The sequence below is a fragment of the Erpetoichthys calabaricus genome, chromosome 4 (assembly GCF_900747795.2).
Source record: "Erpetoichthys calabaricus chromosome 4, fErpCal1.3, whole genome shotgun sequence".
Lineage (NCBI taxonomy): Eukaryota > Metazoa > Chordata > Cladistia > Polypteriformes > Polypteridae > Erpetoichthys > Erpetoichthys calabaricus.
The window spans coordinates 135542763-136579568 of NC_041397.2; the positions used below are offsets into that span (position 1 = coordinate 135542763).

The following is a 1036806-nucleotide window of genomic DNA, read 5'->3' on the forward strand; positions in this document are numbered from 1 at the left end:
TTATTACAACTATTTTTATGGTCCCTACAGTTTCCCCATATGACACGAGTCTATAGAAATCTCGTTACTATACATTCAGCAGATACTTTCATTACAACTAAGTGCCCAAAAGAACTTGAAATGCTTGAATGAATCATCCACAGAGTAGTTAGTTCTGTGGTCACAGCTCAGTTGTGCACAGTGATCCCCAAACAGAAACATTGTAAAATAAATAAATAAATAAATTCTCTCTTCGAACTTTCCTCATACTGTTTTTTTTTTGCTGTTTTTGTTTTCAGTGGTTTTCAGCAATACCTTTTTTGAAGAATTTCCATTGGATTTTAACTCATTGTCACCCTCCTATAGAAACGACAGACACAAAAAAAACGATAACTGTTCATATTAGGAAAAAAAAACTTTACATTTATTGGAGCTCTCGATTGTGGCAAAAAGAAAAAAAGACGTTGCCAGTGAATTCGGAATTTCGCCATCGACACTGTCAACTTTCTTAAAATAATGAGCAAAAAACGAAGAAAAATCTTGGGTTGCAAATGTATGTGAACTGCTGCATTTGAAGACATCAAAAAAGCCGTTTTTATGTGGTTCAGTGATGCTCATTCAAGAAACATTCCTATTAATATGGCACTCATTCAAGAAAATGTGAGGTTTCGAAATTCTCTTCAGACATTCCCCAAATGGACAACACACTGAAGAGCATTCCGAAGTGCGATCACCGTGTCTGTGGAGGACTGTTTATCTGTTGCCGGAGCAACAGCAGGCTCACAACTCTGCTGTGGTTCTTCACCGAAGCAAACAGAAAAAATCTCAATGGGTGATGCAAGGAACATTGTAAATGCAGGGAACAGGATTACTTGGCCACTAACCTGGCCACAACCCTGCCTGACTGCAGTGTCTGTGTATAGGAGAATAGCAGATCACACTACAATAAATAATCCTGCTGTTCCTGTTTCAAGCTGAATAAAGCTGGTTTTGCTAAAGTACTGAGACTCGGCCTCGAGTTCTGGGGTGTAAGACAGGGACTTACAGCGCAACCACGATCTTTTAGGATTCGCTTCTGTGGCGCCTCACTGCACTGCTGTAAGCCTGCTGTTGCCCTGCCCCGGCAACAGACAAACAATCTTACACAGACGCGGCAATTGCGCTTCGGGACGCACTTCAGTGTGATGTTCCTGGTGGGTGGGATCCCAAAAGAATTCAGAAACCTCACAATATGAAGAAGGTTGATTCAGCTTCTGATTGATAACTGTGCTGCTCACAACATGCTTCCGCATTTAAATAATATTCGTGTTGAATTCCTCCCACCCAATTGCACAGCAGTGCTTCAGCAATTGGATTTGGGCATCATTCGCACCCTGAAAGTGTATTACTGCAAGGAAATGCTGAGAAAAATTCCCATCAGCATAACTTGTAGACAGGAGAAGATTAAAATTAACATGAAAGAAGCTATTGAAATGATTGCAAACGTCTGGATGCACATTAAAGAAAGCACTATAGCAACAATACAGAATCTCATTACAACAAAATTTTCATTACAATGAAATATTTTTTAGGTCCCTGGCTGTTCGTTGTAACGGAACTTTACCTGTATTTGTGCTGCCCACAACCACTTTTTTCTGGGTTCTCAATGTACCACCATTGCCAGTATTTCAAGAACAGCAGCACTAAAGAAGTAGCCATCTCTAAAGTGTCGATCAGTATGTTTTAATTCCCTTGTTATTCACAGATTATAAAGATATATTTACTGAGGGAAATGCTCAGCTGATTACATCATTCTTTCTCCTGGTTGTAACAATCTCAGTATTTTAGAAATCGCTACATAGCCAAGCCGAAAACAGTGTGCTCTGTGCAATCATTTAGTTTTCATCTAGTTATTTGCCATAGATATGTTGAAACGGAGTGGTCTGATGATGCAGTGGCCACTGTTCATGTAGTGAAATCATCACTGGCTCCGGTTGGGTGTCTAAAACAAGAATAGGTGTCATTTACTTCACAGCACATGAAGGACTAAAAATATTTATAAAACACAAGATTGTCATGAAAGGCTTTATGCTTGTTTTCAGATTCACGGTGGCCAATGATAATTAAACTTTTTTTTTGTGCAGTTTAATAACAGTGTTATGCCAAAGGAGAACTTCAGAAAATTATTTACACATGTACACAGAGATTTTTATGAAACCAGGTTTTACCCTTTATTGGATTACTAAAATTTCCATAGGTTTTGCGTGTGCATGTAAACACATTCCGTGGTTAATGGAATGTTGGGAGGGAGGAAGAAAGGGAAACAATTTGCTACAAAAGTTACATTGTGTTAAGACGCTCACTGTGTTTGATGCAGGGACTTCACAGTAGCAAATACACTGATAAACTAAAATATACCTTTGCTCCTCCATTTGCTGCCAAAACAGCTCTAACCCACTAAAGATCTGGAGAATTTGAATACCAGAGTAACACCCTGACCTGTTCATCATGTTCCTTAAGTCATTCCCAAATAATCTGTAAAGTAGGCAGAGAACATTACCCTGCTGAAAGATGCAACATCCATCAGGGAATACCAATGCCGTGAAAGGATGTACCTGGCCTGCAAAGATATTTACGTAGGTGGAATACACCAAATTAACAACCACATGAATACTCAGCCTCAGTGTTTCTCAGCAGAACATTGCCCAACAGCATTATACTACATCTTCTGGATTATCTACTTCCCACAGTGCATTCTGGTGCCATCTCTTCTCCAGCTAAATTACACACATACCTGGTCATCCACATAATGCAACAGAAAACAGGACACATCAGACCAGGCAAAATTCTTCCATTGATCAAGGTCCAGTTCCTACATTTGCATGCCCATTGTAGGCACTTTTAACAGTGGGGGATTGGGGGGGGGGGCTATCATGAGCATTTTGACTGGCCTGAGGTTACACAGACCCATATACAGCAGGGTTTAATGCACTGTGACACCTTAATCCTATAACCATCATTAAAATTATCTGCAACCTGTGCAAAGGTAGCCCTTCAATTGGTTCTTACTGATGGGATTGGTTTTAGTGGCCCCTCACATCAATGAGTCTTGGCCACCGGACACCCAATCTGTGGTTCATGTTTTTTTGCTTCTCAGACCACTGTCATTAAGTGGCTACCATGGCTGACTATGAGCACCCCATAAGCTTGGTCTTTTCAAAAATGCTCTGACCCAGTCATCTGGCCAAAAGGATTTAGCCTTTATCAAGGACACTTGGGTCTTTACACCTGCCCATACACATGCCAATAAAGAATTATAACCCAAAAAAAAATGCATTGGTTTCTTTGAATACTACTAGATACTAGGCATGCTGGTCAGAGTTTGAGACATTTTTTTCTCCCCCTCGTTGGCAATCAAAAATGTTCCTGAAACCAATGACAAACCATGATTGTGTATTAGCTCAAAACAATCATATCAAGCAAAAACTGATGCTGCCAGTTATCAAATATGGTACAGGGGCTGATCTTACGAAGTCTCTGTTCTTTGACAGGATGGACCTTCAAGAACATGGAAAATAACATTTTCTTGCATGATTTTCTTTTAACAAAAACACAAATTTAATCCAACATAAAACAAATCCATGTTGGTTCAACTATTCCACAGACACTGTAATCAGAAGTGAAGATGTACAGTATATGGTAATATAGTTCTTTAAGCAATGCACAAAACAAACACAGGTGCAACTAGATATCTAGGCAGCAATGCCCAACTGCCTTTTCATTGCATAACACTACAAGAGATTGTTTAAGAGAACATTTACATTTGAGATCTAAAAGATTACTTAAAAAAAAAAAAAAATGACACCCTGGGGAACCAAAGACAGAAAAAAGGGTAATTGAAAACTTGCTTTGCATCTTCTAGAATGCAATAACCCATGTATTTCCTTTAGCAACACAAGGTCAGAGTAATATTTTTTCTATTTTTAATGCTTCTCATGTACTTTGTTTCCCGTCATTAATAATTACATTCATGTCTAACATATGTTTTATTACAAGTCATTGTTGTAAAAAGGAAGTTTGATAAAGTTTTATTTATGCCTTGTCATTCAGGATGAAGATTTACACAACTATGTTATAGAAGTATGAAGTAAGGCATATTTTCAGTTTTAAAATAGTCAGTCATTTGAAAGCTACAAGAGTACATTTTAGTTTAAAATTAACATTTTAGGTACAATTACATATATAGCACAAACTGTATGCTGAATACTTTAACCAAAGAAAACTATAATGCTAACAACCAAAAAAAGCCTACAAATATGAAGCTAAGCTTGTTTAATCATTATTTGCAGAAACTAAAGCATCCCAAAACTTAATAAAAGATCATCTGTGGGCTAGTTTATTATGTTAAGTTTTTCAATGGAGCTAACCACAAAAGGTTAAAGAAAATAAACACATACATATTGTACATACCAAGATGTCCTGTGAACTGAAAGTCATGATGATAACACTTTTCATGGTTTATTTCAAAGAACACATGCATACATCTGCAATGTATAAACAGTACATGCGTTTACAGTGAAGTCTCTGAACCGGTCTGGAATTTTAAACTGCTTTGTCATTCAGAGTGATATACTGTACATCTACTATAGAAAGACTGATTTTGAAAAGCTAAATTTTAAAAGACAAGCAATTATTTTTTAAATTAGACATTGATTCAGAAGAATATCAAGTAACACTAGAACAATGCATCATTTAAAGAAGCATCACCATTTAGCACTGTATAGTTCAAAATTCATTTTTTCTCTCTACAAAGTGAGATTGTGGTAGTACATTTTACATATAAGAAAGAAAATAAATGCTCAGCCAATTACATATTTTACTGTCATTTCATTTTGAACCTGCTTTACTACAGTGTTGTAGCAAACAGAGTGTGCTGGCAGGATCATATTCAAGGTAGGAATGATTTGTTGATGGCACGCCAGTTACAAAGAATAACCTAAATTTAAAAAGAGAATAAACTATTCCAGCATTTAGGAGATAAAAAAAAAAATTCCAAGGACATTTTGACTAGTCAAAAATCAGTATTACTGTGATTCCTTTGAATTGAGGACATAAAATGTACTGATAAAATGCAATTTTACATTTACTATTACAATTCAATATTATACAATTGAAAAAATAAGTGAATATTATATTCTAATTTGAAAAAAGATAGTTTAGATATTTAAAATGTAATATTTATTCAAGAATATGTAAATTACATCTTGTCATGAGAATACATGTGTTAAAAATGTTTATCCATCATCCTTGGTCCTCTGAATGTCAAAGGATAATAGTGAAAGCAGTCTAACTCCTTTGACTGGAGACCCCTGGATCCTTCCTCATCAGTACAAATGTATTCTGCCATCCATTTTTTCCTTATGCTCCAATATTTTAGATGAGCAATTAGTTGCATTTTTAAACTATTCAAACTTTTTAATTTTTGGTTAGGTCATAACATGGCCCTTTTAATAAAACTTAAATGTCTGTAACAGCCAGGTTAGTGACAATACTACTACTGCTAACAACAACTCCTCATCACCTCCTTTGAATATTGTAAAGGCCAACTCTGACAGAGACAGGCATAGGACTCAAGTTTTATTTTCTTTTTCCCCTGTAGGAAACGCCTTCCCCGTTCCCCACAAGTGTAACACAGAGTCTCAAGCACAACATAATACTTTTCTTCCTCCTTATCTCTTCTCCTCCACAGTAAGCTTCGTGTCTCCCTCCTCCCGACTCTGGCTCTGGGTGAAGTGGCTGCTGGCTCCTTTTATGGCACTCCCAGAAGTGCTCCAGGTGCTTGATGACTTATTTCCGGCAGCATTTCCGGGTGTGGCAGAAGAGCTGCTCTGTAGGGCTCAACAGCAGCTACAGCACCCCCTGGCGGTGCCCACAGATCCCAACAGGGCTGCACCAAACTCCAATTTCCATGAAGCCCTGTGTGAGTCCTAGGCACCATTGCAACCCGGGGGGGCTGCCGTCCAAGGTTATTATAGTTAATGAAAACTAAAATCAAAACTGAAACTATTATTAAAAAAACATTTTCGTAAACTGAAATAAAATAACAAACCTGAATTGAAAAACTAAAACTAAACAAAACTATTAAAGTAGCTGGAAAGACTAACTGAAATAAAATAATTTACTAAACATAATTTTAGTTTTTGTTTTTGAATTAATTTTCTTGCCGTTAGTTTTTAATCCTTATAACTTTTAACTCTAAAACTGAAAGCCATCCACCACGAGCCACCCTCACATATTCATCCAGTGAACGGAGGCTGGTGATGGAGGTCGGGCATTCACACAGCATTTGCGGTGACAGAGCAAGCTGAATACACGTGTAAAGCGTGTGGAATAGAAAGTGATTTACATGTCGCCTTTCTTTGCATTTGTTGTATATCGAGATGCAATTCAAACGCCTGAAATCGGAATGTGCTGCTTAACAAAAACTTTACCATATGGACAGAAAAATCACAAGTGAGTAACGTTTCAGTTTATTTCTCAGGTGCCTGCTTTTTGTTGACAGTAATTCTCCTGCCACTTCACACTCTAAGTATACAAAGTATATTAATCATGAAAAAAATTCGACCTTGACATTTTGATGAATCTTGGCGTTTTAGAACTCCCCGAGTCCCAAAATACAGTTTTTTGGAATTGTGTGTGTGTGTGTATATATATATATATATATAAACATGAGATCTCAAAAACAGAACTAGATAGATGGATGAAATTTGGCATGTGGTTGTTAGACCAGAATTGTGGATCTGTAACAACTTTTCGGCTGAATCCATTAACCGGAAGTGGTACTTTACCTGAACACATATTTGATTTTTTTTTTTTTTATTCATACAGCTGCAGAGTCCAATTTATTCATCTTTACTTTTATAATAATTGTTCAATATATTATTAATTTGATTTGATTTGTTGTTGGTGGTTCTTTATTGTACATAATATAATCATTATCTTGCAGTATACTCCTCAAATATCCATCCCCATATCTGAGTACACGAGAAAATCTACGGGAGACCACTCCCAATTTTTGAAAATAAAACGGCACTGATCGAGAGACTGACAATGTCATCATACAAGATCAGCATATTGTTGCTGGCCAATCACTTTTGCTTTAAAAACATTGTTTAACAATGAAGCAATGCAAACCTTGTAAAATCCCTGAGTTGGCAATGTCTCTACTGAACTACAGGTACGTGGAGGAGGCGAGTCTGCCAAGTGGTGAAAAGCTAAACATACAAATTTGTTTTTGTATTTATTCTATATTTATTAATTTATCTTTTTTAGTTCATATTCACAGCTCAAAATACAATACCTGATATTGTGACAATAATCCAGTAGCAGAATTATGCTTTAAAATATCTGTTTTTTCAATGTTTCTCCCTCTCTCTCTCAAAACAGATAGTTGAAATATCATTCTTTTTGTTCTTAACATCAGCCATATCATATATTGCATACCAGGGAGTTTTCCTGCCTTGCATCCAAACCTGCTGGGTTAGGCTCCAGGTTCCTGTGATCCTGCTCTGGAAAAACAGGTTTAGATAATGTATATATTGTTCTTAATCTCAGATGCTGTCTCTGGCATTTTGTGCCTGCCCATACTCCTATTACCTGCTCTTGCTCTGCTCATTATGGGTTTACTGTTCTTATGGTGGGCTTTTCAAGTCTCACTGCCCCTAACCTTCACACTACATGCTTGTTTTTCTTTGTTTCCCTTAATACAGCTAGGTGGGATCTGCACACTCATTCAAGCCTAAGAGTCCTGTTCTTCTTTAACCCACGTGATTTTGAAGGTCACACCTGTCCGAACACAGTAGAAACTCTTTTCTTATTTTTTGATATCTTTCCAGGCCTGCGGGTGCAAAAGTCTGTCTATAAATTGTTTGTGCCTGAGATGGAATAATAGATCAATATCAATAGAAAATAAAGCACAATGTTTGAGATTTTTGAATGAAATATTAAAGTGATCTCGTCCGTTTATAGGAGATGGACGTCTGAAGCAGAGCTCCGCTAGAAGCGGCTTTATTTTCCCACGTATTTCATATTATTTAGAGGTATCCTGTATTTAACCCGACCAAGGAACGTCTACTACAATATACAAGCATGAGTAACAAGAAGAAAAGTCAGAAAGAACCGGAAAAGAAACTTAAAGCTGCATCAAAGTCTGGACAGACATCCGGCCCGAGTGCTAGGTATGGCCTCTCGGAGACTGACCAGGAACAGGCAGATGAATGAGCAGATTTCCTGGGACCCTGCTCCACTGTATCGTCACCAGTCGAGAGTGAAAATGGGAGCAAAGGTGCAAGTGATACAGGTCGCAATGGATCGCCGATTTCTGAGGATCATTCGAGACTAGAAAAGGCCCTGCAGGATGTGCTCTCATCTACTCATTGCGAGCCCGCAGCACCTGCTGTAACAGGAGCTGCACTTCCACTCACAGAGCACGAAATCCGAAACGAACTGTCCGAACTGAAAGAGATGATCGCTACACTTGCTGTCGCCATGGCTACGGCCATAAATGAGCTTAAGAAAGATAACAAGAATGATCTTAAGAAGGCGAACATTGAGCTTAAGAACGAGCTTAAGAAGGATAACAAAGATAAGGAAACGCGTCTATTTAAACGTTTTGACGTGAACTTTAAAGGCATGTTGGAGAAATTAGAGGAACACATCGAAGAAACTAGGTCCAAACTGAAAATACTTGCCGACCAGATCAATGATGTTACAGATCAGCTGGATGACGTTAAGCAGGCATTCACGGCTCGAGTTGAAACAGCGGAACAATTGGTGCCTAACGCCGATGAAAAAGTCACAGCTGCGAATTCCGAATGTAAAAAACTTGGAGACAGACTTGCGGCCCTGGAAGATGGGTGCAGAAGAAACAATATAAGAATTGAGGGTATACCTGAGAAACGAGAAAGCTCAAGCCCTATGAAATTTGTAGGATTTTTTTTTCTTTTTTTTTTTTACTACCTTAAAGTAGACTGTTTAACATCATACCCTTGGTTTATTGCTATTTCTACTATTTCTACTATTACATTATACTATTACAGTAGGAATTACCATGTTTATCCTAGACTACTTTTTAAAATCATTCCCAGGGCTGATTCTTCTTTTTTTTAAATCTTAAAATCTTAATATCTTAAAAGTGCTGAAGATTATTTTAAGCTTAAAGACTGTTAATGATTATATTTTTGGCAGATAGTATTAAGAATTCAGCTGTAATAGATATCTCTGTGTTTTAATTCTCTAACGCCGCTGCGGGGTGGGGTTTGTTTTGTTTTGGACATGCTCCGTCTCTTCGTATATCAGAGGACCGGGACATCGCAAAGTGGGATCAAGCCTCATGTGGGGAGGCAAAATGGGGGGGGTGGGGGGATAAAGGGGGGAGAGAAGGAGAGCAGGCTACATCTAATCTATTCTTATAAGCCCTATAACTATAAATATCAATGCAACAATAGGCTAAAATGCAATAACACATGGGGAATTTTGAAACTAAGATTAAAACTGCCTCATTACCAGTTAAGACTATAAAATGACATTAAAAACTCAGAATCAATGTCTCCATGATGGGACAGTTAACTTTGTAAGCTGGAATGTTAAAGGCCTGAATCACGAATAAAAGAGAAAGAAAGTATGCTCTCACCTAACAGGCTTAAATGCTAAAATAGTATTTTTACAGGAGACCCACTTACTAAGCAAGGAACAGTTCAGACTACAAAAAGACTGGACTGGCCAAATGTTCCATTCTAGCTTTATAAAGAAAACTAGAGGGGTGGGAATTCTCATACACAGAACAGTTCCATTTGTAGCATCAGATGTAGTATCGGACCCTGAAGGGAGATATGTGATGGTCATGGGCAACTTATATAACAGTAAAATGATTTTGATAAATGTTTATGCACCCAATGTTGATGATAAGGAATTCATGCAAAATCTAATTGCATCCATTCCCAATGTGAACACTCATAAAATTATAATGGCAGGGGACTTTAATTGTGTTCTAAATCCACTCTTAGATAGTACCAGTCAGCAACTGATACTGTTGCGCCACGGCGGCAATCATAGTAAATAGGTGTCAATGTCCCACACTAAGGCAGCTTTTTTTGGCGGCTTTTTTTTTTTTTTTTTTGTACCTTTTGTGAAAGTGTTTCTTTGATATTTGGACTTCAGGCTTCATACATTATATAGTTTATGCCTACATTTTGTCATTTACTACTAAAATATGAAAAACGTTTCTGTTTTAAAAATGTGTTTACACAGATTGCTGTAGAAATGGAACACACGTGAACTGTGTGTGTTCCAAATAGCGAGCTATTATTTCCACACTAAAACTCTAGCAGTTCAGTCACTCCCAGACAATCAAACAAGGCATGAGCTGGGAAAACTTAGTGAACGCTCTGCGACGGTGGGGGATGGAATAGCCAGCTGCTTGCTGGCTCATCTTAATCGGCACATTTAGAAGACAAAAGAGAGCTGCGAATGGTTTTAAGGTGGGCCGGATCTACGAGTTTTTTCGTAGACGCTGGTAATTCTAGTGTTAAGCCCCTCACACTCACCTCGCAGATGGCGCCTTAACCCTCTTCTATTGGGAGACGAGAACTGCACAGAATTTATATCCAAACAAATCAGCTTCTTCCTAGAGACAAACACGACCACAGAGGTTTCTGCAGGAACACTCTGGGAAACTCTAAAGGCCTTCTTAAGAGGACAGATTATTTCATATCTTTCCCACAGAAATAAATTAGAAACCAAGAAAGTCTCAGAGGTAAGAAGCGAAATTACTAGAATAGATGAAGAACAAGTGAAGTTCTCCACAGGAAAAGGCAGGCCCTGCATACAGAACTTAACATCTTAACAACTAAAGATACTGAACAACTTATTTATAAGTCTAGACATCATTACTATGAACACGGAGAAAAAGCTAATAAGCTTTTAGCTCAACAAATTCACAAACAAGAAGTTCGCAATGCAATACCAGTAATCACCAACATGAATGGAGAAGAAATTATTGACCATAAAAATATAATGCACGCATTTAGAGATTATTATAAATCCTTAAAGAAGACAACACACAATCTAATGTATTTCTGGATACATTACAGACACCACAAATAGATGCTTTAAGTGCTGAGGAACTGGATAAACCTCTAACGCTAACAGAATTACTAGATGCTATAAAGTCACTACAAAGTGGGAAATCAGCAGGCCCTGATGGTTACCCCGTAGAATTTTATAAGAAATTCTCCACTCAGCTAGCTTCCCTCTTATTGGCAACATTTACAGAAGCTAGAGACAACCAAATACTACCTCAAACATTTCAACAAGCATTAATCACTGTCTTTCCTAAACAAAATAAGGACTTGTTACAATGTGCATCATACAGACCAATTTCACTCCTGAATAATGATGTTAAGATACTCTCAAAAATTCTAGCTAGAAGGATGGAGAAAGTGCTGCCCTCGGTAATATCACAGGATTAAACTGGATTTATTAAAGGCCGACACCTATCTTCCAATCTCCGACACTTGTTTAATGTTATATATTCACCAGCAAAATCAAACACCCCAGAGATATTACTATCATTAGACGCAGAAAAAGCATTTGATATGATTGAATGGAACTACCTCTTCACTGCATTGGAGAAATTTGGGTTTGGCCCGAATATTTGTGCATGGATCAAACTACTGTATACCAATCCAGAACCTTCAGTTTGTATTAATAACATTTGCTCAGACTACTTTAAGCTAGAACGTGGTACCAGACAAGGATGTCCCTTGTCGCCACTGTTTGCAATCGCTATTGAACCACTGGCGGTTCACTGCCGAAATTCTTATCAGATAAAGTGGATTGTCAGAGAAGGACTGGAACAGAAAATTTCTCTATATGCAGTAAGGTTGGGCGGTATCCAAATTTTGATACCGTCAAACCTCCTCCCTATTTTACCTCGGCATACGGTATTACCGTGAATAATAAAAAAAAAAGTGACGTAAAGCTCAGACAGCGTCACCAAACTGTTGGCTTGTGCCTAAACCGTTCAGAAACTGATACTGAAACAATAACAAAATAACATGCAGAACAATATTAACAACTTTTATTAGCAACAAATAGCAATTTATAAAAAAGTGCAAGTACAACAGTCAAACAGAATTAAATTAACATAAACATCCAGAACAGTTTTCACGCGGAGACGCGCACACAAATCAATTAAATTAAATCACACCGCCTGAACAACTTTTAATAACAAAGAAGAGCAGCTTATAAAAAAGTGCAAATAGACCCACAACAGTCAACCAGAGTTGAATTAACATAAACATCATCCATATTATAAAAAGTACTGCAAAGCAATAGTCCTAAACAAAAACTTCTTTCCAGTCTTCTTTCCAATATTGTTTTTAACGTAAACCAAATAAAAATACTTGAATCAATTAAATAAATAAAAATAAACACAGTGCGAATAGGAACGAATGGCAAGTGGCATCAATCTAGCCAAGATTTTTCGCTAGAAAAACAAGCATGTTTACTTTGTCCGGCTTTAACAGGGCACGTTGTGGACCGACAACTTTACCTGAGGTGCTGAAAACCCGCTCCGATGGTATGCTTGTGGCACAGATGCACAGGTACTTTCGTGCCACTCGTGACATCTGGGGAAAACGCCCGGCAGCATTTTTCCACCAGAGAAGTGGGTCCTCGTCTCCTTGAGTAACTGGCTCCAAACAGTAGGCTGTTATTTCAGCTGCGACTCGGTCCTCTACGGTGCCGATGCCGACGGGACCTGCCATTGCATCAGATTTTTTTTGCAGCATACTTCCCAGAGTCATCTTTTTTCGTGAGGGTGCAGGTTGCGCCTCTCCCTCTTCCACTCTGATGGCCACTGGACCTGCTGCCTCTAAGCTCACGATCTCAGCCTGTAATTCAGCCTTGGTCTCAGCCAATGCGTTGTCATCCATCTCATATCCTCCACGGTAACGAGGGTCGAGGAAAGTGCATTTTCGCAATATTTTGCGCACTGAATTGGATTCATACTTGGCCTCCAGCTTTGTTAGAATTCCAGTTTTGATTGACTTTGTTAGCTGGAGGTCATTTTCTGACGCAGCCAACACATTGTCCCTGCAGAGCTGTAGTATGGGGAGGATACAGGAACTGGTCACATAATTTTCTCCTGACAAAATATCAGTGAAGTCACCGACTGGTTTCAGTGCTTCGTGAACAGCTTTCAAGACGTCCATGTCCTGCCAGGTCAGGGACAGGCTGCTCCTTCTGTCATCAGACAGGACGTGTCTGATCGCTTGGGCCTGCTCGAGGATGCGCTCCACCATTGCCAGTTTGGAGCCCAAGCGAGTTGCGCAGTCCTGCCGACGGATGGATGGATGAATTAATGAATGATGAATAAACGATTAAATGAATGAATAGGCCTAAATAAACAAATGAATGAATAAATAGGCCTAAATAAACGAATGAATGCATAAATAAATGTCCATTAATGTACATTATTCCATTTGGTCAAATTTGCATGCACATTTATTTTAGGCTAAATAAGTCCCTTATGCGCATCAAGCCTGCATTTATTTGATAAAAAATACAGGAAAAAAATTACAATTTAAAAAATGGTTTTCTATTTTAATATAGCCTGCTTTTCAATATAATTTATTTATGTGATGCAAAGCATATATATGCCCCTTTTTTTATATTTGAGGCCCTGCCCATGAGGAACTCTCTGCACATTTTATGCTTACCGTTATGAGACTATGTTTTGGGAGTCCCAAGTCCACTTGCTTCTTGTGGAGTTCATGCTTACGTTGCCAGCTGTGTGAAAAGGCCCCGACTATTTTACGGTATAGTCCAAGGGCGCACTCGGTTTTTTGCCTCTGGTCATGCAATCCATTTGTGACAGCCAAGTTTAGATTGTGACCGAAGCAGTATAGCCACGGCCAATGCAGAGACCTGATTGCGGCATGAATGTTGGCAGCGTTGTCTGTGGTTATGGCTGAAAGTTTTTTCTCGTCAAGTTGCCATTCCTGAAGTGCAGCTCTGAGCGCAGCAGCAAGATTGTCCGCTGTATGACTCTCGGGAAAATACGTAGTTTGGAGGCATTTGGATTCAAGTTTCCAGTCAGGTGTAATAGTATGGACAGTCAGAGACATATATGGTGTCATGTTAACTGATGACCACATGTCAGTTGTTACGGAATAACTGTCTGCCGCTGACAGCAGCACTTGAACATTGTCTCTAACTTTACTATATAAATGTGGGACGGCTGTTTGTGAGAAATATTTCCGTCCAGGCAGCTCGTACTGGGCATCTAGGACCTTTACCATGTCTGTAAAGGACTTTTTTTCCCACTGTGTGGAAAGAGACCATTTCCTTCGCCAAGTATTTTGTCACTGCATCAGTACAGGTTTTCCAACGGACACTGTCCCTTTTGTACTTTGTTGCTTTCCCGAAGGCCCCCATTATCGTCGGCTGCGTACTGGCGGTGGACCTAGATGTTGTTGGTCCTGCATCGGGAGGTAGTTTCGTATATGCGACCTTAGGTTCGAGGTATTTCCATCTCTCACGGTCACCTTTTTGTTGCACAATTTGCAAATTGCCTCGTCCGTATTTACCGCCTCTCCCTTCTCATTCGGTCGAAACCCGAAATAATGCCAAACTGCAGAAGTTGTGTTCTTTTTCAAGACCAGGTTCCCCACCTCTCTCTTTCTCCTCCACGCTGTCACGTGATGACAACCACGCATACGCATTTTTAGGCATTAAATAAATTATATTTAATATTTAATCCTTGTCTCCCATATAAGTGCATTGTTTTTATGACTGTGTAACGGTATTGAAACTGATACTGTTGCTATTTTTAGATCCCGCGGGATACCATATTACCGCCCAAGCCTAATATGCACATGATATGGTCTTATATATATCAGACCCAGAAAACACTGTCCCTGCTGTTTTAACAGCACTAACAGAATTTCAAAAGATATCTGGTCTTAGAATTAATCTGAATAAAAGTATACTCTTTCCAGTGAATTCACAAGCATATAATATTAGATTAGACACCCTACCTTTTACCATAGCAGATCAGTTTAAATACCATGGGGTAAATATCACAAGTAAACATAAAGCTCTTTATCAACAAAATTTTGCCGTCTGTATGGAAAAAATTAAGCAAGACTTGCATAGATGATCAACCCTTCATCTCACTCTAGCCGGAAGAATTAACATTGTTAAGATGAATATCCTTCCTAAACCTCTCTTTTTATTTCAAAACATTCCAATATATATCAATAAATCGTTTTTTAAACAGTTAGATTCAACAATAACCTCATTCATTTGGAACTCAAAACACCCACGTATCCCAAAAGCGACCCTACTAAGACCTAAGGCAGAAGGTGGTATGGCTTTACCTAGTTTTCAGTTTTATTACTGGGCAGCAAACATACAAGCCATAAAAACCTGGACACAAATAAATGAACATACACAGGCTTGGTCCGCAATAGAAGTAAAATCTTGTAGTACTTCTTTATACTCCCTGCTCTGCTCTCCAATAAATGCAAGTTATCGCAAATATACTAATAACCCAATTGTGCTTTACTCACTCAGAATATGGAACCAAATTAGAAAGCATTTTAAGATGGAAAATCTTTTATCAGTGGCACCTCTGCAAGAGAACCACCTTTTTCAACCTTCGCAAGTATATCCAGTTTCTAATACCTGGAAAAGTTTTGGGATTAAAATGCTCAGAGATCTTTATATAGACAACATATTTACATCTTTTGAACAATTACGTTCAAAATTCAACCTCCCAGCTACACATTTCTTTCACTATCTTCAAATTAGAAATTTTGTTAAACAGAAATTATCCAATTTCCCCCACCTCGCACCCTCCACAATGCTGGCAAAAATAATGCTCAATTTCGAGGAATTAAACACCATTTCCGCATTATATAAAATCTTATTAGAATCCCTACCTTTCAAAGATCCAAGAGAACATTGGGAAGAAGATCTCTTAATATATCAGAAAAGGAGTGGAAGGTAGCAAAGCAGACAATTCACTCGAGTTCCATATGCGCAAAGCATAGAATTATTCAACTAAAAATTATATATCGAGCTCATCTGTCTCGCTTAAAACTGTCCAAAATGTTTCCAGGGCAAGATCCAACCTGTGAACGCTGCAACCAAGCTCCTGCCTCACATGTTCTGGGCCTGCACCCAACTAACATCATTTTGGACCAAAATTTTTAAGTGCCTTTCAGACAGCCTAGGTATCACAATCCCTCCTAACCCATTAACAGCTATGTTTGGTGTTCTTCCAGACGGACTTGAAGTGGAGAAGGACAAGCAAACTGTGATTGCATTCACTACACTTTTGGCATGCAGACTTATTCTGTTAAACTGGAAGAATCCTAATTCTCCTCTGATAAGTCAATGGAAAACCGATGTTTTATATTATTTGAAATTGGAAAAAATCAAATTCTCAGTTAGAGGATCTGTACAAAATTTTTTCAAAACCTGGCAGGATTTAATCAATATTATTTTAGAGTAAGAGAAATAACTATTACCACATTTAATTCCCTTCTCCATCTCTTATTTACATATATATTTATTTCTCCCTTTCTTTTGTTTATTGTTGCCTTATTAAGAAGCCCTAAGCAATTCTCCTTCGGCTAAGCTCTCCTTCTCAGGGGTGGGGTTTGATTTGTCTTCAATTTTGTTGGGTTATAAATTGATCTATTTGTATGGAATGATTACAATAAAAATTAATAAAAATTAAAAAAAAAAAACAAAAAGAAATATTAAAGGCATTCATTATAAGCACATTGTCGTTGGAGTGGGATATGTTGTGTGCTGTAGACATTTAGAGTAAAAAGCTCTCAAACCTTAAAAATTCACCTAAAGTTCATTACAAATTGGCCCATTCTGGGCAATAAAAGGAAAAGAAAAAAGTGCCAACAGTCAGCGCAGATTTGTTCAGCACAAATGACACAAATAAAATTGTGTAAAATTGTACACAGTACCTGGTTTTGATTATGCTTGTTTTTATAAGACAAAAACAAAACCAAATAGTAAAGTGTGTTGTGTAGTGTAGCAAGCTTCCACTAACATTAAATTCATATTATATCCAAACCCGTTAATTATACAGTTCTGTCTCATTGTGACACAAAAACTAAATTCCATAGTAGCTCTTTAACCATACTATAATTACTAAAACTGAAACAAATATATATAAAAATAAAATAGAAATGTCTTTGCAAAATAAAAACTAAACTAAAACTAATTATACATGATGAAGGAAAACGAAAACTAAACTGAATTTACAAGTAAGGTCAGAAAAAATATAGAAATAAAAACTAATATAAAAAGGCAAAACTATAATAACCTTGCTTCAATCTAGCACTTCGGGGGAGGCAACGCTCTGGATAGGCTGGCTCCCCTGGTCCTCCCAGCATGGAGGCGTCCCGACTGGGCAAGGGCCTCAGCCGTCTACCACAATATGTATTGCCATTTAAAATATTAGCCAATGTTTAGCATACTAGTTTATTCAGTTGTCCGGCATTGGTTTTTGTTGCTACAACTAAATATTTGTCTTTATTTCTGAAATGGAACTGGCAATATAGGCAAATATTTACAGAAAAAAATCTGTAATCAGTATCAGTCTTAGACACGAGCATCAGTACCATCCCATAATGCTTGCATATAACAGTCGAGATTTCATTTTGTTTTGTGTGCATTCTTTATAGTTAAACAGAAAATTTTCAATTGGCCTTAGGATATAATTTATTGTTTCCAATTTTAATAAACTAAGTTTAATCATGAAAAAACCAAGACAGAGCTGGTTAAATTAAAATAAAGATCTTACATCATTATCACTGCAAGGATTTGTTCTTCATTTGGAATTACAACACTATAGGAATTAAGCCTCTAGAGATTTAACACAATGAATTAAGTTTAAGCAACATTTCATTCAGACCTCAGAATTCAGAAAAAATGGGCTGTGTTAGGGAAAGGATGATGTACAGTAGTTACTACATGATATAAGTCACAATATTTAGTCTGTGATCTACTTAATGTCATTTTAAATCAAACCAGGAGTCAGGGCTAAAAATATCACTATTGCCAATTAAGAAAATTAGGAATCGGCTTAAAAAAAAAAACAATTTATTATGCACCTTCAAAAGAGGAACCAATTTCAGCAGAATTCTACCCATGACAATTTGTGCAACATATGAAACAGGAAAATCTGTTGATGCATTTAATTATTTCTCTTGCTTGTGGAAATGAGGCAAGAATTACTGAGAAAGCGCAATGGAATGTTGTTTGCCCTTTAGGTAAGCTTTCACCTAGCAGATGCGAAATACTACCAACTGAGGTGGAATTGTATATGCTGGTTCATGGTAAGCCATGTTAGCCACATACATTTTTTCAAAGAGGCAGGAGATATTTCCCATGTAACTACAACCGAAGGAATATCTGGTAGGGCTGTGGTGGCTTTTTTTTTTTTTTTTTTTACAATTAATTGTATATTTTTCATGATTACAATGATAACTGCTGCAATATATTAAATGCGAAAAGTGCCAATTACTTCATTCCATTTAGCACTCCTGCTCTGTCAGATAGATCTAGATATATACTGTTCTACACAGCAAATAAGTGTTGTATTCAAACACAAACACGTTCATGGAGCACAAGTAATTTGTGAACTAGAGGCACCAACATAATGTGAATAATTACAGGTAATAGTGAAGAACTCATTTTTATGAACAGATCCCTAACAACCAACTTTAAAATGTGTTAAATTCTTTCCTTTTCTGTAGCAGCCACCTGAAAAATTGAAAAGTATAAAGAAATGTTGAATGTGCTGTAGATCACCTGATACTTTAAGATGTTTTAGTTCCAAAATGAAGAGAATACAACATAACATGGATTTTTTCCCCCAATAGCAATGACATTGATCCAAAAAATACACGAATACTGTTGGGAGAATTGCACTCATTTATATAACCATCTGCAATTAAATGACATTGTCCAAAAGACAACATGAAAGCTAAGCAAGTAGGACCAAGTCCTAGTAACAGTAGTTCCATGACACAAATATCCGTTAATTACTTGCTTACGCTGATTGTATTATTTATAGTCAGAAAAGGGGGGGATAGAAAGATAAGATCATGGCTACAATACATAAGTAAAAATATATTTTCTGACTGGCTGAGGATCTTGGTACCCAAGGAGAACTTATGACCACAACTTTTGCTACTATAGTATATTTGCTACTACAATTCCTCCATAGTAAGGAAAACTGGCTGAGGGCAAGAATCTCTTACAGGCACCTACCTAGATACAGCCCACCTAGACCCGAAAATCATATGAATATCGCTCACTCTTGAAACAGAAATGCTGAGGATTCACAAGAAAATGTCGACAAAGATCCACAGAATTTGCAATCTGATGAACAGCTGGTACTCATGACAAGAGTTTTCAAAGCACTTGATATGCTGAAAGCTTGAGCATGTCTTTGTATTACGTTCACATACACTACGCTTTCTAGAGATTGTAATGGATGGACCAGCATCCCAGCCAGGATGGACCTCATTCCCTTACCTAGCTGGGAGGCCACTATAACAAATGGTCAGGAAGGGAGGCATGACATTCCCAATCCACCAGGAGGTGGGCATGGAAGGACAGAGAGATTGAAATCCCAGCAACAATAACCCCGTATGAGAGCTGAAGACATGCAGGACAGTGGGAGCCTCCCACACACAGCTTATCACAAGCCCAACCCTGCCCCAAACGACTGGGTAGCAGCATCACTTGTGGCAAGTGCCTTTACAGATGCCGGCAGTGCAGCACTGGAATTAGGGCCCCCATTGGGTTCCGCGGGGGCTGCCAGTGGAGTTTGTTTGAGTTGACTGCCTTGTTCCTATTCCACCTGGCCTGGAAATGCTTCCTGGAGACAATGGTTTGAACTCCGAAAGTTCTCTCCGGTCACATTTAAAAAACAGCCTTCCACTTTGCCTAGGAGTCAAAGTCAGGAGGTGGTGGACAATGCTTGCTTGGAGGTATGGGGTTGAGCACAAAGAAGCCTATCAAATGTACATTTGGGAAAACAAACTTATTTTATTTGAACCCAGGACTGACTGTGTGTGTAGTTCTGGCTGATATTTGGGGCTCAATGATAACCCCGTGACCACAAGATAAAATGGTAACCGCTGAGGCTTTTAAAGTTTGTTTTTTTGAATACAATTTTTTAAACGTTTTAAGGCACAAACTCTGAAGTACATGATGACAATGTTTGTTAAGTACATGGGAAAAGTAGTTGCAGTTATCAATAGTCCGTGAGGCAATCTACAATAAACTGCTTGTGTTTTTAATCCTTTGTTACTTAACATGGACACTGAGCACATTAAATGATTTAGACCACTTCTGAAGTTATACATTAGCACATATACTGTAAATAAAAGGGAGATGAGAGAAATTCCAGTCCAATAAAAATAGCATTATAAGCCAACAGTAACGTGATACTGCACAGTAAAAAGGTTTTCTTGTCTACTTTAACCCAAACTCATTAAAATACATTAGAGCAATATTTTCTAGGAAATCTGAAGAAACTCCTGTTATACCCTTTTCTGGATCTGTTAAGCCAAGTTTACAACTGGCACATCCAGCAAATAAATCTCCTCACATCAACATCTGGCTTTGTTCATATTACACATCCTTAACCAAACAGGCTTACAAATTAATCACACTTGCATCTTCAAAAGCACTACTTACATTTTCAGAAACCACAGACCTGTTAGAAAGGGAGGCCCCTCTGACCACAACTTACATCAAGTCTAAATTAAAACCAAGGCAGCGAAGTTAAGAGAAAGATAATAAACCAAGAAAAAAACAATTTCACTTCAAACTTAAAATACTTCTAATTTAAAAGTCACAAGGCAGTCCAACAGATTTTGGATGCTTATTTTCTTTCCTGTCTGCTTTTTTTAAACCCAATACTATTTGGATCATAAGAAGAAGAAGAAAAAAAAAAACACTTTGTTTTTTTACTTGAGGAATAATTGGAAAAATGTACTGGATAAATGGAAAATATGTTTACATACAGTTCATACAAGTTAATAAAACAAATCTCCCCAATGACCTAAAACTATGGTATGTACTGTATAATATTAAAATATGGATAAGGTCATTTTAATAAAGAAATTGATTCTGGCCACATTTCAACACTCCTTGGCCTTACTTGATTTCTAAGATCAGGTCAGAAGCCCCTGGTATTTGTAGGGTTGAATGGCATTTACCATTTTCAGTGAATATATATCCCAACTCTGACCAGGCTATAACTCACAGCTCTGATTAATACCATAGTACAGCACCCGGCACACATGCAAGTTCACATCACTCTATGGTGGCTTCCAAGTTCCCATTCTTTCGTAGGATCTCAGGGACACTGAACTGGGACAAAGGGAGCAATACCAGAAAGAGAAACAGCAAGTGTAGAATCCAAAAAGTGCATTTATTGTGCAAAGGTAAATACAATAAAAAGGTGCACTTCAATAATTTTAGGTGAGAAAAAAGCACAAGAAAATTCAACAAAAATAAATATCGCCTACACTCAAATTACTTCTGGCTTGCACAAGGTAAACAGGATTACCAGTTCAGCATCAAGAGGTCACCATTTAACAGCTCTAACCTCTTCCACACTTAAAGACAACTACAACACTTATTTATATAGCACGTTTTCATACAAGTGATGTAGCTCAAAGTGCTTTACAAAATGAAGAAAGAAAAGTTTATAAAAAAAATAAATATAAAAATAAGATTAGGCAAGTAACAAAGAATAAAGGTCTGATGGCCAGGAGGACAGAAAAACAAAAACTCCACAGGGCTGGAGCCATGCTAAAATAATGGATTTTTAGCAGTTATTTAAAGTGCTCCACTGTATTAGCCAGGTGAATTCTTATTGGCAAGCTATTCCAGATTTTAGGTGCATAACAACAGAAGGCCGCCTCACCACTTCTTTTAAGTTTAGCTCTTGGAATTATAAGCAGACACTCATTTGAAGATCTAAGGTTACGATTTGGAGTGTAAGGTGAAAAGCATTCCAAAATACAGGATGGAGCAAATTATTTATGGCTTTGTAAACCAAAGGCAGTATCAAAAAAAAAGTCAGTTCTAAATGGCATGAGTAACCAATGTAGTGAAATCAAAACGGGAGAGATTGTGCTCAGATTTTCTTTTCCTAGTTAAGATTCTGGCAGCTGCATTCTGCACTAGTTGCAACCGATTGATGTCTTTTTTGGGTAGTCCTGAGAGAAGTGTATTATAGTAATCTAGTCAACTAAAAAACTAATTTTTTCAGCATCTTGCAAAGCTATTTCTGGTAATCCGATTAATATGTGATTTAAAATTCAAGACAATAATTACCCCTAAATTATTTACCTCTCTCTTGACTTTTAAGCCTAATGGATCAAGTTTATTTGTAATACCCCACTATATCCATTTTGCCAATCATTAAGATTTCTATTTTCTCCTTATTTAGTTTGAGAAAATTACTATTTCATCCATTCAGAAACACAAATAAGACATTGGGTCAGTGAGACAATAGAGCCGGGTCATCAGGTGCTATTGTTAAATACAGTTGTGCGTCATCTGCATAGCTGTGGTAGCTCAAATTATGCCTTGAGATAATCTGACCTAATGGAAGCATATAGATTGAAAAGAGCAGTGGACCCAGGATTGATCCTATTGGAACACCATATAGAATATCATGCATCTTTGAAGTATAATTACCACAACTAACAAAGAATTTTCTACCTGTTAAGTAAGACTCAAACCAATGTAAGACATTGCCAGAGAGGCCCACCCACTGTCTAAGGTGATTTATAAGAATATTGTGGTCAATGGTATCAAATACTGCTCTCAGATGTAAGAGGATGAGAACAGATAAACAGCCTCTATCTATTTAGCTGTGTAACAACTGCCTTTTCTAGGATTTTACTTAAGAAAGGCAGGTTAGAAATAGGTCTAAAATTGTCAAAAACAGAGTTGTCGAGATTATTTTTCTTGAGCAGGGGTTTCACAACAGCAGTCTTAAGACAGTCTGGGAAGACCCCCCGTATAGAATGATGAATTTACTATGTCAATCACACTATCAATTAGCATACTTCAAAGATACTACTTTGGAAAACCTTGTTGGTATTGGGTCAAGGACGCAGGTGGAGGTTCTCAGTTGAGAAACTATTCTACCTAGATTGACCCAAACTATCCTGGTGAAAGAATTTAATTAGCTTAAAATGGAATACCAGGATTTAATAGGATACCTATACAGGCTTCTCCTCCAAACCCACAACTGAATTAATCTCATCTCATCATAGTCTCAAATTTCTCCACATACTGAAATTATCAGTTTTCTAGCCTAAGACTAAATTCATCTAACCCAGGGGTGTCCAACTCCAGTCCTAGGGCCTCAGTGACTTCAGGTTTTCATCTAACCCTTTTCCTAATCAGCGAGGAGTTTTTACTCCTAATTAACTCCTTTTCCGTTCATTTTCATAACCCTGTTTTTAAGGATTCAGTCCTCTGAATTGATTTGTTTCTTCATTAAAGGGCAGCCAAACAGAAATGAGATGTGAAACGAGCCAAAACATGATCAGCTAAATTGGGACATCAAACTCCAGCCAATTTCACTCCAATTAGTTTCTTAATGAGAAGGCAATTCTTGCTGTTAATTAAAGCCATTATTGAATATCATGACTTGTTGCTGCTCTCATTCTGCCACAGCAGACTTAATTTTCTGTTTTTTCTAAGACCACCATCAAGATGTTTTGGTGACCTGAGCAGACCAACATGACCGAGACCTTCACCTTTTATATTTTCAGGTTAGCGGTCATGTGGTGGCTTTTTTTGAGTCTCATTATTGTTTGACTGCTCATTAAGGAAAAAAAATGACTAAGGGGTCGGAGTCACGTTAATTAAAACTAAGGCAAAACATGTTAATCAGCAGCAAAACCACTCATTAACTAGAACCAGAGTTGAACAACCCTGATCTAACCAGAGTCTAACACCTCTCACTCAGGTCACATGCCAAACGTGGATTCTATCAATGCAACCTGTGTCATGTACACAAACTCCCTACAGTCCTCAAAATGTACTGCCCACAATACTCACATGATGATGCCTGTTCCTGTCATAATTGTTCTAACAAATAAATATAATCCAATGATCATTTTTAGGATTTTATGCAAATCCAGTCAGGAATTCTATTCGTGAAGAACAAAACAAAATCAGAAGGCCAAGAAAATTCTGAAAAGTCGGGAAAACAAAAAAAGCCCAGATTGCCACTTATTTCATGCAAAGTAGGTATGCATGGTATGCTGGTACTGAAAAAAGCATCCGGGAAAACAGAATTTTAAAATGGTACAACTGCAGCATTTTGTTAATTTTGGTACCAGAAGGCAAACGGTAGTTTTCATGCACCTCTTGCTGAGTTATAATGAATGCAACTCTCCCCCCACCCACCTTGTTACTGGCTTGCAGAGCACAGTGGTTGCAGGGAGGCGCACATGTGTGCGGGATTGGGGAACAGCATCTGTGAGACCAAGGTAGTTCTGTTATTTGTATCAGTTTGGTAGCTGTACTAAGGTCCAAAAGCAGATAATAACAAAGTCCAAAATTTCAGTAATAATCCAATACTAACATAAGCAATAAAAATTATGAACTTCCCTGTGGAAAAAATATCAGAATACAACAACATATTTGAGTAATCAGCAGAAGGAACAAAGTGGGAATATTTACACTCAAAATCAGTGGCCATTTTCTGCATTAAGGGACTGCTGTGTAAAGTAAGTCATAAGCTTCCCTCAGTAACTTATAACTCATTAAAATGCTTATAACAACCCTCAGGTTTATATTCTTAAGATTTATTTCTATTTTTTTTTCTAATAAAATTTACTCAGTGTAATTACTTATTGAGAAAAATATTGCTTCTTGTAGTGTGTGTGCCTTCACCGGTGGAGTGCTAGAGAAGCCAGTTCCAGCTAAAATGTTAACCAACTGGCCATCGTAGTGTTCTCTCATACCCTTGGGATGTACAACGTATGTGCTTATATGCAACTTGAAATTTACAATTTAGCGATGGAGTCTAAAGGTCAACCCCAGACAATCTAAACATTGCTTCAAAATTATCCCACTTGAGATCATGCAGCACAAAACCAACAAACAAAGATTTTAAAGAGTACTAACATTTGCTCCCTAAATAGCAGCCATGGTACTGCATTTTGATTTCCACAACCACTGAGAAGGACCGTGCTAAATTTGACAAAGTCACCAAGAAAGGCTGTGTGTGTATGCTTTCTTATTTGTGGAAAACAAGTAAACAGTAAAATATCAGACATACACTGTGCAGTTCAAGTTTTGCTAGTACAAGCATTCTGCACATTCGTTCCATGTTATTAAGGCATGTTCCTTTTCACTTCAAAGCTGTTCAATCTAAATTTGTGGTGTTGCCATTTCAATTCAAGCAGTTCATAGCCAATGGATTTTATATGGCTGTATTATGTCTGACGATGACAATGTTAAATGGGTATTCACGATGATCTCTGATGCCAGTCGAGACAAACCAGGCCTCAGCATCCCATTGTTCAAATGACACTTGTGATGTGAATGGTGTGGTGAACTTAAATGTTTCACTAGTCATTAGTAAAAGGACATAAATATCAACTTAAGTTGATCATATAAGTTATAGAACATCCACTCTAAGGATGCACTGATCAGGGTTTTTTTTTTTTTTTTTTTTTTTTATAGCTGATACAAGTCATCAATTTCATGTTACTGAACTGGCAGATTCAGATTTATTTTCTTCCTTCTTTCTCCCTTTAAAAAACTTTTTACACAAAGTTCTTGCATAGACCAGACACACAGAAGCCATATGTTCTATTTAAACTCTTAGCTTTGGTAGTTTCATAATTAAATTTTAGACATCAGGCGTTAGGTGTTCATTTTTTATAACAAAATGAAATTCTGTAGGGTTTATTGTTCAGTAACCATAAAAAATACTAGCAAATAAAACTCCCTTAAAATACATACTTTAATTAAATATGTAAAGAAAATATTTACCCATAATACAAATAGCATAAAATAAAAATAACATTCTGATTATTCATGACTAGCAAAATACCCGCGCTTGTGCAGCGGCGAAGTAACTGCCTTAAAATTTTTATTAAGAAAAGTAAACCTTTTTAAACTGAGGGAAAATATACCAATAATTATTTGTTAAGGATCCTCTTTGTATACCACGTTGTCAGTTCGGCCCTCGGGTTGTAATATGACCAAGCTGGTGCGCTGAGCTTACTCTTGAGCATGCAACGTATAGTTGGCCATGTGAAAAGCAATCTTGCCTCAAATCTATGCCAACCTTTTGTAGGGTCTGTCCCTGAGACTTATTGTCATTGCTAAAGCAGAGCCCTTACTGGAATTGGAGGCGTTTTGAATTGAAATGGGTTTCATTCGATAACTTCACATCCAGCTTTTGAGAGTTTAAACATTCATAAACATCAAAGTGTCCACTACTCAAATCGTCACCTGTGAATCTAACATGTTTAAGAGGCATTGGTGGTTGTCCAAAGGTGTAAAATATTTGGTAATTTCGGTACACTTGAAAGCGACAACCGAACAATTCAGCAGCAGTCATCAACTCACATGCAGAACCATAGGTGAAGGGCTTAAGCATTTCACTCTTATAGTGCTCCTGTGTAGTATAATTATCTACCGTACCGTCATCAGTCCACATCTTGAACCTGTCCCAGTCATTCAATACATAAGACACAATGTTCCTCACGGATATCAAGAGTGAGCCTGATATGGCCGTGCAACCCTGCCCAGGATTGGTTCCTGCCTTGTGCCCTGTGTTGGCTGGGATTGGCTCCAGCAGACCCCCGTGACCCTGTATTCAGATTCAGCAGGTTGGAAAATGGATGGATGGATGGATGGATGGATGGATGGATGGATGGATGGCCGTGCAATATTCAACACAGAGGATGGAAAAGGCAGTCGCCATCTCCGGGCATGTAAACCACTCAGTAAGTGACAGTTCTTTGATCGATGGTGATCACCTTGATAGACATGTTAATGGGGGTACAGTTGGAAAGATAAAGGAAATGGGTACCTGAACAATGTAAACTAAGTCTAAAATACCGTAACTATAATCGTAATAAACGAACAATAAAACAGCAGAGGCGGCATGGATTAACACTAGAATTACCAGAGTCTACGAAAAAACTCGTAGATCCGGCCCACCATAAATCGCTTCTTAAATCCGTTCACACCTCTCCGCCAGCGTCTTTTGTCCTCTAAATGTGCTGATAAAAGACAAGCTGCCAGCAGCCAGCTATTCTATCCCCCCTGACTTAGAACGTGAAAGCACTTTTCCCAGCTCATGCCTTGATTGATTGTCTGGGAGTGAACTGGAGTTTTAGACTTGAAATAATACATCGTTATTTGGAACACACGCATTCCATGTGTGTACCGTTTCTACAGTAATCTGTGTAAACACATTGTTAAAACAGAAACTTTTTCATATTTTAGTAATAAATGTTACAAAATGTAGGCATAAACTATAGAATGCGTAAAGCCCGAGTTCCTAAGATCAAATAAACACTTTCACAAAAGCTACACGCACCACACAACAGTTTTCGGTGGCGCAGCGCGCTACTAGATTTGCCTCTCGGTGCGAGTAGCTTTTCTCTGCCTCACAAACATGAATTCAATTCCCCCGCTGGGGGATAAAGTGTTACTTGTTTTTTTCTTTTTTAACCTCAAACGGACATAAAATTTATAAATTGGTATGTACTGTCAGTTAAGTGAGATTGTTATATTTTCATGTGGGATGCTCCTTTTAAAATATTTTTTTAACAATTGAGACTGCAATTAACATGAACAACCGTCCTTATAACTTATTTTTCAAGATCCATAACACACAGACAGACAGAGCACTGCGTAATACAGAGACAGACAGGCAGAGATATACAAATAAAACAGGAAGGCACATGTACTGAAAGAAAAAAAAATCAACATGTGCGTTGTTTCCTGCAGCACTGAATAAGCTCACCCGCTCTAACATCACCCCTCCCCCGATCTGACTCTCTAAGTAACAGCGCAAGTACAGGACCACAATCAAGTGCATGTGTGTACTGTATAATATTAACAAAAAAGAGCAGCTTACTACTGAAAACGGCAAATATAGGAGTAAGTGGGGGAGTCGAACCAGGACTCTTGATTACACTTGGTTTGCGTCGTGTACTTGTGCTGTATGGATTGATTCTGAATGCGACTGAAAAGTGAATTAAAAAAAAAAAAAAGCTACCTTTACCAGTATCATAAGTTACAACCGGCTGTTACAGACTGAAATCAAATTTTATGTTGTTATTCTAAAATTGTAAGAATAAGAGCAGTTCACTTACTCGAAGTGGAGCCGTGCGGGATCGAACTCGCCACCTCTGATTCCCAGTCAGGAGCTGATACCATTACGCCACCGCGGCGGTTGTAGTAAGATTATCAATGTGGCAATGCTAACGCGGCTTTTTTTTTTTTTGTGCAGTTATATTTTTGAATAAAAGCGCACGTGTTCTCTTATTTGTACCTTTTGTGAAAGTGTTTCTTTGATATATGGTCTTCAGGCTTCATACGTTATATAGTTTTATGCTACATTTTTTTCATTTACTATTAGAATATGAAAAACGTTTCTGTTTTAAAAATGTGTTTGCACAGACTACTATAGAAAACGGAACACACATGAAATGCGTGTATTCCAAATAACGCTATATTATTTTCCACTCTAAAACTCCACTTCAATCCCAGATACTGTAATCAAATCAAGGCAAGGCATGAGCTAGGAGAAGTTCGTTCTAAGTCGGTGGGGGGGGATGGAATAGCTGGCTGCTAGTAGCTTGTGTTTATTAGCACATTTAGATGACAAAAGACTCTGGCGGAGAGGTGTAAACGATTTACAGACTGCGATTTAAGGTGGGACGGATTTACGAGTTTTTTCGTAGGCTCTGGTAATTCTAGTGTTAAATAAAAAGGCTGCAGTTATCAGCAGGGAGACGTGAATACCGTGGCGAAGCAAGGAAGGGGAATGAAGAGACCGGAGCGACGGACGGCCTATATAGGCAGGCAGCCAACTACGTGGGGAGGTGTGGGGGGATGGGGGGACCCAACACCGTCTCACACGGCGGACTGAACTGCAGTGCTATGGACGTATGCATGTACGTACTGTAAGTAGATTCAGTTAGTGTTGGGAACCCCGCGTACCAAATTTCTTGAAGATGGGCCCATAAGTAACAAAGACCGTTGGAAAGTTTCAATATGGCGACTGACAGTGGCGTCATACCACCGAAATAAGTACGTACATCGGTTTCAGTTAGCACAGGGAAGCCGCCTACCAAATATCGTGAAGATGGGGCCATAAATAAGAAAGATTAACATGGCGGACGTTGTCGACCGGTTACACGTAGGAATTTCGAAATGAAACCTGCTTAACTTTTGTAAGTAAGCTGTAAGGAATGATCCTGCCAAATTTCAGCCTTTCTACCTACACGGGAAGTTGGAGAATTAGTGATGAGTAAGTCAGTGAGGGCTTTGCCTTTTATTAGTACATACTAGCAAAATACCCGTGCTTCGCAGCGGAGATGTAGGGTGTGTTAAAGAGGTTATGAAAAAGAAAAGGAAACATTTTAAAAATAACGTAACATGATTGTCAATGTAATTGTGTTGTCATTGTTATGAGTGTTGCTGTCTTTTTATATATATAATATATACACACACACAGACACATATATATACATAAATATTTACATATACATATATACACATCTACGTATATATACACATATCTACACATATATATATAATATATATACATATATATTATATATATACATATATATATATAATATATATACATAATATATATATATATATTAATATATATATATATATAATAATATATATATATTATACACTAGCAAAACACCCGTGCTTCGCAGCGGTCAGTCAGTCAGTGAGTCAGTGAGGGCTTTGCCTTTTATTAATTAGTATATACTAATTAATAAAAGGCAAAGCCCTCACTGACTCACTCATCACTAGTTCTCGAACTTCCCGTGTAGGTGGAAGGCTGAAATTTGGCAGGGCTCATTCCTTACAGCTTACTTACAAAAGTTAGGCAGGTTTCATTCGAAAATTCTACGTGTAATGGTCCATAACTGGAACCTGTTTTTTGTCCATATACACTAATGGAGAGGCGAGAGTCACGTATCGCGTCATCACACCTCCTACGTAATCACTTGAACTAAAAACAAGGAAGAGATTTACAGCACGAGTCAAACGCGGGAACGAAGGTAAATGATGTTAATTTTTTGAGTGTCTTTTAAATACTGTGTAAGCATACATATTAACACATGTGCAATTAAAAGTGTGCATTTACGGGGTGATTTCTCAGCTTAAAAGCTCGCCTTTTATTAAAAAGGTAAATGCTAACTAGTTTTCATTCTGAAGGGCACAAACCACGTTGGATTTTTGTAATGATAGTTGATTAGTAAGGTCTATTTAGGGATACTTACAAATGATTAGTAATGCCTGTGAATGCCGATGCAAGTAGGAGGAATGGGCGCGAACTAAACAACGATAGTAACTTGTACAGTAAATGTCTCTAAAGTCCTGTCTATTAAAAAGTTTATTTATATCTTTCAATCCTGTGTATTGATTAAACTACGAACCTAACAAGATCACTACATGGTGTCAGAAGTGGCGGATTGGAAGAGGAATCTGAAGAGGAGGTTCAGCTTTTTGAACGAGTCGCGTGTCTGTGATTAACCCGAAACACGTGTATCAAGAAAGCGCTAAGGACGTTCTAGGCAAAGAGAAAAAAAATATGTTAGGATTAACAGCCCCCACCAAATCTCCAGTTAAAGGGAAATGTAGCTGAAAATTGGAAAAGATTTAAACAGAGATTCGAGTTGTATCTTGCTGCGATTGAAGCAGATAGGAAAAGTGAAAAAATGAAAGCGTCTATGCTTCTACATGTAATTGGCGAAGAGGAGCTAGAGGTGTATAAACAATTTCAGTTTGAAGAAGATGGAGACAATATGAAATTGAACAAAATAGTTGAAAAATTCAAAACGTATTGCAACCCAAAGCGCAATGGTGACGTTTGAGCGGCACAAGTTTTTTACATGTTTCCAGAAAAGTGGAGAAACATAAGACCAGTATGTGACGGAATTGCGTAATAGGAGCTGTTCTAAGAAGAAACCGTCAAGACTATCAAAGGACCAATAAACCTCTAATCAGAACACTAACACCAGCGAAACAAATATTAACGAGAAAACAAGTATAAATCAGGAAAGAACATCTCAACTGCAAACACAATTAACCAGAATATCAAAATGTCAAGTAAAACCACCAGAACGACTCATTGAGACATGTTGAGTATTAAAGGAACATTTTCAATTAAGAAAAATGCTGAATTCCTTTAACAGTTGTGCTTTTTACACATAGTTTGAATGCTGGATGTATGCCTGAAATGTTCTGGATAGTTCAGTTGTTTGAAGTGATAAAGAATTAAGCGTGTGCATTTATGGAGTGATTTCTCAGGCTTAAAAGCTCGGCCTTTTATTAAAAAAGGCTAAATGCATACTGTTTTCATTCTGAAGGGCACAAACCACGTTAGATATTTCAGCCGTTAAACGCGCAAAAATGATCGGTACGCCAGATAAATAAGCGCAAACATATATCAGTTGTATTGTATGCTTACAATACATATTGAAATGTGTTAATCGTTAACTAATAGTATGGGATGGTGTTTTTCGACTCGCGGCCTTGAATTTAAACGATTGCATGTCTTGGTGGGTTTGCATAGCTTATTGTCACATCTTTACACCTCTTTTTAAGACTTATTGACTGAAACGGGCTTCTCATGAAAAAACTTAGGGCTTTGCTACAAGATACACCCTCCACAAGTTAAGGAAGTTAAAAATAAAAGGTATTATTTTCTGTTTTATTTAAACCTTTTAAGTTCGTATGCATAGCCCCATTTGGCTGTTTTAGGTTTTTTTTTTTCTCTCAGTAATATTTAATCTCCTTAAAGAAAAACAACATATGCATTTTACTTTTTTTGTATCTCTTTAGTAATATTTTAGTGTAAAAGGATAACGAGTATTTAAACCTTTTATGTTACTTTATAAAGTTATTTTTACACAATGTTGAAAAATTAATAAGAAAGCTACATATTTTGGAAGCTGATGCTTTAATTTTCGATGAAATGAAAAAAGCTCTCCAAGAGAAAACCTCAATGAAAAGAGAATTCTAAAAAGGAGAAACCCTCATTTATAAAGGTTTGCTGCAGATGACTTAACAGAAAATAATGAATAGTTCCTATGTGTATAATACATATTTATCTATTTGACTTATGCCTTTATTCCAGCAACTTGCAACATCTAAGGTACAATTTGTTACATTACTTTGTTTCTTGCAGCACAGCAGGTGAAGTGACTTCCTCAGGGTCACACAGTGGTGTCAGTACCAGGATTTGAACTGACAAGCTCCGGGTTTGCTGAATATTAACTGAAGAATGAAAAAAAACGAAAACGGGCCAAATGGGGCTATGCATACAAATGTCCATCCATCCATTATCCAACCCGCACACACCAGGGACAATTTAGAATCGCCAATGCACCTAACCTGCATGTCTTTGGACTGTGGGAGGAAACCGGAGTACCGCGAGGAAACCCAGACAGACACGGTAGTGAGAACATTCAAACTCCACGCAGGGAGCGAACCCGGTCTCGCTAACTGGCACCTTTCACTGCACCACCATACTGCCCGCATACAACTTAAAAGGTTTAAATAAAACAGAAATATATACAGTAATCCCTCCTCCATCGCGGGGGTTGCGTTCCAGAGCCACCCGCGAAATATAGAAAATCCGCGAAGTAGAAACCATATGTTTATATGGTTATTTTTATATTGTCATGCTTGGGGTCACAGATTTGCGCAGAAACACAGGAGGTTGTAGAGAGACAGGAACGTTATTCAAACACTGCAAACAAACATTTGTCTCTTTTTTCAAAAGTTTAAACTGTGCTCCATGACAAGACAGAGATGACAGTTCAGTCTCACAATTAAAAGAATGCAAACATATCTTCCTCTTCAAAGGAGCAAACAAATCAATAGTGGCTGTTTGGCTTTTAAGTATGCGAAGCACCACGGCACAAAGCTGTTGAAGGCGGCAGCTCACACCCCCTCCGTCAGGAGCAGAGAGAGAGAGAGAGATAAAAAAATCAATACGTGCCCTTCGTGCTTTTAAGTATGCGAAGCACCGTTCAGCATGTCATTTCAGGAAGCAGCTGCAGCTGCACAAAAGATAGCAACGTGAAGATAATCTTTCAGCATTTTTAGACGAGCATCCGTATCATCTAGGTGTGCGAACAGCCCCCCTGCTCACACCCCCCTACGTCACGCCAAGAGAGAGAGAGAGAGAAAGTAAGTTGGGTAGCTTCTCAGCCATCTGCCAATAGCGTCCCTTGTATGAAATCAACTGGGCAAACCAACTGAGGAAGCATGTACCAGAAATTAAAAGACCCATTGTCCGCAGAAACCCGCGAAGCAGCGAAAAATCCGCGATATATATTTAAATATGCTTACATATAAAATCCGCGATGGAGTGAAGCCGCGAAAGGCGAAGCACGATATAGCGTGGGATTACTGTACCTTTATTTTTACTTCCTTAACTTGTGGAGGGTGTATCCTGTAGCAAAGCCCTAAGTTTATTCATGAAAACCCCTTTCAGTCAATAAGCCTTAAAAACAGGTGTAAAGCTAAACTTGCAGCACCGCTATTCAATTACACTTGCCTAACGCCTCTCCTAAGGGGACATACTGTGGGATCTGGGCATCCGTCAAAGCACCAATCACAGGCCCGATTAGAAAGCGGGAAGCTGTGATTTGTCGTCTCCCTCCCATGTAACAATCACAGCCCGTGTTACAACGCACTATGTATGTATGTATATGTGTGTGTTTATGTATGTGTGTATATGTATGTGTATATATATATGTTGATATGTATATATATATATATATGTATATATATGTGGATGTGTATATATATGTATATGTAGATATGTGTATATGTAGATCTGTATATATATATGTATATATATGTTTACATAACCTCTTTAACAACACTACTTCTCCGCTGCGAAGCGCGGGTATTTTGCTAGTTGTTATTATTTATTAGTTTAAATATTATGCAGTTTAATGATGGTGAAGTTGTTTAAAAAGTCACGCAAGCGTGTCAAACTCCAGTCCTGGAGGGCCGCAGTGGCTGCAGGTTTTCATTCTCACCCCTAATCAGTGACCAGTTTTCACTGCTAATTAACTTCTTTTCCCTTCATTTTACTAGCCCTGTGTCTAAGGATTCAGTCCGCTGAATTGATGCCTTACTTCCTTCCTTCCTCCATCCATCCATTTTCCAACCCACTGAATCCGAACACAGGGTCCTTCCTTCATTAAATGGCAGCCAACAGAAATAAGACGTGAAACGAGCCGACAGATGAGCAGCTAAACTGGGGCGTCAAACTCCAACCAGTCCCTTAATGAGAAGCTGATTCCTGCTGTTAATTAAACCGGTTATTTAATTCCATGGCTTGTTGCTGCTCTCATACTGCCACAGCAGACAGTTCCCAAACTGTTGATTTTTCTATTTTTTTCTAAGAACACCGTCAAGATGTTTTGGTGACCTGAGCAGATCAGCCTTACTGAGACTTTCACCTTTCTTTATTTTCAGATATTGTGTGAATGACACAGGTGAGCTGGTCATGTGGCGACTCATTTTGTGTCTCATTTTTGTTTGGCTGCTAATTAAGGAAAAAGAGACAACTAAGGGGTCTGAGTCATGTTAATTAAGGCAAAAGAAGTGAATTAACAGCACAAATTGGTCACGAATGAAGAAGATGGTTAGAATGAAAACCTGCAGCCACTGCGGCCCTCCAGGACCGGAGTTCGACACCCGTGCTTTAACGTGTCAGTGGACAGAGATTGTTAACATTAACAGAAAGTGTAGTTGATTTACAAAAAATGTTTACTATTTATTCCTTTTCTAAGAAATGTTCAGTGCAATACAACTTTTGACAAGGACTTCGAGAGAGAGAGAGAGAGAGAGAGAGAGAGAGAGAGAGACTTTATTAATCCCAGGGGAAAATTCACATACTCCAGCAGCAAAAAATGTTAAAGAGTAATAAAAAATGCAGATAGAAAACAGACAAAAACTTGAATAATGTTCCACAACGTTTACCCCCCTTCTGGTGGAATTGAAGAGTCGCATAGTTTGGGGAGGAATGATCTTCTCAGTCTGTCAGTGGAGCAGGACAGTGACAGCAGTCTATCGCTGAAACTGCTCTTCTGTCTGGAGATGACACTGTTTAATGGATGTAGTGGATTCTCCATAATTGATAGGAGCCTGCTGAGTGCCCGTTGCTCTGCTACGGATGTCAAAACCGTCCAGCTCTATGCCAACAATAGAGCCCTGCCTTCCTCACCAGTTTGTCCAGGCGTGAGGCATCCTTCTTCTTAATGCTGCCTCCCCAGCACACCACTGCGTAGAAGAGGGTGCTCGCCACAACTGTCTGATAGAACATCTGCAGCATCTTACTGCAGATGTTGAAGGATGCCAGTCTTCTAAGTAAGTACAGGCGGCTCTGTCCTTTCTTGCACAGAGAATCGGTATTGGCAGTCCAGTCCAATTTATCGTCCAGCTGCACTCCCAGGTATTATAGGTCTGCACCCTCTGCACACAGTCACCTCTGATGATCACTGGGTCCATGAGGGGCCTGGGTCTCCTAAAATCCACCACCAGTTCCTTGGTTTTGCTGGTGTTCAGTTGTAGGTGGTTTAAGTCGCACCATTTAACAAAGTCCTTGATGAGGTTTCTATACTCCTCCTCCTGCCCACTCCTGATGCAGCCCACGATAGCAGTGTCGTCAGCAAACTTTTGCACGTGGCAGGACTCCGAGTTATATTGGAAGTCCGGTGTATATAGGCTGAACAGGACCGGAGAAAGTACAGTCCCCTGCGGCGCTCCTGTGTTGCTGACCACAATGTCAGATCTGCAATTCCCGAGACGCACATACTGAGGTCTGTTTGTAAGATAGTCCACGATTCATGCCACCAGGTATGAATCTACTCCCATCTCTGTCAGCTTGTCCCTAAGGAGCAGAGGTTGGATGGTGTTGAAGGCGCTAGAGAAGTCTAGAAACATAATTCTTACAGCGCCACTGCCTCTGTCCAAGTGGGAGAGGGATCGATGTAGCATATAGATGATGGCATCTTCCGCTCCCACCTTCTCCTGGTATGCGAACTGCAGAGGGTCAAGGGCGTGTTGGACCTGTGGCCTCAGGTGGTGAAGCAGCAGCCGCTCCATGGTCTTCATCACGTGTGATGTTAGAGCGACAGGCCGGAAGTCATTCAGCTCACCAGGACGTGATACCTTTGGGACTGGGGTGATGCAAGATGTTTTCCCAAGCCTCGGGACTTTGCCCTGTTCCAGGCTCAGGTTGATGATGCGCTGTCGAGGACCCCCCAGCTCTGATGCACAGACCTTCAGCAGTCGTGGCGATACTCCATCTGGACCTGCTGCTTTGCTGGCACGAAGTTTCCTCAGCTCTCTGCTCACTTGCGCTGCTGTAATTGTGGGTGGGGATGTCTCTCCTATGTTGGTATCAGCAGAAGGATGTGTAGAGAGTGCAGTACTCCGAGGTGAGAGTGGGTTAGGGTGGTCAAACCTGGGGCGGAGTGGTGGCTCTGAGGCTAAGGATCTGTGCTGGTATCCCGAAGGTTGCCAGTTCGAATCCCCGTCAGTGCCAAAAGAGATCCTACTATGCTGGGCCCTTAAGCAAGGCCCTTAACCTGTAATTGCTCCAGGGGGCGCTGTACAATGGCTGACCCTGCGCTCTGACCCCAAGGGGTATGCGAAAAAAAAACTAACAAACACTGTTGTAAGTCGCTCTGGATAAGAGCGTCTGCTAAATGATGTAAATGTAAATGTAAAGAAGATGTTCATTTGGTTTGCTCTCTTCACGTCTCTCTCGATGGTGGTACCCCACTTCGAGCTGCAGCCAGTGATGATCTTCATCCCATCCCACACTTCCTTCATGCTGCTGTTCTGCAACTTCTGCTCCAGCTTTCTCCTGTACTGCTCCTTCGCCGCCCTGAGCTGGACTCGGAGTTCCTTCTGCACGCGCTTGAGCTCATGCTGATCACCGTCTTTAAAGGCCCTTTTCTTCTGGTTCAAAAGGCCCTTGATGTCACTTGTAATCCATGGCTTGTTGTTAGCATAGCAGCGTACAGTTCTTACTGGAACTACAGTGTCCATACAGAAGTTGATGTAGTCAGTAGTACAGTCAACAACCTCCTCAATGTTCTCACTATGTCATCCCTGCAGGATATCCCAGTCTGTAGTTCCAAAACATTGTCTCAGAGCATTCTCAGCCTCCGGGGTCCACTTCCTGAATGATCGTGTGGTTACTGGTAGGACTCTCACTTTTGGTTTGTAGTGAGGCTGAAGCAGAACCAGGTTATGATCTCCTTTCCCAAGCGCAGGCAGCGGGGTGGCACTGTATGCGTCTTTAACGTTTGCATACAGTAAATCAATAGTCTTATTTCCCCGGGTGTTGCAGTCCACATACTGGGAGAATGCAGGTAATGTTTTGTCCAGCGTCACATGGTTAAAGTCTCCAGCGATTAGCACAAGTGCCTCGGGGTGCTGCGTTTGTAACTTAGCAACAGCAGAATGGATGATGTCACTCGCTATCTCCACGTCCGCCCAAGGAGGAATATACACGATGACAACAATGACGTGTCCAAACTCTCTGGGCAAGTAATAGGAACGCAGACTTACGGCCAACAGTTCGATGTCCCTGCAGCAAGTGGAGATTTTGACTTTAACATGTCCAGAGTTACACCACCTTGTATTAACATAGAGAGCGAGTCCTCCTCCTTTGTGCTTCCCACAGGTACTTGCGTCTCTGTCCGCTCTAACTGTGCTAAACCCGGGTAGCTCCACATTAGCATCTGGGATGGTGTTAGTTAGCCACGTTTCACAGAAACACAACAAACTGCATTCTCTGTAGGTTCTGACATTTTTCACCAGCGCAGCCAGTTCGTCGATCTTATTTGAGATTGAGTTCACATTCCCCAGAATAACAGAAGGCACCGAAGGCTTAAAACACCACTTTCTCGCAAGCCGCTTCATTTTCAGCTTATGCCTCTTTGGATGGTTGAAAATATGTTGTCAAAATTATAGTTTAAGTTGTTTGCAAAATTTGTTCACTAAAAAGGTTCTATATTTTGACTGCATCTGTCATGCAACGTGATTCCTTCTCTTCATTAGTGCCACCCCCTTGAAAATTATCACTTTATGGGGCCATGCACACCTGTATTAATACTTGTGTGCACATTAAAACGTTTTTTTTGTACAGTAATCCCTCGCTATATCGCGCTTCGACTTTCGCGGCTTCACTCTATCGCGGATTTTATATGCAAGCATATTTAAATATATATCGCGGATTTTTTGTTGGTTCGCAGATTTCTGCGGACATGGGTCTTTTAATTTCTGGTACATGCTTCCTCAGTTGGTTTGCCCAGTTGATTTCATACAAGGGACGCTATTGGCAGATGGCTGAGAAGTTACCCAATCAGAGCATGTATTATGTATTAAATAAAACTCCTCAAATATATTGTGAGCACAGGGGCTGTTCGCACCCCTAGAAGATACGGCCACTCCTCAAAAAACACTGAAAGATTACCTTCACATTGCTCTCTTCCTTGCTGGGCTTAAATGTGGCTGTTTTGTCAAGCGATATGCTTCCTGCATGGTGCTTCGCATACTTAAAAGCTCGAACGGCACGTATTAATTTTTAATTGTTTGTTTTTCTCTGTCTTCTCTCTCACTCTCTCTGACATTATGTGCTCCTGACGGAGGGGGTGTGAGTAGGGGGGGCTGTTCGCACCACTAGACGATACGGACGCTCCTCTAAAAAAATGCTGAAAGGCTACCTTTACATTGCTCCCTTCCTTGCAGCTGCGTTGTCCGCCGGTGCTTCGCATACTTAAAAGCCAAACAGCCCTATTGATTTCTGATTGTTTGCTTTTTTTCTCTCTCTCTCTCTGACATTATCTCCTCCTGACACACACTCCTTTGAAGAGGAAGATATGTTTGTATTCCTTTAATTGTGAGACGGAACTGTCATCTCTGTCTTGTTATGGAGCACAGTTTAAACTTTTGAAAAAGAGACAAATGTTTGTTTGCAGTGTTTGAATAACGTTCCTGTCTCTCTACAACCTCCTGTGTTTCTTTGCAAATCTGTGACCCAAGCATGACAATATAAAAATAACCATATAAACATATGGTTTCTACTTCGCGGATTTTCACCTTTCGCGGGGGGGTCTGGAACGCAACCCCCGCGATAGAGGAGGGATTACTGTACAATGTACAGTGCTCTTGACAGTGGAATAGGTTATTCTTAACCACATTTTCCACTGCAATTACTGGTTAACATCCACTCATGCATGGGGAAAAAAATACCGTCGAATACCGTGAAACCGGGATAATTTAGAAAAATACCGTGATATAGAATTTTGGTCATACCGCCCACCCCTAATACAATATAAAAAGTACCTTGTTTGTTCTTGCAGCTTACAATAAGCCTAAAAGGTACAAGGATCCACAGATGAATGAAAAACCTTAAAAACTTACCAAAATGTCTACTCTGAAACAGCAAGCATTTTGATTTAAGAAAAAATGTCTTGTACAATTATAAGGTATAATTTTGATAACAAAAATATTATTTCTAGTTTCCTTTCATCAGTGTTTACTGGAACTATTTTTAATGAGTGAAACATACACTGCTTGCTCTCTTTTCTGTTGAAAGCTGCCATGGAGGGTGCAGTTATGACAATCCTAGCAAGCCCCCAGCATCCAGCTATACTCTGTTTTTAATCCTTTTTTTGTTCCTGTAGTTGTTTCTTCATTTACAATCAGGTCCATAAAAATTTTAACAGTAACTCAATTTCATAATTTTGGCTCTGTATGCCACCACAATGGATTTGAAATAAAGCAATCATTATGTGATTGAATTGTAGACATTCTGCTTTAATTTAAAGGTTTTATCAAAAATATTGTATGAGCAGTTTAGGAGACAGCCATTTTTCTGCATACACCTCTGACGACAGCTAAAAAGTATATGGACTTAACTGACTGTTCCATAGCCAGGTGGGAGCAGTTCCCTCATTATTTTGTTAACTATTAAGCAGGGTAAAGGTGTAAAATTGACTTCAAGTATGGGATTTGCATTTGGAAGGTGTCACTGTGAACTCTCAATATGAGGTCCAATGAGCTGTCAATGCAAGTAACAACAGTCTATCATTTGGCTGAGAAAACCCTTCAGAGTGATGGCAGAAACACCAGGAGTGATCAAATCAACCATTTGGTACATTCTTAAGAAGAAGAAACACACTAGTGAATTCAGCAACACCATAAGGTCTGGAAAACAACAGAAGACAACTGTGCTGGATGATTGCAGAATTATGTCTTTGGTGAAAAAGAACCTCTTCACAACATTTAGCCAAGCCAAACACACTCTCCGGGAGGTAAACCTATCATTGCCCAAGACTACAATCAAAAGATGACTTCTGAAAAGTAAAGACGGGGTTTACTAAAAGGTGCAAACCAGTGGTAAACCAAGTACAGTGGAACCTCGGTTCATGAACGTCTCGGTACACGTACAAATCTGTTTACGACCAAAAAGTTCGCCAAACTTTTGCCTCGGTTCACGACCACACACTCGGTATACGAACAAGCCAGTTTCCCTTTCAGTTTGTGCTCGCCAATGATTTCCTCACATGTTGCATTGTTCTCGGTCAGACGTGCGTGTATGCACATGCGTGTGTGCTTTGTGCTCTATTACATTTCCCCTTCCGGTTTGGACGCACCAATTACTGTATTTAAGCACGTGTTCAGCCTCTCCCTGTTCATTGTTCTCACTCAGACATGCGTGCTTTACCTGTGAACTCTGTGCTCTACAGTATTTCGTGTGCTTTTGCAGTTAACCATGGCTTCTAAATAAGTGAAGAGTGGTGAGAAGAAAGTTTTGCAGAAAATTGAAATTGAAGTAAAGAAAGAAATTATTGAAAAGTATGAGCGTGGCGTTCGTGTTACTGATCTTGCCGCCGAGTACAAGAAGTCAAAATCTACGATTTCGGCTATTCTAAAGCAGAAAGAATCTATTAAAGTACTTGATGTTGCAAAAGGAGTTACAGCGTTAACCAGGCAGAGGCCTCAAGTGATGGAAGAGGTGGAAAAACTGTTGCTAGTGTGGCTGAATGAGAAGCAACTTGCAGGGGACAGCGTAAGCGAGGCAATGTTATGTGAGAAAGCCAGGAAGATTCATGGTGATTTGCTGCAAAACTATCCTTCTACGAGTGGCGAAAGTGAGGAATTTAAAGCCAGTAGAGGATGGTTTGAAAAGTTTTGCAAGAGAAGTGGCATTCATAGTGTGGTAAGGCATGGAGAGGCTGCTAGTTCCGACGCTGAAGCTGCGAAAGAATTCGTGAAAAATTCCACAAAATTAGTGGAGGACGAAGGCTACATCCCGCAACAAGTCTTCAACTGCGACGAGACCGGATTGTTCTCCACCCAGTTACTCCTCACTTCATGCCAGAACTCGACTAATGCAAGGTTAGTTTTCTTGGTGGTTTATGGTTAGTTTTTGTATTACAGATTTTTCAAATGTTCATTTTTCAGTTCGTAGCGTGAATTGTTGCAATGTTACTTTTCTTGGCTGTTTATTAAATTTCTGATTTTTCAAATGTTCATTTTTTTCCCTGTGCTTAAAACTCATTAAAAAAAAGTTTACACAGCAATCAGGTTGTAAGGCTATTAGCGTGAACTCCTGCAATGTTACTTTCTTGGTTGTTTATGCTTGGCTTATAAATAAAATTTGGATTTGTTCAAATGTTCCTTTTTTTCCCCCTGTGCTTAAAACTCATGTAAAAAGAGTGTTTACAGCAATCGGGTCATAAGGCTACAGTATAGCGTGAACTCTTGCAATGTTAGTTTTCTCTGTTGTTCAAGGTTTTCTCAGTGTTATTCAATGTTTTTATATTTAGTTTACTATTAAGCTGTGCATTCTATGGTTTAATTAACTATATTTGTGCTTAAAAAATATATATATATATATATATTTACATACAGTTTGTATGGTCTGGAACGGATTAATTGTATTTACATACAATCCTATGGGGGGGAAATTGCTTCGGTTCACGACCAGAGTTTTGGAACGAATTATGGTCGTGAACCAAGGTTCCACTGTATAGGAAGAACAGATTAGTCTTTGCCAAAAAACATTTTTTAAAACCTGTCCAGTTTGGGAACAGTTTTCTTTGGTCAAAGGAAACAAAGATTAGTATACAGCAGACCCCCGTGAAATCACAGCTCAGATAACATTTTTTAGGAAATTACACTGTTACTGTACCTATTAAAAAAAAAAAAGGAAGATTTTTAAGTGAAAAAAAAAAATGCGGATAATTTTCAAATGAGAAACATTCAACTCAAAAGGGATGGAAAGAATTTTCAAAATCTATTGCATATAGTCAAATGACATAATTTCTCCGAGTTTTTCTTAGAACCTAACTAATAATCGTTAGCAGAAACTGCAAATATCCTCCGTAATTTTTTTATGGCCCTACTTATACCAAAGAAAACAGCACATACCAAAGAAAACGTGCTTCCATGAATTACAGTACATATAGGGGTATTTTACATTCTAGTACTGCAGGAGACATAGCAGTATAGTAATATACAGTATACTGGTTTACCTTTACATTCTTTTTTTAGGGTAATGTATTAAGCCGAGTTTGAAATTAAATTAAAGTGTTTTGGGGGCACATTTAGGGTTTAAAACTATAAAAATAGGCATTTTTTGACCACATCCAAAATTCGCGGTTTTTCACAAATCGCGGGTGCTCTACGAACGTAACTCCCGTGAATTTTGGGGGTCGTCTATATACCAGAATGTTGGAATGAAGAAGAAACAGCTCATGATCCAATAAATACCACATTAATTCTGAAACATGGTAGAGGCAGTTTTATGTCATGACTAGCAAAATACCCGCGCTTCGCAGCGGAGAAGTAGTATGTTAAAGAGGTTATGAAAAAGTAAAGGAAACATTTTAAAAATAACGTAACATGATTGTCAATGTAATTGTGTTGTAATTGTTATGAGTGTTGCTGTCATATATATATATACACACATATACATATATACATATATATATATATATATATACACACTATATATATATATATATATACACACACACATTTCATATATATATATATATATATATATATATATATATATATATATATATACATACACACACATATACACATATATTTCATATATATATATACATATACACATATATTTTACATATATATACATATACACATATTTTACATATATATATATATATATATATATACACATATACACATATATTTCATATATATATATACATATACACATATATTTTACATATATATACATATACACATATTTTACATATATATATATATATATATATATACACATATACACATATATTATATATATATATATATATATATATATATATATATATATATATATATATATATATATATATATATACACACATACATACATATACACACATACATGCACTTACAATAACATAGAAATCAATATAAACAACATTAACATCATTATCATATGAGAATATGAAGTAATATATAAGAAGCACATTTCATATAAATATAAATTATTAAACAGTAAAATCTTCTTCTATAATTTGCTACCGTGGCTATTCGTTTGTCTGTCCAGGATTTTAAATCACCTGTAGCTCGCAAAACGTTTCACCTATTGACTTGAAATCTGGTACACATATAGTACGTCACGTCTACTATCCGCTTTATGGGTGATGGTTGTATTACTCTTTTTATCTTTATTTTATTTTATTGTAGAATCAACTCCTATCTGCGCACACCAGGGTGGCCGTGGGCGGATGCGTATGGTGTATTCACTCCATGTTATCGTGCATTGCGCTGTCACTGGTATTTTGATAAAAGAATTTGAACAACATATAAGAAGCGTATAAATTATTAAACAGTAAAACATTAACATTTAAGAAGTAAAGTTACATTGAGTACTACTGCAGTGCCTTCAGGTATACCTCATTTTTTGTTTGCCCATTACATGCTTAACTCTTTTAGGGCTAATTTTTTTTTTGTTTCTTTTCTCCCAGGGCTGAATATTTTTCCAAAAACTAACATTTTTTAAAAAAGAACACAAAGCAATTGTTTAACATATCAAATCAACAAAAAATATTTACTTTTGACAAATGTTACTGTCTTGCATGTTGTATGAGCCTGAATTCTCTATGTGTTGTTTTGATGCCTATTTTTCAATTGTCTGTTGCTGCATTTTCTAACATATATTGTTAGTGTGTACTGTAGAGAGACAAGTCACCCATTTGCCATCGTGCCATGCCACTGCCACCAAGTTTTCTGCCTGCATGAAAACCGTATTGTCACCTCTTTTCATCTTCTGAAACTTTATGAACTTTATGTATGGCATTATAGCCTGGCTCACCCCATGGGATTTGCTTCTGTTTATTACAGAAGTGAATAAAACTTTGCAGCAGCACGTACCTAAGCCACCAGGGGACAAAACACGTTTGGACCAATGCTCCCTGAAGTTATCTCACCAGTTCTGTCCCATCTCTATTTATAATGCCACAGCGCGCTTCATCTCGTCTTTCGTTGTGGGTTTCCACTTTGAATAACGAGAATGCGATGCAAACGCAGCCCGCGATTCAAAAAAAATCTCTGCCTACCTGTTTGTCTCGTCTGACAGTAGCTGAAAAGCAGCATCAGGAGAGAGCAACCTGAAGTACAGCAGCTGGTGATCTGTCGTGTCCAAAAGCAAGCCATGCCGTCTTGTAAACTCCGGTAGCCATATCGGCTCTCAACGGATCAATGTATGTGTATTTATCCCATGCGAACCTTGCCGTAGATGCATCGGCTGCGCGAAGGCACTCAACTGGCAGCAGATCCGCTCGCGCGGCATCGGCTGATGTCTGATCAGTTGATGCCTGCTTCTAACTCTCTTGCTCGATCTTCTGATCACTGCCAATAAAGTCCGATTCTGAAAAATCAAGAGTCCGACTCCGCGGTAATGCGCAAAACAACGTCTGCCAAGTGTTTTCTTTTCTGCACTTGCTTCGCTGCCTTTTCACATGTCGGTGCCATCTTGCCATTGTTTACATTTCGCAACTCACGCACACGCAATGTTTATTTGCCGAGTCAACGAGTCTAGCATTCCTCCAAGCACAGAGGGAATGCCTGTGACGTGACAGTGAGATTTGTCGCCATTAACAGCTGATTGTCGCCCTTTATCCCTGGATGTCGACTTTTGTCGACATTCGCCTTCAACCCCTCCTGTCGACAAAAGTCGACATCCGCCCTAAAAGAGCTACATGTATACATTTTTTGATGTACCTACCCGAGAACTCGCGACATATAACCGACCGTGGGAGAAGCATGGATTTTAAACACGCGTTGAGTTCATCTGCTGGTCTACCTCGTGGAATAACTGGTAATGCTTGACTAAAATCTACAGCGAGTAAAACGACATTACCTCCTTTTTTTTTTTTTTTTTTTTTTTTTACGATCTCCGAGATCTTGCTTTCTTCGGTTGAAGGCTTCATAAGCTCTTTTATGTTCCATGGTGTACTTATCCCAAACCATCATCTTTGAATGTTGCAAGACTTTTGCCTTGTATGTAGATCGGGGTAATTACATTCATTGCATTCCTAGTCTGAATCACAACCTGATTGTATGGGTGGTTACCTGGCAGGTAACGCTTATGCTTGGTCATCAAGTCGTCTAACATCCGCCACGTGCCCTCTTTTAATTGCGAGAAGCAGATATATATAGCCAAATTCTCGCGCTTCGTTGTGGCTAAGTACTGCTTTTAATTTTTTATTAAGAAGAAAACCTTTTTAAACGGATCAAAAATATACCAATAACAATTTGTTAAGGATCTGTTTTTTTGTGAACCTCCCTTTTCACAGCTGTCGCGCTACGGCGTGTGTTTCGTTTATTTGACAGTATGTAGATCGTGGTAATTACATTCATGGCATTCATTTTCTGAATCACAATCTGATTGTATGAGTGGTTACCTGCCAGGTTACGCTTGTGGTTGGTCAGGAAGTCGCCTTACGTCCGCCACGTGCCCTCTCTCTGTTCCCAGAAGCAGATCATAGAATGGTTTTAATAGTTTACTTTCAAATAATGCAAAGAGTACGCGACACGTGTTTCTCCCTAATTCTGGGCTCATCAAGCGTACACACTCACTGCATTCCCTCTCGGGAATCGAATCTCTATCGTCAGCGCCAGAGTTGAAGCCCCTAACATTGCGGTCAGCAAGTCGGCTAACATCCGCCATGTGCCGTCTTTCAGTTGCGAGAAGCAGATCATAGAATGGTTGAAATTTTTTACTTTCAAATTATGCAAAGAGTACGCGACACGTGTTTCGCCCTAATTCTGTGCTCTTCATGCGTACACACTCATTGCATCCCCTCTCGGGAATCGAATCTCGGACGTCAGCACCAGAGGTGAAGCCCCTAACGTTGCGCTACGGCGTGTGGTTCGTTTATACCTCGTGTCTTCTCATTAAACTTTTATCTCGCGAAAGTTATTGCAATCCGCAGCGGGAGCGTTTCTATAAACTTAATTAAAACTTACGTTTTACACCGTGCTTTGTTTCCCTTATGAAGATGCTTGCATGCTTCACTCGCTCGCTTCTTATTGTTTCGCTCCCTTCTCAATTGTTTAATGAATTTTTTGTTCTTCACTGTTTGCGGCTCTTCCTTCATTTCTCCCTACTGCGTTCACAGTATTTTCACGTGATTACGTGTGAGGCGTGATGACGTCACACTCAACTCCGCCTCCCACGGCCATCGAGCTGCCGTCCATTACAGTATATTGTCAAAAAACAGGTTCCAGTTATGACCATTACGCGTTGAATTTCGAAATGAAACCAGCCTAACTTTTGTAAGTAAGCTGTAAGGAATCAGCCTGCCAAATTTCAGCCTTCCACCTACACGGGAAGTTGGAGAATTAGTGATGAGTCAGTCAGTGAGTGAGTCAGTCAGTCAGTGAGTGAGGGCTTTGCCTTTTATTATTATAGATCATGCATGGAAGTCAGTCACTGGTATTTATTGACAACATGACTACCGACAAAAGTTGTAGAATGAACTCTGAAATGTACAGGGCTATATTATCTGCTCAGATTCTGCCAATTGATGCAAAATGATAGGACAACACTTCACAGTACTGATGGACAATAAGCCAAAACATACTGTGAAAGCAAACCAAGTGCTTTTCAATGCAAAAATAGTGGAACATTCTTCAATGGCTAAGTCAATCAACTGACCTCAAACCTATCGGACAGGCTTTTCATTTGCTGTAGACAAAACTGATGGCATACAGTTGTGGCCAAAAGTTTTGAGAATGACACAAATAATGGTTTTCACAAAGTTTGCTGCTTCAGTGTTTTTAGATCTTTTTGTCAGATGTTTCTATGGTGTACTGAAGTATAATTACAAGAATGTCATATGTTTCAAAGGCATTTATTGACAATTACATTAAGTTTATGCAAACAGTCAATATTTGCAGTGTTGGCCCTTCTTTTTCAAGGTCTTTGCAAATTGCCCTAGCATGCTGTACATCAACTTCTGGGCCAAATCCAGACTGAATGGTAGCCCATCCTTGCATAATCAATGCTTGGAGTTTGTCAGAATTTGTGGTTTTTGTTTGTCCACCCGCCTCTTGAGGACTGACCACAAGTTCTCAATGAGTTTAAGGTTTGGGTTGAGTTTTGAGTTTCCAGTCAATGGATCAAAAATTCCAATGTTTTGTTCCCCAAGCCACTTCGTTATCACTTTTGCCTTATAGCACGGTGCTCCATCATGCCGGAAAGGGAATTGTTCGTCACCAAACTGTTCTTGGATGGTTGGGAGAAGTTGCTCTCAGAGGATGTTTTAGTACCATTCTTTATTCATGGCTGTGTTCTTAGACAAAATTGTGAGTGAGCCCAGTTCCCTGGCTGAGAAGTAACCACACACATGAATGGTCTCAGGCTGCTTTACTGTTGGCATGATATAGGACTGATGGTAGCACTCGCCTTTTCTTCTCCAGACAACCTTTTTTCCGGATGCCCCAAACAATCGGAAAGGGGATTTATCAGAGAAAATGACTTTACCCTAGTCCTCAGCAGACCAAACCCTGTACCTTTTGCAGAACATCAGTTTGTCCCTGATGTTTTTCTTGGAGAGAAGTGGTTTTTTTCCTACCCTTCTTGACACCAGGTCATCCTCCAAAAGTCTTTGCGTCACTGTGCATGCAGATTCACTCACACCTGCCTGCTGTCATTCCTAAGCAAGCTCTGCACTGGTGATGGCCCAATCCCACAGCTGAATCAACTTTAGGGGACGTCCTGGCCCTTGCTGGACTTTCTTGGGTGCCCCGAGGCCTTCTTCACAACAAGCAATGGAAATGAGTTTTTTGGGAGTAAGTTAATTTTCATGGCAAATAGGGACTTTGCAATTAATTGCAATTGATCTGATTACTCTTCATAACATTCTGGAGTATATGTAAATTGCCATCATAAAATCTGAGGCAGAAAACTTTGTAAAAATTAATATCTGTGTCACTCTCAAAACTTTTGGCCAGGACTGTAAAGTCCAACAAACATGCAGCAACTGAAAAGAGAAGCAGGAAAGGCCAGGCAAAGTATCACTAGGGTGGACACCTAGTACTTCGGGATGGCCAAGGGTTCCAAACTTCAGGCAGTCATTGATTGTAAAGGATTTTCAACCAAATATCAAAAATGATCATTATATTTATGATTAATTTGTCCAAATACTTTTCAGCCCCTGAAAATATGGGGTCCATGTATAAAAATGTCTGTCTTTTCTAAATAGCTCACACAATATTTTTGTTAAATGTCTTTAATTAAAGCTGAAAGTCTATACAATACTTCAATCACATCTTGATTGCTTTGCTTCAAATCCATTGTGGTGGTGTACAGAGCCAAAATTATAAAAATTGTGTCACTTTCCAAATATTTACGGACCCGACTGTAAATCCATGCTCAAATCATGATTATTTTTTCCATAAACAGTGCTTACTGTTCACCCACTCCAATCTGTACTGTTATTGTACATAGTATACACATGAAGATGGCACACATGGCAGCACAGTGAAAAGAGTACATAAGAATTTCACTGTACAAGTAATTAATCTGAAGTTAACTACATTGTATTTTTCATAAAAGCCTTAGAGATTGTTCTTTTAATAAATCAGGCCACCTGCATATCACATTATACAAGGCACTTTCAGCATATGTACAATTAAAAAAAATAAAGAAAGAAAGAAAAAAACCTCAGAAAATGAAAAAAGGCAGAGTATGTGACTGAAGTGCCACAAACAAATTATCAACTTTTTTTTTAAAGGAACAATGTGCCACTCTTGCTGAAAATATGGTAATAAAAGAACTTAGGACAGCTCTGTCTTTTTCTACCAGGAAAAAATGGCAAGAGCAGCAGAGGGAGGGAATAGAGGAATGGACAGAGAAAACAAAATTATAGAGCACTTCAGATACGTCTCCCAGCTGTTAGAGTCGATCAGCCCTGATGCTACAACTCTGATGGGTGTGGACTCTAACCTTGAGTCAGCTCATAGAGCTGGTGGAAAAGGGTGGCATGCATGAGCGGGAAAAAGGCGAAAGCAGCTAGAAGCAAGTGACATCACCAAACATCTGGGCATCAACATTTAACAGTATCAGTAATACCACTTGGTGTTAATTTTCTGAGGATAAAAGGTAAGGCGCTAAAAGGTAACCGTGGAGGAAGACAAGAAGTGGAGTAAAGTCCTCAGCCAGTCTCCTTTAAAAATGGGTGAATGTCACAACAATATTTTGCTTTTTTCCCCCTTCTTAGAACAACATGGATATGCCGTTTTCCAATATGTATGCAACCTAAAGACATGGATCAATACTTGATAACATTTTTGGCTTGAAAAAATTGACGTTTTTTTAAACATTTTAAGTCATTTCTTAATACTGGGTCTGGGAATTCCCCTACCTCCATTATAAAAAGCAAGAGAGGGCTAGTTATTTCTCAAAATTCATAAATATGCTTCACTTTAGAACAATTCATGTGGCAAATTAATATATAACAACTGTGAAGGAACAACTTCAACTTCAATAAATGAAAGCTGCTTTCAGAACACTATTCTGTAACTTGAAATAAAAATGGCATATACACATTAAAGTAAATTATAACAGTGTAAACTTTGACGATGTAACCTAAAATAAACCTGCTTTTTAAAGAAAGAAAAAAAAAAGGAAACAAAATTAAGAGATGTTTGTCAGACCATGATAACAAGTGAATAAGTTGTTTCCTTTGAGTAAAAGTAATTTGTAACTTTTTTTGTTGGTAGACTTATTCAAAACCACTAAATACTGAAGAAGTACTAATTTTAGACTTTGAAGCTAATCGAAAGTCAAGCGTTTTACCTTGAAAGAATCGACTTTAAATCACCTTCATAAACATTCACAAATATCGCTTTTAACACGGAGTTATGCTGCAATCTCTTTCACAACACCACCACCACCAAGGCCTGTATATAGCAAGATCAACAGTAAGCAACTAATAATATTAGACCCTGGTTTATAATAATAATTAAAAAAAACAAAACAAACTTGTACACTGAAAAGTACTTGATTGGTTACATGGTACTTTTGATACATCCGACTATCCAATGGCACTATAACTGAGCCAGGTAACATAGCTAGAACAAATATATTTGCTAAATACCTTTGAAAAGTAAAACAATCTTGAACTAAAGGTTTCTACATATACACATTAGGGCTGCACGATAACAGAAAAAATGATTATCACGATTATTTTGCTCAAAATTTTTATCACGATTAATAATGACGATTATTCCTTTGGTAAATGAAGTCTGTGACCAAAGCAGTGTAGCCTCGGCCAGTTATTCACAGATGCTGCCCTAATCATATTAGCTGCGTTGTCCGTTGTGATGCACACAAGTCTTTCTTCCACCAAGCCCCAAGCGGACATCACTTCTTTGAGGCCCACTGCAATAAACTCCGCTGTATGGTCTTGTGGGAAAAAACGAAGTTTGCAAAAACTTGCTTTTCATCTCAAACTCGCTGTCAATAAAATGAACTGTCAAGCTCAAATACGGTTCCGCAGTTCTGCTTGACCATAAGTCGGTCGTGGCAGCAAAATATTCAAGGCTGAGCCTGAGAATTTCTCTTTCTATTTCTTTTCGGCATTTCGCATACAGCGAGGGCAGCGCAACATTGGAAAAATGGTTGCGTGAGGGAATGCTATATCTTTTATCAAGTGTTGCGATCATTTTGTTAAACCCCTCACTGCTCACGGTGGTTATTGGACACATACCCTTGGCTATATGGTACGTGATCGCCTCTGTTATTTCCCGGTGTCTTTGCGAGCTAGGCACAGGGCCGCTGCTGGCCAAATGGGTGCCCTAAGCAGAAATTTACTTTTGTGCCCCCTCCCCCACATATTACGGAAGTAAAAATAAAATAATAAAAAAACACCTACTATAGGGGCCAAAATAGAACTTTATTCAAATAAAAGTAAATACATAAATAAATTGTATCATTTATAAATTACAATTGTAGCTCTACAGCAAAAAATACAAACTAAAATTACACTTTAAATAAAACATTTATAATAAATAAAATAAACAATAATAAACTGAAATAAAATCAACACTGTCATCTGCTGGAGCTTTCCAAAGTTCAAAATTTACAAAGGCACACTTCTGCTTTTTCTTGAGGCAAAGTCGTAAATGAGCTCTTCATATGATAAAGCCTTTGCTACTTCAGAGTTGATGCTGACAATTGCCAGACCACTCATGCGCTCTTTTGCCATAGATGAGCGCAAGTACGTTTTGATGAGCTTCATTTTAGAAAAACTTCGCTCAGCAGAGGCAAGTTACAGGGAGTGTCACTGCTATGCGCAGAGCAATCCAGAGATTTGGGTACAGAGGTGAGGGCGCGCGCGTCATCACGTGTGCTTAGCCTACTCTGCGTTCACCGTAAAATGCAATATATACGTTTATATTTTTGTTTATTTGTATATGTATATTATTAATATTAATTTATTATTATAATATATAAAAACGATTTTTTTGAGCAGCTGGGATGGTGCCCCCCTGGGAGTTGGTGCCCTACGCAGACTGCGTACTCTGCGTATAGGGAGCGGCGGTACTGGCTAGGCAGATATGGTATTGCGTTGAACAATGTCCCTGATATTGTTGTCTGTGTTGTGGATGGCTGGTAGTTTTTTGTTGTTGCTGTTTGTGCCTTCAGTCGTTGAAATTCTTGATAGTGTACTTTGTGGTGGCTTTTAAGGTGGTTGATGAGGTTTGTTGTGTTACCTTGGGACATTTGGACGGAACAGGAGCAAAGTTTGCACAAGACTCGTACCTGATCAACATCACATTCCTCGAAATCGAAATAGTTCCAGACAACTGAGTATGACCCCTTTTTAGAAACTAACGATCGCACTTCTGCACGTTGCTCCGCCATCATATGTTTATTCTGACTGACTGTTATTGCTGCTATTGACTTCTACTGCTTCAGAAAGCACTTGCAATCTAGACGCAGTAACGTCATAGTGACGCAGTCCAATCCGTAAACTCAGCCCATAAAAAACAGTTTGGTCTTTATACTGTAAAATCGCAACGATATTTATTAACTGATCGTGGGTCATAAATATCGTTATCATGAGAAAAAAAAGATTAATCGTGCAGCCCTAATACACATTAAACTTAGAAGCAATAAAATGGCATATCCAATCATAAATGAAGAATTCACCATTCAAAATATAAACAGCATGCACTACAATGACCAGAATTTACAACACTGCAAAAGCAAATAAATAAAAACCAAGTAACATGTAAAATATACAGTTAGGTCCATAAATATTTGGACAGAGACAACTTGTTTCTAATTTTGGTTCTGTACATTACCACAATGAATTTTAAATGAAACAACTCAGATGCAGTTGAAGTGCAGACTTTCAGCTTTAATTCAGTGGGGTGAACAAAACGATTGCATAAAAATGTGAGGCAACTAAAGCATTTTTTAACACAATCCCTTCATTTGAGGGGCTCAAAAGTAATTGGACAAATTAAATAACTGGAAATAAAATGTTCATTTCTAATACTTGGTTGAAAACCCTTTGCTGGCAATGACAGCCTGAAGTCTTGAACTCATGGACATAACCAGATGCTGGGTTTCCTCCTTTTTAATGCTCTGCCAGGCCTTTACTGCAGCGGCTTTCAGTTGCTGTTTGTTTGTGGGCCTTTCTGTCTGAAGTTCAGTCTTCAACAAGTGAAATTCATGCTCAATTGGGTTAAGATCAGGTGACTGACTTGGCCATTCAAGAATTTTCCACTTCTTTGCTTTAATAAACTCCTGGATTGCTTTGGCTGTATGTTTTGGGTCATTGTCCATTTGTATCATGAAACGCCGCACAATCAATTTGACTGCATTTAGCTGGATTTGAGCAGACAGTATGTCTCTGAACACCTCATCACACTGCGTCCACCATGTTTTACAGATGAGGTGGTATGCTTTAGATAATGAGCTGTTCCACGCCTTCTCCATACTTTTTTCTTGCCATCATTCTTGTAAAGGTTGATCTTGGTTTCATCTGTCCAAAGAATGTTTTTCCAGAACTGTGCTGGCTTTTTTAGATGTTCTTTAGCAAAGTCCAATCTAGCCTTTCTATTCTTCAGGCTTATGAGTGGCTTGCACCTTGCAGTGCACCCTCTGTATTTACTTTCATGCAGTCTTCTCTTTATGGTAGACTTGGATATCGATACGCCTACCCCTTGGAGAGTGTTGTTCACTTGGTTGGCTGTTGTGAAGGGGTTTCTCTTCACCATGGAAATGATTCTGCAATCATCCACCACTGTTGTCTTCCGTGGACGTCCAGGTCTTTTTGCATTGCTGAGTTCACCAGTGCTTGCTTTCTTTCTCAGGATGTGCCAAACTGTAGATTTTGCCACTCGTAATATTGGAGCAATTTCTCAGATGGGTTTTTCTGTTTTCGCAGCTTAAGGATGGCTTCTTTCACCTGCATGGAGAGCTCCTTTGACAGCATGTTGTCTGTTCACAGCAAAATCTTCCACATGCAAGCACCACACCTCAAATCAACTCCAGGCCTTTCATCTGCTTAATTGATGACATAACGACGGACTTGCCCACACCTGCCCATGAAATAGCCTTTGAGTCAATTGTCCAATTACTTTTGAGTCCCTGAAATGAAGGGATTGTGTTAAAATATGCTTTAGTTGCCTCACATTTTTATGCAATCGTTTTGTTCACCCCACTGAATTAAAGCTGAAAGTCTGCACTTCAACTGCATCTGAGTTGTTTCATTTAAAATTCATTGTGGTCATGTACAGAACCAAAATTAGAAAAAAGTTGTCTCTGTCCAAATATTTATGGATCTAACTATTTCATATGATTTGCCAAATGTTTAGTTAATTTCACACAATTACAAAATTTTACATACTATTACAAAAACAGTGTTACAAGTCTCCAAAAATGAAGCACCAATAGAAATCATTACATAGATGGAAAAGGCAAGAGTTACAACCATTGCTCAAGTGCAAGATGGTCCTACAGGGGCTTCAGAAAATGAGTGCTTAAATCAGTTTAAAACTTTAGATACTTTCACAGGACTTAACGTTTTTATTTTAGTAATGTTTAAACAATGAAACATGAAATGTGTCACCTTCAAAACAGACAAAAAATGTTGACAACTGAATAAGAGTTATTTAAGAATTCAGAAATATTTATATAATTTGAAAAGGATACTTTGTAAACCACTTCTAGATGGTTTAGTGGTAGGTTTTTACCTAGACAATTACATAACACATATGAAACGCCAAAGCCACATTCCTATTATTTCTGGAATTTTTGGAGAAGTCTGAGCATTCCTACCTACTGACATTTCAAGATACTGTGTATTCCATACAGCATGAAAGCCCCCTTCTGCCCAGGTTGAAAGAGAGTCAACCAGCATTGATATACAAAAAAAAAAAAACAACACTGCAGGCACCTGCAGAGATCAGGGTGGAAACAAAGCATTCAGAGCAAAAATCCAACTTTATTCTGGAGTCTAATTGTATATTAATATACTGTACTTCTGGAACCAAATCAACTAACCATTACTGAGACAGAAGATCACTTTTAGATGTATTGACAACAACCAGTAAATGTTTATTTTCAGGTCCCATGCAGAATGTTTAAGAGGTTGCTCTGTAAATATTTCCAGTGTCTTACATAATGCTGCCCATGAAATATATTTTGCTTTATATAACTATTAAATAACTACCATATATGTGCAAACACCAGTATCTGAGGCTAGGGATCTGCACTGGCAATCGGAAGGCTGCCGGTTCGAATCTCGTAAATGCCAATAGGGACTCTGCTCTGTCGGGCCCTTGAGCAAGGCCCTTAACCTGCAATTGCTGAGTGCTTTGAGCAGTGAGAAAAGCGCTATATTTATTTATCCAATTCTGGCACACAATTTACAGGGCACATACTGTAGTTGTCATTCTCCAGTACTTTCTGCATCAGGAATGTGTAGATTTTTGTAGTTGTGAGATCCATATTTACCTACCCCCCCCCCCCCCAAAATTTGAACAGTCTTTAAGCACTATTGTTTCTGAACCAGGTGGGGGTTTTTTTCCCCCTTTTCCATTTGCTGAATAATTTCCCTCCATTAAATTCCGCTAAAGACATTAAACCCTGACAGAAAATAAGATCTTTCCAATACTGTACATCTACACATTTAAAGTCCGAGTGTTTAATATGGTGAAAGACTCCTGTCCTGTTACAACCAAATTTTTCCAAAGACTTGGTATTTTAACTTTATTATGCCCAGTCCCATCCAGGATGTTACATTAGGTAGACAGTGTGGTGTAAAGGCTCAAGTCACCTTTAAACCCCAAGTTTGCCAGTTTAACTCCCGACTGTGTGAAATGTTAAATGAATCTATCAGCAGCTACAATCACAGCAACTATAGCTGAACCTGGGTCAATAGGAAAGCTTTTAAAGGGGCCAAGATGATGCCACAGTCACCAATTAGTGGCCCATGTCATCACACAAACTATTGCCTTCATAGATATGATTGCTTTTCTGACTGGATTTTACATACAACAAAACTAAAGGATCACAGGAAATGCAAACACCAGCAATTTGAGCCAACAAGAGTATACAATGTGACCAATACATTGCATTGATAACAAGGAAGTACTTGATATACTGTAGGGATTTCAAACAAAATAGGAAAAAAATACTGGGGGCTGTGACAAGAACAAACTAATTATTTTACTTCCTTCATAATAAATAGCATCACATTAATTTCCTTCATGTCTTCCACATGTGTAAGTTCATTCATATCTACCCTTTGGCAGTGGGACATAGTGGTTAAGGCTTTGGACTTTAAACCTTGAGGATGTGCATTCAAATACCACTACTGGCACAGACTGACCAAGAGCAAGGCACTTCACCCGCCCGCAACCCCAAAAAAACAAAATCATTGTAGCCGATTTTATCACAAAAGTTGCAGGTCACCTTCGATGAAGGCATCAGCTAAATAAGTAATAATAAAAGTAACTTACATTTGATACAGTTAATTATGACTAACTGTTCCTTTAGGATTCTGGTGTGAAAGAAAAATGAATCAAATCTTTAGTCTAGTTATTATATTTGTTTTCAACAAGGGGGGCACTCTGCCAAAATTTACTTTAAAAACAAACTGATCGACTTTGTCATTGTCCAAGCCATGAATATCTGTCGTCACAAAGGTCAGCAAATCCTAACAAACCACTTGAACAAAACAATGGGAAATGCTTAGGAGTCGTTGTTAGACCAGTACTTCCTGATAATCACCCAAGTTTTATCACCGCACCATTTGAAAAACCACCCAAAACAGTCTCAAAATTAGATTCACACCCGTAAAGACTGCAAAAAATGAAAAAAAAACGCCACATGCGCAAAACTTGGAGAATTTCCCACTTCTGTTGCATTACAAAAATACAGTTACTTAAGTTTTCGTACTGCCAATCGTTAATTCAATTAACGTTACCTTCTCATCTAAGTGGGACCAACAATACCGGTAATGCATTTCAGGCTAGCGGAGGGCCGGACCCTAGCCCAGCACTGCAGCACCTCACTCAAGGCAGGAGCCAACTTTTACAGTCCATCACCGGATCCAATTTCACCACAATGCCAGATCAATTTGTCATCGCAAATAAAAAGTAGCTGCGCACCATCCGACGTTTCATAATTTCGCACTTTTGGCAAAGGACCTGCCCAAGTACAAATACGCGCCGCCGGATAACAAGAGGCAAATTCAAACGTTCGCTCCAGTCTAAGCATCACTTGCCCCGAATATTAAAGCCACAATTCTGTACCATGGGAGCCACGCGCTAACAACGGCGATAAACAAGAGAATCTCTGTAGGATGCCCGGTTGCGTTACTGTATTTGTGTTTTTCGTTTATTTAGGCCACGCTTGGAGCGTGTAAAACGTGATGGAGGGTGCAACCCCACCTCTTGGAATCGGAGCGTATGTAAAGGGACACTATAAGTAAACTCTGCTGGAAAAGGTTGAAGGTGGATCGATTGCGAGGTAATCGACAGTCCCTCAACCTAAGCACGTGAGTGAGTATTAGTAAAGCAACTCGACTACATCTCAATACTTCAGAGGCGGGAGGGGGCGTGTCGCACTCGACAATCCGTGTCTAAACACACGCACGCCTCCGAGAAATAAAAAAAATGATCCCGTTCTGTGTACATTGGTCTTATCATTGATGCAGCACACGCTCAATTAACGGAAAAGAAATACGTATCGTAATGGAATTTCTGTGTTGACGCACTCGCAAGGAAAAAAATAGGTCCGACGAAGCCTGGCAGCCTTAAGTTAACCAAACAAATGCGAGCAGTTTTGTTTATTCCTTCAGGGGTCCCGGTGTGCAATGTAAGCTGCAGCTCCAGTCAACAGTATCGGGTGCGATTTCACCGCCGGCTCCCGCCCTGCTCTATCATTACAGCAATAAAGTCTGTAGCCTATGGTTCACCCCACTCTCTTGCATAGAGTGTTTTTATTTGTTTGTTTGGTCTTTTTCTCCTTCCTTGTATGTTTAGTTATAGAAAATAAACTGTTGCAGCAGGGTGCGGTGCTGTCCGATCCTGTCGTAAGTAAACGTAGAATAAAACGCTCCAGTTGAGAGTTCATCTCCCCATCGTCGCTCTGCAACTGCCCAGGCGCAGCGCATTTCTCCGCTCTCGTTAATATTTCTCATTCCCTTTTATTCTCATCGCCTTAAGGCTGTGTGGCAGCTTTCAGGTAAGCAATCAGGTAACTTCGAAAAACTATAAATATTCGCTTAAAAAGCAAGAGGAACGATACCAGTGTAAACTTACCTTGGTTTCGCTAGCTCACTCGAGTACTGATGCAGCAGCAGGCCGCCATGTTCCACTGTGCTGTGCGCATGTCCATGAGCCAAGCCTCTCCTTTCAGCGAGTCCCACACGTTTTGCTGTTGTCACTCCGCCCTCCGCCGTTACTCCAGCTGAAGCGTTTGGATGTGCGAATGGTTTCGTCTCATGTACTGAACCAGAATGCGCCTTTAAACCTTTAAAGTCAAACTTCGTGTTATTTGAAATTAGCGTGTTTGTTTGACGGGTGGCATATTCGGGCATGCAGCAGTTTTCACGGAGAGCAGTTCTTTGCTGAAATCTATCATTCTGTACCTACAATTAGATATATAGAAACTATTAATCTCGAAGCAAATTGCAAGGTTACAGCAGCGTTCAGAAAACGCACAAATACACATATGCAGATTAACTTAAATTACCCTGATTTGGGGTGTTATATGAAATGAAATGATTTACTTCATGAGGTAGAAGTGCATAATAATTAAAAATAGCTGCATCAAATATTTGTGTGTAAAATGTGTGCTTCAGTTTAGTTGTTTAAAATGTAAATATTCTCGATCGTAATATAAATTTTTCACCCTCTGATAAAGGTCCAATGTGGACTAGATCCCTAGCAAAGGATCAAAAATCAAAAAGAACGTTGTAAGCACCGACCTTGAAACAGTCTAAAATGAAACCCCTATATACAGGGCCATCTTACAAGCATCATAGATCCCCAGGCAAAGTAGTGTGGTGGAGACCCTGTTTTGACAGCAAAGGGCATCAGAAACATCATGGACCCCTATGCTACTGGGGCCCCCAACCAGTGCCCATATGTTAAGATGGCCTTGTGACCCCCCCAACATGCTTATGTTTGAAGTTTGTTATTTTTAAACTTTTCGTAGTCTGACTAGGCTAGATCTACCTTTAAAGAATCAAACATTAAAGATATCTTAATTGTGATCAGCCACCTTAAAATAGCATCAAATGACACTTCACATGTCTATACTACCAAACCCTATTTTTTTGAAGTCTTATGAAAACAAGTAACTTTGAGTCTACCTGTACCATTGGGGGGGTGAACCCCTGGGGTCGATTGATGTAGCATGCACAATTTTAAGCCCTTGTGATCATTTTTGCTGAAGAACTTTTTACCATAAGGGTGTATTTTCCAACACAAAATATGGTATAAAAATAACCTAACAAATTAGGCTTTTTTGTTTCTACATTGCCAAAAATAGTTGTGAACCCCAAAAAGCATGATGTCTTGCATGACTAGACATCAAATTGAGTCAGAGAGTGTATCATAAGTGGGAGTTTTCTCGTACCCGTGAATCAGGAGGTGCTGGACAAAAAAAACTGCAGTGAATTCAAAATGTTCATAAGTAATTAACATAAGATTTACTTAAGTAAATTAACAAAGTGTATGTATTTACTAAGTGTAAAGTGATTAGAATTACACATACTTATAAATTACAAATGTACAGTACAGGATGTCAGTCATTGGCACAGTTCTTTACACAGCATCATTGTTAAGAAAGCAAGCAGTGTGGCATAGTGAGTAAGACTTTGGACTTCAAACTCCAATGTTGTGGGTTTAAATCCTGCTGCTGACACTGTGTGACTATGAGAAAGTCACTTTACCTTTCTGTGTGATTATTGGAAAAACAAAAGAAAACAAATCTTGTAAGTCACCTTGGATAAAGGCATCAGCCAAATAATAAGTTATAAAAAACAATTTTTTCAGTGTATACATGTGTAACGATCGAGCCAGAAATGAAATTAAGTTCATGTTTACAGTCATCTGTGCACAGTAAAATTACATTTTTACTTGCATGTCTCCTCCGAATGGTGACAGTGATCAAACCCAGGCACCTAGAGCTGTGGGGCAGTGCTACCAATTGTGCAACCCTTGATTAAATTTAACTTATTGTGCACTTAACTTAAAGTACGAGTACTTAAACATAACATACATAAACTTATATAAACATAGGTTTATGCGCTACCATTTAGTACTTGAAAGCTATTTATGTATTTTACTTATTTAAGTAAAAATGGGAGTTAGTAGGTTGTGTAATATTAATTAGAACTCTTTAAAATTCAGTCATTTTTCCAGATCAATAGACATGGGTCAAGTCCTTTTTTATTTAGAAGCCAAATTTTGGTATTATTAAAATAATTAAAAACTTTGCTTTAATATATTTACAGCAGTTTCCTCCCACAGTCCAAAGACAATGCAGGTTAGGTAACTTGGCATTGTTAAACAGGCCCTAGTGCCAGTTCGTGCCTTGCCCCCCAGTACTTACTGGAAAAGGCTCCAGTTTTCGCATGACCCTGCTCAAGATTAATGAGTTTGCCTCATCCAAGGTTGGTTCCTGCCTTGCAACCAATATTCCTAGTATAGACTCTGTTCCCCTTGGATCCCTGAACTTGATTAAGTGGGTCTGAGAATGCTGTTATTATCCAATGCATTTTACAGAAAATGAATATGTATTTGATACATGAGAGTTTTTTGCGTACATGCAAGGATAACAATGATTAGAGAAAGAATTTTAAGGCAAATCATCCTAGACCTACTGTACATAATAAAGCAGCACTGTAACAGTGGATGGCTGATTAGGTCAGGGTAAGGTAAGCAGAAGTATAGAAAGTTTAAGTATCATGACTGTTGAGGTGCTTTGCAAAGAGTTGTATCTTTATGAGGTGCTTGACTCTCCACAGAATCAATGCAGTTTGTAAGGTGAAAGGAAAGTTCTATGGCATGGGAGAAAGAACTAATAGCATGTATTTTTAGATGAAGACTGCTGGTATCGTTCCCAGTGGATCTGTGAAGAGACTTGATGTCTGAGGTAGTGAGGAGTATAATCATGCAGGGTCCTGTAGGCTACAAAGGATTTTTGGTATGGAGCCTAAATTCACCCATCCAGTCTTCTTTGTACTGTTTTTGTAAACATCTTCTCAAGCTCAGGGTCATGGGAAGCCAGTGCCTATTCTGGCACAAACTGGTGCAAGATGGAAACTGACCATGGACAGTGAACCATACCATTGCTGGAGGCAGTCATCAGTTCAATTTATTCTTATGAAATGCACTTCCCCTGAAAGCCCTGCATGCTATACTGAAATTAGTAATACAATATCTCTCTATTATAATAAACAAATCCTGGAACGAGACAAGACTTTTTCGCCTGGGACAAGACGTGACTTTTTCAGAGAGATACTTTCACGTTTCGTGAGATGAGACTTTGTGCCAAGGGAATAATCACATCTGGGGCAGGAAATAAAAGACAAAGATTAGATGACAAAGTAGAATGTCGTAAAGAATTAAAAAATGTTGGCGTGATACACGTGCAGAGCTGATTAGATATAGTGAAAGTACTAAAATTCAAAAGTCTCAAAAAAATGATAGTAAAGATTGCATTAGTGCAAACAAATGGAAATTATTACTTGGTGAAATAACGGAACAGCGAAAAGTGATCGAATGTATTGTTTGGATTTAAACGTTAAGTCAGAGACTTCTAGATAATCTAATTCATGTTGCCATCAGGGAAAAGTAGTATTTCTTCCCAATGAAGAGGCGTATCTGCGAGAATGAAAAGATTTGTTGTTTGGTGAAAGTGAAATCCACATACGCAAGTGGCAAGCGCAGGCTGGGGGGGTGGCAAGCAAAGCGAGCAGGAGCCCCCTAGTATTTAGTAAATAACACACCATGACATGCAGAAAAGTGAACAGAAAAATGGACAAATAAATCTCTTTTGTATAGCATTCTCCCATATAGAATACACTCCTAATGTGCTTTAATGGTACATTACAACAGTTTTACTCATTCCAGTCTGTGAAAGTCATATACATAGTTGGCTAGAGTATACTTGTATGTATGAAGACAGATTAAATACTCCCCATTGTTTATTACAGCTCTTGCCAAGCACTACCTCATGAAGATTCACAAGATATTCAGACCAAGATTACTGAGAACACTAATCATGGAATGGACGTAAGGGAATTCCAAAGGCAAATTACCAAAGAATGCCAAAATTTAACGTAAAGAAATGCCTAAAATGCTGAACATTATCCTCCAGAAATGATTAACCATCTTAGAACAGAAGCAGTCATGGAGGCCATCAAGAGGTCTATGTCAACCTTAAAGGAATTACTTGAAATTACAACTATAGTTTTCTAGAAGGCATGAGGGAGAATGTTTTATTGTTTGTAATAACCAAAAATGAACTTTATGATGTCACAGCTCAGTGAATAATTCCATCTACCATGAAGCATAATGGTAATGATAGCATCATTGCATATTTAGCTTTTCTTTGTTAAGACTTGTGTATTCAGAAGGTAAAATTGATGCAGAAAAAAGTAGAGAAAATTTAGAAGGGGAAACAAATTGCACTTTATAAGAAACTTGAGTCTTATACAGTAGGAAATGTAATATTTAAAAAAAATTTATTATTGTTATTAGATTCATCTTGCCCCAATGCAGTATGCCAGAGCATTCAGCCAAAGCCACAATGAAGCATCGTAAATACGAATAATGTTCTGAAATCCTGAAGCCAATAACTCAGTTGAATAAAGAATACAATGTCTGATTGCAATTTTTCTTACCAATAGCCTGCCATCCCATTTGTGGGAATTTAAGCAATTTGTAAAAAAGAATGGACAAAAACTGTAGTAGATAGTTTTATCTTTAAAAAGGCATGGCTGCAAATTGTACCAATAGTGTCTCTATAATAAATATGATATATTAATGGAATTTATTACTTTCGATTTTTTCTCTATAATGGAAGGTAGTGTGGTGGCACAGTAGTTCTTGTACTAGAACACAGCTCCATTAACTTGGCTTCATACAGTTCCCCGTTTACATTCCATTTGTACATTTTTCTGGTGTCTTTCTGCTTTTTTTCTGGTTACTCCAAATTCCTCACATCCTGAAGATGTTTAGGTTGGTTTGGTTTGCAAATCTAAAACTGACCTTATGTAGGTGTGTGTTTTGCAATGGACACTCCTTTTATGGATGGTATGTGCCTCATCTACAATGACTCAGGCTTGTGTAACACTCCAATAGCACATTCTGTATAATATTTTACTTAATATATGTACAATATCTCAAATGACAGTTCAAATGCCCTCAAATAGGCTCTTTTGAGCTTATGAAAAGAGTGTTCTAGTACATATTAGAATTCTAGTTATTAAAATTTGTCTGTTTCAGTTTTATCTTATGCACTCCTATTTGGCATTTTCACAATATTGGATATTTGTACTGCTTTGACATGCCTTTTAGTGAGTATTGTTTGTCCAAGATGTGCTATTTTAGGACTTCTAGTTTGCCTTCATTGGCAGTCAGAATTGACAGGCTGATAAATTGATATGCATGCACCTCACACTAGAGTTCATTTAAGAAAAGTACTTTGTTAATTAAACCTAATCAAACGGAAGCTTATGGATGTGGAATCAATGCCTGTACTGTGGTCAATCTCATTAAGTCTTATCGACTGAGCTTCCTTCAGGCAAAGCTAGTTTGAAACCATGGTGGGACATACTGTAGCTAATGACAAGATGTCCATCACCAGACTATGAATTTGACTCAGAATAGAAAGCTAAATGAGTCTAAAAATATTGTGATGTATTTATTCAACCAACATGCACATAAGGGAATATTTCATTCTAGGAGCAGACATTCCTGAAGTGCCTAGGCATAGGTCTTTTGCCACATGTATCCTGTAAGGAGGCCATACACTTTTCCTCCTTAAAGCTGTACAAAATAGAAATGGAAATAATACTCTTGTTCTTGAATTTTTTCAGATTCCACATATGAAGGTGAAGGGTGTTAATTTAAATTAAGCAGAACCTATGCAAAACACTTTGTATCTGATTACCTGGGCACTGGGGAATATTTACAGCTTTTTATGATAAAAGTTCACATCATTTACATTAATTAGACAGTGTACATATCTTTACCCATGGCTAGCACAACAACATTCTGTGCTTTCTTAACATGTTAGAGAACAGTCACCTTTATGTCAGCAAAGCATTTGTGACTTTATGGTAGTTTTGCAGTGTTCAAGACGCTAGTTAAAAAATAATTTTTTGAACAATTTTCTATAAGTAATGGGTAAACAGAATTAAACATGTATATGCACCCAGTCAATCTTTAGTCACTCTTTAAGTCTTCTTTCATTTTTTAGTCTGTCTTCAAATGAACAGGTTAGGTTGCAGTTCCTCCAGTTGAACCTTGACTCCACCACACTTCTTAGCTGTAGCCTTAATGGCTCCTGGCAGTAAGCCCACATTTATTTCCCATTCAAGGTTTAACAACCCACTTGTGCAGTCAAGAGATTCTTTTCAAGGGCTTTGGGCATGTTAGCATAGAGCTTTCTGACAGCCTCAATTTCACCAAACTCTGGAGCCTCAATCAGCATTTAAAGGGTCAAGCGCTCCCAAATGGTTCTAAGCTAAGCTCTACCACCATAAAAAAGCAAAGTTCCAGTGTTTGCCTTCTGTGGCTCAAGGCAGAATATTTCAGCCTTCCCGTACTGGTAAAAGGGTTACTGCCCTCTGGCAGTCCTAGTGTACACACACTGCCATTTGGAGGGCCTTGCTTTTCATTAATGCGTGCAACTCTTACCTAACATACAGTATAAACAAGAGTGAAAAATGGGAACTAAAGAGACAGGACACATGCCAAGTGGCTGGAAAATCCACAGTGTATATAAAAAGTCTGCCAATGGATGAAAACAATTTGCCAAAATCACAGATTTTTTGTAATAAAAAATTAAACCAAGATAAATCCTGTCAGATTTTTCCACCTTTATTGCAGTACTAGGGTGTTGTACCATGTTAGCCATTATGGATGCAGTGAGAAGTCAAGCAAAATGCCTGAAGAAGGGGACTAAGCTGCCTTGAAAGCTTGCATATGTTAATCTTTTTAATTAGCTAATAAAATGTGTCATTTTGCTTGATTTCTCATTGCCTCTTTATTGCAAAATTGCAATCTATGCAGAGAAGGCGAAAACAAATCAGAAACTGTTTAGTGAAAAGAGGAAGAAAAATATCATACAAACACCTCGTTGCATTAGTGTGCACACCCTTTAATAAACAAGGATGAATCAACCAATCACAATAAGTCTCATCTCAAATAATAGTAAATATACTGTACACCTGCCATCAATTAAAGGAGCTCTGATTGATCTCAGATAAAGTATTGCTGTTCCTGTAGGATTATTCTGATATCCTGTTGGTTGCAACATACTCCAAAAGCCATGGTCCACAAAGAGCTTTTAAAACATGAATGGGATTTGATCATTGAAAGGTATCAGTCAGGACAGGGGTACAAAAAAGTATCCAAAGCATTAAACATCCCATGGAGCACAATGAAGACAGTCATTAACAAGTGGAGAAAATATAGTTCAACAATGACTCAAGATCCCAAGATCAGGATGTCCCTCCAAGATTAATAAGAAGTCAAAGAGAAAACTGGTCATGGAGTCCAGCAAGAAACCTACAACAACACTGAAGGAGCTGATAGATTTCCTGGAAAGTACTGGTTGTTCCCTACATGTGACAACAATGAGTCATATTCTTCATATCTCTGGGTTGTGGGGTATTGTAGCAAGATGAAAGCTTTTTTTCACAAAGAAAAACATACCCAGTCTCCCATAATCATGTAAAAAATGTATTATGGTCTGATGAGACCAAGGTTGAACTATTTGGGAATAATTCCAAAAAAGTATGTTTGGCACAAAAATAAACAGCACATCATCAAAACAATACCATACCCAGAGTGAAGCATGCTGGAGGCAGCAGCATGATTTGGGTCTGCTTTTCTTCACAAGGAAATGGGGCTTTAGTCAAGGTGAATGGAATTATGAATAGCTCCAAGTATCAGTCTATGTTGGGACAAAACTTTCAAGCATCTGCTTGGAAGCTGACAATGAAGAGGATATTCGCCTTTCAGCATGACAATGACCCAAAGCATACTGTACATCAAAATCAACAAAGCAATGGCTTCACCAAAGAAGGATCAATGCTCTGGAATAACCTGGCCAAAGCCCAGACCTTAATCCAATTGAAAATCTCTGAGACGACATGAAGAGAGCTGGACACAGAAGATGCCCTAATAATTTGACAGATCTGGAAGATTTTTGCAAGGAGGAGTGGGCAAAAATCAATAAGTCCAGATGTGCCAAACTGATAGAGTCTTGCCCAAAAAGACTGAGTGCTGTAATAAAATCAAAAGATCCTTCAACTTAGTATTAGTTTAGGGAGTGTGTGCACTAATGCAACCAGGGTTTTGTAGGATTTTTCTCTTCCTTTTTTTCACTAAGCAGTTTCTGATTTGTTTATTCCTTCTTTGTATAGATTGCAATTTTGGAATTAGTTTCATTTTTTTTTTACACAAAATCTGTGATTTTGGCAAGGGTGTGTAGACTTTTTTATACCCACTCTAGATTTCCCAGCCCCTTTATTTTTCACTTTTATATCCCTTTACTAGATAAGTAACTTCTCTTGTTATATACAATAAAAATTTTTAAGGAACTGTCAACACTTTTTGGCATTCAGAGTGGCAAACTCTTTTATCAATAAGCTAAGCCATATTTTGAAGAATACACAATTCAGAATCCGCTACTCTCTGATTCCACCTGTTAAGAAAGAATTTGTCTGTCTTATAATAATGAAATGCATGTTGATAATATATTAATGTCTGTGCACTTCTGAGTCAGCTGTATCTCTTCTCCTCATCAGCATGCCTTCTGATTCTCATTTTTATTAATTTTTTTACTCTGTGAATTCTGATTGCACAGTACACTGCACTAAGTGTTTCTAAATGAACCCTGATGCCATTTAAACCCATTCAATATCATTTGTCTTAGTGTGTATTGTCAACACTTAGAATCTGAACATGAAGGAGCAGACTTGCAATTAATTTATTTCTCCATGCTTGCAACCTTATCTTTCTTAATTTTAACAATATAACTTCAATTCAATTTAAGTCATATTAATCAAACAGAATGCATATTTTACCATCTTGTTTTGCAAAGCACTTAGAATCAGCTATTTCTCATCATTCAATATTTTGAAATTGATTGTTTTCTGTGTTTGTGAAAAGGGAACCACTAGATCATAGCCGCAGAAGAGTTCAGAGTTTTCGGTTTTCTCAGACCACACTTCTAAATGAGACTGTGAATCTAATCAAATATTGATGCTTATGAAGTTAAGTCATTTTCCATATTGATTTCCATATTGATTTCAGGATATCATCATACTCTTTTGACATACTAATTTTGCCTAATACTAATAATGTCGGGCTGCACAGTGGCGCAGTGGTAGCGCTGCTGCCTCACAGTTAGGAGACCTGGGTTCACTTCCCGGGTCCTCCCTGCGTGGAGTTTGCATGTTCTCCCCGTATCTACGTGGGTTTCCTCCCACAGACATGCAAGTAGGTGCATTGGCGATCCTAAATTGTTCCTAGTTTGTGCTTGGTGTGTGTGTGCCCTGTGGTAGGCTGGTGCCCTGCCGGGGTTTGTTCCTGCCTTGCGCCCTGTGCTGAATGGGATTGGCTCCAGCAGACCCCAGTGACCCTGTGTTAGGATATAGTGGGTTGCAAAAATGACTGACTGACAGATCACTACGCTGGCTTCTTATTAAATTATTAAATTCAATGTCTTGATGTTTGCCTACGGAGTAGTCAGTGGACATTCATTCATTCATTCTATATGTATGATGATGGAGACACTTCTGATGTCCTATGGTCCTTCTTGATCACTCAGATCTGCTCATGAATTGTGTCTGGTGATGCCACCTCTATGTGGTATCTAATCTCAGGTCAGACTCTTTTCATGTGTAGCGTCTGGCTGGAGGAAACAAGCTGCCCACCTCCATTCAAAACTCTGACTACCTCAATGTGTTTAAGAAGCATTTAAACACTCTCTTGTTTGGTGAATTTCTATCTAATTAGCTGTTAGGGCTTTGCACTTGTGAAAATCAAATTTGTACACTTGTCCTGTAACGCTTGTTCCCAAACAGTCTCCTAGAATGATGTTACTCGATTATGTTGATCTCTTTTGTATGTTGCTTTGGATAAACGTGTCTGTTAAGCTAATAAATGAAAATTTAATTGTAGAATAAGCAACAAGACCCATTAATGTACCCATTGTTATATCATTTATTAAATACGCTGAACACCTGTTAAAGCAGATGGAAAAATGTGATGTTGATAAAAATCCTAAAAGCCAAAAAAACTCAATGTAATATACATAACCACAAAGTACATTCTTATAAAAATTTACCAATCTTAGTTTTGTAATTTCAACATTGATCCCCAAAGCATAGAACCTGGGCAATAACAGCTTGCTCAGTTAGACTAGGAGTCTTTTGAAAAACAGAAAATGGTGAGAACAAAAGCCTGCAGCCATATGGAGTCCCTAGGACTGAGTTTGAGAACCACTGCATTACAGTAAATGTAGTTGCTAGAAAAAGCCAGTTTTAGTTTGGGTTCTGCAAAAATGCATTTATTACTTATTTAATATTATACAACAAGACCTTAACAAAAGCTTCTTTGGGTGTTCATAATACTTCAGAGCATCAGTAGAGTGTTTATTCATCTCTGCATTGTGACCTATAAACAAAACTTCACTTTGGAGTGATCTGAGGTGGCTTGACTGAGACACATTTCTCTTGATATTACATAATAGTATAAAAAATTGTGACTCCTTCATATTAACAAGTAATTTTACCATCATGTCAATATGTAACACTGCGCAGAGATGAATAACCTATCTACGCATAGAAGCCTTTGTTAAGGTGTTGTTACATAACAGTAAATGAGTAACAGAGGCAACTTTGCAGTACCTAAACTAAGTGTTGCCAAAGCTTTTTTCATTTATATTTTCTTTAAAATATTAATTAAAAATTATATACACAGTAATATGTGTTTATTTGATGAAATTAAACTTAGCTAATTTGGATCCATCAGGAGAATTCGGGAGGCAATTATCTGCAGTGGTTTATTTTGAATGGCTGTTTCTCCTTACCACTACAAGGAACTGAAAGAGGTTCAGCAGATATCATGGGTAAGGTCATTTTTCCCATCACAAAGGGTGTAATGACTCAAGTATGTTTTCATTCTAACTTAAGAGTGGTAAATGCAAGACCACAAATTTTAAACACAGAACATCACACTGTGACTGAGTCATTTATTTATTTGGTCTGCTTCAAGAGGGAGGCCTGTGCCTTGAAATTTAGGTGAGTGATTGAGTTATCCTTGGACTGATATTGTTCACAGTCAAGTGGTAATTTAATCTGACCCTTTAAGAACAAACCTAGAACTCATCCTTATTTCATATTAATGACTAAAGACATATAATGAGTTGCTAATGGAGCAAAAATCATTCTAGCAATTTCTTTATTTACTTTACTAATCCTGAATTCATGGGTTTCTCATCTATAGAAATGTATTTTTCACATTGATAAAATTGTAGCTTTAAACATTTTGATAGTTGTATGTCAAATGTGTAATTACAGTTCTATTCAACACAACACAGTACACAATGCACCACAATAATGCTCACAGTCCTTTCCTTTTCTTTCCTTTCATTTCTTTTCTTCTGCCGCCTCCACTCCTCTTTCACAAGCTCTGTCTTTTTCCTCCCGACTCTGGCTCCTCAAATGGAGTGAAGCAGCCCCTTTTATGTTGCATCGGGATGTACTCCAGGTGCGCCCCGATGAACACCCTGCTGCAGTTCCTGGTGTGGTGTACGTTCTGCATAGGCGCCCGGAACCACTCCAGGTGCATTTGGTTCCTCTTCCGGCAGCACTTCCTGGTGTGGCAGAAGTGCTGCCATCCAGAGCTCTGGGATTGTCCAGGTGCCCCCTGACAGTGGCCATGGACCCCAACAGGGTTGAGCTTCCAAGCTCCCATCCTTCCCTTCTCCAGGCGTCCCGGTAGGGCAAGGTCCCCGATCGTCTTCCACAGTATGTATATGCATATATGTCTATCTATCTATCTATCTATCTATCTATCTATCTATCTATCTATCTATCTATCTATCTATCTATCTATCTATCTATCTATCTATCTATCTATCTAAGTGACTCTACTTCATTGTGCCCCTGAGCAAGGCCCTTAACCTGTAATTGCTTCATCCTGGGTGTGATGTTAATCTGCATCCAGTCCTGCATGTAGACCCTCCAACCTGAAAGGGAAAAACCTGGGGGTTGGTGGCAGAATTGTCACTCCAGCCACCATAAAAAACCTCACACTGTTCCATTCCATCTGAACTAGTGTGGTGCTGAGGTGTCACCCATTGCTTGGCTGCATTCAGGTCCTAATCTGGGATCCTAAATTGATTTGTCATGTGGTGGGTGCGGTAATGTGCTGTATCAGCGCATGCTCCTAATCTAATCTATCTATCTATCTATCTATCTATCTATCTATCTATCTATCTATCTATCTATCTATCTATCTATCTATCTATCTATCTATCTATCTATCCAGCATGCACACCAGAGGAAAATCTCCCAGAGTCTCAAGTAAGTAGTGCCACACCTGGATGAGAGGGGGCAGTGTCACTGACAGTCTCCTGAGTACACTGAGGCAAAGGAAGCCCTGTTCCTTCCAACCCACATAATATCATTCACTAAGCCGCCACCAGAGCAAGCAAGACACCCATGGAAGCACACAGGACGGAGCCACGCCCACCAACTCTAAGACCATTGGATATGACGACAACTTGCAGAGCCACGCCCACCAACTCGGACGCAGCAACTCACAGAGCAGGGCATCATTCGCGTTCGTCTCTGCTACACTCCACATGCACCTCTGAAGAAGTATGTTTTTCGCGGATGTGAATCGCTGTATGCAGCGTGTAAAACAGTTTGTTTGTTGCAGATGTGAATCGTTGTATGCGGCGTGTAGAACAGTTTGCGAGGGGTATCCCATGGTCTTACAGTTGGTGGGCGGGTCTCTGTTAGTTGCTCTTGCGAGCGGGCAAGGCAGTGTGTATGCTTCGAGAGCGAGGGTGGACGCGACAGCACCATCTAAGAGGAATCATATCTGTTGCAGATGTGTTCCGCCCTCCACGCGTGCCCGCTGTCCAGCCCTGTCCCTTGCTCTGGGAGGTGGGGGCATGGCGGCAGTCCTCCAGTTTTCAGTCACGGACAATTGTATGTTGCTCTCTCCAGAGTTCCCTTACAGTCGTATCCTCAAACCCACCCCATAAGAAGAAGCATGTTTGTCGCCGATGTGAATCACTGTATGCGGCGTGTAGAACAGTTTGCGAGGGGTATCCCATGGTCTTACAGTTGGTGGGCGGGTCTCTGTTAGTTGCTCTTGCGAGCGGGCACATGACCAGGCGGTGAGTATGCTTCGAGAGCGAGGGTGGACGCGACAGCACCATCTAAGAAGAAGCATATTTGTCGCGGGTGTAAATCACTGTATGCAATGTGTAACACGCTGTATTGTATGTTGCCCTCTCCAGAGTTACATCTTTTCATTCACCTACAGTCATATCCTCAAAACCAACCCCATTTGGACAACTGTGTCTTTCAGGGAGTCTTTCAGGGACATTGAACCTTGATCTTGGTCTTAATCAAGATCTTGTGATATGATACATGCTACCGTAGAAAAAAAGAAGGAAGTGTGGTTACCCCAGCAAAGTAATTAGGCCACAGGTTCTTCTCACGGCAAATGACAGTGTAGCACACACCATGCCTGACAGGAACAGAACAGCCATGTGAGCACACACCTTGGCTGCCAGAAAAAGAACAGTGGTAACATCCTCTAAGAGAACAATGGAATACATAATGCAGGTGTGATAGCTGCCTGCACAAGCTGATGTCTGCTCGGGTCTTTATAGCAGACTTGTTGTTTACATCAGAATTAAAAGCCATGATCGGTTCGCAAAACAAATCATCCACATTGTCATGAGAAACAACATGATCCATGACCTAAGCTCTGCATCAAGTGAAAGACAGGAGCCATTTCACTGACAATGAACAAGAAACAATGAGATGACAGGACACTGCTACACACATACCAAAGTGAGAGGTCAGCCTGGATATAAAGCAATTGAGCAGCTCGCTAACACTGTGGCCCATCATCTTGCCGTACTGAGTGTATGGCATGAATTTAAAGGGTAACTTTCAGGAGAACTCTGTGATAGAAAGCAAGAAAAAAATGCATGAACCACCTGTCTTTGAGGTCTGAGTGTTTCCTAAAATATATATAGTTTATTAAGTAGCATATGCAAGTAAGAATTTCACTGCAGCCTGTAATGTAACAATAATGACCCTATATATATGTGTGTATGATTGTTTTACTACAGGTGGCACGATGGTGCAGTGGGTAGAACTGCTGCCTCGCAGTGAGGAGACCTGGGTTTGCTTCCTGGGGTCCTCCCTGTGTGGAGTTTGCATGTTCTCCCCCGTGTCTGTGTGGGATTCCTCCTACAGTCCAAAGACATGAGGTTAGGTGTATTGGCAATCCAAAATTGTCCCTTGTGTGTGCTTGGTATGTGGGGGTGTTTGTGCATGTGCCCTGCGATGGGCTGCCACCCTGCCCGGGGTTTGTTTCCTGTCTTGCACCCTGTGTTGGCTGGGATTGGCTCCAGCAGACCCCCGTGACCATGTAGTTAGGATATAGCGGGTCGGATAATGGATGGATGGATGGTTTACTACAAATATATTTTGATGTGGCTTAAGCATTAGAAACTAATATAAATAGGCATTAATTAATAAAGGTAGGCACCTTGCACCAGGACATGAGAGGTTTTTGGAATGGACAGCATGGTGAGTGGCCAGATGTTTGCTCTAATCACAATAAAGAGAGGAGTAAGCAAATGTTAGCTAGAGCAACATGCAACTACTTGTAAAAGGTGTCTTTATTTCATTGGTGGATATGGGAACAAAGCCTGCTCTGAGAACATAGGCATGCAGATTCATCCATATATAGACTTTGAAACTCATCCATGGACAACAGATAATCATCCCACTGCTGTAACTGTGCTATACCCGTGCCTCTGGCTTTCTCTGAAGCTAGAACATGAATGAATTCAGGACCATCACTATCAATATCTTATTTTCTTGCTAGCTTCTCTTCAGTTGTTGTTTTTTGAAAATAAAAGCCAACGTTAAAAACTTAGTTAATTATATCTGTCTATCTGTGCCTTATGTTATCTCTCTGATGTGGATATGGGGGTGGGGAGTTGAGGAATTTATTGCGTTCAGCAGGCCTGCAATTTAAAAAGAACAGATGTCCCAGGAATTATGTGCCCCATGCTGGATACAAAGGCTAACAAGGAAAACTGCCCAAATGTCAGACTAACACACGACAACGTCCCTCTCCAGTACTGCTTCTTTACCTACATGACTGATATCACTGTGATTCTCCTTGGAGACAAATGTAGATAAATGACTTTAACTGGTGAAGAACTATCAAGGTTGTTGTAGAGTGAATTCATTAACACAGGGCAATTCGCTAGAGGATGTGAAAGCAAAGTTTTATCTTCTAGTGAAAAGAAATGACCAAATAAAAACACACTTATTGCAGATGGTCTAACCCACTGTGTATGGTCCACTTTATAACAGATTGACTTATTCTTGAAATAAATGTGTAAATACAAAAGTATAAGATAATAAATGGGTTTGGGAGATTTAGCAAACAACCAGTAACAATGTGTTCAAATGTGTCCGGATAACAGCACTAATAAGCTCAAAAATATTACAATTTGTGCTGTACAGTATACATTTTTTCTCTGTTTACAGAACACATTGCAAGAATACATTTTGCTTGTTCCTTAAAAAACAATTTGCTCTTAATTATTGTTCTTGTTTGGGCAGCAAAGAAATTGTATTTGTGGTCAAAATGTAAAAAGAAGTATACTGGTTTTGTGGAAAATAGAGATTTGTTTGTGGTTGTTTTCATTTGATTTAAAACAAAGCTACCTGTGGTGTTGAATTTAAAAAAGACACAAGACATGTTGCTCCTCCCTATTGCAAGTCTTTACTTTCCTTTTCTTACAATACACATCCCAGAACTGTCTTCCAACCACCAATCCCATCTGCGCATTTTAATGACCCTCCCAACATCCCACTAGCCTTTTCTTTTGTGCTGTTATCTCACATTAGGACTGCACCGATGGACTGAGAGTGGGAGATCCATAAAAAGAGTCTAAAGCTATTGTAACTATTGTAGTCTTGGTCTGTTTACCATCTAAGAAGTTTAGGACCGGCGTATACTATGTGATTTTCTCATGTGTGACAACATTGAGGTTATAGTCCCCTCTTACATTTGACAACACTTAGCTGATTGAAGTCAGGCATGCACTATGCAATATTACATTCTCAAAAAACGTTGGAGTTTTTTAAAAAACAACTTCACATGAGATTGTAGATGAGACCATATGATGATGAGACAATTTAACACTGTAAAGAAATTGTGATATTTCATTGCATTCCTATTTTTACAGTAGGCTAACAATAGCTTATCTCCATCATTATTTGTTTAATTAGCCTGTATTTTAAGACCAGCAGATTGCATTACTTAATCAAATCTGTAAAACAAACATGTATTGCTGCTAGGAACGTTTAGATGTTTAACAATTATTATCCTCATTATTTCTTAAGTCCCAGTCAAGGCATTTCTTAGAAGCAATATCATACAATGGCTGATTCTCGGCGGCACGGTGGCGCAGTGGTAGCGCTGCTGCCTCGCAGTTAGGAGACCCGGGTTCGCTTCCCGGGTCCTCCCTGCGTGGAGTTTGCATGTTCTCCCCGTATCTGCGTGGGTTTCCACCGGGCGCTCCGGTTTCCTCCCACAGTCCAAAGACATGCAGGTTAGGTGGATTGGTGATTCTAAATTGGCCCTAGTGTGTGCTTGGTGTGTGGGTGTGTTTGTGTGTGTCCTGCGGTGGGTTGGCACCCTGCCCAGGATTGGTTCCCTGCCCTGTGTTGGCTGGGATTGGCTCCAGCAGACCCCCATGACCCTGTGTTCAGATTCAGTGGGTTGGAAAATGGATGGATGGATGGATGGATGATTCTCTTGTCAGGTTCCATTTAAAACAAAAGCCATTTTGCAATACAAATTTGATAAGACATTTAAAGCTACACAACACAGCAGAAAACAATGACTTTCAACCACTTTCATTACATACGATCTAGGGTGTCATTAGGATTTGAAGATATTAAGGTCTTAGCCCCCTTCAGTTATTTTGAAAGAGTTTGATTTTCCCCCTAAGGGTTATGCTGTGTCATACATGTATCCAAGAACACGGAGGGGGGGAATCACAAAAATCCAGGTTCAGCAGCTTAAACCCCTGAAGCCCCCCTCACAATGCCACTGCATAAAGTAAAAACAACATTCTTTGGATTTGTGTTTGTTCCTTTTTGATTCTTTCTTCGAATAATTGCAATGTTAAAAAAATCCAATAAACAATAATATATTTTAGTAGTAATAATTTTATTTAAATATGAAACACAAGGATCAATATTTTAGAAATAAAATAAAGGAATAGAACATTTTATGAAAAGGACATAAAACAGGTGAGCAGGCAGAGATGGCATGCACAAGCGTCTGCTATTATATTTATTTTACGTAAATTGTGCTACCAGGAAATTTCTTAAGTCAATTTGCCTTGGTTATAGTGCTGTTATTCAGATGCATCAGAAGTACTATGTAACTACTTTTCTTATACAATATTTTTTTTTTTTACCAGGGATTAATATTATTAGTACACTGGAGCTCCTTAAAATGTTACATTTATTCGTGCTGCAGATCAATTCTTGCTTTTCCTAGTGACTGACCCTGGGTTTTATTGATGGTTTTTGGAAAAATACAATTTTACAGTAAACTGTTTTCTTTTAAAATCTAATAGGTAATTAAGAAAATTCAGAACTGGGGGTATACATATAATTTCACTTGTCTGTATCACATCCTGTACAAAAAGGTAGCTTCAATCAGACTTGAATGTAATGCTTTGATCTGTAATCGTGTACCATTACAAAGTTTTGGAGGATTTAAACCAAAAGCAATAGAATCTGAATCATGGTTTACTTTAACTTATTACATACAACACTGTCGATTGGTCGAGGCCCGGGTTAACAATGGCCACCACCAGTACTCTTAGCCAACAGGGTTCCATTGGAAATTGGGCTACTGTTGGCCAAAGAAGGAGAAGAAGAGGGGGGGAGATGTGTCCAGAGGCAGGAGGAGAGGAGGAAGGTAAAGAGAGTCGAGCTGAGGGTAGGGACTTTGAATGTTGGCTTTATGACTGTTAAGGGAAGAGATTTAGCTGATTTAGCTGATGTGACAGAGAGAAGGAAGGTTGATATATTATGTGTGCAAGAGACTAAATGGAAGGGGAGTAAGGCCAGGTGGATTGAAGGTGGATTCAAATTGTTCTATCTTGGTGTGGATGGGAGGAGAAATGGAGTAGGGGTTATTCTGAAGGAACAGTATGTCAAGAGTGTTTTGGAGGTGAAAAGAGCGTCAGAAAGAGTGATGATTATGAAACTGGAAATTGAAGGTGTGATAATGAATGTTGTTAGTGCATATGCCTTGCAAGTTGGATATGCAATGAATGAAAAAGAAGATTTCTGGAATGAGATGGATGAAGTGATAGGCAGTGTACCCATGGGACAGAGAGTGGTGATTGGAGCAGATTTCAATGGACATGTTGGTGAAGGGAACAGAGGAGACGAGGAGGTGATGGGTAGGTTGGTGTCAAAGATGTCAAATGAAAAAGGTCAGAGGATAGTGGATTTTGTGAAAAGGATGGACATGGCTGGTGTGAATACATATTTTAAGAAGAGGGAGGAACATAGGGTGACGTACTAAGAGTGGAGGAAGATGCACACAGGTAGATAATATCCTATGCAGTAGGGTCAATCTGAAGGAGATTGAAGACTGCAAAGTGGTGGCAGGGGAAACTGCAGTTAGACAGCATGGGATGGTAGTCTGTAGGATGACGTTGGAAATCAAGAAGAGGAGGAGAGTGATGGCAGAGCCAAGGATCAAATGGTGGAAGTTGAAAAAGGAAGACTGCAAGGTTGAGTCCAGGGAGGAGGTAGGACAGGCACTGGGTGCAGTGAAGAGTTGCAGACAGCTGAGCAATTACAGCAGTATTAGTAAGGGTGACAGCAAGAAGGGTGCTTGGTGTAACATCTGGACAGAGGAAGAAGGAAATGGAAACCTGGTGGTGGAATGGGAAAGTCAGTGGGAAAGAAGTGGGATAGTAAGGTGAAGAGAGAGGTGGCGAGGGCCTAAAAATAGGGTTATGATGAGTTGTATGAGAAGTTGGACACTAAGGAGGGAGAAGTGAGCTGGTACACTGTAGCGCCCTTTTATTACTTCATTCCTGCTTTGATAACCAGAACATAGTGGTACAACGCAGTCTGACATCCATGGGGACACCCCAGTTCTCTGTAAAACTGTATTTCATCACCAAGGCCCTATCATCTCCCACCCCATTGTTCGAAGTATACTGTATATACTACATATAAGCGCAATCAACTATCCATGGTCGAATTTGTATATATTTTATTGCAAGGCGTAACAAGAAGTCTGACAGAATAATGAATACTGGTTGTACCTAATAAGGCAACTTGCTAAGCATGTCTTCTTTGAGATTTACAGAACTTTCAACCTTCCCCTTTGCTTCTTGTCATGGCCTTCACTTGCATTAAACGGCAAGCCCACTTCTTTCAAGTCAAGTCAAAATTTATTTACAAAGCACATTTCAAAAGAACAGACTAAACTGAAACAAAGTGCTGCATTTCTCTGTATGATTCCTTCCCTTCTATCTTGTTTCTTAAGGTATAGAGAAAAGACGAGATGTTCTTTAATAGGTAAAGTAATGGACAGTGGCAGTCAGACTTGAGTGCAGTTGGTCCATAGGCCCAGTGGCAAATACACTGCATTTGTGGGCTATGTCTCCTTCCAGGCCAGGTGAGAGTAAAAATAGGAGAACAAGAATTTGTGCGGAGGACCTATGTGTGGGTATGCGTAACAAAGAATTTGGGCATGGCAATAAAAGTATTTATGTTTTAGGACAGGGTCACTCCAAAACCTTTCCTTGACAAAACAATACTTATCTAGGCCATGGTGACATCATGGTCGCCGCTTGCTTTCACACCATGTTATCAAGTAGTTTGACAAGAATATGCTTGAACCCCAGTATATCATTTTATATATTTAAAAAATTATTTGTGACTTGGAAACTTTGATCCACAACAAAATACTTGTAATAGGTGAAAATCAATGAATTTATCCAAAAATGGCCATCCTGCTCATCATAAAACACTGCTAACAAAAATTAAAAACTCAAACAATAATACACAAAGTACAAAATGAGAACAGTAGCAACTTCCATTATATTATAATGATTTTGCTCAAAATGAGCAAGTGACTAAGGTAGTTTTTAAAGAAAAATAACCAAGAGATGAAAACACCAGATCTGGACAGGAAAACTTTTAGCCAGAGTTTTTTCCCCAGACTTATGTGAATGTTCCTTTTTTGCATCTTCTTTGTTCATTTTTTATTTATGTTTTATGAGTCTGTCTATTTTTGTGATTATTCTGTTTACTTATTATTTATTATCTATGTATAATGTGCTCCTTATATTTTGTGGGGTGAATCCCAGGAGGCAGGGCCGCCTTTATGTCATTGCTAAGGGACGATCTTCAGCTTATAAATTGAGGCTGGGAAGCGAGTATACTGGCATTTCATCTTTTGTTTGTTATTGGAGTGTGCAAGTATTGCATATGTCATGAGATTTTGTCATGGATATTTTGAAATTGCTTGCTATTGTGCAGCATAGGTCACCATAGACTTATGTCAGAAAGTGTATTATATCTTGTGTGACAAAGATAGAGGCTGTAGCAGCCACTCGACCCGACACAGACAGACACAGGAAGCACACTGATAAAACACAAATGTTTTATTTCTTTTTCTTCACCTGTGGCCAATGTCTTCCCCATTTTCCACAGACACAACACAGTCCCAAAGCACCAACACCACAATACATTTCATCTTTTTCTCTTTTCACCTCCACTCCTCCTTGGCAAGCTTCGTCCACCTTCCACTTGACTCTGGCTCACCGAGTAGTCTCTGCTGGACCCTTATATAAATCACTCATTGCCCCACTTCTGGCTGCACTTCTGGGTGTGGCAGAAGAACCACCCACATGGGCTCAGTAACAGCTGCAGCGCCCCCTGGCGGCGCCTCCAGATCCCAACAGGGTTGTATTCAACTCCATCTCCCATGAAGACATGCATTCTGGAAGAGGTAATGCTCTGTCCATTCTTGTTCCCCTGGACCATACAAGGAAGAGGCATCCCGGCCAGGCAATGGCCCCGGTCGTCCGCCATGATTTGTTTCCATGCTACTTTTCTGCAAGGTTCTTGTTTTGTTTTGCAAAGTCTTGTAATCTATTTTGGATCCTCAAATGCCACCATTTTGATTCCTGTTGTTAGGTTCACTTCCTGGTTCTCTTGGGGTGTCGCCTCTGAGGTTGTGACCATGACTATCAACACAATGGGATAAAAGGACAGCTTTGAGCTCATTTCCTTATCCAATCTGTGGATGCCAAAATCATTTAATAAAAAAAGAATAATCAACTTTGTTAACTGTTGTCTTGAGTATTACTTTCAGTTTTGACCCCTTTTTGTTCCTTTGACATTGATTCCTGGTTTGTATTGTTTTGTTTTGTTTTGTTTTCTTACACTCATCTTTTCTAATACTCTTTGGTCATTGAACTGACAGAACATATCCATTCTGCATGAAAACATGAGATGAAAAATATTTGTTGGCTATCTCTACAAACTACAGTACATGGGGTAAGTAATATATATAAAAACGTTTTGGGTGGAGTGTTACTTTAATTAATTAATTAATAAATTAAAGTTACTTTATTTAACTATTAAAACTTTATTTTAGTGGATTTTTTTGTGTTTTGGGAAGGGTTTTCTTAATTTTGGCCTGTCAATACGGGAGAGACTTTCTCACTAGCCTGAAGAAGGCAGCTACTGAGCAAAGCCCGGCATTGCTATCATAGCACATGCTTCACACAGCTGGCCTTTTGTGGGTCTTTTTGGTGGCCTTTCACCCTTTTTACTCTTTTGTGTACACTTATTCTGAACAGGCTTTTATGGAGCATTTGCAGTCTTGCCCTTGTGACAAGCGTTTCCTAGAGCTTGAGTTTGTTCAGACTTTAGTGTGTTTTCTGTGTTTTAACTTTGTTTTTCTGGATTTTGAGTTTTGCTTTGGTGCTTGGCAAATGTGTTGATCCCTATTTTTCATATTTTTCCATGTCTTTTGAGTAACACTTTTGGATTTGCCCTTTTCTGAGTAGAACTCTTTTTCAACATATTGTTTTTTGTGTAGGACCTATGATTTGTATTTTGTACTGTATCTTTTTTGGATTATGGACTTGTTTAAATACATCACTATTTTGGCATATCTGCTTCCTCACATTCTCGCTTCAGTTTGCATTATTTTCTAGGTATGAGAGGTTAGCTGTATTCAAAGAGAAGTGCCACCAGACAGCCTGGCGCTAAAGCCTCCTTCCATCTCAAAAACAATGTAGCATTGCTCAACAATCAATACAAAATGAAAATAAAATATATAAAGCACACAGCAAAATGTGACCTGTCCTTTCTGTTCAGTGCAATCAGTGTACAAGCAACATCTCCTTTAAGGTTTTTGCCTGCAATAGAAAAGCATAAAAAAATTTAAACTAGGCTATTTCAGCACACTCTGCTTTCTTGATTATATAAGTACTATATCACTTACTCGTTCTGCTAAAATCCCAGAAAACTAAATACCTGTATTATTTATGGTCATGAGTTTTACATATAAACTCATGAGAGGATGATTTCAAATATGTACACATAAACTCCTTCATGAAAGCTATGTGACATTTAGTAAACCACATGCATCACATTTTTATTGTACTTGTATTAGTATAATAAACTCTAATAATATATAAAAAAATATAAATAATTTGTTATTAAAGTACAGTCATTACAATGACTGCATATTCTTCTTCCTTTTCATTTTCTCCCACTTGTGTGTGGGGTCGATATGTTTGATCAGCCTTCTCCATACAGCTTGGTCCTGCACCTACTCCCCAGCCAAGCACTTTTCCTTCAGATCTTCTTTTACTTTATCCATCCACTTCCACTTTGACCTCCCTCGCTTTCTTGTCCCCTGTACTTCCATTCCTATCACTCTTTTGCCTATGTATCCCTTGTCTTTGCTCATCACATGTCCATACCATTTCAACTTAGTTTTGTCTATTTTTTTAGATATCTCTCCCACTTTTGATGCACCACTGACTGCCTCATTTTTTTATTCTGCCCTTTTTTATAACTCCACACATTCATCTCAACATTCTTTTTTTCTGGCACATCTAACTTCTGGGGGCGGCACGGTGGCGCAGTGGGTAGCGCTGCTGCCTCGCAGTTGGGAGATCTGGGGACCTGGGTTCGATTCCCGGGTCCTCCCTGCGTGGAGTTTGCATGTTCTCCCCGTGTCTGCGTGGGTTTCCTCCGGGTGCTCCGGTTTCCTCCCACAGTCCAAAGACATGCAGGTTAGGTGGATTGGCGATTCTAAATTGGCCCTAGTGTGTGCTTGGTGTGTGGGTGTGTTTGTGTGTGTCCTGCGGTGGGTTGGCACCCTGCCCGGGATTGGTTCCTGCCTTGTGCCCTGTGTTGGCTGGGATTGGCTCCAGCGGACCCCCGTGACCCTGTGTTTGGATTCAGCGGGTTGGAAAATGGATGGATGGATCTAACTTCTGCTCCTGCACTCCCTTTACTGCCCATGTCTCAGCTCCAAACATCATTGCATAACTTCACCTTAATTCTTGGATCACACAATACTCTTTATACCTTCTTCTAATTGTTCCATCCACACTGCACCCTGCAGGTTATCTTTGCATCTAATTCTCCTTATTGAGCTACCATTAATACTAGATATTTTAATCTTATCCTCTCTTTTCAAATCTCTTGTTGAAGGCTAACTTATGAATCCTGATCATCATAAATCCTCAAATATTCTGTATTTTCCCTATTTACCTAAAATTCTCTATCTTCCAAATTCCTCTCCACTTCCTCTTTTGTGGTGCTATACAACACAATGTTATTGGGACAAATTGCATCAATGTCATTCGATATCGACAGTTGAAGCTCCTGAACACTGACTTAACATCCATTCGCATCAGGCCACAAAGGAGAAGATTTGTGAGAATTGTAGTATCAGGTCCATTTCCAATACTCTGTAGATCAGATAGAGCCTACAGTCGACTCTTGGCCCTAAACACTTGGATGAGTACCTTTTGGACAACTGGGATCTTTTCTGGGAGAGACTGTGTTTCTACAGACAAGATGTTCTACATCCAAACATATTCAGTGCCCGGGTACTCTCTGGCAATATCTCGAAGATAATCTGTCTTTCTTGACTATGTAATTTCAATCCTAATCCATATTACTAAACGAGAATGGTAAACCGGATATGGACGCAGGGACCTGCCCGTGGACGCAAAAGACATAGTGCGCAAGTGCCACACAAAGCCCCCCACCCCCCCGAGTGAAACGGGAGAGACTACGCACGTGCGCAGGCGCCACACAAAGCCCCCCCCCCCACCAGAGCAAAACGGGAGAGACTACGAACCGTCAGAGTAGGAAACAAAGTAAAACGTCATAAAGAGGTTAAAGTACAGGGACAAACACATGGAGAGCAGGTTACAGAACAAAGCCCCCCTCCCCAGAGTAAAACGAGAGAGACTACGAACCGTCTGACATGCCGCAAGCAGGATAAAGCGAGGTCAGAAATAAAACACAGAGTAGGAAACAAAGTAAAACTTTATAAAGGGATTAAAGAACGGGGAAGAACACATGGAGAGCGGGTTACAGATGATGAAAACTGGAATGCAACAGCTTCAAAAAAACCTAGGCACGAAACACATGAACACCGAGATACAGAATATAAAGGCAGAAACAACGACAGTTAAACGTCCACACCACACACCATGGTAAAAACCGACATGATACGGAGGGCGCAGGCATCGCCGCCATATTGTGAGTGGCACTAATGCGTGGTGAAGGCGCAGGAGGAGACATAGTAAAACAAGAGGAGTCAACGCCCCGCCCCAGAGTGAAACCGGATACACTACGGAGTCCACAAAGGTTCATACATCACACCCGAGATGGTACGGACACGCGTCTGAAACCGCGGAAGCAAAACTGTCTCGGCTCCAAAACCAAACAGCTCAACAACTAACACAGCTTCGACACCGAGCCCGCGTGGACAGATCTAATGAACGTGGACGCCTACAACGCGCGTCTCAAACTGCGTAGGCAAAGCAGGCACGGATTCAACACGACACAGCTCGAGTAACCGAGATACAAACACGCGCCTGCCTAGATATAATTAATGAACGCAGGCGCCTACAACGTGCGTCTGAAATGCCGCAGACCAGGCAGGCACTGCTCCAAAAAGAAAGAGCTCGACTAAACGAGATACGAAGTGAAACGGGAAACACTACAGAGTCCGCAGTGCTCCACGATGCACCACATGATAGTTTGGAAAGAGCTTCGTAGTAACAGTGGGGAGACCCAGAGTGACACGGGCGAACGCTCCGTATTAAACATACGTCATCCTCACACGTCCAAAATATACAGCATAGGTGAATCACATTACAGTGATGCATTATTAACAGTACGATAAACATCACAGTATCGCAAACAAATGAAAATTATTACTCGAAAAAGGGAAAATATATTCACCACACACCAGGTGTCATTGAAACAAAAGCAGAATAAAGCGAGATCAGAAATGAAAGACAGAATAGAAAGCAAACTAAAACGTCATAAACAGGTTAAACGAGGGGGCCAAACACATGGACAGCAGGTTACAGATAATCCATCCATCCATCCATTTTCTAACCCGCTGAATCCGAACACAGGGTCACGGGGGTCTGCTGGAGCCAATCCCAGCCAACACAGGGCACAAGGCAGGAAACAATCCTGGGCAGGGCGCCAACCCACCGCAGGACACACACAACACCAAGCACACACTAGGGCCAATTTAGAATCGCCAGTCCACCTAACCTGCATGTCTTTGGACTGTGGGAGGAAACCGGAGCGCCCGGAGGAAACCCATGCCGACACGGGGAGAACATGCAAACTCCACGCAGGGAGGACCCGGGAAGCGAACCCAGGTCCCCAGATCACCCAACTGCGAGGCAGCAGCGCTACCCACTGTGCCACCGTGCCGCCCCGGTTACAGATAATGAAGACCGGAATTCAAAAGCTTCAAAAACAAAAGCTCGACTGACCAAGATACAAACTGAAACGGGAAACACTACGGGGTCCGCAGTAGTCCAGAATGCACCGCATAATAGTACGGAAGGAGCTCCGTTTTAACAGTGAGGGGCCCCAGAGTGACACGGGCGAACGCTCCGTATTAAACATGCGTCATCCTCACACGTGGCTGCCCAGCGGGCACGGGTTCAAAACACCGGGGGTAGGCGAGCGAAGCAAGCAGGGGGCGGAGCCCCCTTGTGTTTACTATAACGCTACTGTATGTTAGGATGTGATAATTCTGTAGTGAGTTCACATTAAATGTCTAACTAAAAAACTCAAACAAAGCAGTATAAGTGCAAATAACTTAATTACCATTTCACCTATAGTTGTGCACTCTATTAGAACTATTATAATAGATTTAAGATTAAATAAAAAATCTGCATAAAGCTGCAATAATACGAATAAGTGACTTACCATTTCAAGCTGACTTAAAACTCACAGTCAGCTCTGCTCTTCAGACACCTTAAATATGGCTCTGCTAAATATTAGAGCATTAACCAGAAAGACTTTTTACATTAACAATCTTATCAGTGATGGGAAAATAGACCTTCTTACATTGAGTAAAATATGGCTCAGCTTTGATGGTGTGGTAGTTTTAATTGAAGCAGAACCTCTGAATGACAGTTTTGTTCATTCAGTTCGCCAAGGCAAAAAAGGTGGCACTTTAGCAAATATTTACTCAAGCTGATTAAACTGTAAAAATCCCAGTTTTGGGACTTTGGTGTCTTTCAAGTATGTTGCCATGGTTATTCAAGGAGTGTTGCAGTCTCTCGTATTGAATGTTTATATATTTCCAAAATATAATGTGAATTCTCAGATTTAGTATCATAATAACCCAGCCACAGGGGATGCACAAACCGATGTGTTTCTTTGTGCCGGTCCCAAGCCCGGATAAATGGGGAGGGTTACGGCAGGAAGGGCATCCGGTGTAAAATTTTGCCAAATCAATATGCGGACAACAATACAAATTTCCATACTGTATCGGTCTAGCCCCAGGTTAACAACGACTGCCACCAGTACTGTTAGTCAACAGAGTGCTGGTGGAAATTGGGCTATTGTTGGCCAAAGAAAAAGAAGGAGAAGAAGAGGGGGAAGACATGTCCGGAGGCAGGAGGAGAGGAGGAAGGTAAAGAAAGTGGAACTGAGGGTAGGAACTTTGAATGTTGGCAGTATGACTGGTAAGGGGAGAGAGTTAGCAGATATGATGGAGAGAAGGAAGGTTGATATATTGTACGTGCAAGAGACTAAATGGAAGGGGAGTAAGGCCAGGTGGATCGGAGGTGGATTCAAATTGTTCTATTATGGTGTGGATGGGAGGAGAAATGGGGTAGGAGATATTCTGAAGGAACAGAATGTCAAGAGTGTTTTGGAGGTGAAAAGAGTGTCAGGCAGAGTAATGATTATGAAGCTGGAAATTGGAGGTGTTATGATGAATGTTGCTAGTGCATATCCACCGCAAGTTGGGTGTGCAATGGGTGAGAAAGAAGATTTTTGGAGTTGGATGAAATGATGAACAGTGTACCTAAGGAACAGAAAGTGGTGATTGGAGCGGATTTCAATGGACATGTTGGTGAAGGGAACAGAGGAGACGAGGAGGTGATGGTTAGGTATGGTGTTAAGAAGAGGAATGAAGAAGGTCAGAGGATAGTGGATTTTGCCAAAAGGATGGACAAGGCTGTGGCTGTGAGCTGCCAGGCAAGAGAAAAAGAGGAAGGCCTAAGAGAAGGTTTATGGATGTGCTGATAGAGGACATGCAGGTGATGGGTGTAACAGAACAAGATGCAGAGGACAGAAAGATATGGAAGAAGATGATCTGCTGTGGCAACCGCTAACGGGAGCAGCTGAAAGAAGAAGAAGGTATCAATTATAATAACTATGACAGGTTCTTAATTGTAGGCAATTTCAATTTGCATGTGGATAACCAAATATGACCCGAAAGCAAGGGAATTTATTAACTTACTGTTTACTCTTTTAATCACAGTCAGCACTTCCGCCAGCCTACACATAAGGGAGGACACACGCTGGATTTGGTGATTTCAAGAGGTTTAAAAGTTCATGTGAGGCAGGTCATTGATATCGGTATATCTGACCATTTTCCCATATTATTTGATATTGAAATACTGATAACTACAACTAATGAGAAGCATACTGTTAAAAAGCATTATTTTGATACATCTGCAGCTTCAATGTTTGCAGATATTCTAAACAATCAGCCCAATTGTAGTGCTTACCTTAATAATGCTTATAGTGTAACCATAAGGTGGAATATTTTAATCCTAAAGTGAGAGCTGCTGCTGACATAGTGGCCCCTGAATGCGATGCAAAGATCTTGAGAAATCCTCCAACACTATTATACCTTGGAAGACCCAAAGAGTGTTTGATTTAAAGAGAACGTCCCAGAGGGCTGCGCATAAATGGAGAAAAATTAAACAGATATTCCATTATGAAATACTGAAGACAAAAATAGATATAACAACGTAATCCACCTTAAGAGGCAGTCCTATTTCTCTAAAATTATAAATGATAATGCTGGTAATCCAAGAGATTTATTCTCAACTATTGATTATCTTCTAAACCCAGCTCACTCAAAGGAACTGATACACATTGAAGAATAAAAACAAAGAATTCAAAACTTTAAGGCTTGATTGGGATTGGCAAAAAATAGGCCATAACAGGTTGTTTAAGTGACCAGCTAAGTGTCATAAAATAAGGTAGATGATGAATTGGTGTCCTTGCAGTTTTAAATGCTCTGTTTTAGTCACTAGAGCACACTTCCTACAGTTCCCAAGCATTAACGTTTTTCTTTGTGCTTCAAGTTTGTTTTTGCTCATCTCTTTTTACTTCTTGTATGGTCCAATCTATGTTTGTTGTAACTGTTTTTACCATTTATTATTATTATTATTATTATTACAAAGATGTAAAGATGTAGAGAAAAATGTAGAGGTAAGCTTATTTAATAGTTTAGGACTGAGAACTGAGAAGTGCTGCTCAGTTTCAGCTCAACTAGTGAGCAGGCAAGGCCTAAGCAGAACAAAAACTTTTTGCAGCGTCATACAGAGAGATCAAAGACTGGAGGTATTGAAGTACTGAGGAGCAGACCACAAGACAAGAGTTTTGAATTAGATCTTAGCTGCAAGTGGAAGTCAGTGGGTAAAATGAGGAAGAGAGCTCACCTCTCTTCCTCATTTTACCAACTCATCATTACACTATTCAAGTACAGTGACAAAATGTGAACTCACTCAGACAATGACTAATCATGGGATTCCAACCCAAAATCCTGAAACTGTGGGACAATAGTGCTAGCCACTTTGCCACTGTCAAATGTGCAATAGAAGGTTATTTATTTATTTATTTATTTTAATTCTGCCTTTAGGTTAAAATATATTGTGATCTTGTGCTTGTGTGCTTCCTGGTACTCTTTAGTTAAAATCCTCTTGGAAGAATTCTGTGTAGATCAGATTGTCTTTAGTATTTGATAGCTAATCTATTCAATATGACACCACACAGCAGTCCGCCTAAGTACTACTCCTGACCAGATTTTGCCTATGGTCACCTATCAAGTGTAATTAGGCTTTACAGTATACTACTCAGGGGAATAGAAGAAAGGAAAATAGTCATAGCCAACCAACTAAATGAGTAGCTGGCAAATCTTTTAAACAGAAGAACAGTGTGATCACAAACAATTCAAAGGAATGATAAACTAGAGAGTGGAAACAATTGTGCTCTACCTAGGAATGGTGATAATTAAGTTAACGTTAGTACGTCCGTACATTGTTAGTTGTCATTTCTGGGTTTTGCTCTGGTAATTTACTCCCACATCACAAATAAGTGTAAGTTAGATTGCCTAGAGACACCGAGTTGGCTTGATGTCAGTGAGAGTGGAGTTGTGCATCCCCATTGATGGACTGGCATTTTCACCAGGGTTAGTGCAATCCATATTTGTGCCAGATAAATGTTGCCTTTTCTCAAGCGTACAAATTCCAAGTAAAAAGGCCATTCAAGACAGGATTCACCTTTTTATCATGTCTTAGAGTTCAGCCTGAAATATACAGCATGAGAACACTCAACCTTTCATGAGCCATTAGTTAAACACATACATTTAAAGTTCCATAAACACACCAAGCACACAACCAAGAAAACATGCATAGTAAACAATTGATTGCGGCAAAGAATATTTCTTGTGCAATTGATTCCCAAGGTGAAGGAGAATGTCTAATTAACTTAAGACATTAAAACATGCAGGAGGTCAAGCTGGCACAACAGCTAAATTAATAGTGTGATAGTTGGATAATTAAAAAAATGACTGGACCTGCAGTTACATTAATTTGCCCAAGAGTGACTTGTGTTTCACACAACTTCAACATTCCTGCCACGTGGAATAATTATGAATTAAGTGGCTTTTTAGTGTTTTAGCAAATAAGAAAGTTCAAAATGAGAGGGAATTGTTGCACAGGTAATGAAGCACTGTAACAGTAGTCAGCATGAAGCATCTAATGAGCTGATTAGCCAAACAGAAAATGAAATTATTAATGCAAGAGTGTCAAAAAAAAACATGGACAGAGATGAGGAAAGACCTGCAGAACATCATGAAGCTCATTAAGTATACGGAGTGGTTATCTAGAGTATTTTAGATTGTTTTAGGTTTAATTGTAACATATCCTTAATCTAAAAATGCATTGACATTTTCAGCACCTTTACTGAACTCTACAATTGTGCAGACAGATTTCTACTTAAGGAATAAGCTAGGAATTTTTAAGTCAAAGTAATCTCTTCACAATAATGGCATGTATTAATTTACCACAGAAAACTGTGTTCTAAAGTGAAGAATTTTGCATACATTTAAAAACCCCATAGCCTGTTATTGCATTTTAAAATGGTAGTGAAGGGGTTGGGGCACAAACATGAAAACAAAAACCTTAAAACTTACCAAATATATCAACTTTGAAGCAGCAATGGTTTCAGTTTAAGAAAACATGCCTTCCGAGTTTCTGGGGTGTGCTTGTGACAACAAAAGAAAACTGGAAATAATACATTTTATTGCAGATTCTTGGTACTATTTTCTTGAGTTAAGTATATGATTCTTGGAGTAGAGTTTAGACAAATTCAGAGATGCGACCCCAATTTGCAAAATTTCTGTAGATTCAGACTACATATTAGCCTACGTTTGCATTTGCAGTTCTGCTTATTCCATGGCTTGTAATGAATTACGTTCTTCACAAAAGTGTGCTGAGTGTCTGATATAATGTGTGGTGGACGGCCAGGACCCTTCCCCAGCTGGCATGCTTCTGTAGTGGAGCGAAGGGAAAGAGTTTCCCACAGCAAAATAAAAGTCTTGTGTGTTGCAGACTTAAGCCTGTGTCTGTCTGTGTCAGCTTTGGGGAGCTTGTGTGCCCCTTGCAAGCTACAAGTCGCAGAGCTGTCAATATGCCCTGCTGATTTGAGGACAATTCAAAACAAGCATAAAATCATATTATTTTCTTATACCATGTGTACCGTAAATCATATTTTTTATAGGCTGGCACACATATCGAATTACATAGAGATATTTTAGATTAGATTATTTATTTATAAAAGCACATTTAAAACAACAGAGGTTGCACCAAAGTGCTGTACAAAAAATAAAACACAATACAAAAAATCACATGCAAAAGCAGATTAATAAAACAACCAATTTTTAACATTCACCGCAATCCCATCATACACAATGAAAGACAGAAGAAAACAAGTAGGTCTTATGCTGACTTTTAAAAACCTTGATCGAAGATGAAGACCTGATGTGCAGAGGCAAGTCGTTCCAAAGCCTAGGAGCAACAACTGAAAAAGCTCTGTCTCCCCTAGACTTCAGCCGAGATCTTGGCACTACAAGGAGCAGTCGTCCAGATGACCTCAGTGCTCTTGGTGGGACATAGGGGTGAAGGAGGTCACAGATATATTTTAGAGCAAAACCATGCAAGACTTTAAAAACAAACAACAAGGTAGCCAGTGGAGAGAGGCTAAAATGGGGGAGATGTGATCCCTTTTTCTCGACCTAATCAAAAATCTAGATTTTGGCAGACCCACATATAAGGAATTATAATAATCTAGTCGAGATATAATAAAGGCATGAATGACTGTTTCCAAGTCCTTCTGTGATAGAAAGAATTTTAGTTTAGAAATTGGCCTCAGTTGGTAAAAACTGGACTTTACTACTGTGGAGATTTGTTTTCAAAACTTAGTGATGACTCAAAGATGATACCTAGGATATGGTGATTTAATGATAGATGCACACTAATATCATCTGATGAATAATTCTAAATGGTGGCTACTTATCCTTTACTTCCTTCTGTTTCTTTATTTAACATCACCTCCAAAGTAAGATTCAGTGGCAGTGGCAGCATGGTGCATGTTAGCGAAGTGTGCACATAAGAGTCTCATTGTACTTTGCACATATAAGAATATATCTGAATGGATCTGATTAAACTGCATTGCATTTTTTATAAAAAAATCTTTTTTATAAAATTCATGTTCATACTAAGTGCACAGGGCTAATCAACACTCAGCATTATACCCATTCTGTGGCAAGTGTTGTGTGTACGCACAATAGAAAAAAAAAGGACAAAATCAAAGTACAGATAAGTTAAAAAATCTAAACTATAATGAAACAAATCAAAGTGCCTTGCTGAGGATATGCTAATAAAAGAACTTAGGACAGCATTTTTGAGTGAGGAAACGAAATTAATAAATTTCACTGTTTCTTCCTGGTAAACACTTACTCAAGCCAATGGTAAGGTGGTGCTTAGCAAAATTTTAAATAAACTTTTAATTATTTTTATCACATGAAATGCAAGTGATCGTGTGACATTTTCTCACCAATTATTGACCCGTTGTCTACAGAACAGGGACCTCAAGAACAGGGACCTCAATTTACATCTCAGCATAAATATTTAATAACATTAGTAACAGGCCTTTGAGACGACTTCTTGAAGTGAAACTATGCCCCTGTACACGAGGAGGTAGACAAACAGCAAGGTGAAGTGCACAGGCGGTCTTCTTTTAAAATGACTAAATCTCAAAAAACATTTTACTTTTTGCATTTTCCTTCCTAAAATGACATGGATAAACTGATCGGCAATATATGTGTGAATCTTAACACACAGATTAATACTTGATAACACTTGTGGTGGTACCCAGCCAGGACACCCAGGAGGACCGGAGGAGGGCTTACACCTCATCCAGACCACGAGGGGGCGACCGCCCTGGTTGTTTTGGGTACCACGGGTAGAGAGCTTGTAGGGGCCCGTGGTCACCGCCAGGGGGCGCCCCGATGCCTACGGAGCCCTGGACCTCAGCACTTCCGCCACACCCGGAAGTGCTGGGGAGAAGAGGATCAGGAACACCCGCAGTTTTTTTGGGTACGCAGCCGGCACTTCCGCCACACTGGGGAGTGCCGGTGGAAGATTGTTGGGAGGCACCTGGAGCACATCCGGGTGGCTATAAAAGGGGCCGCCTCCCTCCGTTTGAGGACTGGAGTCGGGAGAGAAGGAAGGACAAGGTCTTGGAGGAGGCAAGGAGGAGGCCTGAAGGAGAGAAAGGCATTGGTTTGAGGGTCTGGACTGAGGGTGCTGCGGCACTGGGGTTTGTGCGTGTTTCAAGACTTGTAAATAGTGTAAATAAACGTGTGTGGTGACTTTAAATCATGTTTACCTGTCTGTGTCCGGGCTGCTTCCCACACACTCTTGATTTGGATATATTCAGTATGTTGTATAGCTTTTATTTTTACATTTGGAACCCTCTCCTTGGACTTCAATTTTAAAATATAAGAACAGGCTAGGTATTTTTTAAATGTATGTAAAATGTTTCACTTCATAACACACTTTCATGTGGCAAACTGAGGAGAAACAACTTTGACTTAAAACACACCAAGTGTTTCCTTAAGGACAAATATTTTGACATGATTATTAAATTAAGGACTGGATAGGTTATAGTTAAGCACAAAAAATCTGAAACACTTGAAGCAGTCACCTCTGAATGAAAACAAACTACATCTAATGAGTTTCCTGAAGTTGTGCAGGTTTTTCTTTGACTTGAAAAATTGATGATGATAAATGTGTTCCTTAAAACTTAACTTATAAGTCTGAAACAATCTTAGAATATTTATTACAATCAATATTGTAATATCACAAACTTCCAGTTTGCTTTTAAGAAGTGCTGCTTTATTTCAGTCCTCTGGGGACAAATAAAGTTCTATCTATCTATCTATCTATCTATCTATCTATCTATCTATCTATCTATCTATCTATCTATCTATCTATCTATCTATCTATCTATCTATCTATCTATCTATCTATCTATCTATTGAATTAATTGATTAATTTTATCAGGGATCATGGTAATTAGTATTTCTTTCTCAAAGTTCCAAAGTTAACATAATATTTTTAAAGCTGCTTAGACGAATTCCAGGTCATGAAAGGGCCAAACCATATCCAAGCAGCACTGGGTGCAAGGCAGGAAAAAAGCCGGAACAGAGCACCAGTCCATCACATGGGCAACACACATATACTAATGCAGTTCTACAATAGTGTCTTTGTTTTATTACGTTTCTTTTCTTGTAAATTTTTTTATTTGATCCTACACCCTTGTTTATTCTCTTTTTACACGTTTTCTGTTTTTTGTAACTCTAACCTATCCCCCCCCTCCCCCCACTAATTTAACAGGGCCTTCATATGTGAACTGAAGAGTCCTATCTAAACAGCTGTTGACCTCAGTAACTTTCAGAGACATTAGCAGCAGTCTCCTTGTCTTTGTTGTACAGTTCGTTTTGTGATTCACATTTTTTCTAAGTATGTTGGTCCTGTGACCATTTTGCCTTGTTGTTTTGGTTTTTATTTCATTCTGGGTTTTACAATAATCATTTTTGCCTTTTTTCTATTCCGTTTTTTCATTCTTAGTCATTGGTTATTTTTAATTCTCTTGGACTTTTGAGTCTTTAAAGATTTAGTCTTTTCTTGAAGTGTGTAAGTCTTATACACAGAAAAAAGGGTCTGATTGTTGCAATTGCTGGCTCCGTAAAAGTTAAAAGCAGGCCTTAACCCTTTGAACCCAACAGGCCAGTTTTTGGGCTATATATGGGAAAGGTATATATGTGAAAAGCTGGTATAACGGTTCATCTATCTACAGTGATATCCTCGCTGCTCTGAATAAAGGCCTACGCACAGCTGTTATGCTACACTACTGCCACACTACATTGTGCTTTAAATCTTGCAGTCCACTGCCATTGAAGGATGTTCTCAAAAGTCTGCTACATCTATCTGTCGTCATAACCAGGATGACCAGCATACTGGCTTTTACTATATTACCAGACTATGCAAATAATATACTCCTGTCTAGCTATGCTGTTACACTATTTACATTAGTTGTGCTGCTCTTTTTGTTTCTGCCGCATGTCAGTTTTGTTTTTGCTTGTAGATTTCCAGAAGGGAAGACAAAGGATTTCAGTTATATTTTATCATTATTTTGTTTATATCATCATGCCAAAATGATAGAATACAGTGATCCCTCGCTATATCGTGCTTCGCCTTTCGCGGCTTCACTCTATCGCGGATTTTATATGTAAGCATATTTAAATATATATCGCAGATTTTTTGCTGGTTCACGGATTTCTGCGGACAATGGGTCTTTTAATTTCTGGTACATGCTTCCTCAGTTGGTTTGCCCAGTTGATTTCATACAAGGGACGCTATTGGCAGATGGCTGAGAAGCTACCCAGCTTACTTTTCTCTCTCTCTTGCGCTGACTTTTTCTGATCCTGACATAGGGGGATTGAGCAGGGGGGCTGTTCGCACACCTAGACAATACGGACGCTCGTCTAAAAATGCTGAACGATTATCTTCACGTTGGCTACCTTCTGTGCAGCTGCTTCGTGAAGTGACATGCTGCACGGTGCTTCGCATACTTAAAAGCACGAAGGGCACGTATTGATTTTTTTTATCTCTCTCTCTCTCTCTCTCTGCTCCTGACGGAGGGGGTGTGAGCTGCCGCCTTCAACAGCTTTGTGCCGCGGTGCTTCGCATAATTAAAAGCCAAACAGACCTATTGATTTGTTTGCTCCTTTGAAGAGGAAGATATGTTTGCATTCTTTTAATTGTGAGACTGAACTGTCATCTCTGTCTTGTCATGGAGCACAGTTTAAACTTTTGAAAAAGAGACAAATGTTTGTTTGCAGTGTTTGAATAACATTCCTGTCTCTCTACAACCTCCTGTGTTTCTGCGCAAATCTGTGACCCAAGCATGACAATATAAAAATAACCATATAAACATATGGTTTCTACTTCGCGGATTTTCTTATTTCGCGGGTGGCTCTGGAACGTAACCCCCGCGATGGAGGAGGGATTACTGTATGTAAAATAAGGCCAAAAAAGCAGTTGGTGGTGAAAAATCGAAACAAAAAAAATGGTGTAAAAGACAAGAGAGGTCACTGACCCCCAAAACCCCAGACACACTAAACAATCCCAAGTGCAAACCAAAGGTTATAATTGTACAAAATACCTTTGTGGAGGATTGCCGGCTTTCCAGTCCGGCCCTCACCCTCAGGCCGCTAGGAGGAGCCCTCCGGACAGCATATTCGTGCCCCGAGTTCCAGCAGGGCCTCATGGACTTTGTAGTGTTGTGACACAGCCCTGCTGGATACCTTGGGGGCCGCCAGGAGTCGCTGTAGGGGGGCTAGTGGGCTCTTGCATGCCCTATAACCCGGGAGTGCGTGTCAGTCACGTGACTGGAGGAAGCGACGTGCTCCCGGGATGAAGAAGTGGACTGTTTGCCCTGACCCGGAAGGAAATGGACTTGTGGGTTGTGCTTGGAACCACTTCCGGGTCAGGTGCTATAAAAGGACTAAGGAAAGCCCAGAACACGGAGTTGAGCTGGGAAGTAGGGTGGCGACGTGTCTGGGCGAGGAGGATTGTTTATTGTAGAGAATAGTTTATTGAGTATATGAGTGTGGTGTGTGGAGTGCTTTGTGCACTGTACAATAGAAAAATAAATAGTTATTGTACTTTCACCTGGTCTCAAGAGTGGTACCTGAGGGTTCGAGAGGTGGACAAACGCTACATCTGCTACACCTTCTTAATGAATAATAAATTCTTCCAAAAAAAACTCCTCCTTTTCCTCTTCCGGGTAAGCTTTGTCTTCTCCCGCCTATCTCTGACTCACTGGAGGAGGACGTACAGCTCGCTTTTATGTCAGACCCTGGAGTACTTCTGGGACAGGGGTATAGTACTTCCGGGTCAGATGGAAGCATCCCGAAACAGGGAGTTCTTCTCCCTACAGTGCACTCTGGAGGCAACCAAGGACCCTGACAGGGTTGCCCTACAATTCCCATAAATCCCGGAGGGTGTCCTTACTAGGTCCACACCAGTGGAGCATTGCCATCTATCGTACTGAAGGAGGAACTGCTCTTGATATCCCAGCTTCCCCCCTACTGTCCACAAAACTATCCTGGTTTATGCCTCCTTCCATATAGTCCTTCCATTATGGCATCCTGGCTGAGAAAGTGTCCAGTGCAGCACTTACAATTTTTAATCTTGTAATATCATGGAAAAATTACACATCAAAGATTCAAACTGAATAGGACTCAGTGTTGATCAACTCTGGACAACGCCAAACTATGTGAAAAATGTCCATGGAAAAAAGAAAATGCTCACGTAACTCATGTCACATAATCTACATATCCGTTATCCATTTTTACGCTCAGAATGTGCACAATACATATATTTTTTTGTTAAAATACTATTAATACAGTACTTACTTCTGGAAAACTCCATGCAAACGATACACAGGAAGGATGCATTCACACAATGCAGTGTATTTAAGTTGAAATCCTAAGTGAAACCTCTATTGGAGAGGTCTACTCAAAAAAAAAATAGCAATCCCCATATAAAAAAAAGGGAATAGCTATGGAGGAAGAAGAAGTGTTCCCCTGAGGTATCTATGGAAGTGTATGTGTCCATTCTGTTTTTATCCACCTAAAGGAATTTGAATCTGCCATTTACTTTTCACTTGAAAATGTTCTGAAGGTGATGAATAATTTTAGCATTATGTCATATTTCTTTTATTATGGGTTGGCACCATTTTAGAGCAATCATGTTTGCAGCTGCTATGGCAATTTTATCCAGAACAGTTGAATGGTGCGTGGCATGTAATGTCAACCAGAGTGACCATATAAAGGTTACTGCCTGCATCCAAGATTAAGGATAACTCTTTGAGCTGGAGTGTAAATTTTAAGTGGGAAAATTCTGGTTTAAGAATTTAGCTTTTCAGTGTTTATTACTTTGATTTTTGTTCAAAGAGTTGCGCTTGATGACAGATCAGTTTGATCTCTAATAGATTAACTTGGCAGGATTTTGACTCTGTCTTATCTCCTGATCATCTTTTATTAAAAAGAGCTTACTGTCTCACTCTGTGTTAGTAACACTGTGAGGTAAGATTTATGGAATTGAACCTTTTCAGTTTAAGCAAACAAAGATTAAGAGGAGACAAAATTGAAGTCTTTTTAAATATTCTAAAGGAATTAGTACAGTGGTTTCAGGTAATTCTTTTAAAGTGAAATTTTCTAGAAGAGCACAGGGACACAGTTGCAAACATGAAATATGATATCACATAGTGTGACAGTTAGTGGTAATATGAGGAACTTTTGGAACTCAATTTAGTGTTTTATTTACTGTTATTTTCAAAACCATTCATTTTAAAAATACTGTAGGGCCAGTATAGAGTTAGCAGTCAACATAACCTGTTTGTTCCTGGAACGTGAGAAGAAAACTGGAGTACCCAGGGAATATCTCAAGAAGACACAATGAGAAAGTCAAAGTTCACACAGACAATGATAGGACTGGCATTTCAACAGTGGTTTATGGAGCTTAAGGTAACAGAATTAGCAGCTATAGCAACATGCTGCTCAGATTCAATAGCCACCATAAAAAGCATGGGGTGTCCTCTAGTTTATATATTAGAATTTTACTGCCTTTAATATACATAAATACATATTTTATATATATATATATATATATACATATATATATATATATATATATATATATATATATATATATATATATATATATATATATATATATATATATATATATATATATATATATAATTATACACTCTTTGCCTTCTCTCAGAGTGAGTTCTTCAGCTCTACAAATGAATGGGCAAGATCAAATGTGAAGAGGACCCTAAGTGGAACACAGTAAAAGCCTTAGTTTGAGAAACAGAAGTAACTGGCTTGTTATCTGTTAATGTGGATGATTACACAAGCTTCTGAATAATCTGTTAACAAAAAATGCATGTGCAAAGCATCCAGAATCCACAAGGGGGCATCATTGAGCCAGCTAAGCCTCTAGTTCCTTATTTCCTGAGGATTTGCAAACTGCACTGATATGTACTCAGCACATTTTCTTCTTTGTATCTGGTGGCAGCAAACATGTCACCATTTTGACCTATGTGGGATGAGAAAGTAAAAAATATTTATAAAAAATAGACAAGGCATTTATGGCATTTAGGGCTCCCAGTCCAAATATTGATTTTTTCAGAGATGTATACACTGATAGAACTTTGAAGCAGAATAACAGCAGGAACAATGAGAAGAACATCTAATTAAATAACCCATTAACCACTAAATAAGAAATTGGTGGTAGTGTAAGCCTTTAGACATTGTGCCCCTTAGTCTTCAAGTGCAACTTCCATCTTTAGATGTGTTCAGTAGATTGCTAGGTTCACATAGTATGTCAAAAACGTATTTTAGTGCATTTTTGATGTATTTGTGTTTAACAATATATTTTGAAAATTATATTCTAAATTGATATAGATCTATGTGTCATTACATACATTCATAATGAAACAGCAGAGCATGAAAGGAATGGAATTCTTCTTCTTTTGGCTGCTCCCATTAGGGGTTGCCACAGCGGATCATCTTCTTCCATATCTTCCTGTCCTCTGCATCTTGTTCTGTTATACCCATCACCTGCATGTCCTCTTTCACCACATCCATAAACATTTTCTTAGTCCTTCCTCTTTTCTTCTTGCCTGGAATGGAATTACTGTTCAGAAATCCATCCATCCATATTCTGAACATGCGTTATCAAGTGTTTCCCAGCCTTGGTCCTGGTGTACCCTTGCCTTCTGGTCTTCATACACACCAACTCTATTTTATTTAATAGTACAGTAAACACAAATCAACTTACCTTTGCACCCATTTCCTGAAACCATATGGAAAAAGCCCTGAGAAAAATGAATTGAACATATTGTTATTACTGCTTTCTTATTTAATATGCTCATACATAAATTCTCCATTTGAATGATTAGGATCACTCACCCATTGAAAGCTCCGGGATCATACAGCATAGAACTACACTGATTAAGGAGCATTATTATGATAATCCATTCTACGCTACTGGCATACTTTTAACCATTTTACAATAGCATTTCTGACTGACTTCTTGATACTGCCTGGAATGGATTGGCAACCCATCCAGGAGTAGCTGCTGCCTCACAGCCAATGCTGCCAAGATATGCACTAGTCCATTGCATAAAGTCCCAAAAATTATTCAGAATGCCTACTGGGGCATCACCATCACACCCTGGCTAATCACACAAATAGAGAAACAAAGAATCTTCATAAAATAATAAAAGTTCTGTAGAACAAAATAAACTCTGAGGAGCACAAAAGCACAGAAGGCAATGTCTTCAAAAGGCAAACCCAAAAAAGTCCTAATCCAAATTCAAAATGTGAAGTCAAAAAATACAGAATATCAAAAGAGCACAGAATACACACTGAAGAGAACTCACCACACCACAAACGCATTCACAATGAAGCATAAGGGACTATGGGTTTTCCCTGCCTTTAGGATTCAGGGCAGTCCCTCGACAGTGATGGAAAGTGGCCCCACCTGTTGGTGGATCACCCACAAAGCACTCAAAACATAAAGGAAGATAAATAGATACTAAATGACAAACAATGCTAACATAAAGGAATCAAAAGTGAACATAACAGATGTTAAAATAGTATTTGAACCCCAGTCAACAGAGGAACCCTGGCGGAAATATAGCACATTCTCCCATGACCCTGTATTGGACTAAGCGCTTTTGAAAAAGCTATCCTGCGGTGGGTTGGCACCCTGCCCAGGATTGGTTCCTGCCTTGTGCCCTGTGTTGGCTGGGATTGGCTCCAGCAGACCCCCGTGACCCTGTTTTCGGATTCAGCGGGTTGGAAAATGGATGGATGGATGGAGAAAGCTATGTAATGTTGTTTGTTGTTATACTCTCTCCATTTTTGGCTGCTCTCAACTGGCACTTAAGTGGAATTTGGCTGTGCTTGTTTGACACTTAGTATGCACCTATTGGGATCTGGCTTACTGGCTTACTTTGTGGCTTTGCCGCTCGCATATGGGGAAGCAGATGTACAATTTAAACAGATTGTTATTTTCATGGGAATTGTTATATATGCATAATAGACCTAACTATTTTACATTACAGCTAGTAATTAACCATAGTAAAAATAGTAAAATGTAATAAATTGAAAGAAAATTACATTTCATGTTGCGTTAGAGGTATTTGTTGCGTTATATGTTTTCGTTCTGTTTGGCTTTGAAATAACAAGGAAATACTTTTTAAACTTACGCTTTTACTGTAAAACTTCATTAAAAAGAAGTGTGAATAAGTGTTCCAAGTCAATGAGATGATTTCCATATGATCATATTAAATGTAGAAACAACAAAAAAGATATTTATATTGAAATTAGGAATTAATTTACAAACAGGAACTCGATCCCTGATTCATAAATTAGTTGGAATGACAACCAGAAGGCAAAGCAGTATGACCTGGCTGTTATAATACAAGTCATTTATGTGTATTGTATTTCATTTTGTTTGTTTATGTGCCATGAATGACAGGTCACATGACCCAAATTCATTGCTTTGATGATGTTACTGGATGGCCTGGTATAATATGTTTGTGGTGCAAGTAGAAAATATCCTTCAGTTGGATACCGACTATACTTCCTTAGAAGGCTGGCGTCCTTCAACATCTGCAATAAGATGCTGCAGATGTTCTACTAGATGGTTGTGGCGAGCGCCCTCTTCTACGCGGTGGTGTGCTGGGGAGGCAGCATAAAGAAGAGAGAAGCCTCACGCCTGGACAAACTGGTGAGGAAGGCAGGCTCTATTGTAGGCACGGAGCTGGACAGTTTGACATCTATGGCAGAGCGACGGGCACTGAGCAGGCTCCTGTCAATCATGGAGAATCCACTGCATCCACTAAACAGTATCATCTCCAGACAGAGGAGCTGCTTCAGGTACAGACTGCTGTCACTGTCCTGCTCCACTGACAGACTGAGGCGATCGTACCTCCCCCAGACTATGCGATTCTTCAATTTCACCTGGCGGGGTAAACGTTAACATTATACAAAGATATTGTCTGTCTGTATACCTGCATTGTTATCACTCTTTAATTTAATATTGTCTTTGTCAGTATGCTGCTGCTGCTGGAGTATGTGAATTTCCCCTTGGGATTAATAAAGTATCTATCTATCTATCTATCTATCTATCTATCTATCTATCTATCTATCTATCTATCTATCTATCTATCTATCTATCTATCTATCTATCTATCTATCTATCTATCTATCTATCTATCTATCTATCTATCTAAAGAAACACTTTTACTAACATTGCTCTTAGCAATGTTCTGGTTCACTGTTCCATCATGTGCTTAGATTTTGACAACCCACAGCCCTGTCCTCACCTTCAGCAGTCATATCAGCTCTTCTTACTCTTTCTTCAAACTTACTGCAGTGTGAGGAGCGGTTGAAAAAGAAGGTTCTATGCTGGACTAAAGAGGCAGAGAGCGAGAGAGAGAGACAAAAAGTACAGATTCTGTCATCTGGGACATGCTTATAGATTGTTCATCACATCTGAATGATTACGTGATGGAAATGGAGATTGAATACAGCAGCACTCTTGTTGATGTAAAATGTGACAAGGTGTACAAATGCTTACAGATTACAAACTAAAGTCTAAATCACATCAGTATTTTCTCTTCAGAATGAACATATTATGAAATAAAGAAACATCACTTCCATGCAAATCCTGTATGCCTCTAGTACCGCATAAACCATCCTGGTCTTTTTGTTTGGATGTTACAGAGTGAATTTTTAAACTAAAGCTCACAAGACATCCAGTCCAGATGGAGCTTCACTATGAGTTTTAAAAACCTGTAATGACTAGTTAGCTGGCATTTTCAGTGGCATCTTTATTATCTCACTGAGACAGTTTGTGGTACTCGCTTCTTCCAAAAACACAATCACTACATCTGTGATTAAGAAAACTAAGGTGAACAGTCACAGTTGCTACAGAATTGTGGTACTCACTGCCACTGTGGTGTAATGTTTTGAGAGGCTAATTCTGGGACATGATTAATGGTTGCATATCATTATCATTATAGAAGTTAAGCAGAGAATGACATACTGTAATAAAAAATGCTCTTCTATAAAACTGAGCATTTAACACTGGCGTACCATCAAAGGCTGCTCACCAAGCACCTAATTTTGGACTTCCTAGTTAGCAGAGCCCAGGATGTACAAATTGGCAGCTTCACTGCCTCCATGTTGATACTAAACACAAGCATCTTACAGAGCTGTGTGTTGGCCCCAGCTATACACCTTGTTCACCTTTGTCCATGGGTTCAAACACAGCACTGCTTCTATCATTAAATCTACTGATGACACCATTCATTATATTCCTGATTGTTAACAATGATGAGACAACTTACAGAGAAGAGCATCGTTTTAATAGCTAGTGGTGGAAAGACATTATTCTCTACTGCAATGTCACTAAAACCAAGGAATTGCTCATGGACTTTACGAAGCAGGAGGAATATCTCACTACCATCTACATTGCTTGCCTTTAAAATTGCAAAACTGGGTAAAAAACATATCATATTTGTCTGAAGGTTGGAGCATGGATAGATCATAGTAATAGCAAATGTGCTTTTATTTAAACCTGTGTATAAGCTTCATGAGGTATCTGTGTTAATACAAGAAGCACACATCTGCTCCTGACCAAAAAACATTGATAATGTTCTCAGAAAAGGAAAAATCTACAATGTGAGCAACATTTGTTTTGAAAGAATGAAAGCACTCATAAGCCATTTAATTAAATACCACATTTAATTATCTGTTTCCTAATTACAAAGCTGGTGAGAACAAATACCTGCAGAGACTGCGGCCCTCCAGGACCACAACTGAGGACCCCTGCCCTAGCCTGAAAGTTGGGGTTTGTCACACGTCAACTTGGTTCAGATACCAAAGCCTCTCATCTACAGGCGTCTTTGACTGCAATGATGCCAAGAATGCCACTAATGGTTTGCTCATATTATGAGAAACAAAAAGAAGGAACGCTTCCCTGGACATGTAGATAGGCTGCTGACCAGAGCAGGAGTAGATTAGGTTGTCATTGACCATTTCAGCAACAGATGACATAGGTAAAGATAACTAGTGTTGCGCATTAGAGTTTATAGATGAGACAGAAGGACAATGAGCCCCAAAAAGATGAGATTTGCTTAATCAAAATTTACTCAAGTAAATCACTTAAAGACCAGCCAAAATGGGAAAAAAATAACAATAAAGAAATTGCCAATGAATACAGAGGTCAAATTAACAAAATATGATTAGATGGAGTGGACTAAAAATTATGAATGCCAAAATGCAAAATAAGACAAAAATGTTTAAAGGGCAAGTAATACAAAAAGCAACATTTCAAGACCTAACAAAATAAATAATCCAAAATTATGCAAAGATAGAAATGGAGAAAACAACACAAATGACATAGCTCTATGTCCTAACGGTTAGCCTGGAGCCTGTTCAACCTTTAAAAAAGGCCTGTTTGTTCTGTGCAGCTGCAGCACCAGGTGGCTCTGTCCCCTGTGTACTCATCATATAAAGGAGGGGGGAATAACAAAATAAAGAGACATTTACATTAATAAAATAATAAAATAACAAAATAAACAAAAAACTAAATTATTCCTTACTTGGCCAGGAGGCCATCATACTAAATGGCCAAGAAGAAAGGCAGACTGTTCCCTGCCTTTACCAGGAGGTTGGCAGGAGGTGCCAGCCTCTGAGTAAATATGCTGGTGTTACTGCAGGGATGCCCCGAAGGTCCTTACCTGGTTGGAAGGCCAGTATAACAAAGAGACTAAAGGGAGGCAGCCTGCTCAGGCTATTTACTCCCACGACTTGCTAGATGGCAGCAGCCCTGGGACACAGTACCCATACGGATAACTGCAGGGTATGCTGGGAAGTGCAGTCCTATGGGGCAGGCCTGTTGGGTTACCTGGGTACAACCAGAAGGTGCTGCAGGGATCTGTGGTCACTACTTTGGGGAGTTTCTGCATGACCAGGAAGTGCTTCCTAGGGGTAATGCCCTTGCACCAGAAATACTCCCAGGTCTTCCATAAAAGGAGCTGCACTGCCTCACCTAACTGAGTTTTAGTCAGGTGGAAGTGGATAAAGCTTGTCAGAAAGAAGTGGAGGAAGAAGAGAACAGAAGAATATTGTGGTTGAAGAAACCATGTTAAGAAGCCTTTTTGAAGATATTGCCGAAATAAATCATTTATTCGCACCCATGACTTGTGTTTGTAGAGTTGTGTCTGGGGTTTGGAGTGCTGTAATGTCCATACAGGTCACACACTGAATAAGTAGGCATCAAAATAACAAAGTAAAAATCAGTCTCTTAATACAATACTATAATACAATAATACAGTAAGAAAGCACAAGCATGAAAAGATAAATTAATAGTTATGTAAGAGGGGATTTAAATATGTGTCTGCTTCAAGCAGGATACATATGAGGAGCATATTAGTGCAGATACTTCGGTTCAAAAGATACCTGCAAAAATTGAGGTATGACACTGAGGTGGTGTTATAGATTCAAAACATTTGTTGAAGTGTTTTTATACAACCTAATAATGTGATCAAAAATGTAATAGTAATGTATGATTTTAATTACCCAAATATTAACTGGGAAATTTTAATTATTAGGGGACCACACGGACAGAAATTCAACTATAAAATCAGTAATAACTCAGTATGTCAGAACAACATCAAGAGTGAATGGCTGTCCAGAAATAAATTTTGTTATACTCAACACAGAATAAGGAGATTACTTGACCTTTAGGATGTGATGATGATAATATATTTATTTTTTGAAAGGCAAACTTTGGACAAGTAAGACCAAGTAAACAAACTGAGATGATCATATGTACCTTCAGTGGTGGCTCTCAGGCTAGGGATCTGCACTGGCAATCAGAAGGTTGCCGGTTTGAATCCCATAAATGTCAATAGGGACTCTGCGCTGTTGGGCCCTTGAGCAAGGCCCTTAACCTGCAATTGCTGAGCGCTTTGAGTAGTGAGAAAAGTGCTATATAAATGCAAAGAATTACTATTATTATTAAATGCGTTGACAGTGCTCTGCCAATAGTTTCAGAAGAAGTTTCAATATGGTGTCCATTAGGGCTAAGCATTTGGATCTTTAATGTTTATATGAAGAATTATCATTACAAAACATAATATTCTCCTGTATTTGTCTGCAGATGACACTCAGCTATACCTTTCTTTCAGAACAAACAAATGTTTATTCAACAGTGTCCTTATTCAGTTGTGTAAATACAGAAAAAACAGACATGTTATTAATTTGGGGAATGATGTAGACTTTTTAACTCAGTTAGTCTAAATGCTAGTTTTACTAAAATAGCACACACCCAAGGCGTTATCTTTGATACGAGCGTTGTCTTTTAAAATGGACATTATAAAACTAAGACCTGTTTTTTTCCAGCATATCAATACTAGTGAATTTAGATGTATTTTAAATATGCTGCATACTAACAAATTTCAAGCAGGATGGATAGTGCCATGCAAACCACTCTATATGCAGCTTTTAGTTAATTCATAATGTTGCTTCAAGAAAAATTATAAAAAATAAAAAGTAAGAACACATGACTCCAGTTCTCATGTCTTTACACTGTTTCCAGTAAAGCTTTGGGCTGATTTCAAAATCCTTTATCTGACATATCATGCTGTAAAGGGCTAAAGTCCTACTTACCCATTTAAATGTATTATTACATACAACTTGAGCACACAATAACATTTGAAGATAATAGGCTACTTAAGATATCAAGGAGTAATAAAATAACAGTAGGAGGTTGAGCTTTTAGCTACAGGGCCCCAAAGCTGTGGAGTGATATGTCTTCTTGTATAAAATATGCATCTTTTAAAGCCAGGCATGAAAACTCACAACTAGCATTTTCTTATTAGAGCTGCTAATGAGCTGTTAGTTTTACATATTGGTTTGTTAATCATTTGTTCATTAATACAATGATCGTATCAACATATTTAGGAAGTACAGTATTACTAACCGTCATCTGTTTGGCACTTGGTGCCACTGCTGTATCTAGAAGTTGTTTGCCCATTGGAAAGATGCCAATGACATCGGGGCCATTAAAATCTAAGAATGAATCTAAGGATGAAAGGATTTTGTCCTCCTATTAGACTGCATAGCACAAACGTATACTACAGAATGTCGAGGAAGGATTAGCTGGCCAGTTGGCTGCACAATCAAGACCATGACTGATTTTGTTTGTTATAACTGACCGTGAATCCCCGAGAGGTTTTCTTTCACCAGAGATGCTGCCTGCTGGAGTTTCTGTTTTCCTTTCCTCTGTTGTCACCTGGCCACAGACCAATGATAATATTAATGGACAGATATTGTTAACATCCTTTCATGTCAATCAGTTTAAAATTGCTTTCTTTTACTGTGTGTTTTAACAAATTTGTATCATTATGTAATTAATAATTTGTAAAGTCTGTAATTGTATTTATCTGTAATCTTGATACAGTGCTCTGGACCTGCACCCAGTGAACAGCATTATTTAAAAATGAACTGTATTGAAATGAATCTTCTAGTTGTGGAGATGGTCTAGGATCAGTGGAGTAGATTTATCAGAGTTTGAGGGGTCATGAAATGAAAGGAGTATTCTATGGTTCTGATTTGATAAATAATTAGCTCCCATGTATTAAAATATACAAATAGCAAATTTCTAGCAATTGCAATTTATAGTATATATTTTTTGTTTCAGAACAAAGTCAACATGGATACCAAACTGCATATTATTGAATTCTTCATGCTAGAGAATAACAGACATAGAAGGTGTATTCTTGTGTAGTCATCGTGTATACCGACCAGGCATCTTTGTATAGAATGTCACAATCAACAGATGGGTTACAGAATTCTGATATGATAAGATGTCACTGAACGGTGACTCAAGGCCTGACTAATTTTCAGTATCAACAACAGAAGAAAATGTTGCCACACTGGAGTGATGGAGAATGGAAGATGAAATTACAGATACTATAGTGATTAATTATTTGACCGTGTGGAACATTTTTCATGATCAATTAAAAATGAGCGTGATCTGTGAAAACTGAGTGTATAAAATCTTAACTAATGTAATGAAGTAGCAGTTGCGGCCAGATTAGTAAAATCTGTAAACGTACAAAAGAAAAAGTATTATTTATTGGAGTCAAAAATCACAAAATTCTATAAATATATAAAAGAAGAATTAATTATTATTTAACGGAGTAAACATCATGACATGAGAATAAAATATTTACTCTCTTACCTATTGGAGTATTTCTGTTAAACTGAGGTCCACTATGCTCGATGAGTATTTATAAGAGACTAAATAAACGATCCATTCATTTTAACAAAAACCACAACTTTCTTGGTATTTTAGTTTATAATTTAAAAACGGAATAAGAATCTGAAAATCTAACAACATCACATTAAAGTTCGATAAATTCTGAAAAGAATGATACCAAACATGTATGTGTAAGTTTTAAAACAAGCCAGATTTAAGTGTGACAAAAAACATGACATAAAAATGTCATATTAAATCATTGCACAAAATTGTTGCACTTTTAGGCATTGGATTTTTTTTTATATATACAGAGTAGATAAGGACTAAGAGAAGTTTAATGAGCAGTTCATGCCTAGGGATGCATCATTATTCTTGTCACAGTGGTCTAAGTCAGTATGCAGTAAAGAGCGCTGTACATACTGTAAGTAAATTGGAAAATCAATCATTTTGATTAAAGTCCAAACAACTGAAGCAGTGGAAGCACAGTGATTCTCCAAAACTAAATAAATTTGGTTTCCATACTAGTCCTGGAAAGTTAACATGCACAATTCGAATGATGTTGATAGTGTGGTCCATATTGTGTCCCAAAATACCAACAAAACCACTCAGTATTATGCCGATTTGTTTTACCATTTGCAGCAGGAAGAGTGGTGAGAAAAGCTATTGAAATATCCCTTCTGCTTCAGGACAATGTCTTGCTCATACTGTGCAGGTTGAAAACACTACACTGCAAAACCATGAATTTGAAGAGATACTTTACACACCCTCTTAGCCAGACCTAACCTGTTTAACTACCACCTCTTAGCTAATGTGGGAGGTTGTGGGCCAATGATGAAGGTGTTAAGTCAGCTAGAGAAGTGTGCATACACAAGGAAGACAAAACATTTTATGTGACATAAAGACAAGCGTATTTGAATTCAGGGGAGTTATGTTGAAACCTAAACTCATTTTCTTAATAGGTCAAGGTTAAAAACTTTCTGATCGCTCCCTGTGTTATTTGACAACAGAGAATGCAATAGAAATGCATCCACCTTAATAAAAGGATAAGTGTTTGCGTGTCTGTCTGTGTGACCATCCAGTTGCTATGTCTTGGTCATTCTAATAGATGGCACAAACATTAGCACTGCTTTTATGAACCCTATACCAAATGGCATATAAGAGAGACATATGCATTTCATGGAGCTCTGCAAACGTGAACGCTTCGGTTTATGTTAATTACTTAGATATCAACCCACCTTAGACAGGAAGCACAGCTAGTTTCATATGAAGTATTCTTTTTTTTTTCTCTCAGCGTCTACTTGACTGCTGAATGCAGAAGTGTTAAGTAAAAAAAAAAATTGCTTTATGTTACTAACTTGTTCATACTAAAGACAGTCACATGACAGTAAAATAATTTAGAGTATGTGAAAGTGTAATATTATGCAATAGTGGCATCAGGGTGCATTTTGGATGAACATGCAAGTCAGAATTTCACTAAGGTGGTAGTACTATTACTATATATCCAAGCAGGCACAGTACACATCCTGAAATTTATGGGGGCATGCCATTACCTGAGATGCTTGTGTGAATCATCTCTTGAGCAGAAAGCATCACTCAATGCTTAAGCATACCCAGCAACAGGTTTACAACATGTTAGTGAACTTTGTATACCACCTGATGTATTTAGTGCTGAATTAAGGCACTGTTTTATACCAGGCGCTTATTTAAGACTTCACTTTATAGTAAAAAAACACTCTAGTACATAATAAGCACTTTTCTTTTTAGGCAGGATTCCTACCTTAAGCATCTTAATTACCGTATATACTTGCGTATAAGTCAGGTCTTGAAACCCGAAAAATCAATCATAAAATTAGACCCCGACTTAAACATCTGTTCAAAAATATGACACTTAATTTTTATTTTTTTTTTTTTACATTTTCTTGCCTTTTCCAATCTCGCACCAGTTTCTCAGACACATCGAGTTTTGTTGCAGCAGAGCAGTTATCAATTTCTTTCACCACCTCAATGATTTTTAATTTAAAACCAGCTTCTTATTTTCTTCTGATCAAACACTCCATCGTATATAAAGGATGCTCTTATGATAAAGGTGTATGAGGGTGTGAGATACAAAAAACACAAATCAGTGTAAACGTCACTTCGGAATAGTTCAGGTATTACCGTGTGGTCGCATAGGCACAATACATAGAAAAAAAGGCAGTGTGTTCCATGGTTACTCTCTCAGGTGGGCGTTAGCATATTGTAATCTCTCGGACCAAGGGCATGAGTTTTCTGCATTCAACTTATACGACCGACATTATAAAATACCGGAAATTATATGGTAAAATCAAGCCCATATATACAGTAATAACCATCGAGTAGGGCTCAAGGACTGCACCTCAAATTGAAGTTCATGAAGTTTTTGTAGGGAGATAAAGTCTTGCCTGATGATGAGGCAGTGTGGATGAAGTGTAGTAAAAGTAAGGAAGAGTTTGGATGGTGAGTTGGACTGTTTTGATACTTGTGAGCAAATACAGGGTACCTTTTGTTTATTTATTCAATAATGAGCCCCTACAATCACTGTGATGCTGCAGGTGCCCATAGCCTGGCATATTCCTATTCCCAGTACCATTGTCATGAAGCTCAGATGGACAAGTGCAATGAGGACATAAAAACAAGCAAGCACAGTGCAAAGTACATTGTGCAGTTTATTCAAACCAATCACACGAATCCATGTCCAAAGAATACGTAATGTGCAAATACTTCAGTAAATAATCTAATAAATAAGCCAATAAACCAGTGCTTTTGTGGGAGATAAACTCGGTTCCTAAATAATTCCAAAAGAACATGAAAACAGGACTAAAATTACAATTAAATTCAGATTGCTTTTCTCTCTATTCTCAAGCAAGCCACAATGCTTCTCTCTCTTGTCTCCCTCCACTCACCCACTGGATCTTCACAGCCTGGCTGAGACACTGGCAAGTGCAATCAACCATCATATGGCTTTTGTCAACTTCAGCTGGTCACCACTGGGAAAGCCAAAGCCCATGTCCATCATTTCACGACCAACCTAGGCATCAGCAGGACAATCTGCAAAAGCCATAGGTCACTTCTTCTCCTTCGGTGCTCAACAGGAGGAACTCGTGGAGACGCCATTCCTCTTGCTCACTGTGGGGCCCCACCAAATTGTTCTTGCCACTTGTCCACTGCACTGGTTCACACTCCTGGCCCAACTCTTTGTTTCCACTCAGCTGTCAAATGTTTTCTCTTTCTGTTCAAGAGCTTTTCTCTTCATTTCTTACCTTTCTCTCACTTCTCGCACTCTTTAAATACTCTGTGGGTTGAGGTGCTTTGCTTAATGACCCGCGGAGTGTCAATGAGGAAACCGGCTAGGCTAAATTGTGTTTACACGTGAACATACAATCAGCTAGTTTCCCCACTACACACCCCACGGCTGCATGGCTTTCTAGCAAAACATACCCACAACTACCAAGTCTGAACCAGTGTATTTATTTTAAAAATCTCGCACCACCACAGCCCCCTCTCCATCTTGCTTTACCGCAATCACCCCTCCCTTGACTATAAATTGTTATTATTAATAATATGTTGGCTTTTGTGTGTGGGTTAGGTTGGCAATATAAAAGTGTCCAAACCACAGAAAATGTACTTTTGAGTATTCTGCTCTTTGGGCTCAGCTACTGTATGTTTCAGTAACATGCACACTCAAAATAAAACAAGGCCACAATGCATAAATAAAACACACAAGCTAAGTAATTGGGCCAATCAAGAATTTGTAGTAGACTTTATCTAACAAACCTCCATCAAATATTTAATGGCCCTGCTCTTTCTTTCTGGGGGTTGGTGGCAGAATTGGCACTCCAATCACCATAAAAAACCTCACACTGTTCCACTCCATCTGGACTAGTGTGGTGCTGAGGTATCACCTGTTGCATGGCTGCACTTGGGTCCTAACGTGGGATCCTGAGTTGGTTTGTCATGTGGTGGGTGCGGCAATGCACTGTACCAGTGCGTGCTCCTAACCTCCTCCTCCTCCTCCTCATTCTCTCTACTATAAATTCTATTTCAGCAGTTTGACAAGGGATAAAATCATGCTATTCCAAATTCATTTGTACCTTGTACTACTGATAAAAGGTAAAAACTATAAAACAGTTTACTCTTTTAAATGATTTTTCTTTCTATTGCTTCATTTGTTTTCTTTCTTTTTTCTGATGTTTTTCATTTGCCTCATAACAAAGTTGACTAACTTAATTTCCCATTTAGAAGTGAAGTTCACCTTGACCTTGATATCTTGTTTATTTCTGTCTAATGTCATGTCCTGGTGCTTTCTTATCATTTTAATTTTGTTTCGTCCTTAGTGCACCTGACTCCTCATTGTTCTTGTCAAGTTCTTGCATTTACTCTGATGAACTGGCCTTCACCCCTGCCAACCACATCTTTGTTTGTCCCTGAGCTGCACCCTTTCTTGTATTTGAGTGCAAAATAAAAACACAGCTAAATGTTTCCATATATTCCATTTTAGGTCCAGGCACCAGAGCAGTAGCTAAAAGTCTACCTTGCAATGTTCAGCTTTTGATAAAGATCCCCAAAAAGTGGCACAAGGTAGAATTAGATCTTTTGAATCCTGTCAGAACAAATGAATTATTAACATGAATATGAGGAAAGAAGAAGGCTCAATGCCACAGTTTCAGGTAACAGTTTGTGATTGACCTGACTGTAAAAGAAGCACAATGATTTGGCTGAGACTTCAGAATGGATGTGTGGAATGTTTTAAGAAAATCCTTTAAAACAATTCAAGTACACATTTTTCAGAATATTGCTCATTTTTAACAACATTTTCAAAAGTTTTACCAAGGTTTAGAATGCATACACTTGTGCAGCAATGGTGCTTTAAAAGCCATTGGGCAAGATTTGATTTTGGCTGCAGTGCTTTGTTTAGATTTTTGTGCTCTTCCTTTGCGGATTTCCTGACGACATCCAAAATATTTTGTAAGGTTGATTGGTGATTCTAAAAATTTCCAGTGAGATTTTGTATATTGCCGGTGATGCTCTGACATCTTATTCTGAGGTTTTCTTAGCTTGTGTTCAGTGATGCCCAGACTGAGTTTAAATTCCAGTGAACTTGAATTATTAAAGCGGGTAAGAAAATAGATTAAAAGAAAGAACAAAAACATTATCGGTGGTATAAAACACAAACAGTATTTTAACAGCCCAGTAGTGTAAAAGTTCTTGCATGTTTATGGAAGTAAAAATGTAACCATACACTTCAAAAACAGTATTTTTCTAGATACACAAGATTATTAACATTAGCTTCTTGCACCATACTAAACTGATCTTATAATAATCAATAACTAATGTGTTGCTATGATTTATACTTTAAATTGTTTTATGCTAAGCTAAAGGATACTCTTTATGAACTTTTTTATTTTAGATATTCTGCCTCATTTATTTAACCACTCAAAACTGGCCTTTAAACCTTTTGCTATGACCTAATCTGAGGTCTGTCCTCACAGGCAGAGTTCATTTCTTTTGTTCTTCTGTTGTAAAAATAGAAAAAACTTCCAATGGTTTTCACAATTTGCACATTTACAGTGTCAGGAAGGAGTGGTCCTTGAGTAGTGTCATGGTTTCAACACTGTCAGTTGCTCTGCTTGGATGTATCCAGGTCCTCACACTCCTGGTGCCTACCTGTATGTAGAAAAAAATGGACAAAAGCAGAGGCATCTGGAGTCTTCAATCTCCTTCAAAGTGTTCAGCTCGAGGAGACAAACCAAACTGTCACAATACATAGACACTATTTTTTTTTCTATAAAAATACTAAAGACGTTCAAAAACTTTCCGCATTTTCGTTGGAAACGGTGAAGGTGAGAGGAGTAGTAATTGGGCATTACAAAATTGGTATAACACTGGGAAAATTGCATCACAAAGGAAGGTGACTATGTATAAAAGTGATGCAATTTGCTTTGAAATTCTTAATAAATACAGTTACAAAATGCTGAAACTTTTTGAACATCCCTCGTATATATATGATGTATATATTCAATGAACACATATTTATAATTAGTGAACACTTCTTTAAAGTTATAAAAATACACATTTTACTAAAACTTAGATAGTATGCGTGCACAGTCAGGCTGCCCCAGCAATGGCTTGTGGACCTACAAGTCTTTCAAGGTATCTTCAAAAAATTACAAATTTAGATTTTTTAATGTTTCATATTCAGAGTTTTTAACAATGTGTATATAAGCCATTTTCTCTGCAATAATATTATAGAGTATTAGGAGTTAACATTTGTGGTCTTCTTCCCTCAATATTTCTAAAGCAATGTGTCTGCCACAGATCATAAATTCAGAAAATCGAGCATGATAGAAAGAGCCAAAGGAACATTGAAAAGCACTGGTTTAAAGACAATTGTGAGAGTAAGTATTTTTTACAGAAGTGGAAGGAAAATAATGTCTATATTTACAAAGAAAATGAAATGGGCTTCATGTAGTGAAAGATTCAGAAGAACTAAATATGCTAACAGTATTTCAGAGTTATTAAACTAAAATTAAATAAAATTAATCCATATTTCCCTATATAATCCTCTTATCCCTAAAAAACCTTATTCTGTGCAATACTTTAATTACAAATAATTTATTTGTTAAGTAATAAATGTAGAAATTTCACTGTGCTATATTTAACTGCCAATTATATCTATTGAAAACTGTGACACTCAGGCTGGGAACAGGGTAGTTTTAATGGCAATGCATGTGCTGGATAGATGCTGTATGAAACATCAGTTTGCATAGAAAATAAAGACTCAGTGCACAGAAGGACCTGCCCAGCACCTATAGCCAAGAAAGAATATTTTTAAGTTCAGATCTGCAAATTATTACACATCTGGCTTAGATGCTGTCAGTAACTGATTCTGATGTTTGTGGTTGCTGATTTGCATCCTATGAGGTGGTCTGTTTTATGTTTCAGCAATTTTTTTCTTAGCCTTTATTTATTTTCCCCTTTTCACAAATTTTGTTTTATGTATTTTTTTATAAAAAAAACAAATTTTACATATTGTGTATTATTGCATCATGTAAGCTATATTCCTTCTGTTTTGTAATGTTGTGATGCAGGGAGTTCCTCTTCTTCAAATTCACAAACCTTGGCTGGGGAGAAAGCCAGGATCCTCACTGGTGCACCCAGCAGAAGTACACTTGACTCAGCAAAGCCCTAAATCTCACCTGTGTGCTTCAAGGGGAGCAATCTTTAGCTTGACTCCCCATCATAATAGACAAAATAAAACTGACTTAAAGTACATGCTTACACAAATAATATAAACAAATAATAATATTAACATAAATTATAGTAGTAAATACATTTAGCACAAATGAACAAAAAAGACGGGGATGAACCATGGCGTAAACATTACATTGGACTTGTTTGCCTTAGGTTGCCTTTTTAGACATGCCCTTTTTGTCTATTTTTGCTCTTTTTTCATTTCACTGCCACTATTTTCTTTTATTTATGTATTTTATAATTTAAAGAATATTTTTTCTTTTTAATTCTTAATGCCACAAAGTTTATGGTCACCCTTTCCCTTGAAGGGCTTTTTTGAGTATTTAAAGTATCTTTGAACTTTTAAAGCCAATGCCCTATTTTGAGCTTCTGTAGGACTGAAAGCCTGCCTCTTGAGTTTGGGATCTGGCTGTCTTGGGTGAGGTCTATTTTGGGGAAGACTATTGAGGTCCTGGGGTATCATTTATAACACTGTGTGTACTGGAAAAGGAAAATATGTGCATGCCAAAAAAGAGGAAAATGTGTACAGCAAAAAACAAAAAAATCAGATTTATAAAACCTGCTTATGAACATTTCTACACACAGCTTAGCCTTTATAAATTACAATCATCTTGTAAATGTGCATTTATGAACATGCCATGATGCTAATCAGCCTCATACATATGCAGTAACAATGCTGCAGATGTCTGGCAGAACAGGCTTCCATCCTGGGACTCCACCACCTTGCCGTGTTCCACAACTGTGTGCACAGATCATTCGCAGCATTTTAGTGCCTCTCCTCAAATATTATCATATTTATGATTAGCAACCTCAAAATAGCATAAAATAACCCTCCATTTTCCTATATTACCCCCATTTTTTGAAGATTTGAATTTTGTAAAATGTAGTAACTTTGACCCCTCAAATCCCATTGGGGGTGAACCACGGGGGTCAGTTGACGTAGCATGCGCAATTTTAAGTCTTTCTAAAATATGGTCCAAAATTGGCCTAAAACTGAATTTTTTTGGGACTAGAGGGACAAAAATAGGAAAGAACCCGAAAAAACCTAACATCAAGAATAACTAGAGAACAAGACATGTCAATTGGCATATTACAGTATATATGTTTTATTTTATTTTTTTGCGGTGTTGAGTCAGGAGCACTGGACCAGAAAACCTGAAGTGATTTCAAAGCATTCACAAGTAATTCTTATGAACACAATAGCCAGTGTTGTACACATGATCACTGTGAGTGTCTATGGGGACTAATTTAAAGATTGACACTGGGGAGGATGTAATACTGTGTAAAAGAGGTTATTTTCATTCCTAGGACAGAGGAAATACCAACAGAGGAACTATGACATCACATCTAACCATCCCAAGCTATTTCCCCTCATGACTGGAGGAAATGAGAAGATACAATGACAAGAAGTCGTAGTCCTCAGCACAGCAGTGGCCATAAGAAACACAACTCATAAGGAACAATGTTCCTTCAGATCATTTTTATCTTCCTCACAATCCTGCAATTAAACAGGGCTTATGCTGTTGGGACCCAGCTCTTCTTACAAGCTGTTGTTCTGGTTTTTACAACAGATAGAAGCAAAACTGGCCCTTGGCCAACCATACAAACTACACTAGGTCAGAAACATTTGCCAGCCATCTCATTCTGTGGATTAATAGTGAAATTTAAAATGCAGCAGCAGATGTAGAATAGAGGAGTTGGGTACATGGATGGCTATACTTTCGGTGCTGCCACGAGTGGCCTCCAGTAGCAGTTCTGTGTTTGTTTGTCTTTGTTGTTGTTCACTGTTGTTAACTTCATTTTTTATGGATAACTTGGTTAACTAAAAATGTGAGGAAGGGCTCACACTCACTTGCATGAGACAGCAGCTGCTGGACTGGTGTCCTTTGTCTGCTAGAGCCTTGGATCTAATCGCTGGGCTATTATACACATGCTGTGGAAAGAGAGGAGGAGCCTCACTCTGCAACAAGATAAGGTACAGATAAAGTACAGACCTTACCTAACTTTTATTATCATTGGGAATGTAAGGTCACTAACAAATACAATAGGTGAACTCTCAACGCTAATAAGGAGCCAATGGGAATACAAACTCAGCAGTCTCATGTTCTTCACTGAGACGTTGCTTAGAGATTTTGTGGTTTCATTGGATGAATTTAAAATCATGTGGGTAGACAGTAGTCAGAGCCAAAGTGGCAAGCAGAAAGGAGGCAGATTTGCTGTTTCTGTGAAAGAAAAAAATGGTGCAACCCTAGACACATTTGAATTAAAACACAGGTATGCAACCCGAATACTAAGTTGCTCATGGTTTGTATGCCAAGAGAGTTTTCACATGCTGTTGTGCTGGCACTTTACATCCTTCCCTCAGCAGACATAGCAATCACAACAGATAAAGTATGTTCTGCAATAAGCAAACTCACTACTGACTATTCCAGTGTTTCATCACAATTTCTGGGGATTTTAACAGATATACCTCTGTTGCTTTTCCACCTTTAGGTTGATCAGTCCATAATTTGGTAAAACTCAAACCTGCATATAAACCCATTGTCCAGAAGGTGGCAAGCACCACCAGGACTGTGCAGGAATGGACAAAGGATGCTGAGGAGGCTCTGAAGGATGCCTTTGAGAACACTGACTGGGATATGTTTTGTGAGTCACACAGCCAGGACATTGATGGAATGAGCCATTGTTTCAATGACTACATCAAGCTTTATGTGGATAAAGCCAGTGTGCTGCTTTCCCAACAACAAGCCATGGATCACAACAGGCGTGAAAGCACTACTGAACATGAAGAAGAGAGCCTTCTGGTCTGAAGATAAGACTGAAATCAAAAGGGTACAGTCAGAACTGAAGAAGCAGCTCCATGAGGGGAAAGCCCACTACAGAGACAAACCTGAGCACCAGTTACAACAAAACAACATGAAGGAAGTGTGAAATGGCATGAGAACTATCAATGACTACAAGCAGGCTGGAAAACATGAAGAGGAAGGGAACAAGAAAAAAGCTAATGAACTGAACGAGTCTGACTCATTCTTGTCAGTACAATCCTCCCTCAACACTGCTAGCCTCTCTGTGTGCAAAGTGAGGAGGTTCCAGAATCCCAAATGCCATCTGCATCCTGCACAACCTTCCCCTACAATGATATCACACCTATGGTCTCCAGCCCCCTCCACTCCCTGGACTGTGTGTGTCTGCTGATGAAGTGAGGAACTCAGCACAAATAAGGCTTCAGGGCTGGCTGGAATCAGCCCCAGGGTGACGAAAACATGTGTCAGCCAGCCCTGCAGGGTCCTTCAGCACCTATTCTCCCTTTCGCTGAATTTGCACAAGGTTACCCAGATGTGGAAAACATTCTGTGTGGTACCAGTACCAATAAAAGGGCATTCCAGTAATCTCAAGGACTTGAGACCAGTTGCTCTTACTTCAAACATCATAAAGACAATTGAGAGGCTGGTCCTAAAACAGCAATGAACACAGGTGTGGAGGATGCTTTCATCTATATTCTCCACAAAGCCTACTCCCACTTGGATAAATCTAGTACCAAATTCTGAATAATGTTCTTTGATTTTTCCACTGTTTTTAATACCATTTTGTTTTATTGACTGGGGAAAAAGCTCAAGGCTTTGAATCTTGATCCTCACACAATCTCCTGGATCATGAACTACTGTACAAGATCAACAGAGAGCATTTTGTGGGGCTGAGGGACTGTGTCAGAAATGGTGGTATGTGAAACTGAAGCACCTCAGGGAACTGTCCTGTCTCCCTTTCGGTTCACCCTCTACACAACAGACTTAGAGCACAATTCCAGCATTTTACATTTACACAAAATTTCAGATGACTCATTCATCATAAGCTGCATTAATAATGGAGACAAGTCAGAGTGCATGAAGGTTATGGAGGACTTCACCTTGTGGTGCAGGGACAATAACCTGCAGATCAACATCAGCAAGACAAAAGAGCTGTTGATGGACATCCAGCATGCCAAGAAGCCTCTGAGAGAATCATTCATGTTGAAGTGGTGCAGAGCTACAAGTACCTGGGGGTTCACATATACAACAAACTGGACTGGTCTGACAATACAGTGGCGCTGTACAACACAGGCCAGAGAAACTCAGGTCTTCTAAAGTGCACAACAAGCTGTTGGAAATGTTCTACCAGTCCATAGTAGCCAGTGTGGTGTTATATGCTGTGGTCTTCAGGGAAGCAACTTGAGCTCAAAACAAGGACAATGCCTGAACAAAGTTATCAGGAAAGCTTGCTCCATCACAAAGTGAATTCTAGAAACACTGAAAGCTGTAATGGAAAAGATGATGATGCCATAACTGGATGCCATCATGAAAAATCCCCTCCATTCACTCCAGGAGGCTCTCTCATGGAACACTTCACCCAATGTACTTCTTAAGTTTATTTTTATTTATTATATTATTTCTGTGAAATCCAGAATTTGCCTAGTGCCTACTGCTGTCTTAAAGAAAATTAGAGACTTGGTGTGATGTCCTTTAAACTATCTAAAACCATTTGTTCTGGAGAACTTAAACCAACATTAAATGAAAAGCTAAGTGAAACTTCTTCCTCTAGTTCTTGGTTGCTCTTTAGCTGCCTATTGGAGGGTAAGGGATAAGAAACTCCAACTAAACTTACAGGAAATCAACATAAGAAAACATGTCTATAAGATATACAGAAGTAAACTCAGAAACACAAAGAATCATTAATTTCTATATGCTGCTTTATCCAAAGATGTGTTATGATTTTAACATTTATTAAAATGTGTAGTTTTAGCTTTTTATAACATTATGAATATAATCTACATCTTTATTATTAATGCTTATCATATTCCTCCAATGACATTTTGAAACTATTTGCATGGTTACTGCCATGTTGTTTTTAGCAATGGCTGTGGCTGACAGAACCATGACTATATGTTGCACTGAGTGTGACTTCATGACAGCAATAGTATTCAAATGTAGGTGAACTTTGCTTCATATCTAAGCTTTAGGTGAAACAAGCCCATTTTGGAGTATCATACAATTATAGCAGTCAGAGAAAAGAAACATTAGTTAGCTAAGACCTGTTTCTGCTGTCATATGGCAAGCAATATTTGCCTCTTGTTTTTGGTTTTGTTTCTTTGGCGTTGCTCCTGGCTCTGAGACTCACATGTTTTTTAACTCTCTATTTGTTTTGCTCCTATAACGCTTCACATTCTGGTCAATGCTGATTTTTCTTCCAATTTTGGACTCACTTTTCTCACCTCAGGGCATTTATAAGATCTTACTTTAAAAGCTAGACTTTCAAATCACTGTTCAACAATGGACAGTTTAGGTGATTAACCGACAATGGTGGGTTCTTATCAAAACTTGTTCTTGAGGGTTACTAAGATTTTGTCTAGCTCAAATACTACAGGCAACCGCATTGTCTTTGTATTCTGATGTAAGTGTAGCTGGCTAGCTCAGATTATCACTAAAAATTCAGCATGCCACTGAGTGTGCAACATTTTTTTCGTTTTTCTTTAAACCTACTTTATTAGTCACTACCTCCTTGCCCTCCTATTCCTTTCTCTGTCATATATAAGAGTTGCTCCAAATAATAGGTGTCAGAGCCAAGAGCATCTTTTGTCTAAGTCTAAATTATAATGCTTAAGCATAACCTCCTCTTGATGGCTGGGGAGCCATTTATAAAATACTGTACATGTGATGTAGATTTAAGGTGGATTTTCAGTCAGGAATAACATGGAATGATGGATATTACAAATTCACATTCTCTTTGGCATTTTAAACACTTTATACATTTTAATTTTTCATGCTCCCTGCAAATCCAAGTTAGTAAACCATCACTTCTTGGTAGTTATTGTTTTGCTGTGCTCAAAGAAAAATAAGTTAAAATGTATTTTCATGTGTTATAATAACATCTAGCACATGTAAAGTAACCACTGACCTAGTTAATATAATTGATATTTATATTAGTAAATTAATTACATTTGTCATTTTCAATGTATTGTTGTTGTTATATAAATATGCTTACAGTATTTGTGTTAATTTAGATACAATCCATGTATATTATACTGCCTGAATCATTTAAGACAGGGAAGTATTGCACTCTGCTGCACAAGTCCTGAAATTACTATTGAATGAGTAGGACATGTCCCTGAGGAACATACTGCTATCCATCAAAAACAACATACACTGCCATGTCAGTGCAGGTAGAAGACACAATCTATAAACTGGGTGAACATTTTGTAACGGGCACAATGACAACACGATGGCCCAATCCTAAAAAATAGCAATGTACACTACTGGTCAAAAGTTTTAGAACACCATAGTTATTCTAGTTTTTATGGAAATGCATGCAGTTTAATGTCTTAATGTTTCATGAAATAAAGGCATATAATATATAAACAATGGCAAATAAAAAATAAGTCAAGGAATCATTAAGTGTACAAATTTTTGGTTCATCAAAGTAGCCAATTGTTGCTGATATAACAGCCAAATTATGGTAACCGTTTTTTATTTAGAATGCCAGACACTCTGTGTAAGTCACCAACTCAGCCTTCAGCAAAAGATCCTCAGACCATCACACTTCCTCTTCCATGTTTGACAGCTGGTATCACACACTGAGGAACCATCCTTTCAGCAACTCAACAGCATACAAATACCTTATGTGATGAACTGAAGATCTCAAATTTTGATTCAGCAGTCCATAAGACCTTCTTTCAGTCTGCAGTAGTCCACAGCTGGTATTTCAAGGCCCTATTTTGTCCTTTAAGGAGTGGGTTTCTTATTGACACTCACCCTGTCAGACTTCTAGCACAGTCTCCTCTTCACAGTAGAAACTGAGACTTGCTTTTTTCAACCAGTGTTACGCTGGGCTTGAAGCTGTTGTGATGTGAGGCATATATCACACAAGCTGGTGACCCTCAGAAACTTGTCTTCTGATTGGGTTCTGACTCTAGGCCTGCCAGATCTCTTCCTATTAGAGTTTCTTCCAATTTCCAATTGCCTTTGGATTGTGTAGGACACCATACTCACTGAAACTTTGAATTTTTTTTGTGCAGTTTCTCTAAACGAAAGGCCTACACTTCTAAGGGTAACAATGCTGTCTTGTTTCATTTGTTAGTTGCCATTTACTTACCATTATCATTGGAATTTACACCTTTCTAGGGTGAAGAGTTTATAGTAACATTGTCTGTTCCAACTCTGCTTTAAGACAGATAGAGGGTTTTAAGTAATCAACAGAAGTTGGGACACCTGTGCAAATTATTTGCTTCAACTTGCAAGGCTTCATTTACTTTAACTGCTACAGCTATAGGTTGTAACCTATTAGTTCTTCCCATTTGTAATATTCTCAAATTTCCTTTTTTCAGTTTTTGCTAACCTAGGCTTTAAATTTAAACCTTTGGTAGTTTACTGCCTTTCCACCTTTTAGGTCATTCATTGCATTTCAACTGATTAAATTTGAAAAAAAACAAACTGGAAAAACTGAGGTGTTCTAAAACTTTTAACTAGTAGTGTAAGCCTTAAAGGTTGCAAGTCTTAACTATGTAGACTATGCATGCGGTTTGCACAAAAAGGAGGTATGGCTGGTACATTGTAGAGCAACTGTGTCCCAAAGGGCGGGTTGCTTGTGGTGAGAACTTAATGAACAGCTTTATCTTAGCCCTAATGTAATCTAATTTCCAAACAATTCAAATTAACACTTTATTCTTCAAGATAATGTAGAAATTTGTATTTAATTTGAGGACTGGGCCTGCATATAACTTAAACCACAGAAGATCAGAGTGGTTCTGCCTTGTTCACTACCACATTGACCCTTCATTTATTTCCTTAAGCAACACTTTACAGTGTAGTGTAATTGGTAGGTACAGCCTGTCTCTACAGGACAATCAGCAAGGCTTGAATTGAACTGCAAATCTTTGTGATATACAGTAGGATGAAATGGGATGTCTAGAGTAAACCCACACAAACATCTGAGTTAATCACTATCTTTCCTTGTCAGATGTCTACGTTTTTGTCACAATTCCACCACTGCAGTTCTCTCTTCTTTATTCTCCAATCAGAATCCTGATGTTTATAAAAATCAACTGTTTGAATACTCATTTAATTAGTTACACATCTTCCAAAATGAAAACCCAATGTCTCTAGTCCTTATCCTGTATCAACCCAGAAGACAACAAAAGATCTTCTGTCATCAATCTTTTTAATGATCCCAAATATTTAACACATAACTCTTATTGAGTGCTCTTTTAGTTGTATAGCAACTGCACTATGCTTCCCTGCCTAGTTCTGTTTGTGTGGCTCAATAAGATTGTAAATCAAGGTTGAAAAATCACTTAAAGGTGTTCTTCATGTAATCATATTACAGAACAGGGTTTACTCATCTTTACTGCATCAAACATACAGCATAGCTTGTTTCATATAACTTTTTTTAAACCATGCATTATTTCATTTGAAGTCAACTTTTTCACATCATAGTGTCTACCAGAATGCTATGGGAATAGCATAAAGAAGATCTACTTTTGTATATTTCTTACAAATCGTAACCTTAGATCTTCAATTGGAGATCTGCTTATAATTCCAAAAGCTAAACTTAAAAGAAGTGGTGAGGCAGCATTCTGCCATAATGCACCTAAAATCTGGAATAGCTTACTGATAGAAATTCGCCAGACTAATATGGTGGAGCACTTATAAAAAAAAAAAAAACATTACTTTAACATGGCTTTCTCACAGCTTCATTTTAGTGTAACTCTGATATTCTGTATATGCATTAAATTATCTTTTTTTTTCATGTCTCCAAAATCCATACTAACCCCTACTTTCTCTGCTGTTCACCTTCCTGTTTTCTGTGGTGGTCGATCTGTGCCACCACCACCTGATCAAAGCACGTGCAGTCCCTAAATTGATGGATTGAAGGCCAGATATCCACATGACCATCATTGTCTAATTCTTCCATGTGAAGATTGAAAACCATGAGAACTGATTAGATCATTTATGTTAGGTAGAATGCCTAGTGGGGGCTGGGTGGTCTCATGGCCTTGGAACCCCTGCAGATTTTTTTTTTCTCCAGCCATCTGGTGTTTTTTTTTGTTTTTTTTCTGTCCTCCCTGGCCATAGGACCCTTCTTTATTCTTTGTTAATTAGCATTGCCAAATTTTTATGTATTTTTTTCTTTCTTCATCTTGTAAAGCAGTGGTCCCCAACCTTTTTGACACCAAGGACCGCTTTACTAGAAGCAAATTTTTTCAGGGACCGGTGGGGGGTGGAATGGGATTTGGGGCAGGTTCGTAGGGCAGTTTTATACACAATTTACATTACATTTCTATTATTATTAAGTTATAATATTGTAATAGAAATTATACAACTTACCATAATGCAGAATCAGTGGGAGCCCTGAGCTTGTTTTCCTGCAACCAGACGATCCCATCTGGGGACGATGGAAGACAGTGACACGCAAAGTGTGTTGCTTATGTTCAGTCTACTCCATAATCTCGTTTTGGTTGCTGTCACTGCACAAAACACTGCCTCACAAAGATAGGATGCTGGAAATGGAAGCAGACTTTTCAGTGCTTTTGTGGCAACCTCAGGATATTCCGCCTTGACTTTAATGAAAAGAGTATGGAGATTTGAAGTTGTCTCAAACATACTTTTAAGGTCACAATCATTTGCAACCTCAAGCAGTTGATCTTCTTCAAGCACAGACAAAGTTGGTTCATCTGGCTTATTCACAAATGGGTCACGAAGCCATTCCTTCCCATTTCGGGGGTCTTTTGTGGTTGGGAATAATGCTCAAACTCTATTGAAAGCTGAGACAGGTGATCATACACCAACTGGGAGAAAGAAGGCCCTGGCTTGGTATCTTTAACAACCTCTGCTAACGTTTGAAACATATCAAAAATCCCAATGTTCACTCGTCAGCCCCATAAATCAAGTTTGGCTTTGAATGCAGCCACTCTATCTGCCAACTTGAACAATGGGTATCTTCTGTTTGGATGGAAAATTGGCAAAATGAATATTTCAACTAACCAAATGACCTTAATTGAATGGTATCCTTTCATTTATATTGTTATGCTCTAGTACACCTTCAAGTCCAATTCATCTGTTTTCATATACAATAAGAATAACCATTATAAAAAAAAAAAAACCCTTAATATTCACCAACCCATGGCTGTGGGGTGCTGGAGCCTATCCAACAAAGTCAGTGCTAGGCAGAAAGCAAAGGTACCAGCCCATCATCACAGGGCCTGGTCACGAACACCTCCATTCTCTATTAACTTGACCTCCATTAGTCCGAGGATGGGAAGGAAAACCCACAAAGGTACTGGATGAACATATCAGTTTCACAGAGACAACAACCAGGCACAGGATAGTAGACAAGTGGGCACCAATGGTATAGCCATTAAGATAAGCTGGCAAACTTATCTGAATTCCAAAACGTGCATTCACCATTCAATGCACATATTAAAAAAGTTAAAAATGTATGGATGTTTTCAGGTGTAATCATTCATATAGCACCTTTAGAGGGTTTCAGGTAAAGGGTACACTGAGAAAATACTAACAGTTTCTGGTTGGATTTTTAAAAAGCCTTGGCAACAGATATATAAAACAAATAATTGAATGTATATAGCATCTTTCTCGGTAGAACATTGAACAGATCTTTTAATTCATAAAGACCCATGCGTATGGAAAGAGTAATATGACAATAATAATAATTCATTACATTTATATAGCGCTTTACTCAAAGCGCTATCCACACAACAATGACAAGGCTCATTAAATATTCCTCAAAAAAATCGTATATAAGGCCATACAACATCTGTTCCTGCACTATACTGGTAACGGCGTAGACGAAAATAAAAGATTCAATTATTTATATGGTCCTCAATAGTCCTTGGGAATTCCCTACGTCTGGTTAAACTAGACTCACCTCCTATCTAGACTGTCAAAAATGTTACGTCTTATCTCCAATCATTTTCTAACTTGTTTTTCTAGTTTAGGGTTACGGGGTAAAGCTACCACCCACCGGACAAGACTGGGACCAACATCCAGCGGAGAATACCCTCACGCACCGGCACATACACTTTCATAGCGAGTCGCCAATTTCCCTAACACGAATGTTTTGTGCTGTTGGAGAAAAACAGGAGTAAACAGATGTATCCTCACACAAAACGTGCAGTAATTAATGCAGCACGTCACAACATGCATAAATGCTTGGTCTCGACGGGTACAGTAAAGAAGGTAGAATAGGTCAGTTGCGCCTTTTCTTTTTTTTGATCTGAAGAATGCTGTGCACTGAACAGCACTTGCTCTTATACAAAAATGAAATGAAAAATGTACTGAATAAACGTTGAACGTAACTTGTTATTGCTCCGCCAAACAAGCCAAGCCGCCCCCACTAGTTTAGCCCCGGCTTGCGCCCGCGCACACCCCTCGGCTCTCGCTCCTCCGCTCCTACCGCAACCTACCAGCGCGAGAGAAAAGTGGGTGGAGAAAAGTGGGCGAGGCAACACGTTGGGAACTGTCAAACTGAAGAGTTTCTCCACCTCTCATTGGAACAAATTTGAAAGGGGCGTGAATCAAAGAAGTACAGCTTTGGCCTCCTATTGGCTGAGTCCTCTAGCATTCACTTGGTGCTTGATGCAGGTTGCTAAGCTGAGTAGGTTGTAGCAGTGAAGGGGTTTGGTTACTGTTGCTGCTGCAGCAATGAGAACATCAGCGAGAGAGGAGGCGAGGGGAATAATCCTGCAACGCTCAGAGCGCTGAGGTGAGTACTGTATCGGGGGTTGGCATCTGTTGCCAGCGCACAGTCTTGGCCTCTTAAGTAATACAATTTGTTCAGCTATGCATCAAGCAAATGTAGTGCTTAGTTTTTCCACTAAAATAAGACATTATTGCAATATCCATATTGGTTGCTTGTTTTACAGATTCTGCGTGACTAATATATTATTTGCGTTGTATTTGAGAGTTGCAATGTAACTAAAGCAATTTGCTTCTGTCATTAATGGAATATTTTAACTAAGGACACTATTTTGTTTATTAGCAATCAGAGTAACGAATATTGATCATTGATCATTCCAACCACTCCTGTTGCCTGGTGCCCGAGTCTCTTATGTAGCATCAGCCTGTCTGCATTTTCAAATCAATGTGTCTCGCGTCATGCAATTACATACATAATAATGAATGAATAATACTGATAAAGTCAAAATTGATCTTAAAAATGACAAGTAGTCCATGCAGCAATCATCGGAGCACCGACTGCTTTGCGCGTTTTCGTTTAGCAATTGTTTGCATTTTTTGCGTAACGTGCAAGGCGCTATATAACCACAGTTCCCCATCTACCCCCTTGCCATCCCACGTATTTGAGGAAAATGAGAGAGGGAGAGAGAGAGAAAGAGTGAGAGCAAACGACAGGAATCGGATGCTTACAAGGCTGTGTCGATGCTGCATTTTTGCGTCACACATAAGGCAGATAGAATGATTACTGCCTGGGTGGTGTTATTTTGTTGATTTAGTTTTATAAGATGTTCAGAAAGGTGAACATTGTCAAGAATAATGAACATGCCATCATATGCAGCGTGGAATTGCAAGGTTGTAAATGAGTAACTCTTTAAAAGGGACAACTGCTGCCCTAGGCACTTTTCCTCCTTCTACCATTTTATGCATTCCTAAGTACATGTAAAGTAAATGTTAATTATTTTAAAGGCTCAAATTTGTTTCCTGAAGTAAAACTCCAACACTAATTGCCAACAATGCCCAGTGTGAGGCAGTTTGGTTCTTTAAAAATTTTAGCTTACTTAGAACTATTAGTAAGTTAAAAGTTTTGACAGCAGTGCCGAAGTCACATAAAAAAAATCATAAAACACATTTACATTATTTAGAGATTGCTGAAATGATTTTTAGACTTTTTAAAGATTTTCCTTTAACTGTAATAATAATATACTGTGTAATATTTTAATTGTATATATTGTTTGTCTAAAAATGACTATAGCACAGAAACCTTTAAAAATATTAAAACTGAATATAAATATTATAAGCTCAGCGTTCTTTTTTCTGGCTTGTACCACTTAACCGGTGAAACTGAACTCAGTTCTATCAGCTTTTTTTATTTTTTGCATGCATAGCTTTTAGCCTGGGGCCCTTAGAAACTGTAACAGAGGGCCACAGGGAACCAGCAATGCCCATTTTGCACCAGACAGTTTTTGGCTATTGCTTCTGTTTTCTTGTCACCATTCACAGTTGCCTGAAAAAGCAGTTAAAGGGAAAGTTTTTTTTCAATGAAATTAAAAGAAGTCAGTGCATTTAAATCCAGGAATAATTTATATTTTGGGATAGCTAATAAATGCTGTAATGGCTATTTGTGATCTGCAACATGCAATTTGGAAGAAATCATATAATATGGAGAAATGATGTTAGTGTAACACTGTCAGGCTCCGTAATTAAAAAATTTTTTTTTATTTTTGACTCAAAATATATTGTCATTTGTCAGTGAGTAAGTTTGAAACTACTGTTTACATAGCTATAATTTGACTTGAAAATCTGGCATACAAAATCTAGGGGTAATTTGTGAGTACGTAGACTTCTAAAATAAAGAAAACAGAGAATACTTCAATATTTGCAGTTTTTCATTACATAGTAATATGTATCAGATACTTTATTATTACAGTAGAATTAAAATACATAATACAATTTTATGTATCATATATATTAATAATAGTATTACAACCATGTATGCAACCTTGACCAGTAACTAAAACTTACCATCTAGATTTGATCCCCATTACTGATTTACTGTTTGATCCTGAGCAAGTAATCGTACCCTGTAGAGCTCAACTATTAAAAATATGCCAATAATTCAATTATACTGCTCCAGTTTAGGGACCTGTTAGAGGTGTCAGTGAAAGGTGCTATATTAAATAAAGAATCATTGATTGAATGGTCTCTCCTGGCTGTGTGTTTCAGTAGCTTAGGCAGTATACAATAAACCTCAAGGCTACCAGTTCAATTCCTATCAATGAGCCACTTAACCTGTACACTAGTGCGATATGCACTAACCATTTCTACTTTGCTTTTAATAAAAGAGTCAGCTAACAATTGATATGTATAAAGCAGCTAATTTTTTTCTTCCAGTCTATATTTCGGTTTGCTGTTAATTATCGAATTTTGAAAAAGGAACAGATGAAAATGTATTGCTATTTGTACCAGGATAACACATGATGAAGGTCATACACTTTTATGAAAAATACCAAAAATATTTTAATGAATGATTAGGCATTTCCAGGACCACTAGCCTTAAAAAGATGAACCCAGACCATAAGTCAAAAGCCACTATTGGAATTAGTGGACCCCATTTTAGATAGATAGATAGATAGATAGATAGATAGATAGATAGATAGATAGATAGATAGATAGATAGATTTAGCCTTTCATACTCACAATATGTTTTTGGTGACAATAGTAAATGACTGTTGACTACTGTTTTTTAAAGTAGTTTATGTTTTTTTTAGCCTATACAATCCTGTAAAATCGATTAGCATGTAAAGATTGTTGTTAAATTGTAAAAGCTTAATACTTTGCACTTGCTGTCAATCTATAACAGCACTTCGGTTTTTTAAACATGAATTTTTCTACTAGAATTTTAAGCTTGATTGAGTTGTAACTTCTGTTATATTACCTAAAAACCATGCATCATCACAACGAGCTGTCAAATTGCATTTATACAGTAGTTCCCGTTTAAAGAAGACTTCATCAGATAGTGTTCAGAAAGGTGGCGCCAAAGTTCACGTGTATTAATAACGTAACAAAAACCATTAATGGGTCTCCTGCACTCATGCTTTGATTTTGCGAGTCTCTCATTAAATTGGTTGTGCAAAAATAGCAAAGGAATGTGTGTCTTTATGTTCTCAGTTTTCCCAAAAATTTAGAAGAGTGTCAATCATGGAGAGTAATTGCCTTAAGTTTATGTTTTCTGTGTGAATTTAAAATAAATAATAATAATGTTTTGAAAGTTTGTGATTAGGCCCAGTGATAGACTGACAACCTGTCTAGGGTTGATTCGTACTTGTCATCTTGTGTCATCTTCCATAATCCAGAACTGGATTAAATGAGTTTGACAGTTGAAAGATGGGCAAAAGTTTTTTTTTTATTTTGCTGTAGAAGTATGTAACAGGAATGAGATGGTTGATTCCTAAAAGGCCACAGTGACTGATAACTTTTAATTACTAGCTATGCCTTTTGCCTTTCTGATAAATGAGCACCTTGACCTCTTGCCTTTCCACTTCCAAAGGTTATTTATTTATTTATTTATGCTAGATTGCAATGTGTGCTTTTTCTTTTTATAGGCATATTAATTCTTGTTGTTTGTAACATTTATTGTCCCAGGTAGTTCTTAATTTCTGCCACATTTCTCTGTCTAAAAATAAATTTTGTTGTTGCAGAGACACAGGTGTGAATGACAATGTGCTGTACTTAGGATCAGTAGTCACAGTAGTTGTGCATCATTTAAATCTAACCACTTAATGCTCTTCTAAATGGTTCCAAGCATGAACCAGCTGTAAACGGAAGAGCGTGAGTGGGGGCATGAACTCAAAATGCTAAACAAAAAGGCAAATCTGCACATATTTCTTAGAGAGGCAAATGTATTAATTCAAAGCATTTCTGAATGTGAATTACCGTAAAAAAAAACAAGAAATTAGTTCAGCTCCAGTGAAGTGGCAGACACACTAGAAAAGATTAACAAAATCACCTTATACAGGTTCATCAACCTGAAGTGACATAAAATTTTACATAAATTTGAAAGGTTTGAGATGTAGATGTAGTATTTGATTGAAGTCCTAAATCTAAATTGCTGAGATTTAGAAAAGTATGTTAGTGTATTTTCTATAAGGAGTTTTCATATTCTGTCCAAGCCTGTGTTTTTCTCCTGGTTCTTAAGTTTTTCCCCACACCCCAAAGGGTAGCTGTTAATTCTAAATTGGCCCGGTGCGAGTAAGAGTGTATGCATGAGTTGGCCCTATAATGGACTGCACTCCCATCCAGAGTTGTGTGCTTAGTGTTGCAGGGACAGGCATCTTCTCCCCATGACCTTGATTTTAATAAATTGATCAGAAATTGGGTAAATGGTTGTCAAAGCTAACTTTACAAGACCAGTTTAGAAAATAATTTGATTCAAAAAACTTTTTTTCTGATATATTTAAGCATTTAGAACACTTATTAATCTGGTCCAATATGTTCAGTGTTTTGCCTAAAAGAGTTAACAGAATGACGTGCTTTTATGTGGGTTGCTTATCTGTTCTGTTTTTTATGTGTTTTTTTGATTCTGTCAAACTATTTGCTTGCGTTAATGGTGGGCTGCTGAAGCATTTGCGTGGTTTAACATTCATCCAGCTCCTGCTGTAAGATATTTCTGGCAACAGGCTGTAGATTGAAGAAGAGATAACATCTCTGGCTGCAGAGATATATGAATTAATCACCAAATGTGATTCATAGTCCTGTGTGGAAGCAGAAAATACAGTGTAAGAATGCATCTTGTACATATCTTAGTATTAATTAACCGCATTATTTTTTGTATTCCGTATGTGAAAAATGAAATACAGTTCCATCTGTGATCAGTTTTTGTCTGTTTGGGTGTAGTGTATTATATGGGTTCTGCTACTCGATTGTATCTATTTGTTATATAACACAATGTATTGATATTTTGTCTTGCTTTATCCGTTAGAATCCAGGTATTAAACGTGTGTACAAACATTAAATGTTAACAAATACACTAAATGTTAATACATATTATTATATGCATAAACATTTTATTGACTATACAGTTAATAATAAAAAGTTACCATTAAACATAAAAGTCTGGAAAACATGTTATTGTTATTTTTCATTGTTTTATATAATGCTAAAAAGAATGGTCATATGTTTAATAACATGGAGACCATAAAGGAGCTTTTTATAAGGATTACCTAAACTTAAGTAATACCGTATATTTTTGGTATGTAGATCTTTATGTTACTGTTCATTTGAAGGAGCTAACTTATTATACCATACCATTTTCTAAGACTGCTTAATCCTGAGCAGAGTCACAGGGGGTTGGAGCCTGCCCTGCAAGCATAGGGCCATAAGCAGGAACAATCCCGTAAACAGGGTGCCAGTCCATTGCAGGGTGAACACACTCACATACACACCACACACACACACACACACACACACACACACACACACACACGGGACAATTTAGCCTTGCCCATCCACCCTGCCTGCATGTCGTTAGACTGAGAAGACATGGGGAGAATATGCAGACTCCATGAAGAGGACCCAGGATGTGAATTACTGTGAGGTGGCTGCACTACAACTGTGCCGCTGTGCCACACCCCCCCATTTCAGGGAGCTTTGCAATGTAATGTATAGCTGTGTCCAAAATATTGCATTACATTAGTCCAAAAAGCAAGAGTGCTGTACAATCATGGGGGTAAGTTCGGTAATTTTAGGGAGAGACTTAATGAAAATTTTTATTGGGTGAAATTGTGTTGCCTGTCATTGGAACCTTGTGATCTGCCGTTTAGGAAACCCAGTATACCATTACAAATGGAGTTGCATAAACCTAGACTTTTTAAGTTTCGGGACCAGTTTAGAGTAGACAAATATGGTGAAGGCAGACATACTGTATGGTCAGTAAGTAGCATCCTTGCATAGGGGTAATATCAATGGCATCAGCCATTTCACACACACATAGGAATGGTTCTAAAAAACCCATCAATAACTTTTCCAAGCATTCTACATGCTGAGAGTACTAGAATGCCTGGGGGTTACAGTTATTAGTGAGTGCTATTTTTGTTTACTTAGACAAAGTCTCTGTAGAGGTTAAATTAATTTATTGTGAATACAGCTGATTACATTAATCCATATTCATACTTTATGGAAATATGAGTTAGCTGTATAATTCACTGGTATGTTTAAAATCTAATCATATTTGTTACTGCTACATTGTTTATAGAATGGAATGTGTAAATTATCTTACCTCTGTTTGGCTTGTTCAGCCTGTCCCATGTGGCTCCCTTACTTTTTATATGCTGATATATTTTTAGAAACAATGATTTATTTAATTTTCTAAGTTAGTTTTTTTATATAAATTAGCATTATCTGAGCTGGAGTAAATGGTGCCTTTGTTAAAAAAAAAAAAAAAAAACTGCCATCACCTAAATAACATAACTGTTAGGGGTTTGCTCGGGCTTGGACCCTGGCGTTGATGATGTTTTATATTTTTTTGATAATTTACTGATAATTTGTTAATTATTGTTTTTAGAGTCATTCTTAATTGTCTTCTATCATTTTTCTTCTATTTCACAATTGTTCTACTTGTTTTTGTTAACTTCTTTGTTATTTTTTGTGTTCCATTTTTGCCCCAATTAATTTTGTACTTCCCAGTTACACTGGTGGACTGTCATTGGGGCAGTGTGTGTTTTCTTCTCTCTGTCCTTTTCCTTCTTTCCTAATGATTGCCCCTCTCTTGGGTTTTGGACTTAACTCTCAGTAGGAAAGTTATTTTGAAGGTAGAGTTCTTCTTTTGGAGGTTTCCTCCTTTTTTAATAAACTAGCTTTTGTTTTTTTTTTGGTTTATTTTCCTCATGTGAAAGATTTGAGACCTATTTTAAATTTATTGAAGAGCCCCAGTGTATATATATAGTTTGAAAGTTATTTTTGGCCTTTCCACCCTTTGCTGATTTACTTACCTTGAATGATTGGAATTGGTTTCTACTTTGGTTTCTAAGGTATTGCTTGTTTATTTTCATGTTCATTTTTGCATTCTGTTTTATTTAGTAATGTGTTATTTTAAGTTAGTTTTTCGTATTAGGTGTTTTTCTGATTGTTTTCTTTTTATAGTTACTTTATTGTTTACTAGCTGTGTTACCCTGCTTTGCCCAGGACATTTTGCAAAACAATGGGCATCAGTTATAGTGCTGTTGGTTAATCTGATGTATCAGACGTGCTATGTAACAAACTAAGTGCTCCTCTATATACAATATATATGCATTTTATTTTAACAAAGGTTAATATTATTGGCAGGTAGTGTGGTATAGTGATTAAGAATTTGTACCTAGGACTCTGTGTGACCATGATCAAGTCACTTCACCTGCCTGTGCTCCAATTAGAAAACCAAAACATGTAGCTTATTCTGTGTCCAATGTTGTATGTCACCTTGGATAAAGGTGACTGTCAAATAATAAGTAATAATATTATTAGGTCACTGGAGCTGCTTACTCTTTAACATGATATACACAATTTCTCATGAGCAAATCATTTCTGCAATAGATCAATTCCTGTTTTTCCTAGTGAATTGGCTTTTGTTCATGGTCATTGCAGGAAATCAGCAATGATCCTTGCAATGCCAGGCATGCAGTCTGAAATTTTCTACTCACACTGCACAACAGAGTCGTCAGTTGTAGAGCTAAGACTGTACCAGCATGTTAGGTCTGATTGACATGTCACAACGTGGGTGCTCAGACAAAATACATGGACATGGCTCCAATGGACAAATTTACCAGTTGACAGTTACTTTATTCTTTATTTGGTATTTTTTTTATTATTAATTTTTTTTTAGTTTTTAACTAATGATCTAATATTCACTTGTTTTGGGACATTCCCAGTATTTTCCTTTATACTGCCAGCTGATTCAATAATATTGTTTAGCCTGCTTTAAACTTTAAAAACAATAAAATCCTATTGCCATAAACAACATGACATAACATAATAAATACTGTCAGACCTGTTCAGGATTGTGAGGACTGGAGTGTATACCCTGGTCAGGGCACCAGTCCATTGTAGATTGCCTTTTCAATAACCCTTTATGTCCATCAAAAATAATGTGGCTCTGCAAAAATAAAGTTGATCTCCTAAAAATTGAAGTAATAGTTTAGTAGTTAAATTTTTATTAGAAAAATAGACAGTGAAATTACATACATATCTGATGGAGCATAAATCAGAAATTATAAAAAGAGCCCTACCTCATATGACATCCATTCCACCACCCCACACAGTCCTCTGAATAGTTAGGATATAGCGGGTTCGATAATGGATAGATGGAGGGGAAAAAATTCACTGATTGAGAGCCATCCAGTCCCTTCTCAGCTGAGCTTTCTATTGACTAGTAGCACTGGATAAACTGGACACCCAGAATGCTGAGAGATCCAAAATAACCTAATTATAAAATGGGGATTTTTGGAAGTTAGGAAGAAATGAATTGAGTGACTTTCATGAAGAGGTATAGTCTGGTTTGCTGTTATACAGCTTGTTAAGAAAAGTTTATGTTGTATAGATTGAAGAGATAGCAAAGATTTAACACAAGGAAGTTTTGAGGTACCACAGGAATTTTGGAAGCAAGAAACTCAGAAAAGAGTGAGAGACCAAAGACCAAAAAGAAGCAACAGGAGGACAATTCCAGAATTTGTAGATAAAGGTGCCAGGAATGTTAAGAGTGCATAGGAGTAGGAAAAGTTCTGTAAGAATGATTTTGTGAGTTAAGATATAAAATTCTGCAAGTTTAACCTGAACGTGTTGATAGTCAGGATTTTTGGAGACCATACAGATATTTTTTAGCATATTTTTTCATGATAACAGAAGAGCAGATGGAAGATTGATGGGCCTTCTACTGCCCTGTCTTTACTTGCTCCTAGTTAGAATAGCATCAATTGTGGAGACTGTTTTTGGCAGGAGTTAAGAAGCAAACCATATGATACAATTGGAGAAGAGGAAGAGAATTATTATATGCCGCAACCCCCAATTCTAAAGTACTCATTGCAAAAAATGAGAGTTCAGGAATGTGAGACTAAGCAGGAAGAAAGCTGCCTCTCAATATCTTTTAGGGTGTAAAAAATCAGAGGGCCATTACAGATGGGGTGTATTTTTAAGGGAAGAAAAAGAAATAGTAGATAGTGAGATGGTGAACATTATCGGAAAAATGAAGCATTGTGAAAGAGAGCTGGACAGCAGACCAGACTGTAAGGTATTTTTTGCCCTGTTTGGATGGTTGTGGAGAATATTCCCTAGATGGCTTCACATAATAATAGAAGACTACCAAGGGGCAAGAGATGGTGGCTGTGGTACAAGCTCTTTCCCATAAACCCACTCCTTTTATAATAATGAGCCTGTTGTGTTGACAGAGGCATCTGAGGCTGCCAGGGGAGGCTTCTGGTGTATGGACAGTCCAATAAGTACATCTTGGCAGGGCAGATGTGATAGTGAAAGGGAGGATAAGAAAGAGCTCATTTGGTTATATGAAAGAGGAGCAGGAGGAATAGGAGGAGGAAACACTGGAGTATTGGAGTAAGGCTAGAGGGAGGAAGGAATTGAACATATGTGTACAGTAAGGTACTAAAGGAGTACAGTCTTCATTTTCATTGTCTTTATTCCTCTTTTTTTACTCTGTTCTGTTATTCCCTTCCTGGATGCCCTATACAGTATCTGCTTTGAATAAAACTGACTGCTGTTGCATTTTGTTGAATTCTGGATGAGTCTTTGAGTGTAAATCTGGGCATTGGGCTATCTCAAAACCACCCCCACCAAAGTAGTAAAATAGTATTTTATATATTCAGTCAGTAAGGACTGATATTCAGCGACAAAGTAAAGTAGAAAAAATAGAAAAGTATTCAATTTAAATAATTGATTAAAAAGGGCTAAAAGCTCCATTTGTTTCTAGTAATGGCTAATCAGAGCACTAGAGCTTTTTTGCAAAAGCATGGTGTGGAATCACGTTTTCCTTTCAAACTTTGACAAATGTCTACCCGCTTTTCTTTTAGAAGCAAAGGGTTGAAATACAACTAGGAAAAGGATTCCCAATCCTCATTGCTTCAGATTGTTTGTTGCCTAAAATAACAGTCCTGAGTGAGCGCATTCTGCCTACTGTAGTCCTGCTGTGTGAGATTGCAATTGAATACAGTAGATTTGTTTTCTATAAAACTGCATTATGATTCCAAGTAAAGGAGTGGGATGAAGATGACTATTACACTGAGAACATTCTCTTTTATTATATTTTTTATCTTGAAATGAAATAGGTGATAAATCACTAGTGGTAGGACTGATCTAAAAGAGAGAACTGCAATATCAAACAATAAGAAGCTGATGTTGTATGAGGGATTTTGGAAATTTTGTAGCGTTAGTACAGTGTTTTGACATGTTTTTATTTTTGTTAATATAAAAATCTAAAAATGTGAAAATGTGATAGTCACCAGGCAATGATGTATGATACCAGAATTCGCTAAGGTCCTCATCAGTGAATAGTACATGTTTTAGTAAAATTGTGGTCTTCAGTAAAGTAGACTTTTTGAGGAAAAACTGCAAGATTGATAGAAAATCTTTGTAGTGTGTTGATCCTCCCAGATCATAAAAATATGGTTAATGTTGAAAGAAAATGGTCACAGATTGCAGTATAAAACACATTTCTGTAGATGCTTAGAAATTGTCTTGGAAGGCAACTTTGTAATCACAAAATTTACCGTACTTGGGGCATGTGCAGGCAGAGCACGAGTGTGCATTTGATGTCCTCAGGTTAGCTGAGATTGATTGAAGATTAAGTTGCATCTGCAGCCTCTCTGATGTGTTATCATTTATTCCAGATCCAAACATAATTTAAAAGCAACTGTTGTCTTATTGTTAATATGTATTTCCTGTCTTTGTCCTCTGCCGAGAGTTAAGTTGTGACACTGAAGATGAATAGACACACTTTTTATTTTTAAAGTCATTTAATGATATATTACATATATTTCATTAATGCTTTCAGAAATAGGAATATCTCTTTTTTGTTTTAATTTCGTGCCAGATTTAAGAGTTTTATAATTTGTTAAATTTGTTTGGCTGCACTAAAAAACATTTTTTGAACATTTTTATATTATTTAAAAATACCCATTTTTATATTGAGTTAAGCAATTAAAAGCTGTCATTTTGATTGAACGCTTTTATTTATATTGTTTTAAATATGCAGTAGATTTTGATATATAGTGGATTTAGTTTTAAAATTAGTTTGGAAGAACAACATATGCACAATATATAAAAACATTGTCTACAATAAAACAGTGATTATATCAACCAGCTTTGTTGTATTCATGTACAGTTCATTCACTTGTAATGGAAGTGTGTTTTTTTGTATTTTTTAACAAAGATACAGTATATTTCTTCAAATTAAAAAGACAACCTTTATTCATAATTTTGAATTGTTACCATTTTAATTAAATTAGAGTGTTATTGTTTAAAGATTGTATTATTTTTGTTATTGTTTTATGAATTTAAATGTTTATAACACCTGATAACTTAGTGCAACAATTTTTTTTCTTTTGTGTTACTGCTGTTCATTTTAGTTTACATTACATTTCAGCATTTTCCATGTTTAGTTGTTTATTTTGTGTCATAATTAGCCTGACTCAATAGAAGCCAGAACTACAATGCTAATGATTATAGGCTGAATATGTGATTATTGCGAATTCTTTAAGTTCTATAAAGGGTTGTTTAATTATAAAGTCTCAAACTGCAGCTCTTCATAAAAGCTGTATGTTTTTCTTTCTTCATAAAGGGAGGTTACAGTATCCATCCATCCATTTTCCAACCCGCTGAATCCAAACACAGGGTCACAGGGGTCTGCTGGAGCCAATCCCAGCCAACACAGGGCACAAGGCAGGAACCAATCCTGGGCAGGGTGCTGGATATTTTTATGTATTTTTTTTTAGTACTATGGAGTTTCACTATACTTTAGCATAACAGTAGTTCATAATGTTGGCCCAGACAATGAACATTATTCTAGTTATCTTATTATTTGTCACCACAGTGAGGATGCAGAATGTTAACATCAAAGATGAGCTCCTTTCATCAGGTAGCATAACTTACTCACTTTTCTGTGTGTTCTGCTTCATTGTTTCTCAGGCTGCTCATCTTCATTCTCTCAGGCTACTCATCCTCATTCTGTCTTTTCTAGAGACATTGACATAGATCTTACTCTATATCTTAGTGCTGTATTCTCTCGTTTGACAAGTGGAAGGCTTTTTTACTTTTCTTCTTGAAGACACATCTCAGTCAGGTGTAATCATAAGAGACATGATGCTAAAATGTAGTATTGTTTTCTAATGGTTGTAGATATCTGGAATCGCCAAATACTGATGTCAGTGCAAAGCACTTAGATATCCCTACTGTGAATCTCTATGCTTAGGGCTTTCTCACATTTGCTTAATAGAATCTCACTGCACTTAATGTGTCTACAGCATTTTAGTGAACATAGTGTTTGGAGTTCATATTGCTTTTTCAGATTTGTGATATCCTTATACACAATTCCATTTGCCATCTTTTGGCCAATTCTTGAACCTATCCATGTATAAATATAAAGTAGGCCTATTACCTTTATCCCAAAACACTCAGTACATCAGAAAGTGGATGTGCACAATGTCTCTGCCTATGTTTAATATGATTTATACATAGATTGATAGATTTTATGTAGTGTTTTGTTGTAAGTACATTTCTGTAAATGCATGATTTAAAACTACTGAAGAATAAAAGAAAAACCTGTGAATATGACAAATGTAGGGAAAACTGCATTGAAATTCACACTAAGTAATCTGCTTTCAATAGGATTTCAGCCAGAATTATGATTAGGCTACAGTATATCAACATTACTATGTTTTCATTTAAAAAATGGTATTTCTAAAAATAAGTGATCTCCATCCACGCTAGTATTTTCTCATCATTTATCAAAATATCTCCATCCACACTAAAAAACATTAAAAAATCGCATATGATATAGATGTTTGCCTACAATGTGCTTTTGCGCATAGGTGGAAACATCCTTGAAGGGATCGTAATGGCACCAGCCAGGGGATTTATCATAAAACTCTAGTGAATGGTAAATTATTTGTCCTTTGTGCATGTGCATAGCATTCAGAGTGCAAAAAACAAAAGTGCCATAAAAACAATTCTTCTATGTTTGCTATGAGGAAATATGATTTTCCTCTGTGAAGGGTGACCAGTCAGGGAATGAAACATTGTAATGAGCAGGTCACAATCAGGGAAGGGCTACAGAATAAGCAAGAGCAAATCAGATTGTTTAATTAGAGTCTGTGTTTTTCGAAGTGTGCATTTTTGCCCATCGACATTGAAATTTCGAGCTAGCATTTTCAGAAGTGCAAGGATCTGCAGAGTGTTTTTAAAACTCTCGATTTTTGGGGGTTAAAAACACTAGGTGTAATGTTGATGAAGTTGAAAGTGGAAAAATTTAATTTGATTAATTGTATTGATTATAAGACAAGTTTTACTTTGAGGTTTGAAAATCTAGCTGCCTTTTTGTACTGTAAAAACACCTATTTTATGACATTTTCATTTAAATCAACAGTTGTAGGCAGTATTTAAGCTGCTGTTGAACATAAGATCACTTTGCATCCAGAAGAAGTATCATTCAGAAATGAAGAAAAATAGACAAAGTTTGGTTTGAGAGAATTTTGAGCTAAAGAGTGGTAAAGTTCAATACTATGAAATATTTAAGCAGCACATCTACAATGCATTACCACATACAAAACAAACATTGATGTCAGATTTCTGAAATCTATTGGCTAAACAATTGGAAAAAAACTGCTGGTCTGAGGAAATAACACAGAGGGTACAATGATTAAACTACAGTTGTTACATATTAACATAGATGACAGCAAATGCTTTCAGCAATTATACTCTGATCAGTTATGTTGAGCCAGGGTACCACATTCTACCTAAAGACACTGTCAAAAACATTTTACCGGAAAGACCTATCTAGCCACATGTCTAAACTCATACATGACATTTAGATTACTCTAACAGTTGAAAGCTACATCAAAATAATGTGTCCCTACACAGATGTGGACTGATAAATGAAAATAGCAGTACTACAGACATAATATTTCCCAAGCAAAAATGCAGCTGACAATATTCTTAAAAAGCTAACTCCTGTACAGAAATTACACGCAAAGTGTTTGCACTGTGTTCATGATAACTAATGAAACATAGTGGCAGTTTCTCTTCTCCTCTGAATTGATCTTCCGTAACATATGTCATTCATAAACTGCAAGTTGCAATCAGAGATGGATTTAACTTTGGCGAGAGACTGTCTGGGAATATCTGTAACATCAGTGTTGTCAAAGCAGATGTTCTTTAACAGACTCTTCACAGACCTGACTCCTGAGCACGCCAATATGCTCTAATTCCTAAGCTCATTAAATGTTTTTAGTAACTAAAAAAACAGTTTGGAAGATATTTTCACTTAAAATGTTAGAAAAATGTTTACTGTGGAATGCAAAACACTTGTCAAATATACATAAATGAAGAAAATTTAAGACACAGTAACTATTCCTATATATGGTAATTTTTCAAAATCAGCTATAGAGTAGCGTTTTTAACCTTTACTGTCTCACAACACAGTTTTACTTTGTCATGTTTATTGATGATCCATAAACCGAGTGGTGAAAGAGTGTAAATGTAAGACTAGGGGTTTTGGGAGTCTCCTTGGAGAAATGCATGCGAATAAAAGAGCACGGGGTTTGAGCAATGGGTGCCCATTGGTGAGATGAGCCTGAATGTAAGAGTGGGGGATGCGGTGGTTCCCCTTGATGAAATGAGCATGCAAATGTAAAGATTAATGTAAGAACCACCAATGGTAGCCCTCAAACCAAAAGTGGATCATGAACCAGTGGTTGAGAAACACTGCTATAGATCAACATAATGCCCCAAAGAAACTTAAGATCTCATCCAAAGGTCCCTAGACTTTACTTGGTACTGCTGACATTTTCAGGCGTCAACAGTAGAACACAAGTAGAATGGAAATAACATTCTTTGGTTTAACCACAAACAAATCTATTTGCTCTCAAAAAAACAACAATACTACTTGTGCTAATTTTTTGTTGAAATCCTATAGATTTCTGTAAGATTTTTTTAATTTAACTAGACATCTTCCTTACGTGCTGCTTTTGACACTTACAACCGCATCACCCAGCTAAGGAAAATGTAGTATAATGCTGGACTAAGAACATCATTACGAGTGTTGCTTCTAATGCCACATACAGTACAGTCAGTTATCTTGGAGAGTAAGTCAAGGTCTTTGCAAACTCTCTACTCTCAAATGTCTGCTCTTGTTCAAAGTCTTTTAAATAGCTGGACTCTTTTACTGGGCTTTTTAATTTGCCATCATGATCTCATGTCCTTCTCATATGCTGAGTATGCCAAGATTTATGTCAAAATCACTACCATATGCACATCTGCCAAAGAAACGATAACTGCCTGCTTCACTGATTTTCTGTGCCTGAATATCAGTCAACTTCCTCCATCTCAGTACTACCTAAATTAAACTACTTCACATGTAATCACCTGACTAACTCATAAAGTGTTATTCTTTTTTGCTAAGTGTTCTTAAAAATCATTATTCTTTGTGATCATCAGCCATTGACTCATATTTATAATAGCATGACCTTTGAATTGCACATCTCAAATGTATTCAAAACTAAATTTTATTATGTATAAAACATCACCACAGTCTGACCCTAACTCATTAGTGTTGATTCTGAAGAAATCGGCCAAGCTTCTGTCATTGCGGCAGGACTGCAGCAGAACTCTTTTAAAGGTCTTCTGGAAGAGAATGTCAGCAAGCTGTAAGAGATTCTGAACATTATTGCTGGATTCTATACTCAAACAATCTCTGCTCTCCGTATGCATAACCTTTATGTCTGTTAAGCCATCTATCTATCTATCCATCTATCTATCTATCTATCTATCTATCTATCTATCTATCTATCTATCTATCTATCTATCTATCTATCTGTCTGTCTGTCTGTCTGTCTGTCTGTCTGTCTGTCTGTCTGTCTGTCTGCCTGCCTGCCTGCCTGCCTGCCTGCCTGCCTGCCTGCCTGCTAATATAAAACTGCTTGCTGAACGATATACTTAAAGTGGCAGAAGAATGGCTGTATAATTACTGTACTTTTTGTAAAGTCACCAATGGAAAAACATCACTGAAATTGAAATAAGCAAGAAGAGCTCATTTTGAGACTTACAGTAGTATTTTTGGTGAAGATTTTGTTAGATGTGCAGCATTGTTTGGAAGCCATAGCTTCTGTATTGATCTCGACAAAATAGCTACTAAGTTATTAGTAATTAGTGATGTGATTTCCAAGTGTGCATCTGCCTGCTCATGGATGTGATTGTACCACAGTAGGCTTTGAAATAAATATTCTAACACAAATTTCAATGTTTCAAAATGTAAACTAAACATGAAATAATTTAAATAATTGATTAGTGTCAACTCCAGTTAATGTTTGGTGTCATTCTTAGGATTCAATTAGGGGGGCAAACTCCACAGAAAAGAGTTGAGTTAATAGGAAAATCAAAAATGACAAAAACTTAAGTCTATTGTAAAAATATGTTTTTTTTGAGTTTCTTTTGAAAGTAAATCTCACAGTACTGCTGTTTTTAAAATGCAGAATAACAGATGAAAGACCAGCTACTTAAACAACAAAATCAATTAGATTCACTGACTGGGAGACTAGTAAAACAAAAACTTCCAACCAGAGGGGTCTCCCAGGACTGGGATTTATATATATATATATATATTTTGTGGACTGTACAGGGTGCTTCAGCTCCCCAAACCAAACACAGACAGGCTCAGATACCTGTATTAAATGAATAGAGAGATTCATGGGAAATACTTCCTTTGTAAGTGTTTCCCACCACATCCACAAGTACAAACAATGTAGCAGAAGCACAGTACAAAAAGCACACAACACATTTTTGCCTTCTTCTTCTTCTTCTTCTTCTTCTACTCCTTTCTCTCTTCAGCATGTCTCTGCCTCCCCCCTCCTCCTGGCAAGCTTTTTCCTCCTTCCTCCCGACTCTTGGCTCCCGAATGAAGGCAGCAGGCGTCTTTTATGTTGCACCTGAGAGTACTTCCAGTGGGACGTTAGCATAGTCCAGAAGTACTTTCCGGGTGAGTTGGAAGCTCCATGAAGTAGGGCTATGCAGTCCCCACAGAACCCCCTGGCGGTACCCATGGAACCCAACAGGGCTGAGTCTTCAAACTCCAACTCCCAGCGTGCTCACTGATGTGCACGGGGAGTGAATGCTAGCCTGTGTGGTCCAATCCCACAGAAGAGCTACTGTAGCACAAATTGCTGAAAAGTGTAACGCTGGCCATGAAAGACAGGTGTCAGAACACACAGTGCATCACAGCTTGGTGTAATTGGGCTGCATAGCCACATGCCAGTCAGAAAACCCTTGCTGACCCTTGTCTAATGAAGCAATGGTAGAAGGTGGCCTAGCGGGCCACGGCCGTCTGACAGCCGAGCCACGAGAGAACTGCTGGCAATGGAGACTCACTCAGTGAAAGGCTACAGCAAAATGGCTGCCCCCTTCACTGAGGACACTTTTTAGAACGCTAGGCAGGCAGGGCTTTCCAGCGGCGCAGAGAGAGGAGAGAGACTGAGGTGAGAGAGTATTACAATGAAGTATTTTTATGGTCCCGACAGTTTCCCCATATGACACGAGTCTATAGAAATCTCGTTACTACGAAGTACATTCAGCAGATACTTTTATTACAAGGAAATGACCTTGAAATGCTTAAATGAATCATCCACAGAGCAGTTAGTTCTGTGGTCGCAGCTCAGTTTTGCATATTTACACAACGATTCCCAAACAGAAACATTGTAAAAAATTTTTCGTTCTTTGACCTTTCCTCGTACTGGTTTTTTGCTGTTTTTGTTTTCTGTGGTTTTCAGTGATACCTTTTGCTTATTGCTCATCAACATTTGAAAAACATCAACTGGAATTTAACTCATTGTCACTCTCCTATAGAAATGGCAGAGACGAAAAAAACGATAACAGTGTTAATGTTTGTGATGGGCAATCTGTTGGAATGACAAATACAATGCCTATGTCTTTGTTATATGCAAAAAAAGAAGAAAAATCTCGGGTTGCAAACGTATGCGAACTGCTGCATTTGAAGACAGTTTTTATGTGGTTCAGTGATGTTCGTTCAAGAAACATTTCTATTAATGTGGCACTCCAAAAAGAGTTCAGAAACCTCACAATATGAACTGGCATTCAGGCACTTGGGCACCCCACCTTTACCCACTCTGCAGACTCAGTATCCAACCAGGCTGGAGAGGAGTGCTGGAGGAGCAATGGAAGGAAAATCTGAGGCAGCAGTGGAGCAGCATCACGTGGGGCAGAGGCTGAAGATACTCATTGTTCAAATTGGCAGATGAAGTGGCTGCATTCAAAGCCAAACTTGATTTATGGGGCTGATGAGAGAACATTGGGATTTTTGATATGTTTCAAACGTTGGCAGAGGTTGTTAAAGATACCAAGCCAGGGCCTTCTTTCTCCCAGCTGGTGTATGATCACCTGTATCAGCTTTCAATAGAGTTTGAGCATTATTCCCAACCACAAAAGACCCCCAAATGGGAAGGAATGGATCTGTGACCCATTTGTGAATAAGCGAGGTGAATCAACTTTGTCTGTGCTTGAAGAAGATCAACTGCTTGAGGTTGCAAATGATTGTGGTCTTAAAAGTACAGTGGTGTGAAAAACTATTTGCCCCCTTCCTGATTTCTTATTCTTTTGCATGTTTGTCACACAAAATGTTTCTGATCATCAAACACATTTAACCATTAGTCAAATATAACACAAGTAAACACAAAATGCAGTTTGTAAATGGTGGTTTTTATTATTTAGGGAGAAAAAAAAATCCAAACCTACATGGCCCTGTGTGAAAAAGTAATTGCACCCTGAACCTAACTGGTTGGGCCACCCTTAGCAGCAATAACTGCAATCAAGCGTTTGCAATAACTTGCAATGAGTCTTTTACAGCGCTCTGGAGGAATTTTGGCCCACTCATCTTTGCAAAATTGTTGTAATTCAGCTTTATTTGAGGGTTTTTTAGCATGAACCGCCTTTTTAAGGTCATGCCATAGCATCTCAATTGGATTCAGGTCAGGACTTTGACTAGGCCACTCCAAAGTCTTCATTTTGTTTTTCTTCAGCCATTCAGAGGTGGATTTGCTGGTGTGTTTTGGGTCATTGTCCTGTTGCAGCACCCAAGATCGCTTCAGCTTGAGTTGACGAACAGATGGCCGGACATTCTCCTTCAGGATTTTTTGGTAGACAGTAGAATTCATGGTTCCATCTACCACAGCAAGCCTTCCAGGTCCTGAAGCAGCAAAACAACCCCAGACCATCACACTACCACCACCATATTTTACTGTTGGTATGATGTTCTTTTTCTGAAATGCTGTGTTCCTTTTACGGCAGATGTAACGGGACATTTGCCTTCCAAAAAGTTCAACTTTTGTCTCATCAGTCCACAAGGTATTTTCCCAAAAGTCTTGGCAATCATTGAGATGTTTCTTAGCAAAATTGAGACGAGCCCAAATGTTCTTTTTGCTTAACAGTGGTTTGCGTCTTGGAAATCTGCCATGCAGGCCGTTTTTGCCCAGTCTCTTTCTTATGGTGGAGTCGTGAACACTGACCTTAATTGTGGCAAGTGAGGCCTGCAGTTCTTTAGACGTTGTCCTGGGTTCTTTTGTGACCTCTCGGATGAGTCGTCTCTGCGCTCTTGGGGTAATTTTGGTCGGCCGGCCACTCCTGGGAAGGTTCACCACTGTTCCATGTTTTTGCCATTTGTGGATAATGGCTCTCACTGTGGTTCGCTGGAGTCCCAAAGCTTTAGAAATGGCTTTATAACCTTTACCAGACTGATAGATCTCAATTACTTCTGTTCTCATTTGTTCCTGAATTTCTTTGGATCTTGGCATGATGTCTAGCTTTTGAGGTGCTTTTGGTCTACTTCTGTGTGTCAGGCAGCTCCTATTTAAGTGATTTCTTGATTGAAACAGGTGTGGCAGTAATCAGGCCTGGGGGTGGCTACGGAAATTGAACTCAGGTGTGATACACCACAGTTAGGTTATTTTTTAACAAGGGGGCAATTACTTTTTCACACAGGGCCATGTAGGTTTGGATTTTTTTTCTCCCTAAATAATAAAAACCATCATTTGAAAACTGCATTTTGTGTTTACTTGTGTTATATTTGACTAATGGTTAAATGTGTTTGATGATCAGAAACATTTTGTGTGACAAACATGCAAAAGAATAAGAAATCAGGAAGGGGGCAAATAGTTTTTCACACCACTGAATGTTTGAGACAACTTCAAATCTCCATATGTTTTGGATTAAAGTCAAGGTGGAATATCCTGAGGTTGCCACAAAAGCACTGAAAAGTCCACTTCCATTTCCAACATCCTATCTTTGTGAGGCAGGGGAAACAGGGTGCACCTGAGCTCAATTTTGAGCTTCATGGCAAAGGCTGTGAATACTTATGTACATGTGCTTTCTCAATTTTTTTATTTTTAAAAAATTTGCAAAAATCTCAAGTAAACTTTTTTCACGTTGTCATTATGGGGAGTTGTGTGTAGAATTCTGAGGAAAAAAATGAATTTAATCCATTTTGGAATAAGGCTGTAACATAACAAAATGTGGAAAAAGTGATGCGCTGTGAATACTTTCCGGATGCACTATAGATGATCTGCCGCTAACGTCTTGGTGCCAGTTACCACAGGACACATTCAGAGATCTTATGGCGTCTATGACATGCCAGAAGTATTTTGATGGCATAAGGGGGGCCTACACAATATTAGCCAGGTGGTTTTAGTGCTGTTGCTGATTGGTGTATGTATCCATAATGAATGAGTATATACTGTATGAATATAAAATAGCTTTTCTTGCCAGATTCTTAAATACATTTCTCTCCATTATTAGGTAGTCTGCAAAACTCTAATTTACAAAGTTTACATCATTTAAATCCTGTAGACATTTGGGATTTTCTAGTGCTGGCTTCTTACTGTGCCAAAATGCTGTTATGCATCTCTTAGGAAATGGTCTTCCAAGTTTGTTATTCCTGTTTTTAATAACTCTCTTTCTAGGGCTTTTCTGGATATTTACATCTGAATAGAAAACCCATTTGCTCTTTTTGACTGTTTTATTAATGTGCCTTTATTTACAAACTTTCAACAATCTCTGAGTTCAGCTGACAATTCAATATTGTAAATGAATCTGAATTCTCTACAAAATTCTGTTTTGCAATTATATAATTTAACTGCATTTTGTTTGTAAAGCTACTTTGATGTGTTAAAAATCTGCTGTGTATACTCCCAAGTTGCCCCCTAGTATCTGACACTGCTGCATTTTTTGTTTTCACTTATATTTGCTATTTTATTTCTATTGTATGGATTGTGTACTTCCCTATACATTACATTTTTGCATTGTGGTTTTTAACTGCTTATTATGTTTTTATATTGTACTTTTGAATGCTATTAATACCTTTAAGTTAATGATATATTGATTACTGATGCTTCCCTTGAAACATCTAAAACCTTGCTTACAGCTGTGGCAAGTTTACAAATCTTCTCATTATGCTTCTACACAGTCAGGCTCTTCTCTTTCTCATATCGCTGACTAAATGGTCTCCTACCAGACAGTTCAGTAATGCACATCCTTTCAGAATCATTCTTATATTTTCCTCTTTATTTGCCTCAAACAACATGGTAATTGATCTTTATCCTTGCACTATTGTATTAGATTGGAAGTGTTATTAACTTTATTCATTTTTTGTTTCACATGGTGTTACACAAATCAAATTCTACTACATCACAAAACATGAGAAACCTATCATCTTCAACATTTCTTCTTCCAAGTCTGAAGTCCCTTATAGCCATTAGCACTGACTTCCACATGTGTATTTAGGGCTCATTGTAAGGCACCCCTGATGTCACCAGCAAAAGTATGTCCCCAACCCCATAGTCAGTGTTTCTTACAGCAGTGGACATAAGCAACAACTATGCTCATCATCAAAAATAAAACTGTCTTTCTCATTTCCTTTACCTCAGCTGCTTTGTCCCTTCATTTTGTGAATTTACGCATACCACCTCTCCACTGCTATCAGTGCTATCCAAATAGAAAGCACTACTTAAACTTTCTGCCATATCCTGTGTTCTGAACTCCCATCTTTGTTTGTTGTAAGCACATAGGAATGTCCTCAAAGTACTTTGCTGTATATACATGCTGTTGGAAATTTTAGCGTTGCTATTTGTACATCACACCATCCATTTCAATTCTGTTCATATGAATTTAATATCAAGAGTCTTGAGAGAAATGCCAGATTATGGATGATTAGCTGCATAAACTGTACAAAAGCAACTAAAAAGCAGCTTTATTTTTATTTGTTTGAAAATAAAGAGTAAACGCATTACATTAAGCAGGAACTCTTTGCATCAGATGCAATGAGAACATCAAATGCCATTTGTAGTTATACATGCTGTTGGAAATGGATCTGATTATGTTTTCATTTACATAATGGAATGAGATGAGTAGTCAGTTTAACTTTACAGCTCTGTGAATTTGTGTAAAAAAATATAACTCCAAATTGCCTAACTGTTAGCTACAACCCTACTCTTACCTCAGGTATGGGAAACTCTTTTGAGATGAGAAATATCACATATGCAGTCATGGCTGTCAGTCAATCCAACAATGACACCATCCATCCATTTGTCCATCTCCGTCACTCCCCCTCCTGTGTTTACACTGGTGGAAGAGCAGGCCAGTTCAGGAAAGGCACAACCAAGGGCATGATGGACAAGGGCATGATGCCCCCCAAGTGCAGTGGGTTGGTTTCAATGGTGATGTCTTGCCATTCTCCTCTCCTCCTGTTGATTTGTCCGCTGTTGTTGAAAGTGATTGATTATTACATTTATTGTCCATCTCCAAAGTGTTGTGGTCCTCAGCAAGTGTCTTAAGCTGCATATGTGGAATTGAGCAGGCCTTGAGAGAACACTTCAAGTAGTCCTTCTAGTGTTTTTTTGGTCCACCTTGAGGTCGGGATCCTTCAGCGAGTTCACTATAGAGGACCATCCGGGGAAGACAAGACTCATCCATGCGGATAATGTGCCTGGTCCTGCAGAGGATGTGGTTGAGCAGCATGGCTTCAATACTAGTTGATGACCAGCATTCCAGAATTTTAGTGTGTGAAACCCTGTCCTACCAAGTGATGCCCAGAACCTTCTGGAGGCAGCGGATGTGGAACAGTTCTAGTATGGTGATTTGCTTGATATACATACTGCATGATTGGTGCTATGAAGAGATTTTGGTTACAGAAGGCGGCCAAATGCAGAGGACGCTAGCTGGAGATGGCTCGCAATTTCCTCAGTCACAGAAGCATCACTAGATATTATGCCTCCAAAGTAAGGGAAGGATTGTGTGTTTTCCAGTGTTTTGTTGCCGACCTTGATGTCTGCTGGAGGATCTGTATGCTGGAAGGGAGTCTTTAGGCTTTTTGACTGCCTCCTAAACGCACGTGTGTGACAATCAATACTTAGTTGAGCCTCCTTTTGCAAATATAACAGCCTCTGGACGCCTCCTATAACCTTTGATGAGTGTCTGGATTCTGGATGGAGGTATTTTTGACCATTCTTCCATACAAAATCTCTCCAGTTCAGTTAAATTTGATGGCTGCTGAGCATGGACAGCCTGCTTCAAATCATCCTATAGATTTTCAATGATATTCAAGTCAGGGGACTGTGACGGCCATTCCAGAACATTGTACTTCTCCCTCTGCATGAATACCTTTGTAGATTTTGAACTGTGTTTTGGGTCATTGTCTTATTGGAATATTCAAAACAGCCACATGGGATGCACAAACCAGTGTGTTTCTTTGTGCCGGTCCCAAGCCCGGATAAATGGGGAGGGTTATGTCAGGAAGGGCATCCGGTGTAAAATTTTGCCAAATTAATATGCGGACAACAATACAAATTTCCATACCGGATCGGTCGAGCCCCGGGTTAACAACGACCATCACCAGTACTGTTAGCCAACAGGGTGCTGGCGAAAATTGGGCTACTGTTGGCTGAAAAAGAAGAAGGAGAAGAAGAGGGGGGAGACGTGTCCGGAGGCAGGAGGAGAGGAGGAAGGTAAAGAGAGTGGAACTGAAGGTAGGAACTTTGAATGTTGGCAGTATGACTGGTAAGGGGCGAGAGTTAGCCGATATGATGGAGAGAAGGAAGGTTGATATATTGTGCGTGCAAGAAACTAAATGGAAGGGGAGTAAGGCCAGGTGGATCGGAGGTGGATTCAAATTGTTCTATCATGGTGTGGATAGGAGGAGAAATGGAGTAGGGGTTATTCTGAAGGAACAGTATGTCAAAAGTGTTTTGGAGGTGAAAAGAGTGTCAGACAGAGTAATGATTATGAATCTGGAAATTGGAGGTGTGATGATGAATTTTGTTAGTGCATATGCCCGCAAGTTGGGTGTGCAATGGATGAGAAAGAAGATTTTTGGAGTGAGTTGGATGAAGTGATGAACAGTGTACCCAAAGGACAGAAAGTGGTGATTGGAGTGGATTTCAATGGACATGTTGGTGAAGGGAACAGAGGAGACGAGGAGGTGATGGGTAGGTATGGTGTCAAGGAGAGGAATGAAAAAGGTCAGAGGATAGTGGATTTTGCCAAAAGGATGGACATGGCTGTGGTGAATACGTATTTTAAGAAGAGGGCGGAACATAGGGTGACGTACAAGAGTGGAGGAAGATGCACACAGGTAGATTACATCCTATGCAGAAGAGTCAATCTGAAGGAGATTGAAGAGTGCAAAGTAGTGGCAGGGGAAAGTGTAGTTAAGCAGCATAGGATGGTGGTCTGTAGGATGACGTTGTTGATCAAGAAGAGGAAGAGAGTAAGGGCAGAGCCAAGGGTCAAATGGTGGAAGTTGAAAAAGGAAGACTGCAAAGTTGAGTTTAGGGAGAAGGTGAGACAGGCACTGGGTGGTAGTGAAGAAGTACCAGACAGTTGGGAAACTACAGCAGATGTAGTAAGGATGACAGCAAGAATGGTGCTTGGCTTGACATCTGGACAGAGGAAGGAGGAAAAGGAAACCTGGTGGTGGAATGGGGAAGTACAGGAGAGTATACAGAGGAAGAGGATGGCAAAGAAGAAGTGGGATAGTCAGAGAGATGCAGAAAGTAGACAAGACTACAAGGAGATAAGGCGCAAGGTGAAGAGAGACATGGCGAAGGCTACAGAAAAAGCATATGATGAGTTGTATGAGAGGTTGGACACTAAAGAGGGAGAAAAGGACCTGTACCGATTGGCTGGACAGAGGGACCGAGCTGGGAAAGATGTGCAGCAGGTTAAGGTAATAAAGGATAAAGATGGAAACGTACTCACAAGCGAGCAGTGTGTGTTGTGCTGAGGGAAAGAGTACTTTGAGAGGCTTATGAAAGAAGAGAACGAGAGAGAGAAGAGGTTGGATGATGTGAAGATAGTGAATCAGGAACTGCAACGGATTAGCAAGGAGGAAGTAAGGACAGCTATGAAGAGGATGAAGAATGGAAAAGCTGTTGGTCCAGATGACATACCTGTGGAAGCATGGAGGTGTTTAGGAGAGATGGAAGTGGAGTTTTTAACCAGATTGTTTAATAGAATCTTGGAAAGTGAGAGGATGCCTGGGGAGTGGAGAAGAAGTGTACTGGTGCTGATATTTAACAATAAGGGGGATCTGCAGGACTGTAGTAATTACAGGGGGTTAAAATTGATGAGCCACAGCATGAAGTTATGGGAAAGAAGCTAGGTTAAGAAGTGAGGTGATGAATAGTGAGCAGCAGTATGGTTTCATGCCAAGAAAGAGCACCACAGATGTGATGTTTGCTCTGAGGGTATTGATGGAGAAGTATAGAGAAGGCCAGAAGGAGTTGCATTGTGTCTTTGTGGACCTGGAGAAAGCATATGACAGGGTGTCTCGAGAGGAGTTGTGGTATTGTATGAGGAAGTCGGGAGTGGCAGAGAAGTATGTAAGAGTTGTACATGATATGTACGAGGGAAGTGTGACTGTGGTGAAGTCTGCAGTAGGGCTGATGGATACATTCAAGGTGGAGATGGGATTACATTGGGAGAAGGATGCTAAGGATAAAGCTGTCAGGCAGGAGAAAAAAAAGGAAGGCCTAAGAGAAGGTTTATGGATGTGGTGAGAGAGGACATGCAGGTGATGGGTGTAACAGAACAAGATGCAGAGGACAGAAAGATATGGAAGAAGATGGTCCGCTGTGGCAGCCCCTAACGGGAGCAGCTGAAAGAAGAAGAAGTCGTCTTCTTGGAATATCGAACCCCTGTGTAACTTCAACTTTGTAACTGATGCTTGAACATTAACCTGAAGTATTTGTTGATATTGGGTTGAATTCATCCGACCCTCGACTTTAACAAGGGTCCCAGTCCCTGAACTAGCCACACAGCCCCACAGCATGATGGAACCTCCACCAAATTTGACAGTAGGTAGGAGATGTTTTTCTTGGAATGCGGTATTCTTCTTCTGCCATGCAAAGCGCTTTTTGTTATGACCAAATAACTCAATTTTTGTCTCATTTTGTTCCGAAATGAATCTGGCTTGTCTAAATGAGAATTTTCATACAACAAGCGGCTGTTTGTGGCGTGAGTGATGAAAGGACTTCTTTCTCATCACCCTGCCATACAGATGTTCTTTGTGCAAATTGTGCTGAATTATAGAACGATGTACAGATACACCATCTGCAGCAAGATGTTCTTGCAGGTCTTTGAAGGTGATCTGTGGGTTGTCTGTAACCATTCTCACAATCCTGCGCATATGCTGCTTCTGTATTTTTCTTGGCCTGCCAGACCTGGGTTTGACAGTAACTGTGCCTGTGGCCTTCCATTTCCTGATTACATTCCTTATAGTTGAAACTGACAGTTTAAACCTCTGATATAGCTTTTTGTAGCCTTCCCCTAAACCATGATACTGAACAATCTTTGTTTTCAGATCTTTTAAGAGTTGCTTTGAGGATCCCATGCTGTCACTCTTCAGAGGAGAGTCAAAGGGAAGCACAACTTGCAATTGACCACCTTAAATACCTTTTCTCATGATTGTACACACCTGTCTATGAAGTTCAAGGTTTAACGAGCTAATCCAACCAATTTGGTGTTGTAAGTAATCAGTAGTGAGCAGTTACATGCATTCAAATCTGCAAAATTACAAGGGTGCCCACATTTTTGCACAGCCAGTTTTTCACATTTGATTTAATTTCATACAACTAAATACTGCTTCACTAAAAATCTTTGTTTGGAAAACACCCCAGTACTCAGATGTTCTAGGAAATTAAAGACATACCACTGTTATCTTTTTTGTTGAAAGTAGAGTAAATTATTATGCAGGCTGAGAGGGGTTTCCCAAACTTTTTCATATCACTGTAGTGTCTGCATTAATTAATAGGCTTTTACTGCTATAATCTACATTTTTATGTGCATGTAGAAATGCAATATAAAGTCTTTTTGATTAAAAATGTTAGTGTAGCAAAAACAGAGGCTACATTTTTATAAAACCATTTGAACCATAAATTATAGTGATCCCCAGATTATTGATTACATTTGCAAATGCATTGCAGAATTTGGTGGTTTTACTTCTTCTAATGAGGCATGTTAAATAATTGTTACTGATGGCACACATTGTAACCTGTCTAACCTTGCAAAGAAATCTTTTCCATATTCATGTGAATACATGTTTTTTTTTTTCCTAAAGAAGATTTATTGCTTTAAGCGCAGCATGCTTATTTTCTACTTTGAAGTGCACATTATGGGATTTTATAGTAATTACCTCTGTATCTCTGAAGAATGTCCCATCCCCTCTATCTTCTACAATTTTTCACAGGCACTTTACCTTTGTATCTATGAGATAAAGTGCAGTTCAATACAAACTTTAGAGCTCATATCTTGTTGTGTTCAACTCTTTTCATTTTTTGCATAGTGCACATATAATAATACTGAACCATTTTTTTTATTTATGCAAACTTTAGTCTCTTTGGTTATATTTGGTCCTGCCTAATTATCAGAATTTTAAGCACCTGTTCCACCAGGCAGATTTTAATAAGTCTAAAAGTGAATACATTTGCAAGTTTAAATCCATCATCTATGAAATGTCCTGCAACACGTGAGTAGTAAAATAAAGAAGAAATGTACTTTTTGATCAAATATGCTATGCTGAGAAACATCCCATCAGCAATTATTAATCTGGGTAAATTTGAATTGAAAGGCTGAAAATATTCGCAAAATTTGTAATTACTATACATGATAGTTTCTGAATTATTATTCTCACAGACAATGTTTTATAAAGCATTTTAGCATAATTATAATTCAGAGTTTCTGTCATCAATATACATTCAAGGAAATATTCTTGTACAACCTGATTCTTTTAAGAATTGAGTACAAAGTGAATCTTTAATGGCTGCCGTAGAACTAGGGCATACAACAGGTGATACATAGACCATCTGCTATTTAATCTCTTTAATGTTAATAAGAGGATGTTCCCCTCCTTTAACCGTCACCTTATCGTGGTGGAGGGGTTTGCGTGTCCCAATGATCCTAGGAGCTCTGTTGTCCGGGGCTTTATGCCCCTGGTAGGGCCACCCAAGGCAAACTGGTCCTAGGTGAGGGATGAGACAAAGAGCGGTTAAACAAACCTCCTATGAAGAAAAACCATTTTGGACGGCGTTTTCCCTTGCCCGGACGCGGGTCACCGGGGCCCCACTCTGGAGCCAGGCCTGGAGGTGGGGCTCGATGGCGAGCGCCTGGTGGCCGGGCCTGCACCCATGGGGCTCGGCCGGGCACAGCCCGAAGAGGCAACGTGGGTCCCCCTTCCCATGGGCTCACCACCTATGGGAGGGGCCAAGGAGGTCGGGTGCAGTGTGAGTTGGGTGGTGGCCGAAGGCGGGGACCTTGGCGGTCCGATCCTCGGCTACAGAAACTGGCTCTTGGGACGTGGAATGTCACCTCTCTGAAGGGGAAGGAGCCTGAGCTAGTGCGCGAAGTTGAGAGGTCCCGGCTAGATATAGTCGGGCTCACCTCGACGCACAGCTTGGACTCTGGAACCAATCTCCTTGAGAGGGGCTGGACTCTCTACCACTCTGGAGTTGCCCCCGGTGAGAGGCGCCGAGCAGGTGTGGGTATACTTATTGCCCCCCAACTTGGAGCCTGTACATTGGGGTTTACCCCGGTGGACGAGAGGGTAGCCTCCCTTCACCTTCGGGTGGGGGGACGGGTCCTAACTGTTGTTTGTGCGTATGCACCGAACAGCAGTTCGGAGTACCCACCCTTTTTGGAGTCCCTGGAGGGGGTGCTAGAGGGCATACCTTCTGGGGACTCCCTCGTTCTGCTGGGAGACTTCAATGCTCACGTGGGCAATGACAGTGAGACCTGGAAGGGCGTGATTGGGAGGAATGGCCCCCCTGATCTGAACCCGAGCGGTGTTTTGTTATTGGACTTCTGTGCTCGTCACGGATTGTCCATAACGAACACCATGTTCAAGCATAGGGGTGTTCATATGTGCACTTGGCACCAGGACACCCTAGGCCTCAGTTCGATGATCGACTTTGTGGTCGTGTCGTTGGACTTGCGGCCACATGTCTTGGACACTCGGGTGAAGAGAGGGGCGGAGCTGTCAACTGATCACCACCTGGTGGTGAGTTGGCTTCGATGGTGGGGGAGGATGCCGGTCAGGCGTGGTAGGCCCAAACGTGTTGTGAGGGTCTGCTGGGAACGTCTGGCAGAGCCCCCTGTCAGAAGTAGCTTCAACTCCCACCTCCGGCAGAACTTCGACCACATCCCGAGGGAGGTGGGGGACATTGAGTCCGAATGGGCCATGTTCCGTGCCTCTATTGTTGAGGCAGCTGACCGGAGCTGTGGCCGTAAGGTGGTCGGTGCCTGTCGTGGCGGCAATCCCCGAACCCGCTGGTGGACACTGGCGGTGAAGGATGCCGTCAAGCTGAAGAAGGAGTCCTACGGGACCCTTTTGTCCTGTGGGACCCCGGAGGCAGCTGATAGGTACCGACAGGCCAAGCGGAATGCGGCTTTGGTGGTTGCTGAGGCAAAAACTCGGGCGTGGGAGGAGTTTGGGGAGGCCATGGAGAATGACTTTCGGACGGCTTCGAGGAGATTCTGGTCCACCATCCGGCGTCTCAGGAAGGGGAAGCAGTGCAGTGTCAACACTGTATATGGTGGGGATGGTGCGCTGCTGATCTCGACTCGGGACGTTGTGGGTCGGTGGGGGGAATACTTCGAAGACCTCCTCAATCCCATTAACATGCCTTCCAATGAGGAAGCAGAGCCTGGGGACTCAGAGGTGGGCTCCCCCATCTCTGGGACTGAGGTCACCGAGGTGGTCAAAAAACTCCTTGGTGGCAGGGCCCCGGGGGTGGATGAGATACGCCCGGAGTTCCTCAAGGCTCTGGATGTTGTAGGACTGTCTTGGCTGACACGCCTCTGCAACATCGCATAGACATCAGGGACAGTGCCTCTGGATTGGCAGACCGGGGTGGTGGTCCCCCTCTTTAAGAAGGGGGATCGGAGGGTGTGTTCCAACCACAGAGGGATCACACTCCTCAGCCTCCCTGGAAAAGTCTATTCAGGGGTCCTGGAGAGGAGGGTCCGTCGGATAGTCGAGCCTCGGATTCAGGAGGAACAGTGTGGTTTTCGTCCTGGTCGCGGAACAGTGGACCAGCTCTATACCCTTAGCAGGGTCCTGGAGGGTGCATGGGAGTTTGCCCAACCAGTCTACATGTGTTTTGTGGACTTAGAAAAGGCATTCGACCGTGTCCCTCGGGGAATCCTGTGGGGGGTACTCCGAGAGTATGGGGTACCGGCCCCCCTGATAAGGGCTGTTCAGTCCCTGTACGATCAGTGCCAGAGCTTGGTCCGCATTGCCGGCAGTAAGTCGAACCCGTTTCCAGTGAGAGTTGGACTCCGCCAGGGCTGCCCTTTGTCACCGATTCTGTTCATAACTTTTATGGACAGAATTTCTAGGCGCAGCCAGGGTGTTGAGGGGGTCCGGTTTGGTGGGCTCAGGATTGGGTCACTGTTTTTTGCAGATGATGTTGTCCTGTTTGCTTCATCAGGCCGTGATCTTCAGCTCTCTCTGGATCGGTTCGCAGCCGAGTGTGAAGCGGCTGGGATGAGAATCAGCACCTCCAAATCCGAGACCATGGTCCTCAACCGGAAAAGGGTGGAGTGCCCTCTCAGGGTTGGTAGCGAGATCCTGCCCCAAGTGGAGGAGTTCAAGTATCTCGGGGTCTTGTTCACGAGTGAGGGAAGAATGGAGCGTGAGATCGACAGGCGGATCGGTGCGGCATCCGCAGTAATGCGGGCGCTGCATCGGTCTGTCGTGGTGAAAAAGGAGCTGAGCCGCAAGGCGAAGCTCTCAATTTACCAGTCGATCTATGTTCCTACCCTCACCTATGGTCATGAACTATGGGTAGTGACCGAAAGAACGAGATCGCGAATACAAGCGGCTGAAATGAGTTTCCTCCGCAGGGTGTCTGGGCTTTCCCTTAAAGATAGGGTGAGAAGCTCAGTCATCCGGGAGGGGCTCAGAGTAGAGCCGCTGCTCCTCCGCATCGAGAGGAGTCAGATGAGGTGGCTCGGGCATCTGATCAGGATGCCTCCTGGACGCCTCCCTGGTGAGGTGTTCCAGGCACGTCCAACCGGGAGGAGGCCCCGGGGAAGACCCAGGACATGCTGGAGGGACTATGTCTCTCGAGTGGCCTGGGAACGCCTTGGGATTCTCCCGGAAGAGCTAGAAGAAGTGGCCGGGGAGAGGGAAGTCTGGGCATCTCTGCTCAAGCTGCTGCCCCCGCGACCCGACCTCGGATAAGCGGGAGACAATGGATGGATGGATGGATGGATGGATGGAAGAGGATGTTGCCAGTGGATAGCCAATATCTACTAGAGTATAGATACACCCACGCTTGTAATAATTTCACAGAGGAGCAGTCCAATAATTTTATTGAATATTTCACCTCTAAAGTGGACATCATCCGGCCCTCATTGTCTGCCTCCATCCCTCCATCGCTGGACGTTTCTACATCAAAGCCAATGGGCTGCTTTTCCTATTTCCTCTGTACCACAGTTAAAGAAGTTGAGGGCATCATACAGAGGATGAGGCCTTCAACGTATTCATTGGACCCTTTTCTACTCCTCTGGTAAAAGCTAATGTATCAGATATAAGCCCTGTTATTGCTGATATCATTAATCACTCTCTCCAGAGCGGCTTAGTCCCACTGGCCTTGAAAACCGCAAAAATTGGACTTCTTTTTAAAAAATCCTCTTTGGATCCTGAAGTGATAGCAAACTATCGTATGATCTCCAACCTTACATTTTTGTCTAAAGTTTTGGAAAAGGTTGTTTTAGTTCAGCTTCAGGATCACCTCAAAAAATTCAATCTGTTTGAAAAATTTCAATCTGGTTTTCGAACTTCTCACAGTACAGAGACAGCCCTGGTCAGAGTCACCAATGATCTCCTGATGGCTGGTGACCAGGGCTCTCCATCACTCCTTATCCTCCTGGACCTCACAGCTGCATTTGATACGGTAGATCATAATATTCTCCTTCATCATCTTCACTATATAATTGGGCTTTCTGGCATTGCTTTGGAGTGGTTCGAGTCCTATCTTACAGATAGGGCTGAATGTGTGGCCTTGGGGGATGCTAAATCTCATACTCACACTGTCACCTGTGGGGTCCCCCAAGGATCAGTCCTTGGGCCGACCTTCTTTAATATTTATATGCTACCCCTGGGTCACATCATCCGCAAGCATGGAGTTTCATTCCAATGCTATGCCGAGTATACGCAGCTCTATGTGAGACTGGATTCGATTTCTCTTACACCTCCATCAACTCTTTCCTCTTGCTTGGATGAGATTGAGGCCTGGATGTCCAAGAACTTCCTCAAGCTGAACAGCACCAAAACTGAAGCTCTTTTCACCCCCCCCATCAACTTCGTTCCTCTGTAAATTGTATTTCCTTTTCTGACTGTACCATTGCCCTCTCCCCTTCTGATTCCCATCTGTCATTTGATACACATGTCCATCACCTTTGCAAAATTGCATTTCTTCATCTCTGAAACATATCCAAACTACGTCCCTACCTCTCCCTCTGTGATGCAGAAAAGCTGGTTCATGCCTTTGTGTCATCCAGGCTGGACTATTGTAATGCACTCCTCATCGGGATACCCAACAAGAGCCTTCAAAAGCTACAACAAATTCAAAATAGTGCTGCAAGAATCCTGATGAGGGTGCGGAAATATGAACACATTTCACCAATCCTTCGGTCACTTCATTGGCTCCCTATCCATATACGTATTGAATACAAACTCTATTTGATTACTTACCAGCGTATCCATGGAAATGCTCCTCAATATCTCAAGGAACTCCTTATACTACAATCAACTGCAAGAAATCTCCATTTTGCAAATACCTACCGCCTTTGCCCCCCTGTGACCAAACTTCATACAATGGGTGACCGAGCCTTTGTAGCCACTGCCCCATGGCTCTGGAATGCCCTACCAGAGAGCCTAAGAACACAGCAGATTGTGGGCTGTTTTAAAAAACAGCTAAAGACTTTTCTATTTAGGAAACCTTATTAACAAGAATGCTATAATTATTGTTGTTTTATCTCTGTTTTTATCTTGCTTTAAACTTTTTATGTAGCACTTTGAGATTTACTGCTAATGTAAAGTGCCCTATAAATAAAATCCATTATTATTATTATTATTAGATAGATAGATAGATAGATACTTTATTAATCCCAAGGAGAAATTCACATTATCATATTATAATTATAGAGTGCTGTTATGTGTCTGCGAGTGTAGTCATTTAGTTGGGCATTGCTAAAATAATTTGATTTGCCTGATCAAGAATTGTAAACCAAGCATACTGTTTTTTTTTGTGTCCTGTTCACACTCAAACTTGTGTAACAGTCATGCAATACATTTGCATCAACAATTGAATCAAAATGTATTACTGCCTTTAATCTGAATGCATTGAAATTTCTACATAAACATTATGCTCAGGCCATTTCAGGAAAGTAGAATATAACCCTAAATCAATGTCTCTCAAACAATGGGTTTCTGGATGCCCTAGATCAGTGGTCCCCAACCTTTTTTACACTAAGGACCGCTTTTATAGAAGCAAATTCTTCCAGGGACTGGTGTGGGGGATTCGGGGTGGGTTTGTAGGGCAGTTTTATACACAATATACATTACATTTCTATTATTATTAAATTATAATATCGTAATAGAAATTATACAACTTACCATAATGCAGAATCAGTGGGAGCCCTGAGCTTGTTTTCCTGCAACCAGACAATCCTATCTGGGGACGATGGAAGACAGTGAAACGCCAAGTGTGTTGGTTATGTTCAGTCTACTCTGTAATCTCGTTTTGGTTGCTGTCACTGCAGAAAACGCTGCCTCACAAAGTTAGGATGTTGGAAATGGAAGTGGACTTTTCAGTGCTTTTGTGGCAACCTCAGGATTTTCTGCCTTGACTTTAATCCAAAACGTATGGAGATTTGAAGTTGTCTCAAACATACTTTTAAGCCACCATCATTTACAACCTCAAGCAGTTGATCCTCTTCAAGCACGGACAAAGTTGATTTACCTGGCTTATTCACAAATGAGTCACGGATCCATTCCTTCCCATTTGGGGGTCTTTTGTGGTTGGGAATAATGCTCAAACTTTATTGAAAGCTGAGATAGCTGATCATACACCAGCTGGGAGAAAGAAGGCCCTGGCTTGGTATCTTTAATAACCTCTGCTAACGTTTGAAACATACCAAAAATCCCAATGTTCTCTTGTTGGCCCCATAAATCAAGTTTGGCTTTGAATGCAGCCACTTTGTCTGCCAACTTGAACAACGGGTATCTGCTGCCTCTGCCCCACGTGCTGCTGCTCCACCGCTGCCTCAGATTTTCCTCCTCAGGCTCCTTCAGCACTCCTCCAGCCTGGTTGGATACTGAGTCTGCAGAGTGGGTAAAGGTGGGGTGCCCAATAGTGCCTGTATGCCTGTAGTGCAAATACAGGTAAAATTCCATTACAACGAACTGCCAGGGACCTAAAAAATATTTTGTTGTAATGAAAATTTCGTTGTAATGACATTCTGTATTTGTTGCTATAGTGCTTTCTTTAACTTGCTTGCAGGCGTTTGAAATCATTTCAATAGCTTCTTTTGCATTAATTTTAATCTTCTCCTGTCTGTCTGCTGACGAGAATTTTTCTCAGCATTTCCTTGCGATAATACACTTTCAGGGTGTGAATGATGCCCAAACCCAATGGCTGAAGCACTGCTGTGCAACTGAGTGGGAGGAATTCAACACAAATATTATTTAAATATGGAAGCATGTTGTGGGCAGCACAGTTATCAATCAGAAGCCGAATCATCCTTTTCTTCTTCTTCATATTGTGAGGTTTCTGAACTCTTTTGGGATCACCCCCACCGAAACGGGAACATCACGCTGAAGTGCATCCCGAGGCGTGATTGCCGCATCCGTGTAAGATTGTTTTTCTGTTGCCGGGGCAGGGCAACAGCAGGCTCACAGCGCTGCAGTGAAGCTCCACAGAAGCAAATCCTAAAAGATTGTGGTCGCGCTATAAGTTCCTGTCTTACCCCAAAACACGAGGCTGAGTCTCAGTACTTGAAACAGGAACAGCACGGTTATTTACTGTAGCGTGATCTGCCACTCTCCTATAAACAGACACAGCAGTCAGACAGGGTTGTGTCCAGGTTAGTGGCCAAGTAATACTCTTCCCTGCATTTACAATGTTCCTTGCATCACCCATTGAGCTCTTTTCTGTTTGCTTCTGTGAAGAGACACAGCAGAGTTGTAAGCCTACAGTTGCCCCAGCAATGGATAAACAGTCTTCCACAGACGCGGTGATCGCACTTCGGGACGCTCTTCGGCTTGTTGTCCAGTTGGGGGAGGTCCAAAGAGAGTTTATAAACCTCACATTTTCTTGAATGAGTGCCGCATTAATAGGATGTTTCTTCAATGAGCATCCCTGAACCACATAAAAACTGCTTTTTCTGCATCTTCAAATGCAGCAGTTCGCCTACATTTGCAACCCGAGATTTTTCTTGTTTGTTTGCTCGGTCTTTCAAGAAAGTTGACAGTGTCAATGGCGAAATTCCGAATTCACTGGCAACATCTATTTTCTTTTTGCCGCAATCGAGAGCTGCAAAAATGTTTTTTTTTCTAATATAAACTGTTATTGTTTTTCGTGTCTTCCGTTTCTATAGGAGGGTGACATGAGTTAAATTCCAATGGATGTTTTTCAAATGTTGACGTGCAATAAGCAAAAGGTATCAATGAAAACCACAGAAAACAAAAACAGCAAAAAAACAGTATGAGGAAAGTTCAAAGAAAGAATTTTTTTTACAATATTTCTGTTTGGGGATCGTTGTGCAAATGTGCACAACTGAGCTGCAACGACAGAACTAACTGCTCTGTGGATGATTCATTCAAGCATTTCAAGGTCACTTCGTTGTAATGAAAGTATTTGCTGAATGTACTTCGAGATTTCTATAGACTCGTGTCATATGTGGAAACTGTCGGGACCATAAAAATACTTCGTTGTAATGAAAATTTCGTTGTAAAGATATTCATTGTAATGTAATTTTACCTGTAGTATGTGCTCGTATCTCTCCTCAGCTCACTCTCTCTTCTTTCTCTCCGCTGCTGCAAAGCCTCGCCCACCTAGTGTTCTGAAAAGTGTCCTCAGTGAAGGGGGCAGCTATTTTGCTGTAGCCCTTCACTGAGTGAGTCTCAGTAGTTCTCTCGCGGCCCGGCTGTTGAGGACCCACCCCATATCATTCATCATCTTGAGTTTGAAAAACAAATTAAATCAGTCATCACTTTAATGTTTTAGGGAGCTACTGAGGGCAGTTTTTCAGTTCTGCATCCAGTCAATGGAACGTTTTGCTCCTGCATAATGAGTAATGGAAATGACTGATGTAAGTTTTGTCAAATGTCCCACAGCATTACCTACTCTGAACTCTTCCACTTCTGTATCAATCTCACAAGATTAATTCCAAAAACCTGAACCAAACAGCAACATTAAAAGAACACACAACTCAAATTTTCTCAGGTATACAGTTAGGTCCATAAGTACTTGAAAAGTGACACAATTTTCATAATATTGCCTCTATCCACCACCACAATGGATTTGAAATGAGGATATAATTACATGATTGAAGTGTAGGCTTTCAGCATTAATTCAAAATGTTTAACAGAAATTTTGTATGAGCCATGTAGGAATGACAACCATTTTTATAGAATGTCCCCCCATTTTCAGGGGCTAAAAATATTTGCACAATTGACTGGCAAGCTTTCCAAAGCCAGGTGTGAGCACATTAAATATTGAGCAGGTAGAAGGTCTGGAGTTGATTCCAAGTATGTGAGTGTGTGTGTGAATTTGCATTTGGGAGCTGTCACTGTGAACTCTCGATATGAGGTTCAAAGAGTTGTCCATGCAAGTAAAAACAATCCATCATTAGGCTGAGAAAACAAAACAAACCCATCAGAGAGATAGCAGAAACACCAGGGGCCTCATGTATAACGCCTGCGTAGAACTCACACTATAACATGGCGTAAGCACAAAAGCGGGAATGTGCGTACACACAGAAAAATCCAGATGCAGGAATCTGTACGTACGCAAACTTTCACGTTCTTCCGCTACATAAATCCCGATCAGCGTGAAAAGTAATGCACGTGCACGCACCTTCTGTCCCACCCCAACTCCTCCCAGAATTACGCCTCTTTGAATATGCAAATAAATATAAATATCCCTTAAGCTCAGCCTTTTGTGAAAAGACAATGGGAAAAGCACGGGGAAAATATAAGAATTTCAGCGAAAGTGGAGGCAAAGGAAAAACGTACTATTTGTTGATTTAAACAATGATATAAACAACAAAATGAAGTTGATCAAGTGACAAAGTGTCGGAGAAACTCGAAAGCTCAAGTTCACAAAGTCGCACAGTGCCCGAAATAAAAAAAGAAATCATATATCAAAGTCGCCGTGAAAAGGCGAGTCGTAGCCCACCGTCTGACTGTCATATGAAAGCTTATTATAGTACAGACAGAAAAAAATAGGCACACAGTGGGAAAAAAGCACGAAATGTCAACTTTAATCTTGAAATTTCCACTTTAATCATGTAGTTTATTTTGCCATTAAAGTAGAACATTGTAAAGTTCATCTTAAAATCATTTAATTTACTAGTTTCTCAAATCCCATTGTAACTAATAAATAAAGTAGCACGTTAAATGCTTTGTTCTGTATTTGATCTTCTTTGTGCTCTGTGTGTGAATCACTACCTGCTTCTTAAACAGGCTTTCTCTTTCTCCGACAGGACACATAATCCATTGCATTCGTGATATTACAGCTCTCTGAATAATTAAAATACTGAGATGTATACGTGATATCTTTTTCATGATGATAGGAATGAAAGTATGTTATTAAACATGGGAACACGATGGCGCAGTGCTTGTTCATGTCTCATGCAAGAGGCTTGCTACGCCATGCGCGACCTTCAATGAAATAATTTATTACAGAAGTACTGTCTCTTTCAAACGTACTAACCTCCAATCCCTGTCCTTACTTTTCTTTCTCCAAATACCCAATCGCCACACAATCAACTCTGTAATAGACGTGAAGCCATCTGTAAGCTTAGAACGCCGATTCTTCAAAACTTTTAAGGAACATTGAAATATCTTCGTAGTATGTGTTTAATTATTCTATCCATCTATCCTTCCAGTGTCAAGTCAGCACCAGCAAGAATACAACGCAATGCAGGAACAATCCATGAACTAGCTAGTGCTGTGGCACCGTGTCCTCACGTTTAATTATTAACAATGCAGATTATTTAAATGAAGTTAAAGTTTTATCTGTATAATGTAATCAACATATTTTGCTGCATTTCATCTTAAAAATGGTATCATCATCATGTGTAAATACGCGCTTTATAAAGTGGCTCAGGTTGTGCAATATTATAACTGTAGTGCAAGTTTACAGTGAGGTAATTGTACTTATAAGTACAAACAGTTCTACAAGGAGCGCTTGATAGACTGATTGAGTGCGTTTATAGTTCTTGGGATGAAACTTTTTCTGAACTGCGAAACTTTGAAGCGTTTTGCCATGGCTGAGGCAGCGTCTGCTTCATGCTGTATACCGATAATTCTCTTTCCAATCAGCTGCTGCTGTGATTCCCCACTCAGTTACAGTGATATAAATACTCCGAGTGGTGCAGTGAGAGTAGTATGGAAAAAGGTGATCTGCTGTGGCAACCCTTAACGGGAGCAGCTGAAAGAAGAAGAAGATGTAGTGAGAGTAACAATGCTAAAGCAGTTATGGTATTTGCAATACTATGGCTATTCCCTGGACCATTATATTGCTGCAGGTTAATTACAATCAAATGCATTACACTAATAAACAATATGCAGTTAGTTTTAGTGTATTTATAAAGCCGCGTCAGGAATGTGGATCTAAGAAAGAAAGGGTAACCACACCGGAACAATTGCACTGCTTTGACGTTGGGTGCTGCCAGTCTGCAAAACCGAGGGAGAAATTGCGTACGCCAGGGTATGAGGTACTGTGGAAATGTGCGTGGCTTTACGCCAAGTTTAGGTTTTATACATCGCGATTTGAGCGTGGAAACGTTCGTACGCAACTTTTCTGTGCATACGCACCGTTTATACATGAGGCCCCAGGAGTGGTCATATCAACCATCTGGTACAGTTTTAAAGAGATGGAACACACTGGTGAGCTCAGCAACGCCAGAAGGCCTGAACAACCATGGGAAGCAACTGTGCTGGATGATCACAGAACTAGCAGCAACTGATGACAGCTGCAGTAAAGGCCTAGCAAAGCATCACTAGAGTAGAAACTCAGCACTTGGAGAAGGCCATGGATTCCGGACTTCAGGCCATCATTGACTATAAAGAATTTTCAGCCAAGTATTGAAAAAGATCATTATATGAAAACTAGACAAAGAGCCCGTTTCGACAACGTAAGATGAAACGGGCACGAGTTTGTGTCAGCAGTGTATGAAGAACAAATGATAAGTAACGAAGAAGTTGTTTTGTAATGATTGTAGTCCGCTTTACTCATTACTGTACAGGCTTGTACTGTTAGTTGATGAATTTTCCAGGCCTATAGTATAATATTGAATGATGAATGTTCCAGTACAATATGGAATAGTAATAAGTATAAGCACCACAAACCTGATATAGGTGTATTGAATGAATGCGTAATTGAATCAGAATGCGTAATTAGGCCTTGAGCTGTAGTCGAAATTGCCTTTCAGGCCTGTAGAGCTTTAATCGTAGTCGCCTTTCTCTTTGAATTTCTGCAGCCGTAAATCCGCCGCCTGCCGCGATGTTGGGGTTAGATGTCGGTCTCGTAAGTTTTTTCGGGCAGCTGCGCAGAAGGCGACTGCGCATTCGGCTTCGGACGGATGTGAGTGAGTGAGTGAGTGAGGAGGCAGGCGAATTATGTATTACGATGTGGGGACCATGTATAAAATGTCTGTTTTTTCTAAATGGCTCATGCAAGGTTTTTGATAAACGCCTTAAATTAAAACTGTAAGTTTACCCTTCAATAACATCTTGATTGCTTTGTTTCAGATCCATTGTGGTGATGCACAGAGCCACTATTTTGAAAATTGCATCACTGTCCAAATACTTATAGACCTAACTGTAGATTTACTATTACCATGAAGTGTGACAAACAATGGTTATTATGTGTTATCTGTAGTGTGTTACTACCAAACAAAAGCATAAAATCTTCCAGACTATAAAGACATTTGGAAGGAAAGCATGGGACTTATAGAGATAAATTGCTTGAGTTTTTAAAATGAAAAGATGAAAATCTTGAGGCTTCACTTTTAAAAAAACTGTCTATCGTGTTTGTACATGAAGCCAGCACGCACTCTGGGCATCTTCTTCTTACATCAAATTGCCAAACCGAAAATAGCTCATATTTGAGTTACTATTAAACACCCCTGTCTCAAGTTGTTTTTGAATAAGTATCCTGTGTATTTCTGTTTATTGTGTATGCAGTATTTAAACTTTGAATGTGTTATTTACTGTTATTTGCTAATGTGTATATTTGGGGAAAATGTTGCCTAGTTGACATTAAAAATACTGCTAATAAACGGTTATCACTGAACAGAAAACAGATACAAGTGGGTTCCAAGGCCAAAAAGGTTGAAAACCAATGCAAATGATAGTCCGTGAGCCTTTCAAAACTCCTTATCTTCTACTTTCAGTTTGCCATTTAGGTGGAAAAGTGAAAGTTGTCTGTTTTAAGAGGCAGTAAATGGAATGAAATGTATGTCCTCTGAAAATCGAAGTTCTGGTGCCAGTTGCTATCAAATTATTCTTCAAGATAAACACAGTTTCATCAACCTCCCTCATCCAGGTAAATGAGTCACTGAATTAGGAATTAAAGCTGCAACTGTGCAGAGATTTCTCTGATTATGTAGGGTTTGTACTAAAAAAGTTTAAATGTACAGTCAGATATTGTAATCTGATATATCCATCCACATGCAGCATAATAATGAAGGTGATGACATAAAGTGAATATTAAAAAAGGTGGTCATGTTAGAGGCTACAGTTGTTGTATCTCCAATGGATGTTAAACATTTTTGAAGAAGTGTAGTGTGAACAGAGTATTAGAGGGGGCTGACACTTTTCTGCAGCTTACAGTTGATTAATTTTCTTGAACTATTACTGCAGTTGACTTTTCAAATGCAAAGCAAGTCTACATTTCAATAAAGATTAACTGAAAACTTGCGTTCACTTCAGCGATTAGAAATGTTTTTGTTAATTTTTTGATTAGTTATTTGTGGTTGTCAATACCTATTTGATAGTTGGGATAAATGCCTAGCATTGTTTTCATTTTGATATTTTACAATAAAAGAATTTAATTCACAGCTCATAGTCCCTGAGACGCCAGTGTTGTTCAGAGACAGGAAGCATTATTATCATGTAAACTTGTACTGTATTGTAGAGGTTATCACCTGTATGTAATTAATATCCCTCCACTTCAATTTTCTGCTATAACAGATTAGCTGCAAACAAATGGGATTCCGCAGACAAACGAGAAATCTTCAAGAGTGCTGCTAAGTAATTATACGTTATGTGCCGGATGTAAGGCATAAAATGGCCTCTATAATATAGAGCTGAAATACAAAACTGTCTCCAGTTACAGACTTAACCACAAATAACATTAAAATAATCCATGTGTATTAAAATAATAGCATGTATGACCCTTGTAAATGGAACATTGTTTCTAAGAGCAGGATTAATGACTTTTTTTTAATGAGAAGTACTATTGTGTCTCATTTTTTACCTTTTTATTTTACTTATTATTATTCATTCAGGGAGGTATGTTGACTCAGTAGTTAGTACTGCTGCTTCAATGCCACAATGTCCAGGATTTAAATCCTGTTCACAATCATTGTATTTGTGGATCCTTTGCCTGTGTGGGTTTTACTGATTTACCGCCTAAATATTTGAAGGTAAATGTATTCATTGGGGGCGGCACAGTGGTACAGTGGGTAGCGCTGCTGCTTCGCAGTTAGGAGACCTGGGTTCACTTCCCGGGTCCTCCCTGCATGGAGTTTGCATTGTCTCCCCGTGTCTGTGTGGGTTTCCTCTGGGTACTCCGGCTTCTTCCCACAGTCCAAAGACATGCAGGTTAGGTGCATTGGCGATTCTAAATTATCCCTAATGTGTGTTTGGTGTGTGTGTGTGTGTGCCCTGTGGTGGGCTGGCACCCTGCCCGGGGTTTGTTTCCTGCCTTGCGCCCTGTGTTGGCTGGGATTGGCTCCAGCAGAACTCCGTGACCTTGTAATTAGGATATAGCGGGTTGGATAATGGATGGATGGATGTATTCATTAGTGACTTTGCATTAATCCTGGTGACTGCATTCATATTAATGTAATGGATATAAATAGACATTGTCCAGAGCTGTTTTCTGCATTGTGCCTAGTGCTACTGAGTTAGGTTCCAGTCCCTCCTACTGGGATTAAGTAAATTTATGCCCCTTTATCTAATTTACTTCTGCTAATTAATAAATATTTACTTGTTCTTCTCCACATAGGCATGCTCCATAATAATTATTGAATTACATATATAAAACTGTTACAGTACAGAACAAAGCTTTTGATCAGTCAATTAATTGTTTTTATAACATGTTCTCTCTGACTTTTATGATGTCCACTTAATGTCCACTATAATGTCCACTCCAAGTTTTAGTACTTCCTGCTAAACTTAATGAGATTGCACTGTCCCTCCTGCACTGTACAGTATGTTAGCTTTGTCTGCTACCCTCAGAGGCTGTACCTGTAATATCTCAATTTATCCTGTTCTGTTACTTTGGAGTTTGGACCTAGCTTTGCAGTTATATACTACAGCTGAACTTTATTTGTATAGTTTCTTATGGTATTTGCTGTTTAAATTTGTAAAGGATAATTCCAAAGTCCTTGTGATATCTGTTGTTGCTGCATTTTCTTACATTTTGTATATTTGATACTGTAAGGTTATCTTGTTTACTCAGTAATACACCTTGAAGGTATTGTATACTGTGGATGGTACTATATAATATAAAGAATGTATGATTGAAGGTTCCCTACTCTTTTTTCATTTTAAAGAGTACATTACTTGTTCATTCTAAAAGTTAATAAATTACCAGAGAACTTTGGTTAATTCAGAAACCCTAATGAACATACAATCAAAAGTATTAGCAGCAAAACTGTATGTCTTATTTTTTATGATGAAAAAAAATTAGAAAATATGATTTCATACATCATTCTGTGCCCTTTTTGGTCCTGAGTTTAATATAAGCTTCTTTAAAATTAACTGTAATGATTTTTTTTTTGTCTGAGACTAATTAGAAGATTATGAAAAAAGTATACAAAAATAGAACATCTTCAATAGCTTTGAGGGTTTTTTAAGGAAAAGATGCATATGGCATCTTAATATCCCATACATTTATTTTCTGTTGGTGAAGCTTGGGCACCCACCTGCAAAGAACGGTGAACTATGAACTACTCAAAACACAAGAATCCTACAATCTAAAAGCCTTGTCTGCCATTACTGGCCTAACCAAACAGTACAGTCAATGTTATCTGTACTGGGGGTGGCTGCACATTTGTTCCTACATACCATATGATAAGAATATTTCTCTTGCCACTAAAGTTATTTAGAGATCAAGGCACCTGATTGAAATATTCAGATAACCCAGTAAATCAAACTGAAGTCTTTCCTGTTTGGTCCAATGGAACTGAGGAACTGTAACCTAAAACATTTAATTTAATGTTAAAAGTATACTCCTCCTAAAAATTAACTATACAGTGATCCCTCGCTATATCGTGCTTCGCCTTTCGCGGCTTCACTCTATCGCGGATTTTATATGTAAGCATATTTAAATATATATCGCTGGATTTTTTGCTGGTTCGCGGATTTCTGCGGACAATGGGTCTTTTAATTTCTGGTACATGCTTCCTCAGTTGGTTTGCCCAGTTGATTTCATACAAGGGACACTATTGGCAGATGGCTGAGAAGCTAGATTGCTTACTTTTCTCTGTCTCTCTTGCGCTGACTTTCTCTGATCCTGACGTATGGGGATCGAGCAGTGGGGCTGTTCGCACACCTAGACGATACGGACGCTCGTCTAAAAATGCTGAAAGATTATCTTCACGTTGCTATCTTTTGTGCAGCTGCTTCGTGAAGCGACATGCTGCACGGTGCTTCGCATACTTAAAAGCTCGAAGGGCACGTATTGATTTTTGACTGAAAAACAAACTCTGTCTCTCTCTATCTCTCTCTCTCTCTCTCTCTCTCTCTCTCCCCCTGCTCCTGACGGAGGGGGTGTGAGCTGCCGCCTTCAACTGCTTTGTGCCGCGGTGCTTCGCATACTTAAAAGCCAAACAGCCCTATTGATTTGTTTGCTAGAGATTGTTTTCTGTATCTACTAGGGGGCTCCGCCCCCTGCTCGCTTCGCTCGCCAACCCCTGGTGTTGGGAATGACAAAGAGCGTGATGTATGAATGAGATATAGAATAGTGTGACGGTGTAGATGATGCAAATAGAAAGCAAACAATAAAGTGTGTGACACAGTGTAAAGGTTTATTTGAAAATTTCTTTGTACACGCCGTTTAAGTGTAAAAGGTAATTCCAGCTCAGAACTTGTAAGGTCATTTAAGATGGTTATTGTTGTGATCAGAGTCAAGTTTGTCAGAGCTTAGAAAGAGTTGTGTCTCTCCAGGAAGTAATGGAATGACTTGGGTATTAATGTTTTCCACATTAATATTTTTTGGACATAATATAGTGCGTTGTGTTAAAAGGGGCATTTGGTCTAATGAGATTGCTGTTCCAAATCTGTCTGTAACTAAGTCGTCGCAGATAAAGGCTTGAGGAATTGTAATAATATGTGGGTGAAGTCCATCTGTATTGGTGAGTGTACCATCTCTCAGTTGTAATAAGCAATTGTTATGATCTGGTTCTGGACATCGTATCTTTTTTACTAACTGTATCTTTTGAAAGCAATGCCAATTGTCTGCGTATTTTAAGGTGCACTGAACAATAGCTGAGTGCATGGCATCTGGAAGAATAGCTAATCACTGTCTAAAATCTCCTCCTCATAAAAGTACCTTTCCTTCAAATCGAATATTATTATTATTAAACGTTTGTAGAAGTTTATGAATGGTGTTGAGTAAGTGACTTCATGCCATTGAACATTCATCAATAAACAACATTTTTTCAAGACGGATGTCACGTGCAGTGCCACCGTTAATGTTCATAGTGGATACCGATTTGTAGGATCTAATGTAGTTGATAAAGATTTCACTTTCAGGTACATCGTCAGTTATAAGCCTCTGTAGATATTCAGTATATGAATGTAAAGAAGGCAGTCTAATTTGACCCTTTTGACAACAACGTGTAAATGTATAACTTGTATTTCCAGTTGTTTCTTCAGGGAAGTGAACTGAATGACAATGATTGCAAATGACATTCATTAATCCGAATGAATTTTACTGGTGTATGTTTTTCTTGTGCCGTTTGAGAGGCGCGTTGTTGCATGTGTAGTATTTGGGACGTGTTGTTTTGGAGCTGTAATCGATTTGCCTGTGCTGTGTGAGAAGCCCGTTGTAGCCTTCGCTGCCGTTGACATGTTTTGCTTGTGGTGTTTGAGTGCCGCGTTGTTGCATGTCCATTATTTGTGACGCGCTATTTTTGATTTTTAATTGATTCGCCTCCGCTTTGCGCAAAGTCCGTTTCACTCTATGTCGTGCATTGTTTGTATCGTGCCTTGTCCGTTTTTGTATTGAGACGGGAGGTGTTTCGTTTTGAATCCGTGCCTGTTGCGATGCAGCACTTTGATTGATAGTTTGCGTCATGTGGATCTAGGATGTAGATTTGTGCATATTTGCGTTGTTGATTTGTTTCAGGGTGCACTGTTCCAATGCGATGAAGTAGTATGGGCCATTGCCTTTTGGTGGCCTGATATTTACTCCGGTATATGCCAAAGCAAATGAACCATTGTAGGATCTAATGCAGTTCATAAAGTTTTTACTTTTAGGTACATCGTTAGTTAGAAGCTTTAGTTGAGCTTTGCGTTTTTGGAGTCGAGACATTTTTTCTTTTAGAAATATGGATAAGTAATAAGGAGAATTGCACTCACTGTTAATATGGAGCCTTTTCTGCGGTTGAACGGTTAATAGTGCCTCATTGTAATGAGATCCACCCATGCTGCATAGCCGTCTATTTTGTTGTTTCTTTCGTTTTCGTGTGTTTGTTCCTGTTATCCTTTCCTTTTCGTTTTGTACCCGTGACCGTGTATTCATGACTTGTTTCTTTCTCAGCATGCGAAATATGGATAAGTAATAAGAAGGATCGCAGTCACTGTTAATGTTTCTTTTTCTGCAGTTGAACGGTTAATAGTGCTTTATTGTAAGGAGATCCACCAATGCTGACACCTATGCTGTCTAGTGTGAAGGTGTTGATGTTCACTTTAGAATATGTGGCTTTGGGTGTCACTTCTTATGGATGTGTGTTCGGGTGTTGTTGAGGATTGTTGTCGCGCGAGCGTCTTCTTTCTTTTTGTGTTCCTGTGTCTTGTTGAATCCCCCTCTTTGTGTGTGTCCCGTCCCTTGCTTGTAGGGTCTGTGGGGTGGTTTTGTGTTCTTTTTTTTGTGTTCCATGGGCTTGTTGAATCCCCCTCTTGGTGTGTGTCCCGTCCGGTGCCTGTGGGGGGGGGTGCCTTGCTGTTGTGCGCGAGCCTCTTTTTTTTTTTTTGGGTCTAGTTTCGTGTGCAATGTGTTTCGTGCTTTGCTTGCGTTTGAATACTTTTTTATGTGCCGTTTCCTTTTTTCGGTGCTCTTTGCGCCTCATTTCTCAATTTTTCCTGTGCTCACTCCTTTTTTCTGTGGTCTTGTCTGCCTCTCTCGCCCTCTTCTATCCGCCTTTCTCGGCTCCTCAGCCGACCCTCGCGGACTCTTTTTGCGCCTGCAGGCGCAGTACGTCTTTTTGCCTTTCTCGGCTCCTCAGCCGACCCTCGCGGACTCTTTTTGCGCCTGCGCAGTACGTCTTTTTGCAGCTACGGCCCATTGCCGGATGTGCCTGCGTCCATCATCCGGTTTAGCATTCTCGGTTAGTAATATGGATGTGACATTCTGTGCTCCTGACACGCACTCCTTTGAAGAGGAAGATATGTTTGCATTCTTATAATTGTGAGACAGAACTGTCATCTCTGTCTTGTCATGGAGCACAGTTTAAACTTTTGAAAAAGAAACAAATGTTTGTTTGCAGTGTTTGAATAACGTTCCTGTCTCTCTACAACCTCCTGTGCTTCTGCGCAAATCTGTGACCCAAGCATGACAATATAAAAATAACCATATAAACATATGGTTTCTACTTCGCGGATTTTCTTATTTCGCGGGTGGCTCTGGAACGCAACCCCCGCGATGGAGGAGGGATTACTGTATATATAATTCATTAAGCCGCCGACAAGTAGCCACCCATAGAAAGCACGCCGGAAGGGGCGTGGATTCACTAAACCGCCAACAAGTAAGACGCCAATGGCGCACGCAGGAAGGAGCCATGCCCACCAACTCTAAGACCATTGGATACGACGACAACTCGCAGAGCCACGCCCACCAACTCGGACGCGACGACTCGGAAAAAACGGCGTCATTTTTGTTCGTCTGTGCTACAGTACACATGCACCTGTGAGCCACGTTGACTTTTCGGTTACGACGCACGACCGCGTGCACCATAGCAAACTGTTTTACATGCTACATACAGCAATTCGCATCCGCGACAAACATGCGTCTTCTTAGATGGTCCTGCAGGAACACGGAAAACGTTTCCCCGCCCACCAACACTCCTTATTCCCCGACCGGCGTCCACCGCATCCGCGACAAACATGTGTCTTCTTAGATGGTCCTGCAGGAACACGGAAGACGTTTCCCCGCCCACCAACATTCCTTTTTCCCCAGCCCACGTCTAACCTCGCTGTCTAGGCATTCACACTGCCTGCTCATGTGCCCGGACGCAAAAACTCACCGACCACCCAGTTAGTCCCTTTCGTCTGTGCTAGGAGTCCACATGCACCTCTGAGCCATGTTGACTTTTCATTGTTCTTTTCGGTTACGACACCCGACCGCGTCCACCATCGAAAACCATGGGAAAGGAACAACGAAGCCCCTCCCAGAAACTCTACCCCTCCTCACAGAGTTTCCCAAACTCGGTCCTGGTGAAACCCTGGGTTTTGTTCCAACCAGATTCCTAATCGTTAATGCCGGTGAAACTCATCCGGGATAAGTCGGTTTTTCAAACGCAGCCGTGTAGCAATTATTCAAGCAGGATGTAATAATCCGAGATGAATGCACGCCCCCGCGCTGAGTGAAAAGCCAGTGTGTATTGAGTCTAGAAAACATGATCAGCAAGTCTTTGATAGGCTGCAACAAAATGATGAAAGAACGGGTGCATTTTTTTCACACAAGCTGGGTGTGTGGGTGTTAGTTAGTTAATTAGTTACTCAAAGGATTTCAAGATTTAATATGCACAAGCGGTAACACTGCAAAAGCAGCCCAAACCAGAAAAGACGGCTGGCAAAAAGTGGCCGACAAATTAAACACGTGCGCATTGTACTTACTGAAAGCAGCGTTACGGATTTTGCAAATGTTCATTTTTTTCCCTCTGTTTAAAAAACATTAAAAAAGCGGCGTGATTATGCGGCGTATAGTACGCCGCGGGTTGGTATGCAGCGTGTAAAACAGTTTGTTTGTCGCGGATAATTTGCCTTTTACTTTAACACGAAGACAATTTCCTGTTAGATTTGCCTTTGCGATGACAATTAATATGGCACCGGGCCAAACTTTCAAAAAGATATGCATCTATCTGCCAAAACCAGTGTTCAGTCACTGACAGTTGTATGTTGCTCTCTCCAGAGTTCCATCTTTTCATTCACTTACTGGTATGCCTGCAGGAACACGTGCAGCGAGCGAGCGAGCGAGCGACATACACACACACATATTCAGGCGCGCGCGCGAGAGAGAGAGCGCTGGACACATAAGAATAATAATACTTCATTACATTGATATACCGGTGTTTTCAGTATTCAAATCGCTATCCACACAGGGAGGAACCGGGAAGCGAACCCAAAATCTTGCACAGTCTCCTTACTGCAAAGCAGCAACACTACCACTGCACTACAAGGCAGTTAAAGAATGCACTGGGCTCGACTTTGTTTTCACTTCTATTTGGCAACTGTGTTGTTCAGGAAGTGTTCACCCATCAATACATAATTATGCGGTGTATGCTACACCGTGGGTTGGCTAGGGGGTCATACGCTCGCACTGATTACGTTCCTGCCCTTTTTACACCCCCCCCCCCCCCCCCCCCCTCGCTACTACCGTGGTCGGGTGACTTAGTGGATTATATATAGAAAAGCAGCCAAAACCGCAAAGAACAATGAAAAGTCTACGTGACTCACAGGTGCATGTGGACTGTGCAAAGAGGAAAACGACTCAGGTGGCGAGTTGGGGGTGGGCACATGAGCAGGCAGTGCATACTGAACGAGAAATCAGCAGACTAGCATGATGGAGAGGGCGTAATGGGCATCCTTCCCCTCTCCTCCCGTTCCGCCCTCCGCGCCCGAGCACCGTCTGCCCCGATCCCTCGCTCTGGGAGGAGAAGGCGCGACGGCAGTCTGCCAGTTTTCAGTCACGGATAATTGTATGTTGGTTCGTTCCGTGCATTATTACAATGTTACTTTTCTTGGTGATTTATTACATTACCGATTTTTCAAATGTTAATTTTCTCCCGGTGCTTAAAAATCATTAAAAAAGCGGCCTGATTATGCGGCGTATGGTACGCCGCGGGTTTGCTAGTATATTATATTTTAATATGTTACTTACTGTGGCAAAATGCTGGTTCAGTGGTATTTCTGCTGCCTCTCAGTAAGGGGACCAGGGCTAGCGTTCCAGGTCCTCCCTGCGTAGAGTTTGCATGTGCTCCCCATGTTTGTGTGGGTTTCCTTCAGGTTCTCCAGTTTCCTCCCACCATCCAAACAAATTAGCTTAGGTGAACTGGCGATGCTGAATCGACCATTATGTGTGTTTGGTGTGTGGGTATGTATGTGTTTGTGTGTGTGTGTGGTGTCCAGGGTTTATTTTTACCTTGCACCCTATTGTAGCTGGGATAGCCTCCAGCACTCCCCACAACCCTGGTCTGGAATAGGTGGGTTAAAAAATGATATGACATGTTACCTGCTCCATATAGTTTGTAATGATGACAGAGAAATATATTTAATCAAATTTTATTGTAGAGAACGAACATAACAATGTTTCTGATAGAATGCAATCCAATAGTGACCAAAGCAAGACAACAGCAACCCATACCAAAAATGTTCATAAAACATGTCACGTTACTCATGTAGGGCAAAATGCATTTATCTATCTGTAAAAAGCACTTTGAGTAGCTAGAAGAATGCTATATAGATGTAACTAATTATCCATCCATCCATCCATTATCCACCGCTTATCCGAGGTCGGGTCGCGGGGGCAGCAGCCTAAGCAGGGAAGCCCAGACCTCCCTCTCCCCGGCGACCTCCTCCAGCTCCTCTGGGAGGACCCCAAGGCGTTCCCAGGCCAGCCGGGAGATATAATCCCTCCAGCGTGTCCTGGGTCTACAAGATGCCCAAACCACCTCAACTGACTCCTCTTAATGCGGAGGAGCAGCGACTCTACTCCGGGTCTCTCCCGGATAAATGAACTCCTCATCCTATCTCTAAGGGAAAGTCCAGCCACCCTGCGGAGAAAACTCATTTTGGCCGCTTGTATCCGCAATCTTGTTTTTTCGGTCACTACCCAAAGCTCGTGGCCATAGGTGAGGGTAGGAACGTAGATCGACTGGTAAATTGACAGCCTCACCTTTTGGCTCAGCTCTCTCTTCACCACGACGGACCGTTGCAGAGCCCGCATTACTGTGGATGCCGCACTGATCCGTCTGTCGACCTCCCGCTCCGTTCTTCCCTCACTCGTGAACAAGACCCCGAGATACTTGAACTCCTCCACTTGAGGCAGTAATGTGTTCCCAATCCGGAGGGAGCATTCCACCCTTTTTCGGCTAAGAACCATGGCCTCGGATTTAGAGGTGCTGACTCTAATCCCCGCCGCTTCACACTTGGCTGCGAACCGCTCCAGTGATAGCTGGAGGTCACTGTCCAATGAAGCCAACAGAACCACGTCATCCGCAAATAGTAGAGACGCAAGTCTGAGGTCACCAAACCATACCCCCTCCGCTCCTTGGCTCCGCCTAGAAATTCTGTCCATAAAACTTCTGAACAGAATCAGTGACAAAGGACAGTCCTGGCGGAGTCCAACCTCTACAGGAAACGAGTCTGACTTATTACCGGCAATGCAGACCAAGCTCCTGCTCCTCCTGTACAGGGACTGAATGGCTCGTAACAACAAGCCTTGTACCCCATACTCTCGGAGCACACCCCAGACGATGCTTCGAGGGACACGGTCGAATGCCTTCTCCAAATCCACAAAACACATGTGGACTGGTTGGGCAAACTCCCATGCCCCCTCCAGGATCCTGGCCAGGATCGAATTTAGATCAGGGAGGCTGTTCCTCCCAATCACACCTCTCCAGGTTTCACTGTCATTGCCAACGTAAGCGTTAAAGTCTCCCAACAGGACGATAGAGTCCCCAGGAGCTGTACCTCGCAGTTCTTCTTCCAGGGTATCCAAGAAGGCCGGGTACTCCGAACTGTTGTTTGGTGCATAAGCGCAAACAACAGTCAGAGTGCTTCCCCCAATTCGAAGGCACCGGGAAGCAACCCTCTCGTACAACGGGGAGAACCCCAACGTACAGGCCTCGAGCCGGGGGGCCATAAGCAAGCCCACCCCTGCCCATCGCCTTTCACCCACAGCAACTCCAGAGTGGAACAAAGTCCATCCTATCTCAAGAGCAATGGTTCCCGAGCCCAGACCGTGCGTAGAGGTGAGCCTGACTACATCTAGCCGGTACCTCTCAACCTCACGCACCAGTTTGGGCTCCTTCCCTGCCAGAGAGGTAACATTCCATGTCCCAAGAGCCAGTTTCGGCAACTGAGGGTCGGAATGCCAGAGTTCCTGCCTTCAGCCACCACCCATATCACATTGCACCCGACCCCTATGGCCTCTCTTTTAGGTGGTGGGCCCACAAGAGAGCAGAACCACGTTGCTTCTTCGGGCTGAGCCCGGCTGGGCCCCGTGGTCGAAGGTCCAGCCATCAGGCGCTCGCCAGCGAGCCCCTTTCCCGGGCCTGGCTCCAGGGTAGGGCCCTGTGTACCGTTTTCCGGGTAAGGGAAACGCTGATCCTTGGTTTAAAGCCATATGGGGTCTCAGGATCGAGTTAGTCTGGATCTTCAACTCAGACCTGTTTGCCTTGGGAAGCCCTACCAGGAGCATGTAACTAATTATTATTATTATTATTATTAAAACATGGTTAAGTAATAACTCTGGAAAATTAAAGTAGTTCACAAACAGGAAGCCCCTTCGAAATAGATTGTATTTTTGAATTGAAGACCCACCCATTCCTTCCCCTCATTCCTTAGTCAAGAGTCCAGTCTGCAGTTCATAAGCGTAATCTTATGTGAAGGGTCTTCCTGTTTGTAGGCTACTTTCATTTTTCCATTTGCATTTTTCTAAAATATTTAACAATACTATAAAATATTTAACAATTCAATTATGGCACACAAGTAATGTAAAATTTTTTTCTTGACTTTTGTGATATTGTTTATTTACTGTTATCTGTCGTTAGTCACCATTGGAACTGGTTTTATCAAAAATTTTTATATCCATTCTCCAGGAAAACATGAGATAAAAAATTTTCCTTGGCTATGACTACAAACAACATAATGGGGTAAAAATAACATTAAAAAAATGTTTTTGGGGGGAGTATTCCTGTATCAAGGATTGTGATCAGCTAAAGTAATATTAGCAAACAAAGAGGAAGATGTAATAATTACTATTTTTATTATAAAGGTGTTTGCCCTCTTTCTTCTTCCTGCTATTCTTGCCAAATTTTTGACAGTCAATGTTACAGCTTTGATGGGCTGCCTGGCAAGTGTTTGTCAGGGTCTAGTGCATCACAAAGATGGCACAGTACTGGGATATTATCGATACATTATTGTTCAATTACCTTTAGAGTTTAAACTGAATAATCTTATCAGTTTCACTGTGTAAAAATTGGAAATTTGTGGAAATTTTGAGATTTTATTGTTAGACAACATTGAATCATAGTGCATTTGTCTTTTTTGACACTGGTCCAATAAACTAGGTTCATGGAAAAGGCTTCAGGCAGCTTATCACTTGCCTTGAGACAGGGTTCAATACTATTTCTAGAAGCACCGTTACTTTCCTTATAGAAAACATTTTACAGAAAAGCAAAAACAGTTGAAAACTTAGATAACCTTGGGCAATAGGCTAATTTTTACAACTGACTTTTTGACTGCACTGACATTTCTCTTTATCACAGTATTATGGCACTAAATAGAAGACAGATGATAGATAAAATAGAAAATACTGTATACACAATTTTACATTCAGTCAAGACATTTTCTGAGAAATGCAAGCACATCAAATGCACCCAATTCTAAACAGAAACATATAAAATGCTCTTCACTATTGTACAGGGATGGTTTATGAAATGTTTTCATCCAAAATTAAAATAAGCTTGCGTGTATAATACACAAATAGTACCTTTCCTGGAATGTTTAATCTTGCATTATTTTTTTGTTATTAAACTTCATTCATTTTTAATGATTAACAGTTATTAATTGAGGAAAGTAATTTTTTTGATAATTTTGAAATACTAGGAAAGGTTAATGTTCCAGGCCCAGTAGTGTGCGAGTACCAGAAGGTTGCCACACCACACACGCTTGACGGCAGAGGATGCCAGATCTGTCATTCTTCATCTTCCTATCATGTAATCGGCTTCTGCAATTTGTACATGTCACTGCCATGTCACTTTCTTGACCAGTTTCCCTATGCTATTTACCGTAGGAAAGAAGCAAACCCGAATAACTTAGCAGAGGTTTTCACCAGCCACAGTTTTTGCTTTACCAGCATGCATCACATCATATGCTTTCAATTAAAACCAAGAGCAAGTTTCAAGGCCCAGTGGTTTGTGAGTAGTGGCATTACAGACAGACAAAACCCTTAGCATTTTAAATATCTATCTATCAGTACTGTTTGTCAGTCACTTGTTAACGCCAGTGGGTTGCAGGTGTGCTGCTTTTTGGTGCCTGAGTGGGTTGCGATGGATCACGTGTAGGTAGTGAGGGGATGCCGCTGAATGTCCAAATCTGTGTAGGAGGAGGACAGGCATCCCCGGCTGGGAAAGGGGATAATTTTGTACCTGGATGGGAAGCCAGAGAGGAATGACAGTCAGAATGTCTGGCGGAACAAGATATAACTTTGTGACCTGCCGGTAAGCAATAATGAAAGGACCAATGATAGCTGCAAGTTGGGAACAGTTCAGTCCCCTATATGCCAGGTGGCAGTGGTTCTTACATGGGAACCCAATCAGGACAAGCGCAGGGATGCTAGGGATATGGAGTCTGGAAGTGCAGCCTTGTCGGGGTCTCTATGTTCCAATAGAGGGCACTGTCGGGGGAAGACTACCCTACATTCATTATGTTCTGGAAATGCTTCCCAGAAGATATTGCATAGCCCCAGATGCATTCCCGGGGCCGACATGAAAGGAAGCCCACTGAAGAAGATGTATTGTTTATTATATCATTTTAGCTGATCTTTGGAGATGTGATTGTTGAGAAGTGTGATTGTTTAAATAAATATTCTTGATTTTAACTCAAAATTGTTATGGGAATTATTGTGTCTGTGGTTTGGGGCTCAGGGTGCCCCCTACAGGTTACACCAACTGTTACAATTGCTCTTTTTACACCAAGGGGAACCAGACAATGTTACGATCATGCTTGTTTCTCTGAGGGGGATTGCTCTTCTGATCGCACCAAGGGGGACAAACCCTTGTGAGTCGTTAGTGAACATGATAAGTTAAAACTGGGTTCTGATTACCATAAAGGTTGAGAAACACTGCACTAATGAACCACCACCACATTATACAACATGGTGCTGTTGACTCCCTGTAGCACCTGTGTATCCATACTGTGTGTTTCTCTTGCCACTGTGAAGTATAATACTGTTCCTAATAGATTCTAATACTTGTCAGTGCACTGTAGTTGCCTGTGTCTGCATTTGAAACACTGACAGATTGCATATCATTCCCAGACCATTTTAATGTCAATCTTTTTGTTAATCAGATTACAGTCTTGTTTCTATTTTGATGACTTCTGTTTTGAAAAAGAAGGTATGACATTTGTACATGGTAAATGTAGTTTTTTTTTGCCGCATATGTTTAATTTTAATGGAAATAAATTTTAGGCTTGATAAATATTAAATAATGAAACAGTAAAGCCATTGTAACCCATTAGAAGAGTACTCAATTTCGCCATTTCATTGTATTTCTCATAATAGCATGAAATGAAAAATTTGTGAAGGCAGACACCATCTAAAATGTTCTAATGACATGCATTAGTTATCATACGCTGCAGATCCACTAAGAATCCAATTATATTTTCATGGAAATAGTATTTAACATGTGCAAGACTTGCTGTCAGACAGAGTTTGTGCATAGATTCTATGTCATCCTGAGCTTCTGGCAAGTATGTAAATGTAAATTTTCAGTTCTAGATTGCCTCACTGCCTTCAACTTAATGCACTTAAAGTCATTTTCAAGTTTTACAATTGTTGACCTTGGCATTTGACTTGAAATGGATCGAAACCCTTGAGTGCTATTTTCTCTGTAAATTGTATAGACTGAAATTAGAGTTTTTCCTTTACCATTTGACCTTAAGTTATTATAGCTTCAATTGTCTTTATATTTTTACATTATCTTTGTGTATTTTGTGCCTTCTTCACTTGTTTTTGTGGTTATTTTCCAGGTGATTCTGTTTTTACCTCCTACATTCCAAAGACAAATTAGTTATTTCTATTAACAAATCTAAATTGGCCTTGTATAAACCAGTGTGGATGTGTGAGGCAGTGTGCCCTGTGATGGACAAGCACAGATTGTGCACTTAATAAACTTTGAATCAGTTACTCTTCTTGGCTTACAGGCTGCTGTGAGACAAACATTTGATACAGCTTTGTTCCTTCCTGCGTTTAAAATGTACTTTGGCTGACACGCCATGGTCCTGCAGACTTGCACTTCTGCTTGTACCAGGCATACTAACATGGACAAAAGATTCTGCTCCATGTCAAATAAAAAATACACGTGTCCCTTTACACTTTGTTCAGCAGAGCCTATGGTAAAGAACATAAAAATAAAAATGTAAGTAGACCCTAATAAGCAGTTTTGATAGGACACATGGCTGAAGAAATTGATGGCTGTAATGGTCACTGGAAAAAAAGATAGTTACAGCCAGGAGACAGAGAAGATATATTTGAAGGCAGTAGTGATGCACTAAACAAATCAATCCCAAAATCAGGCAAGAAGAATTAGGAATGAAGTGATCATAAGAACAGTGGTTTAAATACTGCACCATGAAGAAAAGCTTTCTGTTGCACATTTCCTATTTTTGATTCTGGCAAACACAGGGTGCACTCCTTGCACTTGTTAATATTTGCTTTGAGGGTATGGGCTGGATGGACTTGTCTTGCCTAGTGTGAAATGATATATTCCTGTGTTTAAAACATCCATTAATATGCAGAAACAGTGTTTGATCATGCCTGCTGTAAGACTTCTGTGTTACACTCTTTGTGATTTTATTATGTTTTCAGTGTCATCCTGGAGGTTTTTTATCTATCTATCTATCTATCTATCTATCTATCTATCTATCTATCTATCTATCTATCTATCTATCTATCTATCTATCTATCTATCTATCTATCTATCTATCTATCTATCTACATTATGAAACAGATCACTATTATTTTAGTTTATAAGGTTACGCTATTGCTATCTTCAGGTGCAGTCCACAGTAAATATACATTGAGTAGTTTTAAGTTATATCTAATATAATAAAATAATATACTTACTGCTGTGGGTGAGTCTGTCTGTCTGTCTGTCTGTCGAATAATTCACTATAAAGAACAGGTTTGTTTTATATAGTGATTAAATGGCAAAGAGGATGGTGACAAAATTGGATGCCATCATAAAGAATTACCTACATCCCCACATGGAGGCGCACTTTCTCCAAGGTGTGCTAGGAATTGCCTCTGAGGATCTTGTTCTGAAATCATCAAACTTAATGCTGACATACAATTTTAAAGGTTTCACTTACCATTTCCTGTGCTGTCTTTTTTTTATTTTTTTGCACCTTCGCAACAGCATCAGAATGTAACTGAACCACTTGTTAATCGCTGGGGCTTCCTCCTGCACTGACAGCAGCGGCAGGCAGCGATTGCCACACAGAACACATTAAATTTATGATATTCTAGCTCTCTGCAACCATTTAGAATAATTACACATATGGGGGAGACATGGTGGTGGAGCAGTAGCACTTCTGCCTCGCAGTAGTGAGTCATGTCCCTGGTGTTCAATGCCTGGAGTTTGCATGTTTTCCTGGTGGGTTTCCACAGTGTGCTCTGGTTTCCTCCCAAGGACATACAGGTTTGGGGATTTGGGGAAATGATTGTTCGTGTGTGCTTGTATTCACTTTTCAGTGAACCGATGCTCCGTCCAGGGCTCGATTCTGCTTTGTGTCCGATACTTGGTGGAATGGGTGCATTCCAGGATTGATGGATGTAATCATTAAACATCCATCCTTTTCAGAGATATTGTCGCAAGGTGTCCTGTGAATTTAATGGATGTTTCCAGCAATTCACAATACAGAAAATCTGAACATTGTTTTTTCATCGTGATGATATCTCTGTCACCTGGTGGAATTCTCCAGATTTACATAAAGTATGCGCACAAGTATAAATAGCACACTGCTTGTGTAGGAGTAGTGTGTGTAGGTGCATGTGACGCAACACGTGAAGTATAAACCCGGCCTTATGAGCCAGGCCACAGCATTCTGGACTAATTGAAGACAAACAAGGGATGACTGATTCACGCCAGTGTTTAATAGTTGTAATAGTCAAGATGAATAAAAGAGAAGGGCATAAATTTGTTTTACAAAATCAGCTTCAGATAGAAAAGATATCCTGAGCTGATAGAATCAGGCTTTAGCAACAGAGTTAATTTGTTTGTTGAATTTGGGGGCATGATCAAAAATCACACCAAGATTTTTTGTGAAAGGTGTAACAGATTGAGGCTTTGTCCACCTCTTGAACCCTCAGGTACCACTCTAAACACCAGGTAAAAGTATAACAACTATTTATTTTGTTGTCACGTGCACAAAGCACTCTCCACACCACACTACTCATATACACAATTCTCTCTCAATAAACCAATCCTCCTCGCCCAGACACTTCGCCCTCCTACCTCCCAGCTCAGCTCAGTGTCTGGGCTTTCCCACAGTCCTTTTATATCCCCTGACCCGGAAGTGGTTCCTGGCCAAACCCACAAGTCCTTATTCCCTCCGTGTCAGGGTAAACAGTCCTTTCTTCAGCCCGGGAGCACATCGTTCCTTCCTGTCACGTGATGATGATGCACTCCCGGGTTATAGGGCACATAAGAGCCCACTAGCCCCCCTACAGCGACTCCGGTGGTCCCCAAGGTATCCAGCAGGGCTGTGTATATAAACTACAAAGTCCATGAGGCCCTGCTGGAACTCGGGGCACGATCATGCTGTCCGGAGTGCTCCTCCTGGCGGCCTGGGGGTGGCGACCGGAGTCCGTAGCCGGCCGTCCATCACAAAGGTTTAGAGTAGTTTGTCAGAGGACAAAGGTTATGTGAAGAAGCACAGATAAGGTCAGAGAGTACAAAGCACATGATCTGTTTTTTTTGGTCATTCACACTAAGAATATTTAGTGACCTCCATGTTTTAACATATTCAGACATTCTAGTGAGGTTTTAAGATGATTGGGTTTCCTTTGTTTCAGTGTATGATCTGTGTATCATATGCATAGCAATTAAAGGAAGTGTTATTTATATTTTCAAATGGATCCTAAGGGCAGCGCATTCTATGAAAAAAGGAAGAGACCCACGGATAGATTCTGGGGGGACCCCACAGGAGAGAGGAGCTGTGGAGGATGAGCTGTACAGTTCTATTGCCACTCAAATGCAACTGTTGTGTTGTACTAATTTATATATTTGATTTTGTCATAATTTTAATTGATTTACATTGCTCTGCATGGAGTGGATACTGAAACGGACAGACTGGCATCCCAACTGGATTGGACTGCAATAGCTTTCCTGGCTGGGAGGCAATGATGGAGGGATCACTTGAATGGAGATGCAGTCGGGGTGAGGGAATAATGGATGGATTGGAGGAGTCTAAATATTGGGGACAAATCATCCCTCAACATGAGAGGTGTCCCAGTTTTGACACCTGCAGGTTTACCTGGGAGTTGTAGTTCAGAAGGATGACCCTGTTGTGGTCCCTAGTTGCTGCAAGGGATGCTGCCAGGAGAGGACTGTTTTGCCAAGCTTCTGTGTGACGCAGAAGTATTTCCACAGTGTAATGCCATGACACTGGAAGTACTACTGAGTCCAACATAAAAGGAGGCATCTCACCTCTCTCGGAGAGTCAGAGTCATGAGGAGGTTGGATGACACTCGCTAGAGAGAGGGGAAAAGGAAAGATAGAAGGAATTGCATTAATTGTATGGTTTGCTGAAGAAACAAACCTGTGAAGGTACTTTTGTGAAAACAAAATCACTTATTTTGAATCTGAGAGTGTCTGGGAATTGTTGTGCTATTTGTGTTTGGGGTGCTGTTACACTCTCTACAGGTCACATGGATGGTTGAACCATTATGACAATGCCACATTAATCATTGTGCTTGCCAATTTCTTGACTGGGGGAAAAATGACTTTATTTGGAGGAAATCTACTCAGTTTTTCTTTTATAAGAAAACATGTTGTATCTTTTTCATCTTTAATAAGATCTTGTAACCAAAAGCATTTCAGTAAAATACATTTAATAACGAAGTTTTAAAGGCTTGATTGTGTAAGTGTTTACATTCTTTAAATTGGAGGCTCAGACTGTGTTCATTTTTAACCAATCACATTCCAGATCACATTGCAAAGACAATTTGCTTTTATCTGACATCAATTGTAGTGATTCTGATTAGCTCTCAATTAAATCACCTATTGCTGTAGGACTTCCCTGTAGGTTCCCTGCTTTCATTTAAAAGTCAAGGGTTAGATTCCAGCTCTAATGTTGATATGTAGTAGCATTTGCCAGGAAACAGTCTTTCCTGGCAAAGATGTACCAGTTTTCTTTTTATTAGTTCCTTACCAAGTGATCCCTATTCCTGTGATACTAGAAAAAGTAGACCAGTATGTGGATACTTCTTTGATGTTGCACCACTTGGTAAACAACTGTCAGTGTTTGTTAAGATTCCATATGACATACATTAGGAATCTGCAGGAAACTGACTCATTTTATAAGCTTTTTTGAAAGGTGACTTGGAAACCATACAGTTTAAGAGGCATAGTATCCTGGATTGCTCCATTGAGATGACAATTTAGAGTCAGCATATTTTGACCATTTGTTCTAGTTTTTATTTTTAGCTCAAAAAACTCTTTAAAGTATGCCTTAGAAAGGTTGAATACCATTCATATATACATAATCTTAAATGATTTTCATTTCTGTCATGGATTCATTTTCCTATTTCTGCAGCCAGGAAGGCTGCCTTATGATTGTTATAATCAAGAGCCATTGTTGTTATGCTTTCCTCAAAGATACCGACATAGAGCACTTTCCACTTTTTCAGATCAGAAGAAGAAAATGATTGTTTGGATTGTATCCATACCATGTCTGCCAGTGGGTAAAAGGTGTGTCCCAACTTGAGTGCAGGGCAGTGTCGATAATTAGAACTCAAAATTGATGCCAAAAAAAAACTTGAATTCTAAGAGCATATTGAACAAGATAAGAAAATCAGAAGATGAGCTAATTAATATTTTATCTTGTACCTTATGAACTGAATTGTTTTTATAAACAAAAATATATTTCCACAGTTAAAATATTTTTTTTTCAAATAATAATAAATGTTTGTCCATTTTAAATGTAATTTAGTTGACTTTCAATTGGATGATTCTGCTTGAATAGCTTCTGGTTCTCCATGATCATCAAGTTATTTTGAATATGATTTCACTGAAATATGATCACAGGTAATGAACAGATTTTTATTTAAAAGAATCAAAACGGTGGCGCAATGGTAGCGCTGCTGCCTCGCAGTAAGGAGACCTGGGTTCGCTTCGAGTTTGCATGTTCTCCCCGTGTTTGCGTGGGTTTCCTCCCACAGTCCAAAGACATGCAGGTTAGGTGCATTGGCGATCCTAAATTGTCCCTAGTGTGTGCTTGGTGTGTGGATGTGTGTGTCCTGCGGTGGGCTGGCACTCTGCCCGGGGTTTGTTCCTGCCTTGCACCCTGTTTTGGCTGGGATTGCCTCCAGCAGACTCCCGTGACCCTGTGTTAGGATATAGTGGGTTGGATAATGACCGACTGACATGACTGAGAATCAAAACAGTTAAGCAAAGTAGCTCACAAACAGGCATGACAAGGGACTTACAGCGTAAATGACATGATTCATAAATGTATGTAAAATTAATATATATAGATATGTGTATAAATTTGAAGAAAACTACAATTTTAAAATGTTTTTACATGTGTATATATATATATATATATATATATACTGTATATATATATATATATATATATATATATATATATATATATATATATATATATATATATATAAATATTGTTTGTGAGCTACAGTAGCAGTCTGGCAGTGTGCTTATGATCAGGAATCTGTGATATCTCACAGACTGATATCTCTCACAGATGCATGATGTTTGCAGCTCACGGCTGTCTATTCCGCAGTAGGTTGGACATTTCTCATATTCCTCAGCATGACGTGCAGGTCTAGGGCAAGATGTTTGGCAGTGGTACCACAGACCAAATTATTGGCAGAGAACATATTGCTTTTGCTGTCGGGGTTTGGGGTGGGGGATGGAATTTATCATTCCAGAAGTGTATGTAGAAACTGGGGTGCTACAGTACCTCCCAGGTTGACATTGCCCTTGAAAGTGTATTGCTTTAAGGTCATGTGCTGTCCTGTCCTGTCACTTGGAAATGCCTTTTGACATTAACCAGCAACCTTCAGGTTATATAAAAAAATTGATTGTTGTGCTGAGCAGTATCAGAATTTTCTCATCCCTTGCAGACAGTTAATCTTTTCCAGTGTTCCTCAGGACATTTTATTCCATGTTAACAGTTGAATATCATGAAATCAATCTTTGATAGCTACCGTTTGCTCCTTAACTGTTCTCTTTCACAACACCTCTAAAAGAATTGTCATGTTTCATTTTTGTTTTGTGTTCTTGATACTCAAATAACGAAAGCTCCTGATTTGCCTGCTGTTTAGTGAGTTAGTCCAATTTGATAGATTATTTTTTGATCTGACTCAAAAGACCCAAATGAGTTATAAAGATGTCCTGGGAACTACTGACAGTTTACTTCTGGAGGAGTTTCTCATGCATCTAGGATAAAGATCAGGATGTAGAATTTTTATGTGCCCCCTATATAACGTCTTGCTAGTGGCAAAACCACAATGATCTGTGACCAAAAAGTGCTTGTCATGACAACAACCTTAGAACCCACTGATGAAAACATTTGTTGTCCACAGGTTTGATTTGGAAGCCAAGAAGATACATCTGTCTTAATGTACAAATCAAGTATCTATGTGTAAGAGGAGTTTTGTGAGGGTAAAAATAATAATTTTCAAGTGGCCTCAAATAGATAATAACAGCCTGTTCAATTAATCATAAAGAGTAGATACTATGTCACCCAGGTTCTTCATGATTAGGTTGGAGTAAATGTTGACCATTACTGTGAATTCCTTTGACAGTTTGAAGGATCAGTTTCAGGAAATGATGAGCTTTTTTGATGCAGCCTTCTTTGAAAGAGATATTATTTGAAGCATCTGGTAAGATAGTGTCTATTTTTATGACTGTCCCTTTCTAAAAATGAGGACCACCCCAATCCTCCATTCTCTTTCTTGCAACATGTGTGTGAGCCAGAACACCCCCACAATATTCAAATTGTGAATTGTTTTGTGTCTGCCCATATCTCCAGACAGCATAGTCTTAAGTTTCATTAATGTCCCCCAAGCCACCCGACCAGTACAACGATACTACTGTAGGAAGTGGGTAGTAATAAAGTGGTAGTTAAATCCTTGGACAAAGCATATTTTGTATGTGATAATTTATTCCTACATTCTCACCCGTTTTCACAAGGTTTGGTTAGTGACTACGATGAGGTTGGAAATGCTAATGCTATGTTCATGTGCTAGTAGAGCTTTCAGAGTTCCCACTTGTGATGTTTCACCTTTCCACTTCAGTGCCTTTATATGAGTTTCTGTTTTTTGGCAAAAAATGCAAGATCACTTAATTTTTTAATTGATCTACAAAAAAGCAGTTAAAGTTACTTTTTTTGTGAAAGTAAAGAGAAAAGTAAACAATAATGTTGTATTGTGTCACTCCAAATGTAATTTGATCACAAAAATTCCATTTCTGGCTGCCCAGGTTATACTTTTTATTTTACATTATTGACTGAGGTGAAAGGTCAGTGTTACATCACATCTTAGAAAATTCATGTTGGATTGTCTTCTCTAAATTTTCTGACTCAAATACATAGGGTGTTCATCTGACTGGGAAACTTGTATTTCCTATCTGAACAATACCTTTGAACATGGCACAATGGTTAACATGAGATTACAGTACAGGTTAACAGAGTGAGAACCTTCACAATCTAGGTGAACTTTGGAATAAAGGTGCCGTTTCTTAGGATTGCAAAGAACCAGATGAAGTTATTTTGGTGTTCAGTGAAGATGTGCCCATGTACGTCCCACAGAAAGTATACTGGATACAGATCATTGTGACGAGCACCAGGCCAGACCAAGAACATATCTATCAGTTAGCCTGGGAACAGGTAAGATGTTCCTAAGAGGTTGTGGTGATTTTTAGTCATTCTATTAAAACTGGTATGTGACCACAGCAAAGAAATGATTTCAGAGCTGCCAGTGCACAAATGTTAATGGGGTGGATTAACTAAGCTCATGCCACTTTTGTCTGGACCCTTCCTATTTGCATTACTTAGCAAAGCAGCTGGCTTATCAGTACATAAAATACCCATTATAAATTAACAATCTTGTAGAGATTCATACAGCAGCAATATTCATCTTGAAGTGGAAGAGCAATGGGGCCCACATGAAAAGAAGAAGAGTTGGTTTTGGAGCTGCATTCTTTGTCCACCTAGAATTCATAAACCCTTTGACTTGCATTTTGTTTCTTAGAGACTTTTGAGCCCCACACTTCAACAATATTGACAACATTACACCAGAAATAATTCAGAAAAAATCATGCAAAAAATGTAGCTGAGGAGCAGGCTCTGAGTGTGTAAGTTGCAAATAAACTTTCAAGTCCCAAATACTGTTGCAACATCCCCTCAAGAGGAAGGATCACAGTCAACCTACAGCTTGTATAAGCTCCATGGAGCACAAAAGACCCAGAAGAATTTGCCTTAAAAATAGCCAAACAAGTGCCAATGCACAAATACAGAGAGTGGTAAAAACAGAGCGAACAGGGCAAAATCCAGTACATCAACAGGAAAGCAAAGCAATCATCAAAGAGAACTCACCAAAGAGACTTGTTTTTGTCATAATAAAAGCATTACTCAGCCTTGTATATATATTTGATTAAATGTAGAAGTATCAGTGTTAGAAACTATATGGTTTAAATTATTTCCTTCATTCTCTGTAATGTTTTCTTGGCTAATAAAGAAGCAAATGATTTAGCTGTCTATTTTAAATGTGAACAGTAGGGATAAAGACAACTAATGAATATTCCTAAAATAAAATGAAGTAATGGATAGGAAAATGCAAACTGGTGATAACTACTTCTTTGTATTTGGCTTGAATATACTGTACACATACAGCAAAGAGTAACTTCTTTCAGTGTTATGCATATTATTGATTTATTTATTATTTCTTTCTACCACATACCAGAGATTGTTACATGTGGCATTATAGGAGGAGGCCTTCTTGGCAGTCCTCCATAACCAGAATAAATGCCAGGAAAGGGGGGAGGGAAAATAATATAGTATGTTTTCTGAGAAATGAATACATAAAGAATAGGGCAGTAGAAATTAACAGAAGACGGCAGCAAAATCTTTGAAGGAGCTGTCTGCGTATGTGAGCTTTGACACCTGCCTATCAGATGGGGTGGTTCAGGCACTTGCCCGCATCCAATGTACCACCAGGGAACAACCCCCTTCTCACCTCACAACACACTTTTTTTACTCACTTTTATTTGAATGCAAAACATTACAACAGATCTCAACTTACTCTCTTTGTCTTTACTCTTGTGCTTTCACCAACTCTTTAATTTCCTCCTAGCTTTAAATTAGGTGGGATCTCCTGTTTGAAATAGCATTAAACCCTGTTTGGAGTCACTTTGTCCAAATATTGGGCTGATTACCGATGTTGGTAAGGCTTTCCTTTTGCATTATGTTCACCAAGTAGCAAGCTCTTCTTAAGTCACCTTTCTTTTGCTCTTATTGTCTTGGGTCTCCAAGGCAGTATTGCCCCTTTCATTAAACGAATATCACATACATCACGTAGAAAGTGTAGTGACCTCCATGGGTTATGTTAAAGAGTGCTGGCCTTTTGTCAGTCCTTCCTAACCTTTCTACTGTCTTTTTCACCTTAACTGTGGTGTATTTTCCCTGGTAGTCTCTTTCCAGGCAGATGCCCCTTCTTATTGGGTTGCAAAAATAATTCAAAGATAGAAAACTGTAATAGAGCTGGTCCACTGTTCCGCGACCAGGACGAAAACCACACTGTTCCTCCTGAATCCGAAAAGGGTGGAGTGCCCTCTCAGGGTTGGTAGCGAGATCCTGCCCCAAGTGGAGGAGTTCAAGTATCTCGGGGTCTTGTTCACGAGTGAGGGAAGAGTGGAGCGTAAGATCGACAGGTGGATCGGTGCGGCATCCGCAGTAATGCGGGCGCTGCATCGGTCTGTCGTGGTGAAAAAGGAGCTGAGCCGCAAGGTGAAGCTCTCAATTTACCAGTCGATCTATATTCCTACCCTCACCTATGGTCATGAGCTATAGGTAGTGACCGAAAGAACGAGATCGCGAATACAAGCGGCTGAAATGAGTTTCCTCCGCATTGTGTCTGGGCTTTCCCTTAAAGATAGGGTGAGAAGCTTAGTCATCCGGGAGGGGCTCAGAGTAGAGCCGCTGCTCCTCCGCATCGAGAGGAGTCAGATGAGGTGGCTTGGGCATCTGATCAGGATACCTCCTGGACGCCTCCCTGGTGAGGTGTTCCGGGCACGTCTAACCGGGAGGAGGCCCCGGGGAAGACCCAGGACACGTTGGAGGGACTATGTCTCTCGACTGGCCTGGGAACGCCTTGGGATTCTCCCGGAAGAGCTAGAAGAAGTGGCAGGGGAGAGGGAAGTCTGGGCATCTCTGCTCAAGCTGCTGCCCCCGCGACCCGACCTCGGATAAGCGGGAGACAATGGATGGATGGATGGATGGATGGAGAAAACTGTAATTGATGATATAAATGGCTTTGGTCTTTACCAATTTTAATTGTATTAATTCCCAGTGTAGACAGTGCATGTAATCAGCTAAATTAGACCTAAGATGTCAATTGTTGTAGTACTGTTGTGGCTTTTTAAATTATCATTCTTTTGCATGTCATTTATTTGCAGTGATTTTGTAGTCAACTTGTATTGCTTAGCATAGAATAAGATGTTTGAAAAGAGTTCTTTTAGCAAAAAAATCTCTGCAATCCAGTGGGAAATAAGTAGGAGAACATCCTCTGTTTTCCACATGCCATCAAAATAATTGTTTGAAATTTTGGCTGAGTTTCAGTTATACAGTAGCTTTTAACTTATAGTCGCTTTGTTTGTTTTGTATTGTACCAAGTTGTTTATTAACAATTTAGAACTTGTGCGGCCTTTTGCATAACGCTGTTTTCTTTTATCAGCTCACAACAGTGAGCTTCAGACATTATAATGTTACTCTTACCAGTATCTCCTTGGTAAAACTGCACTTACATTCAGTTTAATGTGGATTGTAATTACTTGATTTGGAGATCATTTAAAGTCAAACCAGCAGGCACAAGTTGGGAAAAGAATATGGATCATTTTAATACTGTAACTAACCTGAAACAGCTTCAATTAACTTTAACATTAAGTCATATTTATTGTGTGTTAAACTGAAATACCATAATACATTTAACTTTAGATTACTGGACAGCTTTCTGGGAACACATATTTCTAAAACATTTATTATAAATATTAATGTATAAGAAAAAGGTTCAAAATATCTATATATATAATTCACTAAGCCGACAGAACAGGCAAGACCATCATGGGATACGCACGATATAGCCACGCCCGCCAACTCACAGAGACCCGCCCACCAACGCTAAGACGATGGGATATGCCGACAACTCACAGAGCCACGCCCGCCGACAACACAGAGCCACGCCCGCCAACTCTAAGACCATGGGACGAGAACACCTGCCCGCCCGCCTGACTGTTACCAGCATGCAAAACCATCGCAGCTTTTAACTCACAAACTGCAACAACTCACCAAAGAAGGGCACCTTGTCTCTTGAGGCATTCAAACTGCTGGAAGACAACCATGGGATACGCAAAAAATAGCCATGTCAGTCAACTCACAAAGCCCAGCCCACCAACTCACGCCCACCAACTCAAGCACGCGTCCACCCATGCTCTCAGGGCATTCACAGTGCCTGCTAATGTGCCCGGATGCAACAACTCACCACACACAAATTTTGCTTAATCTGACTCAACACAGGAAACCTCACCCGGCCCGGACACGGAGAGGATTGACAGATTGATAGCTCTTTCTTGATTCTGTGCGTGGTGTTGCATGGCCGTACTTAGTTGGTGGAGCGATTAGTCTGGTTAATTCCGAAAATGAATGAAACTCCCTACTGCTGAATAGTTACGCGATCGCCAAGGGGTCGGCGTCCAACTTCTTAGAGGGACAAGTGGCTGTCAGCCACGTGACATTGAGCATTAACAGGTCTGTGATGCCCTTGGATGTCCGGTACTGCATGCGCGCTACACTGAATGGATCAACGTGTGTCTACCCGTTGCCGACAGGCGTGGGTAAGCTGTTGAACCCCATTCGTGATGGGGACTGGGGCTTGCAATTGTTCCTCACGAATGAGGAATACCCAGTAAGTGTGGGTCATACGCGGGTCCCTGCCCTTTGTACACAACCCCCCCCTAAACCGCTACTGCCATGGTCGGGTGACTTGGTGGATGATATATAGAAGCAGCCGGAACCACAAAGAGCAATGAAAAGACAACGTGGCTCAGAGGTGCACAGACGAAAGCGACTCAGGTGAGGAGTTGGGGGCAGGCACATGAGCAGGAAGTGCGTACTGAACGATGATTGTATGTTGGTTTGTAGCGTGCATTGTTGCAATATTACTTTTCTTGGTGGTTTATTAAATTACGGATCTTGCAAATGTTAATTTTTTTCCCTGTGCTTAAAAATCATTAACAAAGCGGCGTGATTATGCGGCATATGCTACGCCGCGGTTGGCTAGTATCAAAATAATTTTTATTAATATAAGACACCAGAATGGTGAACGTTTCAGAATATTAATACAAAATCAATAAAAAAAATGAACCTCCTCAACCTTTCTACCTCTCTGTCTAACATGTAGATCTGTCTATTTGGCAGTTTGGGTTTATTTTCTCTTTGCATCACTTAAAGGGACTTTCTTCTGTCACTGCACCCCTTGCTAGCAGAGAAGCTCTCTTGTTTTTATGCTTGCGCAAGCAGCCAAAGCAATTTTTAAAAGCAGGACTGAAAGACCATGGCCTAATGTAATATGGTACGTGGGTGCATAATGATATAAAAAATAACTTAATTGTTGCAAGAGTTATTTACTTATATATTTTCATTTTTGAAGACATTGACTAGGCTTCATTTAAAAATTCTTTTAAAAAGACACTAAGAGCCCTATGGTTGTATCAGTGCTACACCCATGGGTCCTTAAAGTGTGCTGTTGTGTATTCAACTTCTGTTTTGATATTATATGCTTTAAAACAAATCACAGCAGCATTCTCCTGGTAGCCAGCCAACATGACCCTTTCATCAACTTAATAGTGGAATAAGCTGAACTGGTAAAAATATATTCCTCTACTTTTTAAATGGCAAATTTTAACATGTTCTAGAACAGTATAGAAGAGTAATTTCAATATCCAAAAAACATTTTATGTTTTATTCAACAGGTTTCACATCCTTTGCCCAAAGAAATCTTCACTACAGTAATCCCTCGCTGTATCGCGCTTCGACTTTCGCGGCTTCACTCTATCGCGGATTTTATATGTAAGCATATCTAAATATATAACGCGGATTTTTCGCTGCTTCGCGGGTTTCTGTGGACAATGGGTCTTTTTACTTCTGGTACATGCTTCCTCAGTTGGTTTGCCCAGTTGATTTCATACAAGGGATGCTATTGGGGGATGGCTGAGAAGCTACCCAATCAGAGCATGCAGTTAAGTTCCTGTGTGCTGATTGGCTCAGCGACGGAGCGCCGAATTCTATTCTGCTGCGTTAACCAGGAAGTCTCGTCTTGCTCATTCAGCATCAACATGTTTCGCTGTGTAAAGAGTTAACTTTTGTGCTCTTTTTTGTTTATCTTTCTGCATAGTCGAGCCCTTTGTTATGGCTCCAAAACGATCTGCTCCTGCTACTGCTTCAGGGGCCGTGCCCAAGCGCAAACGGAAGATGCTAACGATTGCCGAAAAGGTAAAAGTTTTGGATATGTTGAAGGCAGGGAACAGCTACACCGCTGCAGGACACCATTACAGCATTAGTGAGTCCACGATTCTTTTTATTTAAAAAGGAGGAAAAGCATATAAGATCTATGGCCACAGTGGCCTTTAATCAGGACGCAAAACGAATTGTAAGCGGATGCAATAAGGCGGTAGTCCGGATGGAATCTGCTTTAGGGATTTGGATTGAAGACTGCCAGAAGAATAACAACGGCGGTGCTACACAATCGCCTGAAGAGGCTCCTTTAGAAGGGCTGTAACGCTCTCCTTAGGTGTGCAGTAAAATTAAACTCATCATTATCGGACAAGTCGTCGTGTCATTGTTGGTGAGTAACCATAATTAATTTTCTACGTACAGTACTTATTACATGTACATAGTTTAGTGTCACTATACACACATTTTACTGTATACAATTTTTCTTGCATTGTACGTATTTATTGCTGGTGGCCTGTCTGTCGTAATGACTGTAACATATGTGATATCGGAGACGCTCGATATCTTTAAAATAATATTTAGGTTTTACTGTATATAAACAGTGTGTTTACATACGTACATAATTTCAACGAATCTTACCTAATATCTAAGAGAATACAAAGAGTTTATGCTGTATAATTGTGCGGGAAATGTTTATAAGGGCTTAAAATATATAAAAATAACTACATGATCATATGGTTTTTACTTCACGGATTTTCACCTTTCGCTGGGGGTTCTGGAACGCAACCCCCGCGATCGAGGAGGGATTACTGTATAGCACATTGTTCAACAATGGAGAAATTTTGCAGCAGAGCATCCACGTTCAGGTCACCTTCGCTTCAACTAGACTAACAGCAGAGTGCTACCCATATGCCATTGTGAATGTATTGTATTGTGTCAGCTTCTATCCATTGTGGTTACCGTGTGCCCTTGAATATTTAGAAATGATAACCAGATGTCTAGTTGTAGTAAACAACAAAAAGAATGAATGAAAAATGTAGAGTAAAAAGTGTACTTTTGTATAGTACTGCAGTAGTGACTGTAACTGTTTCAGGCAATAATGTTTTTTTTTTATTTTCTGGTATTACAAATCATCAGGTAACCTTATTTATGAAGATTTTGGAAAAGTGTATCATAGTGGTAGCTACTTTCAGCTTGGGATTATGCAAACATGTTTTGGGAGTGATAAATTAAAAAATATGTAACTAGTGGCCAGGGGTCATGAATGATAATGCATTATCATGCACAATGTCTGGGCTTTTTATAAATGTTCTTCTGCACTTCCTATGGGCCGTTATTACCTTTCAGCTATAAAGTATATGACATACCCTATGTATAATTCTAATCTCTGGCTCTTCATTTGCTAAAATAACAGCCCCATATCAAAGCCAAAAGGCCTTATGAGTTACACATCAGCAGTTGCTTCTAGAACAGGAATTGACAAGAGTATCCAAGACTCCAAATTTATAATGAAAGGAATGCCTTTGTATAAATATGATTTACAGTACATACTACTGTTTGGCAGTCATTGTTTGTAACGTATCATACTGTTGCATGTTGTTGAGTACTTAAAATGATCAGTTTTCCATTTATTAACTCAAAACAGTCTTTACAGTAGGTTTTAGTTAAATTTTCAATATACACATTATGACATGTTTGAACATTGCAGCATGTATTTGGAAGAGATGTTCTGTAGTTTAAAGATAAGTTAACAAGTAATATACTTACTTACATATTGTTCATTCATATAAATACATGCAGTACAGTTCATGATTGGGGTGTAGCCAAGTCCTGCAGCACCTGACACAGAGTGTGGCACGACTCTGGACAGAGCACCATTACAATATAGAGTCTGCTTTTGTACAGATCCACAATTCACAGGGCTCATTTTGCCATTACCCATTAACCTATCATGCATATCTAAATTGACTTCTTGCAACTGTGTAATAGTGAGGAAAGTTTGTGTTAAAATGAAGAAGATATGGATGAATATCAACATTTCGCGCGGTGCACTTCTGTCATATCACCTATGTCCATATATTCGATCTCTTTTCGCTTTTACCTTTCCATCAATATCGTAATGAATTTTGATTCTGTGTTTGGAATTACATCTTGACTACGCAACGTATAACTGCCCGTGAGTGAATATTGTTTCTTTCTCTCTACAAGAAATGTGTCTGACATAACCACGCAGGACTTTTCCAAATCTCTTTGCATAAGCTCTTGTCTCGCTTGGCTTCTGGCCCCGGGCATGGTTACATCATTTGGCACGAAGACTCTTATCGTGGGACATGAAAGTGTCTCTGAGACAGTAACGTCTTGTCTCCTTCCAAGATTTTTCTTTTAGAATAGAGAGAAATGTGTTAATTCTTTTGTGCTCATAAGAATTAGTTATGGACACTTTGAAATCAATTCTGACTCATCTTAATGTTAATTTATGCAAGATGGGGTTCTTCCCTGTTTTTGTCACTTCATTTTAGGTCCTTTTGTGAATCATATGTTGTGCTAGAAATTTTACCCTTAAGATAAAGAGTAAATCAGTAGGTGTCTATACCAAAAATGATCAGATGGACTTGAAATTGTACACGCCACATCAACTGACCCCAGGGGTTCACTCCTTAATGGAATATGAAGTTACTCCTTTTCACAAACTTAAAAAAATGGGTATTGGTAGTATAGGCATTTCTGTTTTCATTTTATGTTATTTCGAGGTTAATTATCATCAATATAATATTTTTTATATTTCATTTTTACCGGTGGTACTAACCTTCCAAGAGCCACTCCTAGAAGGCTAAAAATGACAAACTTCTAACATAAGCAACATTTCAAGGTCAATGATAACAATTATGTTATTTTTGATATTTGCTCCTTTACTAAGTATCTTACCCTCTATGGATCTGTATCAAGGGTGAAAAAAGTCTAATTTCTATTACAATTGAGAGTATTTAGATTTTAAACAATTAAATTGAAGCACACATTTTAATATTTCAAATTTTTATGCAACTATATTATTATACTTCTACCTAATTAAGTAAAATTTTACATTTCTTATGAAAATCCTGAATCTGGATGACCTACACTATTTCAGAAGTTTTTGATTTTGCATCTAAAATTATTATTTTTTATTTGTTTTGTATAATTTTTGATATAATACATTATGTTCATTGAAGTTATATTATATACCCAATAAAAAAATTTGACACTCTTATTACAATATGGTGCCTTCATAGAAAGACAAAGGACAAGTTAAAGTAAGGATTCTGGGCACATTTATTGTTTTCGCACATCTGTATACAGTTCTTAACATGTGAATGTAATCCATGAATTTTCAGTATATAAATAGAACTTAAGTGTTTTCAAGAAGTTAAAAAAGTATTAATGTTAATTTCACAGTCTTCACAGTTTTGGGGGTTTCTCATAATTTTAACATTTTTATTTATTCTGTGAAATAAACATTTCCAAATGAAACAAGTAGTCTTGTGTCAGCGCCGGTCCTTTTTCAAGCACCTGCTCATAGAAAAATTAAACTTTGGAAAATGACAAACAATCCAGTGTTGCAGTTGGTATGTAGCTGTTGTGTAGTTGAATGCTGTGCTTATGTTGTGTAACCAGCCTGGGATGCTCTTGTGCAATTCCTGTAACCAAAACAATGTCACAAGAGACCAATCAATGAACCTAACATGGGAATTATACAAAATAACAACCTACACACCAGAGACCAATATAGCTTCTTGTCTTTAGACAGTGGATGGAACCCATGTAGACATAAGGAGAACATGCAAACACCACGCATGGATCACCCAGGATGTGAACCCCAGTGTCCTGGTTGTGAGACATCAGCATTATCACTGTATATTCATGACCTTTTAGACCATCATCAAGTGTGTTCTGTTGTACGATAAGCTGATAAATTGACAAAGGGTTAAAGCTGGTATGTTTGCCACCTCACTGTAGCTTACATTTCTCCCTCTGTTTCTGTAGAATTCCAATGTAATATCATCCCACAAGATCAGCATCTCTAAATTTCACTGGTGTAAGTGTGTTTGAATGTGTTTTAGTATGTCATGTGATAAATGCCATTTTCGGCCTGGATAGGCTCTGGCTTACTAGGTTAAAATAATGGAGAGATAGAGGAAAGGATTTGGTTTAAGCAGACCTACTTTTTCAGTGTTCAGATACAAGCGTTGGTTTGGAGGACTGTGTGGCTGCAGTTTCCAATGGAGAAGCTGCTTTCTGTCTAGTGTTCAAAGACATAGGGTCAGGCTAATTGTAAGACCCTTGAAAATAGTAATTTTGATGAGAAAAAAAAACATTCAGCCCAACATACCCTTTTAATCACTATTCATGTCACCTTTGTAGAATGTCATTAACTCAACATTTCAGGGTTCCCAAAGTTCTCCTATCTTCTACTTTTAAACTAGTAACTCTGCATTCTAGCTGAAGAAGTAATTTTTAGTAACAGTAGGCAGCCACTGTATTCATTCACTTCATAATCTTAAATACTTCAATTATGTCACCTCTTAATCTCATTTTGTTTCAAATGAAAAGGCTCAGCTCTTACAGTCTTTCCTTGTAGATCGTACCCCATAGTCCTGGAATTAGCCTAATCACTTTTCTTTGTACTGTCTTTAGTGTAGATATATTTTTATAATTTCCATCCATCCATCCATTTTCCAACCCGCTGAATCCGAACACAGGGTCACGGGGGTCTGCTGGAGCCAATCCCAGCCAACACAGGGCACAAGGCAGGAACCAATCCTGGGCAGGGTGCCAACCCACCGCAGGACACACACAAACACACCCACACACCAAGCACACACTAGGGCCAATTTAGAATCGCCAATCCACCTAACCTGCATGTCTTTGGACTGTGGGAGGAAACCGGAGCGCCCAGAGGAAACCCACGCAGACACGGGGAGAACATGCAAACTCCACGCAGGGAGGCCCCGGGAAGCGAACCCAGGTCCCCAGATCTCCCAACTGCGAGGCAGCAGCGCTACCCACTGCGCCACCGTGCCGCCCTATTTTTATAATTTGGATATCAAAATTACACAAAATATTCTCAATTCACTAGTGATGTATGTCTTAAGAATGCACCAATCCGCTGTGTGCTTTACACATGCTTTGAAACTCATTATATAGTTCCATTCTTAATAGCATCTTCATGTGCTGTCTTACTGTGGACAATGGCAGTAATCTCTGAGTCTTTCTCATAAGCTGTACTTTCAATGGTCAAACCTCCTGTTGTGTAGATGTACGTAACACTGTTACTTCATACGTGTAAAACTTTATTTGTATTGGACTTCATTTTCCCTAGTTTGATGTATTTTCAGTTCTCTCTGTTATGATTTAACCAACTTAATGTATGCTGCCCCCCCACAACTTTTTGACAGCTGAAGACATAACTAGCTGATAGTAATTATACAATGTGATGACATCTGCTAGCTTGTAATCAGTAGTAATCCCCCCACTTATCTCTTTTCCATCTCTGTTCTTGAAAACCCTTCATAAGATGAATCTTCATAATGCAAACAAATAATATTAATTTAAATGTAAAACAATTTTAAGTATCCTCTAGCCTCAAAACTGAGTCCCATGTCTACTCACATAACACCAAGATACATGAAATTATAATTATTAATAAAATTAGAGATCAACACAAATCTTTATAAGACATTTTTCTTTTATTAAATACTGTTTAATAAGGATGCTTACCTGCTCTTTATCATTTAAAGCTTTACACTCAAAGAATTGGCCTTCTAATCTTTCTTGAGCTTTTCCAACTCTTACACATTCTTTTTTGGGACCACAATGCATAAGATCATATGAGAAAATACCTGAGCAATGCACGACTGAGCCATAACACGTTAATTCACTATCAGCTTTGAGAATAACTATCATCAATACCCAGGCACACTCCAGTCTATAGGGTGCAGCAAGGTGTTCAGAGATGATCAGGTGTTAGCATTAGAGGTGTGTGTTTGAAAATGGTCCCATATGTATAGCCATGGAATTTCCCCATCTTTGTTCTTTGTAAGATTAGAAATGTAATGAAAGTCTTTCATGCTGTACCCACATTTTAGTAAAGCAGTTGTTTATAATTCAGGAGAATTTTGTTGGTAGCGGAGATGCACTGCAAGGGTTTTATTCCATCTTGGGGTGGGAGTGGACCACTGCTCAAACTGAATATCAATTAGTCATTTCAGACTTTTCCTGGACTGCTGCACTGTTGGGATGCCAGAGAGGTATCTGGTAGTTACAAGAGGCCACATTACAGTCAGAGGGTTAAAGGAGTTACAGGCTGCCAAAAAAGGCATAGTAGGTCAACAGCTACTGTTCTTGACCTCTGAAGTGCAGCAGAAGACCATAACTATGATCTGACCACATGTTGGGGCATTTGGCTTTTTAAGGACTCAACTATATGCCTTCTCAGGGTTCTGGATGACACAAAACCAGCAATTTTATTTTATTTTTAAATTCTAGGAGTACTTTTCTCTCTGTGATTTCTTTGTGTTTCCTTAATATCCCCTACTGTAATGATTTCTCATTGTATTAATTGTATTTTACTCATACTATTACAATAGAATTCACATCCTGATTGACTGTTGTTTTATTGCTTAAACTAAAAAAATACTCATAGTGTTGACTTCTGTGTTTCTAAAATGTCCCCTCTATCTGACATTTGGTAATTTTGTTAGCCTTTTTAACTCTGTTTCCATTTGCTCCATAGTTTCTACAGTCAGTGCTGGAGTCATTTGTTTTGAAAGCATCATATAGTTGCGTTTTCCTTAGCATTTGCAGATTACATTCTATCTATCTATCTATCTATCTATCTATCTATCTATCTATCTATCTATCTATCTATCTATCTATCTATCTATCTATCTATCTATCTATCTATCTATCTATCTATCTATCTATCTATCTATCTATCTATCTATCTATCTATCTATCTATCTATCTATCTATCTAATATGTCTGTCTGTCAGTATATCTACTGTATTTCTCTGATTTAGTAATTGTGTTCCATTGCATTTTGCTTTTGTCTTTAAGTTTGAGTCTGATCCTTTCTTTGGACCGATTGGTGTTAGTTAAACTTAAGGCCATGTCATATTAGAAAACTTTTCACCAATTTTAAGCTGTACCTTTCATTTAGATAATCTTAGCAAGTCAAAGGCAGCTGGCGGCATGCTCTTGCGAAGGTCAGTCACATAGTCTGACATACCCAGCGATTCATTTCAACCTGTCTGCAACTTGCCATGACAAAGTCAAAGAGGTTGACTGCTCATAAATTTTAGAAGTGAACTTTGCACAAAAGCTGACAACTAATGAATGCTCATCCAGACATTTAACACATATTATGCAGCAACTATATAAGAGAAGCTCATTTATCTAATGTTTCATGTATCATGTATCCATTTTGCGTAGTTTTATATGTAATGAAAGAAGCAAAAATGTGCCGAAATTGAGGCTGAACTCACCTATATCTGTTAAGCGTTCATGCAGCACAGGGTCAGTCAGACAGCACATTATTAGCTGTCAGAAAAAGGGGTGAGCATGACTGTGTTGGAAGGTAGGCAGGTTGTCACTAAATTTGACATACCCAGTGATTTTCAATTATTTACATTGACATGGTCTGGTGACAAGATCAGTATCTTTCATTTACTTTACTTTTATGCATAGTTCTGTAGTCTCCATGTTGGCATGGCATACTATATTCAAAAGAAAAGGAAAACCCCTTCAACAGATCTTTCATATGAAGCATAGTAAGTTGAATATTCTAAAATGTTATAAATAAATGTGTGTAATATTTAAAAAAGTGGACTTTTTGTATGTTTGGTTCAGATTCACCTTTTTATAACTTCACCTTCCAAAACCAAGACTAAACAATGTAGAGCATAATGAAAAGATGGTATTTGGCGTGAACCCTGTTTTTTCATCATTTTAAATGTTTTATTATAAATCTATATTTTCTTTACTATTGCTCACTAATAGTTTTATCATTTCTATACCTTCAGGAATATCACCTTTTAGAAAGGAGGTCTTGTAATGGTTTGTCAAAGTATTACAGCCACTCTCTCCCTCCCGCTTTTCTTAGTAGAAGATTTAGAAACCCTGCCATCTGCTGGGTCATCTTCCTGGCTGATGTTGGAAATTGGATTGTGCAAGATGGTTGACTTCTTTAATAATACTGTTTACCTTTCTAAGACACTATGTGTTTTAGATGCCCTGAACAAAAGTTAGCTAAGAACCAGTAATATTTTAAGCTGACTCTACCATTATTTTTTGTACCTTGTGACTCTAACCTGAGCAGACACTTGTAGGTTGCTAAGTGTAGATGGATGTTTGAAGAAGTTTATAGGTTTATAGAGTCCTTATTGTCACATGTAGAGAGTACAGTGAAATTATTACTTGAATGTGCTAATCATCATAATACATTTTGTGCTAATCATCATAATACATTTCGGCCATCTTGGGTGCCGTTATTAGGAAGTATAAAGTAATTACCTTAAAATGTAATATCTTATTATTTGAAATTACATCCTAACCCCAAAGCTCCAGTATTTTTTACCTGAAAAAACAAATTTACATTTAATGTATATGTGTAGGTTGAACACAAAATTCAATATCTGCGAAAACTGAATTTTGCTCATTTATGCCACTGACAAATAGAGGTGTTTATGAGCCTTCTTCACAACAGTAGGGATGTTTTATGCCCATACACGATTGTCAGTGGTAGTGACTGCAAGAAATTTGAAACTGCTGATGTTGACACTTTTCATGGAATCCCCAACCATTTACAAAGCAGTATGATCACTCTACTGCTTCCTGAAATTAATGACCAGCTTGTTGATTTTACTGAGATTAAGGGTGATTTTTTTTTCTGGCACCACTGTCAGAAGAAAAATATCTGCTGTGTAAGCCATCTTATCTTTGTTGGTGATCAGGCCTACAATAGTGATGTCATCAAATTTATGATGGAGTTTGAGCTGTGTTTGGCCACACATTGAGTTACAAACAACGAGTACAAAAGGGGGCTCAGCACACCACTGAGTGAAGTGCCAGTGTTGACAGTCATCATCGAGGACATGATGCAGCCAATCCCACCATAGTGGAAGGTCTACCACTGAAGAAGCCCAAAATCCATTTGCAGAGAGTGGGCTCTATGTCCCAAGAGCCTTGATGGTACAAAAGTCAGAACATGCTTGTAAATTACCCTTTTTATTTTCAACATGGGTCATAAGTTGTGTGTATTCACCCTGTAAACAAGTTAACATGTGTCAAGAATGCTTTTATGTAAGGGCCCAAGCTCCATCCATTGCCCCCTTCTTTGACATGCTTTCTTCTTATCCATTTGGCTGCTTTGCCTGACAATCATGTTGCAATGTTCTGATTGATGTGGCAGAAAAACAGCACTTCAACACTGACTTGTATCACTGAACTAAGATGTTCCTCTTCTGACCTACATTCTCTGGTATACTCTTGTGTTTTGCTTTGTTTAATTTAGAGTTTTGTACCTTTGTTTAGTCTTTTTGCATACATCTCCCTGTTCTTTGCTTGCCCTCCCATGTTCTGACATTTTGTTAGCTATTGGTTTACTCTTTCCATTGTGGATTTTAGTAAAACTATGTTTAATGTGTGTATTTTTTACCTGCTACTATCATAGTTTCTTCTTTTGCTTGTCCTGATTGTAAACACCACCTTGACACTTGTTTCCCACAAAGCATTATTTTGCATCATTCTGATCTTTACTCTCAAGGTGCATTATGAAAAATAATGTTAGGTGGTGTGGTCAGACAGTGCGAGTTGACAGAATATGTTCATTTTTTGTTAGTGCTTATAGCCCAAAAGAGTACACCTCAGTAGCAATTGGATAATTTTATGCAGAAGGTATAACATTTCAGGTAAGTTAAATATTAATATACAGAACTAGGCAGGCAGTATGGCCTAAGGGTTAAAACTGTGGATTATACATTATTGGAGTTTGACTTACTTTTTGATTTGGAAGGAATCACTTCACCTGTCAGTCTTCAGTTCTAGAACTGAGGAAACAACCCTGCTTTGGCATTGTAATTTATAAGTAACATTATTTAAAAATAGATAAGTAACATAACAATGTGGAAGTTGATTTTTTTTCAAGCCCACTTAATTTCATTCAAGGTCATGGTGAGCATATACCACAAGCACAGTGCACAAATCAGGAAACAACCCTGGCCTGCTTACACAAATAGCACCAATTTAGAATTAACCTAACCTGCATTTTTTTTTCTTAAATTTTGTTATTTTTGTTAATTATCATCATTGATTTCTTCCATTGTTTCCAACTTGGCAATTTTTTGAATTTGACATGTTTTATAAAAAAATGTTTTAATGAAATGTTTAGCTTTTCATTATTCTAATAAAGGCTTTATCACAAAAAAGTCATGCATGCTTTTAGGGCTAAAGGATAAAAACGAGAGTACCCAAAGGGAGAATTTCCAGGCAGGAGTAGGGCACAGTGTTCAAACCCAGGATATGAAATCCATAAGGCAGCAGCGCTAACTGCCATGCGACCATGGTGACCATGGAATAAATAATCAATTGCAAATTTAATATTAAAATGTTGCTCTACTCTTAAGAACACTCAGTGCATGATTTGATTCATCTAGCAAAGCAAGTTCTTTTCTAATATGATTTCTGATGAGAGGTGCTATTGTGTATAAAATAAAGATAGACTGATTGATGCCTTGTACCATAGGGTAGCCTGGCATGTTCTTTTACATCTTGCATTTTGCACGACACAGGGAACATCACGTGTATTAACACTGGAGTGAGTTGGAATTGTTTAAATTGCTTTTTCTTAGACCTGCATGGTAATTGAAGTGCTGTGTGCAATCCCAGTGCAGCGAGCAGCACAGCAGGATACAAAACTGCGCCCACGTTTAGTTCAATTTTGCAAGGAGGCTTGTATGTCACAGTTTTAGAAACTAGTTGTTTTCTACAATATTCTTGAAAAGTACTTGGGGTGAACAACACTGTGTTTGTGAAAAACTGACCCAAGAAAGAAGAAACTTTTTGCTTGTGTTTTAGGCTCTCAGTTGCATTTGAGCTGCATTATCTTAGTGTCCAGCAATAAGTCTCTGGACGTCTCAATGATTGTTTTAATCACTGTGATTTCTAATGTTAAAAAATATTCAGCTTTATTTCCATGCCAAATTAATTGAAAATTAAAGAGAGTTACCATAAACCAGCCTGTCCACCTGAATAAGTGGTCATATATTTTATCATCATGAAAATATGTACTCCTTTAAAAGCCTACAAACAGTACTCTTTACAGTCTATTGAAAGACTGAAAGAAGGATGTAATGGCTGTTACATACTTATTTAACTAAACCATTATAATTAATAATGTAAATTAAATTTTTCAGTAAGAGCAGATGAAAATTGAAAAATGGTATCTTAATAATGTTCATATTTTTTTTTTCTTTAAGTAAAGTGCCTCCACACTTACGGACGCTTTGTCCATCCATCCATTATCAAATCTGTTTAATTCAGTTTAAAAACACTCTTATCAGAGCCTGTTCTGGTAGCATGAGGCATGTGACAAGACCATAGCCTATTTGGGTTATCACTGAATAATTTTTTACATATAACATTTTAATCTATATTTCCATTTTCCTTTTACAATTAGGTGATGGTGGTTATAAAATAGATTAACAAGACCATTTATTTCAAACCATCATGCATGAGGGTTGATTTTGCTTCCTGAATTGACAATATTAATGAGCTACATTTTTATTTTTGTTTACTGCTGTGATGGAATCCCAATAGACCCAACTGGATGGTGAAGATGTCCAGGGGATGCCTAGTAAAGTGCTCTGTTCAGGATGAGTTCAGCTGTTGCCTCTAGAAGTGCTTGTCACACATTTTGTGAAGGTCAGTGAACTGCAGCTGACATAGATCCTGTTGAAAAATAATATGGACATTTAAGTAAGCTGTGTGACCCTAGGACCTATTTGGTGGATGCAAAATTGAAACTGAACTCACATTAAGGAAAAAGGCCTTTCTGTTCAATGTTAGTAGGACCAATTCCTAATTTAAATTAGGGATTCTACCTTTCTGTGTAGGGCAGCAGCTGTGACATTTTCAGAAGTAAAGATTCATGTATTTAAGGAGATTAATGAGGCTGTAGAGAATAGCCTCAAGGAGATTCTGGCAGACGTTTTGATGATTTGATGATAGATAGAGCATCATCTATTTCACAGCAAAGGTGAGGAAACATTGAACTTAGCTTGCGATACCATTGAAAGGTGGATGGTACACTTTGAGGAATTCCTGAACTCTGTGGATATGCATACCTTGGAGGTAACAGTGGTAGAAACATAAAGTGTGATTTGTGTTGAGAAGCACAGCTGTGATGGCAGAAGAAGATAAGTTCCAGTTTGAATTACTGAAAACATTGGACATTGCAGTGGTGTTTTAGTTAATATGTATCTTAAACATTACATGGAAGAAAGAGACTGTCAATTGAGATTGGCTTATGGATCTCAATTTTTTAAAAATGATACATGAAGCCGTCAAGTCTCATTTTAAAGCATAAACATTTAAGTCAAAACTGAACATTTATATTCTGTTAGAACTGCTATTATGGTGGTTTCATATTACTCTGTAATATTTTTAATTAATTGTAGTAATTATTTATGATTTGCTATTTCAGTTTGTTTTCTTTTCTCAATGTCCTTTATAGAACTTGACCTACCTTTCAAATGTTTTCTGAGTGTTTTTCAGAATACGTTTGACCTAAGACAGTTGCAATTTAGATTTAAAATAACCATTCTGTATACATGTATAGAAAGGGCATGTCTATACATTCAACCCCGAAAACTGTTTTCACTTTTTATTTTCTCAGATGTTAAACTCACAATATATTGAAGTCAGAGTTTTTCTAAGCTGATCTAGAAAACAGTCTATATCATGTTAAATCAAAAGGAACAAATTAAAAGTAAAAAACAAAATGTTGAGGTTTAATAAGGTAATTCATACCTTTTGTATATCCAAGGCTAACTTTGCTCAGGTCAGTATAATACCTTACCAATTCACCCAATTTGTTTATGGTCCCCAGCTGTGTAGGAAATGCATAGATCAAATGTTTTCAGTTAAGTTATTAGGGTAAATGACCCATTCCTCATTGAGGTCCAATATTATGTTAGAGATTTTACAAAAAAAAAAAAAAAAGACAAAAGAGATTTAACACACGGTAGGGATCTAATTAAAGTGAAGCAAGAACTAGTCAAGGGGAAAAGACCAACTGAATGACATTGATCATACTGTACCTTGGAGCTCAGTGCAGTCCACCATACTGAAGTGCAAATATGAAACTACAGGCACATGCCTAGGATAGGCAGCTTCTCTAAACCTAAATAAGAATGGTAAATTGCAAATACAGAAAATTCAGAATACAATACAAAATGATATACAAACAAAGGATAACATAATGCAAAATTCTTAGACCCATTTAATCAGATTCTGAGTTGTGAAAGTCAAGATTTATCCTGGAAACATTGTGCACAAGGCAGGAAAATGTCCTGGACAGGGTGCTAGTCCATTGAAAGAACCAACTCACAGAAGACGGTAAAGGTTGTAATGTGTGCTTCTGGGGGGTTGTTTTTTATATGAATATATATTGTGACCGCCAGTGTGCGCACCAGCTCCCTGAAACAGACAGACGCTAGGCACAAGTCCAGCACAACACACATTTTATTTACACTGGGGAGACACTTTTCCTTTGTTCCCCCACCAATGCACAGTACAATAAAGCACTCTGTTTTCTCCTTTCTCTTTATCTCAGTCCTTCTGTCTTCACCCCTCTTTCAGTAAGCTTCGTCCTTCTTCCTCCTGAGTCTGGCTCCTCAAGTGAAGTAAAGCGGCTCCTTTTATGCTGTACCTGTGAACAGTTCAGCTGGCTCATCAGCATTATCTGGAAGTACTCCCAGGTGGGGTGGAAACCCAAAGTAGGGCTTTGCAGCTCCACCTGGTGGCACCCATGAAACCCAACAGGGCTGTGCCAAACTGCAACTCCCATGGAGCCTTGAGGGAATCTGAAGTGCCACTGAAACCCTGGGGGGCTGTCATCTAGCGCTCCGGGGGAGGGAGTGTCCTGTGCACATCTGCCCCCCGGTCCTTTCAGTATATCGGCCACAGATAAGAAGATAATGAATGAATTGGGCACACATGGATGCCAAAGGCAGTTCATTCCCCTACACGATAAGTGGTATTTTCCCTCCAGGCTGGTCCTAATTAGGACTCCCAGGATTGCATGGGAGTTATAGTGTAGAAGAGTAGCCCTGGTAAGGTCCTTGGGTGCTACAAGACGGCACTGCCAGGGGAAGACTGTTCTTGTTTCCATATGACCCAGAAGTGCTCTGGATGACCACTACTGAGACAATGGAAGCATTCCTGGGTAATGTTTTCAAAAAGCCCGACGCATCTCCTCAGGGATGTCATAGTCCCGAGATAGTGGGTGATACTCAGAGAAGGGAAGGGGAAAAGAAATTGCTTGGTTGTTATATTTGTGTGTTCATTTTGGCTGGCGTTCTGTTGGAAATGTGTTGCTGACAAATAAAGTCCTTTATTTGAACCTGGAGTTGTATAGGGTAACGTTGTGTCTGAGGCTTGTGGGATCAGTGGAGTCCCTTTTGGTAATTATGTTATCTTTTTTAACCTCAGTTTCCATATGCTCCATAGGTTCTATAGTCAGTGTTGAGTCTTTTGTTTTGAAAGCATCATATATTTGCTTTTTCCTTTGCATTTACAGGTTACTATATATCAACTGTCTGTCTGTCTGTCTGTCTGTCTGTCTGTCTGTCTGTCTGTCTGTCTGTCTGTCTGTCTGTCTGTCTGTCTGTCTGTCTGTCTGTCTGTCTGTCTGTCTGTCTACATTATGAAACAGATCACTATTATTTTAGTTTATAAGGTTATGCTATTGCTATCTTCAGGTGCAGTCCACAGTACATATACATTGAGTAGTTTTAAGTTATATCTAATATAATAAAATAATATACTTACTGCTGTGGGTGAGGCGCGCTTAACCGTAATGATTCTGATCATGTTCCTTGAATTTTGAAATTGTTCTTTATCCATTTCTTGATGATTGTGATGGCTTTTGTGTTGGCTTATGGGATGTTTAAGCAAACTGACCATAAAGTATACAATAGTAACTTCTGCTTGACATAATAAATGAACCAGCTCTCCATTATCTTGTGGCTTAAGGTTAAATCTTTGTCAAAGATAATGTCTATATTTTAGGTGGATTCAACTAAGCTAAAAATTTAACCCAAAGCATATTCAGTATTGGCTACTATTTAAAAATTTACCATCTACAAAAAAAATTCTGGTATCTACTCTAGGTGCAAATTGGTGAATTGCATATACGAAGTTCAGTTTTTGATTTCTTAAGACCCCATCTGATTCTAGCCCACTCACTAAGTGGTCGATTCGGTACTTCAGTATTTGGGCACTTGCTGATTAAAGGGGTTGCTGGGAGGTTTGTGGCTGAATCAGAATTGACCTAATGAGGTGTACTCATTTGTTGTGTCAGATGGACCTCTAGAGCTGAGCTCCATTAGCAGCAGTGTTATTTAACCCCCATTTTACTACCATTCTGCGGTATCCTGTATTTACATTATACACGAGTATAAATACGCATGAACAGCACCAGCCTCAAGTTCATGGTACGGCCTGCCGGGGACTGACCTGGAACAAATGGGCAAAGGAACAGATTTTCCAGGACCTGATGCTGCAGCATTGGCTCCAACCTAAAGTGGAAGTGGAAGTGAAACTGCGAGCAAGGCAGGTAAGGAGAATTCTTTGATTCCAGGAGGATTATTTAAACAGAGTATGGCCCGTTTATCTCCACTGTCAACTGCAGCTAATACACCCCATGAGTCCACAGCATCAGCCCCAACCTGATTCACAACTCCACCTACGGAACATAGAGAAGACCAACATGCGGGCTGAAGGTAATGACTGCTGCACTTGCATAAGTGATATAAAGAAGGATATAATCCATATTACTAACCGAGAATGGTAAACCGGATGGCATTGACGCAGGTACACGGCGATGGGACCATGAGACATACTACGCAGGTGCATACAGCGGACGTCTCATAAACCGCAAGCGAAGTCATATCCACCGCGCACGAAGGAGTCACAGCCCAAAAATGAAAGAGCTCAACTGATGTGAATGAGAAATGAATCAATAACGCGCCCATAGCTAATGACTACCGACACAGCCACACAAAAAAGAGGATTCTGCGCTGCAGCCCAGATTCAAACGGAAGAGGCTATGGAGGCCCCACAGGTCCACAAAGATGGTACGGAGTGAATGCGCAGGCATCACTGCCATATTGTGAGTGGCACTACTGCAGAGTGAAGTTAGGAATAATGTGCTGCTTGGGATTGTACAAACCACTGAACGCTTTACACCAAATTCAAACACAATACAGCTCAACGATACAAACACGAGCCCACCTGGATAAGATCAATGAACGCAGGCACCTACAACACGCATCTGAAACTGCGGAAGCACAGCAGGCACGGGTTCAAAACGAACGAGCTCGACTGACGGATATACAAACACGAGCCCGCCTGGATAAAATCAATCAACGCAGGCGCCTACAACGCGCATCTGAAATGCCGCGGGCAAAGAGGGCACGGCTCCAAAACGAATGAGCTCGACTAATGTATTTCAGGATACCCAACGCCGGGGGTAGGCGAGCGAAGCGAGCAGGGGGCAGAGCCCCCTTGTGGATATAAAGAAAGAAATAAAGGACCTAAACAAGAAAAATGAGAAACAGCATCAGGATATAAAAGACCTGGAGAAACGTTTAAATACTAAGTTTGCTACAGCCTTTACAGAAATTGTAGAAAAAATAGATGAAAAAATACAGGAAAATGTGAGTAAGTTAGAGAGTAAAATTAGAGTACTTGATGCTCAGCTTGAAGATGTCAAGCAAGCGTTTATGACTCATATTGAAGTAGTTGAACAATAAAAAAGCAATGACTGCAACATCAGAATGCAAAGTGCTCGCTGACAAACTGGCTACACTGGAAGATAGATATAGAAGGAACAACATCAGAATTGAAGGTCTCCCAGAAAAACTTGAAAGTCCAAACCTAGTGAAATTCACAACTGAACTGTTCTCTAACATAACTGAAGAGGACTTCAAATTGGACATTGAGATCTCAGTAGCCTACTGTATACGTGGATTGAATGCTTCAAAACCAAGATCCCTAAATGTCTGTTTTCGACAAACTACAGGCTAAAGAAAATTTCATGTCTCTTCTCAGACTGAAAGAGAAGATTATATTTGAAAATAACTGCATTTGTATTTTCCCAGATTTCTCCCCTACAACACCTGCTAAACGAGCCGCATTCTCAGCATTAAACAGCGCCTACGCAGAGCTGAAATAAGTTACAGAGTCGTGTACCCTTCCAAATTGAAAGTGGTTATTGAAGGTCAGTTTTACATTTTTTGCTCTCCAAATGAAGCAGAAAAAGAGCTAAGAAGACTGATCCAGACATCTTTTTGAAACACGATCATAAGTCATACTATGTTCTGGCAAGGCAAAGAAGATTCTGATTGCAACGTGGATCATTTGTAATGCAACATTTGCCATAACTATACATTCTATTTCCTTTTCGGCCTCTTTTCTTCTTTTTTTTGTTAAACTTCAGTTATTATATTATATTGAAATTTGTTCCATTGAATATATACAAATTTTGGCAACCACAAAGTAACTAGCTAATAAAGTGTTTTTTTTTTGTTCACTTCATATCCTTGGTATATTGTATTAGGAATGTACTATCAGACGTTATCTCAGTCTCTGAGGGAATTGTTTAAAATAATTTCCTAGGATTATTGTATTCTGACAGTTTAAGATCATATCCTAGGTTTATTATATTTGGACTGTACTTTCAAAAGTACAGTTTTAACCTTTTCTACACCACTGCTGAGGAGTTGGTTTTGTTCTAGACGTGCTGTGTCTCTTGGCTTGTCAGAGGACTGGGACTTCATGAAGTGTGGTTTTCCCCACTCCCCACTCGGGGAGGCAATATGGCAGGGTTGGGGAAGTTAGAGAAAGGACATCATTGCTATTTCTGATTTATCCTTTCTACCCCAAAAACTGTAAGTGACAACATAACAATAGGCTTCATGGCCATAACACCTGGCAATAATATGAACTATAGGTCAAAGCTATTATATGTAACTATGTACTACCTTAAAGTAAGACTACAAAATGTCAACAAAAGTTCAGAAGCAATGTTTTTGTGACTCACTTAATACCGTGTTTCCCCGAAAATAAGACCAACTCTGAAAATTTTCAGGCTGCTCTGTAATATAAGCCGTACCCCAAAAATAAGCCCTAGTCAAGATCGTCAGCTGAAAAGTAAGGCGCCTAAGGCCAGGTTTATACTTCATGCGATGTGACGTGTGTGCCTGAAACATCCATTAAATTCCAAGGACACCTTGCCACAATATCTCTGAAAAGGATATTTAATGATTACATCCATCAATTCGGGGTTGTGCCCATTCCAGCAGCATCGGCGCAACACAGAAACAAAATCTCTGGATGGGGCATCAGCTCATCGCAAGGTGAACACAAGCACACTCATACACTGGCGTCATTGTAGCTTCACCATATCCCCAAACCTTCATCTTTTTGGATGGAAAACTGAGCACACTGTGAAAACCCACCAGGAAAACATGCAAACTCCAGGCTGGGATCACAAGGGACATTACTCCCTGCGAGACAGCAGCGCTACCGCTCTGCCACCATGCCACCCCATATATTTAACTATTAGCAGTATTCATTATTTAAACAAAGTTAACGATTTATCTGTAAAATGTAACATACATATTTTAATGCATTTCATCATGAAAGTGATATCAAGTATAAATGTAAGAATACTAAATGTGCAGAGAGCTGGAATATTATAAATTTAATGTGTTCTGTGTGTTGATGCTGCTTGCTGCTGCTGTCAGGTCAGGAGGAAGCCCCAGAAGCGCGTAGCAATTTAACAACTGGGTCAGTTTTAAGATGATGTTTATGATGGTCTGCTTTAATGATAAAGTAAACTACGAGGTTAAAGCCGAAATTTCCACTTTAATGACAAAATAGACATTTTTATTATGTCCTTATTTTTTTTTCTCTGTGGCTCAAATACGCCGCTGTACATTCTGATGGTATTGTAAAGGTGCAAAAAAAAAAAAAGACGGCACAGAAGGTGGTATGTGAGACTTTTAAAATGTATTGTGTCTTTACTTTGGGGAATATGTGACGCTTGAATATCAAAGCACCACGAATGCATTTGTATGTCGGCATTTTGCTTCACCACATCGAACCATTCATCAAACATCAAAGTGCTCACCTCGACCCTGGAGGATCCTAAAAGCGGCTGGAGTAGCAAGAAATTCAGGCTGAAATTCAAGGTTTGAATGTGGAGAGTTATGTGGGTATTCCACAAGATGACATGACTTTACTTGGATAAATGTATATTGTTGTACATGAATAAATATAAGATATCCCCCGAAAATAAGCCCTGGTGCAGTGGTTCTCAATCTGTGGGGCAGGCCCCCCTAGGGGGGCGCGAAGATGTGAAAAAAAGAAAACAAGAATCAAAAATATGAAAAATACATCTATTAAAACCAAAACAAATTAACTTAAACTACATTCTGATACTAGAAAAATAAATATAGAGTTAGATAAATGTCGATAAAAGTCAAGTAGGTATAATAAAATATGCATCTATGATATATCATTAATTAAAAATGATGGGCTCATTTCAAAAAAATGGTAGGGGGGGCGCAATTAAAACTGTTATGAAAACTCGGGGGCGGCACGGTGGCGCAGTGGGTAGCGCTGCTGCCTCGCAGTTGGGAGACCTGGGGACCCGGGTTCGCTTCCCGGGCCCTCCCTGCGTGGAGTTTGCATGTTCTCCCCGTGTCTGCGTGGGTTTCCTCTGGGCGCTCCGGTTTCCTCCCACAGTCCAAAGACATGCTGGTTAGGTGGATTGGTGATTCTAAATTGGCCCTAGTGTGTGCTTGGTGTGTGGGTGTGTTTGTGTGTGTCCTGCGGTGGGTTGGCACCCTGCCCGGGATTGGTTCCTGCCTTGTGCCCTGTGTTGGCTGGGATTGGCTCCAGCAGACCCCCGTGACCCTGTGTTCGGATTCAGCGGGTTGGAAAACGGATGGATGGATGGACCCTGTCTTATTTTCGGGGAAACACGGTAGGCAAGGACCAGTTCAGTTGTAAAGGGAGTGGATTGACCAAATTTTTCTCTACAGCTATACGGAGAAGCTAAGGTTGTGTGAATCTTAATACACAGAACTATTCCATTTGTAGCGTCAGACGTAAGCAATATGTCATGTTGAAGGGTAATTCATACTAAAGTGATTCTGCTAAATATATATGCAACTAATTTGGATGATATAAATTTTATTCAAAATGTATTCAGATCTATTACTAATGTGAACACTCATAAAATATGCTCTAGCTTCATATGCACAAAGCATTCAATCATTCAACTTCAAATCCTCTATCAAGCTCATTTTTCTCATTTAAAATTATCCAAAATGTTTCCAATTCAAGATTCAACCTGTGAATGTTGCAGTCTAGCTCCAGTCTCACTAAACCATATGTTTTGGGTAATCACCAAATTAAAATTATTTTGGACAAAAATCTTTGAATGCCTATCACACAGTTTTGGTGTCAGAATCACTCCTAACTCAATAACATTTGTGTTTGGTGTACTTTTTAGATAAGGACAAACAAATTGTAATTGCCTTTACCTCACTACTAGCACGTAAACTTATCTTGTTCAACTGGAAGAATCCCACTCCACCACTTTTAAGTCAGTGGGTAACTGATGTCCTATGCATATTTTAAATTGGAAAAAAATCAAATTCTCATTTAGTGGTCTGTTCAAAACTTTTTTTAAAATATGGCAAGATCTAATTAATTACATTTTAGGATAAGTTTTGTAGGAAGAGAATGGGCATCCCAGATGAGACAGAGGAAAATTCTTTAACCAGACGGGAGGCCAGAGCTACGACTAAAGAAAATTGGCCAGCAGATCAGAAAAATAACTTTGTGTTTGACTGTTAGGAAATAATGAATGGACCAGCAGAAGTTGAGATTTGGGAGATGTTCCATCCTCCATACACCAGGTTGCAGTGGTCCTCATATGGCAACCCAGTTGGGACACCCGCAGGGGTGCTTGGGAATTTTAGTCCAGAAGTGCAGCCCTTTCGGGGTCCCTGGAGAGGACCTTCTTACTTTCTTTATGGACTGGAAGTGCTTCCCGGAACATATGGAATGGCACTGGAAGCATTCCCAAGTCCGAAGTAAAAGGAGCCTTCTTCCTCAGTTCTAGTGAGTTAGAATCGGGAGGCAGTGGGCGAAACTCAATGGAGGTGTAGAAGGAGAGAAAATTGTTAGTTTATTGGTCATTTATTATATAACTGTGGCTTACATTGGGAGAAGATTATAGAAAATACCTGGGCGAAGAATAAAAATCCTTTATTTTATTCTGTTAACGTTTGGGGTATTGCTGGGTCTGTAGTTTGGGGCACTCTGGCATCCTTTGTGGTTACATCTTCTATATCGGTGAAAAGGATGCTCTTCCTTCCTTGCTGCTTTTAAAGATTTGCACTGTTGAATTGAATTTTGGGTGGGTGTTGAATTTTGGTTTGTTAAGTTTGACTTGACTGCATGGATTGTTATTTGCTTTTAATTAAAATCAATAAAAAAAAGAATTGACCTAATGATGTAAAAAGGCTATGCACTAAAATAATCAGTTCACATTTACAAAACATTGTTCTTATTTCTTTGAAGGTAATTTTCATCACACATGATACAGATAGTGTAAAATGTAGGATATAGTGCATAAAAAATAACTTTTTAGTTAGCAGCTAAAATGAGCTTAACAAAGTAATTGTGAATTTTAAATAAGTGGGTTTAGTAGTGGATACTGCATTTGAATGGTCAGGAAAACTGACTAGTGTTCTACTTTTTTAATACTGAAACAGTATTGTACTAAGTAAATATCAAATACTTAATTAAGTTTAGATTGTGAACAATACGATTGAGATATGATTTTTTAAGGCAGCAAAGGAGTAAAGTTTTAAAAGTTCATATATTTCTGTCAGCTTCTGTAAAATATAAAGCTTTTGAAAAAGTATTTAACAAAACAGAGTTAATAGAATAATTTACCTCTATTGAATTCTTGAATTTAACAGTACAGTGTTTCTAATTTGTACTGTTGGTAAGTTTAAGTGGTAGTTTCACAAAGGTATTGTTTTAGTATGTCCCAAACAATGCTATATTGTTCTTTTCATAGTAAGTCTGTAAAGTGTTTTGCAGCACAGACATAACTTATAGATATCTGATAATATGTATATTTCAAAATATCTTAAATACATTTTTAGCTATCTTAGTCTTAAACTGGCATCCTTGTCACTTTGAGATGTAGGAAATTGTTTTTCAGATATCTCAGATGTACAGTATTTTGTGATATCTTGAAATAATTTCCATTGCATTTTTTCATAACTCAAATATATTTTAGATATCTTAAACAGCAATTATATGCATTTTGAAATGTATAAAGTCCAAATCCAGAGATCTCAAAATACCTAACTGTAAAATGTTTTCAATATAAATTTCCTATTTTTGTCTAGCTTGAAAAGCATTTCAGTTATATTGTGTATTACACAGGTGTTATGCATACATTTGGAAATGCATTTCAAAAATCCCAAAATGCATATGAAATATCTCAAATTGATCTGGATGTGATTTCCTGATATTTCAAAAAATGTAATTTGTAGATTAAAATTCCTTTAAAGATATACATCTCAGTTCCTGCTCATTATGTAATATTTTAAATGCATTTCAGTATGTTTTAAAATAGACAGGAAGTCCAATTAAAGGGATAGGAAAGTTTACAGTAAGTGATTTCAAGATATGTCTAAATAAATGACAGATTTTTTAGGCACAATATGTATTTGAAATGCACACAGTGTTATTTTGAGATAATTGAAAATATATATGTATATGAATTGAATTTCAGATATCTGTAAAGCAGAACTTCAATTTAAGATATCTGAAATTTATTTTGAGATGTTTCTAAATGTGAATTTTGCTTTCCATATGGGAATAACCTGGCAACAGATTAGATCTTCTCATTATTAGTAGATTTTACAAAAGGGTACATAGAAATAGATTCACTGTATAATTATATAAAATTATGATTGACAATACAGTCAGGATCAGTTTGTTTGTTTAAAAGATCTCAACTTTGATATAAATAGATACAGTAATAGAAGATCTAAGATGCTTCAAATAAAAGAATGCCTTTTAAGCATAATATCAGCATTTTCTCAATGGTACCCTACAGTCAGACCTGGGGAGAGAAATGAACAGTGTGTGGATAATAAACCTTTATGGGCATTAACTTTGCATAAAGCATCTTTGTGATAGCTTTGGAAACTTCTTCATATGTCACAATCAGTGGTGACTGGGTTGTTGTAATTTTGTATTTTTACGTTTCATTTATAATATAGTAGCACACAATTTTTAAAGATTGTTTATGGTGGGACGACGGTGCACTAGGTTTTGCTACTGACTCCTAGATCTGTCATCCTGGACTCATCCTGGACCTGTTCTGTGCCTAGACATCAAGCATGGATTTTGCATATTCTTTACAATTACATATACATTTTCCCAAGCATTCTGGTTTTCATCCCACATCCTGAAAGACATGAAGGTTAGGTTAATTGGCTATACCAAACTGGCCTGTGCATGCATGGATATTGCTGTATGCATGTGTGGGCTCTATAAATATCTGGTACATGGCTCAGGGCTATTTCCAACCTTGTGTCTACTGCTACTGGAATATACTTCAACTATCTGCAACTCTGAATTGGATTAAGTGCGTTTGATAGTGAATGTTGAGTTGCTAATCGTGTGCTAATTTGAATTTTAATAGCGTTGTTCTTTGGCAATGCAGTTTTCATGTATTGCTGTATGGTTTTTACAGACATATATATTTACATTTATATTTTTGTGTCCAAACATTGTTGTTTGGTAAAATATAAAATACAATACAGTGTAATTAAATTTCAGTTTTTCTTTATTTTTGTACATTGCTCTTCACTAGTTACAGGTTCAGACTGCTTGCATAAATGTACAGATTTATTGCATTTATGATGATTTGTTAATCTTTACTACATTAACATACGTGAGCACTCAAAACGTTTTTAAACACATGGTAGAACAACGCAATTTCAGTTTAATTAACATAAGAAATTCATGATGACATAAAGTCCTTTCTGAGTAAAACATGGGGTGAAGGACACCATGCAAAGATCGGCATCCCGGATGGAGCTGTGTGGAGTTCCTTACCTGGCCAGGATGGCAATGGCATGGCATGGCATGGGGGTAGTCAGCTTGCTCAGAATATTATCTCCCCCGAGCCACTAGATAGCTGCATGCTGGGTTATGGTGCCACCATAGATTCCCACAAAGCACACTGGGAATTGGAGTTTGTTGCTTTAGCCCTGTTGGGTTCTGTGGGTGCTCCCTAGTGCAGAAGGGACTAGTGCGCCCTACTTCATCGGGCTCCAGCCTTACCTGGAAGTGCTCCTGGGCCACAGCTTTGGGACACTGGAAGTACTCATGGGTTTAATATAAAGGAGCAGCACCACTTCAATCTGGTAGCCAGAGTTGGGAGGAGTAGGGCAAAGCATGCAAGAGGAGTGGAGGAGAGAGAAAGAGAGAATTGCAGAAAAGAGCAAAGTTGTGGTTGTGGGGTGTGAAACTATTACCTTTAAGAGTTTCCCACAATAAGAACTCTTTCCTTTCACTGGAACTTGTGTCTGAGCCTATTGTGTTGAGAGTTTGGGCAGCTGCAGAGGAACACACAAACTCCTGTAAGCAGCAGTTTTAGAGAAATAAAACCTATGTGGAAATGTCTTCAGTCAGAAAAAACAGACCCAGTCGCAGTCAAAGTCATATAGAGTCATAGTTTTGATTATCTTAGCTAACTGGCAACACTACCCTTCTTAGGCATTCTATGTTACCCTAAGTATAAACTGAATAAGGATAACATTTCTTTATTCCAAGCCTGGGAATGTGTTAGGTGCTGCACCCCATGGGCAGGATTGGTACCTTATGAATGCAGTAGTGGAGTGCCACCAAGTGCCACAGTAGTATACTAAGAAGAGAAACAGAAAAAAATGGTAGCCACTAAAAATCCATAATGGTTTCCAATGTCTTTTTTTTCCAAAGTTTTTTGCAAATGGTTAATAGAAAGAGTCTAATCAGGGGATGCTAGACTATATGACTGATTATTTAGCCAGGATTTAAATTTTGAGACCTTACATAAGCAGTCATATCACTTCACAGGTTTGGGCTAAAGGCATGATCTCTCACAGTGGTTTTATTTAGTCTGGGAAAGTTTAGGACACCAGTGCCTTGAGATTGTGATGTATTTTACAGTATATTTGCACTTAGAGGGGCCAAAGCCGTTTAAAAATGTTAGTATCTGAAGAAGGACTTTGGAGTGAACCATACACATACCTGGTTGTTTTTCCCATTCATGTTCTTCCAGGTGTTACCATCAGTCTCTACATGAGTGATGAAATCTGCCATTTGGAGTACAGAATTTGTAGCTAAGTCATGTTTTAACACAACCCATAATGTACAATTGTCAAACATTAGTTAGGCATGCATAGAAACAAAGTCAAAGACCTAATAATGGGCCTAAACTCCAGTTTCATTGTACACATCTGTGAGCTTGCAAGTATGAGCCACCTTTTTAAGAACTTTCCCATGTGGAAGCTTAAGTGTCAGAGAGAGATCACCATGATGAAAAGGTCTATTTCCAGGGCCAATGCTATTTGCTGAGATTAGCTTATTTTTAAAATCTTCACACACTTTGGTTATTTCCCATCAATAAGCTCACTTTCCAAAGTCTAGTCCATCTAATTTATAGGCTCCAGCTTCCCCTGTGAACCTGCTCAGGATAAATGGGAATGGAAAATGGATGGATGGATCTTTTGTTCATAAAAATAATTTTAGATTCAGGGTCTCTTTTACTAAAATTAGATATACAAAGTTTGATTGTTACTCAAGTGATGGTCTTTCCACTCCAAAAAGATATTTAATTGTTTATCATTAGTAGTAGTACAAATGCTTAACATTATATTAGCTGACAACATTACCATATTTAAAATGAGAATGTTAAAGGTCCCATAACACATCCTTGTGGAATATCATATTTCATTCAGTGAGGTATGAATCTCTCTGAGCAATTTACACATGTTAAAATCTGTTTTTAAAGTTCAGTCTTACCCATTAATCAAGCGTTTTTAGTTGAAGCAGGAGCCTATAAGCAAGGGAATGAAATGCTGCACTCAACTCGAATAGAGCAGGGATAGAAACTTTTCCAGTCAAAAGATTAAAAAACAAAGGAAACTGTCTCAGTTCTATTGTCTTGGCAGAATCAAAATTGATATTTTTCATAAATATTGTTAGCCATATTCATGCCTTATAATTAGGCAAACAGGATTTTTAACTGGAAGAGTAGACTTTTAAGTCATCAATTATAATATGTTTTCTAGTCTGCAGAATCAGTTGTTTTCTTGCAGTCTTTTGCATAAAAGAGGATCTATCTTTTTATCACCAAAACTGCAATATGGTCATATATATTATTTTTATTTATATATTACAGTTTGCTCCCTGGCAGCCATGATATTGTATAGTAAATAAGGCTTTCAAAAAAATAACTGTACTGTAGTTATGTTATACAATGTATGTGTGCAGTGGTATCCTCCCCCCCCCCAAAAAAAAAAACGGCGTAATGACATGAAGAATAAAAGAATACAAGTGTGAAACTTATCTTCGGCAAAAAATGATCTACCCTTCTCAAATAAATTCAGTTCTCCGCCTTCTAAATAAGATTTCACTGATTCTGCCAGATTATATCACTACAGAAGAGGTAAGGTAAGTTTTTGGTGATGGCTTAACAAAATATTTTTTGTGGCCAGTTGACCATGTGATTAGTCAAGCCTAAATCACATCTCAGATTAATTGCTTAAGATGAGGTTTCTGCTGATCCAGTGTTTTTCTTCTTTTGCTGGCTATTGTAGGACTGGTGCCAGTGTGGAATGCTGTAAACCAACATTCCACTTGAAAGACTGAGGGCTTTGCTAGTTTGTTGACGGTTGTAGAAATATTTGTCTGTGGTTTGTATGAATGTGTTGCTTTAGTTTTAAAGCTGTCGTTCGACCAGCTCCAGTGGAAACTTCATATCATTTAGCCTTCCGTCACTCCAACTCTGTGCTTATATATTGTAGTGTAACATATCAGCATGATACGCTCTGCACAGAGACACATTGATGAATAAAACCCATTTAACTATGTTGGAATGGGAAGAGGATCACTGGAAGGGGAGAAGCATTGCTTATATCTGTATCAACAGTGCATTTCTAGACCTTTTCATTTGTTTTAGATTGCTTGAGTGAGTGTGTCATTGTCCAGGTATTGTAAGGCTGTCATAATATCTTATCTTGTATACAGGTGTTGCCCTATTCCTCTCCACCTGTCTGTAGCTTACCTTCAGGCTGTGACTTGTAGTAGGTGTGAAATACAAATCACTGTGCGTCACTTGATGCACAAAACATTGTTTTTAACATACCAATGCAAATTTTTATAGACCATTGTAAAATGTGCACTGAAACACTATTGTTGCATTTGGACCAACCATATGATATCAACAACAGTGACTGGAGAAATAAAAAAGTCAGTTGGATGCTCCATAATATGAGCATCAAGGCCACTCCCATTAGTGAACACTATAGTCTATTGCTGTCTGGTACAACGCAAATAGCACAACAACAAAATAGATTTATAGGGTTAATATTCCCACATGTACAGAGTACAGTGAAGTTCTTAATTGTGTGTGCTAATCAACATACAGAAAGCTGCCACTCTGTAGCACCACAATTAGTGAATACTACTATCTCACCCCAAACATTTTGTCTTCCTTACCACAAAATGTTTGTCCTCCTTATATGAAATGACTTCCTTACCTCAAAGTGGAACTGTAAACTGCAAATTTCACATTTGACCCTGAAGTATGACAAAAAGCAATCCATCAATAACAGGTTATTACAGATAATTGACACATTTTGTAACAAATCCGATGAAATTCTGCCATGAACCCCCCTTCATTTCTAAAAAAATAAGGGAAATAGCCTAAAGCCTTTGTTTTTCTTCTGAAGGAGGGCCCTGGTTTTAGTTGGGCCATAAGCTACAGTTTTGAATAACCTATGTGGTAAACACCGTCTGCGTGGCCAGTGGGAGTACAAATGCAGCTAAATATGTCTTATTTCTTTTATAAAGAGTTGTTTGTATTCACTTACCTCTTTGAAAACCCACTTGGTTACAATAGCAATTCTGTGGAGAAAAATCTGCCACAAAATGATCAGAAGTATAAAATGAAAATCCCCAAATCCATACTTATTACAGATTTGTGATTCTTTTTGGAAAATATAATTTTGTAATCATGTGACAATCATGAGCACATAATTATAAGTATGAAGTGGCATATTTCCCAGCTTTGCATCAAAAAGCACTGTTGTCTTCTGTATGTGCTTTTTGATTTAGTTAGTAAATGTAATTAACACAGACATTACACTTTTAAAATGAAAAGACCATTTGTGGAGGTGGCGTCTATCCAACAAAAATATTTATTTACATTAAAAATACAGAGGAAGGAGCAGGCCTCCACAAGACTGCAGGTCAGCTAACAGTACTGAAGGATGCACTTTTATACTTTACTAATAGCGTATGGCTTTCAGGCTATATGGTATGTTTTGACCACTCATTTTATGACAACTGTGGAAATAAAAATGCAGGTGCTATTGCGTAATCTTTGTGTACCAAAGTACATCATTCCAATATAGTCCTTAATGAGGCTAATGATAAAATTAAACCCCCATGTGTCTGCATGCATGAGTGAGCATGTTGAAGAGCATTGTCCTAGTTCTATCAAACTTAAATAGACTGCGGTCAGAATCTGTGAACTAAATTTCAGCAAGGGGAATGTCAGTGAAAAGTGGAGACCATAAGAATAAGGGCACAAGAGAAATAGCAATTTTTCAAAGTCAGTGAAAGGGTATGTTGCAAAAATATTCTTCAACTGCTGCTTTCTTTCCTCATCTGCAGCTAAAATTCCAAATGTAACTGTTGTCAAAAATATATAGTGTTAATAGTGTGTTACATGTATTTATCAGCAGTGGAGCATGATGTTATTTTCATTGAACTAAGGAAGTCACAGGTACCAAGTAAAATTGTTTTTATGTTTCTCTAATTGGAGTGTTGCAGGGTCAAGCAGTGAATCAGAGCTAGAGATTGAACCGACAACCCTAGGGATTAAGACTGTCAAACTTGACGGACTGAATAATCTCCTCTTATTTGTGATTTTAGATTCTTAGCTCACTGAAACTAATAATTGACTTTCAGATATTTCAATAAAAAATATGGTATTTGAATATACAGTATTTGTATATGAGTTAAAAGTTCTTGGACCTACATTTGTATTTCTGTTTGAAGTTGTCGTCTGCAATGAGATTGTTAGTGTATCATTTTAACAGTAAATTATTTATTAGGCTTTCATGCAGACCAAATACTTTTTTAGTTCTCAATACTGATAAAAGTTCCAGTTTAATTAACCCTCTGCAAAAAAGTAATTTTTTCCTCAATGTTCTTAAATACCTTCCTTTCATTTGCAGGCAGTGCTTCACTGCAGATGAGGCCTGCTTTTATCTTTTCTATGGAGTTGACAACAGCATCAATGGAGTAGCCCATTACATTTTGCAAGTTTTTTCTTGAAAGACGGCTTTCTTTTTTCTTTTGACAGATTCACGCAGCTTTCTTTGAAACTGTGGCATATAAAGTAGTATTAGAACAGGTGCAGACAACATATACAGAAGAAATAAAACTAAAAACTATCCAAAAAAATTGTAAGGAAAAAGAATTGAATTTGTGAATTGTAATAAGAAATTGCAAAGATGTTTTGCAATTGATTGATTACTTTGAAAAATTGTATTGTTGTAGCTTAGCATTTACTTTAATTGATTATAAAGTTTTAAATTTTTATCTCTGATTTTTTTAGACACAAAATACTTTGAAAATGTCGGATGAATAGGGACAATCATTACAGTTAGTACTTACAGTCACAGTAGCTAGTTACAATGCCAGTAATTATGTGTAGTGGTTGAAATACACGGATTTGGGAGGTTGCCGCACCCACCACGCGATGAACCACCCAGATTGGGACCCAAGTGCACCCATGCAATGGGTGACACCTCAGCATGGATCAGTGCACAACATTAAAACCACTGACAGATAAAGTGAATAACATTGATTGTCTTGTTACAATGGCACCAGCTAAGGAATGGGATATATTAGGCAGCAAGTGAACAGTCAATCTATGAAGGTGATGTGTTGATGTGTTGGAAGCAGGAAAAATGGGCAGGTGTAGAGGTCTTTGGCCTTTACAAGACAAATTGTGATGGCTAGACAACTGGAATGTTCCTGGTATGAAGTGGTTAGCACCAACCCAAACTGGTCCAAACTTGCTTAAAAACCTAGCTATAAAAGAAAGGTGGTAGAACGCACAGTGCATCACAGCTTGCTGCGTTTGGACCTTTGTAGCCACGGAAGATTCCGACTGCCAGTTCTGACCCCTGTCCACCACTGAAAGCACCTACAATGGGCATGTGAGCATTGGAAATGGACCATGGACCAGGGGAAGCAGGCAGCCCTGTCTGATAAACCACATATTTTTTTAGATTTTGTGAATGGCCAAGTGTATGTTTGTTGTTTACTTGGGGTAGAGATGGCAGCAGAATGCACTATGGGAAGAAGGCTAAGCGGCAAAGGGAGTGTGATATTTTGGGACAAGGTCTACTGGGAAACCTTGTGTTCTGGCTTTCATGTAGATGTTACTTTGGCATGTTCCACTTTCCATAAAGGTTGTTGCAGACCTTGTATACCCCTTCATGGCAATGCTACCCCTTGATGGCAGTAGCCTCTTTCAGCAGGGTAATGCACCTAACCACATTGCAAAAATTGTTCTGAAACTGTTTGGGGAACATGACAAAGAGTTCAAGGTGCAGACTTGACCTACATATTTACCACATCTCAACCTAATCAACCATTTGTAGAATGTGTCTGGAAAAAAAGTCTGATCCATGGATCCTCCACCTTGCAACTAACAGAACTTAAATAATGCTGCTAACATCTTGGTGCCAGACAAGGACACCTTCAGAGGTCTTGTGGAGTCAATACCTCGATGGGTCAGAACTGTTTTGGTGGCACAATAGATTGCTGCAAACATATTGTTCATGTTTGCTATGCTATTGCCTGTCATGTGACATGGGTAGTGGATTATGTCAGTGCTCATTTATTTAAGATGGTAGAGCTCTCTTCACCAACAAATTCTTTTTCACTGGTTATTTGAAAATTTTTAAGGGTGTCATATCTTTTTTGTATTTTTGTATTTGTTTTGACTTTGATTCTGATGTATATATATACTGTTCATTGTCTTCCCTGGTCCCTGTGCAAAATATTTTTCTTTGCCTTTTTCTTCTGTTGCATAACATAGCTATTACCTGATACTCAAATGAAATGTGGTTAGACCACAGAAATAGACAAAAATAATAATACTGCAGCAAAATAATGGGGTGGTGATGATAGAGCGATTATAAATATTATTTATTGTTTATTATTTATAATATTTATAGGAGACAGGAGATGCTTTCTGTGGAGGTTTGTCCAAACCTCTGTGGAGGTTTGTCAGCGCTCAATTATCATACTTTCTTTCCTCCCTTGACTTTCTGTCTTGCTCTGTGTCTCTGATTTACACATTTGCATCTTCTAGGGAGCTTTTTTATCTGTCTCCTGCCTAAAGGCATCACTTTAAGCCATATTCTGGCCTCCATTTCAGGGCAAGCCTGGGTCAATGCATGCATACAGAGTTGTGGTTCCACTAGGCCACAATGTGCTCAGGTATTCCCTAGAATGATTGGAATGAAATATTATATTAACTGGCTATTGACTGAAAGGCCAAGAGACTCTTGAGTGCTTCTTCTGCTGCCTTCTTCTGTCTGAATAATTAAATGATCTAAGCTACGCTTACGTGTATTCCTGTAGGAGGCTGATGCCTGATGCCTTTCTACTGCTCTGTGGCCATTTTACCTTATTCTTTTCAAAAATATAACGTTCTTATTATGTTGTATTAACAAGTACCGGTACAAATTAATAAGAGCTAAAAGAGAAATAAAAGTCAAACCAAAATAATATAAAAAAGAAGTATGAAGATAGTTCATAACTCTAAATTATTTTGAGCCTTTTATTCTTAAAGGTTCTTGCATTTTGTGAATGAAAGTTTTATTGCTGAAGATAGACTGGATGCTTAATTAGGTGAAATAACTGTTTACAATTGAATGATATTTGGGGTAGTTTTAAGGCACATTTCATAGGAGCCTACTAATAATCCCCAGTTTTATGAAAATAATTGGAATCATTTAGAATTCTTGATAATTCCTTCAGTTAGGACAAACCTGTGCTATCAACACAAAGCTGCTAGACCTGATGGTGTTAACCCTTTGGTAATAAAGGATTGCACAGGGCAGCTACTTGTTTGTGTCGTTTCGCATCATATCTTCAGACTTAGACTGATTCTGCAAAGGGTTCCAACTGTGTCTGGCTTAAGGACTGTGCATCCTGTATGCTCATGAGTAGCACTGTTGTTTCGCAGGAAAATGTACTGGCTCCCTTTCTCTTTACCCTCTGCACATCTGACTTTATTTACAATACTCGGTCATATCATCTGCACAAATTTCCCAGTAACATGGCCATATTTGGCTGCATCAGCGGTGGGGAGGAAAATAGGTACAGGACAATAACAGTCTATGTTGAATGGTGGAAATGAAACCACCTGCACCTCAACATTAGTAAGACAAAAGAGATAATAGTTGACTTCAGGAGGGCCAAGCCCACTGCACTTCTGGTTCTTATCCATGGTGAGGATTTGGAGGTGGTGAGGACATACATATAGCTAGGGGTGCCTCTGAATGTCAGGCTTGAGTGAAGTACCAGCACAGAGGCTATATACAAAAAAGGACAGAGTCACCTGTACTTACTGAGGAGGTTAAGGTTGTTTGGTGTATGCAGACTACTCTTGCATGTTTGTCTACCAGTCTGTAGTGGCAAGTGTAATTTTCTATGTGGTAGTATGCTGGGAAAATAGCATTATTGCAGGTGATTTCACCACACTAAATAAAGTGATTAAAAAGGCTAGTTCAATCTTGGGAGTCAGGCTGGACTCACTGGAGGAAGTGATAGAAAAGAGGTAATTTAGGGAGCTGCTTGCTATCCTGGACAGTGACTCTCATCTACTGTATGAGGTCTTGACCAAACAAAGTAACACATTTTAGTAACAGACAACTGTGTTGTTGCAAAGAGCATGATTTAAGGTTGTTTCTACCCTCAGCCATCAAGCTCCATAAAGAGTTGCTCTTTGGCCGAGGAGCTATGGTTCCCTTTGCACTGAATGGTACTGAGCTGATCTACAGATGACTTAACAGATAATTTTGCCATGTGCAATAAACTGTGCCAATGACCAACATCCAGTATGTAAAATTGTAACCTATGTATGTGTGTTTAATTCTAATCACTTTGCACTTAGTACATTCCTACACTTTGCTAATTTACTTATACATAGTTCTTGTTATATGTGTCTATGTACCTTATCAGCACACGTATATGTATATTTGTGAATTTTTTTGTTTGCCCCTGTAACCATTCAATTTCCTATCTATTCTCAGGAAAACTAAACTTGTGCAGACTAATTGTTGCATGTTTCCTACACAGTAGGTCCAAACCACTCCATTATAACTGCAGGAGCAAGAAAGAGTATACACATGTGTCATATCCTTTATCTCAAAAATAAACAACTAATTGTCCTCATTTATTCAGTTTTTTGTATCTAACATGTAGGGCAAGAGTGATTAGGCACACAAAATACAGAGAGAAGGCTCAGGGACAGACATTAGAACAGGTGGGCATATATCTCACCCAGCTAGTGTTTGAACATGGCCAGCTATATGTGGCTCTATCAAGAGTCAAAGAGAAGAGAAGATGTTAAGGTGATGATAGCTGTTGAGGAAAGTAATAGTGAGTGAAGAAACATAATGTATAGAGAGGTTGTATAGAGTCAGAAGTAGAACAGGAGCTAGGTGGGTAGTGTAGGGGATATAGTAGCAGTAGATTTTGGTCTCATTTATGTTAAGTTATAAGCTGGTATAGAAGTAGTCATACATAGTGTATTTAATAATATTGTTTGCTAAAGAAAATAAGTAAAAACTGTTTTTATTTAAATTGAACTTTTTAAAAATTTGATATTAACTGAATTCAGTTTTTACTAAGTATCCATGTTAATCATTTAAAAGCTTAATTATATTTATAACTACCAATTATAATTCATATAAAATATTACAAATGTATTTTATAACCTGCTTTACATGTTGCAATTTGATTCTGCAGTATATTGCAATTTATTAATATGATTTATTTGACTGAACTTGAAATCATATCTCTAGTGTCAAAAAAGTTTTCTATTACACCTAATATGATAAACCCTTAACCTTAAAGATAAGTTTGGTAGTTTTCAAGTCAAAGTTACTTCTAGACAAATATGGCATATATACATTTACCATGTGAAATTGTTTTCTATAAATTCTAAAAAATATCTTGCCCACACTGGTGCTGTACAATGGAGACTAATAGGACATGGTGCACCACTGGAAAATAAAAACTAAAACCTTACTGAATAAGTCCAAGACAATTGTTGAGTATTTATCCACATATTGCAATTAGACACACATTGTTAAATGGTTTTATACGTATCATTTTTGAAAATTATTATTTCCAGATCTCTTTTGTGCTCACATCCATGAATTGGAAGGCATATATATATATATATATATATATATATATATATATATATTGTCACACACGTGTGTTTAGGAGACAGCTAAAGGGCTTAAATGCAGGTAGTTCCATGCCAGACCAGGGGGTGGCGGAGTGCACTGATTTTCCCTCTCGATCTTTTACAGACCATTCTAGGGAAATCCCACCCGGCTCTGGGGCAGCCACTGACGTCACTTCTGGTTCCGGTCTGGATGACATCACTCCCGCTACTGGCCTTTAAAGCTGCCATCTTGCTACCTGGAGATCAGTTCTGTTTTGGACTCGGTTGAATGAGCATGTCTCTGTTTTTTGATAACTTTTGCAGCCATAATCGATTAAATGGGTGGCTGCCCCAAACCTTCTCGATGTCTTTTGGTCGTTTTTCTGACAATATTATATATATATATATATATATATATATATATATATATATATATATATATATATATATTGTGAACGGCGCTATATAGCGCCCGACCCGGCACAGACTCAGACAGAGGCACGTACTTCAATAAACACTCTCTTCTTTCTCTTCAGCCGTGGAGCACGCCTTCCCTGTGTCCCACAGGCCCAACACAGTCCCACAAGCACTTCAGTAGCACACAAACCACACTTCTTCTCTTCCTTTCTTTACCACCACTCCTCCTCAGGCTTAGTCCTCCTCCTCGCGACTCTGGCTCTCTCGAGTGATGGTGGCTGGCCCTTTTTATACCCCACCCAGAAGCGTTCCAGGTGCTTGGCCACCTGGTCCTAATTGCCCTTCCGGGTGGGGCTGAAGATATGACCAGCCAGGCTGCTGACTCCATGCAGCTCTCCCTGGCGGCCATCCGAGCCCCCAACCAGGCTGTGGAGGACTCCATCTCCCATGGAACCATGCGCCGGGTTGGGGAATCATTGGCTGCCAGGGAGGCTGCCACCACGCATCCCGGGGGAGGTATTGAGGTGACCATGGCTGCTCCCCCGGAACAGATGCAGCAGGGGCGTCCCTGTCGGGCATGGGACCCGGCTGTCCTTTACAATATATATATATATATATATATATATATATATATATATATATATATATATATATATATGGAACGCCTTGGGATTCTCCCGGAAGAGCTAGAAGAAGTGGCCGGGGAGAGGGAAGTCTGGGCATCTCTGCTCAAGCTGCTGCCCCCGCGACCCGACCTCGGATAAGCGGGAGACAATGGATGGATGGATGGATGGATATATATATATATATATATATATATTGTCTTATATCAAAACTTTTGCTGCTTCATCGGTAAATTTTAAAGGTTTTCTATTTTGCTCCATGACCCATTTTCCTCTATTGTAACGTGCCAGTGTTGGTAAGATATATTTTTTAATTTACAGAAAACGCTTAACTTTGGAACACAGTTTCACAAGGCAAATGTTAATTTACCATGTTTGTGAAGAAATAAATCTGAATTGAATAATACCAAACTTATCCTTTAATGCTCATAGTTAAGTTTCTTTTTCATTTGTGGAAATTGATTTCAGGTATCTTGGCAGTCTGCCCAGCAAAACTGGAATAAATTGTAGTACAAAACATACATCTTTGTACAATATATTGTCTAACCTGCCTTTTCTGAGATTTCTAGTGAGAATAAAACATTTTAAATTTAAAATAAATCAATGCAAGGTATATGAATATGTGTTTAAAATTCTGAGAGTCCATCAATGCTCAAAATATTGTGTTGTTTTTGCAGTTGTTTAAATTTAGTATGCAAGCAAAACCATTTTTAAAAAATTTGCTGAAATTCCATGCTAATTAATTCTGCAGAGCAGAGGCCTTTTTTGAGGCTTTTGCCTTTTCTTTTAAAATTTTTAACCTTTTTTCTTTTTTTCGCTGAGCTTCAATACAGTGTTGGTCAGAGGCACACGTTGGCTAACCATGATCAGGCGAGCAAAGTCTCAGCAAGACACGTGTGAACACTGCAGTGGAATTTGACAAGTGTTTTCATTTGACATTTATTCTACAGCATTGCTAACTTTATCAGTACACCATCTGTGAGAGTACAGAAACCATGTACTGCTTATGTGTCACCATAGATGGAGCAAAAATATCTAGTTACTTTGGTTCTGATGGCAGTAATTGTGTATTGATGACATATTGTGATGAAATACATTGCAATACTACATCTATCAATATTCCCCCCCCCCCCCCACCAATGTTCTAGCCTATAACTGATGAATTTCACTAAGAATTTAATAAGCACTATATATATAATTAAATTAGTGAAGAGCCACAAACAGACATTGTTGAATGAAATACCCTGCTTTTATACTAATTTTATTTTATTTTTTTTTATATATAAATTGCTATTCAGTCTGAAAAAAACAGGTCACTGCAACAAATGTGTTTTGAAAGGAGGTAGTGATTTTTGTTTTATTAATTTTAATTAAATGCAAATGACAATCAAGTCTAACTTAACAAACCAAAATTCAACCCCCACCCAAAAGAAAGAGAGGAGTGCCAGCCAACAAAGCAACTCTTTGAAGCAGCAAGGAAGGAAGAGTGTTCTTTTCCCCGAGATTTAAGATTATTCTAAAGTGTTATTGATTAGAGTCTGCCATATTTAAAAAAAGTTTTGAACAGAATGTGATTTTTTCCAATTTCAGATAGTATAGGACATCAGTTACCCACTGACTTTCTCCAGTTGAGCAAGATAATGTATGGTAGTTTTAACAGTTTGCCAGTCTCAGCATTGGTAATGCCGTGCAAAAGAGAAATGAATTAGAGAAAAGCTGGGGGAAGCAATGTGAGAGCAGGAAAAGGTTATGGTAACGAAACAGGCAGTGGAAGTGTATTGCTGGCTTTGAGTGATAATGTATTCAAAGGCAGGTGTAACTACAGCTCCAAAACTGAGGAGGAGACATTTTAAGTGAAGAGAGCCCAAGTAACATTAGACTTCTTGCATGCAGCTCTATATCTCACAGTTACTGAACAGAAGCTTTTAAGCATGGTTTTCCAATCTCATCAAATGCACCTTGAAATCACTGTGTAATCCCAAATCAAAACTGACAAATACCTTTACTTCCTTTTCTAGCCCAAGTGAGACACAGAAAACCAGTGAGCTGAATATCTAAATATTTTTTGTGTCTCTAAGGGAAATGTTAAAATGACAATGCTTTAATCTAAATGTACCCATTTTCTAGTAGTTGCTTCAGGCAAACGTACAGTATAAGCATTGCATAATAGGATGTTAAAACTGGCCTAGTTTGCACTTAGACTGACATGAAAAAGCACCTCAGACGTACTTTCTTCAGTAGTTTTGTGATCAAATCCTTGCAGATTTGGACTTTTAAAATAACCAGCCCAAAAATGAAAGCTAGTTTTCCGTAAAGGTTCGTAAATTTTAATAGTTTTTATGGGCTTTCTGTTTTGCAGTGTAATCTATTTCATATCAATTCCTGATGTATTCCCCCAACTCTTTTTTCATTTGAGGTCATTTGAAAAATTCCTTGAATGCTAAGGGACACACTTTGAAAAATGTTCTTTGTTACCTCTTAACAGTAAGTCTGTTTTGATAGAAAGAATTTGAAGTATAGAAAGGTAATTGTTTTACTGATTTGCTTTTTATCTGAAACCTTCAGAGGTGTTGTAGCTACCAAAGGGCATTACTGCTTACTGTTGCCTATCAATGCTGATCATTACCCTAAGTGTTTATAAAGAAATTAAATTTGAGTGAGCTCTAAGATGAAGGTACTGCATGTATTAGTCATATTCAAAAATAGACAGAACATGTGTGTTTCTCTGGGCCTATGGTGCAGCTAAGAAAATCTTTATTCATTTTATCAGATTTGATGACAGTGTTGCTGTTTTATGAAGTATAAAGTAGTTTGGATAGTGTAAGTTAACAGCTGGAATGTTGTGATTTGCACTGTTATATACTGTAGTGAAAGTTTCAAGGTCTAGGGCAGCATGAGGTAAAATACCTAATTGGTTTGATTATTCTATGTTTCTACTAGTACACAGTTTGTTTTTTACATGTTTACCACATGTATATGTACAGATTTCCTCTTTAAAACTAACATTTGGACAACTCTCTTTCACTATTATCTTGAGTGAAAATCCAGCCAAAGTGTATTTTTTAATACATAATGTTTATTGTTCTTCAGAGTCTTGAACTAATTAGTAGATTGAAGTTTTTTTATTAAATGATTTAACTCTGATACTAGCTTATCAGTTTCCTCTTTCCACCTACATGTAAAAAAAGTAAAAGAATGTTCCCATTCTCTTACTGCACAACTTGTTACCTAATGATACAATTGAATCGCCTGGAGAACAGAGTAATCATAACTTAGAACTGTCATTTTTAAATTTCCCAGAAAAACATCTATCTAGATAATGACCAAATGGCAATTGGCTTTTAGCCTTTGATTAGTCTTAAGTATAAAAGGAAGTGTGTGGGCAGCAGCTCTTTTACTTGAGGCATGTTCCTGAGCAGCTCATTGTGTGCTTTTAAAATATCACTTTTTTAGACTGTTTCTTTGATTCTGTTCTTAAAAATTGGAAAAGCCCTTAAAATAGGCTTACCTGGTAGTCTACCAGTATTTGCTTATCATTCAAATTAAATATTTAGATAGATAGATCGATCGATCGATCTATCTATCTATCTATCTATCTATCTATCTATCTATCTATCTATCTATCTATCTATCTATCTATCTATCTATCTATCTATCTATCTATCTAAATATTTAATTCCTGAATTTCAAGGCATTCATCAAATTTAATCCAAGATCTCTCATTAAACATTGTACACGGACAGATAGTATTATAAGTATTACATGGGGTAAATTTTGTCCTGTTTTCCTCCCGTATATAAATTATCTAACTATTCACAATATTTTCTGTGTTTTACAAATAATTTTGTATAGGAAGAGTAGGAAAACATAAAGTAATTTAAAAAATTAAACAACAGTTTAAAAAATAAATCTTCAATATACAGTATATCAGAACTTTACTGCACTCTGTATACATGACAGTTCTATTACAATATTCCCTTGCACTTAATAAACACTATCTAGTGAAGATTTTTTATTTTATGTAGATGACCACTTACAAAGGAGATTGGTCTTGTCTGCCTAACCATTAGTTGTAGAATTTTAACTATCATTTCTAAACTGAGTATCAGGCTGCCATGCTATCAACTTGCATCTTATTAGGAGTTTATTTCTGCCTTGTATTGGTTCCTGTCATGATAAATACTGGCTAAATAAAGTAAAGTTCTATATTTTGACACCATCTTGTCTATCATTGCATTGGTGAGTTGTAAAGTATTGCATGTTGGTTAGACATAAAAGTAAGAATTTCATTGTACTTTGTGCATGATACAGTACTACTTCTACTAGAAAAGAAACACAGGGATTTTATAATCTCATTATAATGGTCAATCTGAGCTCTAGTGAATCAGAATCTGTTGCATTCTTGCCTGCTGCACCCGGCTGTCTATGGACCTGACTGATCTTTTACCTTGTGGGTGGTGAGCCTACATCTCAGCCCGGACAGGTTACATGGTGTGATATATGGCCAGCAGTTTATCCCGGCCAATACCCCCAAGCCGCCAGATGGAGCCATCTTTGCAACGTGGAGGGGCCCCAAATTCCAGCAGGGCATCATGGAACTTGGAATCTTTCATCTCAGCCCTGCTGGATACCGTGGGGGCCACCAGGGGATGCTGCAGGGAGGCTCAAGGACTTGCGTTTTCACTATAACCCGGAAGTACGTCCTAGTCACAGGGACAGAGGAGATGACGTACTTCCGGGCTGAAGAAAAGGAGTTTTTATCTGACCTAGAAGTGTTATAAAGTCACATGGACTGAGAGACAGAAACACTTCCGGGTCAAGGTCTTTAAAAGGACTACGGGAAATCCCAGCAGTGAGCCGAGTTGGGAGGAAGGGTGACTGAGCTGCTGGGAGTGGAGGATTGTTGTATTGATTTATTGATTGTGGATTGTTTATTGGAGTATTGTGGAGTGGAGGGTGCTTTGTGCACTTTATTATTATAATAAATTCATTCTTGGACTTTTATCTGGTATCAGTACGCACCCTATCTGTCACAGTGGATTAAACTGCCACCAGGGGCTCACCAATAAACACAACTTCCAGATCTGCCTCCAGTCATGGGCCTTGGTGTCCTTTCTCCATCTTTCTTCAGTGGCTTTTCATGATTTGGTCAAGGTTATCATTAGGGTCATTAATTAATTTTTCTTTTTCTGGATCCTCTCTGTAGAACAATTTGCTGTGGTTACCCCTATCAGGAGCACATTACTTCAGGCAGCATAGTTTTAAACTTGTGAGACACACACACATTCCCACACCATGGCAAGGTCACAACCCTAGGAGGACCCTTTGCAACTACTCACTACTTGCCTGAAATAATAGATAATTTCTGTATTCAATTTCTACAAAATATAATATGAATTATTACATTTATTGCAATGTTTTTGTATTAGTTTAACTATTTTCTAGTTTTAAATTCATTAGATATTAAATTTCTTGATTTAATTATTTTTATTTAAATTTTGTAACTTTAGTACGTCACACTTAGGTTGCAAAGTCATGGAAATTATTGTGACTTAATCATAACATTGGGACGAGCTCCTATTTATCGGATGGAGGAATTGGTAAAGATAATTTTAGATTTACCATATTTCATGCTTAAATGTTTCTAACCTTGCTCATCATTTATTCATATTGCTATTTAAATTATTTTTTGTTAAACAAAATTAAAAAATTACAACTATTACAGTGCGGTGGTACATATGGATTTGCAGTTTTCTCAGAGACTTGTTTATCTCTAAAGTCGTATCTGTTATCATTATGAAAGGAAATTACCAATAGTGTATTCTTTTCCGAGGAGTTGGAAAAAACCAAGAACTCTTACCAGGATGAAACATAAAGCTTTTTTATTAATGCCAGTAAAGTTCAAAGTTAAGATTCAGTTTGCAAATGATCCCATTTGTAATCCTATATAATATTGCATACTCTCAGCAGATGTCAAACAGACCAAGATGCTTAAAGCTTTTTGGTTTCCTTAATATTTGGGATCTGTATTAGCAATTCCCTTGACTGAGTTAAGAGGATTTCTTTCCAAGTAGTTTCTCTGATGTTATTGCCGAGTCAGTCATGATTGTTAGTAAACTACCTTTTACAGCGAATATGCCATATTTTGTGCTTTTAATAAAATCTAATTTATGTTATTTCTAGTTTGCTTTTATAATCAATTATTGTTTCATGGTATTTTTTTTTTTGTTTAACAGCATGCCTCAACATGGACTCTGTTATCATGTGTGACAGATACAGTAAAGGCTAGGGCTGAATATACTGGATACTGAGTAAGTAGTACTCTACCCTTATGTACTGCAGTTGTCTGCTGAAGTCAGACAGAGTGTCTGTTAGTAAGGTTTATTATTAGATGTATTATATAAGCCAGATTTTAGAACATATACAGTATGTCTTGCTTTATTACCACCTGTTTCTACTCCTTTTGTATTCTGTAATAGAAACAACATAATATGAAATCTTTAGATTGTTCACAGGTTTTGAATCATGAGAGATAAATGCTCACAATAAAATCATGTCCACAATCACCTGGCTTGGATGTTGTCTGACATTTTAGCACAAACTTCAGCCTGTGTGTAGGTGTTTTTGACTTTAACAGCACTAATCTGTTCATGGATAGGCTTTTCTATTATGGATGAACTCTAAACTTTTGTAGTGGAAAATCAATGTGAGACAATATTGCTCAAAGTAACTCAGATTTTTTTTCAGATGTTAAAATTTCTAGGTGCTCACTGTGGTAAATGCCCTTATCTGACAACATCAAATATGCTAAAATTAAAATAATATTACTCAAGTTATATAGCTTAATGTTCTTTAATGGGAAATATTTTTGATATATTATTGTATGACAATTATTATAGCTTCAAGGCAAGAGCAGGTATTAGATCACTGAAAATAAAAAAAAATCACATGGTTTTATAATCTGTATCAGTGGTTATCAAACTCAGTCAGGTGATTTGTTTTACAGACACTTGAGCAAATGACACTAATTGCTGAAAGGCTGCAACCACTTCTTTGTCAGAGCCACTAATGTGCTCTTTGGTAAATAATGGAGTAAATAACCAGAACACCTGGAAAAGCACAAATAAAAAAAAAAGCATGATGAAAATATTAAAAACCATACTGAACAAAACAAACAGTAAATCATCGTTAAGTAACACACATAAGTGATTGGTACACTAATAAAAATTTACTAAACTTGGTTTTTCAGTTAGTACATTGACCCTAAAACACTGACTCTAGGGAGTAATAAATTACTCAGTTAGGCTTGGAGTCCAATTCTGAACACAACGGTGGCTGGAACAAAAATGAGCAGCCATATGAAGTCATTGTAAGTTGGAGAACCACTGCTCTACATGTTAAAGCAGAAAAGGATAAAATCCATCATGCGACTGAGTTCTCAATAAGCAACAACAAAACTAATAGTTTGAAAGAATTGTGCACAATTTTTGACAAGAAATTATGAAACTTTTTGTCTGTAGTGTCTTCCATCGTTTAGTCTTCTGCTATATTTTGCTTGCTTTCTTCATTCTGCTATTTCATATTTTACATTTTGAGAAATATTCAATAGTTGACTGAAGATGTGTCCTCCTTTTTTGTGAGCTATTTCAAAACAACCACCCTCTCTTGCAAAGCATGAGCAGACCACAATACATTGATCTGTTCTGTGTTTAGCTCGTGCTGGTACAGAGATACTGACCTCACCATAAAGCTCTTTTGTTCATTACAAAAGACTGCTGGTGCATAAATGCTATTGGTAGAGAGGCAAAATGAGCTAAAAATAAAACAGGACTCACTGTGCCATAACCTGTTACAATTTTTGTGAGTGAAAAAGGTAAATGGACCAGAAAGATGAAATGTAGTCAATATAAACAAGCAAGGGTCGAATCCAGAAAGTCAAAACATACTACCATCAAGGCCAATTAAAAATCCTAAATTAAAGTCAAAGGTCAAGGATAAAGTTCTTGTACCAGGATGTTTTTATCCATATATCCATAACTTCAAAAACCAGGAAGTGAATTATGCCAACCAATAAACGGGTGAACCAGTGAGTCACAAGTTTCGGCCTTCAAAAATCACACCTCTTTAACAATGAGTCGTTGCATCTTGGCAATAAATCCATAAATTGGCAGTATCTATAAAAAAAAACAAAACAGTGTCAGAAAAAACATACAAATAAGTAAACTGCTTTAAATACATTTTGAATCAAAAACATATCCTGAGATTTAGAATCTGGGTATTTCAAAACCCAGGATGGTGACAAAACATACCAGAAACGTATAGACAAGTTCACATTATGGCAGTAATAACGTGCATCCATCTAACAGTGGAGAGTCATAATCATGTGCATTCATTCAGCCGAGCTGCACTCTTACTTCATGTGGAGACGCCACCAGAACTGTTCATGGTTTGAATGCTATCATTTGGTGCAAACTTTCCAGTCCTGAGATGACATTGAATTGGTTGTATGCAAATCGCTAATCCATACAAATGTAATGATTTAATGATTCCAGCCTCTTTAGATGACAAACATCACCCAATTTATACAGAAGAAATTGGTCTACATTTAGGGAAGTGCAGGTGGGGGCCACAAAAGTGAATTGAAGGCTTTATTTAATATTGTCCTCAAAGTCTTTGAGGTCCACTATCCCACTATTTCTTTTCAGAAATTACAAATAATGTAGTAGAAGAAACAGAAGTGACTAAATGTTCTAACCTCAGTGTGAGCCAGAGCATATTTTGTTTTCAGTTTTTATTCTTTTTGTATTGACTAAAGTACACTTTACGAAGGAAAAATAATAATAAAATTAATGGTACTATTTTGTGTGTGGTGTAAAGCTGAAATTTGCATTGAGCCACAACAAAACTCTGTGTTTAGTAGTTAAATGAATTGATGAATGGATTGGACATTAATTCCCCTATAATGCTGTTTTGTCTAGAGTGTATCAGATTAAGTTCAAAACCTTCCAACTGATTAACAACAACAACATTTATTTATATAGCACATTTTCATACAAATAATGCAGCTCAAAGTGCTTTACATGATGAAGAAAGAGAAAAAAGACACAACAAATAAGAATTAAAATAAGGGAACACTAATTAACATAGAATAAAAGTAAGGTCCAGTGGCCAGGGAGGACAGAAAAAAAAAAAAAAAAAAAACTCTGCAGGGGTTTCAGGCCACGAGACCACCCAGCCCCCTCTAGGCATTCTACCTAACATAAATGACCTCAATCAATCCTCATTGTATTCAGAGTTCTTATGGAAGAATTTGATGATGATGGCCATGTGGACTTCTGGCCTTTAATCAATCAATTTAAGGACACCACGGTGCTTTGATTAGGTGGTGGTGGCGCAGATTGCCACCACAGAAAACCGGAAAAAGAACAGAAGAGAAAGTAGGGGTTAGTACGGATTTTGGAGCCACCATGAATAATAATGATAATTAATTGAATATACAGAGTATCAGGATTAAACTAAGATGAAGTTATGAGAAAGTCATGTTAAAGTAATGTGTTTTCAGCAGTTTTTTTAAAGTGCTCCACTATATTAGCCTAGCGAATTCCTATTGGCAAGCTATTCCAGATTTTAGGTGCATAACAGCAGAAGGCCGCCTCACCACTTCTTTTAAGTTTAGCTCTTGGAATTCTAAGTAGACACTCATTTGAGGATCTAAGGTTATGATTTGGAGTGTAAAGTGTAAGACATTCCGGTATATACAGTAAGATGGAGCGAGATTATTTAAGGCTTTGTAAACTATAAGCAGGATTTTAAAGTCAATTCTGAATGACACAAGTAACCAATCTAGTGACATCAAAACTGGAGAGATGTGCTCGGATTTTCTTTTCCTAGTTAAGATTCTAGCAGCCACATTCTGCACTAGTTGCAATCGATCAATGTCTTTTTTGGGTAGTCCTGAGAGGAGAGCGTTACAGTAATCTAGTCGACTGAAAACAAAAGCGTGGATTAATGTCTCAGCATCTTGCAATGTTATAAAGGGTCTAACTTTTGCTATATTTCTTAAGTGGAAAAATGCTGTCCTAGTAATCTGATTAATATGTGATTTAAAATTCAGGTCAGAGTCAATAGTTACCCCTAAATTCTTTACCTCCGTCTTGACTTTTAATCCTAATGCATCTAGTTTATTTCTAATAACCTCATTATATCCATTATTGCCAATCACTAAAATTTCTGTTTTCTCTTTATTTATTAGCTTTATTAACAAAGCTAATAATGCACCAATCATTGTTACTTTGTCATTTGTACCTGTCAGATAGCAGAAATCCACTGACAAGCTGTTACATAATTCCAAAGAGTGTGTTTACCATTTTTGGTGAGCAGCCTTTCAGCTTTGTGGTTCCTACTCTTGGGAACTCTCCTCCTACAGTATATCTGTTTGTGAAGTGCCATCAATGGATTATTTCATATTTTTCTTAAAGACTCACATTTTCTCACTTTCACTTCAGTCATCTTGACTGTAATTGTATTCTTGTTTCATTTGTCTGTAATAACATACTGATTCTGATTCTATCATTCTGTCCTATTGGGGTTTTCATTTACTCCATCCCACTATTACGTTGTTCTTACTTACTGTATGTACACATTTGCCTGTAATTGAAACATGTAAATGAAATCTATTGTACCTATATTTACTGTTAATTTTGAAATGTATCCTTTTTCTTAAGAACAAAAATTTAATCAATGGTGCTTTATAAAACAAAAATTGATTAATTGTTTGGTAAAGGTTTGCTTTGATACTTATTGAAAGGTATGCAAATGTAAATAGTTCCTACTCATCAGCCACCTTCTTTTTAGAACCAGAAATTGGCCCTTTGTGCAGTTATTTTTAAAACTTGGTACCATGCAACTGCAGAAAACAAAACAAATTTTTCTCACTTTTTCTAATGGAAAGCTGAAAATGGTATCATTGTTCATCCATGATTGATGTTGAATTAAGTATGTTTAGGAGTCATAAATAAATAAGTTGAGTTTTGTTTAGGTCATTGTAAGCTGGTGACAAAATTTTATTTTTTTAATTAATTTTTTCAGATTTCTTTTAATTAGTAAACACATGCATTTATTAGAAATGCTATTTGAAAGTGTGAGCTCCGAGGGAATGAGGTGTGGGTGAGGATGCCATCTGCACAGCACTGCATGCTGAAAACATTGAAAAGGAGTATGTACTGATCAAAATATTTGTCATAGAAAAGCCTTTAAATGTTTTTTAATTGTATATCTTGCACTGAATTACACATTTATTATATAGTGTAACCACTAGGGGGAGCCACTGAGCCCCAAACCACAGACACACTATTACCAAACACAGTCCCAAATTCAAATAGAAGATTTTATTTGTCATCAACACATTTCCTAATGAACACAGCCCAAATACACAAGTACAAAACACGGAAACCAAGGCAGTCTTCCCTCGACAGCACCCTCTTCCGGCACCCAATTACGCCAACAGGGCTGCTCTTCTAAACTCCAATTCCCATGCAACCCTATGAGAGTCCTAACAGAGACCAGTCTGGAGGGACACTACTATCCTATTGTGTGGGGGAATCTGACATTTACAGTTGTGCTTGAAAGTTTGTGAACCCTAGAATAGAATAAAATTTTCAATATTTCTGCATAAATACAGTATGACCTAAAACATCATCAGATTTTCACTCAAGTCCTAAAAGTAGATAAAGAGAAACCAGTTACACAAATGAGACAAAAATATTATACTTGGTCATTTATTTATTAATGAAAAGGATTGAATATTACATATTTATGAGTGGCAAAAGTATGTGAACCTTTGCTTTCAGTATCTGGTGTGACTCCCCTTTGTAGCAATAACTGCAACTAAACGTTTCCGGTAACTGTTGGTCAGTCCTGCACACCGGCTTGGAGGAATTTTAGCCCATTCCTCTGTACAGAACAGCTTTAACTCTGGGATGTTGGTGGGTTTCCTCACATTAACTGCTCGCTTCAGGTCCTTCCACAACATTTTGATTGGATTAAGGTCAGGACTTTGACTTGGCCATTCCAAAACTTTAACTTTATTCTTCTTTAACCATTCTTTGGTAGATCGACTTGTGTGCTTAGGGTCGTTGTCTTGCTGCATGACCCACCTTCTCTTGAGATTCAGTTCATGGACAGATGTCCTGACATTTTCCTTTAGAATTCTCTGATATAATTCAGAATTCATTGTTCCATCAATGAAGGCAAGCCGTCCTGGCCCAGATGCAGTAAAACAGGCCCAAACCATGATACTACCACCACCATGTTTCACAGATGGGATAAGGTTCTTATGCTGGAATGCAGTGTTTTCCTTTCTTGAAACATAACGTTTTTCATTTAAACCAAAAAGTTCTATTTTGGTCTCATCCGTCCACAAAACATTCTTCCAATAGCCTTCTGGTTTGTCCACGTGATCTTTAGAAGACGAGCAGCAATGTTTTTTTTGGAGAGCAGTGGCTTTCTCCTTGCAACCCTGCCACGCACACCATTGTTGTTCAGTGTTCTCCTGATGGTGGACTCAAGAACATGAACATTAGCCAATGTGAGAGAGGCCTTCAGTTGCTTAGAAGTTACCCAGGGGTCCTTTGTGACCTCGCCGATTATTACACGCTTTGCTGTTGGAGTGATCTTTGTTGGTCGACCACTTCTGGGGAGGGTAACAATGTTCTTGAATTTCCTCCATTTGTACACAATCTGCCTGACTGTGGATTGGTGGAGTCCAAACTCTTTAGAGATGGTTTTGTACCTTTTCCAGCCTGATGAGCATCAACAACTCTTTTTCTGAGGTCCTCAGAAAACTCCTTTGTTCGTGCCATGATACACTTCCACAAACATGTGTTGTGAAGAGCAGACTTTGATAGATCCCTGTTCTTTAAATAACACAGGGTGCCCACTCACACCTGATTTTCGTCCCATTGATTGAAAACACCCGACTCTAATTTCACCTTCAAACTAACTGCTAATCCTAGAGGTTCACATACTTTTGCCACTCACAAATATGTAATATTCGATCATTTTTCTCAATAAATAAATTACCAAGTATAATATTTTTGTCTCATTTGTTTAACTCGTTTCTCTTTATCTACTTTTAGGACTTGAGTGAAAATCTGATGATGTTTTAGGTCATATTTATGCAGAAATATAGAAAATTCTAAAGGGTTCACAAACTTTCAAGCACAACTGTACAGTCAGGACCATAAGTATTTAGACAGTGATACAATTTTCATAATTTTGGCTCTGTATGCCACCACAATGGATTTGAAATAAAGCAATCATTATGTGATTGAAGTGTAGACTTTCATCTTTAATTTAAGGGGTTTACCAAAAATATCACATGAGCTGTTTAGGAAACACAGCCATTTTTCTGCATAGCTGCCCCTACCCATTTCCAGGGGGTCAGCAGTATTTAGACATTTGACTGACAAGCTGTTCCATAGCCAAGTTGGAGCAGTTCCCTCCATTATTTCATTAACTATTAAGATGATAAAAGGTCTGGAATTGACTCCCAAATGTAGAATTTACTGTATGTGAAGTACATTATTGGATATCTGAAATTCCATTACTGATATCTTAAAATAGCTTTTTGCTACACTGGAGATTTCTTGAAATGTATTTCAGGATATCTTAAATTTTATTTCTGAAGTATTGTTTGACATAGCTGTAAAAAGACATAAGGTTATTTCAACATATCTGAAAAACATTTTTCAGACAGTTAAAGTACAGCCAAGATATCACAAAATAACTTCCTGTGCATTATGAGATATTTTAAAATAGTCAGGAAGTCCTATTGAAAGAATAACAAAATTTACAAAAGTCAATTTTCAGTTTTAATGAATTTCAGATATCTTAAAATGCATACAAGGCAAATTTCAAATATCTTGAAATGCACAGAAAGCCATTTTGAGGTATCTGAAAAACATATTTGAGATTTATAAATCTAAAAATCTATTTTAGATATCTAATAAGTAAAGGTATTTATTTTGAGTTATCATGTGCTGTACGAAATCAGTTCAGTGATTTTTTAAAATGCCCAAATTTCACTTTGAAATATATTAAATATTAATTTGCTTTCCATAATACTGGCTATAATTCATATAAATATCCAGATGTAATTATATGAGGCTGCGTTTAAGGTTGTTTAGAGTGTGGGATCCAGTAAATCAACCTTTCTTACCTGCAATTTTCAAAAGATATTTTCAAAGCTGCTTAGTCACAATTGTTGCTTGCAATTTGTTAACTAGACAAACAAACCATAAAAAGACAACTGTTTATAGTATTATTTTTTAACTTAAGAAATAATAATACTTACAGAGGCAACTCTTATAATTGCAGTACAGTATGTAACCTATTTAGATATTTTGTATAGCAGAATTAATTTAGCATTACCAAAAGTAATGGACTATGTATTTGACCAAATCAAGTGCTATTCAGTGTTTTCTTTTTTCTTTCATTTTACCTCAAGAAATATTTTAGCTTTTAGCCTTCACATTTTTATAATATTATTCATCTAACTATATGTGGTGCCTTATTGTGATTGCAAAATATGCCTAAATGTAACCATGTATATAGATTACTAGTCAACTCTGCATGTTTTGTCTGTATGCAATGTATTATATTTAGGAAAGTCAATTAAAAAGGGAGAGTAGATGTATTTCACCATAACAGCTCAAAAATGCTGGTAATGCATATATATTTACAAAAACAAAATTGAAAAATGTATAACAATTGTATAATAGATAACTTAATAACAACTGTATTGACAAGTTCCTTTAGTGGAAAGTCCAAAGTGTAGGCAAATATTTCCAGAAACTGAAGAAGAGTCAAGGAAAAGAAAGAAAAAATGAGAAAGCAAATGGTTTCTAAAGAGTATGATTCTAATAAACATACAGGTTCTACACAATTCTTTTTCTAAATTTTGTGTTTATTAGTAAAGATTAAACATTGTCAATAGAATATCATAGTTGTTGTATTGTGTTGATTGATCATCAAGGGACAGTTGTTGGTATTCCATTGTAGATTTAGAGGTGTGTTTAAGATCAGGACCCATCCTCTTTTTAACTTCAACTTTCTTACAGATGGTGTGACGTTTGCTTCCAGAATTTGCTGGGATTTATTTGAATCCACTCTTCCCTCTACCAATGATATGTTCCCTCTGCCACTGGCTGAAACACAAGCCCAAAGCATGATCGACCAGCCAGTAGATAGATAGATAGATAGATAGATAGATAGATAGATAGATAGATAGATAGATAGATAGATAGATAGATAGATAGATAGATAGATAGATAGATAGATAGATAGATAGATAGATAGATAGATAGATAGATTTAATCCCAATGGGAAATTCAGTATACTTGATAGTTGGAGAGGTGTTCTTTTCCTGGAATTCGGCACCCTTTTTCCTCTGAACATACCTTTGCACATTGTGGCCAAAAAGTTCTCTTTTGACTTCATCGGTCCCTGGGACTTATTTCCAAAATGCATCAAGCTTTTTTAGATGTTTACTTTCAGGCACTAAATTTTGTGGCTAGGACATGGGAAAGCTTTTCTTCTGCTGATTTTAACATGAATGTACTGTATATTTGTTCAGTTGTCGCTGCACAGTAAAACAGTGCATCACCATTACAGAGTCTTCTAGACCTTCCTGAAGGTCTTTTACATTCAAGTGATGGCTTTTATTTGCCTTTATAGCATTCCATTGAGCAATTCTTTCAGAAAGTTTTCTTGGTCTTTCAAATCTCAACTTGACCTCTATTGTTCCTGTTAACTACCATTTTTTAATAACATTACGAACTGACAAAACAGATACCTGAAAACGCTTTTCCATCTTTCTTTAGCATTTTCCTGCTTTGTGAGCATCAATTATTTTTTAGAGTGCTAGGCAGCTGCTTAGTGGAAAGTTTGAGGAGTCACAGAATTTTTATAGCTTTGCAATTTGCATTACCTAAAGATGACTGTGAATAAGCCATAGCCCTAATGAGTTATTTAAGGTCTGAGACCTTGGTGAAAGTTAACTGAGACCTCAAAAATCTTGGGATGCCCAAACATTTACATGGTGTTCCTTTTCTTTTTCTACTGTAATTGCACACAAAAAAACAATACACTAATCTTGCATAAAATGCTGAAAAGAAAGGTGTCATATTTAACTTTATGCCTTTTGATGATCAGTTCATCTTCTGCTCACTTAACTATTCACAGTAACAGGCATTTTAAGCAAGGGTGTCCAAACTTTTGCATGTCACTGTTTATTCCTGGAGGCTTCACAGGCTTAAATACCTCAAGTTTTACACTTAATGTTTTGATATTTGTAGGCACAGATAAGAGGACATTTTGGGCTAAACTCCCTTTTACCCTACTCAGGGAAATATTACAGATAATCTAATGAGTCCTCTGCTCAAGAAGTCTAGCAACACATTTTTATAAAGCAGAAACCCAATGCTACCCTTGAGTGATATCTAAAAGGAAATTTAACATGTTTGTATGGCCAGTTAAAGTCAATTTGAATCTAGAAATGTATGATGGTCATTATTGATACACAGACAACTTTAAAGGCTCATCAGTATTTCACAGAGAATAGTTTGTCTTTGCCATTTGTGCAGACATTTATCTCCTCACTTGTTAAACTAAGTTCTAAAGTTTGAATCAAAAGTAGTTATTTGCTAAATGTTCAAACATTATTGCCAGTAAAATTAAATTTATTTTACCTGACCGGGGAAGCACAGATGCTGGGACCCAAGTTTTATTTCATTAACCATACAGGATGTTTATATAATTTTCCAGCGTCCATGTCTTACTCCCATAATTGCAAAGCTACTGTAGGTAAGATTAGTGAATTATGAGCTATAACTTGGAGCAGAGTGACTGTGAGTGATTGAGAGTGCGTGTATGTAAGTAATGCCTTGCAATAAATTGACATCTCATCTAGATATAATTCTTGCCTCATACCTAGTATGATGAGAAGAAAATTTTGGCCCGTAATGCAGAAAAGCATGTTCACACTGTGTCTGAATGGGTGCATAGGAGAGGCTAAATGTCTTTGAAAGTCACCTTATAATTTTGGATTAAGTCCAGGCAACCAGCCAACAAAACAAAGAACACTGGTGTTAGTCTTTTGATACCTTGCCACAAAATAGTTGGTTTTCTTGTGTTTTCCTCTATGCACTTTTGTGGTCTCATTTCATTAGCTGTGAATGAAAAAAAGTGGGTGATCCTGAATGGCATGAATGATACATACTGTCTTTATTTTTGTTATTCTTAAGGCTTTAGCTGTTTTTTGTGTTACATGCTAGGAAATGATGTTGGTTACTTTAATATTTATTTGCTTAGCAGACATTTTTAGCCAAAGTGACTTACAAAAAAGAGGTCAATATAATTGAGTAAACCTCATTCTGGAGACAGTTTAGGAACAAGTGTTAAAGCACAAGGTTACAAAATTAATTAATACAAAATATAAGCTAGTTACAATTCCTTAGTTACAAGAACCAATCAAAACCATTATCTATTAGACAGACATTCACAGAACAACAGATATTGAAATGCTTCGTAAACGCTTCTTGATTCATTTGATTTTCTTCGTTAATTAAAAATGAATATGTAATAGTTTGGTTTGATAATGCATTCATTTCAAAAGGCAAGTAAAAGACCTTTTAAAAACATTTTAAATATTACTTAGAGCAGTATCAGTAAAAACTGGAAAGCTTTAATGGAATACTCTTTTAGGGGAAAATCAATTTTATTTATTTTCCTTAAGAGGTTTGGCAGTTAAAGAGAGAGCATGCTTGGCTTATATATCAATAACATTGTCAGATACAATTTGGGGTTATAATACACTCACACAGGGCCAATTTAAAATCTTTGGAACCTGCACATATTATTTTTAATGTCATTAAATGCACATCTGGACAGGTCTAACCATCTTACTGCCACCTACAAGCCTGTTACTGACAACAGAATCTCTCCAGTGTCTAAGCCAGTTGTTATGTGTCTTATTTAGAGGAATGTTGTTTGTTATAATATGTACAGTGCATCCGGAAAGTTTTCACAGCGCATCACTTTTTCCACATTTTGTTGTGTTACAGCCTTATTCCAAAATGGATTAAATTAATTTTTTTCCTCAGAATTCTACACACAACACCCCATAATGACAATGTGAAAAAAAGTTACTTGAGATTTTTGCAAAATTATTAAAAATAAAAAAACTGAGAAATCACATATACATAAGTATTCACAACCTTTGCTCAATACTTTGTCGATGCACCTTTGGCAGCAATTACAGCCTCAAGTCTTTTTGAATATGATGCCACAAGCTTGGCACACCTATCCTTGGCCAGTTTCGCCCATTCCTCTTTGCAGCACCTCTCAAGCTCCATCAGGTTGGACGGGAAGCGTCGGTGCAGAGCCATTTTAAGATCTCTCCAGAGATGTTCAATCGGATTCAAGTCTGGGCTCTGGCTGGGCCACTCAAGGACATTCACAGAGTTGTCCTGAAGTCACTCCTTTGATATCTTGGCTGTGTGCTTAGGGTCATTGTCCTGCTGAAAGATGAACCGTCGCCCCAGTCTGAGGTCAAGAGCGCTCTGGAGCAGGTTTTCATCCAGGATGTCTCTGTACATTGCTGCAGTCATCTTTCCCTTTATCCTGACTAGTCTCCCAGTTCCTGCCGCTGAAAAACATCCCCACAGCATGTTGCTGCCACCACCATGCTTCACTGTAGGGATGGTGCCAGGTTTCCTCCAAACGTGACGCCTGGCATTCACACCAAAGAGTTCAATCTTTGTCTCATCAGACCAGAGAATTTTCTTTCTCATGGTCTGAGAGTCCTTCAGGTGCCTTTTGGCAAACTCCAGGCGTGCTGCTATGTGCCTTTTACTAAGGAGTGGTTTCCGTCTGGCCACTCTACCATACAGGCCTGATTGGTGGATTGCTGCAGAGATGGTTGTCCTTCTGGAAGGTTCTCCTCTCTCCACAGAGGACCTCTGGAGCTCTGACAGAGTGACCATTGGGTTCTTGGTCACCTTCCTGACAAAGGCCCTTCTCCCCCGATCGCTCAACTTAGATGGCCGGCCAGCTCTAGGAAGAGTCCTGGTGGTTTTGAACTTCTTCCACTTACGGATGATGGAGGCCACTCTGCTCATTGGGACCTTCAAATCAGCAGAAATTTTTCTGTAACCTTCCCCAGATTTGTGCCTCGAGACAATCCTGTCTCGGAGGTCTACATACAATTCCTTTGACTTCATGCTTGGTTTGTGCTCTGACATGAACTGTCAACTGTGGGACCTTATATAGACAGGTTTGTGCCTTTCCAAATCATGTCCAATCAACTGAATTTACCACAGGTGGACTCCAATGAAGCTGCAGAAACATCTCAAGGATGATCAGGGGAAACAGGATGCACCTGAGCTCAATTTTGAGCTTCATGGCAAAGGCTGTGAATATTTATGTACATGTGCTTTCTCAATTTTTTTATTTTTTAATAAATTTGCAAAAATCTCAAGTAAACTTTTTTCATGTTGTCATTATGGAGTGTTGTGTGCAGAATTCTGAGGAAAAAAATTAATTTAATCCATTTTTGGAATAAGGCTGTAACATAAAAAAATGTGGAAAAGTGATGCGCTGTGAATACTTTCCGGATGCACTGTATATATATATATATATATAGGGGACTGTGGACGAAAGTCGAGAACAACAACAGGAGACAAAAACACCAATTTAAAATAAAAAGCGATTTCTTTATTTTTGGTGAGAACAGGCAGGCTGCCTGCCTGCCAGCTCAAGTTGCTACTGACTGGTCAGATCAGAGAACCTGCCCACAGCAGGAAGTTTATCTCTTTTTATAACCAGTCTTTATTCTTAAACAAAAAGAGGAAATATGGTAGTTCATTTCGAGGTCACATACAGTTTGCAAGTAGCTTGACACATTAAATCAATACTGGAGATGTACACGGTAGTCTTTAGATAAGAGGACTGTCTGCATATCCAAATTCCAGGTTCCCTATTCAACTTAGGCTATGCAAGTCAGCTATGACTAGTTTTACAGCAACAGAACTTTGCAAAACATGTACTTCCCTATTCTCCTGCACCATCCTATCTATCTATCTATCTATCTATCTATCTATCTATCTATCTATCTATCTATCTATCTATCTATCTATCTATCTATCTATCTATCTATCTATCTATCTATCTATCTATCTATAGGTAATGTCTGATGTAAAAACAGAAAAACCCACACAGACAAGGGAAAACGTGCATTACTTGATATGGACAGTAACCACGAGCTGCTGCAGCAAGAATAATTCCAAAGAGGCTAAAATATGCACAGGACTTAGCAAAATAATAATATACATTTCAGGGAAAACTATAAGTATAAACAACACACCAATTAAATGCTGTGCGCAATGCCACCGTGGGCTTACGTAGTAAAATATTATATGCAGTTATAAAGTATTTCCTTGACTTGTTTTTGGTCAATGCCGTTTTAATGGTTTAAGATTATTAAACAATACACGAAAAGTCTCTGTATAAGCTGAGAATTCAGGAGATGGCATAAGCTTCCACAGTTTTCCTTTTTTCACAAAGCCCTTTGAAAAACAGTCAGGACAGTTCAGTCTTTGATTGTTTACCAGTCATAAGACACATTATTCTTTGTTTAATGTATGAGCTGCATGTTTTCTATTTCCAACTCAATTAAGGACAGAAGAGTATTGTCATTTTTTCGTTTCTGTATATTTTTCTGAAGACAACAAAAAGTATTTTTTAAGAATCACTAATTTGTTCATGTATTCTTTATAATAATTTAATTACAGCCTCACTTTTGCCCAAATACTTTGCCTTCCAATGTGCTGGGGCTGGGTTGGGACAACAACAAGCGTCCTTTGTTTTTTTTTAGTATAGAATGAGCAATTTTATTTGGAGTGTGGCCACCAGGGGGCACTCCAGCTCTCAAAACACCTGACACAAGCACTCTGACACAAGTCACAGCAAACAAGATGGGTTTTTTGTGTTTTTTCATTGGAAACTCTTTCTCAATTGTTTCCTACAGCACCAACACAAGTGCAGCAATAAGCAGCACACAACAGCAGTTTCTTTTCTTCTTCTTCTTCTCTCTCTGTGTCTCTCTGCTTCATCCACTCCTCCCATCAAGCTTTGTCTCCTTCTTCCCGACTCTGACTCCTGTGGCAGTGGTAGGCAGCTCCTTTTATGTGAAACTTGGGAGTACTTCCGGTGTCCGATTATCATGGACAGACAAGGTACGGCTCGTTAGTCCCCACAGCACCCCCTTGCAGCACCCATGGAACTCAACAGGGCTGCCTAAAGAGCTCCATTTCTCATGAGAGATGTTAGGACTTCTTTTTATTTGGGAACATTAAGAAATCGATGAAGTTATTAAGTTGTTATTGCAGATACATTTGGAAATGTCTAGGAGTTTAGCTAATTATTCTCTTTGGTGCACTTTAAATATAGGCTGCTATGTTCATAAAATTATGAGTTACAAGTTTTTGCATTACATTGCATAATTTTACAATTAAATGAATATTTTGTGCAGATGTGGAAATAATAATGTATAATTATTTATTTTATAAGTCTTTTTGTGTGTAAGTGTAATTTTAGAGAGTTGATTTCCTCACTGTCGTGCATTCTGTGTCCTGAAAGGTTCTGTACAAGCACAGTTTGATGACAGAAGGTTTTCAGGTAGACATGCCAGTTTGACAGTACCCTTGCAGCTTTGTCACTATAGAAGCCTGATAAAGGTTTGTTGAGCATGATCTGCTGTGAGTTATCCCCCACTAGTTTAACAACACAGTGTTTTCTGCTTGAGCTATTGCACTCATGGCAGTTTTTGATTCCCTGCTCTGTTTATCATTAAGTGGTAAAGAGAAAGAGTTATAAGCCCTAACTGCTAGGATCCATATCCATCCTAAATATAGGAAATCACAATGACTCTGCTACAAACGGAGAGAGAAACATGCTTCAAGCTTAATGTAGCCACAATTCTGTTTACATGTCTGAGTTACACTTCACATAAGGAGATCGGTAGACAGCAGAGGAGTAATGACCTAACTATTACAGAAAGTACAGATTTGTGCACATTTTTATTGTCTCTGCAGTCACTTGAGCCATTGTGTCTTTCTTACATTTCTGTACTTTAACAGGGTTCGCATATACCGGATCATAAGTGGTCTGTACTTGAAAACTTGCACCCCTTCATTGTTGCTGTTTTTTGTTCTTGTCTTCATCATTCTTTTTGAGAAATGGCCTTTAGAAGTTGATAACATTAACTTATGAGTCATAGTGAATGGCACAATTGGAGTGATTGCAGTCACTGCACTAGTTAAATAAGTCACCTGTCATACTGTTGACATAGACTTGAATATTTGTCATAGTCTGGCATAATTGACACTTTTTTTCTTTACTGGAAAATGTTACAGCTTGTATTTTTTTGTGTTCTTTATGTTCATTGCGCTCAGTTTTTAGCTTCAGAGATGATGTTTAAGCCCAGCTGGGTTTTGCTTTTGTGTGTGTGTGTTGTCCTCTTTTGTTCATATCCTAAGGCTCTTACTTTGAAACTTTTTCTTACCTGTAAAACCTGCTGCATTGCTTTCTTGTGAAGGGTAAGGCAGGATGACTATTGATTCATGTTTTTCCTAATTTTGCTGTATGTGTATTTTCTCAGTTTTTCACTTTAAAACATAGCACCCAACACTCAAGTTTGAATCAAATTAGCATTTGTTATAATTGATTGCTATCAAGTAAAATAATAGTGCAGTTGTTTAATAGCACCCAGTGGAAGGAAAGAATCTTAAGTATGAAAACTTTTTTAAACCATATTCATGCAGCATTTTGTCAGGTTGTTAACAGCACTGTTGAATGCTTCTTACTGATATTTCATATTAACAATCATCATGCATCTGTCAATCTCTTTTTGGTGCCAGCTACTGTAATGGGGATGTTGCTGTTTTTCTAAACCTTATTAGAACATCTGAAAGAGAACAAACTGTTCTTCCCAAAACAGTTAGCCAGTCCTATACACTTTATTTCTCCATCAACATCAAGTCGAGTTGTTATGGTCCTTAAAATCTTACTGTTTACCACAGTACTTGGTAACTTATTCCATGTGTCTATGGTTCTCTGTGTGAAGAAAAACTTTCTAATGTTGTGCAAAATTTACCCTTAACAAGTTTCCAATTGTGTTACAGTGTTTTTGTTGAACTCATTTAAAAGTAAGAGTCGCAATCTACTGTATTAATTCTCTTCATAATTTTAAACACTTCAATCAAGTCACCTCTTAATCTCCTTTTGCTTAAACAAAAAAAGCCCAGCTATTTTAATCTTTCCTCATAACACATCCCCTGTAGTCCCAGAATCAGCCTAGTCACTCTTCTCTGGACTTTTTCTGGTGCCACTATGTCTTTTTTAAAGCCTAGAGACCAAAACTGTACACAGCACTCCAGATGAGGTCTCATCAGTGTGTTATAAAGAATGAGCATAACCTCCTTTGACTTATACTCAACACATTGTTCTATATAGCCTAACATTCTCTTATCTTCCTTAATGGCTTCTAAACACTGTCCGGCAGTTGACAGTTTCAAGTCCACTATGACTCCTAAAACCTTCTCATAAGGTGTACTTTCGATAATCAGACCTCTCATTGTGTATTGAAACCCAACATTTTTACTTTCTATGAGTAACATCTTACATTTACTTAAATTAAATTTCATTTGCCACAAATCTACCCAAGCCTGAATGCTCTCCAAGTCCCTCTGTATTGATAGAGTGTATTTTAGATTATCTGCCAGTCCTCCTAGCTTGGCATTATATGCAGACTTAACCAGCTTGTTATTTGTATTCCAATCCAAATCATCTATACAGTATTTATTAAAAATAGGAGCAGCCCTAGCACTGACCCCTGTGGGACACCACTCTTAAATTTATTCAATTATGATTTGGTTCCTTGCACCATCATCCTCTGCTTCCTATGTTTTAGGCAATTCTGCACCCATCTACACACTACACCCTGAACTCCCACCTCATCAAATGCTTTCTGAACGTAAAGATAAAAAATATATGCACTTTAATCATATTCTTTTGTTGCTTCCTCATAGAATTTCCGGATGTTAGTAAAACACAACCTCCCTTATGTGATCCGTAAAACTCCCATTCTTACCATGTGTTTCTCATCCTTAATAATTCCTTCCATTAACTTGTCTGTGATACATGGTGACTTATAGTTACTTGGATCTGTCTGATCACCCTCTTTATATAATAGAATAGTATTTGCCATTTTCCAGTCCTTCAGAATTTCCTCAGTGCACAGTGACTTCCTAAAAATATGTCTCCAGGGTTTACAGTATATATTGTAAAATAAGCACAGAGACAAAGAAAAAGGTTTGGGGATCCACCCCATATACTTGAAAATGTTTGGCGCGAATGATAGGTCTTTACAGACATGAGCTCCAAACGGTACTGAAGTTGATTACAAATTGGCTGCTAGATATATGTGACAGACAGTACATGATGTCAGAGATGGGTGTCATCTTGGAAGCAGAGGTGATGTCATGAGGAGGTGGGATCTGGTGCCACAGAAGAGGAAGTGGTAGGTGGAGTCTTCTTTGGTCTGCAGGGGTAAAAGAGGAAGAGTTAGCGGGCAATTCCAACCCCTGGTCCAGAATGGAAATACAAGAATTCGAGCCCATAAGCTGTCTCATATGTGTATGTGCATGACAATATGTACACACTAACTTCCTTAGATCAAATATTTTCTGGTTCTAGTGGTTTGCTTGATTTCAGCTTATTTAATCTCAGCAGTACTTCTGTCTCTACAATTTCCAAATCACTCAGTACCTCCTTAGTAGTCCCCTTTACCCCTGGGAGGTTATCGACTTTTTCTCATGTGAAGAGATCAGAAAAATACAAGTTTACAGCATCTGCTATTTCACTGTCTATTTTAATTTCTCTTTACTATTCCTGGTACCCTTCACTTTCTCCTTAACTGTTCTTTTACTACTAAAATGCTAAAAGAATCTCTTTGGGTCATCTTTCTCGTTATCTGCTATATTCCTCTCTAACTGCCTTTTAGCTTCCCTAATATCCTTCTTATTGGTTGCCATTTATGTTCATTCTCATTCTTTCAATCACATTTGAATTTCCAGTATTAAATGCCTTACAGGGCTGTTTTTTTTCCTTTGCAGCTTCTTTTTCATCTCTTTTTTTATTTCCTACTAATTCCAATTTTTGGATTGTACCTGCTCTGCATTATGTGTAAAACATTTTTAAATGTGTTCCATAGCTCCTTGACTGTATCTATTCCTAAAAGCCTATCCCAGTTTCCCTTTTAGACTTTGCTGCATTTGTTCAAAATTTGCCCTACAAAAGTTAAGCTTGACAGATTCCGTCTTTGCATATGTGCCCTGCCAAAGCACTAAGAATTGTATTATATTATCATCACTTAATCCCAGTAGTTGAATCACTTCTATACCATCAGTTTTGTCCTGGTTATTAAAAAATTCTAAATCTAGACAGGCTTCCCCCCGTGTTGGTGCTTTAACATACTGTGTTAAAAAACAATCATGGACCGCATCTATAACCTCCAGCTGTTGTACTCCACTGTTTTCAGTTAGCCCAGTTCATTTTCCTGTAATAAAGTCCTCTATGACTATAATATCTCCCTGTAAACTTGCCTCTTTAATATCATTAAAAAGATGCACATTGAAGTTACTGTCTGCTTTGGGGGGGTCTATAGCACACTCCCAAAATAAGGCTTATTTCCGTAATGCTTTCCCGATGAATTTGGATGTGCTCACTAAGATGTGGTTCATCATCCAACTGAAGAGGACCTGCATTTAAGTTGTGTTTGACATAAACAGCAATCACCTACCCTGTTCTGTTTTGTCCACCCTTCCTAAAAAATGTGCACCCTATTTGTGATATTTTGGACTCTTCTGTATCATTCTCTGATAGAATATCACAAATTTGTATGTTTCTTCAGTGAAATAATAACATGTTGGCTATAATGCAGGGTTTACTACAGGTACAAACAAGTTAAACTACTTCCTTTCTGGGCCTACCTGTTTGGGTCTGAAACTCTTTCTACCAGAATACAAAGAATGCTGACTTGCCAACAGAAGACTGTCACTTTTGTTAGTTCCCAGATGCCCTGCCCTCAGCACTAAAAACATTGATTCTGTTCCTTACATGACAGTCTCATACCACCTATTGAAATGGAGGACTTCTTTTATTCTGCTGTCCACCCGCCTTTCCCACTTCCTCAGTTCTGTGCCCTTGAAGTAATTCCATGGCACTTTTTTTCCAAAAGTATGTTATATTGCCCTCTGGCAAATTCATTCTTCCTACATTTGTATGAAAATCCTGAAAGTTCATTTCATGAGTGCCTCTGTAGGTTATAGCCCTACTAGGCACTGTCCCTCTGTGACCCAATGAGCTGGATCTTTGACGCAGCAAAACTAAGCACTGTGCTACTTGTTCCACCGTACTGCCCTTCATATAGAAGCACCTATATTTAGATTAGATTAAATTAATATTAGATAAACATTATTAACAAAGCACTATCATTTGCAGAATTATTAACCAGATTTTTAATGGCTGTAGATTAGAATAAAATGCCTCTGTTTATCCCAAAATTAAATTTTATTACATTTGTCACTGCATTATTTACCAATAAGTACTGCCACTCACAGAATTTATCAAATTTGGGTAAGACTGAACAAAACTACCATTTTGATCAGCTTCTTTCTATGGCTAATAATATGGAGTAGTGGAGTAGTTGAGGAGGCATGTAAGAGCAATGTTTAATGCAAAATTTAAAAATCCATTTATATGTATTGAAACTTTTAAGATCTATTGCTCCAAAAATCAAATATCCATCGAACCAGTAGTCCTTTCATCAAAAAATATTCAATCACTGAGCAATTAAAATCTGATGGATTTCATAAATCAAACTGAAATTTATAAGAGCAGTCGCTGACAGTCTGGGATTTAAGACCTGTCTCCAGGAGCTGTGAAGCAGCAGCACTAACCACCGAACCACAGTGCTACACTTAATGCCCAAGCATTCCACTCATTTTGGGTTAGGTTCTACAGTTAACATGAGGTATTTGTTCATTCAAGTTGTTGCAAGTCTTCTCAAAAAACATTCTACAACATGCAGCAGTATATTAATTTCAAGCTTGTACTGATTTATCTACAAGAATCTCTACATTTTTCAGGACAAAGGCAATTATTTCTGTTACTTAATTATCACAGCACTTACTGAAATTTAATTCCAAAATCAAGCTTTGCAAAATGCTTTGAAACGTAGCACGACAGAAAGAACTAAGGGATTTAGAATATTTTGGATAAAACACAAAATAACAATTAGCTCAGCGAGTGGTGTCAAAAATCTCATTTTTTCCTACTATATAAAACATCTAGCCATATTGGATACAATGGTGGTTTCTCAGACTAGCAGAATCATAAATTTAATACTTAATTGGTTTTGCTTCATGTTCCACCTTGATGACTTTTAGAGCATATTATTACAGAGCATATTAATAACAATACAAATATAGTAGCTGTGTAAGTATGTTTGTATATATACATTGCATAGGAGTTTGTTTTTCATTGCAACTCTTTTATGTTGTATTTGCAAATGTCAGCAGTGTGCTGAGCTTGAATTTAATTGAAAATTTCCAGGCTCTTTAGAGTTTCATATTTTCTTATATTTGGATTATCTTGTAATATCCTTTATATTTTATCCATCCATCCATCCATTTTCCAAATTGCTGAATCTGAACACAGGCTCACAGGGGTCTGCTGGAGCCAATCCCAGCCAACACAGGGCGCAAGGCAGGAACAAGTCCCGGGCAGGGCGCCAGCCCACCGCAGGGCACAAACACACATACCAAGCACACACTAGGGACAATTTAGGATCGCCAATGCACCTGTATTATCGTAGTATTTCCCTCTACTTACCCTTTACCTGTTTTCTCAAGGGTAAATGTTCTCGTCAGGTTCGTTATCGGGTTGGTCTACTGTTGCACTTTAAAATGAACACACACACACATAAACACACACACACAGACCCTAACCACAACAGTGCCCTATGAATGACACACACACGCTGATTAACCCTTTGCACTTTATACCACACATCAGCCTGTCACTCAGCACTTCAAGAGACTTACTTATTATCGGCACGGACAACATATGATGTTTTAAATAGACCTCAGACCTAAATGTTACTTTTGGTCTCCAAGAAAATATTAAAACATACAAAGACTCAGTATCCTTGACTATAAGCCATTTATCAGCCAAGAATACCTTCTTCTCATACTGTCCCTTCTTTTGAGTGGCGCTCCTCACTCTCAGCCTTATAAACCTCGCAGCACAGAAATAATGGCAAAAATCTGGCTACCCCAGGTGCTCAAAGAAATCTAACTTATTAATTCAATCACTCTAGACATTAAAACAAAGCATAGAAAGTTAAAAGCAGCATGGTATTTATTACAAGAATAATAATAATACCACTGGAACAAAGAATAGAAAATAAATACTGATAGGAAAGTCTGAATATATATAGTCTTTAGGAAAAGCTTACGAAAAAGTTGAAATGACAAGGATGAATGTCCCAGGGAGGCGTTTGATTTAGCAATGGATGTTCATGATGCCTTTCTGACGACCAATGCCGTCTTGGTCTGTTCCTCTTCTTCTCATCCTTCTCTTTGCTTCTTCTCCTTCCTCCTCCTGTTCTCCTTCTCCTGCTCCTCCCTATGCTCCTCTTCCAGACCAAGGCATATTTATTATGAAATATCATGCCTTGGTTACACAACACATGAACCTGATTGGCTGGCTGTCAATGTGATTGATGAATTTTGCTCAAACTCTTTCCCAGATAATAAAGTTCTTTGATATTGCCTGTTTCCCTTTCCCAGGCCATAAATCCCAGATGTCCATCCATAAAATAATCAATAGCCTGGGGTGTCAGCAGAGCATCCTTTCCCGGGTTGTAAAATAATTGAGCCCCAGAATGTCTTCCTTTCAATGTAGGAAACAGCTGTTTGAAAGTGAGGTGTGACAAAACCTGCTTTGATCTGTCTTAGTTCATCTGTTGTCTTGTCTCGAACAAAATATAATGGAAACCAAAATGTACAGATTTTATACACCATAACAGCACCTAACCTGCATGTCTTTGGACTGTGGGAGGAAACCAGAGCACCCGGAGGAAACCCACGCAGACATGGGGAGAACATGCAAACTCCACGCTGGGAGCACCCGGGAAGCGAACCCGGGTCTCCTTACTGCGAGGCAGCAGTGCTACCACTGTGCCACTGTGCCGCCCTCTTTACATTTTATTTTGCTTTGTGTTGTGCTTTGTAAATCATCTTAGGATAATGATTACTGTGAATGGTAACATAACATAATATAACAATCACAGACCTGCATAGTCTATTTCAGGATTGCGAGGAGGAGAAACCTATCCCAAAAGCTTCAGTTACAAGGTAGTAAACAGCTCTGGATAGGACACCAGCCCATCTCAGTTTTGTAAATGGTAGTAAGCAGAAAAAAAAAGATTTTATGCTGTATCTGTGTACACTAGGGTTCATTAGCTCTATGAATGAACCAAGTGTGATGCTGCAAAATGAATTGTAGAAAGGTTATTCTGCTTACAGTGCTGCTTCAGGGCTGCATTAGTTACCAGACTAATGAAAACAACAACATAAACCAATGACAAAACAAATAATACTTATGAAATTAATTAAAGATCATTTCTGTGTCCTTTACACAATAGGCACTGCCAGGAGACCATCATTGGATAATGGGAAGGTGAATTTTTTTGTAATACTCTGTGTCTGTTAGCTGAGACACTCATGGTATGCTGGCTGTTGTCTTGTCCAGGTGTCATCAGAATGCAAGGTTATGGAGGGTCTCAATTTAAAAGGTCCGAGGTTGTGCAGCTTAGTGATTATGCTGCTGCTGTAGCATGTTCAGGTTTCAGTGGTTATGGAGTTCATAAATGCCAGGGTGTGGTAACACTTTTTTTAAATTTAAGATAATAGTTTTTGAAGCAATAAATTAAACAGTGTCTAACTAGGAGCTTTAACACTCTGGTCCCTCATGCCTGCCGAATCATTTCATGTCCAGCGTTCCTCCCGAGGCTGAGGTTCAAATATCTCAAATTTGTCTGCTTTGTTCATGTTTTATGTTACCAGTGTGGATTATTTAGTTCTGATATGTCAATGTGTATTCTGCTATGTTTCTTATGTTTTGCGGGTGGTTCCTCAAGAGGCAGGGTCACCTGGCCATCACTGCAGGGGAATGCCCTCAGTTCTATAAAGTCTGAAGAAAACCCACAGTCGCTTGCAATTCATTTAATGTGCTTGTGGTGTGGTAATAAACTCTGTTGAGTTTATTCTGTGCTTCTTGTGATTTCTGGATATTTTGAACCCTTGCTTTGTTTTTTAACTTCACTTTCTGAATTGTGTATTTGGACATTGTTTGCCTCTGGTATGCTAATTTTGAGGGCATTGCCTTCTGTGCCTTTATGTTCCTCTGAGCTTATTTTTGTTAAACAGAGCTTTTTATGTATAAAGATTCTTTGTTTCTTTTTTTGTAAATAGCTGGGTTTTGATGGTATTTCCCTACTAGTGGGCATTTTTGAGATTTTTCAGATTTTCAATCTTAGCAACTCTTTAGCTCATAACACATGGCGCATGGCACTCAAAGAAGTTTCCATCCCCCGTCCTTGTTTTGTATGTTAAAATAAATATAAAAATGCATGCAAAAATGTGTTTGTAGCTTTGTAGCCTTGTAGCACAGAAGGCATCCTGGATTTGATTTATAGGCTGTGAACTCCTTGATGTAACGTTTTCATGTTTTCCTGGTATTTAAGTAGAATTTCCTTAGGGTTCTATGGATTTCCTCCCCAATCACCAAAGACTTGTGCTGTAAGTTAGTTGTGACTCTAAATTGGCCACGGAGTTAGTCTGAGTGTGGATGTGTGTGAGTTGGGCCTGTGATAGACTGATGCCCATTTAGGGTTGTTTTCTGCCTTGTGCCTTGTGCTGTCAGCATAGTTTCTATCCTCTAGATCCCTGTGTTAGACTGAATTGGTTTTAGGATTACATGAGGCTATTTATTACTTATTCAATATCCATTTTATCTGTTTATGCTGTAATATTTAATTTTTCTCAGACATATACTGTACTGCAAATATTAAACAATTCAATGCAAATTGAGTGAACTGCAAAATAGTTTGTATGGGTTTGTAAAATCTTTCTACACCCGTATGGTTTACATTTCTATCTTTTTCATAGCATACTTGCAAGTAGCTATGCCATTCTTGGTTGGTATTATTGATAGATAACAGATGTGAAGCCTTCTTGTGTGTTTTCCACTTGGTTAAATGAGTGAGCCTCTTCAAGGAGATGAATTGTCTTCTTATTTTGGCAGTCCATTGTGGCTTGGCTTGTTCTTTGAGTAATGCATTTGCAGAAAGATAAGCTTTTGTCCTAGTTTTAGATCTTTCCCAAGCTGTAGTTTATTGCCCTTGATGATTTTAAAATCCAGCTAGATTTTCAGCCTTTTATGATGGGTATTATAATGCTACCACTGTTATGCTTGCCAGTAAAAATGATTTTATCAAGGTGATAAATTATACTGGGTATAAACCAAGTATGTAACATATTTATACCAGAATTTTTTTTATTCCATTGGACTATAAAATTATTGGCACATATTTGCAATATCATAAACTAATTTTACTAGTACCTTGTGGAATTTCCATTTGGGATTTAAAGTTTCTTTCCTCTTTGCCATATAGTACATACATATTTTGAGTAATTTCCAGAATAATGCCTTGTAATAGTAAAGAGTCGAACATATGTTTTTTTATATAATTAAGTGAAGATCGTGGACAGCCAGCACAGTGGCATTTCCTCAAGATGGCTTGCTTAGTTTGATTGGTGTCTTTTAATCTGCACTGTAGAAGGGAGTCTAAGAGTGTGAGTGTGTATGCCTTGTGAATGAATGGTGCTCTATCAAAGGATGGTTCCTGCTTTGCAACCCGTGCTTATGGGGTAGACAACATAAACTGTAAATTAGAATAAGGAAGTTTCCAAATGGTTGTATTCATTAAATTGATGAATGAGTAAACCTTGTAATAACCTTAACATTCTAAAGCTTTAACTTGGAGGTGATTTTAATGGAGGTGACAATACAAAATGATTAAGATGACCACTCTTACTTTTAAATCTGCACAAAGCTGTATCCACATATTTAAAGGATACCAACTAACCACATATCCATATAGTAGGAAATGTTTTTGTTTTGAGCTAATGAATAATTCAATCCATTCATTTTTGTTCTTCTTTTTCGGCATAGTGTTCAGCATCTTTGGGCACACAGCAGATAGTAATTCTGAACTTGGCACACTTAAGTAATTCTGAACTTGGCACACTTATTCATCCACACTGGGGCACTTCACAGTATCCAGTAATCCTAAATTTCCATCTGTGGGTTGTTGGAAGAAATTCCGTGCTGAAATAAGGAGAATTTATTTTACAAACTACTGTACACACAGTTGTTGGGTGGCTGGGATTCGACCCAGTGAGGTGGAAGTGCTAACCACTTCACCACCATGTCTTTCTTTCAGTGAATTCAAAATTTCAATTAAAAGGAATATTTTTCATTGATGTAATAGATTTTACACAAAAAAGTGTCAATTCTTTCTGTCCCCGAACATTTGAATATGTCTAAATCAGAAAGTGACTATTTTTTCCTTTATAATATATTTGACAAGTGATTAATGTACCTTTTACTAGGCTCTTTGTCTTCTGTTTTCAGACATTTTGCTAAATACATAAGAAATGAAGCAAACAGATAAAGAAAACACACATGCTACAAAAGTAAGTAGCACCACATCCATTATTAGTGTGATTGATACTTTGTGGAATGACGCAAAAGGCCATATGTTCAAGGCTGTGGCCTGATTCCATATGCTGGAAATACAGGGTTTACTTTAAGCAATTCTTGTTGTTTTCCCTGCTTTCAGTCAAGAGAAAGACAGATTACTTTCATAATGCTTACCGTTCAAACAGACAAATACCATGCAGACATTCCAGACATGTTATTTACTTTATATGGCTCATTTCATAACAGAATCCTAACACTAATAACACTCACTCATCCAATATTGTTTAACCAGTCCAAGTTTCTGTACCTACTTTATTCCTAGTTAGTGCCCTTGGCACCATAATCATCATGTAACTGAAATTTAATCTTAACTGTTGCTTCACATGTATTTTTATTCCATTTCTTTGGAATCTGCTGTTTAGCTTGATATACAAAGGTGGATTTAAATTTGAGTTTATTATCAAATTTGTTATCCCTTTCTACCAATTTGGACACTGAACTGTCAACTATGTGCTTTATTATAATGTGGACGCTGAGTAACTGGAGGAATCCAAACGAATAGTTGAGGTGCCTACTTTGCCACCTCGTTTAATGTAGTCAGTCCAAATAAAGAAAAAGTACAAGCTTCCGATGGTACAGTTCAAAAACTGCCAGGAGCAATTTGTCCTATGCTCTCCAAGCTGAGGTAGCTCTGAAACGCGAATCTGGTTTGTGAGCTTCATCCTACAGTAGGTTTGGGTCAAAAACTGACACCCTCCTTCTGGAGATGGCCTGTTTTATATGGCTGTAACCAGAAGGGGCAGGTTTTCTTTTGGCATTGAGGACGGGGTTAGCTGCCCTCATTGGGCAGCTTCTCAGAGCTGTGGAGAGAAGAAACAATACTGTTAATGACAGTGTCCCCTCTTGTCCTGGGGTGGTCCCAGCTGCTTGTGTTAAGCCCGTAAGGTGATACTCAAACACTCATGTGTGACAATAAGTACACATATAATGGAGAATTATGAGCCTGTAGTAAAAAATAAGGAAGCAGTTATTTTGATACCTTTACGTTGATATTCCATACACTATATGCTAATATCTATTCATAATGCATATACAGTAAAGATACAGCTGGAAGAAGTTGAATACCTTATATTGTGCAGTTCCTAATACTTTATCTTGAAGATTCTCAAATTTTTGAGTGTGGTATGCTGCCATGTATAGTATTATTTGTTTTGAATGTGGCAACATTTACTTGACCTTACATCTCATTTTGACAGTTGTATTATTTTATTCTGTAATCTCAAAAATTTAAAAAAAATAGGGGGCTTCACCCCCTGCTCGCTTCGCTCGCCAACCCTCCTGCCTGTGCTACGCGCCAACAACTTCACGACTTTACCGCTCACAGTTGTGGATTTCAATAACACTAAATAACAAAACTTTTAATTCTCATGAGTAGGCCTCTTCATTGGGAAAACACTACTTTTCCTTGATGGCAACACGAATTAGATGATCACCAAGTCTCTGACTTAAAGTTTAAAACCAAACAATATCTACATACTTCTGTCATATCACCTATGTCCATATATTCGAACTCTTTTCGCTTTTACCTTTTCGTCAATATCGCATTGAATTTTGAATCCGTGTTTGGAGTTGCATCGTGACAACACAACATATAACTGCCCGTGAGTGAATATCGTTTCTTTCTCTCTAAACGAACTGTGTCTGACAGTAGCATTCACACAAATGAGAAATGATTAAACTGTGTGTGTGGTTGTAAATGTTTTAGATGTAGACAGGACTTTTCCAAATCTCTTTGCATAAAGTCTTGTCTCGCAGGGCTTGAAATTTTCTCTCGTGGGATTTCACTTTCACGAAAACAACAAATCTTTAATTCTTACAGATACAACTCTTCATTGGGAAGAAACACTACTTTTCCCAGATGGCAACAATTAGACGATCTACAAGTCTCTGACTTAAAGTTTAAATTCGAACAATATAATAAATCTCTTTTCGCTGTTCTGTTATTTCACTGAGTAATAATTTCCATTTTATTTGCGCTACTATCATTGTTTTGAGACTTTCAAATTTTCGTACTTCCATTATCTCTAACCTGCTCTGCATGTGTATCGCGCCAAAGTTTTTGAATTCTTTACAACGTTCTACTTTGTCATCTACTCTTTGTCTTTTATTTCCGGCCCCGGGTGTGGTTAAATCTCTTGGGACAATGTCTTGTCTCGTGGGATGTGAAAGTGTCTCTCTGAGAAAATCACGTCTCGTCTCTCTTCCCAGATTTTTTTATTATAATAGAGAGATGAATATAGTCATTATCATCATCGTCATCATCATCGCTATTATGACTAGTTTAACTGTCATTTTCAGAGTTTACGCAGGTTTAGTCTATTCTCCATGATCTTGGTCATTCTTTGTTATGTGACCCATTGTTTTGATAGAATCCTACACCACCTCCAGACATGTCTTCTTCAGCTTCTACCTTGGCCTCTTCCCCTCCATTTCCATTCTGTACTTGGATATCATTGCTGACAGAAAGAGAGTATTTTACTTCAGATGTTGTCTTCATCTTGCTTTTAATATCATGTTTATTTTCTTAATGAAACAGAAATGTTAATGGACTTCCTTAAAGATCAGAAAATAGCATAGTTTTCCTAATGTGCACTTATAGTCTCTAATGAGCCATGTTATTTTGGAGTAGTTTGTCTGCATGTTGCCAGAAGATAAGACAGCCTACCTATTGTGAGTTACTAAACCGTCAATGAATACATGCATTTTATGTTGCTATTATTGTATTTCAAGTTTCAAAATGATTATCTAAGGTGTCTTAAAGCTGTAACAATAACAGCCGGGAAAAGTAGGACAGCCATAAACAATTAAATTCTCAAAGGAAAGGAAGAAACTGTAAAGTAATCATTAGACAGACAGTTATTGATGTTCAAATTTTATGTGTAAAAGTCTGCACTGGGTCAAACATGTTAATAAATGAAAGCCACTACACAAAGCTCATCCTGTTCCCATTTAGCACATATGTAACTAATAATAGGCATTCAGAGAAACTCATCCCCCATATACCACATACAATCAGAAAAACATGTAAATGGCAAAATAAATGGGTGACATAATATTTTTTTTCTTTTTAGCATAAATCTGGAGTGAAAGATTTAGTCCAGAAAGAGAATTTACTTATTGTATAGATATAATTACAAGCAGCACTTTTTAAAATAATTATTTCCTTTTTATTTGGACACATTATAATATAATAAATCACTTTTCTAATAAATTAGATAAGGTACAGCTCTAGGTTTTGTGTTTAAATGGGCAAAATCAGTCATTAAGTCTTCATGAAATTCCAGTTTCTTTGAACTCATTGTAATATGGAAAAGTTCCTTAGTAAATTTATACTTTTTGAAGTTACATAGGAAAAACCCTAACAAAAAGCTCAGTATTAGGGTTTCATGTCTGTTTTAGTTTTGACAAATAAAAATGTGAGTCAGACAGTGGGATATAAGCATTAGACAAAACACACTGTTGCTCCATTTGTTCAAGATTAGGGTTAATTTTTTTCAACATTTTGCATCTCACAGATGTCTCTCTCTCTCTCTCTGTCTTTCTTTCTCGACACTGATTGCCAAAAATATACCCAGATTAGACCATACTCGTGAGAAAAATCTTTAATGCCTGCTTCTCTTGGTCATATTTTATACTACATATTTTCATACACTTTACTGGACTGCTGCTTTTGCTTACTTTTTGAATACCATACAAGATTTACATCTCCCTTGCTTTTATTAATTTTTTATAATAATAATGGATGGAACACCATTGCTCTAGAAACACTATACACTGTAATTATATTACATTCAGAATGCAATGTATTTTAATACTTAAATCAAATTAGAAATTATTCAGTTTGTGGTGGTCCTTTATCAATTGTATTTGCTTTTTGGAAGGGAAGAGATCATGAATAGGCTTTCTTATAAATGTAACATAAATCCCTGAAATAGCATAAGCAAGTAAAATATTCAGGTGAGACAGGACCCAAACCAAACAAAAAATAATGGGTGGATGTGAAATGTAGACATCAGGAAACAAAAGAGACAAGTTAAAAGATTTCAGTTATGTTTATTTGTGTGTTTAACCAAAAATACAGGCCAAGTGCTAACTGAAAAGATCAGGAGATAATAATGCGAACCAGAAGCAGAGTCAGGAGCAGGCAAAAGGTCATCACAGAGAAATCAAAATATATTGAGCAAACAAGACACTGGGGCAAACCAAAAACTCAACAATATATCACAAAACTGGAAAGAACCTAGCACTACGCCTAATTGAAAAGGGAAAGCGACTGTCGCTAGAGATTTAAGTTTTATACAACTAAATGAATACTTTCTATTTATGCTGCAGCCATATTTATACCGAAGCATCCTGTGATGTCTTTGCTGCAACGAATAATAAACACACAAATTATCAGCAAAACAAAATAAGATATACAAGAATAGAGTGTATTAAAAACAAAGCACTATAATTCTAAAAACATGAGACTACCCTTGTACACAAGAAACACTATTCCTGCCTTGAAGTGTAGCAGTGTCGGGATTCTGCTGTGGAAATATTTATTTCAACATCAGACTGGGAAAATTGTTAAGAAAATTGCTTGACAATATGGTAGCACCAGAACAGTGTTTCAGTGTTTCTATCCACTAATAACTGGAATTTCAGAGATGATTTTATCTTTCAGCAAGTCAGTGACCCCATGTATCAAAATACAACATTGAAGTTTAAGGTTAAAATTCTGACCTTAGCACCATCAAGAACATGTGGCACAATTTGAAAATAGAGGCTCCACACTAACACAGACAAATTTGAAACCACATATTGTTATTCATTTTGACCTTCTAACCACACTGAAACAGTGTTTTCAACTATTCAAAATACAGTATATTGTTTTAAAAATGTTGTCTGAAGTGTGTAAATTTAAAAAATGTTCGGTCTTGCATAGCAGTGTGGATGGGAAAAACAGTGGGTTTCAAAAACGATGGCTTGCAGTTGTCATGTAATCAAGCACTGACTTCAGTTTTTTTCTGATGATTCTTTGTGATCTCGTGTTTAGTGTGGTGATAGTCATTATCTTTTGCTATAGTAATTTTGGAAGGACTCCTAGTCTGTATTTTCCAAGGCTTTGACAACTTTATACTTGCTTGAAAACTTTAAAGGTTCTTCCAGTATTTTTATTTACTTCAGTTTTGCTTTGTAAATAAACTGCTGTGGTGGATTGCCGGCTTATTTCTCCGGCCCTCACCCCCAGGCCGCCAGGAGGAGCTCTCCCAGCAGCATGGACATGCCCCGAGTTCCAGCAGGACCTCATGGACTATGTAGTTTTTATACACAGCCCTGCTGGATACCTTGGGGGCCACAAGGCGTTGCTGTAGGGGGGCTCGTAGGCTCGCATGTGCCCTATAACCTGGGAGTACGTCATGGTCACGTGACAGGAAGAAACGACGTGCTCCCGGGTTGAAGAAAAGGACTGTTTACCCTGACCCGGAAGGGAAAAGGAACTGTGGACTGTTGAACGGGAACACCTCCGGGTCAGGGTGTATAAAAGGACTCTGGGAAGCCCAGTACACTGAGCTGAGCTGGGAGGTAGGGTGGCAAAGTGTCTGGGCGAGGAGGATTGGTGATTGTAGAGAGAATTGTGATTTATGAATAGTGTGGTAGGGAGAGTGCTTGGTGCACTGTATAACAGTAGAAAAATAAAATATTGTTGAACTTTTACCTCGTGTTCAGAGTGGTACCTGAGGGTTCAAGAGGTGGACAAAGCCACTATCTGTCACAGTTGGCGTAGTCGGCAGGATTCTCTGGCCGTCGGGTTTGGCAGAGGACCTGGATTTAAATAAATTTTACTGTGGACAGAACCCTAAGAAGGTCCCTCTTGAAACCGCGGAGGTGAATATCCCACCCGCGACCAAGAGCGCTACAGCTGCGAGCCGTTATTTAAAGCAGACTATGGGAAAAAAATCTGGAAAAAAGAAGGTACACACCGACTGGATGAAGACCGCGACCGACGACGAGCTGACCTGGGCTTACCTGACTGGGTGTGAGGTGGACCGGGAGCCGATAAAGGCTGAACAAGCCCGAAGGGCACAACAGCAAGAACGCTGTCAGCAATCGGCCGTGCCGAAAGCCCTAATTGAACTAGGGACACCGCGGACAAATCGGGAGGTATGTGCCGGGGCAACGCCTGAAGGGCAGGGGATGTATCATTCCTATTTTGCAGAGGCCTGCCTCCGGAAAGTAACCAGTGAATCGGATGCCTGCCTCGTACCGTGGCAAGATGGCCGCGATACCCAGGAGGCAAGTCGGGCTGGAAGTAAGCTGGAAGCGGTCAACCCATTCGTGGGATGTGTCCACATGACCTCGCGCGACGGCGACCAGGAAGACGGTCAGTTTGGAGCCGTCGGTGAGGTCAATAATTCCCCAACGCGTCTGCGCTCCCTGAAGGGGAAGGGGGCGGCGAGCGAAGCAGCGCCAACTCTAAATAAAGGTAAAGAGGGCCGGGATGTGACTGAAGGATCTGCCGTTAAAGCAAAAAAGGCAGACCTCAGTCGGCTTGTTGCAGCCACCAGTCCCTCAGAAGACTCCAAGTCCCAGAAGCCTTCGCTAAGCCCAGCAGAGCATGTGCCAGGAGCGGACGTGCTCATTGGTTCCCGGTCGGCAGGTGATCATAACAAGGAAGTAGCCTTGCCTATGGCCGAGATAAATAACTTTATAAACTTGTGGGAGCTCGAGAAATGTCTCGCGCCCCTTTACACTTTCTTCCAGGGTCTGGAGGAACTAAAAGCACGAGTGGAGGAGCTGGGAGCTGCAGCCGAAGCACCGTTGAAGGGACTACAAGAGTACCTACGGCGATTAGGCCGTGAAGCCCCGGCCTCGATTGATTCGGCGGTGCAGGAGAGTGAAATCTGTGCCGTATATAATAAGGGGACGCAGTGTGAACCGGCACCGCGTTTAATAAGTAGCGGCTGCCAAAGCACTGTGACTCCGACAATCGAGCGTGGTGTGATGGCGGAGTGGTCGGGTAACGGTCCGATAGAACCGGGACGGCGATATCAGACGCCGCTCCGGGATGACGCGAACCTTAAGGCCCCGACCCGCGTGATGAAGGAGTTGTCGCTTGTTTCTGGAGGGGCTGAGGAAGTGCCAATCAAACCGGGGCAGCTAAAAAGTGCGGTTACCCGGAGCGATATGGTGCTAATGACGCCGCCTCCTAAATTACATAGGACAAAGGGTGTGCAAACAGCAAAGAGGCTCTCTCTTCTTCACAGAGAGCCTCACGCTGTGCACAAGCCCCAGAGAAAGCAGGAGATCCCCGAAATAAAAAGAGGCTCTCCTGACAAGGTAAAGAAAAGGGCGGAGAGCAGTAAAGCGGCCGTTAACCCTTCCTTGGCAGAGGAGAAGGTGGAGCTGACCGAATTCCCGAGATGTTTCAGGTCTCGGGAAGAGAGGCCACCAGGAGGACGTCGGCGGTGCTACAACTGTTGGCAACCGGGCCACGTGTGGCGAAGTTGTCCCCGGAGGACAGGGGAGCGGTGGGAAAGAAGATACACCATTCCCCCAAGGTTCGCCGGGGGATCTAGACAATGTAGCCAAGGTCCGGATGATGCGTTCTCCTGGAGGCGGACGTCCCTCGCGGGGCTGGTCGCTTCGCCCCAGTTGGCTTCGCTAAGGGGGGGGGCAATTGTGGTGGATTGCCAGCTTATTTCTCCGGCCCTCACCCCCAGGCCGCCAGGAGGAGCTCTCCCAGCAGCATGGACATGCCCCGAGTTCCAGCAGGGCCTCATGGACTATGTAGTTTTTATACACAGCCCTGCTGGATACCTTGGGGGCCACCAGGCGTCGCTGTAGGGGGGCTCGTAGGCTCGCATGTGCCCTATAACCCGGGAGTACATTATGGTCACGTGACAGGAAGAAACGACGTGCTCCCGGGTTGAAGAAAAGGACTGTTTACCCTGACCCAGAAGGGAAAAGGAACTGTGGACTGTTGAATGGGAACACCTCCGGGTCAGGGTGTATAAAAGGACTCTGGGAAGCCCAGTACACTGAGCTGAGCTGGGAGGTAGGGTGGCAAAGTGTCTGGGCGAGGAGGATTGGTGATTGTAGAGAGAATTGTGATTTATGAATAGTGTGGTAGGGAGAGTGCTTGGTGCACTGTATAACAGTAGAAAAATAAAATATTGTTGAACTTTTACCTCGTGTTCAGAGTGGTACCTGAGGGTTCAAGAGGTGGACAAAGCCACTATCTGTCACACTGCATACTTGGTTAATAAACCTTACGTGCCCAATAGGCAAGATTATACATTTTTGACATTTCAGTGGAAATAACAAACTTTTATCAAACAATCTGAAAATGCTAGTCTGAACAGAAACCTTTAAAGTGAAAACTACAATATTAGATTTTTCCATTTTAGTATAGACCCAGGTTTTCTAGAAACTTGACTAAACTGGAGAAAAGTTGTCAAGACTAAGGTGGCTGGAACAAATACTAACGGGTGAAGCTTGAATATTTTAAGATATTTGTTGTCCAATAGCACATTTTGTAATTAAACATTTTCTCCTTGAGCCCGTGAATTAGAAAATGAAGCCATTCAGGCATATTTGGGGAGTTAGTTAATTTTTTTGAAAGTAGGAGCTTTTAGTATAATACATACAGCACACCTTTTAAAATAGCATTTTGAAATATCATGTACTGTAGTTAAAAATGAAGCTCAATAGGCTTGGGTGGCTGAAATAGTTTTCTTAGACAGCAGATTCCAGTTCAAGTGACATATACAGTAAATTTCATCAATTGATGTACTAGAATTAGTTTTTAGTGGTGGAGGGTCTATAATGTAGGTAACTGTAGTTAATAATTCTTAAACCTACATTTTTTGAAAGAAGAATAGTACTTTATGGAACATTAAAAACAACTGTATGTTGGAGAGTACTTGCATGTGTGTGCAGCTTCTTCCCAGCCTCAAGCACAACTCTGCTGGCATTTCAATAACTTGTACTGAGGATTTTTTTTAATGTTAATCATGTCTGTCAGACATTTGAAAATGGCAATATGGAAGTTGTAATAACCTCCCATGAGGTAAATTTGAAAGAATTAATTGATCAGTGGTTGAGGTAACACAAAATATTTTTGTGCTTTAAGACAAATAATTTTGAAAATTTGGCAATGCTTTTAAAAGGAAGGTTTTGGAAGGTTCAAGAATGTGTACCATGCACTCTATTCAAGAAACTGCAACAAAAACTGAATTTGTCTTGACGAATAAGTGTTCCAAATGTCAAGTGGAATCAGTCCACTGGAAGCAGAGTTGTTTGATGCTGACAAATTAATAGAGGAACACATGGACAGACACACATATATATACATGCCAATGATAATAGGTGCTTTTGCATTTTATGCAAATGTTCAAAAAACATTGTTGTCCAGACCATAAAACTGTTAGCAACTATGATATGTGATTTGAATGTGACAGTCAGTATGCTTGTGTTATTTTCTGTTGGTTTTGGTAACTGATGGGAAACAAGTGGTAATTCTCAAAGATAATTTTGTTAACACAACTCTGTGGGTATCCTATGGGGCTGCAGGTTTTCACTACTTTTTATAAGAAAAAAAGGAAATCTGAAGTGTATCATCATAGACTATGAATTTTTGTTTAGAAATATAGTAAAAAAATAGTTTTAAACAGGTGATTTTACACTACTCAGAACATGAGCTGGTGGAGCTTACATTGGCATCTCAGTAATTATTCTGGAGTAAAAAGTTTCAGGTTATGTGTTGCTGTAAGAATAAGGGAGGTACAGTATGTGTCCTGTTTAGAGAAGAAGCACATTCCTCCAGGATGCCAGATGACAGCTGAGACAAGTTTGGTTGACTTACTGTTGAATAAAGTAGTACCTCAAGCGGGCGGTAGTGGGACCTCAGGAGTTAATTATTTCTAGGTCAAAAAAGAAGGCTAAGAGCAATGGGAAGCTACAGACCTACTGACAAAAGTTCCTCAGTCTAGCAGGAGGCAACCTGAGGGTTCTTTATGTAATTTATGATTCATTACTGCTTTTCTAGGAGGATAGATATCTTGCATTTAGTCTAGCCCTTTAAATAAGTGCTAAGGTTCAAGACTGCAGAGACACCTTGCACCACTAGTAGGAGGTCTTGCTGGACTGTGTGAGGAGCTTCAAAAAACAGTCTTAACCCAAGAAATCGTGGGAAAAAATTGCCTCAGAAGAAGTATCTGGCTGAAACCGAAAGTGCCATTTGGATGTAACTCTAGTGAGCCTGGAGTTGGGAGTGGAGTGAGAAAGATGGACTTGATTGATGCGTGCAAGAAAGTTCAAGAATAGTGAGAGGGTTGAAGATATGAGTGGAAAAAGACCTTAGAAGAAGTTCTGTTAAAGTAGGCAATGCAACAATTAGGAACACCTCTGTATAGGCAGGCCCAAGGCGCCTAGAGGGCTTTTTTGTGCCTGTTGTGTCTTATACTTTTGGCTCTTATAGTCTGTACCTTTCTGATTATTAATTTATTTTGTTTTCTAATTTTTTTAATCTTCTTTGGCTTTATTTCTATCCAGGGAGTTCTAAATAAAATTATATTGACTTTTCATGTAACAAAAGAACTAGTGGTGAACTTTTAAAAAGGTTTTAAGAACACTAACTTTTTACATCAGCAAAATTCTCTAGGGTCTGTTCTGTCTGGGGCAATAAAAAAAGTTAAGAGTACCACATAAATCAACGATCCTTCTCTACAGATCAGCTTTTGAAAACGTTTTGACCTTCTTCCCACTGTGTCATATTCTAGTATCTCTGCTGAGGATAAAAATGACCTAGAGTGGAGTGCACTGCTTCTAAAATCAAGTTCAACTTCAAAATCATTGGAATTTGTACAGTGATATTCTTACTTGCTTTTGGGATGCCGTTTCTCCCACTGTATTCATTCTACTCTTAAGAGATTGACAAATAAGACCCCAAACAATATTATCTGACCTGCTCCACCGTATCCATCCTTTGTTTACTGTCCTTCTTTATGGTAGTTTGTGTGTCTATTAGGTTTGATAAGTATACCAGTAACGGCACACTGCGCAATACACTTGACTTGAGCATTCATAGTTTTCAGACTCTTTCTCTGCACATTTAGCATTCATTTGCTCAGAGGTTGATGCGCTTACTGCTTCCTGAGCAGCTGTTCTTTTCTCCACCCTAGCAGCCCGCTTCTTATCTTCTTTCGTAGGCATCTTCTCACGTTAAAACTGATTAAGTCAGTGTTTGTGTTGCAATTACTAAGTACATTTTCCTTAATTTTTCACTTAAGCTGGCACTTACTGTAAGTCTTCAATCTGCCTCAAGAATGATTTAAGATATGAAGAGGTAGGGGAAGTGACAGCGAAGGTGGTAGGGAATGAGAACGGTGCCCGTATGCATGCGCCGAGGGTTGATTCTACAATAAAATAAAATAAAAATAAAAAGAGGAATAACATTGGAGGTCAATCATCACCCCGAAAGCAGATAGTGGACTTCACGTAGTATATGTGTACCAAATTTCAGGTCAAAAGTTCAAACGGTTTGCGAGCTACAGGTGATTTAAAATTCTGGACAAACAAACGGACAGACACGGTAACGTATTATATAAGAAGATTAACGTATCATCATAAATTGACAGATTACTTTGATAACTGTGTCTTTAATTATTTTGTTAAACTGAATAATGTGGGCTGTTGGGGAAACATTATTATTCTTATACTTACGTTTATATATGTGTTGACAGTTTATTTATATAAGCTTCAGCCAGTCAAGCTCCATGCAATTAATCATGTCATGGCAATAGTAAAAGTACATCTGTAATTAATTTGAGTTATATGATATTAATCTAGTTTTGGTAAAAGAAGATAACCAGTTGGGATGTACTGTAAATTAGTGACAATTATTTCTGCTTATAAATTGTGAATAACTCAAATCTGGAATGATCAAAGGTCTGTGTCAGATATTCCTTAATCTTTTTATTGTATGAGGTAAAGTTTTGCAAATGGTATCCATTCTTAAACATTTGGTTCTGAGACTTTGATTCTAGTGTTCTTGCTTCTCATCCATCCATCCATTTTCCAACCCGCTGAATCCAAACACAGGGTCACGGGGGTCTGCTGGAGCCAATCCCAGCCAACACAGGGCACAAGGCAGGAACCAATCCCGGGCAGGGTGCCAACCCACCGCAGTGTTTCTCAAACAGTGTTTGCAATTAATTAACCTGATTATTTAATCTTCTTTAATATGTTTGCTGTCACTCTTATGAACACTTAATGAATCCTATTACTGTACATTTTTGTACTGCATCTTTTGTAATAGTGTACCAACCTGAGCCTAGTGAGTGTGGTGTATTGTGCTGTTACTCTTATGTGATGGTCTAATAATTGTGTACCCTTACTAATATATTTGTGAAAACTATCGAGTACATATAATTCTTGTGTTTTTGTCTGTTTTAGGTAGAATCATTTAAGATCTAGTCACTAAGAACAGTTAAGTATGAAGACACTCCAAGCAGTCAAAGTGATTTTTTCAAAGGCAACTGGGCCCTGGTTACTACGTTCCTAACACCCAACACTGAGCTGTGCTTGTGGACGTTATTGTAGCTGGAATTTGTATTCATGAAGATTCCTGACATTGGTAATGTGATGAATAAATTTGAGGTCCTTGGGATTGTAGGTGAAGGTAAGTGCATGCTTTTTATGCTGTAATTGATTGAATTGACAGGCCCAGAGTTTTACAATCTTAATGCCCTGGAGACCAAACTATCAATACTGGTCAAGGTGCTTCAGGATATCTTGTTAATTAGTTTTATGACTTTCTCTGAGCTCTGGGAGCAGCTGGTACAGCAAAATAAATTGGACTTGCCCTCCCTGCATTTTCAGAATTTACTCATACTCTTCCATTTTAGAATAATAATAAAAAAATCTAATAATAGAATACTAGGTCACATTCCTCTCAGTCTCAGGTGTCCTGTCCCAGTTCTAAATGACTGGTAAATTGTGGAGCTTTGGCACACTGCTAAGTTAATTCTTTCTTTCTTTCTTTCTTTCTTTCTTTCTTTCTTTCTTTCTTTCTTTCTTTCTTTCTTTCTTTCTTTCTTTCTTTCTTTCTTTCTTTCTTTCTTTCCTTGAACTAAAATTTTACAAGATATATTAAGAGAATGAACTAACTTGTTATATAGCAGTTTTTAGGCTAAAGTATTTCATGTTTCTGTATTTTTGTAAGTAAAATGAGTCACTAAATATTTTCCGCATATTAAAATGACCGCTCATTTTTGTGTGGATCATTACATAATGGATATTTTATTTACTGCATTTGGACTCAAAAAAGATGATTAGGGGCTTTGTACATGACAAATAACAATTTGTCTAAAAGGTTTTGGCAGTGGTTTCCTAGAGTTAAAATGTTCCTGGCTTTGAATTAGAGTCAACATTTTATTTTATTTTTTTTTTTATTTCTTAATGAATATTTTTTCCTTCATTATTTATGTCCAAATATATCCAGAAAATGTAGACTATGAAGCATATTGTCTCACCACATTGTAATAAAAATGTACCTATTTGGTCTCAAGTCCCTCCTTTCCATTTTTAAACATTTGAAATCTTTATGTATTGACCATGAATTAACTAATAGTCACTCAGCAAGGTTTTTTTTTAAAATATTGGACTGTAAAACCACAAAAATGTTTTTCATACTGTAATATCTGGTAACATATTTAATTTTACCAGTTTTCTTTGGAAACATAGAATTTCCAGATTATGGGCTACATAGCTATGTCTCTTCATCAACACATTTTTGCCATTTGGTGCTGATTCCTGATTTCCTGCTGCTAACAAATTATTCACACAGAGTTTTTAGTGTCTTCAGCCTGTTCATGCATGTTGCTTCAATGCTCCAGGGCTGTTATACTTGCTATTCCAATCCGTCTTTGACCTTAATTAAAAAAAAAAAAAAAACAGCAAGAGGGGGAGAGACAGAGAGAGATGTTCAGTGTTCATCTTGGTTTTAGCAGCTTATAGCTTTTGCTACTACTTTAAATTAGTATGAGTACATAGGAAGAGAATGCAAGTGCAGTGCCTGTGCAAGCCTGGTATTAAATGGGTAAATTAGTCTTGTCAGCATAATGCAAGCTAAATCTTTAGAACCGAATATGTTTTCAGGACACCAAGATTCAGTCTGAAAATAAAAAAAAAAATGTAAAAAGTGTCAGAAAAGAACAACTGATATTTATGTGGTATAAGTATCAGCCTTATAATATCCTCAACACTGAGATTAACAGAGAAGAATCCCTAAAGTACACTAAGAATAAATGAGTGGATGTACATTCTTTCACTCTTTGAAATTGGGAAACACCATTTAGCAAAGTACAAAAATTCAATGTTCAGTGTACTATATGCTTGGAGTGAGTTCCAATTATTGGTCAGTCTTCAGACAGTGTCAGTTTCCCATGCTTGATATATCAAATACACGACAGCTAGTAGTTGTCATTTCATTTCATGTGTGCTCAGGCAGCTCACCTTCACACCCAACTGGCCACACTCATACAGTATTTGGGAAAAAGTGACATTTGATTTATTGCTTTTGGGCACAGTAAACAAATTTCTTACTATAAACTAGTGTCAGACTCATCATGGACAATGTCAGTGGATTCATTACTTAAAACTAATGTCAAATTCTTCTGTACTGCATAGCTTATATAGGTAGCTCTAAATAATAGACATTTACTGTTTTTTGTCTGAAGATAAATGCTGCCTGCTAGACTACAGAGCTGAGAAAGTCTTATATTAGAGATGGATGTAATAAATGCAGCTACTCTATAGGTTATATTATAAGACATGTTTTCTATAGCTGTGGTGGGCTGGCACCCTGCACAGGGTTTGTTTCCTGCCTTGCGCCCTGTGTTGGCTGGGATTGGCTCCAGCAGTAGTTAGGATAGAGCAGGTTGGATAATGGATGGATGGATGGATGGATGTTTTCTATAGTTTTACAAAATTGTTTGACATTACTATTTTCACCTTTGAATTCCTGACTGATTATTATTTACTTCATTTTTGGATTATAGGAGATTGTGGTTTTTTCTCCAAAGTGTTTTGGGCTTTAACAGTCACTTTACTACAAAGATTTTAGAAATTATTTCATTAGCTCTCTTTTTGGGAACTCCATCTCTCTATTTAGTATTCCTGCCATGAAATGTATAAGGTTATTATATCTAATAGTAGTCCTGCATTAGGTAAACTCTGAAACTGAACACAGTGAGTATCTTTCTGGGTTGGTCTCACTGTATAAATTCTTATGACAGCTAAGATCTTCAGATAAAGTTATTTTAGCCAGGGATGCTCCTGTCAGGTTTTTTAAGGCCGATACTGATCACCGAGTTCATGTTACTTGATTGGCCAATTCTGTTTTTTTTCTTTATTCCTTTAAAAAACTTTTATACACTAATCTGCTACATAGCCAGACACATAGAAGTCTTATGTCCAATATTACAGTGTATTTTTTATAATTAAACTATAGACTACAGGTGTTAACTGTTCATTTTTTATTAACAAAATGAAATTCTGTAGACTTATTGTTCAGTGACCATAAAATACAAAAATAAATAAAATTTCCTTAAATACTTACTTTCACTAATAAAATATGTAGAAAGATATATATCAGGGGTCGCCAACTCCGGTCTTGGAGGACCACCGAGACTTCAGGTTTTCATTACAACTCTTTTTTTAATGAGTGCCCAGCTTGTGCTGCTAATTAACTTCTTGTGATTTCATTTTAATTGAATTGCTTTTTTAAGATTTGTTCCCCTGAATTTCTTCATCGTTCCTCTGAATTGCTTCATTTCTTTCCTTACTTGGCACCCAAACAGAAATGAAATGTGAAGTGAGGGAGCCAACAGAAGACCAACTAAGTCAGGGCCTCAAACTCCAACCAATTTCACTCCAAGCAGTTGTTTAATGAGGTGCCAATTCTTGTTGTTAATTAAACCCGTTCTTTAATTGCATGGCTTGTTGCTGCTCTCATGGTGCATTAGTAGACATTTCTGAAATTGTTGATTTTCTCTTTCTAAGAGGACTGTTAAAATGTTTTTGGGGAACTGAGCAGATCAACATTCCTGAGATCCATCATCTTTCTTTATTTTCAGATACTGTATGATGGACACCAGTTGTTTTGGCTTATTTTGTATCTCATTATTGTTTGGTTGCTAATTAAGGAAAAAGAAACAATTTAGGGGTCTGAGTCTTTAAGAACAAGTCAATTAAAATGAGTTCCAAAGAAGTTAATTAGCAGCAAAAATAGGTCACTCATTAAGAAAAGGGTTAGAATGAAAACCTGCAGCCATGGTGGTCCCCTGATATATATAGCATAAAAGAAAATAATATTTTATAAATTACAAGCTGTCATATTGTTTATTTTTTTGTAATATACCTATACAAGTCATATTTAATAAAAGTAGTTTTCACAATTTTGCCAACAACAACAACAACAACAAAAAAAAAAGTCTGATCACCAACAATGATTAGATGGCTTACAGGGAAGAGATTTGCCTTCTGCCACATTTTTATCAGGACAGTACCTTAACCCTTATTATCAACAAAACCAAAGAGATGGTCAAAGGCTTAAGGAAGCAGAAAACAGGCCACACTCCCATCTGAATCAGGTGGAGATGGTGGAGAGGACAGTAACTTTAAAATTTCTTCGAGTGACTTAATTACCAATGACCTGAAGTAAGCACAACACATCTTAACTGTTGTCTAGAAGGTAAAATGTAAAATGTTTTTACTTTCTTAGAGGTTTATGTAGTACTAGGGTGTTATACCATGTTAGCCATTATGAATGTAGTGAGAATTTAAGCAAAATTACACCTTTTATTGGCTAAAAGGTGTCATTTTGCTTGACTTCTCACTATATTCAGAGATTTATGGAAAGACTGTCTGTGTTCATCTTTGTTCACCAGCTTCTACAGGTTCACAGTGCACTTTCAGAGCTTTGTAAGCAATATCACTCACAACATTTTGAGGTCTATTTGTTGGTCTACATTTATGTCATAATTATTTTTTTGAAATCCTTAGAAAGTCATATAAAATAACTCAAAAGAAGGTAGTTTTGTGCCCTGCATAAATAATCTATAAAATTAGAGAAATGTGAATTGCATAAGGCTTTAATTTTCCTTGAAGTTATAAAATTTCACAATCAAGTACAGTATTAATATTGACAAAGCAAAGGTAACTTCAGTTTTGGATTTTAATTTTCCAAAAAGTCTTAAACAGTGTAAGGGATTGCTGGGACACCCAGAAAATGGACGGACCTGAGGAGAGAGTTTGCATAGGGCATTATCTGCCCTGGAGCATTAGATGGCAACCCCCCTGGGTTGCGGCATCGCCACTGTTTCCCACAGAGTATCATGGTAATTGGAGTTCTTTGACTCAGCCCTGTTTGGTGTTGTGGGTGTTGCCAGGCGGTGCTGCGGGGACTGGGGAGCCCTACTTTGTGGGGCACCATCCTTGCCCGGAAGTGCACCCCGGCCAAGCCGTCAGGACACCAGAACTACTTCCGGACATTGCTTAAAAGGAGCTGCCTGCCACTGCTTAAGGAGGCAGAGTTGAGAGGAAGATGGACAAAACTTGATGGGGGAGGAGTGGAAGTGGAACGACAGAGGCAAAGAGAAGATAAGAAGACAAAGTGCTGAGAGCTTTATTTTTATTATTGTGATTATGAACTGTGCAGTGCAGGTAGGAAATGATTGGGAAGAGTTTCCCACTGCCAAATAAAATCCAGTGTTGTGCTGGAATTTGTCTGCGTCTTTTTGTGTCAGGTTTGGGGAGCTGGTTTTACTAACTGTTACTTCACTTCATCAAAAATTTCAGTTAAAATTTCAGTTCCTAAGAAATCTACTACAAATATTTGCTGGACTCCCAAAGCTAAGCAAGCTTTTGTATCATTTAAAAGAACTTTTTACTCAGGTTTCCATTCTTAGACACCCCTATGGTAATCCAAAAACATTTTCAGGTGAGTGCAATAATATGGAATGGTTCAGTTACATTTTGGTCCCTTTTAGTTTGGAATTTGGTTCTTTGCTTTCGTTTCTGTTTGATCACTTAAAATGGTCTTTGTCCAAAAATTAATACGTGTTTAACACTAAAATCCCTGAAGCCTCGAAAAAACTCGTAATCCCAGCCCACCTTAAATCCCTTCACACCTCTCCATCAGCGTGGATTCTAGTGTTAATGCCAAGGATGCATTGCAAGTTAAGTACAGTATAGTAGAACCTCAACACATTTCTTCTGGACAATTTTAGGCATTCAGCATGAGTACTGGCATTAAAGTGGCAACATTGCTTGGAACCCGTTTTCCCCTATGTATTACATATTTTCTTTTTAATTATTCCCTAAAATAATTTAGCACTAAAAAATAGGTACTGTTGAAAAATTCTAAAACTGGTATTTTTCCTGTGTATCATACCTGCCTTCTAATCCATCTATCCTTAAACAGTATTAGTGAATATCAAGCTGCAATGAAGTTTATATTAAACACAGATTTTATAGATTAAAATCATTTCATAATGTTACTTTTTATAAAGTACAGATGTACTTATTTATTTTGCACACATATTTATTTGCTTTGGTAATCTGAACATATTTTTTCATTGCTGATCTTGAGAAAGGTGTTATTGTTTTTGATTTACTTTGTTAACATTATTGAAATTGCTAAGCCAAGTATTTTGTCAGATCTGTGCTTTTCATGTTGTGGTTAAAGTTAATTATAGATTTCAGAAACCAATAAATCCTGATTTATAATTTTAAAAATTAGGCACATTCTTTGTGTTGATTATGCATGACTGTCAGAGGTGTGTCAGACATTACCTCAAGTGCTGAGATGTTAGGTTAACTTGGTGTGCTACAGGGGCAAAGCACACAGCTCCATTTGTAGAAATTGCAACATTTCTGAGAAGCCCCTGATGTGGAAAATTGTCTTAAATTAGCAGTTTTGAAATAACAGAAAAAAATTATAAAGTACCAGGCAAATTGATCTGGGGGGAGGTCTTGCAATTTAATAAAACACAAGTAATTGATTATATGTACAGTACAACTAACCAAGAAACTCTGAAGGAATCTTTAAGAAGGCAGATTATCCATATTACTAAACGAGAATGGTAAACCAGATGGACGCAGGGACATCCGGACATGGGCCGTGGACGCAAAAGACGTACTGCGCAGGCGCCCCTACAAAACCCCCCTTCCAAGCAATGGAAACCGGATGGAAAGCAATGTAAAATAAGAAATGAGGCGCCGCGCCCATAGCACACAGAAAAAAGGAGTCAGACGCCGGCGCCGCACACAGCGCAGCACGAAGCCCATGGCACACGAAACGGAACACACACAAAGAAGAGGATTGAGACCCACGACACACAAAGCCCCCCTCCAGTAACTGAAATGAGAAATGAGGCGACGCACCCCTAGAACACCAAAAAGAAAGGAGTCAGACGCAAGCGCCACATAGCACACGAAACGCTACGCACACAAAAAAGAGGATTCAGACCCACGACACACAAACACCCCCTCCACTAACAGATAAAAAAAGTGAGGCAACGCGCCCCTAGCACACAAAAAAAAAGAAGTCAGACGCGAGCGCCACACAAACCCATTGGACACGAAATGGGACAGACTACGGACATAGCACACGAAACATACACAAAAAGGAGGATTCAGACCCACGACCACACTAACATAAATAAGAAATGAGACACAAAGCCCCATTACTGAACAAACCGTCCGTATTAAACATACATCATCTAAACACGTTCAAATTATGCAGCATAGGTCGATCTCATTATACTGATGCACTATTAACCGTTCAACCACAGAAAAGGCTCCATATTAACAGTGAGTGCGATCCTCCTTATTACTTATCCATATTTCTAATGCTGAAGAACAAACAAGTCATGAATTCACGATCACGGGTACAAAACGATACGGCTCGAGTGATGGGACCAAACACACGAACCCGCATAAAAAAAAACAATACACGTCGGCGCCTACAACGCGCTTCTGAAACCCCGGAAGAAAAAATGTCTCGGCTCCAAAAACGCAAAGCTCAACTAACACAGTTACAGAAACGAGCGCAGATGGACAGACACAATGAACGTAGACGCATGCAGCGTGCGTCTCAAAGTGCTACATCGAAACAGGCAAGGGTTCAAAACGAAACACCTCGAGTCTCACAGATACAAAAACGGCAGCGAAGGTACAAAATAAATAACGCAGACGTCTACAACGCGCATCTGAAATGCCGGAAAACAAGCAGGCAAGGCTCCAAAAAGAGAAAGCTCGACTAACCGACATACAAAAACGGACAAGACTCAATACAAACAATGAACGCCGTAAACTGCAACGGGCTTCTCACACAGCACAGGCAAATCGATTACAGCTCCAGAATAGCACGTCCCAAATCCTGCACATACAACGACGCGCCTCTCAAACGGCACAGACAAAAGATACACGTCAAGGACATCAACAACAGACACCTGCTAAACGATTGCGCCAGTTAGCTGACAACGCGTTCAATAATAAGTCCACTATTCATAAAAATTCATTGGGATTAATGAATGTCATTTGCAATCATTGTCATTCACTTAACTTCCCTGAAGAAACAACTGGCAATACAAGTAATGAATTTACACGTTGTTGTCATAAGGGTCAAATTAGACTGCCTCCTTTACATTCATATCCTGCATATCTACAGAAGCTTCTAACTAACGAAGTACCTGAAAGTAAAAACTTTATGAACTGCATTACATCCTACAATAGTTCATTGCTTTTGCATCTAATGGCATCCCAGTCACTTACTCAACACCATTGATAAACTTCTACAAACACTGATGAATAATAATATTCCCTTTGGAGGAAAGGTACTTTTATTAGGAGGAGATTTTAGACAGTGCTTAGCTATTGTTCCACATGCCATGCGCTCAGCTATTGTTCAGGTCCACCTTTAAATACGCAGGACAATTGGCATTGCTTCAAAAGATACAGTTGGTACAAAACATGCGCTCTCCAGATCCTGAATATAACAATTGGTTATTACAACTGGGAGATGGTACACTCACCAATACAGATGAACTTCACCCAGATATTATTACAATTCCTCAACCCTTTATCTGCGACGACTTAGTTACAGAGATATTTGGAACAGCAATCTCATTACACCAAATACCCCTTTTAACACAACGAACTATATTATGTCCAAAAAATATTAATGTTGATCACATTAATAACAGGTCATTCATTACTTCCTGGAGAGGCACAGCTCTTTCTAAGCTCTGACAAACTTGACTCTGATGACGACAATGACCATCTTAATTTCCCCTTAGAATATTTGAACACTATTAACCCAGCCGGATTACCACAACACAATCTTAGCCTTAAAAACGGAACAATAATCATGCTATTAAGAAACCTTAACACTACATAGGGTTTATGCAATGGTACACGTTTAGTCGTCAACACCATGACACACAATGTTATTCAAGCAAAACGTCTTACAGGATCACATGCTAACAATACTGTTCTAATTCCTACAATTGACCTTACAAGTTCTGACCTGGAATTACCTTTTACACTTAAACGGCGACAGTTCCCCATTAAACCTGCCTTTGCCATGACCATCAACAAATCACAAGGACAAACCATGGACAAGGTTGGCATCTACCTCTCTGAGCCCGTTTTTGGACATGGACAACTTTATTTGCTTCCTATATGCGTCATCTACACCTTCACACTATGCTACTCATTCATACATCACGCTCTATGTAATTTCCCAAAAACCAGGGGTTGGCGAGCGAAGCGAGCAGGGGGCGGAGCCCCCTAGTTTTATATCTATCCCACAAAAATAAATAGGAAACCAAGAAGGCATCAGAGTTAATCAGTGTAATCAAATTACAAGAATAGATCCAGAACACACCAGGTTTCCAAATGAAGCATTTTATAGGAAAAGACAGGTTTTGCATTCAGAACTCAACCTCTTGACAACAAAAGAAACAGAACAACTCATTTTTAAATCACAACATCAGTACTATGAACATGGAGAGAAAAATAATTAGATCTTAGCACAACAGATCCACAAGCAGGAAGTTCGCAGTGCAGTATCATTAATTACCAACACAGACAGAGACAAAGTCATTGACCATAAAATTAAAATTCATACATTTAGAGACTACTATAAGTGCTCATATTCTACTCAGTTTAAAGAAGACAATACACAATCTTATGCATTTTTGGATGTATTACAGATACCGCAGCTACCCGAGCAGAGGAATCAGATAAACCTCTGACACTCTCAGAATTACTAGATGCTATGAACTCACTTCAGAGTGAGAAAGGAGTAGGCCCTGATGGCTACCCTGCTGAATTTTATAAAAATATTTTGAATTAAGGTAGCCCCCCCCCCCTTTTATTAGCAACATTTACAGAAGCCAGAGATGATAAAATTGTATCTCAAACTCTTCGACAAGCATTAATTACCATCTTTTCTAAGAAAAATAAGGACTTACTACAATGTGCATCGTACAGACCAATCACACTTCTGAATAATGATGTTAAGATACTTTCCAAAGTTCTAGCTAGAAGGACTGAGACAGAGCTTCCTTCGGTAATATCACAAGACCAAACTAGATTTATTAAAGGCAGACACTTAGCTTCCAGTCTTTGATGTCTATTTAATATAATATATTCACCCACAAAGTCTAACACACCGGAGATATTATTATTGTTGGATGCAGAAAAAGGATTTGATATGGTTGAATGGGACTACCTTTTCACTACATTCTACAAATTTGGGCTTGGACCGAACATGTGTGAATGTATCGAATTACTGTATACCAGTCCAGAAGCTTCAGCATGTATTAACATTGTTGCAGGCTACTTCAAACTAGAACATGGCACTAGACAAGAATGCCTCCTGTCACCACTGCTATTTGCAGTCATTATTGATGCTTCTGAGATAAAGGGGGATTATCAGAAAAGGACTTGAGCAGAAAATATCACTATATGCAAATGATGTGGTACTATATATAGATCCATAAAATACTGTGTCTGCAGTCCTAACAGCATTAGCAGAATTTCTAAAGATTTCTTGACTCAAAATTAAATTGAATAAAAGTGTGCTTTTTCCAGTGAACTCTCAAGTACACAATATTAGGTTGGACACCTTCCCTTTTATCATTGCAGATTAGTTTAAATACCTAGAGGTAAATATCACAAGTAAACATAAAGCTGTTTATCAACAAAAGTTTGCTATCTGCATGGAATAACTTAAGCAAGACTTGCATAGATGATCTACCCTCCATCTCACTTTAACTGGAAGAATTAACATTGTCAAGATGAATATCCTTCCTAAGCTTCTTTTGCTATTTCAAAGCATCCCCATATACATTAACAAATCATTTTAACAGTTTAGGATCAATCATGATTTTATTTATTCGGAATTCAAAACATCCACGCATCCAAAGGGCGACCCTACAAAGACCTAAGGCAGAAGGTGGCATGGCTCTACCTAACTTTCAGTTTTATTACTGGGTGGCAAATATACAAGCTATAAAAACCTGGACATTGACATAAACAGATGAACATGCATAGTCTTGTTCTGCAATAGAAATAAAATCCTGCAATACTTCTTTATATTCCTTGCTTTGTGCCCCAGTAAATGCAAGTTATCATCAATATACTAACAACCCGATTGTGCTTAATTCACTCATAATATAGAACCAATGTAGAAAGTACTTCAAGATAGAGAAGCTTTTATCTGTGGCACCGCTGCAAGATAACCACCTTTTTCTACCCTTTCAAACGTACACAATTTTTAATGTTTGGAGATTTGTACATAGACAACATCTTTGCATCCTACTAACATTACACTCCAAATTTAACTTTCTATCAACACAATTTTTCCACTATTTCCAAATTAGAAACTTTGCTAAACAAAATCTGCCCAATTTTACTCACTTCCCATGTACTTCTATTCTGGAAGAAATATTGATACGTCTTGAAGACAGCATTTCTATAATATATAAAATCATTTTAAAGTCCCTTCTTTTCAAAGATTCCGAGAGTACAGTGGGAAAGGGACCTCTTACTCAACATTTCAGAAAAGTAGTGGAAGGTAGCCGTGCACAGAATTCACTGTAGCTCCATATGCGAAAGCATACAATTATTCAACTTAAAATCTTTTATGAAGCACATCTGTCTCATTTAAAATTGTCCAAAATGTTTCTATGGCAAGATCCAACCTGTGAACATTGCAATCAAGCTCCAGCCTCATTAGGCCGTATATTTTGGGCATGCACCAAATTAACATAGTTCTGGACCAAAATCTTTAAATGCCTTTCAGACAGCCTTGGTGTCACAATCTCTCCTAATCTACTAATAGCTGTGTTTGGTGTAGTACCAGATGGGCTTAAAGTGGAGAAGGACAAACAAACTGTAATTGCCTTTACTTCACTATTAGCATGTAGACTTATCTTGCTCAACTGGAAGAATCCTAGTCCACCTAATAAATGTTATATACCCCTTGAAAAAAATCTGATTCTCACTAAAAACCTGACAGGATCTAATCATTAACATTTTAGAATATTTATGTATATTGGGGAAAAGAATTCTCTCTTCCTTTTTTTTCTACTCATAAAAGTTTTACTCTGGCTGTTGGCCTTGTTCTCTTTCTAATGGGTAGGGGATCCATCGAATTTAGTTTTTATCAAGTTTGACTTGCTTGTATGGAATGTTACTTGCTTTCAATAAATTCAATAAAATGGAAAAAAGTAAGATGTTTCCTTTCTTCATTATAATGTACTTCAACTACTTTCACAATTAAAATGAGACTAGCAAAATACCCGCGATTCGCAGCGGTGAAGTACTGTTTTAAAATTTTTATTAAGAAGAAAAGTAGACCTTTTTAAACTGAGGGAAAATATACCAATAATTATTTGTTAAGGATCTCTTTGTATACCATGTTGTCAGTTCGGCCCTCCAGTTGTAATATGTCCAAGCTGTGCGCTGAGCTTACTCTTGAGTATGCAACATATAGTTGGCCATGTGAAAAGCAGTCTTGCCACAAATCAATGCCAACCTTTTGTAGGGTCTGTCCCTGAGACTTATTAATTGTCATTGCGAAGCAGAGCCTTACTGGAAATTGGAGGCGTTTGAATTTAAATGGGTTTCATTGATAACTTCGCATCCAGCTTTTGAGAGTTTAAACATTCATAAACATCAAAGTGTCCATTACTCAAATCGTCACCTGTGAATCTAAGATGTTTAAGAGGCATTGGCGGTTGTCCAAAGGTGTAAAATATTTGGCCATTTCGGTACACTTCAAAGCGACAACCGAACAATTCAGGGGCATCCATCAACTCACATGCAGAACCATAGGTGAAGGGCTTAAGCATTTCACTCTTATAGTGCTCCTGTGTAGTATAATTATCTCCTGTACTGTCATCAGTCCACATCTTGAACCTGTCCCAGTCATTCAATACATAAGACACAATGTTCCTCACGGATATCAAGAGTGAGCCTGATATGGCCGTGCAATATGTAACACAGAGAATGGAAAAGGCAGTCGCCATCTCCGGGCATGGAAACCACTCGGTAAGTGACAGTTCTTTGATCGATGGTGATCACCTCAATAGACATGTTAATGGGGGTACGGTTGGAAAGATAAAGGAAATGGGTACCTGAACAATGTAAACTAAGTCTAAAATGCCTACACAATAATTATAATCGTAATAAACGAACAATAAAACAGCGGAGAAGCCTTGGATTAAATAAAAAGGCTGCAGTTATCAGCAGGGAGACGTGAATACCGTGGCGAAGCAAGGAAGGGAATGAAGAGACCGGAGCGACGGACGGCATTATCTAGGCAGGCAGCCAACTACGTGGGAGGCATGGGGATGGGGGACCCAACGCTGCCTCACACGGCGACCGAGCTGCAGGCTATGGATGTATATATGTACGTAAGTAGGATTCAGTTAGCTTTGGGAACCCGCGTACCAAATTTCTTGAAGATGGGCCCATAAGTAACAAAGACCGTTGGAAAGTTCAATATGGCGGCCGACAGTGGCGTCATACCACCGAAATAAGTACATACATTGGTTTCGGTTAGCGCAGGGAAGCCGCCTACCAAATTTTGTGAAGATGGGGCCATAAATAAAAAAGTTTAACATGGCGGACGTTGTCGACTGTTATGACCATTACGCGTAGAATTTCCTGCTTAACTTTTGTAAGTAAGCTGTAAGGAATGAGCCTGCCAAATTTCAGCCTTCTACCTACACGGGAAGTTGGAAAATTAGTGATCAGTGAGGGCTTTGCCTTTTATTAGTATAGATTCTGAGTTCAAATATCATTACAGCACCTAAAAAAACTGATGTAATTTTGGGAAATTCTGGTGTTTATTTAAGTGGAGGTTATTGTTTGCTGTAATATATTATTTATATTTATTAATTATTGAACTTCATTAAAAAGTCAAATTATCCTCTTGGGACAAATAAAGTGCTATCTATCTATCTATCTATCTATCTATCTATCTATCTATCTATCTATCTATCTATCTATCTATCTATCTATCTATCTATCTATATATCTATCTATCTATCTATCTATCTAATGATAACTTTTTTATCAGTGTGTATCACAGCAACCTCTCTCCATGGTGTACATGAGAGTGTGCTTCTTGGGTAATGTTTTCTCTAGGGTTTTGGGATGTACACATTCCACAAGCAGACTTCTATTTATCCATTACATCCCTTTTTCTTCTTACTTGTATTAATGTGCAGTTTAGTCTTGCTTTAAAAATTTTTGAATTACATCGACATTCATTTTACTCTTTAACTTTTTTTACTTAACCTTGAATGACATAAATGCTGGTGTACTGTAGATTTTGTGTCATGCCTTTAATTGCTACTCCACACTTTACTCTGTAAATCTCTTCTAATCACTAATGTGTGGCAGGAGGTCTTTCCAGAAAGTAGTCAAATGTTGGCTGGAAAATGATATTTCACAATGTCTTCTATAATTGTGATTATCTCTATTCGTACTATTGCCAAAGACTTTAATTATCTTTGCTCGATTTGCAGAATATGTACACAGAGATTGACCCCCTCTGTTATATCTCTCTGCATATAGTTCTTGACACCTTTCTACTTTTGCTCTGTCTCTGTCTTTCAGTGTTTTCCTTTTGACGAAGTTTAAACTTTTTCCTCTCTCAACTCTTTTCGTTTTTTGTTCCTTACTGCCATATATTCATTTAGCCAAATCGAAAGCCTTTTTGTTGTAAGAATCAGTGGTCTTATTCCTTTATCCTCTTGCATTAATCATCTTGTCAGATTATTGTTAAACATCAGCCCTGAATCCCCTGTGCAAGAATATCACTTTGGCCATGTGTATAAGCAAGTTAATTTTTTCTGTCACTACTAGGGGGCTCCGCCCCCTGCTCGCTTCGCTCGCCAACCCCTGGTCTTGGGTAACCCGAAATAGATTTGAAAGAGATTATTGTCTGTCTTGGTAATTGTTACATATGTATCATGTTCACCGTCACGACATCTGTAGGTCTATGTAATATATGTAAATGACAATAGCAGTTTGTTATGTTATGTAAGTATAGAATGTCTTTGAGTGTGCGCAGATCTATGTATGAGATATATTGGAGTGTAAAGGTGTAGATGACGTACAAAGGATATCTTCATACACCACATTTGTAGTAAAGATGGCGTGTTGTCCTTGAATGAGTTTTCCTTGGTATGGAGTTATTATAATGTTGACGTTAACGTCACATGCATGCCGAACTCTTGAGAAGGCTACATAAAGTTGTCCATGTCTAAATACAGGCTCAGAGAGGTAAAGGCCGACTCTGTCCATGGTCTGTCCTTGGGATTTGTTGATTAGGTATACGTTGTTTACTGTTAGTAATATGGATAATTGCACTTACTGTTAAAATTACCTATTTCCGTTAGTTGAACTCTTTCGTTTCTGAGCCGTGGCTCCTTCGCTTGCGGTGCATAGGCGCATGTGCCTTCCGTACTATCTCGTGTTTGACTATGCTGTGTTTTGTGGACGTTTGGGGACTCCGTACTTTCTCTGGTTTGACTGTGGGGCGGGACGCGAAAGCCTCTTCTGTTTGTGTTCTCTGTGAGTACTTATAGTGTTGTATTACTGTAATGTGATTTACATATGCTGTGGAGTCCGGATCTTCGGGGCTTCTGTACTATCTCGGGTTTTTGCTTGCGGTGCTTTAGAAGCATGTTGTAGGTGCCTGCACCTACCGCACTATGTCGTGTTTGACTATGCTGTGTAGTGTGGACGTGTAGGGTTTTGTACTCTCTTGAGAAGGCTACATAAAGTTGGTTAGGACTGTGTTATGGTAATCCGTCCGGGTTACTCCATTAGTTTTACGTTGTTTACTGTTAGTAATATGGATAATTGCACGTACTGTTAAAATTACTTATTTCCGTTAGTTGAGCTCTTTCGTTTCTGAGCCATGGCTCCTTCGCTTGCGGTGTATAGGCGCATGCGCCCTCCGTACTATCTCGGGTTTGACTATGCTGTGTTTTGTGGACGTTTGGGGACTCCGTACTTTCTCTGGTTTGACTGTGGGGCGGGACGCCGAAGCCTCTTCTGTTTGTGTTTTCTGTGAGTACTTATAATATTGTCTTACTGTAATGTGATTCACATATGCCGTGGAGTCCGGATCTTTGGGGCTTCTGTACTATCTCGGGTTTTTGCTTGCGGTGCTTTCGAAGCGCGTTGTAGGCGCCTGCACCTTCCGTACTATGTCGGGTTTGACTATGCTGTGTAGTGTGGACGTGTGTCAGTCGAGCTCTTTCTTTTTGGAGCCGTGCCTGCTTTGGCGCCCTCCGTACTATCTCGGGTTTGACTATGCTGTGTTTTGTGGACGTTTGGGGACTCCGTACTTTCTCTGGTTTGACTGTGGGGCGGGACGCCGAAGCCTCTTCTGTTTGTGTTTTCTGTGAGTACTTATAATATTGTCTTACTGTAATGTGATTCACATATGCTGGGGAGTCCGGATCTTTGGGGCTTCTGTACTATCTCGGGTTTTTGCTTGCGGTGCTTTCGAAGCGCGTTGTAGGCGTCTGCACCTTCCGTACTATGTTGGGTTTGACTATGCTGTGTAGTGTGGACGTGTGTCAGTCGAGCACTTTCTTTTTGGAGCCATGCCTGCTTTGCTTGCGGCATTTCAGACGCGCGTTGTAGGCGCCTGTGTTCATTGATTCTATCCAGGCGGGCTCGTGGTTTACCATTCTCGGTTAGCCTGTGTTTTCTGTGGTTGTACTGTCAATATTGTATTACTGTAATGTGCTTAATATTGTATTACTGTAATGTGATTCACATATGTTGTGGAGTCCGGATCTGTGTGGTTTCTGTACTATCTCGTGTTTATGCTTGCGGTGTGTTAGAAGTGCATGGACCATGCTGTGTAGTGTGGACGTTTAGTTCAGAAGCGCGTTGTAGGCGCCTGCGCCTTTCGTACTTTCCCGCGCCTTCCGAACAATCTTTGTGGACCTGTGGGGCCTCCGTAGCCTCTTCCATTTGACTCTGGGGTGCAGCGCAGAATCCTCTTTTTTGTGTGGCTGTGTCGTTAGTTGTTAGCTATGGGCGCGTTGTTGCTTCATTTCTTATTTACGTTAGTTGAGCTCTTTCGTTTTTGAGCCGTGACTCCTTCGTTCGCGGTGGATCAGACTTTGCTTGCGGTTTATGAGACGTGCGCTGTAGGCGCCTGCGCACTATGTCTCCTGCGTCCATCGCCGTGTACCTGGGTCCGTGCCTTCCGGTTTACCATTCTCGGTTAGTAATATGGATATTGAGATTGTGACCATAGGTGTGGATAGCTAAAAACCCTGATTAAGGATTTGCTTTACTGACTGCTAAAGTTTATTATTGTTGACTCCTGAGGTTCATAGTCTTGTTTTCTTCTCTTTAAAACATAATTCTTTTTTATTTAATTTGAAAACATGGCTTTCTATACAGTAATTCTTTATTCTTGTAGGTTAAAGTTGGTTGTGATTTTTATTGCAGATGTCTAATGCATAGTCTGCAGTCATCTGTACTGTATTAATTGGATTAAGTGGATTTAAGAATGTTATGTTGTGTTAAATGCTTATACTTGTGGAGCTGGCTCAGGTACAGCTTGAAAAGGTGATCAGGAAGAATTTCCTGCTTCAGTAGACTTGGATCAAAAATTATCTGCTGTAATTTGAGGATCCAAACAATAGAGATAAATATTCTTGTTGGGGAGTAAAGTCAATCCTGCTCTTATAGTATATCAGTTATGGTTTTGCTTCCATTGGAATTAAGGTCTGTTTTCATTGTTTGTGAAATACTCGGTTAAGGTAAGAGTATGTGGGTGCTAACATTCATGGTTCTGTCATTGGAAGTTTATATTTTTTTAATTATTTTTTATAACTAACTTTTTTTTTGTCCAGGTACACTATAGTTATATGCACAATGAAGAGAGCAACCTATAACAGGAATCTAATAGCTGTTATTTAATAGCTTCCTGCTTCTTTTAAAATTCAGTTAGATTAGATGAAGATACTCACTTTGTAGTTTGTAAAAACATTATTGATATTAAATCTTTAAAGGTTAAGCAAATTATCCGAAAATAATAGTTGACATCTTTATTTGCAAATAACAAAACAGGGTAGATCAGCAAGAGATGTTATTCAGGTAGGATAATTATATTTTACTGTTTATAATTAGTATTAATATATGATATGCCAATGAGGGGAGCATGCTGAGTGGCACTAAACCTGCTTACAAAAATGATAACACGTAAGGCTAAACATCTAGATTTTATAATGAAATACTTATGAAATAGAACATACTTATTATGTCCACATTTGTTTTCATTAGTCAGAGGTTTTTTAAAGGAATTTCATGTAATATGTGAATACAAGCAAAAATGAAAATGTTAAAAGTGCAATTGTCTAACGCTATGTCAAGAAAATATGTAGAAATGACTTCTATTATAGAATTCATTCTTTCTGATGCTGGGTAGAGACCTAGACTGAAGATGATAGCATAGTGCACAAGAATAATTTGAACATTTAGAACAATTAGGGAAAGGTAATTTGAATAGTAACTTATTTTATCCTTAAATAATTGCTCTTTAGGATATTATCCAGACCATAGCTCTGTAATTTTAAATTATAAAACATACATAATTATTTAGTTCTGCAGCAACATTTATCCATAATCTCTTTGCAGGGCACTCTAAACATGGGTTGTTCCTACTAATTCAAAATCCACTGAAAATATGTAGATCATACTTAGATTTAATTATCATTCATACATTACAAAGCCTCAAAATTTACTGGTAGTCTGAGAATCACCAAATCTAACCTTTGAGATTAATACTTGTAAGTAAAAGTATCTGATTTAAAAAAAAAATGAAGTTCAAGTTAAAAGAGAGCTGCTAAAGTCTAATGTATCCATACTCTTTTAAATGGCAATGCTGAGCGTAAATTGAGAACAAAGAAAAAAATTTCAGTTTTGCCAGTCTGTATGGAATAAACCAGTGGTTCATTAGTTCAGTTCTAGTTCAGCCCACTATGGTTGCAGGTTTTTGTCCCAGGCTAGTCCTGATTTTCACTGGATTCCTGTCTTGATTAAGCTAATGGTTATTTCAAAGTTTCTTTATTTTGGTGCCATTCCAGAAATAATAAAATTATATTTGCTAAATTTTTGTTGAAATGCATTAAAAATATATATGTTATACATAAAGATTGGCTTAGGTTTTAAGATTTTCATAATCATTATTTTCATTCCACTTTTCCAGGTGTTCTGGGTATTTAAGGCATTATTTACTAATGACATTACTACAGTTCCTGCTCCTGATAAACAGGCTAGTAGGCTAGCTGTAGCCTTTCAATGTTCAGTGGCATTTGCTTTCACATCAATCTGATCTGTTAGTCATCTATTCATTAATTGTTTTAATTACAATATATAAAATAGTATACTCTACAGAAAAGGCAAATTAATAGAATAGTCAAAAAAGAGAGACAGGCATCTAAAATGTGAACATTCCTAAATGTCTTATAAATGTAAATATCACATTAAGCTTTCCAGAGAATGAGGCCACCACTTAAATGATGAGATCAGTTCAGGAGAAAATGACTGAATGCTTGATTATAAAACTAGCTAGAGCCAAATTCTGTGGCAACAGTGGAACCTCAGGAATATACTTGAGAACCATTGGAATACATTTTTTGATGGCACAACAAAGTTCTTTCTAACATCTATTCTGATTACTACTATAACTGATGAAAACATTTAACATTATTTAACCTGACTAATAAGAAATGAAAACATTCTGACACAAATCAATCTATCTATTATAAAAAGAAATCCTGTCCTGGAAAGCAGAAAGCAAGTCTACGATACGTGATCTTCTCGTAAGACATTTTAAAGACCCGCGAGACCAAAGACATGCCCTACTTACAATCCATCAAATAGGACAATAGGCAGCAAAACATTCAGTCTTGTGAAGGATTTGAGCACACACAGATCCAGGGATCTCAGCGCATATAAAGCGTATAAGGTACATTATAAATTAAATGTCGACATCTAAGCGAAGAAGAGAGCAGCGCGGAGAAAAGAGACTCAAATGCGTTGGACAGAAAAAAGAGCAAAAAAGAATAATCGAGGTGCAAATTCAGAAAATAAGGAAAGTAATTATGAGCCTGGAACAAGTGGAATTGAAAAAAAAGCACGTCCAATCCGGCTCAGAATTAAAAGACAATGAGTAAAATAAAGTAGAACTTCATAAAGACGTTTACAAATGTTGGCACTAAACACATGCAGAGCAGGTTAGAGATTATGAAACCAGGGAAATTAGAAAGGCTCAAAAACAAAAAGAAACAAAAAACGGCGCTATACACATGTGGAGAAAGTTAAAGGATATGAAAGTAGGAAAATTAGAAAATATAAAAAAAGAAAGTAAAGATCGCAGTAGCGCAAAGAAACAAACTGCCTCATTTAACTATGCACCAGTCTAACTTTGGTTTTGCACAATAATTACTACACTATTACACCTTAACACTTAATTCTACTTTATTCACATAATTGTACTTATTTATTATGTTCTACTATACTGTTACCTTTCAATCTATGACTTTTTGTTAATCTAACTGATATTCTTCTAACTTTGCACAGTTTTTGATAAGCGGATCAGGATGCATTTCACTGCGCGTTGTCCTGTATAACTATGCATGTGACAAATAAAGAATCTTGAGAATTTCAAAAACAGAGTTTACCGCACATGCATTTATTGGTTACTTTGTTCATGTATATATATTTATCTGCCTGCTTATTTAAAAATCTAAATTTACCCCCAGGAGTCCAAAACTTTCTGTCTAGCCCTTGTACAAAAACCTAGACAAAAGCTGGGGTATCACCTTGGTAACCCCATGTACTTTTGGAACTGTGAGAGGAAAATAGCACGACTTTACAGACAGGAGTCCAATGCAGAACTCTACTTACTTTTTTACTTTGTAAAAAAAAAATGATTAACTGCTGATGATGTAGATCGTTTTGTCTGTGCTGAAATTCCAAACAGAGAAACCTATCCTGACCTCATTAGAAAGATTCAGCATATTGGGACTCGCAAGATTACAAATATTGTTTTCACAGAAGTTCTGAAATAAAAGTGAAACTAATGAAATAGCAACAATTCAAAGAAAAAAAAATCTTAAAAGTGTGTATCCGGAAAACCAAACACGGGGGTTGGCAAGCGAAACGAGCAGGGGGCGAAGCCCTCTAGTCTAATATTAATTTCAGTGAGTGTTTGGACTTCTTAAATGTGAAATAAAATGGGTGGTTTATTACACATAGCTTTACATTCTAGTCATTCTGTCTTTATAATCATTTTCCCAGATCTGACAGATTACTAAAACTCTTAATGGCAGATTGCCTTCTGAGATTTTTCTTTGAAGGAAGGCAGAATTCTCCAGGTAACTAATCAGGGTACTAATGAGTGGTGAAATGTTGGTTAGTACATTTCACTGTACTCTGTATATGTGACAGTAATGACTCTATAAATCTGTAATAGGTTGTGATCTGCTAAAATTGGAAGTACACTTCATATGAATAAATAGAAACTAACCATTCATTTTTGTAGCATGGGTGTTACCATAAAATCTATTCCTTATAGAATGTTCTAGTGTGTGGTGGTGATCAACTGGCAAAAATATCTTGTCTTGTGGCCAAAATCAAGATAAATCAAAACATGTTTAAAAGCAGTAAAAATATGCTGTAATTTACTGTGGCTCTTCTGAAAATTAAAAGCTCAAGCTGCCTTTAAAAATTGCAGATATTCTTTGGGATCATTGAAATAGGGTAGCCTTTAAACAATACCGTTGAATTGCTTTTTGTAATTGTGTACCGTCAACTTTATAACTAGATATGAACTGAATCCTCTAACCTCAAATAATAGTTATAATCAGTACTAAAGGAACAAACTCTTACTTATTTGACATATGCCTACAACACCACTGGTATAAAAGAGAGGAAGATCTTAAAAAACACATGACAGCAAAAGAATACAAAAGCAAAAATATTCCCTGTCCTTAAACCCCAGCCGGCCCTGGACTAGGCATTATATAGGACAATCTAATATCAGGTAGAATGCAGATGTTTTACATTTTAAATAAATAGCCTGAGTAATTAATACAGTGCTGTTTTTTATTGGCAACATGTGATTATAAGAACTGGGCTATCAAAGAAAAAACTGTAGGCTGAAATCCTGATGAAATGTGCTGCAAATAAGACTACACGAGAGATTAGCTGTACACTGGAATCATTTATAAGCAAGAAAAAGCAGTAATGTAACAGTTACAATAAATGAAAGTAATGCTAGTTTTGATACTAATGCTAAGAAAAGTCAAAAGTTAAAGGAAAACAGGTACAAATCAAGACAATGATGCATGGATATTATCATGGAATTATGGAAGATGCTAAAATGCAACACTTAAGCATTGATAGACAACATTGTTAACCAAGCAGCCTACTCAATTAGAACTGAAATTGACTAAACACATTAAGCAACAACAATTCAAAGGTGATGTGATGGAAGGATAGGTGGGCTATGGCATGCCAGGTAGGAAAGATTATTATGAGATGAGAATACAGCCCTGAAAAAGACATCAAAAGAGAATGTGTGTGTGTGTGTGTGTGAGAGAGAGAGAGATATAGATAGAGGAGATCATGTTTTAGCCTTGTTGATGCACATCTTTATGTTACTGTGAAAGGAATGGCTCTCCTGGAGGTCAGTGTTAGGTGTCTACCAGTTCATGTTTTTTCTGTTTATGCTTCGTTTTTATGTTTTTTCTGTTTAATTAAAAGTGTTTTTATTATGCCTATGATGGTTATTACTTTATGTTCAGAGTATTTAACTTTTGTGTAATTATGTTTCGCTGTGGAAGCATATGTTTTGTTATGTTCCTTGTATTTTGTAGGTGGTCCCCCAAGAGCCTGGGCCACCAATACTTCTTCATCTAGGAACTGCCTGCAGTCCTATAAAGGAAGTACAGACAGGCAGTTCATTAGGATATATTGTTAAATTTAGGTTATGGTGAGAACTGTCTGGGTTTGTGTAATTGTTTATTTTGAATTTCTGGATTTTGACCTTGTCTTTTCTGTTTTTGGCTACTCTTCTTGGATTATGTATTAGGACATTGTTTGCTTCTGGATTGCCTATTTTTATTTAAGTCAAATTGTGTTTTTGGTGCTTTTTTGTGATCTTATATTTTAAGAATATTTTTGATAAATAAATAATTTTATTTAAAAGGATTCAATGTTAGTGGGTGGCACGGTGGTGTAGTGGTAGCGCTGCTGCCTCGCAGTAAGGAGACCTGGGTTCACTTCCCGGGTCCTCCCTGTGTGGAGTTTGCATGTTCTCCCTGTCTCTGCGTGGGTTTCCTCCGGGTGCTCCCGTTTCCTCCCACAGTCCAAAGACATGCAGGTTAGGTGCATTGGTGATCCTAGATTTTCTCTGGTAAGTGTGGGTATGTGTGTGTTTGTGTGCCCTGTGGTGGGCTGGCACCCTACCCAGGATTTCTTCTTGCCTTGCGCCCTGTGTTGGCTGGGTTTGACTCCAGCAGACCCCCGTGACTCTGTCAGGGGTGTGGAAATCAAATTTTTTTCTAGTTGTCCACGGACAAGTAAACTTAGAAAATCCACTTGTCCGCCAGTTAAATTTACTTGCCCATAAACAAATAACAAAAGTGAAAAATAGTTTATTTTTTCTGATCTCTTTTATTGATACCAAAACTGCCTTCCATTTTAAAACTGAAAAAAAGTTCTTTCAGGGAGTAGTATTTTGCCACCTTGCTCTAGAACAGGGGTAGGCAACGTCGGTCCTGGAGTGCCACAGTATGTGCAGGTTTTTGTTCCAACCCAGTTCCTTAACGAGAACTCAATTATTGCTGATGAAGCACATATTGCTTAAGTGACATTTTAATGCTTCATTTTAGTGGTCTCGCTTGTTAAGGTTCTCCAACCTTAATTGCTTATTTCAATCTTAAACTGCTGCATTCAGTGTTTTAATTGCTCCTTATTAGCAATAAGATGTAAAAGACAAAGCAGCCAGCAGTTCTCCAGCTAGCTTTTTTCCAATTACATCTGTGTGTGTTCATCATGCACGGTTTGATTTAATAAAACACTTAATAGAAAAATGTGACAGACTGAAAATGATCTGTTTTAGACTTCAAATCATTTGGATGATATCCTTGGAAAGGAAAAAAATCTACGATATAAAAGCCTTACATTGCACAGACTAACAAGCCATAAAATTAAATAAGGTCTGAGATTGGCAATGATTGGTTTCTAATTAAGCAATTGGGTTGGAATGAAAACCTGTAGCCACTGCGGCTCACCAGGACCGACATTGCCTACCCCTGTTTTACATCTTATTGCTAATAAGGAGCAATTAAAACACTGAATGCAGCAGTTTAAGATTGAAATAAGCAATTAAGGTTGGAGAACCTTAACAAGCGAGACCACTAAAATGAAGCATTAAAATGTCACTTAAGCAATATGTGCTTCATCAGCAATAATTGAGTTCTCGTTAAGGAACTGGGTTGGAACAAAAACCTGCACATACTGTGGCACTCCAGGACCGACGTTGCCTACCCCTGCTCTAGAACATTATATCAAAGATTCCCTTATCATTTTAACTCACTAATAAACAATGCCTTCATTATAGCTACACTAGTTCTGCTTCACATACTACAGTTACAGTGAAGATTTTTATAGATATTTCATAACCTTTGGAAACCGTTAGAATGTTTTCTTCTTTATTTTTAATAAACTGACAGCGCAAAACCAACTTGTTTTATATGAAATATTCGCTAATCAAAAACGATCTATTGACAGCTCATCAAAATTGATGTCACGCAATAAATTTCTTAACTCCTCAATATCTCACAACCTACACGAAATCGCAAATTTCATGAAAGATTAACTGCCAAAACAAGCTTAGTTATGTGGTGAAAACATTTGTATTGTAAGTAAAATGACTGCATTTTTATGTAGAAACAATGAATTTTATCAGTCTTCTCCTATAGGCCTAATACGCTACCGTGGCTGTTTGTTTGTCTGTCCAGGATTTTAAATCACCTGTAGCTCGCAAACCATTTCACCTTTTGACTTGAAATTTGGTACACATATATACTACGTGATGTCTACTATCCGCTTTCAGGGTGATGATTTGTATTACTCTTTATTTTTATATTATTGTTGAATCAACTCTCTGCACCGCGCAGCAGGGCGGTGCATGCGTATGGGAGCCGTTCTCATTCCCCACCACCTTCGCTAATCATTCTTGAGGCAGATTGAAGACTTAAGTGCCAGCTTAAGTGAAAAATTAAAGAAAACGTACTAAGTAATTGCAGCACAAAAACGAAATCAGTTTTAACGCGAAAAGATGCCAATGAAAGAAGAGAAGCAGCGGACCGCTAGGGTGGAGTAAAGAAGAGCTGCTCAGGAAGCAGCAAGCACATCAACCTCTGAGCAAATGAATGCTAAACGTACAGAGAAAGAGGATGAAAACTAGGAATGCTCAAGTCAAGTGTATTCACTGCATGTTATCGTGCAGTGTGCCGTTACTGGTAATATATAAAAGTTATTGATTTAAAATGAAAAATCATCAGGTTACATCGTAATATCGGCATGAAAAAAATGACCGCATCTCCAAGCGTGTAAATATTAGGGTAAAATACTTATGTAAGACCATAAGAGTGCTTCCCCTTTGAAAAATCAGCCATCATTTTGTAAACAATATTGAAGACCAATTTGAGACATGAAGAACATGCCTAAGTAGACTGTTTCCGCACAAAGTACGTACCCAAATGTTTAAAATGTGAAAGTAGTGGTAAAATGTGCCCTGCACAGCACATATAATATTTTTTTCTCCAGAAAATTGCACTTGTCCGCGGACAACTGAAACCAGAAAAACACGCTTGTCTAATGCTCAATTTACCTGTGTCGGACGAGTTGGGCGTTGGATTTCCGGACCCCTGCCTGTGTTAGGATATAGCTGGTTGGATGATGGATGGATGGATTCAATGTTAACCTTTTAATAACATGCCAAAGGTTCACGGTCACCCTTCCACTTGTAGGACTTTTGTGATATATTTTGAAATTGGTATAGCTGTTTTACTAGCTTCTCATTTTGGGCCTAAACTAGCTGAAGGCAGCAGGTAGCCATGGAGCCTGACTGAAGTTAATGTTGCCTCTGCTGGGCAGACCTGGTAGGTTTCTGGTCTGCATCCGAGATTCTTTTTAGAGGCTTCATCATTTTTTGCTCTAGAGGAAACTATGTTCATGACTGTCAGTATGCCACATTTATGCTTGGATTGTCCTGGACATACTGTAATTACTCAGTGGACATGACAGTAAAATAAATGACATGGGACAGGTTGAACCTAGACCAACAGGTGATAACTATGAATTTCCAACTGGCCATATTATGAGCAGCCAGCCTGTGGGTAAAAAAGAACCTGAATAAATTGTTAGCTCGGGCTATTGAATGCAGAAGTTCTTATAGTTCACAGTGGAACACAGTGAAGAAGGCCCTGGAAATTCAGAACTAATTTTGGGGATTGCCCAATTAAATACTTCCCCTCTCAGCTGGGTTTTAAAAACCACTTGCTGTGAGAGGATGAAAAGCCAGGATTATGATAGTGGATGAGAGAGAGATAGGTAAAGAAAGAGGCAGGAATGCTTATTGTAGTACTGGGGAGACAAGCCAGTGGCAGATTACTCAGCAGTACATATAAGCCCAGTAAGGTAGAGGTGTTCTTGTTTTCTTACTGTACTTAACCCCTTCCTTTCCTCACTCAGTGTGTGATTTATATTTAATAAACTCTACAACGTTTATAAAGTATAGTCTCTTTGACATTACCATGGGTAGGATTGTTATAATATAGATGTCTTATATAGAGGGAGATGTTTGAGCCTCAGTCATAAACCCCATCTTAAATAATAAAATCTTTTTTATAGGCTTGTCACTATAGTCTTAGTATAGGTTGGGAGTATGTGCTGATTACAGCACGTTGCCACACCCACCATGCTTGTAGAATCCTACAAATATTTATATTAGCCACACAGGATTTACTGATATTTCTTGGATTAGGTTTTTGGAAAACCCAGTAACTTTCATTATCAATATCAGTCACACATCCCAGAGGGTGTGCTAAGGTTTTATCACCCTTAACGTATCTTTTGTTATCAAAATAAAAATACTGTGGACAGCAGCAGTGTACCAAATGGTGAATTTGTTCTTTGAATTGTGTTTGTTGTGATATTACCGGCCGATGATACTCAAAAATGGTGGTAAGCTCTGTTTCTCAATAATTTAGCCACATAAGCATAGGTGTCAGTAGCAATAGTAAGCCTGATCCCCATTCTTAAGGAAGCAGGCTTTTTGGCCTGCACAGGCTTGCATTTCTTAATAAAGGGAAAGGAAAAACCCTGGCCTAAGTAACAAAAACTATTTTCTGAAATATGTAAAGACATATTATCAAAAAGGTTAAAAAACGAAATAAGTCCAGAAAAGGATCACAGAAAAATGTCAAAACCAAGAGCTACTGAAACCAAGTTCATGATTCAGTAATCCAAAAGCAGAGAGAAAAGCAAAAGTTCAAAAAGCTGGGAAGTAAAAATACAAAACACTTACAAAATCTAGAATCCAAAGGTGCGCTGAAACACACAGGCCAGAGAAAGATAGCTAGCATCACAACACACTAAGATGAGGAGTCAAAGGTTGTATGAAGGGTGAGAGCGGTCCCCACAGCTTTAGTGTTAGGAGGCTTGTCTTCCTTATGTTATGTATACTAAGAACAAGGAACCATATGTAGCAATAACACAGTAATTAAAAATCCACAACATATTGAAAATAAAAAATGATGGAAATTAACAAAATATTTACATTGGAAAATAACTAAAGACAAAAAACAGCAAAAGAAACAAAGCTAACAAAAAGAAGAAGAGGCCAGGGATGAAACCCTGGTTGACCCATATTGCTGTAGGTAGGCCCATAACAGACCATCTCTTTGAACCTGAAATGTTTCCATCTCATCTTAAATATAGCTCCCTTATTTAAAATTCTGCCCAGTTTATAGGCACTTAAAAAGCTAGCAATGCAATAGAAATAAACAGGATTTATAAATCAAACAATGCCATAGATAGTTATGTGAATTTCCTCAAGTCTTTTGTGTTTATTTGCATCAGTGTTAGTACATTTTGCTTGTGGCCATGTGACAATGCGGGTTCTACTCTATGCTCCAGTCTTCTGGGAGCCCTTGAATCCAACACCGTCGGTAATGTTACCGATGAGCTCAGCAGTGAGGCACAACAAATGGAGCAAGGGGATGGTATAAAAAGGTGTCAAGTGCTTTTATTGTAAAACCAACAAAACATTCAAAAACAAAGCAAGTATTCAAATAAATAGTGCAGTGTATCACAAAAGTCATTAAATAAATAATCCAATAAAACAGACGTGAAATGGAGGTTAAAAATACCATAGAAAAAAAAATCCTTTAAAACGAGATTAAAGCAATGCTGGAAGCAGTCCCTTTAAAATCCAAAGCCTTGTGTCTTCTTTTATCTGCTGGCTCCCCTGCTTCTCCCATATGGGCTTCTCAACAGGGGAGTCGCCCTTCCTACAGCTGATCTTAATACTATCTGGTTGCCTTCCGTTCCCTCGCTCCGTACAGCTTCCTTACTGGACTGAGACTTGGGTTCCTCAACGGCAAGGTAGATCACACTGAGGCTAACCTTCCCAAGACTCTACGACTCCCATTGCCTTCCGCGGGGAGTCATCCATACTACCGGTCACTCCAGCTACTAGCAATCGTTCATCTAGAGTGACCACTTCCAACTGCCCCTCCTCTAGTGTTGGCCATATACTGCTTGTGAGGGGCTCTTCAATCCAGCTGCCTGCGAGCGCTCACTCGCTCGCTCTCTCTCTCGCTCCGGCTTTCTCCTCCAGCTTCCTGCCTTCTTCCTCCGCAACCTCCATCTTTCTTTTCTTTTACTTACATTTTTTTTCCCTCTAGCTGCCTTGTGCTTCTATTTATGAAGAGGACGTGGCAGCTGTGGCAATTAGCAGCCCCCAGGAACAGTTACGGATGCGGACGGTTTCTCACCTGTGCACTTAGGTGAGAAACGCCCACATCACAAATTCACTTGGAACCGCTTCAGCCACACAACCACCACGCGCCCCTTGCTAAGCTGCAAGCACGGCGATTATTTATTTAAAACCGGCCCTATTGACAGGAGCTATGGACCCGCTACACCACAGGCCAATCTAATATTTTGTGTGTTTGAGTTAACAATTTTATTGTTTTAGATTTTGGCCCTCTCTCTGTAACTACACTGGACTAATTAAGGATAAATGTTACTCTTCTGCAATCATCATTGCCTGTTTATTATACTATATAGTATTCATCACTATTGGCGGATCAAATGTGTACTTCAGTTTGTAAATGCAGAAAAGTCATTTAGTGTAAATGAGTGGGTTACTTGTTTAATGTAATCAGATAAACTAAAATGACCCAAAGAGACCTATGTTTTAAAATAATGAGTATGTTAGTCACAGAAAAATAAATACAATGGAGAGTTAAAGAAAGGGCTAAACACAGAGTACAAAAAAATAAACAAATGGAAAACAAAACTTCAGTCTCTCTTGGACTTATCCAACATTTTTGGAAATCCTGTCTGTCTAACAGTGTGGCTCATCCACTTTCCCACTCATCACACACGTACCAGTACAGCTTTCTTTCTTTCTTTCTTTCTTTCTTTCTTTCTTTCTTTCTTTCTTTCTTTCTTTCTTTCTTTCTTTCTTTCTTTCTTTCTTTCTTTCTTTCTTTCTTTCTTTCTTTGACATCTGTATCTTCTTTCCATCAATCGAGAGTTTGGTTCAAATCACCTCCTGTAGCTACAAGCAAAAGGATAGTGATTCTGACGTGGCTTTATATCCAAGCCTGGGGCTACTGCGTACATCATCCTCACATTTTCTTCTGATGGCCCCAGTTCCTGACGCCCTTAAACCTAAACAGTAAAATCTCAAAAGAGCAGCTCCCAGCTTTCTTAAAGGGATGGCATTATTACTTGAATCTTGTAGCCAAGAGGTTTTTCCATCCCAACAATTCTAGCTTGTAGCTCTCGCTCTCATTCTTGCGGGCATACTTCTTCATACTAAAGTTTGAAGGTATTTAGCACCCCTACAGTGCATACTGCCCTTTGCTATTTGCCATTTTTAGATTCTTTCCTATGACCATTGTGCTTTTTTCCTCCCATACAGTTCTGTACAGAGCTGTCTTGTCTTTTTCTGGCACCTCTTTTCTCTTGTCTTTTTCGTGCAAGCTTATGCACCCAATTCCATCCATCCATCCATCCATTTTCCAACCCGCTGAATCCGAACACAGGGTCACGGGGGTCTGCTGGAGCCAATCCCAGCCAACACAGGGCACAAGGCAGGAAACAATCCTGGGCAGGGTGCCAACCCACCGCAGGACACACACAAACACACCCACACACCAAGCACACACTAGGGCCAATTTAGAATCGCCAATCCACCTAACCTGCATGTCTTTGGACTGTGGGAGGAAACCGGAGCGCCCGGAGGAAACCCACGCAGACACGGGGATAACATGCAAACTCCACACAGGGAGGACCCGGGAATCGAACCCAGGTCCCCAGATGTCCCAACTGCGAGGCAGCAGCGCTACCCACTGCGCCACCGTGCCGCCCTGCACCCAATTCCATTACATAAAATTGGACTGAGCCCCAAATTATTCATTTTTTTCTATATTTATTCTAAGTCAAACTTCATACAATTAACAGGTTTTTATTCTAGGTGGCTATACTAGAGAGTCTTTATAAGATTTTAAGATGTAACATACATGTAAATCTGGGCAAAAGCATACTTTTTCTAGTGAAAACATCTTCTTGATTATCTAAATTAGATGCTACTGTTTGCCATTTTTGAAAAATGTATGTAGGTATTAAAATTACTTCAACTTTTGAAGATGTATTTAAACTTCATCATGTGCAGTATTGAGCACAAAAAACAAGTTCTGTCTTTAGTCAGAAGAATATATATATTTTTTTTTTCTGAAGCTTTTGTAGCTTGTTCAATATATTCCCAGTTACCTGACTAAATTCTTATTAAAAGCATAAATGGGGTAATTATTCTCATTTATTTGAAATATTAGATAGCCACTTTATAAATGTTTCAGAAGCAGATATTTGCAGGGGATATTGGTGTCCAGATTTCATTTTTTTCCCTAGCTAATACTAAATCTCTTTAATTTTTGGATAATTATCTATACCAATCCATCTACATCAGCCCAACTTGTCATTCTCAATTGTGTGAACATCTCAACATAAATTAGAGCACATTCAGAACTCTCTGAAAATTTCAAATCCATATACTGCATCAAAAATTTAATATATGTGAAATTTTAATTCCAGTTCTTGCTTGTCAGTTGTGCAATATGAGACGATGCATTTTTTCCTTCTTTGAAATAATTCATGTACAGTGCTCAGAGTATTCATGGCATTACAACTTTTCAAAAATTTTGCATTGACAATGTCTCTACATTATTTTGATTGCTCTCATAAAAATGTAACATCCAGCAATACCTTTTTATTCCACAGTAACTCGATCTGCCTCTCCCCATTTGTTGGTCAACAGTCTTATCTTCAGTTCAAAAGAGCACCACCATATGACTTGCATTTCCCATTTATGATGTGAGCTGTTTTTTCTGGCAGAATATTTTTAACAATATTTTAGTAAAAATCCACGTGTTTTGCATGTTTTGAGCATATGAGTGGATAACTGTCACTTGGATTATGGAACATGAGTAACGCGAGTTTTTTCTATCATTTCTATTGATGTTTTTGCACATTGTTTGCCATTGTACAGCATTGGTCACTATTGGCTTATATCATAATGATTTTATCTTCATTCTGCATGAAAACTTGAGATAAAAAATTTCCTAAGCCATGACTAAAATTTACATACGGTAACAAACATAAGAAGACATTTTTGGGTGGAGTATTCTGATTAAATTATTAGATAATAGTGAGAAAATCATTTTACTTAGAATTCAGTGTTCTTCAATTTATCCTAAACATGAGCTAAAATAATTCAAAACTGCATATTGCTTTCATCTTTCAAAGCTAACACTTTACAAAATATTAGAAAAAATATTTAACCTAATGGACTGGAAACAGACATCACAGTCCCTCATGCATATGGGTCGTGGCTTGGTCTCTGGTAGCCTATTGGGAAAATATTTTTACTTTTTTCTCAAATGCTGTAAATGCCTCAGCTGTTATAGTTGTTGTGTATTATTATTTTTTATATGAGCTGTCATAATTGTTTTAGCAGTTTTGAATCATGGAGAATTAAAATATACTTTGTTTCTTTTTTAATCTTGTTTATTTTGATTATTATTATTATTTTAGAATTTTTTGTGATGCAAATTTGTTTTTTAGCCTGTGTAGCGATTTTACTTTAGTTGCTGCCATGATATAACGGTTGTTCCGGATGTTGTACAGCATAACACAGTTGGATTGCAGAATGCATGTACTTCAATGTCTGTGGATAATTTCTAAAACTTTTGTGCAAGTGCTCTTGGTAAAGACCAGTTGGATCTGACTTTTCACTAGGGAATTGTAATTTATGATTGAGGTTTTAGTTTTGGCTTTGGCACACATAATTCAGTTATTTTGGTTTTGGTCATCATTTTATTTTGTGGTTAGGTTTCATCTCCTGATCTGTGCTTTCCAGCAATATATCCCAAATTGTGGCAGAACATCAACAGATCCACATCCACTTATAGCTCTCACTGTAGTCACGCCAGACGGAACTGAGTTATGCAGCCTTTTGTAACCCTGATTACTAAGTGGCACTTTTTCTGAACTATTGATAAATTCATCTTTTTTCTCATCTGGGTAATTGCTAGATTTAGAATTCCTTGAAATTAAGCCTAAAGTATGTTGATCTATTTGGTAATTTAGAAGCAAATGCCTGGGATATCTTGTATGCATTAATGGGGTTATTATGAGATACAGAAGGCTAATACATGCAACAACATTTTTGCCTCATTTAAAAAGCATTGGTGAGATCTGTGTTGTCAATCGTGATCTTTAATTTTACTTTTACTATTTGTAGTAATTCAATTAATTTTTAAACTTGCATAAGAAATAATCAAAATGACTTACAAGAAGTAAACCATCCTATACAATATTCAGTTAGTAACCATATTTTTATTTTTTATTTTCATATAGTTTAGGAAACGCCTAATTTTAGGCAGAGTACAGCTTAACTGTTCCAGAATTGAATATAAACTAGTGGCTCTACTGACACTTTGAAAGATGCAAAGCGCATTATACATAGTAACACCTAATCAAAAGTATAAACTGATTTTTTTGTATGCTGTAAAAAGTGAATTCAAACAAACCTTGGTACCTATTTAACAAGAATAATGTTTGTTGACAGTTAAGAAGAGGACAGGATCCATTTTTTAGTATTAGCATATTTTTATTCTCTCTTGCAAAATGTGTTTGATTTGTATTAGACAGCTATTTTTTTCTTTTTCAGCAAATTCTTTGTCTGTTAATTATATACCGGCAATACATTTGGAGCCACGTCATTGCTGAAATCAAAATGCTTTCCTGCTTCCTTTAAACTGCCTGCCTGTGTTCCTGCATTTACTCGCCTACGTGTTCATAAAGCACAATATTCAAAGAAAACTATTAAGAAAAATGAAAAGCTTAAATTTTGTACACGTTTCAAGTTAGAAAGCAATTCATTTAAAAGCCTGGAAAATTGTATTTAATAATTGTATTTTTGCTACTGGGAAAAATGTAAGCTCATAATTATAACACTGCAACTGTTGCATTCTTCTTGAAAAAATGTAAAAAATTGTCAAAATTTACTAACAATTATTTGGGAGCTGTGTTAATGATGTTACTCTCTGATATATGTCTCTATTGAGAGTATTAAAGTAATTTTATGATGTCTTTGTCTTTCTCGACATCCTTATGAAAATCTTTTTATTTAATTTACTCTATATGCCTTTTCCAATTCTAGCAAGCACTTGCTAAACTGGTTTTAATTTGTTCACTTATTCACCATCACAGCTAAAACGTAATGTTTCAAATAACAACTCTCTTTGCATGTCTCTTCAGGACTCTTCATGAAGCAAACAAATCTCACACTTCACCTCTTTCTCTCCATCTCCAAAGCAGATTAATTTATTATCTGTTACCCTCTCCTGAGAGTTTTTAGTTTTTGCTCTTCTTACTTTTCCTCCTTCATGTGCCCTTAACTTTAGTGAATTTAACTGAGATAAATATTAGTTCATTTACTGATACACAATTTACCTTCCTCTCCACAATTTGTGACCATTGTACTATAGCTGTTACAGAAAATGCATGCTCTCATGTAAAATATTGGTTCTTGTGCTGATACATAAGTAGCAACAAATGCTGAAAAAAATAGTATAACAAATTTAGAAGCAAGTGCATGAGATGAAACAGTCCGAGTGACGTCAGCATGCAGTCCAAATCTCTTTCAATTTTATGTTGAGTTGTGTGCATGTAGTGCATCACCTTGAATCCAGATGTCAGCCAAATATATAATAATGATAATAAACAATGGTCCAAAAGAATTACTTATAAGGTTTATAGGGTCATTATTGTCAAAAGTACAGAGTATAGTAAAATTCTTACTTTCATTTGCTTTTGCCAGTCTCAGGTTCCCTGATTATTAAGTATAACTATGTTACCCAGAAACGTCTACTTTCCTTACTTAAAATTTATTAGAACACATTTATTATTATAATGCTTTATGTGAAGCACCTTGAAAATGTGGACACTTTTGTGACTGAAGACAGAGAAGAAAATTAAAATTAGTCAAAACCTTTTTATTGATACATACCAGACAAGGGTAAAATGACAGAGAAACACAGTCCTAGGACACCGCGCTTCATCTGCCTCGAGCGCAGATGTCCTTGCTCTTTTATACCTTTCTAATCTCCTGATCGTTGACCACGTAAGAAATAAAAATAGCGTCCTGACTCATTGTATTTTTCCAATTTTGTAAAGTCATTACCCTAAAGGTATATTTTCTTGTCACACACATCATCAAAAGAAAACTTCCAGAAAGTATACATGCTTTTTGTCACGTACGCAAAATACAAACAAGTTTCATCATTCTGTCCTATTTTCTGTACACACATACATTTTGTTCAATTACATCATTTTATGTTTTTACACTCCTCCCTTTTTGAACAAAATGATGTGGGCAATATAATTCTATAACCCATTGCCAGTTGTCGCAGTTACTTCCCCTCATACACACGTATTTGTCAGACCCGGTCCACTGGGCTTGTCGACCAGTCCCACAGTTGATAATAGAGCAGAAATCAAACTGCACTGATGTGGTAATTCCTAACGGGAAAGTCAAGGTGACCAGGGCAGTAGACAAGGGAAAAGAAAAGCATAGTAGCACAGCAATCAAGGGTGCCATCTCTTGCAATGTGAGGCGTGAATCCAGGCAGGCAGTCCTTCAACTTTCACGGCGTGTGGTGTGGACAGAAGAATTTGGAATGGTCCTCTTCACCTAGGCTGATGCCAGTGTTTCCTCCGAGTATCTCGAACCAGGATCCAGGTGCCCAAGGGAATTGGTAAATCCTTGGAAAGGGGGCTGGTCCTCCAGGCTTGATTAACCTGCTGGTGGATTTCTTTCAACGAGGTTCGTAAACCTGCAAGACTAGAGAGAAGATCATTGTCCACAGTATGCAAATTCACATTTCCTACAACCATGCCAACGGGCATGGGACGTCCGGTCAGAATCTCAAACGGCGATAGTCCCAGTTGTCGGTGTGTCCATCCCCTTAGTCCCATTAAAGCTAAGGGTAGTGCATCCGGCCATGATAAATTAGTTTGTTCACAAATTTTTGCGAGTTTAGCTTTTAAAGTGCCATTGCATCGTTCTACGATGCCTCTGCTTTGGGGATGGTATTTACAATAGCCAGGTGGTTAATTCATTTATAATGGAGTTCACAAAATGAGTGCCATTATCTGTAACTTTTGAGGGATACCCCATCTTGGAATAATCTCTTTAATTAGTGCTTTAGCTACTGTTTTGGCATCGTTGTGTTTTGAAAGGAAAGCCTCTACCCATCGGGAGAACACATCGACAATCACAAGACAATATCGGTACCCTTTAGACGGGGTTAGTTCAATGAAATCCATTTGGAGGTGTTCAAACGGACCCATTGGATTAGGGGTAACGGCGGGACTTACCTGGGTACCTTTTCCCACATTAAACTTTTGACATATTGCACAGCATCTGCAAAATTGCTCTGCATATGTAGAGAAACCTACAGCTTCCCAATGTTTTTCAACATCTCGAACCATGGCATCTCTTCCTGCGTGATCGAGGCCATGGGCGATTTTTGCCATTCCTGGGAAAGAGGCTTTTGGGAGAAAAGGTTTGTTAGTGTGTTTATGAGTCCAGACTCCATCAGAGAGGGACCCTTCTTTGGACCATTTTCTCCTTTCGATATCCGTGGCTGCACTCTGTAAAGAAATAATTTGATTATCAGGGTCCTGGTCATTTCTCTGTTGGTGTGTTATTATATGCAGCCTCTTTAGCAAAGTGGTCAGCTAATTCATTTTCTTTGCTAACAGGATCCTGTTTTCCTGTGTGAGCTTGACATTTAACAATCGCTAGCTTCGATGGTTTGGTTATGGCTTCTAAAAGGGATTCGATCAATTTCTGATGTTGGATGGGTTTGCCAGTACTGGTCTTAAATCCCCTTAGTTTCCATAATGCTCCATGATCATGGCAGACTCCAAAAGCATACCTGGAATCTGTATAAATTGTTACGATCTTCCCTTCGGACAGCTGACATGCTCGAGTGAGTGCTACGAGTTCAGCTGCTTGTGCACTTAAGCTTGATGAAATTCGATTTGCTTCCAGCAGGCGGTCCCCTTGGACCACTGCGTAACTAGTTGAGATGTGAAGTTTTGGCTTGTACTAGGATAGAATGTACAGCGTGAGGCACTTTAACTGTTAGGGGGCTCATGAGAACTACATCCGTGCTTGCTAATACAGCTTCTGTTGTTGCAGCCACAGCACGAAGACACGGAGGAAGTGCTGCGGCCACTGGATCCAGTTTTTTTTAGAAAAATAAGCCACCGGTCTTTGTTTATCTCCGTGTTGTTGCGTCAGTTTGCGTCAGTACTGCATTCATAAATCCCTGCTTTTCGTCCACGAACAAAGTGAATGGACGAGAATGATCAGGCAAACCTAGCGCGGGCGCAGATAGAAGAGCAGTTTTGAGGTTACAGAGAGCCTTCTCAGCCTGTTCATTCCATAGGACCTGGCCAGAAAGGAGGATGCCAGGAGTATTAGCCAATTGTTGCAACGGCTGTGCTCTTTCAGTAAAATTTAGAACCCACTGTCTGCAGTAGCCCAGAATACCTAAAACAGACATAACTTGTTGTTTTGTGACCGGTCTAGGAAGATTTTGGATGGCTGTAATGCGATCGCTAGAGAGAGCTCTTGTTCCATACGTAATGTCATGACCTAGATATTTTACAGTTGTTTTGATTAGCTGCAGCTTAACCTTAGAAACTTTATGGCCATTTTCCCCCAGAAACAGCAACAATTTCTGAGTATCTATTGTACAATTTTCTTCCGTAGCGCTACATATCATTTCCATCTACATACTGTATCAATGTCCTATTTCCGGCCAAAAGCCTTCTAAATTTTGGGCAAGAGCTTAACCATAAACACAAGGGGCTTCAGTGTATCCCTGAGGCATGACGGTCCATGTCCAACGGCGGTACCGCGTTTGACGAGATCGGGATGTACGGCGGAGATGCCAGCCTCTGCTTCGGGAGACAGAGGATATTGGGCACGGTGCGGGCGGAAGGAGGATTTCGGGTGGATCACCAGAGGCTCACAATGGGCTATCCTTCCATAATCATTCTTTCCCTGGGACCATAGTGAATCAGGGAGCATAGAGAGCCAAGAAGGGAAAGTGGTTTGTATGTTCTGTGAGCATGTAAGATGAACAGAAGCAGCTGCCTTTGTGGGTTTCGGGGCAAATACTAGAAGTAAGGAAAGATTCTAGCCAGGGGGTGTCTACTTCTATAGGGAAGTATTGGGCAGTACAGTGTAAAATGTCAGGGGCCTGTAAATTTGGAAAAAGACAAGGGGAAAAAAAATGTAGGGCTTTGAGGAGAATGGTGTGTGGGGAAATATCTAAAGTCCAAGCTGCAAAAGAGGGTTTGGGGTAAGGGGTAATTTGACACAACAACTTGGGGGTTGAACAGAAAAGAAAACGATGCAGTAAGGTATGTCCGCCAGGACGTGACTGGACTTGAAGAGGTTTTGATACTTGAAGAAGGTGAGGTTGTCCAGAAGCAGTAAGCACAGTAACAGTTTCGTTCGAGGCAGGGACCTTTGCCAGCGAGAGGGTAGATCGAGTGGCACCAGTGTCGATTAAGAAAACAGTCTCAGTGCCATCAACAAACAATGTCAGTAAAGGATCAGTCTCTGAATTATGGGTGAGCAAAGGTAGTTGAAAAAAAAAATGGCTGGAGGTCCCAGCGTTTTCCTATGGCCAGTATGGTTGGTCAGGGGTGTCAGAAAAAACAGGTGGAATAAGAGGAGGTGGGGGCTGTTGCTGTCTGTGAGGGCACTCCCGACGAAAATGTCCAGTTTCACCACAGGCGTAGCAAGAGAAGGAATTAGCATTGGAATTTAAGGGAGAGGGAATAAAAGGATTCTTAGTGTGGTCAACAGGAGGAGCTCTAAAACCACCTCGTCCTCGTCCTCGTCCTCTTCCTCTAAAGCCATATCCTCGACCTTGGTCAGGAGCATTCCTGGTATAATAGTTCATCTGTGCTGTCAATAATTTGGCATGAGAGTCCGATTCCTTCTGCTTAGTTTGTTTTTCGGCATGTTCAGCATGTCGTTTGACTTCATCAAACGTGGCACTTTCCCACTCAATACAGGAAGTGCGGACCTTGTTTTGTATATCAAGGCGCAAACCGGAAACAAAAGGTGGAACTGCAGCTCGGGTGCGGTCATCAGCATTTCCCAAGCCCGAGTGATTAGCCATAAGGTCTTGAATCCTATGTGCCCATTCATCAACCGTTTCGTCTCTCTTTTGTTTTGCAGCAGAAATAAGGGACCAGTCCGTTCCTTTTTTATATTTTTCTGCAATATTTTGTCTCAACGCCTCCCATTGTGGGTTAAATTCGCCTTCTCCACCTATCCCCTGTCCTCGAGTTAAAGCTGGGTTCCATACCCATGGAACGTCATTGCGGACACCCCTGCTAACAGTGGCCCATGTGGTCCCAAGCTTTCGACGAAGTACCTGGGTCCATTCAGCAGCATTAGGCTTATACATGCTATCTAACTGATCAAGTTGTTCAACAAATTTTAGTCCTCCTACTTCCTTTGGATCTGGAAGTGCATTCACGACATCTTTTAGTTCTTGGATGTCCCAATTCCGATTTATCATAACTGTTGTGGGATTTTGGGGTCCGGCTGGATGGGCAGGGTTATAATGGGGATTGGGAACTTCTATTAAAGGGCAAGTAAGTAAAGGTGAAGGATCAGAAGAGAAAAAAGTTGGAGCTGGTTTGTGAGTGGAGGTTTGACTTAGTGATCTGTGCCTGGGGAATCATCAGGGGAAACTTCTGCTAGTTGTAGTGCAGGGGGGGCAGTCGGAATGGGGATAGAGGAGGGGATAATGGAGGTGCCTGAGGTTGGTACTGAGGAGGGGAAAAAATAATAGGATAAAGGGGGTCTTTATTTGGATTATTCTTCCTTTTCCTCCCATCTGCCTGTGGTTCAGTGCCTATCTGAACTTTCTGTAATGTAATTAGTAATTCCTCTTTCTCCTTTTTAGCCTTTCCCTCATTTGCCCACAACAATTCATTCTGTTTCTGTACTGCTTCTAAATTTCTGTCTTTTATTACTAATTCCCATCTATCGAACATATCCATTCGATACGGTCCACTATTATAACAACCCTGCTTATTCCTACACAGGATCTTCCTAGTTTCCTGTATTTCACTTACATCTCCTGTCCCCTCTATCGGCCAACGCCCACCACTCTGTCTATTCCATTTCTTATATGCCTTCTTGAAATCTAAACCTGTCTTTTTTTCTATTAATTTTCTAGGAGACCCATTTTTACGGGGCGTCTGTTGATCCTCCGAAAATAATTCTTCCAGCATTAATGATTTTGATCCCCCTGTGCGGCGATTAACAGGCTTACTGTTATAAGTTCCCCTTGCTCTCCCGGGTTCTGTATTTAATTTTCCAACTATTTTTCCATAGCGCTACATATCTTCCATAGCGCTACATATACTGATTCGCCTAATCCCTTGTCCGTATGAATCAGCGAGGTATTAAGTGTGCCACTCACTATTCCCTTACTGTTCCCTTCTTTTTCCCAAGGGGAGACACCTAACTATCGGTCCTTTCCCAGTTCCCAGGAGAACACGGTATTGTTGCTTATTCCGTATGTAGATTTATTTATTTTTCCATAGCGCTACATATCTTCCATAGCGCTACATATCATTCCGTTCCTAACAGCAATCCTGCAATCTGTGCTCTTTTCGGTTTATATTTCCATACCACCCCGTTACTCGTCCCGTTAGCCTGTCCGCTCACATCCCCGGATTCCAGCTCAGGTGACTTCGTGTCCGATTCGGTTCAGCAGAATACTACATCAATACGTCCAGCCGAGTCTAGGATATGGGTGAGGCCAGTATCCTTTCATCAGACCTTTCGTATGCGTCAAACTGCTTGGGTCAAGTCTCCATCACCTTAAGCAACCCGTTGAGATATGAGTATGACTAGACGGTCAACAGGAAACTCGCCCTCCCGTTATTTAGAAAATAAAAAATGTTCGGAAATCCCCCGGTGCTTACCCCAGCCTGGAAGTGTGCAAGCTCTGTCTGGAAATCCGTTCAGTCACTGTGGATGTAGCAAAGAGGAGACCAGGGACTCCTCACGCAAGAACTGTTTCAGGACAGGGCAGTCCTAACTTTTGCCGGAGCTGCATGCTCTGCTGCCAGAGCGCTCAAGTTGACGGCAGTCTGCTGGTAAGACGGATCACTGAAATGGTCTCGCTGGAGGAGTCGACCGGCCGTCTCCTGCCCCACGTCCGGGCGCCAAAAACTGTGGACACTTTTGTGACTGAAGACAGAGAAGAAAATTAAAATTAGTCAAAACCTTTTTATTGATACATACCAGACAAGGGTAAAATGACAGAGAAACACAGTCCTAGGACACCGCGCTTCATCTGCCTCGAGCGCAGATGTCCTTGCTCTTTTATACCTTTCTAATCTCCTGATCATTGACCACGTAAGAAATAAAAATAGCGTCCTGACTCATTGTATTTTTCCAATTTTGTAAAGTCATTACCCTAAAGGTATATTTTCTTGTCACACACATCATCAAAAGAAAACTTCCAGAAAGTATACATGCTTTTTGTCACGTACGCAAAATACAAACAAGTTTCATCATTCTGTCCTATTTTCTGTACACACATACATTTTGTTCAATTACATCATTTTATGTTTTTACAAAAACTACACTACTAATCCTGTTTTCATTCAGATATGTAGCTCAACATGCTTTCCAAATGGTAAAGTAGAAATAGAAAAGTGGTAATTACAAAAATACAAACTACAGTGGTAAATACAAAAATAAGAGTGTGTGGACTGCAGAGGGTGTTCACCTCCCCAAACCTGACACAGACGTATGCATACACAAGTTGTCTAGCACAACACCAGCTTTATTCAGTGGGAAATGCTTCCCAAATCATTTCCCACCTGCACAGCATAGTATAAAGCACAATAATAACAATAAAGCACTTTCCTTTCTTCTTCTCTGTCTTTCTGCCTGTACTCCCCCTCTAGCAAGCTTCGTCCCTCTTCCTCCCAACTCTGGCTCCTAGAGCAGTGGCAGCAGGCTTCTTTTACCCTGCACCCGGAAATACTTCTGCTGGCCCGTAAGCATGGCCCAGATGCACTTCCAGGTGAAGTGGAAGCTCAAAAATGTAGGGCTCTGCAGTTCCTGCAGCACATCTTGGCGACCTCCACGGAACCCAAGCACCCAAGCATGAAGCACTGGCTCTGCTGAATTACAACTCCCATGAAGCACCGCTGCAACTCAGGTGGGCAGCAATTTAGCACTCCGGGGGAAATAATGCTCTTTGCAAGTCCTCTCCCCAGCCCTTCCACTATGGAGGCATCCCGGCTGGGAAAAGACCCGGTAGTCCGCTACAAGTAAAAATAGAAGAATCCTGAATGGGTTCAAAATAAAAGAAACGTTCTTCAGTACAAATATGCAGCATTGACCCTCTTCAAAAAGAACTAAAATTGAGTCTGTACATCATATTAATCACTTTTGAGATTTGTTATGTTTGTCACGTTACAACACATCATAAATTGGCCTTCTGTCTATTTTTCTTTTATAAATCCTGATTTTTGCTTGGAAAGTTATGTACACTGTCACACATGTGCGCATGGGGAGGCAGCTAAAGGACTTGAGTAACGGCAATTCCGAATCAGACCAGGATGTGGCAGAGTGCACTGACTCTTTTTCTCCCTTTCCTGCAGACCATTCACGGGAGATTCCACCTGGCTATCTTGACATCACTTCCGGGTCCGAGCCTATGGAAGAAGAACTTGCCAGTTCCGGCCCCTGTGATGTCACATCTGGGCTCGAGCCTATTGTTGAAGACCCTTATGAGCCCGACCCCTTTTATCCTCACTTCCTGTCTTCCCCTTTAAAAGCCTCCACCTTTTCCCTATTCCCTCGGTTCTGTTTTGGACTTGGTTTTGTGCACATCAGTGCTGTTATACATTTTGCAACTTTGCAGCCAGGATATCAATATACGGGTGGCTGCCCCAATCATTTTTATGACTCCTATGTCTGGTTTTTGCGACAACACAAATTGGGCTTCATTTTGTTCATACTCAGGTTTTGTAAATCTGACCCCTGGAGCCTATATTAATTGCATAATATGCAAGGCAAGAAACAACACTAGACTGGATGCCAGTCCATCCTTCAAAACAGGCAAAAATAGAATTTCCAGTTAACATGCACATCTTTAGAATATTGGGATAGCATTGCCATACTTAGAGAAAACCCATTTCATTCAAAGTCATGTCTTTTGGTTCCACGAAGCAGCACTCTTAAAAGCTGTGCCTCTACATCACTGGGCATATAAGCAGTGTTGAATAAAACCAAAATATGTTCTCCTCAAACTGAAAAATCCCCTTGTAAAACCACATTTTGTTTATTGCTTACTGTTCTTCTTATTTACTCTTTGAAAACACATGGCAACACTACAAAATTTGCAAAGATTTACAACCAACAGTTTTTTTTTAATTTAAAGGGTTATGACAGACAAAGGGAATTAAGCCTCTTCAGCTATAAATGCTGAAGACTACATGGGAGTTAATCCAGATCTTCAAAATTCCAAAAACCATCAACGAGGAATTTAAATACACAGAAAGACTGATAGGGAAACTCACAAATTGCTTGAAATGTAGGGAGAATATAGTGTGCAGCTTCTTCAAAACTTTCATGGAAATCTAAAACACATTAGTTTGTCAAGTATTCGTCACAAACTCGCTAGTAGCATTTAGGAACTAGTCCTTATAAAGTGTTTTCTTCCATAATGAAATTGTGCTAGATGATAGTGCCATTCATCTTATTAGTATTATTATTTCCTTGTGTTACTTTCATTGCATAATTATGCGTACATAACAGTACATGGTGAAAGTGAAACATATTGCAGAATATTTTGCACACTTATTAACAAATCAAATGCTGCCTGCATTGTCAGGTATTTAACATTAACAGATTGCTTTTTGCACCAACTTTCATAATTTAAAGTAATCTTCTTGTGCAGGTAACAGGAGTTGTTGTAGTAGTTCAGAATAGCTGCCAAGCAAACCAACTGTGCCACACTCGTAATGGAAGTAATTTTCCAAAATGAACATTTCAGACTTTAATTTGAGTACTAGCAGTATGCATTTAGATAATTCAATGATGATTTACAGCAGTGTAGCAAAATTTAGATTGATTTAAAAAAATAAATGACATAACTAAATTAAGATTTTAATATTAGTGTTTGCATTTTAAAATTTTGAAGAATAACTTGAAAATACTTATGTATTGAAATATTTTTATTATTATTAGTACTGCAGGTTGGAGTGCAAATAATTTATTTTGACCTGTGTTTCTGTGCACCATACACACAATAGTCAAAATAATAATCTTCATCTTCTTTCAGCTGCTACTGTTAGGGGTTGCCACAACGGATCATCTTTTTCCATATCATTCTGTCCTCTGCATCTTGTTCTGTTACACCCATCACCTGCATGTCCTCAACACCACATCCATAAACCTTCTCTTAGGCCTTCCTCTTTTCCTCTTGCCTGGTAGCTCTATCCTTAACATCCTTCTCCCAACATACCCAGCATCTCTCCTCTGCACATGTCCAAACTAACACAATCTCGCTTCTCTGACTTTGTCTCCCAACAATCCAACTTGAGCTGACCATCTAATATACTAATTTCTAATCCTATCCATCCTCATCACACCCAATGCAAATCTTAGCATCTTTAACTCTGCCACCTCCAGCTCTGTCTCCTGTTTTTTGGTCAGTGTCCCCATCTCCAACTTATATAACATAGCTGGTCTTACTACCGTCCTGTAGACCTTCCCTTTCACTCTTGCTGATGAAAACAAGATAACATACAATAAAATATAAATTCACCCTGCCTGCACTCTCTTTTTTACCTCTCTTCCACAATCCCCATTACTCTATACTGTTGATCCCAAGTATTTAAACTCTTCCACCTTCGCCAACTCTACTCCCTGCATCCTCACCATTCCACTGACCTCCCTCTCATTCACACACATGTATTCTGTCTTGTTCCTACTGACCTTCATTCCTCTCTTCTATAGAGCATATCTCCACCTCTCTAGGGTCTCCTCAACCTGCTCCCTACTATCGCAACAGATCACATAATAGAAGAAAAAACTTTCTACTAATTTAAAATTTTTAAAAAAGTGTTTATATTTTAAAATGTTCTTCCTATCCCTGAACAATGTTGTCATTCTCAACTTGTTTATGGCAAAAGGCAGTGCTGTGAAGTCAAGTTGGGGAGCATGCACTGGTACAGTGCGTTGCCGCACCCACTACACGACAAAACAACTCGGGATCCCGGTTGGCAACCCCCCAGGCAGACACGCAGTCCAGTCCCTCCCTCCGGAAATGACCCTCTATCTACCGCAGCCAGGTGTTACGTGGGCAACCTCTTGGCCTGGTCCAGCCACTCGGGTCCCCAACAATGAGGATCTTATGAGCCGTATCACCCTCGGGGAAACGCGCCACATGGCCATAGTGCCATAACTGTCGCTCCCTCATAATGCAGGTAATGTGCCTCATTCGGAACTCCATCAGCAACCACATTCAACACAAAGTCAAATCAACGGTACCCAAGGATTTTTCGGAGAGACACAGTACCAAAGGAGTCCAGTCTTTGTCTCAGGTCACTGGATAGTGTCCATGTCTCACAACCATATAGCAAGACAGGAAGCACCAGGACTCTAAAGACTTGGACCTTCATCCTTTTGCATAGATATCGGGAGCGCCACACACCCCTTTCCAGTGACCTCATGACCACCCCATGCTCTCCCAATCCATCTATGTCACTGCCAAGGTTAGTAAACCTCTCAACAAGGTCAACACTCTCTCCGCAAACAGACACACTGCTGATGGCTGTGCCCAAGAGGTCATTAAAGGCCTGGATCTTGGTTTTTATCCAGGACACTCGCAAGCCCAGACACTCAGACTCCTCACTCAGTCTCTTGAGTGCCCCAATCAGAGCTTCCATTGACTCTGAGAAGATCACAGAATCGTCAGCAAAGTCAAGATCCATGAACCTTTCTTCACCAACAGATGCCCCACAGCTGGTGGACCAAACGACCTTGCCCAACACCCAGTCCATACAAGCATTGAACAGAGTAGGAGCAAGAACACACCCCTGACGAACCCCAGAATCAACTGTGAAAAACGCAGAGGTCCTCCCTCCACTCTGCACAGCACTCACAGTACCAGTGTACAGACCGGCCATGATATCCAGCAACCTCAAGAGGATCCCACGAACCCTCAGGATGTCCCACAGGGCAGTTCGATCAACTGAGTCGAACACTTTGCTTCATGTTTTTGCTCCATGAGAACCCTCAGTGCTAGGATGCGGTCAAAAGTAGACTTCTTAGGCATAAAACCAGACTGTTCCGGTCTATGGTAGGTGAGCAAGTGATCACGGATCCTATTGTGGACGACCCAAACAAGGACCTTACCTGGCACCGAGAGCAGTGTTATCCCCCTGTAGTTGGTACAATCAAGGCTATCACCCTTCCCTTTCCAGATAGGGATGACAATTCCTGTTTTCCAGTCAGTTGGGATGATGCCAGTCTCCCAAATGGAAGCAAAGATTGCTTGAAATGCCAGGAGGACAGCCTTACCACCAGCCTGGAGAAGGTCACCCTGGATACCACAGATCCCTGTAGCCTTTGCCCCCCTCAGCTGGTTCACCACCTGTGCAAATTCAGTGTGATTGGGTGGTTCACAGCTAATTGGAGTATAAGCCCCAAGAACCGTGGACCCAGAGATATCCAACATTCTACCCGGAGAATCAGTTTTGAACAACTGCTAAGAGTAGCCAGCCCAGCGGGTCACAACTGCAGTGTCATCCGTAAGGACTGTTCCATCAGCTGCCCTGACTGCGACTCTCTGAGGAACAGATTCAAATGTGCGTAATGCTTTGATTCCTCTGTAAGCAGGACGTGGGTCGCTAGACCACAGATGGTGTGTCACTTCCTCTAACAAACACCTTTTTATCTGCCCTCAGAGCCCTCGCAGCCGTTCTTCTCAGTTCCCAGTACAGACCAGAGTTGCCATTGAGCCGTACGCTGCGACTCCTCTCAATGATATCCAGGGTGCCCTGCGAGATGAAACACCTCCATCTGGGAACACCGGTAACACCAACACAACTCTCAGCAACCTTCAGGGTCATATCACAGAAGGTCTCCCACATCACATTAGGATCGGCAGTCGTACCCAGATCTGAAAGTTCCTCGCACAAACTGCATGCAAACTCATTATCCTAAGCTGGATCCTAAAAGTAGCAACAACAAGTGTGTGGTCAGAATTCACAAACTGGGCACTTCTGTAGACCCTGCAGTTTTGCAAGAGCCTCCAGCGTCTGCCCACGAGGATGTGATCGATTTCCTTCACCACACCACCAGTATTGGAGTACCAAGTCCATCGATGTGGTTCAGGGCGCTGGAACCAAGATCCAGCGATTCGCAGTCCCTGGCCTTTTGCAGAGTCAAGGAACATGGAGCCACTTTCACCATGGTCACCAGACCCATGGGGACCAAGACAATCCTCATAGCCAGCCCTGTCAGTGCCAGTGGTTGCATTGAAGTCATCCATGACCAGAGGAGCACCCATCAACCACCGAGGGAAGCTGCGAATAAAATGTCTCCCTCGCTGAGACATCACTCACCATGATTGGAGCATACACTGAGACAACAGATAAGGCACCCAGGGAGTGCCGTAATCTGAGTCCCATAATACGCTACAGCAACAGCTACTCCCCAAGTATGACAGCCATCATAGCGACCAGACCACAGAGATCTGGCTAGTGCCCAGTCTGCATAACTCAGAGAGTGCCGCCACTGAAATTTGGAGTTTACGCAGCTCCTCTGACAACAGAGGAAGATGATCATCTTGCTGGAGAGACAAGACATTCCATGCACCCACCCGTACGGGCCACCTCAAATTGGGACCCGAGTGCTGCCGTGCAGTGGGCGACGCCTCAGCACCACACTAGTTCTTATCCCCAACCGACCTGACCCTATTGGCTCTCCAACGATTTCGACTTTTTCCGGGGGCTCCCGAGGGCTTTCCCCCATCCCCTTCATGATACGAGCAGAGCTACTCAAGCGGAGAGCAAAAAGGAGTCCTTTCTGTAGTCTTGGAGCTTTGTGAAGTTTTTTTTTTTTTTACGGTGGCTGGAATGCCAACCCTGCCACCAACCCCCATGATTTCCCTGCAAGTTGGAGGCCCACTTGCAGGGCCGGGTGCAGTTTAACGTCATACCCAGGACAAACAGTGCTTACAATAATACAAAAATGTGAAGTGTACTATACTTCATAAATCAGTATGAATCATGACATTCTATTTTGCAATTTCTGAAAAAAAGAATAATCATCGTGTCTGTTGTGTTTGTGTCAAGCAGCTGTTTCTCTAGGGTGTGTTGCTTACTGAAAAAATGTAAAACTGGCTACATATGACTCATTCTTGGGCTCATTCAGACAAATGACAAGAGCTGAGAACATGAGTAGGAGACATAATTTTTATCTGAAGTGGTAGGCAAAAGAGCAGGTATGCAGTCCAGGCAAATAGAATAAAAAATAGAAGACATACAAAATGCTGAAAAAAAACAGAAGCACACAGGACAGCCACAAGGGTAAATCACCTAATGATACACCACTTAATAACTGAGACCTGCTTAAATATCTACACTCATTCCAATAACATTATCACCCGATGATAAATCAAAGAGGATTGAAAGTTTCAACAAGTCTTACTCTGTGAGCCCTCCATAGCCTCAACTTCTCTTTTTCACCTGACACTATATATTTTTATTAAAGACTGTAGTATCTCCCTTTCTCTGTATTGCTTTAGTTCCCCTTCTCATTTTACTTCCAAGAGAAAATTCTTTGTCACACTGATGTATCTTAAAACTGACAAATGACTCTTCAATTGCTTAGCCTACCACTGCATGCTGCTAACAAGTGCCACTAAAATAATGCTGTTAAGTTAATGTTGCCTTAGAGTTACAATAAATGCTCTGCTTTAACTGACCAAATGAGCTCAGTATAAATCCATCATTATTTTTCTGCTGTCATTACAATGGTTCATATGAGATTTTACATGTAAGGAAGACAGATGTTTCAAGGTAAGACAGCTATATCTCCAATCATGGCGATGTTGATTTGCACATGCAAATAAGATTAACTGGATGTGTACATGTGACAGTAATGGCCCTTTAAGTCAATAAACCTTTACCTGCTCTTTCTCAGCAATGAATATCTCTCTATCTTAGACATTTCATGGAGGAATTCGCCCTGTCTTTCCTTATTTTGGAGGTTCTTTTGCCTCTTCCAACTACTGGCCAGCCAGATACTGCTGGTATCTTCACCTCAGAGATGACAGGAGATTTGCTTTTGTTTTCTCCACAAAGACACAACAGCATTAGACAAGTGTAGAGAAGAGAAACTTGACTGATTCCAGAACTACAATGTATGAGCTGTGACAGAAATTGAGGAGTTGAACTTTTTCAGATAAACCAAGTGGACATCAAGTTATAACATTAAAGGCATTAAAAAAAACTAAGGTAGTTAGTAAGGCTGTAAACTGTTAATGTAATTTATAATAACAAAAAGCACTTTATTTAAGAAAAACATTTTCAATTTTCAAGCAGATGTTGGTGTGAATTCATTCATTTATTCATTGACTGAACCTGTTGTGTCCATTACTGAGCCCAACCAAGGAACAATGGCCTTATCAAAAACACACCCAGAATGAGATAATTAAAATTAAAAAACATATGTGCAAAGCCATTCTGTCATTAGGAGGAAACCAGGGAACACAAGGAGAATGTGATGGAGGTTCAACCACAGATAAAACCAGAATATACTGTGAAAACAGAGAGTACTTAAAAGTCTGCTATACATGACAAATTTAGTAATCACATAGCACAGTGAAGTTTTTCTTGGTGTTAATACTTTTTTGCCAGCTCACAGTTTTCCAATTACTGTAAGTTAAATTCTTTAATAAACATCTTCGTAAAAAAAGTTCATTGGAAACAATGTGCATTCTTAGATGTGTGTTTCCTATAATATTTGTTCATACTGTATGTTTGTCACAGAGTTTGCCTTTTGCTGCTGTCAGGTTATGATGCTTTGTATTCATTGTTGCATGGCAACACTCAAAGACAAAGAAACTATTCATCATTCCAGAATTATAGATGATAATTATAAGCTGTCTTATCACAAGTATACATTTGCAAATGAACCTGTGCACTTGGCCATCTTTATGCCTTTCATATATTACATAGTGTCAGATTTGTGCCATATTGTCTTGTCTAGGATAAAATCCTGTTGTACACACATTTGCCCACAAAGCTGTCTGACATGCAGTATGGCAGACAAATTAAAGTTCTGATTTTAGATTTGGGTCTTGCATTAAAGCATAACAAAGATAAGTAATTTTTATTCTTTTTTTGAAAAAATTAAATAAAACAAGAATATACAGTACATTGTTAATAAGTGCACCAGTAATTGCCATATTTAAACTATTTTTACAGAAGCTGTTTATTCTTTTTGAGATTTGAATTGGTCTTTCTCAGGTAGCAGTTGCTTTTTTAATTTATTTCTGCTTTTGTGTAAATTAACACAATTATTTTAGTTGTTTTTTATGAAGAACTTCTTACACAATCACTAAAATACCCTAGTGCATTCTCTGTCCAATGAAAACAACTAAAACTCTGTTTGATAACGTCTCACCTTTTGGGGTACAGCTCAAGCTACAAAATTCACTGCTAGAAAACTTGCTGCTGTGTGTTTTTTGACTTCTTTTGATTTGTATGTGTTTTTTTTTCCTACAAATAGATAAGTCAGTTAATGTAAGCCTTAGTGTGTCTTAAAACAATTTTATTGATTCAGCTTGTTCAGGATCTATCATCTACCACCATATACTTTTTATTAAGACCATGTTTCAGTGTTTCTGTTAAAATATAATTTGTATTTTAGGTCAGAATGTAAAAGTAAAAAGCTATTTATGTGATGTCTAAATGCTATTCAGATTACTGTGTTTAGTATCTGGCCTGTGGCAACCAATTATTTTATGCCATTTCTAGCAGTCAGTCACAACTAAACCTTAAACCTGACTCTGGTGGAGTTGGTTTATAGTAATTATTCTCATGCTTGCCATAAAGATAAGCAATCTAGTAGATCTACTAACCATTTAATATTAGCCTCTGTCCCTTCTAGGGTTTAGTGGGTTCTGATGTTCTCACTTTAATCTGTTGTAGATTCTGTGGCACTGATGCACAGAATTTGGAAGCTTTCAGGATAGTAGATTCTGCTTATAAGCAGATGTGTTATTCTTTGAAGTGCTTTCATGTGAGTGTTCAACTGAATTTTCCATGGCACATGATTAATATGTATCAACCTCATCATAACAATGAAAACTCCTAAGATCAATTGTTAATTCACTACTGTTTCCTAAAGCAAAGTGGCACATAAAATCTTTTGTAATCTGTGTGTTCACTGACTCACTTATTAATACTAATTTCTTCTTAAACTGCCTACCACTTGCACCAACCTAAGTGATAGGCAGAAGTCATCAGACAGAGCACAATGAATTTCTCTGCAAATTTAGAATACTATTATTTATATTTGAATGAATGATATCATTTTCATTCACTGCTTCATCCACTCATCTTTTCTACATCTGTAGCTGTGAGGATAATATCACTATGGAGAAGATAAACATTTTTGCAAAAAAACGAAACCATGGATGAATAAAGAGATGAAGCATCTATCTATTATAAAAAGAAATCCTGTCCTGGAAAGCAAAAAGCAAGTCTATGATACGTGATCTTCTTGTAAGACATTTTAAAGACCTGCGACTCCAAAGACATACCTTACTTACAATCTATCAAGTAGGACAATAGGCAGCAAAACATTCAGTCTTGTGAAGGATTTGAGCACACACAGATCCAGGGCTCTCAGCGCATATAAAGCATATAAGGTACATTATAAATTAAATGTCGACATCTAAGCGAAGAAGAAAGCAGCATGGAGAAAGAGACTCAAATGCGTTGGACATAAAAAAGAGCAAAAAAGAATAATCGAGGTGCAGATTCAGAAAATAAGGAAAGTAATTATCAGCCCGGAACAAGTGGAATTGAAAAAAAAAGCACGTCCAATCTGGCTCTTAATTAAAAGACAGTGAATAAAAGAAAGTAGAACTTCATAAAGACATTTACAAACGTTGACGCTAAACACATGCAGAGCAGGTTAGAGACTATGAAACCAGTGAGATTAGAAAGGTTCAAAAAAAAAAAAAATAAAACGGCACTATACACATGTGGAGAAAGTTAAAGGAAAATGAAAGTAGGAAAATTAGAAAATATAAAAAAAGAAAGTAAAGATCGCAGTAGCGCAAACAAACAAACTGTCTCATTTAACTATGCACCAGTCTAACTTTGGTTTTGCACAATAATTACTACACTATTGCACCTTAACACTTAATTCTACTTTATTCACATAATTGTATTTATTTATTATGTTCTACTATACTGTTACCTTTCAATCTGTGACTTTTTGTTAATCTAACTGATATTCTTCTAACTTTGCACAGTTTTTGATAAGCAGATCAGGATGCATTTCACTGTGTGTTGTCCTGTATAACTAAAGAAAAGAATCTTGAGAATTTCAAAAACGGAGTTTACCGCACATGCATTTATTGGTTACTTTGTTCATGTATATATATATTTATCTGTCTGCTTATTTAAAAAGCTACATTTACCCCAGGAGTCAAAAACGTTCTGTCTAGCCCTTGTACAAAAACCTAGACAAAAGCTGGGGTATCACCTTGGTAACCCCATGTACTTTTGGAACTGTGAGAGGAAAATAGCACGACTTTACAGACAGGAGTCCAATGCAGAACTCTACTTACTTTTTTACTTTGTAAAAAAAATGATTAACTGCTGATGATATTGATCATTTTGTCTGTGCTGAAATTTCAAACAGAGAAACCTATCCTGACCTCATTAAAAAGATTCAGCATATTGGGACCTGCAAGATTACAAATATTGTTTTTACAGAAGTTCTGAAAGTGAAACTAAAAGTGAAACTAATGAAATAGCAACAATTCAAAGAAAAAAAAATCTTAAAAGTGTGTATCCAGAAAACCAAACACGGGGGTTGGCGAGTGAAGCGAGCAGGGGGCGAAACCCCCTAGTCTTTTAAAAGCATGTAACCAGGCATTTAGATTTGGGGATCCTATAGCCTACAGTATTGTCAGGTCAGACTTAAAAAAAGATATAAAAGGCCAAAGACATCTACAGGAAATATGTGGAAGATCATTTTACAGCATGGATACCAGGGACATGTTGAAAAGCATTACAGCAATTACTGACCACAAAGGCAGCCCCATCTCTTTCCATAGTGATGTTACATTGGCCAATGATCTCAACACATTTTTGCCCACTTTAAATCTAGCAACCCTACTCCACATGGAAAGATTATAGCCACAGAGGATGCTAAGTCACCCACCTTCAGGCTGAAAATGTATGATATTCGGTGCACGCAACAGAGGGTGAATCCATGTAAAGCTGCTGGACTGAATGGAGTTTCAGGATGTGTGCTTAGAAACTGTGCTGAGCAGCTTGCTGAGATATTTACAGATATCTTTAATATCTCCTTGACATTGGAAATGGACACTGCATGCCTTAAGTCAGCCATTATTGTGCCAGTGCTGAAGAAAACCAACAACAGTAATATGGATAAATATCATCTGATTGCTCTGACACTGATAATAATGAATTGCTTTGAAAGACTGGGTCTCTCTTACATTAAAGCCAATATCCCCATCTCCCTGGACTCATATCAGTTTGCTTACAGAGCTAATAGATCTACAGAGGATGCCATCTCTCTAGCTTTGCATACAGCCGTGACTCATCTAGAGGGACATGGCACACTCATTAGGATGCTATTTGTAGACCATAGCTCTGTTTTCAATACTTATCCATAAACCCAGCTCATCCATAAACTGCGCCAATTAGGCCTCAGTATACCACTGTACAATTGGATCCTCAGCTTCCTGTCGGAGCACCATCACATGGCATGGCTGGGCCCCATTTCTCCTCCACCATAACCCTGAACATGGGCACACCGCAAGGCTGTGTACTGAGCACCATACTCTACTCCTTCTTCACTCACGATTGTGTAGCTGCATATACCACCCATACTATCATAAAATTTGCAGATGACCCAACTGTGATTAGGCTAATTTCCAATAGTGATGAATCAGCCTTCAGAGTGGAGGTGAAAAATCTTGTGACATGGTGCTGAGTGAACTACCTGTCCCTCAACATAGGGAAGACCACGAAGCTCATCATCGATTTCAGAAGATCATATGATGGGGAATATGCTCCAATTTTCATCAGTGAGGACAGGCTGGAATGTGTATCACCAGGGACCTTTAATGGACAGCTAACACCACGGAATTGCTGAAGGAGGCACAGCAACAGCTGTTTTTCTTAAGAATGTTGAAAAAAGCTGGCCTTTCTTGACTGCTGTGCAACAGAGAGTATTTCAACCCATTGTATTTGTGTGTAGTATCTCAGCTGCATAGATGCTGATTGGAAAGATCTATAGCGAGTTGTGTTGAGAGCACAGAGGATTGTAGCGGTGCAACTTCCAGCTCTGGACAACATCTATAGCACACGCTGCCTCAGGAAAGCCACCAGCATCTGCATGGTTACCCCACTCCCATGCCATAGTCCAATTGAACTTCTCCCATTCGGCAAACACTACAGAGTCTTTTATGCACGGACCTCGAGGCTCAGAGACAGTTTCATCCCAAGAGCTATAAACATACTCAATTAGTGCATTAAGTGCTACTGGAATAGCACTCTGCACTATATGTACAGTATATATACCTTGTACGTATGTTTTCATATTGTATATTTTATTTTGTTATTGCACTATTTTTGTCATCTTATGGGAAGATTTTGTGGTTTGTGGAGGAGTTGCACATTGAATATCATTGTACAGTGTACAATGACAATAAAGGAGTTCAATTCAATTTTTACCAGTTGACAATTGTAACTTAACCCCAGATGATTTCTGATGAACAATACGACACAACACATTACTAAACCTGTAAAATAGTGAAATGTAATATAGGCATATGGAAAATGTATTTCTACTGTCTTTATAGTCACTGGCTGGCATCAGACTGTCACCTGAATGGCGATACACTCTGAAAGTTGTATCTGCTGTGATGCAAAATGTTGCTCTTAGGGTAGGTGCACTCCTGCCCAATGAAAACAAGTGTGCTACCAATGTGGAAAAAATATAACGGGCCAAAAACAGAAAGGAAAGGTCAGGAGAAGTCTGGAAAGCAAGGTCATAACCAAAAGTTCTTAGAAAATGAATGTATCCCAAACTAAATCAAACTCTTGGTCAAAACAAATTTGGAAAATTTTCTGTTAACGTGAAAATCAAAAAGGAGAGTAAGGTAGCATACCCTGAATTGTTTGTTTTATCCACAACTTTGGATGCCAGCTGCAACACGTCACTGTCTTAAATATTGGTACACCATTGATATCACATACTGCTTCTAACAAATTGAAGGCTAGCAACTGGAGTGTTGTTTGCAAAACAATGTTGTCTGCTAAGAAAACAGAATATTTTAAATAGTGGTTGTGAAAAAATTAATAAGTATAAATAAAAAAAATTGACAGGTCGCTGTTTTTGCCACCTCTACTTATTGGCATTTTGCTCTTTGTGCAAATGATAACATTGTTGTTTCATTTTGTCCTTTTTTATTTATGTAAAGACTTTGTTGCAGCAGATACATTTTCAGTTTTTCTTACCATAGTGAATTACTTGAAATCTTTATGACAAAGTATTTTTTCTTTTTGCTTCCCCATTTAATTATTAGGTTTTGTGATCATCTTTTGTGTTCCTTCAACGTATTAACTGTTTTTTTATTCCTTCTGTGTATCTCCTGTTTCAGTGGTGAGTTGTACTATGAATTTTAGCATTGGATCTCTGTAGCCTTATAGGGCTTAAGAGATGAAGAAAAGCCTTTCAGGTTAAAATCAGGTTGGTAGTTGTTCCTGTGTTAGATTTAGCCCTAGGTCATACCAGTGGATCTCACCATCGCTAACAATTTATGGTCACTGGCACAACCTTTTATGATCAGTGCACTGTATACGCGACAGTGGATAAATGTCAAGACACTGCAATTGGCCCTTGAAAAAAATTTGTGAGTAGGGGATGCTATTTATTCTCAAATAAGTTTAAATACAGTAGATCTGTACAAGTGTTACTGATTATAACCTTCCGGATGTCTTGGGAGTGACAATGCGTAGTCTGCTTGCATTTGTATCCTTCTTTTGGAGATATAAGTTACCTTTATACAGGTATTAATGATCTACTCTACACACCAGTTTTTAAATTCTCTTTATGATGATCAATGTACAGACATTCTTGTTGATAATGAGTCAACCTGGAAATGTCTAAAAGTATTCACAATTGATAAATCATTTTTTGTATCATTACAAAAATAATAATGCAACATATCTTAAATAATGATGCAACATATCTTATAGATGAAAATGTTGTCATAATCTGTTTTTAGATTAGGTTTTGAAATACCCACAGTATACTAAACATTTTGTCTATGAAATCGAAGGAAAGGTTACTCAGACTAAAATATAATTTTTTTTGATTTTCTAAAGTAACTGTCAGAACTTTCTGCCATTAAACACTATTTTAGAATGCTTTTGGCAATTCTTTCTCACTTCTTTATGTGAAATTTACTTTTATTTTACTTTCTCACATTCTTTTTGTCATCTCTTTAATGACATTCAGTACAAGCATTTCTCTGGTCTCTATGGCCGCTCTCCTGTTGTAGTGCTGCCTTTGCTCAGTTGATTACTTGCTCGATTTTTCCTTATTTAGAATTAGGGTGGCACAGTGTTTTCTTATCCAGTCTTAAAATAACAAAATAAACACTCCTGCAAAAAGATTGTTTTAAGAAGTTCATTTTTCCAAATTAAACTCTTATTTTTCACCATTAGGAAATTTCACCCAGTCAATTTACCCCTGATTTCTGTTCATGATTAGTGTACCTTAAACACGGCTTCTTAGAAAAAAAACCCATGTTATTTGAATGGAGAGAAGTACTTATTGGTTAGTGAAACATTGTAGGGCCTGTCATGTGAATAACACTTGTTTTTTTGGTGTACCCCATTTATATTGTCATCACTGTCATTCATATACTGAGAAATTGTTGCAAAGTAACTTTTTTGCACATTATTTAGTTCATTTAAAATTTATGAACCCTTGCCTTTTCTTCATGCTTGTGCATTTTATTTAAGTCTAATAGGTTTAATCAATACGATTGCTAAAATATTGCAACTGTCAGTAGATTGATATGTAAGAAAACTGGGGATTTTTGCATCATAGATATGTATGGTGGGACCAAAGTAGATCCACAACAAGACAAAGCATTTTTGAGACTGAGCTTCCCAAAACTCAGTCTGCATATTCTTTCAAAGTTATGCTTCATATCTTTTAAAGAGCTAGATGGCTGTCATCGGTGTATTATAGCTCTTGGTCAAATACATATCATACTGTTTGAGTGAATAAGGCAGTAAGAGTCAAGTTCAAAATTCATAGCCCCCTGTGACCTATAAACATTTCATGGTGTCCTTGAGTTAAAGGAACTCTTCACTGTTAAAATTCAGTAATATGCCAGTACCAGCAGAGTATTAAAATGCTTGGAGATTTTAGAGAGACGAGTGCTGACAGGATTAAATAAGCTAAAAGGAAATAAATTACTTACACCAGAAAATATTTACCCTGCAGAGTTTAAAGAGCTTGTATTTATAAACCCCAAACCAGTTTAATTCCCCCAGAAGTCAGTACCTTCCAAGTAAACACATAAACACTGCTAGCTAATGTTTCATGTCAGTTATAAAAAGACCTTCAAATGTAACATATACATCATTGGGAAATGAAAGAAAGCACAGAGAAAACTCCACAGACATTCTGCTTTCTATTCATGTTTTTTGGAATGGGTTCAAGAAACTGAAGGATTCAGCTATCTAGTACAGGTATATTGGAGGATAGTCAACATGGGTGTAGTTAATAAGACAATTTATTTTTCTAAAGCAGACACTTTCAAGTCATCAAAGTCTCTACAGAAGATTAATTTCAATTAAAGACCAGGGGGCTTTGACCCCTGCTTGCTTTGCTCGCCAACTCTTGGCCCCGCTACTACGAGCTAGCCTCTTTGCATGTATGGGGATGCGGATGTACAATTTAAATAGATTGTTATTTTCAAGGGAATTGTGACATATGCATAATAGAACTATTTTACATTACAGAGAGTAATTAACCATATTAAAAAATAGTAAAACATAATAAGCTGAAAGTAAATTATGTTTCGTGTTGTGTTAGAGTAATTCATTGCCTAATACGATTTCGTTCTGTCTGGCTTTGAAATTAACACGCAAATACTTTTTAAACTTACACTTTTACTGTAAAACTTCAGTTAAAAAATTTTTTTAATTAAAGTTTCGTGAATATCACATTGAATTTTGATTCTGTGTTTGGACTTTCATCGTGACAACGCAAAGTATAACTGCCCGTGAGTGAATTTTGTTTCTTTCTCTCTAATAAATTAAACAACTTTTTCGAATATTTGTCTCAGAGATTTGCTAATTGTCTTTGCAAAAGCTGTTCTAACGGGAAACTGTTAACATTTTAATACGAATGGCATATCAAGATCTCCTTTGTTGTCTAATGTTATCTGCGGAAGATTACTACTACTACATTACCTTTCTTTGATACATCCTTCTTTCTACAGTAATTTGTGTGGTGGAAGACCGGACTGTGTTAACGGTTGTAGATATTCTTCAGGATATTGTAAGTTGATGTTTTCATCTTCCGCACAATCACCACCAACTGCTTCAGCATAGTCTATTGAAACGCATTTAACTAATTTGTCATGTAACCGATCGACAATTTTGGCGTTAATTCATTTGGTAGGATTGCCCGTATACTCATTTTTTCTGTTGATGAAATTCTTCAATAAGATTTGGATATAATACGTCTTCTGTAATTGGGAACTTAAAGTGAGGAAAATGTAAAAATTTATAAGAGCTGAGAGAGCAGGAACTGTGTCTATCAAAAACGCACAAATGAGAGGTGAGAGGACCATGTGCGTGTTTGAATATGGTTGAGAGGAGGGTGTGACTTGAAAAAATCTCATGGCCAAAGTCTCGTCTCGCGGGACTTGAAACGTCTCTTGAAAAAAGTCTTGTCTCGTCACAGGATTTCTCTCTATTATAAAAAAAATCTTGGAGATGAGATGTGATTGTCTCAGAGACACTTTCACGTCCCGCGAGACGAGTGTTTGTGCCAAGCGATGTAACCACGCCTGGGGCCGAAAGCCCTGTGAGACAAGAGATTATGCAAAGAGATTTGGAAAAGTCCTGCATGGTTATGTCAGACATATTTCTTGTAGAGAGAAAGAAACAATATTCACTCACGGGCAGTTATACGTTGCATTGTCACGATGTCATTCCAAACATAGAATCAAAATTCAATGCGATATTGACGAAAAGGTAAAAGTGAAAAGAGATCGAATATATGGACATAGGTGATATGACAGAAGTGCATCACGCGAAATGCAGATCACGGGGCATGGCAGCAGTAGCAATCCAGCAGCTGATTGAGCAAATAGGAGGTAAAAAAAATGTTATGTGTTTCCCATTGTATCGCCGTTTAAGAGGGGGTGTCGAAGGTGGGGGGGGTGGAGGGGGCAATTTCTGTAGCAGATACAATACATGCATTTGTTCACATGGATAATAAAATATTAAATGTAATTACATAATGGGAATGCTGTGTTAGAAAGTACACCTTATGAAAAGACTCGGGAGTCTCAGATAAGTCATTGCTTATCACAAACAGGCATTTAAAATGATAGTGGGACTTCGGGTTATTTAGTGTGATTGAAATTCTGTGTCTAGATTTTTAATGCCCTTTAATAGGTCTTTTAAAAGTTGAGTCGTAGTAGTTGGCTCATTTAGTCAATATGCTATGCACAGTAATGCATTTGGATCATGTGTCTGTTTTCCTGACTGGTACTTTTGGATTGTCTTTTGGTTATTTCAGTGACCCTATACATTAAATTCATGTTTATGCATATCTATTACATTGAAAATTAAATATGATTATTACTTTCTCTACTACAAATAATTAAAATAATAAGTGATACCTGGTGATCGAGGGAGACTGGTGGTTAAATCATAAGATTTTTCGAATACAGAATGCAAAAAATAGAATTAGGACCACTTAATCCAAAAACATGTCCACCAATCATTTAAAGATTTGCATGTTTTATACTCTATTTATACACAAGCACAAAAATAAAGATTTTTTGTTTTCTTTTTCAGGAGCCTATGGTGTGGTATTAAAGTGTCGGCATAAGGTAAGAATTGTGTCTTCTGCCATTTATTTTCTGTTAGGATATTGTGCTGTATTTGAAATGAGTATTATAAATCAAATGTTTGGATATAAAAGCCATTATCATAGTATTTTAGTTGCCCTAAGGATGCCTGACAGAAAAAAATGACTCTGGGATTTAAGAAAAAAGTCAAGGATCAGAAGGGGTTTTTGGTAAAGGGTTTATTACTGTAATGAAAGGCAGAATGCCATGGTACATATCATAGGTATCTTAAGGCCTCACTGTTTTAGTATTTTGTTGGACTGGCCTTAAACTTCTGTGGAAGTCTTTTGCTTGTCCACCTTCATGGGTGGGCAGTATGGCTTTTTATTGAGGCTTTGGACCTCAAATCCTGCAAACTGAAAGTGCGTGGTCATTATCAAGTCACTTCACCTGCCTAGGCTTCAATTGCAAAAACAAAATAAATGTAACCAACTGTATCTCAAAGGTTGTAAATTACTTTGGGTACTGCAGTCAGCCAAATAATTCAATGTAATGCACTATTTGACCTTTTTTTGGGCATGGATGGTGGTGTTTTTTGAGAGAGAATAGTGCAATTGTTGATAAGCTGTTCATGCCAATGGATATTACTTTTTTCTAACATAAAACCTATAATGAAGTTTCAATGAAAATAATGATAAACATCCCATGTGATCTACATGGTGTAGATGCTTTCTTTTAAGTAGAGCCACACAATTCCACTTGATTCCTATTTGCCTCTTTTCCTTACAGAGAGTATGGAGATCTTGATGTGTCCTTAACATTCTCACTGTTATTGAAATCTATGTCTGAGGGAAACAGCTTGTACAGCATTATACAGTGGATCATTTAAAGAAAATAAGTTGATGTATTCCGTTAGGTAACAGAATTTGTTACGCTGAAGAAACTTTTGACTAAAGCTTAAGTCAAAATATGTGACTGTCTCAGTTGCTTGATTTGCTTCTGCTATGTGTCTGTGAGGCTTTCTTTTTTTGAGGACAGCACTGCACAAAAGCAACCACAGTCTTGAATTTTGTCTTGTTCAGTGGATGAATTAATGAATTCTGGCAGTTCATGGTGCTTTAGATTATTCCGCTAGTTATTTTTGTATGTGTATTTATTTTTTCTGACATTTAAAGAATATTAATATTTTTATTTTTCGATTGTGTTAGACTCATAATATATTACAGACATTCAGTGGACTGTATTCTACTACCTTTCTTAAGGTTGGTCAGATCGATAAAGAGAGGTTATTTTGTGCAGTAAAAGTGAGCCAGCTTAAGGTTTAAGTTATATAACATTTGATCAGCTGCCTCTTGTTTTTAGCTACATTACACCTTTTTAAATAACTTTACTGTTAAGGAGTTGATGTTAATTTTAATGGGTGTGAATAGATGGCCTACAACAGTGTTAACCTCTTTGTGAAACATACAGAAGTTTTCATGTTGTGAAGCTCTAAAATTAGCAAGTTGCTAATAAAGTGTTATATTCTAATATAGAAACACTCAGCATCAAACATTTTATTCGGATATTTGTATCACTTTTAATGGACATATCTTGCTAATGAACAAGCTATGGGCAAAAGACATGATGACAGTTGTTTTTATTTCCTATTGGAGAGTAATGTTTCCTTGCTTCCCTTGCATTTATTACAGAATGCTAGAATTATTTTTTGTCAACATTTTTTAATTAATTACATTTATATAGCACATTTTCTTGCTACTCAAAGTTCTTTACATAGACAGAGGAGAACCACTTCATCCACCAATGTGTATCACCCATCTGGGTGATGCAATGGCAGCCATTATCGCGCCAGTATAGGGTGAGTTAAAATTATGTTAACACTAATGGATTAGTTTTATCTCGACCACACCTTTCCAGGTCAATGGATAGGTCATGCTGGACCATTGTCATGGCCTCCACACTCCTCTGATTTGGGACCCTGTGATTTCTGGTTATGGGGTATGGTGAAGGAGCATGTGTATAGCAGTGATATCAATGACCTGCAGGACTGAATACAGACTGTGATATCATCTGTTCCCCGCAAAATATGTGTCCGGGCTTTAAATGGTACTGTTGCTTGTTGGTTTTTGTGTGTTGAACATGATGGTGAACAGGTTGAGACATTCCTGTATATCATAAAAGTATGTTTTATAAATAAATTGTTTCCGTCATTCAAATGTTAACATAATTTTGACTCACCCTGTACACTCACCACACATTAGCTATTAGATGGTGAAGTAGTGAGAGAGGTAGACAATTAGACACAGGGGATGATTAGGGGGCACAATGGATGAGGCCATGATTGGCAATTTAGCAAGGACATTTGAATAAACCCTACACTTTTCAAAAGATGCCCAGGGATCTTTAATGACCACAGAGAGTCAGGACCTCGGTTTTATGTCTCATGCAAAGGATGGCCCCATTTTTACAACACAGTGTTCCCATCCCTGCATTGGGATTGACACAAAGACCACAGGGTAAGAGCCCCTTGCCTGCCTCACCAACACCTCTTCCATCAGCAATTCTAGCTTTTCCTAGGTGGTCACCCAACCAAGTACTGGCTGGGCCTGAACATGCTTAGCTTCAGGTTGATGGCCTGTTCTGAAACACAGGTGGTATAGCTGCTGACCAAAGACAATTTTAAAGGCAAACAGAACTAGTAGATGATCTGGAAGGAAATTAGTAACTAGCCATACATTTGTTATCTTTGGAAAGACTTATTTTCTTTAATTTTCTTTAATAAAGCATCTGTTTTCTTACACATGTTCACCCACATTTTAGTCACAGACACCCAGAAGCTATACTGGCTGCTCTGGAGAGAATACCAACACATAACTCATGAAAGGACAGCCACTAGCACACCCATACCCGAGAAATTAGCAACATAAGTTGATGGTACAAAATGTGTTGGGCAAGAGATAAAAAAACTTGAACCTCTTGAGCAAACTGATACAGAGATGGAGAGAATATTAAAACACTACTCAGAGGGCACATAAACACAGTCACGGTGACAATGCTACCCACCCACACAATCTCAGTCTTTAAGTTGACATATATAATTTAATTGTCATGCTGATAGCTGATTATGTTGCATTTGATGCTGCAAAAACAGGCTTCAGTAAGTACTCTGCGAGCCTGAATTGGATTAAGTGGGTTTGAGATGTTATGCTATCCGAGTTTTTATATAAAAAAAATAGACTAAGATACACTGCAATCTTTTCTGCGTCCCACTAAGCCCTGTTCACTATTGTTTTATTTATCCAGAGAAAGTTTTAAAAATATATTAAATATCAGGTCTTGGTGAGTTGGTGTTTCCTCTTTTCAAAAGACTGCAGTTTGTAATCTTATGAAAGTGGTACATGTTTGTCTTTTGAAACTAAGGAGTGATCCTAGGATACACTGCTGGGTAAAAATGTTTGGTTATAGCATATTTGGCATTATCTATATTTATAAGCAAAGCTGGCAGAAGAATATTGAAAGAAAGCCCTGTCTTCAAAACCTGTAATCTGGAAAGTGAATTCGTACTTCTGTATTTGGAGTAGAGATTCACAAGCATTCTATTAAAGCTTTGTTCTAGAGTGTTTGACTCCTCCTCTTCCTCCCCCCTACTGTCTTCATTCCTCAGGCAGCATTTTTTGGTAGGTGTTGAGGCCTTCAGAGAAGAGATATTTTGTTAAGCTTCTGGTAACTGGAAATAATATCAGATACATTATTATATTTTAAATTTAAATTAAGATTATTTCTAACCTGTGAATTTCTGATGTAGCATTTCAGCTACAATACGTGTTGCTATTATCAACGTGAGTACAATGCTGATTATTAGAAAATACTAAACATGTAGTAAAAATATATTTATTTCTTTTATTGTAAAATTCTTTCCTTATTTCTTTTATTGTAAAATTCTTTCCAAGTAGTACTATAGTACTTCTTCCAAAAATGTCTGTCTGGATAAATCTTATGTCAGTAAGAGAGTGTTGCAGTATTCCACCATGTCATATCCTGATGAACATTTTTTTAAAGATTTTAGTCCTGTTCTGTTTGTTGTTACTTAACCGCTTTTATGTAATATCATATTTGTATTTGTTGACTTTGTCCTCAAAACTCAGTTTCCATTAATGCCATTTGATGCAATACAAACCTGCAATACAATATACTATATTTATGGTTAAGGGCTTGTTTGGATTTAGGATAAAACTTGTTTTCCTCATTATATCTAGCAGCTTTGCCACTGTACCCTTTTTCACTGGCCATTAAATCAGCACACAATCAAGCATATGTAATGGCTATTAAACCTCATTAAGAATTTCTTCAGTGTGAATGTAGCTGCAAGACTGAGAGATAAAATGTACTACAAGGAAACATGTTGTACTTTCTCAGTCTCATAAACTGTTGTCTGTTGGTCAGGTAGCCCACGATCCAGTAGATTGTGGGGGCATCAAGATTCTAAGCCTTGATCTTTTTTACCCAGTCAGTGAGAACGAGTGGTGTTAAAGACACTGGAAAAGTCAAAGAACATGATCCTGAATTTGGTGCCAGCTTTGTCCAAGTGGGAGTAGGCTCTGTAGAGCATGTAGATAAGAGCATCTTCTACATCTGTATTTTTCTGACAGGCAAACTGCAGAGGATCGAGGTGTTCTGAAATCAGGGGCCATAGGTGTTTTAGGACCAGCCTCTCAAAGGTCTTCATGATGTATGAAGTAATAGCAACTAGTCTGAACTCCTTGGGATCACTGGAATGACCTTTCATTGGCACTGGGACTGCACATGATGTTTCCCACAGCTGGGAAACCTTCAGTAAATTCTGGGAAAGGGACAACAGGTATTGTAGAACCCTGCAGAGCTGGATAGCACATGTTTTCAGCACCCTGGGGCTGATTCTATCTGGCCCTGAAGCTTCATCATTAGAGACACAACGTCTGGAGAGTGGAGAGGACCTGGACACAACAGGTGATGTCATTGTGGGGGAAAGGTCATGCAGAGTTCAGGTAACAGTTCGGATTCTAGAACTTTCTTAGCTCACAGGCTATCAGTGTTTGGGAGAACTGTACTGACAGGAATGAGTCAAATCTGTTGAGGAACTGGTTGAGTTCATTAGCTCTGCTATTGTCTCTTTCCTGTCCATGTATAACAGCCTGCTTGTAGCCAGTGATAGTCCTCAGTCACATTCTACACTTCCTGCTTGATTTTTCTGACGGCTCTCTTGTTCCTATTTAATAGGACTTTCAAGTCTTTTGTAATCCATAGTTTGTTTTTGGGAAAAAATCTAGGTTTAATGGAAAGATATTAATATTTTTATACTAAAGATGTTATCTCTTGAATATGTTTGTATTCACACAGAGTGGTGCATATTTGACCTGCCATTACTAATCTGACGAGTACTTACTGGGACAGTCTTCTTTTGTACTGTATTTCCTGGAGAGAAAGGGGAAGAGCTAGGCAGTAGTAATAATAATAATAATAATTCATTACATTTATATAGCGCTTTTCTCAGTACTCAAAGCGCTAGTAATTAGGTGATTCGCAAATGATTTTCTCTTTTTAAGCAACTGTTGTCAGAGAATCATATGAACCAATTCATGAGCATGAATTAATTGATTCAGTGGAGCTCAATGGGAGTGCCAAAGTGCTTGTGTGTCGTTCCTGTTGATGTCAGCAGCATCTTTCTTTTCGCTGATACTGTAGATGTTTAAAGTGCATGTGAAGGAATTACCTGAATCATGAGTTTTGACTCATTTGATTCGTGAACGAGTTACTACTTGAGAATCAGTCTAAAGATTCTTGTTAATTGGATTCGTGAACAAATCATTACCTGAGAACCAGTCTGATGACTTTCGTCCATCTGATTCGTGAACGAATCATTATGAGTTGCACATTCTCATTCACTTGTGATTCTTTTGATATTTTTATTTTATTAATTTTCATTGTAATCATTCCATACAAACAGATCAATTTATAACCCAACAAATTTGAAGACTAATCAAACCCCACCCCTCAGAAGGAGAGCTTAGCTAAAGGAAAATTGCTTTAGGCTTTTTAATAAGGCAACATTAAACAAAAGAAAGGGAGAAATGAATATCTATGTAAATAAGAGATAGAGAAGGGAGTTAAATGCAATAATAGTTATTTCTCTTATTCTAAAATAATATTGATTAAATCCTGCCATGTTTTGAAAAAATGTGTACAGATCCTCTAACTGAAAATTTGATTTTTTCCAATTTCAAATAATATAAAACATCGGTTTCCCACTGACTTATAAGAGGAGAATTAGGATTCTTCCAATTTAACAAAATAAGTCTGCGTGCCAAAAGTGTAGTGAATGCAATCACAGTTTGCTTGTCCTTCTCTACTTCAAGTCCATCTGGAAGAACACCGAACACAGCTGTTAATGGGTTAGGAGGGATTGTGATACCAAGGCTGTCTGAGAGGCACTTAAAAATTTTTGTCCAAAATGATGTTAGTTGGGTGCAGGCCCAAAACATGTGATCCAGTGAGGCAGGGGCTTGGTTGCAGCGTTCGCAGGTTGGATCCTGCCCTGGAAACATTTTGGACAGTTTTAAGCGAGACAGATGGGCTCGATATATAATTTTTAGTTGAATAATTCTATGCTTTGCGCATATAGAACTCGAGTGAATTCTCTGCTTTGCTACCTTCCACTCCTTTTCTGATATATTGATTAAGAGATCTTCTTCCCAATGTCCTCTTGGATCTTTGAAAGGTAGGGACTCTAATAAGATTTTATATATTGCGGAAATAGTGTTTGTTTCCTCGAAATTGAGCAGTATTTTTTCCAGCATTGTGGAGGTTGCAAGGTGGGGGAAATCGGGCAATTTCTGTTTAACAAAATTTCTAATTTGAAGATAGTAAAAGATATGTGTAGCTGGGAGGTTGAATTTTGAACGTAATTGTTCAAAAGATGTAAATATGTTGTCTATATAAAGATCTCTGAGCATTTTAATCCCAAAACTTTTCCAGGTATTAAAAACTGGATATACTTGTGAAGGTTGAAAGAGGTGGTTCTCTTGCAGAGGTGCCACTGATAAAAGGTTTTCCATCTTAAAATGCTTCCTAATTTGGTTCCATATTCTGAGTGAGTAAAGCACAATTGGGTTATTAGTATATTTGCGATAACTTTCATTTATTGGAGAGCAGAGCAGGGAATATAAAGAAGTACTACAGGATTTTACTTCTATTGCGGACCAAGCCTGTGTATGTTCATTTATTTGTGTCCAGGTTTTTATGGCTTGTATGTTTGCTGCCCAGTAATAAAACTGAAAATTAGGTAAAGCAATGCCACCTTCTGCCTGAGGTCTTTGTAGGGTCGCTCTTCGGATACGTGGGTGTTTTGAGTTCCAAATGAATGAGGTTATTATTGAATCTAACTGTTTAAAAAATGATTTATTGATATATATTGAAATGTTTTGAAATAAAAAGAGAAGTTTAGGAAGGATATTCATCTTAACAATGTTAATTCTTCCGGCTAGAGTGAGATGAAGGGTTGACCATCTATGCAAGTCTTGCTTAATTTTTTCCATACAGACGGCAAAATTTTGTTGATAAAGAGCTTTATGTTTACTTGTGATATTTACCCATAGGTATTTAAACTGATCTGCTATGGTAAAAGGTAGGATGTCTAATCTAATATTATATGCTTGTGAATTCACTGGAAAGAGTATACTTTTATTCAGATTAATTCTAAAACCAGATATCTTTTGAAATTCTGTTAGTGCTGTTAAAACAGCGGGGACAGTGTTTTCTGAGTCTGATATATATAAGACCATATCATCTGCATATAGAGAAATTTTCTGTTCCAGTCCTTCTCTGACAATCCCCTTTATCTGATAAGAATTTCGGCAGTGAACCGCCAGTGGTTCAATAGCGATTGCAAACAACAGTGGCGACAAGGGACATCCTTGTCTGGTACCACGTTCTAGTTTAAAGTAGTCTGAGCAAATGTTATTAATACAAACTGAAGCTTCTGGATTGGTATACAGTAGTTTGATCCAAGCACAAATATTCGGGCCAAACCCAAATTTCTCCAATGTAGTGAAAAGGTAATTCCATTCAATCATGTCAAATGCCTTTTCTGTGTCTAATGATAGTAATATCTCTGGGGTGTTTGATTTTGCTGGTGAATATATAACATTAAACAAGCGTCGGAGATTTGAAGATAGGTGTCGGCCTTTAATAAATCCAGTTTGATCTTGTGATATTACCGAGGGCAGCACTTTCTCCATCCTTCTAGCTAGGATTTTTGAGAGTATCTTAACATCATTATTCAGGAGTGAAATTGGTCTATATGATGCACATTGTAACAAGTCCTTATTTTGTTTAGGAAAGACGGTGATTAATGCTTGTCGAAATGTTTGAGGTAGAATTTGGTTGTCTCTAGCTTCTGTAAATGTTGCCAATAAGAGTGGAGCTAGCTGAGTGGAGAATTTCTTATAAAATTCTACGGGGTAACCATCAGGGCCTGATGATTTCCCGCTTTGTAGTGACTTTATAGCGTCTAGTAATTCTGTTAGCGTTAGAGGTTTATCCAGTTCCTCAGCACTTAAAGCATCTATTTGTGGTATTTGTGAATTATCCAGAAATGCATTAGATTGTGTGTTGTCTTCTTTGGACTCAGTGGAATATAAAGATTTATAGTAATCTCTAAATGTGTGCATTATTTTATTATGGTCGATGATTTCTTCTCCATTCTTGTTGGTGATTACTGGTATTGCATTGTGAACTTCTTGTTTATGAATTTGTTGAGCTAAAAGCTTATTAGCTTTTTCTCCGTGTTCATAGTAATGCTGTCTAGACTTATAAATAAGTTGTTCAGTTTCTTTAGTTGTTAAGATGTTAAGTTCTGTATGTAGGGCCTGCCTTTTCCTGTGGAGAACTTCATTTGGACGCCTGGCTTGTTCTTCATCTATTCTAGTAATTTCATTTCTTAGCTCTGACACTTTCTTGGTTTCTAATTTATTTCTATGGGAGAGATATGAAATAATCTGTCCTCTTAAGAAGGCCTTTAGAATTTCCCAGAGTGTTCCTGCAGAGACCTCTGTGGACGTGTTTGTCTCTAGGAAGAAGCTGATTTGTTTAGATATAAATTCTGTGCAGTTCTCGTCTGCCAATAAAAGAGGGTTAAGACGCCATCTGCGAGGTGAGTATGAGGGGCTTATTGATTTTAGCTCCAAGACTAGAGGGGCATGGTCAGAGATAACAATTGTGTCATATTTGCATGATTTAATTGTAGGCAGGAAATTATTATCTATAAAAAAATAATCAATTCTTGAGTAGCTATAATGCACAGGTGAGTAGAACGAATATGTTCTTGAGTTTGGGTTAAGAAACCTCCAGGGGTCTGATAAGTTGTGATCATTCAAAAACTGTGTAATTATCTTTGCAGTATTAGATGTCGTCCCCCCTGTCACAGGAGTCCTATCTAAGAGTGGATTTAAAACACAATTAAAGTCCCCAGCCATTATAATTTTATGAGTGTTCACATTGGGAATGGATGCAAATAGATTTTGCATGAATTCCTTATCATCAACATTGGGTGCATAAACATTTATTAAAATCATTTTACTGTTATATAAGTTGCCCATGACCATCACATATCTCCCTTCAGGGTCCGACACTACATCTGATGCTACAAATGGAACTGTTCTATGTATGAGAATTCCCACCCCTCTAGTTTTCTTTATAAAGCTAGAATGGAACATTTGGCCAGTCCAGTCTTTTTGTAATCTGAACTGATCCTTGGTTAGTAAGTGGGTCTCCTGTAGAAATACTATTTTAGCGTTTAAGCCTGTTAGGTGAGAACATACTTTCTTTCTCTTTAATTCGTGATTCAGGCCTTTAACATTCCAGCTCACAAAGTTAACTGTCCCATCATGGAGACATTGATTCTGAGTTTTTAATGTCATTTATAGTTTTAATTGGTAATATGGCAGTTTTAATCTTAGTTTCAAGATTCCCCATGAGTTATTGCATTTTAGCCTATTGTTGCATTGATATTTATAATTATAAGAATTACAAGAATAGATTAAATATAACCTGCTCTCCTTCTCTCCCCCCCTTTATCCCCCCCCCCCCCCATTTTGCCTCCCCACATGAGGCTAGATCCCACTTCGCGATGTTCCAGTCCTCTGACATACGAAGAGACAGAGCACGTCCAAAACAAAACAAACCCCACCCTGCAGCGGCGTTACAGAATTAAAACAGAGATATCTTTTGCAGTTAAATTCTTAATACTATCTGCCGAAGATGTTCTCATTAACAATATTTAAGCTTGAAATAATCTTCAGCGCTTTTAAGTTAAGATATTAAGATTAAAAAAAAAAAAAAAAAAAAAAAAGGAAAACATTTTAAAAACTAGTCTAGGATAAACCTGGTAATTCCTACTGTAATAGTATAATGGTAATAGTATAGATAGTAGAAAAAGCAATAAACCAAGGGTATGAAGTTAAACAGTCTACTTTAAGGTATAGTAAAAAAAAAAAAACGAATCCTACTTTAATTACTTCCACATTTTCACACTCACGTCTATAACTCTATAACTCTGATTAAAACATAAACATATAAAGTCCAGATAAAGAAAGAAAAAAAAAAAAGGGATGTATAATTATAATACCAGTCACTTTAAACATGGATCCAGAGAGCAGATCATAGGTCCTTCCCGTGCCTTGATAGAATACGGCTCCTTATTAACTTTCAAAAAAGTGTCGGAAACAGCTTCTTTAGTTCTTTTTCAGCTTCTTCTTTGCTTAAGAAAATATAATGTTGATCTTGAACTTCCACTTTAAGTTTGGCGGGATACAAGAGGCTGTATTTGATATCGGCTTTCCATAGCAACTTTTTAATGTCGATGTAGGATCTGCGTTTTGCAGCTGTTGATGGTGAGAAGTCGGGAAAAATACGAATAAGATTATTTTCGAATATAATCTCTTGCTTGCGTCTGAGAAGTGCCATCACATCAAGCTTACATCGTAGTCGCTCGAAGCGGACAATAAAAGACCTAGGTTTAAAGGCGCTTGGTATCTTTGTGCGATAAGCCGTGGCTATCTCAATGTCGAGTTTAAAGTCATCTCCAATTATTTTAGACAGTAATTCTACTGCAAATTTCACTGGGCTTGAGCTTTCTCGTTTCTCAGGTATACTCTCAATTCTTATATTATTCCTTCTGCACCCATCCTCCAGGGCTGCAAGTCTGTCTCCAAGTTTTTTGCATTCCGAGTTCGCAGCTGTGGCCAGTTGTTCCGCTGTTTCCACTCGAGCCGTGAGTCCCTGCTTAACGTCTTCCAGCTGATCTGAAACGTCATTAATATGGTCATCAAGCCTTTTCAGTTTGGAATTAGTTTCTTCAATGTGTTCCACTAATTTCTCCAACATGCCTTTAAAGTTCACGTCAAAGCGTTTAAATAGACACGTTTCCTTATCTTTGTTATCCTTCTTGAGCTCAATGGCCACCTTCTTAAGATCATTCATGTTATCTTTCTTAAGCTCATTCATGGCCGTAACCATGGCAGTGGCCAGTGTAGCGATCATCTCTTTCAGTTCAGTTTTCAGTTCGGACAGTTCGCTTCGGCTTTCGTGCTCCGCGAGTGGAAATGCAGCTCCTGTTACAGCAGGTGCTGCGGGCTCGCGATGAGTAGATGAGAGCACGTCCTGCAGAGCCCTTTCTAGTCTCGAATGATCCTCAGAAATCGGCGATCCATCGCGACCTGTATCACTTGCACCTTCGCTCCCATTTTCACTCTCGACTGGAGACGATACAATGGATCGGGGTCCCAGGAATTCTGCGCATTCGTCTACCTGTTCCAGGTCAGTCTCCGTGAGGCCATACCTTGCACTTGTACTCAGGCCGGAAGTCTGTCCAGACTTTGATACAACTTTAAGTTTCTTTTCCGGTTCTTTCTGACTTTTCTTCTTGTTACTCATGCTTGTATATTGTATTGGAAGTGCCTTGGTCGGGTTAAATACAGGATACCTCTAAATAATATGAAATACGTGGGAAAATAAAGCCGCTGCTAGCGGAGCTCTGCTTCAGACGTCCATCTCCTATAAACGGACGAAACCAAAAAAAAAGATTCACTTGTGATTCTGTAATAAAAAAGGTTACTTTAATTATGCATCTTAATATTATTGTTAACAAATTCATATGAGTTATATTGTTAATTGATAATTATACATAAATGAATATATATCTCTCTATTATAAAAAGAAATCCTGTCCTGGAAAGCAAAAAGCAAGTCTACGATACGTGATCTTCTCAGAAGACATTTAAAAGACCCATAAGACGAAAGAGACCTGCTACGGTGCGTCTCACGGGAACATAGAACGAGAGTCTTGCAAGACACGCCCTACTTACAAGCAATATCAAAAAAAACAAATCAGTAGTGTAAAGGCAGTCATGCAGCACACACAGCTCCAGGGCTCTCAGTGCATATAAAGTGTATAAGGTCAATACGGTAGAAATGAATAGGGTAGAAATGAAATGAATAGGGTAGAAATGAAACGTCGATGACTAAACGAAGAAGAAAGAAAAGCGTGAAGAAAAGAGACCCAAGACCGTCTCGCGATGACGTAGAACATGAGATTCTTGCAAGACACGCCCTACTTACAATCTATGAAATAGGACAATAGGCAGCAAAACATTCAGTCTTGTGAAGGATTTGAGCATACACAGATCCAGGGCTCTCAGCGCATATAAAGCGTATAAGGACAGTACGTTATAAATGAAATGTCGACATCTAAGCGAAGAACAAAGCAGCGTGGAGAAAAGAGACTCAAATGCGTTGGAGAGAAAAAAGAGCAAAAAAGAATAATCGTGGTGCAAATTCAGAAAATAAGGAAAGTAATTATCAGCCCGGAACAAGTGGAATTGAAAAAAAGCACGTCCAATCCGGCTCAGAATTAAAAGACAATGAGTAAAAGACAAAGTAGAACTTCATAAAGACGTTTACAAACGTTTGCGCTAAACACATGCAGAGCAGGTTAGAGACTATGAAACCAGTGAAATTAGAAAGGCTCAAAAAAAACGTTGGCGCTATACATGTGGAGAAAGTTAAAGGATATGAAAGTAGGAAAATTAGAAAATATAAAAAAAGAAAGTAAAGATCGCAGTAGCGCAAACAAACAAACTGCCTCATTTAACTATACACCAGTCTAACTTTGGTTTTGCACAATAATTACTACACTATTGCACCTTAACACTTAATTCTACTTTATTCACATAATTTTACTTATTTATTATTTTGTACTATACTGTTATCTTTCAATCTATGATTTTTTGTTAAACTGATATTCTTCTAGCTTTGCACAGTTTTTGATGAGCGGATCAGGATGCATTTCACAGTAAAAAAAAATTATTAATTGCTGATGATGTAGATCATTTTGTCTGTGCTGAGATTCCAAACAGAGAAACCTATTCTGACATTAAAAAGGTTCAGCATATTGGGACTCGCAAGATTACAAATATTGCTTTTACAGAAGTTCTGAAATAAAAGTGAAACTAATGAAACAGAAACAATTCCAAGAAAAAAGAAATCTTAAAAGTGAGTATCCAGAAAACCAAACACGGGGGTTAGCGAGTGAAGCGAGCAGGGGGTGAAACCCCCTATTATTTATATATAATTAATAATACATAAATAATTATATATCATTAATTAGATATATGAGTTAATAAACAATTATATTACTTATATACACACAATCATATTGTACGAATTATTAAATTATATGGTTACACTAGTTTAGGGTCTACGTAACAATTACAAAGCATCAGTAGAGTGTTTATTTATCTCCGCAATGTGACCTACTAACAAAACTTCACTTTGGAGTGGTCTGAAGTGGCTTAACTGAGTGACATTTCTTTTGATATTGCATATTGAGTGTAAGACCTGTGAATACTTCATATTAACAAGTCATTTTACCATCAGGTCTATTTGCAATACTGGACTAAAGTGAATTGTTTATATATTGTTGTTTTATAAGTGTTATGAAAGACGAAAAGAAGCCTCTGTTAAAGTCTTTTTATATAAGAGTAAATTACTAATAGATGCATTTTTACAGTGCCTAAAGGATTACCAGTCATACATTTGTAATGCAATCAGAGGGGACCCTTTCCCCCCATCAAATAAACACCAGACTTTAAACAAATCAATTCAATCAAAAGAATCGATTCACTTGTTTGAAAGAGTCAAATCAGAAGTGTAAATTGAAATGCCTGTCACTTTTAGGCAGTTATTTAAATGAATATCTTAGAGTATCAGACAGGACTTCCTCCTTTCTGACAATGGAGAATTGAAATAGTGCAACCTATCTCCTGTGCCCCTAGTGTTTGGGAATCAACCTTATCTCAAAACTTTTTTCTTCTTTAATTTATATACCTATCTTAGTTCTGTCTTCTTTCAGTTATCGTTTTTTTTAATAGAAGGTAGAAAAGTGACATGGAAGAGAATCAAGTGTATTTATTTTTCTTTTAGTGTTTCTTTGAGCAAATCTCTTGGCAGAACAATGTTATCTTATGTTAGTCTCAATTACTTTGATAACTTACATGCAATACACGCAATACAAGTATAGCTGTATAAAACTAATTTACAGTGATTGCAACTGTTCACTTGATATGAAGGTGGAAGTCTAACTGGGACTAGAGATGTAAATCTGGTATGCCTTCCTAATTAAGCCTTCAAAATGAATTACAGCATGTGAGTAATTTAAAGAAGAGAATGGAGAAGTGATAATCTTCATGAAACAAAAGTGAGCAACTGCTTCGTAGTCTGTAAGCCTAAGGTGCTTCTTAAACAAAGCCCTCCCTGTTATCGTACTATTACTGTGTAGGTGCCGTAGGGCATAGTTTCAGAAGCTGTATTGTCCCTTCCTATTGGATTTCTGCTCACCTTTAAATTCTGCATGCCTTAGGAACAACACTCTCAAACAAAGCATGAAATATTTTAATACCTATTGTCTGGATGACATTAAACAGCGATGGAGCAAAGAAAATGAGCAGGTATCCGGTGGCAAATGCTCTTTGGTGTTTCAGGGCTTTTTATGGTTTTGGTTGAATGCCTGTGCATTACCAAAGTTAAGCACAAGTGAGAATTCTGATGCGGATATAATATATACAAAAAGCAGCCCAGATAAAAACTCCCGAAACACATCTGCTTTGAAGAGGGTTTGATGTTTTGCATGCCTTCTGTTGCACATTTTCTGGAATACCTGAAAAAAATGTAACTTGATGCAACCTTTCTTACTTAAAATGTTCAATTTGAACCAAAACTGCTGTGACCTCTTAAACTGAAAGACTGCCCTTGCCTGACCCCAAAGAGATTTAAGGATATTTGTATTTGAGCAGAAGGGTGATAATATACAGCTTTATAACAGTATTATCAAAGTTATTTTGGACTGGGATATTATTGTAATCAGTGAGTTTAATTGCCCAAATATTACCTACTAAAGCTAAAGAAATATTGAAGTAAAGGAGCATAAGTTTACAGATGTGCATCCATTCTTTTTCAAAACCAGTGTGTTCAGGGCAGGGTTATGGTGAAGCTTGATTCCATCCCAGCAAGCATGAAGTAGAAGGCAGGAATAACCCCTAGACTGTATGCCAAGTGATTAATTTTCTCTTTGGTTTCTATGTCAAAGCACCAAGAAGATGAAGCTATTGAATTGTTAGAATCTAGTGAATGGGTAGTAAGTCACACAGTTTTTGGAAGACAAATGTGATAAAGAATAGGATTAACATCTAGGTGTCGAGAAACAGGAGTGTACAATAGGAAATTTTATAGGCTTCTGTAGTGGATGAGTAAGAAGGACATTATATAAGAATACTCTTACGACAAAAGAGTAGCCATAATGTTTATGAATACATGAAAACAACAATTAAAGGGAAATAAAAAATGCAGAAAGGCGCTCGGTGAAGAAATGTCTTTGAAAATGCATAAGACTGCTTTAAAAGGTTCTTGCAGTATTTTTGTAGTTATTAGAACAATCAACCAGGTGTGTATTAACAAATATTGAGGGGAAACATGTACAGAACAGAAAACAACAAATACTACAAACTTTTTTACTTGCTAAACGGCTTGATATAATTGCCAAATTAAGGTTTAATGTAAATGAAGAAAAGACGTTCCTTATACAAATTAAACAATAATATATTTGATTACAAGGAATCGGCAGATCATAGGGAACTGTCTAGAAAGAGACAGAATTGTACATAAATGGTTTAAAATGCTAGTAGAATTTCTGAATGTCAAAACATCCTCTGTAACCCAAATACAAATCAAAGAGATGATGCTAAAATTATACTGTATAATGCACTAAAAAGTTCTGATCTGGAAAATGTGATGTAGTTTTGGTTTTCCTAATACAAGAAGAACATCAGAGCACTCAACACAGTGCATAGAAGAGCTGCTACACTCATTACTGTACTACTGGGAATGAGCTGTAAGGAACAAGTGAATGAGGAGAATATTTAAGCTTAGTCAGAGATCACAAAATAACAAGTTGAAGATTATAAAGGAAGCTGTTATGGCAGATGCCAGCTGTTATCTAAAGTTTTCAACAAGAACACTAGGCTAAGGTAAAATCTGGTTATCAGTAAATTTTTACACACGCATGATGAAATACTTTTCCATGCAGGTATTTGTAGAATAAGGTTATCAAGCAATATTGTTGATAGTACTTGTGAGACCTTCTAATTTCAAATTGATAATATTTTGCACACAATAAGTGAATAAAGGTGGACAAGCTAAGCTAGTGCTTCTTAATTACTGCCGTTGGTGGGTCACGAGTTGCTGTTGTTTATAGTGGTAGTGGTCATGAGTGGGTCCCCAGATTTGACAATTGGGACCTAACCTAATCCCTGTCCCCTTTAGCGGGTTGCAAAGAGACTTAAGTGGGTTACAACACCAAAAAGGTTGAGAAATACTGAGCTAAGCTTGCTAAATAATTTGTCAGACAAATGTTTTGTTGTATTCATTTAGGCAGAATAATCGGGCCGAAGTGAAATCACATTTTGACATTATCTTTGCACTTGAGACTTCTGAATAGTTAATATTTAGGTTGTATTTCAAGATTCTGCTGAAAAACTCAACTATCTAAAAGGGAGATTTTTTATATTATTCTTTTAGTTCTGAACTAATCTCAATCACTTGCTTGCAGTGAAAAAAATGCACAGAACCAAGCAGGAAGAATGTGCTACCACATATCTGGACACAAGTAAATGATTTACATTAAAAGTCCAACTTACGTTCAGACAATTTTCAAAACATTTTTTCTGTAGCTGCATTGTGGACAATTTTCAATAAATGTTTTTCTGCAAACACTTTAGCTTGTATTCATATTACTACCATTTTTGGAAAATGTTCCCATCACATGGGTGTTGTCTAAAAATTTATTTATTTTTTCTTCATAAGGAGAATTTTGGGAGGTATGAGGGAATTATTCAGCAGATTTTTGTACACTGTCATATTTTGGAGTAATATTACCAGGGATTATGCTGTCTCCTAAGCAGAAGTGCTCGATTTAGATACCAAGCTTTTATACATTAATGTATAAACATATATAGTATAACATAGTACTATTTGGATCATTTGGTCAAAATTCAAATTTCAGACCCAGCCACTACATACACTATATTAGCATACGCTGTATTTCATATCATCAACTACTGTTCATATCCCCTTCAATCCTGATTTTTTAAAACCTTTTAGGGTGAGGGACCATCACCGTAGCTCAGATAGCTCATTGCTCATTTTGTGTTGTTGCATTCTGGTGATATTCAGAGCGAGGCCCTGAATTTTGTGTACAGAGTAAAGAATTCCCTATTAGCCAAAAAAAATTACCTATAATCTGACGTTTTAATAAAGTTCTGTCTGTGTATTGGCCGAGCAGAATGTAAAGTTATATACAGCAGCTTCTGACTGCTGACATTAAAAATGAGAAAACTGACTAATAGGTATGAGATTATCTTATTGGGACTGGCATTGCTCAAAAATTCTTGTATAAAATGCCACCATTTCAGGCTATTTAACTGCTTGACTGGACTTGAATTAACTCTCATTTTGCTTTAAAAATGAATGAAAAAATCATTGCTTAGCTATGGCCTCCAAACTATACGCCTCACCTCAGGCTAAGAACAGGACATTTAAATAATTTTACATTTACAGTGGAAGAATATTCTATATTTTAGTCTGCATTATTTTAAATGCTAAATGTGGATGAGCATGAGAAATGATATTCCCTTATAAAATGACTGGCATTAGGGTTAAATTTATCACAGACAGCTTCATTAACAAATGCGTAATGAGTCTTTTTGTATATATTTAGAGTGCTCTGAAAAGTGGGTACATTAAATGTGTTCCTAAATATATTTTCATGTATGGTATACTGTAAGTGCTCGAGAGGAAGGATAGGCATCATGGCTGGGATGGAGGATGATTTCATGAGACACCTGCGGGGTGGAATGGGAATTGGAGTCCAGAAATACAACCCTGTCAGTGTCTCAGTTGGGCTGAAGAAACACTGCCACCTACCAAGTGGGGGAATGAACTGCTCCAGGCACTTATGTTCATCCAGTCTAATTATCATCCTTCACTATTTGCCGGGATGAAGAATGTAAGCTATTCCTACAAGGCTGAGTTTCAATTCCCGCCGTCCTTCCAATATGGCCTCCTGTCCAGGCAAGAAAGCATCCTCTACCCCGGCTGGGATGCCTGTCCTTCCTCTTGGCACATACATTGGGTATTTATTCTTCATTTCAAGAATATTGATAGATAAAGGTAATCTAATACAATAAGTAACAATGAGAAATACCCTTTGCAATTGTTTATTCAGCAAAAAATGAGTTATTGTTTTCTGTGGGAAATAATAAATACACTCCAGGGTTAAATAGTTGGTGCTGCCCCCTTTGGCAGACTTAAGTTCTTGTAGGCATTTATTCTTGTTGGCTTTTCCTAGCTTCTCCTTGCAGAACTCTTTCAAATGTGTTATGTATGAAGTCTTTTTTGTATGTAGTGTCTGCTTCAAATCCTCCTACTTCTCGCCCAGCATTTCTATGGGATGTACATCTGGAATTGTCTAGGATTATTCTCTCCATTTTCTCCATTATATTTTTTGAATTGTTGATTTGTGGAATTGCTTAAATGTTTTGGATCATTGTTTTTTTGCCAGGTTCATAAACAGATCAGCTTCAGCTTTTTGACAGATGGCCTCATATTCTCCTTAGATACTCAGTAGTTTAATGTGAAATTAATGGTTGACTCTGTGATGGCAAGTTGTCCAAATCCTGAGGGAATAGAGCATCCCAACCTCATAATGGTTCCTCCACCATTCTTTAGAACTTGTATGAGGTTCTTTTGGTCAATCACAGTTTTTGGTTTTTGATAAACATCACCCCTGCCATTATGGCCAGATATCTCTCTGTTTATCTCATCTTTCCAGAAGACATTGTTCTAATAGTGCCTTTCTTCTACTAAGGGTTTGTTGTTGGTCAGACTTCATGTATCTACAGTATATTCCTATTGTCACATGTAGGGCAATTTTATGCAGTTTCTTTTTGGTGGTTCTTTATGTTGATTTAGATAACAACAGCAACATTTATTTATATAGCACATTTTCATACAAAAAATGTAGCTCAAAGTGCTTTACATAATGAAGAAAATAAAAATAAAAGACAAAGTTAGAAATTAAAATAAGACAACATTAATTAACATAGAATAAGAGTAAGGTCCGATGGCCAGGGAGGACAGAAAAAACAAACAAAAAAAAACTTCAGACGGCTGGAGAAAAAAATAAAATCTGCAGGGGTTCCAGGCCACGAGACCGCCCAGTCCACTCTGGGCATTCTACCTAACATAAATGAAATAGTCCTCTTTGTATTTAGGGTTCTAACGGAAGGACTTGATGATGATGGTCATGCAGACTTCTGGCTTTTAATCCATCAATGTTGGAACATCATGGTGTTTTGAGTAGATGGTGGTGGCGCAAGCCGCCACCACAAAGAAACCGGAAAAAGAAACAGAAGAGAGAGTAGGGGTTAGCACGGATTTTAGAGCCACGATGAATAGTTATTATAATGAATTGAAAATACAGAGTATCAGGATTAAATTAAAGTGAAGTTATGAGAAAGCCATATTAAAATAATGTGTTTTCAGCAGTTTTTTTAAAGTGCTCCACTGTATTAGCCTGACAAATTCCTATTGGCAGGCTATTCCAGATCTTAGGTGCATAACAGCAGAAGGCCGCCTCACCACTTCTTTTAAGTTTTGCTCTTGGAATTCTAAGGAGACACTCATTTGAGGATCTAAGGTTATGATTTGGAACATAAGATGTCAGACATTCCAATATATAAGATGGAGCGAGATTATTTAAGGCCTGAAGAAGGGGCCTGAGTTGCCTCGAAAGCTTGCATATTGTAATCTTTTTAGTTAGCTAATAAAAGGTGTCATTTTGCTTGGCATTTCTCTAAACCATAAGCAGAATTTTAAAGTCAATGCTGAATGACACAGGTAACCAGTGTAGTGACATCAAAACTGGAGAAATGTGCTCAGATTAATTTCCTAATTAGGATTCTAGCAGCTGCATTCTACACTAGTTGCAAATGATTTATGTCTTTTTTGGGTAGTCCTGAGAAGAGTGCGTTACAGTAATCTAGTCGACTGAAAACAAATGCGTGAACTAATTTCTCAGCATCTTTCAATGATATAAGAAGTCTAACTTTTGCTATGTTTCTTAAGTGAAAAAAAGCTGTCCTAGTGGTCTGATGAATATGCGATTTAAAATTCAGATTACAGTCAACAGTTACCCCTAAGCGTTTTACCTCCGTCTTGACTTTTAATCCAAATGCATCCAGTTTATTTCATTGTATCCATTATTGCCAATCACTAAAATTTCAGTTTTCTCTTTATTTAGCTTTAGAAAATTACTATTCATCCATTCAGAAATACAAGTAAGACATTGTGTTAGTGAATCAAGAGAATCGGGGTCATCAGGTGCTATTGATAAATACAGCTGTGTGTCATCAGCATAGCTGTTGTAGCTCACGTTGTGCCCTGAGATAATCTGATCTAACGGAAGCACGTAGCTTGAGAAGCGCAGCGGACCCAGGATAGAGCCTTGTGGAACACCATATAGGATATCATGTGTCTTTGAGTTGTAATTACTACAACTAAAAAAGTGAATTTTCTCCCTGCCAGGTAGGATTCAAACCAATTTAAGACACTGCCAGAGAGGCCCACCCATTGACTAAGGCGATTTCTAAGAATATTATGATCAATGGTGTCAAATGCGGCACTCAGATCTAGGAGGATGACAACAGATAAATGGCCTCTGTCTCTATTTACCCGCAAGTCATTTACTATTTTAACGAGTGCAGTTTTTCATGTGATTTGTTCTAAAACCTGACTGAAATTTATCAAGAATAGCATCTTTATTGAGGTGGCCATTTAACTGCATAATGACTACCTTCTCTAGAATTTTACTTAAGAAAGGCAGGTTAGAGATGGGTCTAAAATTTTCAAGAGCAGAGGGGTCAAGATTATTTTTCTTAAGTAGGGGTTTAACTTCAGTAGTCTTAAGACAGTCTGGGAAGATCCCCATATCTAATGACGAATTTACTATGTCAAGAATATTATCAATTAGCACGCCCGATACTTGTTTGAAAAAATTTGTTGGTATTGGGTCAAGGACGCAGTTGGAGGGTTTCATTTGAGAAATTATTTTATGTAAATCAGGTAAATCTATCCTGGTGAAAGAATTTAATTTGTTTGTAACGGAGTACTGGGGCTTAGGAGGATCCTCAGTGTTGGGGAGATATACTATGTTATTTCTAATATCATTAATTTTTTGATTGAAAAATACAGCAATAAACTCACAGGTTTTACTGGAAGTACTTAGGAGGCATTCCTTTGAGTTACCTGGGTTTAGCAGACGATCAATCGTCGAGAATAAAACTCTGGGATTACTAGCACTGTTATTTATAATCTTAGAGAAATAGCAGCGCCTCTCAAGACAAACTGTGTTATTGTATTCTGTTATTTTAACCTTTAATATTTCATAGTGGATAGTGTGACAGATTGAGGTCTCCGTGACCCCTTGAACCCTCAGACTAGACGTCAGACACCAGGTAAAAGTCTAAATATAATATTTATTAATATAAATAAGTGCACAAAGCACCCTCCTCTCCACAATACTCAATAATAAACAAACAATCAATAATCAATCCTCCACACTCCCAGACACTTTGCCACCCTTCCTCCCAGCTCAGCTCAAATGTCTGGGCTTACCCAGAGTCCTTTTATAGCCCCTGACCCGGAAGTGGCTCCTGGCCAAACCCCCAAGTCCTTATCCCTTCCGGGTCAGGGTAAACAGTCCTTTTCATCCCGGGAGCACGCCGCTTCCTCCAGTCACGTGACTGTGACGCACTCACGGGTTATAGGGCATGCAAGAGCCCACTAGCCCCCCTACAGCGACTCCTGGCGGCCCCCAAGGTATCCAGCAGGGCTGTGTCACAACACTACAAAATCCATGAGGCCCTGCTGGAACTCGGGGCACAAATATGCTGTCCGGAGGGCTCCTCCTAGCGGCCTGGGGGTGGCGACCGGAGTCCATAGCCGGTCGTCCATCACAATAGTTAGTTTAGTTTTCCTCCATTTATGCTCAGCTCTACTGCATGTTCTCTTTAAATCAGACACTCTTTGGGTCTTCCATGGTATAACAATGCTAGAGGATTTTTTAACTGTCTTTTCAGGTGCAACTATGTCAAGAGCAGCTCTCACTTTAGTATTAAATCTTTCCACCTTACTATTTACATTATCCTCGCTATTATAGTTGGCACTATAAACAGACTGATTGCATAGAATATTTGTAAGTTTTAAAGCTGCTGATGAGTCAAAGAAGCGTTTTTTAACAATATGCTTCTCATGAATGTTTTCTATCAATATTTCTATATTAAATAGTAGAAGAAAATGGTCTGATAGACCAATATCAATGACATGCTTTACATCAACTTTTAGTCCTTTGGTAATTACTAAGTCTAACGTATGACCTGCTTTATGTGTAGGCTGATTAACGAGCTGTCTCAAATCAAAAGAGTCCAGGAGGTTCATGAATTCTTTTATTTTTTGGTCACACTGATTATCTATATGAAAGTTAAAGTCGCCGACTATTAAGAGTGTGTCATAGTTCGTAATTAAAATTGACATTAAGTCAGAGAATTCCTCAAAGAAAGACGCGTTAAATTTAGGAGGTCTATACACAGATAATACTAGAACGTGAGAATCTCCATGAATAACAATGGCGAGATACTCAAAGGACTTGAATTTACCAAAACTGACATCTTTACACTTTAACCGGCTTAAGTAAATGTTTGCTAGGCCACCGCCTGTTTTTCCTTGGCGATCCGCACGAGTAAAACTGTAATCCGGAGGCGCAGATTCAATTAAAACAGCCGCGCCATCTGAGCTAAGCCACATTTCACTTAGTGCAATAAAATCAATTTTTCTATCACTAATAAGATCGTTGATAAAAACGTCTTGTTAGTTAAAGCTCTAACATTTAATAGTGCCATATTTAATGTTTCGGAGGGGCAGAGCTGAATACTATGTGTGTTATTGATATTTGGAACAGAAACTAAGGTATTTTTGTTAGCGCCGCTCTGTATGTATTTTTTATTTAATCTATAGTCTGTTTTTATAGTTTTAATACATTGTTCATCTAAAGTAGTAATTGTAATTAAATTATTGGTGTTTATGCCGTATTGCCTAGATTTTCTACATTCATTGAGATTGGTTATTAGAGTATTAATGTTGTGCACTTTTACGGAAGACTTTGTTAAGCAATTATCATGTCCTAGCACAGCAATAGCATTACGGAAGGGGTTAAGAGTAGAAATAGATAGTCAAGATAGATGAATTACCTTAGCAATGTTTTCGGAGAGGACCCGGGCTCCGAATGTATTTGGATGCAGGCCATCCTGCTTGAAGAAACATGGCCTTTCCCAAAAGAGATAGTGAAAATGAGTGCAAAAAGTGGCATTTCAGTCTTATTTTTCAATTAGATACCTATCAGCTAAATTGATGATCAAAAATTGTTTTGTCAAAAATGTTAAAAGGGAAATACTTTTTCATGAATTGTACTTACTTTGTCTTACCACTGTACTTGACATATCTGACTTCTTCTGAATGAATTTTATAAGACAAATATTTTGCATGAGGGTTTTTAAGCTAAATTCTTTACGAGTAGATAAGAAAAAGTTATTGACTAGGGCACCTTGACATAAGTGAAGAATCAAGAGCCGCAGTTTTCCCATTCTATAGGCCATTATTGAACTGGGAATCATGGCTATGCTATATATCACCATATTTGCTTAACACATTGTTGATTGTCTTGTTTGTAGCACTTTTGTGTCCTGGGAATATTTTTACTTTTATATTCGATCGGTGTTCGCCAACACACTGTTTCATTTCCTTTACATTTATCAACAAGAAATCACACTTTAAATTACTGAGCTATAGCAATTCAAGTCTGTTGACAATGTTGCATGGTCTAAAACTTTAAATCTTTCTGTACATGGTTGGGATTGCTCCATGGGATTTTGGTGAGAGGCACCTTGCTGATTAAACAATACTAGTGGCGGTGAATCAACAAGCAAAGTGGTGGATTACAAAGGCAATAAATACAAATTAAACAGTACCTAATAGCATGGCCATTAGCTCTTCTATCAGGATGCCAGGCAAAACAAATATCGAAAAATTGAAATCCTTAGAGACAAAGTGTCCTCATTAATAAAAGGACAAGTGTCTGTGTTTGTGTCAGTTTATCTGTGTGTCTATCCACTTGCTATGTTTTCTGGTGCCCACAAGATGGCAGGAATGTTTGATGAAAAAAGGCAAGTGATTTGCATAAGATAGTAAACTATGTGACATACCTCCATGCGTCTGGCATCCGCAACAAGTTGGAATATTTGATTAAGAAAAGCAACAACACACACAATGAAAGAGAGCTGTTAGTGCTTGCATAACCAATGAACAGAAGTTCATAAATCCATGACATGATTGAAACAGACAGACTTACCATTGTACCAAAAAGCCAATTTCGCTATGCTTGTTATTAATAAATCGCCATACTTTTTACGTTCATTGCTAATTTTCTTATCAAGGCACTATTTCCTCTATCATTTAAATAGATATAGATAGGTATTTTGTGAATTGTGTGTAACATAAATTTGTTGTTTTATCGTTCCTTATCTTCTTAACAAGCTGAAAGAAGCAAACTATGCACTGTGTTTGATTCTTTGATATTCAGCAGATTCTAAGTGTTTTCCACAGCTCATTAAGATGTCAGCTTCCATTGGTTTACTCGTAACACAGAACTAACAATCAAATATTTAAGTAAAGGCCCTTTGATACTGATTCTTATCAGATTCTTCTAAGTTGGTACACTGAGTGCATTGTATTTTTTTATTTAATACAACTTTGAGCTAAATAAGCCATATTTATATAATCTGTCATAAACCATTGCCCATTCTGTCAGCTAACCATTTACGTCTGAGAACTATACAATCTGGCTGCCCTCATGTAAAATCATTTTTAAACAAGACATTCATGTACTAGTTCACCCAAATGCCAATTTTATTGTCTACAAACGTGGTATCACCTTCAGGTTGTGCATCATGACAAAAAACAGTAAAGTATTGAATGAGGCACGTCCATTTGAATAGTAGTGCTCTGAATTTCACCTCATCAAATTTAGAAATTTTATTTTCAAATCCATTTAGTATACAGTTTTTCAGTTTCCCTTGATGTCCAATTCTATTGGCCATTAACACTAGAATTACCAAAGCCTATGAAAAACTCGTAAATCTGGCTTCACACCTCTCCATCTTTTGTCCTATAAATGTGCCAGTAAAGACAAGCAGAAACACTGTGGCACGGATGCAACATTATTCATATTATTCATATTCATTCGCATAACATCTTGTGGTAGTAATCAGTGACCGCGTGTTTTTTTTTTCCACGATCTTGCCAGTCTCTGTGTTGCTGTATGGTGTTGTTTCTTTTCTACTCCAGGACATGCAGGGGAAAGAATAGTACAGAGAGGTCAGTTTAGCGCTATATGCAATCATCAAATTCAAATGTTAACAGTTCACACACATCAAGGACCATCCTTCCTATATTTCCTGCATATGAATATGTTATGTCCAGAGCAGGGTAAAATAATCAGCCAGTCAGGGATAACTCAAAAACGTTAACTTCTTTATTTTACGACAGGCACAAACGATCACCAATCAAGAAGTCTTTCTTTTATTCCTAGACTCCTTTGCTATCCCTTCAACAGGTAACACATTTTATAAGAACTCCTCCTAGCGTTCTGGCAGAAACTACAACTGAACACAGCAGAATAATATGAATAATGTTGCATCCGTGCCACATTTTCCGAAATATACTATACAGGTCATAAAATGAATAATTGCAAATATCATATATACCTATGTCTCTGTTTTTTTTTTTTGTTTTTTTTTGACATCATAAACCATAAGGTGCATACTAATTCAGCGTGAACAGGAACACTCAATAAAACTGAACTTAAAAAAAATCAAGTGACAGTGAGATACGAAGAAGGCAGATTCACCAGCATTTGTGTGTCACCTTTTATCCATCCAGATCAGAGAATGTCCAGTTCCATTATCTGAAAACACAACTCACATCTACAGTTATTCCCAGTTTCAAATAAAAACTAACAGCGTCAAATTCCTAGGGCAGTTGTATATATCGTGATCGTGACTGAGAGAATAAAAGTGAAAAAAAAATGCTAACTTTTACAATTGCTATAAATGTACACCAGTTGTTATAGACACAACCCAAATGTATGTGTTTACACAGATTATTGTAGAAACAGAACACTCATGAAATGCATGTGTTCCAAATAAGGATCTATTATTTCCACTCTAAAACTCCAGCACTTCACTCCCAGATAATCAAGGCATGGGCTGGGAGAACTTTGTGCACATTCTGCAGCGGTGGGGGAATGGAAATGCAGGCTGCTTGCTGCTTGTCTTTATTGGCACATTTACAGGACAAAAGACGCTGACGGAGAGGTGCGAAGGGATTTAAGGTGGGCCAGATTTATGAGTTTTTTTCGTAGACTTTCGTAATTCTAGTGTTAAGCTTGACCTTTTGAAATAAAATGTCAGTGCAGCTATTACATGTCTGAGGTCCGTAGTTCATGGTATTCTTCTCTCTGACTCCAGGCATGTGAATCAAGAACTGGAATGCACCAGAAATTGATGCATTCCAACCTTATAATAGTTTCTCCTTAAAATTTTTAACAGGCATAACATGGGCACTGTACCGAGAAGACCAGTATTAACCAGTGAAATAAATAGAAAAAATGGTAAAAATACGTTCTCCACAGTTTCACTTTTAATAGTGCACTTACACCTTGTTAAAGGGGCTTAGTTGGATGTGCATCTGCAGCAATTTTCCTACTTCATAATAGGAGTCGGGCTGTGGGATGAGAATGAGAATGAGAAAACTAGTGGTGCTTTCAGTTTCAGTGACAATGGGCCACTATTGATATGGGGTTTGTGAGGCACTAGTGTATGTCTAGGGCAGTGAGATTTGATGGATGACATGCCTGAGTTTCCAGTAGGGAGACTTTTCTTCTAAAATGTGTTTCCTGTCCTCCACAGTGTAATGCACAAGTGTGTAGTGGGGTTGACTGGTTGTATATTTTACTACATGGAGATCCATGTATACAGGGAAACTTGGGCCTGGGGAAGTTCTGTCAAGATAACCACAGGAGTTCCCTTTGTCTTTTTTGACTCTGGAAGGACCCCTGAAAGTAGTCATAAGCTGGGATATAAAAGACCCTTCTAATCACATGCCAGTGGAGTTAGCTAGAGAGTGGAAAAGCCTTCAGCTTGTCTGACTTGTTTCACACAATCTCTATATTGTAATAAGCTAGTTCAGCCAAGCCTATGAGGTGTTTTACTGCTGCACCTGCAGGGATGTGCCTGCCATGCACAATCACGTTCTCTTTTTCTGACTAGATTGTGCTACAGCCTGTTATTATGGTCATGTAATTGCTGTTCTGTGCCTGTTTCAGTACGTTTCTCTTTATTTCAGTCCGTAATGCATCCAATTAACTCGTGTCAGTGTGTCATGGTCATGTGTCTTTGATACATTCAGGCCATTCCTTTTCAGTAGTACAATTTGAGAACTATATTTAGTAAATGGTAATTCTTCAAGAGCAATAATAGCAACCGGTGTGAACTTCATTTTCAGCTCTTTTTCTGTCTTCTTGTCTGGCATGAAACAGAGATTGAGCTAACAGCATGTGCCGAGGTACTCTTTTAGCAGTCACATAGTAGCTATCTTTATATAGCGTGAAACACTAATAAATTCAGTTCTTTTCACGATAATTCCACCCACTTTAGGAGAAAAGTTGCAAGGCATTGTTTGCTTCTTTATGCCTTACATAACTCTCTCCAGCTTCTCTGGCAATAATGCTTTAAACATTTGACCAGTATGTCATGGTGGTTTATGTTTCTCTTCAGCCTTTAATTCACTATTTATGTCATTTGTTGAGTTTGTCATTGATGCTGTCAGAACAGTACTTTTAAAAGGAGCCACCCAGGGTTTTTCTTTTTCTTTCATGATCAATTATTTATTTACGAAAATGTAACAAACAAAACAAACTGAACCATCATGAGAACAAAGCAATACGTGTGTAACATTCCCCTGCCCTCAAAACATCCATCAAACACCCACCTCCACCCCATCCAAGTCCACTGAATCCCTGACTTGGATTAAATGGGTTTAGGATTGCCAGTAATTGGAAAGGAGAAGGAGAGAAATTGTGGAACTTAGAAACATTAATTTTACTAATGAACAAGCATAATATGAAGGAGTAAAAGCTCTGACCTCGTTAAATATGCAAGGATAATTATGGGAGACTATCTTGCAGGTTGATCATGTGATGTCTAATCCAGGATATCTAGCATAATGGGGATGCCAGAAGGGGCATTACTTATATAAAGGAGTATATAATGTGCATAGAGAGAATTACAGCTGCATTTGGAGGTCAACAGCTGTGAGCTGTGAATCATTGTAGCCAGTGGTTCAAGGGACAGATTGAAAAGGTGGGGGAGTCAGCACTGTCTAGCATCTTCTCTCATATTAGTCTATTGATAGTAGAGCTGTGTCTCCAGTTCAGTTTGTAGGGATCTTTCCTCTCTGGCTGAGGAAAATGATGACAATGCATTATTATTCTCTTTCAAGTGACTACTGCTCAGGACATAGATATCATTCTTCGTTTTCTGGTGTTTGCTTTGTGAGAACATGTTAAATTGCAAAGCTGAATCTCGTTTTAGAAAGCAAATCTTAATACTGACTTAAATGATTGAAAGCATTGTATTTGTTTCTAGAAAGTCAAAAACATCATCTCTGCATTATTAATTCATTCTGTTTTTGAGATTATTTTCTTATAAATGGAAGTTCTAAAGACACAAAGACTTGCCACATTACTGAATATTTGTTCATGGCTAATGCAGTCTTTGATGGTTGTTTAAAATTTAAGACTTGGGAGAAACACAGAAGAGGCGGCTAAATCTGTGTCTGCTGTTAAGGATGCATAAAGCTCTCAAGCGCACATCCTGGAAAACAATGACTCATTACGTTGGTGGGTAGTCAAGGGAAGTGAGATGTTAACACTTGCTTACACTGAAGTGCTCCAAATTGAGTAACCATTTTGTGGTCGTGAATAAATAGCAATGCGTTTCATTCTGAGTATAATGCAGGACTTCACAAAAGGAAATCCAATGGTTGAGGGATGCACCTTTATGCCCCAGCAGTTAACACTCTCCTTTTTCTCCTTGTCATCTTTTTAATTACATGTAATTAAAACCACAGACTCAACCATTAATGTAAATAAATAATATTAATTTGCCTCTGATTATTTCTAGAAGAAATGACTTTTTAACCAAATATTCAGATGAATATTGCAGCTGCTTTCGTGACAGGGTTTGTTCTCTTATAATTTAACATGCGGGTTACTAAGCAACAGGCAGCTCAGATCATCAGACCTATCTTGAGCACCGGGAAAGCTGCAAAGTCTTTATTCATGATTTTTAAAAACACCATTTAAGGAGATAACCCTCTGATGATCTAAATGTGAACACCTAGTATGTTCCCTGGCTGCAGACAACATCTTTTGCAGTTTCAAGAGGATGCATTTTTAAGTAGAAACACCATCAACAGGAAATTTCAAGGGTGGGACTGGATTTCATAAAAGTAGTGTTTGATGTAAAGAAATAATCTTTGATGGTTTTGGCTACCATCAGAAACCTGAGGTGACAGGTTAAGGAAGTCACTGATACCCAGGATGCACTTCATAAATGTTGGTAATGCTCAGTTGGCAACATTATTTAAAAAACTGAATTAATGAGCTGGCTAGACAATATGAAATTGTGAAAAACTCTGTTGGTTAATTTTTTTTGGACAAAAACAATCTATATTAGCATTAGATAAAAATCAAAGGTGAACTGAATCACAGCTCTGAGCTATTGTCTAAATGCCATTGTGATAAGGAACATGCTCAAGGAAGAGCAGACTGGCTGGTTTCTTATCTGAATTTTACATATTTATTGACTAAATCTGATTTTTTAATATTTTTATTTTTTCTTATAAAGGTAGCCTTTTCCAAGTTTGACCCTTGATCACTGCACAGTATTGAATTTATGAATCACTTGTTCTATAACTTTAGCTGATTGAAGACAATTGGTAATTTTATTAACAATTCTGTGTTCATTTATTATTCTTACAATTTCTTGTTCATTCACATGTTATGAAGTGAAACTTTAGATACTACTACTATTACTTTCACAGGAAAAGCTGAAGTACAAGGGATGCCCAAAAGCTTTCAAAGCTGGGTATATTTGTATAATGGGTTAAGGCAAAGAAACTGATATTTATTTATTTAAATGATGACCTTTTGATCAGTTCTCGCTGAAGTTCTAGTGTCCCACCCATCATCCACACTACCTCTTTTATAACTATCAATTTCTTTGTTCTCACAAGTCGAGAATTTGTTTGTTTTGTATATGATTGGAATCAATAGTTGCTCTAACTTCTTAACAGGTTTGAACAACGAACAATACTTTTTTGTACTGTTTATCCTGTGTTAGTGTGGTTCTTATGAATATAGATTTAATCCACATTAATAAACTGGATGGCTTGTTAAGTAATTGAATCCATGGACTGCTTAAGTATCTAAAGTAGAAGGTGCTGTGGGCGACTGGAGTTTACAGTGTTTAGGAGTTTTAAATGCTTATGGGTACATTTCTCCTTAAGGGTTTGACAAAACTGTACATGCTTTTTGGGCAAGTTTTTTTTTTTCAACATGGCTAAACACAACCTACGATGAGACATTAAGACATACTCATTGACAAATGCTGTAATCCAGTTAGAAAATGAATGTTTATATCCAAATCAGTTGAGAAGAAAATGCTGTACTTGTGGTCTTAGGTCAGATCCTACTTTAGCTGGTTCAAAATTTTGTTTGTGATGATATTGGTATGTTTCCATCAGCCCCATCTTCTCCTGCTGCATGATAGGAATAGTAGCCTGGTTTTTGGTTGTACCCACTTTACAACCCCTCTCTCCAATATGTCATATAGCCTATATTTTAAAGTTGGAACAATGGCAATGCACATGCAGAAATTCGTGAAAATTGATTCAGCAGATTTAAGTGATTGGTGAACAAACAAACAGACAGAAATATAAATAGCTTACAATTTCATTTATAGAGATTTATTATCAAGCTGTTTGAGAATATGCATAGGATAATGTGATGATGTGTTTACCCACTGGACTGGAACCCATAAACTGACTGGTGAGCTGCTACATTTAGTTTTATTTGGTGTGGGGGTATAGGCCAACATGAAAATACAATTTGCAACAGTAAGCCATTTTCCTAATGTATCTGGGGCAATTGACTGTAATCACATTGCAGTAAGGGCACCTAACAAGAATAGTGTTGCTTGTGTTAACCATAAACAGTTTCATTTGATTAATGCACAAATCATCTATGATGCCAAGATGAGACTGACAATTGTCATGGCTCAGTGATCTGTGTCAACCCATAATTAATTTATTTTGAGGCAAGTAGCACTGCCATGTTTGGTTTATGCCATTTTTTTCTGCTTATTTAGGGTAATATTTTTTTACTGACTGTATGTAGTGTATATTAGTTGAGGGAACGAGGGAGGGTATTTCTTGTAGTCTATGTGAATAGTTGGTTGTTTTTCTTATTTTTTAATTCACTTTATAATTTGGGGTGCTGTTATCTTGTATCTGTTATCTTTATTTATATATTCATTTTTCTTTACAATATGAATATATTTTGTGTTTTCTGTCTTTTCACTGTTGATTGTGGAAGTAAGATTGGGAAGCTTGTGAACTGAGTACAGAATTGACTTGGCCTAGTCTGAGTTTTTCCCAGGAGTGTAGCACCCAGCTGAGGGATTTGAGCCAGTTGCTACAATGTAACATTTGAATTACATTAAAATATAGTCTATAAAATTAGCTACAGTGAGACAGCTTCATACCTGGGAAGTACACAGAGTTTTACGGTTACCACTTATATTCACTGTCCTGTTTCACTCTTAAATTGTTCTGAGTGAACAAAACCAAATTTATGAGTTAGCACTATCCTTGCATTACAGATACAGCATTACATTTAATGATTTTGTTGTTCAGGATAATGCTGTACAGGAATTGTACTAAAGTGTTTTTCTTTGAATTTGAAAGGACAGTGCTATCTGTATGCAATTGAAGCTGCCATATATGAGCATTTTACCGTCTCTTGTCTTTCACCCATTTTCTGAGTATTTGGGTTTCCTGGATTATGTAGCATCAATTGGTGGTCTTGTATGAATTTCATTTGATCGTCTCAGTCTTGTTTGTGTGAGGCTGTAAAATTCTGGATTATGCTTTTGCAACATATTCTTGTTTTATCATTACAATGCACTGATCAACGAATTAGATTTGCCTACCTCTGCTGCTTTTCATGTTACATCTGCTATTATATTTTATTCTGTTGCTGAATTGTTACATTTGTTATCGCACATGTACTTTTCCTCAAGTTCTGCGCATTTATTTAGCTTAAAGAACAGTTTGCCATTCTAAATATGTGCCATGGAGTAATTTTTAAGTAGCATTGTTCAACCTTACAAACACCCAGATTAGGACCAATGTCTGGTCTGGGATTTAATACCAGCTAATTATTTCTATAAGGGCCACATTGACTTTAGATTAGGCTGCTTTAAAAAAAACACAGTATTACACTCACTCTACTCTGGAATAATTCTGTAGCTATTGAATTATGACATTAATTGACATTATGTGCTTCATTCTCAGATGACAACATCCCTAAAAATGTGTTCAACCTAATTAAGATGCTGGTATTACATTCTGTAAAATCATACTTAACCTAATTTATTGCCCACTTTCAGAAATGAAGGACCCTTCTGTGATCCAGTTAATATCTTAATACATAATTCGCCTGCCTCCTCACTCACGCCCGTCCGAAGCCGAATGCGCAGTCGCCTTCTGCGCAGCTGCCCGAAAAACTTTACGAGACCAACATCCAATCCCAACATTGCGGCAGGTGGCGGATTTACGGCCGCAAACATTCAAAGAGAAAGGCGACTTTGATTAAAGCTCTAGAGGCCTGAAAGGTGATTTCGACTACAGCTCGAGGCCTAATTACGCATTCTGATTCAATTACGCATTCATTCAATACACCTATATCAGGTTTGTGGTGCTTATACTTATTACTATTCCATATTGTACTGGAACATTCAATCATTCAATATTATACTATAGGCCTGGAAAATTAATCAACTAACAGTACAAGCCTGTACAGTAATGAGTAAAGCGGACTACAATCATTACAAAACAACTTCTTCGTTACTTATCATTTGTTCTTCATACACTGCTGACACAAACTCATGCCCATTTCATCTTACGTTGTCGAAACGAGCTGTTTGTCTAGTTTTTACATAATTTAATGTTAAAACCTGTGATTCCTTAAATATTGTTTTTTTTTCACATTTCTTGACTTCCAAAGTTCTGCTCCATGGTTCTCTGTGAGCAGCCAGAGCTTCAAACTAATCATATCTGTGTAGACTTTTAACACTAAACTTCATTTGAATGAAGGTTAATTTTCCCATTCAAAGTTCTTTTTTGTTCAAAAATATACTTTGAGTAGTGTAATGACTGCCTATGCCCAGATATATGCAGGTGGATGAGCTTATGTAAAAATTCAACTCTCCCCCGGGGCCAAATAAATTTCTATTTAGCTATCTATCTGGCTATCTAGGCAATGTCTTTTATCAAGTCGTGTCAAGTCAAATGGCTTTATTGTCACACCATCCATTCATAGTATTGAAACATACCATGGCACGAAATAACATTCTCCAGGACCGTGGTGCAGTATATACATAAACATAGGACAAGTGCTAGACTAATAACTAATATTAAGAACTAACAATCAAAAACAACAATAGCAACAAGTATAACAAATGTAACTGCATATAAATTAACTACCAGGAGCATATCTGAAGGCAGGGGGACAGTACAGAGTAAAGGAGTCTGGACAGCAAAGGGGTAGAAGTTGTTGCTGTTGCAGGACTAGTTTGGATGCTACAGTACCTTCTGCCAGATGGAAGTGGGACAAAGAGACTGTGGGAGAGGTGGGAGTAGTCCTTCACAATGCTGTGGGCTTTGCAGATGCAACACCTTTATTATCTATTTCCCATGACAATGACACTTTGGTGAGCACACAGACACTTGTAAAAATATTATTTCTATAAATGCCATTCATGTTATGAATGTGATTCATGATTTTTCATTTTTCATCCTTTCTACAGTACATTGGTTGAAACTGACCTTGCTAGGAGTTGCATTACTTTATTGTTCCATGTATGGCCTTATTGTCATAAACATCTGTTTAAGTGTTGCTGGCAGAGTAACCTGGTGATGTCTGGGTGAAAAATCGAGTTGTAACAACAACAACATTTATTTATATAACAAAAATTCATACAAAAAATGTTGCTCAAAGTGCTTTACATGAAGTTAAACAAAGAGTCACAATTACAAAGAAAGCAGATAATTAAATTAGTACATAAATACATACAAACAAAGTAAAAATAGAAGTGTCCCTAATAAAATTAAGCTTAACTTAAATTACTATTACATACAGCAGTGTTCTCCTCAGAAATTTTTTTCAGCCGGGTGGCATGAAAAGTAGCCAGGTGGGGCGGGACAGGGAAATTTGGTGGTGGGGAAAATTAAATGTGCACTATTTTTATTAGTTAATTATTATTAATTATTTTCCGATGCTCAATATGACTTCCTTTTTTAAGGTTTGACACTTGTGCCAGATTGTTTTTATTAAATTTAAGAAGTATCCAATTCAGGATCCTGCAACCCTAACAAAAATTTTAAATAACAATTGTTATGACATAAACCAAGAGCCACAAGTATTATCGCTTTAAAAATATATTTTTTAAAATTGAAGGGCTACCATTTTTGGAGCAATGATCGAAAAGAATGTGGTATAGCGGGTCCGTGGCTTCAAATTTAAAAAGGGGCCAGTTTTAAATCCATAGAGCCGTGTTGCTCTCCGTGGGCACGATTGCATGACCACAGGGAGTTATTGAGGTAGTAGGTGTGAGTCGCACCTGCATGTGTGGGTGCGATCGTTCTCAATTGCTTCATTGGCTACCTGCTGCGGGTGATTAAGGTGTTGTGCCCACGGAGACTTGAGTATATATATACAGTGGGTACGGAAAGTATTCAGACCACCTTCAATTTTTCACTCTTTGTCATATTGCAGCCATTTGCTAAAATCATTTAAATTAATTTTTTCCCTCATTAATGTACACACAGCACCCCATATTGACAGACAAAAAAAAGAATTTTTGAAATTGTTGCAGATTTATTAAAAAAGAAAAACTGAAATATCACATGGTCCTAAGTATTCAGACCCCTTGCTCAGTATTTAGTAGAAGCACCCTTTTGAGCTAATACAGCCATGAGTCTTCTTGGGAAAGATGCAACAAGTTTTTCACACCTGGATTTGGGGATCCTCTGCCATTCCTCCTTGCAGATCCTGTCCAGTTCTGTCAGGTTGGATGGTAAATGTTGGTGGACAGCCATTTTTAGGTCTCTCCAGAGATGCTCAATTAGGTTTAAGTCAGGGCTCTGGCTGGGCCATTCAAGAACAGTCACAGAGTTGTTGTGAAGCCACTCCTTTGTTATTTTAGCTGTGTGCTTAGGGTCATTGTCTTGTTGGAAGGTAAACCTTCGGCCCAGTCTGAGGTCCTTAGCACTCTGGAGAAGGTTTTTGTCCAGGATATCCCTGTACTTGGCCGCATTCATCTTTCCCTTGATTGCAACCAGTCGTCCTGTCCCTGCAGCTGAAAAACACCCCCACAGCATGATGCTGCCACCGCCATGCTTCACTGTGGGGACTGTATTGGACAAGTGATGAGCAGTGCCTGGTTGTCTCCACACATACCTCAGTGCAAGACACATGACAGCCCGCATGGAGTTTGCTAAAAGACACCTGAAGGACTCTGAGATGGTGAGAAATAAGATTCTCTGGTCTGATGAGACCAAGATAGAACTTTTTGGCCTTAATTCTAAGCGGTATGTGTATTGCCACATGAAGAGTTGACACTGCACCGTCATTAGTTTGCGGCGTCTCTTTTCTGAAAAAACTGAGCAGCATTGTTTTCTGAACACTTTTTTTACTCATGTTGGTAAAACATTTGGAAAAAATTAAAAGTACCTATGAATAAGACTTTTGAGTGGGAAAGTGGGAGCCTGTTGGATAGTCAGTGCTCACTTACACTACGGCAGGGCAAGATATGAACATAAAAAGGAATGGCAAATAGGTAACTTTAACAAAACCCTCAGCAATTCAGTGACAAAACTTTTGCTCAAGACACAGTGTGTGCTTCAAGGGTTTCTGCACACTTTATGCAATATGGACGCAGATCCAAATACAGTAGAACCTCGGTTCATGAACGTCTCTGAACACGTACAAATCGGGTTACAACCAAAAAGTTCACCAAACTTTTGCATCTGTTCACGACCACATACTCGGTATACGAACAAGCCTGTTTCCCTTTTGGTTTGTGCGTGCCGATGATTTCCACACGTGTTCAGTCTCTCCCTGTGCATTCCCTGTGCAGCGAGTGAGAGAGCGTGCGAGAGAGAGAGACAGACAGAAAGAGAAACACACACGCGTGCACGAGAGAGACACACGCATGTGAGAGACACGTGCACGCATGCGCGAGACACACACACGCGCGAGACACACACACGCGTGCGGACACACGTGAGAGAGAGACACACACACACACGCGCGCGCGAGAGGGAGGACTGGCCGCATAAGGCCGAGAAGGCAGTTAAAGAATGCACCGAGCTTGTTTTTAAAGAGACTGATTCAAGCATTGTTTTAACCTCGTTGTATTTAATGATGACTTTTTTCTATTGGATTCAGGGGTGCGGAAATCCAACACCCGACTTGTCCGACACGGGTAAATTGACAGTCGGACAAGCGTGTTTTTCTGTTTCAGTTGTCCACAGACAAGGGCAATTTTCTGGAGAAAGATATTATATGTGCTGTGCAGGGCACATTTTACCACTACTTTCACATTTTAAACATTTGGGTATGTACTTTGTGCGGAAACAGTCTACTTAGGCATGTTCTTCATGTCTCAAATTGGTCTTCAATATTGTTTACAAAATGACGGCTGATTTTTCAAAGGGGAAGCACTCTTATGGTCTTACATAAGTATTTTACCCTAATTCTTACACGCTTGGAGATGCGGTCATTTTTTTCATGCCGACATTACGATGTAATCTGATGATTTTTCATTATAATCAATAACTTTTATATATTACCAGTAACAGCGTACTGCACGATAACATGCAGTGAATAAATACACTTGACTTGAGCATTCCTAGTTTTCATCCTCTTTCTCTGTACGTTTAGCATTCATTTGCTCACAGGTTGATGCGCTTGCTGCTTCCTGAGCAGCTCTTCTTTTCTCCACCGTAGCGGCCCGCTGCTTCTCTTCTTTCGTTGGCATCTTTTCGCGTTAAAACTGATTAAGTTAGTTTTTGTGTTGCAATTACTTAATACGTTTTCTTTAATTTTTCACTTAAACTGACACTTAAGTCTTCAATCTGCCTCAAGAATGATTAGCGAAGGTGGTGGGGAATGAGAACGGCTCCCATACGCATGCGCCGCCCTGCTGTGCACTGCCGAGAGTTGATTCAACAATAAAATAAAATAAAAATAAAGAGTAATACAAATCATCACCCCAAAAGCGGATAGTAGACGTCACGTAGTATACTGTATGTGTACCAAATTTCAGGTCAAAAGGTGAAATGGTTTGCAAGCTACAGGTGATTTAAAATCCTGGACAGACAAATGAACAGCCACGGTAGCATATTATAGAAGAAGACTGATAAAATTAATTGTTTCTACATAAAAATGCAGTAATTTTGCTTACAATACAATTGTTTTCACCACATAACAAAGCTTGTTAGGCAGTTAATCTTTCCTGAAATTTGCGATTTCGTGTAGGTTATGATATATTGAGGAGTTAAGAAATTTATTGAATGACAACATCAATTTTGATGAGCTGTCAATAGATCGTTTTTGATTAGCGAATATTTCATATAAAACAAGTTGGTTTCGCGCTGTCAGTTTACTAAAAATAAAGAAGAAAACATTCTAATGGTTTCCAAAGGTTATGAAATATCTATAAAAATCTTCACTGTAACTGTAGTATGTGAAACAACTAGTGTAGCTATAATGAAGGCATTGTTTATTAGTGAGTTAAAAGGATAAGGGAATCTTTTATAAAATGTTCTAGAGCAAGGTGGCAAAATACTACTCCCTGAAAGAACTTTTTTCAGTTTTAAAATGGAAGGCAGTTTTGGTATCAATGAAAGAGATCAGAAAAAATAAACTATTTTTCACTTTTGTTATTTGTTTATGGACAAGTGAATTTAAGTGGCGAACAAGTGGTTTTTCTAAGTTTACTTGTCCGTGGACAAGTAGAAAAAAATTTGATTTCCACACCCCTGGGATTTTAACCTCCAGTTCACTTCTGTTTACAGCGATCGGTTCGTAGCGTGCGTTGTTGCAATGTTACTTTTCTTGGTTGTTTATTAAATTACAGATTTTTCAAATGTTCATTTTTTTTCCCTGTGCTTAAAACTCATTAAAAAAAGTGTTTTAAGTGAGCAGTCCGTAGCGCTATAGTGCGAACTCTCGCAATGTTAGTTTTCTCTGTTGTTCAAGGTTTTCTCAGTGTTATTCAATGTTTTTACATTTAGTTTACTATTACGCTGTGCATTCTATGGTATACTTAACTATATTTGTGACTAAAAATCTTTAAAAAATATATATTTACATACAGTTCGTATGGTCTGGAATGGATTAATTGTATTTACATACAATCCTATGGGGGAAATTACTTCGGGTCACGACCAAATCGGGTTACGACCAGAGATTTGGAACGAATTACGGTCGTGACCCGAGGTTCCACTGTATGAGCAAATATAAGAACGGCAGATGGGGTCACTTTAACAAAACCCTCAGTAGATAGATAGATAGATAGATAGATAGATAGATAGATAGATAGATAGATAGATAGATAGATAGATAGATAGATAGATAGATAGATAGATAGATAGATGCTTGTGAGAATGTGGATGCATGCCAGTGCAGACAGTCGAACTTGGGGGGAAGGGACTTGACCTCTGTAGATAAGAAGGGAATGAGGAGTGTGCCGTGGGAGAGAGGCAAAAAACCCTAGAATGGCGTAATAGGGTCATTTTGGGTAATCAGTGTGTTTATGTTGATTTTGTACAGATTTTTCCTCAATACCCTTTTTTATGAGCAGTTTCCTGAATAAAAGAAAGGAGTCTTTGTTGTAAATATTTTTTCTACTGGGAAGTTGATTGTTTATATTATTGATTGTTTCATTGTAATAAAGAACTCACTGTTTTGTACTTTACATTTTTTTGCCTGTTTCTCAGTCTGTAAGTAAACTACCTCTGTTACAAACTAGAAGATACCCAGGAGTAGTGCTGGGTGGTATATCGGTTCATACCAAAAAATGTTTTTTATTTTTTTTATGATAAGGATCCATATTACTAACCGAGAATGCTAAACCGGATGATGGACGCAGGCACATCCGGCCATGGGCCGTAGCTGCAAAAAGACGTACTGCGCAGGCGCAAAAAGAGTCCGCGAGAGTCGGCTGAGGAGCCGAGAAAAGCGGACAAAAGAGGGCGAGAAGAGGCGGAGAAAGTCGGAGAAAAGAGGGCGACAAAGGCGGATGAGGGGCCGCGAGTGGCGGACAAGACCACAGAAAAAAGGAGTGAGCACATACAAAAAGGAGAAATGAGGCGCAAAGTCAAACGAAGGAAAAGCACGAAACACATTGCACACGAAAGTAGACCCGAAAAAAAAAAAAAAGAGGCTCGCGCACAACAGCAAGGCACCAGCCCCCCCCCCCACTAAAGGCACCGGACGGGACAAACACCAAGAGGGGGATTCAACAAGCCCATGGAACACAAAAAAAAGAACACAAAACCACCCCACAAACCCTACAAGCGAGGGACGGGACACACACAAAGAGGGGGATTCAACAAGACACAGGAACACAAAAAGAAAGAAGACGCTCGCGCAACAACAATCCTCAACAATCCCCCCCCCCACATCCATAAGAAGTGACACCCAAAGCCACATATTCTAAAGTGAACGTCAGCACCTTCACACTAGACAGCATAGGTGTCAGCATTGGTGGATCTCCTTACAATAAAGCACTATTAACCGTTCAACTGCAGAAAAGGAAACATATTAACAGTGACTGCGATCCTTCTTATTGCTTATCCATATTTCGCATGCTGAGAAAGAAACAAGTCATGAATACACGGTCACGGGTACAAAACGAAAAGGAAAGGATAACAGGAACAAACACACGAACACGAAAGAAACAACAAAATAGACGGCTATGCAGCATAGGTGGATCTCATTACAATAAGGCACTATTAACCGTTCAACCGCAGAAAAGTCTCCATATTAACAGTGTGTGCAATACTCCTTATTACTTATCCATATTTATAAAAGAAAAAATGTCTCGACTCCAAAAACGCAAAGCTCAACTAAAGCTTCTAACTAACGATGTACCTAAAAGTAAAAACTTTATGAACTGCGTTAGATCCTACAATAGTTCATTTGCTTTTAGTAAATATCAGGCCACCAAAAGGCAATGGCCCATACTGCTTTCGCATATGTGCACAAATACTGCATCGCATTGTAACAGTGCACCCTGAAACAAATCAACAACGCAAATATGCACAAATCTACATCCTGGAGCCACATGACGCAAACTATCAATCAAAGTGCTGCATCGCAACAGGCACGGATTCAAAACGAAACACCTCCCGTCTCAGACATACGTTAATGGCAGCGAAGGCTACAACGGGCTTCTCACACAGCACAGGCAAATCGATTACAGCTCCAAAACAACACGTCCCAAATACTACATATGCAACAACGCGCCTCTCAAACGGCACAAGCAAAACATACACCGGGAAAATTCATTCGGATTAATGAATGTCATTTGCAATCATTGTCATTCAGTTCACTTCCCTGAAGAAACAACTGGCAATACAAGTAATACATTTAGACGTTGTTGTCAAAAGGGTCAAATTAGACTGCCTTCTTTACATTCATATACTGAATATCTACAGAAGATTCTAACTGACGATGTACCTGAAAGTGAGATCTTTATCAACTGCATTAGATCCTACAAATCGGTATCCACTATGAACATTAACGGTGGCACTGCACGTGACATCCGTCTTCAAAAAATGTTGTTTATTGATGAATGTACAATGGCATGAAGTCACTTACTCAACACCATTCATAAACTTCTACAAACGTTTATGAATAATAATATTCGATTTGGAGGAAAGGTACTTTTATTAGGAGGAGATTTTAAACAGTGATTAGCTATTCTTCCAGATGCCATGCACTCGGCTATTGTTCAGTGCACCTTAAAATACGCAGACAATTGGCATTGCTTTCAAAAGATACAGTTAGTAAAAAAGATACGATGTCCAGAACCAGATCATAACAATTGCTTATTACAACTGAGAGATGGTACACTCACCAATACAGATGGACTTCAGCCACATATTATTACAATTCCTCAAGCCTTTATCTGCGACGACTTAGTTACACAGAGATTTGGAACAGCAATCTCATTAGACCAAATGCCCCTTTTAACACAACGCACTATATTATGTCCAAAAAATATTAATGTGGAAAACATAAATACCCAAGTCATTCCATTACTTCCTGGAGAGACACAACTCTTTCTAAGCTCTAACAAAGTTGACTCTGATCACGATAATGACCATCTTCATTGACCTTTCAAGTTCTGACCTGGAATTACCTTTTACACTTAAACGGCGTGTACAAAGAAATTTTCCAATAAACCTTTACACTGTGCCACACACTTTATTGTTTGCTTTCTATTTGCATCATCTACACCGTCACACTATTCTATATCTCATTCATACATCACGCTCTTTGTCATTCCCAACACCGGGGGTTGGCGAGCGAAGCGAGCAGGGGGCGGAGCCCCCTAGTTTTTCTTATACCGCAACACCGGTTTAAATTGCCTAAACGACATTCGGAACGTGGCTCAGCGGGAAACTGTTCAAGTGGGGACCTTTTTCATAGATAGATAGATAGATAGATAGATAGATAGATAGATAGATAGATAGATAGATAGATAGATAGATAGATAGATAGATAGATAGATAGATAGATAGATAGATAGATAGATAGATAGATAGATAGATAGATAGATACTTTATTAATCCCAATGGGAAATTCATGAGCAAATATAAAAACGGCAGAGGGAGTCACTTTAACAGGAACCACAGTGAATGCTACAAGGATTTTTGCACACAGAACACACCTAATGCTTAAACAACCGTATATATATATATATATTGGTTTGCTGTGTACTGAACAAGAAGAGAGCAGCTGTACGCTTAGCAGCACTACACAGACTGCACTGACGCTGAGAACAGAGACGTCACTTCCTGACGCCCTTTTTCTGATATCTGACAGGCTGGTTCCACTAGACTTTTTTATTTTATCAGTCCTCCTCTCCCCCGCCCACCTCCATATCCTCTTTGCTTGTGAACTGCCGCTCCGCTCCCGCTATTAGCATGTAGGGCCCCCTCTCGCCCACCCACCTCTCCATACTCCTTGCTATTGTGTTAAGCTGCTCTGCCTGTGCTATTACCATGTACAGCCCCCTCTTGAAAGCCCACCTCCCCATACTCCTTGCTTGTGAACTCCACTCCGCCTCGTCCCCGCAATTAGCTTGTTCAGCATCGAGTGATCTGTTACATCCCACCCCGCGCCTCTCCCCTCGCCATATGCGATCCTGCTTCTAAAATATTTGCCCGCTCGTCCCTTGCCATCTCTGCAGATTATTAAATCTGCCTGTGCCTGTAGATCTGTGGCTGTCATCTCGCAATGTCATGCAATGTTATGCTAAAAGACGCTAGGGAGAACACTGTACAGTATTCTTAGTTTTTATGCCTGTAATAATTATAATGTTTAATGTCAGAGTCTGATGCTATGGTCAGATGGCCATGGAGGGAAAGAAACCAAAAACACAAGATTAAGATTTGCAAAAAAACACTTCAAACTTAATACTTATAATAATATTAAAGTTAATATGACTGTACTGTACTTTAAATAGCAATACAAACAGGTATTTACATAATGTTGACCTTATACATCCTATAGTTTTTGATACAGTGCTTCATGGAGTTAGAAAAAGCATAGTAATACTGTATGTTCATTCATATTTGTGGAACTGCTGTACATCAAGACCTACATAACTCCAGACCCAACTATATTACCTACATTGTTATAATTGGAAGGCTTCTTTGTATACAATATTTTGTATTTTCCTTCTGGTGCACTACAATCACAACCTGTGTGGTGTTGCTTCTCTGTCACACTGTAGTTTTTCATGTCACCTGCTATATATGTATAGAACCTGTAGCGGTATTTTCTTTGCCCAAGTATTATTTCCAAACTTCAGTATAAATATAAAGAGGGAAAAACTGACTGCTTTCAGATTGAATGCAGTTAGTGGTCCTAATTTATTATTACATTCAAGTTAGTTGTGGAGGTACTACCCCTTACTCCAGCCCAGGGCAAGGTCGAAAGTTATATGCTAAAACCTGGCTTATGCAGCTTCAGATACAACAGAACACAGTTATGGTAGTTTGGCCATGCTGTGATTGTGATTGTGGTGTAATGGTGATAGAATATGATTGCGACCCCAAATTGCAATAAATAAATCTGAAGACAATATGAACCCACCCAAGGCCACCTGGCACCATGATACAAATAGTAAAGAACATGCTTGATTAAAAAAATTGGTGTAATGGATGTGACTCAAACCTGTATTTCCCGGTTGAAAGACAAGTGGGTAACTCCTCACACCACCATCACAACCTGCAATGCACTCTTTCTTTGACAATAAGTTACATTGTAGTATTTCTTGCCACACATTCTGTCCCCAAGTTGCCACCCTCCATAGGAGCAAAGCCAAAACATATACATCAGAAGCCAGACTTATGGTGAGAGGTACCTGTGTGCCAACTTTCAAGTCTGTAGCTTAAAAATTAAATTTGTGCATAAAGAAAAAAGCAAACAAACAAACAAAGATTGTGCTTTATAGCTATAGAGTAAAAAAATTCCTCAGTGGTGTGGACTTGTATATTTTCTCAGCTCAGCATACTGTGCACTAAGCACCAAATACTTCCTTCATGATCCCGTCATACTTTTTCTCTCTAAGACTCTAACCTGTCTTCCTTCAACCAGTATAGAGCTTGTCTACTACTCACCTCCTGACTTTATACTTGCTGGCCTGTGGCTATGAGGCTACTGTTAAATCCTATTTTGAGATCACCTCTGATGAAGTCCCAGAATTGCTCCTTGTGTCAGAGTTGTCCTCAGAACTCAACCTAATGGTCTGTAGTGTCCTTCGTGTGTCACTGATCCTGTTATTGGGGTTAAAGGACCATGGTCTCCAAGGCACCTCTTCAGCTGTCTGCTGTATATCAGGAAAAGTAAAACCCCAGTGGGATTTCTTCTTGAATATTATACCCCCTAGTCACCAGAAGATTTTGCCACCTGTTGTGCCCCCACCTCCTTAATAAAGACAAAGGCAAAACTGGCAACTGCCTTGGTCACCTGCTACTCACCATCATGTATGATTTAATTCTTGCTTGTTACCCTTCCAGTTTACTCAGCTTAACCAAAGGACAAACTACCCACTGATGGTCCCCAAGTTCTTACAATGGTATGACATCCTGAATTGTCATTACCAGTGTGCACTTCTCTCTACCTATTAGGACTATGTAAGGATCTGCCCTTGTCCTGTACTGCTTTATCACGCCTACAGCCGCTGTCATGCCTAAGTCCACCTTGGCAGTATGTATGTATAAATTTATTTCTGTTTGTAATTGTGTTTTTTGTGTTTTCCTATAAATTTTCTTTTGTTTCAAGTATACTGCATCTGTCAATGTGTGTATTACTTGGGCCTTCTTAAGGGAAGTGCATTATAAAGGAATTCAAGTGGAAAGTGACCAATGAATAGGCTAATGGATTGTTAAATAGATAGTACTTTATTTGTCCCAAGGTATAAATTTGACTTTTTACAGAAGCACAGGAAATACAAAAAATATTCTATCAACCAACAGCAACAACCCTCCTGAAACACATGGAAGAATTACAAAAATAAAGAAAACTTCTGACTTGGCCAAGGATAAAAGAGCCATCACAGTGAGGAATTACAAAGGTGTATTGTCATTGGTTTGAAGGAGCCCCAGAAGAGTTTTTTGACACACATAATAATTAGTTGGCTAAAAGTACTCAATGCTAGTGTGTCATCATAATGCCCATCAGTTTTGTCTTCATTTTCTCCTCCACTACAGCATCCAGCGGGTTACGGATATTTCCCACTACAGATATGTCCCATAAATAAGCATGCCTTCTAAATCAGGCTTTTGATTCGGTGGGCCTCTCTTGAAATGAGGCTACTAACTTAGAACACTACTAGGTAGAAAACTGCACTGGCCACGACTGAGTTGTAAAAGGATGTAAATGATACCACTACAGACATTAAAGGAACACAGTCTCCTAAGAAAAAAAAAAAAAAAAAAACTAGTCCAGCCTGTCACTGATGTGGACCCCCAAGCATTTGTAGCAGTGCACCTCCTCCCTATCCACTCCCTAAATAGTGATCAGGTGTAGAAGCCCTTTTGATGAAGTGAATGGCAATAACCAGTTCCTTGGTTTTGCCAATGTTAAGTTGCAAACAATTCATTTTGCACCAGGAAACAAAGTTCTTCACCTGAGTACTGTACTCTGTGTCACCCCCCATCAATATACCATATCAGTGCAGAGTCATCTGATCTGTTGTTATATTTTTAAACTGACCTCTTTGTACGGTAAGACTCGCGGAGGGGGACTGTGTATTTATGTGAACAGAGAGTGGTGTACGAACGCAGCCTCAGTTGACCAAAACTGCTCCCCGCTGATAGAGGTTTTATCAGTAAGGTGTCGGCCTTTCTACCTGCCGAGGGAATACAGTTGCGTGCTGGTGGTTGCCGTCTACCTCCCGCCTAGCGCAAAAGCCATCCAGGCGCTAGCGGAACTCTACGAGATCATCAGCAAACTGCAAACAACGCACCCTGAGGCATTTTTCATTATTGCTGGAGACTTCAATCATGCCAACTTGAAGTAATTTCTCCCAAAATTCTTCCAGAATGTGAACTTTGCCACTAGAGGGGTAAGCTGTCTGGACAATGTTTACACAAGCGTTCCTGACGCCTACAAGGCCCTACCCCACCCCCACCTCGGCTGTTCAGATCATATCAGCATTTTTATGGTCCCTGCATACAAGACCCTGCTGAAGCGCACTAAACCAGCCCACAAGAGCATCAGAGTGTGGCAGGATGGTGCTGTTTCAGCTCTCCAAGACTGCTTCGAATTGACAGACTGGGACATTTTCAGAGAGGCTGCTATGGATGGTGACTCAATCAGTCTGGAGGAGTACACAGACTCTGTGATTGACTACATCTCCAAATGTATAGAGGATGTTACTGTTACCAAGGATGTTACCACAAGAGCCAACCAAAAGCCCTGGATGACAAGAGAAGTGCACAAGCTGCTCAAGATCAGAATTGCAGCCTTCAGATCTGGAGACAAGACCGTCCTCAGGATGACCAGAGCCAACCTGTCTCGCGCTACAAGGAGAGCTAAATGGGCATACGCGCAGAGAATTAACAAACACTTCAGCAGCACCAGAGACACACGTCGATTGTGGCAGGGCGTTCAGACAATTACAAACTACAAGCCCAACCCACACAGCAGCGATGGTGATGCCTCCCTTCCGGATGAGCTGAACAACATCTTTGCAAGGTTTGAGGAGCAGAACAAAGAGCCTACGAGAACAGCAACACCTCCCTCCACTGACCAGGTACTCTGTCTCTCCATAACTAACGTGAAGAGGACTCTAACCAGAGTCAATCCACTCAAGGCTGCAGGACCTGTCAACATACCTGATCGTGTGCTCAAAGAATGTGCCAGTCAACTGGCTGGTGTCCTCACAGACATCTTCAATACATCTCTGAGCCAGTCGTCAGTCCCAGCATGCTTCAAGTTGACCACCATCATACCAGTGCCGAAGAAGTCATCAGTGACATGCCTGAATGACTACCAGCCAGTTGCACTCATGCCAATCATAATGAAGTGCTTCGATAGGTTAGTCATGTCACACATAAAGACTAATCTCCCTGCCTCCCTTGACCCTCTTCAGTTTGCATACTGCTCAAACAGGTCAACTGAGGATGCCATATGCTCTGCCCTTCACCTCTCCCTCACACATCTGGATAAAAAAGACACATATGTCAGGATGCTATTCATAGACTTTAGCTCTGCCTTCAACACAATCATCCCTCAAAAGCTGGTTGTAAAACTGAGCAGGTTGGGCCTGAACATCACCCTGTGCAATTGGATCCTGGACTTCTTGACAGAGAGGCCCCAGTCAGTTCGGATTGGGCTGCAACACTTCCAGCATCATGACACTGAGCACTGGAGCACCGCAGGGCTGCGTGCTTAGTCCACTGCTGTTCACCCTGCTGACTCACGACTGCACAGCCACGCACAACACCAACCACATCATCATTTTTGCCTCTATAAAAATCTTCCAAGCTCCAGTATAGTGCAGGTGTCAAAATACCTAATTTTTTTTTATACCTTAAAGTGAGAATGTAGCTGTGAGAATTGAGCCTTTGATAGACAAGAACTAACATTTATGCATTTGTAGTAATATATTCCCAAGTGTATTAGGACAGATTGAAATGAAAATTGATATAACCTTAGGAAGCTGCTAATCTTTCTAAAGCATTTAATCTCAGAGTTTTCATGTAAGCTTAAGATAGTGACATCTACCTTCCTGCTAAATTGTCTTCATGTTCATGTTTCATTGATGTAAAGCAACATTAGCCTGTCAGTTACGAAAAGCCTGCTAGGACTAATCTTTAACAGAGAATACAAAAAAATAATGTGACTATTCTCTGTATAGCTTATAAAAACAACCATAATTAATTATAATTATCTTTTAGTTATTGTAATTAAAAACACATAATGTAAAATATGTTTTTGGGTTAGCACAATAAGTGTATGGATGGATGAACAAAATAGGTTTATAGGTTTAAAGGTCATTGTCACATACACAGAGCACATTGACATTTTTACTTGCACACTTTAATCAATGTCTACCACTTAGTCATTCTCTTGAACCATAATTAGTGAATATATACAGTAATTACACCTGAAAACGTCTCTCTTCCTTACTTGATATAAAACTGTGCCCTCCTGGCTGGGATTCACATTACTTTTTTATGTCATCCTTGTTAATTTTTTATTCTTTTGTTTGTGTTAGCATTGATTTTGTTTATGATCTGCATTATTCTTTACTTTTTATACATTTGCATTCATCCCTTTGTTATGTGCCTTGTGTTTTGTGTGTGGTTCCCCAAGAGGCGGGCCACCTGTTCCATCAATGCAAAGGCCAGCCCTCAGACCTACAAAGATGGAGGCAACAGGCCCTTGCAGTTCATTCGAATGTGCTTGGGAGTTGGTGAGTGTTGTGATTATTTCTATACTTTGTTCTGTGATTTATTGGATTATTTAAACTTTTTTGCTCTGTTTTTGACCACTCTTTGGATTTTGTATTGGGATATTGTATGCCTCTAATTGCCTTTGATGGTTATTCGTCTTTGCCTTTTTTGTGATCCATGGAGCTTCATGTCATTACAGAGCATTTCCATAAAGAATAAATCTTTTATTGTATAAAAATCTTGCGTTTGCTTTTGTAACTAGTCGGGTTTTGACAGATTCTGCCTCTAGTCGGCATTTTTGGAATTATTTCGGACTTTGTACATGGGAACTTTCAAGTTCAACAACAACAAAAGTAGCTTAATATGCTATCTGTATAAAAATATTTTTTCATTGATCTTATTTGTACACACTTATGAGAGTTTATTTTACCTTACATTTTAGTACGTTTGTCAGTCGTGAGTGAGTACTTTTTTCTATTCATGCCACAGTCTTGAATTTGTATAATCTGTAAGAAGAATGTTTTAATGTTAATATTAGCAATTGCTGATATTTGTATTTTTACCTGATTATTGCCTTCAAAGGTGCAGTATATACAATATGTATATTGTAAAGCAGGTTGCTAATGTTATCCACTCCAGGAGGATGTTGCAGGACAGGCAAAAGTCTAAAAGGAGACCACTCCCGCACTGGCAGTAAGGAAAGATCTATGCATGTTGACTTAAAAATACAAAGGTTACTTGACAAAGGTAAGCTCAGTTACAGCAACAGGAAGGGACACCAGTTCAGAAAGGGAGCAACTGTGGCCAAGGAGGGCCATCAAGAGATTGCAAAACCACCTGGCTAATTGGAGGTTGTTTGTGACCCCTAGCTGGGACACTGTAGACCAGATTGTTAATTTAGAGAAGTTAGGGAGACATTCTAGGAGGCCAGCGGGAGCATAATATTTTCCCATCTAGATACAAATGGGAAAACAAAAAACTCATTGATTAGGAGAATGCAAACCATGTTGTACCTTGTAAGAAATGAGTCACCTGAGGATTTTTAGCCTAGTTATAGAGCATCCCCTGACCATGGATGTACTGTAGTTCCTTGAGTTTACAGGAAGTGACTCCATGAGGAGAAATGAAACAAAGGCTCAGTAAACTGGAGGAGCAGGTGCCTCAGTAATGACAGAGTCCAGTGAGTAGGGAGGTTATGGGGCAGAGTTGATGAGGTTGGCTTCTGCCTCATGGCTGAATCAGGGCCTACCTCTGTTTCATATGATACCCTCACAGTTGCGGTAGGAGTCAGAAGCCTACATGCTCACATTTGGGGGGATGAAGTTCCTTTTAGCACAGTTTGAGAAGCTTCTGCTTACTTATTTGGAGAACCCATGTAAGGACATGAAAAACACAAAGGGTTGGACCCCAGAGCGATTTCTCTCCTGAGACAGAGAGAGAAAAGGAGGCGAGGAAGGGATTGGTTTGGTGGGATTTTAATCTGGTCAGCTGGGCAAAGGTCTCTAAAGAATAGATGAAAAGTGAACATACATTGGGCAAGAGGGCTGTTGCTTTATCTGTTAATTTTGCCTGTTTACTCCCTACTGTGTAACCCACACATGTGTGGTTTATTTTTAATAAAAGGGCCATTTTGATATACTTTTGGTCTCCTTGGCATTACTGAGTGTAACACTTGGAAGTGTTGAGAGTTACTACAAGTGGGCCCTATCCTGTTATAATATTTATATCAATATTTATAACGCACATAGGCAGAGTGAATCAACAGTTAATTTAATTAAAAATTAATTTCAGTGTGACATTCTAGGCATTCCACAGTAGCTAACATTCATTTGAAAACCGTATTTCCTTTACCTTGCGTACAATTCTGCTTTTGGATTTTGAGTGACTACTCCAGTTTCTTTTTATTTCATGAGATTTGTACATGTTAATCTAATTGCTAGTTTTTAATTGTATTAGATATATGAGACGATAAAAGCAATAAAATCATTTGACACCTAGACTGTTTTTTTGTTTTTTTCCAGCAGAAAGAAAACCCAACCTGTGTGACATCTTGTAGTTAGATGGTCGTGGGGTAAAATTGTAATGTCTGCAGTGAATTTTTTTAGCAATTTTAATAGCCTGTTAAGGCTGCAGAAAGCATATTGCAATACCAATAGGGTTCTGTTTATTAATATATATATATATATATATAAATAACATTGCACCCTTAAAAATATTGAGCAGTTCCATTAGGGGGAGTTTGATGCTAGGGATCAGCGATACTGCTAGCCTGCTATGCTGAAGTTAATTTCTATTTTCTTATGTAACTAGGACAGAAGGCGGTCAAATCACAAGCAAACAGCAAGACTTTGTAACTGACTTCTAGAGACTTAAGTGCTATTGCGTGGATCGACATTTTCTTTTTACTCAGACCTACACAAGCTTTTTGAAGTCTTTTCTTATTAAAACCCCACACTAAATGCCAATACATCAATATATACATATTTAGTATGATTGTTTCTGTTAATATTGTTCTGTTCATTTATCATTTAGACAAAATGTTTAATGTATTATTGTTTTTGTTATGTTTGAAAATATTTATGCACTGTGTCATGCATACGCCTTCCTGGCAGAGGAAAGAAATACCACTCCAGGACGAGTGGGGTGCTTTCTCTAACAGTACGTTTTCCTCCACCAGCAGCCCTGAGAAGACACACAATGAGGGCACCCAAGCCTAGCTGTGATGCTGTGAGTTGGGATGCCATAAAATTGGAAGGTTTGGAAAGTTGGCAATTGTTTCACGACCAAAAGTAGAGTCTGAAGGAGCGCCATGTGACTATCAGAGTGAAATGTATCAGAAAATGTTGTGAAAGCTGATTTTAGGTCAGCAGTCTTTTTAAGTGCGTCACAGTGCAGTCCTTTTGCTTTTGTTTTACATGCGCAGAAAGTGATGTTACTGGGTTAGTACACCAACAGTTTCTGCTGTCTTGCTCTTGTCTGTCCACTTCTCACATCCGTTTCTTTAATTGTCTAAGTACCTTGTGTTTTGTGGGTGGTTCCCCAAGAGGTGGGGCCATCTTTCATCTTTGTTGAGGATAAGGCTGAATGGGTTTGCAGCTCCTAGCCATTCATTGAATATGCATTGGAAGTGTTTTGTTAGCAGTGCTGTGTTATTTTTCTTTGCTGGTTATTTTGATCTTTTTGCTTAATTTACTATGTTCGATTATGATTTGGAAATCATTTGCTGGTACTATTACTGGAATACTATCCAAGCAGTACTTCAGAGGGTGTAGTAAGTCACTCTGTTCCAACACAGACAGAGGGTTTTTAAGTAATTCAACAGATGCTGGGACACCTGAGCAAAATGTCTGCTTCAACTTGCAAGGCTTAATTTACTTTAATTTCTGCAGATCATCTGTAGGGTGTAACCTATTAGTTGTTCCCCAAAGAAGGCCCATGTCTAATATTATGAAATTTCCTTTTTTTCAGTTTTTGCTAACATTAACTTTACATTTAAACCGCTGGCAGTTTACTACTTACAGTGTATCTGGAAAGTATTCACAGCGTATCACTTTTTCCACATTTTGTTATGTTACAACCTTATTCCAAAATGGATTAAATTCATTTTTTTCCTCAGAATTCTACACACAACACCCCATAATGACAACGTGAAAAAAGTTTACTTGAGATTTTTGCAAATGTATTAAAAATAAATTCACAGCCTTTGCTCAATACTTTGTCAATGCACCTTTGGGAGCAATTACAGCCTCAAGTCTTTTTGAATATGATGCCACAAGCTTGGCACACCTATCCTTGGCCAGTTTCGCCCATTCCTCTTTGCAGCCCCTCTCAAGCACCATCAGGTTGGATGGAAAGTGTTGGTGCACAGCCATTTTAAGATCTCTCCAGAGATGTTCAATCGGATTCAAGTCTGGGCTCTGGCTGGGCCACTCAAGGACATTCACAGAGTTGTCCTGAAGTCACTCCTTTGATATCTTGGCTGTGTGCCTAGGGTCATTGTCCTGCTGAAAGATGAACCGTCACCCCAGTCTGAGGTCAAGAGTGCTCTGGAGCAGGTTTTCATCCAGGATGTCTCTGTACATTGCTGCAGTCATCTTTCCCTTTATCCTGACTAGTCTCCCAGTTCCTGCCGCTGAAAAACATCCCCACAGTATGATGCTGCCACCACCATGCTTCACTGTAGAGATGGTGCCAGGTTTCCCCCAAATGTGACGCATGGCATTCACACCAAAGAGTTCAATGTTTGTCTCATCAGACCAGAGAATTTTCTTTCTCATGGTCTGAGAGTCCTTCAGGTGCCTTTTGGCAAACTCCAGGCGCGCTGCCATGTGCCTTTTTCTAAGGAGTGGCTTCCGTCTGGCCACTCTAACATACAGGCCTGATTGGTGGATTGCTGAAGAGATGGTTGTCCTTCTGGAAGGTTCTCCTCTCTCCACAGAGGACCTCTGGAGCTCTGACAGAGTGACCATCGGGTTCTTGGTCACCTCCCTGACTAAGGCCCTTCTCCCCCAATCGCTCAGTTTAGATGGCTGGCCAGCTCTAGGAAGAGTCCTGGTGGTTTCGAACTTCTTCCACTTATGGATGATAGAGGCCACTGTGCTCATTGGGACCTTCAAAGCAGCAGAAAATTTTCTGTAACCTTACCCAGATTTGTGCCTCGAGACAATCCTGTCTCGGAGGTCTACAGACAATTCCTTTGACTTCATGCTTGGTTTGTGCTCTGACATGAACTGTCAACTGTGGGACCTTATATAGACAGGTGTGTGCCATTCCAAATCATGTCCAATCAACTGAATTTACCACGGGTGGACTCCAATTAAGCTGCAGAAACATCTCAAGGATGATCAGGGGACACAGGATGCACCTGAGCTCAATTTTGAGCTTCATGGCAAAGGCTGTGAATACTTATGTACATGTGCTTTCTCAATTTTTTTATTTTTAATAAATTTGCAAAAACCTCAAGTAAACTTTTTTCACGTTGTCATTATGGGGTGTTGTGTGTAGAATTCTGAGGAAAAAAATGAATTTAATCCATTTTGGAATAAGGCTGTAACATAACAAAATGTGGAAAAAGTGATGCGCTGTGAATACTTTCCGGATGCACTGTACCTTTCCACCATCTTAGGTCATTCATTGAATTTCAACTGTATACATTGAAAAGTCAAGCAAAATGACACCTTTTATTGGCTAACTAAAAAGATTACAATATGCAAGCTTTCGAGGCAAATCAGGCCCCTTCTTCAGGCAAGATGTAATTATCCCTCAAAAGCTTGCATATTGTAATGTTTTTAGTTAGCCAATAAAGGGTGTCATTTTGCTTGACTTTTCACTACAATCATAATGGCTAATACGGTACAACACCCTAGTACTACAAACTGATTACATTTAAAGAAAAAGTGTAAAAACTGATGTGTTTTGACAGGGTGTGTGTGTGTGTGTTTATACTGTATATATATATACATACACATACACACAGTTTACTTGACTGCAAGGGGAAATTAAAACTTTACACAAGCTCAACAAATAATTTTTATGTATATTTTTATTCACACAGAGAATTTTGCATTTACTTCTCCATCATTTGACCCTTTGCTACTTAGAAAATATCTAAAAGCAGCAATATCTTCTTTTCTAGTTATCATTATATAAAACTAGGGGGCTTCGCTCGCCAACCCCTGTGTTTGGTTTTCCGGATACACACTTTTAAGATTTTTTTTTCTTTGAATTGTCGCTATTTCATTAGTTTCACTTTTATTTCAGAACTTCTGTAAAAACAATATTTGTAATCTTGCGAGTCCCAATATGCTGAGTCTTTTTAATGAGGTCAGGACAGGTTTCTCTGTTTGGAATTTCAGCACAGACAAAACGATCTACATCATCAGCAGTTAATCATTTTTTTTACAAAGTAAAAAAGTAAGTAGAGTTCTGCATTGGACTCCTGTCTGTAAAGTCGTGCTATTTTCCTCTCACAGTTCCAAAAGTACATGGGGTTACCAAGGTGATACCCCAGCTTTTGTCTAAGTTTTTGTACAAGGGCTAGACAGAATGTTTTTGACTCCTGGGGTAAATTTAGCTTTTTAAATAAGCAGACAGATAAATATATAAACATTAACAAAGTAACCAATAAATGCATGTGCGGTAAACTCCGTTTTTGAAATTCTCAAGATTCTTTATTTGTCACATGCATAGTTATACAGGACAACACGCAGTGAAATGCATCCTGATCCGCTTATCAAAAACTGTGCAAAGTTAGAAGAATATCAGTTAGATTAACAAAAATTCATAGATTGAAAGATAACAGTATAGTAGAACATAATAAATAAGCATAATTATGTGAATAAAGTAGAATTAAGTGTTAAGGTGCAATAGTGTAGTAATTATTGTGCAAAACCAAAGTTAGACTGGTGCATAGTTAAATGAGGCAGTTTGTTTGTTTGCGCTACTGCGATCTTTACTTTCTTTTTTTATATTTTCTAATTTTCCTACTTTCATATCTTTTAACTTTCTCCACATGTGTATAGCGCCGTTTTTTTTTGAGCCTTTCTAATTTCACTGGTTTCATAGTCTCTAACCTGCTCTGCTTGTGTTTAGTGTCAACGTTTGTAAACGTCTTTATGAAGTTCTACTTTGTCATTTTACTCATTGTCTTTTAATTTTGAGCCGTACAGTACAATACATAGAACAGAATAAATGCTCAATACAATATAAAAATAAAAATTCTAGATGTACGGAGTAGAATTTCACATTAGATGATATCACATAATATGATTTGGATTTGTTTTGAGTCCTGGAGACCTCATTCATCAAGCTGCCTCCCCCATTTTGCCATTCCATATCTGAAATAGCGCTAATCCGATGAAAGGACCCCTCATTCCCATGTCCCCATTCATCAGGGATGACTTTACCTTAGGCAGGCAATCTACAATTTAAAGAGATTGTTATTTTCTTGTGAATTGTTACATATGCATTATTTTCACTTTTACTTTAAAAACTTTTGTAAAAACAATACTTGTCCTTTATTTTCGGCAACGTGCGTGGTTCCATCTCTTTCTTCCCAGACGTATAATACTGCTCGTGTTGTGAAGGGTGTTGCGGCTGAACGTACACCAAGGATATGCCTTTGGATCATTTGCTGTCTTTTTACTGCTTGCTAGCTGCCTCTTCTGCCTGTCGCATGTCGTTGTTTTAAGAGCTCCGAGCACACGATGCTTGCCTGCCAAAAGCAATCCAACAACTGCTAGCTTAGAGGTCTGTTGACTTGTTTTAAATGATGGCTCACTGCCTGGTCTCGCGTGAGGTTGTTAAAGCAATACCTGTCTTTTATTTCTGGCCCCGGGCGTGTTTGAATTCTTTCTTGCAGGATGTATAACGCTGCTCGTGTTCGGAACCTGGGGGGGGGGGCATTGGGGGGTTATAGCTGCTGTTGCACTGCCCTTCGATCTCTTTAAAGCCTGTACAGCCGCTGTCCTTTTTGCTACGGCCCTGGGACAATCTCTTGGCACCAAGTCTCATGTTTACAGTCTCCGCGAGACGCACCGTGGCAAGTCTCCTTGGTCTCGCGGGTCTTTAAAATGTCTTTCGAGATTATCATGTATCGTAGCCTTGCATTTGCTTTCCAGTCCAGGATTTCCTTTTATATATAGAGAGATATATACACAAAGTCTAATTTCTAAAGCCTTTGTATGTTGTTAAAATACATTAATATAATATTTCTTTTCACAAATAGCAATGTTAGCATTGATGAAAATAATAACAGATTCTCCACATACAGTAACTGTGACTGAGTTAAGTGGGTCAGAAATGATTACATGGCTTACTATTGTATACAGTATTACCATTAATTATTATACTTTGTTATAAAAATACATCATGCATAAGACACATAACTTTTTTCTATCATTTTTATTAACAAAGTTCACCTAACAACACCATAACAAACTGAGAGCTAGTGTATTGGAAGATGCTTAAAGCAATATTTGAATTCTCGATATTTAAGCAGGGAGTGCACTGAGAATGCACAGGACAAGGATTAAAGTTGCCAATGTGCATCTGTCTGTGCTATATATATTATATTATATTATTACTTAGAATTCACTGCCTTTCCAAGCTGTGTGATTTATGTATGACATTACCTCTCTTACTTCTTTGTCAATTTACCTTTTGATTTATGGATGATCTTAAAGAGAAAAATGACAAATTAAACAACCCCTGCACATTGTTATGCTTCAGTTTGCTTTTTTTTATCATTATTTTACTTGAAGTTTCTCCTTGGTGTTTGTCCATGAATAATTAAAAAACTGTTTTTCTACTCATGCCTAAAAAACACCCAGATGGTAAAATAAGCAGTTTCTCATTCTCTCTTAAAATTGTGGCTGGTTCGAAGTACAGAGGGATATGACTAGCAGTGGATATTTTTCACATTTATGTAACTTGCCATTCTGTTCTGTGAATAAATATGCACACTTGAGAAATGACATACTAGGACAATAAATATAGCTGGAAAATGCAGTATATGTTAAATGATACTGAAGGCACTATTTTCACTTTTATACAAGCAAATGTAACTTTCATTTCATCCATCCATGTTTAGTGCTTTCCTCCTGGTCAGTGTTGTGAGCAGCCAGATGGACAAGCTCTGGACGGGATGTCAGTCTTTCACAGAGTAATCTCACTCACACTGGGCAAAGCTTTTGTGATTCTTATAATAATAGAAGCAGTTTTCTACTTTTGTCTAAAAATGATCAAATGTTTTGTAGATTTAGTGAACCTTTTTCCCAGTATACCATCTTTAGTATAGCTTTTTCAGTTTAGTGATTCTTTTTTTTTTGTTAACCTTGCTATTTTACATTTCTGCTGCTGTATTAAGTCAATTTTAAATGGGAAGAGAGCACAGTAATTGTGATTATGAGTCTTCAAAATCTAAAATGATTTTGGATTAAACGAATTACACACTATTTTCATGGTGTTCTTTCTGGCAGCTATGATACTGTCCTTCAGGTTGACTTATACAATGTGCTTAGGCTTTCAGTTGCATTTAAAATCGGATTACTTTCGAACACCTTACAAATGAGACTGATTAGTATTTGCAGCTATTTTTCTACCTTATAGTTATACATTTATATTGGCTAAGCACAATTTTTGATGCATAATTGAAATCTGAGTCAGTGAATAATCAGTCTGTGTCATTTGTTGTTATTCAAGGCATTAACTTCTGTTCAACATGAATGAGTACAACAGCCCTATTCACCATTATATGTCAATGTCAAGGAAATTAAGAATAGCTAAAATCTTTCAGATCATAACACACAACTTTATTAAAAAAAGGTTTTAGTTCCCCTACCTGTATTTAAAGAAAGAAAAAAAAACAGTGTAAGGTTCAGTCTTTACTCGCTGACAGTAGTAGCCGTTTCAAAAAGATGATATTCAATGTTAATCTAATGTGCGTAATCCAGTTAACGGTTACTGAGGCCACAGTGTATACTGTACCTGCTTGCTTCATTGGGAACTGTGGAGAAACCAACTGTGAACAAACACATTCACACACACACACACACACACATGCACGCACACACATTTACTCACACTAATTCATAATCAGACTGGTATAAGTAAATCTAAATGGCACATATTTGGGACATATAAGGAAAACCTATTCAGACTCCAGGAAGATGTATACACAGACAGTGCCTCAGGTGCTGTGAGTTAACATCATTAAAACCACACCACCGTGTCTCCTCCGTTTAATGCTACATGAAATGTATATCATCACTTGTCTGTACGTAACTTTACAACTTTAGACTTCTACATAAAACAATTACTGCAGTGACCCAGCTGAGGTATGTGAACCTTCTGAGTGTTTTATTTTATGCCCTAACAACTAGACAATGCTACTTGAAAATGATATCCTTTCGTCAATTGGCTGCCTATCACCTTAAATGACTCAATTGGTGATTATTAAATTAACCAAACTTAAAAAAAACTATTTTTTTGCATAATCTGCTTTTCAAAGATTTACGATAATTAAATTTTGGGGCTCATATATAAGAAGTATTATGGTAACTTAGGAATTGCATGTGTCATTTTGCTGCCAAACTACTACAATCAGACTTCAGAACATAGTTGATAGATGGGGCTATGTCACATACAATTGAGCTGTTTTCAAGTCCATTGTTCATCAAAAAATTATTTGGGTGTGGGTCTGCCTTTTGGCATATTTTACTTGAATTGTGTGTGATTTTCTAAAGGATAAAAATGTCTGTTTGCATTTCCATACCCTTTTAAGCTATGAAATTGGCTGCTTTTCTTTCCATCTTAATGACAGTGAAATGTTTAGATATGTAGTGTTAAAAGTCTCATTTTCACAGTTTGTTACAGTTCATTCAACCATGACCTGTCAGCCACAGCAGGTTCTTTTGGTTGCTCCCGTTAGGGGTCAGCACAGCAGATCATCTTCTTCCATATCTTCCTGTCCTCTGCATCTTGCTCTGTTACACCCATCACCTGCATGTCCTCTCTCACTACATCCATAAACCTTCTCTTAGGCCTTCCTCATTTCCTCTTTCCTGGTAGCTCTATCCATAGCATTCTTCTCCCAATATACCCAGCATCTCTGCTCTGCACATGTCCAGACCAACACAATCTCATCTCTTTGACTTTGTCTCCAAATCGTCCAACCTATCCATCCATGTCACACCCAATGCAAATCTTAGCATCTTTAACTCTGTCACCTCCATCTCTGTCTCCTGTTTTTTGGTCAGTGACACTGTCTCCAACCCACATAACATAGCTTGTCGCACTACCATCCTGTAGACCTTCCCTTTCACTCTTGCTGATATCTGTCTGACACAAATTACTCCTGACACTCTTCTCCACCCACTCCACCCTGCCTGCACTCTCTTTTTCACCTCTCTTCCACAATCCCTGTTACTCTGTACTGTTGATCCCAAGTATTTAAACTATAAAAACTTAATTCCTCTCCTCTCTAGAGCATATCTCCACCTCTCCAGGGTCTCCTCAACCTGCTCCCTGCTCTCACTATAGATCACAATGTCACCAGCAAACATCATTGTCCACGGGGGCTCCTGTCTAATCTTTTCTGTCAACCTGTCCATAACCATTGCAAATAAGAAAGGGCTCAGAGTCGATCCCTGATGTAATCCCACCTCCACGTTGAATGCATCCGTCACTCCTACCTCAGACGTCACCACTGTCACACTTCCCTCGTACATATCCTGTACAACTCTTACATACTTTTCTGCCACCCCCCACTTCCTCATACAGTTCCACAACTCCTTTCGAGGCACCTTGTCATGTGCTTTCTCCAAGTCCACAAAGACACAATGCAACTCCTTCTGGCTTACTCTATATTTCTCCATCAAAACCCTCAGAGTTCACATTGCATCTGTGGTGGTCTTTCATGGCATGAAACCATACTGCTGCTCACTAATCATCACCTCCCATAATCTCATGCTATAGCTCATCAGTTTTATTCCCCTGTAGTTACTACAGCTCTGCACATCCCCCATATTCTTAAACTTAGGTACCAGTACACTTCTCCATCTCCTCCACTATCCTCTCACTTTCCAAGATTCCATTATAAAATCTGGTTAAAAACTCCACTGCCATCTCTCCTAAACACCTCCATGCTTCCACAGGTATGTCATCTGGACCATTCTTCATCCTCTTCATAGCACTTCCTGATTCACTATCGCCACATCATTCAACCTTCTCTCTCTCTCTCATTCTCTTCATTCATCAGCCTCTCATAGTACCCTTTCCATCTGCTAAACACACCCTCCTCGCTTGCGAGTATGTTTCCATCTTTATTCTTTATCACCCTAACCTGTTGCACATCTTTCCCAGCTCTGTCCTTTTGTCTAGCCAATCAGTATAGGTCCTTTTCTCACTTCTTCTTCACCAACTACTTCCTCTGCATACTCTTCTGTACTTCCCCATTCCACCACCAGGTTTTCTTTTCCTCCTTCTTCTGTTCATATGTCACACCAAGTACCCTTCTTGCTGTCACATTTAATACTTCTGCTGTAGTTGCCCAGCTGTATGGTAACTCTTCATTGCCACCCATTGCCTGTTATACCTCCTCCCTGAACTCAACCTTGGAGTCTCTGCCCTCACTCTCCTTTTCTTCTTGATCTCCAGTATCATCCTACAGACCACCATCCTATGCTGCCTAACTGCACTTTCCCCTGCCACCACTTTGCAGTCTTCAGTCTCCTTCAGATTGACTCTTCTGCATAGTATATAATGTACCTGTGTGCATCATCCTCCACTCTTGTATGTCACCCCATGTTCCTTCTTTTTAAAATACATATTCACCACAGCCATGCCCATCCTTTTCGCAAAATCTACTATCATCTGACCTTCTTCATTCCTCTCTTTGACACCATACCTACCCATCACCTCCTCATCTCCTCTTTTCCCTTCACCCTCATGTTTATTGAAATATGCTCCAATCACCACTTTCTGTCCCTTGGGTACACTGTCCATCACTTAATCCAACTCATTCCAGAAATCTTCTTTCTCATCCATCGCACACCCAACTTGTGGGGCATATGCACTAATAACATTCATCATCACATCTTCAATTTCCAGCTGCATAATCATCACTCAGTCTGAAACTCTGTTCACTTCCAAAACACTCCTGACATACTGTTCCTTCAGAATAACTCCTACCCAATTTCTCCGATCCACCTTGCTTTACTCCCCTTCCATTTAGTCTCTTGCACTCACAATATATTAACCTTCCTTCTCTCCATCATATCAGCTAACTCTCTCCCGTTACCAGTCATACTGCCAACATTCAAAGTTCCCACCCTCAGTTCCACTCTCTTTACCTTCCTCCTCTGCTCCTGCCTCCGGACATGTCTCCCCCTCTTCTTCTCCTTCTTTGGCCAACAGTAACCCAATTCCCACTGGCACCCTGTTGACTGTTCCAGGTGGAAATCTGTATTGTTGTCCACATATTGATCTGGCAAAATTTTACACCGGATGCCCTTCCTGACATAACCCTCCCCATTATCCAGGAATGGGGCCAGCATAGAGGAACACACTGGTTTGTGCTTCCCCTGTATCAGTCACAGCTATTTCTACCAGATTATTGATAAAATTGTTCAATGTAATGTGAATCGACCAATTACAGATGGTTAAACACTCTTGTTTAAAAAAAGTAAAAGCACAAATGGGTATTGAAAACAGGAATGCAAAGGTGGGATGTCAGCAGTGCAGAAAGTATTTTTATGGTAGCTCAACTACTGTCAAAGCATATTTTGTTAACATGTAGAAAAACATACAACATTTTTAAAAATGGAAAAACAGTGTGTTAAATGTATGGAATGTTACCCCTGCTGCTTCTGTTGCTTGAGAAAAATATGAAGGTTAAAACATATTTGGCATAGCTGGTAAGTAATTCTTTCTTATTTGACTACAACATTTATAATAAACCATTAAGCTGTGTAACAATGATGAGGCAAAGACATCATAAAGGTTTGGGCAGCCACCCGTAAATTGTTCCACGGCTGCAAAATAGGTTTAAATATGAACAGAGGTGTTCACTGATCTGAGTCCAAAACAGAACTGATTGCATGGAGGCAAGATGGCGACTTTAAAGGACAGTAAAGGAAGTAATGTCATCACTGGGGCTGGAACCGGAAGTGATGTCATCAGGACCAGAAGTAATGACATCATTGGTCCAACCCCATCTAAATCCTCCACTACCCCCAACCAAGGACTGGAAGTGATGTCATTAGAAATAGAAGTGATGTCACCTTGGGGACGAAAAAATGGAATTGATATCTTCAGAGGCTCCAGAACCTGGCGGGATTTCCCGAGAATGGTCTACAAGGAACTGAGAGAGACAGTCAGCGCACCCCGCTGCCCCCTGGTCTGTCATGGAATTACTATTACTCAGGCCCTTTAGCTGCCTCCTAGTCACACGTGTGTGACAATTGTTAGCAACATTTATGCATTTGGTAGCATATTTTTAAAAGGATGGGTCCTGTGTGAAGAAAATGTGTTACGTTTCACCATGATGTTATTGCTTGGTTTTAGCAGTGTCATGTCTTTCTGATAAGAAACAAAAATGTTTAAAGATTATATTCATGCTAAACAAGTAAGAAGGCAAGAGACACAATGTCTCACTGACACTCCTGATTAAGGTGATACTGCCATATCATTGTGTCTCTTACCTTATTTCTTGTTCTTCATGGAAATAACCTTTTAACTTTTTTCCTTTAAAGGTGCATTTAGTCATAGCCTTTCACTCTCTGTAATGTTTCACCTGAATATAACACACATAGATAAATGAGCTCCAGTCATATCTTTTTCTACCGTTAATTAGTATTTAAAGAAATTCATTTAAAGGTTTTGTTGTGTGACTTGTACCCTTGGACATTAACCATTTTGGAAAAAATATAACAATTTGGCCCTGCCCACTCATGCAAATTAAGGACCAGTTGGACAATCAGTGGAGTGATGTTCCCGGATATTTTTAGCTTGGAGGTTGGAAGGTGTATTTAGGTGGCAATTTGCTTGCATTAAATGGCTACTCAATATTGGGCGGAATTTTGACTGTGATAGGGCAGTAAAGTGCCTGTCAAATCTGGCAATCCTGCTTTAGATGAGTGTGAAGGCAAGAATCTTGGCTTTTACATTAAATAAATTGGACCAATAAACTGAGAAAATGGAATCTGAGGAGTCAATATATCCTTATGAAATGAAGAGTGTAAGAAAACTGGGGCAAGTCTTTGACAGAAATGTAAAGAGAATGAGTTCAGATGTTTTAATTTTGTTTTGTAATTAAAAAGGACAGTCCTTGTCTGAATGTGGATAGTAATCAAACTTTTATTTAGTACAGCAGTTCACATTTATAATTAGAAGAAGAACAGATAAAGAAGAATTTGCCCTCACTGCTTAATAGTCAGTAGGCTTTTTAGCTTAACAGCCAAATGTGTTGATTTTACATGTAAGCTTGTTAAGCTTGTTAGCCTTGTATCTTCATGTTAAACATAAACATTTTATTAGAATTGTGGCTTGTAATTTTGACAAAATATTCTACTTTCTTTTATAGCATGTGTATTATCTACTATATAATAAAACACTAACATCTGTGTCCAGCCCCTCTAAGCAATCTGATTGGTCAGTTTGGCTTTGGTGAGAGGAAGTGCAAGTGAGAAAAGCATGAGGAGGAGGAGTAAAGATGTAGTATGCATGCTGAGAAATGCCTTCAAAGACAGGAAGTATAAAACCAGACAGGACGCGAGAAAGGCGCCTCGAAAATAATGACATAGTCAGATAAGCAGGCTTTAAGGGAGTGGGCTCGAGAAAGGAGCATCAGTGAAGAGAGGTTCAGACACACAGAGGAGAGGCGCTGAAGGTACACATAGGGCAAGAAATAACACATATTTTTGAATTATTCTATTTTACCTAAAGGATAAATATTTCAGTATCCATCCATCTATCCATCCTTTTTCCAACCCACTGAAGCCGAGTATATGTTTCATTATTGAGTTTGAGAAAAGTATGTTTTACGGGGATTGCATTTGTTTTAGTATTTTTATGGTCACTGAACAATAAGCATACAGAATTTCACAGGTAACAGGTGACACATGTAGTCTACAGTTTAATTATTAAAATACCACTTTAATAAAGACCATAACACTTCTCCATTTCTGGTTAAGCAGGAGCTTAATGTAGACAAAATTAAAAGGATAAAGAAAACAAATTTGAATTGTTATCAGAATTGGCCAGTACTAGTCATATGAAATCTGTAATCAGTATCAGCCCTAAAAAACAGATTGGAGCAACCCTAATATGTAGTGTAGTGTGTATTTTTTTCCAATGAAAGCTAGGCAGTTTGGGGTTTAACTGAAATGGCTGCCTATACAGTATTTTGCTACATTTATTGAAGTGTCTGCATTTCCCATTTCTTCCTGTATCAGTGCAATATCTTACATTAAACATGCAAAAGTTGAACCGATTGAGTATTATATATTTTACTATTATGCCTTCTTATTCTTCTAATTAAAGTACCTTTTGGCTTCTGATTTGGGAGAGATTATGCCCAGTGGGCACATGGAATATCTTTTAGAATCATTTGTCATCTATTTTTCAGAAATCCTCTTCTCATTACTAAATATGTCCTTGTCAGTGCAGCGGACTATATAGATGGTTAAATAGATTAAAGAAGAGTCACTCAAATATCCCAGGGCATTCTTTTTCACATTTCATTCTCCTTTTGCTTCATCATTTTCCACAGCTGTGCCAGAATTTCGGCCACGTGGTGGCCAATATAACTACCAGCGCACATGAATTGGCATTTTTGTTAGCAGTAGTGTAATTCCACAAGGGCAGTTCAGCTACTGGAATTGATTGCTTGAAAGGTCATCTCAAATTGTGCAGCCTGTTACAACACAGAGGGATTGCAGGCGTTTTGGCTTTGCCTCAGTATGTCACACGGGCACTGAACCTCATCATGCTGAGCATTAATGATCTGAAATCAAAGCTTCTAGGCTATGCACTTTTCTTCGCTATAATGCTAAAGCCTTGCTGCAGTATAGATTTATAGGGAAATTGATTTTTTTTACACATACCATTGTTGTTTGATGTGTTCATGTGTTACAACCTACCTTGTGCTTCATTTTTATGTGTTTATGAACAGAGCATATTTTAGATATCTTTTTGAAGTCTTTCTCTGCATGTTTAGTTATGCAGTGTTTCAGTTTCATCAGTTTCAGTAGAATGGTAATATGTATGAAAAAAAAATCAATCTTTACATTGAATGCTTTTGGAAAAATACTTGTGTGGTGTTCTACTCTTTTGTTTTACAATTTATTTTCTATTTATTTCCATTAGCAGCACATCATAACATTTGACATAATTTAGCGATCCTCAAACTGCTAAATTTAATTCAGGATCATGTAGACTAGAGTCTCTACTGGTAGAAATAGGTGTAAGGAGGGAATTAAACATGGAGGAACACCAGTCCACTGCTGTTCCCACTCATTCCCACAATCCAACTAACAATAAGCCTATTTTGAAGTGCCATTTAACCTGACATACTTCAGGATGAGAAGACCTGATTAACTGGAGATAAAAAACACAGGCACAGGGAGAATGTCCAGACTCTTCATGGACAACAACTGAGCATGGGCATCAAACTCAGCACGGTGGATCTGTGGTAGTGCCTACCTTCCTGCCCCAGAACTAAATACTGCATGTAGTGTGTCACTTTACAATATGTAAAAATGTACCTTTTGTCTGACGTCTTGCTTTTCTTAACAGTTTTTTCTTTCTTTTTTGCCTTTCTGGTAAAAAAATGTAATAATTTCAATTTCTACAGTGTTTTTATTAAAAAAAAAAAAAACAAAACTTGAAAAGTTTTAATATTATAGTTTGGTTAATTAAGTGCGCTGGTTCTTTTTCGTTATAGACAGTAAATTAGCATATTGCATACAGTAAATTAATTAAAACTATTCAACAATTGTATATTTCAGAGCATTGTATAAAAATGCACAAAATGTATGGAGATTTTCTCAGTTTACTCTGATTCATGCATCATCTTCCTCTTGGCAGTCTTAAGGGACTTGGTTAGTGACAGCAGACAGTTCTGGAGGCATGTCACGGTGTTGCACATGATAGCATTTGGTAATAACCTGGCTACAGGTTTTGATGAGTTTATTGTTGAGCTGTCCTTCTAGCTTTCCCAGACATGATGATAAAGATCCTGTCTTTGTTGTTCAGTAAAAAGTATTGGAGGGGTCACAAAGGCAGGAAATGAACCGGATCGAAAATGAATAGATGGCCAGTACTGTTAACCATTCAGGATATGTGCTGCTGAAGTGCTGTATTAAATTTTGATATAACCTTACCTTGAAAATTCTCTGCCCTTTATTTCACCTTTGTGCTTTGTTGCAGATCACACCATTAGGCCCACTCTCTGTTGAAGGTTAATGAAGCTGTGAAGTGTTACTGAGAAGATATTCTGGCTATAATTCTGTCTCTATTTTATTCATTGGAAGTAATTTTAAAATTTGCTACACTCATTTTAGATAATTGAAAAGCATTTTGAAATTCGTCCTTGTGATATTTTGCTAAGATTTTGGAGTAGGACAACCTGTTCAAAGATGTCTCGTTCATTTCTATAGACTTTAGTTGATGAAAGTCTGAACTTTCCTTTCTCCTAGTATGTCATCTGCATCAAAGCCTTATGTTTTATATTAAAGTGTTACCTTTGGTATTTTTATAATTAAACCATAGATCACAGGTGTTAACTGTTTTATAGTAATGAAATGAAATTCTGTAGAGTTATTGTTCAGTGACCATAAAAATACTGAAATACATAATTTCCTTAAAATACATACTTTAATAAAACATGTACAAAAATATGTACCTATAATACATATGGCATAAAGGAAAAAAATGCTTTTTACAATTAAAAGTTGTCATATTGTTTATTTTTTTCTGCAATTAGTCTAAAACAAGGCTTAATTAAAAAAGCACTTTTCACAATTTCTCTAACAAAATAATATATTTATTTCTGATCTGATCACAATCTGATATTTGGGTGATTACTTACCAGGTAACTCTTGTGGTTGGTGGGCCAGCCTGCAGACATCTGCCACGCTATCTCAGTTAAAGAAGCAGGTCATAGACAGGTTATATAGTCCTAAATGTATTTAGTAATAAATGTATATTTTAACAGCACAAAAAGCTGGTATGCAATTAATGATTAAAAATGATTAAAACCTTTAAGTATATGTATATTGTCATTTAAGCAGTGTTTAATTGCCATTATTAGTAAATTGATTCTGTGAGAATATACTTTATCTACTACCTGCCAAATAATACGAAGAGTATACGACACGTGTTTCACCTTAATTGGAGCTCATCAGTTGTATGCACTTTTGCTTCCCCTTAAGAGGATTAGGTTCAAAGCCTCATTTTACGCAACAGTGGCTGATTCGCTTACTTGACGCCGTGTAGATTGGAGTATTGCATGAATAGGTCGGATCACAATCTGATATAATAAAACAAAGAGTATAGTAGGTACCATATAACATGCCTATGATCTACCTCTCGCAGCTGAGAGGGCTTGGCGGATGTCTGCCAACTAGCCGACCAACCACAAGTGTTATGTTGTAGGTAACCACCCAAATATCACATTTTTAGATATTGTTTTTTACTGTTAAAAGTTAGACATTTCTAATTCTTGAGGATTAATGATAAAATATGGATTACCATTTTAATTAGTTTTTGTTTTTTACCAAACGTATACTGTACGACACAGAGAAGTAAATAATAAACACAGTATAAATCTTTAAAAAGTTTTTTATCAAGAAGACACAAGACTAACATGCTTAACAGGTTTATAAATAAAAAATACATTTTGCTGTTAAGCTAACATACCTATTGTTTATCCATCCATCTATCCATTATCCAACCCGCTATATCCTAACACCGGGTCACAGGGGTCTGCTGGAGCCAATCCCAGCCAACACAGGGCGCAAGGCAGGAACAAACCCTGGGCAGGGCGCCAGCTCACCACAAACCTATTGTTTACTAAACAGCAACTTCAAATTCTTCTTTGTCTTTTCTTTTTTTCCAGCTAAAAATGTAAGCTGCTGCACTTAAAGCAATCTAGTTGTTCAAACTGAAATGGTGTCCGTTTTAATTTAATGGACAAAATAAAAAGGTCTGAATTAATTAAAGTAGCTTTTCTTGCTGTTTGTCTAATTGCACAGGACGAGTTCTCCAATTCTGTTTTCTCAGTTTATTTCTCCACTTTCTTTAACATGAAGGCTAAGCTCTCAGCAAAATAAAAAAAAAAATAGAAAACCACTCTGGCTCAACTGCTGTATTACCTTGCGTAAGGTAAAATTACCGTAATGCTTAAAAAAGCAGGGGTTGAAAAGATTGATGGTGTGATCAAGGAGTCTTTTTTAGTAGTGATAATCGTCAGATCTAGAATGGTGGCTGATTGATTGGTGTATCCCTAAAAGAAGGGAAAAGTAAAATTAAAATGTAATGTGTTATCAGGCCATGTTCTCTTACTCTATGGTACACAAAATAAGACACAATACATTTCATTTCATATATTTACCAGCTTTTTTATCATCTTGTGTCCTTGGATATCAATTTAGCTGAAAACTTCTCTTAACTGTGGACTTACCAGCAGATTGGAGAAGCAGCATCATCATGCTTTTATGGCGGTGTTGGATTTACACTACCAGGCTTGCCTTGAATTCTGGCTTTATATTATTAGAATATTCATGCAGATGTCTAATGAGCTGTCCTGCTTCGGTCAATTGCTTTTTTCTTGTATGCTGTAGAGTATCACGGATCTGGCCCCAAAAGCTGTTATGTTGTGTTTTTCTTCTCTTTTGCTACAAAACATTTTTCATAACCTGTTTCTTCTTATAAGCAACTTTAGTGTTGAGTTTAATGTCTGTGTAGATTAATGCTAAGTAAACACATACATTGTATTCTTCACTTCCAGTCTGAAGCAATGGTTTGTATGTCACCATAAAAAGGAATAGAATTTGGGAAACATTTACCAGGGTTGATGAATATTTAAGTTTATTGCTTATACGCAAAAGACTTGGATTCACAAATATACATAAACTGTCCTCAGCATACTCTTAAGAAGTAGTTGCAAAATGCTTAGGCCTTTTTTGGTGGGTGATAGCAGTGCTATTACATTTTTAACAAATGACTTCCTGATGAAAAACGTGTGAAATGATATTTTTAGGGATTTGGTTGACATTGTGACCTTATTCTTAAAAAGACAAGTAAATAATGAGATAAAATTATTTCCTGTATGCCACAGCATGATTAAAGGCATGTCAGATATAATAAATTTTCATTGATGTTACTTGGATATTTATTTTTAAGGATTTGTTATAAGTATTCACTTTTTTCCTGAAAATGTTCTGATTTCAAGAGTAAAGCAAGGGTGCTCAAGCTCAATCCTGGATGGCCACAACAGTTGCAGATTTTTGTTCCAGCCTAATTGCTTAGTTAAAAGCCAATCCTTGCTGATAACAGAACTTACTTAATTTTATATCCTTTAAGCGCTTTCATTCTTTTACACAAGGTGATTCTGATTTTGCTACTGTAGTTTTTTCCTTGCCCAGCATATCATCCAAATGCTTTACAGTTTAGAGCAGATTAGTAATTCTCAGTCCTTTGTATTTTTCTCATCAATTCCTTGCATATATATGTTATTAGAACAGATACATCATGGTTGACTGTTGCTTCCTTTTTATTTCCTTTTCATTTGTAACAGATATCTGGTTAAGAAAACAAAAACCTTTTAAAAGTAGAAATTTGTCGCTACTTATGATTGAAAGGACAGATTCACAGTTGAGAATCTTTACACGCAAGTTAATTAAAATGGAGCACACAAATGCTACATGAGAAATGACTGAATAATTTGATTCTGATTCCAGGAATGAACTTGAGCATCCCTGGAGTAAAGCAAGGAAAAGTAAAGCAGGAGCCTTAAGAAAAGTCTCATCAATGATTGTCTTACCCAAAAATAAATAGGATAATAAAATAATTAAATAATTTCCCATACATTTTGAGAACTGGCAGAGATAAAATGTTGATAGGGTAAATGATTAAAGGAGGTCCATTAACTGGTTACAAGAAAGAGAGTTTCTTTTCTACATAATTAGTTTTGTGTACACACTGCTAACTTTAGCATAGTACTGGATAAAGTAGGTTATGAAATACTGAAGTCTTAATTAAAATGTTTAAACTATATTAGAACCTTTAAGTGTGGTTTTCTTGCACATACCCAGGGTATTGAGTCAGAAGCCTTCTTTTTCATAAAAAGTATTGTACTGTTTCAACTCTGATTATGTGGTGTGGTTCTAGCTTACATCTGAGAATGAACACTTTCCCAGTATGGCTCTTGATTAACTGTATAAATGTTTTAACATAAAGTCCAGATGTCAATGAGCTTGGCAGATGTGGGGACATTCCTCTCCATTTTGGGGACAAAATATATGCCAGCTTTAAATTATTTAAAAATAAGCCTCATGGTCTTTCCTGTTTGAAATAAACCTCACTGTTATTCCTGTGTAAACATTTTTTGCATTGAAGCATAGTGGAATTAACTGCCTTGCATTGCTTTTCCTCACAGTTTCATATGTGTAAGAAAGTATAACAATTTGGATATTTACACTTGTTTAGTTGACATTGTCTTAGTCTTTAATTTGTACAGTTTTGATTAAAATGTTTGAACCTTACAGTGTGTTTATGGGCAGCATGCATTTCTTTAAAAACAATAGCTTTATTTATAGTCTTATAGTTATAAGAGACAGTTTGGTCTTATAAGAACACAGCCAGTTTAAATATGCAATGGATAAGTAGTCAAGAAATAAACACAGCTATCAATTAGTTTTATAATCACTCACTTAAAATATAGTGGCACAAAATTCAAGGCACTTATGATTTCACAATTGAGTGGCTTAGATATTACGTTACAATTGACTTATACACTCACTGGCTGCTTTATTAGGTACACCTTGCTAGTACCAGGTTAGACCCCCTTTTGCCTTCAAAACTGCTGTAATTCTTCATGGCATAGATTCTACGAAACGCTGGAAACATTCTTCAAGGATTTTGGTCCATATTGACATACTAGCATCCCTCAGTTGCTGCAGATTTGTCAGCTGCACATCCATGATGCGACTCTCCCATTCTGCCACATCCCAAAGGTGTTCTGTTACATTGAGATCTTATGACTGTGGAGGCCATTTGAGTATATTGAACTCACTGTCATGTTCAAGAAATCAGTTGAGATGATTTGAGTTTTGTAACATAGTGTATTATCCTGCTGAAAGTAGCCATCAGAAAATGGGTACACTGCAGTCATAAATGGATGGACATGGTCAGCAGTAATATTCAGGTAGGCTGTGGCATTTAAATGATGATAAATTGGTACTAAGGGGCCCAAAGTGTGCCAAGAAGATATCCCCAACATCATTACACCACCAGCCTGAACCATTGATACAAGCCAGATTGGATCCATGTTTTCATATTGTTGAGATTAAATTCTGACCCTACTATCCAAATGTTGCTGCACCTCAGTTGCCTGTTCTTAGCTGACATGAGTGACATCCAGTGTGGTCTCCCACTGCTGCAGCCCATCTGCTTCAAGGTTCAATGTGTTGTTCGTTCAGAGATGGACTTCTGCATATCTCAGTTGTAACAAGTGGTTATTTGAGTTATTGTTGCCTTTCTGTCAGCTTGAACCAGTCTGGCCACTCTCCTCTGACCTCTGGCATTAACAAAATTATTTTCACCAAGACAACTGCCACTCACTGGATATTTTCCCTTTTTGGGACCATTCTCTGTAAACCCTAGAGATGGTTAGTCGTGAAAATCCCAGTAGATCAGCAGTTTCTGAAATATTCAGATCAGCCAGTCTGGCACCAATAGCCATGCCACATTCAATGTTGCTTAAATGACCTTTTTTTCACCATTCTGATGCTCGGTTTGAACTTCAGAAGGTCATCTTGACAATATCTACATGCCTAAATGCATTGAGTTGCTGCCGTGTGATTGACTGATTAGATATTTGAGTTAACATACAGTTGAATAAGAGTACCTAATAAAATGGCCGGTGAATGTATATTTTCAGATTTTACACAGAGAGTGTAAATGTTTATTGGTTACCCTGTTTAATTGTATTAATGAAAGTGGCTTGTTATAAGCAAGAAGGATCAAAATATTATTGTGTAGTCAATAATGTCAATCCCAATAATCTTTTGTCAGACCCAACCTGGTTTCCGTTACCTGTGTTATCTTTATGAGGGTTGGGATCCAGGCTATATTGTAGAAGGACATTAATTACCTTAAACAAAATAATCACACTTTTGCCTTGATTGCACAATTTTACCTGTCAGGTAGATACATACTGCTTGCTAAACAAATCAAGACTGGTAGATTATAAACTCAAAACTGTTATTTTAGCACCCACAATTGCTATCTTGTTGTTCTGTAAATCCTCTTTGTACATTTTTAACATCATATTAAAATAAAGAAAAGAATATCTGTGAAATTTCATTATCATTTGTTTTCCAAACTGCCCCTTTCTGTTTGTATAAGAGCAGTTAATGTTGCAGTACCTGAAGCAATGTGCTGTAGCAGTGTGTTATGTATTTCTTGGTATCTTTAATAAGTAATTGTTAAAACTAAAACACAGTTTTCTGAGCAAGTATCTGATCCTTTTAGTTGTGAGAATAACTACCTTACCAACTTGTTCATTCATATTAATCAACATTGTTTTTTAGTTCGGTATTTAAACATGGCAGCTTGTTAATCTTTGAACTGAGAGATACACAAGAGCAGCCCTGTGTTTGTCAGGTTTGATTACTGTAATTATATGCTTACTTATATCCTACAATGTCAAGACAGCTACATGGGTAAGGTTCAGATATACTTTGTAATTTGCCACATTAATTTTTTGCAGCTCAAGAAAAAATTCTACTCTTTTAATTGTGTCTAATCAGCTGAAGAAAGCTTGTGTTACTGTAAGTAATGATCCTTGATAATTAGCTCTTGAAAAACCCACTAAGGACAACATTATAATTCAATATTTGTTGTTGAAATGCCAACAGTGGCATACTTAAGATACTGTAGTTTTTTAATTAATGTTCAATCAAGTATGGTATAGTTTTAATTATTAATTTTGAATAGCAAAACAATTACTAAAAGTAAATAAACATTTGATTAAATCAATCCCATTCATCCTTCCATTTTTTTCTTTTTACTGGTCATGGTTACAGGAATTTGATTATATAGAGAATTTGTGTCACTTACTGAAAAAAGTGCCACAGTTCATACCTCATTGCTGTTAGTTGTCATTTTGTAATGAATTTGATTTTACTAGGAGTCATTCGTTATCGGAAAACAGATCCAGCTTCTTCTTTCCTAAGTTTCATCTATGTAACGGCATAATACTTTGCCACACTGGTGGAAGTTAGTCAAATATGGTGAGGCGTTCACACATCACTCCTATAACAATATTCATAAGCATTAGAAAGTAAAGTTGACACCGCAATAAACATTTGCACAACTGGGTCACCAGAATTATAAGAAAGCCCCATACAATCAATGTGAAATAAATCTGTTGTGCTGTATTTGCGGGACAGATTGCAGAAGCACAAAGTATAATATTGTTCAGAGTTTCAATAAAGTGTTACATATATTGTGGATGCTTCCTGGTGCATTATATAAGGTTTCTATAAAAACCTGAGTAACTGTTTTTCTATTTGACATCTGAGCAAGTCTGCAGTGAAAAATCAGTTTTTATAAGCAAATTTGATGGTGGCCACAAAATTTAGGAGTAACTTCAGCCACTGAAAAGAAAATGACAACAGGGAGATGATAAAGAGTTGGTGACCAGCCGGGATCCCATTTAATGCACAAGTTTGACTAGAAAAAGTGATGTTGAGGTGTTAGTCAGTGCCTCTCTCTCAGGCTAAATTTTCAATTGGCTCTCGGCTGCAGAGTTCCGTTCTCTTATGTATTTAGTCCAGAAAAAAAGCAGACTTCCAGTGCAGCAGCGCTGTTCTTTAAATAGCGGCCGTAAGCAGTTGTTACAGGGTTTGTCCTGTGGTTTGCAGGCAAGAGAAGGGAGGCTTTTAGCGACTGTGCTTCCCCAGGATCTTGTGTTGTTGTGCTTAATTTAATAACGCCAATTGGATGCTCCTGAAACACATGGATGCAATAGCATATGTTAAATAAATGCAAAGCACAGAATTTTAAACAAACATTTTTCATGTTTTGTATACACAACAAAAAAAGACAATTTCCAAAATAATAGCTTGTTAATGCTGGATTTACTTTTAATGTAAACAAATAATCATTAGTGAAAAACTAAAATAAATCTCAAAACTACGACTTTTACAGTCATTTTCCAAAGGATAAGACTGACTCAGTTTAGTTTTGTGATAATTGTTATGATTCTCTGAGTCATTTTGTATTAATTTAAAAATTTGGACTACCACATTTGAATAGTACAGGTGCTAACAGAAATTGCACCATGAAGACTTAGGAGCAATTCATAAAAATGTAACTGAAAAGCAGTGGTCAAGACATGCAAAAATTTGTAAAGTAAAGGAATCCCAGAATTTATGAATAAAAAAAGGTAATTGTTTAGAGTAGTGACAACTGAAGAAAAAGATATGAGTCAAGGAGATCATTAAAAACCCTCTGTAAAGAGAAACTAATGGGAGACACTACATATGCAATAATAATTATTTTCGGTGTTTAACAAATCTGGACATCTTTGAATGCTATTCTTGAAAAACAAAAAAATTCCCTAAAGATCTGGTTGACCCAGCCCACCAAGCCATGGCATTTATCAGTGTTATATTGGCATCAGAGGTGGCTTGTGTATGTACACCAACACCCAACGACAACTGGATATTGTGTCTCACTGGTCGATTAATGGCTTCCAACACAGCAGACAATACAAGTAAAGCTTGGCTGAGACATTCCTGATAAGCCTGTTCCCTAATAAATAACAACAGGTAGACTTTATAAACTGAAGAAGCACCAAAAAAGTTCTTCAGTGCAACAACAAAGCATTGTTCCTTTTCAAGGGAACTAAAATAGGGTCTGTACATCATAATTATCTCTTCTGAGAGGTAATGTTTGTCACATAAGTGCTTTTCATAATAGCTCTTTCATAAGAATCATTATTTGTGTTGTCATTTAGCTGATTTGGCTGCATTTCTGTACTTTAATAGCAGTGTTGTCATTTCACAGTTTCTCAGAAATGTTGAGTACACATGGGCCAGAGCTGCTTTGTTCTCTCTTCAAGTTTCCTTTTATAAATCCCAGTGTTTGGGGGGTTTTGGTCTCGTCTATTACGGGATCACTGTTAGCAGCAGCTTTATTTTTTCTCTTATTTTTTATTATCCTGAGATATCCTGTATTTACCCAACCCGAGGAGTTTGTACTACAGTATATAAACATGAACAACAAGAAAGAGGGTCAGAAAGAAACGGAAAAGAAACCTAAAGCTTCATCCAAGTCTAGACAGCATTAAGTCCAAGTGCAAGGTATGGCCTTTCAGAGACTGACCTGGAACAGACAGGCGAAAGCACACACTCCCCACGACTCTGCTTCGCTGCATCGTCTCCTGTTGAGAGTGAAAATGGGAGCGAATGTGCAAGTGATGCAGGTCATGATAGCTCGCCAATTCCAGAAGATCACTTGAAACTGGAAATGGCCTTGCAGTCCATGCTTTCATCTACTCCTCGCGAGCCAGAAGCATCGGCTGTAACGGGGGTTGCCACTTCATCCGCAGAGCATGAAAGCCGAAACGATCTGTCCGAACTGAAGGTAATGATCGCAAGCTCAAGAAAGACATTCAGAAAAATATAAAGAAAGAAAGCAAGAAGCTGCGACAGGATAATAAAGACTTGGAAAAATGTATATATAATCGCTTTGATGCAGCCTTTAAAGGTATGCTGGGAAAAACACATTTAGAAAAATGCGTCCAAACTGAGAGCACTTGCCGATCAGCTGGAATATGTTAAGCAGACATTCATGACTTGAATTTTAACAGCTGAACATTTGGCATCTACCGCTGATGGAAAAACTACAGCTGTGAATTCTGAATGCAAAAAACTCGAAGACAGACTTGCTGCTGTGGAAGATGGATGCAGAAGGAATAATATTAGAACCGAAGGTCTAGCTGAGAATAGTGAAAGTCCAAACCCAGTGAAATACATAGCTGAACTATTCTCAAAAATAATTGGAGAGGACTTTAAATCAGATACTGAGATAGCAGCAGCTTATCGGATACGTGGATCAAATACCTCTAAACCTAGGACTCTAATTGTTCGCTTCGAGAGATTACAATTTAAAATTAATGTAATGAAACTTCTCAGACAGAAACAAGAGATTATATTTGAAAATAACCACATTCGTATTTTCCCTGATTTCTCACCATAAACAGCTGCTACACTTGCTGCTTTTTACTACATTAAACAGCGGTTACGGAAAGCCGGTATCAGATACAGCCTCTTGTATCCTGCCAAGCTGAAAGTGGATATTCAAGACAAATATTACATCTTCACCACCATGGAGGAAAAGGAGTTAAGAAAGCTGATCCCTACACTTTTTTTAAATACGATCGTGAGTCGCATCCTGTCATGGAATGGCAAGAAGATATTACCTGCTTATCCAAAGCCACTTTTTAAAACCATTCCCTGGGTTTACTATCTTAATATTTCAAGACTATTGAAGATTATATTTTATGCTTATAGTATTTAGACTTTATCGGCAATAGATGTCTCTATTTTTTAATCCTCAAATGCTGCTGCTGTAAGGCTTGTTTTGTTTTGGAAGTGTTCTGTCTCTAGGTATGTCAGAGGACTGAGACTTTGTGAAGTGGGGTCCAGCCTCACGTTGGAGGCAAAATGGGGGGCTATATCTAATCTACCCTTTAAATCCTTATAATTATAATTACCAATGTAACAATAGGCTGCATAGCAATAACTTGTGGGAAAATTGGAAATTAAGGTTAAAGCTATCTCACTTCCAGTTAAGACTACAAAATTACATCAGAAATTCAGAATCAATGTCTCCATGATGGGACAGTTAACTTTGTGAGCTGGAATGTTAAAGGCTTGAATCACGAATTAAAGAGAAAGAAAGTACTCTCTCACCTAACAGGTTTAAACGCTAAAATAGTATTTTTACAGGAGACCCACTTACTAAGCAAGGATCAGTTCCGACTGCAAAAAGACTGGACTGGCCAAATGTTCCATTCCAGCCTTACAAAGAAAACTAGAGGTGTGGGAATTTTCATACATAGAACAGTCTCATTTGTAGCATCAGATGTAGTATCTGATCCTGAAGGGAGATATGTGATTGTCATGGGCAATTTATTTAACTGTAAAATGATTTTGATAAATGTTTATGCACCCAATGTCGATGATAGGGAATTCATGCAAAATGTATTTGCATCCATTCCCAATGTGAACACTCATAAAATTATAATGGCTGGGGACTTTCATTGTGTTTTAAATCCACTCTTAGATAGGTCTCCTGTCACAGGGGTGATGACATCTAACACTGCAAAGACAATTACACAGTTTTTAACTGACCACAACTTATCAGACCCATGGAGGTTTCTAAACCCAAACTCAGGAACATATTCCTTCTACTCACCAGTGCATCATTGCTACTCAAGAATTGATTATTTCTTTATAGATAATAATTTCTTGCCTATGATTAAATCTTGCAAGTACAACGCTATTGTTATTCCCGACCATGCCCCTCTGATCTTGGAGCTAAAATTATTATGCCCCACATACTCATCTCGCAGATGGCGTCTTAACCCACTTCTATTAGCAGACGAGAACTGTACAGAATTTATATCAAAACAAATCAGTTTCTTTCTAGAGACAAAATATATCCTCAGAGGTCTCTGCAGGAATACTCTGGGAAACTCTAAAGGCCTTCTTAAGAAGACAGATTATCTCATATCTTCCATCCATCAATTATCCAACCCGCTATATCCTAACTACAGGTTCACAGGGGTCTGCTGAAGCCAATCCCAGCCAACACAGGGCGCAAGGCAGAAAACAAACCCTGGGCAGGGTGCCAGCCCACCGCAGGGCGCACACAATCACACACACACCAAGCACACTCTAGGGACAATTTAGAATTGCCAGTGCACCTAACCTGCATGTCTTTGGACTGTGGGAGGAAACAGGAGCACCCGGAGGAAACCCATGCAGACACGGGGAGAACATGCAAACTCCACGCAGGGAGGACCCGGGAACCGAACCCGGGTCTCCTAACTGCAAGACAGCAGTGCTGCTACTGTGCCACCGTGCCGCCCTTATTTGATATCTTTCCCACATAAATAAATTGGAAACCAAGAAAGTATCAGAGATAACCAGCGAAATTACTAGAATAGATCAAGAACATGCCAGGTGTCCAAGTGAGGCTCTTCATAGGAAAAGGCAGGCTCTACATTTAGAGCTCAACCTCTTAACAACCAAAGAAACTTAACAACTCATTTTTAAATCAAGACATCATTACTATGAACACGGAGAGAAAGCTAATAAGCTCTTAGCTCAACAAAGCCACAAGCAAGAAGTTCGCAGTGCAATCCCAGCAATCACCAACACGAACAAAGATAAAATCATTGACCATAAAAATATAATGCACACATTTAGAGACTACTATAAATCCTTATATTCTACTGAGTTTAAAGATGACAACACACAATCCAATGCATTTCTGGATGCATTACAGATACCACAAATATATACTCTTAGTGCAGAGGAAATGGATAAACCTTTCAGAATTACTAGATGCTATAAAGTCACTTCAGAGTGGGAAAGCAGCAGGCCCTGATGGCTACCCTGTCGAATTTTATAAGAAATTCTCCACTCAGCTAGCTCCCCTCTTATTAGCAACATTTACAGAAGCTAGAGACAATCAAATTCTACCTCAAACTTTTCGCCAAGCATTAATCACCGTCTTATTACAATGTGCATCATACAGACCAATTTTACTTCTGAATAATGATGTTAAGATACTCTCCAAAGTCCTAGCTAGAAGGATGGAGAAAGTGCTGCCTTCGGTAATATCACAAGATCAAACTGGATTTATTAAAGGCTGACACTTAGCTTCCAATCTTCGACGCCTGTTTAAAGTAATCTATTCACCTGCAAAGTCAAAAACCCCAGAGATATTATTATCGTTGGATGCAGAAAAAGCATTTGATATGATTGAATGGAACTACCTTTTCACTACATTAGAGAAATTAGGGTTTGGCCCGAACATTTGTGCATGGATCAAACTACCGTATACCAATCCAGAAGCTTCAGTTTATATTAACAACATTAATTCAGACTACTTTAAACTAGAATGTGGTACCAGACAAGGATGCCTCCTGTCACAACTACTTTTTGCAATCACCATTGAACCACTGGCAGTTCACTGTCAAAATGCTTATCAGATAAAGGGGATTATCAGAGAAGGACTTGAACAGAAAATTTTTCTATATGCAGATGATATGGTACTGTATATATCAGACCCACAAAATACTGTGCCTGCAGTCCTAACAGCACTCACAGAATTTAAAAAGATATCTGGTCTCAGAATTAATTTGAATAAAAGTGTGCTCTTTCCAGTGAATTCTCAAGCATACAATATTAGATTGGACACCTTCCCTTTTATCATTGCAGATCAGTTTAAATACCTTGGGGTAAATATCAAAAGTAAATATAAAACTCTTTATCAACAAAATTTTGCTGTCTGTATGGAAAAAATTAAGCAAGACTTGCATAGATGGTCAACCCTTCATCTCACTTTTCTGGAAGAATCAACATTGTTAAGATGAATATCTTTCCTATGTCCCTCTTTTTATTTCAAAACATTCCAAAATACATCAATAAATTAGATTCAACCATATCCTCATTTATTTGGAACTTAAAACATCCACGTATCTAAAGAGCGACCCTATAAAGACCTAAGGCAGAAGGTGGCATGGCTCTACCTAACTCTCAGCTTTATTACTGGGCAGCAAACATACAAGCTATAAAAACCTGGACATGGACACAAATAGATGAACATACACAGGCTTGGTCCGCAGTAGAAATAAAATCCTGCAGTACTTCTTTATATTCCCTTCTTTGTGCCCATATAAATGCAAGTTATCGCCAATATACTAACAACCCAATTGTGCTTCACTCACACAGAATATGGAACCAATGTAGGAAGCATTTTAAGATAGAGAAACTTTTATCTGTGGCACCTCTGCATGAGAACCACCTTTTTCAACCCCCGCAAACATATGCAGTTTTTAATATCTGGAAAACATTCGGGATTAAATTACTTAGAGATCTTTATATAGACAACATCTTTGCATCCTATGAACAAATACATTCCAAATTTAACTTTCCAGCCATACATTTCTTTCACTATATTCAAAATAGAAACTTTGTTAAACAGAACCTGCCCGATTTTCCTCATCTCCCACCATCCTCTACGCTGGAAAAAATATTGCTCAGTTTCGAGGACTCAGACAGCATTTCTGCAATATATCAAACCATTTTACAGTCCCTCCCTTTCAAAGTTCCAAGAGGACAGTGGGAAAAGGATCTCTCATTCAACATAACAGAAATGGAGTAGAAGGTATTAATGCAGAGAATTCACTCGAACTCCATATGTGCAAAGCATACAATTATTCAACTCAAAATTATATATCGAGCACATCTGTCTCGCTTAAAACTGTCCAAAATGTTTCCGGGGCAAGATCCAACCTGCAAACGCTGCAGTCAACTTCCAGCCTCCCTAGGTCACATGTTTTGAGCCTGCACCAAATTAACATCATTCTGGACAAAAATTTTTAAGTGCCTTTCAGACTGCCTTGGTGTCACAATCCCTCCTAACCCATTAACAGCTGTGTTTGGTGTACTTCCAGATGGGCTTAAAGTGGAGAAGGACAAACAAACTGTGACTGTCTTTGCTACACTATTGGTACGCAGACTTATCTTGCTAAATTGGAAGAATCCTAACTCTCCTCTTTTAAGTCAGTGGGTAACTGATATTTTGTATTATTTGAAATTGGAAAAAATAAAATTCTCACTTAGAGGATCTGTGCAGAATTTTTTCAAAACCTGACAGGATCTAATCAATAATATTTTAGAATAAGCTCTTAAAGCACTGAGGAAACAGATTCTCTTCCCATGTCTTTTTCTTCTGCATTTATCTTTATCCGCTTATTAAACTCATCAGTTTATTTATTTTTACTAGCTTTAAGTTTTGCTCTGTTGGCCTTGCTCTCTTTCTCAGGGGTGGGGGTTGATTTGTTTTCAATCCTATTTTTTGTAAAAATGTATCTATTTGTATGGAATGATTACAATAAAATCAATAAACTTAAAAAAAAAATCCCAGTGTTTGCATGGGAAGTTGTGTATGCACATTTCAATCCTATTTTTGTGTGTATGCAAGCTTTATACATGAGGCTCTAGGTCTGCAACTCAAAATTAATGGCTCTTCTTCTTTTTTTTCTTTTGTTTTAGCAACATTTGACCTTATGAGAGTGAAGTCTCAGTAGGGAGTTTATCAGTGCTCAATAACATGAAGAGACTCTTTTTGGTTCCTTAATTGAGATATGAATTTCAAGAGTTTTGTTTCGCCTTTTTTGTTTCTAACCAAAATCTTTCTTCAAATCACAATCTTGCTTCTTATCAGTTGCTCTTTGTAACAACTTAATATTAGTCTCTGACCCACACCCATAAAATAATCACAGTGGCCAATCTTCACACTCTTTCCAGCAATCACCCTTTCATATTAGTGGGGCATTAAGCCAAAAGTATACCTAACAAAAGCCACTAGTGGAAATGGCTGTCGGGGAGGATTCAATGTTGTAGATCTCACAGCTCTCTGAAAACACAGGTTTGGAACCCATTGACATTAACATAATTAATTCAGAGAATTCTCAAAGAAGCAATAACATTATTGTTAAAAACTTGGCTAACCCTCACAATGTTTTCATTACTGACTCGATGCTGTGCTTTACAGGTCTTTTTTGACCTGTTTGTGACACCCTTTTTAGGTGCCTGATTTTTCAATACAGACCTATTTTATATTGACTGACCATCTTAATTAGGTTTTAGAATAGATGCCATTTATGTGGTTTTTAATGGGTCAGTACCAAACAAAACACCTTAAACCTTCTTCTTCTTTCGGCTGCTCCCGTTAGGGGTTTCTACAGCGGATCATCTTGCTCCATATCTTTCTGTCCTCTGCATCTTGTTCTGTTAACACCCATCACCTGCATGTCCTCTCTCACCACATCCATACACCTTTGCTTAGGCCTTCCTCTTTTCCTCTTCCCTGGCAGCTCTATCCTTAGCATTCTTCTCCCAATATACTCAGCATCCCTCCTCTGCACATGTCCAAACCAACGCAATCTCGCCTCTCTGACTTTGTCTCCCAACTGTCCAACTTGAGCTGACCCTCTAATGTACTCATTTCTAATCCTATCCATCCTCGTCACACCCAATGCAAATCTTAGCATCTTTAACTCTGCCACCTCCAGCTCTGTCTCCGGCTTTCTGGTCAGTGCCACTGTCTCCAACCCATATAACATAGCTGGTCTCACTACCATCCTGTAGACCTTCCCTTTTACTCTTGCTGATATCTGTCTGTCACAAATTACTCCTGACTCTCTTCTCCACCCACTCTACCCTGCCTACACTCTCTTTTTCACCTCTCTTCCACAATCCCCATTACTCTGTGCTGTTGATCCCAAGTATTTAAAGTCATCCACCTTTGCCAACTCTACTCCTTGCATCCTCACCATTCCATTGACCTCCCTCTCATTTACACACATGTATTCTGTCTTATTCCTACAGACCTTCAAAACACCTTAAATAATGAAGAAAATTCATTAAAGTATATGGTAGGTTGAAATTTTGAACTGTGTTCAAAATTTGTAGCAACTATAGAAAAATGTGACATTTGGGAACTTGTTTGCTTTTTGTAAAGTTTATTTGCAATTTACTAAAACCTTTTACATTTCTGAGCTGTGAAGATTATATTTAGAATGTTTTATGAGTTGTGAATAAGCTGCCTTAAATGCTGTGGAAAATACATTAAAGTCAATAGTGTGTTAAAATTAACACAAAAGACTAATAGTTTTTTAGAAACTACAAATTTTGGGATGTTGATATGTTTGTTTGGGTGGCACGGTGGCGCAGTGGGTAGCGCTGCTGCCTCGCAGTTGGGAGATCTGGGGACCTGGGTTCGCTTCCCGGGTCCTCCCTGCGTGGAGTTTGCATGTTCTCCCCGTGTCTGCGTGGGTTTCCTCCGGGCGCTCCGGTTTCCTCCCACATTCCAAAGACATGCAGGTTAGGTGGATTGGCGATTCTAAATTGGCCCTAGTGTGTGCTTGGTGTGTGGGTGTGTTTGTGTGTGTCCTGCTGTGACTTGGCACCCTGCCTGGGATTGGTCCCTGCCTTGTGCCCTGTGTTGGCTGGGATTGGCTCCAGCAGACCCCCGTGACCCTGTGTTCGGATTCAGCGGGTTGGAAAATGGATGGATGGATGGATATGTTTGTTTTTACTGTTCATTAATTGGGGGGATTTCGGAAAAGTTGTAAAGTTTCTTCATGAACTGGTGATATTAATGGTGATTTTACTGATTTCAAACACAAAACAGAGACAAATTTGATGTCGATACATTGACCGTAGTGGGTTCAGCAGGAGTCAATATTGAGGTCCAAAAGCAAGGTTGAAAGCACAGTTAATTGAACAATCACACATAACCAGAGAAACAATGTTTTAATTCATTATAAAGGCACTAGGAGAGTACGTAGGTGATGATGCTAAACCAAGTCTTACTGGGCATTGTGAGTGATCGAGGGTGTAACAAGGCAGTTTTGGCCTGTGTGACAGCCTGTCTCCTGGGGTCTCCTCCATGCTCTTGAGACTGTGTTGTGAGACACAGCAAACTTTCTTGCGACTGCATGTATGCATATACCATACTGGAGGAGCTGGACAACCTATGCAACCTGAATCGACAACAGGTACTGCCTCATGCTGCCAGTGATGACAAGGACACTAGAAAAACTCAAAGTTAGAGAAGAATCAGTCAGGGAGGATAGGTAGAGAGCAGTTGTCTATGGCCACTACCTGCAAAACCATTCAGTTTATGGGGATTGTCTTCTTGTTGCCTCTCCAGTGCAGCTGTGGTCACTTTAATTTGCACCAAAGCAGGTGAAGTTGATTCACAATCTCTTATGCTTCCTAACTGGACAGATTGATATCCCTGAAGCTTAATTGACTTGGTGTTAGACTGTGATGATTAAGGGTTCCCTTTATTTTTTTGAGCAGTGTATATTCGCTGTAAACATCTAAAAGGATTTGTTCTGGAAGTCTTTTAATTCTTCATATCTTGGCAAACAAATTCAGCTAATTGCTTCAGTTATGAAAACTGTTGTAGGGTTAAGGGGCAAACTGTTAAATGTTGAATGAAAGCAAGAGAGAGCCTGTCATTTCACCAAAAGAAGCAGATTGTGTAATACTCTACTGATTGCTTTAAGACTTATTCCTTGTGAAAGTCAAATGCAAAGCAATTTCTGAAAGGTACAGCTAATGGTGTTATGAAAAAGCTGAGGGAAGAAATGTGTCTTGATTTTGACACTAAAAGTGAGATGGATTTTGACAAAGATTCAGTACATATTCACAGACTTGAGCTATTCAGTTCTTTATGCATTTGAATGAATGGCTACATGTTATACAGTAATAATACTACCTTTCTGTTCTTCTGGGGAAAAAAATAAGCCCTGCACCTGAAAGAAATGTGCAACAGGGCTGATTTGGTAAGGGGCTAAGGGTAAGTGCCTATGTTCTAAAATATGTAAATTACAAGTTTCTGTCCCTTGTGGTTTGTAGTCTTTTTTTGTTTGATTCTGGAATTTTATATTTTGCATGTGTTTCTCTTTTTTAAATGTGGGATTATTTATTTATTTACTTGTTTTGGAATCCATTTTGCATATTGCAATTGCTGCTATTTTCATTGTTTTTTGCCATGGTGATAGCCATATTGTCATACACACTGAGCATTTCTAATCCGAAATGCTCCAAAGTACAAAATTAAAATCTCTGTTTTTCAATTATGATGATAGTGTAAAAGGTACATGTACAATTTAAAAAACTGGCAGATATGATTATGAAAATATGAATTGAAAAATTGTGAGTGACAAAGTTATAGAAACAAACATAGTGAGAGCATTTCCACCCACCTTCCAGTGCAGCCTGGACACATCATCAGTGATGTTACCTGGGGTCATTGGGTGTTTTGGGTCTTTCGAACAACATACACCTTCGTCCAGGTGACCCAACCAGAGTTGATCAAACTCTAGTTTGTGTCCTGGTAGCCTGCGTACTCCATGGATCCCTCCTCTTAATCCAAAGCCATTGTGAAGTGTTCTGTGCAGCTTCCATGATGTTCTTGATGGCCTTCCTGTTGTGCAGTCCTGTATTCCCAAAGAACTTGAGGGCCTGGTATAGAGACTAGCCTGCAAAACCTGTAGCATTCCCACCAGCTTACTTGAGCACTTGTCTTCTATTTCTGCTCGCACCTCTTCCTGGATCAGTTGATGTCTCCCCTTGCCTAGTGTTTTATCATACGGTGGTTTTAGGATACTGCCGAGCTCAGCTCGTCCAGACACCAGTACTCACATCAGAGATCATAGCCGTGCTTCTGCCTGGATGATGGCCTGGTGGGCCTGCCATTTTCGATGCTGCTGCAGAGACTTTGTTGTCAGTAGAGTCTCTGTACAGCAACAACTCTTTTGCATGGATTATCCTGAACTCCTCTGACAGGCTGCTAAAAGGGAGCTAAAGAATGTTATGCCCGTACAAGGCTATGCAGCTAAGGCTCTGTGCCAGGCCCCACCACCATCTGGTGGATACCTTCTAATGAGAAATGGTACTGATCTGTGACGTTACCCTTCCACAGGACCAAAGACCTTGACTTAGCTGGCTTAAAACTCATTCTTGCCCAGGTGATGAGTCATTCAAGGCCTTGAAGAATCAATCTGCATCAAGGAACCGATGTACTGTAGTTCTTACAGTCAGTTCATCCATAAAGGCTGTTATGGGTAGCTGTCTGACTCCTGACTTGGTCAGCAAGTCTCTGGACTTAGGAAACATGTTCATTGATAGTGAAAACAGGGACAATGAAATTGTACAACCAGTGCTAATCCCTTTTTCCTGCTGGTTCCGGGCTGATGTAGTGCCAGCTATAACTCTCAGGCTAAAGCAACTGTAATAGTCCCAAATGAGGTATCTGATGTTAACTGGGGCATGATATACTGTATGGTTAGTGCTATCTCCTCAAGCTTGTGTGGAATTGACTGATATGCATTTATGAGGTCCAGCCGCAAAACAGCCAGGTCTCCTCTGCCATCCCTTGCTTTTCAAATCAGTTGAGTGACCACTCCCCTGTGTTCTAAACACCCTGGCACCTTAGGGACACCACCCTTCTGGACTGATGTATGTGTAAAACAATTTGTCAGGAGGAACTCTCACACTTGCTTTCTACACTGAAGAGTGTGATCATCACGAACTGCTCCATTTCCATAAAATTCTCCTCATTCAGTACCCAGACACACTCAGCAAACCTCCACTGCTAGGCTACATCCCCCACATAATCAATGATAATAAGACACTGTTTGCCGCTGAAAATATTTTCTTTATTGTGTAAATGCTTATGTGATAAACGTGAGGTGAAACATTATAAACACATAAATTATCCAAATTAAATCAAATAAAAAATAAAAGTACTTGGTATGTTATAAAAATATAAATAATTACAGCTACACATTTTTCTTGATTACAAAAAGTGAAAAGGATTCCTTTTTAAAAATATTTTGCTAATTATAATGAATGCAGAATTGTTAAGTGCTGCTGAAAACTGGAACTTCATTTTTTCGCACTTTGTGTTCTAAAAATGAAACTTTTCAAACATTTTTTATCATTTAAAATTCACAAGTACTTACAATACTTAGAACAATAGAACAATACTTGTTCTTCACAAGTTCTTTGTTAGAAAGCCATCCAATTAACAGTTTCTGGCTTCAGTGCTGTCCTGTGGTATGTGACCACATTTCTCCCAGTGGTGAATGAATGTCATTTCAGAGGGTGAAACTATGACAAGAAATATCACAGGTTCAAAATAATGAATTTATTACAACATGCAGCACTGACTCGTGTTATTCATATATTTTATTCTACTTAAGGCTGGATTATTAACAGAATAACTCATTTTATTTTTAAATGATAAATATAGAACATAAGCAGAAACCACAGTCTAATGTATTAATCATAAAGCAATTCAAACCATGTCCTATTTGGATGTTCGACTAGCACACACAAATTATGTAGGCATTCATTCAATGTCTGTCTTGAGAAATATTGGGTTATGTGTGTTTTGTCCATTTAAATTTACCAATAGCAATGTGTCTCCATTTAAAACAGTCCAGTTTGTGCATTTGATCAGCTCCAATGCTTAGATCATATTCACTGTCATGTATGACGCAATTCTTTGAAGTTCCAAGATGAGAAAACTTGCAGTTATTTCCCTAGTGTGATCATCTGTAAGAATTCTGAAGGCGTATTTGGTCATTAGGGATAAGAATACAGTACTTATGTCATACATAACCCTGTCGTGACATTCTGTATTGTGTTCTGGTGGACACATTTGACTGAAATATTTATAGCCCACTATCTCATATCTTGGGTTCATGGTTCAAATCAACTTTCTGAAACCTTCTTTATGTACATTCTGAATAGGTTCTATGCCTTTTGCCTGGCTATTGCACATTATATCCCTTCAATGTTTGATCTTTTTGTTGTACGGTTTACTAGATGAAAATTATGCATTAATTGACAACTGGCTCTTTCTCTATCTTTTCCAAACCTCAAGTCCACAATCTTGGTGTTACCTTTGATAGTAACCTCTCTTTTGAGAAACAAGTAAATTCTGTAGTCAAGAGTTGCTTTTTCCAACTTCGTCTATTAGGTAAGATAAAGCCTTTTTTATCTTCTAAGGATCTTGAGATAGCTACTCATGCATTTATTTTTTCTCGCCTCGATTACTGTAACTCACTGTATTCTGGGATTAACAAATCCCTGATACATAGGTTACAGTTTGTCCAAAATGCTGCCACTCGCTTTCTGGTTGGGGCAAGAAAGTATGACTCTGTTTCTCCTATTTTAGATTCTTTACACTGGCTGCCTGTCAGTTTTCGAATTGATTTTAAAATCTTGCTGCTAGTTTTAAAATCTTTACATAGGTTTGCTTCTGCCTATTTATCTGAACTGTGTGTTTTACATCAGCCATCTAGAGTACTTAGACCTTCTGGTCAGCTGTCTCTGGTTGTCCTTCATACCAAGTGTAAAACTAAGGGGGACAGGGCTTTTGCAGCTGCTGTGCCTCGCCTGTGGAACTCTTTACCTCATCACATAAAGGAGTCGTCTACAATTGAACTGTTTAAAACTAGATTTAAGACTCATTTCTATTCACTTGCATTCCGTGACTTTCTGTAATACTGATGGTTTTGTCTTTGTGATTATATAACATTACTTCTATTTTTTATGTATATAACATTACTTCTATTTATTATGTTTTTTGTTTTATGTTCATATATTTTATTTCTATTTCTATTTTATGTTAATAGTTTTGTTTTTCTTTTATTCTATTATTGTAAAGCACTTTGGCCACAGCATTACTATGTTGTTTTAAATGTGCTATATAAATAAATTGACATTGACATTGACATTAACTGTTCATAGGTTGCGCTCTTCAATGTTTTAAGCTGAGCATTGCTGCTGCAATGAATTTGATGTGAATTGTGAATTTCCCCATGGGATTAATAAAGTATCTATCTATCTATCTATCTATCTATCTATCTATCTATCTATCTATCTATCTATCTATCTATCTATCTATCTATCTATCTATGACTGTCATGTATTTAGTAGCTTTTTTATATTTGCGCACAAGTAGGTTTTGGATGTTTAAAATGTTAGTGGTGGCTCCACCTTTAGTCACCACTGCACGACAACATAATTTGCAATGTACAGTATTATTTCATGGAAACCTAGCCAAATCCAAATAACTTGTTATGAAGATACAGTAATATAACCAAACAGGTACAAGACCTCTTTTAAAACATATACAGTTCCTAACAGCATAGTCACATAGATTCACATCTAAGAGCACATGCCTTCTAGTGGTCAGGAGGTTTTGCTGCCTTTTGCCTTTATCATTTGGTTCAGCCTTCACTGTAAGAGGGTGGTTTTTCTGCCCTTCTGGGGCATCTAGCACAAATAAAGTGTGCCCTGCACATTAGCAGCCACTTTGTTCCAACACTGGCAATGTTCCAGCTAGCTAACCCTTCACTCCTATTATCGATGATCCCTGAAAGCTTCCTACAAAGTATGCTGTTCATGTTGTTATGCATATGTGTGTGCATATCAACACATGGTATTAAATTAGCAATTTCTTATAAAAGCACAAATACAGAAAACATTTCTTTTCTGAATTTTGTTTTAGGTATGGACAGCAACCTTATTATGCCAGCAAACAATAAAATGTTAGAAATACAGTGGAACCTCGGTTCACGAACGTCTCTGAACACGTACAAATCGGGTTACGACCAAAAAAGTTTGCCAAACTTTTGCATCTGTTCATGACCACACACTCGGTATACAAACAAGCCAGTTTCCCTTTCGGTTTGTGCGCGCCAATGATTTCTGCATGTGTTCAGTCTCTCCCTGTGCAGTGAGCAAGAGAGTGAGAGAGAGAGAGCGCGAGAGAGCGAACGAGTGAGAGAGACAGCTCATGAGAGAGAGAGAGAGAGAGAGAGAGACAGACAGACACGAGAGATAGAGAGACACATGTGTCCGCGAGTGAGACACACACACACACACACACACGCACACTTGCGCGCGAGAGAGAAGGCAGTTAAAAAATGCACCGGCTTGTTTTTAAAGAGACTGATTCAAGCATTGTTTTAACCTCGTTGTATTTAATGAAGACTTTTTTCTATTGGATTTTAACCTCCACTTCACTTCTGTTTACAGCGATCGGTTCGTAGCATGCATTGTTGCAATGTTACTTTTCTTGGTTGTTTATTAAATTACGGATTTTTCAAATGTTCATTTTTTTCCCTGTGCTTAAAACTCATTAAAAAAAAGTGTTTTAGCGAGCGGTTCGTAGCGCTATAGCGCGAACTCTTGCAATGTTAGTTTTCTCTGTTATTCAATGTTTCTACATTTAGTTTACTATTACGCTGTGCATTCTATAGTGTAATTAACTATATTTCTGCATAAAAATCTTTAAAAAAAAATATATTTACATACAGTTCGTACGGTCTGGAAAGAATTAATTGTATTTACATACAGTCCTATGGGGTAAATTACTTCGGGTCACGAACAAATTACAGTCGTGACCCGAGGTTCCACTGTACATCTTATTTCTTAATGTTGGAACCAGGGCAGGATTTGTATAGTTAGCCTCGTGGTTTTGATGTTTGGGTTTTCTGTGCATTCTTTTGGAAAACAGCATCCATCCATCCATCCTCTTCCGCTCACTACCCATAGCTCATGACCATAGGTGAGGGTAGGAACATAGATCGACTGGTAAATTGAGAGCTTTGCCTTACGGCTCAGCTCCTTTTTCACCACAACAGACCAATGCAGAGCCCACATCACTGCGGACGCCGCACCAATCCGGAAAATAGCACCTTCTCTGAATTAGAGCTATAGGGTGACTTGTTTAATATCAGTCTCTGCCACTACAAAGCAGTATAAGAGCTAACTACTTCTTTTAAGTTAGATGAAAGGCATAACAGTGCCATTAAAAAATTCAGACTGTAAAGCTTCTAATAGTAAATAGTGGGATAAAGGATTTGTAGGAAAAGAGAAATTTTAAGTCCATCCATCCATCCATCCATCCATTGTCTCCTGCTTATCCGAGGTCGGGTCGCGGGGGCAGCAGCTTGAGCAGAGATGCCCAGACTTCCCTCTCCCCGGCCACTTCTTCTAGCTCTTCCGGGAGAATCCCAAGGCGTTCCCAGGCCAGTCGAGAGACATAGTCCCTCCAACATGTCCTGGGTCTTCCCCGGGGCCTCCTCCCGGTTAGATGTGCCCGGAACACCTCACCAGGGAGGCGTCCAGGAGGCATCCTGATCAGATGCCCGAGCCACCTCATCTGACTCCTCTCGATGCGGAGGAGCAGCGGCTCTACTCTGAGCCCCTCCCGGATGACTGAGCTTCTCACCCTATCTTTAAGGGAAAGCCCAGACACCCTGCGGAGGAAACTCATTTCAGCCGCTTGTATTCGCGATCTCGTTCTTTCGGTCACTACCCATAGTTCATGACCATAGGTGAGGGTAGGAACATAGATCGACTTGTAAATTGAGAGCTTCGCCTTGCGGCTCAGCTCCTTTTTCACCACGACAGACCGATGCAGAGCCCGCATTACTGCGGATGCCGCACCGATCCGCCTGTCGATCTCACGCTCCATTCTTCCCTCACTCGTGAACAAGACCCCGAGATACTTGAACTCCTCCACTTGGGGCAGGATTTCGCTACCAACCCTGAGAGGGTTGTTTAATTATCAGTCTTGCCTTTGACATTGCTGGTAGTTAATTAAATAATTTGGTAATCTCCTACTTTATTTTCCTTACCTTTCTCTGTTTAGGAAGTGATTTGTGGCCATTATACTTGTATCAAGGTAATTGAAGCACACTCATTTTTAAGAAACAGAATAATACAATTTATTGATAAACACAAGGATTTTAGAAATATGATAACTGCATATGCAGTATATTAATCTATAAGACAGAGTGTCACACAAATAAGACAGACACACATGTAACACAGAAGAGGTTGGCTGTTTACTTGCTATTTAGAGTTCAAGTTCAATTAATTAATTTTGGCACGGATAAACACTTTTACAACATCAAGACTTTAAGGATGTTGTGTGGAGTTGTTGCTGTTGTTGCTTAGGGTTCAAATGGTGAATTCATCTTGCTTTGAGTGCACGCTTTCTCTTTGCAACATGGTCCTTTGTTCGTTTTGTTCTGTGGTTTCCTCATTTAGTCCCTTTGCTTCACAGACTGGGCTCAAGTGACTGGCAAAGAACTTGGACTAGCAGAGTGGACCTCAGCGTTCAGGTCCACAAGGAGAAGAGATTGTCATCTTTCAGCTCCTCAGAGAGCTGCTCGTCTTTTATATTTCAGAGAGGGTCTGCAGCTTTTCCCTCCAAGAGAGATGAGGGCAGCTCATTTTTGAAAGAAGGTGTAACCTTTTGTAATTGAATTAAAGTCACTTCCAGTTTCAAAAACAGCATCTGTTCATGGGTGCATTATTTTGCCCATCACATTTGTCATTTGTTGAATTATAACTCATTGTTCAGATTTGCATGCCCTTTTGGCACCTTCTGGTCAGAAAGGGGTCTCTGCAAAGACGTTTGTTCAACTCTGACTGACACCTTTGTTATCAGATGTAGAACAGGCTATTATCGGTACAAACTGCATTTCTGCACTTGTTATATTTGCTGTCTTAACAGGCCTTGTGTTCCAGTAAAGGTCTTTCAGAGCAGGCAATTCCTATTTTGTTCTACAGTTCCAAGAATCATGATCTTGTAGAATATAACTAACTAGTCATTAAGCCCGTTACAATAACGGGCGCTAGAACAGTAGTGCATAAACATTAGTAGGAATAGTCTATATTAAATGGCAAGGGACCTTGACCTCATTCTGTTTGTTGGTTGTATTTTTCTTTGTTTTTCTGCCTTTCTTTTGTTGATGTTTACTTGCTTAGCTGACCGTTCTTCGTTGGCTGCCGCCGTGTATTGTGTGTCTTTAATCTTCTGTGACAGTAATACTGTCTTGTACGTCCGTAATATACCTTTAACTTTCTCTGGCGGTAATACAGGCATGCGCGTCGATAATATGCCTTTAATTTTCTCTGGCAGTAATACTGGCTTGTATGTGGCTGTAATATGCGTCACTGTATTGTGTACCTTTAATTTCCTCTCGCCGTAATACTGGTTTGTATTTCCATAAAATGCCTGTAATTTTCTCTGACAGTAATATCGCGCATCGCACCGTGCCGTGCGCATGCGCACTTCACCAGAAGACACACACACACACGGACACCTGGACGCACACAGGGATTTTATTAAAGAGGATATGCTCTTATGATTGTAATCTATTTGGAAAGAATTAAGATTCTAAGTTGAGCTCGACATCTAACGTGAAGCATTTTAGCCACTGGAATTTAGCAGACTTCCATTTAATGGTGTCATCGAGGAAGGACAACTGCCTAAGTTAGTAATCTTTATTTGGAGCAAGCTACCATCCACAAATGAATGAATGAAGGTGATGCTCACAAAACATGTATTTTCTCACATATATGTCAATATCAAAACACCAAACACAACCAGCTGCATGTGTGCACAGAGGTAGCAGCACCTCCAGAAATATGTTCTGTCTAGTTTTTAGCGATTTTGAGGAACAAGTTAAGTACAATAGTATCTGAGGTAGCAGAGTTAGAGTTCATTTTCGAATGTAAACAAATTTATGGTAGTAATAAATTAATTTTGTGTTAATAATTGGTGTAAATTGCCATGCTAAGAGGATGTTATATCACCAAGGATTAAAATAGCACCTACTGTGTATACATTATTGATTATAATGTATTTTCACAGAGCCTCCCACAGTTTGTGGTCAATTGTAGCCTTAATGGGCACATATGTAACTGCAGGATCCTTGTGTCTGGGTTAATGTTTCTAGTGCCAGAAGGCATATCATCTTACTCTCTCTTTATTATTATTATGTTATTTTTATCAACAGTGAGCACTGTTTGCATTGGATAGCAGGGGTGCTTTGTTTTGAGTATACATACCTCCCAGAGCTTGTTAGGTTTTCTCCTGTCACTTCAGTTTTTTTATAATACTCAAAATACACGCCCCTGAGCTCTATATTCAGGGGGAGCAGCCCTGGACGGTGCAATACCTCCTCTTGGACGCCCCCCTGGTTTGGAGCGGTGCCTCGGTTTCCCGCAGGGCTCCATGGGAATTGGAGTTGGGTGCAGCCCTGTTGGGTCCCATAGGCACCGCCAGGGGGTGCTGCATCTGGGACTCCTGAGCCCATATGGGCAGCGCATTCGCCACACCTGGAAGTGCAGCCAGAACTCGTCAATCAAGAACCTGGAGCACTTCCGGGTGAACTATAAAAGGGCCCAGCAACCACCACTCAAGGGTCAGAGTCGGGAGGAGGAGGAGGACGAAGCTTGGAGGAGGAGTGGTGGAAGAAGAAGAAAGTGTGTGGTGTGTTTTGGTGGTGTTTTATTTGTACGGGGGACTGTGTTGTGCCTATGGAGATTACAGGAAAGGTGAAGAAAAATAAAAGTTTATTTATTTTAATGTGCCTCTGGTGTGAGTCTGTGTCGGGTCAGGAGCCCATATAGCACCTTTTGTTACAGCATGTTATTTAGTTTGGATAGGGATAGACAGCATCTTTAAAACACATAAATGTTAAAACTGTTTTGACAAAAGCAGGCTATTTAGCACAACAAAGTGTGTAACAAGTATCTCATAAGTGCCTTTTGGTTCTTGAAAAAACTATATGTATTTAGACACCTTATGGTAAAATAGCATATCTGTAGTAGTATTTTACTTTTTGCTTCCCATAAACATTTAAAACACCTGGAACCTTCTGACTGCTCTCAGGCAAATATCATCTATCTGCTGCAGTCCCTATGGAACCTTGCCTTTTTTACAGCTATTATTCTCCATCTACTATGAAGAATTTAATTTTGACAATTATGCATTATTTTTATGCATTTATTATTGTATTTGGCCAATTGATATGCATTTTAGCCCGAACTGCAATCATCTTGTTTGCGTAATGAAATGTCTGATGATGGTGCTTGCAGCGAATGGCTCTAAACAACATGCAGACCAATTGAATGATAGAGTGCAATTTTTACTAAAAAGCAGGGAATCACAAAAAATAACAATTTACATAAAATAATGAAGGATGGCACTATGGCATAGTGTTGCCTCACAACTACATATTACTGTCTGAATTCTGATCTGATTCCTGCATTTTCTTCTAATGTGTGGTTATTGCCCAGCTCCTCTGAGTTTTCTCATCGCAAGGATCCCATTGTTAAGCTCATTGGCGATTCTACGTAGGCCTGATTTGAGTAAGTGTGACTGGCTCTCTTCCAGGGATGGTTCCTTACTCTTGTCTTGTACTTCATACATAATCTCTTGCTCCCCTTGAACCTGAAGTAGTTTAAGCAAGTTCAGAAAATCAGCGGGTAGGTTAAAAAAATAGTTTTAACACCAGACGAACATCTTCTTTGAGTCTATGCTGGAGAGCCATTTTAGCCCATTTTTGTGCACCTTAGTTGTAATCGATAGTTGCTTTCAAAGCCTGCAAATTACATTCTGACTCTTGCAGTTTTTCAATGTAAAATAAACAAAGGCATCACAATTGTGAAGTCTGATCAGAATATGCTTTAGAACAGCTATTTTTATTGCATACCAATAGGATTTGCATTCAAAAGATAAAAGTGTGTGTGAATTAAATAGAAGAATTTTAAACATGCAGTGTAGTTCATTTTATCTTGCAAGTCAGTAAAGGATAGCCATATCACATAATGTAGAAAATTAATCTTTGTACAAGTAAATAAAATGTCTTCCCCCTCTGTGTGTAAAGCCTTCTGGCCATGTTATTTCTAACTGTTTGCACAGTAGCATTATATCTTTGTGGATGCGGTTTAAGCAGTTAAGACCTTCTGCAGTTGTCATTTCTCATGGTGCTGGTGGATGCAGTGATCAGCTGATGACCTGTGACAGCTGCAGTTAGCTACATTATGTTACCTGCACGCCTGAGGTCCAGCTGAAAAAAAAACATTCTCTCATTCCTCTAATTGCAGAACTGAAACCAGCCATCCAAAATAATTTGTTGCATAATCAGCTCTGAGATGTCTTTGCTGTGAAGGAGAACCAATGGCACTGTGTACACAATTAAATCAGTGAGCCCTGATCCTCCCAGTAGCAGCTGTTTGTATATAATCGAACTTGCTCTGCACTATTCAAATTATTTTACAGTGTTTTTGCCACCCTCAAAGTTAATTCACCAGTCTTTTGATGGCTTATTACACAGTCATATTCAAAGATTCAGGCTCAGTGTAGATATGCCAGAAATGAGGGTGCATTTACAGTGTTACAGTGTTTTCTTCATACTTGCTTTCTGTTTGTTAGTGATCTAAGCTGCGTTACTCACAAAATGGTAGCTGGCAACTAATAAACAGTCGGTATGAAATGTAGCCCTTTGTAAGTGGAAAGAAAAAAATATTTTGGAGGAGGGAAGTGTAACGGGTGATTCCTTATATACAGTAGGTCCTGGCAAGGTCATGCATTAGTCGTGTTTAAGAGGACACCAAATGGCAATACCATGGAACTTTGTCAAGATAAAACACAAAGGCCCCAGTTACCCATTTCTTTTGTTATACTTGCCTGTATACAGTTTAAATTATGGCATATAGCAGCCCTATAATCTGGAATGTTGTTGATGCCTGTCTGAAGCTTTACAGAAAATTGTAGTATTTATTAGGACAAAAAACATTGGTGGAGTGGTGGCTCTGAGACTAAAGCTCTGTGCTGGTATCTGGAAGGTTGCCTGTTCAAGTCCCATTACTGCCAAATGGATCCAAAGCATGGTCCTAGCAACACCGTTACCTGAAAATTGTTCCGGGGTGCTGAACAATGGCTGACTCTGTGCAAAGGTCATAAGAAAAACACAATTTTCCTGCTGTTTTGTTACCTTTTTATGTTAACATTTTTGATCATTTAGTTTGCATAACTCTTTGCATCTTTTTCTACGTACGATGTGTTTTGTGGATGGTCCCCCACGAAGCAGGACTAGCTACCCTCAGCCTTTGCTGAGGAAAAGCCACAGTCCCATGTGATTCATTGAATGTGCTGGATCATTGAATACACTAGCATTGATAAGTTTTGTTGGATTTCTGATTAACTGTATACTTTTGTGGATTTTTGGATTTTTCACCCCTTTGTTGTTTTTTCAGCCATTCTTTGTATTGTGTGTTGGGACTTTGTGTGCTGCAGGATTGCCCTTTTAGGCAACTTCTTTTATTTTTGTGTTCTTTGGAGCTTCTTTGTGATAACAGAGCATTTTTTGTATAATAAATATTTTCATTTATAAAGACTCTTTGTTTACTCTCTAATTACTAGTTGGGGTTTGAAGGTTCACCGCCCTCTAGTGGACATCAAAAACAAAAGAAATTCCTCAAAGATAGATAATAGACAATACAAAATAAAGTACTAAATTAACAACAAAAATGGCAATTCTACGTGAGTACAAACAAATCTGCTATAGGAATAAAGTGAGTTGAGACCAAAAGGCAACAGTCTAAACCAGAAATCGAAACACATGTGGTTATGAGAGAAGTGGAAAATGACAAAGAATTCAAGGTGTTGACTTGGTCTCCACTTTGTCTGTATCTCAATCCAATTGAGCATCTGTAGGATGTGCTGGAAAAACAAGCCCAATTCATGGAGACTCCACTTCACAGCTTATACGACTTAAAGGATTTGTTGCCAACACCTTGGTGCCATATACTACAGGACATCTTCAAAGGTCTTGTGGAGTCCATGTCTTAACACGCCAGAGCTGTTTTGGTGACATGAGGGGATCTATACACAATATTAGTTAAATGGTTTTAATGTTGAAGTTGATCAGTTTACAGTATAATATTGTTTCTAATATATTTTATTTAGAAGCAATAACTAAATAATTTTCAAGCTGGTGAAAGGAAGACCAACCTAGAAATTAATATGGACTATAGGAGCCATGCAGATAGGGTGATATCACAGTAATGAAGGCTGGTGTCTCTGATCCATATTCACTTTAACAGCCAGAGTAAGAAAATTATAGCTTGTAAAAGAAATATTTCTGTAAAGCTAAGCTAGAAGAATAGGATTTTGCATATTTACAGATGGCCTATCCGAACAAATGTAAAAAAGATATTTCTATATTAAGTTATAGCCTTTCCAACAACTGATATATAAAATAACATGATAGTCAGTATTGGCAGATTTTGGGAGATACAAACCTAAACCAAATATATCAGTTTTAGCAAAAGTAAAAATACACAAGTGTCAAATATTTTACTTGTTTTGGAATGTATTTAATCAGAATTCAGTAATGGGTATCCTACTACTGCACACCACAGTTTAAAATGGGCATGTCAACTAAAGTGTATGTATCTCTTTCAGTAGACACTGCTCATTTGCCTAGAAGCACCAACCTGACACAGTGGGTAGTTCTGCCATCTCATGGATCTAACATCCCAGATTCAAATTCCACATCTGTGCTGGTTTTCCTATGGGTATTCCTTTTTTTCTCTGAAGATGGTCAGGTGCATTAACTGGTAATTCCAAATTGGACCTCAGTAAGTGCAATCATGAGATGCTCCTGCAATCCTGATTTTGATTATGTGGGTTTTGATTAATTATGACAAGGATCATTGTTCTGCCAGGAGATAGAAGTATGACAGGCCACAAAGGCTAGTGTGCAGGTGTCATGAACTGAGCCCAAACAATAAAAGCGTGTTGATCGCTGCCTCTCACCTTCATTACATATGAGGCAACAAAGTTAAGGAAAGCCCAATATAACCCCACGATGAACCTGGCCGTACGGTTTCCTTTTAAACAATTTAAATACTTAAATGTATATAAACAAACAATGCTTCAAAGCAAATTCTGTAAATCCAGGGGAATATATATATGATTCAAAAGGAAATGGATGGTAACAACAATGACTTTTCCCCCTGCACAATCATAGCACAAAGCAACCCCCACAGTGCAAATAATCATATGTACATTAAATATAATCTCCAGAGCCTCCTGAAATACCCACAATAGTCCAGATTTTTAACAGTCTTATTTTGTTGGGTGAATGATTTGTATGAGCCAGCCAGTAAATGAATCAGATGTTTAAATGGGAACCGACCTAACAATCAGTAATACGCCATATTAATAAAACCACAATGGACTCACCCAGGACAGGAAATGCTCCACACTCCTTGTTCTTAACATTAATACATCAGTGCAACTCTTAAAATACTGGAAGCAATGTATATCCACTTCAAACACTGCTTTGCGTATACATTCACATCTGCGGACATTTAGTCTACAAAGAACTGATGAAAAACCATAAAAATACTGTACTTGAGTGAACAGTATCAAGTTCAAGTTCAAGTTGGGGAGCATGCACTGGTACAGTGCATTGCCGCACCCACAACACACCGAAACAACTCGGGATTCTGGTTGGCAACCCCCAGGCAGACACACGGTCCAGTCCCAACCTCCGGAAATGACCCTCTATCTGCCGCAGTCAGGTGTTACATGGGCGACCCCTTGGCCTGGTCCAGCCACTCAGGTCCCCAACAATGAGGATCTTACGAACTGGATCACCCTCTGGGAAACGCGCCACATGGCTGTAGTGCCATAACTGACACTCCCTCACAATGCAGGTAATGTGCCTCATTCGGGACTCCATGAGCAATCTCTCATTCGACACAAAGTCAAACCAACGGTACCCAAGGATTTTTCGGAGAGACACAGTAAGTACCAAAGGAGTCCAGTCTTCGTCTCAGGTCACTGGATAGTGTCCATGTCTCACAACCATATAGCAAGACAGGAAGCACCAGGACTCTAAAGACTTGGACCTTCATCCTTTTGCATAGATATCAGGAGCGCCACACACCCCTTTCCAGCAACCTCATGACCCCCCCATGCTCTCCCAATCCGTCTACTGACTTCATAGGAAGAGTTACCAGAGACATGAATGTGACTGCCAAGGTAACTAAACCACTCGACAAGGTCGACACTCTCATCGCAAACAAACACACTGCTGATGGCTATGCCCAAGAGGTCATTAAAGGCATGGATCTTGGTTTTTATCCAGGACACTCGCAAGCCCAGACACTCAGACTCCTCGCTCAGTCTCTCGAGCGCCTGATTAGAGCCTCCATTGACTCCACGAAGATCACAGCATCGTCAGCAAAGTCAAGATCTGTGAATCTTCCTTCACCAACAGATGCCCCACAGCCGCTGGATCCCACGACCTTGCCTAACAGCCAGTCCATACAGTATAAACAAATGAAAATCGTAAACAATAAAAATATGTTCAAAATTCACATGATTTTTACCGATTGCTTATTTTAATTCAAAATAATACAGTTTCCTGTAACTGTGTTTTGCAATGTCCATGAACAAAAGCCAAGTTGCTAGGAAAAGCAGGAATTGATCTAAGGCAGGAATGTTTTACTCATGAACAATTATATATAGCGTGTTCAAGAGTAAGCAGCTCCACTGACCTAATGTTAACAATTGTTATTTGATTGATGCCTTTTATTCAAGGCAACTTGCAACATTTAAAATACAATTGTTAGAATTTCTTTTTGTTTTTTTATAATTTGAGCACAAGGCAGGTGATGTGACTTACTCTTGATCACACAGTGTTAGTAGGACAACCTTAGGATTTGACTTAACCATTACAGCACACTGCCTATTAATAATATCAGACCTTGGTATAAATAAATAAATAAATCTCTCTATTATAAAAAAAAAAAATCTTGGGTCAAGACGTGATTTTCGCGGAGACACTTTAACTTCCCACAAGACAAGGCAGTGAGACAAAAGGACAGCTGCTGTCCGAAGCGCTGCGCAACATGCAGATCACGTGGCACGGCACAAGCAACAGCAGCAAGCCAGCTGATCGAGCAAAGAGGAGGTAAAAAAAAACTGTATTTATTTCCCATTGTATCACCGTTTAAGAGGGGGTTTCGGAGGGGAGTTTCTCCTTAGTGTGCGTTCAGCCCCCCTCTTCACAACACAAGAATCAGAGACGCAAAGTGGCTGGCACATAGCGCGCCTCTGTGGGTGGGCGGGGGATCTGGGGGTGTTTGGTGAAGGGTGGGGTGAGTGAAGTAAAAAAATAAATTACTACAAATATTGTATACAGAAAAGCACTTAGTTGCATAGTATTTCTGATACACTCAATTTACCATCAGCTCTATAACTGATGCCCATTGTCATGAGAAAATTTCTGACTTACATCTAGTAAGATTATAAAACCAAATACAGTGAAAAACTAAAAAAAAATGCTTTAAATGATATCAGACAAATATGCATTGGCTACTATACTTACCTTATTAATATGAGTCTATGCCTAATTTTACTGCTGTAAAATAAGATTATAAGTTCTTTGACACATAAAATGCTACATTCATAGCAAGTAGCATGGATCTTCATTCTGACTCTGATAGATTTGTGACAGATGTGCTTCTCTGTATAGCTCATGCTTCTCTTGCTGGCAGGATATCTGATAGATTTAATTTAGAATTAAGATTATTCATCAGGATATATTTACAGTTATACACATATCCACTGCGTTTATTTTCCTGCCATTAGATATTTTTTCATGAATGTAATCAAGTCTTGTGTAGGAACTGACTTTTAAATTTCTTTCCTAGAGGCCAACAATTCCATTGTTTGATTCATTTTAGTGTATTTTTATGCTGTACAGCTCTCTTCTTAGAACACAGGAATAGAGAATTGTATTTAACATTTTCAGATTACATGTAGGGCCAAGTGAGCATTATACTTTCAGTTGGATTTTCTGTGGCATGCTAGGCTTTCTGAGCTAATGTAACAGAAATGAAATCATAATACAAAGCCTACTTTACCTTCTTCCACCAATCAGCATTTTAGACTTAACAAAAAACTTGCAAATTATTTTTAGATTGCTGAGCAGCATCAAACCCCTTCTTTACCAAAATCCCAAAATTATTGTTGTTGTTTTAGACCATCTTCTCAAGTCTGGTTTTGATCATTTTGCTTTTACAGAATTATTTTTTTGCCTGATCCTGCCATAGATACAACTCATTTCTTTGAGTGTTAGGAGCTTGATAGTGAAGTATAAGAAAGTAAAATATTGCTTCATGTTGACTCCTCTTGAAGCAAATTGTGTTACACCTAAATATACATAAGCTCTTTTGTATCTTTGGATTGCTGCATAGCCTTATTGTTATTCTTGGCTCATTATTATGAACCATGTAGCGGCTGCCATAATATTAATTGAAGAGTCCTGTCATTCCTCATTCTGAGAGCGTCAAATACTGCTAGTACACACTTAAGCAAGAACTTATTTTTTTTATGAGGAATTGAGCAGTTTCCCCAGTTTCCATTGCTTTCCTGAATGTCTTTATTCTTGGAGTATTTCATTTTTCTATTCAATGATAAAAAGAAAAATATATTTTTATTTTAAATGCATGTCTTAATATTTCCAGAAAAAAACAATGGCAACAGTTCGAGAAGCCTAGAGTTAATAATACTGTGCAGAGGGCGCGTGGGTAGTGGAAATTAAGTAAGATGCTAAAATATCCAGTATTTTTTTTTTTTGCAAGAGCCTATACACATGATATAGACAGTAAATCATTACAACCCTTTTTCAACTAAAAATATGCTGTAAGGAATTCAGATGTTTAAACCAGTAGGATAGAAACGAGCTAGGATCACAAAACTGTCTCCTCCATGGAATTAATTGCCTTGCTGTCTTTTTCCCTGCTGTAATGCAAAACTCATTGAGTGTAATTGTATAGCAGTCACTCAACATGAATACAGTGATGAAAATGGATGGTGATTGCTTTGACTGTTAGAAGCCATAATAAACAATAGGTGGAACATTTTGTATCTGTCATGAGTATTCATTTGTGCAGACCCTTTATGGATTGGTTTGGATTATTCAGTGATTTCTAAAGATATACTGTATATATATGTAGATATACTGTAGATATAAGGCTATGGAATCATCTGTGCACGTGTCATCCATGATTTCAGCTCCTCTGTCCAGAGTAGCATATGTGGCTTAAGAAACAGTGACCTTCGGACAACATTTGCAGATGTTATTAAAATTTGTAAGTTGCAAAATTAAGCTAAAAGGGATACAGTACAGGCGGCATGGTGGCGCAGTGGGTAGCGCTGCTGCCTCGCAGTTGGGAGACCTGGGGACCTGGGTTCACTTCCCGGGTCCTCCCTGCGTGGAGTTTACATGTTCTCCCCGTGTCTGAGTGGGTTTCCTCCCAAAGTCCAAAGACATGCTGGTTAGGTGGATTGGCGATTCTAAATTGGCCCTAGTGGGTGTGTTTGTGTGTGTCCTGCGGTGGGTTGGCACCCTGCCCGGTATTGGTTCCTGCCTTGTGCCCTGTGTTGGCTGGGATTGGCTCCAGCAGACCCCCGTGACCCTGTGTTCGGATTCAGCGGGTTGGAAAATGGATGGATGGATGGGATACAGTACATGAGCCTTGCATTCCTGTATTGGCAGTGAATGTCAGTTTGTGTCAGAGGAAAGGTTTTTAGGCTATTCTGAGGGTGTTTGTTTTTGTGTAATCAGTACCTTGCAATAGTGTTTGACCTCATCCCTTTGTGTATTTTTTAATGGGAACAACTAATATAAATTATAGCAATTAATTTTCATTAAAAGTTATATTTTGTAATAGGTGTCCTCCATAGAAAAATGATACATTTCACCATTGCCTGAAAACAAAATCAGAAATCCCTGGAAGCAACACTTTGTGCAGGCACCTTTTGCTAGTGTTTAAAGCCATTCATCTTTTTGGACAGGTATCTGTTAAACATAATTCTGTTAAATGTGTGTGTGTGTGTGTGTGTGTGTTTTCTTTCTTCTTGACAAATTTTCTCAGCAATTTTCAAGTCACTGAATTTCTGCCGGATTGAAACTGAGGCATTGACTGAAGTGCTCCAGGTCATTCACCTTATTCTGTTTTAGCTTTCATGTCATTGCCCTGGTGAATTGCAGTATTTCAGTCAAGTTGTATCACTTTAGCAAGCTGAAGTAGTTTCTGTTTCTTTGCTTTTTTTGTATTTTTGTCCCATTTTTTTAATCTTAGTTTTGAAAGGCCCTTTCACGTCTTTTTGATAACACATAGTTTTACTTTCTAGGCTTTGCAACAGGTTCCACACTTAGAATATGTATCAGAAAAGTCTAATTTGTGGTCATGTTTGGTACATTTGTGTTATGACATTCAAGAACGTTTTATGAAAATTAATTTCTTCAGCAGGTGCACCTTCTCAGCATCATACTCTTGTAGTTGAAACGTGAGAAATTTGGTAGTGGTGAAATTTTATTGCTGTCTTACTGTAGACTTCTATATCTGTTTCTCTGTTACTGTGGCACTCAAATTAGCAGTTGTATCTACTCTTCATTTTGACTGCACTTCTCAACTTTTGGTAATATTAGAATTTCTTATAAATCACTTAGACACTGCCCTTAGCCATTGATTTTTCTAAATCCATACAAGGTTGCATGGCCTTGTAGTCTATTCCGTCTGCAGAGGGAGCAAGATAGAAACCAGACCAGGGTAGGACTCAAACTGAAACAATTAGCTACTGTTGAAACTGGGTTCATGTTTATAGACTGTAAGGTAAATCAAGACAACGTTATTGAAACTATAGTTATTTATTCAAGAGAAATGACTATGGGAACATGCCTTTTAGTGTAGACAGTTACAGTGGGCTTTAAGAAGAACACAAGCATACACTTCAGAGCATCAAAGTAATGGTTTTGTGAACTGAGGTTTCATCATAGAGCTTTTAAGGGAATTGAACCAGTAGCTCTGTATATTCAAGCTCAATTCCTTATCATACTTAGTCACACTGGATGGTGGCATGAAATCCCATGGTCATTGCCCATGTAAAAATCTGCACATTCTCCTTGAGTCTGTGTTGGTTTTTCTTCAGGTACTACTGTTTATCTCACAAACTCATACACATGCTCTTGTCGGATTAGTGAGTGATTCTAGATGAGGGTGTATAAGTGGGATCTGTGGTGGAGAGCCCACTGGCCAGGACTGTTTCTTTTTTTCTTGTATTGTGTGTGAAGATGAAGGGACAGGATGAAGCCTCCCACATCTCTAAATTAAGTTAAGTGGGTTTGGGAACATTGGTATGTGCAATTTTGTCCAAAGAGAGAAATGCTACACTGAAAAGAAGTATTTATGATACTGATTACAGACAATGTAGGAGTAGGATGCAGTTGTCCTGCGGTTGGACTCATTTTTATAATATCAAACCCTTAGTGAGGAACCGAAGGTATAAAACGTATAAAAGAAACAGAGGCAAAGTTTTCAAATATATGTTTATAGGCAGTTTTGTATTTTTTTGAAAGTTTTCAAGAAATCTGTCTTCTTGCTCTTTGGAAAAATACGATGAATGAATGTTGACTGAAACCTCTAGGTTGATGACAGCAGAGAGCATTCACTTCAGGTTTCCATGACCAAATGCATTAAGTACAGCATACAGTGCTACAGTAAATCTGCCAAGTTCAATTTTGTTTCTCTAAAGTATATAACTCGACTTGCTGTGTTGGGTCATGTTGCTGTAGGCTTAGGCTGAAATTTGCCTCACACAAACTACCATTTTCTGCTTTTCTTTTTATTTCCTCCCTTGCTCCCCTATGGACAAATGTGGAAATGTGCGTATGCACAAAAAAATCCAGATGCATAAATCTGTGCATACACCAAGTTCCACGCACTTCCCCTTTACAAATCCCAACGAACGTGAACTTTAACGCATGTGCAAGTGCCTACAGTCCGACCCCAACTCCTCCCAGAATTTCACATATTTTAATATGCAATTCAATGTAAATATCACCTTTCCGTTCAGTGTTTGGTAAAAAAACAGTGGAAAACACATTCAATGTTAAAAGGTCTGTTTATTATGTTTCAGATAATTTTATAAAAACTGACCTCCGTGCGATGGACAGGAGCTGATGATGATGCTGCTGTGCCGAGCACAATTTCAGGCGCTGGCAGCGCACACACCTCTGCCTCAGAAACTGCTGGGAAGCCATCTGACTGTGCTGACGGACTGTTCTGGAGTCAGATGCTGTAAGACATGTGGCCAATGAACTAAGAAATATAAGGGCTGTACAATGTGACACTGACCACAAATGAATTGGTTAAAAAATAAATGATGCATCTGATTACCTGTTTTTACATTGCTGCAGATTGCGGTTTTATGTTTGCCAGTTTAACCACAGTGTAAGGGAATCTTATTTATCAGGATGATAAGCAGATAATACCATCCTATACAGCTGTCATGGCACGACTCAGTGATATTTGTGAAAATGGTTAGCCAATTCATGTTGAAAAGCTCCTGTGGCTAAAAACCAGAGAGTGGACAGAACTTGCAAAGGAGCAGATAGAGCAGAATTCCTCAAAGTCTGCCTTTGTAAAGCCAGCACCAGTTCAGCACACAGCTCAAAGAAGATAGCTCTTGGACATTGAAATTGACTTAGAAGCCAGTCATCATCATCTGTAAATACACGCTCTCTTCTAATTCTTACATTTGTGATGTCTTCTAACAACACTAAAGCAGCCATGGTAGTTGGAATAGTTTGGCCATTCCGTGCACCATTATATTGTTACAGAATCGTTACAGTCAAGTGAATTAAATTTGTAAACAGTATGCAATTAATTTCAGTGTATCATCATAGATGTGAATCTAAAAATGGAAAGTAGACCACAGAAACAGTAGTACTGCTTTGATACTGGGTGCTGCCAGATTGCAAAACCGAGCAGAAAAGTGTGCACGCAAGGGAGGACCCTGCCATGAAAATGTGTGTGGCTTTACGGCAAGTTTAGTGCGTGGGAACAGGCGTATGCAACATTTTTGTGCGTACTCACTGTTTATACATGAGGCCCCTGGTCTTTATCTAGGTGTTCATGGGCAAAGTTTCCCTGGTGTTATTTCTAGACAGCAAAGATTTGTTCCTGGAACACCTTCCATGTGGATCTAATTTGTGTGGTCTCTTTCTAATGGTAGACTCATGCACTTTGACATGATGATGAAATTCTGGGATTCTTGGAGACTTCTTTCATAATTTTGCATTCTGTTCTTTGGCTGAATTTGCTGGTGTAACCTAGCCTGGACTAGTTGGCAGTTATTTGAAATCTAGTCCATTTGTAGATGATCTTCTGGCCAGTTATATGGTTGATTTCCAGATGTTTGGAGATCTTTTTAAATTCTCTTCCCGATTCGTGTGCATCTATAACCTCCTTTCTGAAGACCTCAGAGAGCCCTTTCAATCTAGAAAGTGTGATTAATTAAGTGTGATTATCTATCTATCTATCTATCTATAGACAATTTAACAATAAATAAATGTTTTTGATTTAAATAAGACTGATTCCTCCAAGATGGTCTCTGCTTACTGTCAGGAAAAGATCACCCTCAAGTTGAGGAGTTTTCAAACAACTGCCAACTTGTCCAGGGAAGGCTGCACCGGCAAGTTTAGAACGAGAGCAGAACAGTACTGTAGCTCTAAGTATCTAGAGACACTGTTGATGTCAAAGTCCATGAGCCTACAATTGGAAAAAGGCTTTACGAATTAAATATACATGGGAGGTGTGCCAGTAATGAACAGTTGCTGTCCGGAAAGAACATCAGGGCGTGACTAAAGTTTGCCCATGAACATTTGCCTCTATGCAAAGACCAGGACATCTGGAACAATATTCTGTGGTCATAGGGAGAGTTATTTGGCCACAGTACCAGAAGACATGGTTGGTGAAAATTACGGAAATGGCATATCGGTTAATTTTTGGTTTAATTACTGCAAAGTCAAATTGCCTTTTATTTTCCTTCTCCAATTACATAACCTTCATCTGACAGTGTTGGCTATACACATACCGCAAGGGGTAGGTGCAAAAAAGTGATTAGTGCTTTTCTTTAAAATCCATCCAAATCAAAAACAAAGTGCCATCTTCAATCATTAAATAAATAATCCAATACAAGTCAATGTGATTGGAGGTTAAAATCCAATAACAGTCCATTAAAATCAAGGTTAAAATCACTAGGCGGGACAGTCTTTTTAAAAACTCACAACCTTGGTGCCTCTTCTAAAACAGATGTCTCCTCTGCTTACCCCTCACGGGATCTTGTGGCAGAGGAGACACCCAACTGACAGGTACAGCCAACTTTCTTTTTTCAGGCTCAGGTCCCTCCTGTTCATGGCTCCCCAGCAGTGCGCCGTGCCAAGCCTCCCTTTGCTCTTTCAGCTCCCGCTGCCTTTCCCGGCCTTACATGGGAGCAAGCCTCATATCACTCTACACATCCAGAAACGCTCACTGAGAGTGACCCTCTGCAGCCCCAGGCATCGACCTCACACTTCTCCAAGGGGCTTTCCTCCCAGCTGCCTGCCTCCTCTCCTCTACACCCTGGCTTCTACCAGTCTTACCACATCTCTCTCTTTCTCTCCCTTTCCTACCATCTTTTAGCGTTCCTCTTTTTTTTTCTGTCTCCCCATTCTTGCCATGCAGGTTCCTCTTATATCGCCTGCCCAATTGGGCACAGGTGTGAACATGTTTCTCCCTCCGTGGTAATAATGAGGCACATGACTGATTCTCGCATTAACACGTATGTATATGTGCGATCAGCCAGGAGCCCCAACCGTCCCTGGAGCAAATCGTGTTTCTGCGCACCCACACCCAATTCTGAACCTGCAAATGCTTGGGCACCGTTCTTTAAAATTTTCCCTGATGCCACAGGCGACTTATCACACACATCTAAAGGTACTATATAAATGAAGATCAAATTCTTATACTGTATGTCCACGTATGTTAAGGAAAAAACATTTTTACATTACTGTATCTCATTTTCACAAAGTTGCCATTTGGGTATTTCTCCATTTAGCAGCAGCCCTCATTTTCCCACCCACCACAAACTGATTTAAATACAAAAAAAAACCTTGTTCAGTTCTTAGGCAGTCTCAAATAATGAAAGGAAGCATCAAACATTTGACTGTGCATTTATCATTGGAGATGCCAGTGCAGCACCACCTATTGATATGTGGTTTCTCTTAGCTGGCTTCCAGATTACATGGATTAAAATCATACAATAACATAACATTCTCAAACTCAGTTCATTCAAGTCTGGGCCATGGAGGTGGAGTCAATCCACCCTTTTTATTAGTTAGCTTCAAATAGGCTTGATTTGAGCAGAAGAAAACAGAGAGCACTGCAGATGCGCCTAACCCAGTTTTTCAAACTTCTCAACGGCTGACCCAGCAGAACTTTTTTGATTAAACAGAGAATCAAATTCTCAAAGACACCAGGGCAAATTAAGGGGAATTGTATTTAAGACTAAAGCCAGGAAGCACTTCTTTACTCATAATTGTCACGTGAATTGAAACAAAAATCTTGGCCACTTTTAAAAAGCATTTGAATGGAATATTGAGACAACTCATCTGTAAGCTAACCATTCAAGCTGTATTGTCTGTTCTTCTCTGTAAAATGTGTTATAAATGGGATGTTTGCATTCTTTCAGATCTGAAGTAGTTGTCAGAGGCTGATCCTCATCCCATTACGTTAAATTAATTTGCAATTTGCAAAGAAAATGTTTCCACTTTTTAATGCAGTATGCACAAGCCTCAGTTGTCACTGATTTTTTTTCTTTCTCTTGTAGCCAAATCACGGCTGCAAACATGCAGTGCCATCTTTATTCATGTTTTTATGCTGAAAGAATGAGTTTGATGCTTTGTAATGGTGTGGTTAAATTCTGTGTCATTAACAGTTCATTAGATAATTTTTCAGAACTTTGTGATCATTGACAAAAAACACAAAATAAGAATGCACATTGAAAGTCTGTAAACATTTTTATCCTTTTATTGAAAGCTTTTATTGAAAGCGTTTTGCTCTCTTCTTGCTTTTGCAGTCACCTTTCCCTACATCAGTCAACATACATCTGAGCAGAGTCGACCTTGGCAAATGTGTCAACAGACTGACACTTTGTCAGAAATGTGCTAATTTAGAGCCACTAATTTGCCTAAATGCATGTCTTCTGTCTGAAGGAGGACACCCATAAAGACACAGTACAACATGCAAATTAACTTCAACCATGAAATGAATCCTAGCATTTTGATTTGGCTGTGTTTCCTGATTGGAAACCAGCCCTGGTTACATTTTCTTGCATAAAATATTTTCAGATTTACTAAACCCAATTTAAGGTTATAGGGGGCTTGAGCCTACCTCCCATTCATTTGGATTCAAGGTAGGAATCAACTGCAGACATGATGTGGGTCCATCACAGTGTCCATTAACCCACACAGCCACACAGGAAAATTGCTAACACTATGCCTGATCTTTTTCTTTTTTTTGAGACTAGTGGGCTTTGCCCCCTGCTCACTTCGCTCACCAACCCCTTTCCCCCCGCCAGCACTTTGCACCGTTGTGAAGAGGGGGGCTGAACGCACCCCAAGGAGACATGGCCGCTCCTCTGAAACCCCTCTTAAACGGTGATACAATGGGAAACAAATAATAGTTATTTTTTTTACCTCCTCTTTGCTCAATCAGCTGCTGGCTTGCTGTTGCTGCTGTGCTGCGTGATCGGTATTTCGTGCGGCGCTTCGAACATTTAAAAGCCTGTATAGCAGCTGCTCTTTTGTCTCACTGCCTTGTCTCTCTTCTCCGCCAGACATCCTCAAACACTATTCAATCTCGTTTCGCTGTTCACCGAGTAATATTTTCCGTTTGTTTGTGCTAATGCAATGTTTACTCTCATTTTTGTGAGACTTTCAAATTTTCTTTCTTCCATTATCTCTAACCTGCTCTGCATGTGTATCACGGGACTTGCTTCCAAATGTTGTATGACGTGACCTGACTGTCTCGCGGGACGTGAAAGTGTCTCTCTGTCTCTCTTCAAAAGATCACGTCTCGTCGCAAGATTTTTTTTTGTAATAGAGAGATATGGGCTACTCAACATGGAGAAAGCATACGTGAAGATCTGGACATTTAAAGGTTTAACATTGAATAAAGCAGCGAGAGAAGTACAGACTTACAGACTTAATAGAAGGTCTAGAAAATGGGATTGTGATGAATGAATGTTACTCATTATGCATACTGGGAACTTTTAAATACCATTTTTCCCTCCATGCATCGTCAGCACTTTTAATGAGTTAGTTTGGCTCTCCAGCCAACTTGTACTTATTAGATTAGATCTGTGTTTTATTTCACTACTAGCCATGGTACCTGTCAAAGACAGTTAACAGAATAATTTAAAAAATATGTCTCTTGCCCTACATGTACCTTTAGCATCTTTCCTCTGTATTGGTGTGTGTGAACCTCTAATAACCGGCACTCCCTCTCTTGAGTGCATTCCCATAAAGCCTGCTTCTTAGACTCTTATTATTTTCAAGGCTCCTTTCTCACCCCATGTCCAGTTTTATACTCCTTATCTTTAAAAGCGGCTTGAAATTCATCGCATCATCAAAGCCATATAGACCATTCAGACTGTTTAGAGGGACTGGACACACAGACCGTAGTGTTTAATTTTATAGTAGATACTTATAGTAACCAGTGGGCCTGCAGGGTAGTGTCTGTTTTCAACAAATTCTCCTTTGAGAATCTTAAAAAATAAAGTGGAAAATCATTGAAGTTTGATCTATTTAAGGACTACAGGTAAGCACCCATTTGAGATTAATTTCCTTTTGTTATTCCAAAGTTACTTACAGTATAATGGTGTGCCATTGAATTGGCTGGCTTTCAGTATGTATGTTTTTTTTTCTTAATATTTCATAATGTTTTTGGGAGAACTAAGTGTATCTCCACAATCTTACTGTAAATTAGTAACTGCTTTTTTTATATTTGATATGTCAGCCCTGAAGTTTCCAGTTGGGTTCCAGATGCTTTTTTTTTTAATAAAGGTGTTTTTTATTAAATCCTGAAATGCCCATTAAAATCACAATCTGTCCACCTCTGGCATTTAAACTAGTCCAACATTTACTTTATCACTTCATTGTTCAGTTACTTTGTAGTTCTTCTGCTGAAATTTGTTTCATTTTAGACATTGTGTGTACAATATGTGACCTGTGGCTCACCTTCTCATCTTTGTTTTGTGCTATTTTCACTCAGTCTTACATCCATCCATGTTTGTTCTGATTATACTTGCACCTTTCCTTTGATTTCTGCCACCTGCCTGTACAGTTGCTCCCAAGTAGCCTTTGTCATTGTCAGCTTTAATCTTTCCGTGACTAAAAAAGCTCTCCATGTCTGTGAAAGATATTGGCTCAGAAATGAGTGAGTACATCCAAAAATACTCATCTTGTTTAAGTACATCATAGTTCTTCTGATGGGCATTGCTATATCCTCCTCCTTATTTGCCATTACTGTTAATGTGTGTGCTATAATTCTTCTGATTTTTTTTTTTATCATCTAGCTCAAATAACATCATGCATAGCTATAAAGGTTAAAAAACTTTACCATTTTAACTATGAGAGGCTTAAAAATTGCATATGGCAATAGTTATCTAGGTTATACTTAATCTGTTAGAGACTTTTCCATTTTTATACAGGCATCTATTTGTGTTCTGTATATAGACATAAATATATTAAACATATATACACATGTATGTATATATGTATATATGTATACATATATATATATATATATATATATATTGTGGCGGAAGGCCAGCTGCTCAACCCAGCCGAGACGCCAAAGAAGAGAAGGATGAGGGGATGGCAGCTACTGTGGGACACTGCCTCCCCCAAGATGCCAGATGGTGAGTTCCCTGCAGCATAGCAGTGCCCCGGATTTCCGCAGGGCAGCATGGAATCTGTAGTTCGGCATCACAGCCCTGCTGGGTACCATGGGTGCCGCCAGGAGATGCTGCAGGAAGATCTGGGGATTTGTATTTCCCTTATAGCCCGGACGTACTTCCAAGCCACAGGGTCGGATGCCCCAAAGTACGTCCGGGCTGAAGAAAAACCTCAAGTCCTCCATCTGACCCGGAAGTGCTGGCAAGTCACAGGGACAGAAGAACGGAAGCTCTTCTGGGTCAAGGACTATATAAAGGACTACTGAAGACCCAGCAAGCGAGCCGGAGTTGGGAGGTAGTAGGACAGAGCTTGCTGGGAGGAGTGGAGGAGAGATTTGTGTTGTTTATTGTAATTATTGTTATTATATTTGTTACTTGCCTGTTTATGGGATCGGAGGTGCTTTTGGGCACTATAAAATCAGGAAGAATAATTAAAAACCTTCATGGTGATATTACCCTGTGTTGAGTGTTCTGCCTGTTGGACTGAAAGAGGCAATTGCGACCTCTAGCGTCTTACAATATGTGTATATATGTATGTGTGTGTGTGTGTGTATTTTATATTATATATATATATATATATATATATATATATATATATATATATATATATATACACATGTGTATGTATATAGTATATATTGTTATATGTATGTGTCTAGATATACAGTATATGTAAATATGTTTGGGACAAAGACACATTTTTTCTTGATTTACCCCCCTGCTCAATAGTTTAAAAATATAAATCAAACAGTTCAGCCTTGATTAGAGTGCACATTGCAAATTTTACTAAAATTTCAGTCACACCATGTAGAAATGGCAACACTTTTTAGACATGGTGCCCCTATTTCAGAGCAGCATAATGTTTGGGACAATTGGCCTCACAGGTGTTTGCCATCAACCAAGCCTCCTTCTTCCATTGCTCTATGTGTCAATTGTAAGGACTTTCTGTGGTGGACAGGGTCAGAATGAGCACTCAGACCAGTCTGTGCTTGTGTAGCCCCATACCTAGCAATCCGCAATACACTCTGTGTCCTGACATCTTTCTTCCATGTGCAGCATTAGATTTTTTAGCAGTTTGTGCTGCAGTAACTGTTCTGTGGCATCGGGCTAGGCGGTCTAGCCTTCACTCCCTACTTGCATCAGTGAGCCTTGGGTACCCGTTACCTTATGGTCAGTTCACTGGGTGTCCTTTCTTGGACCACTTTTTGCCCTGCCACATACTATGTGTCACTAGTGTTCTGAAAGTAAATTTTTTGCAGGAGGGCAAATTAAATTCTTCTTGAGGCTTAGATTTTGAAAAAAATATATACTGTTATGTTAAAAATTAGTGGCAAACCCATTTAAATATAAAACATGCCCTGTTGTAAAATGTGCAAATCAGTACATACAAAAGGAAATGTGAAGCCTAATGGTAATGTTGTGTGTGGACTTGTTTATGAATTGTATGTAATAGGTGAGAGCACACTTTTAAGAGTATTACCCAGTATGCTGTGTGGCTCATCCTGATTTGTGAGTAAATACACATCAGAAGAGAATGGACAGGAAAAAGCTGTATCACCTATGCCCATATATTTGATCTCTTTTCACTTTTACCTTTTCATCAATATCGCATTGAATTTTGATTCCATGTTTGGAATTACATCTCATCAACGCAATGTATAACTGCCCGTGAGTGAATATCGTTTCTTTCTCTCTACAAGGAATGTGTCTGACAATAGTATTCACACAAATGAGAAATGATTGAACCATGTGCATGGTTAGGTGGGCAGGACTTTCCCAAATCTCTTTGCATAAGCTCTTATCTCACAGGGTTTCCGGCCCCAGATGTGGTTACATTACATTACACAAAGACTTGTCTCGCAGGACATGAAAGTGTCTCTGAGACAATCACGTCTCATCTCCTTCCAAGATTTTTTTTTATAATGGAGAGATTTTTTTTTTTCTCTCAGAAAAAGCTGCCATTTCTGAAAGGTTTTCTATATTTTCAGGGAGAGTATGCCCCCCCTGCTGGATTTTCCATCTATGGTACATTTTGATTTTGCATCTTCTTCTGGTCTTCCAGTCCTAAACTGTGTGAAGCATATTTGGAAATGAATGGTTGGGTGAAATTCCATTCAGTAGCAGCAAGCTTAAGACAAGGTGCCAACCCTGAACCAAGTTTCATTCCATGACAAGGTACATTCAAACAAGAGGATTTAAACCCAACACTAATAAAAAATGCATTGCCTTTGGTGTGCTTAGTTTAGGTCTGCCTGTCTGCTATATAACATATTAAAAAAGTATATTAAGTGACATGCTATAATGTGAACATATTGCATGTGAAGTCCTGAAAAGCTACTGGTAAATTTTGAATATTTTGTTCTAAGTTAAACAAGTACTACATACTGTAAATGAGTAGGCATCTGAAATGTGCCCCCAAGAGCTGAACTAAAAGTGCAATATCCGCTGAACAGCTCTGCCTGTAATTAAACTGAAGTAGAATGCAAATGACAAGTTGAACAGTTCAATGATATTTCTGGGAAGTAGGAAATAATTGCTATTTTAAGAAAAATTTAGGAAACCCCCTTTTTTAGTGGTGCCAGTAAATTCTTGAAGTACTAAAATCTTTTTATTCTGATTTATTATAGTTTGGCTTTGATCTGTCTTTCAGCAATGTTCTGACTGTAAAAGTTGCAAAGTATCAATGCTTTTTGTCTAAAAATAATTAAAGCTATTGTTTAATTATTAGTCTTGAAATAGCCTGAAACGGAGCAGTTTGGCATGTTTAAGCAGATTGTTAAGAAATGTATTCATCATAGTCAATATTTGATTCTGTGTCAGCTTCCTGAATGGTCCTAATCACTCTGTCACTCTCAAACAATACTCAGTGTTATTTTGCTGTAAATTGCTGTGTTTCTTAGGATGCTTGAACAAGAAGCTTATTTTCTGCAAAATCTACATCAAACACAACACTTTTTCAAAATCCATAAGGGTCAATATTTAAGCCACGGGCATCCTCACCAGTATTACTGTCAGCCTTCACCTCGTGGCTCTGTATTGAAAAAGAAGAGTAAAAAAATAGATGATTGGACTATTTCATTTTTTTCTTGTCTGTTACCATCATACAGTATATACTGTAATTAATATGTGTTAGTCTGTTTTGCTCTGTAAAGTGTCTAATGTTGGTGCACATGATTATTGGTGCTATACAAAATAAAGATTGATTACTATTGGAGAGCATAGAGGTGACCACTACTCAAACCCACTAGATCAGATCCAAGGTCACTGGTGGGCAGAGCTGCTTGTCTTTGGAGATGTGAGAGGAAACTGGAAACATTGAAACGTAGCATATACAATCACAAGGAGAATGGAGAATTGTCCACATAGACAATGATGAGGCACAGGATTCAAACCCAGGATGCTGGATCTGTGGGCCTCTGTACTACCCTTACAGTATTTTTTTTTTTAAAACTGGCCCTAAATAGGTAAATATGGGTGTATATTTATGAGTACGGTGACAGGTTACCATCCCGTCGAGAGTTTGTTCTTGTTTGTCAGGGTTAATTGCTGATTCTCCACAACCTTATAGTGAGAAAAGTGGATTAAAAAACAGGATTTATTAAGTATTTGGTAATCAATGTAATAATCCTAGTGTACATAGCAGCAGGTGACTGAAAGAGAGCTTATCCTGATGTTAGACACACACACCAGTGCGCTACTTGCAGCTTAGAAGTGGTCCCTTCCATAGGCCAGGGGGCAGTCATCCTTTGCATCTCCATGATATAAGAGCTCCAGGTTTCATGACTGACAGGACTACAGACACAGAGTGAGACATTAAAGTTAAAATAGTAAATAGAAAATATTCTAAAGTAAAGATCTCAGTGCAAAGAACTCAAGTTAAAGCAAATGCTGCTACTGCTTAAATTTAATTTATTATACTAGGGGGCTTCGCCCCCTGGTCGCTTCGCTCGCCAACCCCTGTGTTTGGTTTATCAGATATACAATTTTAATTTTTTTTTTCTTTGGAATTGTTTAAATTTCATTATTTGCACTTTTACTTTAAAGCTTCATTGAAAACAATATTTTTTGGAGACACATTGTGACAAAATAACGTATAACTGCCTGTGAGTGAATATTGTTTCTGTTTCTCTAATAAATAATCCTGTTCTAATGTTTGTCCCTGTGATTTATTGATTGTTATAGCAAAAGCTATTCTCACGGTAAACTGTAAACATTTTAATACGAATGGCATATCACGATCTCCTTTGGTGTGTAATGTTATTCACGGAATATATACATTACCTTTCTTTTTGCCTGTTAAAACTTGCATCGCTTCTCCGTGATCATCAATATACACCTGACTGAATTGTGTATTCTTTGAAATTCAACTTGTCGTTGTTTTAACTGTTCCGGGACCATAGATTCTCATAGTGTATGGTCCATTATTGTGTAAATTCACGTTTTGTGCATTGAATGATGCAGATGCGAAAAGACTTTGTTGTCTACTCTTTGCCTTTTATTTCTGACCGTGATTTGTTCTGCTATTTTTTCAATTACACCTGGTTCTGATGATTAATCACCTTTTGTTTGCGGTAATGCGATCTTTTCTATTTTCTTTGATACTGTAGCGACTGACATGATAAAGTGTCACAAAAGTTTTACTTGAACAATCGCCGACTTCCTAACCCCAAACACAACTTTCTAGCAACCTCTCCAACCCCTCCTCCTCCCAGGTCTCGCCCCCCCTTACCGCATCAATCAATACCCCACTATCAGTCCTCCGTGCTGTAGTCCGCCCTCCCTCAATCGGACCTAACAGTCACTTAAAACCAAAAAGGTCTCAACCTGGCTGGGACGTTACAATACTTTCGAATTTTACTGCTTTCATTTTCTGTACCTTTCTCTGCATGTGTATCGCGCCATTGTTTGTTTGAGCCTTTCGAATTCCACTGCTTTCATAATCTCTTATCTGCCTTTTTTTCTCTCTAATGCCTTTGGGTCTCTATTCTCCGTATTGTCCTTATACGCTTTATACGTGCTGAGAGCACAGGATATTCGTGTACTACGTGCTTTTACACTACTGAGTGTTTTTTTATGGGTGTGCTCTTATATGATATCTTTTGTAAGTAGGGCGTGTCTTGCAAGAATCTCACGTTCCACATCCCCGCGAGACGGCCCTGGGACAATCTCTTGGCACCAAGTCTCATGTTTACAGTCCACGCGAGACGCTCCGTGGCAAGTTTCTTTTGTCTCGCAGGTCTTTTAAATGTCTTCCGAGAAGATCACGTATCGTCGCTTTGCTTTTGCTTTCCAGGATTTTTTTTTTTTAATAGAGAGAAATTACATGTTACCTTGAGTACAACTAGGAAGCACCCATACCCCCATTGCTATAGGTCTGTTTCACATACATACTGTAGCACTCATAATACACCAACGTCAAGTGAAGTTAAGAAAAGATATGGCAGGTTAAAAGGAATTTACTGAAAAATAGCATTACAGATCTCTTTTTAAAGAGAAATTAAGTACATGGATACAATAAATGGATACATGTGAATCTTTTGTTTACTACTTTACAATTGAGGGGGGTTGCCAAGGAAAAAATTGAAGGGTCTTATTATAGGTGAACCTATACACCACGTTTTATCTTTCTGTGGTAAAAAGTGTTACCTCTGTGAAGCTCCTGTAGCACCACATGTTCAGATTATTGCTGTGCCTCAGTTCCCTCTGCTACAGTCTTGTTGTTCTGTTTTCTGTTTGCCTCCAGGTTGCATTTTCTTTCCCAAAATTGTGTGTGTCTGCTGTATGTAGGGGCAAGGGCATCTTACCAGTTAGGATTCTCAGTTGCTGTTATTAACTTAGAGTTATATATAAAACTCAATCAAAATGCTCTGGCATTAGCAGTGGACTGGTGCAATGGTGTTCGGCATCATCTAAAGCTTTTCTAGGTTAAGTGCTTTTTTGAATTACAGTCTGAGAAACTTTGATTCTTTCAACAATATTTTTGCACTATAATTAAGAGAATCATTATTATGAATTTGCCACTCTTCTGTTATATAAAACCATCCATGCTCTAAATTGCCATGAAGCAAAGTGATGCAATTTCACCATCATGAAAAATTGTACTGAATAGCACTGACATTTCCATTATTGTGTCTCATAATTTATTGTATTTGTTTTTATTACAATTTCTGTAGGAAAGACCCCAAAATGTGTCACAAGCACACCTTTTCTTCTTGTACGACCTTGAATAGGCAGGAAACTATTAGTGCTGTAATCAAGTGTGTTCAATGTAGTGAGTCAGGCTCAGAAAAAAAGAGGGGGCTGGGGATGAACAAAATCAGCAGGTTTTACTGCATGCAGGATGACAAATCATATGGCTTAGTGTAATGCTTGTCACTGTGTAAAATGTTAATGGCTTCTATAGCAAATCTTCATAAATAGGGATCAATTCTCTTATAAGTGGATCATTTAGTCAATTAGTGTATTTGCTGAGTACAGTGTTGCCCTATATACTGTATCCCTGTCCATTGCTATCTTCTAAATGAATACAAATCCCTGACATGGTGCAGACAGATTCTGTGTCAGCTTCTTGTTCATTTTATTGACATCTCGCTCACTGTGGATTAATGGTATAGTGAAACCAGACATACAGTAAGTGACATAACAGGTATACTTCAGTCAGTTCTTCATTCTGGTTTACTTCACAGCCTTATTGTGAATGGTTTGGCTGAATGCATATCCCTCATATGTTTCTCCTAATCTATTGTTTCATTTGTTTCTTCACCTTTGTCTCAATTTCCTTTTAACTAAATTTGCTTTCAGTGCTTTATTTATTTAGTATAGGGTCATAAAGGTCAAAAGCTTATCCTAGCTGCACTGGACACAAGGCAGGAGCCAACACTGGACAATTTGCAAGACTGTCACAGCACACATTCATAGAAACACCCACACTTGCACCATTGGTCACTTAATGTCTCTATTTTAATAAAAAAAATCCTGGGACGTGACAAGACTTTTTAGTCTGGGACGATACGTGAATTGTTCAGAGAGATACTTTCATGTCCCGCGAGACGAGAGTTTGTGCCAGAGACTTAACCACGCCTGGGGCCAGAAATAAACGACAAAGAGTAGATGACAAAGTAGAACACCGTAAAGAATTCAAAAACGTTGGCGCGATACACGTGCAGAGCAGGTTAGAGATAATGAAAGTACTAAAATTCAAAAGTCTCAAAAAAATGATAGTAAAGATCTCATTAGCGCAAACAAACGGAAATTATTACTCGGTGAAATAACGGAACAGTGAAAAGAGATTGAATATATTGTTCAGATTTAAACTTTACGTTGAAGATTTGTAGATCATCTAATTCATGTTGCCATCAGAGAAACATAGTGTTTCTTCCAAATGAAGAGGCGCATCCGCAATAATTAAAAGATTTGTTGTTTGGTGAAAGTGAAATCCACATACGTGAGCGGCAGAGATGTGAAGTGGCTGGCACGTAGCGCAGGCCGGGGAGGCAGGGGTTTGGCAAGCGATAATAATGATGTTAAGCCACACATGTCATGCAAGTGAGCGTTGAGTTAACAGGACTGTTTAATGTTGAATGACCTTTCATGTGCAGCTAAAGGGAAAGTTTATATATAGTGACCAACTAGGGCTGCTTTTGAACCAACCTGGGAGACATTAAAATGAAAAACAGCAATTCTAAAATAGTTGAGACAATGATGTCCTGGTGAATTGTGGGCAACATTACCCAGGTAATGAACAGAGTGAAATCCACAAAGTAGTGGCATCCATTGCCCATTGGTGTTGGATCTGTACTGAAATTTTGACTTTGGTATTGATAGTGGCTTTTGACCTTAAGTACAGGTACCCAAAGTGTACTGAATAAAGTAGCGCACAACTATCCCTCATCCCAACTGGGTCACACACTCACTGGCTTGCCCGAGGCTCTGCATAAATGTGGGTTGCACCTGTTGTATGCATAGACTTTACTCCTCACTACTTTGCTACATGCTATGGATTCTCTTTGAATTTTACAGGTCAGTTCAGGTTGGGGAACATTCACTGGTACAGTATGTTGCTGCACCCTCCACACAACAAAACAGCTCAGAATCCCGGTTGGCAAGCCCCCAGGCAAACACACGGTCCAGTCCCACCATCTCTCTGCTGTAGGCAGGTGTTATGTGGACATCCCCTTGGCCTGGTCCAACCACTCAGGCTGAGCATCCTGCAAGCTGGATCACCCCCAGGGAATTGTACTATATGGTCGTAGTGCCATAACTGATGCTCTCTTACAGTGCAGATAATGCCTTATTCAGGATTCCATGAGCAACTACTTGTTCGGCACAAAGTCAAACCAATTGTATGTACCCAAGGATTCTCTGAAGAGACACAGTACCGAAGGAGTCCAGGCTTCGTCTCAGGTCACTGAATAGCATCCATGTTTTACAACCATGTAGCAAAATAGGAAGCACTAGGACTCTAAAGACTTGGACCTTTTTCCTGTTGTGCCTCACACCCCTTCCTCTTTCCAGTGACTTCATGACCCCCCCCATGCTCTTCCAATTCATTTACTGAGTGACTAGAGACATGAATGTTGCTGCTGAGGTAAATAAATCTCTCAACAAGGTCGATATTCTCTCCACAGACAGACACACTGCTGCTGGCTATTCCCAAGAGATCATTAAAGGCCTGGATCTTGGTTTTTACCCAGGACACTCACGAGCACAAACACTGAAGACTCCTTGCTCAGTCTCTAGAGAGTCCCGATAAGAACCTTCATTGACTCCACAGAGATCACAGCATCATCAGCAAAGTCGATATCAGTGTATCTTTCTTCAGCAACAGATGCTTCACAGCTGTTGCTACCCCACAACCCTCCCCAACACCCAGTCCATTCAAGCACTGAACAGAGTAGGAGTTAGAACACACCCCTGACAAACCCCAAAATCAAGTGAGAAGAATGCAGCAATTCTGCCACCACTCTGCACGGCACTCATAATACCAGTGTACAGGCCAGCCATGACATCCAGCAACTTTAAGGGGATCCCACAAAGTCTCAGGATGTCCCGCAACTAACTCAATCAACTAAGTTGAACACTTTATGAAAATTGACAAAGGCTGCAAAGAAACTCTGCTGATATTCGTATTTGCGCTCAGTGAGAACCCTCGGTGCCTGGATGCAGTCGATGGCATACTTCTTAGGTGTAAAACCAGACTGCTCTAGTCACTGGTAGGTTAGCAAATGATCATGGATCCTATTGAGAATATCCCTAGGAAGGAAAGTACCCGGCACTGAGAGCAATGTTATCCCCTTGTAGTTGCCGCAATCCAGGAAATCACCTTTCCCTTTCCACATAGGGATGACAAGTCCCGCTTTCCAATCAGTTGGCATGATGCCCATCACCCAACTGGAAGCAATTCCAGGAGGACAGCCTTACCACCAACATGGAGTTGTTCACCCCGGATATCACAGATACTTGCAGCCTTCACTTCCTTCAGCTAGTTCACCACTCAGTGAGATTGGGTGGTTTTCAGCCAATTGGAGAATCAGTCTCAAGAACCGTGGACCAAGAGTTTTCCAACATCCTAGCCAGGGGATCAACTTTAACCAGCTGCTCAAAATAGCCAGCCCAGTGGGTCTCAAATGCAGCATCATTCGTAAGGACTGTTCCATTAACTGCCCTGACTGCGGCTCTCTGAGGAACAGGTTCGGTTGTGCATAATGCCTCGATTCCTCTGTAAGCACGACGTGGGTCACTAGGCCATATTTGGTTTGTCACTTGTTCACAGATTCCATTAACAAAGACCTCCTTATCTGCCCTCAGAGCTCCTTGCAGCCATTCTTCTCAGTTCCCAATACAGACCAGAGTTGTCATCGAGCCATATGCTGCATCCAATTTGGGTGACATCCAGGGTACCCTAGAGATGAAATACTTCCTTCTGGGAACACCAGCAACACCAGCACAACCCTCAGCAACCTTCAGAGTCTTGTCATGGAAAGTTTCACACATCACATTAGGATCAGTTACCTGCTGGACCTAAGCCGGATCTTCAGTGTAGCAACAACAAGTCTGTGTTCATAATTCAACCTGGGCACTTCTGTAGACCATGCAGTTCTGTAGAAGCCTCCAGGATCTGGCCACGAGAATATGATCAGTCTCCTTCATAGCACCACCATTATTAGAGTACCAAGTCCAACGATGCTAATCAGGGTACTGGAACCAGGATCCAGTAATCTGCTGCCTCTGACCATTTCCAAAGTCAAGGAACATGGAGCCGTTTTCACCACGGTCATCTGACCCATGGGGACCAACACAGTACTCATAGCCAGCCCTGTCAGTGCCAGTGTTCACATTGAAGTCACCCATGACCAGAGGAGTGTCACCTCGTGGGTAACCATCAACTACGGAGCGAAGTTTCATATAAAATGTCTGCCCCATCAAGACATTACTTACCATGGTCAGAGCATACACTGATGCAATAGACAAGGCACCCAGAGAGCGCCTTAATCTGAGTATCATAAAACGATGTTGTTTCACATACTGCCCCCTGGCACAGAATTCACACTTGGATGAACTTTTGTAATTTTACTACACAATCACTTGGTGACCCATCACAAACATTTATGACCCATAGTTTTTAAAACAGTGCTCTATTGTGTCAAAAGTATTGTTTGTCCCCATTGCGCATTAGAGAGCTAGAAGAGTGAAGAGCTGTGCACAAGGTCTTTCAAAACTTGTTTACTTCCGGAAGGGAAATTCCCAAAATGTTGCTACCGTACCATTGTCAAAATTGGGTTATTCTGTTCTTTTTCAGTACAGGTGTACTGCATAACCCCATTGCCCATACAATATTGTGTTTAAAGATAATGTAAAAAAATAACTTTTCAATAATGCCTTCAGGCAAAAAACAAACTATAAAAATGAATTAATTTTGTTTGAAAATCTCTAAACAGACACCCAGAAGACCATGTTAACTTTAGAAAAGTGCACAAAACTAAAGTTGAATACAATCATATTATACAGTAGACTAGCCTGGCCAGCCTTATAGGCATACTGTTTTCTGGTGAGCTGAGAGGGAATGTATAGCCTTTGTTTGTAGCCCCCAGTTGTCCTTTCTTTTCCTTGCCTGTACAGTATATTTGATGCGTTTCAGCATTGCTGCACAAACTCATCACCCAGGCTATCTCAAAAATACAAGTCTCAAATTTCCACTGAGCTCTAATGAAAAATGTGAGCCTCATGCCCAAACATAAGGAGCTGGCTGTTTAAAGGTTAATGACAAAATAAATGCAAAAAAGAGGCATAAGGACAAAAGCAAAAAATTTAATTAAAATGGGTATACTTAAAAGGCAAATAAATTCAAAAACTTAAGGATTAACAAAAACACTAGATAGATAGATAGATAGATAGATAGATAGATAGATAGATAGATAGATAGATAGATAGATAGATAGATAGATAGATAGATAGATAGATAGATAGATAGATAGATAGATAGATAGATAGATAGATAGATAGATAGATAGATAGATAGATAGATAGATAGATCGATAGATAGATAGATAGATAGATAGATAGATAGATAGATAGATAGATAGATAGATAGATAGATAGATAGATACTTTATTAATCCCAAGGGGAATTCACATACTCCAGCAGCAGCATGCTGATATAGAAAATATTAAATTAAAGAGTGATAACAATGCAGGAATACAGACAGACAATAACTTTGTATAATGTTAATGTTTACCAAGGGGTGGAATTGAAGAATCGCATAGTGTGGGGGAGGAACGATCTCCTCGGTCTGTTATTGGAGCAGGAAAGTGACAGAAGTCTGTCGCTGAAGCTGCTCCTCTGTCTGGAGATGACACTGTTTAGTGGATACAGTGGATTCTCCATGATTGACAGGAGCCTGCTCAGTGCCCGTCGCTCTGCCACAGATGTCAAACTGTCCAGCTCCGTGCCTACAACAGAGCCTACCTTCCTCATCAGTTTGTCCAGGCGTAAGGCATCCCTCTTCTTTATGCTGCCTCCCCAGCACACCACCGCGTAGAAGAGGGCGCTCGCCACAACCATCTGATAGAACATCTGAAGCATCTTATTGCAGATGTTGAAGGATGCCAGCCTTCTACGGAAGTATAGCCGGCTCTGTCCTTTCTTACACAGAGCATCAGTAATGGCAGTCCAGTCCAATTTATCATCCAGCTACACTCCCAGGTATTTATAGGTCTGCACCCTCTGCACACAGTCACCTCCGATGATCACGGGGTCCATGAGGGGTCTGGGCCTCCTAAATTCCACCACCAGCTCCTTGCTTTTGCTGGTGTTCAGTTGTAGGTGGTTTGAGTTGCACCACTTAACAGAGTCCTTGATTAGGTCCCTATACTCCACCTCCTGCCCACTCCTGATGCAGCCCACGATAGCAGTGTCGTCAGCGAACTTTTGCACGTGGCAGGACTCCGAGTTATATTGGAAGTCCGATGTATATAGGCTGAACAGGATCGGAGAAAGTACAGTCCCCTGTGGCACTCCTGTGTTGCTGACCACAATGTCAGACCTGCAGTTCCCGAGACGCACATACTGAGGTCTGTCTTTAAGATAGTCCACGATTCATGCTACACCAAAAGGCAGGAGTTTAACTACAATGTCAAAGCAGCCATCATGTGGACTGTTGTTTCTTAGCCAGCACTGAGTGCGTTTTATCACCTGCAGAATCAGGGCCCCCATAGGACACCCCCTTCCCCAGTTTCTGTATACAGAAAACAAGAAACAAGTGTGCTTACACTATAATAACAACTCGAAACACATAACACATCATTAACTAACAAGGTAAACAATTAAAATTGTAAAATAATGAAAAATAATTGACAAAGCATAACAAAACTTAAATAGTATAAAGCAGAGAGCAGAAACGGAGTCCTCCAGAAACCATAACAATTTTACCTTACATTTTTTGGTCATGTATTAGAATTATGTTCTTGTTGTTTCTTTTAAATCACATTGGGAGCCTGATTATTTGGTACCATGAGGCATGACCTATACTACCTTAGAAGACCTTCCGTGATCTACTTTAGGTCATACCGGGATCTTGATTTTAATCAGAATTTAATCAGAATTGCCAAAGATTGGAGTGACTTCCTGGGCTACAGTGTACAGCAGTTTTGTCATTAAGTATTCAATGACCACATATGTCATTTAATAATTTAGTTGTTTATGCTGTAAATTAAGGTCATGGTCTTTCATATTTCAATTATTTTTGATTATCCTTCATGTTTGTTTAGTTAACATAAATTTTGGCTTAGCGACCTGTGATCCCTCTCTTCCTAAAATAGGAGGGAATTGCCTGTTACTGGTGCATTATGCTGATATTTCAGAGTCCCCAAATAAATAAAAAAAGAAGCAGGCTTTATTGAGTTTGAAGGTGAGTATAGTGTCATGTGTGAATAAACCCAATTTATAATCCAATTTACACCATACTCAGACTGTAAAGCACATCACCACTTGTAAGTGTCTGCAGATTGAGGTTAAACCATGAGAGCATGGAAATCCAAGACAAAAGAGTCTAGTGAAAAAGTAAAGTTATTATTTTTGTTTCTGTTACACGTATTATACACATTTAATGTTAATACAGTACACCTCCTTACTGTTATGATTTGAACATGTGGAGAAAGTGAAAATTTAAATAAATCAAAGGGTTATACAAAACGGATATAAATAGGAAGTCAAACTTTAAATAAACAAAAAAACCTGAAGAAATGCAAAATTCCAAAAATAGCAAAGACTACTAATCTTAATCAAATAGACAAATCTAGATTCCAGTTCAGAATCCTGAGACAAAAGCCAGAAATGATCAGAGACTGCAAAACTAAATGAAATGAGACATAAAGAGTGAAAGCAGAAAAACCCAACACTAGGTTAATGGCACTGAATTTGAGGCAGTCACTGCTGAAACACTTAAATAGCCCCCAGACATGAAAGTATTGCTAATTAATGCAGTCTAAGTAGTGGTCTCACATATGGCAGGATTGACCATTCAGGTAAATTGGGTGCACATCCTGTGGGCCTGCTGATAAAGGGACCTTAGCATATGGGAAAAAATATTAATAACTGAAAAAGTTTAAGTTTTCATTGACAGTACACACCCCTACTCCAAATTGATTCTCATGATTATAAACCTGTCCAACCAGACCTAAATGTAAAAATTTAAAAAGAAAATGATGAGTCCTCGTTGATCATGGCCAGAACAGGTGTCTCATAGGTCAGTTTATAAGACTGTACATTTGATGTGTTACTGTGCTGCAAAAGAGAAAAACTCCACATGGCCGGTCATTCATGTTCTGGTATATAGCGAAAGAAAACAGAAATTAAACACACTTTCTTCCTGAAAACTATATCTGACATTTTCTAAAAATAAGCCAAAAATTGATTTGAACAAAGACTTTGAACAGGCTGTACATGCTGCAGCTGAGACTAATAAGAGTGGCCAATTCTATGGTGTCCCATAACACCTACATAGAGTTGAGCAACAGTGTGAAGGACAGCAAATACACTTTAAGGAATAAAAGGATAAGACACATCAAAAAACACCAGACATGAATGAGATGTTTTTATTTTATTTTATTTGGCGCAAATAATGCGACCCAAAACGCCCCATCACATTTCACCTTTTTTGCCATGAAGTCTCATAGACAAATGTTTCGTGGATGTTGGTTAACTTGAATTCCCACAGATGTAGTGTTGTTAAATTAATTATAATGAGCAAATTAACAAAAAAGTTAGAGTCGGCCCAATATAAATTGAGGCTATTGAGAAAATGTGTGAGTATATGCATGTGCCTAGTAGAGTAGTAGGGGGCCTTTCAAACATCCAACACCCAGGTGTCTGAGGGGGTCTTAATCTGGCCTTGGTCTCACCAAACCTTCATCAAATGATATGAGATTTAATAAGAAACAGTGGCAACACTGTTATTTTAATTAAGGAACTTAAAAATAGCAAATTAATAATAATTAAATTAAAAGAAATAACAGAAACAGAACTTTGTAGTAAAAAGAAAAGAAACAGAAAACAAAGAGAGCAAAGCTCAAAATTCTAGGGCAAGATCCACATAACCCTGTACTTCTGCCTTTTCTCATTTTCCTCCTTTGACAACCTAAAAGTATTTTATGCCCATTATGCAGTATTTGCTGAATATCAAGCCAGCACACACCCCACCAGAACCAGTAATGTGAGCTTTGATAAGCTGACCAAGAAACATTTGTTCCCAGCCATAATGGTGTTGTGCTCTGTGACTTTATTAATTTTGATGGGATTTCCAGGATGGATTTACACAACCTATAATCTAGGAGTTTTAGAAGTTGGGGATTATAATTTTCTCAGTTTTTGTTATTAGGGTAAAATGAGAAAGTTCTATATTTTTCTCTTTACGCAACACCACCATCTTTGTGTCATATGGGTCATATGGCCCCAGAGTTTTTGAGGGCTGCCATTGTTTTAGCTGTTCTTCCACTCTTCCATGGGATATGTGCCATCCATATTGAAATAACACCAGAGATACCCTAAAATATCTGCTAGTGTAAGCACATTCTGTATTTACTGTATATAGTGTCTGCATTACATAGGTTTCTGCCTGAAGTTTTCAACAGCATGAAAATGTATTTAGTTTACTAATGAGTACCTTTTCTTTTTAAGGTAGTAATTTATTTAAATTTAATTTTAATGTTTTTAGTTTTTGATAACTGTAAAGTCAATGAATTCTAAATTACATAACAGATAATAAAAAATGTTTAAGTACTGCAGGAGACAGCAGAGGTGAGCACACATAGGTTGCCTAATGTTTGTGTAAGCTAAAATGCCATCTGCCTTTCCTTCATATGTGTAAGCTCAGTGGGGATGATTTTCTTCTTTTAATTGTGTCCATGCGTTACACAATTACAGTATGTGACAAAGGGACGTGGAAGCAGGCCATAGTGGCATATGAGGTGCGACAGTTTAATGACCGGAATGGCTCATGTATTTTTAATTCCGGTTCATTTCGGGCACTAAATTGTCGTACCTTGTACAGTGGGACATACTATTGGTTTATATGAAGCACCTTGAAACTAAGCAATGCAATTTTTACAAGAATTAATATCATGGACAAATAAGTGTTGAGCTTTATGTGTGCCATAGTGACTTAAAAACCTTTGTCTAAAACGTCACTGTGTTACCCTAAGCAATTTGCTTACCAACTATGTGTAAAAAAGTAAATAGCTTGTTGACCAATGTATCTGTACCAGTGTAGACATGACACATCCAGTAATGCTTAGCTTATAATCAGAGATGGAATTAAATATTCTTTTAATTTAAATAAAATTAAATATATTTTCATTTTTTATGCAAAAATAGAGTTGAGTTCTAATAATGAAAGTGTGACTTAAGACGAACCCCTGCATTCTAACTGACATGCAATATACAGTTATGTAGTAATTCTCAACAGGAATATAGCTGTAAAATACACATTCTTACCGGTGGACAGATTGTTAGGGAGCCAGGAGAAATGGTTGGGGTATCAGCTGAACTTACCTCTTTAAGTAACAGACTTCTAGCTTCCACAAACAAAAGAAAGTCACTCAAACTGTGAGAATAATTCAACAGAAATCTTAGCAGGTCTGAAACTTATGAAAGCATAAAGCAACAAGGTTATTGTCAACAGATGCTCCATCTCCATTGGCAGGGGTTCCAGTCTGAGCCACCATCTTCCAGGGATGGTTTTTATTGCATCCAGACTGGAAAAGGAGGGGAAAACTAGGAGTTTTTCTGGGGCTGCCCATCAGAACTATAGGTGAGAAGGAAGACGGTGTTAGCAACAGCGCCCCCTCTTGTCCTGGCGTGGTACCACCAGGCGCACATGTGTCACAACATCATATTTTGCTTGGACAAGTCATCAATGTGATCTGAAGTCGTTCAAATCATCGCAAAATGCCCAAGTAGTAGTTTGATGCTTTATTTAAGTTTGTAATACTGGCAATGTGTCATAAGGCACTTCCTTGTCAGGAGACCACTATTCTGATAAATATCTGAGGGTCAAAAATATTTTGCAAGAAAATGGCATGAATCACTTTAAAGACTTGTGAAATTTTGCAATACAAAAGGCTGTTAAACTGATCTATCCACTTTTTTCTTATTATTAAAATGATATACTTCAAAGCATGTAAGACCTAACTCTAAAATTTTCCTACTGTTCTTATTTTAGAATCATCATGTTTATGTATTTTTGATGATCTGCTATACTTTTTTTGCGTCAAGGGATCTTTGTTGAGTTGCAAATTCTATTTAAAATAAGATACAATAGGTAACAAATACAGATGGCTTTATTCATTTAATTTATGCATTTTCAAGCCCACTTTACTTGCAGACCTGCCCGTTACAGAGAGTACTTACACACACATCTGCACACATTTGTATTGGGCCAATAAATTGTGTCTTTTGGAAATCCTGCCATTCTTGGTTTGCACAGCCTGATTAGCCTGGGCATGTCCTCTTTTAAAAAACTAGTGAAATCATACAGCAGATAGAAAATCGATCTTACCTTCTACAGGATATCTCCTTTTGGGAATGTCGCTACACATTTGATTGCTTATATTTAAGTAGGAATCCACTCAGAACAAAACAAGAGCGTTCTTGTTTTTAATCCTTTATCTGATGTATCACACATTTTCTTTACGATTGAATGCATTGTTTCACCTCTTGATTATTTCTGTTTGACTCATTGATTTTATTCATTTTCAAGTTCACCAAAGACGCTATTGCAGCAAGCCAAATGTGCTCTGCTTTTCAAACAATATAACAATTTATAGTAAACACCTTCCTTGAGAATTTGATATATACCAATCAGCTGTAACATTATGACCACCCACCTAATATTGAGTAGGTTCCCCTTTTGCTGACAAAACACTCCTGAGCTGTCAACGCATGGACTGCACTAGACCTCTGAAGGTATGCTGTGGTATCTGGCACCAAGCCGTCAGCAGCAGATCCTTGAAGTCCTGTAAGTTGCAAGGTGGGTCCTCTAGCACAGGGGTCCCCAACCACCGGTCCGCGACCCACTACCGGGCCGCAGCCGTCTGACAGCCGGGCCGCGAGAGAACTGCCGGCAACGGAGACTCACTCAGACTTTTCAGAACGCTTGGCGGGCGGGGCTTTGCAGCGGCGCAGAGAGAGGAGAGGGACCGAGGTGAGAGAGTATTACAACAAAGTATTGTTACGGTCCCGACAGTTTCCCCATATGACACGAGTCTATAAAAATCGCGTTACTACGAAGTACATTCAGCAGATGCTTTCATTACAACGAAGTGACCTTGAAATGCTTGAACGAATCATCCACAGAGCAGTTAGATCTGTGGTCGCAGCTCAGATGTGCACATTTGCACAATGATCCCCAAACAGAAACATTGTAAAAAAAAATTCTTTCTTCGAACTTTCCTCGTACTGTTTTTTCTTTTGCTGTTTTTGTTTTCTGTGGTTTTCAGTGATACCTTTTGCTTATTGCTTGTCAACATTTGAAAAACATCCATTGGAATTTAACTCATTGTCACCCTCCTATAGAAACGGCAGACACGAAAAAAACGATAACAGTGTTAATGTTTGTGATGTGCAATCTGTTGGAATGGCAAATGCAAAGCATATGTCTTTGTTATATGCAAAAAAAGAAGAAAAATCTCAGGTTGCAAACGTATGCGAACTGCTTAATAACTTAATAATAATAGAAATGTCATGTAAATTGTGTATAAAACTGCCCCCCCCTCCCCCCCCGACCGGTCCGTGGAAAAATTTGCATCTAATACAGTGGTCCTTGCTGTCAAAAAGTTTGGGGACCACTGCTCTAGCACATCCCACGGATGCTCGATTGGATTGACATCTGGAGAATTTGGAGGCCAAGTCAACACCTCAAACTAGTTGTTTTGTTCTTCAAACCGTTTTTCAACCATTTTAGCAGTTGAACTAGCATCTTTCTGATACAGCAAGCAGTTTCTTAGACAGTATGTTACACTGCATGCAGAAACAGAAGGCTCCTTTAATCTACGCCTGTGCCTCCCTGGGAAGCTGAATCAAAATAAAGAGTGATTAGAGTTTTCAAATTATGTAAATTACTGCCTCAAAGCATGTACAAACCTTAGAGAGAGAAAACTGTTAAAGTTGAAAAATAATTTGAGTTACTCTATAGTGTATTTAATTTCTTTTTTATGTCTATGTATGTCTACTGTATGTCATGTGTCATGACTGGTTATTTTTCATAGTTTCATTGTGTTTTTTCACAGGATTTATTCACCTGTGTACATTTTTGAGGTCATTGTAGCCATTCATTATAACAGTTTATCAATTTCAGGTAGTTTTCGTATATTTATTTATTTCCACTTCTTATGAAAGCGTCTTGTTTTGCATGAGTGTCACCATTTTGCATAGTTTTATTTGCTGGTTACTCTGCAGTGTGCTAGTAGCTTCGTGAGAGGTCACTGGGTATAATGTTTGTTTCCTGGGTTCACTTTGAAAGAAAATGAAAGTAGGAGAAAAGAAATACCATACAGCAGAATCATTATGTCATGAAAGGAGCTCCTTCAGAGTGTGGAAGAAGAGGGCAGAAATAGGGAACATTTACCTGCAATCACTTCAGAGGTGCTTCTCTTTTCCTATAGTTCAATAGAGTGGGTGCATGGCCACTGGTGAGTCTTCTAAAGGATTCTGGTTTGGATCAACTCAGAGTTGAGGAAAATGAGGCCAATGATGTTGCCTTTGAGTGCAGGTGAAGTGTGAGGTGCAGCCAACATGGAATAAAATACTTAGGAAGTGGCCATTGAGAGCATGTGGAGCTGCATGGAAAGTGCTATGCAAAATCTGAGCACCAGTAGCTTGTAGGCTGCCCAAATAATAGATAAAAGGTGGCTTTAACCTCACTGTATTTTCTCAGCCCAAACATTCATTGTAATATGCATCCATATTCCTCCTATGTTAAATCTACTTCAGTAGATGAACTAGAATCCCAAAACACATCTACTAAGTAACACAACTTATAACAAATTGTATCAGTTGGTATACTCCTGATTCTTGGCTGCCTTTTTTAACACTCTAAGCACCTTTACAGCATTAAAGGCCTAAAAAAAGTCATTCACAGCCAGTCGGCATGCCCCATTTCGTGTCTCAGACTTGCCAATAATTTCAACATTTTTGATTGTCCTGTGTGCTTAATGTTTCTCAGTCTTTTTCAGGGCACATATCAGTGATGAGACTGCATGTCTAGAGATTGGCTTCACTTTATTTCACTTAGTCTAAAATTCTTACTGAAAAGACGGGGGGAGATTTTAATCGTCAAAGTATGATTTCAATGAGTTTGCATGTCCTGAATTAAGAGCATGTTTTAGAGTTGTAATGGTGCATGTGATGCTGCTTATCTCACATTGTGAGTTCATTTATGCTCTTTGGCTAGTTGTAAAATACTGCAGCAATGTGCACCCATTGCAATTCTTATAGTAAGTTTGGTTGAGTGGGCTTTCAGAAGCCAGTTTTGAAAGGTGTAAGTGGTCTTATTATGCAATTGAAGCTAAAAGCATGACATGGTGACCCTTTGGATTTTACGATAACCCCTGAACCTAATCATGTGCTTCCTTGTATGGTAGATATTTAGGAAGCTGGAAGTATGTGAGGGTCAGGAGAAGGCCAAGTGTCTGTAAGTGCAGTAAAGTAAAACGAGTGAGGTGCAATAATAAGACTTTGGAGACGTTAATTCCTTTACTATAGGGACCAATAGTCAATCACTCAGTCTTTTTTCTTTAAGCTTAGTTACTAGTATGTTTGTCTCTTTGTGATGTCTTTTCTCTGAATTGTCTCATGTCTGGTAATACAAGAAAGAATTGTTTTCCCTACCTGCCTATTGTCTGAATTAGGAGTGCATATCAAAGTAATTTTTATATAACTGGCACATCATGTGTCTGACATTTAGCACTAGTTTTAAATGCAACTAGGATAAGGAAGCTGCCATTTTAAAACCATCATCTGATTTAGGGCTCTTATTATCCCATCAGTAAAACAATTCTTACAAGCCTAGACTTGCTTCTTTTTTTAGCTGGAGATTTTTTATGGCAGCATTTTCTAAGGGCTACCCCTGTCAGATGCACTGGAGTGAGACTCCTGCCGCTTCCTGTCAGCTGTTCTTTTGTCAGCTGTTGTGGATAATGAGAGCTCAACAGTCTGTCATTCAAATGGGTTATTAATATCCTTTCACTTGACAATACTTTGGCCCTGTGTTCCAAAAATCTGCCAGCTTCAACAATAGCAGCATGGTGTCATTCCTCATAACTAGGCTTCTAAAATTAATTCATTTCCTAATTGCATCCACTTACAGAAAATGTGTGGTATAGCAGGGTAACATTTTAAAACGTGGAATAAAGATTCTGTTACATTTTATATAAATGTATATATATGTATGTGTGTATATATCGTATATATAATTTTTTTTTCTTTGGGATTTTGTTTAGGGTCATGTGTCTGTCTTCTCTTAATTTAATTTACTAGGCCAGGTTTACACTTCATGTGACGCGTGCTCCAGCGGACACTACTGCTACGCAAGTTTTGTACTGTTTATACTTGCACTCATACTTTACGTAAATCTGGAAGATTATACCTGGTGACAGTGCAAGATATCATCACAATGAGAACAGGTTCGGCTTCACTGTGTTGTGAATTGCCTGAAACACCCATTAAATTCCAAGGACACCTTGCCTCAATATCTCTGAACAGGATGGATGTTTAATGATTAAACCCATCAATCCATTGATGCACCCATTCCAGCTAGCATTGGGCACGAGGCAGAAACAATCACTGGATGGGGCATCAGCTCATCGCAAGGTGCATACCAGTACACACATATACTAGCATCATTTTAGCATCACCAATTCTCCAAATCTGCATATGTTTGGAAGGAAACCGGAGAACACTGTGGAAACCCACCAGGAAAACATGCAAACTCCAGGCAGGGAACACCAGCGACGTGACACCCTGCGAGGCAGCAGTGCTACCGTTCTGCCATTGTGCAACCCCCATATGTGTAATTATTAACAGTATTCATTATTTAAACAGGGCGGCACGGTGGCACAGTGGGTAGCGCTGCTGCCTCGCAGTTGGGAGACCTGGGGACCTGGGTTCGCTTCCTGGGTCCTCCCTGTGTGGAGTTTGCATGTTCTCTCCATGTCTGCTTGGTTTTCCTCCGGGGGTTCCGGTTTCCTCCCACAATCCAAAGATATGCAGGTTAGGTGGATTGGCATTTCTAAATTGGCCCTAGTGTGTGCTTGGTGTGTGGGTGTGTTTGTGTGTGTCCTGCGGTGGGTTGGCACCCTGCCCGGGATTGGTTTCTGCCTTGTGCCCTGTGTTGGCTGAGATTGGCTCCAGCAGACCCCCGTGACCCTGTGTTCGGATTCAGCGGGTTGGAAAATGGATGGATGGATGGATTATTTAAACAAAGTTAACGATTTATTTGTAAAATGTTTTAATGCATTTCATCATGAAAGTGATATCAATTATAAATTTAAGGATTCTAAAAGTGCAGAGAGCTGGAATATCATAAATTGAATGTGTTCTGTGTGGTGATCTATTGCTGCTTGCCAAGAAGGAGGAAACCCCAGAAGCACATAGCTATTAACAACAGGGTCGGTTTTAAGATGACATTTACGACGGTCTACTTGAATTATAAACTACAAGGTTAAAGTGGACATTTCGAGATTAAAGCCAAAATTTCCACTTTAACCACAAAATACACCTTTTCATCATGTTCTTAATTTTTTTCTCTCTGGCTCAAATACGCTGCTGTACATTCTGATGCTGTTGTGAAGGTGCAAAAAAAAAGACGCCACAGAAGATGGTATGTGAGTCTTTTAAAGTAATATGCAACGCTTGAATATAAAAGTATCACAAATACATTTGTATGTCGGCATTTTGCTTCACCGCATCGAACCATTCATCAAACACCAAAGCATGAACATCTATCCCAAAGGATCCTCAAAGCGGCTTTCTGTCACAAGTAGATAGTTAACAGAGATTCAGACATTAAGTTTCAACTTTTATCACACTGTGCCCCCTGACTTTTTACTGGTACTGCAACTCATGCACGCATCGCTTTAATTTCTGAAGACGTGCTCAGAAAACGCATCAAATGAGTCGCGGTGCGTGGCAGCCATAATGCGTGCGCATATGCGTTCTGAGCATGAAATATAAACCAGCCCTAAGACACCTTATGGTTTCAGTCCATTTGTGACTTTACACCTCATCTTCTGAGATTATCATCCTGAAAGGTTAACCTGGTTGTGGCACTCATAGTCTATTGTATCAGTTAATATATTCAAACATTATCATTCACTCTTAATCTAAAGAAAAATGGCCTCACAAATCTTTACACTAATTTAAATTCTTGTAGTGTTCTTTTGGACCCTCGGGTTGCCTTCAAGATGACTATAAATTGTGGCCAACAACTATTATACCTACAGTATTATATATTTAAATTTCTAACGAGTTATACAGATATTTTAAGAGATATTGTTGTTCATTTAAATCCAGATCTCTTATTATTTACTTTCAGCTTTTCCTTATGTGGGTCACAGTGATAAAAGACCGAGTTGGCCAGAGCAGAAGTCTCTAAAGTCACCAATGCCAAAGTTGCTAATGGTGCATTGATCAGGCCAAATGAGAGGTATAACCTCTCCATTATGCCCTGAGTCTGTCACTGTAATGTATCTGGTTCACCTCCTGTGAAAGACACCTGGGAGGATTCTCATTAAATAGCAAAGCAACTCTATCAAACTCTGCTCTAAATGGTCCCAGCTTGAGGTCTTCCATCCCATCTATTGTTCTTGTTTCTAAATTCTAAAGTGTATGTGTCTAAGGTTATAGCTATAAGTTATAATAATAATATTTCATTACATTTATATATAAGGTTAAACACTATATTATCAATGCCTGTTGTCTGCTCCTTGACTGGAAATTTTATTAATTACTGTACTGAGTCATTTTTTTAATGTATGTTGTGGAAGTTATTAAATATTTACTTGCCTTATTTGAGGTTAAGTGTGAAAAAATGAGCTAACTATCTAATTAACTTACTCTTGATTTGGAGGACCAGTGACTCTCCTCCAAAGTCTTCTGAGACTGTGAAGTTTGTAACCTTATCGCCAAGAGTAACTCAATGCAGGAATCATATTTTGTCTGCTTGTCTTTTCAGTCTCATTTTTCAGTCACTGCCCAAACCTCATGCTCTTAGGCCAAAGAATGAACATCCACCCTAATAAAAGGATATATGTCTGTCTGGTTCCTTTGTCATTGTCATTCCAGATCGCACATCACAAACGTTTGTAGTAATAAAATTAATCGAAGTTGTCATTCCAACAGATGGCACATCACAAACATTAACACTGCTTTTACAAATTCCATACAAATGACATATAACAGAGACATATGCATTTCATGGTGCACTACAAATTTTAACACTGAGGTCTACATTGATTACATACTGTACATTTCAACTTGTCTTAGATGGATAAAAAAGCTAATGAAACTATAAAACTGCAAGTGTTGTCCTTGGACTTGGTACTGGAGAGTGGTGATAAATTAGAGCTGTACTGCGGCTGCCTCACTAATCTCCTAGTTCATCTTTACTTTGACTCTTGAACATGGCCCAGAAGAACTTCAGCTCACCCTCTTGTGGTAGCTTCTGCTTTCTGATCTCCAGTGATCAAGCCACTCTTATCCAGGAGGTGACCACATATGTAGAATTGAAAGTGCTGGCTCTCATTTCTGACCAAATCTATTAAAGCTGATAACTCTTAAGGTAATGTCAGAGATCATAGTAAGATGAAGCCAAGAGAACCACTTTATCTGCAGATACCAAAGATTTGATAACTCTTAAGGTAATGTCAGAGATCATAGTAAGATGAAGCCAAGAGAACCACTTTAACTGCAGATACCAAAGATTTGATAACTCTTAAGGTAATGTCAGAGATCATAGTAAGATGAAGCCAAGAGAACCACTTTATCTGCAGATACCAAAGATTGAACCATCTGGTACTTACAGTTTATAGTCGGTAAGCTTTAGTTGCACATTGAGTTCCCAAAGATTAAAGAAAGCAAGATGCATACTTGAAGGAGTCCTTTTCCCACCTTTAAGTAAAATCAATGTAATACTAGATATGCAAACAGAAATTTTGCTGACATAGTCTTGGAATGCCTTCGACAAGATAGTTAGGCTACATAATCCCACAACTACTGTACGTCCACAAAACCTTAATAGATAAAGGGAATAACAAATTTCCATATCCACATACACCTGGCCCACTTATCCATGATTATATCAGTCACTTTAGTAATCAGAAGACTCTTCATGGCCAAGCCTTTTTTTATGTTTTCCCACAGAGTTGTTTACAGTATTAGAATACCCACAACAAGTAATCAACACAAAACCCAACATTAAGTGCACTGCAGAGGAATGTAAACCAAGACACAGCTAAAGTGTCAAGTGATTTGAGCATTGCAGGTGGAACTCAACCACTGGAAGTGTCCAAAGCATACATCAGTGATGTAGCAGAATAACAGCAAAATAAATCCATGTCACTATTTGATACATTCCATCAAGAAAGTATCCAGATTGTGAAATTTGTTGAAATAAATCTGCATCCACTGAGGCCTTCTGAAACTTAGTTTGAAACCCACTAAAACTAATCAAAAAGTTTTGAAATGAAAGATCCGGTAATAGCTAACTCCTCTAATTACAAGAAATGTCTCTTTGGATGTCCATGAATGTGCTTAATTTTGAAGCCCTTCTAATGCATTCTGAAAGCAACATTCTTACAGTTAGGCTACAGTATCTTACAACATTTTTTTCTTGTCCTGTTTTATTAACCTTTTAGACCAAACTGGACTGTTGAAGCTTTTTGTATCTGTCTACCTCTATTGCATACAGTGCATCATTTCAATTTAGATTAATTGTATAATTCTTATAATACTACTCATTTATGTCTTAACAAGATGCTATGTCAACAGCATTAAATATGTGTTTGCAATCTCATGTGATGTGACAGGCAAGAGTCTCTATAGGTCTGTAATGAATTTTAAAGAGTTAAAACTGGTTATTTACGCTCATGCTAGCAATATTTTAGAATTAAATGAATTCATTCTTTTATTTTATTGAGTTAACTTTCCTTTTTAACCTTGTAATTTTTGAGAGGTTCTCAAGCTGGCAGATATTGCCTAAAAATGTGATTTATGTTATTCTGGTTTCACTAGATACATATTAATCACTTAATGTATTCTGTCTCACCTCATATTTACTTTTGAGACATATCTGCTTAGTAGCCATAATTGACAGGAGCTACTGTAGCTCACTGTTGATAATTATGGTTATAGGCATTCAGAATTAAGAAAAACTTAGAGATTAAGTGTGCAGTGTTGTTGAGGCCCTTTGAAAACAGCAAGAAAGAACATTTAGTTTGCACTTAAATGATGTCCAAACACTAAGTTAATGTGTTGCTACAGCAGATGGAACCTTCTTTTTCACATACTGTATGTAGCATTCTATCCTACTTTATTTGTAAATATCCTTTATTCAGTATGCATAGCGATTTTAAAACCAGGCCACAAATACATAAAACATTTACCTTCATAAACACAGGAATATGCAGCCTACCTGATTTTCCCCTACAACCAAACTGTCAATGTATCTGATCTGCATCTCTGCCTTATGTCAAACAGTCTACCTGCATTCAATATCAATTGAAAGTTGTTAATTATCAAATGTAACATCTATTCATCTGTGATTCTCCTCAGTGTGCTAGCACTTGTTTCTCTACTTGAGAGGCACAAAAATATGCATGCAAAACTTGGCTAGATTTGGACAGGTAAAATCGTTTCAGGTTGCATAGTTTTGTTTAGATTGAAACCTTGGATGACGACTTATGAATGTTTTAGTAAGAAGCTGGTACCTATATATTGCAAATTTTGATTGTACTGGAATAACTAACTGCACTGTTTAGAAAACAGCAGTTTTCAGAGTTGATATGATTATTGGAGCAAGGAGTCTTCATCATCCTCTGTTTGCATCTTAATATTTTGAAAAATTATTTATACATATCATAACATACCATACTTGTTACAACCTCACTTCCACTCTATTGAATATGCCTTATATATATATGTATTTTTATATATTTATATATATAGTGGAAATAACACGCCTTGACACAGGAAAAGGTTTTGGGCAGCCTGTATAGCTAAAAAAAATAGGCAAAATAAGTAAATGAAAGGTTGTTACAGGTACGAATCCAAAACAGAACTGATTGGCAGAAGGAATATGCCAGTTTTTAAAGTCGGGCATAGGAAATGATGTCATCTAGACAGGAACCGGAAGTGGTGCCATCAAAATTGGAATTGAAAGTGCTGTCATTGGGCCCTGGAACCGTAAGTGCCGTCATCTAGTCCAGGCGGAATTTTCTGTGTTTGGTCTGCAGGGATAAAAGATAAAGGATTAGTGCACTCTGCTGGTTTGACTTGGAACTACCTTCTTTTGAGCCCTTTAGCTGCCTCCTATGCACGCATGTGTGACAATATATACAGTAGACCCCCGCAAAGACGTGGTTCAGGGTTTGTGGCCCCAGTCATTCACGGATTTTTCCTTAGAACCTAACTAATAATTGTTAGTGGAAACCGCAAATATCCTCCGCAATTTTTTATGGCCTTTTTCGTGGCAGTACTGCACTGTAGAGAGAGCAGGAAGCAACCGTAGAGGAAAACGTGGCTTGGGATGGTGAAAGTAGCCAATCCGAGAGCATTGTACTTTACTAGAATTTGAAACTGTAACTCCCAGCAGTCCCTGCAGTGGCTCTGATTGGTTTTCTGCTGGGGGTGCAGGGGCTGTTTGGGTCAAAGGATGTCAGTGCAGCTTTTAAAAAGGGAGCCGGTGGCCAAAAGAAAAAAAAGTTTTTGTAATTTGTGTTCCAAGTTCCTGTCTCTCTGCCTGCCTTCTGGTGGGTTGCCTGTACTTATTCGTTTTGTCCTGGATCGTTTTGTGGTTGGGGTCTGGATTGTCTGTTGCCTGCCAGTGTACGTGAGGACTGTAAGTGGATTCATGGCTATCCGGTGAAGAAAGGAGCGCTCCTGAACTCGTCCACCCGTCTTCACCATTTCAGGAACTACCAGAAGAACTATTTTTACATTCCCATTCAAACTCTGGACTATCTATTTTCATCATTACATTTCATCTGTTGCCATTTTTCATGGACTTTACTCTGTGTTTTGTTGGTGCTTTGTTGTATTTAATGTATAATCGCTGTAAGGGGCACAGGGGTGGTATTGTTGCTTTCATTTGTTTTCATTACATTCTTTATTTGCTGTTTGATTACCGATTTGCTTTGTTTTTGTCTCTGTTTGTGAGTGTGTGCATGTCGGGTCAAGGCTGGGTGCGTCCCTGGAATCTCCACCATAAAAATAAATAAATCGCCGTCTTCTCGAAGTGTGAATCTTAGCGGCACCGGAACCACTACAGCATTATTAATTTTTCCTTGCTGCTGATTGACTGCTGCCCTGTGATGCATCTTAAGCTGAGTATTCTCGTGTTTTTTGTTTTGTTCTTCTTAATCCTTAAACCACCGCAACTGGCTATAGTTGTTTCCCAGTTCCATTTGCCAGCACGTAGGAGCCGAGTATATCCGGCGACGTACATTCATTCAACGCCGCAACCGGCTATTGTCAGTTCCCAGTGCAATTTACCAGTACTCTGGAGCTGATTAGTCAGTGCCGTACATTCGTTGAGCAGCCAGCTCATGAGACCACTGCCGGCCCCTGGAGCACTGCAACCTCATGGTCTCTGGGATTCAGCCGCTGCACTAGACTAGCCTGCAAGTATCAGCGTTTACCTCTGTGTGCTTGCGTGCTGCCAGTTCAAGCACAGTTCGCTCGGTGATTTACTGAATTTCATTAATGGCGTCAGTTGCACCTTGTACATATTGTTCCAGTAGTTTTTTAAATAGTTTTTACAGTTCATTATAGCAGTGTATAAAATGATCAGTGTTGCAGTAATTGTGATGCTCTTTGCATGAAAAAAATCTGTTCCATTAAAATTTCACTTTTTCTTTGTGAATTGTGACGTTTACTTAAAAAGTGCAGCAAAAAAGTATTCGGCGTCTAGGGATGCATTAACCCCCAAGTATGTGGCAGTTTAAGGGTTAAAGCCCCAAGATGCCACCGAAACGCCCTGCACCTTCTAAGGCTTCTGGCAATGAAAACGCGCTTGCATGAATTACAGTATATATAGCGGTAACATCGGTATTTTACATTCTAGCACTGTGGGTGAAATATCAGTGCAGTACTGTACAGTATACGGGTTTACCTTTATATTATTTTTGTAGGTAATGTATTAAGCTGAGGTTGAAATGACATTAAAGTGTTTTGGGGGCATATTTAGGGTTTAAACTATAAAAATAGGCATCACAATTCGCGGGTGCTCTAGGAATGTAACCCCCGCGAATTTTGGGGGGTGTACTGTATAAATATATATATATATATATATATATATATATATATATATATATATATACTGTATATATCTATATATATATATATATATATATATATATATATATATATATATATATATATACACTCATTTTTTGCAGATGCTTATTTGAAAGCTACAGTTCATTAGTGGGCGATATACCAGTTAATCCAGTAATAACACATGAAATTCAACTTCTGGTATGTATTTCATAGAACACAATTTACCAGTATGCTAAATATTAGTGGAACCCTTGTAAACACATTTAAATGAACAAAAAAAAAGGAAATGGAACAAGAGATTTTGTGTTGGTGTATAAATATCTTAAAGGTAATGTCTTTGTGTGTGGACTTGTATGTGAAGGTTGTGCAATAAGAGAACAAGCCCCTTCAAGAATATTACCTGACATGCTGGACAGTTCAATTTGGCAAGTCAATGCGAACAGAAAATGGACAGTAAGAAGCCGCATCTTGGCAGTGGCAGTGTGAATGAATGAGTGACTGTGAAAAACCTATAGCTTTATCGGCTCAAGAGAGCTGAATACCTGCTACCAAATCTGACAAATATTTTGATGGACAAAAGGTGTGTCACTGTGCAGTGTTAACCAGTAGTATGTTTGTTATTTGTTAAAAAAAAAATCTGTTTCAAAACTATCTAAGGTACAAATATATTATACTAGTGGATGGCATGGTGGCACAGTGGTAGCACTGCTTCTTTCCTGTAAGGGGACAGGAGCTCATGTCCTGAGTTTTTCCTGTACGGAGTTTACATGTTCTCCCTGTGTTTACATGGGTTTGCTGCCACGGTCCAAAGACATGCAGGTTATATGAATTTGTGTTGCTAAATTGGCTCTAGAGTGTGTGCGTGTGTGTGTGTGTGTGCGTGTGTGTGTGTGTGTGTGTGTTCACCTTGTGATGGACTGGCACCCTGTCAAGGTGGTGTTTCTGCCTTGTGTCCTATGGTTGCTGGAATAGGCTCCAGCTACCAAACAACCCTGCCCTTGATAACCAGGATAGAAAGATAGATGGATGGATTACACCAGTATCTATTCCATCCATCCATCCATTGTCTCCCGCTTATCCGAGGTCGGGTCGCGGGGGCAGCAGCTTGAGCAGAGATGCCCAGACTTCCCTCTCCCCGGCCACTTCTTCTAGCTCTTCCGGGAGAATCCCAAGGCGTTCCCAGGCCAGTCGAGAGACATAGTCCCTCCAACGTGTCCTGGGTCTTCCCTGGGGCCTCCTCCCGGTTGGATGTGCCCGGAACACCTCACCAGGGAGGCGTCCAGGAGGCATCCTGATCAGATGCCCAAGCCACCTCATCTGACTCCTCTCGATGCGGAGGAGCAGCGGCTCTACTCTGAGCCCCTCCCGGATGACTGAGCTTCTCACCCTATCTTTAAGGGAAAGCTCAGACACCCTGCGGAGGAAACTCATTTCAGCCGCTTGTATTCGCGATCTTGTTCTTTCGGTCACTACCCATAGTTCATGACCATAGGTGAGGGTAGGAACATAGATCGACTGGTAAATTGAGAGCTTCGCCTTGCGGCTCAGCTCCTTTTTCACCACAACAGACCGATGCAGCGCCCGCATTACTGCGGATGCCGCACCGATCCGCCTGTCGATCTCACGCTCCATTCTTCCCTCACTCGTGAACAAGATCCCGAGATACTTGAACTCCTCCACTTGAGGCAGGATCTCGCTACCAACCCTGAGAGGGCACTCCACCCTTTTCCGGCTGAGGACCATGGTCTCGGATTTGGAGGTGCTGATTCTCATCCCAGCCACTTCACACTCGGCTTCGAACCGATCCAGAGAGAGCTGAAGAGCACGGCCTGATGAAGCAAACAGGACAACATCATCTGCAAAAAGCAGTGACCCAATCCTGAGCCCACCAAACCGGACCCCCTCAACGCCCTGGCTGCGCCTAGAAATTCTGTCCATAAAAGTTATGAACAGAATCGGTGACAAAGGGCAGCCCTGGCGGAGTCCAACTCTCACTGGAAACGGTTTCGACTTACTGCCGGCAATGCGGACCAAGCTCTGGCACCGATCGTACAGGGACCGAACAGCCCTTATCAGGGGGGCCGGTACCTCATACTCTCGGAGTACCCCCCACAGGATTCCCCGAGGGACACGGTCGAATGCCTTTTCCAAGTCCACAAAACACATGTAGACTGGTTGGGCAAACTCCCATGCACCCTCCAGGACCCTGCTAAGGGTATAGAGCTGGTCCACTGTTCCGCGACCAGGACGAAAACCACACTGTTCCTCCTGAATCCGAGGCTCGACTATCCGACGGACCCTCCTCTCCAGGACCCCTGAATAGACTTTTTCAGGGAGGCTGAGGAGTGTGATCCCTCTGTAGTTGGAACACACCCTCCGATCCCCCTTCTTAAAGAGGGGGATCACCACCCCGGTCTGCCAATCCAGAGGCACTGTCCCTGATGTCCATGCGATGTTGCAGAGGCGTGTCAACCAAGACAGTCCTACAACATCCAGAGCCTTGAGGAACTCCGGGCGTATCTCATCCACCCCCGGGGCCCTGCCACCAAGGAGTTTTTTGACCACCTCGGTGACCTCAGTCCCAGAGATGGGGGAGCCCACCTCTGAGTCCCCAGGCTCTGCTTCCTCATTGGAAGGCATGTTAATGGGATTGAGGAGGTCTTCGAAGTACTCCCCCCACCGACCCACAACGTCCCGAGTCGAGGTCAGCAGCGCACCATCCCCACCATATACAGTGTTGACACTGCACTGCTTCCCCTTCCTGAGACGCCGGATGGTGGACCAGAATCTCCTCGAAGCCGTCTGAAAGTCGTTCTCCATGGCCTCCCCAAACTCCTCCCATGCCCGAGTTTTTGCCTCAGCAACCACCAAAGCCGCATTCCGCTTGGCCTGCCGGTACCTATCAGCTGCCTCCAGGGTCCCACAGGACAAAAAGGTCCTGTAGGACTCCTTCTTCAGCTTGACGGCATCCTTCACCACCGGTGTCCACCAACGGGTTCGGGGATTGCCGCCACGACAGGCACCGACCACCTTACGGCCACAGCTCCGGTCAGCCGCCTCAACAATAGAGGCACGGAACATGGCCCATTCGGACTCAATGTCCCCCACCTCCCTCGGGACATGGTCGAAGTTCTGCCGGAGGTGGGAGTTGAAGCTACTTCTGACAGGGGGGCTCTGCCAGACGTTCCCAGCAGACCCTCACAACACGTTTGGGCCTACCACGCCTGACCGGCATCCTCCCCCACCATCGAAGCCAACTCACCACCAGGTGGTGATCAGTTGACAGCTCCGCCCCTCTCTTCACCCGAGTGTCCAAGACATGTGGCCGCAAGTCCGACGACACAACCACAAAGTCGATCATCGAACTGAGGCCTAGGGTGTCCTGGTGCCAAGTGCACATATGAACACCCCTATGCTTGAACATGGTGTTCGTTATGGACAATCCGTGACGAGCACAGAAGTCCAATAACAAAACACCGCTCGGGTTCAGATCGGGGGGGCCATTCCTCCCAATCACGCCCTTCCAGGTCTCACTGTCATTGCCCACGTGAGCATTGAAGTCTCCCAGCAGAACGAGGGAGTCCCCAGAAGGTATGCCCTCTAGCACCCCCTCCAGGGACTCCAAAAAGGGTGGGTACTCCGAACTGCTGTTCGGTGCATACGCACAAACAACAGTTAGGACCCGTCCCCCCACCCGAAGGCGAAGGGAGGCTACCCTCTCGTCCACCGGGGTAAACCCCAATGTACAGGCTCCAAGTCGGGGGGCAATAAGTATACCCACACCCGCTCGGCGCCTCTCACCGGGGGCAACTCCAGAGTGGTACAGAGTCCAGCCCCTCTCAAGGAGATTGGTTCCAGAGTCCAAGCTGTGCGTCGAGGTGAGCCCGACTATATCTAGCCGGAACCTCTCAACTTCGCGCACTAGCTCAGGCTCCTTCCCCTTCAGAGAGGTGACATTCCACGTCCCAAGAGCCAGTTTCTGTAGCCGAGGATCGGACCGCCAAGGTCCCCGCCTTCGGCCACCACCCAACTCACACTGCACCCGACCTCCTTGGCCCCTCCCATAGGTGGTGAGCCCATGGGAAGGGGGACCCACGTTGCCTCTTCGGGCTGTGCCCGGCCGAGCCCCCTGGGTGCAGGCCCGGCCACCAGGTGCTCGCCATCGAGCCCCACCTCCAGGCCTGGCTCCAGAGTGGGGCCCCGGTGACCCGCGTCCGGGCAAGGGAAAACGGCGTCCAAAGTTTTCATTCATCATAGAAGGTTTGAACCGCTCTTTGTCTCATCCCTCACCTAGGACCAGTTTGCCTTGGGTGGCCCTACCAGGGGCATAAAGCCCCGGACAACAGAGCTCCTAGGATCATTGGGACACGCAAACCCCTCCACCACGATAAGGTGGCGGTTAAAGGAGGGGACCAGTATCTATTGAACATTTGAATTATATTGTGATGTGGATGTTAGGCCATTCAATTCAGGTTTATTGTCATATGTTCTAATATGTTTTCAACAGACTACTTTCTCGATCTGCGCCACCACCACCTAATCAAAGCACTGTAATGTCCTTACATTGATGGATTAAAGGCCAGAAGTCCACATGACCATCATCATCAAATTCTTCCATGTGTTCCATTAAAATGTTAGATAGAATGCCTAGTGGGCGCTGGGCGGTCTCGTGGCCTGGAACACCTGCAGATTTTATTTTTTTCTCCAGCTGTCTGGAGTTTTTTTTTTTTTGTTTTTTCTGTCCTCCCTGACCATCGGACCTTACTTTTATTTTATGTTAATTAGTATTCCCTAATTTTAATTCTTTTTTCTCTTTCTTCATCGTGTAAAGCCCTTTAAGCTACCTTGTTTGTATGAAAATGTGCTATAGAAATAAATGTTGTTGTTGTTGTAGTAACAGTAAGCATGACTGCAACAGCTGAGAATGAAAGAAAAACAGACAATTCTCAGAATTCTTTTTATAATTTTGATTGAGGTGCTCCATTTGTTTGATCCCCTGATTTTGACTCCTGTTCATATTAAGACTTTATTTTTTGGTGACTCTTTCATTTGCCAAATTTCTTATATTCTTACACTTCCCAAATGTATTTCCTTTCCTTGTGGATCTTTCATAATGGCCAATATTGTTCATAGTATAGACATTTGTTGTCATTCTAATAGACATAACCCATGATTTTGTGTAGGACTGGCATGTGACATCTGCGTGTTTCTGTTATTAAAGATGGTGGAGGATTTGATGTCTCTAACAAAAGCAGCAAGGTTTGAGTGTAGCAAGTCTAAGCAAGTCTAAGGATTTAAAGTTAATGTTAGGACATTTTGGTTTGACTTTTTGGGAACAATTTTTGTTTTCTTTGTGTTGAATTCTGATGTTTGGTTTTCTCACATTTATTTTTGGCTGCCAGAAAAGGACTTTATTGGAAAATGACTGGGAAATGAAAAATGTGTCCTTTGTACTGCAGTTTTCCAGCTAGTCATAAAACTGCTTGAGTGCTCATGGACCAATACTACATTCAAGGAGATTGAGAGGGAGGATAAGTGACTGGATGGATGTGGTCTTTCACAATGCAATGTGCCAATAATATTATTTAGTACTTTTATTTATTTAATTATTGCTTTGTACCAAGTAACTTAAAAATAACCTGAACATAGTTTTAGAATAACTTGGTCTTATTCAGTAGTGAGGATTACCCTGACAAACATTAAAATCCCCACAGGCCGGTGGGTGACTTAATGAATGGAGCTGCTTAACAGAGAGTTGATCATACTGTAAACAGTGCCACATGTGAATACTCTTATCATTTAATGTGTGCGGAGGTTCAAGGGAAGAGGGGCATGGGGTTCTTCATAGTATGAGGACTCCTGATCATTTCATTGACTTCATTTTTGATGACTTTGGCACATGGGGGGAGGATTGTGAATGGTGAAAAGGCCCCAGAATGCCATGATGGTAGATCCTTCCAAGGTTGGGTTCTAAGTCCAGTGTTTTAGCCAAAGGGGAACTACACTGTAGGTGTTGTTGAGCGAGTTTTCTTGGTCAAAATTTGTGTTGCTTGGTGGGACTCTTTTAAGACAAGTCCAGAACAGAGAGTTATAATCTTATAGACGTTTAGTAATTCAATTAACGGTTAAGGAATTTCTTAAAAGTATTTCTTCTAAGATAAATGGGTATAGTCAATCACTAGAGCTATTCTGCAAATTGAACACATTTTCTGCTGTTTAGCCAAAATGTCAAAGTGAAAGCTCAGCTTAGAGTCAAGAATAATTTAAATGTTTATAATGGAAATGAATGGCAGCATTTGACTGGATGAAAAAGTTTAAGACGAAATTAATTTATGTGTGGGACCGTAAACTTTTTTTTTTTTTTTTGACTTGTGTCCATGTATTACAGTCTTTTGATAGTCAGGCATGGACATTAAAGCAAATAAAACTGGGTTTCAACAAAGAGAAACATTCATGTACATCCGAGTACAATCAGAATCATATGTGACACTTTTGAAATGCAGCAGTCTTAGTACAGAGTGATTTAAGACAAGACAAAGCTTTCAGAGCTGAAATCAAATAATAATTTTAATGTGGATGATACTTGACGGCAGCACATAAAGTACCATGGACCAGGCAAGGCATTGGCTATCAATATAAAATACAGAGAGACATATTGGAGCATTTGTTGTCCTCCTACTGATTCATCAAAATACAAATGCATTTAAGTAGAGTTCAGCAACAGAGCTGGTCAGATTTGTATTTTCCTTTCACTAAGTTGCAGTTGCTACTGAAATGTTTACAGATTAAGTGCCACCAGCCCCATCTGTGGTCTGCACTTCAGAATCCTTGTAGAAGTAATGGTTTGGCGTTTTCATGACAGCCTATGACCTTTTGTCTGAGTAATAGCTGTAAGAACTGTCTCACTTTTAGGCTTAGCTTGTGTATGTGGAATAATTACATGGCTTTTGAGCTTGTTTTGCTTCATGTCTATCCAAAATGTTTAAACCTTAGGCTTTGCTGGTGATGGTAAAGAATTTTAACACATCATTGGTATCCATTTGCTTCAAAATATTGTTAAATTTACATTTAGGCCTTTTGGTGTTTTTAATTACTTAAAGAAAAAAAGTAATTCTTTCTGGTTTAAGTGTGTTCTGCTAGGCTTAAAATTCTGTGGAACAATGCACCCTACAGATTTTAAGATTAAAACCAAAAAAGTGAACATTTTTTTCTAGCTCCAGGAATGAAGTGCCAAACAAAATCATCTCTCTATGTAGAATAATATCCTAGACGTATGATGCTGATGTTCTGCTAATATTGTAGGCGTTACAGTGTAAAGGGCCAACTCTGTCTTTCTAACAGAAAACACTCAGAGAAGAGCATTACATGTCCAGCATCATTTGTACAGGCCTGTCTCCTTAGTTTAAGTTAACTGACGTTTATTTATGAGTTGGCTAATGTATATGGCATATTTTACTTGTTTTAAATAAACCATTGTAGAGCAAACTAATGAGGTGCCTATTAGAATCATTTGCAGTCTGTTAATAGTCACATATGTGATCCTTGGTTTATTCTTAAATAGTTGTATGTTTTCTTTTTTTTTCTTTAGAAACAAAACAAGCTTCCCACATTTTGGCCTAAGTGAAGCAAATGTTTTTTAGCCATGACTAATAATTTTCTTACCGTGCTCTAGTAAAGCTATAGTCGACCATTTGCTCATGTATCTTTTACAGTTGGTTCTTATCCACTTTCAGTTTCCCACTACTTCTTTCTTTCTGTCTTGAACTCACATTCTTTCACTGTTCATGTTTTTTACATTATGTGTGTTTATATATAAAGAATTTATCTTGAAAATCCCAATCTATCTATCTATCTATCTATCTATCTATCTATCTATCTATCTATCTATCTATCTATCTATCTATCTATCTATCTATCTATCTATCTATCTATCATATGAATTAAGTGACTGAGTAAATAAAGATTTTTCATGAATATTTCAGTTCTGTTGGCTGTTTTTTCAGCATTGATCCCCACTCGAGCCTGCTACAGTAACATATAAAAATTACCTTTTTTGATCAGAGTATTTCTTTAAGAGAAAAAAAAGTCACAAAGGTATTTACCAAATATATAAATTAAATCATGGGTTCATAATGTTTTACATCTGAGGACCCAAATAAAAAAAAAATGGTTCCCTATTGAGACCCAAGAAGAGAATTATTACCACAATGGAAGCAGAGCTATAAAAAGACACAAAGAGTGCAAGTTTTTATTTCCATTCAAACATATTTTTCATGTAAACATTACTTAAAGTGAAAAGAACATATCTTCTTTAATAAAATCCCTGTGTGCGTCCAGGTGTCCGTGTGTGTGCGTCTTCTGGTGAAGTGCGCATGCGCAGGGCACGGTGCAATGCTTCAAAGGCCGTCTGACACTTCACACAAGACAGAGAGGGCGGGACCTATAAAATATCGTGCGGCCGATCCAATCGGATTTCGGTAAATGAGGTAAGACCTAAAACTTAACGCACGAAAAATCCAATCGGGTACTGAGATGCGGAGACCAGCTTCCCCAAAGAGGTGGGATTAGTGTTTGTTGTTGTGCAAGTGTTCACTCTGAGGATGTCAGATTTGCGATTAACAAACTTGGCCCGGTAAAGTGTAAAGTGTTTTCCTAAATATACGAATTTTCATGATATTACAATAGGATGACTTTTAAAAGTAGATTTATTTTTGCACACATAAAATCCGTTGCTGGGGAGACGCCATACATACAATAATCAGCTGCACGCCAGCACAGATTAAAATACTTGCTGGAGAGACGTATTACTGTGAGAAAAAATTAAAGGCACACAATACAGTGACGCATATTACAGCCACATACAAGCCAGTATTACTGTAACAGAAAATAGATGGTCCTTTGACATTTAATATAGACTGTTCCTACTAGGGCGGCACGGTGGCGCAGTGGGTAGCGCTGCTGCCTCGCAGTTGGGAGATCTGGAGACCTGGGTTCAATTCCCGGGTCCTCCCTGCGTGGAGTTTGCATGTTCTCCCCGTGTCTGCGTGGGTTTCCTCCGGGCGCTCCGGTTTCCTCCCACATTCCAAAGACATGCAGGTTAGGTGGATTGGCGATTCTAAATTGGCCCTAGTGTGTGGTTGGTGTGTGGGTGTGTTTGTGTGTGTCCTGCGGTGGGTTGGCACCCTGCCCAGGATTGTTTCCTGCCTTGTGCCCTGTGTTGGCTGGGATTGGCTCCGGCAGACCCCCGTGACCCTGTGTTCGGATTCAGCGGGTTGGAAAATGGATGGATGGATGGATGTTCCTACTAATTTTTATGCACTACTATTCTAGCGCCCGTTATTGTAACGGGCTTAATGTCTAGTATTGTTAATAAAAAAGTAGTTATCATCCCAGCCAGCACAGGGCGCAAGGCAGGATCAAACCCTGGGCAGGGCACACACCCACACACCAAGCACACACTAGGGACAATTTAGGATGGCCAATGCACCTAACCTGCATGTCTTTGGACTGTGGGAGGAAACCGGAGTGCCCGAAGGAAACCCACGCAGACACGGGGAGAACATGCAAACTCCACACAGGGAGGACCCGGGAAGCGAACCCAGGTCACCTTACTACAAGGCAGCAGCGCTACCACTGTGCCACCGTGCTACCCTCACTCCTAATGGAAATGCTAATTGTAAATTGTAGTATAGATAAGAGAAATGAATTGTTTGTTATAAACGGTGCGGCATCATGATGTGACAGTTTATGAAAGGATAATATGATTGGTTAGATTGAGTTAGCAAACAGCAATGAGGTAAACAAAAATGTTATCGATGCAGTTTATTTACTTTATCTTAAATAATATTTTTTAAAGTTAACATTTTTCAAAATAGCTCCTCCATTAGCAATACATTCTTCTAAGTTCTAAATTAGTCTGCAAATTTTTCAGCATGTCTGAGTTTTTATTTAGCAGTTCATCCATCCATCCATTTTCCAACCCGTTGAATCCGAACACAGGGTCACAGGGTCTGCTGGAGCCAATCCCAGCCAACACAGGGCACAAGGCAGGAACCAATCCCGGGCAGGGTGCCAACCCACCGCAGGACACACACACAAACACACCCACACCAAGCACACACTAGGGCCAATTTAGAATCGCCAATCCACCTAATCAGCATGTCTTTGGACTGTGGGAGGAAACCGGAGCGCCCGGAGGAAACCCACGCAGACACGGGGAGAACATGCAAACTCCACGCAGGGAGGACCCAGGAAGCGAACCCAGGTCCCCAGGTCTCCCAATTGCGAGGCAGCAGCGCTACCCACTGCGCCACCCTTATTTAGCAGTTTGGTATACTAAATACAAACATTAAGTCACAAAGACAAGAAACAGTAAATATCCCTGGACAGGGCATAGTCCATCAGAGATTTGGCTCATGCACACTCACTAACCTGACAAGAACATCTTTGCGAGTGTGTGAGAAAAAACATAAAACCCGGAGGCAGACACAAGGAGAATGTGCAGATTCCACATGGACAATGACCGGGTGTGGAATTTCATGTCACCATCCAGTGTAACCCAGTGGCTAAGGAGCTGAACTTTAATATACGCTGCTGTTGATTCAATTCCCTCAAAGCCTCTTTGATTAAATCTCAGTTCTCAAAACTATTATTTTGATGCTCTGAATTGTATGCTTATGTAATAATAATAAACGCCTGTTGTGATTGTCTATTGTGAAAGATATGTTCCCACAGTAGTTTCTTTTAAATACACTATTTAAGTTTCCTCTGTGTGTAAACGTGAAGCCAGTTTGATCAATGCCTCTTACTTGCAGTTGTAGATGGTGCAACAAACACATCCTTTACATTATTAATATATTGAAATTTATTAAACTACTTTAAATTAGTGTTATGAGAAGGAATTCTTCTTTGCCAGGTAATGTTAAACTCGATAGGAGGTAATTTTCTTTTTTAACGCTGTTACAAATTTCAATTCAATAACTGCTGTAACAGTGAATGCACGATGAGGCACCAACGAGTTGTTCGTGACCACGAGACTGCATTTAGTCTATAACACTGCCACAACACTCTGTTTCTGTACCCTATTCACCGCCCCCCCCCCCCCCCCCCCCCCCCCCCAATATTCCATAAAATGTCACATCCGCACAATGATTTTTTTTCTCCAAATATTTTACAAGGGTATTTTGGCTGCTTTTTTCTAGCACTGATCTGTGTGGTTTCCTCACAGTTATGTTTCCTGCATGTTATGAGTAATTATTCGCAGTATGGTGACATTATTTTGGTTTACAATCCGGCGGCTCCACGTTACTTATTCCCGTTACTGGCATGAGGCTCCTGGTTACCATTGGAAGTTGTGTAGCACAAAGTCACACCTTGCATCATCAGCACAAAGAGTCTTTCATTATCTGTGATTAGATAAAAACGTATTCTTTCTTAACTTTCTGGTTTTTGTTACTATAGTTTTTCTCTCTTCTGACTTTGATTTCTGGCTAACACGGTACAACACTCTACTACTATCTCTAACTTGGAATACTTGCTCCTGACTAAATGAAGAGAAGTCATAGTTTTTGTTTTTGTTTTGGAAACACTCGTATAACCAGGATAAGTTCAACTTGTAAACAATATGGAGGCAATACATGTAAAAGATCAACATAAAATGTGGCTTCCATATTACAATAAAACAAAATGGCGTCATCAGAATAATGATAGAAAACAATGAGAAATTGCAAAAGTGAAAGAAAATTATTAAACATGTGTGAAGACCAATATTCATCACAGTACCTATGATATGAGTGATGACCATGCACAGCAACATGTGCTTGAACTTTAAAATGTTAAAGACTTAAATTAAATGATCTTCTAGGAAAAGTGTTAAGGTATTAATCTTTCCTTAGAAACCTTTGGCTTTTGTTACAATTTGGTTTTGGTAATTTGGCTTCTGTTTCTCTGTGTGCCAATTCTGGTCACATTTGTCTGCTCTGTTGTATATTCCAGGAATAACTACTGCTTGGTATAATCCATTCAAACACAAAAATGCTAAAAATTACAAACAACAAATAAAACAATAGAAACATTCCAGAAAAGTAGACAAGAGGTAAGACCACAAATATGAACACAAATATTTACACAATCCTTACAGACAGAATATTTTTATTTGCCAGGAGATGTATGTTTCTGATCTTTTTTTATAATTCAAACATAATTTGTGCATTTAATGTACTGAAAATGCACTTATTCTCAGAACCAGACAATCTAAAGTTTTTCTTGCAAAGGTTCTGGTTCTGTCTAGTTTTGCGATATGGAGTCGTGTTTATTTGAAACCCAAAGAACTGTCCCTCTTTAAATGTGTGTGACCCAAAATGATTAGCACCTTATCTATGTATTATTCCAGCTGCCCAGGTAAACTGCAGTTCTTTAAAACCCGGCGATGAATAAAGCAGATTCAGAGAATGTACTGCGTGATAGCTGATGGTGAACCCCAGTAATAGAGCAGCAGGCGGAATATTCCAGAAGGAAACATAGTCACAATACAGCTGGGTGACAGGCTATAAAAATCATACGTCTCAAAATGTGGCCAAATACATTATGGTATGCACTTTAAAATAAACAGAGAGAATGCAGAAAAAGGTTTGGGTTAGCCACCTCGTATGCTTGGTAGTTTAGGCAAATTGAAGAAAAAAACAGCAATATGTCTTTACAGATTTGAGTCCAAAACAGAACTGAGGCATGAGAGGTAAGATGGCCGTTTATATAGGTGACAGACAGGAAGAGGAGGGCTCAATGGGACCGGAGGTGAGAAGCGGGTTCATGGAGACCGGAAAAAGAAGTGATGTTCTCTAGGATGCAAGTTGTTCTGATGGTCTACAGAGGGATAGATAAGAATGTGTTAGAATACAGCGTCAACCCCTGGTCCTGCGGAGAAACACGTTTATTCGAGCCAGTCAACTCTCTCCCATACACACATGTGTGACAGCACGTACCTTCTGATTTGAATTTATATTTTATCTAGTTTATTTAAACTACAGACTGATTTGTTAATTGCACAGATGACTCATTGTAAGAGGCTGCAAATTGCTACTTTTCTTGATAAACATAGTGTCCTTCCATCTGTGTCTAGCAAGAATCCTTAACAACGTTTTATTCCCTACAATTTTTTCTTAACCAAAGGTAAATGCCTTTCTTTGAGCTCCTAATCTGCAGGCTCTATAAAATGCATTGAATTTGGTTATGCTGACCAATATATGGTGCTTAGGGGATGAAGGAACAACTGGTTTATACCCTTCAACCTTTTTAAAGATTTCTTATAGATAGATAGATAGATAGATAGATAGATAGATAGATAGATAGATAGATAGATAGATAGATAGATAGATAGATAGATAGATAGATAGATAGATAGATAGATAGATAGATAGATAGATAGATAGATAGATAGATACTTTATTAATCCCAATGGGAAATTCACATTCTTCAGCAGCAGCATACTGATACAATAAATAATATTAAATTAAAGAATGATAATAATACAGGTGAAAAAAACAGACAATAACTATGTGTAATGTTAAATATTAACGTTTACCCCCCCTGGTGGAATTAAAGAGTCGCATAGTTTGGGGGAGGAACGATCTCCTCAATCTGTCTGTGGAGCAGGACAGTGACAGCAGTCTGTCGCTGAAGCTGCTCTTCTGTCTGGAGATGACATTATTTAGTGGATGCAGTGGATTATAGATCTCTTGTGAAGTTGTCTGCAGATTTATTGTGTCATGGGCTCTGAGCCATTTTGCTCAACTTACAGTACTGTGGATGTTTTCAAAAGTTATGTGATTTACTGACCCACTTAATCCAGAACACGGTTGTGGGTTTGAGGGTCTATGCCTATCCCAGTTAGCACAGGGCACAAGGCAGGAAAAAAACCTGAACAAGGGGCCAGTCCATCGCAGGGTGAACGCACACACACACACACACACACCAAAGGATCAAGGTAGCATTGCCAATTAGGCTGACCTGTATGTCTTTGGACAGTGAGAGGAAACCAGAGCACCTGGGGGTAACCCACGCAGACACAGGGAGAACAAGCAAACTCCAACCAGGGAGGACCCAGGATGTGAACCCTGGTCTCACTACTGCAAAGCTGCAGGACTACCACTGCTCTAACCCACCCTTTTTTAAAGTGTGCAAAGCAAATAAATGATATATTAGAAAATGTACAATGTAACTCAGGTTGTGATACTGACAGTGACATAGTTTTAGGCAAAGGTCAGATGACTATTGTAATAATATTTTAATCTCTTACAGTAACATTAACACCATATTTACATTACAGTACATGCTTCACTGATGGGACCGAGCTGTCTGTGTGTTGATTTTAGTTCTCTGAGTTTTTAGTGCTGCTTCAAGCCGTGGGTTGCAGATCCTGCTCTGTGTGTCAGCTTCATTTCAGACTGCCTGCTTGTTCTTTGTTTACCAAATGTACAAAGACACTCCTCATTTGTTTTTATGTAACTGTGGTTTATTATCTTTCCTAAATCTGAAATGGAGGACTAAACTCTATCTCATTTTTCATTTTGACTTTAACTTCAGTCTGAAATGCTATTATTACTCTTTGCAGGTTAATATTTTATTCCTTAATCACATTTAGTGTTTTAGGGTGATTTTCATCTTTTGCTGAAAATGGAACAAAAATGGTTTTTCATGGTCTCTTAACATTTTACTGTTCTCTTTAAGGGAACATTCCCTTTTCCCAAACGCTGTCATTGTTCAACACACATAGGGGTACAATGATGTTACTGCCATACACGGGTTCACCCTGAGCCTTATTCCATGAATAGTTACAGTTAACACCAGAATTTAAACATCAGGTAAAGGGGGAAATGTTTAGATTATGGAAGTGTAGAAGTATGGAGATGGTTACCCAGCCATATTGCTGAATCTTAATATGCTCTTTGACTTCAGTTAAAAAGCTGCATGAAAGCATTAGGTCATTTTGTTATCAGAGCTCATGCACCTTGGTTAGCACTCTGCTGTTCATTTTAGTAATGTTTATTCTTTAATAATTACACTTGTATTTAGGAGCCTATATCATGTACTGCTGAAAAAAATTAAAGGAATACTTTTTAATCAGAGTACAGCATCAAGTCAGTGAAACTTCTGGGATATTGATCTGGTCAGTTAAGTAGCAAAGGGGGTTGTTAATCAGCTTCAGCTGCTTTGGTTTTAATGAAATTAACAACCGGTGCACTAGAGGGGCAACAATGAGACGACCCCCAAAACAGGAATGGTTTAACAGGTGGAGGCCACTGCCATTTTTCCCTCCTCATCTTTTTTTTCACTAGTTTTACATTTGGCTACGGTCAGTGTCACTACTGGTAGCATGAGGCGATACCTGGACCCTACAGAGGTTGCACAGGTAGTCCAGCTTCTCCAGGATGGCACATCAATACGTGCCATTGCCACAAGGTTTACTGTGTCTCCCAGCACAGTCTCAAGCCGTGGAGAATGTTATGCTGCCTGTAACATCGTTCAGCATGACTGGTTTGGTGGTGGGTAAGTGATGGTCTGGGGAGGCATATCCATGGAGGGGCACACAGACCTCTACAGGCTAGACAACGGCACCTTGACTGCCATTAGGTATCAGGATGAAATCATTGGACCCATTGTCAGACCCTATGCTGGTGCAGTGGGTCCTGGGTTCCTCCTAGTGTACGACAATGCCCGGACTCATGTGGCGAGAGAATGCAGGCAGTTCCTTGAGGATGAATGAATTGATACCATTGACTGGTCGCCACGCTTTCCTGACCTAAATCCAATAGAACATCTCGGGGACATTATGTTTCTGTCCACCCAACGTCCCCCAGGACACCATCCGTCATCTTATTAGGAGCATGCCCCGATGTTAACAGGCATGCATACAAGCACGTGGGGGCCATACAAACTACTGAGTACTATTTGGAGTTGCTGCAATAAAATTTCGGCAAAATGGAGTAGCCTGCCACAACATTTTCTCACTTCGATTTTCAGGGTGTCTTTGAATTCAGCCCTCTGTAGGTTGATAATTTTCATTTCCATCAAACGATGTCGCATCCTTTCATTCTTAATACATTACCCAGTCCATTAAGATCTGATGTTTTTTCAAAATATTCCTTTAATTTTTTTGAGCAGTTATATATATCCATCCATTTTACAACCCGCTGAACAGTATATTAAAAAAAAAATATATATATATATATATATATATATATATATATATACATACAGTGGAACCTCGGTTCTCGAACGTCTCGGTACACGTACAAGTCGGTTTACGACCAAAAAGTTCGCCTAACTTTTGCCTCGGTTCACGACCACACACTCGGTATACGAACAAGCCAGGTTCCCTTTCGGTTTGTACATGTGCAGTCTCTCCCTGTGCATTTCCTGTGCAGTGAGCAAGAGAGAGCGAGAGCGCGCGACACACACACAGAGGCAGCACACACACAGGCAGCAAGAGAAAGAGCCGTGCACACACACAGGCAGCGAGAGAGATAGAGCCGTGCACACACACAGGCAGAGAGAGAGAGCACACACACAGGCAGCGCCAGAGAGAGACAGACGCGCACACACACAGGAGTGCGATAGAGAGGCGCGCACACACACAGGAGCGCGCTAGAGAGACACACACACAGGCACTCCAGGCTCGCAAAAGAGAGAGAGAGCGACACATAAGGTAGAGAAGGCTTGTTTTTGTTTTCAGTTCTATTTACAGTGATCGGTTCGTAGCCTGCATTGTTGCAATGTTACTTTTCTTGGTGGTTTATTAAATTACGGATTTTTCAAATGTTCATTTTTTCCCGTGCTTAAAACTCATTAAAAAAAAAGTGCTTTTAGCAAGAGGTTCCTAGCACTATAGCGTGAACTATTGCAGTGTTAGTTTTCTCTGTTGTTCAAGGTTTTCTCAGTGTTATTCGATGTTTTTACATTTAGTTTACTATTACGCTGTGCATTCTATGGTTTAATTAACTATATTTGTGATTAAAAATTAAAAAAAATATATATTTACATACAGTTTGTACGGTCTGGAACGAATTAATTGTATTTACATACAATCCTATGTTCACGACCAAATCGGTTTACGACCAGAGTTTTGGAACGAATTATGGTCGTGAACCGAGGTTCCACTGTATATATATACTGTATATATATATATATATATGCATTTATTGTATAGAAAAAAGCATAATTGCAAACACAAAAACAGCAAACAGTATAAACACATCTATAGATCAAGCAATACATTATTCATATTTTGCCTAAATCTTATTGATGAATAGGAAAAGTCTGAATATATTGCAATAAGACTGACTGACATAAAAAGAAAAAAAAAATTGAGCTCTAGAATCCATTGCCTCTTGATTAGCTGGTTATCTGGCCATTACTGGATACTCCAACATTTGCGCCGTAGTAAAAAAATCAAATGCCAGTGAAGACGGAAAAGAGTTGAACTTTTGACATTGAGTGTTTCATGATGACACATTGAACTTTATCAAATTGTTAAAAACCAAGAGGAGAAATGCAGTCAAAATGGCACTGACACCAAATTTCACCAATAAGAGAAACGGAAAACTCATCAGATTTATTCTGTTGATTTTCATTTTGCAGTTGTCTGTTTTTGTGTTTCTTCATATTCTCTTTTGAAATACAATGTACCTTCTTTTGTTTTCACCTTTAAGGTTTTTCGGTTAATGCAAGTGACTTTGATAATTACATTTTCAAATTCGAAAGCAGAGCAATGCATGTGATCAAAATGTATTTTGTTCACAAAGATTATTATAAGTTTTTCAGGTCATTATTGTCCAGAGCAGAGTGAAATTCTTTGGTGCATTTGCTAAGAAACATACAACACCCTACCACTCTCCGGCACCATGATTAGTGTGTAGAACTACCTTATCTTGAAACTTCTTTCATTGTTACCTGAAAATATGTCATAAACAGACAAGCAGGTCGAGGACACACAAATGATACATATTAGGCTGCACTTCTCTTGGTTTTTTGCATAACACTTGTTATAATCCAATTACTGGACTTCTCCTGGCTTTGGGGGTCAGTATACTCTGCTAAGATATGCTCTGACACCTAAACTGGAAAATGGTGAGATGGATAGAAAATTGACAGTGCAGTATGTTTTTTTAACAGTAATATGAAGTAGCCACACTTGTTATTGTCACTCCTGTATTTGAGATCTCTTTTTGTTTTGCCCAACAGATTATCACTTGTTTAATTCTTTAGGATAAAGATGCATATAATCATACACCTTTAAAAATCAGTTGTACATGGCAGCAAGACTTATAAGAGGAGTTTTCCGTTTCCTGGGAAAACTAGAGATAAATACAACATTCAGAACACAGCAGGCAGCAGTATAAGACTGGGGGCGGTAGGGGGGCGGTGGAGGGGGGGGGGGGGGGTCCAGGATAACAGAGTGCATTCAGATGCCCTAGTTTACTAATGGCTCAGGACACGTGTTCAAATCGGAGAATCAAACCAAAAGAAAAATGCAGCTATAGCAACGGTAAAGACTGAGACTGAGCTTGAAATTACAGGGTATTGTTTGCCTCCTTAACTCTTGAAATACAATGCATCTTCTTTTGTTTTCACCTTTAAGGATTTTTCAGTTAGAGCAAGTGACTGCTGCTGGAATTTGTTTACCTTGCTTGAGAAAAAATATTTTTGAACCTGATAAAGTCCTAGGATTTACCAGCAAGGTTGCTAAGCAGCCATTTAATTGGTCTCCTGCTTTGAATAAACACATTTTTTATTGTCTTTGAATAAATAATTTCTCTTAGAGAACTTAATTATTTCCTTCTGTTCTTATTTATTTATGAATTCGTTCATTAATTCTTCATTAAATTATACTGGGCTAATGTTTACTATTTGCATATGTTCCTTTGTGAATAGTACCTAGAAGCGTTGGTCCTCTTTTCATGAGGACTAGCAAGGCAGGCCTGAACTTCCAGACTAGGAGGTCACACCTGCCACTAGAAGACTGTGCTTGAAGTTCTATATGAAAAGGCTTTAAGCTGACAAAGTCAGATCATGGTAAAACCAAGAATACTTCAGTAATGTTTTCAGCTGGACAAACAAATGAACAACTTGATGGGGACAAAGGTGTTGGTCCTCACGATTCTGTTTGCTCAGCCAAAAATATTGCTGCATGTGCTGGTCATCCATTTGTGATAGTGGAATAATGCTGGTAAAGATATAACCTACAGTATCTACAAGGATGTGGGAGACCCATAGGAACATAATCACTTCAAAAATTAGCAAATTCTTTGGTAGACAATCAAAGCATGTACAGTAATATCAGTGCCTCCAACGTCTACAGAGGTGGAATTTCCTAAATTAATCTCAGGGTAATGTCTCATAATATGAGTTGTGAAATCCAAAAACAAAAAACAAATGAAAAGTTTGGGGTTCCAAATGTAACCCTGTTTAATAGATGTTTTAATTTTCCAATTCAATGTAGGTTCCATCTGTGTGCATTCCAGTCTGATCAGGGTTAAATGTTATGGACTGGTAGGAACGCGGTCAGAGGCTTAATGCTCTTCTTCCAGGTTGTTCTTCTCTTGTCTGAGATCAGAAGAGGGAATGGAGTAAGAGACAGTATTACACCCAAATCCTTTACCTCTACCCCCTTCAGACTATTCCCTGAAAGAAGAACAGTGCGCCTATTGTCAAGCCTGCTTAAGGGTCATGGAAGTCAGAGCCTCTCCTGGGAACATTGGGCATGAGACAGGAACTAACCCTGGATTTGCATATTAGAGGTCTGGCAAATAAATTGAAACATACGTTGTAGTTGTTTTTACTGTATCTTCTGGGATTATTCCAAAGGCACATCCCACTCTGTCTATATGAATTAAGGGAAACAAGACACAAGGAAAATGAAACAGGTTGTTTGAACATAGAAAGGTTATACAGTACTAGAAAAGTTGACAGAGTTATAATAGAATTTCTTGGAAACTTTAACAAAAAATATCAAATAATAAATTTCCAACACAGCGGTAACTGGTTATCTCATGTGTCAGTGGCATGGTGGCATAGTAGCTAACACTGTTGTTCTCATTCTTCCTGTGTCTGCTTGGGTTTTCACTGTATATTTCAGATTTCCTCTCAGATTCCCAAAGACATGTTAAATGAAATGGTGATTCCCAACTAGCATTCTGTGGTTATGTATGTGTGACTGGTTTCAGTGATGAACTGTTGTCCTGTGTTGGGCTGGTTACTGCCTTGTGCGTGATGTTGGAATAAACCCCAGCCTCATCACCCTGCATTGGATTAATTGGTTTGGGAAAGTTATGTTATGTTGGCTTTTCATTCTGACATGACATAAAGGAATACACCACTCAAAAATGATACATTTATTTATTTGTTACTTAACACAAATTGTTTGTCTTAATAGCCAAGAAAATTTTTAAATCTCATGTTTTCATTGAGAATGGAGATAGCAAAATAATATCAAAACATCCATGAAAAAAATCTTATTTTATTTGTGCCACATAAGTCACAGGTTGTAAGCTCCAAACATGCATAATGTTTGGCAAAATTATTGTTATATAAACCACTTGTGGAAAATGTGCATACTCACAAAAGAAATGTATTAAAATGGAACTGAGCTTTTCAATTGAAGATCTGCCTCATCAGTTCATTGGTAAGCCACAAATTCAAATTTTGAAACTGCAGTTGTGAATTGATCTTCAGTTATACACAAATATGAGGCATTTTTTGCCTAATAATTCTTTCATATGCCTTTCTTTATCTTTTAATCTCTAGTTGTAATGTGACGTAGATAGTAGCCATTGAATGAGCTCTTACAGGGCAGGCAGGACCCAATGACCAAGGGGCTACATATCTAAAGCACATTTTCATTTTAGTGCATGTCACTTTTGTTCACAGGAGGAAGTCATTCTTTGGAACATTTTCAGTATGCAACTACAATATAGGAATTGTGTGACACCACCAGTAATTTGAGATATTTTTTTGGATATTTTAATATTGCTTACTGTTTGTTCAGCACAGATCCCCATTGACGCTTACTGTATTTGTAATTTTGTTATCTCTATTCTCTGGGAAAAATGATGAGATTAAAAATTTTACTTGGTCATAACTACAAACAACATGGGGTAAGTAATTGATGAAAAAGTGTTATTTCCGGGTGGAGTGTTTCTTTGAAGCTATGTGGGGCATTTTTTATCAGAGAAGAAATTTTACTTCAGTTCTTTTTGACGGCAGTGTCTTGCACATTACAGTCACAGAGCATGTTATGAGTGAAATAACCAGAGAGCTTATTTTTCTTTTTGCTCTCTTTGTTAGTAGTTGTAACTCTGGTCTTTGATTAGGCATGGCCCTGGCTTTCTTTTTTGGTTTCAAAACACAAGTAGCTTATTGCATCGGGTCTGGCAGACCATAATCAAGACTAATCAAAGGCAGCTACTGTGTTAAGTCTCTGTTGGCAACTGCTCATCAGTGGATCTTGTTGGCATTAGACTGCAGGCTGCCAAGAAGTGAGTGAAGTTAAAAAAAGACAAAAGTAAATTATGTGAAATTGGGCAATAGTTCTGAGTTGGCATTAAGAAAAGGCTACTTAAGAAGCAAATTCTGTTTTTATTTGCTTTAACAGTGATAGTTGTTGCTGACTCTGAGCAGATATTTCGTCAGCGATACCAGAATGTTGAAAGTGAAATGTCTCTTATGTAATTTTGATTACAGATTAATTTATAAATTCTAATCTGAAGTTACTTTGGTGGCTTACAAAATAAATGTTCTCAGTAGTTAATATTAACTAGAAGGGATTCTTCCACTAGTGTCTTAAACTAAAATACAACAGGTGGTTGCCGACATCTGTCACGACTGGGTGATTTAGAGAAGTTAACACTTATGTAACTGGTACTTCTAAAATCATGTTGTCACAGAGCCATGTCTTAGTGTTTGTTTGGTTTCCTTTCCTCTGTAATAATCCACTGAAGATTTACAAACACTAACGCAACTTACAATAACATTCTGCAAATTGGTTAACCGTGATCATAATCGCTGGTGGGCCAGAGCCTGTCCTGGCAACTCATGGCAGGAACAAAGCTTGACAGGTTGCCAGTCGACCACAGGGTCAATTTGGGATTGCAAGTCAACCTATTTGCACGTCTTTGAGATGTTGGAGGAAAACTGAAGTACCCAGAAGAAATCCCATGTACCCAGAAGGAAATGCCATGCACACATGAGCAGAATGTGCAAACTCCACGCAAACAATGGCCAGGCGTGGGATTAAAACTCGGGACACTGAATCCATTAAGCATCATCACACTAAATGTAATGCACCCAAGCTTGTCTCATTTATAAATCTTGAAAATAGGTTATAAGTTACTGAATTAATTTTGAAAGTGGATATGAACTTGTTCTTATTTTCTCAAGTTTAATTTTCATGTATTCAAATGTATTTCAATAATTACTTTTTTCATTTGATTTAGTTTTAAAAAGTACTTTCAAAGTACTTATACACTCTTGTTGATGCCAGTTTTGACTTTGTTAATTATTTAAATTTTATCTTTGCATTGTATGGTCCTAATTTTATCCGTCTTTCTATGTTAAAAAGTTCATTTTATGATCTGTCTATCTCTATCTATATATCGGTCTATGTGTTTAAATATTTTTTAATTTTTATTCATGGTGTGAATGCCTCATGATAATATGATACAAGGCAGTCCATTTCAAGAAACCTATGTCCTTACGGTTTATAATGAATTGACTGTGCTCATATTATAAGCTTATAAATAAGTATGTTCTCACAGGTGGCGCAGTGGTAGTGCTGCTGCTTTGCAGTAAGGAGATTGTGGGTTCGCTTCCCAGTTCCTCCCTGTGTGGATAGTGCTTTGAGTACTGAGAAAAGCGGTATATAAATCTAATGAATTATTTATTATTACAAAGTTATAATGTATGACAATAAATGGTGAACAAAAAAGAATAATGAATTATAACCTTCTTGTGAATAAATTAAACAAGACACTGCTTCCTGCAGAGATGCACTTGTTTTTTAAGTAACATATAGTAGTCTGAATCACTCACCCATTTCTCATCCGTCATAATAGCTGGAAGTTCTTTCCTTACACCTGAAGACATTCTAAGGATAAAAAGCTCCATTACTGATGATGCGTACACCTCTTAAGTCTTTGTTATATTCCCTTAAATTGTGATAATGTGCTGTTCGGTTCTGTAGATCACAGCTTAACAGGTTGTTTGTCCACCACAGAGCCAGCGCCTGTGTTTCTTCCATTCAGTAAGTTCACACAGCAGAGGTGAGTTCAAGTTCTGGACCTATCAGCAAGCAAAAAAGATCCATCCATCCATTTTCCAACCCGCTGAATCCGAACACAGGGTCACGGGGGTCTGCTGGAGCCAATCCCAGCCAACACAGGGCAGGAGCCAATCCCGGGCAGGGTGCCATCCCACCACAGGACACACACAAACACACCCACACACCAAGGCCAATTTAGAATTGCCAATCCACCTAACCCGTATGTCTTTGGACTATGGGAGGAAACCCACGCAGACACGGGGAGAACATGCAAACTCCACGCAGGGAGGACCCGGGAAGTGAACCCAGGTCCCCAGGTCTCCCTACTGCAAGGCAGCAGCACTACCCACTGCGCCACCGTGCCGCCCAAGCAAAAAAGAACAAAATAATAATAATGACAAGTGTGCACTTTCTTAGCTAGCCTGTGCTATTTCGTAGTTGTTACACATTCTCAAACAGAAAGGAAAATCAAACTGATTTGCACAGGGAGCAGTGTGTGTATGTGTGTGTGTGTGTGTGTGTGTGTTTTTAATCTCATGTTTCTGGTTGTGCCTTCACAGTATGAAATCTGCAGTTTAGTAATAAACTGCATGACTATAAGATTTCAAGGATACTGCCTTTTTTAAGTCATCAAATTGATTACAATAAGATTGTATTCTGTTTTGTTTTAGGAGACAAATGAAATTGTGGCAATTAAGAAGTTTAAGGACAGTGAAGGTAAGATACCGTAGTTTCCATTTTCTAAACAGAATTCTGTCTTGTCTAAAGGTATCAGACAGTGCATGTTTCTCGCATATTTTGTTTTCTTACGTACCTTTATATCGGAAGAGGAGTCTTAAGTTATGGTTCTTATGTTGTGTTTTGTGGTTAATCATGACATTAGTTGTACAAATGAATGTTAAGACACTAAATCTGTTTGTACATCTCGTATCCAGTATCTGGCTTGAGGGGGACTGTTACAAAAGTGGGAAATGTGTTCCTCAATACGACATTGCTTAATATTAAGAAAAAAACTTTTGTACTGATTTAAAATTTATTTCTATTTTTTTGTAGTTTGCTGATTATATTTTAGTTTTCTTTTTTAATTTAGAGTTTAGTTTAGTTCTGTAAAAAAAATTGTATACCAACAGAAGACGTTTTCTGTTAAGGGACTGGTTAACAATGATAATATACAGGTATTGTGGCATAGTTGTTTATTGCTTTAATCAGTTCTCCTGTAACTTTCCAAATGTAAGACAGTTTTTGACAGGACAGCGTTTGAGCATACCAAGCAAAGAAAGCCAGGCTATTTTGTTAAGCTTGTAGTGTCAATTCATAAAAAATTGTTAAACATTTCCCATTTACTTTTATGCTGATTTTGTTAATGAAAAGCTTTTGAGTGGTAGAGCTGTGGCAGAGAGAGAGTCAGCTGTTGTAGTCACACTTATTCACTCTTTCATTATTTGCCAGAGTAAGACATCACAGCTCATTGTTTATGATTGTTAATTCATGTAAAAACCAACCTTTTGGTCATCTGGAAAAGACAAAGTGGTTATCATTTTCAAAAAAGCATTTAGTATGTTACCTGCAAAAAAACAGAAATGAAGAATCTAATTAACTGAACAAGGGAATCCTTTCTACATGTGCATGGTGCCTAGCAACACATTGTACACGAAGCCACGTAGCTCACTTGGTCGGGCTGAGTCAGTGCTAGGAACTGAGAAGGTGTAAGTGCAGTTCTAATTTGGTCATGTCACTAAATTTTTGTTTCAACTCATTTTCTTAATTAGAAGTCAGTTATTGCTACTGAATCTAGTATTGCTCAAGAGACAATTTTTGTACTTTAGTTAACTTGCTTGTTAAGAATGACAACTTGTAATTGCTTAATTTAGTCATAAACAGCTGGATTCTCTGTTTTTAATTGCTTCTTGTTTTCTTAACCAACTACCAATTATCAATGAGATGCAAATGACAAAGCAATGAGCAGTTCACTATCTAATCTGGTCCTATAATAAAAGAAAACAAATTGACAACTAATCTGTTCCAGGCCATAAATCATTTGAATGATCTCCTCAGAAAGAAAAATTGAAGATTATAAAAATGATCTGAGTGGCTGAATGAAAACACTAACAAGCCATAAAATTAGATAACAAATTTTATAATCAGCAAGGATTGTCTTTTAATCATGCAATTTGGTTGGAAAATTAACCTGCAGCCTTCCAGTACCACTCTTGAGCACCCTGTGTTAATATAAGCAATGCAACATGCAGGATGGTCTTTGTCAGTTACTTTCAAAGACATAATAACAAATATAACTTCAAGGTGATTGATTCATTTGAAAGCTTAGTGATTACAGTTTTATGCAGTCGTGCATATATGCTTTGGGATGATAAATCATTATTGGAAGGTAAGATTTTTCTGAATTAAAAATATGTTCCATTTTTTCTGTAGAATGTTTTGTGAAATTCTCATGGTTAAAACATTTTTTCTGTGTTAACTGGTGTATGCTATGGCCCTAATATTTTAGGCAATCTTGCAATATTTAGGCAAAACCTATTTTACTCTGTTTTCACCTGCCTTGGTTCTATTTGTTCTTTTTTATGAATTCTTCAATACAATCTGTAATTATTTTTTTGTTAAAACAGAGTTTAATAGTTTCCCTGTCCTCCATTCTGGACATTTTGTAAACTTATTATTTAAAATTTTTAGCCACATTTTTGACTTGAGTTTGGGGCTAGCCTTCCTGAATTGGTGGCGAGGCCTGCACCACTTTTTGACATACCTCAAAAAACAATTCTTAATGCATACTCCCCAACATTCAAGTTACCCAGAAGATGAGTTACCAATGTAATTTTTTATCAGGGCACAAGATACCCTATGCTTGCTCACACTCCACCATGACTTTCAGCCTCCTGGGTAGGGGTGGGCGGTATGACCAAAATTCTATATCACGGTATTTTTCAAAATTATCCCGGTTTCACGGTATTCAACGGTATTTTTTTCCCCATGCATGAGTGGATGTTAACCACATTTTCCACTGCAATTACTGGCTAAGAATAACCTATTCCACTGTCAAGAGCACTGTACATTGTACAAAAAAAAAACATTTTAATGTGCACACAAGTATTAATACAGGTTTGCATGGCCCCATAAAGTGATAGTTTTCAAGGGGGTGGCACTAATGAAGAGAAGGAATCACGTTGCATGACAGATGCAGTCAAAATATAGAACCTTTTTATTGAAAAAATTTTGCAAAAACTTAAACTATAATTTTGACAACATATTTTCAACCATCCAAAGAGGCATTTAGACTTAGTAAAATATCCAGAAGTGCTTGTCAAAAGTTGTATTGCACTGAACATGTCTTAGAAAAGGAATAAATAGTAAATATTTTTTGTAAACCAACTACACTTTCTGTTAATGTTAACAATCTCTGTCCACTGACACGTTAAAGTGACTTTTTAAACAACTTCACCATCATTAAATTGCATAATATTTAAACTAATAAATAATAACAATAAAATAAATAATAGTATTATTACTGATAGTTGCACTATTACTTCAAGCCCAGATGCATTACACAGTATTCACCAAATAAAATAAAACAAGTGCAACTTGGTGATGACATCTTTACCAACTAAACCATCATTTAGGCAAACTGCATTAATACGGACTGCAACTTGCATTTATAATGCTATTTGTGGTATAGCCCTACGGAATCATATTAGGGACATGGTGAAGAAAAAAAAATACGGACACAGGGAAGAAAAAAACAAACTATATGTCGAGAATAAAGTCGACATTTCCACTTTATTCTCGCCGTTTATGTCGAGATTAAAGTCGACATTTCCACTTTATTCCCATAGTTTACTTCATAATTAAAGTAGAATGTCGTAAACTAAACTTTTTCCTAAAATCAATGTTTAATTTACTAGATTTTGTCAAACCCCGTCATAAGTTAATGTAGTACATTAAATGCTTTGTGTTAAGTGTTCCCCGACCCAGTTGTTAATCACTATGCTTCTTAAATTGACTTCCTCCGCACTGAGGAGATAGCGATCACCACACAGAATCCATTCACTTCATTATATTCTTGTTTTCTGAAAATTTAGAATGCTAAGATAAATACTTGATATCATTTTCATGATGAAATGCATTAAAGCAGGTATTAAACATGCACGGTAGTGAGATGGTAGTGCTGCTCCCTCGCAGTAAGGGGTCCCCAGGTGTATGTTCAGTGTAGAAAACTTTATGGCAGGTGTGATGAGGCTCCAAAAAACTGGATGAATGAATGGGTATCACACAGGTTTAACTTAAATATTGTGTAAATGTTGGGTTTGTGATCTGGTGGTCGGAGACACGAACACAGAATTCAATGCATGTTCTTCTGAGCGGGCTTTCTTTATTGCACGCGTGCTGTCTCTATCTGACGTACCAAAACCCCAATTCCTATCCTTCCTTTTTCTTTCTCCACAGAACCAATCACCACACAATAAACATCTTTGTGAAATTAAAACTAGTTATAAACTTAGCACACGGAGTGTTCAGAACTTTAAAAATATCTTCGTTATACATGTTTAATTATGCCATCCATTCAGGGTTGCGCCCATCCCTGAACGAGTCGCCAGCACATCGCAGGGTGAATACGAGCAAAACATACACTAGCAGGGTCAATATAGCATAACAAAACCCCACATCCTACATGACTTTGAAAGGAAACTGAAGCACGCCGAGTAAACCCACCAGAAAAACATGCAAATGCAAGGCAGGGTACATCCGAGACACCCTTGCTGTGAGGCAGCAGTGCAACCTCCACGCCGCCGTGCCCCCACATGATTAATGCATGCTTTAATGCATTTCATCATGAAAATTATATCAAGTATTTATCTTAGCATTCTAAATGTTCAGAGAGCAGGAATATCATGAAGTGAATGTATTCTGTGTGGCGATTGCTGCTGGTGCCTCCTCTTAGTACAAGAGGAAGTCAGTTTAAGAAGCTCGGGAAACACTTAACACAAAGCATTTAATGTGCTATATAACTTATGACGGGGTTTGAGAAAATCTACTAAATTAAATATTCATTTTATGATGAAGTTTAGTTTACGATGTTCTACTTTAATGACAAATTTCGAGAATAAAGTCAACATGTCGACTTTATTCTCGTCATAAGCGTCGAGATTAAAGTAGAAATGTCGAGAATAAAGTCAACATGTTATCACACTATTATACAGTACCCAGGTAAATTACACTGTATTGAAAACAAGTAAAACAAGTACAACTTGGCTTGCAGTATTATCCAGTACTATAGAAACAGTATTTACACATTTGAACATAATGGTCCACATCCGACCTTTTAAAACCAAAGTATCTCCAGGAAACGGACGTTATTCCTTTTTTTCAGCAAAAGTTCTTTTGTGTCATTATGTTCAACTTTATCGTCAGCTTCAGTTTCGGAATGTTCTCTGTCCATTTTCACAGCGCAATACCTACACTACCACTACCTATTTAGTGGAGTAGCAGTGAAAAAGAGCCCCTGTGCAACAAATCTGTGTTTAGCGGTGTAGCAGTGAAAAAGGTCCCCACTTCAATAGTTTCCCGCTGAGCCACGTTCCGAATGTCGTTTAGGCAATTTAAACCGGTGTTGCGGTATAAGAAAAATCCTTATCATAAAAAAAATAAAAAACGTTTTTTGGTATGAACCGTTATACCACCCAGCACTACTCCTGGGTATCTTCTAGTTTGTAACAGAGGTAGTTTACTTACAGACTGAGAAACAGGCAAAAAAATGTAAAGTACAAAACAGTGAGTTCTTTATTACAATGAAACAATCAATAATATAAACAATCAACTTCCTAGTAGAAAAAATATTTACAACAAAGACTCCTTTCTTTTATTCAGGAAACTGCTCATAAAAAAGGGTATTGAGGAAAACTCTGTACGAAATCAACATAAACACACTGATTACCCAAAATGACCCTATTACGCCATTCTAGGGTTTTTTGCCTCTCTCCCACGGCACACTCCTCATTCCCTTCTTATCTACAGAGGTCAAGTCCCTTCCCCCCAAGTTCGACTGTCTGCACTGGCATGCATCCACATTCTCACAAGTATCTATCTATCTATCCATCTATCTCCGTTAAGTATCTACAACTTTCCTCAACCCATCTCTCTTACCTATACACCTTCCCACAATAATACCTTCTTTCATAGCTTAGGTGTTTGCTTGTCCAGTATGCAAATCCATGCCATTGAATCTATCTGTTTCATATTTTGGTTAGATTACCCATTTATATGAGGAAAAACTGTAGACTGTAATTTGCTCTAGAATTTAGTCTGTGCTTTTCCCAGGCAGCTAAGGGTACCCCTCCTAAAAAGTAGCTGTATACACCGATTAGCCCCAGTATTAAAACTACTGAAAAGTTAAGTGAATTACATTAATTATCTTGTAACATTGATACCTGTCAAGGGGTGGGATATACAGTATTAGGTAGCAAGTAAACAGTCAGCTGTTTAAAGTGATGAGTTGGAAGAAGGAAAAATGGGCAAGTGTAGGGATCTAAGTGACTTTGACACGGCCAAATTGTAATGGCTAGATGACTGGATCAGATCATCTGCAAAATGGAAGGTCTTAGTACCTACCAAAAGTGGTCCAAGGAAGGACAACCAGTGAACTAGTGAACTGGCTAGCACATCTGGTCCTATCCCACAAAACATCTACTGTAGCACAAATTGCTAAAGAATGCAATGCTGGCCATGAGAGAAAGATGTCAGAACACACAGTACGCTGCAGCTTTCTGTGTATGGGGCTGCGTAGCCACAAAATACTTATACCAAACATGCTTACACTCTGTCTACCACCAAAACTGCCTACAATGGCATATGAGCACGAGAACAGGACCATGGAACAATGCAAGACAGTGCCCTGGCCTGAATAATGTTTTCTTTTAGATCATGTGGCTAGCCGAGTGTGTGTGCACTGGGGCTAGATGGGGGGAACCTGGGGAATAGATGGCAGCAGAATGCAAGACAAACTGACAGAGGCATGTGATGCTCTGGGCAATGTTCTACAGGCAAACCTTGTGTCCTGACATACATGTGGGTGTCACTTTGACAAGTACCACCTGCCTAAAGATTGTTGCAGACCACGTTCAACCCTTCATAGCAATGGTATTACTTGATTGCAGTGACCTGTTTCAGTAGGACAATGCTCTCTGCCACAATGCAAAAATTGTTTAGGAATGGTTTGAGGGACATAACGAAGAGCTCAAGGTCTTGACTTGGCCTCCTAATTCCACAGATCTCAGTCTGATTGAGCTATGAAATGCATTGAAAAAACAAGTCCATTTCTTGGAGGCTCCACTTTGCAACTTGCAGGACTTCAAAAATCTACTGCTAACATCTTGGTACCAGATACCACCGGACACCATCAGAGGTCTTGTGGAGTCCAAACCTTGATGTGTCAGCTGTTTTGGTGGCATGAGGGGAATCCACACAATATTTGGCAGGTGGTTTTAATGTTGTAGCTGATCACTGTATACATACTATATACGAGGTGAGACACAAAAATAACCGGACTGGGCTTGGGGCTTTCCTGGAAAACCGTCTGGAGGTCGGCCGAATGTGAATCATAGAACTATATCCCCTCCTAAAATCCGCCGACCTGCTAGGTATATCCTGTGAATAGCCCAGTCAGTATTTGCACAACAATTGCTACACGAGTTGCTGCTATAATGTCGGAGGGAAAAAATTGAACAGTGAATCAACATCAAATTTCTCACAAAATCGAATAAAATGGCCACAGAAACTTATGAAATGATAAAAACAGTATATGGTGATAAAAATTTATCTCGCACATAAGTTTTTGAGTGCCACATACGTTTCAAGGAAGGACAAGAAAATGTGGAAGACGTTCAACTCCCAGGTCGTTCATGCTCGTCCTGGACGGATGAAAACATCAAAACGGTGAATCAGATTGTTTTTCCATAAAGCAGTTTTTGACTGACAAAAACATTCCTGTCTTTGATCATCTTCCCTATTCGCCCGATTTAGCTCCCTGTGATTTTTACTTGTTCCCGAAAATGTGACCTGAAGGAAACACATTTTTCTTCAATGGATAAAGTGAAGACAGAAACGGCAAGCCTGTTGAAGCGCCTCAAGCAAGAAGACTTCCAGCACTATTTCAGTCAATGGAAGATATGTATGGAGTGATGTAGAGATTGGGAGGGGGGTATATAGAAGGTGACAATGTTTAGAATGCTGTAATTCATCAATGAATATATATTTTTTTACAAATCCGGTTATTTTTGTGTCTCGCCTCGTAAGTTTATATAGGCCATACAAGGTTCTAATACTGCAAATGGTGCATATGCTGTCATTGAAATATTTGTCACCAAGCCAGTGTGAAATATATAAATAGATATACAGTATATAAAATGTTAAGGTTTATGTCTGTCTGTCATGCAATTACTTGCAAGGGGCTAGAACCTTGATCTTGTTCTTAATCGAAAGCTTATGATGTGATCTGCACTGATGAAGGAAAAAATGTTGACCCTCCTCAAAGTTAACCTTGAGTTACGTCAATCTCATGGCTAACTGCTGAAGAGGGTCACGTGGCAGAAAGGAAAAAACAGCAGTGACATCTGCTGAGCATGAAGTACATTGCTGAGGCTGCTCATATGAAGACGAAGCTACTTTGACATTTGTGTCAAATACAGGGAACAGAATGTACATGTGACAAACACAGACAAATGCCTGCACAAACTGAACCCGAGCTCCTTTTCATGCTACACATCCTGATGGCCTTACAAATAGCTTCAGTGGCGACACAAAGTTCCAAACACAGGAGGAGCTTCAATGACACAAAATATGCCTGAATATAGAGCCATGGAGAAGCTGGCTGATATATGACCAATGCCAGACTTTCTCCACAGTACAGAATGCAAGAATAATGGCAGCAAAGAGAAGTATGGTCACAAATGGGAAAATCGTCAAATGCTTACAACTTCCACCCATAAGCAGATTTTGCCTTTCCACCCTTACATCATTACTTTGTTGAGGAGCACTACTTTCCAAAGTTAGATAGATGATGAAGCTCATTGCGGGGTAGTACTTGTTCATGCTGAAAGCAAAAGAATGTGTGGCCAAAATGGAAGTATTCAGCTTGCTCTATGTAAACCAGATTTATTTGAGGTCCACGTGTTTCCTAGTGTGTGTATATGATCACTGTCAGTTTGTTATTTAAGCCTCAGAAAGGAATTTAATTTCTTTTATTGTCAACTAGCCATATATATTTAATAATATTAATGGAAATATATTGTTAAAATCCTTTAATGTGAATCAGTTTGTAATTGCTTTATTTTAAAGTAGTCTGTGTTATGTTTGTGTAATATGTAAATTGTAAATTTGTAGCTGGTTTTTCACCTGTAAACTTCGCACAAATTTCTTGATCCTACTCTCAGTGAAGAGTGATATACAAAAATAATTTGAATTGAAATTGAATTTTGGCCTTTTTAATCAACAGTAAGTAAGCCTTCTTTTTTAGCAATTTCCAAATTACTTAGTGTTCCATTAATGGGTTTCTGACCTATTCATAAGTGAAAAGATAAAAAAATATAAAAATATTGTGAGCATTTGGTACGGTTTTTCTGTGTAATTTATTCCTCCCTAACTGTTCCTAATACACACACCTCCTCCTTAACAGTTCTTTTGCTGCCATAACCAAAAAGTTATTTTACATTTATGTTGCTTCAAATTTTCCTATTTTCTTATCCACCATGCTTTGAAGTATACCTTTAAATCTAGTCCATTGCACCTCAAGTGTCCCCATTGCTAAACATTTGTACCATCTCATTTCTTTTGGATCTCCTCATTTTAGCTAAACAATGCCTTATTAAAATTAAATCTGCAGGCACTTACTCCTGTTAGAGTTTTCACATACTATCCTAAGAAACAATGCCAGATTATGTTTATTAACTCCTGTTGTTGTGGTATATATTTCAGAGTAATTAAGATCTCCCCATTAAGGTGACTTTTAAACTTAATTTTCTAAACTTGCTCATTTTTTGTTTTTTGCATTTTTTTTGGGAGCAGGAGTTCTATGTGGCCATGCTTGCAGCTTTCTCATGTGTATAGTATGTAAACATCTTTAGGCCATTTTACAGCTGTTTCATAACCTAACACACATACCTTTGGGACACGAAAGGAAAATAGATACATTGAAGAAAGTTTCTTTCTGGTTTTAAGTTTAAAGAGGATCAAATTTTATTAATGTTATGCAGCAGTTTGTTCTTCATGATTACTACTATTCTATGGCACCGTTGTCGTGATGTGACGGTCCTTTGCTGGGGGCATGGTTCTGGAGGTCATATACACAATGCTTTAAAAGCCTTTGCTGCATGTCTTGTGGCTTTCAGGATTGTGGATATGCACTAAAGAGATATCCGGTTGTTTTTGTAAGTTACCTGTCATTTTTGCTAGGCTCATCTTCAGTTTTGGCTAATATTTTGGTTTTGGTCATTGTTCTTTTGACTAATGCTATTGTGCTTAGTTTTTGCACATCTGCTGATCCTTTTCTCTTTTGTCCTTTTGTCCTGGCACCTACTTTTCTGCTGGCAGAACATTAGCCACCTCTTTGTGTTTTCTTCACATGAGTAAAAATAATGGGAGCACAAGGGTATTGTAAAAAGCACAGGCAGGTATCCACTTACGTACCCCAAGAGAAGATACTCAGAGGAAGACAAGGAAATAAAATGCTGAATGCTGCTGCTGAATGATAACCAGCCATATCAGCCACCATTTCTTTCTCAAACAAACAAAACCACATTACATCACATACCAAAGAGAGAAGATGAACTTTATTCGATATTAATGCAAAACATGAAAAATAACAAAGCAATTCTTGAACAGGGAAGTGATTGTATTCAAAATATATAAATCAACTGCTGACATGCTTTCAAAAAAAGTTTGAAACCCTGGGGCATCTTTTGGTCTTCCTAGCGGCCATCCCAATCTCGTTTATGTTCTCCTCAAATTGTTTTCTGGAAATACAATAGCATGGAATTGTTTGGAAATTAAGCAGTATATGATTGACTGTCAACTGTTGATTTATATATTTTGAATACAATTCCCTCAGACTGTCACCACAGCTATGTTTTGTCCTCAGTCCCAACGTATACAATCACTATCTTTCTTCTCTCTTTGGTATCTGCTGCTGAATGATGACAGAAAATTGTTTGCGTCTATACCTGGATTACTTTTCAACTCTACGTTGTGCCAATGTCCTGTAGTCCTGTAATTAAAAAAAGGAGTTTTGATATTGAATGAATAAATAAATTGTTTCAAGTTAAAGAAAGTAAAGTGTTTATGGGCAGCATCACTGTAGACATGCAGTCAGCTGCCTTAACTGCCTTTCAAATCCAATTCCCATCTTCTTCCTCATCAGCTATTTCTTTTAGCTACACTTTCAATCAGATGGGCTATGATTTGATCTTCAGTACTTAGGCACACTAACATTATCAAACATGCAAAAAGAAATCAAAACTGATCAGTATTTTGCAATTGAAAAGACAGGGGAGACAACATTTGGAGTGGACTTCAACTGGTTTTAGATTAAGATTTAAAGTAGCTGGTCTGTCTGAACTGTGTTAAAAGAGCCCTGGCCTTAACCAAACTGTGTTTTTGAGAGGTGTATTTCCTGCTATAAGTAGCATTAAGCAAGCAAATATAAGGAATTGTGCTGAACTAGTTTTGTGGCTGGTTAAGGCTTTGTGCAGATTGTTCAATACTGAGTTGACACTGTTGCAAAGTACAGTAGATTTGTTTTTCATTAAAAATAGAATTCCTCTTTAAAATAACAGTAGCAGATAGGAGTATTGAGGAGTAATGAGATTAAAAAATAACAAACCCGCTCACAGCTCTGATGTACATATGACAAGATATGGAGTATTCTCAAAGAATGGGTGTGAGGACTCTAAACAAAGACTGGGAAGTAGGTCGGCATCTTGACTAACCTGCCCAGAGGAGGCTCACTTAAACTCAGCCAGGCCCCAAAGACTACCTGTTGGCTTCAAAAATGGGCCCCAAAAGTAGGAAGCTGGCAAAACAACAAAATGCCCACAATTCTAACACAAAGCCATAAAAGAAGGAGGATAGCCATCAGCCCCTGGCTTGTAGATAAAAGGGCAACTAAGGATATTTATAAAGTTCATTTGAAATTGAAAAAAATGCCACAAAAGGCTCAAAAGCATAGGAAATACAAGTGTTGCATATTCCCCATTGTAATGACACAATACATTTAAGGGCTCATTTATACTTCACGCTCAGAATGCATACGCGCTAGCATCATGGCCGCCACGCGCTCTGAGCGTTCATTTGATGCATCCTCTGAGCAGGTCCTCAGAAATTAACGTGACGCGTGCGCGAGTTGCAGTATCAGCAAAAAGTGGGGGGCTAAAAGTTGGAATGTGACGTCAGAGTCTCTGTTTACTATCTACATGTGACAGAAAGCCGCTTTGCGGATCCTACGAGAATGGATTTGCGTGCTTCGATATTTGATAAATGGTTCAATGTGGTGAAGCAAAATGCTGACATACAGATGTATTCGTGGTGCTTTTATACTCGAGCGTCGCATATTCCCAATCATAATGACACGATACGTTTTAAAATTTTTCACATACTGTGCCTTCTTTTTTTCTAGGGCTTCCTCTGCTCCTGACAGCAGCGAATCGCCAGCAATACATCGTCACTCCGCGCACATTAAATGTATGATATTCCAACTCTCTGCACATTTAGAATCCTTAGATTTATACTTGATATCACTTTCATGATGAAAAGCATTAAAGTATGTATATTACATTTTACAGATAAATCGGTAATTTCGTTTAAATAATGAATAATGTTAATAGGACTGAGTGGTGGCTCTGAGGCTAGGGATCTGCACTGGCAATCGGAAGATTGCCGGTTTGAATCCTGTAAATGCCAAAAGGGACTCTGCTCTGTTGGGCCCTTCAGCAAGGCCCTTAACCTGCAATTGCTGAGCGCTTTGAGTAGTGGGAAAAGCGCTATATAAATGCAAAGAATTATTTTTATTATAATTACACACATGGGGTGACACAGTGGTGGAGCGTTAGCGCTGTTGTCTTGCAGGGAGTCATGTCGCTGGTATTCCCTGCCTGGAGTTTACACGTTTTCCTGCTGGGTTTCCTCAGTGTGCTCCAGTTTCCTTCCAAAGATATGCAGATTTGTGAATTTGGTGCCTCTAAAATGACGCTAATGTATGTGTGTGCTTGTATTCACCTTGTGATGAGCCGAGGCATCTTCCAGGGATTATTTCTCACTCGTGCCCAATGCTTGCTGGAATGGACACATCCCTGGATTTAATCAATAAACATCCTTTTCAGAGATATTGCGGTAAGGTGTCTTCGGAATTTAATGGATGTTCTAGGCAATTCACAACACAGAGAAGCGGAACATGTTCTCACCGTGATAATATCTCGCACTGCCACCTGGCTGATTCCTCCAGATTTACATAAAGTATGCGCGCAAGTATAGACACTTCAACGCTTGCGTAGCAGGAGCGTCCAGCTGCAGCATACGTTGCGTCGTGTGAAGTATAACTCTGGCCTAAAGGTCTCACATACTATCTTCTGTGTTGCTGTCTTTTTTTTTCCACCTTTGCAACAGCATCAGAATGTGAAGAATTGTTATCTTTAACATCTTTCTTCCCTCAACTCACAACACAGCTTTCCAGTTTTCTCACCTTGATGATTTCTTACACTGCCTCCTGGTGGAATCCTCCACATTTACTTAACTCTTTGAGGGCTGAATATTTTTTCCAAAAAACTCAGTTTTCTGAAAAGCACACAATGCATTGGTTTCACACATAAATCAACATAAAACATCTGTTGCTATGTGCTCTGGTAGCAGTGACTGCGCAGGGGTGGCTTGATGGCCAGGAGGAATGCATGGCGGGCCGTCTACCTGTCTGTCTTGGCATAGCAGGTGGGCGACAACAGTGGCAGTCACAGTGTGATGCAATATGGTTTGTACTTCTTGTCATCAAAATTTATGGTCATCCTAGGTGAACACTGCCGTAAGCATATCAGCTACTCGAACATGTTCAGCACCACGATCATCTGGGGACCGATAGGCTGATGGTGGTACCTCACTTTCGTTTTTGATATCCATCTCCAGATCACTTGCATCAAACTCAGAGTCTGATTCAGCGATAATATGTATTTTGCTCTGCACATTTGCTTTAGTCTTTCCAGATGTTGATGCCATTTCAGAGGATGTTTGCTCTTCACTACTCATGCATGCGCAGGGAATCGAGTTCAAATCAACAAAGCTTTGTAACTTTCCTTTAAGCAAAGAGAGTCGAATTAAAAAGTAAGGACGAGTTTTGTCGCAGTTTACAGCTGATTACCGTCCTCTACCCCTGAATTCCAACAAAAGTCAACATCAGCCCTGAAAGAGTTGCACACGTGCAAGTATAGGTGGTACACTGCTTGCATAGCAGCAGTGTCCTTAAGCGCATGTGTCGCGTAGCATTAAGCATATCCCCAGCCTAACAGAATGTTAGGTTACATAGCAGGATGTGTAGAGTACAAGTACAAGGAGATTATACTTAGGCTTTATAGCATAATACTGAAACCTCTTCTGGAGTTTTGTGTACAGCTTTGACCTTCACATTACAAAAAAGACACTAGAGAAGCCTGACAAGTCTTAATTCCAGGACTGGGAGGTTTGAGCTACAAGCAAAGATTAAAGGAGTAGAATGGTTTCAGTTTAAGAAAATGGAGATTAAGTGGTGACATAAGTGACATTTTCTTGAATTATGAAAAGGAATTAATACAATGGATCCAGGCATTTTTTTTTTAAATTGAGTTAACACATTTGGAAATGTGTTAAGGGTAAATTATGCACAAACATTAACGTGTTTCCTCACATAGAGAACCAATGACATATGGAATAATTTACCATGTAGTGGCCTAGACAGTTGTACTTCAGGGACCTTCAAAACTCAACCTGATGTTATTTCGGAAAAACTAGGTAAATAGGATTTGCTGTCCTTGTTAGGCTGACTGGTGTGTTCTAATATTTTTTTTTTAATGTTCCATTTAATTAAAAAAAAAAATGCAGCCGGTGAATTCGACATGCACAAGCCGAACGGATTGTTTGCAGAGCAGGTTGCCAGTTGAGCACTGGCTATAAATAAATGACATATGGCAATAAACTAAAATCAATTTCTCTCTTTCCCTTTTTACAGTTACAGCAAAAATGTGATACTGGTGACCTGAATGTTTTACGTCTTAGGACACTGTGTGTCAAGTCAGTCTGTTTGAATCTGTATGTAAACTGTGCCGTAGGCTATCATTGAACAGGCTCTTTAAAAGCTGTCATAATACCAAAATGAAATCAGAAATGTGCTAGTCATGTTCCATTGGTTTTAATGAACAAGAAATCCTGCTTTTGCTTGCTTTGATGGATTCTTGACACTTCCAGCACAACTGCAGCAATAGGTCAGAGATCTCAGGTTTAAGAGTAGAAGTCTGTTCTGTAATAAAGAGACAAGCTAACTGGTAAGCTTAAACTTTCTTTTTTTTTTAAATCCTTGCCCTCTGTGAGAAACTTTTTTGATGGTAGCGAAATACTCTTTGATTGGTAGTGTAGCATTTTCATTTCTTTGTATTATTTTGGCCTTTCTTGTGAGCTATTGTATTTGGATTTTATTTCTCCCTTGAGGTTAGTGCTGTTGGGCAGACTCTGGGCTAGGTTAGGTACAACTGGATTAGATGCATTCAGTGAATGGATGGGTGAAACATATTACTATGTATGTTTTAAAAACATTAAATACATTTCTGGTTCTTAGTCATTTTTAGAAATACAGAACTTGATGGCTTCCAGATTCAGGTAACACAATGATATGATTTCTAGTAATTTTAAATCAACTTTAGATTTTATTTTTTTAATATTATAATTGTCAGTAATGCACTGATTCAAAAAAGTACATAGCCAAGTTGCCTGTACATTATTTACTACATGAATTAATTAATAAATTGAATAGAAGTGAATAGTATAAATAAAAATGCCACTATAATAAGTATACAGTATTTTCAAGTGCCTTCTGCAACACATTAAAATTATTACATATGAATAGATCATTATATTGAATAATATTAAGCTGTGCTCACAGGAAGATATTAATGAAAATATTTGGTCACATTGCTTGACAGGTTTATTTTTTTCAACAATAAGCCACATGGAGTTTTTGCTTTCTCCTTCTCCCTGGCCATCTGACCATTTTTTATTAATCCAACCAGTTTGGTTTTCATTTCTACTCTCTTAAATATCCTTCTGTAAATAAATAACTGTTCTTTAATCTTCATGTTCACTTTAGACTCTTTTTAACTGTCATTATTGTAAAGCACTTTGGGTTTCTTTCATGTATGAAAATGTGGCATTAATGATATAAATTGTTATTGTGATCATTATTGAACTTTCACCAAATTGGAGCTTTCTGTAATGGTTCTATTACAGACTACAAAAGTATGGAACAAGTCCTAAAGTGTGGGGGGGCTTATTACTGGGCTGAAAATAATACAGATTTCTTTTTTCATTTCAGTTGTTGTGATGTATGTTGTAGTGGTAACCAGTAGCTCATGATTTCTTATGTCGCTTTCATCCCAGTCACATTTTCTAGCAGCTTTCTAATTTCAACGTAAAGTGCCTTTTATCTTGGGTACCTCCATGGCCACGTGCTTTCCTTCTGGCTGCACCTTTTGGCCTTCATTGCCTGATTGAGTTGTCTCTTCCCATTTTACCATTGCTCGATTCACCTCTTTTGTTTTGTTTTACATTTTCTTGTTATACTGACCTGTAGTTTTTGTTGTTTTTTAAGCCTTTACTTTTGTGATTATTGTTCTACGTTATTACCATTATCTCACCAGTACTGCCTTTGCCACCTCTCACTGTATTTCACTGCCTTCCAGCAATTCTTATTTTTATCACACTGCCACTTCAGTTATTTTTTCCTGCATATTCTATGATAATCCTGTATCATGTAGCTCACAATTTCACACCGTGACACTATATAATTCCAACCTGGTAAACACAATGCATTGCTACTTCTCTCATTTGTGTATTCTTGCATTTCCTGTTTGGCTGCTCCAGAGTGATTGGTCCTGTGCCCTGGTGTGCAGGCTACTTCCAGAATTTTGCATTGTCCTGGCATCCAGTAATACTATCTTTGGTTTGTACCAACAGAAAATGAAGAGGTCAAAGAGACAACGCTTCGGGAACTTAAGATGCTTCGGACGCTGAAGCAGGAGAACATCGTAGAATTAAAAGAAGCCTTTCGCAGACGAGGGAAGCTCTACTTGGTGTTTGAATATGTAGAAAAGGTAGGTTTTGATTAAGAATCTTTTAAAAATCTTGTGGTTATGCCTTATTCAATTGTTGCTTTGACCAAGTGATGTTCTAATCTCAGAGCAAAAAAGCATTTTTGCTTAAAATTATTTGTAATTGAGCATTTATACAGTTAAGAGTGTATAATATTTATGGTCAAAATTGTAAAAGCATACCTCATTTCTTGAGCTTTGTGTAAGGTGTATTACTTGAATGAAATCATATGAAATATGTTTATGTGGGAATGCTGTTGTTGTCCCATGTCTTTATTTGTTGTATAAAGTACACCATTATTAGACCTGGGTTTAGGTAGAATCCGACTTTTATTTCTTCATTTATGTTAAAACCCTTTCACTATCACTACTCCAGGGATGGCTAATTTCATGTGCGATGTTTTACTTATACAAATGTTTAAGGTTAATTTTAATAATTTTAGGTACAATCGATGAGAGCAGGTCCATATTAAATTAGCTAAACCATTGAGAGCTGAATACTCAATCTAGTGCTTAAAAGGATTTGCCAATGAAAAAACTGAACTGTCTATAAGTTAGAAACATCTGCAAGGACCAGCACTGCATGCCACACCCATTCAAATGTTGGAGCTAGTATTCAATAGTTGACTTATAGCCTGTTAAATATGGCGCTGCTATCATCAGTTGTCTATACATTAGGTATGAATGAAGTGAGGAAAAGTGAAAACAAGCTAGGAATAAGGCAAAGGCGAGGAGACAACACTAATCACTAATTTCCTCTATTCAGCATTCTTTGGGCCAACATTCAATCACTGGATAGGCTTCATCAAGACGCATCGGGAACTGCTTGCTTTTCTCAATCATCCATAAGACATCAAACTTCAGAAATCTCCTTCAAATCAACAAAACCTCTGTGTTAGTTGTTCCATTAGGGAGAAATCTAGCCCACTGCCAGAAAATGTAATTCAAACACTGGTAACATGTCCAACTGCAAGTCAGCAACATCATGGTTCAAGTCCTGCGAGTATCCCTTTTTTATTGCAATGAGTGTATGTTTTTTTTATTTAATGACTGTGTTGCTTTCACTGTCTGTTGTAGCTATTCTACTGTCAGTAACCTGTGGGAGACATGCAAGTAAGAAGTACGAATTTCAATATATTGTGTAATTGTAAGACTAAATTTAAACGTGAAGTTGAACATTTGCTGATAATAAGAATTGTGGTTTTCTGTCTCTGCTGCGGGCCAATGTTCCATCCTTGCTCCAATCCCAAAGACACATGTGTTGTGCCTGTTTTGATCTTTCCATAAAAAGATCAATACACAATAGACAAATGAGTGCCGGAGATTTGGCAAACTGAAAATAATTGTCAGACAGAAGCTACGTTCAAAGTACCAGAGGTAGGAGATTAGGAGGAAGATAAACAAACATACCATTTCTAACTCAAAATCACTAAACTGGGTTAGAAATTAAAACCACTTTTAAATTAAATTGTTTGTGGAACATTTTTTTTCTGAGTCTCCCCTTTATTTACAACAAAGTTTTGACTTTTTCAGGTACATGATTTGGACTTAAATAATATAGTCATCATGACATCACATGCTGCACATATGCACATTAGAACAATTAGAACTTTAGAACAATCTAGAAAAGAACAGGGGCCTCATGCATAACACATTGCGTAGAATTTACACTAAAACATGGCGTAAGGACAAAAGTGGAAATGTACGTACACACAAAAAAATCCAGATGAATAAATCTGTGCGTTCGCCAACTTCCACATTCTTCCGTTGAGTGGTGCATTGAGGGGAACAATGCTAAAGCAGCTATGGTATTTGGAATAGTTTGCCCATTCCATGGACCATTATATTGTTACAGGTTAATTACAATCAGATGCCTTAAACTAATAAACAATATGCAGTTAATTTCAGTGTATTTGATAAAGCCGCATCAGGGATGTGGATCTAAAAAAGAAAGGGAAACCACACTGGAACAAAAGCACTGCTTGGATGCTGGGTGCCGCCAGTTTGCAAAACCAAGCGGAGAACTTGCGTACGTTTGCATTTAGCTAATGTGAAAATGTGAGTGGCAAGTTTAGGTTTTATACATCGCGATTTGAGCGCGGAAACGGGAGCATGCAACATTTTTGTGCGTATGCACCGTTTATACATGAGGCCCCAGGTCATTCAGCCCAACAAAGCTCACCAGTCCTATCCACTTAATTCTTCTAAAAATATATCAAGTCTAGTTTTGAAAGTTCTTAAAAGTCTTACTGTCTACCACACTACATGGTAACTTATTTTAAGTGTCTATGGTTCTCTGTGTAAGAAAATGAACTCTATGAACATGTGGTGACCTAGCCATTAAATCTTAACATGTTGCCATAGACTAGTTCCATGTTTTTATGCCCCCGCTACAAGGACACATCCAAACACAAAATTCTGCTACTGATCAAGACGTCCATGTGCCCTGAGGCAAAGTGAGATCGGCATTGTATTGTAACTATTATGAATTTTTTTTGTGAAAATGTTACATTTTTTTAATTACTTTTACAGTTATGGATTTTAAATATATAATTTATTGTCTATAGAACAATAATTAATTACGATTTTTATTAAGATAAAATTATTTACCCTTTTGTTTTGGCTATTTTTCAAGATGCCATTTTTGCTTTAAGCAGGTTCTTACCCGAGTACTGCTTGCCCAGATGCAATGGCTAATTGCTAGGAGGCTATTGGAAGTTATGCTGAATAGCATCATACACGTGACTATATATATAAGCCAGATTCAAGACTTAAACTTTGTCCAAGTGTGTAGATATCTCAGGGAAATGTTGCTGTTTTTCATTTGTTTGTTTGTTTCCTGGTTCACAAATGAGTTTTTATTTTCTGTCTTCAATTCTCTGGTTTTACATTCTGACGAAAGATATTCTTGATTTACTGGTTTTGATCCTAGCTCTGATTTTCTGACTACTCTGAATTTCCTAGTCCACTCCTTTTTTTATTCCCCGCTTACCACTCTGAAGGAAGTAGAACATGTTCTACATGGAGTGGAGTTGCTGTTTGCCAAGGATGCATTTGTTTTGAAATAACACTGAGATCCACTGCATTAAGAAGGTACCACTTTTATAAGGATTGCAAGAACTACTAAAGTTCTTGATTTAAGATCAGAAAGTAATTACTACTACTTCACAAAACATCAAAAGTATATTTTAATATTTTTTACGAAGTAAAGTAAAATTAACTCAATTTTTTTATTAACTCAGATTACCAGAATTCAGTAAGTATATGTGCTTGTTTATTTTTTTAAAAGCCAATTCTAAAGCTAAGTTCACTCTATTCAGATTTTTTGTTAAGATCAGATTTTGCTATCTTGGCTGTTCACATTCATAAGTACAAGTGACCTGTTACTACTGTGATCTGTGGATTAATGCAGATGCAAATAAAATAACAGTACTTGTTCTGTTAGACCTGTGTGCAGCATTCAATACTATAAATCATGATATTCTTATAAACTGGCTTAGGCAGCGGTTAAGGCTTTTGGGTACTGTCTTAGGCTGCCTTAAATCTTACATAACCATAAGGAAATTCTTTGTCAGTTATGCCGACTGTATATCAAAAATACATGATATTCTATATGGTGTGCTGCAGGGATCAATCATTATTATTTTCACTCTACATTCTTCCATTAGGCCAGATAATTTCAAAATGTAATGTAAATTACCATAGCTATGTTGATGACACACAGCTCTGTTTATCCATTGAGCCTGATGATCCAGAGGCTCTAAACCCTTTAATCCACTGCCTTACTAGTATAACAGAATGGATGAATATGAATTTCCTTAAATTAAACAAGGAATAAACAGAATTGTTAGTTTTTGGCAGCAATAAACAAAGTGAGAATCTTAGAAACAAAATTAATCATCTGGCCCTGCAAATCAAACCAGAGGTCCAGAATTTAGTTATTATTATTGACTCTGACCGTAATTTCATATTGCATATTAATAATATTATCAAGATTGCTTTCTTATATCTAAGGAACATTGCAAGGTTGTGATCTCTTATAACATTTAAAGATGTTGAAAAATTAATACATGCTTTTGTATTTAGCCGACTAGATTACTGCAATGCTCTCCTATCAGGACCACCTAAAAAGGACATAACTAGACTACAGCTTGTCCACAATGCAACAGCAAAAATATTAACTAAAAAAAAATATGAGCATATATCTACAGTACTAATATCTTTATATTGGCTGCCAGTACCCTTTAGAATCGATTTTAAAATACTTCCACTTGTATATAAGGCTTTAAGCAATCTTGCCCCTACCTACATCTCAGAACGCCCGTTTTCTTATGTACCAAATTGCAGTCTTAGATCTGCAAATTCAACCCTGTTCAGGATTAAGCAGGTTAGAAAATGTTGTAACAATAAAGGATTTGTTGATTTCCCTCTTACCACTTTATTTTTATACATACTCTTGTTTCCTCTACATAATTAAAAATACTTGTTGTCCTATGATGCACTTTATATTAATTAACTTATTGTAACTCCCAGCCTAACATGTTGCTCTGCTGTAATTGTAGTTTCAGTGATGATTGAATTTAATTAATAATACCAGATAACCACAGGAATAAATAAAAACAAGCCTGATTTAAATATGTTAAAACTGAATTGGCAGATGTGCTATAGACAATAGATGTGTTCAAGACTGGTAAAACACTAGGTAAACGTGCACAGAAATAAAACCTATTTAAATTATAGCCATTGTGGATTTGGAAAGGGAAGATCCTACTAAATAAGTTACATGCATCCCACAAATTACAAAGTGCCACTTTACGAAAATGTATGAATATGAGAAAATGTCATAGTTTTGAAGAATGAGTCTGGGATGATTTTCAAACATAAGAAATAGCCACAAAGCAGGCCAGCACCTTCACTGGCCAGCCCAGAGGAGTCTGACCCCATTCCAGCTAGTCACCCAATGGCTAGCTGCCGGCTTACAGCCTAGTCAGCCCAAAAATGGGAGAACTGGCCTTTAAAATTCAAAACTTTCTTAGCAGTCTCAAAAAATATAGAAATGCCTCAGCAGAATGAGAAAAATGGGGGAAACTCTGGTTTAAAACCAAATTGCAACACACACTCTTTATAAATGTATATATCAAAAATCAAGAATAACAAAAAGAATTCAAAAAGAGCAGAAAGGAGTTGCATTAAAAGGTAAATTCACAAACCTAGAGAATTATCCAAAGACCAGAGTAGAAAATAGTCCAGTAACTTCGATATACCACTGCCTGAGCGTCCTCCTCTCTGCAAGACAAAGAGTTCAGGAGTTGTGACGTCAAGATGGCCTTTACAGAAAAATAAACAAAGGTGAGATTAATCACAAAAATACTTTGGAAACAATAATTAAATTTCAGCAAATATAACAAGAAAACATAAAATACACACAAACTCTAGCTGATACTTACAGTTGAACTCAGAAGTTTACATACACTTTTGGGTGAATTCTTTAAAACTCACTTTATAACCCCTGCACAGACTTTATACTAACAGACTTTAAATTTGGCATATCGTTTAAGACATCTACTTTGAGCAGGGCAAAAATATTTTTTTCCAACAGTGTTCATAGACATAGTATTTCCCTTTTTATTGACTATATCACAGTTGGGCCACAGGTTTGCATACACTTTGTATTCTATGCCTGTAAACAGCTTGGAAAATTCCAGAAAATGATGTCAAGCCTTTAGGCAAATAGACAATTAACTTCTGATAGCCAATTAGCCTAATTGGAGTCAACATGTGAATGAATGTTAAGGCCTGCCATTAAACTCACTGCCTCTTTGCTTGACATAATGGGAAAATCAAAAGAAAGCAACCAAGAGATCAGAAAAAAAGTTGTGGACCTCCACAAATCTGGTTCATCTTTGGGAACAATTTCCAAACACCTGAAGGTTCCATGTTCATCTGTACACACAATAATACACAAGTATAAACACCATGAGACCATGCAGCTCTCAAACCACTCAGGAAGGACACACATTCTGTCTCCTAGAGAAGAACATACTTTGGCACAAAAGTCAATCCCTGAACAACAGTAAAGGAACTCGTGATGATGCTGGAGGAAACAGGTAGACAAGTATCTATAGCCACAGTAAAACAAGACCTATATCAACATAACCTGAAAGGCTATGCAGCAAGAAGGAAGCCACTGCCCCATAGCTGCCATAAAAAAGACAGATTACAGTTTGCAATAGCACTTAGGGACAAAGATCTTAACTTCTGGCGAAATGTCCTCTGGTCTGATGAATGCAAGATCAAACTGTTTGCTCATAATGACCATCATTATGTTTAGAGGAAAAGGGGTGAAGCTTGCAGGCCAAGGAACACAATCCCAATCATCAAGCATGGGGGTGGGAGCATCATGTTGTGGGAGTGCTTTGCTGCAGGACAAACTGGTGCACTTCACAAAATAGATGGCATTTTAAGAAAGGAAAATTATGCAGATATACTGTAGCAACATCTCAAGAGCTCAGCAAGGAAGCTGATGCTCAGTCGTAAATGGGTCTTCCAAATGGACAATGACCCCAAGCATACCTCCAGAGTTGAGGCAAAATGGCTTAAGGAAAAAGGTCAAGATACTGGAGTGGCCATCACAAAGCCCTGACCTCAGTCTGATTGAAAATTTGTCTGCACAACTGAAAAAGCATGTGCAAGCAAGGAAGCCTACAAACCTGTCCCAGCTGCACCAGTTTTGTCTAGAGGAATGGGCCAAAATTCCAGCAGCTTATTGTAAGAAGCTTGTGGAATGCTATCCAAAATGTTTGCCTCAAGTTAATCAATTTAAAGGCAATACTACCAAATATTAACAAAGTGTATGTAAACTTGTGACACACTGGAATTGCGATATAGTCAATACAAAGTGAAATACTCTCATTGTGAACATTGTTGGAAAACATTACTTTTTCCCTGCTCAATGCAGATGTTTTAAATGATATGCCATATTTATAGTCTGTTAGTATAAAATCTGTGGAGGGCTTATAAGGTGAAGAATTTGCCGTAAATGTATATAAACTTCAGCTGTAACAGCTGTGTGTGCTCCTGAGATTTCCAGTTTATTGACAGGACTTGAAGACTATAGCCTTTTAGCACTGGCATTAAAATGAGGACTGCCTTTTTTTCACAACTTTGTTTACGGTTCAAGCTTTATCCAATCAAGGCTATGCAGCATAAGCCAGGGACGACATCGGAAATATGCAGTATGATTTGCTTCCACAATTGTAGCCACAATAATTTGAATGGAAAAGAAAAGGCATATCAATTTGAGGAACATGTCAACCACAATACATAACACTGGTTTTTCAGATATTTCGTGATTATGTTTTAGCTACAACCCTCAAGATAGTGTAAGAAGAATACACAAGCAACATACATAAGTAGCTGACCAAACCACACCATATGAATGCAGTGTTAGCTATGAGAATGACTGAGACTGTGATCGGGCATCACAGTGTAGTGTACTTACAGTGACTGCAAAGGTGACCTTGTAGTAGCGCTAGCAGTCAGAATCTTCCATACACAGTCTTTATAACTGTAAAATTGTAACCTTATCATGATTAATAACACAAAAGAGGGTATTAAATGACCTGATTTTTTTCATGAAGTGGTTTTGTTCTAATTCAAGGGATACCCATATAATGATATTGTTTCTCATCATAAAGTAAGGAATTATCATATGCCTCCTTTAAGATTAATTTGTGTAGAGGATGAAGTGAATAGATCATTTATGCAAATCTCATTATGTACCATTCAGCAAAGATAATTGTGACAGGATATTGAAAAGACAAACCCAAAAAAACAACTTTCATTTCAGTTTTGGTAAGGTAATGGTGAAGTTGCATTTGGACATGTTAAGTAGTACATGAACCTTAAAAGGCAGTAGGTGTTTGCCAGTACCCTAGTCCTTTAATTTATTATTATGATTCCAAAGACAGTAATGGTTCCCCAGTTTTTATGGGAAGGATGTATGGAATTGGTGGGATATTTTGTTGTCCGTTGAAAGCCAATCACCCTATTTCTCAGGCTGTTAAAAACATTTTAAAAGATTTAATCACAGGCGTTGTGTCAAGTTCTATATGGTCAGAAGGTATCGGAAAAACAAAAACGATGGGTATAAGAAAAAGGAAATGTATAGACCTCATGGCAATCAAGCATTACCAACAGTCAAAAACACACAGATGATGACTTTAGCAACATTTTTCTGTCTACACCAGAAGGAGAAGTCCAGAGCTAAATTAAAAATAAATAAATAAATAAATAAAAATTCATTGTTGAAAATAATTAGAGCTGGATTTGTTTATGGTATCACTAAAGCCATGGAAACATAAAAAAGTATTTTTTATTAAAGTCTCACAACTTTCTTCCCTCATTGAAGTACCGAATGTTGAGTTTCATGTAACTAATAATGTTGAAGACCAAGGCTATGTTCAAACTACTACGTTTTCACATCATTCATGAAAAGAACTCCGTCCACACTACAACGGCCAAAAGCGCATATGACGTAGATGTTTGCCTACACTAAAAATGCACACATCAGCAAAAAAAATCTTTGAAGAGATGTTAACAGCATCTGCCACAGGATTTATCTGAAAACTGTAGTGACTTGTAAATTGTTTGCCTTTCGTGCATGTATGCCATATTCAGACTTTACAAAACGCAATTTAGATGCATTCAGGTACGTAACACAACAAGTGTTATGGAAAGCTACCCTTTTATTCCCTGTTATGTTGGAATATATTTTTGTTCCATGAAGGGTTACCAGTCAGGGAATGAGACCTTGTAATGAGCAGGATCCAATCAGGGAAGGGCCGCATAAAAAGTACAAACCAATCAGAGTGTGATTAGACTCTGCGTTTTCAAAAATCTACATTTTTACCCATCCACATTACAATGCTGAGGCTACATTTTTAGAAGTATATAGCTCTGAATGGCATTTTTAAAAATCGAGAGTTAAAAACTCAGAGGTAATTTGGACGAAAGGTGAAAATTGAGACTAAAGTCTGCATTCTTAAACAAAAATTTAGCAGCATGGATGGGGCCTAATTTGATTTGAATAATATCCTTCCACAGCTAGTATTCAAAATGATTTAAACTGATGGGATTAAGGTCAGATTCATTATGTCTTAGACAGCTTATTTTTACAAGTTGATGTCGTCTAGATTGAGCATCTAATTTCACACAGACTATGACCCTTAGTGAGCAAGTTAGTAGGATTGCTGAATTATGGCCAAGAAACTGGATCTTCTCAGTTTTTTTTTTTATAAGCAAACTGTAAATGTTATGGATGAAACAGACCCTGGCCCTAAAATTAAAATAGTTCTAACAAAGACAATGCTTTAATGTCCTGGGGATGCTTAGTGTTACAAAATACAAATGTCTACTTTGCATTTTGTGAAAAGGGAACACATTTTACTGGGTCGTTTTGTATTGTGCTTTGTTACTCAGTTTTACTTTCATTTTTAAGTTTTTATACATTCTACTATTGGCTTTGTTTCAAGGTTTTCATCTTATGTTGCACTTTTTACTCAAATAAAGCACAATTTATACATTTACAGGTGTTCAACGCAGGACATTTCTTAATTTTTTTCAGTGTAAATTCACTTAAAGATTATTAAACATCACATCTTTGCATTTACTCAGCTTAAGCACTAAGTGTTTCTTTTGAAAGGCTTTATGTATATTAGCTTGTGCTTTTTAGTCTTTTTAAGCTTTATGGACTAATTGCTCAATTTAAAGGCCTTTTTCTTCACTACTGATTTCAAGGTCTTTTGGCACTTTTGTGGGCTCGCTTGTATACAGTATTTAAGGTTGCAGACAGTATGCAGCACTAGACTCTGGTCATGTCCCACCTGGACTACTGTAATTTCTTACTAGGAAGAGTTCCTGCATGTACTGCCATCTTGTTATCAAGCAGATTTTCAGGTCATACCACTGGCTTCCAATAGCAGAACACATCATGTTCAAGTCATTGATGCTTTCCTACTGAGTAGTCAGTGGATCGGCACCAACTTATATGGCACACTTATCACTTATTTAGCTCGATATTGTAACCTAGTCTCATAACACTTTTTTCAAAATAGGCAATGACTTGATTATGTTGATCTCATTTGTAAGTTGCTTTGGATAATTTGGATTGATATGTGGCTGCATTATTAGTTATTACTACTGGCATTTAATTCATTGTTAGCACCAGGGTTCCAACCCACTAGCAAAAAATAAAACTTACTTGAAAGTGAATGCTTGTTCTTTATAAATAAATATATTCTAATTGTTTTAAATTATGTTTAACAATGTTTTTGTTATAAATTAGCTTATTTGTTCAAAAAAAAAAGAATCCACATTTATAAATTACGAATAGTCACTATCTGTACTAGGTTTTTATGCTTGTGCTGTTGAGCATCTTCTAATAGTGCCTTGAGGGGATTATTCCCACATCTACTGATTTGATTTAATGAACTTTTTATTAGCCAATCAGCACTGCAAAAAAGTATAAAAGTTTTATGTTACAGTTGCGAAGACAATACTGTGAACGGCAAAGTTTATTTAGTGATGTTCTGTCTGCATGAGGTCAAGCCTCTTATTGTGATGAACCTGTGCCAAATATTACAAATAGATCTTCAGTTCTCAGTAGCCAGCTGGAGTACATAAGGGTCGATAGGACGAAAGATTCTGCTCACAGTTAGCTGGTTTTCAGCAGGAGGAAAGGATTAGAGCGGTGACTGCATGTTCACACATAATGCCTAGGTGTTCATGTGTCATAAAAAGTGGGTTCTCCATTGGATGGTCAGAAGTGCAAGGTCACATGGCTTTTGTTTGAGGAGCTGCTATCCTTGTATGATGTGATTCATCTACTTAAGATATGCATATCCTGTACAATACCAATCTCCAAACTTGAATTATTGTACTGTATATTCATTTACTTAAGATATGCATATCCTGAACAATATCAATCTCCAAACTTGATTTATTGTATGTTCCATAATACCAGAGCAAGATTACAATTTTTAGCCAACAGTGATAAGTAACAGGACTCTCTGATTACTAGGAGGTATTTTGAAAATATCTTGAAATCCAATAATTTTAGGTATGATGAGGGTTACCAAATGTACTGTATTTCTTGGGAAAGACACATATTTCCTGCCCCATTTTGGTGTCCTGATTTGTTTTATAAAAATCCTCCTTTGTCCCATATTTTAAACATGACTAATTTCCCAGTTCTTCGACAAAGCAGTATGCAAGTCGTTATAGAAAGGGCACTTTAGAGCATACATCCTTCAATGTATTAAAAATCACCAATCATATCAATACTATTCAAAACAGGTAATATCAGTCCAATCAGATATTCTATATTTATGATGAGAAGCTTATGAACTAGGAACTGCACAAGTGCATTATTCAAGTGCTTAGTTCTAAGATGGCTTGCTTTAGCTTCATGCTTAATCCGATAATATAACTATACATCTGTTTAATGAAGAAATTGAGAGAGACTTTAAATATCTGATAAAAGATGAATTTGCCATGCAAAACATGTGGAGGTAGATGTTTTGTTTCCCATGGAGGACACAGAGATTCTACTCAGATAATCAATACCAAAATAAAATTGAGATGCCAAAAAGAGTAAATACGTCACACCACTCCACACCACACCAGAATCTGAAGCAGACACAATTTATATAAACACAGAGCTGTTCGCATATCATAAATAAAACACAATCTTAGTGACTGTATAGGTATTTATAATTCAGTTGAGAGGGCTTTACAATTCAGTTGAGTTACTGTATGTGCAAGCTACGTCAAAGTAGTTGTAGATAGCATTGTAACACAGCAATGCACCTCCAGTAAGTGCATAAGGTGTTGTATAAAGTAAAGAAGTAATCATCCATCCTTCCATTTTCAAACACACTTATCCTGAGCAGGATCGTGAGAAAGGGGGAGCCTGTACCAGCAAGCATCAGGAGCAAGGCAGGAACAAACCATGGACACACTCACATAAAGGTACACAAGTAATAATGTACCTTATTGTATGAGTGGCTTTGAAGGCAATATTTGTTTGATTTTATTCTTTAGAGTGTGTATGAGTTGTGTAAACATGTTTACATATAAAGCCATTTTAAAGCCATAATATACCCAGTCCCCACTCTCCAATAAGCACCCGCTTACCGGGAAGGACTGTCCCGTATTCATTGGTTACACATTGCATTACTGGTATGACTGACTATACCACCCCACCGGGTAAAGAAACCACACCACACCACTGATTATTAACTTTATGCACAACCATTAATGCCAGTGTGATGTTTATTTAAAACATATGTCTTCAAGATTTAGTTTCAATTCTTGTGCATTTAAGATTTTTTCCTTAGATAATACAGTTTTAGTTATTCTTTTCAAATTTGCAGTTGACGCAAAAACTGGAATAACAGCGAATACTAAGAAGGCATTTGAAACATTTGAAAGTTTAATGCAGGCATCACCACAATTTTTCCACTTTTTTTAAGCTAGAAATTTCGCTAAACAGAACTTGCCCAATTTTCCTCACCTCCCACCTACTTCTATTCCAGAAGAAATATTGATCAGTCTTGAAGGCTCAGATAGCATCTCTACAATTTATAAAAATATTTTAAAGTCTTCCTTTCAGAGATCGCAGGGTACAATGGGGAAAGGATCTGTCACTTAATATTTCAGAAAAGGAGTGGAAGGCAGCCGTGCACAGAATAACCTCTAGCTTCATATGTGCAAAGCACTCAATTAGTCAGTCAGTCAGTCATCATCCAACCCGCTATATCTTAACACAGGGTCACAGGGGTCTGCTGGAGCTAATCCCAGCCAGCACAGGGCGCAATGCGGGAACAAATCCCGGGTAGGGCGCCAGCCTACCGCAGGAGACACACACACACCCACACACTAGGGACAATTTAGGATCACCAATGCACCTAATCGGCATATCTTTGGACTGTGGGAGGAAACTGGAGCACCCAGAGGAAACCCACGCAGACCCTTGGAGAACATGCAAACTCCATGCAGGGAGGACCCGGAAAGTGAACCCGGGTCTCCTTACTATGAGGCAGCAGCGCTACCACTGCACCATCGTGCCTCCCAACTCTCAATTATTCAACTTAAAATCTTTTATTGAGTGCATTTGTCTCATTTAAAATTGTCCAAAATGTTTCCAGGGCAAGATTCAACCTGTGAATGTCACTGGGCCACATATTCTGGATGTGCACCAAATTGACATCATTTTGGACAAAAATCTTTGTATACCTGTCAGAGAGCCTTGATGTCACAATCACTCCTAAACCATTAACAGCTGTGTTTGGTGTACTCCCAGATGGGCTTTACAGAGAGGACAAACAAGTCGGAATTGCCTTTACCTAGTGCACAGACTTATTTTGCTCAACTGGAAGAATCCTATCCCACTATTTTTAAATCAGTGGGTAACTGATGTTCTGTACCACTTGAAATTGGAAAAAATCAACTTCTCGCTTAGTGGATCTGTTCAAAACTTTTTAAAAATATGTCAGGATCTAATCACCAATTGATAATAATTGCTGCTTTTAAAGACTAGCTTTGGTTGTTAGCTGTCCTCTCTCTCTCTTGGATGGGGGTTAAATTTTGCTTTGTTAAGTTTGACCTGATTGTATAGAATGTTATCTGCTTATAGTTAAACTCAATTAAAAAAAGTTTCATACATGCAAAAAGGAGCATTCATTAACAATGTAAAAGATTTCAGGGTTTATACTGACACAACATTCTCATCATTTATTCAGTACACAGAAGGAATGAAAAAGGGAAATAAAACATTGGGTTAGGTTATATAGGAAAAATTGTTTTATATAAATCGCCAGCAGTACTGTGTTCAGGAGAGCTGTGCAGGAAGCGCACCCAAGTGCATCTCTGTTGTACTTTATGAACTCTGCGTAAAAGCCTAATCCAGGTCTGCAGAATTTTCATAGGCATATGTAAAGCTGATCCCTGTTTAACTGAAAGTAATTCTTCTGGGATTACATACACAATGAGCATCGATAGAACTTAAAGGAAGTGCATTTGAGACAGAAATCAGGATGCACTCCTCTATTCTTTAATGGTTAAGTAAATCAGCCTTGTGCAATGGATGATTTTTAAAAAATTGCTGGCTGAATATATTGTCACTGCAAAAAGCACACAAAAACAAGTATGAGAGCAATGATCAGACTTCATATAGAAAGCACCACTATACTTCAAAAAGCTTGGGTTATTTACAGTGATCCCTCGCTATATCGCGCTTCGCCTTTCGCGGCTTCACTCCATCGCGGATTTTATATGTAAGCATATTTAAATATATATCGCAGATTTTTTGCTGGTTCGCGGATTTCTGCGGACAATGGGTCTTTTCATTTCTGGTACATGCTTCCTCAGTTGGTTTGCCCAGTTGATTTCATACAAGGGATGCTATTGGCAGATGGCTGAGAAGCTACCCAACTTACTTTTCTCTGTCTCTCTTGCGCTGACTTTCTCTGATCCTGACGTAGGGGGATTGAGCAGGGGGGCTGTTCGCACACCTAGATGATACGGACGCTCGTCTAAAAATGCTGAAAGATTATCTTCACGTTGCTATCTTTTCTGCAGCTGCTTCCTGAAACGACATGCTGCACAGCGCTTCGCATACTTAAAAGCTCGAAGGGCACGTATTGATTTTTGACTGAAAAACAAACTCTGTCTCTCTCTCTCTATCTCTCTCTCTCTCTCACTCCCTGCTCCTGACGGAGGGGGTGTGAGCTGCCGCCTTCAACAGCTTTGTGCCGCGGTGCTTCGCATACTTAAAAGCCAAACAGCCCTATTGATTTGTTTGCTAGAGATTGTTTTCTCTATCTATGTGACATTCTGTGCTCCTGACACGCACTCCTTTGAAGAGGAAGATATGTTTGCATTCTTTTAATTGTGAGGTGGAACTGTCATCTCTGTCTTGTCATGGAGCACAGTTTAAACTTTTGAAAAAGAGACAAATGTTTGTTTGCAGTGTTTGAATAACGTTCCTGTCTCTCTACAACCTCCTGTGTTTCTGCGCAAATCTGTGACCCAAGCATGACAATATAAAAATAACCATATAAACATATGGTTTCTACTTCGCGGATTTTCTTATTTCGTGGGTGGCTCTGGAACGCAACCCCCGCGATGGAGGAGGGATTACTGTATATAGTAATATTTTACTTAAGAGATATATTGTTTTGGCTTAAAGTCAAGAGAACTTGGCTGATCTCTGCTGATTTTAGATCACTTTTGAGGTTTTTAAACATTTTGTTATCCTTTCTGTTCTATTTACATTTATTTTTATTTATTGTTTATGGTCATTTCGTTGCCTAGTAGATGATGTCATTCATATGTTATCACATTTATTTTCCATGGAAGCTTTCCTGCCAATGTGGTTCTATTGTGGATGTATAGATTGGTGTTATGTCAGACTGTTCATTTTTTAAGACTGTGAGATTGTATTAATTGTTTATTGGAACTTTTCTTAAAGTAAAGGAAGACTCCTTGAGAAGAATAAATATGTATGTAAAATAGTATGTATTTTGTTTGAACACGACAGCTTAAGAGCAATCTCTCTTTACTTAAATCTTTGATTTTTTTCCCTTTTACGAAAATTTGCTTGAAGGATCAACTCCTGCTTGTCTTACATTTGCAGTCATAAGTGATTGTGCTCAGACCTTTACCACTTGAGAATTTCAAGGAAATAAAACAAATTACTTTGAAAGATGTTGTTATTGGTCATAGTTTGAAGATGAAATTGATTTTGCTTATCTGCTTATTCACATTTACTATTATCTGTATTTTTCAGAACATGCTAGAATTGCTCGAAGAGATGCCAAATGGAGTTCCACCTGAAAAAGTCAGAAACTACATTTACCAGTTAATTAAGGCCATTCACTGGTGCCACAAGAATGACATTGTCCACCGTGGTAAGCATTCATCAGTGGATAGGTGAAATTGTTTAAAGAAAGGTTAAATTTCAGGATGGATTGTGGATTACAAATATGTGTTCATGTTCTACAGTGATCCACCCACCAAAATATTGAATTTAGTTCTTGTTAAAATTGTAAGAACATATTGCCCAGGATATCCTGAAAGATCACACCCTAATACATTTTATGGCTACTGTGTGTGTTCCCAGGTACAGGACGTGGCGCCCTTAAACCAAGACATGTCCATTCTACATTAAGCATGCCGTAACTTTCAGGGAAAATTGTTAGCTTAATATGTGGTAGTAGAGTTCTTAAGGTTATATATTTTGATTGACTCATTTCCAAATTACTGCCTTTTTATTATATTTGATGGGTTGTTCTATTGAACAAAATTCAAGCACTCTTAGATGTTTGTTAAGAGCACTATAAATAATATGATGATGATTGAAATTAAGGTTCAGTGCATACCTTGACTCTTTTTAAATGAGAAAAAAGACTGCATAGCAGACACAAACTATACCTAAGAGTATGTTACAGTAGGTTGTTCTCTTTGTATTGTCATTTCTTACATGATTAATGTGCTCTTTTTAAGGAATCTTTTTTTTTTCTTACATTGCACTTTCTCATATACGCCATTCACATTTTCACTTAAGCTTGCCTCAAACCCTGCTTACCTTGGGTGTGAACTTACACAAACCTTGAGGCTAGTTTCTGAGTCAGCACAATTTTGCCTTATTCTTAATTACGGTATCCATGACAGCTCCTTGTTTTTATAACAGTATATTTGATAAGATATGTAGACCTTTTGACATATGAAAACAACTTTTAAACAAAGAAAAGAATTATACCTTATGTAAAAGTACTACTTAATATACAGTGCCTTTAGACATTTTGATGCCATGTCAAAAAGATTAGATTTTCTGGCTTAATTTCCTTACTCTAAATTGATACACAGCATTAATTCATATTGGTTCCCAACCTTTTCTATACCCCACTCCTCTAGAAAATGTTTGATTTCTGTTCACATCCCCTACAAAATTAATGCCACATGTTAAGATGAAGTCAAATTTCTAATTTTTGAACCACAATTTGATTTACATTCACTACTGCAGGTAAAAAAAATGAACTATAAAATAAGCTTTTATTAAATAGAGCAATTTACCTTCCTCAATAAATCTCAATAATCTTATAAATGTGAGGCATTCAATTGGTTATCCTGGGGTTGGAGTATCCCGCAAAGCTTCCAGTGGCGTGAGGAACTGATACATGATATACAATCAGCTATCGAAGTGTTTGGAAGATTAGAGACTCACATAATGCAACTGGTGGCTTTCACACTTCTAACCAAAAAAAACACAGTCAATGAGCTTTGTTCCCAATGACACCCACACTGCAGTTCAAAAACAAATGTGCTGCACATTTAAAATTGCTGCACTACTGCCAGGACAGCCAGCAGGACAGAGTGTAAGCAGCAGGTGTTGCATCCAGTTCAGTCCTCCTCATCCCCGTCCCCACCCCTTGGCAAACATGTCAATCAAACCTTTGAAATCAGTGACATTTCATAGATCTCTATGGATCATAGCAAGGTCCAAATCCCATTCTCTTGGAGAAAAAAAAAATTATTTATCTTTACAAATGCTCCACCTGCAGAATGGAACTCATGTTTATGCACATTTCTGTGGATTATTCACAGGTGACAGTTGCCCGCGTGCAGTTCTTAATTCTTTTCATATCACAGAGCATTAGCACAGTCGCATATTATAAGACAGATTGCACCATGATAAAGTCGGACAATGCAGCTCACTCAGTTTTGGTGAGTCACAACACAGCCTTTCTCTTTGTAATACCCCCTTGAACTTCTGTCTCGCACACCCTGGGAGTGTGGGCTCACCAGGTGTGAAACCCTTGCTCTAGATGCTGCAAATGTCTTATTTTTCAAAAAAGTTTATTAAAGCTAAAACAACAAAATAGGTTGGACTTTCATAAAAAATTGTCTGCATTTTTGCCACATTTAGCTCCCCCTTTCTCTCCGGTTTTCTATTCTCTTTCATCCCTGACGAGTTCTCTTTTATCCCCACACTCCACTCTTGAGGTTGACTGACCAATCATAACCCAACCACCATGACACTCATTCCTGGGATATCATCAGATTGTGCCTTCTGGAATTTTAAAACAGCTTCACTGCAAAAAATGAAATCTAAACAAGTGGAAAAGTATTTATATCATGACATTATATCTTGTTTTCCTTATTGTAAGAATTATTGACTTATCAAAAACATTTGTATTTATGATTATTTAGCTTTCTTTAAGAACTCTTGTCAAGTAAATTTTGCTTACCCCATTGGCAGATTTCTTTGCTACATGAAAGTAAAACAACTCCCATTTAAAGTGTTTTTTTGGTTTAATTTTCGTATGTGCATTTTCTGCAGTGTTGGCCATGTTGAACCGCTGTTCTTCCACCTTTCATTATAGTGCTGGACACTAAGGGATGTTTTGGTTTGCCCACCTTTTTCTGAATAAAGCAGTGTCCTAGTATTTGCCTGTGGGACTCTCTTAGTAACATACGTATGCATTGGAAAAATGCTGCTCTTCCTATTATAAGGTGCACCTTATGTTAAAGTTTATGCTACACAAGTAAAAGACATGGGGGAAATGCTCCATTCCAGATCTTCACTACACACAGTATGGCCATGGTGATATTCTCTCATATGGCCTTGCACTTACTACTTAACTCCCTTTTCTGACCTAATTTTTTTATCTCTCCCTTTTGGGGATTTCTGTCTCTGCCTATGTGGAAATTTCACTCAATATTTCAGTAATATATAATAACACTTGCTATAAGAATAATAATGTACCCAAAAAAACAGTATTAGTTTGAAAGACAAGGTGCAGCATTTCTGATAGAAAATGTGTATTACCTTTGTTTATCTAGTAAATGAAGGTGATAAAAAAACCTCTTTCTACATATTAGATGCAACAAACAGAAGTGTTCCAGTAATGGTGCAAGCACGTGCCTCTTCGCACTCCTGAAACATCCCCACTTATTATCAGTACCTGTTGACTCGCCATAAACCAGTTTGCCGTCTGTGGATGTAGACCTCCTTAATCATGAACCCATTTAAGCTGTCAGAAAACTAGAAAAACAGGACAAAACTAAGGCAAGGCCTGAAGAGTGTCAGTGCAATCCTGTTGAACCAGATACATTTCTATTAGATACACACTTTGAATCTGTTCTTTTCATGTATCTTTTTCTTAAGGTGCTTTGCATTTACCAAAGGATAGCACAACATGTAGCATTCTTAATTGATTAAGCTTCATGATGTACTCATTTTGTATAGTTGGTATTATTGACAACTGGTTTGCAAAGCAAATTTGAATATTTTGACACATTCCCCCACAGAGTTTTTCAAGCTTGGATATGGCAGGAGACGTAAAGACAACGTTGTCCTCTTGAGTGATTTCAAGGTTGTTTCTTGCAGTCTTCTGGCACCCTTGTTTTTTCTCTCAAAGTACAGTAAATATTAAGTAAGCTGTTACAATAAGTCTCTGATTTTTTGTAAAGAATCTTCAGCCAACAGTCGAAGACGAAGATATTTCAGATTTATTTTTTCTAAGCCCACACTTTTAGATATCCACATATAAAGTTAACAGAGTAAAACAATTGTGTGAATTTCCCCTTGGGATTAATAAAGTATCTATCTATCTACAGTGGTGTGAAAAACTATTTGCCCCCTTCCTGATTTCTTATTCTTTTGCATGTTTATCACACAAAATGTTTCTGATCATCAAACACATTTAACCATTAGTCAAATATAACACAAGTAAACACAAAATACAGTTTGTAAATGGTGGTTTTTATTATTTAGGAAGAAAAAAAAATCCAAACCTACATGGCCCTGTGTGAAAAAGTAATTGCCCCCTGAACCTAATAACTGGTTGGGCCACCCTTAGCAGCAATAACTGCAATCAAGCGTTTGCGATAACTTGCAATGAGTCTGTTACAGCGCTCTGGAGGAATTTTGGCCCACTCATCTTTGCAAAATTGTTGTAATTCAGCTTTATTTGAGAGTTTTCTAGCATGAACCGCCTTTTTAAGGTCATGCCATAGCATCTCAATTGGATTCAGGTCAGGACTTTGACTAGGCCACTCCAAAGTCTTCATTTTGTTTTTCTTCAGCCATTCAGAGGTGGATTTGCTGGTGTGTTTTGGGTCATTGTCCTGTTGCAGCACCCAAGATCGCTTCAGCTTGAGTTGACGAACAGATGGCCGGACATTCTCCTTCAGGATTTTTTGGTAGACAGTAGAATTCATGGTTCCATCTATCACAGCAAGCCTTCCAGGTCCTGAAGCAGCAAAACAACCCCAGACCATCACACTACCACCACCATATTTTACTGTTGGTATGATGTTCTTTTTCTGAAATGCTGTGTTCCTTTTACGCCAGATGTAACGGGACATTTGCCTTCTAAAAAGTTCAACTTTTGTCTCATCAGTCCACAAGGTATTTTCCCAAAAGTCTTGGCAATCATTGAGATGTTTTTAGCAAAATTGAGACGAGCCCTAATGTTCTTTTTGCTTAACAGTGGTTTGCGTCTTGGAAATCTGCCATGCAGGCCGTTTTTGCCCAGTCTCTTTCTTATGGTGGAGTCGTGAACACTGACCTTAATTGAGGCAAGTGAGGCCTGCAGTTCTTTAGACGTTGTCCTGGGGTCTTTTGTGACCTCTCGGATGAGTCGTCTCTGCGCTCTTGGGGTAATTTTGGTCGGCCAGCACTCCTGGGAAGGTTCACCACTGTTCCATGTTTTTGCCATTTGTGGATAATGGCTCTCACTGTGGTTCGCTGGAGTCCCAAAGCTTTAGAAATGGCTTTATAACCTTTACCAGACTGATAGATCTCAATTACTTCTGTTCTCATTTGTTCCTGAATTTCTTTGGATCTTGGCATGATGTCTAGCTTTTGAGGTGCTTTTGGTCTACTTCTCTGTGTCAGGCAGCTCCTATTTAAGTGATTTCTTGATTGAAACAGGTGTGGCAGTAATCAGGCCTGGGGGTGGCTACGGAAATTGAACTCAGGTGTGATACACCACAGTTAGGTTATTTTTTAACAAGGGGGCAATTACTTTTTCACACAGGGCCATGTAGGTTTGGATTTTTTTTCTCCCTAAATAATAAAAACCATCATTTAAAAACTGCATTTTGTGTTTACTTGTGTTATATTTGACTAATGGTTAAATGTGTTTGATGATCAGAAACATTTTGTGTGACAAACATGCAAAAGAATAAGAAATCAGGAAGGGGGCAAATAGATAGATAGATAGATACAGTGGTGTGAAAAACTATCTATCTATCTATCTATCTATCTATCTATCTATCTATCTATCTATCTATCTATCTATCTATCTATCTATCTATCTATCTATCTAATACCTGCTGACAAAGCAATTCTTGTGCTGGATAGCCTAAATAAAATATCAGTTCAAAAGGTGGTTCAGGTGAAAGCCTACAGTAAGTGAATCTCTCGAGGACAAAGATTTGCTGCTTACGATCTTAATTAACAAAGCCTCTCGACTAATTGTTTTTTTCTCTTCTTTTCTGTTCATACTGAAAGCAGATACATTTTTTAAAGATGAAACATGTCTGATTTTGATGTACAGCATGAAGTTTGGTAATATGCATGTGAAGACATTTTTCCCCCATTTGTTTTCATTCCTGGATACTTTATTCCTACTTCAAGGCTTTTTTGAAGTATGTAATTTTGGCTTCTTTGGTGTGGTATGGTAACCTGTTTTTAATTATATATTGAATCTATGCTTCCTTTTTTCATCTGCCAGGAATCCAAGACTAAACTCATATGATTTATGATAGCACCCCAAGAAAATACCAATAAAAATGCATTTTTTATAGTGCTCTTCACAGATAGCAGGCTGGGAGTGCTGGATTAAAAAGGATCACATTATCATTCTACTGCTTCCTGTGCCTTGACAGCTTTGAGAAAAAAGGTCTTAATATTAACACAATTAATGATGCTACAGTTCTGAAAATTCCCTCTAATTACTTCCTTTAGTTATTTCATTTTGTGGTTTTATTTCAGATATTAAACCTGAAAACCTCCTAATCAGCTATGATGACATCCTAAAGCTCTGTGATTTCGGTAGGAAAATTCTATCAAGTTTTTCTCTTCTTCATGCAATTACATATAAGTTAAAAAAACAAACAGAATTACCTGCAGTAAAACTGTTTTAATTGTTATAATGTAAAAACATTAATGTAATTAATGGCCTTTAAAAGTTGTTATTTTATTTCTCAAACACAGCCAGATCTGTTGCATATGGTTTGAGTTTTATTATTTATGTGTGGAAGCACCAGCACAAAAGATGGAAACATTAGTGTAAAATGCATGTCATGTCATATGCACAATATTTCATATGTGTTCTCTAATTTGACATGTACTAACTTAAACGTAACCTTAAAATGAATGCAACGGTGGTGTAAAAATAGAGAACTTCTCTTTTTCAGGAAAACGGTCTATGTACTGTATCTATCAATTTATCTGTGTGTATGAGATATATATATATATATATATATATATATATAGGCGGCACGGTGGCGCAGTGGGTAGCGCTGCTGCCTCACAGTTGGGAGACCTGGGGACCTAGGTTCGCTTTCCGGGTCCTCCCTGCGTGGAGTTTGCATGTTCTCCCCGTGTCTGCGTAGGTTTCCTCTGGGCGCTCCGGTTTCCTCCCACAGTCCAAAGACATGCAGGTTAGGTGGATTGGCAATTCTAAATTGGCCCTAGTGTGTGCTTGGTGTGTGTGTGTTTTTGTGTGTGTCCTGCGGTGGGTTGGCACCCTGCCTGGGATTGGTTCCTGCCTTGTGCCCTGTGTTGGCTGGGATTGGCTCCAGCAGACCCCCGTGACCCTGTGTTTGGATTCAGCGGGTTAGAAAATGGATGGGTGGATGGATATATATATAGCCTATATATATATATATATATATATATATATATATATATATATATATATATATATATACACAGTATATAAATATATATATATATACATATATATATATATATATATATATATATATATATACAGGTATCATATGGTTTATAACATTGGTTTACATATATCTGTTAAGAGATGTACATTGCTTTCCATTGATCCATTCAGAGATGTACAAATTGGTTTGAATACAGCCAATAGAATATTTAAAAAATATTTACCATCTCTTGCCCTATGTGTACCTTCAGTGCCTTTCCTCTGTATTCGAGTGTGTCTGAACAGCTTTTCACTGGTGCTCCTTCTCTCAAGTGTGTTCCCGTAAAGTCTGCTTCTCAGACTTGTCATTATTTTAAGGTGCCTTTCTTTCCTCCTGACCGGTTTTACACTTCCTATCTCCTATGTGTTGTCTCCTCCTTTTGTGTCTAACACTTGCACTTCCTCATTTGATTACATCATCAAGGCCAAACTGACCAATCAAATTGCTCTGATGGACTACATACATAGACCTTAGTGTTTTATTATATAGTAGAAGTTACATTTTATATATATATATATATATATATATATATATATATATATATATATATATATATATATATATATATATATATATATACATACAGTATATATATATATACATACTGTATATATATATATATATATATATATATATATATATATATATATATATATTAATTACACTTTAGTCACGTCTGAATTCTTTGATTTGTATTTGAAACTGTGGAGCAGAGGGGTAAATCAAGTAAAAATGTGTCTTTGTCCCAGACATTATGGAGGGCACTGCATATAAAATATACCTGAAGATCAACTGAGATAATGATGCAGAATTATATTTCATTTTTAATAGATTGGTTCAGATTTACAGGCAGCACTGCACTGGCTGACAAAGTTTAGCATCTCCATTTTATTTCATGTTTTATGCCAGAATTCTGTATCACTTGGGTGTATTTTATTTGAAATGTCATATTGGTTGGGTTTACTGTACAGAACACTTTTTTCATTATTTAAGAAAATGATCAAATCCTTACAAACACAGACCCCCACATACCACCTAACTGACGATGTGTGCTTGTCTTCTGCCTCCCATCCTTCTCTTACCTTATATCACCATTATAACCTGGGATCATTTCCAGAAAAACCAATGACATTTTAAAATCATTTTGTCTTTTTTCTCAATATACCGAACCAAAGCCTGAAATAGTTTACATTTTGACAAATGGGACATTGGCATAATTAAGTAAAGCTCACATTTCCATTTCAGATTACATGTGTAACCCACTCACTATGTTGGATGTGTCTAAACACATCTCTGTGTGAAGATGCCAAACCCTTTCCCCTCCTGTGATATGTGTGATCCTACTTTAATAGACAACAGAGGGACTCAAATACACGTCTGCTCATCTTCCTGATTCTATCATTAGCTCAGCATGAATACTTTAAAAATACACTCCTGTGTGAACAGCAGACAGCTTCCTAATTTTTCATAAACTATTACATGAGATAAAAAAGAAAACATTTGTTCTTTTTTTGTTTTGGAATTATTTAAAAAACAATCGCTTCACCATACAATGTCAAAGCCAGTTTTGCCAGACCTTTTTGTCTGTTTCTAGTTTCTTCATGAACCTCACTATTGATTGTTGATTGATTTTGGTGGCCTTAATTATTTTCAGCGCACCGCAGCGTTGCCCATATTTCCCTGTTTATAGGCTAGGCCCCCTGAACATAACATTCAAAAAGCATTTGGATGCCACTGGCATAGACATGTGGGCCAATCGATCAGCATGTCAGTACTGTTTAGTCAGCTCTTTCTGGCAAAGAAGAATTAACACATTTGTGGGCATTACTGGAGCCTAGGGAGAACAAGCTGAAACAAATCAATAAACTACCACAGTGGCCGACTAAATTAGAGCCAGACTGTCTCCCTAATCAAACTAAGTTGTGAACAAAATCTAAATGACTTACTCAGGGAGTCACTGCTGTGGACTGTTGAGGGCTGCTTCTGCTTTACAGCCCAAATCCTTCATTCGACTATCCCTTTACAAGCGACACAGCATATAATGTGTTAAACAGCAGTGCGGTGCGCATTGCTAAGTTTTATGTTTTCCAAAGCTTATTCTTTGATTTATTTGATGTCATCTTAAAGAGTGTGTATTTATAGTGCTGAACCAACTTATAACCGTGTCTTCTCATGGCAAAATAATTATTAGTGTTTGCCTTATGCATAATAGTGCCTTACTTTGTTTGTACTTCCTAGTACACTTTTAGTTTGCAGAATGTTGTTTTTTCTAGCTTTAATCCTTGCAACTTACTTCTTAGCAAGGTATTTACACTGGTACTGATAATCTGAAACTCTACTTGCTCAGTTTCCCACTATTAAATCATATTGATGCTTCTCAAATGGACGCCTAGTCAGGAAAGCATGTATATGTTTGATTTATCGTGGTGTTGACAAAGTGGAGTTTTAATTCACTCTGCAAGTGGTCCCTTTGGATCATCCTACAATGTTAGCACTCCTAAAATAGAAGCAATAAATATTTTTAACTCAATCTAAGCTGATCATATTGTCTTTTGTAATTAAATCCTTAATTGCTTCATGAGAACAGCATGCCTGGCAGATTTCCAAATTCCACATTTTGCTGCACTGCTTAAAAATGAACTGCTTGTTTAACTGCACATTTCAGATAAATCTTTATAGCTTAATGTGCCACTAAATATGAGAAGAATTCGTTCATCCTTTTTTTATCTCACTTTTTCAGTTCAGTGTCAGTTGTTGCCCACTGATGAAGCATCAGCCACAACACGGGAACCAGTCTCTGACTGGGCACCATTCCGTGGCCTATACTAGAGCTGTTTTTTCAGCATATTGTTAACCTAAAATGAAGGTTCTACTAATATGGTAGAAAATCCAGAGTACCCAGTAAAAAAGACAAAATCTTAAATTTTATACAGGCAGTGCCTGAGCCCAGCATTTAAACACAAGACATGGTAGCTGTGAAGCAGCAGTGCTAACCAGTGCACTTCCATTCCATTTTTTTATGAAAATAGTGAATAAAAAACACATAGATTAATGAAATTTAAATAATTTAGGTAATGCATACATTTTCAAAATGCCAAACTAAAAATTACCATAAGAATAATCTCATCTCAGTATGTATAAGAATTGAACAGTGTTTCACCTTGAACCAAGGAAATCTTGCTTCTTTATTGAAAAGTATTATTAAGCCTTGTAATGAGCAATGATGAAAGCCCCAATAATATTGTGAGCTGGAGGGGAAACGATCCGGAGATGAGCATAACACAGAATGAGTGTACAGTAAACGCAGTCAGAAATATTCTGAGGTCAGAAGAAAACTGAAACGTTGAATTCAACAGGCAAAACAAGCACAAGTGAAGGTCAGTACTGAAACGAAACGAAACTGAGCTAGGGAGATTGACAATTAAAGGCAGAGAAAGGCAACAATATATAAATTCAGAATCGGACAAAACAAAAACTATGAGGTTGTGTTGAGTGTGGTTTGGTCTGTAATAAGACAGGTAGACCTAGGCAGCAGTAAATTATGATTAGGACAATGAGAGATAACATGGGAGACACTGAAATGAGAGAGGTTATCGATCTCTGCTGCCATCAAGGGCTTCAAGAAACGATTAAACAGCTTCCATGATACTCCAGGGTAAGAAACTAAATATTGCATTTATTCCTCTCCTTTACTTTGCAATAACTTGTACTGTGTGGATGTAATGGATTAGTGTTAGGTCCATAAAAATTTGGACAGCGACAACTTTTTTCTAATTTTGCTTCTGTACATTACCACAATGGATTTTAAATGAAACAACTCAGATGCAGTTGAAGTGCAGACTTTCAGCTTTAATTCAGTGGGGTGAACAAAACGATTGCATAAAAATGTGAGGCAACTAAAGCATTTTTTGAACACAATCCCTTCATTTCAGGGGCTCAAAAGTAATTGGACAATTGACTCAAAGGCTATTTCATGGGCAGGTGTGGGCAAGTCCGTCGTTATGTCATTATCAATTAAGCAGATAAAAGGCCTGGAGTTGATTTGAGGTGTAGTGCTTGCATGTGAAAGATTTTGCTGTGAACAGACAACATGCGGTCAAAGAGCTCTCCATGCAGGTGAAAGAAGCCATCCTTACGCTGCGAAAACAGTTGGTGTTATCCATCTAAATACACGTCACACTATTAAATTGGAAACAAAGGATTTAACCCTGTGTACATTTTTGTCAGGCCTCTTTTCAGGATTCGCTTTAATTTAATTGTCCCCAGTATTTGTGTCTGTTTTTCTGCTTCAGCTCTTAGGAGCTTTTCAAGTGCCTCTGATTTCAATGCTTTTCTAAAGTTGCCGTACGTCTCTGCACTTGTTGCAAGTGATATTGAGTTGATGGCGGAGCCAAGTGGGGGACTGGGAGAGATGTGTGTGTGTGTGTGTGTGTGTGTGTGTGTGGTCATTTGACTGCTGAGCTTGAAGTAATATGACGCGGCAATTTGAGCTTCACCTATTAGGAAAAATAATTGCTTGGTAATTAAAACAAGGGAACAGCCATGAACAATGGACAATAATAAACAACCAACATGCTAGTTGTTTTTGGGGGGCAGAATGAGCTAAAATAATAACAATTATTGAGCAACTAAATAGGTTTTTTTTGTTTCTGTATTATTATTTTTACACTTTACAAGTATTTTCTATAGATAAGTGATTTTCATTTTATTAAACTGTTTAGCTCTTCGGCAAAAATGCCAGAAACATACCTATTCATTTTGAGGCTATGCAAATATGCTGCATCTTTTGTCAGTGTAGTCTCCTCTGTTTTTCTTTTAAGGTATCCTTCTCATTCTGATTTGTCCCTGGTACTTTCATTTCTACTTTCATTTTTCAGTCAGGAAACTGAGTCTGCATCCTGGTCCAAGTACTGTTTCAGTCTGCCTGTGTGGTTTTCTTGAATGGCTGAAAGACATCATGAAAAGGACATTTAAATGATCAGTTGAACAACAGCAACTGACCCTGTATGAGTGAGCACAAGTATATAAGTGAAATAAATGTGCCCAGTGATGAACTGGACTTCTGCACAAGATTTCAAGTGATACTTAGATTCCACCTTCCTGTGGCCCTAAAATTAGATTATGCATGTTTGGAATAAATACTGTACCTGTGCAAGCCTTCATGTACAGTGAAGTATATCAGATTTCTATTATCCTTGTGTAGGCAAGTCAATAGTATGAATTTTTGAGGTCAAGGGTTAAGAACAGTGGACTCTCACAGTAGAGGCTCAGTGTCCTGACATTATTGCCTGATTGATTCTCTAACTTTTACAAACTGTTACTGTAGTGAGGCATCCAGCCAGCCAAGACACAAAATCACAGACCATATTTTCCACTAAAGAGCAGGAGTACTAAATTGAAGACATAGTAAATAATCTACTAGAACACCATAGGCTTGCATTGAATTTTAGTCTTATTTGCAAATTCAGTAGCTCAGTTTGTTATATCTGCTCTAAGTCTCACAGGTCATCTGTGATCACTCCAAAATGTCATTTATTGGAGCAGACTCCTTCGTTTACAGGTTTAGAGTCCTCTTTCCATAGAGGCAATTAGTACTACAGTAGTTTGAGCTTCTACTTTTATCATTTAATGAAGTTAACTTCCAGCTCTCCATCTGGTTTCTCCTTTTATTAGGGTCTCCAGCAACAGGTGGCCAGAAGAGGTAAGGCTATCCTCAACTTCACAGCTGTCCTCACTCCCAGGTTCCTCTGGTTCTCATACTGAGCATGTCCATTATGGACTATTTTCAGTATTGTCTGAGAAAAGAGAACAATACCCTTTGTAGTATCTGGAGATCCTCACCTGTTTCTCCAATATGTTTCTGTACTTACACTTCAGTTGTCACAAAAGGAGGAGGTAGAGGACTGAACAGTGACAATACATGTATGCCATTTTTAGTAGCTACTGTGGTTGGTGCCCACAATTACTCATACACAACACTTTTGAACGTCCCCATCTATTTGAACTTTCAGTGCAGGTCACAAAGAACAACACTGGATCTCCCCTTTTTGAAGATAGATTCCTTTTGACAATTTCAACACATTAAAAAAGAATTTCAGTTTTTATAACCTTTGACTGTAATTCTCTACATCTTGATGAACGTCTGAGTTACTGTAAGCCGGTCTAATTACACTAACCATGTCAAAAGGATCACCAAGGACTCATCTCACCCAGCTCATCACTTTGTTTCAAAAATTCCCCTCTGGTAGACATTTCAGGTCAATCAAAACTAAAACTAACAGACACCTCAAAAGTTTTTTTCCCAGAGCCTTAGCCCTCTCAAACCAGTAATTTAGCCTGTCTTCTCGGCTTATGCATGTGTTCTTCCCTACACCGTATGAAGGTGTGTGTGTGTTTGCAGTGTATGTACATGTATGTGTGTGCACGTGCATACACACTGTACACTCACACTTACACCTGCACATCATCATTTGCACATCTCCTTTATAATTGTACTATTCCACAATATTGTCTGAAGTTGTTCTTTTTAACTTATGCTATATGTTTTATTTGTACAAGATGTTATGTTCCATTATAAGCAGCTCCAATTGTACCAAGTCAAATTCTTGTACATTAAGTACTAGCGAAAATAAGTGATTCTGATTCTGATCCTAATTGTTATAGTTCAGAAGAAATGTAATGATTTACTTCATGAGGTAGAAGCACATAGTAAAGAATAATAGTTGCAAATATTTGAAACATTGTTCACCCTCTGATAGAGGTCCATAAAAGGCTGCATCCCAAGTAAAGAAACAGAAATCAAAAATAACATATTTGTAATCACTCACTTTAAACACCACTTTAATTTAAAACAATACCCCACATGTTATTTTTGAAATTAGCCATTTTTAACCTTCTGGTAGTGGCCCTTAGAGGACCAGGACCACTGGTAAAGAATTAAATATCCATAATATTATCATATTCATGATCAGCAACCATGAAATAGCATTCAATGACACTCCTGGGGGTCGTTTGATGTGGCATGCACAACTTCAAGACCTGATCATTTTTGGTAAAGATACCAATTAGTTTACTCTTTATCATAAGGGAGTCGTTTCCTACACTAATCATGGTCTAAAATGGCCTAAAAATAAGAGTTTTTTTTGACTTTAGAGGGACAAAAATAAGGAGGGGAACCCCATGAAGCTTAACACTTTCCATAACTAGACATCAAGATGAGTTCAACAATATGCATATGTGAGGGTTTCTCGTATCAGTAAGACAAGGAGGTACCAGACTAGAAGAAAAATAAAAACCCCAAGTGATTTCAAAGTGTTTATAAGTAACTCATATGAACAAACTAAGTAAGTTGCATTAAATACTTTCGAGTCCATGAAGAAGATTTCCTGGGAACTTGCTGGTTACTATTTTTAGAAATTTGGTTTATAGCATCTGAGTAGACAACTTTCCATACTCTCTGGAATATCCATAAGTAAATATTTTTCTTAAGGTGTCAAGCATTCCACATTCTTCTGTAATCTGAATTTCTTTATGATAGCTTTTATCAGCATTCACCATTTCTAATGACAACAGAAATTTGACTGAAGAGAAGAAGTTACATTTCGTTTTACTGGCTTCCTGTCTTACTGAAAGAACCCATGCCATAAATAACACAGGGCAGACGTAGTAACTTGTTCTGCTGTCTACAATAGCATAAAGAAAGCATATGTGTGACTTCAGAAAGAACTGTTTGTCAGGGCTTGTTTGACAGGAGCTTCCAAGACTAAGTCTGCAGTACGTGCTGATGTTCTACAAGAGAACGGTGACTAAGGTGATGGTGCCATAGAAGATGTAGAATGACTGTATCACCTAGGGGCAGCAGTGAATGACAGTCAGACTACTTGCTCAGGAAGTGTGAGCATTGATGGGATATGCAAGGATAATCAGAGAGACAACATTTGCTGAGAAATTCTCACTCAGTAATAATGTTGATCTTCTGAGATTGTCAGTCTAAACTGAGAATTGGAAAATGTAACAAAAAATTCACAGACATGGATACTGTTGTCGGATGGCAGTGAATAATACCCTTATTACACCCTAAATTATTTTTTTAGTCAAAATGGTACAAATACCAAAAGCCTATTTAGTGAACATGGTCACCTGTTTGGATAGGGTCCCTCCTTTGTTCTGAGCTAGTGGACGAGGACATGTGTGGTGCATGCTGAAAGAAGAACTCAGAGTTGAAACCTTGTTTTTTTAAAGTCTGGGTGCTTGTAGGGTTATTTGGGTTATGTGCCTCTGTGAAAGGTGGCACCCAGAAATAATTACTGTACAGAGTTGTAACAAATAATTAAAGATTGTACTTTTACAACAAAATAGTAATTTTAAATTTTTTAATTAAATTGCAATAAAAGCACACTCACAAAAAAATACATACAAATTATAAACTGAATCACATTAACTAATTGCTGACACATAGAAAAGGCACACACATCTTTAACTGAATTACATTTTGTAACTTGTTATAAGCACTGGGTCAGAACACTGTTGTTTGCTTTACATTGTAAGTTAAAGTATTGGGAGGAGTGAGAATTGTGGGAATGAGGAAGGGGAATCACATTATTACTACAGGCAGTGTCAGGTTTATATCTTCATCCAACTCGCAATGACTTTCGATGGAAGGCATGTCACATTTAAAGACTGCAGTTGCTCCTCAGTCACGTTAGATTAATTTCAAGATTGCTTCTGGGTTTTCATACTGAGTTCCGTATTGCAACATGTATATAGTGCAAGTTTAAGGACATTTTAGTAGTCAATCGATGTAAAGAATGCAGAATAAAAACAGGAGTACTGTAAAGGTAAAGAAAGCACCATGGACAGCTTGTGTATAGTGTGCCCTCCATCAGATATTCAGTTATTTAATATGCTAATTCATTTTGCTTCAAGATTAGATACCGTAATGTCTTTCCTGCCCCATCCAGAGTCAGCACCTACAGTTTACTCGGTTAGTGATCAGGATTACTGGGTGGCCCTGGCCACTAATATTAATGGTTGGATGATCTTTGAGGTATTTAACAGTGAATACAGAACAGTTCTGAGTGACCATATTCATTTTATGGTGAGGCAAATCTACCCTGATAGAAACTAAATTCTCAAGAATGACAGCACCGGCAGTGGTCAGTGATGATTTAAAGAGCTTTACAATGTGAACCAGTCACCAGATCTCGGCCCAGTTGAGCATTTAAGGGGATGTTGTATGCTGGTGGCTGAGGAAGACTCTCCATCATCCTAATCAGGACAATTAGTGGTGGAATCATCTATTGGAGAATAGTTTCAAATCCACTCAGTACAGATCCAAACACTTACAAAACCGGCACCAGAGCACATTAAAGCTGGTGGAAAGGCTTGTAGTGGATCAATACTGTACTTAAACAAGTCATATCGGTACTTCATTTATTTTGGCAGTTATTTCTATGTAGAATTTAGATGTCTGATTGATTAGTGTGGGCGGCATGGTGGTGCAGTGGGTAGCGCTGCTGCCTTGCCATAAGGTGACCCGGGTTCGCTTCCCGGGTCCTCCCTGCATGGAGTTTGCATTTTCTCTCCGTGTCCGCGTGGGTTTCCTCCGGGTGCTCCGGTTTCCTCCCACAGTCCAAAGACATGCAGGTTAGGTGCACTGGCGATTCTAAATTGTCCCTAGTGTGTGCTTGATGTGTGTGTGTGTGTGTGTGCTGTGTGCGTGCCCTGCGGTGGGCTGGCACCCTGCCCGCAGTTTGTTTCCTGCCTTGCGCCCTGTGCTGGCTGGGATTGGCTCCAGCAGACCCCCGTTACCCTGTAGTTAGGATATAGCAGGTTGGATGATGGATAGATGGACTGATTGGTGTATGTACTGCATTTTTAATCTACTCAGTGCCTGTACCACCCTGCCCAAGAACTCAAATCTCAGATACATTCATCTTCACAAGGAGACTGTCATGGTGGTGTCTCCTTAGAAAACTGAATAATACATAGAATGAATATTGAACTGATTATGCATGATGTACAGTGTATACAGATTTGCACTTTGTAAATAATATCTCAAATGAATAAATATGACCAACAGCAGTTTATTTTTTAGAACATTATTATTATGCATGGTTGAGGGCAATAAATATAAAATGTGGTAGGCAGATACTGCTTTTGTAGACCTTACGGAGTAGACAGACTCACCTGTCTTTTATAAATGCAAAACTAAAAGATTGCAAAGGTTGCTCATTATTTTCTTTACTTAAGCAGTGCATCTTTTAGACACAGAGGGGATTAATTTCCTGAATAAGTGGTGTGTTTCCTTTATAAATATAATTCCTGGTATTTATTTGTTTCCCTAGAGGCATTGAAGATACTTTTGCCATCTTTGTTACCGAGTCATTTCAGAAGAAAATAGTTCTTTGCCTTCTTTTTCTGTTCCTTTTTTTTGAAATGTGCTTGATTTGTGCTCACAATGCACTGAAGAAGCAAATTCAAAAAGCACATTGATGTTGTGCCGCCGCATGGCAATTACTGCCAATAAACAATGCTCATCCTAAAATATCGGTTGCCACTCTTTTTGTTGAATAAACTAATTGTGGTTTTCTTTACATGTACCCAATGGCATGTATGGTTTTGTTCAAAGTCTTTCATTTTTACGATTCACTGCTTGCTTCAGAGCATCTTTTTTGCTGATTTGTTCAAATGAAACAAACTTGCTTAGTAATGAGAGCAGGGAAGTATGGGCATAGATTTGGAAAATCTATTGTTGTGCTTTACCTAAAATCAGGTCAATGCTTGTTTTACTTTGCGATTTCTTATAGAAGATTGTGCTTCATAATGAGTTGTTACCATTCATAGGATGCCAGAGATGCCTGCATTTAAATCCTCCTTTAATATAAGTAAAAAATTCTTCCACCGCTCATTAACTATAAATGATAAACATCTTCAGCTTTAAATACTGTAAATAGAATGTCTCTCTTTCAGCAGACAATTTTTAAATTCGCCAGTTTATGCCAAATACTGAAAAAATCCTTGAGCTGAAATTTTCTGCGAAGTTTATAAAAATATAAAAATCATGGGCAGTATGTTTCCTGAATCTAAAAACTGAACTTTTGCTGAGTATGGGCTTGAGGTAATTTACAGTTTATATTGGCACTACAGTAAACATTTTTAAACAAAAAAACAATAAGAAATGGCTTTGATGCTACTTCTTCTGATTAAAAGACTTTTTAAATTGTAATTGTCATGAATCTGCATATAAAAGACGGCAGCACACAGCTTCTGAAACTTTTTGTTGAATTTGATTAAAACACACACACACACACACACACACACACACACACACACAGACTTTGCAGTAGAACGGGTGGGACAAAATTCACAGTTAGGTTAGTTTTTTAAGCCATCAGCCATACCACCTATACTTTAGAACAGCGAATCTGAAACTACACATCTTCAGACCAGGCCAGTACATGGAAGGGAGACCAACCTGGCCTTGGGTTGCTGCTGGAAGAGGAGTTGCTGAGGCCAGCAGGGGGGCACTTTCCCTGTACTCTGTGTGTGGTCCCCAATGTCCCAGTACAATGTTGAGGACACTGTGTGGTAAAGATTGGCATCATCCTTCAGATGAGACTTAAAATTAAGGTCCTGACTCTTTATGCTACTAAAAGATCCATGGACATCTTTCAAAAATAGTAGAGGGTTTCCAAATGTCCTGGATAAATCACCTACTGTGGCCTTGTCATTTTGGCCACCTAATCACTCCCCCTTCACCACCTAGCAGCTAATGTGTGATGAGTGTACTAGTGTAAGAATGACTGCTGTCACGTCACCCTTGTAGATGCTACACTGCTGGCGTTGGTTGAAGTGGCTCCCCACTGTCTATGTAAAGTGCTTTGAGTAGTTGGAAAAGCGCCATATAAATATAATTAACAGTAAATATTTTCAATTTTCTATTTGGTCTACATTTCTGGTTAGCATACTGGTTTTGGAGTTTGCGCTATATAAATATAACTAACCATCTCCTGCGGCTTCACCCACATATTAGTGAAACAGGACAGTGAGGAGGGCCCGGCCCAGCCCAGCACTCTACTCCTGACGTCACTCTTCCCCTTCCCCTCGGCCCGCAGCCTCTGTCTAGGATTAGCACAAATATATTGCTCCTGCAAGCGAATTATGATTCTTAGCACAATGAGAGAAATTGCAAAATTAACCGGAATGTGCAAGCAAATTATAGAAAAAAAAAGATCTAAATCCGTTAAGCAGTTCTCTCATTAGCTAACTAAGCGGATTTAAGGTTACACCCCAAGGCAGACATGTGAGTGAGGAGGGCCCTGCTCCCCTCCCCGCAGCCCGATGATTCTCTCTCAGATTTGCGCTAATAAATCAGTACCACAAGCAAACTATGATACTTAGCGCAAAGAGAAAGTCACAAATTATAGAAAAATACCAATCTAAATCCGTTAAGTAGTTCTCTCGTAAAAAGTGGACAGACATACAAACGGGTCTAAAAAACTATAAGAAATTTTGCGCTTGGACCATGAAATTTTTAAAACCGTTTCTTAGCGAGCACCTATGGGCCAAGGGCAAGTCCTCATGGTTCGGGAGATTTCATGATGAGTGAGTGGTATTTGGCTTTTATATATATAGATTAATAGTAAACATTTTCAGTTTTCTTTTTGGTCTACATTTCTGGTTAGCATATTGGTTTTGGAGTTTCCATTTCTTTACTCTTTAGTAGGAATGTTAAAATCCAAGGAAAAATCAGCATTTTGTATAAAGAACCAGACACATGTAGACTTTTACATATAATTCTGAATTTAATGTGAAATTACAGCAGCTTAAAATTGACAGATTTGATTTTAGGATATTCTTGCATGTGGCATAGAAATCACCACCATAATGCTAGATGAGTTTTGAGCATAACAACTTTCATTTATTTGGGCATTATTTTACATTCAGCCTATTCATTTTCTATAAGTTATTAGTGTAGTGAGGTGCCAAGTTAGTTCTGGGATCACAAACAATTGGGACAATACAGAGACTGGGTAGGGTCTGAATTATAGGAAAGTTATAATGTAAGGATTGCCATCAATGAGGAGTAGGTCAATAATTTATAATAAATCTGTTCCTAATAAGTTCAAATAGTATATCTAGTGCCATAAACAAAAAGCAAACAGAATGTGTCTTTTCAAACTATGCAGCCTGATACTGCTAGTAGTGCCAGGGGTGCATAAACATTTAGTTATACTCGGTTTACTTCTTAGCCGGGTAATCATCTGCATTAAGACCACAAAGACATATAGCCACCAAGAGGGAGGGGGTTAGTCTTCTCCTCCATACATCAATGAAAAATGACAGAGAGAAAGGGACAGATATAAATTTATGCCAATCCTTTGGTTTCCTGTCTCATGTCATGGAGCAAGGTGGCATCATGGTACAAAGTGACTCTCCTTATTCAACAACTAATCTTAATCAGCCACGGCCCAGTTCTCCAATGATGACTGGAATAAGCCAACTCTCTACTTCATACTAGTTCTTGTTTCAGCATGACCTGTTTCCATCTGTAGGCTAACTCTTGTTGCCCTTTCATCTCAGGTTGGGCTGGCCAGTTTCAAAGGTTTATTTGTTCCTTCCTGAAGGGATGTCTCATAGAATGTTTTTGTAAAAATGGTTACAAGTAGCTTTTCTCCAACCTCAAGACCACCACCAACAACATTCCCCAAAGCAGTGCTTAAAAAATGTTATCTGTGATGGCATTCCCAAAACTCTGGGAAGTTGATAGTAACTTGTGTAAATAGATCTGTTTATTTCTTTAAATCAGTAATAATTCTTAAATAACAATTTACAAACAATAATCAAAAATTTAAATATGAATCTACATTACACTGCTGTTATCATAGAATAGGAACTACACAAAAAGACATGCAAAAACACTCCTGGGAAATACGGTGTGATGGACAGCTGGCGGTTCAGTCCGGCCAAGACGTCCATAAAAGAAAAGAATGGAAGAAAGCAGCCTTTTCGGGACACTGCCTCCCCCGGGACGCTATGTGGCAGCTCCCCTGGACGGCAAAAGTTCTCTGGATTCCCTCAAAGCATCCTGGGATGTGGATTCCATTTCCTCAGCCCTGTTGGGTGCCGTGGGTGCCGCCAGGGGGAGCTCATAAAGAACCTGGGGACTATTACTCTTACGACAACCCAGAAATACTTTGGAGGCACGAGGACGGAAGCCCGCAGTACTTCCGGGCTACTTGAAAAGGATAATGTGGCGTTTGACCTGGAGAAGGAACACTTCCGGGTCATGGACTATTTAAAGGACTTTGGGAATCCCACCAAAGAGAGCCAGAGTTGGGTGGTAGAGTGACGGAGCTGCTGGGAGGAGTGATTATTGTATTGATTATTGTTTATTATTATAATTATTAGAGAATTGTGGAGTGTGTGGTGCTTTGTGCACTGTATTGAAGAATTTATTAAAAGAAATCTTGGTGCTTTTACACGTGTGTCCTGGACGTCTGTCTGATGGGTTTAGAGGGGCAACAGCGCCTCTAGCATCCACAATGGCTACATGTTCTTCTGCATTCTCAAAACTGCTTGCTGAATCCTCTGAGTTTAGAAAAGAATAATCTCATCATTTAAATGTTTAAGATAATTATTTTTTTTAGAAGTAGCTGACTATCCAACAACAGAAAGTTTCAATCAGTGCATGTTATAAAGCTGTGAACTATCTGAAACTAGATATTCCTTAGAGACTTAGCATGGTGAGGAGGTGCAATTAAAACAGGAAACAGAAGTCTACAGCAATGGAGACTTTAGCAGGGATGAGAAGAGCATGAGAAGAAGCTGACAAGTGAGAATTTTCCAGTATTAGATGCACATTAACCACTAACAGCCTGGTCAACCAGTGAGAGGCAGTTATTGCTAATGTTATGACTTGTGAAAGCTTGGGCAGCTTGAAATAGTCTGTCAGCAACACACAGAGAGATAATTGGGGGATGCTTTATAAGAAACCTGGGAAATGGTAGCTGCTGATAAAAGTGTTTGCAAAAAAGCTGGTGACAAGGCCACTAAGTCACAGTGTATGTATCTTCATTCTAGAAATTCATGCAGTGTTGGTAGATTTGGCGACATACAGAAAACTCCCTAAGCTAATTCTCACCTGTTTGTTCACTTCACTGCAGGATTTGCTCGAAACTTGTCAGAAGGCAGCAATGCTAATTATACGGAGTATGTGGCCACACGATGGTATCGTTCTCCAGAGCTGCTCTTAGGGTAAGTTTAATTTGTTGTGGTAATGGAGAATTGATGATCCTGCATGGTTCTTTTTTCATAAGGGAACATATTCTGTGTTGGAGAGCTAATAAGAAAACCTACACTGGATAGCACTTTACCTTTAAGTTGAAAATTTCATAATCTGCAAAGACTGGAAATTATCATGGGTGATATACCGTACATTCTTAAGTACAAGTCACATAAAGTGTATCATTTTTTATTTCAGCACTTATTAATGACAGCAGGGGGTGGGATGGGATTGCAAGGTGTTGCACTTCCCAGATTTGATGTTTTACCACCCCTACATATGCCTGACTGGGGTTGAGCTCAATAGAAACAAATATTCACCAGGCTGGTGGCATCATCCTACAGTAAGGGTTAAGATTATCGGAAGGATTATATTTAAAGGAGTCTCTGTGGAAACCCAGAGGTGCAGAGGTGCTTTGTGTTGAGCACAGTAGACACCAGAAATATCCTTGGGAGCAGCCGTATGAGAGCATCCACCACCTCCGTTAGATGATCTTGAAGTCAGGAGACGAGGAAGAGGAAGACAGGGCAGTAGGAAAGAGTTCTTAGGTTTTATTTCTGGGTGGTATATATTAAGGCAAACAGGGGCAAAGTCTTTGTTATTTTGGTTGCTATTTGCCTTATGTTGATCTTTCCTTCTTACCCTTCTTTTTATAATTTGTTTCACCCTTTGCATAGCTTTACTAGAATTGTGTCTTTCTGGGTATGGTGCCCGCTAAAGAATACCTCACTTTGTCACACAAAGTTGAAAGCACACAAGGACATTCTAACGAAAAAGGGACCAAGACAAGCATAAAATGGTTAAAAATAAATTGTTTCTGCAATCCTGCACCTATAAATGGTGTTTTACAGTAGCCTGTCTGCATATCTATCATCAAATAAACAACCAATATCTCTCCAGACAGGATTTCCCTCTGTCTTTCTACCTTAAATCTAGCTGGCAGCTTGTAAGTGGTGCTTTTAAATACATGGAGACAGCTGACTTGTCACAAACATCTCAGTTGACTTGAATATTTTAAGGTGATATAGCTAAACACTCCACAGGAAACCGATGCTGGCTGAATTAGAACTATAACCACTCTAAAATTATTTAAGAGTGGCAACCAAGGTAAGCTTATCAATGTTTGCAAAACACAAGATGTTGATAACTCTAACAGATGATGGCGTGTGTTTGTCTATTCTGTTGCCACACTCATTACAATGTACAAGTTAATTATTTAAATTTCCTTGTGCAACTAAGCTCCTGAATTGATAACAGCAGTCTTACCTTTCTATTTTCTCTTAGCATCAAGTTTTTGTGTTCACTTTCTTTTTCTCTCTCCCTGCCTTTGCAAAGTTATTTCACATATTTTTTTAACACATCAGTAGAAATGGGACACCCTAGCCATTTAAAGCGCACAGACTGGAGGAAATTAGGGGATAGGTTTTTAGGAATGAACCTTATGGGCAGAGCCTTCTCCCACTGTTCACTACAGGCCTTTTAACAAGTTGACCCCAGATGTGTATTCTCATTTGAGAATCACATCTACCCCTCGAGACTAGTGTTGCAGTGGTTGACTAACAAATTCCAGCAACATTGGGAGGCCTGAGACTAGAGTCTGCTGCTCACCAGGAGTCCTGTACCATTCGTAGTTGCTTGTACCCCCCCATCTCATAACTGTGGCACCAGTGTCTGAATGACTCACTTCAAATTTCAATGTAAGCAGTACATTAGATAGATAGATAGATTAGAAGGAAGCCCCTGATTTATTAGATATGGGCTTCTACCAAGATCCTTAGGTAAGACTGAAACAAAAATAAAAAATAATAATAAAGCAAGATTTAATAAATGCTGTTCTTGTGTTTGGAGTAATTTGTTTTGTTGATTCTTGATCAAAAGAAAAGCAATCCTTAATTGTGGAATGATCTTTTTTTTTTTGTTTATGTAATTTTCTGTTGAACACTATGGTAATTTAAATACACTGTTAAAAAAGGTGTGAAATATTGAGATAATTCAGAGGATAAAAAGCTATATTGCACTACACTGCTCTGTTTAAGTATACAGTGTCAAGATAAAAGAAGAAGATAACATTAATAGTTTATTCTTTGGTGTCAAACAAAAAGAGCTTCGTTTAAGAATAATAAAAATAACTTGAAGAATTAATAAGGCTTTATTATTGATGTTCTATACAAATAAATACGTCTGTCCTTTGATTTTTCCGATAAACTTTTTCCCAATTTATGGTTGTGACAAGCCAGACTATCCCAGCAGCCTCAGGCACAAGACAGGAACTAAGACCGCTGTATTGGAGGCACGACCACCACAGAGTACGATACTCACTCTGAAATGAACACATAAGTGATGTGTGCAGCCTAATCAAATTCTCGAGCAGTTTATACTACATCCCCAGACAACATAATCTTTACGTCATACTATAAATGATTTACTTTCTGCTCCTGCTGCTTTAACTGATGTTGCTGATCTTAACTATTTCAGATTCCACTTTGAAATGAGTGGCATACCTATAACAGAAAATAATGCTAATTTCTTTTTAAATTTTATTAAAAAATAGTTTAATTAAATATCCTGTACATTAACCCGAAGGAGGAAAAACACAGCTGAAAAAGTTATGGATTACTGAATTATAATTTTGAGGCATGAATTGTTTTATAGTAGTGAGAAAAGGGACTAGCAACAACTTATCTTGTTATAAACCTTGAGCAAGTTGTCTCTTGTTAGCTCATTTTTTGCAACACTTTATATCAAAGTCATAACTGAGGCACCTCGTAAAGACACTATGTCACCTATACTGAGGAAGCATAAATATACAAAGAGGTGCATCACCAGCTGTTGCAGACCATCTCGACGGAACAAATAAGGAAAACTGAGGAATGTGTCAATAGTAGTCATTCTATTAGGAAAACATTTTTCGACACACAGCAATGCTTAACCCATTCAGAAGAGGGCTACATAGTTCAGTTTGCTTTAAATTGAACCCCACAGTTTAGGAAGATTTAGCAAGTGAAAGATGGGCATTACATTGATGTGTCAGAATGTTGCTGGCATAATGCGTTGGACTTCCAGGCCCACTTGTCCTGCCTATGACTGGGAGACCACACCACTGAACAACTTTCCTTCTGCAGAGGTTTCTAAATATGCACGACATACCATAAATTATGTTTGAATGACATAGTGCAAGTCTGGAGTATATTGGATTAACAACAGCTGTAATTTACCAGTAGTTCACTGTTGATAAATACATATAGTGCTGTGAAAAAGCTGCACTTCCTGATTTCCTCTGTTATTACAAATTTATGTTATTGACTGTTTTGAGTCCTTCAATCACAATCTAAAATTAGTGCAAGGACACTTGAGTAAAGAAATAACACATTTTTGTAACTTACTTCATTTGTTAAGTGAACAAAGTTATCCAAAACCAAATCGAACTATGCGAAAAAGTCACTGCCTACTATTTACATCAGTCTGGTTAAAGCAATCACCTGAGTGAACACATCCAGACTTCCTTCCTTCCTTCTTTCAATATAAACCTCAGTCACTTTGACCCTTACGATCTGAGTCAAATCATTAACAAAGATTCAGAAAGCACATAATACTATGATCAAAGGAAATTCCTAAACAGACTATGAAGGAACTGGCCAATAATATCTGTCAGTCTAGAAAGGGATACAAAGCAATTTCAAAGGTTTTGGGACTTTCCTAAACCACTGAGGGAGCCATTATCTCCAAATGGAATGCATGTATTTCATGACACAGAAATATAGCATTTTCACACTTACTTTATCTAGCTTAGGGTCATAGGAGACTGGACCTTATCCAAGCAGAGATGGAAGCAAGCCAGGAAACATCCAAGACAGCAATCCATCTTAAAGACTACTTGTGCAAACAGTGGGACCAATTCGGAATTGCTGAGTTAAACTACTACACTAATATTTGGGGGTGTGGGAGGAAACGCAGAGTGCCCAGAGGAAAACCCAGGCAGAAACAAGATAAAGGAATAAGCTCCACTAAACAGATACCAAACCCTGGATACAGGATCTATGATGCAGCAGTGCTAACCACTGTACCACCAAATCACTACTATTTCAACTTATTTTATTTACAAATAGACATGGATGGAGACTAAAGTCACAGAGAACATCTCCTTCTGGGACCAGTATACTGTATACCAATCAACCACAGCATTAAAATCACCTACCTTAATCCTGCATAGGTCCCACTCGTGCCGCCAAAACAGCTTTAACCATTTGAGGCACAGACTGCATAAGACCGGTGGAAATGTCCTTTGGTATCTGGCACCAAGACATTAGCAGTAGTTCGTTTAAGTTGCGAGGTGGGATCACCATGGATCAAACTTGTTATCTAGTACATCCCACAGATGCTCGATTGGATTGAGATCTAGGTAATTTGGAGGCCAAGTCAACATCTTGAACTCTTTGTCATTTTCCTCAAGCCATTCCTGAAAATTTTTTGCAGTGTGGCAGGGTGCATTAACCTGTTATAAAAGGCCACTGCCATCAAAGAATACCACTGTCATAAAGGAGTGTATGTGCTCCATGTCAAAGTAACATCCACATGAACGCCAGGACACAAGGGTTTCCCAGCAGAACATTGACTGGAGCATCATCATTGTCTCTGCTGGCTTGCTGCCTTCTTATAGTGCATCCTGCTGCCATCTCTTCCCCAGGTAAATGACACACATGCACCCGGCCATCCACATGAATTAAAAGTGGAATGTGATTTTAGTAGTCCACCTTTTTCCATTGCTGGTCTAGATCTGATACATGTTCATTGTAAGTGCTTTCAGTGGAGAACAAGGGTAACATGGGTCCTCTGACCAGTCTTTTTGAATTTTGAATTTGAAATTTGAATCTTTACTTCCAAAAATCATTATAGATGACTTACAATGTGACAGATGTTCGATATTTTCTGATATTATTTTTACTATAATACTTATCTATCTATCTATCTATCTATCTATTTAGGATCTTGTAGTTAGTTTGGTCTCAAATTAGTTAGTTCTTCAACCTCATTGCTGCGAAGATCTTGGTTTTTAATTATCAAGTCACTCTGTCTCTGTGGGGTTTGCATATTGCCCTCATGCCAGTAGGGATGATATCTAAGTATTGCACTTCCTCTGTCACCCAAAAGATGTACATGTTATATTAACTGTCAAATGTAAAAGTTGTGCCTGATTGCAGATGTGTGCCTCATGTTCTAATTTCTCGATTTCTGTCTTGCGCCCACTGTTTTTGATATAGATACAAAAACTATATCCTTTACAAAGTGGTTTCAGAAACTGGATGGATGGGTGAGTGGGTGTGAATCCCTTAAGTGCACATAGCATAGGCCTCTTTTATCTCCCAGGACATTGATAAACATAACTGAGCATGGGCTTGGGAAAGTGAGATTATAACAACAGTTATCAGTCTAAAAGTGCAAAGTGCATTTTATTAACATCAAAGCAGTGTTCAATAAGTGCAGTGCAGGTCAAAAGTCTTCAATAAACAGTATATGAATTAACAGTGCAGTGAGGGTAAAACCAATAACTAAATTCATAAATAAGTTAAAGCCAAAAATGAAATCAAAAGTCAGCATTGACTCCCTTTATCACATTCCCTGTGCTCCAATCTCACTTTCTCTAGTCTCCCCTGCTTGCTCTTTGGTATACTCAGTACAGCTGAGATGATGGTGAACACCATCCAAAATCCAACTTCTTTACCTGCCACCTCCTTCGGTCACTGCTAAGAAGGTCTAAGCTCACATCCCTCTTTCTACCACCATTCATCAGTCCAGCAAACCCCTGAAGCCCCGATCATTCCTGTTCCACAACTCAGCAAAGGCACATCTCCCCAACTGGGACAGCTCTAACTATCTTCCTCTGTGGATAATCTCAATAGCTTCTCCCTCATCTCTCCATCAGTTACTTGCCTGCTTGATTCTGTCTTTCTGTTTTCTACATCTTGGTTTTCTTTCTTCCTTTTCCTTTTCCCCTTATTTGATCTTTTATACACCTGGTGAGTGTAGGTGCTCTAAACAATCTGCAGAGCACTAATGAGGAATCATTTTGCTGATTGCTCTCATACATGTGAATGAGCACTCAGCCAACTCCCCATTTAAGTACTTTGCGGGTGCTCGTTTCTGCCACGCACACTTACATCCAGGTAATCTGAGACAAAGTATTAAAAATGAAACTACACATGTCAGATGCACTAATCACACCTTATCACAGTTGGTAGTGGACTATGTTGTCTCTATGCTGCACACCTTTTTTCTTGGTGCCATAACTCCTGAAACTGCAAAGAGGAAAACTTTTATCATTTGTGTATTGGTGATTAGCAACACTAGACACTCCACAGGGGAATATGCAAGGGTGCTTTGCGGTGCTAAACAGTAAGTACCAGTCACACTTACAACACAGTCCAGTACATCAGGTGTGGATGACGACGATGAGCAGAATGAAAAAACACTGTGAACAGTACTCTGAATGAAATGTGTAGTTTTGTCCTACAGGGTTCCAGTTGTTACATCACGATTTGGTGTGATTGGGAGTGCTCTCCAGATGAAAACATATTCAACCAAGACAAAACCTCATAAACAAGTAGGCATAGGACAAGCACATCAATCCAGAAAGAACTATAATCCATGGTGGTTCTCTTTGTAATTCAATAGAGTGTGAAGCGTAGAAACAAATAGACACAGAGGTTCGCAATCACTTTCAGTGTTTTTCAGCTTCTTTTTAAAGATAGCACCTAATCGTCCTTCTTCCCAGCAAACCCTGCGCCACTCTGAAGCTGCCCAGTGATGTAGTACAATCGGGACTGTTAGAATTTCTAGGCCATTTAAATAACCCATAGCTACAAATGTTCAGGTTGACGTGCATGAGTTTATTGAGTGTATATTGTATTCTAAAGTAATTCCTCAATCAAATAATAATCATCTTTGCACCCGTTACTGAGCCCTAATTCTTTGTTATGATGGTTAGAGAGAGCACGTTGCCATACCCAGCACACGATGAACTACCTGGACTGGGACCTGAGTGCAGCTGTGCAACAGGTGACACCTCATCACCACACTGGAACAATGTGAGTTTTTTTTACCGTGGCTGGAGTGCCAATCCTGCCACCAACCCCCAAACTTTCCCTTGCAAGTTGGAGGACTTGCTTGCGGGGCTGGATGCAGGTTAACGTCATACCCAGGACAAAGCAGTTGCAGGTTAAGGGGCTTAGGAAAAATTGATAATCTCATGTGTCCATGGAGAATGAACATAACAAAACTCCTGATACTTTGGGCTTCAATGGGAACCCATAATGAACAATGGCAAATAAAACCAAAACATTCATGGCAAAATCTTGTGCCGTATAATTCAAAAGTCAAGTATCTGCTCATGCTTACAACATTCCTAACTTGTAATTTTGCAAAACTATTGTAAAATTATACACTTCCAGAAAATACTCACATACACAACAATAAAGCGCACACAAACGGGAAAGATCTTTTGAATTAAAGACCTGCCAACCCCTCATTCATTAGCCAGGAGTCCCACCCAGTAGTAGCCTGTTCATTGGCTACCATTGCGCTTCACATGATATCACTGTTACCAAGTGTAGTCTGAGAAAGATACATAGTTAGAGATTAAAAGTTAAAACTGAGTGAAAACATTATTAGCTGGACAATATGTGTTATATTTGTGCATATCCCAGGATCTTCAACACGCAGTAGGCTAGTTTGGCAGTGTAGCTTCAGAAAATGCTGTTGAAACTCAGAGGCCCTGTAGCTATGGCCCAAATAATCTATCAAAATAAATGTGCAAGAAAGAATGTGTTTGGGACATGGTAAGCGTACTACTGGATACCAAGCATTTGGATTATATAACATGAGTAGTTTCATTAAGTTTCGTTTTGATACTTTTTGCTGTTGTTCAAGCTGGGTCTCTATTAACACTAGAATTACCAGAGCCTACGAAAAAACTCGTAGATCCGGCCCACCTTAAATCGCTTCTTAAATCAGTTCACACCTCTCCGCCAGCATCTTTTGTCCTCTAAATGTGCTGATAAAGACAAGCTGCCAGCAGCCGGCTATTCCATTCCCCCTCCGACTTAGAACGTGCACGAACTTCTCCCAGCTCATGCCTTGATTGATTATCTGGGAGTGGAGTTTTAGAGTGGAAATAATAGATCGTTATTTGGAACACACGCATTTCATGTGTGTTCCGTTTCTACAGTAATCTATGTAAACACATTGTTAAAACAGAAACTTTTTCATAATTTAGTAATAAATATTACAAAATGTAGGCGTAAACTATAGAATGTGTAAAGCCCAAGTTCCAAAGATCAAATAAACACTTTCACAAAAGCTTCAATTGCTTCAGTAATTTTGTTATCTGCATTCTCCACTGAAACCTGAGAATAAACACTGCAAACAAAGTGGGGTGAGTAAAAGATGTACAATGATCCCCCACTATATCGCGGTTCAGCTATCGCGCCCCCGCTACATTGTGTATTTATTAATATTATTATTATTACTAGGGGGCTCCTCCCCCTGCTCGCTTTGCTCGCCCACCCCCGGGTTTGGTTTACCAGATAAACAATTTAAAGAATTGTTACATATGCACTATTTTCATTTTTACTTTAATTTAATTTTCATTTTTACTCCTTTATTTCCTGCCCCGGGCGTGGTTAAATCTCTTTCTCGTGGGACTTATAACACTGCTTGCATTGTGAAGGGGGGGTCTGAACGCACGCTAAAAAGATGTGATCGGTTCAGCTGCAGTCTTGCTTTTGCTGCTGGACAGCTGTGTGTTGTGCTTGTTGTTGTTTTAAGAGCTGTTAGCACCTGGAGTTTGTCTGCCAAAAGCATTCCTACAGCTGCTAGGTTAGATGTCAGCGAACTTGTTTTAAATTGTTTGTAAGTAGGGTGTGACGTGCAAAAGTCACTGTCTCACGGGTTTTGCTTCCTAAGGTTGTAATGTCTAGTCTTGCATGTCGTTAAAGTGTCTCTCCGAGATGATCTGGTCTCGATCGCTTCGCTCAACCCCCCTGGAGGCGCACTACTCTCCTGCCACTTTGCGTCTCTCCCGCTTGCGTTATGAAGGGAGGGAGCTGAATGCACACTAAGGAGAAGTGGACAGATCAGCTACTGGCTTTGTGCTGCTTCTGCCAAGATGCCTGTTCTGCTTGTCGCTCTGCGCTTTCAATCATTTAAAAGGCTGTACAGAATCTGTCCTTCTGTCTCACTGCCTTGTCTTGCGTGACGTTAAAATGTCTCTCGTGGGATGTCAAATTGTCTTCTGAGAAGATCAAGCCTCATCTCCCTCCCAAGATTTTTTTTTATAATAGAGAGATGCTACTCATATCCTTAGCCCGACATCCACATATCATATGTGTTTACAAAGTGTGTTTTAATAAGTTTACATGTGTTTAAAGTGTGTGGGAGGGGTATTTCAAGGCTTAAACTATAAAAAAATGTTAATAGATAGATAGATAGATAGATAGATAGATAGATAGATAGATAGATAGATAGATAGATAGATAGATAGATAGATAGATAGATAGATAGATAGATAGATAGATACTTTATTAAGAGGAAATTCACATGGTAACCCCCTATAATATAATAAAATTGTAATACACAATTTATATGGTCTTTCTATATCGTGGATTTTCACCTATCGCTGATGGGTCTGGAACATAACTTCCGCGATAGGCGGGGGATCACTGTAAACATTTTTATGTGGACCATTCCTTTTAATAATTTTGGTTTCTTTCATATTTTTGTGTTTTCTCTTACTATCAGAGCTCCTTATGGCAAAGCTGTGGACATGTGGTCAGTGGGATGCATCCTGGGAGAGCTCAGTGATGGGCAACCACTTTTCCCAGGTGAGAGTGAAATCGACCAGCTATACACGATCCAAAAAGTACTTGGACCATTGCCACCTGAACAAATGAAACTTTTCTACAGCAACCCTCGCTTTCATGGCTTACGGGTAAGTTTTATGTTGATTTAGACAGAATGAGTTACACAGACTCTTTGCAGGGTGGTTAACTTGAAACATCTTGGAATGACTCCATTATGAGTGTCTATGTAAGTGCATTCAAGCTGTTCTTTGTAGCAATCAAATATAAAAGTATAAGTTCATCTAAATAATTTACAGTGTTGATTTCTTACTGTTTTACTGCATGCTTATTTACATTTATTTTAAGAAACTTAAAATAATAAGAGATGTGAAAGGGTCCTCTGCCTTTTATACATTAATATAGCTGTGCTATTCATATTCACATGTATTAACAAAAGGAGGAGACAATATTTGAGTTCATAAAGCAGAGCAGGACTAACTCAGAGCTCAGATTGCCTCTTACCTTCACCCCAATTTCTCTCCCTCTAACCTCTCATTCATTTCTACTTCCTCTTGTAAGACAGTCAAAGTCTTTTGCCTATCTAACTTCATGGTTCACCAGACTGTGAGCCAGTGACAGCCATTTTTTGCTAGCTGGGGTCATCCAGTATAGGCTCATGGCCTCCCAGCATTGCTACTTCTACAATAGTAGTCAAACCCAGTACAGTCGACACTTTGCCTAAAAATTATGCATTTGAGATTTGTCTTGAGCAATTTGTCACATAACAGATTAACTGCAAAGGTTCCAGTTAGTGGAGATGCCTTGAACTCTGCAACAAGAAAAAATACAAGGATCACGTAGCCATTATTATATTTATCGATACAGACTGAAAGTTTCCCATGTTCAGAGCAAAAGTTATGATTGCTGTCAGTGCATAAATGTGTCAAGCCAGATTGCCACGCACTCCTCTGTCGAAACAGTGTTTCTCATATCTCACTCCCAAGAGCCTAAATTCTTGCAGTGTGCAAACTATGAACACTCTGTGCCTTCAGCTCTGAGTCAGAGATGTTCTGTTATTAGCCTGGCAAATCTTCTACATGTCCTGGAGCTTTCTGTCCCTTTGCCTTTGGGTTGGTAACAACATATGTCCATATGTATGTGGTATGAGCCTAACATAAGGACTTTTTTTCCTAAAGGATGCAACCAGAAGGCATTTTGTGTCAGTAGTTGTTGTAATTAATGTGAAGAATTAGTTGCATTATGCCACAATACCAGCTATCTCTTTTATTTAGCTTAGTTGAATGTGATGTTCAGATTACTGAATATTTTAAAATTATGAGTGCTTTTCATAATATTTAAAGTACTGAAGAAATGTAAAATATGTAGAGCGTTTATCAAGTTCAGCACAGTGATTGAGTTTGGACTTTACTTTGAAGCTTCTGGATTTTTCCATCTTCAATCAAACTAGTAATTACAACAAATGTCCAGTATTTAATTGACGACATCATGACAATTGAATTTGGCATCAGAGAAATATTTGTATCACCATATGGCTTCTAGCAAACATTCCGGTATTGCTCTTGTTTGATACTAGTCTACTCAGCAAACAGTTTTTTTTATTTTCATTCAAGTATCTTTTAGTATTTTTTTTAGTTCTGTAATATGAATTTACAAATTTGCTTGAGCTTTGTCACAGCATCCTGAATCAACTTTTGCTTTGCTCAACAACCAGCATATAGTGCTTCATTAGCTCCAAAAACCCACAAAACACTGCTAACATTGCCTATAATTGCAAAGACCCCTCACAGTTTTCAACACCAATTACTATAGAGTAGTCTGTTTATAGTGGTCTAGACTGAGCAGAGGGTGGCATGGTGGCATAGTGGTTAGCTTTGCTGCCTCATGGATGTGGCATCCTCAGTTTGAATACTGTACCCAGTCCTTGCCATTGTTGAATTTGCATGTTCTCAGCAAGGTCCGAACTCCAAGCTGAGCTGCTGACTTCCTGGAAGGAGCTTGTAAGCCCAAGGCCAGGGACAACTTCTGAGACAGGAGTACACAGCAGGTTGTCTGTCCCTTTCATTTAGTAGTATAGGACCTTCTATACCACAGAGGGACACCCTTGCCACTAACATTTGGATTTGGAGAACTCCTGCCTTAATGTGTTTCAAAATCCTTCCTTTTTAAACGAAATGACAAACTGCCACTACCAGTGTTCTTCGTACAGCTCCCATGCCTGCACACTAATTATTAACAGTGGATTATCCAACCCCATTAAGTAATAAGTCGACTGTCCTCTAGGATCCATTGGAAACGTTCCACCCTCAAAGTGGTGTCCTCCATAATTATGGAGCATAACAACACTAGAAGAAGGCAGTCAGGTTCCACTAGTGGATTCTTTGCCAGGTTGTCTTATGGCTTTGATGCCTGTCCTAAACTGCATTAAAATGTTAAGGCTCCAGTCCCAACCTTGTCTCCCTTCATGTTCCTAGCTTATCAACACACATCTTGCTAATAACAATCTGAATGGCCCAATGACAATCAAATTCCTTGACTAAAATTAAAGACTCTTAATTGGTTGCAAGGTCAATAAAGTAAGGATTCCATAAATCATGGCATTTGTTTAAATATTATTGAGAAAAGACTTAACTACTGAAGTCTACAACAATAGGAGCTTAATTGCATTTTCCTGACTCCTGCCCTCACAGATGCATCACCTCAATTGATATGCCATTTGGATTTGCTTAGAAATCAATTAAAAATTCCACAATTAATACCTGCATTATAACCAACTATCTTTTAAGTGGTTCAGTGTTCTATATTTTCTATAGTAACTAAATTACTTTTTTAAATATGCAAGTGCTATAATGCCGTTCACTAAAAAATGCGGCAAAGTAACACAATGGCATGTTTCCTGTAGTGATGTATTTTTCTCCTAAAAGGAAAGAGGATGTTTAAATGTTTGTTCTATGAATTGGTTTCCTTTTGTTACGGTAGTGACCTTGCTTGAGGATCCTACTGCTCTGCATCTCTAAAAGAGCAGATGTTATTTTAATCCACGTTAATTGCACTTTTCTGCATGATGTTTGCTTCAGTTTTATGTAGAGTGCCTTGCCTACATCACTATTAAAAGCACCCTACAGGATAATGTCTGGTGGTCTCATTTAGCTGAGAGACGTGACAGAACCATCATTTGTGCTCATTGCTACCCTGAGGCTTAGCTCACAACTTTGTTTCTAGGGTTTGTGCCTCCAGGATGTAATTTGTAGGTTCTGTCTAAGCGGAAACAAGTTGGGTTACTGTGTGTGGCTGTTCCATTATCCAATTATATCCAGAATCTGCTACAGAAAACAAGCCTCACATTGCCTAACATGATAGACAGCAGCAAGAATTATTCAAAAAATAACTAAACAATCACAATGGAATATAAAATCCCAGTGAAGGCTACAGCTGTTTTATAAGGATTATGTTATGCAGTGATAGGTTTTGTCAATGTCTCAATATTTAACTCTTGACATGCCATATGAAAAGGAGAATTTCACAAAATAAAATGGAGTTAGTAAAATTAGCTAGAAAGTAATAGCGGGATATTATATACTATAGTATAACCAGTAACGGCGCACTGCACAATAACGTGCAGTGAATACACTTGACTTCAGCATTCCTAGTTTTCATACTCTTTCTCTAGACGTTTAGCATTCATTTGCTCAGAGGTTGATGTGCTTGCTGCTTCCTGAGCAGCTCTTCTTTTCTCCACCCTAGCGGCCTGCTTCTTCTCTTCTTTTGTTGGCATCTTTTCACGTTAAAACCGATTAAGTCAGTGTTTGTGTTGCAATTACTTAGTACGTTTTTCTTAATTTTTTACTTAAGATGGCACTTAAGTCTTCAATCTGCTTCAAGAATGATTTAAGATATGAAGAGATAGGGGAAGTGACGGCGAAGGTGGTAGGGATGAGAACGGCGCCCGTACGCATGCGCCACATGGCCGGCCTGGTGCACGCTGCCAAGAGTTGATTCTACGATAAAATAAAATAAAAATAAAAAGAGGAATAACCTTGGAAGTCAAGTATCACCCCAAAAGCGGACAGTAGAGGTCACGTAGTATATGTGTACCAAATTTCAGGTCAATAGGTCAAATGGTTTGCGAGCTACAGGTGATTTAAAATCCTGGACAGACAAACAGAAAGCCACGGTAGCATATTATACAAGAAGATATTTTATTACATGACTTTGATATTCACACACGTAAAGATGGACACCCTTAACAAAGTTGATTTTGTGGGGTTCCTTCTAATTGTGGGACAACCTACCCACTTTCCCATTCATAATTTAGATTTAATAGCCAACTATGCAAAATCCACTTCTCTTGTTTAATGAATTACTTTATATTTCCTCACCATCATCAGTTACTATAACTAAATAAGGGCAAATTTATTGATATTCTGAGAGAATCACACCTACTGTATGTTATGAGGCTATTGGAGATCAGCTTACAAACAACCACAACATAAGAACTGTAGGCCAGGTTGCAGATATACCATTTGTTATACACTTTTCCAATACTTTTGAAATCTTACAGCTTTAGATCTGTCTTAAACAAAGCATAACATTTATGAGTAACTACACTTCCAGAGAGCACAGAGATGGCCTTATCTCTCATTAAAATGACATTGTTATATATTCTGATGAAATACATGCTGCATTCATTAAGATTTTCGACTTAAGTGTGGTTTTCAACTGATCCATCAGGAAATCTTGTTTGTTGGATTCCTTCATATTTAGCACTTCCTTCTCACTTTGAAGACAGAGTCCTTAGGGATGCCATGCAGCGACCATTTATTTTTTGCTTTATGCTGAATGTTGTCATTAAGAGATGTAATTTGGAGCCATAATATTAGTTGTTGACACTTACCTACTTATATCAATCAAAGCAGATAACATCCATCCATCCATCCATCCATCCTATATCCTAACTACAGGGTCACAGGGGTCTGCTGGAGCCAAACCCAGCCAACACAGGGCGCAGGGCAGGAAACAAACCCCGGGCAGGGTGCCAGCCCACCGCACAAAGCAGATAACAAGTTTAAATAATTCAGTTATTTTACAGAGAATGTAATAAATATCCTTCAATTTGGTAAACATACACTCTTTTATTTACTTATTTTTTGTTCTTTATTTCACCTTATACAATTTCTCATATTAGGAATTTGTTAGTTTTCGCATATCCCATGGGGTCAGAGCTCTGGGTCAGCCATTGTACAACACCCCTGGAGCAATTGAAGGTTAAGGGTCTTGCTCAAAGGGCCCAGCAGAGTAGGATCTCTTTTTGGCATTGACGGGGATTCAAACCAGCAACCTTCGGGATACCAGCGCAGGTCCTTAGCCTCAAAGCCACTACTCCACCCATGTGGTTAATTTTAGTGGTTAATTCTGCAAATAGCAAGACAATTCTGACAACTTGTAATGTTAAATGGCTTGAACTTTAGAGTGACTGAATCCACATGCAGTTTAATTGTTCTTTGTTTGTATAAATAAATCACTAATACTCCATTTCTCCTGATTAGAACGTTTGCATTTCCATTGTATAGTTAGGCTATGCAGAGGTGTAATGACAGGACAGGCAAGACAGGCCATGGCCTGGGACTCCCAAGGGCATCCATTTACATAAGTAACATCACAGCTGTGGAAACCCCACCTTGAAGCATAGCATCGACACAATACATCAAAACAGTCAAAACATTGCGAGTGTACATGATGAACATTACGTTTTTAGTAATGGTAGATGTAGATGCACCAGTTTCATAAATCATGAAGAGGAAGCAAAGAAGAAGCAGGACAGTGGTAAGTAGTGATTAAGTGTGCCCAGGGCATCCTTAGTTGGAAGGGGTATGGAACTGAATTGCAGAAGAGGACTGTTGGAGTAGAAGCAGAAACACACAAGCATCACACACACTCTGAACAAGTGAACAGAGTGTTTTAACAGCAGCAGCTGTCGTTGTTGCTTCTAGTGAGAGACGTTTTCCATCTGTAAATAAACCTTCCTTGAGATCTACCATGTGCTGGGAGTGGCTTTCAGCTTGAAATGTAATTTCAGTAAAGCGCAATATTCAAAGGTCTATGGACCAGGAGAATGTAGTGACAGCAATTGCTGAAGCCAAAGGTTGCACTCAGTGATTTTGAAAGTTACAGTAATACCCTAATGAGTGATTTTTAATTTTTTTCATTTCTGTTATGTGTACTTTTTATTTATATTTTGAAATATTACAATGTAATGTATATTTATTTTTATTACCATGTGCACCTGACATTTTAATTACTAAGTTTTCTCCACAAATTTGTTTATTGTGTGGTTTATATAATCTGTTTTTCACAAAATTAAAATAAAAGATTTGTGTTAATTGAATTTTCCCTGTCAATCTTATTAATTTAGATATTGCGCTAAAATAATAGTAATGCATTTTACCATGTTAGAATTCTGAGAATGGTGAGTTGGAGGGTCCCATGGAGTGGTGACATGCTGCCATGTAAAATGTGGCTGGTGTCATACACCTTGTTGCCATGATATCCACAACACAGTATTGTCAAAAAGAGGAGCTGACCTCCAAAAGACCTGAAAACTCAGATCCAGGATTTAACTGGTCTGCCTAGAAATGGCCCGCCCTAGGCAGTCTTGTCACAAATTCAGTAGGGGCCTTTCAAGACCCAGTTAGGCCCAAAATGGAGCTCACGCTTTTAAAATTCAAAAATACTTAACCAAACAAAAATGTCCTGCAAGAGAGAGACAGAAACTGTAAACCTGTGGTTTTTGATTTTAAATAATTTGTAGTCGTTTCTGAAAACATGTTTTCAATTTGTCATTATGGGTTATTGAGTGTGGATTGATGGGCAAAAATGGCAGATTTATCCATGTAAGATTAAATTTACAATGCAAATTGTACAGAAAGTGAAGAGGTCTGAATACTTTCTGAATCCACTGTGTGTCTGGGTAAATTAAACTGAATATATTTGTTGTAATCTGATTTATGGTACTGCCCTTGTACATCATGAAAATATCCTTTTATTTGTTTTCAGTGTTTCACTACCACTAGAGGGCAACAGATGACAACAGTCAATAATAGTTTCTTCCAGGGCTGACCAACAGGTTTCCATCCATCCATTTTTGGGAGGCCGTTTTATCTATTCTGCAGATTTAGGATGTTTGAGCTTATCCTTGTGGCATGGGATGGCAGTCCATAGCAGCAGGCATTCATCCACATAGTCACCCACACTAGGTCAATCTACTGCAACAAGAGTGACTTTGGATAGTGTGAGGTAACAGGACTCATCCTGAGATAAACAACGGAAACATGAAGTACACGAGGAGACCCCCACTCAGAACATCCTTCTGTTAAACAGCCAGTCAGACACACTGTCACAGTATAATCCAAAATTAAAGCTGTGATAAAAAGGGGTTTCTAACTAGCAGATACTAGATCCACAAACTGTGACCAAACATGAGCCCTAATAGCCAGAAGTTAATAAAATGTAGCAAAACTGCAGTAGAATTATTTGTATCCTTTTTGTTCTTTGTAACCCTTTTGGCCTATATACAATAAACTTACTGGCCTTTGATTTTTCTCATTTTTTTCTTCTATTATTTCATGAAACATCCATCCATCCATCCATTTTCCAACCCGCTGAATCCGAACACAGGGTCATGGGGGTCCCAATCCCAGCCAACACAGGGCACAAGGCAGGATTCATGAAACATTTATGGAACAAATTGCAATAGAGTTCTAACAGAATTTGTCACATGACATTTTGCTGGTACTGCAGTCTCCAGTTTGTTAATTATGATGACAATTTTGGCGATCGCAATCCTGAAAATGCAGAGAAGGCAGAAAAGAAACTTAAAGCTCCACAACACTTGGAGAATGCAAATCTTCAACTTCTACTGCCGGCATCAAGAAACTGGATAGAAAGGTTACTAGGTAATGGCGTTCTAGCACAGTTTGTCCAATGGAGAGAACCAGAGGCGACTGCTCTAAGACTACAAGGGAAGCTCCGCCTCCTCTAAAATGTCACAAAAAAAATTGTCACCTTTGTACAGTTGTATTTACATAGCTATAACAAAGAGCATGCTAGAACATGTTCGACTTCATAGCTAGTTCATTCAGAATCAGCAATAATTTCTTACAGGTCATCTAATGTGATTTTTTTTCTCATACATTCCCATAGCAGCACAATCCATTAAAACTCATTGAAGTGCAGCTTCACGGAACTTCAAACGCATTTAAGAATATACTTTGTTTTCAGTGCAGCAAAGCTAGATGTTTATTGGACAAATGCTTCAAAACGTCATTTCCAGGGAAGCTCAGTATCTCTGGAAGTAAATGGGGCAGTGGGCTGGTCAGGATGCTGGGCTGCTGCATGATGATTGGAGGAACTGTCGAGGTGGCTGGACCTCTTTTTGATTCACAGCATTTTGGCAGAAGAGCATTTCAAGTTCAGTCCCATGCAGATTTTTGGCAAGTGAAGTTGTGAGACAAGGTGCTGCTTATAGTCTGTTATTTGCTAGCGATATAGAACACCATTTTCATTTGTATGTATCCTATTGTAACTTAAAACGTAAATTTAGCTTTCTTGAGTTTGCTCCTTGTTTCAGTTTAGTAAAGTTTGTTAGTTTATTTCAAACTAGGTTGTTTGGTGGGGGGACTAGCCAGCCAGCCATCTAGCTAGCTGAATAATGGCAGACGGAGTTATTATTGTTGACCTGATTTTGGCAAAGCCATTTGATAGTCTTCCTTATGAGGAAAGACTCAGAATTAAACAGCAGGGCAGATCAGTGCCCAAGATTTATTTACTTCAAAAGTCAGGGAAAAATAACTGGTCTTTTCAACTCTTCTGGTATGACAATGTGAGCTGGCTGACTAAAGTGTTGTGACAAAGAGAATGTACTGTCGGCCATGCCATCTCAGGTTGTTTGGTCAGAACCGGACTAAATAAAATCATCACTTAAAAATCTTTTTTTATTAAATATTTTTATAGTAATGAGTCATATTCAAAAATAATAGCGTTATGCAATGACATGTGTTAGTAGACTACAAATATGTGCTTTTTAAGAGCACTTTACAATGAAATTTAAAGCGGAGCACAAAGAGGCTTACTGGGGCTCAGTAACTTTTATAGATGGCAGATTCCAATTCAAGTGATGTGGAAATGGCCATTGATTGATGTATGCTAGTGGTGGAGGGTTATTGAAAGTATACCCAATAGAGTATTATCCAATAATTAGCATTTGAAAAATATCAGTTATTATAAGATGACCAATACCTGCATAAAATCAGTATCAATATTTAAAAAAATGCAAAAGGTAACAGTGATCTTAACAAGGCTGAAGAATAAGCTGCGAATAAGTACCCAATATCAGCACCGTGTAATCAAAAATTTTAATTTCAATCTGAGGATACAAGGAAGATCCTGCCTTGTGCCCTGTGTTGGCTGGGATTGGCTTCAGCAGACCCCCCTGACCCTGTGTTCGGATTCAGCAGGTTGGAAAATGGATGGATGGATGGATGGATACAAGGAAAAAGAGGCAGCTCTTCATGTATGATAAACCACACCACGTGCTCAGTTACTTTTGTGTGTTTATACCACTAAGTAAACAGTACCATCCTTGCTATTAGTGACCAGCATGATCCGGTCTTCTGTCTGCAGATTAATTGCAGTTCCATTTTCAGGGGTGCCTGTAGGATTTTCAGGGATCACGGTCTTACCTCCTCTGTTATTGTCACACAGTGTTACACAGGGATAAAAATCCGAAGAGCGAGATTTTACAGGACTCATACATGTTTGTAAAATCTGTTCCTCTTAGGGCTTTGCGTGAGTCATATGTGTGTCGGATGGCATGGTGGCACAGTGGGTAGCGCTGCTGCCTTGCAGTTAGGAGACCCAGGTTCGCTTCCCGGGTCCTCCCTGCATGCAGTTTGCATGTTCTCCCCGTGTCTGCGTGGGTTTCCTCCGGGTACTCCGGTTTCCTCCCACAGTCCAAAGACATGCAGGTTAGGTGTTTCCTGAATTGTCCCTAGTGTGTGCTTGGTGTGTGTGTGTGTGCCCTACGGTGGGCTGGTGCCCTGCCTGGGGTTTGTTTCCTGCCTTGCGCCCTGTTTTGGCTGGGATTGGCTCCAGCAGACCCCCGTGACCCTGTACTTAGGATATAGCGGGTTGGATAATGGATAGATGGATATGTGTGTCTTAAATGAAACATTTACCATTGGTCAGGGGTTATGTTGCATATACAAAGGGCAAGATGATCAGGGGATTGCCGTGATTGTTCATGTATATCTGGTTCTGGGCATCAGATGCCACTGCCAAGGCACAGTCCATCCTATGTTTGTATTAGTTATGACAGCTGTAAGCTAATAATGCTGTTTTCTTACATTAATAATCTGTAAATAATATTATTCCATCAATGTAGTCTTATTTATGCTTACATAATTGCTTTCTTCTTCCATTAATTAATTTTTTTTTCTTTTATGTCTATGTTTATCTTATCGGAAGCAGCAAGAAAAGGGTGTTGCTGTGTGAGCTGTTTGTGTGCGCTCTGTCCACTGTCTGTCTCTCTTGCATTAGGCATTTGAGTGGTGTCAGACAAGTAAAAGATGAATATATACAAAACAGACAAGTCCAAGCAGCTGCTGTCATGATGAAATTGAAATAGTAAACTAATTCGTGGCTAAAGCTGCACAGAATGTTTCTCTGTTTTAAAACTGCCGAGTTTGCAAATTTGCCAATGCTTTTCAATTAGATACCTAAAAATTTCAAAACCTTGCACAGGGCGAACTGTTGGAGATATCTCAACGATAATTGAACTCTTTGTCTCAACAAATTTCTTTGAAGAATAAGCCGGCCACATTTCAACAAAATTGATCCACGGGGGGCTGAGTTTCTACATGTGGACAGACAGGCAGACATGGGCTATTGCAATAGGTGCCGCATTATATGCAAACGCACCTAAAAAACACACCACGTTCACGGTGATGTGAACAAGGAGCTTGAATAAAATTGAGTTTATTGTTGTGTGGCAGACTGAATGCATTATACAGCTTCAGAGAAGAGCACAGGTAAACACAGAGATGTGAGCAAATTTTTGGGGAGCAGTGTTCCTTGTTTTCAATCCAAAACAAACTCTTAAAACCACTTTTAAATACTTTCTCAATCATGAAAATGTGTCAGTTTTGTGAAAACCGAATGTAGTTCAAAAATTTCCTGTTTCACTCATCACTACTTATTGCCATTTGAGCACGTTTCATGATTGATCCTAACATTCAGTATTTATAGTATAATGCAGCAAAAATTATATTGTGGATTAAGGATGGAAATATTACAATAATATATTGCCATATTGCCTATGTCTAACCCACATTGTATGTTCCCCAAACCTTAAAATATTGCATTGTATGAGTAGATCTATGCCAGCTGCCTTCCACATATGACACGCCAATTGAGCTCCCTTCCATCCATCTAAATTAAAAAAAAAAAATTATCTTTATTTTGGAAGTTTCTGCACATCAATGTTTTTAATTAAGAGAACAGAAAACTAAAAGGAATCCTTAACAGAGTAATCAGCTGGTGGTTACCGCCTTTGCAGCATGTACACATTTTGTATGTTTGCATCAGTTTCATTAAGGGATTTAGGTTGCTAAATCAGTATTGGAATCCCAACAAATGTGAGAAGGATAAGCAGGTTCAAAATAGATATTTTAAACAGATGTTGAAAATTTCAGTTAATCCATACATGTTATAAACATAAATAGGCAAGCAAAGTAATATGGTAAATGTTGCTGCATCACAACTCCTGAGGACAGTTGTAATTTGTACATTCTATTAGATTTTCTCTGTGTACTTTGGTTTCTTTTCACATCCATAAGACTCGATGAATTAATTAACTGCTATCTCTACATAGACTCGGAATGAATGACTGTGCTCATGTAGGTGTGGGCTGGTTCCTACTTTCAACACTACTGGGCTAGGGTTTGAATCCTTCTCACTCTATGACAGACAAGTGGGGTCAAAATTGGTGAATATTTAGTACTATTAGCATGTTATAGTTCAAACTGATAAAAAAAAGTACCTCAAATTGTATTAAAGGATAAAGAAAACAGTTGTATAAGTTGAAATTGAGTATGAAACAGTGACATTATGTAGGAGGTAAGATATGCGTTTGTAGGGATGTAAGGCAACGCTGCACCATCTTGACCTGCATTTTTTGGTTCTGTTCAGGGCTTTAATTGCTGTTGCATGTATAGCAAAGACTGAAAGACATCTGTACAAAAGTTTATAAATCTAATCATTAGAAATAGCAGCAGAAAGTTCAACACAAGGTGAGCTGCTTATAAATCATTCACAGAAGCTGCATTTTCAGGACTTTAGTGACAGTTCCATTTCAGCACCTAGGATAGCACCTAGTAAGTGCAGCAGTTATCAGCCACCACCAGATAATTGCTTTCTGTTGAATATGCTTTACCTTGTAGACTTTTTGATCTCAGATTAAAGTTGAACACATATTCTTTCTTTGTATATACATTATCAGCACTTCCACTATAAGTACTGATAGTAGACGATCCATTTTGTCTGGTTTGGCAAGCTGTGATTTCAGTCAGGTTTTTGCTTAGTTATTTTGTTAATACAGTATCTTTAAATTAAAAAAAAGCTTATAATCTTTACTTGAATAAAGAACTGCACTGAAGTAGCAATCTGAATATGACAGAAAATCACAGCTGTCTCGGTAGGCTTAGTCGGATTACACGATTGCATTATAATGGCTGATAGAGCTAACTGATTTGAGCTGACAAATGAGATTAACTGTCCGTGAGGCAGGGGTCAAGCTGGTGCACTTCTAAAATAATCATGGCTTACGGATAGACAAAGATCTTTTAGTCTCTGTAGTCATCTAAAGCTAAATAGCATCTTAAGTAATGCATAGTCCTTTACAAACTGATAAAATGAAGTTGAAGTAAACCCTGAATACTATTCTTATAAAAGTTTTTCTCATATACATTTAAAAGTTTTCAAAACTTGATTTATTCTTTAGTTATTTCTGTAAGTTCATGACCCAACAGAAAACAAATCACTTAGATGTTCCTGTTAAGAATATCTTTATATTTTTGAAGTTGTATTCTGTCATGACATGTAGTCATGTTGTTTTAAATCTACCCCTCTTGTCCTTTGACTTAAAACACCATTTCCCTTTTTGGGCAGTGACGTTTGGTATGAATCAGTCAGTCAGTCATCATCCAACTTGCTATATCCTAACACAGAGTCACGGAGGTCCACTGGAGCCAATCCCAGCCAGCACAGGGCGCCAGACCACTGCAGGACACACACACACACACACACACACCCACACACCAAGCACACACTAGGGACAATTTAGGATCGCCAATGCACCTAAGCTGCATGTCTTTGGACTGTGGGAGGAAACCCACGCAGACACGGGGAAAGCATGCAAACTCCATGCAGGGAGGACCCGGGAAGTGAACTCAGGCCTCCTTACTGCGAGGCAGCAGCGCTACCACTGTGCCACCATGCCGTCCTGGTATGAATCAATTTTGCTTAATTTGTGTGTCCCGAACCTCATGGTATGAGCATTATTCCTTTACAAACACTTTTTGCTCTGCTTTTTTGATGGTCCAGGCTCCATAGCTGGATATTATGTCCAAGTTTGTCACGGCAAGGAGTTCTCCTTGGTTTGTTAATACAGTTTTTATGGCAGCATGAACAAATTAGGTCCATCTAGTATAGAATTACAGTTCCCAATCTGGAAATTCCAATCTTGATTTATGTCTTGCCTTTTAGAACTCTTCTGGATAAACAAGTCATTTAATGCTTTTATGAAACAGAAAACCAACAATGTGATTTGTCATAATTAAGCACACTCAAGGAGAATGCCCATAATAATGGAAGAAAATAACATTGCATGATAAGACAAAGAGCACCCACACATTATTAACAGAAATTACTCAGATTGTCAATAAACAATCTTGAGATAAAATATGTAAGTAATCGCTTCAGTATTATTTGTACAAAGTGAGAAATGTGAAAAAAGTAGAAACTCTGAAACTGTGAGGCCTTGAAGTCTCTGTGCCCTTTGGATCCTGCTGAGCTGTGGTAGGCTACATGCTTTATGTCCTGATTCTGTCAAAGGATTTTCCAACTGCCAACGAAACAGTCATTTTTTTTGTTGATTTCTCTTCAGTTTATCTGTTACTTTGGATGGTATTCTTAATTTATTGGACTCAATTTCTATACTTTGTAATTACATTTTATAATTTTAATTATTACATGTATTCTTCTATATTTCAAAAATTAATATTATCAAGAAAGCCAAAATAGCCTTAAAGCTCTCCGGCTTTCCACAAGTTAATAATTGAATTCGTAACATCTTGGCTTTTTGACATCTTACTATTTTTACATATTTTATTTCATTCCACAATGAGTGCTTTTCTTTGCAGAGGGGTCTCTTACAGTATATCACCATAAATCCTTTCAGTTATTTTGGATCTTATTTTTAGGAAACTTCCCACCTTCAATTTAGCAGTTAATGGAACAAATATGAGACTTTGAGTAAAATGTCTCATTATGTTTTTATTTGTTCAACTTCATCTAGTTCCCAGCAGTTAATCATCCACAGACTCTAGAAAGAAGATACTTGGGGATCATTAGTGGTGTCATGTTGGATCTTATGAAGGTACGTTTTCCATAAAGTTTATTTTTATCATTTTATTTAAGTGACAAAACACGTTGATTTAAACTGTAATCCCCCCTGAGTGATTCTAAGTGATGTGTGTTCAAGAATACAAAAATCTTTTTAAAGCCAGGTGATCTTCTGTCCAAGAGGACTATAGTGGATGCTGATCTTTAATGGAAAAGTTATTAGAAAAACAAATATATTTTTTACACACTGCTATTTATTTTCTAGGATATATGCATACAGGTTTCTTTTCTTTCAAGCATCTTACTTTACTAGATGGTAATACTGTATCTGTGATCATTTTGAGATTCATGGCTTGTTTGAATCTTTTTAGACAGATATAGCTGGTCAGTTTCTCATAAAAATATAGTCATCAGTGAAATGTATCTATATGCTTAGCTCTGAAAGAAAGTGTATATTAGTATTCAAACATCTTTTCAAATTCAAATTAATTCTGAAATAGAGATAAGACACCAGTTATAAGTTTTGGAAAATAATTACAGTTCTCTGCAGTGGACCAGTGCCCTGCCCAGGGCTGGTTCTGTCCTTGTACCCAGTGCCGCCATGATAGGCTTCAGCTCCTTAATACCCTGATTATGTAGGTTTGAGACTGTTGGGTTATGTCATAATTATAGTCCTGTCAGTTGTAGTACCATATCCTGTTCCATGCAAGTCTGGACAGCCATGGCCAAATTATATATTTTGTTGATATTTGAATTAAATCAAATAGTAAATACAGAGTTGACAACAAATAAACTAAAGTAAATGTGTTATTTGCAAAACGTGTTGTTACTCTTTCAGTTGTACTGTCTTAGAACTTGTTAGGTCATTCAACTAGTCAAGAATTGTCATTCGGAACTGTCAGCTGATGACAATTCTAACGGCTCATAAATCCCTTGAGTCTTCACACATTGTGCAACACTCAGTAACCCTGGGCTTTTCTAAGCAACTGAATGAAGATCTGAAAGTGAAATTAATTGATGCCTACAAAATGGGGAGGCTATACAAAGATATCAAAGCACTTCCAGCTAGCAATTTCAACAATCCTAAAGGATATTAAGAAATGGCAGCTAAGAGGAACTGTGGAGGTCAATACAGGACCTGGAAGATGAAGAAAACTGACAGGTAGAACTGCTTGTCTGAACTGCAAAATCTGCACATGACTCCAAGTGTCCTGCATGCAGGTTTAGCTGATAAACGGAAGAAATGGAAGAGCCATCAGAAAGAAACTTGCAATCTCACCAAAAAAAAAAAAACAACATCTGCAAAAGACACAGGCATTTTGGAAACAAGAGCTTTGAAGAGATCAATGTAAAATCAAACTCTTCAGCAATAACCATGAAAGGTTTATCTGACAACATAAATTAGCAGCATTTAAAGGAAAGAACACCTTGGCAACTGTAAACTATGGAGGTGGATCTGTTTGTTATTCTCTGGTTTTGTGTGGCAGCTTACTGGCCCATGGAACTTTGTATAAATACTGGAAAACTGAAAGCTGAAAAAAGGGCAGCTTCTACAGCAGGCAATGATCAAAAACACACTACCTCAAGAAACACAACATTTAGGAATGGCCCTCACCATCTCCAGACTTAAACATCATTGAAAATCTGTGAGTAGGTCATAAATGTACTGAGTACACAAGAGAGTCCAAGGGTATCTCAAAGCTGGAGGTAATCAGCAAGGAAGCATGGGGACAAATCCAGAACAAGTGTTTTGACCCTGTTTTCCCAATTAGACTCTATTGTGTGGACTTTAACAGAATGCCCCAATCCCATATTTTTACTGCACTGTCAAGACTGACTGCTATTGTAGTTCAACACTTCCACATTTCTTTTACATTTACATAATCCCAGACAACTAAGTAGAGTACCACAACAGTCAGGAGAAAACGTTGCACATTTATTCATTTATTAAAGATAATATACTCAAAATATAGGGAAGGAAGCTACAAATGTAAGTGCCGGGAAAATAGTAATAATAGAGCCTGAGTAATAGGCTACCAGGTGCCTCCCTGTCTTAGTATGTTGATTGATCTCTCTGTCTGGTCCGACATGATGTGACATTGCCTGTGGATAGAATGATAGTAACAGGAAGCATAGCCATCTTCATGAATGGAGCAGGGGAGATAGGAGAGAGAGAGAGAGAGAGAGAGTGAGTGAGTGAGCAAGCAGGCCTCTACAGGCCTCAATTTTGTCCATTTCTAATGCACCACTGGGTGTGTAGTTCCCAAAGACTCAGCTTAGGCAGACTCAGCTCCCCACCAGTCCAGCGCTGGTGCGTCAGCAGTCAAGTTCTGATTTGGTATTTTCTGATAGACACTAAACATCTGAATGCAAAAGACTTAACTTGATCTGGTAAGTCATAAATGTCCACGAGCAAGGACTGACTAATACAGCTTTTCTTAATTTTAAAATTCGATTGTTGTTGACATTAACTTTCCTGCCAGGTTAAACAAATTAAAAATAGGTATTGTTTGATATGAATAAAAAAATGATCATTTTATATTCTAGATATTACTCTCCATTGCAAAAGAATTCAAAGACTCATAGCTGGCTGCAACAACCATTTGCAAGTTGTGATTTCTGCTAAAGGGCTGTTACAAAGTATTGACTTAGTAGGGTACCCAAACTTTTGCAAATGCCACATGTTATAAGTAAATAAATCCTTAGTAGCTAGTTGATGTTATTTTTGTTACACCCCTTGAGTTACTCTGTATTTTAGGGTGCAGTTTTCCCATTGAGTATACTGCTGCAATGCTGTAACACTTCTTCTCTCGTTTTTTTTTTCAAGAATTTGCTGAAGTTAAATCCATCAGAGAGATATTTGACGGACCAATGTTTAAATCATCATGCCTTTCAAACGCAGCGGCTACTGGATCGCACTGGGGGTTCATCACCTTCACGCACTTCCAAAAGGAAATCATATCATGGAGAGAATAATGCCCCTTCAAGCAGGTAGAAACCACAAAATGGTCAGGTTATATTAAACATGGTTGTTATGGCAGAAATATTTTGGCATGCAAGTTTTCAACTTTTTATTTTTAATTTTTCCGAAATCTCCATATGTTTTTAAGGGTAAGATGTTGTCATTCATTCAGTTAATTCATGCAATTTGTAAAAGAAAAAAAAAACTGCACTCTCGCAAACGGTTATTATGCTTTCCTTATACTTGTCTTAGCAAGACAACTCCAGGAAAAGACTTCTGAGCACCTCACCTTTGCCAGTAATGTTCAATAGAGTCTAGCTGCAGAAGAAGGCGTCAATTTATGGACCTCATAGTGTCTGAAGTGCTTGGATCTGTCCGATACCTAAAACTGTCCTGACTGCAGCTGGACACTTCTCGTAATGTTTCCGAGTGCATACACATGCCTAGCTGAACTGGAAAGGATTTAACAGAGCAAAAGCAGACCCATTTGAAAAGTCTGCAGCTTCTACGTGAGGCAAGATTGTGTTATAGATATTCTTTCTGCAGAAGTGTCCATCTCTTAGTTTCACATTAGTGTTATGTACATTCTCCTGAGTTTTCCGTTGCCTGACAACATTCTGTCAGTATGTGATTTCAGCCTTTTACCTCCCACCAATATTCAAAGCAGAATATTAATGGCAGACACTTTGAGCTCCTACTGCTTGTAGTTCAGTCTGTACACTTAAATCTTTTTATGCTATATTCTTATTTCTTGACTATGATTTTCATTTTTTTTTCTTAAAAAGACATGATCTCTCATCTCATAGTGAATCAACTCTTGGTTTCCCAAAGCAACAAGTAATATTGAACCTCACATTGTCTTACTCTTATACCAGATCAGTCTCTGAATTTGATTGAAAAAATCCTGACCTGCAAAGAGAAATGACGATTTGAGACCTTGGGGTGATTTTAACATCAAGAAAGGCAACATCTAAAACATCTTTTGAAAGCATGGTGATTAGAGCAAAAAACATGATACTAGCATACAAGATAACTGAGTGAGACGCAGGTTTTCATTGTCTGTGATGCTTCATTAACTCGACTTCAGCTTTCTCAAGAGATTAAACGCATCACAGCCATTTCGACAAATCCTTGTTGTCTGTTAGTCTGAGTTATTTTAACATTACACATCTGACCTGTTCAATTCATATTTATGCTTGTGATTCACTGTCTTGTACAGTATAAGAGGGGACAAAATGGGAACCCACTAAGTGGAACTGGGTATAAGCACTATATAAAATTAATATTATTTCCAGGAAATAATCATCCAATTCCATATAGAGATTCTTTTATTAACTGTTTTTATTACTTGTCTGCATATACCATTACTGGAAATATTTAGCAAGACAATTCCAGGAAAATTAAAAGGAGCGCCTTACTGGTGTCTCCCAAACTTTGTGGTTTGACGACCCAGTTTTTCACATGGCAGTGGGATCACAAGCCACATGTAATTTAGCAAGATCATCTCCTGAGGGGGCGGGGGTGTTATTATGTAGGAATTTAGCACAATCCTCAAAGCGTTAGATGAATCAAGCTCAATCGTAAATGCTTTTCCTCCATGGTAAATTGTGCATGATCGTCGGAGCTGGAGAGATCATCCAGGATTGGCCATGATCCATCTGCGATGCTGCCTCTATGAATCAAACATGATTGTCGGGGCCAGGTTTTGAGGGTAGTATTCGGGGGGGTAGGCAGGTTTTCACCCAGGGTCAGCCACAGCTCACATGCAATGCAAGGCATCGCTGCCTTAGACAATGGGTGAACATGAAGAATGAAAGTAGACCCCTTTTTCATATACAGTACTATGTATAACCCAACTACAAAGCATATAAAGTGAATATCCTGTGATATCCTGGCTGAAGACTCACTACTTCAGTTTAGCATATCCTGACTAGAGCTGCTGATTAACTGTACAGACTGCATCTCTGTTGTTAGTCATTAGCACTAAACCAGAAGTAACATGATAGTTAGAATTGGATACTAACCCTCACCTATTCTGTTTCTCTTCTCGGTACTCAAATGTGGCACTTGATGCTACAGCCCACCTGTCAAGTTGTTTTGCCAGCCTAAAATAAAGTCATCCCTGATGTAGGATCGCAGGAATTGTGGGAGAGAGGGGTCCTTTCATCGGATTGGCTGGCTCAGTGCTGTTTCAGCCATGGAATGGTCAAATGGGGGAGGCAGCTTGATGGATGAGGTCTCCAGGACTCTAAATATATCCAAATCGTCTTATGTGATATCATCTACTGTTAAATTCTGCTCCGTACTTCTAAAATTTTTATATTCATACTGTATTGAGGATGGACACAGTGGTAGCGCTGCTGCCTCGCAGTTAGGAGACCCGGGTTCGCTTCCCGGGTCCACCCTGTGTGGAGTTTGCATGTTCTCCCCGTGTCTGCGTGGGTTTCCTCCGGGCGCTCCGGTTTCCTCCCACAGTCCAAAGACATGCAGGTTAGGTGGATTGGCGATTCTAAATTGGCCCTAGTGTGTGCTTGGTGTGTGGGTTTGTTTGTGTGTGTCCTGCGGTGGGTTGGCACCCTGCCCGGGATTGGTTCCTGCCTTGTGCCCTGTGTTGGCTGGGATTGGCTCCAGCACACCCCCGTGACCCTGTATTCGGATTCAGCGGGTTGGAAAATGGATGGATGGATGTATTGAGGATTTGTTCTGTTCTGTGTATTGTACTGTATTGACCCCCTTCTTTTGACACTCACTGCACGCCCAACCTACCTGAATAGGGGTCTCTCTTTGAGCTGCCTTTCCCAAGGTTTCTTCCATTTTTCCCTACTAGTTTTTTTTGGGAGCTTTTCCTTGTCTTCTTAGAGAGTTAAGGCTGGGGGCCTGTCAAGAGGCAGAGCCTGTTAAAGCCCATGCGTCATTTCTTGTGTGATTTTGGGCTATACAGAAATAAATTGTATTGTATTGACCCCTTTTGTACAGGGTCAAAATTTAGACTTAATGTTTCAGCAGATTTGCATGTTTTAGGCATCCCTGAATGTGGTTGACTATTTCTAGAATGATGTAAAGTGCTAGAAACCTACTTATTTTGAACAAAACCATTCCCATTTGTGTTACTTTATATAGTTAAGTACATATAGAGGAAGTATTTACAAATGAAACCTAACAGGGTCAATTTTCAATATATTTGCATGTTCTAGACATCTTTGAACATGATTTCACCACCACACAAGTGATGTGTCTGTGTATCACGATGTGAGCCTGTAGATGCAATAAGTCCAAACCAAATAACTTAATCTAAGTGATTAAGGCAAAAAGGATGGATTGGAGCACCAGCAGGTAAACCCTGTTTAACGCCAGCTAGTTGTAGCGTAAAATAAAAAAAAGAAGAAGGAGGAAATGCAGGATACTTAAGGCATGGTGTCTTTCCTGGTTAGTCTCTGATTTTTATAGACGTGGGTGCACTTGGAGCATTTAGTTCAGACTTACAAGGACTCCCAGGGTCAGGGGGTTTATATAGTGAGTGGAGAAGACGCAGAAGTGATGTCATTGGTCCTCCAGATAGTTCTCCATTCTAAAGCAAACAGAATCGGTGTTAATGTTGATGTTACAGTCAATTTCTTCCCTGTAATATTAGATGAGACATGCCCTAAGCTTGTGTGTCTTACTGAGATTATAAGAATAGAATTTAGTTAAGGATTTCTACTTTATGCAGTGTAATATGGTCAGTTTACCCAAGTATGCATTAGATGTACAACAAGAACAGTTTATTTCTTGTATATCCCAAAATTACACGGAATGCCTCAGTGGGCTTTAACAGGCCCTGTTTTTTGACAGCTCCCCAATCTTGACTCTCTAAAAAGACAAGGAAAAACTCCCAAAAAACCTTGTAAAAAATGGAAGAAAGGGAAATTCAGAGATAGACCCCCTCCCAGGGCATGCAATGGATGTCAAAACAAATTCAATACACAAAACAGAAAACAAGTAATCCTCTTCACAGAGGTAGATGGCCAGTCTATCATTGCTACATCAGAAATACAACACAATAGTAGAAACTGCTTTGTTCTTGCTCAACACTTCTCACCAGGTACAAGAGCAGAGCATTGTGACAACTCTCAGTCCAAAATGCTAGAATAGATTATACCACTCACTAAATACAGAACTATCACATAGAAGGATACAGATTAGTTCAAGTAGAAACTAATTAATGTAAATGAAAAACAACAATCAGTTAATCCTTTCATTTAATTGTAGGACCTCAACCAGATTGTAGAAATGGAGTCAGGCAAGTCCTGGAGACCTTGGCCAACTGGCCACCCCAATCCCAATGGCCATTTTACAGCCAAGTCAGTGTTGGGCCCGTAAACAAAAAGCCACATCTTTTTCTATGTCTTGGCCAACTCCTCTTCTTTCTCCCTTACTGCAAAATATTATATGCATCCTCAACTTTTTTCAGGGCTAGTAAAGTACCCCCACATATTTACAGACCTTTGTGTGTTTACAAATTCTTCAGGTTTTAAGTCTTTTCTTTGTCAAGAGGTTATGGGTATAGAGAAAAATAAGGTGAAGTCAGTGGGGTGAGGGTCCCCTTTTTATAATTTAAATGGTCAATTTTCAGTATTTTAGTTTTTTTTTTTTGTAAAAGTTTAGAATAAAAATGTATAACACAAACTGTTTTTGTCACAAATTCTCATTGTAGACAACATTTTTTTTTTACTTTATGTTGTCTCTGCGTTCATACATTGAAATATGCGTTACTTTTAGGAGAGTCAAACAGAAAAATGTTGCTAAGTAAGTTAGTTTATTAATTTAGATAATGAATGGAAACTGTAAAATAAGCAAAGACCAAGATAAGGATTTGGGATTGCCTCCATGATAACCCCTGACACCTTAAACAGAACTGACAACATATGGAAAAATGGCAGTTTATAAGACCGGATGACAGGAAGGGAGGGTCCAGAAGGAACTGGAACCAGGAGAGATGTCAATGGTGGAAAGCTGAGTTGGCTGCTCTACAAAGGGAGAAAGAGAAAAAGCATTAGAGGACAGCACCAACCCTTGGTTTGGCGGGTAATCACAATTATTTGAGACCTTAAGCTGTCTCCTATGTGCACGTGTGTGACAAAAAATGCAATGTAGCATATTGCAGTGTTGCCTTACAGCACCAGAATGATGGCTTTGAATCCCAGCTCAGTTTGCTTGTTCTCCTTATGCTTTTGTGAATTCTTCCTCCCACATTTCAAAGATTTTTGTGTTAGGTTAAATATCACTCTAAATTCACCCAGTGTGAGTGAGTGTAGGTGTATGATGGACTGGCATTCTATTCCTCATTGGTTACTGCCTTGCATGTGCTGTGGCCTAAATTGGCTCCAGCTCCCCACCTCCCTGAATTGGAATAAGTACATACAGAAAAGAGATGAATTTACAGATTTTTCAGAAGGTCATTTAAATGAAATGCTTTAATGAATTGTTCACTAAATCCTGACTATGAATCAAGTGGACACTCGTATCACGTATTCAAAAGCTAACTTACAGTGTATAAAATGTAGTGTGAGCACATTCATTGGCTTCTTCAGCATAGCTTGTAATGAAGAGTCTGGATAACTGCATTGCCTCAATATTTCACTCCTGGATGGTGTAAAGTTGCTTCTTCTGGAATTAACCTGAAAATCCAAAACTCATAAACACCTATACAGGCAGGAGGAAGCAGGTATGGAAGAAAAATATAATGACTGGTTATTTGTGATCTTTATAAAGGTTTTAAAATGTGTCCCTTCGACTTGTGCTGCTGCATAGTCGATAAAACCATCAGGAGTCTGCACAAGAAAATAATTGAAAAAGCTGGTAAGCTCATACTAGAGATGGCGGTAATGAATATAAATCCTGTCACAAAAAGGTAGCGCAAGGTGAGTCCTGGATTGACAATGCAGGCGTTGCTCGTTAGCTTTTAATACTTTAATGTCGAATCTGGCAGCAGTCATTGTAAAGAAGCATGTTAAACGATAGGAGATTTTGGAGCTCAAGTGCTTCTATAGCAAGCACTGCGTCTGTTGCTTAACATCCTGAACAGATGACAGGATTTTTATGCAAGTGCCCTGTGACATTATAAGTCCTTTGTTTTTTCTTCTAGTGTTTGAAAGCCTGTTAGAAAACAAGCATTTAATATGCAAAAAATAAATCTGCATAAATCATCTCTCTAGGCTGTATAGGGTACATTCAAATGGCTTCTTTTTGTAATACTAGGGGGCTTCCCCCCTAGTCCGCTTCGCTCACCAACCCCCCCGGCCTTCGCCAGCCACTTCGCATCTCTGCTGGTCACGTATGTGTATTTCGCTTTCACCAAACAACAAATCTTTTAATTCTCGCGGATACGCCTCTTCATTGGGAAGAAACACTACTTTTCCCTGATGGCAACACGAATTAGACAATATACAAGTCTCCAACTTAAAGTTTAAATCCAAACAATATATTCAATCTCTTTTCGCTGTTCCGTTATTTCACTTTGTTTGTGCTAATGCGCTCTTTACTATAATTTTTTTGAGACTTTCCAATTTTAGTACTTTCATTATTTCTAACCTGCTCTGCATGTGTATCGCGCCAACGTTTTTGAGTTCTTTACGACGTTCTACTTTGTCATCTACTCTTTGTCTTTTATTTCCAGCCCCGGGCGTGGTTAAATCTCTTGGCACAAAGTCTCGTCTCGCAGGACTTGAAAGTGTCTCTCTAAAAAAGTCACGTCTCATCCCAGGATTTTTTTATTATAATAGAGAGACAATTTTTAAGAAATTATATTAGGAAAAAGCATGTTAGCACTTTCAGTCAATGTGTCTGAATGTAATTTTGCTACCTGTGCTTACTCTTTGTGCTGACACCATTGTAGATTTGTCTGGTTCATACAGTTCTGTGCTTTTGCTTTTTCTTCCTCCTAGGAGCCATGGTAGTAAAAGTGGAGGGCTGCAGTCTCACCACAGATCGAACAGCAAGGATGCTCAGACTCTAGCATCCAGCCTGCCCCGAGAAGAACACCACCAAGCCGCTGACGCCTTTCTCAATGGTAACCTGCCACCTGCAGCTGCGCTCAGTCCCACCATGCACCCGAAGAACTATCAGCAGCAGACTCTCAGCCGCTCAGTGTCAAGCAACAAGGACCTGGCCAACAATAATTTGCCTCATCTTCTTAGTCCAAAGGACACCAAGGGAAAGACCGAATTTGACTTCAACGTGGGATCCAAAGCTTCTGAAGGCCCTGGAGCAAAATACCTAAAGTCCAATATTCGTTCACTACAGAACAGACATTCATTTATAGAAGGGAAAACGGGAACTCTGCAATCGGGAGAGAAACACAACCGTCATAGCTATATGGATTCCATGCACAGCTCCATGCCTCCTCCTTCCAAAAACTCCCCTGCATACCTGACACTCTCCAAGAGCCACGGAGTCCTCACAGACTCAAAGTCTGTTGGAAATCTTAGCGATGCACGCATACACCTCGAAGACCCTAATTCCCGCTACTTCCCTTCCAGCTGCATGGACCTTAATGCTCCTACGAGCCCATCAGCTCCAAGGCATAGCGACAGTCGACCTGTGATAAGTCCCTCTGGGCGCACTAACCGAATAGAGAGTGGCACCCTGGACTCTCGAAGGCCATCAACCCGACACGCCAAGGCTGTGGATGAATTGAAGTCACCTGACCATGCGGACGGTGGTGGAGGACATGCTCATTCACTTTCTGCTCCCCATGAGTCTTTTCCATATGGTCTGGGTTACACTAGTCCTTTCTCATCCCAGCAGAGACCTCATAGACACTCAATGTATGTCAGGAGAGAGCGACCGAGAATGCAGGGCAACGAAGGAGGCCTAGTTGTTGGCCAGGGCATGCAGTCCCGTGCCAGTAGTCTCCAGCTTCTTTCTCCACAAGTACAGCATCGAACTCTTACAAGACATTCTGCAGGATCCTCAAGGGAAGACTGCAGTGATGAAATAGCCAGGGTCAGTTTGGTGAAACTTTAGTTCTGCATATGGTATTTATTCTAACAATAACACATAGCAGAGTATATTTAAGTGTTACAAATTGAACAAGCGGTTAGAGGGGTTAAGTTGACACTAGTGAGATGTAAGTAAGCAATGACAAGTTTAGTTGGTACGATCTCTTAAGGTATTTAATAACAGAGTCCTGACATATGTGAGAATTATTTTAAAAAGTTTGAATTTCCATTTTGCACTGTAGCTTTAAACTACAAAGAGTAAATTATGTTATGAATTGGTTTCATCTTCACAGGATGCTTTACAGTGTCCCGTACAGGACGCCCGCTTGCATTGATTGCACACTTTCACTTACAGCTATGGAATGAAATGATTTAAAGTTCCTTAATGGAGGAGCTATTTCAGTGATATCCCCAACTTAAACTCACATTTTCAATGTGAAACAGTTAGGGAGATATTCGGAAAGTAATTTAACAGAAGTCTTGATTTCATATGTCTTTGAGTCTTTTTTTGCAGCAACAACAACATTTTTGGATTAAAAACCCATCAATTTTATGTACCCATAGGTGGTATAAAATATCTCAGTCCTTTTTCAGGTTCACTTCTATGCTGTCAGTTCTGGGTCTGGGCTACTTTGAGGACTTTCGTTTTTTTGTGCCTAATCATTATATTGTTATTTTTTCTTTGTTTAAACAGGTGAATGTTTTCTGTAATTCCAGATCTTTGACTGTCATTTGCATTCATTTATTAGATTTGTTGGTGCAAAGGGACACAGAAATGTAAGCATGGATGGACTATCCACTTATTAAATCATAATTGAGGGATTACAGTATTCTGCTCAACAAGATATAGCACAGGTCAAATTAAACTAGGAGTAAAGTAATGCAATATTACTTCACATATCTGATATACAGTGCATCCGGAAAGTATTCACAGCGCATCACTTTTTCCACATTTTGTTATGTTACAGCCTTATTCCAAAATGGATTAAATTCATTTTTTCCTCAGAATTCTACACACAACACCCCATAATGACAATGTGAAAAAAATTTACTTGAGGTTTTTGCAAATTTATTAAAAATAAAAAACCTGAGAAATCACATGTACATAAGTATTCACAGCCTTTGCTCAATACTTTGTCAATGCACCTTTGGCAGCAATTCCAGCCTCAAGTCTTTTTGAATATGATCCCACAAGCTTGGCACATCTATCCTTGGCCAGTTTCGCCCATTCCTCTTTGCAGCACTTGTCAAGCTCCATCGGGTTGGATGGGAAGCGTCGGTGCACAGCCATTTTATGATCTCTCCAGAGATGTTCAATCGGATTCAAGTCTGGGCTCTGGCTGGGCCACTCAAGGACATTCACAGAGTTGTCCTGAAGCCACTCCTTTGATATCTTGGCTGTGTGCTTAGGGTCGTTGTCCTGCTGAAAGATGAACTGTCGCCCCAGTCTGAGGTCAAGAGCGCTCTGGAGCAGGTTTTCATCCAGGATGTCTCTGTACATTGCTGCAGTCATCTTTCCCTTTATCCTGACTAGTCTCCCAGTTCCTGCCACTGAAAAACATCCTCACAGCATGATGCTGCCACCACCATGCTTCACTGTAGGGATGGTATTGGCCTGGTGATGAGTGGTGCCAGGTTTCTTCCAAACGTGACGCCTGGCATTCACACCAAAGAGTTCAATCTTTGTCTCATCAGACCAGAGAATTTTCTTTCTCATGGTCTGAGAGTCCTTCAGGTGCCTTTTGGCAAACTCCAGGCGGGCTGCCATGTGCCTTTTACTAAGGAGTGGCTTCCGTCTGGCCACTCTACCATACAGGCCTGATTGGTGGATTGCTGCAGAGATGGTTGTCCTTCTGGAAGGTTCTCCTCTCTCCACAGAGGACCTCTGGAGCTCTGACAGAGTGACCATCGGGTTCTTGGTCACCTCCCTAACTAAGGCCCTTCTCCCCCGATCGCTCAGTTTAGATGGCTGGCCAGCTCTAGGAAGAGTCCTGGTGGTTTCAAACTTCTTCCACTTACGGATGATGGAGGCCACTGTGCTCATTGGGACCTTCAAAACAGCAGAAATTTTTCTGTAACCTTCCCCAGATTTGTGCCTCGAGACAATCCTGTCTCGGAGGTCTACAGACAATTCCTTTGACTTCATGCTTGGTTTGTGCTCTGACATGAACTGTCAACTGTGGGACCTTATATAGACAGGTGTGTGCCTTTCCAAATCATGTCCAATCAACTGAATTTACCACAGGTGGACTCCAATGAAGCTGCAGAAACATCTCAAGGATGATCAGGGGAAACAGGATGCACCTGAGCTCAATTTGGAGCTTCACGGCAAAGGCTGTGAATACTTATGTACATGTGCTTTCTCCGTTTTTTTATTTTTAATAAATTTGCAAAAACCTCAAGTAAACTTTTTTCACGTTGTCATTATGGGGTGTTGTGTGTAGAATTCTGAGGAAAAAAATGAATTTAATCCATTTTGGAATAAGGCTGTAACATAACAAAATGTGGAAAAGTGATGCGCTGTGAATACTTTCCGGATGCACTGTATATGAATATTAGCAATTACAATTTAGGTTAGGAGTGCCTAAACATGTTTATGTTTTAATACAAATCACATCATTTAGTCTTGTATAGTACATACATAAAAATACAAATTAGGTCAAATACACAGCAAAACAGAGCTGACAATCGTTAAGGGGAATAAGAACTGCAGTGTGAGGTTTTCAGTTCTATTCCTTGATTCCAACAAGGTTTTCTTCACAGCCTGCCAAGGTGTAACCCCACGCATCTTATGCTCAACTATACAAGTCCGTCTTCGCCACACTAAAGCATCCCCTACGCTATATCGTTGGCATGATGATAGCTGGGTGAGGTGCATTGTTTGGTTTATACCATGCATATCTCATCATACTTAAAACATTAAACTCATTAAAGGAATGCTCCACCCAAAAATTATATTATTTTTATTTTACTTACCCAATGTAGTTTGTAGTGATGACTGAGAAAAAATTTTAATCTCATGTTTTTATGGAGAATGGAGAGAAAAAAGTTTATAATATAATAGAGGTTAATAGTGACCAATGCTGCACAGCAGCAAAAGATGTGAAAAATGCCTCATGGGATTGACTTCTTGTACTAAAGACTGCACTCTTGACCAATAAGTGAGTTAATTCTAAACTTCAATCCAACATCCTTAAAAATAAAGGTGGTTCTCCAGAGCGATGCTATTGCGGACCATTTTTGGTTCCCTATAGAGCCATCCGTATGAAGGTCCCAAAGAGATCCTTTGTTCATTTTGCTCTGTAAATAACCACAAATAGATGGTAACAGGTTTGTGAAATACCATTTGAGCTCATTGTTTTAAAAGGACTCTCCTGCAGACAACAACACAGGCTAAGATCGGGTTTTCTTAATCTGTTGTATACTGCTAGGTAGCCTACTATACAACTATACATTAAAGATTTCTGTCTTGGCCACATATTATGATCCTTTGCAAAGCCCAAAGAACCAACTTAAAGTGCAGATCACACCTTGTGAAATAAAATGGTTCTGTTTCAACCAGTGGTTCTACAAGGAGCCACACAACACCGCAAAGGACCATTAAAGAACTGTTATTTTTAAGAGTATGTGAGGTTTTAGTTTCCTGTTAATGAGCACTGATTATCCAGAAGTAACAATTTAACAATATTTTCACAAAAAAGAAAGTGTTTTGCACATTTTGCGCATATGACTGGATAACTGACACCTATGGATTATGAGACATGAGTAACGTGAGATTTTTTTCTTTTCTCATTTCCTTGGTCGTTTGGTCGCAGTGTTTGCCATTTTACAGCATTAATCACTATTAGCTTCTATTATATCAGCATTTTTGCTCTCCATTTGGCATGAAAACATGACATTAAACATTTTTCATGGCCATCACTGCAAATTAAATGAGGTAACTAACATTTAAAATAAATATCATTTTTGCGTGGCGTATGCCTTTAATCTGAGACCTCTGTAGTTTCTTTAAATATTTCTCACAACAACCTCCCTAAGTTGTATGGGTAACCCGCAGATATTGGCTTGAGGGTGAAGTCTTATCAAGGCAGGGGTCTGTAGGGGCCAAGCTGTTTCAGTGATGAGCCTGACGGCCTAATGGTTGTTCAAAGATATTAAAAGTTTCTTCCTGCTGCTTTCTACCAATTTGTATCATTCAGTTAATTTGCTCTGAAGCACCGGCACCTTGTTTGACATGTTATATCCTTTTCTTCTGAATTCAAAAAGAAAAAAAAGTAAATCTTCATCCATTAGTACTTATCTTGTTAACCTGAAATGGATAAACAAATCAGAAAACGGAGGGATGAATAGGTGAATACAATTGTTTGACAAATATGGATTTTATGTACCTTTTCAATGTAATTTGCGACACTACTTCATTACTCTTTGGCAAATGATGTAAGTAGTGGGGCAATTAAGGTTTTTAATTACTTTGTGAATACTTCAGCATTTTATTTTTCACTTTTAAAGTGTGAAGCAAACTGTTTCTTTAATTAATCAATTTAGTTATTAAGAACTTGTTCCAGTTGATAATGAAATTTTTGTTTTTATCTGTCTTTTTGTTTTCATTTTAAAAAGGAAACCAGTATGAAATGTGGTCTTAGGTCAAGAACGTTTACCTACAAAATGGGAATTTATGTCAACTATGTCTTCTAATCATGTGACTAAATTTCAGATTGCAGATGTCATGGCTACAACAACATAATACATTTAAGCAATGCTATTTAGTTTTTATATTTAATGTAAAAGAAGTCATAAATGTAGTTGTCCCTCTTATTATTATTTCTATTAAATAGTTACGTACTTTTCAGTCTAGCATAGATTTCTCAACTAGTTGTATTGCAGATTCTTAACACTTCACACACACATTTGATTCTACAGTAGGTTTGAATGGCTTCCTGTGTCAAAGTTTCATGGCTTCTCATTTTTCAGTGTCTTTCCTTTTGAATGTTTCTCGTTTTCATTTCAAAGTCCAAAGGTAACTCCATATTTTGCGTCTGTATATAATCCCAGTAAGAATCTTTACAGGTGGTTAGTAACACAATGGTACCTCACCTATTGTTGAGTTAGCCACTGGCACCTCACAAGCCTGAACAGAGAAAATGAGAAGTGATTGTATACAGGTACCCGGCCTCTCTCAGGACATTTTCCAAAGACAGTGGGCCTTTTTTTATACTGAAGATGTATCAGACATACTGTACTATGTAAATAACTTGAGTACATTTCTGCATGTGACATCTATCTATCTATCTAGGATAATTATTAGTTCAGTTTAAGCTCCTTAACCGTGGACATGCTACAAAAAACTGCCCATGAGTAAAACATCCCTGCCATAGATCAATTCTTGCCTTTCCTTCTGAGTGAATTTGGTTTTTGTTGAGTTAAACATATAATTAATAGGAACGGTGAGAATTTTGGGTATTAATATAATTTCACCCTTTGGCATATCCTATAACAATTGTAGCTTCAATCAGAACACACTTGATACACTTTGATCTGTACTGTTGTACCATTCCAAAGTTTTGGAAGATTTAGATCTATAGCAGTATACACGGAATCACGCTTTACTTGAACTTATTAGAATTATAGCATTGACCTTTACAGGCTGCATGCACATTTACATGGCAAGTGCAATGAACTGAACGTTAAAAGCATTGTACAGAAAAGAACAGGGCAAAAGAAATATTACTGTGATCTGTGTACAGTGTCCACCTCTTGTATGCTCTGTCTGTGAGAAACACCTTTAGTGAGCTTTGCATGCACCTAAACCGACAAAGGCATGCCGTCACTCCTAACTTGTGTTGTACCCAAGGCTTGAAGTGGGCCCATATGCTGTACCACCACTTCCTAGTTTGTACTCTGAGAACCATAGCATAACAGCACATCGCAGCCTGACCACCCCAGTTCTCCACAACAGTGCATGTATTTCGCCACCAAGGGCCACCCATTCCCACCTCATTTTCCAAAGTAATTATAGATAAGTGACAACCCAAGGGGAACAGCCCCATGAATTTGTATGTGTTTATACGGAGTTAGTAGAAGCCAACAGAATGGGGAGTACTACGTGTACCAAAGAACACAGCTTTTGTTCTTCCATTCTGCTTCAGGTAGCATCCTTCATTTGCATAAACCAGCAGCCCCATTTCTCTGTTCAATTCCTTCTCAGTGCACAATAAATAAAAAAACACAAGTCAGTTAGTTTTCTTTTTTCTATAATGTCATCAAATTTCAATCAAATCATTCTTTTTAGATTTTGAAGTATTTCTTTTTTCTATTACAGGGGTTGTTTACTACTAATTACTGATATGTCTAACTGCGCTTTCTTACTGGATGCCTACTGCCATAAATGTACAATCCTGACAAATTTCAGCTTTTTTACTGATGGCAAAACAAGAGAGGCAGAGGAAAGCAAAAAATCCAGGAAGCTAAATCCAGAGTTGTCAGCAGTCCAAGAATACAAATTTCTGTCAACTGAGGTCAGATGGCAGTACTGCCCCTCCAGGGCATTCCATATTTATATTATCTAAGTCACTATCGTTCATGAAATCCTAGAGATCAGATGATCCCATGTTACTATACAAGTCTGTCATTTTCTAACCTGCTGGGTGGTGCTGAAGCCCATCCCAGCCAGCATAGGGCACAAGGCAGGAACAAACTGTGAACAGAGCGCCAGTCCATCACAGGGCGAACACACACATGCACACGCAGGCCAATTTAGCATCACCAACCTGCAAGTCATTGGACTATGGGAGGAAACCAGAGCACCCAGAGGAAACCCCCGCAGACTTGGGGAGAACATGCAAACTCCACAGAAGGAGGACCCCAGACTCAAACCCTGGTCTCCTTACTGTGTAAGGAATAGTAACACTACCACTGCGCCACCGTGCCGCCTCACTGCAGAAATGTTGTCATTCGAAGTAATGACACATTGTGTAACATTGCTGGGAAAATTTTAAAAGGGTGCAATGGTGCATAATGTTACCGCAGGTTCCCAAGAAGGAAAAAGAGAAGTGGCTAATAACTAATGATAATATTAACTGTCACAAATTTTATTACACATTTGAGTGGCTGCTATATGTGAAGAAGGAACAGTAAAGCTAGCTGTGCTAAGCAATCTCAAAAGTTAAAGACATTTAAAGAATTAAAGTTTAGATTTTTTAGATGAGCTAATGATACTATTGAAATGGTCAAAAAAAATAAAACACTGTTTTATGGGGTTTGCTAGACATGTCTGTATTGGTAAAACCTTCCAATTATTTGGAGCTTTTAAACAGGCAAGCCACCTCGCCAGTCCTATTATGTCTTGTTTTAGATATGTTGAGGAGGCCTGTATTTCAAGATTGGAGAGAACCATTTGAGATATGCAGGATAGAGAAAAGCAGTGTGAAACACATGGAAGGCAAAAAGTTGTTAGATGCCTTCTACTGTATGTACTGTAATTAAGACTATTTTAAAATGAGACCCAGAGCACACTGGGTGCCTGAATGCAGCGCAGATAAAACTTGTGTAGTGTGTTCAGATGTTTGCTTTTTGGTTAGAACTCTTGCTACTTCCTTTTGAACAAGTGGTAGCCTATTAATGTTTTCTTTGCCAATCTGGTTAGAAGTGAAGTACAGTAATGGAAATAGCTAAAAACAAAACCTGGCAAACAAATTATCAGCATTCTACAATGACAGAAACTTTTGAACCCTTGCAAAGCTTATTAAATGGACGAATAAAGTCTTTGTAACTTGAGTCATGTGGGATTTGAAGTTTAGTTCGGAATCGGTGATAGTACACAAATTCTTTGCTTTAAGTTTTCTCATTATTTTTTTCGCCCTAGCCAGTTAGCGACATTTCATTTTTTTTCCTTGTCTAGTTTAAGTAAATTACTGCTCTCTAACTTTGTGATGCTAGAGAGGATCGGGTCATTGGGGGCCACTGACATGTATAGCTGTGAGTCCATACCATATATAGTACAATGATAATAGTAACGGATTAACTATTGGTCTTTGTAAAGCACTGACAACTTGGCTATTTAACAAAGGTTTTATTATTATCATTTTGGCACACCATACTATATATTATGTATTTCTGAATGACAGGTGTCTAATCTTTTAAAGAATTTTCTCCCTTTTATATATGACAGAGACCAGCTTAAAGCAGGTCCAGAAAAGCTAATGCACAGTTTTACGTGGTGAATAAGAATACAGCGGTGCCCCAAATGGCACTCCAGTCAAGGTGAAGATGCCACTTGTCACTTGTATCAGCATTAAATCTACATCATTTACTGTACTACTACAACTAAAGCAGTTTCATGTACTTATTTGGCTGACACTTTTACAGCATTTATGAACAGGCAGAGTGGTGACTCTGAGGTTACGGATCTACACTGGCAATCGGAAGGTTGCCGGTTCGAATCCCGTAAATGCCAATAGGGACTCTGCTCTGTTGGACCATTGAGTAAGGCCCTTAGCCTGCAATTGCTGAGCGCTTTGAGTAGTGACAAAAGTGCTATATAAATGCAAAGAATTATTATTAAACAGTTGGTTAAATTTCCTTTGGTTTTCCAATTGGAGCACAGGCAGGTCAAGTGACGTGCTCCTGGTCACCCAGTGTCAGTAGAGAGATTTGAACTCACAACCTCAGGGTTTGATGTCCAAGGCCTTAATCACCACTCCACGCGGTTTGCCTGTTTCACCATTATGATTAGCTTTAAAAGCTGACTGATACTTTTCTACAACTGATTATTCAATCACTTAACTGTTCCAAATCACATTTTCTATAAAAATGTCTCAAATGGTCTTAAACTGAGAAGTCAAGATTGCTCTTCTTAAAGAGAGGTTTAACAACAGCAAATTTTAACATGCATCACTCGAAACTTATGCAGATCACATTCAGGAAAGCATGAAATGTATTAATACACTGAAACCTCAAAGTTGAAATTCTGACCCCTTAAGGGTACTTTCTCTAAAGATATATTTCTGGTATTCAGTATAAAACATCTCCAGTTGATTACACAGGCCTGTATATAGGGGTGGGCAGTATGACCAAAATTCTATATCACGGTATTTTTCTAAATTATCCCGGTTTCACGGTATTCGACGGTATTTTTTTCCCCATGCATGAGTGGATGTTAACCACATTTTCCACTGGAATTACTGGCTAAGAATAACCTATTCCACTGTCAAGAGTATTGTACATTGTACAAAAAAAACATTTTAATGTGCACACAAGTATTAATACAGGTTTGCATTGCCCCATAAAGTGATAGTTTTCAAGGGGGTGGCACTAATGGAGAAGGTATCACATTGCATGACAGATGCAGTCAAAATATAGAACCTTTTTATTGAACAAATTTTGCAAAAACTTAAACTATAATTTTGACAACATATTTTCAACCATACAAAGAGGCATTTAGACTTAGTAAAATATCCAGAAGTGCTTGTCAAAAGTTGTATTGCACTGAATATGTCTTAGAAAAGGAATAAATAGTAAATATTTTTTGTAAACCAACTACATTTTCTGTTAATGTTAACAATCTCTGTCCACTGACACGTTAAAGTGACTTTTTAAACAACTTTATCATCATTAAACTGCATAATATTTAAACTAATAAATAATAACAATAAAATAAATAATAGTATTATTACTGATAGTTGCACTGTTATGTTCAGTGTAGACAACTTTATCGCAGGTGTGACGAGGCTCCAAAAAACTGGATGTATGAATGGGTATCGCACAGGTTTAACTTAAATATTGTATAAATGTTGGGTTTGTGATCTGGTGGTCAGAGACACGAACACAGAATTCAATGCATGTTCTTCTGAGCGGGCTTTCTTTATTGCACGCGTGCTGTCTCTATCTGACGTACCAAAACCCCAGTTCCTATCCGTCCTTTTTCTTTCTCCACATAACCAATCACCACACGATAAACGTCTTTGTGAAATTAAAACTAGTTATAAACTTAGCCCACGGAGTGTTCAGAACTTTAAAAATATCTTTGTTATACATGTTTAATTATGCCATCCATTCAGAGTTGCGCCCATCTCTGAACGAGTCGCCAGCACATCAAAGGATGAATATAAGCAAAACATACACTAGCAGGGTCAATATAGCACAACAAAACCCCACATCCTACATGACTTTGAAAGGAAACTGAAGCGCCGAGTAAACCCACCAGAAAAACATGCAAATGCAAGGCAGGCACGCCGCCGTGCCCCCATATGATTAATGCATGCTTTAATGCAGGGGTAGGCAACGTCGGTCCTGGAGTGCCACAGTATGTGCAGGTTTTTGTTCCAACCCAGTTCCTTAACGAGAACTCAATTATTGCTGATGAAGCACATATTGCTTAAGTGACATTTTAATGCTTCATTTTAGTGGTCTCGCTTGTTAAGGTTCTCCAACCTTAATTGCTTATTTCTATCTTAAACTGCTGCATTCAGTGTTTTAATTGCTCCTTATTAGCAATAAGATGTAAAACAGGGGTAGGCAATGTTGGTCCTGGTGAGCCGCAGTGGCTACAGGTTTTCATTCCAACCCAATTGCTTAATTAGAAACCAATCATTGCCAATCTCAGACCTTATTTAATTTTATGGCTTGTTAGTCTGTGCAATGTAAGGCTTTTATATCGTAGATTTTTTTCCTTTCCAAGGATATCATCCAAATGATTTGAAGCCTAAAACAGATCATTTTCAGTCTGTCACATTTTTCTATTAAGTGTTTTATTAAATCAAACCGTGCATGATGAACACACACAGATGTAATTGGAAAAAAGCTAGCTGGAGAACTGCTGGCTGCTTTGTCTTTTACATCTTATTGCTAATAAGGAGCAATTAAAACACTGAATGCAGCAGTTTAAGATTGAAATAAGCAATTAAGGTTGGAGACCCTTAACAAGCGAGACCACTAAAATGAAGCATTAAAATGTCACTTAAGCAATATGTGCTTCATCAGCAATAATTGAGTTCTCGTTAAGGAACTGGGTTGGAACAAAAACCTGCACATACTGTGGCACTCCAGGACCGACGTTGCCTACCCCTGCTTTTGCATTTCACCATGAAAATTATATTAAGTATTTATTTTAGCATTCTAAATGTTCAGAGAGAAGGAAGATCATGAAGTGAATGTATTCTGTGCGGGGTTCGCTGCCGGCGCCTCCTCTTAGTGCAAGAAGAAGTCAGTTTAAGAATCACTTAACACAAAGCATTTAATGTGCTATATAACTTAAGACGGGGTTTGAAAACATGTCGTCACACTATTACACAGTACCCAGGTACATTACACTGTATTGAAAACAAATAAAACAAGTACAACTTGGCTTGCAGTATTATCCAGTAGTATAGAAACAGTATTTACACATCTGACCTTTTAAAACTAAAGTATCTCCAGGCTCTCTGTCCATTTTCACCACGCAGCATTCCTATGCTACCGCCCACTATTTGGTGGTGTAGCAGTGAAAAAGATCCCTAGTGCAACAAATCTGTGTTTAGCGGTGTAGCAGTTAAAAAGGTCCCCACTTGAACAGTTTCCCGCTGCTCCACGTTCCGAACGTCGTTTAGGCAATTTAAACCGGTGTTGCGGTATAAGAAAAATCCATATCATAAAAAAAATAAATAACGGTTTTCGGTATAAACCGGTATACCACCCAGCACTACCTGTATACGATATATTTAGATGTCATTTGTTTGCCCAGCTGAGGCAGCAGCTTGCCTCCTTTCCACAAGCCCACAAAATTGCCTTCAGTTCTATCTACTATCACCTACTAGGAAATCCTCTCTTCTCTTTTAAATTTATGATGATTCCTCAGGTCACACATTGCATCCTGGATGACTTTAGAATTTTTGCATTGCTTGATAGACACTTAGGATTAGCCCTCTTCTTCTGTTAGTTGGCAGTCAGCAGTATGGGCACAGACATTTCTTGCACCACTGTACCCTGGTTATGTACTTACATGAGTGCTTTCCTCTAGCATAGTAAAGTTGTTCCTTGTATTTCTAGAATCCTAATACTGACACTGAGCCATGTCTCTTAGTCTTTCTTAGAACAGGAAACCCATACTAACAGTTTTGGAAACAACTCATGGATCGATTATGCCGTGATGGTGTGTACACAGAAATGCAAAAGGATTATTCTCACATTTTTTAGTTTTCTGTTTCAAATTTTGTGATATGTAAAACCGTAACACCAGCCTGTTTTTCCTTGCATGTTACAGAAATGTAAAAAAATCAAATGCCAGTGCCACATAGGCCCTCCAGCGAGGGTTGCAGCCCACAAATGTTCAGTTTCACACATTTTATTAAGATGGTTTAACCCCAGCATACAGACTCAAGAACCTTACACGTACTTGTTCCTGTTGTAAAACATTACTGATTTCATCTTCATTCTTCTGACAGATTAACTTTGTTGTTCTCTCTTCATTTGCTTGTTTGGTTTATTGACTGCCACATAAAGTCAAAACATGGAAGACATTAATGAGGAGATGGCGTGTTTAAGCAAGTCATTACTTTTTTTTTTTTTAATCTAACTCCCTGGAAATACAATATTTGTCATAAAAGACTGATGTTACTTATTAACATTGATAAGTAAATAAAAGCTATCCAGGATTATCTGTTTTATTTCAATCAGCATATAAGAACATCAGAAATTTGACAAACGAGAGGAGCCCATTCAGTACATCAAGCTAGATAATCCATTCCAATATCGCATCCAGATTTTTCTTAAAGGTTCTCATGTTTTCTGCCCTTACTACATGCCTTGGTAGTTTGTCATAGATTCTGACAGCTCTTTAGCTAAAGGAGTGCTTCCTGCCTTCAGTCCTAAATCTTCTTCCTCTTAATTTCTGTTGGTGTCCTCAAGTATGTAATTCGCTGTTAACTTGTTGATGTTATTACTGCCTTTGACGATTTTGAAGACCTGCATTAGGTTCCCACGCAGTCTCCTCTACTTGAGATCAAACAGGTTTCATTCTCTCACAGTAGTGATTATTGTCAAGTCTTTGGGCTGTTCTTGGTTGCTCTCCTCTGCTTAGAGTCAAGTGCTGCTGCGTCTTTCTTGTAGCGTGGCGGTCAGAACTACACACAGTACTCCAGATGTGGTCTTGCATGGCTTATATAGTCTGAGCATAAAGTCCATTGATTTATATTATGATCTCACTAGTGCATTATATACAGTGATCAATGTCTCTTGATTTACATTCAACAATGTTTATGGTACATTTTATCTGCCCTTTTAATTGCTTCTGCACATTGCTTAGACCAGGGGTGGGCAATGTCAGTCCTGGAGAGCTGCAGTGGCTGCAGGTTTTCATTCCAACCCAATTGCTTAATTATAAACCAATCCTTGACAATCACAGACCTTATTTGGCTTGTTAGTCTGCAATGCAAGGTTCTTATATTGTAGATTTTTTCCTTTCCAAAGATGTCATCCAAGTGATTTGAAGCCTTAAACAGATCATTTTCAGTCTGTCACATTTTTCTATTAAGTGCTTTATTAAATCAAGCAGTGCACGATGAACACACACAGATGTAAATGGAAACAAGTTAGATGGAGAACTGCTGGCTGCTTTGTCATTGTTAATAAGGAGCCATTAAAACAACGAATGCAGCTTTTTAAGATTGACATAAGCAATTAAAGTAGGGGACTCTTAACGAGCAAGCCCACTAAAATGAAGAATCAAAATGTCACTTAAGCAATAAGTGCTTCATCAGCAATAATTGTCTTCTCATTAAGAAACTGGGCTGGAACAAAAACCTGCAGTCACTGTGGCTCTCCAGGACCGACATTGCCCACCCCTGGCTTAGACAATGAAAATGTTGTATCAATATAAACACCTCAATTGTTCTAAAAGGTTGCTTCCTATAGGACATTGTCTCCCATCTTGTATGTGCAATTGACATTCTTTTTGCCCATGTGTAGCACTTTGAACTTTTCTGCATTAAACTGCATTATCCAAGTGTTCACCCAGTTCTGTCCAAGCTTTACTGAATTGTTTTTGTTGCCGCCTCAGTCTCAGTCATTTGTCCAGTTTCAGCAGCATCTGCAAATTTCACAAGTTTACTAACCAAATGTCATTAATATAAATTAGAAAAAGTAATGGACTCCTGAGGGACTCTACTGATGACCTCACTCCACATAGAGCATTCACCTCTTATCTGTACTCTCTGCCTCCTGCCGGTTAACCAATTTAAGATCCAAATTTGCAGGTTACCTCTGATGTCTACAGCTTCTAGGGGGTAATAAATTTACACTGCTCCATTTTAAAACTGGCTGTATTAGTCAGCTGGAGATTATTGTATCTGTTTGGTCTAAGCAACAACTCATTTGTAATAATAATACTTACATGCTCTGTGTCTGTGTCATGTATGTACTTTATAAATGCTCAAGTAGATCAACATTAATAAACAGAACAGTAGCTGAAATTCACAAAAGTCAAGAAGGAATGTGGCACATGAACAGCCATTTAGGAGTGAGAATGTAAGTATGGATGCAATTGATATCATTGATAAATATTTTGGAACCTGAAATAGAAGGTCGCTGCTGTAGCTAGCATACTGCCTTGGAGATCCGGAAGCCTGGATTCTGATTTCAGCATAGAAACATTCTGGTTGAGTGGGCACATTCCCTCGGGTCTAAATGATATTTCTGTCTGGGGGCCTCCCAAATTGAACAGAAGTGCATATTGTGTTAGTTGGCCCCTCTAAACTTGCCTGGAGTGGATGCACGTGAGTGAGCTGCATGGTGGATTGGTGTCCCATGTAGGACAGACCCCTGTCTTGTTCTCATTGCTATTCTGACTGTCTCCAACTGCATTCATCTCTGTATTGCAGTAATCATGCTAAAAATACAGGCATTTGAATTAGAATACAGATTTGTGTGTGTGTGATAGATAGATGCATCCAGAAAAATATTATCGGTATTTAGTCTTGTATTTTTGTCAGTTTAGATGTTTTATTTTGTTTTTGTTCTTTATTTCACCTTATACGATTTCTTGTATTAGGAATTCGTTAGTTTTGCATACCTCTTGGGGTCAGAGCGCAGGGTCAGCCATTGTACAGAGCCCCTGGAGCAATTAGAGGTTAAGGGTCTTGCTCAAGGGCCCAGCAGAGTAGGATCTCTTTTGGCAGTGACGGGAATTCGAACCAGCAACCTTCTGGATACCAGCACAGATCCTTAGCCTTAGAGCCACCACTCCGCCCCAAAGATAGATTATCTTATTCTAGAAGTAATATCTTACTGGATTTGGTATAATGTGGTTTATTTTTGAAGGCTGCCACTTGTACTTAGACTAAGCTGAAAAAGAGGGCCCTGCAGTTGCAGTTTCTGTTCAAACTTAACAACATTTTCATAGTTTTTGGAATTCTTCTATTGGAATTGACAAGGGAACAAAATGTCCATGTATTTAGAATTTAAAAAGAAAAAAGGTGTGAATGAATGTCCTCATGTATGCCAAAATCAACACTTTTATTAAATTTGTTAAGGAATGAGCAACAATGTTGTATTTCAGACCTTCACGTCTAATCTAAGATTTAAGGTGTGCCTCTAAGAAACTAATAACTATAAAGTAATGAGTTGGAGTGAAACTTGACCAAAAAAAATCTTTCAGAGGAGACTGCTGGTTTTAGGGTTGTTGTCTGTTTCCCTTTTTAAATGAAACTCTTTAGTTGTTTAACAGCACATTAATTCTTTTGCAACTGAAATTTTAAACACCATTCTTCTTTTTTTCTTAAAAAAATGTAAGTGTTGCTACAACGTATGTTCTGCCAACAGAGTGACCAGTCTCAAACCGAAGTGAACCATTCACGACCACCCATTAAGGATTCTACCAGGGATAACACAGCGTCATTCCATTCACAACGGCAAAAATCAGACGTGCCGGTATGTATTATGTGATAAAACTGCTACTGCTGTTCTTTTCAGTTTTTTTCTAGCCGTCTCTCTGCTTGTAAATAACTTAAGATAATAGATCCATAAAAGTCTGTCTTAATCAACAATACAAAATGCAAATCTTTATCCCACAGTATTTTCAATTTGTATCTAGTTTAGGCTTCCTCCATCACATATTGGAACACTTCATAATCTAGGAGTGCTTAAGCAACTAATTTGTACCACTTTTGTGTTTGCCATGGGCATTTATCTAGACAGACATGACTGATACATATTAATTTGCAATAATACTGCAAAGGTAAGATTAATTGCTGCATTTCTTGGAGGAGAGTGAGTTGACATGTAATATGTTTATTTGTGGGTTTAATTTAGCAGTCATTTGGGAAACAGAAGTATACGCTTGATGTCATATTACAAGTGTAATTGTACCAGGATAATTGTTCTGCTCCTACAAGAAGATTGTGAAAGAAACCTGTTTTCTGAATGTGTGTATGCAGAGAGCATTTGAATATATAGAGACGCTTTGCTATGTCAGATGTCTTATAATACTGAGCTATAGGTTATCATGATTCATTTCATTTTAGGTCGGAGTTTATCATGAATCCCACCCTGACGATGGAGCATCATCAAAGGAAAACAGAATAATATATACTGACTCTATCCCAAGAAGGGTTGGAAGTTTTTATAGAGGTATTTTGAAAAAACTATACATATGCTTTTTATGTATCTTATAAATACATTTCAGTGATTGGCCACTTCAGAGCTTGAATATAACTTATTGAACACCCCTTATATTATCTAATAGCAGAGTAACAAGAATATGTAGTAAACTACAAAAAATTAGTTATTTTTTTAATTTAGAAAAGTGTTTTTGTACGAGAAAATAAATATTTAAGTTAAACTAAGCCATAGTGCTCTGGTCTGTCATACAGAGATCATATTTTAATTACTCATATGGCTTATTAGATCCCATTTGAGGGCAAAGGTCATCAGAACTATTAAATAATAATAAATGTAAAGAGAACAAATATTAAAAAATCTACTTGAGAACATATTGTTGACAAATGGAGGAGGAGACTATTCAATCCATCAAGCTTGTTTGTCTATGTAATAGCTAAGACATCTCATCTAGATACTTCTTAAAGTTTGTCAAGGTTTCTGCTTCAACAGCATGTCTTCCTAGTTTGTTCCATATTCCCACAACTCTTTGCATAATGAAGTGCTTTATCGCTTCAGTACTAAATAAATTTCTCTTTCATTTCCACTGGTATCCCCGAGTACGTGATTCACCATCTAGTTGCAAGAATTCAGATAGATCTATTGTAGCATAGCCTTTGTGAATTTTAAATGCCTGGATTAGGTCCCCACGCAGTCTCCTCTGCTTGAAACTAAACAGGCGTAATTCTCAGAGTCTGTCAGAGTACAACATGTCCTTAAGTTCCAGGATGCACTTGGTTGCTCTCCTCTGCACAACTTCAAGTGCTGCTATGTCTTTCCTGCGGCTTGTTGAGCAGAACTGCACACAGTACTCCAGATGTGGTCTCATTAGCGCATTATATAGTCTGAGCATAACAGCCCTCAGTAGTTTTAATGATATAACCTAACATTTTCTTTGCCTTTTTAATTGCTTCTGCACATTACTTAGATGAGAGTGTTGAGCAATCCGCTTTGATTGTTCATTAAATAAAATCAGACATAGAATATATGAATTTTTGTAACTCTTGTGATTCCACAATGACCCTCACCCGCACAGAAAGAATAGAAAATGTTTGTGAGTTGCTACCAGTTTTGCACTAAATAGAAAGTACACCTTCTGTACTGTATGGATAGGTTACTTCCTGGCCTTTCAAAAATGTTTACATCAAATAAATATGTGCTTAATTTTATCATCTTTTTAGAATTCACTGTTTATTCTTTTTCATTGTTTTCTGATTGTTGCAAATGTTAAGAACTTTGTGTAAAAATAAAACAAATGTGCCTTTTTAGTTTATAACAAAGTAACAACTTGCATTTCAGAAGAACATTAAGACATTTTTCATTTTGAAAACTGGCATATTAAAAAATGATTGCTGTTTCTCTAACCCTAGTTCCATCACCCCGACCAGAAGCAACATTCCATGACAGCTCAGTACAAAGCCGTGTGTCTGCTGTTCCAGGAGATACTAATTCAATGTCAAACCACTCAAAGAGACAATCTTCTTTTGATCCTTGGTAAGCTGATTTATTGCTTCAGGAATATCAACAATTATCAGCATTTCTTGCAGTCACTGATGCCAATTTTTTTTTGCAGTGGAGAACATCAAAATTTTAATAAAAAAGAGATGACCGTTAAATATTCTAATACCAGATATGAATATGTATATTCTGGAAACAACTACCATGGGGACACATGCAGCACTGGTCCGTTAATCATGTCCTGATGGAAGAATTCCTCCTTTTTAAAATCAACAGCATCATTAGAAAACATCCATCCATCCATCCATTTTCCAACCCACTGAATCCGAACATAGGGTCACGGGGGTCTGCTGGAGCCAATCCCAGCCAACACAGGGCACAAGGCAGGGAACCAATCCCGGGCAGGGTGCCAACCCACCGCAGGACACACACAAACACACCCATGCACCAAGCACACACTAGGGCCAATTTAGAATCGCCAATCCACCTAACCTGCATATCTTTGGACTGTGGGAGGAAACCGGAGCGCCCGGAGGAAACCCACGCAGACACGGGGAGAACATGCAAACTCCACGCAGGGTGGACCTGGGAAGCGAACCCGGGTCTCCTAACTGCGAGGCAGCAGCGCCACCACTGCGCCACCGTGCCGCCCCATTAGAAAACAAATCAAATCAAATTAATTTATTTTCTATTTAAGACTCAGACCCTTTAAATCAGGGATGAGCCACGTCGGTCCCGGAGGGCCGCAGTGGAGTCGGTTTTTTTGTTCCAACCTAATTGCTCCATGAGAAATCATTCATTGCTGAGCACTTATTGCTCAAGTCACATTTTTATGCTACATTTTAGTTGCCTTGCTTGTTAAGATTTTGAACCCTTTATTGCTTATTTTAGTCTTAAAAGGTTGTGTTCATTGTTTTAACTGCTGCTTATTAGTATTAAGATGCAAATGACAAAGGAATCAGCAGTTCTATATCTTACTTGTCTCTATTTCCACTCGTGTGTATTCATCATTCACTATTTCGTTCAATTAAGCACTCAGAAGGAAAGTGAAAAGAAAGTGAAGAACTGAAAATTACTCATCCATTTTAGGCTTCAAATCACTTGGATGATACATGTATCATTAGAAAGGAAAAAAGAATATGATTTAAGAATGAACTGATACGGTAGACTTAAAAAAAACTAACAAACCATGAAATTAAATAAAATCGGTTATTTGTGAGGATTGGCTTCTAATTAAGCAGCTGGGTGGGGACAAAAACCTTCAGCCACTGTGGCTCTTCAGGATCGGAGTTGTCCACCCCAGTATATATATATATATATATATATATATATATATATATATATATATATATATATGAACCCTTGACTTACGAACTCAATTCGTTCGCGAGGGCTGGTTGTAACTCAAGTTGGTTGTAAGTCAAGACTATTTTTCCCATAAGAAATAATGGAAATACCCATACTGCGTTCCGAACCTCCCACAGCAACACTTACTTAACCTTTTCATAATAAAAAAGGGTTGTATAATGTGCATAATTTACCAAAACACCAATAATTTTTCTAATGTACTAACCAAAAAGTTATAAAAAGTGCCTAGCCTACCAGAAACAACAATTTCAAACTGTACTCACCATTTAAGTTGACATCTTTGGGCTGCAGGAAGGGAGGAGGAGGAGAATGAAATGGAAGGTGGTTATTGTTTGGAAGGAGCCTCCTTATACAAATCTTTTCTTTGTAAAATTGTCGAGATGGTGGATTTCGACATGCTGTACATATTAGCGAGATAGGTCACACGAACACCACTCTCATATTTCCGCACAATTTCCTTCTTCGTTTCGATTGTGATCACTTTCTTTACCTTCGTTACCTTCTCTTCCTTCCTTAGCAATTATCGAAAAAAATTATATAAATCACTGCACTGACCAAAATTATGTCCACAAACACATGTATCTGGGCTCCAACTGACGCTTACAAACGCTCTCGGCTGTTTGTTTACAATCGCGCAAGCGGATACACATGACAACATTCCGATCGTAATGCAAGATGTTGGTCGTAAATCGAAACAAAAATTTTGGTCGTAAATCAAGTTGTTCGCATGTCAGGCCAGTCGTATATCAAGGGTCGACTGTATATATATCATGAAGAGGGGGGCTGAATGCACCCCTAGAAGACGCGGTCACTCCTCTGAAACCCCCTCTTAAACGGTGATACAATGGGAAACAAATACAGTTTATTACCTCCTCTTTGCTTGATTAGTTGCTGCTGCTTCTGTGCCACGTGATCTGCTTCTCGCACGGCGCTTTGAACATTTAAAAGCCTGTACAGCAGTTGTCCTTTTGTCTTATTGCCTTGTCTCTCTTCTCCCCCAGACATCCTCTGCTTTATTCTTTATGCTTTATTATGGTCCAAGCGTGAAATTTCTTACAGTTTTTTAGACCCATTTGTATGTCTGTCCACTTTTCACGAGAGAACTATTTAACGGATTTAGATCGGGTTTTTTTCTATAATTTGCTTGAACATTCCATTGATTTTGTGACTTTCTCATTGCACCAGGTATCATAGTTCGCTTGCGGTACCAAATTATTAGCGCAAATCTGAGAGAGACTGATCGGGCTGCAGGGTTGGGGAGCTGGGGATGGGCCCTCCTTACTCCCACGTCTGCCTTGGGGCATAACCTTAACTCTGCTTACTTAGCGAATGAGAGAACTGCTTAACGGATTTAGACCTTTTTTTTTTCTATAATTTGCTTGAACATTCTGGTTGATTTTTCGCTTGCAGGAGCGATATATTCGTGCTAATCCAAGACAGAGGCTCGGGCCGGGCCCTCCTCACTGTCCTGTTTCACAAATATGCGGGCGAAGCCGCGGTGGATGGCTAGTTAAAAGATAAAATTAGGCTTCTGGTGGCCACAGGTGCACTGCAACACCTACAGCTTGACATGTTTAACAAATGAGAGCAATGGCAGACTGAAGGTACTGCTTCTGTCCAAGACTTTTTAGATAGATAGATAGATAGATAGATAGATAGATAGATAGATAGATAGATAGATAGATAGATAGATAGATAGATAGATAGATAGATAGATAGATAGATAGATAGATAGATAGATAGATAGATAGATAGATAGATAGATAGATAGATAGATAGATAGATAGAGATAAGGAGTATCTGATCATAGATAGATAGATACGTACATATGAAATTACTATAGACAGATAGTACATCACTATAAACATATTTGTTACTGAGCTTTTGGAGTTAGCCTAACTTGATCTTGTGATGTTCTACTTAATATGTCCATGTTTATTTTCAGGAAAAACTCAGAGAATGTAAGTGTCAGCCCTCCAGAGCCATTAAAAGAGAAAGAAAAACAGGGATTCTTCAGAGCAATAAAAAAGAAAAAGAAGAAGTCTCAAACGGTATTCTTACAGTTTATATTAAATTAAGTTTTATAAAATAATTATGTTTATTCTTGCATTCTAAGTAAGAGGCTTGTCCTGACCAAAATATTTTATATGTTTGTATGTTCTCTGGGCATTTAAATTTAAGGTATACATGCAAATTATCAGAATTCCTAATTTTAAAAAAATCAACTTGGATGGATATGAATGTTATCTTTAAACATTACCTGAAGTTCCATAAATCTAAACAGTTTGACTGTACCAAAACTTTATAATTGGTTCTTATGGGTGATTCATGAAAATGTTCGATTTAAAAAATGTACTGGAATCAACCAGTGCCCCCCATCTGTTTAAGTATTTTGTAAGTTTAAGTAGTTTAAAGTTTAAGTAGTCTCCTCCTCCAAACAGCTAGTTACATGGCTACAAGTCAATATATCTAAAACATGTAGACACTGAGTTCAACAGTAGTTGTTGTTACAAGAGGCAAGACTTATGAATAGGGGAGATGCAACAGCCCTTTTGAGAGAAAGAGCAAGAACCCAATAGGTTAGTAGAGCAAAGTATGAATGCTTTTGGTATGGGAGAAAAATGTTATGAAGTGAAGCTTAGAGGCCTTAAGTGATAGAGAAACTGGGATGCCTGGGCCACTGGACAGGATGTGTTGAGAGTGCATATGAGAATGTAGCTGCAGTAATTGAAGGGCAGACTGAACTTCACATTGGTATACTCAGCAATGGTTGAAAAACTAAAGACGGTCTGCTAAAACACGCACTGCCAGTAGCTACACCACAGGAATTAGTACAGTGGATCCAGGCTGTTACTTTAAAACAAGTTTATAAAGAACTCAGGGAGACAGGGGTAAACTTGTTTTGGGTAAATTTCACACAAATATTAGAAACTTCTTCTTCACACTGAGAATGGTATCACACTGAGAATGGTAGATACATGAAATAAGTTACCAAGTAGTACGATAGAGAGTAAGTCTTTAGGGACGTTCAAAACTCGACTTGATGTTAATATGGAGAAATTAGATGAATAGTACTGACAAAGTTTGTTAAGCACAGTGGCCTGTTCTCATCAAAATTTTGCTTTTGTTCCAAAACCCCCGATGCTGATTAAAACTTGAGAGGGTCAAGGATTAAGGGAGAGCCGGCCAAATACAATAAATAACACAAAGCAGACATCTGAGCGTAGTGAAGTGTCAAATTGTAAAATGTGTCTAAAGACCTGTGCAGATGATGCTTGAACCAAACAGAAGGTAGAGACTGGGGTATCTGTCAGTTTAAATGACTGAGACAGAATGGTGGTCTTCCTTAAACAGTTAATGTAAATGCTGTCATGGTCTTAATTGTATGTTCCATTACAAGTTGCTTTACAAAGGAAACAAGATTGCAATAGCCTGCCAAACTGAAACCTAAGAATAAAATACATAAAGAAACAAAGAAATAACCATAATGACAGCACAGCATTAGGACAAATGACACAGTGTCACCAATAAAGACTAGTAGCAAGTGGATACAGGAACATGGATTCGAAGTTACTAAGTAAAGCTAAAGAGGAGGCAGTAAAGCACAATGTGACCAAACAGTTCATGTAGGAAGTTGTGAGATACATCTTCTAGATGTGCTGGGACACTTCATCAGTGATGTGACCTGGGGTCATCACTGGTGTGTCAGGCTTTCCAACCACACAACCCATCAGCAACTCACCACAGATCTGCCCTCTTCATTGACAGGAAACTAATGGCTCCCTCCGCAGAGTCAATAGACGATCAGATGGCCTTCTTCTTCGCCTCCCCTGTGATCCCCAGCAGCATTAGGGCCTTGCACAGTGAGCATGCCCACAAATCATTGCCACCCCACCTAAATGGCCTTGCACTGTGTTAGCCAGCTTTGCCTCTGACTTCTGAGAATATTTACAAGTAGTCTGAAAAGAATGATTATTAAATATAAGGAAATAATTGACAGGGTATGTGTTAGATTATATAATTGTTACTTGGTGTCAAAGTGTCACAGGTTGGATCATGAGGTTTGAAGCATGAATGTTAGGTGAAAGGTCGCTATCCTACGATTCACAAATTGTGTGTGTGTGTTTTATTTTGCTTATTTTATTTTGTGTATGTTATTCTATGGACTGCATAACATTTAAATCCCCTGCAGGAATTGGACTCAGTGATATTAAGGGTCAAAGTGCCGTCCTATACATACTATTTGGTCGGTGGGTAAGTTAAGGTGACGCAAACAATAAATAATAGGTGACATAAATAATAATAAAAGAATTTTCATTTCAAGTGACCAGCTATGAAGAAGCAAGAAAAATCTCAGTGTCTGTGACTGTCAAGAGCCTGTTGGTCCTCAGTGTTTATTTATGTCTTCTTGCAAATTGTAAAGATGCCGCTTTATCCTCACAGTGTACAGATGGTGATGTTTGTCTTGTCACATGTTCAACTCTCTCTGGGTGGTCCTGCCTTGTAAAAGTAATGGAAGACTGAATTTGAATTTGCATCAAAGCAAAAATGAACCTGCAAACAAAACACAGTGACTAAAGGCTCCATGAGACTGATGTCACTTTGTAGTGGCATTTTGGGCAAGCTGAACTACTTAATGTATTACAGTGATCAAATCATTTATTTAGATGATCTAGTCAGAATGTTTTTATATTGTATCACTGCAAATGTAAGCAATACTTTAGCCAAGCATCTAATGCACATATTTGTACTCAGTACGTAACATTTATAAAACTCAGTGCTATTGTACTTTCAAAAGGATCCATTATGTTTTGTCTCAGTGACCATTGATGTAATACCATTGTATTCTGCATTCATGTTGTTTTGATGTTGTTTTACCATATGTCTGCTTTTTCAGTAATGAAAAACCTTTGTTAAGATCTGTTTTTGTATGCCACTAGTGTGTTTTGCATCTTATATTGCAGACGGAAAGCAGCGATGGAAAGAATCCAAGCATCAAGAAATGCCTATTTCCTCTTTTTAATTCAAAGAATAATATAAAGCATAGCTCCTCTTTGAAAGCTCTACCTGTAGTCACTTCACCCATGGTATTTCATTTCAATACTGAACCCTAACACTCTCCATTACTACTCTGTTTTGACTGATAATGCATGCTAACAGTTTTATTACTTTGACACAAGCATAATTAGTTGCTTTGAACAGCCACGACCAGTTCCATAAAACATGTCGCCTGCTACTCTTGGAGTAGGTCTTCAGGTACAGCTGATAAATCTGTTTGTTTTAATCTTGTCAACTATGACTGATATTGATGCCACAATTTTTTAAAGTAAGACAACATACAATGCTTTGAAAAAGTCTTCAACCATTGTTTCCACAGCTATTTCAGCAAGTAGTCTTTTTGGATAAGTCCTAATAAATTTTGCTCAAGATTTGCTCTGCCTGGTTATTTAGGAGTGGCAGTGGACAGCAATTCTGAGTTTTTGCCACAAATCTTCGATGGGGTTAAGGTCATTACTCTGCCACAACCACTCAAGGACATCAGTTTTCTTCATTTTAAGCTACTCATTGTGTTTTTGGTCATTGTCCTGTTGAAAGACAAACTTCCTACTCGGTTTAAGCTTTCTTCCTAAGGGGAGTAGGTTTCCTTCCAGGATCTGTGTGTATTGTACAGCATTGTACACACTGTCAGTACCTGCTGCTGAAAAACATACCCACAATACAATGCTGCCACCAACACATTTTACAGATGGAATGGCAGTACTTGACCAATGTGTAGAGTTAGAAGTATCACACACATACCACTTAGTTCCACATCTTTGGAAATTCTTTACAGGTGATGTCATTTTGATTTCTATTTTGCCACTCTTCCATAAAGGCTCTTTTGGCACAGTGCCTTGGAAGATGTTAAGCCAGTCGCAGTCACTGACTTTTGTCACTCGGTCAGAATAAGAATTGTTGTCACTGTAAAATCTCTCACAAATGCCATTCTTGTTCAATGACTAAGTTTAGAGGGGTGGCCTGACCCAGGCAGTGTATCTGTAGCTGCATATTTGTCCACATCTGTATGATGGAGTACACTGAGCTCCGAGGTATGTTCAGTGCCCTACCCAGATCAATGCTTCTCTTTAAGTGTGTACCCCTGACTTGGTTTGAATGCTCTTCCATACTTTTGGACCTCAGCTAGAGAAGGGCATTTCTCATCATAAACTGAGAACAGGTGATCCACCCATTTGCTACAGAGATGGAGGCCATCAACAAATTGGGCGAGATGGTAAAGTAATACACTGCACCTGAGCTAATAAACCTTACGTTCACAAAGAGATGTGTACTCGTTCTGACTGTTGTCATTTTAACAGATTTTGAGTTCATTTCTTTGAATTTGGAATGATGTACACTGTCTTGGAGATCAGCTAGAAATTCTTACTTTAATAAGCTAAGTTTAGAATCTGAGATACTAAAATGTGAAAATAGTTTTGGGAGCTGAATGCTGTTTCAAGGGATTGTATATTTAATGTAAGTATGGCTTTTCCTGGTTTGCTGTAGATAGTCGGTGTCCTAATGCATTCCCTAAATATATGTTTTATATAATTTCTTGATGCTTTTAATATCTCAAATTCTTGAGTAAACGTTTAGAAACTATTACGTCAAGGAGATCTTTGGAATCTGAATCTTAAAAACAACACAATGAAGCTGACAGAGACATAGACAAGACATTTACCATAGAGGGAAACAATTTCTTTAGCTTATGCAGAGAAACTGATATGTCGGCCACATAGCCAGTATTTATTTAATATATCGCTTTTCACTACAAGCACCAACTGTACTAAGCCAGCAAGATGACAGGTTAGCTCGCCACATCAGAACGTAGGCAAGTGGTAGTAATAAAGATGATGAAATACTGCAGTGCATCAGAGGTTCAAATGAATATGACGTGACATAATCTAACCCTTTTAAACCTGCTTAATCCAATTCAGGAGCCCAGAAGCGCTGGGCACAAATCAGGAAACTGGACGGGATGCCAGTCCATCGCAGGACCAACACACATACCAACATTACACTCTTGGCAGTTTGAAACCAAGTAACCAATTAAACTGACCTGCACATCTTTGGAGATGTTCATGGAAAGGCAGAGTATCTGGAGGGAAACCTACAAAGACACAGGGTGAGCCTGCAGAATCCACATTGTTAACAACCCAAGATGCCGGGTCTATGAAGCATTCAAATAAACAATAATAATACAGTATTTCTAGTTACGTGAATAATGGCAAAAGAAAAATATTACTGACTGCCTTAGCCATGTTGAAGTAGTGCTGCTGACATTAAACTCTTTCAGTTTATGCATAGAAAACAAAGGAAAAAAAACACCAGGTCACAGCACAGTGAGAGATAAAGAAGGGCATCTCAAGTTTAAACACATTTTAAATATAGTCTGCCTTGACTGTTTTTAAAATAGTAAAGCCATTATTTGATTTGGAGATAAACAGACAGGAATAAGTAAGACAAAAAACCTCAGGCTGTCACTTTGTCCTCTTGTTCCCATTCAGAGAGTGTCCCTAACTGGATCTGAGGCTTTATTTTTCTGCTTGCAGTCTATGGCTTGATGTCTGACTTGAATGCCGCTTTGAATGCCCCATCGTAATTGATCTTGGTGTTCTTCTTATTTAAAGACATATTTTAGTTACAGCATTTTTTTATTTTATTGAGACCTTATTATGGCAATCTTCAAGATTAAAGACAACTAACAATCAAATCCAATAAATCTTAAGTACTTAAACCTGGTGAAAATCTCTTGATTTTCTCTGTTTGCATTCCTGGAAGTGGTACAAAATGCTTAATATAAAGCAACACTACATTTTGTCTCCTGGGGGTACGTAAGGAGCACAAATATTGTGGAGCTGGTTGTCAGATGGCCCAGTGTTCACATCCAGATGCTTTTGAACCAAAGTTTCAACCGCTACATGTGTATTTTGCACTTTGAGATTTACTGCTAATGTAAAGTGCCACTATAAATAAAATGCATTATTTTTATTATTATTTCCACTTTCACTGTTCTACCAACCAGTTTCCATCCAGCCATCCATCTGCCTTCTATACCAACTGAATTTGGCAGGAGCCAAACCTGGACAGGATGCCAGTCTTTAGAAGTGATTCTCTTGCAGACACCAACACTCACTGATTTACCTAGCTATTTAGGAAATGACGAGCGCTGTGCCATTGCGTCCTCCAACACATAGGGCACCTTATTCTAACCAATATGTAATCTTTTAAGCAATAATCTGATTTAAAGTTTAAGACCTTCCATATTTATTCTTGAAATGTGTTGGCTATCAGTTCAATTAGGATATATTTGTAGTTCTAGTTTTTCAGAATTCGTATATTTTACAAATGATGTTTTGCTATTATGTACAGAATCACGACCTAAATGGTTTAATACTAATTGACTGCAGGCTGCATTTGTATTTTTTCTCATACGTTCACATTTAGGATTTAGCTTTTAAAATAAACTCAATATATAAATGGTGTGAGTTGATGGATTTCTTAAAGATTAATAAAATGTTAGGCCATGTTAATAATATGTCATGGGGTGTTATAGTCTAACACCATTGTGACCGTCTTTGGAGGACTTTGAAGTCCAACCACAATAAAAAGTGACCCAGTAACTCTTAAAGCTTTCCAGAAAGGGGAAATCCTATGTGTCCCCAGACAAAAGGACAGTCCTGCTCTGACCAGCTAAGAGAATTAAATTACTTTAGTTTTGAGCAAAGTCGGGATCTAAACCCTGTGTTCAGATTCTCAAATTTATAATGAAATTGATCCAGCAAAATCCCTGCAATTAAAAAGTGAATTACATACTCGGGGACCATATTGGAGAATAAGCAGAGCATATTTTAAAATTTTACTGATTTTTAAGATTGGATTTTTCAATGAGTGAGTTAAAGTTAGTCAGGCATACAAGGCTACATCTCAATTTAGATCAAATACCCCTCGTCTTCTGCTGTATGTTTGTGTGTGTGTGTGTTTGTCGGTTGTTGAAAAAAAATGTGGAATCTGAAAGGAACTACAGAATGATGTACTTAAAGTGAAAACCAATAAAATTGAAATTAAAATAAAAGTCTGGTGTATAAACTACACTATGCTTTGAGGGGCAGGCTTGGCACTACTTTCTGCCGTCAGTCCTCAATGCAGCCCCATGGGAGGTCTGTGAGTTTCACTGCATACCTCCACTTGTAGCAGCTAAATCTGGCAGGGTTCAGTCTTCTGTTGATGAGAAGGATCATAAGAGGCAGTAAGATGTATTGCTTGTGCTGTATTTAGGTCAACCAGTTTCACAGCTTTAGAGGTGAGAAAAGTGTTTCTGGAATCCTGCAGTATGGCCTAGCTTTTATTACTGCAACATGTGTTATAAATAAGTGTAACTAACTTTAAAGTAACTTCACATGCCATTTTAAGCAAATCTCATTACGTTCTGAGCCACTGTGGTGTAGCGGGTCCACAGCTCACGTCAAAAAGCCCACTTTTTAAATAAATAATCGCCGCCTTGGCGGCCTAGAAAGGGGGCGTGGTAATGTAGCGGATCGGTTCCCCCAGGAATTCGTGATGCGGGCGATCCTCGCCTAAGTGCACAGGTGAGGAGTCGTCCGCATCCGTAATTGATGCCAGGAGCTGCTAATTGCCACATCTGATCCACGTCCCCATGATAAATAGAAGCGCGAGGCGGCTAGAGAAAAAGAAGGAGAAAAGAAAGAAATGGATGTTGCAGGAGAAGAAGGCGGCAGGAAGCAGGGAGAGGAAAGCCGGTGCAAGACAGAGAGAAGAATGAGCGAGCGCAGGCTCACGGTCAGCTGAGCAGTGAACCTGGGTGTTTGGTGGGCACCTCGGGAGCAGTCGATTGTGGTCGCTCCCGCTGAGCATTTTGTGAAGAGCGGGAGTGACCGGAAAGAGGATGGCTCACCACGTAAGGCCAAGAAGGCAGCAGGAGTCGGGATGTGACTTGGATGAGACTTGGGATGTGAAAGCCCCAGCGTGAGTGCCCTGGTCGCTGGGGAGCCCAAGTCACGGTCTGGTTAAGTCTACCGGAGCCAGGGATCGGCGAGGCGAACAGACCAGCAGGACAATGTAGAGAGAAGGTCAGCTGCAGGTAGGATGGCTCCCCTGGTGCATAGCCTGGATGGGAGAAGAAGGGGAGTCACCAGTAGAAAGGCACCGGGCTTTGTGTTAAAGGACAGCTTTCAGCCATTGTTTTAACCTCGGGTTTTAAAAGATTTGTTTTCTATTGGATTTTAACCTCCACGATTTCACCTTGTTTTTATTGGATCACTTATTTGAAGGTTTTGATTCACTGCGCTATTTATTTAAACACTGTTTTGTTTTGTTGATTTTTAAATAAAAGCACTTTTGCGCTTTTTGCACCATCACCTTGCTTAGTTGTGCCTCACTGTCTAGTTCATCGGTGACATTACCAACGGTGTTGGGTTCAAGGGCTCACAGAAGGAAGATGGGAGCATGGAGCGGAACCCACAGCCACCTCTGTGCCATGAGTGGTTATATTATCGTATAACAGGAGGACACCACAAGTATGTCAGAAAAGTAAACATTTATAACTGTATGGTTTCTTATCCTGAATTTTCTCCATTGCCTTAGAAGTTAACAGTGTTGTTTTATGACCTTCTTCAGTATAATTTCAGTATCGCTGGCCAAGTGCTTGCCATCTGTAACCCAAAAAATTTGAGGCGGTTAACATTTTTCACTATTGCTCTGATGCTGCTGACAAAAATATGACTCCTGCTGTGTCTCCTAAAGTGTGCAATGAGTTCTTTTTTTCGTGATGTAAAGAGGTCGTTGGATTAGTTCTGTCAGATTTACTGTGTATCACATAATTTTTGTTTACAGTCTCTAAGTTGTTGTTGATCCATCAGCAAATCTGATGATGTGATTGCAACCAAGTCTGGCCACACAGTCATAACACTTATATTGCATGTATAAATTAAGTTAGGATTTAATTAATTAACAGTTTTTATAAATGTAGAATTTATATTTCCCAGAGCATTACATCTCATACAATCAAAGCTTATTATCTTTACTCCAATCAAAAATCAAAACTCCACAAAGTAAAACACTGCACTGTGGTTAGGAAGTCCAGCAATGGTGCATCATGTAAACTGCGCTATTTCACATTTGGCTTTTCCATAATATCAAAAGGTACAATAAGTAAAGTGTCTTTGGAAAGTGCTTTCTTAACTTGCATGAAGTAAATTGTATTGTAATTGGCAAAACCTGTGGTTATCAATGATGTTCATTCCTGAACAACACTTTAATTACAGCGCTTCAAGTTCATCAGACTCAAAGGTGTGCGGTACATGCCGCCTAGAATTCTGTGGGTTGTGTTTTTGGGTTCAAGAACGTTGAAGACTTTTATGCCATAGTAAATCTATATATTTAGAACACTTTCAGTTTATATGTCTTGCCACGTAATTCTTCATTACTTAAATTAACTTTCTAATAAGGCAATATATTGTGTAGATATAAATATATGTATATATATAGAGAGAGAGAGAGAAAGATATAGATATACAAGTAAAATTCTGTTACAGCGAACTGCCAGGGACCTAAAAAATATTTAGTTGTAATGAAAATTTTGTTGTTATGAGATTCTGTATCTGTCACTATAGTGCTTTCTTTAACTTGCGTCCAGGCATTTGCAATCATTTCAATAGCTTCTTTCTCGTTAATTTTAATCTTCTCCTGTCTACAGGTTATGATGACGAGAATTTTTCTCAGCATTTCCTTGCGATAATACACTTTCAGGGTGTGAATGATGCCCAAACCCAATGGCTGAAGCCCTGCTGTGCAATTGAGTGGGAGGAATTCAACGCAAATATAATCTAAATGCGGAAGCATGTTGTGGGCAGCACAGTTATCAAACAGAAGCCGAATCATCCTCTTCTTCTTCTTCATATTGTGAGGTTTCTGAACTCTTTTGGGATCCCCACCCCCACTGGGAATGTCACGTTGAAGTGCGTCCCGAAGCACGATTGCCGCTTCTGTGTAAGATTGTTTGTCTGTTGCCAGGGCAGGGCAACAGCAGGCTCACAGCGCTGCAGTGAAACGCCACAGAAGCGAATGCTAAAAGATCATGGTCACACTATAAGTTCCTGTCTTACCACAAAACACGAGGCTGAGTCTCAGTACTTTAGCAAAACCAGCTTTATTCAGCTTGAAAAAGGAACAGCACGGTTATTTATTGTAGCGTGATCTGCCACTATCTAATAAACAGACACAGCAGTCAGGCAGGGTTGTGTCCAGGTTAGTGGCTAAGTAATACTGTTCCCTGCATTTACAATGTTCCTTGCATCACCCATTGAGATCCTTTCTGTTTGCTTCGGTGAGGAGCCACAGCAGAGTTGTGAGCCTGCTGTTGCCCCAGCAATGGATAGATAGTCTTCCACAGATACGGTGGTCGCACTTCGGGACGCTCTTCGGTGTGTTTTCCAGTTGGGAGAGGTCCCAAGAGAGTTTAGAAACCTCACATTTTCTTGAATGAGTGCCGCATTAATAGGATGTTTGTTGAACAAGCATCACTGAACCACATAAAAACTGCTTTTTCTGCATCTTCAAATGCAGCAGTTCACATACATTTGCAACCTGAGATTTTTCTTGTTTTTTTGCTCGGTCTTTCAAGAAAGTTGACAGTGTCTATGGCGAAATTCCGAATTCACTGGCAACGTCTTTTTTCTTTTTGCCGCAATCGAGAGCTGCAAAAATTTTAAGTTTTTTTTTTTCTAATATGAACTGTTATCGTTTTTTTGTGTCTGCCATTTCTATAGGAGGGTGACAATGAGTTAAATTCCAGTGGATGTTTTTCAAATGTTGACGAGCAACAAGCAAAAGGTATCACTGAAAACCACAGAAAACAAAAACAGCAAAAAAAAACAGTACGAAGAAAGTTTGAAGAAAGAAACTTTTTTTTACAGTGTTTCTGTTTGGGGATCATTGTGCAAATGTGTAAAACTGAGCTGCAACCACAGAACTAACTGCTCTGTGGATAATTCATTCCAGCATTTCAAGGTCACTTCGTTGTAATGAAAGTATCTGCTGAATGTACTTCGCAGTAACAAGATTTCTATAGACTCGTGTCATATGGGGAAACTGCTGGCAACATAAAAATACTTTCGTTGTAAAGATATTCGTTGTAACAGAATTTTACCTGTATATCCATCCATCCATTTTCCAACCCGCTGAATCCTAACTACAGGGTCACGGGGGTCTGCTGGAGCCAATCCCAGCCAACACAGGGCACAAGGCAGGAACCAATCCTGGGCAGGGTGCCAATCCACCGCAGTTTACCTGTATATATATATATATATATATATTCACGGCATTTGAAGTCTGTGTCACAATCTGATAGTGTGGGTGGTTACCTACCAGGTAACGCTTTGTGGTTGGCCAGCAATCTGCTAACATCCGCCACGGTGCCCTCAGTTTGTGAAGAGCAGATCATAGAATGGTTGCAATAGTTTACTGTCAAATAAATGCAAAGAGCATTTATTTGACAGTAAACTATTGCAACCATATATATATATATATATATAAAAAAAGAAAGATATATATGGATATATAGATATAGACAGATAGATATATGCATATGTACATATATACACACCCTTACAAATAAAAGTGCCAAAGCAATTCTTCAGAGTGATTCCATAGGGGAACCATTTTTCATTCCCCAAAGATCCATTCAAATGAAGGTTCAAGAAAGAATCTTTATTTGTTTAGAGTCATAATAAGTTCCATAAATAACCATGGCGGAATGTTAACAGACTTGTGAAACACCAATGGGTTCATAATTTCAAAAGGATCCCTACTGCATGCATTAACCCAGACTAAGTTCAGGTTTTTGTACCTGTTAGTATCGTACTAGGTAGCCGATAACCCATTACAGATTTTTGGCTTTGTCCACATATATGGAACCTTTTGAAAGCCCCAAAAAACAATTTCATATGCAAGGAATCCTCCCTTGAATGAAAGGGTTCCTTTCCAAACAATGGCTCTATAAGGAATCAGATAACCCAGTAAAGAGTTACTTCAGAACCATTATTTTTAGAGTGTATATACATATTGTAGATTGTTATAGAAGATCTGCTGTGCATTGGTTTGGAAAAATCGCATGTAACATATTAGCTGTTACTCTGTATCTTTCAGAATCAGAATATCTTTATTGTCATTAGTACTAGGCTGTTGTACCGTGTTAGCCATTATGAATGTAGTGAAAACTCAAGCAAAATGACACCTTTTATTGGCTAACTAAAAAGATCACAATATGCAAGCTTTCGAGGCAACTCAGGCCCCTTCTTCAGGCAAGATGTAACACAGAAACTGGAGTTCCCTGTGTTTATATACACACTAGGACAAGAAACAACATTGGTAAATCTTTAAGTGAGAAATTTTAAATGTAAAAAATTAATAGACCTCTTCAGGCTAAGATTCATTTAACAAGAGAGAAGAACAATGTATGGTCAAGATCTTTGGATAAGATAACTGTCCAACAAAGTTTTTTGAAGATTCTGATGAGTTTTTCAATACAATGTGGATCTGTAGTCAGGTTGTCTGTGTCAGTCTGAGAGATGCAAACAATCCTCATACCTGGCCATAAAACTCTTATTTCTATTCAGACCATGTTGTAATGTATTAAATTTTAGCATGAGTTTAACTTCTCATTCTTTTCTCTCTTGCTGTGTTCTGAAGTTGCCCATAAGTCCCTCTCACAGTGTCCATGGCTGTTGAAGTGGGCCGCTACAGGAACATCAGTGTTGCCACATTTAATGTGGAACCTGTGTAAATTCATTCTCTTGCGGAGTGTTTGTCCAGTTTCTCCCACACAGAGTGCAGTGTCAGGACATTTCATGCAGAGAATTAGGTAGACCACATTAGATAATCTGCAGGAAAATGATCCCTTTATGTGATGTTCTAGTCGGCAGTGTGGTATAATTACATGGTCTGTATTACAAATGCGAGCACACGTTTGATATCTTTTCTGTAGGCAGGGAGATGTGCCATTTTCTGATGGTTCACTTAGGGAGCTTCGGACAATTAGTTGCTGCAGGTTTGGTGGTTGTCTGTATGCCAGGAGGGGAGGTTCAGGAAATACATTTTTCAGTGTTTGGTCATTGTTTAGTATTGGCTGAAGTTCTTTTATAATTTTTTGAAGTGCTTCAAGATGTGGGTTGTAGGTGACAACAAGGGGGATGCGGTTCTTGTTGTCTTTGTTTTTATATTCCAGAAGGTTGTCTCTGGGTATGGCAGTAGCTCTTCTTATTTGGGTGTCTGTTGTTTTGGGGGTATAACCTTATCTGATGAAATCTTGTCTGAGCTCCTGCAATTGTTTATCCTGGTCTGTCGGGTCTGAGCAAATACGATTGTATCGTATTGCTTAGCTGAAAATAATGGAGCGTCTTACGTATATGTTTGGGGTGGAAGCTATCACTTCTTAGGTAGGTCTGTTGGTTTGTGAAAAACAGAAGTTACAAGGGTGTTGTCTTTCAGTTGAATGGTGGTGTCAAGGAAGCTGACTGCTGTTTTGGAGTAATTCAGCTTCAGCTTTATGTTGGGGTGAAAAGAATTCATTATGAAAATGGAGGAGGTCCTTCTCACTGGCAGTCCAGATTATGAAGATGTCTTCTATGTAACAGAGATACAACATTGGTTTTAAGTGAGGTGCAAACCGACATCCCATTGCAGTCCCCATTTGTTGCAAGTAGAAATCTTGTCCGGAAGAGAATAAATTATGTGTCAGAGTGAATTTTATCATTTCTATTACTGACCCTGTGGGTAAGTCATGTTGTCTGAGGTATGTTTCACATGCCAATATGCCATCATCATGGGGGATGTTTGTGTAAAGTGCCTCAACATCCATTGTGACCAGTAAGGTTCCCTCAGGTAAGGGGCCTATAGCAGACAGTTTTTTTAAGAAGTCAGTGGTGTCCTGGATGTAGCTGGTTGTATTACGGGCGAGGGGTTTAAGGATGTGCTCCACCCAACCTGAAACATTTTCTGTAAGGGAGCCAATTCCTGAGATTATAGGCCTTCCTGGGTTCCCTTCTTTGTGGATTTTAGGAAGCATGGAGAAGTAACCTATTTTGGGGTTCTCAGGAATTAAACTGTTTACATCAGTCTTTCTCAAAGTGGGCAATAACGCCCCCTTGTGGGCGCTGGAGGCCTACAGGGGGGCGTTAAAGGGCCCAGAGAAAATTGGGGGGTGTTGAAGTGGTTTTGGGGGACGATGGCTGATTTGTGTTTTTTTTCTAATATTTTAAAATTGTAAACTAAAATCAAAACCTACCTACTATACTACATCGATTATTTTGTTCTTATTCCTGTCCTGTTTGATTGTATAAATATAAATAATTTATCATGGCTTTCGTAGGTAGCCCATGAGTAATCAAGTTTTAACAAGTTTTTATTAAACAACGCGATTTGTGCAATCCTGTATCAAGCGGCCGGATCATCGATACTTGTTCTAACTGATTCCGGTCGTTTTTATCGAAAAATTAATCTTAGCCCTAGCCTTAACCCCTAAACCAATTTTTTATTTATACTAAAATTTCGACATTTTTTAATTCGATATTTTTTATTTTCTATATTTTTTATTTTCGATAAAAATGACGGTTACCATTCTAACTTGCTCAGTACGAATTCCGTCGAATAAGGTAAACGAGTTTGTGCATGTTTGTCTTATTCCTGTCGGAGCGTGCTGTATTTTAATCTATAATAATAAAAGGCAAAGCCCTCACTGACTGACTGACTGACTGACTCACTCACTCACTGACTGACTGACTCACTCATCACTAATTCTCCAACTTCCCGTGTAGGTGGAAGGCTGAAATTTGGCAGGCTCATTCCTTACAGCTTACTTACAAAAGTTAGGCAGGTTTCATTTCGAAATTCAAAGCGTAATGGTCATAACTGGAACATATTTTTTGTCCATACACTGTAATGGAGGAGGCGGAGTCACGTATCGCGTCATCACGCCTCCTACGTAATCACGTGAACTAAAAAGAAGGAAGAGATTTACAGCGCGAGTCACACGCGGGAACGAAGGTAAATGACGTTAATTTTTGACTGTCTTTTAATACTGTGTAAGCATACATATTAACACATGTGCAATTAAACGTGTGCATTTACGGGGTGATTTCTCAGGCTTAAAAGCTCACCTTTTATCAAACGCAGGAACAAAGGTAACTGACGTTGTTCACTGTCTTTTAATACTGTGTAACCATACATATTAACACATGTCCAATTAAACGTGTGCATTTACGGGGTGATTTCTCAGGCTTAAAAGCTCGCCTTTTACTAAAAAGGTAAATGCAAAACTATTTTCAATCAGTTTATTGAAACGCTCCCGTTAAGGATTGCAATAACATATTCGCGAGATAAAAGAACGAAGTAGGGGGAAATGGAGGAAGAGCCGCAAACAGCGAAGACCAAAAAATTAATTAAACAATTGAGAACGGAGCGAGTTAAGCATACAAGCATGTTCATAAGGGAAACAAAGCACGGTGTAAAACGTCCTTTTATCAAACGCGGGAAGAAAGGTAACTGACGTTGTTCACTGTCTTTTAATACTGTGTAACCATACATATTAACACATGTCCAATTAAACGTGTGCATTTACGGGGTGATTTCTCAGGCTTAAAAGCTCGCCTTTTACTAAAAAGGTAAATGCAAAACTATTTTCAATCAGTTTATTGAAACGCTCCCGTTAAGGATTGCAATAACATATTCGCGAGATAAAAGAACGAAGTAGGGGGAAATGGAGGAAGAGCCGCAAACAGCGAAGAGCAAAAAAATTAATTAAACAATTGAGAACGGAGCGAGTTAAGCATACAAGCATGTTCATAAGGGAAACAAAGCACGGTGTAAAACGTAAGTTTAAATTAAGTTTATAGAAACGCTCCCGCTGCGGATTGCAATAACATATTCGCGAGATAAAAGTTTCATGAGAAGACATGAGGTATAAACGAACCACACGCCGTGGCGCAACGTTAGGGGCAACAGTTTCAACCATTCTATGATCTGCTTCTCGCAACTGAAAGACGGCACATGGCGGATGTTAGCCGACTTGCTGACCGCAACGTTAGGGGCTTCAACTATGGCGCTGACGCCACATCTCAGTGCCAACACTTTGCGGACTGTACTTAAAAGACACGCCCTCCTCACTGGACAGTTAAAAACACCAATCAAACTAACGATGACATCAAGTATTACCCAATCAAAAGTAGGAAAGGAGGCATCTTCATAAAATGCGTGTGGGATGATTTGCATGAGACGCTGCTTTAAAAAAAAAATTATAAAAAAAATACGGGATAAATCCCGTCGAGTATTGATTCAAAACGGGACGCGCAATTTCATTCTCAAACGCGGCACGATTCCGTATTTTAAAGGACTGGTGGCAACCCTACAGTGCCAGGTAACCACCCATACAATCAGATTGTGATTCAGACTAGGAATGCAATGAATGTAATTACCCTGATCTACACACAAGGCGAAAGTCTTGCAACATTCAAAGATGATGGTTTGTGATAAGTACACCATACAACATAAAAGAGCTTATGAAGCCTTGAACCGAAAAAAGCAAGATCTCAGAGATCGTAAAAAAAAAAATAGGAGGTAATGTCGTTTTACTCGCTGTAGATTTTAGTCAAACATTACCAGTTATTCCACGAGGGAGACCAGCAGATGAACTCAACGCGTGTTTAAAATCCATGCTTCTCCCACGCTCGGTTATATGTCGCGTGTTCTCGGGTAGGTGCACCAAAAAATGTATACATTTAAGCATGTAATGGGCAAACAAAAAATGAGGTATACCCGAAGGCACTGCAGTAGTACTTATGTAACTTTACTTCTTAAATGTTAATGTTTTACTGTTTAATAATTTATACGCTTCTTATATGTTGTTCAAATTCTTTTATCAAAATACCACTGACAGCGCAATGCACGATAACATGGAGTGAATACACCATACGCATCCGCCCACGGCTGCCCTGCTGTGCGCAGATAGGAGTTGATTCTACAATAAAATAAAATAAAGATAAAAAGAGTAAAACAATCATCACCCATAAAGCGTGTGTGTGTGTATATATGTGTATATATATATGTTGATATGTGGATGTGTATATGTATATATATATATATTTGCAGTTGGAGATCCACAAAGGGAGAAAAAACGAATCACGTATCATAAAATAGTTTTATTCCTGAGCTTTCAACCCCTATCAGGGGTCTTCATCAGAGGATAATGCTTAGACTTACAAGAATCAAAGGCAATATATAGCAGCACATTCAGGGGGGGGTGGGTGGAGGTGACTAAGTCCGTATGATCAAAAAGGGGGGGGGGGGGGGTTTATCGTTAAATTAAAGTGCATATGTCCTTCTTAAGTTGGCATATGCTGGGTTTATGTCCAAGTGTCTGTTGATGGCATTTTCATCTGATAGCCAAGACTCGGCCAACTCTCTGGCGCTTTTTGTACTGGCCTTACATTTTACTTTCACGTTGTCCCAGTTGAATGTGTGTCCTGTCGATTTAGTATGTGCATATATCAAAGATAGTGCGTCCTTTCTTCTGACAGCGTTGCGATGTTCCTGTACACGTGTTGAAATTCTTTTTGACGTTTGTCCTATGTATACAGCTGAGCAAGAATTGCATGGAATACTATAAACTGCGTTTCGTGTTTCGGCTGTCGATTTCTTGTTTTTAGCATTAAACAGGACCATGCGCAGATTGTTGGTGGGTTTATGTGCTATTTTGATGCCCCACTTGGTCAGGGTGCGTGCCGTGCCTTCTGACACATTATGGCGGTATGCGCAATCGTTAGAAAGTTTTTTAAGCTCAATACTTTACTCACGTATTTGTAAAGACAAAACCATGTTGGAAGCAAAAAAGAAGAGACGGCAATACAGTGCGGAATATATTAAATACGGATTTGTTGAAAATCCCACAAATCCATCTTCGCCTATGTGCCTTCTTTGTCAAAAAACATTTTCGAATGAAGCGATGAAGCCTTCTAGGCTACAAGATCATTTGAATAAAATGCATCCAGATAAGAAAAAAAAAATGTGGCCTATTTTCAAGACCTGGAAAAGAAGTACATAGCTCAGCCAACTGTATCAAAACTTTTTTCAGCGGCTTCTAAGCAAGACGATGATGGACTTCGAGCCTCGTACAATATCTCTTTGTTAATTGCTCAAACAGGCAAACCACACACTATTGGAGAAGAGTTAATTTTACCGGCAATAAAAGAAGTAATAACTACTGTGCTCCATAAACCAGCGGCAGATATTATTCGAAAAATTCCTTTGAGCAATAGTTCTGTGCAAAGACGAATTGATGAAATGCCTGAAAATATTGAAGACTCATTGTGCAATCATCTGAAGACTAGTCAATTCTCAATTCAGTTGGATGAGTCCACTTTACCAACTAACGAAGCACTATTGTTGTCATACATGAGGTTTATTAAAGATAAGAAAATATGTCAAGAACTATTATTTGCTAGAAATTTAGAGACAGATACAACCGGAGAAACCATATTTAATACATTGGAAAAGTTTTGTGATGAGAAAGAAATTCCCTTGAAGAATATTATATCAGCTGCTACGGATGGCGCTCCGGCTATGACAGGGCGTCACAAAGGCTTCATAGCATACTTAAAAAATAAAATTCCAGATGTGCTCGCTGTTCATTGCGTCATTCATCGACAACATTTGGTTGCGAGAAATTTGAGTGAACGGCTGTTTCAATCACTGCAACATGTCATCAAAGCAGTCAATAAAATCCGAAAGAGCTCTTTAAATGACAGATTATTTAATCAGCTTTGTGTTGTTAATGATGAAGATTTCAACCGATTGCTGTTTTACACAGAAGTGTGTTGGCTATCAAGAGGTACTTGTCTGACTCGATTTTATAATCTGTTTGACTCTGTGATAGAGTTCTTGGAAAACAAAGACACAGAATTATGCAACAACCTCATCACATCAAAGAATGATATTGCGTACTTGACAGACCTGTATAAATTGTTTAATGATATCAATCTCCAACTTCAAGGTGACGACTTGAACTTGATTAAAACAAAAAATATCGTTGCTGCTTTCGTAGCCAAACTGCTCTTACACAAGAAAAACATCGGCAGACGTGAGTTTCACAATTTCCCTAATTTATCAGCAGTACCCTTCATCAACAATGACTTGCTTGTTTACTGCCAACATTTGGAGAACCTCCACAGTGATTTCAAAGAATGGTTCCAGGACATTTTAAAATTGGAAATACCGGACTGGGTGTTGGATCCTTTTTCAAATGTCAACACAGCAGGATCATCCCAGCTTGAGGAAGAACTTATAGAACTGACAACGAACGAGGAAATAAAAATCAAATTCAAAAATGGCTACCAAGAATTTTGGCTACAAAAGCCAATCCCACAATTGTACCCTGGATTGTGGTCGATTGTTCAACGATTTTTGGTAGCATTCCCATTGTCATATTTGTGTGAACGTGGATTTACTGCTGTGGCAACGCTGCTAACTAAAAAGAGGAATCGTTTGCATGTTACCGAATGCGGTGACTTACGGCTGTTTTTGAGTAAATTCGAACCTGATATTAACAAACTTGTTAAAAATCATCAGATTCATCCTTCACATTAGATAAGTTTTAAAATTTTAATTGAAATGTTTGTTTTAATTTTAATATTGCTCCTGTTAGTTAGAAAGTCTCATTTAAAATGTACGTTTGAACTCAGAAACAGGATAAGACACATATGGCACGCTATAATTAAAGTAATGATTGCGTTTGTGATTTTTAAGATGTGGTAAAGTTAAAAATTTTGGGGGGCGCTAGAAAATAATTGATTCTCAAAGTGGGCGGTAGACAAAATAAGTTTGAGAACCTCTGGTTTACATGATCCCTGATGTCAAGAGGAAAGCTACTTACTATCTTTTTTAGTTCCTTTTTGTAGAGATCTGTTGGGTCTTCTTGTAGTTTGTAATAACAACAAATACAACAAAATTAGGTGCAGTCCCTGAAGTGTCAAAATATAAATATAATTACAAAAGGGTACGAAAGGATAAGAAGAAATAAGGTAGAACACAAATATTCAACATAAGACCTTAATTGCACATGAACACTACTGCACAAGATGTCATTTATTGCACTGCTGCATTGGAGGTGATAAGGTGGCATTCAGTGCCCTAATAGCAACAGGGTAGAAACTGTTATTCAGTCTATTAGTCTTTGTTTTGATGCTCCTATATATTTTGCCTGATGGCAACAGTTGGAACATGTCATGAGCGGGGTGTGAGGAGTCTTTTAAGATGTTTTCTGCTTTCCTGAGTCAGCGAGAGCTGTGCAGTTCATCCAGAGAGGGTAAAGAGCAGCCGATGATCTGCTGGGTATTCTTTACGATCCGCTGAAGTGTTTTCCTCAGCGCTGTTGTGCAGCTGGAAAACCACACGCAGAGGCAGTAGCACAGGATACTCTCAATAGAGTAGCGATAGAAGGACACCAGCAGTTTTGGGGGATGTTATTTTTCCTGTGGACTCTCAGGAAATAAAGTCTCTGCTGAGCCTTCTTCACCAGCTCAGCTGTGTTCACACCCCAGGACTTTGTTTTTGTGACTGTATTATAGATTTTAGACATTTGTCACTCAGTGATTTGCTGGACCATTTTAGGCCACATACAGGATACAGAGTAGGCCTTGGCAGACTAAGGTCACCTCCATCAGCACTGTGAATACTTGGCTGTGTGTGATTGATATTACCCCTACAGCATTTTCTGCAAGTTTGAAAAATATGTTACCGCTTTATGTAAGCTCATGCAAAACCTTGTTGTGATTAATGCTCTCTTAAAGTGGTTGCCTGATCCATCTGCCCTAAAGTATCTGGGCATCCCGAAGACGTTGCATCAAATCAGAAGATACAGTGTTGCATCGCAGGTTTGGAAGGTTTAGATCATGATGCATGAGGATGTTTTTTGTTGTATTTTTGGAGACAATATTGCATTTGTAAGAATGAAATATATGAAGTGAATCTTGTAGTAACATGTATGGCACATTTATTTCATTAGTCATATCAAACTTGTGAGGATAAAAAAAATGATGCTGTATTGACTGAAGGAAAAAAAGCATACATTCACACATTGTAAATAGTTTGGGATTTTGCGGCTGTGATCGGGCTCTGACATGCCTGATTTTAGACACTATCTGGAAAGGCTGTCATGAATCTTAGGGTTGGTTTGTGCAGATGTAATTGAATTCTTCGTAGTCCCCACTTTATAGATTAAATGTCTACAATGTGACACACCCTCCCCCCAGCCCACCATGCTTCAGCTTTTAAATAAGTGTGATGTACAATACTTTTTATGGAACTGGCTCTTGGTCTACAAATGCAACTTTTCAACCAACATGGAATGTGAAATAACAACTTATCAGTGCGTTCCGTATAATTCATAACATTTTTTTTTCTTTTCCAGCCACTCAGTTAACCGCATGTAAAAGGTTATGGGGATGCAGATGTTTATCGGTCGTGCATGGTATCTTAATCACATGACCCCAAGCTTGCAAATCAGAGGTGCACTTTCCTACGCTTGTATTGCCAAATCATGTTTAGAAGCCCATCTGATCCGGGAAAGGAGACAGTACACTCTTCTTTTATTACCCTGCAGTACAACACAGCTTCTTGGTGGTACTGCTTCAGCTACTGGTTTATGTGAGAAACCCTCCCAAAACTTGGTTCATGTCCTGCCACAGGATGCTAATATCTGGATTTTGCCAATGAAGGTCTGATTAGTGACAAACGTATTAGAAATAGGTTGCTGTTTTGGCAAAAATACTAAAAGTATAATCCTGTGAAAATGTCTTAATACAGATGGTCTTCCAAAGAATAAAAATGCCATCTGTTATTTAGGGCGGAGTGGTGGCTCTGAGGCTAAGGATGCGCTGGTATCCTGAAGGTTGCTGGTTTGAATCCCCGTCACTGCCAAAAGAGATCCTACTCCGCTGGGCCCTTGAGCAAGGCCCTTAACCTTCAATTGCTCCAGGGGCGCTGTACAATGGCTGACCCTGCGCTCTGACCCCAAGGGGTATGCGAAAACTAACAAATTCCTAATATAAGAAATTGTATAAGGAAGTGAATTGTTTAAATTTCTCAGTATGTTTATTAAGGCCACTGGTTTCCACACTTTATTGACAGCCATGTTCTTTTCACTTTTCCTTCTCCGCACTCAGTTTGGGCTGTTCTAGGAATTGGCTAAATATGATTTGGAATAAGGTGCATTGAAAACAGTTTGTTTTGCTTTTTGTGCTGGCCATCATCACTATACTCAAATATTCCTCCTGTTCCTGTTCAGGTACCAGGCACTGATGCTCAAGACCCTCTGACAGTACAAAAGGCAATCCGATCTTCAAATCACCAGGGCAGCAGACACAGGAACAGAGATCGAGATAGAGACAGAGATCGGGACCGGGACCGAGACCGAGACCGAGAAAGAGAACGGGACAGAGACCGGGAACGGGAGCGGGATCGAGACCGAGAACGGGACAGGGAACGAGACAGAGAAAGGGACAGAGAAAGGGAATGGCTTCCCGAGAATATGACTGAAGCACATTCTCAGGTAAACTGAATAAGTGGCCTTTACAAGAGTACACCTCAGCTTTTCACTGAACTAACTAACTGTCCAGAAAACCATGAAGGGGTTCTGTATGCATTGATATATTGCTTCTGCATCACAAATACGTCTCATATTCTCATACTTCTTCCCATACTTTCCATTACCTTACCTGGCAAAAAAAATGAGATTAAATCTTTCCTCAGAATATTATGATAAATCTCTACTCCAAAAGACAAATTACAAATCACTTTAAAAGAAAATTAAGATATTCAAATATTTTGCGATCTGCAGCAAAAGAGAGAAACTTGAAAAAAAAAAAAAAACAAGAAGGACAATACTGAACAATAATGCACCCTGTGGGGGCAAAGTACTGAATTAGAGGCCACGTGGCGAAGCCAAGTGCTGCACCCCTCATTACAAGTGTTCAACCCTGTTATGTTAATTTGTAGACTGTCTGTGCAGTGGATGTCTAGAAATGTCTTTCAGGGTCTGAAATAGGCGGCCATAAATCCTAAGTGATACTGTATAACACCATATTTACAAAAACATTCAGTTTAATTTCTATCATTTTGTGACTTTTATCAAGAGAAAATAATAATTTTTAATGTTGCTCCTATGGCTAATGGTAGTTGGTATTTTTAATGTTGTCAGATTACATTCACAAAGAGAGAAAGTTCTTCTTCTCCAATGCATTGTCTTGAAACAAACACCAAATAAAAGTCATGGATGAATTCCCTGGATGCCAGAAAAAGAGAAATTTTCATAAGCTTTTAGCAAACTGAATACATTCATGAGTACTCATTTTATATAACACCTAAAAGATTATGTAAGTCCAAAAGCCGTTAGTACTTTACAGAGGCGGTGATCTGTCCAAAGATTTTCCTGATCAATCAAAAAAATTGCCCAAAAATGGCAGCTATCAAGTTCTGAACAAATACTAGTTACCATAAGCTACTTGTTCAAGTATGTGGTAGGATTTTCACATGATAGTAGACGGTTCTTACCAGTTCTCAGTTGGACAAACAGCAGCACACGATCTGAACAAAGTGATCTGACTGGTTGCCAGTTGTGATGCCAAAGAAGGTCCAATAACAGAAGGTCTACTGCAATTTAAAGGAAGTTCTTTATCCCCAGTGCTGTCTTGAAAAACCACCAACATATGTAAACCCAAAAGCTTTGAAAAATGCAGGAATTCCAACTTAGTACTTATAAGGTTTTCAAGTTCAGAAATTAGTTCATTTACTATACTACAGAGTTCCAAACACTAAACTGAAACAATTTGTCCATGAAGACCCTTTACTTCCTAATAGAGAATTAACACCTCAAGATTCTTATTTCACAAACAGCAAGTCATTTTTGATTGATACCATTTTTTCTCCAGCTTAAAAAAAGTAGAGGAGCATCATCAGGGACAAAATCCCTGATCTTACTAAAGTGCCAATCAGCTGCTCATCCTTCAAAGTCATCGGTGATGTGTTATTCGTTGGTATGTTTCTTCTCAGAGTGCCTGGTGTAATCTACACTTTAAAGCAGCATGTCCAAACATTTTAATGGCCCCCTATTCATAATAATAATGTTCACACAGTCACTTTCTTTGAATATTGGAGACATCCATCCACTGCCATAATGAAAACAAAATAGATTGTTCTTCATTTGCATTGACCTCGATCAGCAGTTGAAGCAGAAAAAGGGAACCGACACTACTCTCTGCTCTTTCGGCTTCTTCATCCTCCGCCTACACACAGTGTATAACGTTCATCACAGAAGCACTGCCAATGTCATAATCACTTCAGAAACCTTGAGAAAGAGGGTGGTTACTACTGGAAAACTGAAAGCAGGCTAATATTTTTGGAGAGCTTTAGTTGCACTCCTTGGAGGTCTGAAAGTGCACAGATATTCAGATGCGGTTTATTTTACCCCAGGTTTCCAACAATTTTTTTTTTTTTTTTAATACAGGTTGGTAGTGGTGCATGCATGTACAGTTAGGTCCATAAATATTTGGACAGAGACAACTTTTTTTCTAATTTTGGTTCTGTACATTACCACAATGAATTTTAAATGAAACAACTCAGATGCAGTTGAAGTGCAGACTTTCAGCTTTAATTCAGTGGGGTGAACAAAACAATTGCATAAAAATGTGAGGCAACTAAAGCATTTTTTTAACACAATCCCTTCATTTGAGGGGCTCAAAAGTAATTGGACAAATTAAATAACTGGAAATAAAATGTTCATTTCTAATACTTGGTTGAAAACCCTTTGCTGGCAATGACAGCCTGAAGTCTTGAACTCATGGACATCACCAGATGCTGGGTTTCCTCCTTTTTAATGCTCTGCTAGGCCTTTAATGCAGCGGCTTTCAGTTGCTGTTTGTTTGTGGGCCTTTCTGTCTGAAGTTTAGTCTTCAGCAAGTGAAATGCATGCTCAATTGGGTTAAGATCAGGTGACTGACTTGGCCATTCAAGAATTTTCCACTTCTTTGCTTTAATAAACTCCTGGGTTGCTTTGGCTGTATGTTTTGGGTCATTGTCCATCTGTATCATGAAATGCCGCCCAATCAGTTTGACTGCATTTAGCTGAATTTGAGCAGACAGTATGTCTCTGAACACCTCAGAAGTCATTCGGCTGCTTCTGTCCTGTGTCACATCATCAATAAACACTAGTGTCCCAGTGCCACTGGCAGCCATGCACGCCCAAGCCATCACACTGCCTCCACCGTGTTTTACAGATGATGTGGTATGCTTTGGATAATGAGCTGTTCCACACCTTCTCCATACTTTTTTCTTGCCATCATTCTGGTAGAGGTTGATCTTGGTTTCTGTCCAAAGAATGTTTTTCCAGAACTGTGCTGGCTTTTTTAGATGTTCTTTAGCAAAGTCCAATCTAGCCTTTCTATTCTTGAGGCTTATGAGTGGCTTGCACCTTGCAGTGCACCCTCTGTATTTACTTTCATGCAGTCTTCTCTTTATGGTAGACTTGGATATCGATACGCCTACCCCCTGGAGAGTGTTGTTCACTTGCTTGGCTGTTGTGAAGGGGTTTCTTTTCACCATGGAAATGATTCTGCGATCATCCAGCACTGTTGTCTTCCGTTGACGTCCAGGTCTTTTTGCGTTGCTGAGTTCACCAGTGCTTGCTTTCTTTCTCAGGATGTACCAAACTGTAGATTTTGCCACTCGTAATATTTTAGAAATTTCTCGGATGGGTTTTTTCTGTTTTCACAGCTTAAGGATGGCTTCTTTCACCTGCATGGAGAGCTCCTTTGACCGCATGTTGTCTGTTCACAGCAAAATCTTCCACATGCAAGCACCACACCTCAAATCAACTCCAGGCCTTTTATCTGCTTAATTGATAATGACATAATGACGGACTTGCCCACACCTGCCCATGAAATAGCCTTTGAGTCAATTGTCCAATTACTTTTGAGCCCCTGAAATGAAGGGATTGTGTTACAAAAATGCTTTAGTTGCCTCACATTTTTATGCAATCGTTTTGTTCACCCCACTGAATTAAAGCTGAAAGTCTGCACTTCAACTGCATCTGAGTTGTTTCATTTAAAATTCATTGTGGTAATGTACAGAACCAAAATGAGAAAAAAGTTGTCTCTGTCCAAACATTTATGGACCTAACTGTAGATACTCAAGGATAGAAATACATTTATTTGCTAAAGACACCATCTTTTAACAGCCTGATATTTAGTTACCCTGTACAGTAATTTGAAAACATTCCTCCTAAAAGCTTTACTGCAATAAAATAAGCCCACTGATGAAAATAACATCCCAGTGTTGAATTATGATGATGGTTAAGATTGTTTGTTTTTTCTTGCCTGGCTATTGCCATGAAACCACTGGAAGTGTATACTGTATGATAACATAGTGTACAATTCTCCATAAAACCAACTCCATGATAGATGGCAGTATCTTCATTGATCCTGGATATGGCTCTGAATTTTTCCTGTATGTTAAATAAAATTGAAGCCCCCTGCCACAAATACAATACCCTTCTGACTACACGAAGGTAAGACATTGTTCAAAGCTTAGAGAAACAGTGCATTGTCCTTTCCTCCACTTCATACATGGATTTAAATGAAAGGCAAGCTTTGTCACCCATTTACACTTAACCTTTAAATAAACATCCTTGGGTTGCAAAGTGTGAACTAAAAAATAAACCAACAAGGCCAATAACAACAGTGTTTCATCTCCGTCACTGCCATTCACATTTGTGTGAATGTCCACCATAAAGGCAACATGTAGCTTTTTTTTGGCTTTGTATGTTTGAAACAATTGTTTCCTGTTATTCACAGAGCCTGTAAACCCACTAACATTTTAGAACATCTGAAGAAATACAAAACATGGAAAACAAAAGAAGCAAGAACGTTAAAGTTAGATAACCATTAGGACAATTAAACAACGTGAAGTGGTCTTCTTCATTTATTGATTTATTAATATTGGCTGGCACTATTTTTTGAGATGTACTTTTCCCCCTTTCCTTCCCAGTGTCATGCATTGCCTTTTGAACATTTCTGAATCTGCCAATTATTCATCTATCCTGATATTTTGTTTCTCTTCTATACGTCTCATAAAAGGTTTGATTCTCCCAGTGTTGTCACCTCCTTTAATCTGAACTCTTGTAGAAAGGTCACTCATGAAGGACGAGTCACTGTCTTATCCTCCCTCGTCCACCTTATGTATCCTGTGCTAACGCTCACAGCTTTTATTAGAAAATTGTTTTATAGCCCACCCATCAAACTGTAATAATTTCGCGTTTTTAAAAGTAATGAGTATGACTACTAGTAAATGACAACATGAAACTCATAGTCAGAAGGATTTCATGGGTCAAAACTGGGAAGCAAACATCATGCGTCGAAACATAAAGGGCTGAGAAAAGTCAAAATGAGCAAGATAACAAAGTTAAGTTACACTTGTCAAAGATTTCCTTAAGCCAATCTGGAAGATCAGAGGTTTGGTTTGTTTGTTATCCAACACTTAGGATACAAGAGGCTGCACACCACCATCTTTTCTAGCTGTGGCTTGATGGCGACAAAATACGGTGACATCATCGATGGTCATGTGGCAACATCCAGCATAGCCACCATCAAAAACATTTTTACAGCCATAGGGAAAACACAAAATGCTACTGGGGACAAAGATAATGAACAAAATATTATTTTAAATGCATTAAATGCACCAATATAGGCCAAGCAAGGTAATATTCACAACAAAGACTGTACCAGTTAGTTGATTAGTTATTACCATTGGTCGTACTGTATTAGCTATATTGATATTAACAGCACTTCTTTTGGATTCTTCACTTTTTTTTCCCTGCAGAGCCAGCCATTAAAATCCTTAAGGAAACTTCTTCACCTATCTTCATCCTCTAACCACCCTACCACATCAGAACTGCGCTTCCAGCCGCTGCCTAACCAGCCATCGAAATCAGGGTTTGCAGAAGGACGTGGCCATCCAGGTGGTGGTGGTGGCAGCAGTGGGGTTCCTTCACAATCCAAGAGCAGGCAGGGCTTCCAGCTCCCAGGACAGATGGAATCCAGCTGGCATGTGCCCCCTTTAAACCGCACCGGAGGTGATGGGACCCCGTATTCTGACCAAATGCCTCCAAAAGGCAGCCAGAATGGGCACGGCTTTAGCCGATCATCTCGTTCCCGGATGCCAAATCTCAATGATCTGAAGGAAACAGCCCTGTAGTGTTCACCATTACTGCTCCTCCCTTCTAATGGAAAATTTCCAAAATTACACTGTCACGTCTGCTGCCTAGTAGAAACATTAAAATATATTAAAAGAAAAAAAAAATTAAGTCAGGTTTGTGAAGCAGGTGTTCCCTTTTCCCCAAAGGCTCACGTTCTAAATGTATGTCTTAATTTTTTAAGCTTCCATATTTGATAGAATTTGTAATATTATTTATGATGTTCTGATTATTACTTTCTTGTTATATGGTTATTATGTCACTGTTAAAATGGCAATTTAAAAAAGTGCTGCAGCTTTTGTTTCTATACAAAATACGAAAACAAATCTCTTCACTGTATAACAATTATATATTTCATCAGAGCTCTTTTATTCTGAATGTCTTTAAATATTTCCCTGGGACTTAAAAACTCAGATTTGGTGTGATGATATTACGCCATGCTTTGTTTTTTTTAGTTAACTCCACCTTTTTCTGATGGTATTTTCTAACTTGAACACAGTGTCTTAACATTTGTGGCTTAAGGGACCTGTTTTCTGTCCAGACTGGCAGATGGGGAGTTTTGTGGCTCTGAATGGGGAGCTAGGCACTGACAGTATAAAATAAGCACATTTTATTTGGTGGTTTTATGGATGGTGAGGTTCTCAGGAAGTCAGATTATAAAAAGAGAATTCATAAAATTACCCAGCTTTAAATATGCACAATTCAGTCCAGTTTATGGCAGGTCGATTGTGGTTTTTACGTTTATATGGTATCAGTATAGACACATGAATGCTGGCACTGACGGGACATTCTTCATCCTGAACACTGCCTAGAAGTGGTTAACAACATGGCTACTGATTTTCATCATTTGGTGTTACTGTACTTCACATAGGAAAAAAGAAAAAACAAGCCAAGCACCTCTCTATTTGACCTTAACAGACACACAAACCCACCAATCAGCAAGCATTGTGTTATTAAATAGTTTATAAAGTGACCTTCAGGACTACCTGCTGCTTGGATTCCTCTTTGGGATCTGAAAATACAGTAAAATTTATTTCAGCAACTGCATTGTTACACACTTGTGCAGTCATGTAATGATGTCTGAGGCGGATAACGCAAAAAAGAATTAAGCATGGCAGATAAAGCAGGAAAGTACTTTGCAGTTCTGTCCTACTATGTGGACTGTGCTTCAAGAGGTTAAAAAAAAGGGGCAAAAATTTAAAATGGTTCAAAAATATCCAATGATTACTATACATTTTACACTAATTTAGTGTGATGTCCTAATCCATATTACTAACCGAGAATGGTAAACCGGATGGCATGGACGCAGGTACACGGCGATGGGACCATGAGACATACTGCGCAGGCGCGTACAGCGTGCATCTCATAAACCGTATGCGAAGTTGTATCCACCGCGCACGAAGGAGTTATGGCCCAAAAACGAAAGAGCTCAACTGACGTGAATGAGAAATGAAGCAACAACGCGCCCATAGCTAACGACTACCGACAGCCACACAAAAAAGAGGACTCTGCGCTGCAGCCCAGATTCAAACGGAAGAGGCTACGGAGGCCCCACGGGTCCATAAAGTACGGAAGGCGCAGGCGTCAGTGCCATATTGTGAGTGGCACTACTACGGAGTAAAGGCACAGGCGTCACTGCCATATTGTGAGTGGCACTACTGCGGAGTGAAGTTAGAAATAATGTGCTGCTTGGGTCGACTAATGTATTTCAGGATACCCAACGCCGGGGGTAGGCGAGCGAAGCGAGCAGGGGGCGGAGCCCCCTTGTACAACTACACTAATGTAGATTTGGGGGGGGGGGGGGGGGTGTAACCAGTGTATATTCTTTATAGACAAAAAATATTTTTATATTACAGAAACCCCATTTTTGATAAAATATCCATTCATCCACCCTTTCCCCAAACCAACTTTATTCATTTCAAGATCACTCCAGTAGTCACCTATTCATCTTAACCTGGCACTTGGGGGGCTAATTCCAGTCATCAGTCAGACAAACGTTCACATCTTTGGAATGTGAGACCAAGGTCGGTGGACCCCCCTTGAGTATGTTTTACAAGTTCTCCATTGTTGCATGGCTGGGTGTGCAAAGGCAAAAAAAATCATACATGAATATTAAAATTGTGGCCATCTGTTTGTGTGACCTGGTAGCACATTATTCTGCATACTCTCTTGCTCTCCCTCTTCATATATAAAAAAAAATATGTATATATATATATATATATATATATACACAGATTTATATGGGGTATGGTCCATAAATAAGTGCCTATTAAATCCTTCCATACTGCTTCATAATCACGTTTCAGGTCATGGGGGTTAAAGCCTATTTAAACTCATCAAGCAGAACTAGTCCTGGATGGGGCACCCGTCCATCTCAGGCCACACTCACACTCACTCGTGCATGACCAGTACAGATTCGCCTATCGACCGCAACTTTGACGGAAGGAGGAAAACCCATGCAGTTACATGTGCAAACTCCGCACAGATAGTGCGCAGGCCTGGCTTTCAACCCAGAGCTGTGGAGCTGTAGGGCTAACCACTCAACAAGCGCCGTGTCTAACAGTGCAGTTGCTAAATCAAAGTGTGACTAGAAACGGGTGACACAAGAAGAACCGTCCGAGAACTCAGTGTCCAGTGTTGGGGGCCCATCTGCTAATGAAATGACCTGTTCGTGACACACATTAAAGGTGGTCGTGTTCAGACTTGCTTTGTTCAGCTGCTCTTTTTCCCTTTTTTTTGTTTTTCTTACAGTAAAGCATGGATGTGGTTTGAGGGCAGAGAATCACATTTGTGTCTTAAAAAGAAGCCATGTGAGTCCAGAGCACAATAAAGTGTAATGCTTGTTCCAGTTTGAGCTTATCAGCGATACAGGAGTGATGGACATGTATCTCCAGTTTCTTTTATTATTATTTTAGAACTTTTTTGAACATATTTGCAAAGAATATTCATTTTGTGTTATTTCTTTATTTTGCTTTTCTAAGCAAAACAAATACAAAACTGAAATCTTATTTGGAATGAAATGGAATAATGTGAAAAGCAATGCGTGAAAAGATTTTATTCACTCTTGTTGATGGGTAAGATTTGGAAAGATAACTGGAACTGTTCAGAGAATGTTTGTTATCATAAGATAATAATAAATCAAGTAATATCTCTATGCCTCTTTCAGTTCTCATAGTATGAAAATTCTTTATTTTGGCACCATTGCAAACATCACAAATTCCTTTATTTTGCAAAAAAAAAACACTTTTAACAAGATTCTTTCTGTTTTGAGTATTCCTTTCAGCTCACATACCAACTGGAACTGAAAATAACAGATTTTTTTATTTACTGGTCCTTATGGTTTATAATCATTTTCTTAGACAGCCAACATTTTCCCACACAGGTAGAGTGTGCTGTAGAGCCCCCTTGTCAGTATAATGCAAGTCATGGACCCTCATCCTATCCATTTGTAATACAAGCTTAACTTGGGACATATTTTTGTAGTTTATTTTTTCATTTACATGCAGTATTTGGATCCATTAGTTCAGTACACATGGAGGGGTAGTGGTAGAAGTTTAGGATGCAGATTCAAGGGTTCAAATTCTGCAACCACAAATTGCCTGTTTGTTTTTTCCCTCCCATATCCCAAAAAGACTGGGAATTTTGGCCCTTTTTAGCCTTCTGCCTGATGGCTGCTGAGATGAACACCAGCACCACATGACCTGGCATTTGACAATGTTGTGTGTATCTCTAGGAATGAGGAACTCGATTAACACTGCAGCCGAGCTCAACATTAATTACTACTTTACTTTTACAACTGTTCATTTTATGGACTTCTGTAAAAAGTAAATTGTGAATGAGGTCACGAGTGACATAAAGACGAGTTAAATTCAGAAAGGGAATGTGCAAGAACTGATTCTTTGATGATTTGCTGTCATACTGGATGAAGCATGGCATTCTCAACTCCTTTTAATCGAATTCAGGGTCATGGGGGCTAGAGTCTATTGTGGTAGCATTGGGTGGGCATAACTATCCAGCGGAGAAAAGGTTAGATTTAAGTCCACTCAGGCAGGAGCTTTCCGTGGGATTTGAAAGCAGAATGCTGAATCCACGCAAACCACCTTCGTATGGACGTGATCTAGCTAAACAACCTATATAGTAGTCAATCACATTCATAAATCAGCAATTAATAAAATATAAAGAGAACTATGTGCACTACTGCAATGACCTACCAGCACATCAGTTAGCCACACTGCTTATGCTCTGCCTACATCTGTGTGGGTTTTTCTCCATGCACTTGTTTCCTTCAACCTCCCAAAAACATGTTGGGCTGACTGGTGCCTCTAAGTTGGCTCATTGAGAGTGAGCTGCTCTTTGATGGAATGGTGGCACAGTCAAGGTTGGCTCTTGCCTTGCACCAAATACGACAACTCTCTATGGCTGTACTAGAAAAATTGATTTGAACAATACATACATGAGTAGCAATATAAAGAAATAAAATGCCCGTCATTTAACCTATCATCATACTTCATTCTGTAAGAGTTATATTAAAGTAAAAGGCAAAAATATATATATTATACAGTCGACCCTTGATATACGACTGGCCTGACATGCGAACAACTTGATTTACGACCAAAATTTTTGTTTTGAATTACGACCAACATCTTGCGTTACGACCCGAATGCGGTCACGTGTATCCACTTGTGCGATTGTAAACAAACAGCTGAGAGCGTTTGTAAGCGTCAGTCGGAGCCCAGATACATGTGTTTGTGGACGTAATTTTGGTCAGTGCAGTGATTTATATAATTTTTTTTCAATAATTGCTAAGGAAGGAAGAGAAGGTAACAAAGGTAAAGAAAGCGATCACAATCGAAATGAAGAAGGAAATTGTGCGGAAATATGAGAGTGGTGTTCGTGTGACCGATCTCGCTAATATGTACAGCATGTCGAAATCCACCATCTCAACAATTTTACAAAGAAAAGATTTGTATATGGAGGCTCCTTCCAAACAATAACCACCTTCCATTTCATTCTCGTCCTCCTCCCTTACTGCAGCCCAAAGATGTCAACTTAAATGGTGAGTACAGTATGAAATTGTTGTTTCTGGTAGGCCAGGCACTTTTTATAACTTTTTGGTTAGTGCATTAGAAAAATTATTGGTGTTTTGGTAAATTAGGCACATTATACAACCCTTTTTTATTATGAAAAGGTTAAGTAAGTGTTGCTGTGGGAGGTTCGGAATGCATTATGGGCATTTCCATTATTTCTTATGGGAAAAATAGTCTTGACTTACAACCAACTTGAGTTACAACCAGCCCTCGCGAACGAATTGAGTTCGTAAGTCAAGGGTCCACTGTATATGTATATATATATAAAATATACATGTCACTATTGCAAGCTGCTATATAAGCACTCTCAAGTCTCCTTTTGTTTACTGTAGCTTTTTACAATAATAATATAAAATATCCAGAATTGTGTTTTCCTGTTGTATCACGTTACTGAATTGAAAAAGGGTGTCAATGCAAGAAACTCGACTTTCATGTGGAATACACGACTAGGAATCAAAGTGAAATTTTTCTTCAGTGCTAATGCCCTTAGGTTTACATTACATTCTTTGACTGTTTATATTAAGTTGACTTTTTATTTTTTTTTTTAATGTTTAAGATTTAAATTGAAACTAGCTTAAAAAAATCTGCAGAACATTTATGATAATTTATAACTCTTTTATCTAAAATGCTTTGATACATCTCACACTTGGGATGGGAAAGTTGGCATGTGTTACGCTTACCAGCTCACTATGTGTTCTATTATGTTCTTGCCACGTTACCGATATTATTATTAATTTCTGCATCCTTACCTGAAAAGAGTCAAAACTGTAGCAAGATAAGCAAAGTTAAAAGTGTGAAGATGAAAGGGATTAAGATTTTAAAAACATACACTTTTCTTGAAAGTAAGTATGTTATGAGAAGCACTTGTCTCTCTGCTTTGAATTCGACACTGGATTGACGAAGCATAGCTTTTAAAAATGTATGCTTATTGTCAAGCATGTGTGCATTGGGTCCACCCAGAAGGCTCAGGTAAGCCCAGCAATACCACTCCACAGCAAGAGAGGGCGCTGTCGCTAACCGTATCTCCTGTTTCCTCCACAGGCAAGCCCTGAGAGACGATGCCTAGTCTCACCCCTTCCAGCCTCAGACATATTTAAACAGGCAAACTACAATGGGAGGTCGTCATTCTTGGACCCGATAGCGAAGGAGACAGAGCGCACTCCAGCATTACTTGCATTAAGTGCCACAGCATTGTTTTTTTTTTGTTTGTTTAGCCTTGAGCCTATTTAGTTTTTGTTATTAATTGGGGTCATCCAAGCTGGTACCCTGAACTAGAAACTTCTACATATGCCCTCTAAGTTTCTCATATATTTGACAAGGCCACTACAGCCCTTTTCCCTCATGTAGGATAAACAGAAATCTTTCCAGTGTTCTTCTACATTGAGTACATGTGTGAACTAAGTTCAAACTTGATATTCTTAGAAAAGCAACCTAGAAACTTGCCACATCAAGGTCTAGGACAGACATAGAAATGGCAAGTCAAACAAGCATAACGTCACAACAGTCTTCATTAAGACACAGAGTAGCTTGAGGCTTTTCACAACAGGCACAGTTTATTCAATAAGGATTGAATGCACTTTGGACTTTGGGAGATACACTGTCTCTGAGCTGCATAAGCCCAGGTAGAGATGGTTAAATGGATCAGGCAGCACATGTATTCAGTGGAAAAAGGGCTTTGGAAAGTTTCAAGAGCATTCAAAGACGTGGCTGCTTACACCTTCAGATTCTTTTTGCTCTATGTGGGACTCGGCCATTCTTCAATTCAGCTCCAATTGGTTTTATGTCTCTTACATATCTTTGTGTCTCAGGTAAATTGTAAAAAGGGCATTTTTCTCAGTGAAGAAGGAAAGAAACCTACATAGGTGGTCATGGATCCATTATGCCAATTCCGTGTCCACCACTCTCCTTTACATAGGATTAAATGCTCTCAACACTGAAACATAAGTTGTCCTAAGATGTGAACCTGGGAGTTCTAGTCAATTCTAAGAGTAGGTTTGGTACGTGAATGAGGCATATGAATAAACAAAGAAAGGCTGACTATATGAAACCAAAATCAAACTGATGAAGTGCATAATCTTTCATTATGTAATGGAATGTATGTTTTCAGATGCTGAGAAATGATTCATTTTTCACAGCTCAAAAGACTGAAGACAAACAAACTGTCTGCTCCCTGAGAAAACATTCAGTGTGGCTTCTGGTGTGAGGATATAAAATGCGAGATAAAACTTTAGGGACAATTTTTGAACAAAATATAGATAATAATGTTCCAAGTTGACAGTACTTTTAATAACCTTAAGGAATGAACAAGTTAATCAGTGAAAACCGATACATTGTGTAGAATTTGTAAGGAGCCTGAATTCAGAAAGATACATGGGGAAAACTTCAAATTTGCTATAATTGCAAAAAATCGTTGTTTGATGTGTTACTATTGCTAAATCGTTATTATTGGAAAGTGAGGTACAATCAGTCAGATCTTTGGATAAGATGATTTGCATCATACACAGTTTACAAATGGTTTGTGTGATACTTTCATTTGTATAATGGATGAACACTTTCTTTTTTAACATACTAATATTAACACACATTTTGCAAAAACATGTATATGTGTCAATATATACAGTACCCTATATACTGTTTGCATGCATATATATATATATATATATATATATATATATATATATATATATACACAAACATACACCTTTCATTCAGTATTTAATGTTTGCAGCTCTAATATACATTTAGAATTAGAAAGACTGGGAGAATCCCATGAAATTCAAGCACTACTGCCAAGCTCTTCCACCTTTCTCTAATAGTCTGTGACAAAAAGCAACAACTAACCAAGTGCTTTGATTTTTGAAATAAGTGATAAGTAGTCTCTGTTTTTATATATTTTTATTATCTTTTTTAAGATAAGTGTATCTTAATAAACTGTTTAGTATTTTACCTTGAAAACGCACTTTATAAACAGTTCTAGTAGAGTCCAAATAGTAAACTTATTTATCTTTGTATTCCACGCTTATGGATCTGTATAAACAATATATATTGAGATAATATCTAAAATTAACAAAAATAAAAATATAGCCACTGCCTAGATATCAATATATGACAAATGTGTACTTTGTGTTGTGTGTATTTCAAATCTGTAACATGTCCACCGTTTGTTACATTTTGCAGGGTTGATGTCTTTTCTCATTTCTGGACTTGCTCTGTTTCTTATAATAGTACTGATGCATGCTCATATCTTTAGGAATATTTTCAAACATTTCTAGAGGAACAAGAGTATGCAAATGATTTGAAATACAACTAAAAGGTTCTTTTTATTGTAGACTGTTTGTTTTGTTTTGCATTTTTTGTATTTATTATTATGGGTTTTTGTTTTACTGTAAGTAGTCCTGAAGCAGTCATAAATACGTGTGGCCTTTGAAATGGATTTTTCCCAGTGTCGTTTTTAAGGAGATTGGACTCTTCGAGTCAATGAGCAGCGTCTCAAAGCACTTTTGTAATGTCGGGACTTTGAAGGAATTTTCTATTTACATTCAAGTAGTTGTACCGTATTTCTTTAGTGAGAAGTGCAAAAACAGATTGTAACAGTTTTGTTATTTTCAATGTGCAGATGCACAGCCTGTTCAGGGTTGGTTTCTGCTTTGTACCACATCTCAGAGATTTGTCTGTGCGTGTGTGTGTTAGGTCAACTGGTGAGTTGTAATTGGCCCAGTAAAGGTGAATGTCCCATGCAATGCTGCTTCTATTAGCTCTGGCAGTTTTGCTTATGAATTGGAAAGGTAGAGAGTGGATGGATGGATGAATAAACAGATGAACATACAATTATATTTGAATTTTATATATAGGCGTTGTAGTCCAACGTCTCATTTGTCTCAGGAAGAGATTGATTCTTAAAATGTGCTGTGGCTGAAAAGCTGTCTGAACTTGCTCACTGCTGGTAATACAATAACGCAAAACAGGAAAAAAACGAAGCAGCAATGGGCAGACACCACCAGGAAAACTGGAAACCAGTTCAGAGAGATTAAAAAGTTCCTTAGTAAACTATTCATTTCATGGAGTCCAGAGCTGAGAGTGAGAAACACAAAAGATCCAACAGATTTCAGAATGTAAAGTCCTTAAATGATAAGGTCGGTATATTCGAAGTCAGTTATTTTTTCACAAGTATGGCATACATTTCTTTTCCTCTAGAATATTATGTTGTTAAATGAAACTGTATCTACTAACACAAACAAAACATGAGGATCCCCTAAAAGATTACAATTGCAACCAAAGGTACACCAGAAGAAACGTGAACCAGAACCTTGAAACATTTCTTTGAAGAGACAAACATTCCAGTTTCAGAAAGCACACATGCCACATGTCAGAGGTGTATTTATGAAGTTGAAAATAATATTTATCACAGATTTTTGGCACTGTCTTTCCTGAGTGAGGGAACTGTGTTCTTATCTCACAGAGACTGATGTGGGTTTTATTTTCATGTAAGTAATGTAATCAGTGCTATGAAGCCAACTGTAAATCACTGTACAGTAAATATGAATATTATTATTAATCCAAAGTATAGCATGTGTCTGAAGTTATTTAACACAACATTAGAATAATCTAGATGACAACAGGCCATTCAGCCCAACAAAGCTTGCCAGTCCTATCCACTTAATTCTTCTAAAATAACATCAAGTCTAACTTTAATGGTCGCTAAACGTCTTACTATCTACCACACGACTTATTCCAAGTGTCTATGGTTCTTTGTGTAAAGAAAAACTTCCTAATGTTTGTGAGAAGTTTACCTTTAACAAGTTTCCAGCTGTGTCCCCGTGTTCTTGATGAACTCATTTTAAAAGAAGTCTCGATCCACTGCACTAATTCCCTTCATAATTTTAAACACTTCAATCATGTCATCTTCTTTTGCTTAAACTGAAAAGGCTCAGCTCTTTTAATCTTTCTTCATAATTTCTTCATAATGTAGCCCTAAAATCAGCCTAGTCGCTCTTCTATGGACATTTTCTAGTGCTGCTATGTCCTTTTTGTAGCCTGGAGACCAAAACTGCACACAGTACTCCAGATGAGGCCTCACCAGTGCATTATAAAGGTTGAGCACAACCTCCTTGGACTTGTACACCACACATCGTGCTATATAACCTACCATTCTGTTAGCCTTCTTAATGGCTTCTGAACACTGTCGGGAAGTCAATAGCTTAGAGTCCACTATGACTCCTAAATCCTGCTCATAAGGTGTACTCTCGATTTTTTGTGTATTCAAACCTAACATTTTTACTTCCTATGTGTAACACTTTACATTTACTGACATTAAATTTCATCTGCCACAAATCTGCCCAAGCCTGTATGCTGTCCAAGTCCTTCTGTAATGATATAACGGATTCCAAATTATCTGCTAATCCACCTATCTTGGTATCATCTGCAAACTTAACCAGCTTGTTACTTATATTCCTATCTAAATCATTTATATATATTAAAAATAGCAGCAGCCCTAGCAGTGACCCCTGTGGTTCCTCGCACCATCACACTCTGCTTCCTGTGTCTGAGCCAATTCTTCACCCATCTAAAAACATCACCTTGAACTCCCACTTCTTTTAATTTGATGCCCAACCTCTCATGTGGAACCTTATCAAATGCTTTCTGAAAGTCCAGATAAATAATATCATATACTCCACTTTGATCATATGCTTTTTCTTCTTCCTCATTGAATTACAGCATGTTTGTAAAACACGACCTCCATCTTCTGAACCCATGCTGACTGTTCAAAAAACTCCTGTACTTGTAATGTGCTGCTCAATCTTATCCTTAATAATTCCTTCCATTACTTTTCCTGTGATGCATGTTAAGCTTTCTGGCCTATAGTTGCTTGGATCTGCCCTGTCACCCTTTTTATATAACGGGATGATATTTGCCATTTTCCAGTCCTTCAGAATCTCCCAAGTGTGTAATGACTTTCTAAAAATATGTGTCAAGGTTTTATATATGTACTCACTAGCCTCCTTAAGTACTTGAGGATAAATATTATCTGGTCCTGGTGATTTGTTTGATTTCATCTTATTCAATCTGAGCAGCACTTCTCCCTCTACAATTTCTAAATCCCTCAGTACCTCCTTAGTAGTCCCTGTTACCTCTGGGAGGTTATCCACTTGTGAACACCTCAGAAAAAAGTTCAGAGTGCCCGTTATTTCATTCTTGGTATCTTTTAATTCCCCTTTACTATTTCTGACACACTTCACCTCCTCCTTGACTGTTCTTTTACTACTAAAATACTGAAAGAATCTCTTTGGGTCGCCTTTCGCCTTATCTGCTACCGTATATTTCTCTCTAACTGTCTGAACAGTCCCTAATATCCTTCGTAATGGTTGTCCTCATGTTCTCATACAACCCTACAATTCACTTTGGAGTTATTAGTTGTATACACCTTACACAGATCTTTTTTTTTCCTTTGCAGCTTCTTTTTTTAATTCTTTATTAACCCATTGCAGAGTTTTTTTAAATTTCCTATTAATTCCAATTTTAGGTATGTATCTGTCCTGCATTATATGTAAAACGTTTTTAAACCTGTTCCACTGCTTCTCAACTGTCTCCATACTTAAAAGATTATCCCAGTGTATCCTCCTTAAACTTTGCTGCATTTAATCAATATTTCCATCCATCCAGTTTCCAACCCGCTGAATCCGAACACAGGGTCACGGGGGTCTGCTGGAGCCAAACCCAGCCAACACAGGGCACAAGGCAGGGAACCAATCCCGGGCAGGGTGCCAACCCACCGCAGGACATTTAATCAATATTTGCCTTACAAAAGTTAAGCTTAGTTTTAGTCTTTGCATCTGCACTCTTACAAACACTGAGAACTGTATTATATTAAGGTCACTTGACACTAGTGGTTCAATCACCTCTACACCCTCAATTCTATCCTGATTATTACAAAATACTAAATCCAGACAGGCTTCACCCCATATTGGTGCTTTAACATGCTGTGTTAGAAAACAGTCACTGATTACATCTAAAAAATCCTGCTCTTGTGCTGCACCATTTGTAAGGTTATTCCCAGTTAATATTCAGATAGGTAAAGTCTCCCATGACTATAATATCCCCCTGTAAACTTGTTTTTTTTAATATTGCTAAAAAGATGTGTTGAAATGACTGTCTTCATTGGGTGGTCTATAAGACACACCTAAAATAAGACTTCTTTCCCTAATGCTTTCCAGGCGAAGCCACATGTCCTCACTAAGATGGGGCTCATTGTCCAACAGAAGAGGACTTATATTTAAATTCTGTTTGACATAAAAAGCAACCCCACCTCCTTTTCTGTTCTGTCTATCCTTCCTAAAAATGTGTATTCCTCTTTGTTATACTCATCCCCATCTTTGTTATTAGTTATTATCTTACTTTGCCACTTTACCTTTTTTTATCAGTATTTTCTCATCCACACATGATTTGCGTACCACTATTGGGGCAGTCCAAACATGTTTTTGTGTTTATAATGTGTACACTGCAAAAAATGAAATCGAAGCAAGTGAAAAGTATTTATATCATGACATTAAATCTTGTTTTCCTTATTGTAAAATTATTTAGCATACTTTTAAGAAATCTTGTGAAGTAAATTTTGCTTACCCCCTTGGCTTATTTTTTGCTAAATAAAAGCAAAACAACTGCCATTTAAAGATTTTGTCTAGTTTTTGCATATGCATTTTTTGCAGTGTATCGGGTTCCCAAGTCATAGGTGGTATGTATGAGTGGTGCTGGACAGTGGAAGGACCCACCAAGTGTTAGCACAAGATTTGTACTATCAATTGGAGAGTTCCTCTGATTGTGGACAAACAATGATGTCTAGGGACAGTATGCACAGTCACTGGAGGTTGAGCCAAAAAAGAAAATAGTCCACAAACATCCCTGGAAAAAAAAGGATCATGAGGCAACTGAAGGAAGCCTACAATATTCTGCCAGGATACTAGAGGGCAGGTAACACGGCAAACAACAGATTAAGATGACCCTATTTCTGTTTTATAAGATCCTTGGTTCCCAGTGCTGTTAATGACAGTGGTCAGAGATAGTTCAAGTAAGAAAGACAGAAATTTGGAGGCAAGCTGCTTACAATCACTAATCTGGTTGTCAGAGTGTGGCGACATAATGCATGTTGATTAGTACAAGCAAATCAGAATGACACTGTCTTCTGTACACGTTAAAAATGACCCTACATAATAAGTAAGGCTGGATGTGTTTGTCTAGTAATCCAAGCCACACTGTTAAACCAAATTTTGCTCTGATTCCTCACTTATACAGAGGAAGCCTGTATGCTTTCCTTCGCTCAGAAATCTGACCACATCTGGGCTTAAGGGAAGTACCCCAGGAGGCGCTTTTATACCTTGGCACAGATACAGTATGCAAAGTTGCTCCCCACACATGGGTTTAATTTTTAAAATATGGAGTTCAGATCTAAAATTCCCCAATCATGGAGAATTTATGTAGTGACTGCACCTGTGATTTTTATACACCCCAGGCAGCGCCAAGTACCCCTGCTAATAAACCTGTAAGATCTTGGAAGACTTGGAGAAGGAGAATGCAACGTGTCTAAGTCAACAGTTGGCAGCAGAGAAAAACTGAACAAGGGGATAAGTTGAACACTAAAGCTTAAAACAAAGAGAAAGTGATACAGAAGCTACGCTGAAAACTTGTGCTTTCTTAAGACAGCCTCTTGAAGTAGAGGTTAAAGTGAAGACTAGGGAGAAATACTGTTAAAAAGTAGCTCTTATGACCAGTGATAGTCATGCCAATGAGTCACCACAAAGGAGAGCAACCTGAAGATGCTTTTTTAAGCACACCATGCATCATATACTGCATTAAACAACTGAGCCAGTGCAGATTGCGAGTAAAGAGACAAAAAAGGACATCTACAGAAAGAACACATTGTAGATATAGTATTGGCACAGATTCATCATCTTTCCAAATTTTATAAAATAAAACCTTAATTATATTTCAGAGAGTAAAGGCCTAAACAAATCCAGATCAAAAACACTAACTGAAGTGCTCACAACCCTTGGGTGCCACTACCAGCTTCATGCTTTCTCGTCTTTTGTGCTGTGTTTCTAGGTTTTCTTTTTACTATAAAAATAAACAATGAGGCAAGAAAAAGTCCAAGAAGTCTCCCCAATCATCTTACTCTGAATGTGCCAAAGACCACCACAGAAGGATAAAATAAATGAAAAAATAAATTTAGGAAGCACCTAAGGCATTTCCCAGAGTGATAACAGTTGGCAAAATTTTAATCATCCTATACAGCTAATTCATCAATTCAATTTTCTAAATCTAGTTTTTCCATGATGGACTGCTGTGGCTCAACCAGGCACACTCATGCACAACAGACCATCTTAGGGTTGACAGTCAAGCTAACGTTCATATTCTTGGGATGAAAATAGAATACTCAGAAGAAATAAAATAAAACAAACCCAGGAAGAATGTGCAAAATCACACGGACAGTCACATGGTCAAACCTTGAACCCAGGTCAACCAGCCATTTACCTTCCTTATTTTTAGACTATCATGTACAAGTAAAAGCTGGCCTTGCTGAAGTCTGGTGTGTGTGGTGCTCCCAAAAACAGGCTGTGTTACTGGGGACAGTAAAATGACAAATGATTTGAAGGACAATAGTTCCATGTTCATAGAGGCTCAATAACTTGGCGGTAGTTTATTTTTACAGTTTAATAGACATCTACGCAGCATTCCTTAAGGGAGATAAACTTTGTCATAATAAAGTCATTGTAAATGATTTCTTCAGTGCAGAGTCTCTTGACTCTCTGTTGCTTTCACAGCTCTGATCAAAGTGAGTGGTCCTCTGAAAACCAAGCAGATACAGTGGGCCAAACTCTCAATCAGTCAATCAATCTTTATTTCATACAGTGCCTTTTACAGTGAACCTCCTTTACAAAGCAGATGAGATCACAAAACATAGCAAGACAATTTCAGATACAAGCTGGACACTTAGCAAATGGACAATATACCATCAGGTCCATAATTATTTGGACAGCAACATAATTTTTATAATTTTTGATCAGTAATCATCCAAAATGGATTTGAAACAAAGTAATCAAGATTTGATTAAAGTACAGACATGGTCCCCCTATTTTCAGTGGCTCAAAAGTATTTGGACATTTGCTGTTCCATAGCCAGGTTGAAGCAGTTCCCTCCGTTATATCATTAACTATTAAACAGGTAGAAGGTTTGGCATTGATTCCAAGTGTGGAATTTGCATTTGTAAGTTAACACTGTGAACTCTCAATATGAGGTCCAAAGAGCTGTCCATGCAAGTAAATGCAGTCCATCATTAAGCCAACAAAACAAAACTGACCCATCAGAGAGATATCTGAAACCATTTGCCACATTCTTAAAAAAAAGGAACACGCAGGTAAACTCAGCAACGCCAGAAGGTCTGGAAAACCACAGAACACAACTGTGCTGGATGATTGCAGAATTCTATCCTTGGTGAAGAAGAACCCCTTCACAATAGTTAGCCAAACTAAGAACACTCTCCCCAAGGTGCAAACCACTGGTAAACCTCAAGAATAGGAAGGGCAGGTTAGGCTTCACCAGAAAACATTTTTTAAAAGCCTGTCCAGTTCTGGAACAATTTCCTTTGGAGAAATGAAACTAAGATAATATACAATATACCAGAATACTGGAAAAAGAAGAGTATGGAGAACAGAAGAAATGGCTCATGATCCAATGAATACCACATCATCTATGAAACATGATGGAGGCGGTTTTATGGTATTATCATGCATGGCTGCAAATGGAAGTCGATCACTGGTGTTTATTGATTTAAATGACTGCTGGCAGAAGTAGCAGGATGAATTCTGAAGTGTATAGAGCTATACTATTTGCTCAGATTCGGACAAATGCTGCAAAACCAATAGGATGAGGCTTCACAGTAAAGATTGACAATGAGAGAAAAAATACTGCAAAAGCTAACCAAGTGTTTTTCAAGGCAAAGAAGTATAATATTCTATAATTGGCCAAGTGAAACAACTGACCTCAAGCCAATTGGACATGCATTCCAGTTTCTGAAGACAAAACTGAAAGCAGAAAGTCCAACAAACAAGCAGCACCTGAAGACAGCAGCAGTAAAGGCCTGACAAAGCATCAGTATGGTGGGAACCCAGCACTTGGAGATGACCATGGGTTCCAGACTTCAGGCAGTCATTGGCTGTAAAGGATTTTCAACTAAATACTGAAAATGGTCATTACAATTATGTTAGTTTGTCCAAATACTTTTGAGCCCCTGAAAATAGGTGAACCATGTATAAAAATGACTGTCTTTTCTAAACAGCTCATACAATATTTTAATTGAACCTCTTGAAATAAAGCTGAAAGTCTATAAGTCAACTACATCTTTATCGGTTTGCTTCATATCCATTGTGGTGGTGTACAGAGCCAAAATGATGAAAATTGTGTCACTGTCTAAACTGTACTTATGGACCTGACTGTATGTTATGCTTTCTGTGTTCCACTATTGACATGACAAGAGAAAGTGAAGTTCTAGAAAAGCATCCATGAAAATAACTGGTAAACAAGATAACAACAAGTCCAAGAATTGACCCAGAGCACCAGCCTCATGTAATGCACAATGATTTTCAGTTAAAAAGAGCACATACAGTACCTTATGAGTTTCAGGTCATAATGCAAATGTGTTTAGCAATAGGCAACTTGAGGGAAACCTCAGGAAAGCAGCATGCAGGGCAATGGTTTCATAAAAAGAGTGAAGAGAAGCATCGTATTCTTCAGCCAAGAGTGACACCTTTAAGACAGCACTCTATCTTGATGAATAAGTACATACACCCAGGTATCCCACCACCCCCGAGCTGTCATTTTCAAAGGAAAAAAAGGAATATTCCTGCCTCTCAACCTGCTTGATCCACAAAGTGCTAGAGCCTGTCCCAGTAGGAACCCACAGCAATCCATCACATTCACTAATCCAGTCTTAACCCAGGGATATTTTATAGTAGTCTGAGATATGGGACTAAACCAGAGTACCAAGTGAAAAGTCCTATGTAGATATGGGCGAAAAATGCACTCAACACAGGTAATTATGTAGCCAGGATTTGAACTTTGATGACACCTGGAGCTGCACTAACCTGCTACCTCGACACCAACACATATAAAAAAACTTTGTTCTCAAAATGCTTTACAAGCTTGTTTATCAAAGAATCCCGTTTTAAGCAATTTGATTTTCTTCTCATATCCCAAATGTGAGGTTAAATTGTTATTCTGAATGAACCTTGTGAATTTTAGTTTGATTTATTAAGCATGAATCCCTCATTCAGGCTGGCGTTCTGCCTTTAATTTAGTCCTTCTGGGATAGACTCCAGCTCCCCAAGATGCTGAATTGGATTGAGCAGGTTCAAAAGTGGATAAATGCATTTATTTTATCGACAATCTTATTTGAAGAAACAAATTGAATGTAATTTCAACAAACAAATCGAATATAATTTCAACAAACAAATCGAATATAATTTCAATATTTCTACAATTGGAGCTCAAGCAGGTTAACTGAACTGCTCATGGTCACACACTGAATCAGTGGTGGAAAGTGAATTAAATACCTTGTTGTCTACAGTTCATATTCTTACTCATTAGTCCTCATTGACTACATTCTGCAACAGGCAGGTGCATTTGCTACTTCTATACTGGATAGGCTGGATATATTCTAATGACTATTTAGACAGAAATAAAAGAAAAAATATTCATTAGAAAGCTGACTTATGAATACAGACCACTGTGACAATTCAAGGCACACATGTACTGTAAACCTTTAATAAACAGGTTAGAAAAGGGAACCTTCTGGCGTAGTTCTGAACGCACATGCTCAAAGAAAATTAAGCAAGAAGTTTCATTAAAAGACAGGAGGATTTCTGCCTCTATACTTCATAAACAGACACATTTGCTTTTGTAATTACTATTATTTAGCACTCTTCCATGTTCTGACAGTATTAGCTGCAGATCTTAATTTATTGCTTACTTAATGCTTTGAGTTTCCTTCTTTTGCCTATATGACGTAATCAATTACACTACTGTAATGTTGCTTACATTGCATTCACTATGAAAGGAGCTACATATAATAAAGTAATCGAAGCTGTTTTAAAAAAACAGACCAATATTTTGCATTATGGCATTACTGGGGATTTGTCAACATGTGCCCTGACCCTGGAGAGGTATTGGACAGAGTCTTGAATGTGACCAACAAAAGTGGTAGTAAATGGTCACTCAGTGACAGAATTCAGTGAGGACTCCTGTTTTAGTTAATTTAATATGACAAATGTTAATGTTGAAAAACATTACAAACCATTCAAGTTGAGATAATGTGCCTTGGGCTAAATCGTGCTCTACATAGTAATTTCCAAACCTCTGACCGAGAAAGCCTCCTGATGTGCAGACTGATGTATTTATTTACTTTATTAGAAAGGTTTTCTGAAAAGGTTAAATAGGGTGATAACAATGACACATAAAAATGGGAAGACTTCATTAAAATGTGATGCAGGACCTAAAAAATTTTCCACTTTCTGCTCTAAAAGTTTCTTCTAATGTCTTTGATGGACTTCCAAGGAAAGGAAATTAATGTGATGGACAAATGGCCAATAATCTGGAAAGAGGCTGCAGTTGAACAAACAGAAACAGTTTCATTTAGTTTTGCTAATAGAAAAGCAGCTGTCATACTTTGTCATACAGTATATTATTGTACACTATCCATTTTGTCAGGAAATATGGAGGAACACCAACCTCTAGTGTGTATAAAGTTCTGCAGTCTAAACGGGCAGCCCCCAACTTTGAATTTGCTTTTCATACATACTGGAAGAGCAGATGTGAGTTCATCACAATTTTAAATCTCACTGTATACCATTACACAAATAGAACACACAGCAATAACTACATTTGTAGTAATATATGTTTCTAACTCAGAAAATAAGTTCAAAGTCTCTTTGGAAACCTGGACCAAGTCTGTACCTCTTATCTAATGAGTAAATAAAACTGTTTCAAAGATTTTATTTTCTTATAAGGAAGTCACTGTTTGTTACACAAGGGAAAAATGTCCGGTTGAATGAGGCCTAAAGCCACTGGCTCAGGTGCATTTGCTTATGCACTCCAGCAATTCCATGCGTACAGCAATACGTGTGTGCCAACCCAGTGGCAGGAGCCGGATGTACCTGGCAATGATGGGTGGACGAAGCAGGTTCTGTACTGATGAAGATCTATCTGAGTTTCCATAAAACACCTGTTCAGACAAAAATTCTCAATTAATGCAAAAACAAGATATGGCCCAAACATAAACAGAAAATTTACCCAGTTCTTTTAAAAGACACAATTCCAAATTTCCCAGAGGGATAAATAAAGTTCTAGCTCTAATTCTAATTCATTTAGCTGAAAGAAATGTATTTTTAATGGAAATTATTTACTGTGCCTGTAGAAAGACAAAAGTTATGCTTAAATTACTAATCTCTTAAATCATAAGAGTTATAAAACTAGCAAAACTGTGGTGGTAAGAAATTATTCAGCCCTTATATTTTTTCTGATTTTCTTGTATTACAGTACATAATCTTTTTGCTTTAAGCTGAGATTTATTTGCTGATGGCCAACATAAAAGATGATTAATGTCAAAGTTAATATGAAATTATTCTAAATTATCCAAAACTATAAAAAAAGAAAATAATATATTCAATAAGAATTCACCTTTTCTGTCAATTTGGTAGAAGCATCAACAAATGTTTTTCCTAGCTGAACACAGAAATTAGTTTTTTCAAAGAAATGCCATTGCTGAACAACAGATTTCAACTGCTGTCATAAATTATCGATTGGACTGGCCCTTTACAGAGCCACTTTGTTTTTACACCCCTGCAATTTTGCTTTGGCTGCACATTTTGGGTCACTGCTCTGCCAGAAGTTTGATCTTCGACAAAGGCACAGATTTCTTTCTGGCTGTGGTGGGTTTCCTCCACAACTTCTTTCTGCTTCTCTGTATTACTTTCACATTCTAGTTTCACAAATCTTCTAAGCCCTGACTTAGAGGAGAATTCCCACAAAATAATGCGTCCACCAGAAGGCTTGCTCAGAATAGCATGCTCAGAATGATCTTCTTCATACAAACAGAACTTAGAACTGAGGCCAAAGTTGGACCATATCAACACATGTAACAATCTTCAGCCTTGGCCACAGAGTTTCCCATAAGCCTTCTGCCAAGTTGTGGCCAATATCTGATTCAAGCTTTTTTCAATGACAACCTTATTTTTCTCCTCAGAATTCATTTGCACAGAACTTTCTGTTTCAGTCATGTTTTTCAATAATAGTTGTCATATGTGTTTTAGTGAACCCATTAACCTAACATCCTTCATGCATGGATACTCAGTTTTGAACAATATTCTCTTATACAGATTCACAGCTAGGAAACATTTTCCCTTTTCAATGCAATGAATGAACGAATTTCAAATGATCTGCACAATTTTTTTTCACATTTGTTTTAACCAATAATAAACATTTCTGAAAACTTTACAAAATGGTTGCATCAGAACTTAGTTGGTTGTGTCGCAGCAAAGGGCCCCTTTACACCTGTTGTAAAATATACATTGTTTTAGATCCAATGATGACTGGAAAGCATTCCAGCCAGATATAAATGCACATGTGATCGGATAATGGCCACATCATAGAAACCCCAGTCGGAAGTGGTCAGAAATGTACTGCGACCACATTAATGAATGGTAAATGCTCATGTGTATTTCTTTTTGTATGAGTAAGCAGATGTTGATTGGACATTTGAGCGCACTGCAGACAAAACAGATGCATTTTAACAACAGGTGCAAATATAATCAGGCTAAATTATATTCAAACCAGTAATGGCGCACTGCACGATATCGTGCAGTGAATACTCTTGACTTGAGCATTCATAGTTTTCATACTCTTTCTCTGTACGTTTAGCATTCGTTTGCTCAGAGGTTGATGCGCTTTCTGCTTCCTGAGCAGCTCTTTTCCACCCTAGTGGCCCGCTTCTTCTCTTCTTTTATTGGCATCTTTAAAACTGATTAAGTCAGTGTTTGTGTTGCAATTACTTACAGTATTACGTTTTCTTTGATTTTTCACATAAGCTGGCACTTAAGTCTTCAATCTGCCTAAAGAATGGTTTAAGATATGAAGTGGTAAGGGAAGTGACGGCAAAGGTGGTAGGGATGAGAATGGCACCCATACGCATGCGCTGCATGGCCGCCCTGCTGGCCGCTGCCGAGAGTTGATTCTACAATAAAATAAAATAAAAATAAAAAGAGGAATAACCTTGGAGGTTAATCATCACCCCGAAAGCGGATAGTAGACGTCAAGTAGTATATATGTACCAAATTTCAGGTCAATAGGTCAAACGGTTTGCGAGCTACAGGTGATTTAAAATCCTGGACAGACAAACAAACAGCCACGGTAGCGTATTATACAGGGTATATAAAGATACTATTCAGATACAAAATACATGTTCTATGTAAAGTACAATAAGCTAACAGTCACATTTTCTTAACATATTTCTATCTACAGAAAATGGCTTATTGTGACTTTGGAAATGTATTGTTACAGCATACATTATTTCACATTAAAAATACTGAATAGATACAGTAAATATGTGTACGAATCTTTTGTCATGCAGAAAATTGCGATGACTTGCAAGGGGATTTAATACTTTTGCATGCCACTGTATAGCTACCAAAAGCAAAATTAGAAAAAGCAGCTATTTTTTGTTTTAAAAATGGATAAGTTTGGTATTTTTCAAGTCAAAGTTATTTCTTCACAATCACTTTATTTATTAGTTTGCCACATACAACTATTCTAAAGTGAAGCATTTTTTACAAAATTTTTAAAAATACCTTGTCTGTTCTTGCAGCATACAATAGGGATGAAGGATACACAGGTCCATAGGTGACAGAAAAAGATTTAAAACTTACTGAATAAGTCAATTTGTCAAGCCAAAAATGTTATCATGTATTGATCTGCATCTTGAGATTACATATTGAAAAACAGCATATCTTTATCATTTAAAAAAGGAAAAGAGAAAAACATTGTCTTAAGCAATTCACTTGCTTTATTGTGTCCTCACTGCAATGACCTTTCAGTCCAAAGGGTGTGGATTCTGGTGGCTCTGAGGCTAAGGATCTGCACTGGCAATCGGAAGGTTGCTGGTTCGAATCCCATAAAATGCCAAAAAGAGACTGCTCTGTTGGGCCCTTGAGCAAGACCCTTAATCTGCAATTGCTAAGCGCTTTGAGTAGTGAGAAAAGCACTATATAAATGTAAAGAATTATTATTCACCTTGGAATGTAATTGCCAAGCGCCTTTGTTGACATTATTGAATGATGATGCTCAGACATGAGTGGCAGTCATTATTCTGTAGACAACTAGACAATAATAAGTAAAATAATCACAAGTTACAATCCTTTATATTTTTACATTATATGGAAGCTTATTTCATTATTTTACAAATATATGCTGATACTGGACTGATAATGGACGCATGTGTTTCAGTGAAAGAGAATATTGAGCGAGCCCATGCATGTAATAAGAACTGAAGTGACGTTATAGGTAGTGCTTAAAGTGAAACCAAACTTCTAGCTGTACTGTGTTGTTGGGTGTTTTGGTATATTATTAATTTTACTTTTACGCCCCCATAGAGATCAGAGCGTGTTGATAGTAGTATATAATATTGAGGAGGGTGGGCCCTTTCAAAAATAGAGCTCTTTGCCATTAGTAAATGATATTACAGAAGAGATTGGATCAGATGGGAGCGCAAGATGCCTGTACACACCATTAAGCTACTTCAAGCTCTTGTTACTGGCTTATATCCATCCATCTTCTTAACCCAATTATAGAGGGCAGAATCATGGAGCAAGAACAAGACATGAATGATCCCTGGCCAAGGCATCAGTCCATCTCAGAGTGAATACACACAGGCTAAGGTTCATTTAGTAACACCAATTAGCCTATAATTTAATCAGGTTGAAGTTTATAACCTGGGCAACAGTGATAGTGCAGAACCATTATTCCAGCTGTAAAACAATGGGGCCTGCATGACTTTTGCTTGTTTTCCAAATGCCTTTATAGCTCAATTGGCATGTGTAAGTGTCAATGCGTTTTCTCATGTAAAGTTAAAATGTGGCATAACATTACTGCTACCAGTCAAACACGTTGTTCTCAATTTTTTTATCACCATGTCCCCAGCAGGAGCTGCTCATCTTGCATTAAAAATGTCGGTAGTTGGTTTAAGGCACTTCAATCTGCTCTATCACACAATCTTACTTTTTTCAGTGAAAGGGGGGCTTGACTCTTTCAGATATCTAAGGCTTTTATTAAAAATACAATGTAGCGTAATCAGTTTACTTCAGATGTATTATTATCTGTAAAAAGTACAATGAAAGTCTTATGTGATCTTTCACTATGATGCCTCTTGGCATGAATCATGGGTGTAAAATCAGCTCCAAATTAGGAAAAAATTATTATATTATTTAAGTGCACATCTATCTGTTATTACAAGCCATGTCAGAGCATAACCACTGATGAAGCAGAATTGCAGAAGCAAAGGATATTAAGTATAATATAAAGGTAGGGTGGGGGTGGGTTGTCATAATTGTGAGCTATCAAGCCAACAGGAAATGTATTCTTACCTTACAAAAAACAGGACCAAAAATCTGTGATAAAATATTATTTATAGTTTCCTTTTATCACCACAGGGATGTCTTATAAACATGAAAGGCATGTTTTATTAATCGAAACCTTTGCTACTTCAAAATGGATATATTTGGTATGTTTTAGGGCTTTTCCTATCACTTATGGACCTGTGTACCCTTCAGCCCCATCGTAAGCTGCAAGAACAGATAAGGTATTTTTAAAACCCTTCAGTTTTATACAGTTTTATGTGTCAAATTACAGGTTGAGTATCCCTAGTCCAAAATGTTTCAGATCAAAAGTATTTTGGATTACTTGGTATATTTGTATATACATAACAAAATATCTTGGAGACACATGTAATCAACCAGCTAAATGACAACTCGTGCATATGGGACAATAATTCATATCACTTACAATAATATAATAATAGGGCAAATGCTGTGTATCTGCACTGATGAATGTTCCATTTTGTTATCAGTTTATATAGGCTACCTGTTGCCACTTTTCAGGGAGCTGGCCAGTAGGCTGGAATATTTCAGCCAACCTTTGCTCCATCACGCCTGCTTGTGATGGAAACCATTAATCCTACTAACAAGATGCTACATTCAGTTTTTGTATGTGTGGGAGTACTTAAAACATATCAACATAAAAAGGTCATTTGCAGCAGTGTCTGTTTTCCTAAAATAATCAGAGCAATTTACTGCACTCTCATATAGCAATAAGGACACCTAGTAAGAATGAAGCAGCTTTTGTTAACTGTAAGCAGTTACGTTCCATTAACTCACAAGTCATCTGCAATAACATTATGAGTTTTGAGGCAGGTTCGCGTACACACATTTACAAAATGATTGTGATTTATGACAATACATTGCATAGAAATGTGCATATGCCAGGCTTTATCATTTTTTTTTTGCATATGCATATATTCATGCTTGGATGCAGGAAAATTTTTATTAATAGAACCCCTGTGTGCAATTTGCCACTTATTGCATCCTGTATTTTTTTTTTCTTTTTTACTGGCGCTGTGTAGCACTTTTGAACTGCACTGCAGATTGTTTTGCTCCCCAACAGCTTGTGCAGCACATTGAAACTATTGTGCACCCTATTCCTGATAGTTGATGGAGTGATGGTGCTTCATGCTACTTTATAGAAGACAATCATTTTACACCCACATGGTTGTCGATCATGTGTTGTACCTTTGTGGTATCCAATGCATCACAGGGGACCTGACCCGGCCTTAAAATAAATAAATCCATTTTGAATCTGCATATACGTTACCCACATCTGTCCAACAGTAAAAAAATTAGAGGCAACATACGAGTAAGTAGCATCATGTTGGCACTCGATTTTCAATTTTGATTTTTGTAGCATTTCAGATTTTGGAATTTCAGATTAGGGATACTCAATCTGTAATATATAACATGATTGTGAAGAAATAACTTCAACTTGAAAAATATTGAACTTATCCTTTATGTTTAATCTGACCAGTATGATGAAACTGTGTACTCTCTTCAACTTTTTCCACGTTACCATTACACCTTGTTAAATTCCATGGGAAATGTAGCAGTATGATGATGTTTAATGGAGAAAACAAATATACTACCAGTTATTTCATGATTACTTGGAATAGAAATAATAAAGCAAGTTGAGTCCAAGCAATCAAATGACAAGCTGTAGGACAGTTATGAAGGAAGAACTGATATGACACGTTTTAAAAATACAGTCCAATTCATTTCATGTCATGCGTTATAAGTCTGCCTGAATTTGTACAGCCAATAATGCCAAATAAAACATGCTTTCTATGCTATGTAGCTGGCACATAATTGGACAAGATGCCTGTTTATCAATGGAAAGATCCATTTGAAAAGGGGGAGTTTGAATTAATGGGTTTGACATTTGTGGATAATTCGATCTAGATGTAGTTTTATGTTAATTCATCAAAATAATTTATGCACACATGCTGCAATATATAGGCAGTTCCCATTGTACTTATGCTTAAATTATTCATTTAATTAATACAGATAAATACAGTTAAGTAACAAATGTTTAGGGTGAATATTTTAATAACTAAATTTTCATTTCAAAAGTGAAACCTATGATCTTAAAAGTTCAAGTAAAAAAATATTTTTTTGCTATAATGCAATTACCTTTCCCATTACAGATAACATAACAGTTAGGTGTCGGAGCATATCCTGAACTGCCAATTAAAAGATACCCCCTAACTTGCAAGTCTTTGGTTATTTGGTTTGGTTTGGTTTGGTTTAGGCTTATTTGTCATATATAGGTTAACACAGGGTCAACATACAATGAAATGTGTATGACGAGAAAAACAAGTCACTCAGCCTAGATCCAATAAAGCTAAAAAAAATAATAAAAAATAAATAAAATTACAAGTTAAAAATAGACTAGCCATATAAAATAAAATGTGTACGTTTTAAAAGAAGTTATAGAGCAATATGAGTTGAATGAGCAGCAAGTACAAATGACAGTTATTGCACAGATAATGTTTTATAAGTACAGATGCATATTCCATAAGGTGCAGATGCACGTTCCAGTCAGTATTCAGAGTGTGTGCAGGTACAGTTTGTGTGTGAGTATTGCAATGTAGATGTAATGCAATATGGGTGTAATGTAAGTGTATGTAAGTGTTCAGGTGTTGCTGTTGAGGAGTATTTTATGAAGAGTGGAACTTCCAGTAAAAACTGGAAACACATGCATACACAAGACCAAGTGCAAACTCCACATGGGCATCCTTTTACCATTACTAAATTAAATTCACAAAATTTCCAAAATGTATTAAAAGAAGGGACTCTGAAGGTGAAATTGCAATGTATAATCTCCTAAATTTGTATAAACTGATGTCATGTTACTCATGCCGCTATTGTCATTTTAGGTCAGGTTACTCACCCTGTTGTTGCCAGTTTGGTCTTTGTAGTACACCCAGTTCAGATTCTCATCAGAGCGATACTGAACACTATATTTGGTCATCCACTCATCAGCATCACAACGACCTTGAGTGAGTATTCCAGAGATTACCTTGACATCTTTCAAGTCAATCTGTAGCCATTGACTAGTGTCCTGAAATTTGGACAGCCATGCACACCTGCAAATCCAATCAAAATACAGAAATTGACAAAAAAACTATACTTCTTATTGTACTAATATTAAAGAGAGTGTTCTGTTTAAAATGACATTTACCAAATGTGACAAAGATACAGTGACTTTTGACATAAAAAGATACAGTATTGTAAATGCTAACTCTAGTTGAATATTTTCATTTTTGTGTTCTCTGGGAAAAACTCATAAACAGTTTATGAAATTAGTAGATAGCAAATTCAAAACTCCAAACATAAGTCATGCTCAATAAGCAAATCTATATATATATATATAAAAGTCAATGTGTGTCTGTGTGTATGTATGTATGTTCCAGTATCACTTCCGAACGGCTGGAGCAATGTTCATGAAACTTGGTACACATGTTTTTCATGGGTCGACTAAAAATACTGTAGGGTGAAATCAACCCTAACCCACCCCCTTCTGGGTGGGGGGGGGGGTGATCTTGCGGTCTTGTATGCATGTTATCATCCAGTTGACACTCGGAACGACCACCAGAGAGCGAACAGGAGGTGACTGAATAGAATGCCTTTTATTGTCACTATACACATGTACAATGAGATTAAAAGCAGCTCCTTCAGTGCAGACATATATGTAGAACACAACAAGTAAATAAACAAATAAACAAATGGTGGAATAAGTTGCAAAAAAAGTTCTGCGATGCTATATACAAATGGAAAGAATAATAACTAAATCAAGTTATTGCACATTATTTAAATACTGGAAAGAATAAATAACTATTGCACTATTGGGTTATTGCACATAATTTAAATATTGCACAATAATGATGATCATGTGCAGTGAGTAGTGGATGTTGGACCCTGAGAGTAATGATTTTGTACAGTATACAGATATTACACAGTTATTATTCAGTACCATTTAGATATTGGATATTGCACAGTTGATGTATAGAAGGAAGTCCAGGGGTTGGGGGGTTAGACTGTGTAGTCAGTGCATGTGTGAGTTTAGAATGGTTATGGCTTTTGGGAAAAAACTGTTCTTGAGTCTGTTTGTCCTTGTTGTGATGCACCTGTAGTGCCTCCCTGAGGGCAGAAGGTCAAACAGATCAGAGCCAGGGTGGGAGCTGTCCTTGATGATGTGTTTTGCTCTGCTGAGGCAGCGGGAGGTGTAAATGTCCATCAAGGAGGGGAGAGGGCAGCCGATGATCTTCTGTGCTGCCTTTACTACTCACTGAAGCCTCTCCCTGTCTGCCATGGTGCAGCTGCTGTACCATACTGTGATACAATACGTCAGCAGGCTCTCGATGGACGAGCGGTAGAAGGTCAATAGCAGGTTGGAGTCCAGGTTGTGCTTTCTGAGGACCCTCAGGAAGTGTAACTGCTGCTGAGCCTTCTTGATGACCGCTGTGATGTTGTCTGTCCAGGAGATGTCAGCGGAGATAAGGACGCCAAGAAACCGGAAGGTATGGGCCCTCTCCACACACTCGCCGCTGATGTAAAGGGGGCTAAGTCGGTGCTGTGCCTCCTGAAGTCGACAATGATCTCCTTGGTTTTCCTGGTGTTCAGAGCCAGATTGTTCTTTGAACACCAGGCTGCCAACTTCAGGACCTCCTCTCTGTAAGCTGCCTCATCTCCCTTTGAGATGAGTCCAACCACTGTGGTGTCATCAGCAAACTTGACAATGAGGTTGTTGTTGTGGGCCGGACTGCAGTCGTGGGTGTAGAGACAGTACAGAAGGGGGCTTAGCACACAGCCTTGCGGGGTACCGGTGTTCAGTGTGCGAATGGAGGAGTGGTGGGGTCCGAGTCTCACAGTCTGGAGCTGGTTGGTAAGAAAGTCTTTTATCCAGACACATGTGAGAGGGGGGAGGCCAAGAGTGACCAGTTTGGTGATGAGAATGTTAGGAATGATTGTATTAAAAGCTGAGCTGTAATCCACAAACAGCATCCGGACATAGCTCTGCTGCTGCTCCAGATGGCTCAGCACAGAGTGGAGAGCTACAGCAATGGCGTCTTCTGTGGATCTGTTTGTGCGATATGTGAATTGGTAGGGATTGAAGTCTTGGGGGAGATAGTCCTTGATGTGCTGGAGAACCAGTCTCTCGAAGCACTTCATGATTACTGGAGTGAGGGCCACAGGGCAATAATCATTTAGGCTGGTGATGGGAGACTTCTTCGGCACTGGAATGATTGTGGCTGATTTTAGGCAGGATGGAATGACTGCCTGGGCTAGGGAGAGGTTGAAGATTTTGGTAAAGATAAAAAGACTGCCAGCATTCTTTATGTTTGAGCACCACTGCGCCCCTGTTGTTTTTCAAATTAAACAGAGTTGGCCTGTTCCGCGCGTCAACTGGATGATAACATACATATATGACTGCAAGACAAGCACATTAGTGAGTCTTCATTGTTTGTTAATTTATTTTTAAAGGTGTGTTTTTTTATTATATTTTTTTCAAACAATTAAAAAAAACAACATAAAAAACTCTTTATTTTCTTCCCGGGCAACGCTGGGTATTTCAGCTAGTATTATAATAATATTATTATATTGTAATTATAGCCCATCCATACATTATTTTTGTTAACGTTTTACTTAGGCATTCGATTTGCATTTGGTGTTAAGAGTTCTGCTGAAATGAATTACATTATAGATCTTCATCAACATTTGTGGATATTTTGTGAAACTCAGACTTAATTCTGGAAAACAATATAGATCAATTTACATATAATTAAAATGCATCTCTGAAAGAGACCTTAGATACACTAGTCCTACTCAAAATAAATATGAGTAGAGCACAAGGACCATTTATGCTCTTAAATTAGAAGGCTAACACCTTAAGTGTACATAGAGAGTAACACACTTATGTCTTTTCTGGTCTGCTCTAAATACTATAAATTAAAACAGAAATTACCCTTGTGTGCTATTTAGAACAGTTGCTAATTTGACAAATGGGAAACCTGATCTGCCATACAAAAATACAACAAATATTAGCGACATAGATTTTATTAATTTCTTTAGTCTTAAAATTAATAACGTAACATCACAGGCTTTAAAGTTATCTTTTACTAGCATAACTATTAATGTGCTAAAAGTGACAGTTTTAAGGCCATTAGTGAAAAAAGGAAGCTAGACACAAATCCATCCATCCATCCAACCCGCTGAAACCGAACACAGGGTCACGGGGGTCTGCTGGAGCCAATCCCAGCCAACACAGGGCACAAGGCAGGAACCAATCCCGGGCAGGGTGCCAACCCACCGCAGGACACACACAAACACACTAGGGCCAATTGAGAATTGCCAATCCACCTAACCTGCATGTCTTTGGACTGTGGGAGGAAACCCACGCAGACACGGGGAGAACATGCAAACTCCATGCAGGGAGGACCCGGGAAGTGAACCCAGGTCCCCAGGTCTCCCAACTGCGAGGCAGCAGCGCTACCCACTGCGCCACCGTGCCGCCCCTAGACACAAATATACTTAATAATTATAGCACTATTTCAAATGTATATTTTCTCTCTGAAGTACAAGAAACAGTCTAGCTTTCATGCTAATCATAGAACAGAAATTGCAATAATGTGTTTTGTCTATGACTTTGTAATGTCTTTTACACTATAGTTAGTATGTATTATCTATTCAGCCTTTGATGCTATTGACCAGTTGTTTTCTTATGCAGGTTTGAAAATGTTGGGCTGTCAGGTGCTCCCTTGCATGGTTTAGTTCATGCTCATCAAATTAATTTCAGCAGGAACAGAAATGTGATGATAGTGCCCAGTCTTTAATTCCTAAACCTACACATTGTGTTCACCAAATCTCAGTACTCACACCGCTGTGTTTTTTGCTTTACATGCTGCCAATGGGGAAATTTATTTAGAAAACTCAACATCCACTTTCACTTGTATAAAGATGACACTCAGCTGTATGTTTCCCTCAGACGATACAATCTTTTTCCTATTGTATCCTTAACTGAGTCAACATGTTAAAAGATTGGATGACTGATACTTAGTTGTCTTCAAATGTAGGAAAAAACTTAAAATTGGTGGGAATGACAACAACAAGGCACAGTCACTTTTTAAGTCAATTTTTTAAGGATTAGTAAATGCCACGCCAGGATATCTCGCCCAGCAGGTTCGCAGACATCCATATAAAGATATGAAAGGACTCCTGGAAGTCATGGAGCGTCAGCTCATGGTCCACCGAACTGGGGGGTCGGAAAAGCCGGCTCGTGGGGCCCGACAGGGACGGGCCGTACACCCGAGCCCACCCGTTGCACGGCAGAAGCGCCAACGAAGCCCAGAGAAAGACCGGGTCCGCCGCGCTGTTTCAAGTGTGGGGACCTCGGTCACCTGTTCCAGCCTGTCCTCTATACCAGCAAGAGGCGATGGACTGCACTTGGGCCACTTCGGAGAGGTACTGTGCTCTGTTAAACCCTCTGGCTATTCCTAATACGGGAGTGGTTTTAGTTAATGGTCATTCTGTACTTGCCTTGTTTGATTCCGCCAGCAACATACCCATTGTCGCTTGCCGTTACGTTCTACCGCAACAATGGCTGAACCAATATGTAAGCATGACTTGTGTACATGGGGAGACCAGGTCATATAGGTCCGTGAAATGTTATATTTCCTGGAAGGGTGGCCTGACTCAATTATCGGTCGCGGTGTTGCCCGAGCCTCCTTTTCCAGTCATTTTGGGACATGACTGGTCATACAAAAAAAGCAGTAGACGGAAAACCACTCCTGGGGCCAAATTGGGTCTTGTTATGGGTGGACAAGGCGCCATCCACGCGGCTCCCACGCCGTGCACACAGGTAAACAATGATGACGTCAGTAGCTGGGGGGAGGATTCTCTGGCATCGGACCCTGACCTGGAAGAGGACCCGGACGAGGGCCAGAGCCAGAGAACCAATAGCGCTCCCGAGCATACTGACCCCTTAGACACTATGAGTCACCAATTCAGATCTACAACCGCGTCATTTAAAAGAGAACAGTGGAATGATGATTCCCTGAAGTTTGCCAGGAATGCAATTGTTTCCGTAGATGGCCAGATGTCGGACAGTTCCATGCCACCGGAGCCCTATTTTGTGTTAGAGAATAATCTGTTATATCGGGTCACGAATCACGAAGGCGGAGTGCAGAAGTTGTTGCTAGTACCGCGAACTTTCCGGCGGGAGGTCTGCGAACTAGCACACTCCCACCTCCTGGGTGCCCATCTGGGGACCGAAAAGACCCTGGAGCGGATCAAGCTCCGTTTCTATTGGCCGGGAATAAATGAGGAGGTCCGACACTTCTGTCAGTCCTGCCCGGAGTGCCAGACCTGTCAGATACCTAGGAGGGACCGTGCTCCTCTAGTTCCTATTCCCCTCGTTGACATTCCCTTTGAAAGGATCGGTATAGATCTTGTTGGACCCCTGGAGCCTTCGAACCGTGGCCAGAAATATATATTAGTCATGGTTGATTACGCGACTCGGTATCCAGAGGCAGTACCGTTATGCTCCGCCAATTCAAAGAATATCGTACGGGAATTGGTCAAACTTTTTTCTAGAGTGGGAATACCTAAAGAAGTCCTCACGGACCAAGGTACTCCCTTTACTTCGGATACGTTCAGGGAGGTGGCCAAGTTGCTCCATATTAAACATCTTAAAACGTCAGTCTACCACCCGCAAAACGATGGATTGGTAGAGCGCTTTAATCAGACACTTAAAGCAGATGTTACGTAAGGTAGTCAGCGCAGACGGTAGAAACTGGGACGAGCTTTTACCTCTCGTGCTTTTTGCTTACGAGGAGGTGCCATAAGCCTCCATTGGTTTTTCTCCTTTCGAGCTTCTATATATGCGTCAACCCCGGGGACTTTTGGATATTTTAAAGGAAGGCTGGGAAGCGGAGGTTCTTCCCAGCACTAATGTGTTGGAGTACATCGTGCAACTGCGTTATAGGATGAATAAGATTCGGCCTATTCTAAAAGAACACATGGTTTGTGCTCAAACAGCACAAGCCCAGTGTTACAATCGGAATGCCGTCCTCAGGGAATTCCACCCCGGAGACCGTGTGATGGTACTCGTGCCCACCTCCCATTCCAAATTGCTGGCTCATTGGCAGGGCCCATATGAGGTAAAGGAGCGAAAGGGGCTCGTCGACTATTTGGTGAAACAACCGAATCGTCGGCCGAGCGAGAGGGTGTACCACGTGAACTTACTGAAGCCGTGAAGAGATCAGGACGAGGCTCCGCTCTCCGGTACAGCCCTCTCCCATTTTGCAGAAAAATCAGCCCTTAACCTCAGTCCAGACCTAACACCATTCCAACGGCAGGAGCTGGAACAAGCGATCCGGGCCGTCCCCGAAGTGGTTAGCGAGTCACCTGGCCATACTTCTCTGATTGAGCACGACATCATTACTGAGCCTGGGGTGGTTGTCAGGGAGAGACCCTATCGCCTCCCAGAGGCAAAACGTGCAGAGGTGGAGCTCGAAATCCAGCGGTTGTTGGACATGGATATCATTGAGGAGAGTTATAGTCCCTGGTCCAGTCCTATTGTCCTCGTTTCCAAACCAGATGGTTCCTGGAGATTCTGCAACGACTTTAGACGTCTGAACCAGGTCTCCAAATTTGATGCCTATCCCATGCCTAGGGTGGATGACCTGCTTGAACGCTTGGGTAAGGCACAATATCTGACTACACTTGACATGACCAAAGGGTACTGGTAAATTCCCTTAACAGCATCCGCAAAAGAGAAAACAGCATTTAGTACCCCTAGTGGACATTGGCAGTATAAGGTCCTCCCATTTGGCCCCCGCGACCTTCCAGTGTCTGGTAGACAGAGTACTCTGGCCCCACCAGCCCTACTGTGCCGCCTACCTAGATGACGTGGTCATTTATTCCGGCACCTGGGAGGAACATATACTGCAGGTGTAAGCCGTCCTCGCAACACTAGCGTAGGCCGGTCTCCACATCAATCCCCGCAAGTGTTTCTTCGGCTTGAGGGAGGCCAAATATTTAGGCTACCTAGTGGGGCGGGGACAGGTGAAGCCACAATGTTCCAAAATAAAAGACATCCTTGAATGGCCCTGTCCGAATACCAAGAAACAGGTGCAAGCCTTCTTGGGGTTAGCGGGGTACTACCACCGGTTTGTTCCCCGTTTCTCTGAGAGGGCAGCACCCTTGACAAATCACACAAAGAAAGGGGCCCCTGTGTATGTGGTATGGAACGATAAAGCGGAACAAGCATTCAGTGACCTAAAGAAGGCCCTGACATCGGCACCTATATTACACACTCCTGACTTCTCTTTGCCCTTTACTCTCCAGACCGACGCTGATGGTGCCGAACACCCCGTAATATACCTGAGTCGGAAACTGTTGGACCGGGAGACCAGGTATGCGGCAGTGGAGAGGGAAGCCTTGGCCATTAAGTGGGCAGTGACTCATTTGCAGTACTATCTGCTGGGTCGCGAGTTCACCCTAGTGGCAGACCATGCTGCTCTCCAGTGGATGGCCCTGCACAAGGAGTCGAACCCCCGAGTCACCAGGTGGGTTTTGGACCTGCAGCCCTATAAGTTTTCTGTCACTTATCACCGGGGTCTCCTTCAAGCCCTCTCCCGGGTTCACGACCTCTTGGTTCGGTCCGCCCGACCCGGTGGGTCTGGGCTGAGGGGGGGGGGGTCATGTCACGTACGTGCGATTAGGGAGCCACGGAACGACTCAAAACGTGACATGAAACCATATGTCAGAAGGGAATGGCGGGGTACTAACCTCTCTCTCTTTATTTCTGCAGAAAGAAGGATGCACTGCCACCATGAATCCACCCTGAACACATGAAAACATTACAACACTTCCGCCTTCCCTCTGTCGCTCCCCGATGAAGTCATCCATCCCAGCATCCATCACGGTTCCTTCCGAGCAGTCCATTCACCTATTTCCGGTCCCTCCCGATAAATGTTCCCCTCTCCGCCATCATGGCGGCTGTCATATGAATGCCAATACTGAACTTGGGGCCGGAAACCCCAAACCTTTATGTGCTTGGAGTCATTCTTTCACAGTGTATAGATGATGTTTGGTTTAAAGCATAATAGTAAACTTCTGTAAGCACTCTTGGCCAGTACTCAGAGAAAACAATTACACAAAAATAAAATGAACTAAATTCAGAATTACAAATAAGATGAACATACCAGAAAGTAACTTTATTTCAATATTATTATTATTGTTATTATTGTTGCACAGTTAGCTGATGCCCGCATCCAAGAAATATGATTTTTTTTTCTAAAATTCAGTATTGCAAATTAATTTCATATTTGAATATACTTTAAATATATGCTATCAAAAAATATGCACCTATTTTAAGTTCAGGATCACATTTGTGAAAATACTGTATTTTCTGAATGGCACTTCTAGCCTCCTTTATAGGTATATCTCAAAATTAATGTATTATATCTCAAGGGTATGTTAATAAATTCACTTAAAAGATATTTCAAATTTATTTCAGGTGCCCAAAAATACATTAGGACAAGAAGTGCTATTGATAAGATAAGGGGAATACATTTGAGTTTTTCTGAAAGGAACAGAAAATTATTTTCAGATATTTCAAAATTACACTGAGATATCTACATTACAGTGAGATATTTTAAAATAATCTGCATGTATCTTAAAACAGAGAAGAAGATACATCGAGATTTCTTTAAACTAATTTTAGATATCCTTAAATATGAATTTAACTTGTTATATTTCCAACAGCAATGAGCAAAGGCAGAAATGAACCCCTTGGTTATCGTAAGGTGACAATAACTCAGTTATTTTAATTGCTGCCAGTTAGGGGGATTTTTCGAGAAAAATTGGTAGGTCATATTGCACATTTGGCACATCAGTCTAGGCTTACCCAAATCCTTGTCCATTCAGCCTTGCCTTATTAGAGGTCCAAGACGAATACCAGCCCACATACTGATCTTCATTTGAGCAACTGATCTGGTCTGCCGTTACTGCTCCAGCTTCAAATCCAAGTGGCCTGTGATATGGACATTCTAGAAAAAAGCAAGCCATTACTAAAGTTAAATGCACAAGGCCTGATTCTTAAGACTTTACAAATTTATCTTCAACATATATCAGGATGAACAGTTTCCTACAGTAAAATGCCCATACTGTATGTTTTTAAAAATGTACCCATTATGAAAGGTTTTTTAATTAAAAAGTAAATTCTTTTTTAACAATTGCTCTATATTTTATATTTTTAGTGGAAAAATGTTTCCATTTCAGAAACAGTCATTTCTTCGCATATGAGTAACTATTGATCCTTTCAATCCCAATAGCCATCTATTCCACTTTATAGTTGTAGGGAGCTGGTGCAAATTCTGGCAGCACCAGGTGCAAAACAAAAAACAGTTCTAGACAATCCAGCAGTCCATCACATACGACATTTATACACACCAAGATGACTTACAGTTATTTTTGGAAAGTGGGGAGAAACCCGATAAACACCCAAGAATAACATAAATTCACACAGACATTGCCATGTCTCCTTGAGCTGTGAGGCAAGAACACTATGCTTTGGTATATGGAGTATGTATATTTTATAAATTAGAATATTTTAGTATTTGACTTTATAAAGGAAAAACCTTTACACTTAGAAATCTATATAAATAGGCAACTCTTGAATTTTACTTAGAATAATTGCTAACCTAACAAATTAGAAACTGGAACTGTTCAGCAAAGTCACTTAACATTAGCAGTAATAAATGATTTTTTTCAACAGTAGACTTTAAGATTACAGATTTGTCATATAGCTACTAAATATTGTACTATTTGTACAAAGTACATTTTTAAATTTAGGTTAATAGCTTTGCATGTTTTCCTTGTGGTTGTGGTGGATTACTTTGGGAACTCCCATTGTTTTTCATATTAGACTAAATGGTGAACCCAAAATTAACCTGTGTTAGTGCGGCAGTATATGAATCAGCTTTATGACAGACTACTGCTGTGTCCAGAGTTGTTTTCCTATCTTGCACGTAGTGCTGCTGGGTTTGGCTCTTGCCCAGTATGACCATGACTTAGATATAATAGGCCTTTGAATATTATATATTATTTTTAAGATAAATTCAGCTGATTAGCTGTGGAATAATTCTTGCAGTACTTACATATGCCTATTTTATACATAATTAATAAATAATTGCTAAATGTCATTCAACTGATCTCAAGAATTATAAACCTGATGTGGAATATACAGTTACAGTATAGTTAAAAAGTAAATTTTAAAAACTAATTTACACGCACCAAAAACAAACAAAAAGAAGAGTACATTTTTAAAATTATTTCTCCTAAAAGTAAAATTATTTTAGCTTAATACTGCTGGTTTCAAAATCTTATTAAAGGTGAAAATAAGTCTAACATGATTTACCTTGAGTTCAGCATTTGCTTCAACAAACTCTGAAGTCTCTGTCAGGCTGTTTTTTAACATTCTGACACACACTGTATCTACTCTTTTTAAATACTGATAAGACTCTAATTTCATCAAAAACTCCAGTACTAGATTCTAACTGTCCTACATCTGCCCTACACCAGTTTGAACACACTGAAAGGCAGCACAGTGCAGAACAAATGATTTCAGCAGAATCTAACAACAGATCTATCACTGGTGACAACAGGCCCACATCACAGTCTCTGAAGAAAACAAATGTAATTTCAGATGGTGGAAAAATTCTGTAAATAGTAAGTTAATATTAACAACTCCTAAGATAACAAAGCATGAATCATCTTAGCTGAATCCACAAAGAAATAGGATGTTATCACTGATAATCATTCAATCATTTCCTAAATCTGCTATTTCCAAATTAGATATACAGTATATACTGTATAACAACATTCTAAGATCGGCTTAATTTAATGCAGGGTTGCAGGGAAACAGCATCCATCACAGAGGTATAGGGTGCAAGGAAGGAACCAACACAGGACTGGATACCAGTGCACTGCAGGATCCACTCACGTTCACTCTCTCACTTACACAAGGCCAATATGGAATCACCAATCAATCTAACACACATTTTTAGAATGTGTGAGAAAAAAAACTGATTACTTCAGCTCTCTCAACAGGTAGAGTTCTTATATCCTGGGGGTGTTAGACCCACTGTCAACCCCTACTAGTTTCGAGGACCTGTAGTTTTCCTTTGGTGTTTTCCCTCTTAGCTAATAGGTTCTGGTCTTAAGGTACTGGAGCTCCCTTTCCTCTGATGCTTTATATGAAGCACTGCCTATGGGTTATGAACATTAATGTAGGAAGTAGGGCTTGCTGGCAGAGCTGCTCAAGTGACAGATTGATTTTCCCAACTTTTAATAAGCTTTTGAGATCAGCAGCCTCCACCTCACTGAGGACATTTAGCAGCCTTGACCCACATACCAGCCTTGGCCTATCCTTGAGCCAAAAACACTGAGAAAGATATTTGGGCTACTGAGAAAAGTAAAGAGATGGACAGAAATAACAATCATGGAGGATATAGAGAAAAGAATGGTCAGATGGCTGGTACACTTAGAATTAATGGAGGAAAAAAGGAAGATAAAGAAGGTTCATCAAATGCTGCTTTGTGAAATGAGACAAAACACCTAAGTAAAAGAATGCTAGATGGTGTGCAAAGAAAAGAAGGAGACTGGCTACAGACAGGTCAGGATGAAGCAAAGGGGTACAAGAGGCTCAGGTCACACAAGGGCTTGTAAAGCAAAAAAGTGGAAGGAAGGAAGTAAAGAAGAAAACTGGAGTAGCTGGAGAAAAAATTAAGAAGACACAGGAAGAATGCACAAATTCTATCCCAGTATGCTGAATTCATCAGGCAACCACACTAAGTAATTACTAAACACTTAATGTCTATAATGACCACAAACTGAACAAGGAACAGCTCTAAACTACTACTTTATACTACATCGGATCACAAATAAATGTAGAACTAATAATAAAATTATCCAAAGAATAAACAGAACTACTGTGTTTGGAAACTATTTGCCAGTGTTTTCCTATTACCATTTATATATTTTACCAACACATACCCCAGTGGGAGCTGCCAGTGAGTTTGTTCATACAGTATGTTTTACAATAGTTTTGCCAAAGATTCTGGTCTGATCACATTTTGTATTTCTCCTTCTCCTTCTTGTCTATTTGTCCTACGGTGGCACTTGTTCTTACAACTTTCTCTCCTGGTTTTGGAAGAGGATCTCAAAACTGATGTAAATTGATCATTGATCATTTACTTATCTTATTGTACAAAAACTATACTAAGGGAGGGACTGGGTGGCTATTTTGTTTCCATTAGTTGCACTTTAACTTTATTTTTAGGTTTTCAATTAGTTCTAGCTTCCTTCACATTGGAACAGTTTCATAAGTAATAAAATAAAGTGAATACACTGTATGTATTGGTGGAAACTACATGCCTAACAAGATTTTACTACCTTGCACTTAATCACTGATTACACTAATTGATTACAAAAAAAAACAGTGTAAACAGTAGAGAAACATTTTGCAAAGAATGTAACATTTTCATGGCTTAGAGAGCTGTTTTGCTTCTTGTTTGAACTGCTTAGGTCATGTACTGTATTACAAATGGAGCCTGAAGGAGATTCTCTGCCAGCTCAGAAGCACCAAAGCAGCAAAAACATGTATTCAATGTATATGAAACATCAGTTGTGGAATAGTATGGTGGCCTTATTCCAAAAGGGAATATCACAGATGTTGTAGCAATTAGACACGTGTGCTACAATGAAGTGAGCATGTGAAGAGAACTTGTAAGTTCTTTCCCACTGGCATGGTGGACAAAGTATTTGTTAGTCCATGCAAACTACAACAAAGATCGATCAAGCTGTCTTCATACAATAGACAACACATTTTCAATAAGGAGAAAATGCTGATTGAAAAACTTTCCTAGCAGTCAATAACATGCTATGGACCAACGGTACCAAGATGAAGTGAAATAAAAGAAAAGAGACAGCCAAAAGCAGTCTTTAAATTTTCAATTGGCAAACACTTAAACTGTACTGCAGTCAACAGTTTACTTCTGAAATAAATGCTCATAAATAATTAAGAGTCTGACTGAACTTTTTAAAAGATCACCTTCTCTACAAATAAAAAAAAAGTTCACTTGACAGAGAACAGCTTACTAAAAGTAATGTAGGTGGCACTTACTGAAGATTTATCTGCATTATTACAATCTGCAATGGTAATTATTTCACACAAGCTAAAATGCTGGCCATATCTTTAGATTTTAATTATCTGAAATATCACTAATTGTTAATTCTTCAAGTTTAAGTTGTTAACTTTAAAAGGGAAAAATTATAAAATTCTAAGAATGATTGGTGTCTAATTGAAGCCTAATTCTTGCCTTGCACCCAACCTTCTGATGTAGGGTATGACCTCAATGATGCTGAAACGAAATAAGCAGGTTTACTAAAGTAAGAAAATAGTTCTTAGCTAACGTGTATTCATTTTCCAACTCACTATCAATGTCAAATGACCTGGCGCTTGTCCCAGCAGCACAGGAAAAAATTAAAGAACCCATCCAGGATAAGATTCTACAGCATAACAGACACTAGCATTTTCATTCACTGGCCAGTTAACTGATGAACCAACAGAAAACCTATGTGGACACTTCTATAACTACATGATTTTTATATAAACCGAGAGTGCTTTGGTAGCCAATAAAACTGACTATAAAACCTCATCAACAAATCTCATCTGTAAAGCCTGAAATATCTTTCCCATGTTAGAAGATAAAGGAGGATTTCCTTCCTAAGTTTCACAAATGCTAATGACTGGTCAAAGACATAAGAGTTTTAGCAGTTCTAATCCTCACAACATTCTGTGATGAAGAGATAAACAGTTCATCTTTGAGCACTACCTAAAGTCCCAAATATATTTTCCAAATGCTAAACAAAGGCTGCCCATCTCCCAAAAAAAAGTTCAATACTGAGTTTCATATTGAACTTGAAAATGCTTTGTTTTGCTTCAAGGAAGAAAATATGAATAGTTTTATTGGAATGCCAATGTGCAGCAGACTGTAGCAATGAGCATTTTGTAGTCTGTGTTTATTTGAACAATTTTTTGATATACTGTATTTGCATTTGGTGGTCTGTTCAATACTATCAGTCACATTTACCACAATACATGTTTCAGTGTTACTTAAGCTTCTTTTTAAAAATGAACCTGAATCTACAACAGACAGGTACACATCTCTTTATTTAAAAACTAGCTACTACATATGTCACAGAGGAAGGTTGTACCAGTAGTGAAACTGTAGTGTTTTGTGGAAGAGAAGAATGATTGAGGACTGATGTGTTGGTGTTATCAGACATTATATGCTGCTGTGGAGACATGATCGGAATCGGTAGGAGGGCTTCATAGTGGCCATTGTCCAGTTGTCCTGAGTACAGAAGGTAAATGAAGAGAGTATTTCCAGAATTGTAAATGCAAGGTGGGATGTTGGGGTCGTGTTTGAAGTAAATGACGATGGTAGCATGGAGAATCTCTGAAAGAGCTTGAATTTCAGCTTCACCACCATAAACTCTAGATGTTGCCATGTATTGATAGTACTCCTGATTTCTTGTGATAACTCGATTTGCGTTGGAAAGAACAACAGGAAGAACGTCTCCAAATCTGTCCCAATGTGATGCAACGAAATCTACTGCCCTATGTCGTACTGAGAGTGCATTGCCTTTGTCAACTGTTTGTGTCAAGAAATAACCCACTGATAGGAACAGGCAGTTGCCGGATCCCGGAATAGAGATGATGTTGTACAAAAACCCGTCGACAGAGAAGATACTGTCGTTCATTTTATAACAAAGGCTTAGGAAACAACCGTTGCAGTATAACGAAAATAGCAAGGTGTATGGGAGGCCGCAGGCAGCTTGGGGAAGGGTTTGGAAGATGACAAATAGGAATCGAGAAATGCCGTGTGGGCAGGACCGGTTTTGAAGTGGAAGCAGGACGAACCAGAAGAGAAATATATATAAGAGATAAATTACACATTGAGACCCCATAGCAACACAAAAAGAATGTGCATACTAATACTGACTGGGCCATGAACCAAGCCAAGCGGCTTAGGGTGTGCCAGCACCTTTAACCACCAATTAAATATATTAAATTACTATTCAATGAGTATTAATTGAACAAACTCATTTTTAATAAGAATTTATCCTGTTTAAATGTTGTTATAGTTAGGATAACAATAACAAGCTCTCTGTGACTGCAAGTTCCATATTCTAAGTTCAGAATGGCTGTGAAATGGTACTACACATTAAAATTTATTAAAAACTTTTCCACAAGTTGAAGTTTTCTGTTAATACCAGGTTTGCATGTTTACTATGATTGATGTGTACCGTATAAAGCTGAAGCACCAATGCACTTTTGTCAGCTACAAAATGTGGAAACAATTATATGAGATACCTGAGTCACCTCTGGTATAAAATTACCTTTGCATTAGAGATGACCTGAGTTGCTAGGTACACCTTCTCTTTGCTACTGTAAAAGGTTATTCTGAAGTAGATTCTATTAAAAGAGTTTGCCCAAAAAGAATGGAAAAACATTAAACAATGTCTTTGATTTTACCTTATTTTAGTAATTTTACATAGCTAATTGTATTTACCAAGAAAAACACTTTGAAAAAAATAACTCACAATAACACCTACCGACTTATTTATTGATATAGATATATTTTGTGTTTAAACGTAAGTAGAAATTTTAAGTTCTATATTGAAGGTTCAAATGAAGTATACAACAGAAGAATATTTTATGTGCTTTGCAGGATAAATGGCTTGAAACTTTTACAAAAAAGGAATCAATATGTTGTGTTTCCTTATTTTGTCTAGAGCTATCTATTATAGATCTGCATGTGTCAAATAATAAAATATTATGTGCAAAGGTACATTCTACAGCAGATGTTTCTAATCTTGTGACAAATTTTATCTTAGAAATGTATTTTAATGTAGTCAGCCCTCTCTGTTACTAGTTTTAACAGTGTATTACATTATTAGGAGAAAAAAGTAATACTTTATAAAATAGAAAATTTTATACCCCAGAACCATGATGAGAAAATGCATTTGCCAGATAAGACAAAAACTCTTCTTTATACAGAAAGTGGAGAGAAGCTTCTGGTTTCTAATCATCTTTTTCAGTTTGAAATTAATCGTAAAAACCACTTTTCAGAAAAAAAACACAACATTTACCAATGTACAGTATTGTTATTCAACAAAGATTTGTACACACACAAAAAATATAACAAAAAGCATATATGCCCTATTGTCAACAATTTAGCATTGCCTATTGTCAATTTCAAATGTGTCTTTAAGTAAGCACTGATTAATAATAAAAATAAGGGTTTTCTAACAGTGTTTACGACAAGCCTGTTTTGTAACCCTCACCTGGTATGCACCTGCTGCTCGTCCATTGTAAGGCAGGTCCATTTGGACATTCACGCCTGCAGGCCTTCTCTTTTTCTTGGTCTGAAATGCTATCCTACACCATATTGTAAGAAAAGAAAAACTCAAAGTAAAATAAAATGTCAGATTATTTTGAAATAATGGTGTCTTAGTCAGTGATCAATTTCATTTTTCCCATTGTTACACCATCAGTCAACATTATGTGATTTTACCGAAAATTTCCCCATATCTAGTAATAGGTAAAAAATAGTAAAATATTAAGAGTTGTATAACTTCTGTTATCAGCAATAATCAAAATAAAAATATACCTCTTCAAACAATTAAGTATGGAACAGGTAAAACACGTACCTCTTGTGCATACAGTATACATAATGCTGTTCCAGGAGTGTGCATATTTAAGAAGGAAAACAAAATTGTTTTATTAAAAATATTAACAAATCGGAGTAATGGTCATAGGTTTAATATAAGAGTCACCCTTGGCTTTCTGTTTTAGTGGATCCGTACATATTAAAATACAAACAACTTAAATTTAAATGTAAAATCTTGAGAGCACAAGAAAATAACATGGTTACCACCCTCCAAGCAAATGGAAGAATAGAGAACATACATTTTGATAAGACAAGAGCCGACAGTATGATATTCCATGTCTTCATCTTCATCTTGCACTCTTGGTAATAGCACACAGTGAAACAACATCTGTTAGAAGGCAATTGGATTACCAAAATCCACACGTCACTAATTGCCTTATCTTGTTTCAATTATCCTTTACAAAACCACCACTGTCTTATCCTGGATCTAATTTCCTGATTGTTATACACTGTATATTGGCAGATAATGATAATGTGCCACAATTGGAAGCACATACATGTACATAACTATATATCTCTAAACGTAATGAATACAAATTTAGTAACAAGAACTGCTGTATATATATCATATAATTTAAAGGAAAAAGTAGAATTTTTAACATACTGTAGAAAAGTTATATGGTATTCCAAAAATCTAACAAAAAACTGTGCATTCAATTGTAGACAATGTTATACTGTGTATCCTGAAAACAACCTGACCAGGAAAAGTAGAATCTAGATATATTAGAATAGATTAATTTTTGAAATGTTGGGAAGATTACATTTTTGAAGGTAGAGGAAGAGCTGTGTAGTCACTAATATGAATGAATATATTCATAAGTATGTCAGCTCATTTCTTCCAGTGAAATATTACTTGCATGCCTGACCTAAGAATATACTTTTGTATCAGAAAGAATCACACAAGGTGAAATAAAGTTTCATTACTGGGTCATCGGGACTCAAACAGATGATTAAATGTATAACAATGGGAAGCTTTTGTTTGTTAACTTTGGTGTGACACCTTAATTCCTTTTATTCCTGTGAGGAATAATTAACTTCACTTTTAACATTGAGAATCCTGACATACATGGGGATTGTATCTACTGTAACTGTTATAAGTAGATGATACCTATCAGTTATGAAATTCTTTTTTTAACATTTTATTGAATTTATTAAAATCAAAAAACATTCCATACAAACAAGTCAAGTTTTACAAAATTAGGCTTGAAACAAATCAACCCCCACCCATGAGAAAGAGAACTAGGCCAACAGAGTAAAACTTTAATAGAAGGAAAAATAAATTTAGTAAAAAAAAAGGGAAGAGAATCCGCTTCCTCAATTTACATGCTTATTCTAAAATGTTATTGATTAGATCCTGCCAGTTTTTGTACAGATCCTCTAAGTGAGAATTTGATTTTTTCAAATTTCAGATAATATATAACATCAGCTACCCACTGACTTAAAAAAGGTGAGTTAGGATTCTTACAGTCTATGTGCCAATAGTGAAGTAAAAGCAATAACAGTTTGTTTGTCTTTCTCCACTTTAAGCCCATCTGGAAGTACACCAAACACCAGTTATGAAATTCTTAAAACTATTGTTTGTTTCCAGGAATCCATGGAAGTATAGTGTGTGGTTAGCACTACTATGTCATAGCTCCATACAAATAATCACAGCCTTGTAACTCTCTGTGTGGAATTTGCACGCTTTCCCTGTGTCTGTGAAGAGTTCTCCCTGTATAATCCAGTTTTCCTCCCACACTCCAAAGACATGTAGGTTTGCTTCTTCGTTAGCATTAAACAGATCCCGTATAAGTGAAATGAAATGTCAACCTGTTCCAAGGCTGGTTATTTCCATGCACTCAGTGTTTTGGAGCTACATATACTGGATCTGTAGTAGAGGGAGTGTGTAGGGGTTTAAAGGTGGTGAGCTCTATATTATTAGACAACAACAGTTTTCAATAATATTAAAAATATTATTCAAAATTTATTTTAAATTGCTACAAATCACAAAGCTGTATATTAAAGCATAAAATTTCAATTGCTTCATCAAAAAATTGACTTCAGTAAATTTTGTGATAGAACCGGGGCACCAGCAAGCCCCAAACCTCAACACAATTACACAAATGCAGTACCAGGTTCAAATAAAATGAATGTTTATTAACCACAAAGAAGTAACCAAAACATAGTAATCTCTGTCACAATCTCCTCACAATTCCTCTCCTTTCACCACCGCACTGCCCTCCTCCAGTTGAGTGTTGCCTTCCTTCCTCCCAGTTCCAACTAGTCTGGATAAGGGAGTGCTGTCCCTTTTATTGCGGACCTGGGAGTACTTATAGTGTCAGGACTGCTGCCTGTTGGAAGTAATTCTGGGTCATATGGAAGTACAACAAAGCATGGAGCACATCTCCCTGCAGTGTCCTCTTGTGGTACCTGTAGAGCACAGAAGGGCTGTTTTGCCTGACTATATCTCCCAGCATGATCTACTGGTTTCCTACTGGGTACCAATATCCAGGGCCGCTTCCATCTAGTATCCTGGAGTAAAAAAAGAGTTCCCAGCAATATATTCTTCTGTGGGCTGTCCGTCCATCCACTCTGGTCATATATTCTGGGTCTGGCCTTTCTCTCCCCTGGCCAAGATGCTTGTCCGCCTGCTAGGTGTCTCCACTTTTCTGGTTGGGATGCCTGTCCAACCCATGTGGCATTTACAATATCTACCAACAAGAAACAGGAAAAGTTAGCAATGCTAAAAAAATAATGCGGCTTAGCTCTATTGCAGATAGTAACGATATGATTGTGGAGAGCAATGCTGGCTTTTTAAAAAATGTAAGACTTTGATCTAATATAAAAGTCAGCATTGTCTGTTCATTACAAATTTACTGTCACGGTGTAATAAAATTCCAGTGCACAACAATGCCTCAGGGGGATGCACAAATCAGTGTATTTCTTCATCCCGGTCCCAATCCCGGATAAATGGGTAGGGTTATGTCAGGAAGGAAAATTTTGCCAGATCAATATGCAGACAACAATACAGATTTCCATACTGGATTGGTCGAGGCCCAGGTTAACAATGGCTGACACCAATACTGGTAGCTAACAGGGTGCTGACGGAAATTGGGCTACTATTGTCTGAAGTAGAAGAAGAGGGGGAAGTGTGTCCGGTGGCAGAAGGAGAGGAGGAAAGTGGAAGTCAGGGTAGGAACATTGAATGTTGGCAGTATGACTTGTAAAAGGAGAGAGTTAGCCAATATGATGGAGAGAAGGAAGGTTGATATATTGTTTGTGAAAGAGACCAGACGTATAGGGAATAAGGTCAGGCATATTGCACATGGATTTAAATTGTTCTACCATGGTGTGTATGGGAAGAGAAATGGGGTAGGGGTTACCTTGAAAGAACAGAGAGGTAGTGGTGATTGGAGCATATTTCAAAGGACAAGTTGGTGAAGGGAACAGAGGGGATAAGGAAGTAATTGGTAATTATTCTGTTAAGGAGAGAAATGCAGAATGTCAGATGACTGAGGATTTTGCAAAAAGGATGGATATAGCTGTGGTAAATACGTATTTTAAGAAGAGGGAGGAACACAGGGTGACGTACAAGAGTGGGGGAAGATGCACACAGGTGGATTTTATGCTATACAGAAGGGTCAGTATGAAGGAGATTGGAGACTCTAAAATGATGGGAGGAGAAAGCAGAGTTAGGCAGCATAGGATAGTGGTCTGTAGGATGACATTGGAGATCAAAAAGAGGAGAGTGAGGGCAGAGCCAAGGATCAAATGGTGGAAGTTGAAAAAAGAAAGACTGTAATGTGGAGTTCAGAGTGAAGGTAAGACAGGCAATAGGCATAAGTGAAAAGATACAAGATAGCTGAGCAACTACAGCAGAAGTGGTGATGGAGGCAGCTAGAATGGTGCTTGGCATAAGGAGATAAGGCATAAGGTGAAAAGAGGGGCACCAAAGGTTAAAGATAAGGTGTATGATAAGTTGCATGAAAGGCTGGACACTGAGGAGGGAGAAAAGAACCTGCACCAAATGGCTAAACAGAGAAACCAAGCTGGGAAGTATGTGTAGCAGGTTAGGGTGATAAAGGATAAAAATTGAAACATAACTCACAAGCGAAGAGAGTGCGCTGAGCAGATGGAAGGAGTACTTTGAGAAGCTGATGAGTGAAGAAAATAAGAGAGAGAGAAGGTTGGATGATGTGGAGATAGTGAATCAGGTAGTGCAACGGATTAGCAAGGAGGAAGTAAGGACAGCTATGAAGAAGCTGAAGAATGGGAAGGCTGTTGGCCCAGATGACACACCTGTGGAAGCATGGAACTGTTTAGGAGAGATGGCAGTAGAGTTTTTAAACAGATTTTTTAATGCAATCTTGGAAAGCGAGAGGATGTCTGATGAGTGGAGAAGAAGTGTAGTGGTATCAATACTTAAGAATAAGAATGATGTGCGGAGTTGTAGTAACTACAGAGGTATAAAATTGATCAGCAATAGCATGGGAAAGAAAAGTGAAAGCTGGGTTAAGAATGATGATTAGTGAGCAGCAGTATGGTTCCGTGCCTGGAAAGAGCACTACAGATGCGATGTTTTTGCTCTGAGGGTATTGAAAGAAAAGTATATAGAGGGCCAGAAAGAGTTGCAGTGTGTTTTTGTGGACTTTAAGAAATAATATGACAGGGTGTCTACAAAGAAGTTGTGGTATTGTATGAGGAAGTCTGGAGCGGCAAAAAAGTATGTAAGAGTGAAACAGGATATGTACGAGGGAAGTGTGACAATGGTGAGGACTTCAGTGGGAGTGACGGATGCATTTAAGGTGGAGGAGGGATTATATCAGGGATCACCTTTTCTTATTTTCAATGGTAATGGACAGGTCGACAGACGAGATTAGATAGGTGTCCCGGTGGACTATGATGTTTGCGGATGACATTGTGATCTGTAACATTAGAACATTAGAACAATCTAGACAAGAACAGATCATTCAGCCCAACAAAGCTTGTCAGTCGTGTCCACCTAATTCTTCTAAAAAAAGAAGAATTTCTTCATAATTCTTCCCCCTTAGCCCTAGAATTAGCCTAGTCGATCTCCTCTGGACATTTTCTAGTGCTGCTATGTCCTTCTTGTAGTTTGGAGACCAAAGCTGCACACAGTATTCCAGATGAGGCCTCACCAGTGCTTTATAAAGCTTGAACATAACCTCCTTGGACGTGTACTGTACACATCGTGCTATATATAATCTAAAATTCTGTTTGCCTACTTAATGGCTTCTGAACACTGTCAGGAAGTTGATAGTGCAAAGTCCACTACAACTTCTAAATCCTTCTCATAAGGTGTACTTTTGATTTTCAGACCTCACATTGTGTATTCAAACTTACCATTTTTACTACCTATGTATAATACTTTACATTTACTTATATTAAATTTCATCTGCCACCAATCTGCCCAAACCTGTATGCTCTCCAAGTCCTTTTGTAATGATTTAACAGATTCCAAATTAGCTGCCAATCCACCTACCTTGGTATCATTTGCAAACTTAACCAGCTTGTTACTTACTGTATATTCCTGTCTAAATCATTTATATATATTAAAAATAGCAGTGGCCAAAGCACTGGCCTCTGTGGAAAACCATTCTTAACATCAGTCAACTCTGATAAGGTTCCTCACACCATCACCCTCTGCTTCCTGTGTCTGAGCCAATTCTGCACCCATTTAAAAACATCACCCTGAACTTCAATTTCTTTTAGTTTGATGCCCAACCTCTCATGTGGCACCTTATCAAATGCTTTCTGAAAGTAAAGATAAATAATATCATATGCTCCACTTTGATCATATGCTTTTTCTTTTGCCTCATTGAATTCCAGCATGTTTGTAAAACACGACCTCCATCTTCTGAACCCATGCTGACTGCTGAAAAAACTTCTGTACTTGTAATGTGCTGCTCAATCTTATCCTTAATAATTCCTTCCATTAATTTTCCTGTTATTCATGTTAAGCTTACTGGCCTATAGTTGCTTGGATCTGCCCTGTCACCCTTTTTATATAATGGGATGAAATTTGCCATTTTCCAGTCTTTCAGAATCTCCCAAGTGCGTAACGACTTTCTAAAAATATGTGTCAAGGTTTTATACTGTATATGTACTCACTAGCCTCCTGAAGAACTTAAGGGTAAATATTTTATGGTCCTGGTGATTTGTTTGATTTCAGCCTATTTAATCTGAGTAGTACTTCTCCCTCTACAATTTCCAAATCCTTCATTGCCTCTTTAGTAGTAGAAGACCTCAGAAAAATGCAAGTTGATTTGATTTTAACTTAGTTTTGTATAATTTGACTTGCTTGTATGGAATGATATTTGCTTTTAATAAATTCAATAAAATGTTAAAAAAATTGCAAGCTATATAGCAATCCACCTGTCTTTTAGCCACCTTAATATCCTTCTTAATGGTTGCACTTTGGAGTTATCAATCTTACAGTATATGCCTTATAAAGCTGTTTCTATCTTTGCAGCTTCTTTTTAAACTCTTTATTAACTCACTGAGGAGTTTTTTAAAATTTTATATTAATTCCAAATTTAGGTATGTACTTGTTCTGCATTATATGTAGAACATTTTTAAACCTGTTCTACTGCTGGTCGCCTGTCTCCATACTTAAAAGCTATCATCCTTAGACTTTGCTGCATCTGCTCAATATTTGCCCTACCAAAGTTAAACTTAACAATTTTAGTCTTTACATCCGCGCTCTTACAAACACTGAGAACTGTATTATATTATGGTCATTTGACCCTAGTGGTTCAATCACCTCTACCCTCTCAATTTTATCCCAATTATTACAAAATACTAAATCCAGACAGGCTTCACCCCGTGTTGGTGCTTTAACATACTGTGTTAAAAAACAGTCACTGATTACTTCTAAAAACTCTTGCTCTTGTGCTCCGACATTGGAATGATTAACCCAGTTAATATTCAGGTAATTTAAGTCCCCCATGACAATAATATCTCCTGTAAACTTGCATTTTTAATATTACTAAAAAGATGTGTATTGAAATTACTGTCTGAATTGGGTGGTCTATAACAGTGGTCCCCAACCTTTTTGACAGCAAGGACCACTTTACTAGAAGCTAATTTTTAAAGGGACTGGTGGGGGGTATTTGAGGGTGTAGGGGTTGAGGATTCGGGGCAGGTTCGTAGGGCAGTTTTATACACAATTTACATTACATTTCTATTACAGAAATTATACAACTTACCATAATGCAGAATCAGTGGGAGCCCTGAGCTTCTGGGGACGATGGAAGACAGTGACACACAAAGCAGACTTTTCAGTGCTTTAGTGGCAACCTCAGGATGTTCCGCCTTGACTTTAATCCAAAACGTATGAAGATTTGAAGTTGTCTCAAACATACTTTTAAGGCCACCATCATTTGCAACCTTAAGCAGTTGATCCTCTTCAAGCACAGACAAAGTTGATTCACCTGGCTTATTCACAAATGGGTCACATGTCCATTCCTTCCCATTTCTGGGGTCTTTTGTGGTTGGGAATAATGCTCAAACTCTATTGAAAGCTGAGATAGGTGATCATACACCAGCTGGGAGAAAGAAGGCCCTGGCTTGGTATCTTTAACAACCTCTGCTAACGTTTGAAACATATCAAAAATCCCAATGTTCACTTGTCAGCCCCATAAATCAAGTTTGGCTTTGAATGTAGCCACTTTATCTGCCAACTTGAAGAATGGGTATCTTCTGCCTCTGCCCCACATGCTGCTGCTCCACCGCTGCCTCAGATTTTCCTCCTCAGGCTCCTCCAGCACTCCTCCAGCCTGGCTAGATACTGAGTCTGCAGAGTGGGTAAAGGTGGGGTGCCCTAGTGCCTGAATGCCAGTTCATATTGTGAGGTTTCTGAACTCTTTTGGGATCCCCCCCACCCAACGGGAACATCACACTGAAGTGCGTCCCAAAGCGCGATTGCTTCACAGTAGAGCTGTGAGCCTGCTGTTGCCCTGGGAACAGATAAACAGTCTTAAACCAGACGTGGTGAATGCACTTTGGAATGCTCTTCGGCATGTTGTCCCGTTGACGGAGGTCCCAAGAGAGTTTAGAAACCTCACATTTTCTTGAATGAGTGCAGCATTAATAGGAATGTTTCTTGAACAAGCACCACTGAACCACATAAAAACTGTCTTCAAATGCAGCAGTTCGCATATGTTTGCAACCCGAGATTTTTCTTCTTTTTTTGCATATAACAAAGACATATGCATTGCATTTGTCATTCCAACAGATTGCACATCACAAACATTAACACTGTTACCGTTTTTTCGTGTCTGACGTTTCTATAGGAGGGTGACAATGAGTTAAATTCCAATGGATGTTTTTCAAATGCTGACAAGCAATAAGCAAAAGGTATCACTGAAAACCACAGAAAACAAAACAGCAAAAAAAAAAAACAGTACGAGGAAAGTTCGAAGAAATAAATTTTTTTTACCATGTTTTTGTTGGTGGATCGTTGTGCAAATGTGCACAACTGAGCTGCGACCACAGAACTAACTGCTCTGTGGATGATTCATTCAGGCATTTCAAGGTCACTTCGTTGTAATGTCTGCTGAATGTACTTCGTAGTAACGAGATTTCTATAGACTCGTGTCATATGGGGAAACTGTAGGGACCACAAAAATACTTTGTTGTAATATTCTCTCACCTCGGTCTCTCTCCTCTCTCTGCGCCACTGCAAAGCCCCACCCGCCAAGCATTCTGAAAAGTCTGAGTGAGTCTCCGTTGCCGGCAGTTCTCATGTGGCCCGGCTGTCAGACGGACTGCGGCCTGGTAGTGGGCCGCGGACCGGGAGTTGAGGACCCCTGGTCTATAACAGACTTCTAAAATAAGGCCTCTTTCCCTAATGCTTTCCAGGCAAAGCCACATGTCCTCACTAAGATGGGGCTCATCATATAACTGAAGAAGACTTGCATTTAAATTCTGTTTGACATAAAAAGCAACTCTACCTCCTGTTCTGTTCTGTCTATCCTTCCTAAAAAATGTGTATTCCTCTATGTTATACTCATCCCCATCTTTGTTATTTAGCCAGGTTTCCATTATTTCTATAATTATGCTCTGATACACGGAGATCCAACTCGCTTGCCTTATTTTTGATACTTCTAGCATTAAGGCAAGCTATTTATAATCTGTTACTCCTTCTACATTTAAATGCTAGGTTAGAATTTACATTACCATGCATTTTTATTTCTACACCATTGTTTGTTCCTCCATGTGTAGTTCTAAACCTGGCTGGTCCTAAACTCCCTGCCCCCCATTCTCTAGTTTAAACAATCCTCGTCTAGCCTACTCATATACCTCTTCTATTCATTGGTGCCCCTTCAGTTCAGATGTAATCCGTCACGCCAGAACAGGTGACTGGCAGGTACCAGCAAGAGTGAAAGGAAAATTTTACAAGACAGTAGTGAGGCCAGCTATGGAGGTGGCAGATTTAAAGATGTTAATATTTGCATTGGGTGTAATAAGGATGGACAGGATTGGAAATGAGTACATGAGATGGTCAGCTCAGTTTGGAGACAAAACTAGAGAGGCAAGATTGCATTGGTTTGCACACGTGCAGAGGAGAGATGCTGGGTATATTGGGAGAAGGGTGCTAAGGATACTGTTGCCAACAAAGAAGAAAAAAAGAAGGCCCAAGAGGAGGTTTATGGATGTTGTGAGAGGGGACATGCAAGTGGTGCGTGTGACAGAGCAAAATACAGAGGACAGGAAAATATGGAAAAAGATGATCTGCTGTGGTAACCCCTAACAGGAGCAGCCAAAAGATGAAGAAGAATAAAATTCAAATGCACATTTGACCAAAAAGCACTATATCAGCACTGTTCTTGAATATACCTTGTATTGAGTCTGTAAAATATGACATCACAAAATATAACGGGTAGTGATGAGCAAAAGAGCGGAGATTCTTATCAAATACAGTTTGGCTAAATCAATGATAAAATTCATTGTTCATTTAATTTCCCAAACATGAAAAGAGTTTTTCTTTTTTTTTAAGTTTTCACATTTTTTTCAGGTATGGAAAGAAACATACTGCTCCTGCAGGGTTTAGAAACACCATACACCCCTTTTGGACCCGTAAATTTTTCTGGAAAGGGTCCAAAAACTGTCTTTTGAACATTCAACATGGCTAAACACAGTCCACAATAAGACAAAAAGATTTATGTTCAGAAAAAAAGAAGTAACACAAATTAAGTGAGAACAAAATGCTATAGCTTCAGTCTTAGATGAGATCCAGTTTTTGCAAATGATATTTAAACTTCCTGCGAACGTCACAGATGAAATGAAGATACAGGGAGTAAAAGGGGTTTTACATACAGTATACTGTACTAAACACTTTTCTTCCTGGGTTAATTCCACAAATTTCAGTGGTCACAAAACATCATAGTTTTGCAATTTTAGTTTTATTTTGCAATTTGCTTGAACAGCTGGCCTGTCACTATATAACAGACAAAAAGTAGGACACCCTCCCCCTCCCCAAACCAGGTTCCACAATCTATATGGGGAAAAGCTATGGGTCTTTAGGACAAAGAAGTTTTCAGAAGTTTTTGAAAACAGAAGAAAGAAAGAATTTTTCTCTCCACGCCTCATGTTTGGCTTTTATGTCAATTTTTTTTGTTGTCAATTTAAAATGAACACCTTTTGAAGAGATGTACTGTTATCTAAAATGCATTTTATAATATAAAAACACTCAATTTTACAGCAGATTGAATTTTCCAAAATCATTTATTAAAATAATACTCCACCCAAAAATGATCATGTTTTTATTTATTACCAAAACAGCCTGTTGGTTGTAGAAATGACAGGGAAAAATTGAGAACAGATCTAATAAAGTTTCTTATATAATGGGATACTGTGCAGGACCAGCATGGGCAAATGCTGGGCAACTGCAAACAATATTAAAATGTTCATGAAAAAATCTGAAGTTATTCATATGTTATAATTTGTCAGTTTTCCAGTCATTTCCAGAGATGTCATGATGAAATAATAATAACTAGTACTGTATTATTAAAGCAAGGAGGTCATATACATCGGATTCAACGGGTTGGAAAATGGATGGATGGATGGTCATATACAAAAAGAAGCAACATTGAGGATCAATTCTGAGAAATGACAGATAGATAGATAGATAGATAGATAGATAGATAGATAGATAGATAGATAGATAGATAGATAGATAGATAGATAGATATTTGTTTGTCCAAGAGGACATTTAGGTTTTACAGAAGCTCAGTTTAAAAATTAAAGCATTATAGGGTGCTTTCATAGGGGGATTCATATCTACCACTAACTCCACCCCTAGTAATGTAAAGTGAAAAGCCACCAAAATCAAAAAGATATATTAATAAATAAACAATGGTCTCAAGTCATAAGAACTTTCTTTATATTTCTGTTTAAGTGAAGATATTACTAAAAATTAATATGTAGAGAGATAACTCACATTGGTATTTATATTGGTTTTAATACAATAAAAGCAGAAGGAAATGACATTACCACCTGCAATTCGGCAAATCAACCATAAACAAAGTACAGTATACTGTACAAGATGCAGTTCTGTCAAAGTCAAAATATTCTACAATGGAAATGCGTTAACAAAACTGCTAAATTGCTAACTACTTAAATATATTACTTTGTTACTCAGGTAAAAAAAACATGCAGCAAAAAATGATTTCACATCACAACAAAGAACCTACTTTTTAATGATGTAATACAAGCTGTCAATAAAGCTCTGTTGCAATCATTTTAATGAGGGATGAAACAATGCGTCTTTCATAATTTTCAGTGATTATCAGTGTCCATTTGTTATTCAGCTACTCTTTTATTTTTACATCGTTCTCGTATTTGTATGGCTTGGTAACTAGCACTTGATTTATAATTTACCTTTGAAAGAATTTATATGGTTTCTCTTTTACATCTTCATACACTTCTATCTCTTTTTTTATTTTTTCATACCATAGCCACATACGAGTTCTCATTCACACCAGGCCAATACAAATTAGCCAGTTAACATAACCTGTTCATCTACTGAAGGAGAGAGCAAATTACGGCGCCAAGTAGAAATTCATACAGATACATGGAGAATGTGCAAACTCCACCAAGACTGTTGAACAGACCCACTCTACTGCTAATTACTTCATTCCACACTTTTATTTTATTTGGATAAAAAACATTCAATAATAAAATAAATAAATAGGGTTAATTGATCACCATTTAAATGATGCCCCATCTAGGTGTAGTTCCCAATGGAGATTGCCGCCAGCCTCGGAAACTCTAAAAAAATGAATGACTAAAAAAAATGAACTTTATTCAGATGAGAAACATGAAGGCCCACGCGCTCTAGCACGTGCCATAATAATGTTCTCAATCAAGCACATACACGCACACGATTTAAAGACCATTTCCACAGTAGTTAAAACATGATTAATGTGTAACAAATGAGTTTATTTGTTTGAGTGTTGATAGTGTTCAATGGTTTAATTGGAAGGTGAGAATCAGAGTTGCTGCGCTCAAGTGGCACTAACATAAAAGCTCGCAGAGTATCTGGCGTTAAGTACTCTTCATCAGTGAAGAACATCGCGTTTTGAACAGTAACGGAGGAGCAAACGTATGAGGTTTATGGTCTCTAGCTTGTTTTTCTTCCCCTGTCTTTTGTTGTCTGTAATATATGAAGTGTGCTTTATTTTTAAGGGAGACGCTACCTGAAATGGCAAGAAGTGTGTTTATTTCGGCCCAGAAGCACATCGAAAAGAAGAAAGGAGTTTATTCTAACCGAATTTATAAAGCTGTGAAGCAAGTAAGACGTGTGAAATGCCTGAATTGAATCTAAACGGAAAACTTTCTAGTTCACACACCTGTGCTTTTTCTTCTGCTCGTGTTTTTGTAGGGTTCTGGCATCCCCGGCATTCTGGCGAAAACTACAAACCATTCGGGTAATGACCTCCTGCAGCTTGTAGCCTCTGAAGCCGCCCGGTTGGCCTTGGGGAACAAACGAAGGGCGATTACTTGTCGGGAAATTCAGCTTGCTGCTCGCACCCTGGCATTTAAAGACGCCAAGTCGGACTCTGTCATTTAAATTTTTAAGTAGTTTTGTGTGTGGTTTTTATGTGTCCATTTAAATAAAGCTTTTATTTACTTACTGGTGGGTAGCTCGTTTTCCGGCTGTGTGCGCTCATAGTGAGGAGACTTGCAAACTAGGTACTGCAGCAAGAACGTCCCACCTCGATGGGAAAGTTAAACTGAAAAGTCGGTAGCGGAGATGGGAGCAGCGCGCTTATTTAACACTTTGTCGGGTTAAGTGTCCATGGAAGGCTTGCCCCACCATCAGACTAGTAATGTGCAAAACAATTTTTTTGGTGAATAGGTTCAAATCTTTGAATTAGATTTGTGTTCACTTTAAACCCAACCGGCACTATACTAGAGTATTGTAACAACTTTAATCACCAAACAATCTAGAAAGCAAAATTTCACACAATCAACCTGTGAGAGCCCTAAAATATTTGCAATTTTGAATTACTCTACCATTTATATCCTGCTGTCGTATCCCATCCTTTCTGAGGCAATCTGTCAGTTCATAACTGAACTGCTTTTTTGTCTCTAGTTTGTGAACAAACTTGCAATGGAGGGGCATACTCGTTCGTTCAACCGGTTGGCGTACTGAGATAGCCAGAGTGAACTGATCAATGAGAGGTGCTTGGTGTTATCTAGCAAATTGGTCCGTGGCTAGTTTGAGTTTTTCTGATACACTTTTTATGCTTACTGTATTGGCATTTTCCAAAGATGGCAGCCATTTAAGTTGAAGTCTCCAGACTGTTTTGGAATGCTATATAAAGCGACACACTGCGCCTGCCTTGAAGATTTATTGTTTAATGTCAGTGGACAAGTAGGGGGAGACTGGGGACAGTTGCAACACTTTTTGCATTCCTCTCATTTACTCAGACTTTTTGGACTACACCAGCCAAATTTGTATACTATAAACTTACATCTGTCTGCTAATTACCCATAGTACTTGTAGTTAATTATATTTTACATATCCTGCACAATATTGATTTGAAGTCAGATATTGCAACGTTGCAACACATATAAGGGACGGTTGCAACATGTTAAACGTATATTAAATTTCAATAATTAACCTTTGCTTTTTCTCTGAACTTGCATAGTACTGTGTAAATCTACAATTATACAATAAAGTAGATTTTTATTCATATTGAAAGTTCTGTATTTTTGTCACACGGGATTTTTTAAAAATGCATTTATTGTCCAAACATGGATCTGCTTTAAAACATGTCAAAAAAGATTGAATACAAAGTGAATTTAAAGTCACCCCAACAATTCTACTGGCTCTCAGGATAAATCTGCCAGTTACTAGAACAATTATAATATAATTCTTACTAATTAACAATATTTAAACATTTATTGTACAATATTGAGAATATCAAATACAACCCAAATAAAGTTGCACAGATATTCCTAAACAGTGACTAATCACCCCTCGTATAAAGTATCCCACATCTATACTCACTGACAGTAGAAATCTGCCAGTTAGAACAATTTTGGGATCTGGCTTCCAGTGAACCTTTCTACAAACAACAAGAACAAAATAATGCAACTCTTTTAGTCAGATTCACAGTTGTGGCATGTGTAAACATCACCTCCAGGTGTGCAGGCTTTGTGTTGATGCCTTCTATTGACAGGTGGGATGGGTGATTGTCAAGAATTAAAAGAACTTTGGAGTCTGAGGAACTCTTTGTGTGTAGCTGAAAGTGTTTCAAGTAAACAAAGTCAGCCTCTTGCATCCACCCAGATGCGTTGGCTGTTCCAATACAGCCAGGTGGGCCATCCCGAACAAAATGAGATTTGTAATGCACACGTGGGAAAATGAACATTGGGGGTATGGAGTTACCAAGTGCATTGATTGTACAAGCTAGTGTGACAAGTGTGCCTCTTTCTGCTGAGGTAGCTGCACCAACTTTCCTGTCACCCTATCTTGCCACAACCCTGTCGGGAGTTTGAACAGTTGTTATCCCAGTTTCATCCATGTTCCATATGTTTTGTGACTGAAACTTGTTTGTCCAAAACCTGGCTTAAATTGTTAAAAAAAATTGTTAACATTTGTTTCATTAAAACTGGTTGCCCTCGAAAGGCTTGTGGCTTGAGGACGTCTTATTGAGAGAGTTGGGTGCCGTTTTAAAAAACCATTAAACCAGTCAACACCAGCCATACAGGCCTCATTCCACTGTGAGGGAAAGTTGCACTTATAGTGAGAGGCGAGTTGAAATGCAAGCCTACGAACCTGAAATAAAATGTAAATAGTTTTTATTATCTTTCACTTTTTACCGATATTACCCTAATCCTCTCACCCTCTTACTCTCTTTATACATTTCTGTTAATTTCTCTTACCTCTTTAGGACTTAACCCATAATATAAGTCTGCTGCCCTTTGTAAATACTGTTTTAGACTCCTCTCTTGGTCTTCTGAGAACACTCTTCTGATGGTCCAGTACCCTGCATGTGGTAACTTATCAGATCCCTCACTTGCAAGCTTCTCTCTTTTCTTATGGAATCGAAATAAGGTGGCATGACAGATGGAAAAGTCCTTGGCAACTGCCCTGACTGTCCTGCCCTCCTTCCTAATTATGTTTGAAGCTTGTTCCAAAATTTCGAGGGGAACCCTTCTGTTAGTAACTCTCTCCCTCACTCTTGGCATACTGGAAAAAACAGAATATTATTTCTATTTTTAGATCCATAAACTACAGTTAAGCTGTATAGCAGTATACTTCGGACTTAAACTGAAAAAAATGTGCTGATTCTGAACTAAAAATGTTAAAAAGTAATATGTAGTCTATTTCAATATGGTGGGTTGGCTTGGGGACGGTTGCAACAAGTTGTTGCAACCGTCCCTGACCTGCCAGCCATGACAGAACACCATGTGCTAGCTATTCAAAGAGTCAGGGAAACATGCTAACAATACTTTTTAAAAGTCAACACCACAATGAATTGAACTAGGTATGTTTTGATTAATTAAAATAAAAGCTATGGACAGTAAGTCAAAAAAACAACTTGCAAATAAAATTATTTTCATACCTTCAAAACAGTAATTTTTCAATAAATGCAGCAGCAGATGATGAAACTGTATAGTTTCTCTCTGGTGGAGAGAGGGCCTAACTGAGCATGTGCAGTATGAGTATCATCACTCTAGCATGTTTCTAATTGGAGAAATAAGACTTGTTGCAACCGTCCCTTGTTGCAACCGTCCCCAGTCTCCCCTACATTTGTGCAGAGACCAAATACAAAATACCTAGTTTGTTCATTGCACATCACTACATTAGAGTAACTTCGGTACACTCTGGCTTGTACTTTTTCCTATGTCGGGGGGGAGATGACTAAACCGAAAAAGGCTCTCCACCATATAGTAAACCTCCCTTTAATCCTCAAGATTATAAACCTTTGTCACACCTGCTTGAAAAGGAGAGCTGGTGTCTTTTGTGAGATTGTGCATTTGTTACCGTGCCGCACAAGTCCACAGGACCAGTCATTTGAAAGAAGACCCTTGTGGTACAGTGTGAATGTTTTTTTTGTTTTTTTTTGATTGAAACAAAAGACCCTGTTCTAGTGAAAAATATACATTACATTTTCAGAAAATCTAAACTAATGACTTGAGCAAGCTTGTAAATACTGCAATTGAGACTAACAAGATCAGCAGAGAACAAGCTAAAATCTCCTCTGCACCAGTAATGTGCCATCTGATTCTGTGACATGCCATAACCTTGACATAGAAGCACAATGGTTTGAGGACAACAAGACCACTGCAGGTAATAAGATGCACCAAACCTGAACAACCCGTGTTTTATTTCATGCATATGCCACCCCAAATTGTTCAGTTACACAAACTTCACAACAAAGCGTTGTCATTTTAATGTTAGATGTTCTTTAACTGCTGTTTCATAAGAAGGTTGATTTCCTGTAGATGTGACATTGTACTCAATAATGCATGTCTTGCAATTATTGTAATTTATAAATGAGCAAAAAAAGGAAGGTGAAGTTGACCCAATATAAAGTTTTTTGTTTTTTTTCTTTAAGCCCTGTACCTAATTTATTCCTGACATATGTGATGCTCATAATGTATGAGTATAGGGGTATGCCAGTTGAGGTAGTGAAATGAGATGGAGGCCCTTTGAGCTTCTGTGCCCGGGGCTCCATCGAGACCTTAATCCAGCTTTGCATCCATGTGCTTTTTGAATTATCTTGTGGTAGGCAAGAAAAATATACATTTGATGTTTTCTTTTGGGCAAGTCCGTTGAGCACTTGGGACCATATTTATTAAACTTGGCCACAACAAAAGCCTAAAAGCGTATGCAGCTTTTTACGCAAAAGCAAGGATTTTAAAATAAAACTTGAAAGGGAAAGCTTGTGTATATTTGACCCATTTGTACAAATTTTAAGTCTGGTACCTCACATACTTGAACATTTTGGTGAAACTGTGAAATGCCAACACCCTTGATCAAGTAGAGAAATGCATCTAAATGACAACTCGCATGTAATTCATTTTTTGTCAATTGCTTACACATTATTACTAAACTTAAGTAAAAATCCCAAACTATAGCACCATCTACCAAACTATTTTAATAAGTGTAATAATTTAGCAATTCCCAAGTTGTAAACACTGAGTCAAAATTGTTCACACATCAGTCATAGTCTTAGATAAAAGGGTCATGGGTCAGTTCATTTGGTTTGAAACTAAGGATCAACCACTACAGGAAGAAAGAGGAAGAGGACAGAGGAGGGGAGGTAGAAGCGGGTGACAAGGAGACAAATGGTTTCAAAGGAGATTTGTGCCACTCTTGTTGACTATATCCTTGTGCATGGAATGTAGATGGCAGAAGCAGGTTGAAGAATGCAGCTAAGCCCGAACTGCTTCAGGGAAGCCTCTATAATACAAACCTTCAGAGTGGAAAATAGGTAATTTTCAAACTGCTATCTACAGTAACTCTAGAGTACTGTATACTGTTACACACAGCATCTACATCTACTGTAGCTGTTTGCACTGTTGGACTGTATGCTGTCTGAAATGCATTTAATTACAGCACCATCTCACATGCTTACTGTATGTTCCTATTGTAAAATGTAATGGTTTTACAGTTAGTACTTGCAATATTTTGTTTTTCAGAACTGAGAGACAAGCTCCTGGTGGAGGCAGAAGAGACTTATTTTCTGAAAAGCAAGAGAGGAGGGTGATGATCAATATGGTTATTGCCAACAATGCGATTCACTTGCGGTAGATACAACAGAAGGTTATTGAGGGCCAAGAAATTTTCTGAGGGGTTGATGCAGTTAGCATTTCCACAATTGACCGTTTTCTTTGAAAGAACAGTTTGATGATGAAACAGGATAATCGTGTTCCTTTTGAAAGAATCTTCAATGGAGTTAGAAACCAACATATGGAATATGTGCGGACATGATTTTTTTTTTACTGTGTGAAGTGTTTGAGCATAGTTACAGTATGTATTACAGTACTATATAATGTAGAACAAACTGTATTTGTGACCTCTTTTTTGTGTACTCTAGCCTTGTGTTTCAGAGTAGTCATTTACTGTAGTCATCATTGGTAGAGAATCTTTGAAATAGAAGCAAGACCCACTCCTCATTAGCTCATCTTTGATGAGGCAGGCTTCAACCTCACTTAAAGGAGGATGGAGAGGAACATAATTGGCCAATGGGCCATTGTGAATGTCCCTGGGCAAGGGGAGAATGTGACCGTGTGTGCTGCCATCAGCCAGAGAGGGCTCCTCCACCAATATGCCATTGTTGGTCCATACAACACCATACATTTGCTGACTTTCCTTGATGGTCTCCAAGATCATGTCCTGTATACCAACTTGACCAGAACAGCCATGCTATGTTGTAATTCTACACATGTCAACTTACACTGAGCTGCTCTGATTCATGACTGGTTCACCAACAACCCCCAATTCAGAAACATCTTTCTGCATGCATATATTCCTTTCCTAAACCCTATACAGGAGTTTTTTCCAGCGTGGTGGTGGAAGGTCTATGACTGAATCCCCTACATTCATGTTCACCTTCTCCAGGCCATGGAGGAAGTTTCTTTGGATAGCACTGTTGACGCTTGCCAGGGATTTATAAGGCATCCAAGAGGTTTTTCCCCCACTGCCTGGCTAGGGCTTATATTGTATGTGATGTCAATGAGATTCTCTGGTCTGACCCTGACCAGAGAGGGGATGCTGCAGGTGACTGAAGAATTTCATTTTCTTTACAATTCTTTATGTATCGTGTTGTACATTAAACATCTTCTACTTTTGTTGTTTATATAGTATTCATTATGTAAAGAGAGAGTGGGGTGCGGGGGGGCATATGTAACATTACTCATTGTAGTAACAGGTTTTTTACAGTAGTCTTTTGCATTGATCTCAGCATGCTGTAAGCCTATGTTGCAGTGTGTTGTGTTGTGAATGTGTTTTTGAGGGCCTTTGTGCAATACCTGAAAGGCAAAATTTGATTTTGATATAAGATTTCATGGTTTTTCAGTAAATGTTTGGTTTTGACCTGAAAGTTTGGAGTTGAGTGTGCAGTTATAAAATTGTGTTTAGAGTTTTGGGAAATAGAGCTTATTTTCAAGAAATGTATCTAAGCAATTGAAAAAAACTATAATATCACTGAGAGTTGATGAATATGATGTACTGACTTTAGTTCACTTTTGAGATAGCCGATGCTGCGTACTTGCACTGAAAATCATTTTGTTTGTTCATCAGTTTATATTGGCTACCCTATTGAGTTTTCCTACCTAACACCAACTGGGTTCTGTAGGCTACCTGTTATCACTTCACAATGCAATATAAACAGTGGCAGGATTCTCTCCAGGGTTAAATGTAAATGAATACAACATATGTTTAGTCAGTAGATCACCACTTTGTGCTAGATAACAGGTTGCACATGCTTGCATTTTGCAATTTTTTGTAAAATAATGCATGTTTTTTTTTTTCACTTATCACTGCTTATGTGTTTATGTTCTTACATGTAGAATCCTGGAATTATTCAGGAAGCTGCCTTCTGCATAGAGAGCCCAGAACTGGCCTCTTAATTTACTTTGCTGCAGAAGAGAATGCAGCCAATATGTTTGGTCTCAACTCTGATATCTCCAATTCAATATTGTGATCACCAGGATTACTTGTATAATACACTAAAGTCATAGAATATATTCTGGAAACACAACAGTCACTTCACAAAATGACAACATCTCACAACATCCAAAATGGAAATGTCATATTTTCCCTGCAAAATGCTTCTTAGAAAATGCTGGAAAAATGTTTGAAACAGGCTCCAAAATGCAAAACAAATGTTGGAAATTTACAGCACTCAAGTGTAAATTGTCCCTTAATATCTTGCCCTATGGCCTAATGGTTTGACATAACATGGTTTATTTGGGATTGATTGAAGACTAAGCTGTTAGGGACCAGTCTCAATTTTTTGCCCATGATGATGACTGGCTTATTTAGACTTTCAAGAGCAATTGTCTTGGAATTATGTGTTGAGTTGGCCCTGGCATTAGAAAGACAGGCTGTCTGAACTGGAGCTACACCTGTTCATCCAGATTTTCATAATAGTTGGCTTTTTGACAACAGGCATCTACCAGCAAGATCTGGCCAACTGGTCAGGGATACCTCAGCCAATCTTCAGCTCCCCCATGCTCCTTTTGTTGGTAGCCAAGACTGACAACATGCTATTTTCAGTTTTTGCATGGTTTTGCTGTACGTGGCAACATAAAAAGGAAATTTGCAGCAGTGTCTGGTTTTCTTAACTTATAGTGGCATATGACAGCACTCATATTGCATTAATGGCCCTCAATGAGAATAATGTTGCTTTTGTTAACTCTTAGTAGTTATATTCCATTAACGCAAGATGACTTTATGGCTTATGCATTTTCCTGTTTTTTTGACATGCGCATATTATAACCCATGCAAAGTTTTATAAATGAGATTCTGTTCCAGAGCCTGCTTCAGAAGGGAAGACTACTGAAATATTTGCATCATTAGCCTCATGGATTAAGTGGTATTATCTGTTCCAGAAACATGAGTTTGCCAAAATCCTGTTTGTTTCTGGAATAGAAATTAACTTGATTACTGTGGATCATAATTTATATTAGCCAGATTTTACAATAATCCTCCTTTCTGAGATTGACATCAGCAATCCTATTATATGGTCGCAAACAGAGTACATGAAAATGTCGTACTGATTTTCATGCTACAGAAAGGACCCATTTCATGTATTGTGACTTTATAGAACATTGCAAGCTCTGCTGAGGGAAGAAGCGTTGTGTTTCAATTTCAATTAGACAGTAGATGTATCAAGCACATTTCATTTTACTATATGTTGCATATTTAAACTTAAGTAATATGCTATGTGAATGTGACCTTTAGTTTATCTCACAGATATATCTGCGTTTTTTAGTGATTAATTGCTGTCCAATTCATGAAGAAAAAAGAGGCTGTGAGCTCGACTCAGGTGCTAAGCTTGCTCTTATTGACTGGTACTTGTGCATCTGTGAATTGTGTTACATTTTTATGTAATTTTATGTTGAGATTGCCTAATGACTGGCCCAACCATAGGCCGCAGACATTTTACTCAAAATACACAGAATTTACTGTATTTAGGTTGGTCCCATGTTTGATCGCCTTCATGCCTCTTGCAAGCCACTCTGCTTGGTACAGTTCTGATATCACAGTTTCTAAAGGGTCTGGGTCTGGTTGTTCTGGTCTGCACCAGAGTAGAATTGCCGTTGTCACATCTTCCTAAAAGAACCAATTTTTGAAACTCCAAATAAACTAGGCATACAAACACCATTAAATGCTATTTCTGGTGAATTAGTGCAAGTATTTTTCAGCTTTTGGGTTTGGATACTGTTAGAAAGAAGGCACACTTTTTTATCCTAGTATATTGTTAATAAGGCTTCAGCTCACTGCCTCTTTTATCTGAGAATGGTCTCAGATGCTCTGTACCAGTTACAACCAAATTTGTTTTGTCTTGGATCTGTTACTGTAGTTTATTTTCTTGCCCTACATCTACGGCAGATGCACATGAGGGTTTCGACAGCTAGTTCTGTTCTGTGAATTGGGTTTGAATTTCTGACACTGTTCATATTTACAAATGTTTTTATGGATGAGGGATGTAGAAGGAAGCCTATGACATTTTAAACTCAGTATTAACAAACTAGTACCTCTCGTAGTTGTGTCCATGAATAGAGTCAAGCGCCTTATCATCCATACTGAAATTTAAGAAGATTCGGGGAAATGAGTGATATTATATCTTTTCTAAGCTACAAAGCTTGATAGTAAAATCAAACAAAATGTAGAAGTTTTTATTGACAGGAATTTAACCCAATGCTTCAACTGAAACCAGATCTCCCCAGCTCATAAATATTACAAAATGAAGGTGCATTCTCAATATTTTATGTCCACATTTTTCAGTGTGTGGGTTAATTTTGGTTATATTAATGTTATAGTGAAGGAGCTAACATAAGCATGTGAAAATTGATTTTTACTGATTTTTTGCAAAAGAAAGTAAAAAAAGGAAAGTTAGGTGAAATCCCAAGTTGTTCCAAACTGAGTGGCCAAAGAATGCCTTCCCCTGATCTTCAGCAAATCAATACAAGCAAAACAAAAAAAAAATGTTTAAGGAAAATGAAAGCATCACAGGTTCCACCCTATTTCATAATTAATATGGAACTTGTAATACAGGCACGGACAATGAAAAAGGTTTGGGAAATTTGTACTCTGTATACTTGAAAATATGCAAACAAAAAAATGATATCTTTACAGACAAGTTTAAAACAGAACTGACATAAATAGGCAAGATAGTGAATATACAGTATATGTTGGACAGGAAGAGATGGAAGCTGGTGGGACCAGAACTGAAAATTATGTCATCAGGAGGAGGGAACATGGTAGGTGTAAAGTGCCTCATAATCGCATCTGTGTGACACGGCCCCCAACCCCATGTTCAGTTGAGCAAATCCAACTTCTGAAGTGAGAATGCCAGAAGTTGTTTATATTACATTCATTATGGAGGGTTCATCAAAGGGTGTTTTGTAGTTCTGATAGCACCAGACTCTTGTCTTGAGTCCCTTTGTCATTGGACGTGCACTCCACATCCCGTGCCCACTTATACTTCTTGTTTTAGCATTGTTTTGATCTTTAAATGCGGTGCTATGTCAGATCACATCATTTAGGATTTGGTCTCTTAGCAAGATTTTTAACAGAGGTTCTTTGCATCTATTTTGTCTAAGTCCCACACTTTGCATTCATAAATCATCACTGGTATTATTAGAGTGTTAAAGGTGTACTCTTTTGCCTTGGTCTTCTTCATCTGTTACAATAGTGGCTTTATACGATTGAAGCTGAGCTACGCCAAAGTAAGAGATTATTCTTTCTATCAGTTTCTCATATTGTAGTACTTTCATTTCAGGTTTAGGGCAGAATGAGTTGTGTATATGATGAACTTTCTTTCTTTTGATCTTTAGACCAACTGTTCTGCTGCACTCATCAAACTCATTCTGACACAATTCAGCTTGCTTGATGCTTTAATTGGTGATTACAATGTCTATGGTGAACCAGAGAGCGTGAGCTTCTCACCATTGCTATTCATGCCTCTGTCTTGCCAGTTTAGCCCTTAGAAAGCTACAGAACTTTGAATGTTACAGGGAGCATTGTGAGGATCATGTAACCTTGGACACTTTGACTATCTGGTACAGTATGTTTATTGGTCTATAGATTACCATATGTTGGTTGAGCAGTCTTTGTTGACTTGAGGTTAGAGAGCATACTTTTGTCAATGTCGAAATGCCTCAAGGCATTTTTTACCATTTTTGTGTCTTTGCTATTATACAGACTAGGGGGCTCTGCCCCCTGCTCGCTTTGCTCGCCAACCCCCGTGTTTGGTTTTCTGGACACACTTTTAAGATTTTTTTTCTTTGAATTGTTGCTATTTCATTAGTTTCACTTTTATTTCAGAACTTATGTAAAAACAATATTTGGAATCTTCCGAGTCCAAATATGCTGAATCTTTTAAATGAGGTCAGTGATAGATGTGTTTAATGACTTTGTCAGGTTAGAGATAATGAAAACTGGAATTCAAAAGACCCCAAAAAAATGTAGGCACGAAACACATGCAGAGCAAGATACAGAATAGGAAAGCAGAAAAAAACGAAAGTGTCAAAAAAAAAAAGTAAACATCGCATTAGCGCAAAAAAAGAGAAATTATTACTCGCAGAAATGACTAAAAGGCAAATAGAGATCGAATATATGGACACAGGTAATATGTCAGAAGTATGTAAATATTATAAGGCTTTGAAGTTTAAGTCAGAGGATTTCAAAAACGTGTTTTACCTCACATGCATTTATTGGTTACTTTGCAAAAAAAAAATTATTAATTGATGATGATGTAGATCGCTTTGTCTGTGCTGAAATTCCAAACAGAGAAACCTATCCTGATTTATCTCTAACCTGCTCTGCATGTGTTTGGCCCCCTTATTTTTTAACCTTTTTATGACGTTTTACTTTGTTTTCTACTCTGTCTTTTATCTCTGACCTCGCTTTGTCCTGCTTTATTTTCTGAATTTGCACTTAGATTATTTTTTCTTTTTTCTTTCCAACGCTTTTGAGTCTCTTTTCTCCGCGCTGCTTTCTTCTTCGCTTATTTGTCGAAATTTCATTTATAACGTATTGTCCTTATATGCTTTATATGTGCTGAGACCCTGGATCTGTATGTGCTCAAATCCTTCACAAGACTGAATGTTTTGCTGCCCCGTTGTCTTATTTGATAGATTGTAAGTAGGGCATATCTTGCAAGAATCTCATGTTCTACATCATCGCGAGATGGTCCTGGGTCAATCTCTTGGCACAATGTCTCATGTTTAAAGTCCCCGCGAGACGCACCGTGGCAAGTCTCTTTTGTCTCGCGGGTCTTTTAATTGTCTTCTGAGAAGATCACGTATCGTAGCCTTGCTTTTGCTTTCCAGGATTTTTTTTATAATAAAGAGATATGCTTGCTTGTAGTAAGCTACTGTATCTTGGGTCATAGGGGCATGTGGATTTCTTATGCTCATTCAATCAGCTGGTTAACTTGTTTGACAGTTGAGTAGCTTCTACAGAGACAAGTTTGTTTCCATGGTGGTGCTTGTGTAGGGATTTTTGTTTTGTTTCACACAATGAAAAGCTTATAGGTCAAAGAATGCTGGCAGATTGGATGATAGTTGGAGAACTTTCAGTCACCTTTTTGTACAGAAGAATTGTCTGAGGTTTTGCACTGTTGATCAACCTCACCTGAGTCTAGACAATTATTAAGCAGTTTGATCAGTTAATTCACAAGGGCTAATCTGCTTTTGCAGTACACTTCTGAAGAGATTCCATCTGTCCTTCGGGCTTTGCCTGGCTTCACCTGTTTTTTATGATGATGTCTTCCATACAGTATTTCAGTTCGTGGCACTCTCATGAATGTCCTGGTCAATGATATTTCAAGACAGTTGCCTATGAGGTGCAAAGGTTGATGTAACAGCACCAGCATTCTTTCTCAATTTCTAATTCCTCTGTTATGGTGGTGTTGTGTCTTTCTTTGGGTCTTTCCAGAGTCATCTCTTGTACTGCATTTTGTTGTGGCAGAATATAACATGGCTTCTCATCTCTACCACAACATTAAGTTGTGTAAGGTAGTTCTTCTAGTTTTCACAAAGAACCCTTGTGTCACACTAGTAATGTACAACCTTCTCTTGGTCATCCTTTACTGCTGCAATGCCCTTTGGTCTTTTTGATTAGCTGCTTGAATTGTTGGGTTAATAACCTTTCATCCCTCCAATTTTATCTCAGGATTTTTTCTTAGATTAGAGTCATATCTACCATGATATTTCTTGGAACTCATAAGGAAGGGAGAGTCATGAGTTTGAGTGACGTTCTGGTTGGTCTTGGGCTGCTGTGAATGTCAAACTAGTGCAGTACTTTAAAATTTATGAAGAAATTCGGATCTTAACATTGGTTATATAATTGATATCTGCATTTGTGTTTAAGTTAGGGAACACTAAGTCCAGCACTTCACAACTGGCTTGTCAAAGTAGTTGTTCATCATGCACATCCTCTGTGACTCCATGAAGATCACTAATTGTTCACCACTCTTATTACATTTATCATTAAAATAACTGCCCAAGAATCTGTTATCCATTTGCCTTGAGCCCACATGAGCATTTATATTCAAAATAACCTCATTAGGGTTCTGCTCCATAAGTAATGCATTTAAGTAAAAATAAACATTGTAAAGAACTCAGAAACCTTCCAGCAGTCACTGGGACTATCAAGGAAGTAGTCAGTGATTTAAAAATTGTAGCAAGAAAATTATACTTGGATTAAAAAGGCTGTAATCAAGCAATTGCTGGGATCAGAAGACATTTATCCTAGACTATTTAGGTAGGTAAATGAGTGTATGCATATATAGTATACAGTATATAAACACTTGAAAAGATTTTTTTTTAAATCATTGCACACAGGAAAAATTGACACAGATGGGAATGCAGCAAACATTGGCCCATTACATAAAATTCGGACGTGAGGGTCAGTAGGATTTGCGCCTTAGTATCCAAGTTACTCGAACTATTCTATTACATTTCAGTAATTAGTTACTGCTCTGATACTGATCTTTCTCATCATAAAATAGGTCATTACAATAGCAATTGATGAGATGAATTCATAATTATTTGCAGAATTACGGTATTTGTGTTTAAGTTAGGGGAACACTAAGTCCAGCACTTCACAGCTGTGGGTTCCTCTGGCTCAAAAAATAATTAGCACATCATCACCTCATAACAGGCGTAAGTTTTAAGTTTGGCATTTTTCCTTCCAGCCATTTTAGCTCTAGATCATTCTCAAGAAACTGTGACACACAGACACAGACACACATACACACACAGACAGACACACACCCATCATTGAGAGAACAATGTTTTCGGTATTAGGGGACCCTAAAATGTCGAGATCTGTTGAAAACAGGAGATTGAAACTTTTGACGAATCTAAAACTTTCGCTCCTCCCCCATAGACGATAGGTTATGGTATGGGTGGCGCAAAGCAAAAGGTGATTGGGCTGATCCAAGTAGCTAAAGCCAAGTAAACTTAATAAGCATCAAGGATAGTTGAAACAATTATTATCGAAGGATTGAGCAACTCATATTAACAACACGAGTATTAGTGAGTAGTCAACATGCGGTTAAGTGTTGGGGGCCTTTTCTCTTATTAGTGTAATGTAAAAATACACAAGGGAAGAATAAGAAGAGTTGGGGTATAAGCTGGAACCCTGTTTAATGTCTGGAGATGAGGAACAGTAAAATAAAGAAAAAATGGTGCATTTGTTTGGCATATCAGAATATCAAGAGGTTAAGGAGTGTTCAGGAGATGTGTCTCAGATGAAGGTCCGGTCTCAAAATGACAACCTTTTCCTGTTTGTAGTGCATTTTTATGGTGTTTGCAGAAGAGGAAGTGACGGGGCAGTTGTCATTATCAGTCTACTGGACAGTTCTCTTCCATTCTAAGGCAAACGGAAACTGGGTTAGTCGCGGTGTCACATACATGTTAAATCCTTCCCTGTAATAGCAGTACCCCTGACACCTATGAGACACACCCTATACTCTTGTGCTTGACAGTACATTAATGAACTTGATAAGAATATAAATTACATTGGCTGCACCTCAAGTGACTCATTTTTTTTTTATGTAATCACACTTGACAAATCTGTTTAGAATACAACATCAACTAATAAAGGTGAACTGGATTTCTCATTAATGTGTCCTTAACAAACTGAAGCGGAATTGTATGAAATTGGTTGTAGATTTTGAGGAAGATTCAAAAAGTGGCTTGCATCATTCGTAATATTGTCCCCCAGGTGGCTGACAATATTTCTCAGTTAACTCTGGTCTAGTTTAATAGGACAATCTTTGAAGGTATCCAAAAGTTTTGCATACATTTTTTTGGTAGAGCTAGTGTAGACCAACACAAACATCTGTATGTATTTTGTAAGTTGCTTCAGTTAAATAACATAATGCTTTTACATAAAGCGTTTCTACAGTATGTGCCTGTTGTGACTATGTTTTAAGTAAGTGCAATAAAAGTTTTATCATATTTATTATTGACCCATGCATTGGTGAGCTCTGAAGCCCCATGGGTACAGCACCGATGTTTGAGTCATACACTTGGTTTTTGTCCATATGGATTTGTATGCTCTCCCTATGTTTGTATAGGTTTTTCACCATGAATTAGATTTTGATCCTACAATCCCAAAGACAAGCTGGCTATATTAGTTTCCAAACTGATTCTGTGTGAATGTATGCATGAATAATAACTGTGATGGACCAGCACCCTGTCAAAAGGTCTTTCCTACCTTGTGCTTAGTGAAGCTGAGCTAGGCTCCAGCTCTCTTTGGCCATGATATGGATTAAGCGGGTATAAGAGTGTTATGATGCTGTTTTTTCCTGTTTACTTTACTCCTTATGTCAACCTAAAACAAATTATAATAAGCATAAGTAAGTTTCCCAGACGGGAAGGCCTTTGCATTTATCTTTAGATTTATTCTTCACAGTAAAAGGTCATGGAGGTTCATTTTTTGCACTTGGCTGCCCTCTGCTGAGCCACTTGAGCAGGCACCGAAACACTCTTAAAACAAATAGTTTAGGTGCCTCCTCTTAAGTGCTGTGATACTTGCTTAGAAAAAAAATATCATAAACATGCAATAATGTCACTTAATTTAAATAAATGACAGTTGACTGCAGAAAGAGTGTTTCTTTTTGACACCTCTTATGCAACTCTAATGTGGAATACTGTATATTCAATGACTTTTTGGTATCCTTATGAATTTTTTATGTGCATTATGTGAGAGAATGTTTGGAGAAGTTGTACAAGGCTAGAACAGGCAATGATTCTAAAAACTATACCATAATTTAATAATGTATTTCTACATTGAGAAAGGAATTACATTTTTGTAACACAATATAATTCTGTTCATAAGAAAAGGCTTGAGACAAAAGAAACTCCCTCCTTTGTCCAGGCTAAAGGAAATTTGCAGAGTCTGAAAAAAGAAAACAAATGTGAGATCATCTCTATCAACTGTAGTAAATACAGGTAAGTACTTCAATTGCATAAATGAAGTGCAAATCCAAGTCTACCCTGCTTAGTAGATGACTCAGACACTGTAGATGGTAATGGACTGAGGGTCTTGGCATAGTTTAAATTTCCTAGTGGAATATATATATGTAAAAAAAAAGCTTATTTTAGGATTGTGCTAAATATTCTGCAAAACTAAATTCTGTATTTATGTATAGTGGGCAGTTTAAAGATCTCATTTTTTGACATATTTTATGTAGGCAGTAATCTTCTATATGACAGATAGAAAAGTGATGGATGAAGTGCAGAAATGTCGACAGCATTATTTGTGAAGCTAGTAAGATGATCCAGTAATTGAAAATACATACTAAAGCAAAACAGCAAATCTACAAGCATTCAGCATGCACCCTTGAAAATATGATACTGGATAAGATTACATGCAAACAGTCATTCATTTTTCATAAGTGTCATAACTAGTTCTCTTGAAGGAATAGGACATAGCAGTTGCTCTAACATTGTTAAATAAGGACACCACCATGTGAGAAAGCTCTATCTCTTATGCAGCATCGGCTCTATAACAAATAAGAGGAATGTGACTGTCATAAAAATAATATTAAGAAGACACAAAATTGTTTCCACAGTGTTGCCTGGGTGATTGAAGAAGAGTTACTAAATTCTGTAAAAGGTATTAAACCATGCATGAGAAATACAACTTAAAGATTACTCCTGAAAGATCTTATTTCATACACTTGAACTATGACCAGCTCCCAAAAGAGCAAACAAAAAAAAACACCATGTAACTGAAAAGGAAAAAAAACAGCAAATTCAATCAAAAAGAAAACAAACAGCTGCACAAAAAGCAATATAGCATGTGTTCATAAAATTAGGAAAAATAACAAGCAAATATACAGACAATGAAGTAAATATTTAAATTAAAGCATCAAAATGTTTTCATATTGAATGTCATAAAGACAGAGAACATACAGGTAATGGTCTAAAATCTGAAGTCACTTAATACAGTGTGGCGGACGGCCGGGGCCCGTGCCCAGCCGGGACACCCCTTTAGCATATGTGCTGGGGAAGCAAGCATGGGAGACTCAATACCTCCCCCTGACGCTAGATGGCAGCCTCCATGGGTTGCAGCGGTACCTCAGACCGCAGGGCTTCATGGGAGTTGGAGTTTGGTGCAGCCCTTTTGGGTTCCGCAGGCGCCACCAGGGGATGCTGAAGCAGGAACTGCTGGGCCCTTGTGGGCAGTATTTTCGCCACACCCGGAAGTGCAGCCGGGACTCGGCAAACAAGCACCTGGAGCATTTCCAAGTGCCTAATAAAAGGAGTCAGTGGCCACCACTCGAGGCAAGAGTCAGGAGGAGGAGCACGAGGTTGCTTGGGAGAAATGGTGGAAGAAGAAGAAGAGTGTACTTTACTTTGTGTGGTGCTGAGGGACACGGGGAAGACGTGGACCTCAGCTGAAGAAAATAAAAAGCATTTTTGTTGATTTTAACATGCCTCCATTGTCAGTCTGTGCCGGGTCGGGCACATATATAGCACCTTTTATCACAACAGCTTTAAGCTAGTACATGCCACCAAAACAAAATCTATGTTCCATGCCATGGAATTTCCCAGCAGTTGGAATTTTGACTGTTGTACTATTTTTGCTTAAGAAGTCTTATTTATGCCTTTTTGCTGGATGTGTAAAAAAACTGTATTCTTCCATGATCTCTCATAAATTCTTGTTTGAAATCTGCTCTGGGGAATGCAAATGACATAGAATGTGAACAATTTCTTATGATAGTCAAGCTGCAATTGTTGGAGTCTAGTGAATGCAAGTATTGCTGTCATTCAAGAAGACTGCACAAATTGTAGGCAAGGAGATAAAAGTGATCACTCAGAATTATGAAATAATTAATAGCATCAACTTTCCTATCTAAGAGAACAAGTGCAATCAAACTGTACCCTGCAAATACTAACCATATTGTTATACAGTGCCAGAAATCTTGAGTAGTGAAACCAAAAATGTTTATGGTGAACAAGGTGATGAATAACACTTCTTACAAATGGTCATTGCCCAATTGTTTCTTAGTCTGTTGGTCTGTTGTCTGTATTCAGTGGTACGTTTATGGCATCATTCTCTGCACGGATCCCAATGGACAACTGCTGAGGAAACTGTCTGCTGATGCCATTGACTGTAATTTACAGATTAAAAATGAGTCTATAGTACATATTGCATGGTGTTTTACAGCATGATATTTTCTGTTTTTATTTAATGTTATTTTGTGTTTCAACTATATGATATTCTGTGATTGACTGGCACCCTGTACAGGGTTTGTTCATGCCTTGCACCATATGTTAGCTGGGATGGCTCCAGCAGACCCTCATGATCCTGTTCAGTGTCAAGCGTACTAGAAAATGACTGACTGGCTGACTATATGAAATTTTAAAATATGAATTGTGCTCTAAGTTTATAAAAGTGAAGTATGCAATATAAAATTTGTTAATTTATCATTACTGTACTTTGCTCTTTAGTCTTACACCTTAAACTAACATCACAGCCCTGGAGCAGGTGCTTACAGCCACATTTGCCTTTTGCTGATGACCTCATACCCTGTGAATTCATGACAAAAGTCAGCCTGAATGTTCATCCTCTTGAATGTCTTTCTTATTGACGTTCAGCAAAATGAGACTCCGAAATTGTCCTTCTTTTCGCAGTGTTTTATACAAGAAGCAAGTTTCAATCTCGTTAATTAAAAGCAATTGAATACTCTGCTGCCATAATTCTTTTTCATTTATTTAGATTACACTTTTATCCTTACTAATCAAAAACATTTAGTGCAGTGATTTTCATATTTTCACACTAGGCCAGCCTTAGTGTTGGCGGCACCCAGTGTAAGCACACTAGTTGGTGCCTCCTACGCCTCTCAATCAAAAATATGGTACAGTGGAACATTATTTTTCTGATGGCAAAAAAGATACATGTCAAGTGGAGTTTACTATTATAAATGACCTATTTTGACTTAAAATTTATTATTATTTTACAAACAACTTAATGAACAATTTAACATTAGCATTTGACATTGAACAACATCTTTAAAAGTGTGAAGAGCTTAAAGTATATCATTTTATTCTCTGTTCTCTGTATTTCCAGTTATCTATCTACTCTATTTTTGATTTCCTATCTGAACTATTACCAATCCCTATTACTTTGAGTAAGCACCACAGTCAGGATAATGTTCTTTGACATTTCCAGCACTTTCAACACCATTCTGCCTCATCGACTGGGAGAAAAGCTCAAGGCTTTAAATCCTGATGCCCACACAACCTCCTCGATCATGGAGTAACTGACCAACCGAATGCAGTTTGTGAGGCTGAGGTACTCTGTGTCAGAAATGGTGGTATGTAATACTGGAGCACCTCAGGGAAATGTCCTGTCTCCCTTCCTGTTTACCCTTTACACAACAGACTTTCAGCACAATACCAGCATTTGCCATCTACCTAAATTTTCACATGACTCATCCATCCTAGACTTCATTAATAATGGAGATGAGTCATAGTACAGGAAAGTTGTGGAGGATTTTGCCTTATGGTACTGGAAAAGCAATCTGCAGCTCAACATGAACAACACAAAAGAACTGGTAGTTGACTTTAGGTGTGCCATGGAGCCTCTGAGACCATACAGGGGGATGATGTGGAAGTGGTGCAGAAGTACAAGTACCTAGGGGTCTGTTTTATCTCTATTTTACTCTACTTTCCCCTTTTACATTATTAATATGTAGCCATTGTCAGAATGCCTCAAATCTCACAGACTTACCACTGTTTATAAGGTATTATAGTATATAACTTCTCCCCACCTTCCCTTCTACATCTATAACCTCAGGCAATTAGGTGTAGTAGATAGATAGATAGATAGATAGATAGATACTTTATTAATCGCAAGTGGAAATTCACATACTCCAGCAGCAGCATACTGATACAAAAAACAATATTAAACTAAAGACTAATAAAAATGCAGGTAAAAACAGACAATAACTTTGAATACTGTTAACGTTTACTACCCCCCCAAAAGGCAAAATTGAAGAGTCACATAGTTTGGGAGAGGAACGATCTCCTCAGTCTGTCAGTGGAGTAGGACAGTGACAGCAGTCTGTCGCTGAAGCTGCTCCTCTGTCTGGAGATGACACTGTTTAGTGGATGCAGTGGATTCTCCATAATTGATAGGAGCCTGCTGAGTGCCATGGCTGTCAAACTGTCCAGCTCCATGCCTACAATAGAGCCTGCTTTCCTCACCAGTTTGTCCAGGCATGAGGCGTCCTTCTTAATGCTGCCTCCTGAGCACACCACCGCGTAGAAGAGGGCGCTCGCCACAACTGTCTGATAGAACATCTGCAGCATCTTATTGCAGATGTTGAAGGACGCCAGTCTTCTAAGGAAGTATAGCTGGCTCTGTCCTCTCTTGCACAGAGAATCAGTATTGGCAGTCCAGTCCAATATATCATCCAGCTGCACTCCCAGGTATTTATAGGTCTGTACCCTCTGCACACAGTCACCTCTGATAATCACGGGGTCCAGGAGGGGCCTAGGTCTCCTAAAATCCACCACCAGCTCCTTGGTTTTGCTGGTGTTCAGGTGTAGGTGGTTTGAGTCGCACCATTTAACAAAGTCCTTGATGAGGTTCCTATACTCCTCTTCCTGCCTACTCCTGATGCAGCCCACGATAGCAGTGTTGTCAGCGAACTTTTGCACGTGGCAGGACTCCGAGTTGTATTAGAAGTCCGATGTATATAGGCTGAACAGGACCGGAGAAAGTACAGTCCCCTGTGGCGCTCCTGTGTTGCTGACCACAATGTCAGACCTGCAGTTCCCGAGACGCACATACTGAGGTCTGTTTGTAAGATACTCCACGATCCATGCCACTAGGTATGAATCTATTCCCATCTCTGTCAGCTTTTCCCTAAGGAGCAGAGGTTGGATGGTGTTGAAGGCGCTAGAGAAGTCTAGAAACATAATTCTTACAGTACCACTGCCTCTGTCCAAGTGGGAGAGTGATCGGTGTAGCATATAGATGATGGCATCCTCCGCTCCCACCTTCTCCTGGTATGCAAACTGCAGAGGGTCGAGGGCGTGGCATACCTGTGGCCTCAGGTGGTGAAGCAGCAGCCGCTCCATGGTCTTCATTACATGTGACGTCAGAGCGACAGGCCGGAAGTCGTTCAGCTCACTAAGATGTGATACCTTTGGGAATGGGGTGATACAAGATGTTTTCCAAAGCCTCGGGACTCTCCCCTGTTCCAGTGTCAGGTTGAAGATGTGCTGTAGAGGACTCCCCAGCTCCAGCGCACAGACCTTCAGCAGTCGTGGCGATACTCCATCTGGAACCGTTGCTTTGCTGGCACGAAGCCTCCTCAGCTCTATGCTCACCTGCGCTGCTATAATTGTGGGTGGGGATATCTCTCCAATGCTGGTATCAGCAGAAGGATGTGTGGAGGGTGTAGTACTCCGAGGTGAGAGTGGGTTAGGGTGGTCAAACCTGTTAAAGAAGTTGTTCATTTGGTTCTTCGCGTCTCTCTCGATGGTGGCACACCCCTTCGAGCTGCAGCCAGTAATGATCTTCATCCCATCCCACACTTCCTTCATGCTGTTATTCTGCAACTTCTGCTTCAGCTTTCTCCTATACTGCTCCTTCGCCACCCTGAACTGGACTCGGAGTTCCTTCTGCATGCGCTTGAGCTCATGCTGATCACCGCCTTTAAAAGCCCTTTTCTTCTGGTTCAAAAGGCCCTTGATGTCACTTGTAATCCACGGCTTGTTGTTAGCATAGCAGCATACTGTTCTTACTGGAAGTACAATGTCCATACAGAAGTTGATGTAGTCAGTAGTGCAGAACAACCTCCTCAATGTTCTCACTATGTGATCCTGCAGGATATCACAGTCCGTAGTTCCAAAGCATTCTCTCAGAACCTGCTCTGCCTCAGGGGACCACTTCCTGAATGAGCGTGTGGTTGTAGGTAGGACCCTCACTCTTGGTTTGTAGTGAGGCTGAAGCAGAACCAGAGGGTGGCGCTGTATGTGTCTTTAACGTTTGCATACAGTAAGTCAATAGTCTTATTTCCCCGGGTGTTACAATCCACATACTGGGAGAAGACAGGTAATGTTTTGTCCAGCGTCACATGGTTAAAATCTCCAGCGATGAGCACAAGCACTTCAGGATGCTGCGTTTGTAACCTAGCAACCACAGAATGGATGATGTCACTCGCTGTCTCCACGTGTGACCGAGGAGGGATGTAAACAATAACAACAATAACGTGTCCAAACTCTCTGGGCAAGTAATAGTGATGCAAACTTACGGCCAACAGTTCGATGTCCCTGCAGCAAGTGCAATAGTAAAAGACAAGCAGGAGTTAAGTTACACTTTAAATCATGTAATATTGATAAAATTCATAAATAATAACAATATGCAAAGTACATTTGAATATAGGCAACCATACAACCTGATAAATGGTGATGTGTAGTTTCAGGTGGCACACAGACTGGTTAGTTACTTAAAATGCCTCTAGTTTAGGTATCATTTGTGGTCAGCTTTCTTTAGAACAGGCCGCATGCCTGTCTCAATATGGCTGCTGAGATGTGCTCTTCATTGTATTGTCCTTTTCAGTTCATGGTGTGTGAGATAGTCTTTCATCAGTTTGGTAAGAGAGAGATTGAGGTAAAACAAGCAAATTTATAGATTTTCTGTCCATCCCCTAGAGCCAATAGGGGGTCATGGTACTTAAAGGCTTCTGATACAAGCCAGTTCCAAACAGCCATACTTCAGACCAATGGGGGAATAGAACACCTTCACACCTGCCCTCCTAACCATGTGTTAAGGTAAATCTTGGCAGGTAGGCAGTCTGGCTTTCCTGTGGGGGTTGACTGAGAGACTTCAGCAGAGAAATATTAGCCAAACTTGTTTGAGGTACTTTCCCCAACCCTGTCGTAAAATTACAAAGGAGAGAAAGGGGGAAGGGTTCTTAACCATCTAACCATTGCTGTTCTTATCAATGATAGACATTAGTGCTACAAGTTACCGATAAAAACATACAAAAATATTTATCAACTTGTATGCAAAATTTCACATCACAACAGAGTCCATATAACGAAGCCAGGCTGGTCTGACAACACAGTGGCACTATAAATGAAAGGCCAGAGTAGACTGCACCAAGGAGACTCAGGTCATTTGATGTGTGTACCAAGCTGCTGGAAATGTTTTCTCAGTCACTAGCCACTGTGTTGCTCTATGCTGTGGTCTCCAGGGGAAGCAACTTGAGCTCAAAAGAAGCACAATGCCTGAACAAACTTATCAAGAAAGCCTGGATGAATCCTGGACTCAATGGAAGCTGTTGTAGAAAAGAGGACATCGGCAAAATTGGAAAAAAAATAAACCCTCCATTTACTCCAGCAGGCTCTCTCTTGGACCATTTGTAACCACAGGCTCATTCCATCACAGTGTGCTAAGAAGCGCTTATGGGGGTCTTTTCTGCCCAGTACTATCAGGCATTTCAGTGCTTCCTCCGAGGCACTCATTAAGTTTATTTTGAAATGCCATTTTGAAATAACTGAACAAATATACATTTATTTATTTATATGTATTTATATTTATTTATTTATTTATTTTCTTTACCTATAAATTGATTGATTGCCTGTATTACTTGTTTTGTGAGTCTGTATCCTTGTTTTTATGTTTCTGCTTCTGTATGCATGTGAATTTCCCCTTGGAATTAATAAAGTGCATCTAATCTAATCAAATCGATGTACTTCAGTGCTTATTTTTAATTCTTTAAGCTGTTAATTAATAAGTGAAAAGGTACTTGAAAGTGTTGGAAGTGAGATACAGAAAGTTTCCTTGCTAACTAAATGTTTTAGATATGAAAGTCTTCTATTTCACACACCTGTTAGGTACAATTTACTAAACTTGCCTTCATCTGAGCAAATTAAAAAGAAACCAAACAAAAGAGCAATCACTTAGTTACAGGAAACTGATGAACAATTCAACGCAAACTACTACTATTAGCAATAGTCAGGGTAAAGGAAGGTTTTGTGCACAATATAAAAGTAAAAGTTAGCCAATTTTGCAATAGGATCTTCAGTTTATCCAAGCTCTCCTCCTCCATATCACTGGGGACAGCTGAATAGCTGAACTCTTGATGCAGTCCCAGCCCACACTGTTTCAGCTCATGCAGGGATGCAGTTTCCAGAAATTTAAAGAAGTAGAAGCACCCACTGACTTCTTATCATGAGATTTTCTCTCTCTCTGTCTCTCTCCATGTCTATTATTCAGTGACATCCAGGGCAGGTCTTGCAAGGAAGGGAAGTGTGGTTTACGTAGACCCCCTTGCTAGAAGAAAGGGAGGTCACTTCGATATACTCCATAGGAAAGTTTTACTGCTCAGACGTTGATCTTTGAGTCTTTCGAAAGTTTCTCATTTACTGTATATTATATGTAACATTCCTTTAGACAAAAGGGAGATATGCGATACATCTGAGGTAAAAGGAGTTTGAAAGGCATGTTATATTTTGTGAGTTCTCTTTCTAATCTAGTTTTCATCTCATTCAAGATATTTTTTTACTTATCATTATACAGATACCTTTTCCCAAGGTGTCTTACAACATCTGATATATAATAGGTGGATTTCATTTTCCAACTGGAGCACAGACAGATGAAATGACTTGCTCATGGTCTCATTGTCAGGATTGTGCAGGATTTGCAATCCAAAGCCTTAACCATTATGTCACAATGCCTGCCTTTTCTCCCTCAATGAGTATGATCTAATTGGAACACTGGAACATAAATTACAGCAACTAATAGTATTATGCACAAGTGAGGACAACAATTTTGTAATCACATTAAAGTGTTTTATTGCCAAAAGCAACTGTCCATACATTTCACTATATATTACTGAGCATACAATGCAAATACTTTCAAATTGTAAAAAAAATGTCAAGAAACTTCTTGGGACATCTAAGCCCATGGTGTGACTTGGCTGAGATGTCTGCACAAACTCAAGAGGAGACACTGTTGACAACACCGGGGTATTTTGTCTCAGGAGAAAAATCACAGAAGCATGAGACAAAAGAATACATCTCAGCTTTATTTCTTTCTGATCTCATTGTTGTGTAGGATAAGCCAAAAAGATATTAAGGATCCCTTTTTTGATTTTTCATTCCTATACTAGTTCTTGTATTCCTATATTCATTGCCTTGGGGGCCCTTCTTGTAAAAAAAACTGGTTGTGTTTTCACATCTGAAGCACATCCTAGAGTAGGTGTCTTATTTAGCGTCACATAGAGACTTAGTGGTAGCAGATTGAATTGTCAACTTTAATTCTGATTGTCCAATGCATTGCCAATTACACTACACTTCCTAAAATAAAACGGGCTGCTTTGAATTAAACAGCAGTATGGGTGTGAAATGCTTACGTATGAATCAATATACTGAGCAGTGAAACAGAGCCTGAATTTTCACCTTGTAAAATTGGTTTAATGTAAAGGAAGTCCATACAAAATGCATGGATTAGAGATCACTATGTTATGTTAATCCTCCAATGTTTTCACATTGTTATATTCAGTATTTTTGTTAGTCCATACATTTTTAAACTCTGATGTCCAACGGAGTCATGGAATCTAACAGCTGTCCCAGTAGCAAAATATATAAGGCAGATATTAGTTCTTAATAGGACTTCTATTAACTGTATGTTAAACATAAATATGATCGTATCAGTGGCAAATTAAAGATGCCTTTCTGTCTAAGTGCATGTCTTCTAACAGTGGGAAGAAACCCACACAAATATAGTGAGAATATGCAAACTGCATACAGAAGGCACTCCATTTGTGGATCAAACGAGTGTTCAAGCAAAAACAAATGCTGTGAAAGGAAGCATTTGGCACAAATGCCATTCCCAGTTCTAGTAATGTTTACAGAACTTTCTGAATCATTTCTCTGGCATCACACTTCAAAAGCTCTTGGCTAAGAAATAATCTCTGAATGCGGGTGCTTCTTAGAATTGGGATTGCAGGTACAGGCAGTAATTACAGTCCACATACTGTAAGTGTAATGTTGTTTCATATTCTTGTCTATCAGGCAGTACAGAGGACTTGTACAAGAGGGCACATTTTAATATAATTAATGGTCTTCTTCTTCTTCATGTGGTTCATCTGTTTCAGATGTTGCTTGTCAAGTAAAAGCTTCAACAAATGACACAAAAATCTGATGTTCATGTGACCTTATCATAAAGGTAAACCTGGTTCTTTTGAGCAAGATTTAAAAAGGGGAATTCTGAAATGTCAGAGTGATTAACAGGCTTAAAGAAAGAGGTGCCAAATTTATACCAAAAATCTAAAAGTGTGGATTTGAGATTTCAGCAGGATGTTTAGGTCTTCAATTCAAAAGCTCAATCATGTTGGAGCATACTGTAATGCACAAAAGTTTTTTTCTAGAAATAGTTTCTTTAACATTACATGTATTTGAGACTTTATGAACATATGATTAGCTTTCTGACATTTGAATCATCTGACATAACAAGTTTCCTATTCTTTCATGGATGTATTTGATATTGTTTGCTGCTGCTTAAGTTGCACTCCCCATTCAAGCTCATTGCTTCATTAATTTTGTCATCTTCGTTCTCCATGAAAATGTAAGATTAAAAAGGTTTCTTGGAAATCATTTCAAACAAGGTGGAGTAAGTAACAAATGGAAATAGTATGGTGTTTCTGTGGAGTATTCCTTCAACAAATATAGGATTCCCTTGAAAAGAAACTATACAGTATATACAAGGAGTACCCTGTCTACTCCAGTCTGAGTACCTGAGAATACATCTTTATGCAGAATTGAAAACTTCTACCAATCAAAATGGCAGAATTCTTCAGTGTTTGAATAAATGGCTTCTTACTGTGTGACACATTGGAAGTTAAAACATATGTCCTTCATTTAAAGGATCTTTTAGTTACATATCAGAGTAAACATTCAGAATGTTAAGGCCTTATTATACAATTAATTTCATAGATCACAATGTTATAATTTAGCAGAATGTGCTTTTAACATTAAATGCCAACAATACAATGATTAGGAGTGGAAACAGATGTGCACAGGCGTGGTCAGCCTATAGAAATGGATATCGCATTGTTTTTTTTGTTTTTTTTAATTTTATTTATTAATTTTATTGTAATCATTCCATACAAATAGATCCATTTATATAAAAAAGGATTGAAGACAAATCAAACCCCACCCTTGAGAAGGAGAGCATGGCCAAAGGAGAATTGCTAAGGGCTTTTTAATAGGGCAAAAATAAACAAGGAAAAAAAAAAAAAAAAAAAAAAAAAAAAAAAATATATATATATATATATATATATATATATATATATATATATATATATATATATATATATATATATATATATATAAATAAATGGAGAAGGAAGAGAAATGCGGAAATAATTATTTCTTCTTATTCTAAAATATTATTGATTAGATCCGCATTGTTGTCTGTGAGCCTAATCTATTTGAATAAAATTGTAAGCCATTTGTATATTAATTTGTTTGTTAGCAAATCACACAAAAACTTCTAAAATGATTTGCACGCCATTTTGCATGTGCGTTGCTGTCGCTCCAACTTAAAACATAGACTATATGTCATGTAAGGTTGAAAGGTTGTAATAGGAGGGGGTCGACCCAAACAACAGCACCAATGTGAGGACAACAATTTCCATCAGGCAGCAGGAGTGTACTGGGGCTGATGGGAGGAAATCATCATCTGCACGGATAAACACTTGTACCAGCCAAATCACTATTTCATTTAAGACCACAGACTCAGTGTTTTGAACTCAAATAATCTTGATAACTATTTCATTGTCTTAGAATATGTTGTTTTGTTCCCATTATGGGTTATGTTTAGCCATAATGAATTGTGTAAAGATTGATTGTGCCCATTTTATTTGCTTTCTTATCTTTACCCATTATACAAATATGTCTAAACAAGTTTGGGTACTGCAGCTAGTTTAACGCATACAAATGGATGACTTACCATGCAAAAAGTTTAGATACTTACTCAGTGTTTTAATAAATGTATGGCCTTTTTATCAAAATATTAGAAGGTTTGTAATTTTCAAGGAGGTTAAAGGTGTTACGTGCAGGATACAGATAGCAGTGGTAAGCTATTTGACTTAACATAGACAGTGAAGAGAGGTGAGGTTTGTTGGAGTAGTATGTAGCCTCTTGTAAAATGTGTTTTCTTTGACCGTATATACTTGCAGATAAGTTCTCCCGCAGATAAGTTGGGGATTGATTTGACCATATTATTTCTGGTATTTTATAATGTCGGTTGTATAAGTCGAATGCGGAAAACTCACGCTATTGATCCAAGAGATTATGATATGCTAACGCCCACCTGAGAATATAACCAGGGAGCTCAGTGCCTTTTTTTTTTCTATGTATTGTGCCTACGTGATCACATGGTAATACCTGAATTATTCTGAAGCATCATTTACAATGTTTTGTGTGTCTCACACCCTCATACACCTTTATTGTAAGAGCATCCCTTATCTATGATGGAGTGTTCGATCAGAAGAAAATATGAAGCTGGTTTTAAATTAAAAGTCATTGAAGTGCCGAAAGAAATTGGTAACTGCGCTGCTACAACTAAATTCGATGTGTCTGAGAAACTGGTGCGAGATTGGAGAAGGCAAGAAGATGTAAAAAAAAAATGTAAGCATCGCATTTTTGAACGGGCGTATAAGTCGGGGTCTGATTTTATGATTGATTTTTCTGGTTTCAAGACTTATATGTGAGTATATATGGTAATTGGTTTATATGGGAAGGGAACAAGTAAATGTGTGAGATTATTAAATTGCACTCCAATCATGTATAAACCTTGAAGGATATCTGGTGCACAACAGATGGTCATGCTGGTGCCATGGATAGAAAATAAAATGTCTCCCTTCTAAAGAAGAAACAGGAATAAGTCAAAATCCACACTATTAATGTTTCCCAGTTTTACAGGATTGTCCATTAGTTGAGAATGACATTAAAAACAGCCAATTGTACTTTATATTATCTCCACACTTTGGTGGGGAAAAAGAAGTTATGATTTTGGTGAAAATTAAAGTTTTTAAAGAACACATGTTCCAGGGAGATTGCACTCCTTCTTAGATATACCTGCCTTTCCAGAAATTGTAGCTTTGTATTTGAGCAATGACAGTATATACTATACTGCTGAAACATTGTGCCTGAAAGAGAATGGTAAATAAGAATGCATTGTATGCCCCTTTATGCATTAAACAAATTAAATCACAGTCACACTAAAGTGAACCTTGTTAAAAATTACTTTAATTTCTAGCAACTGTTTGATTTTTTCAACTTTACATTTTTCATATTCACCCTAACACAGACCTTTTTTAGAGCTCACCAACTGCACTCAGTAGATACCATTCACTGATCTTTTTGAATTAAACTGAATCATTACCCACAAACTTACTGCATGTTTCTCATTCATTTGATTCTCAAACTGAATCATTACCGACAAACGAGACACATAATTCTTGTTCTCTTGCTTCTCAAACCATACAAATGAGCTGCATGATTTTCTCTTTCACTGATTCTTTAGAATCCAAACTGAGTTATTACTCAATAATGAATTGCACAATTCTCATTCACTTAATTCCAGTAATGTCAAAAAGGAGAGTATGCAAGTTCATTACAACTGAAATAAAGTGCATTGCCCACTCATTTTTGATTATTAGTAAATGTGTCTCTCCCTAGCATGTGCAATAAATAATAAAACATTCTGCTATGGTAGGTATAAATCATTGTGATTTTTCCAAAGGGGGTTAGACCCAAAAATATTTTCCTTGCACCAGACCCACATCCTAGTTGTGCATCAAATGAATGAAATAAATCAATTCAGAGAGTTGAAAGAGCCAAAATCAGTAATGTTATTTGTAATGCCCATAACTAATGTTGAGGTGATTATAAAAATCAAACAGGTGTAGAAGAATATCCTCCAGTGATATATTCAGATCCTCATTGACTCAATGGCATGTTGCACTATAGTGTGCTATTCAGCTAATGGTGGACATACCATTGGAGACTTTTTTTAAATGCTTATGGAAGACCCCATCATCCCTTTATGTTATGGCAGTACATTATGGAAGCAGCCAATTGTCAATTTGTAGTCAATGGTTAATTTAATGACAAGTCTTTGGAATATTGGAAGCAAGTTGTAGTCTCAGGATAAACCCAGATTATATGTGGGGTGTCAGGAATCACACCAACATCCTGTTTCGGGTTTATATTCTTACAAATCAGAACAGAACTAATGATTTTCCTGTTCTTTACAAAGACCTTAAATTTGGTTTATTTTATCTTGGAGAAATAATCCATTCATCCATCTTGCAAACTGAGAGCAGGGTCACGTGGAAGTTGGAACCTTTCCCAGCAATTATCTGACACAAGGCAGGAACAATCTAAATTTGAACACACACACACACATGCGCACACACACGCACGCTCACACACACACACACTAGTTTAGCCTCGACAATCCACTTAACCCACATATCTTTGGAAAGAAACTGAAGCACCTGGAGGAAATCCATGTGGAACCAAGGAGAAAACTTCACACAGGAAGTACGCAATACTTGAACCCTGGCCTTCCTGTTACAAAACAGAAATACTATAGTACTATACCACCCTGCCTGATTAAATAGTGACAAAGTAAAATCTGTTGTGTTAGTTGCTGGCTAAAGCTGAATGTATCTGTCTTTAGGACATGGTGAAGACTAGGTAACTCTGATGTCCATCCATCCATCCATCCATCCATCCATCCATCCATCCATCCATCCTCTTCCGCTTATCCGAGATCGGGTCGCGGGGGCAGCAGCTTGAGCAGAGATACCCAGACTTTCCTCTCCCCGGCCACTTCTGCTAGCTCTTCTGGGGGAATTCCAAGGCATTCCCAGGCCAGCTGAGAGACATAGTCCCTCTAGCGTGTCCTGGGTCTTCCCCGGGGCCTCCTCCCGGTTAGACATGCCCAGAACACCTCACCAGGGAGGCGTCCAGGAGGCATCCTGATCAGATGCCGAGCCACCTCATCTGACTCCTCCCGATGCGGAGGAGCAGTGGCTCTACTCTGAGCTCCTCCCGGATGACCGAGTTTCTCACCCTATCTTTAAGGGAAAGCCCAGACACCCTGTGGACTCATTTCAGCCGCTTGTATTTGCGATCTCGTTCTTTTGTCACTACCCATAGCTCATGACCATAGGTGAGGGGAGGAACATAGAGCAACTGGTAAATTGAGAGCTTTGCCTTTTGGCTCAGCTCCTTTTTCACCACGACAGACCGATACAGAGTCCACATCACTGCGGACGCTGCACCAATCTGCCTGTCAATCTCCTGCTCTATTTTTCCCTCAGTTGTGAACTGAGATACTTGAACTCCTCCACTTGGGGCAGGATCTCGCTCCCAATCCTAAGAGGGCACTCTATCCTTTTCCGGTTGAGGACCATGGTCTCAGGTTTGGAGGTGCTGATTCCCATTCCAGCCACTTCACACTCGGCTGCGAACCGATCCAGAGAGAGCTGAAGATCACGGCCTGATGAAGCAAACAGGACAGCATTATCTGCAAAAAGCAGTGACCCGATCCTGAGCCCACCAAACCGGACCCCCTCAACACCCTGGCTGCGTCTAGAAATTCTGTCCATAAAAGTTATGAATAGAATTGGTGACAAAGGGCAGCCCTGGCGAAGTCCAACTCTCACTGGAAACAGGTTTGACTTAATGCCAGCAATGTCCCCAGGCTCTGCTTCCTCATTGGAAGACATGTTAGTGGAATTGAGAAAGTCTTCGAAGTACTCCCCACACTGACCCATAATGTCCCAAGTCGAGGTCAGCAGCGCACCATCCCCACCATAATGTGAATTTCCCCTTGGGATTAATAATCTATCTATCTATCTATCTATCTATCTATCTATCTATCTATCTATCTATCTATCTATCTATCTATCTATCTATCTATCTATCTATCTATCTATCTATCTATCTATCTATCTATCTATCTATCTATCTATCTATCTATCTATCTATCTATCTATCTATCTATCTACAGTGTTGACACAGCACTGCTTCCCCCTCCTGAGATGCTGGATGGTGGACCAGAATCTCCTCGAAGCCATCTGAAAGTCGTTCTCCATGGCCTTCCCAAACTCCTCCCACACCCGAGTTTTTGCCTCAGAAACCACCAAAGCCGCATTCCGCTTGTCCTGCCGGTACCTGTTAGCCGCCTCTGGAGTCCCACAGGACAAAAGGGTCCAGTAGGACTCCTTCTTCAGCTTGACGGCATCCCTCACCGCCGGTGTCCACCAACAGGTTCGGGGATTTCCACCATGACAGGCACCGACCACCTTACGGCCACAGCTCCTGTCAGCCGCCTCAACAATAGAGACACAGAACATGGCCCATTCAGACTCATAGTCCCCCACCTCCCTCGGGACGTGGTCGAAGTTCTGCCGGAGGTAGGAGTTGAAGCTACTTCTGACAGGGGACTCTGCCAGACGTTCCCAGCAGACCCTCACAATATGTTTAGGCCTACCAGGCCTGACCGGCATCCTCCCCCACCATCGAAGCCAACTCACCACCAGGTGGTGATCAGTTGACAGCTCCGCCCCTCTCTTCACCCAAATGTCCAGGACATACAGCCGCAAGTTCAATGACACAACCACGAAGTCGATCATCAAACTGAGGCCTAGGGTGTCCTGGTGCCAGGTGCCAGGTGCCTGAACATGGTGTTTGTTATGGACAATCCGTGGCGAGCACAGAAGTCCAATAACAAAACACCACTCGGGTTCAGATCAGGGGGGCCATTCCTCCAATCACTCCCTTCCAGGTCTCACTGTCATTGCCCACGTGAGCATTGAAGTCTCCCAGCAGAACGAGGGAGTCTCCAGCAGGTGCGCCCTCTAGCACCCCCTCCAGGTACTCCAAAAAGTGTGGGTACTCCAGACTGCTGTTCGGCACATATGCGCAAACAACAGTTAGGACCCGTCTCACCACCCGAACCCCAGTGATCAGGCTCCAAGTCTGGGGACAATAAGTATGCCCACACCTGCTCAGCGCCTCTCACCGGGTGCAACTCCAGAGTGATAGAGAGTCCAGCCCCTCTCAAGGAGACTAGTTCCAGAGTCCACGCTGTGCGTCAAGGTGAGCTTGACTATATCTAGCCGGAACCTCTCAACCTCGCGCACTAGCTCAGGCTCCTTCCCCTTCAGAGAGGTGACATTCCATGTCCCAAGAGCCAGCTTCTGTAGCCGAGGATCGGACCGCCAAGGTCCCTGCCTTCGGTCACCACCCGACTCACACTCCACCCAACCTCCTTGGCCCCTCCTACAGATGGTGAGCCCATGGGAAGGGGGACCCACGTTGCCTCTTTGGGCTGTGCCTGGCCAAGCCTCATGGGTGCAGGCAATGGCCACCAGGCACTTGCCATCCAGCCCGACCTCCAGGCCTGGCTCCAGAGGGGGGCCCCGGTGACCCGCCTCCGGGCGAGGGAAAATGCCATCCATTGTTTGTATGCATCATAGGAGGTTTTCTGAACCGCTCTTTGTCACGTCCCTCGCCTAGGACTAGTTTGCCTTGGATGACCCTACCAGGGGCATAAAGCCCCCGACAACAGAGCTCCTAGGATCATTGGGACACGTAAACCCCTCAACCACGATAAGGTGACGGCTCGAGGAGGGGAACTCTGATGTCTAAAATCATAAAATTGAAAAACTGTGTGCTTAGTTTTTCACCTGATTGTAAGTGCAAGTGCTTTGACTTAGCAACGTGCCTTTTGGCTCAATGGCAATGCACGCATTCTTCCTTCCCACTCTTATAATTTAATTCAAACTTTAATAAGTGAAGAATAAGAAATCATCCCAACATGCTGCATAAAATTAATCTAAATGTCTATGTAGCGATATTTATATTAGAGTTTAAGCGCTTTCTTTACATTCTTTAAAATTACTCTCCTTCTTGATATCCCTTTAAAGTAGGGGTCCAGTAGATCTGGACTCTAGCATCTGCTGTGCTGAGCTAATTTATTATAAACAAAAAAGATGGCCTATATTTGTTAGACAGCTGCAGTGCAATACAGCCTCTGGGTGGGAAAAAAAATAAAATCTTACATGCGAAAGCATAATTACTAACTCATTTCGATCTGTTGATTGCATGTACTCATACAGCACTAAAGATTCTTCAGCTTTTGGTTAGTAAGGAGCAGCTGTGGAGATCAGCAGTGTTTTCGAAAGAGAGACAACTGTCTGCATCACGAGGAGCAGGAGGAGGAGGAGGTGGAGGTGGAGGATTAATAATGCAGCATGAAAGCTGAGGGTGGTGAGAGGGAGATGTAGATTAAACGAACACAGCTGGACTCGTAGAAGCACCTTTGATTAAACGGACTTTCTTAATCTGCTTAGACTTAAAATGAAGGTAATTGATGCAACTTGATTCTTTCTTCTTTGTCCCCAATCTGACTAGAGTATTTATTTGTTAGCAGTTCTGTTGATTCAGAAATAGATGCATGCTGGGGATATAATCTGTCTCTTACCTGAAAAGTAAACAGTGAATGTTGGGAAGATTATGCTGTCTATAACCTGTTTAGTAGTTGTGTTAATATGTTTGCATTTCAAAAGAAAAAGAACGCAAAAAACAGCTTTGGCAAAAGAGATTCACTTTGTCTGTGTTTAAATGTAGGTGATAAGGCACTTGTATTTTCTACTGTCCTTCTTTTCTTCCTTTGTTTTTTTTAATGTCACGCATAATGCTTTCAGAGCAGTCATTTGCTATCGTGCAAAACTGAGTTTGTACATTTCAATTTTTAAAAGGCATTATGTAAACTTTATAATGAAAGTGTAAATATACTCCTCCTTTGAGAAATGGGTGTGGCAAAGTTCTGTTGGAGTGTTGATTGGTTAGCCATACAATATTTCAATGAATGTGTTTTTTGATATACTGTACAAAAGGATAAAATCTGAGAAATAGAAAAACGTTTTTGAATAGGTGGGCAATGCTAAGCAAATTGATGGCATGGGTATACACCACTTCACCAAAAGACATGTTAAGCCCGCCCAAGTAAGAGTCCATGGCAACTGATTAATTTTTTACTCTCTTTGATGACATTTATCTTTGAGGGAGTTAAAGTTCAGCATTTTTAGCATATTGCATTGAGAGTAACACACGGAACTGATTAAGTCCAGGTCAGCTGAGGCAGGCATAAATACACCCCTGACCTGTTGGACTGTTTACAGGTTTATGTACATAGGAGCTTAATACCTGACTTTTAAGTGCACCAGGACCCAGGTCTCACCTGGGTGTTCTTGCTTTGGCCAGAAGTTTAGAAAAAATGAATTTATACTTGCTCTTAGGCAGTGCTTCTGTGATACTTCACTTTCCTTCTGTTCAGAGTCAGACTTCTAGTGTACTCTTCTAAATTTAGCTTCTGCTGTTAGTATAATTTCAGGATATTGTCCATATAATACATGTTAGGAATCAACTACTTTATAGGGCCTCCATAGCTCTGACAGATGAAAGAACGATTACAGCATCACAGATACATATGCATTAAAGGTCAGGCACATCAAAAAAACTGAATATCTATGTGATCGTGCCATCTGGTTGATCCTGGTAGTTGCCCAGACTAGCTTCATTTTCCTCATTGAATGAAATAATGTGAGTCAATTGGACAAACAGTGGGACAAACTTTCTACACAAATTTGTGCTTTCTAAAATGTATGGTGCAAATGATTGAGCTTTATTGGGATATTGTTTGTTCTGTACATGCCTCTGTTGAGGTGGTATGGAGGCGCAGTGGTAGCATTGCTGCCTCATAATAAGTTTGCATGTTGTTCCTGTGTCTGTGTGAGTTTGCTCTGGTATTCTCCTGGAGTCCATAGATATGCAAGTTAGGTGAATTGATTTTGCTAAATTGGCCCTAGTGTGTGGCTGTGGGTGTGTGTGGGTGTGTGATAGACTGGCGGCCTCTCCAGGATTTGTTCCTGCTTTATGCCTAAGCTAGCTGGAATAGACTCCAGTACAATGTGACTGAGGTCTAGATTAAGCAGGTTAGAAAATGACATGAAATTCCTTGCATTGAGTTCCTATAGTTTAGAGAGGTAGAAGAATGTGAACATTAGGGAAAGTGCGCAGCTTCAATGTGGGTCAACCAAAGATGCTATTTTATTGATGGATAAAGATAAGCCTGAATGGTACAGTGGTTCGTTTACTATGTAAATGCTCTCTCATTTACTAGTCATTTTTATAACAATAAATGGTGTAGTTGAGGTGTTCAGGGTGTGTTGTTCTGGTGCACTCTAGAGTAATGGATGAATACTCAGAATACTTAACCACCATTGTGTATAAGGTGTATCCCTTCTTGAGAGTGTAGGAATTTTTTTGTAATGAGACTAAATTGAAGGGGAGTAAGGTCAGGTGGATCGGAAGTGGATTCAAATTGTTCTATCATGGTGTGGATAGGAGGAGAAATGGAGTAGGGTTATTCTGAAGGAACAGTATGTCAAGAGTGTTTTGGAGGTGAAAAGAGTGTCAGACAGAGTAATGATTATCAAGCTGGAAATTGGAGGTGTGATGATGAATGTTGTTAGTGCATATGCCCCAGAAGATGGATGTGAAATGGATGAGAAAGAAGATTTCTGGAGTGAGTTGGATGAAGCGATGAATCGTGTACCCAAGGGACAGAAAGTGGTGATTGGAGCGGATATCAATGGACATGTTTGTGAAGGGAACATGGGAGATGAGGAGGTGATGGGTAGGTATGGTGTCAAGGAGAGGAATGAAGAAGGTCAGAGGATAGTGGATTTTGCCAAAAGGATGGACATGGCTGTGTTGAATACGTATTTTAAGAAGAGGGAGGAAAATAGGGTTACATACAAGAGTGGAGGAAGATGCACACAGGTAGATTACATCCTATGCAGAAGAGTCAATCTGAAGGAGATTGAAGACTGTAAAGTGGTGGCAGGGGATAGTACAGTTAAGCAGCATAGGATGGTGATCTGTAGGATGACATTGGAGATCAACAAGAGGAAGAGAGTGAGGGCAGAGCCAAGAATCAAATGGTGGAAGTTGAAAAAGGAAGACTGCAAGGTTGAGTTTAGGGAGAAGGTGAGACAGGCACTGGGTGGTAGTGAAGAATTAGCAGACAGTTGGGAAACTACAGCAGATGTAGTAAGGATGACAGCAAGAAGGGTGCTTGGCGTGACATCTGGACAGAGGAAGGAGGAAAAGGAAACCTGGTGGTGGAATGAGGAAGTACATGAGAGTATACAGCAGAAGAGGATGGCAAAGAAGAAGTGGGATAGTCATAGAGATGCAGAAAGTAGACAAGAGTACAAGGAGATAAGGCACAAGGTGAAGAGAGAGGTGGCGAAGGCTAAAGAAAAGGCATATGATGAGTTGCATAAGAGGCTGGACACTAAGGAGGGAGAAAAGGACCTGTACCGATTGGGTAGACAGAGGGACAGAGCTGGGAAAGATGTGCAGCAGGTTCAAGGTAATAAAGGATAAAGATGGAAATGTACTCACAAGCGAGGAGAGTGTGTTGAGCAGATGGAAAGAGTACTTTGATTGAATGAAGAGAACGAGAGAGAGAAAAGGTTGGATGATGTGGAGATAGTGAATCAGGAAATGTACCGGATTAGCAAGGAGGAAGTAAGGACAGCTATGAAGAGGATGAAGAATGGAAAAGTCATTGGTCGAAATGACATACCTATGGAAGCATGGAGGTGTTTAGAAGAGAAGGCAGTGGAGTTTTTAACCAGATTGTTTAATGTAATCTTGAAAAGTGAGAGGATACCTGAGGAGTGGAGAAGAAGTGTACTGGTGCCGATATTTAAGAATAAGGGGGATGTGCAGGACTGCAGTAACTACAGGGGGATAAAATTGATGAGCCACAGCATGAAGTTATGGGAAAGAATAGTGGAAGCTAGGTTAAGAAGTGAGGTGATGATTAGTGAGCAGCAGTATGGTATCATGCCAAGAAAGAGCACCACAGATGCGATGTTTGCTCTGAGGGTGTTGATGGAGAAGTATAGAGAAGGCCATAAGGAGTTGCAATTCGTCTTTGTGGACCTGGATAAAGCATAAGACAGGGTGCCTTGAGAGGAGTTGTGGTATTGTATGAGGAAGTTGGGAGTGGCAGAGAAGTATGTAAGAGTTGTACAGGATATGTACGAGGGAAGTGTGACCATGGTGAAGTCTGTGGTGGGAGTGACGGATGCATTCAAGGTGGAGGTGGGATTACATCAGGGATCGGCGTTGAGACCTTTCTTATTTGCAATGGTGATGGACAGGTTGACAGACAAGATTAGACAAGAGTCCCCGTGGACTATGATGTTTGCTGATGACATTGAGATCTGTAGTGATAGTAGGAAGCAGGTTGACAAGACCCTGGAGAGGTGGAGATATGCTCTAGAGAGGATAGGAATGACGGTCAGTAGGAACAAGACAGAATACATATGTGTAAATGAGAGGGAGGTCAGTGGAATGGTGAGGATGCAAGGAGTAGAGTTGGCGAAGGTGGATGAGTTTAAATACTTGGGATCAACAGTACAGAGTAATGGGGATTGTGGAAGAGAGGTGAAAAAGAGAGTGCAGGCAGAGTGGAATGGGTGGAGAAGAGTGTCAGGAGTAATTTGTGACAGACAGATATCAGCAAGAGTGAAAGGGAAGGTCTACAGGACAGTAGTGAGACCAGCTATGTTATATGGGTTGGAGATGGTGGCACTGACCAGAAAGCAGGAGACAGATCTGGAGGTGGCAGAGTTGAATATGCTAAGATTTGCATTGAGTGTGGCAAGGATGGATAGGATTAGAAATGAGTACATTAGAGGGTCAGTTTACGTTGGACAGTTGCGAGACAAAGTCAGAGAGGCGAGATTGCGCTGGTATGGACATGTGCAGAGGAAAGATGGTGGGTATATTGGGAGAAGGATGTTAAGGATAGAGCTGCCAGCTAAGAGAAAAAGAGGAAGGCCTAAGAGAAGGTTTATGGATATGGTGAAAGAGGACATGCAGGTAATGGGTGTAAAAGAACAAGATGCAGAGGACAGAAAGATATGGAAGAAGATGATCTGCTGTGGCGACCCCTAACGGGAGCAGCTGAAAGAAGAAGAAGAGCTAATTTTGCATATGTATTCCTTTTTCTAAGTCTCTTTGGGTTTTTGAGGCTCCTGGACTCACTTTTGCTATTCAATCTTTTGTTTTAAGGCGGTTAAAATATATTTATGTTTTTCTTTGGCACCATCTTGAAATTCTATATGTGTTGCTCCTTTGTTTATGCATCTTTAAGGAGTTGGTATGGCGTGATATTCAGGAAGTGACATCATTCATCCTCCGGTAGCTTCTTGTCCATTCTAGGGAAATGGAAACCATGTGTTTCACTCTTTCTTCTCCCGCAGTGAGAACCCCAACTCAAACCAGCAAGATGCTTAACAGACTGGTGTGTGTGATTTAAAAACGGTAAAAAGAAAAGGTTAAAATGGGTCAGAAAACAGACACTGAAGGGTGGATTTCTCAGAGATTCCATACTTTTGCCCATTTTAATCTTTTCTTTTTATTTGGCCATTTCATATTTTTTATTTAAAATTCGGGCTGTTAGGCCAGCATCCCAGAGTTGTCTTTTAAGTGCTGCAGATGACAACCGTATTTGTTGTATATTTAGGGAAGCACCCAATTGAGCACATATAAGACGTCTGTTTCTTAAGCTACACACTCCAATGTTCTTATCCTCTTTTACAGTTGGGCATATGGCTCTTTCACTTCTTCTCTTACCCTGGCTAGATACAGATTACCCTTCCCTCATAACAGTAATGGAAAGCACTGAATGGATTCCCTTTGTTTTTTTGCCACATCTGTCACATGGAATAACCTTAAATTTGCAAAACAACAACAGGTTGATGTGTTTCATGAGAAAGCTGTTTTAATGTTGCCCATTTTAGAACCCAGATTTGAATTTTAGGAATGCCAGTACCTTGAAACCCATGGAAAGACAACTGACTTGATTTAATGAACATAATTACATGTTTCGGCTGTGCTAACACAATTACAAAGGTTTCTCTAATAACCAATTAGCATTTAGGCATTATTAATTATGGATGAGCCAAAGGAATTCACCATTAGGACACTGGAGTAGTGGCTGCTAATAATGGGGCTTTACAGTCATATGTAATTAATAAACTATAAATCAGTAAATTCAAGAAATAATAGCCATTTGCAATTTGGCTATATTTTAAATCATTATAATGATACCTTGATAATAAAAAGCATTGATTTCTATCAAAAACATGTAGTTGTAGTAGAGTGTTGTGCTGTGTTAGAAATTATGGATGCAGTGAGAAGTCAAGCAAAATGACACCTTTTATTGGCTAACTAAAAAGATTACAATATGCAAGCTTTCGAGGCAACTCAGGCCCCTTCTTCAGGCAAAAACATGAAAATTTCTGAATGATTCCAAGCTTTTGACCACTAGCATGTGTACATGTGCATGTGGGTGTGGGTGTGTGTGTGTGTGTATGTAAAGCGTGGGCAAAAGTAGGTTTACAGTTGTTCATATGGAAAAAGACATGAAGGAATGATTATTACAATAACTAACTCAATAGCTTTATTAACTTTATTAGCTCAAAAGAATGGCACAATGGCACAGTGCACTCAGGTACAGTGATTGTAAATGCTCAGATTGCTGGCCTTCATTATTTACACATTCTTGTTGTCCACTGGCTGATAACAACAATAACTATAACAGCATTTATAATAATAACAATAAGACAAATAAGAAGACGAGACAAATACAAATAAAGAATACAATAATTAATAAATAAATAATAATACAAGAATAAACTCTGTATTTTATATAGATTGTGAAATGATCAGACTCAACACACTTAAAAAGGTTTGGGGCAGCCACCCGTATAATTTTCCTAGCTGCAATGGGTTCTGAAAATAAAGACAGATGTGTCCTTGATGGAGTCCAAAACAAGACTGAAGATTGTTGGAAAAAATGGCGGCTTTAAATGCCAAAACCGGAAGTGACACACTTCTGGGTGCCGGAACCTGACGTGACGTACCTCTGAATGCTGGGAGCAGACGTGACGTCTTCAGGGTTGAATCAGACAGATTTTCCTGTTTTGTTGTCTGCAGAGACAACAGAAGAAGGTTTACCGCACCCCGCCACCCCCTGGCCTGGCGTGGAATTACCTTCACTTGGTCCATACAGCTCCCTCTTATTCGCACATGTGTGACAAGATATATATATTTCAAAGGTTTAATGTTTTATTTTTCCTTAATTTTGTTAATTACAACCCCTTCCAATCTAAGCAAATGGTTTTCAGACTGGGGGCATGGTCCTGGTGAGGTTAATACAATTATAAAGATTGTCTTTAAATTGCCTGTTTTTTAAATAAACATACAGGTAACTGAAAGTGATCTGTGGTTGTCACATAAAAGTAGTCATATATCAAATGGGTGTCTGGTTGCACTTGAGGGAACAAAAAAAGAGGCTTAAAAAGACCATTGGTTACACAGCAGCTGAACTCAGGTGTCAACATTCAACTGTGCTTCAAGTCCACAGTGCTGTCTCATGATGCTCTACCAGACTCCACTCCTGTCTTTCTAAATCGAAGCCTTTCAATGCTCCCTTTGGCTCCAGGAGAACAGGCTCCCTCTCTCTTTTACTCCTTACAGCAGCGATTATTTTCAAAAAAGAGCCTTTCAGGGGAATGCTGCCTCCCTCAAACATTCCCAAACCCCCCTACACAAGTAGCCTGTATATTCCTGTCCTCCATTGTTAGATAATTTCTAGTTTTCATGAACTTGTTTTTGTATCTTCATTTTTAGAACAGTTTTAGATACTGTCAGACTAAGGCAGAATAATATACATTGTAGATGAATTTTTAACAGTTTTGAATTGTACAATACATATATCTAACATTGCATTTTAGTGTTATTAATATTAATTAAGAGCAGAAAGCTGTTGTTTCAGACAGAGTTACCAGTGTTTGGTATCCTTCATCCTTCCTTTAAAAATAAATACAGGAGTAGGTTAAAGTTAGAAGGAGAGCTATGCTTAAATTTATGAACACTGGAACCTGATATTGAGAATACAGAATTCAGAATGTGAGTTACTTTCCTCTTTTTTGACCTGAAGTTAAATATAATTATTATTTTATGCTTCATTTGATCTTGATTCATATATAGCTGTATACTTTTTGTAAATTAAAATTATGGAAATTTTAGGCTTTCCATTTTTTTCCTTATTATACCTTGCTATTGTTCTTACATTAAAAATAATTTGTTTAAAAAGTAATAATAATAATAAATTTTATTTATAATGCGGTTTATATTTTAGCAATCTCAAAGTGCTACAGAGTAAAAATAAAATAATAAAACAAGAAAATCTATTTATACTTTAACAAAATGTCTTTCTGAAAAGATGAGTCGACTGTGGGGCTCTCAGGTAGTCAGGGAGGGCGTTCCACAGTCTCGGCGCCACAGATGAAAAAGCCCTATCACCCATACTGCGAAGCTTGGTTCTAGGGACTTGGAGAGTGTTAGTGTGTACAGAGCGGAGGGTGCGTGAGGAGGTATGAGGGGTAAGGAGTTCCTGTAAGTAAAGGGGGGCATGTCCATAAATGCACTGATGGGTGAGGAGAACAACATTGTACTCTATTCTGAGTGGGACAGGGAGCCAGTGAAGGGTTTTCAGGATTGGTGTGATATGGTCATGCTTTCGCACCCTCATCAGGATCCTGGCAGACCAAAAAGTATTTGAACATTCGAGAAACTAAAAGACACACACAACCAAACAATAAAGTCTTTCTAAGTGGCAGGAGTGTAGGAAATCTCACTTTTAGTGGTGCCTATTTAGAATTACAGCACTGAACAATTTAAGACTAAAAGGACTAACAGGGATACTTCAAAATATTTCAATTCCTGGAGGTTGTATGCCAAGAAAAAAGACTGAAAACCCTGCCCTAGAGATATCATGTGACTTTTAATCGCATATGTGTCAATAGTCTGATGCACTTAAGCATATGCTTTGATTAACAGGTACTATTATATTGCTAACTACTGTTAGCAATAACTGAAACCCAAGACCATGCCCTGCTTCATCATGTTAGGTTTATATTAGTGGGAGTCCTGACTTGATAATACAGCATTTTGGAGGGTCTTGACTTAAAGGTTTGGAACCTCTGATCTAAGCTACTGTATTCATTAACAATGTCTGAGAAAGAAAACATTTATGATGTTTGCTTTTGATTTAAAATTCTCCCAGAAACTTCAAAGGACAAAATTGTTGATACTTGTAAAATTAGTGTGGGCAAATTTAAATATCAGAGAAGTGTAATGTCCTCGGCTTATTACTTAAGAGCAAAACTTGCCTGATGCTGCACTTAAAATCTGTAACGTTAGGCAACAAAATCTACTGCAGACTGCAATCTGTGAATGTACAATTTGACATTAACTACCACTATTTATTGTAAAATGGATCACATCAGATTGCAGGCCACTAAATATACAAGTAGTTGAAAATATAAGACTGAGAAACTTCATTCAGTGAGGTCTGACAAGTCTTACTCATTACCTTCACATGAGACGATTATGTCACACGTCAAGGATTTCTAGTGAAAGACACAAGTCTTTGCAGTTTGTGCAGGTAAGAAGTTATATAGCAGTCACATTGACAGGGAACTACTGAAACTTGTTGACTGACATTTTGCGATTAATTGTGATTTAAAAATGTAATTAATTGATGACACTGTATGACCATGAGGAAGTCACTTGACTTGCCTGTGCTCCAACTGGAAAACCAAAAGAAATGCAACCAACTGTGTACATATTGTGGAATATGACCCGGACACAGACAGGCAGACACATTAGAATTACCCCACACACGTTTATTGTGGTCTTCCATTACAATAATTCAGCTCTCACAAACCCCAATACCCAACAGTTCGGGCCAACACAATGCCTTATCTTCAGACCGCCTCCTTCTCTCCTCCAGAGACCTCGTCCACTCTTCTCTCCTGACTCAAGTCATCCTCTGAAGGGAGGCGGTCCCTTTATATAAGCACCCGGATGTGCTCCAGGTGTGTTCCTGGCAATCTCCCAACGACACACTCCAGTGTGGCGGAAGTGCCGGCTGTATTCCCGGAAGCACTCCGGGTGTCCCTGCTTGTCTTCCCCCCAGAACTTCTGGGTGTGGCGGAAGTGCTGAGGTCCAGGGTCCTACAGGTATTGGGGTGCCCCCTGGTGGTGACCATGGGCCCCTACAGGGTCGAGCTTCCCAGCTCTGTACCCATGGCCCCCCAGCCCCATCCGGGTACCACAATATGTATAGTAGCAGTAGAGGCGTGTATCCACCGCTTGAACCCTCAGGTACCACTCCAAACACCAGGTCAAAGTACAAGACTTCTTTATTTTCGTGTATTACACAGTGCACAAAGCACCCTCCACTCCACACTACTCATATAAATACCAAACCAATTACAATACTCTCTCCTCCACTCCCAGACACTTAGCCACCCAACTTCCCAGCTCAGCTCAGTGTCTGGGCTTTCCCAGAGTCCTTTTATACACCCTGACCCGGAGGTGTTCCTGCCCAACAGTCCACAGTTCCTTATTCCTTCTGGGTCAGGGTAAACAGTCCTTATCTTCAACCTGGAAGCACGTCATCTCTCCTGCTCACGTGACCAGGACGTACTTCCAGGTTATAGGGCACATATGAGTCCACGGGCTTCCCGACAGCGACTCCCAGTGGTCCCCAAGGTATCCAGCAGGGCTGTGTATAAAAACTACATAGTCCATGAGGCCCTGCTGGAACTCGGGGCACGTCCATGCTGTTGGGAGAGCTCCTCCTGGCGGCCTGGGGGTGAGGGCCGGAATAGGAAGCCGGCAATCCACCACAATTCCCCCCCCCCCCTTAGCGACGACCACTGGGGCGGAGCGTCCAGCCCCGCGAGGGACATCCTCCTCCAGGAGGACACGTCAGTCGGACCTTGGCTGTGTTGTCTAGGCCCCACAGAGAACCTTGGGGGAACAGTGTATCTTTTGTCCCACCGCTCTCCTGTCCTCCGGGGACAACTTCGCCACACGTGGCCCGGCCGACGGCAGTTGTAGCACCGACGATGCCCTCCTGGTTGTCTTCCTCGACGAGACCAGAAACATCTCGGAAATTCCGTCAGCTCCGTCTCCGCCCCTTTCTCCACCAAGGAGGAATTTATGGCCGCCCTGCTGCTCTCAACCCATATCTCCACCTTGTCAGGAGACCCGCGTTTTACTTTGTGGATCTCCTGCTTACTCTGGGGCTTGGGCACAGTTGGGGACTCTCTACTGGAAAAAGAGAGCCCCTTTGCTGTCTGCACACCCTTCGATTTATGTTTTTTAGGAGGCGGCGTCATCAGCACCGTATCGCTCCGGGTAACAGCACTGTTTAGCTGTACCGGTGTGATCGGCACTTCCCCCGCCCCTCCGGTTACCAGCGACACCTCGCTCAACACACAGGCCGGGGTCTGGAGGTTCGATTCACTCTGGGAGGCCGCGTCATACGCATGCCCCGGCTCTTTCGTTCCTTCCCCCAACCTTTCGGTTACCATGCCACGCTCTACTGTCAGGCACACAGCGCTTTGGCACCCGCTACTTATTAACCGTGGGGCTGGATCGCACTGTGTCCCTTTACAATGTACGATACGGGACGGACTCACCTGCATTCCCGCATCGATAATCTGCGGAGCTTCTCGACCCAGTCGCCGTAGGAATTCTATTAGTCCTTTCAACGGCGCCTCGGCTGTAGCTCCCAGCTCCTCCACGCGTTCCTTCAGTTCTTGTATTTCCTGCAAGAAACGATTCATGGACTCGAGCAACTTCTCGAGATCCCGCATGTCCATAATGTTATTTAATTCGGCCGGAGGTAATTTCGCTTCCTCATTCCCCTTACCTACCGGCCGGGAGCCAATGAGCACGTCCCCTCTGGGCACGTGCTCGGCTGGGTCGCGCAAAGGCTCTCGGGAGTTGGAGTCTTTAGAGGGTCGGCTGGCTGCTCCAAGCAGACTGAGATCTGCCTTTTTTCTTTTAACGACAGACCCTTCAGCCACATCCCACCCCTCTTTACCTTTCTTTACGTTCGGCGCTGCCTCGCTCGCCTCCCCCTTCCCCTTCAGGGAGTTCGGATTCGTCAGGGAAAAACCGACCTCACTGACGGACCACAGTTGACCTTCTTTGTCCCGGCATCCATCGCACGGGGTCACGCAACGTGTGTCGGCGAATAGACAGGTCCCTTCCTGGTCAGGTGACTTCGTATTGTGATCACGTCTGTCCCAGCCTGCACCAGGATGGTCCATGTGATCGGCCTCCACGAATAGGCTCCCCAGTTGTACCTCTACAGACTCCTCGTCATCGCGGCCATCTTGTCAAGGTATGAGGCATGTGTCTTTTTCATATGTTTTCCCGAACCGCTCGGCTTCTGTAAAATAAGAAAACACAGTTCCTCGCGCCTCAGGCTTTGTCGCGACACATACCTCCGACGTATGATGGCTTGTTTCCGGCTCCAGTACAGTCATCCTTTCACTGCTCTGTTGTTGCCTTAGCCAGTGTTCTCTCACTACATCGATCATGGCTCTGGTTTCCGCAGGACCCGTCAGGTAAGACCACAGCGTCGCGGCGTCCTCCAGTGGCCACATTTCTGCGAGGTTCTGTATCATCTGGGCTCGCCCATTCTTCCTTCTGGATTTTTTCCCCATCTCGAACCAGTACGAGACAAGACTCATCACCGTTGCAGCACTTTCTATAATGGGTGGTGTTTGCACCTTTGTGTGTTGAAGCGGGATCTTCTTAGGGTCGTCTGCATACACAAAATTTATTTTAAATGCAGATCCCCTGCCAACAGACGGCCAGAGAATCCTGCTGACTACGCCAGTGTAGCAGTTAAGGCATGTGTCCACCTCTTGAACCCTCAGGTACCACTCCAAACACCAGGTAATAGTACAATTCTTCTTTATTGTACAGTAATCATGTGCACAAAGCACTCTCCACTCCATACTACTCATATAAACAATAAACTCACAATAATACTCTTTCCTCCTCGCCCAGACACTTCGCCACCCTACCTCCCAGCTCAGCTCAGTGTCTGGGCTTTCCCAGAGTCCTTTTATACACCCTGACCCGGAGGTGTTCCTGCCCAACAGTCCACAGTTCCTTATTCCTTCCGGGTCAGGGTAAACAGTCCTTATCTTCAACCTGGAAGCACGTCATCTCTCCTGCTCACGTGACCAGGACGTACTTCCAGGTTATAGGGCACATATGAGTCCACGGGCTTCCCGACAGCGACTCCCAGTGGTCCCCAAGGTATCCAGCAGGGCTGTGTATAAAAACTACATAGTCCATGAGGCCCTGCTGGAAATCGGGGCACATCCATGCTGTTGGGAGAGCTCCTCCTGGTGGCCTGGGGGTGAGGGCCGGAATAGGAAGCCGGCAATCCACCACAATATATATATATATATATATATATATATATATATATATATACTGTATATACAATGTTATTCAAAATGAAAGAGCAGATTTCAAAAATTTATTTCAAAACAAACTGTACAAGACAGAAACACATTCTGCACATCACTGGATAAAAGAAAGTTCAAAGTTTGGTCCTATGGTCCTTGAGGTTGCATGCACTCAACATGAGAACCATGTGTAGTGCGACAAACATCAAAATGCTAGACCATTTCTTGCCACACACGAGTCAACTGGTCCCTAGTTACTGAGTTCACAGCTTCCTCAATTTGATGTCACAAGTCTTGAAAATTAGCAGGCATAGGTGGAACAAACACTCATTCTTTAATGTACCCCCATAGATAAAAATCGCAGGTGGTAAGGTCTGGAGACCTGGGAGAACATAGACGATGAGCATAATCTTGTTGTCCACCTCTTCCAATCCATCATCCTAGAATGGTGTCATTCAGGTAACGCCAGACTTCCAAGTGGAAATAAGGCGGGGCACCATCTTGCATGAAAATGAAGTCAGCACTCGGTGGCATTCACTGGTACTTTTAGGCGGGCTTTAAAACTTTGAACTTTCCTCTATCCAGTGATATGCGGAATGTGTTTCTGTCTTATGCAGTTTGTTTGAAATAAATTTTTGAAATCTGCTCTTTCATTTTGAAAAGCCCTGTATATTAGCTATGTAAGTCTGTACTGTAAAAAGCCTGGGCTCCTAGAAACCATGGATTCTGCAACTTCAATCAATTAATCGCATCGGTTGTGCATTAGCGTCTAAGCAAGTTTCTCTGTCTTCAGGTGTTTTGGTTTGCTGATGTGCTTGCCTTGCTTGTCTATTAGTGGCTAAGCGAGCTTCTTTTTTCTCAGCAATTTCACTTTGGTGACAGAGTCACTTTCTTTGAGCTTCATGCTGTAACCTCGCACTTCTAGGCTGGACAGACAGACAGACACACTTTCACATGTAGATGTTTATATTGTCACAAGAACGACCATAAGTCATTGAGAAGGATTGGGGCAGCCACCCGTATAATTTTTCCTGGCTGCAAAACTGATTCAAAAGAACAGACATGTTCACACAATTGAGTCCAAAACAGATTGCAGCTTTAAAGGTCAGTAGGGAAAGTGATGTCATCAGGGCCGGAAGCGGAAGTGATGTCGTTGGCTGCCCCAGAGCCGGGTGGGATTTCCCTAGAATGGTCTGTAAGAAATCGAGAGGGAGAATTAGTGCACTTCACTACCCCCTGGTCCGGCGTGGAATTACATGTACTCAAGCCCTTTAGTTGTCTCCTAAACACGTGTGTGTGACAATATATAAGATATATACATATATATATATATATATATATATATATATATGGTTGAAATAGTTTACTGTCAAATAAATGCAAAGAGTACGCGACATGTGTTTCGCCCTCATTCTGGGCTCATCAGGTGTACACACTCCACTGCATTCCCTTTCGGGAATCGAACCTCGGACGTCAGCGCCAGAGGCGATGCCCCTAACGTTGCGCCACAGCGTGTGGTTCGTTTATTTGACAGCATGTAGATCGGGGTAATTACATTCACGGCATTCGTAGTCTGTGTCACAATCTGATTGTATGGGTGGTTACCTACCAGGTAACGCTTGTGGTTGGCCAGCAATCTGCTAACATCCGCCACGGTGCCCTCAGTTTGTGAGGAGCAGATCATAGCATGGTTGAAATAGTTTACTGTCAAATAAATGCAAAGAGTACGCGACACGTGTTTCGCCCTCATTCTGGGCTCATCATATATATATATATATATATATATATATATATATATATATATATATATATATATATATATATATATATATATATATCTGTTATAAAACAATGCTTGTGACAAGACTTTTTCCCGACGACAAGGCATGCTTCCTTTAGAAGGGAGATCTTTTGAAGAGAGACAGAGACACAGAGACACTTTAACTTCCCTCAAGACGGACAAGTCACGTCATACTTACAACCCTCAGATGCAAGTCCTGTGCTACACAGGCAGAGCAGGTTAGAGATAATGGATGTATAAAATTCTAAAGTCTCAAAAAATGACAGTAAAGATTGCATTAGCACAAACAAACTGAAAATATTACTCGGGGAAATAACGGAACAGTGAAAAGAGATTGAATATTCAGGTGCTGTACTGGCCGTTAAACATTCGAAGCTCCGCTCGAAATGCAGATCACAAGGCACGCAACAGCAGCAAGCCAACAGCTTCTCGACCAAAGAAGAGGTGAAAAAAACACCTGTTACTTGTTTCCCAATGTATCACTGTTTACGAGGGGTTTTGGAGAAGCAGCCACTGGCAGGGGGTGAAAGGGGTTGGCGAGCAAAGCGAGCAGGGGCGAAGCCCCTATATATCTTGTAACCAGTAGGGCCTCAAATCCCAGATACAATCACACCCAACAGAGTCATAGTGACAAATACAGTGCCCTTTATTAAGCACAGTGCCTTAAGGAACAGGCAAGCACAGCCAAAGTATCACAACCACAGACAGTTTAGAGATCCTTCTCTCTCCTCCTACTCCTCCAATTAGATCCTTCCTCTGCTTTCCTCTTCTTCTTTTATCTTGAACATGGGAGAACTTTTGGTGCCAGAGCATTGCTGGGTCAAATGGCAGTCCCTCAAAGTAGGGATATCATTCCCCTGGGCTGTCCCAGAGAACTACAATTCCCAACCTTCCCTGTGGGTATCTATGCTGATATTGTAGCCCAGGCATCCTTCTGTGTCACTGGTGCAAATAATAAGTGTGTCTCCCTCTGCTCCTCCATTATACTGGCCTCCTGAGTGGGTAAAGACCTTTGAATCAGGATGCCAGCCCATGCCTGGTTTTCATGACATAATATATATGTTTGTTATTTTATTTTGTTACTATTTTATTATATCTTTAAATTTAAGTGTATGCAGAACCTATTAATGAAAATACTGTTCTATTTAAATAGGTGAAATGTTTTGCTTTTCTTGCATAGGTAAATGGTAGATTCATCTGTATAATGTCAGAAGAATCTTTGATAGCACTGTAGTATTCCGATACGTTTTGCTGCATTTTATTAAGATATTTTTATCTGAAAAAAAGCCTTTAGTAAAACATCATACAGTGGCTAGAAGTTAGGTAAAAATATGTTGGCAGATATTTTCCCTTTGTTTTCTGTTTTTAACCTGTGGAGGGCAGAGGCCTCCTATGATTATGAAAAAATTACACAAGGGTGAACTTTAGATGTGGTAATTAAAAGCTCAATTTCAAAGAAACACTTTACAAGAGATAAAAAAGACTCTACTTCATCTTTATTGCTCTGGCACTTTCAAAGACAAATCACAGCATGGTGTTACTACTCCCTTTTTTTTAACCATTATTGCCCTGCAATGGCAGAATCTCTTTTTCCTTCTCCGTTTGAAAAGTACTTACAACTAAACAACAACAACATTTATTTATATAGTATGTTTTCATTCAGATGATTTAGCTGAAAGTGTTTTACAAGACGATTAGGCAATACTTAGCAACAAAGAATAAAGTGAGGTCCGATGGCAAGGTGGACAGAAAAAAAAAAATCTTTAGGCATAAAAATAACAATAACAGACAAAAAAAAAACTTTCCACTAAAAGTTACCTTGACTATGGCTTATTGAGAGTATTTTGCAGACATTTCTTGTCAACGTAGTGTCTGTGCTTTTTGTCTGAGTAATAGATAATTTCATGTTTCATTTTAATTTGTTGTCAGTTTTTGGAAATTCTTGTTGCTAATACTGCCGAGACCTTTATTTTAAAGGTTACATTTGGCCTTGTCTAAGTACTCTGCTCCCCTCATTTTCTGCTTTAAACATGTACAACTATTTGCTTGGCAGACATTTTTATCCAAAGCGACTTACAAAGGAAGTAAACATAATCGAGGAACATTAGGCTGGAGCCTGTTTGTTCAGCAAGTGTAATAAGATGGTTAACAAAGTTGATTGCCACAAGTGAAAAGATACAATAATTAATACATTTTCAATCAAAGATTGACAATCAATAAAACAATTAACCTTAATGTAACAACAAATCAACATTATGAAAGAAAGTTTTTTTTCTTTTTAATCAATTAAACAGATATTCACAGAACAGATGGGTCTTCAGTTGCTTCATATATATATTCAGGGAGTCAGCAGTTCAGATGTAGGTGGGCAGCTTGTTCCACCAACTAGGAACTACAAAGGAAAAGAGTCCGGATTAAAACATGATATCCCATAGAGGTGGCACCACCCAGACGCTGTTCCCTGGTAGACATGGGTGGGTGAGAAGGAGCATAGCAGCTCACTAGTGTCTCCATATGCACAGGTGCTGACCCATTGACTACTCTGTAGGCAAGCATCAGGGATTTAAACTTGATGCGTGCTGCTACATGGAGCCAATGTAATGACCTGAAGAGATCTTGGCTGGTTAAACACAAGATGGGCCCCTGCATTCCAGACTATCTGCAGCGGCTTGATAGCACATGCCAGAAATGAGTTGTAGTAGTCCAGACATGACAGAAGCAAAGCCTGGACCAGAAGTTGTGCTGCATATTCTGTCAGATGAGGCCTGATATTGGGTGTTTGTGGTAGAAATTGACATCTTAATTAAAGAAAGAAACTTATCCTCTAACAAGATCTGATAAAACTTTTGAGACAGTAATCAGGAAGGAGAAAAGCTTATCCATCTGCGTCATTTATTACACCTGCAGCACCATGCTGAGGAGGGAGCATCTCTCACAGCATGATGAGAATGGTTGCAGAATAAAAGCAGAAGCTCATACTTACTGATAACTGAATTTACATAACAGGGCTGATTAATGCTTACATATCATACTCTGATTGGTTAAAAGACACGAGGTGTTTAGCATAGAGCACAACACACTTAGATAAAAGTCTTTCTCAATTATGTCCTTGTTCTTCAACATCTTAGTTCAGATATTAACCTTGATCTTTTAATCATAAATGTGTTGGCTCACTTGATCTTTGCCTGGTTTACTGATATGCCAGAACAGGTTTCTGACATTTATTAAAAATTTTATACTTCTAAGGTGTGTGTTACATTTTAATATGGAAAACATATCAAAACACTTTATCCTAAATGACTATGCGACCCAAAAGTCTAATTTTTCTTCCATATGTTGTGCAACGTGAACCTGCATGAATGAGAAACAGTAGAAATGTGGTCAGAAAAAGATAGCTGCTCATCAATCACCTCCCCAAGATTGCATACTGACTTGGCAGGTGTTAGCGACAGTGAGTCAAACTGAGCCAACAGAGATCAGGAATTGAACAGACTGGCTGGCCTGGATCACAAGAAGCTCAGTTTTTGCCAGGTTGAGCTGTAGCTGGTGGTCCTTCATCCAGGATGAGTTATCAGTAAGGCATACAAAGACTAGCTGATAATGTGTTGTTATGAGGAGGGAACAACAGGTACAGCTATGTATCATCAACGTAACACAGATAACAGAACCCATGGGATTAGATGATGAAGCCCAGAAAGGTGTTGTACAGTGAGAAAAGTAAAGAACCAAGCACCGATCCTTGTGGCACCCCTCTACATGTCTGATGTGCTCTTGACAACTCTCCTCACCAGATTACACTGTAGGATAGGGGTACTCAAACGGCGGACCGCGGTCCACAATCCGGACCACCAAGACGTTTTTGGTGGACCACGACTGTCTTCTGCGTAAGTCAAAAGTCCGAATATAAAAGAACCAAAATTATTGTTGTTTTATTATTTACTCTGTAGCAGGGTTGCCAACTGGCATTTTTTATGCCAAATAACTGAAATCTGGCATTTTTGAAAGCTGTTTGGCATATAAAATTTGTGTTTGGTCTACTGCCATTTTTTTGGTCTTTTTTACAAGCCGTTTGGTCTATAAATTTTTCTGTTGGTCTGTTCACTTTTTGTCTGAGCTGCTACTGGAAAGCTAATGTAACATGTATCAGTAGATTCGGCCTTCGCGCGTTTTTGGTATTAATCGGTGATTAGGCAGACCTGTTTTCTGTTTATTTGAATTATTTCCAGTTGTGGTAGCATACGCAGTGTCGTGTCGTCCGCTCCGTTGATTTTCATTTCCGGTGTACGACGTACAACTGTATGACTTGTATTATTTACACGAATTTTGAATTTTAATCGGTAATAATCGTAATTATGGCAACAAGTTGCAAGCGCAGAAAGATAGATCAAGAAAATCGATCGTTTCAGAAGTCGTGGACTGAGGACTTTTTCTTTATTTTGCCAGACCGGCCTAACGCACGGCCCATGTGCATTATTTGCCAGGAAACAGTAAGCGTGATTAAAAGCGGCAATGTAAAACGACATTTTGAGACGAAACACGGCGAATACTACAATGCGAATTATGCACCAAAGTCAGAGCTCTGTTCGCATAAGATCGACGCCCTTAAGTCGTCGTTGGTAGCGAGTTCATCGCTGATGACGAAAGCAACCACCACACAATCAAATGTTACAGAAGCTTCGCTACGCATTGTTTGGGTTCTTGGCAGACATAAGAAAGCATTTACTGATGCAGAGGTTGTTAAAGAATGCATGATGTCTGCTTCTTCGGTTCTGTTTAGCGACAAAAAGTGTGTTGAACTGATTCAGCAGATACCATTATCAGACAGTACTGCTAGTCGTCGTGCAGATGACATTTCTGACAATGTCGGTGGTCAGTTAATATCAGATCTTAAATAGGCTGAATTGTTTGCTCTCGCATGCGATGAATCCACTGATAAAACTGACATGTCTCAACTCTGTGTGTTCACAAGATTTTTTGATGGCCATAATTTTGTTGAAGAGTTTCTGACTTTACTACCGCTAGCAAAACAGACCTGCGGTGAGGACGTGTTTTCAGCATTATCACTGTTTATGCATGCAGCTGGATTGGATGTAACAAAAATTGTTTCCCTTACAACAGATGGGGCACCAGCAATGACTGGTAAAGATAGAGGACTTGTCACTCGTATGATGACACTTTAGCCCAACCTTGTTGCTTATCACTGCATCATTCATGGTTAAGCAAGGGCCGTGTGTTGGAAAGGTTCTGGAATCTCCGTGAAGATGTAGCTGACTTCCTGCAGTCCTTGAATACAAAGAAAGCTGCAGAATTTTTAACATTTATTCAAGGCAGTGACAAGGTCGCACTGCTGGCATTTCTTGTTGATATTATGGGACATATAAATACACTGAATTTGTCACTTCAGGGTGCAGACAAAACCGTTGTCGAATTGCAAGAAAAATGTTGTGCCTTTGAAACAAAACTGAGCATTTTCATCAATGACTTGGAAGGTGGCAAGATGCTGCATTTCCCAAACCTGAAGAGCTGCATGACAGCTGATCAACAGGCATGTTTTCAGTTGATTTCCACATTTCTACATCATTTGAAGGTCGAGTTTGATGAACGTTTTAAGGATTTCAGAAAACTGAAGCCTGTGTTTTTGTTTGTTGCTGATCCTTTCATTGTCCAGCCTGACGGTGAATGGACATCTGTGGCTGCCTCAATTTTTCCAAACTCAAACCCGTCACTGTTGCAAATGGAAGCAGCTGATTTGCAAGCTTCTCACATTTTGAAAGCAAAATTGAACGAAGTCGGCATAACAATTTTTTGGTCAAAGTTTGTTCCAGATTCTCAGTATCCTGCTGCAAAGAAACTGGCGATTTCCGTGCTCACTATGTTTGGTTCAACATATTCTTGTGAGAGTGCGTTCTCCACTATGAACACTATCAAGACGAAACATCGAAGTGTAATTACCGACCAGAACCTCAAGAATTGCACTGACTGGTTACTCACTGAACTATGCTGCCATTATGAAATCGAAACAACAGTTTCACACTTCACACTGAGTGACAATCATTTATGTACCAACTGTTGTAATTGGTGTGTTAATTGCAAGTAGTCATGTGACTTTTTTGAATTGTTTTCCATGTTTTGTGCATGTCTTGGTCTTCTGTAAAAATTTTATCATTTGCGTTGAATCTATTACTAGCCTCCTACAGACCTACACCTACAGTCCTACAGACCTACATGGTAAACCTGGCTATAGCGGACCCCGATGGTTGATGGCGAACTGAATGTGGACCGGCATTCAAAAACTTTGAGTACCCCTGCTGTAGGATCTACCCAAGATGTAGGATTTCGAACATCTGAGAGCTATGATGCCAAGGTCAGAGAGGGAGGCAAGAAGGAGGAAGAGACCTGGTTAGAAACAGCACATTCAAGTGTTTTGGAAAGAAAGGAGAGAGCCAGGCTTATAACAGTTAACTTGAGATGGATCAAATATTGTTTTTTTAAGAAGTGTGGTTATTAGAGCGTGTTTGAAAATGATAGGAAATGTGCCTGAGCTGAGTGAGGTGTTAATGTGGGTAAGTGCAAGATGAGTTGAGGGGAAGATGGCCTGAAGGAGATGTGAGGGGATAGGGTCAAGTGTACACGTAGTGGGGTGATTGGAGAGGAGGTTGGAAACATTAGTAGCAGAGAGTAGAGAGAATGTTGTGTGTTTGGGAGGAGGCATAATGGGTGGTAGCAATGGTGAAAATTGACTGCTGATTGCCACCTTTTTGAGGATAGGGTGGCAGCAAAGTCGTCAGCAGATGAGGAGGTGGATGGGGATTAAGAAGGGAGGTGAAAGGGGAGAACAGAGAGCCTGTGTCAGTGGAGTTGTTAGTTCTGGTCTGATAGAACCTTACCTTAGCATTGATGGTAGCAGAAGAAAAGGATGCAAGAAGGGATTGGTATTTAGCCAGGTCTGCCTGAGTCTTTGACATCCTCTATTTCTTTTCCGCTCTTCCATGCTCAGATCGTGTAGTTTTTCAGAAAGTTCTTCCTGCCAAGGACAGGAAGGTTTTTCAAGTGCAGGCCTCGAAGAGAGAGGACAAACATCGTTAAGACGTGAGGACAGAGTCAAGCATAGGGTGTCTATGGTAGTATTGAAGTCAAAGAAGGAGAAGTGGTCAAGAGGAGGGAGAGCAGAGGATACTATGAAAGAGAAATATGTGGGGGAGAGAGAGAGAGAGAGCGAGCGAGCAGAGGTGATGGTGGAAGGATACAGTTGGGGGAGGGGTGCAGAGAAGAGTGAGAAATAGGAAGCATTAGAGAGAACTGAATGAAAAAGTGGTCAGACTTGTGTGGAGGAGTGACAGTTGCATTTGTGGGAGTGCAGTCTCCTGAAAGACCAAGGTCAAGCAGATTGCCAGCCTTGTGAGTCGGTAGTGTGTGGAGCACTAAGATGTTGAAGGAGGAAAGAAGAGCAAGAAAGTCAGCAGCAGGAGGAAAGTCCAGGAAGTTGTTCAAGTCCCCAAGAATTAGAAGTGGGCTGCCGTCTGGGAGGGAAAAAAGAAGTCTAACCAGCTCATCAAGGAAGTTCCTGAGTAAACCCAGGGCGTAATAAATAACAACAACATTCACGTTAATTGGAAAGGAGACAGTAATTGAATGGTTTTCAAAAGTAGTGAAGTTGCATACATTACCAAGGGGGATGAATCTCCAGCTCTTGGTTGTAAGGATACCTGTCATCCCATCCTCACCAGTGGAGCAGCAGGAGTGGGAGAAGCTGAAGGCAGAGGAGAGTAACGTTGGTATTACTGCATTTTTCATTCAAATTTATGTCTCTCTCAGAGTCACTACTTGGAGACTCCTTTGGGTGGCAAAAGCTGGAATAAAGTCTGCTTTGTTGACTGCAGACTTGCAGATCCACAAGCTGAAGGAGAAGAGGGTGTCTGAAGTTGTGGCTTGATGCAGCAGATGAAGGTTGCCTGGATTTCTCCCTTCGCTGATAAAGAGGCACGAGAAGTGTCTTATTTCATTAAGAGGAATGTATTGTTGACACATGCTCAAGACTATTGAAAGGAAAGAAAAACACAGTACCTTAGTTAAGTTGGAGTGTCTGTTACCTTGTCTGGTGTCATTGCTCGGTGGTCTGACACAGGTAAACACTTTACACAAGTAGGTCTTCACACAAGGAGGACTGATCTTGTGTGACAGCGCCTTAAGTCTCTTTAAGTTGAGAGTAGCTAAGGGAACCCAGCTGCAAGTCTTGAAGAATTAGCAACACAAAGCAAGGGGGTGGTACTCATTAAACAGATTAAAACTAAGCAGTAAGCAGACAAACAGAGATGCAGGTTGATTGGTATACTTTAAGCAGAACCTTAACAGTAAAATCAACTTAATAACGATAATAATTAAGCACAGATCACTATTTGCATTGCACAAGTACAAGTCACTAATAGAAACTCAAACCTGAAGACACTTACTTCTGTTGATACATACACATATAAACCCAGATATAAACAGTCTGCAAATGATCAGCTTTTATGGCTCACTCATACACCACTTGCTGTCTAGTTGTGTTCTTATCTTTACAAAAGCCACTCCAGTGCCTCCATTAACCTGTTATGCACCAGAGAAGTCAGTCCTGGGTGGCTGTTGTGACTGCAGGGTTTTGTTCCAGACAAATTTCTTACTGAGAAGTCAGTTATTGCAGTTGAACCACTTATTGCTCAAATAATGTTTTTATTATGCTTCATTTCAGTTGTTTCTCTTGTCAGGATTCTCCCCCTTTAATTGCTGATTTTAGTCATAAACATCTACATTCATTCTTTTTATTAGTAACAAAGTAACCAACAGTTCTCCATCTAACTTGGTTCCATTTAACCCTGTCATCATTAACTATCTGGTTTATCCATCCATCCATTATCCAACCTGCTGAATCTGAACACAGGGTCATGGGGGTCTGCTGGAGCCAATCCCAGCCAACACAGGGCACAAGGCAGGAACCCATCCCAGGCAGGGTGCCAACCCACCGCAGAACTATCTGGTTTAATAAAACATTTTGGAAGAACACTGAAGAGAAAAAAGTGAAGGCCAGAGAATTACTAATCCAGTTCAGGCTACAAATCATTTAGACCAGTGGTTCCCAAACTTGGTCCTGGGGAACCCCTGTGGCTGCAGGTTTTTGTTCCAACCAGATTCACAATTGGTGATAATAATCAATAAAAAGTGATCTCATTTAATTAGTTAGTCCTTTTTACTCTTCTCTTATTCTGCATTCAGAAAAACACAACAGTAAGATTTTTACATTTACAGTATAAGACATTTAAAATTTTTTCCATTATTTTCTAAAGCTGTAAATGCTTAATTCTTTTTTGTTGTTTTCCTATTATTTTCCCCTTTTCCTGTATAGTTTGCTCTCTTCATTTAACCCTAATAGTGACAATTAACAACTAGCACAGCAGACACCCGGGATGATGAAAGCAGCAGCGACTTCAGTGTCAGACCCGCTAATTAGTAAATAATCAATTAAATAACCAGAACACCTAGAAAAACAGAATGAAAAGAAAATGCTGTTAACGACTTAAAAAAACCCCGATATATTCCCCATTTAACTTCTTATTACATTTTATTAAAAATCTACCAAACTTAGTTTGTAACTTCTACATTGACTCCAAAACACAGAAACTGGAAAATAATGACTCGCTTAATTAGACTAAGAGTCCAATGAAAAATGGAAGTTGGTTGGAACAAAAACCTGAAACCACAGTGGGTCCCCAGGATTGAGTCTGGGAACCACTGATTTAGACAATGTCCTTAGAAAGGATAAAGACCTACCATATAAGAATGATATGACATGGCAGAATGTAAACAAGTCATAAAATAAAATAAGATTGGATATTGCCAAGGATTGGTTTCTAATTAAGCCATCGAGCTGGAACAAAAAAAAAATGTCTTTACTATGGCACCCCATGACCTTATTTGCAGACCCATTGTCTGCACTAACATTTGAGTAACCCATATTTCATATTAGATGAAGATGAGACAGTCAGAATTTCAGTAAAAAGTACCTTCTCAGCCGTGTACTTGAAAAACTAGCAACCAATGTTTACTTCTGACATTTCTTCCCACATGTACTTTGACAACTTTGTCCATCCCAGCTCTGGATAGAAGCTTATCCACATACCACAACGACTCCCTAATGTTATATAAACATGCATAATCACTCCTCTTAGTAAAGCATCCCTGTTTTTAACAGTTCCCTTTTTCCAGGTATGGATTTTTATATTCCTCACTGGAATTCCTTAGTCAGCCAATAATAGCAGAACTTTCAGAGTCCCCTCCAAGCAAGGTGATTAAATAAGTGTTCTTCTAACTTTTATACCCCTAGACAGTATGCATATGGCACCAAGTGCTGTGTCTGAACTGTCTCTGACTATCTGGATTGAAGTCTCCCTCACTGCCACTTTAGGAGTGCATACTATCTCTCTAAATGATATCTCATGGTGTTTCTCTGTTTCTCTATTGTGTGCAGACCCAATAATTTAATTGCAAGTGTGGCATTGATCCTAAGAAAACTGACATGTATATGAACAATATAGACTCTTATTTTTTCAGTTAAGACTGTGTTCGAAAAAATAAAACATTTTTTCAGTTTCTTTTAAAAAGAGGAGGTGTATTATAGGGTGACTTTTATGGTAAATATTGAAATACTGTAATAGTAATGATGTAGTGAATCTGTATATAACTGCCTTCATCTGGCAAGTGCTTAGTTCTGACGCAATTCCTAGATGTGTGCTTTTATGAATGAAATGTAATTACATGTTTTTAGAAGCAGACAGCGTAAGTTGCTAAGTTACTCTTTGTCCCTACACCAACAAGGATGGACACTGTCTGATTTTGAACTATATGATATTGTATATAATTTACAATATCATGAAAATGAATGTGTTGACAGACAAGCAAGACATATACATTCATCCTTTATTTACACTTAATCTACTTCATGGATACGAGGGGCAAGATTTTATCTGTGATACTTTAGAGTTTTAATATAACCCAACATGCATGCATTTCGGATGTGGGGAAAAACTGATGTACCCAGAGAAACCCAGTTGTAGACTTTGTGAAACAGTTCAAACTCCACAATTATAAACTGCTCAAAAAATTCAAGGAACACTTTTCAATCAGAGTATAGCATCAATGAGTCTTCTGGTCAGTTAAGTAGCAGAGGGGGTTGTTAGTCCGTTTCAGCTGCTTTGGTGTTAATGAAATTAACAACAGGTGTACTAGAGGGGCAACAATGAGATGACCCCCAAAACAGGAATGGTTTAACAGGTGGAGGCTGCTGACATTTTTCCATCCTCATATTTTCTGTTTTTTCACTAGTTTTGCATTTGGCTACGGTCAGTGTCACTACTGGTAACATGAGACGATACCTGGACCCTACAGAGGTTGCACTGTTCATTTACAAGTTACTGTAAATGATATTCAATTTGAAACTAAACACATTTGGTCAAATGAAGTAAACAAGCTGCACAGATAGACAGATTGGTACAGAGGTGGCTTAATGTCTCTGTGCACGTCCTCCTTTACAGATTAAGAGTGTTCATGTGTGTGTGTGTGTGTGTGTATGTGTGTTCATTTCTTCCTGTTCATCATCCAGCATGTCCTCTGCTACGAGAAACAATCGCTTCTTTGATTGTGTGAGTTCATGCGTGCGTGAGCTTCTTTATGCCTCTGTATGTGTGCACATGTGTATTTCAATACATTATGTATCTCAAAAACATTTTGCAAGTCAATAGGCCTGTTCCAACTATTTATTTAAACAAAGCAGACTGCAAAAATCCTGGGTAAATCAAACAATTTCTATGGCAGTTATCTTTGGACATAGGTTTTTGAAGGATAGAGAAATGAGTATTGAACCAAACTGGACCAAAAATAACTTGGAACTCGTAATAATGCAAGCACAATGCAATTTGTTTGAAAGTGATTTTTAGAGGATATCATTGTACATAGGTTTTCATAGACACCATGCTAAAATCAGCTTTTCTCAATGTTTTGAACATCATAGAACCAACATTTGAACTTCACTTGTTTAGATTCTGAACATTATATTGTGAACTGCGTCATTGTGGTTGAGGTTCTACAGCCCACTGCTCTCACATATTCAACTCAGATTGACTGTAAATGACACTGAGATCATTTAGGCAGGTGAATACGTCACAAAAACTTGCACTTGGAGTTCTGGGATTAGGTGTCATAATTCTCCTAAATGCACAAGGTCAGGTACAGATCATTTTTCAGGATCACTTTAAAAATAGGTGTGGCGTGGTTGTGCATTGGTAGTGCTGCTACCTCGCATTAAGGAGACCAAGGTTAGCATCCTGGGTCATCCCCACATAGACTTTGCATTTTCCACTTTCCTTCTACTGTCCAAAGACATGCAGGTCAGGTGAATTAGTGATGCTAAATTGGCTGGGTATGTGTTTGGTGTGTATGTGTGTGTCTGCTCTGCTATGCCAGGATTTGTTCCTGTCTTGCATCCTGTTCTGGCTGAGATAGGTTCCAATACCCCCCATATGACCCTGGTCTGGATTAAGTGGGTTAGAAAATGACATGACTTTAAAAATACACAATGACAAGCTTAACCTCCCATTTTGCAGTGTGTATCCAGTGTTACCTGTAAAAATTTAAAATATCTACTGTTTATTTGATTCCATCATGGGTTTTTAGGGACAAGACTAGCTCTGCAGAATGTATGACGAAGAATGTGAAATGTGAAAAATTGAAAGACATATTTTTTCTGGGCTGGAAAGTCATGGAGTCAACACACTGCAGATGAGCAGACGGCTGCTGTCGTCATGGGATGTGGCACGTCTATTGCCACTCAGCGACAAGGAAAAAAGTCGGAGAAGGGTGAGCTGTTGTCTACTTTTGTATACATTTTTTTCTCTTCATTTCTGAAGAACCTAAAAAATGTAACAATTTATTATTTTATTTATTTTGTTTTTATAAGATCCAGTGGGTCTCATGAGTTTCCAGACAAATATGAACCAATTGTAACTAGTTGAGAGCAGATTACAAAACAAGATAAGAAGATGGCTTTTATTTCCAGGGTTAAATTCCATAAATCTAATGAGTGTTTTAGAAAAAATGACACGTTATAAGGAGTATATGAAACTCAAACAAACAATTGCACATGTTCGGTTGATTGGCAACTCTAATTTGGTTCAGTATGAGTGAGTATGTGTATGCGTGACTGTGCCCTATGACACACTGGAATCCTATCCAGGGTTTATTCCTTCCTTGTGATTGACGGTTCTAAGATACTATCTGTCACTCCACACTGTTCACCAGATTAAGTTGTGACTTCTCAAGAGTTTTGGAAGGTGTAATATTAGATTTATGTGTGTGTGCATAAATAACGATATTCAAAATTCTTTCTCTTTCATTGTCAGATTCACATTTAACATGGAAACTTGTGCAGTCTCAAGTTAAATGGTTTCTTTATTCTATTTACAATACATAGGACAATACAAGGCAGAGTGGTGGCTCTGAGGTTACGGATCTGCACTGGCAATCGAAAGGTTGCCGGTTCGAATCCCGTAAATGCCAATAGGGACTCTGCTCTGTTGGACCCTTAAGCAAGGCCCTTAACCTGCAATTGCTGAGCGCTTTGAGTAGTGAGAAAAGCGCTATATAAATGCAAAAAATTATTAAAAATTATAGGACAATACATACACTTTTACTCAACTTCCATTTGTTTTCACACTGAATTGTCTGTGATTGTTAGTTATTATAAACATGAAACTACTGATACTTCCTGCACTGTGTGTTGTTTGAATGTAGCATATTACCATGTGGCTAATGATACTGTTTGGGTTGTCAGATCAGTTACAGCTATTAAAATACACCGTTATTGATACTAACCAATCACCAAACCAGTAGAACAAAGCCACTGTTTCTGTACCTTATACACTGTAAATGTGAATATACAACGACCTGCATTTATTGTGATTTCACTTGCAACAGAACTGAATATGACACCTTTCATACTCCAGGTTGCATTTAACTTTAAAAGTATGTGCTTTCTTTTCCATATAACCTGTTCTGGAAAATGTCTGGAAAAAGGATGTTTAGCTAGGCAGTGGGTTAGGTTTAGGCCCAGCTCCAGGGGGTCGTTTAGCTGTGCTAATCCACCTCCACATATTACCATCCCCACAACCAAGCTGTCAGGTATAACGTTACTTGTTGGATTTTTAAGACTTTATCACATTATACCCCCCACTATTTTAGATGCCCCCCCCCTTAATATTTTGCTCAGGAAATGGAGCTGATTAGATTGCAGAATGGATGGATGGGCTATTGCAGTAAAATCTTTCCTGGTCAGTTTTTGCAGATGTACCATCATTATTGTTACATTCTGTTAATGTTAAACATGAGCGGGCTTAAATGTCAAGGCAGATGTACATACTGTAATATAAACTATCACTCCTGGGTGAGATCTTAAACGCTTGCTTACATGCAATGCACTTCTGTACATTCCCTTTTCTGGAATCACTTCCCAGTATTGTCCGTTTTAAAATGTATACATTGATTCCCAATCACAACATTTTGTTCCATGCTTTGTTTAGGTATTCAGGCTCACCTTCCTGGTGGCATGTGTAATTATTATAGAGAACATGATTGAGAGCTCATAAAGACTTCCTGTCTATCTGGGTCAGAGTTAGATCTATCTCTTTTGAAGTGGATGCATTTTCCACTCACAGACCTGCAAACATGGTAAAGTGTCTTTCAAATATAGACTATTATAAAGCCCCCCCATAATATGTTCATGTACTTCAAATGATTAGGTCAGTCTCCCATTGACAGATCAAGTCAAGTCAAGTCAAGTCAAGTCAAGTCAATTGGCTTTATTGTCATTGGCACAAAACAACATTCCCCATGACCGTGGAGCAAAAATACTATAATAGATAAATAAGTAATTAGTAAGAAATATTAGGTAAGCAAATAGTTAGAAATAATTGATGTAGAGAATAATAAATAAATAATGAATCATTAATAACAGTAAAACTAATAATAAAAAACAACAGTAGTGACAAGTGTAACAAATGTACTACAAATAAATTTGCTACTAGGGGTGGATGTGAGGGCAGGAGGGCAGCACAGGGTACAGAGTCCAGACAACCCAGCTATTGCAGAATATGGCAGAAAAGCTACAGTATCTTCTGCCAGATGGAATTGGGGCAAAAAGACTGTGGGAAGAGTTGGAGCTGTCCTTAACAATGTTGTAAGCTTTGTGGAATGAACCCTTTACAAAGATGTCTTCAACAGAGGGAAGAAAGGGCATCTTCAATTTTTTTCTGTTATGTGCACTATCCATTGTATGATCTTACGATCTGAGACACTGCTCTTGATGGTGCCTTTGTAGAATGCAGTGAGAATTTGGGAAGGTAGTCTTTCCTTCTTCAGCCTGTATGGACTGTTTGGGGTCTCTTTGTCAGGAAGTCCAGGATCCAGTTACATAGGAAAATGTTTTGCCTAGCAGACCCAACCTTTTTGTGAACTTCTGAGGGATAGTCATGTGGAAAGCTGAACCGAAGTCAATGAAAAGCATCCTAGCATAAAATCCTCTTTTGCCCAAATGGGACAGGATCAGATGAAGATCACTTGATACGGTAATATCAGTGGAACGGTTCAGTATGATAACATTATGTTGTATATGGCTGTCACTTATGGATGTGCTTTAATTCAAAATAAACTCATTGTGTTCCACCTCTTATGGGGAAGCTTGAGTCTGAGGAGGCATCCTGGAGTTATAAATAAATATAAAGTGTTATATCTTGGCTTAAGTTTATTTTTGGATTAAGAAACATTGGTCCAGGTCTCTGTCATCTTTCATTTGGTTAACTTAACTCTCCTATTAAATTTTCTTTCAGTGAAAAGCACTAAGAAATGATATTTGTAATTTTAGCGTAGAGTCTTACTGTGTATCAGATGGTACTCTCACTGAGCCCCTCATGTGACATACAGTAGCTGCATTGGATTCTTATTAATATCCCTGTTAGCATCAAGGCTCTATTACATAACGTCAATAAAGAGCCCTGTGATCAAATGTCCAAGAATACTTTTTCATTGCTTGCACAATATAATGAGATGTTTCGAAGCCATAATCTGAATAATCTGAACAAATGTTTATCCCTCCTAATGGTGACTCATCTCTCTCAGTAGACCTGGTTTCCTCTGAATTCTAATCTAAGGTGAACACACAGCTTTAAGTATCATTACCTACAAATGAATATTCTTATTTCATCTATGTTATCAGCTTTTTTTTTCTTTCTACCCTACTTTTTTCTATCTTGATGAACTGACTGTGTCACATTTAGTAATTTATATAAGATTTCTGTGCTTTGCATTCTAACACTTCCACAATTGCAGAAAGTTAGTAAATGGGGTCGTACAGTGGCACAGTGGTTTCCATACAACTTCAAGAGACTGGATTTGAATCCCAGTTAATATACTGTCTACATGGAGTTTACATATTATATTCATGTAATTATGTATTTATAGGTTGATCTTCTGGTTCACCAAGGAATACATCCACAGTAGGTTAACTGGTAACACTAAACTGGCTCTAAGTGTTTGGACGCATGAGTGTGCTCCTGATAGACCAGTGCCTTTTCCATGGTTCCTACTTTGTGCCAAGGCTCTCTAGATAAATTCTGGCTCTACAGCAACTGTCCTCTTCGGATTCTTTCGTGGGCCTTCGGGTGACTGTAAAGACCAAGGTATGAAAGCAGCATTCTGGGGCATTCAGGGCATTAGATTGCAGCTGACTCTATAGCGGCATTCACAACTGAAATGAGACAGGCTTTTGCCCACTGGTATTGTTGGGCTCTAGACGTTTCTCTTCATAGAACTTGTATTAAGAACCCTAGGTTCTTCTCCCATCCAGATGGGCTACCAAGAATTCCAGTTCAGGTGGTGAGGTTGTCCTTGAACTTCTTCATGGGTTACTGACAAGCCTGGTCATATGTGCCCACTGGAGGATCCTGATGATGGAGAACCTTTTATCTTGTTTTACTCCCAGGATGGAGTAGAGCTTGTTTTGGTGGAATCTTTTCAACTCTTTTAGATGTCATCAGTATAGTGTCCAGTCTCTGGGTTGTAGAGGATTATGCTGAAGACAAATGCACATTAGAGCGAAAGCTACTGTAAGTCTTCATTCTTAGTATGTGGTTGCACAAGAACAGTTGCGTTTCCCATACATTCAGAGGGGTGCAAATATCCTGTTTGTGATATCCTCAATGATGGTGAAGGAACAGGAAAAGATGCTGCTGACGTAAGAAAAGTGTGAGACCTAAAGGTGCACCATTGACACTAATGGGCACCTCATTGGACAACTCCATCCGGCAATTGCTTGAATTGTTTTAGTGATCTTAGTTTCTGTATGGTGCAAAAACTCAGCTTAATAACACACATCTGTGGCAAGCTGAAGGTACTGCATTAAATGGCTGGCAATGACATTGTAATCTGCATACTATGCCTTGGTGAGTTCCACTATGGAGACATTAGTTTTTGGCACATGATGGGCTTAATTGAAAAGGCACTTATCCAACTGGGAATGCAGTTAGAGTAGAAAGATATTTTCTTCGAAAACTATGTTATTGATTAGCAAGATAAAGGGAGAATGAAATTGGAGTGAAGGCACAGAATTGCTTCAAACCAGTCTTGACTGGGAAAGTAGAAGACATTTTTCCATGAAACATGACTTACCCCTTCATGTCGGATGATCCCCTTCATTTTGGGAAGGATACCAAAATATCAAAGGACCTAAAAAGAATGTCATAGCAGATTGTGTTAAAGGTTATCTCCATTCAAGGACTATCAATAGAAGAGTATTATGGCAGTGTATGGCAGTGTTCTCTGGAATTCTCTTGAATCTGTCAGACAATAAATATCATATATCAAATGCATTGGAATGCATTTTATGTTTCTGAGTGAAGTTCCTTGCCAAATGATGAAATGAAATGAAATGAAATGAAAATTCTGGTGAGTATTTTACCAGTGATTGAAAGCAGTGAAATGTACCAGTAATTGCCATGGAGAATATTGAAATTGGGTTATAACAGTAACACATCAGAAGTTGGCAGGTTTTTGAAACTGTTCCCTTACCGGGGGGAACAGATGATGCAGCTGAGAAGCAAGGGATTGAGTGCCCACCTTCAGGACTTTCACCAGAATGTTATCAGGACCCAGTTATTTGTTGTTTTTCATTCCTCACATAATGATTTTGACATCAGAGAGGCTGGGAGATGCATCAAAGCACATGGTCTACTGAGGAAGCCAGTTGATGATAGTGCAGTCAACTCCAGCTGTGCAGATCAGCAGTGCTTCAAAGTACTGAACACATCTTTTAATAACTAACATATCAATCTAAAGGATAAGGGTACCATCTGTACTTCAGCCATACAAAGTTGCTCAATGAGACATAAGAGATGGATTTTATGAAAGAGTAGAAATTTTCTGATGAGTTTGATTGTATGCCTTGAAGCTTTTATAGTGGTCTCTCTTGGCTCGTGGATCATTCTCTTCTTAAAGCCTTGGCACATATTTCTGGTTGATAACATCAGAGATCTCTTTGTTGCTTTAATTGAACAAGTCTAGATATTTTCAGGTCTGATACTCAAAGCATTCAATTGGGGTCTTTGTCATGGCATTCTTCAAGACCCACCAGTGCTAGCTGATGGAAGCCAACATAGATGGTGGTAAAACCTAGGAAAACCTGTCCCTCAGTATAGAATGAAACTAATACCTCCAAATGTTTATGTGCAAGCAGGCAATCATAAATTTTCTACTGATTGCTGTGAAGTTGCGGGAGCGCTAATATAGCTTCAGCTTCAGGCCAAGCTTTGGAAAGATCATTTGTTGATTCATCCAGTTGTTTTCAGCTATCCTTATCGCTCAAGTAGTCATTACATCACAGTAGTTGTGGGTTCATGTTATAGTCAAGTAGATATCAATACCTTGATCTAAGGTGCCTCAGAAACATCTTATGTTTCTCTTTCAGTCAGAACATAATGTTTATAACTATCAGGTTGGGCTCAGACTTCAATCTCAGAAGAAGAAGGCCAGGTCAAGTTTGCAGTGTTTCTTGTTGACACAGGCATTGAAGTCCCCAAGAATGAAAACCTTGACTTGTTAACTAACATTACAGAGAACTTGTTGGAGGCTGTGGTGAAAGAAATCTTTGGCAGTGGTATCAGATTCTAACTTTGGGGCATAGACACAACAGTCATCTGCTTCTGTCCAGGGAGAGGAATACAAAGGGAGATTGTGACATCCTTTTATTGATGCAGATTGTGGTCAGTACCAAAGATCTTAATGTCAAATCCTACCTTTCCAGACAAAAGTGTAGCTAGCTTTGACTTGTCTTTGTTGACCAGTATTCATTAGTTTAGTTTTGCTGATGGCTGTGTTGTTGATGTTAAACCTTTATAGTTACCTGGTTGCCAGCATGGTTCCCCTCTTAAAATGGAAGATTTTCATAGCATTTCTGTCAAGGAGAATTCAAGCATTCCATGTCAGCAGAATAACTGAAGAACTGGAGTGTTTAAAATCCATTTGTTCGTGCCACATAAAGGACAAAATGGCTTGGTGAGGCAACCCAGTCAAGCTTACTTGAGGACAACTTTTCTAGATCTTTTCTCACATAAGGTGAGTTGTGTTACACCTGAATAGTAACAATCAGCCATAAAAGCTAAACATAGAGTCCCAGCGCTGCCTCAGTTCATTATCATTGTGCCTTCACCGGCAAAGTGCACACTTTGTCCTAGGGGCTTCAGTTGTCTCAGTTGCCTTGCATGTGTTGGCCTTGGTCTTTTCAAAAAAGACATAGAGGACTTGAGGAATATGAAGGTTGTAATATGTTGTTCACATTAATAATGGGGGGCTGGCTGCAGACTCCAGGACTCTGTTAACTTCACTGTATAAACTCTGGATCCATGGCACAGATGTGATTTGAGACAACAGAGTCTGTCCACAACTGCAGTAGGTTGCTGTGATTTAATTTCTACTGGGACATTGGTTCTGAGCCAGCAAATATGGCTTTGTCTTTATCTGCTTTTTACAGTTGTTGTTGTTGTCAACCTGACCCATCCACCTGTTTCACTGTTTGGGACTGGATCAAGCTCAGGCTGGATTATTTACTTCCACCTTGCCATAATATGAGACCCTGGGAGTACAAGACTGCCAATGGCATTGCCTGTGACTTAATAAAACCATAAAGGTCACTGCGCCATCCTTGGTGTGTGGATGGAACATTAGATAATGTTCAAAATAGTTACCTTTATCCTGGAATTTTCTCTTTATCATATGATACCATCAAAAATTAGTTTTATATTTCAAAACCATGTTTGACACAATGTAGTATTTATTTAGAGACCTGCCTCAAACAGTGCCCAAAAGACAGCCACAACGTGTAGCATGTGTTCCTCCCAAATGTCAGAATAGATTACCACCTCATTCAAGTAGCTGGCATTGTAGATATTGTGGGGTCTTTATCCACCAAACTCTGGAAGGCGGCTGGAGTCCCATGCAAATCACCTTGAAGGACACGGTACTGCCAGTGTCTGCTGGGGGTACTAAACATTGTAATTTCCTTTGAGGATTCTATTAAAGGAATTTGCCAATATCCTTTTGTTATGTCCAATATAATTAGAAAGCAAGGCTCTTCCAAGTCAATCAAGGAGTTTGTCTACTAGTGGCATTGGATAGACATCTAGCGACAACTCTGCCTCTCGCTCACTTGCTGGCTATGCTCAGGCACCCGATACTACTCACTCATGGTCTTCTGACTGATCCAGTCGCATTTGTACATGAATGCGCGATCAGCCAAACACATCAATCAACCCCAGAGCAGCACTGGCATGTGCACACCTGCACACATGCAGAGCCTGCATGGTCTGGGACGCAGTTATTTAGTTAAAATCATGTATCCCCCACCAAGCCACCATTTAAATGGAAAGGCTCCACATGCCTCCCAAACCAGTGCAATTAATGGCCAAGGTCTTTGGCAAGGCCCTATCACTGCACTAAAATTATAAAAGTACTAAATCAAACTCCTCAATAAAAGAAATTCTAAGCCCCGTTCTTAAACAGGACATGAAAAGAATAAGAGCTTGAAAAGACAATTAAATCAGCAATAAATAAATAATTCATCAAAATTTCAAAATTCTGAAAAGTCCTCTTAAGGCATGGGAGGGTGGGTTCGTAAAACAGTCAGGCACCAATCCCACTTGATGTTCTCTCTTCTGTTCTTCATTCCTCACTGCCACCACTTGTGACGGTTTCTATGTTCAAATGGCTTCAGGTAGCAACCAGGGACAGTGGGGACAAACTGGACCATCACAATTCCTTTTTTGCAAATATGCGATAGCATTCATTTATGATTCAAAGGCCCTAGGTTTATAGATAGCCTCTCCATGTGAGAACATGGCATGGAGAAAGGGAAGATATATGGGAAAACAGTACAGGAACACAATACTTAATAATAATAATACATTTTATTTATATAGCGCCTTTCCCATGCTCAAGGCACTTACAGAATATAATAAAGAACGGCAGCGTATACAGTATATAGCATTGTACAAACCAGATAAATAAATAAAGAAGATTAAGACAGTGAATTCTGAAAAAAAAAGAAACAGACAACATAATTGATGGTCTAGCACACACACATACAGGTTACATGAGCATCTTGACAGAGAAGTAAACTGAGAGAAGGGTAATAAAGTCAAGTAGAGCTAAAAGCCTTCCTGAACAGATGAGTTTTGAGTTGTTTTTTAAAAGAGTTCATGGAGTCAGCTGACCTGAGTAATTTCGTTAGGTCATTCCAGAGTCTGGGCGCTATAAAGCTGAAGGCCCTGTCACCCATGGAGTGTAGATTAGTGAGGGGCACAACAAGATTGCCAGAATCAGAGGACCTTAGTGGGCGGGCAGGCACATAGTGATAGAGAAGGTCACTGATGTAGTTTGGCGCAAGGTAATTTAAGGCTTTGTAAGTTATTAGTAGGATTTTATATTCGATTCTGTAAGACACAGGGAGCCAGTGGAGACGGAGCAGGATGGGTGTGATGTGCTCGCTGCTGCTGGTTCGAGTAAGGACTCTTGCAGCTGAGTTTTGAATAAGCTGGAGCTGTGATATAAGATTAGAAGGGGAACCTGCCAGTAGGGAATTACAATAATCGATGCGGGATGTGATAAAAGCATGGACAAGTTTCTCAGCATTAGAGAAGGAGAGGAAGGAGCAAACACGGGATATGTTACGGAGGTGAAAGTAAGAAAGTTTCTTAATGTGATTTATGTGGGCGGAATAAGAGAGGGAGGAATCAAAAATGACACCAAGATTTTTTACAGTAGAGGCAGGTCTGATGAGATCACCGCCAAGATAGACTGGGAAGGAGCTCATTTTATTAAGTTGCATTTTAGTCCCAATTTGCAGGAGTTCAGTTTTATTGCAATTTAATTTTAAAGAGTTCTGCTCCATCCAGGTTTTAATTTCACTAAGGCAGGTTGTGAGCTGAGAAAGCTCTGATGAAGTTCCACTTTTAACATTGAAGTAGAGCTGAGTATCATCTGCATAAAAATGATAACCCAGTCCATAGCTACGGATAATATGGCCAAGGGGAAGCACGTAAATACAGAAAAGCAGAGGACCGAGGACAGAGCCTTGAGGGACTCCTTGTGTGACTGGCGCTGAGCTGGATCTGCTCTTGCCAAGACTAACAAACTCTTGCCTATCAGTCAGATAGGACTTGAACCACTGGAGGGCAGTGCCAGAGATACCCAGCGTGTTCTCCATTCTGGACAGTAGGATGTCATGTCTGACCGTGTCAAATGCTGCACTGAGGTCTAACAGAATTAATATGCTGGTTTGTCCAGAGTCTGCTGCCATAACCAAATCATTGGTTACCCGTAGCAGAGCAGTTTGACAGCTGTGCTGTGCCCTGAAACCAGACTGAAAGGGTTCCATCAAATTATTAGAGGTTAGGTAATTGGTGAGTTGGGAAGCTACAACACGCTCAAGAACTTTTGACAGGAAAGGTAAGTGGGAAATAGGCCGGAAATTGTTAAGATTGTCAGCATCAAGACCAGACTTTTTTAACATTGGGGTTACAGAAGCAATTTTAAAAGTGAGCGGCACAGAGCCAGTGTCAAGGGATGAGTTTATACTTGGACACTTATGTCTACAAATTATTAAATAGTGGCAGCCGGTTTCATTCTTATATGTTATAAAATCAGAGGACAATATGAATTTTTATTTTCATTTAGCAGGTAGCCATGGAAACACCAACTTCCACAGCTCACAGTAGTGTGCACAATTGTAGATTAGCATCTGAGAGATAGGAGTGTGTTACTGTTTGCATGTCTAAATGCAAATATACCATGTAATAATATAACAGTAATGGACACTGTTTTCACATTTCTGGCTGAGGCAAAGTAAACTACAATTTAAATGTACTGCAGTACTTAAGGTATTTGTTGCTCTGTATATCTAATGAATATAAATTTACAGTTTTCTAAAAAGTGTGTGTCCAAGCAGGTGGCTTGATACTGAACTTGAAAAATGGTTGTCAGAAATGCAGAACTATTTGAAATATCAAGATGCATGTCTTTTTTCTTCCACTTCTTTGTGAGGCCGATGTGATTGATCAACTTTCTCCAAACAGCTCGGTCCTACACCTTGTACTCACTCAAATATGTTACCTTCAGATCTTCTTTTACTTAATCTATCCACTTCTGCTTTGTCCTCCCTCAATTTCTCTTCCCCTGTACTTCCATTCCCATCATTCTTTTACCCACAAATTCATTGTTTCTCCACATCACATGTCCAGACTACTTCAGCCTACTTTCCTGTACTTTTCGAGATAGCTCTCCCACTTTTGTTGTACCTCTGATTGTCTCATTTCTTAATCTGAATTTTTTTTTGTAACTCCACATATCCATCTCAACATTCTCATTTGTAACTCTTTCTCCTTTGCTCCTTTTACTGCCCATGTTTCAGCTCCATGCATCATTCTTGGTCTTACCACTGTCTTATAAATCTTAGTTTTAACCTTTCCCTTAATTCTTAGATCACACAATTCTCCTGATACCTTCTTCCAATTGTTCAGTCCACACTGCTCTCTATGGGTTATCTCTCCATCTAATTTTCCATTATGGGCTACCTCTGATCCTAGATATTAATATTTATCCACTCTTTACAATAGCTCCCCCTGTTCACTAACTTTTGAATCCTGATCATCATTAAACCTCATATATTCTGTCTTCTTCTTATTTAGCTTCAATCATCTATCTTCCAAAGCCCTTCTTCATTCTTTCAACTTCCTCTCCTTTTTCTCTTTTCTAGTGGTACACAACACAATGTTATCAGCAAAAAGTATCCCACGAGGGAGATTGTTTTTTTATTCCATGACTCAGCACATCCATAACTAGAGCAAAGAAGTAAGGACTTAAAAAAGATCCCTGGTGCAGACCTACTCAAACTGGAATCTCATCTGTTACCCCAACACTGCTTTTAACCCAAGTCCCCATTCCCTCATGCATATCCTGTACAGTCCTCACATACGTCTCTGGTACACCCTCATGCACCTCCAGACCTCTTGATGTGGCACTCTGTCTCCAAATCAATAACTACCATATGCAAATCTTTCTATTTTTCTTGATGCTTCTCTATGAGATATCTCAATGCAAGGAATGCATCAGTTGTTCATCTCCAATGTCTGTCTTTGGTAATCTGCCTGCTAGACACCACCACTTTAAAGAGAAAAAAGGTCTAAAAATTGTGGGCAACTTTTGCATAATAAAAAGAGACGCACTTACTTGTTTAAATTGTTGAAGTGCTGAGTTAATTTTCATGAGGATTTGAGCTATGCCTTCGGCAGTTAAGCATGGTGCAGCGCTGGTATGCCTCGAGGTCAGGCCTGCTGGATGACGCTGCAAGAACCCTGTCATAAAGGTAAGTGTCTCCCTAGCCCCTGCTGTTAGCAAAGAGAAAAGTGTGTTTTAGTTTAGTTTAGTAACAAAGTTTGTGCATGCATGCATTAGTTTGAGAATGTTACAAACAAAAAGTAACTTACTTTTGGAGAGTGCACTTGTACTCGTGCTCATGCCTGCTCACATGCATGTGAGGCTGCTACCTGCTAGCCTATTTAATATATGCTTTGCAGGGTCTGAGTGTAGCACCTGTGCAGAATGCACCAGTGTCAGTCGCGATTGGTATAAGTGAGCAGCGTGTCACAGGATTGGCTGTAAGATTTGTTCCCAGAGTATAAGAGGCACTTCCTGCCTCTAGGGGTCGTCATTAGACTCAGTGGTATGGATAGTGTGATTGGTATAGCAGTTTGTTTTATTATACCAAACAGCAACTTGGGCCTTACTTGTATATATTTTCTTTTGTTTAATAGTATAGATATCTCCTAGCTATTTTATTGTTTTGGTGGAGGTATTTATATAGATTTTGGGTTTGTGGCGCAATTTGCTTTTCTTGTAAATATTTTTTTGGGATTCTTTGAGCTTTTTTGTTTGTAGCTTCTTCCTGATTGTTTTCTTTTTTCAGGAAGACTACTGTTTTGTGTATATACCTGTATATTTTTGTATTTATTTTTAATTTTGGTCTGCCAAAATTCACTGTAAATATCATTCACTATTTTTTATCGGGACATTATTTTTTTGTGTGTGCACCTGTAAATAAAACCCACTTTTGTTTTGGAAAATACCACCTTTTTGTATCTGTGTCTCCATGTCCGACTTCTCTCAAGTCTGATCCTGGTCAGTCCCAAACTACAAGACCCCCACTGTATAGTCTGGTGCCAACCTTGCCACTACACGGGATGTCACACTATCTATCAACATAAATTAAAATAATACTCAGTATCACTTTAGTTTAGGTAGTGCAGAAATGCATCTACTACACATTTACTCTTCTGTAATAAGACCTTAACAAAGTCTCCTTTTGGTCGTCATTACACTTATAAAGCATTTGTAAATATGTTTTTCATCTGTGTGAAGTGTGGCATATCAGGGGCCCTTGATGCACTGAAAAAATGACTTATGAATATGAAGGATTCACAGATCTAATACTGAAGCATGCAATACCAAGAGGACTATGCCTCAGTTTAGTCACTTCTGACCATTCTAAAGTGAAGTTATTTTACAAGTCCACACTGCACAGATGAATAACCATTTTCCTGAAGCATTGTAAATGTTATTGCCACCTAAAGAATCCTTTTCTAAGGTCTTATTACATAAGAGCAGATGAATAATGGAGATGTTCTTGCATTACCTAAACTAAAGTGTTATCTAATACTCAAATGGTATGTTGCATATTAGTAGATTAATATTCTTTACATGTAATTCTTCTACAAACCACATGAAGAAGATTAAAGAATATAAGTGTTAAAAACATGAAAGTGGTAAGAGTAATGCATTGATTGAGGTAATATAGAGTGAAAACATAACCTCAAGAAAATGATTTGTTAATTTGAAAAATTATGTCATATACAGAGGAGAAATTCAACTTTTACATTTAGGGAAAATACTTTGCTTGAATGAAGCCAGAATCAAAGAAATGATGAAAGCAATCAACAGTATGTCTATTATCATTGTGAAATCCAAAAACTCATCTTTTAGTCCGTTGTTTAACCTATTTAGATTCAGAAGGAGCCACTGCCTACTGCAGGAGTGCACACTGCAATGCAAGAACCAGCCTTGCTGATCCCATTCATAGCTATAACATAATTTGACCTGTGATTCTTGGTATGTTTATGGAAAGTTAGAATCTGTGGAGAAAAACTCACTGAAAGAAGATGTCAACTCCACACAGAGTGACTGGACTGGGATTAAAATACAAAAATCTGGAGTGTTGGAGCAGCAATACTAATTACTGCATTGCTGTTCAGCACATTATTCCAAATAGATAGATAGATAGATAGATAGATAGATAGATAGATAGATAGATAGATAGATAGATAGATAGATAGATAGATAGATAGATAGATAGATAGATAGATAGATGCTTTTGCAGATTTTACTTGTTTTTCAATCACAATTAAGTATATGTGATTTCAAAGTATTTCTCACAGTTACACTAAGTATGGCCACATAATTCTCTACCTACAAGGATGTTCTTCCATTAAAGTTTTACACAGTGGCTCAATAGAACAGTCAAATAAAAGGAGCAATTGCTTTCTCGAGTTTACCCTGATGGTATGATTGTCTTCTATAGTAAGCAACTCATGGGATAATATGAAGAAAGCATTTTGGTGACTGGCAGTACACCATAAATGAGCAATGGTGCTCATTTATTTTTCACCAGAGCTCATAACCATGCATTATTAATGTCACACAATAGTTTCAGAATAAAGTAAACAGATGCTCGAAGTGATTATTAACACTTCAGGTTGTTAACATAGAAGAGGAGTAGTGTAAAATATTATATACATTTCTTTACTTAAGCAAATAAAGTAAATGTGCAAAAACTGCTTTGTACAATGTATCAACACATTATCCATGCTGTTTCCTGTGTTCTGTTTTTGGTCATTCGTCTGTATCCTATTAATTTCTTCTTCTCTCAATCTCCTAGCACTGTCTTACAAATTCTTTTATTCAATAATGCCACATGCTGATGAAGCTCTCAGGACTCCTTCTCCTGCAGTAGGTAAGAGGCTTTTCTGTTTTCCCTCAGCATTTTTTTGTACGTCACATTTTAGGACTCTTAGATCTTTCATTACTTTATTTTTTCGTTATCCTCATCAAAATAACACATTCCAATTGTTTTGACAAACAGCATTATGAAAAGTATGTACGTTTAAGGTCTTATGTTGGAAATAAAAACCTTTCCATGTTGCACCAAAGTTCATGTTATAGAAGTGAGACATTTAATTTCTGCATTCTTACATATTGCAATAACGAAGATCTCTAACGGAGACTTACTGTGGTTAGAATGGCACCAAGTAGACCAAAAGTACACAAAGACTGGTGCCTTTATTGACTAAATAAATAGAGAAAAGCATACTCAATAGATAAAACAAAGTACAAGGACAATATTATAATCCTCTGGGCCTGCTAGCAGCTGCTGAACCCTGCTTACAGGTTAAAAGCGTCTCCTACTTTCCAACCTAACTTGTACCTTCTCACTTTCTTTTACTTAAGCTTTTGCTTCATTGTCTCCTGCAAAATCCTGACTCAGAGTTATCTTGGGGCCATTAGTGAGTTTTGCTCAGATTTTGATCACTTCTAGCCAAGACCTGGAAACAGTTCTGGTGTCTGCAGCAGTGTTGATTTTGCTATAGAGCTGGCAGGTTGAGACTTCATCTATGAAAGTATCAACCCTGGGCCTTCAGTCATCCTTAAAGGGCCTTGTCTGTTAAACAGGGAACATAACTCTTATCTTTCCAGTCTGGGAGTATGTGCTGCTGCTGGCTTCCTGCTGGTCTTCAACGCTGCTCCTAATTCATGTTGCTGAGGCAATGTGCTTCCCCGTGTCTGCCATGTGGTGTTCTAAACTCAGATCATCCCAGTGTGATTTTACTAACTTTCTAAGTACAACACCAAGTGCACATAGTGTCTGCTGTTTACTGCCATGCACCCCTTCACAATATACACTTTAATGTACATATACAGTCTATTTTGCATGATAGTATGTACAGAAAGTAATATGTATTAAACTGAATTATCATTAAGTCTTTAATTGAAACTCTTAAAAACAGCTCAAAAAGTTCTTTGAAATTGTTTGAAAGGTTGGTCACATACTCTTTTCTTGGCACCGGCTAGTAAATTTTACCATTAACATTTCAGAAATCTTCTAAATTAGGAATAAATGTACTGTACTTGTTCCATCTGGTATCCCTTGAGGCCTTAGGTGGGGATGCACATATTTCTTTGGAAGTCAGTCCAGATGCTGAAACACTTTTTGGAGCAAAGACTGCAGAATTAGATCATATTTAGCTAGAAGTGCTAAAGATTTTAGAAATTATTGAGGTACTATACCTAAAATGTGTTATCAATGATACATGGAATGTGAGGATGACATAATATTGGCAGATAGTGGATTGGGGTGGTGGTCCCCATTTTGTAAAAAAAAGGACCCAGGGAATGTGTTATGACCATTGAAGAAGAGATAGTTGCTCCCATAAGCAAACAGCAAAACAACATCCTGTATGAGACAACAAAAATGAGGTGCTTTTTCTTTGAAAGTGAGACTTCGAAGATTATAGAAATGTTTAAAAGATTGCAATAAAAAGAATGGCAGTTAATGGGGCATTAAAAGTAAACAATGCTTTAGTAAACACTTAGAGGGCACACAGATACTGCAGAGCAGCGTAAGGCCATCTGTTAGCTCCACTTAAGATACACATTCTGCAGAGCTTTGGGTTGAAAATGAGTACAGTAACAGAACAGTAGAGAAAATCTGAACAGATCCTATGAAATATTTATTTATGCAGAGAACTGTAGATACAAGGAACAAGTTGCAAGACTTTTGTTACTTAACGTATATTGATCTTTGAAGATTTTCTTTACTATGTTTGCCACACTCATTCCTTACTACAAGTATTTTAGCTAATTATACTGTATTTATAGTACTCTGTACTGTACTTTATTGATAGTATTTGTGCAATTAAATATTAGTTATATATTGATTTGCTTTGCATTTTGTTAGCTTAATCTACTTCTACATACCAAACAGAAAAGAGAAACTACTTCCCTTTTATTCTACAATTCTTCCCTCTTGACAATATTTAAGAAACAGAAAATTTTAGAATAGAAACAGGCCATTCAGCCCAACAAAGCTTGCCAGCCCTATCCACTTAATTCCTCCAAAGTAACACCAGATCTAGTTCGGAAGGTCCCTAAGGTGCTACTGTCTACCACACTACGTGGTAACTTATTTAATGTGTCTGTGGTTCTCTGTGTGAAGAAAAACTTCCTAATGTTTGTGCGAAATTTACCCTTAACAAGTTCCCAACAGTGTCCCTGTGTTCTTGTTGAACTCATTTTAAAGTAACAGTCTTGATCCACTGTACTAATTCCCTTCATAATTTTAAACATTTTATTCATGTCACCTCTTAATCTCATTCTGCTTAAACTGAAAATACTCAGCTTTTTTAATCTTTCCTCATAATCTGAATTCAGCCTAGCTGCTTTTTTCTGGACATTTTCTAGCACTCCTATGCTCTTTTTTTGTAGCATGGAGACCAAAACTAGTACTCCAGATGAAGCTTGACCACATTGTTCAATATAACCTAACATTCTGTTAGCCCTCTTAATGGCTTTTGAACACTGTTCGGAAGTTGATACCGATGAGTCCACTATGACTCCTAAATCCTTCTAATAAGGTGTACTTTCAATTTTCAGACCTCCCATTGTATATTCAAATCTAACATTGTTACTTCTTACATGTGATACTTTACATGTACTTACATTAAATTTCATCTGCCACAAATCTGGCCAAACTTGTATGCTGTCCAAGTCCCTCTGTATTGATTCAATGGATTCTAGATTATCTGTCACGCTTGGTATCATCTGAAAATTTAACCAGTTTGTTATTTATATTCCTGTCAAAATCATTTATGTATATTAAAAACAGAAACGACCCTAGCACTGACCTCTGCGGGACACCATTCTTAATTAACATTAGCTAATTCTGGTAGGGTTCCTCACACCATCACCCTCTGCTTGCTGTGTTTTAGCCAATTCTGCCCCCATCTATACACTGCACCCTAAATGCCTGCTTTTCTTAGTTTGATGCCCAACCTCTCATGTGGGACCTTATCCAATGCTTTCTGAAACTCAAGATAAGTAATATCATATGCACTATTGTGTGCATTTGTTGCTTCCTCATAGAATTCCAGCATATTCTATAAACACTGCAATGATCTTGGGATGCCTTACAGATTATTTGCATGGCTCCTTGTACATTCTTACAAAATTAGATAGACAAGGCCAATAGTTAGACATCAATTGATGGGTCAACTCAACAAAGTTTTAGCTTGCAGGCATGGCAAGGCAGCCAGATATACAGCCAATCCTTCTCTTAAAGTCTTACATGCATGACCAATGTCCACGATACAGGATATGTGTGCATCTTTGTGGACACATTTTTCTATATTATGGAAACCTATGACATCTATGGTTGCTTTAGTCGATTTGTTACAAGAAAATATGTTTGATGTTGTGCCAGATTTATGTAGAAATGTTGGGTCATCTTTTTGGATGGTGCATTTGAGGCATTCTGTATTACCATGTAAGTTTGTGTTTACATTGGTTTTAATATGTGTAGTAATAGGACTACTATTCCCATGAGGCTTTGCGGTAGGCCCAGGATGTTGAAGGGTTGGGAACTGCATGCTGTTTGTTGAATAAACGTTTTATAAGGTTGCGACTCCGTGTCCCACGTCCTCATTATACATGGTGTCAGAAGCTACGAACTGTAAGTCTCCAGTCTGTTTTAAAAGTTCGGAAGATGTTGTTATTACCGTCGCAGGACAGATGAGAGGGTGTGCGCACGGCTGTGTCAGGAAGAGTCAGCTGGTGTGAGTGAAAGTCGCTGCGAGGCACATGCAGGCGGAGGGAGACGCGCAGCAGGTGGACGCATCTGAACGCGAGGAGAACAGGGATTTACCAACCAGGATGGCGACAACTGTGCAAATAACTCCCCCAGAGCCGTTCGACTTTACCTGTCCCACAGACTGGCCGAAGTGGATCAGACGATTCGAAAGGTTCAGAATTGCAACAGCTCTCAATGAAAAAACAGAGGAATATCAGGTGAATTCGCTCTTATATGCCATGGGAGATGCAGCTGATGATGTTTTGGCGGTTTTACCTCTGTCTGATGCAGATAAAAAGAAATATGACTCTGTTAAATCAGCATTTGAACAGCATTATGTGGGAAAACACAATGTTATTTTTGAAAGAGCACAGTTTAACTCAAGACGGCAACAAGAAGGGGAGAGTGCAGAGTCCTTCATCACAGCTGTACATAAGTTGTCAGAACTGTGGTTTTGGAGTGCTTAAGGAGGAACTTATAAGAGATAGAATTGTGGTTGGCATTAAAGACAAAAAGTTGTCAGAACAGCTACAACTGGACTCAGATTTAACACTTTCTAAAGCCATACTTAAGGTCAGACAGAGCGAAACTGTGAGGAAACAACAAACAATATTGCTCAGCAGTGTACAAGAGGAAAAAACTTCCAACATGGACGCCATACGGACAAACATGAAGAAAGCAAAGCCACAAACGTGGCAACAGACAAAGAAAAGACAAGGACCAGACAAGCTGTGTGTTAAAGAGTGTGGCCGCTGTGGGTGTAAAAATACACACTCATGGAAAGACTGTCCCACTAGAGACGTTGAATGTCGTAAGTGTCATAAAAAGGGACATTTTGCCGTAGTTTGTCGCAATAGTGAAGCTGCAGGCTTACGTGAGGTTGTAGAATGTCAAGATAACAGCGAAGATTTTGTGTTTTTGGGAGAAGTAGGGACTGAGAGATCCAAACCATGGGTAGAAAAAGTCCTAATGAATGGGGAAAATGTTGAGTTTAAGTTAGACACTGGGGCAGACGTTACGTCCATTCCTGAGAAGTGGTACATACCAGAACGAGATGGAGCACTGCAGAAACCCCAAAAGACTCTTTTAGGGCCTGGTGGATACCCACTTAACGTGAAGGGCTTCTATAAAGCACAAATAATAGCAAAAGGCCGCAGTACATCAGAGGATATTTACCTGGTTTCAGGGCTAGTTCAGCCACTATTAAGCAGACCAGCATGTGAAGCTTTGGGCTTGGTGTACAGAGTACACACAGTTATGAAGTCTGATGTAGATTTCAGAGCTGCTTATCCAGAGGTTTTTCAGGGTTTAGGCAAGCTACAAGAGTCTTACCATATTCAGCTAGAACAGGGAGCTACACCGGTGGCTCTGTCTGTCCCCAGAAGGGTCCCCCTCCCCCTCAGAGATGCAGTGCGTGCAGAGCTACACAGAATGGAAGGAATGGGAGTTATTTCTAAGGTTACTGAGCCAACAGCATGGTGTTCAGGCATGGTAGTCATCCCCAAAGTAGGTGGGAAGCCACCTAGGATATGTGTAGATCTCACACCTTTAAACGCAGTAGTAAAAAGAGAACGTCATATCCTTCCAGCAGTAGACCAAACACTAGCGATGTTGAAAGATGCTAGGGTGTTTACAAAACTGGACGCTCGATCTGGATTTTGGCAAATCCCTCTTACTCCACAGTCAAGGCCCCTCACAACTTTCATCACTCCTTTTGGGAGATATCACTTCAACCGCCTCCCATTTGGAATATCATCGGCGCCAGAACATTTTCAGAGGAGGATGTCTCAAATGCTCGAGGGCTTTGAGGGAGTCATCTGCCATGCCGATGATGTGCTTGTCTATGGCAGGGACAAACAAGAACATGACCAAAGACTTCACCGTGTGCTCCAAAAGTTTCAAAAAGAAGGACTCACTTTAAATGAAAAATGCGAGTTTGCCAAGACTGAAATCATGTTTGTGGGTCACAAGGTTTCCGCAAACGGCATTGAGCCCGACCCAAACAAAGTCAAGGAGATACAACAGCTGCCGCAACCCACATGTGTGGCAGATGTGCGACGTCTCATGGGCATGGCCAACTACCTTGCAAAGTTTGTGCCACAGCTCGCCACGATAACAATGCCATTAAAGGATCTGCAAAAGGAGAGAAATGAATGGAGTTGGGCAGAACCCCAAGAAACAGCTTTTCAAGGACTGAAAGGGATACTAAGCTCTCCAGAAGTACTTGCTCAGTACTCTAACATGGCAGACACAAGAGTGGCAGCGGATGCATCGTCATATGGGATTGGAGCTGTTCTTACACAAAAGCAGCAAGATGGTTCATGGCGACCCATTACATACATTTCAAGAGGACTAACAGACACCGAGAGGCGCTACGCCCAAATTGAAAAGGAGGCGTTAGCTGTCACATGGGCATGTGAAAGAATGTCATCATACTTAATGGGTCTACATTTCACTTTAATGACAGACCATAAACCACTGGTCCCTCTGCTCAGCACTAGGGGCTTGGATGATCTTCCCCCGAGGGTCTTGAGGTTTCGTTTAAGACTGCTACGCTTTACCTTTAACATCATTCATGTGCCAGGAAAGAACCTCGTCACAGCTGATGCCCTGTCTAGAGCACCGCTACCTGGTCCGCCCTCTGCAGGTGAGCTGCAGTTTGAAAAAGAGGTGGAAGTTTTTGTTGACAGTCTGGTGATCTGTCTCCCAGCCTCAGACAGGAAGTTGGAGACTGTAAAGATGGCACAAAAAGAAGATTATGTGTGTAGAAAAGTGATTGAGCACTGTTCCACTGGATGGCCAGAGAAATGCCAGCTAGACCCAGACATTAAGCCCTTTTGGCAGCATAGAATGGACTTTCATCTTGCAAACGATCTTCTGATGAAAGGACAGAGATTGGTAATACCACATATCCTCAGAACAAACATTCTAGAGCGTCTGCATGAAGGCCATCAGGGGATTTCCAAGTGCAGAGCCAGAGCTCGAGAGTTTGGTGGCCAGGCATCTCCACAGAGATTGGTCGCATGGTGGATAGCTGCGAGATATGTCAAAAACACAGGGTACAGTCTCACGAACCACTGATACCAACTCAGGTCCCAGACCGCCCATGGCAAAAGGTCGGTATGGATCTTTTTGAATGGTCCAAGAGACAATACCTTCTCTTAATAGACTTTTTCTCAAGATATATTGAGGTAGTTGAGCTTAAGTGCACTTCGGCTGAAGTCACCGTTAAAGCTATCAAGGAGATCTTTGCAAGACATGGAACTGCAGAGACTGTTGTTTCTGATAACGGGCCACAGTTTTCCTCAGATCTATTCAAAATGTTTGCAGAGGAGTATCAATTCACACATGTCACCAGCAGCCCACGTTATCCCCAAGCCAACGGGGAGGCCGAACGTGCAGTGCGGACTATAAAGGACTTGTGGAAGAAGGATCCTGATCATAGCCGAGCACTACTGGCATACAGAGCCACTCCACTGGAACATGGGTTCTCGCCAGCACAACTGCTAATGGGGAGAAACCTGCGTACGTCCCTACCCCAACCAACAGCTAAAATGGATCCTCAGTGGCCGGACCTGCTTGCTTTTCGAAAGAAGGATGAAGAAGGACGGCATCAGCAGGCAAAATATTACAACAGGAGACACAGGTCCAGACCTCTGTCACAACTCACACCTGGACAGAAGGTTTGGATCACTACAGAAGGAACTAGTGGTGCAGTTGTCAGGTCTGCCAGTACTCACAGATCATATGTGGTAGAAACAGATAGGGGTACCTTCAGGCGAAATAGAAGCCATCTTCGACCCACAGGAACTATTACTAGGTCTGGTCGAATGGTGAAAGCACCTGACAGAATGGATTTGTGAACTATCAGAGAAAATAACATCGCACAAGTGTTCTAAATCTAAGTGGTTGCATATGTTTTGCTGTGTAAAAAAAAAAAAAAAAAAAGTGTTCATTATGTGTTGTTGGGAAAGAAAGAAAAAGGGAAAAAGGAAAAGACGATTAAAGCTAAAAGGAGGAGGTGTAGTAATAGGACTACTATTCCCATGAGGCTTTGCGGTAGGCCCAGGATGTTGAAGGGTTGGGAACTGCATGCTGTTTGTTGAATAAACGTTTTCTAAGGTTGCGACTCCGTGTCCCGCGTCCTCATTATACAATATGTGCAATGCCTTTATCTGCCAAGTGAGAAAACCCTAAGCTAATAAGTGGATACACTTTCTGGCAATCTTCCCATAGCAAAAAGGTAACCCAACCCTCTAGTACTGGTGTGAGTGGTCACCCGTGAAAATGGCTACCGGGAATATAAAGTACTACACAGATTTCATGAATGTGTCTAAATGGCCATTATAAAAGAAAGAGTGGAGTGTGTGGCGTTTTGCAGTTTAGGAAACATGCAATCATTTTGTGTGAGTTTTTTTTTTTGTGTGTTGGTCTATGATGGGCCACCAGACTACATTTGTCCAACATTGCTTCACAGTTCCTACGAGTAATTTCTGAATATTTGAGTCTGAAGATTTGGTGACCCTGTGATATAACTTCTTTCAACCAGCCTAAACGATCTCTTACACCATGATGCAAAACTACCTCTTACAACATTAGGGTTGGCCATAATGAACATTTGAAAGTTTTTAAACATGCAGAGAGGCACTATATTTGGCTCTGCATTACAAGCCTGTTGTACAACAGAGAGATATTAAGTCTGCTATATCACTTTGACAGCCAGTAGCAGATTTTAAGTTTTTAGTTGTACTGTTGTAGGTAGTCTAACCTCCATAATAATGTGATGGGTTTGTGGCCTTGGCAGGTCACATTGACAGCCGTTATACAGTGGAGATTAAAAGGCCTAACTGCACTCCAGTGCTAAGCAACATTTCTGTTTCAGTAGAAATAAGTACCCATCACACAAGTGTTGTCAAATTTTCCAGTCCAAAATGCATCTGTAAAGAATGGTGCTCAAAATAACAACTAAGGCATTTTATATTTCAGGATTAGACTTTGTGATGACAGAATGTGACCAAGAGCTGTTTAAGCATGTATGCTCCCTCGTAATATGCCAGTCTTCATTAACAGAAAATTTTATTATTGAGGTTGTAGCATGTAGAAGCAACACTAGGACACAGTTGGGCCAAAAAAGATGCTGAAGTTGAGTTTGATGAGGAGATGGGAAGAGAATCAGCTTGCGTACCATAAATTAAATTTCTAGCATCTCAGGGACACATATCTCCTTATTAAAGGATAGATGGTGAGTAAAGAGTCAGCAGAACACTTGTGTAAGCTGCTCATTGTGCTGTAACACATGACACTGTGCATCCCAGTATTGTTATGTAAATGGTCCCAATGGGGATGTCTGGCAGAAGAGAAGCTTGGTGAGGAGTTGAAACCAATTACTTTTGTTTATTTTTAACTGACTCTCTGTGTATGACATAATTCATGAGATTTTTGATTAGGAACATCCAAGGAGACCTTTAGGTAACATGGACCTTTACATCATGAACTGGCTAAGTCCCAACTCAATATGTGATCCTTAACAATTCCCTTAGTCTGCCAATGGTCTAACTGTAAATATAAAGTGAAATTAAGCAATTTTACTATTGATTTGTACATGTACAGCATTTTAGATAGATAGATAGATAGATAGATAGATAGATAGATAGATAGATAGATAGATAGATAGATAGATAGATAGATAGAGAATGTAGAACTTCTATATAAAGGTACTATATGAAATTATTGCAATTACAATGTTTAAAATATGTGGTCATTACTTCAGCAGCTGACAAATGTAATAATTACTGTGTAAGTTATAATGGTATCACAATACTATATTATATAGTATTACATATTATTATATACTATAAACTATTATATACTACATAAATGAGGATAAAGGCAAGATAAAGGTTTGGGACAAAACCGTGACTCCATATATTGTAGATACAATAATATTAAATGCTTATCAGAAAAAAATTCTTTGTAGACAAGAGACTAAGAATAGACCTCCCAAGATGGCAACACTTCCAGTTAAATACAGGCCAGGCAAGAAAAAGCGGGAACAGGTGAATGGACACCGAAAGTGATGTTAGAGGTAGTAAGATTGTAAATCATTCGGTCTGTAGAGGGAGGAAGTGGAGAGGCGTAAGCATACCCAGTGAGGAATTATCACCACTAGAGCCTTAGGCCGAGTTTATACTTCACGCGACGTGACACATGCTTGAGCAGATGCTCCTGCTACGCAAGCGTTTTACTGTTTATACTTGCACGCGTACTTTACGTAAATCTGGAGGACTCCAGCAGGTGGCAGTGCGAGATATTATCAACAGGTGAGAACAGGTTCGGCTTCTCTGTGTTCTGAATTGCCTGAAACACCCATTAAATTCCAATGACACCTTACCACAATATCTCTGAAAAGGATGTTTAATGATCAAATCCATCAATCCAGGGATGTGTCCATTCCAGCAAGCATTGGGCACGAGGCAGAAACAACCCCTGAATGGAGCCTCAGCTCATCGCAAGGTGAATACAACCACACGCATACACTGGAGTCATTTTAGCGGCACCAATTCCCCAAATCTGCATATCTGTGGAAAGAAACCGGAGTACACTGTGGAAACCCAGCAGGAAAACATGTAAACTCTAGGCAGAGAATACCAGCGATGTGACTCCCTGCGAGACAGCAGTGCTACCGCTCCGCCACCGTGTCACCCCCATGTGTGTAATTATTAACAGTATTCATTATTTAAATGAAATTAACGATTTATCTGTAAAATGCAACATACATACTTTAATGCATTTCATCATGAAAGTGATGTCAAGTATAAATCTAAAGATTCTACATCAGCAGAGAGTTGGAATATTATACATTTAATGTGTTCTGTGTGGTGATCTATTGCTGCTTGCCACTGCTGTCATGTCAGGAGGAAGTCCAAGAAGCTCGTAGTGATTAAAAACTGGGATGATGTTTACGATGGTCTGCTTTAATGATAAAGTAATATACGAGGTTAAAGTGGACATTTTGAGATTAAAGCCGAAATTACCACTTTAATCACAAAATACATGTTTTCACCATGTCCTTAATTTTTTTCTCTGTGGCTCAAATACAGCGCTCTACATTATGTTGCTGTTGTGAAGTTGCAAAAAAAAGACAGCACAAAAGATGGTACGTGAGACTTCTAAAATGTATCGTGTCATTACGATCAGGAATATGCAACGTTTGAATATAAAAGCAGCACGAATGCATCTGTATGTCAGCATTTTGCTTCACCACATCGAACCATTTATCAAACATCGAAGTGCGCACATCGATCCCGTAGGATCTGCATAGAGGCTTTCTGTCACATGTAGATAGTAAACAGAGACTCTGACGTCACATTCCAACTTTTATCACACTGTGCCCCCCGACTTTTTGCTGGTACTGCAACTTGCGCACGCGTCGTGTTAATTTCTGAGGACCTACTCAGAGGACGCGTCAAATGAACGCTGGGAACGCGTGGCAGCCATGATGCATGCGCGTACGAGTTCTGAACGTGAAGTATAAACAAGCCCTTATACTGTAGCTATCCCTGATGTGCACATGTGGGACAACTATTATATATTATTATGTACTATGCAATATATCCAGCCATTTAGTAACTTCTGTCTTTATTACCACATTTAAAACCCACAGTGAAACTTTGCAATGTCATTCTCCAAATGGTGATATTAGCCAACAAATACATTCTTTGCAGTAGTTGAATAACAGGTGTGAATAGCCCAGAGCATGTACAGTGGCCCTAACCCGACACAGTCAGGAAGAAAGACGAGTTTAGCACACAACACCCGGTTTATTTACAGTTTTTCACAGTGCATAAATCACCAGCGCCCAACACAGTCCCCTTTGCTGCCATTCCTTCCGCCTTCTACTCCTCCTCAGGATTTGTCCTCTTCCCCCCCGACTCTGGCCATTGACTTCTGGTGACTAGCCCCTTTTTATTGGGCACCATATGGGACTCCAGGTGCCCAATGAGCTTCTTCCAGCCACACTTCTGGGTGTGGTGGAAGTGAGGCCAAATAGGGCCCTGAAAGCACCCATGCGCACTCAAGTGGTGGCCACGAGCCCCAGCAGGGTTGAGCTCCTATGCTCATAACCTGTGGCCCCTTGGAAACCAAGGGGGCTGCCCTCTGACGGTCCGTTGGAGAAACTTTCCTGGAAGTTAGTCCAGCCTAATGGAACAGGCCCTGTCAGAGCGAACAAACAAATTGAATTAGGCAGGTGTAGGATCTCTTCGTCAACAAATATGGATTTTTTTTCCAGTATTGCTAAAGTATATTAAAAAACATTTCCCTGATAGGGTCATTGAGTTTGCAAGAAACATCTTTCATACAATATGTCACCTTGGTCAACAGCAAAGCAGAATGTCATATAGCAGCCACAGGTGTTACATGAACTGTATTGTCTGACTTGTCTACTACAGAAAAGAAAGTGACTTAGAAAATGGTGCAATAGGAACTGAATCTCAAATCCTAACACTTTAGTTTATTACAAGATAATCCAGTGATTGGATTGCATGCCAAAATAATGTAAAGTTTTAGCCCCTGCATTGTGGCAAGCGCTGAAAGGATTGGCTTGAACCCTTATGACTCTCTTTTGAAATCAAAGGGTTATAGAACTGCTTTACACTCAATACTGCCTGGAAAAACTCTGTGCTCCTGTGTATCCTGAGTTGGATGAGGTAAATTTGAGAAAGTAACTTTATGATATTTAAGTGTGGCATGGATTGGCTTTTGTGGGGTTGCTTCATTAGATAGTTTTGGTGCAGTGTTTACAAGTGTTGCAGTAACCTTATGCCCAGTCTCCATATCAGTGTTTCTCTAGGAAAAAAATGCCTTTGGACAGTTTAATATCTTTTGATATTCTAGCAGATTTTTCAAGGTAACACAAGCATAGGAGAAATCTAGTGTACCAAGAGAAACCCTGTGCCAATGTACATAATGTAAATATGTAAACCTATTACAAGCAATGACTGAGTCAGGAATTTAACCTAAAATTTAATCTAAGGAGTTGTGAATCCATGGTACCCACCATCCAACAACAATGTTACCTAGGAAAGTAACAGTTATGTTAATTTAGTCTGTTTTTATATAAGTGTATCATCCCTTCCGGTTGATATACTTCGAGGTCTGATTCAATTCCTTTACTTGTTGCTTTTTTGTTGCCTTGGGTTGAACCTCATTCACATTTGACTCTCCTGATGGTCTATGAAATGCTCTATTGTTAATGTTATTTCTTAGTTTTAAAGGGTTTGTATGTAATGCACAATCTCAGACTGCTTTGCTATTGGCAATTTATAATATTTACTACAATATTTTTTTTACCATTGGTTAAATTCAATTCCTTTTGCACATGGTCTGATTCACAGCTTTAAATAATGGATTACAAGTAATCAATTAATTTATTATAATAACTCCGTTTAATTTCTGCCTTATGTTGAAATTTATATGGGGGGGGGGGGGGGCAAAGACACAAAATGATGCATTGTGTTAGAGTATGAGTAAATTAGCTATAGGAAAGAATAGATAATTTCAAGAGAACATGGCATGAGAAAGTGAAATATCAGAATCAGAATACACATACAAATAGGAAAAGTGCAGATTTTCTGTTTACATCATATCTCTTTCATTAAAGTTTCACGACCAAACATCAAGAGCGCCTTATACCGTAACTGTTTATATTATATTATTTTCGATTAGCTTAGAAAGTTGTGATGGGAGTTTATTAGGTCACCCTTGACAAAGATAAGGAATTGTTCACAGCATGCTGATGAAATCTGAACCCCCAAAGTAATGTAGTATGTAAACTCCTCCATTGGGAGTTTGCAGCATCAGCCTAATATCTTTGACAGCTGCTAAGGTTAAAATGTGGAGATTTGTTTGACTCATCAGATGTTGTACTCATCTATTTAAGGACCTGAGAGACAAGAGTCTGTTTACACATGAAGCATGAAACATACAAAACAGCTTCAGGAAGAATATTGAGTTCATACTAAGTGCAACACATTATTCCACCTGTCACACCCTACATGTAAAACTGCCTTGTAACAGAATATGCTGTACACTCAGTATGATAAATGATCCTGGCAGCAAAGGAGATGTACACAGGGGACAACCAAAAGCCTTTCAGGTTCAATTAATTTTAGACCACATATCATGAAACAATTACAAATATGGCTAAAGACCATGCTCTTCCATACTGCCTTCAAAAAGTGATCCTCACCGATGCATTATTTGATTTTTTGAAGAATCAGTTCTTACTTTTTTCTCTCTCAATAACTTTCACTCAGATCTTTCATTGTCTTGTGTTTATTCCATTAATTTCTCTCTAAACATTTCCTGCTGTGTCTTTGACTGTTTTGAATCATGCTGTAATTTCTGTTTTTCTGTTCTTTCCTACCTCAAAAGTTTTTAACTCTAGCTGTTGAGTAATTAAAGACACAATTTATGTGCACTAAGAAAATAAAGACAGGCTATGAAGATATGATATGAAAGCATAAAGTTGTGAACATGTGCTATGAAGATATACTATGAAAACAGGCATCGATAAAGTGGTGAAGTATGAAAAGTTAAAACATGCAATATTCACTGTAGCTGTGACATAATATTTGAGGGGAGACATTTTGCTGACATTTTACTGTATGTTACTTTTTATATAGTGTAAAGCAGGACATTATTCTATATGCAACCAATCATATCTTGTAAGAAATCAGTTAATCCCTATTTTTTTATATTTAACATCAAACAAAAATGTAGCTTTTATAAGAATTGTAATGTTTCCATTGGCAAAGCTCATTGTGCCACTGGATGGTTTCATGAAATATAAGATGTGTTTTTTAAAATTCATTTTTCAACTGAAAGTAGGTTGTTACTTCAACAAATATAGATAGATTGATTGATATCTACTACACCATAAAGATCTATCTAAAGTGTACCCATTTGTATTGAAATTTCAAGTTTGGAATTCTGGAGTTAAGACAGATTGTGTCAGAAGTTGCATAATTGTACAAATTTACTACCGTCGTGGCTGATAATTAGTATTGATCAGTGAATTTTACCAAAGAGTTATTTGCAGCATTCGAGTTTGGCCTTGTTTGTTGGATTATTTACTGTTAATTTGTCCAGTTTAGGGGAACTTTTTCTCCAGCGCCCCATAATAATTTTGAGGGCAGTGAGACAACCTTCGGAGAGGTAACAGCCAACACTGGATGGGATCACCCCCTAAGTATATAACGCTGATCATTTGCATTACACACTGTGTGGGACAAAGTTAGTGGTAGAACAGATAAGTAAATAATACAGGTTCTCAAAATTTAATTTTTATGAAGCAGACACAGCATAAATAATATGTTATCTTTGCTTGTCTCCAAGCCTTCAGCTTGACTTCAAAAAATAGAATAAGCCAGTGCACAGCTTCAATCATGACTTGCCACTTTGAATTTTCTGCCTTTAAAAAACCTACGTATTTTTCCAGATTTTTGACTACAATTTCGGCATTTCCGCTTTGTTTTGGTAAAATATATGACTGTACATCTCTGGCTGTGTTCTTTCTTCTTTGATCTCACAGAGGCACGGTGGTGCAGTGGTTGGCACGGTGGTGCAGTGGTTGGCACTGCTGCCACACAGCTCAGGTCACCTTTTTGGCCAAAATAATAGGTCCAGTATAGTTGGCAGATATTTCCCTAGCCCTCAGGGACACTTTAAAGATGATTGCACCATTATAATTCATTCAAATCTATTTCAGTTAGTCCTTCCCCACTGACTTCAATGCATTTTGCTGAGTTCAGTGATATTTCCAAACACTTCAGTGATTTCTCTGAAGTCGAGGCGAAGTGAACACTATGGAGTTTGCTCATCACTACTGATAATAGACAAGTTTAGTTTTTGAGTTGTATGTCTGTGAGATCTAGCTCTTTCTTTTTATCATGGTCACCGGCCTCCTGTGAAACTGAATTAAAGTAGGCAGGTCTGAGAAAATGATGTTATCTTAAAATTGAACAGATTATTATTTTTTTGTTGCACTTAAAGACATTGTTAGGTTGTTTCAATATATGATGATCTTGCTACTTTATGAATGCTAGTTTTGGCTCAGGTTTTATTGCTGTTTTAACCTGGTGTAAAGTCTCCATGGTTTTATTTAAAATACTTTTAATTATTAACATAGTGACTATTTTCATACCCAATTACGTACAATTAGAATAAGTAATAACTCTCTTTGTTTTTACAATTATATTGGCCAGGTTTATGATTATTTCTCTAAGAATGTTTTGCAAGGTAAAAGTGCATAGGAGAAACCAAAATACCCAGTCAGACTTCACATTAACACACAAAAAACATGTAAACTCTTTACTGGCAATAACCAAATCAGAAATTGAACCCAGATTCGTGGAGCTGTTTTTGTGCTCACTACTGCACAACAATATCACCAAGAAAAATCGTAGTTATGTTTAATTCAGTCTGTTTTTGCATAGTGTTCTATGAAATGGACAGACAAAGAAACCTTGTTCAGTTCCTAATCCCACTTTATGTGCTGTATTTCCTACCAGCTCAGGGTTGAAACTCATTGGGGTATCATCCCCGTTTACAGTTGACACATTTTATGCTTAATTTTGCACACACTTTAATTAACACTTTATGTAAACACCTTTTGTTCTGATTACAATAGTAAGTCTTAGTTAGGTCTCTAACAATTTAGCACATCTGGATTGTACAATTTTATCTCGCTCTACTTTCACAAGAGTTCATCCTTTCTTTAATTTTGAGAGGATGACCTGCACATAGCCCTTTGTAAATGCCTCCACTGATATTCTTTAGGATTGAGAGTCCAGGCTTTGTCAGGGATATTCACTACCAAGTGCTGGCATCTTTAAAAATATTACATCTTGTGCAGGGTAACAGATTTGTTTGGAGGTGATCAAAGAACAAAATACACTTTTACAAATTATGGAAGAAGACCAGTCTTCTTTGTCCTCCAGCAGGTCTCTGTTTAATCCTCCAGAAAACTTGCTTCATCCAACCTTATCCTACAGAAGCTAGAATTAACCACCTGCCTGTGGTATTTGGCTCTTATGAACAAAGGTACAAAGGTTAGTAGCAACAACATAAACACACAAAAAAGCATAAACTTTTTTTTTTTTAAGTTTTTAACTTTTTATATAAAGCTTAAACAAAAGTCCAACTTACAATGGTACTTAAACCAACAGTCTGGGACAGGGCCACAAGCAGCAATATGGTCATTCTTTCCACAATTGCAGAAGTCTTAACAGCCTACCACATGACAAGATCATAGTTTTGAAAGTTTCCACTACCACTCCCTCTGCAGACCGGATGATTTACAATCTTACTACCTCTAACATTACTTTTGGGGTCCGTTCACCTGTTCTTGCTTCTTCCCGCCTGGCCTATACCACTACCAAATATTTACAGGTCTCAGAAATCGCATGGAGTTACCTACAGCAGTGGACACCAACAGTGGACACCAAGGAAGGGGTCACCAACTGCAGTCCTAGAAACTTTGAGGCAGCTGAATGAGTAATTCAAATATACAACAAAGAAACAAATTCAAAGAAAAAGTACAAGTAACAGTGGCAATACCTGGAAAAAAAAGAAATCTTCCTTTAAGCCTTTCTTTGTTTGATTTCAGGCTGAGTGGTGGATCTGAGGCTAGGGATTTGCACTGGCAATCGGAAGGTTGCCAATTCAAATTCCGTAAAATGCCAAAAGGGACTCTGCTCTGTTGGGCCCTTGAGCATGGCCCTTAACCTGCAATTGCTAAGTGCTTTGAGTAGTGAGAAAAGCGCTATATAAATGCAAAGAATTATTATTATTTCCCCATATCCTTTACAGTATTGTCTTGTAGAAAGGTGAAATTCAAACATCACCTTTCTGGCATGGTGAAACAGATTTTGAGTCAAACTTTCTTGATATTTTGAGCAATCCACATTTTTCTGTATTCTGAGAAGAACATCAGTAAGCAGCCCCATATCATGATGCTTCTAATAGCATGTGTTACAGTAGGGCAGTGGTTCTCAATCTGTGGGGCGGGCCCCCCTAGGGGGGCACGAAGTAACAAAAAGGGGGGCGCGAAGATGTGGAAAAAAAAGAAAACAAGAATCAAAAATATGAAAAATCCATCTATTGTAACCAAAACAAATTAGCTTAAACTACATTCTGAAACTAGAAAAATAAATATAGAGTTAGAGTAAATGACGATAAAAGTTAAGTAGGTATAATAAAATATGCATCTATGATGTATCATTAATTTAAAAAGAACAAATTGGTATTAGTGGGCTCCTTTCAAAAAAAGTTAGGGGGGGGGGGGCGATTAAAACTGTTATGAAAACTCGGGTCACAAATACTTAAAGGTTCAGAATCGCTGGGTTAACAGGCGATGCCAGACTGCCCCCAGTGTGTGCTCGCGGTTGGGAGGGGGGCGGTTATGCCCTGCTTCCTGTCTTGTGCCCGATACTACTGGGATAGGCGGTGGTCTCCACGCCCCCGAATCGCGTTAACCGGATCAGTGAAGGTAACGTTGTGTTACGTGACTTCAGACAAAAGCTTATTATTGCAGACAACGTTGGTCAGCAGTTCACCACGACCACGGGTTCATTTATTGAGGAAGACCCCCTCAAATCCTTACTGTCCAAACTCCGTGGTTGCTTATTGAGAAACGCTGCAGTAGGGCATGTGTTGTTTGAATGATGAGCTTTTTTGACCCTATGGCACACATATCTTTTGGAACTAAGGACAAAAAATAATGCTTGGGTTATATTAGACAACCTCATGGTTTTGGAAGGTAAAATGTGTTTTTTGTGAAGTTTATATAGGGATGTTGTTCTTTTTGTGAGAAAACGCTTCCATCTACTCCATAGTCCAGAACTGTGAAGAACATGCAAAATCTTTGTAATTTTTTTGAACTGGCCAATCAATGCCATAACTTCCTGTAGCTCCTTTAAGATTGCTAGTTTGCCAATTGGCCAATAGTTGACATCTTAGAAGCCTCCCTCATGACCACAGCCCTTGACCATCATCAATTTTGCCGTATTTCTTCCAGTTCTTAAAGATGATCTTTACAGTGTTCCATGATATTGGTATTTATATATTTTTAAAATTACATTTCTTTTATATTCCTCTCCTGATCTTAACTGTTCAATTAGATCATTTGATATCTTGTTAACTCGGTGTGGAGTATGCCCGTCTTTGCAGAGTCATCCAGTAAACCTTCATGGAAATCATCCAGGAACAGATGACGTTATTCAGGTTAATCAAAATCACTTCATTTCAAGATAAATCACTTTTGTTCTTGATTTGATTTGAAATTGGTTAAATATGAATATCGTTATAACCCCCATTATAAAGGATATTCACTTAGGCCACCAAGGCATGAAAAGTTTTATTTTTACCTTTATTCCTAGAATACACCTACTTGTTTTTCACTCAAGGCATTTTCTCACTCATGGTCTGTTTGCTTTGTGCCAAATCAGGAGATTATTAGTCACTTTGTTTCAGTCTAACCAGTCACACAGTAAACTTTCAAGTGTGCCACAACTAACAGTAAACAATTAGGTAAAAACAATTTTATCATAGGAAAATCATCATGAAGAGTTCGACAACAACTGCGCTTGTGTACCACTGCATTTGTAAGAATTGTGTGGGTAGTTTACTAAACACTGCTCTGTGAACTGTGCCTGTTGCCTGATAACAAGAAGAGTGCAAATTATGGCTATTTTGCATGCTACAGAAAGGACACGTTTCAGCCAGGTGACACTACAAGAAATGGCAAGCTCTGCTAAGGGCATACAGTGATGTGCTTCAGTGTCATTTAAAACAATAGAGGAGGAGGAGGAGGAGGAGGAGGAGGAGGAGGAGGTTGAGAGCATGGGCTGATTACAGCGCGTAGCTGCACCCACAATAGATATATCAGGTAAATGTAACTTCTCTATTAGATGCCGTGTAAATATGCTTTAATAGTCTTACTATGTAAACAGCACCTCTGTTTGGTTTTGTTTTTTGTTTTTCTTGCACGCATTATTCTTTTGTACTTTTCCATCATGGCTATGGCCTTATTGTTGTTAACAATGACAGCCCATTGTTAGTGATCAGTAGTGGCCATATGTCTGAAGTCACTGTGCCACTGCTATTTAAGATGGCAATGTACTCTTTCTGGTGCTCAAGCTTGGGATTTATGTCTTAAAAACACACTTTGATGATAGTGTAGTTAGGGAAAGAAAGTCTCTTGGGTTCTCAAATTTAAATTTTGAGTAATGAGTTTTGATAACCGGTTCTCTTAATTGTTCATGGATTCTTGACTCCAGCCTGTCGTTTGACTTCTCTCTCAGGTTGATACCAAAAAATTTTTTCTTCATTTTATGGTCCATCTTTCACAGAAATAAACAGCCTTTTGTCTCGATTCTTTTCATCTGACATTACAAAGGCATTACAAAGAAAATAAATCCTTGATGTCCAGCTCAGCCAAAATAAACAGCAGTATGTCAGTCTGTTACTCACAATACTGTAAAACTCTTAATTTCACCTGTCAGGCTGTCATTTAGCAATCTCATATCCATCACCTCCCTTTCAGTTGGACTTGTGCTGTCTACCCAATTCTAAATGTACTTTTGCATTTGGCAGTGATCTATCTTGTGATCACTACCAGGCCTGTTTGTGGCATCAGTTTTTGGTTCAGTGGCAACAAACTAGTGGTCATATTTATTTATCTATGCACTTTTATTTTTCTCAAGTGCACAAAATATGATGTTTTATGATCCTGTATCTTGTCAGAAACAGGGAGATAAAACCAAAGGAAATATCATATGGTGTTAAAACTGTAAATTGTGGCAATACTAGCATAATAAAAGCATCTAAAAATAATTTCTGACAAATCCGCAGGAGATAATATTATTCCCCTGGCCCTATATAACCAGATAGGAGCACTAACCTATAGCATCTATCTCCTAATTAATGCAAATAAATGCAACCTTTGCAAAAAAATGAAACAAAGTGCAAAGAAACAGAAAAAAATCACAGAAGAACTATACTTAAATTTGTTCATACCATGCAAAAACACAAAACAAATACATTTCTATTAAAACTAGGGGGCTCCGCCCCCTGCTCGCTTCGCTCGCCAACCCCTGGTGTTTGGTAATTACAAATAGCGTGATGTATGTATGAGATATAGCATAGTGTGAAGGTGTAGATGACGCACATAGGAAGGAAAGAATAAACTGCATGGCACAGTATAAAGATTTATTGGAAAATTTCCTTGTACACAACATTAGAAGTAAACATGGTGTCTTGTTCTTGAATGAGTTTCCCTTGGCATGGATTATTTATAATCTTAACTTTAACGTCAGATGAACGGCGAACGCGTGAGAAGGCCACATAAAGTTGTCCATGTCCAAATACGGGCTCAGAGAGGTAGATGCCAACCTTGTCCATGGTTTGTCCTTGTGATTTGTTGATGGTCATGGCAAATGCAGGTTTAATGGGGAATTGTCGCCATTTAAGTGTAAAAGGTAATTGTAGGTCAGAACTTGTAAGGTCAATTCTAGGAATCATAACAGTATTGTGAGCATGTGATCCTGTAAGAACTTTTGCTTCAATAACATTGTGTGTCATGGTGTTGACGACTAAACGTGTACCATTGCATAAATCCTGTTTAGTGTTAAGGTTTCTTAATAGCATGAATATTGTTCCGATTTTAAGGTTAAGATTGTGTTGTGGTAATCCGGCTGTGTTAATAGTGTTCAAATATTCTAAGGGGAAATTAAGATGGTCATTGTCGTCATCAGAGTCAACTTTGTCAGAGCTTAGAAAGAGCTGTGCCTCTCCCGGAAGTAATGCAATGACTTGGTTATTTATGTGATCAACATTAATATTTTTTGGACATAATATAGTCCGTTGTGTTAAAAGCGGTATTTGGTCTAATGAGATTGTTGTTCCAAATATCTCCGTAACTAAGTCGTCGCAGATAAAGGCTTTAGGAATTGTAATAATATCTGGGTGAAGTCTATCTGTATTGGTGAGTGTACCATCTCCCAGTTGTGATAACCAATTGTTATATTCTGGATCTGGACATCGCATGTGTTGTACCAAGTGTATCTTTTGAAAGCAATGCCAATTGTCCGCGTAACATTTTTTCTTCCGCGGTTTTAGAAGCGCGTTGTAGGCGCCGACGTTTTTTTTTTTTTGATGCGGGTTCGTGTTTGTGGTCCCATTACTCGAGTCGTCTCGTTCTGTACCCGTGATCGTGAATTCATGACTTGTTTGTTCTTTATCGTTAGTAATATGGATAAGTAATAAGTAGGATCGCACTCACTGTTAATATGCGGACTGTTCGTTTCTTCGTATTATTACCAATCAGGTGTCGCGCTTGTATATGTATTGTAGTCCGGTCTCTTGTTGTTTATGTATGACGTCGTCCGCGTATTTTAAGGTGGACTGAACAATAGCTGAGCGCATGGCATGTGGAGCAATAGCTAAGTACTGTCTAAAATCTCCTCCTAATAAAAGTACCTTTCCTCCAAAGGGAATATTATTATTCATCAATGCAAGGCCAATTGTCTGCGTATTTTAAGGTGGACTGAACAATAGAAGGAAACAAAATGGGGTATGTTAAAGTATCAAGTTGTGGAAAGGAAATGTCTATGCGTTGGAAGGCAGATTTGTTGGTTCCATCAGGGCGTAAATGCAGAACAATATCGCGGTCAAACATAGGCTCCCCATCTTTACTTTGAAAGACAAATGCCACTTCATTAACGACGGGAAGATTGTATCGTCTTGGATCTTGTTCTTTGTCCTTTATTAAGACTAAAGCAATTGTAGTCGCTGCTACACCTTCTGCTGCTGCTTTTGTATTGGTCTCTCTTTCAACCTCATGTAGCCTTTTTATAGACTTAGCAAATGGGTGATTGTTTATGACATGAGTGACGTTTCTCATTATAAGCTCCGTGCATGGTTTGTTTTCAGGAAGGTTCATTCGTTGATAAATTGCGTCATCTGGATCCAAGATGTAGATTTGTGCAAATTTGCGTTCTTGATTTGTTTCAGGGTGCACTGTTCCAATGCGATGTAATATTTGGCCACATACGCGAAAGCAGTATGGGCCATTGCCTTTTGGTGGCCTGATATTTACTCCGGTAGATGCAAAAGCAAATGAACTATTGTAGGATCTAATGCAGTGCAAAAAGTTTTTACTTTCAGGTACATCGTTAGTTAGAAGCTTCCGTAGATATTCAGGATATGAATGTAAAGGAGGCAGTCTAACTTGACCCTTTTGACAACAACGTGTAAATTCATTACTTGTATTGCCAGTTGTTTCTTCAGGGAAGTGAAGTGAATGACAATGATTGCAAATGACATTCATTAATCCCAATGAGTTTTCATGAATAGTGGACTCATCATTAAACACGTTGTCAGCCAACTGTCGGAATCGTTTAGCAGGTGTTTGTCGTTCATGACTTTGACGTTTATCTTTTGCTTGTGCCGTTTGAGAGGCGCGTCGTTGTATGTGTTAGCAATATGGATAAGTAATAAGGAGGATCGCACTCACTGTTAATATGGAGCCTTTTCTGTGGTTGTACGGTTAATAGTGCATCATTATAATGAGATTCACTTATGGTGTATAGTTTGAACGTGTTCAGATGACGTATGTTTAATACGGACATTTCGTTTCTTCGTATTATTACCCATCAGGTGTCGCGCCTGTATATGTATTGTAGTCCGGTCTGTTGTTGTCTATGTATGACGTCGTTTGTTGGCATGCGTTTTTTTTGAGGGGCGCGTTGCCTCATTTTTTATTTCTGTTAGTGGAGGGGGGCTTTGTGTGTCATGGGTGTGAATCCTCATTTTTGTGTGCGTACCATTTCGTGTGCTATGTGGCGCTTGCGTCTGACTCCTTTGTTTTTGGTGTGCTAGGGGCGCGTTGCCTCATTTCTTATTTCTGTTAGTGGAGGGATGCTTTGTGTGTCGTGGGTCTGAATCCTCTTTTTTGTGTGTGTCCTGTTTCGTGTGGTATGGGTTTCGTGTGGCGCTTTGTAGCATGGGTCTGTTGCTATGGGCGCGCCGCATCATTTCTCAGTTTCCGGTGCTTGGAGGGGGGCTTTGTGTGGCGCCTGCGCACTACGTCTTTTGCGTCCACGGCTCATGTCCCTGCGTCCATCCGGTTTACCATTCTCGTTTAGTAATATGGATAACAAAGGGACGAAACGCCAACATTTCTTTTTTGCTTTTCAAAGCACATAAGAGCAGTTGACAATTTTTGACACAAACCCAGTCTGCCAATTATAAGCAAAAATAACCCGTTATGTTACCAGACTGCAACATCTCAGGCATCTTTGATTCTAGAAGGTCATGGAGGAGTATCAGTAAAATAAAAACAATCTGAAAAAGCAAACCAAAAGAAAAAAAAACATATAAAGCTGTGTGAAATAGCATGCAATTTGGTGTTGAACCTGACTAACAATATTACTGCTGTTAGCTCTCTGTAAGGACACTTCAATTCAGTGTTTCCCATGTATCAGATCACTGCTGCATTCTGCTGCTTTCAGGCAATCCGGCTAGCTTTGTGCCTCTCATAGTCTGTCTTTTGTTCCCAAAGAAACATTTTTGTGTTATCCTCTTTAAGTAAAGAGATCAACACTACCCACAGTTGGCCCTGCCTATCCACTATTGCTGCTTTTTCTATCTAGTGAATTCTTTTTACAATGGGCAGTTCCTGTTTGGCCATTTTCTTCTTGCAAGCCTGAAGTACTGATCACAAGACAAAAACATCTACTATTTTATAAGCATACAGTATATAATAATGTCATTTTTAGTTCTAGCCCACATTTTACAACAAACATAGTCTGATACAAGGGGGGCTCCACCCCCTGCTCGCTTCGCTCGCCTACCCCCGGCATTGGGTATCCTGAAATACATTGGTGGGCTCGTGTTTGTATCGTTGAGCTGTATTGTGTTTGAATTCGGTGTAAAGCGTTCAGCGGTTTGTACAATCCCAAGCAGCACATTACTCCTAACTTCACCCCGCAGTAGTGCCACTCACAATATGGCGGTGACACCTGCGCCCTTCGTACTATCTTTGTGGACCTGTGGGGCCGCCGTAGCCTCTTCCGTTTGAATCCGGGCTGCAGCGCAGAATCCTCTTTTTGCCGTGACTGTGTCGGTAGTCGTTAGCTATGGGCGCCTTGTTGCTTCATTTCTCATTCACGTCAGTTGAGCTGTTTCGTTTTTGGGCTGTGAGTCCTTCGTTCACGGTGGATACGACTTCGATTGAGGTTTCTGAGACGTGCGCTGTACGCGCCTGCGCAGTACATCTCATGGTCCCATCGCCGTGTACCTGCGTCCATGCCATCCGGTTTACCATTCTCGGTTAGTAATATGGATTGCTGGGAGAGGTAGTTCAATGCAGTTGGAAGAGCCTGCCACTGTGTGATATAATACCTCCATCCATCCATTTTCCAACCCGTTGAATCCGAACACAGGGTCACGGGGGTCTGCTGGAGCCAATCCCAGCCAACACAGGGCACAAGGCAGGAACCAATCCTAGGCAGGGTGCCAACCCACAGCAGTGATATAATACCTGTGTTAACCAAGTTAAAATAGAAGTCAGAAGCCCTCCTGTTTACCTTTACCTTTAGCTGAACTGGATGAACTGATTTTCAGGCCCTGTGTTCATGGCCACCCTCTCCACGTAAGAATGTGAAATGGATAGAACAAGGACCCTGAAGGATTTCTCAATAGTGACATTTGAAAGCTCTTCAGAGGTGATTTAAGTGAAAGGAGAGTGAACCTGGAAATAAGAGCAGAGCAAGAATTAAAGAAAAATAGCATGAGAGCTCATACTGTTTGATTTGATGCAGCAGAAGTTAGAGGGCCACCTGCTCTGCTGAGCAGGGGGACTTCCCTTAAGCTAAATATAAATAAATATTGACCACTGAATTAAACGTGCAACTGAATGAGCTGCAGATTCTGTTTTTCAGGCCCTTGATATGTGGCAAACCAGTCCGGGTGAGGACATGAAACAGAATGGGGAAGGACGTTGAACGATTCCTCACGTGTGTCAATTGTATTAGGCCTTTATATACGTAACAGATGTTTTCAGTAGAGTGACGATGTGTGCACTGTTTCCTATAACTTATAGTCTAAGCAAGTCAATAAGATGAAGAATGTTACGATTTTAAACTTTATCTAATGGAATGTATAAAACAAACTGCAATGCAGTGTTTTAGAGTATAAAATCACCATAAACTGAAACTGTAGACTGCTTATAAAAAGTTTTAATTTTGCTCAAATGAACCAGGATGAACTGTAAACGAACTCATTTACAAATGGTTTCACAAGGCCCGTAAGGTCATTTACAGTGACAGCATCCTCTCTTATACAGTCTTCCTGTATTGTAATGCATCTGTTTCAGTCAGTTTACAACTTAATGGTAAAACAGATAAGCACAGGATCAAAGCCTTTGAGCAAATGCATCCATCACAAGAATAGCTAGCCAATCAAATGTGTGTAGTATCACATGTCCCCAAGTCCCTCGTGGGATTTCAACAAAAGTAATGATTTGTTTGAAGGACTGGAGTCAACATAGGAAGCGATTTCAGAGACTGAGAAATGTCGGAAAGACAGAAAGTGACCATCTCATCTAGACATCAGAGAATGTACTCTAATGCATCACACAATTGCTGATTTAAAAAGCCATTCAGGACAACATCCACCCTTGACATTGCTAGTTTTAAGTAAGCTTTTCTATGATGATATCCAGACTTTTGCTATCTATTTTATTTTCTATTATACTTTCTTATATTGGCATTATTATACTTTAATATATACCACTTTGCTTTTACATTTCTATACTTTGTTGAAATATTTTGAATGAGTGAAGTAATGAAGTAAATATTAGGGCAGCTGGTGCAGGGATAGATTGCCATTTTGCTCATCCTGCAGGGTTCATCAAGGCTGAGAGGTCACAATTCAATTGAAGAACAAGTGGGGCCCCATTAGTTGGTAAATGACATATAACCAAAGGGTGTTAAGCCTTTGTGTGTCTTGGAGACACCCGTATGTTTGTTAATGGTGATGATAGTGAGTCCCTATGTGGAGTACTGAGGAGTAACAGGCATGAAGCATCACTTTTACGTACTCATGTGAATGGGATTCTATGTAGAATACTACAGAGTGACTGGCACTTCTGATACTTAATTGTCTAAATAGGATCTCTGTGTCTGTATAGTGGCCTGTAGGGGGCACTCCAGCTCCCCAACATAGATACACACAGACACAACTCCAACACACAGAGGCTTTTTTTTTGCATTCTTTCTTGGGAAACGCTTCCCCAATCTTCCCTACAGCAGTAAACACAGGCATGATCACAGTACAAAGCATAGTCAATACTCTCCATCTTTGTCTTCTTCTTCTCTCTCCACCTTGTCTTTCCTCCAGCAAGCTACTCTAGGAGAGTTGGACATGACTGTAGAAGGTCCTTAACCCATCAGCAGTACTGGTATCTGCTCCTTTGGGCAAGGAGGAACAGGATGAGCACTGCTAGATCCCTACAAAATGACCAAACAATCAGAAACAGACTTCATGAGGGTGGCTGGAGGGCCCGATGTCCTCTAGTGGGCCCTGTGCTCACTGCCTAGCACCACGGAGCTGGATTGGCATTTGCCATAGAATGCAGTATTATTATACAGTAATATATGTATATGAATGTTAATCTTAAAGTGTAAGAGTAGACCAACCTAGTAACAAACGTGTTAAGTCTCACAGATCCATCGATAATACATACAGCAACACAACGATTGTCGTAACTGTCCCTTTTGTTTCCTCCAAATCATCAGCTCACCCAGTATTTCACTATTACCATGTTTATCATGCACAACATTGAAACTCTTGGCAAAAGATGAATTTCAGAAAACACTGGGAGAAAGCTGAATACCCTTTTTCAATTATTATTTGCGCATTTCTTTTTGTGCCATTGCATAAGGCCTAAATTAAATCAATTTCACTTTTGAATTATACTTTTCAATTAAATTGAATTATAAAACATTCATGTTGATGAAAAACTCTTTTTTATTATTGAAGGCAATCTTTACGAAGAGGACATATTAAACAAAAATAAATGAATAAATAAAATATCAACAAAATATGAGCAGAGTTCACCTTTGTAAATGCTTTTTACATTTCTTGGCTGGTAAGTCATATTGATCCACATTGTTTATTAAACTCAATTTGTTTAAATAGCACTGTACATTTGGTATTATTACTGACTTGTGCAATACCGAATATAAACACAGAAAAAAACAGTAAATACAACCAAAATATCCCAGTAACTAATATTTTCAATTTTGTTTACCAACTTCTTCAGTACTGACTACTAGAAAAAACAGAATGCTTACAGTACCTAATATAGCAGGGGTTCAAGTCAAAAGGTTTATGTGTCTAGACTGCACAAATCTGAAGTTACAGGAAGATGGCTATATTAGGAAAACATCTGGAGGTTTTTCTAATGATGGAAAATGCAGATACTGCGTCTATGATCTCTCAAACCTTATTTTAATAACAAATCCCGTCAGAGATATCCACAGGTATTGGCTATCCTGAGAGAGAAGGACTGTAATAAACATTATGCTATGCTTCTCATTTGCAATGTACTGTATATCCAATGTCATGCTCCGAACAGTAACATTTACTTCAGTGTGTTCTCAAAATTCAAAATTTGCCATATCATTTATTTTTGAAATTAAGTTCTATAAAGCCTACTGCTTATACTAAAAATCCATCAATTCATTTATGAACATATAGCTACTTTGAGTGTAAGACAGGACCTCTTTCTGGATGAACAGAATGATATCAAGAATTGCACAACCTTTTGAATTGCTAAGCAAAATGTACACATAAGAAATTTATCAATCCTGAAGTGACCCCAGTCCTTCAGCATGGAACTACAGATGTTGCAGTATTAAGGAGGCATCAAAGTTTGAATGTTTGTCCATGACTGTTAAACTTTTTCATAGTTGAAAAAAACAACTAATGATCTGTTGTTATGTGTGACTTTAAGAGTTGTAATCAGAAGCAATTCACTGCCATTGTCATTGTATTCCTAAAATAAACAGAACTAACCATCCACTTGCCTTATTCAAAAAAAATTTTCAAAGCTTAGATTTCATCAAGGTTGCCTAAAAGTCTTTCCATGCACAAACTGAAGGGACACATACTAGCATCATCTACAATAAGATAATGGCTTTTGGACCTAGTTGGCTCTCAACTGATTCCACAACTAATACAAACCATCCTTTGGAAAATGTTGAGATTCATGATCCAGATGACATTGTTGAAACATTCACATCTCCACTCAGCTTTAGATATCTGTTTGTTGTGTTTAAGTTTGACATTTTGTTGGATTTTTACCTGTCTGCTCAAGGTCCCTAATTTTCAGTCAAATGTGGAGACCATTCATTGTGCTTATACACCCACTGTTGCTTTCAGCTGGCCTGGTTTCTAGTTTTTGACACACTATGCATCAGCTATGTCTTCCCTTCTTCAGCATCTGACAAAGAAGGTGTTCTGGATTTAATCATCAGGACATCTGTGAACCTGCAAATTATGCTTACTACTCCCTGGCCTTGGCCCATATTCACTCAGACAATCTAGGCAGAATTACCTGTGATGTGTCTGCTTCTACACTGAAGACTATCCCTTTTCATATGAATTTGAGAAACAATTGGCCTTTACCTCCCATGGACCGAATCCTTCTTAAGTGAACTACTCATTTGAAGAGTGGAAGGCAGTGGTGTGTATCTGGGCTTTTGAAAATGGTGCATGAATACTGTAGTTACCTTTTTACTTTAACCACTAACCACTAAGCTGTTTTATTCATAATTTGTTCTTTTAGATAGATAGATAGATAGATAGATAGATAGATAGATAGATAGATAGATAGATAGATAGATAGATAGATAGATAGATAGATAGATAGATAGATAGATAGATAGATAGATAGATAGATAGATACTTTATTAGTTCCAAGAGGAAAATCACATACTCCAGCAGCACCTTACTGATACAAAAAACAATATTAAATTAAAGATTGATAATAATGCAGGTAAAAACAGACAATAACTTTATATAATGTTAACGTTTACCCCCCCGGGTGGAATTGAAAAGTCGCATAGTTTGGGGGAGGAACAATCTCCTCAGTCTGTCAGTGGAGCAGGACAGTGACGGCAGTCTGTCGCTGAAGCTGCTCTTCTGTCTGGAGATGACACTTTTTAGTGGATGCAGTGGATTTTCAATAATTGATAGGAGCCTGCTGAGCGCCCGTCGCTCTGCCACAGATGTCAAACTGTCCAGCTCCATGCCAACAATAGAGCCTGCCTTCCTCACCAGTTTGTCCAGGCGTGAGGAGTCTTTCTTCTTAATGCTTCCTCCCCAGCACACCACCGCGTAGAAGAGGGCGCTCGCCACAACCGTCTGATAGAACATCTGCAGCATCTTATTGCAGATGTTGAAGGACGCCAGCCTTCTAAGGAAGTATAACCGGCTCTGTCCTTTCTTACACAGAGCATCAGTATTGGCAGTCCAGTTTAATTTATCATCCAGCTGCACTCCCAGGTATTTATAGGTCTGCACCATCTGCACACAGTCACCTCTGATGATCACGGGGTCCATGAGGGGTCTGGGCCTCCTAAAATCCACCACCAGCTCCTTGGTTTTGCTGGTGTTCAGGTGTAGGTGGTTTGAGTCGCACCATTTAACAAAGTCATTGATTAGGTCCCTATACTCCTCCTCCTGCCAACTCCTGATGCAGCTCACGATAGCAGTGTCATCAGCGAACTTTTGCATGTGGCAGGACACCGAGTTGTGTTGGAAGTCCGATGTATATAGGCTGAACAGGATCGGAGAAAGTACAGTCCCCTGTGGCGCTCCTGTGTTGCTGACCACAATGTCAGACGTGCAGTTCCCAAGACGCACATACTGTACTGAGGTCTGTCTTTAAGATAGTCCACGATCCATGCCACTAGGTATGAATCTAATCCCATCTCTGTCAGCTTGTCCCTAAGGAGCAGAGGTTGGATTGTGTTGAAGGCGCTAGAGAAGTCTAGAAACATAATTCTTACAGCACCACTGCCTCTGTCCAAGTGAGAGAGGGATCAATGTAACATATAGATGGGATATATATTTTAGGGATTAGGCCACAAACTACTGAAAATGTACTGATGAATGTCAAGAATCTATGTTGTTTTGATGTTTTAAATTGTATTTATTTTTGGTTTGAGTTACTTTGACTATTTAGGTATTTAGGTTTTGTTTGAGGGTCTTTAATGGGGTCTGCCATATAGTTGACAGCAATGACAATCATTATTATTCACATGACATGGAAATCATATGATGTGTGTTGTTGTCTCTGCTGAGAAATACACTCAGGGTGTTGCTTCCACCTCACAGAGATGACACTTCTGGGAGGAAAACTCAGGATGTTGGAATTACATTCAGCAAGTTCTACTACTGAGCTAAAAGAACATCAATGTTCATCCAGAGAGCAATCTCCCTGCTAGCTGCGGAGAGGTTTTTCATGGAACTGTGGCTTGGCTTTGCAGCTCACACCCCCTGCAATTAGCGCTGAATGAATCCAAGTCACAACACAATTTTTCTCTGCTGAGGATTTTACTCAGGGTGTCAATCCATCCATGCTGCTAGGCTTCCTGTGGTAGCATTGCTGGGACTTGAACTTGGGAGTATAAGCCAAAGGTTTTACCACTGTGCCAAACAGTCTGTGACTCAGTTGTATATCTGCCTATAATTCCAAGATCATGCATTTGCATCCCAGTAGGGGCATCCATCTCAGAAAGGACGGAAACTAGGAGGATGAGCAATACACTGAGCAAATTCCTAAGCAGAGACAGATGTCCCAAATGCTGCTGCAAAGAGAGAAAGGAAACATCTTAACTTTGGATTGAAACAAAGAGAAAACACCAGCTTTAGTTTTGGTTAAGAATTATTAAAATAAAGAATAATTAAAGTTTTGGCTTTCATTTAATTTTGATTTTGCTTTTGAGTTGTGATTGAGCATTTGTTTAATTTTGGTAACCTTCATCCTGTCTCCTTGAGTAATTACTATCCTTTAGGAAAATCCCCAAAACTGCACTTCATTTATTTCAAAATTCACATGGACACATGCATATAATCCTGGACTGATTACCTCAGCTGTTATAACACTTGTCATTAACCTATTACCTGTTTCATTAATAATACTGTAACATCATTATTTTTTTATAGGAGCTTATGCTGATTCATTCTAGTAGATTTGTGGAATTACTACTGTTGTTACTTTGTTGTTATTAATTTTTAAAATTATTTTCACGACATCATTCCAGTAACAGTTTGTTTAGGCCTTTTCTGAGAGCCAGTGCCATGTTGTAAATGTCAGTGATGCCTATTGCTAGCAATATCCGCACATAGTATTGTGCATCATTAAAGGAAACAGCCTTGATAGCTTGGTGCTAAAGGACCTCATAAAAGAAAGAAATAATCAATATGGTTTAATTACTTTGATTTGACCTTTGACTAAACTCTTACCTAATGCTTTGGTTTTGGTTAAAGACTTCTTGATACTAAACATCTGGCTAACTTATGATGATGCTTTAGAACATCCCTAAAGCAAAGATGACTTATCTCTGCCACTCAGAGCACTTTTAGGTTTATTTGAAACAATGCAGTAACATAGAGATGCAGTTCACTCTGGGATGGGGCGATGTAGTGGCAAATGTGACAGTCTGTTATTTGATAGCTTGTTGCCTCAGCTCACCTTTCACTTGAGAAGTTTTTGGATTTCAACTGTTTATTTAAAAACATAGTATTGCTTCAACAGCTAGCATCCATACTGTATGTTACCATTAAATGCATCTGTCCATGAAAGCTTTATTGGCACCGATGTTGGGAGCGTTAAACCAGACTCATAAACAATAAACTTCCAGGTGAAAATAGAGGATATAAAGGTGTGTGATAAAACAGAATGTGATAGAAAATAACTATTTACTGCATTTTAGAGGTGGGAAAGTAGTTAATTCATCCCACTAGGCAGTGATGGTTTAACAAATATGCAGGTAGGCAAAGAGAAGCAGTAGATTTTGTATTTTCCTTTATTTTGTACTTTGTGTCCTTCCTTTCTTCCTGACTCCCTAGAATGTTTTGAATAATAAATATGTCTTGTGTACATTATCATATTTCTTTGCATTAATCTTGGTAGGGCCGTAACTTATGTCAAACGGTTTATTCGTTATTAGTCATACCTAAGCTTGCTTATTGCAAATGATCCTAATAAACAATATTTTGGTTAAAGAAGAGATTAATATATAGTAAGAGTAGGTGTAGAAATGTACCATTGCATACCAAAAGAAATAACAATGCATGTCTTAGGGTATTTCACATTTTGCTAAATCCGAAGACTGAGCAAACATAGCATTAAACTGTATTTTTCATGTGTTTGTCCAACTTTAAAGGTTTTACAGGAGTTTCTGAATTTGATTTGCCACTTTCATAGTATGTATTATCCAACACATTTTTGTGTTTTTCAGAAGTTTACACAGTATATCAGAATACATTTTTATCAATATAAAAATGACATTATCTCATACTCTTAATGGCATATTGCATCAAATTAGCTGTTTCAATGTTATCTCCATTGAGAGCTGAGTCATGCATTAAGTCAATTCAAATGTTTCATTAACATCAAGAATTGGCTATAAATTTTAACTTACTTTCTTCTTTATGTTTACTTATATAAAAGTAGCGTCAACTGCATTGTTAATCACTGTAATTGCATTGTGAATTTCTTTTTTATACAGTATAATAAAGTATAATTTTATTAGCATTTTTATCCATGTTATTGATAAGCGACTTTGCTTTGGAAGATTTTGCAAATTCTTGACTAGTCATAGAAACCTCAACAACTAATTCTGATGCTCATTTAGTTTTGTAGTGCTTTTTATGCAAGACACCTGAAATGAATCACCCCCTCTGACATGCTTTAAGATGTTTATAAAGTGTATCCACATATACTGTATCTCTGGAGATTACATTAATCTCCATGAAAATGTGAATTTGTGCAGAAACTAATTTGATGTAATATTTGTCAGGTAATAATAATGAGTTAATACACTAGTTATAATTTGTACTAATGGAGCTTGATAGTTTGAGTTCCAGAATAAAAGATGCATGGTCAGAGATAACAATGGTATCCTAATTGCCAGAGGGCAACAACTAATTATCAACAAATCAGAACTTAATGTTTCTGAACCTATATACAGTATTTGAGACAATATTCCTTCTTTGTCAGTGCATCATATAGGGAAATAAAGCAGAAATCAATTAATGAATAACCATGATGCACTGATGTCAAAGGAATATTGTCTCAGATATGGGTGGAAAAACCTCCATGGTTCCAATAGGTTGGGTTCCTGGATATCTTTCTGTCAAAATCAGAAGTTAATGTTTCTCAACCCATATTTGAGACAATATTGCTTTTACTTTAGTCATCATAAAGGGCAAAAAAGCAGAAATCAGTTTATGAATGACCATGACGCACTGATGATCTAAAAGGAATATTGTCTCAAATAACAGTGGAAAAACCTCCATGGGTCTAATAAGTTGGGATCCTGCGATATCTTCCAATCAATGGATTTCATCAGTCTATTGGAGTCCTGACAGAGTTTAATTTACTTATCCTTCACCACTACCAAGATTCTATGTAATGAGGCAAAATCTTCCTTGTAGCTCTGTAGGACTGAGTCACAGTGAGCAGTTGAGTTAATTCCTTGCCTGTCTAGTGATTTATTTGAGTTTGTAGTGTGATGAGCATGCTTACATATTGACTTGTCTCATCTACTTCCTTTAAGGTAATCTCTGCCACTCACAAAACACAAAAGCTGTGCTGTTTAGATCTTACTTCTTTTAGGAAAGATCTAAACAGGTATAGCAAAATTTCTGATCATTTAAAAATAAGCGTGCCAGGGAATTAACTAAAAGATGGTTGTTCTGCACAGTTAAATAATCCACAGACCCGAGTTTCTGAACTTACATACAGTGTAACAGTTGGCATGAAAATTAGAAGTTATGAAAGCTGTACTAGAATTTAAGAATTGTAGCTACTACTAAAAATTCATTATTTAAAGAGCATCAGTTTCTATATCTGTAGAGTTATGCACGTGATCCCAACAGTTGCTTCCTTTACCAATGTGCATTAATCTTTGACTCAACCCACTTCTTTCCATTCAGATAAAGTATCTGTTCAAGGACAACACTTTGTATCTCATATTTGGCACAGCTTCTATTCTCAGTTGTATTTCAAGTTAAACATTACATCCAGATATCAACCTGTGTCCAATGATCAAACTGAAAGACTAAAGATATGAAAAAATAGTTGTGGTCCAAAGTATGTGGTTTTACTCAAATTAGAGTAATACCTTAAATTGGAAGAATGTTCGACAATTGATTGTGCTACTGGATGTTCTGTGTGTATATGTTTGAATAAAAACTACTAGTTTTATGAATATCATTTGAATTAGTTACTGTACATGATGTTTTGGACCATTTGCCTAATCTTAAAATAGTACTGTTCCTTAAACTATGGGTTGCTGGCCTTTCAGTCAAGTAGGGTCATAACTCACCATTACGTTTAATTGAAATGAGTCACAACGGGCGAATCTTCAAGAGGGACCAAAGTTCACAGTTGTTATGAACTGGGTCTCGAAGACACTAAGAAGGACAAGACTGGGTCAAGAAAAAAAAAAATTTAAGAAAACCTGGGCTGGAGTATGTGAGAACTTTAAAAAATAATATTGTTTGAGTAAAATAAATATATATACTGTGTATGTATATATATATATATATATATATATATATTGTGATAGTTTGAGGTCTCCGTGACCCCTTGAACCCTCAGACTAGACGTCAGACACCAGGTAAAAGTCCAAATATGAATATTTATTTTAATAATAAAGTGCACAAAGCACCCTCCTCTCCACAATACTCAATAATAAATCAATAAACAATACACAATAATCAATCCTCCATACTCCCAGACGCGTTGCCACCCTTCCACCCAGCTCAGCTCGACGTCTGGGATTTCCCATAGTCCTTTTATAGTCCTGATCCGGAAGTGTTTCGCCCTCTCTGTCCACGTGACTAGGAACACTTCCGGGTCATATAAAAACTCTTCTTCACCCCGGAGGCACGTCGTTTCCTGTCATGTGATCATGACGCACCTCCGGGTTATAGGGCACGTAAGAGTCCGACAGCCTCCCTACAGCGACTCCTGGTGGCCCCCATGGTATCCAGCAGGGCTGTGCATATAAACTACAGAGTCCATGATGCCCTGCTGGAATTCGGGGCACGTCCACGCTGCTGGGAGAGCTCCTCCTGGCGGCCTGGGGGTGAGGGCCGGAGTAGAAAGCCGGCAATCCTTCACAATATATATAAATATATATATATATATATATATATATATATATATATATATATATATATATATATATATAAATATATATATATATATATATATATATATATACTAGCAAAATACCCGCGCTTCGCAGCGGAGAAGTAGTGTGTTAAAGAGGTTATGAAAAAAAAAAGGAAACATTTTAAAAATAACGTAACATGATTGTCAATGTAATTGTGTTGTCATTGTTATGAGTGTTGCTGTCTTTTATATACATATCTACATATACACATATATACATATACACATCCACATATATATACATATATATATATATATACATATATATACATATACATATATATACATATATATATATATACATACACATATATATACATATACATACACACATATATATATATACATACACATATATATACATATACATACACACACATATATATATATATATATATATATATATATATATATATATATATATATATATATATATATATATATATACACACATATATATATATACATATATATATATATATATATATATATATATATATATATATATACATATATATACATATATATAAATATATATATATACATACATATACATATATATAAATATATATATATACATATACATATATATAAATATATATATATATATACATATACATATATATACATATATATATATAAATACAGTGGTGCCTCGCATAAAGAACGCCTCGCACAGCGAACGCTGCACACAACGAACTTCATTTCATGATTTATACAACGAACTTCGTTTCACACAACGAAGTCGCCCGAGCTTCCAAGACCGCTTTGCCCGAGCTTCCACGACTGCTTCGCCCGAGCTTCCACGATCGCTGCCGATGTATTGCATCCTTCCGCGCAGGCACTGCAGGCAGTCGTTAGTCACTGCGCTTAACTTAAGCACGTATCGCGGCAATCTTTCTTCATTACGAATTAAATCACGCACGTATCACGGCAGTCGTCCTTTTAAGTTAAACTCAATATTTTTTTTATATCATGGCTTCTAAAAAAAGCAGGAAGGTGATTTCTGTTGAAATGAAACAGGAAATAATTAGAAGGAGTGAATGTGGGGTAAAACAGTGTGACCTCGTCAAAGAGTTTGGCCTCAGCAAGACCACCATTTTCACCATTTTGACAAATAAGGATGCAATCAAATCAGCCAAAGTAGCCAAAGGAGTATCAAAACTATTTCATGAAAAACATAGGTCTTCAATCCACGAGGAAATGGAGAGGCTATTAGCGATTTGGATTAAGGACAGGCAGGTGAAAGGTGACGTAACAACCCAAGATATTATCTGTCACAAAGCTAAGAGAATTTATGACGATCTAAAGAAAAACGTCCCTGGAAGTAGCAGCAATCAAGATAATGAAGAAGAATTCAAAGCCAGCAGGGGGTGGTTTTTTAGATTTAAGAAAAGGTGTGGAATCCACAGCGTTACTATGCATGGTGAGGCTGGCAGTGCTGACAAGAAAGAAGCAGAAAAGTTCTCTATTAACTTTCAAAAATGTATTAAGGATGAAGGATACTGCCCACAACAAGTGTTCAATGCCGATGAAACGGGTCTTTTCTGGAAAAGAATGCCGAGCAGAACCTTCATTACAAAAGAGGAGAAGAAATTGCCAGGACACAAAGCCATGAAGGACAGACTTACCCTTATGTTTTCGTCTAATGCCAGCGGAGACCTCAAGATCAAACCTCTATTGGTTTATCACTCTGAAAATCCCAGAATTTTCAAGAAAAATAACGTTATTAAGTCCAAACTGCCCGTCCATTGGAAGTCCAATCAAAAAGCCTGGGTGACCCAAGTTATCTTCAACGAATGGATTCTGGAAACCTTTGCTCCTGCCGTGAAGAAATTCTTGCTGGAAAAAGAACTGCCGCTCAAAGCCCTTCTGATACTTGACAATGCCCCTTCTCACTCAAAAGACCTAGAGGAAATATTGCAGGAAAATTATCCTTTTATCAAGGTGCAGTATTTGCCACCAAACACCACATCCATTCTTCAGCCAATGGATCAGCAAGTTATTGCGAACTTTAAAAAACTCTACACTAGAGCCCTCTTTAATAAGGTGTTTGAAGAATGCGAGTTTGGTGGAGACAATATGACTGTCCGAAAGTTTTGGAAGGAGAAATTTGATGTCCTTATGGCAATACGACTTATACAGAAGGCCTGGGAAGAAGTGTCACAAAGGACCCTCATTTCTGCTTGGAAGATGCTTGTGCCTTCGTGGACCCAGGAAGAAGCAGTAGTTGATGACACAGAAGTGGTGAAGGACATCATCACAGTGGCCCAAAGGTTGCAATTAGAGGTAGAGGAAGAGGATGTAGAGGAGCTTATTGAGGAACACGAAGAAGAGCTGACAACTGAAGAGCTCCAAGCACTTCTGGTCCAGCAACAGGACAATGCTCAAAGGGAAGCGCCATCTGATAACGAGGAGCAACAATCAAACAATCAACCAATCCCAACTGCTGACATCAAGAACATCCTGGTCAAATGGAAAGCAGTTCAGGAGTTTACCAATGCCCACTATCCGGATTCAGCTGAAGCAAACAGGATCAACGATCTTTACTCCGATACTCTTGTCCGTTATTTCCGGCAGATGTTGAAGAAAAGAGAAAAACAAACGACTTTGGACAGGTTTTTCATGAAACCAATCGGCCAAAAAGCAGAAAATGGATGAAGATGTGCAAGATTCGGTAGACTCTACTTAGTCTGTCTTAAAATTAAAAAAATGTGTGTTTTTTTAAAAAAAAAATTATGTTTTTAGATGTATCTAAATAAAAATAATAACAAAAAATTTATCTTTTTTTATGTCATCTTAGCATATTTTATGCTACAGAACGAATTATTTTTTTTAACATGTATTGTTATGGGAAAACGCGTTTCACATAACAAACTTTTCGCATAACAAACTTGCTCCTGGAACGAATTAAGTTCGTTGTGTGAGGCACCACTGTATATATATATACATATACATATATATAAATATATACATATACACATATATATAAATATAAATATATACATATACATATATATAAATATATACATATACATATATATAAATATATACATATACATATATATATATAAACATATACATATATATATATAAACATATATATATATACATATATATAAACATATATATATACATATATATAAACATATATATAAACATATATATATATATACACATATATATAAACATATATATATATATACATATATATAAACATATATATATATACATATATATAAACATAATATATATATACATATATATAAACATAAATATATATATATATATATATATATATATATATATATATATATATATATATATATATATATATATATATATACACACAGACACATATATATACATAAATATTTACATATCTACATATATACACATCTACATATATATACACATATATATACATATCTACATACATATATATATATATATATATATATATATATACACATATCTACATATCTATATATATATATACACATATCTACATATCTATATATATATATATATATATCTATATATATATATATATACACATATCTACATATCTATATATATATATATATATATATATATATATATATATATATATATATATATATATATATATATATATATACATATATATATATATATATATATATATATATATATATATATATATATATATATATATATATATCTACACATATCTACACATATCTACATATATATATATATATATATATATATATATACACACATATCTACATATATATATATATATATATATATACACACATATCTACATATATATATATATATATACACACATATCTACATATATATATATCTAGACATACATAGATAGATTGACACATATATATATATATATATATATATATCTACATATATAGATATGTAATTGTGTTGTCATTGTTATGAGTGTTGCTGTCATATATATATATATGGTTGAAATAGTTTACTGTCAAATAAATGCAAAGAGTACACTACACGTGTTTCGCCCTCATTCTGGGCTCATCAGGTGTACACACTCCACTGCACTCCCTTTCGGGAATCGAACCTCGGACGTCAGCGCCAGAGGCGATGCCCCTAACGTTGCGCCACGGCGTGTGGTTCGTTTATTTGACAGCATGTAGATCGGGGTAATTACATTCACGGCATTCGTAGTCTGTGTCACAATCTGATTGTATGGGTGGTTACCTACCAGGTAACGCTTGTGGTTGGCCAGCAATCTGCTAACATCCGCCACGGTGCCCTCAGTTTGTGAGGAGCAGATCATAGAATGGTTGAAATAGTTTACTGTCATATATATATATAGCAAAATACCCGCGCTTCGCAGCGGAGAAGTAGTGTCTTAAAGAGGTTATGTAACTATATACAGTGATCCCTCGCTATATCGTGCTTCGCCTTTCGCGGCTTCACTCTATCGCGGATTTTATATGTAAGCATATTTAAATATATATCGCAGATTTTTTGCTGGTTCGCGGATTTCTGAGGACAATGGGTCTTTTAAATTTCTGGTACATGCTTCCTCAGTTGGTTTGCCCAGTTGATTTCATACAAGGGACGCTATTGGCAGATGGCTGAGAAGCTACTCAACTTACTTTTCTTTCTCTCTCTCTTGCGCTGACTATCTGTGATCCTGACGTAGGGGGTGTGAGCAGAGGGGCTGTTCGCACACCTAGACGATACGGACGCTCGTCTAAAAATGCTGAAAGATTATCTTCACGTTGCTACCTTCTGTGTGCAGCTTTTAAGTATGCTGCACGGTGCTTCGCATACTTAAAAGCTCAAAGGGCACGTATTGATTTTTGACTTTGTTTCTCTCTCTCTCTCTCTCTCTCTCTGCTCCTGACGGAGGGGGTGTGAGCTGCCACCTTCAACAGCTTTGTACCGGCGGTGCTTCGAATACTTAAAAGCCAAACAGCCCTATTGATTTGTTTGCTTTCCTCTCTGTTTCCTTTGAAGAGGAAGATATGTTCGCATTCTTTTAATTGTGAGACAGAACTGTCATCTCTGTCTTGTCATGGAGCACAGTTTAAACTTTTGAAAAAGAGACAAATGTTTGTTTGCAGTGTTTGAATAACGTTCCTGTCTCTCTACAACCTCCTGTGTTTCTGCGCAAATCTGTTACCCAAGCATGAGAATATAAAAATAAGCATATAAACATATGGTTTCTACTTCGCGGATTTTCTTATTTTGCGGGTGGCTCTGGAACGCAACCCCCGCGATGGAGGAGGGATTACTGTATATTCATAAACATATATACATATATATACATATCTACATATACACATATCTACATATACACATCCACATATACATACACAAATTTACATATCTACATATATATATATATATATATATAGATATAAATATAGACATACATACATACATTCACATATTATATATATATATATATATATATATATATATTACATATATTACATATATATATTATATATATATATATTATATATATATATATATATATATATATATATATATATATATATATATATATATATATATACTGTATATACTGTATATATACATATCTACTTATTGGCTCATGTATTTAGGATATAGCGGGTTGGATAATGGATGGGCGGACATTTGTATGCATAGCCCCATTTGCCCGTTTTCGTTTTTTTTCTTTCTTCAGTAATATTTCAGTAAACCCGGAGCTTGTCAGTTCAAATCCTGGTACTGACACCACTGTGTGACCGTGAGGAAGTCACTTCATCTGCCTGTGCTGCAAAAAACAAAAGTAATGTAACAAATTGTACCTCAGATGTTGCAAGTTGCTGGAATAAAGGCATAAGTAAAATAGATAAATATGTATTATACACATAGGAACTATTCACTTATTTTCAGTTAAGTCATCTGCAGCAAACTTTTATAAATGAGGGTTTCTCATTTTTAGATAGTGCAAACTGTTTCTTCTTCATTGACGTTTTCTCTTGGAGAGCTTTTTTCATTTCATTGAAAATTAAAGCAGCAGCTGCCAAAATATGTAGCTTTCTTATTAATTTTTCAACATTGTGTAAAATAAATTTATAAAGTAACATAAAAGGTTTAAATACTGGTTATCCTTTTACACTAAAATATTACTAAAGAGATACAAAAAAAGTAAAATGGATATGTTGTTTTTCTTTAAGGAGATTAAATATTACTGAAGAAAGAAAAAAAAAAATTAAACAGCCAAATGGGGCTATGCATATGAACTTAAAAGGTTTAAATAAAACAGAAATATATATTTTATTTTTACTTGCTTAACTTGTGGAGGGTGTATCCTGTAGCAAAGCCCTAACTTTTTTCGTGAAAGCCCGTTTCAGTCAATAAGTCTTAAAAAAGGATGTAAAGATATTGACAATAAGCTAAGCAAACCCAGGAAGACGTGGAATCGTTTAAATCAAGTATCATTACATCTTCCTTTCTTAAAGAGAAGTAAGGCAGTACTTATAAGCTTACATATTTATATATAGATATACATACATACATACATACATACATACATACATACATACATACATACATACATACATACATACATATATATATATATATATATATCTATATCCGAAGCCGTGCAAGCACACTCTTGAGAATGCAACGTATAGTTGTACAGAAGAAAAGCAATCTTGCCTGAAATGAATGGCAACCTTTTGTAGGTCTATGAACTTAATTTAAACTTTAGGTTTACACGGTGCTTTCTTTCCGAAGTACCTGCACTCATGAATATGTCTGTATGTGTCAGTCGGTCAAATCCACGCGCTTCGCACCGGCGAAGTACCGCTTTTAAATTTTTATTAAGAAGAAAAGAAAGCCTTTTTAAATTGAGGGAAAATATACTAATAACAGTTTGTTAAGGATCTGTTTTTTTGTGAGGCTGCCTTCACTCGAGTGATCACTTCGACCTGACTTGGTGGCCAACTATAAGCGTTACCTGGTAGGTAACCACCCATACAATCAGATTGTGAATCAGACTACGAATGCCGTGAATGTAATTACCCCGATCTACATGTTGTCAAATAAACGAACCACACGCCGTGGCGCGGAATGTAATTACCCCGATCTACATGTTGTCAAATAAACGAACCACACGCCGTGGCGCAATTTTAGGGGCTTTGCCTGTAGCGCTGACGTCCGAGGTTCGATTCCCGTAAGGGAGTGAAGTGAGTGGCTGGTTACCTACCAGGTAACGCTTATGGTTGGCCAGCAAGTGAGGTAACATCAGCCACGGTGCCTTCAGTTGTGAGAAGCAGATCATAGAATGATTGAAAATAGTTTTGCATTTACCTTTTTAGTAAAAGGCGAGCTTTTAAGCCGGAGAAATCACCCCATAAATGCACACGTTTAATTGCACATGTGTTAATATGTATGCTTACACAGTATTAATAGACACTCAAAAATTAACGTCATTTACCTTCGTTCCCGCGTTTGACTCGTGCTGTAAATGTCTTCCTTGTTTTTAGTTCACGTGATTACGTAGGAGGCGTGATGACGCGATACGTGACTCCGCCTCCTCCATTAGAGTATATGGACAAAAACATGTTCCAGTTATGACCATTACGCGTAGAATTTCGAAATGAAACCTGCCTAACTTTTGTAAGTAAGCTGTAAGGAATGAGCCTGCCAAATTTCAGCCTTCCACCTACACGGGAAGTTCGAGAATTAGTGATGAGTCAGTCAGTCAGTCAGTCAGTGAGGGCTTTGCCTTTTATTAATATGTATATATATATATATATATATATATATATATATATATATATATATATATATATATATATATATATATAGTAATTAAGACAAACACAAGCATAAAGATTTGGGGTTTTTAGCCCCGTATACATTAAAAAAAAGGTCAGCAATTTTCAACTCAAAAATCATCAGACCCATGAGTTTGGGCAGACAGACAACTTATAGGGTCGGACCGGAAATGAAAACAGTGGGATGCTGGGAAAATCATGGTGATGGATGGGTAACTGACGTCATCAAACGAGGACCAGAGGATAGAAAGGGACCTGGAAATGCTGCGGTTCTTTAGTCGTCCGGGCGAGATTATGGTGGCGGTGCTTCATTCTTTCTGAGGAAACAAAAAAAGAAAGGTTAGTACCCCGTCGTTGTCCCCTGGCACGACTTGTCATGGTGCATGTTGGGTCCTTATGCTGCTCCCCATGCGCTTGTACGTGACAATATATATATATAGTTGATGCTGTAGAGAACATTGTAAATATGAAATTGGTCAAAATGTTAGGCTGTCTACAAGGGCCTCCAGTTCAAGGATTCTTTGCTAAAACTATCCCCAAAGTAATAGGATTTCACGCAAAAAATACAACCAGTGATACATATTAGTATGAACAGATTTATGCATTGCTCATCCAGTTGAGATGGTCTCTTTAGTCCAGAGATGGTATGCTGCTGGTTATTTTGTGTACTCTCTTTCATTGTGCTTTCATTTTTAGTCTATATTGAACCACACATTTTGAGAATGTTGGCTATCTGCTTCACCTACAACATTGAAGGGTGTCATGTCTGTTAGGAACAATGTGACAACAGTGAAGGATTTGTGCTTGTGGGAAACTTTAACACTTAATCAACAGTAATTGTATGCAGTCCTCAAAAGTATGGAAAAGTGCAAATTATTGTTTTGCAGGCTAATAATATGTAAAAACTCCCTTTTACTTCTGAAAAGATGTGAAACGTAAACAATGTTAAAAGTATCAAATTAAATTGTAATCTTGTCTTATTTATCCATTCTCTCCCACTCTCTCATAGCATTAAAAGCAGCAATTCTGATTCAGCAATGGTTTCGGCGTTATATGGCTCGATTAGAGATTCGGAGAAGATACACCTGGAGCATCTTTCAGTCCATAGAGTATGCAGGAGAGCAAGACCAGCTACAGGTTAGTTGCATTGTTTTTTTTGTTTTTTACTGTTGCTTCACATATGAACCATCATATTACAAATAGAAAAGAGGTTTAATAAACTTACTTTTGTGAAGAGTTATAATTATTAGTAATTATTTGTTTTTATTCTGACATTGCACTAGTAGCTTTTTGAGTGTTGGTTCCTGCTTCGGGCCCAGGATTGTCAGGATAAGCTCCTGTCCTGATTACATTAATTTGTATAATTATTAATAAATGATCAATATTATAATACAAAATGGTCTGTATGCTGTAAAAATCCACGGTAGAACAAATCTAACTTTGATTAAAATGCTAGTTTAGTATGATTTGCACCCTAACCCCTCCTTTAACCGCCACCTTATCGTGGTGGAGGGGTTTGCATGTCCCAATGATCCTAGGAGCTCTGTTGTCCGGGGCTTTATGCCCCTGGTAGGGTCACCCAAGGCAAACTGGTCCTAGGTGAGGGATGAGACAAAGAGCGGTTAAACAAAACCTCCTATGATGGAAAACAATTTTGGACGGCGTTTTCCCTTGCCCGGACGCGGGTCACCGGGGCCCCACTCTGGAGCCAGGCCTGGAGGTGGGGCTCGATGGCGAGCGCCTGGTGGCCGGGCCTGCACCCATGGGGCTCGGCCGGGCACGGCCCGAAGAGGCAACGTGGGTCCCCCTTCCCATGGGCTCACCACCTATAGGAGGGGCCAAGGAGGTCGGGTGCAGTGTGAGTTGGGTGGTGGCCGAAGGCGGGGACCTTGGCGGTCCGATCCTCGGCTACAGAAGCTGGCTCTTGGGATGTGGAATGTCACCTCTCTGAAGGGGAAGGAGCCTGAGCTAGTGCACGAAGTTGAGAGGTTCCGGCTAGATATAGTCGGACTCACCTCGATGCACAGCTTGGACTCTGGAACCAATCTCCTTGAGAGGGGCTGGACTCTCTACCACTCTAGAGTTGCTCCCGGTGAGAGGCGCCGAGCGGGTGTGGGTATACTTATTGCCCCCCGACTTGGAGCCTGTACATTGGGGTTTACCCCGGTGGACGAGAGGGTAGCCTCCATTCGCCTTCGGGTGGGGGGACGGGTCCTAACTGTTGTTTGTGCGTATGCACCGAACAGCAGTTCAGAGTACCCACCCTTTTTGGAGTCCCTGGATGGGGTGCTAGAGGGCATACCTTCTGGGGACTCCCTCGTTATGCTGGGAGACTTCAATGCTCACTTGGGCAATGACAGTGAGACCTGGAAGGGCGTGATTGGGAGGAATGGCCCCCCCCAATCTGAACCCGAGCGGTGTTTTGTTATTGGACTTCTGTGCTCGTCACGGATTGTCCATAACGAACACCATGTTCAAGCATAGGGGTGTTCATATGTGCACTTGGCACCAGGACACCCTAGGCCTCAGTTCGATGATCGACTTTGTGGTCGTGTCGTCTGACTTGCGGCCACATGTCTTGGACACTCGGGTGAAGAGAGGGGCGGAGCTGTCAACTGATCACCACCTGGTGGTGAGTTGGCTTCGATGGTGGGGGAGGATGCCGGTCAGGCGTGGTAGACCCAAACGTGTTGTGAGGGTCTGCTGGGAACGTCTGGCAGAGCCCCCTGTCAGAAGTAGCTTCAACTCCCACCTCTGGCAGAACTTCGACCACATCCCGAGGGAGGTGGGGGACATTGAGTCCGAATGGGCCATGTTCCGTGCCTCTATTGTTGAGGCAGCTGACAGGAGCTGTGGCCGTAAGGTGGTCGGTGCCTGTTGTGGCGGCAATCCCCGAACCCGTTGGTGGACACCAGTGGTGAAGGATGCCGTCAAGCTGAAGAAGGAGTCCTACAGGACCCTTTTGTCCTGTGGGACCCTGGAGGCAGCTGATAGGTACCGGCAGGCCAAGCGGAATGTGGCTTTGGTGGTTGCTGAGGCAAAAACTCGGGCGTGGGAGGAGTTTGGGGAGGCCATGGAGAACGACTTTCGGACGGTTTCGAGGAGATTCTGGTCCACCATCCGGCGTCTCAGGAAGGGGAAGCAGTGCAGTGTCAACACTGTATATGGTGGGGATGGTGTGCTGCTGACCTCGACTCGGGATGTTGTGGGTCGGTGGGGGGGAGTACTTCGAAGACCTCCTCAATCCCATTAACATGCCTTCCAATGAGGAAGCAGAGCCTGGGGACTCAGAGGTGGGCTCCCCCATCTCTGGGACTGAGGTCACCGAGGTGGTCAAAAAACTCCTTGGTGGCAGGGCCCCGGGGGTGGGTGAGATATGCCCGGAGTTCCTCAAGGCTCTGGATGTTGTAGGACTGTCTTGGTTGACACGCCTCTGCAACATCGCATGGACATCAGGGACAGTGCCTCTGGATTGGCAGACCGGGGGTGGTAGTCCCCCTCTTTAAGAAGGGGGATCGGAGGGTGTGTTCCAACTACAGAGGGATCACACTCCTCAGCCTCCCTGGAAAAGTCTATTCGGGGGTTCCTGGAGAGGAGGGTCCGTCGGATAGTCGAGCCTCGGATTCAGGAGGAACAGTGTGGTTTTCGTCCTGGTCGCGGAACAGTGGACCAGCTCTATACCCTTAGCAGGGTCCTGGAGGGTGCATGGGAGTTTGCCCAACCAGTCTACATGTGTTTTGTGGACTTGGAAAAGGCGTTCGACCGTGTCCCTCGGGGAATCCTGTGGGGGGTACTCCGAGAGTATGGGGTACCGGCCCCCCTGATAAGGGCTGTTCGGTCCCTGTACGATCGTTGCCAGAGCCTGGTCCGCATTGCCGGAAGTAAGTCGAACCCGTTTCCAGTGAGAGTTGGACTCCGCCAGGGCTGCCCTTTGTCACCGATTCTGTTCATAACTTTTATGGACAGAATGCGCAGCCAGGGCGTTGAGGGGGTCCGGTTTGGTGGGCTCAGGATTGGGTCACTGCTTTTTGCAGATGATGTTGTCCTGTTTGCTTCATCAGGCCGTGATCTTCAGCTCTCTCTGGATCGGTTCGCAGCCGAGTGTGAAGCGGCTGGGATGAGAATCAGCGCCTCCAAATCCGAGACCATGGTCCTCAGCCGGAAAAGGGTGGAGTGCCCTCTCAGGGTTGGTAGCGAAATCCTGCCCCAAGTGGAGGAGTTCAAGTATCTCAGGGTCTTGTTCACGAGTGAGGGAAGAATAGAGCGTGAGATCGACAGGCGGATCGGTGCGGCATCCGCAGTAATGCGGGCTCTGCATCGGTCTGTCATGGTGAAAAAGGAGCTGAGCCGCAAGGCGAAGCTCTCAATTTACCAGTCGATCTATGTTCCTACCCTCACCTATGGTCATGAACTATGGGTAGTGACCGAAAGAACGAGATCGCGAATACAAGCGGCTGAAATGAGTTTCCTCCGCAGGGTGTCTGGGCTTTCCCTTAAAGATAGGGTGAGAAGCTCAGTCATCCGGGAGGGGCTCAGAGTAGAGCCGCTGCTCCTCCGCATCGAGAGGAGTCAGATGAGGTGGCTTGGGCATCTGATCAGGATGCCTCCTGGACGCCTCCCTGGTGAGGTGTTCCGGGCACATCTAACCGGGAGGAGGCCCCGGGGAAGACCCAGGACACGTTGGAGGGACTATGTCTCTCGACTGGCCTGGGAACGCCTTGGGATTCTCCCGGAAGAGCTAGAAGAAGTGGCCGGGGAGAGGGAAGTCTGGGCATCTATTCTCAAGCTGCTGCCCCTGCGACCCGACCTCGGAGACAATGGATGGATGGATAGTATGATTTGCACATGTATGCTGCTGCTACAATGTGATGAGATGCCTTCTCCACAGTTTCAATTAAACTGAATTGATTAATTTTGCATAGTTCTCACAACACTTGCATAAAACTGTAATAAAATAGCAGAAAGTTGTAAAAGCTTACAATACATGAACAATACTCTTACTATGTTAAAAACACAGTTAAAAGAGTACTTTCTCTTTGGTTGTATGTTGATGTTTCTTTGAGTGTACGCTGTAACAGACTAGTGCCTGTCCATTGTTAGTTCCTTCTATACAGCCAATGCTACCAGAGTAGGCCTTGGCCTGTAACTTGAGATGGGAAAATGATACCGAAGCGTTGAAGCTTCTGTCAGTCAGTCTGACGCGTAGCAAGGCGAATCACAGTGTCAGAGCTTATGTCAAAAAACTGCTGTCACATGACCCGTGACGTTTGATGCTTCGAACATCATCAGTGCTTCACAGCGTGCTTTATTGGTTTGACAGGGTTTTGTCGGTTTGACAGCTTTGGCGCTAAATTAACAGGTTGCCTATATAAAATGCATCATTCTCATTCAAAATTGTTGGGTTGTGAAAAGAGAGAGATTTGGAGAGCTTCGGTGACAGATGGCAAATAACAGAGGAAAATGGTGTTCAAAAGTTAAATAGTATAAATGAACAAGGACCTTAGAAAAATAAAATGAACACCGACTTTTCTGACCTTTTACTGGTTACATGAGACTGAAACAATGAGTGCTGCTTCACTTGCCCTCTTGAGAGTTTGCCTTGACCTCAGTTAACCACCAGATGTCGCTGTTCATACTGGGGCTGAGGTTTCAAGGCTTCAAATCTTTTTTGGCACAAAAAGAAAGAAAGCCTCAAAGCTTCATGAGGCTTCATTTTCTCATCACTACCTGTAACATAATGAACTGGTCAGTGCTGATGAGTGGATGGATTAATGAATGGATAGCATTACTACAAGTTATTTAGCGACTGATACCACCATTCCCTGTACTCAAGCAAATTAAATTAATGTTATCTGTCACCAAGAAACCAAACTATTAGCACAAATGGTAAGTGGTTCATTTTCCAATCCCACTTATTCCAATACAGAGCCTATTCTATCAGCATTAAATGCCTTTATTATGAATATCCATACTCACTGACCCAGGTCCATGAATTTAGACATATGATTCAACCTAACCTGCATATCTTTGGATTGTGGGAGGAAAACTGGAGTAACCAGAGAAAAAACTCTTGGAGGTAAACTTCAAGACAACAAAATCTAAAAAAGCATTTCTGAGCTTTTCAGGGCAGTATTGTGTTGTAGTGGTTACTACTGTTGTTGCTGCTTCACTGTTTCAGAGGCTACGTTTTGAACCCAAGACATTATCTATTCAGGCAGTAATTGGATATGGGGTTTGAACCTTCAATGCTGGAACTCTGAAGCAACAGATTTTTTGTTACTAGTTTTGAAAACTATAATTTATATGATTAACTATGATTACTTTTGAAAACGGACTAAGTAAGATAAAAGAGAATGAATAGAACATTTCAACAGTGTTTGTGTTCATTTATCTATCAAACATTATCTAATCTTGTAAGTTTCTAGTACGAGTTGTAACAATAGGGGCACTGTCGACCCCTTGAACCCTCAGACCAAACGTCAGACACCAGATAAAAGTCCAATTATTATTTATTTTATAATAATAATGTGCACCAAGCACCCTCCACTCCACTATACTCATAAATAAACAAATCAATAATCAATAACAATCCTCCACACTCCCAGACACGTTGCCACCCTTCCACCCAGCTCAGCTCGACGTCTGGGATTTCCCATGGTCCTTTTATAGTCCCTGAACCGGAAGTGTTTCCAACCCTCCAGTGCATGTGACTTTCCATCACTTCCGGGTCAGATAAAAAGTTCTCTTCTTCTTCATCCCGGAAGCACGTCATTCCTCCTGTCTCTGTGACTAAGACGTACTTCCGGGGCGTAGGGCACATAATAATCCTTGGACCTCCCTGCAGCGTCCTCTAGCGGCCCCCATGGTATCCATCAGGGCTGTGGATAAAAACCCCATTGTCCAGGATTCCCTGCTGGCCTTCGGGGTACCTCCATGCTGCAGGGAGAGCTCCACCTGGCAGCTTGGGGGTATTGGCCGCTTAGATACTGATCACTTAAACCTAACTCTGACTAAGTACTATCACAGTATCAGGACTAATATGATAACTAACAAATTAAAAAATGAAAGAAAGAACATTTTTGGTTTATAGTTACAATTGTTTAAAGACTTATTGTATGGTTTGTCTTTTATATTTCATGGCTAGAAAAGCAATTTACACTTCAAACCTTGTTGAAAGTAATATTGTGGATATCCATCCATCCATTTTCCAACCCGCTGAATCCGAACACAGGGTCACGGGGGTCTGCTGGAGCCAATCCCAGCCAACACAGGGCACAAGGCAGGAACCAATCCCGGGCAGGGTGCCAACCCACCGCAGTATTGTGGATATATATTTTTTTCTTTTTTCCAAATGTTTTTCTTCCCACATCCCAAAAAACATTCTGGTTAGGTTGAATGTCAGCTCAAAATAATCCCAGTGCAAGTGACTGACATCATATATTTGAGCACACATAGCAATGGACTGTATGGTTGCTGCCGTATACCTAGTGCTGCAAGGATAGGCTCCGACCCTGACACTCTGATCAAGTAAGTACAGTAATAGACAGATGGATTGCTACAACAAACTTGTTTAGTTATTGGTGATTTAATTTTCTGGCACTGCAACAAGTTAAATCTAATGATCTTTAATTTACTTTTGGTTTGATCTATGCAGTCTTGACAGTGAATGAATTACACTTTAAAAAAAGATTATCTGTCAGCTTTCTTCTAAGTTGTATGAAGCAATAACACAAAATAGGGAGATATGCTGCAGTCCAATAAAGTGACTCATTTATAATAAAAATATTTTAAAAATTATAAAACAAAAATGATTGAATGAATGATTAATGCCATAAGACCTAAATAAATACTTTCACCCAGTCTAGGTCTATTCAAAATTAGGCTGTTGTTTTTTTTTATTTGCAGTATTCTTTCTTTGATAAAGAATACTCAACTGGATGAACGTTTGGAATTACTACTTCATAAAGTGTGATGTGCAGTGGTGTTGACCCCATAGCAGAACAAGATTTGTCAGTTCTATAGTTGTAGAATGCAGTCTTTGAACTGGTAGATGTATTGTTGTGAAACTTTAATAAAGTTGCTTTACAGTGTTCAATGTGTACAGCTTTATCTGCTTGTGGACAGCAGCTTTAAGGAAGCAGGACAGCTCAACATAAGCAGACCAAATGATTAAGCTAAACCTGTTTCAATCACCAAAGCAGGTACAGCACACCATGTATCCCTTCAGCTGCTAACCCTTGTGGGAGCACCAGGTGCTCTGATCACTATACTTATAATATATTATTATGGAGATTCCTGTGTTTGTTACTTTTCACTTAAGTTACAATTACTGTTAACTATGTTCTTAATATAAGTGTTAGGTGTATCACTTTATTGCACCCTATGTGTACAGCCTTACCTGCACGTGGATGGCTGCTTCAAGCAAAGAGACATACTAGCTTTGAACAAGCAGACCAAACGGTTGCTTTCAGAACTGTGCCAATCACCAAAGCAGATGCCCACTCAATATGCTGCTTTCTTTTGAAGACGTCTCTTCTCAACCAGTAATTCCTGTGAGAATATGGCAATCACCTACACCAGGTGCTCTTAACAATTTACCTGGTCCCAATCAAATAATATAAAGCCAATACTGTTATAAAGCAACATTAATAAAAACACAGTAAAATCGATGGTAGAAAAAATATGTTTGAAAAGAGTCTTAAAAGGTTATGAAATGTATTTGAAAGAGAGCCATGTTAAAAAGCTTCAGATTTTATTCAGTCTGAAGAGAGTCTGCTAATTTCTTTAGATTCTTTTTTCTTTTGTTGTTCCCTTATTTGTTCTCCATGCTTTGTTCTCTCTGCACTACTCAGCATTCATCCCGAACTTAAAGGCCTCACTTGACGTGGAATTAACAGATGACTACAAGAATAATCAATATGTGTTTATCTTTCTCAGGCTGAATTGTCCATTTTTATCCTAATTACTCTGGGCTAATAAATTACAAAAAGTATTTGTAACCATTTGCTTTTTTACACTTTAAAAGAATGATCTAAAAGATACACAGTTCAAGTCAGTAAAAATGCAGAGTTTAAAATCAATCTAGCGTGGTGGTGCAGTGGGTAGCGCTGCTGCCTCGCAGTTAGGAGACCCAGGTTCGCTTCCCAGGTCCTCCCTACATGGAGTTTGCATGTTCTCCCCGTATCTGCGTGGGTTTCCTCCCATAGTCCAAAGATGTGCATTGGTGATTCTGAATTGTCCCTGGTGTGTGCGCCCTGTGGTGGGCTGGTGCCCTGCCTGGGGTTTGTTTTCTGCCTTGCGCCCTGTGTTGGCTGGGATTGGCTCCAGCAGATCCCCGTGACCCTGTAGTTAGGATATAGCGGGTTGGATGGATGGATGGAAAATTGATCTACTCTATAACAGTCATTTAAAAAGTTACATAAGAGTTTATTTGAAAAGAATCCAGAGCTTAAAACTTTATGGAAGCTCTGTTGAAGTAAAGAAAAATGTCTGCGGTTTCTAAATGCTGTCTGAATTGCTGGCAGGCCAATCAGTGTCAGCTCACACAGTCTCACACTTGCTTGCAGTCCAAATTCATATTTTATATATTGTTTAATTTATAGTTCAGTATTGTGAGGTTGGAACATTTGTGAAGTTGATAAATGGAGTCTAGAGGAGCCAAATGAGGTGTTTCAGGCATCTGATATGGTTGCGTCCTGGAGGTTGACTCCCTGTGGAGGTGTTTTACGGGCACAACCAGCTGGGAGGAGACCCCAGGAAAGACCCAGGGCTTGCTGGGTGGATTATATCTCCCAGATGGCATGGGAACACCTTGGGATCCCACAGTATCAGTTGGCAAGTAAGGCTGGAGAAAAGGACATTTGGGCCTCACTGCTAAGTCTGTTGTCCCTGTGACCCAGCTTTGGATAAGTGGTAGGAAATGAATGAATGAATGAAAATCAGTTTAAAGTATAATATAGATAATTTGTTTGTGTGATTATTTATAAGTAAAACATACTGTATATGCTTTTTCAGTAATTGTATTGGTGTAAGTCTCTTTTGTAAGAGTTATTCAGAATATTAAATGTCATGAGGTAAATGTTTTCATCCAAATACAGATAATGATGTTTTGTTTCTTCACAGCTATCTAGCTTTTTCACTTTTATGCTGGACAACTTCACTCACCTCAGTGGCGACAGTCCAGGTAAATTCATGATGTCCATTCATAACAATGTTGTTTATTATACCAGTGACACAAAGTGCACTATTAAATTGTGTGCTGGATGGTATTATTTTGCTTTAATGTTGAAATGGTTTTATTTACCCCTTGTTAAGGTACCATGTGCAGGAAGTTCACATATAATTTAGGAATAACTAGCAAATTGAGGTTCAGGAGAATATGCTCATTCACTAACAAGAAGCAGCTGTGACAGGTGCCGAGGCCTATAAACAGCTTCAAAAGTTGGTAGAGAAGGAAGAACTCTCAAAGCGGTTTGATAATCAGGGTAAAAGTCCATATGTACAATGGGAAACACACTACTGTATGTAGCTTACTTTCAAAAAGTGTTCTATAAAGAGGTAGCAGAAATATGCCAAGGGGGAGGTAGTGGCAGAATTATTTTTTTTGTATGCACTCACAGCTGGAAATCAAAGGAAGGTATGAATGGCTTATTTGTCTCTAAGCTATCCTGGATTTAGCACTGGGGAGATGTTGTTTCGCTTCATTCCATGTGTCTAAATACAATATTTTTATTTTCATTACTAATATTATTTTTATATAATTATTTATTTGACTAAATAAATTTTACACTTTTATCCAAGATGACTACCAAGATTAGGGTACTTTATCATTTTTAATATGTATGCAAGTTTTATAACTGGATCACATGCAAGTTAAATGACATGTGGTCACATGGCAATTTGAAAGCAGTGACTGAGACTGCAATATTGTGCTTTAAAAGTGCAATGTCCTGGCCAGTGTTTTCAATGAACAAGATGATGTATTCAATTTCTGCTGTAACACAGGACCGTCTGTCAAGTGCCAATAACTTAATAAATTAACTTTCAAACTGAGAACTGTACAATCAGTTTATGTGTGTTCCATCTTCTATTCTATTGAATTGTAGGAATAAAATGCTGACAGCATGTATGTTTAATTTCTCATCTATACATGACAGATATCTTTTTTTATTTTTGTAAAACTGCATAATCCTTGAAAATTGTTATTTCTCTTTTCCAGTGTTTTAAAGACAAGGGGTTAAAACATAACTAATAATAGCGAGTAATTAATCTCTAACCTATAAGCTTATATTAAAAAAAAACTAGATAATGACTTTTGTACTTTTAAAGATCAAACCCTAAAGCACTAACCCCATGCACATTTAAGAACACAGTTCATCATTAATGATAATATACAACAGTTCAATGAAGGTGCTCAAAATACTTCTATTGCAATGTTATAATAAATATTAATTAAGAGCAGATGTAGAGAAAGTGTTGCTTAGCAACTAGTATTTTGGGCCTGATTTTGCCAGGGCAGTCATTTGAACTGAATTCTGCTCCTGATTTGCAATTAATTTATTTTCATTGCCACTGAGTACATAATCTGTAACTTTGTGAAATCAGAAGGAAACACTTAGTACACATGAATGTGACAGCACTGTGTCCATAATTTTTTTCTCCTCTGTGGCCCTAATATAGTCCTGCACAAAAAAGAAAGAAAATAAGCAAAGATGTAATATTTCCATATAAATATGATTCATCAAGTGGTGACTCAGACTGAAAATCAGTCTGGGTTTAAATTGTTATTTGCTTTGTATCTTTAAACTGGTTAACTTAATATGTAAATATATATACAGGTGGAATTCTATACTATTATGACTGGGGTCGCTTGCAATTCACCATCTCTAACAGCAGTGGCTCAAGGATAGCTTCGTTACAGCTCTGCTGCATCTGGTAAACAGTAAACCAAGAGCAAAGTGACCGCTAATGTGCTTGTCACACAATGTTTAACATTTAACACTCAATCTGGACTCATCTTTCTGTCTCTAGTACAGCTAACACAATGAACCAAGCTTGTCAATACCTATATAAAAAATAGCACTTTTTAAACTACAAAAAATATTTTATTTCAAAATGAGATGTGTGAGATATGGTCAGTCATTCATCCTGGCCAATAACCCCAGGCTGCTAGATGGAGCCCTCCTTGCAGCATGGAGGTGCCCTGAATGCCGGCAGGGAATTATGGACAATGAAGTTTTTATGCACAGCCCTGCTGGCTACCATGGGGACTGCCAGGAGTCGCTGCAGGGAGGCACAAGGACATGTATTTTCCCTACACCCCAGAAGGAATGACGTGCTTCCGGGATGAAAAAGAAGAGTTTTTGATCTGACCCGGAAGTGCTAAGAAGTCACATGGACTGTGGGTTCAGAAGCACTTCCGGGTCACAGACTATAAAAGGACTGTGGGAGATCCCAGACGTTGAGCTGAGCTGGGTGGAAGGGTGGCAACATGTCTGGGAGTAGTGGAGGATTGATTAGTGTTTGATTATTGTTATTGTGTATGAGTATTGGGGAGAGGAGGGTGCTTTGTGCACTTATTTATTATAATAAAGTCACGTATAGGTGACTTTTATCTGGTGTCTGCCGTGGTGTCCGAGGGTTCAAGGGAGCGAGAGCGCCCCTATTTGTCACAGATGTTAGATATAACTTTTTTTTTTTATATAGAAATACAGGTATGAATACAAAAGGAAAATGAGATATTAGATTTAACTTTTTTTTACAGAAATACAAACATGCTTCTAATGTTTTTTGTTCAGGCCCCAACGCCTGATCTTTAACTTCTTCTGTTTTTTCGATCCTTCAAAATTGTTGACAGCCTTGAAAGTACCTATTTTGAATGCTTTGGCCATTATTATTTGTCTTCATTCCGGAATCAGCCTTTTCCAGGATTATTAATTTTTCTTTCAGCATAAACTCACTTTTTTTGTTCATTGTAAAGAAAACTTTGAGAAGCGCTATAAAACAGGGATAGTACAGTATCTGCACATGACACAACAACTTATGTGGATGCTCAGTGGAGCATGGACTCAGAATTCAGCTATGTGTATGATGTCGTGCCTAAACACATCAAGCCTCACTGAGACCACCCGAGACTAGAAATTTTGCAATAAGAACATTAGAACACTCTAGACGAGAACAGGCCATTCAGCCCAACAAAGCTCGCCAGTACTATCCACTTATTTCTTCCAAGAAAACATCAAGTCGAGTTTTGAAAGACCCTAACGTCTTACTGTCTACCACACTACTTGGTGGCTTATTCCAAGTTTCTATCGTTCTTTGTGTAAAGAAATACTTCCTAATGTTTGTGTGAAATTTACCCTTAACAAGTTTCCAACTGTGTCCCCGTGTTCTTGATGAACTCATTTTAAAATAACAGTCTCGATCCACTGCACTAATTCCCTTCATAATTTTAAACACTTCAATCATGTCACCTCTTAATCTTCTTTTGCTTAAACTATAAAGGCTCAGCTCTTTTAATCTTTCCTCATAATTCAACCCCTGTAGCCCTGGAATCAGCCTAGTCGCTCTTCTCTGGACCTTTTCTAGCGCTGCTATGTCCTTTTTGTAGCCTGGAGACCAAAACTGCACACAGTACTCAAAATGAGGCCTCACCAGTGCATTATAAAGGATGAGCATAACCTCCTGGGACTTGTACTCCACACATTGTGCTATATATCCTAACATTCTGTTAGCCTTCTTAATGGCTTCTGAACACTGTCGGGAAGTCGATAGCTTAGAGTCCACTATGACTCCTAAATCCTTCTCATAAGGTGTACTCTCGATTTTCCGACCGCCCATTGTGTATTCAAACCTAACATTTTTACTTCCAATGTGTAATACTTTACATTTACTGACATTAAATTTCATCTGCCACAAATCTGCCCAAGCCTGTATGCCATCCAAGTCCTTCTGTAATGATGTAACGGATTCCAAATTATCTGCTAATCCACCTATCTTGGTATCATCTGCAAACTTAACCAGCTTGTTACTTATATTCCTATCTAAATCATTTATATATATTAAAAATAGCAGCAGCCCTAGCAGTGACCCCTGTGGAACACCACTCTTAACATCGGCCAGTTCTGATGAGGTTCCTTGCACCATCACCCTCTGCTTCCTGTGTCTGAGCCCATTCTTCACCCATCTACAAACATCACCCTGAACTCCCACCTCTTTTAATTTGATGCCCAACCTCTCATGTGGCACCTTATCAAATGCTTTCTGAAAGTCCAGATAAATAATATCATAAGCTCCACTTTGATCGTATCCTTTTGTTGCCTCCTCATAGAATTCCAGCATGTTAGTAAAACTCTTCTGAACCCATGCTGACTGCTTAGAATAACTCCTGTCCTTGCCAGGTGTTGCTCGATCTTATCCTTAATAATTCCTTCCATTAATTTTCCTGTGATGCATGTTAAGCTTACTGGCCTATAGTTGCTTGGATCTGCCCTGTCATCCTTTTTATATAATGGGATGAAATTTGCCATTTTCCAGTCCTTCGGAATCTCTCCAGTGCACAGTGACTTCGTAAAAATATGCGTCAAGGGTTTATATATAGACTGCATTTATCAGTGCAAAGCCTTGCCTTTTGAAAAAGCCAACATTGTTGTCCACTGGCTTCTCGTTGTTAAGTTCACAATATCAATTAATGATCAGATCAGATTTTTTGAAGTTAAAAAAAAAAATGGAAAGGATATAAAAAAAATACACAATGGAGCCAAGCCATAACGGAACAGTATGAAGCACAATTTTTTAAGAGCTGATTTAGAATATATTTTTCAGAATTTGATAGAAAGAGAACAGTATGGTGTTTTTAAGTGAGTAAAAGTAATTAGTAATTTTAGTTTTTTTGTTGGTAAACATTTATTCAAACCCACTGCATAATGAGGCAGAACTCATTTTAGGCTATAAAGCCAATGCACAGTCAAGATATTTAGAAGTTTTTAGTTATAAATGAATCAACTTTACTCCATCTTTATCCAGTAATACAATTTGTGATGTCCTTCCTGTACTTCAGAATCCTGCTGCAATCTTTTCCACAACCAACACCCATAACTGTACTTCTTTTCAACTGTCCTTTGCCATAAACTACTTAATATGTTTAAGTCATTGCATGTGCCATGTAAATGTGCATCCTGTAATCATCTTTACTGTTTGTAATACACTCAAGTAAAGCACAATTCAGCCATAAACCATATTAATAAAATGACATTAATAATACTACTTGTTTAATTGTGTGCATCGCCTTGTTTGAATGTTCGAGTCACCTTGTTTAATTTTGCGCGTCACATCTTTAAATTTTTTGTCACTTGCCGTTCGGCGCCACCGTATGGTAGCAAACTTGAACACAAATTCTTGAGTGAGCAAAGTAAAAACCCACTTTGGAAGCTGAGTTTAGTTCAGTTTGGTTGCTACCGTTGTATGATATGTACAGTACTTAGTGCTCATTACAAAGTTAGGATTTTTGGTTTGCTCTAGTTTTTAGTTCACTTTCCATCATTTTCCATTTTGTAAGTTTATTTGGGTTTATTTTAGTTCTTACTAGTTCAATTTTTAGTTCCCCACTTCCTCCGAGATAAGCTGTTGTTCCCATACACTAAGCCTATTTCAATTTATGTATTACTTTTGATCTAAATTTTCCAAAACGTTGTAACGCTACAAGATTACAGACTGTTACATTCAAATCTAATTTAAGCTACCATTTTCACAGAGTGAGATTATATTTATACCAGAAATTCCTATTATTCAAATAATTACTTTTTAAAATTCAAAAGAATACAGTTTCCTCTAAAATTGTGTTTTGCAATAACCATCAACAATAGCCAACATCAGTCACTAAGAAGATCAGGAATTGATTTATGGCAGGTATATTTTACTCTTGGGCAGTTGTACGTAACATGTTCAAGAGTAAGGAGCTCCTGTGAACAAACAAATATGAGCTCCAAGTAAAAAAACACTAGAAATATTGTGAACAGAAAAGTACTCGGTTAGTTACATAATAATTCTGATACATCTGATTAACTGGTGACACTTTAACTGAGACCCATTATTTTCTATCTTCTAGAATAAACACCATCTCTCCTGTATTGGATTTAATAATGGATGGGAAGATGTTTTTTCCACTTTTATATTAATGTTTGAAACTGCCCTCCTGATTTTCGTCATCTGCCACATACAGCATACTGTAAATGTAGCACATTATTTGAAATAATGATGTAAAGTGCATTGCACTGAACAAAAAAATTAAGGGAGCATTTAAAGACCATAAATTCAACTGTCCATCAGTTTGTTTTTCAAAGGCTTTGTCCAGTTCAGAAAGCAGGGCGAAAGTCCATCATGGAACCATCAGACACAAGGCAGGATACCACACTAAAAGAGATATAAAGTTTGACTTGTTAATTCTTAGTGTTTTATTTCACAGTCAAACAGGAATATTAAGATTTACTCCAGTACAGCTTGTCTGGTTGGTGAAATGGGCATATTCAGTATAAATGCCATTTAGCATTTGAATATGTAGGCATCTACCATAAATAAGAATAAACATTTATCTGAGAAACATTTACCTTGTTTGAGTCTACAAATGTATAGCTTGTGTGCTTTAGATAATGTACAAACCAAGAGTATTTTTATAGCACATTAATTGTATATGGTGAATTCCAGCCTAGGGAACATTACAGTATAGAACCTGAAAACTATTGTTTACACATACTGTACATTTTTCACATGTATGTAGCTTGCTTAAGTTACACAGTACGTCAAAAGTGGAAACTAAACCAGTAGCCTTTTCCAGTGCTTCAGTCAGTAAGCACTACTGTGACCTATTATATTATATATAGAAATTTTAATATAAATATTCACAGTGTGCAGATGAAACAAAAAGACATTTATTCTTAATCACAAGGTTTAACTGTTGTGAAATGGTGTAAGCTGACATCATGAAAATAAGGATAAAGTTGCCCGACACCTTTCTATCCAATCAAATCACAAACCTGAACACAGGCTGATGAAATCATAACAGTAAATTCATAAAGAGATATAAAACTGGGACTCAAAGAAGTCATTTTTTGCAAAGGTCACCAAGCTGTTTGAAATCTGTAATATTTTATTGTTAGCTTAGTGTTTCTATTTTTGCACACAAACAAGACTGCATTAGTCAAATTGCACAGTGAGAATGAGTCACATCACACTCAATTGCTGCCTACTTCCTTCTCACTGCTGAAGAACAGTGCAATGTAGAATATCTACAGTAAATCTGTAGTATGCTCCATTTATAACTGAGAAGCCATCTTAAATTATTTTGGTTTTCCTTAATGGAATGTTTGGACGGGCAAGCGTAAAAACCAGTGGCTGATGTAGTTTAAGTTTGTAAGACTTCAGGGAAACTCATACAAAGTATCTTATTTTCTACTGTGCTGGCATATTGTGAAATTGTACCTCAATTCATCCATTGATCCCACTCAATTTAATTTTAGGTTTGTTAGGAACAACATTTTAACCCCACTGCAGGTACCATTGATCAGAAATATTCATCCTTCCATTATCAAACATGCTTAATCCAGTTCGGAGTCAGAGGAAACCAACGTCTACTCCAGAAGCAGGACCCAACCCTGGATGGGGCACCACTCCATCACAGAACACATTCACTATCATACATATAGAGACACAAATTTACCTACCATAAATATCCTTCAAACGTGGGAGGAGAACAGGAGTACCAGTAAAGACATGGGGTAATATCAGGGCTGTCTTAATGCATGGGCACACTGGGCAGTTGACCAGGGGCCCCACGAGCATAGTGGCTCCATACTAATCTATGTATGTTGTGATTTGCTGAGTAGTTGTGTAGATAGGGGCCCCAGTGCACTGCTTTGCTCGGGGGCCTATAACGCTGTTAAGACGGCCCTGGGTAACATGCAAACTTTATTCAGTCAATACCCAGGTGGGAATTTGAATTCAGGAATCTGGACCTATAAAGTAAGAGAGGGACAGCAAAGAATTTGAATGCATGCTAATTACATGAATTTAATCTGTTTTTCTTTTTATTAACAAAGCACATTATCTAAATGCTCCTAGCATCACTTATACCAGTGATTCTCAAGTTCAGCTCAGGAGGCTTCTAGTACTTTCAGGTTTTCATCCCAATTAATTTCTTCTTTTCATTAGAATCTTACCGTAATTAAGCGAACCATTATTTCCCAGTTTTCATGTTTTTTTGTACTATATCAGTCTAAAAATCATGAACTAAATATTTAATCAATGAAGCAAAAATGTATGTTTTTAAATAGCTATGAGGATTTTTTTTTAATGTTCTGATTATTTAAGCTGTTATGTACTATAATAAACAACAGGAGTGTTCAGCACTGAAATAGCTACTATCAGTATGTGGATATAATTAACGGAGGAAACTCCAGAAAAAGTGGATTAAAAAGAAAATGACATAGTAAACTATTTAAAAATTTGGCAAAAATGCTAATATTTCTTAATTTATTATACATGGAAAATCTCACATTACTGTACTTTACTGAATACAAAATAATGTGAAACTTAAAAGGGTCAGCTAAATAAATAATGAGATCAACTAAAAAGGTAAAAATGACTGACTGAGAAAATGGCTGGAACAAAAATTCTAATTTGAGAACCATTGCCTTTTACCTCTAATCATACACTCAATTAAACTAGGTGTCTAGTTGTGGTCCTAGGTGTGCCCCATCCTGGAATATACAGTAACCAAGAAAAGCATCTCTAAGGCTGTTTCAGGTAATGGTGCAACCCTAAGATGCACTGTCCATGGTGCCTCTGTTCACGGGATTAATGTGGAGCTTTTATGCATGATTAGTATATTAGAATAAATACAGAACTTTACATTAACCTGATTCCAAGGCCTTAGGTCCATAAAGTGAACATAAATGAGTGGAAGTTAAATAAACAGCAAACTGTACCTAACAATAATAATGTTGAGCAGTACTTATGAAACACATTGTATCATACTGTATTCTTACAAAACTGCTTAATAGCTTAATTTACTGTACTGTTGCTACATATTGTTTATTTAGAAATGCCTATAATATGAAATGTTGATTATTTTTGTTTAATTTTCACTGGGTACAACCATTTATGAACGGAATTCATTGAATCATTTTTTATCAAATGGCTTGACTATATTAAACTGCATAAATGTACAAGATAAAACTATGTATCTCTATACAGAGAGGCAAAGGTAATCCTTGGTGAAGAGGAAATGAACATATGTAACACCATTAGCATATATCTAACATCATTTATTTTAACGACATTAATGCATCAATTCAAGCTTCCTCCTTGCTCACACAAAAGGCAATTTCCTGACAGAGGCAAATACCCTGATACCTGTGTAATATGTCAAAATGATTTATTTTAATCACATTAACTTTTCAATTCAATCTCTGTCTTTCCTCACACAAAAGGTAATGTTCTATCAATGTAGAAATGTAATATTTCTGCCTTTGTTACGAGAAAGCAAAGGTTATCAGCTAGTGCCTGTTTAATTCATTTAGGATTCACGCTAATGGATTATGTGTGAATGTAGCTAATAATTACAGGCTATTAACAAAAATGTTCTGCCTACAGATATCTATGATATTATTCTGCATTTCCCATTACCAGTTTTTTATTTTATGTTAGCCAAATAACCAAGGTCTACAGTGATGGAACATGAACACTGTTTTTGGCTTCCATTCATCCTCTTATTTTTATTTCTTTGGTCAAGTAACATTCTGAATTTAATTACATTTATTGTTAACTTTCTTTAAAAACAATGGCTGTTATTTCACTGTAGCCATCATTGTTATATTATATGGACCAATTCACATTATTACTTTTAAAAAACAATCCAGCAACATTTTGAAATATAGTTCCCCAGAGATTTAGTCTAGTCATCCTGTTCACCAGCTTTGAGTGAGGTTATTGGAAATCTCAAAGCTTGTTTCACATTTTCCTTTTGAGATATGAAGCAATTCAGTCTATCCATTCCTCAGTTATCTGAAACTGCTTATTCCTTTATGGAGCACAACCTTGGATGGAACATAAGTCCTTCACAGGGCACACTCACACACGATCACACTAACCCATGATCCAGCCAATTCAGAGTTGTCAGCCAGTGTAACCTGCACATCTTGGGTATGTGCAAATGTATTAATTGCTGTATTTTATACATCAAGATTAATGACATCTTTTAAAAGGGAAAAAGAGTTCCACAGAAAGCAACAACATTTATTTCTATAGCACATTTTCATACAAAGACTGCAGCTCAAAGTGCTTTAGCTACTATAAAATAATAGTTACAAGCGAGAAAACAACAAGTTAGAAATAGATTATATATGACTAAATAAATAATATATATTAAAAAAATGATAAAAAATCAATACATACTTACATAACACAGATATACCAGTATTAGAGAATTCTAATCCTAAAAAGTTTATTAAGTCCATTAAGATAAGTCTGAGCACTGATCAGAGGGCCAAGGAAAACAGAAAAACCAAGAAAAACTCAAGAGGTGAGATAATGGAAAATAAACAAAATCTGCAGGGGTTCCAAGTCTAAAGACCACCCTGCCTCCAATGGGCATTCTACCTAACATAAAGGTGGTAAAGTCAATCTTATCATTTTTTAATCTCCATATTAGTCAATTCAATACAGTTGGTCTTTTAGACAGTTAGAGTATCTACTTTCCTTCCATCATCACAAGCGGCTGCATAGTACTTTCATAAGAATGTTGTGATGTAAAATGCCGCCACAGAGAGACCGGAAAACAAAAAAAAGAAAAGTAGGAATTAATAATGATAGCACTTCCATGAAGTATATGGCATAGCAATACATATATAATCTATTAGAAGTAAAACAGAAATTAATTAATAAAAGGCCAAACTGAAAAAGTGGGTTTTCACTGTTTTTTTTTTTTAATTGATCAACGGTATTAGCCTGGCGTATCTCTTATCGGTAAAGTATTCCAAATTTTTGGTGCATAACAGCAGAAGGTGGCCGGACTACTTTTTTTATGCTCCACTCTCGATATAATAAGCAAACCAATGTTAGACGATCTGAGGTCATGATTGGGAATGTAAGGGGACAGGCACTCCAAATACAATGTATATGTGTAAGTAAGATTATTCAGGGGTGGCACGGTGGCGCTGCTGCCTCGCAGTTAGGAGACCCGGGTTCACTTCCCGAGTCCTCCCTGCGTGGAGTTTGCATGTTCTCCCCATGTCTGCGTGGGTTTCCTCCGGGCGCTCCGGTTTCCTCCCACAGTTCAAAGACATGCAGGTTAGGTGGATTGGCGATTCTAAATTGGCCCTAGTGTGTGCTTGGTGAGTGGGTGTGTTTGTGTGTGTCCTGCGGTGGGTTGGCACCCTGCCCAGGATTGGTTCCTGCCTTGTGCCCTGTGTTGGCTGGGATTGGCTCCAGCAGACCCCCGTGACCCTGTGTTTGGATTCAGCGGGTTGGAAAATGGATGGATGGATGGATGTTAGATGATCTGAGGTCATGATTGGGAATGTAAAGGGACAGGCACTCCAAATACAATGTATATGTGTAAGTAAGATTATTCAGGGTTGGCACAGTGGCGCTGCTGCCTCGCAGTTAGGAGACCCAGGTTCGCTTCCCGAGTCCTCCCTGCGTGGAGTTTGCATGTTCTCCCCGTGTCTGCGTGGGTTTCCTCCCACAGTCCAAAGACATGCAGGTTAGGTGGATTGGCGATTCAAAATTGGCCCTAGTGTGTGCTTGGTGTGTGAGTGTGTTTGTGTGTGTCCTGCGGTGGGTTGGCACCCTGCCCGGGATTGGTTCCTGCCTTGTTGGCTGGGATTGGCTCCAGCAGACCCCAGTGACCCTGTGTTCGGATTCAGCGGGTTGGAAAATGGATGGAAGATTATTCAGAGTTTTATATACCATTAGCAGTATTTTAAAATCTATTATAGAAGACACCAATGTAACGATGCTAATACTGATGAGATGTGCTCAGATTTTGTTTTGCTGGATAAGATTCCAGCTGATGCATTCTAAACAAACTGCAACCCTTTAAAGTAGTAAAGTAAACCCTTAAGTAGTCCTGTTAGGAGAGCATTACAGTAATCTAGTCAACCAAAAATAAAAGCATGAATACATTTTTCACTTCCTTTTTATAAGTGGTCTAACGTTTGCACTATTTCTTAAGTGAAAAAATGCAGTCCAAGTAATATAGTTAATGTGTGATTTATGGTTTGGATCAGAGTCCATGATCACACCTAAGTTCTTAATTTCTGCCTTGATTTTTACTGGCAAGGATGAAGTTTATTTCTAAGATCCTCACTATTTCCATTTTTTCCCAATAACTAAGATTTCTGTTTTTTTCCTTACTTAGTTTGAGAAAATTACTATTCATCCATTCAGTGATACAAGACAAACATTTGATCAAAGAGCACAGAGAGTCATGGTCATCGGGTGCTATAGTAACCCTAACCCTAAGTAAATCTGTGTGTTGTCTAAATAGCTGTGTTTTTTAAGATAATCTGGCTTAACCGGAGTATGCAAATTGAAAAATATAGTGGTCCTAGAATAGATCAATGTGATATCCAATATAAAATATTATGGATCCTTAACTAACAGACATTTCCTGTTTGTTAAATAGGACTGAAACCAATTTAAGGCATTACCAGAGAGACCCACCCACTGGTGTTGAATGCTGTGCTTATGACTAATAGAAATGTCCTGCGTCAGCATTAACTCACAGGTCATTAACTACCTTAACTAATGCAGTTTCTGTACTGTGATCAGTACAAACCTAAACCTGACTGAAATGTATCAAGAATGGTGCGTTTATTCAAGTAATTATTTAACTGGTTAAAAACTGCCTTTTCTAGAATTTTAATTAAAAAGGCAGGTTATGTCTAAAATTGTTAAAGACAGGCATCAAGAATGAGGAATGGCATAAATGGGAGAATTTTACATTTAAAACTGCACTTTGTAATTCAGACATTGAAACTCGTGTTTTAAGCATTTGTCCACATTACTTGCCTATGGAGATAAATTACATCATTCCAAATGGAGACCTTACAATGGAAACAATTCATAGATCTCCAACACTTTAATGATGACTCACTCCAACCCAACAATTATAATATGTGGTGACTTCACCCATGTGGACTTGGAAGGAGTAATAATAAATTTCTATCCGTTTGTGAACAGTTCCACTCGAGGAAATAACAAGCTGGACCTCCATCCATCCATCCATCCATTGTCTCCCGCTTATCCGAGGTCGGGTCGCGGGGGCAGCAGCTTGAGCAGAGATGCCCAGACTTCCCTCTCCCCGGCCACTTCTTCTAGCTCTTCCGGGAGAATCCCAAGGCGTTCCCAGGCCAGTCGAGAGACATAGTCCCTCCAGCGTGTCCTGGGTCTTCTCCGGGGCCTCCTCCTGGTTGGACGTGCCCGGAACTCCTCACCAGGGAGGCGTCCAGGAGGCATCCTGATCAGATGCCCAAGCCACCTCATCTGACTCCTCTCGATGCGGAGGAGCAGCGGCTCTACTCTGAGCCCCTCCCGGATGACTGAGCTTCTCACCCTATCTTTAAGGGAAAGCCCAGACACCCTGCGGAGGAAACTCATTTCAGCCGCTTGTATTCGCGATCTCGTTCTTTCGGTCACTACCCATAGCTCATGACCATAGGTGAGGGTAGGAACATAGATCGACTGGTAAATTGAGAACTTCGCCTTGCGGCTCAGCTCCTTTTTCACCACAACAGACCGATGCAGCGCCCGCAATACTGCGGATGCCGCACCGATCCGTCTGTCGATCTCGCGCTCCATTCTTCCCTCACTCGTGAACAAGACCCCGAGATACTTGAACTCCTCCACTTGGGGCAGGATCTCACTACCAACCCTGAGAGGGCACTCCACCCTTTTCCGGCTGAGGACCATGGTCTCGGATTTGGAGGTGCTGATTCTCATCCCAGCCGCTTCACACTCGGCTGCGAACCGATCCAGAGAGAGCTGAAGATCACGGCCTGATGAAGCAAACAGGACAACATCATCTGCAAAAAGCAGTGACCCAATCCTGAGCCCACCAAACCGGACCCCCTCAACGCCCTGGCTGCGCCTAGAAATTCTGTCCATAAAAGTTATGAACAGAATCGGTGACAAAGGGCAGCCCTGGCGGAGTCCAACTCTCACTGGAAGCGGGTTCGACTTACTGCCGGCAATGCGGACCAGGCTCTGGCAACGATCGTACAGGGACCGAACAGCCCTTATCAGGGGGGCCGGTACCCCATACTCTCGGAGTACCCCCCCACAGGATTCCCCGAGGGACATGGTCGAATGCCTTTTCCAAGTCCACAAAACACATGTAGACTGGTTGGGCAAACTCCCATGCACCCTCCAGGACCCTGCTAAGGGCATAGAGCTGGTCCACTGTTCCGCGACCAGGACGAAAACCACACTGTTCCTCCTGAATCCAAGGCTCGACTATCCGACGGACCCTCCTCTCCAGAACCCCCGAATAGACTTTTCCAGGGAGGCTGAGGAGTGTGATCTCTCTGTAGTTGGAACACACCCTCCGGTCCCCCTTCTTAAAGAGGGGGACCACCACCCCGGTCTGCCAATCCAGAGGCACTGTCCCTGATGTCCATGCGATGTTGCAGAGGCGTGTCAGCCAAGACAGTCCTACAACATCCAGAGCCTTGAGGAACTCCAGGCATATCTCATCCACCCCCTGGGCCCTGCCACCAAGGAGTTTTTTGACCACCTCGGTGACCTCAGTCCCAGAGATGGGGGAGCCCACCTCTGAGTCCCCAGGCTCTGCTTCCTCATTGGAAGGCATGTTAATGGGATTGAGGAGGTCTTCGAAGTACTCCCCCCACCGACCCACAACGTCCCGAGTCGAGGTCAGCAGCGCACCATCCCCACCATATACAGTGTTGACACTGCACTGCTTCCCCTTCCTGAGACGCCGGATGGTGGACCAGAATCTCCTCGAAAGTCGTTCTCCATGGCCTCCCCAAACTCCTCCCACGCCCGAGTTTTTGCCTCAGCAACCACCAAAGCCGCATTCTGCTTGGCCTGCCGGTACCTATCAGCTGCCTCCAGGGTCCCACAGGACAAAAGAGTCCTGTAGGACTCCTTCTTCAGCTTGACGGCATCCTTCACCGCCGGTGTCCACCAACGGGTTCGGGGATTGCCGCCACGACAGGCACCGACCACCTTACGGCCACAGCTCCGGTCAGCTGCCTCAACAACAGAGGCACGGAACATGGCCCATTCGGACTCAATGTCCCCCACCTCCCTCGGGATGTGGTTGAAGTTCTGCCGGAGGTGGGAGTTGAAGCTACTTCTGACAGGGGGCTCTGCCAGACGTTCCCAGCAGACCCTCACAACACGTTTGGGCCTACCACGCCTGACCGGCATCCTCCCCCACCATCGAAGCCAACTCACCACCAGGTGGTGATCAGTTGACAGCTCCGCCCCTCTCTTCACCCGAGTGTCCAAGACATGTGGCCGCAAGTCCGACGACACGACCACAAAGTCGATCATCGAACTGAGGCCTAGGGTGTCCTGGTGCCAAGTGCACATATGAACAGCCCTATGCTTGAACATGGTGTTCGTTATGGACAATCCGTGACGAGCACAGAAGTCCAATAACAAAACACCGCTCGGGTTCAGATTGGGGGGGCCATTCCTCCCAATCACGCCCTTCCAGGTCTCACTGTCATTGCCCACGTGAGCATTGAAGTCTCCCAGCAGAACGAGGGAGTCCCCAGAAAGTATGCCCTCTAGCACACCCTCCAGGGACTCCAAAAAGGGTGGGTACTCCGAACTGCTGTTCGGTGCATACGCACAAACAACAGTTAGGACCTGTCCCCCCACCCGAAGGCGAAGGGAGGCTACCCTCTCGTCCACCGGGGTAAACCCCAATGTACAGGCTCCAAGTTGGGGGGCAATAAGTATACCCACACCTGCTTGGCGCCTCTCACCGGGGGCAACTCCAGAGTGGTAGAGAGTCCAGCCCCTCTCAAGGAGATTGGTTCCAGAGTCCAAGCTGTGCGTCGAGGTGAGTCCGACTATATCTAGCCGGAACCTCTCAACTTCGCGCACTAGCTCAGGCTCCTTCCCCTTCAGAGAGGTGACATTCCACGTCCCAAGAGCCAGCTTCTGTAGCCGAGGATCGGACCGCCAAGGTCCCCGCCTTCGGCCACCACCCAACTCACACTGCACCCGACCTCCTTGGCCCCTCCCATAGGTGGTGAGCCCATGGGAAGGGGGCCCCACGTTGCCTCTTCGGGCTGTGCCCGGCCGAGCCCCATGGGTGCAGGCCCGGCCACCAGGCGCTCGCCATCGAGCCCCACCTCCAGGCCTGGCTCCAGAGTGGGGCCCCAGTGACCCGCGTCCGGGCAAGGGAAAACGCCATCCAAAATTGTTTTTCTTCATAGGAGGTTTGTTTAACCGCTCTTTGTCTCATCCCTCACCTAGGACCAGTTTGCCTTGGGTGGCCCTACCAGGGGCATAAAGCCCCGGACAACAGAGCTCCTAGGATCATTGGGACACACAAACCCCTCCACCATGATAAGGTGGCGGTTAAAGGAGGGGACAAGCTGGACCTGCTGTGTTCAAATGTTAAAGGTGTCTTTAAATGTAAACTACTGGCACCTTTAGGCAGATCTGACCACAACCAGATTCGTTTTATTTTATTATTTATTGGACGGCACCCTGTTATCCCTAGAACAATAAGGAAGTGGAGCCTGGAGACTGGAATGGCTTTGATTGACTGCATTCAAATGACAGATTGGTAAATGATGTTCAGGTCACATGGGAACAATATTGAGACACCCAGTCACTGTATCACAAACTAAATTAACTTCAGTGCTAACACAGTGGTACCCTCGAAGACAATGCATTGCTTTCCAAACAACAAGCATTGGATTACTGAGGAGCTAAAAGGTTTCCTGAATGAGAAAAAGAGTGCATTTGAATCTGGTGACAAAGAGGCTGTGAAGAATGTACAGCATGTGCTAAAGAAAAAACTGAGTTCAAGCAAAGGAAGCTTACAAAGCTAAAATAGAAAACAAACTCACACATAATAACATGAAGGATGTCTAGAATGGACTGAGTATAATTTCAGGCCTCAAGCAATCCTAAGGCTCAGGAGCTAGAAAGGGATATGGACAAAGCTAATGCCCTGAAATACTTTCTATTAGTCCCAAACCCCATGCAACTTTCTTCCAATGACCAGTCTCCCACACCATCCCTACCACATCAACAACTCCTATCACATCAACTGGAATGAACAGCGACAAATCCACCTCTGATCATTGGTGTCAGTGAAGACCAAGTAAGCAGGCAACTAAGAAAGCTACACACAGGAAAAGCTGCTGGACAAGATTTGTGTCAATCCTGTTTAGTCTGTCCCTAAGGCTTTGGAAAGTTCTGCTGCTGTGGAAAATACTCAGTATTGTTCCTGTTCCAAAGAAGGTGGGAGCCTCTTCATGTAATGACTACTTTACAGACCAATGGCACTAACGTCTCACATCATGAAGAGCTTATAGAGGTCCTCTTGTGGTAGACCTCTTAGACTCACTGCAGTTTGCTTATCAGATGAAAACTGGAGTGGAGGATGTAATTATCTGTCTGCTCCACAAGGTTTATTCTCACCTGAACAAAGCTATCAGCACTGTGAGAATTATGTTTTTTGATTTCTCCAGCACATTTGATAGCATCCAGCCATCCCTGGCTGAAGTCAGAGATATGCAGGTGGATGAGCTTATGGTGTAATGGATAAGAATCTCTCTATTGGGCAGAGTGCAGTTTGTGAGATTCAAGGACTGTGTTTCTGATATGAATGTGAGTAACACTGGAGCACCATAAGGAATAATATTCTTGTCTCTTTTTCTCTTCATTTTGTACACCTCTGACTACAAATATAACACCAGGTTATGTCATTTGCAGAAATTCTCAGATGATTCTGCACTTGCGGAGTGTATTGATAATGGAGATGAGACAGGGTATACAGTAGGTGTCAGGTGGAGAACTTTGTTTCTTGGTACAAAGAGAATTGTCTGCATCTTATCATCGCCAAACCAAGGAACTGGTTATTGACTTTCACAGCCTCTATGTACAGGCACTATTCAAAGAGTGAATGTAGAGATGGTCCAGTCCTGTAAGTACTTGGGGTTCCACATTAATGACAGATTGGACTGGTCTCAGAACACAGAGGAACTGCATAAGAAAGGGTAGAGCCTGTGTCCCTTAAATGTCAATGTCAATGCCAACTTTATTTATATAGCACATTTAAAACAACACTGGAATGCTGTGGCCAAAGTGCTTTACAATAATAGAATTAAAGAAAAACATACAATTAAAGAAAAACATACAATTAACATGAAAAACATAAATAGAAATAAAATAAATCAACATAAATAAAATAAATAATAAATAGAAGTAATGTTACATAATCACAATGAGGAAACCATCAGCATTACTGAAGGTCACGGAATGCAAGTGAATAGAAATGACTCTTTAATCTTGCTGTAAACAGTTCAATTGTAGACGACTCCTTTATGTGATGAGGTAAAGAGTTCGACAGGTGAGGAGCAGCAGCTGCAAAAACCCTGTCCCCCTTAGTTTTATACTTGGTACGAGGGACAACAAGAGACAACTGACCAGAAGATCTAAGCTCTCTGGATGGCTGGTGTAAAACACACAATTCGGATAAATAGGCAGGAGCAAGCCCATGTAAAGATTTAAAAACTAGCAACAACATTTTAAAATCAATTCGAAAACTGACAGGCAGCCAGTGTAAAGAAGCTAATATTGGAGAAACAGAGTCATACTTTCTTGCCCCAACCAGAAAGCGAGCGGCAGCATTCTGGACCAACTGTAACCTGTGTATCAGGGATTTGCTAATCCCAGAATACAGCGAGTTGCAGTAATCAAGGCAAGAAAAGATAAAAGCATGAGTAGCTTTCTCAAGATCCCTAGAAGATAAAAAAGGCTTGATCTTACCTAATAGACGAAGCTGGAAAAAGCAACTTTTGACTACAGAATTTTTAACTTGTTTCTCAAAAGAGAGGTTACTGTCAAAGATAACACCAAGATTGTGGACTTGAGGTTTGCAAAAGACAGAGAAAGAGCTGAGAAGTCCAAGACCAATTTGGGCTTTAGCTGATGGACCCACTATAAGCACCTCCATTTTATTTTGATTCAGATCAAAAAAATTATTAGCCATCCAGGATCTTAGTTCAGAAGGACAGTTGTGCAGTTGATTTATTGCAGAGTTGCAAATGGGAATATAAACCTGTGTATCATCAGCATAGCAGTGAAAAGAAATGTTAAATTTCCTAAAAATAGCTCCAATAGGGTGAAGGTATATAGAGAATAAGATAGGACCCAAAATGGATCCCTGAGGAACACCACATTTAAGAGGAGCAGTAGACGAAAAAGAGGAATTTAAAGTCACTGAAAAGTGTCTACCAGTTAAATATGACCTGAACCAGTTAAGAGCAGCCCCTTTAAGCCCAACAAGATGTTCAAGGCTCAACAGCAATATCTCATGGTCAATAGTGTCAAAGGCAGCAGTCAGGTCCAGGAGGACAAGGACCGCAGATCCACCTGAGTCAGTAATATTAGACACGTCATTGAATACTTTAAGGAGGGCCGTCTCAACATCATGATAATGCCTAAAGCCAGATTGGTAAATCTCAAATAAATTATTGGAGTTAAGGTGGTCAACCAATTGATTATAAATAATTCTTTCTAATATTTTAGCTGGAAATGGAAATTGGGCGAAAATTGACTAAAACTCCAGGATCTAATTCTGCCTTTTTTAGACAGGGACGCACTGCAGCATGTTTAAAAAATGAGGGCACAACCCCCGCACTAACAGAATCATTGATAATGACTAGTAAAGATGGGCCCAAAATATCAAAGGCTTCCATTAAGAGGTGTGGTGGTACAATATCCAGAGGACTGGGGGCTGGTTTAAGGATGTCAATAGTTCTTTTTAGCTGTGAAAGTGAGACAGGATCAAAAGATTCAAATACAATACCATGATTAAAAGTAGGAAGTTCATAGTCAGTTGGAACAATACCACAGTGAATTTTATCAATTTTACTGACAAAGAATGAAAGAAACTGCTCATATGAATGAACAGTTCTGTTTAATCCCATCACAGAATGAGGGTGAATGGCCACATTAATTGAATTAAATAAGATCCTAGGATTCTTAGAATGACGGGAAACTAAATCAGCGAAGAAATCATGTTTAGATTTCTTAACTGCAACCTGGAATTTGAATAGAGAAGTCCTAAAAATCTGTTTAGAAACAATCAGTCCATCTTTTTTCCAACGCCATTCCACAGTTCGAAAGGCGCGGTGCAGCGATTGCGTAGTTTCATTTAGCCAGGGAGCAGGTCTTCCCTTATTACAGCATGTCTTGAGCAGAGCAATTGAGTCTAATACCGTTTTACAAGAAGAATTAAATTCTAAGACAGAATCATCGATACAATCGTATTGGACATGTACATCAAGACTAGAGAATGTGGTTTTAAAATCAGATATAATAGAAGAATTTAAAAAGTGAGAGCAGCGTGAAGCACAATTAGTAGTAGGGACATCTACAGTAATATTCAAATCCATCATTATTGAAAAGTGATCAGTAAAAGAAACATCGCCTAAATCAATATCATTAACTGAAATATCAAGTGTAAGAAAGAGATCAAGGGTGTGACCGAGAGAGTGAGTTGGCGTATTAATATGCTGGATAAAATCAAATGATTCCAATAGTGATAAAAAGTCATTAACCAAAGGTTTCGATTGACAACAAACGTGAATGTTAAAATCACCAACAATAAGTACTTTGTCATGGGAGAGGGTGATATCAGCCAGGAGATCAGAGAATTCAGAAATTAATATATCATTAATTACAGGAGGTCTATAAACCACAGCAAACAACAAAGAAGGGGAGCTGCACACTTCAAAAGTTGCTGTTCAAAGCTGCTAAATGGACCCTTTGTAAGGCTCTGACACAAAAACATACTTTTAAAAACAGTGGCAATGCCCCCATCACGATGAGTCAGACGAGGAGAGTTTAGAAATGAATAACCTGATGGTACCAAGTCAGTAATACATGAAGAGTCACCATTTACAATCCAGATCTCAGTGATGAAAAAGAAATCCAGATTATTTGAGATAATAAAGTCTTGCAGAATAAAAGTTTTATTAGACACTGATCTCACGTTCAAGACAGCAGCCTTGATAGAAGTAGAAGAGCTTGCTGCGGGATGAGCATGGGTGAGCATACGAAGATTAGCAGTGTTTACTCCCCGAGAGCACACCGAGGAAAAGTGATGCCGCCTTGAAATGGAGAAATTAATTCCAGTGTCCAGTGCCCATGAACTAGGGATGGATTCCTGTGCAGGAGAAGATGGGTCGAAGGCAACTCGCAGGCATCGGGAAACCAAGCTCTGGGACTTGAGTCGGTGTTGTTTAACAGCAATACCTTCTCTTCTTCTACATGATACAGGGGTCCAGGTGAAGAAGTCAGCAGATGAATAAAACAAAGGTGGAGGATCACATAATATCCCAACAGGAGATGAAAATCGAGAGGAAAGCAAGCAAGAAAATATGTTAAGTAAAGAATCACGTTTGTAGGACTGTGGTCGTTGGGATAAACTAATACAAAAAAACAAAAATAAAACAGATTAGCGAGATGATCAGACGGCCAGCCACACCAGTCAGCGCCATCTTTAATGTGGGTAGTGATATCCTTCACATTTTCTATAACTCTGTGGGTGTGATTGCCAGTGCGATATTCTACGCTGTTGTGTGTTGGGCTGGTAACATCACTTCAAGAGGCCCACAGAATCTACAAGCTAATTAAAAGGGCAAACTCAACTGAAGGATGCACTCTGGACCTCCTGGAGATCGTAGCAAAGGTGAGAATTAAAACAAAATAGAGTGCCATTATGAACAATGTTACGTATCATGTTTCTGACACACTAAGACTGAGTACTTTCAGCTAACAAATTATTCCGAAGTGTGTGAAAAAACACTGCTGGGGCTCCTTTATACTAACAACAATCCATATTACTAACCGAGAATGCTAAACCGGATGATGGACGCAGGCACATCCGGCCATGGGCCGTAGCTGCAAAAAGACGTACTGCGCAGGCGCAAAAAGAGTCCGCGAGAGTCGGCTGAGGAGCCGAGAAAGGCGGACAAAAGAGGGCGAGAGAGGCGGATGAGGGGCCGCGAGAGGCGCAGGCGCAAAAAGAGTCCGCGAGAGTCAGAGAAAGGCGGACAAAAGAGGGCGACAAAGGCGGATGAGGAAGCACAAAACACATTGCACACGAAACTAGACCCGAAAAAAAAAAAAAAAAAAAAAAAAGAGGCTCGCGCACAACAGCAAGGCACCCCCCCCCCTACAGGCACCGGACGGGACACACACCAAGAGGGGGATTCAACAAGCCCATGGAACACAAAACCACCCCACAGACCCTACAAGCGAGGTACGGGACACACACAAAGAGGGGGATTCAACAAGACACAGGAACACAAAAAGAAAGAAGACGCTCGCGCAACAACAATCCTCAAATCCCCCCCCCCCCCCCCCCCCCCCCCCCCCCCCCCCCCCCACACACACACATCCATAAGAAGTCACACCCAAAGCCACATATTCTAAAGTGAACATCAACACCTTCACACTAGACAGCATAGGTGTCAGCATTGGTGGATCTCCTTACAATAAAGCACTATTAACCAATCAATTGCAGAAAAGGCTCCATATTAACAGTGAGTGCAATACTCCTTATTACTTATCAATATTTCTAAAAGAAAAAATGTCTCGACTCCAAAAACGCAAAGCTCAACTAAAGCTTCTAACTAACGATGTACCTAAAAGTAAAAACTTTATGAACTGCGTTAGATCCTACAATAGTTCATTTGCTTTTAGTAAATATCAGGCCACCAAAAGGCAATGGCCCATACTGCTTTCCCATATGTGCACAAATACTGCATCACATTGGAACAGTGCACCCTGAAACAAATCAACAACGCAAATATGCACAAATCTACATCCTGGATCCACATGACGCAAACTATCAATCAAAGTGCTGCATCGCAACAGGCACGGATTCAAAATGAAACACCTCCCGTCTCAGACATACGTTAACGGCAAGGAAGGCTACAACGGGCGTCTCACACAGCACAGGCAAATCGATTACAGCTCCAAAACAACACATCCCAAATACTACACATACAACAACGCGCCTCTCAAACGGCACAAGCAAAACATACACCGGGAAAATTCATTCGGATTAATGAATGTCATTTGCAATCATTGTCATTCAGTTCACTTCCCTGAAGAAACAACTGGCAATACAAGTAATACATTTAGACGTTGTTGTCAAAAGGGTCAAATTAGACTGCCTTCTTTACATTCATATACTGAATATCTACAGAAGATTCTAACTGACGATGTACCTGAAAGTGAAATCTTTATCAACTGCATTAGATCCTACAAATCGGTATCCACTATGAACATTAACGGTGGCACTGCACGTGACATCCGTCTTCAAAAAATGTTGTTTATTGATGAATGTTCAATTGCATGAAGTCACTTACTCAACACCATTCATAAACTTCTACAAACGTTTATGAATAATAATATTTGATTTGGAGGAAAGGTACTTTTATTAGGAGGAGATTTTAAACAGTGATTAGCTATTCTTCCAGATGCCATGCACTCAGCTATTGTTCAGTGCACCTTAAAATACGCAGACAATTGGCATTGCTTTCAAAAGATACAGTTAGTAAAAAAGATACGATGTCCAGAACCAGATCATAACAATTGCTTATTACAACTGAGAGATGGTACACTCACCAATACAGATGGACTTCAGCCACATATTATTACAATTCCTCAAGCCTTTATCTGCGACGACTTAGTTACAGAGAGATTTGGAACAGCAATCTCATTAGACCAAATGCCCCTTTTAACACAACGCACTATATTATGTCCAAAAAATATTAATGTGGAAAACATAAATACCCAAGTCATTCCATTACTTCCTGGAGAGACACAACTCTTTCTAAGCTCTGACAAACTTGACTCTGATCACAACAATAACCATCTTAAATGACCTTACAAGTTCTGAGCTGGAATTACCTTTTACAGTTAAACGGCGTGTACAAAGAAATTTTCCAATAAACCTTTACACTGTGCCACACACTTTATTATTTGCTTTCTATTTGCATCATCTACACCGTCACACTATTCTATATCTCATTCATACATCACGCTCTTTATCATTCCCAACACCAGGGGTTGGCGAGCGAAGCGAGCAGGGGGCGGAGCCCCCTAGTATGTAGGCATAATTCTCACTATGACTATGTCTGCCAAGTCAGGGGTTTTCTTTCTTTTTAATTTTCTTGCTTTATAAACATTCTGGCGTGTGTTCAGACCAAAGTATGTGTGTTAGTTTATTTATTTACTTATCTACATTTATTTTTACATTTACATATTTGGCTCATGACTTTATCCAAAGTGACTTACAAAATTTGAGATACAATTGGTTACATTTCTAACTACTGCACCACACTACCTGCTTATCTACTTATTTATGTATTTTTTTATTTAAAGGGCTTCTGTAAAAAGCCATATTTCCCCCTGCAGACAAAGTTCTATCTATCTATCTATCTATCTATCTATCTATCTATCTATCTATTCAGTGCGCAGCATTTCTTTATGATTGAATTTTGAATGTTCTGATATTACTCCTCTATTGCTTATACTTTTGGGTCAATAAGTGGTGATGATTCTATGGATCTAACTGTTACTCTCTCATGAAAAGTATTCCTCCATATTCTAATCAGAAATACTCTAAAAGCATTTTGAAACATGAAAGGTTATTCATAGAATTTAGACTGGTAATTAGTAGTGGCTTACATCCTTACTCACTATAGTGTGCCATTCAGACATACCCAACCACTGACTCAGAAATTGAGGATATGAATCTGTTATGAGTATCATATTCATTTGCATAAATTATTAAAAATGATTTTCCCTCCTAACCAATATGTCAAATTTGTTTTGCCAGCACAAACCACCACAAAGCATGAATGAATGAAACACCAAATTAGTTACAAATTATTGTAGGTACAGTGCATCCGGAAAGTATTCACAGCGCATTACTTTTTCCACATTTTGTTATGTTACAGCCTTATTCCAAAATGGATTAAATTAATTTTTTTCCTCAGAATTCTACACACAACACCCCATAATGACAACGTAAAAAAAGTTTACTTGAGGTTTTTGCAAATTTTTTAAAAATAAAAAAACTGAGAAATCCCATGTACATAAGTTTTGACATCCTTTGCTCAATACTTTGTTGATGCACCTTTGGCAACAATTACAGCCTCAAGTCTTTTTGAATATGATGCCACAAGCTTGGCACACCTATCCTTTACCAATTTCGCCCATTCCTCTTTGCAGCACCTCTCAAGCTCCATCAGGTTGGATGGGAATCGTCGGTGCACAGCCATTTTAAGTTCTCTCCAGAGATGTTCAATCGGATTCAAGTCTGGGCTCTGGCTGGGCCACTCAAGGATATTCACAGAGTTGTCCTGAAGCCACTCCTTTGATATCTTGGCTGTGTGCTTAGGGTCGTTGTCCTGCTGAAAATGAACCTTCGCCCCAGTCTGAGGTCAAGAGCGCTCTAGAGCAGGTTTTCATCCAGGATGTCTCTGTACATTGCTGCAGTCATCCTTCCCTTTATCCTGACTAGTCTCCCAGTCCCGGCCACTGAAAATCATCCCCACAGCATGATGCTGCCACCACCATGCTTCACTGTAGGGATGGTATTGGCCTGGTGACGAGCGGTGCCTGGTTTCCTCCAAACGTGACGCCTGGCATTCACACCAAAGAGTTCAATCTTTGTCTCATCAGACCAGAGAATTTTCTTTCTCATGGTCTGAGAGTCCTTCAGGTGCCTTTTGGCAAACTCCAGGTGGGCTGCCATGTGCCTTTTACTAAGGAGTGGCTCCCGTCTGGCCTCTCTACCATACAGGCCTGATTGGTGGATTGCTGCAGAGATGGTTGTCCTTCTGGAAGGTTCTCCTCTCTCCATAGAGGACCTCTGGAGCTCTGATAGAGTGACCATCGGGTTCTTGGTCACCTCCCTGACTAAGGCCCTTCTCCCCCGATCGCTCAGTTTAGATGGACGGTGTAGCAGTTAAGGCTTTTGTCCACCTCTTGAACCCTCAGGTACCACTCTGAACACCAGGTAAAAGTATAACTAATATTTATTTTATAAATATACTGTGCACCAAGCACCCTCCACTCCACACTCATAAACACTACAATTCTCTTACAATAAACCAATCCTCCACTCCCAGACACTTCGCCCTCCTACCTCCCAGCTCAGCTCAGTGTTCTGGGCTTCCCATAGTCCTTTTATAGCTCCTGACCCGGAAGTGGTTCCAAGCACAACCCACAAGTCCATTTCCTTCCGGGTCAGGGCAAACAGTCCTCTTCTTCATCCCGGGAGCACGTCGTTTCTTCCGGACACGTGATGCTGACGCACTCCCGGGTTATAGGGCATACAAGAGCCCACTACCCCCCTACAGCGACTCCTGGCGGCCCCCAAGGTATCCAGCAGGGCTGTGTCACAACACTACAAAGTCCATGAGGCCCTGCTGGAACTCGGGGCACGAATATGCTGTCCGGAGGGCTCCTCCTAGCGGCCTGGGGGTGAGGGCCGGACTGGGAAGCCGGCAATCCTCCACAACGGCCAGCTCTAGGAAGAGTCCTGGTGGTTTCAAACTTCTTCCACTTACTGATGATGGAGGCCACTGTGCTCATTGGGACCTTCAAAGCAGCAGAAATATTTCTGTAACCTTCCCCAGATTTGTGCCTCGAGACAATTCCTTTGACTTCATGCTTGGTTTGTGCTCTGACATGAACTGTCAACTGTGGGACCTTATATAGACAGGTGTGTGCCTTTCCAAATCATGTCCAATCAACTGAATTTACCACAGGTGGACTCCAATTAAGCTGCAGAAACATCTCAAGGATGATCAGGGGAAACAGGATGCATCTGAGCTCAATTTTGAGCTTCATGGCAAAGGCTGTGAATACTTATGTACATGTGCTTTCTCAATTTTTTTTTATTTTTAATAAATTTGCAAAAATCTCAAGTAAACTTTTTTCACGTTGTCATTATGGGGTGTTGTGTGTAGAATTCTGTGGAAAAAAATGAATTTAATCCATTTTGGAATAAAGCTGTAACATAACAAAATGTGGAAAAAGTGATGCGCTGTGAATACTTTCCGGATGCACTGTATATAATGGTAGATAATATATAAATATAATGCATGATTTTCTTAACTCAAGGAGAAAAAAAATACTAGGCACCAAATGAACAAAGACTCAGCACTTCAGTCTTCAACACATCCAGCTGTCAAACGTAAACTGAAAGTGACAGAATTCTAATAGCCACTTAGGCAGTGTTTAGAAAGCATCTGATAACATTAAAGAAATATGTTGAATATCACTAAATGAAAAAAAACACATTTGTCTTAAGCAGAAGAAATGTAAAGTGTCTTACAAGAATTTACATTATACCTCCACAAAGAAAAAGTAATGAATGATGTAAGATAAGAAAAATATCACTAATGCATTTTGAAAGAGTTATGATTTTAAGACAGTTTTGGACAAAATTAGAATACGCAAGGAATTTAAATAACTCCAGTCCCTTTGATTGATAGGTTCTAATATAATAAAAATGTAAAAAATATATAAAAAGTGTTGAACAGAACAGGCAACTCAACCCAACATCTGGTCAATATTTTGAGATTTAAATGTCTCCATAGCATGGCTGTCTACTGTACTACCCTGCCCGTAATCTGCATGTAGCTGTGGTTCTCTGTGTTTGGAAGTACTTTCTAATGTTCATTCTGTACTCTCTATAATTCAGCCTTTTCTTATATAGGGATATGTTTTGTCTCTGAATTGGATTGATCACATCTGAATATGGAGTTTTTTATGGACGGAGTTTTTTATACATAAACTTGTAATTTCATTAAAAACCTCTTCCCCATCATATAAAAATAAAAAGTTGATTTTGAAAGGCAGGAAGTCACATAAACATATCTAAATATTACATATACATATAAATATACTGTACATATAAATTCATACACATTTTTATATATTTACAAGCTGTGTAAGCCCGTGCTGTAAAAAGCCTGGGGTCCTAGAAACTATTGAAATTGGTAGAAAAAAAATTGAAATGTAGAGATGTCAGGTAATTGAAAGGAACTGCTCTGGCCATCTCTCTCCTAGAAGGATTCGTTTTGCTGATGTGCTCGCATTGCTTATGCATTACAGGTGGGAGGAAAAGTAAAAGGGATGCTGTTTTGCCGATGTTAGCGGCTAAGTGACTTTGTCTTCTGAGGTTTTGTTTTGCAGACGTGCTCGCCTCGCTTGTGTTATTAGTGGCTAAGCAAGTTTTCTGTTTCCTTGGAGGCAGAGACCATACCTCGATTCCACCTCTCACTTCCGGGCCGGACAGACACGCACACTTCCATGCATAGACGTTTATATATAAGATGTACTATTGGGAGAAGGATGTTAAGGATAGCGCTGCCAGGTAAGAGCAAAAGAGGAAGGTCTAAGAGGATGTTTATGGATATGGTGAGAGAGGACATTCAGGTGATGAGCGTAACAGAAAGAAAAAGGTGTAGAGGACAGGACGATATGGAAGACGATGATCCACTGTGGGAACCCCTAATGGGAGCAACCAAAAGAAGAAGAAGATACATATACACATAAACTGTAGGTCATTTTTATTGGTTGAGGTTTCTGGCTCTACACTGTATTCTGTTCTTATTAGAGTTGTAGATTTTAATTGGAACATTTCATTACACTTTCATTCACTTAAATAACTGTTTCTAGTCTTAGAAGTTGAATTTTCAGAATCAAATAGAAGACTTGCCATTTTGCTATTGTAATTGAAAGGTAAAGTACAGGAATTCCAATGTGTGACCGACTGTATCACCTTTAGGTGTAGATCTGTGAACTGTGCATTTAGTTGTACTTATAAAATAATGGCAAATCTGCCCTTGCCCACTCAGGTCCCTCATTTATTTAACTTACTATTTTATGCTGCTGTATAAATTATTACTTTTATCTTCTTCAATACATTCCTTATTTTTTTAAGTGAAATTGTTTAAAGAGTTCTCATTGCAAAAAGTGACTTTACAAATTGTGTAGGTTTTCGAAAATTCTTTATCAATTATATAATTCAATACATTTAAAAATAAAAAGCTTTCTTTACCAGATTTAATCTCCCATGTTTTGGATCCAAATAATGACTTCATGAATGAAGAGGCCAAGTTGGCAAAATATGAGAAGATTGAAGTTCCAGATTCCTATGCTGGTCCACGCCTTTCTTTCCCTCTTACTGTGGTGCACACCAATGCTTTGCTCAGCGGGTTCAAGCAACAGCAAGTAAGTAAACCAATGGCGTCTATAAAATTATCTTCATAGATTTTCAAGAAAGGACATTCACTTATTATTTAACTAGCTGTGATACCTATATAAGACGGGTTGAAATCTAAGTGGTTAACGTAGACCTCAGCATCAACGTTTGCAGTGCACAATAGATAGATAGATAGATAGATAGATACTTTAATGCAATGGCATTTGGTTTGGGACTCATAAAAGCAGTGTTAATGTTTGTGATGTACCATATATTGAAATAACAAATGCATGCATGTTAGTACTAAAATGTTTGTGATATGCCATCTTTTGGAATGACAGAGAAATAGCAACTGGATTGATACACAGACAAAAACTTAATCTTTAATTTAGGTGGATGAGCGTTATTGTCTTCACTAATAAGGTGGTAATCTGTTTTGCGCATGTTCAAGCCAAAAGTCTAAATTAGTCTGAAGTCAAAACTAATCTGACTTTTTTTCCTTCTATAATAATAAACTTTTCGTAATTTAGTCATTTTGAATTTCACCTATTTAAAGGTTTGGGCAGAGTGGTGGCTGCGAGGCTAGGGATTTGCACTGTAAACGCCAAAAGTGATTCTACTTTGGTGGGCCCTTGAATAAGGTCCTTAACCTGCAATTGCTCCGTCCTGGGTATGACGTTAATCTGCATCCAGCCCTGCATGTAGGGAACCTGCAGGGAAAAACCAGGGGGTTGGTGGCAGAATTAGCAATCCAGCCACCATAAAAAAACTCACACTGTTCCACTCCATCTGAACTAGTGCGGTGCTGAGGTGTCACCCATTACATGGCTGCACTCAGGTCCTAATCTGGGATCCTGAGTTGGTTTGTCATTTGGTGGGTGCAGCAATGTGCTGTATCAGCGCGTGCTCCTAACCTAATGGCATCAATTTTGAAAAATAAAGAGGATATATATTGACATATGCAAATATACACATACAGTTAGGTCCATAAATATTTGGAAAGAGACAACTTTTTTCTAATTTTGGTTCTGTACATTACCACAATGAATTGTAAATGAAACAACTCAGATGCAGTTGAAGTGCAGACTTTCAGCTTTAATTCAGTGTGGTGAACAAAACGATTGCATAAAAATGTGAGGCAACTAAAGCATTTTTTGAACACAATCCCTTCATTTCAGGGGCTCAAAAGTAATTTCGGTAATGTACAGAACCAAAATTAGAAAAAAGTTGTCTCGGTCCAAATATTTATGGACCTAACTGTATATCAGAGTGCTGCTTTACAATCTATGGACAACAGTTAAGCTCTTAGTGCTTAGAGTTTACATGTCATTCTCGTGTTCCTAAGAGTCCAAAGACATCTAGTTTGGTTAACTGGCAGCCTGATACGCTTAAAATGTATGTGTGCACGAATGTGCCCAGAGATAGGGCCCAGTTTTTCAAACGCCTTTCACTGGTGAGAGTGGACTTAGACCCATGAGGAGAGCTTGTGAGACTCTAACTAACTTTCTTGAAAAGAACAACATACAAGATCACAATTTGGAATCAGTGTATAGAAGCTTTTGAATGGTTAAATCTATAGGGCTATTTTGTTGGCAGACTCAAAAATTGCTATTTTACTGCTGTGTACTTAAGACACCAAAATATTCTTCATCAGACAGAATGAGTGATGAATACAAACAGTATTTAAAATACATATCGAAAGATTAAGTGACAAGGAAATGTAATTTTGTGCCTTTGTCTCCAATCACCAACTCGTTTCACGTTGTTTAAGTTAAATCAATATGTTGCAGCTGATATTCATTCATAATTCCAGGGTCTTAGAGCCTAGTCATACTTTAAGGTTCTTTACATTGAACATATAGGTGATTTTGCAAACCCTACGGACTTTTTTGTGGATATTGTGTCAAAGTGGACTGGGAATACCCACAATGCCTTCATTTAAGCCATTTTGATAGTTTATAGAAAGGCAAGAAAGTGCAAGTTTAAAAATGGAAGGCTACTTGGGTGCACATTTATTGACATGTGTAACTCTCAGACAAAGAACAATACGATTCAGAATATTAATATACAATCAGCTTGATAAAGTGCAAGGTATGGGCATCTATTCACAGCTGTATTGAAAATGTGCTTCCACTGCTGTCAGTGGCATCAGATTTTCATCTCAGCCATGCTGCACTCTGATTGTTTTGTGTATTATTCTGCACAATATCAATACTAGAGCAGGTGTAGCCTCCCCGGTGCAGAGGGGTGGTTGGGGTTAGAAATACAAACATTGAGTAGAAGGTCTTTACCAGGCTGGTCATCACTACCATTTTAAGATTGTTATTTTGTTTTGTTCACTAGTTTCTATTTCAGAGACTTTGTCCGAATTTCATGTTATTCCATATATATTTGAGAAATGAATATAGTGTGCACCATCCAAAGATGTGTGGGAATTTTTAATGCTGACTTTTGCTGCTCATTGTCATTTAAGAATGGTTGCTAAAATTTCAGGTTATATACATTAAATATATACATAAACAATTTACAGTTCGCTACCAGGCTCTCCAGGTGGTGTCTGTGTGTCTAAAAGAGAGTAATGTTAGGTTGTGATATGCAGGTTTTTAGCTTTATCATCTCAACCCACCTTCTTTCTTTCTAATTTTATAAAAGGCTGCTGCATACCTCTGTAATCAAAAATACTTTGCCGTTATCTAAAAAGAAGGACAAGCTTCTTAGAAACGTGCTTTTGTTCATACAGCAAGTACGTGTGGATTCTTTTATATTTGTTGTAGCAGTAGAGGCGTGGAGCCACCTCTAACACCCTCAGGTACCACTCTGAACACCAGGTGAAAGTATAATCACTATTATTTTTATTATTATACTGTGCACAAAGCACCCTCCACTCCACACTCATAAACACAATAATCCTCAATAATAAACTCTTTCCTCCTCGCCCAGACACTTGCCACCCTACCTCCCAGCTCAGCTCAAATGTCTGGGCTCACCCAGAGTCCTTTTATAGCCCCTGACCCGGAAGTGGTTCCTGGCCAAACCCCCAAGTCCTTACCCCTTCCGGGTCAGGGTAAACAGTCTTTCTTCAGCCCGGGAGCACGTCGTTTCTTCCTGTCACGTGGTGATGACGCACTCCCGGGTTATAGGGCATGTAAGGGCCCACTAGCCCCCCTACAGCGACTCCTGGCAGCCCCCAAGGTATCCAGCAAGGCCGTGTAACGACACTACAAAGTCCATGAGGCCCTGCTGGAACTCGGGGCACGAATATGCTGTCCGGAGGGCTCCTCCTAGCGGCCTGGGGGTGAGGGCCGGACTGGGAAGCCGGCAATCCTCCACACTGTATTGAACTAAATTTTTGATAAACCTCTTGTACTAGTTAGCTAAGCCAACAAATTTGCTTTATTGATTTTAAGGTCTTTTCCCATCCTGAACAGCACCTTAGTTGGGTCCATGCTGAGGTCAATTCAAAAAATGTGATAACCTTAAAAGTTTATACTTCTTCAGATTAACATATAGATGTGTTCTTCTGAGTCATGAAAGACATAGACACGTTGAACATGTGTAGGAAAATGTAGCGTCAATATTAATAAGCACACATTTTTTTTAAATATCCCTGAAAATATCATTAACAAATGAAAGGCCTGGGATATTTGTCACCCCAAAAGGCGTAACCAAGTACTCAATGTCCCATTGAATTGGTAAATGCCATCTTCTATTTGTCACTCTCTTTTATGCAACTTGAGCTGTATACACTTCTCAAGTCTAACCTGGTAAAAACTATAGCACTGGTTACTTGGTCAATTAAAGATTTAATTAAATGGAGAACACAGTTTTCTTAAAAGTAATTTTATTTACCACCCTATAATGCTTAGCCCCATCTTTTCTGTTCCAATTGGGCTGCTGGAGGGACAAGTGAAGCCATTCTCGGTGTTCTCCTGAAGATAACCTTCCATGTCTTTTGCCACAGATTTTAATAATATGTGAATTCTACCTTTATGGAGAGGAAACTGTGTTATTTTTTGAATTCTCAAAAATAACCTTTTTCTTCTGGTAGTTTCCATTAAATAAATTGGCCAATGGGACATTATACTCCAACTTATGCATTCACACAACTGGACTTGACATAACATTATAGTATTGGCCACTACGAGCTGAGAGTCCAGTGGCATCACTTTCACATGAAGGTCAGGTATAAAATATAAACAGAATAGCAATAGAAATGAATTATTAGAATGAAATCAAAAGCAATAACTTACCCTTTTTGACGTATTGCATTGAATACCCCTGAAAGACATTGTAAGTCATATTTGGTCCCAGACTGGACTTAATGTACACACTTGTGAGTCTTCTAGTTTTGGTATTCACTCATAACCTTTTTTTTTTCAGACCCTCCATCCACGATATGTTCTGCAATTGTTACATGAAACAAAGAAGTTCCTGAAGCATATGCCAAATATCATTCATTTATCAACCACCTATACCAGGCAAATAACCGTCTGTGGTAAGTAACTGTGCTCTCTTTAAAAAAGTGAGACTTACACTGCTGCTATGTAATTTTACTTTTTCCTTAATTGGTAGACTTATTATTTGCTTTAGGAACAAATGTTCAGAATTTTTTTTTTGAATATCGGTTTAATGGGCTCTCAGTGGCCAGTTGCTTTGGAAAGTTTACTCAGAACCAACAGTGTGACAATTAAATAAGCACAATTGTACCTTGAGCAGTATTGGGGAATGTTACGTTTGAAAGTTAGTTAGATACATTAATCGTTATTCACAAAAAGTAATTAAATATGCTATATAGTTGCTTATTATAAAACATAATGGATAACAGTGTGTCACTGTTCCTTCTTTTGTATGAAAAACTACACATTTCACTGGATAGCATTTGTTAATAAATCCCCATATATGAACCTTTATGAACAACGTGATATTTCAGCCTGCACACAGATAGACACAGGACACAAAGAAGTCCCAAAACACACTTAATTTTTATCTTCTTTTACAGCACCATGCAAAATCACGCCAACCAGAGCACTATTGCTCAGTCCTTTTCACTTTTTGTCCTTCTCTTTGTCTTTTCTTCTTCTCTATTCTTTCACTGCCTTCATTCCTCTCCCGCAAACTCTGTCTCCTGCCTCCCGACTCCGGCTATCTGGATGGAGTGAGGTGGCCGCTTTTATGTTGTACCTGGATGTGCTCCAGGTGCTTGTTGATGGTCTTCCTGCAGCACATCCTGGTGTAGCGAAAGTGCTGCTGTGCAGGGCTCCGGAATTACTTCTAAATTCCATGTAAGGATGATTTAATTATATTCATTTTTATGTAGCTTTTAGTGCTACTTATTTTAAGCCTTTTAGTTCTACCAATGGGTACAGCAGAACATAAACTCCAATAATATTTATTTTAGATTTAAATGTAATGGTCAACTTCTTTTTAATTAAGAAAATACATACTTCAAATGCTGTGAGGTAAATAACATCCATCCCCTTTTTCCATCCCCAACACAAGCCCCTAAAGATATGTGGTATGAACACTGGCTGTTGCACCACCAGATCATATTTTTTCAACTTTATCAATAGCAAATATCTGGCTTTAAACTAAACTGACACTTTATTAATATGTTTCTGTTACTGAATTGCATGCAATACACTCTTTTCTGATGAGCTGTGCAATTATGCCCTGCAAAGGAGACGTGCCCTCCATGACATTTGCTTCTTGCCTTACAGTGCTGCTGCAATAATCACTGGCTCCCTGTGACCTTAAACTGGGTTGATTAAGTTTACCCTCAGCATATGCAGGATTAAATGTATCCCATTAACTTTTGTTCAGTTCTTTTCAGTTGATTGCATGCTACGCATCCATCCATTATCCAACCCGCTGTATCCTAACTATAGGGTCACGGGGGTCTGCTGGAGCGAATCCCAGCCAACACAGGGCGCAAGGCAGGAAACAAACCCTGGGCAGCCCACCGCAGGGTACACACACACCCACACACCAAGCACACACTGGGGCCAATTTAGAATCGCCAATGCACCTAATCTGCATGTCTTTGGACTGTGGGAGGAAACTGGAGCACCCGGAGGAAACCCACGCAGACACGGGGAGAACATGCAAACTCCATGCAGGGAGGACCTGGGAAGTGAACCCGCGTCTGCTAACTGCGAGGCAGCAGCGCTACCCACTGCGCCACCGTGCTGCCCTGCAGATATTGTTACTTTAGTAAAATAAGTATCACATTAATTTACACATTGCTTTACAAAGTTATGACTATACATAATGCATGTTTTTTTTAACAATTTACCCTAATACTTGCCTGGAGTGTAACATTGTACATAATAATCATTTTCTTCTATCTTCAGGTGATCTACATGGAAAACTTGATGACTTACTGCTTATATTTTACAAGGTAAATGATTCCTGTACTTTTTCCTGTGCACAGCAGATATAATTTAACCAGACAACTATACAAACTCTTTTATTAATGCACTAGCCAACCCGCGGCGTAGCATACGCCGCATAATTATGTATTAATGGGTGAACACTTCCTGAAAGACACAGTTGTCCAAATGGGGTGGGTTTGAGGGTACGACTGTAATTGAATGAAAAGATGGAACTCTGGAGAGAGCAACATACAATTGTCCGTGACTGAAAACTGGGTTTGGCAGATACAGGCATATCGTTTTGAAAGTTTGTACCTGTGCCTTATTAAATGTCATTGCAAAGGCCAATCTAACAGGAAATTGTCTGCGTGTAAACGTAAAAGGCAAATTTGAATCTGTCGGGGTCAAGGATTCTCTCTCTCGTGCCTGTGTGTGTCTCTCTCTCTCTCTCTCACGCGCCTGTGTGTGTGTCTCTCTCTGTCGCGCGCCTCTGTGTGTGTGTGTGTATCTCTTGCGTGACTGTGTGTGTGTGTGTATCTCTCACGCGCCTGTGTGTGTGTCTCTCTCTCTGTCTCTCGCGCGTGCCTGTGTGTGTGTGTCTCTCTCTCGCGCGTGCCTGTGTGCTGTAAGTGAATGAAAAGTTGGAACTCTGGAGAGAGCAACATACAATTGTCCGTGACTGAAAACTGGTTTTGGTAGATACAGGCATATCTTTTTGAAAGTTTGTCCCTGTGCCTTATTAATTGTCATTGCAAAGGCCAATCTAACAGGAAATTGTCTGCATGTAAAAGTAAAAGGCAAATTTGAATCTGATGGGGTCAGGGAAATCTGGGGAATATGGACAGTTTGTGAGGTAGGAGCTGTGATTGTTTTACACTCCAGTATATTGCGGTGAATGCTGAGAACAGTCCGTCTCGTGCCTTTACAGAGACTTCTTGCTGGCATGAGGTTTCTGACAAGCATGACGACTAAACCAATTTTAAGTTTGACTTTATGCGGAGGCATGCCAGTGGGAGTAATGGCTGCCTGGCTGGTCATGGGAATAATGCCGCCGGATCGCCAGTCGGCATCGTTTATGGTCGGAACTACGACGGTATGTGATCTTCTTCGAACCTCCGACTTTCGTTCTTGATTAATGAAAACATTCTTGGCAAATGCTTTCGCTCTTGCGTGAATTGTTGGCTCTGTAGTGCGTGTGCCATGGTCTGCTGCTTAGTGAATTGTTGGTGGGCGGGGCTCAGTCTTGCGTACGTCTTGCTTGCCATGGCCTTAGTGAATTACATATATAGATAAGATACTGTATTTTATTACTGTTTTTCTTTCTGCAAAGGTGCAGTCCACGCACTCACTTTTCACTAAACATATACTACTACTAGTAGGCAAATTACTATATTAGGAAAATATTACTTAATGTACAGAATGTGTGATGTAATGTGTTCTAATAGGATGCTGTATGAAAGATCTGTGTGAGCTGGTTAACTTAGTAGTGTTTGCTGTAAGGTGATCGAATATAGAAGAAGCTCCTGTTGTTGGCTTGTCATCATAGAGCAGTTTCGCTTCCATAGAAAGAAGCAAAATAAGGGGGAGGCAGTGGCCAGTATGTGGATGAAGCCACACAAAGCACCTTATTAACAGAGGCTACAATTTGGAAATACTTAGTGGCCTCATCGGAGACAGAACCACAGCAGTCTTGGCAACTTAGCAGATTGCTAAAGGTAGACATTATTCCAGTGCCTTCAAGTAAAGTCAAAATAGGTGTACATGTTGTGGTGAAGCAAATCATAAATCATATTGATGATGACCACAGGAATACGTAACATGTGGCAAGAATGGAGACATTGGGGGTGTTTGGAAACCAAAAAAGGTTATAGTGAAAGAGAATAAAATTGGACAGAAGCCAAGAAACAATAAGATAAATGGCTATGATAAAAATAAATGTGTTGTAAAGAAGAGACACAAAAACGTTAAACATTTGGGGCAGCACCTTGGTGACCCCATATAATTGCAAAAATAGAAAACACAAAAAAACATGCAACAAGTTGTGGATGCGTTTTTTCAGATGAGAGCTCAAAATAGAACTGAAGCCAACATGGCCAGTTCTGGGGGATATATGGTAACTCGGCAGGAAAGGGCTGGTCTAGGAGGGCAGAAAACAGAAGTGACTGCAGTAGTGGAGTGGGAGTCAGTCTTCCATTTTGCAGTTGGAGGAAGAGAGAAAGCATTAGTCCACAGCGGCAAACCCTGGTTTGGTGGGTAATTACCATCACCAGAGTTTTTAAACTGCTTCCTATGTGCATACGCATAACAGTATCTACTATATGTGGAGACAAGCAAGATGACCAATGATTCTGAGCTCACACTGTGTCAAGTGTCATACACAACAGAACATTCACAAATCACTGTAAGACCAAAAATTGATGGGCGTTATGACATGCCTAGCACTCTTAACTTGAAAAAATGGTGGATTTACTTCTAGATGTTGGTCTCAAATGAAACTTACTATAAAGGGTTATCATACCCTGAAATCATGAAACACAGTTTTGGCGTGCACAGGCCTACTAAACAGAAACAAGGGCTTTTATACTCAGAACACCATGACTGGAACTAGAACCCCTCTGATTCTAATAACAAAAAAGCAAATCAAAGCAAAAACAAAACCAGTCTACAATCCAAAAAACTTAATTTTAATTAAGTTCAATTTCAAACACATGAAAAAACAGAAAAGAAGCACTTACAAAAAAGATTCCAAAATGAACCAACCAATGCTGATGTACCTTACTGCAAGAGTTGCATGCTTTTACAAAACAGGGGTAGGTTACCCAGCTGTGGTGCCAGGGGGTCCTGCCAATTAGGCTCAATGTAAACACAGCAAGGTATTACATAAAAAACAAATACTTTTATCATTAACATAATAAAGTAAAAGATAATAAATAAAATAACAAGCAGACAGAAAAATAATCATATATAAACAGCAAGAAAACTAAAACTAAAACAAACTTGAGCATTCCTGTAAATAGTGAGATTCCATCAGAAATTGAAGAATTCTTCAAGTTCACAATTCAGACAGGGATATGTGGGTAAAATCATCATCCATTTGGGATTGTTTCAGCTCCAGTTCAACTTCAGAGAGCTATGGATCAGATGTTTGACAGGCTACTTAAGATGCACTACTAGACCGAGTTTTCTCATGCTGAGCACATAGAACATTTGGATGCAATGGCGGCCGCGTGCCTTGAAAAATATGAATTGTAAGCTGACTTTTTCACAGATTCATTGGAATACCTTGCTTACATTTTTGAAACTGCAGGTGCTTATAAGACACCTGAAAACGTAAGGACAATTGCCAAGATGCAATCTCCATCTTACCTCACTCAATTGATATCTTTCCTAGGTCTGATTCATTACTATGGTCTAGTCATGCCTAATCAGAAACATTTCATCATAAAAAGCAAAAGAACAGCTTCTTTCACAAATTATTGATTTACTATTGCACTGACTGGCGAGGGTGGCAGCACTAATACTTAGAAATAGAATACTTGGAAATTGAAATCAGAAGATGAAGTGAGGTCAAAAAACAAGTGAATCTAGTCAGGAATGCAAATAAAAAAGCCCAGGAAATACGACAGGAATTGTAGAATACTAGAAAAGAGCAAGAGGGTCACAAGGCAAATTGGTACACATACTGTAACTCGAGTTTGGAAGTGGCAAGACAGGCATAGGAAGACAGTCCGCTGAAGTCAGGAGGTGTATGTGTGCGCGAACCAGCGCCATCTCGTGAGCAGTTGGGCATGAGCGTGCAGTTAGCTCAGTTATTTAAAGGGGCTAAGTACACGTGACAGGGGACTTGGTGACCAGGTCACTTGTCAGTTGATGGCGGGAGAAACTTACAGAAACTTTAAGAAGCTTGTCAGGAATGTAGATGGGGGGAGGGGAGAAAAAAGCAGAGCTAATTGGAGGACCTCCAGGGTTTCTTATGGATGTAAGGTAGTTTTTGCTGTGGCAGTTGGGCTGGAATTCTTTTGTGACAGAAAGCTTCACTTACCTCTGAGCATTAGTGAGAGGGATGGCAAAACACCACCTAAAGCGGAATTAAAAGAGAGCTTGTTAGGGACGGAATGTGGTGGGAGGTGAAGTGTCCAGATAGGCCAGAAATTTTTGTTTTTTTGTTTTGTCTTGTGCTTTTTTGAGATATTTATTATGGATTTTTAGCACATTTTAACAGTAATATTTTATACCTTTTTGTCAAGAATTTTGTACCTTTTCTTTAGCCTGTTCTGTCCCTGCCATTTTTAATTTCTGCTTGATTCCGAGTTTATTTGAGAAGTTTCCCTTGTTGTTCATTTCTTGTTAAATATTTTGAGTTAATTGCATTAATTAGTCCATTTCTTAACATAACTTACTTTATTAATAAACTTCCGTAATTATAAAATTTGGTAATTACTCGGCTTCTCCAGCTTACCCCATTCCCTTCACAATGAATTACAACAGGTTGTTTTTATTGAGAGGTAATTCAGCAAAGGAAAACCATCTTCCTGTTTTCGTTTGCATTTTTTGATATAGATACAGTATTGTAATAGTATCTTTATCTTTTCAAATGTTAATGTACCCGGGACATAATGTATAAGAAAATTGTTAATGAGAACAGTCTATTCAATTGAACTTGACTTGTCAGTCCTAAGAGTTTTAAATAGTTCTGTTTTTAAGAGTTCACCTAGCTAATAAAAAGTAAACAGTCAAGGTTTGAAGTTTTTCAATGTACTGCTATTTACTACATTGATTTGGAAGACATTCTATGTATAATACGATGGTCCTCCGCATTTCAGGTCACCATAATATACTGGAAAATTGATGTCACAGGTATTTGTGATTACTCAGGTGTGTTTCATTGTTTCATTAGTGTAGGCATCAGATACCTGGGCTTGCTTCAACCCTTTGGAGTCTGTAGTTGCCATTGTACAACATGAGGACAAGAGCTGTGCAAATGAAACATCAAAGAAGCCAAAGAATACAAAGAATAAAAGCTTTAAAAACATTTGTAAAATCTTACAATTACCTAAATCAACTGTCTGGAATATCAGTATGAAGAAAGGATGCACTGGTGAGCTCAGTAATTGCACATGGACTGGTAGGCCAAGGCAGGCCTTCACTGCTTATGACACAAGAATCCTCACAATGTTAAAGAAAAAGTCCCAAATGTCTGTCTGACAGATCAGAAACAGTCTTCAGGAGGCAGATGTGTATGTGTCAGAGACTTCTCTCTGCAGAACTTCAAGAACACAAATACAGAGATGACACTGCAAGAGTTAGTTAGTCACAAAAATAGGATGTCCATATTATAGTTTGCAAAAAAGAGCCTGAAGAATTCTGGAAAAAAGTCATGTTAGAAAGACGAGACAAAGATGAACCTGTATCAGAATGATGGCAAAAGCAAAGTGTGGAAACAAAATATGATCTGCCCAAGATTCAATGCCTACCACCTCATCTGTTAAACATGGTGGTAGTGATGTTGTGGCTTGGGCATGTATTGCTGCCATAGGTACTGGCACACTTATTTTCGTTGATGATATAACTGCTGATGGCAGTTGCAAAATGAATTCTAAGGTGTATAGAAACATCTTATCTGCTCAAGTTACAGTAAATGCCTCCAAACTCATTGGATGACACAACAAGATGTTGTTCCCAAATATACTGCAAAGGCAACACAGGAATTTTTCAGCGCTAAAAAATGTCAGATTCTTGAATGGCCAAGCCAGTCACCTGATTTAAATCCAATTGAGCAGGCCTTCCAGATGATGAAGACAAAACTTAAGAAGACAAGCCCCGAAACAAGAAAAAGCAAAAGATGGTTGCATAAGAGGCTTGGTAGAGCATCACCACAGAAGATCATTGGCACTTGTTGATGTCTATGAATCACAGAATTCAAACAGTCATTGCAAGCAAGTGATATGCAACAAAGTACTCCATATGATGGCTTTAATATACCTACCATTGCTATGTCCCAAACGTTATTGTACCCTGAAATGGGGGACCATACTGAAAAAGTGTTACCATTTCTACAAGGTTTGACCAAAATGTTTGCAAAACCTCTTAAATTAAAGTCAGCAGTGTGCACTTTAATCACATCTGAATTATTTGATTTGTAATTTTAAATTGTGGAGCAGAGGGGTAAATCAATAAAAAAACGTGTCTTTGTCCCAAATATTGTGGAGGATACTGCTTAAATTGTTCCCTATTTAAAGAAATACTCTTAACCAAATAAGAGTTTCCCATTTCAGTGCACACCAAACTTTAATAAAATTAATATTCTTAAGCTATTTGCCAGAATTATTTCAGGTTTTTGGGTCTCTCCCCATAGATTGAAACAAACTGAAAGATTTTGCGGACTAGAGGAGATCCTTGTTTACTTACTGAATGTTCTCTGTCTATTTTCACCGCTCAATACCTCCACTAACGCATGTACTCCGTTGCATGCATGTTTAGCAGTGTAGTAGTGAAAAAGTTCCCCCCTTAAACAGTTTCCCGCTGCGCCACATTCCAAACATTGTTTAGGCTATTTAAACCGATGTTGCGGTATAAGTAAAATCCGTATCTTAACAAAAATAAAAAAACTGTTTTCGGTATGAACCAGTATACCTCCCAGCACTACCATTAACTGGTACCTTGTGATCTGGAATATCAGCTTGCAAAGCTTTTTATTTTGTTGCAGAGGTTCCTCTAGCACATGTTTTGCATACTACTGATATTTTGTGTTCATACAGTAGATAGGGAAGGAGATATTCATGAGCTTTCTGTGAAAACATAGATCCTACTTCATTACTACCACATAGTTAACCTATAACGCTGAAGTTACTACACTACATATTGTTCAGTTTTACAACATCCTCTGCCTTCTGTTGTGAGCAAGACAGTGAAGACTTTTCTCCTTGTCTCTTTTGTTGCCTCATTACTTGCAAAGAACATACATCCAGGAGAGAATCATTACTTTAAATATGGAGATGTTCATTCTGATTCCCAGTGGATAACACTCAGCTATAAACCACTACAGTCAGATAAGGCCATAAGAGTAACATTTGGGAATATTGCAGATGCATCCCTTTTTCACCAAATGGAGCCATGCAATAGATACACTCTATGGCTCAACTTCACCTTGGTATGCTGTTTGTTGATATCCTGTTCATAAACTGATTGTAAATTTCACAAACAGAAGAAACAAACCACACCAGAAATTGGGAAGTATAGGAGCCTTAAAACAACTGGGTGGGCAAGCCATAAGGCATTTTTAAATTCTAAAACGTATTGTTTACTGTAATTGAGTTCCAGCTTGCCTTGGGTCTTCTTGAAGTTTAGAGCAGCTGGAATCATTGGCAACTGATCTATGGTCTGGTTGGGCATGTCCTCTTGGAGGTGAGAGTCTCAAATGATTGACAATTTTATTTAAGTTGGGAATATGGGCTTTACTATCCTAAAAACAATCATGATCAGTTCGAGTTCAAGTCTGTTATCCTAAGTACGGTACATAGTACAATGAAATTCTAACTTGCATTTCTCCTCAGAGGAGTGATAATAATAGAAACCAGCAAAGGACAAACACAATCACATAAAAAATATTTAACTGTCAGCTCTCAATTGGCTTGATGTGAGTGAGTTTGTCCTGTATACTGTCCGTAACCCCTCCTCACTTCTTCACTTCATATCACAACAAAATGAGAATGCAAAATTAGTAAATATTCCAATTTATTACTAAATTTATGGTGGAACAGTGGCACAGTTTTAGCACTGCTGACTCACTTTAAGAAGGCCAGGTTTAAATTGGCCCTAGTGTGCACTTGGGGTGTGTGTGTGTTTGTGTGTTCACCCTATGATGGCCTCACACCATGTCCAGGGTTTGTTCCTGCCTATGATAGTTGGGATAGGCTTCAGCACCCCCACAACCTTATTCAGGACAAGGCAGTTCAGAATGACATGACATTATGAAACGTATGCTTAAGATTGTAGCATTTTACTTGGGAAATTATTTAGCACAAGCCCATGTGATCCATTGGTCTCATTTGTCTAATTTTGAATAAACAACAATACTTACAATAAAATACAATACAATATTTTCAATACATTTTCTTTTTTGCTCTTCATCTCTACAGAATGGTCTGCCCTCAGATGAAAATCCTTACTTATTCAATGGAGATTTTGTGGATAGAGGAAAGAAATCCATGGAGATCATAATTATACTATTTGCCTTTTTATTGGTCTACCCCAATAACATGCACCTAAACCGAGGAAACCACGAGGACTACATTATGAACCTGAGGTAGAGCAACCAAATGGTAGAATGTAAAGTCACTTATGCTAGTAACAGCTTGAAGCCCCCATATTTGTGACAAGCTAAAAATCCTAATTTTCTTTAAGTAAATCAGGGATGTGCATTTCTTTTTATAAATGTAAATGATCAAGTACTAGCTACAGTACATACAAGGTTAACTAATACACCAAATATATTATTAGAAATATCAGCATTTTGTATTGGATATCTGATTCTCATTTACTCATTTAGTAGCAGACTGCAAAGTTCAAGTTTTATTTAATTAATTAATCTGTTTTATGATAAAAAATATTTTTCAGCATCATCATGAAAAATGTCATTTTGCTTTCTCACTATAATTATTACAAACTGAATTTGCAGAAAAATAAAGTAATACCATCTTGTACTTAACATGGTCAGAATTTGAAAGATAGAAGTTCATTTGTCACTTGCTGACTCCTTCAGTATTTTTGTGCCATTTGCGATGCAAATCATCACAGGACAGGTGTTGCTGCATTATGATAAATGATATAACACATTTGTTAGTTGTACCATATAATTTCAAGCTCCATATGAAACTTATTAAGATATTTATTTTTCAGTTTTATCTAGTATATCCAAAACAAAGCATTTTCAAGCTGATCAATCAAGTTACTGGTCATGGGGGTCAACAGCCTGTCCACGTAGCTCTATAACAAAGGGTTTTAGAAAGTTCAATTCACCCAAAGGTACAAGAAAATCAAGAAGCTGTTATAGCTAAGAAGCAAGTGTAATACTTTTTTATAATAAAATTACACAGTTTGAGTTGTGATGCAGTAGGCAGGGTTCATTCTGCGTTTCAACATCTTCCCCATATTTGTGTGGGATTTTCCAAGCAATCAAATGGAGCAAGATGGCTGGGTCCAGGTTTATTTTTTTATTTAACAGAAAATGGTGGGCTCCAGGACGGCAAAAAATTGAAGTGACGTAAGCAGTAGAGTCATTGTATGTCTTTCATTCCGCAGTTGGAGGAAGAACGAAGGAATTAATTCACAATGTTCGCCCCCTCAGTGGGTAATTACAGTACCATCACCAGAGCCCACAAGCTGCCTCCCATGTATAACAATATATTCAGAGAATCATCAAAAATAGATAGCGCTGCTGCCTCGCAGTTGGGAGATCTGGGGACCTGGGTTCGCTTCCCGGGTCCTCCCTGCGTGGAGTTTGCATGTTCTCCCCGTGTCTGCGTGGGTTTCCTCCGGGCGCTCCGGTTTCCTCCCACAGTCCAAAGATATGCACGTTAGGTGGATTGGCGATTCTAAATTGGCCCTGGTGTGTGCTTGGTGTGTGGGTGTGTTTGTGTGTGTCCTGCGGTGGGTTGGCACCCTGCCCAGGATTGTTTCCTGCCTTGTGCCCTGTGTTGGCTGGGATTGGCTCCAGCAGACCCCCGTGACCCTGTGTTCGGATTCAGCGGGTTGGAAAATGGATGGATGGATCAAAAATAGAGAAGAAAGTCAAAAAACCAGAGATCAAATAAATTAACAAAATCACAATAAACACAAGTACACTTACCAACTCCCTAGTGTATTCACAATGAACCACCAGGAACTGTGGGAGACCCTCCAGATTTATAGGGTGGCCCCACCCACGAAACACATGGAACATAACAAAAGCAAGCTAACATACATAAACAAAATCAAAAACAAAGAACAATACACATAATCAAAAACGTAACATGAAACACATTCAACATAAATCAAAAATGAACAAAAGAAACATAAAATATAGAATTTTGAACTCCAGCCAGGGTTCTTCCCCTTGACATGACATTAACTGAATTAAGCAGGTTGCAGGATTTTATGTTATGTGAATTGTTTTAAAAAGTTAACTATTAAGAAAACTCTACAGTCATTTATTTATACCCTCTCAAAGATATTTTTAATTAATATACCTCCAATCTTTCTTTCACATGGCTAATATGTTTTTTGTACTTTGTGAGAAAAAATAAGCAGGTTTATAAGCCTTCATTAATTTTAATTTTGAATCTATGTCCAATTTTACATAAATTGTAAAAATGTGGAAGCTGTTAAATCATGCCAGTCATAACTAACTTGAAATACATCCTTGTTATAAGAGACAAGTAGGTTAGCCATCTGGCAAAGGTATGGAAGTGCTGTAAGGGGAAGAGGACCAGCTGCATGACAAAGGTGAGACTTCACAGGGTCTGTCACTTAAGAGAAGAATTTAAAATAACATCTCCATTATGTAAGAGGAACATCCTTTTTTGATACCAGATTATTTGCAGTGGTGAAGAAGGTGAGGAGTCAAAAATCAAAATAATAAAAAAAAATAAAATTGGAAAGTTACCTTAAAAGCCGGCTAAGGCATACATACGGCAGGCTTCCTCATTTATGATATGAACGCTTTTGGCGTATCCCAAGCTGGATATTCAATGTACTAAGTACAGGTGAAGATTGTATTTTAGCTCTTGTTGTTTCCAGCACATTTTGAGGTATATACAATTAACTTTCATGTATTTATATTTGCTCTCTTCCTCTATAGCTTACTGTACATTACAACAGTCTACTATGAGCAGCTTAGTAACTCACAGTTACATGGAGGTGTCCTTGTGAGAATCTTATCAAAACCTATTACACAAATAGTGAGTCACAGGAAGCACAGCAGATTTCCTGAAATGTATGCAGTTTTATAGAAGATCCAGAATAATGAGTATCAAATGCGAGGCATTATCTGTTTCATAATTGAGCTTTCATCTCCCATAACAATGCGTTTTTGTTATTTTAAAAAGGGCAAGAGCTATTGTGCAAAGGGTGCATTAAAGAAGCAATGCACCTGGATTCTGAAAAGGGATTCCCCTCACAAATGCCCTGTTTTACAACCTGGAGAATTTTTTTTTTTTATTATTAAAATTGGTTGTCCTTATGTGGAGTGTGTTTTAAAAATTAATTAAGGGTCTATATCTGGACCAGCACCTTATACTCTGTCTGACGCTTTCATCTATCTTACTGAAAAGAGATTTTGCTTTATTTTATGGGGTTTTATTTTTTTCAATCTATTCGTTTTACATTGCTGTTTAACACATTTTTAGGGTTATGAGTAGCTGGAGCCTATTCCAGCATCATGGGATGCACTATAGAAACTGACAATGGAAGCTCATGCATCCACTCACACTTAAGATAGATAGATAGATAGATAGATAGATAGATAGATAGATAGATAGATAGATAGATAGATAGATAGATAGATAGATAGATAGATAGATAGATAGATACTTTATTAATCCCAAGGGGAAATTCACATTAACTCACACAGGGTTATTTAAGAGTCTAATCTCACTGGAATGTAATCAGAACACTGACATACTCAGAGAAGAAAAAGCACAAAATATTCAGAGAGCAGATGTAATCTCAACACTGACATAGTCTTATGGAATTTCAAGCAGTACTAACTATTGCACAGCCCTGTATTATTATTTTTAATTGTATCATTATGATGTTAAGAGAAAATGCTGTAGGTCTGAGCATAATTGGAGGAAAACTAAATGAAAAATACATAATGAAATATTAATGGCAAATATAGTTGAGGACAACAAAGTAGTTTTCTAGAATTATAAATATTTATGCTGGTAATCAAAGAGTTTTTTTTCAACTATTGATCATCTTCTAAATCTAATTCAATCAATAAAATGTGTCCTGATAACTTCTAATGAAACATGTAGGGGTTTTGATACAAACACAAAATATTATAATGAATGTTTATTATAAATATAATACGGTGGCGCAGTGGTAGCGCTGCTGCCTTGCAGTTAGGAGACCCAGGTTCACTTCCCGAGTCCTCCCTACATGGAGTTTGCATGTTCTCCCTGTGTCTGTGTAGGTTTCCTCTGGGTACTCCAGTTTCCTCCCACAGTCCAAAGACATGCAGGTTAGGTGCATTGGCGTTCCTAAATTGTCCCTAGTGTTTGTGTACGCCCTGCCCGGGGTTTGTTTCCTGCCTTGCGCCCTGTGCTGGCTGGGATTGGCTCCAGCAGACCCCCTTGACCCTGTAGTTAGGATATAGTGGGTTGGATGATGGATGGATAGAAATATAATTCATCCCTCCAAAATTTATCCTGTTGAATCTCAGCATGCTCTTTTCACCAAATCCAATTCCCTATCTGAAATAGGTTTACCTGAACTATTTAGAATAATTTCTCAGCTAAAACCTTCCACTTTTGTCCTTGACCTAGTCTCAACAGGTTTTACAAACAAGGCTCTGAGGTGTATAATGTGTCATGTTGGTAGTGTACCTGACATAGTAAGCCCATCATTAGATACGAGGATCTTTCCAGATTGTGTAAAGGCCTGAGTATTTAAACCGTCGTTTAAGAAAAATAACTTCGACTCCACTGTATTTGACAACTTTAGACTGATTTCTAACCTACCTTTTAAGTACAGTTCTAGAAAAAGAAGATTTTCTGCAATTAAATGACTATTTAAATAAACATTCTATCCCTGATAAATTTCAGTCAGGTTTTAGAGCAAATCATAACACAGAAGCACTGGTTAACACAGTAAATGACTTGTGGGTTAACGTTGACACAGACCACATACTGTATCTGTTCTTATTCTACAAGACCTGACTGCAGCATTTGACACCATTGACCACAGTATTTTTTATAAATCAACTAAGTCAGTGGGTGGGCCTTTCTGGAAGTATCTTAAATAATTTTCAGTCTTATTTAACAGGTAGAAAATTCTTTCTTATCTGTAGTGTTTGTAGTTCATGATATTGTACACGGTGTACCATAATGATCTATTCAGGGCCTGCTGTCATTTTTAAACTACTTGCTCCTGTTAGGCCCGATTATTTCAAAACTAAAGGTGAAGTACCACAGCTATGTTGATGACATGCAGCTTTATTTATCTATAGTACCTGATGACCATTACTCTCTGGGGTCTCTTGCCCTGTGTCTTACTTGTATTTCTGAATGAATGAGTAGTAATTTCCTCAAACTAAATAAGGAAAACAGTGAAATCTTAGTCATTGGTAAACACAGAAATAATGAGGGTATTAGAAATAAACTTGATCCATTGGCATCAAGTATCATGGCAGATGTAAAGAATTTAGGTGTGATCATGAACTCTGACCTAAACTTTAAATCGCACGTTAACAGGATTACTAGGAGAGCATTTTTCCATTTAAGAAACATTGCAAAAGTCAGGCCTCTTATAATATTGCATGAAGCTAATAAATTAATTCATGCTGTTGTTTTTAATCAACTAGATTACTGAATTCACTCCTAACTGGACTAAATAGAAATACAGCAGTCAGTTGCAATTAGTGCAGAATGCAGAAAAAAAGCAAATCTGAACACATCCCACCAGTCTTGGCATACTTACAGTACATTGGTTACCTGTACTTGACTTAAAATACTACTAATGCTATATAAAGCCTTAAATAACTGTGCTTCTTCCTATAATTTGGAATACCTATCTCTCTGCATTCCAAGTGGTAACAGTAGATCTTATAATGGTGGTTTGCTTACTATTCCAAGAATGAAGCATAAAAGATGTGGTGAGGCATCTTCTTCTTGTTATGCGCCAAAAATCTGGAATACTTTACCAATTGAAATGTGCCAGGCTAATACTGTGAGTCATTATGAAAATCTCCTGAAAATCCACTTTTTTTAATTCAGCTGTTCTGTGCCTACATTTCAGTTCTGCTCATAATAAGCTATATATACTTAGAATGATTATATTTTTAATCTTCAATAACCTCAATTTTTCTTTGTTTTCTTTTCCATTTTTTTGTGGTGGGGTTTTACTTTTATGTGATGTTTGCATGAAAGTAGATGCCCAACTTTCCATGAGAACTACTGTCTTGATTCCCATAAGGTGAAGCCTGGAAAAAAATATGAAACAACTTAAATGCATTTATGTTAGGTAAGATGCCCAGTGGAAGCTGAATACACTTTTAGCCTTGGAACCCCTGAATATTTAGTTTTTGTTTCCTCTAGCTTAACTGGAGTTTTTTTTTTTTAAATTTTCTGTTCTCCCATTTGACCTTATCATCTAATTCATCTTTAGAGACTTGAAGCAATTCTACTATTCTATTCATTATATATTGTGAAGGCTACGGAGTGCCATAGAGCCCCCAACCCCATGAACACACAAACACAGTTCCAGGTTCAAATAAAGGAGGCTTATTATACAAAATATCTTTCTACAAGCAAATAAACAAGTATTTCCTCTTCTTTCTCTTACTCTCTCTCTCTCTATTGCACTGCTCTCCTCCAGTCGAGTGTTGCCTTTCATTCTCCCAGCTCCAACTCTTCTGGACAAAGCACTGCGGACTCTTTTATTGAGGACCCGGGAGTACTTCCGGTGCCAGGGCTTTTGCCCATTGGAAGCACTTTTAGGTCATATGTAAGTCCCAAATAACAGGGAGTGTACTGTATCTCCCTGCAGCCCCCTCTTGCAGCCCCCATGGACCTCAGCAGGGCTACACTACTGGACTACAATTCTTGGCATTCCCTGATACTTTCCGAATGGGCACCAATATCCAGGGCCACTGCCATCTAGTGTCTTGGGGAAATAAACATCTCCCAGAGACAGTCCTTGCCTGTCCTTGCCTTTTATCCCGGTCAGGGAAAGTACTACAAATATATCCAGTCCATATATCCAGACAAGCTTATGGCTTGTCCAGGTAAGGAACCTTCCTCTTCTTTGCCTGGGAGGTCCGTCCATCCACATGGGGAGTCTCGTTCAGATTAGACACCTCTCTCTCTGTAGGCTGGGATGCCTGTCTGTCAACTTGGGGTCTCGCGTCTGGATAAGGAACCATCCCCTCTCCTGTTCGGTATGCCCATCCATCCTGTGTGGCACTTACAATATCTATTTTATGTAGTGTGCATTATTTATTTTTTGTAATTTATTTATTCTTTAATATTCCTCTCTAATTTTAATTTGATTATCATTGTTTCCAGCTATTTTAAGACATCTTTTAAAGCACTTTGCGTTACATTCTGTGTTTGAAAATGTGCTATAGAAAAAATATTTTTGTTTTCATTTACTTCTGTTCTTGATTTTTAGTGTTGAATTATGTGTTGGGATTTGTTTGCTATAGAATGCCTTAGGTAGGGCCTTTTTTTGTATTGTTTCAGCTTTTTGTGCTTCTTTTGTGACTTTTAAATAAATATATTTATATATTTATAAAGATTTTGCATTGGCTTTGTCCTTCCAAGGCAGAGGTTTTATGGTTCCCTCTCTTGAAGGGATTTTTTCTTAAATTTTACAACATTTAATTTATTTTTAAAACTATTTTTCGCCCTGTGGAGGCCTGTGTAAGTCCTGGTTGTAGGTCTTTTGAGTCTTCACACCCCATTCAGTATTTAAAATAAACTCACAATGTCACATGAGTGTTTGACTGACATAACCCAATTGACCTCTTTGTCTTTTCTGGACATCTTACACTGTCATACAGCATGTGCTAGGGGTTCAAGACTGTGGTGTGATATTACTGAGGGGTTCCTAACCAATCCGATGTTTTGTTCCATGGGGAGAAGTAGTGGCATCTGTGATAGTCCAACAGCAGGATACTAACAGGAAAGAACAACAGGAAAGTGTTAATAACAGCAGGTAATAATGTCTTCCACCATTTTATTTAAGAAAAATAGCATTTATGCAACATTAACAGTCAGCTACTCTAACAAAAACAAATTTTGCTAAAGTAGTGAATCTTCCATCAGCTTATAAATGCTAAGACTGTTGGATCATCTTTTATAGTAGCAGGCAAATCAGTTCAAGGTCCTATCCCTAAAGACTTGAACCTCTATAGTAACTTTATTATTTATGATTGCAAAGTATGTAAACTGTACTGGACAGCATTCATAGGCTGCATCCCTGCTGGTACTGGCCCCATTTCCTAAACAGACTGGGATGCCAATATAATGGAGAGGTCGGGGGAGGCTCCATATCAAATCTGTATACATCCCCGACCCACAACATGGCAGCATCCCTGTACTACAGTACTCATTTGGACACCCGCAGGGTATGCTGTGAACTGTAGTCCAGTGGGGTAGCCCTGTTGGGGTCCGTGGGTGCTACCAGGAGGTGCTGCATGGAGTTGCACTCCCTACTTTATGGGTCTTCCTTATGACCCAGAAGTACTTCAAATGGGCAATGCCCTGGCAGGGGAAGTACTCCTGGGTTTTCAATTAAAGGAACTGCACTGCCTTATCCAGGCAAGTCGGAGTCAGGAAAGGAGACAGAACTATATTGCTGTGCTGAGGTATTCTGTTAAATAAAAGCTTGTGTTTTGAACTTGGGATTGTGTCAGTGAATTCATGTTTGGGGTTTTGGGCTCTGTGGCTCCCCCTGTTGATCACAAAACATTACTAAATTATGCTAAGTAAAGAGGCCAAAGCTATTTAAATCTTTAAATAACAGAAAAAGGACAAAATCTAACCAAAACCTAACTGGAAGTTAAATTAGAGATTTATGAACCAAAAGTCTTCTTCCTGCATCTGGTAATGTTTCCTGCAGCAGCTTTTCTTATTGAAATTTATTTTATTTTATTTGAAAACTGTACATAGAATAATTGCAGCAGCCTATAAATAAGAAGAGTTAGTTGTACTTGAAAAGAGTAATAAATTAACTTCTTTGTATCCTGTTCAGTGAGAAAAAGAGTTAATTATTTTATATTTCTTAGCTGGATAAAGCACTTCTTGAAAAGTAGTAAATTATAGATTGGTGTCAAAGATAGCATATATATTGCATTTCAAATCAGCAAAAGCAGCACCTAAGCCTATGATTTGAAAGTATCTTGTTGCTTTAATTTAATTTCCATCCATCCATCCATCCATTATCCAACCCGCTATATCCTAACTACAGGGTCATGGGGGTCTGCTGGAGCCAATCCCATCCAACACAGAGCACAAGGCAGGAAGCAAATTCCGGGCAGGGCGCCAGCCCACCGAAGTTAATTTGATTTTCAACCAGTAATATTGTTTTTTTCTAAAATATATAACATGTCTTGTCATTCTTTTCATGTATTAAGTCAGCTAAACAATTAATTTATTTAATTAAAGTTTCAGTATTAGTCTAACTTCCAAACTTAATGATGGAGTGCACTAGTGCCTCTTAAAATGTATTATATTATTTTTTACTTTGTTTTTCAAGGGTAAGGTATAAATATGTACACTATTATATATTCAGCACGTCTAAAAGAAGCAAAGGAAAATGTACTCTCCCTGGATTTTGGGCTAATAAGGTCACTATTAAAAAAACTGGCTTGGGTAAACTATATTTTAAGTCAGCTGGGAAATTAGTAAGGAGAGAGCCAGGTGGAGAGTCTACAGAGACAGAGAGAGTCAGGAACATATTGGAGGAGCTATTGTGTAAGCTGTATTAGAAAACATATGTTTATTTACCCATGGATAACAGTCTAACAAGGGTTTTTAATGAAGATAAATGTAGTGATTTCTTCTCTCAGACTTTCCCATATTTTATATCAGCATCTGCAGTCAATGCCATGGTTTCTGCAACAGAAATGCAAAAAAATTAAATAAATAAATAAAAAATGATCAAATGTTCTTAAAACTGTTCAGAAACTAAAATGATAATGAATTGACAAGTGAAAATAGTCTAGTGACAGACTAATTTAAATAACTGAACTAAAATAATATTAGTACGATATAAAGATATAAAAATTGGATTTCAGTTTTGATGGAGGCTTATTTCCAGAGGGGAAGACAAGGCAGAGAAGATGATGTGAGAATGGAGGAGAGAGAGAGAGACTGGAGGTAAAAATGAGAGAAATCACTCCACCAGAAAGAAAATGACTAAATCTCTGCCGTAAGGCACTGTGAGACTACTTGTATGGTGACCAAATGCCACTCTTTTACCAGAACAGTCTAATTAATTAGCTAGGTCCCTTGAGGAACTGCTGCAAATTTGCTGATTGTCCTTCTTCCACTTCGAAACACTTTGGTGTCCTGCTTTTTGTTCTAAAACAAAGAGAATGAGGAATCAAACCTGTGTGCACTGTGACACAGTAACAATACCCCACCTGCTACCTACAGTATATCACTTATAAAGTTTTTATTCTGATAAATACTGTACAATGCCATATTGTGTGATAAAGACTATATATAAACTGTTGTTGGTTATGAATCACAAATGAAAGTACACTATTATAACATAATAGCTCCCAGATATCAGTGTAATAACGAATGTAATTGACTGCCTTACTTCCCATATTCTAATGAAAACACCAGTTGACAAAGAAGGACAAGACACATTTGAGGCCAATTCATTAATTTTTGTTTATTTTATTAAAATCAATCAAGTCAAGCTTAACAACTAAATTGAACCCCCACCCAAGAGAAAGAGAGGAAGGCCAGCAGCCAGAGTAAAACTTTAAAAGTACCAAAGTACTTCAAAGGCAACTCCTCTCCGAATCTTGACCTTGCAATCTCTTTTGACAACTCGGTTATCGTCCCCTCAAAAACAGCAAGAAGTCTTGGTGTCACTCTAGATGAAGAATTGTCTTTTTCTCCACACATCAGCAACCTCTCCAGGTCCTGCAGATATCTTCTTTACAACATCAGGAGAATCCGCCCCTTTCTCACTACAGAGGCTACTCAGCTTCTCGTCCAGACCTTGGTCATCTCTAAGCTGGACTACTGCAACTCTCTGATGTCTGGACTTTCACTAAAGGCAACACGACCACTTCAATTGATCCAGAATGCAGCTGCAAGACTCATTTTTAATATTCCCAAATTCTCCCACACTACACCTCTGCTGCGGAACCTGCACTGGCTCCCTGTGGCTGCCCGCATCAGGTTCAAAACCCTAACACTTGCCTTTAAGGCCAAAACTGGAACTGCACCACCTTACATATCAGCACTGGTTAAGCAGCGTGTCACTTCTCGCTCTCTCAGAACATCAAGCACTGCTCGTCTCGAACCACCCTTACTTAAAAGAAGAGGACGACATGCATCAAGACTCTTTGCAGTGTTGGCTCCTCAGTGGTGGAACGAACTTCCTCTTGCTGTACGAACAGCGGAGACCCTCACTGTCTTCAAACGTCATCTGAAGACACACTTCTTTAAACAGCACTTGGGGGACTAAAGTCCCCATACTCTTTTCTACCCTTTTCTCAAAAAAAAAAAAATTTTTTGTACTAACTTACTGTTTTCTTCTAGCATGGTTTTGTGTACAACTTGGTCAGCGGTAACTTGTTTAATGACAGTAGATTTAATCCTAGCCTTAAAGACTGAAGAACAGTCGTAGATTACTAAGCACTGTTGTAAGTCGCTCTGGATAAGAGCGTCTGCTAAATGATGTAAATGTAAATGTAATCCTTTTCACCAATATACAGTAAATGCTTATTCTTAAATGATATTAACAAGATCTTGCCAGATTTTAAAAGAGTTTTGAAAAGATCCTCTACGTAAGAATTCAATTTTTTCCAATTTCAAATTGTATATAACATCAGTTACCAACTGACTTAAAAGACGTGAGCTAGGATTCTTCCAGTTGAGCATTCCAAATGATTGAATCAAATTTTTTTTAAATGATTTGTTAATGTACATGGAGATGCTTTTAAATAGAAAAAGAAGCTTCATCTTGGCAGCGTTGATTCTCCCTGCTAAAGTGAGATGGAGGGTAGACCATCTATGCACGTCTTGTTTAAGTTTCTCCATGCAGATAGCAGAATTTCTTGAAAAAGCACTTCATATTTACTTGTGAAATTTACTCCTAGTATTTAAACTGATCTGTGATGATAAATGGGAAGGTGTCCAATCTAATATTGTGTGCTAGAGAATTGACTGGAAAAGCACACTTTTATTCAAATTAATTTTAAGCCCAGACATCTTTTGAAATTCTGCTATTGCTATGTGAACTGCTGGCATGGAGTTTTGTGAGTCTGATTATATTCAGTACCACATCATCTGCATATAGTGATATTTTTCTGTTCAAGTAATCCCCTTTATCTCAGATGCATTCCGAAAGTGAACAGCCAATGGCTTAATGGAAATTGCAAAGAGATGTGGTGATATGGGCATCCTTGTCAAGTACCACAATCTAGTCTGAAGTAGTCTGAAACAATGTTAATACAAAGTGAAGCTTCTGCATTGGTATAGAGTATTTTGACCCATGCACATATCTTCGAGCCAAACCCAAATTTGTACATTATACCTGTGTCTGAATTGGTTTTCCCCTTTTTGGTCTGGTTTCCTCCCACAGTCCAAAGACATACTGTACAGGTTAAGTAAACTGGTGATGCTAAATTTAAATTGGGCCTAGCGTGTGTTTAGTGTGTGTGTACAGAGATGGACTAATGCCCTGTCCAGGGTTTGTTCCTGCCTTGTGCCCTATGCAATTTGGGATAGGCTCCAGCACCCCAAGATCCTGGTATGAATTAAGTGTGTTAGAGAATGACATGACATACAAAAAAAAAAAAGAAAACCCATTTGTCTATATGTTAAAAATGTGGTTACTTCAGCAACATGATTTGTTGTCACTGGACCCTTTCATTCATCCCTGCTTTGTGTGCTTTCTGAAAATCCCATTTAAAATAATTTTGGAGTATATCAATAATGAAAAAAACAAATTGTAATGACAGTTTGTACTAGCCATTTTGTTCAAATTTGTAAGGACTCCTCATATTTATATTCAATTTCAGATACAAGTTAGATATTTCAGCTTCTTACTGTGCAGTGATTAATTCAGATTATTTTATTGCTTTTACAGATATGGATTTACTAAAGAGGTTATGCAGAAATACAAGGTAAATAATTACATAATTTAGAAAGGTTTATACATAGTATGTTTTGGAGATGTAGAGTACTGATCATGCCAGTTACTGTAAGGAAGAAGTTACAGTATTTGGTTAAAGTGTTCAGTTTAAGACAGATGACTGTAGCCAGTCAGTCATGAGGATTTATCTTCCAAGGGTTTAAATAACTCAGTTGCCGTGTCATTTTCAGAAACTGACATAATGAAATTGCTGTTTGACTAGATATTTCAATCAGATTTAGCAAGGACAGATATGATCATGGTTTTTTTTCCCCCCAAGTCAAAATAACAATTTTTGATCGTTTGTTCAGTTACCTTTGAATCCAATGCCATAAATACATTAATAGATCTAAACCTATAACAAAATATAGAAACCATTACTGGATGAGATGCAAATACTTTTGTGGTAAATGTGATCATGATAGTTGCTATGATACAACTGTATTTCAGAGTCTTAGATATTTTAAAACTGAAAGGCTGATTAGATGTTTTAAAAGAAAACTTACAACAGCACTTCTCTTTGGGCTACAAAAATTGTGATGTTTTAATAAAAAGATATTGTATGGTAACCAATTTAAACATTCATCTTCACAATAAAACCATTGATAAAACTTTTTGATTACTTATTTCAGACCCACGGCAGAGAAATCCTTCAGCTCCTGCAAGATGTCTTCAGCTTTCTTCCAATAGCAACAATAATAGATAATAAAGTTCTAATTGTACATGGAGGAATATCAGACTTCACTGACCTTGATGTCCTGGCTTCGATTGAAAGACACAAAGTGAGTAGTTGACATAATCCATACTTAAATGTTATTTTATAGTTCACAAGGAGTTAGAACTTGTATTCATATTGAAAAGAACTTACCGCATATACTCGCGGATAAGTTCTCCCGTGGATAAGTCGGGACATGATTTTATCGTATAATTTCTGTAGTACAAGAGTGTTGTACCGTGTTAGCCATTATGAATGTAGAGAAAAGCCAAGCAAAATGACACCTTTTATTGGCTAACTAAAAAGATTACAATATGCAAGCTTTCGAGGCAACTCAGGCCCCTATGTCGGTCGTATAAGTCGAATGTGGAAAACTCATGCTATTGGTCCAAGAGATTATGATATGCTAATGCCCACCTGAGAGAGTAACCATGGAGCACACTGCCTTTTTTTTCTATCTGGGTGCGGCAATGCGCTGTATCAGCGTGTGCTCCTAACCTCTCTCTCATTCTCTCTATTGTGCCTGTGACCACACGGTAATACACAAACTACTCCGAATGCAACGTTTGCACTGTTTTGTATTTTTTGTATCTCACACCCTCATACACCTTTATCGTAAGGGCATCCCTTATCTATGATGGAGCATTCGATTAGAAGAAAATATGAAGATGGTTTTAAATTAAACGTCGTTGAAGTAATGAAAGAAATTAGTAACTGCGCTGCTGCAACAAAATTCAATGTGTCTGAGAAACTGATACGAGACTGGGGGAGGCAAGAAGATGCAAAAAAAAAAATGTAAGTGTTGCATTTTTGAACAGCCGTATAAGTCAGGGTCTGATTTTATGATCGATTTTCTGGGTTTCAAGACCCGACTTATACATGAGTATATACAGTACTTGATTCAGCTGACTTTGCTTGAAAACACAGTATTGGCTATGGAATTAAAATTCTTGATTAGTGTGGTCTATCTTCTCTTTGGGAATTTCTGCCCCAGGAATGTGTGAGTGGCGTCAGCCTGCACATGGAGAAGATCTGAGTTTTGTTTATGTACTTCTGACCGCTGTCTGTGTAATCCTTCTACATAATTTTAGTGGTTATGAATAGGAAGTGGTGGAAATATCAGGCCCAATTACTGAGTGACCATAACAAACAGCATATTCAAACAAAATGTTGCTTCTGCATGTGTGGCACACTAATACAAGCCAAAATGCTATGATTGACTTTGTAATTGTGTCATCGAATCAGAATCTGGGCATTTGTGTAGACAGGCATTACCTGATAACTGACCACCATTTGGCAGAGAGTTGACTCAAACGATCAGGATGTTAGCTGTACAGATCCAGGAGACCGACGTGAACAATATAAAAGGTGGGAGAGGTACCTGACCCCATCTTTGGATCAATGATCATTTTTTTGTATAATGCATGTTGAGTCGCTGTTGTTTAGAATGTGGTATTGAAAAATAATACAATTGAAGAAAGTGTTTGAATCACCATAAATTATTAGCAATTTTTACGGTTTCTTGTCAGTGGACATTTTTTGCTGAGCGCTTTGAGTAGTGAGAAAAGCGCTATATAAATACAAAGAATTATTATTTATTCAAGTTGATAATATGATGAAGTAATTTTGCTTTTAGACTTTAAACTTTGAAATTACAGAGTTGTAATTTTGAACATATTTAAATTAATTTGAATTATTTTTTTAATAATCTTTGAAACATTACCAAAAAGCACAAGTCCTGCAGTAATCTCATTGTGTCCAAATCACAAATCTTTTCCATGGACTGACAGATTAGAGAAGCAAATTTTGTTAACGTGTTAACTCATGTCCTAGCTGTCTTATAGTTTGAATTTATTCATCAAGGATCACATAAACTGTAATCATTAGGGAAAAAAATTACAATTTTTCTACTTTTAATTGTCATCTTTGCTGTCATGTGTTTGGAGAGAAAGATGCATTCTGTGAAAAGCTGCAGAAGAAAGTAAAGAAAACTTCCATCCATCCATTTTCCAACCCGCTGAATCCGAACACAGGGTCACGGGGTAAAGAAAACTTCCCTACATGAATGCAAATTGATTAACATCCACTTTGGTAAAGATGTATGGAAACATAGATGTTGTACCATGCATGAGAACAGAGAAGGACTTCCTTCGTTCTGCATCATAAAGAGTTTTATCTGGGAGGTACCCTATTCCCATATCTTGACATCAACAAACTGATATAGAGAAACAGAAACCAAATTGACTATTTGTTTATTGGTGGCACCTGGAGACGCTCAATGCTTGATGTCAAAATGATGAGAGGTTCCGATGTTGGTCGTAATCAATAGCTTTTAGCAGCTTGTGAGAAACTGAAACTAAGGTGTTCTTGGCAGAGAACTAAATTACAGAGTCATGTTGATGCTGGTAAGTTAAGGGCCACTAAAGTAAAGAGTGAATTCATTCTTCAAGGTGAAGAACAAGCTTCAGGCATTTCAATACCCTGTGAGTAATGTTTGTATTAGTAATGGCATCAACGAGGAAGTGGGAAAGGATAGTAATATAAATGTACATCAAAAGCAGCAAGAACTAATAAGGAAGAAATACAAAGAATGGATCACATTGAAAACATGGAAGGCTAGCAACAGAATTTGTAGATAAACCTGTGGAATGCCAAGTCAACAACACAATAGTAATGCACAATGAGTTATGAAGAAAATGACAAGAGCAGACAGATGACTGTTTTTGGACCGCACTGCATTACAAGCAGAGGAGGGAACTAGTAAATAGGAACCAGATTACCAAAGTTACTGTATATGTGGAAATTATAAAGCAGTAACTGAACCAAAATTCATGCAAGATTTCCTGTTTGAAGGAAAAAATAACTTTCTTTTGCCATTTACAAAAAAGTGTGCAAAACCTGTCATCAGTTAAATTCCTAAGGTATGCAGTATACCATCCATTTATCAATCCGTTGTGCAACCCGCTATATCCTACCTACAGGGTCACGGGGGTCTGCTAGAGCCAATCCCAGCCAACACAGGGCGCAAGGCAGGAAACAAACCCCGGGCAGGGCACCAGCCCACCGCAGGGCACATACACACACCAAGCACACACACACACCAGGGACAATTTAGGATCACCAATGCACCTAACCTGCATGTGTTTGGACTGTGGGAGGAAACCGGAGCACCCGGAGGAAACCCACGCAGACATGGGGAGAACATGCAAACTTTATGCAGAGAGGACCTGGGAAGCGAACCCAGGTCTCCTAACTGCAAGGCAGCAGTGCTATGCAGTATACCAAAAGGTTCAAATATGGTAGTTAGCAGCCAAGTTAGTTCACAACAGACAGTGCATTCTAAGCTTTTGAAATGAAAAGAAGGTGAAAATATTGGTCAGATGGAAGAGTCAAAGGTTGGTCTTTACAGAATAACAACAGCTTTTCTAAGTGTGGGAGAAACAGGGACGGAGCCAAACTTTAGATACAGATTGATAAAGGGTGTGATGAATGAAGGATCATCAGCAAAGCACAAGTGGAGAAAATGGGCTGGTACTGGACCCAGAGAGTTGTTGGTAGGTCTGGAATGAGTGAGAAAGTCAGAGACTTCAGATACAAAAGCAGGCTTTTCCTTGTGGTGAGTTGTTGTTGACCTTGAGATTAACATGGCTTGGAAGGAGGCAACTATTTATACTGTACGTTGTGTTTATTTCCAGAATACCCCCAGGGCTTCTTACATTGGTCTTTGGTCATGTTGAATTGCTATTTGCTTACCGACCACTCTAGAAACTGCTTATTGACCACTTGCTTGCTTTTAACTAAGGGCAGCCCTTGGAGGAAATGGCATGATATTTTGCTAGACCACGAAGCCTTCCCCATGTGTATTTCCTCTTATATTTTCAACTTAATGCAACTGACTATTAATAATGAGACAGTTACACCAGTTAACAACAGTGAACTTAGACTAGACACTGTGAAACACTTTTATGTATGTTTATATAAAACCGTTTTCACATGTGCCCCCTAAGAACAATTCTTGAATGAGTTAATAGGGGTGCTTCTTCCTTTCTCTGACATACTGTATATTTTCCAGTTTTATAGAGATTTCCGTCCTCCTAACTGCACAAAACCTTCTGGTTTTTCCAAATGTCAGGATGTAAAATAACAAGCATGACACAGAAATGCAACAGGATCAACACATGGACAGTCAAGTCGTTCCATTTAGAAAAATTGGCTGTATGAGCCAAATGCTTCAAAATGCTTCTTGACAGACTAATGAAGTACTCTTACAGTGAAATTGCCCTGTGGACTATTTCCGAGAGCAGAATACTAATTTACAGCTTAAAATGTTGTTGCTTGATTGATTTGATTTTTGAAAAACAAAACAACCACTTAGCATTCCTCTGAGGATCTGTTTTATCTTAACACCATAAATGTAAACTAATTGGAAACAATGATGTGCTACAGTAACTTAGATATCCCTTTTTTATCACCCTGTCTATGTTTCTCTTTCCCTCATTCACTTTCTCTTTCTTTGACATTATCTCTCCATCCATCCATTTTCTAACTTGCTTATATTGACAAATGTGTATCTGGATGTATAATGCATAAGGCAGGTACAAACACCTGATGAGTTGCCAGCACATCTCAGGGCATGCAATAACAAAACATGAGCCCTGTGTTGAAATTATAATGCTAGTCAATAGCTAACTGTAAACCATAAAACTATGCAAACACCATAAGTAGAAAATAAGTTAAGATGACATTAATTCCATTGCAGTTTTTTTGATTAAGGAAATTACAGTATAACTGTTCTAAAATACACTCTTCAAACCTATGACAGCTTTGCTGAACTAAACAGTATGGGAGGCCATGTATCACAATCTGTACTTAATATATAAAGTGCACTGGGTGTTGTTTTGCACCTTTATAATTTACATTTCAGCCTTTGAATACAATATCAGCTCACCTTTGCAGAATTTTTAATTTTAATTTGGTGGTTAATGTAATAGATTCCCCCGAGGTAGGTACCTTGTACCTTTTGGTGTGGAAAAAGAAAATATAAGCAGAATGCACCAGAAGCCAAAATCCTTGCTGTTTTTCATTACTGCCATGTCTGGCACCTTATAACTTCTTGTTCTTGGTCTGGGAGAACCTACATGTTATATGTGTCTACACAATGTTTTTTTTAACTCCCAATATTCAAAAAGATTTACATTTTCAGTTAATAAGAGAATTGTCCCTTTATGAATGAGTGTAGTTATGTATGTGATTGTGCCCTGCAGTGCCCTGGTTCCCCATCCAGGTTTGATTCCTACCTTAAACATGATGGTGCTGGAATAGGCTATGACATACGGTAAAATGAGCAGATGGGTGGATGCTTATCTAACTGGCACAGTGGCACAATTATTAAGACTGTTGCTTCTTAACTAAAGGAATTTACATTCTGAAATCCTGTAGCCAGTTGGTGAATATGTAAACTACATGCATGATCCCAAATTTTTGGAACGGTGTAGCTACAGTGCAGAATTCTCGGGTGCTTCCAAGGCATCCAAAATATATGATTCTTTAATTGTGTCCTGGGAAATATCACAGACCTTCTCTTTGTGGCTATGCTTTTATGATTTCTGTGGTTGAGTGTCCAGGAGATCTCCTAGCTACATGCTTAAACCAGGTCATCTGGCTCTTCTTGAATCTAATAAAAAGTGATGTCCTCCCATATTGCTGAAGTCCTAAGCTTTTTTTCAGTTTATGCCCATTACTGACAGTGATGGGCATAAATGTGATCACATTCTCTTTATCATTACCCAGAGCTTGTGACCATTAATGAGAATGAAAATGTAGACAGGTAAACTGAACTTTATTTAAGGACTTCCATTTTAACATCATAGTAAGATACAAAATGTCTGTAAACTACTGCTGATGCTGCACTGACTCAATAGTAAGTCTAATAAAGGGCACACAGCAGCAACCTAGAAGTTATTTAATTTTTCTAACACCTTCCAAACAATACCACAAAGTACAGAGTTCAAACACCTGTACCCCTGTTCCACACCCTGGAAAAAATCTGTATTGATCATTCTTAATTTGAGGTTCAACTATTGGATGGTTTCTAAATTATAGTATCCTGCTGTGGGCCTTGACAGGGAGGCTGAAAAGTGTAATTTCCTTGATAGCTAGAACACATTCTTTCTTGTCTTCCTTTCAAAAGTTGGGACAATACCCAAGTGTCCAGTTTTGAAGCACAATTGTCTTCTTTCACACACAATGTCAGGAACTACAGAGAATGCAGTTTGTTATGTTTTTCTGAAGCATGGCTAATAACTAGCATCCTAGATGCTAATGTGGAGCTACCCGGGTTTAGCACAGTTAGAGTGGACAGAGACGCAAATACCTGCGGGAAGCAGAAAGGAGGATGACTTGCTGTCTATGTGAATGCAAGGTGGTGCAACTCTGGACATGTAAACGTTAAAATCTCCACTTGCTGCAGGGACATCGAACTGTTGGATGGAAGTCTGCATCCCTATTACTTGCCCAGAGAGTTTGGACACGTCATTGTTGTTATTGTTTACATCTCTCCTCGCGCGGATGTGGAGATAGCGGATGACATCATCCACTCCGCTGTTGCTAAACTACAAACGCAGCACCCCAAGGCGCTTGTGCTAATCGCTGGAGACTTTAATCATGTGATGCTGGACAAAACATTACCTGCCTTCTCCCAGTATGTGGATTGTAACATCCAGGGAAATAGAACTATTGACCTACTGTATGCAAATGTTAAGGACGCATACAGCACCACCCTGCTGCCTGCGCTTGGGAAACAACAACAACATTTATTTATATAGTACATTTTCATACAAAAAGTAGCTCAAAGTGCTTTACATAATGAAGAAAAGAAAAATAAAAGACAAAATAAATTAAAATAAGACAACATTAGTTAACATAGAAAAGGAGTAAGGTCCGATGGCCAGGGTGGACAGAAAAAAACAAAAAAAAAAAAACTCCAGAAAGCTGGAGAAAAAAAAAAAAAAATCTGTAGAGGTTCCAGGCCACGAGACCACCCAGTCCCCCCTGGGCATTCTACCTAACATAAATGAAATAGTCCTCTTTGTAGTTAGGGTTCTCACAGAGTCACTTGATGCTGATGGTCATACAGACTTCTGGCTTTTAATCCATCCATCATTGTTGGAACATCATGGTATTTTGGGTACCAAAAGGACACCGGAAAAGAAAACAGAAGAGAGATTCTGATTCTGCTTCAGCCTCACTACAAACCAAGAGTGAGGGAGCTACCTACAACCACATGCACCTGCAGGGATCACATAGTGAGAACATTGAGGAGGTTGTTGACTGCACTACTGACTACATCAACTTCTGTATGGACATTGTAGTTCCAGTAAGAACAGTACGCTGCTATGCTAACAACAAGCCATGGATTACAAGTGACATCAATGGCCTTTTGAGCCAGAAGAAAAGGGCTTTTAAAGGCGGTGATCAGCATGAGCTCAAGTGCGTGCAGAAGGAACTCCGAATCCAGCACAGGTCGGAAAAGGAACAGTACAGGAGAAAACTGGAGCAAAAGTTGCAGAATAACAGCATGAAGGAATTGTGGGATGGGATGAAGATCATCACTGGCTGCAGCTTGAAGCGGGGTGCCTCCATCGAGAGAGACAGGGAGAAAGCAAATCTGATGAACATTTTTGGCAGGTTTGACCACCCTAACCCCACTCTCACTCTTACCTCAGAGTACTGCATCCTCCACCCATCCTTCTGCTGATACCAACATAGGAGAGAGTTTTCCACCACCCACAATTACAACAGCCCAGGTAAGCAGAGAGCTGAGGAGACTTCGTGCCAGCAAAGCAATGGGTCCAGATGGAGTATCGCCACGACTGTTCAAGGCCTGTGCATTGGACCAGGGGAGTCCTCTACAGCACATCTTCAACCTGAGCCTGGAACAGGGGAGAGTCCCAAGGCTTTGGAAAACATTTTGCATCACCCCAGTCCCAAAGGTATCATGTCCTAGTGAGCTGAATGACTTCAGGCCTGTAGCCCTGATGTCACATGTGATGAAGACCATGGAGCGGCTGCTGCTTTACCACCTGAGGTCACAGGTCCGCCACGCCCTCAACCCTCTGCAGTTCGCATACCAGGAGAAGGTGGGAGCGGAGGATGCCATCATCTATATGCTACACCGATCACTCTCCCACTTGGACAGAGGCAGTGGTGCTGTAAGAATTATGTTTCTGGACTTCTCTAGCACCATCCAACCTCTGCTCCTTAGGGACAAGCTGACAGAGATGGGAGTAGATTCATACCTGGTGGCATGGATCGTGAACTATCTTACAGACAGACCTCAATATGTACGTTTTGGGAACTGCACGTCTGACATTGTGGTCAGCCACACAGGAGCGCCGCAGGGGACTGTACTTTCTCTGGTCCTGTTCAGCCTATATACATCGCACTTCCAATGCAACTCGGAGTCCTGCCATGTGCAAAAGTTCACTGACGACACTGCTATCGTGGGCTGCATCAGGAGTGGACAGGAGGAGGAGTATAGGAACCTAATCAAGGACTTTGTTAAATGGTGCGACTCAAACCATCTACAACTGAACACCAGCAAAACCAAAGAGCTGGTGGTGGATTTTAGGAGGCTCAGACCCCTCATGGACCCCATGATCATCAGAGGTGACTGTGTGCAGAGGGTACAGACCTATAAATACCTGGGAGTGAAGCTGGATGATAAACTGGACTGGACTGCCAATAACAATGCTCTGTGCAAGAGGGGACAGAGCCGACTATACTTCCTTAGGAGGATAGCCTCTTTCAACATCTGCAATAAGATGCTTCAGATGTTCTATCAAACGGTTGTGGTGAGTGCCCTCTTCTACGCGGTGGTGTGCTGGGGAGGCAGCATAAAAAAGAGGGACACCTCACGCCTGGACAAACTGTTGAGGAAGGCATGCTGTATTGTAGGCATGGAGCTGGACAGTTTGACATCTGTGGCAGAGCGAAGAGTGCTGAGCAGGCTCCTGTCAATAATGAACAATCCACTGCATCCAGTAAACAGTATCATCTCCAGACAGAGGAGCAGCTTCAGCGACAGACTGCTGTCACTGTCCTACTCCACTGACAGACTGAGGAGATCGTTCCTCCCTCACACTATGCGACTCTTCAATTCCACCCAGGGGGTAAACGTTAACATGATACAATATTATTGACTGTTATACCTGCTTTGCACTCTCCACCTTGCATTTTTCAACTTGCACTGCATTTTTATCACTCTTTAATGAATATTGTTTTTTATCAGTATGCTGCTGCTGGAGTATGTGCATTTCCCCTTGGGGATTAATAAAGTATCTATCTATCTATCTATCTATCTATCTATCTACTGGTGTCTGCAATTTCAGTCTGATATCTTCCACCCTTGCAGCTAATGGGACTTGATAGTATACTTTGAAAACATTGTGTTTGGGCTCAAAACAACAGTAGTACACGACTGAATACATCACTTGTTCCATGAAAGTAAATGCTTATTTTTGTCACCAGAAGCCTACTAAAATCAATTGGGATTCTGTTTTAGTGTAATTTAATTCACTGCACAATTTTAAACCAAGCTGACATATGCTTATATAATGAATATGAAAAATTTCCTAAACTGTAGTAGTCCATTATTATGGAGCCATCTGGTAACCCTAAATCAAAACTTAACACAGTATAAATTGCACAGAATGTAAATCTCCATATACTGCCATGTATTTTTTTGATGAGCTGCATATTTTCCTGTTTTACATCTGGAAAACATGAAGCTATAAACCTTATTTGTTTTTTTTTTTAAATCAGTCTACCTTTCTCTCCATTAGTTTTAGTCAATCAAATATTCTCGTTCCTAAAATTTTATGAAGTATGTTTTTGTTTTATCTGAGGTTGGCATGGTGTCATACAAATGTAACATTTAGGATGCAAATGCTCTGTCCAAAATTTGTTTTTCCTGTGTTTGTGTAGGTTACTCAGTTGTACAGTATGTGTGAGGTTCATCCAAACTGATCCTGTGTGTGTGTGGGTGAGCCTAGTGATCGACTGAGAGCCTATCCTTGGTTAGCGCCTAGTGCATAATGTTACTTACAGTAGAGTCTAATTCTTCACAACCCTGACTTGGATTAAGTTGGTTTCAGAATGTTATCATATTTCTGATGTGTTAACTGAAGAGTACTGCATTCCACAAAAGACATAATCTTTGTAATGACAAAAATGGGTTTTCAGTTCTTTTATAATCTCAAAAGTTTCACGAGTTTTCTCTTTTTCAGTTTAAGTCAGCACTGCGACTGCCCAAGCTGAACACAGATGACAGTCCAGATAAAGGCAAAAAAAGAGTCCAGTTTTTTTCCCAGTGTATTGGAGTTGGCGGACTGAATAAAATTCAGACTACATTTCAAAGCAATGGCTTCCTGCCTTCCTCTAACAACTGTTCTTCCTTTCATACTAAACAATGCAAACCATGTTACAGCAAGGAGAAAGATGTAATGACAACTGGTGACGAGCATCATCCTCCATCACAGACATTATTCAACCCCAGTGCAATACTAGAAGTACCATTTCTGGATTCTGGCATCAACTTTGTCGCTGAAGAGCCAATCAGGGAAGAGCTGGAGTGGAAACAGGTTGGATGCTCTAATACAGTATAGAATAAAAAAACTGAACAGCCATTGTCAATCTTTAAACATGTCCAGTATATTATCAAATCCATATTTGTTTTTAAGCTTTAAAATATCTTATTAACAGTGTAATAATGCAAATTTATTTAAATTTTATGATGATTTTATTACTTGCTGCAGTGAGTTTTTTTAAGTTTACCACAAATAGCTATAGTTTTGCACATAGGAAGGAATATCTTACATATGGTCTAGAAAAACAGTATTCCTGAAGTAATTTAAGGAAGTCTAATAAACGTATTACTTTTTAAAACCTGATGGTGTCCAAAAATAATAGGATCATTGTAATTATACACCAAGAAAAATCTTTCTTAATCTATTTAAAGCAGTTCTGTGGTTTCTTCTGTAAAATATTTTACAATTTCAGTCTCAATTACAAAAGATATAGTAGATACTGTGGAACAACAAAGAAGAAAGTCCAAGCAGAGATAATAAAATTATTATAATAAGACTACCAGATATACTGATTCCTAATAAAGACTGATGTTGAGCTGTATCAGCCACTGCATACACAAACTTGCAGGGAACAAATTGTTCAGAATAATTAGGTAAATAAAAAAAACTTGATATTAATATGTACAGCATGTTATTAACATTTTCAGTTATATATCTATACTAATAAAAGGCAAAGCCCTCACTGACTGACTCATCACTAATTCTCCAACTTCCCGTGTAGGTAGAAGGCTGAAATTTGGCAGGCTCATTCCTTACAGCTTACTTACAAAAATTAGGCAGGTTTCATTTCGAAATTCTACGCATAATGGTCATAACTGGAACCTGTTTTTTGTCCATATACTCTAATGGAGGAGGCGGAGTCACGTATCGCGTCATCACGTATTACGCCTCCTACGTAATCACGTGAACTGAAAACGAGGAAGAGATTTACAGCACGAGTCAAACGCGGGAACTAAAGTAAATGACGTTAATTGTTGAGTGTCTTTTAATACTGTGTAAGCGTACATATTAACCTATTAAACGTGTGCATTTACGGGGTAATTTCTCAGGCTTAAAAGCTCGCCTTTTATTAAAGGTAAATGCAAACTCTTTTCATTCTGAAGGGCACAAACCACGTTAGATTTCAGCCGTTAAATGCGCAAAAATGTCGGTACACCAGATAAATAAGTGCAACATATTATCAGTTGTATTGTATGCTTACAATACATACAGAAATGTGTTAATCGTTAACTAATATTATGGGATGGTGTTTTTCGACTCGCGCCTTGATTTAAACGATTGCATGTCTTGGTGGGTTTGGTAGCTTATCGTCATCATCTTTACACCTCTTTTTAAGACATAATTTAAAAGTTTTCTTTTCTTCTTAATTAAAATTTCAAAGCAATACTTCACCGCTGCGAAGCCCCTCTAGCGCTGACGTCCGAGGTTCGATTACCGTAAGCGAGTGCAGTGGGTGTGTACGCCTGATGAGCCAAGAATAAGGGGGAAAGACGTGTCGCGTAGTCTTTGCATTATTTGACAGTAAACTATTTTCATCCATTCTATGATCTGCTTCTCACTACTGAAGGCACCGTGGCTGATGTTACCTGACTTGCTGGCCAACCATAAGCGTTACCTGGTAGGTAACCACCCACTCACTTCACTCCCTTACGGGAATCGAACCTCGGACGTCAGCGCTAGAGGCGAAGCCCCTAAAATTGCGCCACAGCGTGTGGTTCGTTTATTTGACAGCATGTAGATTGGGGTAATTACATTCACGGCATTCGTAGTCTGATTCACAATCTGATTGTATGGGTGGTTGCCTACCAGGTAACGCTTATGGTTAGCCAGCAAGTCAGCTCGAAGTGATCACTCGAGTGAAGGCAGCTTCACAAAAAAACAGATCCTTAACAAACTTTTATTGGTATTTTTCCCTCAATTTTAAAAGGTTTTCTTTTCTTAATAAAAATTTAAAAGCAGAACTTCGCCGGTGCGAACCGCGGGGATTTGAGCAACTGACGCATACAGACATATTCATGAGTGCAGGTACTTCGGAAAGAAAGCACCGTGCAAACCTAAAGTTTAAATTAAGTTCACAGACCTACAAAAAGTTGCCATTGATTTGAGGCAAGATTGCTTTTCTCCTGTACAACTATGCGTTGCATTCTTAACAGTAACCTTGCACGGCTTGGTCATATTCCAACTGGAGTGCTGAACTGACAACGTGGTATACAAACAGAACAATCGTAAAAACAGCGGAGAGGCTGTGTGAAGTCAGCTTCACAAAAAAACAGATCCTTAACAAATTATTGTTGGTATATTTTCACTCAATTTAAAAAGGTTTTCTTCTTAATAAAAATTTAAAAGCAGTACTTCGCCGCTGCAAAGCACGGGGATGTGTATATATGTAGATAGATAGATAGATAGATAGAGATAGAGAAATAGATAGATATGTGTATGTAGATATGTATATATATGTAGATATGTAAATATGTGTGTGTATGTATGTATGCATATATATGTGGATGTATGTGTAGATATGTTTACATAACCTCTTTAACACACTACTTCTCCGCTGCGATGCGCGGGTATTTTGCTAGTTGTTAATAAAAGTTACTTTTCTTGGTTTGTATTGCACCAAGATGTTAACTATCAGGCCAAATACCCCAAAAGAAGAGTAAAAGAATAAGGAGATGAAATAGAGTATGTGTTAACACTGGGTACAGAAGTTTGGAATGGAAGGAGAATGAGGAGAAGTTGCAAAATCAAAATAATATAAGCCTAGGGTCTTAACCATGAAAATATGAATAAACTAAACAAAGCTCAGGATTTGAACTAAGAATAATAGGGTTAGTGTGAAAGAATCATAGCCAAATAGAGAACACATAACAAGAGGAAAATTGACCAGAAAATAGTTGTAGTGAAAGAAAAAGACTATAATTTATAATACAATTACACTAAGAAGAATGCTCTGAAGTTTTCTGTAGAAAGAATTCACAGTTTTGGATGACCAGGAAATGTACAACCCTTACATTATGCTGTTGTAATAACGACAGCCCACGTCACACACTCCGAGGCAGCTTGCATCCCAATGACATAGCAACTGTCAACGAAAATGATGGGACCCATGACAAAACAACATGGCTCCAGTGGAGAACAGAAAATAATCATTTATAAAATTCTGCAGGGAGGGCTCCACCTGGCGGCCTGGGGGTATTGGCTGGGATGAACGGCCGGCCATATATCACACCGTGCACTGCAATTTACTAAGAGAGTCCTTCTTTGATAGTGCCGATTACACTTATTCGCAAAGATTTCCACTGTCCCAGGAGCCGACGGGGCACTTGAAGTGTGACAAACAGTGCAAGAAGAGAGGACGCTGCCTGAATCTGCGAAGCTGTTGACCCGGAGGAAAAGCCCGACATTCCGTGCCTCCCAGCTTCCACTTTGTTCTTACGACCCCTCGCCGCTGAAGGCGGTCTCGTCTTCACATTGTTTACTGCTCGGCGCAGTTAAAAAGTAGAAAGACGCAAAGCTGTTTTCTTCATCTCTCTTACTATCAAGGTGTAGCGTGTTCCTCTTAAGTTGAATGAGGAGCCCAGCACACACAAAAATCTCCTACTCTTAGGAAAATTTATTCTATTAAGTACGGAACCCAACCGAACCTTAGCCCAAATTGGATATCCTCATCTGGAGTTGTCTTTTCTGAATTTATACAAAGGAAATAATCACCCCAACAATTCTTTAAACAATCAAAAAAGAATATATTATAAATCAAACAAAACAATAAACACCCTTTAAATCCTTGTCAAATCTATAATAACTACACAAACCCTAATTGATATGCCACCTCCTTAAACACTCTATAATATACTCCCCAGAAAATGGCGAAACAGCAAAGAAAGAAAGCAAGCAAGGAAAATAAACGGAAAATTACCCTATTTACAAACAGCACAAATATATTCACAGTACTTAAACCTATATTACATCTATATACAAATATAAATTAGACACACACACAAACCCCACACGTTCCCCAGTCTCTTTTATATTAACTTTGTTTTAAAATCTAAATTCACACAGACTGGGAAATCTGCAATGAATCCAGTGATCAAGTCAGATACGTTCTGCTGACTCGTATACTGAATTTAATTGTAAAAGAAGCAATCTCACCGGCCTGGCGACGATTCCTTTGTTGAAGGAAGAAGTCCGTCTCACCCGGGTGTCTCGGTGTTAGCGTCCGTCCATAGCCGACGCCCGCACCATAAAAGTAAAGTAAAGCCATGTGCTCCGAAGATCCTTCTAGGTTAGCCAGCACTCCTTCTCTGTGCACCCAACCGTCCTTATTACGGAGTCTCACTTGCTTTACCGCTGGCTTTTCCTTTACATTCACCTTCCCAGCTCCTTATTTAAACAGTCTTTTTTCTTCTTTTCAATATCAGTAAAATAACTCTCACACAAATAATAAGTTCCTATATTATAATATGCTCTGTGGTCATACGTAATTTCTGTTACCCGTGGTCATACATCATATCCGTTTCAAACACAGAAAGAATTTTATTTATGTAGATTCTGTTTAAGCATGCAAATGAATAAATCAAGGTGAATTTCTGTCAAAACCAGAATGTAAACCAGTCTTAGTCAGTAAGACAGCCACACATTGTTTGCTATAAATGTTTAACTATAACTCATTAAACTCTTAAGATTATATCCACAATCTTGGATGATATGTCCTAGCACAGATACACTTAAATACAGTAATGCTGATGACACCATATGATAAATCTTTTAAACATGTTCCTTGTCAAGTGGCCATTTCATCTTGGCAATGTCAACAATGTCAACAAATCCAAAACAAGTGATAGTTAATTTCTGTAACACTAGAGCAATATATACAAGTCTGAAAACACTATGAGAACTTCTACAATTTTTTATAATAGAATTTAATTTGTTTCAGTTTAAGTGAGAAAAGTAATCCAGCCTTTCTTTCCTGCAGATTGTGGATTTGCTCTGGAGTGATCCCAAAAACCAGAATGGCTGCATCCCAAACAGCTTTCGTGGAGGTGGTTGTTACTTTGGGCCAGATGTTACTCTTAGGTTACTGAAAAAGTATAATTTGCAACTGCTAATAAGGTCACATGAATGCAAACAAGATGGATATGAATTATGCCATGATGGGAAGGTAAACAATTTTATATATTTGAAGCATCCATTCGGGTCTTTTCCCATCCCAGGCCTTGCACCTTTATTTATTTTTAATTTGGGATGAATTTCTTGGTGAGCACTTAAATGGCCCACCAGAATCATTAATATCTATTCCCTTGAATCATCTGCAGATTGTCAAACAACAAACTTTATAATTTAACTGAAGAGATTGCTGTGCTATTTCTGCTTCTTAAGTAAGATATGCTTAACTATTTAAAAAAAGTGGGGGCTCAGTTTAAAGAGTTTTGGGACTATTTCATTTTAGAAGTTATAATTAGAATTACAATGCCTGTTATAAACTTGTTATAAAAGTCAGAACATACTAGAAAATAGTATTTAACTACACGATAATACATTTTACAGATGACTTGAAATCTCAACTTGATCTTGCACAGTCCATCACATTGAATATTCACATGCACACACACCAAAAATCATTCAGTTTAGTCACCGATTATCTTAAAACACGCTGCTTAATGTTTATTTAATGCTACTGAATTTGGAAAGCACTGCATTTCAGCATAGAGTTTTCCAACCTCCAGTGTTTCTGTAAGACTTACTACACTCTAGTTTAATCTTGCCAACAACAGGAATATGTTTGAGCAGATTAATCAAATAAATTTGTTCCAGCTCTGTCCTTTAAAAATCTCAACAAATTCAACTCTAATCATCGCAGTTTTGTTTCCACTACTTAAATTTGAAAGACCAACAAACAAAATATATTACTAAAAACCTCTGGTAAAAAGTATTAGAAACCTTTCAGTCTGTCATTTTTATTTATTCATTTCTCAAGCTCCAGGTTTCCAAACCTCATTTATAGACATAGTTTGGAATGGAAAAGATGTGGAACAATAGGAGATCTTGCCCAGAGTTGAGACCTGCCAAAATCATTCTAAGTGAAGGGAAAAGTACACAATCACCTATCATGTCACAAATATCCAGAAGGCAGAATTCATGAATGTAATGTTCATGGCTGCATCCTCAGGAAAATATTCCTGGAAAAATTCACATTATTGTTTTACTTGGATATTATTTAACTGACAAGAGCTCTGTTACTTTATATACATTGTTCTGACCTTTCATCAACATTGTGTTTCAGTTCATTGAGCTGCATTGGGTAAGCACTCTTTGGATGGTGACCTGGTCTCAACAGAGTTAACACTGTCACTGTGAAAACATCAGGAACGTGGTTGTTCCTGATATGCTCATGCTAGGGCATCAAGTACACTAATTCATGCTCCATTCAAACACACTTAAATCTTCAGGCACTCATACAAACAGTCGATACCTAACTATCTGCTTTAATAAGGTTTTCAAATATGATAACGGAGCAGTCAGTTTCTTTGGAGTACAAGAGCACCTATTAAACTGGACACCTGTATATTTCTATTTATGTATTAAATGGTGTTTTATATTTATTATGTAGAATTTTGTTTTATCTACTGTATATTTGTTGTAGTTGTCTATGCTTGTAAATGAAAATTATGCAACACAAAATCAAAGTGACTTGTGAGGAATCTACACATTTTATGAAATAAAGATGTCATACAGTATGTACAATAAAGGTGTACATATATTGACAGTGACTTTTTAAAATTTTCAGTAAGATTCAGTTAATGGGCTTTCCATATTAAACATCAGTGTTATGATCCCCCACCTCTTCAAAACTAAATGTGACTAACCTCCAAAATTTAACCTCAGGCTTCAAATGATGCTTAGTGGACAACAACAAAAAAATCTGTCTTACTCCAAACTTAAGAAGCAGGCTTTTGGAGTCAACAGGCCTAACAAAAAGGGGTAAACGCTTTAATCACAAAAAAATATAAGAAGTGGAAGAGAGGAAACAACAAAAACCTCTGGTTTACGAAAAAGAAAAAAAAAACTCCTTCTATAATTAAAGTTTACTTATAATAAGTAAATAAAATAATAAATTTTGAATTTCCCCTTGGGATTAATAAAGTATCCATCTATCTATCTAATAATGAAGAAAAAACAAAAAAGGTAACAAAGGGGGGGGGGGGTCCAAAAGGGTAAACCTATAACATCCAGTCCTCAATCTAATAAAACAAAACCACAAAGTCAGATGTAAGAAAATTAAAAAAATAAATAATCAAAATACAAAAAATTTAAACAAGAGCCAACAGAAAGACCACCAGTACATGCCTGTCATGATTTGGTTTTATATAGTATTTTCTAGCACTTGAATTGGGGTTTTTGAGTTCAACGATTCCATTTTTGTTTCTTTTTTTTTACTGAGAATCCTTTATGGTTTAAGTGCTATGTTTTGTTTTTGCAACATCTTGGATGCCATTTTAGGTCCTTATCACCACCATTTTGAGTATCCGTTATTATATCCACTTCCCTGCATTTCTAGGGGCATAGCCTCAGAGGTTGTGACCTGTTCTTTATTGGAATAAAAGAATGTCTAGGGATTGTTTTCCTTATCTAATCTGTGAATACCAAAATTCTATTAGAAAGCCTTGGTCTAAATATAATTGTGTGTTTCATTGAGTTTTGACCTCTTGTTTGCTGTATAGACTTTGTCTTACATCTTGCCTTTGTGTTCTAATTGTGATTTCTAAGCTTATCCCTTTTTTGTTTTCTTATGTGCTTCTCCGGGTGCTGCTCAAAACGTTTACCTGTCAGTTTGTTGTCAGGACAATGCCAAAGCAAAGTACTGAAGCTTTTAAAGAACTGGAGGCAGCTGAAGCATCAAGAGGTCCCACCCCTCAGGCTCAACATTTAAAACACAAGGAACATACAAAAAAATCCTAATAAATACATAACCAACAGGAAACAACAAAATAATACTAACTGGGGAATTAAATAATACAAATGAAAAGAAAACTAAAACATATTAAAACAACAAAATATTTCAAAGAGCCAGGAATATAAACCTGGATACACCATAACAATTACATAGGAAATTATGTCATTCTTGCTTAATTTGTTTATTAATCATTTACATGGTTCTATTTTTAATACAGGTGATTACAATTTTTTCTGCTTCTAATTACTATGAGGAGGGTAGCAACAGAGGAGCATATATAAAGCTTGGACCGGATTTAGTGCCACGCTTTTTCCAGTATCAAGTCAGCAAATATACCCGTAGGCTAACCATTCAACAGAGGCAAGTGAATCCTGACTATTGAGTTATTTTAATAATCTAATGGGTGAAAAGAGCTGCATATTGTTCCTGTCTCTATAGAAACTAACACATGCACATTTATCAGTTTCTTCTTTTTCATCTCAAATACAGCAGGCTGCATTTTTTATATTTTAAAATTTTGAATCCAGAACAGTGGCATTGCTGCCTAACAGCAGATAATTCCCAGATTTAAATCAGAAATTAGGCCCATGATAAGAAGGTTATACTAGAGAAAGGGTAAATTAAGTACTGGTTTGTAGTGTATTAGTGTATTTGCTAATTATTTTATTGTCTTTATTCCTTCTTCTTTTCTGTTCCTGCCTAATATTGTTATGTGCAAGTTCATGAAGAGGGTTTAGTCTAACAGTAAGTAGAACTGCCACATAGCACACATAACTGGGACCCTCCAAAAAATCCCAGGTTAAGTCTTTCTTGCTTCATTGTTCACCTCTTTTTCATATAATGTGAAAAGCACTTAATGCAATTGCCATCTTTGCCTGTCCGTCTAACTGTCTATTGGCTCACTTATTCTTCAAGAAAATGTTCAGGAAAATTCCATTTTCACTGAGATATCTCAAAAAGTTAGTGTGCTGTACACATTTTTTTTTATTTCAGAATCTCTATTTGAAAAGCATTCTTGTCTATCTGAAAACAGGGGAACATTCTGTGTGACTACAGTTATGAGTTACTTTACTGTTTCAGATTTACCTTGAGAAAGGTTACTTCAACTTGTGTATTCTGTTTATTTTCTTCTTCTGCTTGTCTGACAGCCACTTCTAACAGAAAAACAAATCTCCAATGCAAATCAGTCAATTATCTCTGGTACACCAGTTCACTTCATCTGTTGCTTTAAGTAACTTACCCATAAAAGTAAAAAATAAATAAATGTCACTTATTTAGAAAAGAATGTAAGCAGAAAGGTAAGCATTGCTCTGTAAACAAAGAGGGAACAAGGTTGTACTCAGCATTTACTATACATTAGATATAAACATTTCACAGATGCATTATCTGCACATAAATCAGCATTTCTATGACTGTATAATTTATTGGTTTGTTATTATGGGATTTGTGAGACTTACCATGTCCGTTTCCTAGGCCGGTCTACTCCCGCTCCTTAAGATTACTATACACACAGATATATGCACATAGACATCTTAGCCAGACAATGGCTTGGATGATACCGATTGCCAGTCAGTCCACAATATTCCACATAGGTACCCTTCACATAAGTACATATAAGAGTGATTCTGAATGCCTTTCCCTCCTAGTTCTCAACATAGGGACTCACTATTACCAGCACTAACAAACACGGGTGTCCTCGGGACACACAAAGGCTCAACACTTATTAGTTATATGCTAAAAACCAATCAACCAATGTCTTATTTCTGGCCACAGTTGCTTCTCATATTGAGGTGCAGCCTCTAAGCCTTGATAACTCTGTAGGCAAGAAAATAGCAATCTCCCAGCATCTGGTGCTGTAATATTTATTTCAATCACTCAAGATAACAAAGTAAAGATGTAAAAACAAAGTGGCATTTATCAAAAGTAAAATAATGCCAATTGAAGAAAAGTATAACAGAAAATATAACAGATAGAAGAATCTGGATATAGCCTTAATAAAGCTCATTGTCAAGGACGGATGTTGTCCTGGGTGACTTTTTAATTTAACAATCAGCATTATGTATAGGTTACATTCTCTGATATCCAGATCAGATGGTCTTGCGTCTTGATCTCTGATGTAGCTTCTTGTGATATTCTGCTTTTGTCACCTCCTCTAGTCCCACGGACGAGCCATGTTTATGTTAAAAATTCATGTGGGGCTTAGGAACATGTGACATAACACACATTTGATTGGTTAGGTGTCGTTATGATGGATGACTCTTCTCAAAGTCTTTGATCTTTTTACACACATTGTACTGTTTTCCCTTTCCCAAGCTATAAACTAATTAAAACAACTTCTGATCCTGTGGCATGACCCTGTTTTACATTCCTTCTACCATTAAGTTTTTAACTGACAGAAACAGATGCATTAAAGTTATAAATTACTGGTGTAATACAGGAAGAACATACAAGAAAGCATGCTTGCAATGTTAATTGGCCCTGTAGTTAGACTGCTTTAAGAGACTGATAAATACAGTTCTTCCAGATTTGTTGGAGCAAAATTAAAACTTAATATAAGCAGTCTGTAAGATCAAAAATTGAAGATTTTAAACTCCAGGACAATTGGCAAAGCTCCAGAGCTGCTTTCCAAACCAACTAACAGTTTTACCTGGAGATGTAAATAGATTTCAGATTTGGGTACATCTACGTTTAAGAAATTTGAATTGTAGTGAATTGTAGACCATCCACAACCAAAAACTAACAAGAGACATCAATCAATTTTAATTTCACACCACTTAAATTGGAATCTGCTGTCTGTGGAAATTATTGAGCTACTGCTAGACTGTTTTAGGATATATTTTACGTAGTACATGATATTGTAAAGTACCGTTAAAAAGCATGCTTTTAATGCAATCTTCTAATGCATGTAATTGCATTCTATTATAGCTGTTACTTTTATTATGACTCATTGTTAAAAAAATATGATAACTGAATCTTTAAATTAAGTAAAAAAAAAATTAAAATACGTTTTAACTTCTTTGATACTTGGAACTTTTCTGTTATTTTATCAGAGGCAATGTGCAGTTTTACTGAGTGTGAGAAGATGTGGCCTTACTGTATATCCTCACTCAGGTTTAATACATGCAAAGACATCCCTGTGTCATTCATTACCAGTGGTGTGGCAAGATTTGCATGTAACCTGTGAGATGTTTATGAAATAGATCCACGGCTGAAGTTTTCTCTACTTAATGATTCACGGGATTGCAGGGACCTTACTTCCCATGACAATTCTACATCTTACGTCCACCACCTGCAAAAGTACATATACACCACTTCTATCCATCCATTTTCCAACCCGCTGAATCCAAACACAGGGTCACGGGGGTCTGCTGGAGCCAATCCCAGCCAACACAGGGCACAAGGCAGGAACCAATCCTGGGCAGGGTGCCAACCCACCGCAGTATACACCACTTCTATTTGTAAATTTACCATAGAACAGTTTACCTATCACTGGATAACATACTGTTTGTCCATCTCCTGTTTTTCAGACCTCACATCACTCCTACTGCTTCACCTTTATCTAACATTTGTCAAGCAGCAGGGTCAAGCATAGTGGGATGAATAATAAACTTGAGAGTGCTTTTCTGCACCCAGGCTCTGTTGGTTTATGTGAAACACTAGCTGTGTTACCCATGAAATCTAATTAATCAAAACAGACCTCAGTGTTAATGTTCACAGTACACCATGCAATGCATATGTCTCTGTTATATGCCATTTGGTATGGGATTTGTTAAAGTAGTGTTAATGTTTGTGATGCACCATCTGTTGGAATGACAAATGCAATGCATTTTATGAATAAAAATGTTTGTGATGTGCCATCTTTTGGAATGAAAGAGATGTAGCCATGGGACAGACACTAATACATTTATCCTTTTATTAAGGTGGATAATAGAGCAGAAAACATCTTGAATAACAAGATCCAAATATATTTAATCGTTAGACAAGCTCAGGACCCCAAACCCAGGGAATCATCTGCTGCTGCGCTGTTACCTTTATGTTAGCCCCTTTAATATACATGGTTCCCTGAGATTAATAAGTTAACCATTCCATGAACATACTGGAATATCACTGTACTGGTGCAACTTTGCTGATTCTTAGGCTAACACAGTATCTTTTATATGTGAAATTCCAATTTAAAAGGTTCTGTCACCACTAACTGATGGGGCCTCTTTTTTCTCTAAAACAAAATACATTTTGTTCACCAATTTGCTTTATTATGTTTATTTATTTAGTTATTTTGAAAGAAATAATAGTAGTATTGATAAAAAAACAAATTAATGTAATCGAACTACAAATTAAAGTACAGTATGTGAAGAAATTTACACCTACATTTTAACACTTCCTAAAAGGTGTGTAGAGATCAGTTTCCACCACATAGGTAAAAAACAGCAGGTCAAGAGGAATGGTGGCACATTGGACCCTGGACTAGCAATTTCCCACTGTAATGTGGGTGAAGGAAAGTTCCTTTGTTTCAAAATCCTTCCAATGTCTAGTGTTTTAAAAGAAATAACTAGCCCCAACAAAACAATTAGGCTACTCTCAGGAGTTTCATACACTTATTCACAATCCATTTTCTAAATTCCGACAATCAAACATGCCACAAACACATTTCTTGGTCAAATGCGACTAGAGGGGGTCACAAGTGATGCCTTTTGGTATAAAAACATAAAACACATCTTGGGCCTTTGTGTGCATGAACGTGATTTAGGAAGAATATAACGCAGGTTAGGTGCATTGGCGATTCAAAATTGTCCCTAGTGTGTGCTTGGTGTGTGTGTGTGTGGGCTGGCGCCCTGCCTGGGGTTTGTTTCCTGCCTTGCGCCCTGTGTTGGCTGGGAATGGCTCCAGCAGACCCCCGTGACTCTGTAGTTAGGATATAGCGGGTTGGATAAGGGATGGATGATATTAATAGAGGGCAGTGGTAGCGCTGCTGCCTCACAGTAAGGAGACCTGGGTTCGCTTCCCGGGTCCTCCCTTCATGGAGTTTGCATGTTCTCCCAGTGTCTGCGTGGGTTTCCTCCCACAGTCCAAAGACATGCAGGTTAGGTGCATTGGCAATCCTAAATTGTGCTGTGTGTGTGTGTGTGTGTGTGTGTCCTGCAGTGGGTTGGCGCCCTGCCCGGGATTGGTTCCTGCCTTGCGCCCTGCGTTGGCTGGGATTGGCTGCTGTAGTTAGGATATAGCGGGTTGGATAATGGATGGAAATTAATAGAATGAAATTTAGCAGATGTATTCAAAGTTTAATAAACTGCAGTCTTGCTGTTAGCACTAAACAACTATCATTAGTTTTTTTTTTAATTCTTTCTTCTGTGTGTTTAAAAAAACATTTCACTTCAAAGAAATGGGAAAGACTAAGGCTTAGTTTTAAAACCTATTTTAGGAGACCTTAACAATCTTCACTGATTCTATGAAAAAATCTTTTTTGTTCAAAATGCTTCTTAATGCATTGTGGGGATACCACCCAATTTGTCTGTCTTGTGCAGGCTATGCAGTTATTCTGTTACTTACTCATTTTCACAATGTTTAGCTGTATTTCTAGGTACATTTTTAAAATGAATAAAATCGTAACAGTGCAAGCACATAGTTTTAAGCCATTATGATCATATTGTGAAAATTATAGAGGAAGCAAAACACTTGCATGTTCAAGTATATTTCCTAAAATCTTATATATTTGTAATTGTGCCTCTCATTATTTAGACTTTTGTTCAAAGTGTTGCACGGAGTATTACCAAATGCTTGCTTTATTTCATATGACAAAAGCTCATATATAGGTATGCTGTTTGAAGCTTAAAAAATACATATTTATTTTTTTCTACTCTAAATCTGGTAATCTTGTGCACTCTACTGCAGTCATTGTTTATTCATGTTTTTTCAATCTTCATAGAGCTAAAGTCAGTTGCTTTTGTTTTCTTCACAGTGTGACTGCTGCTGAAGGTTCTGCTCTAAAATCCTTGAGAGAAAAGCTATATGCACACAAAACAGATCTGATTGCAGCATTTAAAGATTGTGACAAAAATAACACAGGTAAGTGAGGGATTGTGTAATATGCAGTCAATAAAAAAATCAGTCCTCCTTTAAAATATGACAAGTCTTTTTATGCATTTTTAAAAAATATGTTAGTGCATTCATTTTGGACTATTTTCCAGGCAATGTAATATTTTTAACCTTTCTGTTTTTGTGGAATTTTTTTATTGTTTATGGTCATGTTGTCCCAATTGTGATGATATCAGTTGGTTTGCAACAGCACTGTATTTGTGTGTACATATACTTGTTGCTGTGATGTTGCTACAAATGTGTTAATTGATGATGTGTCAGTTGCCATCTTTTTTTTTAAGAGTTACTAGGGGACTTCGCTTGGCCAACCCTCCTGGCCTGTGCTAGGCGCCAGCCATTTCACGTCTCTGCAGCTCGCGTATGTGGATTTCACTTTCACCAAACAACAAATCTTTCAATTCTCGCGGATTCTCTTCATTGGGAAGAAATACTACTTTTCCCCGATGGCAACATGAATTAGACAATCTACAAGTCTCTGACTTAAACTTTAAACTCGAACAATATATTCAATCTCTTTTCACTGTTCCGTTATTTCACCGAGTAACAATTTCTGTTTGTTTGTTTTAATGCGATCTTTACTATCATTTTTTGAGACTTTCGAATTTTAGAACTTTAATTATCTCTAACCTGCTCTGCATGTGTATTGTGCCAATGTTTTTGGATTCTTTACAATGTTGTACTTTGTCATCTACTCTTTGTCTTTAATTTCCAGCCCTGGGCATGGTTAAATCTCTTGCCACAAAGTCTCGTCTCACGGGACGTGAAAGTATCTCTCTGAAAAAGTCGCGTCTTGTCCCAGTCTAAAAAGTCTTGTCTCATTCCATCCATCCATCCATTTTCCAACCCGCTGAATCCAAACACAGGGTTCACGGGGGTCTGCTGGAGCCAATCCTAGCCAACACAGGGCACAAGGCAGGAACCAATCCCGGGCAGGGTGCCAACCCACCGCAGCTCATTCCAGGATTTTTTTTATTATAATAGAGAGATATATTGTGTTAATTATTAGTCCAAACCTATTTAAAAATAAAGACTATATGTGAAAAATTATAAAAGCACGTTTTTTTTTGTTTGCAGGATCTGAATCTATACATCTTTACTACTACTTTTGATTTTGCCTATTTTCAAAGTTCACTTGATCTTATGGCTATAATTATAGTGTTTGGTGTTCAACCTCTGTCACCCATGAATAATAAAATGAAATTCTCATCTATATACTTTTTTCGTGACAGATGAGCTTGATGATCACAAAAACAGTGAGCAAAGACTCACATATAATGTAGCTACATATATGATAGCTCTTTATTGATGAGCAAACCCTGCTGAATTTGCTTTGTCCTAAATTTGTTGAAAATTTGGAAATGTTTGGGAATTTTGGCAAACTCAACAAAATGCATCGAAGTCAATTGCAAGGTGAAACTGAATAAGGATCTGCCAACTATATTGTACCAATTACTATGCCAAAAATATAACCTGAGCTATGAGACAGCAGTACTAACCACAATATGCCTCCCTGAAATAAAATTATGTCACATATCAGGGTGCACTATCCCGTTCTACAGAAAGTTCAGTAACAAGAAAAACGCACTTTCACACAGACAGAAATTGGCGGAATGCTGTGCTTACACACAAGACCCATATCTCATGTAATGAAAACCTTTATACGTGATTAGATGCATGATGCAATCAGCTTTACCTGTCTGAGATGGTTACATCGTGTGGTCAGCAGGGGGACAACTATCTACAAACTGTACCCAAAAAGTCTCTACAAGAAGCATAGAGATAGAATAGTTTAACAATAGAAGTGCAATGGCCAACACCAATTGGCACTGTGTTTTTAAATTTTTTATTATTTCATCAATATACATGTCCCCTCCTGTCCTTTGTTGACTTTTCCTAAATTTATGCTCTTCAAATTCCCATGTGGTTGTAACTCTGAAATTCTATTCAGAAAACATAACTGATGATGATTTATTTATTTGTCCACGAGAGACCCCCTATTAATGCCACAAACATTGCCAATAAACATTGTTACTCAGGTATGACTCGCTTTCACTCTTCTCCGACTCACATTTGAAAACTATAAAATAATCAAAAAAAAAATGTCAAACTTACAATCACTCACATTATTTCACTATGTGTGATGGGAACAAAAAAAAATCCTGAAAATTGTCAGTGCTCTGGTTATTTTAGTTAGGTAAAAAAAATTACTATAAACTCACTTAAAATGACATTGCAGTGTTTTTCAAACACCGCTGAATACAAAGTACACAACCAACACAACTTTGTTGTGGGGAAAGAATATGCAAAATGGCAAATAGTGGACAGAGTGCCATGTCACAAATGAAAAACAGCAGTGAATGGCAGCTCACTCACAGATTTTCCCAGACACGGCAGACCCAGCAATGACAGCAGAAGAAACAGTGAACTTTTTTTGTGAAACTGCAAGAACCAATGAAACATGGTACAATGTACTTGACCATAAATGAGACACCTTTTAGCAGAAAAAAAAGGGATTTCAGCACAGCCATATTGAAATGTTGGTGTATGTATTGACAGAACATACACATACAATCTCACATAATCAATTACATACATTATTTGATGGCAGATGCATAAACATGCAAAGAAAACCAATGTTTATTTTTGTATTGCCATACATTGTCATGTGAAAACCATTAAAGTTAGAAGGGAAGGAGAAACAGAACTAATTCTAATTGGATTATAATGGTGCAGTAGTCTTTTAAGTGTTCCTGAGGGCTAGGGAAGGGCTGGACTTATTATTGTGTCCAAAAATATAACCTGAGTTCCAAGGCAGCAGTGCTAACCACTGCGCTACTATGCCTCTTTGAAATAAAATTATTCTCCGATGCCTTTATCTCTTACTGTCTACTAACTATGACTAACTAACACTCACAGAACCTGGGATCAGGATTATATACTTGGGAGGGCTGTCCCTGTCACTACCCAATGTGTGCTACATAGTGAGGAGCATAACATGCTTAATCCAGAAATGAAGACACAACATACAATGAACCTATGAAGAACAACAAAGTGTTTTCATAATATTTTCATTCAGTCCGCCAATTTACCCTTCAGATTGAAATATTCCATTTTTAATACATGTAGGGTGCAAATCCAGCTGGAATACCGATCAGTTAGTGACATAACGCATGTGTGTATACTCCTAGCAAAGTGTCAAGGAGCACTGGGAAAAACATTTTGCTGATCAACATTATTCTTTGGATTCCAAATGTAGTTTTCCATCAGTCACACTAATTTTAGACTAATGATAGTTAGAAACTATCATCCTTCTTATTCTTTACTATGTCTTTTGTCCATTTACTAATTCATCTGTTTACTGAGTTTACTTAATAAAATTAGGTGCCAGAGCCCTAAATGAATCAACAAGAAATAAATCAGGAAGCAAACTTTTTTGGGTCAGCTGTCTATTACAGGGCCCTCTCATGCTTTATCCATACCCACTTAAAGATGGCAGTTTTAAAGCCAGTTCACCAAACCCGCACATTTTTTGGATGTGGCAGAAATCCTGGAGTATTCAAAGGAGAGCCCACACCGGCTTGAGGGGGACATGCAAACTTCATACATGCTGTGGACTAATGTTCTATAAATCATAAAGGGCAGAAAAGTCACTCTGATAATGTCCACCTCATATCGAGAAATGTAAAAAACTTATGTCCACTTTGTAACTGTCTGGAACTGAAGACTGTTTTATTCCCGATCACATTGTTTGTCTTGTATTGCTTTACTTTTTCATGTACTATTGTGAACCTGTGATAATATCTGTCCTTTTTTCCATGTAGATATTTATTTGATCAATTGTTCATTTCTTTATTTGCTTTTAAATACTGTTTATCTCAGGTTCAGGGTCATGGTGTCCCAAAATTAAATAATTATTGGAAATTACTGATGCAAGTTCCATGACGAATAATGAATATACAGTATGTGTTTAACCAGTAAAACTGGTATATGCAGTTTTATTTTCAGTGAAAGTGTGAAATGCTTAAGTGTAATGCTGCTTTGTGTTTTGTCCAGGAAGGATTTCAACAAGTGACTGGGCTTCAGCAGTAGAATCAGTCCTACATTTAGATCTGCCTTGGAGGACCCTGCGCTCCCGTTTAGTGAAACTAGGTCCTGATGGGAATGTTGACTACCTCTCCTGTTTTGAGGATTTGCAAATAGAACGCTCCATTAAAGAGGTTAGAGCAAGAGGTTTGATGCATCTATATGTATCAATCTATCAGTTTTCAAATCCATTTCATACATGTGGTATCCCAAATGCAATCTTGACAACATTTAGTTCAAGCCAAGATCCAGACAAATTCAGGGCATACTTACAAAGACACAGTCACTCATACTACGTAAGAAAGACAAAATGAATCCTTAGCACTCCACTGAGCCTGCCTTCACAGATTTTAGTCTACAGAGTTGGTAGTTTCCTCTTTTATCCTGCCAAAACCACTCTTTCTTGCCTGGCTGTTTTTCACATTAGTGAGCCTTCCGCTAACTCATCTTGCAGATTCTTGGTTTACCCAAACCATAACGCCACTTTCATGGTTAAAGGAAGGTCCTCACTGTTTTGAAGTCACTTGTCTAGTAGCCTTTGATGGTCTCTGAGACTATTAACAGTTGAGTATCCATCCAGTTTCACCCTAATGGTTAGAAGGTTCCCAATTACAACTGAAATACTAAGCATTGTAAAAGCCCATTTGTGAAGAAATTTGTTTTCTAGAGGCACCTGTCAAGTTTTAAACCTGGGAGCAGTTTGAATAGTCAGCTTCAGAGTAAAAACTATGAAAAAGGCAGGTCAAAGTAGAATGAAAACATCTTGCCGAAACATTTAAGGTTTAAGGTTTCTTTATTTAGTCATGTTTACACAAGAAAACATGAAATTTGTATTTAGATGCCAGGGAAAGAAAGTAGTGTAGTGAAAGTAGTGCCAGGGATGGTCCAGAGAACTGTTGCTCAAGATAAAACAGAAAATCTCCAAGTACTGAATTCACTGAACACCACATTTATTTCTATTTTCATGCAGTCAGACTGGGCCATAAAATGAGCTTTTTTTAGTTTAGAAGATCTGTACGTTTATTGCTCTTCATGTTTGCTCTAATTTTCAGTGTTCTAATATAAGAGGGTGAGTACTCTGATTAAACAATGGTAGGTTTCTATGTGTTGTAGTTAATTTTGTGAGTTTGTTTGAGAATAATCTAACTATTATTTCAGAGACACAGTATATGTCAACTGATTTATGTTGTTCTCCATAATTAAGTTTAGTTTCTTAGAATATCCAAAAATTATAAGCAGAGTTTGAAACAATTGCGCTGTTTTTGATGTAGTCTGCACCAGTATTTTTAAAGGCAATGACAAGAAAATTGTAACTAAGTAGTAATCAAAGGTTATTTCATTTATTGGAGTAACACTTTTGAATGTCAACTCCATAAGTAATAATTAGATTGTGATTGTGACAGTGAGTCACCCGAGTGAGCTTAACATGCAGGTAAAATATTTGCTAAAGGTGCCAGTTTCTACATCTATATGAATATCAAACTCTGACATCAACACTACACTATCATAATTTATTGCTAGGTTAGATAAAAGGCTGCAACATTCAGTAATAAATAATGAATATAGCCTAGGTGGTCTGTAAATTAGAACTAAGGTTTTGCTAAATTCTACTTATAACAACTAATAAAAGTGCCTTAGTTCATTACACACAGTTATTCTGAGGCTTCCTCCACAACTAATATCTCTTGGTTTATGAACAGATGTAAAACCCTTTGGTGTTGCCGCAACTAAGGAAATAGTGTCAGATTTACTAAGCCAGGTTTCAATAACAAGACACAAATCAGATTTTGTCATTCACTAAAGTAGCTTGTAGGGTAGTCTAATACCTGTAGGATGATGTCTTTGGAAACTAGATTATAGAGAATTTTACTTGCCATTGACCAAAGAAAACAATTCAGGTTGCTGGAAAAAGTTTGTGCTCTAATATTTTAGGTGGAAGTTACAAAAGGGAGTCATTTATGGGAGTCAAGGTGGGATATATTATTTTGAGAATGATGATAACATTTTAGTTTAGGTACTGCAAACATGCATCAAGTACCCATTTGCTTCTTTGTAACAAGACGTTAGAGATGAATAACCTATTTATTGATGCTTTATAAGTGTAATTAAGGCCAAAGGAAGCCCTTACTAAGGTTTTATTACGTAACAGTAAATGAGCAATAGATGCAATTTTGAAGTACCTAAACTTAAGCAATTTCCAAGTGTTGCAAAAATTTGAAACAAGGTGTGAGGAACAAATTTGATTTTTATGATGAGTTGTGGGGTTGGTGATTGATCTTTGTCACAGAACATGTTTAAAATGTCAAAAACTGTTAAAGGAGAAAGATGGGCCTGTAAGTAGACAGTTGGTAGCAGTGGTTATAGTCTAGAATATGTTCTGGATTTCAAAAGTCCTGTAAATGAAGAAAGGGATAAATTTATTAGAAACAATGGATTATCGAATAGTGAATTAGGAAAGTTCCTGAGCGCAATAAAGGAAGATGATGAGGATTCTACTCTGAATATGCAGTGATATTTTGAAAAATATTTACTTTGTTAAACAAAGAAGAAAAACAAGACATCTTTTCCAACAGATGTATTATTCTTTCATCTACCATCTTCAGCCAACTACAGTTCCTTAACTTTCGATTGAAGAGGTCTGCTAGAGCTGAAGGAATGAAGCTAGAAGCTAGAAAGAACACTATGGGATAGTGGGCCTCACGAGAAGAGAAAAAGTAGGAAAGAATTGGGTTACAGATTCTTGAGAAATGGGCAGAGCAATCTAGACAGAGGGTAGCTGAAAGAAATAATCCAGTAGTTATAGTAGGGGTCAATGAAAAATATTACCTTGGAGAGTGCTAAAGAAAGGTAGAGATTATCAAAAAGCAAGAAGAACAGAGAAAGGAAAAAGAAAAGTGATCTGCGACATGTAGCGCTATGATGGACAAGTGGGGATGAAGGATAGATTATTTTTCAATTGGTACTGGGTGAGTGATTAAGAGAAGAGGCAGATAGATGAAAAAGGAATTAGTAGAGGAGAACAATGAATCCACGGGTGCTGCAATGAGCTTTATATTACACTCAGACAGTATTAGACTGATGTAGGAGTAATATTTCTAGCTTTAGAGTAAGTAAGTTGACTTCATTTATTTGAATATACATACATGAACATACCATTCTTATGTTCATTATGTACTGTAGAAGATCAGCCCGGCTAGAGACAAACACCAAGGACACACGATGTCCAAAACACACGTTTATTATACTTTTCCTTATTTACACCACACCATGCATAAATCAGCACAATACTCAGTCTCTTTTTACTTCTCTTCTTTTCCTTCTGCCGCCGTCACTCCTCTAGTTGCAAGCTCCATCCTCTGCATCCCGACTCTGGCTCCTCAACTGGAGTGAGGCGGCCTCATTTATACTGCACCTGGAAGTGCTCCAGGTGCTATCCGATTAACTTCTGGCAGCACTTCTGGGTGTAATGGAAGTGCTGCCTGTGAATCCAGCTCCTCTTCTGGCAGCACTTCCGGGTGGAAGTGCTGCAGACCTTGTTTCTGGAGCTGTCCAGGCACCCCGTGGCGGTGGCCACAGACCCCAACAAGTTTGAGCTGCTATACCCCAAGACCATGGCCCAGATGCAACCCAGACAGGCTGCCCTCTCATGTCCAGGGTGTGAATTGCCCTTCTCCTGGTCCCCTGCTTTTCCAGGCCTCCCGGTAGGGCATGATCCCCGGCCATCCATCACAGTACCTACACATATTTATAAGAACCTTATACTTGTTTCAAAAGATAATAATTTGTCAAATACCGTGGAGCAGTATATAATAGGTTTATGTTCTTAATTTATACAATTTATACTATATATATATATATATATATATATATATATGCTTGTTTCCTTAAGAGGCATTAGCTCTCCGGAAATGTGTTCTTTACAATTGCGGTGTTTTAATTAACCTGAATTTAAATAATTATAAATTAAAAACGTATTATCCCCCTCCAGCATGTAGTATGACGGTTACAAGATTACATGAGAAGTATAAGGATAATTTAGCGCGCTTTACTGATGGTTTCACGCGGTATTACAGACGGGAAGCTTATGACAGACAATCAAGCATGTGGGGGTCTTGATCAACGCAGTCTGCCATCTTTCATTGCCACGCTGAAAGGATTTTACCGACGGAAGACATAATCTTCCGTCCGTTAGCTTCAAAGTGTATTGGCCGTACGTCCATCCTTACATACTGGTTGCTCCATGTGCAGCCTCTTTTTCTGGATCCAAACAAGGACAGGAAAGGACTCAAACCCCACCTTCAAAAATACAAGAATAGCACAATGCCTACATGCAGTTCTCATTCTCCCAACAAGGAAAGAGGATTTCTGTGCTGACAAAAGACAGAAATATACACTAGTCTGTCTTTAGGCTGACTATTCAATTCTCCAGTTGTCTTTGGCTCTCTAGTCCTGTGCTTGGCTCGGCAATTCTAAATGCTGATGCTGAGCCCCTACGTACCATACTTGGTTTGCCTGTATGAATGGGTCCATAACAGTGGGCACAGAGAACAGTGACATTAAACTTAATAACAAAACATATTATAACAGTGCTGTAGGGGTGACTGGAAAAGTAGACAACTTGAGATGCCAAGGAAAGGTTGGGGTACCTCCCTGGTAACCCCTTTTAATATTAACAGAAAAGAGAGCTGACAAATTTCTCAAAAATAAAAACAGTATGAGGCTTACATCATATGGCTGTGTGCTCACGATCTCTATTCTTCATGAGTGTCAATTGGGTATCTGATGCCACCTTTCAGGAATGGCTTGACTTTATAGGGATGATACCAGAAGGGGCGGAGTTTCCTCTTAGTGGCGGGGTGGTGTCAGTAGACCTTCTTGGCAGTCTTTTATTGGCTGTGGAGGAGGAAGGAAAAGATAATGTTAGGGTCAGCGCCCCTTGTATCAGACTGGAGCTTCTTACTACACCAGAGCCAGGAAGGTGGTCCCCAGATACATATGTGTGACTATATAGAGTATATAGAGTAATACTAGCTTATAAATAGTTAATTTGTCTCACTATTAGATTAATCCTTTCTGTTTCCTGAGTGGAATATTTGTTTATTTAAGTCTGTAAAGTTGGAGCAGCTACAATAAATGTTTTAAAATACCAATGTATATCATACATGGAACAGTAGCTAAAGAACTGTAGTCTACTCCAAAAAGTTGCTACTTCTTTCAATGAAAAACAAAAAAAAAATATGTAAACATTTGTCTTAGGATAAAGCTTCCATACAAATATCCTATATAAATAAAGGTTATTTGTATAACCCTTTTTAAAGGTTACACCATGCTTGATGGAGACCCTTTATAGATATCGAACTGATCTGGAAATCATCTTTAATATCATCGATAAAGACCATTCAGGTGAGTTTACTTGTTGAACACAGACTGTGTAAAAGCTTGCAATAAAGAATTAACCTACCTTTATCTGTCATCAGTGTAACTTTAATTTGCAACCCATTTGCTGTAGTAAAGTTGCTCTTATTTTTTTGTCTTTGTGATCATTGGCTTCCTGTGACTCTGAATTCTCTTTAATCTAGATATAAAAAAATTGCAATTGGAAGAAATGTGTTGTAATGCTAGAAGGATAATCAAACAAGGCATCCGTGAGATACGAATGTAAATGTTGAAAAAGCTTTATTGAGATTAATTAGTGTATTATCACCATCACATTTATAGACATTAGACAAAAAGCCAATAACTGCCCAGTTAAATGTGGCTTACTATACATTCATACACAACATTTTGAAGGAAATCTTGCAATCAGTATCAGCTCCTTGGTGTATGTGTCCATGAACCTATCATCTGTGTGGGCAGGAACAAACTCCTTTGTGTGTTTAAGAAGATGGTCTGATGATGTTGCTGCATGAATCAGAGCTAAATAGATATCTGCATTCATCTTGGTATTCATAATTATCATATGCTTACATGTTCCTCATTTGTAGGACTAATCTCGATTGAAGAGTTCCGACAGACTTGGAAGCTTTTCAGTTCTCACCTCCACATCCCTATTGACGATGAAGCTATTGATGACCTGGCCCGGAGCATTGATTACAACAAAGATGGCAGTATTGACTTCAATGAGTTCTTGGAGGCATTCCGCGTGGTACATAAACTGGACAGCAAAGAAAACTAAACAAAATTTTTAAAGACTAAGAGTTCTTCAGTACTCCTGCACCTACTTTTTTCTTCTTTTGAAATCTGCAGTTACTGTATATTGAGCTTATTATTACGTGGTGCTCTTCTGTGAAGACACAGTCAGAGTGATGGCACAGGTCTATTAATATAAACAATAACAAAACATCTCAAAACCATGCAACATGTACAGTAGGAAAAATAAGGAACTGCTTGGACATGTGGAATCATAGAAGTGAGTATCAGTAGGTTTAATGAATTTGATGATTAGGCTGTTTAGCCTCTTCAGTGGAATATTAGACCCTCTAAAAAGAAAGTGTGCTGTTTGAAGAGTATGTGCTCAAACACTATATTGGAACATCTTTTATACATGTTTACAAGTATTTATTATTTTTCAGTTGCTGCATTTTTCAATGGATTTGCTTGATAACGCTAATGGATGACTTTAACACTGAAACCTTCAAAGAGCCAGCTAACTGTAAGCCTGTGCTGGCTAACCGAACCTAGCATTTTATTAAAGCCATTAGACTGTTCACGATAATCATTTTGTAATGAATGTAGAAATGCATCCATTATTCTTTTTTTCTTTTTTTGTTTTGTTTGTTAGTGAATTGTAATTTTTATGCTTTAACGTGCATTTCATAGTTTAGCACATCTTGGAAATGTGTGCCTCATGAAAGTGCCCTGACATCTGATTCATCCTCTTGTGTTATGGCAGCATTCTTCTTGCTGCATAACAGATGATGGTAACATCTATAATGATAATCTCTTTAATCTTCAGCATTTTGTGATGCTTTTCTTTTTTTATATCTGTTACCACACTGTGTGCTTCCACCTAGTTTGGAAAGGCTACTGTATATCTTTAATGCAAGCTTTGATGGAAAGCTTTTGTACTTCAAACCTTGATTCTGAGGGATATTTTCTGCATCGGCTATTTAACACAAATATCGGAAATCTTTCTTTTTAATTGTACATTGAGTAAAAACACTAATATTTCTTTAAAGTGTCTTAAAAGCTTTACGTTCTTTTACCATAAAATGTCTTACCCTGATACAAACTTGAATCAGACACTACTCTTTTTATTTCTGATCACATTCATCGCTGCCATCCTCTAATCTTCGAAGACCACCTACAGACAACTTTACATGACCTCAGTGTTACACAGCAGTTAGTGGAGATCAGGACAGCTTGAATTTGGCATTTGGAATGAGTCAGAGCAGGAATTCATTGCAGAGCACCTAAAAAAAAAGGCAGGTTGCAAAGCTTGACTCAGGTGTTTAGAAAGCATATACTGTAGTTTATAAAAAACAAAATGTGCAATAAGATTTAAAGAAGTCAAACCAAAGTAATCAGGCATCCCTAAGAAAATCAGTAAAAAAAATAAATACTGCAGTAGCCAACTGAATGTCCTCTGACAGAAACTGAGCAAAAGACGTGCCATCTTTCTGCTGGTTAGAAATGTAGTGGCTGTACCAAGTGAGCTAAAGGAACATTTCTGTTGCTTGGTTGCTGAGAATCTTTGTTTTGTCTCAAGGGGTAGAACATAGAGCTAGACTACTATTCCGTTATAGTCCCCAATCATTTACAATCATTACTTAACTTTCTTTTGCCTAAAAAATCAGTATTGTTATTTTATCAACTCCTTTGACACCACTTAGCAAAAGAAGATAACATTTTGCATATATTTTTACCATAGAAAATAATTTCCAGTAAAGCATAACACTATTAAGAAAGGAAGCAAGCTATTTAATCTGCCACACCGCTTTAAATGATGGTCTTTATGTACCCTGTGACTGTTCACCATCCATCCACTAATTCATTTTTAACATATACATCCAGTTCAGGGTAATGAGGAGTTGGTGTCTTTCCCAACTCGGATTAAGGTACAAACCAACTACAGTCCATTATGATCAACATTTTATTATGTAACCATTAATATTCTTCTGAAATACTTATTAATTCCTTTCAGAAGTTTCTCACAGTTCTGGGCCACTTGGATTTACTGGACAACAACTCACATTTTTAACTGCACATATGAGAGTTAATTCATAGCATTTCCTTACCCTGTAGCTGATGGGCCTGACTTACAAGCATTCTGGTTCAGGAGCCATTCTAACTGTCAGAACCATAGCATAAAGGGCATGAGGCCTTGCAAAAAGCTAATAGAGCAGGGCAGGATCTCCACTGGCCTGTCCTCAAGAGCCTAACCAACACTACAGACTGCAAAACCTGGCCCAAAATGAGGAAACTGCCCTTTAAAGTTACAAAATATTGTAGAAGCCTGTCAAGTGAAATTAAAGAATTAAAAAAAAAAAAAACTTTAACTTGAAGAGACAATGCAAACCAAAACAAAATTTATGACTATGAATACATTTTTCAAAAATAGAAAATAATACAGAAAATACTTAAAAGAGTAAAAAAGAATTGGCTATAGGCAGTGCACAGAGAACAACTTCCAAAACTCAATCATACATTAGACACCAGAACAGAAAACAGCCAGAAAATTCAAGCAAAAAACAATTCCCACAGTGTCTCCTTCCAAATACAATACACCACTACTGAGATCTTTTTCCTGGCTCAGGATTTAGGCAGAGGGAGGTCTCAGCTGGAATGACATCAGGGTGGCAGCACCTCCTAAGGTACCAGTCACAGAACACAACAGACATACATAGAAAATGAATCATAAATAAATATAACAATATTCATAGAAAATTCATCCATCCATCCATTTTCCAACCCGCTGAATCCGAACACAGGGTCACGGGGGTCTGCTGGAGCCAATCCCAGCCAACACAGGGCACAAGGCAGGAAACAATCCTGGGCAGGGTGCCAACCCACCGCAGGACACACACAAACACACCCACACACCAAGCACACACTAGGGCCAATTTAGAATCACCAATCCACCTAACCTGCATGTCTTTGGACTGTGAGAGGAAACCGGAGCGCCCGGAGGAAACCCACGCAGGCACGGGGAGAACATGCAAACTCCACGCAGGGAGGACCCGGGAATCGAACCCAGGTCCCCAGATCTCCCAACTGCGAGGCAGCAGCGCTACCCACTGCGCCACCGTGCCGCCCTAGAAAATTCATCATTAGAATAATAATTATAAAAAATAATTTAAAATAAACCAAGAAGACGTGAAATTTGATCATAAACATTAGCCAGGGAACACTGTCCCTTGGTTTCTTTTTTTCTTTATGTTTAGCAAACGTGACACAATTCATTTAGGAGGTCTCAGGATACATTGTTCATTTGGTACACAAGAAATAAGGCAGAGGGATAAAAGGTCAGCCATGGAAGAGCTCAAACAAAATGGAATGCAAGGAAAGGTATAGAAAAAGCTGAAAGTGACTTTTATTTTATATGCAGTGTTGTACCTTTCAAGGTGGTTCAAGTTGAATTAATTAAAGGCCTTATATTTCATCATGCATAACAGCACTGCAGAACAAGAACTATGTCTCCTTTGTCTTCTGCTCAAATCTGATCATCCTATTTCACAGTTTTCTTCATATAATGATATTAACATGCAAAAAGAACATGAACAGTCTCCATACATTATTAACTTGCTTAATTCAATTCAAGATTGTGGGGACCGGTGCCAGTGTCAGCAATGTTGGGTACCATGTCTGTGGACAGGGAGCCAGTGTATCACAGAACACTCATGCATACACCCACACTCATTTGGACTTTACAAAAAAATTGCCTTTTCAACCCAAAAAAGCTTGCCAATCCTATCCATCTAATTTCTCCAGAATAACAAGCTGAGTTCTGAATGTACCTAAAGTCAGTCAGTCAGTCATTGTCCTACTCTGTAATGTATTCCATGTGGCTATGGTTCTCTGTGTGAAGAAAAACTTCATGCCATTTTACTGAAATTTACCTTTAACAAGTTTCCATTTGGGTTGCAATGTTCCTACTTAAAAAAATTAATTTTAATTTTAAAGTAACAGCTGGGATCTGCTGTACTAATTCCCTTCATAATTTTAAAAACTTTAGTCAAGTTACATTTTAATGGCTGTTTGCTTAAACTGAAATGGTTCAACTCCTTTAATCTTTCTTTATACCTGTTACCTTACTGTCCTGAAATCAGCCTAGCCACTCTTCTCTGCACTTTTTCTAGCACTGCCTTGCTTCACTTGGTGTATGGTAAAGCTTAATCTCCTTTAACTTGTACTCCACATATCAAGCTATATAAACTAAAAACCTGCACATTATTAGAAACCACTTTAGAATCTCTTTAGAATCTCGCCTTTTCTGCTATATTTCTGTGTAACTGTCCTTTAGTTTTTATAGCTTTTTCAACTGTTGGTGTCATTCTCCCTAAGGTTAGTGCTGGAGTTACTAGTCGTGTATTCGGCCTTGCAGCTTCTTTTCTGTCTCTTTATAATGCTCCAAATTTGGGGAATAAGTTGCTCCTTATTACTTGAATTGGGCCTTTACAGTTTATTCCATTTCAGTGGCTGAGCATCAGCAGTTCTTATGTTCTGCCCACCACTAACCACCACCGCTCTTTCAGTATACTGGAAACTCCAAGAGGGAACCCCCTCCTTCCCACCGCTGTTTAATATACTCAATTCCCAAAGGGGACCCCCCAGTCTTTGTTGTAATGTACATATAACAATGCGCTCAAAACTCTGAGGGATCTCCCCCACCACTTCATTACGAAATAATATAAAATTTATATTGCATCACGAGGAGAAATGGGAGGCCAAAAAAACTGAGAGTACCAGCAATTATTTGGTTCCACTACTGGGACAGATTATATGTAAAATATTTTTAAGCCTGTTCCACTGCTCCTTGACTATCTCCATACTTAAAAGCTTTGTCCCACTTTGTTCCTTTTAGACTTTGCAATACCTGCTCAGAATTTGCCCTGCTAAAATTAGTAGGGTATATCAGATTTCCTGACTGCTGTTGCTGATTTCATTGCCGGACCATGTAAATTAACTTGACTGAAAATCGCTGGCAATGTTAAATTTAGGGACTGCATGCCATCCTTCCAACGCAGTTGTGTTTGCCTCCTTTTGTGACAGCAAATAATGTGGTGCCTGACAGAGCCAGTGCTGTACAGAGTGTTAATGGGTACTGCAAATTCAGCCACAATCACTGCCCTTTTTCTTGTTTCCATTCTGTTGTGGCATTTAAAACACAAGCCATCAAGCAGACAAGCTTCTGTTCTGTTTGTAAGGTCCAAAATAGTACTGCCCCTATGACTAAATACAAAATTAAGCCTTTTTGGTTTTGACCGTATGAGTCAAAGACTACTTGAATTGAGTTGCTTGGTATGTCACATTATGACATATGCTGCCAACTGCCTCCAACTTACTAAGATAATGTAAATAACAGCTATAACTGAAATCACTGGAAAAGTCACACACTGTGACATGGCCTTTAACAGTTTAAGTTTTTGTTTATTCTCTCTGCCAAAACATAGTGAAATGTATTATTTTATGTTCAGTGGACCTTACTGGTTCAATCACCTCTTCACCCTGATTTATATTACAAAATGCTAAATCTAGACATGCTTCCCCTCTTGTTAGTCCTTAACATACCATGTTAAAAACAGTCACTGATTATGTCTATAAACTCCTGCTCTTTGTTCCACAACTTGGAAGATTAGTCTAGTTAATATTTAGGTAATTAAAGTCCGCCATAACTATAGTATCCCCCTGTAAACTTGCCTTGTTAATATTATTAAAAAGAGCACTGGGAAAAGTGTAACTCACTTCTAATATCAGGCCTTCATTTGTGTTGCTTTCTAGTTGAATCCAGACGTCCTCACTAAGATGTGGCTCATCATTCAATTGAAGACATGCATTTAAATTCTTTTTGACATCAAGCAATTTGTAATGTATTACTTACTTTACTTTGACACTTTAACTTTGGGCTAGAAATTAATTTGCCATGCATATTTCGTTATTCCACTACTGTTCATGTACAATTCTAAACCTAGCCTGTCCTAAACTCTCTGCCCTTCATTCTCTAATTTAAAAAATCCTTGACTAATTTACTCATACACCTCCTCAACGCATCAGTACCCCTGTGCTTCAGAAGTAACCCTTCTTGGTGAAACAGGTCCCATTTGTTCCAGAGGGAGTCCCGATGTCCCATAAACCTTCGTCCTTCTAGCCTACACCAAGATTTATGCTACATGTTAAACTTTCTAATCTCCTCAGTCTTACCTGGGCTGGCACATGGGACATGCAAAACTTTGGAGAGCACTACTTTGTCAGTTTGGCACCTAACTGTTTTAATTTGGACAACAGAACTGACAGCCTATGCACCTTTTCAGGGAGTTCTGTCACCTGTGCACTTGGTAGACAACATGCCTATCGAGACTCTGTCTCTGGAGCAAACTTGTTTCTCTGTCCCACTTATGATTGAATCTCCCAGTATCATTACCTTTCCCTTTCTGGGGACATGTTTAGTGGTGATTTGTTGGGGCACTCATACTTTCCTACTACTTTAGAGTTATCATTGTTTACCTCCAGCTCCACAAGTTCCTAAAAGAGGTTTGACACTTCTAATTCTGCAGTTGATGCTCTTGTGATTCACCCTTTACATTGTGGATTACATTCAACTGTGATCCATGTATCTCTACCTCTCTGGTCTTAAATCTCTTCCCATGCCACCTTGTGGGTACTCACCACCTTACTAAGGGACACTTGGATACAATCTGCCAATTCTCTACAACAACGCAGGTTACCCACTTGATCTTCAACTTTAGTGACCCTGAGCTCGAGGTGCTGGATCAGCTGGCATCTCCTGCATACGTAGGGCTGTATGTGGCATGGCTTATCCAAGCAAATGATGTGTATTGTATTGGCCTCATTATTAAAATTTCGATTAGTCAAAAGGTCAACACCTTTTAATCAAAATGTAAATTATTTAAATTAAATGATTTAAATTAAGAAGTTAAATATCAATATAAAGAAACTTCTGCAGTTATTTAGCTCCTTAAAACTCCTGTAATACTATCACCCCTGGACTGCCTGCTGTGTGTACCTCTTTGAAGTTACTAACATTTCCTTTTCTTATTCTTGCTACTGTAGTTGGCTTTTTCCTAACTCTGTGCCCCTCTTATTACTTTGTGGCACGCGGCTGGGGGTGGTGCCCAGCCGGGATGCCCAGGAGGACAGGAGGAGGGCTCATTCCTCCTCCGGACCACGAGGGGGCGGCCGCCCTGGTTCCTTTGAGGGCCACGGGTGCAGGGCTTGGAAGCCCAACCCTGTAGGGGCCCGTGGTCTCCGCCAGGGGGCGCCCCCATGCCTGAAGGACCCGGAACCCCACTTCCGCCACACCAGGAAGTACTGGGGGGAAGACGTTTGGGAACACCCGGAGGGCTTCCGGGAACACAGCCGGCACTTCCGCCACACAAGGGAGTGTCTAGGGAGTGTCGGGGATCACCTGGAGCCCATCCGGGCACTTATAAAAGGGGCCGCCTCCCTGCAGAGAAGGACTGGAGTCGGGTGAGGAGTGGACAAGGTTGCGAGGCAGGAGAGAGGAGGCGGCCTGACGAGCAGGCAGAGACTGAGTGAGAGCCTGGACTTTGGGGAGATTGGTGCTTTGGCACTGGGTTTGTGCACTTGGACATTGTATTTATAATGTACAATAAACGTGTGGTGGACTTAAACATGGTGTCCGTCTGTCTGTGTCCGGGCAGCTTATCACAGTGGCGTAGTCGGCAGGATGGTCTGCCTGGTTCAAGGCAGGAACCTGTAGAGAAAAAATGTTCTGTGAGCAGCCCGGCGCAGCAGCGGAACCCCCACACGCGCCGCGGGAGCGACGCATGCACAACTCCGCGGGAGCGATTCTCCCCTGGGACTGCCAGTAGTCTGCAAAACGGCTCTTACCCCTGGGTGCGGAGGAGCACCAACGGGCGTGGCTGGAGTGCAGCAGACTCCGACCAACGTGCTGTCGGAAACGGCGGCCAGGACGGTATCGCTGAAGGAAAGGCCAGTATGCAGCAGATACGGCTGGATGACGGGATCCGGGAGGTGAGTGCCCTGCATAACAACGGTCTGCCCTGCGGGGTAGGACTTCCCTCTTTTGTTACCGGCAGGGTATGCCCGGATCCGCGTCTGTGGCAGAGGCGTGCCGGTCCACGGGCCGTCGGCAGCGCGGAGGCGGCAGTCGGGAGAGCTGCAGAAAGTATGGAGCTGCAACTCCAAGAGCCAGAATGGCGCCGCACCAGGGGCAGTAGAGCCAAAATGGCGGCGGACCAGGAGTCCCTCCTCATAACAGGCACGGGATTGGACAGCGTGTCCTGTCCTCTCGCCAGCGATTGGTCGGAGGCGAGAGCAGGGAATGTTTGTCCCGTGCTTCAAAGTAACCCGAGTGGGCTGCAGGAAAGAGCCCACGGAGAGCAGTCGGTGAGTGGCGCCGCCTGGAAGGTAAGCACACCGCCGACTGTCTCTTCCTCTTTGGCAGCGATACTGCAGGAGCTGCAGAGCGAGATCCAGCTCGTGCTGTCGCTGCCGGCCGAGCAATGTGCCCTCCGGGCGGAGACGCTGGACTCAGGAGGGATGGCAGTGGCGTTGGATCGAGAGCCGCAGGCAGGAGGGGACCGGCGCGCTGCAGGAACTCCTGGACAGAGAGGCACAGCGGGGAAGGTAAGGGAGACCGACCCTGTGAAGCTCCGGACGCCTGCGGGGCTGGGTCTGCCCTCTTACGATGGGCAGATCCGAACTGATGCGGCGTCCCACAGTAAACGGAGGAAGCGGCTTGAGGAAGCCAGTTCCTCCGATAAGGGAGAATGTGCAGCTGGGTGCGTGCATTCTTCAAAGAGCCTTAAAGAGCAGCCAGCAGCTGTAGCTGACAATAAGGAAGGCTCACTGCTGGCTGTACTTTCGTCCATGTCTGCAGCTCTACAGGCGCTGGCGGTTGATCAGTGTTCTGTGGAGTCGCATCCACAAATGCTAGGTGCCCTCCGTGCTGGGGAGCAGATGCTGGAGGGGAAGCCAGTCGCGTCAGAGGAGGCGCTGGAAGAGCGGACGAAACGGCGCGGCGAGCAAACCTTCGGCCGGAGAGGTACGGCGGGACCGGTAAGTTTCATCGATCCCGTACAGCATGTTGGAGGTCCCACCGACAGGATCTGTGAACCCCGTGATCAGAGTCCAAAAGGGGGATCTCCTACAGGAGATGTGGCGGTGAGTGCTGTGTGCTTGGTGAGGGGAGAATCAGTGAGGGGACTAGCAGGACGTGGGCTGTTAAGTGCCCTGGGTCCTAGCGCCCTCCCCCCTAAGCCTGCCGCAGCCTTGAGGCGAGTTAAAAGGACGCAGACGCGACAGGGTCTCTTTTTACGCTATAAGGAGACTCAGTCCGTCACCGCGTCCAAGAGTAAAAGGGGGAGCCGAGGGAAGAATGCCGGTTCCTCCGATAAGGGCAAACGTGAGGCAGGATGCTCACGTTTGGAGAAGGGCCACCCTCTGCGGTTGCAGAGGGTAAACCCACGGAAGGCTGAGGAGACGGGCGCGCGTGCGCTCCCGTCCGGTGTCCCACCACGAGGGGCAAGGGTGCCACGAAAGGGGGGCCGAGCTGGCAAGCACCGGGGTGCCGGTCAAAAGGGGGAGCGTTGCCCGTATAGACGTCAGAGAGACGCCGAGTGGCGGCGTCAGGGCAGCGTCTCCGCCCCTTGTTCTGTCTTCTTTTTTATAGGACCGGGCCCTGGAACGAAGTGTGTCGGCTTCCTGCCGAGGAAAACCTGCCCTCACGGGATTGGCCGCTGGGCCCAGGGGTCTCAGCTTGCGGTGGGGTACTGTGGCACGCAGCTGGGGGTGGTGCCCAGCCGGGACGTCCAGGAGGACAGGAGGAGGGCTCATTCCTCCTCCGGACCACGAGGGGGCGGCCGCCCTGGTTCCTTTGAGGGCCACGGGTGCAGGGCTTGGAAGCCCAACCCTGTAGGGGCCCGTGGTCTCCGCCAGGGGGCGCCCCCATGCCTGAAGGACCCGGAACCCCACTTCCGCCACACCAGGAAGTACTGGGGGGAAGACATTTGGGAACACCCGGAGGGCTTCCGGGAACACAGCCGGCACTTCCGCCACACAAGGGAGTGTCTAGGGAGTGTCGGGGATCACCTGGAGCCCATCCGGGCACTTATAAAAGGGGGCCGCCTCCCTGCAGAGAAGGACTGGAGTCGGGTGAGGAGTGGACAAGGTTGCGAGGCAGGAGAGAGGAGGCGGCCTGACGAGCAGGCAGAGACTGAGTGAGAGCCTGGACTTTGGGGAGATTGGTGCTTTGGCACTGGGTTTGTGCACTTGGACATTGTATTTATAATGTACAATAAACGTGTGGTGGACTTAAACATGGTGTCCGTCTGTCTGTGTCCGGGCAGCTTATCACAACTTCCTTACTTACCAGCCTGGTGCCACTGCCTTCATTATTTGTATTTTAAATAAAAGTGTTTCACTCAGTTAAAGAACACTTACACCTTTGTTCTTATGCAAGTGCTAATGCTCACTGGTATGAGTGCTATGGACTGCTTTATCTAGCAATCCTTTCTTCTTATGCTGTAATTGTCACAATTGTGAGATGATGTGCTTACTTTTTACTTTTAGCTGCTATAACTCTGGTTATGTATTTATCTTACTGCCACTTTCTCTGTTCTCTTCCTGTGATGCACAGCATTTCAGGTCTCCCACATGCTGCAAACACTCAGTTTGCTCCTGTGCAGTGAAAAAGACTGCAAAAAATCCTCCTAAGGGGGAAAAAAGCCGCAAAGAGTTCTTAGCAGTCCAAAAACAAAGGATTCAGGAACAAACATTGCTTTGTAGTTAACTCCCACTCAGAAATAACATGCAACACTCTGCAAGCACTTCAATCACTTCACCAATCAAGGAAGATGTCAGCATTTATCTCAGCCACTGGGTGGCCAGTTTGGAGAATGGAGAAAACGACCTGAGAGAGTAGGGCTTATTTTATTTTAAATTTGTTTTCATCAAAGTGTTTGTATATATTTCTTTTCTCAGAAGACAGATTCAGAGAGTAATGCACAGATTCAAATGCAAAATAGAATCAGAAAATTTTAACACCACACAACATATAGATTCAATTACATCAATTTTTATGAGAGGTGCCTGCATATATTTAAACTATAATGCAACAGTAAAAAATAAACCATGCGACTTTAGAAACATAAGCATACAAAAAACATACTAAAACTGAGAACATCAAAAATTAGCAAGTGGAACACAGAACAGGTTTTACACTTGTACCCATCCGTACATTCTCTATATAGCCAGTGATATCCAGTGCTTTTTTTGAGTTGAATGCCATGCCATAATCCTTTTTAAGATTCTAAATAATTTTGACAGTTAAAGAATAAGAGGGTGTCCTTATCAACATCCACCTACCCAATTATGATTAAACAATCTGAACAATTTTGCATAAGAGCATAAGAGGAGCTGATTGAAAGACAGAATTAATTCAGAATCAGAATCACTTTATTGCTAGAATGTAAAACATACCAGAATTGACTTTGGTTAGGTACAAAACATTGGATACAAGACATAACCAACTCAAGACAACACTGACACTGTAAACCACTGTACAAAAATGAACAAAACATTTACAAATTTTAAGTTAACTCAAATTCATAGAAACACTATCCAAAATAATATAGATATTAAATAGTGCAAGTTGAAAAGAAAACAGGGCCAATGTAGCTAAACATTTTTTCTAAATACATACTGTAAAATTTCAGTTCTTGAGTCATTCTGTACTACTTCTAAAGATAAAAACTACAAAAATATAAATTAAGAGAACAAGATTTGGTTATTTGGCAATGAAAAAGGAGAAGAATACAAAAAACATGCAAAAATTCCAGTTTATCGAGTTCCAGGAGAAACTTAATTTTTACAGGGCCACAGATCTTTAAAGAGGTTCTGAATTGTTCAGTCAAGACCCCCCACCCCCCCATATATTTTTCAAATGACACAAATAATCATTTAATGGCAATCGTAACGTCTTAAAATATGTATAATGGCTGTATTTCTTTCTTTAGTTTTTCAAAAAAGACTTGTTTCCATCTACACCACAGTTTGGTGACCATTCAACTCCTTAAACTCCCTGCTTCTCTCTCAAAGGAAGGGGATCCATGCCTTTCCTGTGCATACTTCCCTTTTTTTTTGGCTTTAAAATTAAGATCAAATACAGGTGTGATTTCATTACAGTAGAATGAAAGTACTGTCAGTCTGAATAAAGATTCTGCTAATACAATGTGAAAACAGTATCGGCACTGCACAATCCTTCAGTACTCTGGATATCACAAAAAAGAGGAATAATCAATCAGTGCTTATTTTAAATAGTACACTTTACAGCAGGGAACCTCAAAGGCTGTTTTTCAAAGCAATAAAAGAATGCAATAAAAGAATACAATACAAAGAAACCAAATGAAACACGAAAGTGTTTGATCAGCAAAGATAAGACAGAGACACTTTGTGATCTGCTTAAGGAGGCACCTTCAGATCCTGCAGACTCACTTCACTAACACACCAAAAAACAAGCTGCTGCAAAATTTGAAGGGAAGACCTCGACCCATTCTACAGGAGTGGATACGCATAGCTATTTTGGATTTCCAACAGTTGCTTCCTAATTGTCATTGACAGAGTTTGTGGGCTATTTCAGTCTCCATGGATTAGAAATGCCATTTACTGATATCAACAAAACCAGATCAGGAGAGGTACAGGAATGAGAGGGAATTTGTACTTGGATGTGCTGAATATGGTCTTGGTAATGGATGTGTTATGTCATTTTTGTACTGTTATTATGTACTATGCATAATTATAATGATCTCTCTCTCTCTCTCTCTCTCTTAATATATATATTGTAAATAAAGAGACACAAACAAAATGGAGAGTTGGGGGGTTCCAACATGGTAAAACCTGTATACTTGCACCAAGTATGCATAAGATAGGTCTTTTCAGAAGGAGCTCAAAACAGAACTGATTATATTTGTTAAAATGGTGGATTATACTGCATATTTGGAGGAAAAGTAGAGGCAGGTCCAAGGGAACCCAAAGTGACATCATTGTGGGAGAACTCGGTCGGCTGGCTAGATGAGATGGAAAGAGAGGATGCATTAGAGTACAGCGCCAACCCCTGGTCCAGCGGAGAATTACAGTTATTCAAGGCCTTGTGTGACAGACATGTGTGACAGTATCTATATATATATATAGAGAGAGATAGAATGTAAGAAAACTCCTGCTTTAACATGAAGCAATAATCCCAATGTGAAGCAAAGATGGTTGCCAGTAAAAACTGAAAGATGTCGAATCATCCCTAAAGCATCTTGGGACTGTGTGAATTCACAGCTGCTTTGTAAAAGGCTTCTGACTGCTAACAAGAGGCTTTTAAGCTTGTTGTGACCTATTGATACTTAAGACATAAAGATCACTAGAAAGGGAATAGAGGCGAGACCTCATTTTTTGTCTGCTTTCCCTGGTGAGGATTGTGGTTACAGATAAGGTGAACAGTAATAGCTATAAACATCCAGAGTGTAATAGCTGCCCACTGGGATTTTTTAAGAATGAAGGTCATAAAAAAAAAGATATGGAGAAACCAAATGAGACAGAAAAGATATGCAGTCAAGTCATTAACCCAGTAATCCTGCCTTCAAAACCAGAACTGTGGTCCAAATAAACAGTGGAAAACCTCATACTAATGGTAAATTCTTAGCCCTCGTTAACACTAATTCATGTCATTTTGTTTTGAATTTGAAGAATAATTTTGACTCCCACTTTCAAAAATTTTCACCATATTATTTGACATTTTTCTTTAGACCTCCAATGTTCCATTAAGGCAAATAAAATAGTCTGTATTTAAGTAATAGTTCAAACAGTTGGGTTGAACTCATACTGCAACTCAAATGGGGAAAAAACACATTGCAGTTGACATTAGTGTGTTGCATGAAAATCCAGCCAGTGAAAGGAGATCCTTCCTGTTTCATCATAAAAATTTCTCCAAATCTTGACTTACCTTTTAAGTCTGACCATTACTCTGAGGGTGATAACCAGAGGAAAGGTTTGGTTCTACATCAGTCATGGAACAGATCTTTCTCCAGAACTGAGTGGAAATCAGACACCCTAACCTGAAATGAAAGATTTTAGAAATCCACGAAGCCTATGGTATTCCTTAACAACAGTTTTTGTTGCTATACTGAAGGCAACTTCTTGAGAGGAAGAAAATGAGTTGGAGAATCGATCTACAAAATAGAGGATGGTACAGGCATTAGTAGGAGATCTATCATGAAATATTTAAAATGGCAGTGCATGGTCTTTTGGTGAAGATATTGGTTTTAGAAGGCCTGTATACTACTACCAGCTAATGCTTAAGGTCAAGTACACACTCCAAAAGCTTTCATGCATGATGTTGCATTCTTTCTCATGGAAAATCACCAAAAATACCTTTTAATCAAGTAAAGCTTTTAAAATTCCAGGATTTCCTGCCAGTACAGAGTCATTATAACCTTACTGAAGACTAACCAAGGGATTGGATAGAGGCTCATCAGATGGTGCTTCAGTGAAGTAGGACAAATTCTATCTGAAATTCTGAATTTTATGTAGGTTGAGGTTTGTGTATCAATATCTTACATTAATGAATATAATATCCAATCAGAGTGAAAAAGAGAAACAAACATCTTTGAACCAAAGTAAAAATATAGGGAGAGGTTTAAACAATATGTGCTATGCATTGTAATGAGTAAGGGGTGGAAACAAGTGAGTAAGGACAGGACAGACGGTACAGAGGGTGTTCTGACCACTGATTGGAGTTGTAGGTAAAAAAAGAAAGTTGTGCTAGGAAAATTAAAATCTATAAATTTTAACCATAAGGGGGAACCAGAGAATTCCAAACCACAGACACAGTAATAACTCACACAATCCTTCCATCCATCCATTATTCAACCCGCTGAATCCAAACACAGGGTCATGGGGGGTCTGCTGGAGCCAATCCCAGCCAACACAGGGCACAAGGAAGGAACCAATCCTGGGCAGGTTGCCAACCCACCACAGGACACACACAAACACCAAGCACACACTAGGGCCAATTTAGAATCGCCAATCCACCTAACCTGCATGTCTTTGGATTGTGGGACGAAACCGGAGCGCCTGGAGGAAACCCATGCAGACACGGGTAGAACATACAAACTCCACGCAGGGAGGACCTGGGAAGCGAACCCAGGTCCCCAGGTCTCCCAACTGCGAGGCAGCAGGCTACCCACTGCTCCACCGTGCCGCTCAACTCACACAATTCCTGGTTCAAATAAAAGATATTTGTTCAAACACAGCACTCTTCCAATGATCACCCCTTCCAAAGACACATCAAAATAAACAAATCAAATAATCACAATTCCTCCTTCTTCCTCCTACAAGAGTGTAGCCCTCTGCTTCTCAACTCTGATTCAACCATGTATTGCAGTGGACTCCCTTTTTTGTCAGACTCGGGAGTGTTTCTGGTGCCACATTATATTCTCTGGGAAACACTTCCGGGCCATAAGAAAAGTAAGGAGGCCCAACCCCCCCCCAACAGTGCCTTCTATCAATAAGTACAGACACCGACAGAGCTGGCACTTCTGCACTCCAATTCTCAAGCCTTTCCTGCGGGTGTCCCACTGCCACCTAACATACGGGGGATGGAGCAACTCCTGATTCCTGCATATTGCTGATCTGTCTATTATTTCCTGCCAGTTGGACACAAAGTTATTTCTCTGGTCCACTGTCCAATATGTTTTTGTCATTGCTCTGGCCTCCCATCCAGATAATGTATATTTCCCCATCTCACCCAGGATGCCTGTTCTCCTCCTACAATATGTACATGTATAATGCAAAGTTGACTGACTAACTGACTGACTCACTTTCTGTTTAGATAAAACCATGAAATCTAGCAAGGGGGTACATCTAGGGCAGTAGGTATTCGCCAAGAATGGACATTTCGATAATTCAAATTTTAGGTGTTAAAAAAACTATACAAAAACTAAATAACTGAACATCTCAAAAAAGCCTTACCAGATTTGACTGTAATTTGATGACATTATGGAAAAAAGAAACATTTTTGTTTTGTTTCAAATTTTGTTTTTGTTGATAATTATTAATATTATACTAACTTCTGTGCTCTTCACTGTGCTGAGAGAGTGCTTAATGAAAATGAAGGAAGCAGCTGAAGTGATTGACAGGCAATGCAAAGACCACCATTAATCAATAGGGTGGACAGATGACTGAAGACAAGAAAAGGCGACATGATCACATTGCAAATGGAACAAGCAAGTTCGGTGAAACTCAAAGAAAATGCAAAGCTCAATGGTTAGCAAGAGCTGCTTTTAGCTGATTTCTGCCAGCACTCATTTTGATTATTTGTTCTAGACCCCAGTCTTGGCCCTGAAAACTGACCCACCGCAGAAACCAATGGAATGGTGGGGGCCTGTTGTTCCAGGGCTCCCCTTTGATGAAACAAGTGTGAATGGAAGAGCAGATGGGGCGAGAGTTTGTCCCCCTTGAGTGAGGTTAGAGACAGGGAAAAATATTGTGCAGCACTTTTGGGTGATTTGGCAGACCAGGAAGGAGGAAGTGTGTTCAGAACATCTCAGTAACTGAAATGACTTCTTTTTCCCTCACGTGGTTGCAAACCAGTGATGTCCACTCGCATCCCACTCATGGCAACCCATAACCAAAGAGTGGGCCACCAGCCATTGGTTAAGAAACACTGACACAAGGTATTGGTACCTAAGTACTTGTATATATCCACTTCAAGCACTGCTTTGCATATACATTTGCATCAACGGAAATGGGAACTACGTGCAACTGATGAAAATCAAGAAAAGAAGTTGAATGAACGCTTAAACAAATGAAAATCACAAACATCTAATAATGATAATAATACATACTCAAAGCTCACATGATTCCTACTGTAAGTTCATTTCAATTCAAAAGAATACCCTATCCTATAAAATTGTGTTTTACATTGACCATCAACAAAAGCCAAGTAACTAGAAAAAAGCAGGAAATAATCTAATGCAGGAATGTTTTACTCATAAACCATCGTATATAACATGTTCAAGAGTAACCAGCTTCAGTGACCTGATAATATTATTATTATTATTTGACTGATACCTTTAGCCAAGGTGGCTTACAACATTTGAGATACAATTAATGACATGTCTTTTGGTTTTTCAAATGAAGCACAGGCAGGTGAAGCAACTTTCTCACGGTTACACAGCGTTTGTAGCAGGATTTGAACCCACACTCTCAATGTTTAAAGTCCTAGGCCCAAAGCCTTAACCGCTACACCACAATGCCCTTGGGTAAAGAAAAAAATAAAACAAAAACCTACAATTTTTATGTACAGAAAAGCATTTCATCAGTTACGTTACACTTTTGTTACATCTGATTAACTGATGGCACTATAATTGATGCTCATTATTGTAAGAAATCTTCCTTGCGAAGCTGGGTGACAGCTAGTGAGCTGATAAAGAGTGGAGCACCATGAGACCTGAGCAATCAAACAGATAACAATAGCAAGAGACCAAGTCATAAAAACTAGGATTGGCGCTGCAATTCATCACAAAGGGCAAGGTCAGGGCTCTATGCAAGCCACTCAGGTTCCTCCAAGCGAAACTAGTCAACCCATATATTTATGGACCTGTCTTTGTGCACAGGGGCACAAAGTTTTGCTGGAACAGAACAGGGCCTTCCCCAACCTGTTGCCGCGAAGTCGGAAATGCAGAATTGCCTTAAATGTCTTTGTATGCAACCACATCAACAGTACCTTTCATCAGAACCAAGAGGCCAAGCCCAAACACTAAAAAACAACCCAGACTTTAATCCTTCCACTACCAAACTTTACAGTAGGCATATGCAGTCCAGAAGGTAGCGTTCTCCTGGCATCCCCTATACCCACATTGGTTCATCAGACGGCTAGATAGTAAAGCGTAATTCATCTGTCCACAGTCCAATGGCAGCCTACTCTACAGCATAACAGCCAACGTTTCCCATCATGCATAGTAATTTAAAGCTTGTGTGCAGCTACTCTACCATGGCAGGCCATTTCATGAAGCTCTCGATGCACGGCTCTTGCACTGAAGTTGCCTCCTGAGGCAGTTAAGAGCTCTGTTGTGATTGCTTCAGCATTAATTGTTAACTTCTTATATTTGTTTACAATTTGGATTTGGATTTCATTTCTTTCAGTTCTTTTTTTACATTTTTTTATTTTTATGAATTTTGTCTTTTTTTAGTCTTAACATTTTTTTGATGAAGCCCAGTTTTTGTTCTTGTTTTAGAATATGTTGTAATAATTTGTTAAACGTAAAGAGACACCATGTTTTGGAGGTTATACTGTTTCCCTCTTATCAATTTTGTGCTTTGTTGTTGTTTTGTTTTTTACTTACCCCTTTTTGCTGAGCCTGTGCAGGCCAGAAGCCTGTTTCTAGAGTTTGGGTTAAGGCTTCCCTTGACAGTAGGGGTCTGTGGAGCTTTGACGCTTACCAATGGAAGTTAAGGCTCACTTTAAATTGTATTTGCCAAGAGTCAAAATGTAAACAATATAAGAGAATTTAAACACAAATTGTAGACAGCAATGGAATACTTTAGTAAGTTAAAAAATCAAAGCTAAGGATTGAAACTAAATGTGGACTTGTTTAACAATACACTGAGTAAAATCACCACAACAAGCAACCATGGGCTTTCTGCACTGCATTATCATGGGACAGATCCTCGAAAAATGGACCCAAAGAACCATCAAGGAAGAGTGATATTGTAAAGCTGACAAACCATCTTCAGACTGAACTAGTAGTCCAAAAACCTTAGAAATCAAATCATAAAAGTACAGCCAGATAAGCATGCATCTCAGGGTCCGAGTTGTATCTGGCAGCCATGTCCTCCTGATCAGCGGGTTTCATTTTTAATAGTGAGAAGCAACAGACAAGTTTCCTTTCTGCATGCAGTTTTGCAAAGCTGATGCTAAAATTCATTTTCACATGTGATTTCACAATTGTAGCTCTCACTTAAAAGAGTTCTTTGGGAGGTTATTTAAATTTTAGACCTTGTTAGCTGTGTGATGCTGCTAATCAGTGGTGTATCAGTAAAATCAATCAAATTCCATGCAGTACCACCCTAGCTAAACTGGGGCCCTAAGCAGAACCTTCTTCTTGTTGCTCCCAACACCTTCCAAGTGATCTTCCCTGAATCCACCACATTAGTGTTTCTTATAACAGCTTTAATTTGAACAATAAATATTTAAATATGTATTAAATAAACAAAGAAGCACACATCACAAACTTAACTATAACTTTTGATTTGTTTCTTAATAAATGAGGGCCTAATTTATAATAATAATATAGTAATACAATTCCTAAATAGTTGGGATGCTGTGTAAAATGTAAATGAAAACAGTCCTTAATCCAACAACACTCAGAACACTTCAAATGTTAACTGACATTAGACAGCTTTAACAGCTTGTAGAGGTCCTGAGGTCTAAAATCCTAAATTTTAAATCACATATTAATCAGATACAACAAAAGGTAGATCCCTCATAACTTTGCAAGATTCCGAAAAATTAGTTTTTAGTTGACTAGATTACTATAATACACTCCTCTCAGGACTACCCAAAAAAGACATCAATCGGTTGCAACTAGTGCAGAATGCAGCTGCCAGAATCTTAACTAGGAAAAGAAAATCTGAGCACATCACCCCAGTTTTAATGTCATTACATTGGTTACCTGTACCATTTAGAATTGACTTTAATATACTGCCCTTGGTTTACAAACCCTTAAATAATCTTGCCCCATCTTATATTTCAGAATGCCTCTCACCTCATACTCCAAATCGTAACCTTAGATCTTCAAATGAGTGTCTGCTTAAAATTCCAAGAGCTAAATTTAAAAGAAGTGGTGAGGCGGCTTTCTGCTACAATCTGGAATAGCTTACCGATATTAATTTGCCAGGCTAATATGGTGGGGCACTTTAAATAACTGCTAAAAACCCATTATGTTAACATGGCTTTCTTATAGCTTCATTTTAGTGTAACCCTGATATTCTATAAAAGTATTTAATGGTCATTTTTATCATGGCTCCACAATCTGTAATAACCCCTACTTTCTCTGCTGTTCTTTTTCCAGTTTTCTGTGGTGGCAATCTGCACCACCACCACCTGATCAGGGCACCTTGCAGTCCCAGCATTGATGGATTGAAGGCCAGATATCTACATGACCATCATCATCTAATTCTTTCACATGAAGCCTGAAAACCATGAGGACTGATTTAGATAATTTATGTTAGGTAGAATTCCCATTGGGGACTGGGTGGTCTCGTGGCCACGGAACCCCTGCAGATTTTGTTTGTTTTTTTTCTCCAGCCCTCTGGAGTTTCTTTTTGTTTGTTTTTTCCAGGCCATCAGACCTTACTTTATTTTTTGTTATTTAGTATTACCTAATCTTATTTTTATTTTTACTTTATCTTGTAAAGCGACATCATTTGTATGAAAATGTGCTATGTAAATATATGTTCTTGTTGTTGTCTATATGGTGGTAATAAATAATCGACAACTATGTGTCAGCTAGGTACTATAACATCAGATAATATCCATTGAACACTCAATATCAAAATTATTACTCATAATATTATTGTTTTTCCATTGTTACTTCAGTAAACTACTAGCTTTAATGTAGTGGTAGTTAATGTAAGTTTAGCTAGCTTACTGGGAGTTGGACAAATTTAGATTTATACTGAATGTTCAGCACAAGCTGCTTTTTCATGCTTTCATTGTTTTTTTCTTTTTGTTGACTTGAAGCCATCTCTCTGCTCATTAATGGAAAATTATCACAACAGGTGACTGTAAATGATGTTAACTTGGTGATTCATAACACAGCAATAACACCATTAGCAGGCTCCTCCTCCTATCCATTCCTTGATCATCATGGAGAAGTGCAGTGTGTTTTTAAAAATGTAATATGCTCCATGTTTTCTGCACAAAGATGTGCCAAAACATTAAAAAGTCAAAGAAGAGAGATAATGTGCCATTCTGTAATAACAGCCCTTATTGACATCACCATCCGGGAGACCTATATGATAACCACTATATGCGTTTTGTGATCACTTAAAATATACAATGATGCCAAAGCAGAAGTGAAGTAAGAACTCTGGTATGGACCACAATGTTTTCTCTTCGCTGGAGAAGTAAATCTACTGTATACCAGGTTAGAGTTTGCTAAATGCATGATGTTGTGTGTATGGCATATGGCAACTCTAAACTGGACTGGTGTAACTGAGTATAGATGTGCTCAGAAATAGACTGGTCCATAGGGATACTCTCTGAATCCTGCCAAGGTATTAACTGGGATTAGAAAATGGACAGCTGGATGAATGGAAGGGAGGCAGGAAGTGGTGGTGCTGCCAACATAAAAACATTAGAGACATTATAGCATGTGTTTCAGAAATACAATTTTGATTACATTTTGTACCCCATATTCTGAATACTAGACAGATAAATGTCATCTTATGTAAAATTCTTTACAAAGATTTCAGCTCCACTATATGATCATGTAAAAAGAGATATCCAATTTCTAAACAAAATAGGTTATAAAATCTTTTCCTTATTCACATTATTTTTCTCCAAGAACTGAACAAACACCTCATAGCTGCAGTGCAGGTGTACAGGTTTAGAAGACTCACTAAAAATTAAGGGTTTTGAAACTTTGGACATGCAAATAACGATACACCAAAAAAGTCTCCAGCATTATTTTGAAAAACAATACAATGAAATGGATATGAAGGCAGAAGTACATAATCACAATTTTATCTTCAATGTTCCTGTTGCAGTCACCTGTCACTAGCAATCATTAAGCATGAGTAGCTCAGTGACACTTTCTGACCCAGTCTTCGAATTGTTGTAGATGCCCTGATATTTTCAAACAGGTTTCTCGACATAAAATTCTGGTAGTGTGAGCAGAAGTATGACAAGTAGAGCAAAGAAAATCTTTAGTGATAACAGCTTTTCCAGCAATGGCCTCTTCTCTGTGCTGCGATCAGGGAAATGTTACCACTGCCTAAAGACCACTTGAGAGAGAATGAGGAGAAGCTTCTTTCCACAGTCCATCTACATCCTAAATGAGGACAGTGTCTAAGTGCCGGCACCATTGATGACGTCACTTCCGGCACTGGTGCCATTGATGACACAACTTCCAGTACAGGCGCTATTGATAATGTCACTTCCGGTCCCGAAGTCATCACTCCCGGGTCCAGCACTATTGATGATGTCACTTCTGGACCCGATGATGTCACTTCCATTCCCAGCCTTTAAAGCCACCATACTTTCGAACTCAAATCAGTTCTGTTTTGGACTCTGACTTATGAACATCTCACAACTATTTACCCTTTTTCAGCCAGGGCATATTATATGGGTGGCTGCCCCAAACCTTTCTGATGTCTTTTGGTCATTTTTGTGACAATGTATTGATTTTTATTGTTTACTGTCTTTTGTGTTCTTCTTATAATGTACAGTTTAGCAACTGCACAATTCATTATTATCACTGTGTGTAACTGTATGTGACAAATAAAATTTGATTTGACTTGACAGCAAGAGTAGCAATGAGCAAGAGCCAATGAGAGCATGCGAGGAAACAATAAGATCATAGGTTACTAGCCAACCCACGGCGTAGCATACGCCGCATTATTATGTATTGATGGGTGAACACTTCCTGAAAGACACAGTTGTCCAAATGGGGTGGGTTTGAGGATATGACTGTAAGTAAATGAAAAGATGGAACTTTGGAGAGAGCAACATACAATTGTCCGTGACTGAAAACTGGAGGACCACCGCCGCGCCCCCACCTCCCAGAGCGAGGGACGGGGCTGGATGGCTGTCGGGTGCGGAGGGCGGAACGGGGGGAGAGGGGAAGGACACCCTTTCTGCCCACTCCACCTCTCCGGAGAGAGGGCGCGAAAGCGGGCCCGAGAGGTTTCGGGTCCTAACTGTTCAATGACGGGTTGGCACAACCGGTAATGATCCTTCCGCAGGTTCACCTACGGAATTATGACTTTTACTTCCTCTAGATAGTCAAGTTCGATCGTCTTCTCAGCGCTCCACCAGAGGCTGTGAGCGACCATGGCGCAACCATGGCAGGGCCGATCCGAGGACCTCACTAAACCATCCTATCGGTAGTAGTGACGGGCGGTGTGTACAAAGGGCAGGGACTTAATCAGTGTGAGCTTCTGACCCGCGCTTACTGGGAATTCCTCGTTTGTGGGGAACAATTGCAAGCCCCGGTCCCCATCATGAATGGGGTTCAACGGCTTACCCATGCCTCTCGGCGCCGGGTAGATACATGTTGATCCATTCACTGCAGCCCCGGACAACTAAGGGCATCACAGACCTGTTATTGCTCAATCTCACGTGGCTGAAAGCTTAGCAGCTGCAATAGTTTTACACTCCAGCACATTGCGGTAAATGCTGGTAACAGTCTAGCCGGGCGGGCGGGCAGGCGTTCTCGTCCCATGGTCTTAGAGTTGGTGGGCATGGCTCTGTGAGTTGTCGTCGTATCCCATGGTCTTACATTTGGTGGGCGGGGCTCTGTGAGTTGGCAGGCGTGGCTATGTCGTGCGTATCCCATGGTTGTCTTGCGTGCCCTGGTCGGCTACTTAGTGAAATATATATATAGATTATTGTCACATGTACAGAATCCAGTGAAATTCTTACTTGCATGTGCTAATCAACATGTGACACACAACTCTCCAGCGTCATGATCAGTGAGTATAGCAACCTTACCCTGACATATCTGTCTCCCTTACCTCGAGACTTCTGCCTTATCTGAAAAGCGTCATGAAGAGATGGTGCAAAACCAGGGGGATGAGATGGGAGAACACTCCAAGCAACTTCAAAGAAGGCCTACCCACAGGTACTAGTGGAATTCTTGCAAGAACACAAATACGTATTGTTACACACATGCGCATGGGAGGCAGCTAAAGGGCTTGAGTAAGGGCAATTTCGATTCAAACCAGGATGTGACAGAGTGCACTGACTCTTTTTCTCCCTTTCCTGCAGACCATTCACGGGAGATTCCACCTGGTCCTCTTGACATCACAGGGGCCGGAGCCGGCAAGGTCTCCTTCCATAGGCTTGGTCCCGGAAGTGATGTCAAGAGGACTGTGTGGAATCTCCCATGACTGGTCTGCAGGAAAGGGAGAAAAAAAAAAGTCAGTGCACTCTGTCATATCCTGGTTTGAATAGGAATTGCCCTTACTCAAGCCCTTTAGCTGCCTCCCATGCGCACGTGTGTGGCAGTCATCAGAAAATGATCACACCCAGAAATCATCATGACATGCATGTCTTTGTGGTGACACAATGGAGTTTTGGAATGAAACACTCTTTGTCAGGATTCCTTCCGGAAGAAAAATTGGGTGTAGGTTGTATAACACTGCATTGACAAGACCACTGATTATAAAAAAAAGAATTTGAGGAATGTGGGCTTTTCAAAGTCATGTGGTGTGATCTTCCCCTGAAATAAAATGTCTCCAGTAGACTTCAGATATTCTGATGTCCTGCCCAAATTACAAGATGTACAAATGCGTAGTAAATCCCTGGCTTCAGTGACGAAATTTAAATGTTATCAGTCGTTGGTTTTTCTATGTTTTTTTACTTTTGATGTCTAAGGCTGTTCGGAGGCATTTCTGCATTAAAGGATAAGTTTGGTATTTTTCAAGAGGGAGTTATGTCTTCACAATCATGGTATATATTAATTTGCCAAATAAAACTGTGTTCTAAAGTTAAACTTTTTTTTTATAAAATTAACAATACTTTGTTCTTGCAGCTTACAAAGAGGCTGAAAGGTACATAAGTCCATAGGTGACAGAAAAAGTATTAAATGTTTTAGTTACATCCATTTTTCAAGACAAAAATGCTATAAAGTATTGTACACTGTGAAAGGTGCTACATAGGCGCCTGACTCGACACAGACTGGACACAGAGGCACACGTAAAATAAAACAACTATTTATTTTTCTACACCTGTGGGGCACGTCTTCCCCATGTCCCACAGGCAGTACACAGTCCCAAGCACAGCAGACACCAAAACACCAATAAACTACTGTGTTATCCTCCACTCCTCCTAGGCAGCTTCATCCTCCTCCTCCCGACTCTGGCCCTGAGTGGTGGTCGCTGGCTCCTTTTATTAGGCACCCGGAAGTGCTCCAGGTGCTTGATTGTCGACACCCGGCTGCACTTCCAGGTGTGGTGAAACTACTGCCCAGAAGAGCCCAGCAGCTCCCACTGTAGAACCCCCTGGCGGCGCCTGCGGAACCCAAAAGGGTTGCACCAAACTCCACCTCCCACGAAGCCCTGTGGGAGTCCGAAGCACCACTGCAACCCAGGGAGGCTACCATCTAGCATCCAGGGGAAGGTATTGGGTCTCCCATGCTTGCTCCCCCGGAACATATGACTGCAGGGGTGTCCCGGCCGGGCATGGACCCCAGCTGTCCGCCACAACACATATAGCAAAACAGCACAAGATAGAAAATGGCAAGCCATTGTTGCGAGATTCAGACATTTTAAAGCAGGACCTGCTGTGAGCCTCAAGTGTTTACCAACTTGCCAGTTCATCTTAGTCCCCGGTACCCTTGCTGTCTCTGCTCTGTAAATACCTTGACAATAATAACAGAAAAATATCACACTTAAGGTTACATATAGATAAGATACTGCCTGCTCTGGCTGGGTCGATAAATCTTGTGTGTGATTCAGTGACAGAAAATATTGAGCTTGCACAGCAGGCAGTGAAGTGACAAGAACTGAGCAGACGTTGTAGGCATAGGTTAAGTGCTTGCATAGGAGAAAGTCAGCATGGCATATCAGTGCGGATCAAGCTCTGCATACACCCACACATCCATCTTCCTAACCTGCATATCCAGGGCAGGGTCCAGTTTGATTCTATCCCAGCAAGCATCGGACACAAGGTAGGAACAATCCTCAGAAAGGGCACCAGTCCACAAAGTGGATTCAAAAACTGGTTGTATCTGGTAAGTTTTAAGGCTTTTTTATAAGATGTGGACACGGGGTTATGTAGTGCTCCATTGTACGCTGCTAGAACATAGTATTTTAAAAATGTAAAAACAAATGCATCACTTTAGAACTCAAGTTTATGTGGAAAATAAATAAATACAGTGATTGTGAAGAAATAACAGTATCACTTTAGATTAGGTGTCCCTAATTATGCTGTACTTACCATGTAATTACCAGTATAATTACAGAGTAACTAGGTTATTACCGTGTACTTACTGTGTAATACAGCGTAAAGCTATAATTAAGTACTCAATTGTAATTGTTATTCCACAATTTTTTTAGTACCTATGTACAGTATATAAATTGCAGAATAACAATTACAATTAAGTGCTTAGCAACAGCATTACATTGTGTTACACAGTAAATAAAATGTAATTACACCTACTTACTCTGTAATTATACAGGTATTTACATGGTAAGAACAGTGTAATTAGGGACACCTAATCTAAAGTCATACTGAAATAACTTTGACTTGAAAAACACCAAAATTGTCCATTAAGAGAAGGTGGGTCATTGCCCCCCATCTCCCAGCAGATGGCACTGTGGTGCAAAAATTAAATAAGTAATAAACATGCCTTAAAACAGGCATGTCAAACTCACTACCATTGGTGGGCCGCTTCGACTGCCATACATGTGTCAGCGGGCCGCACTGTAACAAATACTATTATACTATTATACAAAGTTACTGTAGCTTTCTTTCCAATACTGAAAACTTTAAAAAATGTAGCACTTAAAGTTTAAAGAAAAGCAATTTATTTCCATGCAGTCTCCATACAACAGTGTAGTATTAGAGTCTTAACCTCTAAGCTAGGTCCTTATTATATTACTAGGCTCACCCGCCTTTTAAGGCGACCGACTTTTATCCTCAATTTGTGTGCGCTCCATGTGTACATCAGGTATGTAAGTGTAGGGAAGGAGAACATCAAAGTGCCCATTCATAACATCTCCCGAAAACCTAAGTTTTTTTTTATCCCCTCGAGTGCCTGTCCAAACTTGGAGTGTAGGACTCCATAATAATATACTTGAAATTCATAGGGGAACAACTCTCCCGCTGCCATTAGCTCAGAAATGGTACCATAAGTTAGAGACTTTGACATTTCAGTGAGATACTGAAGCTCATTTGTATAAGAGATTCCTGACGGCATCATTATAAATGGCTGAAACCTTGACCAATTACTTAAAACATGTCGTACAATGTCAGCCCGAATCTGTACCGCTAAAGACGGAGTTTCATGCACTAAATAAGCTATAGATGAGAATAAGCAAGCACCACCTCCCCTGATATTTACTACGCGGTGAGGCATTTGTACTCCATCAACATTAATTATTTCCAGACTTAATTTTGTCTATTTTTCCAGCGCATCGCGCACAAAATCAAGGGAACGATGGGAGCACCAGAACTCTGCTCACATCGCGTCACTTCGTACCGCAAGCTGCAAGTAGTAAGTCTGTGATAAGCGGAATACCGCTACGCTTTGCACTCACGGGACGGAAGGACAATCCCGACCGCTTTTATATAGTGTCTTGATATTCATTATGTTATATTCATTGCTTATACAAGAGCCTTACAGTGTGAGATTTATTTCTTTTGTCCCGACACTTGGCATCTCTTGTTAGTAACCAGTTCGTCAATATCAGGCTTGAAATCTTGTGCAGCTGCAACTTTTATGAGGGATGAAAGGTGCTCGACGGTAAGTCTTGAGCGATGTGGGGTTTTGGTAGCTTTCATTAACGAAAACAATTGCTCACAAAGGTAAGTGCTTCCGAACATTGACAGTACTCTCGATGCCAACTTACGGATCTGCACATACGAGGGTGGCAGGTAAGCATACAAGCCTGGCACCAGGGCCGGATTTTCCTATAGGCTAACTAGGCTTCAGCCTAGGGCCTCAAGATCAAGAGGGGCCTACATTCAAATTGTTAGCAAAATTTTATTATCTCTCATGTAATTTACAAACTTAAAAATGGAAGGTGAAAGGGCCTCATAAGTGGAATAGCCTAGGGCCTCTTTTCATATAAATCCGGCCCTGCCTGGCACACCAACTTCGTTGTATTTTGCCTTCAGAATAGAATCTGACTGCACTTCAATCAACTCCATTTGGATATTCTCAGGCGCATTCTCAATGTTGTAAGTGAACAGCGCAATGCCCTGTTTGTGCGAACTGAAATCACAAAAATGCTCACTGAATTCATTGCTCAGTAATTCAAGTTGGAAAACAAATCCTCCAAAAATCAAATTTTTCTTTACTAAGTTTACTTCAAAGTTTATATTGTAAAATAAGCCGATATGCAAAAAGCCACCTGACCTACAATAATTTTGCAAACTCAAAATCACAAAAATATGTTAATAACTCACCAACTACTCGTGTCCACTTCAGATCTTCAGCTGTAGTCTGCACTAACTGTACATTACAATACTAGCATAAAATGACATGAAACTAGAGCAAAAAAACGTGAAAATATGCGGGCTATTACTACTCGTGATGGTCAGTTCTGCCCAGTGGCCAGTCTCAGCAGCCCAGACAGTAGTGCAGCCTTAGCAGGGGCGGCTCTTGGCTCGTGGCGGCCCTGGGCAGAGAAAGAATCGGTGGCCCCTTCGCCTGGCAATGTCAATATGGTATCTTATGCACGGTGGATGGCCACATCCGTTTCGGACACTGCATAGCCGCCTCGTGCTCATGACACGCTTCTATATACGCGTGTCCGTAACTTGAAAACCAAGTGGCGGCCCATGATATTCTCATTACGGCAGAACGTTATAATACTACATATAGCTTACTGCTCCGACTCTAGCGACATTTGTAAATACAGCGTACTAATTAACAAGAAACACAATGTTTTTCGGCCACATTGCCATCAGCTGTGTCGTTATTTTCTTTCTGTTTTATATAGAATATATATTGGCATGACGGACCCTGGGATCTGGCGGCACTGTGCAGGTGCACAGTTTGCACATGCCTAAGGCTGCCCGCTGCTGCAGCCTAGCACATCAGTTGTGACGCTGTGGCTCATTAACTTTGGACAAGGCTCGTTACTATACTAGCAGATGACGTTTCCGGTACCGTAATGCCATGGGAAAATGCGCTTTGTCAGAAGGCAGAAGTAAGAAAAGTCAATAAGTAACACCGAAGATGCAGAATGATTCAATCACAAACGATAGTAATCATTTTGTACAAGTTTAGTGCTAACTAGGATCTGTCATGCGGGCCGCACAGATTTCTGTTGCAGGCCGCATGCGGCCCAGGGGCCGCGTGTTTGACATGCCTGCCTTAAAACCTTACTGTGTGGTTGGTTTTTAGCAAAATCTGCTCGGTTATTTATGATTAAAGGTTTCCAACTTTCCATGATATGCTCAGAACACTTTATTATTTAGAAAAATATTTGCTTTTGGAGTAGGTGGAATTTTATTTGTGCCTGGTGCCCCTGGTTTGCGCTCGCAGGTTGCTGCGGCAAGTTCTTCCACCCTGCAGTGTTCTCAGCATAGCTTTGTTCAGATGTGCTCATGCACTTTGGGGCCTAAAGCTCAGAGCCCTTTTAAAAAGCCTGTAACTTGAATTGTTTTGGCACAACTTAAAGTGTACATCCTGTTATTTATTATGGAATACTGTTTATTTTCTATGGAGTAGTTCTCATAATTATCTTGACTCCTGTTCATTACTTACCTACAGTACAGTTTAGCACTGCACATTGAACTAAAGCTGGAACTGTAGGAATGGTCATTTGTTTTTCTTCTTTCTTTCTTGTGTATTTGACGTAGAGCTTGAAATATCTTTTAATACTGTCCTTTGGTAGTTATACTCTATGACAATAATATTTTGTTACATCTTCATTTTGTGTGTCTTAAGATGGATGCATGAATGGATAAAATAATCTGTAAAATGACCTGCAGGTTGTTACTGGCCAGCAGCTGTCTTTATACATCAAGTATATGATAAATCTACTCTGCATTTGTTCTCTGTTACAAGTCCAGGATTATGACTGGATGTTATTCAAATGATTGTAGATTTTTAGCAAATTCCCATAAAATCTAAAAAGAGAAATGTTATGTCCGCACCAGTATGAATTGGTGATATTTTATGTTGCCACCTTCATCATCTTTGTAGTGCTGCAGATCACAAGCCTTCTGTTTCTGTTGCCCCTGCACCACTGCCACTAACTCAACTCCCCTCGCCTTGATGGTTCCACAATCTTAGAAGAGACGGCAAAGAAATGATCCTTTAGCCTGAAAGCAAATTAATACAGTTTACACAGTTTATTTTTGTATAGCCCAAAATCACACAGGAAGTGCCGCAATGGGCTTTAACAGGCCCTGCCTCTTGACATCCCCCCAGCCTTGACTCTCTAAGAAGACAAGGAAAAACTCCCAAAAAAACCTAGTAGGGAAAAATGGAAGAAACCTTGGGAAAGGCAGTTCACAGAGAGACCCCTTTCCAGGTAGATTGGGCGTGCAGTGGGTGTCAAAAGAAGGGGGTCAATACAATACAGTACAGTACACAGAACAATTTCTCAATATAGTAAGAAATAAAAAAAAAAATATATAAATTTTAGAAGTACAGAGCAGAATTTAACAGTAGATGATATATCCCATAATAAGATTTGTATTTGTATAGAGTCATGGAGACCTCATCCTTCAAGCTGCCTCCCCCATTTGGCCATTCCACAGCTGAAACAGTGCTGGGCCAGCCAATCCGATGAAAGGACCCCTCTCTCCCACGATTCCTGCGATCCTCCATCTGGGATGACTTTTCCTTAGGCAGGCAAAACAACTTGGCAGGTGGGCCGTGGCACCAAGTGCCACATTTGAGTACCGAGAAGAAAAACAGAATAAGTGAGGGTTAGTATACAATTATAACTATCATATTACTTATGTTTTAGTGCTAATGACTAACAATAGAGATGCAGTCTGTACAGTTAATCAGCAGCTCTAGTCAGGATATGCTAAACTGAAGTAGTGAGTCTTCAGCCGGGATTTAAAAGCTGAGACCGAAGGGGCATCTCTTATAGTAGCAGGCAGACCATTCCACAGTTTAGGGGCCCTGTAACTAAAAGCTCGACCCCCCACTGTTATTTTATTAATCCTTGGAATCATAAGCAGACCGGCATCTTGAGATCTTAATGTGCGCTCTGGTTTGTAAGTCATGATAAGTTCAAACAAGTAAGCTGGACCTCGACCATTTAATGATGATCCATTCATGGATTCCAGAGCACCTGAAACTCAGACCCACTTAGCAATAATAAATATACAGTGTGGCCAGGGGGCGCTCCAGCTCCCCAAACATCTGACACAAGCAGCCTCGGGACTCAAGTGCAGTAAACGAGAGGATTTATTTGGAGAAACTGTTCCCCAGGAAGCCTTTCACTTAAGAAATAAAGCAAATGTTAGATTCCTTATAACTTTGCAAGATGCTGAAAAATTAGTTCACGCTTTTGTTTTCAGTCGGCTAGATTACTGTAACTCACTCCTCTCAGGACTACCCAAAAAAGACATAAATTGATTGCAACTAGTGCAGAATACAGCTGCTAGAATCTTAACTAGGAAAAGAAAATCCGAGCACATCACCCCAGTTCTGACGTCACTACATTGGTTACCTGTGTCATTTAGAATTGACTTTAAAATACTGCTTATGGTTTACAAAGCCTTAAATAATCTCACTCCATCTTATATTTCAGAATTCCTCTCACCTTACACTCCAAATCGTAACCTTAGATCTTCAAATGAGGGTCTGCTTATAATAAGAGTGAAACTTAAAAGAAGTGGTGAGGCGGCCTTCTGCTGTTATGCACCTAAAATCTGGAATAGCTTACCGATAGAAATTCGCCAGGCTAATATAGTGGAGTCCTTTAAATAACTGCTAAAAACCCATTATTTTAACATGGCTTTCTCATAGTGACATTTTAGTGTAATCCTGATATTCTGTATATGCATTTAATTATAGTTTTTATCATGGCTCCGCAATCCATACTAAGCCTTACTTTCTCTGCTGTTCTTGTACTGACCTGGTGGCACCCATGGAACCCAACAGGGCTGAACCAAAGAACTTCATCTCCAATGATGCCCTGTAATCTGGGGCAACGCTGCTACCCGGGGGGGGGTGGGGTATATCTGCCGACTACTGATCTGAGGGAGACAATGCCCTGAGCACGCTATCTCCCCTGATCCTTCAATTCTATGGGCATCCTGGCCGAGTAAGGATCCCGACAGTCCATCCCAATAGACATCATTCCAATGCAAGTTTGATTTATATAGTGCATGTCAAAATGGGGGTGGCATGGAGGCACAGTGGGTAGCGCTGCTGCCTCGCAGTTAGGAGACCCAGGTTCGCTTCCTGGGTCCTCCCTGTGTGGAGTTTGCATGTTCTCCCCGTGTCTGCGTGGGTTTCCTCCAGGTGCTCTGGGTTTCCTCCCACAGTCCAAAGACATGCAGGTTAGGTGCATTGGCGATCCTAAAGAGTCCCTAGTGTGTGCTTGGTGTGGGTGTGTGTGCCCTGCAGTGGGCTGGCGCCCTGCCTGGGGTTTGTTTCCTGCCTTGCACCCTGTGTTGGCTGGGATTGGCTCCAGCATACCCCTGTGACCCTGTCGTTAAGATATAGCGGGTTGGATAATGGATGGATGAATGTCAAAATGAGCACTATGTCAATGTGCTTTATATACAGTATACAAAGTATAAATTACAACTCATTTACAAATTTCTATATTAAAAACTGCAGAGACAGAACTGATAACATTGTGGTTTACAGTGCACTAGCCTATGAAATCTAGGTGCACAATTGACTTAACAACTTTATGTAAAGCAGATGGTCAGGGTTTTCTTAACTACAAATTATAAGTATACGGCACCATCCTGAGAGAACCCCATTGCTGCCAGGCAGCTGTAGTTAACTTCTTATTGGTCTTGAGTGAGTGCAGCTTTGCCAACGCCCACAGCAGATAAACAGGCTGCTTTTTTAAATCAATGGCCTCCATGTTTACAGTTTAGGGAAGGAAAGCCCGAGATCTCCTGAGTGAAGATTCTCAGTAAGCACACTAATTTAGGCCCCCTTTGAAGTTCACTGTTATGTCTCCTTCATTTCAGTCACTCTCTGCATGCAATGCTGTGAACTGCAGTGCCAGATGTGCTCCTCTGGAGGATCGACTCATTCATCACTAATTAGAGGGCTCCTCTTGTAGTAAAGTGCTGCTGTCTGCAAAGGAACTCCAGGGGAAGGCTGCTGGTGGAATTACAGCTTTGCCAATGAATGACAAAACGTGATGGCAGCCTGACTCTTCACTCATCTTACACAAGGCAGTGGCTGTACCATGCTGCTTTGCAGTCACATAGCCAGGCAGAGCTGCAGGACCTGGTGATGCCTACAAATCTCTACTCGGCTCTGAGAAATGATTGGGAGATAATCTCACGTGTTGCACACCGTTCCTCTAAAAATCCATACACTGCTGCAGACAAAGTGAACATACAGTCTTCTAGGGTGATTAATCCTCCAGCCACAAGTCTGAATTAGTGTAAAGTGCTGTAATTTGGGGTGTTCATAAGAGATGTAATAATGTACTTCAGGAGGTAAAAGTACATAATTGACTCAAATATTTAAAATATTAAAATGTGTGCTTCATTTAAAAATTTAAAGACTATCACATTTTGTAGGTACATCAGCTCTAATCTGTATACCCCTCATGCCGTGAACACATCAGCCGATCCTCCTCATCTGAGTCTAAACATTAACTGTGTGTGCTACTCCGCTAGCAACCGATGAAATGTTACAATAAATGCAGTATAGTGAGGACAGTTCTGGAGAAGCACAGTGCAAGAAGACATTACATTTCCTTCAAACCTAATATGTAGCCCCTGGTTACTTTTAGGTTGGGACACCTAAAGTTAAAGGAGTACTGGCCAGTGAGACAGGAGCACTCAACTGTTTATCTCTGAAACCAGTGGGCAGACACCTCAATGCAATGGTATGCCTTTGTGTACTTTTAGACACCACAGACAGCACCTCCAAGCCATGGCAGGCATCTTAAATGTTCGAAAGATTGACTAGCCCCCTTGTAAAATGTGATGGAAAGTGTCAGGAGAACATACCTTCAGACCACAATGGGACACATGGCTTAGGATACGGGTATGAAGGGCTGCACTTGACTCTAATGTGGAAGGCAGTATATCTGAATCTTTGGTCAGGCCAGGGATGCCTTGACACAAAAGGGCAACTAGGAACAGCAGTGGGCTGGAGTCTCTTCTAGCACTGTGGGGCTACCCTCACTGGGGAAAACTGGAATTATTGTAGCTAGCTCATTGTGAGAGTCTCGGGATTGTGGAGTGAGAAGAAGAGACGATGTGAGTTATGAGATGGCACAAGACTAAAGTAAAGAGAGAGAGGAAGGGGAGGTGGAATCTTAAGAAGGTGGGACACAGAACTGGCCATCTCATCTGGTTAAAAGGGAACATTTCCTGATTAATGAGGCCCAGAGTGAGAGGTTCATGATCTACTCCTGCCCATTCCTAGTTATTGTTATTGTGGTTCTCTTTATGTTTGTCCCTTGTCCCTTTGACCTCCTTGGAATTATTCTGTGTTCAGACATAATAACTTCATAATACTGTATAGAGATGAATAAGGAAATAATGAAGCACATAAAGCAATTAAAACATAATCACATGTTACTTTTCACTACCTCCTACCACACTTTTATGCATAGCCACTCACAAAAGTGGAGTATCTGAAGGAAGTCCACATTAACGTTAAGAAAACTCCTGCAACTCTGTGTCAGACAGAAGAATGTTCAGAGAAATTATTGCTTCTGTTTTGATTTTGCATCGGCTTTATTAATTTTATGTTATATCAATTGTGGCGAACGCCCCTTCAGTATATGTTCAGGGAGAGCAACCATGGACTATTCAATACCTCCCCCTGGACGCTAGGTGGCAACCCCCCTGGGTTGGAGCAGTGCCTTGGTCTCCCGCAGGGCTCCATGGGAAATGGAGTTTGGTGCAGCCCTGTTGGGTCCCGCAGGCGCCACCAGGGGGTGCTGCAGCTGGGACTCCTGAGCCCTTATGGGCAGTGTTTTCACCACACCGGGAACTCGGCAGTCAAGCACCTGGAGCACTTCTGGGTGGACTATAAAAGAAGCCAGCAGCCATGTAGAGTGCCCCTTCCTGATTTTCTCTATTATTATAAATTGTGAGCACTAAATGTCTTTAACACCAAATCCAATGTTAGATAGAAGGCATCTGAGTAACTAAATGAAACCTCTTTTTTTTACTTATTTCATTCATCTACTGAACAAATTTATCTAAAACTAACCAAAACTGTGTTATATCATATGTATGTTATATATATTGTCACACACATGTGATTAGGAGGAAGCTGATTAGACCAAGTGGAGGTAATTATCCGTCTGGCCAGGGGGCAGCGGGGTGCGCTAAACCTTCTTCTGTTGTATCTGCAGGCCAAATACAAGAAAACCTGCCTAATTTAACAACAACAACGTCACTTCTGGTTCTGGCGCCAAGAATTACATCACATCCGGTTTTGGCACCAAGAAAGACGTCACTTCTGGTTTCTGGCCTCAGATGACTTCACTTCCGGCCTCATCCTTTAAAACCGCCATCTTCTTCACCACCAAATCAGTTCAGTCTGGAGCTCAACCCATGCACATCAGTGCCTATCTTAAAACTCTTTTTGCAGCCAGGGACAATATTAAGGTGGCTGCTCCAAAACTTTCCAGTGTGTTGAGACTCATTCTTTTATAGTATAATATATCATATGCATGTATTATATGTTAGGTTTATATATTTATAATATGTATGTATGCCCCAGGTTTAGCAGATGCATCTAAAATAACACAAATGGCTCTTTAGATTCAAAGTCATAACAATTTGCATTACATTGCAGTTCTTGTAACCTTCTTTGCTGGTTTTTAAGGCTTTCATTGTGGTACTAGCAACCTGACATAATGGCTTTGGTTAAAAAAGTCAAAACAAACAAAAAAAAAATGAAGCCTCAGCCAATGACTGTTAAGGCGGAACATCTGGGAAGAGTTGGGATTCCTGCACTCCCTGCAGAGGGAAAACTGCTCTTGGAGAACGAATGACAACAGGTCTGCTCCGACTCCATAAAGAGCACTAGGAATATATTCAGATATCTCTATATATGTTCAGTTTAGAAGAAGAACGCTTCATTTAAAACCGGCTAGGCCATGAGTCTGTTGCAAGTTGTTTTTTGCATGCTGCTTATTTCTGGAGTTCTTGTAAATTATGGTAAGTGCATTATTACAATTTGCTGCTGTTCTACCTGTTATTGACTCCTTTTGTTGCTTTTCTCAAAAGTAATGTTTTACTTTTAGGAAAGTGATGTAAAAACCTCAATCCAAAACCCTTTTAAATGGATTCTTTTTTTGTGTGGTTGTGTTCTCTGTGAAAGGCACTACATAGGCTAAAGATTATGTCACCTGTTTCAAATTTGTGACCTCTGATGTATATTAGCTGTTTCAATTCACACATTAACCTTTCTTTATATATTCATTCCACACTGATTTGACTGTTTAGATGAACTGTGTGCCTAATACTGGGCAGCATACCTCAGTTTATATAGCACCTTGCATTGTGGGCGCTGTCAAAAAGCACATCAAAAAAAAAAAAAAGAGCACAGCAAAATTAATTTTGAGTGCTCAAGAGTGTAGATGTTGATAGAATAAAGTTAAGATGGAGAAAAAAATAAAATAATGGAGGAATTATTTAACATGGGGAAGGGGGTTGAGAAGGTAAGTTTAGAATGAACAATCAAAAGGCAATGCATATTAATACCATCTTTGTAATATGGGTTTTTACAAATTAGGAAAAGTTCACGCTGTAGTAAGGTGGTTAATAATCTGCCTAGCGAAACTTTAAATGTTTTTTTTATTGTCATTACATCAACACTGACACTTCTACAGGCAGTGAGCTGAGAAAGAGGCTAATTAAAAGGCAACAAGCAACCCTCTTTAATCTCAATAAAATGTCGTGAGAGCAGCTCTTTAACATGTGGCTCTGCTGTCTGCTAAACCCCTTATTGGTGTGTTCAGACAAAATATTATAATTATATTATTTACTTTGTAAAGTAACCATCCTGTAAAATAAATACTGATTAAATGATTGAATCAAGGGTCTGAATGAGAAATGCAAGAACTCAACACGTACGTCGAAAACTCGCTTTCGCTGTTTATCAGAATGTTTGCTTCATGTGCATCACAACGTCTTGGTGGAAGGTTTTCCTCGAAACATCATTTATCTAAGAGTGTCAGCCTTGTTAGTGTGTATGAATCTCTACCTCTGTACTGTAATTCTGTGCACTTGTCGCTTGGTTTGTCATTCTTTTATAATTTAGCTATTTAACTGGCATGTGGATAATTAAAATGGATAATTGATTCGGTGCTGTATCTAATAGCTAAGACTTGTATATGAGATTTGGTGAAGTGAAAACATGCATTTGTGATTGGAATGAAAGCATCTGTTAAGTAAATACATGTAAATTACTACAATTTATACTGGGCTTCCATCACTTAATTCCCTGCTTTGTATGCCTATTTTAATTGGCCATGCAAAATAATTGTATGCATTAACCATTTTAAAAGAGGAAAGTGTAACACTTATGTTTTCTATATAAAGCAGGCAAAATTAAAATTACAAATTGCTCGAAATAAAATTAACTTTATCAAAGTTGTGACAGGTGCATAAAAACATAAAGGATGCATAAGAAATTCATATAACAGTTTAGATACTGTGAAGATCCATCTATTAATAATAATAATTCTTTGCATTTATATAGCACTTTTCTCACTACTCAAAGTGCTCAGCAATTGCAGGTTAAGGGCCTTGCTTAAGGGCCCAACAGAGCAGAGTCCCTTTTTGGCATTTACGTGATTTGAACCGGCAACCTTCCGATTGCCAGTGAACATCCCTAGCCTCAAAGCCACCTATTACTCATTTATTCTTATGTAACAAGACCTTAACAAAACTTGTTTTGGTATTCATGACAGTAAGTAGGTTATTCATCTCTGTGCAGTGTGGCATTTGGTAATATTGCTTATGAATATAAAGGATTCACAGTCCATATATTGAAGTATCCAATATCAAGAGAAATATGTCTCAGTTAAGCCACTTCTGACTAGAGCCTTCTTAACGTATGGGCACTGTCCTAGGAGCATAGGGGCCCACAATATTTCTGATGCCTATGTATGTTTCTGTTTTGCTATCACAACAGAGGCCCAGGGGCCTATGATGCTGGTGAGACGGCCCTGGAGGCACTCCAAAGTGAAGTTATTTTTGCATACCACAGTGCACAGATGAATAACCACTTTACTATTCCTTTATAAGACAGCAAGAGAGCTGTCATGGAGTTATGGCCCATACCAGCAGCCACTACAGGAAACTATTGTCTGATGTTACCGCTGCAAAAGTAGGGCTTCCCCTGACCCTGGAAGCAATTCCAGGACTGGGCCACAAGTGACCCCAGATTGGGTTTTAGATCTGTCTCACTGAGTTTGGAGCTGGGAGATGAGTAATGGTAAATGCTTCACTTGCAAAAGGTGAAGAAAGTCTAGCAAGAGATAGGAGAAAGATGGGAGATGTTTGTGATTTGTTAAGACTGGCCAGTGGCTGTGGCAGTCCATGTGGAAGACAGGCTTAAACACATGAGGCCTCATGTCTAAAATAGAAAACTTTCTTATGCTTAGAAATGTGTGTAGCCATTTGTAGATTTATAGAACAATAACTTGGCATGGAAGTTGGCTTAAAGTTATGGCAAGACTTTAAAGTTACGCAGACTTTTTTGGTGTCGGGACTCCAGGCAGCAGGACAATGAAGTGAACAGAAAATCTCATTGCACGTTTCAATGAAGCGTCAGTCACATTCCAATGTTCTTGAATAATTACTGTATATCACAGGTAATTGACATGTTCTCTTAACACTGTGTTTAGTGTTGGTAATAACACCTAATGCATGTGCTTAATGTTAACTCTTCTTAGTGCATCTCTTTTTTTGTCTTTAAAAGGGATTTTTTGTGTGTTGTACAATTTAAACGGCAATGGCAGCATTGGCTCTTTTAGAGGATCTCGCCAATGGCAGGCTACAACAAGAGTTCAGGGACTGCAAATAATATTTTGGCTCATGAAGATGCCTGGCATATAAGCTGATTCAGATTTCCTAGAGCCGTCCTCTTGGAGTTGTGTCCTGAAATGAAGCCTACAGTACAGAGCCCATCAAAATCACAGAATCCCTGATCTGTTACTGATTTTGATATCCGTAGAGTATTTGGTGTCAAGGCACTTTTCAGGATGAATTGGCTGACTGTTCAGGAATCTCGCTGTCATCTCTGAGCAGTGGTATGCCATCATAGAATGAATTTGCTTTTGTAAACTTTTATTCAGTTGATATAAAACTAATATGTGATGTTCAAATGTGTCTGACTAATGTTGTTGTGAGGTGGCCTGGCACAACCCATGATTCCTTTATTTTGGCAAATAGTAGTGTGGGAGGCAGACTTCAGGGTCATGCTGTGTGTGATGGTAGGTGTCATGGTAAATAAGCCTAACTGATAGGATTGCAGTTAAGTTTAGTATTTTACCGACAAATTGTATAAAGTTTCGTTCAGCTGATAGTGGATACACCACAAGAGGGGAAAAATAGCGAAAGGCTGTCACACTCACAAATGGTGATAGAACAGACTATTAGTTTATTAAAAAGGAAGACACCATTATTTGGACTTATTGGGTGGCATAGTTCTGTACAGGTTATCTGCATTGTGATAGCTTGTACATTACTACACAGCACAGAGCAGAAACATAGATGGGCTCAGCTCAATTGTAATGGCAATTCAAAGAAGTTTGAACATTGTACATTGAAAGAAAAGAGACTTATATTGCAACATAGACATTTACTTGGCAAAATTATTTGATTTTTTTAGTAGTTCAATAAGAATGTTTCTAATATGTCACATTTCTGCACATCACATTGTGCACTGGCAGCGGTCTGGGCACTGAATGATGGCACATTTCTGTTGCTCTCTCCACACATCGCCTCCCATTCTTATTTTTTTTCTTTTATTTGTGATTCCAGCAGAGACACCACCAAGAGGAATGTTCTCCCCTTCAGTCAGTAATACCTTAAATTTACATTCACTGAAGCTTTGTTTCCTCTGTTCTTTCATGGTTTGTAGTAAAGAGGCCACTCAGAAACATAGCCAAGTTTATATGGTGATTAGATCATTAATATTCAAAATAAGCGCTTTTAACACCATATATGGTTAGTGACAGGCAATGACTGGGAGTGGCTAAAAGCACGTGTATGCACATAATTTTAAGTTGAGATAAAGGAAGTTGGCATGGCACGTGGCAAATGTATCGTTTTACAAATCCAATTTTGTTTGTGCGGACATCATTTTTGCCTTTTAAGCATTAGCAAAATTTTAGTATGGAATCTAAGCATGTTTTGATATTATTTTGGTTATAAGGGTTTTAAGTTTCTTTTTATTCATATTTCTCATTATTTTATTATTATAAATATTGCTGTCACCATTTTGGGACATCTTTCATGTGCTCAGCCATATTATTTCTTAGCAAAAGTGCTGCTGGTGGTCACATATGTTTGCTACATCATTACATTTGGTGTTATTGTGTGTGGCCTGTTTAGATGGCAGCTCAGTAATTGTTAGCATTTTGAAATTTATGACATTCTTGATAAGAATCTTTAGATACAGTATACAGGGAAAGGACTTATAGGTAGCCAGTTATTTGTGTTGTTACCTTTTGACCACAAATACTTGCTTAATGAATTGGCACTGATATTTTCCTGGCTTTGGCTTTTCAGTCTCTCTATCACCTATTCCTTCGAAATTTGGTCACAAACTTTCATTTTCATATCCTGGGCCATTTGAATAGAATTATTCTCTTTATGTCAAGTTTATTGATTATGAAAAGGTAGTTGACAGTGTGGATCAGGAAATCTTGTGGAAACTCCTGAGATACTAAGGAACCCAGAATAATTAATTTCACTCACACCGTGCACCTATGAAGATATCTCTTGCAAGGTGGTCCATGCATGCCAGCTATCAGACTCCTTTGAAGTCAAGACCAGAGTGTGACTGGAATGTCATCTTTTCTGTTTCCCTTGGTGATCAATTGGATCATGAAATCAACCACAGCAGAGAAGAAAAATGGGATGGAGTGAACTCTGTGGACACAGCTAGATGACCAGAACTTTGCAGATGACATAGCCCTTCTCTTACACAGTTACAGCCATAAGCAGGATAAGACACACAAAATAAGACTGAATATCAGCAAGAAGAAGACCAAGTTCATGAGACTCGACACCAAAAATTACAACATATAAATAGTACAAGGTGATACCCTTGAAGAAGTGGACTCCTAGGAAGCATTGCGGATATACAGTTTGGAACAGAGATGTCACTGCTAGACTGGGGCAGGATAGCTTTTATTTCACTGAATAATATTTGTTTCTCTAGAAAAATACAAACAGCAATGAAATTTAGAAGCCCAACATCAAAGTACCATATATACTTGCGTGTAAGTCAGGTCTTGAAACCTGAAAAATCGATTGTAAAATCAGACCCCAACTTATACGCCCATTCAAAAATGCGACACTTAAATTTTTTTTTTTACATTTTCTTGCCGTCTCCAATCTCGCACCAGTTTCTCAGACACATCGAATTTTGTTGCAGCATCACAGTTACCAATTTCTTTTGCCACTTCAATGACTTTTAATTTAAAACCAGCTTCACATTTTCTTCTGATCGAATGCTCCATCGTAGATAAGGAATGCTCTTATGATAAATGTGTATGAGGGTGTGAGGTACAAAAAACATAAAACAGTACAACCGTTACTTCGGAATAATTCTGGTATTACTATGTGGTCATGTAGGCACAATACATAGAAAAAAAAGGCAGTATGCTCCGTGGTTACTCTCTCAGGTGGGCGTTAGCATATCATAATCTCTTGGACCAATAGTGTCAGTTTTCTGCATTCGACTTATATGACCAACATTATAAATAACCAGAAATTATACGGTAAAATCAAGCCACAACTTATATGGGGGAGAACTTAAATACAAGTATATACGGCAGTTCTGTTTTATAGTGCAGAAACTTGAAGAATGACCAGAAGGATGCAACTGAGGATGTAAACTTTTATCAACAATTTCTAGCAAAGGATGTTCAAAATACAGTTGCCTGACAAATTAAGAAACGAGGACTTGTGGCAGAGCCAGTAACTAAGGGATTTTTTAGGAGAATTGGGGTTGAATTAGAGATATCGTCAGGAAACATGCTTTGAACACCACCTGGCAGGTTCTGACTTGGAATCCTCAGGGAAAAAGGAAGAGAAACAAACCAAGAAACACCTGGAGGTGAGACACAGAGGCAGAATGAAAAACGTATAACACCAGATGAAAAGAAATGGAAAGATAACCCAGAGCTGAACTTGCTGAAGAAGTGTCACTGATAGCCTATGATGGCCTAAACTGCATAAGTAATCCTGGGCCATTTCCTCCTTTACTTATTTTTCAACTGAACTTCTTGAATTTCTTAAAACATTGGCCATATGGTAAACATATTATAATATTATCAGAAAAGGAAAAGGAGAGCATTCAAAAGCTAACTAGTCATATTTTTCACACTTACAGTTAAGATAACTTTGGCTGGTGACTTTCTACAGTAAATATAATTTATAGCTGCAATAACTATTGTGCTGTTCTTTATTTTGTCTTAACAACTGGAGCATAAAGAGTGACTTATTTAGGTTCTCACAGTGAGCCACAAATGGGGAATGAGCCAGCAACCATACGTTATAAAAGTGAACGCCTTGTCTACCAAGCCACCCCTGCCTGGACGGAGTTTAATTTAGCATATTTTCCCTGATCCGTCATGTGCCACAACTCAATCTTCAACATTTTGAATTGTGATTAATGTAATATTTTTTTTACTTTCTTGCATTTGCTTAAATGTACTAGGCATTGAGAAACTTTCAGGAATGGAGCACATCATCCTGGCATTACTCCATGCATTGAATAATGCCAGGGACATCAAAGTCTGTCAGAACGATTTGTTTTAAACACATAGGGTTGGGTTATAAGAATCAAAAGAACAAAGTAAAAGAAGGAGTCTAACTTTGCAGGCATGGATTGCTTTATGCTTGGATTGTTGGCTCCTCCACTTCCCTACATTTCTTTAGGACCACCAGAGCACTCTGTCACAACTTCCCTCTCTCTCACCTGCTCCTGCTGTTGTTCCTGGCCTATCAATGAGCCTCATCCCTAATTCCAAACACTATTATTTACTTATTTGACTGATGCCTTTATCACTTGAGATACAATTGATTACCTTTCTGTTGTTTTTTTCCAGTTGTAGGAGAGTTAGGTCAAGTGACTTGCTCATGGTCACACAATAGCAGGATTTGAACCCACAACCTCAGGGTTTGAGGTCAAAAACCTCAACCATTAAACCATATCGCCTGAATTAAGCACAGTCTGACATGATTACCTGTTATGTGTGTCTTCTTTCTGTTTTATATGAAAATTCCACCTTATTGATAATTTTAATAATGTTTAAATATTTTGATATGTTATTTCAATACAATTTTCAATTTTGTGTTCCAAGAGAATACTATATTGTTTGAGCAACTGGCTCCCATTTCTATCCTGTGATCTGAAGTGACATGGTGTGTTATGACTGTTATGGTTTGACCAGGGCTCTGTCTGTCACTTCAGTTTCTTTTCTTTGTATATATATAATTTTTTCTTTTTTTTTGTTTTGTAGTTTTCCATGTATGTTCTACTTCATCTTTCTGGACATGTGTTACGATATGTTTTAGTTTAGAATTTATTTCTTGTTGCCTGAGGTTTCTTAAAGATTTTTAAAAATTTTCACTTATAGTTTTTTTGAGTCACTGGATCCATGTTTGCATTTATGTTTAGTTTTGATTTGGTGTTATGGCAGTTAAAATTATTTTTTGACTCTTGCGATACCATTTTGTTTTTCTAGTTATGGTGCTATTTTCAGTTGATGTTGCCTAAAAATTGATATTCAATGACGGCTGAAAGTGTGCCATGACAGTATAAAGGACAGCATTGTACATTTCCTGGTTACCTGAGATTAATCAGATAAAAACAAAAGACATTTGTTGGTGTGAATATTGCTTAGGAGTTCCCACTTTTAAATTGTTGTCTGATAGAACTGATTTTCAGTAATGATTTTTGGATCGTTTTATCGACTACGTTTCATCATCTCATCCTTTAATTTTTAATCTGCCATTATTTACTATGGGCAGAACATTATATTCTTTCTTTCCATTAACATTTTCTGGTTCTTTAAGCATTGAGTAGTTTTGAAGAATGCCAATATAGGCTGTTTCTTGTTGTACCATTTTTATTATGCTCTGTAAATTGAACCAAAGGGGACAAACCCCCTAAGTCTACAGCTGTGGAAACCAACCTCAGCTTTTTTAAAGGTCTTAGATGCCTCTATTGAATGCTGAGGCATTAGCAACTGCTCTTGTTATTTGTAATCCCTTGTTTTTCTAAGTTCTCATTGTTTTGATTCATCTAGTTTTGATTTCTTGCTCAGCTGTTTGTTTTTTTGATTTTGGATTTGTACACTCTGACAAAACTGATAGCCAAGAAGTAGTGGAAATGTCCGGGAGATAGATAGACACTGCATCAAAGTTTAAAGGGAGGCTAAGGTCAGATGCCAAGAAGTCAAAATGATGAGGCAAATAAACCATTTTGTAAACCAAAATCAAATTAAAAAATAATACACTAGAATGTGCTGCCAAATAATCAAAAGGAAATTCTTTCTGCTGCTTTTAAAGGTGCTACAAATCCAAGACAACAAGAAATAAGTGATAACTGCGTTTTATAAAAATCGTGGTAGTGACAGCACAAATTGTGACCTCCCATTGTCACTTGGTTGCAACTAGCATAGCAAACACAAGCAATGCAGCTGGTGGTGCTTAATAGTAAAACAAAATGGTGGAACACCAAGGAATATTTTAAACAAACTATAAATGATCCCAGATTACAAAAATAATTAAAATTAAAATAATAAAAGAAATAATAAATAATAAATTAAAATAATTAAAATTACAGAAATAAATTCCAGGTAGTCCAAAACCCCTAAAAAGAAGTAAACAGAACAGGAATATGTGGAATACTCAAAGTGAAAGATTAAACAATGTTTATATTCATGAAATGATTTTGGTCTTTGTTTTGTTCTCTTTTGGTTTATGAGTTTTTGGCTGCTTGTTGTTAACCTTATTTGACACTTTGCTAGTGATTATTCTTTTAATTTTCTGCCAATAATCCTCTTAAATTATGACGGAACATTGTTTTGTTTTTTTTCGTGGTTCTCTTCTTCCTTTTAAGATTTATAATTGTTGTCTCCTTTTTGATTGAGTAGTCACTTCAGTTATTAGTGTAACAGACCCTTGCTTCAAGTTTGACTACTATTTGCTTAATTTCTTTATAAGAGATATTTGCTCATATCTTCCAATACAAAAAATAACATTTAGCTCAATGTGAATATAACAGTCATCTTAAAATTTTGACAAACTCCTATGTGACGCCAAGATGTGGTGCACTCTTTAAAGTAAAGGTGCCGAAGTTTTTCATTGAAGCGATGAAAATGGGGAACCACTTTTTTATTTCCATAAGAACATTCCATACGAAGGATCATGAAATAGACTTCATTGTTTTCAGTACCATCTTCTACAAATAGCATGAACATAAGACAACAGATTTGTGAAATACCAATGGGTTCATGATTTTAATAGGACTTTTGCTACATCCTATAATCCACAAGTTATGTTCAGGTTTTCTTGACTTGTCAGTATTTTGTTATACATTAAAGATGTTGTTTTAAACCCATATGATATGATCCTTTTCCAAGCTCAAAGAACCAATTTCATATGCAAAGAATTCTTCCCAGAATTAAATGGTTTGTTGTCAGCATTGGTTATGCTAGGACCCACACAACCCAGGAAACTGCTATTACAGAACTAATATTTTTAACCCAGTACTTCTATGTTGAAGACTTCTCTCGGAACTGATCACTGCCTTGTACCACCTTGGTGACTTCTGCACCCTTGCAGCCTTATAAACTAATTTGTGTAAATGATGAAGAAAAAATGTCATTGTGCATGTCAGACCTCAAGAACCTTGCTATGGTTGGACTCCATGTTAGCTCAGCTCATGAAAGAAACACTGCTAGGGCTGTTAATAATTGTAGCCTGAATCACTTTAAGAAAAATATGTTATTAGAAATGATTACAGTATTTTATTTTTTCTTTGATAATTATTTTTTAATAATTTGTACTGCTTTAAATGACACTATATTAAAAAAAATGTGAAGAAACATCCTTTTCAGTTCATTATTTACTGACGTACTCTACAATGGTCCTTCAGTTAATCCAAGTGATTAGATGAAAATAATCTTCCTTTTTTAATTAGTAAACTGAATTTTTAGGTATTAATCTTTGTTAAACTAAATATTTTCTCACTTTTGCTATGAAGGTCTTGTGAATGGAGGCTGTCTTACAATCAAGCACGTACCAAATGGACGCATGTTCTTTCGGTATGGGGGACTGTATGCAATCTTTACATGCAATCATGGCTTTAAAGTTCATGGATATCACACCAGCAGTTGTGTTGCTGGTCGATGGACCAGGGCACCCCCTATTTGTGTAGGTAAGTAATTTTTCTTTTATACGACCTGTATTTTCTGGCTAGAATTCTGTTTTTTCTGCAGTAAGCAAAGTTAGCTGATTCCAGTTATTATAGTAACCTAATATAAAAAACAGAGCCCTAGAAAATCCACATCATGGGCAAGCATTGAACCTGGAATTCCTCAAACAACGGTATGGCGTGTTCTTAGACAGTGTCTGCATATGAAGCCTTACAAGTTGCAGTTAATGCAGGCATTGCATCCTGATGACCATGAAAAAAGGTTTGAATTTTGCACTGCAATTCTGGAGGATATGGAAGAGGACAATCTTCCCAAATGACTATTTTTTCAGATGAATTAACTTTCCATCTCTCTGGTAAGGTTAATGACCACAAAGTTAGAATTTGAGGGTATGAAAATCCTTGCATAGTTGACAAACATGGAGGGTACATTAAAGAAGGAGTATTTGTTCCACCTATACCTGCTAATCTTCAAGATTTGCTACATCAAATTGAAGAAGCTGTGAATTCAGTAACCAGGGACCAGTTGGCTCGTGTATGGCAAGAAATGGTCTACGGTTTTGATGTTTGTCGCACTACACATGGTGCTCATGTTGAGTTCATGCAACCTCAAGGACCATAGGACCAAACTTTGAACTTTCCTCTACCCAGTGATGTGTGGAATGTGTTTCTGTCTTATACAGTTTGTTTGAAATAAAATTTTAAAATCTGCTCTTTCATTTTGAATAGCCCTGTACAAATGTTTATTTCAGCTTCAACTTAGTTGTGGATTTCAGTCTCGACTCCTGGTTGTGCCTGGTAGGTAATAGCGATTATTGATTACATGTTAAAGACTCTCTCTGTTTGTCCTGCCCTTTACAGCTGGTATTTATTTCTCTGCCTCTCAGCCTGTCCTGGGCTATTTATTTTGAAAGTGACAGTTGTTTTATTTCTTAAATGGACACCAGTGTGTCAATTTAAAAGACTGCAGTTAGACGGTTGCACTTTGCAGTTCTACATACCATCCTTGCTCTCTGCTTCTGTAATGCTCAGAAGAGCTGATTAAAGGAATAATAAGAAAGAAAGGGGATTTTCTTACAGAATTCAAAAGAAAAGTCAGATATGCCCAGCTGGTTTCAATATAACAGCAAAAAATAAACTAAATTAGAAACAAACAGGATAGAATTATTTAAACACTGACTGATGCTGTGTTATCAGAAAACTGTAGATTTGAACAGCCCAACAATAAAACAATATAATATCTGTTTGGTGCAAATTAATTAATTTTCTTACAAGTCAGATATTGTTTTGTCTTGGTAGAGTAATTTATTGCTCTACTTTCCCCTATTGTATTATTAATAAGTAGCCTTTGTCAGAATGCCTAATCTCATAGACTTACCACTGTTTATAAGGGATTATAGTAAATAACTTATCCCCACCTTCCTTTTTATATCTATAGACAATTAAGTATAGTAAAAAGACAAGCAGGAGTTAAGTTACAACTTAAAATAATGTATTATTGATAATATTCATCAATAATAACAATATGCAAAGTACATTTAAATATTGGCAACCATACAACCTGATTAAATGGTGATGTGTAGTTTCAGGCGGCACACAGACTTGTTAGTTATTTAAAATGTCTCTAGTTAAGGCATCATTGGTGCTCAGCTTTCTTCAGAACAGGCCGCAAGCTTGTTCAATATGGCTGCTAAGCTGTGCTCTTCATTGTGTTGTTTTCATCATTCTATCATTCTTTCAGATGTTAGTAAGAGAGAGATTGCGAGGTTAAACAAGTAAATTTATAGATGTTCTGTCCAACCCCTAGAGCCAATAGGACATCATGGTACTTAAAAGCTTCTGATCAAAGCCAATTCTAAACAGCCATACTTCAGACCAATGAGGGAAATAGAACATCTTAACACCTGCCCCCAAACCATATGTTAACGTAACCTGGCTTTCTTGCAGGGGTTGAAAGACTTTAGCAGAGAAACACTCGCCAGAACTGGTTTACGGCACATCCCCCAAATCCTGTCGTAAAATTCAAAGAGACTCATTCCTTGGGTTGTAAACATGAATGCTTCTCACTAATATTACATTGCTTTGCCTAAATTACAAATAAAGACATACAAAATATTTATCAAGTTATATGCAAAATCTCACATCACAACAGATATTAACTAAAATTTTGTGAAACCTTTCCTTTATCATCTTCTAGATTTTGTGTTGTTGTTGAAAAGGTACGTTTATTACGTATGAAAAGGTACATAATATCTGACACCCACCTGTCATGACTCAATTGCTTTGTTTCTTATTTGCAGTGTTCATGTTTTGTTTTGCAATATCCTGCATTCCAGTTTGGATCTTCAAACACCACCATTTTGATTCCTGTTGTTTGGTCCACTTCCCACGTTTCTAACTCCATGGCCTTTGAGGTCATGACCTGTGATTCTTTATATTAAACTTGCTCCAAATTTTGTCTAGGTTCTTCTGGAGGGTCTTTGCTGATTCCATAACACTTCATAACAATTAACATTCCTTCCACTCATAACACTGCACTAAAGTGAGAAAACTAAATCTTGCCACAGTAACTACCTGTCTAGCCCACCCTTTCGGGCTCAGATTAATTTTTCATTGGCCACACGTTTTGGAAGTCCACCAAATTAACATTATTTTGGACAAAAATCTTTGCATGACTATCAGACAGCCTTGGTGTCACAATCACTCCTAACCCATTAACTGCTTTGTTTGATGTACGCCCAGTTGGGCTTAAGGTGGAGAAAGACAAACAAATCATCACAGCCTTTACCTCACTACTAGCACGTAGACTTTTCTTGCTCAATTGGAAGAATCTGAACCCACCACATACGGACACATTGAAGAAAAAAAAGTGTATGTTGAGAATATCAACATGCTGACTTTATTATCGACATTTTCACTTTAATCTCGATGCTCCTGCGGTAAAGAAAGCCCATTGAATTCTGTGTTCGTGTCTGCGACCACCAGCTCATGAACCCAACATTTACACAATATTTCAATTAAACCTGTGCGATACCCATTCATACATCCAGATTTTTGGAGGCCTCATCACACCTGCCATAAAGGTTTTCTACACTGAACATACACTGCGAGGGAACAGCACTACAGCCATGCCACTGAAACCCCCCCTTCCCCCCGACATGTTTAATATATGCTTTAAAGCATTTCATCATGAAAATGGTATCAAGTATTTATCTTAGCAACATAAATGTTCAGAGAGCAGGAATATCATAAAGTGAATGAATTCTGTGTGGCAATCACTGCCTGCGCCTCCTCTCAGTGCAAGAGGAAGTCAGTTTAAGAAGTTCATAGCGATTAACAACTGGGTCGGGGAACACTTAAAACAAAGTATTTAATGTGCTACATTCGTTATGAAGGGGTTTGAGAAAATCTAGTAACTTAAACATTGATTTTAAAATACAGTTTACAACATGGAAAAGTTAAACTAGAGAGAGTTTAAAACAAGGGTTTAAAGTGGAAATGTTGACTTTAATCTCAATAAAAATGACGAGAATAAAGTGAAAATGTCGAGAAAAAAGTGGAAAAGTCAACTTTAATCTCAACATAAATGGAAATGTCAAATTTATTCTTGATGTACACTTTTTTTTCTTCACGTGTCCTTATTTGTTTTTCTTCTCTGTGGCTCTAATACGTTTCCGTACCTATATTATCTGAAATTGGAAAAAATCAAATTCTCACTTAGAGGATCTGTTCAAAACATTTTAAAAATATGTCAGGATCTAATTAATACCATTCTAGAATAAGCTTATATATCAGGGAAAAGGATATTTGCTCTGGCTGTTGGCTATCCTCTCTTTCTCCTGGGTAGGGGGTTGAATTTCAGTTTGTTAAATTTGACTTGATTGTATGGAATGTTATTTGCTTCAAATAAAATCAATAAAATATACAAAAAAGACTAATTTTTCCAGCCACAGCCCAATCCAATTGAGGAAAAAGGCACAAGAGATCTGCTACATTTAGGCACAGTTACCTTTTGAAAGATTACCCCTGAAGCAGCATACTATTGGAAAAAATTATATGTAACCTAATATTATTACTTAATGTCTGTTTGCTGTTAAGATTTGGCTATTAATTCTCCATAATGACTATGCATGTTTCTGATTTTGCAGCTGCTGGTTGCCCAGACATTGGAAGCATCCTTCATGGAAGTCGGACTTTGAATCACGACAGCTCGTTGATCTTCTTTGCATGTGATAAAGGTTATCGACTCTCAGGACCCTCACTTCTTTACTGCAATGGCCCAACATGGAATGGCTCCAAGCCAGTATGCAAAGGTGAGAGTGAACTATCACAGATGAAAGGAATAATTGGAACCCATACAGTATCCATATAGCAAAACAGGAAGCACCAGGACTTTAAAGACTTGGACCTTCATCATTTAGCAGAGATATCAGGAGCACAACATACCGCTTTCCAGCGACATCATGACTTCCTTCACAGGAAGAGTCAGACACACTGCTGAAGGCTGTGCCCAAGAGGTCATTAAAGGCCTGGATCTTATGTAAGATCTTAACAAAAACTTTTTTCGACATTCATAACACTTATAAACCACATCAGTAAAGTGGTTATTAATCTCTATATAGTATGTCATTTGATTTACTGGTATATGTATTTGGGATTCACAGGTCAAAAAAAATATGTCTCACTTAAAACACTTCAGTGAAGTTATGTTAGTAGGTCACATTGCATAGATGAATAACCACTCTACTGATGCCTTTTAAGTGTCATTAAAACCAAAAGAATCCTTTTTTAGGGTCTTATTACATAAAAGTACATGAGCAATAGATGCATTTTTTGCCAAACCTAAACTAAAGTGTTACTGGTACTTTTTTATTGTGTGATAATTAAAAACATATCAAACAAATGATTGATTGCTTTTCACTACAACACACAATTTTCGTGTCAGTTTAAAATGGCATTTGAATTCATGTCCATACATCACATGTCATAACTAAAAGCACGACGTATGGCATTTCACTTAGCAGTTGCCCCAAGTACATCACATTTTGATTCAAGACCATTAACCACACAAAAACAGTGACCAAATGACCAATCAGTGTCCAAAGGTGGGGCAAGGGATGTCAACAGTTGGAGTAATGGAGTAAGAGGCATTCCAATCATGAGCATGTTCATCCAGAGCTAAAGATGGAGAATGTGGAGTTGATATGGCAAGGATCAGCCACCTCACTGAATAGGTGGAAACTGACGATTTCATTCTCTTCTGTGTCGACTGGTTGCTGGCAATGGCGGGTGTAATGGAAGCAGCAAAATTAAAAGAATTTCAAACTGATACATACATATGTCCTTAGAATGCATTCAAAAGCAAATATCCCAAAGAGCTTCAGCCAGTGATTATGTAGATCATCAACTGGGGTATCCATACCCCAACATTTTCCTAAATATGGTTTGAAAAACCTGCAGATAGGGATAACCATACCAGCTACTTGAAGTATTGGTCAGGACTATTACAAGAAAAATGAAGGAATACTGTATGAGAAGGCCAACATAGCACATTATTTAGACAACTTAATATAAGAGTAAAGTTTTTCAGAAAGACATAACAAATACTTATCAACCATTTCTGGTTAAGCACTCTCACACAATGACACAATTTACTGTATGCTTACTGCCAGAACACAGAAATGTTTAGAAGTGGAGGTCCTTTTACCCCAACGATCGATTCCCCTTGCCTTACCTTTTGATACAGATTGGTCAAGTGATTACGTTTAGTTTTAGCGTGATTAGTATGTAATCTTAAATCGAAATGCAATACACTTGGAACAGCTGCTAAGCAAAATGCAATAGCTTTGCTTTGCTTTAAGTTATGACACATAATCTGTGGATATGAATTAAAATGAAGTTTTTCTCTTATATGGCATTTTAAATGGTCACAAATTTTGTGCAGTAGGGAAAACCAATCAAGCAATTGATGGATAAAGTTTTTAATTATTACACAATAAAATCATTTGGCTCCAGCAGACCCCCATGACCCTATAGTTAGGATATAGCAGGTTGGATAATGGATGGATAGATGGATTGAAAAAATGATGTTAAAATTCAGTGCTGGATGGCATTTAATATTGGCAATATAATCTTCCATACGTTTCCCTTGTCTGCTAGACAAATCTTCCTTGATGTGTTCACAATACAGGTCAAATGAAAATTGGTGCTGTTTTGGTAAATTTTTTTCATATTTAATTTCTTAAAGCAATAATATGATACATTCTTTTCATTTGTTTGCCACACCTTGATGATTTAATGTAATGTGTTCTCGGTTCTTTACTGCAGCCTGTCACTGCCACTGTATCAGTTGATGATGTTTCAGGCTTGGCCTATTTAAAAGGCAGTCTGCCAACCATGAAATAAAATAATTAAAGCCACAAGCAATAAACTCTTTTTTATACAAAGACACTCTCATCAGTTACAGCCACCACATTAGACACCTCTTTGTGTTCTAGCCAGTTACAGCAAGAAAACCCGAGAGCACACATACATGTGCCGGGATCTGAACCCAGGATTCAGAAGCTTCAGCAGAGTTTACGATTATGATAACATGCATCCCAAAAATATAATAAGAATGGGTAAAATATTTTCCACGAGGAAAGGGAAATAGAGTCCAGTACAATCCATTACTCTCACTGTTTTTTGTTTTAATATGAATAGTGCTGGTCAGTTTTTAACTTATTTAATGATTACCCTAATTCTAATTTTTTGAATTTTTGGCTATCCCCTTCTTCACGTACTGTACCTTTATCCAAACTTTGATTTTTCTTTAGTACTAGTCTTGCTGCAGATTTGCCAATTAGTCATAGCCATTATTGATCATGTCATAGAATAAAAAAATATTATTAATTCAAGATGGGAGACAGTGTCATACAGGAAGCAACCTCTGAAAAGGATTTAGGGGTATATGTTTTCATCAACTAAACAATGTGCAGAAGCAATTAAAAAGGCAAATGAAATGTTAGGTTACAAAAACTGTTGAATTTAAGTCAAGGAACATGATGCTCAAACTATATAATGCACTAGTAAAGAGCACATCTGGAATATTGTGCGCAGTTTTGTGCACCATGGTACTAAAAAGACATAACAGCACTTGAAGCTGTATAGAGGAGAGCAACCAGGTGCCTCCCTGGAAGTAAGGACATGTCCTACTCTGACAGACTCTAAGAGAATTAGACCTGTTTAGTCTGGAGCAGAGGAGGTTGTGTGGGGACCTAATGCTGGTATTTAAATTGATAGGCATTGATAAAGTAGATCCAGCAACATTTTTTTGGCTTAAGGGTGAATCACATACTCAAGTCCATCAGGGGAAATTAAGGGGAAGTGCATTTAAAACTGAAGCCACTCAGTACTTTACAGTATGGAAAGATTTGTGGAACTCAAACTATCAAAACATGTATTTGAAGCAGAAGTCTTGACAACCTTTAAGAAGAATCAGGATGAGATACTGGGACAGCTGAGCTGTCAGATCCAGGGGTGGGCAGATTCAGTCCTGGGTGGCTGCAGTGGCTTCAGGTTTTTGCTGCAACCCAACTGCTTAATAAGAAGCACTTATTGCTCAAGTAACACTTCTGCTTCACTTTAGTTGTCTTGCTCATTAAGATTTTGAACCCTAATTGCTTATTTTAATCTTAAACAGCTGTAGTCTTTTGGTTTTTAATGGCTCCTTATTAGCAATAAGATACAAATGACAAAAGAGACCAGCATTTCTCCATTTAGCTTGTTTCCATTTACACCTGTGTGTATTTATCAGGCACTATTGGGATAATTAAATACTTGGAAGGAAAGTGAAGAGAAAAAAGTGAAGCACTGAGAAAAACTCGTCTGTTTCAGACTTTAAATCATTTGGATGATATCCTTAGAAAGGAAAAAAATCTAGGATATGAGAATGACTTGACATGGCAGAATTAAAGCAATAGCAAGCCATTAATTAAATAATTGACAAGGATTGTTTTTTAATTAAGCAACTGGGTTGGAACAAAAACCTGCAACCACTGCGGCCCTCCAGGCCTGGAGTTCGACACCCATGGTATAAGTCCTTAAAATTAAAGTTTACAATTACCCAACAAGAAAATAACTGCCATGTTTAAACCAAGCTAGGCTGATTGAGTAGACATAAAGTACACATTCTTCAGTTTAGAGTTTGTTTTTAATTTAGTTGGTTTTTTTTCATTGCACCCTTGGACTTCTGTTTAAATTTACAAATTTATCTTTATGGACTAATGAATATTATTTCTGTTCTTAATAACTGAATTGTTTGTTTCAGAGTCTGACATGACAATTTCTGAAAAATACAAGCATCTTCTAAGATCCAGATTTCTCCCAGGCCTGAACACCCCATCTGGATGGAAACAATTCCTTCGATTTCCATTTGGGAATGTTGCCAACTCTGCCAATAAAGACATTTTCCTTAAGCAGGACTTAATTCCAGAGCCTATTTCAAAGAGAATCCAACAAAAAGTGATTGAGAGTGATCCAGCTCCTGGTGGAGAGCCTGTCCGTGATCGAGAGGAGAATCCATATCTAGACAAAGCTCTTCATTCAAGGGACAACAAAAATGACAACCATCACAAAATGCAAAGCAGATTCCTGCAGATCAGTCCAGAATCCATCACTGAATTTTCTTCACCAACTAGAAAGCCTGACACCAATGTTTCAATGACAACAACATCAGATGTACTTATGGAAAGTAACATTCAGTCTTCAGATACCAAAATGTCTTCATTACCTACATACACTCCAGCAACATCCAGCAATGATTTATACCCCAAATCTTCACCCACTGATGTTTATTCCAGACTAAGGTCATTCAACACAGCTGAATCCACACTCTCCTTTTTTAGTTCATTTTCTGAAAACAAAACATTGGTAACTAATCTCACAGAAGAACATCCTCGTTTATCAGACACCAGTAAATCAGCAGGCCCTACTGCATTACACAGGGACCATATACTAGGGATCACTATTCCAGACCATTTTCGCACAGCAGGTTACACAATTAAAACTGAGACAAACAGCTCTACACCCCATAATAACTTCTCTTCGGATGATGGAGAATTAACATTTCTAACTGCACCAAAAGATAACCAAACAAAGACTATTCATGGTTTGACATTCCATGATACAATAAATGCTTTACCAGGAAGTCTTCCAGGTGTTGCTGACAATCCTGCTATTGCACAAAACAATTTTGTGGAAATTGAACTTCAGCAAGTACCGCTGTCTCCATCTAGAAGAAGGCCAGTGTGTCCTTATCCTCCGTTGCCAGCTCATGGCACATTCTACTTCCACACTATGGCTGATGCATCACCACAGCAGTACAAATACTACATACAGTATTCATGTTACACCGGACACAAACTCACGGATGGTGACGTCTACAGCTTCTGTTTACCAAATGGGACCTGGAGTGGAGTTACACCTACGTGCTTAGGTTTGTACCAGATCTTATTAGAAGAAATGGCCTGAGAAACATTCAGCTTTAATCAGTGTACTGTTTTATCTTTAAATGAAATGTAAAGTCTATTGCAATTCATAGCCCGTTAAATAACAAAAGTTGATAATGCATGTTATTCTTTAGCACAGCTATCTATAGTCTGATCATTTCTGTGTGCAGGATATAAAGTGGCTGTTAAGAAAAATGCAATTAAGCAGCAAGTTCTTTGACAGGGACCGAGTTTACATAATGCAGATCACACACATTAAGGCCAGCTGTTCAAAAACAGTACCAGGTTGGACAGAAGTCTACTCAATCATACTTGATGAATTATCTCCTAAAGAAGTAGAGCAAAGCACCTCAGGTCATGACATGTCAACTAGTACTGTAAACAGTAAAGGAAAATAAAAAAGTATTAAAATTGAACCTAAATTTGTTAGTTTAGCCATAGGGATGGACAAAACAACAGAATTTTGTTTTGCATACAGTTTCAAGAAATTGCCCATAAAATTTCGCAAAACATGAAAATCACTTAAATGATGTTTTCTGACTTGTTTTGGGTATAAATCAAGCAATCCCTAAGCAATATTAAACAGCAAAAAATATGGAGAAAATGGTTGCAGATGTGATAAAATTACTTGCAGTAATGATAAAAATGTTGTTGGTGTCTAAATACTATTTCACAATTTTTTTTTTTTGTGAAGCGGAACCACGTGTTTCACAGCAAATGCAGTTTTACATCAATCATTTCACTCATCACTATTAAGTTATTATTATTCCACCAAAAACCAGCTACAGTTTCTTTATATATTATGGATAGGTGCCATTAACTGAATCATTAACTGAAAAAGTTAATTCAGGTGATGGATTAGTAGAATATATCAAATACTCAGTCAGTCAGTCAGTCATTTACTTAGCCACTTAGTCCTAAACAGGGTCACGGGGAGTGCCAGAGCCTATCCCAGCTATCACAGGGTGCAAGGCAGGAACAAACTCTGGACAAGGCACAAGTCAATCGCAGGGTGAACACACACACACTAAGCACATCCATCCATCCATTATCCAACCTGTTATATGCTAACTACAGGGTCACGTGGGTCTGCTGGAGCCAATCCCAGCCAACACAGGGCGCAAGGCAGGAAACAAACCCCGCAGGGCACACACACCCACACACCAAGCATAATATAATATAATATAATATAATATAATATAATATAATATAATATAATATAATATAATATAATATAATATAATCTATACTAATAAAAGGCAAAGCCCTCACTGACTGACTGACTGACTGACTGACTGACTGACTGACTGACTGACTCACTCACTCACTCACTCACTCACTCACTCACTCACTCACTCACTCACTCACTCACTCACTCACTCACTCACTCATCACTAATTCTCCAACTTCCCGTGTAAGTGGAAGGCTGAAATTTGGCAGGCTCATTCCTAACAGCTTACTTACAAAAGTTAGGCAGGTTTCATTTCAAAATTTAAAGCGTAACGGTCATAACTGGAACCTCTTTTTTGTCCATTTACAGTAATGGACGGTAGCTCGCTGGCCGTGGGAGGCGGGGTTGCGGGGGTTGCGTATCGCGTCATCATGCCTCACACGTAATCACGTGAACCGACTGTGAAGGAGAAAGGATGGCCTTATATGCCGTTCGTTTATAAAACAGCGGACAGGCTGTGTAAAGGCAGCTTCACAAAAAAACAGATCCTTAACAAATTGTTATTGGTATATTTTCCCTCAGTTTAAAAAGGTTTTCTTTTCTTCTTAATAAAAATTTAAAAGCAGAACTTCGCTGCTGCAAAGCGCGCCTGACTTTATTGAAAAGAAACTAAACTTGCAGCGCCGCTCTTCACTGACGCACCGCTATTCAATGACATTTGCCTAACGCCTGACTTTATTGAAAAGAAACTAAACTTGCAGCGCCGCTCTTCACTGACGCGCCGCTATTCAATGACATTTGCCTAACGCCTGACTTTATTGAAAAGAAACTAAATTTGCAGTGCCGCTATTCAATGACACTTGCCTAACGCCTGACTTTATTGAAAAGACACTAAACTTGCAGCGCCGCTCTTCACTGACGCGCCGCTATTCAATGACACTTGCCTAACGCCTGACTTTATTGAAAAGAAACTAAACTTGCAGCGCCGCCGCTATTCTATGACACTTGCCTAACGCCTGACTTTATTGAAAAGAAACTAATCTTGCAGCGCCGCTATTCAATCACGCGCCGCTATTCAATGACACTTGCCTAACGCCTGACTTTATTGAAAAGATACTAATCTTGCAGCGCCGCTATTCAATCACGCGCCGCTATTCAATGACACTTGCCTAACGCCTGACTTTATTGAAAAGAAACTAAACTTGCAGCGCCGCTCTTCACTGATGCGCCGCTATTCAATGACACTTGCCTAAGGCCTGACTTTATTGAAAAGAAACTAAACTTGCAGCGCCGCCGCTATTCTATGACACTTGCCTAACGCCTGACTTTATTGAAAAGAAACTAAATTTGCAGTGCCGCTATTCAATGACACTTGCCTAACGCCTGACTTTATTGAAAAGAAACTAAACTTGCAGAGCCGCTATTCAATGACGCGCCGCTATTCAATGACACTTGACTTACGCCTGATGAGCCAAGAATTAGGGCAAAACACGTGTCGCGTACTCTTTGCATTATTTGACAGTAAACTATTTTCAACCATTCTATGATCTGCTTCTCACAACTGAAGGCACCATGGCTGATGTTAGCTGACTTGCTGGCCAACCATAAGCGTTACCTGGTAGGTAACCACCCATACAATCAGATTGTGATTCAGACTACGAATGCCGTGAATGTAATTACCCCGATCTACATACTAGAGAAATCCTCAATGAAGAAGAAACAGTGTGTAAGCATACATATTAACACATGTGCAATTAAACGTGTGCATTTACGGGGTGATTTCTCAGGCTTAAAAGCTCGCCTTTTATTAAAAAGGTAAATGCAAACTGTTTTCATTCTGAAGGGCACAAACCACGTTGGATTTCAGCCGTTAAACGCGCAAAAATGTCGGTACACCAGATAAATAAGTGCAACATATTATCAATTGTATTGTATGCTTACAATACATATAGAAATGTGTTAATCGTTAACTAATAGTATGGGATGGTGTTTTTCGACTCACGCCTTGATTTAAACGATTCCATGTGGGTTTGCGTAGCTTATTGTCAATATCTTTACACCTCTTTTTAAGACTTATTGACTGAAACGGGCTTTCATGAAAAAACTTAGGGCTTTGCTACAGGATACACCCTCCACAAGTTAAGGAAGTAAAAATAAAGGTATATATTTCTGTTTTATTTAAACCTTTTAAGTTCGTATGCATAGCCCCATTTGGCTGTTTTAGTTTTTTTTTTCTTTCTTCAGTAATATTTAATCTCCTTAAAGAAAAACAACATATGCATTTTACTTTTTTGGTATCTCTTTAGTAATATTTTAGTGTAAAAGGATAACCAGTATTTAAACCTTTTATGTTACTTTATAAAGTTATTTTACACAATGTTGAAAAATTAATAAGAAAGCTACATATTTTGGCAGCTGCTGCTTTAATTTTCAATGAAATGAAAAAAGCTCTCCAAGAGAAAACCTCAATGAAGAAGAAACAGTTTGCACTATCTAAAAAGGAGAAACCCTCCTTTATAAAGGTTTACTGCAGATGACTTAACTGAAAATAAATGAATAGTTCCTATGTGTATAATACATATTTATCTATTTGACTTATGCCTTTATTCCAGCAACTTGCAACATCTGAGGTACAATTTGTTACATTACTTTTGTTTTTTGCAGCACAGGCAGGTGAAGTGACTTCCTCAGGGTCACACAGTGGTGTCAGTACCAGGATTTGAACTGACAAGCTCCGGGTTTGCTGAAATATTACTGAAGAAAGAAAAAAAACAAAAACGGGCAAATGGGGCTATGCATACAAATGTCCATCCATCCATTATCCAACCCGCTATATCCTAAATACAGGAGCCAATCCCTGCCAACACAGGGCACAAGGCAGGAAACAAACCCCGGGCAAGGTGCCAGCCCACCGCAGGGCACACACACCCACACACATCCACACACCAGGGACAATTTAGAATCGCCAATGCACCTAACCTGCATGTCTTTGGACTGTGGGACGAAACTGGAGTACCCGGAGGAAACCCAGACAGACACGGGGAGAACATTCAAACTCCACGCAGGGAAGCGAACCCGGGTCTCCTAACTGGCACCTTTCACTGCGCCACCATACCGCCCGCATACAAACTTAAAAGGTTTAAATAAAACAGAAATATATACCTTTATTTTTACTTCCTTAACTTGTGGAGGGTGTATCCTGTAGCAAAGCCCTAACTTTTTTCATGAAAGCCCCTTTCAGTCAATAAGCCTTAAAAACAGGTGTAAAGCTAAACTTGCAGCACCACTATTCAATTACACTTGCCTAACGCCTCTCCTAAGGGGAGATACTGTGGGATCTGGGCATCAGTCAAAGCACCAATCACAGGCCCGATTAGAAAGCGAGAAGTTGTGATTTGTCGTTTCCCTCCCATGTAACAATCACAGCCCGTGTTACAACGCACTATGTATGTATGTATATACATGTAACAATCACAGCCCGTGTTACAACGCACTATGTATGTATGTATATACAGTATATGTATATGTAGATATATGTTTACATAACCTCTTTAACACACTACTTCTCTGCTGCGAAGCGCGGGTATTTTGCTAGTATAATATAATATAACCATTCTCCTCACAGGGCTCACTCTCACCCACACACTGTTACTCATCCTTACACAAGGCCAATATAAGATAACGTACCTCAGGGCCGTGAGTAAAGTGGGACAGACATGGATGGATAGTCTAGTAAAAGCTAGACTTGATGTTTTTTTGTAGAAGGATTTTGTGGACAGGACTGGCAAGCTTTGTTCTATTGCTATGATAATATACACACAGACATACTCAAACCAAGTATATTTCTTTATAGGAAAACCATGCAGACACAGGAAGAACATTCAGGAGAGTCCAACAAATGACACTGGATCTGTGAGATGATATTTCAAACTACTGAGTTACCATAAAAAATGTAATGTGACACGCATTTTCACAAGACAGGTAGTTATCTAAAAAAAGCTTTTTTTATTGCTAAATAGCAAACTTTAGCAAAACATTATTACTTCTTTCCTAAAGGAGGCATGCTATATTAAATCAAGTAAATATTTAACTACTGACACACCAGCAGTTTATCTCACAGTGGAGTCAGGAAGGAGCTCTGATCAAGAACATCATTGCTCTTGTTGCCATCAATCAGTAAGACATACTGGCCAAGGAGAAAAACGTTTCTGATTGTCTTACAGAGGAACGTTAAAAAAAAGAACCAAGTAATCCAAGTAAGCTGCCTGCCAAAAATATACATCATTGAGGAGACGTTTATGCCCAGGAAAGCATATGAGCATCCTGTGACTGACTCCAAAGCCACCCTTGAATGACTGCAATAAATCAAAGTTGACAAGCAGAACATTAATGATTTGGCATAAAGCATCTTCTTACTAATGTGGTAAAGTGATTATTATAAGCCATACAATATCAGGAGAAGGCAAAATTTTATTTTTGTAATTTTATTTTTAGACATCTTTAGGTAGTTTTTTGCTTCATGCCAAAGTGTGGTACATAAGAACAGATGGGCCTGAACAGGCGTGCCTCTTTCTCCTTGACGGTGAAGCCTTTAGCTTCAAGTCCACCTTTAAAGTCACTACCTGATCCTCAAATTGTCTACAGCAACAAATTACCAGAAAAATTATCTTTTTAAAACTAATCTCTGCAAGGCCAGCGTGACATTACACAATTGTAGTAGCTATGAGCAGAAGTTTTAAAATCGTCCAACTGCAGACCTCCACAGCTTCACAATTCAATAGCTGCGCTGGACAGCCAATTGCATTGTAAGATTTTGCCACCTGGTTTACTTAATTTGAGTCAGACAATCCTCCACCAACCTTAATTCTAACCATAGTGTAACCAGGTGTTAACACTGATGTATAATATAAAGCAACAACTTCCTCAATAGACCACTTTCACACTTCCAGGTTCATAAACTCAAAAGTGTTCACTTGCTGGGATCTGGCAATAATCCAATAATGTCTGAAACCAAGTTGAAGAGTTTCTGAAGTGTTCCTTTTTCATCACCTTCGACACAAAAACAACCATATTGCAACATTTTGTGTTAAACTAGGTAGATCTTTTGTATGTAGTCTTAATTTTACCGAGAATGACTAACTTCAGTCTGTACATTGTAAGCATCTCAAAATTCGCTTTAAGTGGAGCAGCTGGTGGGATGGGAAACAAGGCCAGCTTTCTGTGCATTACCGAAAAAAATATGTGACACTTGATATGTTGACAGACCACGATTAGGCGTGTCCCCCTTCATCAGGTTTGCTAACACATTTTAATATAATGATTTTTAATGTAAAAAATTGTATTTGTTTTATTAAACTCAACTGTACCACTTATATCATAAACACAGAAGCATAGGAGTTGAGCGGAGTTGCTTTGGTGTAGAGATAAACAGTACCGAAACATTCAGTATAGAGATCTGCAAGTGCAGTGAATTAATATCTGTGAGACCTGCATCCTACAACTACCTCCACATTTAACACGTTTGATGCTAATCATGTACAAAAAACACAAGTAAATAACCATGAAAATTGCTCCATTCATATTAGTATGGCATGTGATGTTAGCTAGCAAAATAGTATTAACAAAAAAGCACTTACCTTCACAGTTGAAAGACAATTTTCATAACAATATTTTCAGCCCTTTTCAAGATTTTTAGATGACATGGTGTGCTCCACTAATTGTGTAACATATGCCATGGTCAGTTTGGGAAGTTTTATGAGAGGACATCTGAACAACTGTCTTGATTGCTCCATCGTGTTTGCCAACCACTATCCAACCAGAAGTTGATTATCCCAGCCACACACTGGCAAGAAGTCGTCATAGATACCCATAAAAGTGGTATATGGAGTGGAGCTCTGGAGCTCCACAGCTAGAGTCCATTGGAACTTTCACACGTACTTAGTGTAAGATTATTGCCTATGGATCTCAAGCACACGGCACACAAGGAGGTTTCTTTTTTCTTTTCTTTTTCTGCATAGATAAATTAGAAACAAAACAGACGTTCTAGCTGCACTCGGAGCTGCATCAAACAATGGAAAGAAGCAGTCCCACACAACTGCAATGATCTATATTTTATTGACTTAATTTTATTTACTTATTGTTAGTTTGTGACCATTTGCTGTATTTTGTTTGTGGTTAAATTGCATCTGTTGTTGTTTGAGGCTTATTGGCACAATGATTACAATGCTGCCTCGCACCTCAGATAACATATTTGGCCACAAAAATTGGTCCAGCATAGTTGGCCGACTTTTCTCTACCCCGTAGGGACACTTAAAAGACCACTACACCATAATAGTCCACTCTAAACTAGTTCAGTCCCTCCTTCTCCATTGACTTTAATACATTTCATGGAGTTTGGCGAACATTACTGGGATTATGCTGAAGTCTGTGGGGTTTGCTCATCACTACTCTCCAATTTGCTGCAATTCTGAAATTGAGACAGTAGATTTGGAAAACAGATAGATAGAAAGATAATTTCCCATGTAACCTAATTTTTAAAATATGTTTAGTTGTAGAACATATTTAAATATGTGTGATGGATGCCTAGGTCACATTTATAGATAACCTTACATAAATACAGTTAAATTATCCAACTATGCCACCCAGTTTTATTAAGATTCTGGGATCTCTTGTAATTTAAAGATAATAATGCACAGGTTTCTTGAAATTGGGTGATGCGTAAACACACCATGAAAGACACAGCAGCAATTTCAAGAGAAGCAACAGTAACTTGTATTACTCCAGACAATATAAAATACACCAAGAAGATAAAAGTAGATGAGAGTCTAAAATATCAGGAGCAAAAAACTTTTAAAAAGAGAGCACACAGTCCACTGTCTACAAGTCTGTTGAACCATAACAGTGGAGGATACAACCTTTGGTGGTGTGAAGTCCAAGATGCACACGGTGTTACCAGAACAATTAATCTTTCAACAGTCCGACTGAAACACTCTGTTCACCAAATGCTTGTATCCCAAAAGAAGTCTTCCTTCATGTACCCCAGCTTTGCTCGGTCCTCTCGTGAGTCTTCCCTCTCTTGCTGGACCTAGCGTCCCTCTGGTGAAACTCTCTCTATTCCTACTGTAGGTAGTTGTCCGTGTGCCTTGCATCTTGTCGGCCACTTACCCTCATCTGCCTGCAAGTCCCTGTGCTCAGTGCGAGTGATCTTGACAGCTTTCTCAGAGGACCATCTCTCTCTACACCACCCATTGACCTGAAGTATATAACTGCTTCAGTCTCTGCCTGGATCATCATGATGATGGATTAAACAATGGCACATACCAACTTCCTTAAGTCATATATATAATATATAATATATGTGTATGTGTATATGTATATATATATGACAGCAACACTCATAACAATGACAACACAATTACATTGACAATCATGTTACGTTATTTTTAAAATGTTTCCTTTACTTTTTCATAACCTCTTTAACACACTACTTCTCCGCTGCGAAGCGCGGGTATTTTGCTATATATATATATATCTGTATGTGTATATATATATATGTGTGTGTATATATATATATATATATCTATACTAATAAAAGGCAAAGCCCTCACTGACTCACTGACTGACTGACTGACTGACTGACTGACTCATTACTAATTCTCCAACTTCCCGTGTAGGTAGAAGGCTGAAATTTGGCAGGCTCATTCCTTACAGCTTACTTACAAAAGTTAGGCAGGTTTCATTTCGAAATTCTAAGCGTAATGGTCATAACTGGAACTTGTTTGACTGACTCACTCATCACTAATTCTCCAACTTCCCGTGTAGGTAGAAGGCTGAAATTTGGCAGGCTCATTCCTTACAGCTTACTTACAAAAGTTAGGCAGGTTTCATTTCGAAATTCTACGCGTAATGGTCATAACTGGAACTTGTTTGACTGACTCACTCATCACTAATTCTCCAACTTCCCGTGTAGGTAGAAGGCTGAAATTTGGCAGGCTCATTCCTTACAGCTTACTTACAAAAGTTAGGCAGGTTTCATTTCGAAATTCTATGCATAACGGTCATAACTGGAACCTGTTTTTTGTCCATATACTCTAATGGAGGAGGCGGAGTCACGTATTGCGTCATCATGTATTACGCCTCCTACGTAATCACGTGAACTGAAAACGAGGAAGAGATTTACAGCACAAGTCAAACGCGGGAACGAAGGTAAATGACGTTAATTGTTGACTGTCTTTTAATACTGTGTAATTGTTGAGTGTCTTTTAATACTGTGTAAGCATACATATTAACATGTGCAATTAAACGTGTGCATTTACGGGGTGATTTCTCAGGCTTAAAAGCTCGCCTTTATTAAAAAGGTAAATGCAAACTCTTTTCATTCTGAAGGGCACAAACCACGTTAGATTTTAGCCGTTAAACGCGCAAAAATGTCAGTACACCAGATAAATAAGCGCAACATATTATCAGTTGTATTGTATGCTTACAATACATATAGAAATGTGTTAATCGTTAACTAATATTATGGGATGGTGTTTTTCGACTCATGCCTTGATTTAAACGATTGCATGTCTTGGTGGGTTTGCGTAGATTATTGTCAATATCTTTACACCTCTTTTTAAAACTTAATTTAAAAAGGTTTTCTTTTCTTCTTAATTAAAATTTAAAAGCAATACTTCACCACTGCAAAGCCCCTCTAGCGCTGACATCCGAGGTTCGATTACCGTAAGCGAGTGCAGTGAGTCTGTACGCCTGATGAGCCAAGAATAAGGGGGAAAGACGTGTCGTGTACTCTTTGCATTATTTGACAGTAAACTATTTTCATCCATTCTATGATCTGCTTCTCACAACTGAAGGCACCATGGCTGATGTTACCTGACTTGCTGGCCAACCATAAGCGTTTCCTGGTAGGTAACCACCCACTCACTTCACTCCCTTACGGGAATCAAACCTCGGACGTCAGCGCTAGAGGTGAAGCCCCTAAAATTGCGCCAAGGCGTGTGGTTCGTTTATTTGACAGCATGTAGATCGGGGTAATTACATTCACGGCATTCGTAGTCTGATTCACAATCTGATTGTATGGGTGGTTACGTACCAGGTAACGCTTATGGTTAGCCAGCAAGTCAGCTCGAAGTGATCACTCGAGTGAAGGCAGCTTCACAAAAAAACAAATCCTTAACAAACTGTTATTGGTATACTAGCAAAATACCCATGCTTCGCAGCGGAGAAATAGTGTGTTAAAGAGGTTATGAAAAAGTAAAGGAAAGATTTTTAAAATAACGTAACATGATTGTCAATGTAATTGTGTTGTCATTGTTATGAGTGTTGCTGTCATATATATATATATACTGGCAAAATACCCGCGCTTCGCAGCGGAGAAGTAGTGTGTTAAAGAGGTTATGAAAAAGTAAAGGAAACATTTTTAAAATAACGTAACATGATTGTCAATGTAATTGTGTTGTCATTGTTATGAGTGTTGCTGTCATATATATATATACTAGCAAAATACCCGCGCTTCGCAGCGGAGAAGTAGTGTGTTAAAGAGGTTATGAAAAAGTAAAGGAAACATTTTAAAAATAACGTAACATGATTGTCAATGTAATTGTGTTGTCATTGTTATGAGTGTTGCTGTCATATATATATATATATATATATATATCCATCCATCCATCCATTTTCCAACCCGCTGAATCCGAACACAGGGTCACGGGGGTCTGCTGGAGCCAATCCCAGCCAACACAGGGCACAAGGCAGGGAACCAATCCCGGGCAGGGTGCCAACCCACCGCAGATATATATATATATATATATATATATATATATATATATATATATATATATATATATATATGTGTGTGTGTGTGTGTATGTGTATATGTATATATATATATGTATATATATATACACACACATACACATATATTATATATATATATATATATATATATATATATATATATATATATATATATATATATATATATATATATATATATATATACACATATATATGTATACACACATATATATATATATATATATATATATAAATATATATATATATACATACATATACACACATACATGCAGTTTCAATAACATAGAAATCAATATAAACAACATTAACATCATTATCATATGAGAATATGAAGTAATATATAAGAAGCACATTTCATATAAATATAAATTATTAAACAGTAAAATCTTCTTCTGTAATTTGCTACCGTGGCTATTCGTTTGTCTGTCCAGGATTTTAAATCACCTGTAGCTCGCAAACCGTTTCACCTATTGACTTGAAATCTGGTACACATATAGAACGTCACGTCTACTATCCGCTTTATGGGTGATGATTGTATTACTCTTTTTATCCATCCATCCATCCATTTTCCAACCCGCTGAATCCGAACACAGGGTCACGGTGGTCTGCTGGAGCCAATCCCAGCCAACACAGGGCACAAGGCAGGAAACAATCCTGGGTTTTTATCTTTATTTTATTTTATTGTAGAATCAACTCCTATCTGCGCACACCAGGGCGGCCGTGGGCGGATGCGTATGGTGTATTCACTCCATGTTATCGTGCATTGCGCTGTCACTGGTATTTTGATAAAAGAATTTGAACAACATATAAGAAGCGTATAAATTATTAAACAGTAAAACATTAACATTTAAGAAGTAAAGTTACATTAAGTAGTACTGCAGTGCCTTCGGGTATACCTCATTTTTTGTTTGCCCATTACATGCTTAAATGTATACATTTTTTGGTGCACCTACCCGAGAACACGCGACATATAACCGAGCGTGGGAGAAGCATGGATTTTAAACACGCGTTGAGTTCATCTGCTGGTCTCCCTCGTGGAATAACTGGTAATGTTTGACTAAAATCTACAGCGAGTAAAACGACATTACCTCCTATTTTTTTTTTTACGATCTCTGAGATCTTGCTTTTTTCGGTTCAAGGCTTCATAAGCTCTTTTATGTTCTATGGTGTACTTATCCCAACCCATCATCTTTGAATGTTGCAAGACTTTCGCCTTGTATGTAGATCGGGGTAATTACATTCATTGCATTCCTAGTCTGAATCACAATCTGATTGTATGGGTGGTTACCTGGCACTGTAGGGTTGCCACCCGTCCTTTAAAATACGGAATTGTCCCGTATTTGAGAATGAAATTGCGCGTCCCGTTTTGAATCAATACTGGACGGGATTTGTCCTGTATTTTTTTTATCATTTTTTTTAAAGCAGTGTCTCATGCAAATCATCCCACACGCATTTTATGAAGATGCCTCCTTTCCTACTTTTGATTGGGTAATACTTGATGTCATCGTTAGTTTGATTGGTCTTTTTAACTGTCCAGTGAGGAGGGCGGGTCTTTTAAGTAGAGTCTGCAAACTGTTGGCACTGGGATGTGGCACCCGCTGCAGTATGCGTCCCTTATTTTTTTGTATTAAAAGTGGTAACCCTACCTGGCAGGTAACACTTATGTTTGGTCATGAAGTCGTCTAAAATCCGCCACGTGCCCTCTTTTAATTGTGAGAAGCAGATATATATAGCCAAATTCTCGCGCTTCGTTGCGGCGAAGTACTGCTTTTAATTTTTTAAGAAGAAAATAAAACCTTTTTAAACGGATCGAAAATATACCAATAACAATTTGTTAAGGATCTGTTTTTTTGTGAACCTCGCTTTTCACAGCTGTCCCGCTACGGTGTGTGTTTCGTTTATTTGACAGTATGTAGATCGTGGTAATTAAATTCATAGCATTCGTTTCCTGAATCACAATCTGACTGTATGGATGGTTACCTGCCAGGTTACGCTTGTGGTTGGTCAGGAAGTCACCTTACATCCGCCACGTGCCCTCTTTCTGTTCCCAGAAGCTGATCATAGAATGGTTTTAATAGTTTACTTTAAAATAATGCAAAGAGTATGCGACACGTGTTTCTCCTTAATTCTGGGCTCATCAGGCATACACACTCACTGCATCCCCTCTCAAGAATCGAATATCGTCAGCGCCAGAGTTGAAGCCCCTAACGTTGCGGTCAGCAAGTGGGCTAACATCCGCCATGTGCCATCTTTCAGTTGCGAGAAGCAGATCATAGAATGGTTGAAACTGTTGCCCCTAACGTTGCGCTATGGCGTGTGGTTCGTTTATACCTTGTGTCTTCTCATTAAACTTTTATCTCGCGAATATGTTATTGCAATCCGCAGCGGGAGCGTTTCTATAAACTTAATTTAAACTTACGTTTTACACCGTGCTTTGTTTCCCTTATGAACATGCTTGTATGCTTCACTCGCTCCCTTCTCAATTGTTTAATGAATTTTTTGTTCTTCGCTGTTTGCGGCTCCTCCTTCATTTGTCCCTACTTCATTCAGTCTTTTCACGTTATTGCAATCCGCAGCGGGAGCGTTTCTATAAACTTAATTTAAACTTACGTTTTACACCGTGGTTTGTTTCCCTTATGAACATGCTTGTATACTTCACTCGCTCCCTTCTCAATTGTTTAATGAATTTTTTGTTCTTCGCTGTTTGCGGCTCCTCCTTCATTTGTCCCTACTGCGTTCACAGTCTTTTCACGTGATTACGTGGGAGGCGTGATGACGTGACACTCAACTCCTCCTCCCACGGCCATCGAGCTGCCGTCCATTACAGTATATTGTGAAAAAAGAGGTTCCAGTTATGACCGTTACGCTTTGAATTTCGAAATGAAACCTGCCTAACTTTTGTAAGTAAGCTGTAAGGAATGAGCCTGCCAAATTTCAGCCTTCCACCTACACGGGAAGTTGGAGAATTAGTGATGAGTGAGTCAGTCAGTCAGTGAGTGAGTGAATCAGTCAGTGAGGGCTTTGCCTTTTATTATTATAGATTTGTTATGCTACTTTTGCAGAAAATTGTAGCTGAAGGATTGTACCATGTATACAGTGAGATTCAATGTTTTTGTCAGATTTTAAGTCATTAGATGTACTAATAGCTCAAATTTTGCTTGTGGTGAAACACAGTTGGTTTTGTGCATTTTTTGTAAAGGGGATCACTTGATTTAATTGGAAATCCAATTGTTCAAAAATGGTTTTGCTCATTACTACTCACCATCTGAGAAAACTAACCCTTCAAGGAATTTGTTTTGTCAGGTTTTCTTTCATCGTTTATCTGTTCAGGACTTCAATTTCTGTCTTGTTCCCTTTGCATTTGGTTGCTGTAGTGATTTAGTGGGTACCAACCTGGCCATTCAGGTACAAGCACAACAATTTTATTTTTAACTGATCAGGACAAGTCTGTGTCCACGATCACATAGATGTTGTTCATTAGGTTAGCTGGCAACTCAACTCGATATGAGTGACATTCCGTGTTTGGGAGAGGTGAAGCTTGCAGCCTGTTGGTGAATTGGTTTGCTCCACCACTCAGTAAGAAAGCACTCAGCACACACACAGTTTAAACCTATTTAAAAGTTTGCAGTCAAACAGTCACATTCATGGCATGTACCGTGTTATTTATTAGCTAAATCTCCATAGCTACGTTCAATAAATGAAAGTCCTATGAAACACACTTACCCCCTTGAATATGAGGCCTGGATCAAATACATTTTCCATTCTTGATCAGCCCTTTTCAGTTTTGTTCTGTGGAGGTTACATAATGTTTGAACAAAAAGATAAACTGCAAATGTGTCTTTAAAAAGAAAGAAAGCAACTAAGACACTCTCCTACCGAATAAGAAAAACATTTTATCATTTGTACAGCCTTTAAAGATAAATGAGATTCACTCAATCTTTAGTCGTAAATCTGCAAAAATAATGAAAAATGTAAAAATAACAGAATAGCCTAGAGCTGCTCCTGCAAAATTCATCAAATCTACCTGGCCAAAAGGAACTCCCTCATTCACTGCATTTAAAAAAAATGCTGCGTTAGGGCAGAAGTTCATGTCAGCTCATGCAGAGGAAGTTTTGGAAGTGGAGGTTCATTTTTCCACTTGCTTCGTGGAAGTGCGAGTCTTGGTTTCCTGAATAGTGGTTTCCAAGGATATAGTAAGCACAAACACAATTGGTTTATGCATTTACAGCTGGTTGAAAATGGTGCTTTTATATAGAAATTCACAAAATAGTCAGAAGAAACCAGTATGCAGCTTGTCCTTGCTTCAGTGGATTTAAACACAAAAATGAAAGAAAAAATCATATTTAGTGTTAAACATTAACGTTTCCTTATGCAGATTGTTTGTGAAAGTGCTTCACAAAGTCTTCGTATGAGGGATGTCCAGACTGTAGTATACAAAGTGATGGCTTTGATCCTGATGACAAATAAGCTTGGCCTTTTTAAAAAGAAGGCAAATAGTGGCAGAACGTGTAAAGAAGTCAGAAACAAGTAGAGAAATGAAAGTGAAGAATACCCTGAGAGTGAACTACATTGAGATTTAAGGTTCTGCTCCATGCTAGGTCTGCTTGAAATTGGAGCAGAAGGGAAGAGCACAAGGCCAAGAGTGTTAAGAGGTGAAGGAAGCAGCCAAGTAACCCCACTAATAGGGTTATTCCCCGACATTGTTCTATGTCACTGTAATATTGTCCAAGTAGTACTTCAGAGGGTGTAACACAGTCTGTTCCAACTCTGCGTTAAGACAGACAGAAGGTTTTATGTAATCCACAGAAATTGGGACACCTGTGCAAATTGTTTTCTTCAACTTGCAAAGTGTCTTTTACTTTAATTGCAGCGCTGAACATCTTTAGGTTGTAACCTATTAGTTGTTCCCTGAAGAAGCCCATTTGTAACATTGTGAGATTTACTTTTTTCAGTTTTTGGTAACCTAAACTTTAAATGTAAACCTCTGGCAACTGCCTAAGTTTTCATTCATTCACTCATTGTATTCCAGCTGATTAAATCTGAAGAAAAATTGGAAAAAACTATAAAACCTTTGACTGGTAGTATATATCCAGTATATATATATATATATATATATATATATATATATATATATATATATATATATATATATATATATATATATATATATATATATATATATATATATATATATATATATATATATATATATATATATATATATATATATATATATATAGGCACTTTCGATGCAAATGTATTTTGCACACTCCTAATTCCAAACAGAGAAACCTGTCCTGACCTCATTAAAAAGATTCAGCATATTGGGACTCGCAAGATTACAAATATTGTTTTTACAGAAGTTCTGAAATAAAAGTGAAACTAATGAAATAGCAACAATTCAAAGAAAAAAAAATCTTAAAAGTGTGTATCCGGAAAACCAAATACGGGGGTAGTTTAACATAAAATTAAAAAAAACTGAAATAGCTCATGAAATTGACACAAGTATTCAGAACCTTTATTATTTGGCTCAGGTGCTTCCCATTTGATTAGTCATGATTGAGATGTTTCTACACCTTGTTTGGAGTCCACTTGTGGTCACTTCTTTTGGTGAGAGCAGAGGTGATGTGTTTAGAATAAAGGTTCCCCATTTAAATTCTCTTGCCTTGATATTTAAAATCAGAAGGTTAAGGTGAATTGTTTTCTGACCTTTTTTTGCATGTCTAGCCTTTTATGTATCCATATACAGTATGTAATTTTTTCCTGTTGTTTTTAAAAACCATACTTAGATATGTTACCATATAGTAATCAAGGCTTTTCTGTAATGGAATTATTGTTTAGTTTTGAAACTGTCCCAACTTAAGTAGGCACTTCGATGCAAATGTATTTTGCACACTCCTAATATTTTTTATCCGTCGATCCATCACGCTCTTTCAAAGGAGATGTAATTTCCTTTGACCACATCTCCAAAGAGAACAAAATTAATTTACAGTATATTATGATCCCATGCAGAATGTTGCCCATTTGTAAGCTTTATGTGAAATGAGTAAATCCAGAATGTGTGCCTATAGATCATAAGAATTAGTGATGAGTGAAACAGGTAAGCGTCAATTTGTGTACAGCTTTGCAGAACTTGAACTAAAATTAACTTCAAAGGAAATTTTGCAATTGTGAAAGGCGAAACTCACCAAAGATTCCTTGGGGATTTTATTGCAAATTGATAAGCAACTCCCTAAAGCTTCATTCATGCTTTCGTGTTTACCATGTTATTTTCTGCAGCTGCGAAAAGCACGTCACCCCCACCATCCTGGTAAAATTAATTCATAATTAATTTATGCCTCTCATACAGAAGTGCACGGCATTTTTTTAAAAATGTAACATGCTGCATATTTTCTTCACAAAGACACAACAAAAACAGCATCATGGAAATAACTGAGTTTTCTTCATAGTAAATCTCAGTACATGAAAAGTCGCAGGTGCCAACCAAACTCAAATGAGAGACGCTTGTGGAATTAATGCATGAAAAACTTCTAGGCAGGAACTAAATGGCTTTTTTCTTGAGTGAATGGCACACATTTTACTGCAAATTTTTTTGTGAAACAAAACACAAAGTTTTCGTTTGGATTTTACTTGAATTTAGAAGAAGGGGCTTCCAGCCCCAGGCGTGGTTACATCGCTGGGCACAAAGACTCGTCTCGCGACACGTGAAAGTGTCTCTGAGACAATCACGCCTCGTCTCCTTCCAAGATTTTTTTTTATAATAGAGAGATGTGTTATACCTGTTGTGGTCTATTGCAGGAATGACAAATCTATAAACTGGAAACATTTTTGGTGCCAACTGGATTGACCCATTTATTGTTCGAAAACAACACAAGGAAAATCAAACACTCTTTGATATGCATGTCCCGCTTTGCAGGGAATCAAAATCAAAACAAGATATTCAGGCTGGTTAGACTGTAGTCAGGTCACTGGGATAACAGAGCTCCGTCCTGCAGGTCACTCTTACCAGATATGACGCCTCGTTCTGGGAGGCCTGGATTTTTCTGGAGATTAAACCAGAAGGGGCAGAGTCAGTTGCCCCTGCTGGGTGGTTTCTCGACCCAGTGGAGAAAGGAGATGACACTGTTAGCAATAGTGTCCTCCTCTCATCCCAGCAGGTTATTATAAACCTTGACAGAGCCTGTAAGGAGGTCCTCCGACACACATACATGACACTGAATATGGACCGATGAAGGTTCAAAGGGAATGGGTCACAGCCAACTTGTCGGCATCAGCACCAATGGTTCACATGCTTTTTAAACTGACTGCTTTTATTGTCATTGGAGAGTCTTGAAAAGTCTATTGACATAAAAATACATGATTATTTATCTATTCATATTATCTTCTATATTAAGAACTTTTCTTGTTTGTTTAAAGAAAGATTTTACAGAAGAAAATATTTTTATTAGAGACACACATTTCTTGCTTTTTATATATTAAATTAAATTTTAAAATAATCTTTATAAACATCCTTTCCATAGTGTGCTCCATAGACACTCAGTTCTCCTCATATGTCCACTGACAGGTTAAGTGGCTGCTCATTGTCACATAGTAAAATTATTATTTAAAGCTCAGCACATCTGCCATTCAGCTTCTTTGACTCAAATATAAAGGTTAGAAAGCCTCCTGAAAGTCCACACTTGCCAGAATTGTTCTTCCTGAAGGAAATGTCTGATTTAGAATTTCAAGGCCTTTTACGAGTGGCTTGCCATATGCTATACTTAGTATTACTGAATTTGACAGGACCAGACCCAAAAATGAATGAAACACATCAAAACGAGTCCAAGTACAAAAGTAATGTAACTGACATAATGTATTACAGACAGAGATGAGTGTTCGGAGAATAATGGGGGCTGCCAGCACAACTGCTCAAATACTCTGGGAAGCTACCAATGCTACTGTCAGCCTGGCTTTCAGCTGGAACTAGACCAAAGATCATGCACAGGTAAGTGATAAATACAAATGCACATTTCCTGAGGATTACATTGCGCTGCCATTTCTTGTTGAAAATATCCCTTTTTGTTTTTGTAGTCTTATTGGTTTTGATTTATCTTTTAAGCCAGTAGGTCTTAATATCTGTTATTGTCATGAGTGGTTTCCTCCATCCATCCGTTTTCTAATCCAGATGTTTCAAAACAGCAACTTCATACTGCTCATTGGGGACTTTAGTAACAGGTCCTCAGTAACAGTCTCTCCTATATGATCTCAATTTGTCCTGGGGATTCTTCTTACTATTCAATGTTTAGTACTGTCTGTAGGACATATAAAGCAACTCAGATGGCTTTTAATTTTGATGTTAACCCTGGACACCTGGTGAGAAAGCTCATTTTCTCTGCTTTAACCCACAACTGTAACTATTTTTTAACTCTTCTACTGCTGAGGAAAAACAAGAATTTATTTCAAATGCTTTTCTCCATCCTTACTAACCTGGACTGTGCAATCTTTGCCTTGTTTTTGCACTATTTATTTTGATTCACTTGAATGTATTTTGTAGTTTTACACTCATCCATTTCAGACATTTTTTCTTGTGAAATGCAGTCTTCTATATTACAGTATTGATTTCCCATAAGGTTTTCTAATTTTCAAAGGCACTGATGAAACAGATCCATCAGAATTCTGGATATTAAACAGCATTTAGGGTTTATTTCTAGTTTCAGTACGTTCCTGCCTTACACCCAATGCTACAAAGATAGGCTCTGTTCCCTTTAAATGTGAATTAGATTCATTCTGGTAGTTCAGATAATTTTATGCAGGTGTCCCTCTTTCTCTTATTATCTAATTCCTTAGGAATAGTCTTTAAAAATATAACCATTGTGACCACTAAGGGGGCATTAAAGAACCTGAAACCCCAGACACAACCTCATAGATACACGTTCCTGTTTTAAATAAAATGTTTTATTACAATTAACTACCTTAACAAAGGTTTATTTATAGTAATGTCTATCATTTGTAGTGATAAGCAAACCCTCAGAGCTTCCTTCACGGTTACAACAACAACAAAAACATTTATTTATATAGCACATTTTCATACAAAAAGTAGCTCAAAGTGCTTTACATAATGAAGAAAAGAAAAATAAAAGACAAAATAAGAAATTAAAATAAGACAACATTAGTTAACATAGAAAAGGAGTAAGGTCCGATGGCCAGGGTGGACAGAAAAAACACAAAAAAAAAAACTCCAGAAAGCTGGAGAAAAAAAAAAAAAATCTCCAGGGGTTCCAGGCCACAAGACCGCCCAGTCCCCTTTGGGCATTCTACCTAACATAAATGAAATAGTCCTCTTTGTAGTTAGGGTTCTCACGGAGTCACTTGATGCTGATTGTCATACAGACTTCTGGCTTTTAATCCATCCATCATTGTTGGAACATCATGGTGCTTTGGGTAGATGGTGGTGGCGCAAGTCACCACCATAAGGACACCGGAAAAGGAAACAGAAGAGAGAGTAGGGGTTAGTACAGATTTTAGAGCCACCATGGATAGTTATTATAATGAATTGGATATACAGAGTATCAGGATTTAAATTACAGTGAAGTTATGAGAAGGCCATGTTAAAGTAATGTGTTTTCAGCAGTTTTTTAAAGTGCTCCACTGTATTAGCCTGGCGAATTCCTACTGGCAGGCTATTCCAGATTTTAGGTGCATAACAGCAGAAGGCCGCCTCACCACTTCTTTTAAGTTTTGCTTTGGAATTCTAAGGAGACACTCAGTTGAGGATCTGAGGTTGCGATTTGGAATATAAGATGTCAGACATTCTGATATATAAGATGGGGCGAGATTATTTAAGGCTTTATAAACCATAAGCAGAATTTTAAAGTCAATCCTGAATGACACAGGTAACCAGTGTAGTGACATCAAAACTGGAGAGATGTGTTCGGATTTTCTTTTCCTGGTAAGGATTCTAGCAGCTGCGTTCTGTTAGTGTGGCAAAATTACAGAAATGTTTGCGAATTTTGTCAAACTCCACAAAATGCATTGAAGTCAAAAGAGAGGGAGGAACTAAACTAGTTTTGAGGAAGTTATAATGGTGCAATGTTTTTAAGTGTCCCTGAAGGCTATGGAAAAGTCTGCCAATTATGGTGAACCAATTGTATTTGACTAATATGTGATCTGAGCTGTGAGGCAACTACTGCACCACCATGCCTCAAACAACAAAAGGCACAGATGGAAAGGAATACCACAAACAAAATACAACAAGCAACTACAAACTAGCGATAAAGAAATAAAAAATAGATCATTGCCCTCACAGATGTCATGATTAGGGCTATAAGTTGGGGTCGTATAGCCTATTCCTGTTATGGAAACCATTTTTGTGTACAGTTGTTTCCAGGGGTGGGTTTCTGGGGCTGTGACCTCGAATTAATCAGCAGGCAGGATAAAAGGTTGCCCTTTCCATTAAGTTTTATCCAATCTGTGGATAAAACCTTGTAAACCTTTTTGGATTCTCTTTGTGATTATTTTTGTGCCTTGCCTAGTTTTCAGCTTCTTGCCTGATCAATGACTGTGATTTTTGACTCTCGTCTGGATTTTGGTCACTTTGTTTTATTTTTGTTTTTGCTTGTTTTGCATTTTGCATGCATCTCTCGGTTTAACACAAGAAATTAGTTGTCTGTTTTCCTGATGAGTGAAGACAATAGCTTTCCACTCTTGGTGCACACATTGGCCATAGCACAAAGCAACAGTGTTTATTATCTCATAGTGTGTCCAAGTGTTTTCTGATGAGGAAATGGAGAGGGAGATGCTTCTTTAAGGCTTGTAGCTGGGCACATGCGTTTGCATGCATAATTAGCCATGTGGTGCTGCCAGCCAGCTCATAGGGATCAGTGTTATATATCCATTGGCAGTATTCATTCTGGTCAACTAATGTACCCCTCTAATGAAAATGCAGCAAGTTTAATTCAGTCAGTCAGTCATTCTCCAACCTGCTATATCCTAACACAGGGGTCTGCTGGAGCCAATCCCAGCCAGAACAGGGCACAAGGCAGGAACAAACCCCGGGCAGGGCTGTAGCCCACCACAACAAGTTTAATTTATTTTTTTACTTTTCAAACACATGCAAGGGGTTGAATAAACTGTGGGTTTCCTTTCATGAAATGAGTATGGTTAGAGACTGGGAAAAATATCATGCAGTCAAGCTGTCTAGCGCTATACAGATTTTTTTTGGCTCAAAAACCCAGTGACAGCCACATCGACAACAATCTTACAGTAAGCATGTGTGAAAGTTGATGTCACACTGGCCTTGCAAGGCATCATGGGATGCTTGAAAAAAAAAAAGTTCCCCTAGGCCAGCAGTTCTCAAACTGTGGGGCGCGCCCCCGAAGTAACAAAAAAGGGGGCGAAGATGTGGAAAAAAAGAAAACAAGAATCGAAAATATGAAAAATACATCTATTGAAACCAAAACAAATTAACAAACTACAATCTGACACTAGAAAAATAAATATAGTTAGATAAATGTCGATAAAAGTTAAGTAGGTATAATAAAATATGCATCTATGATATATCATTAATTAAAAAAAAACAAATTGGTATTAGTGGACTCTTTTCAAAAAAAACACTAGGGGGGTGTGATTAAAACTGTTATGAAAACGTGAGTCGCAAATACTTAAGGGTTGAGAAACGCTGCCCTAGGCCATCCACACTGGAAAATTTTTGACGAACACAATTTGCTGCAAAAAATGCTTTGGTGAATTTCACCAATCAACACTAATCATTAGTAAAATAATGAGTACAAAACTGGCATTAAGAGCAAGTATCTATAGAGAGTACTAAAGTTTTGGTGTGGTACTACAGTGTGGTAATGGAGCCAAAAGTACCATAATGAGAATATTTGGAACATAGGCATTCACGAATGGGTCACCGCCCAAAAAATCTACCATTCCATGATAGTGGTTGAGCTATCAGAATGGCATTGTTGATGAATGAGGCCAACATGACCTACTGCCAGTCAGCGGAGTGCAACGGCGATGCCCCAAAATGATGTTTACTCAATTATATTGACCTCTTTTGTATAAGTTGCTTTGGATAAAAGCATTTGCTAAAGAGATATATGCAAAATTTAAACATAATGATGCCTACAGAGGCATATCAGAGCATACAATTCATCATACATCAGAAGAGTATGTGGACACCCTCCCCAATTATTGAATTCATGTGATTCAGCTGCACGTATTGTTAACAGGTGCATAAAATCAAGTACACTGCCATGCAATCTCCATTGACAAGCATTGGCAGGTGACTGGGATGCACTGAAGAGCTCAGATGCTTTACATGTGGCACTGTCATAGGATGCCACCTTTGCCACCAGTCAGGCCATGAAATTTCTGCTCTGCTAGATCTCTGCTAGTCAGCTGTGACTACTATTATTGTTAAGAGGAAGCATGGAAGAAAATACTACATTCCAGATGGCACTGTGCCTATTGTAACATTTTGTTGGTGGAGGGTAATGGTCTGGTCTGTTTTTCAGGGTTTAGGCTATGTCTCTTGGTTCAAGTGGAGGTTATTGTTAATGCCCCAGCATACAAAGACATTTGAGACAATTGTGCACTTCCAAGTTTGTGGCAGCAGTTTGGGGAAAGTCCCTTTCTGTTCTAGCCTGTGCTCCTGTGCACATATAATCTATGAAGTGTATATGAATGAAAATATGCATATGTTGTTATTAATCATCAGATTGCATTAAAATGTGTCATAGTATGGCCCTAAAGAAAAGGGAGGATAATCCAAAAGTGCATCTGCCATTTGAGTCTGCAATCTAATGATGTTTTAGAAAATTTAGTGAAAGCAGTGATAGGTTTAACAAGATTTCACTCTGGCACTAGAAATAGGATAAGGTTTCCTTAGAGTTCAATAAGCACTCAAATATTGCACACTTCTTCCCAGGCTGCGGTTTATTCTCTTTCTCATGTGCTTCAATGTTTTATTCCTTCTGGCTGCCCAGTACATTTTCAGAACATTCTGCCTCCTGGTGGTTTACTGCATCCAACAATGGTATGTCGATTTGCAGCCCGTAAATGAAATGCTGTAACATGAACTTTACTTACTGTATCATCCCTGTTTTATGCTTCACTTTCTAACTTCTTACTTGAACAATGTGCTCACCATTGTTTCTCAGATATTGATGAGTGCCAGATGCCAGCCAGTATGGTTAGCTGCCTTTTTGGATGTATAAATACTGTGGGAAGTTTTAAGTGTCACTGTCCAGAAGGATACCAGCTGGGTGCCAGTGGAAGACATTGTACAGGTGGGTATGTTTATTTTTTCAGAGGCAGGAGACTGAAATAATGAACTATGTAATTGGCAATTTAGAAATATTCACATTTTGTTTGATTTCATATACTAAGGGGAAATTATCTTTTTGCATGACCTTTGGGGGACAAAGTGCAGCGCCAGCCATTGTGCAGTACTCCTGGAGCAATTTTCAGATTAAGAGATCAGTTGTTAATTTCTAGAAATATTATGGGGAGTTGTGGAGTGGAATCCACATTATTAAATGGTGAAGCTGAACTGGGTTTGTTATGTTGTAATAGTACTCATCATTACATTCTATATTTACATCCATCCATTTGTTTTGTTGGTTTAGATTAGCATAGAGCTTACTGGACTGTGCTTTTAGAACATTTTTGTTATGAATTGCCTGCATATTGTTTTCCTTTTACAAACATTTATAGCACAACAAGGGTAATTCTGATGGATGGCCCAACAGAGTAGGATCTCTTCTGGCAGTAACAGGATCTGAACAGGCAACTTTCCAGATAGAAACACAAATATTTAGCCACAGAACCACCACTCCACATCAACTACTACTAGATACACTATACAGTGAAAATAAGCACATAATAATATTAACAAAAATTGAAACACAACCACAGGTCAGCACTAACACAGTAGGCCTCCTTATTTCATACATCAACACATTAAAACTGAAGCTTTTATTGAACGTGTACAAATCACTAGTACAAAGTAAAATTGTATGAGTGTTACTATAGTGGAAGCCTTAGAAGTGCAAATGATTCACTCGCTGCAATGTGATGATGGAATTTGAAGTAGCAAACCCTGGTGGTCTGTTATCCAACATCTTGGCCCCTAAGCTACTGAGCATATATACTGTATGACTGATTGTGAGTCTTTCACAAAGTTGGATTTGAAATATCCATTTAAGATTCAAGATTCATGATTATTTGGATGCATTTTTGTTTTTCTTTCCTCTCTAAAATCTGTTGCTACTAAAAATGAATCTCTTGTTGCGAATGATTTGAATAATTTCTATTTCAGGGTTAATACTATAAAAGTATAAAACCTGAACAAAACTCATGACTTTGATGGGATTTATTATCAGATTTTCCAGTTAAATTGTATGGTAAGGACTTTTACTGTCTAGTCTTCTTTTATTTTGTAGGTTTTCTGTTATTCAGTGGTAAATAGCATGAAGGAACTGAATTTTGCTTTCAGGGACCTCCCAGTTACCTTGCAGAAATTTTGTGATGCAATACAAGAGTTGAAACCATAATAATTGTGTAATTAGTTGCCCTTACACTTACTTGATGTTTAATTGGGCATCTTTAGAGGCAACAAGATTCAACTACCGCAATCGTTAAATTTGACATGCTCTGTAGAAGACCAGCAGAAGGTTTGTCAAGTTGTGTGATGCAGTAAAACCTACCTACAAGTTTAATGTTTTTGGACCTGTTGGTTTTGTTTAAGCTTTCTGAGTTGTGGCTTGATGTTCAATGGTTATCATGATCCTGCCTGTTCTTAAAGCTTGAAAAGGAGACAAGAAAAAGCAAAGAAAACAAACAAATGCCAGATCTGTGTTCTACCTGTTCTGCCAGAGTGCTGACCAAAAAAAAAAATAATGGGATAACCGGGAGATGTACATAAGCCAGAAAAATGTCAAAACCAAGAGATCAAAAAAATACCAATCCAAGTGCCAAAGCGTGAGACAAAATCAAGGTATAAAACTAGCAAAGACTAGTAATAATTGGTCAATAAAGAAAAGATTTAGCAAAGGTTTGTTTAGGGTTTTGAATCTGCACTTTGAATAGTGAACTGACTCTTAAGCCGACCTTTAAACTCTTTGCATTGATTAGCAAGTTCACAACTTCTGAAGACACATTCTCTAACAATGCAGGCTGCTTCTCCTAAAGATGTGGCCACTGTAAAGAAACAAAACAGTTCAAAAATATATGCAACTTACCAAGGTATTGGTTAATTAAAACATTAATGTCAAATATGAATTATCTGACCCCAAAACTCCTCAAAACAAGTGTTAAGATTCACAGCAAAAATAAGAACATAATAATATTAACAAAAATAGAATTCTAACTATAGGTCTGAACCAACACATTAAGCCTTCCTATTTCACGTAGCCTAACCCCAAACTCAACAGGCAGGCTTTTGGTCTACACTGGCCCAAAAGATAAGCAAAGGCTTTAAAGACAAAAAATATCTTTATAAGGCAAAAGAACAAACAAAAATAACTGTTAAAAACTCTGGCCCAAGAAAAAAGCAAGGTTTCTTCCAAGGTTAACAAACAGATCCAAACAGAAATAGTACTCTAAGACATGAACAGGGAGCAAAACAAGGAAATCAATAAATCAGAATGAAAGCACAAACTGTTATTGTCAAGCCAGGGTTCCTCCTCTTTCTCTTGTTTGTCTTTTTGTGTTTTTTTATTATTGTTCATTGTTTTCTGTTATTTTATATAATATTGTTCTGTTAATTTATTATTGATCTAATTATGTAGTATATGTACATTTATTGTATTTAGTTTTTATGCAGTTTCAATGCGTGAGAATACGTTCTCTCATGTTTCTTGTATTTTGTGGGTGGTTCCCCAAGGAGCTACCTACCTGTACATCACCATTGAGGGTCTGCTCCCAGTTCTATAAAGCCTCATGGGAAATGCAGCCCCTCGCCTTTCACTGAGAATGAGCTTGGTGGTTTGGCAAGTCATTACATTTGTTTATTTGCTCCTTTACTTCTGCTACTGTTTGAAGGATTTTGATTAAAAGATTTGTTTGCTGAGGAAAAATTAGAAATAATGATGAAACAAGAAAATACCAAATAAAAAGCAATACAATACAAAGAGAATGAAATTTACAAAAAATTGTAAAAAATGTATGGAAAAAAATTACAGAATATAATAAAATATGCAAACGTATGGAAAATAGACTGAAGCTAAACCCTGGCAAAACCTTAACAATTGTCTTTTACATATCTGCAATATCACAGCGCTATCTTGTTGGCATCTGCTGTGGGTTGTAAGCACTTATGTACATGCCAGTCACATTTAATGTCACTGTGTCCATTTTTTTTCTATGAAAGACACTGGAATACAGGGAATTTGGCAGTTTTATTATCTTTGTCAGTTTAGTATTCTTCTTGCCTTGTATTGTTATGTTTAGCCCATTTTCACATTTTTTATACATTGCACCATAAGTAATTTGTGTTTTGTTTTGTTTGTTTTTTTTCTCCACATTGCACAGTTTCTTAATGCTCTGTTGGAGCTAATTTATATAGCCAGGCACTCATCTCTGAAAATGTAAGGTCAGCTGAGTGAGGCTAGTCTTTAAGAGCTGTAAAATAATGAATCTCTGTTTACTTCATTTTATTTTAGCCCAGTGTTAATGGCTATTTGTTGTTATGTCTTCCTTATTGTTGATAAAAATGTATTTAAGTGGCCTACACGTTGGCTTTGTGCTTAATAATTATTTTTATCATTTTTTGAACTAATGGCTGGTTTAGGACTGGTATCATTTTTAGCTTTGATTTTGGTTTTGCAAAACACCTAGTACTTCAAGTAACAGTTGACCAATGAATTATAGGTTGCACAATGAATGTACAGATGTTGGAATGAAATAAATGTAGCAAGCTAGAATCAGCATACAATAGGGAAACTGAGCTTGTTCTGTTTTCTGAATGTTATGTTGGCTATTAAAACAAGAAACGGCCCAGCAGTTCCCCAACTCAGACACCCAACAGCTGTCTTTTCTCAAATGGACTGTCCTGAGTATCTTTAGGCAATGAGTATTGAACAGCAATTGTTATAACGCTTAAAGCAGATAACCAGGAGATGTATATTTCTTACAGCAATAAAATTAAAAATAAAAATAAGTTTTCCCAAACATTGAAGACAGATAAAACTTTGTCACCAGGAGGAAATTTGGGATTTTAAAAAAGCTATTTATGTAAATAAATACATAAATAGGTAGATAAGTAAGTAAATAAATAAATACACACACAAAAAAAACACAATTTGGTCTGAACAAAGAATAAAATTAAAAAGAAAGTAAAGTTCTGACTTGGCTGTCACAAAGTGAGACATTATGCAGGTGTATTGCTATTGGTATGAAGGTAATGTTTCTTGACACACTTATGCCACTTATGCTGAATAATTCATTGGCTGAAACTCCTCAGTATTAGTGCATCAGAGAGAGGATGTGCAGCATTGTTCATAATGGCACATCAGTTTTGTTTTAATTCTCTCCTTAGCTACAACCTCCAGGGGGTCCAGAGTGTTTCTTGTAACTGAGCCTGCCCTTTTAGTTAGCTTTTTGATGCAGTGGGACTCTCTTGAAGTGATGTTACCAACCCAGCACTCCACAGCATAGAAAAACAGATTGGCCACCACAGAGTTATAGAAGATGTGAAGGATGTCACTTCCCACATTAAAGGAATGCAGTCTCCTAAGAAAGATGAGTCTGCTCTGCTCTTTCTTTCGTTTATAGTTCCTCTGTGTTCTGAGACCAGTCCATCCTTTCACTGATGTGGGTCACCAAGTACTTTTAGGAGTGAACCATCTCTACATCCACTCCTTGAATAGTGACCGGACATGGAGGCGCTTTTGTGCAGCAAAAGTCAATAACCAGGTCCTTGGTTTTGCTGATGTTACAATGCAGACAATTCTCTTTGCATCAAGAAATGAAATTCTCCTCCTGGCTCCTATACTCTGTATCATTCCTCTCACATAAAACATTAAATTAAGATAAAACTGAAAACAGAAGGAAGGCTTTTCCTAATGGCTGTGATTTTTTTTCCAGCCAGAGGTTTTAACCATAATTGTAGTAAGAAAGAATTGCAAACAGTCAATCACTAAAATGTTATTATTTTACCAGAGTGTCATGGTTTTATGATAGTTGAGGTCACCGTTATTAATCTCTCCAAGAAGGATATCCTTTATCACCACAGGCTTGAGAGAGGCTGTCATGTGCAAAGATCAGATCACCATGACAAGCAACAATCTTAAGAAGGTATATTTGCATAACAGAGTTAAGAAGCATGTTAGTTGCACCAATCAGCATACAGATTAATGGTGTAATCTTTAGCAAACTTATATCGTTTGTATTAATAATAGTCTCAAATGGTTAAACAGACTGAAGGTCTTTGGCAAATATCTACCTAAATGGGAACTTCTTATGTATAAATTCTTACTCTGAACAAAAATAGAAAGTTTTAATTGTAATTATCTCATTGTTCCCTTAGTAACTGTGCAGGAAATGACAGGTACACAATACCTTAGGGGCACACAACACTCACACCCAAAAGAAGCTCAGAAATCATAAAACACTTCTGCTACAAAGAGCCAAATCACTAAGATGAATACAGAGTTAAGCCAAAAGAGCTGCAAGTTGAAACCAGGATATCAAAATCAAGGCCAGCTTATCACATTTGATCATTGTTCAGTTTTGTATCTTGGACAAAGCAGTTCCTGCATTGCATTGTCATTTATTTGCAAGTCTCTTTGATACAAGTCAAAAATGAGGTCCCTAGCAACCAGGTAGGATCCCCTAACAAACCATTATCCACCTATGGCAGTTTCTAAAGTGGTGATGTGACATACTTAACTTTTAAATAAAAAATTTTACATCTTTCTGAAACAAGGAAGCTCCTATATAAAAAAGTAAAAATGATGTGAATTTAAAAAAAAATTACCCAAAGCACAAAAAAAAAGTTCCAACCTTCCAAAACAGATTTTCCAATTCTTTACAATGAAAACCTTTATTTTCTGTTATTCCTGATTCAGATATCGATGAATGTGCAGAGAACAATGGGAAAGGATTATGTGCCATGGACTGTGAGAACACTCCTGGCTCTTACCGCTGCTTTTGCTTTTATGGGCACAGGCTGGCAGAAGATGGGCGATCCTGTATTGCGGAGTGCCCACCTGGTTACAGAATGCAAATAAACAGCACAGGCTTGAGACAGCCCCCCAGGCAGCATTGTGTTGGTGAGTATACTTGGAGGTGCTCACTTAGCAGATGGACTTCAAAGGAATTCAAAACATTTCTGCAATTTACAGGATAAGTGTTTTTGTTAACTTTATGTTTGAGAGACTACTCACTGGTATCATTTAGACACCAAGTCCAGTTATTCAGCACTTTTTAATTCAAAACGGTTTATTATTTTCCAGGTTCACTTGATACTCTTACAAATAGCATTTAACAAATAAATTACATCCTTGTCAACAAAACAAATATATGAAAATATGGACAGACAACTTCCCTGCATAAGAATGTTTTGCTTGCTTAGAAGTGGCAGTTCAGCTCATTAATTTCTACGTTTGTAGAGTTGCTATTAAAAGCTCTTCAGGATCTTACTTTACACACCAGCAAGGAAAATTTTTTATATGGGTTCTAATCAATAAGGGCGCGCACAAAAAGGCGACCTTCAAAAGGGCGACCTTAATTGGGCGCGGAGAATAAAAGCGCACATAAATAAAAGCGATCTTCAAAAGGGCGACCTCAATTGAGCACCGAATAAAGGCGCGCGTAAATAAAGGCGAGCTTCAAAAGGACGACCTCAATTGAGCGCTGAATAAATGCGAGCGCAAATAAAGGCGCGCTTCAAAAGGATGACCTTCAGAGCGAATTAAATTAATTGTCCTTGATTATGCTAATAGACCGCATCTCGAATATCTACGTGGCATTGCACATAATCTACAGCTTCAAGTGTAACTTGCTTTCACCTTTTTATACATTCAGTCATTACCTTAATCTAATTTTCTGTAATTTTGAAAACAACGAAATATGTTCAGTCATTGCCTTAATCGAATTTTCTGTAATTTTGAAAACAACGAAATACAGAGAGCTTTAGAAATAGTTCGTTAGAAGTAGTTCGTTAGAAGTTCATGCATTAATTAATTGGATGTTTTAATATTCTTGCTTTCACCTTTTTATACATTCAATCATTGCCTTTATCTAATAAATTTTCTGTAATTTTGTTGCGTTTGCCTTTATTCGCTGCGCCCAATTGACGTCACCCTTTTGAAGCACTCCTTTATTTATGCGCGCCTTTATTCGGTGCTCAATTGAGGTCGCCCTTTTGAAGATCGCCTTTATTTATGTGCGCTTTTATTCGCCGCGCCCAATTGAGGTCGCCCTTTTGAAGGTCGCCTTTATGTGTGCGCCCTTATTGATGGATACCTTTTATATGGAATAGCTTATGTGTGAAAAAAGTGTGTTTTGTTATTTTTTTTAAATCTTCTGTTGGGTGACGTGGTATCATCTCTGTTGGAATGAAATGTTCAGGCAGTACTCAGTTATTTTCTCACATCACCAGTGACATGCATGTTAGGTTACTCGATTATTCTAAATGTGTGTGTGTGTGCACCCTACAGACCGATGTTCTCCAAGATTACTTGCAGTTTTGCAAATGGTGCCACCATGATGGGGTCTGGGCCCCTCAAGCCCGAATTGGATTATGTGGGTTTGAAAATGTGTGTATGCATGTCCAGTATACATGTATGCAAAAATTTACTTCTGAAAACCTGAATTTAGGAGTTTCAGCAAAGTGGCACACTCTAGTCCTACAACTGAGTCCATCACTGATCATCCTTTGCTAGTCTTTCCTATCTTCATCCTTAACAAGGCAACATGGCACCAGCTTCCCTAGTTAGGAGTTCAATGCTGAGAATTCTTCATTCCTTTTGCTAGTTTTCCATGGTCTTCACCCTTTCTCTCCCCGTGGTGATGGAGACACCAATCACAGCTCTACACTGATCAGCCACATTAAAACCACCTGCATAATATTGAGTAGGTCCCCCTTATACTGACAAAACAGCTCAGCCTTGTTGAGACACGGACTCCATAAGATCTCTGAAGGTGTCATGAGGTGTATGACACCATGATTTTAGCAGCAGATCCCTTAAGTCCTATAAGTTGGGAGGTGGGGCCTCCAAGGATCGGATGTGTTTTAGCCCATTCTACAGATGGTTGATTGGATTGAGATCAGGCAAATTTTAGAGACCAAGTCAACACCTTGAACTCTTTGTCAAGGGGTGTACATGGTCGTATATAGATGATACATGTCAAAGTAACATCCACATGCCAAGACCCAAGGTTTATTAGCAGAACATTGCCAAGAGCATCACACTGCCTCTACTGGAATGCCTGCAATCCTACCACCATCTCTTTTGGAGGTAAATGACACACACACACTCGGAAGTCCACATGATCTAAAAGAAAGTGTGATTCATCAGACCAAGCCTCCTTCTTCCATTGCTCCGTGGTCCAGTTTTGATGCTCACAAGTTAATTGTAGGTACCTTCAGTGGTGGACACAGGCCAGCATGGGCACTCTGACTGGTCTACAGCTACACAGCTCCACACACAGCAAAATACAGTTACAACACCTTTCATGGCCAGTATTTCGTTTGATTTGTGCTACAGTAGCACTTCTGTGGGTAGAGCATATCTTGTACATTAGGTGTGGACTTACAATACTGAATATTTGAAAGAAAAGCAATCTTTATTTGACATTTATTTTAGTAAAATTAGTCCGCTGCTAGGGTGGGCCAGGCCCCCCCAGCCACCACCAAACTCTGTCATTGTCTATACACTAAAGCAGCTTACAGAGCCACACTTATTAAGCATCTTATTTTTTTATATGATCAGTGCCTTTTTTACTTTTATGCTTACAAAGATTATTTAACTTACTTGGTACGACTTTAAACAGCAGGAGAAGCAAGTTGGTATTACAAAAATTCGAGCAAGACACAAATGAGATGGCAGGTTCCTGCTCTTGCACACAACTCTGCTGGAATTTCAATAACTCATACTGGGGATCTATTTTGCCATCAGGAGTGGCTACTGGATGCATAAAAGAGGAAAATATGCAAGTTAAAATAAGGTCTCTTAAGGTAAACTTGAAAGTGTAAATTAATCAGTAAATGAGATTGCACAGAAAGTTTCTCTGTTCAAAAACAGAAAATCACCAATGCTTTTTAAACAATGATGAAAACAGGTGTTTGCCATTTTATATGAATATATTGTACCTAAAATGAGGCCGCTAGTCCCCAATGCTCTGCTGCTCTCTACTGAATGTTTTCAGATAGTGCAGGGGTCCCCAAGTTCAGCCCTGGTGTACCTCTGTGGCTGCAGGTTTTCATTTCAACCAGAATCACAATAAATGGCTTAGACTTATTTGTATATGTTTGAATTTTTTGCATTCAGAAGTACAGTATGTGCTAATAAATTAACACGTAATTGAGAATTTTCCATTTTTGCCATAACTTTGAAAGTTAACTTTCTTTTACCATATTCTTTTTAATTTGGCTTTTCCTGTTGAGTTTACTCCATTAATTGTATCCAGATTCGGATGAATAGTGATGAGCAGTGCAGACATGGGTGCAAATGACACTGAATACTAAAGGGAAGCAGCTACGTCACTATAAAATTCACTTGTGAACTAATTAATAAGAAATGGCTTAAATGTCCAAAACATGAAAAAGTGCAAAATCTTAAAAATAAAGAAAAAGAACAATAATTAATGTCTCACACCTATAATGTCTGATAAATTCCCCTACAAATTTAGCAAACCCATTTTGTAATTTCTGGACTGACACAAAAAAGGCAGAAACTGGAAAACAGCAGGTTGTTTAATAAATGCAGGAGATGATTGGGATACACAACTAAAGTTAAGGTATTCTGCAGGAATGAACTTGAGGAGCACTCAATTAAACCTATTATTACTAAATAGTACACAAATGAAAGTAGTACTGATGTAGCAGTTCTGCTTTGACATTTAGTGTCATTTCCACGTGTGGCTGCACTTCTCAGGACTAATTATCCATCCATCCATCCATTTTCCAACCCGCTGAATCCGAACACAGGGTCACGGGGGTCTGCTGGAGCCAATCCCAGCCAACACAGGGCACAAGGCAGGGAACCAATCCTGGGCAGGGTGCCAACCCACTGCAGGACACACACAAACACACCCACACACCAAGCACACACTAGGGCCAATTTAGAATCGCCAATCCACCTAACCTACATGTCTTTGGACTGTGGGAGGAAACCGGAGCGCCCGGAGGAAACCCACGCAGACACGGGGAGAACATGCAAACTCCACGCAGGGTGGACCCAGGAAGCGAACCCGGGTCTCCTAACTGCGAGGCAGCAGCGCTACCACTGCGCCACCGTGCCGCCCCGGACTAATTATCAGTATTTTGAAAACAATTTTATATTTGCTTATTTGGCTGACGCCTTTACCCAAGGTGACTTACAACATTTATGATGCAATTGGTTACATTTCTTCTGGTTTTCCAGTTGGAGCACAGGTAGGTCTAGTGACTTGCTCAGGGTCACACAGTGTCAGTAGCAGGATTTACAACAACCTCAGGAATTGAAGTCCAAAGCCTTAACCACTACACCACACTGCCTGCAATTTATGGAGGAAACTATTTGTCTAAATGCAAATATCATAATAGAGTACTTTTCTTAATGCAAAATAAGAAAAGAAAAAAGGCCAATGTCAAAAATGTGCTCATCAGGACCACCCTTAAGCCTGAGGTAAGCCTGTCAACATCAGTCCATAGCAAGAGGGGGTGCCGTCATAAGCATATCTGCTGTTTTCTCCACAGCTCCAAAAAACCCCAGGGAGACAATGGCTTGCCCTGCCCATTATGAACCTTCCTAACCCCACCCCTTCCGGGCTCTGACCTGTTTATTTAGGAGACCTAAAAATGGAGGTTGTCACTCTTTGACAAGCTTCTATTGGAGACAGAGCACTCAGTAGTGATTTTTTTTCTTTTTTTTTTCACTTGATGAGACATAACAGTGTCCAGCTGATCTGTGAAACTGGTTGGAATGAAAGCCTGTAACCACTGTGATACACCAGGATTGGAACTTGGAAACCCCCGAGATATAGTATATTGAAAATTTGGCAGTAATTTTTAAACGAGCTTGTAAATTTTCAAAAATGTGCACAGATATCTCACTGAAAACTGAACTTTCCTAACAAATTTCCTTGAAGAATATGTTGTGACGGACGACTGATGTCCTTAACCGGCTGGGATGCCCTTACGATGGAAGGACATGGGGAGACAGCTAACAAAGGGCTTTGTCTCCCCCAGGACACCAGAGGGCAGAGAGCCCAGGCTCGGATCCTCCCGACATAGGTGCCCGCAAGGCATGCCGGGTATTGTAGGCCTGGGGGACAGCCTTGTTGCATCCCATGGAGGATGCCAGGGGGAGCCTCAGGCCCGGGGAGTCCCTGCGTCATGGGGTTTCCGCCTCACCGGGAAGATTGGGAGCACTTCTGGGGGGCTAAAGTAAAAGTAACTGCCTACCTTGCATCATTGAGCCGGTATCAGGTGGATGGTGGACAAAGATTGCGAGGAGGAGTGGAAACCAGTAGAAGGAAGACAAATAGTGTGTTTATTGTGCTATTCAGTGCTTATTGCACATACTTGTGGCTGTGGTGGTGGGAAACTCTTATTGAGAAGAGTTTTCCCCAATAAAAGACTCTTAGGGCTTTTAACTTTTGTCCGTGTTTGTGTTGGGTGTCTGGGGAGCTGGAGTGCCACCTGGTGTCCATAATGTACAGAATTTGGTAGAAATCAGTGAGTAGTTTCATGGGGATAGACAGAGAAACATGATAATAGGTGGTTTGCTTTTTAGGTGACTGCACCTAAAACACATTTAAAATACTAAATAAAAGTGTGGTAGCAACAAAAAAGCTTCTACATCTAAATTACTAAACAAAATAAACATAAATAACATAATGTTAAAAATAGACTGACAGCCAACATACACAGTCTTTAATAGCAGCAGCTCAGGTGTCTATGGCACACTGGACTAATTTATGAGCAAATGGAGAAAACTCATAGCCTCTTTGGCCCACTCCTTGGCATGAAAGGATTAAATTAATTAATTAAATAAATAAACAAATAAATGGGATCTTGAAGAAAATGTAGCAAAAGAAATAGAGCCAGGGAAGGAGTACTACCAAAAACAACACAGGTGTATGCTTGTGTTTCACTGGATTTCATCCCTAACCCAATTAAATCTGTCTTTAAATTTGATTGATCCATCTATCCATTTCCCAGTACAAGGTCATGCAAGTTAGGCAGCTTCAGGCCAAAAACAGAAACCAGCTCTCCTTCACAATGCATGCTAGCACATAAACACAATTATATGGGACCTGTCTGGGATGACCAATCAAATTAATATACACATCACTGAGATGTGAAAGGAAACCAATTACCTGGAGAAAACCACATAGACAATGCATGAACTCCACAAAGTTAGTAACCAAGTTGGTCCCAGGAGTCGTGAGCAGGCAGCACTAATTACTATGTCACTGTACTACCTTAAAAAACTGACCCTTTTTTACATTAAGTTAATTTATTCTTTCCAATTTAATGCAGATATAAACGAATGCCTGGATTTTCCCACAGAGCAACCAAGGTGTGAATGGAGATGCTTAAACTTGCCAGGATCTTATCATTGCATTTGCCCTCGAGGATACACTCTTGGTCCAGAGGGATATCATTGCCATGGTGAGTATATCAGGGTGGATAATCTGAACACACCAAAGTTTTATGACATTATTTAAAGCTAATGTTTCAGATGTCACTATGTCCCAGTTTCTATGGTTCAGGAATGGAAACCACACAATTATACATTGGACTCTTCCCACTTGTTTACTGGATAACCCTGATGAAGTAATTTGAATGGACATTGCTATAATTTTACAACTTTTGTCTATGTAAAAATTGCATAAATTGGATGAAAATCACCAACAGAAACAAAGCCCAAAACAGATACCAGTATTTCAGTCCATTTTCCTGGCTATGCCCTAATCCCGTTACATCATCCCTTTAGCAGAACTGTTTTGCGATCATAACTGGGTATATTATATTCGAAGTGCCTAATCTTTGCATGAAGTACTGACTCCTGCTTTTCATCTTGAATGTGCTAACACATTACTGCCCATGAAGGCAGATTTCACTATTTGGGTTTTAAGAAATTTGATAAAAATGTATTTAGTTGAAGGTAAGTCTACTTTACTGAACACTAAAGATCCTGAGATCTGTTGTGGTAGCACATGTCATTCAGCTCAAGTGATGCACCTGCTTCAATGCAGAGTCTACTACAGCTTTAAAGCTGTCATAAACCAGTGAAAGAAATTGATACAACACCCCAAGTCAATTCTGTTGTCAATAAATGCTGCAGTTTTGACTAGAGCATTTTTTGATTTCCACTGTACTGTTTTATGACATAAACTACTGTTGTATATGTTTTTGAATGCTAATAATATTGCATCAGATGATATCAAATGATATGTTTTACTTTAACCCTAAAGATTTTGTTTTTTACTGCTTTTTCTGTTTGAGAAAGTCAAAGTCTTGCTACAAAATTTTAAAAAATGACAAAGAATGACATTCATAATAATTTTACCTTAACCTGGCCACTTTCTGCTTTTTCCCCATGGCAGATATCAATGAATGTATCTATCAAAATGGTGGCTGCACCCATATTTGTTCCAACAACAATGGAGGCTACAGATGTTCTTGTCCAGCGGGGTTCCGTCTGAGCCCTTATAGCAGAAAAAAATGTCAAACTATACAAACATAAAATATTGCCAGATAAGAAAGGAGGAAGGGACACTCTCAGAACAGATCCTTGCTGCATCTCCGATCACAAGTCCACAGCGCATCCTCAAAATTTGCTCATAAATGTGTTTGTATACAGTATTGTGGACTGGTAGTTTCAGTGTTCAGTGATGCATCTTGATGCCATGAAAAGAAGGAAGAAACCGTGGACTGTGTGTGAAGTTGTTTGTGGCTCATCCCATTTTAAAAAATGGAAAAAATCAAATTCCACAGTGTGTATGACTCAGTCAGTGATGGCGCAGCTTTGAATAGTATGTGTGCTTCGGCCGGAATCATCTTATAAATCAAAATGCAGTTCAACAGAATTTGTTGCTGCAAGTGCAATTGTTTATTCTATTGATCTGAAAAGTTTATTTTGCATTTTAATTGGAAAATATATGATTATTAAGGCCCCGAAAATTACTTTTCATCACACTTGCAGATGCATTAAAATATTATGGTAGACTGGTCATTGTATAAAAAATGTTTGAAGAAATTAAATGATGACTATCATGTAGAAATGAAAAGAGATCAAATACAGAGATATATACTATGTAAAGTGTTACATATTGGATAATAAATATACTGCTGTGAAAAATGTTTCAAAAAATGTAGTTAATTTGAACACAAAGACTTGTGAATGTGGAGTATGATAGGCTCATAAATCATCAAGTGGGCTACCTCCAATGTACACATCCAAGAATCCATGTGACAAAAAGATTTTACAGGATATAAAATGACACTGTCAATCCTTTTAATCCACTTCAGGGTTGTGGTTGGAGGGGGGTCAGAAGTCTATTTGAGTTTCCATTTCATCGCAGGCCACATTTGTGAACACAAAGCAACACATTCAATTTAGAATTGCCAGTCTTTGCTCTGTGGGAGAAAAAAATGGAATACCTGGAGAAATGTCCACACAGACATGAGAAGATCATGCAAACTCCAAACAGGTAGCAACCCAGTGCACTTCCTCAATTTCAATTTTTTTCCCAACAATCCAAAGATGTGTGTGTTGGGTTGATTGGTGACTCTAATGTGATGGAGTATAAGCATGCATGAGTGTGCCATGCAATGGACTGGCTTTGTATTCATGGTGGGCGGCTTGTGCCCAGCTGTGACTCTAAAATGTGTTGTGTAGAGAAGTCTCAAACATAGCAAAAAGCATGTGAGGCCTCATCCTGCAGGCTGTGGCCTACACAATGGGAAGCTTGTTTTTAAAGGTCAAAATATAAAGAAATATCCAAACCTTACTACAATGTCTTACAATGGGGAGAGAAACTGTAAAACTCTGGCATGTAAAAATAATCCAAAAGAAGAATCTTTATTAATGAAAACATTTATTAAAAAAATGGAAAAAAACCCAAAAACCTAAAGGAGCAAGAAAAGATATGCCCAAAAAGCAACCTGAAGCAAATAAGTCAAAAAACACAGATCAAGAAAAATTATAACAAAAAACAGGAAATCCAAAGAAATAACAATATTCAAGAAAAGACTCCTACAACTTTAAAATGATCTTCTAAGATTATCTCACTGGCTGAACAAATTGTCAAAGGCAAAGCCCAGCAGCAATGATATCAAGAGCGGCACCGCCTCCCGGGGCTCCACTCATAAAGTTCACAGAATATGGCACATTTAAAACACTAATCTATAGACAAACATAACCGAAATTACATAAAATCATGAAAATATATTTGAAACATAAGGAAAAAAGCAGAAAAACAGATGATAAATACAAGCAGGGGGAAAGACCTGCCTATAACAGAACAAAATTGAAAATTAGGTTTAGAAAAGGGATGGCTGATTTAATCACATGGCCAATATATTAAATGTGCAAATGAGTTTTGTTTTTTCATTATAGTCAAGTGATCTCATAGAGTGACCCCAAAGAGTAAATCAGCAAACTGACGGTATACTGTAAATTTAACCAAAAATATAAGGACATAATTTATCTAAAACAACACAAAGAAAAAATTTTAATAAAAATAAATGTGGTAAATATAAAATCTGTCCTCTCAGGTTATATGGTTTCACTTTTCCTCTTGATGCGATTGATATTTTAAACTTGGGAGCAATACTATATGGAAGTCATAGATGCAACCTTCCTCACAATCCTGAACCAATACTTGAAAAAATTCATTATGGTAATAATGAGTTTGAAGGTACGTACCGGACGAGTTTGAGTTCATACATTGCTACAGACTACTGAGGCTACATTTACAGTAGGCTGAGGCTGTAGTTCAAGTCAATCAGTTCTCATTTCTGGCTTATATCTGATTTTTTGCTTGTTTTTGTTTGACTGAATTTAGCAAGCGATTTAAATCCAATGTGTCTTTTGTCCCATACCCGGCCGGGATGCCCCTTCTACTTATGTTCTGGGGGAGCAGCCATGGGCTCCTCAGTACCTTCTTCGGGACACTTGGTGGCAGCCTCCCTGATTGACGATGCTGCCTCAGTTTAACACAGTGTTCCACGGGAGATGGAGTTCTCCATAACCCTGTGGGGATATGGGGTGGCCGCCAGGGGGTGCTGCATGGATCCCGGAGCCAACATGGGCTGGACACCTCTACAGCCCCGCCCGGAAGTGCAGTTAGCAATTGGTGATCAAGCACCTGGAGCACTTCCAGGTGGGATATAATAAGGGCCAGCATCCACCACTCAGGAGCCAGAATTGGGAGGAAGAGGACGAGGTTGCCTGGGAGGAGTGGTGGTGCCAAGGTGGAGAGTTGTGTGGTTTATATAAAGTGCTTTTGGGACTGTGTTGTAGCTGGGGGGTTCATGGGGAAGACGTGCCCTCCAGCTGAAGAAAATAAAAGTCTTGTGTGTTTTTACACATGCCTCTGAGTGAGTCTGTGCCGGGTCAGGTGCTATATAGCGCCTTTATCACACTTTGTACCAGATCATGAAGTTGCAAAAGTAGTAAAAATGAATTCATCAGACAGGACCGCTTAAAATTGACAACCATGAAAGCCAGCAACATGCTGATGGGCAACTTTAAATTCTTTACTGTACATAATGTTTGCAAATTCATCAGCTCATTATGCTAAGTGCTCAAAGGTGAATTGAGTGAAATCATCACTGCTGGATCTGTAAGAAGAAAGCTGTGGACACAAAAGAGGAGGTTACTAGTAGGAAAAATATGTTTGATGCAAAACAGCAATTTGACAATTTCAGAATTTCTGAGATAGTCATTCAGTTAAATATGGCAGTAACTCGGGAGTTTAACTCTGTGTTTAGAGCTGATTTTTGCTGTTAAATATGATTTTCAGTATTTGATTGTTATACTCATTATAATATCCTTTTTACTGTTAGCTTTTGCCTGCCATGCTAAGCACTTGAATTAAAGCCCCATGATCTGTGACCCAGTCCTGCAACTACTCCATTTACAAGGTTAAGAATCAATATGAAACCAGTGTACAGTAATCCAAAGTAGTAGACATTCTGACTTTGAGGGTCCGTTTATCAGTAACTTGCAAGGACATGAGAAATGCCCACTAATCATATACAGTAAAACCTTGATTACCCATCAGGGATCGGGACCAACAGATAGATAGATAGATAGATAGATAGATAGATAGATAGATAGATAGATAGATAGATAGATAGATAGATAGATAGATAGATAGATAGATAGATAGATAGATAGATAGATAGATAGATACTACCGTGACAGATAAGAGAAAAGATGGATAACAGAACAGCTACTTTAAAAATGATATACTTTAGATTAGTTTAGTGAATAGTTGTATTTATTTACAAATCTATATTAACAAAATATAATACAGTATTAACAAAATTAATTAATTCATATAATGACCAGCCTAATAAACAAATGCAACTCAGAGGTACTAAAGTTTTCTGTGTTTCACTTGGAGTCTTCGTTCCGTCACAAACAGTGCCCTGTCTTATCTGGGTTACTGAGCACACCTCCAAATCAATAAAAGAAAGCTTTCCCTACCAGTTAAATTATCTCCTGCAAGCTACGTTCATTTCTTCTCTATACTGCAAACACTCCTAACTCTCTACTCAAAACTTCACTATACCTTCCTTTTCTTCCTAATTTCTCCTGTCACTCATCTCCTAAGAGCCATGTCCTCCCCTTACAGAGCAGAAGCCCTTTAGCCAGTCCCATCACTGACAGCATTCATTCCACCCTTTCTGCTCCTGCACAGCACGTCACAAGCTCCCTGCAACAAAACATAACATAACAGAGTTTAAAAAGAAACAATACAGAAAAACATTGTTAATCGACACGCTTTTCATTTTTGTCAGAATCATGCTTTATATTGGTTACAATTGATCTTCCTGCTCTGTAAATTGAAGCAATACTTGAAGCACTTTCTCCATTTTGTACATATTTAATAATTTCAAATTTTTTTTTTGTGATAATTCCAATACTACACCCATACTTTTATCATCCATTACAATGAATAGTAAATTAATTAAAACAAAAGTTAAAAGCCACAGCGCTATTAAAACTGAAGGTGCCTAACTGACACTATGATTTCAAAATGTGGCATGACATGCAGTGCTGGGGAAGAACACTACACGCTAGTACAAGGGAGAGTTGTTCCAACATACTACTGCCGTGCAGTACACTGCGAAATATGTAGTACAGTAATAGTTTGGCTCTGCCGTTCATGATTTTCATTTTTGGGTTTGAGTAAAAAAATAACCAAGGGTTTTTACTGTACTCCTGTAAATAACAATGTATTTAAGAAGTGAAATCTGAATTGTAATTCAGTTATCTTCTTTATGGTACTGCGGTGGCACCAAACTGCATGTCAATAAAAGTTTTCACTCCATCCTGTAACAGCTCTGTGAATTTGACTTTAACACTTGACATCTTAACACAGTGCCCGCCAAAGCCCATATAGAAACAACAGCGATCCTTGGTGGTCTATAGCACACATTCCCTATTCTTGTTAGACTTCTGGGGTTTCACTCTCAGTGTCCAGACCACACACCCTTTGAGTTATCAAAACTGTACCCCTCAGTGTCCACAACATGGCAAGGGTGGGTGTTCCAGAGTGTACCCCTACTTGAGATTCATATACAGTGCACCCTCGGTTGTCTAGAGTGAATGCCCCTTAACTTTCGTAAACAACGCCCCTTGTATGACAACACCCTTGTCAGCCGCCTATGTCACCTAATGGATTGACCAGCTCAAATATAACCAAAAAAAAACCAGAAACAAAAATAATGAATCCATTCATAAAAACAGGCAGTTTAAAGTGATGATGTACACTTGGTTCAAGTTGCTAGTAGTGTTAGGTCAAGTAAAAGTACTGAATAAAATGTAAATGGGTGTAAACTTAAGAGGTAAACTGTGGCAAAATATTATTTCTGAGATTTGCTTCAAGCACCACTTTGTTTCAAACAGTCCCATAAGTGACCAGGCCTTTGCTTACAATAGATGTGTTCAGAGGTAATTTGCTGCTTTTGAAGCCTCTAGCATATTCCTTAAATACAATCACCCACTTGATCCAGACAGCACTTCAAAGCAATTATGAGTGCCATTGAACTTTCAAAGAACCATAGTCTCCTGACCTGGAGAAAACTTAAAGTGGGACTTCAAAGGACACAATCACCTTGTTGTTCCTGATTCTACATTTATTGTTAAAAATTACTGTTACACATACACATTTTGTACTAAATCTTCTATGCATAGATAGTATTCTATTTTTTTGATTAGTGGAGAAATCACATCATTAAAACTGTTATGAATTCTTGCTGGTAAAAGAAATTATTAATGAAAGGAGAAAAAGTTGAACTAGAAAATGATGGGATTTCACAGGACAACAAAAACAAGGTTGAGGTTGGTTCACATGAGCCAATCTCCAAAAAAAAAGCAAAACCAGAACTCAGACTCTCAAAAGAATGCATGGTCGAAATCTGAAACAGTTTCCAATGGCAATTTTGAAGAAGTTTCTTCAATCCAGAGTTTGCACACAAATAGCATCATCTTAAATAAGGACTGCATTATTTTACAAGTCTCAAAAGACTGGCAATGGATGTTCAAAGTCAAAGTGAACTCTATTGTCATCTCAACCATATACAAGTATACAGATAGATGAAATTGCGAAGCTCAGGGTCCACAGTGTAACAACATAAAGTGCAAATAATAAATTAAAAATTGAATTAAAATTAAGATTCAAATTTAAACTTAAAACACAAACAAGACAAGACATTGTGCAAAGACAAGACAAAGAAGTAGCAGCAATATTGACGTGTAGTTAGCAATATGAACATTGAGGCAATGTATGGTATTTGCAAACTAGATACATAAATATAGTATATAGATATGTAATATAATAAATAAATAATAAATAATAGATATAGATAATACAGAACAGTGTATGATAACAGTTGTTTAAGACATGTGTAAACAATGACAGGTCAGAATGTTTCACAGTAGAAGGATATCAAGAGTGTCCAAAATACTTAAAGGTCAGTATGAGATTTTCAGTTCTTCTCTACATGCACACTTGTCTTTGCAGGAAAGTGGCTTACATGTATAAAAGTTCTGTTTTTAGAGGTGGTTGAGGCAGTGTGGAAGATCCCAGGTGGCAGCATGGTGTTAAGGAGTATGACAGCTTGGGGGTAAAAACTATCCTGCAGCCTGGCAGATCTGGCTTTGATGCTGCAGTATCTTCTCTTGGATGGCAGAAGTGTGAAAAGTCCATGTAAGGGGTGTATGGGGTCCTGCACAATGCTGCAGGTCTTGTGGACACTACGTTTGTGAAATATTTCCTGTAGTGAAGGGAGAGGCACCCCAATAATGTTCTCTGCTGTCTTCACTATCCTTTGCAGGTGCTTGTGGTCGGATATGTTGCAGTTGCCATACCAGGCAGTGATGCAGCTGGTCAGAACACTCTGAATGGTGCCTCTGTAGAACATGGTGAGGATGGAAGGGGGAAGACCTGCTCACTTCAGCCGCCTTTAGGAAGTATAGTCTCTGCTGGGCTTTCTTTTTTATTTATTTATTTAATTTTTTTTTTTTTAATTAATTTTATTGTAATCATTCCGTATAAATAGATCAATTTTTACAAAACATAGGATTGAAAACAAATCAAACCCCTCCCCTGAGAAGGAGAGCATGGCCAAAGGAGTAATACTTAAGGCTTGTAAGCATGCCTAAATTGTTGAGTTTAACAGGGCAAAAAAGATAAATGGAGAAGGAAAAGAAATGCGAAAATAATTATTTCTTATTCTAAAATATTATTGATTAGATCCTGCCAGGTTTTGAAAAAATTCTGTACAGATCCTCTAACTGAGAATTAGATTTTTTCCAATTTCAAATAATATAAAACATCAGTTTCCCACTGACTTATTAGAGGAGAGTTAGGATTCTTCCAATTTCACAAAATCAGTCGGCGTGCTAAAAGTGTAGTGAATGCAATCACAGTTTGCTTGTCCTTCTCCACTTCAAATCCATGTGGAAGAACACCAAACACAGCTGTTAATGGGTTAGGAGGGATTGGGTGGGGGGAGTACTTTGAAGACCTCCTCAATCCCACTAACATGCCTTCCAATGAGGAAGCAGAGCCTGGGGACTCGGAGGTGGGCTCCCCCATCTCTGGGACTGAGGTCACCGAGGTGGTCAAAAAACTCCTTGGTGGCAGGGCCCCTGGGATGGATGAGATACGCCCGGAGTTCCTTAAGGCTCTGGATGTTGTAGGGCTGTCTTGGCTGACACGTCTCTGCAACATCGCATGGACATCAGGGACAGTGCCTCTGGATTGGCAGACCGGGGTGGTGGTCCCCCTCTTTAAGAAAGGGGACCGGAGGGTGTGTTCCAACTACAGAGGGATCACACTCCTCAGCCTCCCTGGAAAAGTCTATTCGGGGGTTCTGGAGAGGAGGGTCAGTTGGATAGTTGAACTTCGGATTCAGGAGGAACAGTGTGGTTTTCGTCCTGGTCGCGGAACAGTGGACCAGCTCTACACCCTTAGCAGAATCCTGGAGGGTGCATGGGAGTTCGCCCAACCAGTCTACATGTGTTTTGTGGACTTGGAAAAGGCATTCGACCGTGTCCCTCAGGGAATCCTGTGGGGGGTGCTCCGGGAGTATGGGGTACCGGACCCCCTGATAAGGGCTGTTCGGTCCCTGTACAACCGGTGTCAGAGCTTGGCCCACATTGCCGGCAGTAAGTCGAACCCGTTTCCAGTGAGAGTTGGACTCCGCCAGGGCTGCCCTTTGTCACCGATTCTGTTCATAACTTTTATGGACAGAATTTCTAGGCGCAGTCAGGGTGTTGAGGGGGTCCAGTTTGGTGGACTCAGGATTGGGTCACTGCTTTTTGCAGATGATATTGTCCTGTTTGCTTCATCAGGCCATGATCTTCAGCTCTCTCTGGATCGGTTCGTAGCTGAGTATGAAGCGGCTGGGATGGGAATCAGCACCTCCAAATCCGAGACCATGGTCCTCAGCCGGAAAAGGGTGGAGTGCCCTCTAAGGGTTGGGAGCGAGATCCTGCCCCAAGTGGAGGAGTTCAAGTATCTCGGGGTCTTGTTCACGAGTGAGGGAAGAATGGAGCGTGAGATCGACAGGCGGATCGGTGCGGCATCCGCAGTGATGCGGGCTCTGCATCGTCCTGTCGTGGTGAAAAAGGAGCTGAGCCGTAAGGCAAAGCTCTCAATTTACCAGTCGATCTATGTTCCTACCCTCACCTATGGTCATGAGCTATGGGTAGTGACCGAAAGAACGAGATCGCGAATACAAGCGGCTGAAATGAGTTTCCTCCGCAGGGTGTCTGGGCTCTCCCTTAAAGATAGGGTGAGAAGCTCAGTCATCCGGGAGGGGCTCAGAGTAGAGCCGCTGCTCCTCCGCATCGAGAGGAGTCAGATGAGGTGGCTCGGGCATCTGATCAGGATGCCTCCTGGACGCCTCCCTGGTGAGGTGTTCCGGGCACGTCCAACCAGGAGGAGGCCCCGGGGAAGAACCAGGACATGCTGGAGGGACTGTCTCCTGGCTGGCCTGGGAACACCTCAGGATTCTCCCGGAAGAGCCAGAAGAAGTGGCCGGGGAGAGGGAAGTCTGGGTATCTCTGCTCAAGCTGCTGCCCCCGCGACCCGACCTAGGATAAGCGGAAGAGGATGGATGGATGGATGGATGGATGGATGGGATTGTGACACCAAGGCTGTCTGAAAGGCACTTAAAAATTTTGGTCCAAAATGATGTTAATTTGGTGCATGCACAAAACATGTGACCCAGTGAGGCAGGAGCTTGGTTGCAGCGTTTGCAGGTTGGATCTTGCCCTGGAAACATTTTGGACAGTTTTAAGCGAGACAGATGAGCTCAATGTCCCTGTCCTCTGACATACCGAGAGACAGAGCACGTCCAAAACAAAACAAACCCCTACCCCGGTAGCGACGTTTGAGAATTAAAAAGTACAGATATCTATTGCAGCTAAAGTCTAAATACTATCTGCCAAAAACATAATCATTAACAGTCTTTAAGATTACAATATAATCTTCAGCAATTTTAAAATATTAAGATAATAAAATAATGAAATAATGAACCCTGGGAATGGTGTTAAAAAGTGGTCTAGGATAAGCATTGTAAATCCTAATGCAATAATAGAAATAACAATAAACCAAGGGTATGATGTTAAACAGTCTCCTTTAGGGTAGTAAAAGAAGAAAAAAAAAAAAAACCCTACTTTAATTACTTCCCCACACTCACATCTATAACTGTAATTAAAACATAAACATATAGCGTCCAAGTAAAGAACGTATCCAAGTATCTTCTCTTGGATGGCAGAAGTGTGAAAAGTCCATGTGAGGGGTGTAAGGGGTCCTGCACAATGCTTACAGGCCTTGCGGACACTGCGTTTGTAGAATATGTCCTGTAGTGAAGGGAGAGACACCCCAATAATGTTCTCTGCTGTCTTTACTATCCTTTGCACTTGCGGTCAGATATTTTGCAGTTGCCATACCAGACAGTGATGCAGCTGGTCAGAACACTCTAAATGGATACAAATATCAAAACAGACTTTTTTTTATCACACAAGAAGTTTCAGTGACGTGATTAAAATTTACAAGAAACGTATATTTATACTATATATACATGCTGGGAGTGACCCACCTAAAAGTTAGAAGCGTTCAATTTTCTGCTGTACTTGGCCTCAGAAATATCCCTCTTAAGGGTCCAGCAGTTGTCAGCAAACAAACTGGAACTCCACTTGCTTTGGTGTCACTTTTCCATTTCAGAAATAATGAATCCATTCATCATGCTTCACACTGACTGCTCTGATATTTCAAGGGAAAAAGTCCAGATTATAAAACAAGAAATTAATTTTTATAGCTTTAAACTCATAGATGTTTTTGGTTCAGCTTCAGGATCACCTCAAAAAAATCAATCTGTTTGAAAAATTTCAGTCTGGTTTCCGAACTTCTCACAGCACAGAGACAGCCCTGGTCAGAGTCACCAATGACCTCCTGATGGCTGCTGACCAGGGCTCTCCATCACTCCTTATCCTCCTAGACCTTACAGCTGCATTTGATATGGTAGATCATAATATTCTCCTTCATCATCTTCACTATACAATTGGACTTTCTGGTATTGCTTTCGAGTGGTTCAAGTCCTATCTTACAGACAGGACTGAGTATGTGGCCTTGGAGGATGCTAAATCTCATACCCACACTGTCACCTGTGGAGTCCCACAAGGATCAGTCCTTGGGCCGACCCTCTTTAATATCTATATACTACCCCTGGGTCACATCATCCGCAAGCATGGAGTTTCATTCCATTGCTATGCCGATGATACGCAGCTCTAATGTGAGACTGGATTTGACTTCTCTTACACATCCATCAACTTTTACCTCTTGCTTGGATGAGATTGAGGCCTGGATGTCCAAGAACTTCCTCAAGCTGAACAGCACCAAAACTGAAGCTCTTTTAATTGGCACCCCCATCTGTTATTTGATATACATATCCATCACCTTTGTAAAATTGCATTCCTTCATCTCCGAAACATAGCCAAACTCCGTCCCTACCTCTCCCTCTGTGATGCTGAAAAGCTGGTTCATGCCTTTGTCTCATCTAGACTGGACTATTGTAATGCACTCCTCATCGGGATACCCAACAAGAGCCTTCAAAAGCTCCAACAAATTCAAAATAGTGCTGCAAGAATCCTGATAAGGATGCGGAAATATGAACATATCTCACCAATCCTTCAGTCACTTCATTGGATCCCTATTCATCTCCGTATCGAATACAAACTCTGTTTGTTTACTCACCAGTGCTAAATGGAAATTGAAATTGAAATTTAAACTTACACTGCGTTTGTAGAATTTTAGGTGGGTCACTCCAAGCATGTATATATAGTATAAATATACGTTTCTTGTAAATTTTAATCACATGTCACTGAAACTTCTTGTGTGATAAAAAGTCTGTTTTGATATTTGTATCCATTGAGAGTGTTCTGACCATTTAAATTTAAATTTAAATTTAATGGAAATGGAAATGCTCCACAATATCTTAACACTAGAATTACCAGAGTCTACGAAAAAAACTCATAGATCCGGCCCACCTTAAAACTGTTCTCACCTCTCTTTTGTCTTCTAAATGTGCCAATTAAGACAAGCAGCAAGCAGCCGGCTATTCCATCCCCCACTGTCGAAGAACGTTCACTAAGTTTTCCCAGCTCATGCCTTGTTTGATTATCTGGGAGTGACTGAACTGCTGGAGTTTTACAGTGGAAATAATAGATCGTTATTTGGAACACGCGCATTTCATGTGTGTTCCGTTTCTACAGTAATCTGTGTAAACACATTGTTAAAACAGAAACTTTTTCATATTGTAGTAATAAATGTTACAAAATGTAGGCATAAACTACAGAATGTGTGAAGCCTAACATCCAAACATCAAATAAACACTTTCACAAAAGGTTCAAGGATGATATAACACCTTCTGTGGCGTAACGCTATGATTTACAGGATCAGAGCGCAGCAGCCTTGCTGTGCCTTAAAGACCAGAGTTTGATTCCCTGCTGGGGAGGAAGTGTTTTTTTTTTTTTCTTTGTAACCTCAAACGGACACAAAATTTATAAATTGGTATGCACTGTAAATCGTTAAGCTTAAAATGTCGATCGTGGTTATTTCTGTTGATTAATTCATGCTTTTTTACTTAGAGTCAGAACAGGAGCTTATTCAGCTTATTCAGCTTCTGATATGACTCTAACAGTGCCAGTATAAATTCACACCTGATCTGACGCTGTTCGTTTTCAAATAATATTGCATCACTTGGACGATGTTTTCTGATTGGTACTATTCGCATCATAAAATGATTACATCAAAACATCACATATATTTGTCTCTTTCTTTTTTTAAAATGTGCGTTGATCACTGGCAGCATGTTGTAGCACACAGCAACTGGCCACCTGCATGTTCTTGCGCGCACTGAATAAGACAGCACTATATGCAATCATCAGATTCAAATGTTAACAGTTCACACACACACAAGGATCGTCTTTCTTACATTTACAACGTGTGTACCTGTTACAATGTACTCACTTCTCTCTATGCTGTGGTTTCTATTACACACCTGAAAGAAAGACAATATATGTGAAAACATCATCGCACTAATGCAATATTATTTGAAAACGAACAGCGTCAGATCGGGTGTGGATTTATGCTGGAACTGGAAATTCTCTGATGTGGAATCAGTTCTGTATGGTTGTGGCCGTGGGTGTGAGTGGTGGACATAACTGGGAATTACTGTGAATGTGCGTGGTGTTTTGAGATAATGAATAGAGCTGCAAATTACAGGTGCTTGCTCAGTGTAACAGGAACCATAGCACAGAGGTGTGTACACTGCAACAAGTACACATGTCGAAAATGTAGGAAGAGCACTACTTGGGTGAGCCATAGCGCATCTTTATGTGAAAACAGCAGTGTCAGATGGGGAATGTCTGATGATTGCATATAGCACTGAAGTTACTGCTCTTTACTATGCTTTCCTCTGCATATCCTGCAGTACAAAAGAAACAGCATACAGCAACATGTGGGGACTGGCAAGATTGGGAAAAAAAAACACGCGGTTGTATGTATCGTGGTACACTGCAGAGCTATAGTGCGTCTTTATGTGGAAACAGCAGTGTCAGATCGGGTAGGGAAGGATCCCGAATGCGACTGAGAGAATGAAAAGTGAATAAAAAAAAAGACAAAAACAAAGCTAACCTTTACAAATATCATAAATTACACCGGCTGTTACAGACTGAAATCAAATGTATCTTTTTATTCTAAAATAGTAAAAATAAGAGCAGTTCACTTCTCAAAAGGAAGTCGAGCAGGATCAAACTCGTGACCTGTTGATTCCCAGTTAGCAACTGATACTGTTGCGCCACGGCAGCAGTCATAATAAATGAGTGTCAATGTCGCACACTAAGGCGGCTTTTTTTTTGGAAGTTATATTTTTGAATAAAAGCGCACTTGTTCTGTTATAGTTGTACCTTTCATGAAAGTGTTTCTTTGATATTTGTACTTCAGGCTTCATACATTATATACTTTATGCCTACATTTTGTCATTTACTACTAGAATATGAAAAACGTTTCTGTTTTAAAAATGTGTTTACACAGATTACTGTAGAAACGGAACACACATGAAATGCGTGTGTTCCAAATAATGATCTATTATTTCCACTCTAAAACTCCACTTCACTTCCAGATAATCAATAAAGGCATAAGCTGGGAGAAGTTCGTGCATGTTCTAAGTCGGTGGGGGGATGGAATAGCCGGCTGCTTGCAGCTTGTCTCTATCTACACATTTAGAAGACAAAAGACGATGGCAGAGAGGTGAGAATGGATTTAAGAAGCGATTTATGGTGGGACGGATCTACGAGTTTTTTCGTAGGCTCTGGTAATTCTAGTGTTAAAGAACTCCTTATATTACAATCCACTACAAGAAACCTCCGTTTTACAAATACTCACCGCCTTTGCCACCCTGTGACCAAACTTCATACAAAGAGTGACCGAGCCTTTGCAGCCGCTGCTCCATGGATCTGGAATGCCCTACCAGAAAGCCTAAGAACACAGCAGATTGTGGGCTGTTTTAAAAAACATCTAAAGACTTTTCTATTTAGGAAAGTATATTAACAAGAATGCTATAATTATTGTTTTATCTGTGTTTTTATCTTGACTTGCCTTTGTTTAATCTTTTTATGTTGCACTTTGAGATTTACTGCTAATGTAAAGTGCCCCTATAAATAAAATGCATTATTATTATTATTATTATTATTAGATGTTTACACTTTCATATCTGATCACCAAATGGCATGGAGAAGTGCCTCAAATGGGGAGCAGGCTCCTGTCTCAAAACATCCAAATGTATCACAGCCTGAAACTTCATAACAGAATTTAAGAGCCTTCTGGAAAGTTATAAAACATTTTAATCCAGAATGTAACTTTTAAAAACCTGTACACCTTAATAAGGGTCTAAATATTAAATATGCAGCCTAAAAAAAGACATAACTCAAAAACTATGCGTGACAGTATATTTCTGAAACCAGCACGAAAAAATACTTTAAAACACCCCTAAGTTGTTCTGTGACAAAATCATTTTTGACCAGTGTAATAAATCCAAAACATAACTTTAAACAATAATGATGACACAATATGTCTTTCTAACAAAAATACATCTTTAACCTAATAGTGCAACATTTGAAATAAATAAATGATGAATAAATGAATGAATCATTGAAAAACTAAACCTACGCAGCAAAGACAGGCATCATCATAGATACATTTTAAAGGTAATCTGATTCAAATCTGCCAGTCTGTGCTGAACACCTTGAGTGATGGCATGTGTTCAGAGTAGAATTTGAGCCAGAACATTCCAGAAGATGGAGGAACAAACCAAATCATTACCTGAATAACCAAAAAAAGACATCAAAACCAATGAAGAGAGCAGAACCTAAGTAAAACATTACCAAAATCTAATATATTTTCCAAAATATTTTTTACATGTACAAATATGCATAGTGTTTGATGTGTTACAATATTTGTTCTCATGTTTGATTGTTCAGCAGACTTATGACTTGGGGAGAGACACTGTCCCTGAATCTACTGCCGTGATTGCCATTGGTTCTGTA

General features: G+C 38.8%; 7 protein-coding genes and 1 long non-coding RNA gene across 17 annotated transcripts in view; 6 read left to right on the plus strand and 2 right to left on the minus strand.

The window, feature by feature from the left end:
- scml2 (Scm polycomb group protein like 2) overlaps window positions 1-58804 on the minus strand; it is a 245881-nt gene extending 187077 nt beyond the window's left edge. For 3 of the 5 annotated variants that reach the window (XM_051927107.1, XM_051927106.1, XM_028799818.2), the window contains exon 1: window positions 58702-58804. The gene's annotated coding sequence lies outside the window, so the exon portion shown is untranslated. Of the gene's footprint in view, window positions 1-20763; window positions 20785-58701 lie in introns of those variants that run through there. The other 2 variants (XM_028799819.2, XM_051927105.1) reach the window with 2 other exon arrangements.
- Window positions 58805-85950: 27146 nt separating this feature from the next.
- Window positions 85951-152289, plus strand: LOC127527659 (uncharacterized). The gene is made up of 2 exons (XM_051927128.1): window positions 85951-86315; window positions 151151-152289. The coding sequence occupies exon 2, from the start codon at window positions 151352-151354 to the stop codon at window positions 152282-152284; it is 933 nt and encodes a 310-aa protein (XP_051783088.1). The 5' UTR covers window positions 85951-86315; window positions 151151-151351; the 3' UTR covers window positions 152285-152289.
- Window positions 126645-647236, plus strand: cdkl5 (cyclin-dependent kinase-like 5). Of its 3 annotated transcripts, XM_028799820.2 has the most exons (20): window positions 126645-126784; window positions 239779-239853; window positions 278993-279218; window positions 339506-339540; window positions 506679-506724; window positions 523249-523385; window positions 539233-539353; window positions 545449-545508; window positions 561566-561656; window positions 571477-571666; window positions 586165-586245; window positions 589039-589202; window positions 596097-597156; window positions 612942-613049; window positions 613643-613748; window positions 615146-615269; window positions 618547-618652; window positions 621566-621688; window positions 640990-641253; window positions 646575-647236. In XM_028799820.2, the coding sequence occupies exons 3-20, from the start codon at window positions 279155-279157 to the stop codon at window positions 646947-646949; spliced, it is 3255 nt and encodes a 1084-aa protein (XP_028655653.2). In that variant the 5' UTR covers window positions 126645-126784; window positions 239779-239853; window positions 278993-279154; the 3' UTR covers window positions 646950-647236. The 3 variants fall into 3 exon arrangements, with proteins under 3 accessions (XP_028655653.2, XP_028655654.2, XP_051783061.1); XM_028799821.2 differs by lacking the exon at window positions 621566-621688; XM_051927101.1 differs by lacking the exon at window positions 239779-239853 and having other exon boundaries at window positions 126684-126784.
- An 18818-nt stretch (window positions 647237-666054) lies between these two features.
- On the minus strand, window positions 666055-690396 carry rs1a (retinoschisin 1a). Its single transcript, XM_028801098.2, has 5 exons — window positions 690382-690396; window positions 690152-690245; window positions 682644-682785; window positions 673623-673818; window positions 666055-666300 (listed from the first exon to the last, which is right to left on the minus strand). Exons 1-5 carry the CDS (start codon window positions 690394-690396, stop codon window positions 666148-666150), a joined length of 600 nt encoding a protein of 199 aa, XP_028656931.1. The 3' UTR covers window positions 666055-666147.
- Window positions 690397-703016: 12620 nt separating this feature from the next.
- On the plus strand, window positions 703017-703675 carry LOC114651380 (uncharacterized). The gene is made up of 3 exons (XR_003716132.2): window positions 703017-703144; window positions 703228-703333; window positions 703424-703675. It is a non-coding gene; the product is annotated as an uncharacterized LOC114651380 (long non-coding RNA).
- Window positions 703676-737971: 34296 nt separating this feature from the next.
- ppef1 (protein phosphatase, EF-hand calcium binding domain 1) lies at window positions 737972-947957 on the plus strand. 4 transcript variants are annotated; one of them, XR_007934848.1, is made up of 19 exons: window positions 737972-738168; window positions 765748-765930; window positions 780659-780733; window positions 825969-826096; window positions 835082-835142; window positions 864333-864502; window positions 868854-868968; window positions 870824-870870; window positions 878983-879149; window positions 891881-891917; window positions 892558-892707; window positions 902927-903280; window positions 908262-908447; window positions 911458-911600; window positions 917197-917303; window positions 921387-921550; window positions 926735-926819; window positions 927401-927825; window positions 947699-947957. XR_007934848.1 is itself a non-coding variant. In XM_051927109.1 (18 exons), the coding sequence occupies exons 2-18, from the start codon at window positions 765876-765878 to the stop codon at window positions 927589-927591; spliced, it is 2235 nt and encodes a 744-aa protein (XP_051783069.1). In that variant the 5' UTR covers window positions 737972-738168; window positions 765748-765875; the 3' UTR covers window positions 927592-928886. The 4 variants fall into 4 exon arrangements, 3 of the variants coding, with proteins under 3 accessions (XP_051783069.1, XP_051783071.1, XP_051783072.1); XM_051927109.1 differs by lacking the exon at window positions 947699-947957 and having other exon boundaries at window positions 927401-928886; XM_051927111.1 differs by lacking the exons at window positions 780659-780733; window positions 947699-947957 and having other exon boundaries at window positions 737973-738168; window positions 927401-928886.
- A 15753-nt stretch (window positions 947958-963710) lies between these two features.
- Window positions 963711-1002823, plus strand: si:dkey-163f14.6 (uncharacterized). The gene is made up of 5 exons (XM_051927120.1): window positions 963711-963870; window positions 974168-974341; window positions 978487-978651; window positions 982647-983813; window positions 1002672-1002823. Exons 1-5 carry the CDS (start codon window positions 963810-963812, stop codon window positions 1002800-1002802), a joined length of 1698 nt encoding a protein of 565 aa, XP_051783080.1. The 5' UTR covers window positions 963711-963809; the 3' UTR covers window positions 1002803-1002823.
- A 4987-nt stretch (window positions 1002824-1007810) lies between these two features.
- LOC127527661 (multiple epidermal growth factor-like domains protein 6) lies at window positions 1007811-1022245 on the plus strand. Its single transcript, XM_051927131.1, has 4 exons — window positions 1007811-1008084; window positions 1013866-1014069; window positions 1020489-1020620; window positions 1021559-1022245. The coding sequence occupies exons 1-4, from the start codon at window positions 1007973-1007975 to the stop codon at window positions 1021696-1021698; spliced, it is 588 nt and encodes a 195-aa protein (XP_051783091.1). The 5' UTR covers window positions 1007811-1007972; the 3' UTR covers window positions 1021699-1022245.
- The last annotated feature ends 14561 nt before the right edge of the window (window positions 1022246-1036806 follow it).

What these genes read in the sequence shown, in the direction of transcription:
- rs1a (XM_028801098.2), bottom strand. An exon ending in CTGAATGGACAAGGATTTGG is followed by an intron (nt 673,819 to 682,643) that starts GTAAGCCTAGAC and finishes TTGGATTTGCAG; the next exon opens with GTGTGCATGGCTGTCCAAAT. An exon ending in ACCAAACTGGCAACAACAGG is followed by an intron (nt 666,301 to 673,622) that starts GTGAGTAACCTG and finishes TTGTCTGAACAG; the next exon opens with GTGTTTTATGGAAACTCAGA.
- si:dkey-163f14.6 (XM_051927120.1), top strand. Translation starts at nt 963,810, where the DNA reads ATGAGTCTGTTGCAAGTTGTTTTTTGCATGCTGCTTATTTCTGGAGTT. An exon ending in TGGAGTTCTTGTAAATTATG is followed by an intron (nt 963,871 to 974,167) that starts GTAAGTGCATTA and finishes TTTGCTATGAAG; the next exon opens with GTCTTGTGAATGGAGGCTGT. An exon ending in CTCCAAGCCAGTATGCAAAG is followed by an intron (nt 978,652 to 982,646) that starts GTGAGAGTGAAC and finishes TGTTTGTTTCAG; the next exon opens with AGTCTGACATGACAATTTCT.
- cdkl5 (XM_028799820.2), top strand. Translation starts at nt 279,155, where the DNA reads ATGAAGATTCCTGACATTGGTAATGTGATGAATAAATTTGAGGTCCTT. An exon ending in CCTAAAGCTCTGTGATTTCG is followed by an intron (nt 545,509 to 561,565) that starts GTAGGAAAATTC and finishes ACTTCACTGCAG; the next exon opens with GATTTGCTCGAAACTTGTCA. An exon ending in TCTCCAGAGCTGCTCTTAGG is followed by an intron (nt 561,657 to 571,476) that starts GTAAGTTTAATT and finishes TCTTACTATCAG; the next exon opens with AGCTCCTTATGGCAAAGCTG.
- LOC127527659 (XM_051927128.1), top strand. Translation starts at nt 151,352, where the DNA reads ATGGATGAGAAAGAAGATTTTTGGAGTGAGTTGGATGAAGTGATGAAC.
- LOC127527661 (XM_051927131.1), top strand. Translation starts at nt 1,007,973, where the DNA reads ATGCCAGCCAGTATGGTTAGCTGCCTTTTTGGATGTATAAATACTGTG. An exon ending in CCCCAGGCAGCATTGTGTTG is followed by an intron (nt 1,014,070 to 1,020,488) that starts GTGAGTATACTT and finishes AATTTAATGCAG; the next exon opens with ATATAAACGAATGCCTGGAT. An exon ending in AGAGGGATATCATTGCCATG is followed by an intron (nt 1,020,621 to 1,021,558) that starts GTGAGTATATCA and finishes TCCCCATGGCAG; the next exon opens with ATATCAATGAATGTATCTAT.
- ppef1 (XM_051927109.1), top strand. Translation starts at nt 765,876, where the DNA reads ATGGGATGTGGCACGTCTATTGCCACTCAGCGACAAGGAAAAAAGTCG. An exon ending in CAGGCAAATAACCGTCTGTG is followed by an intron (nt 868,969 to 870,823) that starts GTAAGTAACTGT and finishes TTCTATCTTCAG; the next exon opens with GTGATCTACATGGAAAACTT. An exon ending in GACTACATTATGAACCTGAG is followed by an intron (nt 879,150 to 891,880) that starts GTAGAGCAACCA and finishes TTGCTTTTACAG; the next exon opens with ATATGGATTTACTAAAGAGG.